This window comes from Chiloscyllium plagiosum, unplaced genomic scaffold (genome assembly GCF_037043375.1).
Source record: "Chiloscyllium plagiosum isolate Xiang-an unplaced genomic scaffold, Cpla_swu_hap1 HiC_scaffold_15, whole genome shotgun sequence".
Classification (NCBI taxonomy): Eukaryota; Metazoa; Chordata; class Chondrichthyes; order Orectolobiformes; family Hemiscylliidae; genus Chiloscyllium; species Chiloscyllium plagiosum.
In genome coordinates this window covers 25017411-26151275 of record NW_028270153.1, presented here as the reverse complement: position 1 = coordinate 26151275, position 1133865 = coordinate 25017411, and the positions used below count along the sequence as shown (strand labels likewise).

Below are 1133865 nucleotides of genomic sequence, written 5' to 3'. Positions count from 1 at the left end.
GTGCATATTTCTCAGCTGTTTGAGATGCAGAGTAAAGAATCCATTTCTTCTCCACACTGTCAACAAATGGGAGAGCCACAAACTTATTGGAGACTGTACTTGAAGTAACTATTAGTGATCTGCAGAGAAAAATGACTCCGAAAAGTAACTACATTTCAAGAAAGATCTGTCTGAATAATGGCACTATCACTTAGCAAACAGTCAAACAAAAAGAAACTGAAGCCTAGATATAGCCATTGTTCATTTTTATAGGTCATCTTTTATATCTCATTCCTCTCTTCCAATAGACCAGGTTCATTCCTTTATTAAAACATAAAGGCTAGAAAAATGTATTTTACTGCAACGCCTCGACCACGGCTCCCTTCTGTACCACAATGACTCTGTGGCAGGGAGGGTAGTGGGTTGAGAACTTTACTTTCTTGATCAAGTCTGTGCTGAGAAAGTCTGTGGATAGTTTCTGCCCCACTCGTGACTGTAAATGGGCATTTAATCCTCAGTAAGGGCACACATATATCACTGGCACTTCCATTAAATCAGTGGGGGAAGGGGGGGTGTTCATCTCGCAGAAAACACAAACAGGTAAACTCTGTTGAGATTGCTTGCGCGTTTCGAGAGAGGTTGTTCCTCAATCACTCAGCACCTAAAAGAGGGATCAGACAGCAGGAGAGGAGGTCAGTGTGGGGCTGAGAGGAGGGGGTTGGTGTTCTCCAGTGGCATTGCTGTGTACAAAATGGCTGACAGTCTCTAATTGGCTGAGAACCCTTGGTTAGTTCACCACCACCCCCCCCCCCCCCCCCCCACCAAACCCTACCCAAACCACCAAGAGACAGGCCTGCCATTGGCTCGTTCAGTGACATTGTTAACTGAAAGTAAAGCGATTACTCTGGGATTTTGCTTTATGGCTGGTGGCAAAAACACCTCACCTCCTCAAGATTCTGCACTATAACTCTGAATGGTTCACTTCCATTGCTAAGTAATCCTTTCGGCCATTTGTGTCCTTCCACTTCGATCATGGCTAGTCCATATCTTAACTTCCATTTACCCACCTTCACACTATATCCCTTAATGGCATTGATTAACAAAAATCAGGCTATAATAGTGTATTACATTTTTCCCTTGTCCGAATCATTTCTGCTTTCTTGGGGAGATTCCAGAATTTCCACTACCCTACAAACAAAGTGATTTAAAGCCAGCTGACATACTGAAATTGAAACATTAACTGTGTTTCTCTCTTCACAGATGCTGTCAGGCCTGCTGAGTTCCTCCAACAATTTATGTTTTTATCTTAAAGATGCATAACTCTCAGCACAAGCCACCTTGAAATAATCAAGGTGAGATACTTATGCACCAGTAACTCAATAAGAATGTGGTTCATGTTAGTCCATATTCATTGGCATGTGAATATTTTAAAATGCTGGCAAATGGGATTAGATTTATTCAGGATATCTGGTCAGCATGGACAAATTACATCAGATTATAACAGAATCTTGATCAGATGCGCAAATGAGCTGAGGAGTGGTAGATGAGTTTAATTTAGATAAATGCGAGGTGCTACATTTTGGCAAAGCAAATCCTAGCAGTCCTTATACACTTAATGGTAAGATCCTAGGGACTGTTGCTGAACAAAGAGACCACAAGAGATCCTAGCTCCTTGAAAGTGGAGTCGCAGGTAGCTAGGATAGAAGGCGTTTGGTATGATTTCCCATATTGGTCAGAGTATTGAGTACAGGAGTTGGGAGGTCATGTTGCAGCTGAACAGGATATTGGTTTGGCCACTTTTGGAATATTGCGTGCAATTTTGGCCTCCTTCCTATCGGAAGGATTTTGTGAAACTTGAAAGGGTTCAGAAAAGATTGACAAGGATGTTGCCAGAGTTGGAGGATTTGAGCTATATGGAGAGATTGAATAGGCTGGGGCTGTTTTCCCTAGAGTGTCAGAGCTGAGGGGTGACCTTATAGAAGTTTATAAAATCATAAGGGGCATGGATAGGATAAATAGACAAAGTCTTTTCCCTGGGGTGGGGGAGTCCAGAACTAGAGGGCATAGGTGAAGGGTGAGAGGGGAAAAACATAAAAGAGACCTAAGGGGCAACTTTTTCACGCAGAGGGTAGTATGTGTATGGAATGAGCTGCCAGACGAAGTAGTGGAGGCTGGTACAATTGCAACATTTAAAAGGCATTTGGATGGGTATATGAATAGGAAGGGTTTGGAGGGATATGGGCCGGGTGCTGCAGTCGGGACTAGATTGGGTTGGGATACCTGGTCGGCATGGACAGGTTGAACCAAAGAGTCTGTTTCCATGCTGTACTTCTCGATGACTCTAAGTTGGAACCCAACAGAGGGCAGCATACTTTTCAGCTTTAGTGTAGTATCTCTATCAACAGTGAGGGGAGCGTAACTTCACTTATCATCTCATCAAATCAACCTGTGGTTCAACAGAACCATAGAATGATATAGCACCGCAAGAGGCTGTTCAGCCCTATGCCTGCCCCAGATCCTTGATGTAGCTATCTGATTGGTGATACTCTCTCCATAGTCTGCGATTCTTCCAGGAGAAAGTGAAGACTGCAGCTGCTGGAGAGTCAGAGTGAAAAAGTGTGGTGCTGGAAAAGCACAGCAGGTCAGGCAGTATCCGAGAGCAGGAGCGTCAACGTTTCGGGCATAAATCATCAGGGTTCTCCTGCTCCTCAGATGCTGCCTGACCTGCTGTGCTTTTCCAGCATCACATTTTTTCACTCTGCAATTGTTCCAGTTGTATGTTCATTCCTAGAGTTTTTCAGTGAATTTGAAATTTCAATGGAGCTATCTACTAGAGAAATGCAATGAGTGAGTAGTACATATTCTTTTCAAGTGATAATGCTAATTATGAAAGATCAAGATGAATTCTGTTACTATTGTAATAGACACAGCCTTGTGATTATCATAGCAGCAAAATGTACGGTATTATTTTGTATATCTTGAGTACGGCAAGGTTAGACTTTTTTTCACGTTCACTGGTTTGTATTTTGAGGGGTATTAACTGTGATGCATTCCTTCTCCTTTCTGGACAACATTATTGACCTCCTTCTAATTACCCCATTTTGAAAAACTGGTGCATTAAAGCATTAAGTGCTGAGGAGTTAGGGATTTACCAAAATGCATAGTGAGCAAATTGCCATATTGTGAAGGGTCACCATGACTTTGTTAGTCATGTTTTATTTCATGTCATCAGCTTGCCTGGTCAAAAATAAAAGACAGCTGTTTGAAACGGCTTATCACTGAAGAACTCAGAAGTTCAAAAGACTCCAATTGTCACTCACATTATATAAGGTGAGCATTTTGACAACCACAAGCAGAAATCCAAGAAAATCAGTAACCTTATACCTCTGGCTGCTACAGTGTTGAAAAGCAGGATTATCAGCTCCAATGCTTTGAGAGACTGTATATGTCTGCAAAAGAGTTGAGGTTTAAGTAATTGTTCTCTGATTATCTCTTCCAAAAATTCAAAGTAGACACTTAATCAGTGCATAAGGAAAATTGAAGACAATGAATCTGAGGAGTATTAAAGATGGACACGTTCCTCTGTTAATCAAAAGCAGTTGTAAATAGTATTTTGAATCCGGCATTGTGTAGAAATAAAGAAGAAATAAGTTTTTTCTGAGATGTTGATCTGTGAAATGTAGATTTCTATCAGATACTATAGTTTCTTTAGCATGATACTACCTTCTGAAAAGCAAACAAAACATAATTAATGATATTTATTTTAGCAAAGTTCCAGTTACATTTTTTATAAATGAATGAGTACAATGGAAATTGAGTAGGGAAAATGAGGATGGGGTTGATGGATTACCCTTTGGCCGAGAGAGGGTGCCCTGGTGACATGAGGGAAACAAGAAGCACAGATTTTCCTGCACTTCACTGCGTGCAGGTAACATCACTGACAGGTTTCCCTGATGCAGTGACAGCTTCATTGACAGACCTGGCTTCCAGTCAGATCAACAAAGTTGGATCAGAAGCTGCAGGATTGTCTAGGTCAGAGCCCTGAGCTGGAGGGAAGGTGTCTTATCCCTGACCCCAATGAAATTGGACAAGGTACTGGGGATTGGGAGAAGCAGAGGCCTGGGAGGAGATGGGGCTGTTGGAGATGGGTTGTTAAGGGATCAGATGTTGCAGGAAAGAGACATTCAATTTACATAAAAACATGGGATGGAGGAGCAGGAGAAGCCCAGCCCTTTTGGCTCTGAGAAGCTGGTTTGTCTTTCAATAAGATTTTGACTGATTTGGTTGTGGTCATCCTTCCACCTTGCTGTCTGGTCTTGCCTGCCCTCCATAACCCTTGTCACGCATTCTATCAAAAATCTATCTCTGCCTTGAATAAATTCAATGACCCAGCTTCCAATGCTATCTGGGGAAGGGAATTCCACACACTTAGTATCCTCAGAGAGAAATAAAATTGTCTCCTTTTCTCTATCTTAAGAATGGGATCTTTTATTCCCAAACTCTGCTTCCTAATTCTAGTCTCAACTATTTTGTTCAGTTACCATGTCAATATACTTGAAGAGACATGCTCATGATATCACTGCTGTACAAAAGCTTCAGACATTATCTTACCTTGGGTCATTTGAAGCATAACGTGCTGATGGGAACATGCTACGTTTTATGACTGAATGATTTGACGTCTACCTAGACAGCAATATGCCCGTGAGTGCAATATTTGTGTATGTTAGCGAGCTACAATAAATTTTTGTTGAATCTTTCAATACCATGTTAGGCAAGTCTAGTTCCTATGTTACGTGGGCAAGAATTGCGGCAGCAAGTGCAAATACCCTGGTGTAGGAAAAAAACTTGGAAGAGTAAGCGTTTTCCCAGGATCTACCTTATCAATTTATTTCGGAATCTTCCTTTGTGTACATTCTTCGATCCAGTAGCCTGTGCTTTCTCTACAAAGGATAGAATGCGCGAGAATATACAACTAGCCATAGATCTGACAAAACACTTCAAAATCTTAAGCTATACAGTGCTAAATTGAATAATGAACAGGCATAAATCATATTCACAAATTAGAAGCTAAAATTGTAAACTATTAGAACAAATTAGAAACAAAGCTGAAGGTTGAGAATTTGGTGACACACTTATGTTGACACTTTGACCTCAATGCTGAAATGGGTATGCTGTGTCTGTGGAGCTTGTCATGTTTTGGGCTCAAAGCATTCTCCAACTGTTTTCTGACTAACAAAATTTGATCAGAAATCTTTGAAAGAAAAAAATTTTTGCATTCAATTAATCAACGAAGTAAACACTACATGGAAATGCATACAGTTCAATGGAGCAAATGGAAGTTTGTCAAAATTGATCATTATGTTTAAATTTCACTACACAGAAGACAAATGGTTTTAAGATATAATAACCTGGAAAGAAAAACAGATGGATTTTATCAAAATACTGTTAAAAATGAGATATCAAACATGAGTTGCCTGCAAATATAATTAATTGATGCAGGAGCATTGAATCAAATTCCTAGGGTTCTTGTAGTGCAATAGTATTGTCCTCTCTTTGAGCCAGGGGGTCTGAGTCAGCTCACACCCCACTGCAGAATTGTGTGTCATTACATCTTTGAACAAAATCTGAATCAGATTTCCCACCTTCCATCTGTGTTGATAATAGCATGGTAAAAGGATATTTCATTAAGGAGGCAGCACCAACATGGCAAATTTTACAGAGATTTGAAACATAATTATATAAGTAATTAATTTTCCTAGTTTCTGCCATATGGGGAGGCAATTGACAGGGCTTAATAGACAGGGCTTGAAGTCTCTTCCACACTTCCTTACATATTGTGTCAATCTTTCTTACAGACCACTGTTGTATATTTCTGTGGTCTCATCTGATTTATACACCAAAATGTATGTTCCCAGTGCCTGAGTTTGGAACCAAGATCCATCGTTGCATGCTCATTTGTACCTGTGACATAAACATTCTTCAGTGGAAAGAAAATGTTTTTGTAAAGAGCTACTTATTAGAAGGAGGTCTTCAAATGTTTAAGTTACTCAAATTATTAAGAAACTTTAAAGCCACAATTGTATTTCTCATTTGTTTCCTAAAATGCCAACAGAGAAGGAGGCGGTTAGATGATGTAAATATTGCCATTAAACTGTGGAAGTACTATGAAGAAATTGATGAAATAAAATAAAGAACAGTGGCCGCTGGAAATCTAAAACAGAAACATAAATTGCTAGAGGAACTCAGCAGATCAGGCAGCATTAGTGTACAGAAAGCATCGTTAACCTTTCAAGTTCTGAAGAAGAGTCACTGGACTCAACAGTGTAGCCATTATAATGTGGTCAGCCAAATGGGCCTCTGGGATAGGAGTTCCCTGTGTGCGGTTGTTAATCTGGACCAATCAGGGTGCTCTGACTGACAGGTTAAAAATAGGAGCGTTGGAGAAGGAGCACGCGATGTCGACCAACACCCTGGAGTTGTTCAGGGAGAGGTGGGCGCCGCAGGGAGTGGAGCGCATCATTTCTCCCTCCAATTCTATTTTGATTTAGTCCCTACCCTCCCCTTCACTGTTTTGATCACACAGCACTGCCCTTTGATGTGAAGGGCAGTGCTTGTCACTGGCCACCCAGGTGTTTTCCTATCTTCCTGGTGGTGGAATTTGAATAAAGATTCGTGCACTTTGTGTCTTCCACTGTGTCTCATACCTCTGCACACACATCATGGGTGCGGGGGAAAAAAATATGAGCACTACCGCACTTAGGTGGAAAAAAAAAAGAAAAAAAGAAAAAAAAGAAAAAAAATTAAAAATAGGAGCGTTGGAGAAGGAGCACGCGGTGTCGACCAACACCCTGGAGTTGTTCAGGGAGAGGTGGGTGCCGCAGGGAGTGGAGTGCATCATTTCTCCCTCCAATTCTATATTGATTTAGTCCCTACCCTCCCCTTCACTGTTTTGATCACACAGCACTGTCCTTTGATGTGAAGGGCAGTGTTTGTCACTGGCCACCCGGGTGTTTTCCTATCTTCCTGGTGGTGGAAATTGAATAAAGATTCGTGCACTTTGTGTCTTTCACTGTGTCTCACCCCTGCACACACACACACACCCAAAAAAATAAAAATAAATAAAAATAGGAGCGTTGGAGAAGGAGCACGCGGTGTCCACCAACACCCTGGAGTTGTTCAGGAAGAGGTGGGCTCCGCAGGGAGTGGAGTGCATCATTTCTCCCTCCAATTCTATATTGATTTAGTCCCTACCCTCCCCTTCACTGTTTTGATCACACAGCACTGTCCTTTGATGTGAAGGGCAGTGTTTGTCACTGGCCACCCGGGTGTTTTCCTATCTTCCTGGTGGTGGAAATTGAATAAAGATTCGTGCACTTTGTGTCTTTCACTGTGTCTCACCCCTGCACACACACACCATGGGTGCTGGGGATAAAATAAGCACTACCGCACTTAGGTGGTAGTGTGGGGGTTAAAATAAAAAAAAGAAAAAAAGAGAAAAAAAAATAAATCAGAAAAAAAAAGTAAAAATAGGAGCGTTGGAGAAGGAGCACGCGGTGTCCACCAACATCCTGGAGTTGTTCAGGGAGAGGTGGGCGCCGCAGGGAGTGGAGCGCATCATTTCTCCCTCCAATTCTATTTTGATTTAGTCCCTACCCTCCCCTTCACTGTTTTGATCACACAGCACTGCCCTTTGATGTGAAGGGCAGTGTTTGTCACTGGCCACCCAGGTGTTTTCCTATCTTCCTGGTGGTGGAAATTGAATAAAGATTCGTGCACTTTGTGTCTTTCACTGTGTCTCACACCTGCACACACACACCATGGGTGCTGGGGATAAAATAAGCACTACCGCACTTAGGTGGTAGTGTGGGGGTTAAAATAAAAAAAAGAAAAAATAAATAAATGGGATATTAGTGGTGGGCGCCGCAGGGAATAAAAAAAAATAAACATAGGAGCGTTGGAGAAGGAGCACGCGGTGTCCACCAACACCCTGGAGTTGTTCAGGGAGAGGTGGGCGCCGCTGGGAGTGGAGTGCATCATTTCTCCCTCCAACTCTATTTTGATTTCGTCCCTACCCTCCCCTTCACTGTTTTGATCACACAGCACTGCCCTTTGATGTGAAGGGCAGTGTTTGTCACTGGCCACCCGGGTGTTTTCCTATCTTCCTGGTGGTGGAATTTGAATAAAGATTCGTGCACTTTGTGTCTTCCACTGTGTCTCACACCTGCACACACACACCATGGGTGCTGGGGATAAAATAAGCACTACCACACTTAGGTGGTAGTGTGGGGGTTAAATTTAAAAAATAAAAAAAAGAGAAGAAAAAAAAATAAAAATAAATAAATAAAAATAGGAGCGTATGAAAAAAAAAGGAAAATAATTTTAAAAAGGAGCGTTCACATAGCATTGCCCTTTGATGTGAAGGGTACTGCTTGTCACAGGCCACTCAGGTGTTTCCTTTCTTCCTGCTGGTGGAAATTTGAATAAAGATTCATACACCTTGTGTCTCTCTCTCTGTGTCTCACGCCTGCACACACACAGCATGGGTGCTTGGGTGTTAGGCGGTAGTGTTGGGGAAAGAGGGAAAAAATATATATTGGGTGTGGGTGTTTGCACTCCCTTTTTGATTTTCTCAAAAACCTCCTCCTAAGAAGAAGAAAAATAAAAATAGGAGCGTTCACACAGCATTGCCTTTCGATGTGAAGGGCACTGCTTGTCACTGGCCACTCGGGTGTTTCCTATCTTCCTGGTGGTGGAAACTGAATAAAGATTCGTGCTCCTTGTGTCTTTCACTGTTTCTCACACCTGCACACATACATCATGGGTGCGGGGGAATAAATAAGCACTACCGCAGTTAGGTGACAGTGTGGGGGTATAAAAAAAATTTTTGAAAAATAAACAGGAACGTTAGAGGTTCTGTTCACTCTGACAGCTGGCTCTGAGGAAGCTGGATTAGTGTCAAGGACCCTCCATGTGTTAATAAAGGATGACAGGACACTGGCCTCTGTGGAGTTAAAACAAAAATAGGAGTGTTCACACAGCATTGCCCTTTGATGTGAAGGGCACTGCTTGTCACTGGCCACTTGGGTGTTTCTTTTCTTCCTGGTGGTGGAAACTGAATAAGGATTCATGCTCCTTGTGTCTTTCACTGTGTCTCACACCTGCACACACACAACATGGGTGCGGGGGAATAAATAAGCATTACTGCAGTTAGGCAGTAGTGTGGGGGTAATAAAAAAAATAAAAATAGGAGCATCAGGCATCTTGTTACCCCGAGAGCTGGATCAGTGTCAAGGACTCTCCAATTATATATAAAGGGTGACTTGACGACTGATACTGGACTGTGCGGAGTTACTTCAGTGGCAATAAAAGTAAAGCACGGTCTGGAAGAAATTCATTCACAACAGTCGTCCGTGAGTTGGGGTATGCATTTCTGGCAGCATGCCATTATTTAGGAAGATTGACTCATTTGATTCTGTCCTCAAAGACTGGGCCCAGAACGTGAAAAGAATGCATTTTGTCTGAGCAAACAGATTGGTGCAGATGAAAAGAAATGACTAATTCTCCTGATGGCTTGTGGAGCTACAGACTTTTCAGTTATTCTCTGAGGCGTCAGATACTAAAATCTTTCAAGAATTGACAGATTTAGTTAAGGAATATTACAAACATAAGACTCCTCAAATTGTGAGATGCAATCGTTTTTTACTCACTACTCAGAGAACCAGGGGAAACCTTATTAGGATATTTGACTAGGTTAGGATGACTGGTAGAGGCATTTTGGAAAGGCAAGTCTGGGCAGGGCTTATACACTCAATGGAAATGTCCTGGGGAGTGTTGCTGAACAAAGAGACCTTGGAGTGCAGGTTCATAGCTCCTTGAAAGTAGAGTCGCAGGTAGATAGGATAGTGAAGAAGACGTTTGGTATGCTTTTATTGGTCAGAGCATTGAGTTTAGGAGTTGAGAGGCCATGTTACAGCTGTAAAGGACATTGCTTACACCACTTTTGGTGCAATTCTGGTCTCCCTTCTATAAAAAGGATGTTGTGAAGGGTTCAGAACATTAACAGCACAGAAGTGGAACGAGTGGAGAACGTCAAGCCTCTGGGAGTGGTCATCCACAATAAGCTTTCTTGGACTCTTCATGTGGATACACTGGTTACAACGTCTCTTCTTCCTCAGGCAGCTGAGGAAATTTGGCATGATGGCAAATACCCTCGCCAACTTTTATAGGTGTGCCATTGAGAGCATTCTGTTTGGCAACTGTACCATTCAGGATCGGAGACAGTTACAGAGAGTGGTGAACTCGGTCCGGACAATCACAAAGGCCAACCTCCCATCTATAGAATCCATCTACCAGGCCCGCTGTCAAGGAAAGGCCGCCAGCATTCTCAAAGATCCATCCTACCCTGGAAATGTTTTTCTACAACCCCTACCATTGGGGAGAAGGTACAGAAGCCTGAACACACGCACCAGCTGGTTTTGCAACAGTTTCTACCCTACCTGTTAGAATGGACTCACAAACTCTTAGCATTTGCCTGTACCTGTGTTTTTGTTTTTGCCGCTGTTCATCTATTTTTTATTTACCTATGCTACTTAACTCTGTAATCTGCCTGTATTGCTCACAAGACAAAGCTTTTCACTGTGCCTTGGTACAAGTGACAATAAATTCAACTCAATTTAATTCCAGAGTGCCAACAAGGACAAATGTTGCCACAAACAGCACCCCCACATTGATGGGGTTTGCCAGGTTCACCCTGGACTCAGTTACATGTCGACTAAGCAGGTCCAGCTCCTCAGAACAGTCAGAATGGCTGAAGGAACCTATGGGTTCTCTCTCTCCGAGTGTTGAAGAGACTTCAGAATATGAGATGGACACAGCAAACCTCACCGCCGCAATGCCTTGGCTGCCTTAAGAGGAGAATAAATTTCTTCCGAGACAGTCTAGGTGTCAGAGGTGGGCTTCTGTCCATCATATGCCACCCATATCTGAGGCAGAGTCAGAGGAACCTGACCTGGTACTAGAATTCCTCAGGAGGAGCTAAAATAAATAAAAGAACTAGCCGGTGCACTTGAACTCAGACGGGGAGGGATGTAGTGATTCCACCAAGGTCTGCCAGGTGGAGCTCATAGAATTTGAGTTCCTTGATTGGACCAGATTAATAGCCCCAAATGTGGATCCCCGGCTGACAGATAAGAACAGGAATGTTTTCCTACTGAGGAGGAGAATTTGCTCTCCACACAACCCCACCCCCTTGTTTCAGATGGACATTTTTTTTGGATTTTTTTTTTTGTTTCTCTTTATCGTTTGTTGTGAGTGTTTTTTTCTGGGTTTTCAAAAAAAAACACTGGAATGTGTGACATCCTGTTCACTCTGAGGGAGATGGATCAGTGGTGGTGGGATACTAGCCTCTCTGGAATTATTTCAAAAAGGTTGACTCTGCTTTCTCTCCACAGATGCTTTCTCTTCTTCCAACAATTTTTGTTTTCACTGAAGAGCCAACTGATGTTTAGAGGTAATTTTGTAGTGTCACTCTAATTTTGCACATGCAGTTGCAGTGCTCCACCTCGTGGTGGTATTGGCCAAAAACACAGTCTTTCTACCCTATGTAGTTTCATTTTAAAATCAACCTGCTCAGATATTTTGACACAGCTTTGTGACAGGTTTTGTATTCGGACCTCCTGGCCCAGTTGTAGGAACATTACCATTACACCATAAGATAGATTATTTTATGTTTGCCTTAATATTGAAACTAAGAGTGTAGTGTTAGAAAAGCACAGGCTGTCAAGCAGCATCCATGGAGCAGGAGAGTTGACGTTTTGAGCATAAGCTCTTCATCAGGAATGTGGGGATGGCCCAAGGGGGCTGAGAGTTAAATGGAAGAGGGGCTGGGGCTGGGGGGAAGGTAGCTTGGAATGCGATAGGTAGATGAAGGTAGGGGTGAAGCTGATAGGTTGGAGAGGAGTGTGGAGCGGATAGGTGGGAAAGAAGATGAACAGGTAGGAAACGCAAGTCATGGAGGAGGTGGAGGGCGTGGGTGGTGTTCCGAACATATGTGGGGAGTTCGTGGACCAAAGGGGATGGGATGGTGTCAGGGTACGCAGAGATAAGTTTGGTGGGGCAGGAGTAGGCGGAGACGATGGGTGAACTGGGGCTGTCGGGTTTGTGATTTTTCGGTAGGAGGTAGAACTGGGCAGTGCGGGGTTCCCGGTCTATGAGGTTGGAGGCTGTGGATGGGAGATCACCTGAAGTGACAAAGTTGTGGATGGTCTGGGAGATAATGGTTTTGTAATGGGAGGTGAGGTCGTGGTCAAGGGGGCAGTAGAAGGATGTATCCATGAGTTGGCGCCTGGCTTCAGTGGTGTAGAGGTCGGTGCACCAAATTACCATAGTGCCCGCCACCCTCTCCTGTCGCTGGTTTGATGGTGTGGTTGGGTTTGTATTGGAAGGCTGCGTGTTGTGAGGATGAGAGGTTGAAGTGGGTGAGGAGGGTGAACCAGTTGAGGCGGTAAATGTCACGGCAGCAGTTGGAAATGAAGAGATCGAGGATGGGTAATAGACCAGCACGGGTGTCCAGGTGGATGGGGTGTGCTGGAGATAGGTGGAGGGGTCCTCACCTTCCACCCCACCAACCTCCAGATCCTCACATCATCCTCCGCCACTTACATACAGACCCCCACCAGGGATATATTCTCCTCCCCACCCCTATCTGCATCCTGGAGAGACCATTCCCTTCATGACTCCCTTGCATTCCCTCCTCCATCAACTTACCCTCCATTCCTGGCACCCTCCCCTCCACTGCAAGAAGTGCAAAACCTGTGCCCACACCTCCCCCCTCACCTTCGTCCAAGGCCCCAAAGGACCCTTCCATATCCGACAGAGATTTACCAGTAATTCCACACACGCCATCTACTGTATCCGTGGCTGTTGATGTGGAATCCTCTACATTGGGGGAGAGGACACCAACTTGTGGAACGTTTCAGAGAACATCTCTGGGACACACAAATGAAGCAAACCCACCGCCTCATGGCTGAACACTTTAACTCCCCCTCCCACTCCGCCAAGGACATGCAGGTCCTGGGCCTTCTCCATCGCCAAACTCGAGCCATCCGACGCCTGGAGGAAGAATACCTCATCTTCCGCCTTGTGACATTCCAACCACACAGGATCAATGCGGATTTCACGAGTTTCCTCATTTCCCCTCCCCCCCACCTTATTCCAGATCCAACCTTCCAACTTGGCACCGCCCTCTTGAACTGACCTACCTGTCCATCTACCTTACCATATAACCGCTCCACCCTCCTCTCTGACCTATCACATTCACCCCTACTTTCATCTACCTATCGCATTCCCAGCTACCTTTACCCCAGCCCCACACCCTCCCATTTATCTCTTAGCCCTCTTGGGCCATCCCCGCATTCCTGATGAAGAGCTTGTGTTCGAAACGTTGACTTTCCTGCTCCTCGGATGCTGCCTGACTGGCTGTGCTTTTCCAGCACCACACTCTTTTGATTCTGATCTCCTGCATCTACAGTCCTCACTTTCTCCTCCTTTATATTCAAACTACTCAAGCAAATGGCCAGGAGTGCCGGCAACATGACTAATCATGCTTCCAGCTTTGCACTGTTCCTTCATCCCAATACATAAAGGAGTTATTCGGGATTATTACAGATTTATGACAGCATTTTGTGAGGTTATTTTATTTGAGCTTGTTTCATCCTTTCTTTACACAAATAATATTTATGTTAGGACACATATCAAATTGTGGGCCTAATGGTTTATTGAAGTTAAGATTTTCCATTAAAGTCTGGTAATACTGTATGCTTTATTTGAACCAAACATTAATTGTGACATAATTGTTAATTGTTCTGAATAAGGCTTTATTACCTCAGCTATTCTGTGTTAATACCAACTGTTCAATAAATAAGTTAAAAACTGGTCATAAAGCAAAAATAAACTGCACAAGATCATTTAGAAAACTTGAAAACGAAAACAAGATCAAAAGTGTGAATATCTTTCAGAATGTTTATTTGTTCTTCTGAAATCTTGAAATTAATAATATACAAAGTGCTGACAATGCATACTGATGAGAAAGTTGAAATGCAAGTTCACATTACAAACCTGTTAAGACCTGCAAGATGACAAAGTGAAATCTCAACTAAGATGATAAGACAGAAATTGCTGTATTACTGTTGATTAGATTCAATGTTGGCGCAGCATGCTGACTATCAGTGTGCTCAGAATTTCTGCCTACATTTTCCATACACTGATGTAGGGACAGACGTTATCAGCCACTCTTGACTGGACAAGGCCTATGAAGATCAAAAGCAAGGCACAGCACCACTAGCATAGAGGTAGGTTCTGTGAAAGCCCTAATAGAGAATCCAATCTATTTTGTTTTTTCTTGCAGCCAATAGGCCACAAGTTTTTACTTTGACATATTCAGGTAATTTCTGTAGAATTCTCATATAATTATTGCCTGCCACAATCTGGCATTCACAATAATTTAACAAGCCTGTACGCTACACAGTAATTGACTTCATATCGCTATTTCAAGTTTGAATGAAGGCAATACCCCAAGCATTTGATTTGATTTATTGTTGTCACATGTCCCTGAGTATGGTGAAAAGATATGTTTTGTGAGCAGTACAGGCAAATCATAACATATAAGAACATACAGATCATAGGATGTTTAGACAGAGTGAGGCATACAGATTAGATTTGAAATTAGATTTGAAATTAGAGAAGTCCATTCAGCAGTCCAATAATAGTGGGGAAGAAGCTGTTCTTGAACCTGTTGGTGTCCTGTTTAGACTTCTGTATTTTCTGCCTGCCAGAAGAGCATTGCTGTGAGGAACTAACAATATAGGGACAATCAATAGGGAACACAAGCAAGGCTATGAAGAATGATGGTATCAGGATTAGGAGGAAGAGCTGGCTTGAACATAGATTAGTTAGCTAGAGGTGCTGATATGTGGAATTGTGATGTTGTGGCAGTAACAGAGACCTGGCTGAAGGAAGGACAGGAGTGTGTGTTAAACATCCGAGATACAGGCTGTTGAGGTGTTACCCAAAAGGAGTACTTCAACCTTCCATGGGCAGCGACATTATTCTTACAGAGAAGTGTATTCATTATTTCTTGAACAGTACCCTATTATGTTCAAATAAAAGACTGACTGAAACAATACTTCGCCTTCTAATGAATACTTTCCATGGGGAAGAATAATAAAACAAAATAAACCTTTATATCTATTCACTATTTTGTTTTACAACCTGTGGCATTGTTTACAAAGGGGTAACAGCGCTGGAGGGAACATTGATTTGATTATTTGTGCGAGTTGATTGACTTGGAAGGTGGGGATGAGCAAAGAGTGAGGGCAGCACCAGAGGCGGAACCATAGGCTCAGGAACGGTTTGTGTTGGTGCGGCCTTGGGGAGACGGTTCTGTTGACGGACCGGAAGTGGCCGGAGTGTATTAGCTGTTGCTGCAGCTATTTTCCGGTTCGTATCGCGGGGAATGGGAATGAATTGGTTTAAAAAAAGGGGTAAATGGGCGGCGGAGGACGGGGGAGTGAGTGAGGTGGGGGTGGGGTGAGGGAGTGAGGTGGGGTGTGGGGGTGGGGGAGTGAGGTGGGGTGTGGGGGTGGGGGAGTGAGTGAGGTGGGGGTGGGGTGGGGGGAGTGAGTGAGGTGGGGGTGGGGTGGGGGGAGTGAGTGAGGTGGGGGTGGGGTGGGGGGAGTGAGTGAGGTGGGGGTGGGGTGGGGGGAGTGAGTGAGGTGGGGGTGGGGGTGGGGTGGGGGGAGTGAGTGAGGTGGGGGTGGGGTGGGGGGAGTGAGTGAGGTGGGGGTGGGGGTGGGGTGGGGGGAGTGAGTGAGGTGGGGGTGGGGGGGGAGTGAGTGAGGTGGGGGGGAGTGAGTGAGGTGGGGGTGGGGGGGGAGTGAGTGAGGTGGGGGTGGGGGGGGGAGTGAGTGAGGTGGGGGTGGGGGGGGGAGTGAGTGAGGTGGGGGTGGGGGGGGGAGTGAGTGAGGTGGGGGTGGGGGGGGGGAGTGAGTGAGGTGGGGGTGGGGTGAGTGAGTGAGGTGGGGGTGGGGTGAGTGAGTGAGGTGGGGGTGGGGTGAGTGAGTGAGGTGGGGGTGGGGTGGGGTGAGTGAGTGAGGTGGGGGTGGGGTGGGGTGAGTGAGTGAGGTGGGGGTGGGGTGGGGTGAGTGAGTGAGGTGGGGGTGGGGTGGGGTGAGTGAGTGAGGTGGGGGTGGGGTGGGGTGAGTGAGTGAGGTGGGGGTGGGGTGAGTGAGTGAGGTGGGGGTGGGGTGAGTGAGTGAGGTGGGGGTGGGGTGGGTGAGTGAGTGAGGTGGGGGTGGGGTGGGGGGAGTGAGTGAGGTGGGGGTGGGGTGGGGGGAGTGAGTGAGGTGGGGGTGGGGTGGGGGGAGTGAGTGAGGTGGGGGTGGGGTGGGGGGAGTGAGTGAGGTGGGGGTGGGGTGGGGGGAGTGAGTGAGGTGGGGGTGGGGTGGGGGGAGTGAGTGAGGTGGGGGTGGGGTGGGGGGAGTGAGTGAGGTGGGGGTGGGGTGGGGGGAGTGAGTGAGGTGGGGGTGGGGTGGGGGGAGTGAGGTGGGGTGTGGGGGTGGGGGAGTGGGTGTGGGGGAGTGGGTGTGGGGGTGGGGGAGTGAGGTGGGGGTGGGAGAGGGTGTCGATCGGGTGGAGGGCTCCGGGTGGGTGAGAATGTTCAGAGCTGGAGCTGTTTTCTTTCACAGAATCCCCTGCATTGTGTAAACAGGCCATTCAGGTCCACACTGACCCTCTTAAGAGCGTCCCACCCAGATCCATCCTCCACGGCCTGTCCCTATATAATCCTGTATTTCCCCATGCACATCCCTGAATGCTATGGGGTAATTTACCACAGCTAACCCATCCACACATCTCTGAATACTCCAATCCTCCCTAAACTGCACATCCCTAGATACTCTGGTCAGTTTACCAACGCCAACCCACCCACACATCCCTGAACATCCAAACCACCCGAGCCTGCACATCCCTAGACACTATGTGGTAATTTAGCATGGTCAATCCACTCTAATCTGCACATCCTTGGACTGTGGGAGGAAACCCACACAGACAGAAGGAGAATGTACAAATTCCACACAGACAAGTCACCCAAGAATGGAATGAACTCTAGTTCCTGGTGCTGTGGGGCAGCGGTGCTAACCACTGAGCAACCGTGTCCCCTCCCCCACCATTTTTAAAGGTAAAATTTAAAGTGGAGTGAGGGAAGAGTGGTACCTGATACAACTGTATTACACACAGCTTTAACTTCACTCATCCAATTTAATTGTGTTTGTGCTCATGGCTGTGCATCTACTATGGAATTCAATACCATTAATGAAACTAAGCCACAATAGACTCTAATAAAGGTCATATATAATGACTTCAAGAAAAACACTCAATAAATTCATAAAACTGTACAGCTCCAGATGATCCTCCTGTTAGTGGACTGGTGCAAGATTTAACCTTCCATGGGCAGTGACATTGTTCTTCCAGAGGAGTGTATTCATTATTTCTTAAACAGTACCCTATTATGTTTAATTTTAATAGAACCTTTGACCAAAGTATAATGTTTGTTTCACAGTCTAAGTGATTCATGTATCTTAACAAAAATGTCAGTCTTAATTTTTTGATGATCTTTGTTCTTGTGTAAAAGAACAGATTGAATCATGCCAGATTGCTTAATGCCTCAGTGCCTGTACAGTTACTCAGAATGTTGTCCCTCAGGATTGATTGAATCATATCTTATGTGCACATGTTGCATTTACGCAGTTATGCGCAGGCACCTCCATGCTGGCAGAGCAATTGAAATGAAGAAACTTATAAAGAAATTTGAAATGAGACCGGAATGATCTAACCAAAGGAATTGTTTTTATCGCTAAGTATTCAGAGGCGAAAAGATGAAAGGAAGGAATAATTGAGATTGGTTTAGAAAGAGAATCTCAGTGGCAAAGAGGAAATGTTTCAGAGTAAACAAAAACAATCCCTGATTGTACCATGAAGAGCTTGGGGAGTGAACAATAATCCAGGTAGGGGAACAAATGATGTGGGCAAGGATATTGAATTCGTGGATATTCCCAAATAGGCTAGAGAAAAGCTGTGGAAGAATTTGGTAATGAAGGACAAAAATACATTTGCTAAGGTAGATAGAGGTGTAGATCTGGTGAGAGTAAAATAGATTTGTGATTATTTGTAAGGCACAGGAGCTAGTTTAAAGTAGATTAATTGTGTGAATTGAGGGCAGCTAACAAATTCATTTTTGACGTAACTCTATCTGAACGAAGGTTTTTTTGGACTAAAATGGGTAAGGTTGCTTTAAAACATGGCGTTGAGAGTTATCAAGATAGAAAATTTGCATAAAGCAAAAGTCATGCCAACTCAGAATAGTAGGAACTTAAAGTACTACTATAACAATCAGTATGAAATGCTGTTAGTGACCATAGTATTGAACAGCGCCTATGTAAGATCCTACTGGGGCATAGTTTACATAAATTCGATGTTGATGCAGTGTTAAACTAAGCTGTTCTCTCTGTCTGTCGAAATACAGGTCAAAAATATGTCTGCTATGGAAATGGATCAAGAACTGGCCAAAAAACTGTTCTTTGAAGGAGGCACTCTTATAATACTTGGAGTTCCTGAGGGCACTGAATTTGGCATTGATTACAACTGTTGGCAAGTTGGCCCCAAATTTAAAGGAGTGAAGATGATCCCACCAGGAATCCATTTTACGCATTGTAGTGCTGTGGACAGCAGCAATACTCTGATAACAGGGCCACGCACAGGTTGTTTCTTTCACATAAAGCAGAGGGAAGTTCTAGTGAAGCGATGGGACAAGAAGGAAGAAGAAATAGTTCTAGTTGAGGTCTCGGAAGAAGAGAGAGAACAGATAAGAGAGAATCTGACGGAACTGGACAAATGCTTGGGACCATATCCATATGCAACAATGAAAAGATGGGTTTCTTTAACCAATTTAATTACCGATCCCTTAATCCAGAAATTGCAACCTGAAAGTGGACGGATTTGTGCATTTTCTGAAGTGCAGCCAGAGATTGCACTACCACATACAAAGGATCGCGCCGAACAGAATCTATTGCCTTATGATACCCTATGCAAGAGCTACGAAGAGGGGTTAGCCAGACTGCCCAAGATGAAAGTTAAAGCTGGTACTGAGATCAGATTCACGACCATTCCAAAACAGAAGTATCCTGAGGGAGCATCCCCAGCTGAAATTACAAAGTTTAGCATGGACTTTAGCTATGCCCTGGATACGGTAATAAAACAGCGATACCCTTTGAACTCAAAAGATATATTAGGTTGGTATGTCATAGAAAGTGTGAGCTGCTTGATAAGATGTTATTTGCAATTCAAAATAATGTCCAAGGAGATTTAAAAATTGCATTTCAGCTTGACTTGCACTGTCTCAGAAAAGATGGTCTTTTTTGGTGATTCTATGTAGAGGATATTCCAACATAAAACAAACTCAGCCCAATTGAATGGGGGAGAGGTAAGTCATGTTCTTGTCTGTGGAACTTGGGCTGAAAACAAGACTAAGCCCAAACTGAGTGTCTTTGTCTGTTGTAGGGATCTAAAGCAAAATTAATTTGTTTTCTCTAAATCTAATTCTTTAGAATTAAACTACACAAAATTGACAATTCTGTGCTACATTATCTTTCCTGGAAAAAAGACAATGTTCTAGTTTGAGTTGGAATATACTGTTGGGACAATATTATATAATTTTGCTCGCATTAAACTGCTGCCTTAACATTTACCAAGAGTATGTGCTGTTGACGCCAGTTGGAAGCAGCAAAAGGATTTTTTTTTTAAGGGCGGCACAGTGGCGCAGTGGTTAGCACTGCTGCCTCACAGCGCCAGAGACCTGGGTTCAATCGGGTAACTGTCTGTGTGGAGTTTGCAGATTCTCCTCGTGTCTGCGTGGGTTTCCTCCCACAGTCCAAAGATGTGCAGGTCAGGTGAATTAGCCATATTAAATTGCCTGTAGTGTTAGCTGATGGGGTAAATGTAAGGGAAGGGTCTGGGTGGGTTGCTCTTCGGAGGGTCGGTGTGGGTATATGAATAGGAAGGGTTTGGAGAGATATGGACCGGGTGCTGGCAGGTGGGACTAGATTGGATTGGGATATCTGGTTGGCGTGGACAAGTTGGACAGAAGGGTCTGTTTCCATGCTATACATCTCTATGATTGATCATGATGGACAAAATGTGATAAAATTGTTTTAGATAAACCTGCCAATTTATTTTTGTTGTGATTTGATCTTGCTTCATTCAAGCAGTAATTATGTTCCTACAGGCCAGTAACCCAGGAGATTATCTTAAGTTCTCTGAAATTTTAATTCCAGTTTTATTAGTAAATGGGATCCAAAGGGAGCTATCCGATTGGATACAAAATTTCCTTGAAGGTAGGAGACAGAGGGTGGTGGTAGAGGGTTATTTTTTTCGATTGGAGTTCAGTGACCAATAGTGTGCCACAAGGTTTGGTGCTGAGTCCACTGCTTTTCCTCATTTGAATAAATTACTTGGATATGAATATAGGAGGAGAAAGTGAGGACTGCAGATGCTGGAGATCAGAGCTGAAAATGTGTTGCTGGCAAAGCGCAGCAGGTCAGGCAGCATCCAAGGAGCAGGCGAATCGACGTTTCGGGCATGAGTCCTTCTTCAGGAATATAGGGGACATGGTTAGTTAGTTTGCAGATTACACCAAAATATGTTGTGTAGTGGACAGTGAAAAAGATTATCTCTGAGTATTATGGGACCTTGATCAACTGAGTTGAGGAGTGGCAGATGAAGTTTAATTTAGATTTTGTTACGGCGAACTAGGGCAGGACTTATACAGTTAATGATAGGGCCTTAGGGAGTGTTGTTCAAAAAAGAGACTCCGGGGTTGCAGTGCATAGTTCCTTGAAAGTGGAATCGCAGGACAACAGGGTGGTGAAGGAGGTGTTTGGCACACTTGTCTTCATTGCCAGACCATTGAGGATAGGAGTTGGGATGTCATGTTGTGAATGTACAGGACACTGGTGGGGCCATTTTTAAAATACTGCATACAATTCTGGTTGCTCTTTGATAGGAACAGTGTTGTTAAACTTGAGAGGCTGCAAAAAAAAATTTACAAGAATGTTGCTGGGACTGGAGGGTTTGCACTATAGGGAAAGGCTGAATGGGCCGTGCTGTTTTCCCTGGAGCTTTGGTTGCTGAGGGCTGAACTTACAGAGGTTTATAAAATCATGAGGGGCATGGGTTGGAGGAGTTCAGAACTAGAGGACGTCGGTTTATGGTGAGGGGAAAAGATTTAGAAGAGACCCAAGGGGCAACTTTTTCATGCAGATTGGTACACGTATGGAATGAGCTGTCAGAGGAAATGGTGGAGGCTGATATAATTACAACATTTAAAAGGCATCTGGATCGGTATATAAATAGGAATGGGTTCAGAGGGATATGGGCCTGGTGCTGGCAGGTGGGAGTAAATTAGGCTAGGATATCTGGTTGGCATGGATAGGTTGGACCAAAGGGTCTGTTTCTGTGCTGTACATTTCAATGATTCTGTGACCTGTACGTTGGAAGCAGTTTGGAGTTGTGGGTTATGGTTGGGTCAGCTGACCCAGAATAATAGTCATAGGAAATCACAGGCAATGTCAAATACGAAGGCAGGCTCGTTAACTGATTTGCCTTTGTATTGTGGGATTTTTTTCTCAAGTTAGAATAAAAGTAGAAAGGCCCTTCAGCTTGTGCCCTCATACACCATCACACCTGGCATGCTCGCCATGCCACCTCATGACCTCCATGCTAAGGTATACCTCAGTGAACACACTGTGACCCCTGAGGTTCTCATTCTAGGCATTGGAACTTCCATACCTATTCCTCCACTATTCACTAAATAGAAGCAATGAATGCTGCAGTAGGACATGTTTTTAAAAAATAATCCATTTGAACGGTTCCCATTACATTCAAACTAAAATTAATTTCTGCTAAAAAACAACATATGTCAATCATCCAGAGCTTGAACTTTTAATTAGCTGAGACTGCATCAGTTGAAACCTCTTAATCATGCATAAATGAACATTGGAAATTGATTGTTGAGAACAGACTGCAAGAACTGTCAATCAAGCACGGGTTGAAGTGTTACAAGAGAGTAACGCAAGAAAACATAATGAGGCGGCTGAGATCCTAGACATCCATACTGTCCTGAAACACATGCCCTCTGCTTGATTGATATCTCTGGCTGTCTGTTCTATACCAACAGTTTCACAACATTTATGACATCACTTTCTTTTATTGTCCTGATGCATTCTAGCATCATTAAGATGGTTCATTGTTTCTGTGAAGTCTAGTGAGTGGACATGAAAGTGCTGTAGCCTATCATAAGGACAATATCTGATGACATGCACCTCACAGTAAGCCATGGAAGCTATGAGGGTAGATGCAGAGGCCTACTGGGCATGAGGACATGTGACAGATTTTTTGAAATATGTGAACTATGATTTATGATGCTGCAAAAGTCATTGACTCCATGAACATTGAGGAGGAAAGGACATAGCCTATCTCATAATGGAGTCAACCAGGTCAAGCATTTTGGGTATGGCGTAGTAACCTGAACCAATCTGCACCTTTAAAAGGCACTCCCAAAAATTGGAAAGCTCAGGAATTCGGGAATCCTGAAATTGGGGTCTCCTGCCATTTTCTATAGTGCTTCTGAGTCGTCCCAACTTGGCAAAAACCCAAGCCTTAATTTTGGATCTGTCTTTCACAAAGTGTTTTCTTTTAGTCCAAACTGGTTGAATCTCTCAGCTTTATTTTAATTCGTCGTGAAGAGTGAGCGTCCAGCTACATCTTTGTATAGTGAACCTCAGGATCATGCTGTCTCTGAACTGTTCCCTCATGCTAGATCCTGCCACGCAACCTTGTCTGGGATATTTTATACCTTTCTCCTTTCAAAGCCTCATCCCACTGTATCCAGGTAGCAACGCTGATTGGCTATTCTTGAGACACCAACCTTTTTTATTGTATTGGAAGCAGTTTGACAGTTTAAAACACAACTCAGCATTCTCGGTTAATTCTATTACTTTGGAGACTCCAGTCTATCCACTGTTAGCTCATAGGCTGCTGCTGAATGCACACATCTTGTATAATCTTCCAGGAAATAATTAACCACTCAGATTTGTATCCAGTATTGTTCTGGGCACCACACTTCGCAAAGAATGTGAAGGTGGGAGAAGCATGTTCCCTTCAGACATCTGAGAGGGCATCGACAAAGGGAAAACATTACGGAGGGCTGTGGGGAGAAAGCGAGGTGAGTTGCAGTAAATGAACCTTTCAGACAGCCAGCACAGATGCATTAGGCCAAATGGCCTCCTTCAGTGCTGTCACCATTCTATGACTACCTTTTTTGTCAAATACAGTTTATTTGTTTTAATGTATTCTATTCATCTGCAGGTGAATTGCAGTTTTCTTTTGTCTGTTTCCTGATCGGACATGTCTATGATGCGTTTGAGCACTGGAAGGATTTACTTCGTCTACTCTGTCATTCTGAGGAGGCTGTGACAAAACGAAAGGATCTCTACTCTGCTCTCATCTCGATCCTCTATCATCAACTTAATGAAATTCCTGCTGACTTCTTTGTGGATATTGTCTCCAAAGATAACTTCCTCACCACAACCTTGCAGGTAGTTTTTCTGGATCATACCAATATGCAAAATTTATTGCACTTCACTACTTAGGGGTTATTTCTGTGATTTGACTGAAATTCATAACTTATGAAGTAAATTTATTCTACATTTAAGTTTTAGGCACATCTGTATTTTCAAGTTTATCCAATACTCTATTGGAGAAGTCATGAAATGTTTGCTTGTTGTTAATGTTGCTACACTGTAAATCCAAATCCTGTGATAAAACATCAGTGGGTCTTTAGTCTGTGGCAGCAGAATCAAATACTTTATACTGTTGAGAGTCAATGGTGCATTTCCATGGCTAAATTCTGGGTATTGGTCACAATGCTGCTTGTGCCATCTGATGTAGTCACAACAGACCTCTTTGCAGCAGATATAACTGTGAATTGGTTGGCAGTTTCTCACACCCTCACTGAAACTTATCCCCAAATATTAACTGACTTTATGTTAGGGCTGATTAAAGTTGCTACTCCAATATAGCAGTAGTCGGAATAGCTCATGAATCCAAGGTAAACTAAGATATAAAGAACTGGCCTATAATTGCATAACCAAGTGAAATAATCAATCTTCCTCTGCCATTTCCATTATTACTTATATGACTGAAGGTGGATGTTGAAAATGTTTTCACTCAGTTTTTAGTCTGCTTGTCAGTAAACAATACATCTCAAAAATTAAGAATGGGTTTCAACAGAAATTACACACACAAGATGTGGTGAAGGGAAGAAGTAATCATCTTTTTCTGGTGAAGTGGATCCAGATCCTGGGAATTTTTTTTAAGGATCAGTTAACATAGAGCAAATAAAAAGCCTTGGATTGATTATTTAGAGTGTTGTTGATTGTCTCAGTTGCTGTGGTGGAATTTGCCATAACTGTCAAACTGTGAGCGGAATTTTTACAGCAGGTTTTAGGTGTGGATTAGCCTGAAGGCTCGTGAGTAAGATGAAAACTCTTAATTTATTTTCAACTTTGTAATTACAGAGCATCAACTAGACAAAGACCTCAAGGAAGAGCTGTGTAATTGTGGTAACATTAAGTTAACAGAATGTGATTGAGGAATGTGTTCTATTAAGTCATGTCTTCCCTTCTTCACTCTATATTTAGTCGGTTGATTATATTCTGACATGAGAGCCAAAAAGAGATGTTACTGGCTACTGCAGGAGTTTTGCTTGGATGTTCAAGTTCTATTTTTCATTCATTCGTTGTTTATGTCACTAGCTGGGCAAGCATCTATTGTCCATGCACATGAGTTACCTTTTGGGACTGCTGCATTTCATTTGGTGTAAACAGGCCCACAATTTTGTTCGGGAGGGAGTTGCAGGATTTTCACTCAGCAACCGTGAAGGAACAGTGATATATTTCCAAGTGAGGATGATGGTGACTTGTAGGGGGTGTTTGCATATACCTGCTAGTATTGTCCTTCTGGGAAGTACTAATCATGACTTGGGAAGGTACTGTCAAAAGAGCAGCAATGAAATTATGCAGTGCATCTTGTAGATGGTACACACTGATACTGAATGTGAGTGGTGAAGGGACTAGATGTCTGTGGATATGGTGTCAAAAAAGTGGCTGTTTTGTCCTGCACTGTGTCAGGCTTCTTGGGTTTTATTGGAACTGGACTCCAGGCAAGTTAGAAGTGTTGTATCACAGTCTTGTGCCTTTCGATGGTGGATAGGCCTTGGGAAATTGCAGGTGAGTTAATTGCTGCAGGATGCTAAGACTCAAACCTGTTCTTGTAGACAGCGTATTTAAATGGCTGTTCTACTTCAGTTTTTGGTTAATGATATCCTAAAGATGGTGATAGTGGGAGTTCAGTGATGGTGATGACATTACCTGCGAAAGCATGATGTTTGGATTCTCTGTTGTTGTCGATAGCGCTTGTGTAGCATAAATGTCACTTGCTGCTAGTCTTTAAAACCTGAATATTATCCAGGTCTTGCTGCATTTGGGCATGGAATACTTAGGTATCTGGGAAGTTGCGAATTGTGCAAGCATCAGCAAGTATCCCTTTTTCGGGCCTTATTGTGGAGGTCATTCAAGAAGTAGCTGATGATGGTTGCGCCTAGGGTACTACCATGAGGAGCACCTGTAGAGATGTCCTGGAGCTGAAATGACTGATCTCGAACAACCACAACCATCTTCCTTTGTGCCATGTCAGACTCCAACCAGTGGAAAGGTTTCCCTCTGATTCCAATTGACTCTCTTGTTAGGGCTCATTGATGCCATATTCAGTCAAATGCAGCAATTGTTTCAAGGGCAGTCATTTGGACCAGAGGAATTCAACTCTTCAGTCTATATTCTGGGTCTGTAGATTGTGAAGCAGCAAAAATGGCCTTTAGTAGAGTGATATGGTTTTCTTGTCGGATGTGGGAGTTTAAAAAGAGTTTAAATGCTGTTGGATGCAAATCTTATCAGATTGAATGGATCGGTTGGAGAGACAATTAGAAGCGATGAGGAATTTGCAACAGCAACAGTATGTGATGGATGGCAGTTATAGGAAGGGGGGAATGTCTCAGATCCAGTCACATAGATGGGTTAACTCCAGAAGGGTAAGAGAGGTAGGCACCTAGGGCAGGAGTCTTTTGTGGATATACCCATTTCAAACAGGTATGCTGTTTTGGAAAATATAGTGGGTGATGGATTCTCAGGGGAACGTAGCACGAACAGCCAAGTTTCTGGTATTTAGACTGGCTCGAATGCAACGAGGGGTACATCAGCTTCCAAGAGATCAATTGTGTTAGGGGATTCTGTAGTCTGAGGAATAGACAGACGTTTCTGTGGCCAGCAGAGAAAAAGCAGAATGGTGTGTTGTTTTCCTGGTGACATGATCAAGGATGTCTCAGAGAGGGTGCAGAATGTTCTCACCAGGGAGAGGGACCAGCAAGAGGTCATTGTCCACATTGGAACCAACTATATAGGAAGGGAAAAGGTTGAGACTCTGAAGGGAGATTACAGAGAGTTAGGTAGAAATTTAAAAAGGAGGTCCTCAAGGGTAGTAATATCTGGATTACTCCCAGTGCTACGAGCTAGTGAGGGCAGGAATAGAAGGATAGAGCAGATGAATGCTTGGCTGGTCTATGGGAGAAGGATTCACATTTTTGGATCATTGGAATCCCCTTTGGGGTAGAAGTGACCTGTACAAGAAGGACAGATTCCACCTAAATTGGAAGGGGACTAATATACTGGCAGGAAAATTTGCTCGAACTGCTCGGGAGGATTTAAACTAGTAAGGTGGAGGGGTGGGACCAAGGGAGATAGTGAGGAAAGAGATCAATCTGAGACTGGTGCAGTTGAGAACAGAAATGAGTCAAACAGGGCAGGCAGGGGCAAGGTAGGACGAATAAATTAAACTGCATTTATTTCAATGCAAGTGGCCTAACAGGGAAGGCAGATGAATTCAGGGCATGGTTAGGAACATGGGACTGGCATATCATAGCAATTACAGAAACATAGCTCAGGGATGGGCAGGACTGGCAGCTTAATGTTCCAGGATACAAATGCTACAGGAAGGATAGAAAGGCAAGAGAGGAGGGGGAGTGGCATTTTTATTAAGGGATAGCATTGCAGCTGTGCTGAGGGAGGATATTCCCAGAAATACATCCAGGGAAGTTATTTGGATGGAACTCAGAAATAAGAAAGGGATGGTAAGCTTATTGGGATTGTATTATAGACCCCCTAATAGAGGGAAATTGAGAAACAAACTTGTAAGGAGATCTCAGCTATCTGTAAGAATAATCGGGTCGTTATGGTAGGGGATTTTAACTTTCCAAATATAGACTGGGATTGCCATAGTGTTAAAGGTTTACATGGAGAGGAATTTCTTAAGTGTGTACAAGACAATTTTCTGATTCAGTATGTGGATGTACCTATTAGAGAAGGTGCAAAACTCTTGGGAAATAAGGCAGGGCAGGTGACTGAGGTGTCAGTGGGGGAGCACTTTGGGGCCAGCGACCATAATTCTATTCGTTTTAAAACAGTGATGGGAAAAGATAGACCAGATCTAAAAGTTGAAATTCTAAATTGGAGAAAGGCCAATTTTGATGGTATTAGGCAAGAAGTTTTGAAAGCTGATTGGAGGCAGATGTTCGCAGGTAAAGGGACGGCTGAAAAATGAGAAGACTTCAGAAATGAGATTACAAAAATCCAGAGAAGGTTTATTCCTGTCAGGGTGAAAGGAAAGGCTGGTAGGTATAGGGAATGATGGATGACCAAAGAAATTGAGGGTTTGGTTAAGAAAAAGGAAGCATATGTCAGGTATAGACAGGATAGATTGAGTGAATCCTTAGAAGAGTATAAAGGCAGTAGGAGTATACTTAAGAGGGAAATCAGGAGGGCAAAAAGGGGACATGAGATAGCTTTGGCAAATAGAATTAAGGAGAATCCAAAGGGTTTTTACAAATCAATTAATGACAAAAGGGTAACGAGGGAGAGAATAGGGCCCCTCAAAGATCAGCAAGGCGGCCTTTGTGTGGAGCCACAGAAAATGGGGGAGATAATAAATGAATATTTTGCATCAGTATTTACTATGGAAAAGGATATGGAAGATATAGGCTGTAGGGAAGTAGATGGTGACATCATACAAAATGTCCAGATTACAGAGGAAGAAGTGCTGGGTGTCTTGAAACGGGTAAAAATGGATAAATCCCCAGGACCTGATCAGGTGTACCCGAGAACTCTGTGGGAAGCCAGAGAAGTGATTGCTGGGCCTCTTGCGGAGATATTTGTATCATTGATAGTCACAGGTGAAGTGCCGGAAGACTGGAGGGAGGTTGGCAAACATGGTGCCACTGTTTAAGAAGGGTGGTAAGGACAAGCCAGGGAACTATAGACCGGTGAGCCTGACCTCAGTGGTGGGCAAGTTGTTGGAGGGAATCCTGAGGGACAGAATGTACATGTATTTGGAAAGGCAAGGACTGATTAGGGATAGTCAACATGGCTTTGTGTGTGGGAAATCATGTCTCTCAAACTTAATTGAGTTTTTTGAAGAAGTAACAAAAGATTAAGGGCAGAGCAGTAGATGTGATCTATATGTGATGTGACTGTGTGGAGTTTGCACATTCTCCCCGTATCTGCGTGGGTTTCCTCCGGGTGCTCCGGTTTCCTCCCAAAGTCCAAAGATGTGCAAGTGAATTGGCCATGCTAAATTGTCCGTAGTGTTAGGTAAAGGGGTAAATGTAGGGGAATGGGTGGGTTGCGCTTCGGCGGGTCGGTGTGGACTTGTTGGGCCGAAGGGCCTGTTTCCACACTGTAATGTAATTTAATCAAATATATAACAATGGCCTCTTGGTCCTGTCAACTCTGCAAAGTCCACATTACTAATGTCTAGGCGGCATGGTGGCACAGTGGTTAGCACTGCTGCCTCACAGTGCCAGAGACCTGGGTTCAATTCCCGACTCAGGCGACTGACTGTGTGGAGTTTGCACATTCTCCCCGTGTCTGCGTGGGTTTCCTCCGGGTGCTCCGGTTTCCCAGCACAGTCCAAAGTTGTGCAGGTTAGGTGAATTGGCCATGCTAAATTGCCCATAGTGTTAGGTAAAGGGGTAAATGTAAGGTAATGGGTGGGTTGCGCTTCGGTGGGTCGGTGTGGACTTGTTGGGCTGAAGGGCCTGTTTCCACACCGTAAGTAATCTAATCTAATATGGACTTCAGTAAGGCATTCGACAAGTTCCCCATGGGATACTGATTAGCAAGGTTAGATCTCTCAGAATACAGGGAGAACTAGCCATTTGGATACAGAACTGGCTTAAAGGTAGAACACAGGATGGTGATGGAGGGTTGTTTTTCAGACTGGAGGCCTGTGACCAGTGGAGTGCCACAAGGATTGGTGCTGGGCCCTCTACTTTTTGTCATTTACATAAATGATTTGGAAGCGAGCATAAGAGGTACAGTTAGTAAGTTTGCAGATGACACCAAAATTGGAGGTGTAATGGACAGCGAAGAGGGTTACCTCAGATTACAACAGGATCTTGACCAGATGGGCCAATGGGCTGAGAAGTGGCAGATGGAGTTAATTCAGATAAATGCGAGCTGCTGCATTTTGAGAAAGCAAATCGTAGCAGGACTTATACACTTAATGGTAAGGTCCTCGGGAGTGTTGCTGAACAAAGAGACCTTGGAGTGCAGGTTCATAGCTCCTTGAAAGTGGAGTCACAGGTAGATAGGATAGTGAAGAAGGCGTTAGGTATGCTTTCCTTTATTGGTCAGAGTATTGAGTACAGGGGTTGGGAGGTCATGTTGCAGCTGTACAGGACATTGGTTAGGCCACTGTTGGAATATTGTGTGCAATTCTGGTCTCCTTCCTATCGGAAAGATGTTGTGAAATTTGAAAGGGTTCAGAAAAGATTTACAAGGATGTTGCCAGAGCTGGAGGATTTGAGCGATAGGGAGAGGCTGAACAGGCTGGGGCTGTTTTCCCTGGAGTGTCGGAGGCTGAGTGGTGACCTTCTAGAGGTTTACAAAATTATGAGGGGAATCGATATGATAAATAGACAAAGTCTTTTCCCTGGTGTGGGGGAGTCCAGAACTAGAGGGCATAGGTTTAGGGTGAGAGGGGAAAGATATAAAAGAGACCTAAGGGACAACTCTTTCACGCAGAAGGTGTTATGTGTATGGAATGAGCTGCCAGAGGAAGTGTTGGAGGCTGGTACAGTTGCAACATTTAAGAGGCATTTGGATGGGTAAATGAATAGGAAGGGTTTGGAGGGATATGGGCCGGGTGCTGGTAGGTGGGACTAGATTGAGTTGGGATATCTGGTTGGCATGGACGGGTTGGACCAAAGGGTCTGTTTCCATGCTGTACATCTCTATGACTCTATTTGAACCAAGGTTGTAATGAGGTCAGGGACTGAGTGGTTCTGATGGAACTGAAGTTGAGTATAGTGAGCAGGTTATAGCTGAGTCAATGCTGTTTGATAGTACAGTCGGTAATACCTTACACCACTTTATGATAAGATGAGTGAGACTAATGGGTTAGTAAGCAAGATTGGATTTGCCCTGCTTTTTGTCTGCAGGACATATCTGGGCAATGTCCCATATTGTCAGGTAGCATTCTGGAACAGCTTATGGCATCAGCAGATTGTCACCTTAGTTTTCAGTTTGCATGGTGCTGGTCCGAGCATGCACTCCTGCACTCTTCTTTGAAGTAGGTTTGATCACTGGCTTAATGGTAATGATAAAGTTGGGTATGTGCTCGGCCATGAAGTTGCAGATTGTGATGGAGTATAATTCTGCTGCTGATGGCATACAGTATCTCATGGATGCCCAGCCACATAACATGGTGTAGAGTATCCTCAGTATAGATAAGTCTGTAGCATTTTGAGTTGTTGGCATTTCAAATTGATAACACTGTTATGCTGGTCCTTCTTAATTCATGTCTCTTGCATTAGAGGATACCTCTTGTGTTGATGGGAAGGGTCAGTTTTGATGGCTTTGCATGCATGACTTTATTTGTCCTTCCCATATATTTGACTGGATGAACATCTCCATATGGGGTCAATAGACTGTAGTTTCTCAGGGTTCTGAATTTACTGCTTTGAAGTCTTCAATATACTTAATTATGTAGACTGTCTTCATTGCGTATTCCGCATTGCAAATTAAACATTGATATCAAAGAGTCTTTCTACTGTACAGTTACCCTGATTCTATTTGTTCTAATCTGTCTTGCTGTGCAGTGATCCATTTTGACATTCTGGAATTTCCTATATCAATAATACGGTGATCAGCACAATTGTGCTTTTCAAAGTATGGCCTCCAGTTTGGTGCAGTAGGGCACCTTAATTGGTAATTATGGTCTGCTATTTGACACACATGATTAATCTCTGGGGTTAGAGTCATAACTTATCAAATTGCTGAATGCCACGTAATAACATACCCAGGCATCTTATCTACAGAGAATATTGTGATATCAGCTTTCTTATACACTTCAAGTTTGAGTTTGATTTATGCTAATTCATGCCTTTTAAGGTCACATTGAATCTTTGAATGCATAATTTGATAGTGTTCACGGAAATGAAGGACTTTCACTATAATGCCATCCTTACATAGGCCCTCTCTTGAAGCCCAACCCATTTGCAAGCGTTAGGTCTTTTAGATTTTGTATGATTAATCTGATTTAATGCAAATTCTTGCAGTGTGAGTCGGAAATACTATTGAATGTTTTTTAAAAAATTTAAGTACCAAATATTTATTTTTTCAGATGATTAGTTTTGTAATCGAAGTTTTATTTTTATTGGCTATTTGGTATTCCATTTGTGACAATTATTGTCTCTGTTTATGCTTAAAATTTGATGTGAATAAATTACCATAAGTCTTTGTAACTCCACTTCAAATGGTGCTAATGTACCTTTCAGAAGGGTTTCTTATTCGGGTGCAGTGGTATGTGCTAAGTAGCAGTTGGAGATGAATTTCTATGTATTGATTTATTGTTGGAACATCTTGGCATTAGCTGCTGAAGAAATAATTTATCGATTAGCTCGAGTAAGTTTGGCTTGTCAGAGGAGTTGGCCATAATCAATTTCTAACTTAATTCCAGGGACAAGTGCTTTGACTGGATGATAGTGGAACTAAAACACTGATAAAGATTTGTGCTTAACTGACTCTGTTTTTTGTACTGTTGTTTATAGATTTGTTGTGAGACTTAAGAATTGGATGAAGAATTATCAGAGAGATTTAATTTAATAAAAATAATGCTAAAGAAAAGAAAAAGTCTATATCACAATAGAGGGAATGTTAGGTGATCCAGCAATTTCAGATTAATTCTTAATTGTGTGTACATATATTTCATGAAATGTGTTTATGGCATGTATTCCATATTCTGTTTTTATACTGGATAGACAGTCAATATCTCATGCATACTCTGTCTCTTTTCTGAAACACGTTAAGTATCACACACAAATGTTGGTCTTATGAAAAAAAAAATAAGCTGTCCAGGGAAGTTCTGCAGTTTGAAATTGTGTTTGTCGCATTTGTCTGTCTGTTGACTGTATCTGATTGCAGTATTTGCTGGTTTGCATTTGCACAAAACCAATCTAAAATGCAGCAAACCTATTTATTAACCAGCATCTATGGGACCAGGAGTGCGTTGGTTCATCAAGTATTCCGATTGATCACGAGATCCACATAAACAATGTAAAAACACACACTCAGGAATAGGAATGCAATGCAGGGGGTACATACATCACTGTTGTACATTATTTAAGTGATTTATGCTGTTAATAATGCTACTTGCTTTAACTAAAACTTACTGGCTGAGAGCCTTCTCACTCTCAGGTGACTACTTGGAGATTGTGTAAACTTCTGATATTTGAAGTATATAATTTTTGCCTGTTTTTGATGGTTCTGATTCGACTTTGTTAGAAAAATACAGAGGAACCTCTATTATCTGGCATTCGATTTACCGAATTTCGGATTACCCAACAAGTTCGCACGGTCCCTATGTGTGGCTAACTATGTTCTCAGGCATCAATTATCTGGCACTCGATTAACCGAACAAAATACTCGCCGCCCGTAACCTTCGGACAATCAAGATTCCTCTGTAAATAGTTTTGAATCAATACAGATTTGTAACTGTACTTCAGTAACATGCTGGATAACTTCTCTCTATCCTATACATTTTGATTTTGAGGAATGTAACACATTGTGGTCCTGTGCTAACATCTTGACAGGGATTAAGTTCTTCCAACTATATCTGCCAACCTGGTGTAGGTTACGGTTTGTGAGAGGCAGGTAAAACGCTGTCTTTCATGCTCAATTTTTCCTTATTGGTCCAATTTTACTTATTGTTGCCCAGACTCAATGATTTAGTATGTTCTGCGCGACTTTATACCTTTTTTAAAGGAAATAATGCTCCAATATTTAAAAATCTACAGTCAACTTGGAACCAGTCTTCATTATTTATTCTTCTCTCTCTCTCTGCTTTATGTTGAGGTCCTACGCAGAGATTACAAAAATATTGCTGACAGACTTACAAAGTTAATGTGGAAATGTTATGGTTAGCACTTGAATTTTTTTAGCTACTCATTTTATAAATAGAGTCTAGCTTTCCTCTTAAACAATTGCATTTTTGAAACTGCACACATTTTGCAGCAGAAGTTTGTGGTGCAGAAAATAGGTTTTGATACTGTCCACGAGAAAAGGTCCATTAACTGTTTATGGTGTTGGTTCTCATTTATATAAAACTTCATTTGTTTTTCTTACCTAATGTTTTATAGTAGCAGTTTCTCTCTCTGCATTTTTGCTTTGGCACTAATAAAATTGTGACATTTCCCATGATCAGTGGATTGAAGTTTTTTTAATGTGCAAGTTGGTGACTTGAGTTTTCAGCAACATGGGAACCTGCAACTGAAGGCAGTTGTTTACATCGATTTAGTGCTTTTCCAAATGTTTAAATAGGCAATTAGATACCATTGTTCACATTCACAATACATCAATACATTGTGCACATAAACATGATATTTAAAAATGTACAGTTTTTTTTCTCTGTATTGTTGGAATCAGGAACACAATGTCTGATGAGCAGGAGAAGGGCAATTTCCATAAAAATTTTAAAAAGTACTTGAGGATGAAATGTTTTGTGGAACTTGAGGGAATGAAGTACTTTTGTGCTCTTTCAAACAACCAGATCTAAGCATGGTGGGCTGATTGACCATTTCCTTCTAAATCTGACCAGATCTATTTCTTTTTTCAGAATCAGCAAAACTCATCTGAAGTGCAAGTAGCAGTGAAAAGATTTAAATGAGTTGAATTGTATTAATTTCACACTTGGTGAATTTGTTATTTGGGTTTATGAAAAGAGCTTCACCTATCAATATTACTGGTTGAAAGGGATAGAATTTTGTGGTTGTGGAAATTATTTTGTTTGTAGCTTTTCAAGGATAGGTTTGTTGATCATATAGTATAACAAAGGTTTTAGTGGTGGAGCGGTAGTGTCCCCTATCTCTGAGCCAGAAAGCCCAGGTTGAAGTCCCACCTGCTGCAAAAGTGTGTCATAACATCTCAACAGGTTGTATAGGAAATGTGTCAAAGTATAAAAATTCTGAAAGTAAAAAGCATGTTTGGAATGTTGCTGCTAATTAAGTTTTGAGTTTATTTTAAATAAAGGTATCTTTAGATTTTTAATTATTTTTCCATATTGTGCCTCTAACTTTTTTTTCTTTAACATTAGGAGTTTTTCTCTTACACGTGCAACCCAGATGTAGACAAAGCTCTGCAGAAGCGGGTGGAAAAATTTAAAGCTCATTTAACCAAGAAGTTCAAATGGGATTTTGATGAAGAACCTGATGATTGTGCTCCTGTGATGGTTGAGTTACCTGAAGGACAACTGGGCTGATTTAGATCAGTTAATAAAACCTTTTGATCCATGAGCCATTTGGTAAATGTCTGTCTTTTATGTTTATCAACTTAAGTATGTAAAGTAGAAACAAGCTTGTTTATGTTTTATAAATTATTGTAAAATATTTACTCTCTATTGACAATATAAATTTGCGTGTGAAAGCACTTTTTATCTGGACATTTTTAATGGAACATGTTGGGATCAATAGATATGTTTATTCTTCACTGTTTTTGTTAAAATTAATTGGTCTATTTACTGATCAAATGAAATACAGTGCTCAAAAACTGATGCTCATTTTTGTTAAACATCCTGTCTCATTAGTTCCTTTTAGCAATCTTTTGGTCCTATTTTAACTCCAAGAATAAGTTACATTGCATTCTGTGCAGTTATCAAACTAGAAGTTGAATGTATTTTATTGTTGCCTCTCAGTTATTCATGAACTGTAAAATAACAATTTTGCTTAATCAGTGGACCATGCAGTTGTTCTTTTTTTCCTCAGCATTGTTCAAAACATTTTGACAAGGCCAAGCAATAATTATGGCATTGCAGTTACTATGTCTTCTCTGTTTTTTATGACCAATTGAGGAAGGGTGATTCAGCTCCCCTCTTTTTAACCCCCACTTGGTTGGTTGCAGCAGATTTTGTTTTTTTAACTTTCTCTCTTGTATCGCACTGCAATTAATACATACTACCATTCAAAATCAATGATTTAATTATGAGATTTTCTTGAATGAAACAAAGATGTGTGTTATTATCTACAAGCCCTGAGGTAAAATAATAAAACACAGCATCAGACATAGATATAAGATTCAAAAAAGGGAGAGATTGTCTGGACTCTCAGGAAGAATGAAGGCTGAATGGTTTAAAGTAATTGGAATCCTTGAGATGTTGCATCTTTAACTTGGGGACAATGTAAAGGTTGCCTTGGATTCTCAGCAGGAACAGAGTCTGTAGGTATCCTTGTGAATGTTCTTGGTGAATGATTGATTGTTTTCTTAAATTCCTTTTTCGCTGGGAGCCATGTTTTGACATGATGCCGAGGAACCAGAAGAGAGAGGGCCTTCCAGATTCCATCATTCCTTTTCTATTCCATTTTACCAAGGTAGACAGGCAGGAGGCTAGAAGAACACAACAAGCCAGGCAGTATCAGGAGGTGCAGAAGTCGATGTTTCGGGTGTAACCCTTCTTCAGTACTTTACCAAGGAGCAGCTTGCTGTACAGTTCAGTGTGTTCAAGTGCAGGAGCAGAGATATCTTGCTACAATTATACAGGGCCTTGGTGAGATCATACCTGGAGTATTATGTGCAGTTTTGGTCACCTCTGAGCAAGGATGTTCTGGTGATGGAGTGCAATTTTATTTGGGACTAAAGGGATCAAAGCATATGCAAAAATTGGGAACGATGTTTGAGTTGGATGATCAGCCAGGTTTGAATGGATTTCTCCTTTTTTCAATGTTTCTATATTCACTAGAATTATGAAGAATGAGAGCAGATCTCACAGAAGCTATAAAATTCTAATAGGACTTGATGGTACACGCAGGAAGAATATTCCTGATAACTGGGGAATCCATAACTAGGGGTCACAGTCTAAGGAAATGGGGCAAACCATTTAGGACTGAGATGAGGAGAAATTTCTTCACCCAGACAGTGGTAAGCCTATGGAATTCTCTGCCACAGAAAATGGTTGAGGCCAAAACATTGTATGTTTTCAAGAAAGAGTTGAATGTAATTCTTAGGGCTAAAGGGAATGGGGGAGAGTGGGAGCAAGATTCTGAGTTTAATGACCAGCCATGATTACATGAAACGGCAGAGCTGCTTCTATTCTGTTTTTCTCAGTGTATGTTCCTGAGTCTTGGTTCATTGTCTTTCAAAGCTGAGTAATTTGCAGGTGAACAATATGTGAAATGATCATACAAGTGTGAATTCAAATAGGACGTACAGATCTGAGTTTATTGATACCTGGCTTAATTGCCTGGTTTCAATGTATTTAAATAAAAATGGTAATTTTAGTTCAGCTGACTTCCTGGAATTGTTTTAAGTGATCCAGCAGCCATTTTAAGTCAGTTTTTATTCAATTTTAAGAACACTTTAGTTTGTGTAAGATCTTAGGTACAGCAATCACATGATAAAAGGTGAATATTAATAGTCCATTTTTTTCTGCCACTATCATAACACAGCTTTCACATTGGTCATAGCCGGCGTATTTGTTCATTTCTCTTCGGATTCAGTTTTGTATATCTTGATACAGTTGGCAGTTTGTATTAGCCCAGGTGCATGTGTGCTGCATTAACCAAGCTTGAAGCTGTTTTCTCACGTAATCTTCAAATTGCAGTGGTATGGACACTTAGTAAACAGAATTGAAATTGTTAAAAATTCCAACTTCTCATATTGGCCGTCAGTTGAATTAAGAATGAAGCAATTTGCTTTTCAATATTAAATGTCTGGAACAGGTTTGTATCTTTTTCACTCAACAGCACTGATGCTTTATAAAGCATCAGAGGTGTCTGTGAATTTGGCTAGCATGAACATCTTTTTTGTAGTTTCTAAATAGTCTTATTAATGATAGAAGCCTGACAGTGTGGAAGCAAACCAATCAGCCCATTAAGTCCATACCAACAACCCTCCCCAACTGGAGAATATCCCAACCAGACCAACTCCCATACCCTAGCTCTGTAACCCTGCATTTCCCATGGCTAATCCATCTTGCCAGCACATCCCTGAGCACTATGGGTAATTTAACATGGCCAATCCATCTATTTTGCACCTCTTTGCACTGTGAGAGGAAACCTGTGCAGGCATGGCAAAAATGTGTAAACTCCACACACACTGTCACTGGAGGGTGGAATCAAACCCAGGTCCCTAAAACTGTGGTGAAGCAGCACTTAAGGTTCATTCAGAATGCAGCAAAATGTTGACTGAGCCTCTAATGAATATTTACCATTTACTCGGCAAGTTCAGGAGTTCCATCAGAAGCTGTCAGTTTTGAGAAGGATATGTCTTGATGTGTAGGATAGTGAATTTGATTGTAGATTTATCTTTGTGACAGATGTGATGTCTTTAGAATGCAACAGGTAACTTCAGGAACTATGTCTTTCAACCTGCTCGAAAGCTTTTCATTGAGTCCTTCTACAGATAATCCAAGCCTGTGCAACCAGATACCATCTGGACATCATTGCTTCACATATGAACATTTAGAAATTGTACAAAATATAATTCTAAAGTCTGCTTTTTGTTTTAATTGTAATACTTGTATCAATTGCAATTACAGACTAAATTGGCTGTGCCGTTCTAAAAGGGAATTTCAGCTTCGGTAAGGTCGAAAAGCGCACAGAGTCGAAGAGTGTTTTCACACCCTTCACACTTTATTAACCTTGCCTCTGTGATCATAGGATCATGATACTTTGTAAAGCCCAATGATCAGTAATCACATTCATAACAAAACACTGGTCCTCAACTTCTAGTTAACTACAACACCTTGTCTGAGCCCCATCTTCTGTTTTCTTAATATTGGCTCGTGCTTAGTATCTTATCAATCCTTATTATATGTATTTTTATACAGCCTGTTCAGATTTGTTATGACACACTTTGTAATAGGTGCAATTTGAACTGCGATCTCCTGGCCCAGAGGTAGGGATATATCACTCCCAGCTTGTCTCTGTACCCTGTTAGCTAAAATCCTGTTTTTGTCTATCTGATTGGTCAACAATTGCTTAACTGTTTTTCGATGATGGTACGGGGAATGTGGTTTAGTCAATGGTCATTCAGGGTGTTGGAAGGGCTCCAGATTTGTGCTTCCTTGATTTTTATTTAACAACAGTGATCCATTAACAGGATTGATATGTCCTTGTCCTGTTTTCCAACCGTTTGGCTCTCCATGTTTACAGTGTTTAATGATTAAAAGGCTAACAGCCTCCTGAGGTCATCCAGACTCCAGCACCTTGTAGACGAAGAATCTTTACATGGTCTGAAATGATCCTTATCATTGCTTCTGTACGTGTTATGACTTGTACATAAATATAGCTAATATTCAGTTGAGCTTACCAACCATGCTTCACAGCTTTATTGCATTCGAAATGCAATTTACTAAAAACATAAGGAAGTTGTAATAGTAAAAGAAAAAAAAATCTGAACCCTACAATTTCAGTTTTGGTCTTTCACGGGTTTCATTTGGCACGGCTTGCTGCGCTGCAGAAGTATGCAAACAGGACAACATGAGGTTTGTTACTGAGAAGAATGTATTGCCAGTGCTTAATATTCTTTGAACTTTGCCTGCATTAGGGGATGGTCACAGATTACTACAGACAGAATTTCTGGTTAATGAGTAATCCTGGTGAATTTAGTTAATGATTTCTTAATTTTCTCCTGTGGGGAAAAGCTTTCAGATTATATAGCCGTTTACAATTTAAGCTCAGAAATCTCTTAGTAGTTACTTTGCTCGGCTGAGATCTGTTGCAGCTTGAGGAAATAGGCCGTTGAAGCTATTCATTTCGGCCGGGGGTGTTTTAAGTGAATCATGGTACGTCTGTTTATGTATATTTCAGTCATTACTCTGAGAGTGGTGATGGAAATGACCAGCAATATAAAGCCATGAGCATAAGTTGTATGACAAGAAACTGATGTGCATTTGCAATTTGTTTTATTCAATTCAAATATCCTCTTGTTTATGTTTGTTACAACATCTAGACTTGGTAGATAAACTATTCCATTGATTTTTTTTCCCCAAGTTGTTCTTTTCCATGCAGCCATAAAGCCTGCAGTAAGTAGTGGTAAAGATTTATTTCCCTCATGCTTTTCATTAAATTTCTGGATGCCCCATAAGCCAACCTCACCTCATAATTAAGGGCTGTGGGGAGAATGCGGGTAAGTGGAGTTGAAATGCCCATCAGCCATGATTGAATGGCGGAGTGGACTCGATGGGCCGAATGGCCTTACTTCCGCTCCTATGTCTTATGGTCTTATAACTTTGTTTGGTCACTGTATTTATGAAAATGTATGGGAAAAGCATCCTTTAGTAGAATTTTTCACCATTTACTAACTTGCCTTGTACTAGACCACCACATCCCAAAAAGAAGAAAATAGAGATTTGCAGCTAATTCAAGAGTCTGTTTTAAAAAAAGCCAAGTCCCACGGGAGAATTGGAAAGCTTTGAGTCCTAAATCCATTAACTCTATTTCAGAATAATTTACCAGTACCTTCCATATTAAGAAATCTCTTTTATTTCCAGAAATCCATCTAATGCTTAATGAACATATTGTAAAAATCAGTTTTCATTACCTCCTATTGTTGACACATTGCCTGTGTAAAGTAAAAGTGACAGATATACAATTTAATTCCCAGCTCCCTTGATTTCAAGATTTGCTTCCTAGTTTAAATAGCCTCCGCTACCTCTCAGCTGCTGTCTTCTTGTCCAAATCTTTCACTTTAGAGACCTTAATCAGATGCCCTTGTATTCTGTTTTTCTAGCAAGTCCAGGTCCAAGGTGTCACCAGGGTCTGTCTACGATAAATGTACATAAAATCTTTGTGGCCACAATTCTCGTGGTTATTAATAATAATAATAAATACTCTAAACCTGAAAACAAATGTATTAAGAGTCTGTAATTATATCATGGTAACCAACTGGGTAGTTGTCTGATTTCATGTTCTTCCATATTTTACTGGGGCTACTAAACACAGTGTGATTGTGCTGGATGCCAAGATTCTCTGAGAATGTTACATTCAGGATACTTTAGGTTCCAAGAATGTTCTTCAGAATGTTCAATAGGTTAGTGATAGAGGGGCTGAGTGCAAGGTTACTTAGGGCATTTCTGGGGCCACAAAAGAATATAAATGTTACAGTTGGTTGGAGGCCAAGAGAGATGCGATCTCCATGTTATGAGTGCTGCAGTCAGCTGTACAGTTGGGAAGGCATGATTCTGCGTAGGGATCTCAGTGAGGAGTGACGAGCAGCTGGCTGGTCCTGCGCTATTAAAACCAAGAAGAACCTCTTAAGATACAACAATAATTGTGGGAGAAGCTCAGCAGGTCTGGCAGCATTTGCGAAGAGAAAACAATATTTTGAGTTTCCTGTTTTTGTGTGTTTGCATTGATAGTTCTATTTATTTTAGAAGTTCTAAGAGTTAGTTGACAAGTAGTTATTGGAATCAGGGCTCAGATCCTTATGTGTTGAGGAAATGGGAACGTTGCTGGCATGTCGAGAGTATGGTGCTGGATCAGGAGAATTGACGTTTTGGGCAAAAGCCCTTCATCAGGAATGAGGCAGGGAGTCTCTGGGTTGGAGAAGTAAATGGGAGGTGGGTGGGGCTGGGGAAGGTAGCGGAGAGTGCGATAGGTGGATGGAGGTGGGGGTAATGTTGATAGGTCGGAGAGGAGGGTGGAGTGGATGGGTGGGAAGGAAGATGTACAGGTAGGGCAGATCATGAGGACGGTGCCGAGTTGGAAGGTTGGAACTGGGGTAAGGTGGGGGAGGGGAATGGGAAAACTGGTGAAATCCACATTGATCCCATGTGGTTGGAGGGTCTCAAGGCAGAATATGAGGCGTTGTTCCTCCAGGCGTCGGGTGGTAATGGTTTGGTGATGGAGGAGGCCCAGGACCTGCATATCCTTGGCGGAGTGGGAGGGGGAATTGAAGTGTTCAGCCACGGGGCAGTGGGATTGGTTGGTGCGGGTGTCCCAGAGATGTTGTCTAAAATGATCCGCAAGAAGGCATCCTTTCTCCGCAATGTAGAGGAGACCACACTGGTTGCAACGAATACAGTGAATGACATGTGCTAGTGCAGGCAAAACTTTGATGGATGTGGAAGGCTCCTTTGGGGCCTTGGATGGAGGTGAGGGAGGAGGTGTGGGCACAGGTTTTGTAATTCCTGCAGTGGCAGGGGAGGGTGGGTTAGTAGGGGGCATGGACCTGACAAGGGAGTTGTGGAGGGAATGTCTCTGCAGAAGGCAGATAAGGATGTGGAGGGAAATATGTGGTGGGGTCCGTTTGTAGGTGGTGGAAATGGAGGATGATGTGATGTACATGGAGGTTGGCGGGGTGGAAGGTGAGGACCAGGGGCGTTCTGTCCTTGTGGTTGGAGGGTGGGGTTCGAGGGCAGAGGTGTGGGAAGTGGATGAGATGCGCTGGAGGGAATTCTGTCAACCATGTAGGAGGGGAAATTGCCATCTATAAAGAAGGAGGCCATCTGGTGTGTTCTATGGTGGAAGTGGTGACTGGCATGTGTTTTAGCAAACTATAAGGGTCTCAAGAAACCTATAAGCAGTAGTACTTTAATACAGCTGAGAGGTAGGGTTGAAAATCTCTCGAGCAATATTTGCAAAATACTACTGAGCAAGATTGGATCTGTTAATAATTAGGAATTTGAATTTCATTTTAAAGTTACTGTTCTCCACCGTGATCATAACAACTTATAAATTGTGTTGTGTTTTGGTGGAAACACTTGCTAATTTGTAGAATTGTTCAACTCCAAAATAAAAAAGCTCCTAAAATATATTGAGGCAATTTGTTCAAACGACATTTCTCTCGCCATTTAAACAAAATCAGTAGAGAAATAAAATTATTTTATGAATCACAAGACCTAATTTAACACATTGTATAAACTGAATAGCACTTGCGTCAAGGTTAATTCATTTGGGCATTTATTTTGAAAAAAGTGAAGTAATGTTTTTCAGCAATAAAAAGCACCATGTGGTCGAAGAAGAATCATATCGGACTCTCAATGTTAGCCCCGTTTCTCCATCCAACAGATGCTGCCAGATCTGCGACTAAAATTCTCTTTTTGTTTCCTGTGTGCTGTTCGTTCTTCCATGACTGGAGATTTACTTCCAGTTCTGATGAAAAAGTGAATGGAATGGGATGATTTAGCTGAAGTTTCTTTTATTGTTGACTCTGATCTTGGTTGGATAAGCATTCAGGCTTTTGATTGACAACTTTTGCAATGGTACCGCTAGGGAAGGCAATTTGGTTGGCAGTTGCGAGCCAGAAACTATGTTCAGTCACTGCATAGCAGCTTATCACTGTGCTGCTTTGCCTTATATTCCCATTTTCATAAAAGTCCATAGTGTTTATATAAAACAAACAAAATTCTAGAAATTTAAAGAATTGTTTTACAGGCCCTGGCCTCTTAAAACATAAAAGTAATTTGAAAACAAATTTTCTAATACATGTGAAGCAACATTTCTGTAGGAATCGGGTATAACTTGAATTTCTATTTGACAACTTTTTCCACACTTTTCTTTAACTTGCATTTTATTGATGCTGCAACCAGTGAGTCTTCGTCTCTGGCAGTGTCTGATTGCAGGGTAGCACTTGACCAGCATTTGCTGCAGCTGAAGTTAGTATTTGTACCTCAGCACATTGGAGCGAAAAGACTTTCTGTTGCCTGGGCAAAGTGTTAACGAAGTTGGAGCTGTCACTTCCACATCAATAGTAGCTTGAACATGTTCATATTTTAATAACTCCATCAGAAATGAAAATAGTGATTGATCTGAAATGGGGAATTCTATAATTTAAAAACTTGCTTTGTTAAAGGTTAGGTACATGCTGTCTTATGAACATGCCAAACCGGAATAGGGTAGACTTGGTCAGCACACCTGAAGTGCAATGGGATAGCCTCGTTCTGGGAGAACCACCTTATTGATCGTGGTATCTCCCCTGCCAGGTAAGTCATTTAATGAAATCATTGTTGATCTTATTGCAGCCTCAAATCTATATTGCTTCCTACTCAATAACCATTCAATCCCTTTCCTAACAAGAATCTATCCCTCTCTGACATAAAAATATTCAAGAATTATACTTCCACCATCTTTTCAGGGTGAGTGCACCAAAGGTTAATGGCCCTCTGAGGGAGAACTTGTTCCCTTAACTCTGTTTTAAATAGGTGACCATAGATTTTTTAACAGGGACCCCAGATTTAAATTCTCCTACTAAAGGAAACATGTTCTCAGCATCTACCCTTATAAATGCAATCAGAATTTTATATGTTTCAGTCAAATCCGCTGTTACTCTTATAAACTCCAGCAGATGTGAGCCTTACCTGTCCAAATTCATCACATAAGAGAGCAATCCTTCTCTCCACCAATTCAATGAATTAGTCTGGTAGAACCTGTTTGAACCACGTCCAGCAGAATTGCATTCTTCCTAAAAGAAGATGGTTAATACTGTACACAGAACTCAAGATGCAGTCACATGAGTGCCCTGTATAACTGAAGCATGAAGTCCCTACTTCAGTATTTAATTTTCCTCATGTTAGCATTCTAATTACTTGCTGTACCTGCATACTAACCCTTTGTAATTCCTGCAGGAGGATCCCCAATTCCTATTGTATCTCAGGACTCTACAATCTCTTACCAAATTAGGTAATATGTTTTTTTTATTCTTCTTGTCAAAATAGATAATTTTCCATTTTCGCACATTATGTTCTATTTCCCACATCTTTACCTACTCACTTAACTTTTCTGTGTCTTTGCATAATTTCTGACTATCCCATTGACAACTTACCTACCTATCTTTGTATTATCTATATTTGGAACCTCAACTAAGATGAAGGGACAGAAGTTACCTAAACAAATTGAAACTGTTGCGGTCCCAGCACAAATCCCTGCAACACATCACTCATTTCATCTTGCCAATGTGAAAATAGCAATTTATGCCTACTTTCTGCTTCCTATTAGCCAGCCAACCTTATATTCATGCCAGTATATTACCCCATATACAATTTTCTTCAAAAACCTTTAATGTGTCTCCTGGAAATCCATCCATATAGCCCATCCATCGATTCCCACAGCACCCACAACCACCTCAGAGAAGTCAACTTAAATTGGTCAAATTTAAGTTCCCATTCATAAAACCAAGTTATCACTGCTTGGTTACCTCAAACTTTTCAAAGTGCCCTGTTACTTTATAATAGCTTTTAACATTTTCCTTTTGACAAACATTAAGCAAGTGGCCTGTAGTTTCTTGCTTTCTGTCTCCCTCCCCCTTTGACTAAAGAAGGGATATTCACTACTTTCCATGTGGGACATCTCTGAATTTTGAAAATTAAAACGAATGCATTAACTGTCTCACCAGTCACTTCTTCAGGCACTATTTTAAGATTGACACCTAAGCATTTGCCAAGACTACATTCTGACAAGTTAGCATTTGTGTGAGAATTTCTTGCAGTGATATGTTGGCAGTTTCTCTCAATTTTAGAGAATAACTTAATTTTTTTTCAGTGCCTTTTCATGCAGTTTATTATGTTGCTAATTCATTGACCTGAATGTACACCCAATTACTTCATGACACAGCTTGCAGCAAAGTGGCTTTATGCATTTATTCTCATGAAATGTTGTAATCATGATGCTTAAAGTACTGATAAATATATGCTAATTAATTCTAATTTGTGTGCTCACTTTATAATTAATAAATGTGCAGAAGCACACCCGCGCGCGCGCGCACAAAGTTCCTGGATACAGCCTCATTATATGAAAGGGAAATAAGAACAACAACAGATGCAGGCATACTGATTCCCTACAGTGAAGAAGGCAAAACTGTCATATCAAGCTAATTCCCATATCAGTGTGGCACAAATGAGAACAAGGGAGAAATCTAACGCATGTTTTTCTTTTGCTTTTGCTGTGTATGTTGAACCCGACAGTTTTTTTAAACTAGTGGGACTTGGGTGTTGCTAGCTAGCCGATATTTTATTGCCTCTCCCTACTTATCCTTGCGAAGGCGGCGGTGAGCTGCCTTCTTGAACCGCTGCAGTCCACTTGCTGTAGGTTGATCCACAATGCCTTTATGGAGTGAATTCCAGTTGTTTTGACTCAGTGACAATGAAGGAATGAATACATACTTTCAAGTAGGAGTAGTGAGTGGCTCGGAGGAGTTGCTGTTCCCATGTATTTGCTGCCCTTGACCTTCTATATGGAAGTGGTCATGGGTTTGGAAGGAGCTGTCTAAAGATTTTGGTGAATTTCTGCAATGCATCTAGTAAATAGAATACTCCTGCGACTGAGCATTGGTGGTGGAGGAATTGGATGCTTGTGGATGTGGTGCCACACTAGTGTGCTGCTTTGTCCTGGATGATGTTGAGCTTCTTGAGTGTTGTTGGGGCTGCACCCATCCAGTCAAGTGGGGAGTATTGCATCATATTCCTGACTTGTGCCTTGTAGATGGTGAATACGTTTCGGGGAGTCAGGACGCGTGCTATTTCCCACTGTTTGCCTAGCCTCTGATTTGTTCTTGTAGCCACTGTGTTTATGTAATGGATCCAGTTGAGTTTGGGGTCAATGGTAACCCCAAGGATGTTGACAGTGGACGATTCTATCATGGTAACACTATTGAATGTCAAAGGGTGATGATTAGATTGTTTTTTTTGGAGATGGTCATTGCCTGGCATTTGTATGGTGCGAATGTTATTTGCTAGTTTTCATCCCAAGCCTGAATATTGTCCAAATAGTGTTGCATTTGAACATTGACTGCTTCAGTATCTGAGGAGTCATGATTGTCATATTTGTGAAGCTGCTTCCTCCTGTTAGCTGCCAACTTCCCTTCATGTTTGGATATGGCAGGTCTGCAGAGCTATGATGCAATGTGTTCTGTGGGACTGAGTAGCTCTGCTTTTCACCTGCTGCTTCAGCTATTTAGCATATAAGTCATCCTGCTTTTTACCTTCAGATTGATACTTCACTTTTAACTACTGCTTGTGCTATTCCTGGCTTGCAGCAAATGCATCTATCCAAGACCACTCCAATTACCTCAATAGGAGTGTTCACTGCACTACATTATAGAGGGTATATTGAAGATGCCCTCCATCATCACGTGTGGATCAATCCTTATGCTAAATAGGATTGATTTTGAACAGATCTAACAAGTGAGGCATTGTAGGCAATCAATGGGCACAGAATGCAGTTATTCATTCATGGGATGTGGGTATTGCTGGCTGGGATAGTATTTAATGCTCATTCCCAATTACTCTTCATCTAAGCAGTTTGCTAGGCCATCTCCTAGATGAGATTGGAACCCATGCCTTCACAACATGAGCCTGGAGTTCTAATTTATTAGCCCAGTAACATTGCCACTATACCAGTACATTCTGGTAATGCTTAGCTTGGGTTCTGCCAGGCTGGCTATGATCCTAATGTCTTTACAGCCTTAACATGGAGAAGAGGGCTAAGTTCCAGAGGTAATTTGAGACTGACTGTCTTGACCATAAATGACATCAAAGAGGCCTAGCAAAGTTGGAGTCAATGGGAGTTGGGGAAAACTCTCAGTTAGAGTCTGAGCTAGCAGAAAAGGAAGCTGGTTGGGCTTGTTGAGGTTAGTCATCTCAGCTCCAGGGCTGCAGGTGATCTTCAGGGTATTTTACAGGCTCAACCATCTTCAGCCGTTTCAGTAATGACCTTCCCTCCATCATGAAGTCAGAAATGGGGATATTTGCCTATGGTCACATATTTCCAGCATCATTTTGACACCTCAAAACTGAAGATTCGGCGCATTTTTAGCAAGACCTGGCTTGGGCTATATATTTCAATTAACATTCATATCATACAAGTACCAGGCAATGACCATTGCCAACAAGAGTGAATCTAACCAGTACTTGTTGACATTCAATAGCATCACCATTATTGAATCCTTGAATTTCAACATCCTCGAGGTTATCTTTGACAAGAGACTGAACTGGACCAGCATATAAATATGAATAATAATAAATTAATAAAAGTAAAGAAGCTGTGGTCTTACCAGACCATAGGGCTGCTGTCTGCTTAGAAAGAGAAGACTGGTACTGGTTTACCATGAGGATCACCATGCCTCTCGTGAGGGGAGATGTTGAGAAGGAGTGTCTTTCATGATAACTTCAGTTGGCGTGGAATTAAACCTACACTATTGGCATCATTTTGAATTGCAAAGCAGCCATTGAAGCTAACCAACTCCCTGTACACTAATGTAATAATGTCAGGATGCTGAAGATTCTTGTGGTATAGTGGTGGTTTCCCAATCTCTAAGCCAGAAGTCCAGGTTCAAGTCGCACTTGCTCTTGAAGCTTGCCTGAACAGGGTGATTAAAATTTTATATACACTGTGGTTATAAGGGCAGGTTAGAAGCTAGAGATTCAGTAAGTAACCCTGTTTTTGTCTCTTCATTATCTGTCTACTATTTACAAAGCACAGGTCAGGAGTGTGGTGGAATATTTTCCACTTACCTGGATGGGTGTAGCTCTTACAACATTCAAGAAGCTTGTCACTGTCCAGAATAAAATCAGTTCACTTGATTGGCAACCCATCTATCACCTTTAACATTCAATCCTTTCACTCGTGACAGCAATGTGTATCCCATTCAAAAAATGCACTGGAGGAACCCATGAAGGTTCCGCCTCCAGCACCTTTCACAGCAATGACCTTTACCACCGAGAAAGACAAAGGAAGTAGATATGTGGGAACACCAATATGTGCACCATTCCCCTCCACGGAGTATGAAATCCTGACCGAATTATTGCATGATTGCAATTTTTGAATTATTGGTGAAAGAGTTGAATCCTTCATGATCACTAGGTCAGATTCCTGGTATGCCTTTCCTATCACCACTCCGGCTGGCACTACATCCAAAGACTACAACTATTTAAGAATTCACCTCATGATCACCTATTTCAGGATAATTAAGAATGGGCAATAAGTGCAGACCCTGCCAGTGATACCCATGTCCCAATGAATAATCTTAATTCTGTGTAATATTTCTCATCTACAAAATCTTACATTGAGTTGTCAGTTTTTTTTTTGCAATGCTTTTATGATCATTTTTTCTATGTTCCTGAAATTCTAATTGGAAACACTGCAGCTTTGCTTATGCCCCAGTGGTGGTGCTGTAGCTCTTCAGGTTTCTGTCTATTATCCCTCAACATGCACTGCAGAAAAATTCTATGCTCCAATCAACTCTTATTGTCTCCCTGGCTGGCGTAAGTTATGCTACTAAATATCAGAGCGCAGCATTATATCAAAATTAGGCCATTGTTAGGAAGGTTGAATGCTGTCTGCACACAATAATCCAAAACACTTCTGCTGGCTTGGCCTGTATCCCTATTCAATACAGCTGGTCTCAACAACTTCACATATTAAAAGTTTTGCCCAGAGTCTGTACTCTCTATGAATGCTACATTTATTTCTTGGACTTTTTCAGCCATCACGTATCATAAGAACTCCCCTGACTCATGAATACTTCAAGTTACTACTGCACAGAAGGACTCTATTTGGCCCATCAAATCTGTGCAGGTACTGTAAACAGCAATCCAGTCAATCCCATTCACAAGCTCTATCCATATAACCCTGCCAGTTTATTATCCTTGGCTTGTTCAATTTCCTTTTGAAATCATTAAACATCTTGAGCCCAAACAATTGCCGAATTGATAAGCAGATGGTAAATGAGATGTCTCATCCAGTCAAGACATTTAAAGACAGCCAGGGTGCAAGTGCTAAAGTTGCAGAGATTAAGGGAGTGCATTTAAATGTGGCCTGCAGAGTCCTTCTCACCATAATTAACGGACTCGGAAAGATCTCCAAACAGGCAGACAAATTGCCTCAGGAAGAGAAGGATGCTGCATTCTTTCTGTCTGAGACAGAGATCAGGCGAACCAAATCTCCCACAGAGGCAAGATGAGAATGAGGAAGACAACTCACTTGGTTGAAAAGATGCAGTGATGTATGGCAGAGGTGAGACCTGAGGGCAATAGAATTGCAAGAGATATGGGATTACAATCCATTCCTTCCCAAAGCCAAGCGACAAGAAAAGTTATCTTCCCTGGTCTGAACACCTTAGCAACTGTCACCAGTATAATTTATGTGTAAAACCCCCCAAATTAACACACAATATCTTAAGATATCAGATCAAAGGTTGTGCATTAATTCATCACATTTGCTCCACCATTCAATGAGATCGTGGCTGATCAGATAATCCTTAACTCTGCTTTCCTGCCTTTTCCCCATGACCCTTGATGCCTCTCCAGTCACACTAATGAATAGTGTCACAAGGACATTAGTCTCAGTTCTGTTGAGGTGCAACCCGTCCCATTTGAGTAGGCACCTCTGTTACAGAACCAATACCAATGTCATCCCTCCTGTACTATCCCTCAAGCCAAGCTACTTGCTAATATTATTCTTTCTCATGCTTGACACTAGGAGTAATCTTGAGATTACCTCTTTCGATGTATTTTCTTTAAATTTCTCTCTATCTTCTGAAAGCCTGACCATATGACCACAATAACTGACTATTCTGTGTCGTCAGTACTAATGTAAGTCTTAACTCCATACCTTTTCTTCTGGTGTAATAATTTCTCTAAGTCAATTCCTACAGTTTTCACAAATTCTCTGCCTAAGTAAAAAGGATAGGAGAATGTTGAAGAATAATTCATAGTAACAATTTGAAATTTAAATGGAGCTAAGACATAGTTTAAACATACAGGCAGAACCTGCTTTATTTTGATGCCTCAATTCCATTTATTTCTTCTGTTGCAGTGTTACTAGGTATATTTTTCCTGTGTTACCAGATTTATTTTTTTCTAAGTGCTTGTTGCCTCATTCAATAGACTCACTCTCTGGCAAATAAAACATTTGTAATATTGCAATTATTATGGAGCTGCTTTCAAGATCTGGTGAGATTTAGCATGTGCTGTAGGTATGCACTTGGGAGTTCCCACATGAGTAAATCGTATAATCCTGTCAGACGAATAAATGATTGCATAGGGTGCATACGTTTGTGCTATGCGAGCAAATAAGGTTTTCAAGTTCTATGATTAAAATATATAATAATAATTTGTATGTGTCCCTTCATCTTGTGATCATATATCGTGTCACATATATAATCATTCACAATTAATTCTGGCATTGGAGGGATATTAAAGCTGAGGCATGTTAGATTGCTGAGATTAGAAAAATTGATAGCATCATGATTTCTGAAACCTTAAGGTACACTAAATATGTATAGGCATGTATGTGCTGACTTCAACTAGCCTTTGAAAATAATTGGCTTCTTGTTGCAGGATCAAATATTAGCCATTATTAATTTCTTACTGAAACCCATGTTAGATTGTTTCCATACAAGGTTTATTATTATAACTTATTGTTTTATAAATTGGGGGAAAATGACAGATTTGCTGGTACTACTTAGTTGTGGAAGTTCATGTAAGTAGTGTAAAGCTCTTTGATTCATTATCTGAATGCAGAAGATTGTTAAATCCTTGCTGGTTGCATTTTTGTTGTTGTAAAGTATGTTATTGGTTCAAGGCAGTGGTCAACTCTGTAAGCATTTTACACTTCTGTTCTTTTCTCCAAGCATGAACCAGATTAAGCGTTTTTTCTTTCCAAACCATTGTGAATAGATCAGACTTTTTTTTTGCTATGTCCTCTAACAAAACTATTAGAATTTTATTATTGTCCATTTCAGTGAACACTTTTTGTTGAACACATGCTGCAAATGTATTGTCATGATGTTAAGATTGGAGATGAGAAAGCAGTTCTTCTCATGTCTCACAGCAGAGGGAAAGTGTGGAAGTAACTCCCGGAGAAGCTTGTTGAATCAACTTTAGATGGCATTTTTGAAAGGTAGCTGGTCATTAGATGATGAAAGCAGGATTGAAACTAATAGATTTACTTCTGTATTAAGGTTAGGAGTTAAATCATTTTCCCTAAAAGCAAGGGTTTTTCAAGTAATGTGTGAGAAAGTCACAACATAATAATGACACATGGAATTGCCATCATGGCCTGAATAGCCTTTTTCAGTGTTTGTTTTTGGTTTTTAATGAACATTAGACAAAGCTAGGGATATATAACAAATTATGCCTGCCAATGTGTTGTGAAAGAATCTCTCCCGGGGAGTGAATTTTTAAACACTTATGATTTTGTCAATAACAGCAGAACAGAGAGTGGTAATTTTGGAACTTGCGTCGATGGTCTACATGCTTAACAAGTTCTGCTCATACCAAATTGGGGCAATCAGAGTGTAAAATATTTGACTTAGCTAAACTGTTCTTGAAAACACAAATAGCTTATCTATAAATGTAGAATAACGTTTGATTGAAAAGTTCAGATTGAAGTATGTTTTGTTTATGCTGTATGACTAGCCATTGCTGAAATCCAAACTATTTCAAGAGTAGGTGCAAATTGCTGCCAATGCTAGAATCTGAACTGAAAACAAAAAAAAAAGTGCTGGAGGTTCCAATCACTCGGGATGGAGAGATAAATGTGAGGGCATTTCACCCCCGAGGCTCGCAGCCTTATTCCTGATGAACGGCTTTTGCCCGAAATTTCGATTTTCCTGCTCCTCGGATGCTGCTTGACCTGCTGTGCTTCTCCAGCACCACTCTAATTTTGATTCTGATCTCCAGCATCTGCAGTACTTACTTTCGCCTATATAGATAAGCTTAGTGAGCTGACTCTATTCACTTCACTGAGTAGAGTTAATCAAGTTTTTTTTAGAAATGAAGGGATAGAACTGTATTTACATGACCAACCTCATTTCAGTGAATTAGATTCAAGACAACCAGAGCAAGCCATATAAGGACTGAATTAGAATGGTTAACAGATTGTTCTTCTCATCCCAGGGAATAACCAATTGTAGGACAGATTGCTAAATTGCTCAGTGAATACAGTGTGTACAGTGTGTACCTTCAAGAGAGAATTGTCTGTTTCTGGCTGGGGAGTACCTTACTTTGTACAAGAGGTTGGAAACCTGCAATGTAAGTCAGCATTAATATTATTGCTTGGACTAATTCTGATCACCTCAAGGGTTTGGAGTAGAGTTTTCCACATAATTGATTAGATTTCTTATTTTTTTTTATGGTTCTCTCAGATTAAATTCATCTAAATGGGCAGAGCGTATTTCTATTATGATATGTAAGGCATCACAATTTTATGGAACCTGCAAATGTTGGAAAGAAAAACATTTGTAACTACTCATTGAAACTCATTGGAATAGAATGAATCCCTTCTGTTATGCCACCAATCACATAAACATAAGCCCAAGCAAGTCACATTGCATTCAATGCTGCCTAGTATCGTCAATGTAAATCTGGAAAATAGATGAGACCAGATGGACAACATTTGTTGAGCCTTAATTATTGATTGATGAGTGTAGAAACATTTAATGTCAGACTGCTCTCTTTCATAGACTAATAGTCTGAAATCAACAGACATTAAATTAAGAGTACAATTAAAAGAGAAATAAATAATCATGAAATATATTCTATTTTCTTAGGAGATCATCAAGTATAATTTTTTTAATCTTATTTGGGACATAAAGTGGATGCAGTGTCAAATATGTGGCCAAATCTGAGGCCTGAGCCCAGCCTCAAATTATTTTTTCTAATCTATATGTTGGCCAGGATTTTACTGTACTAATAATGGTGAGACTGTCACTCAATGTTTTGCCAAGTGTAACTGACAGAACATTCTGATATCCTCAAGTATTCCGTCGAAAGTGGAAATTGTCATCAGTGATAACTTGCTCATCCATAAGTTACATTGTTTCAGTCTTTACTGATGGAATCTGCAGAGGGTTCGCAATAATGCTATGACTTCAGACTAAGTACCCATTACTTTTGCATTAAAGAAAAACACAAATCTTAAGAGTATGTTCAGATAACGATAATTGAATTTTTAGCAATCATAAATATTTGAACTGCCTCTCTGACACTGTAATAAAACATAAAACCGTGGATGCTGGAAATCTGAGAAAGGACGAGAAATTCCTGGAGAAACTCAACAGATCTGGCGGCATCTGTGGAGAGAAAACGGAAATTAATGTTTTGAATCTTCTTCTGAAGAAAGATCACTGGACTTGGAACGTTAACTTATTTCGCACTACAATTGCTGCCAGACCTGCTGGGTTTCACCAACAATTCCTGTTTTTGTAATCAACAGTGAATTTTTACAAACAATTGTAAAATGAGAAGTGTCGTTCCCTCAGAAGAAAATTAATGCTGCTTTTTTTCAGAAAATATATATTTTTTATTCTTGTTTTCCTCTCCCTTAATCCCATAGGTATGTCACAATCTCTATTTCACTTGCCCCACAACTATTGAAATTCAATCCTTCTTGTTCTTTTACTTGCTGTTTTGCAGTCTGCATGTCTCAGTGCAGGCTCTGATTGGATGAAGAGCTTCCTGATCTTTGACTTGCTTACAGATGCCCCTGTAGAGGGCATCAGATGCCAGAAAGCTAGAAATCTCTGCTGACAAGCACAGAAAGCGTCTTTGGGAAACAAAAGGTGAGGTGAATGGCTCACGGCAATGCCCAGGTCAACACTTCATTAATGTGTGCGGAGATACATTAAGCATTGAACACTACAGGATATTTGCAGTTCTGATCATCTTACATCCTCAGTTTCTGTTCTCAGTTAAGACTACTGCATTCTGCAACACTTAGCTTACAGATTTATCTCTCTCTAATGAATCCCTTTTCTTTTTGTAAATCTATGCAGTTATATCTATGCAGTCCCTTTTCATCAGTGGAATACGATAGTCCCAACTGAAAGGAACAGCCTGCACAGATCTCTTAAGATGCTGCAAAGCATTCACATGAAATAAAGTATTTTTAACACATTTATTCTTGTTATGTAGGCCAGTGTGGCAAACATGTTGAGTGATCAGTAAATTTATATTAAATGGTGTTAGAAAAGGGTAACATAGTTGCTACTGAGAGATCACCCAGCTCTTCAGATATTACCTTGAGATCTTTAAAGTTAACCTGAGCACATTTTTGATTTTAATGACTGAGATTTTTATTTTAATGTAGAGGTATGACACTAAGCATGTGTGAAGGTGTTGAACACTAATGCTTGGGGTGAGTAGTTTCATGTGATCATGTGCTTAGCTTATTATCCATGCAACAAACAGGCTGTTGAGTTACCCAGCCAATCATGTGGTGAGCAAGATGTAAGTTCCTGCCGCTCTCGTGACCTTCTGGCAGTGAAGGGTCTTTGACTATGTTTATAGCAACACCTCAGATAATACAACCTCCCCTCAGCCTCTGATAGCTGCCCCTAGGACACTCGAGATACCTAGTCAAATGGCTCCAAACTACAATAGTGCTGTCGTCGGGATGCAGTTGGATAGGATCACTGACTGAAGGAACATCCCCTTCCCTGGGGGGCCATGCCAGGAAGCCATCTCATCTCACTTGCCCACCCTAGGTTGAGATCGCAGTACAAGTTATTGCCACTGATCCGCACCAAAGAGCAGAAAAGCAGTACAGGAAAAAGTCAGTGATATCCTGCATTAAGTCTGTGTGACTTCACATTTGCAGGGGCATCACTCATTGTAATTCTGCCACTGCTTAGGCATTTCACAAAACCTTGTCATCCACAAACCTTAGCATCTGCAAATCTTAGCATAATATGCATGATGTGCTCTCCAGGGCTCAGATCCACTTCAATCTCTCAAGCTACTGAATCTTCCTGCCCACTGAACTTCCAACATAAATACAGGGGACTTCCATGCTTGTGCATGCTCAGTGCTGATCCACCCATTTCCATCACACTCAATCCTTCACTTTGTCTTATTTGAAGGAAAGTTTGACCGAGGGGGACAAAACAGGCAGCTCTGGGTGTGGGGTGGCGGGGATGTGCTGGTGCTGGATAGCATGACCTTTTCACACTTTGAGAAAAAGGCATTGAGATGGCTGGTGAAGACCAGAACACTTCTCCAATGGAGAGCCCAGTGGCTCAGCTTCCTAGTAAGCAACAATGCATTCCCCTCTTCTTAAATGTACAGAAAGACAAACACATCGCTGTCCATAAGCTAATCAGTATCTCCACCAACTAATCCATTCTCTACACATTTGTAAGTGCTGATGTCAACCAGGATTCCACATGGCAAAACATTTTACAGTAGCACCACCCCTGAGGAAGAAGCCTGTGCCTGGTTTGTCACCCTCCTCCATAACACAGACTGTTACCTTGAAGGGAACATTAACTAGACTGGAAATGGGGAGATAATCCAGTGGACACCTCATTCACATGGGTCTACAGCCAGTGGGGGGAAAAAACACTCAAAATGTCTGACACTCAACAGACTGCTTGAGACCAGGTACCTCCTAAGGCCAAAATAGAAAACATGCCCATCTGGTTGATCCTAATGGACATGCTGACCTGAAGAGATGGGCAGTGGACCCTCAGATGGGTGTACCTGTGACCTAAGCTAGGCGGGAATGAAAGTCGAGGTGACTCTAGTGCGTGAGCACATGACAGCCTCCAAATTGGAAACCTAGGGGTCCTGAAGAATGCACAGTGACTGCTAGATGTGCGCTTACATCCATAGCCTATCGTACTTACTATAGTTATGCAGCAACAGGGGACAAGACAGCTTGAACCCATGTCCTGGGTTTTTTCTTATCAAGGATACAGGCTGGTGCCAACAGGCCCTCTCAGATAGGAAGAAGGACAGACATCCTTATCAGCTTCATCTCGGTACATTCCAGAGGATCTGTGCCTGTTCTCCTCTCTGCCAGTGATTCCCCTTCCCTCCAGTCACTCAGCATGAGCAGGAGGAGCCTCCACCCTTACAGAAGACTCTCAGCATGCACAGGTCCTCCAGGCCCAAAGCCTTCAGTATATTCCCGCCAAAGTCTTAAAGTCACCAGAGCGTCTCAGTCAGCAAGTTCTCTTCACACCAGCTACAGAAGTCTGGACTTGGAGGTAGTAAGAGAGAGCTGAGGAAAACTATTCTGAGGGCTCATCAGTGGCATTATTATTGTCTTATTGTCCCAGTAAGACAGAATAGGTTCTGTGAAATGAAAGATGTGGTTCATCTTCAACCAGCAAAATAATACATTGTGCTTCCTTGGTTCCTGTCTCAGTTTGTAAAGTTAGAGAGTCAAAACCACCTCATCTATGGCTTGGCCAACCTCATTCCCAAGCCAGGTCTAATGGTGCCTCCTTTCTTATTGGATTGAACACATACAGCTCAGGAAAATATTCCTGAACACAGAACTGTTGCCCCTCTATGCCCTGAACAGCATCACTTTGCTGGACAATTTCAGGTAATTGAAGTCTCCCTCTTATAACTCCATCATACTTACACCTCTGTAGTTTGCTCGCAGATTTGTTCTTTTACTTCTTTATAATTGACCCCACTGAGCAGCATGATTGTATTCTGCTTGTTCCTTCAGTCGCCAAGTTAATTCTGTCCTTGAACCCTCAGAAAAATTATTTTTCTCCAGTACTTTAATGCTTTTCTTATCCAATATCGACACAGTTCCTTTTTACTCTTTTTCTGTCTTTCTTAAACTATGTCTTACCAAGATTACTTAAGTCCAGTTCTTCACTTCCTTCAACCAGGTCTCAGTATCACCACAAGATCATCAGTTTATGTGGAAATCCATACTTAGAACTTGCCAATCTTATTTAGTATACTTTGTGCATTCATATACAGTGTCATTCTGATTTAACATGTCTGAATTTCTCCTTTGTTGTGACTTGACATAGTAACTTATTATTCTCGACTGTAGTGCTATTTGGCTCCCCCAATATTTTTGCACCCTGACCTTACTTTTCTAATATTTTCTCCTGTTTCCTGAGTTAGTTTAAAACCATCACAATAGCATGAGCAAAGTGCCCCTCAAGGAACTCAATTCCAGCTCTGTTCAGATACAGCCAATCTCCCTTATGCAAATACAACCAATCTCACTTGTGCATATCCTCCAGAGTCAATCCCAACACCTCTGGAATTTCAAGACTTCCCTCAATCATGCATTCACCTGCCTTTTCCTTCTATTTCTGGACTCACTTCACATAGTTGTAGGAGTAATTTGGAAATTACTAATTTTTAAGGCCCTCCTTACCGTTTATTTTAACCTTGCTGCATAAATTCTGGTAGCAGGATCACATCCCCTTTTCCTATTTATATTGTTGATACCAAAATGGACGATAAGCTCTGGCTGATCACCCTCCCCCAGAAGAGAGTCTTTCAGCCGCTCTATGATTTCAGTGACCCTGGCACTGGGGAGACAACCTACCAGCCTGGAGTCACATCTCTGACAAATGCCTCTCTGCTCCTCGAGTTGATAAATCTCCTATCACTACTATTCTGTCCCATCCTGCTCCTGCAACTCGCCTTCAGCTAACACATCCTTCTTTAAGGATTTGGAATGTAGGGGGCACAAAACACACATGTAATGTGGATCTCCCCGTCTTGGGTACATTGCATTGCACTGTTGGACCTGAATGTCATCAAGTGGCCCTGTTCTATAATGGCCCTCAATGAATCATGAGCAGCAGTGTATCTGCCATCATGTCAGAATTTTTTAAAGTTGTCCTCAGCTTGGTGTGGAGTGGGTATCCTTTGTCTCGTAGTAACCATCCTTGTATGGATTGAGGACCTTTGGCAGAGGTTGGCACGTGAATGGTGCTGGATGAAGGAATCAAGGAAGTTCCCTACATATCTAGAGCAGTTGTGCATTGTCAGCTTTTCTGTCTACAAATGAATTGAACATTAAGGGCATGGAATCCTTTTGATGAATACTACAATGTGTTGCATCCTGCACTTGTGGGCAATGTTGATTGAGAATCCTAATGGTCTTGCTGCCCGCTCCTTTGTTTCATGGGAAAAAAAAGCTTATTTGATGGGCTCTTGTGAAAAGCACGAGTGACCTCCCAAATGCATTTGAGCTGAAGAAAGTGAAATGCTACAGAGTTCCCAGTAGCTTCCTGAAACAATCAAAGATATTGAAAACAACTGTTACCTTTGAGGCTACCAAATGTGACCGTGGAGTGGCTGGAAGAGTGGGGTCTGATAAAGAAGTGAGGGGAATAAAATGTAAACAGAAATCTAGATTGCATGCAAGGACCTAAGATTGGAATGGATTTCCCAAATAGGAATGGGTCTCAGGAAGGTTAATGGAAAGTCATGTCTCATGTTTCACTGCAGACACATGAGGCCAAGTGTATTTTTCCTACCAGCTGCACAGTCAAGATTACATTAGACGGATGGATTTTGTTGATCCAAGACTAGCCTCATCTGCACAGCTGTTATTTAGTGGTTACAATACAAACCTTTGAACTTCCATTTGGCACAAAATTAAGAGAAGCACCATTACATACAGGTTCTGCATGTGCACTTCATTAAGATCAAAAAGAAAATAGACTATCTATGTTCATTTTTTAATAATTGACGCTAATACCTGAAACTCTCATGGACCAGAAGGAGTTTTTCAAAGGGCAATTATTTACTTGCATTGCTGCTGTGATCATTCAACTATGTTGAACCAAGGGAGAAAGTGAGGACGGAAGGCTTATGTCCAAATTGTCGACTCCCCTGCTCCTCGAATGCTGCTTGACCTGCTGTGCTTTTCCAGTATCACGCTTTTTACTATGCTGAACCAAGCTCATGAAACTATCAGGAAACAATAATAAGTTTGAGCCAAAATTAACATCATTATAAGAGCAAAGAGCAATACAACACAGGAACAGGCCCTTAGGCCCTCTAAGCATCCGTCAACGCATTTTGCCCTTCTGTTATGAAGGTGTAGAAGTGTACTGTACATTTAAGAAAGTTTAAAACTAGCAGAACTACCTGACACAGCACTAAATGTTCTGAACAAGATACAATGTAACCTTTTTAGTCCAGCAGCTAATGTAGCTGGTTGCCTGGAGAAAAAAACAAATTTGAATTAGGCCAATCCGTTTAACTTATACCCTAAAAAATACCAAACTCCAATCAAGTTTGAATTTAGTATATTGACAATATTAAAAACCAATAACACAATCTGATGCTTTCGGGGTGTAAGACCGGGAAAACGTGAACAGTTGAGAGAGAACTGCCAAGCCTCCAACATCTGCAGACCGCCCAGAAAATTAGCTCCTTTAAAGGTACCTTTATCGATCAGTGATCTGTGAAACAGAAATCTCTAAGAAGAAGAAAAACTACAGAGAAATATAACAAGAGAAGATTTGACAGCTGGCTGGCTTTGAAATTTGAATTTTGATAAATCTTAATTGGGGGTTTTATTGGACTAGTATTATAGAAGGGAAAATAAACAATAGGTTAGAGGAAGGTGTTGTAAAGGAGTTGTAAATAGATGTTAGTTAATTATTCTCTGTTATGCTTTAAGAAATAAAAGTTGTTACTTTTTACTTGAATTAGTTCTTGGCCTCTTACATTTTCACAGATTTCTGCACAGGATAAATCTCTTCTGTGTTGCTGGTTTACATTAAGCAGGGGGGTTTACCCCATGTTTTAACACTTCCATACTAACGTTGTCTTCATGTACAGGATCCATATCTCTCTATTCCCTTGTTATTCATATATTCTTCCAACTATTTCTTGAATACTGCTCTTGATATAAAATGGCACTGAAATTGAGATCTGTATCTCCTGGTTGTTTCAGACCTTTCTGAAAATTACAGGTTGAGACCAAAGGCTGTCTGTAGAGTTTTCGACTTGGGAAAACAAAGAGCAGAGTTAAGGTCGACAAATGTACCATTATCAACACTTGCTTCCGAGCAACAAAGGAGAGACAAGAAAAGACAGATTTGTGAATAAGAACTGGAAGTCTCTCTCTCTCTCTCTCTCTCTCGCTCTCTGCCTTTCTCTGTCTCTTTCTTAACCTCAAGCTTAGAAATTACCTGATGTAAAACAACTTGGGACCCTGTCTAAAACTAAGAGGTCACCCATTTAATCAGAAATAAGATAAACTTTTTTTCACACAAAGCTGTGAGTCTTAAAAACTGAAAAGACAGTGGAAGTAGAGCTTTGAATAATTTTAAGGCAGAATTGGAGACATTTTTGGCAAACAAAGGAGTGAAGGATTTTCAGGAAGAGGTAGAAATGTGGATTTGAGGTTGTGATCATATTAACCATTATCTTACTAAAATGGCATAGCAGGCTTAAAGGGATGAATGGCCTATCCCTGCTCCTTATTCAAGTATAACTCACTGAGAACGTTAAGATGTTGGGAGTGTCACATCATGGAGGAAATCAGGTGCAACTGCCTTTAAGTTACTGCCTGTACCAAATAGCCCCCCACACTCCACAATTTCTCCATGCACTCATACCTGTGTCTGTGAGAGTGTTCGGTGCCAATTTTTAAAACAATAATAAAATCCAATTCTCTTTCACTCAAGAAAACCTTAGAACTGGCTGTCTTTCATTTTCATCTAGTTAATTACATTTCGTTGAAGTTTGATATCTGAATGCTAAAGGAAAAAAGAGAAATATTTGTTCAGACTTGCTGAAAAGGGGTGTAAACAATGCAAGGAGCTGTGACTCCTCATCACCTGATCATAAAAGTAATCAGCTGTTTGCTGGTCAGCTGTGTCTGAATCCTGCCTTAGAAAAGGCAGTTGACATTGTGGCTTAATGGTTGGTATTGCTGCCTGACTGCACCATGGACCTGGGAATGATCCCACCCTTGGATGACTGTCTAGAGTTTACATGTTCTCCCTGTGTCTGCATTGGCTTCTACTGGGTGCTCTGCTTTCCTCCCCACAGTCCACAGGTGTGCAAGTTAGGTGGATTGGCCATGGGAAATTACCTATGGTGTTCAGGGATGTGTAGGTAAGGGTGTTAACCATGGGAAATGTAGTGTTATGATGATAGGTCTAGACGGGATGCTCTTAAGTGGAGTGGTGTGGATTTATTGGGTCAATTGGCCTGTTTCCACTGTAGGAATTCTATATAAAAGAAAGAGTACTGCTGTCCTATCTTTTCTAATCCAGGGGCATCGATCAATTGTAGAAAATCTACTGGTTGTTTGAAGGTTTTTAATGGGAACATTGTTGGGGGGAGTGGTGGGGAGAAATTCTCTATACCAGTAATGCAGAGACTAGGATCACACTACCATGAAACTGTCATTGATGGCCAACTGTAATCTGGTTCATTTATACCTGTTAGGGAAGGAAATCTGTCACCCCAACTTTAAATGTATGGCAATGTGGTTGACTCTTACCTAGCCTCTGAAGCGGTCGAAAAGCCATTCAGTTCAGTTAGGAATTGGCAACAAATGTTGCCCATGTGCCAGGAAAGAATTTTTAAAAATAATCTAAGCCCCCAATATACTCTTACTGCATGCAAACTATTAAATATTTATACTGCAATTTCAAAGCTATTAAAATTCTGTGAAATTCAAAAGAAAATTCCTATTTAAAAAAAGCGAAACATCGAACATAGTGAAACACTGCTCAGTTTTGGGATTCAGACCTCATAGGGCTAGATTTCAAACAGAGGATGATGCATGATCAGGAATGAATATGGAAGGGAGAATATCAAAGGAATTGGACCAAGAGGATTTTAGAGATGTGGCTTCAGCTGTTGAATAGCCAAACAGACAAGTAAAACCCCAGATCTGATCCCAGTCTGTGCTGAATTATATAATCTCAGCAAACAAATGAACAGGGGAAGTAGTCTTCAACAATGGGTTATCATTACTGAGTTTTGTGATAACCTTTCTTTAGTAAACTTTGCAACAATTTCTCCAGTTTATTATATGCCTCCTGAAAACAACATAAAGTTGAATCAATCCCTTCTTTAATCTATTGAGAAAGTGATATGTCTTGCCATATTCCTGATATTCTGCCTTTAAAGATTTAATGATCTGTCTCTCGCACTCAGATTGAACTTTTCAACATTTACTTTCAACATCTGCATTTCTTCCCATTGTCCATTTCTCTCCAACTCAACTGCTCCTCAGTACATAACATAAATTTGATTGTTTTAGTCACTTCCCAATATGGCCAATTTAATGCTTTCTCGATATTTCTCTTGGAATAACAAGATCCATCAACCACGTTTCTTTAAAAATGCAGCTTTAATACTTTATTATAAAACAAAACTTATTTAATAAAGATGTAAATCTGGTTTGTAATGTGATAATATGAATATTTACTCCTCTAAATAACTCAAAACATTCACGCCTACAACTGTCATGTCTTTTGTGTAAGATGATAACTCAAGACCTCTCTGAGCTGGATCTAAAAGATTACCTGGGTATTTGGGAATCAGTACAACTTTAACTCAGTGGATGACTCCAATGTGCATTGTGCAATTGTGTCTGTGATGGAATGATGGAAGATATCACTGAACTAATAAAATGGGCATATCTTTATTAAGTGATTGATCTGAAACATTAATTCTGTTCATTTCCCCTCAGATACTGCCTTAACATTTTCTGTTTTTAGAATTCTAATATCTACAGTATTTTGGTTTTATGCCAATTCAAGTCTTGCTTTTTATTTTTGGGATAGTTATTGCATATGTCAGCTAGGCTAAAACAGATAGAACAAAAATAAATGCGAAAATATCCTCTGAATGGGGCAAATTCGTTATAACAGAGGAGAAGTAAAAAGGGAAATAGACAACAAAAATCCACTTCTTAAATAAATATTCAATTATTGAGTCATTTAATTTTTTTGATAATTCAAATTTCAGTATAACAAATTAACTGTTCAATGTTATGCACATTGCTTGTTCTAATTATTTAACAATTCATTTTGTTAGTGTTAAAAGAAGTCAGAATTAACAGGAGGAGAAATTATGAAATTCCAGTTTCTATACTAGCTGCCTTTATGCCACCTAGTGGGCATATTCGTAACACCAACATTGTCTCAGCTGGAATCTCCAATTTGCATCCGAGAATCTAAACCTTTTTCTGCAAACAATTCTGAATTTAAATATTTGAAACATACGTGTCAATTTCTGGATTTAAATCTGTGCCTATGTTTACTAGAAGTGAACTTTGCTATTATCTAGTTTTCGCATGAAACCACCACACGCCAATGATCAATCTTTGCTCTTAAAACTTTACTAAAATAATGATATTATATAATTAACCCAGTCACTAAAGGCAAGATTATTATTAACAAAGAAAGAACAACTATGACTAAATGGCATAGGATTGAATTAGGAATGGATGAATAAAAATTCTTTTTTGTGATTGCTGTTAAATTATAAAACTATCTTTATGTAGTTTCAACTCCTTAATTCCTGTGACATATTTAATTAATATTACTTTCCAGGTAGATTTCTTAATGAAAAACTGAAAGAATTCAGCAGACCCTGGAAAAAATATTTCATCAAAAAACTCTATTGTGTCTCAAGCCATGTAAAGTGGAAGGGTTGGGATCAAGAATAATGAATTTAACATGAAGTGTTTGAATGGCTTGAGAAAAAGAGAGGCTGTGATTTTACATATGAAATGTTATATAGTTGATTATCCAAACATCAGTTATCCAAACAAGATCTCAAGGTCCCATAAAATTGTTATCCGTTATCCGAACAATCAGTTATCCGAACAATCAGTTATCCAAACAACATACTCCCTGCCAGTCTTGTTCGGATAATCAAGATTTTTCTATGTATGAAATCCAAAGGTTGTTGTTACTGATTCCCTGCTCCTCCACAAATCCATGTCTTTAATGAACTTTCCTTTTCACAATGTAAGTTTGTCATCGTGTCATAGAGTCATACAGCATGGAAACTGACCCTTTAGTCCAAACTGTCCATGCTGACCACACATCCCAATCTGATCTAGTCCCATTTGCCAGCATTTAAACCATATCCCTCTAAACCCTTCCTACTCTTGTATCCATCCAGATGCCTTTTAAATGTTGTAATTGTACTAGCCTTCCCCAGTTTCTCTGGCAGCCTATCCCATACACGCACCACCCTCTTCATGATAAAAATCACCCTCAGGTCTTTTTGATTGCAATATGTGAGGATTCTTCAGGTTGCTGAAGTTGCTTGATAATAACATTGTTGCTGGATATGTATAGATCTTATAGTTGTGACACTAGAATCAATCTATCGTGAGGTAAGGCGAAAGCCATTCTATAGAGGTTACTAGATCTTTGTGGTCTTACTTTAAGTATAGCAGCAAACACCAACACAGTGCAATTGGCTACAAAATCCAGACCAATGATATTTACTTTTGAAATTTAACGATATTCTGTCTGTTGTATATGGCAATGATTTTGAGAGGGTTAATGTTGGAGACCACATTAGGCCCTACCCAATCCGATAGTAGTCTTATATAATCTTGGTGAGAATGAAGAGTTCAGTTCAAGATCTCCATAGGATCAGCTATGTTGTCACTGGCTTACTGATAGATAGTTTAATTGTTGTGACCAGACATCTTGTGGCACACCTCCAGAGTACATGAGATTTGAAACCAGGCCTACTGGTCCAGAGCTAGGTACGCTACAATACTGCAAGAGATTTTCATCAAAATTACAGAGACCCACATTACTAACGGGTTGAAGGGTTAGGAGTGCGGATGAAAAGTGCAATTGACGCTGAGATGAGATCAGAGTTGAAAGTGTGGTGCTCCTAGTTGAGGTGAGTTCAGTCATGATTGTATCAATTATGGAACAGGATCTAGGGCCTGCATTGCCTAATCCTACTCCTAGTTCTTAGGTTATTATGTAGCTCACACTAATCACTATCATGCATTGATCTACATTTGTTGGTAAGACAGGTGTTTCTTGTTCAGACTTATTAGTCATTCATCCTTTAGCATTGTTACCAAATCGACTCTTAAACTTAGTAATAGAAATTAGAATTAGTGTTACAGTACGTTTCAGTATCTTATAATCATTGGTTCCTCAACACATATGACAGCATCATTGAAGCTTTTTTAAAATACCAATAGTTTTGGAATAAAGTACTTCAGAAGCTAAGGATCATGTTGCAGTGAAAAAGAAAATAGTCCAACTTGAAAAAGTGATTATGAACAAAAATGAAATATCTAAAGCTATTAAAATAGAAATTAAATATAAATTTACCTGGATTGTTGGAACAAGCAGAATGGAATAAACCTGACGGCATTATTGTTGCTATTATTCACAATGTTTCAGGAAGTAGAGACATTGTGTTTCTTGCACTTAAACTGAAAAATGTCACTGGGCCACTTATTTTTTTCAATTTGTGCATCACCTCCATAATCAGACAAATGGTTGAAATTTTGAGAAAGAACACTGAAAGTATATTTTTCCTGACTATGTCAATCTAAGAACATAGAACAATACAGCACAGAACAGGCCCTTCGGCCCACGATGTTGTGCCGAACATTTGTCCTCGCTTAAGCACCTATCCATGTACCTATCCAATTGCCGCTTAAAGTGTACAGGTCCTGAAAGAACTCAGAAAGGCTAAAGTCCCCTTGTAAAATCAAGTTATTTGGGATTACTGTCCATTTTTTTAGTTCCTAGAATAGAGAAAGAATTTCTTACTATTGTAGCCACAGCTTCAGACTGTTAGGCTGTAAGATATCTAAATTATGTACAGGGAAGTAGTAATTGTGTTCAAACAGGAAAATACTTGTGAATTACTCTTGAACTAATATAATTATGAGAGGTTCAACCATTTTTGTACTGTGCAAATTTTAGGAGGATTTGATACTGTTTCTGTGAAAAGGTTATTTAACTCAGAATTTGAATTCAGGAGGAGTCATATCGGATTTGAAATGCTAACTCTGTTTCTCTTTTTATTTCTGATTTCCAGCATCCACAGCACTTTGCTTTTATTTGAGTGTATAAATCTTGGTTTTAAGACTATACTGAACACGAGTCCAGCAGGGTAGTTTTCAGTTTATAGCCTGCTTTGCAGTGTTTGATGTCTGTCTCTGTTTTGCATTTAATGTTTAGAAAGAAAGTAGAAGATATTTTATATTATCGTATGCATTAAGGAAGGCTGACATTTTCTTGTTTTCCTGTTTCAGATACATTCAATTCTTTTCTTCATTCATTCATGGGATGTGAGCATCGCTGGCTAGGACAACATTTGTTAACCAACTCTATTTGCCCAGAGGCCTGTAACAACATTACTATTGGTCTGGAGTCCTATATAGGGAAATCAGTTCATGATGACAGATTTCATTCCCGAAGGAAGATGAATGAACCAGATGAAGTTTCACAATAATCATACCATAAGATTTTTTATTCGTTGTTTTTTATTGAATTCACGATTGATGGTCCATCATGATGGGATCAGAATTCAGGTCACCCAAACAATATGCTTTGATTCTGAATTACTAGATCATTATTACTACATTATCACTATACAGCTGCCTCATTGTTTATTTAAATTACTACTTCTTGACTTGAAATCTACGTCTCAAATTGATTACCGACTTTTCTTCATTCCACTTTTTGAAATAAGGTATCTGTTGAGACCTTACGTGATATATTTCAGTAGACAGAATGCAGAGTAAGGCTGGTTAGTTGGGATTCATATGTCTTTGGGTTAAGTGGATATTGCATAAAAGAAAGAAGACTCTGAATTGCAAAGGATGTGAGTTGTGCTTTCAGGATTGGACTGTCATTTTGAACTAAAAATGAGCTAAAATTAAAGACCCAAAAATGTGACAAAGAATGCCCATTCTGTGTACAAAATATTTTTAATGAATAGGCAACATAAAGTATAATAACACTATCTTTAAAGATCTTTAAATGATTGATAAAACAGTAAAAGGTAAACAAAGATCATGCTAGCTTAAAAAGAGATCTTTTGGTGCTGAGGCTAAAATTATTTGAACTTCAAAAATACTTTGATATCACTGCCCCAGATATAACATCTTAGGTCTCCATGGAGGCTGTTTAATGTTCTCCGTCAATGCAGTTTTATGTTAATTTTGTGCTGACGCTGAACAAAAAAAAACTGTTAATTAGTTATTGTAAATTCATTCTATTATAAAACATGCTTCCACAGCCATGATTTTATGCAGTTTTAATAATCATGACTTTTTTTGCAGCTTTATCATTGAAATACATTTTCATAAATATCTCTCATTCTGGGTCATCTCATTTGGATTATGAAAGGCTCATTTCATCTGTCATTATTACAGAGAAGTTTGCTTATTGAACTCACATCAGCAACAATGTTATCACTAAACGTTTGCAAACTGGAATCATATTCTTGAATTCTATAATAAAACAGATTGCTCAGAATTGCTGAAATTTATAGTGTACTTGAATCCACAGCACAAAAGTTCATCCTCAATTCCGATTGGTTTGAACACAAACTTAACAAAACTGCCTCTTTGTCTCAATACTTAATGTCTACAGAATTTGATATTGCGATGAAATGGGCGTTGCTTTAAAGGATGCTGTACTTGTTATGGGTTTATGGGAAAGTGTCTGTGGATGACACACAACAAGGTGGCAGATGCCTAGAGTGCAAATCATATGTAATTAGCCAGGTTCCATCTGGAATCCTTCAGTGACTAGATTCTGAAGCACTGTTTTTGAAAACGAATTTCTAGTTAATTGGTTTGAACTTTGTGTATAGTAACAGGGCAAGATTCTTTTATAAAAGGTTGACAAGAAAAATATCAATAGAGTGAAGAATTGTGGTGATGAGACAACCAGTAGACCTGATGTTATTAGCCTGTGTCAATCAGCAACAATCAGTGATTTTCTTTTTCCAATCGGAATTTCAAAACCAAAATTACCTCTTCATCTTTGCACAAATGATGGACCATATAATGGCATGGTACATTTTATGGGATAGCTTCATTCGTTATAGCATAGTCCAATAAACTGTCGTATTCTGAAAAAGCTGTAAAGGGAACATGTTAATCTCTAATGCATAGATTGATACCTTTGAATTCAATTATATTTGCCTCCTCTCTCAGAGGAATAGACATTCAGTGCTGTGACTCAAAAAGGATATTGAGACAAGGCTGGAATTAATGCAGCTAATAAATAATACATCTTACAGAAATATTGCAGTTGCTACGTTATTCACTGCTTTTCAATGACGTTAGTGAAATTCTGTTCATTTGCTTTCATTTTGTGCCCTTTCTCAACTCAACAATTTGATTGAAGAGCTTGAATGTGTGTCTCAGTTATAACCTCCTAACACTTTTACATTTACCAATACAATATGTTGCTACAAAAACAAAAATGTGAGTTGACAAGTTGTACTGCTTAGAAGATTGAATATATGGCAACATTTCAGAATATGTTTACTGGTATTAACACTGCCACATGCCAGATGAACCAACTGTATTTTTGAGAACATTTTGTTCTTTCTGATTATTTGTAATAATGGCAGTACTTCCTCACTGCTGCTACTGAACCTGTGTACTTTCACTCAATAGAAACAATTACATTAGCCTGGAATTTTCTTTGGCACAGCAATGAATTACATATCATTAGTAGGACATTTAATAATGGTAATATTTTCTGTCACAAATTACTGGAAGCGTGAGATGCAAGTGATATGCCACCTGCTATAGTTTGTACTCATTCACTGGATGTGGACTTCATTGGCATTTAGTGGCCATCCCAACTTGTCCTTGACAAAGTAGTCAGCCATTGCGGTGTCTATAATGTAGTCTCTTCCAATGTGTTCTTGGGGAGAGAGTTCAGAATTTTTAATCCCATGCCAATTATAAAGTTGTGATATATTCCTGAGTAAAGACGATGCAATACATGGAAAGACGTTTGGAGCTGGTGGTGTTCCCATGCACTTGCTATCTTTGTTCTTTGAGACAGTAGGAACACTGCTGTGGAAGAAACTATGATGGAGTTGCTGTAGTGCATCTTATAAATATTTGCACTGCAGACATGGAGTGCTGGTGGTAACAGGATTGAATTATCAATGGACTGCTTTGCTCGAGATGACATCAAGTTTCTTGAGTGTTAGAGCTGTGTCCTTGCAGCCAAAAGAAGTATAATCCATTCATACTTCAACATGTAGATGGGGGAAAAGCTTTGAGGCACTCCCTACAGAATATTTACCTTCTGACCTGTCAGCCATGATATTTATGTGGCTGGTCCAGTTACATTTCTGGTCAATAGTAACATCCAGAATACTAATGGTTGGGTGATTCAATGATGGCACTGCCATTAAATATCATGAATGATTCGATTCTTTTTGACATTAAATTAATGTGCCTCTTCCCAGTGCAAGTTGTTGCCCAGGTCTTGCTGCTGCCTGTGAGAGTTGGGTTGTACAGCCAAGTCTGTTCTCCTGAGAGTACTGAGCCTTTTGAAAAGTTTTTTTTCAATATACAAGAATTGTGGTCAGATTATTATTATTTCCAAAGTACAAAATTATTAAATATCTTAATTTTTGCTTGAAGTTTTGAAAATCACTGCAAGTTAAAAGTTTATTTTTACAGGATATATATCTGAATTTTTATTTGATGCTGTTGCAGTAAAGGTTCACTACCTGTCTTTCAATCTTTTCAATGTTCTCCTTGGGAGAAGGAAGAGAGGCATTTTGCCACTTTCATTCTCTTCAAGAACATTAACTTCCACAAACATCTGATTTGTCTAGTTAAGCACCAACCCTTTCTCTTGGGTAAAGCTTTGCAAATTTGCAGCATCCTTGCCCTTATCTCTATCTGGCATGTGTTGGCGATATGGTTGTATCATTTGTACATGTCTGGATGTGGATTTGCTCGCTGAACTGGAAGGTTCGTTTTCATTTTAGACATTTCATCACCATACTAGGTAACATCTTCAATGAGCCTCCGAATGAAGCACTGGTGGTGTAGCCTGCTTTCGACTTATATGTTTGAGTTTCCCAGGATTAGTGATGGCATTTCCTCTAGTGACATCATTTCCTATGGTGATGTCATTTCCTGTTCTTTTTCTCAGTAGGTGGAAAATGGGATCCAAGTCAATGTGTTTGCTGATAGAGTCCTGGTTGGAATGCCATGCTTCGAAGAATTCTCGTACACGTCTCTGTTTGGCTTGTCCTAGGATGGATGTGTTGTCCCAGTTGAAGTGGTGTCCTTCCTCCTCCATGTGTAAGAATACTAGTAAGAATGGGTCATGTTGTTTTGTGGCTAGTTGATATTCATGTATCCTGGAGGCTAGTTTTCTGCCTGTTTGTCCAATGTAATGTTTGTTACAGTTCTTGCAAGGTATTTTGTAAATGACATTAGTTTTGCTTGTTGTCTGTCTGGGGTCTTTCAAGTTAATTAGCTGCTGTTTTAGTGTGTTGGTGGGTTTGTGAGCTACCATGATGCCAAAGGGTCTGAGTAATCTAGCAGTCATTTCTGAGATGTCTTTGATGTATGGGACAGTGGGTAGGGTTTCTGCACATGTTATGTCTGCTTGTTTGGGTTTGTTGCTGAGAAATCGGTGGACTGTATTCATTGAGTACCCATTCTTTTTGAATAGACTGTGTAGGTGATTTTCCTCTGCTCTGTGCAGCTCTTCTGTGCTGCAGTGTGTTTGTACGTGTACAACTTGTCCTGTAGTACATTGTTATCAGCTATGGCTTTACTGTATAGGTCCTTGCATCCAGTGTAAGTGTCAAGTGATTTTGCTTAAAGCTACCATCATCATTTCCCCATCAATCTCTGATATTGAAAGCTGAATATCATAAAGGTACATCACATTCAATGAATGATTTTGCTTTTGATTTTATTGTCACATATATTTTACAGTAAAAATGCAATAAAATAGTAAAAAGCTTTCATTTGTTGCCAGAAAATGGTACCATTTTTAGTAATTTAAGAATAAGGAAAAAAGAAGGAATGGTGTCCCTTTCTATTGGTATATGTGTCAGGGGCATAGTTTGGTGTCTTTAGTGCATACAAGCATATGAAAAGGAGTAAAGAAGATAATTTTCCTCCTTAAGCCTAGTTCACCAGATAATAATATCATGACTGACCTGTTCAGAATCCCACATTCCCATATCACCTTAATAACTTTGATGTCTTTTGCACAACAAGAATCTACCTACTAATGCACTAAAATATCTAATTTTAATATATTTAATATTTATAATACTATATAAACATTTATTGGCACATAGCCAGTGTGAAATTTGGGAAAGCCTGTGATCCTGTGGAATGCAATAGACCTCTCCCTTTGTTGTGCAGGGGAAATGTCATAGGCGGTGAAGTCAAAAGCCTTACCAAAAGACATCCAGGACCCTTTGAATGCTGTGACACACAGCAATCTGGGTGACATTGCACATGTCACTACTGTCTGATTCAACTTAACAGCACGCTTAGAAATTGAGATCTATTGTTACGTTTGTGAACACTGTCATTTGAACATTGACCGTCTTGCTTTAACCTTTCACACAAGTCATTTACCGCCCTATTAAAGACTAGATTCCTCAGAAATCCATGCACTGATATCACCTTGAAAGGCAGCCTCTCTCTCTGCACTCTTCATGCAATGAGAAATAGTTTTTTTCCCTGTCACGGTCTTTGTTGTATTTCCTCTGTCAGCCTTCCATGATGTACTGTAAGTACATGAGCAGCAGGATGCTCAGTGAAAAAGAAATTTCTTTCTTTCCTTTTGGTCTCACAAGACTCCTTAAGCACATTCAGGGCTTTTGATGTCATATAAATGTGAAAAATATATGAGAGTCTGGGTCTCTCAGATGCTTCTCACAGAGAGATAAAAAGCTTCCTCTGTCTGAACCCATGCCTAATTAAACATGTGCGGACTATAGTTGACACTTATGTTAACTTTAGAGTAAAAGACAGGCTCCTTATGTTATTTTGGATCAGCTCTAACTTTCTGTTCCATGTTTATTTCATTTCCACCATACAAACACTGTAACTTCATGCTGTTCAATGCATTTTATTGAGATACCATTTTATATGACAAATGGTAAAGAAACAATTGATGGAGCAGCACCTTTAAACAACAAGTCTATGTTTAACTATCCAGCTGCATCTCCTTTGGAATGCTGTATCATTTATCAAGTAGTGTGGGAAGAAGGTCATTGACCTGTTTCACTCTACAGGTGTAAGTGCCACAATCTTATTTCTGGGAACTCACACTTTATCTCTGTTTTGGTACCCACCTCTTTGTAAGGCTCATGCCGTACCACGCTCACTATTGCCTGCAATATTTTTCCTGACTTACTGTCACCCACCACAACCCCGAAATCACTAACCTTGCATACACTCTGCGCTGCCTACTCGCTTGCACAGGTGACAGCTAGGCCCCTCCATTTTCATGTCTTTTACTACCTGCCTGTGTCTCACTCTTGGAACACAGCAGCCCACAATAGATCAGAATGAGTCAAGACAGGTGGTTGGCTTCCTGACATCTGGGTCCCTGAGCTTGAAGCGACAAAGTCCTGACTTTGACTTCTCCAAGTGGCTGACTATGTCCAGTCCCCGGGATTGGTATCAGAGGGTGTCTTTGACTTACTGTGCTTGGAATCCCTGACTGAAGGCTAGCTCCTTTGATTGTTTGATGCTTGCTGACAGCCATTGCAAGCATTTTGGCATTGTATCTGTGCTAAACAGCAAGGTTAGACGGATATAATGTGAACCGGTACTTCTGGCTAAGGGGGCAAACTGCAATAAGGCAAGGCAAAGCAAAATAAGGCAGAGATACCATGCTCATCTAGGTAGGCTCAAAATGTGCAAGCCTAAGAAAGCAAATGAATAGGCCACTATTGCAGCCTGGTCCACTGTAGGATCTGGGTGTATATCCCTGAGCACACAGTGCCCTTTCAACAGCATTACTGTGATCGTTTCTGATGCCGCGCGGGGTGCAGTATGAAAATGTAGAAGCGTCCTGTAAGTGTGTCAGCAATGTGCCTTGAGAGTTCGTATTGGCTCGGATGCCAGGTCCATGGATAAAATTTGGAAACCCACAGCTTCTTCTGACAAAAATGTGGCTTTAAAATCAATACATTATTATTCAGTACTGCTATTACCTACCTCTGTTTAATAGAACATCTCAATTGATCATGCAAAATGTGTTTGTTGACATTCCAAATTTGATGCAATTTTTATCCATGACAAGATTCAGTTTACAGTGGGATTGCTTTGTTCAATCAAGTGTCAAATCCAAAAATGTTATGATCACTATTGCTCAGTTGTTGCCACTTAGAGATTAAAATTGCTTTGGTGTTACTATTAAAAACGAATTCAGTATGCCTTAGCTTCTTCCCTAACATTATGCATATTATTTATAATAACTCCACACTTTTCAGTTCCCTTGCCTTTGATACTTGCAATCTCATTCCTTAAACGAGGCATTCATGAATTAGCTTTGCACCAGTGAACAATTAAGTTAAAATCATCCATCACCTAACCTCTTTTCATTTGTGTAACCATGGTATTGATGTGCTTGGTACAGTCGGAGGTAGCTTCCACAATGATGTTAGTATCAGATATTCTGATAATGGTACCACTAATGATTGAGGAAAGTGGATGACATTCTGTTGTTGGAGATGACCTTTTATTGGCACTTGAATAAAGTGAATGCTACTTATCATTTGTCAGCTTTAAGTATGTGATGCAGATCTTGCTGAAGGCTCCTGTGAGTCTTTTCATTGTCAGAAGAATTGTTAATGGAGCTGAGTACAATAGAATTGTTAATAGATGGCCCCACTCCTGAGCTTATGACAGGCTCGTCTAGGATGCTGTATTAAGAAAATTTGCTCAAAGTCTTTGGACTGTGATTGATCTTCTTTGTGATGAGATGGGTATGACTCTAGTCACTGATTGGTTTTCTGTATAATACCCTGTCTTCCTGAATTCTATTTAGCATAGTGCCTAAATGTTTGATTTTTCATTTGATTGGATTTGTTTGAAAAAGGCCTGCAATGAAATCTGTGCCAAATGTTTCTGGTCGAAGTCAAAATGACTGTTGGCAAGTGGGTTCCTTTTGAATGGTATGGCTTCATGATACTATTGAAGATCTCTCAACATTTCCTGCAGTACTTCCCATCGAATTAATTGCTTTTTAATTTTAAAATAATGGAGCAATTCTAAAGTGGATTTGCAGTCCAGATTGGGCTAACATCAACCTTTAGTTGTAATAGAACATAGAACATAGAAGAATACAGCGCAGTACAGGCCCTTCGGCCCTCGATGTTGCGCCGATCCAAGCCCACCTAACCTACACTAGCCCACTATCCTCCATATGCCTATCCAATGCCCGCTTAAATGCCCATAATGAGGGAGAGTCCACCACTGCTACTGGCAGGGCATTCCATGAACTCACGACTCGCTGAGTAAAGAACCTACCCCTAACATCTGTCCTATACCTACCCCCCCTTAATTTAAAGCTATGCCCCCTTGTAATAGCTGACTCCATACGAGGAAAAAGATTCTCACTGTCGACCCTATCTAAACCCCCATTTTAAGTGCAGTGAATGTTATATGTGAATGGATGTAAGTGTTTATGTAGTTTTGCACATGATATGGCATAACTGTCTGAAGATTCAATAGTATGTTTACTGTCACTATGAATATAATTAATTACTTTCAGTGCTGGCCGTCAAAATTGAGAACATGTTATTGATTCTGGCTTGCTCCAGCCCTTCAGCAATCAAGAAAATGCACAATGTACAATGACGTCATGGTCCCTCAGAAATTTGACATTTATCTTGAATAAATCACTTCATCTAACTCTTCTAACGTAATAGTTGGAAACACAAACCTGACTGAACAGAGGCATTTATAACACCTTCCAGCTACTTTTAAATGTGTTTTTAATCTGTTACTTTCAAATATTTTCGTTATTTATTAAGCAAACAAATGAGGAGAAATAAATGGTTTCATATGGGTGTAATTAATGAGCATTCAATGCTAGGAACATTTGAGCTTTACCCTCCAGTTCAGTCCAGAAATGGCAATCAGGGTTCTGTAAAATTGTCTGCTGTCAACTTTGGGGCTATTCAGTCGTTCAGTAGCAGACCCAGGAAGTAGTCATGGCAGAATCAACTTGTCAGTCGCTTATTTAAACAATCCCTGTTTATGTGAAACATCTTAAAGTCTTCCCAGGGGAGATTATTAATGAGACATTAATTGTGTGTTGCTCATGTGCTTATATTTCGGATATATTTTTGAATCAAACTGTTTGCATACACCTTCACGGGGTAGTTGGGCCTTGAACCTAGACTTTCTCGCTCAGCGGTAGGGACATTATCATTGCATTACAAGACCCTTCTTGCACTCAGTCAAAACTGGGGTGAAAAGGCCAAAAAAAACTTCTTTTATTAGGATCCTTTAGTTGTTTGAACTGTAATTCTATCCGCCTCAACTTGGATCAAAGAGGCTATAAGACAGTATTCCATGCTGTGATACCACTGATACCACAACTTGTAACATTTTCAGGTTTTGGCTGTATGGGTTACTATGGTTCAGTTTGCGATGTCTTTAAATGAAACATAAATGAATGAAGTTTTATTAAAGCTTTCCTTGCTAGAGATGATATTTCAGCAATTTGAACTTTTTGAATAGACTAATTTTAGTCTCATGAAGTTGTTATAATTTTGATGATCAGTATTTATCCCCAAAGGAATGAGGCTTTTCTTCACAAATTGATAAAATTCAAAGTTTATCTTTAACAAACTGGCAATCTTCACTACTTTTACAAAAGTTCCTCCCATAATTTTCTGTTCGTACAATTCTTGGTGCTTAAAATTCAGGGATCTTCCAGGCTGAATGATGGTTCTAGGTTATACATCAAAATTACATTTTTCATAATTTTAAAGTGACACAGCTTATTAAAAACCTGTCAATCCTAATAACATGCATTGGCTCATTGAAATTTACAAATGTGCAGTTCACATGTAAGTGCAGTTTCTGTTATTCTTATTGTCACTTTGATGGATTTCAGATATTGCTCAGTCTATTCTTCTAGTAGCAAATGTGATTGTTGGCTGTGTTTTAAATTATTATTATGAAATTTAGAAACATAAATTTTATTAAGTCAAATAAAACCTCCAGAGTGTTTTCCTGGGATGCCACAGAGATCTTCAGCCTGTGAAGAAATTGTTGTCTCTACATTATGAGACACTATTGCCTCATTTCACTTCAACATGTTCTTTCAAAAGTAATTTACTCATATTCTGTCTTTTTAAAAATCTTTCTAATTTCATCAATTTGCATATTCCTGTAAAGTTATATAGACATTATACAGTTCTTTGGAAACAATAAAGTGAAAGGCATTTATTGTACATTTCTGTAGTTTCTTTAGTCTTGTTATTATAATGATAGATGAATGTAAGCCCCTAGCATTTTTGAGGAAGGAAGTTTGTGATGTAATAGCACTTATTACTGTTGGTTTACTATGAGACTATTAGAGAGAAGGTCCACTATCTCCCGTTAAAAAAGGGAGAAGAGCATTTAAAGAATACAGACAGTTGGAGAAATTATACTAGAGTGGTCCAGCTTCAAGTGAGAACTGCTACAATTGCACTCCTGTCTATGACCTGATCACTAGTACAAGATTTCCTATTTTAAAATGTTTCCGATATAATTGTAATCTTGCATCTCAGGCTGGATCTGAGGTTTGATGGAGAATGTAGTAGTTTTCTGAGGTACCAGCTCCATGCATGAAAGTGTTGTGGTTCAGACATGGTGCCTCTGCCTTTGCACTGTAGATTTTGAGTTCAAATCCGATTCCAGTAACCTAGTTAGGAGCCCTCGTGATACAGTTCAAACAGTTTGATAATCGCCATGCTAAATTTTCTAATACTTTTCGGCTGTTACCTACAGGGAGTAGTGAATTAAAACATGAAATAAATGGTTTCCACAAGCAATGGAAAGGAAATGGCCCTTGTGTTGAGGATGTTCCAGATGAGAGAGTGGTAGGAGAAGTCATGAGTATGTGATATGCGAGATCTGAGTGCGGAGATGAAGACTAACATGGAATCTGCCTCTGTCTTTTTCTCCAACTAATAATGATGTTTCAATTTGAACTGTTCTGAATGAGCTATTGAAAACCTTGCACAAATTTCACCCCGTATTGCTAGGTATAATTCAGTGTAACTAATGTTTTGTGACAGTCAAATGTGACAAATCCTAAAATCTTTCTAAATTAAAACCACGAAATGCGAATGCTGAAGATCTGCAACAAAAACAGAAATTGCTGAAGAAACTCATCAGGTCTGGACATCTGTGGAGAGAAAACAAAGTTAAGGTTTGATCTTTAGCTTGGAAACGGTGACATATATGCTGATGACAGGATTGGGAGAGCGGCGGTAAAGGAGTGAGTGGATTGTTGAAGATGGAGACCAGAGCGACAGAAAGAAAGTCAGACAGACAAAGGGATGGTTGTTAGTCAACCAGGGAGGAAGAAAAGATGATAATGGGGACCATGAGTCTGTGAAAATGGGTTGACCATGCTAAAAGCAGCTCATTTCATGACAGAGCCTGGGGTGTGGGAATGGGTACAGACATGAAAGAAAGTCTGGAGGCTGTAAAATAATTGATCCTGAAGGTTGCGGAGTCCCCAAGTGAAAAATAAGATGCTGTTCTTCCAGCTCAGCTTCAATGGAGCAGTGCAGCAAGCCTGAGACAGAGATGTTGACCAGCGAACAAGATGCTGTGATAGATCTCAACTTATCCACTCAATCTTTCCCCCTCGGTCCCTGTCAGGGGCATATATACCATTTTTTCCTAAGCTACTATCAGTTCTGAAGAAGGGTCAGTGGATTTGAAATGATAACTCTGCTTTATCTCAATGTACGTTGCCAGACCTGCTGTGATTCTCCAGCAATTCTTGTGTTTGCCTAAGATCTCTCTGTTCCTTAAATGTTAACATCTTCAGAGAAAGCTGGCTTATGGCATAAGTTGTACAAAACTAAAGAACGATCCATCACATATAATTGTCCTTCTTCTCCAGATATTCCAGAAAAGCCTTTCCCTAAAGTGTAACCTATCTTATCTAACACATATTTCATTCTGATATTGTAATTGTCCCTGTTTATGCATTCACAATAGAGTCATATTTGTTGTTGTTAACTGTCCCTTGGCTTGAGGAAGATCTATGTTCACTCCACTTCAATGGGTTCTCAGGTAGCTGCTAAGTCCAAAGTACAATCTGTGGACTCTACCACATAAACAGCAGATGGCACTTGAAGGGTCAGGTAGATGAACTGGTTGGAGATTGGTGCACTCTCTCTAGCAGAACAACTTCACCTCTGTGTGTTCTCAGTCAAGCTTCTGCCTTTTCAAGTAAATATTTTCCATTTCAGTGGCTCACAAACTAGGGATTCTTATGAGTTGGCAAATTTGATCGCTCCATCGATGCCTTGAGGACATCCCTAAATCATTTCTGCTGTTCTTCTGGGACTGAGTTTGGAGTAGAAGAGTTGTTTTCAGAGAGTGATCTCAGGTATATGAACGATATGTTCCATCCCATGGAGGTTTTGATTGAAGAGTGCCTCAATGCTGTGATGTTGACTTGGACAAGGGTACTGCTGTTGGACTGCCCACATTGTCAATGGATTTGGAGGAGCTAGTGAAGGTATCACTGAAAGTGACTCTGCATTGTTGTGAGCTGCTTGCTGTAGGTTGTTCAAATCTCCAAATAATTATTTGCAGATGCTAAACAATAATTGGTGATTTAATTGTGTCCCTAATAATAGACACACACCAAAAGTATGGTTGTTGAGGTAAGAGCTTTAAGTTTGCAATGTGTAACTCCATGAATAAATACTTACAAAAGTGTGTAAAATTTGGCTTAGATTCAATCCTTCACTAATTAAGTTTTAGTAGTTACAACCTTAGCTGGCACTGGGAAATAAGGCTTGGTTGCTGTGGTGAAATGAGGATGGAGAATGATTCCAGCGAGACCAAAGACAGGTAAACATTAATTCCAGGCATCACATGATTTGAGACATATCGAACCTGTGAACCACTGTTGGGACAACTTTTCACTTTATTATACATTAACAGTCTAGATGAAGGAACTGAGGGCATGATGGCTAAGCTTTTAGACAATATAAAGATAAGTAGAGGGACAGGTGGCATTGAGGAGGCAGGGAGGCTGCAGAAGGATTTGGACAGGTTAGGAGATTGGGCAAAGAACTGTCAGGTGGAGTACAATGTGGGAAAATGTGAGGTCATGCACTTTGATAGGAAGAATAGAGGAATAAAGAATTTTCTAAATTGGGAGAAAATTCAGAAGTCTGCATTGCAAAAAGACTTGAGAGTTCTAGTTCAGGTTTCTCTCCAGGTAAACTTGCAGGTTGAGTCATTAGTTAGGAAGGCAAATGCAGTGATGGTATTTATTTTGAAAGGACTTGAATATACAAGCAGGGATGTACTTCTGAGACTTTATAAGGATTTCATCAGACCACATTTGAAGTATTGTGTGCAGTTTTGGACCCATATCTTAGGAAGAATGTATTGGCTCTGGAGTGCGTTCAGAGGAAGTTCATGAGAATGGTCTCAGGAATGAAAAGCTTAACTTATGAAGAACGTTTGACAACTTTGGGTTTATACTGGATGGAGTTTAGAAGGATAAGAGGGGATCTAATTGAAACATGCAGAGTACTGAATGGCCTGGACAGACTAGATGTTGGGAAAATGTTTCCATTGGTAGGAGACATAGAGACATGAGGGCATAGCCTTAGAGTAAAGGGAAGATCTTTTAGACCGGAGATAAGGAGAAACTTCTTCAACCAGAGAGTGGTAAATATATGGAATTCATTGCCACAGAAGGATGTGGAGGCCAAGTCATTGAGTGTATTTAAGACTGAGATGGTTAGGTTCTTGTGTATCAAGGTGATCGAGGGTTACGGGAGAAAGTGGGAGAATGGGGATGAGAAATTTATCAGTATTATGATACAATGGTGAGCCCTTCAGTTAATTAAACCAAACATCCAGAAAAACTCACCTCAGGGGTAATCCAAGATGGAAGACGGGAAAAATTTCTGTCTGCAACAGCTGCTCCTTTTTTTTGAGGTATTTTAGGTGCTGGAGGTGATTTTCCTCGAATTCCAGGAACAGCAAATGCTGTTTTAAATGCTGTTGCATTTTTTTGGAACTTTAGAAAAGAAAAGTCAAAACAACAGCAGTTTTAAAAGGGAGAAGAACAGAAAAAAGGAAGCACATGGTAAGGTCAATGCAGGAAAGAGAGAGAGACAGAAAAAAACTGACACCAGAGTGAACCTGCGCTGTACTGCCTTTGCTGTTTGAATTCCTGTATCGCTGGACATTGGAGTGCATCTGGGAAAATTAACAAACAGTAAAATTCACAACTGATCTTGGAGGAACTGTTTGGGCGAAGTTCACAGCACAGAACCAGACAAGTTAATTGTTTTTAGTGGTCTACAGAATATCTGCAGTAGTGAGTAGAGTGGGGTTCTTTCTTGATTATATGTTTTTTGAGATGTTTCTTGATTAAACGTAAAATATAAGCTGTAACTATTAATATAACCTGGGGCAGTGTTTTGTAGAGGAATAAGACAGTGTTATTTTCTGGGTCTGTAGATAGTGATGGAGACCAAAGGGTCTGTTTCCATGCTGTGCATCTCTATGACTCTATGACTGTATGACGTCATAATCTGTTAAAATATGAGTGACAAAGAAAACTCAAATTCCACTACTTAAATAAAATAATATCAATTTATTCTTTAACACTAAAAGTGAACATTAAACAACTATTCACAACTCTAAGACGCACTTTCTCTTAATTGCTTATTATTTGCCACCAACTCTATAACAATATACTGTTCCAATAAAGCACTTATTAAAATTACATCAACTTAATTTCAAAACCATACAGCGGCTGTCATCATTGGTGTCTTTCTTCTTCCGGCTGAAGGTCTCTCTTCTTTCGTTTTACTGCAAATATGTTTCATATGAAAATGGTACCTTTGATAGAGAGTGTTTCAATCTTTTGGGTCTCTCTCTGTCTCAATGGCAGTTACCTGTCTGACTTTCAAAATGCCTGCCTGTTTTATACCCCCAACATTGTCTCTATCGGCTCAAGATTGGCAAGGCAATAAATTCAAACTCAATTGGGTTTTAGTATTGTTTGAAGATGTGGGTGTACCTTTAAGAGAGTTAAAAGCAGCAGAACTACTGCACACAGCACCAAGTGTTCTCAATAAGGTAGTAATGTATGTAATACTGGGTTGAGCAACTCGAGTAGTTTGAATTGAATGTATTGACAACCTTAAAAGCCAATGACACAATCCAATGCTCTGGGGTATACGACCGGGGGAAGGTTTAACAGTTGAGAGGAAAACTGCCAATCCTAGCATGTACCCGACTGCTTGAAAGTCCCTTTTCAATCAGTAACCTGTGACGCAGGAATTCCTAACAAGGAGAAAAGAAGACACAGGAAGATCCAAAGACAAGAACTTATAGCTGCCTGGTCTTGAGATAAGAAATCATAATTGGGAGTTTTATCGGATTAGCATTATAGAAGGGAAGGTAAAAGATAGGTTAGAGAAGGAAATTGTAAATTGTGTTTAGTTAATTATTCTCTGTTATACTTTAAGAAATAAAGTTGTGAATATTTACTTTATATAGTTCTTGGCCGCTCGAATTTTAATAGATTACTGCATAGGATTAATCTTTTCTATGTTGCTGGTTTTAAATTAAGCAGGAGAGTTTACCACGTGTTGTAAAAGTATCCTGAGGCATAATTTAAACTGATTGGCTAAATTCGAATTGTTGTCAAAACAGCAACCAACTCAGGTATCCATTTCACAGCCAACTGTTCCATATTTTCAACTTTCCAGTACACTCTGAGACTGCTAGCTAGTCATATGACATGTGCTTGTAAGCTCTGAGTGTATAACAGCATTCATTCCTTCTTTAAGGTACAATACACGCCTTCAACTTCATAACATCAGCCATGATTGAATGGTGGAGCAGACTCAATAAGCTGAATAGCCTAATTTGTGCACCTATGTCTTATAGTCTTATGAGCCATTTAGCAAAAGTCACATTTTGGGAGCTCTGTAAAACATTCTGCATTGTAAAACATTGCCATGTGTCTTGGAAACAGTGGTGGAAAGATATGCTGTAAGTTAAACTGCGTTGATGAGGCATAATGATGATTGTATGTCAGTCATTTATGACAGAAGGTAAGACCACAACTTAAGACTTATATTAGCCTTCACCACTGACCCTGAAGGAAATTAATCTTCGTGATGTGGATTTCATTTGTCCCAGTGTAATTTAATTCAGATATTAACTCTGGTTTATTGCAGCAGTGATATCATCGAGTAGACTAAGCAGGTAAACACATTGAAAAATTCTCACTGACATGAAACTTGGAAATAAAATGCACTGATTATTCTTCACTTACTCATTTTGTAGAGAGCAGAACAAAGCTTGATGTTTGCATTCAGCATTAGAGTTTAGAAATTATAAACACACTTGAAGACATTAGATTAAAGGCACCGATATTTTTAAATATTGGACATGTTTGACGTTATACAAAGGTTGAATTTAATTTCTCGGGGTCAGAGTGGCTGTTCATAAATTAATTATGAAATTAGCACATTGTTAAAATCTCTCTTCCCAGAATGAAAACAGCAAAGCTGACACATGGGACATACTGCTCCAAATACTGTACACATCAAAATGGAGCTTCATTCCAATCTGTACTTTCATTTCCAAATATTAAATTAGTGTTAAGTTTTTTTACTGTACTTTTTTCTCCCTGCAAAATACATTATTCAATAAGTCACGATTTCACAAGCGTCTTTACTATGTGGTATTCACATCAATTTAAGTGATTTTCTAAGGAGTTTATCTGTGGGAACTTCAATTGTTCGCTCACTGGAGAGCAGGAAATCACTAAGAGCAACTTCATTATGCTTTTAATTTATGTTTTTAATTGTGTACATGCAGCTGCCAGAGGTTGTCGATTTCATAACTTTAAAGATATCATTTATATTCATGGACTTCATAGAGCATTGCCACTAATGACAGCATCTTGCAAAACCAGAACAACTGCCGTGTAGAATGACAAGGGAAGTAGACACATGGGAACACCACCATCTGCAAGTTTCCCTCCAAGCCACTCAGTATCCTAACTTGTATATATATCACCACTCCTCAGTGTCATTGGGCCAAAATCCTAGAAATCCTTCCATAACAACATTGTTGGTGTACCTGCAGTGCATGAACTGCAACAGTTGAAGAAGGCAGTTTATTACCATTTTCTCAAGGGCAACCGGGAATGGATGGTCAATAAATGCTGACACAGCCAGTAATACCTACATTCTGCGAATGAATAAGTTAAAATTGTGCATTGGAAAGGGTGCTGTTATATTAACTCTTCTGCAGAAAGTGAACAAAGCAGCACATCATGGAATCAAATCAGAGACTGAAGGAGGAAAGCAAATATTAAAACAATTGAGGGAAGGCATGAGAGCATAGGTAGTTGAGACAATCAATTAAAGTGCCAGCATTAATTTAAGGATGAAATGTCTTAATTTCTGTGTGGTTCACTAATTCAAAATTGTGATGAAATGTAACGATGAACTTGTAATATGTTTTGAGAATAAACAAGCAATTGTGACTCCTCAATGGATGCGCACTGTGCAGAGTTAGAATGAACCAGACAAGGAGTGTTGATTTCAGACCTCATATTAACCAAGTCAGAAATGAAATTATATTTTGTTTTATTTTCTATATATTTACAGAGGAGACAGATTAGTTAATGTAGGGTATTTTGATATTTCTCATGATATAACACTATTTCAACATCTGTATATTTTTTCCTGATTTTGCCAAAGGCCTTTCTGTGGCATTTACTAAGTCTTATGTGTATTACTTGTGTTAAAATGTAGCCAGTTGTAAGGTAGACCCATGTCCTCAGTGCATGACACCAAGGTTGAGGCTAAATGCCAGATATGGAAATGTGTTGCTGGAAAAGCGCAGCAGGTCAGGCAGCATCTAGGGAACAGGAGAATCGACGTTTTGGGCATTAGCCCTTCTTCAGGAATGCCAGATATTCTGGCTGCAGCACTTGACCTAATCAATGAATGCCTGGGTATGTGACTTCTTCCTAACTTGCTGACAGAAATCACACATATCGTCGCCATTCATCGAAAGACAATTCCCTGCTGAGAGCAGGATCTGACCACATTTGGTGGTCTTACTTAGCCAAGGTGGGATTGATTAGGCAGTTAAGACATTTAATGATATTTAATGCCTTATGTGCCAGGAGACTAAGATCAGTAAGTTGCAAAAAGCCATAGTCTGCAAGGACATGCTTGGCATTCAGATGTATGACTCAGTCACAGGAAGCTGTCCAGAGGATTTGTTCGTGGAGTGACCACTATGTAACAAGCTGTCACAAAGCAACTGCTGTTGTGAGTATCTACTAGTGCTTGGTAAGATAAAAGGGATATCACATAAAGTGGAAATTGTGTCCATAGTTATATTTCATGTCATTGATACCAAAATATGGAGGATGGATCTTAGAAGGTGTGAAACCCCTGTTTCAGGGTTTTCTACATTAAAGGTCCTCTCTGTGGTTCTTATTCAGTGGACTTCTGCTGAAAAGTAGACTTTTGTGCAGAGGAACGATTGGGCATAGCTGTTGTGAGTGTTAATGGAGAATGATGCCACTTAAATCTGTTTAATCAGACCGTCTTAAAAGATGAAATAACCTTTGTCCTTCCCGACCCTGGACCTGTTTGGAAAGCCCAAAAATATCCGCTGTTTTGTCTTGCAATTTTCATCATTTTGATGTGGAAAATTCTGATTTTCATTCATCAGCTTTCCAAAACAACTTGACTGAGGTTAGAGAAACAAATCTTGGAATTTACAATGAACTGGTGCATGTGAGAATGATTTTATTCTATGATCTCTCCTTATTGATGACTTGTTGATAAATTCTTTACATCTCTTGCATTTCACAATTTTGTCTCTAATATACCAGCTTTATTGTTATTTAAATTGTTATTTCAATGATGCTGTCATAGCCTAAGTGAATGTTTTAGTTCATTTTATTGTCAAAATCCTTGTAACTTATCCTTCAGAAATGGCTGCAGCACTGCAACTGGGTTTGCATATCAATCTGACATGAATTCCCAACAGGAATACAAAGAAGCTTCTGATATTCACTGGCAATATATTCCTGCAAGCAATAAGATTGACTTTACTTTCTGCATCTGTTAGCAAACCAGTCACAGATGCAATATCTCTGCCTGGCTCAGAGGGGTTTGTATTTTGCACTTTTCTTTTAAGAATTACTGATGATATTTCATCAAATAATGAGTTTGTTGCAGCTCTGCTCCCAAGACATGCATAACAAAGGCCTTTAACTATTAATAATGCACGTCTTTGAACATTTGAAGTAATTTGATATAAATAATATCAATAGACTGTACAACTATATATGTATAAAATCCTATATAAATATAAAATCCAAAATAATTTGTACTATAACATTCTGGTTGTTTTCTTTGGAGCAGAGAAGGTTGAGGGGCACCTGATGGAAGTGTACTGTATAAGATTATGAAGACATAAGCAGAGTGGATAGAAAGCAAGTTCTGAGGGTCACTTGGCCCAAAGCATAAACCCTCATTTCTCTTCACAGATGCTGCCAGATCTGCTGAGCTTTTCCAGCAATTTCTATTTTTGTCTTGGACAGAAAACAACTGTTCCTCTTAGATGAAGGGTTAAAAACAAAGAGGCACACAGTTAAGGTTAAAGGCAGGAGGCTTAGAGGGGATTTGAGGAAAATTATCTCTCAGAGTGTGTTGGGGTCTGACATGCACTAAGTGTGAGGGTAGTTGAAGGTGGTAACTGCATAGCCTTTAAAAAGTACTTGGATAAATTCTTGAAGTTTCATAATATTCAAGACTATGGGCCTAGTGCAGGAAAATGCGACTAATGTAGGTAGTGTGAATGTTTGGTGGTTCAGACTAAATGAACCAAAGGACCTCTCCTGTGCTGTGTAATTCTAACTGTTCAATCCTTTGAAGTAATTCTGAAGAAACCTATGAACATTGCTTCTAAAATGTATAAATTAATGAAGGATACAAATTAAAATTCAAATACATTCATATTGAATCTGATCCAATTGATTCCACTTTTAGTATATTATGAACATAGATGTTAGTGTTATAGTGACACCTTATCACAATTTTTCAATGCTGGTGTGAAACACTTAGGACAACTGAACAGTTAATCTCAATCAGCTGCCTGTAGTGAATTGTTCATTTTCATCTGTCGGCCTCACTAGGAAATATCTAAAAATTAGCTTAAACTATTTTGCCTGATGGTAACAGGTTTTACTGTTGTTCTAAGTAGCATTTATTGTATTTTGTACTTATCATGGCCCAGCGAAAATATTTTCTGATTAGTTTCATAAAGTAGTATTGTAATGCTGCGGACATCTCAAGTAATTTTTTTTCAATGATTTTGGTACTATTTGCTGTAACACAAATGCTTGAATAACCATTTGTGTTACAGGAAGGGAGAAGGCAAATGGTTATTTGCCTGAAATTATAGCAGATCAAATGCTCTGGTGAACATCAGACTGTTGTACGATTGAAATGCACAGTAAGCAAGTAAACATTGGATGACTGAAATCACTTGTGACGTGATTGCACATGAGGAGATCTCCAGCGTATGAAAAGGAGCACCTGAATGGCTGAGCAGCATGAACAATTCATTGCTCAATTCTGAATCAGATCATATGAAGTCTGTCTCTGCAGCATTTTCAGTCACTTTACAGGTAACCAAAAGCAGCTGTGAAGATATTGATGACTTTACTGTTGTAAATTCTACCAGTCTGTACTAAAGCAGGTACCAGAAATAAATTGCTGATTCGTTATTGGAGATTCAAAGTTAAAGAATGGTATACTCTATCATGGGATAATTTTTGAATTTCTCTCTGGAACTGAATGCTCAATAACATTTTTAAATCCTCAGAGACCCATGAATTATCAATATTATTCAAACATGTTGCATTGTGATATATCTAGTAGGAGGCAACTAGAGTCATAGAGCTGTACAGCATGGAAACACCCTTCTCTCCAATTTGTCCATGCCACTCAGATATCCTAAATTTATTTGGTCCCATTTGCCAACATTTGGCTCATATCCCTCCAAATCCTTTCAATTCATATACCCATAGAGATGCCTTTTAAATGTAATTGTACCAGCCTCCACCACTTCCTCTGGCAGCTCATTCCATAAACTCACCACCTTCTGTGTGAAAAAGTTGTCTCTCAATTCCCTTTTAAATGTTACCTCTCCCACCGTAAGCCGATGCCCTCTAGTTTTGGACTCTCCTACCCTGGGGAAAAGATCTTGACTATTCACCATAGCCATGTCCCTCATGATTTTATAAACTTCGAGAAGGTTGCTCCTCAGTTTCTGACACTCTACAGAAAATAGCCCCAGTCTAGTCAGCCTCTCCTGATAGCTCAAACCTTGATTGACAGAGTGCTATAAAAATTTGATTACGTCCATTATAAAGCAAAGGGATAATAATTCATGATTATTCTATGCTTAGTTGATGTGGTGCAAGCAGTAAGCAAATACTTGATGCAGTGTCAACGATTGAGCCATGTAATCCAGCATAAAGCGTGTTGCTGACTGGCTGCATATACAGCAGGGGCTGTAGTTGTGTGCTTGGTGAGTATGATATACAAGTACCCTGCATTTCTTAAAGGCAATCTGTTTGCCTTAAATGGGAGGTGCGCTAAGGCTGCAGCAGCTGGAGCAGCTATGAGCAAAAGGCTTTGCTTTCAGAATCGCATAAATCAACTGTTTTGAGTTTGCAAAAGGAGATGCTGAATATGTAGCAATAGTTCACAAGGTTGGTAGCTTTTTCTAAGAAAAGAGTGATGACAATTAGATTTAAACTAGAGAGAGACAGCACCTAAACAAGGTGCATCATTAAGAACATCAGCTGGAGTAGGGATCAAGACTAGAAGTTGTGGGAATAGGAGTGAGTGTCATGGATACACTGAGCTATGGAGAGGGAAAAATGGATATAACTGGAGAAAGATGAAAGTTCATTACAGCCTTGCTTTGGAGGAAGTGTAACCTGGTGAGCTGCTGGAAGGGCAGGATGTGTCTGAGGAAGATAGTTCCATTCTTAGTGGTGAAGACGTCCATGAGCTTTGCAAACTATATATTTGAGGAAATAGAGGAGAGGTATTTATGAAGACCATTGGTGGTAGACAAAAGAAGCAGGGATTATTTTGCAGGATGTCCTATTATTGAACAATTTACCCAATCTCTGAAATTTCTGTTGTTCTTCTTTTTCCCTATTGTTCTATCGTCCATCTCTGCAGCTTGTTTGTTATGTTTGCCTGTTACTTTCCACAGATAGCTGCACTCACTCTTTCTTGTGTTCTCTGTTACATTTACATTTTATCTTTTTCTTCGGTAACCCCTAAATGTTTCTGGCTTTTCACTTTCCTACACCTGTCTGTGAATCCCAAGACTTCTGTCCAGCCATTAATATCCACAGTCTGAACAGTTGATTAGTTCCTTACTTGAATCAGCTGCTATTCCTTTCTACTGGGCAATGAACCATTATGCAGTAAACACAACAAAATTCCTGCCTGTCGTGGGATTGATCAGATTGGAAGGAAAAGGAGTTACACTGCAGCAATGGGTTTTCCAGCAAAGCATGTATCTGTCCCAAGTAACTCAGGAAATTGAATCCATTATCCATATGCTGCTCACACCAAATCAGCAGCAGTAAAAATAATTCTGACAATATCAAAATGTTATTACGGTGCTACATCAAACTTTGATTACAAGTTGAGACTATCCAGCAATCATAGCATGTTATACTCAAACAGCTTCAATATAGGCAGCTCAGATCATACATTGCAGATTATTCAGATTTTAAAATCAGAAATGGAGCCATGCGTGTGTTTTAATGCTTAAAGGAAAGCTTTCAATGTAATACTTGTTTTGAGTATGCTCTCTCACTCTCTGTCAACAGTGAGTAGAGTTCATTAATTTAAAATAAATGTTGCTAAAGAAAAAGCTTTTCTGTGACATATGGGTCACAATCTGAAACAATCTGCAATTCACATTTTCTAGGGTGACCTTGAATTGAAAACTTTTGAAATGGAATTTTAACAATGTTAGGCTGTATGCCAGAAATAATGTCACTGTATATAGGCGGCATGGTGGCTCAATGGTTAGCACTGCTGCCTCACAATGCCAGGGACTTGTATTCTGATTCCAGCCTTGGATGACGGTCTGTGTTGAGTGTGCATGTTCTTCATGTGTCTTTTTGGGCTTCTGCCGAGTGCACTGATTTTCTCCTACAATTCAATGATATGTAGGTTAGGTGGATTGGCCATGCTAAATTGTCCCATAATGTGCAGGCTAGGTGAATTAACTGTTGAGGCTTACAAGGACAGGGTGGGACGCCTTTCAGAATGTCAGTGCAGACTTCGAATTTCAGATGGTGACGAAACAGAGTACAGAGGGAGGTGGAAATCCTGGAAAAATGGTGCTAACAACCTAGCTCTCAACGCCGGCAAAACCAAGGAACTCATTATTGACTTTTGGCTGGATATTACCCATGCCCCCCTACATATTAACAGCACAGAGGTGGAATGAGTGGGGATTGTCAAGCTCCTGGGAGTGGTCTTCCACAACAAGCTTTCTTGGACTCTTCATGTGGATGCACTGGTTACAAAGGTCCAACAACGTCTCTTCTTCCTCAGGTTGCTGAGGAAATTTAGCATGATGGCGAATACCCTTGCCAACTTTTATAGGTCTGCCATCGAGAGCATTCTGTCTGGATGTATCACTACCTGGTATGGCAACTGTACCATTCAAGATCGGAGACAGTTCCAGAGAGTGGTGAACTCGGCCTGGACAAGCACAAAGGCCAACCTCCCATCTATAAAATCCATCTACCTGGCCCGCTGTCAAGGAAAGGCTGCCATCATTCTCAAAGATCCATCCCACCCTGGCAAAGTTTTTTTACAACCTCTATCATTGGGGAGAAGTTACACACACACACACACACACCGGATAGTTTCTACCCTACTGTTGTTAGAATATTGAATGGACTCACAAACTCTTAGCATTTGCCTGTACCTGTGTTTTTGTTTTTGCCACTGTTTACATTTTATTTACTTATCTATGCTACTTAACTCTGTGATCTGCCTGTATTGCTTGAAAGGCAAAGCTTTTCACTGTGCCTTGGTACACGTGACAATAAATTCAATTCAATTCAATTCATGAGCCGAAAGGCCTCTATCTACACTAATGGGCTTCAAGATATTGTTACAGCTTTTCAGTCCTTAATTGCTCTACATTGTAGAGGTGTGGACAAAAAAAAATCATAGTTCATCTCTTTTCAAATCTGAACAAATATGGTTCACTAATCTAATATTAGATTTCATCTGCATTTGCAATTTGGTTCTCCTGACATTGCCGACAAAAACTTGAGACTTCTGTTTCTGCGATTTGCTGTTTTTTATGTAACAAACTTCTTGCTATAAACTAAATCAGAGAAGATGCAGTTAACTGTAAACTGGCCCATGAAAGAAATTCAGATGCTGAAAAAGATTCCAACTCTGACTTAAAAAAAATGTTGAGATTAAAAGGTACCTTGTCTTTGGTTGGCTTGATGAACAAAGATCACTCTTGTGCCAGACAGGGTCAATGTCTGGTTATTGATAACAGATGGTTATTCTTCTGTGGATTTTGGAGACAACTTAATTAAGAGCCCAATATTTCATCATTCCAATTAGCAGATGTCCAAGAATCAGAGTCAAGTCTTGAGGACAATTAACATACCATGAGAAAATGTTTTAATCATTTAGTCTAAATTAATCAAGTGGTGACCATTCCCAAACTAATGAATTGGAATGTTCCAAGAAAGAAAGAGACCTTCTTATTCTGACATCAATCATGGATTCTGCTTATTTTTTGATGGGCATGCTTTGTTGTTGGTTATATTTATGCATAATATGACTTGGAGGGTAATTTGCTTTTTTCTCAATCAAATGTTCTACATGGTGAAAAGCTATAAACTGTTGAACATAAAGACTTAGGTCCTCGTATAACAATAAGTTTAAAAAAGTAATTTTAAAAAGCTTTACTGAGGTGTTCGGCAAGGCCTTGCTAGTGCCGTCCAGGAGTTGAGACTCCTCTTAAAGAGGTCTGCTGTCTATTCCAATATGCCCTTTGTGAAAGCGTAAGCAAAGTTATATCCTTGTTTTCTGACAGTCTGTGGGTTTCATAAAGACATCATGAGGCACGTTCAGTAGGAAAATCTTTTCTCTCCCAGCAGCCATCCCTGTATGGTCAGAAGGCCCATCCAAAGCAATTTTAAAAATGTTGATAAATAACCTTCATACAGTCATACAGTCCTACAGCACAGAGCCAGGCCATTTGGCCCAAGCTGGTCCATGCTGACCCTTCATTCCAGAAGGGATGGAAGAAAAAAAGGATTGGAAGTGACGTGCAATAGTATAGAGGTCTTATTGTGCTCACATCTATATGGTTCTTTGAGTCAGAGCTTGGGAGCGTGCAGCCAATTCTAATTGCCATCGAGAAGAGAAAACTGGTCAATGAGACATACTGGTCTGACTCATATACTTCAAAATGGAAGTCCAGGATAATGAGTATGTTCATTTCTGAGTTTTTTGAAAAATTGATTTCCATGTGCATAAGTCATCTGTCTTTGGGGACTCATTCTCAATGACTAAATACCCTGTCAATCTGAATAGTTCATGTTCAAAGTTACCAATTTTAGTATACAGATCACTGGACCCAAAACATTAACTCTGCTTTCTTTCCACAGATGATGTCAGACAGACTGAGTTTCTCCAGCAACCTCTGTTATTGTTTCAGATTTCCAGCATTCACAGTTCTTTATTTTATTTTGTTGATATACAGACTAACTTGATTAACGGGCTAAATGGGCAATGATTGCTATTCATCACAAAGCTGGTCCTTTTTTCCTAAAAGTTGTTCCTTTTATCAAGGATTTCAGAGGGGTCGCAAAACAGTCCGGGCTCCAAAACTACCGGTTTGATACAGAGATGAAAGGGTTTACTGAGAGGCCTTTTCATTTATTCATAAACAGGTGAGACTTTAGATCAAAGCATTTATGTTTTAGAATTGACTTGTTTAATGAAAGGGCAGTGGTCAGTCCTAAAAACAGAAGTCTTGTTTGAGTCAGTTTAGCAGTGGGCTGTATGGAAACAGGCTGCTAAACTCTCTCTCCTTCTGCCCTCCTAACTTCAGCCCGTAAGCTTCTGTTTCATTTACTATATTTAAGGGGATTTGTTTATTAGGACTGTTCTGTATTTTTGGAACACCATAATTAAGTCTAGTTTGGATAGACTGAGTTCTGTAGATATTTTATATTTTGTTCTTTGTGCTTCATGCTGTAATTTTGTGAATACATTTTTGTCTTAAAGCCTGGTAGTCAACCTAGCTAATTTACTCCGGGTAATTTTTGCTGTACGCTTACTGAAACAAATAGCAAAGTTACGGTCTGGACTGCTTATTTCAGAATGTTTTGAGTGGTCTGGCCTAGTCCATAATAGATTGGGGGCTCATCCGGAGCAAGTGGTTGGGTAGACAAAGCTTGGGATAGAAATGTCTCTTCCAGTTGCCAAGAGCTTTCTGGAGGTGAACGAGGTGAACTTAGTAGTTTTACAAAAGGTGGTTAAGGCCAGGCTGCTGGAATTAGCAGACAAGCTGGGGTTGGAGCTGCCTCCTTCTGTGAGGAAAGGAGATATAATTACAGCAGTAGCTCAGCATTTAAACTTGCTGGAAACAGCATCAGGATCTATAGAGATGGCAGGAATTCAATTGCAAATGAAGCAGCTTGAATTAGAGATGAGAGAGGAAGAAAGGACAGCAGAAATTAAACAGTTTGATTTATGGTTAAAAGCAGAAGAGAAAGGAAAAGAGAGTTGGAACTTCAAAAACTGACACTTAAAAAGGAAAGTCAGCTTAAAAGGATGGAGATGAAGGCTGAAGACAAGTATAGTGAGGAGAGGGTGGGGATGAGCAAATCCATGGTGGGCGAACGCCTGTTGAGAAACTGTTTAAATATGTTCAAGCATTGCCTAAATTTGATGAAAAGGATGCTGAGGCTTTTTTCATTTCATTTGGCTAACTAAATGTAGTGGCCAGTGACCATATGGGTTTTGTTGATCCAAACAAAAATTGTAGGTAGGGTTCGTGTGGTATTCACATCACTATCAGAGGAGGTACATGGGGTGTATGAGGACTTGAAAAAAGCCATATTAAGTGCCTATGAGCTTGAACCTGAAGCCTATGGACCACATTCCAGGAATGTAAGGATGGACTCTGGTCAAACCTATATTGAGTTTGAAAGGATCAAACAATGTAATTTTGATAGATGGATAAGAGCTTTAAAAATAGAACAAACCTCTGACACCCTTCGAGAGGTAATTATTTTGGAGGAATTCAAAAATTCCTGCCTGAAGTAGTGTGAACTCATGTGGAAGAGCTGAGAGTTAAAACAGCAAGGTTAGCAGCTGAAGTGGCTGATGATTATGAGCTGGTCCATAAAACACGGTTTGGCTTCCAGAATCAGTTTCAGTCCATGAGGGATAGAAATTGGGGCAAAGAGAAATCCTCACGTGGAAAGAGAAAGGTAGATCTCAGTGAAGATCATACGGAGAACTTGCGACAGGATAAAAAGGATACCCTTGAAGGAGATAAAGAAGGTAAAAAGCTCTGGTGTTTTCATTATAATAAAATGGGCCACATGAAATCACAGTGTTGGTGGGCTAGGAGAAAGCCAGATGTAGGAAAACAGGACAAGCCTGGGAGCTTTGTTGGCGTGGTAACAGAAAGCACAGTGGAAGCTAGAAAGTTTCATCAGTGAACAAGCTGATCAGAGGTTGGTTAAGGAGGAAGTGCCTGATCTGCTTAAAAAATATACATAGGCCAGGAGTAGCAGGCAAAGAGGTTACAATATTAAGGGACACAGGATCCTCTCAGTCTGTGATGCTGAAGGATGATGAGATATGTCCTCCTAAAGGACTATTGTCAGAAAAGATACTGGTAATAAGAATTCACGGTGAGACAAAAAGTGCTCAATTATGTAAAGTGAGGCTAGAGAGTCCAGAGAAGAGGGGAGAATTTGTGATAGGAGTACTGGACAAACTCCCAGCTCCAGGAATACAATTTGTCCTTGCAAATGATATAGCTGATTTACCGGTAGGCGTGCTGCCTACTCTAGTTGAAAAGCCAGTGCAGATGCAGGCAACTGAAGCAATGCGGGATGTTTATCCAGGAATCTTTCCAGATTGTGTCTTAAAGAGATCGCAGAGTCACAAGCTGAAGCAGGAGAGATCAAAAGGCACAGATAAGGAAGCTGAAATAGTATTATCAGAAATGGTTTTTGATCAGGTAAGTGGGACAGAACAGAAGCAAATAGGTAAACATGCAAGTATCTTTAGCTTGGCTAAGCTTATTGAGTTACAGCAGAAACATGAGAACTTAAAGCAGTTGTATCAAAAGGAATATACAGAAAAGAAGAGTGAATGCATCCCTGTGTGTTATTAGTTAACAAAGGATGTCTTAATGAGGAAATGGAGACCATCACACATTCAAGCAGATGAGAAATGGACAGAAGCTCATCAGATTGTTTTGCCAGTAGAGTATCGAGAGGAGGTACTGTGAGTGGCACATGAGCTAACACTTGGAGGTCATTTAGGAGTGAGGAAAACACAGGCTAAAATGCAAGGACATTTTTACCGGCCTGGACTATACAAAGATGGAATTGAATTTTGCCAGATGTATCATACATGTCAGCTAATGGGAAAACCACAGGCAATAATAAATACTGCACCTTTAATACCTATTCCAGCATTTGAGGAACATTTCAAAAGAGTCTTGATTGATCGCGTAGGTCCCCTACCTCAAAAAAAAGTGGGAGTAAGTATTTATTAACAATAATGAATGTGTCGACTAGATTTCCAGAGGCAATCCCATATCGCAATATCACAGCTAAAAGGCTGGTAGAAGAATTCCTCAAACTTTTTTTATTAGATAGAACATAGAACATAGAAGAATACAGCGCAGTACAGGCCCTTTGGTCCTCGATGTTGCGCCGATCCAAGCCCACCTAACCTACACTAGCCCACTATCCTCCATATGCCTATCTAATGCCCGCTTAAATGCCCATAATGAGGGAGAGTCCACCACTGCTACTGGCAGGGCATTCCATGAACTCACGACTCGCTGAGTAAAGAACCTACCCCTAACATCTGTCCTATACCTACCTCCCCTTAATTTAAAGCTATGCCCCCTTGTAATAGAGACTACTAATAGATATAGTCAGAGCAAGGATCAAAATTCACATCCAAACTATTCAAGGACGTTATGGATAGCTTGGGAATAAAACAATTCAAATCTACTGCATACCATCCAGAATCACAGGGAGCACTCAAAAGGTGACATCAAACACTGAAGACCATGTTGAGGGCTTATGGTCAAGACTGTCCAGATGATTGGGATAAGGAAGTTCCGTTTGTGCTTTTTGAGATCTGGGCGGCACGGTGGCACAGTGGTTAGCACTGCTGCCTCGCAGCGCCAGAGACCCGGGTTCAATTCCCGCCTCAGGCGACTGACTGTGTGGAGTTTGCACGTTCTCCCCGTGTCTGTGTGGGTTTCCTCCGGGTGCTCCGGTTTCCTCCCACAGTCCAAAGATGTGCAGGTCAGGTGAATTGGCCATGCTAAATTGCCCATAGTGTTAGGTAAGGGGTAAATGTAGGGGCATGGGTGGGTTGCGCTTCGGCGGGGCGGTGTGGACTTGTTGGGCCAAAGGGCCTGTTTCCACACTGTAAGTAATCTAAAAAAAAAATCTAGATGCCCAAATGAATCGACCAAATTCAGTCCATTTGAATTAATTTTTGGGCTTGAAGTAAGAGGACCGTTTAAATTAATTCAGGAGAAATTAATAAATCAGAATCCAAAGACCACCCATGTGGACTATGTGTCAAATTTTAGAGAATGACTAAATAGAGCTGGGGAGTTGGTTGGACAGCTTTTAAAAGTATTACAACATACAATGAAACAGGAAGTGGTTAAGAAATCAAAAATTCGCGATTTTGCCATTCAGGATAAGTTATTGCTGTTACTTCCAGTAATAGGTGAACCTTTAAAAACAAGGTTTAATACAGAAGAAATTGTGTGAAGTAAACTACTTGATAGGGACCCCAGACAGGAAGAAATCTCACAGAGTGTGTCATGTGAATATGCTCAAAGTATATTGACAGAAAAAGAAAACAAGAGAAGGTATTAATTTACAGCACAGAAGGAAGAATCAAGTTCAGAGGATTCTGAATTGGACATTCCTCAAATCAAATTGGACAATGAGGAAGTTGTCAAAAATTGAGATAAATTAATGAATTACCTTCCACAAGAAAATCAAAATGACCTGAAAGAGTTACCACTATTACATGCGGCAATATGTGGAAATAAACTGGGAAGTACTAACCTAATTGTGCATGATGTAGATATAGGAGATGCTGTTCCAATTAAGCAACATCCTTTTAGGCAAACCCTCTAACGTTGGCACAGGTTCAGATGGCATAATCAAAGTGAGTTACAGTAACTGGAGCTCTCTTATAATCATGGTGCCAAAGCCAGATGATACCCAATGGTTATGTTTGGACTATCGAAACGTAAATGCTGTTACAAAGACTGATGCAAATCCAATTCCACAGTTGGAGAATTGTGCTGAAAAGGTGGGATAAGCAACTTACGTTTCTAAGTTGGACTTGCTCAGAGGCTACTGGCTGGTGCCTCTGTCAGAAAGAGCAAAGACAATTTTGGCTTTTGTAATGCCAAATGGACTATATCAGTTTAAAGTCATGCCATTTGGTATGAAAAATGCTCCAGCCACATTTCAGAGACTAACTAAAAAGGTCATTGCCGGATTACCCAACTGTGTTGTTTATATTGATGACCTGGTGATTTTTAGTCAGTCATGGAAGGAACATTTACAGCATTTATCGGACTTGTTCAGTCGACTTTGGAAGGCAGGCTTGGTGGTAAACCTAACAAAAAGTGAATTTACTAAAGCCCAAGTCACCTTCCTGGGCCACATTATTGGACAAAGACAATTGACCCCACGGGATGCGAAAATGAAAGTAATCGGGGAATTTCCCACACTGTCGACAAAAAGAGCAGTCCTACGGTTGAGTGGATTTTACTGAAACTTTGTGCAGAACTTTGGCAGTGTGTGTCCTCCACTCACCGAATTGTTAAAAAAGGGCAAGAAGTTTCAGTGGACAGCGGACTGTCAAAGGGATTTGACAGCCTAAAAACTATGTTAACCTCTGCCCCAGTATTAGCCACACCTGACTACATGAAGCTTTTCAAGGTGGCTATTGATAACAGTGATGTGGGTGTCGGTGCAGTGCTCCCAGAGGAGGATGACTAAGGAATAGAAAGACCTACAGGGTATTTTTGAAGTACCAACCTGTTTCTTTTTGAAGGGTTTGAAAAATGAAGTCACCTTTAGATATTGTTGATTCTTTTTTTTTAAGGAGGAGGTGTGACAAAGTTGGTCTTTTTTTTTAAAGCTGTTCCTTTTCTCAAGGATACTGTGTCCTTGGTTTTTTTCAGAAGGGTCGCAAAACAGTCTGGGCTCCAAAACTACTGGTTTGGTACAGAGATGAAAGGGCTTACTGAGATGCCTTTTTGTTTATACATAAACAGATGAGACTTTAGGCCAAAACATTTATGTTTTAGAAGTGACCTTTATAATGAAAGGGGAGTGATCAGTCCTAAAAGCTGAAGTCTTGTTTGACTCCGTTCAGCAGTGGGTTGTATGGAAACAGGCTGCTAAACTCTCTCTCCTTCTGGCCTTCTAACTTCGATGTGTAAGTCTTTGTTTCATTTTTGCTGTGTTTAAGGGGTTTGTTTATTGGGACTGTTATGTATTTTCAGAACAGCATAATTAAGTCTAGTTTGGATAGACTGAGTTCTTGGTATTCTATATTCTGATCTTTGTGTTTCATTCTGTAATTTCGTGAATACAGTTTTGTCTGTTTTAAAGCCTGCCAGTCAACGCAATTAACTTACTCTGGGCAATTTTCACTGTACACTTAAATAGCAAAGTTACGGCCTGAGCTGCCTGTTTGAGAATGTTTTGAGTGGTCTGGCCTAGTTCATAATATATTATTCTGAATGATAACAGTCATTGGTTCAATAAAAGGCACTGTATATCTCAATCCCTTTTAATTTATAGCATGGCAGGATCTGGGACTCATGTGAGGACCGTTCTATTTATGCTTTCACTTTATACCTGGCTGGAGCACAGATTAAGTTGAAGCAAAGTGCCTAACCTGTTCAGAAATCCTCACCTGAACCCCTCCCTCTTGATGGTGTTTAACTCAGAGGTCAGAATAATGTTGCTGTATTGACAGAATTCTACTCCCCGATTTTGGCACGCTGGTTGTCCAACATAAACTTGGAAAAGGTCGCATACCTGAGTGCTCCTTGTGGATAGGAATAATGTGATCAAGGATAGTCAGCATGGTTTTGTGAAGGGCAGGTCCTGCCTCACAAACCTTATTGAATTCTTTGAGAAGGTGACTAAGGAGGTGGACGAGGGGAAAGCGGTAGATGTGGTGTATATGGATTTTAGTAAGGCGTTTGATAAGGTTCCCCATGGTAGACTACTGCAATAAATACGGAGGTATGGCATTGAGGGTGAGTTGGAGGTTTGGATTAGGAGTTGGCTGGCTGGAAGAAGACAGAGGGTAGTAGTTGATGGCAAAGGTTCATCTTGGAGTGCCGTCACTAGCGGTGTTCCGCAAGGATCTGTTTTGGGACCATTGCTGTTTGTCATTTTTATAAATGACCTGGAGGAGGGGTTAGAAGGTTGGGTGAGCAAAGTTTGCGGATGATACGAAAGTCGGAGGAGTTGTAGACAGTGAGGAAGGATATGGCAGGTTACAGCGGGATATAGATAAGCTGCAGAACTGGGCAGAAAGGTGGCAAATGGAGTTCAATGTAGCTAAGTGTGAGGTGATTCACTTTGGTAAGAGTAATAAAAATATGGGGTACTGGGCTAATGGTCGGATACTTGGTAGTGTGGATGAGCAGAGGGATCTTGGTGTCCATGTACACAGATCTTTGAAAGTTTCCACCCAGGTAAATAGTGCGGTGAAGAAGGCATATGGCGTACTGGCTTTTATTGGTAGAGGAATTGAGTTCCGGAGTACTGAGGTCATGTTGCAGTTGTATAAGACTCTGGCGCGGCCGCATCTGGAGTATTGTGTGCAGTTTTGGTCGCCATATTATAGGAAGGATGTGGAGGCACTGGAACGGGTGCAGAGGAGGTTTATCAGGATGTTGCCTGGTATGGTAGAAAGATCGTATGAGGAAAGGCTGAGGCACTTGGGGTTGTTTTCATTGGAGAAAAGAAGGTTTAGGAGTGACTTGATAGAGGTGTACAAGATGATTAGGAGTTTAGATAGGGTCGACAGTGAGAATCTTTTTCCACGTATGGAGTCAGCTATTACAAGGCAGCATAGCTTTAAATTAAGGGGGGTTGGTATAGGACAGATGTTAGGGGTAGGTTCTTTACTCAGCGAGTCGTGAGTTCATGGAATGCCCTGCCAGTAGCAGTGGTGGACTCTCCCTCATTATGGGCATTTAAGCGGGCATTGGATAGGCATATGGAGGATAGTGGGCTAGTGTAGGTTAGGTGGGCTTGGATCGGCACAACATCGAGGGCCGAAGGGCCTGTACTGCGCTGTATTCTTCTATGTTCTATGTTCTATATGACAATGACCACCTTGTGAAGCTTTCTTACCACGCCTTGTAAGGACATGACATGACTCCTCTTTGAAATGGATGTGAGGGCTTAGGAGTTTCTTCAGTAAAATTGTGTTAACTTTTTGATCTTCCCCATAGATTATCAACTCAAACAATCTGACATGGACGTGGCCATGTTTAGAGCCTTATTAGCCTTGATTCAATTCCAAATACAATAATTACAAGTTGGTCAACAAGGTCAACAAGAACAACATCCTCCAATGGCTGCTCAAGAAGGAGATGCAGCATGTAAGCATTCACCAACCAGTTGGAAGAAAATCATGAGACCCTGCTTCTACTGGCCTTACTGCAATTTCCTTTAACTGTCTGAAAGACAATAGAAGCACTGATTAAAGATGCCATGGAACAGTGCTTTCTGCAAGAGCAAGACGACTGGCTTAGTTATTGATTTGAGAGTCGAGAGTGTGTTGCTGGAAAGACACAGCAGGTCATGCAACATACGAGGGGCAGGTGAATCAATGTTTCGTGCACAAACCCTTCATCAGGAAGGGCCTGTGCCCAAAACATTGATTCTCATGCTCCTCGGATGCTGCCTGATCTCTGTGCCTTTCCAGCACCACACTCTCGACTCTGATCTCCAACATCTGCAGTCCTCACTTTCTCCTATAGCTTTGAGAGTATCCAATCACTAATCTGCAGAACCATCAGCAGAAAAGACTTCCACTCCATCAATGCTCAGAGTGGCTGTGGATTCAAATTTCTGGAGGTCTGTATCAGATATCCTTGGACCTGGCAGGACTCATAGTGGAAAGCTGACAGGTTTCTGTGTCATTTGAAGGCCCTCACACCATATAGGAATGGCTGCTGGGAGAGAGAGGCTATTCCTAACAAACTTGGCTCATGACATCTTTATGAAACCCTCATTGATAGAAAACAAATATATAACTTTGCTCATGCTTTCACCAAGGACATAGCGGAACAGACCACAGGCCTGTTTAAGATGTGTTTCAGTTCCTGGAGTGCACTGGCAGGGCCTTGCAGAACGCTTCAGAAAAGCTGTGTCACATCAGTATGGCATGCTTCAGAACTAGAACTGAAAAATGGGACAATGATGCATTGTCATTGTCATTGTCATGACATTGGCGATCCCTCACAGACGAGAATAACTCTTTCACAGTCAGGGTGAGTCCGTAGGTGGCTGTACTGACTCATGTGGCTATAACAGGCTCTGTTACACTTGGGGCATAAGGTGGTTGTGGGAGGGAGTGGGCCGTTGGTGTGGCAGTGTGCTCCTTTCGCTGTTGTTGCCTAGCTCTCCCTTTTTCCCAGTGGCAAGTCTCGATGAAGCCAACACAGCCAACCTCATATGGGGGCCTTCAAATGACACAGAAACCTGTCAGCTTTCTCCTGGATGCTCCTTCACCATTTTGAGAAGAGACGGGGATTCGACAGCAACTTTGTGAGGATCAAAACATTGACAAGAAGGGCATTCCACGAAGGCAGAGCAAAGCACAGAAATAACCTCATATAACCTCATTGAAACCCACTTTCAGAATGAATGGGTTTGGATATTGTTCAATTATTTAACATCCTATTGTTAATCTGGCAAGCAGCACTATCAAGTGCAAAGAACAAAGTGCAACCATGTTTCTCATGGTTGAATAAACGTTTTGTTATCCATCTGAATGTGTGCTTGGTATCTTCAGATGCCCTTACTTTAAAGTATCCACATGTCCTACTGACCATAAGGGATAAAGTAAAGGGTGAACTAACGCATGGTGCGTGGTGAGGTTGCTCTTAGGACGACGATCAGGATATCAGGTGAAATCCCTCATGATAGCCAGTAGGTTGAGTAGAAACTTAAGGATTATTCTTTTGATTCTTTCATCATGGATAACCCTTCAATATTTTGGTGTCTGTTTGGGTTAAAAAGTAACTAATGTGTTAGCATGCTCTAGGGCAGGGTTGAACGTGTGAGAGGCATTAATTCGTGCAGCCTTTCTTGGTATATCACTGGGTCTTAAGGAAAAGTGGACATACAACCTGCCCATTGTACACCTCTCTTGAATGGCAGTATGCTTCCTTGAAAAGCTGATCATTAAATAAATATTACCCTCCAGAGATGTGTGAAATCATCACTGATTCTGTGCTCGCACTCACAAGTGGGTGGAGCTGTGGAATAGAATACACATAGAACATAGAACAATACAGCGCAGAACAGGCCTTTTGGCCCTCGATGTTGCACCGACCTGTGAACTATTCTCAGCTCGTCCCCCTACACTATCCCATCGTCATCCATGTGCTTATCCAAGGATTGTTTAAATCTCCCTAATATGGCTGAGTTGACTACATTGGCAGGTAGGGCATTCCATGCCCTTACTACTCTCTGAGTAAAGGATCTGCCTCTAACATCTGTCTTAAATCTAACACCCCTCAATTTGTAGTTATGCCCCCTCATACAAGCTGACGTCATCATCCTCGGAAAAAGACTTTCACTGTGTCTACCCTATCTAATCTTCTGATCATTTTCTATGTCTCTATCAATTCCCTCTTAGCCTTCTTCTTTCCAATGAGAACAGACCCAAGTCTCTCAGCCTTTCCTCATAAGTCCTTCCCTCCAGACCAGGCAACATCCTGATAAATCTCCTCTGAACCTTTTCCAATGCTTCCACATCCTTCCTGTAATGGGACGACCAGAACAGTACACAATATACCAAGTGTGGCCGCACCAGCGTTTTGTACAGTTGCAGCATGGTATTGCAGCTCTGGAACTCAATCCCTCTACGAATGAAACATAACACATCGTGATTTGGAGATCCCGGTGTTGGACTGGGGTGTACAAAGTTAAAAATCACACAACACCAGATTATAGTCCAACAGGTTTAATTGGAAGCACACTAGCTTTCGGAGCGCCGCTCATTCAACCACCTGATGAAGGAGCGGCGCTCCGAAAGCTAGTGTGCTTCCAATTAAACCTGTTGGACTATAACCTGGTGTTATGTGATTTTTAACTTCTAACACACTGTGTGCCTTCTTAACAGCACTATCGACCTGAGTGGCACCTTTCAGGGATCTATGTACATGGACTCCAAGATCCCTCTGCACATCCACCCTCCTAAGAATATTTCCATTGACCCAGTACTCTGCCCTCCTGTCATTCTTCCAAAAGTGCATCATCTCACACTTAGCTGCATTGAACTCCATTTGCCACCTCTCAGCCCAATTCTGCAGTGTATCCAAGTCCCCCTGCAACCTGTAACATTCTTCCAAACTGTCCACTACTCCACCGACTGCAAATTTACTAATCCATCCACCTATACATGCGTCTAAGTCATTTATAAAAATGGCAAACAGCAGTGGTCCCAAAATAGGTCCTAGTAACCGGACTCCAGGCTGAATATTTTCCATCAACCACCACTTGCTGTCTTCTCTCAGAAAGCCAGTTTTGAATCCAAACTGCTAAATCACCCTCAATTCCATGCCTCTGCATTTCCTCCAACAGCCTACCATGTAGAACTGTATCAAAGGCCTTACTGAAGTCCATGTATACCACATCAACTGCCCTACCCTCATCTACATGCTTGGTCACCTTCTCAAAAAACTCAATGAGGTTTGTGAGACACGACCTGCCCTTGAAGAAACCATGTTGACTATCTGAATCAAATTGTTGCTTGCTAGATGATTATAAATCTTATCTCTTATAATCCTTTCCAAAACCTTTCCTACAACAGAAGTAAGGCTCACTGGTCTATAATTACCTGGGTCTTCTCTACTGCCCTTCTTGAACAATGGCACAACGTTTGCAATCCTCCAGTCCTCTGGTACTAAACCTGTAGATAATGACGATTCAAATATCAAAGCCAAAGGCTCTGTTATCTCCTCCCTAGCTTCCCAGAGAATCCTCAGATAAATCCCATCCAGCCCAGGGGACTTGTCTACTTTCACTCCTTCTAGAATTGATAACACCTGTTCATAACTAACCTCGATCCTTTCTAGTCTAATATCTCGTCCCTCATTCTTCTCCTCTACAATATTCTCCTTTTCCTGAGTGAAAACCGATGAGAAATGTTCATTTAGCACCTCTCCGTTCTCTACAGGGTCCTCACTCAACTTCCCACTTCTGTGTTTGACTGGCCCTATTTCTACCCTAATCATCCTTTTATTCCTCAAATACCTATAGAAAGCTTGAGTGTTCTCCTTTATTCTATTTGATAAAGACTGCTCGTGTCCTCTCTTTGCTCTTCTTAACTCTCTCATTAAATCCTTCCCAGCTGATCTGTAACTCTCCATCGCCTCATCTGTACCATCTTGCCTCATCAACACATAAGCCTCCTTCTTCTGCTTAACTAGAGATGCAATTTCTGTAGTAAACTATGGTTCCTTTACCTTATCACTCCCTCTCTGCCTGACAGGGACATACCTATCAAGGACATGCAATATCTGTTCTTCAAACCAGCTCCACATTTCCATTGTCTGCATCCCCTGCATTTTGCTAACCCATTCTATGCATCCTAATTCTTGCCTAATTGCATTATAATTGCCCTTGTCGTATTGATAACTCTTGACCTGTGGCATGTACCTATCCCTTTCCATCACTAAACTAAATGTACCTGAATTATGGGCACTCTCTCCAAAGTGCTCACCTACAACTAAATCAAACACTTGGCCTGGTTCATTGCCAAGCACCAGATCAATGTGGCCTCCCCTCTTCTTGGCCCTTTGATATACTGTGTCAGGAAACCCTCAAGTACAAATTGGACAAAAACTGATTCATCTGACATGCTAGAGGTATAGCATTTCCAGTCAATGTTGGGGAAGATAAAGTCCACCATAATGACCACCCTGTTCCTTTCAGTCCTACCCAGAATAATTTTGTCAATCCTCTCTTCCACCTCCCTGGAACTCTGCGGAGGCCTATAAAAAACTCCAAGCAGTGTGACCTCTCCTCTCCTGTTTCTAATCTCAGCCCACACTACCTCAGTTGATGAGTCCTCGTCAAAAGTTCTTTCAGTCACCATTTTACTATCCTTGACTAACAAGGCCATACCTCCCCCTCTTTTACCGCTTTGCCTGTTCTTAATGAACAATCTAAACCCTGGAACCTGCAATATCCATTCCTCACCCTGCTCCATCCATGTCTCTGAAATGGCCACAACATCAAAGTCCCAGGTACCTATCCATGCTGCAAGCTCACCTACCTTATTTCAGATACTTCTGGCATTGAAGTAGACACACTTCAAACCAGTTTGCTGTCTGCTAGCACGTTCCTGTGACCCTGAAATCCTGTCCCTGTCCTCCTTATTCTAATCCTCCTGTGCACTACAACTACACCTCAGGTTCCATCCCCCTGCTGAGCTAGTTTAAACGCACCTGAATAGCACCAGCAAATTACCCACCCAGGATATTAGTACCCCTCTAGTTCAAGTGAAGACCGTCCTGTTTGTAAGGTCCCACCTTCCCCCAGAATGAGCCCCAATTATCCAAGTACCTGAAACCCTCCCTCCTGCACCATCCTTGCAGCCACGTGTTCAGCTAATATCTCTCCCTCTTCCTTGCCTCGCTATCACTTGGCACAGGTAACAAACCAGAGATAACAACCCTGAAATCCTGCCTTACATCCCTATCCCTCTTTCTACCTATGTTGTTGGTACCTACATAGACCACGACTTGAGGTTGGTCACCCTCTCCCTTCAGGACCCCAAAGATACGATCTGCGACATCATGGACCCTGGCAACTGGGAGGCAACACACCAACCGTGAGTCTCGTTCATTCCTAACAAAACTTCTATCTGACCCTCTAATTATTCAGTCCCCAATGACTAACACTCTCCTCCTTTCCATCCTTCCCTTCTGTGCAACAGGCACAGACTCTGTGCCAGAGACCTGGGCCCCACTGCACAACCTGTTAAGTCCCCCCTGCCAACAGTATCCAAAACGGAATACATGTTTTTCAGAGGAATGACCACAGGGGATCCCTCCACTGACTGTTTTCTCTCCCTTCAAACAGTCACTCAGCTTTCTTCCTACATAGGAGTAACTACTTCCCTGTAACTCTTATCTATCACAGCCTCTGCCTCCCGAATGATCCGAAGTTCATCCAGTTCCCACTCCAGTTCCCTAACACAGTCTTGGAGGAGTGAGAGTTGGGTGCACTTCCTGCAGATGTACTTGGATGGGACACTAAAGGCGTCCCTCACCTCAAACATCATGTAGGAGGAACATTGCTCTGCCTGCACTGCCATCCCTGCTAGTCCCCTTATCCAAACTAAAAAAGAAGAGACACTTACCTGATGTGTCCCTGGTCTTTAAGATTAGAGGAGGTGGTTGGGTGGGAGGCCCTACAAAGGTAGTGTCTCAGGTTGAGAAAGCACTGACTTATATAGCTGGACAGAAATAATAATAAGAAGTCCCTCCTTTCCCAGAAACCTCTGCTCTCTGATTTAAACTATAAAAGCTCAAATCAGTAACTCACCGCTCCCGGCAGGCCCCTGGTCCAAGCTCCCGCCCTTTGAGTTGCTGCTGCCACTGAAAAACAGAAATGGAGGCCAGGCCCTCACACAATCTCTGCATGTTGTGGCTAAATATGATGTCATCTACATTAAACTTCAATGTTCTGGCTGCAGTTCTGAATGCCACAATTTTGGATCCATGGGTCTCTGGTGCAGTCAAGATGTCGATTACTTGTGAGAGATAAGTCCTCTCCCTCTCAGTGCATACCCAATGTCTGTAGCTGAGGTGAACGTAGCTTGCTCATTGACCTGAAAGACCTGGGTGATTGTAGCCACTGAGTGCCTTGAAGGTCCCGGCCAGCTGAGAGTGAGATCCCCATTCTGTGCTCCTGATTCTAAACTAGAAAGAGTTGCCAGCCCAGTGAAAGTCTCTGAGCCAATGGTGGGTGTTGGTGGAAACCTTGGCAAACCATCCTCTGATAGTTCAATGACTTCATCCTCAGAGTGGAAGTGGTACTGAAAGTCTCCTGCATTGTCCTCCTTGGGTTGGAGATTCAGTGACTGCACTTAAAACCTCAATAAGAAAAGAGAAGGAATTAGTTGTATAAAAGCAGTAAAGTTTCTGCAGATTAAGAATGAGTTAGCATCGGTGCTAACGGGTGAGCAATGCAGCTCAGCATGTTGTAGCCTCCGGGCTTGGTGACCTTCTAAAGTCTTTCCAGCCCTCCATGAGAGGCTGTGCTGTTCACTGGCCAACTTGAGTATTTTTTCTCAGAGGAAGTGAGGAGCCCTCTGTTGTTCTATATTTTATTGGCCCACTTTTCCTGCAATGAGACAAAGGGAGGGTTTGGGAAGAATAAAAATAGATGGAAGAAACTTTAGTGGTGGCGCCTGAGCAGGAGAACTGGTAAAGGCCACCACAGTGAGTGAGTAGGAAGTGCAGAGCAAAAGAAGGATTGATAGTTTGGGCAGATGATTTAGGTTCAGAGACGGGGAATGGTTGCAGACAGCACAATGAGTAATTATCTAATAGAGCTGTTCATATAAGGTATATCATTCTGAAACCTTGGCTTTCAATGAACATTATAAATAGAGGCATGCAGTAAAAAAGCGAAGAGGATTTTCTTAATCTATAAAAACAGTTGGACTCAACTGTAGTTCCCAATTCTGGACACCTAAAAGTTGCCAATGGGCAACTCACCAGCACCATCCAAATAGAGATGTCCAATGATGCTTGCCCAGCCAGTGATGGCCACAACCCATGAGTGAATAGAAACAAGATCTATTCACTCAAAGGTCTCAGGAACAGAAGGCACAGCAGGGGCAATGATTTCTCTCTGTGTCCTTGTTTTTGAGTCCTTCATACTGCACCATAGGGTAGATACACTGACCTCGGCAGGCACACAATATAGAAGGTCTCTGAGATATGAAGAACTCAATTAGGAACTTCTGCACACAAGAGGCATGTATTCCTTTGATTTTAGTAGATGAAGAGCTATTTCATCGACTGGATAAACCATCTCGATAATTTAATTGAGGTGCTTTCAGATGATTAAAAGAATTGTTAGGATAGGGAGAGAGAAATGTATTCTCTTTGGTGAACGAGTTCAGAACAAAGAGTCATAATTTTAAAATTAGCGGTGATGTCAGGAAGCATTTTTCACACAAGTGCTGGTGGAGATTTGGAACTCTTTCCATGCCAAAAGCTGCTGAAATTAGATTAACTGAACCTTTAAAACTTGAAGTAGATAAGAAGCTTGTTAGGTTAGGTATTAAAGGAAATGGAAATAAATTGGTAAATGGAAATAGGCTGATCTGTATCTTAAGCTAAACCTGAATGGCACATCAGGAACATGAAGCTGAACAGTCCATGACTGATGACATGTTCCAAACAGACAATTATAATCTTTGTATCCAGTTATTGCCCTGCTCTTGGAATCGATTGGTACATCTTATTCTAACAATTAGATTGAGATGATATTCAACTTGTAATGGTCAAGTTCTTATTTAAACATGTAAGGTTTCATAATAACGCTCTAATTTCGTGGCATTCCAGATTGAAAATAAACAATTGTTATACATAGCAATTTTGTATTCCTAATAGCTTGAGAATACCTGGATAATTAGTATGCTGTCAGGTTGATTAGGGGGCATCTTGACTACATGCTTGAATTGAACAGCTTGATGATTAAACAAGACAATGTTAATATTCCTTCTGGTAGATAGAGAAAAAAAAATATATAGTAAATATTTCATTGTGTCTGATCAGCTCTCGATAACTGTGGAGTAATGTTGTGAAACTTGAAAGGGTTCAGAAAAGATTTACAAGCATGTTGCCAGGGTTGGAGGATTTGAGCTATAGGGAGAGGCTGAACAGGTTGGGGCTGTTTTCACCTGGAGCATCGGAGGCTGAGGGGTGACCTTATAGAGGTTTACAAAATTATGAGGGGCATAGATAGGGTAAATAGGCAAAGTCTTTACCCTGGTGTAGGGGAGTCCAGAACTGGAGGGCATGGGTTTAGGGTGAGAGGGGAAAGATATAAAAGATACCTAAGGGGCAACTTTTTCACACAGAGGGTGGTACATGTATGGAATGAGCTGTGAGAGGAAGTGGTGGAGGCTGGTACAATTGCAACATTTAAGAGGCACTTGGATGTGTATATGAATAGGAAGGGTTTGGAGAGATATGGGCCAGGTGCTGGCAGATGGGACTAGATTGGGTTGGGATAGCTGGTCGGCATGGACGGGTTGGACCAAAGGGTCTGTTTCCATGCTGTACATCTTTATGACTCTATGTTAACAGATATCTCCTGTCATGGTAATCTACACCATTGTCTTCAAAATGGAATCTTCAAATTTTAATTAAATTTTAGTAATGTACCGATTTGGAGTCAGCTAAATTTATTTCTTAATATCACTTCTTCAAACAATCAAGATTCTGTAATTGCTTTATATCCTTTTGTTTTAATTCATGTTAAAATGATTCCAAATACATTTGTGGGAAGTGCACAAATGTTCTCCCATTTTAAATACCAGTCATTAGCAAACTAACTGAATAAAAAGGAAAAGCATCAGGCAGCAGAACTTTCCAGGGAGAAGCTGTATGACAATAAGTGAACTCTTGGGAATGATGAATAGATATAGTAGCTTGATGACAGATGGCAGCATTAGCATCCTGCAAATGAACTAAGACAAGGTACTGAATAAGTGTCAACATCATAAATCAAAGGAACTGATAACTAATATGCCAATAAATAAACTATCTGCTCTTATTATGTTGTCAGGTGTTGAAGTCGACATTTCAGGCGGGTAACCCTTCTTCAGGGCTGGGGGTGGGTGTGGAGGGAGCTGCAGATAAAAAGGGAGGTGGGGGGAGGGTGGTGAAGTGGGGATAGGTGAAGACAGGTAGAGGGTACGACCTGATTGGTCAATGCGAGGAATGAATCCAATTGGTGGCAGGGAGCAGTGGCGTGAGAGGAAGGGAGTCGGGGGATGAGGAGGGAGGTTGTCGTCATACCTTTTTGGTCATTGCATGATTTGTATAGAAACAGGGAACAGTATAGGAGTAGATCAATCCTAGTTTATTGGATAATTTGGGAAAGTTTAAACAAAATCATAAATGGGTCCAAAACATTTCAAACTAGCTCTGTCTCAGTGGACATGGTTTTTGAGTTACTCTGATTAGGCCTTGTAGTCAACAGAAATTTACAGTTTCTGCTAATACAACTATTGGTTAAAGTGACAATTTCCTGCTTATTACAATTGTCTTATTACATTATTACAATGTGAGTATTTAGACAATTACTGTCTGTTTCTTAGGCTGAAACTAATGTTGCTTGTGAAGGAGCAATGATTGAATAGAAATTGCCTCAGAAACAAGGTCAGTTAACATGAAATCAACAAATCTCTTTGAACTAAATTTATAATTCCCTTTTTGTTATGCATCTGAACCAGGCTACCAAATTTTGCTCACAAGTTGGCTAGTGAGCATTCATTTTCATTTTTAAAGCAGACAAAGTGTGAGATCCAGGGTATTTACTATATCAACAAAGCCACAGATTCCTCACTTTGAACAAACAATAGTAAACTTTGGTGTACAGGTTAGAGCAGTAGTAAAATCAACAGTATACGTATAACTAATGTCCAGCAGCCAGAATTAGATTTAGTAACTATTAGTAATCAATTCTGTCTAATGTTAGATTGGTATTAGAAAGGTCATAAAATTAATCATTAAAGAGGTCATAGCTGGACATTTAGAAAAACTCAAAGCAATCAGGAAGATTGGTTTTGTCATGATTTCATGAAAGGGAAATCATGTTTAGCTAATTTATGAGACAACTTTGAAGGAGCAAAGTTGTTTTTTTATGGGCAGTAGACAGTAGTTAAAACACAAAATAAAGTCACAGTGATTTTGGTGATGGGAGGGTCACTTGGTTTTGCTTGATAGCACTTTAGAGTCTAGAGAGATAAAAGAAAACAAAACTGAAGGAGAAAAGGGTTGTCGCTAAAAGGAAGCCTTTAACTGTATTGCATTTCTAAATGGCATTTGAAAAGGAACCACTTTAAAGGTTTTTTGCAGAAGTTAGGGGCTCCATATTAGCATGGATAGAGGATTGGCTGGTTGTCAGAAACAAACAGTCGTCATAAATTGCTCCTTATCTGTTTGGTAGGATGTGAATGAGTAGAGTACCACAGGTGACTCTGCTGGGATCTTAACATTTTGTAATTTACAACAATGACTAGAATGAGGACAAGAAAGGAATGATAACAAAATCTGCAGATGACACAAAGATAGATAGAAAAGCATGTTTTGAAGAAGACATAAGGAATTTGCAGATGGATATAGAAAGGTTGAATGAGTGAGCAAAAATCTGCCAGATGTATAAAAATGTGAAGTTTTTAATTTTGACAGCAGAGCAATAAAACTGAAGAATAAAAAAGCAGAGTAAATGGAAAATAACTGCAGAATTCCAAGGTGCAGAAGGATTTAGATGTTCTCATGCATGAGTCACAAAAATACAACATGCTTGTGCAACATATAATCAGGAAAGCAAGTAGGATACTAGCTTTTATTATAACAAGAATTGAACATAAAGGTAAGGATGTTATGCTTCAGTTAAACTGGGTAGTGGTGAAAATTACACCTCAAATACTGTGTGCAGGTTTGGTCTCTTTATTTATGAAGACTATAAATACATTGGAGATGGCTTGGATGAGGTTCACTAGATTGATACCTGGAATGAATATGGATTAGTGGTGCTGGAAGAGCATAGCAGTTCAGGCAGCATCAGGAATCCTGATGAAGGGCTTTTGCCCGAAACGTCGATTTCGAAGTTCCTTGGATGCTGCCTGAACTACTATGCTCTTCCAGCACCACTAATCCAGAATCTGGTTTCCAGCATCTGCAGTCATTGTTTTTACCTGGAATGAATAGCTTGTCTTATGAGGACAGGTTGGACAAATTGGCCTTGTTTCCAGTTAAGTTTAGGCAAGTGAGAGATGATTTAAATAGTGTGTGCAAGGTTCTGAAAGGTCTTGAAAAGGTGAATGTGTAAAGGGTATTACTTCTGAGTAGTTACAGAACTAAGAGCCACTGTTTTAAAATTAGGGTCACCTTTCAGAGCAAAGATGAGGAGAATTTTTTTTCTTTTGGATAGTTGCCTGATTTTGCAACACTTTCAAAGAAAGCATTTAAGTGAATACTTTTAAGGCAGAAGCAGTTGGATTCTCATTAGGGCAAAAGAATAAATGGCCATTGGGGGTGATGGAAATTGTAGAATCTGAAACATAAAAAAATCAGTCATGATCTTATTTAAGGGGGTGAATTAGCATTCTTCTGCTCCTATCTTGCCTATTCATGTATTCATTCATTTGCCAATATTGAACATCCCACAGCACAGATCAAACAGCAAATGTAATCAAGATAGATCCCATTGATTTGTCAGCAGTTCCCCCAAATGGTACTGACCCAATGGTTTATCAAACCTCATTAAACTTCACAAGGGATTAAAATTCTTCACTACTATTATCCGGCTTGGAAACTCACTTTCGCATTGTTCAGCCTCAATGACTGCTCCTGTTCCAGTCAATCACCCTCTTTTCCCAGGTTGATGCTCCCTTGGACTCTGAAACAGCATTCCAGTGCTCACTCATAGTGATATTCCAGCTTTTCACTGACTTCTAGATTCATCGAGCCAGTCCTGCCCCTGGTTTTTCCCTGAGTTCTAACTTCGCTGGGTTGCATCAAGCAAATGGTGCGTGTCAGCTTTTCAACCCCACTCACTCAACTGTACTGAAATATTAATACTTACAGGCTTCTCCTGAGCACCTTATGGCTTCCCCTAACACCAAACCAATCACCTTCCCACTTTCTCAACTCCCCAGGACCTAGTCTGTCTCCAGAATCCAACACTTAGAACTGGGAATTAGTTGCTAACTAACAGCACAGAGGCATCCAACTGCTCCTGATAATGTGGAAGTTATCTTCCCAGCGGTACAACTAACTGTAGATTCCTAATGTGGAGACTGTCTCTGTCCTTTCCTGTCTCTTTTTTTCCAACTAACTAATTTATTAACAACTCTTCTGTGATTCCCAGCTTTTTGGAATGACCTATTGAAAATCTGACAATAAGCCTGGATTCTATTGCAGTGCAGAATTGAAAATTACTACCAAGAAGTGATTGCTACCTAGAAGTGTTCACTCAATGTTACAATTCATAGATTGCTGGCCACCCCAGTCGAATTGGATGCAATTGGTTTACACCACATTTTAAACAAATAATATAATCAAAAATTCTACCAAAATCCAGCAACCAATTATAAATATAAAATGTAAGAGTTAAATTAAGCATAAACATGAAATGACAGATGATATCTTGTCAAAACAAAAATAGATGCAGTAATTCACATTGGCCTGGGCACCACTGAGTTGTCAGTAGCAGCTTGATTTTCATTAACAATTCACTGGCAGCTCTGTAATGAACATTGCTTTCATTGAAACAAGACGCAAGGCTTAGAAATGTTACTTTTATCAATGGTACTTATAGCCTAGTATCAAAATGGACATGCCCTAATTTAAAGGCCAAGAAGCTTTCGTGACAATATGCTTTTGTGACAATGTCAAAAGATGACTAAATGCTATAAATGGGCTGATGCATTATGGTGTCTGCCACCTATTCTGGATTCTCTTAAAATCGACACCAGCATAGTCTTTTTATCACAGGTGACAGCACATTGATTTTAATACAAAGGTTTAATGATAGTTGAAATCTTTATTGTCCACTTGGTGAATGTTTACAATGAAACAACAGATAGGATTAATTAGTTTATAATAGTACCTATAACGTAAGTTCGTAAGTTGATTGTGATAAGTTGTCCTTTCTTACAGTAGCCAGTTTGAGCAACCAATTGATGTCACTTCAACCTTAATTAAATTCTGGAGTGTAGTGGAGCCTATAATTGAGAGAAGGCAAAATTGATGTTTGTGAAAACCTATTTCCTTTCAGAACTCCAAGTAACAACACAGCTATTTATTGCCTGCTGAGCCTTGTCACAATTTTGTGATCATGGTGGCACTAAATTCTGCTTCAGTAAAAACGTATCCAGCCTTTCAATTGTTGGAAATTATCATGACCATTGTTCAGTCTTGCCTCCTCTACTGCTGATTAAACCAGAGAAGTTGATGTTAGGTATTCTGTTCCAGTTCAGTCAGACCATTAAAAATCTTCTGTTCTTAATTTCACAACTGGGTCAATATTCCCAAGATAAAAACTTATTAGAATCCCTACAGTGTGGAAACAGGCCCTTTGGCCCAACAAGTCCACACCGACCTTCTGAAGAATACCCCACCCAGACCTATTCCCCTACCCTGACTAATGCACCTAACCTACACATCCCTGAATACTTTGGGCAATTTAGCACAGCTAATTCACCTAACCTGCTCATCTTTGGATTGTGGGAGGAAACCCACATAGACTTCAGCAAGGCATTTGATAAGGTTCCCTGTGGTAAGCTCATTCAGAAGGTCAGGAGAAATGGGATACAGGGGAACATAGCTGTCTGGATACAGAATTGGCTGGCCAACAGAAGACAGCGAGTGGTAGTAGAAGGAAAATATTCTGCCTGGAAGTCAGTGGTGAGTGGTGTTCCACAGGGCTCTGTCCTTGGGCCTCTACTGTTTGTAATTTTTATTAATGACTTGGATGAGGGGATTGAAGGATGGGTCAGCATGTTTGCAGATGACACAAAGGTTGGAGGTATCGTTGACAGTATAGAGGACTGTTGTAGGCTGCAGCGGGACATTGGCAAGATGCAGAGATGGGCTGAGAGGTGGCAGATGGAGTTCAACCTGGATAAATGCGAGGTGATGCATTTTGGAAGGTCGAATTTGAAAGCTGAGTACAGGATTAAGGATAGGATTCTTGGCAGTGTGGAGGAACAGAGGGATCTTGGTGTGCAGGTACATAGATCCCTAAAAAAGGCCACCCAAGTGGACAGGGTTGTTAAGAAAGCATATGGTGTTTTGGCATTCATTAACAGGGGGATTGAGTTTAAGAGTCGTGAGATCTTGTTGCAGCTCTATAAAACTTTGGTTAGACCGCACTTGGAATTCTGCGTCCAGTTCTGATCGCCCTATTATAGGAAAGATGTGGATGCTTTGGAGAGGGTTCAGAGGAGGTTTACCAGGATGCTGCCTGGACTGGAGGGCTTATCTTATGAAGAGAGGTTGACTGAGCTCAGACTTTTTTCATTGGAGAAAAGGAGGAGGAGAGGAGACCTAATTGAGGTATACAAGATAATGAGAGGCATAGATAGAGTCGATAGCCAGAGACTATTTTCCAGGGCAGAAATGACTAACACGAGGGGTCATAGTTTTAAGCTGGTTGGAGGAAAGTATAGAGGGGATGTCAGAGGCGGGTTCTTTACACAGAGAGTTGTGAGAGCATGGAATGCGTTGCCAGCAGCAGTTGTGGAAGCAAGGTCATTGAGGACATTTAAGAGACTACTGGACATGCATATGGTCACAGAAATTTGAGGGTGCATACATGAGGATCAGTGGTTGGCACAAGGGCCTGAAGGGCCTGTTCTGTGCTGTACTGTTCTATATTCTATGTTCTAGACACAAGGAGAATGTGTAGACTCCTACAGTCACCCAAGGCTGGAATCGAACCCAGATCCCTGGCGCTGTGAGACAGCAGTGATAATTACTGAGGCACCTTACCACCCTGTATTTGAGAGAAAATGCAATTCGAGGACATCAAATAGAGATTGGGTTTGAATTTAATTGCCAGAATATTAAACCCCACTCTGAGCGATGCAATATACATGTTTTGATTTAATTTCACAAATTTGCCAACCTTTTAAAAACTGTGGAATGAAAAGTACTGCTGTCTCTCACTTAATCAAAACATGAAACTCTCCCTTGATAATATAGTAATCCAGATTCAGTCCAATGGATCAATAAGAGGAAATTGAGAAAAGCATCTAAATCCAATGATCGATGATATAAATGCATTCAGTCCCAGGCCATGAGCATTCCCATTTATTTTAATAAAGATAAACCATTGCAATGGCAAGATTTTTGTTCATCATCAAAAACTTAAACAAGCAAAACACACAGATTTATATTTCATTAACCTTTTGAGCAGCAAGCATTGTAAATTATATTTTCAATTATTCTTTCATTTGTATTAGCATAATAGGCATGCAGGAGAAGTTAATACTTGGATTTTTTATAACTTTTGTGAAATAACTCCACAGAGGCTGGTATTCCATCACCAAGTCACCCTTTATTTACACATGGAGAGTCTTTGACACTGATCCAGCTCCCTCAGAGCCAGCTCTCAGAGTGAACAGAATTTCTGTTTATATCCTTCAGCCAGAGCTCCCTGATTGGGACAGTTAATCTGGTACAATCAGGGAACTCATATTCTATGAGCTCCACCTGGCTGACCTCATTGCAACCACTATAATGTATAATCAGTCAATGAACATGAATATGTAAAATGCACAATGAAATATTTAATTTTAAAAATATATAAAACACATCAGTATTAAGGATTTAAAGGATTTGATCTCAGCTGTTATAAATACATAATTACCATCATTCACGGCAGAACTGATTACAAAAAAAAGTCTCCAGCAGAATTTTGGATATTTTATTTGGTAGCAGATGTTTGAACAGAATGTTAAAGATATGACATTCCTTCTTGGTCTAAAAACTGACTTTGTCCAAATGATCACTGGCACAGCAAAATCATCTTTATTCCTTGTTAAGATTAGTGATTTTCGAGTTCGTTGTCTCTGATTTGCAGAACTCAAACCAGATCAACCTTAGAAGAATTAGGTTTTATTATTTACAGGGACTGAAGTACAAAAATACAGGAGTAACATGAAAAGTATACCATGTTGTCACACACGACACCATCTTAGGTACAAAGTACATACTCACAAATCTAAGGTACTAAAATAGATTAGATACAAAAATAGAGAAATAAAGACAAAAGCTAAAAATCCTACATTACAATTATTCATGGTATAAATTAGGAAAATAAAGTTAAAAGATAGATATTGCAGTCCTGCTATAGTCTGCAGTCACTTAACACTGGGGGCTTTCCACACATGGTCTCACTTTCCCCCGCACTGGGCCGCCTCCAACCAGGCTCACAAGATGCTGACTGCCATCCTGAAAGGCTGACCACACCGTGCACCCAGTTTGCCAATTCTCTCGCTCCAGGCTCTCAACCTGCCAGCCTCTCTGCTTCACCCCGGCCGGCTGACTGCTGGCTGTCCCACCCTACTCCGGCCCGCTAACTGCTGGCTGTCCCACCCTACTCCAGCCTGCCTACCACTGGCTGTCCCACTCAGCTCCAGCCCACTGACTGCTGACTGTTCCACTTGCTTCGGCCTACTGACCACTGGCTGTCCCACTCTGCTTCGGCCTACTGACCACTGGCTGTCCCACTCTGCTTCGGCCTACTTACCGCTGACTGTTCCACTCAGCTCCAGCCCACTGACCGCTGACTGTTCCACTCTGCTTCGGCCTACTGACCACTGGCTGTCCCACTCTGCTTCGGCCTACTGACCGCTGACTGTTCCACTCAGCTCCAGCCCACTGACCGCTGACTGTTCCACTCTGCTTCGGCCTACTGACCACTGGCTGTCCCACTCTGCTTCGGCCTACTGACCGCTGACTGTTCCACTCAGCTCCAGCCCACTGACCACTGGCTGTCCCACTCTGCTCCAGCCCACTGACCGCAGGCTGTCCCACTCTACTTCAGCCTACTGACCGCTGGCTGTCCCACTCTGCTTCAGCCCACTGACCGCAGGCTGTCCCACTCTGCTTCAGCCTACTGACTGCTGGCTATCCCACTCTGCTCTGGCCTGCCAAACTCTGGCTGTCTCACTGCACTCCAGCCGACTGACTGCTGGCTGTCCCACTCTGCTTCGGCCTACTAACTGCTGGCTGTCCCACTCTGCTCCAGCTTACTGACCGCTGGCTGTCCCACTCTGTCCTGGCCCACTGACCTCTGGCTGTCCCACTCTGCTCCAGCCCACTGACCTCTGGCTGTTCCACTCTGCTCCGGTCTACTGGCTGCTGACTGTCCCATTCAGCTCCAGCCCACTGACCGCTGGCTGTCCCACTCCGCTCTGGCCTACTGACCACTGGCTGTCCCACTCTGCTCTGGCCTACTGACCGCTGGCTGTACCACTCTGCTCTGGTTCACTGACGACTGGCTGTTCCACTCTGCTCCTTGCTACTGACCACTAGCTATCCCACTCTGCTCCGGCCTATCGACCACTGACTGTCCCACTCTGTTCTGGCCCGATGACCACTGGCTGTCCCACTCTGCTCCGGCCTACCAACCACTGACTGCCGCACTCTGTTCTGGCCCGATGACCACTGGCTGTCCCATTCTACTTCAGCCCACTGACTGTGGCTGTCTCACTCTGCTCTGGCCTACTGACCGCTTGCTGTCCCACTCTACTCCGGCCTACTGACCAATGGCTGTCCCACTCTGCTCTGGCCTGCTGACCATCGGCTGTCCTACTCTGCTCCAGCTTGCTGACCGCTCGCTGTCCCATTCTGCTCTGGCCTACTGACCAATGGCTGTCCCACCCTGGCTTGGCCTGCCGACTCCTTGTCATCGGCTACCCTCCAGGCCCTCAGCTGGTGTGATGCTCCGAAGCGGTCACCGCCACTTCCTCCACACAGTAATTTTAATAAAAACTAAAAAATTAACAAAGGGAACAAGAAAAGGGAAGTGAATGAAAAGGGGATGCTCTGGACTCAGCCCGGATGCTGCCTACTTCACCGTCACTATCTTGAAATATCAACCCAGTAGCAATTAACAACCAAATCTATAATTTTGGATTTTCATTGTCAACATTTTTGTCTCTACAGCCTGGTCATTAGTGGAAGATAGCGCAGAAACAATATGAAGCAGTTTTTACGTGGAAGAAATACAGGCATATCTTTGAATGTGCTTATATTCTCCTTTTAGATTCTGATTGACTTTTAATATTTTCTGCTAATGCTTCACCTTTATCATGTCCAGGCTTTTCCAACTTCTTCTTCTTCTGTACAGAACCATGTCTCATGGAAATATCAGTTTAATTATTAACATTGGTGAAAATCAATGAGATAAATCACAACTCAATAATCCAATTCTCCTAATCAGAAAAAAATATACTGTGAAACAGACTGGGGTGCGCGAGGGCAAAAGAGAAAATATAAAAAGCAAAAAATCACAGAGAGCCCGCACCTGACGTTTTTTTTTGTCTACTTGAACTAGAATTTGGATTTATTCAACATTTGGAAGTCCCAAAAATTCTTTATAGCCAATGACTTGCTTTCGAATTCTGAAATAGGCAAATAAGGTTGGCCATTTGTCAAGTGGTGGCAAAACCAGCAAATGGATGGAGGGCCATTTAATCTATTTTTTGTTGATGATTGAGAATGCTGGACTTTCAAAGTTCTTCAGTAACAGTGCAGATGGACTTTATACTCCAGGTAACAATTAAATAACACATTGACTTGTCTTAGTGATGGCATCTCTGGTTTATCAATATTCCTTCACTGTTTCACCCAGGATTCCACAATTGATCAATAAAACTAATTGGCAGGAAAACACCAACTGGCCCATCCAGCTGACTTTTATTATTGAAATTTAATTCCTGGGACGTGACTTTGTTGGCACTATTTATTGCCGTTTATAGTTTCTCCTGTTCTACCACTGCTAACCCACACAGGTCATCAGCTGTCCTGCTGGGAACAGGAATTCTAAGTTGACCAGAATAAGGATGACAAACTTCCTACTAGGATATTATTGAAGCATTTTTAACAGATATATGATTTTTAGTATGTTGTGGCACCTTTTACTGATACTGGTTGTGTTTTTTATTGCCAGATTCTTCTCCAACTGAATTTGAATTCTCTAACTTTTGTTGATAAGATCCTCTGTTCTCTGATCACAGTCCAGTCACATCACCACGAGACTTCTGTATCCAGCTGTGGCCTTCTGCTTAAGAGTAAGTGTATTTGAACTAAGATGGCACAAAGTAATGAAGAGTACTGTAATTTCTCACACTTTTCATGTAATGTTATCTATAAATCAAATTGGTTTAGCCCGAATAAACTAATGATGTTAAAGGCCTGGAGTGAGTTCAAAGAAAATTTACTAGAATGATACCAGCAATGAGGGATTTTAGAAACAAGGAAAGATGAGATAAATTGGGCTTATTTTCCTTGGAGCAGAGAATATCAAGAGATGACTTTATTGGGGTGTTAAAAATTATGAATAATTTTGACAGGGTAAAGAAGAATATTCTGTTTCCACGAGTTGATATGTCAGTAACTAGGAGTCACAGTTTCAGGATTGTCAGCAAGACATCAAGGATATGGAGAAACTTCTTGGCTTTGAGAATTGTTCAGATTTGGAAAGCACTTCTCTGGGAGAATTGTGGAGGCAGATTCCAGAGGAAGTTTGTAAAAGAGAACTGGATATATGTTTGAAAATTATGAATTATGAGGGCTACAGAGATCGGGACAGAGAAAGCAACTAGCTGGGTAGCACTTTCAGGAGCCAGGACAGACATGATGGATCCAAGTAGCCTCTTTCTGTACTGTGAAATTGTATGATTCCATGATTCTATAAGATGATTTGGTTTCTGCTTATCTTATCTTCACTGTTCACTCATAGATTTAATTTATTTTTGCTGTAAAACATTGTATCACCAAAAAAAATGAAAAGGCATAATTCTGTTTTTGATCTTATGTAGCTGTTACAGTCTGAATTTTCCCATTCTTTAAATATTTTCTTCATGCATTTGGAGTTGAATCAGAATTACTTAGAATTGAAAATAAACCTCTCACTTCTAACATGGTGAGACAATAGATTGGGTTCTCTGGGCAGCAGGAATTGCTGCTTCACTCAAATTTCCCATACCCCTGCTCAGTAATTTTTCCCAGGAATTCTGAGCCTGACTTCTCTAGAAATGTAGATTGCAGCATCCATCAAGGAGCCCCATTGTACATAGAACATAGAACATTACAGTGCAATACAGGCCCTTCAGGCCTCGGTGTTGCATTGACTGTGAAACCAATCTGAAGCCCATCTAACCTACACCATTTCATTCTCATTCATAAGTCCCCTTAAAATTGGTGAGTCTACTGTTGCAGACAGGGCAATCCACTCTTTGAGTAAAGAACCTACCTCTGACATCTGTCCTATATCTATCACCCCTCAATTTAAAGCTATGTCCCCTTGAGCTAGCCATCACCATCCGAGGAAAAAGGCTCTTATTGTCCACTCTATGTAATCCTCTGATCATCTTGTATGTCTCTATTAAGTCACCTCTTAACCTTCTTCTCTCTAACAAAAACAGTCTCAAGTCCCTCAGCGTTTCCTTCTAAGACCTTCCCACCCGACCAAGCAACATCCTGCTAAATTTCCTCTGCACCTTTTCTAATGTTTTCACATTCTTCCTATAATATGGCGACAAGAACTGTATGCAGTAGTCCAAGTGCAGCCGCACCAGGGTTTTGTACAGCTGCAACATGATCTCATGGCTCTGAAGCTAAATCCCTCTACCAACAAAAGGTAACACACCGTACACCTTCTTAACAACCTTTTCAACCTGGCTGGCAACTTTCAGGGATCTATGCACATAGACACCGAGATCTCTCTGCTCATCTACACTATCAAGAATCTTACTATTAATCGAGTACTCTGTAGGATTGGAACATCAAGGAGACGATACAACATATCTCTTTTTTACAGCACTGGTGGTACAAGATAGGTTTTTAGATTACTTTACATTGTGGAAACAGGCCCTTCGGCCCAACAAGTCCACACCGACCCGCCGAAGCGCAAACCACCCATACCCCTACATTTACCCCTTACCTAACACTACGGACAATTTAGCATGGCCAATTCACCTGCACATCTTTTGGACTGTGGGAGGAAACCGGAGCACCCGGAGGAAACCCACGCAGACACGGGGAGAATGTGCAAACTCCACACAGTCAGTCGCCTGAGGCGGGAATTGAACCCGGGTCTCTGGCGCTGTGAGGCAGCATGCTAACCACTGTGCCACCGTGCCGCCCAAAGGTTTAAAGGTTCAATGTGAATGGATGAGTGGGTGAATACAAGAATGAATAGTGGGGCAGGATGGAGGAGGTGTGAGGTTGAGTACACCACCACCCTGCCTAATTAAATATTCTTCCTACCTTCCCAATGCCTGGAAAAGAAGATTTTGTCCTTGGTCTTTCAAATTCAGACTCTGGGCCATTATCTCTCATAGTTTCGGTGAACAAGGTAATCTGAAATCTGACACAAATGAATATTACATAATCACTTTGGAGTTTAAAATTTCTGCAACAGATTAATTGGTATTTCACTTATGTATACACCATGTGGCAGCTTGACTCAGCTGATAGATTATGGGTTTAAATCTCACTCCATTCATCGGTACCTATTGGAACTGACACAAATGCTGTTTCACAGATGAGATGTTAAAGTGATGTTCACATGTACTGGTGAACATAAGAGATAATCAGTTTGTGGGACCTTGCTGTGTGCAAATCTCCAGTGACAGCTGATTTCTTGAAGAACCTTCTGCCTTTCAGAAGTTTTCACTAATTATGAAGTACTTTTTGAATATGATAAAAAAGTACATGTTATTTCCTAACCACTAAGTGAAACAAAATAAATCCTTAAATCACAATTAAAAACTTAGGTAACTTAGCCACAAAGTAAATGTTCAAGTGCATCTTCTCCACATAGGAGTTTTAGCTGCCTCTTTGTTCTCAATTTCTATGTATCATAGAGTCAATGAGTTGTATGGCACAGATGAGACCTTTTGGCACATCGGGTCTGTGTTAACTTATCCTCACTCATCCCTGTTTCCAGTGCTTGGCCCATTGACGTGAACATTACGGCATTTCAAGTGCTCATCCACGTATCCCATAAAGGCTGTGGGGTTTCCTGCCTGTACTGTCCTCCCAGTAGGGCATCCCAGATTCCCACCATACTCTGGTTGAAAAATATTTCTTAAAATCCCTTCTATAGCCATCTGCCCTTCACCTTTAAATTATGCCCCTCGTTATTGACCCTTCAGTTAAGGGGAACAGCTGCTTCCTATCAACCCTGTCCACGCTCATCATAATCTTTCAGACCTTAGTCAGGGTCCCATTCCTCAGCTTTTTCTGCCCTAAATAAAACAACCTTAACGTATCCAGCCTCTTTTCATTGCTTAACTGCTCCAACCCAGGCAACATTCTGGTGAATCTCCTCTCTAGCCCCTCATCTTTCCTCTAGTGTAGTGACCAGAACTTCATGCAATACTCCAGCTGTGGCCAAATCAATGTTTTGTATAACTCTAATATAACTCCCTACTCTTATACTCTATGCTATGAATGATCAAGGCATTTGTCCCATATGCCTGCTTAACCGCCTTATTAACCTGTTCTGCCGCCTTCAAGAATCTGTGGACAAACACTCCAAGATTCCTCTGTAATCTGCCCGTTGGACCAATTCATCTATATTACCCTATAATCTCACTATTAACCGTCCCCGGCCGATCTTCATATCATCTGCAAACTTATTTGTCATCCCCTACATTCTCACTTAAAACTTTTAGAGATATCCTTGTGACTAATGTAATAGGTACAATTATAACAATGCAATTAATGAGAGTCTGACAATGCAGATAAGCAAATTCCACAATAAAGTATCATTTCAATTAGTATACACGTTTCATGTTTAGTAGATCTTAGATGTCCTGGGTGTTGGATGTGCCAAGCACAATTTAATGGGATGTTGGGTGACGTTAGAAATTCTGAAAATCAACATGGTGTAGGTCAACAGGGGACTTTATCTTTTGAGATTAAACTTAAATTAATAAATAAGCAAAGTTATCACTTAAATCTATGTTCCTTGTATGTTTGTTCACGCATCAGGAAATGCATGATATTACAAAGATCATACCTTTTTATTTTTTCTGTATTTTTCATTTTGGACTGAAAAGTGAAAAGGACATTTCACATGTTAAACAACAAGGATTGTGGGAAGAATTGCTGCACTTTCTAAAAACAAGTTGCCTGATGCTCATTGTAAGTGCTGTTGTTCAAGTGTTGGGAGTCAGATAGCTCAGTTGACTGGACAGCTGATTTATAATGCAGAATGATACCAGCAGTATGGATTCAATTTCTGTGCCAACTGAGGTCACCCTGAAAGTCCTAACTTTTTGATGTTGTCTCTCAGTTGAAATGTAGTGAGCCTCAGGTTAAACCACCATCAGTCACCTCCCTCTCCTGAGAGAGTGGGACTATGACGACTTTACCTTTTTATTCAAGTAGTGGGAGAAGTTACAGTTGAGCTGGAACTGGAGCTGGGTTGGTGAGTAGAGAAGAAGGCAGTATTCAACTGGCAACTGGCAACTTGATTGGTCTGTAGTTTGGAGTCCACTTGTCAATGACAAGGGCCTTTTGCATGCCACCAAAAATGTGGTTGGCTCCCAGGTAGCTAAACAGTTGTGGATATAAACGTTTGGTCAGAAGCTATCAGAATTCCGAAGAGGAAGGAGCTGCCCTTTTTTCTGCGGAAAAAAAACATCAAACCTCAGGAAAGCCAGTTTATTTCTAAGTTTATTTATTTATTTGCAGTAATCTGTACTTTTTGACCAATAAGTCAGAGACTTTATAAGTGTGAACCAGTCACTCTGTGCCTGATGTAAGTAAGTGAAAGTACCTGGAGAGGGAAGATTATGGAGTAGCAATCTCTGACAAGCCAAAAGAATCATCTCAGAAAACACTGAGAAAACACTGAAGGCAGGGACCATTGAACTGACTTTACACTTTTTTTCCTTCACCCTTAACACTTATTTCTTTGAATCCATCTGTACGTGTTAATACTGCTTGACAAAAATGCAATTGATGAGTAATTCTGGGTGTACGTTTCTTATGTGTACATCATATTTGTAAGAAAAAATGAAGGAAGGCTGTAGTCTCTACCTTGTTCATTTTGAAATCAAAACATTTACTTCCACTGTAGCATTCTCTTTAACAATACACACGTTTGGGCTAAATCTCATGATGTCTTGGCTAAATGCCAGTTTTGTCAAATTTCACAGAGGGTTTCTCTCCGCAGGCCTAACAAGGTCTCTTGTCATGTCTTAGCTGACTGGCCTTGTTAACTACCCTATCCCACACAACTGAGCTCTGATATGGACAAGGAGAGCTCCCCCTCTCTAATGTCCTTGTCCTCCTCCTTGCAAGGTTGCTCCAATTCCCTTCATTCCTTGTGATGTAGCACATTGTCTCGTTCATTGCTCCAGTTGCATAGAGCACAGAATGGCAGGATGAGGCAGCAGATTCTGTCTGGACTATATTGGGGTATCCCAGTGCCCCAGTCCCCACCTCAACCCCACATACCAACCGTTCCAAGCAGTGGAACCGCATCTCATAAACCTTGTTGCCTGCTCCAGGCAGTTCTGGTTGAAGCATGGGCGGCATTAAACGTTTGCTCGCATCAGTTGGGGCTAGCATAGTGATGTCATCAGTCATGGTAGCGGTGGTCACCTTTCCCCAGTAACCAGCCCTGTGAGGCACCTGGACCATTAGGTCCAATAGATGGCTTTACGATGTACAGTTGTGGCAGTTGCCAGGAGAACAAGGACGAACTACCAGAAAGTAGTAACAGTGATCACAGAGCACCTGAAGATTAAATGAATGGAATTTCTTCTGACTGAACTCTGTAGTGTTGTGATTACCACCACCCTCTCCCACTCCCCACCCCACCCCTTTGGTGAGACGTGTGTGTCTAGTTACTGGCACCTGGCCTGGGGGAAAGCCAGCTATGTTTCCAAATCCTGTTCCTGGGCTGCAGCACTGACCTTGTCATTGGAAAACGAAATTAACCCAGTGTCATCTTGCACAGATGTCATCGATCTGTATCCTGATACTGAGAGATTCTACACAGGTCAACCATCGATCCCATAGTACAATGGGTGCATAAGGCACCAGGCCAGCTTGTCCATCTTTAGGCCTACTGAGGCTGTTCATTGACCAATTAATGGCTACTTAAGGGCTGGTTTCTGTTCCCCTCTCCCCCCCACAATGATGTGGGTAGTTGAGAAAGATGGAGTGAAGGAGGCCAGCCTGCTACTACATGTCTCAACTGACAAGGTGGGAAGGAAAGGGAGTTTTTTTCCTTTGCAGAGTTCCTTGTGCTCTGTGAGGTCTGGAAATCCTAAACTTTCCTCATTAAGGCCACCCTCAGTGTATTATTCCTTTAGGACAGCCTTTTTAAAAATTTTCTTCCACTTGTGCTTGATATTTCCAGTATTGAGATGGGTGAGCAATAAATACTTTTCCTTTCCCACTCTATTCAATACATCCCATGGTTTCAGGTCAATGGTTTAAGAATTTAATTCAAGAGCATAACTTGGAATCAACTTTGCCAAATGAGGTGAAATGACAGTAAAATGCTTGGGAAAATCAGTTGCAAAGCTTACCACTGACTGCTCCCCACTTTTTCCAGACAGTTGTTCCTTCACTACTGGCCATTCTGTAAAGTGGTACAGAGGAGGGAATAACATTTTGGGCAAATTGCAGTTCAGCTGTTGAAAAGATTTTTCACATCACCACTTCCAGCATACATAAGAAGTATACATTGGGAGACTGCACTCCCCAAGCCTACTATTTTCTGTTTTTAATGACTGAAAAATCTCAAATTTCTCACTATCTGTTCTGAGTGCCGGTAGCTTCAAAGTAGAAAATCTCTACCCTCATTGGTAAAGTGCCACATCTCACTTGCAGATGTTTGATAAGATTTCTTCTATAGTCTGGCTGTGATTACATTTGTTAAAATATGGTGTGATTTAAACATGGATTATTCTGCTGTTTCCCTCCATGATCAAACCTGTGTTCAAACAGTCTTTTTTCTTAAATCAAAACGTATTTTTCTTTTTTAATATCTTTGTGAAAGCTATAGCTGAGGCTAATGAAGCAAAGGAACATTAGTTGCAACATTTTCTGCAGCCTCTTGCAGATCAGGAAACAGGTCATTTATTGGCTTTCTCAATTGCACAATGCTGTCAAGCTCAGGGAGAACAAAAAAATTGTAAATAGAATAAATAACGGGAATTCAATGTTTCAATGCAGCCCTTAGTGAAGTTGTGGTGAAATTTATTTCTTTGTACAGGGTTTAATCGGCCATGCAGAACATATCTGGCCTATTAACGCTGCAGACAGTCCTTAACAATTGATAGTTTTGGGGATGATCATACCTGGAGTAAATTATTTCCATAAACTTTATAATTTCCTCATGATTTATCTTGACATTCGGTTCAGTGTATACTGCAGTTTGTTAAAATGAATGGGTTCATTGTGCTACCTCGGGGAATTAAGCAGCTACTACAATGTGAAATTAGTCTTGTCCAATTAACTTAATATAAATGCATGCCTGTCCTTACCTTTCATGTCTCAATCTACAAAAGTCTGTTTCAGTTACCAAATCATCAAAGGTAGTTTTCATGCAATAATCTTCCATGGGGCAAAACAGTTTGGTTAAGTTATAGCCAGTGCTGAGATTCATAATTACAACATTTTGTAATCCATTAATGTTGCTTTTAAATGATACCGTAATTGGATGTAATGAGATATATGCAACTCAACTCTTATAATCAATTTGTAATTGTGACCACTGTATTTTATGTCTTGCGCTGGTACTTTAAAATTGACAGCAGCATGGCTCATTGTAGTGTGACATGATTCACGTTTGAGGGGTAACCTTTGGTGAATTTTAATATATAAAATGACTAGTGTTAAATAGGTGTAAAATATTAATGAAACAGTCCATTTTAGAGAATTCCAGTTGCAAAAATCAATTTAAATTAGATCATGTAAAATAGTGTTATATATTTCCACCTAAAATCATAAAAGACAAAGTATAATTCAAAGCTGCTGCTTTATAAAGCCAAGATCACCTAATGTAAATGCTCTATATTTCAATATTACTAGAATATAGATTAATTAATTGAATACAGTGGAAGTTAATTGAATGCAAATGGTAAGCATTATATGGGGATCCACTTGAGTCCCTGTAAGTAGACAGAAGTATATGAAAAATAGGAGCAGGATGAAGTTATTTATCCTTCAATCCTGTTTCACCTTCCATGGTTGATCTGACTGTGACCTTAATTTGACATTCATGCCTCAATATCATAAACTGTTAACTCATCTCTAGATCCAATACCTGTTTAACTCAACCTTGAAAATTTACAATCTTTTGCCCTTCACTGGGGTAGAGAATTACAATGATTAATAATTCACTGATTGAAGAGAGACCACTTATTCTGAAACTGTGCCCCCGGGTTCTAGATTTCTCTTGAGTGGAAACATGCTTGCAGCATCCACCTTGTCAAATTTCAGTTCAGAATCATGCTTCAGAACTGAAATGTTAACTCTGCATTCTCTTCACAGATGCTGCCAGATCTGCTGAGGTTTTTCCAGAAATTTCTGTTTTTGTTTCTTTATTTCCAGCATCCACAGTTCTTGGGGTTTTCTCCCTTCAGAATCATACATGTTTCAATGAGATCACCTTTCATTCTTCTAAACTCTCAGAAGTATAGGCTGAACCTGCTTAATCTTTCCTTCTAAGAAAATCCCTTCTTCCCAAGAGTCACCTTGCAAATCTTCAATAGTCTGCCTCCAATGCACATATATCCGTTTTTAAGTAAAGAGACTAAGGTATACACAACACTATAGGCATTGTACAACTATATCTTCACTTCTCTATGTCTCAATCCATTCCCTTTGCAATAAAAACAAATAATATATTTGCCTCTCTAATTACTCATTGTATCTGCATGCTAACCTTTTGTAGTATGTCCATCAGGACTCTCACATTTTGCTGTACTGCAACATTCTATTGCCTTTCACCATATTCCTCTGTATTTTTTTGATAATCAAAGGTGACTATCTCCACCGGCATCTCCAAATCATTAGCAAATTTGGATACATTACACTCTGCCCCTCTTCTCAGGCATTAATATAGATAATAAATAATTGAGGCTCTAGAACTGATCATTGTGTCATTCCACTCGTTACATTTTTCCAACCTGAAAAAGATCCATTTGTCCTGATTGTTTGTCTTCTGTGCATGAACCAATATTCATTCCCTTTGAATACGTTACCCAAAATATCATTAACTCCTCTCCTGTTCAATAATCTTTTATGTGACACCTTTCAACTGCCTCTGGAAGTATAAATACACTGGTTCCCCTTTATCAACTTTACTCTGGCAATTTTTAAAAAAAATTTTTAGATTCCCTACATTGTGGAAACAGACCCTTTGGCCCAACTAGTCCACACCGACCCTCCGAAGAGTAACCCACCCAGACCCATTCCCCCTAACTAATGCACCTAACACTACGGGCAATTTAACATGGCTAATTCACCTAACCTGCACATCTTTGGACTGTGGGAGGAAACCGGAGCACACGGAGGAAACCCATGCAGACACAGAGAGAACGTGCAAACTCCACACAGACAGTCGCCTGAGGCTGGAATCAGACCCGGGTTCCTGGCACTGTGAGGCAGCAGTGCTAACCACTGAGCCACCGTGACAGACTTAGTTTCCTTTTCACAAGACAATGTTTAGTTGGCCTCTAAATATCCTGTGATTTCTCCCCTCATAATGGCTTTGGCATCTCACCATGGAATTTAAATTGAGTTAATAAAATCTGGAATATAAATCTAGTCTCAATAACGGTAATCATGAAACTACCTTTGATTGTTGTAAAAATCTATCTGGTTTACTAATGCCCTTTAGGGAATGACATTTGCTATCCATTGCATTTGATCTAAACATGACTCCAGGTGCATAGCAATGTGGATGACACTTAACTGCTCTCTGGAATGGGTTGGCAAACTTCACAGTAGAAGGGCAACTAAGGATGAGCAACAAATGCTGACCTTACCAGTGACCCTGTATCCCATTAAAGAATAAAGCAAAAGATCCTATCTCCTATATTCTACTGGACTTTTAAGTGTTCCAGGCAGACCACCTGCTCTTGGCTTATTGAAGTCCTTTGGGTCCATTTGAGAAACCTAATGTGTCAGAATGTGGAAAGGACTGGCAATGTCTATTCTTTCATAATATTAAGAACATGTCAAATAAAATGCTAAAAGTTGTTAAAAAGACCTAGATAATCTTCATGTGTAAAACATCAGTCGAGAGTTAAATTGCTTCTGGGACCGACACAAATGCATTGATAAATGGAATTTTGGAATTCCTAATCACCAGGCTCAAGTGCACATCAGTGTCATATCAGGGTCAAGTTTTTGCAGTATTCTTTAATGTCATCCCTCATGCCTTGATTTGAGGCTAAAGTGCAGTAAGTAATCACATTAACATCTTGAGATTCAAATAAAGATAATGAAGCTGGATTCCACCCAAAGTTTGCCTGAACATTTTGATGCAAGTCCCTAATTAAAATGTACTGAAAGTGGCAAAATCTAATTTAAGTCACAAACTTGCTGAGACGATGGTGTTAGAAACAAAATGATTAGAGTCAAGTTTTCAGAGTTTTAATTAGAATGCAAAAAGCTTCTGCAACAGCCTGTTCATTTGGCCCTTTTTTACACTTTCAGCGTAAAGGAATAAATCTTGTAATCTAATACTGCTGGAAGGCATCATAGAATGGTGCATGCACACATTATAATACTTAATATGATTCTGAACCTTTAAGATACTTGGCCTTTTAGACTTTCATCATGAGAAACAGGCTTAGAATACAGAAACATAGAAAGAGCATGAGTCGGCTATTCAGTCCCTCAAGCCTGCTTTGCCATTTGATAAGAACTTTGCTGAGATCATTCAAAGAAGCAGTGTTCCCTTTTAAAGGACCAAGTAAGAATTCAAAAAATGATTTAATTTACCAATCTGTATTTATGGTCTTATATTCTACTTTAAATACAAAATGCAAATAAATGTCTGCATTTACTTTGGCAAATGTGTCTGTGAAGTCTAAGAGTTATGTGATAGAAAATAATCACGCTAATATCACATTTTCAGAATTTATATTGCTAAGCAAAAGTCATTTTCGCCATTCAGATGTGTTGATAGAGTGAAAAATGAAGTATATTACTGTTTCGCAAATGCAAAAGATTTGTGAAGAAACAGTGCAGGCAGAATTATAGGGAAGGCTCGTTCTTGATGATTTCCGTAACATAACAATAATAATTCCCTTGCTCTTACCTTATCGCCCTGCCTCATTTCTTCTTTCTTCAGTACTTACATTTGTGATAGGAATGTTATATTTATACAGTTTAGCCCTGATCTTAATCAATTGGGTCAATGGGCTGAGGAATGGCAATGGAATTTATTTTGGATAAATGTGAGGCATTGCATTTTGGTAAAACAAACATGGGCAGGACTTATACAATTAATGGTAGAGCCCTGGGTAGTGTTGTAGAATAGAGAGATCTAGGGGTTTTAGTTACATAATTCTTTGAAGTTTGTGTCACAGGTAGACAAGGTGGTTAAGAAGGCATTTAGCACACTTGCCTTCATTGCTCAGACCTTTGCCTTTGGCAGTTGGGATGTCATGTTGAGGTTGTACACGACATTGGTAAGGCCTCCTCTGGAGTACTGTGTGCAGTTCAGGTCGCCCTGCTAGAGAAAAGATATTAGTAAACTGGAGCGGGTTCAGAAAAGATTTACCAGGATGTTGCCAAGAATGGAGTGTTTGAGGTATAAAGTAGACTGGGACTCTTTTCACTGGAGTGTAGAAGGTTGACAGGTGACATTAATGGGGTTTATAAAATCAAGAGGAGCATAAATAAGGTGAATGACAACGGTTTTTTCTGAGGGTGGGAGAGTTTAAAACAAAGGGGCATATTTTTAAGGTGAAAGGAGAAAAATTTAAAAAGGACACGAGGGGCAACTTTTTTACACAGAGAATGCTTCGTGTGTGGAATGAACTGTCTGAGAAAGCCGTGGATGCATGTACAGTTACAACATTTAAAAGACATTTCGATAAGTTCATCAATAGAAAAGGTTTGGAAGGATAAGGTCCAAGCGCAGACATGTGGGATTAGTTTAGTTTGGGAACATGGTCAGCATGCGCTGGGTGGACTGAAGGGTCTGTTTCTGTGCTGTATGACCCTACGACTCTTGGTTGTTGGCTTATTTAGAAAAAGTTAGCCCTGTTGTGTAAGTAATAGCATGGACTACTTTTGAAATTGAATTACATTTGAAGTATTTTGACTGCACTGTTGCATTAGACTAAAACTTTACTGAAATGAATTCATAGAGTCCCTACAGTGTGAAAATAGGCCCTTCAGCCCAACAAGACCTCCGAAGAGTAACCCACCCAAACCCATGCCCCTACACTGTATTTACCACTGACTAATGCACCTAAGCTACAGATCCCTGAATACTATGGGCAAATTAGCATGGCCAATTCACCTAACCTGTGCATCTTTGGACCATGGGAAGAAACCAGAGCACTCGGAGGAAACCCATGCAGACACAGGGAGAATGCACAAACTCCACACAGACTTTCGCCCGAAGTTGGAATCGAACTCAGGTCCCTGGTGCTGTAAGGCAGCAGTGATAACCACTGAGTCACTGTGCCCTTTTTTCTGCAATGAACTCAATATTTCGATTAAAATATTCCATTGTGTACATGATCATTTTCAGATTTTGTTTGACTGTGAAGAGTATTTTTTTTAGACCGGAACTAAAATTAAATAGCATGACGACAATTTGTATTGGCATAGTGGTGCACAATGGATCAGATTCGAAATAGACTCGTCATGTTTATAGTGCAGTTATCAAGTACCCATTTGTTTGCCTTCTGTGGCATCTTCATTTTAATCTATGCTGGACATGGCCATGTTATACTGCATTATGTGCACTATTAGTTGCATGGGCACATAGCAGCTAAACTTTGCTCAGGAGACTTAAAATTTAAATGTTAATTTGGCCCAGCTATTCAAATTTGAGCTACATTTCATTATTGCAGAGAATAAATTGGTATGGATAAATTACGTTGACTAAGGGTTATTAAGTGATGCATAATCTGATTTGAGGATTATTTACCTTTATGTAAACCATTTTATTGGACATTAATTATTTAAAACCTTTAAAAATGGTTTCTTTGAGGGTTTTCCAGATTTAAAGTAAAATCAATTGTTACTTTTTGATAACACTGAAACATAATATTAAATCTCCCACTTAAATAATTTTCACTCAATGTTTGAAATCTTAACTTTCTTTTGGGCTCATCCCATTACTTCGATGTGTTTCACTGCCAGTCTATTCCAAAAAATACCTATTTTTGTGACTGTTTTTCACATGTAAGATTTCACAGGCAACAATCACTGTTTATGATCTTGCTCAAGGAGCTAGTCTTCCTGCGTGAGCACCAACAGATCACAGTGAGAAGTTATTCAATTGTGTAGGCGTAAAAAACTACCTCCAATTCATTCCTGCCTCTTGGGCAAAAATGTACACTTCAGTCAGCAGTTCTTGAAAAGCTTGGACAAAGCTCCCTCTTCATTCTGGGACCAATCAAACCTTTACTTTATGCTGAGTTTAACTAGGTTGAAGGGAATCGAGAGTGTGGTGCTGGAAAAGCACAGCAGGTCAGGCAGCATCCGAAGAGCAGGAGAAATGACGTTTTAGGCAGGAGCCCTTCATCAGGAACTGGTGAAGGGCTTATGTTCGAACCGTCGATTCTCCTGCTCCTCAGATGCTGTCTGACCTGTTGCACTTTTCCAGCATCACACTCTCGACTCTGATCTCCAGCATCTGCAGTCCTCACTTTCTCCTAAGTTAAAGGGATACAGGTTTGGGACATTTTTGGACAATTTGTCATACATTAATTTAACATTTTTAACTACTTTTAACTTGCATGAATTTCAGAATCTGTACTGTGGTAAAGCAGATAATCTAACTAGATGACAGAACTTTATATGTACATTGTTTCTACACCAAAAAGTGCCTCTTCATAGAATCCCGAAAGTGTGGAAGTGGGCCTTTCAGCCCATTGAGTCTGCACCATCTCTCTGAAGTTCATCCCATCCAGACCCAACCCTGTAATCCTGCATTTCCCAAGTCTAAGTCACTGAATTTGCACATCACTGAACCCTTTGGGTAGTTTAGCATGGCTAATCCACCTAACCTGCACATCTTTGGACTGTATGAGGAAATCAGAGCATCCAGAGGAAACCTATGCAGATGTCGGGAGAATGTACAAACTCCATATTGTCAGTGACACAAAGCTGAATTCGAATCCAGTCCCTGGGTACTGTGAAGCAGCAGTACTAAACACTGAGCCACCGTGTCGCCCTTTATTCAATAACAAAACACCAAACTACATATTCGTTTTTCAGCCATGTGTTTTCCAGTGGAATTGAAAATAACTGGAATATGATAAGCAAATCCAGAACATGAATTTCACTGACATGCCTTGACAGAACTCTCATCTTATTCTTTAAATTACAATTACAATGGGGCCAATATCCATCTTGCTAATACTGCACCTACACATTTAAATTGGATGGTCAACAACTTAAAGGTTAATTATTTTGAGTTGGTTTTCTGTTTTGGCATTTCTTGTTTTAGGCAGCTTATTATGACTCCTAGTTTCCAGTTTTCCTGCTACAAAATGTTCAAGGAGTGTCCAACTAACTCACCTCCCTGTTGCTATATGAGCTCATATGATTTCACTGTTCCCAGAGTTCACTGCCCCATTTAACAATACTTTTAGAACTCCACTTTATGTTTCTGCTGTAGGCCGTTATGAGCCTTTGATCTGAGAGAATTTTTTGATATCTGTTCATGGGATTGGGCATCACTGACAAAGGCAACATTTGTTGCCCATCCCATCTTGCACTGAGTGGCTTGCTAAGCCATTTCAGAGGACAGTTGAGATTCAACCACATGTCTGCCAGATGTAGGCCAGACTAAGTAAAGACAGCAGATTTTCTTCCTTTTAGGATATTAGCCAATGAGATGAGTTTTTATGACAGTCCACAAGTTTAGATTTGTTTAATTTAATTATGAATATACTAACTTCTTTCCACAATACAACATTAAGAAGGTATTATACTTCTTTCTTGGTAATTTGTATCTATTCTCCTCACTTCAGTAAAAGAGATTTCACAATAATTTATCATGATTATTACCGTGGCGTTTCATTTTCCTCAAAACTTATTCCATCCATTGAATTGGTTATTTGACTAAAAGTCCCACTGAGTATATTACAGCCATCTAACTTGGCAAGAGTTCTTGTGGAGTTCAAATTAATATGCTTGGTGCAATATTAGTGAGGGATAAAGTTGACTGTAACATCAACCATCTGACAGAATCTGGTATACTGGTGCAGACATCACATTTACTTTGCACTTTCTGGCCCTGCTATCCTATAAATTTAAACTGTACAAAGCTTCATTTAGACCAACATATATGCCATTATCCCAGTCTGACAACATTAGCAGAAAATGCAATAATGAATTATGTCTCAATTAAACTTGCAGAAACATGGAAAATTTTTTGGCAAGTAACAATTCAAGAAAAATATATAAATTACCTTAGTAAATACATTTGATAATTTTCTTGGTAAGCTGACCCAATTTGAGGGTAAAGTAATCTCCATATTGTTGTTGCTAAGTATTCTCTGGTAGTTATCCAAACACTATGACTCTAAGAATAAAAGTCTATGAATAGACTGCAAATCCTGACAAGCTCACCTGGTCTGCTAACCAATCAAAAGAGGAATGAGGAAAAATGACTTGATGACAATATTCTGTTGCTATGACAACACTCCATTTCCATGTTGTCATAGTGGTGTACTTGCTTTAAGTAAAACACCTTAAAATAAAGATAACTTTCAAATCACAGCAGATTTTTGGAAATATGAAGAAAAATACTGAAACATATAGATCTGTTCTTTCTGCAGACAGGGACTGACAAATTGACATTTTGGGTCTGACCTTTCTTCAGAACAGTTTTGAAGATGTGTACATCAGTTGAGAAACAATTGGTTCTTGACACATATTCAATGCCTTTACATTGCAATAAAGTTGTGATAATTGTGCAACACTTGACACTTACAGGAAAGTTCCTAATCAGCTGGAAGAAAACCAAAGTGCAAAGCAATCTAATTCATCTTTCCTCATGTCACCATTCATTGTTAGTTGTTGCTGAAAGAGAAATAAAGTATATTAAATAACATGTGCAGAAATGGCTCTCAAATATATGTTTTAAGTTTTCTGATGACCGAAATGATCAAGGTTCATTAACTGCTGGGTTCCAAACAAAGTGTTTTGTTAATGCAGAATAATTGTCCCGTATTATAGAATGAGAATCGGTTATTAGGGTCATGGAGTCATAGAGATATACAGCACAGAAACAAACCCTTCAGTCCAACTCGTTCGTGCTGACCAGATATTCTAATTGAATCTAGTCTCATTCCCCAGCACTTGGCCCATATCCCTCTAAACCCAACCTATTCATATATCCTTCCAGATGCTTTTTAAATGTTGCAATTGTACTAGACTCCACCACTTCCTCTGGCAGCTTATTCCATGCATGCACCACACTCTGCGTGAAAACATTGCCCTTTAGGTCTCTTTTATATCTTTCCCCTCTCACCCTAAACCTATGCCCTCTAGTTCTGTACTCCCCCACCTCTGGGAAATGACCTTATCTATTTACCCTATCCATGCTCCTCATGATTTTATAAACCTCGATAAAGTCAGCCTCCAACACTCCGAGGATAACAGCCCCAACCTATGCAGTCTCTCCCTATAGCTCAAACCTTACAATCTTGGCAACATCCTTGTAAATCTTTTCTGAACCCTTTTGTGTTTCACAACATCCTTCCTACAGCAGGGAGACCAGAACTGCAAACAGTATTCCAAAAGTAGCCTAACCAATGTCCTGTACAGCTACAACATGACCTCTCAACTCCTATACTAAATGCTCTGACCAATGAAGGGAAGCATACCAAACACCTTCTTCACTATCTCATCTACCTGCAACTCAATTGCCTAATCAACTGAGTGCCTGTTATTCGCAATTATCTTTTAAATTTATGAGTTTCCATGGCAGACATTGTACACATGTTAATTGTTAATAAATCTTTTACAGGTGGTTCGGTAGTATATTTTTTTTAAATCTTAAAAAAATGGTGGAGGAGGCAGGCATACAGTATAAAAATCACTATGTTATGATTGAATAGTATTAATGGCTTGCAAGTACTGATTGCTTCTCCTGCACACAGCAGGATGTTATGAATATGTTGAACAGATTTAAATTTGCACATTACCAGATTTGTAGACATTCTGTTTGTAAGTGAAGTGAAAAATAGCTCCAGGAAGTTTGAGTAATGATAAGTGGTAGTTTCTCCAAATTTTAAATCTACAGTAGTTCTAAAAGGTTTGAGCATCTGTCACACTTCAGATATCGCATGCTAAAACCATGCCTTAATGAAAACAAATGGTGGCACAGTGACATTGAACTAATAATTCAGATGTCTGGAATGTAATTTCCACCATTGCAGCTGGGGGAATTTAAATTGAATTAATTAATAAATCTGGAATAAAATCAACTGTGATAAATATGAAATAAGAGGATTGTTGGGAAAACCTTTCTGGGTCACTGATGTCCTTTGGGGTGGGAAATTTGCCACCCTTTCCTGGTCTGGTCTATACATAACTCTGGAACTACATCAATAAGGCTTATTATTAATTGTTCACTGAAATGACCTAGCAAATCATTCCATTCTATCACACAATTGCAGAAAGTCAAACAAGAATAAAACTGGATGGAGAACTTGAGATCAAATTGGGGAATGACGAAAAAATGCATGTTCTGCTCAGTTGACCCTTCTAGGTGCTCTTTATCAACATCTGGAACCAGTGCTAAAATTGGGAGAGCTATCCCACAGAGTAATGAATCAACAACCTGATATAGTCATACCTACAAAATCATACCTTCCAGCTCATGTTCCAAACTCCTCCCTCAAAATTCATGTGATGTTCTGTCCCACTACAGTGCAGCTCCACCAGAGATGATGGCACAGAAATAATTAGTCAGAGGGCATGTGCTTGAGAGTTCCCAACACTGACTCTCACTGGCGTAAAACCTTATAGCATCCAGTGAAACATTGGCAAAGAAATCTCCTATTGGTTAAACAGACCTCCTTTCCTCAGCTAGAGAATCATTAATCTTCTGTGTTATACACAACTTTGAAGAAGTACTGAGGATAACAAAGACACAATGTAATGTGGGAGAATAACTTCAGTGGCTATCACCATATGGCTCAGTAGCTTGACTACTGACTTAGTTGGCTGTGTTATAATTGGCTTGAAGGAAGGAGACAGAGGGTGATGGTAGAAGATTGTTTTTTGGACTGGAGGCCTGTGACCTGAAGTTTACCACAAGGATCAGTGCTGGGTCCACTGTTTTTCATCATTTATATAAATTATTTGGATGTGAATATAGAAGGTATGGTTAGTAAGTTTGCAAATGACATTAAGTTGGTGGTGTGGTGGATAGGGAAGAAGATTACCTCAACGGGACCTTGATCAGATAGGCCAATGGGCTGAGGAGTGGCAGAGTTTAACTTAGATAAATGTAAGGTGTTGCATTTCGGTAAGGCAAATCAGAACAGGACTAATACAGTTAATGGTAGGGTCCTGGGGAGTGCTGCTGAACAAAGAGACCTTGGGCTGCAGGTGCATATTTCCTTGGAATTGGAGTCATAGGTAGGCAGGGTGGTGAAAAAGGCATTTGGTACACTTGCCTTCATTGGCCAGTGCATCACGTATAGAAGTTGAGAGGTCATGTTACAGAAGTACAAGACATTAGTGAGGCCACTTTTAGAATACTGGATATAATTCTTGTTTCCCTGCTATAGAAAAGATGTTGTTAAACTTTTGAAGAGGTTCAGAAAGGATTTGCAAGGATATTGCTGGGATGGAAGGTTTGAGCTATAGGGAGAGGCTGAATAGGCTTACTTCTTTTTTCCTTGGAAACTGAAGGCTGAGTTTATCGAGGTTAACAAAATTATCAGGGACACGGATAGTGTAAACAGCTGTCTTTTTCCCAGAGTAGGGGAGTCCAAAACTATAGGGCAGAGGTTTAATGTGAAAGGAGGAAGATTTAAAAAGGACATGCGGGGCAATGTTTTCATGTAAAAGGTGGTGAGTGTATAGAATGAGCTGGCACAGGAGGTGGTAGAGGCTGTTATAATTGCAACATTTAAAAGGCATCCAGATGGGTACATGAATTGGAAGCATTTAGAGGGATATGGACCAATTGCTGGCAAATGAGACTAGATCAGTTTAGGTTATCTGGTCAGTATGGACAAGTTTTTTTCAGATTAGTTTAGATTACTTACAGTGTGGAAGTCTGCACCGACCCTCCAAGGAGCAACCCACCCAGACCCATCCCCTACATATACCCCTTCACCTAACACTGTGGGCAATTTAGCATGGCCAATTCACCTAACCTGCACATCTTTGGACTGTGGGAGGAAACCGGAGCACCCGGAGGAAACCCACACAGACACGGGGAGAATGTGCAAACTCCACACAGTCAGTCGCCTGAGGTGGGAATTGAACCCGGGTCTCTGGCGCTGTGAGGCAGCAGTGCTAACCACTGTGTCACCGTGCAGCCCATTACTGGACCGGAGGGTCTGTTTCTGTGCTGTATGACTTAATGAATCTACAAAGGACATATCTGTTACCCCAGGCCTACAACAAATGGTGAGGGAACCAATTAGAGGAAAGAAATTACGTGCCCTTGTCTTCAACGACCTAACTGTCTAAAGAACTAGGATTGATAGGATTGGTAGATATGACGATTTCATTGTCGACTTGAAGATGCAGTCCCACCTTCCACAGGTTGAGCCTCACTCTGCCATGGGTGAGCTTGGAGAAGGATTGGTGGAGGGGGGAGAGCAGAGTAGAATGACAACTGGGCTTTGGTGAATGTTCCCAGGAACCTTTTTCTTTTCCCCAACCACCGCTCACATTGAAAAGCTTTTCATTACTCTGATTGATTCACTATGCACTGCCCTGATTGGCCATTAGATCATAGCACTTCAAATGACTAACTGAAAATTCCAGCGATGCTCTCCCTTCACAGATAATGTGAATAATGTTTCTCAGTGATATGATGAAGATTCCATATGTGTATTTACTAGGGAAAATTGAAGTTTGGACACTGCGTAGCAGGGAATGAACCCTTTCAACAACTCAGACTTGAAGGTTAAACGAGAAAGGGGGCGGTGTCCTTTTTTAAAAAATTTATTTGTGAGAAGCATGTGTCACTGTCTTGGCCAGCACTTATTACCTATCCCTAATTGCCCTTGAGAAGGTGGTGGTGATCTGCCTTCTTGAACTGCTGCAGTCCATGTGCTATAGGTAGACCCATTAGAGTGGATTTCCAGAATTTTGATGTTGTAAAATAATGAATCAATCAGGGCGGTGAAAAGCTTTTCAGTGTGAATGACACTGAAGGAACAGCATTATATTTCCAAGGCAGTAAGTTGAGTGCCTTAGAGGAGAACTTGCAAGTGATGGTGTTCCAATGTATCTTCTGACCTTGTCCTTCTAGATGGTCGCATTAATTTTGAAAGGTGTTGTTTCAGGAGCATTGGAAAATTTCTGCAGTGCATCTTGTAGATAGTACATACTGCTATTACTGAGGTAAATGATGGAGGGAGTGAATGTTTGTGGATGTGGTGCCTATCAAATGGATTGCTTTGTCCTGGATTGTGTCAAGCTTGTTGAGTGTTATTAGAGCAGCAGTCACCCAGGCAAGTGGGGAATATTTCATCTGACTTGTGCCTTGTAGATGGTAGACAGGTTTTGGGGAGTCGGGTGATGATTTACTTGCTGCTGTATTCCTAGCCTCTGACTTGATCTTCTAGCCACTGTATTTATACGACAAACTCAGTGAACCACCAGGATGTTGACAGTGAGAGATTCAGTAATGAGAATGCCATTGAATGTCAAGATGCAATGGTTTGATTTTCTCCTACTCAATATGGTTATTTCCTGGCACTCTTGTGGAACGGTCATTACTTCCCACTTTTCATCCCAAGCCTGAATATTGTCCAGGTTTTCCTCATTTGGATATGGACTACTTCACTTTCTGAGGAGTCACAAATTATGTTGAATATTATGCAATCATCAATGAACATCCTCACTTCAAACCTTATAAAAATGGGATGAAGCAGCTGAAGATTCTTGGGCGTAGGACACTACCTTGAGGAACTTCTGTAGAGATGTCCTACGCCAAGATGACTGACCTCCAACAACCACACCCAGCTTCCCATGTGCTAAGTATGACTCCTCCCAGCATATGGCACGTTTCGTGATAATATTAATCAGTAAAGCACTTGGGACAGAGGGATTTATTGAAGGGATGAGTGAGTGATTGGAAGGATGGGAAATTGAGTTAGATTGCTCTGGGCACTCTCTCTTTCCCCAAGCCCACAAGCTGAGAATGTGCCACAACATGGAGCATCCATGGTCATTGTTGGCTAAACTCAAGTATTTTCTCCAGTTTGCTCTGCTTCATAACTGAAAAGGGAGAAGAACAATTTATTCATCAGCACTGTGGCTTAGTATTTTTGTATGGTTATTTTTAATAATTACCCATTTTATTCTTGTTTTGGAATTATTTTTCCTTCTTTGGAAATGTTGTTTACAATTGTAACAAATGTAATCTTTCTGAAGTTTGCTCACTGACCATCCATGTAAGAGAAAATGGGAAAGAGTTTACAAGGCTATGATTCTTCAATTTAGAGTATATGTGGGGAGGCAGGTAAGTTCAGTGGTGACAGACTTGCCATCCCCACCACTGGGAAAGCATAAACAACTGCAGAGAATGCTGGAGAAGCTCAGCAGGTCTGGCAAAATCTGTGGAGAAAGAAACAGAGTTAACATTTCAAGGTTCATATGCCTCTTCTTCAGTACTGAGCAAGCTTGTCACATTCAGCATCAATCAGCTTATTAATTGCTGACAGGTGAGCTTCTCTGCCAATCATTGGCCTTGACAATGGAGTCCTGGCTTACAAGAAGCCACTGGAAAATTAGATGTCAACACCTTGAGGTCCCTAAAGAGTGCAGGTCATGTACTGGTCTATAGGGGATCTAACAGCAAAAAGGTGAGTCCATTTTGTTTGCTTCTCACAGGCTGGGCGTTCTGGAGCAGCCATCCCCTTATCACAATCCCCTGCCCTGATTAGCCCCAAATTGGGAAAAGTGAAGGCCTTTCCATACCCTCTGACCTGGCAATTAGATCGCCTTGTCTTCTCAGTCAGAAAATCTCACTTTTCTCACATGCTGGGAAGGCAGGTAATCAGAGCAGTAACAAATTGAGGCCTTTAAATGGCTATTAATTGATCACTTAAGAGCCTTAATTGCTGCTGAGCCTCAAATGAACCTTCTTGCCCAGCACCTCACTGCTGATGTGGCAAGAAATGGGTGAATATCTCTCCAGGACCAACTCACCTGAATATTTACTCTCCTTATCACTTTCAGGGAAATTCCATCTGGAAGCACTATTCTATACTATGTATAAGTGAGTGAATATATAGCAATACCATAAACTGCTTTGGGAGTCATGAAGGACTACGTTGAGGGTGGATGGGGTATGACATGAAGGGAATGAGAGGCCATGATTGAGTGGGGGTGCTAGGTAGCATAGCCTGGCATGGAGGAATATAAAGGACCTTTTGAACTTGCCTTTTGAAATATTCATTCATGCAGCCTATGGTTTATGATACTCTGAGATGTGGTGAATCATGAACTTTTAAAAACTTTGCCCAACTCCACTAAACTTGCAAGGATTAGGATATGTTTATTCCCATAATGCATCCAGTCAGGTCGGAAGAGGTTTACAAACTTATGAGAGGCATGGATTGGGTAAATAGGCAAAGTTTTTTCCCTGGGGTCGGGGAGTCCAGAACTAGAGGGCATAGGTTTAGGGTGAGAGGGGAAAGATATAAAAGAGACCTATGGGGCAACTTTTTCACGCAGAGGGTGGTACGGGTATGGAATGAGCTGCCAGAGGAAGTGGTGGAGGCTGGTACAATTGCAACATTTAAGAGGCATTTGGATGGGTATACGAATAGGAAGGGTTTGGAGGGATATGGACTGGGTGTTGGCAGGTGGGACTAGATTGGGTTGAGATATCTGGTCGGCATGGATAGGTTGGACCGAAGGGTCTGTTTCCATGCTGTATATCTCTATGATTCTATGACTCTAAGTAGTAAATGTGGACTCACAACTCAATCCAGCCCACACTCTTAAAAAGGCATTCCCAAAAATCAGAAATCTAGGAATGAGCTTGGGAATCCTGGAATCAGTATTCTCCTGCTTTCTTTTTCTCAAGGCTTCCAGGTCATCCTGACTCAGCGAGAATCCATACCTTGTTCACACTTTGCCAGAAAGAGCATCTTTCTCAGTTGATCAATCATGGCAACTGTCAGGCAAAATTATCAACTGTTAACCTGCTTTATGTGGGGTGTACCTTGTGTCTGTCATGGTAAATGTCAAAGCTCAAGAACGTAACATTTGATGGTGAAGGAAGATTCCAGGTGTAAAGGTGAATTTTCTTGACCAACATGTTTGCTATTTGAAATAAGGTTAATAAAGACCAAGATGTTATGAAAGTGGCTGGATAACTTTTTTTCCATTGCTGCTCATTTCTGCCAATCACTCTTCCTTTTGAGCAGCAGAATTATTAAGCATAATGATGTGCAAAATGCTAATCATGCCCATAGCACATCCAATTCTCTCTTTAATGTTTGAGCAGAAACTGCTAGAAATTCTAATTTAGACCATCAGAACGGGAAATGCTTTTTTAATTTTTATGGGATGTTTGGAAAATGAATTTTAGCTTTTTTACAATGTTTCTGATGTTTAAAAATAAATATTTAATATTAACTGGATATGTAAATATTGTATGTTGCAGATCAAACATTTAAGTCATAGCTGAAGAAGCTGACTCTTTGGAGAATATTAATGAGCTCCAAAAAAAATATTAATGAGCTTGCAGATGGCGGGCCATCACTGTTCCCTGAAGCTGGGGGCAGAACATTGAGGTCAAATAAGGGTTTTATTTCAATGTTGTTGGTACCAATCAACCATTCTATTGCAACTCACTGTTTCACAGTCCCCAACTTGTGATGACCTGGATTTGCATAGTTAATCATGAAATTTTCAACTCTATCCTTTTCCAAGCTACGTCAAGAGTTGGCTTACCTCAGGCACTGCCTGCCTAATTACATTTATTTACCTCTTGAACCTATATGTTCTGTTTTTATTTCAGCATCTGTAGTGTTTTGCATTTGTCTTTGTTAACTGGCTTCCCTTGCCACTTTTGCAAGACCCTGCTCACTTGAGCTTGTGCCTCATCTCAAACTAAGATCATACCTATTTCTGAGTCGGTGTTTGCCTGGATCATAGTTTGTGCTGATAGAATACTCTTAGGGTCTTCACTGGCAATGAAACACTGAATTTCTCCTACCAATGTGCAAATATTTTTGGGTTAGGAAAGGGATGGATTGATTAAATATCAACCTGTATAAAAAGACTGAGTGATGTGAAGAAGAGTCTTATCCATTAACTCCTGGTGAGATCATTACATTATTTTCCAAAATGGACTTTTGAAAGTCACAAAGTCAGGACCTATAGCCATGCTTAATCATTCATTAGACATTTGAGAGGAAGCGGTCTATTTATATTTGCTGAATATTCTCTACCTGTATTTCCATGGCAGTAAATGAAGTTCCCTAGCTACTATAGGACTTTTTAAAGGCCCCACAGAATTTACTGTAGTTCCAATATTAGTTCGCTCTTTTAGGTCACAAAGATTGCACCTCTTTTAGTTGTTGCTGGCTGCTGTGAACCTGCTTCAATGCCCTATTTTCCATTCCTTCCTGATGAGCAGTCTGAGTTTGCTATCGGGTTTCTGCCAACAGCTTGCTTTATGAATGCAAACTCTGGGACTAAATATTGGGACAGGTCAGACACAAATGACTTAAAGTGGCCGTTGCTCTTGCTGTACTCATCTCTTCCTGCCAGTGTTCTGCGAAATAAAAGATGCCTTTTAATCATGGATAATTTATTTACTTCTTTAATACATTTGAATTTATCATAGAATCCCTACAGTGTGGAAGCAGGCCAGTCACCCCACCAAGTCCACACCAGCCCTCTAAAGAGCATCCCACCCAGACTCACCCAATCCCTGTAACCCTGCATTTTCACATGGCTAATCCACCCAGCCTATGCATCCCTGAACACTAGAATGACCAGACTATCTAACCTGCATGTCTATGGACTGTGGGAGGAAACCAGGACACCTAGAGGAAACTTACACAGACACTGGATGAATATTCAAAAGTCCACACAGGCAATTACCTGAGGGTGGAATTAAACACAGGTCTCTGGCAGCACTGCTAACTACTGAGCCATCCTGTTGCCCCATTATCCAATAATTTAAAATGCACCCAAAGTAAGTGTTGTTTTATAGTCTCCAAACAAAGCTTTTTGTAGAGCTGCAGTAAATGTACTCAAACTGTCTCCCAATGAAAACCAATATGCCATTTGCTTTACTTACTGCTTGCTGCATATGCATGCTTTATTTCAATGACTGGTACACGAGGTCAATGAAGTCCCTTTGAACAACAATATTTGCCAATGAATCACTATTCAAATAATACTCCACCATTCTGATTTTCCTAAAATGGACTTCACATAATTCAAGTTTTACAACATATGCCATGTATTTGCCCACTCACTCAACTTGTCTAAGTTGCTCTGAAACCTTTTTATGTCCTCTTTTCCACTCATGCTCACACCTATTTTTGAGTCAGCAGTAATCTTGGAAATTGGAATATCAATTTCTTCATTGAAATTATTTACATGAATATTATGAATATCTGGAGCACATGCATTGATCCCTCAACACTCCACTTGTCCCTGTCTTCCATTTTGAAATAATCCATCTATTCCTCTCTCTGTTTCCCATCTGCTAATCAATTCTCAATCCATGGCAGTATATTACCATTCATACCACGTGCTTTGAATTTACAAAATAACATCTTATGTCTCGAACAAAAGAAATTCAAATAGACCAGATCATGGTTCTCCCTCATGTTTCAATTTCAAAAACTCCAGTAGGTTTTTAAAACATGTTTTCCCTTTTATAAATCCATAGTTTACTTTGATTAGATTAGATTATTTACAGTGTGGAAACAGGCCTTTCAGCCCAACAAGTCCACACTGACCTGCCGAAGCGCAACCCACCCAAACCCATTCCCCTACACCTAACGCTACAGGCAATTTAGCATGGCCAATTCACCTGACCTGCACATTTTTGGACTGTGGGAGGAAACCGGCGCACCCGGAGGAAACCCACGTAGACACGGGGAGAATGTGCAAACTCCACACAGACAGTCACCTGCGGCGGGAATTGAACCCGGGTCTCTGGCGCTGTGAGGCAGCAGTGCTAACCACTGTTGTGTACTGTTCTTAATTTTTTAAGTATCCCGTGATCATATCCTTTGTAATAGTCTACAGGAATTTCCTTACACTTGATGTTAGGCTCACAGGTCTGTAATTCTTGATTTTTTCCCGCCTTCCTGTTTTAGACAGTTGGGTTACATTTGCAATCCTCCAATCTGCTGGATTGTTCCATAATCTACTGAATTTTTAACTAATGCATCCTTATTTAATTGACCACTTCCTTTAGTAGACAAAGATGTAGATTATCAGGCCCTAAGGACTTAACAGTTTTAAGTTCCATTGATTTCTCCAGCACTTGCTTTTAACTAAAACTAATTTCCTTCAATTCCTCCTTCCCAAAAGCTCTTGCTTCCCTCGTACATATGAAAAGATTTTTTTCTGTCTTCTTCTGTTAAGACACACTTAAAATGGTTGTTAAATTGCTCTGCCATTTTCTTGTTCTCCATTATCCATTATCCCATTTCAGACTATTGGGGACCTCCATTTTTGTTGTTACCTTTTTCTTTTTACAGTCCACTCTTCTTATTTTAGAGTCCACTCTTACAGTCCATTTTTATATTCTTGGGAAGTTTACTTTCACACTGTATCTTTCCCTTCTAAATCAACCTCTTGGTCTTCCTTTGCTGAATTCTGAACTGCTTCCAGTACTCAGGCTCGCTACTCTTTCTTATACCTTTCTATTTCTCCTCTCTAATACTACCCTTAAATTCTTTTGTTAAACTCAGGGGGATGTGATTGCCCAACGATATTATTATTGGATTGTTAATTCAGAGAACCAGGTAATGACCTGGGTTCATATCGTGCTACGGCAGATAGTGGAATTTGAATTCAATAAAAAGAAAAATCCAGAATTAGAGTCTAGTGACCATGAATTGATTGCCAGGAAAAAGCCCATCTGGTTCATAAATGCCCTTTAGGGAAGGAGAATAAGTAAATTTTTAAAAAATCATTGGGTCAACTTTTGAAAGGTATGTATAAGTGCTGCAATTTGTTCCTTGAATATTAACCATTGCCTCTCCACTGTCATGCCTTTTAGTGAAGTTACTCCATCTATCGTAGCTAATTTACCCTTCATACCTTCATGGTATCCTTTGTTTAGATTTCCAGTTGTTCCCAAAATTTCGTATCATACTCCTCATTCTGTTTATGTTGCAAATTTGTACCTGAAGGAAGATCAGGCCTGGCAGCTCTACAGTTTCAGGCAAGATAAAGAAGTAGGGAGGTAAGATTGATGGAGGCATTTCATTATTGATAAAGGAAACAATCACTACTGTAATATGGAAGGATGCCCTAGAAGGATCTTCAAATGAAGCCATTTGGGTAGAGCTTCGAAATAAAAAAGGGACAGTTATTTTGCTGGAATTAGATTACAGGCCTCCCAATGATCAGAGGGAGATAAAGGAGCAGATATGTAGGCAAGTCAGAGAAAGGTGAGAGAGAAAGGGATCTCAATTTTGCTAATATTAATTGGGATTGACTTAGTGTGAAAGGATTGGATGGGGTTGAATGTTTAAAGTGTATCCTTCCTATTGGAAAGATGTGAAACTTGAAAGGGTTCAGAAAAGATTTACAAGGATGTTGCCAGGGTTGGAGGATTTGAGCTATATGGAAAGGCCGAATAGGCTAGGGCTGTTTTCCCTGGAGCATTGGAGGCTGAGGGGTGACCTTATAGAGGTTTTGAAAATCATGGGGGGCATGGATAGGATAAATAGACAAAGTATCTTGTCCCTGGCACGGGGGAGTCCAGAACTAGAGGACATAGATTTAGAGTGAGAGGGGAAAGACATAAAAGAGACCTAAGAGGCAACTTTTTCACTCAGAGGGTGGTACATGTGTGGAATGAGCTGCCAGAGGAAGTGGTGGAGGCTAATAAAATTGCAACATTTAAAAGGCATCAGGATGGTTATATGAATAGGAAGGGTTTGGAGGGATATGGGCTGGATACTGGCAGGTGGGACTCGATTGGGTTGGGATATTTGGTCGGCATGGACGGGTTGGACTGAAGGGTCTGTTTCCATGCTGTACATCTCTATGACTCTATGAGAGCTTTTATATGCCAGTATGTAGATCATCCTACTAGAGGCAGGGTGGTGCGAGACCTAATCCCAGGGAATGAAGTTGGTCAAGTGACTGAAGTTTCAGTGGGCAAACATTTTGGAATGAGTGACCATAACTCTGTAAGTTTCTGTTATCTGTAACAGAAATGAATAAGAAGAGTGCAGACGTTAAGTGTTGAAATTGGGGGAAGGCCAATTTTAATATCATTAGTCAGGATCTGGCAAACATAAACTTGGTGCCGCAACTGCAGGTAAGTCTATGTTTGGAAAGTGGGAGTCTTTTAAAAGTAATATTGTGCGCAATCAGGGCCAGCATATTCCTTTAAGAGTGAGTGCCAGGGCAGTGAGTACTGTGAACCTTGGATGTCAAGGGATATCGAGAGTAATTAAAGAAGCAGAATGAAGCATTAAAAACAGGGGAGGCCCTTCAAAAATATGGAGAGTATAGGTGGTTACTTTAAAAGGAAATTAGGAAGATGAAGAAGGCCATGAAATACCTTTGACAAATGAGGTCAAAGAAAACCCAAGGCTTTTTATAAGTATATTAAAATCAAGAGGATTACCAAGGGGAAAGAGTGGGACCTATTAGAGACCAAAGGGGCAACCTGTCTGTAGGGCCTGAGGACGTGGGTGAGGCCTTAAATGAATACTTCACATATGTATTCAAAGTGGAGTCAGAATTGTAGCTAGGGATTCAGTTGAGATGGTGAAATGCCAGAACACATTAAGATGAATCGAACAATATATTAGATGTTTTAGCAGGCATATAGTTGCACAAATCCCCAGGGTCGAGCTGAGATGTAAGGGAGTCAAGGAAGGAGGTTATAGGGACCCTGGCAAAGATATTTAATATTTCACTAACCACAGATGAAATGCCAGATCACTGGAGGATAGCTAATATGCTTCCTTTGTTCAACAAAGGCAGTAAGCATAGGTCAAGTCATTATAGACCAGTTAGTCTGATACCAATGGGAGGGAAAGTATTGGAAAAAATATCTGAATTAAAGGATTAAACCATACTTGGAATGGCAGGATTGCTCAGAGATAGTCAGCATGGATTTATTAGAGGGAGGTTTTGAAAAGGTGACTAAACATATTGCTGAGAGTAGAGCAGTTGATATGATTTATATGGACTTCAGAAAGGCCATTAACAAGGTCTCACATAGAAAGCTGATCCAAAAGTATGAGCCCATAGGATCCAAGTCAGTTTGGCAAACTGGATCCAAAATTATCTTACTAATAAGAGGCAAAGGGTGATGGTGGAAGGATGTTTTTGCAATTGGAAACTTGTAACCAATGGTGTACCTCAGAGATTGGTGCTGGGACCTTTCTTATTTTTTATATACATTAACAACTTGAATTAGAATGTAAAAGGTACAGTTAGTATGTTTGCATATGGCACATAAATCAGTGGTGCTGTTGATAGTGAGAAGTAGTCTCAGGCTACAGTCTGATATTGATTAGCTGGCAAATTGGACAGAGCAATGACAGATGAAATTTAATCCCAGTAAGTGCAAAGTGATGCATTTTGTGAGATATAATAAGAGAAGAATATGCGCAATGAAGGTCCCTATGGAGTAGTGAACAACAAAGGGACTTTGATGTACAAGTTCATAGATCCCTGAAGGTGTCAGCATATGTAGACAAGATGATGAAGAAGGCATATAGGATCCTTGCCTTCATTAGCTGGGGCATAGAATAAAGGAGCAAGGAAACGTTTTTGCAACTTTATAAAACATTGATTAGGCCACAGATGGGAGACTGTGTGCAGTTCTGGTCACCACACTATCAGAAGGACATAATTGCACGAGAGAGAGCACAGAGCAGATTCACCAGGATGTTGCCTGGGATGAAAAGTGTTAGTTATATGGAGAGACTGGGTTTGTTTTATATGGATAGGCTGGGTTTGTTTCCTCTGGAATAGAGGAATAGAGGAGGCTGAGGAGGGGTCTGATTGAGGTATACAAAATTATGAGAGGCATGGGCAGAGTAGACTGTAGGATTCTCTTTCCCAGTGCAAATCTGTCTAAGACAAAACTGCATTCATTAAATGAGCAAATGGTTTACAGGAGATCAGTGGAATTTTCTTTTTCACCCAGAAGCTGGTGGATATATGAAATATGCTGACTGAGAGGCTGGTGATGGCAAGTACACTCCAAACAACAATTAAGAAGCATCTGGATGAGTACTTAAAATACCAGGGCAGAGTAGGCTTTGGATTGAATGCAGGTTAATGAGATTAGAATAGTTTATTGTTTATTGTCCAGCATACATCTGGTTGGCCGAAGGGCCTGTTTCTGTGCTATATCATTCTTTGACTCAATGACTATTTCACAATTGTAAAACACTAACTAACATTAAAGAATGTAAACTAATCCAGCCCATTCTATCATAATGGGAGAAAGTGAGGACTGCAGATGCTGGAGTCAAGAGTGTGGTGCTGGAAAAGCGCAGCAGGTCAGGCAGCATCCGAAGAGCAGGAGAATCGACATTTCATGGAGAAGCAAGATTTGTTGGTTGACATTCCTGATGAAGGGCTTATGCCCAAAATGTCGATTCTCCTGCTCCTCAGATGCTGGATGACCTGCTGTGCTTTTCCAGCATGACATTCTATCGTAATGGTTATTGATATATTATGTAAAATTTGCATAAAAATCATGTAGTAGCTATTGCAGGAACGTAACACTGCATTGTGTGAGTTATATTGAATATGAGTGTATTTCTTCCAATACGTATCCTGTGAAAAGTATAGAACATCAAAAATGTACATTCAGTATCAAAATATTTTTCTTATCTAAAATGAATCTGTGGTTCTAAATGCACATATTTCATTTGTTCTATTGCAAGGTTTTCATTGTTGGAAATTAGTTTTTATGGGCAAGGGAGGGGGTAGAGCAAAACTGAAGATTCATCTAGGAGGCTAAATACTCTTGTATCAGTCCTCCAGTTAAATTACTAGTATTCCAAGCCTATCTCAGCAGAGACTTACCAATGAGGCTGACTGCCTGTGTGGGCTGTATGGATTCTTGTGTAGTAATGTAGAGGAGCAGGAGAGTCAACGTTTCAGGCTGGGACCCTTCATCAGTTCCACACTTTATCGACTCAGACTGTCCAGCATCTGCAGTCCTCACTATCGCCTAGTAATATAGAGGGTAAAGAATGAGCATCAGCGGGTGCTAGTTGCTAGTGTCCAGGTGCAGTACTTGGATCCATATTTATTGTGCTAATCAATTATCTTTGGAAAGAATTGCAACCTTACAAAGGCAAAGGAGTACTTGTTCCTGTTTTATTTTCATATTCACTCACAATGTAGGCATTACTGTCGAGGCCAGCATTAATATCCTTTGCCATACTTATCCCAGAGAAAGTGTTGGTAAGCTGCCTTCTTAAACTCTCCAGACTTGGTTAAAAATCACACAACACCAGGTTATAGTCCAACAGGTTTAATTGGAAGCACACTAGCTTTCGGAGCGACGCTCCTTCATCAGGTGATTGTGGAGGGCTCGATCGTAACACAGAATTTATAGCAAAAATTTGCAGTGTGATGTAACTGAAATTATACATTGAAGAATTGATTGTCTGTTAAGCCTTTCATCTGTTAGAATACAGTGATAGTTTCACTTCTTTCATGTGTAAATCACAAAACCCTTTTTTTTAAAGTTGCATTCTCGGGTTAGCTGTTAACAATGGTGATAGCTCGACAATATGTTGAAGGTGTTAGCCCCCTGTGTTCTCTGTCTATGACCTGATGTTTAGATTGATTCCAAGCTAAAAAGTGAAATAACAGAGCTTTACATAAATTCATGCAGTTTTTGAGCTCAGAGTTCGACATGAATCTATGTGGTTTTTGAGCAAAGTGCAATGTAACTCTGAAAGTACCAAAAGAATTCACCACACACAATATATATGTGTGCATGTGGGTCTTTGTCTGTGTGTGTGTCTGTCTGGGGTGGGGGTTGTGAGTGTGAGAAAGTGTGTGTGTAGTGAGTGCAGAGTGTCTTAAGTCTGTGAGGGGGTGCATGTGTGGGAGTCTGTGTGTCTATAAGGGTGTGTGTGGGTGTCTGTGTGCACGTCTGTGTGTATCTGTGTCCGTGTGAATCTGAGAGTGTGTGTGAGTGTAGGAATATCTGTGTGTGTGTGTGTGTAGTGCAATGGTGATCACCTGTAATGTGACATGAACCCAAGGTCCCGGTTAAGGCCCTCCCTATGGGCACCGAACTTAGCTAACAGCCTCTGCTCAGCCACTTTCCTCTGCTCCCTGTCCTGAAGTCCACCTTGGAGGATGGTCACCCGAAGGTCCGAGGCTGAATGTCCTGGACCACTGAAGTGTTCCCCAACTGGGAGGGAACCCTTCTGTCTGTTGATTGTTGTGCGGTGCCCATTCATCCGTTGTTGTAGTCTTTGCTCAGTTTCCCCAATGTACCATGCCTCTGGGCATCCCTACCTGCAACGTATAAGATAGACAATGTTGTCATGAGTCACATGAGTACCTGCCATGTACACGGTGGGAGGTATTCCCACGCGTAATAGTGGTATCTATGTCCACAATCTGACACGTTTTGCAGCGTCCACCGTGACAGGGTTGTATGGAATTGTCCTGAGAGCCGGGCAGTTTGCTACGAACAATGATCTGTTTGAGGTTTGGCGGTTGTTTAAAGGCAAGTAGTGGATGTGTGGGGAAGGTCTTGGTGAGGTGCTCATCTCCATTGATAATGTGTTGCAGGTCACGAAGAACATGGCGTAATTTTTCAGCCCCTGGGAAGTACTGAACCCACTTTGGTCAACCTACAACACAGACTACGCAGAGAGACTTTGCCACCGCACCTTTCATAAACTTCTCAATCATCTCGTGCACCAACTCTACAGCAGGCGCCACAACCTTGAAATTCAGATGGAATCCACACTCACAGCCTGCACACAGGATACATCAGTACAATTACGTGACATCGCCAAATACTACTATCTCCAGACTTTGGCATTTAGGCACATCTGCGATGTTGCCAGGAAGGGAATCCCTGGATATAGGTTAACTGAGGCATTCAAGCAGGAATTGAATGATTATTTGGATACGCGTAAAGTGCAAGGGTATGGGGAGAAAGCAGGACATTGGTCATGGTGTTCATACATAAGGCCAGTGCAGGCATGATGGGCCAAATAGCCGCCTTCTGTGCTGTAAGACTTCTGTGATCTTGACCCAGTGATAGTGAAGAAACTTTGATACAGATCCAGATCAAGATAGTGTGTGTATCTCTTTCAAAGAGTTATATCAGGTTACATAGCATCCTTCTGTGTTATAAATTTTATGGTGCATTATCCAACATTTGGAAAAAATGTGCTGAACATGAACAGTTTCTGTGGATTTAACTCATAACAGATTCGAAGACCAGCTGCATTGAGAGACTTCATGCTTCATGATCTTGCTCCACAAAAATCTAACCTCTCCCATTTTATTTCATCTCTGCCTTGCTGAGGGGTGACCTTTTGAGGTTTATAAAATCATGAGGAATTTGACAAGGGTGAATAGACAAGGTCTTTTCCCCAGGATATGGGAGTCAAAACTAGAAGCATAGGTTTAAGGTGAGAGGGGAAAGATTTAAAAGGGACCTAAGGGACAATGTTTTCATGCAAAGGATGGTGCATGTATGGAATGAGCTGCCAGAGGAAGTAGTGGAGGCTGATATAATTACAACATTTAAAAGGCACCTGGATGGGTATATGAATAAGCAGGGTTTGGAGGGATATGGGCCAAATGCTGGCAAATGGGACTAGATTAATTTATGATGACTGGTTGGCATGGACAAGTTGGACCAAAGGGTCTGTTTCCATGCTGTGCATCTCTATGACTCTATAACTGAGTCACTTTCATGTATGCTTGTTAAATGAAATGATGACAGGATAACCAGAAGAAATATCACCAGTGTTAGTGCTAAAAACAAGTCGAGCTTCATCACTGGAATATTATTCCATCTGGCAGGAATCCTAGACAGTAATGACTTCCATTCTTTCACTACGAACATTAACACTTGCCAAAGATAATTGTCAAAACATGTCTGGATAATTTCATTGCTAAAGTAGTTGGTGATAATCTATTAAAAAGGTATGGCTCTCTGTACTTGGTAAAATTTAATCCTAGCACGGTTATGATAATAATGTCAAATTACCACCTATTTACAGTTCATCTCCAACATGATTGTGATTATTACATTTTCTGGGTCAGATTAATTGTATTTAACATGTAAAAATGATAATTATTGGTATTTATTTGAGCAAACTCAATGCATTTGCAGGGTAATGGTGAAAGAGGAAAAGAGTGGGAATAATTGGCTTCCTGCCATGAAGAGCATCCCAAGTATGATGGGCTAACTATGATGCTTGAGTCTACCTTTTCTTTAAAATTTTATGCAATCATTAAACAGACAAGCTTTTAAGAATTCAATGAATAATTGAGAGAATTGTTATTTATGCAATGTAAATAAATCATGTTTTTCTGATTCATCCTGGACTGTCAATTGCAAATGCGCTTTCCAGTTTTGAATGTAAATAACCTCATAATCCACCCGCATTTTAAAACATATTTAATTCTTAAAATTTTCGTTGTACCAGATTTAATTTGCATAGTACCAGAAAGCAGACTTTCTGAGTCTGATGAATCATGCAAAAGATGGAGATTTGTATGCACTGAAATGGATCTCAAAGATTAGTTGAATTTATAATACATTTGTGCCTTTCATTTCATTGAAATAGTAATATTTACTTGTGATTTAGATAAGCACCAGGTCCATTTCAGTTATTTAACAAAGAAGTGCCATCATAATCCAGCAAGATTCATTATTTCATTTTCACTGCTTCAAGTGGTGCTGTCTACCTAATGCAGTTCTCATTTTAAGCATTACTATCCTGGAAAGGATCCTAGAATTATGTTAGAAATATGCAAAGTAGGTCACTTTATGCAGAGTTCTTCCTCAAGGCACTGTGCAAATCTCTTCAAATATATTTTTGAGTTGAACTGGGGCTTAACTGATGGAATTGATTGAACGTTCAGAGATAGCTAAATTCATACTTTATTTTTGGTATCACATAAAAACTGTATACAATTTACCTGTGCACTAAATCAGCAAGTGCGCATGAAAAGAATGTAACTGACTACAAGTCTGAGGTGCTCACTTTCAGTGCAGATGAATATCTAAAACTCAGTGCACGTAATAAAAGTACAGCTTTCTTTTAATCTGAACAATGTAATGTACTAAAATGAAAACAAAATAAAATGGAGGCTGGAGAACTGAAACAAAACAGAAATTGCATACATATTGATGCTCTTTCTCCGCAGATGCTACCCGATTTCCAAATTTCTTTATTATTTTGATACAGTTTATGAGTTTCCATGTTATTCTGTCCATAAGTGAAGTTCAAAACTTGCTAACTTCATGTGCATACAGTAAATGACCACAAGTTGATAGTTTTTGTCATCCTTATCATGGAAAAATCTAGGTCATTATACTTCTGAGTGTTTATTTGACAACTCAACAATCTGCTATGGAGGTATGTTTGCTCATATTAATAGATTAACAAATTTTTGGATTTCTTCAATTTACTGTTACTTATTTAACTAATTTATTTCAGTAGCTAACCTTTCACTTGGCACAGCTGAACACTCATTTTCTCACAGATGTTTACAGCATAAAAAGAGCCATTAGTCCCAACATCCACTGGACATCAAAGACCTAACTTCACTAATCCCATTTTCTAGCTATTAGCCCTGGAGGTTATGGTAACGCAAGTGGTTATATAAATACTGCTTAAATATTATGAACGTCACTGACACAACCAGCCTTTCAGGCACTGAGTTTCAAGCTTCCACCAACTTCTGGGTGAAAAACATTTTTTCTCAACTATCCCTTTTGTCTCCCACCTCAAACCTATACACCTACTAATGGAAAAAGTGCCTTCCTATCCACAATTATGCCCCTCATAATTGTACAGACATCTATCAGGAATGCCTCTCAACTTTCGCTGCTCTAAGGAAAACAATCTCAGTCTATTCAATCTTCCATCATGGTTCAGACCCTCCAGCTCAGGCAGCAACTTACAAATCTCCTCTGCACCCTGTCTCGGACAATCACGGTCCTCCTATAATGTGGTGGCTCGAACTACATGCTGTCCTCCAGCTGTGGCCTAACTAATATTTTAATCAATTCCAGCATAACCTCTTTACTTTATGCTACTCAAGGAAAGTAATCCATATACCTTCTTAACCATCTTACCTATTTAAGTTGCTCTTTCATCAACCACCTGATGTAGGAGCTGTGCTCTCAAAGCTAGTGCTTCCAATTAAACCTGTTGGACTATAACCTGGTGTTGTGTGATTTTTAACTTAGTACACCCCAGCCCAACACCGGCATCTCCCAAATCAACTTACCTATTAGTATCTTTAAGGATCTGTCAATATGTGCACAAAGGTCTCTCTGATCTTCAGAACGCTCCAGTGTCCTACCATTCACAGTGTGATCCCTTGCCCTGCTGGCCCTCCCAAGGTGTATTACCTCACACTTTTCAATGTTAAATTGCATTTGCCAAGGCTTTTCCCAGACAAGCAATCTGTCAGTATGCCCCTGCGTTTATGGCTAGCTTCATCACTATTTACCACCCTACCAATATTTGTGTCATCCACAAACCTCCTGATCATGCTCCCTACATTTAAGTCCAAGTCATAAATAATAAATATTGGGATTACATGTAGTAATGTGAGGGAAAAGAAGCATTATGTTCCTCAAGCAGGTTCTTTTTATTTGAAGTGCAATAAATCAGTGTTTTTGGATAGGATTTTGATGGTTGCCAAAATTTGTAATGATCAAACTAGCAATTTGCTCATGATTAAAAAAAAATGCAATATTAATTAAGCAAATTACAGTGTTTTGAAAATAGGCTAGAGATTTTAAACTGTCAGCAATCAGAACTGGAACACACTGTCAGGATCAAGAGAATTAATGCAAAAAGTAATAAAAGTACAGCTTTCTTTTAATCTGAACAATGTAATGTACTAAAATGAAAACAAAATAAAATGGAGGCTGGAGAACTGAAACAAAACAGAAATTGCATACATATTGATGCTCTTTCTCCGCAGATGCTACCCGATTTCCAAATTTCTTTATTATTTTGATACAGTGTATGAGTTTCCGTGTTATTCTGTCAATAGGTGAAGTTCAAAACTTGCTAGCTTCATGTGCATACAGTAAATGACCACAAGTTGATAGTTTTTGTCATCCTTATCATGGAAAAATCTAGGTCATTACACTTCTGAGTGTTTATTTGACAACTCAACAAGCTGCTATGGAGATATGTTTGCTCATGTTAATCGATTAACAAATTTTTGGATTTCTTCAATTTACTGTTACTTATTTAACTAACTTATTTCAGTAGCTAACCTTTCACTTGGCACAGCTGAACTCTCATTTTCTCACAGATGTTTACAGCATAAAAAGAGCCATTAGTCCCAACATCCACTGGACATCAAAGATCTAACTTCACTAATCCCATTTTCTAGCTATTAGCCCTGGAGGTTATGGTAACGCAAGTGGTTATATAAATACTGCTTAAATATTATGAATGTCACTGACACAACCAGCCTTTCAGGCACTGAGTTTCAAGCTTCCACCAACTTCTGAGTGAAAAACATTTTTTCTCAACTATCCCTTTTGTCTCCCACCTCAAACCTATAAACCTACTAATGAAAAAAGTGCCTTCCTATCCACAATTATGCCCCTCATAATTGTACAGACATCTATCAGGAATGCCTCTCAACTTTCGCTGCTCTAAGGAAAACAATCTCAGTCTATTCAATCTTCCATCATGGTTCAGATCCTCCAGCTCAGGCAGCAACTTACAAATCTCCTCTGCACCCTGTCTTGTACAATCACGGTCCTCCTATAATGTGGTGGCTCGAACTACATGCTGTCCTCCAGCTGTGGCCTAACTAATATTTTAATCAATTCCAGCATAACCTCTTTACTTTATGCTACTCAAGGAAAGTAATCCATATACCTTCTTAACCATCTTACCTATTTAAGTTGCTCCTTCATCAACCACCTGATGTAGGAGCTGTGCTCTCAAAGCTAGTGCTTCCAATTAAACCTGTTGGACTATAACCTGGTGTTGTGTGATTTTTAACTTAGTACACCCCAGCCCAACACCGGCATCTCCAAATCAACTTACCTATTAGTATCTTTAAGGATCTGTCAGAGTGCAGTGGAGGCTGGGACGCTAAATGTCTTCAAGGCAGAAATTGATAAATTCTTGATGTCACAAGGAATTAAGGGCTACGGGGATAATGCGGGTAAGTGGAGCCATGATTGAATGGCGGAGTGGATTCGATGGGCCAAATGGCCTTACTTCCGCTCCTATGTCTTATGGTCTTATGGTCTTAAAAGGATTTTACAATCCAGCTGTTCTGCAAAGCTGGCCTGCTATATTACACTTTCAAAAGGTGGTGACAATCTGTTACTTGACATATTCTGTTTCTAATAGAGTCCTCCAATTCATTCCAACATGGCTTCCTATTGTATCTTGCTAGAAAAGAACATGTCTGCGGCTGATTTTCTGTATGTGGTGAGTGTAGTTAACAACACTGCAACTAAATATATGACACAAAGAGGCAGCTGGGATCAAGTGAATTCTTTGAGGAGTAGAGAGGATGTCAGAGTACACCTAAGAGGGAAATCAGGTAGGCTAAGAAGAGACACGAGGTGGCTTTGGTAGATAAGATAAAGGAGAATCCGTAAGAGATTCTTTAAGTACATAAAGGACAAAAGAGTAACAAGGGAGAGAATAGGAACTCTTAAAGCTCAATAAGGTCATCTACATGAGATGGTTGAGATTCTAAATTAATATTTCTCATCAGTATTTTGCATTGAGATAGGTATGCATGCTAAGGAATTTGGGGAAATGAATAGTGATGTTTTGAAGAGTATCCACATTATAGAAGAGGAGGTGCTGGAACCCTTAAAACAGCATTATGGTAGATAAATCCTCTGGACCTGATGAAGTGTATCCCAGGACATTGTGAGAGGTAAGGAAGGAAATTGTGGGGTCACTAGTGGAGATATTTGTATCATTGACAACCACGGATGAAGTGCCTAAAGATTGGAGGATTGCTAAAGCTGTGCCATTATATAAGAAAGGCCATTGGGAAATTCCTGGGACAGTGAGCCTAATGTCCATGGTGGGTAAGTTTTTAGACTGGATTCTGAGAGACATGATCTACAGACATTTAGAGAGGCAAGGACTCATTTGGACTAGACAGCATAGCTTTGTGGGAAATTGTGTCTCACAAATCTGATTGGGTTTTTTGAAGTGGTGACTATAACGTAGGTGAGGACAGTGGACTTTAGCAAGGCCTTTGACAAGGTAGGTTGTTGAGTAAGGTTAAATCTTACGGGATCCAGGGAGAGCTAGCCAATTGGATACAAAATTGGCTTGATGGTAGAAGACTAGAGGATGGTGGTAGAGGGTTGTTTTTCAAACTGGAGGCCTATGACTGGTGGTGCGCCAAAGGGATCGGTGCTGGTAGTAAATTTGTGGATGACTCCAAGATTGGTGGTAAAGTGGTCAGTACAGAAGGCTATCTGGGAATGCAGAAAGATCTTGATCAATTGGGCCTGCGGGCAGGGGAATGGCAGATGGAGTTTAATTTAGATAAATGCAAGGTATTGCATTTTGGTAAGGCAAACCAGGCAGGACTTACACAGTAAATGGTAGGACCCTGGGAGGTGTTATAGAACAAAGAGATCTAGGGGCATAGATTCATAGCTCATTGAAAATGGAGTCACAGGGAGACAGGATGATGAAGAAGACTTTTGGCATAGGGTCACAGAGCTGTACGGCATGGAAACAGACCCTTCAGTCCAACTCATTCATGCCAACCAGATATCCTAAATAAATGTAGTCCCATTTGTCAGCATTTGGCCCATATCCTTCTAAACACTGATGTTATTTGTATACCCATCCAGGTGCCTTTTAAATGTAATTGTACATTTCCTCCACAACTATCTCTGACATGCACGCACCACCTGCTGCGTGAAAAAAGTTACCCCTTAGGTTCCTTTTAAATCTTTCCCCTGTCACTCTAAACCTCTGCCCTCTCGTTTTGGACTCTCCCAATCCCAGGGAAAAGACCTTCGTTATTCACCTTATCCATTCCCCTCATGATTTTGTAAACATCTATAAGGTCACCCCTCAGCCTCCAACACTCCAGGAAAATAGCCCAGCCTCTTCAGCCTCTCCCTATAGCGCAAATCCTCCAACCCTGGCAACATTCTTGTAAATCTTTTCTGAACCTTTTCAGGTTTCACAACATTCTTTTTAAAGCAGGGAAACCAGAATTGCTCACAATATTCCAGAAGCGACCTAACCAATGTTCTATACAGCTGCAACATGGTCTCTCAACTCCTATACTTGATGCTCTGACCAATGTTGGCACGCATACCAAATGCATTTCTCACTATCCTAGCAACCTGGGACTCCACTTTCCAGAAATTATTAACCTGCACTCCAAGATCTCCTTTCTCAGCGACACTACCATAGACTTTAACATTAAGTGTCCGAATTCTGCCAGCTAGAAAGAAGGAAAGCATGCTAGCTTTCATGAGTCAGAGCATTGAGTATAGGAGCTGGGACATCTTATTGCAGCCATACAAGATCATAGTGAGGTCACATTTGAAGTACTGCTTGCAGTTCTGATCACCCTACGATTGAAAGAATATCATTGAAGTAGAAAGAATGCAGAAAAGATTGAATGGTTTGAGTTTTAAAGAAAAGTTGGATTAGCTGGGACTTTTTTTCACTAGAGTGTAAGAGACTGAGGGATGACCTTGTAGAGGTATATAAAGTCATGGGAGGCACTGATAAGGTAGATAGCTGAAAGCTTTTCCCCAAAATAGGGAAGTCTGAAACTAAAGGGCATAGGGTTAAGATAAGATGGGAGTCTAGAGGGCAATTTTTTTCACACAGAGAGTGGCAAGTGTCTGGAATGGGCTGACAGAGGTAGTGGTGGAATTGAGTGAAATTTTGTAATTTAAGAAACACTTGGACAGGTACATGGATGGGATTTGTATGCAGGAATATGGACCAAATGCAGGCAAATTAATTAGTTCAAATTTGAAAATTGGGTGGTATGGGCAAATTGAGCTGAAGAGCCTGTTACCATGCTATAGACCTTGATGACTCTAAGTAGTTAAAGCAACTGATTTCTCTCCATTTGCTTTGCATGTTTATTCTGTAACAAGATAAGGCCTATCAGGATAGCCACAATGCAACCCTTGGTTGTATGGAGTCTGCTGAGATCAAGTGGACAACAGTCAGTCTCTGCACTGTGGGTTAAAAACACAAACATTTTGGCTCGGGTCTGGATTACGATCATTATCCAGTGACCACTGCTGAAAATAATAAGTGTAGACAGGATTGTGTAGATTCATGATGATCCCTGTAGTCTGTTCCTGCTAATATTATCAAGCTTGAATAATGGTTCTTTGAACAAAATGCTATAGATTGACTGGCATTCAAGGGAAGATGACGGCGTAGTGGTATTATTGCTGGACTATTAATCCAGGGACCCAGGCAAAGTTCCGGGGACCTGGGTTTGGAAGCTGCCATGGCAGATGGTGGAGTTTCGATTCAATAAAAGTCTGGAATTAAGGATCTAATGATGACCATGAATCCATTACTGATTGTTGGAACAACCGATCTCATTCACTAATTTCCTTTAGGGAAGAAAACTGCCATCCTTATCTGGTCTGGCCTACATGTGACACCAGACACAGCAATATGGTGGACTCTCAACCTCCATTAGCGATGGGCAATAAATGCTGGCCCAGCCAGAGACACTATCGTCCTGGGAATGAAGAAAAAAAAACGTGGAGCAGTAGCTTTAAAGTTCTAATCCCATATTGGCAAGAAAAGTAACTGACTTGTTGAGAACATTATTTGAGGTGAAAATATTGTTTCTGGCCATGTTCGATAAGCCTTGTAGCTTTGGATATCAGTGCTGAAGTATTTGTTTTCTCACATAATAGGAAGTACCAGCCACAAAAAGATTGAAGGAACTGACATTTACTGAAAGAAACATGTGATGGAAATATCAATCTCACACCAACTTCAAAGCCAAATATATTACAAATGTGACTTGAGTAAGTCACCTGCACTGTATCTAAATATGTTTAACATCAATAAATGTGTTTATGAGTCTGGGAGTTAATGGCAAAATAACATTTAGGATTGATCAGATTGAACAGTTAAGTCCATGCTTAAAAACATTTCTTTTCTCTCACTGAAATTGCCTGCTCCAGGCATGAACCATAAAGATGTTAAAATTTGTATTGAAAGTAAACTAGTCTTCCAAAGTGAGAAGTAAAAATCATTTCACAACTAGAAAGTAAGGCACTTTAAGCCTTGAGGGAATAAGACACGACAAATAAAATTCAGAGTCAGCGCTTGGAAATATTTGAATCTTGAACTTAGAAAACCTACACTTTTGGAGTCCATATACAAGTGCTATGAATGAGTCATTCAGGATATATGAGTAAACCACCAACCATCATGAATTGCAGTCATTCCCTTTTGACTGAGTGATCACAGAGAAATACAATTTCTTCTCCCTGATTGGTGAACAACTGAGGAATATAAATTTTGTTTCTTCATTGAACCTTAAATGTTGTTTCTGATGGAAGAGCGTTCACAAAACTTTTTCAGGGACTCATAAAATAATAAATTAACTAGTTAACCTGAATTTTTCTTGTAAGGTCTCAAAAGAATTGATCCCACTCCAAAATGTTAATGGAAGCTCACTATGTATAGCTTTCCAAATGGAATCTGATATGCAGTACATAACTAACGCTCTTGAATATGGTTACAAGCTTCATCAAAGGATGACTTCCTTCAGTGCCATCTTCTTGCACTTTGGAAAGTAAGATCTAATTTAATTCATTGTGTACCACAATGTATAAGTTCCATTTGGGATCACAATGTGAGACCTGCATCATTCAAGCAAGGTAAGTGATTTGCTTCTCATTTTCCTCTCTGTGGGAAGAGGCAGTGAAAGAAAGATTGGAAGCAGGAAGGAACAAAAAAGAAGTTCTGTTTGAAATGGAAGCAGAACTGATTTTGTAGTAAAAGGCTGATGATTCATTATAGCATAGAATAATAATGGTTTTCAGTAAAGAAACAAAAGATCTGTCTAGATGAGTTGTAATTGGTATCAGGAGGTCCGTAACCAGCATACAAGTTGTCCAAAGATATTGGAGCAAAGATTATGACTTCAGGCTATTGAGATCATAATTGAGTAAAATGTTTAATCTAAAGGTCAGATGCTGTTTGTTGAGTCTTCATTCAGCATTATAGGAGGCTAAGACTGGAAGCTTAGGATAACACTTGCAAACTAAAGGACCATTCTCCACAAAGCAATCATCTAATCTGCATTTAGTCTCCCTAATGCAGAGAGGACTGCATCATGAGTAGTGAAGTTAGTAACATTCATTGAAAGAAGCAAAGGAAAATTGCTCCTTCAACTGGAAGAAGAGTTTTTTGTGCTGAATGATGGAAAAAATTGAAGTGAAAGGGCAACCGTTGCTCTTGCAAGGGAAGATGCCTTGGAGAACTGTTTTTTGCATGATGGAATACTGGACCAGCATGCAGCAGAAGTAACAGACCAATGAAAATGCTTAAAGTAGAAGAAAGATGTGTTGGTGATGGCAATCAGCTAAAAGTTGTGGAAATAGATATTGATTGTGGAGTTTGGTGGGATGGAAGGTGAAGGTAAATGAGATCCTGTCATGGTTCCAGGTCAGACCCCCTCAAAACATTTCAAGAAAGTAGCCCAGACCCTAACTTTGCTGGTTGTTTTAAGTAGGTGTGAGTGGATATTCTAGGAGACATGCAGCTGGTCAAACCACTCAGTTTTAAGCAAAACAGAATTTATTTACAAGATGGCCGAATGAAACACAAACAAAATAGAACAGAATACAGAATACCTTCATCTATCCGAAAACCCAACAGACTATACCAACATAATGATGCTATTCCAAATACTTGCAACAATCTCCAGAAATACCGTTTGGCACAAAAGGTAAAATCAGGGTCTTACTGGAATGAAATCAGAGAGAGATCAGCATGGACCTGTTTCTTTGGAGTTCAATAGCTTTTTTTTCACACTACTGCTAAAAACCAAACCAATCCAAACTAGAGAAAAGCTGAGCTGGGAGAACTAGTCACTTTCATTTCACTGTACAAGTGTTTTGTTTTAACTTGAAAGCCTTCTGCCTGCGGTAGTATCTGTTGGCTAAAACTAAATTTGCCCTGAAACCTTTCAACTCCAGACTTTTCGGAGTCTGTGTCTTTAACAACCTCTCAGAAAACAAAAGCTAAGGACAGCATAATCTTGTTAAAGGAGCAGCAACATCAAAAGGTTGAGAGCAGAAATGCAGAATAGTTGAGAGTCTTGTCTACCATTCTAAAGGGGAATGCTCAGTTGCTGGAAGATAAAGTTTTACCAGAAGCAGTGATGTGGAGTGTGTCAAAAGCAGAAGAGATGAGACAGAGAAGGTGCAGATTGTGATTAAGGATGTACAGGAACTGAAATCAAGGTAGTTATACAGGTAGTTCTCTTTTAACAGAGACATGATTAGTACTTGAGTTTGTTAAACGTGATTTGGTTGTAACGTGATTTGTGAATTGCAGACTTTTTTCTTCTAAAGCAAATCCCTTGCACTAGCTGAACAGCCATACCCAGCCTCAGGATCCTCTGTCTGCAAAATGCAAATTCAGTGTGTCCAGCTAAAACAGGATTGCAATCAGCTCTGCAAGCCTTGAAACTTAGCTTAAAACTGGGTATTGTTGTCTACATTCAGAACGTACTTTACTTCAAACTGAAGGCGAATCTTGAGGAGGGTTGGAATTCCGTGTTGACATCATGTGGTCAGTCAGCTTGTGCGCTTTCTGCTGAAGAGCTTCATGAAAGGTACGGTGTATTAGTCAGTGATTTTCATGTTAAAGTCTTAAATTTGCAGTATTATTTCATTGAAACATGTGATTTAAAGATTTACTTTGACTGTGCTATTGTTTGTATTGAGCTAACTACTGTTTTTGTTCCAATTTTTCCTGATATTTTTGGTGGTTTGCCCCAACCTTGTTTTTCCCATATGCCCAAGTATTTATATTGTGCTATTTTCTATAAGACAGTGTCGCATGGGAATGCAACTACCACATTATAGGAGAACTACATGTAACTTATAGTTGTTATTGATAATCAACTGTCCTCAGAAATGAAGATATAGAAGTTGAAAAAAGTAAGATATGACTCACTAATTCAGAAGCTAGTTAGTAGCAGATATCAACATACCAGAAAAACATAATGATAACAGAGACATGATTAGTACTTGAACAAAGATTGTTCCATGTATCCCATGACAAGGCAGGCATAGCTAAGATACACGGAGTTCAATAGCATCACCCTTTATTTGAAGAGAGTGAATAGAAACAAAGGATAAATTATTCAATGTAAAAATACTCAGATAGGCAGAGTAGGGTAGGGGTTGTTTGGAAAAATGTGATTGTACTTAGTGGCTTGCCTGCCATAGTCGTGTGATCTCTACCTCTGCTGTAAGTCTCTTTGTGGGCATTCTGCAAAACCCATCAAATACACCACTTGAAACATGATATCAGAAATGGTCCCACCAAGATTCAGTGAGTTTTCAGAACTGTAAGAGAGCCAGCTCCTGAAAGAAACAGCAAGGAATTAAGAAACCACAGTCCATAAATCTAAATTATTGAGTCAGTCAAAATGGATGTGAATTTTCCACTCCTTGCTGCTGTGGAAGTGAAAGGGACAATGAAACAGAACTGGATTTATGTTTCCATTCTCAATGCACATTAGAATGCAAACCCAGATATCAGTAGTGGTGAAAGAGTGCAACATGCTATATAACAGTCTAGATCTTGCCAAGGAGCAGAAAAGTCAGACAAGAAGAATTTTCAGGCTTTGAAGACACATTTTGAAATTCATTTTCATGTTAGTTATGAACAGTATGTGTACAACAACACAGTTCAAGTATAATGGAAGACCATTGATAAATATGTGACCACACTGATACATCTAGCAGAATCCTATGCACTTGGACTTCAGGAAGGTGATCTCACCAGAGCTGGAATTGCCTTAAGCACATCTACTGAGAAAGATGAAATTTATACATACAGAAATTGTCGATCACATAGAGTACGTTAATGGTACAACTGACAATGATTTGAATTATACTGAAACATATACTTGGCTGAAATGAGAACAACATATGAGAAAAAAAAGGAAGAAACATTTCTGAAATAGCCAGCAGAAAGATCAAGGCCAAAAGACATCATGTCATAGAAAAGGTAGTCGAGTGTGGGAAAAACAATGCTTTAATTTCCAGACATTGAATCTCATACCATTAAGAGGCCTGCACGATCGAAAGACTATGCATGTAATGCATGGGCAGAGATTGATGAAAATGGAAATAACTAGAGATGGCACAAATTTTTAAAATGAAATATGAAACATGATTTTTTTTCATAATTAACTATGTTGGTAACTTGCAACTGCAAATGATGGTGTATACAATATTCTTATGAAAAGGGGATGTTGGATTTTGTGTACTGGTTGACTTAATTGTTTGATCTTGACCTCTCCCATAAGTATCTTTATGGATAGGCTTTGGAGCTATTTAACACATCACTTGAAGGTTGGGCCTCCAGTTAAGGTGTATGCAGAGAGCCTACAGTTGCTTGATTGAGGCATAGCTTGACTGAATATTCCTGATGAAAAGGAACCTGTTGGGACCATGAACTGGAAATTTTGAAAAAAGTGAATGAATCGAAAGAGAGTGGAAGAGGAGAAGAGATATGGTCAATATAGAAAGAAGTAACTTTTCTTGGCCAAGATCAGACTCAAATCAATCTACCAAGACATTCCTGTTTCTGGATCTTGGGACTCAGGTTGAATCTGACTGTGTGGGAATGTGCTGCATCAGATCTCTTGTTAAATCAAGCCTCTTGCTGCTCCACTCTGGAGTACAATCTGCCTCATGTGTTGACTACAATAGGCCATGAAACTTTTCCTAAATCCATGCGGACTGTTCTTTATTCTGGATGGTAGATAAACATTTCTATCAATTTATAAAAACTTCCTCATATCAAATGTTTGGCTAACTGGTCAATAAATGACTTGTTAAAAAACATTGATATAACTTAAAAGAATGCTTGAGTCAAATGCCAATCTGTGGTAGTACTCATTTTTCAAAACGTGAATGCAAGTGCTGTGGTGTAGTTGTGTTAGAAATGTAAATGTCACCTTTAGTTTCAGTAAAGTAAGCCCAGTTTTGAAAAGGAAGAAGGTTACCATAAATTTCTAAACATGTGAAATATGAAACAATTTTTCCGGAATTGCCAATTAGGAAATGATAATGAGGATCAAGTAGAATGGAAATCGAATTTGGTTACTTCCTTCAAACCTCTAATAATTCAGCTAAACTGGAAGTGAAAAGCTTCTCTAAAGTAATACATTCATTTGTGCTTCAATCATTTATCTTCCTGAACATTTAAGTGCGATAAGAGACAACTTCATGAAATGAAGTCATCATTGGAATGCTTATTCTTCAATACAGAATAGCAATTGTCTGAATTCACCCTATCTTTGGAAAAATAATTTTGCAACTTTATTGAGGAATTTCACATATACTGTGGTTTATGATTAAGTCTGCAAGCATCTTTAAGTGTATCCAATTATTTCATATTTGGTTTAGTTGGATAAATTCTACTTCATGACGAAAGACATCTCAAAAACATCAAGCATAACCAACCCAGTATAAATTTTTAATCTCAATTTTTATTTTCCTATTTATAAAGTAATAAACTTCCTTTATACAATCAGGAGACTGTCTCTGACTCCTGTGAACAGTTAAATCAAGGCTGTTTAATCTATGAAAGATTATAAGTAAGAAAAAAAATGTTAATGGTTTGTACAAAGGTCCTCAGTTGGTTGCAATTCCAGTCTTTAGACTGAACTGCAGATAGCTTCATCCTGAAACTATTACACCTGCATAAGTGTCCTCAGTTAAAAACACCACTTCAGTCTAAACTATGAGAGCTTCCATTAAACTTTAAGAATATTTCTAGAAATCTCTACCAACCTTTGAGGCCCTATCATTTATCTTGTGGGATTGAAAAACAATAGAAAATTAACAAAAATCCATTAACACTGCACAAAATTCATTCACTCTGAAGCCAAGTCTCAAAATCTGTTTTAAGAGAAATTACCAGGGCTACTGAAATGCTTGCAGGTTAATTATTATCCTCAGAAAATCCATCGGTTACCAACACAAAAACCAGAACCCCAAATTTATAATAAATGGTATATCCCCAAGTTTATATCACAAACTTTATCCTTTTATATCAGATTTTTCACAACTGTTTTATTTCTTGTTGCATCTTCATGATTTTTAGATTTCTTCAATATGTCAAATCATTGGAAAAATGCATAGGAAGAAAGCTTAGGAATGACCCTCGAGCAAGCTTCTCCACTTAAAACGATTGTGTCTTATCTTCTGCTTCAACTTCATTTTCCTGCCTATTCCTGATATCTCTTGATTCCCTAAGAAGTCAAAACTCAATCATCAATGTATTTACTGACAAAGCATTTACAATTTACTGAAGTAGAGAACTTTGAAGATTTACTACCATCTAAGTGGAAAAAATTCTACTCTCAAACCAAAATACTTGACTTAAATGTTTCTATCCCAAAACTGTGCCCAAAGTTCTGGATTCTGCAGCAAACAAAACAATCTCTGTGTTTACCCTGTCAAGTCCCTTCAGAATCTTCAATGTGATCATCTCTTATTCTGCCAAACTTCAGAGAATACAGACCCAATTTACTCACCCTCACATCTCCTCTTATCATTGAAGCCAATCTCATGATGAGTTGCTGTACTGTCTTTAAGGCAGGCTTACCATTCCTTGGATATGGAATCAAAATTGCACACTGGACTCCTGGTGCGATCCCACCAACTCTCTGAACCATAACAATTGTCTGGAGGTGAGCATTTTAGCCCCTCACTTAGTTAAAAGTTCTTACTTAGAGAACTGTCAAACAATCTGATTGCCACTGGGTTTGCAGTGCTTGAGTTCATATAACAGGGTAACTTGAGGGTCTTGCAGTGATGACAGAGTGGTGGCACAAGGGGGTGGAAGTGAGATCAAGGTAAGGGGTTAGCTCCTGAATGGCCAACCAATTAGAGAAAGACCATCTGTAGGTTGAGGGGACAAATGTTGGAATGCTGGTGGGGATGTTCCTGATTCTGGAAGGAGTTTGAACAATGGAATGAGCTGCTACCACCTTTCCCACTCATGACACAGGCAGAATGATGTTTTGGAAACCCCTCAATCCCTGAAGCTCTCCCTTAGGCCTCAAATTTGAGATTGGGGCAGGAAGTGGCCCTTGAATACTCAAGATATTCCAAACAGAAGTGGGAATTATCTGTTACTCTATGATCCAACTGAATACTTTACATTTCTAAAGAGGGTTTCAGTATTCTCCCAGATAGACTGGTACCATTGAGAAATATAGTATTTAGAAGTTGTTTTAAACTTCTTTGATCTAGGAAACCTGCTGGGTTTATACCTCAACATCAAAGCACTTTCTGAGATGTCTAAAAAAATGTTTCTCTACATTGATCCAATATAATTCTACATGGGATTACTTTTCCCTACTGCTCCGGTCCTGGACCAGACTGTCAACTTTACATTATGATCTGGATATTGACCAGTAACTTTAATTTCGAGAGTAGGAACCATGGGAGATCTCAAGGTCCAACTGAGAAAATGAAGCCACAAAATTCCACAGTTCTGAACAAACAACAATGAACTTTATTGTAGAACATTAAAACAGTAATACAATCTACAATACATGTACTATCTATTTCTAACATCCAGAGTTAACTTGTAATAAATATAGATAATTGGGCAGGAGACAGTATTAGTGTTGGACTGTTGACACAGAGATCCCGGTAATGTTCAAGTCTGGCCATGGCAGATGGTGCAATTTGAATTCAATTAAAATTTGGAATTAAGAGTCTAATGATGACCAAGAATCCATTGTTGATTGTTGGAAAATCTCATCTGGTTCATTAATGGCAGAGACTCCTACAGCATGGAAACAGACTCTTAGGTCTAACCAGTCCATGCCAAACTTAATCTCAAACCAAACTAGTCCACCCTGCCTGCGTTTGGCTCAAGCCTTATCTATTCATGAACGTAACCAAATGTCTTTTAAATGTTGAATCTGTACCTGGAACTACCTTTTTTTTTCTGGCAACTCATTCCACACATGAACCACTCCCTGTATAAAGAAGTTGCTCCTCCTGTCCTTTTTAAATTTTTATGCTCTCACCTTAAAAATATTTCCCTTAGTTTTGAACTCTCTCACCCATACAAAAAGATCCTTGTCATTCATTTTATGCCCAACATGATTTTATAAACCTGAATAAGGCTTATCAACCTCCTATGCTTCTGTGAAAAAAGTCCTAACCTATCTAGCCTGTCCATATAACTCAAACCCTCTAGTCCTGGCAACACCCTCTCCAGTTTAATACAATACCTTCAAAAGGTGAGGTGACCAGAAATCCACACAGTCCTCCAGAAGGGGCCTCACTAACATACTGTACAATTTCAATTTGATGAGCTAATCCTATACTGAAAGGTCTGAGCAGTGAAGGCAAGTGTGCTAAATGCCTTATTAACCATTATCTTAGATGTAGTGGTTAGGTGGATGAACAACGAGCATTTGAAATCACTTGAGGTAGTGATTAATAGCCTCCCGAACAGAGGTTATACTGTTGGACAGAGCATTAAGGAATATATAGTTGTAACTTGTAACAATAGAATTGTAATATTCATGAGATACATTGAACTTAGACTATACAAATTAAATTATCCTCCCTATCTGTGATGCAAATTTAAAAGAATTATATACCTGAACTCCTATGTCTCTCTGTTCTACAACACAACTCAGGACCCTACCTTTAATTGTATAAGTGCTTGCCTTGTTTGTATTACCAAAGCACAATACCTTACATTTATTCAAATAAAGTGGATAAATCTCCAGGACCTGATCTGGTGTACCCTTGAACTCTGTGGGAAGCTAGGGAAGTGATTGCTGGGCCTCTTGCTGAGATATTTGTATGATCAATAGTCACAGGTTAGGTGCCAGAAGACTGGAGATTGGCTAATGTGGTGCCACTATTTAAGCGAGGTGGTAAGGACAAGCCAGGGTACTATAGACCAGTGAGCCTGACGTTGGTGGTAGGCAAGTCGTTGGAGGGAATCCTGAGGGGCAGGTCATACATGTATTTGGAAAGGCAACGATTGATTAGGGATAGTCAATATGGCTTTTTGCATGGGAAATCATGTTTTTTGAAGAAGTAACAAAGAGGATTGATCAGGGCAGAGCGGTAGATGTTATCTGTATGGACTTCAGTAAGACGTTCGACAAGGTTCACCACGGGAGAATGGTTAACAAGGTTAGATCTCATGGAATGCAGAGAGAACTAGCCATTTGGATAAAGAACTAGCTCAAAGTAGAAGACAGAGAGTGGTGGTGGACAGTTGTTTTTCAGATTGGAGGTCTGTGACCAGTGGAGTGCCACAAGGATCGGTGCTGGGTTCACTACTTTTCATCATTTATATAAATGATTTGGATATGAACATAGGAAGTACAGTTAGTAAGTTTGCAGATGACACCAAAATTGGAGGTGTAGTGGATAGCAAAGAAGATTACCTCAGATTACAATAGGATCTTGATCAGATGAGCCAGTGGGCTGAGGAGTAGCAGATGGAATTTAATTTAGATAAATGTGAGGTGCTGCATTTTGGGAAAGCAAATCTTAGCAGGACTTATACACTTAATGATAAGGTCCTGGGGAGTGTTGCTGAACAAAGAGACCTTGGAGTTCAGGTTCATAGTTCCTTGAAAGTGGAGTCGCAGGTAGATAGGATAGTGAAGAAGACGTTTGGTATGCTTTCCTTTATTGGTCATAGCATTGAGTACAGGAGTTGAGAGGTCATGTTGTGGCTGTACTTGACATTGGTTAGGCCATTTTTGGAATATTGTGTGAAATATGTTGTGAAACATGAAAGTGTTCAGAAAAGATTTACAAGGATGTTGCCAGGGTTGGAGGATTTGAGCTATAGGGAGATGTTGAATAGGCTAAGGCTGTTTTCCCTGGAACATCAGAGGCTGAGGGGTGACCTTATAGAGGTTTATGAAATCATGAGGGGCATGGATAAGGTAAATTGACAAGGTCTTTTCCCTCGGGTGGGGAATCCAGAACTAGAGAACATAGGTTTAGGGTGAGAGGGGAAAGTTATAAAAGAGACGTAAGGGAAAACCTTTTCACATTGAGGGTGGTAAGCGTATGGAATGGGCTGCCAGAGGAAGTGGTGGAAGCTGGTTCAATTGCAACATTTAAGAGGCATTTGGATGGGTATATGAATGGGAAGGGTTTGGAGGGATATTGGCACGTGCTGGCAGGTGGGACTAGGTTGGGTTGGGATATCTGGTCGGCGAGTTGGACCGAAGGGTCTGTATCCATGCTGTACATCTCTATTTCTCCATGCTCCACCTGCTCTCCATCTGCCATCCTTAAGTGATCTGGTCTTCACCCACAACAATGTGACTGACTCTTAACTGCCCTCTGACTGACCTGATCTAGCCAGAGGCACCAACATTCTCTGAATAAATGAAAAAAATGTTGTGATTGAACAGAGCACATACAATAACAAATTTGATCAAAACAGATTTCACAGATTTCTCAGCAAATCCTCCCAAGTCATTTAGTGAATGTGGGTCATCAAATTTCATTAAACCTCATAAAGTGTCAAAAATCTTTCCCCTTGCTAAACTGGTCCTGAATCCAGTTTCTTCCCCATTTATTTAAATATAAGATTCTCTTTTTAGATTTGAGTTTGTTGCTTTCAAATATAAAATTGAAGTGTATTGTGTACATTCCTTTTTCAGAGGACCGTTTGCTGTGAGAACTCTAATTAATCCTGCCTCATTACACAATGCTAGATCTAAAATAGCTTTGTCCTTGTTTGTTACAAAAATGTGTTGTTCTAAGAAGTTGTTATGAAAGCATTCTTCAAATTTATTTTTCTAAATATCTTTTCTAATTTAATTTGTATAGTCTAAGGTCAGAGTCTCTCATGAATATTACATTTCTTCTCTTACAAGCTACAATTATATATCCCTTAATGCTCTGTCCAGCAGTATAACTACAGTTAGGGAGCCTATTAATCACTATCTCAAGTGATCTCTGATGGTTGTTGTTTGTAAACTACACCTAAACTTATTCTGCTTCTTGATAAACTTAACACATATCCTTTCATGCCACTGTCTGTCCCTCATATTTACCGTCAGTGCTTTTCCTCTTTTGTTTCTATCCAGCCTGTCTTTACAAAACATGCTGGATAGAAACTGTATGTACATAGGACAAACAGGAAGACAGCTAACGATCCGTATCCATGAACACCAACTAGCCACGAAACGACACGACCAGCTATCCTTAGTAGCCACACACGCAGGTGACAAGCAACATGAATTCGACTGGGACAACACTACCATTATAGGGCAAGCCAAACAGAGAACAGCCAGGGAATTCTTAGAGGCATGGCACTCATCCACAGACTCTATCAACAAACACATCGACCTGGACCCAATATACCGGCCACTACAGCGGACAGCTGAAACTGACAACCGGAAGCGGCAGAGACAGGCCACTATAAATGCCGGAGGAAACATCACAGAAGCGCTTCACAGGAGGCTCCCAAGCACTGAGGATGTCACCTAGATAGGGTACGAAACGTTTGCAAGACAAATTCCCAGCTCGGCGAACAGAACCACAACAACGAGCACCCGAGCTACAAATCTTCTCCCAAACTTTGAACATAGGAACAATGTTTCAGCAATGGTGATTAGTTTTAAAATTTTTTTTTGCTATTTCTAATGGTAATCTATTGCATTGCAAGAGCCATGTGCATTTAAACAAAGAGACTTTCACTTTATTTCTTATATTATTTTTTGTTTGGACTTATTCACTGTTGTACTCCTATATATAACTTTCTGTTCCATATTATCCAACTCTACTTGGCTTAATCCACTTTTTCTCTATCTATTCATGGGATGTGGGTGTCATTAGCTGGGCTAGCATTTATTGCCCATCCCTAGCTGCTCCTGAGAAGGAGGTGGTGAGCTATTAGGTAGTAGGTTCCAAGATTTTGACTCTGTGATACTGAAGCAATGGTGTCATGTTTCTAAGTCAGGAGTGAGTGGTTTGGAGGAGATCTTGAAGGTGGTGATACTTCTATGATATCTGCTGTCCTTGATCTTCTTGATGGTCATAGATTTGGAAGATGATGTGTACGGAACATTGGTGAATTTCTGCAATGCATCTTGTAGATAGTACACACTGCTGCTATAAGAGCCAGTGGTGGAGGGAGTGAATGTTGTGGATGTGGTGCTAAACAAATGGATTGCTTTGTTCTGAATTGTGTCAAGCTTCTTGAGTGTTGTTGGAGCTGCAGTCATCCAGGCAAATGGAGAGTATTCCATCATACTCCTGTGTTGTGCCTTGTAGATAGCAGGCAGGCTTTATGGAGTCAGGTGGAGAGTTAGTTGCTGAAGGATTCCTAGCCTCTCCCCTGCTCTTCAGGCCACTGTATTGAAATACCAGTCCAATTTGTTACTGGTCAATGGTAAATTCCAGAAGAGTGGGAGATTTAGTGATAGTAATGCCAATGAATGTCAAGGGACAATGGCTAGATCCTTTCCTTTTTGAGATGGTCATTGCCCCCTGTGATGTAAATGTTACTTGTCACTTGTCAGTTCAAGCTAGATCGTATCCAGGTCTTGCTGCATTTAGATGTGGATTGTTTCAGTATCTGAAGAGTTGTGAATGATACTGAACATTGTGCAATCATCAGTGAACATTCCTTCTTCTGACCTTCTGCTGGAGGGAAAGTCATTGACAAAACAACTGAAGATGTTTGGGCCTTGGACACTATCCTGAGGAAGTCCTGTAGATATGTTCTGGAGCTGAGATGACTGACCGCCAACATCCGTCAAGCTCTCTGATGCTTGGTGTTTGTAAACTACACCTAAACTTATTCTGCTTCTTGATAAACTTAATACAGATCCTTTCATGCCACTGTCTGTCCTTCATTATAAGACCATAAGACAATGGAGCAGAAGTTAGGCCATTCAGCCCATTGAGACCATTCAATCATGGCTGATAAGTTTCTCATCCCCATTCTCCCACTTTCTCCCCTTAACCCTTGATCCCCTTGACAATCAAGAAAAAATCCATCTTAAATACACTCAATGACCTGGCCTATACAGCCTTCTGTGGCAGTGAGTTCCATAGATTCACCACTCTCTGGCTGAAGAAGTTTCTCCTTATCTCCATTCTAAAATGTCTTCCCTTTACTCTAAGGCAGTGCCCTGGGGTCCTAGTCTCTCCTACCAATGGAAACATCTTCCCGACATCCACTCTATCCGAGCCATTCGATATTTTGTAAGTTTCAATCCTTCGAAACTCCATTGAGTATAGACCCAGAGTCCTCAAATGTTCTTCATATGTTAAACTGCACATTCATGGGTTCATTCTTGTGAACTTCCTCTGAACAGGCTCCAGGGCCAATTCATCCTTTCTGAGATATGGGCCCAAAACTACACACAATCCTCCAAATATGGTCTGACCAGAGGTTTATTGAGCTTCCGAAGTATATTCAAGTCCTCTCTAAATAAATGCCATCATTGCATTTGCCTTCCTAACTACTGACTCAACCTGCAAGTTTACCTTGAGAGAATATTGGACTAGAACTCCCAAGTCTCTTTGCACATCAGACTTCTGAATTTTCTCCCCATGTAGAAAATAGTCCATGCCTCTAATCTTCCTACAAAAGTGCATGACCTCACACCTTCCCACATTGTACTCCATCTGCCACTTCTTTGCCCACTTTCCCAACCTGTCCAAATCCTTCTGCAGCTTCCCACCACATCAATACTACCTGTCCCTCTACATATCTTTGTATCATCTGAAATCCTAGCCAGAATGCCGTCAGTTCCTTCATCTAGATCATTAATGTATAAAGTGAAAAGTTGTAGTCCAAACACTGAGCCTTGCTGAACACCACTTGTCACCGGCTGCCATCCTGAGAAGGACCTTTTCATCCCCAATCTCTGTTTTCTGCCAGCGTGCTAGCATCTTGCCTCTTACTTAGTAGCGTCCTGTGCGGCACATTGTCAAAGGCCTTTCTGAAGTCCTGGTGGATAATATCCATTGGCTCCCCTTGATCTAACTTGCTCATTACTTCCTCAAAGAATTCTAGCAGATTTGTCAGGCATGACCTCTTCTTGATGAAATCATGCTGACTCTGTCCTATTTTACCATACACTTCCAAGTATTCAGAAATCTCATCCATCACAATGGATTCCAGGATATTATCCACGACTAAGGTTAAGCTAATTGGTCTGTAATTTTCCATCTTTTGCCTTACTCCCTTTTTAAATAGGATGTCATGCTACTGATTTTCCAGTCCTCTGGGACCTTCTGTGATTCCAGTGATTCCTGAAAGATCACTACTAACACCTCCGCTAACTCTTCAGATACTTCTCTTAGAATTCTGGGATGTAGTCCATTTGGTCCAGGTGATCTACCCAGCTTCAGATCATTCAATTTTTCTAGCACCTTCTCCTTGGTGATGGCCACCATACCCAGTTCTGTGTCAAAATGTGTGGTGCTGGAAAAGCATAGCCATTCAGGCAGCATCTGAGGAGCAGGAGAATCGACATTTCGGGCATATGGCCTTCATCTGAAATGTCGACTCTCCTGCTCCTCAGATGCTGTCTGACCTGCTGTACTTTTCCAATGCTACACTTTTTAACTCTGATATCTAGCATCTGCAGTCCTCACTTTCGCCATACACAGCTCTGCTCCTCACTCTCTTTAGTTTTTGGGATATTACTCATGTCTTCCACCATGAAGACTAATGCATAGTAATTATTCAGCTCTTCAGCCATTTCCTTGTTCCCCACTACTAACTCTCCAACATCATTTTCCCGTGTTCCAATGTTAACTTTTGCCTCTCATTTGCCCTTTATATTTCTAAAGAAATTCTTATAGTCTTCCTTTATATTACTGGCTAGCTTACCCTCATCTAGATTGTTAATGTATAAAGTGAAAAGTTGTGGTCCCAACACTGACCCTTCTGGAACACCACTTGTCACTCGCTGAAATCCTGAGAAGGACCCTTTTATCCCCATTCTCTGCTTCCTGTCATTCAGCCAAGCTTCTTTCCATACACTTCCATATTATTTTCGTTTGTGCTATGTATGATCCCAGCCGGGGAAGATCTTTCCCCAGATTCCCATTGAATCCAGTTTTACGAGGGCTCCTTGATGCCACACTTAGTCAAATGTGAATGTGATGTCAAGGGCACATACTTTTGTAACCCATTTGCAATTTAGTTTTTTTGTCCGTATTTGAATCAAGGCTGCAATGAGGTCAGGAGCTGATGGGCCCTTGTAGAATACAAAACTGTGCGGCAGGGTATTGTCAAGCCCTTCATAACACTGATAATTACCCCTTTGCCACTTTAGTGAAGATTAACTGTAGACTGATGAGACGGTAATTAGTTGGGTTCAATTCCTCCCTGTGTACACAGTATACCTGGGCAATTTTCCACATTGTCAGGTAGATGCCAGTTTGTAACTGTACTGGAACTCTTGTCCAGGGATGTGGCAGGTTCTGTAGCACATGTCTTCAGTACAATTGCCAGAATGTTGTCATGGCCCATAGGCTTTACAATATCCAAAGCCTACAGCTGTTTTTTTTTTGATATCACATGGAGTGAATCAAATTGGTTGAAGGTGATATCTGTTTCTGGGAACATCAGAAGGAGGCTGATGTAGAATCATCCTCTTTGCATTTTTTGCTGCAACTTGTTGTAAATTATTTGGTGTTACCTTTTGCACTGATGTGCTGGGTTGCTCTGTTATTGATAATGGGGAATTTTGTGCAGCTTCCTCCTCGAGTGAGTGGTTTAATTCTCTGTCACCATTCATGACTGGATGGAGCAGGACTGCAGAATGTAGACCTGATCCATTAATTGTGGAACTGCTTCACCCTGTCTATCACATGCTGCTTATGCTGTTTGCCATGTAAGTAATCTTATTTTATAGCTTCACCAAGTTGACACGTCATGTGAAAATAGATAAGTCCCCTGGGTCAGATGGGATTTATCCTAGGATCCTCTGGGAAGCCAGGGAGGAGATTGCTGAGCCTTTGACATTGATCTTTAAATCGTCATTGTCTACAGGAATAGTGCCAGAAGACTGGAGGATAGCAAATGTGGTTCTCCTGTTCAAGAAGGGGAGTACAGACAACCCAGGTAATTATAGACCAGTGAGCCTTATTTCATTTGTTGGTAAAGTGTTGGAAAAGGTTAGAAGAGATAGGATTTATAATCATCTAGAAAATAATAATTTGATCAGCACGGTTTTGTGAAGGGTAGGTCGTGCCTCACAAACCTTTATTGAGTTCTTTTGAGAAGGTGACCAAACAGGTAGATGAGAGTAAATCAGTTGTATATGGATTTCAGCAAGGCGTTCGATAAGGTTCCCCACAGTAGGCTATTGTACAAAATGCAGAGGAATGGGATTGTGGGAGATATAGCAGTTTGGATCAATGATTGGCTTGCTGACAAAAGACAGAGGGTGGTGGTTGATGGGAAATGTTCATCCTGGAGTCCAGTTACTAGTGGTGTACCACAATGGTCGGTGTTTGGTCCACTGCTGTTCGTCATTTTTATAAATGACCTGGATGAGGGCGTAGAAGGGTGGGTTAGTAAATTCGCAGACGACACTAAGGTCGGTGGAGTTGTGGATAGTGACAAAGGATGTTGTGGGTTACAGAGAAACATAGATAAGCTGCAGAGCTGGGCTGAGAGGTGGCAAATGGAGTTTAATGCGGACAAGTGTGAGGTGATTCACTATGGCTGGAGTAACTGGAATGCAAAGTACTGGGCTAATGGTAAGATTCTTGGTAGTGTAGATGAGCAGAGAGATCTTGGTGTCCAGGTACACAGATCCTTGAAATTTGCTACCCAGGTTGACAGGGTTGTTAAGAAGGCATACAGTGTTTTTGCTTTTATTGATAGAGGGATCGAGTTTCGGAACCATGAGGTTATGCTACAGCTGTACAAAACTCTGGTGTGGCCGCACTTGGAGTATTGTGTACAGTTCTGGTCACCGCATTATAAGAAGGATGTGGAAGCTCTGGAAAGGGTGCAGAGGAGATTTACTAGGATATTGCCTGGTATGGAGGGGAGGTTTTACGAGGAAAGGCTGAGGGACTTGAGGCTGTTTTCGTTGGAGAGAAGAAGGTTGAGAGGTGACTTAATAGAGACATAAAGGATAATCAGAGAGTTAGATAGGGTGGACAGGGAAAGCCTTTTTCCAAGAATGGTGATGACGAGCACAAGGGGGCATAGCTTTAAATTGAGGGGTGATAGATCTAGGACAGATGTCAGAGATAGTTTCTTTACTCAGAGAGTAGTAAGGGTATGGAATGCTTTGCCTGCAACGGTAGTAGATTCGCCAACTTTAAGTACATTTAAGTCGTCATTGGACAAACATATGGACGTTCATGGAATAGTGTAGGTTAGATGGGGTTCAGATTGGTATGATAGGTCGGCGCAACATCGAGGGCCGAAGGGCCTGTACTGCGCTGTAATGTTCTATGTTCTATGTTCTATATGAGTGGTGCAGTTCCTGTCATGCTTTTTCTCTTTGGATTTCCATATTTCCCTTTTCCTGATCACATCCCCCATTATTTTAGTTTTTGGACCACACATTTCATTCTTTAATATGCTTGACCCTATATTGACTGATGTGTTAATTAGATAAATCTTGAGGTTTCTACATTCTAATTTGGATCCTAACTCCTCAAACTGTCTCAGCAGAATATCATTACTGCTGACGAGCTTATGCTCAAAACGTCAATTGTCCTGCTCCTCAGATGCTGCCTGACCGGCTGTGCCTTTCCAGTACCACACTCTCGACTTAGCAGACTATCATACCTAGTTCTACCAATGTTGTTGATTCCTACATGAAAATACCCAACCTCAATTGCAGGGAATAATATTCAAACCCTCTGATAATGTTTTACCCTCTCTTAATCACTTTCACAAAAGCCCCAGAAGCTGCCTCTCAAACCAGGCCCAGTCCATCTGAAACTAAAGCCTACTGAATTCCACATCGAGGAGAGTGAGTCTATGCTGGCCCCTTATAAGGTCTGGGTACTCTGGACCAAATGACCTTGGGGACAACCAGCCAGGTCTTCAAGGTAAGCAGGAACACTTACAAAATATGCCCTTTCCACCCCAGAAGTCAGTACTGCGTTTACATGTAGCAGAAGGGAAAGGAAGAAAGATACATACTGTGAGCACATGGGCGATGCATTGTCGTAAATATCTTTGCGTTATATAGACATATGTCTGCTGTAGTGTCTTTATTGCCATCGGTCTTGATGAATTTGCAGCCATTTGAAAGAAGAGCAGCCTTTTCACACATCCCAATGACAAAAGAGTCTGTAGTGGCTGAGCATTGCTCAGCTCAGCCTCTGATTAGACGAAGTGACAGACTGATCGTGACCAACTTTCAGCACTGGGATCAGATGTGCCCTTAACTGGGTGTGGCTGTACATCCTGACTGATGATACACCCCTTGAGGCCACAAAGAATTTGCCCCCTTTGACTTTCAGACACAGTTCTTTGGTTGAAGCAAATGCGAAGTGTTTTCAATGTAAACTGCTGACACTTGCTGTATGTGTGACATTGATGTAGTATGATGCTGCATAACAACATGCCCACCCCCTTGATTGTTCAGTGCTCTCAACTATGAAAAGCTGTCTGCCTCTTTCTCTGTGCCACAAAGCCAGCAAAGCAAAAAGGTTGGTAGCCTGTAAGTAAATACTAAAGTGCTTGAGCAATAAGAAAGCAATCTGAGCCACACAAAGATTGACATCCAATAAGACCTGAAGAGTCCATGCACTGTAAAGCAATATAAGCCACAAAGATTGACAACTTCCAAGAAAATGCAAAGTGAGTGAGCAGTAACAAAGTAAGAGCCAATATATCTTCTGCAGGTGCATGAGATATGTGGGTAAGTCCCTGTGGAAAATGACATGGCAGAGGCATTTGAGTTTCCCTAATCTCCAAAGTGAAGTCCTGAAGTGCTAAAGTTGTGTGTAAATTGATCCAAAAATGCCATAATGGTATAATGCTGGCTCCTTGCTGAGTTGATAAAGCCTGGTGCTGGAAAAAGCACAGCAAGTCAGGCAGCATTCGAGGAGCAAGAAAGTCAACATTTTGGGCATGACTCTTCTTCAGGACTGGGGAGGGGGAAGGGGGATGGGGAATGGTAGGTGGAATGGTGATAGGTGGGCGAAGGTGGGAGGTGATGGCGATTGGTCCATGCGAAGTGTAGAGTGGATAGGTAGGAAAAAAGATGGACTTTTAGGTCAGTTCAAGAGGGCGGATCAGAGTCGGAGGGTTGGATCTGGGATGGGATGGGAGGAGGGGAGATTTGGAAACTGGTGGATTCAATGTTCATGCCGTGTGGTTGGAGGCTCCTGAGCCAGAAAATAAGGTATTCCTCCTCCAGTTTGCAAATGGCCTTGTTTAAGCGGTGGAAGAGGTCCAGAATAGATATGTCCTCAGGGGAGCGGGAGGGGGAGTTGAAGTGGATGGCCACAGGAAAGTGGGGTTGGTTGATGCATATGAACCACAGATGTTCCCTTAACTGTTCCATGAGTTTGTGATTGGTCTCTCCAAGAGGAGACCACAACAAGGGCACCGGATATAATAAATGAAGTTGGAGGATGTACAAGGAGGATGCCAAATTTGGAATGATTCTTTGGGGTCTTGGACTGATATCAGGGGGGAGGTGTAGGCACAGGTTTTGTACCTCTTACATTGGCAGGGGAAGGTGCCAGTTGTGGAGATGGGATTGGTGGGAAGACCTAACAAAGGAGTTGGTTGATTGCTGATTTATGTGAACAAAGAGTGGAAGAAGACCGTTTTCAAGAAACACACAGAGGAATTATGATCCAAGTGCAGTTGTCCAAAGGCCCAGATAATAAGTAACAAACTGCTGGCACCAGGTAGACCCTATGAATTATAAGTTGGGAACTCCCATCATCTAGTTTCTTGGGAAAGAATAGGAGAACTGTGAGTTGCATAGAAATGAAGCGGGTTTAGCTCTATAATGGGAAGTAAATATATGAATATAACGCAGTCACCATTTGATAGTGGGATTCAGAACTTGTTATTTGAACACTGTGGGGGAAATTGGAATTATTTTCCCTCAATATTGAGAATCTGGTGTTTCCATTTTCTCCAAACTTTCCCAACTTTGTTGTCATTTCACCTGCTATTCAAGGGATTGGAAAGTTCAGCCCTGTGTGCAAATAGTGTTGTCCAAAATTTCAATGCTCTCCAGACTGTCCCACTCAAATAAACACAATGCAACAGAACCAATGCATAAACCCATTTGTGGAAATAGAATATCCAGCGATTCTGCATTAACTGAGATTCTATACACTGTGTCAGAGATTCATAACCCATTAGTGACAAGGTTGTTACTGGCACACTTCACTTATTGAATTAGTAACAGATAGGTATTCAAAGCTTATCTAATTAGAATCTAATACCAAGTCTATTAAATAACAAAATTAGACAGATGAAAGAAGATCAGAAAAGTGTTGTCAGTTGCACTGAAACTGGAATGCTTGACTGAACTGCAAATGAAGCACAAAGGTTACCAGTCTTGTACCACCTTCTATCTCTGAATTCATTAGTAGCTTGAGCCGGCTGGAAGCAATGCACTATTATGCAGCAATGAATAATCTGATCGAGGCCACTTTTTGATGTTAGAGCTTATTGATTGCAGAATGATTTCAAAGATACTGGAATACAAATGGCAATGCTATTAATGTATTCATTTCCATGCCATTTATCAGTATTGAATTGAAAAAAACACATTCCTGACTTCCCGGATTTGTGCCAAATGAAGCAGATAACATTTACTTTATTATGACTTTTGTAATTGGTCTATTCTTGAGGTCACAATGAGTTTTAAAATTTGTGCTTCTTTGGTTCAGCACAGATGCTTTATCCAAAGATTGTGTCCACATCACGTTCTTATTACATTATCAGCAGTTCCTCAATCCTTGCATTACTACAAACTACAATTTTCACATGGTTCAGAAATGAATAAAACTGTGTTTTTGGGTAGTTGAGCATGTTAATTATATATTGCAACAGAAATTTGGAGGTCTGATTTTTCTGCCCTTTGTTCTGTTGATCCCTGTCTTCTGTGGGCAAAAACAGGTGGAGATCCAACTCACCAGGCCTGTACCTCTTCAAAACCACCTGATACTTCCCAAGGCTTTCCTGTCAGGGCACAGCCTAGCCCATCTCTGCCAAAAGTGTATAATGGTGCTGAGAGAAAGGAGATGTTTCTCATCTTCCTTTTCCAACTCTGTTCACTATAATTGCTGGATGTCCAAATTTAGTGACATCCAGAAATGTTGGTTCTCTTCTCTGCCAGCAATTGTTGCAGATAAGTTATCTTTAATCATTGTAGGCCCCATGTACGATTTCAACTTTTATTGACAGTTTTGGTTGCTCATCTTCATTGACATTCAGAAAGGGCTCAATGAACTAAGATTTGATTAGATTAGATTAGATTAAATTACTTACAGTGTGGAAACAGGCCCTTCGGCCCAACAAGTCCACACCAACCCGCTGAAGCGCAACCCCCCCATTCACCCCTTTTACCTAACACTACGGGCAATTTAGCATGGCCAATTCACCTGATAGAAACAGATTGCTCATCTTAATTTCCTCTCTTTATTTTTCTACTCACTCATGTGCCATGAGTGTTGCTGACTGGCCAGCATTTACTGCCTACCTCTAGTTACCCTTGAGAAAGTGATGGTGATCTGCCATCGGATCTGCTGCAGTCCATGGGCTGTAGGTACATCTACAATTTCCTTCGGGAGGGAATTCCAGGAATTTGAGCCAGCAACGGTGAATGAATGGTGATATATTTCCAGGTCAGGGTGGTAAGTGGCTTGGAGGGGAACAAGCAGATGGTGGTGTTCCTACAAATCTGCTACCCTTGAACTTCCAGATGGAAGTGGTTGTGGGCTAGGAAGGTGCTGTCAGAGGATCTTTGGGGAATTTCTGCCATGCATCTTGTAGATAGTACACACTACTGTGGATGAGTGTCAGTGGTAGGGGAAGTGGATGTGGTGCCATTCAAGTGGGCTGCTTTGCTTTGGATGGTGTCAAGCTTCTTGAGTATTGTTAGGGCTGTACTCATGCAGGCAAGCGGGAAGTGCACTCTTAAATTATACCTGGTAGTTGGGAGACATGCTTTGGACAGTCAACAGGTGAGTTACTTGTCGCAGTATTCTTGGCCTCTGACCTGCTCTTGTAGCCACTATATTTATATGGTGAGTCCAATTGAGTTTTTGGACAATGGTAACACCCAGGATATTGATAGTGTACTCAGTGATGGTAACTCCATTGAATGATGGAACAATGGTTAAGTACTTTCTTGCATGGTATAAATTATAAATAAAGTCTATAATTATTATAGACTTGTCACTTGTCAATCCAAGCTTGGATATTATCCAGATTTTGGTGGCATTTGAACATGGAGAAAGTGAGGACTGCAGATGCTGGAGATGAGAGTTGAAGAGTGTGGGGCTGGAAAAGCATAGCCAGTCAAGAAGCATCTGAGGAGCAGGACAGTTGACGTTTTGGGCATAAGCCCTTCATCAGGAATGAACATGGACTATTTCAGTATCTGAGCAGTTGCAAATGGTGCTAAACATTGTGCAATCATCATCAAACAACTTATGATGGAGGGAAGGCCACCGATGAAGCAGCTGAAGATGGTTGAGCCTGAGACATTATACTAAGAAATTACTGCATAGATGTTCTGGAGCTGAGATGACTGACCTCCAACAATCACAAACATTTTTGTGAATCCAACCAGCAGAGAGTTTGCCACTTGATTCCCATTGATTACAGTTTTGCTGGGCTCCTTGATGTCACACTTGGTCAAATCCAGCCTTGATGTCAAGGGCTGTCACTCTCACCTCTCCATGAATTCAGCTCTTTGGTCCATGTTTGAATTATAAGGCTATAATGACGTCAGGAGCAGAGTGGAACCAAAACTAGACATCATTGAACAGGTTCTTGCAATTGTTGATGACACCACATCATGATTGAGAGAAGACACAGATGTTGATAATTTGCCAGGTTGTACTGTTGTGCCTTCTTTTTATGTAGCACAGACCTGGCAATGCACCCCATTGTTGGGTAGATGCTGGTGTTGTAGGTCTACTGGAACTAAGCTTGGCTAGTGCTGCTGCAAGTTTTGGAGCATCTATCTCCAGTACTATTGCCAGAATATTGTCAGGCCCATTACTTTTGCAGTTTCCGGTACCTCCAACAGTTTCTTGATATCATGTGGAGTGAATTGAATTGGCTGAACAGTAGCAACTGTCTTGCAGAAGAAGGCTGAGATGGATCATAACTTTCTGGCTACAATTTGCCCATTTGAGAGAGATGATAATCTTTTGATATGTTTCTCTATTATGAAGCTCAAGGCCTGGATTATTATTTGTCTCAACTTAAATATTGAAAAGAGGACATGAGCCTGAATAGCTGTTGGTTGACAAGGCATTTCTATCTGACCTGAGCAGGGCTTTTCCAAGGATGGGCATTGTTGATTTTAGGGGATTCATAATCAAATTACTTACTGTAGGCAGTCAATAATTTATAACAATTTCTAATAGTTTATTGAGAAGCAGCACTTTTGATGAGGTATATTAGTTGATTAGGCAAAGAAAGGAAATCTATGACCCCTGACAAATGAGACCATTTTACAGATCTGGGATCCGTTCTGTAGAATGGAGGAATAGAAGCAGCATAGTCCCACATCCCAGTGATCCTATGCTGATGATATGGTTTGTCTCCCTGGATCTACTTGCCCCTTCCTCCCTTCCTGTCCCTGTTAGTATACCTTATTTGGAAGCTGGCCATCAATGCTGTGTCAATCACCAGTCTAACTCTTCTTGACCAATGGCCATGGAATAGCTACTCATGAATCAGGTAATCTTTATCCCCTTGCCCCCCTCCATTTGAAGGTTAGTTTTCATTCCTTCTGAGACTAAAGCCTTCCCTTTATTTCAAGACATTGCATTGATAATGAAATATCATGTGCCTGATCAATCTTTGACATGAGTTAAAATTTTGATGATTTTTATGACCACTCCTTTGTTTTCACAGAGATTTATTTAGATTTGCAGAAGACTAGTTACTAATGTGAAACAGTTAGATGAGGTCTCATGCTGCACAGGAAATACTAAATAATTCTCAACAGCACGGAGTAAATTAGAATTAGAAGGAGGAAGAAGGGGTATGAGGATTACAAGGATGTGGTCAGAAGTTATACCGAAGTTACTGAAAGGGAGTTGAAAGACCACTTGAGATATGAACATATCTGTTAGGAAATTGGCCATTCAGCCCTTTACAGCTGCTCCACCATTCAATACTATCATTGTTGATCAATTTTGTTTCAAATTCCACATTTACATCTACTCCATTGTTTAACAAAAATCTATAATCCTCTGGCTTCAAAATACTCAATTAACCAGTCTCCTCACCTCTGTCCTAAAAGAGTAACCCCAAATTTGGGGTTATTGCTCTTTACTTTAAGAGTCACCATGAAAGATAACATTGTTCCCACATCCCCTTTCTCAAGACCAATCTGGATCATATATACTTCAAGCAATGGCTGCCTCAGGGAGCAACAGAGAACATGGATAATAAAAGTATCTGAAAGGAGACGTTAAGGATCTACAAGAGGTCATTAAAATTAGATTTGGATTAGATTCCTTACAGTGTGGAAACAGGCCCTTCAGCCCAACAATCCACACTGACCCTCCGAGCAGTAACCCACCCAGATTCATTCCCCTAACTAATGTACCTAACACTACGGGCAATTTAGTATGGCCAATTCACCTGACCTGCACATTTTTGGATTGTGGGAGGAAACCGGAGCACCCGGAGGAAACCCACGCAGATACTGGGAGAATGTGCAAACTCCACACAGAGACAGTTGCCTGAGGTGGGAATTGATCTCGGGCCTCTGGTGCTGTGAGGCAACAATGCTATCCAATAAGCCACCGTACCGCCCTAAATAGAATGTGAAAGAGCAAGATGAGTTGTGTTGTAGTTTGTCCACAGTAGGAGTGAGGATTCAGAGTTTGAAAGAAGAAAGGAATTGGGATATCTTGATGAAAAACTGAGTATGGACTTGAGTGAGCAGTTGAGAGCAAATATCTGAAAATAGGGATGAGAGTGGTATATCATCTTGAGGTACTCAAAGTAGGAGAAGTAGTAGTTGAAACAGATGCCATTTGATCATGTCACTACTATGGTGGTTTGGGAGAGACAGGTAGTGGAAATGTTATCCAGCTGGCTATGGAGTCATGTAAATATGAATTTTAAGATATCAATTTTTACAGTGCAGTGGGAAACAGCAGATCCAGAACCCATTCCTGCAGGACAAAGGTCTGGGATATTTACAATGTCCCACCTAAATTGGCACAGAAACAGGTTCCCTAACCATTAAGAGCAGCGGGCTGTTTCTCAAGAGGTAAATTAGAGACCTTTCAGATAATTGATTGTAGAGAGCATCACTGAGATAGTGCTTTAATATGGAGGAATCATTTCACCATCATATTTAGGAATGTAAATAAAAGCAGTATCAGCACTTATATCTCCACTGTCATGGCAGAGGTGATGGCTGTGGCTGTGTTGGTGTGAGACTTTGAGATCCCTCCACAGAGCAGTGTTTTAATGTACTCTCACCCTGGATGGATGCAAGTTCTGTAGACTTGGCTGAACTATATACCCTATATCTGTTACCGGATACCCACTTCCAGACTGTGAAACTGCCTTCTGTCACATCCTGGAAAATGGAAAATCTCAGTCACCACTTCTCAAGTATTTTCAGCAAGGCTTTTAATGAGCTTCATTGATTTCTTGTCTCACAGGGACAGGTCGCCCTGTTGCGTTCCAAACCCATCCTGGCAAAAATGGCCGCTGCCATGAATCTTTTTGTGAAACCAGTCTACCGTGTCTGTCTGAATTCCCAACCTTGCTGTTACCTGAGAATTTTCTCCTTTTAAATTAAAATATGTCCCATATCTTATATAAATTTAAGAAGTGAACATGGCTTCAAACCCATTAATCAGAATTTTCTTACGTTGAAGATTTCTTTCAACTGGAAAATGTCAGGTTTGTAATTCCAGATCAAGAAGTGTTCATTTTCATGGACAATGATGTTAAATATGCCTTTCTAATTAAAGACAGAGCAAAGGCTGTTTTTCAGGTTTAAATCATGCCATTGTAACTACATTGTTGTGTGAATGGCCTGAATTTTATGGTCAAAATGCCAGATTTTGCTCTATGTCAGCTTTTGCTCTATAATTATCATCAAAATCTGGAGTCTATACATGTGCATTTAAAGGTGGAAATCCATAAAGTGTTTTCATATGGTTCTCTACTTTTCTATTGGGTGTGTTTTTAAGTCCCACCAGATGGCAATAAAAGTAGAAATTGCTAACTGAAAACCCGACTTTTTACTCAATTAGTCTCACTGTAAAATCGTTTGCAAAAGTTAGACCTTGCTAAATGAGGTCTGATGAGCTTTCAAAAACTTTGAAGTTCATAGTTACTTATAAAAAATGTTTCTGGTCCTGAGAATTTAATTGTATATTTGTGAAATTTGTGGAACTTCCCGATTTATGATTTAAAAAGAAATTTCAGATAATTTTAAGAACAATTTTACTTTGAATATATTAATTTATGTTACATTATGTTTTTGGAATGTTTCAATTTCTGCATTATTCTGATATACATTCCACAATTATTTAGTTTACTCTCTGTAAAACATAATTAACTTTGAAAGGTGATAGATATATCTTACTCCCAGCTTTGCTGATTGGCAGCTTTCCTTTCATGACAATATCGTCGGTGCTGACTGATGAGAGGTCCGTTTGTCTTGACACAGAATTAAACTGATATTTAAAAGGGAAATCCATGCCACTGAAATGGGTAACCTTATGCAAGGACAATGGCAAATTCCATTGATTTGCCATTAGACTGGCTTTTTCTGAAATTCAAGCACTATTTGTGTACTCAGAGTGAAATTGTTTGAACTGAATCAATTGTTTTCAATGTCAATTTCAATATTGCAAATTTCCAGTATCTTGAGTTGTCGATGCACTGGGATTCCTTTGATTTTGATTGTATTTCCAAATAAATAACTCTTTAACTTAATAACTAGGTGCTCCTGTTTGATGAATTTTCAATTGTGCCTTAACTCCATTTTGGATCAGGTCGAAAATATTAATTAAGATAATTCTTAACACAAGTCCATGTCATAATCAAGAGGATATAAAATATATGTGTAGGCATACTATATTTTTATATACATATAATATATATACACACACACAGATGCACAATATCTAAATTGGTTAATTGGATATACAAAATCAACTATCTGTTTTAAGCCTGAAGGTGGCAGTCCCTTCTCTCCATCTTATGCAAGGTTTGTCCACATCCTGTTTGAGCTGCATCTCTGCAGAGACTTCCAGCTGCGACTTTGAACCTTCACATTACAAATTAACTATCTTGTTTTCTTCAGGCAGACGTTTCATGAATATGAACTAGAACAGTAAGCCAGGCAGTATTGAGAATAATAAGATCACTTCCTGTGCACTATTGACCAATCACTAACAACAGTACCTGATCAGTATTCAACCTTGTACTCCTGTCTGCTCTGCTGCATCACACTGCAGCAGGTGACAATGCCAAAACTGCTGGCATGCTAATATTCAGCATTTTTATAACTTGTCCTTTTTTGTCATAATCTCTCATTGCTTTTTGAAATAGATCAAAGCAAACTGAAAGTTTTCAATATCATTTTCTTCAGATTGTGATGACAGGCATAAACTATACCTTATCAAAACAAATTTGTAGTTCAAAGTTTTACACCGTTTAGTAACAGCCAAGGCAGAAATAGCTATAATTTTGATATCATCAATTCAAGAAAGAGCTTCTGAGGGAATAATGAAAGGATGTTCATAAACACCTCACTGAAGTAACAGCAGATGGCCACAAATCTCTCTGTGGAAAAGCAGACATGCTGTCCAGAATTGCCACATGTGTTAATGATTAATTTACTGTATACTAATCTCACAGTTAGAGGTGAGAAAGAATCAAATCTCTGGGTCCACAATCTCAAAAGTTAAAATACAGTAATTACTTTTTTGATTTCCTGCACTGTGGGAAGTTCTTACTTCATCTTAATTTTATTGCAGGCTAAAGAAAGTATGTGGAATATGACTTCATTTGTGAGGCCTGAATTTAGCCCTAGCTCTGACAGATGGGGCTAAGTCTCTGCTCCAATTTGTGTCATCCATCCCATTTCAGATATGTTTTGGCAGTCTTAGTCCAGTCCCCTGTGAATGAGTCCATGGCAGAATAAGTCATTTGGAATCTATAATTGCTAAATACTTCATCCAGTACATTGAAATTATCAGCAAAAAAGGAACAGCTATAGCATAATTAAAAGTAACCAGGCTTAATTTTGTCAGTTTTTAATATAATCTGCAGACTTTATAACATCTCAAACTTAAATATGAATTAGAATTTATAAAAATCTAGATTTAAGCAGGTTATTGAGCATGAATTGTGATTGCAGCAGTCTGGTTATGTAGCATATAATCATCTTACAAAATGAGAAAGAGTTGACTTTGAACAATGTTTTCTACCTAGAGTTATAAGTGGGTAGAATATATTTTAAGCAAAGACAATTAATGCTATGTTGACTTCTTTAAAGTGAATACCATAGCTAAGAGATAAATTGGTAATTTATTTAAAAGATAGGTTTCTAAAGATCTTGTGGCCTGATCTTGTATTGCCAGAAGAAATTATATTCATGGTAACATTGTGATTATAGAAGATAGAAAACATCTTAAAAAGAGTTTAATTGGTAATGTTCATTCTGGTGGTAGATTCAAAGTAGTCAAACAAGCAAAACAAATGCTTTACCATTTAAGTGCCAGGCGCTATAGGGAGATGAGTCTAGATTAGAGAGGTGCTGGAAAAGCACAGCAGGTCAGGCAGCATCCAAGGAGCAGGGAAATCGATGTTTCGGGCAAAAGCCCTTCATCACGAATGAGGCTTTTGCCCGAAACGTCGATTCTCCTGCTCCTCGGATGCTGCCTGACCTGCTGTGCTTTCCCAGCATCACTCTAATCTAGACTCTGATTTCCAGCATTTGCAGTCCTCACTTTTGCCTGCCTGCTATAGGGAGATGAATCAAGTTGGCTTGTCAGGTTAATTTTTTTTAATTTCAAAAATATACTTTATTCATAAAATAATTTGATGGTCTATACGGTTGGTCATGCCATACATATGTAAACATGTACATACAGAGATCAAAACTTATCATTTTTATACAGGTCTGTACATTTTTTGATCATATGCCCATATAATTAGCTGAGGCGTCAGCAGAGCCCAAATGACTGCATGGGCCCCCTGTTCTTCGTTAGGCAGGCAGACTTTACACAGTGGTCTTTCCCCACCGCGCCTTGGCGGCAGCTGCCCCAAGCTTCAGCGCGTCCCTCAACACGTAGTCCTGGACCATGGAATGTGCCAGTCTGCAACACTCAGTCGGGGTCAACTCCTTCAGCTGGAAGATCAACAGGTTTCGGACCACCCAGAGAGCGTCCTTCACCGAGTTGATGATCCTCCAGGCACAGTTGATGTGCGTCTCGGTGTGCGTCCCGGGGAACAGACCGTAGAGCACGGAGTCCCGCGTCACGGCGCTGCTCGGGACGAACCTCGACAAACACCACTGCATTCCTCTACAGACTTCCTCTGCATAGGCACATTCCAGAAGGAGGTGTGTGACAGTCTCGTCCCCCCCGCAGCCGCTTCGAGGGAAGCGTGCGGTGCGGCTGAGACTCCGGGCGTGCATAAAGGATCTCACAGGCAGATCCCTTCTCACCACCAGCCAAGCCATGTCTTGGTGCTTGTTGGAAAGTTCTGGCGATGAGGCATTCTGCCAAATGGCTTTGACAATCTGCTCAGGGAACCGCTCGATAGGATCCGCCCTCTCCTTTTCCTGAAGGGTCTCCAGGACACTACGTGCTGACCACTTCCTAATGGACTTGTGGTCAAAGGTGTTTTTCTTCATAAATTTCTCCACGAAGGACAGGTGATACGGAACGGTCCAACTACTCGGAGCGTTCCGCGGCAGCGAGGCCAGGCCCATCCTTCGCAACACCGGGGACAGGTAGAATCTCAGTACGTAGTGACACTTGGTGTTTGCGTACCGGGGATCCACGCACAGCTTGATGCAGCCACACACAAAGGTGGCCATCAGGGTGAGGGTGGCATTGGGTGTATTTTTTCCCCCATTGCCCAGATCTTTATACATCGAGTCCCTTCGGACCCGGCCCATCTTTGACCTCCATATAAACTGGAAGATGGTGCGGGTGACTGCAGCGGCACAGGTTCTGGGAATAGGCCAGACCTGTGCCACGTATAATAGCAATGACAGTGCCTCACACCTGATGACCAGGTTTTTTCCCGCGATGGAGATCGACCGTAGCTTCCATCTGCCCAGTTTCTGCCTCACTTTGCTGATATGCTCCTCCCAAGACTTGGCGCACGCCCCAGCCCCTCCAAGCCAAATACCCAGCACCTTCAGGTGGTCAGTCCTGACGGTGAAGGGGATCGAAGATTGGTCGGCCCAGTTCCCGAAGAACATGGCCTCGCTCTTGCCTCGGTTTACCTTGGCCCCCGAGGCCCGTTTGAACTGGTCACAAATGTTAGGTGGGCACTATTTAGGGTTTCACTTATCTCCTTTATGGGGATAAGATTTTTGAAACTGCATGTCTGGAATGTGTATTTCGGTAAATGTGACCTTAAGAATGAGCCTAAATATTTGCTCCAGTTCTAACCTTCTTCAGTTGGCTTTCTCAAGTTTAACAGTCTTTACCTTTCCCTGAGGTTGTGTTCTCTTCTGCTGCAAGGAGAGAATGCAGATGGTAATAAATGTTTAAAATGGCTTGGATGAACAGATGAATGAGATTTATAAAAGGTAATCATGAGGTCTGAATGCAAGACAGCAATAGGATGAGGGTGCGTGTGAGTGATAATTATTTAAATAGAGTTGTGAGGGAGTGCCTGGAGAGAGAGGGATGAAAGGGACTAGAAAGTATATTGTCTTAGGGAATGCTTTTCAAGAAAATGCTGAGAAACCCAGAGTGTGAGATTTGGCACTTGAACCTGTTATCATAATTCTGGATTAGTGGTGCTGGAAGAGCACAGCAGTTCAGGCAGCATCCGAAGAGCAGTAAAATCAACGTTTCGGGCAAAAGCCCTTCATCAGGAATAAAGGCAGAGAGCCTGAAGGGTGGAGCTCTCTACCTTTATTCCTGATGAAGGGCTTTTGCCTGAAACGTCGATCTTACTGCTCCTCGGCTGTTGCCTGAACTGCTGTGCTCTTCCAGCACCACTAATCCAGAATCTGGTTTCCAGCATCTGCAGTCATTATTTTTACCCTGTTATCATAATTGCCCACTGCATTCCATTTCTTGGGTCCTTGCTCCTCTTTGTGCTTTGGCTCCAGGGACTACATTTATGCTTCAGATTTCCTCAGCCTCTTGTATTCTTGCCTTCTTGGTTGGAGAAATTGTCCTGTTCCCAACCCTGGGGAAGGCTCACCACATTGCAGTCAGTCAAATCTCGTGGTAGGACCTCCAATTAAGAGTGAGAATGACAGAGTACTGTCTTCTCACCTGCTGTATCAGAAATCCAAGTCCAATTGAACTGTGTCAGAGTCCCTTTAATTAGAAACCCTTCCCTGGACAGATCCTGAGTGTTATTTCAGCTCACCCTCCACCCCAACCCCCAGTGGCCAGGGAACCCAGAGCTAATGCCCTGGCTCAGTTAAAGAGCTGAGATTAAGTCTGATCCAGCTGTCAGAGTTTCCAACCCATTAATCATCTTGCTATTTGAGCAGGAATTAATTTCAGAAAATTTCACCTGTTCTTTCCCCTTTTCTTGACTAAATTTGGACTATCAGCTTTTAAATATCCCTGTAATGCAATCTCATTTCACACCTGACGAAGAACACATTGTGCAATTTCAAGAGAGAGCTACTTGCTGGTTTCCTTCAGATTATATTCTATTATGAAATATAAAGTGACGTTAAAGCCCTCTTGTGATTGAACAATTGTGGTAGCACTTTTTTCAACTTATTCATCACCCTCTGGTTGTAGGGTCCTGAGCGCTCCCTGCAACATCTAGAGACAGCTGGCTACTGGTGTTTTCCTCCTTTCTTTAAGAGGATATGGTTGCCAATGTTTTTCTTTCTGAAACTGTTTGAATGGTCTAATAAAACTTCCGGTATCAGATGACACATATGCCAATAAAATGGACAGGAAATGAGAGTGCTGCTGCAAGTATCTGAGCCTTCTGCTAGTCACTGGGTCACTGAGATCTGGTTTGGTTGTTGCTCTCGTTAAGCACTAAGAAGGCAAGGTATGTCTCTGTTCATCTGAATCAAGCCCCTTTAGTGGTTCCAGGCCAATATCTGACCATTTATTTCTAAAGGTGCAGAGCTTTCTTGCTTCTTTGCTGCTTTTCTTGTTGCTTTCCTTGCTACTGTGCAAATCTATTCCAGCTAAATCATCACCAATGTCTTAACAGCAATTAGAATGGTGTCTTTATTACATGTTGAACTTGTCACCATTGTTTTTTCCCAATTATTTTGCTCACTTAAATCTCAGGGAGTGGACTTTAAAGGATCTGGTTGACAATTGGTTTTGCAACCCTCCATCAGATCGGATTAGAACACTTAAAATATGATCAGGTCTTGAATGAACTTGAAGTCATCCAAAGCTCTGCTGCCCTTATCCTAACTCCCATTATAACTTGCTCCCTATCATTCTTTGCTCACTAACTGACATTGGCTCCTGGGTAAGCAATGTCTTAATTTCTTGAAATTCTCATTCTTGTTTTCAAATCCCTTCACAACCTCACTCCTCCATAACTTTGAGATCTCCACCTGCTCCTTAACCCTCCAAGATGTCTGTGCTCTTCTTACTCTGCTCCTGTTGTGCATTCCTAAGTTTAATCGCCCCGTCATTGTAAGCCATTCCTTCAGGTGCTCTAAGATCTGAATACCCTCTCTACCCTGTTTTCTTCCCTTATAAGACACTCCAGAGTCTATTTTGTCTCACCTAGTATCATCTTACATGGTTCAATACATGTCTTTTCTTCAGTATATACTGCTCTTGTGAAGCATCTGTAATATTTCATTACATTAATGGTGTTATACAAACTTAAATTGTTGTTGTTCATATTCCATCTGTTAATTAAAGTGGCAGATAAGAACAAGTAATCCCTGAATGATAGGGCCTGAAAAAGTGTAGTGGAACAGAGGGACCTTGGAGTTCGGATTGACAGTTCTCTGAAGGTAGCGTTTCAGGTAGACAGGGCAGTGAAGAAGGCTTTTCGCACACTGGCCTTCATCAGTCAGGGCAGTGAGTATAGAAATTGGGAAGTTATGTTGGTGAGGCCGCACTTGGAATATTGTGTTCAGTTTTGGTCACCTAGTTATAGGAAGGATGTCATTAAACTGGAAAGAATGCAGAAGAAATTTAAAAGGATGTTGCCTGGACTCACTGGTCTGAGTTATAGGGAGACGTTAGACAAGCTAGGACATTTTTCTTTCGAGCATAGGAGACTGAGGATTGACCTTATTGGGGTGTTTAAGATCATGAGAGACATCGATAGGGTGAATGCACTCAAACTTTTTCCCAGGGTTGGGGTATCAAGGACTACAGCACTTCCGTTTAAGGTTAGAGGGGAAAGAATAAAAGGGAGCCTGAGGGGCAACATTTTTACACAAGGGGTGGTACGCATATGGAACAAGCTGCCAGTGGAAGTGGTTGAGGTGGGTACATTAACAACATTTAAAATGCACTTGGACAAATACATGGATAGGAAAGGATTAGAAGGATATGGGTCAAGTGCAGGAAAATGGGATTAGTGTGGACGGACATTTTGGTTGGCATGGATAAGTTTGGGTCAAAGGGCTTGTTGCCATACTGTAGGATTCTATGACTCAATTACTTTATTTTGTGGAGTCAAGAATTCTTGAAGAAGACTGTGAAAGTGCAGTTTGCTCTTTTGCACATAAAGGTTCTTGAAATATTCCAGCATTGATTTCAGAGGGGCCCTGTTGTGTATTCTTTGCAAGTCTTTTTTTTAAAGCGGCTCATGCTATAGTCAAAAAATGTGATCAAGGAGCATTCCTGTCTGAAGCTTTATCCAGCAAGATGTCATACCTTTGCCTGTACAACTGATCTACATTATGAAATGTTGGCATCCTCTACCATACAGAGTTCTTAAAAAGCATTGTAATCACAGTTGTTGAGCTTACTATATGAACAATTTTAATATGTGTTCATTTCAAGCTCACTTATTTAAATGGAAGCATCCATATATTTATTTCAAAATATTGCAGTGGAAGAAAGAAATGAGATGACTTTATTATGATTCCTGATAACTTTCACTCTTGCAAAGAGAGAATTGCCCAATTGAGTAGTGTAGCAACTGCACCTTAGAGGAGAGAAGAGGTTTGTGAAGGATGGGAGATAGACAAATAGATTTGATGTTAACTGAAGATTGGAAAATTGCTTTGATTTTCAGCTCATCAAAGCTGGTGAATAAATTGCCTCAGGCCAGCTGACAAGTGGCATGCTGCAGCTGTGATCCTGTCCCAATTATGATTTCCTGTGGCTGTTTCTGTTCCTTTGTAGATTCAGTTGACTACCCTGAATTGCAACAGGAAATTTCTGTCCACATTTGTATCACCACATCTGAAGGAATACACCAGTGCATGTTATAATTGGATATTGACAAAAAATTCTGCATCTGACTTTTATCAGCATCGATGGATTTAAACAAAGCAAAAATTCCAAAGCGGCAGACAAAATTAATTTGTCTCAAATTATATATCCATAGACAAGACCTCATGTTGAGCTTTTGTCATGTAATTGTGCTAGCAATGAGCAATTTGGGTTTTAGAAGGTATATGTTTCTGGAAATTCTTTGGTTCTTTTTACACTAAACTTATTTCTATACTTTAAGCTGAAAGAAAGTGTTGTGCATCCATTCTTTCAGTTTGTTAGGAAAGGTGCTGCCTGCCAGAAATTCATTTTACCGTCTCAAAGAGGTTGAGAATAAAATGCAACATTATTACCTAAATTTCTGACACATTTAATTTCCATAGACTGAGGTTTAAGAAAAAATCGCAGGTGGAAAAACAGATGGATGACCTATAAATTTGGGTGCCATGTCATTATGCCCACCACTGGTCTGCCTGCCACTGCCAACTCCACAATGTATTTGGACAGTTGTGGAGGCATGGGTCAACTGCCCAACTGAGGCCTTCAAGATAGTAGGCCCTGGCCTACATGCCACCCACCACTCCTCACTGGGACTTGCCAGCCTGGTTCCAACAAGATTTGGATATACCTGACCGTTCAGGTCCATCACTGCTGTTTTACCCACTGATAGGTTGGCAACTCTAAGGTAGAGCATCCTCCTGAGATGTTCTCCAAAGGACCTTCATTTAAAATTGAAGCAGGGTGAGATGGCTAAATGGAAATGGACTCTCCCCCAGACTTTAGTCTGGGATGCGGAAAGTGTATTCAGCCTCATATCTTTTGCCATACATATTAATATAACCTGTTTGTGGGGCACAATTCAAAACCATATTTAAGTGAACCGAGTTGAGAGCGTGGTGCTGGAAAAGCACAGCAGGTCAGGAAGCATCCAAGGAGCAGGAGAATTGACATTTCGAGCATAAGCCCTTCATCAGCCATTCCTAATGAAGGGCTCTTGCCCGAAACCATCACACTCTTGACTCTGATCTCTAGTATCTGCAGTCCTACAATAGCTCACCTCAGAACAGGGAGTTGAAACCACATAAACCTTGCTGAGATTTTGCATTCAGTCATATTTCAGTGGATCTGAAAATGTGTTGCTGGAAAAGCGCAGCAGCTCAGGCATCATCCAGGGAACAGGAGAATCGACGTTTCGGACATAAGCCCTTCTTCAGGAATGAGGAAAGTTTGTCCAGCAGGCTAAGATAAAAGGTAGGGAGGAGGGACTTGGGGATGGACGTCGGAAATGTGATAGGTGGAAAGAGGTCAAGGTGAGGGTGATAGGTCAGACTGGGGTGGGGGCGGAGAGGTCAGGAAGAAGATTGCAGGTTAGGAAGGCGGTGCTGAGTTCGATGGATTTGACTGAGACAAGGTGGGGGGAGGGGAAATGAGGAAACTGGTGAAATCCGAGTTCATCCCTTGTGGTTGGAGGGTTCCTGGGCGGAAGATGAGGCGCTCTTCCTCCAACCGTCGTGTTGTTGTGGTCTGGCGATGGAGGAGTCCAAAGACCTGCATATCCTTGGTGGAGTGGGAGGGGGAGTTGAAGTGTTGAGCCACAGGGTGGTTGGGTTGGTTGGTCCGGGTGTCCCAGAGGTGTTCTCTGAAACGCTCCGCAAGTAGGCGGCCTGTCTCCCCAATATAGAGGAGGCCACATCGGGTGCAGAGGATGTAATAGATGATGTGTGTGGAGGTGCAGGTGAATCTGTGGCGGATATGGAAGTTTCCTTTGGGGCCTTGGAGGGAGGTGAGGGGGGAGGTGTGGGCACAAGTCTTGCACCTCCTGCGGTTGCAGGGGAAGGTGCCGGGAGTGGAGGTTGGGTTGGTGGGGGGTGTGGATCTGACAAGGGAGTCACGGAGGGAGTGGTCATTACGGAATGCTGATAGGGGTGGGGAGGGAAATATATCCTTGGTGGTGGGGTCCGTTTGGAGGTGGCGGAAATGACGGCGGATGATGCGCTGTACATGGAGATTGGTGGGGTGGTAGGTGAGGACCAGTGGGGTTCTGTCCTGGTGGCGGTTGGAGGGGCGGGGCTCAAGGGCGGAGGAGCGGGAAGTGGAAGAGATGCGATGGAGGGCATTGTCGACCACGTCGGGGAGGACGTAGTCGACGATGCCCTCCACCGCATCTCTTCCACTTCCACAGATTCACCTGCACCTCCACACACATCATCTATTACATCCTCTGCACCCGATGTGGCCTCCTCTATATTGGGGAGACAGGCCGCCTACTTGCGGAGCGTTTCAGAGAACACCTCTGGGACACCCGAACCAACCAACCCAACCACCCTGTGGCTCAACACTTCAACTCCCCCTCCCACTCCACCAAGGATATGCAGGTCTTTGGACTCCTCCATCGCCAGACCACAACAACACGACGGTTGGAGGAAGAGCGCCTCATCTTCCGCCCAGGAACCCTCCAACCACAAGGGATGAACTCGGATTTCACCAGTTTCCTCATTTCCCCTCCCCCCACCTTGTCTCAGTCAAATCCATCGAACTCAGCACCGCCTTCCTAACCTGCAATCTTCTTCCTGACCTCTCCGCCCCCACCCCAGTCTGACCTATCACCCTCACCTTGACCTCTTTCCACCTATCACATTTCCGACGTCCATCCCCAAGTCCCTCCTCCCTACCTTTTATCTTAGCCTGCTGGACAAACTTTCCTCATTCCTGAAGAAGGGCTTATGTCCGAAACGTCGATTCTCCTGTTCCCTGGATGATGCCTGAGCTGCTGCGCTTTTCCAGCAACACATTTTCAGCTCTGATCTCCAGCCTCTGCAGACCTCACTCTCTCCTCAAATATTTCAGTGGATACCCAGCAAAAGGTTCATTTCTTACAAAGAGAGTAACTGTGATCAATAGAGCAGTCAAAGGGTAAATCCCAGGAAATTCTCAGTAAGCAATATCAGACAAAGTCTCAGAAGCCAGCTGCAGTAAATCCACTGCTATCAAAGCATTTATAAATCCCTTATTGAAGAATTGTTGTGATGCACTGTTATCTATATATTAAAATGAGGCGATATACATAAATATACTTTAGGTTATCCATAACAATTGTGTGAATGCTTTTACAGTACTTACACTGTTATCATCTTTTTGAGCAAAATTTAACTGTTAAAGTGTTGATTATATTTTCTTACAAATTAATTCACCAATGATAACATTAGTAGCATTTGTACAGGACATACAACAGAAGCAATCCTGAGACACTATATTGTGGGCATAAGTAAAGAAGTAAAATAGAACTAAATACTGTGACCACTTCTAACACAACTTACTTCTAAGACTGATTAGGTTCCTTTTTTAAAGTAGACCACTTTAAAGAAGAAATGCAGCCATCTTGTTATCCTTTAATTCTGAAGGAATCACATGGCCCTGAAGATTTGGCTTTATTATAAGAACAGTCAGTGATGAACTCCTTGGATCAGAATCTTGTGCAATGAATTTCCCAGCATTTAAAAAATACACAAAAGTATAGGTTAGTGAGATACCCGTTTCAATAATTAACATCTAATTTAAGTGTTAAGATTTGAAATGGATATAATTAAAATGTTACAAGACTGAAAACAGTCATTAAATTATGCTGTACAAATCTAATTGCCCCTTATAACGTTTTCCTTTCCGTTGCTGAATCGTCAAATACTCATGTAAGTTAGAAATTCACATGAGTAATGCTGCCTTGATTATGGAAAATATTAAATTCTCAATTAAATTTCAAAATTATTAGCCTAAGTGGTCAGAATATGACCACGAACAGTGCTCTCCTGAAATTTCCTGAATGCATAATAAAGAGCTTACCATGTGAGATTGCAGCATTGACTATCTCAAAGATGTGGGTTAATCCACATGTTGGAAATAAATTTAGAAAAGTGAATAAAAGCAATGCACTGAGGATGCTGGAGATTACAACTTGTTATTAGTTGTAATAAAATCAAATTTAGATTCACCTACAGTTTGTTGTGACTTATCTATTAAAGGTGTGTTTATATAAACACTGGAGCAACTCATCTGCTTCCCTGACAGGCATAGTTATCATTTAAAGTACAAGAGATCAAAGAACAAGAATTAAATAGGCATGTATTCTGTTTGAAAACAAATTCAACAAAGGCTATGTAACAGTGGATTAGTGTATATCGTTCTGATATAGCATTGACATAGGCACTAGGGAGAACTAGCCTTTGTTTGTGTTAAAAGTTTAATGTCTCACTGTTTGGCTTTCTCTTTTCACAGTAAATAGTGTATTGCTTAACCAGACTGGGAAATAAAATAAATGCCCAGAAAAATCCACTTATTTAAATTATGTTATTGAAATGTGCCAGGGATTTACAATGTCTGTAACCTATTTAGCTAGCCTATGTCCCTGATCATCATGAATGCCATCAATTTAATGGATTTTACCTCCACAATGCCGTTCAAGGGATGCTCACTCCAGGGAACCTGAGTAATCAAGAAGCATCTGAATGCATTAGGTAAACTGATTATAAAAAATTGCAAAGAAGGATATTGTGTAAGCACACTCATGAAATGCAGCCTCAACAAATTCTGATTTCTTATTTTGATAAAGAACTTCCAACCTTTGTCCCACACAAGATATGTTAACAAAATTATTTGAATTGAGCCAAAATATCTATTATTAGAAATATCATTAGCATTATCTTTGGAGGGAAAGGGCAGTGACACCTTTACAAAATTGGTGTATTTATCGGATCAAATGTCTTAATATCTACAATTAATGTTTTCTTACATCATCTTTATGAAGATCCTAGCTTAATGACATTGTGCATAGTCTATGAATATGCATGGAAGGCCCTAAGGTAATGTAAAGTGAAGGCTGTGAATCATGTCCTTTTTGACATGCACATATTAGTTCATCACAATAAAGAAATGAACAGCTCCCCAGCATATTTTCATACCAGCAGATTAAATTCTGAGGGAAATCATTTCTTTTCTCTCTGACATGAATAATAAATGCAGCAAAATGAAGAATTGCAGCAAGGGTAATAGTTCTGGTGATTCTTACTTCAATGGACAATTGATAGAATTGATGTGAAGCAATAACTTAGCAGCAATTCTTTGTGGAGCATGGTAATGTTAGTTATAGCGGTTAATAATTTAGTAATTCAAACTAACAAAAGGTACTTCAGAAGTGCCTCTTTTTATTTCCCAGATAAGCAACTGTTAAAATTAACACACCTGATACTTGAAAAAAAGACTGCTCTCAAGTAGTATACAGATGTTACCTTCCAAGAAATTCTATTTTATATTCAACCTGTTCCTTTAAAAAACATATTTTGTTGCATGGATGCAACTAGCAATATTTGTCCAATTTCCAAAACAGACTAATTAATGTTGCTGTCGCTGTTTTCACAAGAAGACCATGATCCATGAGTTCTATCAATTATTAAAATTCAACTAGAAATATTGGAACATGTCTTAAATGGCCCCCAAAAGTTCACAGGAGTATTTAAAATGAAGACAATTCTTGATTTTAACTAATTAATAGTTTAGAAAGTGCAATTGATAGGTGAAGTTTGAATGGTTTACAAATAATATAACACCAAGGTTGATTGCTTAACTCGTGAGAAATTCACATTTTCAATAGCAATACCTTGCTCCTGTACCAGGAGCAAGAATTCTGTCTTATCAATTTGATAGGTTGTGTGGAGGTGGAACCACAAAATGGTGGCTAACCTTGTGACGCAAGCCTGATGTATTTTTACTCTGATGATACTTTGACTTTAGAAGTATTTTTGTCCTTTTTTTATGAAGAAAGGTTAAGGCAGAGACATTGAATGGTCTGCTCAAAGCCAATAAAGTAAACAGCTTGAGAGGCCTTGGGGTGTTTTTAAAGTTGAGACAATAGAAGCACCCTGAATGGGTGAGATCAAGCTCCCACAGAGCCAGAATCTTTAGTTTTGGCTTTCTGCAGTTACTGTTACAGCTAAAAGCTGGGGTTCTCTTCCTGCTACAAGAATTGCACACGAGACAATCTATTTTACTGAATTTGCTTTTGTCAAGGATGTGTTTATGGGACGTTATTATATTGGAACAGCTAGCTAGTAATAATTAATAAATACATTATTTTGTTAAGCATTTTGATAGCGTTTCAGTTAAGTCATTTCTTTCTCTTTTTATTTTTATTGTGTCTTAATATAGTGCATGAATAAAGTGTGTTTTGTGTCAAGATTGGTAGTTGACCAATTAAATTGTAATGGGTGTGAGATACTTTGAGAGATGAATGCAATAATTTACAATGGAGCTCATTCACTCCCCATTTTCATACTTCCAGTTAATGAGATTTCCAGAGAGGGAGACTGCTGCAGCCTCAAGAAGCAGGGTTGCAACATCCAGGGAGTCATGAGGGTCAAGAGATTGAAAAAGAACATAAATTAGGAGGGCACAGAGTGGTTTACAACTACATTCTTGTTTACAAAGGGTGAACCCACCACCAATTATTTACCACCATATCGTCTGCTTCCTTCAGCAGGCTGTCACCAAAGACCATTCCTCTTTCACGAAGGTTGTCAAGTGCTATACATCATGATTGAATGAGGATTCAACACAATGAGAAGTAATGCACCCCTATAGACTGTGATAGTGAAAGTTGTCGTGGCTCTGAATTTTATGCTGCAGGATCATTTCAGGATTCTGCAGGAGACATTTATGGGATTTTTTAAATCTGTAGCTCGCCCCTGAATTATGGTGCCCAAAAATGTCAATTGGACAAGGGCTGGCTACTTCCTGCACTTTCACACCATTCATGTTAAGAGGTCATTCAGGCCATCAACTCACTCTCCCAGCTACAGAGTGTAGATGCATATAGCTCACAGAACAATTTGCAAATTTTATCAAAAGGAAGGGCTTCTATTTACGGAATGTGCAATTAGTTTGTGAGCATTCCCAGAAATTTAATTTCAAAAATATACTTCATTCATAAAAAAATGTACATAATCACTAAAGCAATTCAGTTTTTGAAGATGCCACAGCTTTTCAAGCCCATGCACCTTCAGAGATGGATACTGGATACAAATGGCTACCCACTGATGCTATAGCCCTTTACGCTTGTGTGCAACACCAATAGAGAAACAGAGGAGACATAGGGTGACTGTCAGACTATAAGTAAGGTGACCATTGAGTAGGTTATTTCTAAACTTCCGGTCACAATGTTCTAATTGATCTAATGGAGCTTTTCAATATGCACCTGAGGTAAGTGGGAAAATGTGATGTGAGGTATGCCATTGAAATGTCATGAAAAATATTAAGATGAGTTTGGGAAAATAGCATAAGAAAGTCCACCAGATCTCACAGAGGGAGAAACTCTCAATAAACTTGCTGAAATTAATATATAGCTGATTTTTGGTAGAATTTAGCCCTGTAGCACATTTCACAATGTGGATTTTTCCAAATGCTTGCTCCAAATTTCCGTACAATAACTGCATCACTGACACCTGCTGAAAAATCAAAAGTATTACAGAATGAAATATTTCTTTTCATCATCATTTTAACAAGAGAGCATGTATTTGTTGCTCCAAACAGTGTTTGTAAGTCTTTAAAATAGCCATTGCTGTGAATGATATTGGAGTACGGGCTGTTCTTCAGAAAGACGAATCTGGAATAGAAAGACAAGTCAAGTACCTTTCCTAAAAGCTAATCAAACATTAGAGATAGTATTCCTCATTAGAAAAGGAAACCCTCATTTTGAGATATTTGTCCAAAATGGGCAGAGAGAGAGAGAGAGACCACATTCTACACTGACCACAATCTGTTCACTTATGTGGAAAGATTTGATACCCAGAATGCCATGTTATTCTTTTGGAGCTTGCTCCTTCAAGTACTGCTTACAATTCACCCATATTTCTCTGAAAATGAATATGTTTGCAGACTCTCTGTCCAGACCTTAAAGAAACCTGTTTTAACCAAAACATTAAATGGCCAAAGCTGGAAGAATGTGAGGACAGATCTCATGTCATTCATCCTGCGATAGAATTGTTAGGATGACAATCTCAAAGTATTGATAGACATAGAGTCATAGAGTCATAGAGATGTACAGCATGGAAACAGACCCTTCGGTCCAACCCGTCCACGCCGATCAGATATCCCAACCCAATCTAGTCCCACCTGCCAGCACCTGGCCCATATCCCTCCAAACCCTTTGTAATCATATACCCATCCAAATGCCTCTTAAATGTTGCAATTGTATCAGCCTCCACCACTTCCTCTCACAGCTCATTCCATACATGTACCACCCTCTGTGTGAAAAAGTTGCCCCTTAGATCTCTTTTATATCTTTCCCCTCTCACCCTAAACCCATGCCCTCCAGTTCTGGACTCCCCTACACCAGGGTAAAGACTTTGCCTATTTACCCTATCCATGCCCCTCATAATTTTGTAAACCTCTATAAGGTCACCCCTCAGCCTCCGACGCTCAAGGGAAAACAGCCCCAGCCTTTTCAGCCTCTCCCTATAGCTCAAATCCTCCAACCCTGGCAATATCCTTGTAAATATTTTCTGAATCCTTTTGATTTACTTTTAATTCCAAAATGTGTTTTTTAAAAGAGGACTGCTACAGAAAAAAAAGAACTGTGGATTTAAATTCAGACTAAAATAAATTTGGATTGTCTTAATAAATCCTGTGTGAAGAACCAAGGAATGCCACGTATGCAAATTGAAAGGGAAACCTCAGACAGGGAGAAACTTAATAAGGAGAGATACTGAGGGGGCTGATTAATTCTCCCTCATGACAGAAAGCCACATCTTGTAGGTATGTGTGTTTTACACTCTAGGAATGCACACGGACAGAGTTAATACAAAAAACAGTTTCAACTCAAGCAAAGTGGATAAGTAAAACTGAATGATGTCTTAGTCTGGATTCAAGTATTAATGGGCTATGAAGATTGTAGTCAAAGAGCAATCTCCTAATTACCCTTTTGTTGTACTCTAACACCAAGTGCTGCAAATCATGTGAAAAGGAAACAAAACAACAAAGGACTCTCTGTCACCTTGAATGCTGGAATGCAAGCTTGGCTGAAAGGCACCAGAAGTATAGAATCTGAACCAACCTGTAAATCTAAGGATGGTGAATCTACTTCCCATCTACCAGTGCCAATATTCCTGGTGACCTGTATTACAACAGCCATAACAGTCAACTTTGAATAGTTCAAAGATTGATCTGTAAATTTTACTTTTATGCTTTTTGAATCACCTCTTATTTTGAATCTATATATGTGTTGTGATACTAATTCTTCTCATATATTAACTCTTTCTTTGTTAATTCAAAACCTGATTAAATTGGCTCTTTTTAAAACATATGTTCATTTGGGTATGGGAGAAAGATGTCCATGGGGGAAGATATCCTTCTGAAATAGCCTTGTTGCAGCCAACCTCGGGTGTGGGTGAATTAAGAAGACAATCCAGTTAATTCCTCCCCATGTGGGAGCTGAACTGTTTGAAGTATCCCATCTGGAACCCTAATGACTGGGAACCTCATCTGTTGTCTCGTTGTTACAAGAATTAGTAAAGATAAGATAGGCTGCCTTCTGTGATAAGATTTCTATTGATCTTCAAGGACAATTAAAATAAAAGAATAAAATTCCAAAGGTTAATTTCCTGAACAACATATATCTTTCATAATGTGAAAGGATAATTTGAGCATGAAGCAAATTTATGTTTGTGAGACAAGTAACTGAAAATGGTATAGATGATCCAAAGAGGAGATACTAAGCTAGATTATAAGACCATCACAGCAGTTTCATAGAATAGCAGTTTATGATAGATGACCTGGAATATTTTTTGTTCCTCGTATCTTTTAGCATCTGCTATTTCCTAGATAAATTCATGATGTTCCATTTTTTCGAACTTGAACACCCTGCAAAGTGAAGGAATAAAGTTTTGTGTAAAATCTTGGAGTCTCAATTAATTTTAGCTGCAACTTGGTGTTTTTTTCTGCTACCTGCACCTTCTAAATCTCAGGATCCAATAGAGATTTGTACAATTTCTTGAATTGTGTAACATTTTAAAATAATACTTCATTCCATTGTTGGTACTGATCTTGGCTAACACTAAGCAGTATTTTGCCATCAGTCATAAGATATAAAATCTGGTTTGGGATATATATATATATATATATATATATATATCCTATTTCCAATTGTAGGTTAATCACTCACAGCTTCTGAAGTTCTCAATTGGAATAGCTAATGGACATTTGTGTATAATATTTGCTACTCTGTGTTTCACATCGCTCACCTTCTGCCTCCGCCCCCCCGCCACCCCCACTCCCCACTCCCCCAAGCCCATTTTAAATTCTCTCTAGCAGTCTTCTCTTAATGTGTAAATCTGACCTTCCTTTGTTTACCTGCATGTTGTTCTTTTTCTACTTTGTCTCTCCTTTTCTCTGGCTCATGTGTTTGTATGTTCGTGTGTGTTTGTGTCTATACATTAATAGCCCACCCTCTCAATGCTTAAGATAATTGCTTATTTTCTATGATTTCCATTTTAATGCTGTGAAATGGAAAATAAATGTGACATGATACCTATAATAAGCTGCAGTTTAGGACAGATTGTTTGTCCAGTGGAAAGATTTAATCATGATTTCTCTGTTGATAAATGTCATCTTCGTTATATCCTTTCTTACTTCGTGTGGAAATAAAATCTTACAAATGGAAATGGGACAATAGAGTAACTATTTAAATTAAAAACATACTTCTCAGTAGTCAGAATATGTCAAGAATTATGTGAAAAATTGAACAACAGGTCAGATGTAAAGTTTTTAACTGCAGCTTTTTCCTTTAAGAAACAAAAGCGATGAGTTGTTCAAATTGTACATAGTTGCTTAATTCAATTTTATAAATACTTCCAAAAATAAGCACTTCAGGATGGGAATTTTCTAAACATAGGATCCTGCAAGTCACTGCTTCCAATGGGAGCAGGGTATCTTGAGATATAGCAGGTTTGCAGGGCTGTATTAAAATGAATGGACTGGAAATCGCACTACATACCCACAATTTCCTGAAATGTACTCCCTGTAGTAATTTCCTTTGGAATAGTTAGGTTGTGAAATCATCCCAAAAATTACAACTAGCACTGAAACAACCATCGTAGTAAACATTATATGCAATTATCGTTCACTATGCCTTTGCTGACAAATGTATTTAATCCCCTAAAGATAACATTAGTTACCTTCATTTTATCAGTTTGAAGGCATTTATTATATCAACCTTTTTACCATAGAGTTGAGCACACAGTACTGTTTCTACACATTTTGTTTGTGTTTAATGCATTGGGTTTACAGATAGATGGAACTGAAAATGAGGCGCACAAAGACAAGACTCAAATGTCATTGATTGAACCTGAGTGAGAAACAATGAATTCCCTTCAGTACCTTATGACTTCAATCATTTATTAGACTAAAATCTGGAACAGAAGCACAAAAGCTTCTCCAGTAAAACAATGGATGTTTGTAATGTTGCCCTTCTTGATATGAGTCTATGGAGCTCCCAACTAAAGCTGGGAAATGAGGCAGAAACCATTGTTAATATAGGTGAGTGAAATGAAGGGAAATGCAGAGGAACACAGTAAATAAATATGGGAACAGAATGGACATTTGGGATTATAGGATTCATGTGGAGAGGAATATCACCAGAATGAACTAGTGTGTCTTACAATGTCTAGGAAATATGAAAAGCATATTATAATGCAAGCTGTTGTTGTTGTATTTTTGCGATAACAAATTGCAATAAAAGAGCATGAACACTCAAAATGCACATAAAACCTATTAGTTTTTATGTACAGTGCAATTCTGATTTAGAAGTGAGTTCAGCCAGCATCTAATAAGATAATTGAATTTACTGACCAATATATTAGAATGTAGTTGTTAATATATACAACAGATCCCCAAGGAAAACTGCATTACTGAGCAACTCATTAATAGCTGCCCAGCTTCTTCTTGCTTAAGTGCTGCTTAGGATGCTTGTTTATATTGTATTTTTTTTTACGCACTCTTTGCTTCCAGTCATATTTGTATCCTTTGCTGCTATTCTGATTGGAGCACAGCTCAGCTATTTAATATGTTGGGGGGCATACATTAGCAATGCTCAGCAGTACAGTCATTGAATGATCCTCCAGATCCTTCACAGTTGACTTGTTGAAGCCAGTAAAATAAAATTAGAAACTCATTAGTAAACCCTATTACCCATTCACATGCTAGAAAAAGCAAATTAATTGCTAGAACCGCACCAATAGATTTTATACATTGGAGAGCTTCTGTTGAAGTAACCACAAAACTGCATTATAATAGCATTTAGGTAGGGGTATGGGGTGGGTGAGGTGAATCTTGACAAGAATTCTCCCACCCATCCATAGTTGCTTCAGCGAAATTGCTAGGCAAGTTCTGGAAAAATGACATAAATCAGCATTCAAACAGTTTTCCTGAAGTTTCTTAAATGGTAAAAGTTGCAAAAATAGGAACTAGGCTAGAATGAATTTTCTTTAAACTCAAATCTAGATAAGGTCTGAAATATACCTTTGCACTTACATGCATATGATATAAAAAATCTACAATAGATTTCAGACATTCAGAAGATTAAGGAGTGTTATGATTGAAGACTTCAAGACATTAACCAAAGAAGACAGGGTAGATAAAGATAAATTCTATCCACTGGCTGGGGATTCTAGAACTAGGGGCATAGTCTAAGAATTAGAGCCAGAAGAGCGGTTCAGAAGCACTTCTACACACAGAGGGTGGTGGATGTTTGGAACTCTTTTCCACAAATGACAGTGGATACTCAATCAGCTCTTCAACTTAAATCTAAGATTTAAGGTATATTTCACCAACAGTAATCTAGAAACTTGTGGCGATGATGGTTTATCTCTGCATAATCATAAATAGCTGTGTTATTTGCATGCATCTAAGAACATGTGGATTCAATTTTGTTCTTTTAATTGCAAGTTATAGGACATAGGGTTCTGGGTAATCCAAGATGGAGGATGGGAAAAATTTCTGGCTGTAACAGCTGCTCCTTTTTTGAGGTATTTTAGGTACTGGAGGTGATTTCCTCGAATTCCAGGAGAGGCAATAACTGTTTTATATGCTGTTGCATTGTTTTGGAACTTTGGAAGAAAAAAGTCAAAACAACAGCAGTTTTAAAAGGGAGAAGAACAGACAAAGGAAGCACATGGTGAGGTCAGTGCAGGAGAGAGAGAGAGAGAACCTGCACAGTTATTGCCTTTGCTGTTTGAATTCATGTATCGCTGGACATCAGAGTGCGTCTGGGAAAATTAACCAACAGTGAAATTCATAACTGATCTTGGAGGAACTATTTGGGCGAAGTTCAGAGCACAGAATCAGGTAAGTAAATTGTTTTAAATGTGGCCTACAGAAAGTCTGCAGTAGTTAGTAGAGTGGGTTCTTTCTTGATTATGTTTCTGGTATTGAGATTGGCTCTAATGCAATGAGCGGTACATCAGTTTCTAAGAGATCAATTGTGTTAGGGTATTCTGTAGTCCGAGGTACAGACAGATGTTTCTGTGGCCAGCAGCGAAAAGGCAGAATGGTGTGTTGCTTCCCTGGTGCCAGGATCAAGGATGTCTCAGAGAGTGTGCAGAATGTTCTCAAGGGGGAGAGGGGCCACAAGAGGTCATTGTCCACATTGGAAACAATGACATAGAAAGGGGAAAGGTTGAGATTCTAAAGGGAGATTATAGAGAGTTAGGCCGGAATTTAAAAAGGAGGTCCTCGAGAGTAGTAATATCTGGATTACTCCCGGTGCTATGAGCTAGTGAGGGCAGGAATAGAAAGATAGAGCAGATGAATGCATGGCTGAGGAGCTGGTGTATGGGAGAAGGATTCCAATTATCCAAAATGTGAAGCTGTTTTGGGATAGAAGTGACCTGTACAAGAAGGACTGATGGCACCAAAATTGGAAGGGAACTAATATACTGGCAGGGAGATTTGCTAGAGCTGCTCGGGAGGATTTAAACAAGTAAGGTTAGGGGGGTGGGACTCAGGGAGTTAGTGAGGAAAGAGATCAATCTGAGACTGGTATAGTTGAGAACAGAAGCAAGTCAAACAGTCAGGGCAGGCAGGGACAAGGTAGGACTGATAAATTAAACTGCATTTATTTCAATGCAAGGGCCTAACAGGGAAGACAGATGAACTCAGGGCATGGTTAGGAACATGGGACTGGGATATCATAGCAATTACAGAAACATGGCTCAGGGATGGGCAGGACTGGCAGCTTAATGTTCCAGGATACAAATGCTACAGGAAGAATAGAAAGAGAGGCAAGAGAGAAGGGGGAGTGGCATTTTTGATAAGGGATGGCTGTGCTGAGGGAGGATATTCCTGGAAATACATCGAGGGAATTTATTTGGGTGGAACTGAGAAATAAGAAAGGGATGATCACCTTATTGGGATTGTATTATAAACCCTTTAATAGTCAGAGGGAAATTGAGAAACAAATTTGTAAGGAGATCTCAGCTATCTGTAACAATAATAGGGTAGTTATGGTAGGGGATTTTAACTTTCCAAACATAGACTGGGACTGCCATAGTGTTAAAGGTTTAGAGGGAGAAGAATATGTTAAGTATGTGTAAGAAAATTTTCTGATTCAGTATGTGGATGTACATACTAGAGAAGCCGAGGACATGGAGGTCCTGGGCCTCCTTCACCGTCGCTCCCTCACCACCAGACGCCTGGAGGAAGAACACCTCATCTTCCGCCTCGGAACACTTCAACCCCAGGGGATCAATATGGACTTCAACAGCTTCCTCATTTCCCCTTCCCACACCTCATCCTAGTTTCAAACTTCCAGCTCCGCATTGTCCCCTTGACTTGTCCGGACTTGTCCGACCTACCTAGCTCCTTTTCCACCTATCCACTCCGCCCTCTCCTCCCTGACCTATCACCTTCATCTCCTCCCCCACTCACCTATTGTACTCTATGCTACTTTCTCCCCACCCCCACCCTCCTCTAGCTTATCTCTCCATGCTTCAGGCTCTCTGCCTTTATTCCTGATGAAGGGCTTTTGCCCGAAACATCGATTTTGCTGCTTGTCGGACGCTGCCTGAATTGCTGTGCTCTTCCAGCACCACTGATCCAGAAGGTGCAAAACTTGACCTACTCTTGGGAAATAAGGCAGGGCAGGTGACTGAGGTGTCAGTGGGGGAGCACTTTGGGGCCAGCGACCATAATTCTATTCGTTTTAAAATAGTGATGGAAAAGGATAGACCAGATCTAAAAGTTGAAGTTCTAAATTGGAGAACAGCCAATTTTGATGGTATTAGGCAAGAATTTTCGAAAGCTGATTGGGGGCAGATGTTCGCAGGTAAAGGTATGGCTGGAAAATGGGGAGCATTCAGAAATGAAATAACAAGAATCCAGAGAAAATATATTCATGTTAGGATGAAATGAAAGGCTGGTAGGTATATGGAATGCTGGATGATGAAAGAAATTGAGAGCTTGGTTAAGAAAAAGAAGGAAGCATATGTAAAGTATAGATAGCATAGATCGAATGAATCCTTAGAAGAGTATAAAGGAAGTAAGAGTATACTTAAGAGGAAAATCAGGAAGGCAAAAAGGAGACATGAGATCGCTTTGGCAAATAGAATTAAGGAGAATCCAAAGGGTTTTTACAAATACATTAAGGACAAAGGGGTATCTAGGGAGAGAATAGGGCCCCTCAAAGATCAACAAGGCAGCCTTTGTGTGGAGCCGCAGAAAATGGAGGAGATACTAAACGAGTATTTTGCATCAGTATTTACTGTGGAAAAGGATATAGAACATATAGGCTGTAGGGAAATAGATGGTGACATCTTGCAAAATGTCCAAATTACAGAGGAGGAAGTGCTGGATGTATTGAAATGCATAAAGGCAGATAAATCCCCAGGACTTGATCAGGTGTACCCTAAAACTCTGTGGTAAGCTAGAGAAGTGGGAAGATATCTCTTGCTGAGATATTTGTATCATCGACAGTCAAATGTGAGGTTCTGGAAGACTGGAGGTTGGCTAACGTGGTGCCACTATTTAAGCAAGGTGGTAAGGACAAGCCAGGGAACTATAGACTTTTCAGCCTGACATCAGTGGTGGGCAAGTTGTTGGAGAAAATCCTGAGGGACAGGATGTACATGTATTTGGAAAGGCAAGGACTGATTTGGGATAGTCAAATGGCTTTGTGTGTGGGAAATCATGTCTAATAAACTTGATTGAGTTTTTTGAAGAAGTAACAAAGAGGATTGATGAGGGCAGAGTGGTAGATGTGATCTATTTGGATTTCAATAAGGTGTTCAATAAGGTTCCCCATGGGAGACTGGTTAGAAAGGTTAGATCTCACGGAATACAGGGAGAACTAGCCATTTGGATACAGAACTGGCTCAAAGGTAGAAGACAGAGGGTGGTGGTGGAGGGTTGTTTTTCAGACTGGAGGCCTGTGACCAGTGGAGTGCCACAAGGGTCGGTGCTGGGTCCTCTACTTTTTGTCATTTACATAAATGATTTGGATGCGAGCTCAAGAGGTACAGTTAGTAAGTTTGCAGATGACACAAAAATTGGAGGTATGGTAGTCAGCGAAGAAGGTTACCTCAGATTACAACAGGATCTGGACCAGATAGGCCAATGGGCTGAGAAGTGGCAGATGGAGTCTAATTCAGATAAATGCGAGGTGCTGCATTTTGGGAAAGGAAATCTTAGCAGGACTTATACACTTAATGGTAAGGTCCTAGAGAGTGTTGCTGAACAAAGAGACCTTGGAGTGCAGATTCATAGCTCCTTAAAATTGGAGTCGCAGAAAGATAGGATAGTAAAGAAGGCATTTGATATGCTTACTTTTATTGGTCAGAGTATTGAGTACAGGAGTTGTGAGGTCATGTTGCGGCTGTACAGGACATTGGTTTTGCCACTGTTGGAATATTGCATGCAATTCTGGTCTCCTTCCTATCGGAAAGATGTTGTGAAACTTGAAAGGGTTCAAAAAAGATTTACAAGGATGTTGCCAGGGTTGGAGGATTTGAGCTTTTGGTAGAGGCTGAACAGGCTGGGGCTGTTTTCCCTGGAGCGTCGGAGGCTGAAGGGTGACCTTATAGAGGTTTACAAAATTATGAGGGGCATGGATAGGATAAATAGACAAAGTCCAGACTAGTCAGGGAGTTCAGAGCTAGAGGGCATAGGTTTAGGGTGAGAGGGGAAAGATCTAAAAGAATCCTAAGGGGCAACGTTTTCACACAGAGGGTGGTACGCGTATGGAACGAGCTGCCAGAGGAAATGGTGGAGGCTGGTACAATTGCAACATTTAAGAGGCATTTGGATGGGTATATGAACAGGAAGATAGGATGAGATTGGGTTGGGATATCTGGTCGACATGGACAGGTTGGAACAAAGGGTCTGTTTCCATGCTGTACGTCTCTATGACTCTATTCCTCAAAATCTAGTCACAGCACAAAAGCAGTTCAGTAACTAACTAAGCATTAGATTCCTGTACTTAGCTTAGGTTGGTAAAATGTTGCAAATTTTGTTAATTATGCTTGAGGAAAAAAATACAATTTAAGTGAACTATGCAACTGGTTTGATTTATAAAGGACTAATAACTCTCCTTAGGAGATAATGAGAACTGCAGATGCTGGACAGTCAGAGTGGATAAAGAGTTGAGCTGGAAAAAACACAACAGGTCAAGCAGCATCAGAGGAGAAGGGGAGTCAATGTTTCAGGTTAGAACCTTTCATCAGGACTCATGCTTTTTCCAGCTCAACTCTTTATCCACCAGTAACTCTCCTTGAAATCTGAATGGTGGGGCATTCAAAAATGTAAAGAAAAGGTGTACATTTAGCTAAACTGAGTCTGAAAATCTCAGTTGAAACCCTTTAAGTTAAAAACATCAATAAGCTGAATTTCCTGAAAAACAGAATAATTGGTTATTAGAAAATGACAGATCAACCTCTGTCACAATGGGAAAATAATTTTAAAATGAATGCAATGTCGTTAAATAAGTTAAAACTTATTAACAACATATGTGGAGTTAAAAATGTGGAATAACTAGATGAAAGATTGTCCATTGAAAATATGTATTCTGCGACTTACGTATTTGATTATTTTTGCTTAACGTGCTAAAATTTATATCCTGATGTGATTTTTCCTCCAAATAAAGTAATATTTATGTTAACCCTTTTCAGATAAGAAACTAATCATAAAAATTGTGCTATTGAAGAATGCCACATTTATTACAGCTAACTGTGATATGCAGATATTATTCCTCAGGCACACAACATCTGGGCTGTTATTAAATTATTTAGTTACATCAGAACAGAATGCTTTCAATAACATGCCATTCTTCAGTTCACCTGACTTAAGATGGAGTCGACAATCTTTATGCCGTTGGGTCACATGCTATGCAGTGATGATGTCATAAGCATGTAACTTAAAGGTTTTTGGTATTCCAATGGTGAGATTTAGCACAACACTCTTATACAGTGTAGTATCACTCTCAAAACTGAGAAGGAATTTTGGCAAGGTGTAAAAAAAATTCCCAGACTGGGTTCTTCCTTTGGTAAAAGCAATAACTGCAGATGCTGGAAACCAGATTCTGGATTAGTGGTGCTGGAAGAGCACAGCAGTCCAGGCAGCATCCAAGGAGCTTTGAAATCCATGTTTTGGGCAAAAGCCCTTCATCAGGAATCTTTTATTATTGCAGATACACGACTACAAGCTCGAACTAAGGCAAAGATAGACAATACTAAAGTTTGGGGAATTGCAATCCACTCAGGAAAGTCATCAAAAGTGTGCTTAGTATCTATTGTTGCCTTTGCATCAACTAATGCACAGCACATGCTTGTCAGTTGGATGCAGGTGGGACTTACATCAATTTATTTTATTTACTGAGTACACAGAGTCTAATCAAACAGTGTATTATTTCGTAGACAGAGTCTATTAAAAAGAGCCTCTGGGATTTACAGCAAACAAGAATCAGGACCTAAACTACTACAACCTCTCCTAGTAAAAACAGGATTTCTTCTTCAGCAATATTCAGCAAGTAGAGAATAGTTATGTTATTCAAATCAATTATTCTCCTACTGTAACATTTTGTCAAAGAAATAGTGAGACTATAAATTGCATAATTAAAATTGATTTGAGACACTTGAAGCAGTTTGGTGTCTGGGCATAACTAAGGGGTAATTATTCAATCATTTTCATTCTGGGTATGAATAGTAGTATTTGGTAAATGCAGTTAAAACATGTGAGTACAAATAACTTCGGGTAAGAAGTTTATATTTGAAAAAAGGAATAGAACAGAGGTAAAGTTTGTTCTAATTTAGATGAATAGTTAAATTTGAGTAGAATCATCTTTATTATCACGTGCACTCGATATGTGCAGTGAAAAGTTTGTAATATCACCTCTCTGCGCCATCTTAGACACAGAGTATCTTGGTACAGATACGTTAAGTGTTGTTACAGAGTAAAAAAAAATTAAGCATGGGAATAGAGTTTAAAAAGACCAGATGACAATAAAAGTGACTATTAAGTACTTATGTTTTAGAAGTTCTATTCCTTTTCCAACATGAGTCCGTGCCCTCCGGCTTCAGAACATGAGGCAACGCTATCCATGCGTTGGCCTCCATCCGGACTCCCTCTGCTGCTGCTCTGGTGGATGGTGAAGGTGGTGGAATTTCACTTGCTGGTGGGATCGGTGGGGAATATTGGATCCCTCCATCTCAGGCACATGACACAATTTTCAAAAGGTATATGTGGAGGTTGATGAAGTTTGCATACTCTACCTAGCTCCAATCAACAGCTAATTAAGCTCCTTGAGGTGCTTGTCAATGGGCTAAGAAGGATAAGAAGGCAATTTTCAAAATTGCCAAACCCGAATAGTTAGTTCAACTTTTTGGTGGAAATCCGGCAGAGGTTATAGTCTTACCATGTTGTAATTGTTTTGAAAGATGGTATTGGCTCATGCACATTGCCTCTGATTTGGTCATTTGCTCATGAGTTATTTGACCTCAAAGGCTTTGCCTCCTTTGTTCTGCAAGGTAGTTGGAGACTCCATCTGTCTTTGCTGCTCACAGTATGCAGGCATGTCATACCTTCTTGTTACGGTTAGCACTACTAATTGAACCCTATGCTTGCGACCTATGTATTTACATTTAAAGTTAGTGTCAAGACCTAAAAATTGCTGAGGCATGAGGTTCCTAATCCTAATTTGAATATCCAGTCATTTGTCTCTCCGATTTAGTGTTAACATGTTTAACTGGAAATAACATTTCTCTTGGTCGTATCGAATGGAGAGTGCAGTGGTGTCCCAAATCCCAGCCAATTCTCTTTGTATAATTAATTCTTATCACATTAAATGATCTAGTCATTCATTCATTTTCTGATTGTAGGATCTTGCTATGCTGTCATTCTTAAACCATCTATTTGTCAACATTACAGGAAATAATTGAAATTCACTTAAAATATATTAAAATTATAAACAATAAATTCCAGTTTTCTCTAAACAATTTCTCTTACCTAATGTTGCTAATATTTGAGCTCTTTGAAAGATCAGTTTTTATTGTTTGCATTGTTAAAAATGTTCAAAACATTTCAAAATAATTGGAAAGAAAACATTGAATATAAGAGGTTAGTTCAAAATTACTTTTCTTACATTAGTTTTTGTCAGGTCTTGTTTCTGAAAAGTGTTGGATTAGCAACTTTCTAATTTTACAACTTTGCAGTTTTTGGTGCCATTAACATCAATTTGCAATATCTAAGTCTAAAGCTCTGTATAATTTTTCTAATAGTAACAAGTTGACATTACACTTAATGTTGTTCAATTTTAGATGAACAATAACATCTTGCACTGATGTCGTACCTTCAAATTAGAAACCTGGTGCTTAACAGAAATGTAATCAAATAAACATAGATGATGAATCAAAAAAATGTCACAGACAAGCAGAGATGTTCATGAGCCTAGTCATGGAGGTATGTCTTACGGAAGTAATTAAAGGAGGAGAAGTTTAAAAAATACATTCCAGAAAACGGGTCTGACGCTGCTTATGCCACTCCTATCAATGGTGCAATAATGTGATCAGGGGATGTGTAAAAGGTTAGGCTGAGGAATGAAGTATGAAAAACATTTGAAAACTGTTTGGATGATGTTGCCAAAAGCAGCATGCACATGGTGAAAAGGAAAGTCAAAGATACCTTCTTAATATTAATAAGGTGGGTGCGAGGAGAATCCATTGCTGGAGAGCCATTGTTAATAATTTAACAGTTATGAATGGAACCAAATAAAGGAGCTAAATAATAGAGGAGTGTAGTTAAATTGACTAAAGAATGTTTGGCTCACTGTATCCAAATGAGAAGGGATAATGTACCACGGTCGAGAGTGTGGTGCTGAAAAGCACAGCAGGTCAGAATGGCCTGATGAAGGGCTTTTGCCTGAAACATTGATTCTCCTGCTCCTCGGTTGCTGCCTCACTGCTGTGCTTTTCCAGCATCACACTCTCAACTCCAATCTCCAGCATCTGCAGTCCTCACTTTCACCATAATGTACCATGGTGACAACCTTGCTGCTTACCAGTTGTGATTTGGAAAAGTTATTTTATGGTGTAGCTGACAGCATCATATGAAGGTCAAGGAGATGATGGGCAGAGTCGGGAGGTGACAATGTCCTCAAGGATCTGGTATCGATAGTAGAGGGGAGGTTTGCAAAGGATGGTTGTAGGAGGTGAGATTATTGAAGAAAAGATTGTTGACAGCAGTTTTGACAGAGATGAACACGATATCTGAGGAGGGAAACCAATTATGCTCTCATTTAGAATGGAGGAATAGTTCGTTGTGCAACAAATTCATGCAAATGAAAGGGGTGACTGAGAAAAGAAACATGGCAATACATTCATTTATTATCCTTTTCTCAGTTTTGTAACTGAATGTTCAATTATTTTTCAGTGGTAAGGCCAAAAATATTAATTTCTCAGTGTATATCTCTAGCTGTTCTTACTGCAAAAAATGGTAACTTTTCTTTGATACAAAGCTTTTTGTGTTTAATTACAGAGTTTATTAAATGATGCATTAGAGACACATTGCAGTCTGTGTAACAAGAAACCGAATTAGTATAACGTCAAAGGATTTTAGGTATTCTTTTCCCCCAGGTGTTGGTTTTAATGTTATGCTTGATTTGATTTTAATTTTTGTAACGTATTATATCGCCTTCTTCAGCTCTGTACTTGGGATTAATTTCAACAGCAGTTTTGTGTGAGCTTTAGATGTTACTATTGTTCATTCATAGCCAATCCGAGTAAATTCTAACCCAAAGGCACATATTTCCATTCTGAAGGATTTGTTGAAAGTGCATATATCTTAAAAATTGCAGAGAACTTGCAGGACTCCCTTTGCAGAAATAGTTTATTCAGGCCATTTATCGAGACTTATGCACCATAGCAGCTTTGTCCCAGCTCCTGAAGCTAACCATATACAACTTGGCAGCATGGTGGTGCAGTGGTTAGCACTGTTGCCTCACGGTGCCAGGAACCTGGGTTTGACTTCAGCCTTAGCGGATGTTTGTGTGGATTTTGCATGTTCTCCCCGTGTCTGTGTGGGTTTCCACCAAGTGCTCTGGTTTCCTCCCACAATCCAAAGATGTGCAGGTTAGGTAGATTGGCCATGTAAATTGCTCCATAGTGTCCTGAGATGTGCAGGCTAAGTAGGTTAGCCATGGTAAATGTGGGGTTACAGGGATGGGGTGGAGGGCTGAGTCTGGGTGGGATGCTCTTTGGAGGATCGGTGCAAACCTCATGGGCTGAATGGTCTCTTTATGCACTAAAGAGATCCTATGAACATAATCAACATAATTTTCAAGTAATTTCTCCAGCATGTGTTTATCTAGCTTCCTTTTAAAGATTCTATACCTAAACTACGTCCTGTATGAGTGAGGTTCGCTTCACATTTAACCACTTCCTTAAGTAATGATATTTCTGTTGTATTCCCTACTGGATTTTTGCATTTGTTGGTGCTTATTGTAATTGTATTGGATGAACTGGTTTGCCCTGAGCACAGAACGACCATAAGTCCCAGATGTCCAGTGTTCTCCCTCAACAGAAATGGTTCAATAACCACAGTTGCCATGGCTACAGTGCTTACCATGAGAATGGCACCCCCTGGAAAAGAAGCATCAGCCCAGGAATAGACAACAAAAACACAAGTGTATAACACTTGTTGACTTGCATGATTTAAAGACTGTATGAGACTGACAAACATGGTAATGATACTTTCTTTTGTGACCATGTACATTTGTTATCTTGTGTAACTTGTGAGTGCAAGTTATATGGTACATGCAATGTCTTTTTGAAATAAGGGTGTTTGAATAAACACAATTATATGCTGAGTATAGTAACTGGTTTGCCATAGTTATGTGACTTCTTCTGCTTTAATTGTCTTTGGATGCAGTCTGAAGAAACCATTAAATACATATTTTTTGAAACACTTACCGTGATACCTCTGAATGTCTTTGGTATTTTATTCATTTCTTTTCTATATAATAAAGGAATTGTGTTTTATCATTGTATAGAAACTATAGTGATTGAAATGAGATTAGCCAGGCGGACTTTGTAGGATATGAGTTCCCCAATTACGGCTGTTAATCTGGTCCAATCGGGGGCACTGGCTGACAGATATAAACAGCAGTCTCAGAGGTTTTGTTCATTCTGAGAGCTGGCTCTGACGAAGTGGACTAGTGTCAAATACTATGCACATGTAAATAAAGGGTGACTTGGTGATGGGATACTGGTCTCTGGAATTATTTCAGAAACTGTGTGCAATGAAAAATGACCCTGGTTGTTTTATTGTAAAGATTTTACATTGTGTTGTATTAATAGCGATGCAGGGATTTTTTTTGATAATTGCTGAACTTACTGTAAAGGAAATGCTGACCAGATTTGTTTTTGAAGTCTTTCACTGTAGTTCCACTAAAAATTGTGTTCACCTTGCTTTAACTTTGAAAAAACTGCTAGCATGAATCTTTTATCATGCTAACTCAGCACTATTCTTAAACCTTTAAGTTTCCAACTTTAATTCACTGTGTGCAGCATTTGTATGGATTCAAATGCATGTTCACTTGTCTTAGAAATGAAGAGTTGAGGCTGATGATTGCATAATTGTATGATACTGAACTTGTGTTTGCCATAAATAATCTCACTGCACTACGAACTAGTTGATTTATCACTGTAGCTTTTTTCAAATAGAAAATAAGCAATTGTTGCCATGACAGTACACAAAGTAGTTCGCTTGAAATGTGTTGAATTATCTGCTGTAGATTGCCAGCATGAAATAGAGTATTTCATGTTTTTGAATTCTATTGAGATGGGATTCATATCTTTCTGTCAGATTTTCAGATAATCTTAGAAAGTTAAAGGATTCCAGAAAGAATAGTGCTTCCACTGGGCAATGTTTTTACATTGCTCATTGATACAGTCCGTGACATGGATAGAGTCCCTGGTTAGTAACCTTAAAGCCATGAACATGGTAAGTAGTTCTATTGTTACATCCACTGGCCACATTGAAAATCACCTCGTAAACTGATTTCACATTTAAAAAAAACTTAGGGCCAATACTTGGGAAATGTTCCCAGTCAGGTAACTGGGCAAATGTGGAAAGTTTGCAGTATATTGTACAAGTCCAAGACTCAGGACGTTAGTTTTTAATAGATCAGATTACTTACATGGTACATTTGATTCACAGTGCAGTCCTACCTCTTTGGCAGGGCATTTTTTGTTAATGGAAAGGATGAAGGTGGAAGTATAAATCCAGTCATGAACCTCACACCACAAAAACTTGGTCATTTAAATTCAATTAATAAAATAAATTCTGGAATTTTAAAAATAAACTAGTACCAGTGCAGGAAACCGTGCCATAATTGGATGTTGATAAGAGACCATAATGGTGCTTCAGGATAGGACACCTTCAATCCTTTCCCTTTTTGGTCTACATGTGACTCCAGATCCAGAAACATAGTCGAATCAGAACTTCCCTCTGAGAAAGTCCAGAAAACCAATTAGTTTATTTTCAAGAACACATATCAAGCACAGTAGGAGTGGGTAATAAATGCTGGGCTGAATGATGCCATTGTCCTGTGAAAGAATACAAGAATTGTTGCAATGTCTTTCCCTGTCATAGCCAAAGAAATTCCCTCCAACTTTTTAATTTGTATGAATTATCTGTTACAAGGCAGGGGCAGCCATTCACTTTTAATATCCCATGTGTGACTTGATGAAACATACTTTAATGTCTGCTATATGGTTAAATGTCCCTCAAATGAGAAAGGAAATTTGCCCCAAATAATTTTCTGTTTTCTCGCAATCAAGTTAATAAATCAGATACAAATCACACCCACACTGATTCATTCGAAATTCTTTTTAACAAGCTGTTATAGGATTCTGTTCATTGCAGTTGAAGAGTGAGTTCATTTGTCCCAGAATGTTGTCATTAATCAATGTTTTAGGTTAGTCAAATTAAAAAGAAGCTGCATAATGTTGGTAATATCATTGTAAGAATCTATGTATTTAAGTTCTACAAAATCCCTACCACATAGCACATGGACCTCGATCTAATCAGCTATTGTAATTCTTAAGGCTGGAATTAGTCTGACTTGCCAACCAATCATTTTGTTTCACTAGTTCCTATAAACTAGACCTCTGACTTATTTGAATAGGAGTCTCAGTTGGATTTTTATGTTTAAGCCTCTGGAATGTGACTTGAATCTATACCCTCTGACTTTAAAGGCATACCACTGAGACATAGTGGATAAAAGATAACAAAAGAAATAAGAGCAACTGTAGGTCATACAGGCCCTCAAACCTTCTCTATCATTCCATTAGATTATGGCTGATACAACTCAGCTTCAGCTTCTAGCCCCTTGGTACCCAAAGATCTATTGATTTCAGTTTTAAATATCCTCAGTGATGGAGCAAAAATTGCCCTAATAGATGGGCAATTCCAAAGATTCATAACGCTCCCCATTTCAGTCCCTAATATCCAACCCAACATCTGTCTTGCTAAGCCCTCTGAGAATTTAATGTATTTAAAATGAAATAATCAAAATTCCACAGAATATAGGTCCATTCTACACAATCACCTCTTGTAGAATGATCTCTTCATCTAAGGAATCACGAGAAAGTGAGTTGAGAGTGTGGTGCTGGAAAAGCACAGCAGGTCAGGCAGCATTCAAGGAACAGGGGAATTGACGTTTCAGGGATAAGCCCTTCATCAGGAATCTCAGGAATCAACCTAATGAATCTCTTTGAAGATCTTAAAAGGCAAGTATATCCTTGACTTGATCTCACCACATAAAATCCGAATAAGACTTCCTTACTGTATGTTCCAAATAAGATTACTTAAAGTAGTCGGGTGAGGAGATGAAGGGGTGGGGAATCACTTGCAGGGTTGCAACCTTTAACTAGCAGACTGCCACAGGGATCAGAGCTGGCACCACAACTATTTATGGTATATATTAACGATTGAGATGAGGAATGTGAATGCACTATAGCCAAGTTTGCAGATGACACCAAAATAGATGGGAAGACAACTGGTGAGGATGCCACAAAGAGTGTACTGAGAGATAGAGATAAGTTAAACAAGTGTTCAAAAACTTGGCAGATGCAATATAACATTGGAAAACTTGTGGTTATGCATTTTGGCAAGAAGGTTAGAGGAGTTAGATATTACTGAAATAGTGAAAGACAGCAGAAAGCTATAGCCCTGCAGGATTTGAGAGTCCTCATGCGTAAATCTCAAAATGTAAGCATTCCAAGTCAACGGTGATAGGAAAGCAAATTGTATGTTGGCCTTTATTTCAAGGGGATTGGAGAATAAAAAAATGGAAGTCTCGCTAAAACTATGCAAAACACTAATCAGATTGAAGCTGGAATACTATGGAATAGTTTTGGGCCACTTGTAGAAAGAAAGATAAACTGGCATTAGTGGCAATCCAGAGAAGGTTCACTCGGCTGTTCCTGAGTTTGGAGGAGACATTGAGACATTGAGCCTATATTCACTGGAATTTAGACGAATGAAAGTCATACTTATTTAAATATATACCATTCTAAGGGGATTTGATACCTTAGATACAGAAAAGCTGTTTCCACTCCTGCAAGAGTCTAGGACCAAAGAGCCCCAATCTTGGAATAAGAAGTTGTCTTTTCTCTCAGATGCTGGTGAATTTGTTGAATTCTTAACCACAGAGGGCTGGAGAGGCTGGGTCATTAAGTCTATTGAAGGCTAAGATTGACAGATTTTTAATCAGTAAGGGAGTAAAGGTATATAGGAAAAGTGAAGGAAAGAAAAGGGCAATATTAGCAGATCAGCCAGGATCTCAATGAATAATGGAGCAGACTTGCTGGGCTGAATGGGCTGTTTCAGTTCCTACATCTTATGAACTTACGGTCTTAATTGTTAAAATCATTTGTGTTCAATAAAGAAATGATTTGGATAAGTGCATCTTTGACCTTTTAATTGTACAGGATATGTATTGAGCCCATTATTGCACTACATTGGAATTCTCATTCTCTTGTCAGCAGTTTTAATCTACTTTGTTCCTTCATTTAGTAAAGGATTAACAATTATGGTTTCATTTCCAAAAATCATATACTCGCTCATGAGTATGCGTGCTCGAGTTTGATGTATGTTATATTTTTCTATTGCAGAGATCCTTAATGGTTTCTTTCTGACTTTTTGACATGTTTCCTAGAGTGATGTGAACAATGCCATCAATAGTGGAAGTTGATCTTTTGTGGAGTCAAGAATATTACAAAACAGAAGGAGAGCATTTGAACCATTGAATCAGTATCAGCACTTTCAAGGTGTAATCCAGCTAGGCTACACCTTATCTATTTTTCCAAAATTCTCAAAATTTTCCCAAAACATTTTGGGAAATGTTTATCTCAATAATATCCTTCAAAAAGGAATTACAATTTTTTCTATTATTCTTTGACAGTATATTTAGCAGGTGATGCAAAATATATTGATGTTATCATTAGCAACTTTGTGCATAGCTTTGTCTAAGTAGGTGCCACTGTGTGACAGTAGTTATTGGAATGACATGGCTTGGTATACATGTCTCAAAAGAGACATGACAATGCTGACAATTTTGTACTCAGCCTTCACTACAGTGACATTTAGAATTGCTATTCTCCAGAAGCTATCAACATAATGGTACAAACAATTTAGCAACTGACTGTGGTAGTGAGAAGAACAGTAAGCAGATCTGCCAAACACTGCAAAATGTCTGAATTTTGATGAAAAAGTCAGTAGTGACCACTTCCTGCAGCAAATTACAAGTAAAATGAACTCCCCACAAATGTTCCAGGTGACATGCACTTTGGAAAACCTTTAGCTGTGATTGGATTTTGATCCTCTGTCCCCAATAAAAAGTTTAAAAGCACAGACTTTCAGATGCTTGAAGCTTTTTGGAACTGATTTTATATTTCATACAGACACATCTCTCTGTATGGCATTGTAGAAACAGGTTTAAAAGACAATCACTTGGATAACCAGATATAAAAGCAAGGCAGTACAACTACAGTCACTATGTTTTGACTAATCAAAGACAAAAAGAAGAAACTAATATCAAGAAGACTTGAAACCATGATATTTCAAATCCATACCTATAAATTGTCACAACTGTCCAGTTCCAATAAATGTTTTTTAAGAAAATCATTTGAAAGAGCATTTCTAATTTAAAATTGGTACCTTAGAACGAACTCCATTAAGTTTCCAAAGTCTTTCCAAGATGGAAGTTGCAGCAGATGGAAGTCTGTTTCATTTAGGGAACAAAGCCTACTGTACTGTTTTATCTTAGCGTCAGTCATAAAGAGGTATTTAGAATTTGATCAGCCTTTGGATAATACAGTGGTTCCTACTAAAGGTGTGAAAATGAAAAGTTTCTGAGAGAACAGAAGATTGGAGGGACACCACAGGGGATTCCGATGCAATTAAATTCTTTAAATTCTGAGGAAGAGTCACTAAATCCGAAATGTTAACTCTGATTTCTCTCTACAGATGCTGCCAGACCTGCTTCCAGCAATTTCTATTTTTATCTCTGACTTACAAGATCTGCAGTTCTGTCTGTTTACTTCTTTACCTGCTGGAACAATAGTTTACTTGAAATTAGTATTGCAGCCATTTTTGCTTTGGTTGTGATAAGGCAGACTATGAGCTACCATTTGTCACAGAACTCATTGGAAATCTTTGAGTTTCAAAAAAAGAGGAGGACAGGTTTCTTAGAAGGGGATAGAGGAAGGCAAAAGGACTGCAGTACTGAACCAACCTACAAAGAGCCACAAACTGTAGAGTAAATAAAGGATCCTTCATTCTCTCCCAGAATCTCTTCTGCTCAGTTCATCTGTGGGAACAACCATCAAACATTAGACAATAGAAGCCATCTCAGACACCAAATTCTGACTTCAAGATTTTAACCCCTTCACTTTAGAAAGAGAAATCTTAAAGCAAGCTAGTGACAATAACAGAGACTGATCTTACTTTCATCTTCTTAAGTAGCTTTTATCTGTACCTAATTTTAACCTTTGTATCTGTATATATGCTAACAACTGTATCTCTTTTTACTTGGGAAATTTCACCAATGATTCCATAATAAGCTAACCATTATTCTGTTTAAAGCATAAAGCTTATCTTATTAAGTTAAAAATCACACAACACCAGGCTATAGTCCAACAGGTTTATTTGGAAGCACTAACTTTCGGAGCACTGCTCCTTCATCAGGTGGTTATGGAGTATAAGATCATAAGACACAGAATTTATCGCAAAAAGTTTACATTGTGATATAACTGAAATTATACATTGAAAAAGACCTGGGTTGTTTGTTAAGTGTCTCATCTTGTAGAATTCTAAAAGATGAGTGACTTAACAAACAATCCAGGTCTTTTTCAATACTAAGTCTAGTCCGAAAGTTAGTGCTTCCAAATAAACCTGTTGGACTATAGCCTGGTGTTGTGTGATTTTTAACTTTGTACACCCCAGTCCAAAACCAGCATCTCCAAATCTTACTAAGAAGTGTAATGCATGGTATCTTATCAAACACCTTCCATCACCTTTAACTATCCTGCTTGTTACCTCCTCAAAACACTCTAGTAATTTTATTTGGCATGCTTTCCCCTTCGTGAAGCGATGCTGATTCTGCTTGGTCATTTATATACCTCAAAATGCTCTGCTATTTCATCCTTTATAACTGACCCTAACGTTTTCCCAATGACAAACGTTAAGCTAACTGGCCTATTGTTTGTCTCCTTCCCCTTTTAAATAAAGGTGTTACTTTGGCAGATTTTCAATCCTCTAGGACTTTTCCTGCCTAATGAATATTATTTACTTTGATTTTCAGAAGTCGTTTCATAAATTCTATATGTGAGGCTTCAAAGCAGTTCTGGCTCCTGGGATGACCAGTTAATTATCTCGGCTAATTGGAAGTGGACTATGCAAAAGCAATGCTAACGAAATGAAGCTCTGGCACAGTAATTGGGTAAACCAGAATAGAATGCTTCCTCTTTTAAGGAAAAGAAACTTTGGAAGGGAAATTATTTGGAACAAATAAAACAAAAATAATGTAGATGCAAGAAGATAATTTAATTTAGACTGTGATCACAAAAAGAATGAATAGGCCTCAGTAATAGTTGGATTCAAGTAATAATCTATTCCACAGAATACTGAATATATTGAACCAACATCTGCCAAAGCAATTTCTACTAAATTAATTTAACTATTTTAACAACAATCTAATGTAAAAAAGGATTAAGAGATACAAAGGTAGACCTGAAGGGTTTCATTTCTTTGGTCATTTATTCTCAGGTTGTAGAGTTCATTGGCGTGATGTTTATCCCCTTCCCAAATCACTTTGACAAGTTGTTGGTGGGCTTTCATGAAACACATAGTAACCCGAATGAAACTGAATGGCTTGTTCATACAATTTTGGAGGGCAAATCATAGTCACAGTGAATCACATGCGGGATTGGGGTTGATATTTGACTAGACTTAGTAAACACACATTGTTTCCTTCATTGAACGACATCGATGAATAAATCAAGTGTTTGGTTAATTTGGCAGTTTTGCCATCACTTACTGATATCAGATTTTCAGATATCCTTTACTAATAAAAACTGAGTTCAAATTGTCTTGGTGGGATTGAAGCTCGCATTATTGGAGTATTAATCAAGACCTTTGCTGCCTGCTGAAGCTTTGATCCCTGAATTAAACTTGACTTATTCTGCAATTTGGGAGTAATAACTTTGACAGTTTACTTGAAATCCATGATAGAGTCACTCTTTTACACAGAGATGAGGAGAATTGTTTTTCTCTCAAAAGGTTTATGGAATGTTGGAACTATCTGTCTCAGACGGCAGTGGAAGTGGATACATTAAATATTTTTAGGCTAGAAGTAGATGGTTCCTTATCATACAAGGAAATCATAGGTTGGCAGAGGTAGATGGGGATGTGAAATTCCAACACAAACAGATCAACCATGATTTTATTGAATGGCAGAGCAGGCTCAAGGGATGCAGTAATATATTTCTGCTCCTATTTCATATGTTTGTATTGTCATACATAACATGAAATAAAAAAAGTATCTACATTGTGATTACGATTAGATTGGATTCCCTACAGTGTGGAAACAGGCCCTTCAGCCCAACAAGTCCACACCGACCCTCCGATAAGCAACACACCCAGACCCATTCCCCTACATTTACTCCTGACTAATGCGCCTAACACTACAGCAATTTAGCATGGCCAATTCACCTAACCTGCACACCTTTGGAGTGTGGGAGGAAACCAGAGCACCCAGACGCGGGGAGAATGTGCAAGCTCCACACAGACAGTTGCCCAAGACGGGATTTGAACCCGGGTCCCTTTTACTGTGAGGCAGCAGGTCTAACCACTGAGCCACTATGCAGCCAAACTAATAATGTGAGTAACATATTGTTTGTGATATAATCCCTGAGCATATCATTCCATTAACTGGATTCTCATAAAGGGGAAAAAGAAGCAATTCTATTTTAAATTTCAGTCTCCAAGGCAGAGGTCAGGAATGTAATGGAATACTCTCCTTGTTACATCCGGAGATGAAAATGCTGGGAACCCAGCTAGGGATCTGGCTTGATATATCATAATGACTTAAAAGATATAATAGTGTGGAAGAAGAAAGGGTATGGAAAACCAATGGCAGGATTCTAGCATTAAATTGATATGCTACAAGAATAATTACTAAAAAAACCCACAAAACATAATGACTAAATACACCAAACATATAAAGAATATAGGCTTCTACCTTAAATTCAATGCACTGTCTTAGTGTAATCTTTCTTACTGTGATTTTCACTGTCATACGTTTTTAAGCATATTCAAACTCTGAAAGTAGTTCACTTTTATTCTGTTATTAGCTGCACAGCTAACCGTTTCTTTCTCACTTATTTCCATTTCTTTTCTCCAAAACCTATCACTTTTTGTTGAGAGCATAGCTTCCGCCTCAGATATAATCTCCACAGTGTTAGAGACCAGACCAGCCTCCCCCAAAATACTTTATGGCGATATGCTAACTTTCATTTTATTTTAGAGGCACGTGTAAGATGCTGTGATCTATACATGATTCAAATGGTCCACCACTAAGCTTTAATCAAAAAGACACTTTATTTTTACAATGCAATTAAAATGCAACAAAATGAAGAATCTGTATAACATTATAACTCTTTTGACAAGACAATATATTATTTAACCATTATCATCAACTGTTCCAATCTCGGCAGCATCTTATAACACACCCTTTGGCAAAACGCAATGCAACAAAACAGTTATTATTCTCATATGCTGTCTTTCACCAGTCCAGTAGAAAGAAGCATTGAAAGAAACAATACTCCTCTGACTTCTGAGAGGAAAATTCTCTAAGTCTTCAATCTAGCAGCAGAGAGAACTCTAGCTGTCTGCTCTAGCTGAAGGCTCCAGCAGCTAACTAACAAAATAAATCAAAAGGAAAATCAACACCTCTGCGTCTGTTTGAACTTGATCCCACCCACTCATGATTCTTTTATCTTTTACTAAAAAAATCCAGAAAAATCCAAAGCTGGTTACAAACTGCCTGCTGAGAAGAGATACCTCTGCACAATTGTGACAAAGCCCCTCAGCAAGGTAAACAGGACAGAACACATCTCTTAAAGACACAGAATCGTCACAACAGCAACCTCAGGGCTTTCTTACTTTAAAAACCTCTACAATGAATGGAATGTTCAAGCATTGCTGGTAAGTGCGCACTGCCAAAATAAAACAAACTGAAATAAACAACCTTTTAATTCAGCTTAAACTGAAACCATAAATATCTTCATTTTGACCGTTAAAGTAACCCGTAATAAATACCACACACCACCAGGTTAAAGTCCAATAGGTTTAATTGGAAGCACACTAGCTTTCGGAGCGACGCTCCTTCATCAGGTGGTAGTGGAGGGCTCAATCCTAACACACAGAATTTATAGCAAAAATTTACAGTGACACTGTAAATTTTAGCTATAAATTCTGTGTGTTAGGATTGAGCCTTCCACTACCACCTGATGAAGGAGCATCGCTCCGAAAGCTAGCGTGCTTCCAATTAAACCTGTTGGACTATAATCTGGTGGTATGTGATTTTTAACTTTGTACACCTCAATCCAACACCGGTATCTCCAAATCATAATAAATACAGTCATAAGAACTTGCATTAGTATGCAGCTGCAACAGCACTGAACATGGCTCCTGGCAAACTGTTCAGTTCACTGGCACCCCATTTATCAGATTAAGCGTCCAATCCCTTCTTTGCCAACCTATCTTGGCTATTGTCTGAATTGTCTACTGTTACAAGGTAGCATGGCTTATTTGGCAGTACCTTGAAAGCCATTCAGAAAGACAGATGCCAGTGGACTGCATCAATTGCTTCCAAGTCAAAAAAAAGTCAAAATTGAACATATATTATACTTCTTTCACTTTCACAGAGTTACAATGAAATTCCCGACATAATTACAGAAATTCAAAAAGATGCTTTATCTTCAGCTTCTCATGAACAGCTTGTGACAGTTCATATTAACCTTGCCATCAATGTCCATATCCTAAGAACCAGTAAATAAAATTTTAAAATCTTGCAAATTCTATAAACTATTTTGTTGCTTTGACAATTAACTGTGACTTGTCTCAATCAAAGTACTCCTTTTACTTTCTTGCACTATAGATCCCTACAAAACTAGCCAGCAACAGTAATTAGATTTCATCATTTCAAAAGAAGTTCATCATTCACAACTTTTCACAGTTGTAAAGTCTGAGTTGTTATGAGAATTATTCCCTCTACTGCTTGTTTCTCTTGAGCAGCAAGCAGTAGATGCTGGAAATTCTTTATGTTATGTTGAAGTAATAGGACTATACTCTACAATCTCCCAATAGAAAAAATTGAATGTTCTTATCAGCTGGATTACCTGAAGGAAGTGTTGAGCCATAGTGAAGACAAGAAAAGTGAAGCATGAATCATGAGATGCTGTTGATCATTCCCAAGTAGCCTTTCATAGAATTATATTTCTGGAGGGAGAGGCATGTCTGCAATTCTTTGTTAATAAACTGAAAACTGTAGAAATCTATGGTGGACTTAATTTAATTAATGAGCAATATTTTAGTCTGGTACACTGTTCATCTATCGTCTTCTCTTGCCAGCTATGTCTATCTCTTATTTTGCAAATGTATCCAATGTACCTATGCATACTGTCTCCAATACATATAGTCAGGCAAATCGGGTTTCATTGATGCAGTTATGAATCATATTGTCTTGGTCTGTCTCTTGCTGTTGGAATGACCTTTTTGGATCAGATTGTGCGTGCATGTAGAAGGATTTTCATGCTGCTTCACTGTTGCTTGTCATCTAATGGTTTCCTAGTAACCTTTATAACTTCAGTTGTTTCTATGTTTGGTGTTCTGAATCTTAAGTAGGTATAATGGATAAAATTTTCAATGAATGCTTTTAGGATGATGTTAACTGCTCTGTTTCTGGAAAGTAAACTAGATTGGGATCTCTAGCCACTGGGATTATTCATAAATCCCAGGAGGTGATAATGCATCTGTATGAGGCTTAAATATGACAATAACTGTGATAAATTTTGAACTTCCTAAAATATCAAGGTTAAAAATCACTCAACACCAGGTTAAAGTCCAACAGGTTTATTTGGAAGCGCTAGCTTTCGGAGCGCTGCTCCTTCATCAGGTGATTGTGGAGGTTAAAGTCATGCTCACAGAATTTATAGCCAAAGGAGTCCAGTGTCATGGAGATGTGATACAGTAAACAATCTTAGATTAAAACTTTCAGCTTTTATTAAGTCATGGTAACCTAAGGACATCCATCCATTAGGAGTAATGCAGAAAAGGGCAACCAAAAAAATGAAGGGAGGTTAGAGAGCTTGGGATTGGGCAGAAGAGTTGAAGGAGTTATTATGCTGGTATTTATGATCCTTACATGAACAGATAAATTCAAACCTGATCATGTGTCTATTATTACGAGTTAGTTTTCCTTTGTTGGGAACAGAGAATGATTAGATTAGATTACCTATAGTGTGGAAACAGACTCTTCGGCCCAACAAGTCCACACCGATCCTCCGAAGAGCAACCCACCCAGAGCCATTCCCCTATATTTACCCCTGACCAATGCACCTAACACTACAGGCAATTTAGCATGGCCAATTCACCTAACCTGCACATCTTTGGACTGTGGGAGGAAATCGGAGCACCTGGAAGAAATTCACACAGACACAGGGAGAATGTGCAAACTCCACACAGACAGTCACCCGAGGCTGGAATCGAACCTGGGACCCTGGTGCTGTGAGGCATCAGTGCTAACCACTGAGTTATTTTATAGTCAGATAGATTTGAAGTATTTCCACTTTAAACGTATTGTCAAACTGCTATTTACTGCTCTGTTTGAATATGACATTAGTTCAAGCCTACCTGAGTCCAACACAGCACGATGTGAAAGATTTGATGAATCTACCACAAAAGGTCCCTGTGAAACTACAATGTGCCAATTATGCTTTCTGTTCAATTTTAAAACTACAAACTGTTCTATTCTTTCCATCACCATAGCCCTTGGTGTCACTTTATTTCTGCACTTACCATCTTTTCTGTAATATCTATCACAGATTATGTAAAAACAACATACTTTCTTTCACATATTTTAGCTGGACATATTATTTAATTTAATATAATGGGCTGAATGTTAACAGCCAAAAACAAATCAAATGTTAAAATAGTTTGAAACATGGAGCCAAATACCAAGTTGTTGACTTGCAGGCCTCACAGAGACAGAAGAGGGACTGGTTAACCAATATGATCCCAAGAGATAAGTTAGTAACTAAAATATTTCAATGAGGCTGGCGATTTTAATTTAGAAACAAAATGAACTGCAGATGCTGTAAATCATAAACAAAAAAAAATTGCTGAAAAAGCTCAGAAGATCTGGCAGCATCTGTGAAGAAAAATCAGAGCTAACTGATTTGCAAGTGCTGGTGTTGGACTGGAGTGGACAAAGTTAAAAATCACACAACACCAGGTTATAGTCCAACAGGTTTATTTGGAGACACTAGCTTTCGAAGCTTTGCTTCAAAAAACATTTCTGTTTTTGTATTTTAATTTACTCTGCATTTCAGGCTTTATAGCATCAGGAGGAGGATGGAGAGGACAGAGGTTGGCATACTTGCCAATACAAAGGAAGTGAGGACAACTTCAGGGAGAAGATATACCTTTACAGAACTGCTTCTGGGTCAGGGGGAACAGGGATGCTTCCCTTGGGATGTTGGTGTGTCTTTGTTCTGTCTGTGAATCCTGGTGGCTACATGAAATGATCATTATTACAGACCTTAAGTATGCAAATCAGATGCATGTTATCTTGGGAAACTTGATCCATGCCAGGACTTTATAAGCTGTGTCATAAAGCTGGTCCTTTTTTCTAAAAGCTGTTCCTTTTCTCAGGGATACTGTGCCCTTGGCTTTTTTCAGAGGGGTTGTAAAAAAGTCTGGGCTCTGAACAACTGGTTTGGTATAGAGATTAAAGGGTTTACTGAGAAGACTTGTTTAAATGTAAACAAATGAGGCAGGCCTCATGTCTTTGAAAATTGGTATAGTCAAGAGGGCATGGCCAGCTCTGTAGCTGAACAGTTCAGTTCAGAACTTTACTTAAGAGTCCAGCAGTCGGCTGTGTGGAAACAGGCTGCCAAAATATCTCTCCCTTGTAACTTCTACCTGTAAGCCTCTGTTTCATTTTTACTGTATTTAAGGGGTTTGTTTATTGGAATTGTTGTGCATTTTTGGAACAGCAAAATTCTGGTTTAGACAGACAGAGTTCTGTGTGTATTCTCTATTCTGTTCTTTGTGTTTCATACCGTAATTTTGTGAATAAATTTTTGTCTGTTTTAAAACCTGGTAGTCAACCTAGCTAACTTATTCTGGGTAATTTTCACTGTACACTTACTGAAACAAATAGTGAAGTTATGGTCTGGGCTGCCTGCTGAAAAATGTTTTGAGTGGTCTGGCCTAGTCCATAATAAATTGGGGGCTTGTCTGGGGTTTAGACGGTGAGTGGTAGGTGCTAGTTTTTGTTTTGGGTGTTGGTTTGGTTGGTTAGACAAAGATTGGGGTAGCAATGATTCTTTCAGTCACCAAGAGTTTTCTGGAGGTGGACGAGGTAACTTTGGATGTTTTACAGAAGGTGAATAAGACCAAGCTGGTGTTGAAGGTGAGGAAAGATGTGATGATTTCAGCAATAGCTCAGCATTTAAATTTGCTGGAAACACCATCAGGATTTATAGAGATGGCAAGAATTCAATTGCAAATGAAGCAAATTGAGTTGGAGGTGAGAGATAAGGAAAGGGCAGCAGAAGTGAAACAGTTTGAGTTACGGTTAAAAGCAGAAGAGAAAGAAAAAGAGAGAGAGTTTGAACTTCAGAAACTGACACTTAAACAGGGAAGTCAGCTTAAAAGGCTGGCGATAGTAAGCTTAGTGTGGAAGAGCAGAGAGGGAAAACAGCAAGGTTAGCAGCTGAAGTGGCTGATGATTATGAGCTGGTCCAAAAAACCACAGTTTGGTCCATGAGGGATAGAAATTGGGGCAACGAGAAATCCTCACATGGAAAGGGAAAGGGAAAGGTAGATCTCAGTGAAGATCATAAGGAGAACTTATCACATGATAAAAAGGAAACCCTCGAAGGGGACAAAGAATGTAAAAAGCTCCGGTGTTTTCATTGTAATAAAGTGGGCCACGTGAAATCACAGTGTTGGTGGGCTCCACAGAGGGTGGAGTGGATAGATGGGATGGAAGATGGACAGGCTCTACCCTCCTCTCCTACCTATCACCATAACCCCCACCTCCATCTACCTATCACACTCTCAGCTACCTTACCCCCAGCCCCACTCCCTTCCCATTTATCTCTCCATGCTCTTGGCTCACAAGCCTCATTCTTGATGAAGGACTTTTGTCCAAAACATTGACTCCCCTGCTCCTCGGATGCTGCCTGACCTGCTGTGTTTTTCCAGCACCACACTCTTGACACTGAAAAAGTACACATGTCTGAAGGTCATGCATTTGTGTTGTCTCAAAAAACACATCAGAAAAACAAATAGGAAAGAAGAATGGATTAGAGAAAAAGTGCAAAATTGAAGACTTGGACTCCTGGACAAGATACTCAAACATGGTTTTCCAATAGCTTAGAGAATGAGTAAGTTAATTTTTTTGCTTGGATTAAGCATTTAGTTTATTCTAGTTTTCAAATGTATGGTTATAATTGAGAAAATAATGTCCCATTGAAAATAAAATCTAGTTGATTGAGTGATTTAATTTGGTTATTTTGTGAGAGCTGCTGGTTCCAGTTTGATCCCTTTAATTGAAATGAGTGATTTTGGTAGAAATTGTGAGGGAAGCTGGTTGATAGCTGGTTTGACCATATCAACGTGGTGAATTTAACACAAATATGTGAGTTAATTAACTTGTGATATTTCACAGAAAGATGATGAAAAAGTGCATGCTCAGTATGAGGAGATGTTAGCAATTGCCAAATGATTGGCCAAAGGGTGGGATTTTAGGGAAGTATATGGGCGGAGACGAGTTGGACCAAAGGGTCTGCTTCTGTGTTGAATGACTCTGTGCTTCTATGAATCGACAAGAATCCAAAGAGAGAGGAGCAGTTGTTGAGCTTGGAGAGGGGGGGTCTGAAGACATGGCCACCAATGCTGAAGAAAAGAGACTGAAGGGAATGCAGAAGAGACATACCGAGGAAAATATTATTGAAAAGGCAGCAAAATGGCAATTTTTACCAAGGATGTCAAATATAGCCTTACAACTCTAATAAAGTCTCCATTCCTTGACTTCATAATGACTGGAAATGTTATCATTAATTTTGTTAATATGAGGTATTATTGTCTAAAGGAATACATGGCAACATTTTGCACAATGAAATCTTCACAGATTATATGCTAATTGAAATAAATTCACACAGTGAGGATAATGTTCCTCCTGAACTTGTTGGTGATTCCTCTTCAAGAGCTGCAGGAAATCTAAATCACGTGCTCAGTTGAATTATATTTGTTCTTGTCAGCATGATAGGAACATTGCGCTAAAAAAGCTGCAGCTGCCTCTAACTTTGTACAATTGACACTATGATCTTCCTAATGTGGGAACAGAAAATGATCTCTGTGACTGCAATGTTTCCACCGTTTATTTGATGTCACCTGCAGAAGACTTAATTGATTTTGGTGATTTGACTACAGTTAAATAAAACTGTCGTGTGACCACCTTGAATCATGTGGGTAGCGCAATACGCTATGGAGATGAGCCAAGAGGAGAAACTGAGGGAGAGTCAGCAATGGAGTTGAAAAGTAGAATATTAATTCTGAGAGCACAGCTCTTGTGCAAAAACTAACATCATTCTTCTCCAAGATAATTTTGCCTTATTAACAATTATCTTGTCTTATTTTGTCTTATTTATATTGTTTGGCAGGAATGGTCAATGGAATGAATATCACACTTGAAGGTTCTGACAAATTCAAAGTCCACATGAACATGAAAAAAAACATAATATTTCATCAAAGTGTGAGACATGATGTTATGGTGTATTGTATGCTTCTGTAATTGTCACATTCTTCAGAAAGACATATTCCCTTACAGGAACTTGCTTTTGCCATAATAAGTTACAATGTCATTCATTTCAACATGGTGGACAACATCTAATGAATGGGAGACATTTTAGATTGGGATTAGGAATTGGCTGTGTTGCTTAATTATAAGAATGTTGATAATACTCGGTAACTGATGTCACACATTGGTATCAAAAAGGAATTCCTAACCTCAGTTGAACCAGCGAACAACATTGACACATTTGTGATAATTGATTCCCTTTGTTATTCAAATTTATTTAACATTATTTTCTTTCTTTTTCAGGCAAGCACTTAATATGATTTTTCATGCATTTGGCATATTTAAATGAATTTGGCACATTCTATTAAACCCCAGGTTATAGTCCAACAGGTTTATTTGGAAATGCTAGCTTACAGAGCACTGCTTCTTTATCAGGTAGCTGCAATTTATTTGATGTAAAGTACACCCACAATGCTGTTAGGGAGGGAATTCCAGGATTTTGATTTCGCAACACTGAAGGGATAGCAATATATTTCCAAGTCAGAATGTTGAATAACTTGGGTGAATACTTGCAGGTGTTCACATGTATCTGCTGTCCTTGCCTTTTAGATAGTTGTAGTTGTGGGTTTGAAAGGTTGCTGTCTAAAGAGTGTTGGTACATTTCTGCAGTGTATCTTGTAAATGGTGCACACTGCTGCTCCTGTGCAGCAGAGTGAGATGGAAATAATATCAATGAAATGCCAGTCAGGTGGGTTGCTTTTTCATGGATTGTGTCAAGTTCCTTGATTTTTATTGGAGCCACACTCAATAAGACAACACTCCATCAAACTCATGACTTGTGCTTTGTACAGGCAATTCAGGAGATTCAAAAGTCGAATTACTTGCTGCAGAATTCCTAGTCTCTGACCTCCTCTTACAACCAAAGTACTTACATGGCCAATTGTTGCTGGTCAACGGTAACCTTAAAATATTTTCTGCATTTTAGAAGTTAAATCGAGAATGGACCAGGAATATTATATACTTTGAACAAAGTTGGTGCAAGAACAAATCTTACCATTGCTTTTTGCCAAATGCATTCAGCTAAGACACTTTATAGGTAAATATTTAACACTTGACTAGTTCAAAATAATTAAAAACAAACACTTCATTGATTATAATGCATAAATATTCAATCTGCTTACGAGCCATTACTAGGAAAACAAATGAATAATGTAATTTAAATAACAACACGGAAGACTAAAGCATGATTGGTGTTTTTGTATTAATTTCAGACCATGTCTTTGATACATGAAAAGACTTTTAAATGTCAACAGGTTTGATAGGCACAATATGTGGGTCGAAATCCTCGCAGAGGTGTGTATCTCCCTAATCAGCTTTCCAGGACATTTTCTGGCTATTCGTTTTGAACGTTGCCTCCTTCAGAACCTTGTATTGACAGATATCTGAGAGCTTTTTTGGCACCATTGCCTGACAGTGAACAATGCTACCTGGTTCCCTTTGTTGTTTTGATGCCCTTTTGAACTATGTGGGTCAGGCTTGTAGCAAGAATTATTTCTGTATCAATCCATTAATTTGTTTAGATGTTTTTTTTTGTACACATCGTTCTAACTAAAATCATGAAAGTGATTATTCTAGTTGAATCATTATCTCTCCAGCAAACAAGGTACTGACTCATCAATCCCTAATTACAGATTGCCGTTCAAATTTATGCGCCACAGATATCAATTGTCTTTTCAAAAATGCAGCACATGCTAATAACATCGACAGTTCACTGCTTCATACAGATTAGTGGGGAGTGCGGAAATGGGTCTGTGACGGACAGCATATTGAAACACGAATCTTTTGAAATACTGCTTACACATCTCCGGGACATTTTGTTTTTTAAAAGAAGTATCAATTCCAAAAGTGAGCACATCAGTAACTTTTCTCTCCTTACTCGGCTGTTACGTCAGAAGACGGTTCGTGAAGAAAGAATGGGATACTGTGTGCGAAATGTAAATCCCTGTAAGGGTGTGATCCATGCCTGGTGTTAACAACAGCCCGCTTTTCCTTCCTCCCCGCCCCCCTGTGTGTTTGCTCGTACTCTCAAGAGGTTCCAATTGTCGCAGCATCACTGGCAGGCTAAAGCAGGCTGTGGTGCTTGGAAGAAGGTGCTTCATAATTTCCAGCATCATGGAGCTAACAGTTACTATAATAAAATGATTCAAAAGATTTAGAATAGGAAACAGCGCCTGTTGATCAACGAGCTCTCAAGGATTAAATGAGCAGAAATCTGGGCCTCATCAGTGAACCATCTTTTCAGAGGAGGTGAGTGCTTATCTTTAATGTAACTAAATGGTTTAAAGATCCAATCTTCGCCTTTTCGTTAAAATACCGAAGCATTTTCCAACTTTATTGAGTCAAGTAATAATTTGCCATGCAGTTATTTTTCTTGTTTTTTTTTAAATAAAATGATTTCTCACAGACCCAGGATAAGCAGCACCGGAACAAAGCCTGAGCCTTAAAGTATTTTGCCTGGCTATTTGTTGACAGTTATTTATCATCAAATCTCAATTCTGTTTTTAAGGAGAGCCTTTGCTGATGAATAGGAATTGTGGAATTAGACATTTCATAAAATGCGTTTTTCTTCGAGATGAAAGCAGACTGACGCAAGAAGTAAATATTGCCAGTCTTGACATTTATATTCAGTAGCCTAATAAATTATACCATAACTCTGTCGGAATTGCGTCGATTTAAATTGCAGCAGTTCAACACATACGCTTGTCATTTATAATAGTTATTTATCGTTTCATTCTCCCAAAATCGTAACTATTCTCCTCTGTGCGATGGGAGACATCCTCAAAAAAGGTCTTCTGATAAACATGTTGTAGCTGGGTCGTTTGGTTCCTGTTCCGCGTTTTCCACTCCGCCCGACAAACCAATCACAGATTCGTATTAGTTTCTTCAGTGAAAAGGTTTTAACATCCATTTGTGTGTCTGCGTTTGACAGGTTTGTGATTTGTTATATTTTACGCATTCGGCTAAAGATTGGAATGAAACAAAATGTCATTTTACAAAATCTAAGTTTTTTTTTCACAATAAATACATTTTGAAGTATTGGCAGTTAAGGTTCTGAGGCAAAGTCTATCACAGTAATTTGTTCAGTTGATAAATAGCAGAGGTAATATTCGCTCCTGATTGTTTTTCGATTCAGATATTGAAGTCCCGATGAAACAGGTAAACATTAGGTATACACAATTTAGTAGTGCGATCATTTTTCTGATAATTAAGCAATTTTTCAGCAGTTGTCATAACATTTCAAAGTTGATGCCTATTCTAATCTGTTGGGAAAAATCATAAGTGTCACAATAAGGGATACCTGATGTGATTCTGGTGCAAACTACAACAAGCAGAATAATCCTCATTAAATAATTTAGCCAAACATTTAACCACCAACTATAAATATAAGCGGGGCTTTTTTTTTTGGAATCAAAAGGACATAATCACAACTTGTTCGTCATCTGGACCATTAGAATATTGTTATTATCAATATCGCCGACTCTCAAAGCCAAATCTATTCCGCTGCCTTCGCACTCAGATGAGAGCGGTTCGTATTTCAAATTCACCTCGTATTTTCTACGCACCGCTTTGTAATGTGTCTATATGTGCATATTAAAGGATGAAATAATTCACATTTGATCGTTCGGCGGCACCGCATCGAACCTGCAGTGACATGAAGGTTGTGTCTTGTGCCGTTCCCGACGCATTTATTCCACCTCGTGCAAAGTAGGCGGCAAAACATCTTCTGAGAAGTAGTTTTAATGATCAGATCTCCAGAGATAGTTTTGTGTGCTCACCCTGCATAAGCAGGGTTACCATTTGAATTTATGGTGTGCCCTGTACAATTTTCATCTCTATAATTAGCCACACATAACAGGCTCCATACTTGGAAACGGGAGTGTTGTTAACCCGCCTGTAACACGATCCTTGCCGTGTGTCTCACATTTACTAGGCTCAAATGCAATTTCCCCCTCAGTTTATCTACTTCCTTAAACCATGGTTCGGGCATTGACTTATTCCACGTGTTCGATTAGCACACAGATTACTAAAGACAAATCTTATGTCCAAAAACAAAATCTAACCATTGATTTAAAACGTGTGTGTGTTCGTTCAAAGCTGTCCTTTTCAAAGCCTGATGTTGTCCCGGGGCAATGGGAAGTGCCGCGTGTTGCCGACAGAAAATGCAGCCTTGCACTGTGCTGTCATTCTGCTGCCACTGTGCTGCAGCTTTCAGCCTGCACTCCACTTGAATGAACCATCATCACCTGAATTTTAATGTGCTCGAGTTTGCAGCAGGGGGGAAAAAAAAACACAGTTGCTGCCATCCGTAAATACTCTCCCGAATCTTTCGCTCTCGGCTGTGGCGGTTTTCACAGCTCTCTGTCTTTCTGGGGAGGTTGGTGAATGAGCAAATCCGCTGCACACCGCCAACCAACTGAGGAAAGGATGTGAGAAAATACTTCAGCTCCGCGGGGCGTCTGGACGAACATCAACCCCGATTATAACCCGGAAATTGCTACTAAATTTAGCAAAAATAAATCAAGTTAGACATGAACATCAATAAAAAGTTGGTGTCAAAAACACTCAAACAGTATGCAGTTCTGTCATATTTGAACAGATTGTACCGTTCTACAGATGCTTGCAATCATAACATTAGATTTGTTTGTTGGACAAAACCTTTTCCGACTTTGATTGTTGATGTAGTTGGTGTATTAAGACCCAGCTACGTGAGTTGTTTACTTGTTTCGATGGACATTCATTTTAATGGGTTCCGGTTGGCAAGCTCTGCTGTGAATCAACACACAATGCTCCATGCCCTTATCTTTAAACACAATCACGCAACCTAATACAACACTCACTGGATTTTCATGCTGATTGCATGCCCACAGTCTTGCTCTCGAAAGCTCAGCTCTGACTTTCCCTCCTCGACAGATTCATATGCCTCTATTCCAGCAATTATAAAGTGCAGAAATAAACAGGACAAATGTAGAGTTACGAATAGTCAATACGCTTGTAATATTTATTTATTTTGAGATGTTTGTTTATTTCATTATTTTGTATCATTATAGAAGCATCCTGGACAGGAACTTTGAAATTAAATGCGGAAACAGCGTTTGCTAAGTTGATATCTAAAAAGGTAGTAAACACGAACTATGAATTGGCCCTCGATCATACCTGATCCATTTACCACATTTCTGCCCTCACCCCTTCTCTTCCCTTCCACAACAACAATAGGACCCCTTGTCATCACTTTCCAACCCACCAGCTGCTCCGTCCAAAGGATCACAAGCTGCCATTTCTGCCACCTCCAGCAGGATGGCACCACCAGACATATTCCCCTCCCTTCCCTTGTCAGCATTCAGCAGGGACTGTTCCCCCTGGGATACCCTGGTCCATTGTTCCTTGACTCCAAGCATCTCCCTACATCCTCATGATATGTTCCTATGCAATCACAAAAAGTGACATTTACCCATTCACCTCTTATCTCCTCATTACTTCCAGGTAAAGCAGTAATCTAACTAAAGTTCACTCAATCTGGCTAGGTGATTGTCTTTGTTGAACCCATAACACTCTCCCTAAAAATGACTCTAAGCTTCCAGTTGCCTGCCATTTCAATACACCATCGTGTCCCCTGACCAACATTTCTGTCTCAGACCTGCTGCAGTGCAGCAAAGCTCAGTGCAAGCTTAAGGAATAACAACTCACCTTCCACCCAGGTACTGAACAACCTTCAAGACTCAACATTGCAATTAACAATTTCAGAGCTTTAACACCCCTCTCCATGTACGTTACCCCATACTGTTTTATGGGTTCCTCCCAGCACAGCTAACCTATTTTCAATGTTCACAATTAGCTTTATCACCTATTCAGCATTTAATATCATCAACAGTTCTCTTTTTCCCCTCTTTTCTGGATGCCAAGTTCATGTATTCATCACATTCCCTTCCCTAGCTCCCCTACTACCAACCTCACACTCTCATCATTAACCTTAATACCACAATGTCTCAGCTGCTTTCAGTTCTGATGAAGTGTCACTGGACTCGAAACGGTAACTATTTATCTCTCCACAGATACTGTGAAACCTGTTGGCTATCTCTGGTGCTTACTGTCTTTGTTCTAAATTGTCCATATTTTCCCTGCACACAGAGGAAGGTTTGACTTGGACCCACTTAAGTTACCATGAAGCTGGCTGACAGTCTCCCAGAATACTGGAATTGTGGCTGTTTACTGCCAGAGAATGATTCCAAGTTGTCAGTCACTCAGAGACAAAGGGACAGCACATCCTACAAGTGCAGTAAATAATCTGAGATAAATTGACAATTACTATTTACAAGACTAATAATTATTTAGTTTACAGGTAAACAAACCAAACCCACACCGGAAATCTTCAAGTCCATTTGGAAAACAATATGTTGGTATAGGTTAATAGAATAAAATATATTAATAGATCATCTTTCCTCTTTTACTGAATGAATAGAAACCATCAAACATAAAGCAATTTTAATTAGGTTATGTACCAAGAGCAGAACTGGGTACATCTTTTACTGATGGGTGCACTGCTTCAATCCTTTCTTCAGTGTGAACTATTTAACCTACCATTATTTCCTATTGATCAGCCAGCCTTCTCTGTATGGTGCAACACTTCCTCGTATATGAGAAATTTTCTAATAAGCATCTGTGCTGTACATTAGCCACAGGCCTTCTGAAATTCAAAATACACATCATCCGCATTCTCTTTATTTACAGTTTGATCAGAAATATTAACTTAATGATGTCTTAACTTGAAACAATTGACAGTATTTAAATATTTACTAATTTTGCCTTAAGTATGGATGCCAAGAGTTTGTCCAAAATTGTCATTTGAGTAACACCCTTGGTTACTCAGGTTCATTTTTTTAAATACAAGTGTTCTTGGACTACTCACCATTCCTACAGTACAAATTCCATAATTTGGTGGCACGGTCAGTGGTTAGCACTGCTGCCTCACAGCACCAGGGACCTGGGTTCAATTCCCACCTTAGGCAACTGTCTGTGTGGAGTTTGCACATTCTCCCTGTGTCTGCGTGGGTCTCCTCCGGGTGCTCCGGTTTCCTCCCACATTCGAAAGATGTGCAGATCAGGTGAATTGGCCATGTTAAATTACCTGTAGTATTAGGTGCATTAGTCAGGGGTAAATGTAGGGGAATGGGTCTGGGTGTGTTGCTCTTCGGAGGGCTGGTGTGGCCTTGTTGGGCCAAACGGTCTTTTTCCACACTGTAGGGAATCTAATCTAAAGAAACCAGAGTAATTATCTCTGACTTTTCTGAACAGATGTAACTGCATCCTGTGACAGCCCAGCGGTCTGCGTGTTCTTGAGTTTTATTTTTTTCCTTCTGTTTATACTGTTAGCTCGCATGAAGTTTCCCATCCACTTTGAGGTAATCATGATTTGGAGATGCCGATGTTGGACTGGGGTGTCCAAAGTTAAAAAATCATACAACACCAGGTTATAGTCCAACAGGTTTATTTGGAAGCACTAGCTTTTGCGACAACCACCTGATGAAGGAGTAGCGCTCCGAAAGCTAATGCTTCCAAATAAACCTGTTGTACTATAACCTGGTGTTGTGTGATTTTCAACTTTGGGGTAACTTCATTCTCACTTCCATCCTAATTTACAAAAATGGAAGCAGGATATCTAGTTAATCTCACCAATGATCATGCAGCCTTCACAACTGGACATCGTCCTTCCTTCCTGAACAGCCTTGCCTCCTTTAAAGTATTTTTCTATTTTCATCATGCTTATGGGCTGTTAGGAGAAAGTGAGGACTACAGATTGTGGCAGTCAGAGTTGAGAGTGTGGGCTGGAAAAGCACAGCAGGTCAGGCAGCATCTTGAGGAGCAGGAGAATCGACGATGTGGGCATAAACCTTTTATTGGGAAGAGCTGTTAGGTCAATTAGTTGACGAGCTGTTTTACAATGCAGACTGATGCCAATAGTGTGGGTTCAATTTCTGCACCAGCTGGGGTTACCATGAAGGATTGTCCTTCTCAGCGTCTTCCCCTTGCCTCAGGCATGGTGATGCACAGCTTAAATCACCACTGATCGTCTCTTTCCAATGAGAGCAGCAGCACTTTGGTGACTCCTTGTTTTACATGCTCGTAAAACCTTCTACTTTTTCAGGTTTTATTATCTGTGACTCTTTTTTTTAATCTTTCTTTCAGCTCTTCTAATCTTCCCTTTCACCTTTTCATTTCCCATATTCCTCATGATTATCTTTAGAATTGTTCGGTTTTCACAAATTTGAATTTGAACTTTAATCTATTTGTCCACAGGACATTTTAGTTTAGTCTACCCATATTTTTGCTCATAGATTTATTTTTAATTTCTGTTCTTATTCATATTTGAAGATTTTCTAATGCTGATCTGAAGATTAGTGTTTGGAACTTTTTTGCCCAATCAATACGATCCAGAATCCCTTTCATCTGGCTGCACTTTGAAGCTAATTATATTGTGGTCACCATTTAGCAACTACGTTCCAACTCTCATATTAGTTATTTGTCCCACAAAAGTTCTCTGAACTAAGTCGAATGTTTCTTTTGACAAGAAATATACTGATCAAGCAAGTTGGATCCTTTCCAGATTGTGTTTCTACTTCAACCACATGTATTAATTTTATTCCAGTCTACCATGGCATAACTAAAACCAGTCAGGATTACTTTCTTGGAATGTTTTGAAATACCCCCTTGAGCTGTGTGCAAATCTTCTTCAATGTCTTATTATCAGTGTTTCTTAGCTTTGCATACAAACAAGAATTGTGCCATATCTGTTCCTAATTCTCAAATGTAAACTTAAAAATTTGGTCTTAAAAGTACCCTTTGGATATCCTTATGGTCTAGCACTGTGATAGAACTCATACTTGATATTGTCACTCAGTCTCTTTTGCGACACATGGTATAACAAAGAACATTGTTCCCAGTTCTGTTCAACTGTTAGCCATATCTCCATCATGTTCACCACAGTTAGTAATGTTGTTTAAGATACTTTGCACATTCAGAAACATGCCACTCAACTGGATTCCATTTTTCTGGTTTATTAAATATTTCATTTGGTGAATTACTTTATATGGATGCAATAGTGCTTTACTTTCTTCCTATCTCATTGTCTTTTCTCTGTCTTTCTTTGCTGAGTATTTTTCACATGAGCCTTCTGCTTCTGTTATGAGAGCATTATTAACTGTTCTCATTCCTGAAACTCAAATGTAAACTTTCTCACTTTTCCTATCTTTAAACAATTATTATTATTAATATTGATTTGATGTGAATCTTATTAGAGCCACATTTACACTTTCCTGATTTTCCATGACAGAAAGTATTTTCATAATTGACGATGTAATGTTAAACCAGAATATAGAGCTAACATATTAATACCTTTCTTTAAACTCCCACAGAAATGAATGTTTGAATATATTATAATGTAGTTATCAAATGTAAATGCTCAGCACAGATCTGAACCAATTTCATGGAAGAAAAGAAGATCGAATCCTCCTTAGTTGGTACCACAAGGATGAAATGACAAGCTGTGTCATCCTCTAATCTGAACCAGGAAGGTTGACAGGAGCTTACTTTCCCTCTGTCCATAAGAAAACTGTGGGCAACACTGTGCAAGGTCTAGGCCATTGAAGATTAATGCCAATCACTTCCAGGATTGTGCTTTTGTTAAATATGTTTGATGCACATCAAAGAGGAAATGTTTTTTTCAGCGATAGGAATGTACAAGCATGGATTTTCAGTTCAGGAAGTTCCTTTCAAATGAGAGAGTGGATACAGCTTGGGTCAATTCCAGTTAAAATTTAGAGGAGAGTTGTACAAATGTTTTGCTTAGAGTGATGGTGATGGGTGGATTGGGATTGGTAGAGAGGTGATGGCTACCTGTTGACATAGGTATAGGATGGTAAAAACAATGACTGCAGATGCTGGAAACCAGATTCTGGATTAGTGGTGCTGGAAGAGCACAGCAATTCAAGCAGCATCCGAGGACAGGCAAAATCGACGTTTCGGGCAAAAGCCCTTCATCAGGAAGGGCTTTTGCCCGAAACGTCGATTTTGCCTGTCCTCGGATGCTGCCTGAATAGGTATAGGATGGAACAGGAGATTTACAGTTTGTTTTCTTTTACTTGGCATTTGGGGAAAAGAGAATTATTTTATCCCTGCTCACTTCACAATAAAGGTACTTGGGATTTGTCAGTTTATGAGAAATTGAGGACTGCAGATGCTGGAGAGTCAGATTCAAAAAGTGTGGTGCTGAAAAAGCACAGCAGGTCAGGAAGCATCCGAGGAGCAGGAGAGTCGACGTTTCGGGCATAAGCCCTACATCAATCTATGGCTAGTTGTAGGATGGACGGAGGCAGGCTGGTGCTGGGCTGATCAATGTGCATGAGGGAATATTTCCAGATTACTGATGTGAATGATTCCATGATGCAGTACCAATGCAGCATTCATCCTTTTCCTTTGAGAATTCTATCAATTGCTGAGGAGACAGTTACCCTTGGCTGAAAAATAGAGCAATATTATACTCTGTGTGCCAACACATTTACAGCATAATCTACAGGAACAGTACCTTTGCAAACTTGAGAATGTGTTCCATGCCATTGATATTAATATCCTGAAAGCAGTTAAGTCATAATTGTTCTACTGTGGTGCTCAGATGCTATTCAAGTGCTGGTTATTTTATTTGACATAATTGTGATAATAGGCATGTCATGTATTGTTTGCCTTCCTAAAATGGTTGGCCATGTTCATCATGGTGTAGGCTTATGGCTGCCTTTTATAAAGGGAAATAGTTCCCCCCTCCATTTCCCACAATTAATCCACCCAACCTGCACACCTTTGGATTGTGAGAGGAAACTGGAACACCTGGCAGAAAGCCCTACAGACACAGGGAGAACGGGTAAACTTCACGTAGGTAGTCGCACAAGGCTGGATTTGAACCTGGATCCATACAACTGTGAGGCAACGTGTTAACCACTGAGCCACCATGCCCCAGCTTGCATTTAATTCCATCTAGCACTGTTCTACCTATTCACCTAATCTATCACTATCTCTTTTAATCCCTGAAGGTCAGTTCCTTTAGTGAAGTATATTCTTGACCAATAATGTCAGGCAATTTAGAGCAGACATTAAAGGCCAAATTTAATTTTATAAAACACTTCAGTTTTTTTTTACATGCAAGTACAAAGCTGAGGCAAAATCTAGAACACATCTTTATCACAAGCAAATATGTTTATTTGGGAATTGTGTGCATCAATAGTTAACTTATAATTTTACCCCTCCTGATGCTAAGATATCGTTCGACAAATGTATCATATAATTCAATTGGTCAATAGTCCTGTATAGTCAGAAGAGTTAACCTTGAATGTCAGAGGATTCTTCACAGCTGAGTTAATCTTGGCTTTACTTGATACCAACACAACTGAGGTCCTTGATCGGAAATAACATTCCTCATTGCTTTCAATGGCCTCATGCCCAGGCCAAGAGCATTGAAACCAATTCTATAAGGCCAAGGCTATTCCACCACTATCACTTCCCCTCTATATCCCCTAATACAGTCTAGAAATCAAATTGGAAAACTTCTGAACTACATGGCTTCCAGCTGCAATAGCATTGCTGTATTGTCTGGCCAATCAGCTGTGTAGACAGAATCTGGATTAGTGGTGCTGGAAGAGCACAGCAGTTCAGGCAGCATCCAAGGAGCTTCGAAATAGACGTTTCGGGCAAACGCCCTTCATCAGGCTTTTGCCCGAAATGTCGATTTCGAAGCTCCTTGGATGCTGCCTGAACTGCTGTGCTCTTCCAGCACCACTTATCCAGAATCTGGTTTCCAGCATCTGCAGTCATTGTTTTTACCTGTGTAGACAGAATATTAAGTGTGTGCTTATTCAATTCTATTTATGACTCCCGTTTGAATGACTTTTTCATATTTCTATTTATTGCTTATGTTTAAATTATTTCATTAATTAATTGAGTTATTGAAATGTATCATCAATTTAAACAGGAAAATTATGTTGTTCTTTCAGTTAAATATGCACATACTAATATGAAATACCTCACAATAATGTATTGCAACCTTGAAACCCTGTCAGAAAGAATGGATCATTGGTAAGCCATGAGCCACCCTTCAGTAAAAGCACCTTGCAATCTCCGTTGAAGTAATTTCAGTGGAAAAACCCATTAAATAGTCTCCTTGACCAGTAAATCCAATTGGTGATTTGAGGCAGATGTCTGTGGCATGCATGTGGTGAATAAATTTGATTGCAATGGGAGCGCTCTTAGCCTTTTACTGAGGTCCCAAACATTCTAAAAGCCAGTCTTCAACTAAAATGATTCATGCTATATAAATCAAGAAGACACCGAATACTTCAAAGACTATGGACCCTGATAACATTCTGGCAATAATATTGAAGGCTTGTCCTGCAGAATTAACCTTATCTAAGCTGTTCCAATATAGCTACAACAACAGCATCCACCCAACAATGTGGACAGGTGCCCCTGTGTGTTCTGTGCACAAAAATTAGGATGACTTCAGAATGCTTACTGCAATATTAACAGGCTATTCTCTATCAAAGTGATGAAAATGTCATTGACAGTGCTGTCATGCAGCATTTGCCGAGAAATAACCTGTCACTGATACTTGGGATATTCACCTGCTGACCTCATTACAACACAATTTAAAGCATAAATAAAACAGCCGAACTCCAGAAATAAAGTGAGAGTGATTGGCGGCATTCAACCAAGCATGGTGACAGTCAAAGTGGGAGTCAACGAAAATCAAGAAGAAAGCTCTGCGTTGTCCTTCCTTTTGTTCTAGGTATATGTCTGTGAGTGTTGGAAGTCAATCATCTCATATCTAGAGCCATCACTGCAGAGTTCCTCAATCGTGTCCTCAACCCAACCACCGTCAACTGCTCCATATTATTATGGACTGCCCTCATCATAAGAGCATAAAATGAAGTCAGAAGTGGGGATGTTCATTGATAACTGACTGTCTGATGTTCAGCACCATTGTAACACTTTGGATACTGAAGCAGTCAGTGACCATACGTATCAAGATCTGCACAACATCCAGTGTCGGACTGATGATTGGTAATAACATTCATGCCAGGCAATGATCATCACCATCAAAAGTGAATCTCTTGACATTCAATGGCATTTCCATTAAGTAAGACTAACAATCAAGAAGCTTGACACCATCTAGGAGAAAGTAGCCTGCTTGTCACCCCACCCACCACCTTCAACGTTCAATACCTTCAAAACTAATATACAATGACAGAAGTGTGTGCCATCTACAAGCTGCACTGCAATAATTCACCAATGCTTTTGCAACAACACCTTCCAAACTCACAATGTCTACCAACTTGGGTAAAAAGAGCAGCACATAAATGGGAATGCTACCATTTACAAGTACTTCTCCAGCTAAGCACATCCTGATTCAGAACTTTATTATCATTCCCTCACCGCTGCTGGGTAAAAATTCAGGACTGTCTTCCTAACGCCACTGAGGTCTCCCTATACCCTAACCACTGCAGTAGTTCAAGAAAACAGCTCACCAGCATCATCTTCTCCAGGTGGAATTGGAGATGGGCAACAAATTCTGGTCTATCCAGCAATGTCGACATTCCATGAACAAATGTAAAACTACGTCTCTGTCAGCAAGGAAGTGGGAAGATCAACCAGGAAAAATTTTCTTAAAGTCAAAACACTCCTAATCTGTTCAGAAATCTTAGAACACAATAATATGGGCTTACAGTTCAACATAGAAACTGATGTAAACCTTTGATTATTTCTCTGAATTCTAAGGAAAATAGCCAAGATGTTGCCCACAGTACAACAGTTCAGATTGTGGCTAAGTAATTCTGAGTGGAGAGTGTGGTGCTGGAAAAACACAGGTCTGGCAGCATCCGAGGAGCAGGAGAATCGATGCTGCCTGATCTGCTGTGCTTATTCCAGCACCACACTATTGTCTCTGTTCAACCCAGCATCTGCAGTCCTCACTTTCTCCTAGCTAATTAGTTATGATTCAACTACTGATTATGGACAGGCGAAGTGCTAAGCAACAGCAGTCACACAGTTGAGGATAGAAATAAGCACCACGAAAAAAGGCAGATTTAGGTTTCATTGAAGAGGTTGAAGTCTATACATCCGAATATCACAAAATGTGTGGAGTTTAATTTTTCCAAGGTTTGAGTTATCAGCAAGATTTGAAATTTTCCCCTGCACAACAAGGTCCAGATAATTAATATATATGAGAAAAAAACAAATTTCCTCATACCAACTACAGAGAATTGCTCTGTAAACCTTCTTCCAGCCCAAAAATATCCATTGACCATTATCCTCTGATGGGTGCATGATCAAGAAGGTTGACCAAAGCAGCAAGAATTGAAATCTTTGTTAAATCTAGAAGAAGCTTGAGGGGAAGATGTTCATAAGGAGTTTAAAGACTTGATGGGGAGATGACAGTAATGCGATTTCGGGAGGATGTGTAATGATGTCAGTCTCACACGCATATGGAGAGAGGATAGGAAGGGAGCACCTCAACCTTCAATGAAACTGTGGAGCTTTGGACCAAATGCATGGAGTTTCACCAGGCATAACTGGAGGAAACATTTGGAGCTGAGGCCCATCAGATGAGTTCATTGCAGGGACACATAAGGATGAGGAAGATTTTTTTAAATTTCAGGTTTTAATGTATCCCCTTGTCACAGGGCTGTTCAGCTAAACCTCTGTTGCTTTACAAACCTGGATTTTATTGCTCACCAGTACTTTTCTGGACTTTGCATTAAATTGCTAGAAAAAGATGATAGTCTCCACAAACATTGGTATTGATAACTGACTTTCCAAGTGATTTGGGAACTTCAAATGTACTCTGCAAGGTCCTTTGTTTGTATCTTACTTCCATGCTACTTTGACCAACCTCCTCAGGATGCAGGGGACAATTCCAAAGCGTCAAATGACACAAAACTTGGAAAAATTGAAAACCATGAGGAGGACAGTGATTTTCCATGTTCTGTGATTTTTGTCTGGATACGCTTCAACCTCTTCAATGAAATCTAAATCTGTCTTTCTTTGTGGCAATTACTTTCATCCTCAATTATTTGTCTGCTGTTGTTTGGCACTTCCCTCGTACATAATCAGTTGTTGAGTCATACCTCGTTAGCCACAATCTGAATTGTTGCAAGATCTTAGCTATTTCTTTAGTATTTGGAAGAATTTTCAAAGGTTTATTATCAGTTTCTATATTGAATTGTAAGCCCATTACATCATATTCTAAGATTTCTGAAGAGATCAGCAGTAGTTTGGTTTTTTGCACACTGTTTTTCATTCCATTTCCTGTGGACAAAAGATTGCCTCTCAATACCAGGTGCTGTAGCCTGAATGGAAAGATATGATGTGTGATAAAACTGATTTGGCTTTTGCATTAAAAAAGACAGAACTTTGTTTATAAAATAGAATGTTAGCAGATGCACAAATTGGAAAACCTGGATTAGCAAGATTTCTGGATGAGTTCAAACTGAACAACTCTTATGTTGTGTGAGAATTAGCACAGCAATTATTCTTCTCAACATATATAAACATTACATCTACAAATGTGAGTATAGACAGAAAAAATAACAATTTTAGGATATTTAAAGTTGTAGTAATTTATGTGAAAGTTGTTAGCCAGAAAGCAGCTGTAAATATCAACAAATCTAATTGCATGTCCAATATTAATTTCCTGTGCATTCTGTATGTTCATTATTCTTCATGTCAGATTATAAAAATGTATTTATTCATTTTTAGTTGTTGCTAAATAATCAAAATTAGGGAATCTTTTACTAATAAATAACTTTGGGCAAGAATGATATATCAGTAAATAGAGTCAAAATAATGTTCCAATCATTTATCATGATAAATAAGCATAAAGCATTATAGAGAAAATTAGCTTACAAAAGTACAGTTATAATAATGTTGACCAACTAAACATTTGTTGACATGACCAGTTAAATTATTCACTTGTCACTATTTCTAACGTAGCTTTCAAAACATTGAAGACACTGCATTCAGAGAAGACTAGGACTTCTTAAAGCAAATATTGAGTAGGATATGAGCCAAATCTTCCTGAAAATAAATGCATGTTAACAGCACATGCGTTACTAATGTTCAAAATGGCCAAAACGTTAAAGGAATGAAGAGATATGCGTGCATCTCAAATTTGCAGACATTGATATTTGATTTGCTACACAGAAACATCATCTTGTGCTTATCAGAGGAGCAAATACTGGATTCTGTACTAAAAACAAGAAATGCTAGAGGTCAGGGGGTCAGACAGCATCAGAGCTCTGATGAAGAGTCATCTGGACTTGAAACATTAGCTTGCTCTCTCTCCATGGATACTGTCTGACCCACTGTGATCTCAAGCATTTGTTGCTTTTGCTTGCTCTTATTAGACCTGATTTTTCAGAATTTGTGTATTTATCATATTAATTGCCTCAGAACATATATACACACAAACATATGAGTTAGGAAGAGTTTCTCAAACCTGATTGTCATTCAATAAGATAATATATTTCTCTGTAACCCATGATAACTGTTCTCACCTAGCTTATCAAAATCTATCTCCCTCTGCCTTAAAAATATTCAAAGATCCTGTTTCTACTGCTTTCAAGGAAAAGAGTTCCAAAGACTTAAGGTGTTCTCTGAGAAAGAAGAACTGTCATCTGACATAATTGGGTGACTCCCTATTTTAAACAATGACCACATTTCAAAATATTTTCTAATCAACCTGCTCAGAGCTACTATTGTACACCTCTGGAACAGCTAGGATGAAACCTAAACCTTCTGGCTCAAAGGCAGGGACACTACCACTGCAACACAAGAGTCCAGTAAAGGCCCGTCATTTTAGATTTACCCTAAGATGAAAAATTCTCTCTACACCTACCCTCTCAAAGACCCCTCAGGATTTTCATTGAGTCGATCAAATCTTATGATATTGTTCATAATTTAAGAGTCTTTTTAAGGATATATTAATTGATAGGGCAATGCCAAACAGATTGATTGGCCCAGAAGAATTTAAGCTTTCGAGTTGCCTTCTTGGATATGCTTAATTGGTAAAACATTAAAAAAAAATGTGGAATTTTGGATTTTTATAAAATGAACTTTTTTAGTTGCTGTTAATCAACTACAAAGTAAAATCATGTTTCTGAAACTGAGCTGATACAAATTCATCATCCTTCTCCATGTGAAATTCAATTTGTGCTTTCTTTTTTCATTAATCCCTTGTTTGAGACCATTAAGTAAGATATTCATTTAACTTTTATACCCCATTAAATGTACTGAAATCAATTTTAATAAATTGTTCTTACTCTGGAGTGTAAATATAAATAGCATAATAAACAAGGAATCATTTTTAATAATTGTGTCTTTAATTTATCTGATTCAGGAGAGATTTTCTAGAGGAGAAGATGGTATAAATCTGAACAGTGTCCACTGAGAAAAATTACCCTTCTTATTGGACAATAGCAAAAGATGATCTCTCAGCTATATTAAATCAGTGTTCTCATCATCCGAATCATTAAATGGACCCTTCTGTCCTACCAGATTCTTAGTAGTTTAAATTAGTTGCTTGTTTAAAACTATTCAGATTTCAAATGCTATCTCTAAATGCTCATTGTTGAATTAGCCTACTTCTTTCCACTAAATTGGGAATATTTCCATTGGGAGGATCAAGTACAGAAGAATTGAATTTATGTAGCGCAGGTAACCTGTGCACCTAGGAGATAAAGAGAGTTTAGCGCAAACTTGCCAATTGAGCCTTTTATTATGAAAATATTCTTTCAGCACATTTTTATTTCTTATGTATTTAACTAATTTTTTATTCATTTTTATTAATTACTTGTTTGGATTTATTAACTTCAAAGTATTTTGTTAATGTATTATGCCAGTTTTAGGAGAACTCCAATCCCTCATAATCAGTATATTGTGGTCAAAAAGAATTTGCGAAAACTGGCAGTTCAATAAAATTGAAAATCTCTGCTGGAAGACGGTAAATAAGATTTTTCACATTTTCTGCTTCTGCTGAAAACAGGAGATTGAATGTTCACCATCAAGAGCCTTGTGATAATATATCAGCATCACTTATTTCAAAAACCCAGAACAGCTTTGATGTTCAGGATATTCTGAGCCGATTCTGAGTATAAGTACATTGAGTTCTGGCTTAATGCTGTCTCACTTGACACTGCTTCACTTTAACTTCATTAATAAATTAGTGTCAGTAAATCCAGCTAATGTTGCCAGTTCCACTTTAACGTCATTTGCCACAGGCTTCTTCCACTGTGACCTGCCTGCTCACATAGTTTTACCTGCAGCACTTACTCTGATACCCCTGTCCCTTTCCATCATGCTGTTGCCATTGTCATTTGGCCGTTCCACTCTGTAATGCCTCCTGCCCTTTCTTCCCTGCTACTTCCTGGGTTTTGTCTCTTTTCCACCTTACCACTCAGCATTGCTCCCCAGCCTAGTCTTCCTCCTGTCATTGCTGACCCCAACACCTGGCTTCATTTCCTACCCTTTGTTTTCACCTTTGACCCTGGAGTCTATCTTCAGTCATCCCTCTGTGTTCCCATTCTGAAATTGTCCTTGTGTCCATCTAGTGGCAGGTATTCGTGTCCGTTGTTGTCCTGGGACTTCAGTTGCTATCCAATATCTGCCACTAGATGGAGCCTAGTCAATTTAAAAGTACTGTGCAGGTGATCGTAATTTTAAAATATTGTAATGTATATTTTATTTCTCTTTACATTCAGTGAGCTATTTAAGGTTCAGTTATTTCAGCAATAGGTGTACAGTGCTGTGCATGTATGATACAGAATTTCAACTTGTACATTGCTTTTTTGGAACAGAAATGTCCGAAGGAACCTAACTTTGGCTTTAACATTAGTTTCTATGGGATCTTATGATTCGCTTAAAGTCATTTTACTTAAAGTCACAATTTTCAGGAATGCAACTTATCTCTAAGTGAGGAACATTTTGATCTACAGTGGTCTAGATGATTTGAATTCATTTGATTGGGTTATGAAGCCTGAAATAGGGAAAGCTAAGTCATTTTTATTCAGTTTCCAACTGTTCATTGATGGGTAATTGAGATTTCATCTCAGTCTTATCCATGCTTGTTCTATGTAGGCATAAAAAATTAGATTCAATTTAAAAATTCCCTCAAACACATTACTTGCATTCATTTTAAGCACATTCTTTAATCTACCAATTATAACGTCCAGAGCTTCTCAGTCGGATATAATGTCCTTATACGGAAGTATTGATTTTTTACTCATTATTAATTATGAAATTTATATTGAGTTTTAAACTGAACTGTAGCAGAACATTTTAGACAACATCTCCGGGACACCTGCACTAACCATCCCCTCTGCCCAATGGCTGAACACTTTAACTCCCCCTCCCACTCCACTAAGGATATGCAGGTCCTGGGCCTCCTTCATCGCCAAACCCCTAACCACCAGACACCTGGAGGAAGAACGCCTCATCTTCTGCCTTGAGGCCCTCCATCCACACGGGATCAATGTGTATTTCACCAGTTTCCTCATCTCCCATCCCCCCACCTTATCCCAGATTCAATCTTCCAATTTCACACCACCCTCATGATCTGTCCCACCTGTCCATCTTCCTTCCTACCTATCTGCTCTGACCTCCCCTCCAACCTATCACCATTACCCCCACCTTCGCACATATCGCACTCTCAGCTACATTCCTCCCAGCCCCACCCCACTCCCATTTATCTTTCCATCCCCTTGGCTCACAAGCCTCATTCCTGATGAGGGCCTTATGCCCGAAATGTCAATTTTCATGCTCCTCGGATGCTGCCTGACCTGCTGTGCTTTTCCAGGACTACACTTTTGATTCTGATCTCCAGCATCTGCAGTCCTCATTTTCTCCTGTAGCTGCTTTTCGTCTACATTTGATGAGCCAGACAGCAAGATGAATCTTTTTTTCCCCCTTCCACCTCACAAAATGTATAGAAATCTTCAGGTTAGAATTGAAGCTAAAGTTAATTGTTGCAAGAAAGATTCAGAGCAACATCAGCTAATCACCTTCTCACATCATGAAGACTGGTAGCACAAAGACCTGTACTAATAATTGCAAAAATACAAGCTTAGGTTTCACCTCGGCGGTTTGAGACTTTGGACTCAATTTTCAACAAAGAAACATAATGAAAATCCACAAAAGTTAGTAAAAATTGACCATAAAGCTGTCTGATTTTGTAAAACAAATCAAGTTCGTTTATAAAAGAAGACAATATTTCCATCCTGATGCTCTTGAGCCTATTTGTAATTCCAATATCAAACCAGTGTGGTTGACTTTTAAATTATCTCTGAAATAGCCTACCCTGAGAATGAAGTTAAGGAAGATTGGCTTAAGAATGAAGGAGGGAGGCAAGTTTTATGCTCCTTTTGATATAACATCACCAAACAAAGAGGGTACACAATACAGTCTATACATCCATCACACTGTGTTAATGCAACATTATTACAATTATGCTGTTCTTCTTTTGAACCTTTTCCCGTTTTAGGGCTGATCAGTAAATGTGAAGCTGAAAGAAGAAATCTTTTTGTTAAGCATTTCCATCTTGCATCTATCAGGCCAACTAACATCTAACAACCTGTTCTGGAAACTTCAAATAGATAGTTGTGACAAATTCCAGCAAAGTGTCAGACTCAATCCTAAACATCATTTACAACCAACAATACTATCAACACAGAAGTAATGCTACCCTCTTCTCAATGTTAGAAAATCCTTTTAAAAAAATAAATCAAAGATCTGCATCTTCAAAACCAATCAGTTCTTCCTTGATTCATACCGAATGTGTACACTAAGGTTTGTCAAATTTCATCCGTTAGTTGAGATATATTGTTTATACACAAATGGATTCACAAACAGGAGAAATCATTGACTTTGCCCACCTCTGGTGATAGTATTTAAAATGGTTTGATCATCTATTTCACTAGCATGTATGTAATTATCCTTTTTTCCAAGCAGCTATTTGAAAAAAAAAACGAGTGTTGCCAAACACATTTTCCATAAAGTCAGTGCCCTTTTAAAAACAATATTCTTTAAACTTTTTCTGTGTCATTCACCACCCAGCAGGGGCTTCCTGTCCTAATTTCTGAAAGATATTTTTTTCTCATCTCTCCAAATGAAACACTGCTATCACTGCAGCAAAACCTTTTTAAACTAGCGAAAAACCACAAGTACGTGCTCAACAAAAATACACGGCAATTTAGAAATTTGAATGAAACAGAACCTTTGGATCTTGAGTGCATTAGCAATTTGCTTGTGGATGCAAATTTAAATTCCTCAAAAGCATAATAAACAAAAATGTGGAGGTGCCAGCGTTGGACTGAGGTGGACCAAGTCAAAGGTCACACGACATTGTGTTATAGTCCAACAGGTTTCAAATAAACCTGTTGGACTATAATGCGGTGTTGTGTGGTTTTTGACATAATCAACAAAAGCAAGGCTACGTGACTTTGCAAAGGTAACCTAATCCTTTTGATTTGTCCGCAGCTTTTAATGCAGCTGTAACATCCTTCTTCAACACCTCTCCACTGCCGCCCAATTAGATGTCATCGTACCGACTTGGTTCCATTTTTACTGTTTGGTCTTTTTGGTTGGCATGGACAAGTTGGGCCGAAGGGACTGTATGACTGACCAAATCAAAGCCAAAGAATCACTTGGGATGACCTCTCTTGCTGCTTATTCACAGCTACCACTCAGGTCCTCCAATGCTTGGCCCCTCCTATTTCCTATTGTACATGCAACCTTTAAACAAACAGTGTCACTTTCCACACTTACACTGATCAGGGTGACCAATGTCCCTGGCTTTATGGGACCATCCTTCGTTTGGAGCTGTTGCCCTGTGTCCCATATTGACGAGTACCAGCTTCGCTTGTTTTCACTATTCTCTTTTCCCTACGTGTATTTTAAACACTTGAGCATGCAAATTGCAATCTTCCTCTCTACAGCTCTCTAGGACAAGCTTGCTAGCCACCAACCCCATTCCCCTCTACACTGACAGGTTCAGCAGAATCCCCCCCCCCCCCGCAACACTCTCCCTATATAGGCTGCTCAACAACTCTCCTGCCTTACAACAGGTTCACCAGCAAATAATACTCTCCCATCCCTCCCATCCTCAGAACAAGACTATCATTTCTCTTCACCCTGCTTCCAACAGATTAAAATCTGTCATCTGTTAGTGACAGAGTTGGTTGCTTTAACATTAATGTCATTCAACTTTACCTCACAATCACCTTTCACAGTCTCACCACTGTGTCTATGTTGTTTGACTTATATTTACTATTGGATGAGCAGAAGTTACCAATTTAATATTGGGAAGACCAAATCTATTATCGTCAATGTCTACTAGGAACTCCATTCCTGAGTCATCCCTCTTCTTATTACTTCAGTCTGAAGGCAGGCATCAATTTTTGCTGAAATTTGAGTTTTCAGTAAAATATATTTATGTAATATATATGTTGGACTTTTCCCGAAGGAAGAGTTGGTATTGCAGAAGTCTCTTTTGGTACCATTTGAGTAAACAATATGCTAAACATCACACAATCAACCCCTTAAAAGAGCACTATAACAAAAAACAAATTTAAAAATAGAATTACCAAATTAAAATTGAACAACTGCGGTAGACATTGCAGTGCATCCTCTGTGGTGTCCACCTGTGGAGGAAGACCACAAACACATTGACAGATACTATGTGCTCCCTCTCCAAGACACTCAGGCACAGAAACAGTCTGGTGAAGAACCCTCCTCCCTTCCAACAGGTCATCCTGTTTAGAAATGTTAATACACATCTCTGGAGCAGGTAGGACTTGTCTGGACCCAGCAGCCTCCAATCCCAGAGGCAGGGGCACTACCACAGTACCACGAGAGCCCTCAAAGAAGCTTCTCTTTATACTCTAAGCAAATAATTAATAAATTAAGTAACTAACTGATAGCCCCTCAAAGAGGTATGGGAACAAAATATAAATCACCAAAGCAAACATAGCAAATTTAAATTTGATTGGTGGGAGATGTTGCAATCTAGTCCCAGCTGTGCCCTCTGGGCATGGAGGTGTTCCTCTTTATACTCTGTTCAAAATCCGTAAAGAGCTAATACACAGATTACCTAAATTAATGGGTGACAGTCCCTTAATATGCAAAGCAAATATTCAACCAAAACCTGTGAAATTAAATTAAAATTTGTCAGTGGTGAGGAGATGATGCATCCTACTCCCTGTGGTGCCTCTTTTAGATTGATTTAAAGTCCAAATTGAAATAAACCGATGAAACCAAATTAATAATATTAATGAAATGACATCTGCTGCAACCAAAATCAAAACTTTGAAAGAATCATGTTAAATTAAACCCAAACGTTGTCTAAACATCAGTAATGCATTCCAGCCCCAGTAGTGCCCATTGATCAAAGAAGGCCTTAAGTGTGTCAGTGGAACGCATGTGCTGTCTCCACTCAGGTATTCACATAACTATGGAAGGGAGATAGGTAGTTGGATCTAACAATCTCTTCAATGGCCTGATGCCTTCGACCTGTTAATGTCCACTTTAGACAGGCATAAGAGCAGACCCTTGAGGAATTCTCCAGTCAGCCCACCCACCTCTGTACCTGGTGTCCAACAATGTGATGCAACTAGTTTATATCTAGATCATAGTGAAGGGCTCTCATGGCACAGACCTCTCATGGGCCAGGAGGCTTGAGTTAAGACTCAACTGCTCCAGTGTGCAATAACATCTCTGAGCAGGTTGCTTAGAAAGTATCCACCTGGAATTTGGACACATCCGGGCATAGTAAACATAACATCTGGGAGTTTGTGAACCACTGTAATTTCCTGTTGCAACAGACTGCTACATACAATGTGCTCCACATCAAATCCCTGGCAATAAAAGGGAGAATTTCAACATAGACAACTACCTCCTGGGACGTACATCACCTCTGGATGGCAAATGGAACACCACATTGTGTCTGAAAGGTTGATAAGGGTGAGGAAATTGGAGGGTGTAGAGTGGCAGCCCATTGAGGAAACCCCTCTATGCAAAGTTGAAAGGCACAGAGGGAATTTTTGAGAGACAACTCAAAATGGTGAGATTTCTAGTTACAAGGCTAATATGACATTCTGTTTGAATGTTGGTCAGTTCAGATGGTAGTACACTGCACATTTAAGCTGCCTTGTCACCATGATGAGACCATCATTATTTGTCTTTTATTTTTTTCCCATATTTGGTTTGGAAATGTGAGTTACAATTGAACTTTGAAGAGCAGCTTATCTTCCTTTTTTGAAGAGATGGAAGAGAACAAAAAACTGATTTTTGCCATTCAGAACTATCTTGGAAAGGTAGTGCAGTTAAGTACTGCTCTAAGAGTACCATAGTCGAACCAAGACTGAGCTGTTATGTTCATAGACTGGCAGTTAGTTGGCTGTTGAATTTGCCAAACAAGCTGGACCGTTGCTGGCCAGCCAACTACAGAGAATGTTGAAAAAGGAAAAGAAACCAAAAGGTGAACTGGTTTTTAACTGGGATTTTGAGCAGGAGGTAGTGTTGCTTTGGAAGTTAGGGACTAGTTTTTTTTTGGTCTTGCTCTCTTTTGTTACTCTGCAATTAATTGATTCGTTGAAAGACCTGAGAAAAGAACTCCAGTAAATCAGAAATAAGGACAAGTCTCCAGAGGTCCGCAGAAGCTGTTTGCATTGACCGGTGACTTCAGAATTCAAGCAAGATACAATTCTGTATGCTGATAATACAGCCTATTGGATTTCATGAAGACTTGATATTCATCATTGAAGCTATTCTCAAACTGGCAACTTATGATTTTTAAAATTTTATCCCTTAACTATATCTGTCCGTCAGTGTATGAGTGGTTGGGTGATCAAAGAAGATTGGGCTTAGATTGTAGATATTAATTAGATTGGTTTGTAGTTCATCTGTGCTCTGTTAAGGTTACACTATTAATAATAAATTGTTCATTTTTGTTTAGGTCATAAATTTGATGTCTAAGATCAGTTTTTTGTAATGTCTGGTTAGGAACAAATGCACAATTATTAGAGTCTTCCAATGTTTAATTTCACTGTGTTACGAATTCACTCTGGTCTGGTTTGGTTTGCCAGTCCTGTGTTGTAGCAACCATAGTACCTTTGGGGGCTGAGTTTAAACTTCGTGGATGGCATTGTCAATGAGCTGGATGCTAAGACAGTCACATAAGCAAGTACTTGTGCCATTACCAAGCCCATTTCTCTGCCATCTTGTGCAAGGGTCTCTCTTTATATCTGCTCAGAGTACTCTTTCAATCAATGCTTTTCACCTGTCTACGATTAATCTCAATAATACAATTAAAATACCAGTAACTTCTTTGGCAACAATCTGAAGCTGAAGTAGACTGTTAAAGTTCACTCACTAAACTGCTTCACCTCTGTACCTCTTTCCCCCTTTATGTGACTCCTTATAACCTACCTCTTTGACCAACAATTTAGTTACTTGCCTTGTTATTTCTTCACATGGGTCAGTGTTGACATTTGGTTTATAATATTTCCGTGAACTGCCTTCAGTTATTTTACTGTGTTAAAATGCTCTATAAGGACAAATTGTTGTTGTCATTTTCAAATTGAAAACATTCTATCTTGTTTCCTAACTGATCTTGTAATTGTATAGCACTAATATCATTAGATTGGTAGATGTCTTTTCTAAAATACCAAAGTTATCATGACATTAGCAGTAACACTCATGTGTGCGTGTATGTGTCAGTTAGTTATGTTATGTCATTGGTTACGTTAGTCATCTCAGATCTGTAGATGATAACTGAACTCCAATAATATTGTAACTTAGTCTTCTTTCTATAACACTGATACGTTTTTATAAAGTTAACAGTTGACATTTTCAAAATATTCTGCATATAAAAAAGACAAAATTAGACAGTTTAAATTATTTGACAATGAATATGAATATTATTCTAAAATAAAAGACCGGTTAAATCTCTGGTTATTGACAGCTTAATAAACTGTCTTTGACTCCATTTATTATGTAACAATTATTAAGTCATTCCCAGTGTTGGTGTACTTTATTATAGACTACATTACATGACTGTTTTATTTGAGAGTGTTACTAGACTAAGTTACAAGGTAAAATAGACTGAACAAATGCCAGAATATTGTAACAAAACAATCTATCTCAAGCCAAAAATCTACAAGGGATTTTGTTGTCACATGTTTTAACTTTCAGTACAATAAAAGATTCATGGTTAAAACGTCTCACTCAAAGTTTCCATTCATTACACACAATGAACTGTTACTCAGACCAAAACTTGGTCCCATTCAAGTTTCTATCCCCGCTTTTAGTGTGGGAAGTGGGTGTCACTGGTAAGGCCAACATTTATTGCCCACTTAATTGTCCTGGAATTGAGTGACTTGCAGGGCTATTTCAGGATTAATTGTACTGATATAGGCCTGGAGTTACATTAGACCAGCAGTTTCCTTCCCTAAAGGGGAACCAAATGCATTTTTATGAAGAATCATTATCATCAGGCTTTGAATTCTAGATTTTCTTGAATTCAAGTTTCATGACTTATCACAGGTGATGTTTGAGCCCATATCCCCAAAGTATGAGCTTGGGGTTCAATATTACTAGTCAGTAGTGCGTCAGTAACTAACATTACCTCTACACCACAGCATCCTCATAATGCCATGGTACTAATTTAAACTTACAGAGGGAATGTTGGCTTCAATGTTCCTCTGCAATTTGACTATCGACATCTAATCTACATAATGCTCAGCCCACAATTGTACTATGGATATGATAAGTCCTTATTTCTACTTAAAGGTGCAGTCTGAATTGCATCTTGCCACATTTTAGCAACATTGTGCATAACATGACTTAATTCTCTTGTCCATTTAATTAAAAATTCCCTGGAATTTTTAAAATGAATGCAATGCATTGAATTTAAAGCCCATATACAGGTTGACCTAACAGGTTTATGCCACTATTTATGTTCCATGCAAATTTGCTTCCAATTTGCTTTACCTTACCAATCTCTATAATCCTTAAATTTCCTTCTCTCTCATGCACTTAGATTGCTTCCTCTTAAATTCATCTATGTTATTCAGTTTAACCATCTTCTGTACTAGTTCATTCTGCATTCTCACTACTCTTTGGATCAGAAAAAAACACATTGAACATCTCATTGAATTTGTTTGTGACCATTGTTATGAAGGTTTGTGATTGAAATATTGTTTGGAAACTTAGATTCTAAAGCAGACAGAATAATGTATAACACAAAGTTTGATTTTTATTTCTATATTGTGTGAGTTATGAAGGAAAGGTCTTCACCAGAGTTCTATGAATGGTGTCAAAGTTCTGTTATTGCATTTAAATTCATTTAAATCAGCTTTTAAACAAACTGTTGAGGGGAATAGATCAGCGGTCAATAAAAATGACAGAAGTGAGAAAAAAGGTAGGTAGTTGTTTGATAACAGGGAGACGGAATTATTTCTCCATAAAAAGAGAGAACCACTTCGAAGATTAGGGAGTGTGTCAGTTAGCATGTTATTTGGGGAAAAGAAATCCTGTAAGGGCAGCAGTGTAGATGAGGTTAGGTCCAAAGAAATAGTCAGTTAGAGAAAGCTCCAGAAGTGGAAGGCTACAAAAGAGCAGTTTAAGGAATCCATGGTAAGAAGTAACTGAGTTGTGTTAGCAGTTTCTTTAAGGGTCCCCCAAAGAAACTAACTAAAGAATGAATGAGCATTAAAGAAATGAAAAAGTTGGCCAGAAAGAAACCAAATCCAGCTGGAGAAGCTGCAAAAGGAATTTTAAAATGGAAACAGTGATTCTTCACTGAAGCTTGAACGTTTGTTAAGTTGTTGTTGGAAGTAGAAGAGTTGAGTATTTATGATATTTTTAGTAAGTCTATTTTTGCGAGTTCCTCTGAAGTGTAAAGTAGCTTGTGTTTTTTCACCTTTTGTAAGTAATAAACTTTGATGCTCTTTTGTTATAAGTATGCTGTCAGCCTCAGTGACTATCCATGGTAACCAAAAATAAAACTTGTGGTCTATCATGCTAGGTTTAACACTGAGATCTGACTTGTTCAATAACACCTCTAATTGGAATTATTGTCCCAACATTATGGGACCCATACCTCCAGAAATATTTGAAACATATTTATGTCTTTTCTGTTCAGCTGTTTTTTTCATAATCTTCAAGACTTCCATCAAGGCACCAATCTGTCTTCACTTTTATAGAGAAAAGAACCCAAGTCCATTTAGCCTTTTTGATAGGTTTAGCTTTTGAGGTATACTATTCTGACACAAAACAGCAAGTTCTTTCTGAATGATACTTGATTATGATGGATTTATTTTTTAAAAATCCATACAAAAAGAAGAATTGTACATTCTTTTGATCTCCTGTGTTAAAGCCAAAAGAAAGGTTGCAAATGGTTTCTCGTACCATTTCTCTGGGGTGTTTACTGTCTATCAATCATTTACCCAGATTACGATAGATCTGACAATCTCTACATGAATTCTACCTTATGTCCTCTAACATATTGTGTGTAACACAATGGGACTTCTGATGGCCAAAATCAAAACAAACCCTTTAAAAAAAACACCTCAGCAGGGATGTACCATGTATTGAACAAGCTTATTTTTCTGTGTTTCACTGGGCATGTGTTCTCAGTTACTGATTGTTTCTCTTGATTTTCCACAGGTCAAATGAATCACTAATGAAAATTGTATTAAAGTTGGCATTTTAAATGTGGCCTTTTTCAGACAGCTCTGCAAATCATCCTAATCGTCCATTACTAGATTATCAGATGCAAGAACCAGAAACAAATACAGTGGAGATTAATCTGCATGTATTTTGCCCAGTGCTGTGATTCTGAGATGAGTGTTGATTAAAGTTTTCATAAACACACTGATGATAGCTGGTGTGATTAAGAATAACCTCCTGCTTTTGTGCTAGAATGAACCCAATCCTGAGAAACCCATTTTCAGCCTTGGCCTTTCTAGCCAGCACTCCAATATGTACTAAAATATCACTTTCAAGATGGTATTGCTATTTGGATTCAGCAGATGTGCTACTATTGGATTTCTTTTAGATAAGGAAGGTTCTTGCAGAAGGACAACACAATATATCTCTTCCTCGTCAAAATGGTTAGAATACACATGGAGCATTGTGAACAAATTTGATCATTATAATATGATAAAGGACATAGAAACACTGGAGCAGGTGCAAAATAGACTTATTAAAAATAAAAGTGGAACTGAGAGCATATACTTGCCAGTCAATATTAAACAAGCTGGATCTCACTTTTAGAAATAAGAGGCCTGAGGGTTGACATCTTAGATGTCTCAAAGATTATGAAAGTGGTTAAAATGGGAGACTTAAAGAAGATGTTTTCATTAGTGGCCAAAATAGAATGAGGAGGTTAAACTGTATGATTAATGACTCGGGATTTAGGATAAACCTCTTTACCTAAACCATGGTGAGTATGTAGAGGTCTTTGCCCAAAGTGTTTGAGTATAGTGTAGCTTTTGAAAAGATATTTCAATTAGTATGCATTTGTAATATGGGCTTTACATGAAAAGGTCTGCAGGATTATTGACTAATTTGACAGAGAAACATAGCCTCTCAGTTGTGCTTTAATTTTAGTAAACCTCATTTGCACCTATTCCAGTGTTTCTATGTCAGTTTCATGTTATGGAGACCAAAACTGTTTTCAAAGCTCCAAGTGTGGTCTAACCGTTTTGAAGAGGGGGATTAGATGTATTACCCTTCTGCATGAACCTTTCTCATAAAACAAATTCCAATGATAACATATCTGATGTTATTAGGTAAATGCTGGTGCTGTTCCTTGAATAGTTTCATGGGACCTTGCACTCCACATGAAAAGATAGAAAGGGCGTTGATTTAACATTTCATTCAAAACTTGGCACCTTCAATGTTTCAGTTCTGTATTGAAGAATAGCAGTGTCACCTTGGAACTAACACCTTAAGTCTACGTTTGGCTGCAGTGTTATCTTTTTGTCATCACGGCTGCCAGATGAGGAAACACTAGGCTTTTGATCTGTTACTTTGAGGCTTCCTCCATTCTTTGGATTAGCTGGACTTCTGCCTCAGTGAGCTTCCTCATTTGCAATCTGGAAAATTATAAACAACATGCAAGGAGTGCCTTCAATAGTTAACTTAAGTGGTCTAATTAGTGACTTGCCTCTGGCAAGCAAGTAGTCATCACACCTTCACTGCAACAAAATGAAGTAGAGGCAGGAGCATATGATGGCTCAGTGAGCTGTAATATAAAATTAGTGGCCTTATCACTTCCAAACACACTTGCCCAGTTCTATAAAAAAACAGCCCATATACCAGTTTGGCATTACATGTAATTACATGTGTTATGGAGGTAAGGGAGATGGCAAATAAGAAAGAAAGTGTTATCAAAAAGTAACTTACGTGTCTTATATTTAGTATCAGACTAGATTTGTTCTAAAACCTAAACCCAACTTTACTGCTAGGACTTTTTTAAAATCACATAACTTTGATTCGTAAATAAAGTGCCTTCTCTAATGCTGACATGTAAGAACGTTAAGTCTCCAGTTGCACTCAGTAATGACTTGCAAGCAGTATTAACATAAACCATCAAGTAATCACTTTTCATACAGGAGGGGCTGCCTCTCCAGCTGAATCCCCAGAGCTCTTGGTGCTCCAATTGCCTGTTCCAACATGGAAACCACTTGTCATCTTTAATTGCAAAGGACTCGTAGATGCATCTTCTAAATTCAGAGCTAAATACTAGTTAGGATATTAGGTAAATGCAAGGGCTGTTACTTGAGTAGTTTCATGGGACCTTCCACTCCACCTGAAAAGATAGAAAGGGCTTTGATTTAACATTTCATTCAAAACTTGGCACCTTCAATGTTTCAGTGGTGCTAGAAAAGCACAGCAGGTCAGGCAGCATCCAAGGAGCAGGAGAATTGACGTTTTGGGCATAAGCCTTTCAGGAATTCCAGATGAAGAGCTTATGCCTGAAATATTGATTCTCCTGCTCCTCAGATGCTGCCTGACCTGCTGTGCTTTCCTAGCACCACACTCTCGACTCTAATCTCCAGCATCTGCAGTCCTCACTTCCTCCTACCTTCAGTGTTTCAGTTCTGCATTGAAGAATCATTTAAGATTTTGTTCTCAGTTCTTTACTTGCTGAATTCATAACCTTCTCACTCCGAGCCTTAAGTGCTACCATTGATCCAAAGTGCGGACTATTCAGATTATAGTTATTTATGAGCTGGAAGTGCAAATAGTTATACAGCTGAAGCCAGGAAAACTTCAAATGGATCTTAATTAACTAGAATTACATGCCCTCGCACCACCAAAATCATTAATTTCTCAAACATACCAAGTTCCATTTATGAGTTTCATTAAAGATATTATGAACTACACCTGTTGTCACCACCTCCTCACTCCACAGAGCAATCTTTAGGTTGTAGGACCTGAAATAAGTTCCTTTGCTTTATTGAATGCAGATATTTAACATAAATGAAGAGCCATTCACCAGCCAACGTCATTATAAAATCTCAATCATGGAAGACAATGAAATTGCTCTTCAGCTTTACACAGAAAAGGTAACGTGTTAGTACGCATCGTTTAGAGCACCTTGTAAAGAAAAAATCCATGTAAGTAAATGCTAGGATAATATCAGTGTCAAATACATTTGTGAAGCCTTCTTGAACTGTGTGTATGGAGATGTATTTGTAGAAATCTTGGACAGCTTGCTGGAACAGAAATGGTTCTCAGAGAAAAAAAGAACCAGCATCAATATTAGTGTGACAAAAACTACTGAAATGTGACTGATAACCTTGACTAAAGGTCTCTCATTGCTGGCCTTTGCTTATATCCTATTTATTAGAGTACACCGTCCATATGCAAGAGAAACTAACATAGATTTGGAATACCTCAGGAAGCCCGACTGGAAAGGATCATTCTTTTTTATTGTTTAACACCAAAACCGAGCCATTGCTCATGGAATACATAGGCTAGTCCCAACCTGGGACAGACAGTGCTGCAAGCCTATCCCTGGGTCTGCTTTATTAGATACCTGCTCAGAGAAGTTATTAGACACCTCAAGAGAAAGTGGAACCAAAACCTGGGACTCCTAGTTCAAAGGTAGGGACACTACCACTACACCATTAGAACCCCTGGGTCTGCTTTATGAAGGACGCAGGTGACGAATTCCAGCTAGGCAGGCCAATGCCTGTTACCCAGGGAGCTAATACTCAAGAGTTGGACAAGGAGATTATATAGTGAATCCTTCTAAGGTTTATCACAGGAGGAACCTTCTGTATGAAGGGACATAGTTCTTCAAGAACATCTGTTGTCAACAGGAAGTATAGAAAGGGAGCCAGAGAAAGGAATGTCAGTACTCTGAAGATCAAAAATCACTTTCACCTCCTGGATGCACCCATTTAAGGTGTGGTCAGATAAGTGACCCTGGGATCAGGTTCATCGGCCATGCAAGAATCCATAGAATCTATTACCAGGTGAGATGGAATTTTCTCAGTGAATAATCGTACTCATTAGCGAGTGATTCCTGATGATGGTCAAATGTAAATTGGAGGGAGTTTTTCTTTTGGGTCACCTCAATGAAAGAAGTGGGCTGAAAACTCTCCAGTCATAGCTGCCACCTTCATGCCAATGGGATGGCTGATGGTGTAATTCCAAGAGTATAGGACCTAGCAGCCAGGGTGCCAGTCTAACCCAAAGAAGTGTCCTTTATAATATGCAACCTTGTCCTGCACTAGTCTTGTGATCATAGCAGCTAATATATGTAGAGCTCCATCTGATCCCTTAAAGCTCAACTAGGCATGAGATGGTGCAGTGGTAATGTCACTAGATTTTTGTAACCCACAACTTCTGGTTAATATTCTGGGGGTATAAATTCAAATGTTCTGGGGGCATGAGTAACCCTAATCCAGCATGGGAGATGGTGAAACTTTAATTCAATATAACGTGGGTTTAAAAGCAAGTCTAATGGCGACTGCATAATCATTGTTTTAAAAACCCATCTGATTAGATTAGATTACTTACAGTGTGGAAACAGGCCCTTCGGCCCAACAAGTCCACACCGACCCGCCGAAGCGTAACCCACCCAGACCCATTCTCCTACATTTACCCCTTCACCTAACACTACGGGCAATTTAGCATGGCCAATTCACCTAACCCCTGCACATTTTTGGATTGTGGGAGGAAACCGGAGCACCCGGAGGAAACCCACGCAGACACGGGGAGAATGTGCAAACTCCACACAGAGAGTCGCCTGAGGCGGGAATTGAACCCGGATCTCTGGCACTGTGAAGCAGCAGTGCTAACCACTGTGCTACCGTGCCGCCCACCGTGCTCGATGTCCTTTAAGAAAGGATTTGTCATTGGAAGTAGTCAATCAAGTGATCCATTTCAGGGAAGTTAGAGATGGGGAGTAAATGTTGGCCTCGTCAGTGACACCCACAGCCAGTGAATGAAAAAACAAAAAGCATGGGCTGGATCATGCATGCTTGGCTGTGTTAATTTTGGGACACTTTGAGGGTTTCACTCTGTGGCCTGCTGCGACTTTTCTCAGTCAATGTCCCATTGGACCCCTCATTGAGTATGGAGCCAGGCTCCACGGTGCATTGTCGAATTGTGCAGAGTCAGAAATGCTGACTGCTGCTGGGATCTTACATTGTAAACTTTTTCAGGAATCCTGGAAGCTGCCATGATGCCTAGAAAATCATGAGTTCCTACCTTATCTGATAGCATGAATGCTATAGAAGGATGGCTGCTAAAAGACAAGGGCTTTCCTTTCCAATTATGGCTAACGACTCCTTTAAGGAGGGACAATGCAGATACACTCTCCCACCAGAGCTTTCATGGAGTATGTTTCCTTAAGATAAATCCTGATACTTGAATTGATGTGGGGAGGACCTGCAGCACACTCCAGAGAGAGCATGCTGAACAATCCTAACATACTGTGCTCTGCACAACTAGAGAAAGTAAGGAGAGGATGCTGAAGAGCTGGTGGTGTGGCAGCAGGCTTCCAAGATGGAACATTGGGACATTGAGAGGAGGTGTATCATATTCACCAGAATAAAGCAGTCCAGAGTCTGATGTCTAGGTGTAGTCCTGGGATAGAGTAAGCCTGCTCTGTAGTGGAGCTTGAAGATTTGGACAGGTGTCCCTGGGGTGCTTGTGGCTAAAGGCCTAGACATGTTAAGAGTGTCCTGCTTCACTGCAGGCTCACTCCTCTTTGTGGCAACTGGATAGGGGATCTCAGGCAGTGTGGAGCTGGACAGGGAAGGTACTTCTGGAGTGTCCTGAGAGGAGTCTTTTGGGAACCTGTGTATGGTCCCTTGTCTGTGCGGAGGCAAATGTTGGCCAGATGCCCTAGGTCTTCATCCTTTCTCACCTATGATGAGACAGTCTCCTGCACTGAGACCAAAGGAAGGAACTGGATGAGATGGAAGTGGCTGGAGGAATTGTCAGTAGTGGTGCAGGAGTAGCAGATAATAGAATAGATTGGAATAGAATCCCTACGGTGTGGAAGCAGGCCATGCATTCCATGAAGTCCACACCAACTCTCTGAACAGCATCCCATCCAGGCTCACCTCGTCCCTATAACCCTGCATTTCCCATGGCTAATCCACCCACCCTTCACATCCCTGGAACTATGGGCAATTTAACATGGCCAAACCACTTAACCTGCATATCCTTGCACTGCGGGAGGAAACCGGAGCACCCAGAGGAAACCCACGCAGACACAGGGAGAATGTGCAAACTCCACACAGACAGTTTTCTGAGGCTGGAATTGAACCAGGATCCCTGGTGCTGTGAGGCAGCAGTGCTAACAATTGACACTGCCGCTTGGAGGCAGGGTGTCCCCAGTGAGGACCACGAATAACTAGTAGTTTATGAGATTGCGGCAGATCAGAGACATTGAATTAACAAGCTGCATGCAACAGAGCATGTGGTGTGCAGTGGCAAGTTAGAGTGAGTGTGAGGTTCAGAGGGAAGATGGTAGCTCTTATCCATGTGGGGAGCAGAAGATCAGTAATCTTCTTGTAGCATGTCTGCGCATTCCTTCTGATTATGGGAACAGCACTGGCCTGTTGACTATCTCCAACCATGTGTGCAGAATATGATACTGTGCTCTCTGCTGGAAAGCTCTCCTATCTACCAACTTGTTCAACAGAATCTCCATGTCTGTCAGCAAAGCAAGATGCCACTTGCTGTCATGGTACTTGCAGCAACATACTTAGAATGATCTTTCTGGTCATTTGAGATGTGGCACATATACCCCCAGAGAGTTTTGGGTTAAGGATTGGGAGATTCCACACAGGTTCCTAGTGGTTCCTAGTGGATACTTGGAACAAGCCACTTCCATAAAAATTAAGTGCTTCTGTCATGGGTGTCCATTCCTTGAGAATTATCAGCAAGTCCTAATCCAGCAGACATTATGGTGTTCCAGAAATCCTCAGTCTGCCCCTGCGCTCAGCTTTGACCATCGAGCAGAAATTATCGTGTGATTGGTTCACTCTGGGTCTCTGTATCCTGGAGGGCCTTCTGCTGTGGTTTCTTCATGTGGAATGTGTTCAGCATCTGTTGAAGGTTGCTGTTGTTCCTGGGCTTCCTGACATCTTTCAACCTTCTCGTTTGTGCTGTTTTTGTAACAATGTAACAGCAATGATAGCACATGCCATTGTTAGATTCATTTGAGAAGGATGCAGTGAACCTATGTTGTGATTATCAGGAATATTACACCTTGTCAGTGCTGTGGTTCTTGAGCAGTTGTACCAACCACAAATGAGGATTTAAGATAAGCTACAGTACAGTTGTTCCCAGAAGAAAGACCATGAAATACCTCGATGATTGATATACTATACCTTGTGCAGATGTATGCATCACAAAGCCTGTTGTGCAATTAAATTGGGACATTGAACAGCGGTAATAGTACTAGTCCTTGAGCCACCAAACTCATTTGGCCTCAAAATGCAGCATTGAATAGAAAGGCTCACCTGCTTACATTTGTCACTGAGAGGAAAGCAGTTCCATGTCCTTCTGCAGTTACAAGACTTTCGAAATGCGTTTGAAAATTCAGTAATGCTGGTGACTCCTTTAACTTCACCTGTGATCAATTTTACTTCACAAAGTTTAGTTGGATTAATTGATCAATGACATTCTAATGTTTGCATAATACAAATCTTACTCTTAAGTGTCTCCAATTTGTCAATCGCCTTACAGCGAATTCACATTTAATGAAATGCACGCTATACGAGAATGACCTGTAGTTATCAGAAGAATTTCCATGCTGCACTGGGGAAAGTGGGAATCTCAAATGTGAGAATTAGAGCCATTGTGCTGGAATAATCACAATGAAAGGGGCAGCTCCAAATATAAGGATGAGGTCTGATATACCATTGGATGGCACAAGGTACTAGAGGATGGATTATTTTTGAAAGTCACCATTACCCTGACTTCAATGCATGTTGGATGGAGTTAGGGAGGGTACATTATGATAGTGGACATAGTTATGCAATATTCCAGGAGCTGAGGAGGGAAAATTGGGGATATTCACAAAAGTTAATGCATGAGCTGCACGTGCAGAATAACCTGATGGATGCGTGTCATCACTGAATTTTATTGATTTCTGATTAATGCAATTGCCCCTTGGAGTGTCTCACATTGCCCACTGCATCTGTGAAGAAAGCAAAACAAGCTTATATTACCCACTTTGATTATTCAGGGAGCCAGTTTACATCCTATTGTGCAATTCAGATTTGGATGTGCTTCTGACACTGTGTTTTAAGCTAGCCATGATTTCCCACCATCCTTCATGTAACTTTTGTGAATATCCCCAATTTTCTCCCCTCAGCTCCTGGAATATTGCATAACTATGTCCACTATCACAATGTACCCTCCCTAACTCCACCCAACAAGCATTGAAGTCAGGGTAATGGTGACTTGCAAAAAAAACCATCCTATAGTACCCTGTGCCATCCAATGGTATATCAGAGCTCATCCTTATATTTGGAGCTTCCCCTTTCATTGTGATTATTCCAGCACAATGGCTCTAATTCTCACATTTGAGATTCCTACTTTCCCCAGTGCAGCATGGAAATTCTTCTGATAACTACAGGTCATTCTACTATAGCGTGCATTTCATTAAATGTGAATTCGCTGTAAGGCGATTGACAAATTGGAGACGCTGTTTCTAAAGCAAGAACTTTTAAAATGCGTGCTGGCTGTAACATGATTACACCAACACTTTAAGCACTGTTTCTAAAGTGCGATTTTTCTATAATGTGGAGTTGCACAAGAATGCAGCTGTCGCATTATAGAAGAACTACCTGCATTCTTGACATCTGCCTTCTAAAACCTCTGGACTTACTGTGTCTTGGTCCCCAGACTGACTTGTGAGGGCAGCCTGACTGAGGATGGACGAGACCCTTGACTGATGTTTCTGCAGCTGCATGACTTAATTATCTTGTACTCCTTAGAATGGTCAGTCTTGGTCTAGAGAACTGATTGTAGCCCATACCTCAGACCAGAAGGACATCAATCCCCAGACCCTGATTGCACTAAGTGCCCAAATGATCATGGCCACCCATCTTGACAGAAATCTGATGATGCCTTTGAATGAGTGTGGTGCAACGTGCTAACTGATCAGTTGCTCCTTCACTTGACAATGGACCATTCCCTTTAGACTTGGCCATTTAATGAAGCACATGTAAGTGTGTTTGCCATGCAAGCTGTTGGTGTAATATTGCTGGACAGAAACATGCCCAACTATTTATCTGGTCAGTGCTGGCAAACATGAAGTACTGCTTGGCTTACCATTCAAGCTATAATGCAAGACAAGCTAGAGATACTATGAGCACCCATCTATGCTCAAAGTAAGTTGGTGGTAAGAAAATAAGATCAGAGACTCAAGATGCAAAAATGACCTGGCAGAAGCACTTCTACGTAAAGTGTTGGCAAGGTCGAATGTGCAGCAGTGAAGTGTCTTCTGAGGTAGTCCAAAATCAACTATGAAGACGTGGTGAGACTGATATTTTCTGTGAATGCAGAGCATGCCATGAGTTGTTGTGGAATGATGGGCAATGTGAGACCTGAAGAATACACCAACAATCCACACCTACTCGGTAACTGCACCAGGATTCAAGTGGGGAGTTGGTGCAGTCTATTTCCTCACTGGTACCTTGGAGAAACATGAAATGCATAGAAATGAGATGTGATTAACTGATAATAAGATGCTCGTATTTGCAAATATGGTTATAATTGTACTAGCTTTTGAAAGCTAAAGGGGGAAATCAGGCTTGTTTTTTTCGATGTCGAGAATCTCATTCTTTCATTGTCCCAAATTTCTCATCATTGTCCATGTCATTCAAGGCCTAGGAAAATTCAACTGCATGTGTAGTGCAAGTGATGCCCTGTTTCAGCTGGCAATCCAAATAAAAAGGAATTCAAAAGGTCAGTTCCTGATTATTTTTGTGGGGAAATGATAATAAGCAAACAACGTTGGTTATAGGCTTGAAAGGAATGTTTCCTTTTTTAAAAATTGTTGAGGAAATGTATCATGTTTATCTATCCTGCTGGGCAATGGTTAACATTAGACTCATAGTGCTGGCTTACTGAGGGGCTCCTTTCATGATGAATGTTGGTAAAGACTATCGAAAACTGACCAGGGTCTTACAGTATGCCCTGATATTATTGTAATCTGTCTGTTTTAAAGGAAAACACCTGAAACAGCTCATATCATTACCAGTAGGAAGTATTTATGTCAGTGCCAAGGGCAGCTGTACTGCTTTCACAAATGGATACTGTTTCCAAGGTGAATGTTATTGTCTGTCAGAGCTTGGGATAATGTCACTGAAAAAGATTATGTCATTTGGGAATTTAACGTGATACTTTAATCCAGTCTGTCTTCAAAATCAGAAGAGTTTTCATTCATATTCCAGAGTAAAGGTGTATTTATGTTTATACTCTGGTATAGAGAAAAATATGTGAATTAAGAACAGTCAAAGTGAACTGTTAATTATAAGATAATGGATAATATGATTGTATAATGCTCTCTTATACATGTTTTTGATGAGAATTGTGCACAATAATTGATGGCTGTGTTCTATTCTATTCATTTGTTAAAGGAGATTGAATTGTGCAAGATAGTTCAAGGCTGTTTTCTAAGGGAACTCTATCGTGTGCATTTCCAAGTGAAGTAAGTGAACATTTCAAATTTGTTCTTGCTCAGTTGCTTCAAGATATTGTATGTTACTTTGACTTGCTATCTAAACGACTTTTGTCAGACAGCACGCACAGTAAGATTAATTTTGCGCAGAGAAAGACTTCTATTCACATCAGAAATGTTTTTAAATATGAACAATTAACTTGAAGTGCAGTGACTACTATGCATGGTATGCATAAATGCAACCATAAAACATGTAGAGTGCAATAAAGCTAATTGAGAGAGAAGTATTAGTTAGGATGATAAGAGAAATCCTTGTTTCTTCTTTGTATGGTACAATTATATCTTCAAACATCAACATAAAAAAGCAGGCTAGACCTTGACTTTAAATCTCATCCAAAGCACACCATCTCCAGCAATGCTGCTGTCCCTCAGAATTGCACTTGATCATTAATGAGAATTGTGTACGGATGACCAGCAGGCAAGGTTGAAGCCATAATCTTCCCAGAATTGAGAGTGCATCCATATATGACTTTTAGGATTTGAACACAGAAGATCTCAGCTCATGAGTATGTTGCATTGCCTTGTTTCTCTTTTCCATGACTCAGAAGACCATAGACTTGATTTACTGAATACATCCTAAATGTCACTAAATATGTGCTTTGAACATTGAACCCACATCATGTAACAGATGGAATATACCTGAGCAAACTCTGACGTCGTGTTTATATTCTATGTAGTTACACATTAATATTTTTAATGCTTGTAATCCTCCAATTGATGCATACTTGCAAAAGACAGAGAGTCTGGCCAATAAATCAAAGTGAGCAATGCTATCAAATCTATTGTAGAGTTCGTAGCATTGTTGTGGGGAAAATCACCAGCCTCGGAGTCGGGGTTCAACGACAGAGTTTATTGTACATGGAAATACCGGAGCTCCGGGGAGAGAAAGACACCAACAGCACAGTGGTCAGCTGCAAGTCTTCTCTCACCCTGGAGCACATGTCAAGATACTTTTATACATTTTGTAATATAATAGGTCAATGATGAGGTTAATGTCTCCGTAATATAGTTTGTTTGTTGTAAACATTGCAGAATCATTGATAGTTTCGATACAGTCATTGTCAGTTCCAATGCAGCCTTTGCTAATTTCAGCGCGGTCATTGTCAGTTTCAGCGCAGACATTGTCAGTTTTAATGTACGGAAGTCCTATGCTCTAGTAATGGATGCTAATCGCTCTTCCTGAGAAGGATGATTACTGCAGCCCTGGCTATTAGCACTTTGTATTGAATCTGTATCAAACAACATTTCCATCAAAGGTGTTGGCTGGACCCAGACACTTCGGAGGGCAGTATACAGCACTCATGTGTATTCTCTCCCCCACCCATCTTAAACTAATCAACTAGTGAGTGCATTGTGCTGGCATTCTGGTGACCCCAGGCAGTATCTGTGTTTGCTCTGCTGTCTCTCTCCATATTGTGGTCCGGCGGACATCTTGTGTGTCAAGTGGCCAACTTATGGCTTAGTGGCTATCTTGTGTGTCTGTGTGCCTAGTATCACCCTGCCCGTGTCATCTCCCACTTCAGCATATAAAAGCACAATGGATAATTGTTCAATCAAAACATGTTCTGCCACCTGTAATTTGAAACCCCTGTACAAAACCATAACCTGATTATGGTAATGAAATTATACACCCAACTCTGCTACTAAATATATGCAAGTAGTTTTCCTTTCAATTAGACCTCAAGCAATTTGGAATCTTCTGCCTTTGTTTGTCATTTTACTTTACGATTGAATCCCTATGCTTAATGTCTCGATAGTAATGAATCTCTGATACGATTCATGTAACTGCATTGTGTATCAAGTCCAAACTGTGCAATGTTTAATTTGAAGAAGTATTTTCTTCCAATCAATATATGAAATTCTGACCTACCAAATGAATATTAACAATCAACATCAAGGTGATTTTCAGTTGGGTACATTGTTTTAATTATATTTGATTATATTTGATTAGATTCCCTACAGTGTGGAAACAGGCCCTTCGGCCCAACCAGTCCAACCGACCCTCCAAAGAGTAACCCACCTAGACCCATTTCCCTCTGACAAATGCACCTAACACTATGGACAATTCAGCATTTTGCCAACCATATTTATGCTCATGTTTCATTTTTTTAGATGAAAATGTGATCATTGTTTCTTAGAATCATAGATTTCCTACAGTGTGCAAGTAGGCCATGTGGCCCATCAAATCCAAACCAGCCTTCCAAAGAGCATCCCACCCTATCCCTGTAATCCCACATTTCCCAGGCTAACCCATGCATCCCTAGACGATATAGGCAATTTCCCACGGCCAATCCACCTCACCTGCACATCTTCAGACTGTGGGAGGAAATTGAAGCACTCAGGGGAAACCCACACAGACACAGGGAGGACGTGCAAACTCCACACAGGCAGTCCCCAAGGCAAGATTGAAACTCAGGTTCCCTGGGGCTGTGAGGCAACAATGCTAACCATGAGCTACCGTGCCATCTTCAAATGGTTTGGCATCAAAATGTGAATCATTTTTAACTGTCCATAAATATAAATTGCATTTATCCGATTTAATAGTTCATTTCTTACTGTTGTGCAGATAAGACATGTACATGTAAATTACCCTTCAAATATCAGAATGTTATGTACAATCCTTTTAGTTTGACATTTTTCATGAATTCAAGTTTATATTCTATATCAGAATTAGGAAAATCAGTTTCCCCATCAAATACATTTGTGTAGAGGATAGCACATATCAACTAATAGGGTGGCATGGTGGCTCACAGCGCCAGGGACCCAGGTTTGATTCCAGCCTCGGGTGACTGTGTGGAGTTTGCACATTGTCCCCGTGTCTATGTGGGTTTCCTCTGGGTGCTCTGGTTTCATTCCACAGTCCAAAGATGTGCAGGTTAGGTGAATTGGCCATGCTAAATTGCCCATAGTGTTAGGTGCATTAATCACAGGGGAATGGGTCTGGGGGGTTACTCTTCGTTGGGTTGGCATGGACTTGATGGGCTGAAGGGCCTGTTTCCACACTGTAGGAGAATCTAATCTTATTCCTCACAGACAAGGTCTTGATATATTAATATACTGAAATCTGTTTTCTCAGTAAGCTTTAAAACATTATAAGATCGTATACTTACATATTGATTTATATATGAACACTGTATTTGTGTTCCTGTCAACTTTAATCAAACATATTTTTCCAGGGTAGGGGAGTCCAAAACTAAAGGGTATAGGTTTAATGTGAGAAGGGAAAGATATGAAAATGGATCTAAGAGGCAACTTTTTCACACAGACGGTGGTGTATGTATAGAACAAGCTGCTAGAGGAAGTGGTGAGACAGGTACAATTACAACGTTTAAAAAGCATCTGGAAAGGTAAATGAATAGGAAGGGTTTAGAGGGATATAGGTCAAATGATGGCAAATTGGACTAGATTAATTCAGGATATCCAGTTGGCATGGACTGGTTGGATTGAGGGGTCTGTTTCCATGCTGTACAGCTCTATAACTCTAAGATGCCATATTGGATTAAATGTATGGATACATTCCAGATATGTCATTCTTTTTAGCTGGTGGGCCTTGGCACCAAATTTACTCATTTATTCATAATAAAAAATGAATAATACAATAACATTTGAAAGTAATGCACTGGGGAAACGGTCAACAAATGTATTCAGGGATTATTGGCTCAAATTTTACTGATGCAAGCCATCTCATAGTTCGTCCCTTTTAAACTTTTTGTCTTGTTCTCCAAGTCAAAGATAGTTTGACCTGTAAGTTGGTGGAAGTATGAGTGAGAGTCCGATCCACTACTGAGGTAGAGAGAGAGAAAGAAAGATTGGGTGAGAGGAAAAAGAAAGAATGAAAATAAGGAAAGATAATGGCACCGTGGGCGGCACGGTGGCACAGTGGGCGGCACGGTGGCACAGTGGTTAGCACTGCTGCCTCACAGCGCCTGAGACCCGGGTTCAATTCCCGCCTCAGGCGACTGACTGTGTGGAGTTTGCACGTTCTCCCCGTGTCTGCGTGGGTTTCCTCCGGGTGCTCCGGTTTCCTCCCACAGTCCAAAGATGTGCAGGGTCAGGTAAATTGGCCATGCTAAATTACCCGTAGTGTTAGGTAAGGGGTAAATGTAGGGGTATGGGTGGGTTTCGCTTCGGCGGGTCGGTGTGGACTTGTTGGGCCGAAGGGCCTGTTTCCACACTGTAATGTAATCTAATCTAATCTAAAAAAAAGTAAAAAATTGAAATTTGAATAACCTTGAATTGACTGCTTATAGAAATTCAACTCCACTATTTAAATTGCTGCCAGAATCATTGTGTTGTTACAGTGCAGAGAAGGCCATTCAGCCCATCATACCTGCACTGAGTCCATTAACTAGAGCCAGTGTCCTGCCTTTTAGGACCTTAAGACCATAAAATATAGGAGCAGAATTAGGTCATTCAGCTCATCGAGTCATTTGATTGGGGCTGAAATGTTTCTTTTTCTCTCATTCTTCTGCCTTCTCCCTATAACCTTTGAACCTTTTACCAATCAGGAACATATCTATCTCTGTCACAAATACACTCAATGACTTGCCCTCCTCACTCCTCTGTGGCAATGAGTTTCACAGATTCACCACCCTCTGGCTAAAGAAATTCCACCTCAACACTCCCTGTCCCTCCACCTACCTCTGTTTATTTGCAAACTTACCAACAATGCCCTCAGTTCCTACATCCAGATTATTAATGTGTAACACGAATAGTTGTGATCCCAACATGGACCCATAGCCATGTATACCATTTCTATTCAAATAAACATCCATGCCCTCTTGAATGCCACATTTCACAAAAGCTTCGTTTCTGGGCGAAAGGGATTGCTTGACTTTGCAGATACATGTGCTATTATATATGAGCCCAACTTTCTGAGGCAAGTTTAATTGCAGTTTAAGGTGAAAATTTAGAAAGTGCTTCAAGACAAATGAGTCAGAGTGATAATTCTCAATAATTACAATAATTCACATAATTCACAGGGTGTCTTTTTTTCATCCCAAGTTGTGGGAAACATGCATATTATTGACAATGTCATTACCCATCATTGTTTTATTAGCAAATTTTAGATCATTGTTTCTAAGGCCAAGGAAGAGTTAGCAATAAACATTTGAAAAAAGTTTGTTTAGGTTATTCCATAGCATAACTTTCAAAAGTTCTGGATCGTAAGTAATATTGTATAAAAAACTGACAGATAATACTGTAACAAGATTTTCACTGAGTTCAAAAGTGACAAAAGGCTGTTTGATTATTTTAGGCAAAAGTGAGGACTGCAGACACTGGAGATCAGAGTCTAGATTAGAGTGGTGCTGAAAAAGCACAGCAGGTCAGGCAGCATCCGAGGAGCAGGAAAATCAATGTTTCGGGCAAAAGCCCTTCATCAGGAATCATTGTGATGCAACTTTGAGTTATACATTAGAATGTAATTGCATTTTAAAGTGCAGCACTGGCAACACTGCTGCTTTTCCCTCTGAACGGTTCTTAACATTTCATGACTTCAAGCAAGTCTGTCTGAGACAGCTAACATTTCTGGGGAGGCTTTCTGTGCATTCTCTCTTGTATTTTCTATATTTTGTACTCATTCATATCCCTCTTGTTCTTGTATCTCACTTCTCTCTCTCATATTGTTGTTTTACATTCTTCCATGCACTCTCTCACAGGCTCTCTTCCATTCATTCTCTCTGACTCATTCTTTTGCTAACTCTGACTCATACTCTATTTTCCTTGTATATTCTCTCCAACGCACATGTCTTGTAGGTGTTATTTTGTGTGCTGGCCTAGTGCACTCTCTTGCTCTCCTGAACACCTTTCCTCTCATGTATCTCATTGCAGCCTCTCACTCACACATTGATACGTTTGTGTTTGCTCTCTATCTGTTCCTTACTCTCTTTCTCTTTGTATCAGACTTGCGCTTTTGCATGTTTGCTGAGTCTGTAAAAAAATGAAGAAAATCACCTGATGTGTACATGATTGACACAGGCATCAATTTGTATCTCCTCACCTATTGTCTCTCTTAAGTTTGCTGTAGTCTATGTTCTCATCCCACAAAGGTGAATCTAGTGTGTTCACCAGTTTTCTAAATTGTAAAAGTTAAAACTACACCATTATGTTAAAGACATAATATTGAATTTAACAAAGCCTGCTATTAACAGTCATTTGGTGGTGTTTTGATGGCTGCATTCCTGTATTGGGTTCTGTTGTGTAAAATTTAAGACGTATTTAAATAAGCTGTAACTGCTATAGGTCCAAAATAAATATTGACCTAATCCACAGTGCATACTTAACCTTGGTTAAAAATGTATATAAGTATGAATGCAGTCGCAACTATTTTGTTAGAAAGATGCTTGAAAAAACATATAATTAAATGATGTCTATAATTACAAATGTATTATTCTCATGGATCCAATTATAATTTTAAGAAAAGTTATGGTACAATTCATAATCATTCTAGTTTTAACCATATTTCAGTGTTTCTTTGTATTGCCATTGAGCTGAGCATACAGCACAGTTAGACTTGTATTTAGATCTTGCAGAAATTGTGAGTGTTGATATGGGAACTGCTACTGCTAATGATTTTTTTATTGTAGCATTAACTAAAATTGAATTATAGAGGTGTAAAGCCACAATGTGAAAGGCTGTGTTGTTGCAAATGCAGCATCTGTTCCAGCTCAGATGTTCTCCTGATTGCCAACAAGGTGATGTTTGAGACAAATAATTAGAGGCGGCTGTTCCAGAAACTGAATGCGTGCAAAGACTCCACAATCCAATCTGCTTTAAAAATAAAGTAGGAAATGGATAAATGGAAATTTATTCAAAATATTACTCTCTTGATACTCATTGTCCTTTTGTATATTTATTTTTATTCTTGATTGCATCCGGTGTCATAATAATTTGACTGTATTAGAAGTCGACCAATTGTGATAAATGTCACTGCTGAAACTGTGTAGCCTTGTCTAACCTGGAAAAATAAAGCAGGAAAACATTGATGAAGCTGGGGCTGGAGATTTGCTGTTAACAATAGAGCCAATCATTCACGTATGTTTCATTTCAAATCTCATGGTAAATTGCTGTTCCTTTGCAATACCTGCATTTGTGAATCTGATGCATGTTTAGCGATTAGCGGAGCTAATTAATCACTATGGATGTGTTAATGTTTACTCGAAAAGGATATAATATTTCAGGCATGCTTGTCAACCTTAAATCTGGTAGATGGATTTAAGACCATATTGATTTATCCTTTTCCATCACATTTGTTTTAAGCCTTCCTTGGCATTATTCTGGGAACACAGTTCTAATGTTTAACTGCTAATGGACCTGTGTTTGCTCTTCACTGCTCCTTAAACCATTGCTTACGTACTCCCAGAAGTCAACTGCAAACACAAAACATTGGTCATGAACTATTGAGATTAATTAGCAAACAACTGGAACTTATTTAATAATTGTAACTTGTTTTAGCTCCAATCCAGAATGATTTTGCTATTAACTTTTTAACATCCATCACAAAATGTGGGAACCCGAGAAGATCTCCAGGATCTCACCAAAGAAACTATCTCTATGTGATTGTCAGCAGGTTTTTTTTTCATGCCCTCTGCTTCGTTATTCGCAGAGATATTATTTTAACACGCGCATTGATAATCTCTTGGAATGGGGAATTTGACTAATTCCTTTTTTAGCTCATATCCACAAAGCCTAATTACATTGTTACCACTGTGACTATAATTAAGATCCATAGAACTGAACAATTAAAGCCTTCATAGCAGTCAATATTCAGTATAATACAACATGATACTTTTTTTTCCTGATTAATCAAAAGATCTGCTTCTATTATGAGGTGGAAACTTAGTGGGACAATTGGATTCTATGAAGTGAATTTGATTGATGGTTTTAGAATATAACTTAGATAGGTCAACATATAAAGAAATTTAAAAATCACCCAACACCAGACACACATACAAACACACACTCTCTCATACTCACTCACACTCACCCTCACATACTCACATGCACATAGTCTCTCTCTCTCTCTCTGTCTCGTACACACAGACACACTCACACACATACATGGGGTGAATTTACATTTGCAGAATTGTATTCGCAGATACATTCCATTTTGCTCACAAAGCGCACAATCTGCAGGCAGTCAATCCATATAACATTTTATAAATTCCTACTTTGGAAATAGAACCAGTCTGACTCAAGATTGGGATACAGACAGACTCGAACCTCACACCCTTAATGCATTGTCTGAACTGAGATGTCACTTTTTTACAAAACCTTAAGTTATCTTGAGAATGTGACTGGCAAGAAGTTCTGGGATTTACATGTTAACGAACCAAAGCCTGGAACCCATTCTAAAAGATGAAAGACTTAACAGTAATCTAGGTTTGTTCAGTACATTGTTTCAGTTGCATGACACTGTGATCTTTTGCTACAAATCGTGTGTCTTACGATCCTGCTCCACAGCTACCTGATGAAGGAGCAGCATTCTGAAAGTTCGTACTTCCAAATAAACCTGTTGGACTTTAACCTGGTGTTGTGTGATTTTTATGTTTGTCCACCCCAGTCCAACACCAGCACCTCCACATTATAAAGAAATTGACTTATTTTGAATGGTTAATCGAAGCAAGTGTAAACTACACGTATGCAACATTTTATAAACTCAACGTAATGCATCAAGTCCTTTATAATGAAAGAAAGTTCCTGAGCAAGAGTGGAAAACAGAAATGTGCAAGGGGGATGTTCTGGTTGAATACATTTTGTAGAGGTTTTTGCAAACAGAGAAAAAAAAGCTAAAAAGAGAGTTCCAAAGATTAGTATCATCATGACTGAATAGAAATATGTTAATTGATGGTAGGAGTAAGCACCTCTGAATAACTCAATGGTAAGAGTGAGCATAGCAAGGTGTCAAAATGAGCAGGAATGAAGAGTGGTTCAGTCCCGCAGGAAGCAAGGAATGATGAATAAGTTCCTGTCAGAGGAATGAAAATTGTATATGGGAATGGATAACTGGAACTATTCATTCTATAAAATTTCCTTTCAAATTCAGTTGAAAGCTGCACTTGTTTACTTCCTACAAACAATGGAATATTTTGAATCATTTTACATTCCGTACAATCATTCAATAATTTGTTGAGAGAGTAAGATTAAGCAAATGGAGTGGGAGGAGGATCATGTGGTGCATAAGCACAGGCGTGGGTCAGTAAGGTCAATGACTGCTTTCTGCGCTATAAATCCTATGCAACACATTATTCTGTTCTAATAAGATGTGTCAACATGAAATGTACCTGTGGCTCATACATAGTGTATTGCGATCACTGCAATATTGGTATTGAACATATTTGTCGTCAGCGTATAAACTCAATCCCATTCTCAGTCTGTTATCCCATGTTTTGCACAAATTTCATGTGCTGGTTTCAATGCATTATCACCAAATAATTGAAATGCATTTCAAATCAGAGAGAGAACAAAGTATGAAACGAAAATCGGAAGAAACATGCAGTGAAAAGGGTAGGTGACAATTCTTTTCTGTATATAACTTTTACAAATAAGCTATCAAGGTTTCTGCTTTAAACTGCTTAGGCATTTACACTGTAGGAATAAACAATACTTAATGTCATTAATCATTTAGGCAACATCCCTAAACAGTTTGACCTCTGCTAATGTCACATATCTACTTCAAGACTGACTACATCTACTATCAAGTTGGTTCAATAAAAATCTATCCTATTATGGATGCGATCTCTTCTCCAGTGACACTTTGCCTGTGTCATTTGGCAGCAAAGTTCAATCACTAAGGTACAGTTAACCTTTAAGGCCATCATTGAGATGCCACCCATGTGAATATGGTTCAAATAGCATCAATCTGGGTCAGCTAAAGGCTAATTTTTGCGCGATGTCTCTGTTGATTGACAGCTGCTTAGCAATACCAAGTTCCTGCCCTTAAGAAAATGCCTGGGAATGAATGGAATAAAAACCAAAAGGAAATAATTATGTTTGATGTTTTAAAACCATTATAAAAAAATGGGTTTGTTTTTATTAACAAAGTGAGGAAATCTATAATCTGAAATCTTGGTATGTGATGGAGTGATCAGTCCTAATGTAAAACAAAAAATCAATGGTCTTTGGAGTTATACATGGTTAGTCAAAATCAAATGCCACCTTCAAGTCAGAGAATAATTAAACAAAGCAGAATAAAGAAGTAAAAGGAACACAGGCTGTAGACAAAAGAGGGAAGAAAAGGGAAGGATGGACTGGCAAGGTACAAAGGAAAGAACTGGGATAGAAAGAGGGGGAGAAGGGCACGGGAAGGGTTTGCAAGGGATATACATGGGAGATGTTAGAAAGAGCTTCATTGGGATGGTTGGAGCTGTGCGATAGTTTGGAGAAGGAGTTTGGAATAGTGGTTCCTTGCAAGCAAATTTTGAAGAGACTTCCTATTTCATTAATTTTTCAATTTATTCTTTCATAAGATGTCTGTGTCAATGCCATGGTCAGCATTTGTTGTCCACCTCTTCTTGCCCTTGAACTAATCATCTTGTTTTGCCATTGTAGAGGACAGTTAAGAGTCAATCATGTTGCTGTCTGGAGTCAACATGGGCCAGACTGAGTATGTACAGTGGATTTCCTTCCCTGAAGGACATTGTTGAACCAGATGGGGCTTTTTTGACAGTAAATATTGGCTTCCTGCTCAACATTACTGATACCAGCTTTCAATTACAGATTTTACTAATTGAATTTAAATTTCATTAGCTGTCATGATTGGACCGCGTCCCCATTTGCCCATGTTGCTCGCCCTCAGATATTACCACTCTGTCAACATTTCCAAATTAATAAATAAACTGTTCTGCTAACTCATGATAGAAGCCAACATTTTATGCAGTGCGGAGAAATTGCTTTTTCGTATGATACAGAGGCTGAGAGCCCTTGACACATTTGAGAGTCCCTGAGTATTTGCACATTTGAGACATGCTGGCATGGAAGGTTCAGAAGCATTAACAGTCTGATAATGAGAGTGAAAGTGGGCGGTGGGAGCTATGGCTGCATTTCCTAATAGTATGTAGCTGCTGTTAAGGCAGCCATTCCAATACCTAATAAGGAATGAAGCCTACCTCTAAGAGGTGTTGGATAATTAGAAAATCTTTGCAGTTTGAGTGTAAGAAGCTGCAGAAGTGTTGTGCTGAATGGAGGTTCAAAGGCTAGTCTGTTGGGATTTTGGAAGTTCAATTGTAAGTGAATTAGTGTCAGTATTTTTGCAGGGGCAGACACAAAACAAGGTAGGCCTTGGTTAGGGTTAGGAAAGGCCACGTGGTTGGAAATTTGACAATCAGAAACTAAACAGAAATGATCTTGTCTGTAATTGATGCTGTACAGCGATGGCATGCAAGATGGCAAAGTCAAGGGAGTGGTCATGGATGTGAGTAAACACGTTGACATGAGGGAAAGATTAGAATGTTAAGAGGTCAGTGAATTCAGAGAAGAGAGACCCTGATGCGTAAGAAGGAGGCTGAGACTGCTGGAAATGTGAACTTGTTCAGTGCAGAGCATGTGGGACCAGTGAGGATACCACAGTGATAATATTTTTGTCATAGTTGGGTTAGGAGTAGAAAATAAGAATTTTAACTATGAGGTGCAAGAGGGAGAATCATAGTGAGATGCTCAAAGGAGAAGAAAGGATCACAAGAGTAAGTTATCAGACCAAACTATGATTTGGTGATAAGAGCCACAGCTCCCATTATCACATGTACGGACAGGGCATGTGGTGGAAGGTATAATCAAACCTCCTTAGGGGGAAAGTTTCCATCAGAGTTTGAACACAGTGCAGTGAGGGAAGTTGGAGCTTTGGAGGTTTGCGCCTCATCCTATTTGGGTTTTCTGGCTGAGAACTGACTGAAACTGGAAGAACAGTGGCCAGCAGCAACAACAGAAGATAGAAGTCCCTCCGTTACAGCATTGACTGGCAGATGAGGTGAAGATTGATCAAAGCCACTTCACCGTATTTAAAGACAGCAACATCTCAGAGGCATACGATGAATTGTAGTGTGTAGCCAATGTAATCCAACAACAGCAGCATGATATTGATATCCAGAAAACCTGCCTGCCTGCTTGGCATGAACACTGTCTTGCTACCAGCACTTACTGGCAAGGACACTACAGGGATGCCATCCTGTCCGCATCAAAACAACATGACACAGACTAATCATACATCACAATGGCGATGCCTGTTTTGGGTATTATTGAGTTCTGTGGCCAAGTTATCACATATGCACAATATATTATTCCACTAGGAAGTTCCAAACAATACTCGTTAAGGCCACAAAGTCTACGTAATGAGACATTGTAAGTTAATTCAGAAGTTTAAATACTGTCAAAGGTAACCACAGACCTTAGCTGTGTTTTGTTTTAGTTTGAAGTGTGATTGGTAACATCTGTTAAGACAGTTAATGTCAGATAAGCCAACTCGTTGACTCAGGTACTTCCTATTCCTTTGAGAATTTGACTTCTTTACCAAATGACGTGTTTTTTGCTATCTGTGTTCTGTTTCATTGATTCACTGATACCACACTTTCATGATTCGGAGATGCCAGTGTTGGACTGGGGTGTACAAAGTTAAAAATCACACAACACCAGGTTATAGTCCAACAGGTTTAATTGGAAGCACACTAGCTTTTGGAGCGACGCTCCTTCATCAGGTGATTGTGGAGGGCTCGATCGTAACACAGAATTTATAGCAAAAATTTGCAGTGTGATGTAACTGAAATTATACATTGAAGAATTGATTGTCTGTTAAGCCTTTCATCTGTTAGAATACAGTGATAGTTTCACTTCTTTCATGTGTAAATCACAAAATCCTTTTTTTTAAAGTTGCATTCTCGGGTTAGCTGTTAACAATGGTGATAGCTAGACAATATGTTGAAGGTGTTAGCTACCTGTCTTCTTTGTCTATGACCTGATGTTTAGATTGATTCCAATCTAAAAAGTGAGACAACAGAGTTTTACATAAATTCATGCAGTTTTTGAGCTCAGAGTTTTACATGAATGTATGTGGTTTTTGAGCAAAGTGCAATGTAATTCTGAAAGTACCAAAAAAGTTCACCACACAAAATATATGTGTGCATGTGGGTCTTTGTCTGTCTGTGTGTATGTCTGTCTGGGGTGGGGGTTGTGAGTGTGAGAAAGTGTGTGTGTGTGTAGTGAGTGCAGAGTATCTTAAGTCTGTGAGGGGGTGCATGTGTGGGAGTCTGTGTGTCTATAAGGGTGTGTGTGGGTGTCTGTGTGCGCGTCTGTGTGTATCTGTGTCCGTGTGTATGTGAGAGTGTGTGTGTGTAGGAATATCTGTGTGTGTGTAGTGCAATGGTGATCACCTGTAATGTGACATGAACCCAAGGTCCCAGTTGAGGCCCTCCCTATGGGTACCGAACTTAGCTATCAGCCACTTTCCTCTGCTGCCTGTCCCGAAGTCCACCTTGGAGGATGGTCACCCGAAGGTCCGAGGCTGAATGTCCTGGACCACTGAAGTGTTCCCCAACAGTTACATCACACTGCAAATTTTTGCTATAAATTCTGTGTTACGATCGAGCCCTCCACAATCACCTGATGAAGGAGCGTTGCTCCGAAGGCTAGTGTGCTTCCAATTAAACATGTTGGACTATAACCTGGTGTTGTGTGATTTTTAACACCACACTTTCAGTGTAAGTTGCAGCTTGTTGACTGGTGCCAGCTTTTCATCACATCAATTGGATGGAGCATAAATAAGAATACAGATTACTCACACTCAAGTATAAGAACCTATGTACTCACCCCTTCCCCCATAACATTACATTTGCATTTTCAGTGCTTTTCAGACACAAAAACATCTGAACGCTATCGCAAGAAAGGTATTATGTGTTACAGTTGAAATTCTGGATATGGCTGCTTTGGAACGTGCATGACGTGACAGAGCTTGTTACACTGTTATAAGTGCCAAAAACAGTATTACAGATCTTGGTGTCCATCAGATTGCTGTTTACCCACAACAGTGCATATATTATGGATGCTTTGAGTTGCTTGAAATGAAGTGTGCCAGCAATCTTTTATTTGCAGGCAAAAATGTTACTTCAAGAAATACCATGGGCAAAAATCTGATTATACCACTTGGTATGTTATTTTAATCAAAGCAACTTAAACATTATCTGAGCTAGGAAATGAAGGAATAGATTTTCATTTTGTTATCTGAGCATTAAATTAGTGTGATGGCTCTGCTGTATGTTAATGAAACAATTTGGTTTTAATTTCTATTGGTTTCATCAAAACTGGAAGTCAGGTACTTTTGGTCACTAATTTGCACTTGTGCTACCCCGAGTCAGCAGACTTACCAACCATTGCTCGACGGTATGTCACAATAAGGTCTTTTTTTTAAAAAAAAACTGCCTTAATAAAAGAACAAACAAGCTACACAGCAACATGTCACACAAAGAAAAAAAAAATACTGCTTTTAATCTCCAGCACAGAATCGAAAAATGCTTTGTCCTAGTATCAGTATGAAATGTACTTATACAATTGGGCTGAATCATTTTAAATAGGAAATTTGGAATCAGATATAAAATGCTAAGATAGGGAAAGCCAACTGAAATACACTCTTTGGTTTCTTCCAGTGCAAAGATCTGATGATGATCGAATGTTGCAGAATTGTGCATTCCACATTACAAGAGTACTTGATAAGGGCTGCAACAAAGCTTGCAGCAACAAAGCTCAGTGGAGAAAGGTCACTGAGGCGCTTCCGCCATTCTCTATGAGGGTGTGGAAGCAATGTGAAAAGAAGCCTTTGGTCTGTACACACCAGTGAGTGTTTGACATACAATGCAATTACACACAGTGTTATAAATATAACAGTGTTGTAAATGTGTAATGTCAAGTGTACTGAGTCACCTCATGTACTGAATTGGAAGAAACCGATCTGTACTACACTTGTTTCTGCTGGGAAGATTTTGTACTTGCACAAATTTTAGGAAGAACTTTTTTTGGAAGAAGAAAGCATACCAAACTGCTCTGCAATGTAGAGCATTTGTTTTGATGTTCATATGACATTGTGTGGGTATAAATACAGAATGAAATTTCAAAAGAGTATTAAGAATTCTCACATATAAGGAACATTATCAAATTGGGGAGGTGTTGATGTCACTGGATTTGTCTTCTAGAGGCTCAAGCTAATGTTCTGGAAAAAAGGTTCATATCCCACCCCAGCAGCTGATGAAATTTAAATTCAGTTGATAAATCTGGAATATAAAGCTAGTCTCAGTGATGGTTACCATGACAACTACCAACAGTTATTGTTTTAGATCACTAATGTCCTTTTGGGAAGGAAATCTGCCCTCCTTAAGTGACGTAGTGTAATATGACTGCAGATCCATAGCTATGTGGTTATCTTTCAACTGCTCTCGGAAACAGATGACCAAGTTAAGGGCAATTAAGGATGGGCAATAAAGTCTGGCCATGACATTCCATTCCCTATGATAAAGTAAAGAAGCACCTGCATTTCTTTTAAACTTATTTCAGGTTTATACGGGTTCTTTTGAGAGAAAGAGTAATGAAGAGTCTTGTCTATTTGCACTATTCCATTTTGAAATATGTAATGGTTAGAAAAGCATTTTAATTAAACAACAATGACTGGTGTTTTAATCATTACCATCTACTATCCATACATTTCCTTTCATTTTGTTGCTGAACTGTTGCATGGTGCAAAAGCTGGACTCTTCACAGAAACGCATGTGAGCATCTTAAAACCTTGAGAAATCAGTTATCTTTGAGAGACCAGCTCATAGTGAAAACAGTCCATCTATAATTTGCAGTTCCTTATGGAGCAATAGGTTGGCCTAATTTAAATAACAATTGACCTATTTAACAATAACAATTGTAATTAATCTGTTGTTAGATTATTGAATATCTAATTCCATTGCTGATGAAAACTAATTCCCTTTCCCCTAAAATTTTGCACAAATGCCTCAGAGGTACACGAGATGTGTCAGACCACATTTGGAATATTGGGAGCATTTTTGGGCCCCAAAACTGAGGAACGATGTACTGGCCCTGGAGAGTGTTCGGAGGAAGTTCACGAGAATGGTTCCAGGAATGAAACACTTAACGTATAAGGAACATTTCGGGACTCTGGGTTTACATTCAATGGAACTTAGAAGGATGAGGGGGAATCTAATTGAAACGTATAGAATACTGAATGGCCTGGACAGAGTAGACGTTGGGAAGATGTATTCATTGGTTGGAGAGACAAGGACCCGGGGACATAGCCTTAGAGTAAATGGAAGACCTTTTAGAATGGAGATAAGGAGAAATTTCTTCAGCCAGAGAGTGGTGAATCTATGGAATTCATTGCCACAGAAGGCTGTGGAGGTCAGGTCATTGTGTATATTTAAGACTGAGATACATAGGTTCTTGAGGATCAATGGTTACAGGCAGAAAGCAGACAATAGGATTGAAAAACTTATCAGCCATGATTGAATGGCAGAGGAGAATTGTGGGGCTGAATGGCCTAATTTCTGCTCCTATGCCTTATGGTTTTACGGCTTTATCTTAGACTTAATGCCATTCTTTCTATGAGATGCTACCGTGATGTCCTTGTCATTTTGGGGATGATGGAATGTACAATCTGTTGAAGGGAAAAACATTTTCCAAGTGTCTTGCTGCTTTTGCTCCTTCAAACACAAAGCTAAAACAGATTGATTGGAACTAAATCTTATTTTCTGTTCATAGATTACTATTAAAGACTGCTATGTCAATTTTTTAAAAATCAACTTTTTATGATACATGTCTGAGGCAGATGGGATTTCAACACTGGTCTTCTGGCAATAAATGCTAGACCAGCTAGTGATGTATACTTTCAGTGAATGAATAAAAAAAACTGTCAAATGCCTTCTTTAGAGGTTCCCATTTATCAACAGTACATGTTACCATTTCGAAGAATTCCAAAAAATTGATTAAACATGATTTCTCTTTCACAAAACCAGATTGATTTTTCCCAATTATATTGAGTTTTTGTAAATATCTAGCTATTGCATCCTTAATGAAGCATTCTAACACTTTCAATCCCTGCCTTCCTCTGATCTTGAATAAGGGACTGATATTCATTACTTTACAGATGAAGGAACTTTCCAGAAGTTAGTGAATATTGAAAAATTAATATCAGTGCACCAATTGCCACATTAGCCATTATTTTTAAGATTCTTCATCAAGACCTCAGGATTTGTCAGCCTACAGCTCTATCAGTTTGCTCAGTCATATCTCCCTAGTGATTATAATTTCACCGTTTCACCCTCTACCTCCTAACTCACAGCTATCACTGGAATTTTTGTCCCCTCTATCACTGAAGACTAAAGCAAAATATTGATGCACTTAATTTGCCATTTTCTTATTATCTGCCAATATCTTCCAATTCTCACTATCTAGACAATCAACACTCATTTTACTTACTCATTTCCTTCCTGGGTATCTGAAGGAACTCTTGCTATTCATTTTTACATTTCTAGCTAACATCCACTCATATTCTAATTTATTTTGTATGCTTAATCTTTTAGTGTTATTCTCTGTCGTCCTTTATATACTGTCCAATCATCTGAACCACCATTCAGCTTTGCGCAATTATCTGCCTCTTCCTTTAAGTTTAATGCTTTCCCTAACTTCTTTAGTTAAACATGGATGATGGGTCCTCTTTTAGAATTTTGCTTGTTACTGGGATTATATACATTCTGTTTATTCTGAAATGTTTCCTAAAAATTCTGCCTCTGTTTCTCTTTTGATCTATCTCTACTGATCTGTCTGTTAGCTTGTCTGTTAGTTCATTTTAACTACCTCAGTTTTCATTATTTAATACTGTCACATTACACAATACAAAACATCATGTAATCCACTCTCTGGTTTGTTCCAGAACTTGCTGCTCCAAGAACCTATCAAAAGCATTCTATTATTTTTTTTTTCCAGGCTCCTATTGCCAATCTGATTTTTCTAGTTCAGATGCAAGTTAAAATCCCCCATGTTTATGTTTCTACCTTCTGTTCTCTCAATGTTTATGTTTCTACCTTCTGTCCTACATTGTGGTTAATTAGGGAGCCCTTAGGCCACTAGTAACTTCTTTTCCTTAACATTCCTCACTTCCTCCCAAACTAATTCTACATCCTGATCTTCTGAACTAAGGGTGTCTCTAATGATTCCACTAATGTTATCTTTGATCAAGTGTGCTACCGCTCCATCTTTAAGTAGCTTCTTATTCCTCGTGAATGTTACCACAATATTCAGGACCCAATTTTCTCACCTGCCTTGACTCGACCTCATGATTTGCTACATCTACCTAAGCATGATCCTTCACCTCATTTTTAAACCTAAAGCACTCTCTACCTCCACTTTGCTTGAACTGTTGCCCAGCATGGGTCAGATGCAGAATGTCCTGATGATACAATTCCCACTTTGCCCAGCACTGATGCCAATGTCCCCTGAACCAGAACCTACATCTCTCACATCAAACTTTGAACCACATATTCATTTCATTACTCTTTGTGCCCTCCACCAATTGGCATGTGGCTCAGATGATAATCCAGAGATTGAAGTTCTGCTCATCACTTTACCTCCTCTCACTGTCTAAGTAGAATCTCTTTCTTTGTCCTGCTTATACATCAATGGTATCTACAAGGACCACAACAAGCAGATCCCACTCTAAGTTCCTGCCTGTCCCCAAACAGATCCCTTGATCCCTGGCACCAGGTCAGCAATATAGCCTTCTGGACTCATGTTCTTGGCTGCACACGACAGTGTTTATCCTCCTCACTATACTGTTCCACAGAACCTTGAGATTTCTTTATTTATTTCCCTAATTTGGATGACTACTTGTACTTTTAATAAAAATCATTTGTTGTATGGATGAAGTTGAAATAATTTTCTCATGTCAAATATCAAATAACTTGACACAAGAATTTAACAGCTTGATATAAAGAAAACATGTTCACTTCTTCAGAACATTTATTTCGTAAACATGCATTTATGATTACGTAAAATGTCAGAATATTGTTGAAACAAAGTAGGAATGGTTATCCAGAACAAATATTTAGATTAGAGTGGTGCTGGAAAAGCACAGCAGGTCAGGCAGCATCCGAGGAGAAGGAAAACCAATGTTTCAGGCAAAAGCCCTTCATCAGGAATCCAGAACAAATGACTAGTTCCCACAATAGCATTGTACAATGCTAGAATATAAAATCTTCCAATCAGAATTGTAACTCCTGTGTCTGATGCTGATTGGAGAGAAAAGTACCTGATCACCTGGTTATGATTTTTCAGGCCAAGTTTCTGATGGAGGCTGAACTCCCTCAGTGCAGGAAATTTTGGAGGGAGTAGTGAGGTAAATTTGTGTAGATTTTTCACAGATGCTGTCACATTCTGCCGTGTGTTCATTAAATGATTTCTAAAGTCATCATAAAATTGTAATGAAGAAATGTTTCCATCAGTAATCAGTAGATGTTCCTACCCAGCTGCAGCTAAGCTATAAGCTCTCTGTTATAGATTGACCTGAAGTTGCTGAACGTCATTCAGTGCATTTAGCAGCGATCTGAGGAGGCACGAAGATACTGAGTCTCTTCCTAACCATATCTGTCCTGTTTGGACATCAAGTTGCTAGTCAAGAGATGCACAGCTTCTGTAAAAATGTTGACTTTCTCAAGTCCATAAAAGTCATTCAGGACAAGTTAATCATTGTTCAGAGTTTGCTTTATTCTGTCATGTTTTTATAAGTGAAAACTCTTAAGTGCATTTAAACAGCTTTTCAGTGTATTAGTGAATGAGTGAGCAAATGTGTAGATGTGTCAGTGGGTGAGATGGAAAATTAGCTAAATAAGTGGACCAGTTTGCAGCTGGGTAGGCACATCATGTGTTGAAGAAATACTATAGCTAATTACCGATGGAAACATTTCTTCATTACAATTTTGTGATGACTTTAGAGCTCATTTAATGAACACAGACCAGAATGTGTCAACTTCTGCTATAAAAGGGGACATGGCTTCCGCACAGATTTATCTCACTGCTCCCCCCACTTCCGCACTCAAGGAGCTTGGCCTCCATCAGAAATTTGGCCTGAAATGTCATATCCAGGTAATCAGGTACTTTTCTCTCTGATCAGCATCAGACTGGTTGGTAAGGGTGAGGAAAGTAGGAGGTGTACAGTGGCAGCTGGGTAGGAAAGAATGTTGTGGGGTCAGGATGGTGGTATTGGAGTCAGGGAAGTTCATTACATGGTTAACCAAGAGTTAGAGTAAGACTCTTCTTTGTGACATTTCTGGATAATTAGCCAGGTAACTAAATCAGAGATTATTTTCTGGAGGGCACTAGGGATCATTGGAATTGCCCATCAGAATTTCAGATTTCGCCTGCAATTTTCATGGCAGGAACGATGGGAATTCCAACTGATATTTTGGGACAAAAATCCGATCTCGGATGCTTCAGAGACGAGAAGATCTGGTCCAATGTTCCACCTATCTGCTTGGTTTATTTCGCAGAGCTAACATCCTTTTAATCCTAAATCCTAAAGCAGCATCTGATAACCTCATAACCTGTGACACTCAAGACCGGAAGTGTTAATGTGAATACTGCAAATTTCAGGAGGTGGATATCACTGGAAACTACAGCATAGTGGAGTCCATAAAAGAAAATAATGCTGCTGTGCTTTAACATTTAAAATTACTTCTCTTCAAAGTGTTTTTTTATATATATATTCATACAACCTCTGTTGCTAGGAGATTTGCTTCCACACTTGTTAATCCACAGCACATGCACTTTAACACTGGAAGTATTTATTTAATTTGCTCATCCTGTCTTTCTACTGACCTTCAACATACCATATCCTCCTACAAATACTCTGCAGAGTCTGTATTCAAAGCCAGAATAACAACCATTAGTATGATGAATGCTGCAGTGAAACGTTGCCAGCAGTTCTACAGGTAGAAAAGAATTTGTGTTTGAATAAATGGTAATATTCTGTCACTTTGCAAATCACACTGCATGTTTGAAAAGGAATTGACGTGCGTAGAATTGTTGCTTGAATTATACATTTTCTTGATTGTTAATGCAGTATTTGGATGTTAATTACAGACTGGAGTATTGCCCATCTTTATTGAGGCCTGTCTGTAGGGTTTCTATATTCTGTCTCGATCTCTATGGTTCTGCTGTGCTGTCTCCGTGGTGCTGTTTTTCTCTGTGGTATTCCATGCGACTGCAGTTTCTCAATCTCACTTCCCTGTGGCTGTGGCTTCAATTGAGCCTTTTGTCATTCTTCTGCTCTGTGCCAAATATGAGTCCTCCATCTTTCACATTTAAATGCGATCAGTCTACCAACAAAGATATACACAAGTTAATGTAACCACTCCAACCCCCGTGCTCTGACATCAAATCAATGCATGGTGTTGCTTCCATCCTCACTCCTTTAATTCTATTTCAAATACAATTAAAATGGTAGACCTTACATTGGGGAAGTGAGAAATTCCCTAATATGTGCTTTGTGTTTGTTATAAATTCCAATCTTGATGCAAATGTACCAAGTGATTCTGTTTCTTCAATAAAAGAACAAGATTAAATGGATCTGTACAAGGTTTCCTGAAAATCTTAGGTCACAGTACAATATGGAAACCTCAGTGTGTTATTGATTGCTTGATATTTGCAGGCACTCCCGTTGAAAATTAAGCACAGTTTGATGGACATCGGTCCTGTGATTACTGATGAGATTGGTAGCATTGTTGATGGGTGAAGGGGAAGGATGTGGGAGAGCCATGGTGTCTCACTGCCAGCTTTGCTTTAGAGAGAGAATAATCAGTTAAGGATGTTACTAGGTGCTGATCATACCTGATTTTAGTCTGTTGAACCAAATATGGAGCACCAGTAATATTGTTCGAGAAAGGTTATCTGATCTGTGTCAGCAGAAAGGAATCCTGCACGTTTTTGATTTTTTCATTATATATAAATATCATATAAAACTGTTATAAACGTAATACTATACAAATAAAAGGATAGTGCAGCTCAGTAATAACTATTTCCAATATATAAATCTTTGTTGCCTCTTCTAGATCTGTTGTTCCTCTGTCAAGATACCTATGAGACCCACATATCCTTTACATCAAATTGTCCAATATGTTTGCCTTTACAAGGTTGCAGCTAATTGTCTCTTGATTACATGTGTCTTTCCCATTTTAATTGCAGCTCATTCTGTGAGTGCATAATAAAACGTGCCTTCTTTGTAATATTGCTCAATTTATACATTTCTTTGAAGATCATTTTGCGTCATCTTGGGTAATTTTCATTATGTACACCAATTGTTTCAAATATAAATGTTATTGGAAATACTTGAGACAGTTTTGCAGCAATAATTATGACCTTTTTTCAAAAATAGAAAGTCAATCTGTTTTAAAATTATAGAAGTCTCAAAAGTACTACCAGTTTGAGAGAGCTGTGTCAACTGCTACAAATGGAAATGTCCAGTTGATTGTGGAACACAGTTGTCTCAGCTGCAATACCAGTCAGTGATGACTGAATTTAGAAGGAGTGTCAAGATTATTGATTGATATCTCAGCAAATGGTGAGATAACAATTAAAAGCTGGACAGTTCTGTCATGGCATGATGTTGATTGATACCGCTGCTTGTGAAGATTTGCAAAATGGCCAAGCTATTAAGCAAAGGCAAAAAGCTCCAAGATAATTGATATAAAGTTCCTAATGGCAAACAATTGAGAGCATAAATTATGCGTTACTTTCACCTCCTTCGATTAAATTTGAAGAAAGCAAGCATAGAGAATTAAAAACAAAGTTCAATTGAATATTTTGACAAAAATAACACATTGAATTTAGGCAAGAACATTAGGGTGTTCCAGGGAATGCTTCTGTTACCTTCATAATTCTCTTTAAATGTTCAACTTTAACCTGAAAGCAGACCTCAAATAATATGTTAGCTAAATACAAGCATTATTAAGAAACTTAAAAATTCAAAAATAGAATGAATATATGAACTGTTTGTTTTTCTGAGGCTTCATAATATGTACCACTGAGAAATTTAACTTTCCTCTGAACTCTTTATTATTGTTTTTCCATTCCATCCGTTCCAGAATTAATGGATTTGATTTTAGTTTATATGAAACTGATCTGCATGACTTGGAGGTGCCAGTGTTGGACTGGGGTGTACAAAGTTAAAAATCAACCACCTGATGAAGGAACAGTGCTCGGAAAGCTAGTGCTTCCAAATAAACCTGTTGAACTATAGTTTGGTGTCATGTGATGTTTAATGATCAACATGACTTAGTTCTGTCAAGGAAGGTTGTTGCAGTAATGGACAAAGTTTCAACAAGTTTGAGTCATGTTCTGAGGAAAGAATGTAGAAGAACACATGCTTTGAAAAGAAATGTCAATATGTGACAATCAAGTACTGTGGGAGCCGCTAAAACAAAGATTGAACACTGGAACCTTAGCCAAAGTTTCCTGTGTTTATGTATCAGTTGATCATTTTGTAACAAGCACAATTGAATTTAGGCAGCCCGCTTTGTGAATTAACATTGCTTAGGGACTTATTTCACTGCTTGGGAATTTAACCGATACACTTTGAATATAATAGAAACAGGAATGGATACATAAAGCTAACCTTCCTAGAATAAGATGACTTTTCCTGCCCTTTGATATTTTTGTTGTAGGTCAATTGTATTCCATGCTTTTCACAAAAGGTCACATTTTACACTTACGATGCAAGGCCTGCTTTCTTAAACGTTTCCTTATAGCATGGTCCAATCATAACATCCTTATCTGGGAAAGTGCAGAATAACATTTAGACTTTTAAAAATCTGTAGAAAGATAAACAGGTTGCAAGTAACATGTGCAGCTACACAATACCACCCAAACTAAGAAGCTTTAAAATTCTGGAGTTTCTGAATTTCCAGAAATTCCACATCAGCAATGTCAATATATATGATGGCCTGTTATGTATTTAATTAACTTTGTCTGTCTTATCAACATATAATGTCAGAGACTTTCTAGGAATGTTTATTATTTACTTTCTTGACTGATACAAAATCTAGAGAACTCTTAAAGCATTTAACATAAACATGCCCACTTTTTTCTTATCTCAGAAACCTTATCAATGCTTAGTGACTTGAAATACATTCCCACTCAAACTGTTCTGTAATTGAGGGAAAAAAAGTACTTGATCTATCCTGGTAGTCTGAACGGTCATTCTAGGTACTGCAGTTGACAACACATAATGGCATGTACATTGTTAAGTGAACATGTCCTGGTTTTGTCCAGATGGAGAAATAGTTTATCTGCGAAGCAAAGGATATTGCACTTCACACATTGAAATGTGGCTGGTACAACAGAGGATCACTCACAGCTCCATCAATATGTTCTGCATCACAGCACTGAAAACCAGGGCAGTGTCAAATGATAAACAACAAATGTTTCAATGAAAATACGAAGCAAGTCGGTCGATTTAAGGCAGACAACCAGTTGATTCAAAATTTAAAGTATGTTAATTTAGAAAAACAATTTGATTTGGAGCTCTGTAGTTGTATAATCATAATCATAAAAAAACAGACATGCAGAAAGTTTAAGCTGATGGTAGAATTTCTCTAACAATGACATTTTTATTTCTTGAATTTACTTGTCAGTATTCACCAACATAATTAGAGCAATGAAAGGCTAAAGCAACATAACCTTACAGTATAGTCACTTCTATGTTCTAACCTGATTCCAGATTGCAACAGCATTTGATTACTGCTCCTTTGGGAAGTTACCTCACACTACTGGGACATAAACATCTGAATCAGGAGCAGGAGTGAACGACTCAGGGCCTGTGTGGCCATTCAGTAAGATCATGGCTGATTTGATAACACTTCACCCCTTGCTTGTCAAAAATCTATTTATGTCTGCCTTAATAATAGTCAAAGATTAATCTTGATCAATTGGGTCAATGGGCTAAGGAATGGCAGATGGAGTTTAATTTGGATAAATGTGAGGTATTGGCAGTAAAACAAACAAGGACAGGACTTATACAATTAATGGTAGGGCCCAGGGTGGTGTTGTAGAACAGAGAAACAGTTCAGGTACACAGTTCTTTGAAATTTGCATCACAAATAGACATGGTGGTCAAGAAGACATTTAGCACACTTGCCTTCATTGCTCAGACCTTTGAGTATAGGCATTGGGATTCATGTTGCAGTTGTACAGGACATTGGTGAGGCCTCTTCTGGAGTATTGTGTGCAGTTCTCGTCGCTCCTTTATAGGAAGGGTATTGTTAAACTGGAGAGGGCTCTGAAAATATTTACCAAGACATTGCCAGAAATGGAGGTTTCAGTTACAAATGTAGGCTGTTTTAGCTGAGAATGTTTTCACTACAGTGTTGAAGATTGAGGGGTAACCTATTTGAGGTTTATAAAATCATGATTGGTAGAGATAAGGTGAATAACAAGAGTCTTTTCTCGAAGGTGGGGGAGTTCAAAACTAGGCAGCATATTTTTTAGATGAGAGGAGAAAACTTTATAAAGGACATGTGGGGCAACTCTTTGACACAGAATGGTTCACGCATGGTATGAACTGCCTGGCAGGAACAGTTACAACATTTAAAAGACATTTGGATAAGTGCCATGAACGGGAAACATTTGGTGGGATATGGGGCAAATCCAGATAAGTGGGACTAGTTTAGTTTGGGAACATGGTTGGCATGGAATAGTTGGACCCGAGAGTCTGTTTCCATGCTGTATGACTCTATGACTCTGTTCCACTATCTTTAGAGGAAGAGAGTTCCAAAGATTCATGACTCTCAGTGAAAAAAAACTCTGCTCATTTCTGTCTTAAATGAGAAACCTTTTTTTTATCAGTAAAATTTGTTTCAATTCTCCCATAAGAGGGAACATTCTTTCTCTCCATCTTGTCAAAATACCTCAGGATCTTTAATGTTTCAATCAACTTGCTTTTTACTCAAATGGATACAAACCTAGCCCATTCAACCATTTCTTATAAGACAACTTGCCCATTCTGATGAAAGGCTTATGCCTGAAATGTCGACTGTCCTGCTCCTCAGATGATGCTTGACCTGCTGTGCTTTTCCAGCTCTGATCTCCAGCATCTGCAGTCCTCACTTCTCCCATTCCAGATATTTGTCTAGCAAACCTTTTCCGAACTGCTTCCAATGCATTTGCTTCCCTCCTGGTTGTGCTCCAGGTATGGTCTCACTGATGCCTTTTATAACTGAAGTATAAACACTCCTACTTTTTGTATTCAATTCCACTCACTATAAATGGTAACAACCTAGTAGTTTTCCAATTGCTTGCTGTACTTGCAAGGACATGACACCATGTGGAATATAATCACAGTAAAAGAAATACTGTATTGCACATTGTAGAACCAAGGGTGGGGTTTGGAGGCCACTGGAGAGATGGTGTCATCTTGGGCAAGTGTCCTTGATGCACAAAGGACACTGCCATCCCTTGAAGGATAGTCCCTCCCTTCCTTTCAGCTTTCTCACCATGGTTTGTGAATGAACAATTTGCACACTCATGTCTCCCCGCCCCACCAACAGTGTTATGGCAGTGGAGACAGAATTCGGCTCTTAACTGTTGCTTATGTGGGCAGTTAAGGGCCTCATTAGGCAGAATGGATGGTGTAGTGGGCATCTTACTTATCCACCTTATCATGGGAAACTAGGCAGTGGGCTAGCTACCTCCCATATTTTATGTGCCACTCCATCAAAAACCTGTCTAGCCAACAGCTGCCAAATTCACCCTTTCTAACAGATATTAAAGGTATTTAATATAAAAATAGCTATTTAAAGTAACTTTACGATGGCCTGAAATTTAATATGTTGCCAATTGCATCTACACTTTGCTCTCATCTTTTTTCTCTCTCTCCTTAAAGCCTAGATTCCTTATCATATACTATCCCAATGATGTGATCATACTTTGGCAGCATTCACATGCTGATTATCATTGTGTAAATCTTGATGTTGCTTATCAATGCATTATTCAAACCAAAAGGGATTAAGGATTTACAGGAAATGTGAGTGCAATCCTACCGTTACTTAACATCCAGGGTGCACTTCAAGAAATGGCACGAAGGGCAAATGGAAATCAAATTCTGGTCAGTTTTGGTTTCCTCATGCCAATTGCATGGAGAGTCAGTCATGGTGTCCCGACATGCATTCTCGCTCAGATCAATTGGGAATCAAACCCCAGCTGTCTGGGTTTGCAATAACACACTGGTAAAAGTAATTGAATTAACAAGTATGGAAGAGCCTTAAATGTAAATGCTTGAATTACATAGCATTATTTTGGTTAAAGAATTAAATCCCAAGGTTAGCACTGCTAGGTGACACTACAGGAGGTGATCTTGTCTCAAATTTAACATGCAATGAACTGACACAAGCTAAAAATAAATAGCAAGACTAGAAAATGGGCCTGGTTCATTAATAATTCAAGATGATGAAATAAATATCTGGGTTAAGATGTGATGGAGCCTTTAGCAGAGAATATATTGTGGTGTTTTGCAAGAACTGTGTATCTTATGCCATTGGCCTCTATGCTGCCCTCTCTGTTGGGAAGTATAAATAAAGTTAAGTACGACAATTGTCTGCAACTTGAGCTTGTGTTTTATTCCTCAGTGCAATATACAATAGAAAGATATGCTGAGGCAGGAATGGAATTATCTTTCACATTACATTTCAGTAATTCAGGACTAAAGGACATTGTGACATTTTTTTAAACCGTTAAAATTAATTTTGAGGAAGTTTGAACAATTTGAATACATACCCTGCACAACTCATTCAGGTATACACAAGTGATTCAACGTTGTATGTAATGGAAAAATGAATCGCTATATGAGGACAATGAGAGAACTTATCCTAATAAAGAGGTCTGGTATTAAGGTTTAAGGTTACAATTTGGATGCAAGTGAATAAAAAGAGATCAGCATAAAGGAAAATTCTCCATGCAGAGATGAGGCCGAACTCTTCCGAGTTAGTGTTTAACCAATGTTGCCTGCAAGATCTCAGATTAATAAAATTGTGAATACATAACATTACCAGGAATTTAATTTTACTTAGAGTCACACTTTGTGAAATGGAGTAAGTGCCAGATGGGACTGTTGCAGATTAAATTATTGAGTTAAGTTAAAGTAACTCTTTCATCACTCTGGGTATGATGGGAATGTAGAACTGCACCTTAAATACCTGTTTTCAGGGAAGCCAAACAAGCAACAAAATCCAGGCCAAGCTTTTCAGCTAAGGCAGCAAATTGGCATGGAAAGAGCACTGTAACCGTGGAAAAGGCAGAGGGATACTACAAGTTTCCTACTATTATTAAATGAGGACTTAGCTTCTAAAGCGGAGGAAATTGTGAATTTTCAATTCTGTGACGATATTACCTTTCTTAAAGGTCAGAAAATCATTTTGAACATTGAATTCAAATCAGCATTTAAAACAATGTTATGTGGTTTCAGATAAATGACCAGCAAGCCATCTGGGGAGATCATTGCTAAAAGTGTTTGCTGAACTGAGTTTTACAGTCATCAGACCAAGAAAGAAGGAGCTAGGTTCATGTAGGGGGTCGAGGTCCATGCCAGAAGAGGTACTCTTCCGAGCAGTCTTCAAGAAGTCGTGAGAAGAAAGCTGCAAAACCAAACGGTCTCAGAAGGAATGCCATCCTATAGGGTTGAAAACATTAGTTTATTAGACTCATGTTAAGTAATAGCGAGCTGAATTAACAGTATGTTTTTAAGAAGGAAGACACATCATGTTGTGAATGTGCAGCAATTTGCCAAAAGAAAATTGTGTTTGATATGCCAGCTAATGGCTGAAGCCGTTAAAAACTCATTACCTCAATGACAAGACAGTGGATGAGTTTGTTACTTAATATGGAAGTATGATGTGACATTTTTGGGATAAGTGTCATTTTAAGTCCTGATCCATGTAAAAAAGGTTGTGAGTCACCAATTTTACAGAACTGCTGGAAGAACTCTGAGCAACACTATCAGATAAGGAAAGTTTCAGCAGGGAGAAGAAAAAAGGCAAACAAAATCGAGGACTGCTGAACTGAACCAGGTTACCAAGGGCTAAAACCTGCTATACTGTAAAAGCAAAACAAAGGATACTTCACTCCTTTTCAGATTCTGTTCTGCTCATACACCTGTGGTAGCAATTTCCAAAATGAAACTATAGAAGTCATCAGAGCTTCTGAATTCTGGCCTCAAACTTTCAACCCCTTTATCATGGAAAGAGAAAGCTTCAAGCAAGCCAGGCCAGCACTGATAACAGATTGATATTAATTTCACTTTTATTTTCTCCATACCTACATTAATCAGCCAACTGTATTTCAGTTATTAACTATATCACATTTTACTGAGTAACTTGCAACATAGTTATGTAATAAACTAGTCTTTATCATGTTTAAGACAAAAGCTTTGCTAAAGCTTTAATTTGGAACACTCAAAAAACTAATAAGAAAGCTCAATGAGCTATAAAAATCTACAGTTCACAGAGCTTTTTGCAGACATTTCTGGTGTGGTCTTGTTGAATGAAGAATGTGTCTCAGAAAGAGAAATGATCAAACTGGATTTCCTTTTATTTCAAGGTTAAACACATGGAAACCATGAGAATAAGTACACGGTAATTACTTTGAAGTGGAAGAGAAAAATTTTTTAGTTTGATTGCCATCGCAAGTGTTTAAATGTCAAATTTATGTGCAATATGACAAGTGCCAAACTTACTTAGGTTTTGACAAGTTTGTTTGCAATTTATGGGTTGTTAGAGATGTTGATAGCAGATAATAGAATGGCCATTCACATCAGAAGAGTTTGTAATATTTCTGAGTAAGAATTAAGTAAACCACACTCTAATTCCATCATATAACTCAGTATTGAACATGCTATAAGAATTATATGGATTGCAAAGATATTTGTGCAGAGTATTTTCTTGGTGACAAACTAGGCAGAAATTTGCATGCTACTCTTCAACATAGCCAACACAATTTTCTGATTTCTTACAGAATAACACCAAAGTTACAACAGGTTCTTCATCTTTCGCATCAATATTCAAACACTAGGATAATGTTTAGGCTACCTCAGGCTGATATCAATAGTCAAATAAGAGAAAAGCTATCATCTTTTGCTAGGAAACAGCTAGAACATTAGGAAGGAAGAAATAGGACGACATTTAGGAAAGCATAATGCATTCCAACAGAGTCAACATGGTTTTGTGAAAAGAAAATAATGTTTGACAAATCTCTGGAGTTCTTTGAGGATACAACAAGCAGAATGGATTCGGGAAAACCGGTAAATGTAGTGTACTTGCAATTCTAAAAGGCATTAATTAAGGTTGGCATTGTGGGTTTACCTACAACTGCAGCAGCAGTAGAAGAACACAGCTCATGATCACCTTCTCAAAGCAACTAGTGATGGGCAATAATGTTGGTTCAGCCAGGAGCATCCACATCCCATGAGTGAATGAAACAAAAAAAGGTGTCAAATAAAAGGTTATTGCATAGGATAGGAACTCACTGCCTTGGGGGCTATGTATCAGCATGGATTGAGGATTGGTTAACACACAGAAGACAGAGAGCCAGGATTAATGTCTTTTTTTCCATTTAGAAGGACATAATGAGTGCAGTGCCACAGTCCTGCGCCTTCAATTATTTACTATCTATTTGCTGACTTCAGTGAGAGCCAGATTATAATGTATCCAAGTCCCAGCCTATTCATCTGTACAAAAATAGATGGGAGGGCATGTTGTTATGAGACATAGGCAATCTGCAAGGGGTTATAGATAGGTTGAATAGTTGGATCAAAACTTGCCACATAGAGTTTAATGTCAGAAAATGTGAGGTCATGCACTTTGGCAGGAAGAATCAAAGGGCAGACTATTATTTAAATGGAGAGAAAGTCCAAAGAATGCAGGACAGAAGTGTCCGGGGTTTCTTGTGCATGAAACACGAAAGGTTAGCATGCAGGTGCAAGCAAGTATTTAAGGCACACACTGAATTTTGGCCTTCATTGTTAGGGAGTTATAGATTTAGAGTTACAGAGTCATACAGCACAGAAACAGACCCTGCGTTCCAACCCATCCGCGCTGATCAGACATCCCAATATGACCTGGTCTCACTTGCCAACATTTGGCCCATATCCCTCTAAACTATTCCTATTCATGTACACATTCAGATGCTTCTAAATGTTGTGATTGTACCTGGCTCCACCCTTCCTCTGGCAGCTCGTTCCATATATGTATCACGCTCTTCAGGAAAATGTTACCTTCAGGGCCTTTTTAAATCTTTCCCTTCTCACCTTCAACCTATGCCCTCTAGTTTTGGACTCCCTCACCCTAGGAAAAAAACTTTGGCTATTCACCCTACCCATGCCCTTCATGATTTTATAAATTTCTTTAAGATCACCTCTTAGCCTCAGACGCTCCAGGAAAAAAATCCCCAGTTTTATTTCCTCTCTATATATCTCAAACCCTTCATTCCTGGCAACATCTTTGCAAATCTTTCTGCATCCTTTCAATTTTAACAATATTGTTCCTATAAATGGGTGACCAGAATTGTACATGGTATTCTAAAAGTGGCCTCAACAATGTCCTGCACAGCCATAACGTGATATCCCAACTCCTGTACTCAATATTCTAACCAATGAACGCAAGCATGCCAAACACCTTCTTCACTACCTTGTTTACCTGTAACTCCACTTTCAAGGAACTATACACTTGCACCCCTAGGTCTCTTTGCTCAGCAATACTCCCAGGGCCCTAACATAAATTGTAGAAATCCTTACCTGGATTTCCTTACCAAAATGCAACACCTCTCATGTATTTAAATTAAACTTCATCTACCACTCCTCTGTCCATTGGCTCATCTAATCAAGGTTCCATTGCACTCTAAGGTAATTTTCTTAACTGTTCACGACACCATCTACTTTGGTATCATCTGCAAACTTAGTAACCATACCTCCTATATTCACATCCAAATCATTGATATAAAGTCCTCTTACATCTGTACAGGGTGGTGGTGAGACTGGAGGACTGTATACAGTTTTATTCTCCCTGCTTAAAAAGGAAAGGTTGTCGTTGTCGACAGATCAAAAGAGATTCGTTAGGCTGATTCTTGGGATGAAGGTATTAACTTATTGAGAATAGTTAGGCTTTTACTCGTTAGCATTTAGAAAAATGAGAGGTGATCTTCTTGAAAATACAAGATCCTAAGGGGGCTTGAAAGGGTACATTTTGAGAAGATCTTTCCAATAGTGGGGGAGTCTTGATTTTGTAGACATGGTTGCAGAATAAGGGGCCATCCATTCAAAACTGAGAGGCAAAGGAATTATTTCCTTCTGATGTGGATTGTCTGGAATTTGCTACCACAGTGCATTGTGGATGTGAGATCATTGATGATATTTAAAGAGGAGGTGGGAAATATCAAGTTGTTGAGGACTATGAAGGGCTAGTACAAAAGAGGAATTGAGGCATGGGGCAGATCAGCCATGATCTTACAGAATGGTGAGGCAGGCTTGAGGGGCTGAATGGCCTACTCCTTCTCCTATTTCTTATTTCCTTATGAGACATGATATATGAGTCATCAAATCTCAAAAGTTCGGTGCTGAGCAGTTTGTCATAGCGAAAAATCACTCATGTATTGAGAAAGAAGTGATTGGAGTTATGGTAAACAGAGTAGGTGGATTCATATTTCTAGTGAAGATTGGAGAAAGACCATTAGTGTTATGTAGATCATTGGCTTGAAAGAGCAAATCTGACAAAATTGCAAGTTAAAATCATAAAGAATCTGGAAGTCACAAAAAAGCTGCAAGTTTGCTGATGTCAGAGAATTCACTGGTAGAGCAGAGTGAGCCAGTGTCCTTGTTTATGACAAATCAATCAATGTCACAGTCCCAGCCATTAAGTTGATGTACTCAAAATCAAATCTCAGATTTGACAGATGGATTAAAGGTCAGAATTCAGATAGTAGAATGGAAGGAGATACTGAAGTAAAATGAGAATCGATATTTTTGTTAAAGGCATACTGGTATTAAAGAAAAGCATTTTATAAAATGTAAACTCTGCTGTCAGTGTCAATCATATGGGTTTTACTTATGATTACAGTAAAAATATGTACAAAACCCAAATTTTCAATTTTCAAATATTGTTGATGCTGGTTAGATCATATCATATTCTAGGAATTTAAGTACATATACTATTTTACATTGTTATGAGCAGGTCATAGATCCCTTCTTTTAATCCCCATCTCAGTTAGTAGCAAGAGCATTTTTTTATGTTTAGCATGTACCTATCACAGTTCACAAACTTAATTAATCAAATGTAAAATGAAGGGGAGTCAATTCCAAGGTTGTAAAAACCTAAGTGCAACTATTTAACTGCTGTCGTGTTTTCTCAATAATGGCAAAGCTATGGATAATGGTGTATTCTCAGAGTTATTATTCTTATTCCAGGTTGTTTTTGATTAGCTAGTGTCTAAGCTTGAAGGAGACTTCTGCTTTGTTACTCAAAACAAGCTCTTTGTATATTTCAAGTCTAACTCCATGGTCTTTTTCACATTGAACACTCAGCAAATAACCTTTTTGTATCTCCAGTATGTCAAGTTATTATGCATGTGTGAATAAAACAAAAGATGCAAATTTTATCTCACCTCACTGAATTTCATTGCCATTCAATTAAAATCATAATTCCAAGGCAGCTGTTTTCATATATTCCAAATGAGATCCTGGGCTTTTGAGATGATCATATCAGCCATTTTAATCCATGAAAGTCTCAAATATTTAAATGATGAAAGTATGATATAACAACATTTTAATGGATAATTTTGTTTCAGTGGGGAGGGACTGTATATTGCAAGAGCTCAGCATTGATTATATTGCCTTCTTTGCTCCTCTCTCTGTTGGGAGCTTTAAATAAAGCTGACTATGTATACAATACATATGTTCTAAAACGTTAGTGTTGAATTTTGGCTGACTGCACACTGTAATCACAAAGTGTTTAAGGTTCCTGTTGTGCATAAATTTACTTTACGACAACCTACTGAATGAGCCACAAAAATATTAACCTGATAGTTTTGAAGGCAAAGTGAGATCCTTTTTAACAGACAGGTGAGGATGTTTAATTCCACAAGAGGAAGCATCCTTCCATGATCTACCTGCCAAGCTCCCACACAACTTTATATGTTTCAATAAGATCACCTCTCATTCTTTTAAACTCCAATGGAAAAAGGCCCACCCTATCCAACCCTTCCTCAAAATCTCCCGCAGATATTGATCAGGTGAACTACTTTGAATTCTATCTAACACAATCATATCCTTTCTTTAAATAAGGAGACAAAAACTGTGCACAGTACTCCAAATGTAACCTTACCAATGCTCTATACAACTGTAGCAAAACATCCCTATTTTTATATACCATGGCCCTTGCTAGAAATAACAACGTTCCATTTGACTGTAGATGCTGGACCTTGACCTGACCATCACCTTTCCCATCTATCGTCTCCACACATCACCCTCCCAAATCCACACCCTGACCTATCACCTTCTCCCTCATCTTCATCTACCTACCGCATTCCCAGCTACTCCCCCCTCAACCCCACCCCCCTCCCATTTCTCTCTCAGTCCCTCCCGGCCCACAAGCCTAATTCCTGATGAAGGGCTTTTGCCTGAATCATTGATTCTCCTGCTTCTCGGATGCTGTCTGACCTGCTGTGCTTTTCCAGCAACACACTCTAGACATTGTTAAATCTGAGACAGATACATTTTTGTTAAGTAAAGGTATTAAGAGATTTTGGGCCAAAGACATAAGGTGTGAGGCCCAAAGATCAACCATGGTCTCATTGAATGAAGGAACAGACTCGAGCGGCTGAATGGCCTGCTCCTGTTCCTATGTACCTATGTTCTTATTATACTCTGCCATTACTTTTGTACAATCACTTGACCTATCTATAACCCTTCACAGTCTTGTTATGTCCTCTTCACAATTTACTTTCCTCTCTATTTTTGTACCATTAGTAAATTTAGCAACCATACGTTTTGTCCCTGCATCCAGATTATTTATATGGATTGTAAGCAATTCATACCCTGTAGCACAATCTAAAAAAAGGCCTTTTATGCCCATCCTCTATTTTCTAATCTGATGAAACTTAACTTGAATTTAATCTTTGTAAAATTAAAACTGCCCACTAACCCAGTTTAATTTACATGGTAGGATGAAGTCCATCAGGGTGTCATGTTTGGTGAGTCCTGTAAAGATCACATCTTTTCATTTTTCATATTTTGAATTGTGTACCAAAATGTTTTAAACCAGAAAGTGTTGTTACACATTTAAAAGAAGTTACCAGAACTCATTGTGAGTTGTGTTTACACTGTTGCTTTGTTAAATCATTGGGAGAAGATGGTCGAGACCCAATGTGGGTGTGTGTGCAGTGCAAGCTTTGCTTGCAGACAGACTCCTGATTGGCTTTTCAATTAGGACCAATTGTGATTGCCAGAGATCATTAGCATGTCAGCTGCTCTCTGGCTCCTGGACAGATTATGTGTAAATAATACAGGGCCAGAGGTTTCCAGACTGCAAGAGACAGTACCTCTCTCTTTCTCTCTGCAGTGAGGTAACCAAAAATTGAAATATATTCTCTCCCATCATAAGCTATTGCCTGTAACTGGTGACTAAGAAATTGAACAGTTAATGTGCCAAACATCCGGTGTCTTCAGCAAAGAACTGAAAGGACATGGATGTTAAAAGCAGAGATCTGAAGAACTTGGAAGGAGCATAAGGGACATTTCTTCCCATCCTGTGGACAGTGCTGTTGAACTGTATTCTCCTAATTTTTGCTTTCTCCACCCATAACATCTATGTTTGTATGTCAATGTCTGTCTGCATACATGTGTAGCAGTTTAAAAAGGGATTAGAGTTTCAGCTAATAGTGTTGAATGTGAATAATTCATAATTTTGTTGTACTGTGATTAGAATTGATTCATTTATAATGAATAGTAGTTCATGTTAAGTACAGAAATTTGATCAGTGTTTTCAGTTAACTTAAGTCCATTGGAAAGGTAATTTTGGGGACTTTGAATAAAGTAAAAAATTAACTCTTTAACTTTTTCTGTGACACCAAGAGTAGAGGGGCTGGAATATCAGTGTATTTTCCCACGTTGGATGTGACAGTATCTAAGAGGATAAATATTGCACCTTCATGCTCATTGTTCAGTTTCAATGCTGAATCTATCTGTGAAGTAATGTTATAGTTGAGTTTATGGATAAATGAACTAACTTGGGTAGCAGTATCTGAAATTTCTTGTTTAACTGCATATGTACAGGCACCAGAAGTTCCTGTTAAATTTATTCCACACTGATAGCTGTCAGCCATTTCTTTTCTGTAAATGGAATTCCTTTTCTATCAAAAAGAAGGAAAGTATTTTCTTTATAAGTAAAAACCTTACTAACGATATGGTATTCTGACATGTCACATTTCAGAGCTGGCCATTAGTATGTCATTAATCACAGAGAAGTCAAATTAATCTCTTGTTTCGCCTCTAGATGAATTTTGGACCTTACTTTTTTAAGTTGTTATTGAAAAATAGTAGACATTTTACCTATGCCATTGTTCCCACATGATCTAAATTAATGAATTCAGTTTATTTGATGCTGAATGCGTTACAAACTTTTTTTTAATCATTGCTATTATGCATTCCTGTCACTATTAATTCTATTTGCAAAGTATAGTCCTTTTGATAAACATAGCTTTTTTTGGAGTTAATAGTCAATTGGGAAAGTGTGTTTTGGTGAAATTGGATTTACCCCAACAACTGTAATGCATTAGGCTTTGCAACGTTACACTAAATTAATTTAAGAGAAAGGTTCCTGAACTTCAACAGTGACAGTCTTGTAATTTGTGCAGGGTGCTAGTGTTGGTGTAATGTGTGTGTACTAGGAGCTTGAAAAGAAGCTTGAATGTTACTTCCATCAATTTTGGACAATTTGATGTAAATTCCAAAGGTTTGCTCTTAACAGGCCCATTGAAATCCTGCACCCATCACTCACAGATAAACAGCTTAACAGACCCCCTTCCCATTGTAGTATTTCAAGGACTTTTGATATACTTTTGAACTACAGTACACATCCTGTCAAGATATGAAAGTACTTTGGCTTAGTTTTGCTGGTCTGCTGTTAGGCTGTCACATTTACTCAGAGAGGCCAGAGGATTGCTTGCTCAAGTCTGTAAGCACTATAGTGAGCTCTGCATCTGCATTAAAACAAGAGTTGAAGCAGAAACTGTTGGAAGCTTTGTGAAAGTGGAACAGAGTAAGAGATCTGCATCAAAGGCTGTAACTACAAGAAGGTCATTCCAGAACTTTAGTGTGAAAATCTGCCTATGGCTGTAAAGGTCACAGTGCTATTGAACTTTTATTCATCCAAATCTTTCCAGGCTGGCATGAGCCAACCCTTGTCAGTACAAATTTGATTCATCCATCTGGAGGTTGGCAGAGGCTGTCTCAGTCTGGAAAGACAAGGAGCTGCAGGATGAGTAGATACATAACTTTGCCAAGACAGCAAGGTTTCTGATTGCGCAGAATATCATCTAATGTGGGCATGTGACTCTTTGAGCCTTCAGCATCAATGGGGAGAGAATGTAACAACAGCAAGGCCTACCACTTAGTAAATATGCAGTGGATATTCAGCAATGCATCACACCTCATGACTGGCATTCTAGCAACAGTTATGATCCCTTCACTCTGATCTAATTTGCTGTTCCCATCATCTTTTCATCTCCAAAAAGAAAAAGAGAGTGGCTGTTCGGAAGCACTGCTATCCGCTCGACCTTTTGCATGTGACTTCATTTCCTTATGAGGGAATCTCATACTCACAGTCATCAGCTCAGATAATAGTTCTACACTAGATGCTCATCTAGAGTCAGGTTCTGCCTGTGGTGAGTCACTGGTGAATGAGTATAAAAGGGTCACTGTGTGGGGATAGTCACTCTCTGGGTTTGGGATCCCTCTCTGGGTGTGGCTAGATACAGTAACTAGCCAAGACCAATAATGAAGGGAGCTCTGAAATCCAAGTGGGTAAGTGGGTGAGGTTTGCCAGAGCAACTCAAGCAGGTCCTGACATGGTGCAGGACTTGGCAAGCAGCAGCAACATTGTTATGAAGGACTGGGAGAGAGGGAGGATTATTTCCATGGGGTGGGGCAATGCCCTTGCTTGTGGGGCCACCTACCATAGGTCACAAGATGCCTGATTAAGAATGATCACCTCTTGAGCAATGCAAATGACAGCAGGAAAGGCCCTTAAGTGACCATCAGTTAGCCACTTAAGGATCTCATCTGTCCTTCAGGTAGGAACATCACCTTCAGAACATCCTAACTTTTGATGAAATTAGAGTAAATCTGGACACAATACAATCTCCAATCCCCTTCTATTTTCACTCCTAATTTTACACCCACTCCCATTGCTTCTTAGCCTGTTCCTGTGGGCCAGATTAAATTTGGTCCTTGAATTATAAACATTTATCTTGAAAAACTGATTGTTTTATGGATGGAGTATAGGGTAAAATAACACATTCCTCTGATTCAGCAATGAGCATGAAATCAGGCACTGAGGCAAAAGAATTTGGCAATGTCACTCAGATGTGGGACATGCCAGCTTTGTTCAACAAAGTGTGAAATTATATCAGACAGAATTCAAGTGTTTCGGCACTCTCCTCTTAATTTCACAATAGCTACTTTCTTGGCATACTGATAGAGAACTCAACTGGTGAATTTATTGACTACAGATTATCATAAGCCCTGTTTATATGGAGATTTAGGAAAATAGTCAAGTTAAAACTTTTCCTTTTTTTTCTGATTTCTTTGCTTCATGGTCAGTACCACATAATTCTTCGGAATAATGCTCAGTGGTGCATTTCTCAGCAGTGACAGTTATAAATTTCAAAGCATCAGAATGGTTGATAGAAGTATTTTCAAGTTACAACTTTGCAGTCTGAAAGCAACAGCCCCCACTGCCCATCCGATTCTTCAATGTTTTCATATAAGGTGATGGTAAGGAAACTGTTGCTGTCTGTCAGTGTTGCAAGTGGAGAGAAATACATAGAGCACCAGGGCAGAGAGAGACAACTGCACTTCACAGATGCAGTTCTAGAGGCCTTTGTCTGGGAGGTGAACAGAAGAAGAGACTGAGAGCAGACATCAAGACAAAACTTCTTAAGGGAATATCGAAGTAGCACGAGAGGGCAGGAATCTGGCCCTAAGGACCTGGCAGCAGCACTGGAAGAAGTTCATTAATCTCATATCTGTGGTAAAGGTCAGTGAATACTTTGTCATTAGATGAGCTAGAAAAGAATGGATGAGTCAAGGAAATGACAACTCCTGTTGAATAGCTTAGCAGCACGGTAACAGTGAAACAACCTGGAATGTGAGCGACAAATATGAGAGTAATACAACAGTTCATTGAATTTGCCCACCGTGTCGCAAAATTCTTGCCTAATTTGTTATCAAAGTTTGAACTATACTGCGCCGAGTCATGGCCAGAGAGATGTAATGGTATTTGGGCATGAAGCAAGAAATGATATTCACTAAAATAAAACAACTAGTGCAATCAGTAATCAGCAATGCCAAGGTGAAATAATATGGTATAAATGTGAAGTCACCCTGTGGTGTAGCACTAGTGAATCAAGAGCAACCCATATGCAGTAAGGACAACTGGACACATTTGTATCCAGGGCATAAATATAAATGTAATGATGCAATGGTAGAATCAAGAAAATGTATCAGGAGATTAACTTGGACTTTGCTTGTGAATATTCTCATCCATACCTCAACTTGGAACAGACAGAATTGAAGTTGAGTCTGACCACAAACCACTTCAAAGCTACTTTCCTGAAGCTGGTACAATCCCAATGTCAAGTGTCAACTTTGGACCTGTACAGAGCAGTTAACAGTCTGGTTATATGTGGTGAATGTGAATGACTCGCTATACCATGAGCATGTACACCCAACTGGAGAATCTGTTCCTCAACTACAGATGTCAAATCAAGAAGGTGTGAACTCACCACCTGAAAGTCCACAGATCAACCCTCAGACCCAGAGATCTGCAGCACCCAACAACAGTAAGAGGTACCATTGCAAAAGCAAGTGATATGAGAATGACATTCCTTGAAGAAGGAACATTACTCTAATGAACAGCCATGACAGCACATGCAGATACCATTAAGATACCAGCACTGTTTACTTACTATGTCTGCAATGCATCTGCAATGAATATACAGAAATTGATGAGAATAATGAACTGCTCATGCATGAGAAGAGTTATGTGTACAGTGGGTAACTTGAGTAAGTTAAAATGTACATGATAATGTTTGCAATTATTTTTGTATGAAAAGAGGGTGTTTAGAACAGAATTATACTCTGTTTCTCCTGGCTTCCCATAATCATGTGACCTCTACCGTGAGGCACTGACTGGGAGTCGTTCTCCACCCAGTTTCAATAAAGTCATGTGCAGATAAGCCTTTAGAGCTCCAAACAGAATAGTTTGTCTAAGTTTTGATTTTTCTCAGTAAAACACCCTATGGTCAAATACTCTTGACTATTAAGAACTCCCCTTTGTCAACAACTCAGGATGGAGATTTTCTGTTCCAAATCTGTATTTGTAATGTTTCAACAAGCAGTTTGCTTTTTTTCCTCTAAATTGGGAAAGTACTTTAAACTAAGAAATGTAGTTTGTTTTTAATTTTTCAAAGTTTGGTAAGTTTTAAGGAGGCTTAAATCTAAGTAAATCTGAAGTTTTATGACTGATAATCTTAAATAGTAGGCCTGTAAGTAGAGGCAAGGCAGGACAGTTTAGTCCTGTCAGATGTGTTGTGCTATGCCTCTCAACTCATGCACAAGATGCATTTAAGCTACTTGCTTGTGATATCATCACTGCATCATAGCACTAGACCTGATCATACAAAGGTCTGCGACTCCACCTTGCTGAGTCCACTTGCAGCATGACAACATGAAGGAAGCATTCTACAGTTTACATTCAAATTGCTCAGCTTTAACCCAGTTATGCAAGTGTCTGTGATTGTAATATATGTAGATACCCAGAGCTGTAACAAAAGCCTTTTGAATCCTTCAGTACCACATTGCCCATCTCTTGTTCTTACGTTATGGGAGCTAACATAAGTACAGCTTATTCAGGTACAAGTGCCCTGCTGAAGGTAAAAGCCCATCTATCACTGTATGTATGACAGATTGTGATAATAGAACAGATCTGGGTTAGCAACTGTGGCTGTTTAGAATGAAACGACTCCTGGATTCGAGATATCACATCAAGATGCACATGCTTTGCTGTGCTACAATTCCAGGATACTTCACATATGCAGGAAATATCGCCAGCCAAAGGAGCTTGAGCTCCAGGTTTCAAATTTAAACAGCAGCTGCTGTCACTGTGGTGTTCCATGAGGCTAAATGCTATGCCCATGGCAGGTTGTAGATTTGGACAGGTCACCATAGTGATCACTAGTCAGGGAGGTTCAGGCAAATTGTGCAGGAATCTTCTGAGTATATCTGATTGTCTGAATACTGCTGAGGGTGATGGTTGCTAAGTCGAATACAACCACAGGCAAGACCATAGTAGCATGGTGACTCATGGAGTAAAAGAGGAGGTGGATGACTGGAGAAGAATACTGATCGAAGGTTCAATAATGAGGAAAGCAAACAGACATTTCTGCTACTACAGCTGTGACTCCAAGTTAGTTGTTGCTTTATTGATTTCAGGATCACTGAGTAGCTGTGGAACATCATGGAAAGATGGAAAGAGTCATGCTCCATATTGGTACCAATGACAAATTAAAGAAAGGTCCTGCAGGGAGTCTAGAATATTGTTAAAAATAAGGCCTAAAACATAGTTATCTTCGATTATCTGTTTGGTGCTACATACTAGTGAGTAAGGAAATAGGAAGTGATAAACGTATGGCTGGAGAGATTTTGCAGGAGGGAAGGATTTTGGTACCTGGGCCAATGGGATCAGTTTTCACAGAAGAGGGGAATCAAAGCAGATATTGTAGTTGAAATCGTTGTGATTGATGGCCCCTTTAAGAGTAAACCAGGTCCTATGTAAAAGATAAAAGGAACAGATGATATTCAGAGCACATTCTAAAGGCAGGTTTTCCCCATTGAGGGGAATTAGTTAGGAAGAGAAGAGAATTGACTGATGTGTGTGTTAAATGATGAAATGCAAATAAACTGTTGTGGAAAACAGACTGACTCCTATTTCAGTAAATGGATAAGTAACAGTTCAACAGTAACGAAACAGAGTGTGGCCTATTGGATGGGTTAAATATTGAGAGTACAAATATTAGTGTTCTTGGAATTGAGTAAATCACCAGCATGGACAAAATGCCTGTTTTTGCAGTCTAGGATACAAGTTAAGAAATAATGGAGGCTCTGACCTTTATTTTGTAATCCTCTCTGACTAAAGTATGATGCAGAGAATTGGAGGGCTGCTAACAAGATACTGATGTTTAACAAGGGAGGAAATGATAGCCTGAGTATTTAAAGGCTAATAAGTCTAACTGCAGTGGTGGGAATTATTTTGGAAAAAAAATCAGTATCCCATATAATACATAAATACAGTATAAATATGTAAGATTTGTTAAAGGTAGGTTATCTAAGTAATTTGACTTATTTTTGAGGGAAGAAAGAAGATTGATGGAGGCTGTGGGTTTCAATGTTGTCAAACATGAATTTTAGCAACACTTAACAAGACCAATTGATCAGAAAGTTAAAGTAAATTTGACAGATAAATTTGCTAATTATGGGTGTTTTGAGGAGAGGGAGACTTTCTAAGTGGGTTCTATAAAATTCAGTGTTGGGTCTTTTGCTAATTGGGATATAAATGAATGATTTATTCTTAAATGTGAGGGGTGCGGTTAAGAAGTTTGCAGATATGAAAATTGTTGAAGAATGTGGTGCTGGAAAAGTCCAGCCGGTCAGGCAGCATCCAAGGAGCAGGAGATTCGACGTTTCGAGCATAAGCTCTTCATGAAATTCCTGATGAAGAGCTCACTCACTTTCTCCATGTACACAATGTTTACTGGGAACTAAGTACAATACATTGGTCAGGTCCACTGTTTCAGGCTCCTGCAAGTCATGGGACTAATACGTCACAACCTGTTGATTGGTACAATAGCTGAAGTAGTTTAAGATATGGCTCCATAACGATGCAAGCACACAATTTCACAAAAACTGCTATTTAAATCCTGAATTATCTGTTGGCCCACTAAACATCTTTGATGCCTTTCACAGGGTCTTACCTTCTTTTGTGACAAGCTTACCTTGATATAGTCACTTATCAAAGCTGTTTGTTAACAATAGTTTCTTACCAAATCACCTGTAACTAATGGTTTATTTTCTAATGCATCTAGCATTAGTGTGGAACCTTGTTAGATTTCTCTTCTTTCTCTTGCTCTTTCCTTTGATTCAGTGACCTCTGTTCATCAAACCATAATTGCCTTTCACTTGTTTCATTTTATGTTCATGAATATCTTTTAAATTTGAATCTATCTGTTGATAAAACTACCGGACCCCTCACAGGGCAAGTTTTGCTTTATGGTGCATTACTTTTCTTTAAGTCCTTCAGTAAAGCAATGAAACGAGTATTCCTTTCCATTTTTTCAAAGATGTAAGGACTAAAATTGTGTTTTGGGATCCCTACTTCAAAATCCAGCTTATTCTATTGCCCGCCTCTCTTGACCAGCGTTTTAAGAAAATGTTTAATCAATTTTATTCCCTCTCCTTCCACTCTGAAGAAACATATTTTCATTTGAGCAGCCATTATTTGCCTTGATATTGTCCTGGAGATTCACTCTGAGCAACTTTAAATGGCTGGGAAGCAATGTTATTGAACAACTGCTTAGAGCTGATCATCAGTTTAAACAGTTTATTAGTAAAGTCTAAAACTATCAGCTTCAGCCTTGGACAATAAATACAGTGAAACTAATCGTTTTTTTACATGTTACTGATTAGCTATAAAAGCTGATGCACAGCAGTGAACAATTGTTCAATAATGTTGCTCTGTGGAACTTTCAGCAGCTGAGCAACTCATTGCACAGAATTCAGTTGTCGAACTAAATCAAGGGAAAAGGGACTGATTAAGAAAACATGGTAAGGATGAGGAGCTGGGAAGGGGGCTCTTGAGGTGCTGTGGTAGTGTCCCTACTTCTGGACCAGAAGGCCCAGGTTCAAGTCTCAGCTGTTCCAGAGCTGAGTAATAGCAACTTTGAAAGGGCTGATTAGAAAAGGAAAGGAAACAGCCATACCCCCAAACTAAAGAAAAACAATCAGCCCTCGTGATGCAGAGGTTTGGTCCCGACTGCTAGGCCAGGCGGCCTGAGTTCAAGTCTTATCTGCTGCAGAGGTTTGTAATAACATGCTGAACAGATTAATTAGAAAACATCAAGGACTGAGAGGAAAAATGAGTTGACAGCCGATTGAAGTGCGACCCAGTCATAACAATATCACTGAGAAGGTGGATAATTTATCTTTATCTCAGGATGAGCCCATCTCTAGTACCCTGAGGTATGGTGGGTGATCTCTCCGAACCCTTGTAGCCCCTATCATATTTTATCATTACACAGATTTTGAAAAAGACGCTAACCTTTAACGCTGCTAGATGACACACGACACTCTAGTGTAACAGGTCTCACTTTACATTTAGCAAACAGAGAGCGAGCAAGAAGCCAATGTGTTAACCAAGTATACATATATATGTGCAAGTCTGAGATGTCATATTAGTATACATAGTTAATTGCTCATAAACTTCAAGACATCTGTCTCTGAAAGAACCTGACTGTGGTATGTGTTATGTGAGCTAATGTTGAAAACTACATCATATCAGTATAGTCACGTTGTCCTACAGAAGGTCATCATCACTGTAGATCAGGTGACAAGATGAAAACTGCAATATCTGTGTGAATTCAAGATTGTGATTTCAGGGATGATTGGACATCAGCAATGTTCCTAAGATTTGTCTACTCTTGTCTATCTTGCTGCTAGAAATCACATGGAAAGGACATGTTATCAAAACATATTTGGTGTATTAAAGGAGATGAGGAGAATACCTAAAGAGTGGAAACAGTGACCAATATTAGTTAATATCAAAGGTAGAGGTGAGTTCAAATTGGACCTATAAAATTATTTTCATCGTAATGCTACTTTGAACTATTATGTGACAGTGCAATCAGCTCAATGTATACTTATAATGCAAATATCAATGTCATACCAAAACCTGATTTGGAGATGCCGGTGTTGTACTGGGGTGTACAAAGTTAAAAATCACACACAATATCAGGTTATAGTCCAACAGGTTTAACTAGAAGCACTCATTTTCGGAGTGCTGCTCCTTCATCATACTCCACAACCGCCTGATGAAGGAGCAGCGCTCCGAAAGCTAGTGCTTTCAAATAAAACTGTTGGACTATAACCTGGTGTTGTGTGATTTTTAACTTTGTATACCAAAACCTTACAGCACTGGTTCTTTGAAAAGAGGTGATATTGGCAGATTTAAAGATGAGAGGGACAACATCTCTCAAGACATTGATTTTTGTGCTGCAGTATTGTATTTGTACTAAGGGTACTTAATTGATTAGACTTTGTTTTTCCTCCTTACTAACAAAGGGAACTAAAACTGGTGCACTTCTATAACTTAAAGAAGCATGTAAATTTGTCTTTTAGCACTAACCGTAGGAGAGGTATGTACTTCAGTGATCAGGACTTTGAGAGGAATCCTCTGAAAGTAAATATTGCCAAACAGACATTGAGATTGTCAATGGAGAATATGCATAGGTTTAGTCAGAAAAATAATGAGATTCCAAAATTACTCCTCTAAATTATCTGTACATTTGCAGGGTACAGTCCATGTTGATAATTGTGTAAATGGTGGTGGAGCTGAACACTAGTTGATATTGTTTTGTATCCCAAAAAGTATACAATTTAAATGCAATCTCTCACAGCAGTAATATGTCAGCCCTTCTTTGCTCTGCAATCATGCTATTCATAGCATTTTGGGAATTTTACAGTTTTAAGACCATTTAGTCATGGCATATAATTGTGAAACTTTATGCGACGTTGTAATGACAATACTGATATCACCAAAAAAATTCTCTTAGCATAACATTTGTACAATAGGCGCTCTTCATTTCCTAATTTGGATCAAGTTTACATAACTTATTATTATGCCTTTATAACGTTTGAAAGCAAATCACTATATCTTATGTATTGTTTTAATAAATGAATTGGCAACTAACAATATAAAATTCTTCAAATAATATTCATAATAAGTCACAATATTTTGGAGCCAACCAAAAGTATTGCAATTTAATTTTGAGTCTTTCTGCTTCATGCAATAACACAGTGGTGTCTCCTTGCATTTACATGGAGCTCAGAATGTTTTCCTATTCCCAATCCATTTGTCTTGTCTGTTTTCTGTTCCTCTGTAAATTCATTAAAAGATGCAATGTTTGGAGAGTTTTGGCAATTTTCACTCAATGTGTGATCTGTTGTTCTGTTGCTAAGGTGTGTCTGTATCCACTTAAACCATGAAGTTTAACAGCTATTTATTAAGTAAGTAACTTCAGCATTTGAATCATAGAGTCGTAGAGTTGTATAACATGGAAGCAGATCCTTTGGTTGAACTTGTCCATGCTGACCAGATAATTTAAATTAATCTAATCCCATTTGCCAGCATTTGGCCCATATTCCTCCAAAGTCATCCTATTCATATACCTATCCAGATGCCTTTTAAATGTTTTTTAGCCTCCAACTGTATTAGCCTCCAGTACTTCCTCTGGCATCTTATTCCATACACGCACCAGTCTCTGTGTTAAAAAGTTGCCCCTTAGATCCCTTTTATATCTTTTCCTTCACACCTTGAACCTCTGCCCTGTAGTTCTAGACTACCCTACCTTGGGAAAAAGCCCACGGTTATTCACCCTATCCGTTCTCTCATGATTTTATAAACCTCTATAAGGTCACCCTCAATGACTAATGCTCCAGGGAAAATAGTTCCATTCTATTCAGCCTCTTCCTAAAGCTCAAACTTTCCATTGCTAGCAACATGCTTGTAAATCTGTTCTGAACCCTTTTAAGTTTCACAACATCTTTCATATAGCAGGGAGACCAGAATTGAACATAGTATTCCAAAAGTGACTGAACCAAAGTCCTATACGGCTGCAACATGACCTCCCAACTCCTATACTCAATGCACCGACTGAAAAGGCAAGTGTATTAAACGCCTTATTCACTATCCTGTTTACCTGCGACTCCAGCTTCAAGGAACCTGCACCCAAAGCAAAACTCCCCTAGACCCTACCATTAACTATGTAAGTCCTGCCATGCTTTCCAAAATGCAGCATTTCACATTTATCTAAATTAAACTCCATCTGCCAGTCCTCGGCCCATCGGCCCATCTGATCAAATTCCCATTGTACTCTGAGATAACCTTCTTCACTGTCTATGACAGTGCAGCAACAACTTTGGCGTCATCTACAAACTTATTAACCATTTCTCCTATATTCACATACAAGTCATTTTATATTCATGACAAAAAGCATTGGACACAGCACTGATCCTTGTGGCACACTGATGGTCATCGTCCTAAAAACCACACTTCATCACCACCCTCTGTCTCCTATCTTTAAATGCACAGCAGGTCAGGCTCCTGCCCAAAATATCGATTTTTCTGCTCCTCGAATGCTGCCTGACCTGCTTTGCATTTCCAGCACCACTCTAATCTTGACTGTATAACACATGGATCAGGCACAATGTTACTGGGTATTAAAATGGACCTCCAAATTTTTTTGCTGAGGTTGTTTGCTGAAAGCCAGTAGAATTAAACTGTGATAAGATGTTTTCAGCTTCTAATAAGCTGCTCCATATGATCAAATAAGTTGACTAATGAGAATCCAGTTCCAAAATTATCATCTGAATTTACCAAAAATAGCTTTAATTAAGTTGAACATCAAATGCGGATGACATGTTTTATTCTGTAGCAGTGTGTACTAATGTTAGGTGAAAATGGAGTGAAATTTAGATCAGAACTCTGAAATGTGCAGCATATTAAAGGTATTTGGTAAGAAATATTGTTTCAGTCAGTGCAATATTAGCATTGAGTATATTTCCGTTGTGCTGCAGTGCACTGTCATTGAAGAATGTGGTCAGATTAAAATATCTTCCTCCCAATGATTTCGGGAATATCAAATAACATTTTTTTCTACAACTGACCTCTGGTCTTCTCCTGAAGATTTGTGCTGACACACAGATAGAATCTTGCAATGAATACAATGGTCATTGACACAAAACCTGAAGCATCAAATTTGCAGTATCTTCCTTTGTGGAGTACAAGTTTGGTAGTGGGCATTGAAGTGAGCATCACTTCTGTTCAGGGCAGGATGGCTTTTCTTGCAGTTATTATATATCTCATTATCTATCAATGTGTAAGGAGAACACCTAATCTTATGACAAGAAAGGCAAGAAGCTGGTCCCCCTTATGGGGTGAAAGTACTGGCACCATATCTAAAGGGTACCCAGACAGACATTTGTCCCCTGAAAGGCTGGTGCATCAGTTTGACTCTCACAATGGATGTCTGTAGTTAAACATTCTGGACCCTCCTCTCTTCCCCAGTCAGTTAGCCACTTGGCTCCATTTCCAAGACAGACTTCTACTCTTGGCCAGCCTCCTTGACTGTATTTATTACACTCCATTCTCCCTTCTTCAGTCATCCTCAGTGGACCTGCACAACTTAGACTGCCACCATCAGGTCTCAGTCATGGCTTGGCATAGATGAACAGAAGACAATGCAGTAGCTACTTATTCCAGAGTTCAGGAGCATGACTACCTTGTTACATGCCACGTATTGGCAACCATGAGAAGTTATCTATTGATCACTAGTGTAGAAGTTATTTGAGCAGGGAACGTAATGCTCACTTTTTAATGAGCATGCAAAACATGCAAAGAAGAAAGATCTTTCCAATGCTTGCCAGCAGGATGTTTAAACCATCTTTAAACTTCGGAGAACTTAATCTTTCATTCTGCTGTAGGGAATCTGAATTTTGACTTCGCCTAACTAAATTTCCTCCACCAACCTCAGTCCCCAAATGGGATTTTGTCCATTTTGCATGAATTTCTCATACTGCTTGATGGGAATGTAACAGCTAGTTGGACTTTTCACTTTTCAAATTCTTTCTTTGTTCATATTCTGATGTTCAGAGTTAGCCACGTGAAATGTTAAGGCTGTACACACACTGGAAATAGATGAAAGGGTATGGGAAAAAATGGGAATATAGTATTGAGATAAAGGATCACCCATGATCATGGATCAGGGCTGAATGGCTGGCTCCTCCTAGTTTTTGTGTTTCTACATTTAAAAAAATGGACAATAGTTGATTTCCACGGCCTTTGAAATTGACGTTAAATTGGATTTAAATGTATGTAATGGGCAACACCTTCCAAGCAGCTGAAGTTAAGTTTAGGTCCGGGATGTAGAAAAGGTCCAGTATAAAACAGTTAAATATGATGTTATAAAACAGAGATTATTTCTCAAAAATGTTAAAAATTTAAAATGCTTTTGACTCCAGTAGAAAGTGGCTGTACTTTAAAGTGCAGTTGTGATCTTCAGTGCTACTGGTATAGTTTTTATCCAAAGCTGAAGGCAGAAAGTGGTGTATGTTCTTCTCTAATTATGAGAACAGGCTTCTGGCACTGCACTTACTCATGTGCAAGTAGCTGTAATACCTTTTCTAGAGAGACACGTTAATGTCATTGAAGAGCATGGTTCCCTTTATAATAGAGCTCTTTGTCTTCAAGATAGATCAAGACAGATCTCATAGCAATCTCTCCATTTTATCCTCCTGCCCCCTCTCCTCTCCCATTCAGATGTAAACAACACCAGGTCACCAAGTCTCAATAAAATTTCACAAGGAACTATGATGTTTCATGTTTCCTGACTCTGGCCTTGAAATTCCATCAAGAGTCATGGACTGCCACAATGACTGCTCATGTTCTAGTGGTTCACTTTCCTCTGAAGAACCACATTCTTTGGATTGTTGGAAGCTACACTCTGGCACTTATTCACAGACACAACTCCAGCTTTTCTGAAACAGCGACCTTCACCAAACCATTTCTGCCATTGGATTTGTTTCATGCAATCTAAATCCAGCTCAGCAGTTTAAATCTTCACCTATTTCACAACCATCCTGAACTCTTGAGGGCACATGGCTGTTTCTGAGCCTCCGCTTTTTCCAGGATATTTCAAGAGCTCGGACTCCAACACTTATCTGCCAACCACCTCCTAAAATGTCTTTGAGTTCTAACAGCACAGAGCCATCCGACTGCTCTTGACTTACCATTAAGTGTCTAACTACACCAGCTCCATTCAGTCACCTTTTCAGCAGTATATTTTGTTTTGCATCAGCTTGTGTCATCCTTCTTCAACTAACTGTGACCCAGGAACTATTTTGAGTGACGTATTGACAATCTTGCAATAAGCCCTGCAATGCAAAGGAACATTCAAATGTAGCAATCACCAGTGGGACTCGAATATAACAACTCTTTCAGGCTGTTCCCTGATTGCTTCAACAGCATAAAAATGCATACAAAAGTATTATCACAAATATGTTAACTGGTTGTTGGATGCAAGAAATTTTGAATTTTGTAGAAATGATATAGAAGTTAAACTTTTCAAACTGCAGGAAGACCCAAAATTTACATCCAGAATCACTGAAAGTTATCCCTTCAAATTTAAATAATAACTCAAATCAAGGACAAACAATTGTAGTTATGTTGTTTGACTTTTAAGCATTGATAATAAAAACTGATTATTTACATCAATGGGCAGATTAGTTTCCTTATAATTTTGCAAGAAAAACTATATTGCTTGTTAATCTGTGGTTTTATGCACTAAGTCTGTTGAGTCATATGTCAGATGTGATTTTCTTGAAGTATAGTGGAATAATGGATCCACTTGATTGACACAATTCTAAGTTTTGGACAAAATGGAAGTCTTAGCAATAGGATATCCTGACATGGAGCCTTGCTAGGAGTAAGTGAGTCAGAATGTTGGAACTTGGTGCTGTCACCCTATGCGCATTCTGTTGTTAATGAATCATTCAGTCGAGAGTGTAATTGCGATGACTACAATTATCATTCAGATTTAAAGGTAAGTATTTTGCGAGGTGAATAGCTGAGATCTTGAATGCAAAACAACTGTTCTGGCCCAATTTCTTACTGTGAATGGCAATCTCGTGAGTTGATAATGTTGTAGCAGTATGTGGTATTGTTTTAGACATGTTTGTTCAAATGATAACTTTTAAAACAGGTTTGCCATTCAGTTTATATAACATGATATTTTTAAGTCATTTGAATTTTCAATCTGAGCAACTTTCCAGTTACTTTGAAGCCCCAGCAGCATTATATAACCATTGCATTTTACTGAATACTGTTCAGAGTTTTTTTTTTAATTAACATTTCCAAGAATTTTTTTTTAGACTGTTAAGATATTGTTTGGAACTCTGGCAGAATTTTGCAATATTTAGTTAGCTTGGTTATCAGCTGTGCTTCTTTGATCAAAATGGTCCTGCAACGTCATGTATTCCCCTTGCTGGTGGTTTTTGTGTTTAATGAAAGAATTTGAGTCCATTGACTTACACATTCAATCTCAGATACAAAACTGAATCATGTAAGAGTGTGGGGCATGCTTGGATGGGTTTCAAGTTGAAAGGAAGATATAATGTAATTCCAGATAATACAAAAGCTCTGCTTATGATGTTTTTATATCTCTGGGCATTTGAAAGCTGAGAATTACATTTGAATTTAGAAAATTTGTTTCATTCTGGCTAAACTGAAAATATACATGAACTAACACCTATTCCATTCTTAAATAATTGAGACAATCAGTGAACACAACTTCTTACAACATGGTAATGCTCCTCTTTAACTAATTTTGATTGCTGCAGAGCAACAGATTGGATACAAAATTGGCTTGAAGGTAAGAGACAGATAATGATGGTGGAGGGTTGTTTTACAGACTGGAGACCTATGACCAGCAGTGTGCCACAAGGATGAGCGCTGGATCCAATGATTTTCATCATTTATATAAATGATTTGGATTTGAATATAAGAGGTATGGCAAGTAACTTTGTAGATGACACTAAAATATCTGGTGTAGTGGACAGAGACGTGGATTACTTCTGAGTACAATGGGACTTTGATCAGATGGGCCACTGAGCTGCTAAGTGGCAGATGAAGTTTAATTTAGTTAAATGTGATGTGTTGCATTTTGGTAAGGCAAACCAGGAAAGGATTTATATAGTTAATGGTAGGGCCCTGGGGTGTGTTGCTGAACAAAGAGACTTAGGAGTGCAGGTGCATAGTTCCTTGAAAGTAGAGTCACAGATAGACAAGGTGTTGAAGAAGACATTTGACACGCTTGTCCACATTGGTCAATGCACTGAGGTTAGGAGTTGGGATGTCTTGTTGTTGCTGTACAGGACATTTGTTAGGCCACCTTTGGAATACTGTGTACAATTCTGGTTGCCCTTCTATAGGAAGGATGTTATTAACCTTGAGGGAATGCAGAACAAATTTACAAGGATGTTACCAGGACTGAGGAGTTTGAGTTATAAGGAAAGGCTGAAAAAGCGAGGGCTTTTTTTTCCTGGAACATTGAAGACTGACGTCTAACCTTATAGAGGTGAAGAAAATCATGAGGGGCCTAGATAGTGTGTATAGCCAAGGTCTTTTGCCCTAAGGTTGGGGAGTCCAAAATTAGAAGACAGAAGTTTAAGGTGAGAGAGGAATGACTGAAAAAGGACACAAGGGGCAACTTTTCATGCAGAGGGTGTGTGTGTGTGTGTAGAATGAGGTGTCAAAGGATGCGGTGGAGGCTGACACAATTACAACATTTAAAAGGCACCTGGATGGGTATATGAATAGGATGGGTTGAGAGGGATATGGGCCAGGTGCTGGCAAATGGCACTTGGTCAGATTGGGATGTCTGGTTGGCATGATAAGTAGGACCGAGTAGTCTGCTTCCATGTTATATCACTTGACAACAGATCAAAAGTCACCATCAACTCACTTGAGGTCAATTTGAGTGATCAATCTTTAAACTTAAACCTCAAAATTCTGACACATGTGCATACAAACACACAGAAAAACGATAGGGCATTCAAAAAGATCAACAATTATGAACAAAGCAAGTAAACTTCTGAATAAATTTAATTTCATCTGTCAATACCTCAAGCCAGATGACCATAAGCAGTTCAGTTTTCTCCAAAGAGCATCTCCATTTTATTTTAACCTGTGAGGTTTGTTGCCTTTTCTTCCAATCTTATTTCCTTAACATGCATCAGCAACCATGAGCTTTCCTTTTCATTGTTTTAATCACTCTACAAATTTGGTTATTTAAACTTTCTACAGGGGAAAGTGATGTTCTATTGACTGTAAGACGAAAAGACATTCCTTTCTGGCAGTTTTACTGCCCATGTTGTTTTCGAGTACTCCCCTTTCTACTTCCTAAGTCATCAGATCTGTTATCCAGTCTTGGATAAGCTGCAGTTTTCTCCAGTTAAACCAGGGGAAGACTAAAACCAAAATCTTCAGTCCCAGCCATGCTTGTACCTTCATAACTAATTCCACCCACCTTTTCCAGCCACCATCTTGGGTTGGGCCAGACTATCCACAATCTCCACATCTTATTTGATCCTGTGATGAGTTTCTGAACTCTGAATCATTGAATGCCTACACGGCAGAAAAAGGCCATTTGGCCCATCAAATCTGCAATGACTGCCCGAAAAGCATCCCACTCAGGCCCAGCCCCCACTCTGTACCCGTAACCCTACATTTACCATGGTTAACCCACCCCCCTGCCTAACCCTAGACACTATGGGGCAATTTAGCATGGCAATCTATCTAATCTGCACATCTTTGGACAGTGGGAGGAAACTGGTGCACATTGAAGAAACCCATGCAGACACGGGGGGGAATGTACAAACTCCACATAAACAGTCATCCTGGATTGAAATCAAACCTGGGTTCCTGGCACTCTAAGGCAGTATTACTAACACTAACCCCTAAGCCACTGCACCGCCCTGAAACATCAAACATGGATGTCCAACTTCAGGCCATTTACTGCCAAAGCTTGTGTCAATGGCTTTCTCACATACCTTCAGTAATTCCAAAGTCTGAAGTGTTAACCATGGTTCAGTTGACAACAGGCTCCTTCTGAGTCAAAATGTTATGGATTTAAGTTACATCCCAGGACTTAAGTACAAAAATCAAGGCTTACACTCAAGTACAATACTGAGGGAGAGCTGCACTGGTATTGGTGCCATGTTTCAGTTGAGGTATTAACTTGAGGCCCATGTGTCCCCTCAAGCAGAAATAATGGATCTCATCATTGTTTTGAAGAAAAGCAAAAGAATTATACCTCATGTTCTGACCGCTCAACCTCACCAAAATAATTTATGTAGTCACGATCGCATTGCCATCAGTGGGAGCTTGTCTGAGTCTGCAGTTCAATCCCTTGAGGTTGGAAATGAAATTGCAGATACAGGATAGGACAGAATTCCTTGGAGGTTTTCAAAACCAATTTCATAATCACTATTCTCAAGCAGTCACAGCTGTGTTTTGTTTTAAATTATGGCTCTTGCCCTGAAAATTTAGAATAAACGTGGATGTCTGCCTCTTCCATGGTTGGCCACTCTCAAAACTCCCAAAACAATTCTTATGCAAAGTTTGATATTTGTAAAAGAACTAACAAATCCATTTCCTCCTTCAAGCATCATGGCTTTTTAAAATGTTTTGTTCTATTTGTTTGTAATTACTGCTAAATTTTATTCACGATTTCATCCTATGTATTCAAGCCCAATATCCAAAATCATTTAACTCAGAATTTTAGTAAGAACTCTTACTTCACTTGTTCTTTTCCTCTTCAAATATTTGAAAAAAACACTTTCAATTTATTATTGAATTTTAGTTAACTTCTCTTATATTCTATTTTCCCTTTCCTTGTTGATCTTTTAAAAAGCCAACAATGTGAATTACAATTGGCTTTGTTATCAAGATTCAGTGGAAGGAAAATAATCAAGATTAATTCTTCATATCAGCCTCCAACTCTGCTTTCTGCAGACACTTTGAGCAGAAAATTTTGCCTGATTAGATATCACTATTTCCTTACTTTATCCATTCACTATCAATTGGTTATCTTTGCTAAAAGATTCAATTCTCTCATAGATTGTAAACAGCAAAAATCTTTCCTGAACCATAAACTACAGACTTGAGAAAAATAGAGTTCATCCTTCTAAGTGCAGCAACAATTTAAGAGCACTGGACTGAGTTGGATTCTCTCTCACCAACAAGCTCTGTAGTCCTTTTACACACCAATAATGAAAATGGAACAAATGTTTAATAATACCTTGTTTCTGACAAGTTGATGTATTTTTAGTGAATTGGACCTTGCCAATCTGTAGTGGTGTTACCTTGGCTAAGATGTGTTATTGTCATTCAGCTACTAGTACAACTGAGGTTAGTGGAGTCAAGTGGGAAGCAGCCAGTGCATTGACAAAGCGGGTTGGAAATATTGACAGAAAGCCATAAGAGGTACAGTTAGTAAGTTTGCAGATGACACCAAACTTGGAGGTGTAGTGGACAGCGAAGATGATTACCTCAAATTACAACAGGATCTGGACCAGATGGGCCAATGGGCTGAGAAGTGGCAGATGGAGTTTAATTCAGATAAGTGCGCGGTGTTGCATTTTGGGAAAGCAAATCTTAGTAGGACTTATACACTTAATGGTAAGGTCCTAGGGAGTGTTGCTGAACAAAGAGACCTTGGAGTGTAGGTTCATAGCTCCTTGAAAGTGGAGTCGCAGGTAGATAGGATAGTGAAGGCGGCGTTTTGGTCAGAGTATTGAGTACAGGAGTTGGGAGGTCATGTTGTGGCTGTACAGGACATTGGTTAGGCCAATGTTGCAATATTGCGTGCAATTCTGGTCTCCTTCCTGTCGGAAAGATGTTGTGAAACTTTAAAGGGTTCAGAAAAGATTTACAAGAATGTTGGTAGGGTTGGAGGATCTGAGCTATAGGGAGAGGCTGAACAGGCTGGGGCTGTTTTCCCTGGAGCGTCGGAGGCTGAGGGGTGACCTTATAGAGGTTTACAAAATTGTGAGGGATAAGGATAGGATAAATAGACAAAGTCTTTTCCCTGGGCTCAGGGAGCCCAGAACTAGAGGGCATAGGTTTAGGGTGAGAAGGGAAAGATAAAAAAGAGACAATAGACAATAGACAATAGACAATAGGTGCAGGAGTAGTCCATTCAGCCCTTCGAGCCTGCACCGCCATTCAATATAATCATGGCTGATCATTCCTAATCAGTATCCTGTTCCTGCCTTATCTCCATAACCCTTGATTCCACTATCTTTGAGAGCTCTATCCAACTCTTTCTTAAATGAATCCAGAGAGTGGGCCTCCACTGCCTTCTGGGGCAGAGCATTCCACACAGCCACCACTCTCTGGGTGAAGAAGTTTCTTCTGAGCTCTGTCCTAAATGGTCTACCCCGTATTTTTAAGCTGTGTCCTCTGGTTCGGCACTCACCCATCAGTGGAAATATGTTTCCTACTGCCAGAGTGTCCAATCCTTTCATAATCTTATACGTCTCAATCAGCTCCCCTCTCAATCTTCGAAACTCAAGGGTATACAAGCCCAGTCGCTTCAGTCTTTCAGTGTAAGGTAATCCTGGCATTCCAGGAATTGACCTCGTGAACCTACGCTGCACTCCCTCAATAGCCAGAATGTCTTTTCTCAAATTTGGAGACCAGAACTGCACACAGTACTCCAGGTGTGGTCTCACCAGGGCCCTGTACAGCTGCAGAAGCACCTTTTTGCTTCTATACTCATTTCCTCTTGTTATGAAGGCCAGCATGCTATTAGCCTTCTTCACTACCTGCTGTACCTGCATGCTTGCCTTCATTGACTGGTGTACAAGAACACCCAGATCTCTCTGTACTGCCCCTTTGCATAAATTAATTCCATTGAGGTAGTAGTCTGCCTTTCTGATCTTGCGACCAAAGTGGATAACCATACATTTATCCACATTAAACTGCATCTGCCATGCATCTGCCCACTCACCTAACTTGTCCAGGTCACCCTGTAATCTCCTAACATCCTCATCACATTTCACCCTGCCACCCAGCTTTGTATCATCAGCAAATTTGCTAATGTTATTGCTGATACCATCTTCTATATCATTAACATATATTGTAAAAAGCTGCGGTCCCAGCACGGATCCCTGCGGTACCCCACTGGTCACTACCTGCCATTCCGAAATGGAGCCGTTTATCACTACTCTTTGTTTCCTATTAGCCAACCAATTTTCAATCCAAGTTAGTACTTTGCCCCCAATACCATGCGCCCTAATTTTACTCACTAACCTCCTGTGTGGGACTTTCTGAAAGTCCAGGTACACTACATCTACTGGATTTCCCTCGTCCAACTTCATAGTTACATCCTCAAAAAATTCAAGAAGATTAGTCAAGCATGATTTCCCCTTCATAAATCCATGCTGACTCTATCCTATCCTGTTACTACTATCCAGATGTGCAGTAATTTCATCCTTTATAATAGACCTACGGGGCAACCTTTTCACGCAGAGGGTGGTACGTGTATGAAATGAGCTGCCAAAGGATGTGGTGGAGGCTGGTACAATTACAACATTTAAGAGGCATTTGGATGGGTATATGAATAGGAAGGGTTTGGAGGGATATGGGCCGGGTGCTGGCAGGTGGCACTAGATTGGGTTGGGATATCTGGTCGGCATGGACGGGTTGGACCGAAGGGTCTGTTTCCATGCTGTACATCACTATGACTCCAAATGCTAATCCTATACAAGATTGCATCATGTTTTGATGGATAGTTCTTATGTCAGTTTATAGAGTCATGGGGTAATAGAATCATACAGCATAGAAAAAGACTCTTCGGTCCAACCTGTCCATGGTGACCATAATCCCTCCAAACATTTCTTATTCATGTACCTATCCACATGTCTTTGAAATGTTGTAACTGTACCCGCATCCACCACTTTCTCTGGAAGTTCATTCCATACATGAACCACTCTCTGCATAAAAAAAAGTTGGCCATCATGAACTTTTTAAATCATTCTCCTTTCAACTAAAATTATGCCCCTATTCATGAAATCCCCCACCATAGGGAAACTATACCTGCCATTCTCCTTACCTGTATCCCTCATGATTTTAAAAACCTCTATGAGATCACCTCTGAGCCGCCTGTGCTCCAGTGAAAAACATCCCAGCCTGTCCAGCCACTCCCAATAACTCTAACGTCCATTCCCAGCAACATCCTGCTAAATGTTTTCTGAACCCTTTTAGCCTGGTAATATCCTCCCTATAATAGAGCGACCGGAAATCCAAATGGCTATTAGTTGCCACAAGATACACTGCATGCCTCATTTTAGGTTGGAGTGTCAATTTTTAACTTGTGCTTAATAATATGTTAGAAATGACAGTATTACTATCAATGAAACTGCTTATTGCCAGACATGCAAGGATTTATCTTCTTACCTATTACACAACATGAGATCAATGTATATTTTCAAATCCAGATGAATGTGTAAAATTGAAGGTGATTTTGCTCCCACTGCAACATTGGTATTCTATATGCAGACTACCTTCAGTGTTACTGTTGTTTTGATAGCTCATTAGTCAATCAGCGATGGGAAGAGATCCGTTTTTTTTGATAGTTTGTTATAACTGAGCGACTTATTGCCTCAAAGCCACAGCTGTCTAAGTAGATTTTGTGCTAATGATTTTTCCGTTAGATGTCTTCTCCCTGTCATATTTATTTTCTAATAATTCAACAGGAGATTCACTTCTGTGAAGGAGAACTGATTCTGCCAGCTTTATTTCATTTACTCTGCTTCATTTTGATTTTTCCCTCAATCAATGAAAGTTGTTTGGAGAAGGTGGTTGATTGAAATATTAGGGATTATATCCAAACTCATCTGGGCGTTATTGTGTGAGACCAGTTGACAGAGTGGAGAGTGTGGTGCTGGGAAAGCACAGCCAGTCAGGCAGCATCCAGGGAGCAGGAGAAACGGCGTTGCGGGCATAAGGTCTACAAAGACAGCTGAACATCATTAAATGCTCATTGGGTATCTGCCCTGGTGAATCAGATGTGAAGAGGATGTTAGCAGGTAAAACTTGGTAGAATGAAAGCTGCTGTTGAGTAATTTGTGATGGAAAGGAGGACAGGGCCCACTATTAAGAAACATTTTGTTTCTAATCAAGCCACTCACTGATGTTATTGCTCATTTGGGTGCAGTTAGGCCTTGAACCCAGGCCTCTTGGTTCATAGGTCAGGGCACTACCACTGCAACACAACAGCCTCTCTGCAAGGTTTAATTTTTTTCTTCTTTCTTTTTAAAACTCTGCCTCAGCTTTGAATATATTCAAAAACCAGCCATCACTGCTTTCTGGGATAGAGAATTCCAAAAATCAATAAACATCTGAGCGATGAAATCCACCCTCAACTCTATCCTGACTTTGGAAATTATGCATCTTTATTTCAGATTTCTTCACAAGGAAAACATCTTTTCACCAACTAAATTGTAGGGCCCTGTCAGAATCTAATATTTTCCTAATCAACTGTTTAGGCAGCTTGTGTGACAAACCTCTGGAGCAACTGGGACTTTAATCTTGCCCCACCTGATCCAGAAGTAGTGGCACTACCACTGTGCCAGAAGAGCCTTACCTATTGTCAAGTGTAATATGCATTTATTTTTAATTCTTTTTAAAAGTAAACCAAGTTTTCTAATCAACCTGTTATAGAGTCATAGAGTAATAGAGATATACAACACAGAAACAGACCCTTCGGTCCAATCTGTCCATGCCGACCAGATATCCTACCTGTGGAGCAGGTGGGACTTGAACCTGGGGCTCCCAGTCCAGGAGTCACTGCACCACAATGCACTTACTGTCAAGTTTAATAATTTGCTGTTTAATTGTGTCCAAGTGGTTGGCATTAATTGTTATTTACTTGTGCTTCTGTGTATCACAGATTGAATATGTAGGAGGTACCTATTTGAAGGTGTATTTCTGTCAGCAAGAGCTCATAAAAGTGTGTAGGTTTTAGACTTCAGTTCTCTCATTTAGCTCTTTGAGTTCTGGAATAGAAAAAAAACCAGGGCTTCAAAGGCCCACATACCCCTGTAAAGTCCAGAGGACCAGATAATGTTCTTTTTAACTGTGATCTGAGCAATGTTTTATCCAAATTTATCATTATTTATTTACTTGTGTGCACTATATCCCATAAATAACATTAAAAATACTATTACCATTCTAAATAACTTAATCTGCATTCAAATTTTCAAGTATTTCTTTGTATTTTAGTCACCCTGTTGATAAATATTATTACACACCTCTGATGCAGATGGGTCTTGAACCGGGACCACATGGCTCAGAGGTTGGGGCTCTACCACTGCACCGCCTCAAAATTAGGTGACAACATGGTGCACCAAGCATAGTCTTCCTTTAAGTTCATCCTGTTTGGATTTTATAAACTCAGATATTTTAATTAGTCATTAGTGTTGGCTTGGATACTGTTTACAGGAGTTTACTCACAAATGTGTTGCGTTTGGTGAGGTGAAAATGTTGGTGTCAATCTGTCAACATAACTCTGTCGAACAGTTTGCAGCATGAAATATAACGTTTGAAAATGTTTTTGATAGGACAGTATTTCTTATATCTTACTGATGCCAGTTTTCTTTTTGATGGGTGTTGGGGCTGTTCTTATCATGAGTGGTTAATTCAGAGCAGAATACTTGCCCTAAAATTTGAAGTTTGATGTCTGTGTTTTTCTGCCTTAAAGAAACACCTTACACCATTAGACTCCCATTATCCTAGATTAGAAACTTTACACTGCACTTTATTTCTCTTTCTAAGCTGCTCTGGAAAATGTAATATTACCACACCTACTTAAACTGCTCTGTTTCTGGATTAGTTTCCAAGCAGAAAGAGTACAGATTAGCACGTGCCAAGCAATGACCTTCTCCAATAAATGATAACCTAAATATCTCCCCAGACATTAAATGGTATTATCATCACTAAATGCCCAACTATCATCATCGTGGTGGTTTGCAGAAACAGAACTGGATCAGTCAAATAAATAATGTAGCTGTAAGAGCAGGTCTGAGGCTAGGAATCCTGAGGTGAATATTGCAACTGACTCCCTAAAGCACATTCACCATCTATAAGGCACAAGTCGTGAGTGTGATAGAATACTCCATGCTTGCACATAGTGAGATCTCTGTCCCAGTCAGGAACTCCTTCTTGAGGGAATGCAGAGAGAACATAACAACGTGTTCTAGAGACTCTCAAGCCTATAGTGGAAAAACATCTAACATCTGGTCTATCCATACTCTTGCACTGTTTTAGCAATCTCCAATTTGGTGTGCAGTGCAAAAAAACATTTAAACCTCAAAAAACTGAAAGAACTACAGATGCTGGAAATCAAAAACAAAAGCAGAAATTGCTGGAAAATCGCAGCAGGTCTGGAGAGAAATCAATGTTAACATTTTGAGCTCAGTGACTCTTCCTCAGAACTCACTCACTTCTAACTCAACACTATCCAAGCCAAAGCAATGCACTTGATTGGCACCCATCCATAACCTTTGACCTTGACTCCCTTTGCTATCAACAAACAATATCAGTAGGGTGTTTCCTCTACAAGATGCACTGCAACCTCTCACTAAGGTTCCTTTAACAGCACCTTACAAACCCATAACCACAACCACCTAGGACAAGGACAGCAGAAATACCAGCATCTGCAAGTTCCCCTCCAAGCCACACACCATCCTAAGTTGGAAATATATCACTATTCCTTCATCGGTGGGTCAAATTTCTGGAAATTACTGTATCCGTTGCTCCCAATGTGTTCTCCTCGACATTGGGAAGCCTGGTCGCCTACTCGCAGAGCGCTTCAGAGAATGTCTCTGGGACACCCACACCAATCAACCCCACCGCCCCATGGCTGAACATTTTAACTCCCTCTCCCACACTGCCGAGGACATCCAGGTCCTGGGCCTCCTTCATCGCCATTCCCTCATTACCCGAAGCCTGGAGGAAGAACACCTCATCTTCCGCCTCGGGACCCTTCAACCCCATGGCATCAGTATGGACTTCACCAGTTTCCTCATTTCCCCTCCCCCCACCTTACCCCAGTTCCAACCTTCCAGTTCAACACCATCCTCATGACCTGTTGATCTGTCAATCTTCCTTCCCACCTATCTGCTCCACTCTCCTCTCCAACTTATCACCTTCACCCCCACCTCCATACCTATTGCACTCTCAGTTACCTTCCCCCCCCAGCCCCATCACACACCCCCCATCCCATTTATTTCTCCACCCCGAGGCTCCCAGCCTCATTCCAGACAAAGGACGTTTGCCCGAAACGTTGATTTTCCTGCTCCTCTGATGCTGCCTGACCTGCTGTGCTTTTCCAGCACCACTCTAATCTTGATGCAAATTTCTGGAACACCTATCCCAGCAGCACTATGAATGTGCCTACATCCAATACAAGAATACATCTCACCATCACCTTCTTGAGGGCAGTTTGGGATGGATATGCAATGCTGTTCTCGCTAATATGTTCATATCCATGAGTACATTTTAAAATAATCCACAGCCAGGAAAAGGTTATGGTGTCATTGTAATTATATCTGCTTGCTGATAGTCCTTACTTAAGGATGTGAAGTAAACACTTAATAATGTAAAATCTAATTTGTGCCTTTTGACTTGATTATCTTAAAATATCAAAGAATTTCCCAAACTATCTTGTCAACTGATTTGATTTCGTGAAATGACTGTAGTCACACTTTTGTTTTTGACTGGTCAGCAAATAATGCATCTACTTTTCAAATATGCTTTGAGAACTGTCCAATATGCATGTAAAGTAGTTCTTTTGATTTGCATGACTGCACTGTGAAGATAATAAGAACTTCATGGCAGAAGTGACAAAGAAAATGCATGTCTGTATGGTTAATGTAAATTGCCCAGTAGATGACACGATTATTTCATAAATGATTTCTTCATTATCGCAAGTTTGGAAAGAAAATGTTTCACTCATTTGACCAGTGGCACCTTAGGCTATTTTTCAAGTTTAAATATATTCTCTGCTTGATTTATCTGTCGAGTGGAAAATTGGAATTTGGTACCAATCAATTTTACAAGTGAATTTTTGCCAGTCTAACATTTGTGCCTTGTGTTTATCTGCTTGAAACATATTGTCAGCATTTTGTGATTCAAAAAAAAAAATATTTTATCAAATCAGATGTATCAGATCAAATGGAGACAAAAGATGATTTTGAAGTGACCAAGTTAATTTGTCCATCACAGGTGCAGTTTTACGACATTTCATTAAGAACTGAAACCATTACAACAACTTGTGACTTGATGGTTCAAAATTTGGATTGATGCCACTATAAATTCTGCTTCTATTCCAGTGCTGGTGAATATCACAATGCCCCACATTTTGTTTTTGCCAGGAGACTTTTCAAGTTCTGGAGGAAAATTTATCGTGACACTGTGTAAATTAAAATGTCAGATTAGGTATAGTAGTACAGGCCATGATGCATTATTAATGCTTATTAATTTTCAAAAAAATACTTTTCAAGGCAGCATAGCTCTATACTACATGATTTTAATTGGTATTGGATGTGACTGACTTCTCACATATTGAGAAATGTTCCTCTTTAAAAATGCAGTTTTGCACATTGGTCGTGAGAAACTCCATTTCATCACCAATAGAGTCGGGACTGTGAGCTGAAATCTTGGGATCACAAGCTCAGATGCAGCAGGGGCTGACTTCCTTCATCCTGTTCTTATAGGCCTTTCCCTCTCATCAGCACCATTATACTGTTCACTGAGGGGCTTGTGGAGCCTCTGGTTCCAATCTGCTCCAGCCTGCCTCAAGGTTTCCACCCGCATTGAGTTGAAGCGGGGAGAAGGTGACTTTTATTTTTCAGGTCAGAAAGCTGAGGGTCCCCGACTAGTTGGCTGCCTCAGGCACTCTGGGAATTTTTCCCTGTAATAGAAATTTGTTGGGAAGCTATCCTGATGCAGCTCCCTCTGTTATCCTGGCTGTAGTGTTAAACCTGACATTATAGATTCAGGAAAATTCAGCACTCAATCTCCATCTTTTTTGCGTGGTGCTTAAGTGCTACATTATATTCAGATATCTATAGGTCACATTTGATTTTGCTAATTTTGGTCAATTACTCTGAATGTTTTGTGCAAGACAAAATGTCTGCCAGGCCTGAGACTCGTTGTTCCTGGAAAATAAACAGTGTTTTGACTGATGGTCTTATTGATACCCGATGCAACTTAAAACCATTTTGTCGATATCTTCTTTGCTTACGAATGTTTTTATATAAATCTCCCTGTGGGGGATCTTTTTCTGCCAACACATAGTATTCCACTGGCATATATGAATTGCACAAAAATTACAAAGTGCACCAGCATCACTTTAAATTCTCAATGCTATGACAAGTGCACTTACCGAATGCACAACTCATTGACAAATACATTTTGTCAGTGTTAGTGTAAAGGAGGAAGCAAGGGGAACCACGTGTAACATATCACCACACACCTCATAACTGAGTATTAGCAAGCAGGAACATTTTGTTTTGTTCCTATATGGAATGTGATCATTGTTGGCAAGTTCTGATTTTGTTGCCCTTCAACTAATTGGCTGTCTCGGCCATTTCGCAATGATAAGTCAACCGCATTGCTGTGGATCTGGGACTCTCATGTAGGCCAGACCATGTGAGCATAAAGGAGGTTTTTTTATAGGTATTTTCTCATCAATCTGTTCACACATGTTAATATTCATATGTTTATATGTTTATCATAGTGTTGGTGCTACTTGCTGGCTGGTGCTGCAGGATACTAATGACAGAGGATCATGTCGTTTTGTGGCTAGTTGATGTTCAAGTATCCTGGTGGCTAGTTTTCTGCCTCTGTCCAATGTAGTGTTTGTTACAGTCCTTGCATGATATTTTGTAAATAACATTAGTTTTGCTTCTTGTCTGTATAGGGTCTTTCAAATTCATCAGCTGCTGTTTAAGTGTGTTGGTGGGTTTGTGGGCTACCATGATGCCAAGGGGTCTGAGTAGTCTGGCAGTCATTTCCGAAATGTCTTTGATGTAGGGGAGAGTGGCTAGGGTTTCTGGACATGTTTTGTCTGCTTGTTTGGGTTTGTTGCTGAGAAATCTGCAGACTGTGTTCATTGGGTACCCGTTCTTTTTGAATACACTGTATAGGTGATTTTCCTCTGTTCTGCGTAGTTCCTCTGTGCTGCAGTGTATGGCGGCTCATTGGAATAATGTTCTGATCCAGCTTCGTTTGTGGATGTTGGGATGATTGCTTCTGTAGTTTAATATTTGGTCCATAATTGTTGTTTTCCTGTAGATGCTGGTTTGAAGTTCCCCATTGGCTGTTCACTCTACTGTGACATCTAGGAATGGCAGTTTGTTGTTGTTTTCCTTCTCTTTAGTGAATTTTATGCCAGTGAGGGTATTATTTATGGTCTTGATGGTTTCCTCTAATTTGTTTTGTTTAGTGATGGCAAAGATGTCATCCATGTAACGGATCCAAAGTTTGGGTTGGATGGTTGGCAGAGCTGTTTGTTTGAGTCTCTGCATTACTGTCTCTGCTAAGAATCCTGATATCGGAGGTCCCATTGTTCCATTGGTTTGTCTATAGGTTTTCTTGTTGAAGGTGAAGTGGGTGGTAAGGCATATGTCCACTAGCTTGACGATAGTGTCCTTGCTGATGAAGTTAGTGGTGTTTGGTGTATGTGTCTTTGGGTCTTCTAATAGTGCAGTCAGTGTTTCTTTGGACAGGTTAATGTTGATAGATGTAAACAGGGCTGTTACATCAAAGGAGACCATTATTTCATCCTCTTCTATCTTAGTGTCTTTGATGGTCTTTGAGAACTCTTGGGTGGAATGAATGGAGTGGCGTGAGTTTTCTACTAAGTGTTTTAGTATTTAGTGTAGCTCCTTAGCTAATCTGTAAGTTGGTGTTTCCAGGTAGCGAGACTATGGGTCTGAGGGGGGCTCCTGGTTTGTGAATTTTGGGTAAGCTGTAGAAGCGTGGTGTGTTGGATCCGTCTGGTTTCACTTTTTGGAAGTTGGTCTTATTTATTTCTCCAGATTTCTGAAGTTTTTTTGAGTAGGGCTGTGATTCGGTTCTCTAGTTGTGGGGTCGGGTCTATCACCACTTGTTGGTAAAAGTTTGTACTTGTAAGTAGTGCATTCACTTTTTCAATGTAGTCTGTTTGATTCAGAATGACTGTCAAGCGTCCTTCGTCTGCGGGTAGGATAACAATGTTTTTATCCTTTTTTAGTCTTTCCAGTGCTTTCTTGTGTATTGAGTGTGTTTCCTTCCTTTTTTCTGCCTAATGTTGGTGCGACTGTCTGTCTGATAGTTTGCTTTTTTTTTCTGTGAGTTGGTTGTCTTTTAGTGTTGTTTCTAATGCTGTTAAGAAATCTTTCTTGTCTGCATCCTGGCAGTTGTAATTTAATCCTCTTATTAAGACGGCTTTTTCAGTGTCTGTTAAGGGTCGGTCAGATAAGTTTTTTTATCCATGCTTCTGTGTTGTCAGTGTTGTTACTTTGTGTAAGTCTGTCTAGTATTTTCTGCAGGAAATGACATCACCAACCCAAAGAAACCCAAACACATAAATAGAAAGCAGGAATTATCAACAGCGCTTTGCCCGGAGCCCACTGAAGATGTTATCTAGTAGGGTGACAAAATGTCTGGAAATGAACCTTCCAGCTCAGTGAGCAAACTTACATCCAGAACCTCAACCTGAGCTACAAATCTTCTCAAAACTCGCTCAGACATTTATAATTTCTACAACACTGCACTTTGCAATTGAGAGAAAACTTCATTTTTCTGTGTTCCAGATGAACTTGTACAATTTAAAGCTGTGGTCAAGAGTGTGTTGCTGGAAAAGCGCAGCAGGTCAGGCAGCATCCTAGGAGCAAGAAAATCACTGTTTCAGGCATAAGCCCTTCATCAGGAATGTCCAAAACGCCAATTCTCTTGCTCCTTGGATGCTGCCTGATCTGCTGTGCTTTTCCAGCACTATACTCTCGACTCCAGCATTTGCAGTCCTCATTTTCTCCCAATTTAAAGCTGAAGTCTGGTTAGCCATTCCACAAATTGTAGCTAAAAAGTATGGAATTTATTTAAATGTAAGCAGACAAAAAGATTTCCATCCATTCTACGATGAAGAAAATATCTTAAATCATTCCAGTAATATAAAAATAAAACAACTCTGGGTGCTGGAAACCTGAAACAAATATAAAACAGAAGTTGTGGACGAAGCTCAGCAGGTCTGATCGAACTTGTGGAGATCCAGTGATAACAAAGGAACAATGGTATAGTTCTATCAGGATTATGGAGGGGAATTTGGAGGTGCTAAACTTTCAATGTGCTGATCTTGTCTTTTGATACATTTAATCTTGCTGCTTTGAGCGGTACTGACAAAACAGTAAACGTTGGCGTTTTGCTGCAATGGATCTTGTTGCTGGTATATGCTGCAGTTATGGTGTGCTAGTGCTGGAGGGACGTTAAGTATTACATGCTGGATGGAATGCCAAATAAGTGGCTAGTTTGTCTTGGTTGGTGTTGAAGCTTCCTCAGTGTTTGTACTCAGCCAAATATGTGGACAGTATTTCATCATAATTCTGACTTGTAGGTAGATTTTTGAGGAGTTAAGCGATGAGTTACTTATCATAAAATTCCAAACTGTTCTGTAGTTTTAGGTCCAAATCCATGTGTTTGGGTTCGAGGCAGGCCAAAGAGAACACACGTCAAGAGCTGTCTTCAAGTTTGCCATTCTTTACAACTCTGTTTGCTATATATTAAGACTAAATACTCTAATACAGGTCATTTAGAGATATAATAATTATTAGAGTCATAGAGTTTTAGATATGTACAGCACAGAAACGGACCCTTCAGTCCAATTCATCCATGCCAACCAGATATTGTAAACTCATCTACTCCCATTTGAGAGCATTTGGCCCACATCCTTCTCAACCCTTCCTGTTCATATACCCATCCAGATGCTTTTTCAAAGGCCATAATTGTACCAGCCTCCTACACCACCTCTGGTAGCTCATTCCATCCTTGCCACCACTCTCTGCATGAAAAGTTGCCTCTTAGGTCCCATTTAAATCTTTCCCCTCTCACCTTAAACGTATGCTGTCTTTTGAAAGATTATTTCATATACTTTGCTGCCTAATGCCAGTCAGTCTGTTCCAATGATTCTCCCTATTTCATCTAACATTGCCTACACTGTACTATTTATGCCCGGTGAGGAAGAGTTTTGTCACTTCGCAATGTTCTTCCAGAGAATCTACAGAGCAGTCACCAAATAATTTGTGGCTGGCCTAGTTTTTTTTTGATCAGTGGTAACTCCCAGGATGTTGATGACGGGCGATTTCTTGGTGATAGTGCCATGGAATGTTGAGGGAGAAATGGGTATACTCTTCTTGGAGATAGGCATTGTCTCACTGGCACTTGTTTGGTCCAAATGTTTCTTGCATTAATGAAACCTAAAGCTAAACATAGTACTTTTTTCAAAAGTAAGACAATGAAGAGGCTGACAGTGGAAAATGCCAAACTGTTGAAAAGTATACAAATACAGATAAGGTAATTTAATCAAAGGGTCATGATTTAATGACAACAAGCTCAGTTTTTAATGACCAATGGATTATAGAATGGAGGCCAAATACTAAAGTGAGCAATTAAAGAAATTTGTTGACTTAGGGAATGAATATAGGAAGTAATATGATGTAATTAGGGCAGCACGGTGGCACAGTGGTTAGCACTGCTGCCTCACAGCGCCAGAGACCCAGGTTCAATTCTCGCCTCAGGCGGCTCTCTGTGTGGAGTTTGCACATTTTCCCCGTGTCTGCGTGGGTCCCCTCCAGGTGCTCCAGTTTCCTCCCACAATCCAAAGATGTGCAGGTTAGGTGAATTAGCCATGCTAAATTGCCCGTAGTGTTAGGTGAAAGGGTAAGTGTAGGGGAATGGGTCTGGGTGGGTTGCGCTTCGGCAGGTCGTTGTGGACTTGTTGGGCTGAAGGGCCTGTTTCCACACTGTAAGTAATCTAATCTAATTTGATTTCAACTTATCAGTTATAGACCATAAGTGCAGTGAGAGATTGAATTTATTTGGAAAAAGAAAAATCTGATGATTATGGCAGCATTGATGAAATGCCAAGCAGAAAGATTGAGGGGGAGGGAGAGAAAGAAAGTTTGGAACCTAGATGAGCTTTCCCAGAAATGGAAATGGGTTTTAAATAGTCAAGGTGGACTTGGCTCTCTGGAGCTTAACAAGAGTAAAGAGTAAATATATATTTTGTACAGTAGACAAAGAAGGGTATGATCCTTAATAGTAAGAGAATAAAAGATCCATAAGCTTATTTGGAAGTGAATAATCATTCCAACAATTGTCAAACTCCAACTGTTAATATGTTTTCTATTTTTATGTTATATAATCGTACATATATTAGTATTTGCAACCACATTCCTAGCTGGATAAAAAAAAAACCTTTGTATGCATCATGCACATTGAGGTTCTGGGAGATAGAGGAGAAGTGGGATTTGAGTTTGTTATCCTCCCACACTCCATCATTTTAAGTCTCCTGTCATGATACATTCTCCTAGAATGAAATAATCATGACCAAATTCTGTTTTGACTTGAAGGTGAAAGCAACATAATATTCTCATCAAACATGTATGATGTCACTCCTTCAGTGGTTCACTGAGTAAGTTCGCTGTCACATATGGAATTGGGTCAAATGTGTTAAATGTTCTGTATCCAGCAGCTGATCCCAACCAAGGCAATGATGAGGGTGTTACAATTGGCTTCCATGCTAATCCATCAGAGACAGAGAAGGAATCATCAAGGGATTTCTTTCCTGGCTGTTTACCAGTGATCACCAAAAGATGTGTGTAGACATCATTTGATAAGAGGGTAAGGTTTATTTCGGATTCGGCATGATAAATATCATTCACTAGCGAAGCATCAGAGTGGCTAGCTCCTATGCAACTATTCCTCAGTGTAGGTTGCCATGGGAGGGGAGAAAATTAGTGGGAGAGTAAAAGTGATAGAAGCTGCAAGATGTGTTAGATTTACAGCAGAATTTAGAAACTTGTGAAGTTATTGACCAATCAGTTCCCTATCAAATAAAATATGGTGATGGAATTTTCAGAGTAAACTTTGGGGGTTAGTTGTAAATTAACAGTTAAAAAGAGTTTCAATCCTAGGTTCATTTAAGTAACTAGAATCTTGATTGACAAGTGGAGAATTCTATTATGTAATTTGGCCAATTTCTAAACCATCATTGACAGTATTCTTTTATTCACTCACGGGATGAGGGCTTTGCTGTGTAGGCCAGCATTTATTGCCAACCCCTAATTGTCCAGAGAGCAGTTAAGAGTCAATCACATTGCTGTAGGTCTGGAGTCACATGTAGGCTAGGCCAGGTAAGGAAGGTGGCTTCCTTCCCTAAATGACATTTGTGAACCAGATTTTTTTTCCAACAATTAACAATTGATTCATGGTCATCATTAGATTCTTAATGCCAGATGTTTATTGAATTCAAATTCCATCATTTGCCATGGTGGGATTTGAGCCTGGGTCCCCAGAACATTACCTGGGTCTTTAGATTGACATTCCAGTGATAATGCCTGGTCTTTCTGGTGCTAGACATCATGGGTTTGGGAGATACTGTCAAAGGAGCCTTGGTATGTGGCTGCATAGCATCTTTAAAATGATACCAACCTCTGCCACTATGTGACAATGGAGAAGGGAGTGAATGTTTAATGTGATGGATGGTGTGTTGATCAAGTGGATTGCTTTATCTTAAATTCCTTGAGATTCTTGAATGTTGTTGAAGCTAACTTATCCAGACAAGTGGAAAATATTCCATCACATTCCTGACTTGTGTCTTAAAGATGATGGACAGTCTTTAGAGAGTCAAGAGGTGAGCATTTCATTGTACAATTTCCAGCCTTTGACCTGATTTTAAAGCTACACTATCTATATGACTAGTCCAGTTCAGTTTCTGGTCAATGGTAACCCCAGGACGTTGATAATGGCGGGTTCATCAAGGGTAGTGTCATTGAATGTGAAACAGTGATGGTCAGATTCTCTCTTGGTGAAGATAATTGCCCGAGACATGTATAGCATGAATGTTATTTGCCACTTGTTAGCCCAACCCTGGTTGTCATCCAGATCTTGCTGTATGGGACTAGACTTCTTTAGTATCTGAGAGTCATGAATGATATTGAACATGGTGAAATCATCAAACAAAACACCCTAGCTTCTGACTTTCTTCATCTTATAATAGAGTGACCAACATTTAGGACAGACATCCAGCTGGAAAGGAGAGTGTCTAAAATCTTGGAAAAGTAAACTATCCCTTAGGAGCAAGATTTGCCTTGCAAATCTGTAAATTCAGATTAAAAGAAGTACAAAGGAGTGGCTTATTAGCAAGTATTAAAAAGGTGTCACAACAAACATGTGGTCAAATAAAATTACAATTATAATTATGAAGCCCACTTGTGTGCTTTTTATGTGGCACTCACTATAAAATGTGATAATTGCAAAGAACACATACTGTGATTTGTCCATGGTGCTGAAGAACATTTTAAATTTGAATCTTCACCTGCAGTGGCATAACTATGGTGCTGCATACTGTCCTGCCAAATAATCCTGTAATTAAATTTTGCCTACACAGTTACATCTATTATTATACAATGCCAAAAAAAGTAATTTTTTTTAGTTCAAGTGAATGTAAGAAGAGATGAATCCTGAAGTATTAATTGAGTTACATTAACTGAACAAATGTCCAGAAATATGTTTTCAAAAGATCAGAAAATTAATACTAAAATGTATTGGAGTAGAATTTGGTCGTCCTATCCATTTGTTGGTGCAAAATAATTGTGAAGAGAGGCAGTCCTGAGGACAAATGTCTTCCAGACAGGATGCCTGATATATTTTATTATTAAAATAAACCTCTTTTAGATGTGGAAATGAGGGCCTGAGTGTTTGTTTTAGGGACACCTACTGCACTGTGCAAATGTCACTAAAAGGTCAGAGGATTTTAAGAAAATTACAAACACCTCATTTGAGGACGCAGTCCAGAGTCCCCAATCCCTTCAGGCCCCATATCAGTGCCCTTGGGCTTCGCTTCATGCCATTCCATGAGATTCAGGCAGAATAAAATTTAGTTTCATCAGGCAGACAAACTCCATATAAAGGTATGACTGACAGTGGCAGCTCATTTGATTACTGTTAATATGATCTGAGGCCCCATTTCATGGCATTACCAGGCTCCAAATTTGGGCATGAGTTGTGATCACATCACTGTCTTGAATCCTGCATCGAGTGCCAGCAATTTTACACCTCACTGTTTCTAAATGTTGTGTTACACAACATTGTTACCAATGCAACATAATGATCTCTAAACAAAAACTGGTTTCTGTGCACAAATACATACTGAGTACCGTTTGAGAACAGGGAAATGATAAACCACTAATCCCTCTGCTGAACACCATATCGATTTGGTAAGTATGAGTCATACAATTCTACCAGCCTTTCATTCATACTTTTCATTTATCTAATAAGTAACCTGCTCACATCTGCTGATATTGTAGAACATGATGCCACAGCTGTTTCTCCTGCGTCACTAATGCAGGAAAAATATTGCTTGATGTGGAAGCCTAGAAGAGGGAGCTGGAAATTATTATTTGTTGCTTCTGACTGAATGCTGTCCTTGAAATGTTAGTGACTGTTTTACTTGGAGAAAAGAAATCATCAAAATACAGGATACAGAATGAGTGGAAACATATGGACAAATATGGACTCAGTGGCATTTGAAAATGATTAATCAGAAAAGCAAGCTACTATTTAATTTGAGCATGCTCGGTGACAAATGGTAAAACAACGGTTCCGACGGAAGAGAAAGAGGGCAAAGAGAGACAGACAAGCAAATAAAGATCAAGGGATTGTCGATTGGCAGTGATATTCATATCTACCATTGAGGTAAATCTAATATTCATAAAATAATGACATAAACATGGAACTCTTCCCATTCAGTTGTCTACGTGCCTGTTATTTTCAGTGGTAATGCTTGAACTGCTTTTGTATTGGAACTGACAAATTTTGTAAGTGCTTCATTATTAAAGAGGTCAATTTTATAAGTCTGTGCTGCCAGCGGAGAGCTGCATTCATTATCAGTCCACCACAGTGGATAGAGAATAAGATAGTGCACTTCTGACTATCTCGTGTGCTGCTATGGATGAGACTCCCTCAATAATTTGCCCCAAAGTGTTAATCGTATTAAGTATATTTAAACTTTTTTTAAATGGGTAGCATTCAAAGAGAATGTATTTGGCATGCATATCTGCAGAGAAATTCTATCAATTTATTTTCCTTCCCTTATTACATTCTTAGTACTAAGTTAGCACATTCTCAGAGACAGCAGAATAAGTTGAATAGCCTCCTTATGTGTCTTAAATAATTTGACGAGCTTGGTCATATGCTGGACCTTTGTTCAACTTGATCAGCTTTCAGCTGAGAGCCAGGAAAGTAAGTGCAGGTATGTTATTCAACTGGGTGAGGGGGGGGGGGGGGATTGATATTCTTAGACATAAAACAAAAACAGAAATTTCTGGAGAAACTCAGCAGGCCTGGTAGAGTGATCCCTCTTCAGAACTGAACCCGGGACGTGAACTCTGTTTTCTCTCCATAGATGCTGCCAGACCCGTCGGTGATCTTAGTGATCAGGAAGGGAAATCCTGGCTGTTTTTACCTTTCTACTCCATTCCTTAATTCATGAACAAGAAAAGTGAATATTCGATGACCCTCGCTATATCAGCTGAAATCTTGACATAAACTAGGGTTTATACTTGGAAATATTCATCAGTTTTAACTTTTGCAATCATATTATTATCTTAACTCTGAAAGTAAAACTGAGGGACAGAAACACTTTTGTCATTTTAGTATGTCAGTGTATATCTGGAACCATCATGTTATTATTCTGTAGGAATACAGTCCAGTGTATTATTGATAATCTAATAAATAAGGAAAAGAACGAGAAGCATTTTATTCATTCTTAACTGTAATGGTGACGTACACATTCAGAAGTATCGCAGTGCCAGAGATACTGCAGTTGTGATTACATGTATAAATCACATGAGATTGTATCTGTAATATTCCCTTTCTCATATGTTGGAGTTCTGCATCATGTGGAGGGACTAGATTTGATTGAAGGATACGAGGTAAAATTCTGGAGTTTTTTGTCTTCAAGGTAATCCTTCATTATGTGCAGCACAGGAACATAGAAACTGGAATAGGTCATTCAGCAAGTCAAGCTTGCTGCACTATTTAATACAATCTGACTGATTGAACACTTCAATGTGTTCTACCCACACTACCCTGCATAACTTTTACATTATTAATAATCAGAAGCAAGCAGTAGTTGACTTCAAAATGGCCAGTAAAGTTGAAATATTTTCTGCATATGATTTAGAGGGCTTTGGGATACGTAGTACAACATCAGAGAAATGATTCCAACAGTTGCACTCTAGGTATATTAACTACTGGATGAAAACCTCATAACTGTTATATAGCTGCAGATTGAAGAGTCTGGTGAAGATCAGTACAGCATAACAGCACGTACACAAGAGAGTCTGACAGGATAATTTACAGGAAATCAATGAGCAAGGATCTTTATTGCACTTCACTGGTGGTAAGGTATATTTTGTTTATATACCTTGAATCTAATTCTTTTATTTGTTTTTATAACATTGCAAGTGAGATCTCTGCATGTGTTCTTCCTATGTTTGAGTTGTGAACACAGGATTCATGATGCGTCTCAATTACTATTCATTCTTAATGATTGGAATACTTAGATTATCCCTCTTTAATTTTAAATTTGAATTAATTCTGGAATTACGCTCTTGAGCTTTGCTACACAATATCACAAAAAAAAATCAATTAAACCGTGTCCACATAATGAAGAAGGCTGGAAAATAGACATCTGACCATAAGAAGAAATAGCCAGCATTTCAAATTTGAATTTTGAATTAGCAAAATCTTTCTGAAACCTCAATGTTGTCATCATATCAATGAATGTTTCTTCTAAAAAATGCAGAATATAATTTTTAAAAGCCAGTCTTACTCTTAATGCTGTTTTTATCATCATTAACTAAAATCAATAATGTTATACTACCCAATTTAAATATTTGCATTTACAGTAATACTTAAGGAGGGCTTTCAGCCAGAAGACAATATTTTTTAGTGAAAAGAAAGTGTGTATTTCACTCTGTTAAAGCTGTACATTTATCATCAAAAGTAATATTTTGTGAACAATCACTGAGAGTTTAATCATTGAACGAACCAGGAAATAGACTGGCCATTAAACCCTGTATTGCTGTCAGTAGAGTTGCTACTGTTTGATATTTGCTATCTGACTGTTTGAAGAGGAATATAATTGATGACTAAATATATGCTATCAAAATTAACAGCATAAACAAAGTAACTTGTAGCCTGAGTCAAATTGATGAGCAGAATTCGGCTCAACAGCTTCTAATTAAGGTTATGCTTCAGGACCCTTGGTTTTATATTTTCCATCACAACCAAATGGGGGCAGCAGGTGGCTCACTTCAGCAAGAAGTGTTTTGCGTATCTTATGAATTTCAGGATGCATTTTTCTCATTGGTTGTTACTTTTTCATGACTTAAGTCTTCCAAAACAGAACCAATTCTGTAAACTCCATTAAAATACTCCACTGTAAGAAAATTGGTTTCCATGAGATTGTGTAACCAATGCATTGTATCTTGTTGTATATCATGATGTCATGACAACACGATTATCATTGGTTTTATTGTTTCAGTCTATCTACCAATACAGAGCCAGTTCTTCTGCCCACTAGAAAACAGAGAAGCAGGTTGCCATTAATGCCTGTGTGTTCAAATTAAACTGGTCACATGCATGAGATCTTTATTCATCGGAAACTGAGTTTTTGCACAAGTTCAAGCAAATACATGTTGGCACGACAATGTCTTGTAGTTCTCTAAAAGTTCCAGGTTGGACATAGCTAGAATAATTTGGCCAGCAAAACTGAAGCAATACAATTTAGTATGCATGGTTTACATCAGGAAGTTATTTTACAGAGGTGTGGGGAGGTTTATGAGGCATGTCTATTTTGACTGTATCAGTCAGTGACTCAGGATTATCTCACTAAACCAGTCAAAAGGCAGCTGAAGAAGTGTCTTCTCTGTCAGGGAGGCATCACAAGTATCATTGTGACCTAGTTTTTTTAGTTAATCAAACTTTGTGTGGAATTATGTGTGATTGCCGAGGGAATTCAAACAGGCAGAAGGATGGCAGGTGGGAATCCTTCCAATTTTGTGCAACCCCACCCCCTTATTAAGATTTTAAAAGGAAGGTCAGTGAATGGTCTTGCTTCCCTTAGTGGGGCAGAGCTGACCTGGGAGCTTACCATGTGTGAGGCATAACTGGAAAACCCTGCCGAATTGTTGGTGGGCCCAGGAGGCTGGGAAGCTGGGAGCTTCCTTCATTCCAAGGCAGTACACAGTGACTGATCTAGGGAAGATGGCAACCCTGTTAACATTCACCCATGGCTTTTGCTGGTGACTGCTCTCTCCAGCTGCTACTCCAGTAATTACTACTGTGATGTCTTCCTCCTGCTATCACCTCCCTATCACACAGATGTCCAAAATACTGCTGGTCTCAGAAGTCAAGACTTCTGTCCCTGGTGGCCTTGATTCTAACAAGTACTCATGCTGGTCAGTTGAGTGACTGAGTGGTGTCTAGTTTAAATTCCTAAGTCAATTTGTCAATTAGACCCATCTGCCTTGCTTATCCACCAATCAGAAAATATATCACTTATACAATTAGTGATTCACCATTAGATTAAAAGGGTGCCTGCACATGTACAGACGTGGACCATGACATGAGGCCAAAGGGACAGAAGTATATATTATCATTCTTTGCCATGCTTGCTCACTGCTGCCACCTTGCCATCATGCCCCCTCCAGTGTCCACCTGCAGCCCAGGAAGGACCTTTCACAGAAATGGACATCATGCCCAGGGCTGCTGCGTATGTTTCCCATCTGGTACTCTCTCTCACTACTGCTTAGCCCAGGTACAAGCTATCCATAGATGATTGTTGGGACAGTGCCCCCTGCTTGGGCCTCACCACTGGAATCATTCTTTGAAGGCCTCACAGTCTCAACCCATCACTCTCTCTCACTCCATGCAGGATCTGATCCAAGTCACCAGGTCCTGGGTCTCACCCAACTTCTGGCAGTGCCATCTTTGTGGTTGGCTGCTTCTCTCTGTTGCTACAGAACGATGGGTTCTCTTTGTGTGTATGTGCATTTGTGCAATCTAGAGATTATGTTTGCAAGATCTGCAATCATATACAATATACGTTTCCTTCTCTCTGTGTGCAGGGCACTTGTCTCTTGCAAACACTTATTCCAGACAAGTGCAGGAGTTTGTTCTATGGCATGCCGTGAAGGACTCCTGAATGAGAGGCAGATGTAGGCCATTTGGCTCTTCCAGCCTTCTCCACCATTCCATTAAATTATAGCTGATCTGGTTATGTTTCCAAATTCTACATTCCTGTTATCCCCAATAACCTTTTGAATCCCTTGCCACAAGAATTTATCTTACGTTGCCTTTAATTACTCAATGGCCCTGCCTTTATTGCCAAACGATGCAGACAGTTCCGAGTTTCTTTCTCTTCTTGATCCAAACTGATTCTGAATCCTGATCTCCTGAACCAAGGTCATCTCTGACTGTTGCACCAACACCATCTTCGATCAGGAGTGCTACGCTTCTCCTTTCACCTAGCTGCTGCTTTAATATTATGTGCCCCTCAATATTCAGAACAGAATCTCTGTCACCCTGCTACCAAAGCTCCACAATGACGGTCAGATCAATTTTTTTCACATTAATGTGTACTGTCAATTCACTGACTTCGTTACAAATGCTACATGCATTCAGACTAAGATTTTTCTTTTGTTCTTTTCCCTTTGTAGCATCCAGTCATGACTGGTCTATTCAATTTTATGCCTCTGTACTTTCCTGCCATTCTGTGGCCTTCATTTTCCACAGGAATATTTTGCTCTCCTCTTTCAACTTTATCCATTGATTTTTTTACACTTTACCCAAGCTTGATCCCTCATTTGCCTGGTTTAGTTTAAAGCCCTGTCTACTTCCCTCGTTATACAGCTCACAAGAGCACCAGTCCTGGCACAGATCAGGTGCAGATTATTCTCACAATACAGAACCTTTTTTTTCTTTCTTTCTGTTCTTGTGCCACTACCCCACAGAGCTGAATCCACTTCTCCCACACCTGTCTTTAACAGCCTCTAATTTTACTCAATCTGTGCCAGTCTACAAGTGGCTTAGGCAGTACTCCGAAATATTTATCTTTGAGATTCTGATTTTTAAATTCACGACTTCACAAGCTCCTTTAGTATTACCTCTTTCCTAGTTCTACCTATGTTGTCGGTACGATTGTGGACCACGACCATCAGATTCTTTCATCTAACTGGAAGTTCCTCTCCACCCCAGAGCAGATATCCTGAATTCTGGCACAAGGAAGATTGCACAGCTGCCTGGACACGCTCACTCTTTTCTCAAGAAAACCATCTCAATCCCCCTGACTATAACTGTCAGGAGACAGGATTCACACATTGTGAAGCAGATGGTGTCAGTTTTTTTTCCTAATTTCCTTCCCAAAATTCTATTCCAATAATTTGACTATCTGTTAGAGGTTACTTTCAGATTGAAGATAAATAGGATAAATTCACAGATTTCAAACAAAAGTACTGGTAGGATTTTTTTTCAAAAACAGATTAAGGACTAAGTAAATAAGTTGTGTGGCTAAGCAATGTTTTGTACCTTCATGGTGTGGGAACTGGTGGATCCCATTGTTGTTCATAGTGAGCACATCTGTAGCAAGAGTTGGTTGCTTGAGGAACTCCGGCTCAGAGTTGATGAGCTGGAGTCTGAGCTTTGAGCACTGTGACACATCAGGGAAGGGAAGAGTTACTTGGATGCTGTCTTTCCCAAGATAGTTACCCCTTAGACTGGTGGTCAAGGACAAGAGGGTGTGACTACAAGTGAGACACGTAGAGGGATCCAAGAGGTAGTGCTGAAGGACCCTCAGCCCTTGAGCTTGTCTAATAGATACTTGGTCCCTGTGTGGTTGAGAGTGTGGCTGTAGGGAGGATGAGCAAACTGACCACAGCACCATGGTACAGGGAGCCATTGAAGAGGGTGGAGAAAAGAGAAATGTAGTTTTATACAGGGATAGCACAGTCAATGGAATAGACACTGGTCTCTGTGGCCAGGATCAAGAGTCCCAAAGGCTTTGTTGCCTGCCAGGTGCTCAGATTTAGACAAAGAGTTGGGGGGGGGGGGGGGGGGAAGATCCAATTGTTGTGGTCCACATGGAGACAAGTGATCTAGGCAGATTGGGGAATATGAGCACTGAGGGGATACATTTAAAAAAGAAAAGTAAGGACTGCAGACACTGGAGAGGGGTTTATACCTAAACTGTTGACACTGTTGCTCCTCAGATGCTGCCTGACCTGCTGTGCTTTTCCAGTACCTTGTTGCCTTGTTTCGTATCCTGCTCATTTAAGTACAACATCCTCAGTCTTGTGCTTGCCTTTTGATAGTTGTTCCCTTATCTGCTGTTTGTGAACTTAGGTTCCTGACTTTTTCCATACCCTCTGTTCTATTACTTATTCTGGAAAATTTAATAACCTCTCTGAGCCCTACCCAGCTTTAACTAGTTTAAAATCCTTGTAACCTCAATATACCTTGATTTGTGCCATGTGTTCAACTACCTTATTCCAAATACTTCATGCATGAATATGCAAAGCCTTCAAGACTGTTCCATTATTAAATTTCCCTACATTTTTATGGTTCCTTGGCACAATGTGATTTCAGACATCCTGTTATTTCCTTTTATTTACTGGTAACAATCAACGCCCCATCACCAACCAGCAATCCTACCTTCTCTTTTACCTTTGATTTTGTATACATATGAACCGGTTTAGTTTAAAGCCCCAGCCCACAGGCCTAGTTATGTGATTCACCAGGTCTCCGGTGCCAGTATGATTCAAGGCCATTCCCCCCTTTGGATAGCTCCCTTCTTCTCCAACATCCCGTTAAAACATAACCATTACTCCAAAACCAACCTTTAAACTACACACTTATCTTGTTGACCCTATGTCAATTAACTCACTATTCAGGTAGTAATCTGAAGAGTTTATTTTACTCACTAATGGGATGTGTGTATCGCTGGCTAGACCAGCATTTATTGCTCATCCCTAACTACCCAGAAGGCAGTTAAGTCACCCATATTGCGGTGGTCTGGCATCACGTTATAGACCAGAACAGGTAAGGATGGCAGTTTCCTTCACTAAAGGACATTAATGAACCAGATAGGTTTTACTGACAATTGCAGTGGATTCATGATCATCATTAGAATCTTAATTCCTGATTTTTTTAAAACTCAATTCAAATTCCACTCATCTGCCATGGCGAGATTGAAACCCAGATCCCCAGAACACTACATGGGTCTCTGGATTAACTGCCCAACGATAATACCATGAGGTCATCACCTCCCCTTCTTTACTACTTCTTTTATTCTGATTTTTAAATTTAGCATCGAAAAGTGTGGTGCTGGAAAAGCACAGCAGGTCAGGCAGCATCTGAGGAGCAAGAGAGTCAACACAAGACTGAGGATGTTGTACTTAAATGAGCAGGATATGAAACAAGGCAAGTGAGCTTATTGCACAGATTGAAATTAACAGGTACGATGTTGTGGCCATCACAGAAATGAGGCTGTGATGATATACATCCTACTGGGATGACAGGCAGATGTACAGAGCGGGTGGTGTTGTGTTGTTAATGCGGAATGGAATTAAATCTACAGCAAGAAGTGATATTGGGTCAGAATGAGGAGAATCTGTATGGGTAGAATTGAGGAACCACGAAGGGAAAAAAAATTGACGTGAGAGTTGTGTACAGGTATGCTAGCAGTAGTCAGGATGTGGGGAAGAAATTAAATCAGGAGATAGAAAGGCACTTTTACAATAATTGTAGAGGACTTCAATTTGCAGTTGAATTGGGAAAATCAGGTTGCTAGTGGATCCCAAGAGATGTCTACTTGTGGAAATATGGAATGTCTGCTTGGTAGTTTTTTTCAGAACGGTTTATAGTCTAGACCACGAGGCAGTAGGCAGTTCTGGATTTGGTGATGTGTAATGAGGCAGGCTTGATTAAGGAATTAAGGTGAATGAACCCCTAGGTGGCAGTGGCCATATTATGAGAGAATTAACCTTGCAGTTTGAGAGGGAGAAGATTGAATTGAATGTAACAGTATTACCATTGAATAAAAGTAAATACAAAGACAAGAGAGAGAAGCTGGCCAGAGTTGAGTGGAAGGGGAGCGGAGCAGAGAAGATGGCAGGCATTTTATCAGGTAATTCCAAAGGTTCAGCAGAAATTCATCCCAAGAAAGAAGAAACATACCACGGGGAAGTCAAGGCAGCTGTCGTTAACAAGGGAAGTCAGACACAGCGTAAAAGCAAAAGAAAAGGAAGCTTTTAAGAATCAGCAGAGAACAACTAAAAAAAACCAATAGGGGAGGAGAAGATGGAATATGAGGGCAAACTAGCTAATAGTATAAAAGAAGATTGCAGGAATTCTTGAAGATATATAAAAGGTAAGAAAAAAGTAAGAGTGGATGGCATAGTGCTGAGCTCTGCTGCCTCACAGTGCCAGGGAACTGGGTTTGATTCCATCCTTGGGCAACTGTCTGTCTGGAGTTTGCATATTCTTCCCATGAATCTGCCACGTGCTCTGGTTTATTCCTAGGTTTCCATTACCAGTCCAGCTGGTGTATGGGCTCAGAAGCATGAACGTTCAACCCTGCTCATGATGTCAGCCGAGAAGGAAGTTAGCCAATCATATTTAAGTATTCTCTCAGCCAGCAAAGCAAGAATTTCAAACCCTGATTAGCCTTTGGTTTTAAATTGTCAAGTCACGAAATAAATGAATGATAGATCAAAGTATTAGCTCAAATATCAAAAAATGTCACAAACAAAACTAAGCATTCATTCCTAATGCTGGTTTTGTCACTATTAAGAAAAGGAACAGTCCACTAAAATACAATTAGATTTTAAAGGCCAGGAAAAGAGTATCAAGAGTAATTACAAACTTAGGGTGCTGTCTAAAAACTCAATGAGATAAAATTTAGGTTTATCAAGTATTTTACTAGAAGACTGACAACAAGTGTGGAGATGTTGAGGTATTGGCCAATTCAGTGATTATTTAGGCATTGAGCCCTGGGCAGGACCTCAATTGTACTGATAAAGTGTGAAGAAACGCAGGCAAGAACTTGAGGACTTCCATATTATTCTGCATGGGTGTAGGCTCACAATATTGTTTCAGTGGAGTAATATCTGTGAACCCTAGCAGTTTTTCCATCATGACCATCACGTATTCCTCGCCATGTCAATTGAAATTTAATTGATTTGTGACCTCTGTCATATTGTAGGAATGTGAGTGAAAAACCAATATTTGCAGGTAACAATAACATCAGAAAATGAAGTTGTAAATAGCAAATGAGAACCATTTGAAAATTGCAAAATGAAAATCCACTTGAATTTCTTTCTCGCGGTGATGGATTTTCCTGGGGAATTTTCTTGTTTGTCCGCTGCAATGTTGACAGTGAGGTGTAAACAGAATTTCTTTCGGGTTTTGACACTTTGTGTCAAAACAGCAGGCTAATGAGAGAACCTTCATGTTCATGACAATCCCCTTATCTTTTTTCATGGGATTTAGTTCTTTTAAATGCATTGTCTCCAAAAGTACAAAGTGTCACAGATAACGCAGGTAGTCATAGAAACAGGTTTCTTTCAATTTACACTAACTAGTTATACTTTGGAGCATTAGTTTAATGTCTGGAGCTGCATTCCCCATTGGCATTATGACAAACAGCTCGCACTCTTAATAAAGATCTAATCAGACAAATTACACTCACTAATATAGGCTATGACCTGAAGTGTGCAATTAACTTAATTACTTTGTTGTCCATCTCTCACTCACTCACTCACAGATGACCACAAGTTGATGATGTTTCACTTTTTGAGCTGATTTACTTTCTGAGTTTTTGGTAAAAAGGGATGCTAGCTGTAGTTGGTAATTGATAACGGTCTACAAATCTCAAACATTTCAGTGAGTACTACCATTAAAAGTTATTAACCATTGTTCATAATTTGGAATGTTTTACCCTTATGAAATGTCAAGAGTAGGCTACCCAACAAGAGTGGGAGTGTTCACATTGTGATATAGTGCATAACACAACATCACAATTAAAAATCTAAGGATAAGTTAACTCTTTAACTTGGACATCCTGATTTAGTGAGCTTTTGTAATTGCTGACCAGAGTTGTACTACAACAGAGCTGAAAGTAATTCAATATAGTATGCAGTAATGGAAAGATATTCTTGAAAGTTGATCCTATTATTAGACTTTAGGCTGTGTCATTGTCTGTTGAAAGCTGATGCATTGTTCTGTATCATTGTTCTTTTGTTGTGTGGTTTAATGCCATGATGAAGTTGGATTTAAAACAGACTGGTTGAGAAGACAAAGTCTACACAATTCAAAGTAACACATTTTTTGTACATTAATGCTGAAAAGTGCTATTTGTGCAAATTAGACACGCCAGGCTCTGACTTATAGTTGAAAACTTGTCTATCTTCTTCTTGAGTTCATGTCCATGTACTCTCAAGGCACTCGTTCCAGAATGTCTTATCTCCACCCATATTGTGCTGGTAAACTCAGGGCTGTACAGTTCTATGACATCATATCAAAAATGTTCCAGAGTTCCAAAACCTTTGCACAACAATTACGAGCAACTCTTTTTGTATCTTCTGGACTAGTCGGGGAGTGTGTGAGAGCTGTTTTCTGACAGGTTGACAGATGGCTTGTCAAATATTCCTTGGGGTACACAGTTTTTAAAGCTTGCATTTCTTTTTGAGTCAGACCATAACTGAAAGAAAAATTGAAATTCCAAGTTTCTCAGGAAACTGAAACTATCTGAAACCAGGAAAAGACTGCCATCCTATTTCAAATCACCCAGGAGTGCAGACAGAAATAAAATCAAAGCTGAATCAGAAGTTGGCAATAGCAAAAGGTTGCTGCAGCAGATTGTACCACTTAGATTGTATTGTCAAATCAGGTCTTTCAGTACAGAGTTATCATTGAGGGTTCAGATAAAAGAAAATACAGGTGGATACACACCATTAATACTATCATGAGCCAAACTGAGGTGGTTACAGAGAAGTGTGCCATTTTGGTGACAATGTTTCCTGTGGAATTCTGGAAGCTGATGTCTAATAAGAATATATGACTAAATCCTTGAAGGAGAAAACTGGAATTCAATTTGAGGAAGATTAGACTTTTGAAGCATTTTATAGCTGAAATGGGGGCCCAAGCAAAATCTGAGAGATTGATCTTCATTGTGTCTGCAATTTAACATATAATTTATATTGACCATAATTTGCATGTTAATGCATTCTTAATTTACATTGATTTTAGTTTGATTATTAAAGTAAAGGTTATAAAAGTGAAATCTTGTCCATTGCTTCCATGTTGATGTCATTCAGTAAATTCAGCTCTTCTGTTTTAGTGATTTCTGCAGGCATCATTACAGCAGTATCAATCAATCAATAGACTCTGGAGATTTGATGTATCTCCTTCCCCTGAAATTTCTGACTGACGTGCGGATTTGTAATGGCACAAATCATGAACATTATTCTTCCACAAAGATTTAGTCAAGTTTTTTGATCTTTACTCAGTGTACCATCTGCCAGTATATGAAACTTGAGTGGCCTCTAACTTTTGCATCAAGTATAAAACTAAAACACTGGTCTACCTTATGTGTAATTTTGCTCGAATTGGAATATATTTATATGCAGGGATCTGTCTTCTAAAGACAAAAGGAACAATATTCATCCTTGTGTCTATTCAAAATTAAACAAAATGCAAGCAGTAATAGCTCACAATGACAGTGCTTCAACCAATCTATAGGCTTGTTGCCTGCAGTATAAATTGCTACTCCTTTTTAAATTTGGCATTCTTGCATTGTCTTGATGAGTGTGAGAGAGAAAGCTTTGTCATCATCAATCTTTTTTTCAGCCATAGTTAAGTCCTGTAACTAGCAAGGTAATGTTTCTTAAATGGAACTAATAAGCATCAAATGCTAATAAAAGCAAATTACTGCAGATGCTGAAAGTCTGAAATAAATATCAAAGTGCGAGAAAAACTCAGCAGGTCAAGCAGTATCTGTGGAGAGAGAAAACAGAGTTAATGTTTAAATCCAGTATACCTTTTTTTTGGAATGGAGTTTGAATTCCAAAAAAGACTTGAACCGGGCTTGAAACATTCTCTTCCCACAGATGCTGCCCGATCTGCTGAGTTTCTCCAGCACTTTGCTTTTATTTAAGCATCAGGTTCTTTTTTTTGTCAGACTTGTATTTTGGCTGAAATGTAACTTAATTTTTAATGAATATTCTCTTTAATGTCTCCCTGTTTTTATAGAGAACAAATTTGAATCCAATTGTCTTAACACCTATGAATTATAATTATGTTCCAATGTAATACCTTCCATATGCTGTTTTAAAACAGAAGCTTGACAGATGCACATTGGAAAGAGGATGCATTTATAAAGGAGACATTTTAAGGTTCCTTATTCGTAAGAATGCTCAATTAAAGCAAAAAAGGGTTTATTTTCGTAGTATAATAATAAGGGGTTACTGATTGCTATTGATTGCAAGTGATGATCATTGCAAGGACTTAAATGACCACTCATTGTAACTGTTAAAGGCCAGAAAATGTTCTGCTTAGTAAAACATGGATCCTAGGTAGTGCAATGTAAAAGCTTCTATATTGGTAACAATCTTGGTTTGATTGCAGAAAATAATTATCATTGCAGTCACTAAAGGAATTTTACTTGACAATTTTATTATACTGGCTCATCCTTAGTCATCTGCAGTGGAACTGTTTCATTTTCCAGTCTTGGTAACTGGAACTGATTAAACTGGTTTACACTTCTGTCAACAGCAGAAGCATTTTCTATCTCTATTATTACCTTAGTCACTCCAGCTGTGGCTAACAAATTCGTCACCTACTTGACTCACTGCTTCAGCTGACATCCTACTTTATTTATTGCAAATTGTACGTGTTTCTCATTATGCATTCAACAGTTCAGTTTCTGTGCCTTCACTGTGTGTATGTTTGTGTTGTTAACCTTTTTACTGCAGCTGATGAGCATAATTTAAATAATTATTAAGAAGATTATTTTCTTTTGTGGGGAGAACACCAAATCATGTAGTGAAGGATGCAGAAAACTTAAAAACAGCTGGACCCTACATAAACACTTCACAATGGTTTAAACTGTCTGATCTGTTTTGCTGCATTTTTTAATATGCTACATTTTTATGAGCACGTCAATGTCCAATCTCCCAAAATGAAACCAGTATATGCTGGAAATACTCAGCAGATCATGTAGCATTTGTAGTGTGAGAAGCGAAGTTAACGTTTAAGGTTTAGATAATCTCCCATCAAAACTGATGAAAGATCATCCCAGTGGTTACAGCAGACCCATTGAGTCCCTGCCAGCTTTCTGCAAAAGCATTCAACGAGTCCCATTCCACCACCCGTTTCCTATAGTCCTGCATTATTTTTGTCTACAGATTCTTCAATCTTCAAAACTTCCATTCCCTTTTGAAAGCTACAGTTGAATCATCCTCCATTAGTGGGTGGCACGGTGGCACAGTGGTTAGTACTGCTGCCTCACAGCACCTGAGACCCGGGTTCAATTCCCGCCTCAGGCGACTAACTGTGTGGAGTTTGCAGGTTCTCCCCGTGTCTGTGTGGGTTTCCTCCGGGTGCTCCGGTTTCCTCCCACAGTCCAAAGATGTGCAGGTCAGGTGAATTGGACATGCTAAATTGCCCGTAGTGTTAGGTTAGGGGTATAGGTGGGTTGCGCTTCGGTGGGTTGGTGTGGACTTGTTGGGCTGAAGGGCCTGTTTCCACACTGTAATGTAATCTAATCTAATTACTTTCTTGGCAGTATATTCCAGATCCTAACCACTCATTATTTTTGTTCGTGTTGCCTTTATTTAATTAAAAACCCTTTAAGTGGAATTTCAGCATATGCTTTCTGTGGTTCCAAATTAACTGTTACCATAGATTGGCTTAATATGTAACAAGCTAAAATTAATTATTGAGTTTTGCTGGCAGAGGAGCAACAAGCCTCAAAAACCCATGTTTTCGGTATACAAAGTTTTTCTTTTGGAATTTATTTTAAAATGCATTAAATTAATTAAAATATCTTTGATAGATGTGTAACCTAAAACACTTTCTGGATTAGTGGTGCTGGAAGAGCACAGCAGTTCAGGCAGCATCCAAGGAGCTTCGAAATCGACGTTTCGGGCAAAAACTGTTTTTAAAGGCCATAGGCTCAGATCTGTTTACATTCTAAGCTCCATGCATCTGCTGTGTCACTCCGAAATTCCGTACACGCTGATCAGATCATCAGCTCCATCCTGATACATTAACATCTGGTTTTGGAAGCTCCTTCCTGACGCATTGACATTTGGTTTCAGAAGTCACTGATGCGCATGAATCTCAGAGGTCTGAAAAACAATTAGATGTAGTATTTGTCCCAACATCAATTTCACGATTTAAAATGTGGCAGTTCTACAGGAGTATACAGACTGGATTGAGATATTAGTATTGTACGTTTATCAAAAATTCAGTCCTAATAAACCTCTGTATGAAAAGTTAATACTTAACTGAGTGCACGAAGACTAATGACTGAGTAGTCAGTGGGAAAGAAAGCAAGGATCTTGTGGGACACAGACCTAAGGCTAGATCCTCTTGATACATGTTGTCATAAATGTAAAGCTTATTCTCACTGTGTGTCAATAGTTACCAAGATTCAACTGCATCTTGTTTATACCACAAGACTCTTCTCATTACATCAGAGAGGAGCAACCTTTCCATACACTAGGCCACACAAACCCCTAATGAGCACAGGCATTTAGAAGCTTTCATTGCCAGCATACATAATAGATGGCTGCCCTTTACTTCTGATGGTGGTGAGCAATGCTGCTGACATGTTGTTCCTCCGTTGAAATGGAAATCTTGGGATTTGGCCTATAAAGTTAGATCAATGTCAAGATCTTCTGCAGAATCTTTTCTTTACATGTACCAGTAAACATTGGTGCATTTTGCCTTCTATTTTAGTTGCCATGTTATGTCTCATGGTTATTATGCCAGTATAACTTTTAAGAGTTAGAGCATTTCTGTGTATCTTTTCAGAGACACACTGATGGCATCATCACAATTTCATGATACGTGACCTAAGTGGATAAATATCATGGACTCCAACTTAATGGGGATCATTTAAAGCATGACATGCCATTGAAAACATGTTCTTCCTTGTTAACCTAATAGCTTGAGAGCATACAAACATATGATCATCCAAACAAGGAGTAGGACTTGAGCTTGTTGTGCTGTTTAATAAGATCATGGCTGATCTGATTGTAGCCCGGACACTGATGTGTCAGTGAATGTGAAATTTGTATATACTATTATGTAGTAATAAATATCTGTTGAATTCATCAATACTATGTTATTCATGCCTAGTTTCTTATGTTACGAGGGAAAACATAAAACATGACCGTAACAGGTAAAATACCTAGCTCATGCCAAAACCCACATTACTTGTTATGCTGCAATCATTGACATTTTTTTTTGTTTTACAGTTTTTTTATGAATAGCTTTTCATATTTTTATGCATTAATGTGTAAGAGTCATTGCTGAAAATAACATGCATGAACATTATTGTTGGTGTCTGAAAATACAGAATGCAAACATTATACCTCTGAAGAGACGTAAAACAGAGGTGCAATGATACTTGAGGCATTCTGTTCATACCCATTATGACCCCAGGATGTCATTTATAACTCCTCTATCTGTATTGAGGGAGTGGTTGAGGGAGACCAGTCTTTGTATCCTGCATTTCACAAGACAAACTGCCACACGGCTGCACTGTCTGCAAGCAACACCTGGATTGTGGATGGCGGCTCTTATTAAAAAGAAGGCTACAAGTCATGAAGTTATTGTTTTATTGAATCTTTCCAAGTCACCTCAAGGATGGACATCCATGCAAGGCAGGATTCTATGCACATACATATCAAAAAATTAACAAGTAAGCTTCCATAATTTTGTTACAGGCTTTTGCATTTCTAGCTATGCAATTGTAAAGGATAGAAAGAAGCCCTTTGTGACTGCTCCAAAAGACCTCAAATTAACCACTACTTTCCCACAGCACTTGAATCTGCTTACCCTTGAAAACAATTCATTCAGATCATCATACCTCACTGAATTGGCCCAGCAAACGTGGAGTTGTGGGTTTTATAGCAACCCATCCAGGATACAGTTGAATACTTTATTCTGGTGTGAAAAACAACCAGTGACTTCTACACTCAGCTCCTTGTCCACCAAATCTGTATCCCTGTCACTACCCCTTTAATGCCATGGGATTCAAGTTGCGTTATAATACTGGCAACAAACTTGCAGAAGTTGTTCCGTGGCTTGTTTTTGTCACTGCCCTGGTGGTTTGTCACTACCCCCAGCCTTGATTGCAGCAAGCCAGTCTCACTGAGCAGGCCTTTCCTATGCTTGCGCCTATCCCATTTACTGGAAAGACTCTCATCGGGTAATTGGGTCAAGCCAGCATTTTGACATCACCAGAAATGGTGAATGAAGCCCACAGAACTCTATTTTGCTGGGTTCATAAACTGTCACCTTTCTGTTGAACTGCAGAATATATAGAACAAATTATTAAGTTGAATCAAGTTGCCAAATAAACATAATATTCGTTTGAGTAATATTCTCATTGACACATCAGGAAGATATTGAATTTATGGGTCTGGGAACTTTTACTTTGTGCAGCACAAAGTATTTATTTCTGATGATGAATGCGAACCTGTAAAATAAGTACTTTCATTCAAAATGTTTTACTGTGCATAAAAGGGCTGAAAATTGAATGATTTACAGTTCTGAAAAAGCACTTTACTTACTAAACAATGGTGGTAGAGTAGCACTGGAACCTACTAAATAACCTGGGCCACAGCCAGTTCATTGTTCCTACCTGAAGCTATTGTACATTGAGCATTTAGCACCCCTTTCCTGTTATTGACCAAGGTCACCTGTGAGGAAAAATAAGAATATCTTGAAATGATTTTAATTTCTGTTGATAGGCTGCTAATAACACAGGCGAAAGTGAGAACTGCAGATGCTGGAGAATAGAGTCGAGAGGATGGTGCTGGAAAAGCACAGCAGGTCAGGCAGCATCCGAGGAGCAGGAAAATCGACGCTTCGAGCAAAAGCTCTTCATCAGAAATGACATTCCTGATTAAAGGCTTTTGCCAAAAACATCAATTTTCCTGCTTCTTGGATGCTGCATGATCTGCTGTGCTTTTCCAGCACCACACTCTTGACTGCTAATAAAACAGAGCTGCCTGAGTTTCTCCAGTGCTATTTAGAATATTGTGTAGTTAAAATCAATTCAGGCAATTTGGTTGTGTACCCTAGATTTTGGGAAATAAGTGCTATTTTCTTTAAATCAAATAACCTTGTTTGGGTTTGCCTCGTGTGTTGTTACATGTACCATATATCACTGAACAGTGAAACTAAAGCTTTGAACAGCAGCAGCTTCCAAAAGGATTCATTTTTCGGGATTAAAGGGATTTTATTGTGATAGTTTGCATTGATAAATATTGCAAATACCTAAATGCATGAAATACAGTATGAAATGTTCAAATCTCTAATTATTAAAATAACTCAGCCTAAAATAATTACCTTCTTTGCACATGTTCTGGTCAGGTGGAAAGCAATGCAGTTGGTTATGTCTTGTTTTCATGCAGAAAGCGTTTAATGCAATGATCCCTCACCAAGATTGACCTATATTTCAGGGATATTTTGGGATGCATGTAAGTAACACCAATCGTCAAATTGGGTCAGAGTTCTTGGATCAAAGACTTGCAAATTCTAATCACAGGGTAAAATATAGCATGGCTAGATTTCTCAGATGTGAATCCACTTACAAAATTGCTCTTAGCAGCAGGTCCATACTCTAATAGATCTGGCGACTAGGTGAAGGAACATGAAGGAACAATAAAGGGAAATGTCATATTAGGGAAACTAAAACACAGAAGGCCTCTGGAGAGGCTCAGAACACATCACAATGTTTGTCAGAGGTGAAGAAAAGGCAAGTAAATGGCAGGAACAAAGAAGGGAAATGTAAACTTTCAGGAAAGGTATAATTCTGTATATTACAAAACAAGGTTTTGCGCATACTCTGATATGGAGGTTCCTTTCATTTGGGCTAGGCACTCTAACACATTAATTATGTGGTTCCTGTTACTATTGTTCATTTGTATAACAATCCTGAGGATATTTGTACTTTGGCAGGACCAATGTAATGTAAGAAGTTGTACTTGACAGCAAATTAACTTGGGATTTTTAAAAAAATCATACACGGGATGAGGACGTCGCTGGCTTGGTCAGCATTCATTGTCCATCCCTAATTGCCTAGAGGACAGTTAAGAGTCACCATATTGCTGTGGATGTGGAGGTTACATGTAGGCCAGACCAGGTTAGAACAGCAGTTTCCTTCCTTAAAGGGCATTAGTGAACCAGATAGATTTTCTCTAACAAGTGACAGTGGTTTCTTGGTCATCATTAGATTCTTAATTCCAGGTTTTTATGGAATTTAAATTCTGCTATCTGCCATGGCAGGATTTTACCCCAGGTCCCAGAGCATTACCTAGGTCTCTGGATTAACAGTCCAGTGATAATATCTCTAGGTCATCCCCCCACCCAGTCGCAATGTTTAACAGAGTGTAAATTATATATAGCAGTTTTAAATGGAAGAATCATTATCATGAATAATTTGTGATTAGTTAAAAGAAGGATAAATTCCTGATAAGAACATTTTGGTTCAATAAGCTATTTGTGTGGAAAATGTGTTGGCTGAGTAAGTTTAGACACCCAATTGCTATAATGTGACATCAATATAAAAATCCAACATTTCTGAAATCCTATCAGTAAATGAATGTTAAAGCTTAGGCTCTTACCAATTTATTTGATTTGCTTCAAAAATCAATTATCAATATCAACGAGGAGTTCACGATTACATCACCATTTATTTATTTTGGTTTCTATAATTTTTGTGTGCTTTAAATCCATTACTGGCCTGGATAGAGTGAACATGTAGAAGATGCCTCCATTAGTAGGAGGGACGAGGATGTGAAGGCACAGCCTCAGAGTGAAGGGATGACTCTTTAGAACTGAGGTGAGGAGGAGTTTCTTTGGCCTGATTGTGATTAATCTGTGGAACTCATTGCTGCAGAAGGCTGTGGAGGCCAAGTCATTGAGTGTATTTAAATCAGAGGTAGATTGTTTCTTGATTAGGAAGGACTCAAAGGTTACAGGGAGAAGACTGGAGAATGGACTTGAGAAACATATTAGCTGTGACTGAATGGTAGAGCAGAGTATTCTGCATATGATTGAGAACGCCATAGATGATTCCTATCAAGTTCAGATAGGGTAAATAGGCAAAGTCTTTTCCCTCGGGTCGGGGAGTCCAGAACTAGAGGGCATAGGTTTAGGGTGAGAGGGGAAAGATATAAAAGAGACCTAAGGGGCAACGTTTCCATGCAGAGGGTGGCACGTGTATGGAATGAGCTGCCAGAGGAAGTGGTGGAGGCTGGTACAGTTGCAACATTTAAGAGGCATTTGGATGGGTATATGAATAGGAAGGGTTTGGTGGGATATGGGCTGGATGCTGGCAGGTGGGACTAGATTGGGTTGGTATATCTGGTCGGCATGGAGGTGTTGGACCGAAGGGTCTGTTTCCATGCTGTACATCTCTCCGACTCTATGACTCTATGTGTCGCACAATCAGAAATAGGCTAATTAATATTAAGCTGCTTCTTTCCTCTGCAAACCAGTAGATGTTCTAAACTATATCAGTCAAGTGTTATTCATCCCTGGTGGGTCAAGCAAACTGAGAGGTCATCAGGCCTTCAAATAACACAATTTATTGTATGTTTGTATAAATCTATTAATTTTGAAGATGGTTTTGATTTAACATTATGAAGGGGAAATTTATCCTTTGAATCAATATTGAAACTATGAACTTGGCAGAAACCCAATGCTAAAACATTGACAAATTCATTCTAGCAATGAATTTTATTTTCAAACGTTCGCAGATCTTGAAGACAGCAACATTTACTAACGAATTTCAACCAAACCAGTTTGTGGATGTGACGTCTGACAGATAACATCCTACACAAGGTAGGCTGTTTGATTTCATTTAATCTTTGATTTTTTTTTACAATTACAGCACTACTGATGTTAGATAATTCTAGAATGGTGTGTGTATGAGGTGATGTGGCATGGCCAAATAATTGGCATTATACTCTTTGCCAAAAAAAAGCCTTTGTGCTACTTAATTTCATGTCATTGATGTTTAAGAGAAATAGAATGTGATGCACAACAGCATCACAATGTTGTTAACAAGACGACTCATTTTTGTTTTGTGTCTATTTGAAAGGGGACAATAGCAGAGCTAAAATTGCAATGGGGCACTTATTTTTCCTTAATTACACATTGCCTTGCAAACTGCATTGTGATTTTATACACCCAAGATGCTCACAGAAGCAGGTCTCACAAATACATGCAAATTCTAACCCAACAGTGAACATTCTCAAGAAAAGCTGGTGAAGTGAGTCGATAAGGACCATTGGAGGTAGAATTAATGAAGTCTGTTCCAATAAGATCCATTGCCTCCTGGTCAGTGATAATAAAATTAGCCATAATCTTAGTTCCTTTACCTCAGGATTGCTCTAAGGTAAGAAGGGGACATGTCCTGCATCTCTTCTTGTTCTCCTCGTGAATGTACTAAATGATTCACAAGTCAAGCCAAAGACATTACAGTTGCCATTGTCACAAAGTTGCAAGAACTAAAAAGACAGTCCTGTTTCATAATTTTAGCCAATATTCAGCATGTGGGTGGGTTGCCCTTTTTGTGACAAATTAGGATGGGTAGCTCATCAATCTAATTTTCTTTGGTTTGATAGTTAATGTCATATTAGCCTCGCAGTAAATATGCCAGGTGGCCTTGTTGCTTAGTTTTTCCCTACAGCTGTACCCTCACCTTTACCCAGTTGAAATGCTCTTGCCAGATAATATTTCTCCCTTTTTGTATTAATTTGAAGCAATTTCATCTTAAGCTGCACAAGAGAAGATTTAGCACTAAGTCAATTGACATGCTACAAACTGACAAGTGAGACACAAATCATTAGCTTTTAGGGATTTGCTCCAACATAGGTTGGACCTTGGCTCAATTCAACCTGTGTTTTCACCATACCTATCATGTTGGTACTTTTTGCATTGATGTTAAGTTGTACAGTAAATACGTTCTAATTTAAGACTAGACATCAGATAAGAAAACATTGAAGAGTTTATTTACTTGCATTTTGGTTTCATTCTCTTAGGAAAGTTTGAATTCTTAAAATGAAGTGTGGATTCTGACACTGGTACAAATGTACAATACAAATATGAAATATGTACTAACACTTAACCCATTTGGTTGCAATTCCTTTCTCTATTGCTTTCATGCCTCTGTTAACTTGACATACATGTCTTCTGAGAGGTTGATAAATCACCTTCAGAATCAAAATTACCCATAATTTGTTTTCTCAGTGACATTTCAATATACACAACTTTAATAGTAAATGCAATAAACACAAGTAAAATCTACATCTTGTGATCATACATGGCCAACATATTGGTAATTCTGACTTGTCTGTTCATGTAAGTGGGATTTATTGAAGGCTGGGCCTGGCTAAAACAGTAACTTTTTGAATGAGCGGTCAGGAAGAGAGACCATACCAACATAAAAGTGTGGTGGGGGAGTTCCTGATTTGAAATGTTCAGATATTGTTTGAATAACATGCACCATTACTACGAATCATGCTGTCATCGCTAAAGCCAAAGTATCCTTCTCAATTTTATTCCCTTTCTCCATCTTTACACTTAGAGCAGTTTATATTTTCATGTGTTTTTTTTTTGTCTTGCAATTCCAACATTATTTTGCATACACCATCATTTGTTAGTACAGAACCTGAGTATTGCTGAAACAAAGACCCATTTTGTCAAACCTTTTCATCCTTATTCACTCACCTACCAATCAGCATTCTCTTCTCATACAGCACAAAGTATTGTTCCTCTTTATTGCTATGTTTGGAGATATTCTGATGAATGCAATATAAAAAGCTTTGAATTTTTTTCACAATGCTTAACTACAGTAAACTACTGAAGAAATACAAACATGAGGCACAATATCACAGATGCATACAGAAGGCTTTTTTTATGCTTGTTTGGAGCTTTAATTAATCTGATCTCGAGTGGTGTACTAAGTTTTATCTGTAGTTTGCAAAGGAGGTGTAAGTATCAAGATAATTAAGTTATATGGATTTTTCTAAGATTCAACATTACAAGACATGAAATTGCTTTTATTGCTGGGCATGATCATTATTGTCAACCCTCAACTTGTGCATTCTCATTTTATGTTTAGATTCATTGAACATCTAACATAGATGGAAAATAGGCATTATCTGCCATCATCAACTTAATTGCTTTACAAAATGAATTTTTAAACACCATAAATGAAGTACAAGTTCTCATTTTAATTAAAAAAAACACAATCAATGAAGGCACTATTTCTTTCATCAACCCAAGGCTATAGAGAGAAAAATTTAATTATGATGATTAAATGTCCGACTGTATGATCAAGAAAAGATTGGGTATTAGCATATACATTTGACAGAGCTTAAAACGCAAGGTGAACAATCAGAGACCTAAGATGGCTCGGTATCTACTGAATTTGTTACAAATTCTTCAATATGTACATCTAGTTATAATGTGATTAGAGTTAACTTGTACACTATAACTCTCTCTCTCAGGACGATTAACCCTGGACTTTCCTTCAGCAATTATTTGTAGCTTTTGAAGTTAATGAATTCCCTCCATTAATCTCCCAAAAATGTAATTTATTAAATCTACTTGTTTGAGGTATAACTCTCCTTTTCTTTCACAATAAATATTCTTATATTCATGAATATATCCAACTTCATAAATGTTTTGTAAAAATGCATTTAAATCCGACACTGATACAGTTACACTTTTTTTAAAATATGGGATTAATAAGCAGGATGATTGTCAACAAAATTGCTTTATCAAATGGATCAATTTGTTTTGGGTCAGCATGTTAAAGACTCAAAGAATTGTGCATTCAGGAAAAGTTCATTCAGCACATACCAGTGTCATCAATAGATTGTAAGAAAAGGAAGGCAAATGAAGTCAAGGTACAGATCAACCAATATTTAACAAAGGAATAGTGGAGCAGACTTAAGAATCTAAATAGCTTACTCCTATTTCATTAACTTCTTGAATTCTTAATAAAGGACTATGAAGTCTTAAATCTATGAGTGATGAAGAATGCAGGTAAGAGTAAACACCTCATTTTAGAGGCAATCGAACCTGTATAATAAATTCTTTTTGAGAGACAGACCATTACACAACCCTGAAATCTAGTGTATGACTACAATTATTTGGTGCTGAGAATTAATGTATAAGAAGTAATATCAATGTAGTTTCAAAATAAGGCATCGCAGACTTGAATTCCTGTGGGTGTTCTCTCAATTCTCCACTGCCAATTCAGCAGAAACGCCAGTGAAGCATTGAAAATATTCTCCAAACTCCCACAGAAATTCGGGCATAATCAATTTTATAATTTAATGGCCTAATTTTTCAGTAAGAATAATGATGAAGCTACCAGCATTTATCATTATTCTGTTGTAAATTCTGTCGAAACTGTTGTCTCCATGTGTAAGAATTTGCTCTTATTTATCCAACTTCTCCACAAGCCAATATAACTGTAAGTTTAGGAATCATTGGTAAATGGGACTTCATGTGAGCTAAGACTTAGGCAGCAAATTTTTGGATGATCTCATGTTTACAGAAGATGGAATGTGGAAGATCAGGCAGGAAGTCATTGGAGTATTCAACTCTGGAGATAAAAAACAAGATAATTTGAAGCAAGCTGAAGTCAAGCGCTGTTCTGAAAGTGAATAAAGGCAGTCTTAATGCTGGCATATATGAATTCATTTCTGGGTGAAAGATGGGAAAGGTGGTGGTGAGGTACTGCCAGCATATATATGAAAACTAACATGTTTTTGGATGATTTTTACTTGGGACAGCATGTAGCTAAGAAATCAGAGGGAATGAAGCATTAATTCTTAGGAGAAGCCAGAGAAAATGGTGGAAGATAAAGCCTTTCCAATTGATAGTCTGATGATGATGATTTTTATTTATTCATTTGTGAGATGTGGGTGTTGCTGGCTGGCCAGCATTTATTGCTCATTCCTAGTTGCCTTGAGAAGGTGGTGGTGAGATACCTTCTCAAAGCTCTACAATCCAAATGCTCTGGATTGACCCACAATGGGAGGGAATTCCAAAAATTAGTGATACTAAATAGCACGTAAGATTTGTTTGTAACTGACAGTAAATCTGAGCCAATAAATGCTGACAATGGTAACTCTAGTCTGTTACTGAAAAAAACATGTTTCTGCAATAAATATAAGATGCCTTGAGATCTAACTCTGGCCACTGGCACCGTCCAGTGCTGTAATCACTAGCAGGGTGCTGTCACTTTGTGGCTAATCAATGATTACTAGTTTGGCAAAATGATAGTTTGACAAAATAGATTTTCAACCTGAGAGGTGACACACATCATAATAACTTGCTGTAGCCATGCTGCTGAACGCTCCCTCATGTTTTCGACTGATCTGTAACCAGTTGCATTGTATGTTAAAAAGACAAGACATCTTATTCATAGCAGCTCATAACCCAATTGCAACTGTGTGTAGGATTACAAAATAATCACCAATTGGTCCCAAAACATGTGTACTGGAGGTGCTTTTGCAGGTACTACATGTCTGTTAAGCTGTCCTGTCTGGTTGCAAAGGTATTAATAATGAATATCACCAGTTACCACCAGCAGGATGCATGAAACACGCTTTAAATTCAAATGAATGGTGCTGAGGTGACAGGTTTCCTTGAATGGAAGCCCACATAAGGTTGATTTTACAAAGCTTTGTAGCTGAAGAATGGTAAAAGCTCATCATTTCTGCAGCAGGGACTGGCTGTCTTGCTGTTGCCATCATCAGTTGTTATTCACTTGTGACCTGTGCCAGTTAGTGTACCCACCTACCTGAATCATCCTGGATGTACAAGCCTTGGAAAGTCCTTGCTATGGAAGGAGTATGTGATGCAGAGTGCTGGGAAATGTTGTCTTGTTCGATATCATGGGGGCCTTTGCTGGCTGTTGTGATTCATCTATAGAAACAAAAGGAGGATTCTAACCACAAGATACCCCTTCAACATAATGCTAAATTGATTAGTAATGCAGGTTTTGGTGGTTTACTGCCATATGAATCGTTTGAGCGATTGAATGGAGAAAGATAGCAAAATGTTTACTCTGAATTCAGGAGCTACAGTTCCAATGAGGCCCATACCCTTTAGGTTAGTCACTTACAGTTCATTAAATGTGGCCTGTTCAAAATGACTTGGTTAAAATTACAAGGCTGTTCTTCTGATACAGTTCACTCTCTTGAACTGGACCAGAAGGGCTTATGCCCAAAACGTCGATTCTTCTGCTCCTTGGATGCTGCCTGACCTACAGTGCTTTCCCTCTCGACTCTAATCTCCAGCATCTGCAGTCCTCACTTTCTCCCAGACTAAACCCCCTCAAACGGATCAAGGAGATAGCCTAGACCCAAATTTTTATCTTATTTAAAAGCACGTGTGAGGTGCTGTGTTTCAGATGTGATACAATTGGTCAAGCTTTTAGGCTTTAAGCAAAACACACTTTATTCTTACATCGCAGTTAAAAAAAAAACGAAAAAAGATTTGGCATAACTTGAACTCTATCAAAATACTTAATAAAATATAATATATTATTTAACTACTACTCATCAACTGTTCCAATTTAGCAGCATCCTATAAACACACTCTTGGCAAAGGCAAATTCAACAAAACAGATTTCCCTCATTTGCTATCTCCTCCAGTCCAGCAGAACCAACACCGACAGAAGGAATCTAGCAAAAGAGAGAAAACTAAAGCCCTATGCAGCAGGAAAGTGACAGCAACTTCAACAGCTGAAAGCTAAACAAAAACTTTAGGTCTGTGTGAGCCTGATTCCATTCACTCATGCTTCTTTTGTCTATTTTTTTAAAAAAAACTCCATGCTATTAACACTGCTTTTCCAGGAGCAGACACCTTCGCATCAGGTTGACAACATGACCCTTCAAGCAAAACAGGACAGAACAAATATGGTCACACTTTCTTATCAAGTCCTGCCTGTAAACAGTCAACACAATTGGGCAAAACTATTGAGATATTGGAAATTAGAGAGTGGATGAAGGATGTGACCGAGGAGTTCACTTTTCAGCCCACATTTTGACAGTGAAAGATCTTACTGCCTAAATGGTCTTAGAAAATTAGCTTGTGGACTCAGCTTTCAAAACAGACATGTCACAACAGTTTCAGTTATAATAGGTAATGAGATGTGCCTACTGTATTGCTTAGAAAGTGCTGAATGTGAGAATTAGGTAAAACTAGGTATCTCTCCACTCTGCAGGCACCTAGCCTCTATTCTTAATGAAGGGCTTATGCCCGAAACGTCAATTTTCCTGCTCCTCGGATGCTGCCTGACCTGCTGTGCTTTTCCAGCACCACTCTAATCTAGACACTGAATGTGAGAACTGCCTGTCCAGCTTTATTCATGCTCTGGTACTTTTTGTGACCATTGCAAATGCCATTTGCTTTATAGAATGGGAAAAGAGAAGCAGCCTTAATTTGAGTGATTTCCTCAGCCTATTCCTTGCTTTCAGCATCTATTCTGACGTTCATTCATTGTTGCATTGGGGCTCATAACTCAATGAGTTAGATAGCTAGTTTGTGATAGAGTGACACCGACAGGATGGGTTTAGTTCCTGTTTGGTCTAAGGTTACCATGAAGGTCTCCCTTTGATACTTTTGCCCCTCATCTGAGGCAGGGTGACTCTCAGGTTAAACCATCACCAGTCATCTCTCTCTAATGAGAGAGCAGCCCGATGGTGACTACGGCAACTTTACCTTTTTTATTCCTTGTTACCCCATACCACGCAGACAGAATGGAGCCCCTGAGTTGACAGAATCCTGAGACCTCAAATGCATCAACCCTTTGTTGTTGCATTTTTCCCACGAACAGCCTCAAAGCAGCAGCATAAAACCTAGATACTGTGAATCCGTAACCAGCTCTTTCCAAATTTATGCCCATCAAGAATCAACATGTCTCTTTAAATTAGTTGTTACAGCTTGATGTAGGCCAGGAGCTCCCCAAGCATCATTAATTAAAACTTTGTGAAATTTAGCAAGGTTCAATTCGGCAAGAACAAAACTCACTAATCTCTCGTCTACCAATTTAATTGTTGGAGCTCGGGAAGTTATGAGATCATGAGCAAATGCTCCCAGATAAGTTCTTTAGGAGAGGAAAAATGTTTATCCATTTTCATGGAAATTCAAAACATGTTCCCAATTTTTAAGTACACTGAAATATCCAGGGGATGGAAATGCTAACTGCTATATAATAAAGGGCATGACAATTGTATATGTAGATGAACAGATGTTTTCTGTATCTTGGCTCTCTCATTGACGCAAGTCCTGAAGGTAGGAACCCATAGTGTGTTGCTAAACATAGCTTACTCCCTGATCACATTGAACAGTTCTCTCAACTCTTTCTTGCTCCTTATGAGTGTGAGCTCTCTTCAGAGCCCAGTATGTTTCTTCTGCCCTGCCTTTCATATAACCTCTGGCCTGTTAAATGGTCCAAATTTTATTCAAATCTGTGCAATTCAATGTTTAGCCTCTTGCACCATATGGTACAGTGTGTAAAACTATAATAGATAGGTAGACTATCTGAATTGATAATTCCAGGAGTATTTCTCAAACTTTGAGATATATATACCATTAGTAACTATGAGCCAGCTTTAAATATTTTAAACTTCTATGTTGAACAATTGTTTGTGCTTTGTAATTTATTATGGGGAGATAGTTTGATTTCATCTAATCAAATATCATGCTAGTGAATGTCAATCACTAATACTGACACTAATCACTGTTTTATCTGCTCACAAGTATCAGCGTCTTATTGTTAAGGTCTTCTCATAAGTTTATCTTCTATTTATCTGTTGACCAGTCTTTGATCAGCTTTACCAATCAACGTGCTCTCAGTTTTAAAAAATTATAAAGGAAATCTATGCTATGTTTTGGAAACTAAGATCAGATTATCCCCTTAAGGAATTAAAGGAATCAGTAAAGAATTTAGACAAGGAATTAAGAGAGCTAGAAGAAGAATTAAGGAGAATTCCAAGGAATTTTATATGCATATTAGGAGCAAGAGGATAGGTCCATTCAAGGTTAAAGGAGGGAATTTAAGCGTGGAGTTAGAGGAAGTGGATGAGGTCATCAATGAGTACCTCAGTATTCACCAAGAAGAAAGATATGGGTGATGGTAAGATTAAGGAGAGGTATGTTAATATTCAAGGGCATGTCAGTATTAAGAATGAAGAGGTGTTGGCTGTCTTGGAAAACCATTAATGTAGATAAGTCCCCAGTGACTAATGGGTTATTTTCCAGGATACTGAGGGAGGCAAAGGAGAGGATTTCTGGGGCCTTGACAGAGACCTATGTATCCTCTTTGGCCACAGGCAAGGTCTCAGAAGATTGGAAAATAGCTAATCTTGTTCCTTTATTTAAGATGGGCAACAAGGATAATCTAGGAAATTACAGGCTGATGAGTCTTACTTCAGTGGTAAGGAAATTATTGTAGAATATTCTTAGGAACAGGAATTACTTGTGTTTAGCAAAAAATGTGTTTGCTAGGGTTAGTGAACCTGGCTTTGTGTTAGGGAAGTCTCATAATTTTGATTGAATTTTTTGAGTAAGTGACAAAGGCGATTGATGAGGGTAGGGCAGTGGATGTTGCCTGCATGGACTTTACTAAATTTGAACTGGTCCAGAAGCTTAACTCTCATGGGATCTACAGTCAGTTGATAAGTTGGATACAAAATTTCCTGAGTCATACAAGGTAGAGGATAGTTGTAGAAGGATGTTTTTCTGACTGGAGGTCTTTGACCAGTGACAAAGATCAATGCTGAAACCTCTGTTGTTTGTGAAATATAGAAATGATTTGGACAAAAATGCAGGTGGTCTGATCAATAAGTTGAGCTGAAAATGTGTTGCTGGAAAAGCGCAGCAGGCCAGGCAGCATCCAAGGAACAGGAGAATCGACGTTTCGGGCATAAGCCCTTCTTCAGGAATTATGCCCGAAACGTCGATTCTCCTGTTCCTTGGATGCTGCTTTACCTGCTGCACTTTTCCAGCAACACATTTTCAGCTCTGATCTCCAGCAGCTGCAGTTCTCACTTTCTCCCTGATCAATAACTTTGCAAGCAACATGAAAATTGATGGAGTTGTGAACAATGAGAAAGATTGTCAAAGAATGCAACATGATAAAGAGCATTGGAAAATTAGGTGGAGAAATGGCAGATGGAATTTATTCCAGACAAGTGTGAAGTGATGCATTTTTGGAGTTCAAATTCAAGGGAAAGTATACAGTAAGTGGCAGGATATTGGAGCACTGATATACAGAAAGATCTTGGAGTGCAGGTCCAGGCTCCCTGAAAGTGGCAATGAAAGTGGAGAAGGTGTTCAAGAAAGCATATGGTATGCTTGCCTTCATTGGTCAGGACATAGAGTATAAAGGTTGGCAAGTCATGTTGCAGGTGTATTCAACTTTAGCTTGGCCACATTTGGAGTACTGTATTCAGTTCAGGTTGCCACACGATAGGAAGGATGTGGAGGCTTTCAAGAAGGTGCGAAAGAGGTTTACCAGGATGTTGCCTGGATTGAAGTGTATTAACTATAAGGAGAGGTTGGACAAACTTGCATTGTTTTCTCTGGAGCGTGAGAGACTAAGGGGTGACCATTTAGAAGGACAAGGGCAGCATATAGTTGGGAACTTCACCACTTGCAAGTTCGCCTCCAAATCTTTTATTTTTATTTTTCCATGGTTTGCCTACATATCCCTTCTTCCATCTCCCACTAACAGTTGGGGTGCCTCGAAGGTATACCCCCATCATAGTGATTACACCTTTCTTATTCCTAGGTTCTACTCATATTGCCTCGCTGAATGAGCCCTCAAGGATGTCCTCTCTCAGTACAACTGTGACATTCTCCTTATTCAATAATATAACTCCTCTGCCCCATTTACACCCATCTCTATAATGCCTAAAGCATCTAAACCCTGAAACATTGAGTTGTCAGTCCTGCTGTTCTCTCAACCAAGTTTCTATAATGGCTACCATATTGTATTTCCATGTACTAATCCAGGCTGTAAGGCCATCTGGCTACCTGTTATACTCCTTATATCAAAATAAATGCAGTTCAGACTGTCAATCTCTCTGTGTTCATTAACCTGGCCCTGACTGTTCTTCCTATTAGACTAACTTGACTTAATCTCTACCTTCTCCTCAATGAATCCACATGCTGACTTACTGCTTTGGATCCCACCCCCCACCACACTAGGTTAAACGCTCACACGTCACACTAGCAAACCTCCCTGCAGGGATATTGGTGCGCCTCCAGAACCCATCCTTCTTGAAAAAGATTATGGCTGATGCACAGGTGTTGGTATGAGAATGTGAAAAGCAGGGGGGAATAGTGGGATCAACAGTGAGAGGAGAGGAGAAGTGGGAAAGTTGAGTATTGTACTTGGCGAGACTGGAAGTATGAGTGGAAGCAAAGAGAGAATTACTGACAAAACTGTTGAACATTGACCTCCTCTGCAATTGCTTCCCACTGCCAGTGAAGGTGTCATCAGGAGGGTTGTCTGTGCTTCTGAGGAGGAGAAGGAGAAGAGGTGTGGCACCAAATCTCTCTCGATTCCAGTCAACCATATGCTTTCAAGGGCTTTCATTGCAAGGGCTTTCATTGCAGCATGATAGAGTTTCGATGTTCTGCTTGGAGTCCACACAGATGTTATCGACCTTTGAAATTTTAAATCAGAAAACAACATTCTTTGACCTTTGTACAGATTTATATTTCATAATATATATTTTTGACAAATCAGAGAGTTACAGAATTGCCCCATTGCAGAAGAATGTCATTTGACCCATTGTATCTGCACGAACTCTAGCAATGAACATTATGACTTAGTATCATTCTACTGCTATGTCCATTCAAATAATTATCCAATGCTTTCTTGAATGCTGCATGTGTGTCATGGAGTTTCACGATCAAGTCCAGACTTGGAAGAGACACTGTTGTTTCTTTTTTTATCTGCACTTGTAATCAATACAGTTGTTAGAACAATAAAACCATAAAGAAGAATTATAAGTGTATTTTTAATCAGCCAGTTTCTGATGACTGTGCAAGTTATTCAGGTTTTACTCTGTTTCTGGGGCCATCAGAATTCTATCAATCAAATTACAGCCAAGTATTCCTGCAAGGCATTTCCTATTAAATTTAATGTATTCTGTTGGGAATGTAAATCTGTCAATTTCTGAACAAGAATGACTTGAGACAATTTATGCAGTCAGTGAATTAAAAAATAATGTCTGCAAACAATTTATGGAGCCTGAAAAATTTCATAAAAAGGCCTGGAGACCTTTATGTTCAGAAGTTATTAAGAAAAGCCATTTAAATTTTTTATACTAAAGGTTCAAACCAAAAATATGATGAAATGTTACTTATTTATCCACAGTGCTGGGAAGGTTTCAATCATGAGTAAAAAGCCAAAGCTGGTAATGATGTTTGACCTGAAGAAAATCAGAATCTTATAACGAGTACTTTACAATAGCTTTCTTTATCAGTTTAAGACAGTGGAGAGACACAATGGGAGCATGTTGGGCCAATAACCGCAGGAACAGAGGTCAATGCCGCAGGAACCATCCTTTTATATTTACATTCTCAGTAGCACCACAAATAGGTATGTGTTGGAGGACTGCTATCATTAAAGGGCTGTTGCCGTGCAGTGGTAATGTCCCCACCTCTGGGCCAGAAGGCTAATGTTTAAGTCCCACTTGCTTTAGAAAAGTGACATAACATCTGAGCAGGTTGATTTGTTATGCATCAGACCAGAGCCCCTCAAAATATTCTCAGAAGCTAGTCGAGACCCTAACTTTTTCTTATTTTAAAGGCAAAAGTAAAGTGTCTATCCCAGATGCAATGTGACTAATCAAACTACATGCGTTAAGGAAAGCACAATCTATCTAATTTAAGGTAAACCAAAGAAAGGAATTTAGAAAAACTGAACTCTATTGGAAAACCTAACCAAATACCATAACTATTACTAATTAACTGTTCCAGTGTAGTAACAGTCCATAGACAAACCCCTTGGCAAAAAAGGAAAATGCAGACACATGCAGTTCTCCAACCCAGGAGGAAATCATCAGCAGAAACTTCAGAGAGAGTAGCAGCCAGGAGACATTCATTCAAGCTTCCAACTATTTTGCGACCCTAATAGCTTCTAACGCTACTCAGAACTCCTGATGTATGAGAGCTGTCCACATCCATTCAGGCTGCATCTCTTCAAAAAAAAGACAGGACAAAATAGCCTCTTAAAGGGACAGCATCATCACAGATTAAAATATCTACAGTTTGTATGCCAATATATAAAATGGGATGTAGTGATGATAACTTAGAATTGAAAGACTGAAGCCAGCAAAATTCAGTTTTTGGTGAGCCCAAATATATCTAACTATTCAGGAATCCCTCTGCAAGTGTGTAAATCTTGATTTCAAACTAATAACTGTTATTTTCCAGTTTCAACTTGTTGTTGCCAAGAAACCATGGTCCTAATGTTCCTGTAACCATGATTTGACTAGCCATGAAACTGCACCAGACAATCTGCCAAAAATATTCATTTGAAATTGAAATTGGAATTTTGAGTACATTTGAAATTGAGTAATATTGTTCTGTTTAGTTTCATGCTTTCCTTTATTGGTCAAAGTATTGAGTATAGGAGTTGAGAGGTCATGTTGTGGCTGTACAGAACATTAGTTAGGCCACTTTTGGAATATTGCATGCAATTCTGATCTCCTTCCTATCGAAAGGATGCTGTGAAACTTGAAACAGTTCATAAAAGATTTACAAGGATGTTGCCAGTGTTGGAGGATTTGAGCAATCGGGAGAGTTTGAATAGGGTAGGGCTGTTTTTCCTGGAGCGCCGGAGGCTGAGGAGCGACCTTATAGAGATTTATAAAATGATGAGGGGCATGGATAGAGTAAATAAACAATGTGGTTTCCTGGGGTGGGGGAGTCCAGAACTCGAGGTCATAGGTTTAGGATGAGAGGGGAAAGATATAAAAGAGACCGAAGGGGCAACGTGTTCATGCAGAGGGTGATATGCGTGTGACATGGGCTACTAGAGGAAGTGATGGAAGCTAGTACAATTGCAACATTTAAAAGGCATTTGGATGGGTATTAGAATAGGAAAGGTTTGGAGGGATATGGGCCGGGTGCTGGCAGGTGGGACTAGTTTGGGTTGGGATATCTGGTCAGCATGGACGGGTTGGACCAAAGGGTCTGTTTCCGTGCTGCACATCTCTATGACTCTATGACAATGTCAATTCTGTGCCTGAGGGTAAATGTGATGTGAATTTGTGTTCACAACTCAACTAAACAATGGAAATGAAAATAAGATATCACCAATTGAACTATATTGACAGTTTTATGACCAGATGATAAGCTGAAAATCTAACTGCCTCATCTTTGAGGAGGCTATGAGCACTGACCCTGCTTCTAGACTTGAACGTGATACAGCCAAACATTTGATATGGAGTCTTCAGTGAGCATTACATTGTTGAAAATGCTGTATTCAGGTGCATGATAAATCCAGTGGTTCTGATGGATCAGATGAACATCTCAGACTCTTAATGTCTTCTGAACAACCAAAAGTAGATAAAATAGTCAAGCAAAGAGTTCAATTTGAGGTAGCATTCAAGCTTTAAATGAAGATGTCATTGCCGGACATGATTCCAGTTTTATGGATTGCAGTTATTTTAAGGCAACCTGCTTGAACGCATTGGGACACACAATCAGGACAGGTGAGATTTTAACTGGACCTTTTGACCCAGGTGTAGGAACACTATTTCTGCACCACAACATCCTTCAACCGCAGATTGTGATGCCTTTAATTAGCCATACAGATGAACGTGGCCAGACCTTTCGGCGCCAAGGCATGTGGATAGCTGGGAAAAGTAAAATGATAACATTGACAGCTACCTGAAAACACAGGTAATTCTCAAAATTATATTAGAATCTGAAACGCATCTTCAGTTTGTGTATATTTTCTAATCGACTTGTTCAGAGTTGCTATCTTTTGGGCAAAGTGTAATTTATACGTGGGTCTGCTGGTTCATAGGTAGAGACACTAACACTGTTAAAAAGCCACATTCTGCAAGTTTTTTATTTTTAAATATTCTCATCAACATTTGAACATTACAAACCACACTACACAATCAATCATTACAACACAATCAGCACACTATAACTTGAAGGTATTTTCTAATCAACCTGTTCTAGGATATTATGACATCCTGGAAAAGGTGAAATGTGAACCCAGGCCTCTGGCTCCACACTACAACCATACCATGAGCTTCCCCGTTCTCCTTTTTTTATCGTTTGAGGGTATTTATTTTGTCTTTAAATATCTTAATGGTCTCCAGCTGTTTTTTAGTAGGAGTGCTTGGCATTTATGTTAGCTTAAAAATTTGGTTGATTAGGCTTCCAGCAACTTAAGGATTTTTTTTTCTCTCATGCTACCATCTCATTTAAGTTTAAAACAGAATGATAGTGATACAGAAATCAGCCCCAGAGTATTTTTATTATATGAACTTGCCTTACCTTTTGTTCATGACTCATGATGTTTTACAAAACAGATGCATTGTTTTATAAGAACAGGACCCTGTATCCACGAGGGAGGGCTCGTAATCTCTCTCTTCATGCTCTTCACAGCTTTCAGCTGTGCCTACTGGCTTCTGTGGCTGCCTTCTTCCTCATTCCACGGGATACCTTTATAGCCCACAAAATTACTCCCAGGAATGCTTCCAAGAACTGTTGCGACTCTATCAATCTGTGTCCTTGGTAATTGCAGAATGGATCCATTTTGACCCCTTCCAAGGGTCTCTTTAAATCCTGAGGTTTGAATAGTAACGTGTGAATCAGAATCACACACGTCAACTCCAATTATTCAGGAAGCTCTAAGCAGGATGCCACTTGCCAAAGCTGAGATAAAGAACCACTGCAAAACCTTTGGGAATCAAGGGATTAAAATATTGAACTATTTGAGCAGAATTTTAATATACTGGATGAATAATATTACTAGAATTCTGTATATATTATTATAATTCTACATAAATGTTATATTATTAAGCAATAAACATACAATTAAAATGGAAATAATCTTAATTTATTGTTGATGTTCAGGAGTTTGCTAAATGGACCATTCCTTTGCTTTCCACTTTCCTGTTAAAATGACATAGCACTCTGCATGCAGCTCATGTCTGCTGAAGAGTGCCAGCATTTGGTCTGCATCAGCTGAAATAAAAGACTCAAAATGGTCATCAAGTGATGTGACAGCAGCTGATTATCGGTCCCCTGCCAGTTGAAGCTACCAGCATATCATTTGAGAGTCCTTTGAGCATGTTGTTTGAGATGAGGCAGGCTGAACAGCTAGATATACTTCATAGATTGACGACTCATCTATCACTAGAAAACAATATGGGGAATTCATTGTTTTTGTTGGTAAGTCCAGTTTGTCTAACAAAGATGCACAATTTCAGTATTTGTGTTTAATAGTGACCTTTTGTCTCCTTGTCATTCAAAAATAAATTGTATTTCCCATGAGATGCAAATTAGAAAGTTGATATTTTCCTCCAAAGAAAATTAGGTTACTAATCTGTTCAAATTTGAAAGACGCTTTGGGAATTGCAAATTTAAGAGATTAGTTTTTGCATGTGAAATGGACTTGAATACAGCTGTATTACTCAAAATCAGGAAGCAAAGTTCCTTCTGTCAATAGTTTTCGTGATGAAGTCAGTAAGCGTCAAACAAAAGGTTATTTCCTTTCTGCTTGCTAACTTTTTTGGAATTAGTAATGAAAACAGTTTTACATTGTGATTAGATCCCTTATTAATTGTTGATTGTATGTCTTACAGACTGCAAGCCAAAACAGCAAATAATATTGTAAAATCTCCTTGAAGTCATAGTAAGCTCATGTGTAAACATTTATAATAACAAATAGAAAAGCAATAATGTGCTGTCAATCAGGTAGATTTACTGAATGTCAGGTTTCTAATCTGAGGGCAGTTAGAATATGGGGCCTTTGGATTTTCATAAAACTCTCTCTTTTTAAAAAATTACTTGTCCTCACTCCCTGTAAGCAACAGGGAATCAGAAAACCTGAGACGCAATAACTTGGTGAGCCTTGGTCGGAACTCTTTCAGGAGTAGCGAAGGAGTGTTCCTCCGTTCTGTGTGCAGATAGCTGAAGGACTCATCATGTCCCCATGGAAATCAACCAAAACAGGTTTGAATAAGGCAAATATGTTTTTGAATACATATTACATCACTTTCCCCTGCATTATTGTGGTTTGGAGAAGATTTTGTTATTTTACTAATTGAATCAAATGGGTAATAGGCAAATTAGGAGTCATAGCTAGATAGGATAGAGAAGGAGGTGTTATTATGCATTCCCTTACTAGTCAGAGCATTCAGTATAGGAGTTGGGAGGTCATATTGCGGCTGTACAGGACATTGATTGGGCCACCTTTGGAATATTGCGTGCAATTCTGTTCTTCTTCCTATCGGAAGGATGCTGTGAAACTTGGAAGAGTTCAGAAAAGATTTACAAAGATGTTGCCAGGGTTGGAGGATTTGAGCTATAGGGAGAAGCTGAATAGGCTGGGGCTGTTTTCCCTGAAGTATTGGAGGCTGAGGGGTGATCTCATAGGGTTTATAAAATCATGAGGGGCATGGGTAGGATAAATAGACAAAGTCTTTTCCTGGGGTGGGGGAGTCCCGAACTAGAGGGCAGAGGTTCAAGGTGAGAGGGGGAAGATCTAAAAGGGACCTAAGGGGCAACCTTTTCACGCAGAGGGTGGTGTGTGTATGGAATGAGCTGCCAGAGGAAGTGGTGGAGACTGGTACAATTACAACATTCAAAAGGCATCCGGGTGAGTATACAAAAAGGAAGGATTTGGTGGGATATGGGCCAAGTACTGTCAATGGGACTAGATTAGATTGGGATATCTGGTCAGCATGGATGAGTTGGACCGAAGGGTCTGTTTCTGTGCTGTACATCTCTATGACTCTATGACTCTTAAGTTGATTCGGTGGACAAAATAGCCTTTGTACATATTATAGTTTATTTTCCTTTATCCTATATTTGAGAAACTAAATTAGGAACTAACTTATTCCAAGTTGAAACAATGAAACTCAAAAAATTGTAGTTCAGATGTGTAAATAAATTTAGGGTTAAATTGAATAGTGGAGAAAATTTTTGCGCCACTTCATTGTACCAACATTGCAGTATTGTGTCAAATTAGAAGTGTGTGTATATCCACATCATCAATGCATATTCTGGTAAATGCTGTGCAGCAGTCGTGAATTTTTAAACTCAGTATTGAGTGAGGAAAGGGGTCAGGGGTACTCCTGCAACTCAATAGTGTGTTAATACTCACTGACAAAACTTACACAGGAATAATAACCAATTATAGTCAATTTTCTCCTTGCCTCTCCTGGTATTGCTACTATGTGACTGCAGTTCCACAGGTGCTAATTCCACTTCAGTATTGCATCTTGGTGACTATTATTCCTTTGTCAGTGTGAGCTTTGTCAGTGAGTATTAACAAACAATCAAGTTGCAGGATGTACCACTGACAGTTCTGTCCTTATTCACTATTGTGGTGAAAAATCACAGTTGCTGCATAGCATTTACCAGAATATGCATTGATGTCGTGGATACACACACTTCTAAGTTAACACAATTTACTTATGAGATGCATATTGTGCACATGGAACCTTTCACATTTCTCAGTCTTTTTTTTGTACAGCTGAGCATCAACAATATTGCGTGCTATTGGGAGTAACCCAGCCTCTTTTTCCAATGGTATGCTTGTGGAATTGCAAGAAGGGCAAGTAGGGATTTCATTGTCTTCAGTATTTCTGCGAGACTACAATCATAAACGTTGGAAATTATTAAAGAATAAGTCCAAACCATACTTGGTCTTTGAGCTAGAATTGAAATAATACACAGTTTATTGATAAACTGATGAATTTATATAAATGTAAATCAATCCAACTGTCATCTTTCATCAGCTTTACTGCTTCTGTCGTATGAGCTATCTGCGAGCATCTTTCTCTTCTCAATTTTCTCCTTTGTGCTCATGATAAAACTGTTTCATTTTGTTGGACTGCAGTTCCACAGATGGTAATTCCCCCTCAGTTCACACCTCAGTGGCTATTATTCCTGTGTGAGCTTTGTCAGTGAGTATTAACAAACTATTGAGCTGCAGGATGTACCACTGACAATCCTGTCCTCACTCAATGTTGTGATGGAAAGTCACGATTGCTGAAACACACAAAGAACTATTGGAAGTGAGGTGACTTAACTGGTAGGATACCAGAACTCTTTGTTCTCAACAACAAATGGAAGCAAATGTTTACTGTATCGGACTTTTACTCAACTCCATGCTAGTACAGAAAAATAAATCTGCAAATCGGTTCCTTTTAACATAGTAAGTTTTAGACTAGATCATACAAAGAAGTCAATATGAATTGGCTTATTTAAGTCAATATCATATTTGGGCCAAAATCAAGTTTCAATTTGTTTTTAGAGTATATATCAAGAAGATTAAATATAGCACTTGCCAGTGAGTCAGAAAGTTCCCAGTCAAGGACTTGAGCGCAAAAATCTGACACACCAGATGAATTGTTAAACCTTGTCTATCCTGGCAGGTAGATGTGAAAGATCACATTGCACAATTTTGGAGAAAAGTCAAGAATGTTATCCCTCGTGCCCTGACCAATAATAAATCTTTAAGCAAATCATCTCAGCACTGTCACATGGCTCTTTGTAGAAGCTTGTTCTATGCAATTTGGCTGCTGTGTCAACTAAACGATAAGAGTATCCACACTTTCATTGGCTTTAAAGCCCATTGAGATATTCTATAGTCATCACTCTATATTGCAAGTTTTCCTTTCATTTTACTAAGAAAATGTCATGACCATTCTATGGCAATATCAACAATAACCATAGATTAGCAGCTGTTTATGGCTGTAGTGTTACTTCTAATACTGCTGTGTCACCAATGTTGATTCTTCAATCTTTTGTTGATATTCTCATGAACTGGCATTTACCAAATGAACAGAAAGTTTTCCATCTATTGTTGCAGTGACTCATCGTTGTTATCATACCACCATTGCTACTATTGCTGTCCATATGCATATGTGTTTTAGAACAGGTTGTGCAGAATGTTTTGCCCCAGATTCTTGTAAGGGTACCAGAAAGCAATTTCACCTTGTATGTGATCAGGTAAAACCAAAAACATTAGACAACAGATCAGCTGGAAATTAGGATTTAAACTAACTAATCGGAAACATTAGTTTGAAGAAAAGGCATATAGCTGAAATTTGAAGATTCTTTTCTAAGTCATTAGACTTAAACACGATGGCCAAGTTGAAGTTCCTATATTCTGTTGAGCAACTTTGAGATTTTCACTTCTGTCGACTCACAATGGATGTCTTTATCATTGTACACGTAGTTTACAATGTCACTTGGACATGCCTGGGAAAGAGAAAGCAAGGAATAATATTGATTGATTTTTATTGAGGTAACAATGTATTTGGAGAGCTGCCAAGAATCTTATATCCTGTAGTTCTGAGGCACGGTGGTAATGTCACTTCTCATTCATAGATGACTACTCCTGCTGGTAGCATTTGTGTGTCTGTCCCTTGCTTACTTCTAGTATATATTCAGGTTAAAATATGCATCACTTGAGAAAATCCAACAACTTCTTCACTGCAGCATTTCAAACTGTTCAAAAATATGACATCCATGTAAATGTTCTTCTTTGGATGATTTCTTTCATCTTTCTTCAAGTACTTTCCCTGCCATGAAAAAAAAGTAACTCATTATTGGACTAGGGCCCTGTGTGGACAGTCCTGATAAGTTGCTCTCGTGGTCATGTGTGAGTTTTGAAACTAAGTTAGAGTTGGCTTTTATGAGTCTGGCAGTCATCACGTCCAAGTTAATCTTTCTCCCTGTTGTGTCTTGCTATATTGTTTATAACTTTACACTTAAGTCAGAGAGCAAAATACTACTTTAAAAATTCAACAAAGAAATATATTTCTGGCAGGTGGACCAATCTCCAACTGAAAGCTGAATAATCAACATATTTATCAAATTTATGACTGATTTGAGCACTGTCCTCTGCAATCCATTCACTGAAAGTATGTTCATCCAGCTAGGAAATTTGTGTCATCGATCATAGGTACTGTGCGTCCTTGTGTGGCTGGTGAGCCTGATCCTGCATCTCCAAACAAATATTTGGCAGGTGTTTCCAGAAGGTCGAAGTGATTTTGAGATTGTTGGCATTCCTTTCCGAGTTCCTTTTCCATGCTTCATCTTCCTGACAGGCATTCTCGAAGAGTTGTGTCATGCAGGAGTTTCTCCTGAAGTCAGTTTCTTCTGAAGGAGGGTCTCTCATGCAATGACATCCAATTTGCACTTCTTGAGAGAAGTCTTTGAAACACTTCCTTTGTCCTCCATTCATTTAATAATAATCTTTGCCAGACATTAAGTCAATTTCCATGATGCAACAAAAGCATCTTTGTGACTATGTACACTTTTGGGATAGAATTTACTTCAACATTTGTTTTACATCTATGTTTACATTGACATACATTTTAGTTTGACGTTTTGAAACAATTGGTTATTTGGAACAACCTCTATACAATATTTATTCTTGTATCCATTCTTGGTTAAACCAGGCACTTAGTGAATCCCTCAAGTCACATTCAATTGGGAATTATACGCACCCTGTGGTAATTCACTTAAAATATGTCAGTGATGAGAAGCCTGATAAAATTTACATAAAAGCTAATATGTTTGAGTGCATTTCCATATAACAGTATTATAAATAAAAGCAACTTTTAGCTGTATTGTGTTTGAGCAAGGCACTACAGACAAGCTAAATCTTGACTAAGAGTCAGTCTGCCTGGGTAGTAATCTGACTGTCATATCCATGTCTTGATTTTTGTGGATTCCCCAAAAGCAAGTGATCAGCAATTTTATTTGGCAGGAATAGAGACTGAAAGAGAGAAATGAAGAGTTACATTCTAATGGAAGTATTTTTCGCTTTCGAAAAAAATCTCTGGAAAATATAAGACATTACAAAAGGTGAAAGAATAAAATTGACATAAAAGTTTGGGTTGCAATTTTATAGTGCAGTAAGTTAAGCCTTTAGAATGACATAAGAGCAGATGATAGAGATTGTTGGAAAATATAACACACAAAAATAAAATTGAAATACTCAGGTGAGACAGCAGTTGTCATAGAGTCACAGAGATGTACAGCATGGAAACAGACCCTTCAGTCCAACTCGTCCATGCCGATCAGATATCCTAGCTTAATCTAATCCCATTTGCCAGCACTTGGCACATATGCCTCTAAACTCTTCCTATTCATAAACCAATTTAAATGTTGCAATTGTATCAGCCTCCACCACTTCCTCTGGCAGCTCATTTCATACACACACCACCTTCTGCATGAAAACGTTGCCCCTTATGTCTCTTTTACATCTTTCCCCTCTCACATTAAACCTATGCCCTCTAGTTCTGGAATCCCCCACCCTAGGGAAAAAACCTTGTCTATTTATCCCACCAATGCCCCTCATGATTTTATAAACCTCTATAAGGTCACATCTCAGCCTCTGACACTCCAGGAAAAACAGCCCCAGCCTATTCAGCCTCTCCATGTAGCTCAAATCATCCAACCCTGGCAACATCTTTGTAAATCTTTTCTGAACCTTTTCAAATTTCACAACATCCTTCCAATAGGAAGGAGACCAGAACTGCATGCAATATTCCCAAGTGGCCTAACCAATGTCCTGTACAGCCACAACATGACCTCCCAACTCCTACACTCAATGCTCTGACCAATAAAGGAAAGCATACCAAACGCCTTCTTCACTATCCTATCTACCTGCAGCTCTACTTTCAAGGAGCTATGAACCTGAACTCCAAGTTCTCTTTGTTCAGCAACACTCCCTAGGACCTTACCATTAAGTATATAAGTCCTGCTAAGATTTGCTTTCCCAAATTGCAGCATCTCACATTTATCTAAATTAAACTCCATGTATACCTCCTCAGTCTATTGGTGCATCTGAACAAGATCCAGTTGTAATCTGAGGTAACCTTCTTTGCTGTCCACTACACCTCCAATTTTGGTGTGGTCTGCAAACTTACTAACTGTACTTCCTATGTTCACATCCAAATCATTTATATAAATGATTAAAAGCAGTGGACCCAGCACTGATCCTTGTGGCACACTGTTACCATTGCAAGTCACATGACCTGGAAAGGTACCTTGTTTACCAGTCAAAAGGAGAAATCAAATACTGAACTGTTCAGAAAAAGTATGTAGTAATATGTACCATACCCTGAGGATGTATAAGAAACGAATGGAATAATTTAGAAAATCAAAGCTGACATAGTGGGGATACACATGAAAAGATCTGAATTAATGAGAAATAGCTTGCAAATGGCTATTGGAGTTTGGAGAAGGAGGGTGTGATGTCTAGGTTTTGTGGCATCTATGAAAAGTATATCTACAATTGATATCCAAGCTCATACTGCCAGCAAGATCACTGTTTTTTGTCATTTACTCTGAATATGAGGAGGAAAGTCAATATGTATTAAACTTTTGCAGGATTTATTAGCATGCTTAAAGGGAAAGCACGGACATAATAATGACCCAACAGACAGTCTTAATTGGACAATGGAATAGCAGAAAGAGTGAGTATAAATTCTTTGAAGAATGCACCACCCTTTCATCAAGTGACCCAACATTCTGATTTTGTGTCCTGTTTATGAACACATTCCGTTTGATTTTGCCTGTCTTCCTTAAGGGAAATACATGATCTCTGCTCAGAATCTTCCAAGGGTGGAATGTGTAAGATCAAAAATCCATGCTCCCAATTCTCCCTGAAATCCTGTGCCCTACCACGCCATCATTACTGAGTCTTCAATCACCAACATTAATAAATCCAATATTTTTCAGAGCTGTTCAGTGCACTGGCTAAACGCAGTAAAGAGATTGGACAAGAAAACAAGTGTGGTTTATGGTCAATTAGAAAGTAAACATTACTCACGTTAATAACAAGGAAAATATGCAAAGGTGTTACGTATTTTCTTCTTTTGAAAAACCCCAAAGGTGTAAAATTACATGAGTGCTAATGAAGCCTTGTCTCTGATTTCTGAAGTATAACCTACTTGACACAATTGTGTGATATTATGGGTCATATATTAGCATAATAATTACCAACTAGGGAGAATCACTGTCTTTAGTTTTGACTGCTGTTCTGCCAATAAAGCAGATGGATCTGTTAAAAAGGTATTTTTATGTTACTTATAGCATGGTTAGTGCAATGGTTTCGTTTTCTTAATTAGATGCATTTTGAAAGGGCGGGAATCCATAGGTCAATTTTCTTGTATTGCTTGAAGAAAAATTACTGTTAGGGTCCCATAACGTGGTAAGAAATGCAAAGTGATCTGCAGGATTCATGACCTTAAAGTGAACTCTGCAACAGGGCTATTATTGCAGCATTTGAAGAGGGACAGAAGAGCCTGGAGAATCCAGAAACGTTTAAGCTTTGTCAACTTTAGCAATGTTAAATATAGCTCCAAGGTAAATAGCTTAGAGAGAAATTGACTCCTATTAAGAACTTTTCATAAACTTGAAGCCCAACATTTCCATAGCGTATTGCTACCCTTCGTCAAGGCTTGTAGGGAGAAGGGCAAACAGGAGGAAAGTAACTTGGGTCCCAAATATTTACAATTGATATCAATGATTTGGATGTGATGACTAAATGTGATATTTCCAAATTTACTGATGTCACAAAACCAGGTGGCAATGTGAAAAGTGAGGATGATGCAAAAAGACTGCAAATGGATTTAAACAGGCTAAATGAATAGACAAGAACACAGCAGATAGCATATCATATGGAAAGAAGTGAAGTGATTTGTTTTGGGAAGCAGATTTTTCCTTCAATTGTAAATATTTGGGAATTATTGATGCCCAAAACGATTGAGTGTCCTTGTTCATAAAAGTCACTGAAAACTAACTTACAAACGCAGCAAGTGGTATGGCCTTTATTTTTTAGGTATGTGAAAGGGAAAAAAATGGTTAAGACTAAAATTGGGCCCTTGAAGACAGAAACAGGGGACTATATTATGGGGAACAAAGAAATGGCAGAAGAATTAAATTGGTACTTCAGATCTGTGTTCACTGGGGAAGACACAAACAATCACCCAGAGGTAACAGTGGCTGAAGGACCTGAACTGAAGGGAATTATTATTTGCCAGGAATTGGTGTTGGAGAGACTGTTAGGTCTGAAGGTTGATAAGTCCCCGGGGCCTGATGGTCTACATCCCAGGTGACTGAAGGAGGTGGCTCTAGAAATCGTGGATGCATTGGTGATTATTTTCCAGAGTTCAATAGATTCAGGATCAGTTCCTGCGGATTGGAGGGTGGCTAATGTTGTACCACTTTTTAAGAAAGGAGTGAGAGAGAAAGCAGGAAATTATAGATCAGTTAGTCTGACCTCAGTGGTGGGAAAGAATGGCGGGACTATCTTATGTTGAAAGATTGGAGCAACTGGGCTTGTATACCCTTGAGTTTAGAAGACTGAGAGGGAATCTGATTAAGACGTATAAGATTATTAAAGGATTGGACACTCTGGAGGCAGGAAACATGTTTCCACTGATGGGTGAGTGCCGAACCAGAGGACATAGCTTAAAAATAAGGGGTAGGCCATTTAGGACAGAGATGAGGAGAAACTTTTTCACCCAGAAAGTGGTGGGTGCGTGGAATGCTCTGCCCCAGAAGGCAGTGGAGGCCCAGTCTCTGGATTTGTTTAAGAAAGAGTTGAATAGAGCTCTCAAGGATAGTGGAATCAAGGGTTATGGAGATAAGGCAGGAACAGGAGACTGATTGAGGATGATCAGCCATGATCATAATGAATGGTGGTGCAGGATCGAAGGGCCGAATGGCCTACTCCTGCACCTATTGTCTATTGTCTATTGTCTAGTTTGCAAAAGTATTTGAGTAGAGGAGTTAAATAAATCTTTGTACTTAAAATAAATAATTGTACAGAATTTTTTTGTGAGACTGCACTGAGAGTCTCACTCTGTACTGCGTATAGTCTTGTTCTGCTTGCTTAAGAAAGAATATAGATATTATAGAGGGAGTGTAAGAAAGGTTCACCACTCTGATCATTGGGATGGTAGAATCCTCCTATGAAGAGACCTTGAGTCATTATTCCTGAAAGTTCAGAAAAATGAGAGGTGATGACTTGGAAGTAAAAAAAAAATTATTCGAGCTTTTGCAGCGTAGACATAGACTTTGTGCGTGGGAAATCATATCTCACAAACTTGATTGAGTTTTTTTGAAGAAGTAACAAAGAGGATTGATGAGGGCAGAGTGATAGATGTGATCTATATGGACTTCAGTAAGGCATTCGACAAGGCTTCCCATGGGTGATTGCTTAGCAAGGTTAGATTTCATGGAATACAGGGAGAACTAGCCACTTGGATACAGAACTGGCTCAAATGTAGAAGACAGAGGGTGATGGTGGAGGGTTGTTTTTCAGACTGGAGGCCTGTGACCAGTGGAGTGCCACAAGGATTGGTGCTGGGTCCACTACTTTTCATCATTTATATAAAAGATTTGGATGTAAGCATAAGAGGAATATTTAGTAAATTTGCAGATGACACCAAAATTGGAGGTGTAGTGAACAGCAAAGAAGTTACCTCAGATTACAACGGGATCTTGATTAGATGGGCCAATAGGCTGAGAAGTGGCAGATGGAGTTTAATTCAGATAAATGTGTTGTGCTGCATTTTGGGAAAGCAAATCTTAGCAGGACTTATACACTTAATGGTCAGGTGCTGGGGAGTGATGCTGAACAAAGAGATCTTGGAATGTAGGTTCACAGCTCCTTAAAAATGGAGTCGCAGGTCGATAGGATAGTGAAGAAGGTGTTTGGTATGCTTTCCTTTATTGGTCAGAGTATTGAGTACAGGAGTTGGGAGGTCATGTTGTGGCTGTACAGGACATTGATTAGGCTACTGTTGGAATATTGCGTGCAATTCTGGTCTCCTTCTTAGCAGAAAGATGTTGTGAAATTTGAAAGGGTTGAGAAAAGATTTACAAGGATGTTGCCAGGGTTGGAGGATTTGAGCTGTAGGGAGAGGCTGAACAGGCTGGGGCGGGTTTTCCTGGAGCGTCGGCGGCCGAGGGGTAACCCTATTAGAGGTTTATAAAATCATGAGGAGAATGGATGTGATAAATAGACAAAATCTTTTCCCTGGAGTGGGGGAGTCCAGAACTAGAGGGCATAGGTTTAGGGTGAGAGAGAAAAGATATAAGGGGCAACTTTTTCATGCAGTGGATGGTACATGTATGGAATGAGCTGCCAGAGGAAGTGGTGGAGGTTGATACAATTGCAACATTTAAAAGGTATCTGGATCGGTATAATTTAAATGGTAGTGAATCTTTAGAATTGTGTATAGTCTTGCAGCCACATTATAGTAAAGATGTGGAAGCATTGGAAAGGGTGCAGAGGAGATTCACCAGGATGTTGCCTGGTATAGAGGGAAGGTCTTCCGAGGAGAGGCTGAAGGATGTGAGGCTGTTTTATTCAAGAGAAGAAGATTAAGAGGTGACCTAATAGAGGCATACAAGATGACCAGAGGATTAAGTAGAGTGGACAGTGAGAACCTTTTTCCTCGGATGGTGATGGCTAGCACGACGGGACATTGCTTTAAGTTGAGGGGTGATAGATACAGGACACATGTCAGAGGTAAGGGTATGGAATGCCCTGCCTGCAACCGTAGTAGACTCATTAAGTTTAAGGGTATTTAAATGGTCATTGGATAAACATAAGGATGATATTGGAACAGTGTAGGTTAGATGGACTTCAGATTGGTTTCACAGGTCGGCACAACATCAAGGCAGAAGGGTCTGCACTGTGCTGTAATGTTTTATGATCTATGCTCTAGAATTATCCACACCAGAGAGCTGTGCAGGTTCATGTCCTCAAATATATTCAAGTGAGAGTTGGATGAATTTCTAAATAGCAAAGATTCCAATGGATATGGACATAATGTGGGGAAAATGGCATTGAGGCATCGTCTCGTTCTGCTCACCATAGGTTTCTTGAAAGTGTGCTCTCCACTACTTGACAAATGGTTCCCAACTTTTTGGAAGTTTGGTGTTTTCATTCTTTTATGGGATGTGATTGTCGCTGGCTTTTGGTCATCTCTCTCTAATTGCCTTTAAAAGGTGCTGGCCTTCTTGAACCGTTGTGGTCGATCTCATATAACTATGTGCCAAGTGCTGTTAAGCGCTGAGTTCCAATATTTGGAACTGCATTAGAACTCTCAGGTATGTTTGAAAAGGAACTTACAGACATACTGGAATATTGCCCTGTCTCAGGTTTAGAAGGTGCTCTTAAGGGATACCTTTTTATGAGTTGTTCAATGCATCTCCTCAACAGAACACTGCTGCCACCATGCATCACTAGTGAAGGGAGTGAGTATCGAAGGTGGTGTTTGGGTGCTGTTTAAGCATGCTGTTTCCTCCTGAATGGTGGAAAGACTTTTGTGCTATTGGCACTGCACTCATCCAGGCAAGTAGAGAGAATTCCAACATTGCGAGTGTGAGCCAGCAGCAGCAGACTCTTCAAGTTGGCAGCACCAGCAAGGTGACATCTGCAGATGAAGAAGGACTCTTGGCATGACGGCGGTATGGCCTGGCAGCATAGACGGGACTGCTGGTGGCAATTGGTGCAGAGGATGGACTCCTGGTCTGGCAGCGGAGACGGGGACTGCTGGTAGCAATAGGCGCAGAGCAGGGACTCCTGTCCTGGCAGCATAACCAGGGACTCTTGGATGTGGTTGTGGTAGGCCCAGAGCAGGAACTTCTGGTTATTAGTGAGGCAGCAGCAAAGCTGGGGACTACTGGATACGGGGCAAGTCTGGCTCAAGATTGGGATACAGACAGACTCCAAACTCACACCTTTAATGCATTGTCTGAGCTGAGATGTCAACTTTTTATTTATAAAACCTTAAGTTATCTCAAGATGTGACTGGAAAGAAGTTCTGGGATTTACATACTAATGAACCAAAACCTGCAACCCATTCTAAAGATGAAAGACTTAACAGTAATCTAGGTTTGTTCAATATATTGTTTCATTTGCATGACACTGAGATCTTTTGCTATAAATTCTGTCTTGTGATCTTGCTCCATAGCTACCTGATGAAGGAGCAGTACTCTGAAAGCTAATACTTCCAAATAAACCTGTTGGACTATACCCTGGTGTTGTGTGATTTTTAACTTCATTAGTCAAGGTATTGAATATAAAGGTTGACAAATAATGTTGCAGCTGTATAAAACTTTAGTTCAGCCAAATTTGGATAATTGTGTGCATTCTAGTCGTCACACTATAGAAATGACGTGAAGGTTTTGGAGAAGGTGTAAAAGAAGTTTACTAGTGTGTTAGCAATGTGGAGACACTGAACAAATTTGGATTGTTTTTGCTAGAGTGGCGGAGGCTGAGGAATGATCTGATAGATAAATATAAAATTATGAGAGACATGGATAGGGTGGAAAGTCAGAGTCTTTTTCCCAGAGTAAAAATGTCAAATGCCAGAGGGCATAGGTTAAAGTGAGAGAGGGAACATAAAAGGAGATGTGTGAGGCATGTTTTGTACACAGAGGGTGTAGGTACCCGAAACACATCACCAGAAAAGGTTGCCGGAACAGATCTGATAGCAACATTTATGAGGCATTTAAACAGAGGATACAGGGAAATGGACCGAGTGTGGCAGATGGAATGAGTTTAGAATGGCATCATGGTTGGCACAGATATAGTGGGCCAAAGGGTCTGTTCCTGTACTGTACTATTCTATGTTCTAGGTTCTGTGACCAAAAATGATTAACTTGACTTAGTGTTAAATCCTGCCTTTTCCCCATAGTCCTGCATGTCTTTTTCTATTTAAATAATCATCCAGTGCACTCTTGAATATCTGAATGGAACCTGCCTCCATCACACTCCCAAACCCAGACCATTCATTGTGCGAAAAATATGTTTTCCAGCATTGCATTAGCGTTTTTTGCAAAACACTTCCAAACTGACCCTTCTTTTACAAGTGGGAACAAATTCTCCTGATCTACTCTGTTCAGACCCCTCAGGCTTTAAAAACTTCATCAATGTTCCCTTCAGCCTTTCCTCTCCAAGAAAGCAGTTTCAACTTCTGCAATTATCCTCATTAAACTGAAATTAGTCACCCTAGGAACCATGCTTGTAAGCTTCTTCTCTCTCTCCAAAGCATTCATATCCTTCCAGAGGTGTGGCACCTAGAACTGCTCCCGCACTCTTGTGGTATGGTACTTTTTATTTTCTGTTGTCTTTCCACTTTCTTTGTACCAAAGTGTATCTCCTCACACTTCTCCAAATTGAACTTCATCTGCCACATATTTGTCCACTCCACCAAGTTCTCAATGTATTTTTGAAATTCTGAACTATCCTCTCTCAGCCTAAAATTCTTCCAAGTTTGTTTTTCATTTGCATACATTGAAATTGTTCCCTGAATGCCAAGATTTAATTCAAATATCTGTCTCTATTGTCTATCTGGAGCCTTACTGCAGTATACAACATCTAGTGGCGAATTTTGTGTGCATTTCAAATTAATTCCTTATGTTTCAAAGTACCTTTAGATGGTGTTAAAAGATGTGATCAAAGCATTATAGGAAATACAGTACACAAGAGGGCTGCTTTGCAAGTGATAAGGTATTGCATAAAATTGTTTTGTTCAGCTGAACAGACAGTTCTTCCTCACCCAATTGGATTCAGCTTGGATATTTGTTCTCAATGTGAGATTTCTTCCCAAAGCCCGACAAGCAGCATTACTATTAAGAAAGTTCACCTGTGATTGCTGACTCTACTTTGAGTCAAGCTATGTCTTAAACAATGTCTTCATTTTAAAATTCACATTCTTGCCTTCAAATCTGTCTTTGGCTTTGTCCCTCCCTGTCTCTGTAAACTCCACAGCCCCGCTAAAGTATCTGTGCTATTCTAAATCTGGCATCCATCAATCCCTGATTGGAAATATAAGTTTTGAATGTAAAAGTTCTTGGAATTTCCATAGAAAAATTGCACAACTCTTTGCATTAGTTATTTGCCCCCACTATGTTGTTTAAAAAATAATTGTTAGGCTAATTCGTAGAGTAAAAGTAGAAATTCTGGAAATACACAACTGGTCAGGGAGGATCTGTGGATGGACAGAGAACTAGGGTAAACATATTAGGTTAACCCTTCATCTGAACTGAGGAAAGAGAGAAACTTAGTATTTATTGAACAAATGATAAAGGACAAGTGGGAGCAAGAATAAAAGGGAATTTCTGTGATAGTGTGGAGGCCTGGAGAGATTAAATGATAAAAAGTTTCATGATCGGCAAAGTAATGATATAAATTATGTCCACAAATGAGGCTGAACAGCAGCTATCTGAAGGCAGAGCGTAGGACTGACAAAAATTAGGAAAGACTGAAGCAGTTTCTTTCTCCACCTTGTTTCTTTATTTGTATTGTTAGTTCACTTTTGACCAATTTTTCACTTGTTCAGTAACGTATTACATTTCTTTCTTTCCCAATTTAGCCTGAAATGTTGATTCCGTTTTTCTCCAAAGATGTTGCTTGACCTGCTGAGTATTTCCAGCATTGTCTGCCCTCCTTTCACATTGCCATTCTCTGCAATACATTGCTTTTGCACTAAAAGCTAATATGTCCATTTATTTAATGGATATTTGGTAAAAATGAAATTGAGTAAAAAGAATTTTCTTTTTAAAAGAAGTCTGATTTAATGTTGGAGCAGCTGCTGAAAAAGCATTCTCATCAGCAGTTGTTGGTATTACTGTTTAATTAGAGAGACCAAATTGTAGAGAGTAACATAGAAATTGTAGAGAGTAAGGGGTCACACCAGTCTGGAAGATAGATTCATCAAAGAAATGGGCTAAAAAGCTTCACCTAGGTAACGAAGAGGAAGCTGCTCATGATAAGTGCAATCTGCTAGTGAATGGTTGCACAGTGGAGGAGTATTTCATTTCCCCATCACACTTGACAGATACAATTTTTCTAAAAAAAAAACCTACAGGCTTCAGCGCGGTGTACACATAGAATGGAACTTCTATTTCGAGGAGAGAGCAGGGTGAGTATGCAACCTAGAGATATAGATTTCCTGGAGATATAACTGAATTTAATGCTAGGAGTTAATTTAAATTTCTGGGCCATATTCTGGGGATTAAGAGGTTGGCTCGCTGGATGAGAGTTAGAAAGACCTGTGGAATCGAGCTGAATTTGCAAGCACCGAAGTGGAGGAGTTTGAGTCCGAGGGGGCTCAGCTGATCATGGCGGTCCAATCAAGAGAAGCTAATAGATTTGCTAGGTGGTTCAAGAGAGCGTTGTCAAGAGAAAGCAATGACACTTGGGGCCATGTTAAATCCAGACGAAAGACCCTACCTCTAGTGCTGGGAAAGTGAGTGTCTCAACTGGGTTGCAGGTTGGCAGTGTTGCCAGCTTTTCTGGCACTGGCACAATGACATGGAAGTGGGATAATATTGGGCATGCCACTTGTGCTTTTCTGCTTCAATATTAAAGCCTTCCTTCCTACCAGCCTATCCCCAAAGGGCTGGTAAAAGTTAATACTGTATATCAAATGAAGCATATGTAAGGTTTAGGAAGCTAAAGTTGATCAGGGTCCATAATATAAAGAAAGCAGGAAAGATCTCAAGCAGGGAAATAGGAGAGCAAAAAGGGGCCATGAAATGACCTTGCCAAGTCAAGTTAAGGAGAATCCTAAGGCATTCTGTACATATATTAAAAGCAAGAGGATAACTAGGGAGAAGTAGGATTACTCAAGGATAAAGGAGGGAACGTGTGCTTGGTGGCAGAGGATGTGAGTGAGATCCTAAATATGTACCTTGCATTGGTGTTCACCCAGGAGAAGGATATGGAGGATAGTGAGATTAGTGTGGAGCATGCTAATCTGCTAGAGCATTTTGAGATCAAGAAAGAAGTGGTGTTGTGTCTCTTGAAGAGCACTGAGGTGGATAAGTCCTGATGGTATCTACCCCAGATTATTGAGAGAGGCAAGAGAGAAGATAGCTGAGGCCTTGGCCCAAGATCTTTCTTTTCCTCATTAGCCACTGGAGAGGTCCAGGAGGACTGGCAAGTAACTAATGTTGTTCCTCTGTTCAAGAAGAGAAAGAGGGATAATCCAGGAAACTATAGACGAATGAATCGCAAATTGTTGGTTGGGAAGCTATTGGAGAGAATTCTTAGTGATAGGATTTACATGCATTTGGAAAAGCATGGCCTAATTAGAGACAGTTAGTGTGGCTTTGTGTGGGGCATGTCATGTCTTACCAGCTTGATTTAAATTTTTGAGCAGATGACAAAAGTGATCAATGAGGATTAAGCAGTGGATGTGGTCAACATGGATATTAGTGAGGCTTTTGACAAGGTTCCTCATGGTAAAATCATCCAAAAGATTAAGATGCTAGGGATCCACAGTGCCTTGGCTGTGTAGATTTAGAATTGGCTTGCCCATAGAAAGCAGAGGGTAGTGGTGGAAGGGTGTGTTTCAGGGTGGAGATCCGTGACTTGTGGTGTTCCACAGGGATCTGTACTGGGACTTCTGCTGTTTATGATATACATAAATGACTTGGATGAAAATGAAGATGGGTGAGTTAGTAAAATTGCAGACAATATATAGATCAGTGGCGCTATAAGTTGTTGAATGGTATAGCTGATAAAGATCAGCTACAGATATGGGTGGAGAACTGGCAGATGAAGTTTAATCTGGATACCTTGGGAGATCGAATGTTAAGGAAAAGTATACAGTTAATGGCACTACCCTGAACAATAGTGATGTACAGAGGGATCATGGGGTTCAAGTCTATAGCTCACTGAAAGTGGCCATACAAGCAGTTAGGGTGGTAAGGAAGGCAATGGCGTGCTTACCTTTATTGGTCTGAGAATTTAGTACAAGAGTCAGGATATTGTGTTGCGGCTTTCTAAGACTTTGGTTAGGCCACACTTAGAACATGGCTTTCAATTCTAGGTGCCACATTACAGGAAAGATGTGGAGGCTTTGGAGAGGGTGCAGAAGAGGTTTATCAGGATGCTTCCTGGATTACAGAGTATAAGTGAGAAAGGAGAGACTAGAAAATCTTCAGTTGTTTTCGACAGAGCGGCAGAGGCTGAGGGAAGATAATAAAAGTCTATAAAATTATGAGATGCATAGATAGAGTTGACGGTCCAAAGCATTTTCCCAGCGTTGGAATGTCTTATTCTAGAGACCATGCATTTAAGGTGAGAGGGGGAAAAGTTCAAAGGAGATAATATGAAGTGCAAATGTTTTACACAGAGAGTGATATAAATGGGAATGCTGCCGAGGTGGTTTGTGGGGGCAAATGCAATAGGGGCATTTAAGGTGCTTTTAGATAAGCACATGAGTATGTAAGGAATGAAGAGATATAATTTAATTTAGTATCATGCTTGGCACAACACTGTGGGCTTACAGGGCCATTTCTGTGCTGTACTATTTTATAGGAGAAAGTGAGGTCTGCAGATGCTGGAGATCAGAGATGGAAATGTGTTGCTGGAAAAGCGCAGCAGGTCAGGCAGCATCTAGGGAACAGGAGAATCGACGTTTCGGGCATTAGCCCTTCTTCAGGAATGAGGAAAGTTGGTCCAGCAGGCTAAGATAAAAGATAGGGAGGAGGGACTTGGGGGAGGGGCGTCGGAAATGTGATAGGTGGAAAGAGGTCAAGGTGAGGGTGATAGGTCAGACTGGGGTGGGGGCGGAGAGGTCGGGAAGAAGATTGCAGGTTAGGAAGGCGGTGCTGAATTTGATGGATTTGACTGAGACAGGCTGGGGGGAGGGGAAATGAGGAAACTGGTGAAATCCGAGTTCATCCCTTGTGGTTGGAGGGTTCCTAGCCGAAAGATGAGGCGTTCTTCCTCCAACCGTCGTTTCGCTGTGGTCTGACGATGGAGGAGTCCAAAGACCTGCATATCCTTGGTGGAGTGGGAGGGAGAATTGAAATGTTGAGCTACAGGGTGGTTGGGTTGGTTGGTCCGGGTGTCCCAGAGGTGTTCTCTGAAACGCTCCGCAAGTAGGCGGCCTGTCTCCCCAGTATAGAGGAGGCCACATCGGGTGCAAAGGATGCAATAGATGATATGTGTGGAGGTACAGGTGAATCTGTGGCGGATATGGAAGTTTCCTTTGGGGCCTTGGAGGGAGGTGAGGGGGGAGGTGTGGGCGCAAGTCTTGCACCTCCTGCGGTTGCAGGGGAAGGTGCCGGGAGTGGAGGTTGGGTTGGTGGGGGGTGTGGATCTGACGAGGGAGTCACGGAGGGAGTGGTCTTTACGGAATGCTGATAGGGGAGGGGAGGGAAATATATCCTTGGTGGTGGGGTCCGTTTGGAGCTGGCGGAAATGACGGCGGATGATGCGCTGTACATGGAGGTTAGTGGGGTGGTAGGTGAGGACCAGTGGGGTTCTGTCCTGGTGGCGGTTGGAGGGGCGGGGTTCAAGGGCGGAGGATTGGGAAGTGGAAGAGATGCGGTGGAGGGCATCGTCGACCACGTCGGGGGGGAAATTGCGGTCCTTGAAGAAGGAGGCCATCTGGGATGTGCGTTTTTGGAACTGGTCCTCCTGGGAACAGATGCGGCGGAGTCGAAGGAATTGGGAGAATGGGATGGCGTTTTTACAGGGGGCAGGATGGGAGGAGGTGTAGTCCAGGTAGCTGTGGGAGTCGGTCGGTTTGTAGTAGATGTCCGTGTTGATTTGGTCGCCTGAGATAGAAATAGAAAGGTCGAGGAAGGGGAGGGAGGAATCTGAGACTGTCCAGGTGAATTTGAGGTCGGGGTGGAAGGTGTTGGTGAAGTGGATGAACTGTTCAACCTCCTCGTGGGAGCACGAGGCGGCGCCGATACAGTCATCGATGTAGCGGAGGAAAAGGTGGGGGGTGGGGCCAGTGTAGTTGCGGAAGATGGATTGTTCCACATATCCTACGAAGAGGCAGGCATAACTGGGGCCCATGCGGGTGCCCATGGCTACTCCTTTCGTTTGGAGGAAGTGGGAGGATTGGAAAGAGAAGTTGTTCAGGGTGAGGACCAGTTCAGTCAGTCGAAGGAGGGTGTCAGTGGAAGGGTACTGGTCGAAGGGTACTGTACTATTTTATATTCCATGTTCTAATTGGGCCTACAGCAGAACTGCTTGACCTTCTTTTCATTTGGAAGCAACCAAAACCATCCTCAGTGACATGTATCCTCAATAACATGGATGCCTGCAGTAATTTAAACCATTCACTGTCAATGAACAGAAGTATTTATTTGAATAAAGAGTTCCATATTTGCTGTGAAGAAAGTGGATGAAAGGTTCCAGTAGCTCCAATTGGGAAATCGAGTTGCCAAGTATTCTGATTCTACACTGTTGAGGCACTCCCAAGAAGACATCAATGAGAAGTCAATTGAAATGATCTTAGCTTCCTCTTTCTATTATTTCTATCCTTATACTAAACCTTGAAAAGATTATGTCTTATTAAATGAGGTGTAGTTGTGATTGTAACATAGCATTAACTTCATAATTACTCCTTAATGGCCTTACAAGCACCAAAAATGTAGTTTTATATTCGTAGAATATCAAATATCTCCAGAACAATAAATACCACGTTATATCTTTATTTTAGTTCTATCATAATCTAATAACTGCTTGTTTAACTATATTAAATGTTTTTAACTTTTGTTTTATGAATTGCTTGTGATATTCTGGGTTAAGAATTGCTGTTAGCGAGATTAACGGACAAACGTTTCTCTCCAGTGAAGGTATGTCAATTTATTTATCACCATTTTATTGAAGGTGCCCTGCTTTTTCTCAGGCATGATGCATCATCATAGCATTGTTATTCTTGCGGTATGTCTCAGATTAATATCCATAGCAACTAAATATAATTCTATAGGCAGACTAATTTATTCAGAGCTCAGATCTGAGCATAAAATTTGTGCTATCCATGAAACGGTTTTTAGTGTTGCTGAGAAGGAACTCTGACGAAATGGCTTCTGTTACTTTATCACAGCCACTTCTGTAATGTTTGAAATCTAATATCCCATTTACGTCAAAGCCATTTAGTTGAATTAATGGTTTATATGATACAAAAAATGAGTTAGAGAAGAAAACCATATTGGGAGTCAGTGTAATTAAACCTTAAATCATTGATCTGTTGACATCTCTGCATTATTTGAATACATCTCATTTGAATACATCTTATTTGAATACATTGTAACAATAGCAACAGCTCTGTATTTCTATGTTCTGGGTCAGGTTTGAAAATTTCTCCACAAATTTTGTCAGCAGGAATAAGCCTTCCACATAATGTGACATCTTAATGATCCTTCCATCCTGCTTTACCAGGTGTCTATCCTCTGAGATATGCTGTACTTTCTGTGATGGGTTTGATCTGCTCTCCACATGTTGTGTTGGGTCAGTCCGATTAGCTCTGCACATACTGTGCCTAGCTTGATGAACCCTCCACATGCTCTGTGTGGCTGAATAAATCTCTGTGCATTGCACTTGGTCTGACGAACTCTTTTATATTAATCTAATTACCTCTTCTTACCTCTTCATAAACTACGTGTCTCTGCAACTCTGTCTCAGTGATTCCATTTAATTTGCTGATGCCAACTCAGATAAAAATGAAATGTAATCAATATTTTAGATACCTCAGAATAAGTAATATCTATGAAGATAATCCCCTGGAAGGCAAAAGGTTCCATTTAGCAAACTGTCCTTGTTAACAAACCTAGCTGTGTGAAAAATGTGCATGTATTTCTTCTGAGTTATCAGAGCTGTTAACAGCATGCTGAGTTAAAGTAAAGCAATTAATTGATGGCCACAGTAGGTTTTTCTTATTTATGTAAGGTACGTTATCTAGTCATCCAGCTTCTTCCAAGACACCAATAATGTCGTTATAAAGTAATCTGCTGTCAACAAATATACCACCCACGTAATCCTTTCTTACACACTGACTGCGTCAAATGAAATTCTGACCAATCGTGTTTCCTTATTTGATTAATACATGTCCTGAAATTATGATCTTGAGAGAGACTCGTAATGTTTTTATTTATTTTCTCTTTCAGAAGTCTGAAAATCCCTCTATTTACTAAAGAATGTAGCACAGTTTAAACCAAAGGAATATAAAGACTAAAATCAAAGAGCATCAATATTAATAAAACACTATAACCAGTCAGTTACATTAAGATTAGATTAGATTCCCTACAGTACAGAAACAGGCCCTTTGGCCCAACAAGTCCACACTGACCCTCTGAAGAGTAACCCACCCAGACCCATGCACCTACTCCCTACTAATGCACCCACGACTATGGGCAATTTAGCATGGCCAATTCACCTGACCCACACATCTTTGGGAGGAAATTGGAGCACCCGGAGGAAACCCACACCGACACAGGGAGAGTGTGCAAACTCCATGCAGACAGTCGCCCAAGGCTGGAATTGAACCCAGGTCTCTGGTGCTGTGAGGTAGTGATGCTAACCACTGAGCCACTTTGCCACGCCTAGGATAAAGTTTAATATGTATGGTTGTACTCTGAATGAACATCTCAGCTATCTCTACATTCATTTAACTTAGACCTCATGAAATCTCAAGTCAGGTACTTATCAGAAATTGGAAAATTAACTGAGTTGTGTTTCAAACATTTGTACAGTTTTATATAGTGAAGATTTCTTGTGCCTTCTGCTCAGCTCCAGCAAAGTTGTTCCTTCAAACTATCTCTGGACTGACAGCTCCTGGTCTAACATAGGAATTTCTAGCATTTGAAGTAAGGAATGTGGTTCTGGAAAAGCAAAGCAGGTCAGGCAGCATCTGAGGAGCAGGAGAATCGACATTTCGGGCAAAAGCCCTTCATCAGGAATGAGGTTCATTCCTGATGAAGGGCTTTTGCCCAAAATGTCAATTATAGAGTCATAGAGTCATGGAGATGTACAGCATGGAAACAGACCCTTCGGTCCAATCTGTCCATGCCGACCAGATATCCCAACCCAATCTAGTCCCACCTGCCAGCACCTGGCCCATATCCTTCCAAACCCTTCCTATTCATATAGCCATCCAGGTGCCTCTTAAATATTATAATTGTACCAGCCTCCACCTCTTCCTCTGGCAACTCATTCCATATACGTATCACCCCCTGCGTGAAAAAGTTGCCCCTTACATCTCTTTTATACCTTTCCCCTCTCACCCTATACCTATGCCCTCTAGTTCTGGACTCCCCGACCCCAGGGAAAAGACTTTGCCTATTTACCCATTCCATGCCCCTCATAATTTTGTAAACCTCTATCAAGTCACCCCTCAGCCTCTGAAGCTCCAGGAAAAACAGCCCCAGCCTGTTCAGCCTCTCCCTATAGCTCAAATCCTCCAACCCTGGCAACATCCTTGTAAATCATTTCTGAACCCTTTCAAGTTTCACAACATCTTTCCGATAGGAAGGAGACCAGAATTGAACACAATATTCCAACAGTGGCCTAACCAATATCCTGTACAGCCGCAACACGATCTCCCAACTCCTGTACTCAATACTCTGACCAATAAAGGAAAGCATACCAAACACCTTTTTCACTATCCTATCTACCTGCGACTCCACTTTCAAGGAGCTATGAACCTGCACTCCAAGTTCTCTTTGTTCAGCATCACTCCCTAGGGCCTTACCATTAAGTGTATAAATCCTGCTAAGATTTGCTTTCCCTAAATGCAGCACCTCGCATTTATCGGAATTAAACTCTATCTGCCACTTCTCGGCCCATTGGCCCATCTGGTCAAGATCCTGTTGTAATCTGAGGTAACCCTCTTCGCTGTCCACTACACCTCCAATTTTGCTGTCACCTGCAAACTTACTAACTGTACCTTTTATGCTCACATCCAAATCATTTATGTAAATGACAAAAAGTAGAGGACCCAGCACCGATCCTTGTGGCACTCCACTGGTCACAGGCCTCCAGTCTGAAAAACAACCCTCCATCACCACCCTCTGTCTTCTACCTTTCTCATGCTCCTCGGATGCTGCCTGACCTGCTGTACTTTTCCAGCACCAGACTCTCAACTCTGATCTCCATCATCTATAGTCCTCACTTTCTCCTAGCATCTGAAGTAAAGCCACCTCAGTTTAGAAATCTCTTCATTCTATTGTTCTTGAATTCTGAAGTACTGTATCTAAGAGCACACTTGATTTTCAGCTTTTATATCCCGGAAGTTAAACACACAAAATCCTTTGGTTAACAAGATATTTAAGTCTGTTATTGAGTATTTTAAACCAACATTCAATAAAGGTTTTTCATTCAAACATCCAGCAACCCTTATTTGACACTGATAAGAAGACAATTTCTACTGGTAAACAGGAGACTTCTCCAACAACAGAGTTTCAAACAGTTTTATACTATTCTAATTGTGTTAGAATCACAGGGCTGCCAACAATAAGACTGATAATATTAAGAGGAGCAATCATAAGACTGACACTGGATAACCACTGCCATGTAATCTAATTAAGAAGTGGAGGAGGTCATTGCCACAACCAAATGGTCCATGACAATATTCATTCACCCCTGCAACAGAGAGAAATTCTTTTACACAATGATCAGCTTGGGAGCCAGGGATACTTCACCTTGATGAAATGTATTATTTCATTGATGGAATTGACATCAACACTGAGTGTCTGGCTAGAACAGCTTTGTAGGATTAATGTAGCTGCTACTCACCATCGTCCAGCAGGATGTCCACAGGAGAGGTGTTTGTGATGTTCACTGGAACAAACCGTGTGACTCTCACTTCAGTAATAAAATTGTTTTTGATGTCCAAGAATTGTTTTAACCCTACAAGTGCTGTTTGGTTCAAAAGCTCTGTTTCAAATTCACTTAACCAACATACAAAATTTCAATTGAATTCTGCCTGAAAGAGGTGAGGTTTGTAGACAGCTTGTTCTAAAACTAAAGTAAGTACTGCTTGAGAAACAAAACCACGTACATAATCTGATCCACCCCCTGTAATTAGAGCTTGCTGACCCTTTCACATGACCGTTATTTAGTTGCCAGACAACTTAGTCACATGATCAGTTTCTGAAAACAAGAAATCATCCAATCTTACAGTCATAGAGATGTACAGCACAGAAACAGACCCTTCGGTCCAACTCATCCATGCTGACCAGATATCCTAACCTAATCTTATCATGTTTGCAAACACTTGGCCCATATCCCTCTAAACCCTTCCTATTCATATATCCATCCAGATGCTTATTAAATGTTATAATTGTACCGGCCTCCACCACTTCCTCTGGCAGCTCATTCCATATACGCACCATGAAAAAGTTGCCCATTAGGTCCTTTTAAATTTTTCCCCTCTCACCATGAACCTATGCCCTCTAGTTCTGGACTACCCCACCCCAGGGAAAAGACCTTGTCTATTTACCCTAACCATGCCCCTCATGATTTTATACACCTTAATAAGGTCACCCATCACCCGTGCTCCAGGGAAAACAGCTGCAGCCTATTCAGCCTCTTCCTGTCGCTCAAATCCTCCAATCCTGGCAACGTCCTTGTAAATCATCTTTCAGAGGAACCTAGTTCTTGATAGGGCCACCAGCCCAATGTGTGCACAAGGAGAGGCCAACATCTATTAACCAACCTTTAATTACCTCAGGATGGGAGCAATAATTTACCTCTCTGAGTTGCAGCTATGCATGTAGTATAAATATACCCAGAGTGCTGTTAGAAAGGAAGTTATAGAATTTAGCATCAGTGATAGTGAAGGGACAACAATGTTTCTCCGGGGTCAGGATGGGGTTTGACATGGTAGTGGTGGCATTCCCATGACACTATTGACGTTATTGTTCAAGATGGTAGAGATCTCCAGTTGGTGAGCTGTTGTTCAAGAAACCTTAATGAACATCTCTTTCAGGTATTCTTTTTCTTGAAGATCACTCACATTGCTGTCCTGTGCACCAGTTGTACAGGAAATGAGCAATTATATCACATTCCTGGGTGTTGTTGAAGATACATTCTACCAGTCAAATGAAAATATTGGATTGCCATTTGGAATATTGGACTTGTATCTTGTCAATAGTGGGAAAATGTTGGGAAGTAAGCCTCTGATCTGTTCTTGTAGTCATAAATTATTGCTTTGTGACTGCTCCACTAAAGTTTCTGGTCAACGGTGTTATGTCCAATAAAACAGATGAAGGAAGGAGACACTAGGTCTGTTCTGAATCTATTATATTTAGCATGGTGTTGGTGCCACATAACACAATAATGGGTGCCCTCAGTGTAAAGACAGGACTTCATCTCAACAAGAACTGAAAGATGGTCACTTCTATACCATCATGAGGACACGCGGGTTTGGTAGCTAGACTGGTTAGGACGAAGTCCTTTTCTCACCACTCACCATAGCCCCTGACTTCTAATATTCAGTCACTTTGGTAAAGTAATGCTACTGAACCATTCTTGGTAATGGATGTCAAAATATCTAATCCAGGGTAGATTCTTAAAGTATTGGCGAAGTGAGGAATACAGGCCAGATTATGAGGAATGGTCTCTTCTGCGGTTTGAGTAGTGCTATGAGATCTTACAAATCAAACTTCATCCACAAGCTTTTATTGTTTCATTAAAATAACTCACTTAAAACACAGTAAATCAAACACTGAAGCACATTTCAATGCTGAATTCAATGGGCTAATATCCTCGAGGAGAACAAGCTCTTACTCTTTAGCTCAGGGAGGACATCACCAACTATGCTGAACTGATACTTTTTAAAGAAAAAATGCCTGTTCACAGAATTGCAGACATATAATTGTTCTAATCCCAGCTGATGGTAATACTGGACCAGTCAAAGACCAGACTGAAATCTGGATGGACAAACCATATATTAAATTTTGCAGATCATTTTTGTGGTAGTTAGACATTGAAACAAGTCTGCAGATGTTCATTAATAATAGAACCAGAGTTTATTTTACAAAAGTGATATGTATGAGATACACGTCTGTGTATATACATAGGATCTTTCATAGCGTCTGCACTTAAAAAAAAATCAAAACAGAGTTTCAAACTGTTTCCCATCACTATCCATTGCAGAAACACACTCCCAGAGAAATATCACTCCTATTTCGACTTTTTAAATAATATTTACTTAAGTGCTTTCCCCAATTTATTTTTTTAAAACTCCTGAGCAAACTTTATCATTCTTTTCAAAGTCATTTGACATAAACCACTCATAATTCTGATGGCCTAAACTGTATCAGTTCACACACTTTGAAGAATCCTATACAAGCCCTTCTGGCTTGGAAGGTCCACAGACTAACAACCTCTTCTGCTGAGGGGACTGTTTTGCCTTAGCTGAATACTTAGTTCTCCTAGTAAGTGAAAAGCTATTCTTTTTTGAATTGAATTCCATGTTCTTCTGAACTCAAGCACTGAACTTTCTATTCAGAAATTCAAACTGAACTAATTATCTTAATGTGTTTACTCTGCCAGTTATAAACACAACAGCATAAACACTTTATGCATTAACACTTATAGACATTTTTCCAGGCACTTGACTTAAATGATTAAAAGGATCTATTTACATCATTGATTCATAATAGTTATCTTACCCTACTTTTGAAAAAAAAATTCACAAGACAAACCAAAATCTATCAGCCTCTTTTTTTTAGAAAAGTTCAAATTCCAAAAAATGAATGTAATATATAACATACCTGGCAATAAATATTCATTTAACTTCATTTTAATATTTTTTTAAATATATATGCTTGAATTGTTTGTCTAAATCTGTGTTTTAGCTTTTGAGCAAAAGGTGGAACTGGAACTTAAGCAAATCCTAAAGATAATGTTTGAATGCCATTCATATCATCTATCAGCATGAAACACCTTTAGGTGTCAGTGACACTGATTAATAGAAAATGCATGTTTATTTTTCCCATAGATGTGAAATAATTTTTTTTTCTGGGATTCTTTCAGTTTTAAGCATTAATAGAATGTTCATATTTTACATTTTGTTGGTAGTAATAATTTGTATTTTTAATGTACTGTCACATTAAAATGAAATTAGCCCCACTAGCACCAACAAACTGAATGAAATGGCTGCAACATCATTCAAAATGACCATCTATCCTGCTGATCTAATCAGTCCTGTCCTAATTTTAGTCAGCTATTTGGACCCATGCATCAATTAGAGTCAGAGAGTCATAGAGATGTGTAGCATGGAAATAGACCCTTCGGATGAACTCGTCCAGGCTGACCAGATACCCTATCCTAATCTAGACCCATTTGCCAGCACTTGGCCCATATCCCTCTAAACCCTTCCTATTCATATACCCATCCAGATATCTTTTAAATGCTGTAATTGTATCAGCCTCCATTACTTCCTCTGTCAGCTTATTCCATTCATGCACCACCCTCTGTATGAAATAGTTGCCCCTTAGGTCCCCTTTATATCTTTCCTCTCTCACCCTAAACCTATACCCTCTAGTTCTGGACTCCCCCATCCCAGGGAAAAGACCTTGTTTATTTATTCTATCCATGCCCCTCAAGATTTTATAAACCTCTATAAGGTCACCCCTTAGCCTCCGATGCTCCAGGGAAAACAGCCCCAGCCTATTCAGCCTCTCCCTCTAGCTCAAATCATCCAACCCTGGTGATAGCCTTGTAAATCTTTTCTGAACCCTTTCAAGTTTCCCAACATCCTTCTGATAGGAAGGAGATGAGAATTGCATGCAATATTCCAAAAGTGGCCTAACCAACATCCTGTACAGCCACAACATGACCTCCCAACTCCGATACTCTACACTCTGACCAGTTAAGGAAAGCATACCAAATGCCTTCTTCACTATCCTATCTATCTGCGACTCTACTTTCAAAGAGCTATGAACCTGCACTCCAAGGTCTTTTTGTTCAGCAGCACTTTTCAGATCCATACCATTAAATGTATAAGTCCTACTCTGATTTGCTTTCCCAAAATGCAGCACCTCGCATTTATCTAAATTAAACTCCATCTGCAACTCCTCAGCCCATTGGCCCATCTGATTAGGATCCCGTTGTACTCCGAGGTAACTTTCTTCACTGTCAAATGCACCTTCAATTTTGGTGTCATCTGCAAACTTATTAACTATACCTCTTATGTTCACATCCAAACCATTTGTATAAATGATGAAAAGTATTGGACTCGGCACCGGTCCTTATGGCACACCACTGGTCGCAGGCCGCCAGTCTGAGAAGCAACCCTCTACCACCACCCTCTGTCATCTACCTTTGATCCAGTTCTGTATAAAAAGGCTAGTTCTCCCTGTATTCCATGAGATCTAACCTTGCTAAACAGGCTCCCATGAGGAACCTTGTTATGGTCACTGAGATTTCAAGTAAGTGCATCTACATGTCAGCATTTAATTAGCAGAAATAAAATCTGCCAGTTGCCTCTAAAAGGTATACGAACTTAGAGCCCTAATGTATATCTACAATTTTTCATGTTACTGAAAGGATGGATACATCTTTGAGATTGAAGGAAAACAATAATCAGATTTTGCTTTTATTTGAGTGGTCCTGAAGCTGTTGCAACACAAGCAGCAGTAATTTACTAGGCTATGAATGAGTTTAAATTGCACTCAATCATACCAATCATACCAATTTTGTCCGTTATTCTTCCATGTGTTTATTATCATTAAACAGGACATTACTTGACACTTTGTGATTGCCAATTTCCTGTATATTCTTTGTTAGATACCTCAAGCTACATCCTCGGGGTCCAATTTAAAATCTTTGTTCCAAACCTCTGTTCATAGCACAATATATATCAGTTGGCAACTCTTATTGAACATATTCCTGAAGGTTTTAGCAAATGACCTCATGCCTATAAGTACATTGTTCCACATCCCCACTATTAGCCACCTGGCATATGACACCACCTTCCCAAATAAGTTGTAAAGCAATCAGCCTCTTGTTACCCAGTTGAATGATGCTTGATTCTTCAGTCTAAAGCATTTTTTTTCTGTCAGCAATATTTTTTGAACAGAAGAGCACAATAATCTAAGCAAATGAGAAAGTATAATTTTTGATAATTGTTTTGCATATTTGTTCTTGGCAGTACCATGGAGATTTAATTTCAATTCTTGGCACCTTCAGACAAGTTCCAGCTTCATGGTTCAATTTAAATGTCCAAGCATTGTTATCCAACTTGCACTGTTCTCCATTCATTGTGTGGAAACAAAATCTCACTGTCTACCTCTGTAATAAAACATGTTGAACATGGTGAAGAGGCTACATTTGTATTATAGATACAGACTAAATTTTACCATGAGAAAAAAGTACTTTCTGTAGCAGTGTGAGTATACTCTTAAAGTAATGATAAGTGTTGAATAATATTAAAGAGTTCTTTGGAGCTGAAAATCAACTCTTACAAGTATGGAGTTTTAGTTCTTCAGGCTTTAATTGTTGGAGATTTTGAATTATAAGTTTTAAAAGTAAAGTTTTGTATTTTTAAACATTTTTTCTCCCTTTGGAGAGTTGTGTTTGTCTGTTATGACCTAGGGAGAGACAAGTAACATTTTTTTTAAGAATCCAAAATCCCAGGTATTTAAGAAATGAAACCATGAGGTTCACAATTTAGATTAGATTAGGTTAGATTCCCAACAGTGTGGAAACAGGCCCTTTGGCCCAACCAGTCCACACTGATCCTCCAAAGAGTAACCTACCCAGGCCCATTTCCCTTTGACTAATGCACCTAACACTATGGGCAATTTAGCATGGCCAACTCACCTGACCTGCACATCTTTGACTATTTAAATAAAAGTAGTTTTCTTACACAAAAATCAAGCAATATGGTACTCTATCTCAAGTAGAAAGTACAGTGAACATAATTCTTATTTAAGCTAAACTTCATAATTCAACATTATTTCAACCCTTGGTTGATTTGCACCCTGAGAATATAATCAGGTGGTTATTCAAAATTAGAAGACAGTCCACTTGGTCTGAGTACTGTTTTAAATATTTGTAGAAGGGTAGGAATTTCTTGAGCCTCCCACTTGCTTCTGGCAATGTTGCCATTACAAATCCTCCAAATTCTGTAGATACGTGTTCAGCAGAGACTTGGCTTGTGTCTTCAGTTTAAAAACTCTCCTGCTTTTATTCTTTGGTTTTGAAGTCTTTCATCCAAAATTCTCAGTCTTTTGTCTTGACTTGTTTATCCCTCGATATTAGAAGACCTTTAATTAACAAAAGGTCGAAACTGTTTAACGTAGCACAGAGAACTTCAAATGAACTCTGCTTAAAAGAGATGTTCTGCAGAACTTAAAGCCTGCTTGAGACCACAGCCACACCATACTCTATTCATCTCTACAATTAATATCTCGTTAACTTTTTGCCACTTCATTGCTTACCTCCCAAGCAATTTGATCTCATGATCAGTAATCAGAAGCCAGGTACTTTACATAGAATCATCTCTCAGAGAAAGGTAATTCCTATACGTTTTCCCTAAAAAGATATAGGCCAAAAGTCATAGAGTCATAGAGATGTACAGCATGGAAACAGACCCTTCGGTCCAACTCGTCCATGCCGACCAGATATCCCACCCTAATCTAGTCCCACCTACCAGCACCCGGCCCATATCCCTCCAAACCCTTCCTATTCATATACCGAACCAGATGCCTCTTAAATGTTGCAATTGTACCAGCCTCCACCACATCCTCTGGCAGCTCATTCCATACATGTACTACCACCCTCTGCGTGAAAAAGTCGCCCCTTAGGTCTCTTTTATATCTTTCCCCTCTCACCCTAAACCTATGCCCTCTAGTTCTGGACTCCCCGACCACAGGGAAAAGACTTTGTCTATTTATCCTACCCATGCCCCTCATAATTTTGTAAACCTCTGCCCTCATTAATCTTCTTTGTTACTTCTTCAAAAAACTCAATCAAGTTTGTGAGACATGATTTCCCACGCACAAAGCCATGTTGACTATCCCTAATCAGTCCTTGTCTTTCCAAATACATGTACTTCTTTCTTTATTAATCTTCCTAAACCTATTTGCCAGTTAAGTGAATCATTTTAATAAAATCTCCATTCCTTATGATGTTAATCTTCCAATCAATGACATGAACAATTGCTCACCCTACTCAGGTTACAGATGTCCCTTTCCCTTGCTGCTGTATTGTCGCATCTCACTGAACTTTATGTAAACCTCAAGTCTGACTAATACCAGAAATTGTAAAATGCTTTGTTAGAACAAATTATGGTTCAGTACACCTGATCAAAAGTTGCATGGGCCACTTCCAACCTTAATTGCAAGATAGTTATTAGAATCAGTGGAACTCGCCAGTCCTTTCCTGACCAAGTTTGGAATAGTGAAGCCAATTGTAGAAATTGGCTTGATTTTAAGACTAAGGTTCATGGCCTACCTGGCAAAAATATTGGCCCCCATCTGATTAACTCCCCTACACTAGTTCAATGCTAGAAGCAGCATTAATTGCCTTAAGGTGTTACTTTCACTTGTATCATGAGGGAATGAATGCCTTGGAGAGCTGTCGGCCAAATGGGTGGCCAACAGGCTGTGTAATGACAGCTTTGGTTAGGTCTCTGGGTCTGCCAGCAGAGGAGCATAAAATCCAGTCCATTGTTCCCAGCTTTTCCCTTCTCTTTAAAAAAATCAGCATCATTTGGCAAACAGCTGTGGGCCATTTTGTTGCTTATGTTCTTCAATATCATGTTGCATGATGCCTTTACTGTCAACCATAAGGAAAGAGGTGCCTCAAATATTTAATAATGTCATATTTATTATAAATGAGTTTAATATATGTACCACTTATAACACTGATTCAAAGTCAAGGTTAAGATATCTCTAAATGAGCATTTTTAAAAACTCAATTGGAAGCGTGAATAGCTGTAACCTCTATTGGGAATAGGAGACAATTGTAGTATTTGAGTTCATTTAAACAGCAAAGCACATTAAAGAGCTTATCTTATTTAGGTGGTACAGGGAAAAAAAAACTAACATGAAAAATATTTTGTGCGTCAGTGAAAGGGGAGAAAAAAAACATTATGCTAATTCTTTTGCTGGAAAATTAGTTTTGGTATTTAGATTAGATTACTTACAGTGTGGAAACAGGCCCTTCGGCCCAACAAGTCCACACTGACCCACCGAAGCGCAACCCACCCAGACCCATTCCCCTACATCTAACACTACAGGCAATTTAGCGTGGCCAATTCACCTAACCTGCACATTTTTGGATTGTGGGAGGAAACCCACGCAGACACGGGGAGAATGTGCAAACTCCACACAGAGAGTCGCCTGAGGCGGGAATTAAACCCCAGGTCTCTGCTGCGGGGAGGCAGCAGTGCTAACCACTGTGCCACCATGTCGTATGATTCAAATTAGCTGTCCTTTCTATTACTTAAACTATGACAATAACTGGACTTTTTCAATCAAAAGCAATAGGAAAAAAATAGGTAGTTCAATAGTAGATTTTGTTTTTTGCTTTAACATGAAATGGTGCAAAATCTTCAAGTAACTTCTACCAATAATATGCTCGATATATATGACAAAAACATATAATAAAGTATCACATTTGATCAACTGGGCTGTTTTCCCTGCAGCATCAAAAGCTGAGGGGTGACCTTATCGTGATTTATAAAATCTTGAGGGGCATGGATAGGATAAACAAACAAGGTATTTTCCCTGTGGTGGGGGGGGGGGTCCAAAACTAGAGAGCATAGGTTTTGGGTGAGAGGAGAAAGTTTTAAAAGGGACCTAAAGGGCAACTTTTTCACACAGAGGGTGGTACGTCTATGGAATGAGCTGCCAGAGGAGGTGGTGGAGGCTGGTACAATTGCAACATTTAAAAGGCATCTGGATGGGTATATAAATCGGAGGGGTACAGAAGGATAGATTTATATTGGATATCTGTTCAGCAAAGATGAGTCGGACCAAAAGGTCTGTTTCCGTGCTGTACATCTCTATGTCTCTAACTTCCACTAAGTATGTTCACTCTGCATTCATGATGGGTAACTTTTTCAAGTTGATCTTGGTGTTGTTAATTTTTGGCATTTTCTGCCCCAGACAGTTGTGGACATTCCATTGTGAAGAAATTCAAGGCTAACCTTTGCTCTCTGGGACAGTCAAATGATCTGAAGAGTAGGCAGGAAAATTAATTTGAGGCAGATTATCAACCATGATTGAACTGAATAATGGAGTAAGCTTGAGGAGGTGTGTGCTTCACGTAAGCCCCTACTGCTTATGTTATTGGGTTCCTGTGCCTTTTGTTTTTTAGAACAAATGAGGTTAAAAAGGGCAACACAGAAAAATCGCTATCAATCTAATCGTTATTGATTCATTTACAAAACATTATATGCTCAAAACATTCTCTTTGTCTGTGAAGGAGCCTGAGTTCTTTGCATGTTGAATTAAAATCTGTTGCAGATTCCTGACTGCTTCCCTACATGTTAACCCTGTAAAATATACCAAAAGGATTCTTGTTGAGGTAGATGTCTTGAAGTCTGTTAACAATATTAATGATTTAAATTATAAGATCTCAGACTTGCACAGTCTTGAGTTTAATGTTTACAGCTACATAGCGCAAATATACAATAATTACAATAAGAACAGCAATTGATTACTGAAGGTGGGTACCATTTGTCCTGGAATGTCACATATTTTTATGTCAACCAACTCTCTTAAAGGTACCCTGCCTGGAATAATGCAACGTAATGCATTCCTAACTTCATAAGAATGCAAGAAATAGGAGCAGGATTAGCATATCTGGCTTCTTGATCCTGCCCTACCATTCAGTAAGATTTTGACTCATCCACTTTATTATTTGCTGCTTACATCTTTGACTCACTTGTAGATCAATAATCTGCCTAATTCTGCTTTGAATAACCAGCCTCACTGCTGTCTAGGGTAGAAAATTCCAAAGACACACCATCTCCTCATCACTCGTTTAAATTAGAAGGTAATTACATTGAAACTCTGTCCCCCGGTTCTTGATTTCCCCTATAAGGGGAAATATCCTTTCAGCATCCACCCTGTCAAGTTCTTTCAAAGTCATCTATGGTGTAACAAGATGACTTCTTATTCTTTTAAACTCAAATGAGGATTGGCCTGACTTGCTGTACTTTTCTTCATAAACCAACACTTTCATCTTGGGAAACAAACCAGTGAAACTTTCTGACACAGTTTCAATGCCAATATCCATTATTAAGGAAAGACCAAAACTATATGCAGTACTCAAGGTATGGTATTAGCAAAGACCTGTACAGTTGTAACAAAATTTGATTACTTATACATCTCGTCTCCCTTACAATAAAAGCCAAAATCCATTTGCCCTGTTCTAGCAGCATGCTAACAGTTTGTAATTCATATCTGAAAAACTCCAGCTCCATCTGCACCTCAACATTTTACAGTACCTTTCTGTTTCAGTAACATTCTGCTCTTCCTTCCTACTAAAAATGTACAACTTCATATTTTCCTCCTAATTTACCACCTGTTTTCTCCCCCTCACTTACCCTATCTCATTCATTCTTTATGTCCTCCTCACAACTTACTTGTATGATCAGCAAATTTGGCTCAATATACTGTCTTGTCATCTATATATGCAGACAATTTAGATTCTAAATATGAGGCCCACAAGTGATCACAGTTTGCCAGCAAAAATGATGCATGAATTCACGTTTCTTGCTCACTAGCAAATTGTTTTCCGTGCTGTATATTATATTCAACATTATTGGCATTTCTCAAATGCATTAATCTATTACATGGTGCCTTATTGAATGCTGTTTAGAAACAGTACACAAACTACATTAGTTTACTTCTATCCGCTGTCATTTGCCATTTGCTCTAAATCCCCCAACATGTCCTATTGGGCATATGTTTCTACCTCATTATTATCATTTTTCATCAACCTTTTCTGACTGCTAAAATATTCACAATCGGGTCTGCCGCTAATCATTCACAGAACGTATGCCTTTTCTTTCGGTTTGATATCACCCTCAATTTGCTTTGCGAGTTTCATTTACATCATCAGACGAGTCTTGTGCCACCACTAGCCACTTACACCTTTGGAAAAGTTAATTATTAGTATGAGGCCTGAGGTCAATTTTCAGGAGGTGGAAGAGGTGGTGACTGAATAAGGCAACAAACAGAATGATTGCAAACAGCATCCCACCTCCTTTTGGCTTGATAGAGGTCTTTATTTTAAAATGTAGAAACATTTTCTTCTGTTAGTGACCACAGGGACCCATATCCTTCCCCATACATCAGCAAAGCAATTTGTAGTAAAATCCATCATCAGGAGTTTGGTCCACAATTAATGTATTTGAGGGATAATGCCTGTTGTGTGAGCTCTCTGAATTGTTGTTCATTAGAAAGGGGATTTGTTGCCACCATCCTCTTTCACGGTATGTATCTTTAGGGCCTACTTGGCCTAGTGTGGTGGACGAAAATCACTTGGTAGATATTTTTAACCAACTTGTTGAAATGTGTGGCAACACATCTTTAGAGCAGTTGGGACTTGAACCCAGGCCTTCTGGCCCAGAGATTAGTACACTATCACTGCATCATAATTGCACGACTAAAACCACTTGGTAGTCTAAGGAGAATAGGCTGTTGTCTTAAAGGAGCTGTGGTTTATTTAGTGATAGCATTTAGGTACAAGTTACACTGATGTGCTCAATATTGTGGCTGAAATTATGAAGAAGACTCAGATGATGGCTCATTTCCTTTGAGATCCTAAACTCTGTATTCCTCAAGTCGATATGACATCATTGTAGCTTGTGGCACCCCTTGGCCCTAACCCTTTCAGACCCTTTTACCTTCATACAACAATGTAATTTCACAGATGCTTAAACAATAGCCCCAATAATTAGCAATCTGACTAAAGCTTGTGCAGACTGGCTCCAGCCTGCCCCATTGCTGATTGCAGAGCTTTTTCCCAGCAAAACTCGCTTACCAAATTCGACCGCCATGAGTTTAAAATAGTGGGAAAAATTGTGTAGTTGAACTCAAACTCTACTCTCACTGAGTCGTTTGATGGAATGACTCATCAGATTGCTCGAAACCCGTTTTTTCAGGCAGCAAATCCACCATTTCTTTCTTTGTGCTGTATGGTGTTACTGTAATCTTGGCTTGATGAAGTATTATTTTTGATGCTGTGTGATTTATCATAGAGAGACTTCCTTCAAATCATTGGGTTGCATTTTGCCATTTTTAGCCAAAGTATTTGTTCAATGAGATTCATGGCACTGGGTCCACTGCACCCATAGTAACTTTTCACATGCAATATTCTGCTCTTTATTTTATTCATTACACAGCTGGTCTCTGTGGTGCCGTGCTTTGGAATGGTGCAGCAGGAGTGGTCGCCACTGCTAGACTTTTGTAACATGCAGGCTGTTGGCATCATACTTAAACCATAGCTGCATACCATGTTGGCTCCAGAATTCATGAACTGCCCTCACACTGTGGTCCTGCACAGTTATACACAAAAAAAAGCTGGAAAAGGCAAGTTAGTTCTTCAGTTTGCCAGCAGAGACTTGGAGATACTAGTGGATGAGATGGTGGAGAGGAAGATACTGTTGTATTCTGCTGAGTAGTAAAAGACCAACAGTCCCAGCTACCCTGGACCAAGAGAACAGTATGGCTCAGTGCTGTGCCCTGCGTAAAACAGAATGCCCAGCAGTACAGGAAGACAGTACCTTCTGCACTCCCTAAGGATGAGTGCCACCATCTTCTCTCATCCACCTCCCCACAGAGGCAACATTCATTCTAACTCTGCCACTCCTTGTGCCTCTCACCAAGGTCCATGTGCCATTGCACTCACTATTGCATTCATCATGTCCACTGCATGGCTGCTAACTTTTTCTGCCCTCTACACTTCCTCCTGACTCATTTGGAACATCTAACCATGGCTCCTGCTCCAACATCATCATTAACTGTTCTTCCATCCACTTCCATCATACTCAATCCTTCCCGTTGTCTCATTACAGGAAAATAATAGTTCACAGCCAGGCCAGGAACAGTAGCAGACACAAGTCTCCTCATGCCATATATGAGAAAAATATTGGATTTGACCAGGGAAGAGCACGGTTGTTCATGTGGGCACGGCATACCTCCATGGCCAACTAGCCCAGTAAGTCTCATTGTGCTGGGCTGTGCTGCTCTCCCCTTACTAAGAATGGTAATTCTTTCTTAACCTGAACAAGCTTTTATCCCTCTTAAACAACGAATTCCCTCTCTTCTTTCAGGTAGGCACTAGCAGTATCCAGTGAATCCCCATCCAAAAGGTGTTGGTTCCAGAGTCCGAAAACTACCCCTCCACCTCAGAAGAGGAAGTCCATCAATCCACAGAGGGTTCACCAAAGTTTTCTCCTGCACATCTACCAGCTCAGATTTCCAGTTGTTGAGTACTGCACTTTGGTTAGACTCAGGAGCACAACCTGGTGAGCACATCACAAACATATCTCCATAGGAACCAAAGCACAGATAGGCACAGGAATAGCGGGCAGGTTTGTCAGAGATATGGTAAACTGGATTGAAGAATGAGCAAGTCCAACAGTGTTATCAGTACAGTGCTGGCTCCATATGCATGTTATGTCTGTTACCTTGGAGACTCCAGTCCTGCATACTGTATCTCCCGGATATATGCGTGGACCAGCAGTCCATCTCTGTAGCACGAGTACTCAGTTTCAATAGCATGGTGAATAGGAGGGCAAGGACCCTAAATCTCACTTCAGAGAGATAGTATGCTGTCAGAAGACACCAAGGGGGAGGAGAAGCAACCACAGGATCCCCAGTGACTGCCTCGCTGGATGCTTCACACGATCCTAGCCTCTCTGTCTCTGACCTTTGTGATTCCAAAGCCTGCAGAAGCCCAAACCAACCAAATGGGCTGGACACTGTCAGTAGACCTTGGCCTACTCAGTCCAAAATGCTGCTGTGATGATTGCCAAGTCCTCCAGTCAACAGGGCTAACTATAAAGCAGCTGCAGAGGCCAGGTCTGCTCTCAGGTGTAGTGCAAGTGAGAGGAAGGAAGAAACCTGAAGGACACAAAGGTGGCATGGGTAACACATCAATGTCAATAGTTTTGCACATTGCAAATATATTTTCTTTGCACTCTTAAATGTCACTTCTGCTGTCTTTGTTGCTTTCTGACCTGGTTAAGTTGCACCCATATGAGAGATATGCTGGTACCCATCTTTAAGCAATGGTACAAATCAGTGATGATTGCATGTATCTCGAGAGGCAAAGATTCACTCTGGCTATGAGCCCTTCAGGGGAATAAATGCACTATCCTTCAAGGCTGTGAGTGCACAATAGGCAGTTCACATCTCCACTCTCACCTTACTGTGCAGTGGTCTGCCAAGAGAAGCTGCACAAATCTGCTGGCAGAAAAATTCAGAGCAGCTGTAACCTTGACAGACACTGAGATGGGGTTGCAACCCGATCTTTCTGAGTATGGGCTCTGCTCCAGCATATGACATAGTTCAGTGATGCTGGCTCAGGACCTCCTTAATCTGCACTGCATTTGAGAATTGTTGAAAATTACAATATGGCCTGCAGATGTAGGGTCTCATCATTCTCGTCTGCCTCCCCGGTGGATTTTCATCTGATACTTCTCTCTCTGGAGCTGTGCACCTGGAGGTTTCTGTTGTTGTCGGCTTGCTGACAACATTGTAATTGCTAACTCTCTCACATTCTTACAGGTTCATCTTTGATGGAAGACCACAAAAACTTCAGCCATGGCCATACCTGTCTCATATATATGTGAGAAGATAACCTCTGAGAAATGACTAAAACAGTATAGCATTTCACTAATGGTAGCTCTAATCCCTCAGATCAGTCACAATGAAACATGATGTTGCGTCTTGATATGATGTGGCATGGAGGCATTGTAAGGAGGTCAGTTCCATGGCTCAGTAAAGAGTTCCAAGGTCCATAACCTTATGCGACGTATGTAGTATGACCAGAGTACTCAGGTTATATTGAAGGAGTGCAAATCTGGCAGTAAATCATTGTGATAACTCTCCACGTCCTCTGAAAAAGGCACCCCTGAATGTTACACACCGTGCCCTTGTATGTTTATATTTCAATGTGCAAATGTGCAGCTTCTAAGCATTGTCCTCCAGTGTTAGTGACAAAATGTATTTCAGAAATTCCAAACCCTGGCAACAGCTTTACATTAACATCTGATTACATTTGCTTAGCTAACACAACATGGAGGCAATTAGTACTCACAATGTAATGGTCATGATTGCTTGAGGTTATAATTTGTAATGTTCATTCTTGACTGACCTGCAGATGAAGTGCAATTTGATGCCAGATGGGTGGCATTATTGAAACAGTAAATGCATGATTAATTCAATTGCCCCTAGAAGGACCTTAACTTCAAATGATTTTATCCATCCCTGAAGGAAAAAATAACAATTTACTCCATTCTCTCTGCATGCAGTAGCAATCATGAAGTATCGTTATTGCCCAATTAACCAGATATTGAAGATGGTAAAGCTTCGACACTTCACCTAAGACTCAGGATAATCCTCCGTATCCTTTATGTTCCCTTTTGTGTTGCAGTCCTTGTGTCCCTAATGAATCTTCATCCTTCCCATGTTTCTATTCAGCCCCTTTATATATCAGCCAATGTCACCAATTTATCTCCCGATCCAATGGCTTTATAAATTGCGACTCCCTTGTTGGTAATTCATTGTCCTCATGTAAAGGCCAGAGTACTGTGCCTTGTGAAAACCTGTCTCCTGAAACTGTCCATCCCTTGCATGCTCTGCAATCTCACCCTTCTATCTAGAATTGTCCCCGTTCACCATAGTCATTCCCTGAGTGACCCAGTACAATGAAGCCCCTCTCAGATTTGAGTTTCCCACTATCACAGGGTACCATGAACTGTCCCCAATATTTCCCAACCATTCAAGCCTAAGCCCTAAGGGCTGACCTTGGTGCACTGTGCTTAGGATAGGCTCAACTGAGTATCGCCCAGCTCTCAGGCTGATTGGCTCCATGGCAACTGACTGACCAACCTGTAAGTTGATTTAAGGTTGGTTGAACTTGACCTGTTGGACTGATCATGCTGATCCCTGAGCTCTGGTACAACCAACTGGTCAAACTTCCTGTGACCCTTGATGGAAAATGGTGGTATCACTTGACTGTTATGGTTCCCCTTGACCCCACTATGATTGGGTTGATTTTCAAAAATGGCCATTTGGCAGAAGCACATGTTTGCTGTGTAAACTGCTTTAGATGTGATAGTGACATAGCAAGCTACCATACAGCGGCATATCAACTCTTTTGTCTGTTGAGTGTTCCCAATGTAAAATGCTTATTCTCCTATGCACTAAAAAGGAATGCAAGCTACAGAGGCTACTGGACTCCAAAAGTGTGCAAAGTGAGTGAATGCTAGGAAATTATGCAGGAGCTATGCTATATATCGTGCATGGATACATGAATTGTGTGTGTGTGTGAGTGTCACTGCCCAAAGCCACCTGGCAGAAGCGTGCAAGTCCTGTGTGTCCCTGAGCTCCAAACTGGAGGACTGAAGGGATGTGAGAAGTTGGTCCAAGTGCAGGCATGATGGTGTGCTGAGGCAGGTGGTTTCCTGATGTCGACTTGCCTGAACGCAGGGTGAAGGAGGAGAGTATCCAATGGAGCACACAGTGATATTAGATGACAGAATTGGATGAAGGCCTGGGGAAGCAAGTGGCCTCCAAGTAACTGCTTTGATTTTAATGTCAGGTCCTGGCACCGTCTGGTTTCTCAGGGGAGAGGGTCTATTATCCCATATTTCTTGCCATTTGCCATACTGTTCAAGGGAGTAGAAAATTCCGCCTGTTGTTTATTTAAAAAAATATCCTTTGGTTTTTCTTTTCCTGAGCCATGGTTCTCAAATAATAACATGAAAAGGAAACAAACAACGCCACTAGACTCTTAGTGACACATGTTCAACCTATATTAACATTGATCAAATGTTTAAAATGTCTCTCCTTATTGTCTGCAGTTTATGAAACTGAAGATGAATTTATAATTATTTGGCAAGCAGCCAACATACAGTAAAAGTGGCTGAAATCCCTTAGTGTTACAAATTAATGGATTGGTTGTTTTGCTTCTTTGGTTCAAACCTTTTATGGGTTTGGCATCAGATACTCTGACCCACAAGAAGTGTCAGATTTCAGAAGGCTCTTGATCTCACATTGCTCTGAGAAAGATCAGATAAAATGCAGATATATCACATCACCAACTTACCTGAGGAAGGAATGAATCAAATTGAACAGGAAATAATTCTCAACTGTGATTTGGATGTGGTCCTTATACTGTTTATTAAAATACAAGTTAAACTTTGACATCAAGCAATTTTAAAATGAAAATGAAAATTAAGACTGTGCTGTAGAAAACCACTGGCATGCAGAAACCAGAATTGATTTGTTGCAAATAACCATACCATACATTCACAAACTTTTTAAAAAATTCATTACATCATTACATGACTCTCATAATATAAAGCTCTGACTTGTCTGTTGATAAACAGTTATTTCCTTACCAGGCTTCCTACCTTGTACATTCTGATAACCTGAGATAATGCCAGCAGTGCAGAGTCACATTCTGCTACTGCAGATGGCTAAAGCTTGTTTCCATGGGAACAATCTTACAATGTGCAGATAGCAACCATAGCTAACGCCTTTAATGCATGTCATTCCCCCTCTCACCTTGTTGGGCAATGTGACAAGAAACTGAATCTATTGTTAAATATGTCTGATCCAAGATTGAAATCTACAAAGGTAAAGTAAGCACTAAAAAGAATATCAGGCGTTATTTAGTTTTATATAGTGTCTAAGTCACAGATTACCTCCCCTACACTGAAATACTTAAGTGATTTGGAGAAAAAACTTCAGTGCAGCAAAACTTAGAAGAAAGAAATACTCAGTAGAACTATTTTCATGACTGTAAATTTCATTCTTTAGAAAAAATGCCCTTTATTAATTAGTCATTGTCAGCACCGGAAGGGTTGAAACTTGACTGCTTTATACCTGAATCAGAAGAAGAGGAGTTTTCATGGCTCAGTTTGAAAATTACATCCATCTATTTTCAGTTGAAACATCCATTGACACATTGCAGGTACAAACTGATTGCAAACATTTGTTCAATTAATGAAATTCTTATGGGACTCCCTCCCACCTTTGCCCTCCCTCTTCCACCCTTTCTTTTCTGTAAATGTTGACGCCTTGCCGAATTAAAAGACCCTGGGTGCCAGATACTCTTCCTTTGCCTCTCTTAAGTCAATACTATTCATGATAACTGGCTTCTGGTGTAAAGTTATCAACTTGAAATGTTAACCCTGTTTTCCTCTAACATACGCTGTTATAATCTCAGGTGATGGTAATACTGGACAAGTCAGATCTCAGTGAAACCTGACTTGATAGATCATGAGTTTTATTTTTGCAGTTTGATTATCATGGTGGTCAATCACTGAACATATGTATAAGAGACTACCATTGTTCTTTTAACAAAGAACACAGGTTTATTACACTAAAAATATCTATGTATGATAATTTAGAAAGAGCTCAGCAGCAAAATGAAGGATTCACCCCTTTTCCAAGCAAAATCCTTTACATTCAGTCAATTCAAATGAAGTAACAGCCCTATCTTAATTACTTAGTTTCTTACATTAATGATTCTTTTCAACCTATGTCCTTGTACTGCTGAGCTACTTAATTTTTCTTTCCAGCTCTGTTGCCTGAATGGTTTTCCAATTCTGTCAGAGGAGATTTCCGCAACTTAAACTCTCATAGTCAGGAGACCTTGACAAACTAAAATCACTGCCGTTCTGTTAGGTTGTCTTCCCCTCACCTGAACTCAACCCACAAGTGGCTTCGGGCTATTTGTCTTTCTATGTATTCATAGAAGTTCGGCATTGTGAAGACTTCATCATTAATTCCCAACATAGTTTGATGTTTGAGGTATTTAACTGGAGTCGCATGTTTTCTTGAATTCATTGCTCAATATAACTTTTTCACTATTATAAAAAAAAATCACCTTCAGATAATTGAGAACTAAAATATAATATGCTCCATTTTCAGTCCAGGTTGCCAAATAATAACAATATGCCACAAACCTACATCATAATGCTACCTGTTTTAGTGAGAAATGCCAGTATTTTTTGTTTTTGTTACAGATTTCCAGCATCGCCAATAGTTACTTTTTTGTGATTTATACCTTTGAGAGTGAATAAGAGCCAAGTATTTGATTCTGTTCTGAAGAAGGGTCACTTGACCTGAAACGTTAACTCTGATTACACTCCACAGATGCTGCCATGTCTGCTGAGATTTTCCAGCAATTTCTATTTTTGTTTTGATCCTGTCATTGCCCATTGTTCAAAAACGTCTGTTTTGTTACAATTTGTTACAAAGTCACTGGACCTGAAAGGTTAAGTCAGATTTCAGAGTTAACATTTCGGGTCCAGTGACTCTTCTTCAGAATTTTCTCTCCACAGATACTGCCAAACCTGCTGAGCTTTTCCAGCAATTTCTGTTTTGTTTCCATTTGAACATAGTGCTGATTGAATTCAGATAAGTCCTCATTCTTGCTGCTCCAAGGGCCTTTGACCACAGTCTAAGAGTCACAAAGCAGTGGAGTAGACATGTTTACTTTTGATGGGTGGATAAAGTCTAAACATTGCAATTTGATTCTTTTAAAAATCCCCTGCACTTTAAACTTGAAAGATAGGCTTATGCAATTAGTTATAGTAAATACCAACTGCTGGACTCTTTGACTGACAGGTCATCAAATGTGATCAGGACAAAAAAAAATCTTTTAATCCAGTTTTAATAAAGTTGTTTGCCATTTCCCAAGACAATTATGCCAAAACCAAAATTATCACAGCAGGGTTTCGCAGTTTGAGGCAATTAATGGATTTTGCCTTCAATATGGGTCTGAATAGAGGTCTGTCCGTTTTTATAAGAAATTGAACAATTGAGGAAGATTGAAAACTTTGAATTGTTTTCATGATTGGGAATATTGTTATTATCAATTGTCTATGAATGAGATCTGTGTTAGATTGTGAACGTTTCCCTTCTTTTCATCTCAACATGGTATCTGAGGTCTGCCCTTGATAGATGCAAAATGAAAGGCTGTGGATGGAGCTTGAAATATGAAGGATGGTGGGAGAGGGAAGTATTTGGCGGACAATAGTTGGTATGAAGGGTTAACATGGGGTGGATGTGGGAGTGAAGGTTGAGAGTTAGCGGGCTTAATAGCTCCTAAAATGATTAAATAAATCCCAGGGACTGTGGTGGGCCTTCTAGCCAGGCTGCCTTATCATCCTTATACTTCCACTCTCACCTATGATTTGTTCTCAAGATGACGGGAATGACTTGATCACTCTTCCAGCTCCCATTGAAATATGGTACTTAAAACCAGGGTGAGTCTGCCATGTTGGAAAATTACCAACTCAAACAACCCATGTCAGTAGTGAAAATCCGACCCAAAGTGTCAGTCTAAAGTTTGTGCTGATTTCCATATTGAAGCTGACGTTCTTTAGCCTTTATGATTTCAAGGCAAGGTTACAAAAAGTAACAATCCATACTTAAGTATTTGTGAATTAATCCAAAATTCTAAGCACCTTCATTACGTCCATAGGACAGAAGTTTTTTTCTCATCAAGGAGTAGTGGGAAATAGTTTAATTTGCCAAATTGTATCTCGGCACTTTTCCATGAAAGAGAAAAATTGGAGATCAGGCTGCCTTGGTGTACTGAGTGCACAACTTTGGACATGAATGTGTGGTTCAATAGGTTGAGGAAGGGTAGCATGATGAAAACAAGCATTCAGTGGAGGAGAACAGGAGAGAAAGAAAGAAGTAAATAATTCTACTTGAATCAGGAATTGACTTATCGTTTTAAAGTGATAGCATTTGTTTCATTATAATTCATAGCATTCCAGTGCACTGTAGAATCCCCAAATCCAATAAGTAGTATTAGATTTCAAACAAAATTATTTTGATTGAATGTTAAGGACCATTTGTTTATGCACCAGCAGAACTGTACCATTGCCTATTGTTACTTGAAAGATACAAGGCTTCGTACAATGGGAAATGAGGTATATCGTGGAAAGTGTTACAAGAAATAACAATGACATTTACTGGATATGCATGTTATATTTAATATAGAAAAGACTCTCATTATTGTTATTTAATACTCAAAATACCATTGTTACAATTCTCTGACAAAACTGTGACTCCAGCTAAGCTCAACTATGAATAGAAAATGATCTCCAATCTCAACAAAAGGTGTCATCATCATAATGACAAATACTTATCCTACAAGATTGTAATAATGAGGGTTGATTACATTTGGTTTAGTAAATTTAATGAACTTGTAAACCGAAACCCTAATGGTCCCATTTTAGTCATTAAGTGTAATTAAGCCATTTTGTTTTGACATCCGAAGAGCAAATTGAACACCAAAGGTTTTCCAGTAAATAGCAACTGCTCCTCATCAGACAGGAATGTGGTCTCTTCAGGTCAAAATGAGCCTTATTATTTAAAATGTATACCTGAGAGGCAGCATTTTATGAGTGTCTAACCTATATCGTGTCATTGTCACAGGAATATTTAGTTCAGTAATTTGGTATTTCTTAATGTAAAACACAATGTCACACAAAGTTCTCTTCGCTGCCTATACTTGTTTAGTGTTACTTTGTAGTTTATAAACAACATGTTAGAAATATTATGTTTGCATTTTGCAAATAATTATTAATATTGACCAATTGTATTTGCAATAGCCATCTTCTTTATGTGTAATTATTGTATAATGTGAACTGGATCCTCTGATAAAAGCAGGTATTTTGACAGGAGAAAGTGAGGACTGCAGATGCTGGAGATCAGACTTAAGAGTGTGGTGCTGGAAAAGCTCAGCAGGTCAGGCAGCATCCAAGGCGCAGGAGAATAGACGTTTTGGGCATAAATCCTTCAATAGGCTTATGACCCAGGTATTTTGACATTATATCATTGCCCAGGATGTGAGTTCAGGTTTTGATTGACCATTATTTATCCAGTGAGAAAGCCTAATGGAATGCAAATATACAGATAGATTATATAAACCAACAGTGCATGTTCTGACCTGCATAGTAATGAGCTAGTGCTGTAAAAAAATTAAAAGATAACTCCAGGGATCAGCTAAAAATACAAATAATTATTTTGTTCATGGTTGCACTATTTTTGTTAAGCTTGCTTTATTTTTAGAAGAGGTAGACCATGCACTTTTTTTCATTCCAGATTCCCATCTCACTATGTCAAGGTCGTATCTTGTGTCAGAGATACTGGGTGACCGTCTGTAGTCTTTAACCTCAGCAACACTACATCCAGTGGGAGCAATTCAGGGAGCAACCTAGTTATTGTTCCCCATCTGATTTTCCTCTACCTCTGCGGGAGATGTTAAACAGAGCCTGAGACTTTCTTTCTTCTACAATTGCATGACTGCAAGCTTATATAAAGATCTACAATAATACAGATTGGACCTATGGAATGGTGGGCTAGAGAGGAAGTGGATTGTTTTCTATAGATCAGAGAATACTGAGCCAGGGACATGATTGCGGTATATAAGATTATGAGGGGTATGGACAGGCTGAATAGAGAGCAGCTGTTCCCCATGGTTGAAGAGCCAAACACGAGATGACGTAATTTTCGGGTAAAGGGCAGGAGATTCAGAGGGGATGTGGGAAAAGTGTTTTCACTCATCAGATGATGGGAATCTGGAATGCACTGCCTAGGAAGATAGTGGAGCCCAGAAACCTGATACCCTTTCAAAACATTTGGATGAAAATTTTCAAAGATCATAGCATTCAAGGATATCGGACAAGTGCAGGAAATTGGGGTGTGCACACCTTTACTAGTAATTATGTCAGTGTAGACTGGATGGGCTGAAAGGCCTTTTCTGTGCTGTATGATTCTATGACTCTATGAACATTGGTTTCTTTCCAAGGAGTACACACAGTGTGTTATTCCTTATTAATATTATAAATAATAGATTCAGCCCCTTTAAGGAGTTTGTTGTCATTAGAATTGATATACCATTATCACCCTGCTGTTGCAATTGTTTGATCAAGTCATTTGAGGCTCCTTTTCATAGTATACATTATGTGTGAAACAAAAATGAGAGATGCCTAATAATTGATCAAGATCCACCTACCTGTTTAATTAACTTAGTTACAATAGTTCTATAATATGACTTTGAAGTGAACAAGAAACTTTTGAATCAATTATGGATACAAGAAAGTTTGTTTTCCCAGACAACGTGACTCTTGAATACTACATGACTAGTAAACATAGCTTTATTATGTGTTTAGAAACACTTATGAGATATCTGATTGGAATACAGTTATTACACTAATTTATTTTTTAAAATATGGCACTATGTCTTTAATAATCGCACAGCACAATACAGAAACACTCTGGCTCTTTTCTGTCTCAAATGTATATGATGTTTTTAAAAATTCTGGACTAAAATGAGAAAGAGCTGTTTTAAAACAGAGTTTGAAGCAATTTTGGAAAACAAATAACCTGACAACTCTGAAAAGCATCATAAACAATATTTGAACAAACAGCAAAGGAAGTTTGAGTTGCAGATGATTTGGAGCTAAAGAGGTGTACTGATACAGTTTTTATTGGCATAAGATGTTGTATGGTCTACGGATTAGTGACCAGCTATCAATAACAGAGACCTTCTTCCTTTCCAACAACTGTGTGATTTATTCTTAGGTAACTGAACAGCTTGCAGCTGGGAACAAGTTACAAAGAGTGATAAGTGTTCAATTCCTGCCTAAATGGTATATCCAGATCTCTGCCATTAAAACTCACTGTAAACCTGTAGAATATCAGTGTATCTTTCCTGCAACAGTTGTTGTAAGCGATAACTTTGAACTGATAAGGCAGATCCTTTTTATCACTGAACCAGCCACATTGTATCATTTACCAGCCATTGGAAACATCTGGAGAATGATGATTGAAGCAATGTACGGAATAATTTATAAATAGGATCTCCACAATGTAGAAACAGACCATTTGGCCCAACAAGTCCACACCGACCCTCCAATGAGAATCCCATCGAGACACATTTCCCCTAACCTATTACTTTACGTTTCCCCTATCTAATGCACCTAACCTACACATCCCTGAACACTATGTGGAATTTAGCATGGCCAGTTCACCTGACCTGCACATCTTTGGATTATGGGAGGAAACCTGAGCACGCAGAGGAGACCCACGCACACACAGGGAGAATGTGCAAACTCCACACAGTCAATCACCCAAGGCTGGATTTGAACTCAGGTCCCTGGCACTGTGAGGCAGCAGTGCTATCCACTGAGCCACCGTGCCACCCTAAAGTGATCATCTCAACAACAAAATGTTGGTGGAAAGACTGCTGAGCTGCCTTTTTCATATTTTGCCCGTCACCATAAGCAGTCTTACCCTGTCTGTTTGTCTGCATACATAAGTGGGGAGTTCATAAGTTCGCAGGTCATTTATAGCTTTAATTGAACTTAAGTTTAATGATCTGTACCACATATTGATTCTTGTTCAAACAGAAACCGAGTCCATCCTTTGTATTAACCTTGGTCTGAAAGTCACCTATTTTGGGGGACTTTGGATACTTTATAAAATCTTTAACTTTTCTGATGCTTCCTGGAATAACGGTACTCGATTTCCAGTTCACTGGCCCAATGAGAGTGTTACACTGGCCCAATGAGATGTTACACTGGCCCAATGAGATGTTACACTGGCCTGAGGAATTACCTTTCTTAGTCACATTGCACTGTATTAGGAAGATAGATGCTCATCCACTTGCAGAGCATTCAGAAACTTTCCAGAATTAACAGAAACACAATGCAATTGGTGCTTCAGCAAAACCCCAGTAGACATTAACAAGATTATCTAAGGTCTTTAAACTCTTTGCTTCCTTTAAAGATGTATATTTGTAATTGAAAGAGGCTCCATTTATAACTTAATGAATGCACATTTATCAGAAATGTCCAAGTGTCTGAAAAATTGATCTCCTTTGGGCCAACTTCTCTCTGTTCAATGATTGTGTTCCCTGGGTTCTGGGCGTGAGGAACAGGAAATTAGAAGAGAAGTGCATGATGTTAAGTGGCCATCCTTTTAGCATTTGATAAGCATCCCTCCCTGGCTAAGAACATAGAACATTACAGCGCAGTACAGCCCTTTGGCCCTCGATGTTGCACCGACCTGTCATACCAAACTGAAGCCCATCTAACCTATACTATTCCATGTACGTCCATATACTTGTCCAATGACGACTTAAATGTACTTAAAGTTGGCGAATCTACTACCGTTGCAGGCAAAGCATTCCATACCCTTACTGCTCTCTGAATAAAGAAACTACCTCTGACATCTGTCCTATATCTATCACCCCTCAATTTAAAGCTATGTCCCCTTGTGCTCGCCATCACCATTCTTGGAAAAAGGCTCTCCCTGTCCACCCTATCTAACCCTCTGATTATCTTATATATCTCTATTAAGTCACCTCTCAACCTTCTTCTCTCTAACGAAAATAGCCTCAAGTCCCTCAGCCTTTCCTCGTAAGACCTTCCCTCCATACCAGGCAACATCCTAGTAAATCTCCTCTGCACCCTTTCCAAAGCTTCCACATCCTTCTTATAATGCGGTGACCAGAACTGTACACAATACTCCAAGTGCAGCCACACTAGAGTTTTGTACAGCTGTAGCATAACCTCATGGTTCCGGAACTCAATCCCTCTATTAATAAAAGCTAAAACACTGTATGCTTTCTTAACAACCCTGTCAAACTGGGTGGCAACTTTCAAGGATCTGTGTACCTGGATACCGAGATCTCTCTGCTCATCTACACTACCAAGAATCTTACCATTAGCCCAGTACTTTGCATTTCGGTTACTCCGACCAAAGTGAATCACCTCACACTTGTCCGCACTAAACTCCATTTGCCACCTCTTAGCCCAGCTCTGCAGCTTATCCATGTCTCTCTGTAACCTACAACATCCTTCATCACTATCCACAACTCCACCGAACTCAGTGTCGTCTGAAAATTTACTAACCCACCCTTCTACACCCTCATCCAGGTCATTAATAAAAATGACGAACAGCAGTGGACCCAACACCGACCCTTGCGGTACCACTGGTAACTGGACTTCAGGATGAACATTTCCCATCAACCACCACCGTCTGTCTTCTTTCAGCAAGCCAATTACTGATCCAAGCTGCTATATCTCCCACAATCCCATTCCTCCGCATTTTGTACAACAGCCTACTGTGGGGAACCTTATCGAATGCCTTGCTGAAATCCATATACACCACATCAACTGGTTTACTCTCATTTACCTGTTTGGCCACCTTCTCAAAGAACTCAATATAGTTTGTGAGGCATGATCTACCCTTCACAAAACCGTGCTGACTATCTCTAATCAAATTATTCTTTTCTAGATGATTATAAATCCTATCTCTTATAACCTTTTCCAACACTTTACCAACAACTGAAGGATGGCTCACTGGTCTATAATTACCAGGATTGTCTCTACTCCCCTTCTTGAACAAGTGAACCACATTTGCTATCCTCCAGTCTTCTGGCACTATTCCTGTAGGTAATGACAATTTAAAGATCAATGCCAAAGGCTCAGCAATCTCCTCCCTGGCTTCCCAGAGGATCCTAGGATAAATCCCATCCGGCCCAGGGGACCTATCTATTTTCACATTCTGCAGGATTTCTAATACCTCTTCCTTGTGAACCTCAATCACACCTAGTCTAGTAGCCTGTATCTCAGTAATCTCCTCAACAACATTGTTGTTTTCTAGAGTGAATACTGTTGAAAAATATTCATTTAGTGCTTCCCCTATCTCCTCTGACTCCACACACAACTTCCCACTACTATCCTTGATTGGCCCTAACCTTACTCTCATTATTCTTTTATTCCTTAAATACCTATAGAAAGCCTGAGGGTTTACCCTGATCCTATCTGCCAACAACTTCTCATGTCTCCTTCTGGCTCTTCTGAGCTCTCTCTTTAGGTCTTTCCTGGCTACCTTGTAACCCTCAAATGCCCTAACTGAGCCTTCACATCTCCTCCTAACATAAGCCTTCTTCTTCCTCTTGACCAGAGATTCCACTTCCTTCATAAATCACGGCTCCCGCGCTCTACAGCTTCCTCCCTGCCTGACAGGTACATACTTATCTAGGACACACAGGAGCTTTTCCTTGAATAAGCTCCACATTTCTAATGTGCCTATCCCCTGCGGTTTCCATCCCCATCCTATGCTTCCTAAATCTTGCCTAATCACTTCGTAATTGCCTTTCCCCCAGCTGTAACTCTTGCCCAGTGGTAAACACCTATCCCTTTCTATCACTAAAGTAAACATAACAGAATTGTAATCGCAATCACCAAAGTGCTCACCTACTTCCAAGTCTAACACCTGGCCAGGCTCATTACCCAGTACCAAATCTAATGTGGCTTCGCCCCTTGTTGGCCTGTCTACATACTGTGTCAGGAAGCCCTCCTGCACACACTGGACAAAAACTGACCCATCTATAGTACTCGTACTATAGTGTTCCCAGTCAATATTTGGAAAGTTGAAGTCCCCCATGACAACTACCCTGTCTCTCTCACTCCTATCAAGAATCATCTTTTCTATCCTTTCCTCTACATCTCTGGAACTATTTGGAGGCCTATAGAAAACTCCCAACAGGGTGACCTCTCCTTTCCTGTTTCTAACTTCAGCCCATACTACCTCAGTTGACGAGTCCCCAAACATCCTTTCCGCAATTGTAATATTGTCCTTGACCAACAATGCCACACCTCCCCCTCTTTTATCGTCTTCTCTGTTCTTACTGAAACATCTAAATCCTGGAACCTGCAACAACCATTCCTGTCCCTGCTCTAACTATGTCTCCAAAATGGCCACAACATCGAAGTCCCAGGTACCAACCCATTCTGCAGGTTCATCTACCTTATTCCGGATGCTCCTGGCATTGAAGTAGACATACTTCAAACCAATTTCTTGCTTGCCAGTGCCATCTTTCGTCCCTGAAACTTGATTTTGGACCTCCCTATTCTCAACCTTTTCTATACTCGAACTACAATTTTGGTTCCAATCCCCCTGCTGGATTAGTTTAAACCCACCCCAATAGCCTTAGTGAATTTCCCCCCCAGGATATTGGTACCCCTCTGGTTCAGATAAAGACCATCCTGCTTGTAGAGGTCCCACCTACCCCAGAAAGAGCCCCAATTTCCAATACTCCAAAACCCTCCCTCCTGCACCATTCCTATAGCCACGTGTTCAACTCCTCTCTCTCTCCCTATTCCTTGCCTCACTAGCATGTGGCACAGGCAACAAACCAGAGACAGCAACTCTGTTCGTCCTAGCTCTAAGCTTCCATCCTAGCTCCCTGAATTTCTGCCTTAAATCCCCATCTCTCTTCCTACCTATGTCATTGGTGCCTATGTGGACCACAACTTGGGGGTGCTCCCCCTCCCCGTGAAGGATCCCAAAAACACAATCAGAGACATCACAAACCCTGGCACCTGGGGGGCAATACACCAACATGAGTCTCTCTCATCCCCACAGAACCTCCTATCTGTCCCCCTAACTATGATAACTGCTCTGCTCCGCTTCCCCTTTCCCTTCTGAGCAGCAGGGACAGACTCTGTGCCAGAGCCCTGTACCCTAATGCTTTCCCCTGGTAAGTCATCCCCCCAACAGTATCCAAAATGGTATACTTATTGTTGAGGGGAATGGCCACAGGGGATCCCTGCCATGCCTGCCGGTCAGAAACATGATGAGGGAGTGATATTGGGATGCCTCCTGCATCATTCTATCAAGAGTCTATGGAACATCCCCATCCAAATATTTCATGGAAAATGTTTCAGCAAGACATTTCTTTCTCAGGAGAAGTTTATGCTCTGGCATGGCCTCATTATGAAGCTGGAGATCGTTTTCTGACTGTTACTTCCGACTGGTATCTGAGAGCTAGCAACCAAATATTGTTTCATGAGATACAAAATCAATTATTTTTCATAATGACCATCGTCATAGCAACTAATTAAGTTTTTGAAATTGCTTTCCTTGTCAGCTGTAGAGGCCATTTTCAATTTATTTTGAAAAGAACAATATCTTGTTATTGTTTTTTGTTTTTAAAAGCTTTTTTTTTTGTTTTTAAAAGCAAACTGGTAGGTTTAGTTATTTCTGGGTCATAGCCAGAAGATGGTGAGTTTAATTCTCAGAGGTTTTCTTAATACTTCAAGTTGTTCCCTTCCTCCATTGTCAGCTATCCTCAGGAGAATTGGAAAGTCACCAGAAGCAAAATCATCCACTTGTATAAGAGAAGTCAGATAGTTCTCGATATCTTGCTTTCATTTTTCCTGTCTAACTGTGCATTACATTTATCTGCAACAATGGAGAGGCTAGAGTTCTAAATTATCCCCTTAGGTTGTGGCTCAGATTGTAACACTGACATCTTAGCATCAGAAAGTAGTGGGCTCAAAGAAAAGATTAAGAAAAATACTTGATCTTGGCTGGTATACTCTGTACTGAACCATCATCTCTATATCTTGCCCTGGCAGGAGTGCTGAAGTGTCACCCATACTAATCCACTGATAATAATGCAGTCAGGGCCCAATAAAGGCATTAAACCCTGATATTTTGATTAGATTAGACTCCCTACAGTATGGAAACAAGCCATTTAGTCTAACAAGTCCACACCGACCCTCCGAAGAGGAATCCACCCAGACCCATTCTCCTATATTTACCCCTGACTAATGCACCTGACACTATGAGCAATTTAGCATGGCCAATTCACCTGACCTGCACATCTGTGGATTATGGGAGGAAACCTGAGCACCCGGAGGAAACCCACGCAGACACAGGGAGAATGTGTAAACTCCACACAGACAGTTGCCCAAGGCTGGAATTGAACCCACGTTCCTGGCACTTTAAAGAAGGAACTTCTAGCTTTGTGCAGATACATTTGATGCTTGCTTGGAAGAAGAGCGAAGTATGAAAGATGGCAAAATCCACGTAGATTGATGTTTTCTGTTGGCGCTTATGTTGGAGGTCTTTTCCAAGTGACAGTGAGTTCCATTATTCATACGAGGTGAATATTGAGATAGGCAGAATAGGTGCTAATAATCAAGAGCGTAGGTATGTACAAAAATATGTACATGCCTATGTATGCAGCACACTGAACTCCAAGCTGAACATTTATCATCTTATATTCTTCAGCACAAAGATCATCTACTTTTCCTTGGACACAGCTTCAGCCTGCCTCAGCCTAACTGCTGCTAAAGCTTGCACCATATCATTTGCTACCGCTTAATTCAATTATTCATATTTTCTCCTGGTCTCAACCCCACTACCCTCTAAACTTATGCTCAGTGAGTCTGCTACTTCTGTGATATCCAGCACCCAGTTCATTCAGTAACTCTCGATGTGTCTTAATTATATTGACTCCCATTCTCCTAATGTCTCTAAATTAAAATTCTAACACTTCTATATGATTCTGTCTGTGATGTTGTATCTCATTATTATAACCATCTTGATCAGGTTTTTTTTTAACCCTCCCAGTGTCATTATATTAGTTTGTCATCCATTGGTGAAGTATCCTGTGAACGTTTTTCTACATTAAAGGAACTAGAAAATGCAAAATGCTGTTGACTTGACAGCCTTTTAAAGTTAAAGTTTGCTGTGGACCTGACTGATATTTTTCCAGCATTTCGTGCCATTTGGTTGGTTCATTCATGTCTCTTCTTGAGGTTTGCTAAAACCCAATTTCTCGCTTGTAATTCAAAAAGCCGAATGTGAAATGAAATGTTTAACTGTTATCAAAGAAGAGCAACGTGCAATGACATTCCACTGATATGACTGCTTCAGATCATTCATATTCCTTTTGTGTTCCAACAAACGCTTTTCAGAGTTTTTAATCTGTTCATCATTTATTAAATTTACTTAGCTGCAAGAGAGAAATGGAAATGAGTGTTTGGAAAATACTGATTTGAAGTTAGGTCTTCAGTGGAGTCACCAGAATTGATAGATGAAAGGCAAATCAAAGCATTTTTGGTTCTTTAGGTAAGGTGGTAAGAAATGCAGCAACGTCTTACATTATAAATCATCGTCTGATTCAGATTCATCTTCTGATCTCAAGTGCAGCCGAACTATTGGTGTGGGATGTAATCAGTTGAATGCTGATGGCCATTCTGAATGTGTAGTTTTAAACCCAAAATTCAAAGGAACAACAGCTGTCAATGGTACAGCTACAAAGCAAACTTGAGGAAGAAGTTGGTTTGCTGCTGCAGCTGACATACAAAGCATAGTCACTGACTCCCTGCCAAAGGCAGGCATCGAATGCCAGCATTTACCTCCAATCTAGATACCAAAGAGGCCGAATGATGGTTGGAGGTCTACTCGCTGAAAGATGTCTCTGATGAACCAAGGTGACATTTTCATTGCCCATTCAAGATTCTTCAATGACTGCAGTGAAAAATAGCAGAAAGATTTTTCTTGAAAATAAAATCATTCCAACTGAGTTATGAGGAACAAGAGTGCATCTTTGAGTCTACATTAATTGTGATTGCTCCCTCACTTCCATTGGTCTACTTCATTACCATAAATCTAGAACTTACCTGATAATCATTGGCAATGCATCCTACTTTGATTTATTTGTTCAGTTTAACTGACTTTGAAGGTGTAATTCATGCGGGTAATGCCTGTCCATAAGTGCTGGCCAGGTCAGTGACCAATTTTGGTCAATCTCCAGGCCTCTTAATTCGGCCATGTTTCAGTCATATGTCGTTGAGTGAGGGTCAGGATCATACCCAGAACAAAATCAACTCCTGTTCACAAAATGAAGGCAATGTGCTGTGCTGCTTCTCCAGTGGTACTTTCTACACCGTGGGGAGGAGTTATCGAGCCCAGCATTGAGATTACTAAAGCAATATACACAATTCAAGCTGCAGCTGAAGTAATGTGCGTTCATTATGCATCTCCTGTTGTTTTTGGACCTTCAGGCTGTTGGCTCAGTCACTCCTGTAAATAAGTTCATGATGTCATGTGCACGCAATGTTTAAAAATAGGCAAGCAGAAATAATTATAAATTTGTTGAAGAAGGCATATATTTTTATCAGCAGAGGGATATCAATCACATCGCAAAGTGACATTTTCATCATGGTGGCATTATTCAAAAGTGACCTGGTGAGGTTTTCATGAGGTGCATTGATATACCCTTAACATCACTCAGTGATGTTGGGAAAAATAAACTAAATTTGTTGTCAAATACATTTTTCTTTAAATTCAATGTCACTTCATGGTAAATGACAAGTTAGTGTGTTTTTTTAACTAATGTCAGTAATGGTCACAATCTTTACTACAAGTCTTAGCCCCAAACATTGTTTGAATATATGTATATTCAGAAAATATGTTCATGTATCTTGATTATCTGAATGAGTATGGAAGATACAAGATTGTTCAAATCATCCTTTAATCTGACCATTTATTCATCCCAGTTTATTTAATCACCATAATGATATAAATAACAACAGGTCAAAGCTTAGTCAATAGGGGTTATCCAAATCTCGTCAAACTACAGGCAAAACCTGCTGTTCAATCTTGTTATTATGTAGTTGCATGAGGAATATTATTTACTATAAACAGGATGCTGCCATCAAGACAAAAAGATGTTCTGTCCACCACAGAATGAATGAATAATGTGATATGTGAATTTCACTGCCAGTGTGATGCTATGAATGAATGCCATTTGTCCCAAAGACTGGTAAACCAAATCAAACAGCACATCCCTTCAGCTGTTTGCAATAGCAGAGTGCTACCTGTACTCATCTAGTGCTTGCTTGCAAAACACTCAACATATTAGAACATAGAACATAGAAGAATACAGCGCAGTACAGGCCCTTCGGCCCTCGATGTTGCGCCGATCCAAGCCCACCTAACCTACACTCGCCCACTATTCTCCATATGCCTATCCAATGCCCGCTTAAATGCCCATAATGAGGGAGAGTCCACCACTGCTACTGGCAGGGCATTCCATGAACTTACGACTCGCTGAGTAAAGAACCCAACCCCTAACATCTGTCCTATACCTACCCCCCCTTAATTTAAAGCTATGCCCCCTTGTAATAGCTGACTCCACACGTGGAAAAAGATTCTCACTGTCAACCCTATCTAAACCCCTAATCATCTTGTACACCTCTATCAAGTCACCCCTAAACCTTCTTTTCTCCAATGAAAACAACCCCAAGTGCCTCAGCCTTTCCTCATACGATCTTCCTACCATACCAGGCAACATCCTGGTAAATCTCCTCTGCAGCGGTTCCAGTGCCTCCACATCCTTCCTATAGTATGGCGACCAAAACTGCACACAATACTCCAGATGTGGCCGCACCAGAGTCTTATACAACTGCAACATGACCTCAGGACTCTGGAACTCAATTCCTCTACCAATAAAAGCCAGTACGCCATATGCCTTCTTCACCGCACTATTTACCTGGGTGGCAACTTTCAAAGATCTGTGTACATGGACACCAAGATCCCTCTGCTCATCCACACTACCAAGTAGCCGACCATTAGCCCAGTACCCCATCTTTTTGTTACTCTTACCAAAGTGAATCACCTCACACTTAGCTACATTGAACTCCATTTGCCACCTTTCTGCCCAGCTCTGCAGCTTATCTATATCCCGCTGTAACCTGCCACACCCTTCCTCACTGTCTACAACTCTTCCAACTTTCGTATCATCCGCAAACTTGCTCACCCAACCTTCTAACCCCTCCTCCAGGTCATTTATAAAAATGACAAACAGCAATGGTCCCAAAACAGATCCTTGCGGAACACCGCTAGTGACGGCACTCCAAGATGAACCTTTGCCATCAACTACTACCCTCTGTCTTCTTCCAGCCAGCCAACTCCTAATCCAAACCTCCAACTCACCCTCAATGCCATACCTCCGTATTTTGTGCAGTCGTCTACCATGGGGAACCTTATCAAACGCCTTACTAAAATCCATATACACCACATCTACCGCTTTTCCCTCGTCCACCTCCTTAGTCACCTTCTCAAAGAATTCAATAAGGTTTGTGAGGCATGACCTGCCCTTCACAAAACCATGCTGACTATCCTTGATCACATTATTCCTATCCAGATGTTCATAAATCCTATCCCTTACAATTCTCTCTAAGACTTTGCCCACAACAGAAGTGAGACTCACCGGCATATAGTTACTAGGATTATCCCTACTCCCCTTCTTGAACAAGGGAACCACATTTGCTAGCCTCCAATCTTCTGGCACTACTCCTGTAGACAACAAGGACATAAAAATCAAGGCCAATGGCTCTGCAATCTCCTCCCTTGCTTCCCAGAGAATCCTAGGATAAATGCCATCAGGCCCAGGGGACTTATCTATTTTCACCCTTTCCAGAATTTCCAACACCTCTTCTCTACATACCTCAAAGCCATCCATTCTACTTAATTGTGACTCAGTATTCACATCGACAACAATGTCCTGTTCCTGAGTGAATACTGACGAAAAGTATTCATTCAGTGTCTCCCCAATCTCTTCAGCCTCCACACGCAACTTCCCACTACTATCCTTGACTGGACCTATTCCTACCCTAGTCATTCTTTTATTCCTGACATACCTATAGAAAGCCTTAGGGTTTTCCCTAATCCTATCAACTAAGGACCTTTCATGTCCCCTCCTTGCTGCTCTTAGCTCTCTCTTCAGGTCCTTCCTGGCTACCTTATAACTCTCAATCGCCCCAATTGAACCTTCACGCCTCATCTTTACATAGGCCGCCCTCTTCCATTTAACAAGGGATTCCAATTCCTTATTAAACCACGGCTCCCTCACACGACCCTTTCCTCCCTGCCTGACAGGTACATACTTATCAAGGACACTCAATAGTTGCTCCTTGAACAAGCTCCACATATCAATTACGCCCTTGCCTTGAAGCTTACTTTTCCAAGCCACACATCCTACGTCATGCCTCACCGCATCATAATTTCCCTGCCCCCAGCTATAACGCTTGCCCTGTAGTGCACACTTATCCCTCTCCATCACTAGAGTAAAAGTCACCGAATTGTGGTCACTGTCCCCAAAGTGCTCACCTACCTCTAATTCTAAAACCTGGCCTGGTTCGTTACCCAGAACCAAATCCAGTATGGCCTCAACTCTTGTTGGCCTGTCTACATATTGTGTCAGGAAACCCTCCTGCACACATTGGACAAACACTGACCCATCTAACGAACTTGAGCTATAGCTTTCCCAATCAATATCAGGAAAGTTAAAGTCCCCCATAACAACCACCCTATTACTTTCGCTCTTCTCTTGAATCATCCTCGCAGGATCATCTAATATTATTCAATATTAGACATGATCCTGCAATTATAAAGCACTTACTGAATAATCCTGGGTCTGCCAAAAACTACACTAACAACCAATTTAAGTCACAATGTGACAAGCTGTTTTCCAGAAATTACATGTATTCATACACAGGGCCCAATCCTCTGCAGGTAAAATAATTTGTCCGGGGATTGTTCCTTTGCAATTAAATAAAATCTTGAGATCATCTGTTCCCTGGTGCACTCTCCATGGCATGACTGGCCAATCAGAATTAATTTGCCTTTTCTGAATTTAAAGGAAAGGGATTTTCTTGGATTGCTGGTCCTTGGTGCAATCTCCATGGCAATGCCTCAATTAATCCGATTCCACTTGCCAGTCAATCAGCATTCTGTTTCTCATGATGGATAAATTGTTTTTCCTTTATACGTATGGTCGTCCTGTGTCTGTCCTACTAAGTCCAAGATGAAAAGCTTTGACAAATAATTAAGAAGGAAAGCATGAAGCTGAAATGTTCCAGAAGAGGTTGCAGAGGATGTGACTAAGATATCTATATCTGACACCAAGTGAGGAAAAGTATGATGAAGGAAAAAACCATCCTGCAGCAGTTAACTTGGGACAAAGGGTGGAGAAAAGCCAGGAGATAATTTCAGTGATAAGATGTGGTAGGATTCTGAAAGTATTTAATGCTTTGGGAGACTGGTTGAGGTAGACTAAGTTAAAAAGAAAAGAACAAAGAAAATTTACAGCCCATGAACAGGCCCTTCGGCCCTCCAAGCCTGAGCTGATCCAAATCCACTGTCTAAACCTGTCGCCCATTTCCTAAGCATCTGTATGCCTCTGTTCCCCACTTTCTCATGCATCTATCCAGATGCATCTTAAATGAATCTACCGTGCCTGCCTCTACTACCTCTGCTGACAACTCATTCCAGGCACCTACCACCCTCTGTGTAAAGTACTTGCTGCGTGTATCCCCCTGAAACTTTTCACCTCTCACCTTGAAAGCGTGACCTCTCATTATTGAATCTTTCACGCTGGGAAAAAGCTTATCTCTATGTACCTATCTATATCCTTCATGATTTTGTAGATCTCAATCTGGTCCCCCCTCAATCTCCTTTTTTCTAATAAAAACAAACGTAACCTACTCAACCTCTCTTCATAACTAGCACCTTCCATACCAGGCAACATCCATGTAAACCTTCTCTGCACCCTCTCCAAAGCGTCCACATCCTTTTGGTAATGTGGTGACCAGAACTGTACACAGTATTCTAAATGCGCCCAAAGCAATGTCGTGTACAATTTTAACATGACCTGCCAGCTCTTATACTCAATACCCTGTCCGATGAAGGCAAGCATACCATATGCCTTCTTGACCACTCTATCCAACTGTGCAGCAACCTTCAGGGTACAATGGACCTGAACTCCTGGATCTCTCTGCTCATCAGCTTTTCCCAAGGCTCTTCTGTTTACTGTATAATTGGCTCTAGAATTAGACTTGCCTAAATGCATCACCTCACATTTGCCTGGATTGAATTCCATCTGCCACCTCTCAGTCCAACTCTCCAGTTTATTTATATTCTCCTGTATTCTTTGACAGTCCCCTATGCTTTCTGCTACTCCACGAATCTTCATGTCATTTACAAGCTTTCTCATCATACCAACAGTGCCCTCTTCCAGATCATTTATGTATATCACAAACAATAGTGGCCCCAGCACTGATCCCTGTGGAACATCTCTGGTCACCTTTCTCCATTTTGAGAAACTCCCTTCAACTACTACTCTGTCTCTTGTTGCTCAACCAGTTCTTTATCTACGTAGCTAGAACACCCTGCACACCATGTGACTTCACTTTTTCTATTAGTTTACCATGGGGAACCTTATCAAATGCCTTACTAAAGTCCATGTATATGACATCTACAGCCCTTCCTTCATCTATCAACTTGGTCACTTCCTCAAAGAACTCTATTAAGTTGGTAAGGCACGATTTCCCCCCCACACAAAACCATGTTGCCTATCACTGATAAGCCCATTCTTTTACAAAAATAAATAGATTTTATCCCTCAGTACCTTCTCCAGCAAGTTATCAATGTTTATCTTATGATTCCATTCCAAATACTTTTCTTTTAAAATGCTTACAATTACTCTTAATGGCCCTACTTATACTTAATTTTGCACAATGCCTTTCAATTAGATTCTGATCAAGTTCAGTGAGCTGTTGTTTTTATATTTATGTAAATGCACAGTCATTGTTCTGCATTTCAAGATTGAAGTTTCCTTTTTTTTCATTTTGAAAAGAAGGTTTATTTCAGTGTATTAAATTATCATGTATTTGCTGTAAATGGTTCAAGAATGAAACTGTTAGGGAATCATTTATTTAGTCAGCTTAATGAATCCCTGTAGCAGTTTTCTTTGTACCAAGCAAATTTCAAGTGTCTCATTTGGCATCATGAACAAATGTCTGGACTAAGAGCAATCGTCCTTCAGTTAAATTTCAGTTGTGAAAGAAAGGTTATGAAGTTGTTTCAGGTTATGAAGTCAAGTTTCAGCACTTTTTGACTATTTTTATGCAATGGATACAATGGAAGCAAATTATGTTCACACAAGCTAAAATATTATTGTATGTAGCTATGATTGTAACATAAAAATGGATATGATGAGATGGTGATATACAGCATGATGTAATACTGACATCAGCAGTCACATGCTAGAAATGGTGACAAAGGGATAGAATAACATGTATTGGAAATAACATGTATTTCAGAGATTAGTATTATGTAGTTCTGAAATACAGATACTGCCAGACCTGCTGAGTTCCTCCAGCAATATATTTTTGTTTGTTTCAGTACTATATGTAGCAGTATAAGTAAAGGAGCTACTGAAACATTAGAGGTAATCAGTGATCACTCACAAGGGAGGGAGGTATCATTAAGGTCAAGCAGAAGAGAAGATAATAGCCTGAGATAGATACCTTTCTAAATACAGACTAGAGTACTGAACTTTATGGCAGCTTAAACCATGAAGACACATCAAACTAGTGATCTTAACTTACATCATTTTCTTTATAATTTGCTTATGAAATGCAATCTTTTTCAGCATTAGTCTCATTCTGTTCTAAATACTGTAATTCCATTTCATGGTTGTGTTGAAGCAATGGATCAAACGTTGAGTTGGAGATAAGCTTTAAAAGAGTGAGAATCAAAAAGCAACTTTAAAGTACAGAAGTAAATAGAGTCATACAGCACAGAAACAGACCCTTCAGTCCAATTTATTCATGCCGGCCAGACCAGTCTGACCTCTTTCCAGTTGCTAGCATTTGGCCTATATCCCTCTAAGCCCTTCCTATTCATGTACCAATTCAAACCCTGAGATATTATCCAGTTCCAGTCCAGTAAGTTCACCCCTGACATGCAGAAGCATGAGTAGTTATTTATTTTGTATTAGTACACAGAAATAAGTTACTTATACTGAAATAATTCTGATCATCACTGTATATTCACTACAATATAAAACAATCTGGTTATCAATTTAAAACCGAAAGAACTGCAGATACTGTAAATCAGAAACAAAAACAGAAGCTTCTGGAAAAGCTCAGCAGATCTGGCAGCACCTATGAAGGGAAATCAAAGTTAATGTACCGTGTCTGGTGACTTTTCTTCAATTCTCACCAGACCCGAAATGTTAACTTTGATTTCTTTTCACAGATGCTCCCAGACCTGCTGAGCTTTTCCAGAAACTTCTGTTTTTGTGTCAATTTACATCTGACCTCACAGAGCATAGCACACAGGAACAGGAGTAGTCCATTCAAACTGTTAAGTTTTTCCCAAAGAGGGGAAGCATCTTACCCACATTGCCCTCCCTTTAAGTACTTTATAGGTTTCAATGTGATCATGAGGCACAAGCTTAATGGGTCAAATAATTTATTCTCTGCTGTGGACCTCAATGATTCTGGCACCTCTCATTCTTCGAAGCTCTTGACAATACAGATCAAGTTTGCATAGCCTCTCTTTGTAGGAGAGACCTACCATCCCAGGAACGGATCTGGTAAATATTCATTATACTCCTTCTATGGCACTCCTTCTATAATATATTTCCTGAGATAAGGAAACAAAACTGCATACAGTGCTTAAAGTTGGCCCAGCCAAGTTCTTATCTCACTAAGGTTTGAACAATTTAACGACAGAAAGATGGATGAAACATGAGCATTACACATGAAAATGCAGATCACAAGTGTTACAGCTTGGGTTATTGTGTTCTTCAGATAAGTATGGGGTAAACAATACTCTCCAAAGCAAGCTGCTCAGACCACTTTCATGTGAGACTAACTTACTGATCCTATATCAGAAGACTAACTTACAGCAAGCACACAGATTAGCAAGCATCATTAGTAGTATTAGTGCACATGCTATGTCAAAGGATAATCTGAGATTGATTGGAATCACTTGTAGCATGAAAGGCACCATCTAGTAATTGAAAGGGAAGGAAAATGAACAGTAAGTAACCTTCATACCACACAAGTGCCAGGCATTGACTATCTCCAACAGGAGACAGTCAGAAGCCACACGATTCCAGGTTATAGTCCAACAGGCTTATTTGAAATCACAAATGTTTGAAGTGATATTCCTTTGTGAGGTGAAGACTTCACCTCACGAATGACCTGCGCTCAGAAAGCTTGTGATTTCAAGTAAACCTGTTGAACTATAACCTGGAGTCATATGGCTCCTGATTTTGTCCACCCAGTCCAACATTGGCACCTCCATGTCATCCAACAGGAGAGATTTTAGCTATCTCCCCTCAACATTCAATGGCACTACCATCACGGTCAATATTCTGGATGTTTCCATTATCACAACCTTGATGAAAATAGTGTGCTTGTAATCAGATTCCACTATCCCATAAGACATCACAAATGTATAAATTATCACGTGAATCACTAGAATGGTTAATTTGCATATTTTGACCATTGTCTAAAACAAAAGAAACTAACATCAGATTTCATGATTCAACAAGAAGCAAAATTTGGTTATTATAGAAAACCTATCCTTTAACAAGTGGCAAAATGGATTATTGACAACATATTGACTGTGAAATCCTAAACCATATCCCCTTTAAACCAAACATGCACATAGTTTCTGTCTTTTCTGTCACAGGACAGAAAAGACAGAAAATTCTGCAGAAATATTATGGTGGAAACCAGGCAAAAAAAAAGTTCTGTTAATCAAGAGTGCAAATCAAAGTATGGAATAAGGGTGATTTCTCTCAGTTCCTTTAGTTTTAGCAATGATATCACATTGTCAACCACACAAATCCTCATTCAATATGCAGTCAGTTGGACTAAGGTCTTTGGCTTGAGCTAAAAGTTCTTATTTTCAGAGAGCAATATGATTTTTCTCTCTCAGGAGGACAAAAGAGAGAGAGCTTTCAGTATAGACTTTCTGGTGGTCTGATTGCAACTGACTCAGTTCTGTGGCAAACTGCAATGTAGCTAATGAAAAGCTGTTCCTAGGCAGTTTTTCAACCCACAGGATCATGATGCGGTTTGTCTCTCAAAAGTGTCAAATCCTGTAAGTTACAAGATGTAACATAATCAATAATTGAGTGCCACACATTTCCAGGTTTGACTTTTTGAATTGTTTTTTTAAAAAATATTGGTTCATTGTCTGCAAGATAGTTAAGTCCAAACCTAAATTTTTCTCAATTTAAATTTACAAAAATAAAAATATGTAGTCCTTACATCATGCATCAAAAACTGAAATGGACCAGCCATTTAAATACTCGCGGGTACAACAGTAAGTCAGAGTAACTCATCTGCTAACTCCACAAAGCATTGATGAGGGACAAGTCGAGAGTGAAATGGAATACTCCCAACTTGCCTGATGAATGCAGCTCCAACAATATTCAAGAAGCTTGACATTATTCAAAGATGGAGATAAATATTCAAACCACATTAAGAATGCATTAAAAAGTTAATTATTAAGGAGCTGTACCCACAGGCTATGGATTACAGAATTCAGATGGCTAACAGATTTACCATAATTTTCTGAAAATCTTTGTAAGTAGGTCCAGGTGACTAGCTGGTGGCAAATATCATATCCTTTTTGAAAGAAGGGGATAAAATCAGGCTAGGTAGCCCTATTTAATTGTATTTAACTTCTGAGAGTCAATTTTGACATCACACTACTAGTCTTGAGGTTTACCGACTCAGATCAGGAATGAAGGCACTGATACCTGTGGTTTCCCAAGATATGATCCTCATTGGAAACATGCAGTCAGACTATCAAATACGAAAGTCAATATAAGGACTGAAATGTTTGTATGCTGAGTTATGAGAAATTAGGGACAGACTGGTAAAGTGCAGGATTTCCTTGATTAGATAATTTAATAGAGGGAAATACAAGATGCATGCACAAAAGGAAAGCATTACATGTTGTAATTTGCTTTATGGACTTGTAATCTGTTATCTGTGCTACATCACAGGAATCAGCGATCTGATTTATTTTGTTTCCTATGATACAAGTGATTTGGAGATAGATTCAGATACAGTTCTAAGAGGAATGAATGGACACTGTTGGACCGACAAGCAATCCTTGACGAGAAGATTAATGGAGCCCTGATTTCAAAGTCAGTCTGGAATTTTGGATCAGCCTAACAGGCAGACTTCTGCCAGGGAAGGGGACTGGCATTGTGGACAGAGTTTGAGAGAGCAGTGGGCAAGGATAAATAGAATGTTCGATCTTGAGAATGGGGTCTTATTTGATGATACCACGGACTCCTATAAAGGAAGTGTCAGTGCACTTTATCACCCCTACACTCCCTTCCCCTGCCTCAAGTGAAACAAAGATAGAGGTGACATCAGGACCTGAAGGATAGATGGAAGAACTTGGCATTGCTCTCTTTGGAGAGAAGAAGACTGAGAGGAGATTTGATACAAAATCATTTGTAGACTGGACAGAATAGATGGAGGGAAGGTGTCCTGCTCGTAAAAGAACAAGAACATGAGGGCATACATTTAAAATGATGTGCAAAAGGAGAAAGTGTGGGGGAAAATGTGTTACTCAGCCAGTTGTTAGGTTATGGAATGCTCTGCCTGGAATGCGCTGCCCGGAAAGTTGATGGAGGCAGGTTTCACATTGAGCAGTCAAAAAGGTGTTGAATGATTTTTTTGGATATAAATAGTGTAAGGGCTATGGGGAAAGCAGGAAATTATCAATAGGTAAGAAAGCCAGTGCAGGCATGATGGGCTGAATGGCTTCCTTCTGTGCCAGACAATTCTGAGGTTCTGAAATTATCATTATTTGGTGATTTAAGGGCTTCAATAGGTCTAAAGACAGCCTAGCTGTCTAAACCCTTTCCACCATTATATGGGAGACAAAGTGGGGGTTGGCCTGGAGGTGGGGGGAGAGCTCCCCCAAACCCCATCCTTTAGTATATGAGCCCACCTGCTACAAATACTCTGGTCGGGAGCCATAAAATCCTTCCTCACAAAATCATCAGATGTGATGAAGGAAAATTGTTCCAACTGAGAAAAGTAATTTATTTGAAGGAAAATAGGGATCAAAGGTGCAGATGAACTGCATTTGTTGTTGTCAGAATTGCTGTTAAGTGAACAGACCCAATCTATCCTCAAGGCTATGGCAAATGGGAGATTAGGACAGTTATTCATATTCCAGCATAGTTTTATAAGTTGAAATCTTAGTAAAGGTCAACACTCGTCCAAATTAGAAAGTGTTTTCTGAGTGTTTGTGTGCATTCAGAAAGAGCCTAAGGTAGATGTCCTGATACCTGCCTCAGTGTAATGGTTTGAGAAATGTTACATTTTCGCAAAATGCTGAAGCAAATGTTTTCCCAATTTAAAGGTGATAAACATCAAACTATTCAGAAGCAAAACACTGGGAGATGTTGAAAATCTGAAATACAAACCAACAGCATGGAAAATACATGGTAGGTCCCACAGCAAAGTGGAAAAAAGCAGAGTTAACTGGGTGAACTTTCCCCAGGGTTTGAGACTCCAATGGGTGACCAAATGGCGGTCTAGATGCTGCACCAGAACCCACGTAGCGATATTGGTAAGATGAACACATAATTGGTCATTTTTGAACTGTCTGTCCAATTGAAAACAAGCAGCCTCCTTTTTCGGCCAGAAGTTTGGAATGTTTGGTAGCCCCACTGGGAAAGCTGGGTGCTGGAATGTTATGGACCAGGCCAGCACCCCTCAAAACATTTCAAGAAGATAGCCCAGACTCTAATTTGCTAGTTGTTTTAAGCAGGTGCATAGTGGATATTCTAGGAGAGATGCAGTTGGTCAAACCACTTAGTTTTAAACTAAACAGAATTTATTTACAAGTTTACCAAATGAAGCACAAACAAAAGAGAACAGAATACAGAATAACTTAACATACCCGAAAACCCAAAAGATCATCCCAACTAAATGACGCTGTTCCAAATACTTGCAGCAATCTCTACAAACACCCATTTGCAAAAAAAGGAAATATCCAACACAGGGTCTTACAGGAGAAAGAGAGATGACAAAGAGATTCAGTATGGAGCACCTTCTTCCATGTAGCTGTTTCTTTAATGTGTGGCCTCAAAACTGACTGACTGAATAGCCAGACTGCCAAAACCAAACTAAACCAAACCAGAGAAAAGCTGAGCTGGGAGAATTGGTCACTCCCTTTTCATTGTGCAAGTTTTTTTTAAAACTTGAAAGTGTTTTGCCTGATCTGTTAGCTATTATTAAATTGACCCAAAAACCCTTCAAACCTAGACTTTTCAGAATCACTGCTTTTACGCCCTCCCTGGAAAAAAAAAGCCAAGGTCAACATAACCTTGTCACAGGAGCAGCATCGTCACAGGGAATTGCAGGTGGTGAGTGAGGTGGAGGTACATTTAAGAGTAGCCAAGCAGTCAGGTGCTCTGATTGGAGGGCAATCCTTCTAATAGATCATTGTGGCTCCAATGTCCTCCAGTATTATTATAGGAAAGTTATCTGCGTGGAGTTCGTGACATCCCCATTCAGCTAGGTACCACTGCACTGTTGGCAAAATGCCAGTGGGACATCTAAATTGCCCCTTAAATGCCCACCTCCTTTTCAGCAACCCAATCTTATTTCCAGGCCATCACTGGAAAGTATCTCTGATGGTGGTAATGTGTTGGGGGCTGGGCCAAAGTGACTACCTGCAACTTTTCCATTCCTCCACTCCCTCCTTCTTCACCAACTCTGCTCCCTCTGCCTTGTGATGGGTAAATCCCAACCAATGTTTCAGGACCTTTGATCAGAACTGGAAGAAATTACAGCAAAAGAAAAAGGGAAGATGAATAAAAGAGAAAGTCTATGATAGGGTGAAGGGGCCAAAGGGATTCAATGACACGCGGATCTCTTAATGCAACACCAATGGATTGTCATCACAAAGGAGAGCACAGGTGGGCAAGGAACCGCAGAGTGACTCGTACCTTGATCTCAAGCACGGATAAGCCAGAAAGGATGGGCAATATGGTGGCTCAGTTGTTTGCAAAGTTTCCTTACAGTACTAAGTACCCAAATTCAATTCAAGCCATCGGTGACTGTGTGGAGTTTGCATGTTGTCCTTGTGGGGTTCCACTGAGTGCTCTCATTTCCTCCCACAGTCCAAAGATGTGCTGGCTAGGTTGATTTTTGCATGGTCAATTGCCCCATTGTGTCCAAGGATGTGTAGGCTAGGTAGAGTAGCCATGGCTAATCTCGGGTTATGGGGATAGGGTGAGGAAGTGGATCTGGGTAGTACGTTCTTTGTAGGGTCAGTGCAGACTTGATGGGCCAAGTGGCCTCTCTCTCTGCACTGTAGCGATTCTGCAAGTTTAGAAGAGTATCAGCATATCGATTGATGTGTGCTCTGGGATGAAAAGGAAGATTGATCACAACCTGAAAGAGCTAATCAAAACAGAGGATTGGGAGTGAAGGGTCATTGGGGAAGCAGACTTGTGAAATAATGGGAGAGGTATAGATTTGGACAGAGTGTGGTTGTTGATTTTATGGATTATGGAGGAAGCCTGAAACTCATCTCAGCAAGCAAATTCATGTAAAAAAAAATTTGTGGAAATTCAACTATGAGAGACCTTGCATCTTGCTGAGAACCAATTACGCTTTAAAACATCGTGACTATTTAGGCCAGGCCAGATGGAGACAGGAGACCATCAATCAGAGATTGAGTTCATTACAATCTGTAGTGGTATAAGGCATTAGTCTGGAGCAAAGGTTTGCATAGCAGGGAGCGCGTGTCAGAATTTGCAGCAGATGAGGAATTACATTTAATTTTGGAGTACATGTGTAAGAATAAATATTTTTTTTCAATTTTAAACTCTCAAAAACTTGCTGCTATAGTTATTAGTTGGGTCCCACACTTCAAGGGTATAAAAAACATACACCTCTCTCATTATTAAAATATAAACAATGTTCTTTCCAGTCGGGCCTCCAAGTTATTAAACATATACATTTTTTAATATGTATTGTAATGGCATTATTCTAAGATTTATAATCTCATAACATGCAGGTGAGATTTTAACTTTTATGATGCCAAGCTATTATCTATTTTGTAATGATAAGTTAAAGTTTAAATAATGCACTCTTATTTTCATATCTCTGGAACTGACCTACTTAGGTGTGGGGCTATCAGCTGATGTGGTTTTAATTCACTTGCTGGGACATAAGTGCATAAATAGTCAAGTTTTTATTACTTCATTTAGAATTTAGACTGAATAACGTAAACTGTCTCTAATTCTAGTTACCTGTCATCAGTTACACCCGGGGTCCATCAACCTTCTTCCCCACCCCCCAAAACTAAAGCCCCATGACACTTTGCCCTGCAAAACAAATGGTAGAACAGTGGCTCAGTGGTTAGCACTGCTGCCTCACAGCACCAGGGACTGGATTTGATTCCAGCTTCGGGTGACTGAGTGGAGTTTGCGCACATACTCCCTGTGTCAGCGTGGGTTTCCTCCGGTGCTCTGGTTTCCTCCCACAATCCAAAGATGTGCAGGTCAGGTGAATTGGCCCTACTAAATTGCCCATAGCGTTAGGTGCATTAGTCAGGGTAACTATAGGGTAGGGGAGTGAGTCTGGGTGGGTGACTCTTCGGAGGGTTGGTGTGGACTTGTTGGGTTGTAGGGCCTGTTTCTTCGTTGTAGGGATTCTAATTCTTTTAAAAAAACATCAATTACTTTAGATAGTTATTATGACAATTAATTATTATTAACATTCCTGATAGATTTTGTGAGGGAAAATTTGAAATGATTATCATTGTTATCATAAGATGTGCTTAGAATTTTCAGAAGCCCTTCATCAGGATTCCTGCTGGAAAGGCATAACTGGTCAGGATTCCTGATGAAGGGCTCATGCCCGAAACGTCGATTCTCCTGCTCCTTGGATGCTGCCTGACCTGTTGTGCCTTTCTAGCACTACACTCCCAACTCTGATCTCCAGCATCTGCAGTCCTCACTTTCTCCTAACTTTCTGTAAGTGCACCTTTTTCCTATCTGAAGAAATATCCCATGATATCTGCAAATCTAGGCTCTTGCAAATTATCCTAGATTGCAAATTTTTGTAACACTGGACTTGAGGGTCCCTGTGTTCACAAAAGAATCATAGAATTTCCTACAGTGCAGAAACAGGCCCTTCGATCCAACAAGTCCATACTGACCCTCCAAAGAATAACCTACCCAATATTTACCCCTGACCAATGGACATAACCTACGCATCCCTGAATACTATGGGCAATTTAGCACGGCCAGTTCATCTAACCTGCACATCTTTTGGACTGTGGGAGGAAACCAGAGCATCTAGAGGAAACCCACACGGACATGAGGAGAATGTGCAAACTCCACACAGACAATTGCCCGAGACTGGATTGAACCCAGGTCCCTGGTGCTGTGAGGTAGTAGTGCTAACCACTGAGCCACCATGCTGTCCTTGCAAAAGGCTTGCACTTATGACTAACATAGTGAAAAAGATAACCACATATCAGAGAAGGTGAAATTCTGATGACAAACCATAGAAAAGTTAGTTGTGTGAGTAAGATTAAATAGTTTCTTCTGAAGATGACAAAGTTTGGTGTATAATCTCCAGTACTATGTACTGTGAGAAAACAAGATGGTCAGAAAAGGATTTTCAAAAGCTTCCACCACGCTTATGCATTGGAGAAGCAGATCCTCAAGGATTTTGGGGCCTTTGTCATTTATAATAACCTTAAGCAATGAAATAGAAATGACCTTGCTCTTTCCTAGAATTCTACTGTTACTTTCAAAGAGTTATTATAACTATGTTTGATAATTCTTTAGCATTCATTTACAAATCCACATACTACCCATTGTCAATTACTAATAATTCCCATCAGCAGCTATTCATTCCCCCAGGCTGACCTTTAACCACTGCTTTGTCTGATCAACAGTTTTTCTCTTTCTTTGTGTTCGCCAACATTTCCAACATTTGTTTACTCTCCCCTACCACCATCCCATCTCTATGTAACAACCATTCTTTCCCCAGCTACCATCTGTTCTGAAGAAAAGTCAGCGGACCAGAAATGTTAACTCTTGATTTTTCTTCACAGATGCTGCCAGACCTGCTGAGATTTTCCAGTAACTTGTGTTTTTATTTACAATCCTTGCTCTTTCACATTTGCAACTCAAAAGGGAATTCAGGAGAAAATTAATTACTAATAGAGTTGGTAATATTATAATTCCTGACAAAAAGGAAATTGTCCTTTGCTTTATTTCCAGGGTTCAGTGAGCTAGTTAAATCTTGTCAGAAATATCTTGTTAAGTTTTTCATCATACAAAGTCTACAACAAGAATGTTAAATTATAAAAGGTACCACATACTAGATTTTTGAGTTCTGACTATAGCCTGAGCATATGGAGTCAGAGGATAAATAATAGAATGACGAAGTGAGTTCAAAACAGATTATGGAAAGTAATTACTCAGACTATCAGTATATAGTAATTAATGTTTGTCAAGTTTCATTGCTGGAACCACTAGTTTCTACTATTTTTTAAAAAATGGTTGAGAACTTGGAAATTAAAAGTATATCAAAATTCAGGCTACAATTATGCCAAGTAAGATTAAAAAAATACAAGCAAATATTAACAAGCTTGTAGATGGCAAGTCAGGTCAGGCAGCATCCGAGGAGCAGGGGAATCAATGTTTTGGGCATAAGCCCTTCGTCATTTCCTGATGAAGGGTTTATGTCCGAAACGTCGATTCTCCTGCTCCTTGGATGCTGCCTGACCTGCTGTGCCTTTCCATACTACACTCTCCAACCTGATCTCCAGCATCTGCAGTCCTCACATTCTCCTAGATGGCAAGTCAGTTTTAATATAGATAGACAGTAATTGATGCATTTTAGGTGGGAAGAATGAAGAGTTCACTTGACCCTTGCAAAATAAGATTCCAAATGGGGTAAGGGCATAACGGAATTTAGGGTAGCAATTAAAAGTAGCAATACAGTTTAAAAAGCCATGAAAAGTACAAATGAATTATTGCCATTCATTTTATTAAGAATAAAGTTTAAAGAGAGAGAAAATATATTAAACCTAAATAGAACCTTGATTGGATTACATGGAGTGCTGTGAATAGTTCTGGTTACTATATTGCAAAGAAAAGAATATAGAAACACAACAAAAAGTGGAAAAATGTTTACAAGGTTGATGCCAGAGCTGAGAGAATGTAATATCAGGAAAATCTGAACAGACTGAGTCTATTTTCGACAGGAAAATAGATGTCTGAGAGATGGACTAATCATGCTCTTTTAAATGGTGAAGGAGTTTGATTAGCTGATGCAGGGATGGTATTTCCACTTGTACAGTTCATAGCCTTGGGCAATAAATCTGAAATTGGCAGTAATCACTTCAAAAGGGAATTCAGGAGAAAATTAATTGCTAACAGAGTAGTTAATATTATAATCCCCATGGGTAAACCATAGATCAAAATAACCAAATCTTTGTGCTGACCACCTTCGGCCAGCTCACCTCTGCATCTTCCAGCCACACAACTTTTAGTTTTAACTTCCTATTGGTACTGTTATCAGGTCACATGGTCTAGTACTACTTATTGGGGGTCGGTCAACTCAATGTGTTGGCAGGTTTGCAATTCAGAATGATGCCAACAGTATTGGTTCAATTCCCGTAATGGTTGAGGATACCATGAAGGACCCATTTTCTCAACCTCCCCTAAGGTGTCGTGACCCTCAGGTTAAACTCACTGCTAGCCATCTCTTTCTGAATGTCCTCTGCGACAATGGTGACTTTACCTGCACCTACTTATTATCGAAGATTGTTACAATTGATCCCTTTGTAGTTGATGCAAACTCTTAGAATACGTCTGTAAACATTCTTTAAAATCAACTTCATAGATATTTTAAAGCAATTCTTAATTTTCCTTTCAAGTCAAAAGTTTCAGTTAATATGTGACATTTCCATCACATGGAGTAGCACAGTTAGCATCATGATTTGGAGATGCCAGTGTTGGACTGGGGTGTACAAAGTTAAAAATCACACAACACCAGGTTATAGTCCAACAGGTTTAATTGGAAGCACTAGCTTTCGGAGCGCCACTCCCACAACAACCTGATGAAGGAGCGGCGCTCCGAAAGCTAGTGCTTCCAATTAAACCTGTTGGACTGTAACCTGGCGTTGTGTGATTTTTAACAATTAGTGTGGCATCATTATTGGAAACATGAAAGTACATGAGGGACAAATAACTAAAGGAATATGTAATAAAATCAAATTAAGTAGTTTGGAGAAATTTGTGTAGAGGATATACACATCTTGACCTTTTGAAATGAATGTCTTGAATCCATGCTCTGAATTCTAAAAAATGTAACTCTGTGTATGTCTTTGGAATAATTTAATGTGTAATTACTTTTGTGTTGCTTCAAAATTAGTTTTGTTAAGGTTCAGACCATTCTTATTCTGTGACCTATCCTTGGAGTTAAAGAAAAGCTGAACAAACAGTTAAACCTTCCTCTTCTTCACATCCATGTAGTGACCTAGAAGCTTATGCTATTGAGAATCATTGGTGTGGAACATTCTGTGACTCACTGTGTATCAAAGAGCCTGCTTTGGCCTGTTTGAGCCTGCCGTACATCTCTTGGAAAGCTCTTTCAATTCAGTTAAACCATTACTTTCAAGATGTGCTGATTGGTTTTCAGCAGTGCTTCTCTCAGCATTTTACCGCACATGTTCTCTTCAAAGAATAGTCTGTCCTCAAACAGGTCAATGGCAGGATTAGACCTGGGCTGATGTCCGTAATCATCATATCCAATCATTATCAATTGTATCAAAGCGGTCCAGCTCCAGAGTCTTTCAGCTGTTTTAACACTGCAGTGCAGTCTACATCCTGCAATTCCTTGATCTCTGCCATCTGTGCTTTCCATTTCTTTTGGTGTCTCTTGAATTGAAAGCACCATCTGTTTTTGCATACAAGCAAATCCGCTATATATAGAGGAGCTATTTCTGTCAATCTGCACCACCTCTAAACCAGTGATCTAGTCCTCACTGCAAATATTGCAAGTAACAGGAAATATTGCCTGAACTGTAATTTATATCATTGTACATTCATACACTAACAACATGGTATTTATTTTTCTAACAGTATTCACAAAACACATGTTGTTATCATGTTGCCAACTGTACCATTCTTCAATGAAAACAGAAAATGGCAGAAATACTCAGCAGTTTATGCAGCATTTATAGCATTTTCTGTATTTATATCAAATTTCTAGAGCATTCTGCTTTTCAATGCATATAATTCTTCACTTTTGCAATTGACTTGAAAAAAGATGACTTTTATCAATACTGATAAAATTGCTTAAATAATCTACTGGTCAACTTGCAGAATTATTGACATAGCTTTGGATTAATGATGTCTGGGACAAAGTGAGGACTGCAGATGCTGGAAAGTCAGAGTTGAAAAGCATGGCACTGGAAAAGCACAGATGGTCAGGCAGCATCCAAGGAGCAGGAGAGTCAACGTTTTGGGCATAAGCCGTTCATCAGGAATGTCAGTCTGACCAAGTGGTGTTCTAAAAGCCAGGTTATAAGGTTTTATTCTCAAATGGTGCATGTGATTGCAGAACCATTTGTATTGTAGGTTATCTTTTTGTTCCTCCCTTATCACTATAAATTGTGACCAATGCATAATGTTAGTGATGTAAGGCCATGTCTTCTCATTTCACTTTTCAATCCAAACTGTGATATCTGTGACTTGATGCATATTTTAATTAATATAATGCAAACGATCATACTGCAGCCATTCTCAAACATTTTACACTATTAACAATTAAATTATCTTGAAGTAAATTATTTTGGTACTATTCTTTTGCATTTCTTTTCAACAGTGACAAATAAATCAAATGTTTTGCATCTGTCAAGCATTCCTATCTGTCACAATTAGTCCACTATTACACATTTCCATTTCCCCTGATGCACCATGGGAGCTACCACAACCATGGCTCAGTTGCTAGCAATCTCTTCTCTAAGTTGCAGGGTTCTGAGTTTAGGTCTTACAATGAGGAAATGATCCAATGCATCAATCTAGACTGACACTCCAGTGCAGGACGAAGGAAGAGTTGCATTGACCGCGGTATTGTCTTTTGGATGAAGAGTTAAATCAAGACCCTGTCTGGCCTCTCAACTGACATTGTTTCAAGAGGAGCAAAGGAGTTAGCCCCATAATTTCCTGGTCAGTATTCGCTCCTCAATCAAAATCTGAAAAACAGATTATCTGCTCATTTATGATATTTTTGTTTGTGTGAATTTCCTGTGTTCAAATTGGCTGTCCCATTTGAGTGAAGGTATGACATCACTTCAAAAAACGAAGTGCTTAAGTTGCTGTAAAGCACTTTGAGATTTCTAATGGTCATGAAAGGTCTTATATAAATTCAAGCATTTCTTTTGTTTAAATATAGATTTAAAGATGTGGCCCAGGGTGATCTCATAAATATATTTAAATTGTGAAAATAATAGAAGAGGTAAAACTAAATTATGAGTTAATTTGAAATTTCAAGTGTAAGACCAAACCACAATGAACAAACACACATTTGAGTTTAATATCAGAAATTATTTTTCAAATACAAAATAATTAGTGCATGTGATGGACTCCAAAATAAAGTAGTAGAGGTGCAAATTAATGAATTGTGTAAAAAAGAATTAAATGCTGGAGACAGTTGGATTGAAAGAAGAATTAATTAAGATACAAATGACAACAACTTGAATTTACTTAGCTCCTTTAAAATAGATGCAGGTGGGGGGTGATTGTGATAGGTCGGAGCAGAGGGTGGAGCAGAGAGGTGGGAAGGAAGATGGATGGGTGGGACAGGTCAAGAGAGCGATGTGAGCCGGAGGGTTGAATCTGGAATGAGGTGGAGAGAAGGCGAGATTTGGAAATGAGTGAATTTGAGGTTGATGCCATGTGGTTGAAGGGTCCCAAGGTGGAAGATGAGGCGTTCTTCCTTTCGTCATTGGGTGGCTTGGATTTGTCAGTGGAGGAGGCCCAGGACTTGTATGTTCTTGGTGGAGTGGGAGGGGGAGTTGGACATAGGTTAGAAGTAAGGATATTTGCCAATGATTGCACAACGTTCAGTAACTTTTCAAGTACTGAAGGAGTCCAACAAGATCTGGAAAATGTTCAAACACTGAAAAGTGGAAAGAAAACTCATTCCACACAAATGCCAAGCACTGACCATCCCCAATAATAGGAAATGTAATAATCTGCATTTGACCTTCAGTGTCATTGTCATCACTGAATCCCACTCTATCATAATCCTGGGGTGGGGGGGGGTTACCATTGACCAGAAACCAAAGTTCACCAGCCATGTAAAAACTGTGATGTCAACAGGTCAGATCCTGTGCAATTCCAACACAACTCAAAAAATTCACTTCCATTCAATTCAATTCCATACTCCAGGTCGACATATTGTTCAACTTAAACATTCATTCCAACAATTAATAGACAGTGGCAAAAGTTTGTATTGTGTGCAAGATGCTCTACAGTAACTCGCTAAGGCTTCTTTGACAGCATGTTCCTCTAACACCTGGAAGGGCAAGAACAGCAGATGTATGGGAAGACTGCAACCTGCATGTTCCCTTCTGAGCCACACATTGTCTTGACTGAAGACTGTATCAATGTTCCTTCATTGATGTGGAGTCAACATCCTGGAAATTACTTCCCAGCAGCTCTGTAGGTGTACCACCCCCCCACCGCCGCCCCCTCCCAAAAGAAAAATCAATTGATTATAGTATTTCAACAAGCTAAGTCATCATCACCACCATTCTAAGGGTGATTAGGGTTGGGCAACAAATACTGACCTTGGAGCGTTGCCCACAACCCATAAGTCTTTTCAATATATGTTATTTTGGCCTGAAGCTCCTGATATGTATTATGAGACATTTTTTCACAACTATTACCATAGTTGTGAAAAAATGCACATTATAAAATGCAATTTATAAAACTGTCAAATCCCTGCTGGGGTGTTATTTATTTTCGATTGATTAAATAAATATATGTAGCACACACCTTCTTCAGTGTTCACGTCTCTTTCCTCAAGATTTTCAAAGGGAATGGAACAGTTGAGAATTAACTTGGGAATGATCATTTAATCTTTCTGATTTTTGGGTGCTTAGGTTTATGGTTTAAAGTATATTGGAATCAGATTTTATCTTTAAGCACAAAATGAAAGGACTTTGAAATTCAAATTCTGAAGACCTAAATGCTGATCTCTTTTGTTCTGCAGTTATGATGATATTTATCACAAAATATTCTCTTTTTTTTTGAAGATTATGTTACATACAGTGGAATAAGTACAATGCCATTATTTTTGGGAAAAGCAGAATAGAATGAGATCTCCTTTATCTTTCAATTCTATGATAAAGACTTTAAAAGGTAATTGTTGGGAGCATTTCTAAAATCACACATTTAGGCATTCATACATTCACTTCCCATACAAATTTATTTCAAGAAAACTGTTCCAACCAGAATATTTGAAGTATATACCAGTTAAAAATCAGATTTACTGACAATGTAAAAGTTTCACCAAATCATTATAAAACTGTTCTTCTGAGTATTTCTTGTGGTTTTGAAATAATTCTAAATCTCAAATAATCCAGAAAAAAAATAAAATTCACTACATTGGTGATTCACATTTTTTTCTTTGAAAAAGCACCCTATTGTGCTCAAATGTTTTGAATGAAGAAGTAGTCAAAGAATAGCTCGGTATTAGTATTGTTGGGACACTGATGAATATGTGATTTGTTCAGAAATTCAGACTCCTCTGTCCACTATTTTAACAGAGACACTTATACTAAAATGAAGGAAAGAGTTTCAATTCAACATGTTGAACATTTGTATCCCACAGTGTGATTATAGGACCAGAAAATAAAATAGAATGGGATTTTTTTCTATTCGTTGTGAATTGTGGTTTGAAAAGTTAATTTCAAATCTTGTGACTTTTTATTTTCTTCATTAGTAATATTTTCCCATACAACAGTAATTAGCTTTAATACAATAGTTTCATGATGATAATAAACAAAATGACCTACAAACCTCCTTATCGGCATGTCTGTTGACATCTCCTAGCTCTGATCAAGGACATTAATTTTGTACAGCAGAGTCAGCAGTTGAGGGTCCAACCCGTCACAGTAGCCTCTTTCTTTCACTGTAAGTGGAACAGTAGTTTGTCACAATAATGACTTCCACAGGTAACAGGATTACCTGAAATATTTACTTCTCTGCATCCAAGTTTCCAGAAAGGCAATAGCAGATAATGCATTGTTAAGAGATATTTATTTCAACTATTTTCCTGGTGCACATTTGTACTGTGGATAAAACTAATCTTCAAACAGAACAACATTCCTTTTGAAAATGTAAAGTGTATTTTCGCCCTCCTCCCAGAGAAATTGCATAAGATTAAAGTATGTATCAGAAGAGGGAAGGCAGTCAGGTGTAATGGCAGTGGTGTAAGGAAACATCAGACATGTTAAATAAGTACTTGGCATGGAATTTTGCTCTCTCTGGTTTGGCAAGAGTAACAGTGAGGGCGGTGACAAAACAGTGAGAATGGAAAATCAGATTCTCAACATTGAGAAAAACGTTCCACATTTTCTATTTAAGCCTTGGATGGTATAGTGATTGGAACATGGTTGACCTCTTTGAATATGAGACTGTTGAATGGGTTTGTTAACCTGGGCCAATCAGGGAAGCTGACTAATATAACCAAGAGATTAGAATCTCCTCAGTTCAGGCAACTGACTCCAAGCTGGCTGCCCACGGCCATTGTACAGTGCACAAGCAAGTAAAGGGTGACTTGGTGATGGGATACTGGCTTCAGTGTAGTTATTTCAGGTGGCAACTTCAGAATTTTACTATTGAACAGTGACTATCTTATTTTGCATTGTACTTGTCTTACTTCTTGCACTTGTATCTCACTAACATCGAAACTCACCCTGTTTACATCCCACTTCTAATATTCCAACCCTCATTGTTAAACTACATTGTCCAAATTGCAGATAACTAAACAAAGCAGGCACTTATGTTATACCCAAGGTAAAGTTCCCCAATTAATCATGATTCTAGACAGGATACCCTAAATCATTTATTTCCTGGGTGAGGAGGGATGAACTAGCTTCCCTATTTGATTCCCCCATCTCTTTGGTTGGTCACAACAAAATTCATTTAAAAATTGATCCCTTCTCCTGCACCTAAAATAATTCATGTTTTAAAAGGAACTAATTTAACCAAGTTATTTCAAATTAATCAAAAAGCATGAGTTTTTTGATTATTAAATGTGAGAAGAATTAATTTTGCAACATGCATGGACATAGACGAGAAATAAGAGGTGGGCCCAAGAAGGTAGACATTAAAAAATGGTTGTTGTAGATCAGTTTCCAAGTAGTTTGTAACGAGCATATAAAGTGGTGCTGTAGATTTTATCTATTGCGTCATGGCATTGACATTGGCTGTTGGACAGTTACATTTCTTGAGATTCTTTGTTTTACAGATTGGTTTTGACTGACTGAAGTCCAAGGTGAGCGAGAGTCCTTGTGCTGCCTATTTCCTTTTATCATGTTTGCAGGACTTGAAGTGAGAGAGAGTCTTCACCGTTACCACATAGGTAACCAAACACCAGTTTGCCTTTTGCTTCCTCAGTCAGAGATAACATGAATTTCCTTGCTGTTTAGTGCAAATACAAGGCTTTTCATCGTTGTCAGCAGTTTCCAGTCACTTCAAGGGGAGATAGTCTCAGGGATTCCTAACACAGCAAGTCAAGGATAGGCTCCAATACCAATCCAGGAGTCAGACCGGCATTTGATACAATCAGGGTCAGGGTCTTCTCCTCTTAAGGGGTGAAGAACAGAATGTCAGATTGCTCACCACCCATCTTTGCTCCTTTTTCCAAACTGCAGTCTGTTTTCCACTAGAAAGGGAGAAAGAGCAAGATGAAAATGGGTGGTAGAATGCAGGCGGGGAAAAATAGAAACTTGTCCTGAATGAGTGACTAGGCAGCACAGAGGATGTGCAGGATTTGTGAAATGGCTGTTGGGGTGAGTGAAATCAAGTGAAGAAATGTATTACATAGAGTCACAGGCCCTTCAGCTCAACTTGCCCATGTCGCCTAGTTTTCATAATTTAAACTAGTCCTATTTGCCTATGGTCAGTCCATATCCCTCAATACCTAACCCATCCAAGTACCTGTCTAAATTTTTCTTATATGTCGAAGTTGCACTCACTTCCACCACTACATCTGGCAGCCCGTTCCAGATCCTCACCACTTTCTATGGGGAAACAAAATGCCCCTCTGGACCATTTTGTATCTCTCATGCCCTCTGGTTTTAGACTCCCTGACCATAGGGAAAAGCTGTCATCCATGCCTCCCATGATTTTATAGACCTCTATAAGGTCACCCCTCAGTTTCTTGCGCTCCAGGGAATAAAGTCCCAGCCTATCCAACCTCACCTTATAACTCAAACCTTCCAGTCCATGTAGCATCCGACTAGATCTTTTCTGCATTCTTTCTGGTTTAATAATATCCTTTCTATAGTCAGGAAACCAGAACTGCATGCAATACTCCAACTGTGACCTCACCAACATCTTGTAGAGTTCATATACTCAGTGCTCTGACTGTTGATATCAAGCGTGCTGAAAGCCTTCTACACCACTCTGTCTACCTATGACTCCATTTTCAATGAGCTATGAACCTGTACCCTTAGATCTCTTTGTTCTGTAATACTCCGCAGGACCCTACCATTGACTGTGTAAGTCTTGCCCTAGTTTGCCTTACCAAAATGCAACACCTTGCATTATCGAAGTTAAACTCCATTAGCCATTCCTCAGCTCACTGGCCCAGTTGATGAAGATCTCATTGCATTCCCAGATAACCTTCTTTACTGACCATTGGACCACCAATCTTTGTGTCATCTGCAAACTTACTAACCATACCTCCTAAATTCTCATCCTAATCATTTATATAAATGACAATTAACAGAGGACCCAGCACCGATCCCTGTGGCACACTGCTGGTCAGAGGCCTCCAGTCTGAAATATGATCTTCTACCACATCCACTCCCCCACCTGCCCAACTTCTACCATCAAGCCAATTTGCTAGCTCTTCCTGTTTTCTGTGAGAGTTAACTGCCCTCAGTTACTGTCTTAGTCACCACTTCAAAAAACGCAAGCGAGTTAATGTGACACAATTCCCAATCCACGAAGTCATGTTGCCTATCCAAAATGAGTCCTTGCCTCTTCAAATGCCTGCAGATCCTGTCTCTCAGAATCCTCTGTAACAACTTACCCAACATGGACGTTAGGCTCACTGGTTTATAGTTTCCAGGAACTTTCCCACAGTCTTTCTTCAATAATGGCACAACATTAGGCACCCTCCAATCTTCGGGCACTTCACCTGTGGCTATTAATGATACAAATATCTCTGTTAGGGGCCCTGCAATTTCCTCTCTAGCTTCCCACATAGTCCTGGGATACATTTCATCAGGTCTCGGCGATTTATCTACCTTAATATGGTTTAAGACTTCCAACATCTCTTTTTTGGTAATGTGGGCACTGTTCAAGACATTGCTAGCATCCATGCCTTTCTCGATGGAAAATACTGATGAGAAATATTCATTTTGGATCTCACCTACCTCTTGTGGCTCTGCATACAGATGACCTTGGTGATCTTTAAGTTGCCCTTTTCTCTCCCTAGTTACTCTTTTGCCCTTTGTGTACTTGTAGAATCTCTTTGAATTCTTGTTTAACCTTAGCAGCCAAAGCCATCTTGTGTCCCCTTTTAACATGAAAAGGTTAGGGTGATAAGGCATGAGACTTGGTGGGAGATATGCTCAGGAGCAGGGCGAAAGTGGTGGCTCCTATTCTGGCAGAGTGCAAAGGATTTTCAGGTCACTGATCGACTTCTACACTGCTGGCACACCTCCAGGTGGCTGAGATTGGACTGACCTGTGTGGTAATCTTGAACTGATCTGGTAGAGTTAGTTAAATGAGATGAATTTGGGATGATATGGTGAAAAATTACACTGGGTCCTGAGGAGAGAAACCCTCTGTGAAACTCAACAAAATTGACACTTAACCAAAACATGAGAACCTTCAGCTCACTATTTTAGATTGAAAGAATCAAGGTAAAGATAAAGCCGCTATTGTATTACCAAGTCACTGGGCTTACCTGTTATCAGAGAGTGAAGACTAGCTTAACCTGAGAGTCGCCACACCTCAGGTGAGGGGAGAGAATGAAGAGGAGAGTTCTTCATGGTAACCTTAGCCAGTGCGGAAATTGAACCCATGGTGTTAGTGTCACTTATAACCACTGATACTAAGTTACATTTTTTGTACAGAGACTTTGTTTATTATCTATCAAGAAAAACTGATTTTCTGGCCTCCAATTCTCAACTACCTTGTGATCGCAACTGAAGCTGGAAAGTAGGGTACTGTCTGTGTTTTGGAACAGCAAACATAGCTGTTCTAAATTCTCGCCCTCGATTCTACAATCTGTGAGTGAGCAATGAAACAATGGCTTTGTGCTTGCATTGCTATTAAAATTCTGGCTGTGATGCATTAGAGCATGCTATGTTATGACAATATAAACATTTAATAGTTCCCAGAAAATTGAACTTTAAATGCAGTGGTTTTATCATTATGCAGTGAAGAGTAAGCAGTATATTTTCTGAGAAAATGGTTAACTTAATTGGTGCGATGACTATGCTAACAACAGGAAGGTTTTAACAGAGAAAATGGTCCAATTACCATCCGAATGCTGTGCTTGGGATTTGTATTAAATTGCAACACAGAAATTACCATCACTTTATCTCTGCGAAAGTGGTACAGAGGCTCCTTAATTCAATTGACAATATTGAGTGACTGCTTCTTAATGTTCAACATTATTGCAATACTGTTCATTAACCATATCAGGAGCCAATGGAGGATTAAAGACATAAACGTGTTAAGCAGTAGGAAATGGCATCTCAGGAGAAGAACAAGCAGAAAAATTAACCAGTCGTCATTTTATGACTTTTTGTGAACAAAAGCTTGAGTGTTGAGAAAGACTCAGAGAGGAAAGTGGAAACCCTTAATCTCAAAATGGATGCTGAATCTTTTAATGCAGAGGTAAGTATATTTTTGATTACCACGGGGATAAAAGATTATCAGAATGTAGAGTTCAGGTTAAAATCAGACCAGCAATGATCTTATTGAATTGCAGAACAGGCTTGAAGGGTTGAGTGACCTAATTCTGTTCCTTGTTCATACGTTCACATAGAAAGGTGTACTTGAAAGGTTTAGGACAAGAAATGTTAGATCAACTCTGTAGAGTCTGATCATTTCCATCCAATATTGCCAGTGAATTTTCATAAGAGAAATTCCCTGACAGCTTCTTTCAGAATTCATTAGAATCAGATGATGAGCCAAATTTCCATGTGTTTGGAAAAGCTGTGTCAAATTTTAAAAATTGCAGATGGGACCCAGATGTGGAAATCCCACCTCCGTTTCCAACAGCTCCAAGTTTTGTTGGCAAGGGGAAGACAGGCAGTGCATGAATCACAGAGGTAGGAATGCTGAACTCAGCATAACCACTGAACTCTGTGTTGAGTTCAAACAGATGCAATTTTAGCTGTTGCAAGGCCTTAACCTGCGGTGTAGGAGTCATAAATTGATGGTGTACACATCCATGCTTGAGAAGATTACACAATTGATTTTAAAATACGGTAAATTGTTTTTCTTTAGAAAACACATAGCGAAAGAGATGATTAATGTACTATTTTTTGCTAAGAATGTAAACAACAATCAGTTTATTTGCTTATGACAGTTATTAATGAACAACTCATCGTTATTGTGTTGGGAAATATCAGGTGTCAAGTACTCAGCGGGGGATATAATACAAGGCTTCTCTTATGCTATGAACATGGAGCTATTGTAAACAGTGACACAAATAGGTAGTCATATTTTTAAAACAGAACTGTATGAAGATAACCTTTGACCAGTCTCACAAGGAGAATGGAGAAGTTTGGTTATGAGTTTCTTCATTTGAATCAAACACCTTCTGCAGCACTCCTGTAGTGTATAATTGTTACCAAGAGGTGTGATTTTATTTAAATTAAAATGGCTTTCCTACTTGATTGCCATCCAGGGTCGTGCTCCATTGAAGGAGGGCTGTCGTGAGCCTGGAATTCACTAAATTAGCAACCTGCATACAGTAAGATGGCTGCTGTACAACTGAATAACTGGGAGATGCCAGAAAAATTGGGGAAGTCAATGGTCTCAATTTAATATTTTATTGGTGCCTTGTCCAGTTATTGGAGAACCAGTGGGAATCCTGTCTTACTTCCAGAGGCAGCAATCTCATCAGTTGAGAATGGTTTGTGATTTTGAGGTGCAACTTTTTTTTTTCAACCATGTAACAACCATGTAACAACTTATAAGAGTACTTTAATTATAAGTACTCTTATAATTAAAAATTTGGTCATCTGTGTGCACCCAAATTTTCCACTCCTATGACTCTCACCATTTATGCATTCACAATCATAATCTTGACCATTGCTGCTCATGTCTTCAGCCTTTTTTTATTGGAATTTCCCCACATTGGTAAAGCCAATACAAACCCACCAGCTATCCCCAGCTTTTGTTGACATCTGTTCTATTTTGGTTACGTCTTGGTGAAGTTTCTCTAAAAGATTTTTTATGTTAAAATTATTAATATGACCTGTGGTGATTTCACTATACTTCCATGCTTGATATGGTACAAATGGGTTACTGCTTTCTAATTTTATGCAGTATTTTGTTTTTTGGCCATGTACTTCATAACAATAATCATAACAATTACTTTGACAATTATGTTGGTGCCAACAAGGAAGTGGTGAAATAAAATAGCAATTCATCAATGCAATTTGTCTGGCAGCATCTGTAGAGTGACAAACATTAATGTTAACTCCGTTTGTCTCTCCAACAATGCTGCCAGACCCACCAGGCTTCTCCAGCATTTGCTATGTTTGTTTCAGATTGACAGAAACTGCAGTGTTTTGCTTTTATTGTAACAATACAATTTCTTGTGCCCTGTCTATCTTTGGTAACTCTGAGCAGAGTTGTATTTTTATTGATGGTGAAATGGTTATCTTAATTATGTCATATTCTTGATTTGCATAGGACAACTCTGAGCCATAATAAATATCATATGTAAGATTCTAGGCTAGGTAATATATCCTAATGTTCTTTTTGGAAAATGAGAATATGGTGGATCTATTTCTGAGAAAAATAGAAATTGTTGGAGAAACTGAGCAGGTCTGGCAGTGTCTGTGGAGAGAGAAAGAGAGTTAATGTTTTGGGTCCAGTGACCCTTCTTCAGAATTATATTTAGAATTAGAGTTCCGAAGAAAGGACATTAGGCTTGAAACGTTAATTAAACTTCTCTCTTCACAGACCTGCTGATTGTCTCCAACAATTTCTGTTTTTGTTTCCGATTTCCAGCATCTACACTTCTTTATTTAACCTATTTGTGACAATAGCCAGATGGCAGGTTAATTCATGAGACTTAAGCAAACCTGACAAGTTACAAAAATAAGGAAGGAAAATCAGAAAAATAGAAACAGAAAGATCAGGGCACTTTGTTTTACAAAGATAGAAGGAGAGGGGATTAGAAATATCAGGAAACAAGTAAGATTTAATCATAAGATCATTTCCATAATTATCAATCAGTATATAAGGACTTCCAAGTAAATTCATATTTCATCAAATTTGGCTGAGGATAGGTTAAATTTTAGCTCGTAAAATTGGTTCTGATAATTGCATGGAGTAAGGAGTATTTTACGTAGCTAAACTGAAAATCTCTGCAATGCAAATGTACAAAAGAACACGACGTTGAATCATTCTCATTGAAATAAGTATTTTGTGAGTATGGCCCTCTAAACTTTGAAATTATAATGCTAGAGTTCATTTGTGCTGTTATAATTTTCTTGTTTTCATCCAATGCCTGAGAAAAATTAAATATCCTACTTCGTTAAATTCATGCTTTTTCCAGTTTTTATCAGTGATCCAGATTTCATATATTTTACATTTATGAGTATTTGAATTAATATTTAGCTTGTTGTAAGTGCCTCTCAGTAAGGTTTAAGAAGGTTCTGAAAATTCAAAAGCGTTTGGGTTAGGGTGAAGTAACTTGTAAAAATAAGTACATTATGAAAACTAAAGCATCAAACCTAATTTATATTGACAACCATTAATTTTGTTGGTAGAGTTTTCCCAAAAACGTTGAGTTACTGAAATATTAATATATGACAGTGATAATTCTTTGAGAACGTAATCTTGACCAGATGGGCCAATGGGCTGAGGAGTGGCAGATGGAGTTTAATTTAGATAAATATGAGGTGCTGCATTTTGCAAAAGCAAATCAAAGCATGTCTTATACACTGACTGATAAACTCCGAGGGAGTGTTGCTGAACAAAGAGACCTTGGAGTGCAGGTTCATTATTCCTTGAAAGTAGAGTCACAGGTAGATAGGACAATGAAGAAGTTATTTGGTTTGCTTTCTTTTATTGGTCAGAGTATTGCATACAGGTGTTGGGAGGTCATATCACGGCTGTGCTGGACATTGGTTAGGCCACTTTTGGAATATTGCATGCAATTCTGGTCTCCTTCCTCTCAGAAAGATTTTGTGAAACTTGAAAGGGATCAGAAAAGATCTACAAGGATTTTACCAGGTTTTGGAGGATTTGAGCTATGGGGAGAGGCTGAACAGGCTGGGGCTGTTTTCCTTGGAGCATTGGAGGCTGAGGGCTGACCTTATAGAGACTTATAAAATCATGAGGGGCATAGATAGGATAAATACACAAAGTCTTTTCCCATGTGTGCGGAGTCCAGAACTAGAGCGCATAGGTTTATGGTGAGAGAGGAAAGATATAAAAGGGACCTAAGGGCTGACTTTTTCACACAGAAGGTGGCACGTGTATGGAAGGAGCTGCCTGTGGAAGTGGTGGAGGCTGGTACAATTGCAGCATTTAAAAAGCATCTGGATAGGTATATGAATAGGAAGGCTGTGGTTCTGTTCGCCGAGCTGGAAGTTTTTGTTGCAAACGTTTCGTCCCCTGTCTAGGTGACATCCTCAGTGCTTGGGAGCCTCCTGTGAAGCGCTTCTGTGGTGTTACCGGCCACTACAGCGGACAGCTGAAACTGACAACTGGAAGCGGCAGGGACAGGCCACTATAAATGCCGGAGGAAACACCACAGAAGCGCTTCACAGGAGGCTCCCAAGCACTGAGGATGTCACCTAGACAGGGGACGAAACGTTTGCAACAAAAACTTCCAGCTCAGCAAACAGAACCACAGCAATGAGCACCCGAGCTACAAATCTTCTCACAAACTTTGAATGAATAGGAAGGGTTTAGAGGGATATGGGCCAAGTGCTGGCAAATGGAACTAGATTAGGCATGGATGAGTTGGACTGAAGGGTCTGTTTCCATGCTGTACTTCTCTATGCCTCTATACCTAAAAATGCTGTTTCACCAATGTTTTGTCAATGAATCCTGAAAGCATACATTATTCATTTGCTACCCTTGTTTCTGTGATTGTGTGTAGCAGCATCAAAGATTCATCATTTTGAACTAAATGGGTTATTTCTACTGAGGCTGCTACAGAAACATCTCATTTAGAAAGAAAATATGGTCAGTTTTCACTTCTATCACACGAAGGTAACAGCCTTAAAATGAAGTCAGTAGCTTCATCATCTCATTTCTACCGACAAAGAGGCTGATGGTATTTTGAAAGGACTGTTGTTGGGTGCCCAATTTGCCCATCTTTATTGGGTTTTAGGAACATTGAAACATATAAATGTGCTCAGTTTTAGAAATGATTTATCTGAAGAGATTTAGCCAAGATAGGTTTTGATTATTTCTTTGGGGTCCAGAGGAACAAGAGTGCATATGAGAAAACCATTAAGATGACATTTGATAACTGAAAACATATCTACCTAATCTTATTGCATTTGTGTTCATTGAATAGTAATATTCCAAATCGTTCCACAGTAGCAACTTTATTTACGTTATTAAAATGTTCAATATAGTATAAATCATAGTAAAATATACTTACTTCAAAGAAACACTAGCAAACAAAATTTGGCAGGAAGCCTTGAAAAGAGATATTATAGCAAAAGACTTAATTCTTCAAGGAAACAATAAGTCCACACTGACCCTCAGAAGAGTATCCCACACAAACCCATTACTCTACATTTACCCCTGACTAATACACCAAATCTACACATCCCTGAACACTATGGGCAATTTAGCATGGCCAACTCACCTAATCTTTGAACTGTGGGAGGAAACCAGAGCACCTGGAGGAAGCTCGTGCAGACACAGGGAGACTATGCAAACTCTACACAGACAGCCACCTGAGGCTGGAATTGAACCAGAGGCAGCAGCACTAACCACTGAGCCACTATGCCATCATTTTTATGAATGTCTGAAATGAGGAAGGAAAGCTGGAGAAGCACAGAGGTACAGACAGGGTTTTTCAGAGCCTTAGCATTGAAGGCAAAACTACCAATAGTGGAGTGATTAAAATTGGGTTGTTGAGAAGTTTAGAATTGGAGTAATGCAGAGCTCTCAACATTGTAGGACTAAGGAGTCTGGAGAGACAAGGAGAGATAGATTCGCAAACAAGGATGTGAATTTTAAAACTGAGAACTGGGGAAGTGAGGCATTGCTTAACTAAACCAATGTTTGTCAACTAACACAAGATTCAGGCCTGCATGGGACTTAGTGCTCATAAGGACTTGGGGCAATATTTTTGGAGGGTAGAATGTGGGAAATTGCCCTAACATGTCTCGGAATAGTTAGTCTAGAGCCATAAGACCCATAAATGAGATGTGTTCTTTGTTGTTAATGTGAAACCTGCATTGATAAAAGCCTGATTGAATTACATATGAACTCCTGTATTATTTTTTACCTGACAGAAAATGGTGCAAAAATGTGCAAATTTACAGAGGATTTAGTCATCTATAAGCTTGTGCCAACAACGTTACTTTGAAGGCCACATATTAAAAATTTCCAACAGCATCATCAATATTCTACAAGAATACCCGAAGGGCTGATCGGACTTTGGTGACTTTACCTTTACTTTTACACACAATTCCAATCGCACAATATGATACATTGGAGAATTTCTCATGTCAAAGGTAATAGACAGGTTGGGGTTGGCTTGGAGGTTAAAGTATTAAAAGTTGGAATGCTCATACTCAATCTGCCCACTTGCAGCTTTAATGGAGGTGAAATGGATGCTGCAACAATCACAGATTGTGCTTTCAAATTGAATGAGATTGTGTGCCTCATATTATCCAGAATTTACACTTTGGCTTTGACCAGTCATAATTCTTGAATGTCAGAAAAACAACCTTCTCCTGTTTCTGCTAACTGCTGAATATATATTATTCCAATTGAATGTCATTGTCCGCATTGAAAAGCACATACTGTTCTCTGGTGGGAAACTTCAGGGCTGAGGAACACCAGCACTCATCAAGCTGGCTGAATCTGAAGACCATAGCTTTCCGACTGAGCCAAAGTGAGCTGACGAAGGAACCTTGATGAGGAACTCATCGACTTGGAGTTTTCTTTTACCGGTCTACAAATCATGAACAAATCTATTTATGATAACATCAGTCACTGCATTCCTGTAAAAGTCATATCGCACTGAGATTACTTTCCATTATGTACTGTACCACCACTGTCGTGCTAAGTGGAATAAACTTAGATATCCAGTCGTTGGCTCTTGGATATATTCCAAGAGCCAACAGCATCATTTTAATAGACAAGGTTTGTGTTACCTTATGGTTCAATGTCATATCGAATCCTATATCAGCATCAGGCTGAGAGCTCGGTAATGGTTCAATGGAGAGCGTCAGGGTGCAGAAACAGCACCTGTCATGCTCCAAGGAAGACTATTGAAGCTACAGCACACAGCAACGTCTTCAGCCCAATAATCTTTGACTGCTTCACCACTGATTTCACCTCTGTCATAATGAAGCACAGGGGCTGTGTATTGATAAACCCATTAGTGCTCACCTCCATTCATAACTCCATCATAATGAAGCAACCCTGTCAGGCTACACCAACACAGACACAATATCCATGCTCTGTCATCGGTTGCAGTTGTCACACACAAATGTCAAGAAATAACTCATTTAAAAAGGAAAATGTCCAATCCTGATTTTTAATAGCATAATCATTGACATATTCCCACCGTCAAAATCCTGAGGGTAACCACTGAAGAGAAGTTTAGCTGAACCAGGAATGTGGTTGCAAGAACAGGGTATATTACACTGAATGGACCACATTGATAGTCAAAGCCTTCCTCCCATTTACACAGCTCCAATCAGGATTTTTATGAAATATGCATTGCTCTTGGATCCACCTGCAACAAAGCAGAAGAAACTTAAACCAACATAGGGAAATGCAAATAACTGGATCTTCCATTGCCACTTCCACCAATATGAACAGTCACACTATGTATTCAAAAATAAAACAAAGAACTGGGGATGCTGAAGATCAGAAACGAAAACAGAAATTGCTGGAGAAAGGTCTGGCAGCATCTATGGAGCGAAAGCACTGGACTTTAAATGCTAACTCTGCTTTCTGTCCACACATGCTACCAGACCTGCAGAGGTTCTCCAACAATTTATCTTTTTGTATGGTTACTCTGAAGAAAAGGTTTGTTGTGTCTGAATATGTCTAAAATCCATAAAATACTCTTATCTCTTTATCACTCAATGCTGTGTTATTACTAATGGAAAAACAAAATCAAAAACATTCGTCAGTTGTAATAACAACAAAGAGATGATCGTGAGGGATCTTTACTTTAGCAATTGTTGAAATATGTTCAGTATCAGATGTGGAAGTGGGTCTTTGAAATTATGGTATGTGCTTGAACCAGAACTGTCAAGCTTCATTTTTATTCTAATGACAACCTCTTTCTGTTACAGTGTTGTATAATACCAGCTCCATTTAAATCTGTACGCTTAACAACTGCATTGCTGTGTTACCATCAAAAGAGATTTTGAAGTTGTCAGAAGTCAGTCTTTCCAATATTGCTTGAATATTTTGAACATTCAGCTATGAAAGTAACCAATACATGATTGAAAAATTTGCACTTTAGAAACAGTGTCCCCATTTCGCCAGTTGCATTATAGCGAATTCTCATTAATAAAATGTGCGTTATAGCAGAATAATCTGTAGTAACATGTTTGTAAGACTGTGAGATTTTATAAGATTATTATGTTTTAGGGCATTATTCTAGGTAAAATGCTACATTGGATAGGGTTTTGTGATTGGTGATGAGTTCTACCTGAGACCAAACCTGGTTACCATGGGGACAGAAAGACCTAATTTAAAACTTGCTAAGTAAAGTTCAGAGTTCTCATTCCAGGAAACAAAGGCAGGAGTGCCTGCTCAGACTTTTTGTCTCCAGCATTTTGGTCAGAAGCGCTGCAGCCAGTGTGGTCCTGCAGAGAGTGGGGGGGCGGTGGGAGGTGGGGTTGTTATCTTTCTGTGGGCAACTAGGGAGGATGTCAGAGGGATCAAGGCCGCTGGTGAAATAGGTGTATCTCACGGCAATCAAAAGATTCCAGCACATTCATCCCTGAGTCACAGCAGGAAAGAACCTCCAGAGTGAGCTGTTACTTTTAGTAGACGTTTTGGGACTTCACAAGAAACTGAGAAACATCTTTTTATAGTAACTCAAAATTACAATTTGTCAAAATGGGCAGAACTGAACCCTTTGGAAACTGAGTGTGATGTTGGACTAGTTCCTATAAAAACTGCAATTGCTGTAGAAAACATGCAGTAAAACATAACTGGCGTGGTTTTTATCGGCTGTGTTGAAACCAAAAGGGTTAGATCTCTTCTGGAATTTTTTCAGTTCTAATTACCTATATATCGTGCTAGTCAAAGTTTTTAGTTTGTTTGTTACAGTGAAAGCCTTAAACCTGAAGTGATTTTGTGCTGTTCCTTTAAATCTATCTTTGGGATTTCCAATATCTTTTCAAAAGTTATTAATCTTTACAGGAATCATAACAATACTTTTTTTGGCAGTTGTATATCTGACAAATACAGAAACCTATTACTGTATTTTTAAATATCTAATTCAAGTCAATGAGAAATTTGGTTGTTGACTTTCTGGTTTCCTAATATGCAGTGCCAATATGTTTCACATAGTAACTTATCTCACTTACCTAAGGCCAGACAGACTTGGTGCCAGACCTATAGCAAGACCTGTATTGTAATGTCAGCCTGTATGCATGAGTAATACATAAGCAAGCAGAACAAAGCACTGGTTTTCCATTATTTCCCTCGGGAAGACCAGCCTAAAACAATAAATGTTTGCTCATTATCTCAGTGAGAAGATTGATCCCTTTAATATATTATCTATTTCCTTTTCACGAATGGGAGAGTCCAGTTAATTAATTTCAGCAGTGCTTTAGAATATGGTCTATTTGAAGTATGGAATTCCCAGGCTTTGTTTAGGGGGTTAACTTCTATTGCTTAATATGACATCTTGGCAGACTTCCTTGGGAACAGGAGGAGGCCACTTATCTCAACCTGTTCCAACAGTCAATGAGAATATTGCAGATCTGCAACCTAATCCTATGTCTTTATCTTTATCTTAAATTCCCTTTTACCTTTCAGTAACAAAAATATCTCGATCTCCATTTTAAAGTTACCATCTCAGAGCTACCTCAACTCCAAACAAAGTCTGCTGGCCTTTCCTATCCTGAGTAATATATCAACTGGTTGGTTGCTGGACTATTGTCAAGAGTAGTTTTTAGCTTCTATTTAGTGGAAGTTCCATGTATCCTGGTGAACAGCGATACACAATTTTTGATCGTATGAAGTTCAGCAATTGATGTTCTCTCCACAACCCAATTATGGCAGGTAATTTAGAAAGCATTACGTTGAAATTATCATTTATTGGATGCCAGGCTGGAACAGTAACACGTACTGTTATTAATCAAGAGTAAAATACTGCAGTTGCTTAAAATCCGAAACGAAAACAGAAATTGCTGGAACCAACCTAATCAGGTAGTACCTGTAAAGAACGACGGTATGCATTTTGGGTCAATAACCTTTTCATCAAAACAAATGAAGCTAGTTTGTTGGCTGTCATCAACAGTACAAACAATTCCAAATAACACTTACAACCTCAGAGCACAGTATAGTATTAAGAACAATGAAACCATTGTCCTAGGGAGACCTGAAGTGACTATCTTGATGTGCCTTTGTCCCTTTTTTTTGTTGCTATTTGATAATTCACAGCCTTAGTGGGTTCCCTAAGCTACTACAGTGTCCTTTTATTCTCTTCTCAAGTTTGCTGTGACTTTCTTTTGCATTTTCCACTGGGTTGTCATGTATCTTGCCATGAAAGGACCTTCTCTGCTCTTGTTGAGAATTTACTCAAGAAATTAATATGAAATTTTAATTTACTCAAGTTTAAAAATTAGAAGTGTTTAGATTAAAGAATTCTGTTTCTTCTCTAAAACTGAATTTTAATAATTCTATAGGTAAATAGCAATTTTAGTTAGCCTTCTGATGGTACTAACCGCAAATTAAACTAAATCTCTGTGCATTACTCTGAACTATCTGAAAAAAAGTCTTTGCTATTTTTACTCTATATGAGGGAAATGTTCCACATATCTCCAGACTGTTCATTTAATACATTTTCCTTAACAGGAGTACTGATTTCCATTTCAGGAATATTTTTCAAGTTTCTATCTATACTATATTCTGAACTCGAACCCATCATTTACCACAGAGAAAATGATCCGTAAAAACATGCCTTGATTTACAAAGTAGTTCACATTTTCAGCTTCTTGTAAAAAAATTTGCTTCTTGTCAGCTGTCAAAGTGAAACAACTTTCCAGTAGATCTTTCCTTTCACTCTGGACATGAATTCACACTCTGGTGCCTTTACGATGGCAAATCTGAAGGTTAGTTGAGTTGAAGGTTAAATTATGATAAAGGAATGCTGCTTTGCACTGCAGTAAAAGTCAGAACTTGTCAGTGTACTGTATTCACATTTTCTGTGTAATAGAACAAACGTAGCCTTTTAAAGAAGAAAATCATTTCAAAGGGAGAGCAGATTTTAAAAGTGAGAGAATTGTACTTGCCTAGAATTAATAGTTGCCCCCGTTTTTAGATTAGATTAGATTAGATTAGATTTAGATTTAGATTAGATTAGATTAGATTAGATTACTTACAGTGTGGAAACAGGCCCTTCGGCCCAACAAGTCCATACCGCCCCGCCGAAGCGCAACCCACCCATACCCTTACATTTACCCCTTACCTAACACTACGGGCAATTTAGCATGGCCAATTCACCTAACCTGCACATCTTTTGGACTGTGGGAGGAAACCGGAGCACCCGGAGGAAACCCACGCAGACATGGGGAGAACGTGCAAACTCCACACAGTCAGTCGTCTGAGGCGGAAATTGAACCCGGGTCTCTGACGCTGTGAGGCAGCAGTGCTAACCACTGTGCCACCGTGCCGCCCATAATTTATTTTCCTGAGCCTGCTTCACTTTATTTGCTCTCCTGTTGTGTAAAACCTAATTTTTAAAAAAAATTGTACACTGCATTGCATCACCTGTACAACTGATGTTGATTAGATGCTGCAGAATATTGCCACATTAAATTCAAGCATTGAGTAGCAAAAACTGCAACTTCTGTCAACTACTCCAACATATTACTGAATGAAATGGTTTTCAGTCATTAACTCTGTTATTTTTCTTTTCTTGTCTTTTCTTTTTGCCATTTCAAATGTAATGATCATAATTAAAATTATTTGTCAAATAAGTAGAATACTGCGAAATTGATGATGCAATATCTTGAGTATAATGAAGACCAGTTGCACACCATCAGATTTGCATCTGAATGGATATAAATTTTTCTAGTTCATAAAGTGTGTTATGGACAACTTCAACTAATGCCATTTAAAGAACAAATTATTTAGTCATGATCAATCTCCTCTGTGTGATATCTTGCTGCACATAAATTGACTGTTTTGTGGTTCTGTTCGCCGAGCTGGGAATTTGTGTTGCAGACGTTTCGTCCCCTGTCTAGGTGACATCCTCAGTGCTTGGGAGCCTCCTATGAAGCGCTTCTGTGATCCTTCCTCTGGCATTTGTAGTGGTTTGAATCTGCCACTTCCGGTTGTCAGTTCCAGCTGTCAGTTGCAGTGGTCGGTATATTGGGTCCAGATCGATGTGCTTATTGATTGAATCTGTGGATGAGTGCCATGCCTCTAGGAATTCCCTGGCTGTTCTCTGTTTGGCTTGTCCTATAATAGTAGTGTTGTCCCAGTCGAATTCATGTTGCTTGTCATCTGTGTGTGTGGCTACTAAGGATAGCTGGTCGTGTAGTTTCGTGGCTAGTTGGTGTTCATGGATGCGGATCGTTAGCTGTCTTCCTGTTTGTCCTATGTGGTGTTTTGTGCAGTCCTGGCATGGGATTTTGTACACTACACTGGTTTTGCTCATGCTGGGTATCGGGTTCTTCGTTCTGGTGAGTTGTTGTCTGAGAGTGGCTGTTGGTTTTTGTGTGCTGTTATGAGTCCTAGTGGTCGCAGTAGTCTGGCTGTCAGTTCGGAAATGCTCTTGATGTATGGTAGTGTGGCTAGTCCTTTGGATTGTGGCATGTCCTCGTTCCGTTGTCTTTCCCTTAGGCATGTATTGATGAAATTGCGCGGACATCCGTTTTTGGCAAATACATTGTATAGGTGTTCTTCTTCCTCTTTTTGCAGTTCTGGTGTACTGCAGTGTGTTGTGGCTCTTTTGAATAGTGTCTTGATGCAACTTCTTTTGTGTGTGTTGGGGTGGTTGCTTTCATAGTTTAGGACTTGGTCTGTGTGTGTGGCTTTCCTGTATACCTTTGTGGTGAATTATCCGTTAGGTGTTCTCTGTACCCTCACGTCTAGGAATGGGAGTTGGTTATCCTTTTCTTCCTCTCTAGTGAATCGGATTCCTGTGAGTGTGGCGTTGATGATCCGGTGTGTGTTCTCTATTTCTGTGTTTTTAATGATTACAAAGGTGTCATCCACATATCTGACCCAGAGTTGGGGTTGAATTTGCGGTAAGACTGTTTGTTCTAACCTTGGCATTACCACTTCTGCTATGAGTCCAGAGATGGGTGAGCCCATGGGTGTGCCGTTGATTTGTTCATATATTTGGTTGTTGAATGTGAAGTGTGTTGTGAGGCACAGGTCCAGTAGTTTGAGTATGCCGTCTTTGTTGATAGGTTCACCGTCCTGTTGTCTGTTCTGTATGTCCAGCAGGTTGGCTATTGTTTCTCTGGCTAGGGTTTTGTTGATAGTGGTGAACAGTGCTGTTACATCGAATGAGACCATGGTTTCTTCCTTGTCTATGTGTATATTTCTGATGATGTGCAAGAATTCCTGTGTTGATTGTATAGAGTGTCTGGATCCGCTGATCAGGTGTTTCAGTTTCTGCTGTAGTTCTTTAGCCAGTTTGTGTGATGGTGTCCCTAGTAGTGATACTATGGGTCTGAGTGGGATGTCTGGTTTGTGCACTTTAGGTAGTCCATAGAATCTGGGAGTGTTGTTGCTTTCAGGTTTCATTCTTTGCATTCGGTAATGCAAAGATTAGAACAAATAGTCTTACCGCAAATTCAACCCAAACTCTGGGTCAGATATGTGGATGACACCTTTGTAATCATTAAAAACACAGAAATAGAGAACACACACTGGATCATCAACGCCACACTCACAGGAATCCGATTCACTAGAGAGGAAGAAAAGGATAACCAACTCCCATTCCTAGACGTGAGGGTACAGAGAACACCTAACGGATAATTCACCACAAAGGTATACAGGAAAGCCACACACACAGACCAAGTCCTAAACAATGAAAGCAACCACCCCAACACACACAAAAGAAGTTGCATCAAGACACTATTCAAAAGAGCCACAACACACTGCAGTACACCAGAACTGCAAAAAGAGGAAGAAGAACACCTATACAATGTATTTGCCAAAAACGGATATCCGCGCAATTTCATCAATACATGCCTAAGGGAAAGACAACGGAACGAGGACATGCCACAATCCAAAGGACTAGCCACACTACCATACATCAAGAGCATTTCCGAACTGACAGCCAGACTACTGCGACCACTAGGACTCATAACAGCACACAAAAACCAACAGCCACTCTCAGACAACAACTCACCAGAACGAAGAACCCGATACCCAGCATGAGCAAAACCAGTGTAGTGTACAAAATCCCATGCCAGGACTGCACAAAACACCACATAGGACAAACAGGAAGACAGCTAACGATCCGCATCCATGAACACCAACTAGCCACGAAACTACACGACCAGCTATCCTTAGTAGCCACACACACAGATGACAAGCAACATGAATTCGACTGGGACAACACTACTATTATAGGACAAGCCAAACAGAGAACAGCCAGGGAATTCCTAGAGGCATGGCACTCATCCACAGATTCAATCAATAAGCACATCGATCTGGACCCAATATACCGACCACTGCAACTGACAGCTGGAACTGACAACCGGAAGCGGCAGATTCAAACCACTACAAATGCCAGAGGAAGGATCACAGAAGCGCTTCACAGGAGGCTCCCAAGCACTGAGGATGTCACCTAGACAGGGGACGAAATGTCTGCACCACAAATTCCCAGCTCGGCGAACAGAACCAAAACAACGAGCACCCGAGCTACAAATCTTCTCACAAACTTTGAACATAAATTGACTGCCATATTTCTTACAACACAAAAATGACTGCACTTCAAAGGTACTGCTGTCTGTAAAGCACTCAAGAAGTCCCAAGAAACAATGTTCTTGTGTGTATTTTTGCATAATTCAATCATTTGACTTTGAACTTTAACAGTCTTAAATTGCAAAATATTTTTTTTTATATGTAGCTGAGTTTTGTTTTCTAATTTCACCTAACTCTTTTGGAAAGGAACAAAACAGAATAATAGTATTATCAACAAACTGAGTAAAGCTGCCTTTGGCAGTGCAATGAAAGTGACTTAATCAGCACTCACTGATGCTCAGTTGGATTTTATGTCCACTTAATTCCAGACATCATTGCAGCCTGGGTCTAAACATGGACACGTGGACTTAATTCCAGAGATAAGGTGATCATGACTACCTTTGACATCAAGACAACAATATGTATTAGGCTGGGGAAACTTGGAAAAATTTAAGTTTATAAAATTCAGGGGAAAAACTCTTCACTGAGGCCAAAGAAACATTATTGTGGTTGTTGCCAATAATCTCATGCCCAGGACATTTCTGCAGGTGTTCCTCAAGATGGTGTCCTCAGTCCAACTATATTGAGCTGCCAATCAATGACCTTTCCTTCATCATAAAGACAAACCTGGGAACATTTACTGATAATTGCACTGTCTTCAGCACCATTCACAATTTGGATATTAAAACAGTCCATTTCCACATGCAGCAAATGTTCAGACTTGTTCTGATAAGTGGAAAATGATGTTGATGCAACACAATTCCAACAAAGGAGAACCAAGAAACTGATGAGGAGAGAATAGAGTGTGATTGTAACCTAGCAGAAACATAAAAATGGACTGTAATTGTGAAAGAGGAAATGTTTGACCCATTACTGGCACAGGCAGGAGAATTAATAATGGGGAAAAGAGAAATGCAGGGAAGCTAAATTATTACTTTGCATCTGTTTTCACAGAGGAAAGTACAAGTTTCCCAAAATTGCAGATTCAAGCAGCTAAGGAGAATGAGGAGTTGAGGGATATTGGTTTGATGAAAAAGATTGTACTGGAGAAATTAATGGGGTTGAAAGTTGATAAATCCCGAGGATGTGATGGTACACATTGTAGAGTGTTGAAGGAGGTGTCTGTCAGGATAGCTGATGCATTGATGATTAACTTGCAAAGTTTGAAACATTCCAAAATAATTTGTGTAGATTGGATGGCATGGAAGCAAATTCATTTCACTATTTAAGAAGGGACCACTTCCTATAGATTGTCCTTTGTGTCACATGCCATCTTGTTTTAGAATTGAATTGCAATTTCTTCAATGTCATTGGGTTGGAAACTTGGAATTCCCTCCCTAACACCATGACTAGTATACCTAACCATGAGAACCATTACTGATCAATAAAGCCTCTTAATAACCCCTCCTGGAGGCAATTAGGAAGAATTTATTGTTTATCCCAAGAATTAATTGTCCAAAAATGAATGCTAGGTGAATATTAGTGAATAGATGCTGAATGTTTGCTTAGTTTGAATGAGACCAAATAACTGCATTAAAACAGTGGATCAAAGAATTTTATACTTTGAATAATTTTGCTTTAAAATTGCAAGATGTCATTTCAAGGTTGTTACATTCAACAAGGCTTTGGTTGTTATGGCAATGTGATAGCTGCTCTTGTTTCTGACTCTCTGGAACCTTCCCTATGCTTGCAGCATTCGGTATTGGAGACTCTGGACTGTCAATAGAACAATATACTTGCGTTCATCAGATGGCACTCTTGTGTTCAATTAGTAATGTTCGAGTATTGCCAGCCGATGTTTAAAGTTAAATAAATAAAACTGTTCCTTTAACTCCACAAGACACTGCAGGAATCTGTATATGCAGCTTTACGTTTTTGAACCCGTTTAAATAAAGCAAACGAATGCTGAAAATCATCTATTATTGAGATGCGGAAATGAAATTATAGCATAGAATGTAGGCCAACTGAAAGCATGCAACTAAGTTTTTGAGAGGTTTGTTAAGTGGGGCAAGGTGAATGATGCAAATTTGATTCCTACGAAAGAAATGTTTTGATAAAAGGAATCATTTTAATTTTATTTTGAACAGCAGAAGTGCTATAGAAATAGTGAGAATGATCGAAAGAAGGATCTAGAGTAAACATTCACTTTAGCTTGTTCTTGAACTTGGAAATAAGTGGTACAATGGCAGTCCATACCAAAAACCTGAGGTTCATCCAAAACTGGATCTCACAGGTGTACTTCTAGCAAGTTGAGGATAACAATTCGGCATCGAGACAAAGCTTGCTGATAACAAGGGACAAAGCCAGACCAACTGTCTCCCTGCCATAAACATTTTGTGGGATGTTGACAGAAGACAGAATTCAAATTTAAAATATGGCTATAAAAATGACAGGGTAGACTTTAAATGACTTAATCCCTATATTTGTCTGCACTTGAAGTGACCTCTTTATGGAAATGTACCAATGCTTAACAGGATACATCTGAAATGTTTTTATTTGCTATCTTTTACAGAAATATTAACCAGGTTGAAGAACCAACACAGAGACAAATTTCAGGTAAACACTGAATTCTTTCTAAGCAAATGTCCCAGTTGTAATTTGAAGGATAGTCTTTCAATACTTGTGCTTCCAGATATTTGAATTATAAAGTGGGAAAAAACGAATTCACAGTCATATTTTCACATCCACCAACACTAGTCCAACATAATTTTAGCAAAGAAACTTTAATCCCTCCTCAATATTCAGTCCTTTAACAGAAACAAAGACTCCTCCCATTCTGATTATAATCTCTTCCAAACTCTTCCATCAGGCAGAATATACAATAGCTAAAACACAAGTAACAACAGATTCAAGAATAGCTTCTTCCCCACTGTTATTAGACTGCTAAATGGACCTCTCAAATTTTAAATTTAGTGTTGATCTCGCTCTTTCTGCACCTTCTCTGCAGCCGTAACGTTGTAATCCTCGCTCTGTTCTGTTACATTAATTTGCTTTGTATGGTGTGATCTGCAAGTACTGCATGCAAACAAACAGAACTTTTCATGTGCCTGGACATGTGGCAATAACAAATCAAATGAACCATATGTTAAGAGTCAAGTAAGTTGAATTTAAAAATTAAAATATTAATCTAATCATCCAGGATAAATTTATATTGTTATTTTGATATTTGGTTTTACAGACTTTTGGCCTCATCTGGCACCACGTGCCTGCTTTGCTCAGTTAGACGTGCTTTTGGAGGCATTGCAGTTTTACATTGAAGATTCCTGCCAGAGTAACCCAGCGTGGCCAGCAGGAAAGCTTGTTACCGGTGTTGCAACTCATCAGGTAAGTGCAAATGTGCTCCTTTGCCTGTGTAGCCAACCATACTGCCATTCTGAACAGACTTATTCTCCCTGAAGCAACAATTTGGCAGACACAGTGCTCCGATGTGTACAGGTGATGATCACAAAATGAAACAAGTGGTTCAGTTCTGGTTGACTGATCTTGATTTGCTGCTGAGCCATGAGGAGTGATGTAGATATAGTGATATAATCGATCTAAATTCTACCTTGTCTGTTTAATCTGATGTACCATTCCACATCACATCTATAAGAAGTTGTGTAAGATTGTGCATGATGTGTTTGTAATGGTGTCCTGCAGGGAGTATCAGTAAATTCTGTTCACAATAAATGCTTTTAAGCACAGGTGAGTGTATTTTGTTCTGGTGCACAGTCCAATATTGCCTGTCACTAAGACTAAATTGAAAGGCTTCTTATACATGTCAGACAGTACATATAAATCTGTTGTATTTCCTTATAAATCCAACTGGAATATACTTTCGTCACTAGTGTTTCAACAGCAGCCCTTTTGCACTTACCTGATGAGTTGAAACACTGTTAGCAAACTTTTCTGCTGGCTATGCAGGCTTACTGCATCAGGAATCTTCAATGTACAACTGCTGTTCCATTTAAAGCCCATTGATCTCCCCTGTGCCGGCAGCTGTGCCTGAACTATCCTGTACTAATCAGGGATACAGGAGGCTTTGTTGAAATTCAATGTTCTATAATTCTGACCCACTTGTACTTTTCTCTGGTGCATCTGCATCGTAGTAATCATTTAATATTCTTCGTGATTCTCACACTGATTGATCATGTTAAAAAGAACCATCCACTCGTTTCTAGGTGCTACACTGATGCTACCTGCAGAAACCACAGAATTTTGTTCCCCATTTTCTCTTCAACTTAAATCCTCATGTGGCTTCGTAGCTGAGAAACATAATAAGTAATTGCACCTTATTGAAATGCAAACAATCCATTGTGCAAACTGTTTCGGTCTGAAATAGCTGGTGCAGTTAACACTGCAAGGGGCAACTTTGTGATCAACAGTAATGCACTATTTGCTGATCTAATTTTGCGCAGTTTAAAGTGGTGGGATTTTATTTTAAGTGATAGTTAAATTGCTTTGCGCTTTTTTTGTTAAATAAATAAACTGTCAAAAAACATCTAAACTTGCAGAGTTTACTCTCTCATGCTGTCAAAGCATAACAGTGATTGATCAAAAAACATACGTGAAAATGTTATCAGACACCTCACCAGGTGGGCAGTGACAAATGGGGGGATAACACAAAAGGCTTCAAGCTTGAGTCAACTATGAGAATGATGCGACAAACCATATCTGAATTGAGAGCAGAGAAAATCAATATGGGCTTGCATGCCCAGAGCAACTGGACCAAGACAGATGCCAAGCTAAGAAATGGCAAGACATTGGAAAAAGATGTAACTGACAAATATATTGAAGTCTATTTTTGATGTCAAAGTAAGATATGGATAGAGGGCACATTCTATTGAGTACCTTAATAGGGGGTTAACCTACATTGATCTCAACGCTTGCTATAGTAAAACAATGTGAAAGTAAAGAAGATAGCTAAATATTCGCCAACTGGGACACGTAAAAGGCAATTACCTGATATTGTGAGCAACTAAAACAAAGCAGATACTGAAATAATCCACATTTTTTGCTTTTGCTTTAGTTGTTTTGGTGTTAAAGACTTGTATTCTTGTTTTGACACATTTTTGTGGCAAATGTTAACTAAATGTTCTGTTATCCCTGAGAATGAAAATAAAATAAAGGGAAATCTAAAGATGAGGCTTGAAAAATTCAAATGATGAAGCTGTGACTATTTCCTTTGACAGCTGGTTCCATTGTGGGAGTGTCCTTCTAAAATGAGCTTGTTGATTCACTGATCATTTCTTGGAAATAAATGACTTTTATAGATTTTGTGGATGACAACCTTTGTGTTGTATCATTGTCAGAGAAGATCAGATACCTGGTTCTACCTCTCCATTCCGTATTTGTTAGACTATGGTCAGTCTGCTATTTTTCCTCGTTTTGCTGTAATGGTTCCGAACTCCAAATCTTTTGATCAGGGTGCGATGTTGCTCTATTTCTCACATTGATTTGTTAAATTGAGGAGCTTGTCCTTGGATTGTTTCAATCTTGCTTATCTTATTTTTCAGTCTGTGTAAGATTCACACACAGGTGGATACTCTAGAATGTGAAAATGTCTGATAAGCCATAACTCGCACATTTTTATTGTAATACCAGTGTTTCCACTTCAGAAATCCAGAAACCCTTTTTGTTTTGGATATAATCATCTGAAAGTGGAATCACCGTTGCAAATTGCTGTCACTGTGAGTCCCCGTGTGAGTTTTCTATTTACCAATTGGAGAATTTTGCTACAGAACTTAAAGCATTCTCATAGAATTACTACAGAGTGGAAACAGACCATTTGGCCCAACAAGTCCACACCAACCCTCTGCAGAGTAACCCACACAGACCCGTTCCTCTACCCTATTACTCTACACTTATCCCTGACCAATGCGCCTAACCTACACATCACTGAACACTATAGGTAATTTAGCATGGCTAATTCATCTAACCTACACATCTTTGGATTGTGGGAGGAAACCCGTGCAGACGCAGGGAGAATGTGCAAACTCCACATAGATGATCGCCCGAAGCTGGAATCAAATCCGGGTCTTGGTGCTGTGAGGTAGCAGGGCTAACCACTGAGCCATCTAGCTGCCACATTCTGCTACTGGACCCTTTTTTGTTGTTAAATATTTTCTTTATTGGGCAGATTATTGTTAGAATTTTGATCTGTTTGTGCTACACTTATTTTGCTGTCTTGTTGTATTCTTAGTTGATTAAAGTTAATGTTGAATCTTTGTTGTTGTAAAGACTGTTATGTGCTTAAACTGAGAGTTTCTGCTATTCTAAATGCAGTTTCTATTGTGAAGTGCAGCTTTCCTTTACCAATATGGTGCCTTCATAGGGATGAGTGAAACCTTAAACCAACAGCCAAAAGCCAATTAACTTCACATCTGTCATTGGAAATATGTTAGAGTCTATTATAAAGGATGCAATAGTGGAACAAGCAGAAATACACAATATGATTAAGCAGACTTATTGTTGCTTTATGAAAGGGATATTATGCCTGACAAATTTATTGGAGTTTATTGAGGTAGTAACAATCAGGATAGATAAAAGGAAAACAGTGGATTTAATATATTTGAACTTCCAAAAGACATTTGTTAATGTACCAGACATGGAGCTACTTAATAATGTAAGGGTCCATGGTGTTGGGGTTAGTAAATTAGCGTGGATAGTGGATTAGCCACCAACAGAAGACAGTGTTCAGATAAAGTAGTTATTTTCAGAATGGTGACCTCTGACTACGGGTGTGCCTATATGTATGAATGTCTTGAATGAGGGAAGTGAACATACTGTCACCTAGTTTGCAGAAGACACAAAAATAAGTGAGAAGGCAAATTGTAAGGAAGATACAACAAGTCTGCAGAGGAATATAGACTGATTAAGTGAATGGGCAAAATAGCTTGGTAGATGGATTACAGTATGGGAAAATTTGGGGTTATGCACTTTGTCAGGAAGAGTAGTAAATGGATAAAGACTGCAGTTGGGTTGCAGCCCAGAGGAATTTAAGGATCCCCATGCATGAATCACGAAGATCTAGAGCCATGTTCAGCAGCAAATAGGAAAGGCAAATAAGAATGAGAGGAGACATATTGAAGCATAAAGGATTCTTAGAGGTCTTGGTGGGGTAGATGTGGAGAGGTTGTCTCCCCTTGTGAAAGAGGGGCATAATCTAAGAAAAAAGGGATCGCACATTTAAGACAGATGAGGAAGAATTGTTTTACCTGAGAGTAATGAATCTGTTCAATGCTTTACTATAGAAGGCTATCAAGGCTGTCATTAAGTAAATTCAAGACTGAAATAGACAAATTTTTAATTAGTAAGGGAATTTAGGATTGTTGGATCAGCCACAATCTCATTAAATGGTAGGGCAGACTTGATGGGTTGAATGGACTGCTTCTGTTCCTATAAATTATGGATTAATGGTATTTATTGCCTATATCAAAGATGACTGCCGTGTTGTCATTCTTGCCATTTTTTCTGTGTCTAAAGTATTTTCAACACCATGTGATCAAGATCGTTCTCTTTTACTTTATCACTGCTTTTTCACAAGTAAAATTGATAAAATTGATAGATCTTCTGACTTGCCTAAGAAAGCTTATATTTCTCACTCAAACTGTCAAAATGACAAAGATTTAACTAACTTCCCTGTTACAGTTGTGAAAAATCAATTTCCAATAAATAACTTCTACTTCTTTTTATTTTCAAACAATTTAGAATCATAGACTCCCTCTAGTGCAGATAGAGGCCATTCAGCCTATCAAGTCTGCACTGACACTGTAAGGAGCATCCCATCCAGATCCAGCCCCCTATCCTATCAATGTAATCCCACATTTACCATGGCTAACCCACCTATGCTGCACATCCCTGGACACTACAGGACAATTTAGTGTGGCCAATTCATCTAACCTGCACATCTTTAGACTATGGGAGGAAACCAGAGCACCCGGCACAAACTCACGCAGACACATGGAGAATGTGCAAATTCCACGCAGACAGTGACCAAAGGCTGGAATTGAACCCAGATCTCTGGCACCATGAGGCAGCAGTGCTAACCACTGTACCTTATTTAGATTAGATTAGATTATTTACAATGTGGAAACAGGCCCTTCAGCCCACAAGTTCACACCGACCCTCCACAGAGCAATGCACCCAGACTCATTCCGCTACATTTACCCCTTCACCTAACACTACGGGCAATTTAGCATGGCCAATTCACCTAACCTGCACATTTCTGGACTGTGGAGGAAACCGGAGCACCCATAGGAAACCCACGCAGACACGGGGAGAATGTGCAAACTCCACACAGTTGCCTTTAGTTTCAGCATTGTTCTGAAGAAATTTCTGAAATTGCCTGTTGCTAACTTGTTCGTTGTGTATGTACAAGTTAGCAAGTTAGCAAGTTGTGTATGTACTTTGTGTATGGTTAAATCACTATTAGGACTCTTAACTCTGTTCCCTGATTTGGTTTTCCTTCTTTTTCTTTCTTCCTTGGAAATCAGATCTGCTGGTAGTTGGTCTGTTTGCTTGGGAGATTGATCCAGATTTATCCCCTTAACTGTTTCTGTTGCTCTTGTTCTTTATTTTGAACAAAGCTTGTCTCACCTATTATTATCTGTAAAAGGCTTTTATACAGATTTAGTGTTGTTTTTGATTGTTCCTCCTCAGGAATTTTCTGTTTGGAGACATTTCCTTCACAGCAGCTTTTTTATTCATTCATTGTGGTGAGCTAAGTCAGCATTTATTGCTCATCCATAGTTACCCAGAAGGCAGTTAAAGGGCAACCGCATTGCTGTGGGCCTGGAGTCACATGTAGATCAGATGAAGTAAGGATGGCAGTGTCTTTCCTTGAAGGACATGAATGAACTTGATCGGTTTTGCCCGACAATCAGCAACAGTTTCATGGTTGTCAGGCAACACTTAATTCCAGACTTTCTTTTGTTGATTTTGAATTTCACCATCTGCCATGGCAGGATTAGAACCCAGGTTACAAGAATGTTACCTGGATTTCTGGATGAACAGTCCAGTCATAATACCACTAATATCACTTCCACGTCTCATTCAGTTCTGTGGCTTTTCAGACTCTGGCTGGTCTTAAGGCTGTATTTATGTTTTAGTTTTAAGGACATTCTTATTGAGTTCATCTCTTCAAGCACTTATAGATCTGTTTCTTCATCTTCGGATGCTGCTATGATTTTCTATACAGTGGATCCCATTACTGCAACCATCTTTTGTTGTGTGGTCTTATGCCCACAACCATGAGTTTAGGTTCAAGACAGACCATTTAAGGAGAACACAGGGTCAAGAACTGTCTTCAGGCTTTGGCTTCATAAATTTACATTGCTAATTACCTATTATGACTAAATTCCACTATACGTCAGGAATGTACTAAGCTGAATGTACTATTCACTAGGCTTTGATATTACTGTTGCAATGCTGAGAGACAGTTCTATAATCTCTATCACCCAATGCTAGTCAGTCTACTCAGTGTGCTTCTCTGCATATGTTCCTATTCACATGGCCAGACTTCAGGCTTATGCCTGCTGTCTGAGATTTTCTCTCTTCCTTTTTAACTCCATCTACACTGTGCTATATATGCCAATAAGGAGCCCTTGAGTTTTTAGACAAAACTCTGCAGATGAGAACCTTGTGACAATATTCTCCAAGGCAGAATCTACAATCAATGACAAAAGAAGTTAAAACCTTCAAGGAGTCATGCAGCAGCGAAAGTGAGCTAGACATTTCATGAATCTGGAACACTTGCCTCACAGCCAAGGAGGGAAGGAACGTGGAGTTTTGAGAGTAAAAATAAAATCCTTTATGGGCAGTGGAACACTTTAAAGACCAAAGATACAGTTTACAATCTTGCAAAGTAAGAAGTCAGAAAAAAATTAATTAATGGTTCATCTTAAAGACTCACAAAGCCTGTGAACTATTAATTGCAGCAATATTCATTTGGCAAAGCTATTAAGAGAACAGATTCATTTATTAAGGCTATGACTAGGGGCATTTTTCTTAAGAAGCCATAACAATCATCCATTTTACTTGCAAAATGTATCATGTTGACCATACAAACAAAATTCGTGCTGGACAGCAATACAATCAGTAGCAACAATGTTATACTATGGAACAGAAAGATAATAAAGCAGGGAATTAGGAGGTCATGACAATAGAAATAATATTGCCAGGAAGATTTAATTTCAATGATGGGCTAAATAAAACACAGATTTGGACCTCCTGGAGAAAATAGTTTTTAAGATGTTGAATTGCTTCCAAACTCAGAAGCTGAACAAGTAAATACATTTTTTTGTATTTGATTGGATCTTTACCAAATTGAGTTATGGCTTACTTAGGGGTAAAAGAAGCAATATAGTTCTGATGAAGTTTCATAAGCTTTTAACAATTATATTCTATCTCAGAATGGATAACATTCTTGAAAGAGCACAATTAAGTAGAATGATTCAGCATCATGGGAAATCTACAGATAATTGCATTAATGATCTAGCCAGATTAGTAGATGGAAATTAGTATGGAGGTTTGTCAGATTTATTCCAGTTAAAAGAAGAATTTACTTTTGAGAAAGCCATTCAGAATGAAGAGTGAGGCAGAAGTTTAGAAGCCGTGCATATCAATCTTAAACAGAGAGAAACAACCTTATTGCAGGAAATCTGTAGAATATATTTAATTGCTTGGGTACAAACTCATGAGATGCTATTACAAAGACGAGGGCAGACACTACATATTAAAAGTCAATGTCAGTGCTGTGAAGCAAGGAAATCTCAAAGGCACAAACAGTGACCAACAATTTGAGAAAAATACTATCTGTAACAAATTTGTTGAAGTAGGACATAGTCACTAAGCAGCCAGAAGACAAATAGCTACCTACATGTAGAAGTTAATGAGTTAGTAAAAAATGCCAAAGGCATTCCTAAAGAAAATAGGTGAGTCAAACTTAATGGAGGGGCATTTAACCCTCTATGCTTCATTAACCCTTGACTCTCCAAATGGATGTTAATCCCCTCAATCTTCTTTCAAACATTTCCCTACTACTGACGTTAGACTAACTACCCAATAGTTACCTCATTCATCCCTATCAGCTTTGTTGAATAATGATGCCACATTAACTGCCTGCAGTTCTCTGGCACCGCTTCACCTCTCCGAAAATTAATGTTAGGGAACCTGCAGTCTCCTCTCTTGCCTCCCATAATACCTTGTTTAAGACAACTCTCTCCTATTTTTAGACTATCAGACTTGTTCTTCTCCCACCTCACTAAAGCAAACCCTGTCGATCACTATGAGTCAAGAGGATGGCAGCAATAGATCTACCCAGATGCATCTTACACTGTATTAAGGTGTGGTAAGGATTCACTAGCTCATTTCCAGAATATTGTGAGCTTCAGAGTGCTTCATGACTTGACAGTACGCAATGTTTCCAAACAATTTGCAAATGACACTGTCAGAAGGCCGACAGAGTCCTTTCTTCGACATTAATTTTATTTATGCATGCTAAAAATACTTTTAAGAGGTAGTGTGGTATGAATGAGGAGCTTGTCAGTGTATCTTTATTCAGCTATAGAGCTCTCCCACTCTGACTAGTTGGTTATCACTCAGTTCCACGCACAAGTAAACTTGAGTAATGTTTAAGTTAAAAATCACACAACACCAGGTTATAGGCAGCAGGTTTGTGTGAAAGTACAAGCTTTTGGAGCATTTTGAAAGCTAATGCTTCGAAATAAACCTGTTGCACTATAACCTCATATTGTGTAATTTTTAACTTTGTCCATCCCAGTCCAACACCAGCACCTCCACATCATGAGTAATAATTGACAGTGCTGTTTCACCAGTCAGAAGTGAAACATGCTGTAGATGGCACAAAAGCTCCTGATCACCACTTGTAAGTATAGCTGAATGCTAGTTGAAACTTTATTGCTGGAACAGCACAGCAGGTCAGGCAGCATCCAGGGAACAGGAGATTCGACGTTTCGGGCACAGGCCCTTCTTCAGGAAAGATTGAACTAGCTGAATGCTAGTTCAATCTCATATGATTTGTACTTTAACAGTATATATAACTGAGCCAGGTTTGCTTGCTTATTCCATTGCTCTGGGTTTATCATGACAACATCCAAACCTGTTCTGTACAAAAAATATAAAAGTTTTGCAACAGATCTAAAATAAAATTGAAAATAAAGTTGGAATAAGAAAAGAACCCCAATGTTAAGATAAAAGTTATATTTTGCTAAATGCATGGGCAGGGTTCTGGACATCAGCAAGACTGATGGTTAGATAAGTAAATCTTGGCAGAGTACAAGATTAGAGATATCTGATCTAGAGTTCTTACGTTATGCATTTTCAATTTGTGATAGAGGGTCAATGTGTAAGCAGTTGCTACTATAGAAAATATTTTTGGTCCCTGTTTCTTTTGAATGTGCGTGTTTTGAGAGAATGCAATATAGAAAGCAATTTTCATAGACAAGTATAACTGAATTTTGCAGCCCTAATGGTAGATGTAGAACTGAATCTCTTTGACAACTGGACTTCAATGTATATCTAGTTTCATATGCCAGCTGCAGTCCTGACAATACCTATTTTGCCTTCATTAAAGGATGTCAGTTCCAATTTAATGTGTAAAAACACAAAGGTCATGGTTTTCTCATATAAAGTGGCTAATAGCTTTCAAACTGCTTTTTTGCACCAAGTCACAAAGTAAAACAAATTCAACCTGACCTGCTTACAAAATAGACTGACACTCCCAAGCTTTCTTTGAAAGCCAACCATTTTGTCTGTATCTTTAAAATGTGCTCGTTTTGAAAACTTCATTACTTTTGTTGATGGTCATTCACATAGACAAAGAACAAAGCCTTCATTGTCTTTGTGAATTTATGTTAAATTTATGCAGTAAAAAACATTCAAACAACAGACATGTGTTATTCAGTATAAAGCATTACAGACTGAAAGGAGCTGAGCAAATCAGAAATAATGTGTTTTCAGTATATCAGGAGTACAATAACAGAAAAGATCCGAAGTGTTGAATGTATTCAGTGAAATATCCTATTTTGGGCTCACTAGTTATTTGTGGTAGATGCTATTCCGAGTGTGAAATCTGTTTAAGGGCAGTAATTGTGCATTTTGAAGCAAAATCGGCAAGACCTTAATTATATGAAGGGAGATATTCTTCTTCAGTCCCTAGATAGTAACCTGGCAAGGGAGATTGATTATGCATTCTAAAACCAACCTCATTTTTATTCCATTGATTCCAGGGCAATCCTTTTGAATAGATTATTGCTGAGGTGGCAGAAATAAAAAATATCCAATGATGTACTGTGAATAATAACACTTTTGAAATCCAGATGTTTAACATCAATGTGCAACCAAAATATAACATCAGTGTTAATTTGTAAAATGTGTGCAAAACCCCAATTTCACTTTGAAGCAGACGGCGACACATCAACTCAGATCCAGATTCTGGCTGCATCATGATAATTGCCTGGTGTAAATGTACTCATTTCAGTCTGATATCAGGAGACAGTTCTGCATGAATACTTGTATGCATACACCAAACATTGCACCTAGTGACTGCTCTTTAATTTTGAGGAACTATGAAGTTTATAAACTAGCAGACCTAGTTAGATCTAGCAGACTGCTGAAATGTTAATAACCCCAAACCCACATGAGAATGAGGTTGTATTTCACAGTGCTGAGCACAAATAGCATGTGAGAGTCTCCTACAGTTTGCCCCACATCATGTAGTTTCAGTACTTTCAGCAGTCCTGTTTGTGATGTTGTGCTGTTACTTTCATGTGTGTGATACACATTAACAGGAAAGTAATCACCATAAATCGGAGAGTTCGTGCAATTAAATCACTTTGTTAGTTGTGTTGCCATCCATTAAACCAGCTGAAAGCTGCTAATTTTATGTAATTATGCCTTTTTCACTAACTTGCCAGCTGGTCATCTTTGAATGAATTCTCAATGATAATTTGTATCAGCTTTTATATGGCATCGTCTTCTTGCTGTTTAAATCTCCAACTATTTGAAAAATGTATTATTTTCCCTTTCCACTGAATCAAACTGAAAATATATTCAGTCTCCTACAGTCAATGCTGAAATAATTGTAGAATGTACAGTAAGTATATTGAAGTAAGTTGAATAAATGGCATATTTTCCTGTACAACACAGTATTGTTTTGGTTGACAGTAATTCAGATATGGTTGAAACTTTATTGCTGGAACAGCACAGCAGGTCAGGCAGTTCCTGGGAACAGGAGATTCGACGTTTCGGGCACAGGCCCTTCTTCCTGAAGAAGGGCCTGTGCCCGAAACGTCGAATCTCCTGTTCCCTGGATGCTCCCTGACCTGCTGTGCTGTTCCAGCAATAAAGTTTCAACTTTGAACTCCAGCATCTGCAGACCTCACTTTCTCCTCGAGTAATTCAGATAGTCAATGTCCATCAACTGAAGCTATTCTATTTTTGCCAATGGGTCTAGAATCAGTATAATATTTCATAGAGGTGTTACAACACGGAAACAGACCCTTTGGTTGAAGTCGTCCTTGCCAAACCGATATCCTAACCTAATCTAGTCCCATTTGCCAGCATTTGGCCCATATCCCTCTAAATCCTTCCTATTCATATACCCATCCAGATGCATTTTAAATGTTGCATTTGTACCAGCCTCTACTATTTCTTCTGGCAGCTCATTCCATACACACACCACCCGCTGTGTGAAAAAGTTGCCCCTTAGGTCTCTTTTAAATCTATCTTGTGTAGACACCTTGCAGTTAAAGAGTCAAAACATAAGTGCAATTTATGTTAATATTAAACAAAAACAGGGAAATCAGGGAACACCTTTCTTTACGATTGGTGGATAATGAATCTGCAGCTAATGAAATTTCAACTGGAGATTTTTACAGTCCCAGCTGACCACACAAATGATATCAGATTGGTGTGTGCTGGACTAATATTACACATTGACATTGATAAATACATCAAATAAAGTTCTTACAAATGCCAACCTATAACCACATTTTGCCCAACTGGGAACTTTTTGTCACTCTTTCTCAACAACATGGCGAAGGCATACTGTATATGTGTATTATCTTCAACATTCGTCTATCTTTAATACTGACATTTTTTTCTGCATTTTTCTTTGGCTAAATTATTACAGGAGTCTACAGGTTGTTAAAAATCTGGTAGAGAAATTAAAACCTTCCCTATTGATGTGAGATTGAAATGAAGAAGAGTAACCTACTGCACTTATATTCAATCCATTTCCTGATTACAATACAGTTAAGGATGTACAAAAGCTGTTGATTACTATAAACCATTGTTTCACCACAAATTAGTGATATGCTTTACTTGGGATTTTGAGATGATCTATAAACAAAGAATCAGTATCTGAGGAAATATTTCAATGAACATAGTAAAATTCTTAACTGCTTTTGGACCCAAATGCCCTCTGGAAATAGGTAAAAAAGAAAAAGCAATTTATTCTATAATAAATGTTTCATTCTTGCATTTTGATCCACAAACTAGCAAGGTATTAATATTGTTTTTATATCATAAGAGTTTCTACATTCCAATATATGGTCATGTGTGCCTTTGGAGGTGAAAATTAAATACTACATTGACATAGTGGTACTTATAATGTTCTTGTAAGTTTTCTAAAGGATCCCATTACAGAATCCCTAAGTGTGAAAAACATTCAGTCACTTCACAAAATAGACAGAAATAATCCTTTGCTACTTAATTATTCTAGGATCAACATCTAAAGTCTCCATACAAGCAAACTACAATTAATATTATGCTTAGAAAAGGAAAGTAATGTCCAGAGAATTATAATTATTGATCCTAAAGCTCTGAAATAATAATACTGTAAGAATTACCTGCCTTATCATAATGTGCATGAACTCCACTACAAATGTTATACTGAGGTTCCTGCCTGTGCCCAGGCATTGATACGAATGATAGTATGTGGGCAGGCAAACAGGGTTCAGTTTCTGTCCTCTGATTTTTTTTTAACACTACTGCTCCATTCCCATCTAAAAATGAGATGGATCTTATCCCAATGTGGTACAGATACATTTGAAACCTGAATCAGCTGGATGGCATTGATATTGACGTGGTACATCATCTCCCTTACAAAATACATTTTCAACTCGGGAAACCGTAACATCATAAATATCTTCTGACTTTTAAAAATAAAGCACAGCAATGGGACAAATTGGAAAGTGTGCTACTCTGTGTTGCACAAGAATGATGAAATAATCTGTACCAGGAGTCAAAAGAAGTCTTGGGGCTAGAAATTTGTCTCAGGCAGTAACTCAAGTGAGCAGTATTGAATTAGTGCCTGACATTCAATTCCATCAGAATCCATGATCTTTTCATAGTTAGAATGAAAAGATCTGTTGGAACTATTTTATCGATAGGAGCAAGTGAACAAAGCTGTTAACATTTTTGACATTCACTAAGTTTTACTGCAGTCATTTGTGAACACACAGAAGTTTATAGCATGAAAAACCTGAGACAATTGAATCTCACTAGTTTGAGTCAATGTACATTTGGTCATGGAAAATAAAGTTTTTAAATTATTTTTGACATAAACAAAGTGTTCCAATTGCTGAGGTGCAAAATGGTATTTGTAACTAGACCATGGATTTGATAGGGGCAACTAAGGACTGCAGATACTGGAGATCAGAGACAAAAGTGTGGTGCTGGAAAAGTTAAGCCGGTCAGGCAGCATCTGAGGTGCAAGAGAGTCGACATCTCGAGCAGAAGCTGAGTTGAGTTGAGCTGAATTTATTGTCACGTGTACCAAGGCACAGTGAAAAGTTTTATCTTGCGAGCAATACAGGCAGATCACAGAGTTAACTAGCATAGATAGTAAAGAATAGGTAAACAGCAGCAACAACAAAAACACAGGTACGGCGAATGTGAAGAGTTTGTGAGTCCATTCAGTATTCTAACAACAGTAGAGTAGAAACTGTTACAAAATTGGCTGGTGCATGTGTTCAGGCTTCTGTACCTTCTCCCTGATCATTGAGGTTGTAGAAAAACATTACCAGGGTGGGTTGGAGTTTTAAGAATGCTGGCGGCCTTTCCTTGACAGCGGGCCTGGTAGATAGATTCTACAGATGGGAGGTTGGCCTTTGTGATTGTCCGGGCCAAGTTCACCACTCTCTGTAACCGTCTCCGATCTTGAATGGTACAGTTTGCATACCAGGTAGTGATACATCCAGACAGAATGCTCTCGATGGCGTACCTATAAAAGTTGACAAGGGTATTCACCATCATGCCAAATTTCCTCAGCTGCCTGAGGAAGGAGAGATGTTGTTGGGCCTTTGTAACCAATGCAGCTACATGAAGAGTCCAAGAAAGCTTGTTGTGGATGACCATTCCCAAGAGCTTGACACTCTCCACTCATTCCACCTCTGTGCTGTTAATATGTAGGGGGGGTATGAGTAACATCCCGCCGAAAGTCAATAATGAGTTCCTTGATTTTGCTGGCATTGAGAGCTAGGTTGTTCTCAGTGCACCAATTTTGCAGGTCTTCCACCTCCCATCTGTGGTCTGTTTCATCGCCATCTGAGATTCGACCGACTATGGTGGTGTCATCAGTAAACTTGTAAATGGCATTAGTCTGGTATTTGAAAACGCAGTCATGGGTATACAGTGAGTACAGTAGGGGACTGACTATGCACTCCTGGGGGGTCCCAGTGTTGAGTGTTAGTGAGGATGAAATATTGTCCCCAGTCTTCACTGATTGTGGCCTGTGGGTCAGCAAATTGAGGATCCAGTTGCAGAAAGGGGTCTTAGTCCGAGATCACTAAGTTTAGTAATCAGTCTTGAGGGGATAACAGTGTTGAAGGCCAAACTGTAATCAATGAGTAGGATTCTTACTTGGTGTTCTTGGTGTCAAGATGTTCTAGGGAGGAGTGAAGGGCAAGTGATATGTCATCTGACGTGGCTCTGTTGGTCCAATAGGCAAATTGGAGTGGCTCAGGGGTAGTGGGGAGGTTGGAGTTGATTCCCCCTCACCTCCCTCCACTTGCGCCCACACCTCCCCCCTCACCTCCCTCCACTTGCGCCCACACCTCCCCCCTCGCCTCCCTCCACTTGCGCCCACACCTCCCCCCTCACCTCCCTCCACTTGCGCCCACACCTCCCCCTCACCTCCCTCCACTTGCGCCCACACCTCCCCCCTCACCTCCCTCCACTTGCGCCCACACCTCCCCCTCACCTCCCTCCACTTGCGCCCACACCTCCCCCCTCACCTCCCTCCACTTGCGCCCACACCTCCCCCCTCACCTCCCTCTACTTGCGCCCACACCTCCCCCCTCACCTCCCTCCACTTGCGCCCACACCTCCCCCCTCACCTCCCTCCACTTGCGCCCACACCTCCCCCTCACCTCCCTCCACTTGCGCCCACACCTCCCCCTCACCTCCCTCCACTTGCGCCCACACCTCCCCCCTCACCTCCCTCCACTTGCGCCCACACCTCCCCCCTCACCTCCCTCCACTTGCGCCCACACCTCCCCCCTCACCTCCCTCCAAGGCCCCAAAGGAAACTTCCATATCCGCCACAGATTCACCTGTACCTCCACACATATCATCTATTGCATCCTTTGCACCCGATGTGGCCTCCTCTATATTGGGGAGACGGGCCGCCTGCTTACGGAGCGTTTCAGGGAACACCTCTGGGACACCCGGACCAACCAACCCAACCACCCTGTATCTCAACATTTCAATTCCCCCTCCCACTCCACCAAGGATATGCAGGTCTTTGGACTCCTCCATCGTCAGACCACAGCGAAACGACGGTTGGAGGAAGAACGCCTCATCTTCCGGCTAGGAACCCTCCAACCACAAGGGATGAACTCAGATTTCACCAGTTTCCTCATTTCCCCTCCCCTCAGCCTGTCTCAGTCAAATCCATCAAATTCAGCACCGCCTTCCTAACCTGCAATCTTCTTCCCGACCTCTCCGCCCCCACCCCAGTCTGACCTATCACCCTCACCTTGACCTCTTTCCACCTATCACATTTCCGACGCCCCTCCCCCAAGTCCCTCCTCCCTATCTTTTATCTTAGCCTGCTGGACCAACTTTCCTCATTCCTGAAGAAGGGCTAATGCCCGAAACGTCGATTCTCCTGTTCCCTAGATGCTGCCTGACCTGCTGCGCTTTTCCAGCAACACATTTCCATCTCTGATATCCAGCATCTGCAGACCTCACTTTCTCCTCTAACATCATGACCAACCTTTCAAAGCATTTCATGACCACCGAAGTTAAGGCCACTAGGTGGTAATCATTGAGACATGCTGCATGAACCTTCTTAGGCACAGGGATGATGTTGGCCCTCATGAAACAGGCAGGGACAGTGGCCTGCTGCAGGGAGAGGTTGAAGATGTCCAAGAAGACCTCTGCCTGTTGATCTGCATATTCTGAATGCACAATCTGGTACTCTGCCTGGTCCCATTGCTTTCCTTGGATTCACACGAAGGAAAACTGATCTGACCTCTTATGTAGTGACTGTTGGGATAGGTTCGTCAGGACTAGTCGGAATAGGTGTTACCTCTCCACCGAAGTACTGCTCAAAGCGAGCATAGAAGGTGTTGAGACGATCTGGGAGGGGTATGTCATCGTTTGCTACCTTGCGCTGTCTTGTTTTTAGAACCTGTAATGTCACTCAGTCCTTGCCATAGTTGCCAAGTGTCTGTCTGGGTCTCTAGTTTGGATCAGTATTGGTCCTTGGCTGTCTTAATGGCTCTGCGAAGGTCATACTTGGCTTCCTTATATTTGAGTAGGTCTCCTGATCTGAAGGCCTCACGCTTGGTTTTTAGCAAGTTCTGTATGTCCTGATTCATCCAATGTTTCATATTGGGGATCACATAGTTTGACTTCTGTGGTATGCAGTCTTCCACACACTTGCTGATAAAGTCTGTGAGAGTGGTGGCGTACTTGTCCAAGGTTCCTGCGGACTGTTTGAAAATGGCCCAATCAGCCGATCGATTTCAAACAGCACCGGAATTGATCCTCTTCATCAGCTGTTCATCAGGAATGGGTTTGATGGCATGGTTTTCATTAATGACATAGTTAAAATTCCAAAATTTTGTCAATTTTTAGGTTCAAATATGGCTTACAATTATTCGGGTAATGTGCATGTATTTTAAATGTTTTTGAATATATGACATGTGTTTTAACATGGCACATTTCACACATTTGGTGTCTTATCAGTACATGAGGTAGAATATGGTATATTTACCGCCTCATTAGCTTACTCCAAAACCACATGAATTGGATTGGCTAGTTAAACATATTTTTAATTCTACCATTTGGGATGTATAGAAAGAAAAAAAATCAACTATAAAAATGTAAAGATCTCTTCTGATGTTTGAACATTTTTTTCTGCTTTTAATTCTTGCATAGTTTAAGTTCCCAATCAGGCATGCACAATGTCAAAAGCATCTTAATGTAGTGCACACTTTCCCTGGAATACCTTCACGCATATATTTAGGAACCTCTTATTTGTTTGCTTGTAGCACTTGGAGCCAAGTGACACTAGTCTCAACTGGTCTTGTATATCTGAAAATGAAATTTTATCAAGACCAGAACTAGTCACTTCTAGGTTTTACTGTTTTGTTTCCCTTCTGCACATAATTCCAAATTTGTGAATCTCCATTCCAGCATGTGACATTGTTCATTGACAATCTGGATCATGGTGTCAACCTTAGACTGTTCACACTCTCCTGCTAAGCAACAATCTCATCTAACATGGTGGAGGAGACTGAACAAATAGTAACTGTCAGGTTAGGTTTGTCCTTTTTTTGTGGGAGGAGGACATACCTGTGCCTTCTTTTCCTGGAATGTTAACCTTCCTGTCTTCACCATGTGACAGAATTTAATGGAGACTGCCAGAGAAGGCATAAAGTAGACAAGCAGGAGGCTGGGAGAACACAGGAAGCCAGGCAGCATCAGGAGGTGGATAGGTCGACGTTTTGGGTGTAACCCAAAGATTAATGACAGAGCTGTCTGGAGAATCAGGTGGTTCAAAGTACCAGCATCAGAGAACTGGCAGCATGAAAGCTGTCTTGAATTTAGTAGGGGATGGAAAATTGCACAGGTAACCCTTGCTTTTGGAAAACCACCATGCAGATTCTGTTACCTTAGCCAGTGGTCATAAGGGAGCTCCATCTCTGACAAACACTTCGTGCACAATAGAGATAACTGGCATTGAGAAAAGGAGCCTATGGAATGCACCTCTCTGCCTTTGCTTCTGATCTCCTACACTCCTCACCACTGACATCACCTTGCTATCCTCATCCCATTCCATTTACTCGTAACTAGAGTCCAGTGATAATCTCGAATGAAAGCCTCAGAGCAGCAGCCACTGTTTCTTAGCCTCAACTGGCAATGGACAGTCACTAGTGTTTGATTGATTGGCAACTCTTGAAGTTGGAATTTCCAATTTACTGAAGCCTTGATCATGTGAGAGGCCCAAACATGACTGGGTAAATGCTGGAAATGTGTTGCTGGAAAAGCGCAGCAGGTCAGGCAGCATCCAGGGAACAGGAGAATCGACGTTTCGGGCATAAGCCCTTCTTCAGGAATCCTGAAGAAGGGCTTATGCCCGAAACGTCGATTCTCCTGTTCCCTGGATGCTGCCTGACCTGCTGCGCTTTTCCAGCAACACATTTCCAGCTCTGATCTCCAGCATCTGCAGACCTCACTTTCTCCTCAAAGATGACTGGGTAAATGCCTAATTGTATTTGTATTGTTGGGAGACAACTGTAGAGAATTAACAAAAGGCTCTCGCCAGCTCTTCAAGTGGTTGGCGAAGTGGGTGTTATAGCCTGTCTCACAAATTTAATCTTATTGATGGTTTCCACTTGCTTCTGTCATCATTCTCACCTTCATTGTTCTATGATTGGCTGAGGTATTTTACAGAATTTAATGTTTTTTTCTTGGTAAAAACTTTTTCTAATATTCCAATATTTCTTTATTAACATGCATTATAAAACTGTAATGAACATGACCAATGTCTACAGTAACATTGTTCATGTTCCGCTCTCCTCAGGTACTTTCCCTCTTTTCCCCAGAATTACGGCTCTTGATCCCACTTCTTCCAAACTATTGTTCCATTATTAATCACCACTTGCTCAGAAAAACACTTCAAACATAGTGTTGCCGCTGAAATTTCTGCCTTATTATTTTCCAGAACCCCATGTGTGAATCACTCCAAACAAGTTTCTGCCCCTAGTATAGTACCTCACAAATGTTCTCCCCAAAATTACATGATATCCTGTGTGACTGTGACAGAGGTAAATTATCACTCCTCTTCCTTCTTGATCCACCACAGACCCCATCCTTCTCCTCAGCATCTGCCTGAGGTCAAACCCACAGTCTTGGTGTCATATTTGGTCATATATCTATGCCCATTATTAATGCTACTTATTTTGTAACATCACCTGACTCAGCCCTAACTCAACTAATCTGCTGAAGAATCCTTCAAACAGGACTTGGTTACTTCTCGATTTGACAAGTTTAATGCTTTTTAGCTGGTTTCCCAAGTTCTATCCTGCATTAACTTAAGCTTGTCCAGAACTCAAATATATAGGGAGAAAGCCATGGAACAGTTTGAAATAAGGATGAGGATTTAAAAATGTAAGTTATTGTGTAACTGGGAAGAAGTGCAAATTAGTGAGCCCAACAGTGACGGCGTGAACAAGGACACAAGTAGTGACGTAATAGTAATGTCTCTGTACTTGTAATCCAGACGTAAAGGATAATCATCTGGGGATGTAGCTTCAAATCCCATAATGGCAGCTAGTGGAATTGAATTCACGTAATAAAAATGTGGACGTTTTGTGGGAGAAAAGAATTAGTTCCAATAAGGTTGGACATGATACTACTGTTGCTTTTCATAAAAACTTAATGGTCTTTAAGATTATGTAACAATGTAGGGAAAGCAAGCCAAACCAAATCAGTCGCACTATCACTTGATTCACAAGACAGTGAACATAAAACATGCAATGATCCTCAAAATTGCTCAATTTTTCCTTACCATACTTTTAGATATCAAGTTTATAATGTAAACAAAAACTAAATATGTTTTATTAAATTAATGATTAAGTTATTTGTTATTAAATTATGTAATTTTAGCAGAACGCACATGAACAACAAAGCATTCTAACTAATTTATATGGTCAATCTTCTCTGATTACAAACCGCCACTCTCACATTGACAGACAAACAGACACAGTTAAACAATGAACTTTTTCAAAAATAAAAGAATCATAATTTCCCAGTTTGCTAATCGTCTCAATAATGAATACCAGGTCTTCATGAAATCTTTGGATGATGGATTGTATTACAGGCATGCAAAACTATATACCTTGCTTGAAGTGATGCAAATAACTTTTGCAGACTTTTAGAGAATTTGTACTCATTTCTTACAGATTAGCGTCCTTTTCTCAAAATTGTAAACAAACTAAGAACTGGGCAGTAACTAGTCAGAGAAAAATCAAAAAACCCAACCAGATCCAGCAGCTTCAAATGGAAAAAATGCCTCCTGCCCAAAACCTAATCAAAGCCAGTTCATTCTTCATTTTTTTTCCTCGTTGACATTTTTTAAGGTTGGTTAGCCAGCACTGATCCTGCTTTGATTGATCAATTCAACATCCATTCATCTGGCAATTCCCAACATAACAACATCTTGGTGCTGCTTCATGTATACAGAACAACCTCGATTATTCGAACAAGACGGGCAGGGAGTATTTTGTTCAGATAACTGATTGTTCGGATAACTATTTGGATAACTGATTGTTTGGATAATGGATAATGTTTTTACAGGACCTTGAGATCTTGTTCGGATAATCCAAAATTCGGGTAATTGATGTTCAGATAACCATGGTTGTTCTGTAGTGATATTAGAGCTGTAATTAACTTCCATTAGCTTTCTAAGCCAGTTCCCAACTGCAAATACCAGTGTTTTATTCTCTTTTTAAAACAAGTTAAATTCTCAACTGCAACTCTCAGTTCCAAACCAAAAATTTTTAAAAATGTATAAAACAGTGATGGTCTCAACAATGAAACAGAATCTGCCATCATTATGTGGTCTGGCCCAGATGATGCTTGAAACCCATAGCTGTATGATTGAACTGAACTCAAACCATTTTGTACCATAGGGTGAAAGGAAAGTCAAAACGGAATTGAACCAGATAGATCACCCAGCATCGACCAAGTGGATTAGAAACAACAACTATACACCCAACTGGAAAGTTGCCCTTAATAAAGTTGGGAGATCTGTCCCACAGATTAGTCAAGTTACAGCCTGACATTGTCATACTCCATGAATCAAGTCATGCAGCCAGTGTCCCAGACACCATTATCATCCCTGACTCTGTCCTGTTGGAATGACAAGACAGGGCCACCAGAGGTGGTGGTATATTAGTACATGGAAAATATGAACCATATAGGCCATTAAGCCCCTCCAACCTGACCCACCATTCTATAAAATCTAGGTATTAACTGCCCTGAGCCTTAATTCCTCTTCCAATATAACTGTCAATATGAGTGTACCTACACCACTCTCCTTTAATGTTCTATTACAGGCATTTGACATGTTTGCCCTCATTGGTCAGAGCATTGAGTGTAGGAGTTGGGACGTCATGTTGTGACTGTAAGAACATTGGTGAGGCCACTTTTGGAGTACTGCAATAGTTCTGGTCACCCTGCTACACGAAGGATGATTTTAAATTGAAAGGGGTGCAGAAAAAATTACAAGAATGTTACCGGGACTGGAGGGTTTGAGTAATAAGGAGAGGCTGGATAGGCTGGGACTTATTCCCTGGAGCATAGGAGGTTGAGGGGTGACATTATAGAGGTATATAAAATCATGAGCGGCATAGCTAAGGTAAATAGTAAAGGTCTTTTTCACTAGAGTAGGTGAGTTCAAAACTAGATGGCATAGGTTTATGGTGAGAGGGAAATATTTAAAAAAGAGCTGAGGGGCAACTTTTTCACAAAGACAGTGATGCATATATGGAATGAACTTCCAGAGGAAGTGATAGATGCAGATACAGTTATAACATTTAAAAGACATTTGGGCACATACATGAATGGTAAAGGTTTAGAGGGATATGGGCCAAATGTGGGAAAAAGGGACTAGTTTACTCTGGGAAACCTGGTCAGCATGGACTGAAAGGTCAGTTTATGTGTTGTATGACTCCATGACTCTATAACTCATTGATATTTCAAAAATCTATCACTTCTTTCAATAATTCCAGTGATCTAACCACCACAAGTCTCCAGGATAGAGAATTCCAGACATTCACTTCATCCTAGAAGACAGACCTTCATGTTACAGTTTACAAGAGTGTCACGTTAATTTGTAACTATTTCCACTAGCCTGAGACTTTCACACTAGTGTAAACATCTTCTCAACATCTACTCTGTCCAAGACCCCTCAAAATTTTGTATGTTTCAAGAAGACCACCTGTCATTTTTTGAAACTGAAATCAATAAAGCTTTTGGCCTGTTTGGATGTTAAGTCAACTGCTTCATCCTGGGAATCACCTGGTGAATTGCTTTAGGACATCTCCAATGCCAGTATATCCTTTTTTTAAATTCAGGCACCAAAACTGTACATAGTACTCTAGGTCCAGCCTCACCAACATCATGTATCAAGACCTCCCAATTTTTAAAACTCCAACCCCATAGCAATAAAGGTCAAAGTTCAATTTACCTCCTTAGTTACTTGTTGCACGTGCATTCTGATCTTTTGTATTGTCAAGATCCCTCTGCACTACACCTTTTGCAGTTTCCACTGAAATAATAGTCTGTTTTTCCATTCTTTCAACCAAAATGCATGAGCTCATACTTTCCTACATTCAAGTTATCAAGTACAGTGGGAATGGCCTGGAGTCCCAATATTGACTCTGGGCTCCACAGAATCTATAATGAATTCCATTTTTTTGTTGTATCCATTTGATTAATGTAGTATCCAACAATCTTTCAATTGTAACACGTTGGGAACTCTGAGGGGTTGCCAAATCTGACTGTTGGGTTACTGACTTCACACTTATCTAGCATTAGGGGAAGGGCTTGTTGCAGGAATTTTGAATAAGTCACACAAACAGTTGAAAGGCCACTGAAGAGCAGTTCAAGGGACAGAGGCCATTGAAGATTACAGTTTGTGGGAGAGAGGCTTGAAGATGCAGGCTTCGCATTCACCAAAGCTTCTCATTTGTAAAACTGCCAGGAAGACAATTGAACTACACTGAGCTGTTGTGTTCGACGTCAGGATAAGTCTATGCCATTAGAACTCAGGAGTTCTAGGAGTTGCATGATGCAACTGGGCAAGGTTAGAGGTAACGTGAAATCCCAGTGGCATGCTTGAAGATGTCAACTGGATGTAAATTGCTGGAGTTGCTGCCTGTATGTTCGACAGTGCTGGTTCCAATCCATGATGGAGTTTCGAGGCCAGTCATCAAAAGTGAGGAACCATAATCCCTTGTGAAGTTTTTAAAAAGTTTGATGACTCATTTTTTCTTTATTCTTTCACGAAATCTGCACTTTGCTGTCAAGGTCCATATTTCTGCCCATCCCCAACTGCTCTTAAATTGAGAGTTTCTAAGCCAATCAGAGAGTAATTGAGAGTCAAACATATTGGTCTGAATCGATGGTCACACGTAGTCCAGGCCAGGTAAGAGTAGCAAATTTCCTTTCCCAGATGACATTAGTGAACCAGATGGATTTTACAAATATAAAAAAATGATAATTTCATCTTTACCATTACTGAAATTGGCTTTTAATTCCAGATTCCATTAATTGAATTTAAATTTGAATACTTGCCATGGCTGAATTTGAACCAGTGTCCTCAAACCATTATCCTGGGTCTCTGGATTATGTGTCTAGTGACTTTAGCATTATGTTACCTTCACTCCCTTGAAAAGGGAGAATGAGGAATATGAGAGACACTGAGAGAGGGAATCATAGGACCACCAGCTCTCAGAGGCAGGAGTCAAATCTCCTCTGATCTGAATAGTGCAGGGTCTTATCTGTATGCCCGTTGTCATTTCTTGGTTGTAACTTGGGAAGAGAGAACTGCCAGTATGTTGGAATAGAATGGCTGAAGGAAGAAGCCACCAAAACTTAGATTAGATGGTGGTGTCAAACTATTACATTGAACCAACAAGGTCAAATCATACAACATACTCAGAACCTGTGTAGAAATTCATATACCTGTATCTTTAAATAAATTGTCCAATTGATATGCGACCAAACATTCGAACATAGGAAAATTATATGTTATGGAATGGAGTTAGATTGGTGTCAGCAACTTCTACTTCATTTGAAAATAAGAATTTCTTTTCATTTGTATTTTATACAAGATTTAAACTTTTAAGCATATATGGCATCTTCTGCATTTTTAAAACCTGTTAGTTGAAATGTTGTTTGTTTCACCCTGTTTATTATCAGAATTATATCCTCATTATATATAAAACCCAGTAATTTGAAGATACAATACTGTACAGATTTGTGAAGGACAAGGATTTGACTATTTAATAATTACATCAGTGCTGATTTGGTCTTGCCTTAATGGAGGACATAAATTGGGCTTCCGATTAAAAATTAAATGCTGATAGATTCATATACCACTTAAAGCTTGTTTTTGTTTGATAACATACTCTGAGAACACAATACGCTGTAAAACAGCTGTCAGTCTTCAGTTCTGGAGCAAAGCAGATTATTAACAGCCTGCTTTTTGACCCTTCACCAATTACTGTCAGGCCATGATTGCAGTTGTTTCCTGAGTACCATCATTGACTACATCAAACTGCAGCCTCTCTGGCTTGGTTGATCAAATGTTCAAAGCATGTTGATTTCTGGTGAATACTTTTGAAAAATACCTGCAACAGTTAAAGATTTAAAAGTGACCAATATAATTTTCGTAAGTGGAAATTGCAAATCGTTGCAACCATCTGGTCACAATATGGATTAGTGTTTTGTTTTCAGCTTTACAGTAGTCTCCATCTGGTCTTTGGCAAGCAAGCTTGCGATACTATTCCCTGAGACTTATATGAACCAAGTCACAAAGGACAACTTAAAAATGGAATTTAAATGAAGGTAGAAAATATTGTCATGTCACTCACATAATATTTGGCATATTTAATTCAAAACCCATATCCCAGTGGTTTTCTGATTTCAGCTGTATAAATGAGATCTTATTAAAATTGCAGCTCTTTGATAACTTGCTGAGAGATTTTAATAATTGAAACTGTGCTTGAAAATACCTTTTTCCATAGATCTTAACATTTCTGGAATTGTAGAAAGAATCCAATGTATTAAAACCAAAACAAAACCTAGTTTGCCAGCATCTGTTTACTGTGTCTTTCGGCTTCTCATGCAATTTCAATGCTGTGGGTAAAGGTAGCTTTTATCATTCTTAGTACTTTTATTACCTAATATGTTGGCTAGATACTTCGATGTGAACATTGTTGAGGTAAATAATTCAATATTAATTGTTTGCAATATTGTTTTTCTATGCCACCAGAAGCAGGTATTATATCTCCTTAATGCAATACCTTTGCTTTTATTAAGTGGAAGAGTAAGGTTTGTTTCAGTTGGCCATTATGAATATCCTTGAGAAATCGTTTAACTGATGTAGTGAGCTGAAATTTGCAGGACGAAAATCTCAATGCAGTGTGTGACTTCTTTACAGAGACAAAGATTTATGATCCCTGAATGGTTCCATCTGAAGAGAGAGAAATTACTGACCTGCAACTTTAATCAGAGTCAGGTCAGATCCTATCATTAAGAATCAACAACCACTATCCCACGCAGCCTTTTGCTTTTTGACTCCAAATCACTGCCACCTGGGCCACTTCATTTATTTTCAAAAAGCCACTTAAGAAATATTTCTCCAGAATTGCCTCTACAGCAGGTTAGGCATTCGTTCTCACAAACTGAACAGATACTTACTTTTATATGAAAGTATGAATCATGTGTGGCTGGCTTTGTGATTAGATGTTCACTTGCTTCAAATTCTTCATCATCATGACATTGACACCCAGTGGTCCTGAATATTCACTCTGCCAACCATATGGTTTCCTTTGTCAGTTTTTTGGCTGCCCAGTTGAGAGAATCTCCTGTGTCTGGGAAATAAAATAATCACACAGTTCATCTGCTACTGAAGTCAACATCATCCTCGCAGCTGAGCCCTATGGTAGTATCAATTGTGAAGGTCACAAAGGTGCTGAGCATGGTTGCATTTTCTCCTCATTGAAGTTGTATACGTTGGATTACAACCAGGGAAGAATAAGGGAGAAGTAGAAAACATTGACTAGATTTATGATCTCATGACGTAAACTACATTATAGTGCAATCTATATTCACACCTCGTAGCAACTTCCTTTTTAAATATCAATCTTCACTCGGTTGGCAGCACCCTTGTTTATGATTCATCAAAGTTAGTGGTTCAAGTTCAATTATAATATTTCAGCACACAAATTAAGACTGACACTCCACAGCAGTACAGAAAGTGTGCTGCATGGTCAAAAGTGTCATCTTTTCAATGACAGATAAACTGAAACTCTGTCTGGTAGCTTGGTTAGGTGTGAAGCATCACATGGTATATTTCAAAGAAAGAAGGGGTAGTTATCCCCTGGCTAATATTCATTCATAGAAGAGCATCACAAAAAGAGATTATCTGATCTATATCCTATTGCTGTCTGTGGGAGTTTGCTGTGCACAAATTGATTACCATGATTCCAAAATTACATCAATGTCTACACCAAAAAATAAAAGTAGGTTATTGGTTGTAAAGTAAGATTCTGGTGGTGATAATTAAGTACATAATTGCAATTCAGACCTGTTGTTTTAAAAGTCTTTAACATTTGACCCATGTAGCCTGTTCTTCCTGTATGAGCCTGGACTGTGAGTACCATCAGATTATCCAGGTTGGGAGCAAATCACCATGGACCAATTCTAATGACAAAAATATTTTAGAGCTTTGCTGAACAGAAAACAGCATTTTCTGCTTCGAGCACTTGGGAGTTAAGCAGGAGTCTTGTACAGATAATTGAATCACGTATTGGGGATTGAGACTTTTAGGCTTGCTTTGGTCAGCAGTGTATCCTTAGTGTCATCAAAAGAGTCTACTGAACAATCTTTACATCAAGGAGATGCTGGAAGAAATCTGAAAGAAAAATCAAAATTGCTGGAAAGAATCAGCAGGTCTGACAGCATCTATGGAGAGCAAGTACAGTTAATTTTCCAAGTCCAGAGGCCATTTTCTGAGCATTTCCAGATCATTAATAAGCCAGTTCAAATCCATTATATCTGAGCCTTCTGCAATTCTGTGGTAGGTCAGGGATTAAATGGGACTGAGTGCCTGATTGAGGGATCTGATGTCAGGAATATAAGCTAGTGAAAGCCACCTACATCCTTGCATCTGACACGCCACCAGTCTCTGACCCCTCTCCCCCACCCCACACCTTGTGATCCCCATCCTATCCTCACTCATCTTTAATCTAGGATCTCTTGGCAGTCTTGGGCCTCTGGTGAATGCATGCCATTAGCTTCAGTTGCTCCTGTTGGTGCTGTTGGCAATGAAGAACTGTTTGCCTCCAATTAGCTGGCCTCTCTTAGCAAATGGGATATGGGTGGGCCCAACGGTGGCCTCTGGGACACAATGCCGGCCAGCCCTTCCACTGAAAAGGTTTCTTCTCTTGTTCTTCCAACAATGAGCAAGACTTTCACCAGCCAGATTAAATCCTGCGTATTAGAAATCAGAGTCTTGTTTAGAAATCAGTTCCATGTAAGATCCTTTCCCAGAAGGAAATACTAAGTGATAAAAAAAAACTTGGAATTGAATGTACTGGTCATGTGGAGCACTGATCTGAGATATAGAAAACAAGGCAGACCAGAATGTATCATCTGCAAATTTTACTAGCGTTTCCTTGTGAGGTATCTTTGGTCCACTATTTAATATTTGTTCCACTAATAATGAAACAGCAAGTGTGCAAAGTAAATTGAATTGGCTGCAAACAATTTTAATATATCCTGAGGTTGTGAAAGGCTGTTTATAAGTGTAAATCTTTCTTTGTTTCAGACAACTATTCCCCTTTAAAAAATGAAAGGGATGCACATTAACTCATTTTTCTTTGCATGAAAAATAAGTTGTCATTAAATGGAAATCAAAGATGCAAAGAATATGTATTTAAGGTAAAATATAAATAACTTGAAGCAGTTCAAAAAGACTGATATACTGTCAGGATGTAAAGAGAAAGGGGAGAAAGGTGACTGATAAATGTTACAAATAAGTGTGAAAGGATTAAAGGATTAACTGAATGATCACAGCAGAGTGACCACATGCTCATCTATTGCCAGAGATGATAAACTAATTCACAGTTAGGCTAAATACAATTTAAAGAGATTTTTATGTGTTTCATTAACATTGCATTTGTACCAATAGCCAGAGGCTGCTTTGGATGTGCAGCATGTATTTGACTCTATGAACATTTATACTCTGTGATTCAAACTACTATGGAACTCATCTATGGCAAGTTTTATAACGATGTATTTTGAAAAGCATCTGTAAATAATCATGCTGCATGGTATGTTTGTGAATTTATCACCAAATCATAAAATCCTCTCTCTCTCCAATGTCTTGTTATCTTTCTCTTGTCAGTTAGAGATGAAAAGGAAAAGGTTTTCTCCATGAAATGAGAATTTCTGTCAACAGTGCTGCAATAGTTTGGAACCAGAAATTCTTATGGAAATCTTATGAAAAGATACTTGAACTCATAGTTTGAAATTAAATCCATTTTCATTTTAGCACATTTCAGTCTTGGAAAGTATGCCTGGCCCCTCTTTCTGTCCATGAGTTCGAAAATTATGAAACGTTATTTCTGTACTGGTGCTCTTCTTTGTTCCAGGCACCCACTACCCTCTCTGCAAAGAACTTACCATGCACATCTCCCTTAAACCTTTCCCCTCTCACCTTGAACTCATGACCCCTAATAACTGAGTCCCCTACTCTGGGAAAAAGTTTCTTGCTATCCACCCTGCCTCTCGCTCTCATGATTTTGTAGACCTCAATCAAGCCCCTCCTTAACCTCTGTCTTCCTAATGAAAATAATCCTCATCTACTCAACCTCCCCACATAGCTAGAACCCTCCATAACAGGCAACATTTTGGTGAACCTCCTCTGCACCCTCTCCAAAACAGCCACATCCTTTTGGTAATGTGGTGACCAGAACTATACGCAGTATTCCAAATGTGTCCGAACCAAAGTCTTATACAACAGTAACGTGACCTGCAAACTCTTGTACTCAATATCCCGTCCGATGAAGGAAAGCATGCCGCATGCCTTCTTGACCACTCTGTCAACCTGCGTTGCCACCTTCAGAGTACAATGGGCATGAACATCCAGATCTCTCTGGACATCAATTTTCCACAGAGATTTTCCATTTACCATATAGTTCATTCTTGAATCGGATATTCCAAAAGGCATCACCTTACATTTGCCCGGATTGAACTCCAACTGCTATTCCTCTGCCCAACTCTCCAATCTATCTATATTCTGCTATATTCTCTGACAGTCCCCTTCACTATCTGCTGCTCCAGCAATCTTACTGTCATCTGCAAGCTTGCTCATCAGACCACCTATACCTTCCTCCAGATCTCATATATATATATATATATAAATATATATATATATATAAATATATATATATATATATATATATATATATAAATAAATCACAAATAACAGTGATCTCAGCACGGATCCCTGTCAAGCAACACTGGTCATAGTTTTCCATTTTGAGAAACTCCCTTCCACTACTACTCTCTGTCTCCTGTTACCCAGCCAGTTCTTTATCCATCTAGTTAGTATACCCTGGACCCCATACGACCTCACTTTCTCCATCAGCCTCTCATGGGGAACCTTATCAAATGCCTTACTGAAGTCCATGTATGTGACATCTACAGCCCTTCCCTCATCAATCAACGTTGTCACTTCCACAAAGAATTTTATTAAGTTGGTAAGACATGACCTCCCCTGCACAAAACCATGTTGCCTATCACTCTATCACTGAAAAGTCCATTTTCTTCTAAATGGGAATAGATCCTATCCCTCAGTATTTTCTCCAGCAGTTTCCCTACCACTGAGTCAGACTCACAGGTCTATAATTACCTGGATTATCCCTGCTACACTTCTTAAACAAGGGGACAACATAAGCAATTCTCCAGTCCTCTGGGACCTCACCCATGTTCCAGGATGCTGCAAAGATATCTGTTAAGGCCCCAGCTATTTCCTCTCTCACTTCCCTCAGTAACCTGAGTTAGATTCCATCCGGACCTGGGAACTTGTCCACTTTAGTACCTTTTAGAATACTCAACACTTTCTCCCTCATTATGCCGACTTGACCCAGAGTAATCAAACGTTTACCCCAACCTCAACATCCGTCATGTCCCTCTCTTCAGTGAATACCGATGCAAAGTACTCATTAAGAATATCACCCATTTTCTCTGACTCCATGCTTAACTTTCCTCCTTTGTCTTCATGTCTTCATCAACCATTCCATGATATTCTTTTCTCCAACTTCCTCTTCCAGTCCAACTTCATATTTTTCTCCTCCTATAGGCTTTCTCCACTCCACAAGTGGAAACTAGCAGTTTTTCTCTATCCTGTCTCTTCTCCCACTTCACACGTCATTCTTTTGTCCATTTCAAATTAATTCTTTCTTTCTCCCACAAACTCTCTGCCCATTTCCGCTATTTCTCCACCACTGGACCCCTACAACCTGCTATAGCAAAATATTTTCCTTCCCCTTCATTCCCAACACTTGGTCATTCATTATTATCCATTCTGTCCAATAGGTAAACCTTGTCAATAATCTAGAGTATATCACTATAAAGATAGAAGGATCTATTTACTAGTAGCCAGATAAAGAAGAACAGGAATGAAGGAGATTGGCTAGACATGAGGATTTATTGGCCAGACCCCTGAAAGAGTAACCACAAATATGAATTGCACCACATGTATTTTCAGGAGGCCAGTGTGCACTAACAAGACCTTACCGTATCTTATTGACAATGTTTGGAGTCCAGCAGCACCGTACAACTGGAACTCTACATTATACATATGGTCAATGCAAAAACGGTCCAGCGCAATCTTTTTATTATTCATTCATGAGATATAGTCGCACTACCTGAGCTAGCATTTCGTGCCATTCCAGGTTGCCCTGAAGAAAGTGCTGGTAGTTATTCTGAATTATCGAAATTTGAAATAGGAAAAGAAAGTTGAATCCGCCGACTAGACCAACTTGGCAGTACACCCATAAATATTCACTCTGTTCACCATCAGCAGCAGTGGTGTGTACCATTCTGCAAAACTGCAGAAATTCACCACTTTCCAACACAACACTTGCCGAACACATGACTGCATCCTCTAGAAGGAACAGGGCAGTAGATATGTGGGAACACTTACCACCTGCAAATTCCCCTCCAGGTCACTCACCATCCTAACTTGAAAATATATAATTTTTCCTTCAATGTAACTAGGCCAAAACCCTGAAACTCCCCTACTCCCCAACCCCAATGGCATTGTAGACATATGTAGTCCAGTAGTTCAAGAAGGCAGCTCACAGCCACTTTCTCAAGGGATGAGGAATAAATGTTGGCGCAGCCAATGATGTCCACATCCCATGAATAAATGTTTTAAAAGTGGCTTTATTTTGTTTCAGCAATTTGGTTTTTCATTTATTATTCTCAGCATATTATAAATGTGCAATGAACACAAGAAATGTAGTTCTGCAAGAAGGAAATGTGAGAAAAATAGATTTCCAGACAAACGTTCAAAAGACGTTCCACGTTATTTGCTGAGCACATAAACAATTCAACCTGTGTGCATACTTACACCATTGCTCAGCAGAAAATTAGAATTTTGACAGTCACTGCAGATATTATCATGTTCATTATAAAATCAAAATACCCACTTCTGAATTTGTTACCTGGACACGTGTTTCATCAAATGAAACCTCTACTCCTTCAGGCCAACTCAGGGAAATATTTTTCAAACTCAGGAGAGAAATCGGTTCTTCAACCAGTTCTTCTCGATGCAACTTAACTCCTCATCTTAATCACCCATACAATTCTTCTTTTAACTTTCATTAGGTAATGGGCCAAACAACGCCTGAAACCAAATTGTTTTTGCCAGCTTGAGATCTGAGCCATTGTGAGGACTAAAGCTCAGTTACATATCAGAACCATGCCAGCACTAAACAAATGTCCACCTTAAATAGGATCTGCAGCATAAATGGCTTGTCGGGGTTGGTGACCTTGTGTCATGTTGAGGTGCTGAGTGTAATCGCTCAGACAGGCCTGCACTACTCAATCCATTGTGGAGCTCGAAGGATTCCTGCTCCATTAATAAAAATGACAGTTCCCTGAGATCTCTTGCTAATGGTTCATAGTTATTCCCTATTGAGGATAATCAGTTATACTGCCCAACAACTGGGAAAAACAGGTTAATGTCTCAGGTGCACACTCTACCCCTTTGTACCTTAGAACTGCAATCAAGTTTTGATGGTGTGTATCTCACAAGGAATCTCCCAACTGGAAAGGTGGACACAATGTTCACCCATCTTGAGGTCCTACCCAAGATGCTAGCCACTAAAGAAATGGGGCATTTAGGATGGAGAGTGACCTGATAATCATTTCAGTCTGAGAGGAGGGTGTTAAATCATATCTACAACTATCCTTAAATGTGTTGCTAACCTAATTAAGAGTTTGGTGCTTCAACAAGGTTTCGCGTTTAAAAAAGCATTCCAACCCATAGGGAAAAGCCATTAAAAATCAGTAATACTAGAAAATGAATATATTGGCCGTACTGGAGTACTGTACAGAGGTACATAAAATAAATCGGACTAGTACATATCATTCACACGTTTCACTGGTTTTTGCTTCTGGGAAATTACTAGAAGGAAATATTCAACAGAGTACAAATTGTCTTTTATATTTGATCGTGTTCTCATGTGAATTCTTTGGGTATTGATATAATCTCAGGCCAGACGTCTTTGTACCTATTGACGTGATGTTTATTATTTTGTACATGATGGCAGAAGGCCTCATGAATACTGAGCAGGAGGTTCCATACTCTACAGGGTCCAAATTCTTACTAAACACATGACCTCTGGATTTACAGTGACATTAGTGCTTACCTCAGAGGCCCATTCACATAGTCATCAAATCCTATCACTGCATCTCCTCTGAAGTACGTTTCCAGTTTACGACTAAAAATACTTTAACATTATCTTTTGAAACATCTAATTAAAGATATTCTCAACAAGAATGAATGTGTTTTCAACCCCATTTTCTTCACAGATTCAAATATTGAGAAGATTTCACAATTCTCCCTGAACTTGTCATTTGAAATGGCTTAAGCCAACAATAGAGTGTCCTGAAAATCTGCTTTCAGGAGGTCAAACAACAGCAATAACTCAAAAATCATACATATAAAGAACTAGTGGCCAGTTAGATGCTGCTTCAGGCTAAAGATAGGCAAATACTCATTCAAAGGGTACCAGTTACATTTATATCTTTCACAGTAACTTGTATTGAAGAGACGATCTCAAAATGAAAGACGATTGAATGGTGAGGGAATATACCAAGACACCATTCGATTGCAATAGCAGGACAGCAGTTATCTTGAGATTCCATGCATATATTTTGTGCATATTTTCAGCACGAGGGTGAAGAGATAACTGAACCTTTGGGAAAACTACATGCTTTCAAGGATTCAAGGACTGCAAAAACAAATCCATGGAAATCTCTTCTGAGATTGCTGCTTTCACTGGACGAGTCTCAGTCAATACTGATGGAACTGTACCTGGAATAGCCACAAAATATTCTGTACAAAAAGTAAAAATAAAAGAAACATGTGGCTTCTTATTGTAACAACTGACAGTGTCTCTATGTGAACAGATGAAGACAAAGAATTGTCTGGGCTCTCATACAGAACTGGAACATCTTTCTCATGCTGCTGAATTGCTTCAGGAGTTTTGTGCACACGCGGAGTTTTGGTTTTCCTTGTGGTATTGTACAACGTCATCAGGCATATTCTATGTGCTGCCAAGGTAAACCACTGTGTGAAACCACCACAGCTCCAATCCAAACTCCCTTAAAGCTGAAACTCCTGCAACATCCATCACATCAGCAAATATTGCTGGCAAAATTCAGCAGGTCTAACAAATCGATGGAGAGAAGGCAGAGTTAATGTTTCAGATCCAGTAAAACAATTAGTAGAACTGATTGTAGCTAGGAAAAGTTGCTAGGTATGCAATAGATGGGGTGGGGGAGGGTGTTAGAAGTAAACAACTGGTGGGGATAAGCCCTCAGAAGAAAAAACAGTAGGACAGACAAAGCAATGGATAAAGTTCAGAATGAATAGCTGCTAATGGGGACATCAATGGCTGAACAATGGGTTGTTTATGGTAGTGGCCCAGGTGATGACAAGATCTGGTGTGACTATACTGGGGTAAGGACATGGAAGAAGGTGCTGAACTGAGCTTTCCATTAACTTGGGGAACTCATCTGAGGATTATCTTGCCTTACAGTTCAACGTGCTTTGTGGTTCTTCAAATTATTGTGACAAACACAGTCACATCGCTGTTTATAAAATCATGAGGGGCAAGGATAAGGCAAACAGCCAATGTATTTTTCCCAGGGTAGGGGAGTCCAAAACGAGAGGGCATAGTTGAAGATGAGGGAAAATATTTAAAATAACAAACTGCCAGAGGAGGTGGTGGAGCCTGGTACGATTACAACATTTAAAAGACACGTGGATGGCTATACGAATAGGAAAGGTTTAGATGGATATGGGCCAAATGCCGGCAAATGGGACTAGATCAGTTTAGGATATCTGGTCGGTATAGTCGAGTTGAACCAAAGGGTCTGTTTCTATGCTGTACATCTCTATGACACACTGCTTACCTGAAAGGCCAACGTAAATAATCATCAAATTATATCACTGCATTCTATAATTAGAATTAGATTTATTGTCATATGTATTCAAATAAATACAGTGAAAAGTGTGCAAGTCGCTGCTAATGGCACCATCTTAGATTCAAAGGTCCCTAGGTACAGTTATAGGGCTTGGTAAAAGAGAAGTAAATTATAAAGTAGAGAAAAAAAGTACAGAGAAACCGTCTTCTGTCCCAGTCCGCATTGACATTTAGCCTCCAGTCCTTGATCCAGACCACACCTGGCTTCACCTCAGAGGTCACAAGGCCAAGAGATCACTCTGGTATACCTTGAGTCCATGCAGAGAGACCACCCGAAGACCATCATGCTGGGCGACTGGGAGATCACCACAACAGGCCGAGAGAACACCACAGCAGGCCGAGAGAACACCACAGCGGACTGAGTTGGGCTAAAAGAATACCACGCTGAACTGGCAAATTGCCACGCTAGGCCAAGAAACTGCCATGCTAGGCCGAGAGGTCACCTTGTCAGGTTTGTGTGGGTCTGTGCTGAGGTCAGAAAGTCCAAGGGTGAGAGTTCTGTGGCTGGGAGTTACGAGGTTAAGGAAGTCTGAGGCCAGGAAGAGAGAATAGGAGGGTAAAAAGGTCAAAAGAAGAAGAAAAAGAGAAAAGAAATGAATACCAGCAGATGGAGTGGATGAGCTCCAGCTGAAGCATCCTACTCCATTGTCATCTTGTCTGTGCACTTTCAAGAATTTAAACTGCAAGGGGAGGTTCTCCCTGTTTCTCCAACCTAAAAGAAATTCTCAAGCACATTCATAGAACATCGTGGAAAGATAAAACTCACAGATAATGGTAATTATTTTCAACGGTTACATTTGTGGAATAATTTATAAATATCAGGAGACAAAACTTGAAAAAGAGTGTTTGAAAGTAAAATGCATATGCCAGTTATTACAGTAAATATTTTTTGTACCTTACAGAATGAAACAATTGATTGCATTAATCCAAGTGCATTTGTGCAGTTCATCCAGTTAATTTAAGAGTTCATGTAAGGTAACAGGTGAAGTATAAGAAACAACAAACAACTGATGAACAGCCAAAGTTTACCATTAATAAATTCCTCTGTTGATATATAGAAGAGATTAGCAGAACTAATTGAAAAGGTAAATCAGATGTTGAAATTAGTTGATTACTAGAAAGAGAGAAAAATTTCCAAAAATATCCGTATAGTGAATAATATGAGCTGAGAGCAAGTAAATAAATTTTGATGGTTAGGTAGTTTAATGGCATCAGATTAATGAAATAACGCAAAAAGTAAAAGGATAACAATTCCTAAAGAGGTATTAAACAACCTGAAAATGCTCTTGAACAATAGTAATCAGCCTGATGATTTAAAAAAAATGTTCAATTATCCCTTTTTTTTTATAAAAGGCAAAGATTTAAAATGTTGCTGACATCCATTGCCTCTGAACATTTTTCATCAATCCAATTATTTTTCTCAAGCAAAGTGAGACTTATGTCTTTAGTCATAGATAAAGGTGCCTTAGTTCCAGAGGACATTGAGGCTGCTCTCTCATTAGAGAGAAGTGGCTGAAGGTGGTTTAAGCTGAGGGTCACCACGTCTCAGGCAAGAGCTTGGGAAGGAAGCACCTTCATTTTTTTTCTTTATTTTTAATTGTTTTTTTCTTTTATTTAACCCCCACACTACCACCTAAGTGCGGTAGTGCTTATTTTTTCCCCAGCACCCATGGTGTGTGTGCAGGTGGGAGACACAGTGAAAGACACAAAGTACACGAATCTTTATTCAATTTCCACCACCAGGAAGATAAGAAAACACCCGGGTGGCCAGTGACAAACACTGCCCTTCACATCAAAGGGCAGTGCTGTGTGATCAAAACAGTGAAGGGGAGGGTAGGGACTAAATCAAAATAGAATTGGAGGGAGAAATGATGCACTCCACTCCCCGTGGCACCCACCTCTCCCTGAACAACTCCAGAGGAAGCACCTTCATGGTAACCTTAATCACTGCATGAATTGAACCTACACTGCTGACATCACTCAACATCACACTGGGAGGTCAGTTAGCTGGATGCCTAGTCTGCAAAGTGATGCTAATATCATGGGTTCAACTCGTACACCAGCTAAGGTCACCGTGGAGGTCTCACCTGCTCAAATGTGTCCCTTGCCTGAGGCGTGGTGACCTCAATCACCAGTCATCTCTCTCTAATGAGAGACAGCAGCCCTATTGTTCTCAGGATTATGGTGATTTGACCCAAAAATTATATCCTTCAAGTGAATGGACATCTTATTAGCTGGTTAAGTGGCACCAATAGATGTTATCTCACCTGTGCAGTATAAGTAAATGTAGACAACTGAGAAAAGCATCACATGCTTTTGCAAAGATTTTGGATTGATTTATCTTATTTGCACCTCCACGGAACCAGAAACTAAATTGCAAATTAGCGTGTGGAATCAGTGACCCAGCAGATTACCACTACCATGTGACCCTCTCAGAAGCAGGAAGAATGCAGTAGAAGCTACCCACTCACTTGTGGCAGTTAACCAATCTGGCCCATTAATGATGATCCTCCTCACAGTTCACAGTAATCCCCAGTGAGCCTGGAACCATCAGGCAACTGGAGGTGGCCTCCAATGGGAGGCCAGGATTGTGATTGGGAGCCATTGATGGCCCAATGGATTATCTAATCACAGATATGGCCAGGTGCTGTGAAAAAGATCCCCTTTCATAATGACAGCCTGATAGCTGTGGCCCTGAGTAGTTTACATTTTTCAGATTATCCAAACACGGTAGAGTGGCTCCATTTTGATGTTCCTTGTGGCTTCTTCTTTGCCTCAACTGTGATTACTACTGCAGGTAGGCATTTTTAGTTTTTAAAAATTATTCGTGGGATTTGGGTGTCACTAGCTGACCTGCATTTGTTGTTCATCCCCAGTTGCTCTTCAGAAACTGTCTTCTTGGACTGCTACAGTTTATGTGCTACAGGTTGACCCCATAGGCCCATAGGGAGGGACTTCCAGGATTTTGACCCAGTGATACTGAAGGAACAGCAATATTTCCAGGTCAGGATGGTGAGTGGCTTGGAGGGGAACTTTCAGGTGGTGGCATTCCCATGTGTCTATTGCCCTTGTCCTTCTAGATGGAAGTGGTCATGGGTTTGGAAGTGCTGCCTCAGGACTTTTGGTGAATTTCTGCAGTGCATCTTGTAGATCATATCACTGCTGCTACTGAGCATCAGTGGGAGAGAGAATGTAAATGTTTGTAGATATAGTGCCATTCAAGTGGGCTACTTTGTCCTGAATGATGTCAAGCTTCTTAAGTGTTGTTGGAGCTGTACCCATCCAGATCAGTGTATTGCATCACACTCCTTGTAGAGAGTGGACAGGCTTTAGTGAGTCAGGGAGTGATGTCCTGCAGTATTCCTAGTCTCTGACCTGCTTTTGTGGCACTGTGTTCATGTGCTAGTCCAGTTGAGTTTCCGGTCAATGGTACTCCCAAGGAGAGTGGGGGATTCAGTGATGGTAACACCATTCAAAGTCCTGGGGAAGTGTGTTGCGTCTTATTGATGGTCATTGCCTGACATTGTATGGCATGAATGTTACCTGCCACTTGTCAACCCAAGCCTCACTGTCCAGATCTTGTTACATTTGAACATGGCTTACTTCAGTGTCTGAGGAATCGCGAATGGTGCTGAACATTGGCGAACATCCCAAATTCTAACTTTGTGATGGAGGGAAAGTCATTGAAGAAGCAGCTGAAGATGGGTGGGCCCGGTCACTACGCTGAGGAACTCCTGCAGAGATGTACTGGAGCTGAGATGACTGACCTCCAATAACTATAAACAACTTCTTCTGTGCTGTGTATGACTCCAACCAGCAGAGAGTTTGCTGCCTGATATTCATTGATTCTAGTTTTGTTAGGGCTCCTTGATGCCAGACTTGTTCAAATGCAACCTTGATGTAGAGGACTGCCTCTCTGACTTCACCTCTGGGATTCAGTTCTTTTGTCCATGTTTGAACCAAGGCTGTAATGAGGTCAGGAGCTGAGTCACCCTGGCAGAACACATACTGGGCGTCGCTGAGCAAATGCTGCCTGATAGCACTGTCGATGACATCTTCCATCACTTTACTGATGTTCAAGAGTATACTGATGGGGCAGCGACTGGCCGGATTTGAATTGTTCTACTTATCGTGTCAAGGACACATCTGGGTAATTTTCCAGAGCTTGGCTGGGGAATGGCAAGTTCTGGAGAACAAGTTTGCAATACTATTGCTGGAATGTTGTCAGGAGCTGTAGCCTTTGCACTATCCAGTGCCTCCAACGTTTTCTTGATATCACGTGGAGAGAAATGAATAGGCTGAAGACTGGTATCTGCAATGCTGGGACCACTGGAGGAGACCGAGGTGAATCATCCACTTGGCACTTCTGCCCGAAGATTGCTGTGAATACCTTTCACACTGATTTGTTGGGCTTTTCTATGATTGAAGTTGGTGCTCTTTGTGGAGATTTCTTCTCCAATGAGTTGTTTAGTTGTGCACCACCATTCACAACTGGATGTGGCAGGACTGCAGTGCTTGGATCTTATCTGTTGGTTGTGGAATCGCTTTGCTCTATCACTTATTGTCTTATGCTGTTTGGCATGCAGGTAGTCTTTTTTTTTGGTAGCTTTATCAGGTTGACATCTCATTATTAGGTATGCCCAGTGCTGCTCCTGAGATGCCCTCCTACACTCTCCATTGAACCACAGTTGATTCCCTGGCTTGATGTAATGGTTGAGTGGGGGAAATGCTGGGCCATGAGATTACAGATTGCGCTGGAGTACAATTCTGCTGCTGTTGATTGGCACAGCTCCTCATCGATGCCCAGAATTGAGGTACTCTAATCGGTTTGAATTATGTACCATTTAACACCTTCACAATAGAGGGTGCTCTCAATGTGAAGGTGAGACTGTCTCCACAAGGACTCTGCGATGTTCACTCTTGGACAGATGCACCCACAAATTGGTAAGGATGAGATCAAGCGTGTTTTCTCTCTTGTTGGCTCTTTTAATGGAATGTTGTTGCAGCTTCCTACTGGCTTTCTGCTTCCAATGGTCTGTCTGCAAACTTTAAATGGACAGGAGGCCCAGAGGCACCTTCAGATCAGCATACTATCACAACCACTTCCAGGTTACTGAAACAGAATGAAGGCCAAATAACAATTCCCAACCCAACCAGGCGTATTCATCCCTTCATCTCTATCCTTGACAATCTGCAGCTAATAAGAAACATTATGACACTAAATCCGCACTTTAATATCTGAAAGACATTGAACGTTGAACAGTACAGCACAGGAACAGGCTCTCCAGCCCACCAAGTCTGTGCCAACCATGATGCCATTCTCAACTAATCTCATCTACCTGTACATGGTCCATAACTTGCTATTCCCTACCTGTTCATGTATCCATCTAATTATTTCTTAAACACTGTCATCGTATCTGCTTCTGCTACCTCCCTGGCAGTGTGTACCAAGCACCTACCACGCTCTCCATTTTAAAAAAAAGCTTGCCTTGCACATCTCCTTTAAATTTTCATCCTCTCACTTTAAACCTATACCCCCTAGTATTTGACATTTCCACCTTCGAAAACAGAGTCCAACTATCCACCCGATGCACGGCTCTCAATTTTTTTATTACTTAAATCAGGTCACCCCTCAGTCTCTAATGCTCTCATGAAAACAATCCAAGTTTTTCATAATTTCATTGCTAATGATGCAGTAACTTCAGCACTGTAAAACTATAGTGCTAATATTTATGTATTTGTTTCATATGTGCAATGACAGATACGCTTAAAGTGAGGAAGGAGAGTTGCCATTTAAGTATCACAGCACTTGAGGAATAGAGCCAATTCTTTCAGCTGTAGCTGCCAAGTACTGCTGTGCTCTATCAATGTAGTAAGTAATGTCTAATCATAAAATTTGAGTTATAAGCATGAATCTAGGATCTGTAAGGTCACCTCAAGAGATACAAATATTAAGATCAATGTCTCACTATGCCAACCAACTAGCCCAACTTAGATTTCCACTGTTTGGCTATGTAACTTTCAGAACTAGACATAGCTCTTATATACACTGTTATAATCATTCTCCCAACCCGTTTTACATGTGCTTATGAAAAATAAATAATTGCAAATTCTTGAAGCCTATAATAAAAAAAAGTGCTGTGCAATATACACAGCAAGGTGGACAAGATTTGTGATAGGTAGAGATAGTTTGATGTATTTAAATTTTGTGAAACATACACAGTTAAACAATTAACTTTTCATTTTAATGCGTTAACTGATCATGTGTGTTTCCAGCATTTTCTGTTTTTATTCAATTCCAGTGAGTGTGGCATGCTTGGAGGAACAGCTATCTGGATGGCTGGTTCCCAAAGCTCTCCAGCACCAGGTTTTTCCTTGCCTCGTGTCTGCAACTACTGCAGACTAATTGATAGAAATTGATTTGCAGCCATTTCATTATTGTTGTATCATGAAACTACCGGGATGACAGAAGATACATTAAGGAATATTAGTTTTTTTTTTGTCTAGCAATTCGTAAGAACCATCTTGGCACCCAGTGGGTGACATAACTCCAACTAAAAAGGTGACTGATATGAACTCACTATAACAACATCAACAAGCGCTTGTGTAAACCATAATAAACCTTCCAATATGAATCACCTGATGTGTAATGGAATAAAACGTGACTTTGTACAAAAGAAGGAGATGTTAGGGTTAATGACTAAAAGCTTAATCAAAGGTTAACGTATAAAGAAACACACATTTAAAGGAAGGATAAGAGCTGGTGGGATTAAGGGAGTTGATTCCAGTGGCTTGGGCCTAGGCAACTAAAGACATATCTGCCAACAATTCAGCTATTACAAATCAGGAATGAACAAGAGGCCAGAATTAGTGGAAGTCAGATATCTTGGAAGGTTTGAGGAGTGAAGGAGATCACTGTGATAAGGAGAGAATCTTGAAATTGAGGCATTACTTAACTAGAAACCAGTGCATGTCAATGAGATGAAGGGCGATAGGAAGCCGACAAGGCAGTGAAACAGTGTACTCTTCTATGCTGATGTGCCCAGTGTCAAGACAGTTATCTCGAAACCAGCTCCACTGGGCAAGAAATGTTGTTTATATGTCTGACACCAAACTCATGAAGCAACTGCTGCACATGGAACTTGATTACTGTAGGAGAAAATTTAAGAATGCAATCCAAGTGTCTCTGAAGAGGTTATAATAGCCACCAAATTATGGGAGAACCTTGCTTGTGATCAACCAAAATGAAGAATGCTTATTCAGAAAGGCAGTGAAAATATTGAGAATTTCAGGTATGTGCAAAGGTGAAGTCAAAGTGTTGCAGTAGGGCACAAGCCCCCAGTCAAACTGTTTACCCAAAGATTCATGAGGCGACATCAGGCAGAATCTGCAGCTCACACACTGGATTTACCAGCCTTTGTAGAACCATCAAACATGAGTGGAAGCAAGTCATTCTTGACCCTGAGGGACTACCTAAGAAGAGGAAAGGTAGATGAATGAGACCTTGTGCAAATTAGGACACAGTTCCAAGAGGTTTTGATGACCTCAGGGTGATGGAGGGTAATGTATGTTGTTAGATTAATCCAAACTAAAATTTGCACAAACATAGTTGAGGGTTTTCACAGCAGATGAGTTGAGGTAGTGGAGTTGAAAATAAATGTGGTTGGAAAATCTAAGCAGGCACAGCCATAAAATGTCTCATTCAGTCTCGGACTATTGCCAGGAAAAGTGATACAGTTGGTGGTTGGGAAACATACTTTTTGACAGAGTCAAGTCAATGAATTTGGTGTTGTCAATATTGAGAGAAATTTCTGATTTGTACATCAGATATGCAGTTCAATAGGGTTGAGATAATGGAAGACCCAAGAGACCTTTAGTGAGATAGAGCTGGATGTTGTTGATTATGCAGGCAAAATATTTTCAAAAGACTTTGTCAAGGGGTTAGCATGCAGAAGTGAAACAGGAAAAAGAAGAAAAGGAAATATAATTGAGAAATAAAAAGCTAGGTCCTTGGATGACACACCAATATGAAAGGTGCAGGAGTGAGAATGGAAGCTACTGCAGGTATTTCTCCAGCTATCCTTGGATAGTGTAAAAGCGTGATGATGGTGGAGAATATCAAAGTACTTGATGTGGTCAGCCATGTCAAAGACTGTGGACAATTCAAGAAGAATGAGAAGGAATAGTTTACAGTCATAGAGGATGCCTTTTGTTACTTTAATAAGAAATGATTTGGTACTGTGGCTAGAGCAGAGCCTGGTTGGGGGCATTCAGCATTGGATTCTCCGAATGACAGGCATGAATATGGGAGGTAACAGCAAGTTCCAGAATTTTGGAGAGGAAAGGGAGATTGGAGATGGATCAGTAATTTGGAAGCTTGTGTCGGTTATATTTTCAGGTAATGTATAATAATGACAGATTTGATTGAGAAAGGTACAGCAAATGAAGAGAACAAATTGTCAGCTAACAGACACTGGAAGGGAAATTGGGTTAGTTAGATGGAAACGTGTCGAATAAGGTCACATTCATAGCAGCTAGTGAAAAACAACTTTGCTTTCTACTGACAGGCAAGTAAACAAGTTCAGGTGGTCTTAACAATATTTAAGATTTCTGCAAGAAATGTTTAGAAATATTTATGTTGGTTCTTTTAAAAATTGTTGTTAAACTGGGGATAGTGAGCAATTAGACAAAACTTAAGATTGTATGCCTGCTTGTTGAAATGGCCATCATTTTCATGATTGAATAGCAATAACAGAAAGCAGCCCCACACCGATAAATACTAAACAATCATAGATATAATTGAAATCTAATTCAGAGACAAATGAAAAAAATAACAGTGGAATGATGAAAAATATTAAAGAGGAAGACACCGAGAGAGAGCACTTATCTGAATTTGATGCAAAGAGACTATCTCTTAGTGTTGCCTTGCACCATATTTGTCCCCTTGGATTTAGTTGATTTGATTTAGTGAATTTTATGATCATGGAAGTGAAGAATAGCATGCAATTTAATTGCTCTCTTGGAACTCTTTCCAGCAGCAGTCATTCCCAAGTTATAAATCACCTGAAGCTACTATTGGGCTTCTGTGGTTCAGTCAGGATTCTTAATGTGTGATTTGTATTACAGTAGGTTTGCAATGTGTTCCAAAATCACTCTTATCAAGGCTGCTGCACTGACATTTTTGCAGTTATTGTGCAGAGGAATAAGTATGTGGTAATAATGTTCATAGCGACAATTCAGCAGCACATCAAACCACAATTGCACTCTTTAGCGACAAAAAGTTTCAAATTGATCCATCAGAATTTTCCATCTTCATTTTAAAAAGTTGGCTTTCTTCAGAAACATATTTTGAGATCCCCAGAGAGAACGTGGAAGAACTTGGCAAAAGTTCTGCAAGATGTTTACGTATTTAGTTTATATGATCGTAGAAGTGAGTCTACTATTGCAGGAATAAGCAAAGTCGGTTGCAAAGCGCACAGGATCATCACAAGCCTCAAGATAAGGTCTATCATGACAGGAAGAATCTGCAAATTAGAACATAGAACATAGAAGAATACAGCGCAGTACAGGCCCTTGGGCCCTCGATGTTGCGCCGATCCAAGCCCACCTAAACTACACTAACCCACTATCCTCCATATACCTATCCAATGCCCTCTTAAATGCCCATAAAGAGGGAGAGTCCACCACTGTTACTGGCAGGGCATTCCATGAACTAACGACTCGCTGAGTGAAGAACCTACCCCTAACATCAGTCCTATATCTACCCCCCCTTAATTTAAAGCTATGCCCCCTTGTAATACCCGACTCAATACGCGGGAAAAGGTTCATACTGTCAAAGTTCTGAGAGTGGATTGAATTTAGAAGTGAGATCTTGGATGGTGTAATTTTCAACAAGATTGTTAGTGACCAGTAATCTAATAGTCACATATACTGCCTCATTGACCCAGTAAGTTGGATGATGAGGCACGCTCACCTGTTCAAAATGGAGAAATGCAACCACTGCTTTCATTTTACTGTCTGATGCAGACTTCAAGTACAGCAGACTAATAATAATGTCCCATCACAAACAGTTTTGAAATCATTAACATTTGTATGAGACAATTATTTACAAATGTTCCATGAAATGTTCTCCCAGAGAGATTCTTGGACAAATTTGCGACGATAACAGGGGTCCAACATTGCATCCAAAAGTGGGGGTTGGTAAAACCTGCTTTGGCCATCATCAGGACCCAGGATCCCATCTTGGCAATGGTAGCATTTAAAAAATGGCTGCCCACAGCCAAGAGTGGCCAGCAAATTGGATGTCAAATGTTACAGTCCAGCTTGCCTTACAATGAAGCAATTCATCGGGGCACATAGATAATTCCCACCTGTGAATTGTTTGACTTTTTAATCATTCTTGCCAACCAAACTGATTCCACAATATGATCTATTGCATAAATATCACTAATTCACCACCACACTATACCTTCTTTTATTAATAATGGTTTCCCATCTCTTTTTCCTTTCTGTCCATTTTTCAGTAATACCAAATATATTTGAATATCATCCTGATAATCCTGCACCCATATCTCCGTTATAGCTAGCATTTGTTTCTATTTGTGCCATCAACTCATCTATCTTGCTACAACTTCTGTGTATATTCAGATCAAAATCCTTAAGCTTTGACTTTCCACCATTATTCTTTATTTTGGTTATAATTCCTGCTGCACTCTTCTGATTATATATTTTCTGCCCTTTCTGTGACAGTTTGATTAACATTTACCTCTTGACCACCTTGAATTTCTGTTCTCTCATCTTTTTGATTTTTTTTAAACTTCCCTTCAATTGGACCATCCCCTATCAATTATTTTGAAGCTCTCCATGTTCAAGTACAGCAAGGTTTGCACAATATCTCTGCTTGTGCTGAAGAGTAGCAAGTAACCTTCGTGCCTCACAATGCCAGTATTGCAATGTCCATCTGCAATAATGGCCAATGTTAACCACTGCTCCTTTAAATATTCAATGACAGCACCATCACTGGAAACCTCACTATCAACATCTTTGGTGTTACCCTCGATCAGAAACCCAACTGAACTTACCATTTTAATACAGAGACTACAAGAGCAGGTAGGGGTTAAGAATACTGCAGCGAGTAACTCCCCACCTGAAATCTGTCCACCACTTACAAGGCACAAGTGAGGAATGTGTTTCTCTCTTGTCTTGATCAGTGTAGCTCTAACTACACTCAAGAAGCTTGACACTTTTGAGGACAAAGCAGCCTGTTTGATGGCACAAAAACTTAAAGATCCACTCACTCCACCATCAATGTTAAGTAGTAGCAGGGCGTACTATCTACAAGGTGCACTGCAAACATTTGCCAAGATCCTTAGACAGCACCTTCCAAACCCACTATCACTACCATCAAGAAGGGCAAGGGCAGCAGATATGGCAAGAGTAAAAATCTTGGCATTCCCTCCCAAATGACATTGTTGGTCTACTTAGAGCACATGGACAATAGCAGTTCAAGAAGGCAGCTCACCATCACCTTCTAAAGGACAACCAGGGATAAGCAATAGGAGATTCTAGAAGTAGAACAATTTATGGAAGAGAGTTCCAAAGCTCTCTGACCTGTTGTGTATAGAAATGCATCCTAACATCTCCTATGTAGTCAAGCAGGAGGCTGGAAGAACGCAACAAGCCAGGCAGCATTAGAAAGTGGAGAAGTCAACGTTTTGGGTGTAACCTTCCTCCACCTAATTTTCAGACCGTGCCCCCTAGTTCTAGATTCCCCAACCAGTAGAATTAGTTTATCTTTATATGCCCTGTCTTTTCCTGTTAATAACTTGATGACTTTGATCAAATCACCCAAACGTTCCAATTTCTAGAGAAATCAGGCCTAATTTGGATAATCTGTTCTCATAACTTAACCACTGAAATCTAGGTATTGTGTTTGTTAGCCTATGTTGCACTCTCTCTGGTGTGAATATGTCCTTCTGAATGTGTGGTGCCCAGATCTGCTCACAATTCTCCAAATGGGATCTGATATGGGTGTTCAAATATTTGCTGGCCTTCTGGTCCAGGACACTGCAGAGGTATCACATTCTTATGGACCATGCAACATTCATTCAGTCGTACACAAGTACGTTTTGACTATAAATTGTATAGATAAAATATATCTCCGAGCAAGGCAAAGGTAATTCCAGCACTGTATCCAAAGGGTTTATTTGCAGTACTCTCAAACATAGAGTCATAGAGTTACACAGCAAGGAAATAGACCTTTTGGTCCAACCAGTGCATGTCGAACATAATCCCAAGCTAAACTAGTCCCACCTGCTTGCTTCTGGTCCATATCCTCCAAACCTTTCCTATCCATGCATCTATCCAAATGTCTTATGTAAGTTCTAAGTTTAAGTGCACATATGGTGGTCTTAGGGAGCACTAAATCTTTTTGAAATCTTGTGTATGTATTTGTGGAGTCAGTCATTTGACTCTGTTACTCCACCCACTTATGCAATTAAGCACAATTACATAGATCAGTGAACAAATCAATGTAATCAAATACAAATGAGATACCATTAAACAAACAGTACATTTGGAGAGGAAGCAAGATCTCAGAGTTTGGGTAATGGTTTCCAAGGGCACAGAGAAATCAAAGGAAGGTTCAATGAGATGGGAATTATGTTTGAAAAAGAAGTCGATAGCACTTAGAAGGAACCACTTACAATTGTATTCACCAATTGTGCACATCTCCAAAAAAATCAATTAATTTGTCAAGCATTAATGAACTCCTCTATATGCAATCCATACAATTTAAAGGTCCTTGATTCAGAATATTAAAGTAAAATTTATCAACCATACATTCTTATGCAATCTTTTATAGAATCTTGCCATTGTAAGAGAAATAGACAAAGTACAATATTAGCCAGCCAAGAAACAGGAGCATTCTCAATATATAACTATTGGCCATGAGTCAGGTTTTTCTTGTATCCTGCCTGAATTAGAAAATAAATCTGTTTGAGAATCAGCCAACAGTTTGGACTTATTGCAAAACACCTTCAATTCAGATATTTTAGTTTATAGCACAGGCTCCAGTGAAGAATATCCCCACAATTATCAATGTCCAGAATATTTCCTCTCGTTCTAAGGGTAGATAAATTGTTCATAACTTATGCACTGTTAAAATTCTGTTGAAAAACAGACAACATGTATTTAAATTCACTCTACCAAACATTTTTATTTAGCTGAATTTGTAGCTTCAGAAATATAGGACAATGACTACAAACTATAAATGGAAGTGTTTGTTTATTTTTAAAGTCTTTAGAAATAAGGACTAAGCAAATACTTCTACAAAAAGAATAGGTCATTTTAGCCCATTGGGTCCTTCAAGCCTATCTGACCTTAAGGTGCCACATGGCCCCAATCTCTGAAAAGGCTTGGGCCAAACCACTGCAGGACATTCAGCTCAAATTCTGGGAAATTCCTCAGCCCAGTCAAATAAGATAAGTGCAGGAACTGATCACATTTGATAATACAAGCTTCTTGGAGGCATAACAATTCACTGAGGAGAAAGTGAGGTCTGCAGATGCTGGAGATCAGAGCTGGAAATGTGTTGCTGGAAAAGCGCAGCAGGTCAGGCAGCATCCAGGGAACAGGAGAATCGACGTTTCGGGCATAAGCCCTTCTTCAGATTCCTGAAGAAGGGCTTATGCCCGAAACGTCGATTCTCCTGTTCCCTGGATGCTGCCTGACCTGCGCTTTTCCAGCAACACATAACAATTCACTAACCAGCTCTCTAATGTCCAGATCTTGTTCTAAATTTCTCTGCTTCACTCTGTTCTTCTTCAAAAGACTCCTTAAAATTACATCTTTGACAAAGATTTGTATTTTCATAAATATTTTTAAAGAAATAGGAGTGGGTAAGCCATCCAGCCCATTAAGCTTGTTCTGCCCTTCAGTAAGATGATGGCTAATCTGATTATGGCATTAATTCCATTTTCTTGTCTGCCCTCCAACAATCTAAACTCCCATTTATCAAAAATCCAACATACACTTGAATATATCGTGTGATGCAATCTCCACAGCTTTTTGTGGAAAAGCATTCCAAAATCTAAGGACACTTAGAGGAAGAAAACTCCTCATCTCAGTCTTAAACTGGAGATCCCTTATTTTATAGAGTCATAACATTATAGAGATGTACAGCACGGAAACAACTCATTCCAAGTTCGGTTCAACTAGTCCATGCCGACCAGATATCCCAACCCAAACTAGTCCCATTTGCCAGCACTTGGCCCTTCTCCCTCCAAACCCTTCCTATTCACTTGCCCATTCAGATGCCTTTTAAATGTTGTAAATGTATCAGCCTCCATCACTTCCTCTGGCAGCTCATTCCATACATGCACCACCCTCGGGTGAAAAATTTGCCCTTTAGGTCCCTTTTAAATCTTTGCCCTCTCAGCTAAACTTATGCCCTCTAGTCTGGACTCCCTCACCCCAGGGAAAAGAGCTGGTTTATTTAACCTAACCATACTCCTCATGATTTTATAAACCTCCATAAGGTCACCCCTCAACCTCCGACCTAAGGAGGAAGACCAGAATTGCATGCAATATTCCAAATGTGGCCGAACCGTGTCCTGTACAGCCGCAACATGGCATCCCAATTCCTATACTCAGTAAAGAAAAGCATACCAAATGCCGCTTTCACTATGCTATCTACCTGAGACACCACTTTCAAGGAACTATGAACCTGCACTCCAAGATCTTTGTTCATCAACACTTCCCAGGACCTTACCATTAAGTGTACAAGTCCTGCCCTGATTTGCAAAATGCAGCACCTCATTTTTTTCTAAATTAAAGTCTATTAGCCACTCCTCGGCCCATTCGCCCAGTTGATCAAGATCCTGTTGTAATCTGAGGTAACCTTCTTCGCTGTCCACTGCACCTCCAATTTTGGTATCACCTGAAAACTTACTAACTACCCCTCCTATTTTCACATCCAAATCATTTATATATGTGATGAAAAGCAATGGGCCTGGCAACTCATCCTTGTGGCACTCCACTGGTCACAGGCCTCCAGTCTGAAAAACAACCGTCCACCACCACCCTCTGTCTTCTATCTTTGAGCCAGTTCTGTATCCAAATGGCTAGTTCTCCCTGTATTCCATGAGATCTAAACTTGCTAACCAGTCTACCACGAGGAATCTTGAGTGCCTTCCTGAAGTCCATATTGATCACGTTCATTGCTCTGGCCTCATCAATCCTCTTTGTTACTTCTTCAAAAAAACTCAATCAATTTCGTGAGACATGATTTCCCACATACAAAGCCATGTTGACAATCCCTAATCAGTCCTTGCCTTTCCAAATACATGTAAATTCTGTCCCTCAAGATTTTCTCCAACAACTTGCCCACCAACGATGTCAGGCTCACAAGTCATAGAGTCATAGAGATGTACAGCATGGAAACAGACCCTTCGGTTCAATCTGTCAATGCCGACCAGATATCCCAACCCAATCTAGTCCCACCTGCCAGCACCCGGCCCATATCCCTCCAAACCCTCCCTATTCATATACTCATCCAAATGCCTCTTAAATGTTGCAATTGTACCAGCCTCTGGCACATCCTCTGGCAGCTCATTCCATACACGTACCACCCTCTGTGTGGAAAAAGTTGCCCCTTAAGTCTCTTTTTTTATATCTTTCCCCTCTAACCCTAAACCTATGCCCTCCAGTTCTGGACTCCCCGACCACAGGGAAAAGACTTTGTCTATTAATCCTATCCATGCCCCTCATAATTTTGTAAACCTCTATAAGGTCACCCCTCAGCCTCCGACGCTCCAGGGAAAACAGCTCCAGCCTGTTCAGCCTCTCCCTATAGCTCAAATCCTCCAACCCTGGCAACATCCCTTGTAAATCTTTTCTGAACCCTTTCAAGTTTCACAACATCTTTCCGATAGGAAGGAGACCAGAATTGCACGCAATATTCCAACAGTGGCCTAACCAATGTCCTGTACAGCCACAACATGACCTCCCAACTCCTCTACTCAATACTCTGACCAATAACAGAAAGCATACCAAATGCATTCTTCACTATCCTATCTACCTGTGACTCCACTTTCAAGGAGCTATGAACCTGCACTCCAAGGTCTCTTTGTTCAGCAACACTCCCTAGGACCTTACCATTACGTCTAAAAATCCTGCTAAGATTTGCTTTCCCAAAATGCAGCAGCTCGCATTTATCTGAATTAAACTCCATCTGCCACTTCTCAGCCCATTGGCCTATCTGGTCCAGATCCTGTTGTAATCTGAGGTAACCCTTTTCGCTGTCCACTACACCTCCAATTTTGGTGTCATCTGCAAACTTACTAACTATACCTCTTATGCTCACATCCAAATCATTTATGTAAATGACAAAATGTAGAGGACCCAGCACCGATCCTTGTGGCACTCCACTAGTCACAGGCCTCCAGTCTGAAAAACAACCCTCCACCACCACCCTCTGTCTTCTACGTTTGAGCCAGTTCTGTATCCAAATGTCTAGTTCTCCCTGTATTCCATGAGATCTAACCTTGCTAATCAATCTCCTATGTGGAACCTTGTCGAGTCCATAGTTCCCTGGCTTTTCTTTACCACCTTTCTTAAACAGTGGCACCACATTACCCAATCTCCAATCTTCAGACACCTCATCTATGACTATCAATGATACAAATATCTCAGCAAGTGGCTCAGCAATCACTTCTCCAGTTTCCCAGAATTCGAGGGCACACCTGATCAGGTCCACCTTTGTGTTTTAAGACATCCAGCACCACCACCTCTGTAATATGGACATTTTTCAAAATGTCACCATCTATTTCCCCACATTCTATATCTTCCATGTCCGTCTCCACAGAAAACACTGATGCAAAATACTCGTTTAGTATCTCCCCCATCTCCTGCAGTTCCGCACAAAGGCTGCCTTGCTGATCATTGAGGGACCCTATTTTCTCCCTAGTTACCCTTTTGTCCTTAATCTATTTATAAAATCCCTTTGGATTCTCCAAAGTTATCTCATGTCCACTTTTTGCACTCCCTGATTTCCTTCTTATATATAATCCTACTGCCTTTCTACTCTTCCAACAATTCACTCGATCTCTGCTGTCTATACCTGACATATGCTTCCTTCTTTTTCTTGACCGTAACCTCAATTTCTCACATCATTCCCTGCACCTACCAGCCTTTCCTTTTACCTTAACAGGAATATAATATCTCTGGACTCTTGTTTCTGTTAATCTCATTTCTGAAGGCTCCCATTTTCCAGCCGTACCTTTTACCTGTGAACATCTGCACCCAATCAGTTTTTGCCTAATACCATCAGAATTGGCCGACTTCCAATTTAAATTTCAACTTTTAGATCTTGTCTATCCTTTTCCATCACTATTTTAAAACTAATCGAATTATGGTCGCTGCCCCTAAAGTGCTGGTATTTCAGTCACCTGTCCTTCCTTACTTCCCAAGAGTAGGTCAAGTTTTGCACCTTCGCTACATACTGAATCAGAAAATGTTCTTTTACACACTTAACGAATTCCTCTCCATCCAAAGCCTTAACTCGATGGCAGTCCCAGTCTCCAGTTTAGAAGGTTAAAATCCCCTAGCATTACCATCCTCTTATTCTTACAGATAACTTCAACTCCTTAAATTTGTTTCTCAATTTCCCACTGACTACTGGGGGGTCTATAGCACAATCCAAATAAGCTAATCATCCCTTTCTTATTTTGCAGTTCCACCCAAATAATTTCCCTTGACGTATTCCCTAAGTACAGCCGTGATGTTATCCCTTATCAAAAACACCACTCTCCCTCCTGTCTTGCCACACTTTCTATCCTTCCTGTAGCATTTGTATCCTGGAACATAAAACTGCCTGTCCTGTCCATCTCTGAGCCATGTTTCTGTAATTGCTATGGTACCTTAGGGCATGGTTAGGAAGATGGGACTGAGTTCATCTGCCTTCCCTGTTAGGCCTCTTGCATTGAAGTAATGTAGTTTAATTTACTTCATTCTATGCTTTGTTCCTGACTGCCCTGACTGTTTGTTTGATTTGCTCCTTTTCCCAACTGTACCAGTCTCAGACTGTTCTCTTTTCTCACTATCTCCGAGTGCTACCACCCCATCTTGCCAGTTTAAATCCTCCCACGCAGCTCTCGCAAATGTCCCTGCCAGTGTATTAGTCCCTTCCAACTCAGATGCAATCTGTCCTTCTTACATTGATCACTTCAACCTCAAAAGAGATTCCAATGATCCAAAAATGTGAATCCTTCTCCCCTGCACTAGCTCCTCAGCTATGCATTCACCTGCTTTATCCTCCTCTTCCTACCCTCACTAGCTTGTAGCACCGGGAGTACTCCAGATATTGCTACCTTTGAGGACATCCTTTTTAAATTCCTGCCTCACTTCCTATATTCTCCCTTCAGAATCTCATCCTTTTCCCTTTCTAAGTCATTAGTTCCAATGTATACAACGGCCTCCTGCTGGTCCCACTGCCCCTTGAGAACATTCTGCACTCTCTCCAAGATACCCTTGATCCTGGCACCAGGGTGGCAACACACCATACTGATTTCTCGCTGTTGGCTGCAGAAACATCTTTCTGTGCCTCTGAATAGAGAGTCCCCTATCACAATTGATCGCTTGGAACTTGATGTACCCCTCGTTACGTACCAGAAACATAGCTGTTCATTCTACATTCCCTGAGAGATGTGGATAACCACAGGAGACTCCTATACTACCTGCCTCCCTTTCCTGACAGTAACCCATCTACCTGACTATATCTGCAGTTTTTCTTCCTTCCTATAAATGCCATCCATCTCACCCCCAGTTACTATAAAAATTCCTCATTGCCTCTAACTGCTCCTCCAACCAATCCATGTGATCTGGTAGGATTCACAACCAAACACACTGCAGACACAATCATTAGTGACGTGCAAACTCTCCCTAATCTCCCACATCTGACAAGAAGAGCACATCACTCTATTAAAGGTCATCTTTACATCTTAACAATTTACAGAAGATTGAAAGTGTTCCCTTAATTCCGAGCAACATTTCACTTGCTTTTCTCATTAATTGCTGTACCTACATTCTAATTTTTTGTGCTTCACTTATGTAGTCACCCAAATTCCTGCCTCATTCTGCTGTCTCTCTCCATCTAGATAAAAAATATACTTTCCAATTCTTCCTGCTAAAAATGAACCTGAAAATTATCCATCATATATTTTGTCTTCCAATATTCTGCTTAGTAACCTAAACTAACTGTTTCCTGTTGTTTTTAAAAAAATGTATCCTCCTCAACTTTTTTAGCTTCGTATGATCAGCAAATTTGGCTCCCAAACTGACTGTTCCTCCATCGATTTAATTAATATCGATCATAAATGGTTAAGGCTCCATTACTGATTCCTGAAATACTCCACTATTTACAGTGTGCAAACTTAATTGTGTCCCATTTATTCCAAATTTTGAAACTTTTTGATTAGCCAATCTTTTATCCATACTAATACATTACTCATAATCCACAAACTCTCATCTTGTGCAATAACCTTTTATGTGATATCTTAATAAATGCTTTACCAAAACCCAAATAATCAATATCTACTTTTCAAAACAGTGGAGATGATGTCATTCAGTCTTTTCAAGGTTATGTTAGACAGATTTTTATCAATGCTTGTTACATCCTTGAATAATTCTTTAATAAATTGTTTATTTCCATGGCTTAGTGTTAGAATTCATATGAAAAACCTTGGAATATTTTATTACAATAAAGATGCTGTATATAAATGCAAGCTATTATTGAGTCTGTAGTCGAGAAGATGATGACTTCACAAAGGTAAGTTCTTCCTGGCATCTAACGTTACTCTTTAGCCATTGATTTTATACATACGTCCTTCAGTCCTACTGTACCTATCTGTCCAATATAGCCTATTCTACCCTCCCATATCAAAGCCTTTGAAACTCAATAATTTCTTGTGTTTTACTGAATAATCACAAAACATATTCTGTGCATTAATTTTCAGCTGCTTCTCTACAACCAATATCAGAGTCACAGGCTTCCACTTCACAAGGTCTTGTTTCTGTGCTGCAATTCTATGTAAAATAAGTCATTCCACCCAACAGGACTATGCCTGTGTGTTTTATGCATCAAACAAATTACCCCCCACCTTACTGTATCTCTAACACTATCTGTATTCTATTTTCCACCTGTACTTCCTTAGTTTTCTCTTAAATACATCAAAACTCTTGTGGCAGTGAGTTACCTGTCAATGCGAGCTCTAAATAAACTTACTGAATTTACCAGCAGCCACCTTTTCCTACAGTTCCTAGTTTGGACTCCCCATTAGTGGAAAGATCTTCTCCATACATTGGCCTCTTCCATTGTTTTAAAGACCTCTGTCAGCCTGCCACTCACTTTTCTATTTTCTCTTTTCTGGAGAAGTACTCCAACTTAGTGCACTGTTAGAAATACCATGTTTATAAGATTGTTTCAGGACCATCACTTTCAGGTAAAATTTAGGCAGGAAGGGGTCCTGTTCTGAATCTGTTCCTGCAACAAGCTTGGTAATTGAACGTTAAAGAGGTGCCCATAGTGTTGAATTGGGAAGGGGTAAGATATTCAGACCTGTCAACAATGGCAAGATCTATATTGACCCTAGGTCACCGGGTCACATAGGAAGGTTTAAGGAATGTGATATTTTCAAAACATTTATTCTTTACTTGTCCATTTAATTTAAATTTCGAATGGCGTTGGAGTCTAAAGCATAATTAATTAACATTGCTGTCAGGCAACAAGAGCCACATTTCTCCTGTGTTTTACTGAATAATCACAAAACATATTCTGTGCATTAAATTTCAGCTACTTCTCTACAACCAATTGCCAAGGAGATGGGTTTTGAGGGGCCAAGTATCCATGGGATGCCATTGTAGGATTGGGTTGCAAGTTTTCCCAAGATCATCTCGAACTGTATACTGTAGACAACTAGCCTGTAAGAAGCTGAGCATGGTATTTAATAGAGGTGATGAAGGTCTCACCAACTAACTGGCAAGTCAGCAAAAGCCCTTTGCCTCTTTTTGTTTTCAGAAAGGCCTGGTGCTTTAAGTGCCAATCAGATATTTAACTGGGCAAAGACTGGTCTTCACTGAGATCAAAGACTTGCGGGTGGATACCCAGTCTGTGGGAGCTGCAAGTTAGTTAGAAACCAGCAACTGTTCATTGATTGGCAGCACCACTTGAGATCCAGCATCACCATGGACCCAGGCACAGAATTGAAAATCCCCCTCTACAGGTACACTTTACTCAGATTCTTAAGTGGATACTTTGTTCTCCAGAAACCAGGTCAAAGCTATTCTCAATTCCAGATGGCTTGTCCCTTGAGTTTACTTTTCCAGCCAGATAACAGCTAATCCCTGAACTGATTTTAATGATGAAAGATTCCTCCCTCTGGCAAAGCTAGGTGCATCTTCCAGGCCAAGAAAATATTGTCAACTTATGAGAAAATATTAAGATTGAGAAGGAGAATGCAATAGATAATCCAAACAACAGTTGTGTGGAGATGAGCAAAATATAGATGTGGAATATCAAGAGAAAGAAAATAACACAAAATCAGGTGCACAATAACAGAGTAATCATATTCTCTGATTTAGCATGGAAGAAAATAATAACTGTATAATTGAACAACATAAATGCACTACAATTGGATTTTAAATTTTGCATATATATTTACATATGAGTAATCACATCAAAAGCATATGTATACTAATTGGTTCTATTTTATTTTCACTCCATGGATGTTCAAGTTAATTGCCAACCTTTTTAGAATCTTCCTAATGTTTATTCCATTGATGTTAAGGGTATCATAATCATGTGGATACTATGAAACAGATGATTTACTTCCCCCATCCAGTGAAAATGAAAACTTATCTTTCTTTAAGTTTTTTTTGATATTCCAAGAAATTGTAAGTGTTTGTATTCCACTCTTTGCTGCTTTATATTCCTCCAGGATATTTTGTTTCACTGACTGGTGACTCTTCATGTTCTCTCTGTATTTCATTTGTTGTCATCATCATTCATTTTCCCTCCACATCAGTTCAGTGGATGAAGAATTAAGGGATAATTTCTTAAGTTTTTCTGTGTCACTGTTGTAACTTTGGGGGAAACCATATTTAAATGCATGAAGGGGGTTTACGCCAAACTTGAACTGAAGTTATAGAGGCCAAGTAAAAGTAACCAGAGAAATGTACTTGAAAGAAAGGGATTGTGTGGGGAAAATATGAAGCAAGAGAATATAGTCTGCATTTATTTTGGGTCAGCTTTGCTTTTTAAGTTGGAACAGTACTTTTTCTCCCTCGTTGTGTTTTGTTCCAATTCCGATTTGGACTTAGCTGTCTCATTTTTCTTATGATTTATTCTAAATCTTGGACAGGTTCATCCTGACAATATTTATAAGTGAATCAAAGGCCTAAATAAATATTTATGACATAATTCTTTGGTCCACTGAGGAAAAAAATCAATAAGTCAACGACAGCGCTGAAATTGGGGAGACATTTCTCGTTCCTGGTCAAGATAAAATCCAATTGTTTAAAGAGAAAATAATAAGTATAATCGTGGTAAAAGTAATTATCAGAAGATGTGATACAAACAAATGCATTCTATGACCACTCAACAAAATTGATTGTATCCAATCATTAGTTGTAGCCTGAAGACGATTTAGAACCATTGTCAGTCAGAGTTTTTGGCTTGTTATAAAATGAAAGGACATTTCACGTACAGCAGACAATTATATAGTGTGTGCTGTCTTCCGTTATCATTCTTAAACCTTGGCATGAGCACAAATTTATGCTGCTTTTGCCTCTGAAGCGCTAATGAGTAAACAGCAAACGTAGAACATGCTCTAGGTAGTGTTTTCTCTTGACTTGGAGTAAGTGACTTTGAACATAAGCCTATCTTTCAGATGTTGTTAAATAGGAAAAAAGAAGTCCTGTAATGGAAACACCATCATTAAGATCGCGCTCTCGCTCTCTCGCGCTCTCTCTCTCTCTCTCTCTCTCACACACACACACACACACGCACACACACGGATCATTATCAAAATCAAACTATGAAATCATACCATGTGAAAAACAAAAATCCCACTCTATACCCCCCAGAGCGAAGCTGAACCATGTTGCTCATATAAAATGTAACCACTGCCAATGAAATAATCAGTCTCTAGAATTTTATGGGAAGCCTATTTGAGAATGATCTTACACCCTGTCTGGCATTTTATCCACAGATTAGTTAAATCTCTTAAATTAGGCTTCTACTCCTGAATTACCCCTTATCAAAGTCACATATGACATAATTTTTTTGCTGTCGCCATGATAAATTGCCTCTTTGAGTTCACTATGAATTAGCTGACAATATTTTCCATCACTACTCAGGGGAGCTTTTGTTGCATGATTCTGTCCTTAACTGCTGGATCATAATTTGAGCATCTTGAATAATGCATTCACCTGCCAGCTATGTACCATTACTCCCTGAATCCCTCAGGATCTTACTTTGGTCCTTTTCACTTCCCTCCATTGTTTAAGGCTGAATTAGATTGACTGCCTCCTGTTCAACCCACACTCTGTTTCTCCATGCTTTGGAATTACCTCGTTGAACTCCCTTGTCCCTCTGTCTCCTTTCTCTTCTTTAAAGACCCTCCATAAAATTTGTCTATCTGACCCTTGTCTATCTGACTCCACCGTGGGCGGCACGGTGGCACAGTGGTTAGCACTGCTGCCTCACACCGCCAGAGACCCGGGTTCAATTCCCGCCTCAGACTGTGTGGAGTTTGCACATTCTCCCTGTGTCTGCGTGGGTTTCCCCCAGGTGCTCCGGTTTCCTCCCACAGTCCAAAGATGTGCAGGTCAGGTGAATTCGCCATGCTAAATTGCCCGTAGTGTTGGGTAAGGGGTAGATGTGTAGGGGTATGGGTGGGTTGCGCTTCGGCGGGTCGGTGTGGACTTGTTGGGCCGAAGGGTCTGTTTCCACACTGTAAGTAATCTAATATCTTTTCCTTTGGTTGAGTGTCCCCGTTTTGCTCATGATTCTTTGAAGTATGTTGCAACTGTGGATGCAAAGTTTGAGACGGATTCTTACAAACACATTTTGACATGACACCAAACTGGCAAGCTTGCCTATGCATCAGACATCTTAACCTGCACGTACATCAGTGTTCTCTTCAGGTCAGTCCATCAAAATTCTGTGAAACAATTCAACTGTGACTTCACCCTCTGGGAAACTGTCAAACCAGCGATTCCTTCCCCCAGCCTGATGAAAACCCACTCATACCTTAATACTTGCTGATCTCAAAACTCTACACCCCTCTAAGATACCCACATTGGCGGCTGAAACCATTAGTGGCTAAACTTCTTTGAGGTGTTGCATGACTGTTGTCTCTCCTCACGAGACTTAAGTGGCTGACCACACAACAGTTCTTGGATATCTCCAGTAAAAAAACTGGAAGGGAGCAGCTGATGTGTTGGGATATAATGCAGTTGGTCCACATGTCAAATATCAGCAACTTGCATTTCATGCCAGATAGCAAAAAGAAGGTGAGGTGGGAATTCAGAAAGGCCATAAGGCCAGAAAGAACTATCATCTTCATAAGAACATTCTATACGTTTTCAATGATGCTCGATACAATAGGTTATGTCAGGCAGTCGGAAGATGCTGAAAACCATTTCCTCCAGCAACCTTAGAAGATGCAGACATGTCTGTTCCCCTCTAATTCTACTCTGCTCCCTGTGGTTATGGATTACCTTGCCTTGCAATAAAGAGGGAAGAACATCAGTGAGTTCATTGCAATGTGTTTGACTGATCTGCGTGCCATTCCTGAGGAGATAGATGAAGCTGTGAGAGATCAGGGAAAGCCTAGTATCGTTGGTCGATACGTGAAGATGATGTGGTGCAACAGAATATTTGGCCAGAGACTTGTAGGGATTACTGATGGATCAATGATGGGGATGTGGTACATTGAACAGTGTGAGAGCTCAATGGTACAGTGTTTAGGAAATGTTGCCTGAAGATACATTTACTGACATCGATAACCTGCATTAGGTCATTGAACTTCTGCAGCACAGAGAGCAGATTTTTCAGGCTAGATTTTTAGAATTAATTCCACTGGCTATTTGCTCCTGTTCCCTTCTCAGGACCATCTTCATGATGGTCTCCTGTCCCAACAGCAACATAGCCTCTTTCCTTATTCAGAAAGCTTGCCAGTACTACCGATTGAAAACTTGGGAACTTTCTTTCAAGCCACTTACTTCAATTGGTGACCTTACAGCCACTTGCACTGCAGGCTGTCAGCAGTACATTCTGTGCAAACAATGCAATTCCCTTTTAAAATGGGCAAGCTACCTTTTAGAGACACAGGTTATCTGAAGCATGTACTATTCATGCATGCTGCTGGGGTTCATAGTGAGCATTCAACTATCCAACAATATGTTTGCATTCTCCCTAACTCAACAGGACTTAGAGCTGAGAGAGGCTGAGAGCCTTAGGTCCTCATACTCAAAAATGGGAGTAATCCAACTATTACAGATGCAAGGAAGAGAACTTATAATAGGAAATAGAGAAATGGCAGAAAGGTTAAATAAGTCCTATGCCTCTGTCTTCACAGAGGGAGATTATGCCTCCCCAAAATAATTAAGATCCAACAGATGAGTGATAGTGTGTAAGAAAAATAAATTATTAGTAAAGCAGTAACATTGGAGAAATTAATTTGGATTTAAAGTTGACAAATCCCTGAGAAGCAATAACCTTCACTGTAGAATGTTGAAAGAGATTGCTACCGAGATAATGAATGCATTCATGATCGTCTTTCAAAATTCTATTAATTCTCCAATTATCCAGTCCTGCCGATTGGAAGGTTGCAAATGTAACTCCACTATTTAAGAAAGGGGGTGGAGAAAGAAAATGGAGAACTATAGACCTGTTAATGTGACATCAATAGCAGGGAAAACTCTTGAGTCTTTTACTGGATACTTAGCAAATAATTGTCTTATCGGGCAGAGTCAACATGGATTTATGAAGGGGTCTGTAGAATTGTTACCAGTAGACTCAATCAGGGGGAACCAGTGGATATGTTGTGTTTGGAGTTTTGGAAAATCTTTTGGTAAAGTACTACACAGGAGGATAGTTAACAAAATTAAAGTTCATGGAATTGGGGATAATATACTAGCATGGACTGTTAATAGGCAGAAAGAAGAAAATTTGAGTCATTCACAGATAGGCAGGCTGTGACTAGTGGTTTAGATTAGATTCCCTATAGTGTGGAAACTGGCCCTTCAGCCCAACAAGTTCACACCGACCCTCCGAAGAATAAACCACCCGCACTCATTTCCCTACATCAACTCCCGACTAATGCACCTTGTCTGTAAGAAGCTGCTGACAAGCATCCAAGTGCAGTAAGTGATTCCAAAGGCAAATGGTGTGGTAGCCTTATCACAAAAAGCAAGGGAGCAAAGAATCTTGCTTCAATTGTGTAGAACACTGGATGGATCACACTTTGAGAATTGCATGTGGTTCTGGTCCCCTTGCCTAAGGAAGGATGCACTTATGTAGCGAATGCAGTTGAAGCTCACCAGACTGATTGGGATAGTGGAAATGTCCAAGAGGAGATTTTGAGGAGACTGGGCCTGTATACTGTGGAGTTTGGAATAACGAGACGTGATCTCAGATGCATACAGAATTCTTAAATGGATGGACTCAGTTTATGTAGACAGGAAGTTTCTCCTGTTTGAGGGACCCTAGTACGAGGCAACACAGTCTCAGATTAACAGTCAGTTCATTTGGGACTGAGATGAGGAGGAGGAATTTCTTCACTGAGAATGTAGTGAATGTTTGGAATTCACACCCTCAGACAATTTAGTCACTGAGTAAGGTAAAGACAGAGATTCATAGATTGCTAATTACTAATGTCATCAAGGGATATGGAGATTGTACAGGAATATGGCATTGGGATAAATGATCAGTCATAATGAGGAATGGTGGAGCAGGTTTGAGGGAATGAGTGGCCTATTCATGTTCATATTCCTGATTTATTTTCCACAAGAGAGATGTGACATTAATTCAAGTTGTTGTTGAATTTCTTTTGAGCAATATGTAAAAGCGCTCTGTGATCACACTCCCATGTCTTCTAGTTTTAGTATGGACATAATATCAGAGTAATCTGCAATGGGCAGCTGATCCATAATCAGCTCTTTTATACTCTTAAAGAAAATCAAAATTATCCTCAGTGTCCTTAAACGATCTAATGACCTGCCTTTGCTTTGCACAACTGCATTGTTATCTTCAGTTGATCTCCTCCTCCAGGCAACTGTCATTGGTCACACTTTGGTCATAATTTTTAAGTGAAAGACACGTTGACTTTCCATGATTTAATGGCTTCATGATAAGTTAGAGATAAATGTGCTGTTGAGAAGTGGCTTTGAATTGACTAGGTATGCTGGTCTGCTAGTGTCCCTTTGATGATACCTTACACTCTCATATCTCAACAAAAGCAGTTGCAACCTTCAATTATTTAGAGCTTTTAAATATACCAAAATATCTCAACGTGGTTGAGTGGGATATAAGAAACGAAGACTTTAGCAAAGAAGTAAAGAAAAAAGTAGTTGAAATAGTTAAGGCTTACAGAAAGTTGTGAATTTCAATCATTGGTCCTGAAAGGGGAGGTAGATAGATTTCGGGAAGGTTGCAGTCATCAGAGGATGAATGCCAGGGCTGGGAAATCTGGATGCCAGAAAACCTGAAGGGAATGTATGAAGTTACTGAGATTGTGCCAGACAACAGAATTTAAAAATAAGTGCAAGGAAGCATAGACTGAAGCAAATGAGAGAATCCTCAAAAGAGTATAAAAGCAGTAGGTGTACACTTAGGAGGGAAATCAGGAGGGCAAAAAGAGGACATGAGATAGCTTTGGCAAATAGGGTTAAAGAGAATCCAAAGGGTTCATATAAATACATTAAGGATAAAAGGGTAACTAGGAAGAGAATAAGACCCCTCCAGGATCAGCAAGGTGGCCTTTGTGTGGAGCTGCAAGAGATGGAGGAGATACTAAACGAGTATTTTGCATCAGTGTTTACTATGGAGAAGGACATGGAAGATATAGAAATGTGGGGAAATTGATAGTGGTGGCTTGAAAAAGTCCATATTACAAAGGAGGAGGTGCTGGATGTCTTGAAACACATAAAGGTGGATAAATCCCCAGGGTCTGATCAGGTGTACCCTAGAACTCTGGGAAGCTGGAGAAGTGATTGCTAGGCCCCTTGCTGAGATATTTGTATCATTAATAGTCACAGGTGAGGTGCCAGAATACTGGAGGTTGGCAAACATGGTGCCATTATTTAAGAAAGGTGGTAAGGAAAAGCCAGAGAACTATAGAATGGTGAGCCTGACATCAGTGGTTGACAAATTGTTGGAGAGAATCCCGAAGGACAGAATTTACATGTGTTTGGAAAGGCAAGGACTGATTAGGGATAGTCAATAAGACTTTGTATGTGGGAAATCATGTCTCACTAACTTAACTGAGTTTCTTGAAGTAACAAAGAGGATTGATGAGGGCAGAACAATGGACGTGATCTATATGGACTTCAGTAAGGGACTCGACAAGATTCTTCATGGTAGACTGCTTAGCAAGGTTAGATCGTATGGAATACATGGAGAACTAGCCATTGGATGCAGAACTGGCTTAAAGGTAGAAGACAGCGTGGTGGTGAAGGGTCACTTTTCAGACTGGAGGCCTGTGACCACTGGAGTGCCACAACATTCGGTGCTGCGTCCACTACTTTTCATCATTTATATAAATGATTTGGATGTGAGCATTAGAGGTATATTTAGTAAGTTTGCAGATGGCTCCAAAATTGAAGGTGTAGTGGTCAGCAAAGAAGGTAACCTCAGATTACAACAGGATCTTGATCAGATGGGCCAATGGGCTGAGAAGTGACAGATGGTGTTTAATTCAGATAAATGTGAGGTGCTGTATTTTGGAAAAGCAAATCAGAGCAGGGCTTAGACACCTAATGGGGAGTTCCTCGGAAGTGTTGCTGAACAAAGAGACCATGGAGTGCAGGTTTATAGTTCCTTGAAAGTAGAGTTACAGGTAGATAGAATAGTGAAGAAGGTTTTTGGTATGCTTTCCTTTGTTGATCAGAGCGTTGAGTTTAGGAGTTGGGAGGTCATGTCGTGGCTGTACAAGATGTTGATTCAGCCATTTCTGGAGTATTGCATGCAATTCGGGTCTCCTTCCTATCGGAAGGATGTTATGAAACTTGAAATGGTTCAGAAAAGATTCACAAGGATGTTGTCAGGATTGGAACATTTGAGCCACACGGAGAGGCTGAATAGGCTGGGGCTGTTTTCCCTGGAGCATTGGAGGCTGAGGGGTGACCTTTATAGAGGTTTATAAAATCGAGGGGCATGGAAGGGTAAATAGACAAGGTCTTTTCCCTTAAATGGGGGAGTCCAGAACTAGAGGGCATAGGTTTAGGGTGAGAGAGGAAAAATATGAAAGGGACCTAAGGGGCAAACTTTTCACGCAGAGGGGGGTGCATGTATGGAATGAGCTGCCAGAGGAAATGGTGGCGGCTGGTACTGTTGAAGCATTTAAAAGACATCTGGAAGGGTATATGAATAGGTTGGGTTTGGAGGGATATGGGCCAAGTGCTGACAAATGGGACTAGATTAGGTTCGGATATCTGGTCGGCATGAACGAGTTGGACCAAAGAGTCTGTTTCCGTGCTGTACTTCTCTATGACTCTATGACTCTATTTCAAACTTGAGGTGCTGACACCCAATGTTGGTCAATGCAAGTGGGGTGATAAGTGAGTGGAATTTGGAGCAGGTTCGAATAATATCAGTAGAATTACAATGTGCACTTAACAATCTATGCATTCTGGAAGTGAAAATTATTTTAGAGCAGACTTTCTTGCGGCTTTTTCCTGTGACAAGCTTCAAGTAGATTCTTTGTAAAGTCTATCTGGAAACATCGGGTCAATTTTGCCTCGATTAGTTTTTGGTACTGTTAGGGTTTTGCTCTGCTCCTCCATTCTCCATAGTTTTCATGAGATGAATTGTTGAAATGAGTATTCAAAATAAGACCATGCATCAATGACATGTAGTCTGGCACATTAAGTGCATTCATTACTAGAACAATTTGTTTGATTAGTTTAATTTGGGTTGCATTATTTTGCAGTAAATTATATTGGAAAATCCAAATAGTCTTGGGAAAATGTTGTTTTTCAATTAGCTCAAAATAAATCCCAAAATTAGTTTCAAGTACATCAAAAAATAACTTGAGGATTATCATTAAAAGGATTGAATACTACTTAAAGTTGCAGGGAAAGTTCCAGGTAAACTGCTTTGAAGCATCTGGCTGAAGTGCTGTTACATTGAAGCAACTAAGGTAGTATCAAATTCAACAGGATAGCTTAAGAAAAACACAAAGAAACAAATGTGCATTATACATTGTATCAAATGTTGCATAATGAACATTAAAAGCAAAGTGTAAAGGAGCTTGGGACTTCTTCTTGGCAGGTTCCCAGCTAGCAACGAAGTCAGAAGAGTAGGAAATTTGAAATCACTTTGATTTTGAAGGTGACCTGTATTGCATTAGTGAAATTCTATCGGCTGCTATATGGAGCATTTTGGTATATAAAAAAACTCAAGCAAAATAGCAGTGACACTAAAAGCTCCCACCATTACATATGTGCAAATTGTATGGCAATTTGAGTCCAGGGAAAGGTGTCAGTAATGAATGTTTACTCTCTGAGGGATGCATTAACCATCCCCCTCACTGTTGGCAATAACTGAAAGTCATTAGTTTACTGTCTTTGGCTGAAGATCTGAACTGAACTTGTAGAGAAAGGTGAGTTTTGTCATTTGCTCCATGAGTGCATATTTAATAAGAAGAGGTCATATCCATGGCTTCCCCCCGCTCCACTGATATTTTCCACACCTTCAGGCTGGTGAAAGTTGACCCATCTGCCCCTGGGCCAGCTGGGGTCTGCAAGCAGTCAATTCACTCATTACTTAAGGACCTTTTCCTGCTACCTCTGATATTTTATCAGCAGCAGGATGATTCCATGGAATGAGGTGAGGTAAGATATGCCAACCTTTTTAGCAGGTTGAGGGGAGAATCTCTCCTATTTGGGTGCCTCCCACCACTTTATTCTCACTCCCACCCTCCTGACCCTGCCAGACTAGATGCAACCAAAGAGTATGACTTATCTGCTCATCTGACTTCATCAGTGTCAGTGAGCCGACCTGTTGTTTTCTGATCACGTTGCTGGAGCAAGAAAGCTGTCAGTTGTTTGATTGACCAACAACTCTCAGATTTGGACTTCTTTCAAGATGGGTGCAGAGATCTCTCGCCAAACCACCCAGGAGAGACAAAAAGCATTAAAACTGATGAATGTGACAGTCTGGTCTGACTTAATTAGAAGGAAAATACTGCAGATGCTGGTAATCTGGAATAAAGAGAAATGGTAGAGGAACTCAGCTGGTCTGATGCTATCTGTGGAGAGAGAATTTCCACAGTACATCTTGTAAATGGTGCACACTGATTCAGCAGGGAGTGAATGTTTGTAGGAGTGGTGCCAATCAAGTGGGATGCTTTGTCCTGGGTGGCATCATTCCATCACACTCCTGACTTGTGCTTTGTAGATGGTGTTCAGGCTAGAAGGATGTTGGTAGTGGGGAATGCAGTGAAGATTATGCTATTGAGAGTCAAAGGCAATAGTTGGATTCGGTCTTGTTGGAGATGGTCATTGCCTAGCACTTGGATGATGTGAATGTTACATGGCACTGGTCAGCCCAAGCTTGCATGTTGTCCAGATCATGCTGCCAGTGGGGTAAGACTGTTCAGTACCTGAGGAGTCACAAATAGTACTGAACATTCGACAATCATCAACATTTCTGACCTTAAGATGGACGGAAGCTGATTGCTGGAGCTGAAAATAGTTGGACGAGAACACTGCCCTGAGGAATTCTGATTTTCTAAAGCTGTAATAACTGCCTTTCAACAACCACTGCCGCCTTCCTTTGTGTTAGGCATAACTCCAACCAGCAGAGAGATGTTTTCTCTCTCCTGGTTTCCATTGAGTCTAGTTTTGCTAGGGCTGCTATTCCCACAGTCAAATACTGCCTTCATGGTCAAGGGCAATCACACTCACCTCCCCTCCATGTCATGCCATTATCATCCTCCCAGGCATCCTTTCACCTCCTTTCAGTGTGATCCCCACATTCCCTCCTGTGCAGTACTCCCTTCTGTATCCCTGTACACCTTCCTGTGGTCACTGTGTCCCCTAACCTCTGCCCTATCTCATCCCCACACTGTCCCCTCCTCACACTCCTGTGGTATCTTTTTGCCATCCATCCAGCCAGGGTAGTTTTGTTGTGGGCTCCTGTTAGGTTCTGCTGTTTTCTCCCCATCATGCATGCCACGTCATCTCCACCAGCAAAGATTGTCAGCAATACGGTGCCTCACATTCTCCATTTGTTTAAATCATACAACACCAGTTTTTTAACTTTGTACACCCCAGTCCAACACCGGGATCTCCGAATCATTCTCCATTTGATACTACTTCTGACCAGCCAGGCTTTAGAAGACCAACAACGCACTAATACTCACAGAAGAGGAAGAGTTATGTTTTTGACTGGGGATGAGAGTGGACAGCTCTGAGCTCTGCTCCTCTAAATTCATCAGAAGAAGTTGGGGTATCTCCCATCTGCAGGGCTGCATGTAGTGAGGATGGAGGGTGAGAAAAAGGGAAGAGAGAAGGAAAAACTTGGAGGGCCCATTTTGTTATTGTTCAATATGCCTGGTACTTTTTGTGTTGGACTGAAATGTTACAACATTTATTTAGCTAAATAGTATTGGATCAGCATCCAACCAATTAGGAGGACCCATAGAGAGCAAAACTGCATATTATAGTAATTGTAATTACTATAAATATTCAATCCTTGCAATTTGTTGGCTACATAGTTATTCGTACATCATGGAATATTTTCGTCATTGCACAGTCACCCAAAACCAATTCCATTTATGCTATGAAAGCTTTGTTAAACCAGTATTCTTTGCCTATAAATAAATCATCTACCTAAGTTATTAAAAGTTTAATGATGTGTAATATAGCCTTTCAGTGATGCGGATTAAAGATTATCTGGTGATGGTGCCCTGAGCAGCTTCTGCCAATCCATAACTGTCAGTGAGCTCTGGAAATATTTTTTGTTAGTTTCCTTACTTGTATGCCACTCTCAAAGCAACTGATACATCCTCAGAATATTAGACCTATGAAAATCTTGTAAATCAATGTACCGATGTAGATTCGCAATATTTCCTGTGCATATACAATTGGGATGAATCAAGGATGAATCATGCTGGATGCTGCAGTTATTTTATGGCTCACTTAGTTGTCATTGCTGTTTATGCTTCAGGCTAGTAGCTCTTCGCTCATCTTCTGTATGTAAGAGAGAAGGCAGGGCCATTATGCAGTTACTGAAGAAGAACTAGACTTGTGACACTGCACTGAAGGTTGAACTGCCTCCATTTAAGTATACCTCATGAAAAATTAACTAATACTTATACCTCGAAGTCAGATTTATTCAAAATCCTAAAGGCTTGACCTAAATGTAACCCTGCCTCTTTGTTCACAAACTGACAAACTAATAACTAGTAGAAGAATTTATTTGGACATATGATTGGTGTGTTTAATTCCCGACTGTTTGTGATGGAGTACTTTGCAGTGCAGGTAGATAATGGCAAGAAACAAGAATATGTGCCAGAACACCGATAAAAATTCTGCAGCCCTTCTTTGGAAAAACCTCCTTGGAAATTTTTCGACATTCATTCAAGAAGGAAGATGGCCCTTGAATAAAGGTGCATAAAATGTGCATAGATAATGCTGCACATCCTGACCCCTGCATTGAGAAGATTCTGTATTCTAGTCTCCAGAATGGGAATTCAGCCCACTGCCTTCTGAATTAGAAGCAAGAGGGCAAATAAATGAAGCAAACCAACAATTTCAGGAGGTGAGGTGAACTGAAACAACTCTACAGGGGCAGATATCCCGTCACCAAGCCACGGAGGTGAGGTAGGATGCTCTTTGGAGAGCCAATGTGGACTCAGTGGGCCAGATGGCCTGCTTCCATACTGTAGGGATTCTATGCAGATGCCCAAACTATGATCTGTGAGCACTAACTACGCATTTCACAAAGATCAAACATCTCCAATTTATCAACACTACTCCTTTTTTGATAGATGAGTATGTTGCTTTCAATTTTATAAAATGTATATTTAGCTTGCAAGACTTCATCATAGAGACTCCAATTCCCCATGGACATAAAATGAATACTTTGTTTTTTTTAACCCGTTTTCATTATTTTAGCCCTTCTGCAAATTCACATCACACCACACTCTCATCCTTAATTTTTTTGTTTCCATGTTTTATATGAGGTCATTGAGGCTGAATCTTAGGAAGAAGATAAAAAGTGTTCAGAACATGATCCCAGGAGATTAATCAAAATTCTGGAGTACAATAATAAAACATAAATTAACACATTCAGTGAAATCAGTCCTGTGAAGCTGGGCTAAAATCATGTTTTCTTTTCAAGTGTACATTGATTTTTCTTTGACCTGTCAGATTCTTTGTGAGTTGTCAACTTTTTGTCAGCTTTTTAAAATTGTATAGCTTGGCAGGTGTTCAGTTGGGCTCACTGCTTGGCTGTTCATAGGATTTGTCACATAGGCACCAGCTAGTTTCAACTTTCCCTTGCAATATTTTTACGCAGAGCCAGCTTGCGCTTACTAAAGTATATTCTTAATGGTTAATCATGAGTATCCATTACCTTTTCAATCAAAGGGGGTACCTGATGATTGGAGCAAGTAAAGTTTGTGCTAATCTTTCTATTTTATGAAGGCACAATCTGTCTAGGTGGTGAAAAATGTGCTTTTGAGCATAGGCTCTATTGTGCTTAGTGTGTAATGTACCATTCACATCAAATAAATTTTATTGTGAAATTATAGTTGTTGCATGGTTAAACATGGCAGAAATTTATCACACAGCAAGTGCTTGCACACAGCAAAGAGCTGAAGGATCAGTTGGTTTGTTTTTGGTAGTGATGATTCAGGGAGGAACAGTATCTAGATTATGTGCTCAGGTTCTGGAGTAGAGTTTGAAACTTCTGATGCAGCCTCGCTGCAGTGTGTGATGCTTTTGGAAAGGAGGAAGTATTTTCAGGATCATGTTGTAGTGAAGAGTAACAAAAAGATGGGGTACTGGGCTAATGGTCGGATACTCGGTAGTGTGGATGAGCAGAAGGATCTTGGTGTCCATGGCCACAGATCTTTGAAAGTTGCCACCCAGGTAAATAGTGCGGTGAAGAAGGCATATGGCGTACTGGTTTTATTGGTAGTTCCAGAGTCCTGAGATCATGTTGCAGTTGTATAAGGCTCTGGTGCGGCCGCATCTGGAGTATTGTGTGCAGTTTTGGTCGCCATCCTATAGGAAGGATGTGGAGGCACTGGGTGCAGAGGAGGCTTACCAGGATGTTGCCTGGTATGGTAGGAAGATTGTATGAGGAAAGGCTGAGGCACTTGGGATTGTTTTGATTGGAGAAAAGAAGGTTTAGGGGTGACTTGATAGAGGTGTACAAGATGATTAGGGGTTTAGATAGGGTTGACCTTGAGAACCTTTTTCCACGTATGGAGTCAGCTATTACAAGGGGACATAGCTTTAAATTAAGGGGTGGTAGGTATAGGACAGATGTTAGGGGTAGGTTCTTTACTCAGCGAGTCGTGAGTTCATGGAATGCCCTGCCAGTAGCAGTGGTGGACTCTCCCTCTTTGTGGGCATTTAAGCAGGCATTGGATAGGCATATGGAGGATAGTGGGCTAGTGTAGGTTAGGTGGGCTTGGATCGGCGCAACATCGAGGGCCAAAGAGCCTGTACTGCGCTGTATTCTTCTATGTTTTATGTTCTATTCCTTTCTGTTCCCCAACATGATGATTTGTGATCAAATGTGCCCCAGCAACCTGAGAGCTGAAGATTTATACACAACATAAGTAAAAACGGTCGAGTTACTGCTTCCTCAATTTTATAAATTACACTAAATAAACTGGAATTGAATTTTATTCTTACAAGACATTTGTTCAGTCTCGGGTTGTCTTCGTAAGCTGAGTATCATTTTGTAGCATCTGTTATGTTGCATCAATACAGAATAGTTATGTTTCTGTTTCACATCAACTCATGCACAACTATAGCACAACTACTTAACCAAGTGTGTAAAAGCAAATTACTGCAGATGCTGGAATCTGAAACCAACACACACTTGGTAAATCAAAAGAGAAAATGCTGGAAAATCTCAGCAGGTCTGGCAGCATCTTTGGCAAAGGGTCAGTTAGACTCAAAACGTCAGCTCTTTTCTCTCCTTACAGATGCTGCCAGACCTGCTGAGATTTTCCAGCATTTTCTCTTTTGATTTACCAAGTGTGTGTTGGTTCAAATACCTTGAGTAAGTAAACAAACAAAATATAATTTTTTGGAGAACCCTAGCAAGTCTGACAGCATCTGGGAAGAGAATGTATTTTGAGTTAATATTTTTAGTCCAGCGAACTTTCAGAAAAGGGTCTCAAACCATTTCAATTTTTTTTCCTCCGATCTCCAGTTTATACAGATCTTTGTTTTATTTTATTCTATTGCCTTGAGTAAGTAGTTTCACATTCACAATTTTATACCAAGTGTAATACAACCTGATGCAAAGATGCTTTTAAAACGCTATCCGAATAATCCACTGGACAGTTGGGATAATAAAGACAAATAAATAGACCTCTGCGTGTGAACATTCAAACCCATGCCTTCAAGCATTAATAATTTACCAGCCAGAAAACGTGTATCGAAGGTATAAAAATTGTGGCTTGCAGTATAACTGCAGGGTACACATCTTATAGCAGCAGCCTCAGAAAAATACTCATTCCATTTTATTTGAACAGCAGGCCATAGTTTTTGTAATATATTGTGTGACTGATAGGCATTGACTGACCATTAACATTCTGTTCAGCTGCATTAAATAAAGCAGGGATTGAATTCATTTCAGAATGAAACTGAATCCACAGATAAGGTTTAAAACATGTAAAACCACAACTCACAAGCATGATAATCCTCAGTTCTGGCATATTGAATGCCCCTGATGGAGTTATCAAACTGGAACACTGGTAGCAATCTGTACAAGTTTAATTGAATTGGACGGATCATTTAAAATGAGCCATTAAATTACAAGGAGCTCACGCATTAAAAGAACTGAGATTGGATAGGAAAAGATAACAGGGATGCTTTAAACAGTTAAAGTCCTCCATTAGTGCAAAGCAGTACTTAGGTCCATATTACAAATAGAGACAAAATGTGCAGAATATGATTCAGAATAGTGGTAAGACCTAAAAAATATTTGACCATGGAATCATCATTGTGGTTATTACATAAATATCATGAAGGTGATTATTTAGTATTAAATGTTTCAAGTGTTACCAGTCAAAAAACATGATAAATGATCAGAGAAAACCATTATTGTATAGGTCACATGCTTCCATTTTGATCTTGGGCCACTGTTACTCTTTCATAACATCAGAGTCATAGAGATGTACAGCTTGGAGACAGACCCTTCAGTCCAACTCATCCATGCTGATATCCTAAATTCATCTAGTCCCATTTTCCTGCACTTGGCCCATATCCTTCTAAACTCTTCCTATTCATGTACCCATCCCGATACCTTGTAAATGTTGTAATTGTACCAGCCTCCACCCCTTCCTCTGGAAGCTTATTCTATACATGCACCACCCTTTGCATGAAAAAGTTGCCCCTTAGGTCCCTTTTTAAATCTTTCTCCTCTCACCCTAAACCTATGCCCTCTCGTTCACTACACAATTGATCCAATTACCTTGAGATAAGCTCAATGAGCTGGACTGCTGATTTGTCATGGAGGGTGATGTCCAATCAGTCAATTCCTGCACTGGCTAAGGTTTCATGAAGAACTCTCCCCTCACCTGAGGTGTGGCAGCCCTCAGGTCAAACCATCGCCAATCATCTTTCTAGTAAGAGAGAAACTTTATGGTCTGATAAGACTATGGTGGTTTTGTCTTTACTTTCACGTTGAGTTTCATTTCATTAAATTATAACGTATTTTTGGTATGGTAAGCAATCTTTTCTTACTTATTTTTTTTAAGACATGCTAGGTATGTGAGTATAGGATTATCTCTTTCTCTTGTCACTTCAATTTAACAATTAATCTTAGCCTTGTCAGTGACGCCCACACTCTGAATGATTTTTAAAAAATCTTTTGGTTTAATTCAGAATATGATCATAAATTCCTCTTTTGTGCCATTCGTTCTTGTTTACAGATGGTTCTTTCTGATTGTGTATTGACTGTTGGATGAATTAAAGAAATTACATTTGCAGGGAGAAATGCAGCCCATTATTTAAGAAAGCAGGCTGGTTTATATTTTACCGACCAGTTTGTGGCATCTATGCCTTTCAAATGCCAGGATTCTATCCACTTCTAAATACACCAGTTATCTACCTAATATCTAATCAATCGGTGGTAAATCTTTGCAGTTCTTTGTCTAAATGGGCAGAGCAATCAAAATCTGCTCTGAACTGCAGTTGTAGACTCTGCAGAAACTGCTCACTTGTTAGTGTTGTCATTAGGCAGTCTTTTATTTTCAGTATCTTATTCAAGAAAGCCCTGGTTATGTGAATGGCTAAAATGTCTCCATTTGGTTTAAAAAAAAATCCCAATAAAACAGCTTATGGCACTTCCACATGTCTGTTGTGATTTGTCAGCATCTAAAAGAAAACAATACATTGAAAACCACATTAATTATCAATGAGGCATTATCATGATCCAAAAAAAATGTACAGTGGATTTCAGGGTCCGTTCGCTCAGTTGGCTGGATGGCTGGTTTGTGATGTGGAGTGATACCAACAGTTTGGGTTCAATTCCCACACTGGCTGAGGTCATCATGAAGGTCCCACCTTCCCTCTTGAATGAGAGGCCATAGTTTTATGATAAGGAGTAGCAGATTTGAAACAGAAATCAGGAGAAATTACTTCTATCGAGGGATCATGAATCTGTGGAGTTCGCTCTCCAGAATACAGTGGATGCCGAGACATCGAGTAATTTAAGGAGAAGATGGTTGGATTTTTAATTAGCAATGTGTTGAAAGATTATGGAGAGCCGGCAGGAAAGTGGAGTCAAGGCCGAGATGAGATCAGCCATGATCATATTGAATGGCTTTGCAGGCTGGAGGGGCTGAATTGTCAACTCCTGCTGCTCATTCTATGTTTAATCAACTTCTCTCTGATGGCATGATGACCCTCAGGTAAAACCACCATCAATTGTCTCTCTCTAATAAGAAAACAGCTATGTGGTCTTCTGGGAATATGATGGTTCTCAGTGCATTTCAAACATCTCTATATTTGAAGTCAGAAGTAACTGGTTTGACATGTGAAAGATTAAAAAGATAATTTCACCAAAAATGGCCTTATCGATTTCAGAGCATTTCAAGGAGGGTTTCTCGTAATTCTTCACTACTCACCTATCTTGTCCTCACCAGTGGTAGAAGTCTTGCCTTACTCTCCCTCATAAACCTATCAACTGTTTTATTTACCTGCTCATTTTTTCATTTTACCTCCCTGAGCTACAGGCTTGCAGCTTGGTCATGATAACCATCATGCTGCACTGTCTCGACAATGAAGCCAGAGTGGGGATGACCATCAATAACATTCTCTGCACTCCCATGCTGCATTGTCTCCTCATCCCCTTAGTAAGTTTGCAGATGACATAAAGATTTGGAGAGATGTAGATAGTGAGGAGGATTGTCAAACGATACAGCAGGATATTGATAAGCTGGAGACTTGGGCAGAGAAATAGTAGGTGGAGTTTAATCCAGACAAATGCGAAGTGATGCATTTTGGAAGGTCTTATCCATGAGGGTAGTATACAGTAAATGGCAGTTAGAAGCATCAACATACAAAAAGGATCTAGGTGTAAAGGTCCACAGTTCCCTGAGAGTGACAACTGGTGGCTAAGGTGGTCAAAAAGGCATCTGGCATGCTTGGCTTCATCGGTCATGGTATACAGTGTAAAAATTGGTGAGTTAGGTTGCAACCGTCTAGAACTTTAGTTGGGCCATATTTGGAATATTATGTTAGTGTGGTTACCAGCACCTATCAGAAGGATGTTGAGACTTTGGAGAGGATGCAGAAAACATTTATGAGGATGTTACCCAATTTGAAGGGTAATAGCTTTGATGAGAGATTGGATAAACTTAATTTGGTTTCACTTGAATGTCAAGGGCTGAGGGGTGATCTGGTAGAAGTTTACAAAATTGAGAGTCATGGATAGAGTGGATAGTCAGTCTTTTTTTCCCAGAATAGAAATGTCATTTACTAGAGGACATGGGTTTAAGATAAAAGGGGGCAAATTTAAAGAGATGTAAGAGGCAGGTCTTTTCACCAGAAGGTGGTAAAAGCTTGGAATGTGCTGCCAGAAGCGGTGTTAGAAGCAGATACATACAAGAGCCACCTTGACAGATACATGAATAGGCAAGGAATAGGGTGATATGGATGGCATAGAGGCAAAAGGTTTTTAGTTGCAAAAGGCATCATATGTCAGTGCAGCTTTTGTGGGCTGAAGGGCCTGTTCCTGTGCAGTGCTGTTCTTTGCTCTTATATGTTGAGTTGCCACCCGTTTTATAATTATTGTCCCCTCTGCACCCCAACATGCTGTCTTCATTGTGCACAATTTGGTGTTATGGGGATAGGATGGGAGCAGGATGGGTGTGGTGTAAAATTCCAAGCAGTGGAATGTGGTGAAACGGTTAAAAATTATGTCCCAATACATGTGTGAATCTAACCGGAATGGAGGTGTTGCTTAGTCCCGTGTGAATCTTCTTATCTGTATGTAACCAGAATGGAATGTGTTTTTTAGCCTTGCTCTGCTGTTCACATGAATGTTTATATCTGGAAAAGAGTATATCAGCTGGAAAAGTCTCAAGTTCGGTGAGTCTGCTCCGGGGTTACGTTTAACCGCCGAGCGTGGGTTGTTGGCAACCGCTCTACGAGAACTGACGGCTCCCAGTTCCGGTAACATGTAGAGTGAGTATAAGCCAGACCCGTTGGTTGTGGCGACGCTGCGGGGAATAAAATGCCCATATTCTAGCAGACTCGCCTCTTGGTCGTTTGTTCTGTGTCAGACTACTCTCCTACGAACCTGACCTTGAGAATTTTTTAAAACAATGGGTCAGGGTGTGATGCTCCTCAGAAGACTAGTGCAGACTCGATGAGCCAAATAGCCTCTGTCTGCTCTGTAGGAATTCATTCAATGAATTGATGACCCCAGCAGCTCCAACACAGAACTCTCCCCTCAAAATCCTATTTGATTTTGAGTTACCAGATCCTCGGACCTACAATGGCCCACCTAACAGACTGAAAAGATTGCCCCAACTAGTGAGTAACCAAAGCTTTCACTGATTATCATGTAGCTCCCAAACTGACATGCTGCTCATCGCTGGACTGGTTGCATTGGATTTGTGGGACTTGACCATAGCCTATCCCCAGGACTGCAGTGATCTGGACCTCCTGACTCTGGTCCAACACCTGAACTGGGCAGAGGTGGTACCCCCTGGCTGACAACTGTCCCCTCCAACTTGACTGGGGCTGCCGCCCCTTAGCTTTACGACAGTGCTATCTGGTTGAAACATATGCGGTGTGTTTATCACATGAGCTGGCTGCACATGATGTGGGAGAAAGATTGATGTAGCTAAGGATTCATGCCCGCACCTTTGGATCCTTTTTGGAAACCTGACGGGCTGCCTGGCTTAGTGTCTGCACTGAAAAGCAACATTGAATACTCTGAGGCTATAAGTTCTAAAAGATGTTCATTTTGCAAATACACAAAGCAAGGCAGAGATGCTGTGTGCATCTATGTAGGCACAAAATTATTTCAAACTTAAAAGAGCAAGTTAAGTACACCGAGCTGCACCTTGCTCCAATCCATGTGTTGTGTGCCTCTCCCTATATATGCAAGTGGCCTGGCAACAGCATTACCCTGCAAGGTGATGTTGCATTCCAAAGGGCAGCATTGAAGTGGAGAACTGCATTCTAAGTGAGCCAGATGCTGCGTGAGACTCGTGCATGTCTGATGCCAACCTCTGGATGAAGGATACAGGCAGTTGGTACCCACGGAATGTGCCCTGAGATAGTGGGTTCTGCCAAGCGAGGTGAAGGGCCAGCAGTGAGCTAAAACCATCAGGAATCCACTCAACTTTCATGTCCGAAATTGTCGCTGTCTTATTTCTCTCGCCACGTATGAGAATAGCAAATAACATATAAATGAGATAAGAACAAGTAACAGTGAAATCGCAATGCATACAAATAGGCTTCATGCTACTCACCAGCAGGATTCTCATCTCATTGTTAAAGCCATGGGTGAAAACTTTTGTTCCTTGACGTCGGCAATCTCATTTTTCCGATCTCACTATATTTTGCCTCCAGATTCAACAATGCTCATGTCATTTGGGCGGCTGGGGAATTCCACCCAATATAAGTAATACAAATTCTAATTAAATTTAAAGGATTTTAATTGTACTATAAATAGGATTTTCAAACAGATTTAGGGAAGTATTTTTATGCAGTTTATATATGAATTTCTCAAACTTTCCTTTGCTGTAAACTGCTCTGTTGTAATCTGGTATAACTCTTCTCAGTTGTGCGATGGTTTAGGAAGATGAGAGGCCTTTTTTTTTTTAGTGTCTTCTTTCTTTTTCATTTTCCTTTTTCTTGATTGGCATACACCATGTATGAATATAACTGACTGTTGAGCCAAAACTACCCTGAAACCAAACACTGGGATGTGGGAATTTTCATCTTGGATGATTATATCTTTAAAGAGGGATGATTAGCTCAATTGGCTAGCTGGCTAGTTTGCAATGAGACATGCCAACAGTGTGGGTTCAATTTCCGCACCAGCTGAGGTTACCATGAAAGACTTTCTCCCACAACCCCTCCCCTCATCTGAGGTGTGATGACCCTCAGGTTAAATGACCACCAGTTGTGTGTCTCTCTCATATATGAAAAAGCAGCTCTGGAACAATGGTAACTTTCTTTTACCTGATTTTCTCATGCTGTCATGAGATGCACTAGGGTTCTACTTGGCATTTTTCAATAGCGGCGCAGGAGTGAGGGGTATGGAGAGGGGACCTGGAATGGAGAACACAACAAAACTAGAAAGGTTGGATTCTGGGAAGAAGGTGGGTGAGGTGCGTGTGGTGTGGAGATAACAGATTGGCTGTTTGGAGTGAATTGCATCACCATTCACCAGTCATTTATTTTATAGCACCATCACTAATAGCAACAGTCATAATTTCAGAAGAGGCTTCAGAAATAATGAAGGCAACACCTCTAGCCTCCATAGGTAGCTGGAATGAAAGAGGCAGCTTTCATTTAGTACCTTTAAAGATATAGGGACTGCTGTCTCTTTAGGCCATCTTCCAGCTAAGGAGTTTGCTGCAAACTAATGGTGTTTCCCCTTATGCTGCAGAAGGTACAGCTTACAGCTGTGTTTAAAATAACTACATATCTGCCAATTTTTCTATTACCAGTCTGGGGTCCACCACTCAATAAAGAAGCAACGGTTCCTATAGCATTACAGTGCCCCATCTCATGGGTGGAGAAATATACAATGGAAATGTGTTCAAGCTAAATCTGTAAAACCTAAATTTGATTAATTTGAGTTCCTCTACAGAGCTAGCATCACATTAGAGAGCAATCCATTTGTGGAAAAATTACAAAGCATATACTTATAAAAGATGCATGAGCGTAAAAAAAATGCAAATATAGTCAGCGCCAAGTAAATACTGCAAATCCCATTAGTCTATCAAATTAGGATTTTTCCAGATTTCCGCTGCCTGAATCCAATTACCATGATTCGTCCATACAGTGCTCATCCAAGTGAAATATATGACGCCTCTTAAAGATCATACCCAAATGAAAAATGTTTATATTCTATGACAGAGATGTGTGAATGGAGTTTTACATGAATGACTCATTTACCACACTTACTTTCAAATGAAGGTGAGAAATTAATTTATCTGGGATAAAATCTGTATATTTCACAGATGGCTGTGGCACTATAGAGCTGTTATCTGAACATATTAATTACTGATTAAGTTCCCCCCCTCCCTCTGTTCAATGTACTAGCAACCACTGAAATCGCAATTTCTCTTCTAAATCTGACTTAACTGTCTCTGTTGCAGATGACTATTTCAAATTGAATGCCATTTTATTAGCATTTATATGGTAGCAATAGTCATAGAAAGCAATTATATCTGGGAGTCGCTCATAGTGATTGTTCTCTATTTGCTAAACCAACGATCAAAAACCTAAATAAAATTTGAAAAAGTGACATGCAGCAAACAGAGTAGGAGTTCTGAGAATGAGTCAACTGGATGAGTGAACAGTAAAATTTGAATTTTTTAAACAAAAGCTTTCCATCTGATTTGAATTCAGGCTGTCAAAAATACAAGCAAATTTTAAAAGACTGGAGATGGTCAGATGGTCTATGTCTTGAGACTGTTGTAAATGTGAATTTGTGGACAACAAGAATATCCAGGATTCCAATATATGCAGCATATGTTGTCTTGATTCTCTCCAGCTCAATCATTGAGCCACTCTGAAACGTAAATGGAATTTCTGTATAATTTGATCCAAAGACAGTCCCGGCCCAGAGGACAGCATTGGCTCTGGAAGGGGAGCCTTTCAGTGTTAGGTGTCCAGGTAGCTGCGACTTTGAAAACATTAGGAAGGAGGTTCATAAATACCGGCCCTGTCTAACAACCACACTGTTCTCAGTATCTCTGAGGACAAGGAAAAGATTAGAGAAGACAACCACAATTCAGAGTGAAAGCTGTTCCGGGTGCACAATTGAAATGTATTCTTGACAGCAGATTCCATAATTAGAGGTCTAGACAGTTTCCATTGCAATCACAAAGAAGAGTTTTAAAGGATGTAATCCCTACCCCATGCCAGGGTAGGTGATATCTCAAGGCAGTTGGTCAGTAATTTAGAAAGGGAGGGATGCTTTCAGATGTTGTGATCCATGTTGAAATAAACAATATATGATGGAACAGGTCCTGATGTGAGTGTGAGAGGAATTAAGGCCTAAATTAATCTTCATATACGCTCCAAATTATAGCAATGTAAAGAGTGAACAGGATCTTGTGCCTTTTCATGTGATATGTTTAGTGGTGGGGGACATTTTAATTGACAGGAAGGGGGAGTCTGTTGAGAACCACCCTTATGCCCTTGCTCCCTACGTCCCTTCACACCAATCCAATGATAAAATTAGGACTATGAAAGCATCTGTCTGGTGGCAATGCAGTTCAATAAAGCTGCTGGCCTCTGATCAGTTTTGACCCTCATTGGCAGATGTCTACTTCTGAATTCTATATTCTATACAATTCTACATCATTCAAAGCTTTTGGTATGAAGCTCATTAATTTAAACAGGATCCCTCCCTTGCAGAGTTGGCTTAGAATGTTGCACAGATGACAACATACTCTTACCCTTTCTTCTACCTTGTTTCATATATCACTTTTGGTATGCTTTGCTTTATTGGTCAGAGTATTGACTATCTGAGTTGGGAGGTCATGTTGAGGCTGTACAGGACATTGGCTAGGCCATTTTTGGAATATTGCATGCAATTCTAGTCTCCTTCCTATTGGAAAGATGTTGTGAAACTTGAAAGGGTTCAGAAAAGATTAACAAGAATGTTTCCAGGGTTGGAGGATTTGAGCTGTAAGGAGAGATTGAATAGACTGGGGCGTCAGAGGCTGAGAAGTGTTCTTGCAGAGGTTTATAAAATCATGAGGGGCATGGATAGGATAAATAGACAAAGTCTTTTCTCTGGGGTGGGTGAGTCCAGAACTAGAAGGCATAGGTTTAGAGTGAGAGGGGAAAGATATAAAAGGGACCTAAGGGTCAACCTTTTCATGCAGGGAGTGGTGCATGTATAGAATGAGCTGCCAGAGGAAGTGGTGAAGGCTGGTACAATTGCAGCATTTAAAAGGCATCTGATGGGTATGTGAATAGGAAGGGTTTGGAGGGATGTGGGCCGGGTGCTGGCAAATGGGATTACATTGGGTTGGGATAGCTGGTCGGCAAGGATGAGTTGGACCGAAGGGTCTGTTTCCATGCTGTACACCTCTATGGCTCTATGTCTTGATCTAAATCATACGGAGATATATCTTGTACAAATGAATATTCTTCATTTTTGTGCCTTTTCATCAAATGTCAGTAGATCATTCAAGTAGGGCTGTAGAATACTATGATCACAACGTGACAAGTATGCATAAGCAGTTTGAATTATCAATGTAGATTTAGGAATTTAGAACCACCGAATAAACCAAAGACAATGATAAAAAGTGGATTTAGTCTGCACTTCTTGCTCCTTGACTTTGTTTCACTGCTCTTGTTAAACATTCATGCAGACTGATCTGTACATTCTTCCCTATGTGAAGGGTTTTCACAGGACAGTGCTGTTGGAAAGCTGTAAGTGATTCAAATAGTTTGGTGAGTCTGTTTACACATACAAGCTTCAACCATACATCTCTGTGCCCTAACCCAAATTACATTTCCTACCAGTCCTTTACCAACTTTGAGTTATCGTTGACTTGACCAACAGATAAATCGATCAGTCCCTCTTTATAACTGTAACAGTTCCAGATCTGACTTTTGCAGGTTGGTTGCCTGCCAGCCCTAGCCCGAACCACAACCTTTCTCCTGCTGCCTGACTGATGTTGTGTTTTACTATTCATCTCCATACCTATCCCCAGCACCCACCATCCACTTTTCACTCTTGTACTTTCCTTTACCTTCATCAGCTGATTTGCCTGACACAGCTCCCTTTCCTGTTGCTAACCTTCTGTCTGCCTCATTAGCACCTCTGAAAAGACTAGAACCATAAATGTCACTATTAGCTGTGCTCAAATAAAGAAAAAAGCCACTTTTAAATAAATGTTGTGAATCAGTTTGTGTGATAATTCCCCCTCCCATTAGCTACCTTTCTCACTTTGTTCCCTCATGGCACATCTTTCTCCTTCTCTTCCCATCTTTCCTGCTTTACCCTTTGCCTGTCTCTCACTTAATCCCAGTTGCTGTGGTCGCTGCCATCCACCTTCACCGATCCTTGTTTCTCTCATCAATTTGTCATTTCTATCTCGCTCAGTCCCATATTTCATTGCCTTCTGTTCCACTCCTTGTCTTCAGTGCTTTCTCATTGACTGTTTCCCCCAATACCGTTATTCCTTTATCTCATCATTTCTCCTCTTCCTTGCATCTTATTGATCCAGTCCATCTCCCTCACCCATCATATTATTTCCCTTACGTTTGCCTCTCACCCAAACACCTAATTCTCCATTCCCCATTCCCCATATTACCAATGGATCTACAATCCCATTTCTGCTACATCCAGATTTATAAAGTTATTTCAGTGATGGAATTGGTGTCACCTTTCTGAACTCCATAGCCATCCTTCCCTATCCCTGTACCCCTGCTAATCCAATGGTGAATCCATCTAGCTTGTCCATCCCTGGACACTCTGGGCAATTCAGCACAGCCAATCCACCTAACCTGCACATCTTTGGACTGTGGGGGGGAAACTGGAGCACCCGGTGATAACCCATGCAGACACGGAGAAAATGTGCAAAATCCACACAGCCAGTGGCCCAAGGTTGAAATCAAACCGGGGTTCCTGGTGCTGTGAGGCAGCAGTGCTAACCACTGAGTCTCATGAAACTGTTCTTGCCATGCTTTTCCTATGTACAATGTTATTAGTAACTGACCAATAAGTGGTACTTCCTACTGCTCCATAGAAGAATACTCAGTGTTTATTTGCTTTTCTATTTCAATAGAGTGAGAACTAAATGCTCCATAAAAGTATAAATAAGAGACAATGTCAATTTAAATTAATTCAAACCTCCTTTGTTATAATTTTATATTGTCGTAAATCTGTAGTATTTACCAAAACCGAGTAAAGCACAAAAGGAAATGATCCCAATGGCTGCAAGTATCATTGGGGCCTGCCCTAGTTTCTCTGCAGGGCACTGTAACTTGGCTTTCCATATGAAAAGACCCATTTTCTGGTAGAGAACCATTATGGTTTTGAAAAAAAAAACTCTGCCTTTTTTTATATTCTGGTTGAAAAATGATGAAAGCAAAACAAAGAAAATGTAAGCTAGACCAATCAAAAATATATTTTCAAATGATACTGCAACTGGCAACTGCCAATGTAATAGAAATTCATTGTTACTGAAGGAGAAAAATAAAACATTTCAATCTGGAAGGGAAGATTTTAATCATTTGCTTTATGTTGATGTCCATTCCATTTGTTCTAACTTCTGTGCATCATCTGTGAGATCTGTGTGGAAATGTGGGTTTTATCCTTACACGAACGATCCTCCAGTATTGACAGGCACTACAATTTTCCAAACATATCATTTAATACCTCACTGGAAACCAATGCATAGCTAACAAAAAGCAGGATAAGTATTCAGGTTTAAGTTTAAACATGCCAGGTAGTATTGAATATGCAGATATGTAAATGTCAAACAGATCGAGATACTGAGAAAACATGATCTTCACTATCAGCACAAATCAAACAATTTAATAATTCTTTATTACATACACAGTCAATAATTATTTAATAGCTATATCAAAAATTTATGTCAATCTTATTTTGCTATTTTTTCATCAAATAAGTTTGAAAAATCTTCCAGATTAAACATTTGGAATCCCTACAATGTGGAAATAGGCCCTTCAGCCCAACAAGTCAACACCAACCCTCTGAAGAGTATCCCAACCAAACCCATTCCCCTATATTTACCCCTGACTAATGCAGAGTCTACATTAGAGTAGTGCTGGAAAAGCACAGCAGGTCAGGCGGCATCCGAGGAGCAGGAAAATCGATGTTTCGGGCAAAAGCCCTTCATCAGGAGGGCACCTAATACACCTTTGGGGCATAATGCACCTAACCTACACATCCCTGAACACTATGCACATTTTAGCGTGGCCAACTCACCTAACCTGCATATATTTGGATTGTAGGAGGAAATCGGAGCACCCAGAGGAAACCCAGGCAGACACAGGGAGAACGTGCAAACTCCACACAGACAGTCGTCCAAGGCTAGGATCGAACCTGGGTTCCTGGTGCTGTTAGCCACCATGCCACCTCTTTTGATAAAGTCTGTCAAACTTTGAAGAAATCACGTATTGAAACTTGATCAAAAATTGGGCCACAAGTATATACTTTGTTATTACATCTTGTATTTACATGAGAATATCTAACGATCCAAAACTGATATGCTAATCAGGAACAGTTCTTTGATAAACTGTGATCAATTCAATATTGATTTGTAGTGTCAACTGCTAAGTATCATTCGGAATTTTATCATTAACTGGCATACCAATTAGTAATAGTTCCACAATTAGCCTGTTAACCGTTCAATAGTTCAATAGTTCTGTAGTTCCATGGTCATCATGGTTCAGGATTTTTTATCCTTTTCCTGATTAGAGAGGTTTTATTAATGAGTTGTAACTCGTGCAATGTCTTTAAGATTACTATTTATATGTTCCAGGGGTATCAGGTATATCTGTTCAGGGAAGCCATTATTGCCTATCACTAACTGCCCCAGAGAAGGTGGTAGTGAGCTGACTTCTTAAACTACCGCAGTTCCTCAGCTGTATGGACGCTTACAAAGGGAGTTCACTGTTGACTAAACAACAGTGAAGGAACAGGAATAAAATATTTCAAAGTCAGAATGGTGTGTGGCTTTGAGAAAAAACTTGGAGGTGGTGGTTTTCCCATGCATCTGATGTCTTTGCGCATAGTGTTCAGGGATGTGTAGGTTAGGTGCATTAGGTGCCCTCCTGATGAAGGGCTTTTGCCCAGAACATCGATTTTCCTGCTCCTCGGATGCTGCCTGACCTGCTGTGCTTTTCCAGCACTACTCTAATCTAGAGGGTAGAGATCCTGACTTTGGAAAGTACTGCTGGAGGAATCTTGGTGACTTTACTACAGCGTGTCTTGTATATGATAAACTGTTGTTACTGTGCATCAGTGGTGAAGGGAAAAAATGTCAAAGCATTGAATGGGGTACCAGAAGAGCAGACCACTTTGTTCCTGGATGGTTTCAAGGTTGAAGAAAGAAGTAGTAAACTAGACCAGTCAAAAACATATTTTCAAAAGATACTGCAACTTGAAACTGTCAATGTAATAGAAATTCATTGTTACTGAAGGAGAAAAATAAAACACTTTAATGTGGAAGGGAAGATTTTGATTTATGTTGATTTCCATAACAACATTTGTTCTAACTTCTGTGCATCATCTGTGAGATCTGTGTGGAAATGTGGGTTTTATCCTTACACGAACGATCCTCCAATATTGACAGGCACTACAATTTTCCAGACATATCATTTAATATCTCACTGGCAACAAATGCATAGCTAACAAAAACCAGGATAAATATTCAGTTGGATGCAGACCTCCAATATTCCATGACACTTCTGATTTATGCTTTGATGGTGGTGGACAGGCCATTCTGTTACTTGCCATTCCCAACCTCTAACCTATTCTTGTAGTCGCAGCATTTATATGAATGGTCCAGTTCAGTTTCTAGTCATTGGTAGCCCCAGAATTTGCATTGAGGGATTCAGCAATGGTAATGCAATTGATCAGCAAGAGGTGATGGTTAGATTATCTCTTGTTGGAGATGGTCACTGCCTGCTACTAGTGTGGCTTTAATGTAACTTGCTACTTGTCAGCCCAAGCCTGGATGTTGGCCAAGTCTTGCTGCACAATGACTACTTCAGTATTTGAGACATTGTGCAGGGTGCCTCACATTATGAAATCTGCAGTTATCCCCACTTCTGACCTTATGTTGGAGGGATGGTCATTAATGAAGCAGCAGAAGATGGTTGTGCCTAGGACACTACCCTGAGGAATTCCTACAGTGATGCCATGGGATTGAGATAATTGACCTCTAACAAGCAAAACCATATTGATTTTTTTGCTTGATATGACTTTGACCAGCAGACCGTTTTCTCCCTAATTCCCATTGACTCAATTTTTGTTGGGGCACCTTGGTGTCATTTTTGGCTAAAAGCTACATCAATGTCAAGTAAGTCACTGTCAACAACCTTAGCAGTTAAGCTTTTTTGTCTGTGTTGGGCCCCAGGCTTAATGAAGTCAGGACCTGAGGGCGGCACTGTTGTCTCACAGCACCAGGGTCCCAGGTTTGATTCCAGCCTCAGGCGACTGTCTGTGTGGAGTTTGCACATTCTCCCCCTATCTGCATGGGTTTCCTCCCACAGTCTAAAGGTGTGCAGTCAGGTGAATTGGCCATGCTAAGTTGCCCATAGTGTTAGGTGCATGAGTCAGAGGGAAATGGGTCTGGGTGGGTTACTCTTCGGGGGGGGTCGTGTGGACTTGTTGGGCCGAAGGGCCTGTTTCCACACTGTAGGGAATCTAATCGAATCAGACAGATTATCAGTGAGCTGGTTCCTCTTTTGTGCAAATGCTGTTTGATAACAGCTATTTTTTATCATTTTAAAAAGCCATAAACTTTATTCATTGAAACAAGGGTGAGAAGAGGGAGAGAGAGAAGAGTTTGTTGTCTTAATGAACCATCTGTCTATTGATGATCATTAGAGGCTGCAGAAGAATTTCCCAGAACTTTATTTTTCCTGAAATAAACAATGGAAGTGTTAGAAATGCTCAACAAATCTGTCAACATCTGTGGAGAAGAAAAAGTTCAGATTTTGTAATGAGTATGATTTTTCTTCGTGGCTTAAACTAGCTAAGTGTATTCCAAGCTGTGATGTTCCTCTCCAGGAAAATGCAGTGCCGAGAGCAGGGTTACCCAGGATTATTTTTGCATGACAGACCAAATTTCAACTTTCTCATTCAAAGAGCCATTGAGCAAAGGTTAGAAAGAAAATACTTGGCACAACATTTAACAGGCATTTCAAAATTAAAGTGGAGGATTGAAGAAAACATAACTAGGTTCAATTTAAAAAATCAAAATGGAAGTACATGTTGGTTATGTTTAAAAAATGAATAATTGATTCAGAGTTGATTTATAAAGTACTGAGTGGCAAAGCTAGCTACTAAAACCATTGTTGCTTTTTCCCTTGAGGAGCAGAGCTCAAGATCCCAAGGAAGCTCTGGTTACAAGGGAGGGGCAAAAGGCTGAACTAAGGAGTTGGTTCTAACCACCAGCAACTTTGGGTTCTCTTCTGCTGGTATACAAAGTAATCTATGGCAGCATTCATATGAGAGTCGGCGGTGGGTGGTACGAAACAGAGATTCAGACTTGCCTTTCCATTTATCCCAGCCCAGTTGGTGAATTGGGAGGGAGCAGGAGAAGGGGTCATATATGTGTGTTTATCTCTTTCCATCTCTCTCCCTAGCTCTCTGAATCACTCCCACATTGTCTCTCTCTTTCACTCCTCCTACCCCACACATTCCATTCTGCCATCTTGACTGCAGTCCTTCAGAGGTGAGAGCTTTGTCTCCCTCCCTCCACCCACATTTCTCCATGTTCCGGCATTTCTGTCTCCATCCTGGACAGCCCAACCCCCCCCCATTGAACCGTATCACACTGTTGCAGACTCACTGTCATGCTCCAGTGCTCTGGAAACTGAAAACTGGTATCTGATATTTATCCTTTCTGCTTTGTACTGCTGGTCAAATCACAGGCCGTTTACTGCCTATAGGCTCACGAGTGAAATATCAGCAGCAAATGTTAGTGAAAAAACAACCTGTGTTTGGACGAGCAGCCCCACAGCAATTGAAAAATCTTCTTGCCAGCTCTTCCACCTATCTGACAAACTCCAGTGAGTTGTATGACAGCCTCCCTTCTGGCTCACAAGACACCTGTTGGACAATCTTGTGGACAAGTCTTAGAAATTGCTTATAAAAGGAGACTTTAATTGGTAAAAGTTGAAAACATGAAGTTCAGCTCTCTTAATTTGCACGCTGGAACATTAGGTTTATCGTTGATTCCCTTCACCTTGATGAATTTATGAGGGAGCCTAAGTGGTCAACATTATATTTTTTATTCAAGGATGACCTCAGAAAAAAAAGTTTCTGCCAGTATGCAATGGAATTTGTGGAATTCACTGCCACAGAAAGTGCTTGAGGCCAAAACACTGTTTTCAAGAAAGAGGTCGAGATAGCTCATGTGGCTAAAGGGACAGTTGGGTTATGTAGAGAAGGTGAGATTGAGCTCGATAATCAGCCATGATCATATTGAAAGATGGAGCAGGTTTGAAGGGTCAAATGACCAATTCCTGCTCCAATCTTCTGTTTCTGTGCAATGCAAGCATCAGATTCATATTGTTGATTGATAAAATATAGCCTAACAAATTTTGGAGTCAAATTTGGTATTTGGGAGACTCTGACTGTCCACACTTCATCATACCTCTGCCTTTGCCCGCCACCACAGAAACCTCAAGAACTGTGAATGCTATAAATCAGAAACAAAAACAAAGGTTGCTGGAAAAGCTCAGCGGTCTGGCAGCATATGTGGAGAGAAATAAGACTTGACGTTTCAGGTTCAGTGATCCTTGTTCAGAACTGTTAGAACTCTCCACACATGCTGCCAGATCTTATGAGCTTTTCCAGCAACTTATGTATTTGTACCATAGAAACGTCCCTCCACTTGCTGAATTCCTGACCCTGCTAGGTTCTCTCTTCCTTTGATAATCCTGTCTCCGTCAGCTTTCCCCACCTCCTCCTTCTCATCCCATATCCCTTTATAGACTTCAACCTCTCATCCTCCTTTCACCAGGTATCCCTCCTCTACACTCCTCACTCCGAGTTTTCGCTAACTTACCCATTGTGTCCTAATAAAAAAAGAGGAATTGGTATTTCTTACTGTCCTCTTGTATGTAGGTTTCCCCGCAACACTTTGTGGTAATGGTTTCTCACTCAAGATAGTTATATTACATCTACTGACAGAAAAACTGTTCAAGAATGAAAAGGAAGTTAAAATACAGTCTCAGCATAATGCTGCATTCACTACCAGTTGATTAGACTAACTGAGCTTAATGAGCTTTGCCGTATTCCATAGTATTTCTGCTCTGATGGTCTTCCAATCAATTTTAACAATAATGGTTCTCTGGAATATTGTTTGTTGTTGTTATTGTCATCACTCTCACTAAATAGGCTTCTCTGCAACAGACCAACACCTTATCATTTTTTTGTGTTTCAATTTTGGGCAAGAGATTCCAATTACGCAAAAACAAAATGAAGATGGAATGATTCTTGGTGAAATAACTTCTATGATTCTGAGCTGACAGTAAGATTAGAGAAATATGCTATCATTTTCTTTAACTGAAATTTTCACTTACACAATAAAAGCACCACACTGCAACAGTACTAATTAGTATATAGGGGATACTACCTTTTGTACATCACTTATATGTCGCACATTATTTATCAATTTCAGCTCATCGAATGATAAAAAGCTAATACCTTTTGTCAGGCTTACCTTTCAATAACACACACAGCTTCACACAGATCTATCATTGTCACTTCACTAGAGAACTGCAGGCTGTCAAAAATTGTCTGAATATAACTTTGTCTTTTACAGCGCTCTGAATGTCAACCTTGACAACATTGTTGCTCATCAACCCCATGCGATGGAGGAGTTTGCATCTGGAGCCAGCTAACATTTTTTTCTTTATTTTCCACATATAACTATTGATTGTCTAACTTCATGGGAGTGCATCTGACACATTGGGCTGGATTTAATGGAAGCGACAAGGGCCTTGCCAGCCAGCAGATCAACACATCACCTCATTAAGATAAGTCATCCTGAATTAAATGACAATCAAGTTCCTAGCTGGGGTTGGACAGTGGTGGCCCTTCCCCACAATAGAGGACCATCCCTTGCCATACATTCCGCCTACTAAGAGTTGCTGAACAATCAGAGGCTGGAAACAATCCTGAAGACTGATGGCTGCTGCTCGTAATATGCACACGTAAGACTTAGGATTCATGGAATCTCAGGCCCAGCTGACAGACGGCAGGAGCAGGATGGTAGGATAAATGAGAGGGGGTTGGCAGCCAGTGCAGGAGGTTGGCTGTTTGCAGGGACCACCCCACTTCAAGATGCAGGTTCCCTCAATCAGGTGCTGCATGTCCTTTTAACCCTGCCCCCTAGGAGCCCATGAGTGAATCCACCCATCACTGGGAGGAGAGTGGGAGGAGATAATTTAGTGGGTCTCATCAATTGGCTGCTGAGGAGTCTCAATTGGTATTGGGGTGGGACGGCTGTCCATGGGTCTTCCTGCTTTAAATTTAATCAAGGTGGAGGTGGGAAAGTGGCCAGATTCCCATCTGCCATCCTCCCTCCTGATTTAGCACCCCGCATTACAACCAAATACATCTAGTATTGATGCCATGCAGCCTTCCATCCAACCTTTGCACCTTTGTACCTGGTCATTCATCACTAACCTAACCTCCAGAGCACATTTACTACCAAACTCATGAGCTGGTGCTTGTTAGTTTGCCAGTGTGGTTTCCTCAATGAGCAGAACTGTCTTCGCATTATCAACACTGGTCATGAAAGAGAGGAACAGGGTTAGATCTTTGAGTGCAGAGAGAGAGAGTAGAGAAAGTCCAGTGACTCATGAAACCAGCTCAGTTTGTTGCACAGTTTCTGAATCATGAAGAACAGATGTTGTGGATGGCCTTGCCAGTGTTGCCATGATCCCATGAATGAATGCATTTTGAAAGGATTGATATGTGAATAAATACTGTGTGATTCCACCTTTGATAGCGGCCTCCTGTCTTGAGTCATTGATGACCTGCTCCTGTAACATCTAGAAGGAAATTCACTAGTGACAGTTTTGAACTGTTTGTATAGTGTGGCTATTATGTATGCAGTATATAAGGTGTGTAGGGTAGTGAAGATTACAGTGGTGATGAGCAGGGGGAGAAGTGTGTAAAATGAGATGTGCTTTAATGAGTGTCAAAGAGGGAAGGGAAGTGTGAAAGGCGAGGATTACAAATTTTGAGGGTGAAGGTGAGAGCAGAGAATAAGAGCGTAGTGTTCATACCTTAACAATGCTGGGGAGATTGCTGGATTTATCTTGGCATGCAAGAATATCCTTGAAGCTGAGTTACTGGCATTGATCTCCTCTGCAACTTTATCCCCCAGCAGTGGAAGTGTTACCAAGGGGGAATGAAGTTCACAGATGCAGGCAATGCGCAACCTATTTCTTGCATGCTGATTTTTGAGGCTTGATCCAATTTCTAGGAAATTAACTTTGATATTAGATAGGATGATATATCATTGAATCTTAGAATACCATCCCTAGACACTCCACACCATCATTTGATGGTTATTCCTTCTAGCCATTTTCCCGTATAGTAATATTAATGAATCAAGGTACATAAAGTTTTGTTGTTATAAATGGCCAATCCTAGTTTCAGGAAATAGTTGATGCAACCTTTATATTTGCAATGTCTGTTGTCAACACGGGTGGCACGGTGGCACAGTGGATAGCACTGCTGCCTCACAGCGCCAGAGACCCGGGTTCAATTCCCACCTCAGGCGACTGACTGTGTGGAGTTTGCACATTCTCCCCGTGTCTGCGTGGGTTTCCTCTGGGTGCTCCGGTTTCCTCCCACAGTCCAAAGATGTGCAGGTCAGGTGAATTGGCCATGCTAAATTGTCCGTAGTGTTAGGTGAGGGGTAAAGATATGGGTGGTTTGTGCTTCAGCGGGTTGGTGTGGACTTGTTGGGCCGAAGGGCCTGTTTCCACACTGTAAAGTAATCTAATCTAAACATTACCCATATAGCTGTTCTCAGCTGCATTAAAATAATTTTTTTAAACAAGAAACATTTTTGAATAGCTTAAACCATTCAATACTTTGTCAAATGGCATATGATTATCCATAAAAATAGATTCTGACTTGTATAAATATGTGATCAGTAAGGTTATTGAGCTAAGTATCCCATGATGGATCTCAGTTTGATTCCAAACTGTTCTGTGAGACAAACATCCAAGAAAACAGTTACTTAGATTGCTAGATAATGATCTTGTAATTTGCTGTATTGTTTTAAAGGATAATGCAATCGTTATAGATAAGAATATCAATTTATATATTTCTCCTGTAATATAATTTACCATTTTCACTGAACATATTACAGTCACCTCCACACTAGAAAGACAAAGTACAAATCACCGCATTGTTGAACATCTTTATCCAATTCGTAACTCTCAAACTGCTGGCAGAGGCTTGAGCATCTTCTGAATCATTTGACAATCTTGTAAAGTGTGACTTTCAACTCCCCATCATGACATTTTAGTTTTGCATCATAGACACTCTTTGATCTGTTTGTGTTTGGCTTTCTACCCTGTCCCAAAGGGATTCCATGCCATTTCCAAAAGAAGCAATACATCTTTACATTCTGAAGTTTTCTAGTCTTAATATGGACTCAGATAAGTATAAGATGTTGTTAATCTTGAGAGTGTGTAGAAAAGATTTACAAGTATGTTGCCAGGGTTGCAGGGCTACAGGGAGAGGCTGATTAGGCTGGGCTATTTTCCCTGGAGTGTCAGAGGCTGAGGGGTGACCTTATAGAGGTTCATAAAATCAGGAGTGTGACATGGATATAGTTGATAGCCAAGGTCTTTTTCCTAGGGTAGAGGAGTCCAAAACTAGAGAGCATAGGTTTAGGGTGAGCGGGAAAAGATATAAGAGAGACCTAAGGAGTAACTATTTCATGCAGAGGGTGGTGCATATGTGGAATGAGCTGCCAGAGGAAGTGGTGGAGGCTGATACAATTGCAGCATTTAAAATGCATCTGGATGGGTATATGAATAGGAAAGGTTTAGAGGGATTTGGGCCAAGTGCTGGCTTTTGGGTCGAGATTAATTTCAGATATTTAGGCATAGAAGAGTTGGACCAAAGGGTCTGTACAATTCTACGGCTCTATAAAACTTGCACTTTTCTTATGATTGAGAATGATGGTAATGATCAGTGGATACTGGGGTAAAGTGGATTTGTGCTTGAGGGTATTTTCCTTTGAGAAGAACTTCCATGCTGAAAGGGAGGGCATCCATTTGTAGCAGGTCTGTTTGCATTTTCCTCCTTCGGCTTTTGCATCCCGCTGTGTTGGGCTGGGTTCCTTTTCAACATCAGGCTATTTACCTCACGCTGCCTCACATATTCACACATATTGCTTGCTTCCCTTGTTTCTTTCACACTGCTTCCAATTATGTGGTGCCATCTCAGCATCTAACCATCTCCTGTTTATTTTTTTTAAACTGATCACAGGTCATTCTGCTGATACTGCTTGTCTTACGTATATATTCTCTTTTATGTTCCTTTTATTGTTCCTTTTCGTTTTTCCAGTTCTGCTGCAGGATTTCAAACATCATTGGTCTCTCTGCAGTTGCTGGCTGACTAACCTGTGCTGTTTTTGCAGCACTTTCTGTCTTTGTTTCAGATTTTTAGCATTTGTCACATTTTATTCCACCACAATGCACAGTGGCATTTGGAAAATCAGTGGAACACTTTATATCCCATATTTTATCTCAGTGACAGCACATTTTACTGCATTCTAATTTCAAGTGCCAGTTTATTTAACAGTGTAGGATGATGTTTCCCTAGTTATTTGAAGAGCAGTGATTCATAAATTAGAACAGTATTAAAGCACACTTTGGAATGGTGATGGAGAAAGCCTTGGATCACTGATGATGCAATGTCTCTGCCAACAATATCAAACACACCTGCATTCTAGGTTTCTACTTGGATTTGGCAACCTCGTCAGAGCTGGACATGACTCTGTATCAGGTTCCAGTGCATTCTCTCTAACATGTTCTCTTCAGTCTCTGGGGCAGGAGCCTTTACCATTGTCTGAGGGCCTCAGGAAATGAAAGACTACTCTCTTGGACACTGCTGTGACCAACCTTTGAGAAAAATTGTAAGGACATTGAAAACACAAGGGTTTTCTTTAGTGTTTTTGTAGAACATTTTTGTTCACTAGCAATGCAAATATTGGATAAGAAGTTGTTTCAGCTTGGTTCGAAGTCACATTATGAAAGCTCCAGGAATACGTTCAATCAGACCATTAAAAAAAATTACATCTGCATGTTTCTTTTCATTATCATTTGACTTTCTGTCATCACACTTTGTTAATTTTATTTACTAAATTGTAACATGGCCGTACGTGTCATGGGATTTGCTCACGTGAACCTGATGGTTCTTTGCTGCATGAATTCTATTTCACTCCCAGAGGTGGAACTGCAATCCTTGTTTTTTTGATCCTTAGCTGTTGCATCCTTATTACCATGTGACTGCCACATCTCAATTCAATGTTTCCTCTCTAAAGACCTTAAAGCAGTTATTTCTGAGATTGTTGGCCTTTTTTCTCACATCTTCACATTTGAATCACTAAAATTTGGCTTTCATTCGGCCATAGCACTGAAGACAAATGATATATCCTTGTCGCTTCTTCCTGCGTTACATGCTTTCCACTGGGGTCATCATCTGGAGACATGAGGTCAGGTTCTACATTGAAATGACCAGACCCAGCTCCAACTCTCTCATCACTCTTTCTACCCATTGACAGTCTCTGTACATTCAGACTGCTTTTCCAATGTAACCTTCCAATGAGGTACAATTTCCATACATTGAATAATGTGAAGACCTGAGTCACCTCCCATCTGCCACGTTCAGTAAAATTCAGCTTTTTACAAATCATGTTCTTTGCATCCTCACCCACTGATCTGTGCTGATCTCAGTAAGTTCAAAGTTCCACCAACAGCCCATGTTAAAAATTTTCAGGATTTCAAAAGGTCCCTATCACTTCTCAAGCCCTGCAGAAACCCTAAGAATACACTATACGTCTGTTTGTAACCTTGGATATCTCTCCTTTACCATCCCATCAATGGCAGCCATGCTTCAGCTGCCAAGGTCACACATTCTGGAATTTTCTCCCGGCACCCTTCACCTTTCCATCATTCTCTCCTCCTTTTAAGTGTACATCAGTGACCAAACAGTTGAGTACTGTACCATAATGTCCTGCCTTGCTTCAGTGTTCCAGTTTGTCTGTTTCATTTTGTCACGTTAAAGGCTTTACATAAATGTAAGATGTTTTACATATTGTAGAAACTTTCACTGCAGATATGTTAGGGGATATTTACTGAATCCACACTGTTGGTATGAAGCCTCACCCAACAAGATTACAATTTGATTAGTCGGGGTACACTTGACAATTTGCCCACAGTTTATTTGAAGCTTGTGCACATTGCATTCCCGAGTTACTGATTTGCAAGGCTTGATGAGCAACACTGCCATCAACAGCACAGATCTGGAAAATTAGCCCTTTTTAAAACTTAAGCTTCATCAATAAATCCAGTCATTTTGTTTTCGACAGGCAAGAATTGAACTGCAAGCGTTTTGGAAAAATTCTACAATTCATCAAAACTTTCTAGCCTATAAAACACGACTCCATTTACTATTACCAGCTGCTACTTTGAGGTTAGAATCTTATGGCCTCTTTCATAGTATGAAAGTAGAAGGGGCAATGAATCAGGCAGGATGGTGATGTGTCTGAACCCCATCTCTGCCACAGAGGAAAGGTCCAGTCTCAGACTTCTTACCCCTCCATTTTTTGATGCCCTTAACTGGGCAAGCAATGACCACTGGCTGTGATATGACTGCTGTGGCGGACAAGTTTATTGACATGTGGCAAGTGCAACAAGTGAAACTGTGCAGCCTACTTGTGGACAGTCAGGGAGATGGATCTCTTTTACAAATGCACTGTTTGAGGGACATAACATGGAAAGGGGAGGAAGACCAGTGAGAGCCACTCCTATCCTTGCTGTCGACACATTCTTGTATTCCAACTCCTTGTGGCACCCATTGTGAAACCTCTGTACTTAGCTGCAGCCGGTGTCACTCCTTGCCATGTTAATAATCATTTCAAAAGGCTTGGAATACAAGAGCAGAGATGTACTGCTGAGTCTGTGTAAGGCACTGGTCAGACCATATTTGGAATGTTTTCAGCAGTTTCGGGCCCCATATCTAAGCAAGGACAACCGGTGTCGGAGGAATCCGAAGGATGTTTACAAAAATGATTCTGGGAATGAAGAGGTTGTCACATGAGAATGGTTGTGGACTTTGAGTCTGTACTCCGTGGAGTTTAGACCGATGAGGGAGGATCTTATCAAAATTTATAGAATACTTTGAGCGGACGTGGAGATAATGTTTCCGCTTGTAGGAGAAATTAGGACCCGGGGGCACAGCCTCAGGGTGAAAGGATGACCCTTTAGGACTAAAATGATGAGGATTTCTTTTCAACCAGAGGAAGTGAATATGTGCCACATCATTGCCACAGAAGGCTGTAGAGTAGATGGGCAGGAGGCTGGAAAGTTGATGTTTCGGGTGTAACCCTTCTTCAGGATTAGATTACTTACAGTGTGGAAACAGGCCCTTCGGCCCAATAAGTCCACACCGACCCGCCGAAGCGCAACCCACCCAGACCCATTCCCCTACATTTACCCCTTCACCTAACACTACTAGCAATTTAACTTGGCCAATTCACCTTCCCTGCACATTTTTTTTGGACTTTGGGAGGAAACCGGAGCACCCGGAGGAAACCCACGCAGACACAAGGGGAACGTGCAAACTCCACACAGAGAGTCGCCTGAGGCGGGAACTGAACCCAGGTCTCTGGCGCTGTGAGGCAGCAGTGCTAACCACTGTGCCACCGTGCTGCCCACCTCTTGATCCTTCTCCACCTCTTGATACTGCCTGGCTTGCTGAGTTCTTCCAGCCTCCTGCCTGTCTACTTTGGATTCCAGCATCTGCAATTTTTTTTTGTCTCTAACAGAAGACTGTGGAGGCTATCACTGAATGCATCTGAGAGAGATAAATAGATAGATTCTTGATTAATAAGAGGATCAAGGGCTACAGGGAGAAGGCAAGAGAATGGGTTGAGAAACCTGTCAGCATGATCGAATGGTGAAGCAGATTTGATGGGCCAAATGGCCCAATACTGCTCCAATATCTTGTGGTCTTAAGGTCTGAGGCCTCTCTAGCTATCATTTCAGTGGCAGTCACAGATTCCCCAGTGGCACTGCTGTTGAAAAGGGTTGTTACCCTGTCCTTCACTGGCTGCCCCTATAAGCCTGACAGCTTTGGGAGGGTCTGTGGACCCCATGTCCATGATCCCAGGGGAGGCCCGCTGCTGGCCATGTGTGTACTAGATACCAATGGTCTTCTTGGAGGCAACATCAGTGTCTTACTGGTTGTCTAGCAGATTGCATGATCTCTAATGCCTGCAAAACAAATTAGTCCACATTTAATACCAGACCTGGTTTCTTTTAATATCTAAAAATATTTAAGGAGCGATTTTATTGTAAACTAACTAATCACCTTCAAATGCATTTAGTAAACTAAAAGATGTGTGGAAAGGAAAGCCAAATTCTCAGAGATTTACTATACAGAAAGAGTTGAAAGAATTTTAGGATTGGGAATAAGAGAATGAAAAATAGGAACAATTTTATAAAGAAAATGTGAACATCATTCTCTCTCCCTGCAGTATGCAACTAATATAAAAAGAGATAAAGCTGTCAATAACATGACACTGGCACAGAGCATAGATACTTTACCACAAACATCATCTTTTTGAATGAGAGAGTGCATGATATTGCTAAGGATTCATGAGTGAAGGTCAAAACAAACTGTAAAGAATGAAGGTGCTATCCCATCAGTCATTGGTAAAGATCTATAAGGCAGCTGACCCAGAAGTATTTTATTTTTATATACAAGGTGAATGGCTTCAGTTTTCTAATGATGTCACTGGAGTCTCGTTATAAAGTCTAATCTTTTTTCACCATGACTGATGAACTCTTTCAGCTGACATATTGAACTGAAATCGTGTCTGCTCTCCCAGTTAGCTTTAAATGATCCCATGGCACTAATGGAAAAAGAGCAGCTGTGCTATGACCAACATTTATCTCACAACCACCATTGCTGCAACAGATTGTCTGACTACTTTGCTCATGGCTGATTGTGGGACCTTGTCATACAGAAACCCACTGCCATGCTCCTCCACATTTCACCAATGCATGAAAAACACTTCATTGATTGAGACATATTTTGGAAATGCAGAGGACTTCAAAAATGCCTGTTCGTTCTTGCTTTAAATTGGCCACTACATACCCTATGCACTGAATAGTTTAAAACTAGCTTCATAACAATATTGTTACAATAATAGTCTGCCAGAAAATGGGTCATTAGGAAAAAAAAGATTTAATGAAGCAGATTGGGAAAATGAATGTATTTTGGAAGTTTTCTTTCTCCTTGAAGTAAATGCTATGACATTAGCAATAATTCTTGTTCAATGCAGGGTAAAGCCAGTGAACCCTTTCCAGTAAATGAGACATGCATTAAAAAGAATGATGATGTGCTGTGTGAAATCTGCACAACTCACCTGAGTCATCCTGCTGATATAATCCGAGTAAGACTCCCAATTTAATGCCAGTGATATTTATGGAGAGGTTTTTCTATGATGCAGGTCAGTACAATAAAGACAGGCCAAATTAAAGATGGTCACTTTGCCCTCCTATTTTCAAAGCAGTCACTTTAACACTAACGACTATGGCCTATATAATAGAAAATCATATTGCTACCATTGTCAGGGACATTACGAATGGACCAGCTATTATGCCTAATGAGTGCATAATATTAATTTCACTGAAATTGTACACTTGCAGCATAAAGATGAGGAAAATATGTCACGATTGATGTTAGAGTAGTAACTTCTGAATGCTGGATATATTTCAAATATTATTGTTTTGTTCTGTGTCACTTATGTCAATGAAAGGAAATGTACACCATATTGTTTTGGGTTGGATTTCAGATTGTGGTGAGGGGAGGGGGAAAGTTTTACATGGAGAAGTGACTGAGATTGAATGCAGGTGGATTCTGATACAGGCACAACAGTGGAAGCATTTTTGGAAGCCAGCATCAACCAAAAGTCTAGCCTTTATTCAGTCATGCTTTTTTTTAGATTAGATTACATTACAGTGTGGAAACAGGCCCTTCGGCCCAACAAGTCCACACCGACCCGCCGAAGCGCAACCCACCCATACCACTACATTTATCCCTTACCTAACACTACGGGCAATTTAGCATGGCCAATTCACCTGACCTGCACATCTTTGGACTGTGGGAGGAAACCGGAGCACCCGGAGGAAACCCACGCAGACACGGGGAGAACATGCAAACTCCACACAGTCAGTCGCCTGAGGCGGGAAATGAACCCGGGTCTCTGGCGCTGTGAGGCAGCAGTGCTAACCACTGTGCCACCCATCTGCTAACAGATGAGTTGGCAATTTAAGTACACTAATGAGGTTGAAGGATCTAACTGCAACTGGCTGGGCTCCTCACACCTTGGGAAGTCCATCAGCTGCAGCAAGACAAGGACAAACTCATAGTCCAGTCTTTGTGGGTCAGGAGAAGGAATGCTAACTCTCAACCATCCAAGCTGCACGCTCATGACAGCCCAATCCTGGGTCAGGATTCTAAATTCCCTGCAGGCTCAAAGCCAGCCCCTCCCCAGGGTCAAAATTCAGACTTCCTCTGCAGTGGCTAAAGATGATTGATCTGAATTTAATTATGTTTGTGTGGTCACTGATCTGTATAATTGTGCTTGATTGCTTAAACCAAGTGACCACACACACACACACACACACACACACACACACACACACACACACACACACACACACACACACACACACACACACACACAGTTCTGAGGTGTTTAAAGTTCCATAAATAAATTAGTTGAATTGAGAAATGAAGCTATTCCTGCATTACTTTGAGAGAAATCTGATAAAACATATGCAGCTATGCAGTGACTACAAAACAAATGGTGATGAGGATATTGGACAACAGTTTAAATTTACATGATCATATATTTCTGCACCAGCGGAACCTCCTACACCCTTGGAGCAATGATTTCATGGCTTGTTACTTAATGGCTTATTAGAGAAACAGTCTTGAGTATAACAGTAAGAAAATTATATTTGTACATTGTCTTGATCTAGAAGGCCTTCAAATATTCAAGCAGCTCACAGAAGATGTGTCTCCATTTAATAGCAGTAAGACCTAACTTTGGAAAAAGACCTTAGTAATCCAGATGGAACCTACCATGTTAGATCGCAAGCGGTTACACAGGAAACTCATAGTTACAGATGCAACCTACCCCAATTACTTCATGTACAAGGATTATGGACAAGGAGAGCTCAACCATTTGTTCGGCATATGCCATCTCTTGGTCAATTCAAAAAAATGCCCACATTATTTAAATGCTCATTAAGTCACAGATTCCCTACAGTGTGGAAGCAGGCCATTCAGCCCATTGAAGAGCATTCCACCCAGATCACCCCCCCCCCCCCCCCCCCCCCCCCCCCCCCCCCCCCACCACCACCACCAACCCTGTATTTCCCACAACTCATCCACCTATTGTGCATATCCCTGGACACTGCAGGGCAATTTAGCATGGCTAATCCACCTAACCTGCACATCTTTGGACTATGGGAGGAAACTGAGGCACCAGAGGAAAACCATACAGACACAAGCAGAATGTGAAACCTCCACACAGGCAGTCACCCAAGGGTGGAATCAAACCAAGATCCCTGGTGCTGTGAGACAGCAGTGCTAATCACTGAGGCACCGTGTCGCAATTTGTGTCCACCTCACATAGAAAAGTGCAGCTAATGATTAAAGTAGAACCATTTTTCAAAGGTGTGTAGAATAACAAAGAAGAAGACTTCATCAGTTTGACATGTGAAAGAAGGGCGTGAAGGGCAACATATCTATAGCATCATAAAATGTGTGGCAGAAGGTTGTCTTAAAGGTTGCAACCTAACAGAAAAGAATTTGCTCACATAACTGCATAAAAGAGCCACAAAAAGGCACAATTAGAGGAGAGACTTTTGCAGAATGAGGTTTCCAGCCTCACTTTCCAATACAGAGACATCTGATATGCAACAGAACTTTCAAAAGTGATCAAATGACATGCTGGATGTGGAAACGCTGTTTCCTCTTGTGGGAGAAACTAGAGTTAGGGCTCACTGTTCAAAAAGGAGGGATTGCCCATTTAATATAAACATGAGAAGATTTTTTATTCCCACAGGGATGGAGAGTCTTTGGAATTCTGGTTCCATCACCTTTCAGAGGAGTGAGTCCTTGAATGTTTTTAAGGCAGAAGTAAATAATTTCTTAATAAGTAAGAGGTTGAATTGTTATCAGAGGTAGACAGGAATACACAGTAACCCAATCAGCTTTGAATTTGTTGATTGGAGGAGCAGGGCGCAGGGTTGGCCTGCCCCTGCTCTAATTTATATGTTTCTATGTATCTGTGTGATGAAGACTTTGAGACTCATGCTGTGCTTAAGAGACATAAAAAGCTACATACTGGAGAGGAGAAGATGTCTTTGTGCTGTGGCCAGAAGTCCCCCAGCAATGGGACATTACAAGTGCATGTGTAATAAATGCCCTACCACCAGCAAAATTGACAACTTAAAGGAACATATTAAGATGGTAAAGGTAAAGTCATCACAGTCCTACCAGACCACAAGGCTGTGTTCTCTCATTAGATAGAGAGAGAGAGAGAGAGAGAGACCACAGATATTTTGAGGCCAGGGGGATACAGAATGAATGTGTGGCGGGCATGCGGAGTACACCAACTGTGGAAGAGGGGGCAGAAAAGTACGTTTACATTTCCTTCTGAATGACACCCATCTAATGATGTCACAGAATCATAACATGAGATTTGTTGATCTAATCATAAACATCAGAGACTTTTGAATATCAAGGACCATTTCATTATGTAGAGGTAACAGACAAGTTGAATAAGAAATGATTAATGGGGAAACTATTGGCATGTGGCAATGTCACTGGAGTGGTCAACCAGTATTCAGGCTAATGATCTGGCGATATGGGTTCAAATACCACTGTAACATCAAGTGGCATTTAAATTCAATTAATAATTCTGAAATTAAAAGCTTGTCTTTGTTGTGATCACCGTGAAGCTATTGTTAGTTGTTTAATAACAAAGGAAGTCCAATGTCCTTACCTGGCTGGGTTTACAAGTGGTTCCACGTAAAGGACTTAATGGACCTCTGAGATGACCTAGCAAGCTGCTTCGTTCAAGTGCAATCAGGGATGGACAACAAGTGCAGTCCTTGCTGGCTTCACCTATATTTGATGAAAGAATAAAATAGGTTGTTAATTAGAATTAATTCATTGAAATGATGAAAAAAGGGAGAAAAGGTGTAGTGTTTGATAGTAATTAATCTGGACCAGGTTTTGGGTGGTAGAAGAGTTTGGATCCAAATGGCCTGCACACCCACGCATTTTCTCTCCCATCTTCCCCAGTTTGAGTTCTCCGCACACCCCTCACACACCCATTCTGTCTCCCTCTCCTTCTCGGTCCAATCTGTACCCTCTCCCCTTCCGGGTCCATTCTCCTACCCCTTTTCCCTTCCCCTCACATGCACCATCCCTTCTATTCTCTCCAGTCTTTCACACATAACACATGATGGAACTGTGCAAACATGGTATTTGCTGTGTGAGTGCATATACACAGTCATCCCAAAGTTTCCAGTGTCACCCAATACTGTCACTGACTCCACACAGAAAGATTTGGGCGTCCTGCAAAAACCATATGTGTGTTGAAATTTATTCAAATGTTAAGGTATTCAGAGTTCTGCAAATAAACTGTGTGAGTTTAGAATTAGAATCATCCATGCATTGCTCTGAGATGAATCAGGTAAATAAGACATTTGGTGACCCAGCGAATATATAACGAATGTCAAGGAGAATACACAACACTTCTAGTTAATAATGTGAGATACCCAGCATGCAGAGGAACCCATACACTCAGGTTTACATTGGATGTATGGCCTCTTTCTTCTGGTCAGTCGAAAAGTAACAACTCCAGCTCCTGCTACACTTTCTCAATGGGAAAGAGTAATGAGTCAAATAGAGTTGCCAATCATCTCAGATAGCTTTGGAATATCCAGCAATTAGAATTTATTTATTTTTTTCTTGGTGCATCACGAGTAAGACCAGTAATTGTTTTCCATCCCTAATTGCCTTTGAACTGAATGACTTGCCAGGCCATTTCAGAGGGCACTGAAATTGGACTGTTAATTGAAAATGTTGGCAAAATACCACTCCAGACTCCCACTATCAACCAGTGTGGAATTAGTTCCCATTTTCAGCCACAAAGCTTGGACTTGATCATAACTAAAAAGGTTCAGCCAGTAAAAATCACAAGCAGATCAGCCATGAATTTATTAAATGGTGGAGCTGGCTTGAGCAACTGAACGGTCTCCCACCTCTGTTTTGTATGTTGATCTAATCTTCACTGGAATAAATGTACTGCAGCAAAGCTTCTATGTACTATCCTGAGGTGTCAGTGTTTTATTCAGCTCTTTTGAAACACAAGAATGTGTTTAACATTTTGTCGCAAAGTAGCCATCCCAGATGTCACTTCAGTGCATACTTCTGGGTATTCTGACCCATAGTTAATGGCTGATTCGTCATTGAAAAACTCTTTTATCACAGAACTCCACAGTTTCACAGAGTTTATCACAATTGATTTTTTCTGATATGGGGGGTCACTAATGTGGGTGGAATTTGTCACTTGTTCCTAATTATCTTTGAACTGAGTCGCATGCTAGATCACTTCAGAGGAAAGTTAATAGTCAACCATATTTCTGTCAGTCTGGAGTCTCATGAAGGTCAGAGCAGATAAGGATTTTCTTCCCTAAAAGACATTGGTGTAATACATGGGTTTTTACAATAATTAATGATCATCTCAACATTAGGATTATTTTTAATTCAGATTTTGTTAATTGAATTTAAATTCTACATCACTGAGGATTAACTGGGCCTCAGGATTACGAATCTAGTGACTTTACCACCTTACCACAATCTTCCCTTGACAGTAGTTGTTCATATAAGAAAGCTACAATTTTAGTAAAGCTAAACAATTATTCTACGTCTTCCTTTGTAAAGAAGGCAGTCTGTATTTGTACATACTCTTATCAATGTAGCAAAGTCTTACTTTAAACTAGTTCATACAAAGTCAACAACTAAGTCTTTGAGAATGTATTTTGCATTCATTGGAAGGCTTCTGCCAGAACTTCTGGGAACCGTCTTTTCATTTAATACACAGATCACTCACCCTCAACAACAGTGTGGCTGCTGTATTACTATTATCTGTTAGCAGAAGAGATTGGAAATGAATGGAATTTACTGGGTAAATTAGGGCATTTACTTAGCAAATTTGAATGTATTAGATTTGCAATTTGCATATCTGGAATAAATTATTTGAAATAGATTGTTTGGGATCATTGCCAATTGCATACTTATATTTGGTGTTCAGAGGTGGAATTTCTGAAGTTTGCTTTGTATCATATCAACAACATGAGCTGTGCTGAATACGAATCCCCATAGAGATCCATCTGGACAATAAAAACATAATTTGCTTCGTCTTTTGAGTTTAGATGAAACAGCAACTGTTGAGAGCAGCTGTTTCTGTTACAGTTTGTGACCACTGGTGGGAAATCAAGTACATCAGCGGACGGTCATGCATCTTAATCATCTCCCAACCAGCTTTGCACATTTGGTTCAGGCCATCATCTTCGACATGTTGACATTGGCCATTCTGCAATGCTGTTGTCATCCTCAACTAAAAGCAGGATTTCTGAATGAAATGCAGCAAAGGCTGTATGCCTCATGCACTGGTAAGTTTACAGAGCGACCCCCGTATCCACGGGATCGTTTTCTGTGTTTTCACTTACCCATGGTTTACCATAGCCCGAACACATTATGGGGAATGTGCCAGCATTGGGGACCAGGGGGCTGCTGGGTAGGTAGATATCCCATTTAAATGAATGGGTTTGCTCCTATCTGTGGTTTCGGACTTCTGCAGTAGGTCCTGGAACGTAACCCCATTGGGTACAGGGATGGGACTACTGTATATATTTTGTCATATATTGGACAAAGGGACTATAGTCCTCATTGATTGGTCTGCAGGCTGAAGTGACATTACACTTTTATAGGCCAGCAATGTATTTTTGGAATAAAATCCGAAAGTGGAAAGAGAAACAGATTTAACATCTTGTGTCGCAGAAACAGCATTTTTGAATTATTGAGCTGCACAGGTCCTCTCCCAGGCCTTGGGAATAGCCACTGGCCAAGATGACAAGTTTACACCTGAACAGAAGAATAAAAGTTAGTCAAGAAGATATGATGTCTGATTTTTGACAATGAGTGATTTTTAGTAAATTTACTGGACAACATGAGCTATTAGTTTTTATACAGCTGAAGCAGGTTTCTTTTTTTGCTGGAAAAAAAATCATGAATAGATTATTCAGCCTGCTCAGAGATGTTATTACTTGGACCAGGGACTTGAACCTTGGCTGAGGGGTAGGGACACTATCACTACATCACAAGATCTCCGAAACATCATTGATATAAATTAGGTTTAAACTGAAATCCTTCCCCACTTGTTTCTGAGAAAGGAGTAATAGGATGTGGAATTACTTTTGTCCATGTAATTAGTTCCTTAGCTGTGTGAACAAAGTGGTGCTGAGCACAAGCCAAACAACAGAAAATATGAAAGAATTTAGGGCAGATGGCAACAGACCAATTGCTGCACTATCTCCCAGTGGATAGGTGCAGTTCACATCTCTGGGAGAGAACTTGCACATGTTTGTAGCTGTTCGGCAGCATTGCAGACTTTCTTCCAGGGTAAATACTGCAAACACACAGCCACGTGAAAAATATTTAATAGCTCTGCACTTTGAAAAGACCTGCTGTACACATCAGATTTTACAGTGAGTATTGCCTGATAGAGGGACACTTTGCAGACTTTGGCTTGGATCATCCATGATGATTGCAGTGTCATTGCACTCTGCCATTTGGTATCTTTAAAAGTCCATTGTGAATGTTCATGAATAAGTTGATGATTGGATGAATGGATGAGTGACTGAAACAGTAAGTGGGTGTGTGAGTGAGTAAGATTGAAAGGAGTTAAGTGGGGGAAAAGTAGGGGTTTGAGAGGTTAGATAGGCAAGATGACTAGATGGGTGAGGTGAATAACTGAGAATGGGGTTCATGAGTGAGGAGAGTAGGCTGTAAGGGATTAGAATGTAGGGGTGTAGGTGGGTGAATGGGTACTCAGATCAGGAATGAGGTGGGTTGGGTTGGGATGTTAGTATGTGTTCAGTAGGGAAAGTCCGGTTGGGAGTAGACAGATCAGGTAATCAGACAGCAGGAACAGGTTAGGAATATAGTCTGGTGTTGGTGTGGCCAGGCAATAGTTTGGTCAGGTGTTGGTCATGCATTCGTCAGATGGTCAAAGGGTGGTCAAGTCAAAGATAGTCAGATGGCACAAGGTTTTTCTTCTTGTCAAGGTCCCCTATCCTGGCCTTTGGTGCCTTCTCCACGATCACCGGGACCCAGTCCCAGTATTTCTTGCGGATCCTCTCGCCTCAGAGCGCCGCTTCTCGAACAGATGCTCTTCCTTGTATTGGAACTTCATCCCGGCCCCTGCCGCCACCGCCTCTCGTCGTCTCTCGCCTTCACTCGACGCTCGCTGCTCCGCCCCGGGCCTTCTCTCGCAGGAGCTCCCCGCGGGCTTTCACCTTCCTTTTTTTTCGTGTACTGCCGTTTTATTATTAGTGGGCGGCATGGCGGCACAGTGGTTAGCATTGCTGCCTCACAGCGCCAGAGACCTGGGTTCAATTCCCGACTCAGGCGACTGACTGTGTGGAGTTTGCACATTCTCCCCGTCTCTGTGTGGGTTTCCTCCGGGTGCTCCGGTTTTCTCCCACAGTCCAAAGATGTGCAGGTCAGTTGAATTGTCCATGCTAAATTGCCCGTAGTGTTAGGTGAAGGGGTGGATGTAGGGGAATGGGTGGGTTGCGCTTTGGCAGGTCGGTGTGGGCTTGTTGGGCCGAAGGGCCTGTTTCCACACTGTAAGTAATCTAATCGAATAGTCAGGTCAGACAGGACGATAGTCAGATCATTGAGGAGAGAGCTGGGTGAGGAATGCATTTGGATAGGATAGCGAGATCAAGGGAATAGAGAATGGATAGTCAATATGGGTTGAGGGTTAGTAGAATGTTAGTCAGATGGGGTGGCATTTGAAATGGTCTTTGCTTTCTACTAGGACTATCCAAGGGGAGAAGGAGGTTTGAGCCTCATTGCAAATGGCCTCTTTCAGCACTGAAATCATGCTTTGGGAGGTTGGATTAATAGCAGCTGATTAAAATGCTGTGCCACCTCTGTGAGCTAAGGAGTGGCCATAAACCAAGATGCCCCAGCCTACAACTGGCTAGAAAACTGCCAATAATAGGAGGTGGAAGTTGGTTTTTAAATGAGCCCCTAATTGGCACAACTTGCTGCCAGTCGGAGTCCATGCTGTAAAAGGCTGTGCCAGCAGAAAAATCTCAGGCTCCCATACTTTGCATTGCCCTTTAACCAACCTTCCCATCTCCCAACCTATCTCCTGAGGGCTGGTAACATTCAGCCCTTCATGTCTCTGATGTGGCATCATTACTGTATAAGCCAGAATACTGCAAAAGCAAATAGGGACATTGCTAACCAGCCTCACCTTTTGCAGCTATTGAGCAGACCTGGGGGTTGAAGAAGAATTTAGAAAGATCCTCACCAAACTCTGTTTATAGACCACATTGGAATCACACAACAGGTCAAAGAAATGTGGATTCCCAGTTTACCCAGAAGTTAATTAGACCTTTGGCATCTCCTGCAGTGGAATCCTCAGAGCTTTCTCGACAGCTGAAATAGCTCCTCCCATGACAATTATTTCAAGGAAAATTGCTACTCATTCCATTCTAAACACTACGGCTGATATTAAGTGACCGATAGCTGAGGAGCAACAGTTCCCTAACTTCTCTGAAAGCTGAGCAGGAATTCTCTGAAGTGCAAGGTCTCATCAACATCACCCATTGACCATACTGGCTCAGTCACATATCAAAATATGTGACAGTGTGACCAAGGAGAAATTATATTGTTGCATATTTCAAGAATTATGAAATAATGTTTCAAGAATTATGAATTCAGCATAAGCACTTAGATCCATTCAAATCAGCTGAAGAAAGAGTGAGACTTTTGGGGCTTTGTTGAGGTATTATAGAAAGCAATCATATCAAATATTTATTACGATGGCTTCATGTGATTGGGGAAGGGGAGATAGTTAGTACAAGGTTGATGGTCTACTAAACTGGTGATATTGGGGATTGATGGGTATTAGCCAGGAGCCCGCAACTTGGAAGACAATAATGGATTTTATAAAACTCCAATATGTGCAGTTCTGGGAAAAATCTGTGGTGGAATCTTAAGCTTCTGATCAAATTGAAAATCTGGCTAAATCTGGAGTTGAAGTTAAAAGGTGAAATCTTGAAGACTAATTTTAGATTTATTTGTTACTGATGAAAATATTAGCTTATTGGTGCAGTGTGATCAGTTACTTTCCATGTAATGAAGTTGATTGAAGTTCACCAGTTATTACCTGCTTGTTCAGACATTACGTGAAATAAATCAATTTGTTAGCTTGCAATTCATTTTGTTTCATTTCATAAATTTAACAAAGTGCCAGGAACCTTGGTCTGATCCCTCAATGCCTAGAAAACAAGAGGATGGGTAGTATTGTGTTAGACATTGGAGAGTTGTGGAGAAAACATCCAGCAAAAAGAAGAGCAAATGACTTTCAAAAAAATATGACCTGCATGTAAAAGCAGTTGAACACATTTAAAATTCCAGGTCTCTGACCCTCTCACACAAAGGCTTTCATTAAAGCAATTTGAATGCCGAGTTTTGCTTTTCTTTAATTCATTGCCCTGTACCTAGGAAAGAAATGAGACAGTGTGATACAACTTTGGTTTCACAGTGCAGATAATCATAGTAGCAAGTCACCTGTGTAATAGTTTCTTATTTAATCATTGTATTAACCTGCACTTGACATTTAAATAACATTGTTCTTCACCTCAGTGAAATTTAGAATTGCTCGAGCATCAATGTTAAGATACAATTCTTTTCCTGAATTAATATATGTTGCTGAATGTTAACACCTACTTTCCTTTCCTTTCCTGTGGAGTATTTTTCTATTTCCATAATTATGCAACAGTTACCTTAATTTAAGAAACTCTTTTATAACTTAACATTAACTAAAGACAATGAAAATGAATGAACTGTGAAATACGAAGGGAATAAAATGTCTGAAATTTTAATGGTGTTACGAGAAGGTTAAGGTTGGCCATTCAACTTATTTTCTTTGTTGTTGCCCTTACCTGCAGGCTCACCTGGAAAACTGCTACCTATTCCTGAAACTAGAGTTATGATATTCGAACAGAGACAGCCATGAAAGGGTTAGGAGGCAATCGAAGCCGTCACCTTTCTGACAACTGTGAACCTACAAGTGACCAAATGTATCCAACCACTACCCCAGAAAGGAATCCCTATCTGCTGAGTCCAGCAGATACATATCAAATGGAACATCATCGCTTCCCAACTACCAGCACTCTGCAGGGAGACTGCCTCCTTCCGTTGAACAATCAGATTGCCAGCAGCACCTTCCCCAGGATCCACTATAACTCACACTTTGACCTGCAAGACGATTGTAGTTTCACCCCCAATACTTCTACAAGCAAAATCAATCGCATTCCTGCTAACCTGCTGGACCAGTTTGAGAAGCAGCTGCCTATTCACAGGGACGGATTCCACACTTTGCAATTCCAGAGGGGCGATAACAAGCACCGGGCTGAAAGTCCTGGTCGGATACGCCATCTCATGCACTCTGTGCAAAAGCTCTTTGCAAAGTCTCAGTCTCTTGAGGCCACCGGCAAAGGAAGTGTGAATGGGAGCAAATATGGTTCAGACGACTCCAAGCAGAGCAAGAGAAGCAAGAGCAAGGACCGAAAATTGGAGTCAAAACGCAGAACAAGAACAAATATATCAGGCTGGTGGAGTTCAGATGATAACCTGGATAATGACAACATAAACTACCGGAATCCGATGAGTTTAATGACACTTGGGAGACGCACTGACCACGGTCCTGCCAAATACTTCATGAATGCATATAACACAATCAGTGAACATACTCTTAAAGCTTCAAAGAGCAATAATGACTTGAAGTGTTCACCTTGTGTGAATATACCAATAAATGCTGACTCAAAGTACATAAAGAGGGGTTCCTGGTCCACACTGACCTTAAGCCAGTCTCGAGAAGTTTGCCAAAAATCATCTGCTACAATGGACAAAGCACTATTGAAATCCAAGTCATATCATCATGATCTTGCTTCCCAGTACTTGAAGGTAGGTGACATGTTTTGAAGGTTGAGGTCTATTTCAAATCTTCCACAAGCAAATCCCACAATATCTTTTATTCATTTTGCAAATATCAAATTACAGCTTTACGACTCTTAGCAGTACTTTATACTATATTGTATATTTCACTTAGGATCTAAGAAATGCCATGAATATTAATCTAAAGACTGTCGAACAACATCCAATCTTTAGTGTGCACCTCTCATCTGACAAATATATGGAATAATCAGCTAAGACTGTACTCGGAACAATACACAGTAGGGTGGTTTCAGGGGATCGATGTTGCCATTTAGTGAAATTTCTTCCACATTCCACAGTTTCTCAAACATAACTGTGCACTGATCCCATTTAATCCAATTAATAGAATTCAGTGGCAAATTAAAGGTTTCATTAAAAATGTGCAAAAATAATATTAACATGCCATGTTATAAGAGTGACAATTTGTCCTCGGAAATAACTTCTTACCTGCATACCGCTGAAGGATGACATAGGTCAGCCTCCCTCATGATGATTTCCTCAATTTTATTACCGAAATATATAAGGGACAATCTTCCCACGAAAACCAAAAACTTTGTTTCAAAAGGAAGACTCTGCCAAACTTTACGGGTCATCAGACATTTAATTCTCTTGGATGTTAGGGAGTGAGGATGTCCTGCTTCCAATCAAAAAGCCAGCAGTTCTCAACTCTATTAGGAACTGTGGCTGGAACTGCAGCCAGTATCCAAGCAAGCGTGTCAATGGTAGTTATTAGGCCAAGGAAGTAAAGTATCCACACAGAGGCCAGACAAGCAGACCTTGGCAAGAGAGCAGAAATTGCAAAGCCAGAAGCAAGGTCTTCAAGAGGAGGTGGCTCTTTCTGCCGGGCAAAGAATTCCCAAACAGGAATACCACGACTCTCCACCAATCGTAAAGTCAGCAGGATTTAACTGAAAGTCTAGCTAAGTGGCATGGGCAGTGCTTGTTATTCATGTACCACCTCAATTGGCTAAGGGTAAGTGGGCTGCCACCCTGCCTCTGATAAAATCTCAATAGCGGCAGGTAGACACTGGGCATGTTGGGCTCCCTGGCAGCCTACCCAATTTTATGCTACCCTTCCACCACCCAACTAGGAGGGGGATAAAATTCCAGCTTTTGCATCCAAGAGTTTCCTTCTGTATTTAGAAAATGGTGGAAGCTGGTGATAATAGACAAACTGGCTATTATACAACCCATTCACTCTCCCATTTTGCCAATTTCAGACAATCTGCAATGGCCAGTTTTGTGCACATACCTTGAAGTGAAAATTACCTCCCAAGGTAGTTAGCATTCACATTCTATAAGATTGCTAGCTCTGGTTGGACATCTCCCTTTTTGTGCAATATTTGAAATTGTAGTACATGCCTTCAATTGCGAATGACATTGCGTTTATCTTATAGAGATTGTGTCCCCTGTAGTTCAATGATTTTGTACTGATTTTACATGAGCTGCTATAGAAGTCCTGAAAACCAGGAGGCCACCCATGATGTAAAGAAGGTACACAGGCGTAAAATTCATACAGTGGTGTATGCATTGTCACGAAAGCAATTGATTTCACATTGATATAATTTGAACAAAGCAGATGTATAATCTCAGCATTAATTTCTCCAGTCCAGTGGGAAACTTTTATGTAAAAATAGTATTTATGCATCAATTGCTGCAACTCAATCAAGGTGCTCTAAAATATAAACCTTCATAATCTTAACTCAGCCATTATCTTTGCACCTTAAGTAATAACATGGCTGGCCAATGAAATTCAGACTACTATGTGTTTGCTGCAGGCTGTTAATTATTAATTGCTTGATGAATGAATATTTATGATATTTTTCTGTTGCTTGAGAAAATATTTAATATTTCAGTAAATGCAGAGGGTAGGATAAGGTCTAAATTACTCGTTCGTTTTAACTTATTTTCTTTTTCCACTGATAGTTTTTGGAAAGTAGGATTTTTCTGGGCAAGAGGAGAAAAAGATCTCCAAGGTCACAGATTCACAAAGTTGTATTTACCTATCATAATATTATCAATATTTACGGTGCATAAGCAGACTATTCTGCTCATCATCTCTGTGATTTTTCTCTGAAGCAACAACTTCTTAATGCCGAATCCCCGTCATTTCGCTGCAGCAATGCAGATATTTTCCTCTCAGATAATGATTCAAATCCCTTTTGAAAGCCTCAATTTACACTTTCTCCACCACACTCTCAAGTAGTGCATTCCATATCCTGACTACTCTTTCTGTAATAACATTTTTCCTTATATCACTATTCCTGCTTTTGACAAGGAATTTAAGTCTGTGCTTTTTAGTTCTGAATCCTCCCACCAATAAGAACAGTTTGTCCCCATCCACTCTGTCCAGTTCCCTCACAATTTTGAATACTTTTGTCAAATCTCCTCTCAATGTACTTTTTTCCATGCAGAACATTCCCAAATTCTTCTATCTTTCCATGCAATTGAAATTCCTCATCCCTGGAAATGTTCAGCACCCTGTCTAAAATCCCCAGGACCTGATCAGGTGTACCCTAGAACTCTGTGGGAAGCTAGAGAAGTGATTGCTGGGCCTCTTGCTGAGATATTTGTATCATCGATAGTCACAGGTGAGGTGCCGGAAGACTGGAGGTTGGCTAACTTGGTGCCACTGTTAAAGAAGGGTGCTAAGGACAAGCCAGGGAATTATAGACTAGTGAGCCTGAAGTCGGTGATGGGTAAGATGTTGGAGGGAATCCTGAGGGACAGGATGTACGTGCATTTCCTGAAGAAGGGCTTATGCCCGAAACGTTGATTCTCCTGCTCCTTGGATGCTGCCTGACCTGATGCGCTTTTCCAGCAACACATTTTCAGCTCTGATCTCCAGCATCTGCAGTCCTCACTTTCCCCTCGATGCATTTGGAAAGGCAAGGACTGATTAGGGATAATCAATATGGCTTTGTGCGTGGGAAATCATGTCTCACAAACTTTATTGAGTTTTTTGAAGAAGTACCAAAGAGGATTGATGAGGGCAGAGCGGTAGATGTGATCTATATGGACTTCAGTAAGGTGTTCGACAAGGTTTCCCATGGGAGACTGGTTAGCAAGGTTAGATCTCACTGAATACAGGGAGAACTAACCATTTGGATACAGAACTGGCTCAAAGTAGAAGACAGAGGGTGGTGGTGGAGGGTTGTTTTTCAGACTGGAGGCCTGTGACCAGTGGAGTGCCACAAGGATCGGTGCTGGGTCCTTTATTTTTTGTCATTTACATAAATAATTTGGATGTGAGCACAAGAGGTATAGTTAGCAAGTTTGCAGATGACAGCAAAATTGGAGGTGTAGTGGACAGCGAAGAGGGTTACCTCAGATTACAACAGGATCTTGACCAGATGGGCCAATGGGCTGAGAAGTGGCAGATGCAGTTTAATTCAGATAAATGCGAGGTGCTGCATTTTGGGAAAGCAAATCAGAGCAGGACTTATACACTTAATGGTAAGGTCCTAGGGAGTGTTGCTGAACAAAGAGACCTTGGAGTGCAGGTTCATAGCTCCTTGAAAGTGGAGTCGCAGGTAGATAGGATAGTGAAAAAGGCGTTTGGTATGCTTTCTTTTATTGGTCAGAGTATTGAGTACAGGAGTTGGGAGGTCATGTTGCAGCTGTACAGGACATTGGTTAGGCCACTGTTGGAATATTATGTGCAATTCTGGTCACCTTCCAATCAGAAAGATGTTGTGAATCTTGAAAGGGTTCAGAAAAGATTTACAAGGATGTTGCCAGGGTTGGAGGATTTGAGCTATAGGGAGAGGCTGAACGGGCTGGGGCAGTTTTCCCTGGAGCGTCGGATGTTGAGGGGTGACCTTATAGAGGTTTAAAAAATTATGAGGGGATGGATAGGGTAAATAGGCAAAGTCTTTTCCCTGTGGTCGGGGAGTCCAGAACTCGAGGGCATAGGTTTAGGGTGAGAAGGGAAAGATATAAAAGAGACCTAAGGGGCAACCTTTTCACACAGAGGGTGATACGGGTATGGAATGAGCTGCCAGAGGAAGTGGTGGAGGCTGGTACAATTGCAACATTTAAAAGGCATTTGGATGGGTATATGAATAGGAAGGGTTTGGAGGGATATGGGCCGGGTGCTGGCACCTGGGTCTAGATTGAGTTGGAATATCTGGTCGGAATTGACGGGTTGGACTGAAGGGTCTGTTTTCATGCTGTACATCTCTATGGCTATGACTCTAATGCCTTCACGTTTTCCCTCAAATGTGTTGTCCATACTGGACTCAGTTTTCCAGCTGAGCTGAACACATATTATGTTCAGGTTTAATGTGACTTCCTTGCTTTTCTACTCTTTGCCTCGATGGATAAAGCTTCCAAATGCCAAATATTTTCAACTGTCACCGGTGTTCTGCCACCTTCAATGCTGTGCCTAAAATCACACCCAGATCCCTCTGCTTCTGCACTCATTTTAGAATTGCATCCTTTATTTTGTATTGTCTCTCCATGTGCTTCCTAAGCATCAAATTCCCCTCTGCATTAAATTTCAGTTTACAGTTGTCATAGAGTCATAAAGTCATAGAGATGTACAGCATGGAAACAGACCTTTTGGTCAAACTTGTCCAAGCCGACCAGATATCCTAAATTAGTCTAGTCCCATTTGCCAGCACTTGGTCCATAACCCTCTGAACCCTTCCTATTCATATACCCATTCAGATGCCTTTTAAATGTTGCAATCATGCCAGCCCCTACCACTTCCTCTGGCAGCTCATTCCATACATGCACCATCCTCTGCGTGAAAAAGTTGCCCCTCAGATCTTTTAAATCTTTCTCCTCTAACCCTAAATCTATGCCCTCTAGTTCTGGACTCCCCCACCCCTCTGTCCATTCCACCAACATGTCTGTGTTATTTTTGAAGTTGTATACTAACGTCCTCGTGGTTCACGACACTTTGAAGTTTTGTATCATCTATAATTTTTGATAATGAGACCTGCACACTGTAGTCATTAGTATAGATCAGGAAAAGGAAGGGTTCTCACACTTGGAGAACTCTACTGTAAAACTTTCTCCTGTCTGCAAAAACACTGGCTGTAACTTATCCGTTTCCTATTCCTGAACAAATTTTGTGTTCATGTTGCTACTGTCCCTTTTATTGCATAGGTTTGAAATTGTCTGACTGTTCTTCTAAGTGAGCTTTTTTCAAGTATCTTCTGCAAGTCCATCTGAATCACCACAATAGCCTGACCCTCGTTGATCCACCCTTTTACCACAAATTATTAAATCATTGTTCTTTGATTAAGAAAAGGTAGCTTAATAAGACAATGCACAATAGAACTAGGCACAATTGTTAGTCTGGAAAGTAATTTTAAACTCATACAAAATATTGATAAGACCAACAGAGTATTGTGTACACTTTTAGCTCCACATTATAAAATGGAAACAGAGGCATTGGACAAGTACAAAAGTGATTCATAATATGATAGATAAATCCTCTAGGTACTTCTATCAAGAAAGGTCGAACAGACAAGACCTGTTCTCACAGGAAGAAAAGGTTAAGGAATGTCATGCTGGAGGTGTAAAATTATGGGGAGGTTTGATAATGTAGACATAGAGAAAGTATGCACTTCGCATAGACTGTAAATGCAGGTGTAATAAATTTAATTGTTAATAAGTTGAGCAAGAAATTCAAGAAAATCTTGTTTACCTGAAGAGTACTGGAAAATGGATTTGCTACCACGTGGAAAATGTGCAGTGAATAACATACTTGTGTTTCAGAGAAAACTGGGTGCATCCATGAGAAAAAGAAATGTAAATAGATTACGGGAGTGGGCAACAATTTGGCAGATGGAGTATGATGTGGGAAGCCACCTTGACAATAAGAATAGAAAAGCAGAACACTTATTAAAAGGTGTGAAACTTGTAAATGTTCAGAGGAACTTGGGTGTCGTTGCATAAGAAACATAAAAAGTTAACAAGTAGGTATATCAAACAGTTAGGAATTCATGGGGCATATAGATCTCCATTGTAAGTGGACTGCAATAAGGAAGTCTTGCAATATTTATATTCAATGTTCGCATACTTGTGCACTGTTTGATCTCCTTTTCTAAGGAAAGGTGTGCTTGCCTTGGAGACATGACCGGGATAATTCACCAGTTTGGTTCCTGGGATTAGAGGGATGTCCTGTAATGGGTGACTAAGTAAATTAGGCCTGTACTCATTGGAGTTCAGGAGAATGAGGAGTAATCTCTTTGAAACTTACAAGATACTGAATTGTCATTGAGAGATTAATTTCCCTGCTCCAGATAGTTAGAACATGGGGGTACAGTCTTAGGGAAAAAGGTCAATGATTTAGAAGTGAAACGAGAATTCTTTTTTCACACAAATATTGTGAATGTTCTTGAGATTGTGAGATTTGGAATAGGAGAATGGACTGGATGAATGTGTAGGTGGAGAAATGGTGTAGGAGGGGATGTTTTAGAGTCCTAAGGCATTAAGGTTAATTCTAGGGAAGATGGAATCTATATAAGATGGATGGATTGCACCCCTGCCACAACACGACCAATATTTTCACAAGAGAATTCACTTGTATGGTGACAATAGGTTTAAACTAGAATGGGAGGGGTGGAAACCTGAGCGGGAAGACACAAGAGGGGGAAACAAATATGTAAATGAAAGGTAGAGGAGGCAGCATTCACACTATATTTGGTGGGGTATGAGGGTGGTGGAGTATAGAATGCTGGGGAGAAAGGACGTTGATAGTTCAGATTAAATGATTGGAATGTGAGAATGGCAGAACAATGGTGTGTCCAACTTCCTGAATGGAAAGAGCAGACAGTCCCACTGGGGTGGGGAAAAGGGAGATGGAACACGGTTACAGAGAATAGAACAAGTAAAGCTAATAGAAAGAGAAGGAATGGGAGTTGATTCACAATTTGAAGGTGTTGAACTCAGTATTAAGTCCAGAAGGCTGTAATGTGCCTGGTCTGAAGATGAGATGTTATTCCTCCAGTTTGATTCACTGGAGCACTGCAGCATGCTGAGGGCAGACAAATGGGCATGCGAGCAGGATACTGTGTTAAAATGACCAGCTATGGGAAGATCAGGCCCATGCTTGTGCACAGCCCAGACTGTTCTGCAAAAGTGGACACCCATTCTGCGCTTAGTTTCTCCAATGTAGAGTAGGCCATGTTGGGTATAGCAAATACAGTACACAGGATTAGAGGAGGTGCAGGTGAAATGCTGCTTCAACTGGAAAAACTGTTTAGGCCCTTGGAGGTAAAGGGGCAGGGGTTGCACCTTCTGTGAAGGTGCCATGGGAAGGGGGGAGGTGGTGTTGGTGGTCATGGAATGGACTAGGGTTTCCTGGAGGGAACGATCCCTGTGAAATGCAGCCAGGGGACGTGAAGGGAAGATATGTTTGGTGGTTGTGTTCGGCTGGAGAATGGTACTTTGAATACAAAAGCTGGTGGGATGAAAAGTGAGGACAAGGGGAACCCGATCACCCTGCGAGTGATGGAAAGAACAAGGGCAGAAGCATGGATGATGGTACGGATGCTGTTGAGTGTCCTGTCAATCATAGTTGGGGGGGAGCCATGGTTATGGGAGAAAATAACCTGGATGTCCTTGTACGTCAGCCATTGAGATCAAGCATGCAGATTCAGCAAGCAGTGAGGAAGGCAAATTATATGCCTGGAGTTGAGCACGTGGAGTTGAGGCAGCAGATCTTTCACAATCGTATTGAAGGGCTCAGGGGCCTGAAGAATCCACTCCGGTGGCTATTTCTTATGCTTTTGTCTTCTTTTGATTATATTGATCTCCATATTTCACTTTCGTAGGTGAAGAAGAGTGAGGAGATGGTTGGGTCAAGTACTCTGTTTCTATGCTGTAACGTTTATGTGAAACAATATCCAGCTAATATGCACACACTTCAGCAACAGACTATTTTGGTGCTACTCTGAATCCAGTTGCCAGGAGATGTTGAACAGCAGTACCAGCTCATTGTCAAAATAATATCTCCTCCTGTATTAGAAGTTCAATACTGTGAAATTCTATTCAGGGAGTTCCAGTGCACATTGGGAGCTTGCAACCATTCATTAAACACCTTGAATTATTTATTTTAGTCTAGGGAAATTTGGGCCATATGTGTAATGTACCACTTCACCCAGTGAATAGGGAGGTGCAACCCTGCAATTTTATTTAGCCCTTTGATCAGGCTCAAAGAGAGACTCTTCTGTCGACAAACCTTTTACATCAACAAAATATATTATCATAACAAAATGCTGCAGAGGTTTTATCGAATGGATATTTTTCTACTCAGCATTTCTGTTGCAGACAAATCCACGCTGCTGCCAGTGAAATATCATATGTGTTCATGACGGTTCAATACATTTGGCAGTGGAGTGTAAAACTAAAACAGGCATTGCAGGCAAGCTCTTTTGAACAGTGCTTTAAATTCTATTTAATTCAGCTAAAGCAGAGCCTTGATAAGAATTCTTGCAGATACTCCTGTACCTCCAAACCCCACAGCCCTTCTCGCTCAAAGCCTATAAACTAATATAGTAAACTAAGAAAAACCAGACACCTGATTTTCAAGACCGATAGATGAGAATTAGGAGATAGAAGTAATCCCACCATAATGATCCTCCCTCAGTCTTGAGACTGCTGGCAGACGGGACTTTCCTTGTTCCATGCACAGATTAGAAAATTTGCCTTCCACTGGAAGAAACAGGTGCGAGGCAGAATTGAAGAGGTGGGTTAGGTCCAGAGTGGGCAGATTAATAGATACCCAGAAAAAAATTCTCAATTTTATGCTTCTATAGAATTGGATCATAGAATCATACAGTACACAAGGAGGCCATTCGACCCATTGTGTCTGTACCAGCTGCTGAAAGAGCTACCGGGCTGATCCGATTCTCCAGCCTTATCTCCATAGCCCTTGAAATTCCCCTTTGAAATCTCCTATCAAATCTGCCTCCACCACTCTCCCAGGCAACACATTCCAAATCCTCTGAGTAGAACATTTCTCCTCATCTCACTCCAAGCATCCTATCTGGATGCATCACAACATGGTATGGCAACTGATCTACCCAGGGCTATAAGAAACTGCAGAGAGTTGTGAACACAGCCCAGTCCACCATACAAGCCAATCTTCCATCCATTGACTCTATCTATACTTCTCGCTGTCTCAGGAAGGCAGCCAACATCACCAAAGACCCCTCCCACCTTGGTGATAACCTCTTCCAAACACTTCTTTCAGGGAGAAGATGCAGAATCTTAAGTAAGTACCAACAGATTCAAGAACAGCTTCTTCCCTGCTATTATTAGACTTGTGAATAGACCTCTCAAATTTTAAATTTAATGTTGATCTCGCTCTCTGTGCACCTTCTGTGCAGCCATAACATTGCATTTTTTGCAGTGCTCTATTACCCCAATGCACTTTATATGGTATGATCTGCCTGTACAGCACACAAAACAAAACTTTACCTTCACTGTACCACTGTACATAAATAAATCAAAATAAACTCTCTTGCTGACAATCTTATGATCCCTAGTTATTGACATGCTAACTAGTGGAAACAGAATATCCTTCTTTACCCTGTCAAAATTGTTCATAATTTTTAACACCTCAATAAGGTAACCTCTTCATTTTCTCTATTCCAAGGAGAATAAGCCCAGTGTCTCTAATCTTTGCTTCGATCTAAAATCCCTCGTTCCTTTTACTAGACAGTTTTCCACTTACCATAAGTAACAAATTGACAAGCATATTGATTAAGGGTAATTTGCACCTTTCAATCACAGCACTGTCATAGTTCACCTTAATGAACATTGATGCTATACATAGTACAGCATTTCAGGATGAATTGTAAAGGAGATAAAACCATTTATCTCACCTTTTGAACTCTTCCTGTTTCCAATCTATGTTTTACACCTCTGTGCAGTTGGTGAAAAACCCCACAATCAGTCCAGTGATATTTTAAGAAACAAACCTGGAGCATGCCCCCAAAGAGCCCACAGCATGACACTACTCTCATTCATTGGAGTAAGTGGAGTCTTGGGCATATTTCTTTCCCAAACTGATCTCTATTTGGAGAGTCTGGACTGAGACCATGAGAATCCCAGAGATGAGAAACACTGACATACTTTCCTTGTACACAGAATTGCTAGAATAAAAATAAGCTTCTAGCTCCATGTCAACTAATTGCTAAACCAGAAACAGCCAAATGTCATATTGTATAAAGATGAATTTGTGTCTGGTTATGAAATTACATTAAAATTATTAGATTTGTGTTTCCTCTGAATCAAAATTTTAATAGAAAACAAAATAAGCAGTTACAATCTTTTCCAAAATAAATAAATCATGACAATATTACACTCAACACTTTATGCAACCTGTTCTCTTGAACAGTTCTGTACTTACTGGCAAATTTACAGTAATAAAAATAGCAAGAAGCCCAACCTTGGTCTTTTCCAAATATTTAAAATTCCAATTTGCATCACAGCATTGTAGATGAATAAATTAACAAGCTGTTCAGGCTGAAACATTCATTCCAAAACGAAAGTGCCCAAATGGAAAATGCATCTGGTGGTTTTTGACTTTTGAGATTTTTCAAAGTAAAAGAACATTTCCTATTTGCACACCCAAAATTTTTTCAACATCATTAAATATAAATTTACTTCAAATGCTGAAAAAGCAATATTCTATGAGCTACTGTTTACTGAAATTTAAATAGATTGCATTACATACTAAAAAGAACAAGGTTTTTACTTTCTGTCTCTGAAAAATACAAGTTCATTGACAAATTCATTTCAACTCAAAACTTAATTTATCCTTTGTCCTTTCCTTTCCTCAAACATTTAATTCCATTCCCTTGCCAACTACGTTGCCTTAGACAAAGCTGAATTTAAAAAGAAATGAAAATTATGGGAAGTTTATTCCTCAATCAATGCCTTGATTTCAGACACTGTACGACATATGCCAGCAATGTAGACAATAGTGCGAAGCACAAAGCATGTCTTGAAAGAAAGAGACTTGCATTTATATAACATTCTTCTTGACTACCCAATATGTCAAAGCACTTAACAGCTAATGAAGTATTTCCTGAAGAGTAGTCATTGTGTAATGTAGGAAACACAGCAGACGATATGCACATAACAAATTCGGATAAACAGCAATGTGACAATGCCCAGATATTGCTTTCATTATGATATTGATCAAGAAATATATTTTGGCTAGGACTCCAGGAATAACTCCTCTGATGCTCTTCAGGTAAAGCATCTCATCTGAAAGATGGCATCTCCAACAATAATTTCACAGCTCTGCACTCGAATGTCAGTCTTGACTATTATTGACTATTATGCTGTCAAGGTGTGAAGTGGGACTTGAACCCAAAATTTGTCATTCAGAGGCAAACATGCAACTGAATCAGCATTGAAGCTGCAAGCAATGCAATTGTTATTGGCTGCAGATAGTGCTGTCACTATTCCCAGATAGAATAGAAAATATTTGGCTAATTTTCCTGTCAATCAAACTGGTGTTTTTAGTCACTGTGATTAAATTTATTTATAGACATAACTTGTATGTAACTGTCCTCTGCTCATCATATTTTGATGGAAATACTATCTTGTTTTCCTTGAAAGATGTTGTTGTAATTTCAGTCATCAGCTCTGATTTCTGTATTTGTTAGAGCTGTTGGGCATTGCTAAACGGCCTCTGTTGTTCTATTTGTCTGCCTGCTGATGGGAATCAATAGAGTTGTTTGATTCCTGCCAGATTTCTGCCTCACCTTCAAGTCATTATCCCACGCAGGGTAACTCTATGACTAGCACGATGGTTTTAAGACTTAAATGTTCAAGACACTCAACTTCAACTCCACCCGTTCACACCACCACCATCACCATTATCCCAGGTTGTGACATCCATGCCCTTGCTCTCTGACCAGAGATGGCAAAGTAGAGGTCATAGTAAACTCCAAAAATATACACAGCAACAGCAGTAGTCATGAGAGCAGCTTTACTGACCTCCTACAACTTCTCATAGAAGTACCGAAAGATTGATCCTCTATTTTTGGAAATTCCCAGACAACGCAGAAGGGAGGTAATACTAGTATAAGTTTGCTGTGTGACTATATGACAGTTGATTTGGATCCTGTCCTCACTCAAAGATATTTATTTTTGTAGAGATCACTGGCTAATTCGCCAGAAAAATAAACCCTAGTTTATATTCCTCCTTTAAAGTAACAATATCGTCCAATGAAAGTGAACATTCCAACTGGAATTAAATCCAATCTGAGCTCAGTAAAAATTGGACATTGTTACCATCTGCTTAAGAACCGTTAACATTCGAAGAGAAATCTGAACAGCTCATTATACCCAAAAGAACCATGCCACAGGATTTCACCTTTCCTTTAAATAAACCAAACTTTAATCAAGATAAAGACTTGAACGAAATAAGCACTATCAATGTAACAATGTGATTTGTGACTGTGTGTGTTACTCACTCAAGTTGGCTCCTTATTTCCCCAAAGTATTCTCTTTCTAAAACAAATAACTCTTAAAGTTATTTATTACTGTAGGAATCACCTATAATTATGCCACAAACCTCTAGAATCTATCTTTAATTCATCTCATCTTCAGCTATTCTCAGAAGTTAACCCAGAACTTGCCATTTTATGGCTGTGGATGCCCTTGTCCCTTGTCCCTTGTTCTAGTCACTTTTTGTTGAAACTTTATTGCTGGAACAGCACAGCAGGTCAGGCAGCATCCAGGGAACAGGAGATTCGACGTTTTGGGCACAGGCCCTTCTTCAGGAATGTCCAAGCTGATTTCAGCATTGATTTCTTTGGCACAAGACACTTGGGAACCACTTAGACTCTTCCACTGATTTCAAACCAGGCAATCTTCCCACAGTTTCTATTCACTCACAATATTTAAATCAAGATTAAGCCTCACTTGCATTCCACATGACAAATGAAGAAGTTAATCTATTGCTGTGCTTATAGCACTGGCTTAGCTGACATCATTTATTTTGATTATCTTCTTCCAGTTAGCTACAAAGTGCACTCGGTCATAAATGCAAAAGATGCTGTCAGGAAAAGCATCCAAATAAATTGAAATGAGCAAAACTTCCTAAGTTACAACTTTAGATTAATTATGCCTCCTTTATATTTTTGTTCTTTGATCTGATTAAGTAACTGGGTCTTCCATTCTTTTAAGATTCATTAAATGTTTTCAAACTAATTTATCTCCAAGTCCTAAACTAAAACATCTCTCTGGACAAGCATTGCCTCTAATTTTCTCATTGGCTGCATAGGCCTCCAAGGTCTGTACATGGCAGCAACTTCCAGAACCAGAAACCAATGCTGTAACTGAGGTGTCAACACCAATCACCATGTGTGGAACATCAGAGCACGCAGCTACACAGCTTGGAGGAAATGATGCTCTGAGCTGTCATTACCACAGGGATTGCAGGCATCATATCTCCAATGTCTTTAGCTAACCAAGGCCACCTGTTATTTTATAACTCTGTCCTTTTTTTTTAATTTGTCCGTGAGATGTGGGCATCACTAGCTGGACTATCATTTATTGCCCATCCCTAATTGTCCCAGAGAAGGTGGCTTGAAACACAGTATTCCTTGGATATAGTGACACCCACAGGGCTGTTAGGGCAGCAGTTCTAGGATTGTGGCCCAGTGACATTGCAAGAACAGTGATGTAGTTTCAAGGTAGGATGGTGTGTGGCTTTCAGAAGAACTTGCAAATGGTGGTGTTCCCATGCACCTGCTGCCCTTGCTGTCAATGAAGGTAAAGGTTCGAGGCTAGTAAGAGAATGTCAAAGGATGCTTAGAGAGTTGTTGCAGTGCATCTTGTAGGTGGTATTTACTGCTGTTAATGTGTATTAATGTGCATTGATGGTGAAGGGAGTGATTGTTGAAATTGATGGATGGAGTGTCAACCAAGTGGGCTACTTTGTCCTGGATAGCATCAAGTTTCTTGAATGTTGTTGGAATTAGACCCATCCAGATAAGTTGAAAGAATACCATCATAATTCTGACTCATATCTTGTGGATGGTGACAGATACTAAAGAGACAGAAGGTGAGTTAATTGCCACAGAATTCCCTCAGTTACAGTATTTACATGGATGGTCCATTGCAGTTTCTGGTCAATGATACCCCTGAAGATGTTGACAGTGGGGGATTCCGTGAGGATGCCACTGAATATAAATTCTTGTTGGAGATAGTTATTGACTGGCACTTGTGTAACATGAATGGTACTAGCTAGTTATCAGCAACTCAATATTGCCCAAGTCTTGCTGTACATAGACACTGACTGCTTCATTATTTGGAGATGTCATAAATGGTGCTAAATATGGTACAATCATCAGCACAATCCCCACTTATGACCTCATGAAGGTTAATGATGAAGCAGCTGAAGTTGATTAAGTCTAGGGCATAACCTGAGGAAACCTGCAGCACTTTTGGATTATTGTGTGCAATTCTGGTCTCCTTCCTATCGGAAGGATGTTGTGAAACTTTAAAGGGTTCAGAAAAGATTTACAAGGATATTGCCAGGGTTGGAGGATTTGAACTATTGGGAGAAGCTGAATAAGCTGGGAATGTTTTCTCTGGAGCATCAGAGGCTGAGGGGTGACTTTATAGATGTTTATAAAATCATGAGGGGCATGGATGGAATAAATAGATAAAGTCTTTTCCTTGGGATGGGGGAGTCAAAAACTAAAGGGCATAGGTTTAGAGTGAGCGGGGAAAGATATAAGAGGGACCTAAGGGTCAACATTTTCACACAGACGGTGATGCGTGTATGGAATGAGCTGCCAGAGGAAGTAGTGGAGGCTGGTACAATTGCAGCATTTAAAAGGCATCCTATTGGGTGTATGTATAGGAAGGGTTTAGAGGGATATGGGCCAAGTGCTGGCAAATGGGACTACATTAGGTTAGGATATTTGTTTGGCATGGACGAGTTGGATCGAAGGGTCTTTTTCCGGGGTGTACATCTCTATGACTCTCCTGTTCTCGGACTGAGATGATTGACCTCCAGGAAATGCAACCATCATCATTTGTGCAGGTTTTGTCTCCAACTGTCAGAGATTTTTCACCATGATTTGCATTGACTGCAGTTTTGCTGAGATTCCGAAATGCCATACTTTGGCTGTCAAGGGCTGTGACTCTCACCTCACCTCTGGAATTTTGTTCTTTCTTCCAAATTTGGACCAAAGCTTCGATGAAGTCAGGAGCCGAGTGCCCCTGATAGAATCCAAACTGAGAATCAATGAGCAGGTTACTCTTTTATCAAGTGCTGCTTCGTAACCCTTCCATCGTTTTGCTGATGATCAGGAGTTGACTTATAAGATGGTAATTGGCCTGGTTAGATTTTCCCTGCCTTTTGTGTGCAGAGAAACCTAGGCAATTTTTTGCATTGTTGGCGAGCTGACAGAGATGTGGATGTGCTGGAACTACTTGGCCAAGAGCACAGCTAGTCTGAAACATGTTTTCAGAATTATTGCCAGAATGTTGTCATGGCTCAAGCTTTTGCAATAACCAGTGCCTTCAGCCATTTCATGATGTCATGTTGAGTGAATCAAATCATCTGAAAGCTGGCAACTGGGACTTCAGACGGAAGCCAAATCTTCCACTTGGTATTTCTGGCAGAAAGTCTCTAAAACTCAACATTCTATTTAGCTTTCCAACCTCTTATCATCCCAGAGCTAAAGAATTACCTCTAAACCATTAATGTGAACCATAAACTGGATATTCACAATATTGATATTACCTGTTGCCAATATGTATGTCAGATGCTTCACAATTATAACAGGGACATAATGAAAGAGCACATTAACTTAGAGCAGGGGTAGACCATATGGCCCAAGTCACATCAGCCATCTTTAGCCTAAGCTTCACCTCCTGCTCACTGCCCCACATCTTGCTTCCTTAAGAATGAAAAAAACCTTTTCTATCCCCAGCATGAATCATTGTGCCATACGTTTTGTGATTTTTTTGAATGTGCTTAATAATAGAGCATTCACAATTTTTGAGATGGAGTATTCCAAACATTCAATTTCTCCTCATCTCAGTCCTAAGTATGAAACCTGGGACCCTAAGGCTGTAGCTCTGCATTCTAGGTTCCACAGCCAGAGGGAACAACTATCAAGCTCTTTCAGAATCTTGTGTGTTTCAATGAGATCACCTCTCATTCTTCCAAACTTGAACAAGGATGGAACTGATTTACTTATCCTCTAATGTACCACACTGAGGATGAAGTAACTGCTAATTGTAAACTTTAATAAGTGTCTTAACAATACTGAGTGATACTCTTAAAGCAAGTAGAAGACACATTAGCAGACACTTCTATGTACTTTTACTAAGAACTATCAGCTTTGTTGCAAACCAACCGATTCCAAAAAGGAAACAGAAACCACAACTACAGGAATAAGGAATGCCATATTTTGTCAATTCAGAGCTTAAGAGTCAGAATCTTCTGGGAGAATGACCATACAGCTCCTGCACACACCATTATTAATGTGGAAGTAACCCACCGACCTATGGCAAGGAAGAGGTCCTCCCCTTAAGAGTTACAATTGTCACAAATTGCTGAATGAATTGTGCTGCTCCAACACTGCAGCTTTGCTAAACAGGAACTTGTCTTCAATCTCCCTATGAGTTTCAAAAAATTGATGCCCCTCGACTGATTGAACCAACTAAATTCACTGGAGAAAGTTCAAAGATTTGTTAGTAACATAAAGAGCCTATGGATGATGAGAACTAAATTCCTTTATTGCCACTCAACCACTAAAAGCTACTAAAGTTATACAGGCTACAGGCAATCGAGTCTAAATCTGATAATCTTTGTTTTGGTAATGCTGCCTGCAGCTGTACAGAAAAACGTAGAACTGCAAGCAAGCCCAGGAGCCATCGAACCACCATCAAATCCTGCATGACCCAACCTCCAGGGAAAATCTCCATCATCAGGAGGCTGATCTCCTCAGCAGTACCTCAACGCCAAATCATTGACTGCCCAATTCCCTTCCAGGAAAGAAAGTAAAGGCTCACAGCACAAGTGTCAATTGCAGCAATACCAAAAGCTACTGCCATATTACTGCCCTTTAAACGTTTGCAAAGCCATGACCCTACTCCCACTCCTTCTCCATCCCATCCGTGTTCCTTTTCTGCTTCCTTAAAAAATGCAAAGGGACAAGTAAAATCAGGTTCAGTTGCTTCCTCTATACCCTTAAGTGCCTCTCAGTTATTCATTTAGGGATCGTGTCTGGCACCCCCATGTTGCTATTTGCTGCTTGCAACATTCTAGCCTGGTGTGATAACATCAGGAGCCCAACCCTGACACTGTCCCAAACAATTGTATGACTCGCCCAGTCTCCATTGCTCTCTGTTACTGCACCTTAAAATCCTGGCCTCTGTTTGTCATCCTGTCCTCAAATCTCATTTATTCAGGTCCATCGATCAGCAATCTCCCAGATGCTCCATTACCCTTGCCAGACTGACAACAATTTACATATTCCAGCAAATTGTATTGCAAAAATGCTGCGAGCTGAATGTGATGAGAATTAATCTCAGTCACATGCATGACTTGAGGTGGCCCCAGTCCATCAATCCAATTCCGAATTGTATATTCCAATTCTGAATTCTGATGTTCTAGTCTGCTCAAATTACAAACATTCTGCTTGACAATAAAAATTATCAGCCTTAAACCTCCATCAAATGCAAATCAATGCAATCCTAAGCTTTTCTCTTGTTCATGTACAATATTTATTGAGGCACAGTGCTAGAATTGACAACAAAATGCTTACAGCACATTTTCACAACAGAACTTGCAAGTACGACCTCAAGATTTTGATAGCATAAAACTCAAGAAGTCAACAAATCCTTCCTTAATTGTCAGATATATTTTATGGGCAGTATTTTATAGGCGATTAACAAGTTAAAATGATTGGTGACCAATAACTGTTTAGAAACTGGCAATGTCAATTCATAGATTGTTATATATTCTGAATGAATCTGTATAAATTGCAGACTTCTTGTTTGCATATTCGCTCAAAGAGAATTGGCAGCTTCAGTCGCCATTCTGTTACTTAACCATTGACATAACCTCTCACTATTTATGGATACAGAATAGTTGTCAAGCATGTTTTTAAAAGGAAAATTCTAAGAATCCCTTGATTTGGTGAGTGGAGGGAGTACACTTTGAGAATCGATTTTAGCTGTTAGTCACCGATTGACTTAGGTGCAGGCATAGGTGGATGGATTAGTAAATTTGCAGACGACACTAAAGTCGGTGGAGTAGTGGACAGTTTGGAAGAATGTTACAGGTTGCAGGGGGACTTGGATAAACTGCAGAATTGGGCTGAGAGGTGGCAGATGGAGTTCAATGCAGCTAAATGTGAGGTGATGCACTTTGGGAAGAATAACAGGAAGGCAGAGTACTGGGTCAATGGAAATATTCTTGGTCGTGTGGATGTGCAGAGGGATCTTGGAGTCCATGTACATAGATCCCAGAAAGTTGCCACCCAGGTTAATAGTGCTGTTAAGAAGGCATACAATAAGTTAGGTTTCATTCGTAGATGGATTGAGTTCCAGAGCTGCAGTTATCATGCTGCTACTGTACAAAACGCTGGTGTGACCACACTTGGAATATTGTGTACATTTGCACATTCTCCCAGTGTCTGCGTGGGTTTCCTCTGGGTGCTCCGGTTTCCTCCCACAGTCCAAATATGTGCAGGTTAGGTGAATTGGCCAAGATAAATTGCCTGTAGTGTTAGTTGATAGGGTTAGTTGTAGGGGAATGGGTCTGGATGGGTTGCTCTTCGGAGGGTCGGTGTGGACTTGCTGGACCGAAGGGCCTGTTTCCACACTGTAAGTAATCTAAAATCTAAAAATCAGTAAGTAATCTAAAATCTAAATCAGATGTGGAAGCATTGGAAAAGGTGCAGAGGAGATTTACCAGGATGTTGCCTGGTCTGGAGGGAAGGTCTTATGGGGAAAGACTTGGGTCTGTTCTCATTGGAAAGAAGAAGGCGAAGAGGGGATTTGATAGAGACATATGAGATGATCAGAGGATTACATAGGGTAGACAGTGAAAGTCTTTTTCCTAGGATGATGACGTCAGCTTGTACGAGGGGGCATAACTACAAATTGAGGAGTGATAGATTTAAGACAGATGTCAGAGGCAGGTTCTTTACGCAGAGTGGTAAGGGCGTGGAGTGCCCTACCTGCCAATGTAGTTAACTCAGCCACATTAGGAAGGTTTAAACAATCCTTGGATAAGCACATGGATGATGATTCATAGTGTAGGGGGACGAACTGAGAATAGTTCACAGGTCAGTGCAACATCAAGGGCCGAAGGGCCTGTTCTGCACTGTATTGTTCTGTGTTCTATGAATTTAAAATTTGCAGTGGTAATTCACCATTGTTTGGATTTCATTTTCATTCCGTCAGCAAACATTAGAAAATGATTAGGTGTATAAAAATCTAATGAAAATAGTTATTCACTTCTTCTTGTTAAGCTATGTTCATCCATTGTCGGATATATTTCTCCTCATACCTTTGTCCACGAGGGATTTCTCTGATACACTGATGCATTCACAAGGTGTGCTATCAACAACAGCTGGCCGAGAATCTCTCCCATTCTTACCCCCTCTCATGGGATTATTGGAAGGATTAGAAGACTGATTATCAACCTGTTTGGTTGTGTTGTGAATACTCCCCCTGTGACCAACTAGTCCTGGACAGGAACTTAAACCTGGAGCTCCTGGTTCAAAGGTAGAGGCATAATCTACTAGCTCACAAGATCTCCTCAATTATCAATTTACCATTTCACAATTAAATAATGTATTCCACAATGACTTTGACAATACACGTAATCAGAGAAAGAGCTCAGTCAGCCTTGCCTATCTGTACTGGCTCTTTGCAAAAACTATCCAAATCATTCACATGCAGGAAAAATATAGTGGATGCCATTGTAATGAATACTATGTCAATTGCATAATTTAATATTAGAAAGTATTACTTCATTCAAGTTTTCATGAATGTGTTGTCACATTCATGGGGTTGGTTTAAATCAGCTGGCTGGAAGACTGGCATACATTGTAGAATGACACGAACAGCTTGGGGTCAATTCCCACACTAGCTGAGGTTTTTCAGGACTCTCCTTCTCAACCGCTCTCCTCACCTAGACATGGTGAGTCTCAGTTGTTTCTAATGAGAGAGCAGCTCTCTGATCTGGTAGGACTACCTTTACCTTAAGTGTCAACCATTTAGCTGTTACCTCACATCTGCAGAAAGCATATGTAGGGTGATGGTTTTTGTGTGTGCAAGTATGTCAGGTTTTTTAAAAAAACACATTTGTTATGTTGCCGTTGTCTTATGCCAATTTCAATAGTATAGTGTCTGGAAACTTAATCCTTTCCTGTGTTGGGACTTAATGTTAATAATTTAATAAAGCAGCAATTGATGAATTCTTCTAGGTATATTGATGAATTCTTCAAATTTTGCTTTCTGCAGTCTTGATTCCTGAAATGACAGGATTAACATATGAAGAGAGACTAGATTAGTTAGGATTTTATTCATTAGAATTCTGAATAATGGGGGTAATCTCATAGAAACCTATAAAATTCCAGCAGGACGAGACAGGGTAAACGCAGGAAGGATGTTCCTGACACAGGGGATACCAAAACAAGGGGTCACAGTCAAAGTAAGGATACAGTGAGCCATTTAGGACTGAGATGAGGAAAAATGTCTTTACTCAGAGCATGGTGAGCTTGTGAAATTCTCTTCCACAGAAAGCAATTGAGGCCTTAGCATTGAGTGTTTTTAGGAAGGAGTTGGATGCAGTTCTTAGCTCTAAAGAGATCAATGCATATGTCAAGAAAGCAGGAACAGGATTCTGAATTGGATGATCAGCTACAATCATACTGAATGGTATGACAGGCTCAAAGGGCTGAATGGCCTATTCTTGCCACTATTTCTGGTGTTCCTATGCTTCTGTGTAAGTCCAAGTTCTCAAATATCAACAAAGGCTTTGTTACTAAGTGATTGCATCACCTAATGATAGAGCTAGTGAGATTGAAAAAGGAGCCCCTAAAAATGAAAGGTAGCTCAAATATTGAACTGGGTGGAATGCATATACTCTCCAAGCAATAATCATGATACTTATGTACTGAGATACTCCCAGGTGCCAGGGATGTTCTGTAGTCTAGCTTCCTTCAATGTCAAAGGATACTCCTGAGGAGATGACGAATGATCCCATTCTGAAATATGCATACTGACCCACTGAGGATGTCCAACAAGAGTCTGCTTCCGCTGGGCCAGGCCATCAGCCTGCTGAAAATAGGATTTTGATGTTTGGACCAGTTAGGTGGCAGTCTTCAATTTTCTCCTGCTCAAGTCTCGGTTATAGTCCTGATATACTGTGCATTGTTCTTTACTACCTAGCAAGGATCTTGAATAGTTCAGTACGAGCATAATAGGGAGTGAGATTTGAAGCAAGCTTAATCTGCTGCTACTACAAGAAATCAAGAGATTTCAAAGTTAAAGTTTTGTGCTTCTAATCTCCAGTCTCTAGAACACAAATTCTGCTGCAGAGGCCATTAAGCTGGGTCTCTTTAAATGAGTGTGCATGTCCCTTCTATTCCTGTATGTCCCACCTTTCACCCAGTTGGGTTTGTTGCCCATCATTGCATTCTGCTGGTCACCTATTTTCATGTTGTAAAGGATTGGGGCAGGAGTCAGCAATCTGTGTGCCTCTCTTTCAGAATCTCACAAGAGACACATAAAATTCACTCCCGTGCCTCTATTTGAAAAGCTAAGGATCGATTAATCAGGCAATAAAATAAAATAAAAGCTTCAGCTCAATGATGGTCAGGAGGTGAGGAGAGTCTTTTACCGGCTGTGCTGTAATATCTGCACTTCATCCCCTCCTTCAAGTCCTTCCTGGTGTTTTGAATTATGCTTCACGCTTGAAATGACATAAATGGTGCTTGAGCATTATGAATCCTTCACAAGTGCATATGTATATAGGTCAACTGCAAGTTGATTTGCATCCAAGAACGATTACCAACACATTACTCCCTTCTAAAAGAAACAAGTCTAGAGGACTATCTTTTGGTACTTAAATATTAAATTTGAGATATGCCACACGCTTTTAAGACTTCAGTTTCTACTCTGCAATCTGCACAGAAATCGACAGAGACTGAAACATTCCATTACAATCTCAATTTTAAGCTCTCCATTCTAACAATTGCTATGATTAGGGGAGGACATGGGAAAATCTTGCAGAAAACAGCAGATCAAATTAACTGCTACAAGATGATGATTATTGGAAAGAAGATCACAACTGACTGAAGTCACAGTTCATTGAACTTTTTGTCACATTAGTCAGCCATTTGTTTTGACTCTCTGAAAGCATGAAAGGAGGTCACTGTGATGCAAGGTCTGCTGGTACATTTGGATTGATGTATACTGATCTATTTTTCTACCCCACAGAGGTAGCACAAGCAGTGCGCTGGAGCCTCGTGATCAATTAAGAGGAATAAACTCCATGTTAAATTGAAGGTGGAGCTTTATAAATAAAACAGAAATCCTACAGTTCTTTTTTTTATATAGATATTTTTATTAGAAATTTAACATTTTTACAAATTTACAAAAATAAACAAAACTCTCAAGTACAAACATTGATATACAATTAAATCTTAAATATATAATAGCCAAACTTTAACAAAAGAAAAATACCGAGAAAGAAAAAAAAACAAACTCAACTAACTACTAATCTAACCTACAACTAACCAGAGTATATATTTAAGTCTCTTACATTATTCAAATAAGAGAAAGAGAAAAACAAAACAAAAAAACAACGGATAACATAGAAATTGGGTAGTGAGATACATGCTCGGAATGTGTAAACATCAAATGTAACAAAACCCGTATTCGTGCGGGATTCCTCTCCCAAGGGGCCCCGGACCAGCCAGGTTCGTAATCTCAATTAAATAAAAGCTCTTGTTAGGATAGCCGAAATGTCTGTATTCATATAATTCAAGAAGGGCTGCCATATTTTATAAAATAATTCGGTCTTTCAGTGCACCATATTTGTAAGAAAGTCAAGGTGAATACATTCCATAATTAATCTGTGCCAATTTGAAAGTCCAGGGGGGCCCTCAGCCACCCAGTTTACCAAGATATTTTTCCTTGCACAGAAAGAGAGAATAGAAAATAATCTCTTCCCGTGCATGTCCAGGGAGGGAAAGTTCGAAAAGCCCAAAAGGAGAGATACAGGGTCCACTTTAATTTCCGTTCCTAAAATTTCTGTCAGGGTACTTGCTACTTTAGTCCAGTATCTACGGATCTTATGACAGGTCCATAGGCAATGTACAAGAGTGCCCATCTCTATTTTACATTTGGGACACATTGGAGATGCTCCTGCCTAAAAATTTGCCAATCGATCCGGTGCTATATGGGCCCTATGAAGTATCTTCAACTGGATAGCCTGAGTTCTGTTACAGATGGTGATTCTTCTGGCGTTTTCCCAAATGTCATTCCACGTTTCTATAGAGATTTCTAGTCCCAATTCCTGATCCCAAGTTTTAAGCAAATTGTCCATATCTCCCGATACTTCATCATGTAGTAAATGATAAATAGTACTGACGGAGGATACCCCCATTGGTTGTAGTACTCTACATTCTCTATCTGATTTATAAAAACTATCTAATAACGTAGTCTTTTTCTGTATATAGTCTCAAATTTGGAAGTATCGATAGAGGTCTCCATTAGGTAATCCGAATTTCTGATGCAGCTGTTCAAAAGACATCAGGACCCCATCTTTAAATAGGTCCCCTAGACATAAGATACCCCTGGATCTCCAGAGTTTAAAAGTGGCATCTGTAAACCCCGGTTGAAATCCCCATGCTCACACTATCGGAGCATAGGGGGATGTTTTATGTGAGTTGCCCTCATTTTGTCGCATTATATTCCAAGCTTTAATTGTGTTTAGTATTATGGGGTTTTTAACTGTGATCCGTAATGATTTTCCTCTTGTCTGAAAATAAAAGGTTAATAAGTGGGTATTTTACTTGAGAAGCCTCGATGTCCAGCCAGATTGATTATGGATCAGACAAGACCCAATCAGCTATGTAACTGTACAGGGAACTTCCCAGATTTTAGGAAATATCAGTTAAGTCCAATCCTCCCCTTGCCTGTGGAAGCTGTAGCTTCTTCAGCTTAATGAGGGGCCGTCTATGATTCCAGATAAAGGAACCCAACCAGCCATATAATTTACGTAGTGCCAGCCTCGGCAGCATCACCGGAAGCATTCTCATAGGGTATAGGAGACGGGGCAGGACATTCATTTTAATTAATGCTATTCTACCCAGCCAGGAAATTGGAAGGTCTCCCCATCGCTGGAGATCCTGCCTTATCCTTTCCAGTAAATGCACAAAGTTAGCCTTGTATAACTGACCAAATACTGGGGTAATAAAAATGCCTAAATATAAGAAACCCTCCAGGGACCAACGAAAGGGAAAATGGGATCCATCCACTAAGTGGGGTATCATAGTAAGGCCACCCATTAGCATAGCCTCCGATTTTGAGAAATTAATTTTATAGCCTGAGAATGCGCTAAATGTATTAATAACTTGGATTAAGCTAGGTACGGACATCAGAGGATTACTGAGGAATAGAAGAACATCATCTGCATAAAGGGTAATTTTATGTTTACCTGTACCAATCCTCGGGGCCGTTATATTAGGATCAGCTCGTATAGCTTCTGCTAGTGGTTCAATTATTAGCATAAATAACAATGGCGAGAGGGGACATCCCTGACAGCAGCCCCTACCCACACTGAAGCTATCCGAACCTAATCCATTGGTAACCACAACTGCTTTGGGATCACTATACAATGTTGAGACCCATTTGGTAAACACCTTTCCAATGTGTAAAACAAATATGACCATTCAACCCTATTGAATGCCTTTTCCGCATCTAATGAAACTATTACTCCTGGTATCTTTCCCTGATGGCAGGCTTGAATCATATTCAAAACCCTTCTAATATTATTGGATGATCTACGGCCCTTAATAAACCCCGTCTGATCCTCCTTTATGATATGTGGCAATACCCTTTCTAGTCTCAATGCTAATGTTTTAGAAAGAATTTTAAAATCTACATTTAGCAAGGATATTGGTCTGTATGACGTACAATCTTCTGGATCCTTTCCTTTTTTAACAATAAGAGAGATATTTGCCTCTTTCAGCGAAGGCGGGAGACAGCCCTGACTATATGCGTAGTTATACATGTCCATAAGTGGACCAGCCAATATTTCTGTAAATTCTTTATAAAATTCAGCTTGAAAACCATCTGGGCCAGGTTCCTTGCCGCTCTGAAGTTGCCTGATTGCGTCAAGTATTTCTTGGACTGTTAGGGGAGCATTTAAGACCGATACCTGTTCCGGAGTTAGGCCCAGAAAGGTCAAATTTTTAAAAAATGATTGCATCCTCCTAGTCCTGTCTTCACAATCCTGCGATTTATATAAATCAGAATAAAATTTTCTAAAGATTGCGTTAATCTTTTTATGATCATGAGTCAAAATACCCGTACTTTCCTTGATAGACGTGATAGTTTGAGGGGCCTTTTTTTTCTTTGCAAGAAATGCTAAGTAACTACCAGGTTTGTCGCCAAGTTCATATAACCTTTGTTTTGCAAATAATATTTCCCTCTTAGCCGTTTGGGTAAGCGTAGTGTTTAGAGCTGTCCTAAGGGCCGTAATCCTTTGCAATTTAATAATAGAAGGTCTATCAGCGTATGCTGTTTCAGCTGCTTTTAAGCAAGCTTCGAGCAGGCGCAGTTGTTCTCCCTTTAATTTTTTCTGGGTCGCTGAGTAGGAGATGATCAAACCTCGCGCGTAAGCTTTGATGGTCTCCCACATCATTGATGGGTTGCTAGCCGTACCTAAATTAATTTCTAAAAAAGTTTTAAATTCTTGAGAGAAGTACTTTAAAATTTACTATCTTTCATTAGGAAGGGGTCCATTCGAAAATGCCGAGGGGATGTCCCATTGTTCCTCGCCTTGGTTTCCATATATACAGCAGCGTGGTCGGAAATTGCTATACTACCTATTTTACAGGATTATATGGAATTTTTAAAAATCGAGGGGGCAAAAAACATATCAATTCTGGTATTACATTTATGTGGATTGGAGTAAAAAGAAAAATCTCTGCCCTGTGGATGAAGACATCTCCATACATCTACTAATCCAAATTCTTTGTTCAGATCCACCAATTGTCCAGATCTGGCAGATACTCCTGCAGTACTCTTGGGAATCCTATCTATTTCCGGATCCATAATACAATTAAAGTCTCCCCCTATAATTGTATGACGGGCACCAAGAGCCATCAATTTTGAGAAGGCTTCCGTTATAAATTTAAAGGGGTGTGCCGGGGGGCAGTACAAATTTAAAATCCCATATTCCTCTCTATTTATAAGGCTTTAATCAAAATATATCGTCCAGATTCATCTTTTATCTGATTTAGGATTTTGAAAGGGAAATTCTTCCGAATAAGAATAACAACTCCTCTACTTTTTGAGCTAAAAGAAGAAAAAAAGGCCTGCTCAAATCCACCCTGTCATAATTTCAAGTGTTCTTTATCCAACAGGTGTTTCTCCTGTAGGAGAGCTATATCAACTCTTTCTTTCTTAAGATTTGATAATATTTTCTTCCTTTTGACTGGCGAATTACTCCCCTTGACATTCCAGGTGCACCACTTAACCGACTGATTAACCATAATCGTTCGGGCAAAACGGAGACCCCTCGGGAGGGGAAAGCCTATCCAGAACATCCCGAGCATAGAGCATATAAAATTCACAAAAATAAAGGCTCTCTAATACACTCACAACAGTATAATAAAAAACTATTTCTAAATAATAAAAATAAATAAAACATATTTAAATGGAGATTTTCCCCCTTGTTCCCAGGGGGTGTCACTTCCTTTCCAAACGTCCATCGTATCCTCTCCTAACCAATGCCCCACCCTTGACCCAGGCGCTCCTCAATAGGATGAGGAGAATTCAGATATAATACAAAGCTAGAGTTAACAGTGAGCACCCTACCCCCCCCACCCACACCAACACCTGGATATATTTGGTAATGTTAATACCATGTTCAAACATATATAACTATAAAATTACAACCTCAACAAATAATAATTAAATATAATAATACAACATAACAAGGGAAAACAACCCCGCTCCTAGAGACAGAGGTAAAATAGAATAAGGTAACCACCTCTCCCCACCAACATTAACTAAGCCCCCCGGCCTTTATATACATACATAGAAAAATTAAAAAAAACAACCCCAAGGGGGTGAGAAAATCGTTAAATAGAGAACAAATAAATTAATCCCTCTCCCCACCCCTCAAGATAATATTAAACAGAAAAAAGAAAAAGGGGGGGGATATAAACCGGAGTGGGGGAAAGGCAAACCAACATCCATTATCTCTTACAATTTATCTAAGAGAATCCAAAAATTCCTTAGTCTTTTCTGGCGATCTGAAGTTATATACGGATCCTTCATGGTTAAAGCGTAGCGTCGCTGGGTAGCATAAGGAGTACTGAATATTTAAGTCCCTTAAACACTTCCTCGCCTCATCGAATGCCTTCCTCTTTCAGACCAGAGCTGGGGAAAAGTCCTGGAATAACATGATCTTGGATCCTTTATAGATCATGGCTTGGGAATCTTTTCCAAGATTTCTAGAGGCTTCTAGGAGTATCTGCCTCTCCCTATAGCTCTGCAGCCGGAACAGGACCGGGCGTGGGTGCTGGTTCAAGCCGGCCCACGTATTGCGACCCGGTAGGCCCATTCTACCCTTACCTGACCTGATCCAGCCTCCAGATTTAAAAGCTGCGGCAGCCACTGTTCAAGAAACGCTGTAAGCTGGCCTTCCTCTTCCCATTCGGGAAGGCCCAGCAAACGAATATTTTTTCGACGACCTCGATTCTCGAGGTCATCAATATGATTCTCTAAGGTCCGGATTCGCTGTTCGAGAGTCCGGACCCGATCCACGGTCAATTGCGCTGTAGTTTCAGAGGTCGCGGCCTTTAGCTCCGCCCCTCCAACTCGGCGCTCGATTTCTTTAATGTCTCGGTCGTGCTTTTGCAGCGTGGCCGAGACTGAGTCCCATCGACTTCAGGATTCTTCAATGAAAGTGCGATCTTCGCATCCAGTTTGGAGATGATTTCCACGAGGCTCGCCACCGTAGGTAAGTCCCCCAGGGCGGCTGTGGATGCCTCTGCTGCAGCTGGAGAGGGTGGGGGAGGGATTGCTGCTTGCTGAGACCTGCGGGCTCCCTTCCCTTTAGTCATTTTTACTAAAGATTAGATTGTTTAAATTTAATACTAGGCAACTAATTAAACAAAACAGCTATTTTAATTGATTTGGTGAGTGTGGTGGGGGTGGGTGACCCACTTTGCCCAAGTCTTGGGAGAAGCACTATAGACTCAGACTTGCTGGGTCGCTGCCATCTTGGATCCCCCATCCTACAGTTCTTAACCAGAGTACAACAGGATCTTGATCACTTGGACCAATGGACTGAAGAATGGCAGGTGGAATTTAATTTAGATAAATATGAGGTGCTGCTTTTTGGAAAAGCAGGACTTATGCACTTATTGGTAAGATCCTGGGGAGCGTTGCTAAACAAAGAGATCTTGGAGTGCATGTTCATTGTTCCTTGAAAGTGGCGTTTCAGGTAGATAGGATAGTGAAGGAGATATTTGGTATGTTTTCCTTTATTGTTCAGAGCATCGAATACAGGAGTTGGAAGGTCATGTTGCAACTATACAGGACATTGGTTAGACCACTTTTGGAATAATGTGTGCAATTCTAATTTCCCACCTAATGGAAGGAAGTTAGGAAACTTGGAAGGGGTTCAGAAAAGATTTACAAGGATGTTGCCAGGGTTGGAGATTTTGAGCTACAGGGAGAGGCTGAATAGGCTGAGGCTGTTTTCCCTGGAGCGTCGAAGGCTGAGGGTTGACCTTATATTCTGAGGGGCATGGATAGGATAAATAGATAAGATCGTTTTCCTGTGATGGGGAAGTCCAGAACTAGAGGGCATAGGTTTAGGGTGAGAGGGGAAAGATTTAAAAGGGACCTGAGGGGCAACATTTACACTCAGAGGATGTATGGAATAAGCTGCCAGAGGAAGTGGTGGAGACTGGTACAATTACAACATTTAAAGGGCATGTGGATATCGATAGGAAGGGTTCAGAGGGATATGGACCAAGTGCTGGGATACAGGACTAGATTCGTTTTGGGTATCTGGTTAGCATGGACGAGTTGGACCAAAGTGTCTGTGTCCGTGCTGTATATCTCTATGACTCTATGACTCTCTGTGTTTTAGTAACAAGTATTCAATTTGGAGTTTTTGGTAATACAATTACCTGATTATGCACTTTCATTTTTAACAGTTAATTGGTAAGTTCCCTTCCAGCATAAATAATTTCATTATCATAGGATGATAGAGGTTTACAGCATGGAAACAGGCCCTTCAGCCAACTTGTCCATTCTGCACAGTTGTTTACAATTAAACTAAACACGTTTGGTCCATATCCTTCCATACCTATCCCATCTGTTTACCTCTCCAAATGTTTCTTCAATGACAAAATTGTACTCACCTCCTCCACTACTCTGGCAGCCTGATCCAGACATTATGTTTGAAACAAATGACCCTCTGGACCCTTTTGTATCTTTCCCCTTTTACCTTAAACCTTTGCCCTCTAGTTTTAGACTCCCCTACCAGGGGGAAAAGCTGTTGGCTTTATCAAACCAACCTTATCAAACCAAGCTTTGACTATAAGATACTTTACATAAATATCAATAATAATGAAGAATGTTAATAATATTCATAATCAAGTATCTTGATGTTCTGTTTGCCTGATTTCTTTTCTACAATCCTATGGCTTAATTTAGGAAGAAAGAAGTGACATTCAGATGGCACCTTTCATAAGCTCAAGAATGTCCAAAGCCCTTTACAGACAATGAAGTGTAGTCTCTGTTGTGACATAGAAAAGTTCTGCATATAATTTACACAAGCTAGTTACAAACATTAGTGAGAGAAATTACTAATTAAACTTGCTCACATGTTGTTTAAGAGGCAACTGTTAGATGAAACTCTTCTTTGAATCGTCTGATGTGACCTTTTACATCAATATGCACAGAGGTGTGGGCACATGTTGTGCTTAGGTAGGACTTCAACCAACATCCTTTTGACTTAGCAACACGAGCCAAGCTTAGAACGAAGGACAGTATCATTTGTATTTCAAAATTCAGCATGACTCCACAGCATTTCAAATCTAGGAACGAAGATTATTGTTACTTCTCCTCATTGAATATCCCCTTCTGCCTGAGCACTGATCACTTTATCAACTAATTTAAATTCAAACCAAACAAGTCAATGTGATTGGTGAAAACCTTGCTATGGGCAAAAAGGAGAAAGTGAGGACTGAAGACACTGGAATTCGGAGTCGAAGAGTGTGGTGCTGGAAAAGCACAGCAGGTCCGAGGAGCAGGAGAGTCGACGTTCCAAACATGAACTCTTCATCTTGATCAGAAGAAAAAATGTACTGAGAAAACTTAAGAGACTAAAATCCAACTAAAATTGCCTAATGGTTTCAAGAATGCTTTTAAAAAAAAGATGCTGAGAAGATACAGGAACCGCAGGTTAGCAAGCCTAACATTAGTTATTGCAAAAATTAATAAAAAAGGAAGTTTTAACAATTCCTTTTGGAAATCATAGTAGCATTACAACGAGTCACCAGTTTTATTATAGGAAAATTCTGTTTGAAGAAGTTAGAGTCACATAGTCGTAGAGGTGCACAGCACGGAAACAGACCCTTCAGTCCAACTCGTCCATGCCAACCAGATATCCAAACCCAATCTAGTCCCACCTGCCAGCACCCGGTGCATATTCTTCCAAACCCTTCCTATTCATATATCCATCCAGATGCCTTTTAAATGTTGTAATTGTACTAGCCCCCACCACTTCCCCTGGCAGCCCATTCCACATAAGCACCACGCTCTGTGTGAAAAAGTTGACCCTCTCTTTTATATCTTTCCCCTCTCACCCTAAATCTATGGTGTCTAGTTCTGGACTTCCCCACCCCAGGGAAAAGACTTTGCCTATTTATCCTATCCATGCCCCTCATGATTTTATAAATGTCTATCAGGTCACCCCTCAGTCTCTGACATTCTAGAGAAAAGAGCCCTAGCCTTCAACCTCTCCCTATAGCTCAAATCCTCCAGCCTTGGCAACATCCTTGTAAATCTTTTCTGAACCCTTTCAACTTTCACAACATCTTTCTGATAAGAACGAGACTAGAATGGCACACAATATTCCAACAGTGGCCTAACCAATTTCCTGTACAGCCGCAACATGACCTCCCGACTCCTGTACTCAATACTCTGACCAAACGCCGTCTTCACTATCCTAACTACCTGCGATTCCACTTTCAAGGAGCTATGAACCTGCACTCAAAGGTCTCTTTGTTCAGCAACACTCCCTAGGACCTTACCATTAAGTGTATAAGTCCTGCTAAGATTTGCTTTCCCAAAATGCAGCACCTTGCATTCATCTATATTACAGTCCATCTGCTACTCCTCAGCGCATTGGCCTATCTGACCAAGTTCCCTTTGTAATCGGAGGTAATCTTCTTTGCTGTCCACTACATCTCCAACTTTGGTGTCACCTGCAAACATACTAACTATGCCTCTTATGCTCACATCCAATCATTTATATAATTGGCGAAAAGTAGTGGACTCAGCACCAATCCTTGTAGCACTCCACTGGTCACAAGTCTCAAATCTGAAAAACAACCCTCCACAACCACCCTCTGTTTTCTACCTTTGAGCCAGTTCTGTATCCCAATGGCTAGTTCTCTCTATATTCCATGACAACTAACCTTGCTAATCAGTCTCCCATGGGGAACCTTGTCGAACGCCTTACTGAAGTCCATATAGATCACATCTACCACTCTGCCCTCATCAAACCTCTTTGTTACTTCTTCAAAAAACTCAATCAAGTTTGTGAGACATGATTTCCCACGCACAAAGCCATGTTGACTATCCCTAATTAGTCCTTGCCTTTCCAAATACATGTACATTCTGTCCCTCGGGATTCCCTCCAACAACTTGCCCACCACCAACTTCAGGCTCTCTGGTCTATAGTTCCCTGGCTTGTCCTTACCACCTTGCTTAAATAGTGGCACCACCAGTCTTTCAGCACCTCACCTGTGACTATCGATGATACAAATATCTCAGCAAGGGGCCCAGCAGTAACAATCCTAGCTTCCCACAGAGTTCTAGGGTAGACCTAATCAGGTCTTGGGGACTTATCCACTTTTATGCGTTTCAAGACATCCAGCATCTCTTCCTCTGTAATATGGACATTTTGCAAGATGGCACCACCTATTTCCCTATTCTGTATTTTCCATGTTCTTTTCCACAGTAAATACTGATGCAAAATACTCATTTACTATCTCCCCCATTTTCTGGGCTCCACACAAAGGCAACCTTGCTGATCTTTGAGGGGCCCTACTCTCTCCCTAGTTACCATTTTGTCCTTAATATATTTGTAAAACCCCCTTGGATTCTCCTTAACTCTATTTGCCAAAGCTATCTCATGTCCCTTTTTTGCCCTCCTGATTTCCCTTTTAAGTATACTCCTACTGCCTTTATACTCTTCTAAGGATTCGCTTGGGAGAAAGTCAGGACTGCAGATGCTGGAGATCAGAGTTGAGAGTGTGTTGCTGGGAAAGCACAGCAGGTCACATCAGGAATCAAGTCTTGATGAAGGGCTTAGGCCCGAAACATCGATTCTCCTGCTCCTCAGATGCTGCCTGATCTGCTGTGCTTTCCCAGCAACACACTCTCGACTAAGGATTCGCTTGGTCTATCCTGTCTATGCCTGACATATGCTTCCTTCTTTTTCTTAACCAAACCCTCAATTTCTTTAGTCATCCAGCATTCCCTGTATCTACCAGCCTTTCCTTTCACCCTAACAGGAATATACGGTCTCTGCACTCTCGTTATCTCTTTATCTGTGAACACCTGCCCCCAGTCAGTTTTTGAAAGTTATTGCCTAATAACATCAAAATTAGCCTTTCTCCAATTTAGAACTTCAACTTTTAGATCTGGTCTATCTTTTTGCATCACTGTTTTAAAACTAATAGAATTATGGTCGCTGGTTCCAAAGTGCTCCCCCACTGGCATCTCAGTCACCTGACCTGCCTTATTTCCCACGAGTCGGTCAAGTTTTTCATCTTCTCTAGTAGGTATATCCACATACTGAATCAGTTGTTGGAGTTCTTTTGATTACATAATTAGTAGTGTAGATAAAGACTATCTAATAGATGTAGTGTATCTGGATTTTCAAAAGTAATTCAATAAAATGCCATGCAGCAGAGTAACAGGGAAGATAAGGACTGATGGAGCTACGGGTGATATACTTGCATGAATAGAGTATTGGTTAATAAAGCAAACAGTGGGCATACATGAAGCATTTTCAAGTTGAGAAGCAGTGAACAGTGGACTGTCACAAGGATCACTGCTAGCTCCTTGGCTACATACATAAATGATGTAAATAATGCAGATGAAAGTACAGAATAATGTATCCACATTGCTGATGATACAAAGCTAGTTGGAAAGGAAAGCTGTGAGGAGGTCACAGAAGCATCAAAAGATATAGAGAGGTTATGTGGGTGGGTAGCATGATGGTAGATGGGCTACTATAAAAGACCATGAAGTTACTTTTCTTGGAACTATAACCTGAAATGGAAGCTGTACTGCAATAACTGGAACACCAGGAAATGCTTGCAACTTGAAAATCAACTATTGCACATTGTTAAGCTGTGCTTTGTTTATCGCAGTAAGAGGGAGAATTTGAGATTGAGCACCCATCGTAATCTTTTGAGTTAAGGATATTCTGCCTGACAACAGACCACTGATTGGTTCAGCTTCAAAGTGTTAAATAGTAGTAAGTGCTGAGAGCAGAAGAAACAGAGTCTTTCTCTTTTTACATTTGGGGAAAAGACAGAAAAAACAAGAACACTTAGAATTCATACAGGAAATAATATGTAAGTTTACCTGACCTACAATGAAATTAAAGGACAACCATCATTCTACAGACAATACCAGCTCATCATTGCAAAAAATCAAAGGACTGTGAGGAAAGTAAGTTTCTACCTTCTGGCCTGGACTGTTGATATTCAGAATTCCGCCTCTCCTGTCTATTTTCTTCTTCAAAGTGTGTATTTCTCCTTTGTCTGTCTTCATGGTGATTGAATGTCAGTGTGCATTTGGAACTTCTGAAGGGTGTAAGTTGCATAAATTCAAAATCCTTTCTTTTCACTGCACCTGTTAAAGTTAAGTGTGTTACAATAAATAGAGTTATTGTTTTCTGTTACTGAAGCGGCATAGTGTGAATTGCTTTTGTCGCGGGTAGCAGTCAATCAGGAAAACTGTTCATTTTGGTGGTCTCAGTAGGATTTTACACATTTTGTGCCAGCTTATGCGACAGTAGAGCATGACTATCAGCGCATTCTTCCCAGTTAAGTTATGACGGGAACATTCTTCCCAGTTAAGTCGTGACAGTATAATATAGGGAAGTGTGAAGTTATTCAGTTTGGTCGTAAGAATAGAAAAGTAGAGTATTTCTGAAAAGGTGACAACCTTATAAATATTGATATTCAAAGAGATTTGGTTGGCTCACACAATTAAGACAAAGGTAGCAGCAAGCACAGCAAGCATTGAAGAAGGCAGGTTGCACATTGGTCTTTATTGCAAGGGGAATGAAGTACAGTGATTAAGGAGTTGTTGCTACAATTGTACAGACCTGGACTGTGTATGCAGTTTTGGTCTCCACATTTGTGAAAGGATACATTTGTATCGGAGGTGGTACAGTGAAGATTCACTAAATTGATTCCTGGAATTAAAGGTTTGTCTCATAATGAGAAGATGAATAAATTGAGTATGTATCGCATTGAAACCTATACGGTTCTGAAGTAGTTTGAATGGGTAGAAACTTTCTGCAGATGATTAAGTTTCCATTATGGGGGAGTAATAAGGGGTAGAAACATTCAGATTGAAATGAGGAGAGATAAGGATTGTGCATCTTTTGAATTTTCTATCCAAGAGGTTTGTGGCTGCTTCATCATTTGGGATAGAGAAATGTTTTTGTCTTTTGGAAAACTGAGCAATAGTTTGAGTGGACATGAATGTGGAGTTGAAGCACAGGATCAGCGATGATTGTGTTGAGGGTCGAGCAGGCTCAACAGACCATATAGGCTCTGCCTATTTCTTATATTGTGTTCTTGTTTCTTGATCAGGTTTCATGCAGTTTACCATGCAGAAATGACAGGACGTTTCAGATGCTTTTAGTCAGCCTGTTCAGATGTGTTATGACTTCCTGCAGAATAGGTGGAACTGGAATCCTGACCTCCTGACTCAGAGATAGGAACACTACAACCTGTGCTGTAAGAGCCCTTAATGGGATGTTTTATTTTCGAATCCAGAAGTATTATCGACACAACCAAACAGCGTTTTGTCCCACCACCAAACCACCCATGGTACTTCTTATTTCTTATTCACCATCATTTAAAAGTTCCCAATTAATCAAATGACATCCACTGCTCAGCATAAGCAACACAGACCATCAAAGGTGAGGGAGAATTAGGGAGGAAGGGAAGGGCTAAATCTAAAGGGATAGATCGGGAGGAGGGAAGGGCTAAATCTAAATAGAATTGGAAGAAATTCAGAACATCTCTTTATATGCACTATATTTCTAATTATAGTCATAGAGTCATAAAGATGTACAGCACAGAAAAAAGCCTTCAGTCCAACCCAACCATGCCAAACAGATAGCCTAAATTAATCTAGTCCCATTTGCCAGCACTTGGTTCATATCCCTCTAAACCCATCCAAATGCCTTTTAAATGTTGTAAATGTACCTGCCTCTACCACTTCCTCTGGCAACTCATTCCATAAATGCACCACACTCTGCATGAAAAAGTTACCCCTTAGGTCCCTTTTAAATCTTTCCCCTCTCACCCTAACCTACGCCGTCAATTCTGGACTCTCACACTGCATGGAAAAGACCTTGTCGATGTACCCCATCCATGCCTCTCATGATTTTATAAACCTCTATAAGTTCACCTCTCTGTCTCTGACGCTCCAGGGAAAACAGCCCCAACCTATTCAACCTGTCCTGATAGCTCAAATCCTCCAACCCTGGCAATATCCTTATAAATCCTTTCTCAACACTTTCAAGTTTCACTATAAAAGGGAGACCAGAATTGCACACAATATTCCAAAATGACCTAACCAATGTCCTGTAAAGCTACAACATGACTTCCCAACTTCTATATTCAATGCTGTACCAATAAAGGAAAGCATACCAAATGCCTTCTTCACTATCCTATCCACCTGCGACTTCACTTTCAAGGAACTATGAACCTGCACTCCAAGGTCTGTTTATTCAGCAACACCCCCCAGGACATTACCATTAAGTGTTTAAGTTCTGCCCTGATTTGCCTTTCTAAAATGTAGCACATCATATTTGTCTAAATTAAACTCCATCTGCCACTCCTTGCCCTATTGGCCTTTTTGTTCAAGATCCCATTGTACTCTGAGATAACCTTCTTCGTTGTCCAGTTCAGAGATGTTATGACATGCCTGTGGACCAGGTAGGACTTGAACCTGCACCTCTTGTCCCAGAAGTAAAGACACTCTCACTGCATTACAAGAACCTACAGATATTGTCTTAATTACCCTGTTTGAATTTGTTATGACTCACCTCTGGAGCAGGTAGTCAACCCAGGGCACCTGTTTCAGAGGTAGGCACCTTACCTTTGCAAGACAAGAGCTCTCCAGAATGTTTTTTTTCTTAAGTGATAAATTTCATGTAGAGAGAATTCCTGACATCAGATGGTCCCTCCCAGCTTTCCTGCTCTTCTCCAGCTCTCCTGCAATCCACTCACTGAGTAGCGACTTGTCTTACCTGCATACATCAAAGTGAGAATCACTGGGGAAGCAGCTCTATGTTTCTGAGGGTTAGGATGCAGTTACATTTGAGGGTAAGTTACACTGAGTTCAATGAAATGCACCAAAGTGCAAATGGAGAGGTCCTGACACACAAGAATCTGGTGATGTTCAGTACAGATCTGTACAGTAAGTCTTGTTTGGTTATTCTGCCAACGAATGTAAGAATAAGAAAAGTTCTCCATAATGGTCATTTGACCTGAACACATTGCAGATATTAAATGCCATAAATATGTCAAGCTTGTTTAACAGAAATAATTAAAGTATGAATATGCTGGAAGTGTGCACATCTGGTAGTTAGAATTTCCTTTTTGTTTTGTTTCGAAGGAGAGTTTTTTGTTTCAAATGGTTTGAATAATTCCAGCAGTCCTTAAACAGCCAGACTGTCATCTTTAGCTATTCTGTCAGCTATATCCAAGCCCAACCATCTTCAGCTGCTTCAACAATGGCCTTCCCTCCATCATAAAGTCAGAAGTGGGGCTGTTCACTCAAAGATCAGCAAGGCGACCTTTGTGTGGAGCCGCAGAAAATGGGGGAGATACTAAATGAGTATTTTGCGTCAGTATTTACTGTGGAAAAGGATATGGAAGGTATAAACTGTAGGGAAATAGATGATGACATCTTGCAAAATGTCCAGATTACAGGGGAGGAAGTGCTGGATGTCTTTAAATGCGTTAAGGTGGATAAATACCCAGGACCTGATGAGGTGTACCCGAGAACTCTGTGGGAAGCTAGAGAAGTGATTGCTGGGCCTGTTGCATCATCGATAGTCACAGGTGAGGTACCGGAAGACTGGAGGTTGGCAAACATGGTGCCACTGTTTAAGAAGGGTGGTAAAGACAAGCCAGGGAACTATAGACCAGAGAGCCTGACGTCAGTGGTGGGCAAGTCATTGGAGGAAATCCTGAGGGACAGGATGTACATGTATTTGCAAAGGCAAGGACTAATTAGGGATAGTCAATATGCCTTTGTGTGTGGGAAATCATGTCTCACAAACTCGATTGAGTTTTTTGAAGAAGTAACAAAGAGGATTGATGAAGGCAAAGCAGTAGATGTGATCTATATGGACTTCAGTAAGGTGTTCAACAAGGTTCCCGATGGGAGACTGATTAGCAAGGTTAGATCTCACAGAATACAGGGAGAACTAGCCACTGGGATACAGAACTGGCTCAAAGGTAGAAGACAGAGGGTGGTGGAGGGTTGTTTTTCAAACTGGAGGCCTGTGACCAATGGAGTGCCACAAGGATCGGTGCTAGGTCCTCTACTTTTGGAGTGTCGGAGGCTGAGGGGTGACCTTATAGAGGTTTACAAAATTATGAAGGGCATGGATAGGGTAAATAGGCAAAGTCTTTTCCCTGGGGTCGGGGAGTACAGAACTAGAGGGCATAGGTTTAGGGTGAGAGGGGAAAGATATAAGAGACCTCGGGGCAACGTTTTCACACAGAGGGTGGTACATGTGTGGAACGAACGGCCAGAGGAAGTGGTGAAGGCTGGTACAATTGCAACATTTAAGAGGCATTTGGATGGGTATATGAATAGGAAGGGTTTGGAGGGATATGGGCCTAGTGCTGGCAGGTGGGACTAGATTAGGTTGGGATATCTAGTCAGCATGGACGGGCTGGACCGAAGGGTCTGTTTCCATGCTGTACATCTCTATGACTCTATGATTGCACAATGTTCAGCACCATTCATGACTCCTCAGACACTGAAGCAGTCTGTGACCAAATGCAACAAGATCTGGACAATGTCCAGGTTTAGGTTGACAAGTGGCAAGTAACTTTTGCACTACATAAATGCCAGATAAGAGACAATCTAACCACCACCCCTTGACATTATACCCCATTATCAACATTCTGGGAGTTTTTGTTAATCCAAAACTCAACTGGACTCACCACATAAATGCAGTGGCGAAAAGAACAGGGCAGAGGCTTGGAATACAGCAGCGAGAAACTCACCTCCTGACTCCTGAAAGCCGGTTCACCATCTACAAGGCACAAGTCAGGCATGTGATGGACTAATCTCCACTTGCCTGAATGAGTGCAGCCCCAACAACACTCAAGAAGCTTGACACCATCCAGGACAAAGCAACCCGCTTGATTGGCATCGCATCCACAAGTATTCACTCCCTCCACCACTGACACTCAGTAGCAGCAGTGTGTACTATCTACACGATGCACTGCAGAAATTCCCTGAAGATCCTCAGGCAGCACCTTTCAAACCCATTACAAGGGCAGCAGATATATCGGTGCACCACTGCCTTCAAGTTCCCCTCCAAGACACTCACCATCCTGAGTTGGAAATATATTGCCAGTCTTTCACTGTCGCTGGGTCAAAATCATGGAATTCCCTCCTTACCGGCATTCTTTTCTCTCCCTCAGTGATATTGGCAGCTGACCCCAGAAAGTGGTGAGAATTGCTTAGAGGTGCCTTTATCGTGGCAATGCACCTTATAGCCATTTCCTAACTCCCATTTTGTGTCAAATATCCAAACCTTAAAAGACCCTGATCTTTACAGAAATCTTTAGCTGTTTAATTTCTATCCTTCACAGTGTTTCAGCCCCGTTGAAGGCCATAACTTAATGAGCTGGTGCTGCAGCAACACTTTCATTGCAACACCACCAAAATTGTCCACCTAAGTGCTGTTGGATATTCACTCAAGGCTATGGATCCTGTCAGGACCTAAATCAGAATGAATGGATTCAGAGGGCTAGGCAGAAGAGTAAATATTAGATTTCTTGGCATTTAAATTATCTGTTCTTCCCTCCTCACATCTTCAAAGAGATGTATAATGAAATAATTTATCAATTTTAAATTAATATGAAATGAAATTAGCAAATATCACAATGCACTACACAAAATGGCTTAAAGTGCCCTTGTACAGTTATTGATTATCTGTCTTTTCTGATTTGCTGCTCAATTTGAAGCCTCTTAAAAATGAATTTTTGAGCAAATAAAAGGATAAGTCATTTGGTTCAATACTTAATTATCCATTTCTAAATGAATTATCAATGATAAGAGTCACAAACTAATTACATCTTCCCAATTATTTCTTCCAGCCTGATCTTTGTATATCGGATCTGTGATTCTACAATTTAGTTAAATTGCTTTGATCCGTATTATTCTTGTCTAAATTTATCATGTGCCAGTTACAGTTTAGAACAGGATGTATCTTTCACTGCAGGCTATCTTTCCAGAGAAGTTAAATTGTGCAGCAGTCAGCATGGTTCCTGTAATGTGTTGTTTGTCATGACTGGATGCGAATGACAGCAGAAAATACGGTTGAAGTGATCACAATTTTGAATTGACAGTCATGAACATTTTGGTGAATATGTCTTTGCCAAAAATAAACAACAATGATTGATGAACTATAAAGTTGTACTGGAAAAACAAGGCAAAGCGCAGAGTATGGGGTGTTACAAAGCTGTAACATACATTGTGGTTAAGGTATCTTGACCAAGGAGTGTGAAACCCGGGGGTATACCAACATGAAATCAGTTGGAACCCTGTTCCGGTACCATCCAGGAACCAGAGGACATAAGAGCAGGAGTAAGTGATAAAGCTCATTGAGTTTACTATGCAATTTATGGCTGATCTGATCATCCTCTGCTTTTTCTGCTTTTTGCCCATGACACTTGATTTCCTTACTGATTGAAAATCTGTCCATCTCAACGTTGAATGTATAACTCAGTCTCAACTGTGCTTAGTAGTAAAAAGATTCCACAGGCTCGCTCCCCTTTGAAAGCAGAAATTCCTCAACTCTACATTAAATTTGTGACCTCTTATTCTGAGATTATGTCCTCTGCTTCTAGACTCTTCCACAAAGGGAATCAACCTTTCCAGAACTACCCTGCCAAGTCCACCAATAAGCTTATGTTTCGATTAGATTAGATTAGATTACAGTGTGGAAACAGGCCCTTCGGCCCAACAAGTCCACACCGACCCGCCGAAGCGAAACCCACCCATACCCCTATATTTACCCCTTACCTAACACTACGGGCAATTTAGTATGGCCAATTCACCTGACCCTGCACATCTTTGGATGGTGGGAGGAAACCGGAGCACCCGGAGGAAACCCACGCAGACACGGGGAGAATGTGCAAACTCCACACAGTCAATGAGTTTGTTCCTGATTTTTCTAAATTCCAATGAGTCCAACCAGCTCAACCTCTCTTTATAAGATAATCTCTCCATGCCTGACATCAACACATTAAACCTTCTCTGGACTGCATCCAATGCCAGTATATCTTTCCTTATATAAGGCGGTCAAATCTGTTCCCAGTATCCCAACTATGGTCTGATTCGTGCTAGTTTTAGCAAAACCTCACTACTTTTACACTCCATTTCCTTGGAAAGAAAAGCCAACATTCCATTTGTCTTTCCCATTCCTGCTGAACTTAGATGCTAGCTTTTTGTGAATCATAGTGGAGGATTCCCAAATTCTTTTGCTGTCTTTTTCCATTTAAATAATATTTCTCGCTTTTTTTCTTCCAGCCAAATTTCATAATCTCATATTTCCCCACATTATGTTCCATCTGCCAAGTTTTTGCCCCCTCATTCAGCCTGACTATATTCCACTATAGACTTTGTGTCATCCTTATCACCTACCTTCCCACCTATTTTTGTTTCATCCACAAACATAACCATAGTACATTCACTTTCTTCATTCAAGTCATTACTATATATTGTAAGTAATTCTGTACCCGGAGCTGATCTCTGTGGCCCACCACAAGTTACAGTTACCATCCTGAAAATGCTGCCCTTATCTGAGCTTGCTGTCTTCTTTAAACTAGCTTATTCTCTATCCATGCTAATGTATTTTCTCCAACTACAAGTTCTTATTAATGCGTGATACTTTATCAAACACCTTCTGAAAATCCAAATATATCATATCCACTGCCTCCTCTGTATCTAACCTGTTTGTTAACCCCGAAGAATTGTAGTAAATTTGTCATGTATCATTTCCCCTTCATGAAGCTGTTTTAACTCTGCTTAATCATATAATGTATTTCTAAATGTTTTCCTGTTACATCTTTTGTGACATACTCTGTTTTCCCAATAACAGACGTTAAGCTAACTGGCCTATAGTTATCTGTTTTTTGTCTTTTTTTTTACATAAATGTGTTACATTGGCAGTTTTCCAATCTTTTGGACTATTACAAACAGTAAAGATTTCTGGAAGATAATTACCAGGGTATCCACTATCTCTATAGTTACTTCCTTTACTATCCGATCTGCATCTCAGTGGACTCATTGGTCTATCACCTCATTAATTCCCCAGCATTTTTTCATCAATGATAGTTATAGTATTCATTTCCTTTTCTCCTTTTGCTTCTTGAATATTTAGTAATTTTGAAATGCTATTAGTGTCTTCGACTATGAAGACTGATGCAATGCATTGATTCAACTCTTCTGCCATATCTTGGTTCCAATTACTATTTCCCCAGTCTCATTCTCTGAGGAGCCTTTCATTTTAGCTTGTCACTTTGAATACATTTAAAGAAGCTCGTCAAACTACTTGTCAAATAAAAGTACTCAAGTTTATTTAACTCAGGCTACTATTTCCCAAGGCAATAGTAATCATAACATGGTAGAATTTAGCATTAAGTTTGGTTAGGTTAGAGGTAAGAGGTTAGGTTGGAAACAATTGTGCTAAGCCTAACTAAGGATAATCAAATAAAGGCAGAGCTGGCTAGAGTGGACTGGAAAAGGAGCTTAGCAGTAAAGATGGTTGAAGAACAAGGGCAGACCTTTAAGAAAGTAGCTAATATCTGACAGCAAATACTTATCTCAGTGAGGAAGAAACAAGGGGATAAGGCAACCATGGTTGATCTGAGAAATTAAGGCTAGCATCAATTTGAAAGAATTTCAAGAATAATGTGGCACAAACACAATGACTTGAATACAATTTGGATTTCCATTGTCTTGTTACCACTTTTATGCATTGTCCAAAAAGATTCCCCAGCAGTGAATTGTTTTCCAAACCTTGTAAAAAATTGCAAATGAGAGAAAGAGTATGACTGCTCGTTCAACAATAACCAGAAAGAAAATGAATCCTGGGAGAAGTGTTGATTTATTTATTGTTATTATTCAACTGGAATGTTAATTTGTGCTCGCATCCATTCACACCAATTACATTTAAGGCAGGTTATCCTTTGCTTTAATAACCACAATTAATATGGCAACATTATAACTTGTATAATTCTGAACTGAAAAACTATTGCCTTTATGTGAGAAAATAAAATAAAGAGCTATAGACACAAATTATTCCCTGGGTCCAGGTTTTAACTTTCTGTAATGCTGTTCATTAGAGCCAATATCCTGCTCCAGTCAGCAATTTCTGCAATATTTATGCCTTCAACCAGAAATTTATCTTTCACCTTCCAACTTCTTTGTGACTCAGTTAGTGTTACTTTCAGATGGTGTTATATCCTGAAATGATTTTAATTCAGAGAGAAATTACAATTTTATGTCCACTTAGACATGTGTGGTATTTACAACAGAATCAAAATGTGTGGCATTTCTTAACAATTTGTCACTTCCTCTTCAGTTACAAAATTGTCTCCATGTGCAATACTATCCCACCTTTAGCAATGGTGGGGCAAGTGATGGGAAGGGTAAATAATCGTTAGCAGTTAGCTGGTTGGCAATGACAAAATTCCTAACCACACCACCATCTGCCCCCCACTGCCATCTCAGCAAATTAAGTTCTGACCGTTAAGTTCATGGACAACCTTTCAAATCTTCAACTAATTAGAACAGTTAAAGCACTCAATTAATAGCAGCCCAAACCTTAACTTCCAATTACCTGTCTTCCCAGCATGTGAGAAAGATAGTTGCCTTCCTGACTGGGAAACCAGGATTGCCTAACTGCTGGACTGGGTGGGGTTGTTGCTCCAAACTGGAGGCAAAGTGGGGAGCAAAGAGATGGCTGCTGAAAGCCACCCTCCTGCAATTGCCACCAACCGCCCCCCCACCCCCCCCCACCCCCCCCCCAACCCCCCCCCCCCCCCCGCCCACTTTCCAAAACCTCTCTCCACATCCTGCGATCCCCTTAAATAAAAAAAATAATTCCTCTTTCTTACTTTTCGTCCATGGCAATACAGCTTGGGCCTCCAGCATCCATCTAACTTCCAGAGCTTTCAGTCTCTGATTGGCTAGCAGCTTCTAGGCAGGATGGGATATTAGTACTATGGCTCATGATAGGCTAAGACACCCAGCAGTCAGCCCTGAATTCCTGACTGTGTTGGATTCAACAGGCCTTCTCGCTGAGGGGCAAGGTTTAATTGCCCCTGAAGACATCTGCTGTCAGGCAACACTAAACCCCATCCTATATTTTATATATATTAGGTCTGATGACAGAACCTTAAAGGTTTTCAATATTTCTAGGGTGGCACTGTGGATCAGTAGTTAGCACTGCTGCCTCATAACACCAGGGAACCAGGTTTGATTCGAGCCTTGGGTGACTATCTGTGTGGAGTTTGCACCTTCTCCCTGTGTCTGCGTGGGTTTCCTCTGGGTGCTCCAGTTTCCTCCAGGAATGTGCAGGCTAGATGGGTTAGCCATTGGAAATGCAGGGTTACAGGGATGGGGTGTTCTGGGTGGAATGCATTTGGAGGGTTGCTGTGGACCTGATGGGCTGAATGGCCTGCTTTCACACTGTAGGGATTGCATGATTTTAAGAGTGTAAATGAATCGTTGATTCTGCTGAATCCCATATCATACGTTTTTCTTTTCTTGAACAAAGAGAAAGGCTCACTAACCCACCCTGCAAAAGCAGTGCAAGCGTGCCAGCCAAATTGAATTTGACAAGTGACATGTAGCTGAACTGCAATGAGCACGTTGTCGGACAGCTGAAGATTTCCGATATTAGCTGTCACTGACCTGCATTTCTTGCTGATGTGTGAGCTGTGCTGCTTCTATCATTGAAATGTACATGAGTGTGCATTCATAACAGGGCAACTGTCAGTGAAGCTTTTCGGCATAGAGTAAATCAAATAAATATCCATCTGGATCCACTGTCAACTTTCAAACACTCTGAGGCTTTTCTGAAAACCTGTCAGATAAATGAGTTCAGATTCTGGAGTACAAAATCTTGAATGAGAAATTAGGTACCTGACAAAAATATTGTTGGGAAATTTAATAGATCTTGTCACAGAATCTTCATAACCACAAAATGAAATTTATTTTATGCTTTCTCACAGATTTTAACCTTGAAACTTACAGATTTTCTTTTTCGCTAAGAAAGTTTAATAGCTTTGATCTAAGGTTATTCAGTAAAGCTGCATCTTTGCACTTACCAACTGTCACATCAGTACTTGTGTGACAATATTATGAGTCTTCAGTGCTATATTTTAAAGTAACATTTTCTTAAAAATGATTAATTCAAGATGCTTCCAAGGACTTTCAGAACTTTTTTTTAGATTGAATGATCTTATCTTTCTCAAGGAAAAGGACAAATTTATCTTATTTGAATGATGACTCATTCCGGTTTTGACTAGACGATAAACAAAGACGATAAACAAAGTCTGGACATTTCAGCTGTAAAAGTCCAGATCTGCCTTGTCATAAACAAGGATGGGGGTTGAGGGCTGGTTTGGCCACTTGAAACTACAGTTGGGACATGGATAAAAGGCAGCTGATTGAATTACACAACACCTTGTTGTGCCCTTGATTCCACACTGGTTGCAAGTCGCATGGGTAAGCAGACCATCTTTGATCCCTGCTAAAGATATAGCAGAAAGGTTCAAACTGCTTTTGCAGAAAGAATTCAATCAAAAACAGAGAGAGAGTCCAGCAAAGCCGTCTGACCACTGCACTCAACTAAGCAACCAATGTGCCCACACAGTACCTTTAAAAAAAATAAAGATTCTTCCTCCTGTAAGTTGTTCCATTTTCAACTTTACCTGAGAAAACAATCCTAGGGCAAAACAATTATTGAAACCATTGCAGTTACTGAGAAATCTTTGCATTTTCAAGGTCTTCACCTCACTTCAACCAATGTAACAACTGAAATAGGAACATCAGGTCTGCTCTGAGCAATAGATTGAGTTAAATTTCATTTTAAGAATTTGTTTTTATTTGATCTTCACCAGTATCTATTCCTTACGCGTGTGTGATAGTGTGGGTGAGCTGTGTAAGTGAGACTTTATGGTTCCCTTAACCTTCAAGCCAAGTGTGTGGGCAACAAAATAATCTTAATTTTAAATGCACAAAAACTTGTTGGTGGATTAATAAATGAACAATTCAAGATACAAATATACGCATGATCACAGGCTAATAAAATGAAACGCCTTAAAATTGTCCATGACAAACATGATTTGGAATCTGTTGAAAGATGATCACTAGAATGTTATTATCTCTAAAATTGTAGGCTGCAGTTTGTCATGGTGGGGGAATATGGCCTTACTGTGGCATTTCAAATATATCCCTCGGAAATGTTGCAGTAGAAGTTAGCCCACTATTTTAACATGAGCATGTTCAACTGATGGTAGTATAATGTTTATTTCTGCATAAAGAATACAGTTGATGATAAGGTATAACTAAGTATCCCTCTCAGTAAAACAAACAACTGAATTACTAAATTACAATATTGCACAACTGCCTGCTCAGATGAAGTAAAGCCATTGCCATCCTTTAGAAGGAAGTAAATATGGTACAAAGCACCAGGGTCCCAATATTGATTCCAGCCTCAAGCAACTGTCTGAGTGGAGTTTGCACATTCTCCCCGTGTCTGCGTGGGTTTCCTCCAGATGCTCCGGTTTCCTCCCACAATCCAAAGATGTGCAGGTCAGGTGAATTAGCCATGCTAAATTGCTCATAGTGTTAGGTGCATTAGTCAGAGGGAAATGGGACTGGGTTGGTTACTCTTCGGAGTGTCTGTGTGAACTTGTTGGGCCAAAGGGCCTGTTTTCACACTTAGGGAGTCTAATATTTTAAAACACTGGTCTCCGTTATACATTCCTATGACAACAGGAATGCCTTATGATCCTGGGCATATCATCAGTAAACATAAAATATGCAGGTTGACATACAGTCATAGAGTCATAGACATGTACAGCATGGAAACAGACTCTTTGGTCCAACCCACCCATGCCGACCAGATATCCCAACCCAACCTAGTTCCACCTGCCAGCACCTGGCCCATATCTCTCCAAACCTTTCCTGTTCATATACCCATCCAGATGCCTTTTAAATGTTGTAATTGTACTAGCATCCACCACTTCCTCTGGCAGCACATTCCATACGTACCACCCTCTGAGTGAAAAAGCTGCCCCTTAGGTCTCTTTTATATCTTTCCACTCGCACCATAAACCTATGCCCTCTCATTCTGGACTCCCCCACCCCAAGGAAAAGACTTTGTTTATTTATCCCATCCATGCCCCTTATGATTTTATAAACCTCTATAAGGTCACCCCTCAGCCTCCGATGCTCCAGGGAAAATAGCCCTACCCTATTCAATCTCTCCCTATAGCTCAAATCCTCCAATGCTGGCAATATCCTTGTAAATCTTTTCTGAACCCTTTCAGGTTTCAAAACATCTTTCCGATAGGAAGGAGACCAGAATTGCACGCAATATTCCACGCCTAACCAATGTCCTGTACAGCCACAACATGACCTCCCAACTCCTGTACTCAATACTCTGACCAATAACATGATGGTTGAAACATTGTAAAATAAGAATTTAGTGGTGTCCGCTCACCTTACACCAAATGCTGCATGCATTTTCCAGTCCTGTAACTCTGGGTTTCTCATCATCCCTTATTTCTTATAATCCACCATTGAGCAAACATTTGTTTTGTATAGTGCTCCTGCTTTCTGGAACTTTGCCACGACCCTATTTCCATGAATCCTCTCAGCCATGCTTTTCACCAATGTCTTCGTTTCCCTATGTTTGCCTCTCTATCCCAATCACTTTTCTCAATGTTGCTACTACAATGTTTACTATTGTTAGATGTCTGCAAACATAGTAAGGAGTCTTAAGTAATGAAAGTTGCTGTTAATCCCTCAACAACGTTAGTCGGTCACCGGAGTATCTAATAGTTATGTAAAGCTGACAATATTTCATGACAGTATTTCATGACAATAATTAACTTACTTTCATGTCCTGAACAGTGAAGTTTGCACCCTTCAGATGTTCACAGTGCTGTATTTATATCACATGAAGACAAGGGTGGGAAGATGCCAAGAAGTGAACTACTTCCACTTATTGGGTCTGAAATCGCTGTCTCATTATTTGGGCTGAATCTTCCTCTGGACTCAGGAAAATCTGACCTGCACACTTTCAGAAACCTCTCCAGGACGACAATATCATCAGCTGTGCCAATATATCCAGATACATTCTCAATAGTCCTCTCCATGAGCTGCTGAAGTATGTCTTAGCTATCTGAAAACCCAAGTGGCAACTGACAAACATTGTACCATCCAAATATTATCCTACATTTTGTAAGCTTTTGGAATTCTCTTGCTAACTGGACAGGCCAGTAACTTTGGAACCTGTCTGGTTTTGGGGAAATTTAGGATTTAATTCCTCCAACATTGGTACTTTGTTGTGTACATCTGAAGTGAAAGCCTATGGTGCCATCATTGTTTAAAATATATTTAGTGGGAGCTACACCAATTTTGTAGGGGTGGTGGGTTGAATTTACAAATTCTACCATGGTGTTCCATCTCATTTAGTTTTGCTCAAAGCTTCTCCTGAATAAGTGTACTGCACAGTCTTGAAAGATAAATGAATGGAGTAACAGAATCCTAAGATGTGCAAAGAACAATACAACACAAGAAGAGACCCTTTGGCTCTCCAAGATTCTAGATTAGAGTGGTGCTGGAAAAGCACAGCAGTTCAGGCAGCATCTGAGGAGCAGGAAAATCGACGTTTCGGGCAAAAGCCCTTCATCAGGAATAGAGGCAGAGTGCCTGCAGGGTGGAGAGATAAATGAGAGGAGGGTGGGGGTGGGGAGAAAGTAGCATCGAGTACAATAGGTGAATGGGGATGGGGATGGAGGTGATAGTTCAGGGAGGAGGGTGGGGAAGGAAGCAAAGAGTACAATGGGTGAATGGGGGTGGGGATGAAGGTAATAGGTCAGAGAAGAGGGTGGAGTGGAGAGGTGGAAAGGAAGATAGGCAGGTAGGACAGGTCATGGGGACAGTGCTGAGCTGGAAGTTTGGATCTGAGGTGAGGTGGGGGAAGGGGAAATGAGGAAATTGGTGAAGTCCACATTGATGCCCTGGGGTTGAAGTGTTCCGAGGCGGAAAATGAGGCGTTCTTCCTCCAGTCGTCGGGTGATGAGGGAGCGACGGTGAAGGAGACCCAGGACCTCCATGTCCTCTGCAGAGTGGGAGGGGGAGTTGAAATGTTGGGCCACAGGGCAGTATGGTTGATTGGTGCAGATGTCCCAGAGATGTTTCCTAAAGCGCTCTGCTAGGAGGCGTCCAGTCTCCCAATGTAGAGGAGACCGCATTGGGAGCAACGGATACAATAAATGATATTGGTGGATGTGCACGTAAAACTTTGATGGATGTGGAAGGCTCCTTTGGGGCCTTGGATGGAGGTGAGGGAGGAGGTGTGGGCGCAGGTTTTGCAATTCCTGCAGTGGCAGGGGAAGGTGCCAGGACGGGAGGGTGGGTTGTAGGGGGGGGGGGGGGCATGGACCTGACCAGGTAGTCACGGAGGGAATGGTCTTTGCAGAAGGCGGAAAGGGGTGGAGAGGGAAATATATCCCTGGTGGTGGGGTCCGTTTGGAGGTGGCGGAAATGTCGTCAGATGATTTGGTTTATGTGAAGATTGGTAGGGTGGAAGGTAAGCACCAGTGGGTTCTATCCTTGTTACGGTTGGCAGGATGGAGTCTGAGGGCAGAGGTGCGGGATGTGGACAAGATGCATTGGAGGGCATCTTCAACCACGTAGGAAGGGAAATTGTGGTCTCTAAAGAAGGAGGCCATCAGATGTGTTCTATGGTGGAACTGGTCCTCCTGGGAGCAGATACAGTGGAGGAATTGGGAATACGGGATGGCATCTTTGCAGGAGGTAGGGTGGGAAAAGGTGTAATCCAGGTAGCTGTGGGAGTCGGGTTTGTAAAAAATGTCGTTGTCAAGTCGGTCATCATTAATGGAGATGGAGAGGTCCAGAAAGGGGAGGGAGGTGTCAGAGATGGTCCAGGTAAATTTAAGGTCAGGGTGGAATGTGTTGATAAAGTTGATGAATTGCTCAACCTTCTCGCGGGAGCACGAGGTGGCGCCGATGCAGTCATCAATGTAGCGGAGGAAGAGGTGGGGAGTGGTGCCGGTGTAACTACGGAAGATGGACTGTTTATGTAGCCAACAAAGAGACAGGCATAGCTGGGGCCCATACGGGTGCCCATGGCTACCCCTTTGGTCTGGAGGAAGTGGGAGGATTCGAAGGAGAAATTATTGAGGGTGAGGACCAGTTCAGCCAAACGAATGAGAGTGTCAGTGGAGGGGTACTGTTTGGACGTCAGGAGAGGAAGAAACAGAGGGCTTCGAGGCCTGGTTATGGCAGATGGAAGTGTAGAGGGATTGGATATCCATAGTGAAGATGAGGTGTTGGGGGCCGGGGAAATGAAAGTCTTGGAGGAGGTGGAGGGCATAGGTTGTGTCTCGAACGTATGTGGGGAGTTCCTGGACTGGGGGGGTAGGACCGTATTGAGGTAGGTAGAGATGAGTTTGGTGGGGCAGGAGCATGCTGAGACAATGGGTTTGCCAGGGTGGTCAGGCTTGTGGATCTTGGGAAGGAGGTAGAATCGGGCAGTGCAGGGTTCCCGGACTATGAGGTTAGAAGCTGTGGGTGGGAGATCTCCTGAGGTGGTGAGGTTCTGTATGGTCTGGGAGATGATGGTTTGGTGATGGGGGGGTGGGGTCATGGTCGAGGGGGCGGTAGGAAGAGGTGTCCTCGAGTTGGCGTCTGGCTTCAGCGGTGTAGAGGTCAGTGCGCCAAACTACCACTGCGCCCCCTTTATCCGCTGGCTTGATGGTGAGGTTGGGATTGGAGCAGAGGGATTGGAGGACTGCGTGTTGTGAGGGTGAGAGGTTGGAGTGGGGGAGGGGGGTAGACAGGTTGAGGCGGTTAATGTCCTGGCGGCAGTTGGAAATGACGAGGTCGAGGGCGGGTAATAGGCCAGTACGGGGTGTCCAGGGTGATGGAGTGTGTTGGAGGTGGACAAAGGGTCCTCGGAAGGTGGACGGGAGTTCTAATTGTAAAAGTAAGCTCGGAGGTGGAGACGGCGGAAGAATTGTTCGATGCCACGGCGTGTATTAAATTCATTGATGCGTGGGCGGAGGGGGATGAAGGTGAGACTTTTGCTGAGGACTGATTGTTCGTCCTCAGTGAGGGGGAGGTCTGGAGGGATGGTGAAAACTCAGCAGGGCTGGGAGCTGGGATCTGGTGTAGATGTGGAGCTTGGAGTGGGGGTGGAGCCTGTAACGGGTGGATGCGATGGTGGGGGGAATGGGGTGGAGTCATGAGCAGGGGTGGTGTTCCCCTCAGGGTTCTGGGGCGGAGGTGGTGACAGTGGGATCTGTGGGGGGCGTGTCAGCAGAATGCAGGTGTTTGAGGAGTGCCGGTTATCGAGGTGGATAGATAAAAGTTTGTTGTACTTACAGTTTTTGATATTTGAGATGGTGTTAAAATACTGTTTGTTTAGAGTAAGAATTCTCCTGAGAATATAGTAAAGGAGGGGTCCTTTGCAGTTCTTAGAGAGTGTGGCCCTCAGTTGAGGCAGGGCTGACTGTAGAGAGGTTAGATGCCGGCACATTGCTGTGAGCGTGGAGCGAAGGATCTTGAAGGAGAACTGTTGCTGGTGTTTTTGAATCTGTAGTCTGTACTGTTTGTCCTGTTCGGTTCCGAACTCTGCTGCTTTAAAGGTGGTCCGGAGTCCGTGTGGAATGAATTGGTTACGGAGAGAGGCACTGAGTAAGCAAATGTGGCTGTGGTAGCGAGTCTGTTTCAGGACATGGGCTTTTCCAGAACCACTCTAATCTAGAATCTGGTTTCCAGCATCTGCAGTCCTTGTTTTTACCTTTGGCTCTCCAAGCATGTGCCACCACATTTTGCCCTTCCATGCTAAAACTGTCTTTACTTACAGGATCTGTATCCCTCTATTCCCTTCCTATTCGTGTATTCGTCCAGGTATTCCTTGAATGCTCCTATTGTGTCTGCTTCCACTATTTCCTCTGGCAATGCATTCCAGGCACTCACCACCCTTTGCATGAAAAGCTTGCCTCACACATCTCTTTTAAACTTCCCCCTCATACCTTGAACCTGTGTCCCATGGTAATTGACCCCTCCACCCGAGTGAAAAGCCTCATACTTTCCACTCAATCCGTGCCATTCACAATCTTATGAACTTCTTCCAGGTTGCCCCTCAACTGCCTGCTTCCAATTAAAACAAACCCAGTCTATCCAACTGTTCTTCATAGCTAAAATCCCCCATCCCAGTCAACATCCTGGTAAAGCTTTTCTGGGACCTCTCCAAAGTATCCACATTTTTCTGGGAGTATGGTGGCCAGAACTGTAGGCAATATTCCAAGTGTGGCCTAACTAAAGTTCTATAAAGTGCAACACAACTTGCCTATCCTTATACTCAGTGCATCTTCCAATGAAGGTAAGCATGCCATAAGCCTTTTTTACTATCTTATTCACCTGCACTGCCACCTTCAGTGATCTGTGGACCTTCACACCCAGATCCCTCTGCATATCAATAATCCTAAGGGCTCTGCCATTCACTGTATAATTCCCACCTGTACTTGACCTTCCAAAATAAATCATCTCACATTTGTCTGCACTAAACTCCATCTTCTGTCCATGCCTCCAATTGATCTATATCCTTATTTATCCTCTGACAATCCTCCACATGCATCATTCTTAACATTGCAGATCGTGTCCAATCTGTCCAGGTACAGGTGTTTGAGATCATTAACTGATACAATTACAACAAGTGTGGTCTGTTTCTCCACAATGGCTGTGCTTTAAATCCCATGAATTTTGACTGTACTGAGACTTATGCGTCCTTGTAGTTTTGCTGCAGCTGGATAACTGATACTGACGAGGCAGAATATTCCAGGAAACCAAGATGAACTTTTAGTACTACAGCATGATACTGCCACTGCACAAAATTGATCCATTACATAGTGTAAAATGGTCTCTTGTTGGATGTGTCATGAAGCAATTCTTGCTGAGATATATGTCTTCCATAACCATAGTGGTGATATCTTGTCACTAGCTCCCATGTTGATTTTAGCTTATATTATGTGTTGTCCAGCCATCTCAGCTCACATATTAATGGTTGTGAAAGTTTTTGATCATTTTACATAATTGGCATAATGTGTGAGATTAATAGTATGAAAACCTTGGTAATAGACTGAAATTTGTTGTTGATGCTGAATCTCATTAATGTGTTTCTGTTTGTGTTTCATCTTAACACTTTCCTTGCTGCTAGTGTTGTGATGTTGTTTAATTTGTTGGTGATCTGTGTTATGTTATGGGGTCTGGTTCGGTCTCTGGAGCCAAATTTCCTGAATATGTGTCCAATATTCTCTTATATCACATGCTTTACAGATATCAAATAAAGCTGAACAGCTTTTGGGTAAGTGCAGCAAGCTGCATCTGTTGCAATATTTGTTGGTTTGGTATACTTTGTTAAGTGCAGCAATAGTTGGCTGCATCTACCATATTATCCATACATGATATGGTATCCCCAAGTCATGCTTAAATGATGTGTCCCTTTTTCTGGCCCAAAACATAGTTCCAAAAGGCTCGCTAGGTCAAGAAGCAAAGACTAATTCAAAAAATCTTATCTGACAATTCCTCTTCAGAAAAGTCACAATTGTGCCCTTTTCCATGGCATCTTCCATTGCATCCATGATTATTAGACTCTTGGCATTGCTGTCTGTGTGACAAGAGTTGAGGTCTGTTAATCCTGAAGTTAATCTTTATGTTGAGCTGAACTTCAAGAAACTTTCAGATACTTTCTGAATGTTTCTGATGGTCCAAAATACTGGGTGTGTGAATTCTGCAAAGCCCCACCTTGCCAATGGAAAGCTAGATTTTTAGAGCTCTTTTCTAATGATTATTTATTGATTTATCTGTAAGATTAGAACTGTGTTGTTTAAACGATTGTAATTCAGTAAGTGAGATATTAGATGCCAAAAACATAATGGGGTTTCTGCAATCCATGATTCTTCCTTAAAATGTTGGTCTATATCATCATACACTTTATCCCTAACTTAGCGTTTTGTAAAATTAAGACTTTTTTTTAAGAGCACATATTCTGCAGCTACTGTTCTGAGAAACCACTATTCCTATATTGACTAACCGGAATAGAGCATACATCCAACTTTCATGTTGTGACAATATGTGCCTTTAAGAGGGAGTTGTTTCATCCTATGTCTCTTGAGGAGAAGCATCGTTAATCCAGTGACGGGGATCTGTTCCATGGAAAGCAGAGTAAAAAGCTTTGGGAATTTTTTAAAGTAGTCAAAAGGTGCATGAGTGGGTGGACTCAGACTCACATAGACCCAGGGTTTTAGTTTTGCTTTCAGGTGTTGAAGTGGAGGGTTTTGGAGTCGAAACTGCTAGGTACAACTCTTTTTCTGCTGCACCAAAAAGCTTGAGTTCTATCTGTACTGCAAGAGTCATTCAGTCTGTCGGTGATCCTCCTCTGGGACTGGAGGAGATAACATATGTGGGAAATCTGATTTGCTGAATTTGCCTTTGCCAAGGGTGTGTTTATGGGATTCTGCTATATTGCAACAGTTGATGAGCAGTACTTAAAAGTATATATTACTTTGTTAAGTATTTTGATTGAGTTAAAGCTGTGCCAAATCTTTTCTTTTGTTTGCATTTTAAAGGTGGCATAAGAATAAAGTGTGTTTTGCTTAAAGCCAAGTAATTTGACCAACTGAATCACACCTGAATCACAGCACCCTACACTTTCTTTTACATAAGATAAAAGGCTGTCTCGTTGATATTTTTTGAGAGGTTTGTAATAGTATTGTATTGCATGGCCTTTGTGCTGCCACTCAAAAATGCACCAAATCCATTTTTCTCCTTTCTTTTAACTAAGGACAATTTGTCAATTTTTTTTTTACTCTTGAAAGAATTTCTAATCTATTCAAAAACAAAAGCTGTTTTTTTAGTGGTTAATGCACTATCTGAAGATCAGTTGTCTAGAAATTGTTGCTGCTGAGGGGTGAGGAACTCTTGCTTTGCATGAATTCAAAGCTGTTATCAAGTTGATCTTCAATTAGTTTTCCAAACATCTGATTCAAAGATATAGATTGTTTTTTCAATGGACAGCAATCACTCCTCACATGACATGAGTTTGTCTCCAACAGGGTGTTTTACCTGATGTAGCAATGCTTATATTATCTTCAATAACATACAAAACGGAGCATTGTTATTATGGCATTAAAAAAACCAACAGATATTTATTATAATTGACAATTATGTACCTCAGGCACACAGATAACTGCACTAATATTAAGATATCAGTTTTCAGCAGAGGAGTATGCTTCTAGTAGATTGTCATGTCTTAAGTGATCTGTGGTAAGATGGGGTATAAAATCCTTATACCCTCAGGTCACTTGCCATGATGCCGAATTGATGTTTTCAGGATGTGGTGTATTGACATACTGACCAGGAGACCTAGAACAGATGCCACTAAAGAGATCATCACCATCCAATAGGAGTTGTTAAGGAGCAAAATGGATAGGGATACTGGTCTGTTGCATGCAAAGTAATGTGATATGATGGGTGTGTACAGAAGGAAGGATGAAATTTCACAGAGATTTCTCACTCTTGGCCCAATTTATATTTGGCAAAAAAAGAAAGGGTGAAAACTGGGATGTTGGGCTTTTGTTTTGGAAATTCTTGCAACGCTGATGCATTTAATGCAAGTAATACTGGGTGTGTCCCAGCAAAACCAGATATCTGGACATCCTAGATAGATATTAAGTATTTTTACCACCTCAAAAAATGATGAAAACTTATGACAGGTCCACTATTTCCAGTTTGCTGACTGGTAGAGAAAATGGCAATGAAAATATACCTCTGACTCTCAGGCCCTCTTCCCAAGTTTAGCCTGCTGAAACAAACTAGGCTACTGCACTAATTAGGCCAGATAATGCAAGGCCACCTCAGTCTAAACACGTTTCCCTGTGAATTATTCATGAATCACATGCCATATTTGAAATTTAGATATGCATGCAGAAAATAAGCACAATTAATACTAGGATATATGAAATGGAACTGTGAATGGATAGTCTTCCCTTGTACAAATCCAAACCCTTGGATTTCACTTCACTTAGCAATAGTTCAGTGTTGTTTGTTCATGCATATAATTGCTATCTTACATTTAGCTTTGGGGTTCATTTAGTAATACATTGATCACCAAGACTATCGCTCTTGTAGTGCACCAGCAGCATCCTGGCTTCTGGGCCAAAAGACCAAAATTCAAGTCCTTCCTTCTCCAGTGGTGTGACAAAACAGAACTAAACAGATTGCCTAAAAATATCTACAGTCTATCTATATTTAATAGATTTTCCTAATTGCAGTTTATTGCAAGTAATACATATATCTCTCCTCCACCCAAACCCTAGTTCAACAATGCAAGTAATATGGATTTTTTTTTAAACAACTATAACTCACTGTGACAGACTTTATTTTCAAAGGCACATTATGGAACACTGGATAGCTAATGAAATTTCATATTAGGGCTTCCTGACAACATGGGATTAGGCAGATACAGTATTGTGAAAATACATTGTCACTGATTAATCATTAATCTCCTTTGTAATAGTGAATAATGACGGTGAGCAATGTGAAGGAAGTGCTGTATTTAAATGTAAACAAGAGACATTAACACCTCCATAGCTTTTGGTTGATAAAAGACAACTCCCACACCTCAATTAATTAGCAAACCCTCGAGAGCTGGTGTAACTAAACATGCTACCATTGCAATTGTCATTAGCCAACAGCATCGAATTAGTTATGAAAAATATTTACATTACGATAAAAGGATAAGCACTTTATTTGTGGTCACTAATTTCTTTGGTTTAATGAGCCTTGGATCCCAATTTTCAATCATTCACACAGGAAGTCCATGCTATGGTGAAAATGCTGAACTTTGTACAGAATTGTATTTCCCACCCATGAAGCCAGCATATCTCATTTTTTCAGGGGTGGAATTTGCTGTCCTTGATTCACACATGCATGGGCCGTTAAAGTGACCAGCTGCCTCCACTGAAACAGGAATTTAACATTCAGGGGGTGTGGGATGCAGAGCATAGCGGGATCATCCAAGTGAGAGCAAGTCTGTTCTTAATGTATTTCTTTTGGATAGCCAGGGTAATGCTTTGAGAACTGAGATACACTCTCAGTTATGGTCCCAGGACTAATTGGGAGTGAGGTTCAAGAATCCTTTATGAGGGAGGATGGGAGTGATTGGATCAGGGATAATTTCAGGGGAGGTCAGGTGCCCTTTGAAGATAGTTAGCTGAACAGAATTGTGAGTGGACGGTGTATAAACCTCTTGGAATTATCAAAACCTGTCAATTTGTCAATAAGGGTCAAGAAGTCTGAAAATGTCAGTTTACCATTGACCAGAAACTGAACTGGATCAGCCATACAGTTGTTCTGCTGCACAACTAGGTCAGTGGCCAGGAGTTCTGTGCTGATAATTCACTTCCTTTCTCCTCAAGATGGATCTACCAACTACAAAGTGCAAATTAGGAGTGTCAAGGAATAAAATCCCCACTGGTCTGGATGAGTTCAACTACTGCGATTTGCCACTTTTCCACACACTCAACCAAACCATCGATATCATTCTGAAGTTGACAGCTGTCATTTTTCACTATCAACTGATGACCAATTTTTGTGTCATCTGAAAATTCCCCACTCAAACCTCCCACGTTTAAGTCTAAATCATCAATAAATATGACAAATAGCAAAGAACCCAATGCTGAGCGCATGGGACGTTGCTGCATATCACTTGGATTTGCAAGAACATCCATCAATCATTATTTTTTGTTTCCTGTCAATCAGCTAATTTTAATCCAACTCACCATATTCCACTGCATCCCATGTGGTTTAATTTTGCTAACTTGTACGTCACGTGGGATTGTTCCAGTTACCTCACAAGAATTCAAGTAGATAACATCTCCTTGTTGCTGCGATGAAAATTTCAATGAAATTAGTAAGAGATAAACATCCCTATTTATGATGACATAACCAATAAACTACAGAAGAACCTCGATTATACGAAGGACACATGCGGGGAGTATTTTGTTTGGTTAATCGAATTCCGGATAATTGAATGCTGGATAAGATAGTTTAGTCAAGCATCAGAACATTGCGATCTTGCTGATAATCTGATATTTGGATAATCAAATACCGGATAATCAAGATTCCTCTGTATTAACTTTATTTTCTGCATGATGGCTCAGGATTAATGCCCATGTTGTATAATAGCTGAGTTGGTATGAGGAGGGAAGGTAAAGGGTGGTGAGTGGGAGATGACTTGTTACTGAATTGGAATACGGGCTCTAAAGGGCTATGGGATAATTGGGGCATGTGGGGGAAAATAGCAATGTGGTACCATGTGAATTGTGCTTAGGGTGATACAAGAGGACCATGGAGAACCATAGCTATGGGTACAAGGACATAAATTCAACAGATGTTCATAGGTTGGCATTTGGGATATGAGAGACCATAGCAATTGTACATGGGTATAAGCTGGTAGAGGTACTTGGGTCATGGGAGGTGAGTGGGCATATGTGATGCAATAGGGATAGTTGCAAGAGCAAAGTTTGGCATTGATGAGACATAGAGATTGAGAGGTGAGAGCAGAATCAATGTTTTCTGTTTCAATCTTTATTTTTGAAATGTATGTACAGTATTGAAGTTCCCAGGCAGCTTTTCCATCAGTTCAGGAAGCGGGCAGCCTGTTCAAGGCCTGATTTACAGTCCAGCTACAGCTCTGGATCAAAACTCCAAAGTGCAGGTGGCTATTTAAGAGTTGAGATCACGAAGGTGAGATTTCTTCTAACTCATGCCTGACCCCAGAACAAAATCAAGGCCAAAGTTTACCTGTGCATTTCCGAACAGTCACTATTTACAGAGAGTTTTGTTGATTAAATTAGCAGTTAAAACCATAACTGTGCATTAGAAATCAACTAAATAACAAAAAATGATCTTTCAGATTCTTGATCCCAAAGAAGCATTGAACTGCTATACACGCATAAGTTTTCACTGTGACTGGAATCTGAAAGGAATGCCAGGGGTTTTTGTAATTCATCCAATAAATGTTCAGTGTTTTGTGCAATATGTACATTCAAGTCACCCTTACCCTCCTAGCCTGGAAAATATCCAACGTTCATAGAATTACATGGAAATTACTTTTTGACCCAACTACTTCATGCTTACATTTATTTTCAACATGAGTAACCCTAATCCTGAGTGCTGTATGAAGAGTCTTTGATCCAGACAAGTGGGGATTTTATTCCATGACACTCCTAATTTGCACTTTGTAGTTGGTAGATCCATCTTGAGGAGAAAGGAAGTGAATTATCAGCACAGAACTCCTAGTCTTTGGCTTAATTTTATCTGAAACTTTGAGCATTTCCAGCTTTTTCTGTTGCCCTTAAGTGAGGGCAGATGGTCACATGTTGGTAATGTCACTGGAGATGGTAACACTAATGGAGACCATGGAACATTATTGTAAAACTTCATCTAGTTCACTAATATCCTTTACATGTGATTCTTGACTGTCTTCTAAGATGACTCCAGGGAACAAATCAGTTCATGGACAACCAAGAATAGGCAACAAATGCCAGCCTTAGCAGTGATCCACACATCCTATTGAAAGAATAAAGAAAAAGATGTGCCCTCCTCCTCCTGCCCTCTTCATTCAAATGAACTTATTCTTAAGGTGGTTAAGGTATTGTTCCTGGGCTAATTGATATTCCCTTGTGGCATATTCCGTGGACTTACAATCTGCTGTATTAAAAATGTTTCTTCCACTTGCTGCCTTAGATACATTTTAACTGTATACCCATGATTTTTTTTTACAATGTTCAGAAGCAGTGTTTTATATCCTATCTTAGCTCCTCAGAATATTAAGCATTTTTGTGAATTCATCCTGTAAAGTGCTTCACCCTAACAGCCATCAGGCCTATTGCTTCAAGTCACTGTTGAATCAGAACGAATCAATGCTCTACCGTGTCCATTCCCTCAATCTCTTTCTGATACAGTAGAGTGCATGCTGTAAACTGTACTCCAAGTGTGACCCAATAAGACTTTGAAAATGTATAATTACATCTCCAGTTTTTTTCCTCTTTCTCATGCAGAGAGACTTTGTGTTCTAATGCCATTTTACGGCCTTATTTCCTTAAGGTTGTTTGTTAAACCTTGGTGAATATAAACCTCTAATCCTCTTTCCTTCTATCATTTAAAGTATAATTATTAATTAATTTTGTTCTACCTAAATGTACCATTTTACATTTACGAACATTGAATTGCATCTAATATTTTTATTGCCCATTCTACCACAGTAGAATCATAGAGTCATAGAGATGTACAGCATGGAAACAGACCCTTCGGTCCAACCCATCCATGCTGACCAGATATCCCAACCCATTACTTTTGCAGATTCTTTTTGTCTTCAGACCTGTGTTATTATCTGAAATTGTGGACATCACACCCTCGAGACTTCCATCTAAATTGTTGACGTACATAGTAAACAGATGCAGTCCTAAAATGAAAAACCATGATCAACTCTAACGATATTGAGAAAATGCCTTTAACTCCTGTGTTTTCCCTTTTAAACCTCACGCTCTGGCACTTCTACAAACAAGTATATTCATGTGCCCTCAATGGGAGAGTCAACGCACAGTAATGAGTAATAAGTAATGAGTAACAACATAGGCCAGGTAGATAAATTCTGCGTGCACAAGTCATAGTACTTGAAATATAAGAAGGCTCAAGGTTCAAACAAGTGTGGAAAAATAACATGATTGAAATACAATAAGAAGAGAAGTGAGCTAACAGAGGTGAGGCAGAAAGAGTAATTTTTTTGTTCATCAGCAATGGGGTATGTTCCAGAAGGCGATTAGAGCTCTGTGTCACTTCTCTTAATTGCATACGTCTTAATCTTCTCAAACAGTATCCACTCCTAACAAGGCTTGGAAATACTCAGGGAACACAAATGTAGCACACAGATAAAATAAACAATTAAGTTGACAAATAATTGTTGGCCTTTTACTGAGTAGATTTTAGTACAAGAAATTTCCCTGCAATTGCAACTGCAATTAAGAATGCAACTGGAACACTGTGTACAGTATCTGGTCCCTGTATTTTAGGATATATGTACTTGCTTTAGAATGTAGATTACAGTGTCTTCATTTCAAAGCTGGTATCGCTCAGATTACCATATACAGTTGTATATGATGTAACAGGTAATGAGTTCCATAGGAACCAAATAACATTGGTAGCATAACAGCAAGAATTCTCCAAACTGGTTTCTGGAATGAGAAGGTATCCTTTGATAAGAGGCTAAGTAAATTGAGTCCATATGGATTTTGTTTTAATGGGAAGTGATCTCAATGAAACATACAAGATTCTGAAGGAACTGTTCAAGAAGTTGTTTCCCTGGCAAGGAACATTTAGAAGATCGGGGAGCAGTTTCTCATTTAGGGGTAAGAGTAAGGACCTGAATGAGAAATTTCTTCATTCAAAGGGTTGTGAATCTTTGTTACTTCTTTACCCCAGAGAATTGTGGATGCTCCATTGGTGAATATATTCAAGATTGGAACAGACATTTTTAAGGTGTCTCAGGGAATTGAGAGCTGTGGGGACTGTGTGGAACACTTAAATTGAAACCAATGATCAGCCATAGTAATCGTCGTAAATGGCAAAGCCAGCTCAAGAGCCACATTGTCTACTCGTGCTCCTATTATGGTGTATTAATATTTGCTATTGTAACATGTTGCACATAGATCTATAAACATCTGTGTTTCGACAAAATCATGCCTTAAATAGCAGATGCTAGCTGATTTATGGCTTGGCTTCAGAGCCATATCTCAGAGTTTCGGTTCAAGACAGACCGGTTGAGGAGATGGCAGGGTCAAAAACAGTTATTTGGTTACTATGAAACTAAGTTTATTGTCTGCTCACTCCATATACAATTATATACGGTAATCAGAAATATACCAGTTTCAGAATGTATTATAATATTGTTAAAAGACTGTTATTTACATTCTAATGTTCTTCCATCTTTAATCTATTTACTTCCTATCAGACCAACCTATGCTACCCAATTCACACCATGTGCGAAGCAGCTCAGCAATATCATTGTATGGTTTATCCAGAGTCTTGCAGCCTCTATGCAACACTGGCTTGTCCACACAACGCAGTTGAACAGAATGCAAACAGTCTTCCTATTTGTACGTTACAGTTCAGGTGTTATGGGGGCCATAGGATCTCATTTTGCTTATTATTATTAAAGAGACAAGTGGTCTGAATGCCCATCTGTTGGCTATGGTGATTTTCTCTGAATCTTCTTTTTGTCCTTTTGTCAAAGCTGCATGAGCATGATAGATGTCGATAAAATAGATCAAATAAGCCTGCTTCTTCAGTTTTAGTTTTGTTTCTGGGTTTTCTGTTTGCCTAGAGCAGTCTGAAACTTGAAATTGTTTTATTTTAAGTTGCATGTATTTATTTGGCAACTTTGCCATCTCCTCTTTAAAAATGTTCCACTGCTGATCAACAGATTCTTTTTTTGCCAATTTGCCTTTCCGCCTTACCGGTTAGCTCACTCCTCATCTGTCATATTCTAATCTTGTTATTGTACCAGCTGTTACTCTTGCAGCTTTGACCCTGAACCTGATCATCTTGCAATTACTGCTCCCTAGCTGCTAGTACACATTTACTCATTTCCTTTGTCTGTTTAGTTACATGTAATTTGTTTGTGTAACAGCTCTCCCTTTTTTTGGGAAGTACCTGAATCAACCATTTAAAGAAGAGCTATGGAAAAATTAATCAAGAGTGTGACTGCAAAGCTATTTCCTTCCCTGCACTTTAACTAAGCATTTATAAAGCTACAGAGCAGCTAACCACTGCCCAGTGTGATGCACAAATCTGGCATGCCAGAGCAACTCAAGCAGAGGTAAATAACTGCAGGATCATATTCATGGCCTTACAAAAATATTTCATCTGAACATGGTGTTTGCACAAGTTCAAAGTTTGCACAAGTAAGACTTTACTAACACAATAATCTCATAATGACAATCAAAATCCAAACTTCAGAGTAACGAAGCAACAGCCTTGATAATGAATGAGTGTACAGCCAGCACAGAGATCTGAGAATTGGTGATGAAGTTGTGGTGCTTCCAAATTCTTTCCTATTAAAATCAGAAAAATGTGAGACCATTCCAGGGATGGAGTCTCTGCCTAATTCTGCACTTGGCAGTTCTCAAAAATAAAAGGTACAAAATTGAACTCTTCAGTACCACTGATTTCAATGATATTGGAAGTGAAAGCTGCTGTTAGTAATAGCTGATCAACTTACAAGTGCCTCTATGGCGCATCATGCTCAGTAGGGCTTAATTGCAGACATACACTGGGTGGGTGCCCCAAAGCACAAAGAGTGGGCAGATTGTGATAGGACCAAATTAGTGCTGATGCTGGCATCTGCTCGGAAATCAAAAAATGCCAGAAATTACAGCAGGTCAGGCAGGATCCATGGAGAGAGAGCAAGCTAATGTTTCGAATCCAGATGACTCTTCATCAGACATGAAGGGTGGAGGGGGCAGCATTTATGTAATGCTGAGGGGGGAGGTGGAGGTGGAGTGCTGGGGGAGAAAGGGTGTTAATAGTGCAAACTAAATGATCAGATTGTGAGAATGGCAGAACAATGGTGCGTCTAACTGCCAGACTGAAAAGAAAGACTGGGTTAGAGTGGTGCTGGAAAAGCACAGCAGATCAGGCAGGATTCAAGGAGCAGGAATGATGTGCTGGAAAAGCACAGCAGGTCAGATAGCATCCGAGGAGCAGACGAATCGACATTTCAGGCATAAGCCCTTTAGCAGGAATGAGGCTTGTGGGGGGGGGGGGGGGGCTGAGAAATAAATGGGGGTTGGGGGGAGCGTGGAGTGAGGGGGAGGAAGGGGGTTGCTGGGGGAAGGTAGCTGGGGATGCAATAGGCAGATGTAGGTTGAGAAGAAGGTCATAGGTCAGAGAGGAGGGTGGTGCAGATAGATGGAAAAGACGATGGACAGGCCAAGAGGGCGGTGCCGAATTGGAGGCTTAGGATTGGGATAAGGTGGGGGGAGGGGAAATGATGAAATCCACATTAATCCCTTGGAGTTGCAGGGTCCCAAAGCGGGTCGTTTCAGAGAACATCTCTGGGACACTTGCACCAACCAACCCCACTGCCCCATGGCTGAAGAGTTAAACTCCCCCTCCCACTCCACCAAGGACATGAAGGACCTGGGCCTCCTCCATCGCCAAACCCTAACCACCTGGCACCTGGAGGAAGAATGCCTCATCTTCTGCCTTGAAACCTTGCAACCACATGGGATCAAAGTGGATTTCAACAGTTTCCTCATCTCCCCTCCCACCACCTTATCCCGGTCCCAAACCTCCAACTCGGCACCGCCCTCTTGACCTGTCCATCGTCTTTCCCATCTATCCGCACCAGCCTCCTCTCCAACCTATTATCTTCTCCCCCACCTTCATCTACCTATTGCAGTCTCAGCTACTTTCCCCACAGCTCCACCCCCTGCTCATTTATCTGTCAGCACCCCCAGCCCATAGGCCTCATTCCTTGTGCCCTAAGTATCGATTCTTCTGTTCCTTGGATGCTGCCTGACCTGCTGTACTTTTCCAGCACCACACTCTCAACCCCAACCTGAAAAACACTCATTAATATCAACTCTCTGCCTTGTGTATTAACTGAATCTCAATCCATGTTCGTGCATTAAACCCCAATACCATTAACTCCTTTCTTGTGCAATAACCTTCATGTGACACCTTATCAAATATCTTTTGGACATAAGCACTCAGAGCTTTTCTTGAACCTGGAATCTCTTGCATATTTATTAACTACATAACCCGAAACGAGAATCATGCACCTGGGCTGAAGAACCAGTTGCTGAAGATGTTGATTGCAGTGATCTTGCACACAGCTGGTGAAATGATTCACCGCATTGTTCACTCCAAGGAGCTTAAGGAGATACATCTGTGCCTACCCTTGCCAGTGCGCTCATTCACCCTCCTGTTATGTATAACCTTGTGCTGCAAGAGGAAGTGAAGAATGCCAATGAGTTTGTTGCAAAGTTATTGAGAGTATGCCTGTGATGTCTGAATAGCTGAAAGATATGGAAGCTGTGACATTGGAATATGTGACGTGCATCCCTCATTAAGTGATTGAAGGTGAGATGGAACTTCATGAGTCCTAATTGCTAGAGCTTGTTGATGGAGCATGGTGGATTAGGGAGGAAAAAAGCATGACTTGTAAATGTGACAAATTACTTTAACTATTAACATTCAAAGTCAATAGCATGAAATAAAGTACGGATGATCCCAAATGAGTGGAACGAAATTTGTAATCGAGTGGTCTGAATATTAGGATAAATTAGGTTAAATGTGATTGATACAGGTTTTCACACTGCAATGGCAACACTGTTGTTTCTGTTCATGTGATTGTGTGTGCTAGCTGACTGTACTTAGAGCATATGATCATATATTAATATGACATGCAATGGTACAGGAGAGCTGAAATGGTCTGAGTAGCATTCTGATCGTACCAAGATTAATTCACAATGAAATGGTACCAACATCAACTGATATGGATGGAAGTGATTTGCTTAGCAATCTTTCATTTGAAGAAGTTTTGATGAGTGCAGTTATGAGTACTTTTGAAGCAGACCTTTTGATTTAAACCTGTACGAAGATAAAAGGGAAAAATGTATATGGTTCTAGAGTAATAGCAGCAGTATGGGGTAAATTAAATAGCTCTTTCAAAGAACTGCCATATCATAATCGGCCAAATTTCATTCCTTCTGTGAGTCAAGTTCATAGAAATTGCAATTTTCTAGCCAACAGAATCGGCAGGTTCAATAGTTGGTCATGATTTCCTTTACAAACTCTTTTTATGAGATTTCTTAGTAGAGCAATTCAAAAATTTGGCCTGAAAATTTATCTTAATAATGTTCTTAAACTGCAAGCTGAGCAGAGTTATCGAGAGTTCTGTAAATAGGCTAAAGCCTTTTTTGTGCAAAGCAAAGTCTATTGGGAATAGCATTCATGAATATTGTTGGTTCCTTAAAGCCCTGAATACCAAGGAAATATAAGAAAAATGGTTTGATGGCTTACTTATAGATCTGAATGTTAAATCCTGTCTTTTATCCTGGAAAGAAGCAACTAATAAAGCTTCAAGCATTTTCAATACAGATATTTACAGCGCAGCATATAGGCAAAAAACAAGCTAACAAAATAAAATGTTAGGAAGTATGCAGTGGTGACTGGGCTCATATTCATTATTACAAAGTTCTAACTGGTGATAAATCTAATCGGAACCTTGAAATTATATTAAAACAGTATTATTTTTCCTTTATGTTGGTTGAATAGATGCAGCTCACTATGAAGACTATTGATAGTCTGCTGAAGTGATGATATTGTGAATTCATGTCACAGCAGAGTACAAATACTAGCTGTCATGATGAATGTTCTCAGGTATATTAAGATAAGTCCACTATTAAAAAAAAATTTGATTGCTGTCATAAAAGCAAGTTAAAACCATCTGTATGTTATTGCAAAGTGGAAATAATTTCCTTAGAATAACACTGTGCTGTTACTTTTTCATTATTATTGAAATAAATGAAGTGGAAAAGCTTCTGATCTAATAAAGAGTCCTCTATATTTAACAGGTTCCTCTTCATGATGATTGGAGCAGTACTCTTTCACGTGGAAAGGTGGGAGAAATTCCCTGCCGGCGAATGCGTAGTGGCAGCTATATAAAAGCAATGGGAGATGATGACAGTGAGGACTCTGAAATGAGCCCCAAGCCATCCCCGAAGACTGCAGCAAGACGTCAAAGTTATCTCAAAGCCACACAACAATCACTCAGTGAGCAGATTAGTCAGCGGAAGTAAGTTTCTCTGTTACTTCTTCTATGGATCCTGTTGTTTTGATACAGAAAAGGCATTGTTTTTATTTTATGCTAGGTAGTATTATGCTATAGTATCATGGCTTTCATATTCCTTTTGGAAATCACTAAATTATTAAGGATTTGTAATTCAGGATTTGTGAGCTGCTAATGCTTGGCTCACGAAATTGTCTGTTAATAACAACGAGAAAGTCATCTTGCTTTAGCAAAACACATTCAATGGAAGCAAGATTTTATTCATTCTATGATTTTTTATTTGTAATGGAAATTCACAAATAAATTTATTGCTTGACAGTTCAAATAGATCAAGATCTGTACTTTCCATCAACTGGTTTCATTGGAAACCAGCTCAGAAATGGATGATTAAAGCAGCACCTTATAGGACACGTCTCACCTTGCTGGCCATTTAAAATGTTTCAGTGGACAATAAGTGCTGTGTGCTACTGCCATTGTGACAACTGTAACATTTTTTTCAAAAAACATTGAGCAGCCCAGATCTGTAGCCCAGAATAATACTTGCATGTGTGGCATCTCATGATAGTGTCAGTTGCTGCCATGGAGATTCTAATATTTTTGATAATAACTGGGAATAAAAATATAAGTTAATTACACAAATACACATGCATGAGCATGAACATTCTAATTATTAACACAGTCCATTGTAATATCTATTATATTAAAATGTAATGGATTCAATTATTTACTTAACAATTCCCTTTCACGCCAACTCAAAGCACAAAGGAACAGGACATTGAAATGGGTTTTCTGAAGCCGCTAATACTTTATTTGTAATATCAGGATGTGAAAGCATGCTCACAGTGCCATCATTATTTTTTCATCTGTTTTCAGCAGTCATCCATCATGTATGCTCTGCCAAAAGGCAGTCCCTTGCCTCATTATCTGTTTCATCTTGAGCTACTTTCAGTGGTGGTTTCCCATTGGATTCCATTTCCAAATGCAGGATGAGGAGGCAGGTTTGTTGACTATCTCAGCTGGGACAGGAATCAAACGCATGCTGCTGATGTTATTCTGGACTATGTATTAGCTATCTAGCTAACTCAGCTGACCAATTTCCTATTGCCAGTAGTGCCCATGTTGAAGCAGCATGGGTAGTCCCACTTTTGCTCGTTGTATTTTTCTGAACCTGCCAAATGAATCAACATAGTTAAACCTCACAACAATGCCATTTATAATTGAACCATGAAACAATTGTACAATTTAAAAACACAATAAAGTTCTGTCTAAAATATCACAAAGTTATAAGAAATTAATACTTCACTGTGTTTATGATAGAGCAGAGAATTATAAATATATATGAAGGTTGTACCACCAAGGCTCTCCAACAATATTTCAAAACAAATCAACTCATTTTTATTGACAGTTTAAATGTTGCAACCTAAAAATTGTATAAACAAAGTGAAGCTTTAAAGATGCATCACCTTTGTGAGAATTTTTTTTTGTAATTTGTTTCACACCCACATTACATTGAGCTGCCAATGATATTTTCACATAATTAGAAATTGGCTTTGATAACTAAGCTCCTTTGTTTCCAAGAAAAATCAACGCTACAAATTGAGGCTTCCCATGAAGCCAGAGCCTAGAGAATGAGACACATAGTGCCTGTTTTCCAGGTACCAACCATCCTCCTGAGCCTCCAACCTGGTGGACAGGTATGAATCCCTGGCCAGAATGCCAGCCACCATGCACAATAGGGTAGATGCATTGGCACCATGAATGCATGTCAGGAACATGTAAAGGTGAGACAATTCATTTCAAATTAGAGTTCTTTGTAATTTGCAGGTTTTCCAAATAACCCAGCATTTCATTCACCATGTCACAGAATCATAGTCATAGAGACATACAGCACAGAAACAGACTAAATCATTCATGCTGACCAGATATCCGAAATCAATCTAATCCCATTTGCCAGCATTTAGCCCATATCCTTTTAAACCTTTCCTATTCATATTCCCAACCAGATGCCTTTTAAATGTTATAATTGTACCAGCCTCACCACTTCATCTGGCAGTTCATTCAATGCATGCACCACCCTTTGCATGAAAAATTTCCCCTTAGGTCCCTTTTAAATCCTCCCCCTCTCAACTTAAACCTGTGCCCTGTAGTCTTGGTCTCTGGGGAAAAGTCCTTGACTATTCACCTTATCCATGCCCCTCATGGTTTTATAAACACCTCTCAGATCACCCCTCAGCCTCTGATGCTCGAGAGAAAATGGCTATTCAGCCTCTTCCAATAGCTCAAACCCTCCAACCCTGGCAACATCCTTGTGCATTTCTTTTCTGAATCCTTTCAAATTTAACAACCTAACAGCACATGGTAAGGCATAATAACCTGACCACTTGGTGAGGTAGTCATTTTCACTAAGTTTCCAAATTCATACAAATTTACATTTCTGAATTAAATCTAAATGGACCCGATTTTGTTTTTATATTTAGTTCAGAGTTCTTCCCTAGTTATACTGCATTTTCTAAGCTGTCGGTTTAATTCCCAACGTATTGAATCCATGTTGAGTTAGGTCCCCCTCAATTGCAAATACCAGATTGTACTACCGATGCGTTGTCTGCTCAAGTACTTCACTTGAATCCTGCCCCCTACCATTTCATGTGAACCTAATGCTGAATCTATGTTGCTAGTAGCCTACCAAAGAGATGACGATCTGAAAAACTGCTCATTCAATAACAACGTATCCCCCTTTGGAATTGTAAATCTTGCTGTCGAAGACATGACTTATTTAGTGGGGACTACATCATTTATGTGTCTGGACATAGTTACTTTAATAACTCAAGTTATCTTTTTTTACAAACTAAATGTACCAACTTTGAATTCAGAACTCTGAATATTAAAGGCAACTAGGGGATCAAATCCATAAGGACTAAAGCCAAACTGGCACATCATCTGTTAATCTGAAATGCTAGTTTTGTTCCAACAGAGAGCAATAAATAGCTATATTTATTCAAGTCATGGAATTACGACACACACTGGAGTATTAGTCCTTGTGTCAATTCCTCCTGTTGCAGAAGGCACAACTGTGGTTACTTTGAATTTGAAAACTTAAAATTTGTTGCAATGTCATTTAAATCTTTGGTCTTTTGGATGAGACATTACATCGAGGTCCACTCAGGACCGTTTGTCCCTCAGTCAATATCACAAAAAAACACATCATCTGTTATTATCATATTGCTGCCTGTGTGAGATTGCTGTGCAATATTGGCTGCAGTGTTTGCTCCAAACAACAGTGCCAAACTTCAAAAGTACTTAATTAGATGAAAAGCATTTTTGGGCATCCTGGAATAGTTACAGGTGCTATGCAATTGCATGCCTTCCTTTTCAAATGTATTTGAAGAATCCTGAATTTAAAAGGAATTTTAGATTTGCATTATTTGTGCTTCTTCTGCACATAAGTGTCTTTCAGACTACAGAGCAGATCCAACAACAGACAAAGCCAGGACTGTGTTGCTTGGCAATCCACTAGAAAATTGGCCCTAAAAGGACAATGTCAGCTCAACTCAATCACAATTAGTCACATTTCATAGCCGAGACAATCATGCCTTACGGCTCCTTTGCAAGTCTGTGACTGACCACTGAGAAACTGCAGAGCACATTCTGTAGTCTGGATGGGAACGCCTCCATCATTTATTTTAAGAGACTGTAAAGTCCTGATATTGATGAAACCATTTGCGTAGACTAGCCTTAATTATCAACTGTGCGCTAATACAGCATGCACATCAATACAATGAAAATTTCGCTCTCACTGCTGTTTACTTGATTTTCTGATTCATTCACAATTAACTATTCTCAATTTAATGCTTAGAGTCATTATTTGGCTATGGTAATAGCTTTGTATGACATGTACAAGGAATGGACAATGTTGAATATCCATTGGTTAGATTGATAAATATTCCACAACCTTGTATTCAATATTTCCCTATGGTCTATTGATGGTTCATGATGGTTACATCATAGTTCACCCTTCATTTAAGATAATTCTTCAGTCCCTTCTAAAAAGACTCAGCACAGCAAGAGCACATTTTGTAGGTCAAGAACATGTCTTTAGCCAAGTACCAAAATTTGAAAAACCCTAATGCCAATGAAGATTACTGTGGAAATTCAGCATATTTCTGGCATTCTTTTTCACATGTGAACTGGAATCCAGCTAGATAATGAATCAATTTCAGGATTTTGCTTCATTATAAAACCTGAAAGTTGATTCTGCACAGTGATAACCTTTTTGTGAAGGTATATCTGGCCCAAAGTGGACATCTCACCCTTTTTGCCCTCTTCAACTATCGAATCAGCTCACTTCAGATTTACTTTAAAATATCTATAAAATGTCCGGTAACACTATAACTTCATAGTTACCTGTTTTTAAAGTAGACACAATTGTTTGTTAATTCATCATACTCTGCAATCAATGTTTAAGTCTTTATATAATTAGTAATTGATTTCATGATGCACTGGCACAACTCTTCAAATCCATGCATCTCAATTATCCAACATGTGAGGAAATGTAGTGGAGCTGTAGGCAATTGGAAATTAATTAGATTCCCTATAGTGTGGAAACAGGCCATTTGGCCCAACAAGTCCACACTGACCCTTCAAAGAGTAACCCACCCAAACCCATTTCCCCATATTTACCCCTGACTAATGCACCTAACACTATGGGCAATTTAGCATTGCCAATTCACCTGACCTGCACATCCTTGGAATTGTGCAGCAATGTGAACACAAGTTGTCAATATTTGAAACAAATAGCTCAGGAAGCTAATAAACACAGTCTAACAATGATCTACCCTTGCCTTCCTTCTGTTTTTAACTACATGCTGTCCCCAGGTGATCTCATCCAGTTACATATAGCATCAGTTAACAAAGATACTTCAGAGAATAACTTGCAGTCATTTCTCTCTTGTTCCTGCATCATTAACTTTGGATTCTCCTATGGATCCATCCTTGGCCTTTTCCTCACATTTCTCATCTACTTCCTCCCCTTGGTAGCATCATCTAAGTACAATCACACTTATCTCTAGTTCATTGCCAACACTTTAGATCCCAAAACTGGATGAGCAGAAACTTTTTCCAACTAAATTTTAGGGACATTGAAGTCATTGTCTTTGGTCCCCACCGTGAACTTTGTTCCCTGACAATCACTTCCATTCCTCACCTTGATAACTCTCTGAAGTTGAGCCAGGCCTTTCCTGACATCAGTGTTGTGTTTGACTTTGAGCTAAATTTTGATCAGTGTATCTACACCATCACAAAGCTGCCTATTTCCATCTCTGTAATGTCTCTCTGCCTCAGACAATCTACTGTGGACCCCAGTAAAATTGAGCTTCTGAAATCTCTACTTCACATATAATCTGGCTTGTACAAATCTTGTTTAATTATTACACTTGTGTTTGCTGACTTTCATTAACTCCCAGTAAGATAATGGCACCTTTTTCCAGTCCTCATCCCTATTTCCAAATCCTTTCATGGCCTCAATCTACCATATCTTAATAATCTCCTCCAGCCCCACAAGCTTTTGTGATCCCTGCAATTTTCCAATTCTATCTCCCTGCACATATCTGATTGCAGTCATCTAAAATTCCCTCTCTCAACTTCTCTGAATCTACACTTGACTCTTCCCCTTTAGGGATTGGCCTCGAAAGAAGGAGGCAATAGCATAGTGGTAATGTCACTGGATGGCCCTCCAGAACAACAAGCCAATGTTCTCGGGAAATGGGTTCGAATGCTACCATGGCAGATGATGAAATTTGAATTCAATAAACTGAGGGATGGGGAGCAGGCCTAATGGCAACTATATAACCATTATCAATTCTGGTAAAAACTGATCTGGTTTACTAATGTCCTTTAGGGAAGGACATCCTTACTTTGTCTGACATGTGACTCCAGACCACAGCAACGTGGTTGCCTCTGAACTGTCTAGCCAGCGATACCCACATCCTGTGAACAAATAATGAAAAAGAATTCCTTTTTGAACAAGGATTTGGTCATCTGCCCTGATGCCTCCTTATGTGGCTTGGCATCAAAATCTTTATTGATAACAGCCTTGTCAATCACCTTACTATATTTTGTCAAATTGAATATGCTATGTAAATACACATTATAGTTGCTTTCAATTTCCTTAAAATATCATTTAATCAGGTTAGTTTCTCATTATGGTCACATCAGCCAATTGGAAATAATGGGTCAAATCTTCCAGTTTTCAAAGCATCACTTATTGGGCACACATTCAAAACTGCACATTATCATCTTTTGGAAGTCCTGATACAAAGGCCCACATGGGAATTGCCAGGGAAGTTTCAATTTCCAATGGCTAATTCTGCTGTTTCTTGGGACCCTCTGTGAATGTACCCAGTCTTGAGCTCGAACTGGGGACCACAGACAGTTCTGTGATACTTGGCTGGGTAATACAGAATAAAATCTGGTCTAACATCTGGATTGGCACATAACTGACCACCACACTGACAGTCCACACTCTGACAATATCTCTTCTGACCATCTGACTACCTACCACTCACCTATCCATTTACCAACTTGCCTACGTACTCACTTTCCTATCTATACACTTACCCACCTGTTCACTTCATCCATCTCCCTCCCTACACATTAACTACTTGAATTCACTTTCTGGATTAGTGGTGCTGGAAGTGCACAGCAGTTCAGGCAGCATCCAAGGAGCAGCGAAATCGATGTTTCAGGCAAAAGCCCTTCATCAGCCTTTTTTTATTCCTGATGAAGGGCTTTTACCCGAAACGTCGATTTCGCTGCTCTCTGAATGCTGCCTTAACTGCTGTGCTCTTCCAGCACCACTAATCCAGAATCTGGTTTCCAGCATCTGCAGTCATTGTTTTTACCTACTTGAATTCACTTACCCATTTACTCACCCAGTTACTAATATTGAAACTGAGCCAATAAATTTGCTTTACAGCAACTTGTGTCCAGTCTTCCCTGATTTAATCCACTATAGAAGAGTTCCCCAAAGGATGCTGCACTGCAACACCCTGTGCAAGCCTACCTTAGAAAATCTCAGTAGAAATACCCAGCAGCACCAAGTCAGGCAAATTATGAGTACTGTAACAATCCAACAAGAAACCATCATCAGTGGCTTCATCAATGATTTTCCCTCCATCAGATGGTCATAATGTTCACTGGTGATTACATAATGATCAGCACCAATCACAAATCCTCAAACACTGAAGCAGTCCATGTTCAAATGCAGCACGACCTGGACAACATCCAGCTTTGGGCTGACAAGAGGCAAGTAACATTCAGGCCACACAAGTGCCAGACAATTACCATCAACCTTAATATTCAGAGGCATAACTATCACTGAATGCCCCAATATCAACATCCTAGGGGGCACCATTGACCAGAAACTGAACAGGACCACCATATAAATACAGTGGCTGCAAGACCAGGTCAGAGGCTAGGAATACACTAGGGTGGCACAGTGGCTCAGTAGTTAGCACTGCTGCCTCACAGTGCTAGAGACCTGTGTTCAATTCCAACCTCGGGTGACTGTGTGGAGTTTGCACATTCTCCCCGTGTTTGTGTGGATTTCCTCCCATCGTCCAAAGATGTGCAGGTTAGGTGAATTGTCCATGCTAAATTGCCCATCGTGTTCAGGGATGTGTAGGCTAGGTGCATTAATCAGGGGTAAATATAGAGTAATAGGGTAGGGGAATAGGTCTGGGTGGATTACTTTTCGGAGGGTCTTGTTGGGCCAAATGGCCTGCTTCCACACTGTAGGAATTCTGTGATTCTATATGCTTCTATGATACTGCAGTGAGTGACTCACTACCTGATTCTCCAAAGCCTGTCCACCATCTACAAGGCATAAGTCAGGAGTGTGGTGCAATACTCCCACTTGCCTGGATGGGTGCTGCTCCAACAATACTCAAGAAGCTCAACAGCATCCAGGACAAAGTAGCCTGCTTGATTGGGACCACATCTGCAAACATTCACTCCCTCCACCACAAACCCTGAGCAACAGCATCTACAAGATGCACTGCAAAAACTCACCGAGACTCCTTAGACAGCACTTTCCAAACCCACAACCACTACCATTTGAATGACAAGGGCAGCAAATACATTGGATGTATATATACCTGTAAGTTCCCCTCTAAGCCACTTATCATCCTGACTAGTAAATCACCATTCCCCTGGTGTCATTGGGTTGAATTCCTGGAACTCACTCCTGTCCAGCATTGTGGATGCGCCTATAGCAAATGAACTGCAGCAATCAGAGAAGGCAGCTCACTACCACCTTCTCAAGGGCAACTAGAGATGGGAAATAAATGTTGGCCTAGCTGGCAATGTCTATATCCTAAATCATTCCCACTGCTCAGAACATCCAGGTATTATTTGAATGTTTATATATTTTACAGTATATTATACAAAAAAGCCTGAAGCCAGCACCAAAAGATTACCATTAAACTTTGAAATTTATTTGTAGTATAGAAAAATGCACAAAGCAGGCTGAAAAAACTAGTGCTCTAACTTGATATTAAGAACAATGGAGTTGTGCAGCCACTGTCCTGACGATAAGAGATATTTCCACCTGCTGGTTGATATATTTATAGCAAGTATGCAGCCTTCAAAGACCAAAGTACATTCAAGATGTAGTCTCTTCAATGATTTCCCCCACATCTCAGTATGCTGCAGTTGTTCTCCATTTAAATAATCCTCTCCTTTTTTAACCTTTTTGCCAAGGTGAACTATTTTATGTTTTCTAAAGAAGGACTTTAAACATAACTCTGTTTTCTCTGTTTTGTTGCCAGACCTGCTTAGTTTCTCAAGCAATTTCTATTTTTATTTGTTACTTTACATTTTTCCACATTACACTCAATATACCTGATTATTGTTCATCCTTTTAAGTCATCTGCAATTTTATGTCCCCTTCTCAACATACTTTCCTACTTTGCATCCTCAGTAAATTTAGGTATCAGGCCTGCATTCCCTTTCACACAAATTGTAAAATGTTAAGACAACAACATAGTCTCCACTAGGACCACAATCACCAAATCCTGCCAATCGAACAAAGACCCATTTATTCTCTTTTCTGCCAGCAGCCAATTGTCCGTCCATTCTAACCTACAGCATGACCTCTTACATTGTGCAATAATCTTTTATATGATACCTAGTCAAATGCTTTCTGGAAACCAAGTGCAAATTTCCATAAGTTTCCTTTCATCCACAGTCTCTGCTAATTAGAACAAAGAACAAAGAAAATTTACAGTCCAGGAACAGGCCCTTCGGCCCTCCAAACTGAGCCGATCCAAATGTACAGTCTAAACCTGTCGGTCAATTCCTAAGCATTTGTATCCCTCTGCTCCCCACCTACTCATGCATCTGTCCAGATGCATCTTAAATGAATCTACCGTGCCTGCCTCTACCACCTCTGCTGGTTCCAGCACCCACCACCCTCTGTATGAAGTACTTGCCGCGTGTATCCCCCTTAAACTTTCCACCTCTCACCTTGAAAGCGTGACCTCTCGTTATTGAATCCTTCACCCTGGGAAAAAGCTTGTCTCTATCTACCCTGTCTATACCCTTCATGATTTTGTAAACCTCAATCAGGTCTCCCCTCAAACTCCTTTTTTCTAGTGAAAATAAACCTAACCTACTCAACCTCTCTTCATAGCTAGCACCTTCCATACCAGGCAACATCCTCGTAAACCTTCTCTGCACCCTCTCCAAAGCGTCCACATCCTTTTGGTAATTATTTAAAGAACTCCAATAAATAGATTAAACATGATTTCCTTTTCACAAAACCATGCTGACTCTTCCCAATTGCTTAGAGGTTTTCTAATTGTGCAGCTGTAACCTCTTTAATGATTGATTTCACACTTTACCACAACAGATACAAAAACAGAAATTGCTAGAAAAGCTCATCAGGTCTGACAGTATCTGTGGAGAGAAGTCAGAGTGAACGTTTTGGGTCCAGTGACCCTTCCTCAGAACTGATGTCAAGTTAACTAACCTACTATTCCCTTTTTCTGCATCCTTCCTTTCTTGAGCAGAGGGATAATATTTACTACTTTACAATGCAATGACTCAGAAATTTTGAAAAAAAATTCATTCAACACATGGAGTCATTGATTCATAGAGCTGTACAGCATGGAAACAAACCCTTCAGTCCAACTCGTCCATGCCAACCTGATATTCTCAATTAATCTTGTTCCATTTGCCAGTATATGGTCCATATCTTTCTAAACCCTTCCTATTCATATACTTCTCCAGATGCCTTTTAAATATTGTAATTGTACCGGCCTCCACCACTTCCTCTGGCAGCTCATTCCAGATTTGGAGATAAAGAGTAAGGAAAAGAATTGGATCAAGAAACAAAAAGTCAGAAGAAAAAGACTTTTTTTTTTAGGTTTGATATTTCACGTCTTTAAAATGTCCAACCAGTTGACAGTGACTGATAGCACTTGCAATTGTACTGACAAAAGTTAGCTTTCTATGATGAGTTTGGTTGGTATCTACCAGGCAAGTCTACCCAGATTCATGCCATTCAATAGATTTCAGTGGTGAGGCAGTGAATGAGCTGCAGTTTTCATTAAAAGCTAACAACACAATAATGCAACTCAGACAGTAAGAACAGGATTTCCCTCCAGGCTTCCAAATCCCACTGTCAGCCACAAATGTAGGTTGAAAAGCCCACATGGTGAAGCAGTAACACATTGTGAATTTCATGGGGACAGCCAATTACTGGCCAGAGAGCAGGCATGCCAAAAACAAAGGGCAGGGGCAAGGCTTTTGAACCTGGAGAGCTACTGAACAGCCTTCCTCCTTGGAAGGAGCAACAGACTGTAATAAAGGGAAAGGATGTTTCAAAATGTTGGTGTTCTCTCTCTCTCACTCTCTTTCTGTCTTGCTCTCTCTCAAGATTTGGACATTTAAATTTTAAAGTGGCTTTTGTACCCAGTCCTCCACTCTTGGGCTGATAGGGTAAGAATGTCTCTACATGGTGGCCTGTAGCTGCTACATTGCTCAGACAGGCAGTCCATCCAGAATTGCCCTGGAGTACCATTCCTTCAGTCTGCAGCCAGGAGGCTTTCTCCAAGCAGTTAAACAGAGAGCCATTGTCTTCAGAGATTCTGAAGGTCAACTATAAAATCCTAGCCAGCCTCCTCCTCTTGCACTTCTGCAAAAAATGGCTCCTGAGGCGAGATGGTGCCAGAAAACTGGCATGCTGCCCAGTCAAGCTATTTTTAGTGCCACCATCTCTAATCCCAGCCCTGGTGGCACCTTAAAATCAAGCCCAACTTTTGAACCTTGTCATTTAACAATGCATTTAATCCTAGCCAGCTGTTACTGTAACATTTTTGCATAAATAAGTTAGTGCATTAACCTCCCTGTCATTTTGATAGGAAAATCTAGCACCTTGTTTCAGAAATGAGATACTGTACCAAAGCACATGCTACGTTTATCCCTAGACATAGTAAGACCAATTGAAACTTTGGGAAGAGATTGGCAGGTGTAATCACTTTATCTGCAATATCCTTGCCAACCATTTCAGTAGTTGAACCTTGTATTGTCGACTGCAACAAAGGCTGAACTAATGACAGAGGCAACTCACCATTCAGTTGAGAAGCATGCAGGAAGTCCAACAGCTTTGATGTAGAGCTGAAGTGGGAGCAAAGAATTAAAGACAATTACAAGAAGTGGTTAGCTGACTTGTTTTTGTGTGGGGCCGGGGGAATATTTGTACTCCATCTTGTCCCACAAAAATCTTTTATTTTAAACCATTTCTCTCAGTAACCTTAAAGGACAACTGGTTAGGCTTCTATAAGCTTATTGAAGCTTAGTCTGTGCCCAGGGGTAAATCAAAACTCTGCTGGGGGTCCTAAGTAATTTTACAATTTGTGTGTTACAAGATTAGATTCCCTACAGTGTGAAAACAGGCCCTTCGGCCCAACCAGTCCACACCAACCTTCCGAAAAATAACCCAACCAGACCCATTTCCCTCTGACTAATACACCTAACACTATGGGCAATTTAACATGGCCAATTCACCTAACCTGCTCATCTTTGGACTGTGGGAGGAAACCAGAGCATCCGGAGGAAACACACAGAGACATGGGGCGAATGTGCAAATTCCACACAGTTGCCCAAGACTGGAATCGAACCTGGGTCCCTGGTGCTGTGAGGCAGCAGTGCTAACCACTGAGCCACTGTGACAGTTGCTAATGTTACTCGCCCTTCTCGCCCAATAAAAAGTATGAAAATCAGCCTCAGCATTTTGAAAAAGATTATTCTCAAGAGTCAAGCGAAAATGTATAAAACGTTACCAGAATGATGGAAATTTAAGCGATTTTTGTTTGTGACAAGACTGAATCTCTGGAATATTCCTCCAGAGCAGCTTAACGTTGCTAAAACTTGCTGCTTCTAGTTAATGTATGGTGATGCTTCCAAAGATAATATTTCCTTTGTGCAAAAACTGCACTTAAAATTTCAATTAACCTTGCGAAATATCTCAGGATTTTTCACAAAATGTATCAGACTTAGGCAAAAGTTCCCACAATTTTCAGTGATGTTATCACAGATATACTTACAGAATGCTTTGGATAGTTATTTCAGATTCAGCACTCCCTTACCTCCAAAACCACAAAATACTCACAGTAGAAAATAACATGTTTCTTGTGATTACATTTTTCTTTTCCTTCTTTTCTTTACTAACTATCAGCCTTAGCTTTGTGGCAGAATTTTTGTTTGGGAATCAGAAGATCAAGCTCCAACTTCAACATGAATGCACAATCTAGTCTAAGATTTCACTGTTACATTTGAAGGATGCTCTTGTGTCAGAGGTGCTGTTTTTTGAATGGGACATTAAACTGGGGATTCCGTGCAGTTTTTCAGGAATACTTAGATCTTTTCATAGCAGAGAGATCAGCAAAGTTTGGTCTGGAGCTGTTTGCAGCTCCTTTCACCAATTTGATCCCATTAAAATGAAAAAAGCCAAAAAATGTATGTAAAAACAAAGACATATGGAGAAACTCAGCAAACCTGACAGCATTTGTAGAGAGAGAAACATAGTTAACATTTTCAGACGCATATGACTCCTCTTCTGAAGAAGAAACATATCAAGCTCAAAGCTTTAACTCTGTTTGGATATTTGGATAGATACATGAATAGGCAAGGTTTGTAGAGATATGAGATACGTGGGACTAGTTTCATATCGGATTATGCACAGCATAGACTGGTTGGACCAAAGGGTCTGATTCAGTGCTGTATGACTATAACTCTATGACTGTCTCCATAGATACTGCAAGACCTGCTGAACTTCGCCAGCATTCTCTGTGTTCGTTTCAAATTTCCAGCATCTGCTTTTAAGTATTATGTTAGCATTGTGTGGCTGTATCATTATTTCCACTTCATCGTTTCATTTTATTATTTTAATGCCAAATATCACTGTGGTTGAATTTAATTTGTGGATAGTATAGCTGCACCATGGTTTAGATAGTTTTGGTTTGAGAAACATAGTTGCAAACATTATTTTCTATAATGTAGTTGACATGGTAAATGATCTTGAATGTGCTTCTATCAAAGCTTTTTTTATTACGAGACTCCATGGTTGAGAAATTGGACTAATTCTATGGATCTGTTTTAAAGCTGACTTTACTGACATAATTATAGTTAAAAAGAATCATAAGAATTTAGTGTTAGGTCAGTTATAATTTTGATCTTTTTTCTGTTGATATTAAAGATGTATTTTATTTATTTTATATATGAATTATGCTTTCTAGCAGAGATACTTGGCAATTTCATTTCAAAATGTTGAATTTCATTTTGTGGCTCCAGTAGGTTTTATTTTAGAGTTTTTTTTCTTAAAACCTCTAAACCTCTTCAAGAAAATAAATTGCTGACCCCTGCCATGGCACATTGCAAATAATAACACAGTTCTCTCAATATCCTGCCTTATGTCTCCCTAAGCCAAACAACAAAGACCTCATTGTTGGATCATTCATTCATACTTTGTGGGACCTCACTTTGAGTAAATTGTATCTGCCTAGCTAATAACAGTAGCTTTATTTCAAACAAAATCAATTCCGTTGAATTGATTTGGGGCATTTGAAGATATGACAAGGTATTCTAAAACATAGGATTCTCTATAATATGTTAGGACAATTGCCAAGCTCAGGGGTAAGGGTTTACGATCATGGAGAAAGAAAGGAATGCTACAAAAAAAGAGAGCTGATGATAATAGGAATTGGGCAAATAAGCTATTGAAGGCCATTTTCCTTTACCTGCATACAACAAGTTGTGGTGTACATAGCAGTTTCATGATTGTTAGGGTAAAGCGCAGCTGATTCATATTTGAATTACAACTTCAATGTCTATACAAACCAAGGTATAAAAGGTTCATTCACAAAGCAATTCTTGAAATCACTGAGCCTGCCAATATAGTTACAAAGGGCTTTTCTTTCTGCACATCACCTGCAGCAGTTTAGTCATCACTAGAATTAGCAAAGAGTAAGGCTACCTAAAGACAAAAGACAAGAATCAATGTTAACCCTTTAGTTAGTCCCACCATTAGAATACCCTCCTGGTATAGATGATTAGTTCTTATATCTAAACCTATGAACAGAACAAAATATGTGCCTCAGTTTGTTGTTGTGACTGTATCTTCCTTGAAGAGGCATTAGATTTACTAAAATGAGCTTAAAACCTCTTTCTCTTTACCTACAGACAAACTGAGAATTAAATTGGTGAAAACTTGCTGCACACTTGCATTTTTATAATGAACATGATGCTTCAATGTTGTTCTCTCCAGAGCCAACATAACACAACTGCTTTTTTGAAGAAAAGTGTAGTCTATCTCCTAGTATATTACAGTTTCCTGAAACATACAATTTATTTTGTTCCACTATTGAAGTAAAATTTCCACTGCGTATTTTATTTTTCTCTCTGTGAGAAGTATTATCTTAAAATAAGAATCAGACAGAAATGTAGAAAAACAAAGTAGAACAAATTCAGAGCTTTTAGTTTTAAGGTCACCTTGAAGGTACATCTCATGTACTTCACCAACAGTACTGAACTTGGTTGCCCTCTGGTGGATTTGATGTTGAATATTTAAGTGGTGGATTCCCGCACTGCTGTTTCTTGCAGTACTCTCCGTGTAACAAATAGGATCACAGGATTGTTGCAAGGCACAATCAAGACTTACTGTAATCTAATAAGGACAGCACCTGTTATCTCAACAAGCTTACTTTAGGAAGATATTGCCTAGCATGGTTAATGTCTTTGATAAAATAATACAAATAATCCTGCAGTATTGATGTACTATGTATTCTGATCATTAGAAGTCCGACCTTCTATTTCATCTAAAACTTGGTATGTTGCTGACTTAACCATATTCATGTTGAAAACTTTTTTATTATTATCAGTAAGCCTGGAAGCTAGGCGTTTCAAAAGATAGGAGACAGTGAAGTCCGCAGATGCTGGAGATCAGATTTGAGAGTGTGTTGCTGGAAAAGCACAGCAGATCAGGCAGCATCTGAGGAGCAGGAATTCCTGATGAAGGGCTCCAGCTCGAAACATCGATTTTCCTGCTCCTCGGATGCTGCCTGACCTGCCCTGTTTCAAATGATAGGCAATATTGTTGCCTTTAATGAAATATGACCGTTCAGTTCCTTATTTCCTGCTTGAAACGGGACCCATAAATGTTAAACTTGACCACTACTACCATCTCCAGCACTCCAGTATATCTGATTTACTGTATCAATGACTTAACTTTACTATTAAATGTGAATAGCAATATTTAAGCATAGACTGACAGATGGAAGAACATTTTTCTCTGTTCTAACAAGAACAAGATCTTCACAAGTTAGTAGTTTGGAAATAGATAAATTTTCAATCCAGCAGAAGAAACTGATAGATTTGGCAGAAGCCAATGAGCATCATGATATGCCTCAATGCCATTACCTGTCCACTGACAAGAATCTGAATACTTAGGCCAAGTCTGAAAGACACTGGCAACTGTATAAAAGTATCCTGTCTTATATCATCTGGCTTCTTTTGAATCTCTCAGTGCCATCAATTTCATCAGACATAAATACATATCAGTTGAAACGTTCATCAAATGTTCTATGTACATGTACATATGTATCATCTTGGATATGCCCATGGCTACATTCTGTGGCTTCTTCAAAATCATCCAAAGACACTATTGAGGCACCTGTTCTTGCCTACAAAAGAGAAGCAACCAAACAGCCCAACTTGATAACAGGATTCACATTTGATATATACTACCACAGTCCCAGTCAGACTTGTACAGAAATTAACAATCACAGACCCCTCCACAACCAAAGTCTTTGCCATTGCTTGATTATTGTCAATGGTTACTTTGACATCCTGGCTTTGACTAGGTTGCTTCAAGGGGGAGCACTTTGTGATGTGAGATTATATTGATAGTATACTGAGAGACAAAGTCAGTAGGATATTCATACTGGTGTACAGGAACTTTTTGTGAGATGTATACATATTATACAAGCAAACGGCATTGCTTCAATCCCTGTTCATGGATGTCTACCTCCTCACCTTCCCACACTCTTGTGGACTTGTTACCTTCAAGCTATACAGGACTAATTTTCTCTTTCTCTCTAAAGAACGGAGATGTTTACGGTCCTACATGGATTATGGTTCCCTACCATACTATACAGAGATTGATAGGAGAGGACATTTGTAGAAATTTGCTGGTTTGTGTTATAGGCGTAATTTGCCTTCAAGATAATTTACCTTTAAAGACTCTGTGTGCTGTGTGTTAACAATGTTCCAACTTGACCTGGCAATTAGTCTGTTTGATGCTGTAATAAAACAGAATGTGATGAAGAAAACAGATCAGACTGAATACATTAGCTCTCTTTGTTTCTACACAGACTGCTAGGCCACCTAAGTATCTCCAGCACTTCCAGTTTTGATTTCAGATTTCCCGCATCTGCAGTATTTTGCTTTCATTTGGTTACTGTCATATCTGTTTTATAACTTGTAATGTGTTTTACAGTTTTAATTAAACTAATCCATGAAGTTAATCAATCATCATTGAATGATTGATTATTAGAACATAACCATTAATATAACAGCTTGATTCTAGTTCTGGATATATGTCTGGATGCATTATGGGACTTCACCATTAACTTGTATCTCATCCTTTACTTAACATATTCATGGAGAAAGTGAGGATTGCAGATGTTGGAGATCAGAGTCAAATGGTGTGGTGCTGGAGTAGTACAGCTGGTCAGGCAGCATCAGAAGAGCAGGAGAGTCAATGTTTTGAGTATAAGCTCTTCATCAGGAACGTGAGGGTGGCCCAAGGGGGCTGAGAGTTAAATGGAAGGGGAGTGGGTGTGGGGGCAAGGTTGCTAGCAATGTGATTGGTAGATGAAGATGGGGGTGATGGTAATAGGTTGGAGTGGATGGTGGAGCAGATAAATGGGAAGGATGATGGACAGGTAGGACAGTTCAGGAGGGCGATCCCAAATTGGAAGGTTGGATCTGGAATAAGGTGCAGGGAAGGGAAATGAGAAAACTGGTGAAATTGATACTGAGTTCATGAGGTTGGAGGATCCCAAGGCGAAAGATGAGGCGCTCTTCCTCTGGGTGGCTAGGGTTTGGCGGTGGAGGAGGCCCAGGACTTGCATGTCCTTAGCGGAGTGGGAGGGGGAGTTGAAGTGTTCGGCCATGGGGCGATGGAGTTGTTCAGTACATGTGTCCCAGAGATGTTCTCTGAAATGTTCTGCAAGTTGGTATCCTGTCTCACCAATGTAAAGGCGACCACATAGAGACCACAAGGACAGAACCCCCTGGTCCTCACCTTCCAACCCACCAACTTTCGGATACAATTCATCATCCTCTGCCATTCTGCAACCTACAGTCAGACCTCATTGCCAGAGGCATATTTCCCTCCCCACCCATTTCAGCATTCTGCAGAGAACATTCCCTCCGTGTCTTCCTCATTAGATCCATGCCCCCTCCACCAACCCATCCTCCACTCCTGGCACCTTCCCTTGCCACTGCAAGAGGTGTAAAATTTACGCTCACACCTCTCCCCTCACCTCCATCCTCATCCGGCAGAGATTTCCCTGCACCTCCAAACATGTCATCTGCTGTGTCCATTGCTCTCAATATTGTCCCCTCTGCACTGGGGAGACAAGACACCAACTTGCAGACCGTTTTGGAGAACATCTCTGGGACACGCACTAAGCAACCCGATCACTTTAACACCCCTTCCCACTCCACCAAGGACATGCAAGACCTGGGCCGCCTCCACTCCCAAATCTTAGCCACCTGATGACTGGAGGAAGAACATCTCATGTTCTGCCTTGGGACCCTCGAACCACACGGAGTCAATGTTGATCTCACCAGTTTCCTCATCTCACCTCCCACCAGCTTAACCCAGATCTAAACCTCCAAATTGGCACTGCCCTCTTCAACTGTCCTACCTCTTCACCTTCCTTCTCACCAATCCGCTCCACCCTCCACTCTGACCTATCACCATCACCCCCACCTTCATCCACCTATTGCACTCCTAGCTATCTTCTCACCGGCCCCACCCCCTCTCATTTATCTCTCAGCCCCCTTGGGCTACCCTCACATTCCTGATGAAGAGCGTATGCTCCTCGGATGCTGCCTGAGATGCTGTGCTTTTCCAGCGCCACACTTTTTAACACTTAACACCTCCAAGACAGGATGTATTTTCCATCACCAGCTCAACCTAATCTAGCATAAAGATTGTGTGGCCTTTATCAGTTACCAAATCTTTAACAACTGCTATGCCATTCTTTCAAGCACATCTTACCCCTTAAAATGCTTATTCCTTTTCACCTCACCAGAAATGTCTAGTGAAATGCTTTCCCTTCTTTGCTCTTTAAATGTTTTCTCTAAATGATCCATCATTTCATTAACATTAATCTTCAACTCAACACGCATTAGCTTGTTTCTTATGATTCATTGGCTTCCTGTCTTACCCACATCTTTCCTTATGTATAAACCTTCCCATATTTAGAGCTACTATATTGATTTTGCCAACTTACACAGCCAGTTTAAAATAAGTTTAAAAACTGTGGAGCTGGAGATCTAAAACATAAACAGAAATTGCTGGAGAGAACTCAGCAGATCAGGAAGCAGCTGTGGGAAGAAAGCAGAGTTAACATTTTGAGTCCAGTGACTCAGGAAGTCTTGGACTCAAATGATCGGTCCTGGTTTCATTTTTCCATAATCAACTCCCTCCTCAAATCCTTAATTGCTGCGTCTAACACACTCATGTGAAACAACAAGGAGCTCAAGGATTTTTGTTTTGTCACTACGATTGGGTAAATCCATTCAGTTTCCATTGCCACTTCCTGAACTTTCCTTTTCCAAATGATACCTCTTTCCAGATTCCCCCCTTTCTGAGCCAGGAAACAATAACCCAAAACGCCCGAAGCAAGATCACAAAATAAGAGTTGAAGGTGTCTTAAATCTGCTCACCTTCTTCTGCACTGCTCCCTCTTCAGCCTCATCACGAAACCCACACCTTTGCCATTAATTCCATTCCTCTCCATGGCGACTGCTTCAAATTGAACCTCGTTGCTTGCAATTTCAGTGTACAGTTTGATTGAGAACTGATCTTCCACTTCTATATCCTTTCCTTCACAACGTCTGTCTACTTCTAGCTCTACAATAATGCCTGCACCACTACCCTCTTAGTTCATTTGTTTCTGAAACTCGATTGATGTCATTGCCTGTTCCATACTCAACTATTCCACTGCTCTTCTGGATGGTCACCCATCCTTTACTTATTGCAATTGTAAGTTTCTCCAAAGCATGACTGCCAAGGTCCCATCCTCTAATCAGTCCTATTCCCTCAGGACCTTAATCCTCACCAATCAACTTGATTCCTGGGTCCCCAGGCATCTCAAATTTGAATTTCTCATTCTTTGATTTGAATTATTTCATCACCTTAACCAATTGATTTCTGTGACCTTTTTCACCCAATGGACTCTCCTCCAAGCATGACGCCAGTCAACTCTGGCTTTTCCCCTCACCTCCACCTGGTGAACACTTTATTTGTCATCCCGTCAATAACTCCAGAGGATTAAAAACAGTTAATGTGACACTCCTGTTCAAAAAAAGAGGGGAAAATAAAAAAGCTGATAAGGGCTTAGGATCGTAGAGTGATAGAGCTTTTTTTTTTAGATTAGATTAGATTACTTACAGTGCGGAAACAGGCCCTTCGGCCCAACACGTCCACACCGACCCGCTGAAGCGCTAATGTCTATTGTTGGAAATGGAATGGAATCAATTATTAATGAAGTAATAGAAGCACATTTGGAAAATCATAATCTAATGAAGCAGAGTCAGCATGGTTTTGTGAAAGGGAAATTGTGTCTGACTATTTTATTAGAGTTTTTCATGGAAGCCTCAACCAGAATAGAAAGAGGAACCAGTGCTGTATTTGGATTTCCAGAAAGCATTCAACAAGGAACCTCGCAACAGATGAAGTCATAAGAGCTCACAGTGTTGGAGGTAGTATATTTAAATGGAGAATTGGCTTATGGGCAGGAAACAGCAAGTGGAGATAAGGGGTTATTTTTTCAGGTTGGTGACCACTGGGGTTCTGCAAAGATTAGTGGTGGAACTGCAACTGTTTACAATATATGCTAATGACTTGGAGGAAGCTAGTGCATGTACTGTAAAAATAATTTGCAGATCACACAAAGGCATGGGGTAAGAGAGATACAGTTTACAGAGAGATATTGTTAGGTTAAGTAAGAGGCAAAAGGCTGACCATTTGGGAGTATAATGTGGGGAAATTTGAAGTTGTTCATTTTGGAAAGGAAAAAAAAAACAAAGGAATTTGTGGAGTGTCTACGAGATGGCTTTTTGGAGCAGCTTGTAGTGGAGCCCACGAGGGAATGGGAAAGCTGGATTTAGTGTTGTGCAATGAGACAGATTTGATAAGGGATCTTAAGATGAAGGAGCCCTTAGGAGGCAGTGATCATAATTACTCTGAAATTTGAGAGGGAGAAGATAGAATCAGAGGTAACGGTATTACAGCTGAATAAAGACAACTACAGACGAATGAGGAAGGAGCTGGGGAGAATTGACTAGGAGAGGAGCCTAGCAGGAAAGATAGTGGAACAATAATGGCAGGAGTTTCTGGGAGTAATTCAAGAGACACACCAGAGATTCATCCCGAGAAAAAAGAAGCATGGTCCAGAGAGGATGAGGGAAGTCCTAGAGAGCATAAAAGCAAAAGAGAAAGCATATCATGTCGTGAAGGGCAGTGGGAAACCAGACGATTGGGAATCTTACAAAGACCAACACAGGGCAATGAAGAAAGAAATATGGAGGGAGAATATTAGATATGAGGGTAAGCTAGCCAGCAATATAAAGGAAGACTGTAAGAGTTCCTTTAGATATATAAAGGGCAAAAGAGAGGCAAAAGTGGACATTGGGCCATTGGAAAATTACGCTGGAAAGATATTAGTGGGGAAGAAGAAAATGGCAGAAGAACTGAATAATTACTTTGTGATGGCCTTCACGTTGGAAGACATGAGTAACATCCCAAACATTAAAGAGAGTGAGGGGGCAGGTCTGAGTATGGTGGCCATCACCAAGGAGAAGGTGCTAGAACGTGGGAAACTGTGAGATCATACAACTTGGTAGGAAGAATGGAAGCATGGAATATTTTCTAAATGGGGAGAAAATTCAGAAGTCTGAAGTCAAAGAGACTTGAGAGTTCTAGTCCAGGATTCTCTCAAGGTAAACTTGCAGGTTGGGTCAGTAGTTAGGAAGGCAAATGCAATGATGGTATTTGTGAGGATATTTTGAGACAACTTGAATATAAAAGCAGGGATGTACTTCTGAGGCTCTATAAGGCTCTGGTCAGGCCACATTTGGAGTGTCGTGTGCAGTTTTAGGTCCCATATCTCAGGAAGGATGTACTGGAGCATGTTCAGAGGAGGTACATGAAGAAGGGCTCATGCCCGAAACGTCGATTCTCCTGCTCCTTGGATGCTGCCTGAGCTGCTGCGCTTTTCCAGCAACACATTTTCAGTACATGAGAATGGTCCCAGGACTGAAAAGCTTAACATATGAGAAACATTTGAGGACTGTAGGTCTACACTCGATGGAGTTTAGAAGGATGAGGAGGGTTCTAATTGAAACATACAGAATACTGAATGGCCTGGACAGACTGGATGTTGGGAAGATGTTTCCCTTGGGAGGAGAGACTAGGATCCAAGGGCATAGCCTTGAGTAAAGGGAAGACTTTTTAGAACAGAAATAAGGAGAAACTTCTTCAACCCGAGAGTGGTAAATATATGGAATTCCTTGCCACAGAAGGCTGTCGAGGCCAGGTCATTGAGTATTTTTAAGACTGAGATAGATATGTTCTTGAGTATCCAGGGGGATCAAGGATTACAGCGAGAAAGCAGGAGAAATGTCTCAGCCATGATTGAATGGCAGAGCAGACTCGATGGACTGAATGGCCTAATTTCTGCTCCTATGTCTTAACTTACACAGAGTCTTAGTTAAATGGAGAAAAACTGCAGAAAGCTGCAACACGAAGGGATTTGGAGGCATTTGTGCGTGAAACACAGAAGCTAGCACACAGGTGCAACATGTAATCAGGAAGGCTAATGGAATGTTGTTCCTTATTTCAAGGGGGCTGGAGTATAAGAGAAGGGAGGTCTTCGAGCACTATACAAGGTGGTGATGAGACCACATATGTGAGCAGTTTTGGTTCACTTATTTAAGAAAAAATATAATTTCATTAGAGGCAGTTCAGAGAATGTTCACTCGGATGATCCGTGGTATTGAGCAAAAGCTAAACAGTTTGGAACTCACTGGAGTTTAGAAGGATGAAAGATGACTCATTGCAACATTTGGGTTCTGAAGAGGCTTGATAGGTTAAATGCTGAGAGGATGTTTCTTCTTATAGGAGAGTCAAGGACAAGAGGGCATCATCTCAGAATAAAAGGATACCAATTCAAGACTGAGGTGAGGAGGAATTTCCTCTCTCAGAGGGTTATGAATCTTTGGACGCCTTTCCACAGAGAGCTGCAGTGTCTGAGTCCTTATGTATATTTAAAGTTGCAATAGATTTGGGGTGGCACGGTGGCTCAGTGGTTAGCACTGCTGCCTCACAGCACCAGGGAACCAGGTTCAATCCCAACCTTGGGTGACTATATGTGTGGAGTTTGCTCATTCTCCCTGTGTCCGTGTGGGTTTCCTCCCACAATCCAAAGATGTGCAGGCCAGGTGAATTGGCCATGCTAAATTGCCTGTAGTATTCAGGGGTGTGTAGTTTAGCTATATTAGTCAGAGGTAAATGTAGAGGAATGGGTTTGGGTGGAACACTCTTCGGAGGCCTATTTCCACACTGTAGGGATTCTAAGAGATAGATAGATTCTCAATCCATAGGAAAATCAGGATTATGGGGAGCATGTAGGAAAGTGGATGCTTAGAAATATTGGATCAGCCATGATCCTATTAAGTGGCAGAGCAGGCTCAAGGGATCTACTCCTGTTCCTACTTTGTCAGTTCTTATGACCTCTTCTTTGGCTTGGCATCCACTTTTTTCACAGAGATTGAAGCACCATAATATTATTAGTCTGTATTCAAATTACTGTATAAGTACAAGTTGTTGTTTGTACTGATTGGTAGTAGCAATATTTCAAGTTTTAAAAGAAGGAAATGTGCATGGCAAGTCAAAAACCACTGTATCGTTAGAACCAATTGGAGGTGAATTCAGATGGGAAATAAGCTTACAGCAGTTTTTCCTTCTTTACCAGCATGTTGTGTCTCCTGTAGGAGTATTATTTCTGCCTTCTTTAAGCACTTGTTACACGGATTAATGGATCTGTCATGAAGAAAGTATTCCACCTTTATCACTCTGTAACCTCAATTTGTGATCACAGCCACTTTGGCATCACTTTGATGCGATTGACATGAAGTAACTGCATCTTAGAAAAATACAATTTGGATTAACTTTTTTTTTATATTTCTCTCTATTCTTTTCTGCAATACAGCTGGTTGGTGTACTTTCCTTTAACATTGGAAATATCCTGCATGTGCACTCCCTTTAGTAATTAGATCTGCTGACTGAAGCAAATCCCTCAATGAGACTTAAGATGGAAAAGCAACTCCTGACTCTTTTATTAGGTTACAAAGTTATTAATTTTACATAAAATGAGAGCAAAAACTACTACCCATGATATCACCTATAATAACACAGCAATGCTCAGTATATTACAATTTGCATTTGCTCAACTCCCATCTATAAACCTAACAAGTTCTGTGATCCTGAAAACATCAAGAGAGACAGACAGTCTGAGATGGAGGTCACACATTTAGAACTTACTTTGAACGATAGTAAGGACACAGCAGAAGGCAATAAGATGAGGTCCCAGTGAAGTCTCTAATTATCTCTAATTGCCAATCTTATTTACCTGTTTCCTGCACTGGTCAACTCAGTAGTATTGAAATTCAAAGACCTCAGGCTTCAGATCAGTGCCTTTCGGAACTGTGCAGACAGCTTTTTAAGTTGAGTATATCAATGTGTAGGAACTTTCAAATGAATGCCGTAAGTGCATAAAGTGTTGCTGCTTAACTTTCATTAGTTTAACAAGAAATCCTATATTCAACTTGACTTTATCTAAACATCAGATAAACTAAGAGCTGGATTTTACAGGGAACCATATCCTTTGTTTCCTAGCCCAGTTAAAATCCAGGAGAAATTCTGACAGCATATCTGTTGCATTTTAAGACTTGGAGCAGTGTTAGTTGTTTTCAGGGAAAACTCTCATCCCATCCAAGCAGGAAATTCTACCTTTGAGAGCTGCTGGCCAAGTGGTTCCATAGTCCAAGGAAGTCATGGTCACTCCTGGGACTACAGGGAATCCCACTAAGCCGAGAAGCCGAGATTAGCCCCGGATGGGGACTTTAGCAAGGAGTGGAGATGGTTGAGAGAGTCATGCTTAAGAGGGAGGAGGAGGATGAAAGAGGCAGTGAGTTTGGTGAGGTATATCCGGTGGACACAATGGAGGTCTTCCGCCCTTGATCTGACACCCACCCAAGTAGCAAAAGCTGGTGAGATCCTTACATGGAATGACCTTCCCCCTGCTGTGTGTGAAATACCAGTGGGAATAGAATGGGGCCCACAAATAAGCTTCTGAGGGGCTTCCGTAGGCCATGGATGGATGTGTTGCTCAATCTTTAGGCAACTTTTTCTTTAAGTCATGAAACAGAATATTCCTTGTTTCTTTTTGCATAACCAGAAACACAATTAATTCTCCTAGAGGTAGCACGGTGGCTCACAGGACCAAGGACCCAGGTTCAATGCCAGTCTCGGGCAACTGTTTGTGTGGAGTTTGCACATTCTCCCTGTGTCTCTGTGGATTTCCTCCGGGTGCTCCGGTTTCCTCCCATAGTCCAAAGATGTGCAGGTTAGGTGTGTTGGATTAGCTGTGGTAATTACGGGGTTAGGGTGGAGGTGGGTTTGGGAAGGGTGTTTGATGAGATGGGCGAAGTAGCCTCTTTCTGCACTGCTGGGGTTCTAGAATCAGATTGGGTAATCCATTTAACCTTAAGAATGTAATATCAAAACATCATAATTTAATGAATCCCATAACAAAACTAAAGCCAATTGTAGATCCTAGTTGAAGTCTGCATAATCATTATAGACTAGGAATTCAATTGGCTTTAGGTACAAGGTTTTGGGGGGAAATACATTCCCTGTTTGCCTTTGACTTCACTGCCCCATTCATTTTTTGGTAGGCCTCCCTGCACTATTTCCAATATCAGTAAATGCTTAGTCAGAATGAACAAGTTGCACCGAAGGGTCTGTTTTGGTGCTTTATGTCTCTTTGACTCTAAGTCTATGACAGCACAGTGAATGCAAATCCTGATTCAGGATAAAGGAATCTAGATAACCCACAATGATCATATCATTAAGTTTCCTAAATTCTGAATGCGAATGTCATTAATCATTGAAAGGATTAATATGGTCAGGGTCCCTCAACTGATATTAAGTTACTATTATATTACTAAAAGAGGTTATCTTACCAGTGAAATGTGCTCAGTTAAGCTTTCTTAATTTGAAAGACAAAAAATCTGTATAGCATTTTTACTGTGATGAGGTCACCTGTGAATTTCGAAAATAATCCTTCATGTTGTCAATTTGTAAGTAGACCAAAAGCATGTAAAAACACTCATGCACTGAGTAGAGACTACCACCAGGGGTCATGGGGCCGTGAAAAGCAAGGGACTGCCAATTTGTGAATGTGGATTATTTTAAGGACTTGAGATATGTATAGCTAATAATTGTGCAGTCTTTGTATGCAACAGAATTCCCATGATTCTGCTCCTGGGGAATTTCTGTTGCAGAGACAGTGAACTGACATTCATTTCCAGTCTCTAGAAACCCTCAGCTCTATTTTGCAGGTTTACTAGCTTCACTTGAACATAAGAACAAAGAAAATGGGAACAGTAGTAGATTGTAAAGCCACCTCAAGAATTTAAAACAATTATGGCAGAACTTCCACCATTCCTTTTCTCTTTCCATACTCCCTAATTCTCTAAGAGTCTAAAAATCTGTACATCCAAGCCTTAATTTTGAAAATTTGTAACCCTCTGAAGGAAAAAAATCTGTTCTCATCCCAGTTCTGAATGATCAACTTATTATCCTGAGACAGTACCCCTATATTGTTGATATGCCAACCAGGAAAATGACCTCTCAGCATCTACCCTACCATTCCTCTTCAGAATCAGGTATATTTCAATTAGGTTAGTTCTTATTACTCGCTAATTTGGAATATAAACTTCACTTACTCAGTTTGTCATCATGGGACAACTCTGTTATCCCACAGAGCAATCTAGAGCACCTTTACTGTGCCACCTTCATTGCAAGTATGCCTTTCCTTAAGTATGACCATCAAAGCTGCACATAGTGTTCATTGTGTGATTGCACCAAAAACCTATGCAATTGTAGCAAGACTTCTTTGTTCTTCTACTCCAGGCCCCTTAAAAAAAGCCTGCCATTTGCTTTCTTTTCGCAAGCTATTTTTGCATTCTAATTTTTTGAGTTCCCAAGTCTCTCTGGATATCAACAATGAAAACTTACATGTCTTTATAAAAATATTCTGCTTTTCTATTCTTACTACCTAAGCAAGAAGTCTCACATTTTCCATGAACTACCACTTTGTTTCTCGTTTACTCAAAGGTGTATTTCTTTGCAATCTCTTTGTACCCTCCTCACAGCTTACCTAGTGTTATATCATCAACAAAACTGAATATGTTACATTATTCTTGGGCTTTTTATTTCAGTAATCAATATTAATTGTAAATCGCACTGAGACCCCAGGACTGATCTTTGCAACATTATTTCCAGGCCAGGCAGCATCCGAGGATGCTGCCTGGCCTGCTGTGTTTTTCCAGCACCACAGTTTTCAACGCTGGTACTCCAGCATCTGCAGTCCTCAGTTTCTCCTAGCTTTACTTCCAGCCTGCTGACTTGAAAATACCCCATTCATCCCTCCATTCTGCTTCCTGTCCATTACAATATTTTCTTTCCATGCTGTAATGACCAAAAATCAAGAACAGAAATCTTGTTTCTTTGTAAACAACAAATCTATTTATGATTCTCCTGTGTAATCTTTGGTCAACACTGCTGGTCTCTAAGACATGACTAAATTCAACTGAAACCCTCCAGAATATTCTGCAAGTTGAAGCCAGTGAAACAGGGCTAAACTAATCTCTCGCTCCTGCAAACTTGGTCAACTACCTATTGTGACTATAAACTGCCTAAAGATCTCCCGCAGTGGTTCGCACTACTGCCTCACAGTGTTCAGAATCTGGATTTGATTTCTCCCTGAGGCGAATGTTTGTGCAGTGTTTACACATTCTCCCTGTGTTTGTGTAGGCTTTCTCCAGGTGCTCCTGTTTCCACCACAGTCCAAAGATGTGCAGGTTAGGGGGATCACAAAAGAATTCCAAATTATTACTGTCCATTCCTAAAATGGTGACAATATTTCAATTTAACACTGACTTGAACCAACAGCATCTTTTCATCTTACAATGGGCATTTTTGATAAGGTCAATCAAAGTACCTCATTTCTCTGAATGGCTTAGCAGAAAGCATCTTGTCAGATATCTGAAATCTGTGCTTGTTGAATTGTGTAAGCATACAGTTTTGACTTCTGACTTCAATCACTGTCTTAGCATCATGAGAAGAGAGCTCCAGGCCTTAGCAGATAAAAGGCCTGTTCTCATCTGTCTCTCACACACACACACACACACCTCCCACAAAAAGAATTGCAACAAGATCAGCCAACAAAAAACTCACAATTAGACATTACATTATTGCAAACGAAACCAACATCTTTCATTTTTTAGAAATTCAGCTTTTGTAACTTTGTTCCCTTTCTCTTCTCTAACTTGTATGCTCGTGCATGAATAAAGTAGTAAAGTAATATCCCTGTGTTTTGAATGTCTTGTTAAGAAGCCTCATCTTTGATTTCACCTTAAAGGTTTTTGATGTGGGTTTATTTCAAAATTGGAATCCAAACATCAGAGTTTGGAGAACACTCTTCGGCCTATCAATAATAGACAGAAGTGAAAAAAGAAGGGAGTATATCAAACTATACCTCGCTGTCATGGACTTAAGAGGGGAAGCAATCAAATTTTAAATTCAACCCCAATCCCCCTTTGTCTGTGACAATGCTAATGTATTTCTCCTAACCCCATAGCCTTGTCTAAGTAAAAACCTTTTGAGTAATACTTTATCTTTTGGAAATCAAAGAATTCTACATCTACTGGATCTCCTTTATCCACTTTACTGGTCACATCTTCAAGGAACACTAAAAATGTTTAAAAGGTGATTTCTCTTTCATGAAACCATGTTAACTCTCTGTCGGTTGGACTATGATTTTCGAAGTGCATTTTCAATAAAATATTTCAACATTTTCCTTATGACGTTTGTCTTCACAGCTGTATAAGCTTCCTTTTTAAACTAGCAATATCCTTAACTTTCTGAATAAGCCACAGATGGATCTTTGCCACAGAATTTTCATTTCTAAATGCAATGTGTATTTTTAATTCTGAATCAATTCTTTAAACATTTACTTACCACTATACTTTTTAGTTTCTTTAAGTGGTTTTAACCTTCTACCTGTGTAGTGACATTTTTAAAGTTTTGGATTGAATGTAATTTTCAAATCTAATATGCAATTCAATTGTACTGTGATCACTTTCTTTCCATAGCGATTCTTTTATTCTGAGATTACTAAATAATCCTGCCTGAATACATAATACTAGATTTAAAATATTTATTTCAGATAAATAAAAGTTTGTTAGCTTCCACAATATACCCTGTATTCTTCCAGGGAGTTGTCACAATTGCATTCTGGAATCTCATCTTCCAAACAATGTTTTACCTTTAGATTTGTCGAGGTTATATGGAGGTTGGAGTGCTGCGTGGTTATTATTAAGCTCCAGTTCCTTCTTGTTTAATGCAATGGTGCAACATTGCTAGAGAGCTAATAAACTACTCCCACCTGCATACTGAGGGTGAATAGGCAAAGGCTTTTGTGAAGAAGGTGGTTTATGCTGGGAAACAGTTCGACAGACAGAGGTAGCAGTCCAGCGACTCTTTACATTTGTTATTGCAGGCAATGAAGTTAGCAATTGACTCAAACACGTGGACAAATAAAACCAAGGCTATTGATGTCTTCAGCTGTTATGCCAGCTAGCATCACTGCACAGCAAGCAGAACTGGGAACACTCGCCAATGGTGACCTTACAAAGCCCTGGGAAATTAATGCCATTTGTAGCATCATTCCACAAGAAAATAGTGATTTAACACAGACCAAGAATGAAATACTGTGAAGTAATTCTATTCAAGAGAATTAGAATCTAATCACTGCCAGAGAGACCTAAGCAACCACTTTCATGACCTAATGTTAATTGCTCTAAAACCAAATTAAAATAAGAAAATGTAAATTTGTTTACAGTTCATACTGTCACAAGCTGTCACCGTCAGCAGTAAAAGATTTCCTTTCACAAGGCCAATTATGATTAAATTGTGAGTTGATCTCGTCCTTTCTAAAGGTTTCATCTGTTCTCACAGGTGCTCATGACTAGACTGTATGAAACTGATAAAACAGAAAATTGTGGAACAGCAAATCAGGGCAGGACTTATCCACTTGATGGTAAGGTCCTGTGGAGTGTTGCTGAACAAAGAGACCTTGAAGTGCAGGTCCATAGTTCCTTGAAAGTAGGGCCACAGGATTGATAGGATAGTGAAGAAGGCCTTTGGTATGTTTTCCTTTACTGGTCAGTGCATTGAGCATAGGAGTTGGGAGGTAATGTTATGGCTGGATAGAATATTAGTTGGGCCACTTTTGGAATACTGTGTGCAATTCTGGTCTTACTGTTATAGGAAGGATGTTGTGAAACTTGAAAGGGTTCAGAAAAGAGTTGCAAGGATGTTACCAGGGTTGGAGCATTTGAGCTATAAGGAGGGGCTGATTAGGCTGGGGCTATTTTCCCTGGAGCATCGGAAGCTGAGGGGTGACCTTATAGAGGTTTACAAAATTATGAGGGGCATGGACAGGATAAATAGGCAAAGTCTTTTCCCTGGGGTGGGGGGAGTCCAAAACTAGAGAGCATAGGTTTAAGCTGAGAGGGGAAAGATATAAAAGAGACTAAGGGGCAACCTTTTCATGCAAAGGATGGTGCGTGTATGGAATGAGCTTCCAGAGGAACTGGTAGAGGCTGGTACAATTACAACATTCAAAAGGCATCTGGATGGGTATATGAATAGGAAGGGTTTAGAGGGATATTGCCAAATGCTGGCAAATGGACGAGATTAGATTAGGATATCTGTTCAGCATGGACGAGTTGGATCCAAGGGTCTGTTTCCGTGCTGTACAGCTCTATGAATCTAAGAGGCATGTGAGGAGAATGCAGTTATAACAGTTATCTGTATTACATACAGATATTCGCAAACATGTGTATTCTTGGTTTTCTTTTAAGATTTCATGAATCGCCTTAAACAGGAAGAACCAACCTGTCGCTGAATATCATTCCGTCTCACTGAGACAACTCCACATAACAAGAAACACTAACACCACTTAAAAATAGAAAACAAATGCTTTATCATTTAAAAAGATAACATCTATGATACGAAATAATAGTTGACTGAACACTGCAATGTTGACATTCAAATGACATTTAAAAACAACTCTTGACTTTTCTCTCCTAATGTAATGCAATCTGAGCCTTCATTATGTTCAAGCTCAAAACTTATCCAAACCATCTCGGTGAATAGCTAACATTTATCTTTCAATATTTATCACTCAAGATTTTCCATGAGTCACCGTGGGCGGCACGGTGGCACAGTGGTTAGCACTGCTGCCTTACAGCGCCAGAGACCCGGGTTCAATTCCCGACTCAGGCGACTGACTGTGTGGAGTTTGCACATTCTCCCCGTGTCTGTGTGGGTTTCCTCCGGGTGCTCTGGTTTCCCCCCACAGTCACAAAGATGTGCAGGTCAGGTGAATTGGCCATGCTAAATTGCCTGTAGTGTTAGGTAAAGGGGTAAATGTAGGGGAATGGGTGGGTTGCGCTTCGGCGGGTCGGTGTGGACTTGTTGGGCCGAAGGGCCTGTTTCCACACTGTAAGTAATCTAATCTTCTTTCAGGCCCTAGCCAATAGGAGACAATGTTGACAATACCTCTTCTACAGAAGAAAAAGTTTACAATTTCATTGAATATCTAAAGCTAATAACTGCCTTAATTTGTGTTTGAATGTCCCTTTCCATTTCATAAGCAGATCGAATTGTTGCAGATTGTGCACAGAAAATCCCTGTAGATTTTTTTAGGTTCTAAGAAAGGTCCGTCAGCAATTCCTGCATTAATAATTTAAGAAGAACATTTGGCAGATATGCTCCTGATAATTAATTTCCTGTATTTATTTCATTCTTTTCTGAACGCTCTGTTTCAGTCATTAACAAATCTTATGAGCATGGAAATAAAACCCAATTAAATTAATAAAACATTCAGTGCTGCTATTACTACATTTGATGACTTTCGGTATCACATTCTCCAAATTCTTCTACCTGAAGCAAATATTTTATTAGAAACACCACATCATCTGTCATGTTGCACCATGGAACTTTGTATTTTAGGTAGAGGAAATGGCACTTACCAAGGATGCATTTTCTCAACAGATTAAATTCTGAATTTTAGCTATTTTAATTTTTGTGAGTATTTTGATACCTCTGTTGTAGGCTCTTTCATTATAATCAAAGACAATCAATTTTCCTCTAACAGCTGACGTTCAGTGGTTCTGAAAGTACAACAATGAGCTTTCATAAATTACTGGGCATCCAACAGCAGCTGAAAGAAAATCTGCTGAAGCCAGGCAATGTATGCTTAAGACAAAGGTCACTCTTTGTTGACATGTGCCACACCTTGCTCATGTTTTTGTGTCTCACATAATAAACCATTAAACAAGTTTTAAAGTGAATGCTTTCCGCTTACTAACAACAATCGCTAACTGTTTGCCAAATGTTAGCTTCCTTCCAGTATACACTTTTGTAAAGTCTTTTCAGAGCAGTTCATTGCTGCTGTTATAATATTAAAAATAAATCACAAGAGAGATAAAGTCCATTTTACCCTGTTTTTCCTCTGTCTATGCTTTAATTCTATATCAACATTTTGTTCCAATAGTTCTGTATTATTTTCCCATCATCCTCCTATGTAGCCAATTCACTATTAGCCCTGATTTCCTGCAAAGCCTCACTGTTCAAGGGAGCAGTACACCATTAAACCTGTTTTAATCTTTTGTCAAAATGCAAAAATCACCTGTCTGTTGTGTATGTTCAAGGGGTTGAAAGGTCATTCTTGAAGTGGAGGGAAATTGAAACTCTATGCAACTTGCATGATGCCAGTACTTCAAGGCATTATACCACTGTGCTGTCCATGAGCTACACTTTAATGTGAAACAGAATGATGCAAGATATGACAATAGACTTGTAAAATATAATCGCGACAAAGTCAGATATATTCTCATTTTTTCACAAACATATGTAGGAAATGACAAAAACAGAAATTGTTGGAAAAGCTCAGTGGGTTTGCAGCATCTGTGGAGGGAAATCGGAACTGAGGAAGGGTCACTGGACCCAAAATGTTAACTCTGATTTCTCTCCACAGGTGCTGCCAGACCTGCTGACCTTTTCCAGTAGAGAAAGAGAAAGAGAACAAGAGCTAAAAGTACTTATTCCTGGAAATTTTATAAATGCTAAAACAGCCTTTTCAGTGTTTGCCACAGTGATGCTATATGACTAAATATCCCGGTAAAATAATGAAGCAATTTTGGAATCAACATTGTTTTGCAGCCAGATATGTTGCCACTCTAATTACTCCATATAAGCTGTTCCCTGGAATTGTGGTGCTGGAAAAGCTCAGCAAGTCTGTCAGCATCTGAGGAAGAGGAGAATCAACCTTTTGGGCAAAAGCCCCTCGTCAGAAATTGTTGGAAAAGCTCAGCAGGTCTGGCAGCATCTGTGAGAGAAATCAGAGTTAACACTTTGGGTCCAGTCACCCTTCCTCAGTTCTGATTTCTCTCACAGATGCTGCCAGATCTGCTGAGCTTTTCCAACAATTCCTGATGAAGGGCTTTTGCCCGAAACATCCAATCTTCTTCTCCTCAGATGCTGCCTGGCCTGCTGTGCTTTTCCACCACCACAGCCTCGACTCTGATCTCCAGCATCTGCAGCCTTCGTTTTCTCCCTTTTCCCTGGATCGGCCAGGTTACTTCATCAAATGCTGCAAGAAAGCAAATATTTTGAGGTTTGCATCCGATGTTCATTCTCTATTTCTAATACTTGCCAGCAACTTGTTCTATTCAAGCTGCTATAGGAGCAGTGTGGACCTGAAAATCTTTACATTCCTATATTGTTCTGATGTCCTCTCCTCTTTTGATTAGCTCACCTTGTTCTAGCAACATTCCCTATCCTAAAGTATTCTTATTGAGTCCCTCCCTCAGCTTTTACATTGGGCAGCAGTTTATCCCCAGTGATTACAACTTCTATCTCATCGCATTTTATCTTCTTGTCGTGGTTCTGTTCGCCGAGCTGGGAATTTGTGTTGCAGACGTTTCGTCCCCTGTCTAGGTGACATCCTCAGTGCTTGGGAGCCTCCTGTGAAGCGCTTCTGTGATCTTTCCTCTGGCATTTGTAGTGGTTTGAATCTGCCACTTCCGGTTGTCAGTTCCAGCTGTCCGTTGCAGTGGCCGGTATATTGGGTCCAGGTCGATGTGCTTGTTGATTGAATAAGTGGATGAGTGCCATGCCTCTAGGAATTCCCTGGCTGTTCTCTGTTTGGCTTGTCCTATAATAGTAGTGTTGTTCCAGTCAAACTCATGTTGCTTGTCATCTGCGTGTGTGGCTACTAAGGATAGCTGGTCGTGTAGTTTCGTGGCTAGTTGGTGTTCATGGATGCGGATCGTTAGCTGTCTTCCTGTTTGTCCTATGTAGTGTTTTGTGCAGTCCTTGCATGGGATTTTGTATACTACGTTGGTTTTGCTCATGCTGGGTATCGGGTCTTTTGTCCTGGTGAGTTGTTGTCTGAGAGTGGCTGTTGATTTGTGTGCTGTTATGAATCCTAGTGGTCCCAGCTTGGCGAACAGAACCACAACAACGGGCACCTGAGCTACAAATCTTTGCACAAACCTTGATTTTATCTTCTCTTTCTTGATGATGATGTTTTTCAAGTCCTCCTTAAACTCATGTCCCAATATTCACAACAAGCTGTCTATCTTGCCTGGCATTAATTCCCATGGTCTTGATCATAAATAAAGCCATCTCCAAGCATTGTCCTGTTAGTCCAGTTTCTAGTCCAACAGGTTGAGCTCTCAGACCGCTGCTTCTTTGTCAGGTAGCTAATGGGCCAGGATCATAGGACACAGAATTTACAGTAAAAGATCAAAGTGTCATTTCAAAGACACAAGAATCAATCCAACAACAGGAGAAAAGATTACGGATTGGTTGGTAAAACAAGTCTCATTAGTTGAGGCGTGGCCATAAAGAGAACAACAAAGAACAATAGACTCCCAAGCACCAGCTAATTAAAAAAAAAAGGCACAAGGCTTAGTGGGCGGCACGGTGGCACAGTGGTTAGCACTGCTGCCTCACAGCGCCAGAGACCTGGGTTCAATTCCCGCCTCAGGCGACTGACTGTGTGGAGTTTGCATGTTCTCCCCGTGTCTGCGTGGGTTTCCTTCGGGTGCTCCGGTTTCCTCCTACCATCACAAAGATGTGCAGGGTCAGGTGAATTGGCCATGCTAAATTGTCCATAGTGTTAGGTAAGGGGTAAATGTAGGGGTATGGGTGGGTTTCGCTTCGGCGGGTCGGTGTGGACTTGTTGGGCCGAAGGGCCTGTTTCCACACTGTAATCTAATCTAATCTAATCTAATCTATATTATTTTGTGTTAGAGAACAGGTTCATGAATGTTAAACACTGGCGCAGGCTAGTTTCTTAAAATGCATTCACGTGATGTGAGTGTCACTGACTGGGCCGGCATTTATTGACCATTCCTAATTGCCCATAGGGCAGATAAAAGTTAACCACATTTCTGTGGGCTTGGAATCGCATATAGACCAAACCAGACCAGGTGAGGACACCAGTTTCCTTCGATCAAAGACATCAGTGAACCAGATGGGTTTTTTTCAGCAATCAACAATGGGTTTCATTGCTCACCATTAGATGCTCAATTCCAGATTTTTATTAAATTCAAATTCCACCACTTGCCATGCTGGGATGCTAATCCATCTCCCCAGAACATACTTGGGTCTCTGGATTAATAGTCTAGTGACAATACCATGATAAAATGAAGAACTGTATGGTGGCTATCTGAAACAAAAAGTGCGAGAGAAACTCAGCAGGTCTAGCAGCATTCTTTGGAGAGACAAAACAGAGTTAATGTTTCAAGTCCAGTGACCCTTTGTCAGAAAACATGCCCACAAGTACACCAAACTCTGTTTCTCCAACACAGGCTTCTTGCATCCCTTCCTCCCTTCATACTGCCATTGGTAATGTCTGGACCATGTTTTTTGAAATTTTCTCTCTAATCCTCCCCGTCTCCCTCTTTTCCTTTAAGAGTTTCACAAAAACCTGTTCTCCGATTCATCATTTGGCCACTTTCTTCCTATTTTCTCCTTCATTGGTTCAATATCTGTTCTCATCATTAAAAATACAATATGAATGCAAGGAGTTGTTGTTGCAAACAGTTTTCAGATTATCTACTTCCAAAGTTTATATCAAGTGCAAATTTTTCTGTCTAAGTTTTCTGGGTAATCTGCTAACTCTATTTCATGTTATACTTGTCTGGTACAAACAATTTGTTTGAGGTGGAATGAAGCCCATTTATGTTAAAGCTCACGTTATCACTAGTTCAGCTTTTCTACAAATAATTAAATCCTGGTTCATTAATGGTCCATTAATGGATCATTTGTTGGTTCCCATTTCATGAAGATATCTGGCCTTGACTCACTTGCAATTCTAAACTGTAGTTTTAAGAAATCATGATTGACGCATGTAAAGCTATGAGTTCCTGTGGTTTAAATCCTCTCCCCGTAGAATGAATTGCTGATTGCTCTTGTTCCAGCATGTAGGTCCTTATTATTACTAACTGTGTTTTGTGTGGCTCATGCTGATGACTCTGCCTGATTTCTTACACAAGGTAACCTCTAATTTTCATTTAGGATTTGCGATGTTACTTCTCCACCTCACAAAATCAGTTATCAGCTCCATTACTTAGATACTTACAGGCCTTTACAGCTTATTTTAAATGTGCAGAACATTTACATAAATCATGAAATTTAATATCCCATGCAGCTAAAATATTAAAGTTACGATAGTTAAATACATGATAGGATGCATTCATCATTGTTACTGATCTGTGGAACCAATCCCAGAGATCGTGTTTGATACTGTCATATTCTAGGTTTTGCTTAATCACATGCCAATTAGCATAATTTGCAAAGCTGTCCTTAATAGTAATTCTCACACATTCTTGAAACAGTAATTGGATCTGTTGATTTCACTATAAACATAAAAGATCCATCCTGTATATCTTGACTCACTTGCAATTCTAAACTGTAGTTTTACAGAAATAATGACTGACTCATGTAAATCTATGATTTCCTGTGGTTTAAATACTCTCCCTGTAGAATGAATTGCTGATTGCTCTTGTTTCAGCATGTAGGTGATGAAACTTTGTTAAATGGACTCCTCTGCCCATTCCCCTGCTTATTCCTGTCTGCTCTTACGCTGAATGGGCAATGCAGAACAAAGAAGAAAGTGACCTTATGGACGTGGCTTCCCCATTTTTCAAATGAAACCATTCTCTCTCTACCACTCTGCCTGCTCTCCATCTCCATCGGTTCTCATAGGAATTTCTGTTAGAATCCAGATGTTTGATGCAGCTAAATACTGCAGTAAAAATCACAACAATGTGAAACTAAGGTACTTTGACTTCTGGCTTTATCACTAATTATACCATGACACGATGGTGTGATGCTGCTGCTTGGTATAATCAATGTGTTCACATTGTATCATAAAGCTCGAGATTAAACTATTAGTATGTTATGTTTTCTGACCTCAAACTTATAAAAGTTTGCAAGTTTTAATCAGACAAATATAAAATTTGCCTTTGCACCACAATCCGACTATTTGTACAATAACACAACAGTTACAGAATTACTGTTATTCAAGGAAACATTTAAAGGGCATTTTTTTTTCATTCAGAATGAAAATACCACAGCAATTCATGTTCTTTTCTGTAAATATACTGTATTTTCTAAAGGGTCCATTTCGTTTTTGAAGTATTTTTTGCTACATGACTTGGTGAAGCTGATGTGTCACATGCTGCTCTAAATAGAATTTAAACATATGTTGCTACTGTCTAGAAGTTAAGTTAATTGCATGGCCCTAAGAATATACAAGATGACATAAACTCAGCTTAAGTGCATCTGTAAGAATCAACTGTTAGAGAACTAGGTTGCCTGAAATAAACAGTTTAAATGTGCATTTTCCTTTTACGTTTCAATGACCTAAGCATATCTGAATTCTTATGCTTGAAACTGGTCGAAATGGATGAAGAGGTGTAAGAAAGTAGCGTGCTGACCATAAACACGATCACGGAACAGTTGAGCTGAATGGTCTTTTTCTGGGTTGTATATTCGACATAATTCTGTGTAATTCTCAAATTATATCATTCTGAGAAAAATGTTAAAAATGTGAATGAGTACATTGAATGCCAATGTGTTTTAATGAACAATCTTCAATACAATCTTCATTGTACAGCCACAGCTACCTTGCATCAGTGAGTGAATCCATCCACAGGAGTCTTGATTGTCTGGATACAGCAGAACTGAACTCACCCAGCTTTCATGGATGGCATGAGGACTACATGGGAAGCTCAGACACTCTCAAATCCAACCCGATTAACCAGGTGTGTATAATTTTGGTCTCTTGAAATAAACAATGCCATTTAGGCCGTCTTTGGATGTCACAAAATAAACTAAAACAACAAGAAAAATCGACTGATTTTGCAGCTAGTTAGTTAAATATCCTCGAAGATTCCAATGACCAAATCATTGGTTTCAAAGTTGTGGAGGTCAGGGAAGGGGGAAGATTTTCATGCAATAACATTAAAAAGTAACCTATATGAGCCACATAGTGGGGATTATGTGCTTTTTCAACTGGTTCCTGGAAATAAAATACCAAATGTTTTTCTTATTTTATGCGGGTACATATTATCAGACCAGGGTCCATGCAGTTTAGGTGCATGATAATGCTATTATGAGTAAATACTACTGCTACAAAACAATCAATGCTTAACATTCATTGGTCAAAATCCTGGAACTCCCTTCTTAATGTCATTGTGAGTATATGCAAAAGGATTGCAGTGGTTCTGAAAGGCAGCTCACCACCACCTTCTCAAGGGCAATACAGGAAGGGCAGTAAATGCTGGTCTATCCAGCAATGCCCACATCTCATCAGTGAATAAAGTAAACTTAATGTTTCAGCATAAGGTTGTATTATGTATTCAGAACAAATGAAAAAAAAAAATTCCAGTTATTTTCACTGCTCTGAATTTGGGCAATTGCCATCATTAGAATGCCATTCTTAAATTAAATTTTATTCACACAGTCTGCAAGTTCTGGTATATTGTCTGAATGACCACCTGTGCAATAGCCATCAAAGCATTTGACTGAATACAGATGTTTGTTCTGCATCTATTCTATGCTGATCCTGGTTAGGTAATGCTGAATAGAATATTGTGGAGAGAGTTTGCAAATTGTTTGGTAGGGATGATTTGATGAGACAATGTGGAATATTCCTGTATACATTTAAACTGCGATTTACACGAATTGTGAATGCTTGGTTGAACACAAGATTCAAGTTGGTGCTTGAGAAAATCTAAGTTAAGGATAAATGAGCTACCTATTAGTAAATACGCTGGATGAAAGCCATTAGCAACTGTTGAAAAACAACTATTAATGTAAATGCACTAAATAGAAAGTATTGGGGGGAATATTAATTTGTCATGGTAAGCAATTGTCAGTGCATGTGGTAGTTTAAAGAAATCAAAATTACTTCTGAAGGAAGCCAGCAACAATTGGCCAACGTAGGCATTCAAAATGCTTGGCACCATCCAGGACAAAAAAAATCTGTTTGATTGGCACTACATCCACAAATATCCACTCCCTCCAGCAACAACACTCAGTAGCAGCAGAGTCTATCGTCTACAAGATGGGAGACGGAAATTCAGCAAGATTTCTCAGCAGCACCTTCCAAAACCATTTCCTTCAAGAAGGACAGTGTTAGCAGATACATGGGAACACCACCATCTGCAAGTTCCCCTCCAAGCTACTCAACATGCTGACTGAGGAAGTATATCACCGTTCCTTTAGTGTTGCTGGATCAAAGTCCTGGAACTCCCTCCCTAACAGCTAATGGCTCCAGCAGTTCAACAAAGTTGCTAACCACCACTTTTTCAAGGGCAAGAAATGCTGACCCAGCCAGCAAAGCCCACATCCCATGAATTAATTTTTTAAAATCTGTACATGTAAAAGCAAACTGTCTATCTGACTCCATGTTTAGTTTGTTAAAAACTCCTCTGAGATCTTTGGGCCAATTTAAACCGAACTTGGTAGGATGATACCTGGACTAAGTGGCCTGTTGTCGGGGAGTTGACATCGTAACCACACCACAGGGGTGCAAATATGGGTAGTCTAGCAGGGATTTCAACAGCCCTGCCTATACTGTTGGTACCTTTAACAGTGAAAAATGCTTGGGACAGTGCCCAGGGCAGATGGAGTCAAGGTCAATTTGATAGACAACAGCACAGGATGCATGACTGCTGGGCACTAAGACATTGAAAGGTCAAATACATGAAGCTACATTTAATTTGCAATCATTTCATTGTCTATCTGCAATCCTGTTAGGCTTTGTGGGGTGATATGCCCTCCGAAAACCTCACACAACTCGTACTTCATCAAAAGTAGCAAAGTTCAACATTCTCTGCCCAAACTACTCAGGTGAGCCTAGTTGGTGGTTCCCACAAAACGTGCTCGCTACTTCTTCACTAATAAAAACATGCATGTGGACGGTGAGATGAAAGGACACATGTCAAAACACTCTAACTCCTCTTCCTTTTCCCCTCATAACCATCCTGCAAACGCCCGGTATTATCTCATACCTCCTTACAGAAGTTAGACAACTCCAACCAGAATGTTTTGAATGAATTTGCCCAGATGTTCCACAATACCAAAGTGGTCAAATTACTATGAACACAAGGTGCTACTAATGCAAAACAGTCCTATTTTGTTAGGCAACAAGTTAGAATAGTTTTTCCTACAAAACAATACTATTTCTAATCCTATTTGGCCTCTTAAGCTCAACACTTCATAAATCTCCTGTAGATTATCTCAGCTGCTTTCTCTCTCTATGGGACTGTGAAGCTGCTTTCTTTACTCTTCTCTCTCTCCAGGTGGTCAGCTGGTCTCTTACCTTTTGTCATGTCAGTCTCCTCAGAAGGTCCAAAAGGGTCCAAGAGATTAATCTGCAGATGAACCCTGTTTTTATACCTTTTTGGTCGGTTTTCTGGAACTTTCTATAGTTCTGGCCAATCAGGGAGACTCGCTTAATAGTTTGACACATTGTCAATCATTTGGATGGCTTGCTACTGTTTGTTTCATTGTGTAGCAGGACCTGGTGCCTTTCTGACTGGGGGCTTCTTTGTCTGGTCGATAATTTGTTGGGGTATGTCGGTCTAGGACAGCTGTTGCTGTTTACATTATGCTAACATCTTTAGCACTGACTGCTTTATTTGCATTGTGTCTGGTGTCTAGATTTTGTGACTTCAGAGTTTTACTTAACCAATGTATCCAGTGCCGCTTGCTGTTTAGCCAAGTTAGTAACCTATCTGTGTCCAGATATAAGTTTGCTTACTGAGCTGGAAGGTTTGTTTTCAGATGTTTCGTCACCATACTAGGTAACATTATCAATGAGCCTCTGGTGAAGCGCTGACGTTATGAAGCACTTTCTGTTTATGTGTTTAGGTTTCCTTGGGTTGGTGATGTCATTTCCTGTGGTGATGTCATTTCCTGTGCTTTTTCTCAGGCGATGATAAATGGGGTCCAAGTCAATGTGTTTGTTGATAGAGTTCCAGTTGGACTGCCATGCTCTAGGAGACACACATGTGAATTCCTAGAAGGATGGCATTCCGACTGGAACTCTATCAACAAACACATAGACTTGGAGCCTATTGACCACACTCTGAGAAAAAGAACCGAAAATGACATCATCACAGGAAATGATATCACTAACCCAAGGAAACCTTAACACATATATAGAAAGCAGGTCATAACACCAGTGCTTCACCAGAGGCTCACTGATTAGATTAGATTCCCTACAATATGGAAACAGGCCCTTCGGCCCAACCAGTCCACACCGACCCTCTGAAGAGTAAGCCACCCAGACCCATTTCCCTCTAACTAATGCACCTAACACTATGGGTAATTTAGCATGGCCAATTCACCTGACCTGCACATCTTTGGACTGTGGGAGGAAACCGGAGCACCTGGAGGAAACCCACACAGACACAGGGAGAATGTGCAAACTCCACACAGACAGTCACCCGAGGCTGGAATTGAACCTGGGACCCTGGTGCTCTGAGGCAGCTGTGCTAAACACTGAGCCACCATGCTGATGATGTCACCAGGTATGGTGATGAAATGTCTGAAAATGAACCTTCCAGCTCAGCAAGCAAACTTACATCCAAAACCTTAACCTGAGCTACAAATCTTTGTAGGTGTAGTGGACAACGAAGACGGTTACCTCAGATTACAACAGGATCTGGACCAAATGGGCCAATGGGCTGAGAAGTGGCAGATGGAGTTTAATTCAGATAAATGCAAGCTGCTGTATTTTGGGAAAGCAAATCTTAGCAGGACTTATACACTTAATGGTAAGGTCCTAGGGAGTGTTGCTGAACAAAGAGACCTTGGAGTACAGGTTCATAGCTCCTTGAAAGTGGAGTCACAGGTAGATAGGATAGTGAAGAAGGCGTTTGGTATGCTTTCCTTTATTGGTCAGAGTATTGAGTACAGGAGTTCGGAGGTCATGTTGTGGCTGTACAGGACATTGGCTAGGCCATTGTTGGAGTATTGCATGCAATTCTGGTCTCCTTCCTATCGGAAAGATGTTGTGAAACTTGAAAGGGTTCAGAAAAGATTTACAAGGATGTTGCCAGGGTTGGAGGATCTGAGCTACAGGGAGAAGCTGAACAGGCTGGGGTGTTTTCCCTGGAGTGTCGGAGGCTGAGGGATGACCTTATAGAGGTTTACAAAATTATGAGGGGCATGGATAGGGGAAATAGGCAAAGTCTTTTCTGTGGGTCAGGGAGTCCAGAACTGGAGGGCATAGGTTTAGAGTGAGAGGTGAAAGATAGAAGAGACCTAAGGGCAAATTTTTTAACACAGAGGGTGGTACATGTATGGAATGAGCTGCCAGAGCAAGTGGTGGAGGCTGGTACAATTGCAACATTTAAGAGGCATTTGGATGGGTATATGAATAGGAAGGGTTTGGAGGGATATGGGCCGGGTGCTGGCAGATGGGACTAGATTGGGTTGGGATATCTGGTTGGCATGGAAGGGTTGGACCGAAGGGTCTGTTTCCATGCTGTATATCTGTATGACTCTATAAAACTCGCTATCTATCTGTGTTTTAGCAGCCAGCAGGCCGCTACACTAGAATCTGAGTTCGAGGCTGATTCTGCCTCCTGCATAAATACAGTTGGGACAAGTCTTTCACAGAATTCTCAGAGTCATCAAAACTCAGAGGGTGTTGTCCACAAGGTATCTCAGGATCAAGAGAATGAACCTCTAACTCTCCTGAGGCAATAGGAGTACTACCACATTGGAATAATAGGAAAAGGAAGGCAAAGAACTTGTAGATTCTCAAGATAATTCATTGAGGTGTTTCAAAATTGTTTACTTCAATATTTTTCAAGTTGGGTCATCTGTCCTTTCTCTGGGAAATAACAGGATGAAAATTAGAAATATGATTGGAAAAAAACAAGAGAACCAAAATGTTATTACAAGTAATGAACTGAGATATTCACTCTATGGGCATTCGAAGTGAATGTGACAGGTATTAAAGCTGAAGCCTTAAGATGTGTTTTCACCAACTTTAACAATGCATTCCAAGAAAGAATGTGTCAACTTCATGTCATTAGTCCCTGTTTTCTTTAATATTTCGTAAATTTTAGATTAGATTAGATTAGATTAGATTAGATTACTTACAGTGTGGAAACAGGCCCTTTGGCCCAACAAGTTCTATGTACATTTTATATATATATATATATATATATATATATTTGTAAGGAAAAACCACTGGTGGCATAAATAGCAAGTGAAGACAAAATGTCTGGAACAAAAGTGGTTAGCACTGCTGCCTCACAGCGCCTGAGACCCGGGTTCAATTCCCGTCTCAGGCGACTGACTGTGTGGAGTTTGTACGTTCTCCCTGTGTCTGCGTGGGTTTCCTCCGGGGGCTCCGGTTTCCTCCCACAGTCCAAAGATGTGCAGGTCAGGTGAATTGGCCATGCTAAATTGCCCATAGTGTTAGGTAAGGGGTAAATGTAGGGGCATGGGTGGGTAGCGCTTCGGCGGGTCGATGTGGACTTGTTGGGCCGAAGGGCCTGTTTCCACGCTGTAATGTAATCTAAAAAGGTAAAAAAAGACCAACTGTGACAGACAGCAATTTAGAGAAAGGGAAAATGAAGAGGCTCAAGCAAGATGCATCAAAGTGCAAGGATGAACCAGTGCTGCATATAAGGGACCAAGACTCCTTTAATCTCTGATCCTCTTCATTAATATGAGTCACATGCAGAGGATGATGTTGGTATTACAGCAGAGATTTGTTAGTCATATGCTAGCACACAGTGGCAAAACTGCCACCTACATTGTATTGTACAATTACAACCTGAGCCACCTGACCCAATCAGTGTTCCTCTTATGGGAACAACAGAATCAAATCACCTGTTAAAAAACATCAGAGCATCATAACATCTAAGTAGGAACATCAAAGAAAATACTTGTTTTGGCTTAAAAAGGAAGGTTGTTAATGTGGTCTATCAGGAAATGTTTAATGTTTCAACAAACACTGAAGATAGTAGCATTGAAAATGTTACTCCAGAGGCTGTCTTTGACACTGACGATAAAACATTAAGAATGTTGCTACCAAACATTGAGGAAATGAGTATAGAAGTCAATTTGGATCCTGAGCATTTAAAAGTAACACAGAGGACATAAAGAATGGTTAGTAGAAATTATATTGTAAAAATTGTAAATCTAATTAAACTAGAGTCAAGCCAAGTGAAGTAAAATAAATGCAAGTAAGTTCAATGTGAAACAAATATTTTCTGTCAAATAATGTTTTGAATATAATACTTGTGTGAATTTAAATGTTTGTGTTTCATATTTGTGGAATTAAAATAATCATGTGAACGAAGTTAATTAAGGAAACAGTTGAATGAAATCTGTTGGATAAGAGATGAACTCAAATAACTTAAAACATGGAAATATTTTCATGGTCCAACCCGTCACATTCATTCCAGTTGCCACAGGTGAGATATATCAGCTTTTTAACCTCGTAACAACATCTTGGATCTCTTATCCTTTTAAATCCTATTTCTAATTTTCATCACTTTATTTTCACAAAGGACAGATAAAGCAATTTGTAAGCTATTAAACAATTTCAAAATACCTCGGTGAACTCCCTTGAGAATCTACAAATTCTTTCCCTTCCTTTTCCTATTAGTCTAATATGGCGTTACTCCTATTGCTTCAGCACAGCTGGGGGCTCATTCCCTTGATCCTGAGAGACCTCATGGCCAACATCCTCTAGGTTTTGAGGACTCTGACGATTCTATGAAAGACTGTTCTAACTGTACTTCAAGAGGGGGGTGGTAGGGGAGACAGCTGAGGCAGAATCAACCAATGCGACAGGAGTCAGACTCTGGGCTTTTGCAGGATGGTTACGGGGGACCAAGGAAGAGGAGTTGAATTGTTTTGAGGAAATCTTCACTGCAACGTGTCCTTTCTCCATCTTTTACCTCATCATCCACCTACATTTTTTATTTGTCAGGAACTCGCGAGCAATTCAATGACGTGCTGAATGACCAAAGTGAGGCTTTCCTCCACCTGACGTAAGCTTATGGATTGAATGTACAGGGCAGTGGTCAGAGTCAGTTTCCACTTGGACAGCATCCATGTCTTCGGATCCAAGGAAGCTCCGAGGAGGTGATCACTATGTCAGTGGAGGTGGATATCACTGAAAATGTCTGAGACATCCTGCCACTCACGGTAGACTCATAGAGTCATAGAGATATACAGCATGGAAACAGACCCTTCGGTCCAACCCGTCCATGCTGACCAGATATCCCAACCCAATCTAGTCCCACCTGCCAGCACCCGGCCCATATCCCTCCAAACCCTTCCTATTCATATACCCGTCCAAATGCCTCTTAAATGTTGCAATTGTACCAGGCTCCACCACTTGCTCTGGCAGCTCATTCCATACATGTACCACCCTCTGCGTGAAAAGGTTGCATCTTATTGTTTGCCCTACCTCTGGAAATGAACCACACAATATTTCTACTGCTGTTCCAGACTTCTCCCATGATTCTGCCACAAATCCCACCAGAGCGCACATCGCATAGCCCCCTTTTAGATTCTGTCCAGAATCTTCCCAGTTGTCTTGGACTCTGACACCTGATCATGCAACTGGCTCACCGTATGTGACTTTGAGGCCTCACTGAGCTTTGTATTTCTGTGTTGGTGAATGGTATGCATGCGTCATGTGACTGTTTTCTAAGGACTTTTCATCCTTCTCTGCTGCTGCTATGAGTGATGTTTAAAAGACCTATCAGAGATGAAGTACATGAATTAGAACTGACAAGGTGAAAAAGTTCAAAGTCAATAAAATCAAAGTGGAGATCATCATATTCAGTAGCGGTTGAATCTGTATCATCATAAATGTTGTACCGTGGCATGTAGCCGTGTGATTTCTTTTGTGTCTGTCAGCTGGTAACTAGCAAAACACCATATCTGCCATCTCCATACATGCAGAAATCCTGATTCTCTGAAGTATATCATACTTGACAACAGTCAGCATGGTTATAACTGGAGGACCACCAGTTGAAACTATTTTGACTATTTCCAATTAGCTCATATTGTAAAGGGTGGAAATTCAGCACCCCCTTTACAAAGCAATTAACAGACGGTCAATATTGGAAACATCATTCAAGCATAGATGCCATGAACAGGTCCTAAGAAGTTTCAATTTTTGTATGTGGCACGGTGGCACAGTGGTTAGCACTGCTGCCTCGCAGCGCCAGAGACTCGGGTTCAATTCCCGACTCAGGCGACTGACTGTGTGGAGTTTGCACGTTCTCCCCGTGTCTGCGTGGGTTTCCTCCGGGTGCTCCGGTTTCCTCCCACAGTCCAAAGATGTGCAGGGTCAGGTGAATTGGCCATACTAAATTGCCCGTAGTGTTAGGTAATGGGTAAATGTAGGGGTATGGGTGGGTTTCGCTTCGGCGGGTCGGTGTGGACTTGTTGGGCCGAAGGGCCTGTTTCCACACTGTAATCTAATCTAATCTAATCTATGTGTCATGACTTTGTTGGAAAAGGCTAAAGTAGGTATTGCAACAATATAATTTTAAAATAATGTAATCAACATTACATTATTGGGCGGCATGGTGGCACAGTGGTTAGCACTGTTGCCTCACAGCGCCAGAGACCCGGGTTTAATTCCCGCCTCAGGCGACTCTCTTTGTGGAGTTTGCACATTCTCCCTGTGTCTGTGTGGGTTTCCTCCGGGTGCTACAGTTTCCCCCCACAATCCAAACAACAATGTGCAGGTCAGGTGAATTGGCCATGCTAAATTGCCCATAGTGTTAGGTGAAGGGGTAAATGTAGGGGAATGGGTCTGGGTGGGTTGTGCTTTGGCGGGTTGGTGTGGACTTGTTGGGCTGAAGGGCCTGTTTCCATGCTGTAAGTAATCTTAAAAAAAATTGAGCATTTAGTACCGTATAGTCTGAGTGAAATATTAGCTGAAAATGTGTTGCTGGAAAAGCGCAGCAGGTCGGGCAGTATCCAAGGAACAGGAGAATCAACGTTTCGGGCATGAGCCCTACTTCAGGAATGAGGAAGGTGTGCCAGGCAGGCTCAGATAAAAGGTAGGGGGGAGGGACGTTGGAAATGCAATAGGTGGAAGGAGGTTAAGGTGAGGGTGATAGGCCGGATTGGGGGTGGGGGCGGAGAGGTCAGGAAGAAGATTACATGTTAGGAAGGTGGTGCTGAGTTCGAGGATTGGGACTGAGACAAGGTGGGGGGAGGGGAAATTAGGAAACTGGAGAAATCTGAATTCATCCCTTGTGGTTGGAGGGTTCCTATGCAGAAGATGAGGCGCTCTTCCTCCAGCCATCGTGTTGCTATGGTCTGGCGATGGAGGAGTCCAAGAACCTGCATGTCCTTGGTGGAGTGGGAGGGGGAGTTGAAGGGTTGAGCCACGAGGTGGTTGGGTTGGTTGGTCCGGGTGTCCCAGAGGTGGTCTCTGAAACGTTCCGCAAGTAGGCGGCCTGTCTCCCCAATATAGAGGAGGCCAAATCGGGTGCAGTGGATGCAGTAAATGATGTGTGTGGAGGTGCAGGTGAATTTGTGGCGGATATGGAAGGATCCCTTGGGGCCTTGGAGGGAAGTAAGGGGGGAGGTGTGGGCGCAAGTTTTGCATTTCTTGCGGTTGCAGGGGAAGGTGCCGGGAGTGGAGGTTGGGTTGGTGGGGGGTGTGAACCTGATGAGGGAGTCACAGAGGGAGTGGCCTTTTCGGAATGCTGATAGGGGAAGGGAGGGAAATATATCCCTGGTGGTGGGGTCCGTTTGGAGGTGGCGGAAATGACGGCGGATGATACGATGTATATGGAGGTTGGTGGGGTGGTAGGTGAGGACCAGTGGGGTTCTGTCCTGGTGGCGATTGGAGGGGCGGGGCTCAAGGGCGGAGGAGCGGGAAGTGGAGGAGATGCGGTGGAGGGCATCGTCGATCACGTCTGGGGGGATATTGCGATCTTTGAAGAAGGCCATCTGGGTTGTTCGGTATTGGAACTGGTCCTCCTGGGAGCAGATGCGGCAGAGACGAAGGAAGTGGGAATATGGGATGGCATTTTTACAGGGGGCAGGGTGGGAGGAGGTGTAGTCTAGGTAGCTGTGGGAGTCGGTTGGTTCATAGTAAATGTCCGTTTTGATTCGGTCGCCCGAGGTAGAAATGGAGAGGTCTAGGAAGGGGAGGGAGGAGTCTGAAACAGTCCAGGTAATTTTGAGGTTGGGGTGGAAGGTGTTGGTAAAGTGGATGAACTGTTCAACCTCCTCGTGGTTGCACGAGGCAGCGCCGATACAGTCATTGATCTAGTGGAGGAAAAGGTGGGGGATGGTGCCAGTGTAGCTGCGGAAGATGGACTGTTCCACATATCCTACGAAGAGGCAGGCATAGCTGGGGCCCATGCAGGTGCCCATGGCTATTCCTTTGGTTTGGAGGAAGTGTGAAGATTGGAAAGAGAAGTTGTTCAGAGTGAGGACCAGTTCAGTCAATCGAAGGAGGGTGTCAGTGGAAGAGTACTGGTTGGTACGGCGGGAAAGGAAGAAGCGGAGGGCTTTGAGTCCTTCGTGATGTGGGATGGAGGTGTACAGGGACTGGATGTCCATGGTGAAGATAAGGCGTTGGAGACCGGGGAAGCGAAAATCATGAAGGAGGTGGAGGTGTGGGTGTTGTCCAGAACGTAGGTGGGGAGTTCTTGGACTAAGGGGGACAGGACCGTGTCGAGGTATGCAGAGATGAGTTCAGTGGGGCAGGAGCAGGCTGAGACAATGGGTCGGCCGGGGCAGTCAGGTTTGTGGATTTTGGGCAGGAGGTTGAAACGGGCGGTGCGGGGTTGTGGGACTATGAGGTTTGAGGCGGTTGATGGGAGATCCCCTGAGGTGAGGAGGTTATGGATGGTCTGGGAGATGATGGTTTGGTGGTGGGAGGTGGGGTCATGGTCAAGGGGACAGTAGGAGGAGGTGTCCGCGAGCTGGCGTTTAGCCTCAGCGGTGTAAAGGTCGGTGCGCCAAACTACTACCGCGCCTCCCTTGTCTGCCGGTTTGATAGTGAGGTTGGGGTTGGAACGGAAGGAGTGGAGGGCTGCACGTTCCGAGGGTGAGAGGTTGGAGTGGGTGAGAGGGGTGGAGAGGTTGAGGCGGTTAATGTCACGGCGGCAGTTGGCTATGAAGAGATCGAGGGTGGGTAAGAGGCCAGCACGGGGTGTCCAGGTGGATGGGGTTGTTGGAGGCGGGAGAAGGGGTCATCAGAGGGTGAGCGAGAATCCTGGTTGAAGAAGTAGGCGCGGAGGCAAAGGCGGCGGAAGAATTGTTCGCTGTCTTGCCGCGTGTTGAACTCGTTAATCCAAGAGCATAGGGGAATGAAGGTGAGGCCTCTGCCGAGGACTGATCTTTCATCCTCAGAGAGGGGTAGTTCTGGAGGGATAGTGAAAACACGGCAGGGCTGGGAGCTAGGACCTGGTGTTGGGCTGGCGCTGGGAGTGGGGGCAGGGTTAGTGTGGGGGCGGGAATCGGGGCAGGGACGGAGATCGGGGCGGGGGTGGGGTTCGGCGTGGGGACGGAGATCGGCGTGGGGCTATCCTCAGAGAGGGGTAGTTCTGGAGGGATGGTGAAAACATGACAGGGATGGGAGCTAGGACCTGGTGTGGGGCTGGAGCTGGGAGTGGGGGCGGGGTTAGACGTGGGGATGGGAATCGGGGCGGGGACGGAGATTGGGGTGGGGGTGGGGTTCGGCGTGGGGATGGAGATCGTCGTGGGGGCTATCCTGAGAGAGGGGTAGTTCTGGAGGATGGTGAAAACACAGCAGGGCTGGGAGCTAGGACCTGGTGTGTGGCTGGAGCTGGGAGTGGGGGTGGGGTTATATCCTCAGAGAGGGGTAGTTCTGGAGGGATGGTTCTGGAGGTCCTTGGACTCCTCCATCGCCAGACCATAGCAACACGACGGCTGGAGGAAGAGCGCCTCATTTTCCGCATAGGAACCCTCCAACCACAAGGGATGAATTCAGATTTCTTCAGTTTCCTCATTTTCCCTCCCCCCACCTTGTCTCAGTTCCAATCCTCGAACTCAGCACCACCTTCCCAACCTGCAATCTTCTTCCTGACCTCTCCGCCCCCACCCTCACTCCGGCCTATCACCCTCACCTTAACCTCCTTCCACCGATCGCATTTCCAACGCCCTTCCCCATGTCCCTCCTCCCTACCTTTTATCTTATCTTGGCACACTTTCCTCATTCCTGAAGTAGGGCTCATGCCTGAAACGTCGATTCTCCTGCTCTTGGATGCTGCCTGACCTGCTGCTCTTTTCCAGGAACACATTTTCAGCTCTGATCTCCAGCATCTGCAGTCCTCACTTTTTCCTTAGTGAAATATTACTCAGTCGTGAATTAGTCTATTTTCTTTCTCAAAGTGGTATTAGTTTTACATATATCTATAGCTGTTAAGCAGCAATATTCCTTTACATGGTTTAAGAATCTTACATTAATGAAAGCTGACTCACACCGACCAACATCCCATCAGAGGAAGCATATTCTAAGGATTTAATATCATCAAGGCAATTTGACTTGAACCAGATACTTAAGTCTTTCACAGATGTGTTTTTTCCATTTATAGTTTAGCAACTTAGTTACTACTTCGTGAGGGAAGTCATGATGCAAAAGGTTAGACGGCTTTATTCCATGTTTAGTTAAAGGTGTAGAACAGGTCAAATGTTTTCACTTATTTGTGACAGTCAAATTTACTTTTTTGCCAAAATATAATTCTTTAGTTTACATAGTAGTATTGAATGGATGATAGAAGTGGATTCAGTAGTAGTTTTCTCATGGAAGTTAGAGATACATTTGAAGAAGAAATATTGCAGGGTTATGGGGGAATTCAGATATTTGTATAAAAGACCAGGCATAGGCACGATGAGCTAGATGACAGCTTTCTGGCCAAATGGCTTTTAGTGTATGACTAAAAATAAAAATTCTCCACTCATCCAATTCAACTTGCTTGATGTAAAAATGATTTCCAAATCCCTTTTGTCCTGAGTTTTAACCCTTCATGATTATTTGATGTACAGCCAATCTACTTCATGCAACACTTCCCGTTTCTGAATTAACAACTCGACTTTATGTTGACGGGGAAGGAGATGCAGCCTTAGTCACCTTGTAGGTCATACATATTACTGTCAAAGTATGCCAGCAATGAATGGTCCAATGTTACATAGAATTACATAGAATCCAAAGCAAAGTAACAGGCAATTAGTCCTGCTGCTGTGTGCCAACATGTAAGCTTCACACATATATCCTCTTATCCTTTTTCATGTAACACTATTGTAAATCATCAGCAGTTAGCAAGGAGAATTATATTGAACTGGTCATTTAAATAGCAATCAAGCAAAGTGCAGGGTAATAGGTGTTACTGAGTTTCATGTGAGTTGCTACTTATAACTTGAGTCTTATAGACAGCCTTTACACAGATCAAGAAGTAAGCCCCCTTATTCCAATGGACTCGGCTTCTATCATGTTTTTGTAGCCACAGTTTTGAAACCCCTGTTAAGATTCTGTCTAAAAGTAACATTCAAAATGTTGATTACAGGAAACCCAAACATGGTGTTGGTGGTTCTTTCATTTCAAGCCCCAACTGCTCTAATGTCCTCCTGGTCAAATTCTCATTCTCCGCTATCTGCAAATATCAATCCATCTAAATCCCTGCAGCCCATGTCATGCCCTGCTAATGATCTATCACTTTCTGTACTAACCTTGTTGGCTTCTGGATCTCCCATGACTGAAATAAAAAACTTTATTGTTTTTGTGTAAATCTTTGTATAGCCTTGGGGCTCCCTCACTCAGGAGTCTGTTCTTGGATTTTACCTCCCTATCCTCCAACCTTATTGATCTCTTCTTCTGTCAGTATCTTCAGTCCAGCATTAGAACCCATGCTTTCAGTCACTGAGGTTTCCATCAGTAAATTTCTCAACATCTTTATATTTCTATCTGTATTAAAAGTCTCTCAATTTTTTTTTTTGAACAAGCTTTTAGTCGTCGCTCATTATATCATCTTCTGAAGTCAATATCCCCTCAGGTCCTGTGCAGTGCAAACAATGTTATATCATTCGGACAGGTGTGTGGCCGTGATGTGACTAAATTTTCATTGACTGCTTAACTATGACTAAAGGTATCAAACATTGTATTTAGTTATCTTTTCATTGCTTAATCCACACTCTGTTTCACTTTATTACATTTGAAGGAGAGAGAAATGGATTTCAGCAATCAATATGAAAATATCTGTGAGTCTGTCTTCAGCGAGATGGACTCCCAAGCAGTGGATGCTCTGGACCTGCCCATACCTGGCTGTTTCCGCTCAAGAAGTCACAGCTATCTAAGAGCAATCCAGGCTGGCTGTTCTCAGGATGATGACAATGCATCTGTCCGCTCAGTGTCTCCTCCACCTATAGCAACCACAGTTCGAACCATGCAAACCAACACCAGTAAGTATCACATAAACAATCTAATTCCCATTCAGTACGTTGTGATACTTTGAAGGATCAGAAATGAGTTGATTGTGCACATTTTGCAGGTCTGTTTTGAAGAAATCCTATGTTGCATCAGATAGTGTTTATTACATTATGAAGGTCCCTGGCATATCACTTACATCCTAATCGTGAGCTGACCTGATCCTTCAACAATTAGCTAGTTCTAAGTAAGCAATGGCCAGCATCATACAAGATATAAATCATATCCAAGGGTTATCCATGAGCTATTTAATTTATATATATACCAATTAAAACATAGTAGAGTAAAGGTCTTTTAAAAATTATTATTGTTGTCTATGGTTTAGTTCCCTGAAACCAGAAGTCATACAAATGTTAATATGTTATTTGTTGTATTCGTGGGTTTAGCATTGTTGTTGTGGGCATCCAGTTAGTCTGAGATGAACAAAGAATACGAATATAGTACTTACAAAACTCCAACCTGTAATGCATAAATCAAAATGTATTTTCACTTTTAAACATTTGCAATGGTGAACCAAAAGTTGAAAATTGTTGTTCTGATATTGTGATTTTAAAAAAAAACTTTTAATGCATCATTTTAATATGGATATAAGGCATAGGAGAAGAATGTGGCAGTTGTGCATGATTATCCACCCACTGTGCTGCCTTTAGATGTACCATTCCAATTGGGTTGAATAGATTGTGTTGCAAGTCATTGTTCTTTAACTTTGGCATGGATTTTAAAGTGTTTGGATAATTCTGGAGATGGTAGTCACTGTTGGATTACAAAGTACAACATTGTAAAAGTTAATGGTTTGTGTTTTCATGTAAAATTTGGAGAATGATTTTGTGGCATAACAAAGAATTTAGATTTCTCATGAAGAAAAACTTTATTTTTAATTGCTGAAAATATATTTTAAATATATTTTTCCCTTGCTCTCCTGAATACAGTTCTTAAAATAAGATACATAATGGAAATTATTTCATTCATTCTTCTTTACTGGATTTCCATTTAGTTGTACAACTTTTTAATGCTAACCTTGTGGAATTGCTGTTTGTATAGGAGAGTAAGTTCTTTTTCTATTGGACAATATGTTTGTGTATTATTTGTTATAGCAAAGACCAAAAAGTTGTCATGACATATCACAACAAAAGCTTCGTGTTTGAAAGGTGATGGGGTGGTGGCGACGATGGATGATGAATCACGCAAGTTTTCGATCTCACCCATGCCATCGGACAGAAGCATCAAGTGGATACCAGCTACTTTCCTACAAAGAGATATGGAATATCAATGGATGTAACATCCTGGGCCATTGTGATGTCAGCGCTAGTCTGTCTTTTTCCAGCCTAAGCACAATTTAAAGGTCCAAAAATAACATGAACAAATGTTGATCTTGGCATAAATCCAGCTAAGTTTTCTTACTATTGTGTTATGAACTGCACTCAACATTGGAGCAGTGAGTTAACAGACTTGTTCAGGAAACTGGTGCAGCATCTCACCCACCCTTTGTAGCCAGATTTAACCAGACCAGAGAGATTCGATAAAGTGGAGGTAATCCATGGTCACAAAATCAAGCCCAATACCTTTGTGGAGCCTCAACTGCATTGAGCCAGACATTTAGAAGAAAGTCTCTTTCTGGGAGTTGTAAAGAAAGCCTTACATGGAATTAGTTTGGAAGTACTCAACCCAACTCCTGGTGGACATTGCTCCTACTCCAGAAAGTTATTAAATTTGGCAATTGTTTGCATTAAATATCAAATTAGGATGGTGTGGGAAATGGAACTGTCACTCTAGAGGACTTAAGTGCTATATGCTGAAGTAGGTGAGGAAATTTATGCACCATCTAATCCAAAGCTGGATGTTGATGGTGGATGCAGAAGTAGTGTTCTGCAACAGGAGTGACCCTCACCTTATGATCATAAAAAATTATCATTTGAAACCAGTGGCTTGAATAATTTCATAATAAAGGTTCCAGAAAATCAGGTAAGGTTGGCATAACCTTCTGGAGTGTTGAAGGACTCTGGGGAAAAAAAAGGAGGTTGTGGCTTATGATTATTTTGAAGAAAGAATAGATTTCACAATATTAACCTGGAACTCCAAACCTGCTTCTGTTCCTTAGCTGAATATACATTTTAAGAGATGAGATCTCTGGCACTTCCTATGCAAATAAGCTTTTAATTGAAAGATGGAGGAGCTAATCCTCGAGTACCCAGCTCAATTTCAGCCAATTTGGTACACTTACTTTGAATACTTCCAGGGTCAACGTTTGTTGCTACTGAGCAGTTAAATACAGCATTTATTTTACATGGCCCAACCTACTCATACTAAAGTTGTCCAAACTTTTAAGTGATCCATTGTACTTATGGGTCAAGAATCACAGAGCACAGCTCAACATGGACAGTACTTCATAAAACAGTCTATGTACAGGGAGTTGTATTCAGAAATCTCACCTGAAATTAGCAGAAAGGTGCAGTGCTAGCTCTATATAAGTAGCTATACGTGCATTGCTTCTGCTAACAAATAAAGTTTATTCACAATGGCTTCTATAATTGCTCTCATAATGTCATCTGTACTTTCTCACCTATGTAAAATCTTGTTTTGATTACAAGTACTTGAAGCACAATAAAATTTAGGGATCACTTATTCCTGGGAAGCTGGGAAAAGAGAAACCATTGTGAACAATGTCACATTGACCAAATAAAAGTCAAAAGAAGGAAATGTTTAATATCCCACTGTAACAAAGAATTTAGTCATATTTGGTTCATTTCAAATTACTATTAGAAGCACAAATGTCTGCTAGGATAGTGTTAAAATAAATAACTTTGAGATTTATGCATGTTTAATATACAGTGAGCTGAGAATAGGATATTTTGACTAAAGACACTTTCATCTGTACTCATAAAAGCATAACATTGCTATTAATATGATTTAAAACTCTTGTTGTGAGCAAAACAGTGTAACTACTCCTTAATATGAGCATCAACATGGAAGAATATTGATGCATTTAAAGAATCAGAAACATTTCATCTCAATGCAGAATTTGGCTGCAGGCCCAATTTGAATGTAAGTGTGATTGAGGAATGGGGGAATTGAGCAAGTGATAAATTTGCATAGTTATGATGACGTGTGGCTGGACTATTTTAACTTAAGTTTGCCAACTCTGGTTGGGCTGGACACTGGCAGCTTTTCTAACATAATTTCTGCCTTCAGACCTATTCTGAGATAAAATAACAGTTCAGTTCATACCAATCAGTCAATAGCAGTGCTTACATGACTCATAATCCCCTCTGCTGCAAAAACTAGTTATGATAGAGTATGCTCCGCCCAACTGTGCTGCATCCTGTTCACATTATGGCCCAATGTTTTGAGAGTCTGACTGAAGTGAAACAAGATAGTAAAGTGCTCCAATAATTTTTCTCCCAAGTAGTTTTCAGAAATGTGCAAGAGTTGACTTTTTTATTATTTTAGGAGACTCTAGCTTAGTCAGAGAGGCTTAACATATCTATTATAAATTTAGGTCTAGTACCGTAGATCCAGATCTCTAACCTGATTCTGCAGAAATCATTCCCCAACTAATAGGTGGAAGCAAGAATTTGAACTGGAAGAGGATGAAACCACAGACCATCCTATTAATCCAAGCAGCAGGTTTGAGACAAGCTGACAGTCAGGGAATGAAGAACACTTGAGATAGCTCAGAAGGAAAACAAATAGTAAACCCCAGGAGTGATACTGACTGGTCCAAATCACTTTTCATACTTCAAAATGGAGCTCCAGCATGATTAATACATCCCATTCCAAGTATTACTGCTTTTTTTCCCCCGAGATGTACTAATTGCTTCTCTTTTGAGCCCAGAGCACTTTGATCCTACTAAGCAACATAGAAAACAGTAAAATGTTTAACAAATTACCTTGTTGGGCCACTTCTGGCCTTAAAGTGACCTGCTGTCAGCTTTCCCTGACACCAACAACACTACACAACTCAGAGGAACCAAATACATCAGGGCCTGAATGATGGCCCAGCAAGAGAGTGACACAAATGGGGAAGTACCTATTCTGCTCCAATTCCAATCTGTTGTGCACCTCAATCCCCTTGGACATGGAGGCAGGGGTTAATATCGAGTCATGTGTGTTTTTCTGATTTAGACATTCAACAGTCATTGAATGTTTATGTGAAAGGAAAGCAGTTTCCATTGGTGTTCCGCAAGGCTTATTTTAGGTGCTTTGCTCTTTATCATATATGTTAGTGACTTATACTTAAATGTTGGAGGCATGATTGGGAAATCTGCAGACAATGGAAAATTGACTAGATAGTTCATAGTGAAGAGGATGGCTGTAGATTGCAGAAAGATACCAATGGTTTGTTCAAATGGACAGAAAAGCGACAAATGAAATTCAATCTGGAGAACTGCGAAGTTATGCATTTGAGGGGAGCAAACAAAGCAAGGGAATGCACAAGAATTGGGAGGGTCCTGAGAGGGTTAGAGGAAGTGAGAAACCTTGGACTAAAGGTAGCACAACAGGCAGATGAGATGGTAAAGATGACATAAGGCAGCTTTCCTTCACTGGGTGAGATATCAAATTCAAGAGCAGGAATATATTTCTGAAATTACATAAGGCACTGTTAACCTAAAGCTAGAGTTTTGTGTACAATTCTGGTCTCCATATTACTAGAAAGATAAATTATCCTAAATAGAAAGTACAAAGATTTACAAGAATATTGCCAGGGCTTGAAAATTGCAGGTATAAAAAAGATTAGATAAGCTAGGGTTGTTCTTCTTTGAATTGAAGAAGTCAAAAGGCTGTTTAGTTGGAGATATATAAAATAATGTATAGCTTTGATTGAGTGGACAAGGAAGACCTAATTCTCCTAGCAAAGAGGTCAATTACCAGGGCCCACACATTTAAGATGAACTTGGAAGGAGTAGTAGAGATATGAGGAAAAGCCTTTTTCATCCACAGAGTGAACAGTGTCTAAAATTCACTGCCAAGTTTGGTACTTGATGTCAAAACACTGAACTCATTTAAAAGGAACGTGAATCTGTACCTGACGTGCTGTAACCTGGAATGCTATAATCATAAACCTGGTAAATGAGATTAGCATAGGTGGTTAGTTTGTTCAGCCAGTGCAAACACTGTGGGCCAATTGACCTCTTCCTTTACTGCAATGTCCCAAAAGTTCTGTGATTCTTTACTAAAAACTTAAACATTGTTGGTTTAATTTTGATTTGCATGAAGTGTAGTACAAACTAACTGCCTCACGAGTGTTTCTGCAATTATGTAGTGACGTTCTTAATTAAGTGCAATAGAATGTTGCGTGTGGGTGGATTACTTGCTTAACTGGATACTCAGGAGCACGTTTAGTTATCAGTGAGCTGTCTGAGTTGTATAATCTTAAGAGTATCCACACCTTACATGTCCTTGCCAAGTATCACTTGATAATAGTGAAAATTCACTCAAGAATCTTTTGTAAGCTTGTAGTTGTGCAGTGAATATAGTAGATTTTGCCAATAAGGACAGATAAATAATGTTGATAATTCATAAATAATAACAATTAGTAGTGTTTTAATCAGTACTTCAGAAAAATATGTCTCCTGATTTGGTGGCTAAAACTGTCAATCAGTAACTGACTAGTTTCAAGAACACAGTTAATCAAAGAAAGAAATGGCTCACATGCAAATGTTCATGAAAATTTTACTTTGAATGATTTCTTTTATTTTGTCGATGAAGATTGCGTATTAACATTTACTACGCTTGTGTTGCATCCATTTATTGTACCACTCCATTTACAATAGACAATTAATGTCTGAATAAAATAGTGGACAGGAAAAATGGTATGAGTCTCATACATGTTCAAACTTCAACTTCAGCAATCAAAATACATATTTTAAGATGGCAGGAATATGATTGATTGTAGCATGTGTTATCATGAGGAAACATGATGCAGAGTTTTGCCTTGTTGGCAAACAAAGTAATTAGTGCAATTCTGAGTTGAGTCTCATTTGAACCAGTACCAACACGGCATTGATGAAGCACAGTCTCAGCAGTTACAACTAGATTGTGGTCTGAGGAATTTTAGCATCCAACTATTTTCCAACTTTTAAGTTTAGAAAAATGTATCAATCTTTCTTAATGCATATACATTTTTTTTGTTGGTTTTGGCCCAGCAGTTGACAGACCTTCTTGTGGGAGAGGTCAAAATTCAGAAAAGTTGCCCTGAGATGTAATGCTTCACGGTTCTTAATAACCCACACATCTCACAAAATCTCTAATTCAGAGCCTAGTTCAATAATTTCAAATCAGCTCTTGTCATTAAACACATGTACAACCAAGGAACAAGAGTAGGCCACTCGGCCTTTTCAGCCTAATCTGCCATTTAATATGATCATGACTATCTGTCCAAAGATGTGCAGGTTAGGTGTATTGGCCATGCTAAATTGCCCACGGTCTCTGGGGATGTGTAGGCCAGATGGGTTAGCCATGGGAAATGCAGGATTATAGGGGTGGGATGCTCTTTGGAGGATCAGTGTGGACTTGATGGGCCAAATGGCCTGCCATCACACTGTAGGGACTCTATGATTGTATGACCTGACTTTAACACCAATTCTATATTCAGGTACATCCCGATAATCTTTCATCAAAGACCACTTTGTTATAAGACCACAAGACATAGGAGCAGAAGTTAGGCCATCCAGCCAATCGAGCCTGCTTCGCCATTCAGTCATGCTTGATAAGTTTGTCAACCCCATTCTCCCTCCTTATCCCCATAACCTTTGATCCTCTTTGCAATCATCTTGTCAAAATAAATATTCAACAGGTGAGTGTCCTCAGTAATGTTATTATTTGACACTACAAGACAATTTTGCTTTAGATCCCCATCCATCTCTTTGTTTCTTTCATGTTAAGCACCTCAAAGAATCAGATGATTAAAAGGCAGTCTTATTTGCGTTGACTTTAATATTTCTTTAGATTAATTAGTTTTATTTTTAAACCTATTTTTCTAAATGACCTATTCAGTGATGTTATTACACATCTCTAGAGCAGGTGAGACTTCCGCAATATTTTTACATCATACTAATTTTCTAATCCCTTTAAATGTACCCACATGTACACGTTTATTCTGTTAAATGGTAAATGGTTTACAATGTCAATTTTATGCACATAACAAGAGATTGAGGCAATCTGCATTGAGATGAACATAGTATCTCTCTTCACTTTTCCGAAATAGAAGCAAGAACAGGAGCAAGCAGTCCCTTATCAATTTCTGGGGAAACATTTTAAAGCACTTGTCACACAGTTATCCAAATATTGCAGGCATTATTGTCGTATTGGTAACTGAGACAGCCATTTTGCATATAAGTTGCCTCAAAATGCTGTCTGATCATTTGTTTCTCGGGTGCTAATTGAGGAAGGATTGTGACAAGAAGACTCTGACTTCCCAAACATAATGCTGTGGAGTTTTTTATATCCTCCCAAAGTGACCAACTGTGACAACGCAGTAATCTGTCAATACTGCATTGGAGTATCAGTGAAGTTTTAGAAGTATATTGACCAAGGGAACTCAGACATGGTTTGTATAATTAATGCAAATAAGTTATGTAACCACATTATTATGAAGTGAACCGACTTTGTGCAGGGTGGAAATAAACAAGATTAACTCAAAACTGAATTATACCAGTGAGATATTGGAAAGCCTGAAGAATTATTAATACCAAATCATCAACATTTCCATGCTACATTAAGAATCTCATTTAATACTGCAAGTGGATGAGTTCATTGTAAAAGGATGGTATCCATTCCTTCTGGGAAGCTTGTCAATAAGTGTTGGTTGGTGTAGGAGTTAAAACCTGCATTGATTGTAAATCAAAGTAAAACTAAAAGTGTTGCTCTGTAAAAATGACATTTCAGTTGAACAATGTCATAGATTACAAGAAGCATGAGATTTGACGGGGCTTATTTTTCTTGTACAATTTACCATGAAATTCATGTTCATTATTACTGGGCCCCAGGTGTTCGAATGGCTCTCAGTGATGTTAAATTCTTGAACTAATTTTACAGTTTCTAAATTGGTGGCAGAATGCAATTAATTCATACTTAACAATTCTCATCAAATCAGTCGATGCATTTTGCAATGAGTTTGATATTGATTTTCTGAACCATGAGTTGCATCAAATTTTTATTTTCAAGCTGAATAATTAATGAGATCCATGGTGGCATTACCAATAGCATTACTAATGTACTTCTTAATGTGTTCTGACAACCCTACCATACAAGATTCATTATGCCCTTCTCTTTGTGTCATTCACAAGCAGTAACCTACTTTTAGTCCCTGTAAACACTGACGGATTTGAGATAAAGATACAAAGTAAAGCACGTGATATACTTGCTTAAGTAAATATGATAGAGTCAAGAAATTTAATTTTTAGTCACATATGTTGCAATTTATGTACTTAAGATAAAATTTCGACTACTTTGTCAATTAATTTATTTGTATTTTGTGTTAATATAATTTTATTGTCAGATATTACTTTCTTTTAAGTTTTCATATTTTTATTACACATTAATCTTGCAGGTACTGTATTTAATATTAGTCATGGCTAGTCTTGGAGATAATTTTAAGGAAAGTGTTAACTAACATGTTTTGAAATGTTGTTATCATAGTTACAGTTGTCTCATCATAGTCTAACCAAACCAAAGGGGCTACTCCCTCATGAGAGAGAAATAACAGATGGTGATTTAACCTGTGCGCCACCACACCTCTGGTGAGGGTGTGAAGGAGAGTCCTTCATAGTAACCTCTAACCAGTGATAGGAATTGAACCCACCCTGTTGGTATCACACTGCTCTGCAAACCACCAATCTAGCCAACTGTGCTAAATCAGTTTCCTTTAGTCACAGTAGCAGGCCGAAGATTGTCATGTATAATGATCCCAGCTGATGGTATACTACACAAGTCAGATGTCTGGGTAAAACCTGACTTGCTAGATCATAAGTTTTATTTTTGTTTGTGATTGTCACTACTGTAGTGATCAGTTACTAAACAAAATCACATGAGGCTGCCAATGTTCTGTAACAAAAGAACACAAATTTATCATACAGAAAGAAAAAATGGTTGTGCTTACATATAGATATATCTGGATGACAATTTACAAAGGTCTTAACATAAGCAACAAAAAGATTCAACCTTTTCCCAGCAATATCCCTCACAGTCGCTCAATCCCAGTGAACTATCAATTTTAGTTAAACTCTTTAATTTGTTACTCAAATGATTCTTTCCAGTCCTTCTCCTCAAATTGCTGAGGACTTAATTTTATTTCTGTGGTCCTGAAAATATCTTATCTATTCTGTAAGCCTGGAAATTTCTACAAATTCTCATGGCCTGAAGACTTCAATAAACTAAACTCTCACAATCTGGAGACTTCTAAACATTTGTTTTTAAATGTGCTTCTGCTAAAATTATTTCTTTTCTTTTGGACAAACTATACTCGTGGTGCCATGCTATCAGTCTTTTCCTACATCATAAAAGTTAAACTTTGTATTTCATCAGTTCACAACCCAGGGTAGTTGATCGAGTCATTTAGCTAAGTCAATATTGTGTTAGAAACAGTACTGTCTTACTGTCTTTAGTTCACTGCTCAAAATGACTTGTGTCCATTGTTTTTTTATAAAAAACAGGTCACTTTCACAGAACATAAAATAAAAATCTTTTTTTATTCCTATTTGTAAGTCCAAGTTCACAAATAATGAGAATATATCACACATGCAAGTATGGTATAATTTACAGATTTGTAAAACAGCATTTCTTAGGTTATCGTCTTACTTCCATGTTAAAATACCTTACCAATCTTTTGGGAAAATTTAAGTGTTAAAATTGCAATGACATTGTAAAGTTTCATGGTAGAATGATGATACCCTAATGGCTAGCAATGTTCAATGTCTCAAATGTCAACTACAAATTTCACCATTTTATGTATATGTATAAAATACATTGCATAACAATCAATACCTTCTGTGTTTCATTATACAATACAGCTTTCCTTCCCAATCCCCATTGTACTCAATATTAGTAACAATTGTTTCTCTTCAGATGTTTCCCTTCTTTACCTAAATTTGCTGTCTATATCCTGGCCTCAAAAAAATCTAAATTTGCCTCCATTATTCATGCAAACTATCATCCAATGTCCAACTTTCCACTCTTCTCTGAAGTACTTGGCCATGTTTTCATCTCCCAAGTCCATGCTCACCTTCCCCAGAACTGAATCATATTCCCACCTCTAACACAGTATCAGGGCATCCAAACCCAACTGTAACTAACTTTTCAAAATTCCAGATTCTAAGATTACAAAGAGTTCTTGATCAAATGGGTGAATTGGTTGAAAAGTGGCAAATGGGGTTCAATATAGGTGACCTGAGAGATATTTATATTATCATGATGGGTATAGATTGGGTTAATGATAGAAGTCTTTTCTTGAGGATGGGGTATTTCAAGACTAGGGGACACATTTTTTAAGGTGAGAAGAGAGAGATTTAAAAAAGATACGAGGGGCAAATGTTTTACACATAGGGTGGTTTGTATGTGGAATTAACTTCCTGAGGAAGTGGTGGATGTGGGCACAATACAATGTTTAAAAGACATTTGGGTAACTACATGAATAGGAAAGGTTGGAGGGATTTGGGCCAGGAGCAGGCAGGTGGGACCAGTTTAGTTTGGATTATGGTCAGCATGGGCTAGTTGGATCGCAGGGTCTGTTTCCATACTATGTGACTCTATGACTCTATGACATACTATGCAACTCCACTGAGGGTAAGGTTTCCCACTCGACTTGTATGCAGCCTTTCACTGGATGACCACACCATCCTATTCTGCTGTCTTTCCCCTGTCATGGAGCTAAATAGGACTGCTCTCACTTGAATCCATTCTTAGCTCTATATTTGTAGTCATAGTGTCACTTACGTTGGCTTTTCTCCTGTTCCCACTCATTACCTCCATTGTCCCCAAGAATCTATCTTGGAGAAAGTGCAGAGAAGTGGAACTAATTAGATAGTTCTCTCAAAGCACTAGCATAAGCACAATGGGTTGAATAGCCTTGTTCTCAAATTTGTAATTCTATGAATGTGCATAAATATTTTAGTGGGGAGACTTATATCATTATAAAGAAATGTATTTTAAGTCTACATTATGTACATGTCAGAGCTGCTCTGTTTACACTACATTTCATTGTGAAATCCCTTTATTACTGGTTTTGCTTGCTGTGAACATTTGAAAAATTATATCAGTAACTACTGAAGCTCTATTAGCTCTTCGGTTGCCAGGCAACTGCTTAACTATCAGGATATGCATGTTTGTATTGTTCTCATTATGGTTTCATACTGACAGGAATCATTGGTGAATCTGGTAAGGTTTTTGCTTTTAACCACGCACACTGCTAATGTTTTTGAATTTACTGTGGTTCTAACTCAATGGTAACAGATTGTACTAAATTATTTTAAAAATCAAATGACTTCACTGCAGCTCTGTGAGCTTTTTATAGTAGCAACAAACTTAATGGACTGTTGCAACATGAAAAAGCCTTGAGCTAATTGCTGGGCTAACACTACACAAACTAGCAAACACAGCAATGATGTTATATTTCAAGAAACTGAGCAGAAACAAAATTAAAGTTTTGTTCAGAGTCTGCTTCAAGCGAGTAATCAGAGGGCAGGATTTTTCCGATGACCTTCAAGGCTCACCCACGCAGTCAAATAGGGATCAGAAATCCACACTGTTGGGGCAGAGAAATTCACCTCTGATTCTCTCCGAATTGGTCAGAAGGGGTTTTCAGCTCTAAAATAGCAGACCGCCCTTGCAGGTACACGAGGGAAAAGGCAACTCACCTTCTCTCCAACTTTAAAAACAAGTTTTTCTTAATTTATGATTTATTATCAGCTGGACCACTATTACATCACTACAAAAAGAAACTTCTTTTACCAGGTCACCTGTAACTACAGGTATTAATCAGAGAGGGTCTCTCAGCCTGCCTGAAGGACTGCCCTGACCTGCGGTCTGTTTACAGCATGCCATCACCAGTCACTTGCCCTGTTTCTTGCCACCTGGGGGGAGGGGGTCAGGATGAGGACAGCAGGAGAATCCCAGTTCGATTCCAGTAATTGGCTTTGAATGGACATTAAATGAATTTGCAGCAAACCACTTGCAAGTGGGTAGTTCTGCTGCTTCCCCCACCATTTTATAGATCCCCTCCTGGGAGAGACAAAATTGCCAAATGCCAACCTGAAAGCATCCTTGGCATCTTCGCACAAGTGCATTTTTCTGTGCATGTGTAGTTTTCCCCCTCAGTTGGCTGTAACACATCCACGTCAAGGAAGTGTCAGCACTATATTATCACAATCTAACATGAATATCCTGAGATATCTTTTAGGAGTTTAATAGGCCCAATTCATTCCATTACCACTAAGCTATCTGTTTAAATCCAGTACCCTGCCCTTTCTCCTCCAGGCACATATGTCAATGTTGTAAATCAACCCAAAGTGAAAAGTAAATATTGAAACGAACAGGCAGTAATCAGATGATTTTTTTTTATTATTCACTCATGGGATGTAGGTATCACTGGCTAGGCTACTAATTATTGCCTATCCTTAATTGCTCAGAGGCTGTAAGTGTGTAGCCACATGTAGGCCAGACCAGGTAAGGATTGGCAGATTTCCTTCTCGAAAGCACATTAGTGAATCAAATGGATTTTTTTATAAATCAGCAAAGGTTACATGGTCACTATTAGACATTTTCTCAAAAAATGTAAGATGTATATGAAATCAAGCATTAGTGACGAATCAATTGCAATACACAAATTATATAGCATATGCCATTAAATAATGGATGCAGGTTCCGTAATATCTTGCACACCTTCCATAGTTGTGATATCAGCAAATGCAGCCTGGGAACACGATGGAGCTGGGGAATCAGCAAACTGCCCAGCAATTCCACTTGTCTTCATGCCTGCTTCCACTGGGGCTTAGGATTTAGATCGTATTTACAGACATGTGAGGTTATGGTGGAATTTCAACCTGTCACCCAGTTGCAACCACCGAGGTATAAAATTAGCATTGCAAATCAGAAATCAGTAATGCATTATATTTGCTACATTTTAGCAATGTCACTTCATTGACTGTGAAGCACTTTGGACCTGAAGCCATGAAAGTGATTTATAAATATGCATACTTCTTTCTTTACACTAAACAACCTGATATTTCCTAGGAGAAAGTGAGGACTGCAGATGCTGGAGATAAGAGTCGAGAGTGTGGTGCTGGAAAAGCACAGCAGGTCAGGCAGCATCTGAGGAGCAGGAGAATCGACATTTTGGGCAAAAGCCCTTCATCAATTCCTGATGAAGGGCTTTTGCCCAAAACATCAATTCTCCTGCTCCGCAGTTGCTGCCTGACCTGTTGTACTTTTCCAGCACCACACTCTCAAACCTGAGATTTACCTCTGTTCATTTCACATGGAGTTGGATAGTAAGGCCCTGCTGAAGATCTAAAGGCTATCAGAATATTAGCATTCTTGCTCGGTGTAAGCTGGCGGACATAATCTATTGGAAACCCCCACATATAACCCCACTAACCTATGCAGGATCAGTGGGAAATTTCCTTTGTTGTACATAACTGGCAGCACTTGAGCCGATTCTCCACCCCTTCATTTCCCTCTGAGGTGGATGGAGTGATAGAGGGAGCCGTGCTGACCTATACCATTTGATCACTCTTTCCACAACATTGGAGTTGAAAGTTAGTGTAACTTTATGTATCAGTTTTAACACACAGTTTGATTTGTGTAGACAAATATATTTGGATTGTTTGGAATTTGACTGAGAAAAGTGCACAAACCTATAAAAATGTGACCGTGAAATGAGTTTGCCCACCAGAAAGTTCTGTTGTGGTAGGGCAAATAATATGGCCTCCTACTCAGTTTGTTTTGCCTAATCTGTGCAACATATAATATGTTAAGATGCATCCTTCAAAAAAGATGGGTCTGCTATTTTTACTTTTGCTTTTTTATGGTTGTAGTCTCTCCCAATAGAAATGATTTAAACTGATTAATGAACATCATCTTGGTGAAAAGACTAACAAAAAGCCACATTTTTGACCTCATTGGATTTCTGATGTCTCGCAACACTTCAAAATGAAGTTCTTGTTTTGGGATGCTGAGACTGTAGTAATGTAGCCAATGGACAAGTTGTTCTTTGCCAGTTAGATCTCACAGAGATGCCATTGATATACTGTTTGTTGTTTTGTTTCAAAAAAGAGTTGAATGGCACCCAGGGACAAGATGTATTTACAGACATTTAACAAGATATTGGGCAAATTTTGCAAATTAATAGGGCAGACAAATGAAGAAATAGAGTCATACAGATGTACAGCATGGAAACAGACCCTTCAGTACAACTCATCCATGCCAACCAGATATCCTAACTAAACCTAAACTTGCATTTAAGACTTCTTCTTGTCTTTAGGACAGTCCAAATATTTTATTTTTTGATGTACAATCACAGGTGTTAAATTGACACTGTCCAGTAAGGTCATTAAGCCCATTTTAACACATCCATTCACAATTTTAAAGATTGTACTTTGGATTCTCCTTGGGTTCTCTGCCCAAAGGCAGGTCCAACCCACAGTGGTTAGGACAAAGAGGCAGGTTTCAAATCCATCACAGCCGAGCAGGAACAAGGAACTAACACTAGACTGTTTTTTCACATCCCAAAGTGCTATCGTGCAGTTGTTTGGATAAACAAAAGGTATTTTTAACTCTTGCTTGAAACCTAAACACATCTTGTGGCAATGGGGAGTCTGAGAGCTGAATGGACCCCTGTTTTACTTTGGCAGAAAGTCCTTAGATAGTGGTCTTTTCCCCACTGTGCTTTGGCAGCAGCTGCCCCAAGCTTGGTGCATCCCTCAATACGTCATCCTGAACTTTGGTATGTGCCAGTCTGCAACATTCAGTCAAGGTCATATCTTTAGGAGAAAGTGAAGACTTGCAGATGCTGGAGATCAGAGTCAAGAGTGTGGTGCTCAAAAAGCACAACAGGAGAGGCAACATCTGAGAAGCAGGAGATTCGACATTTCGGGCAAAAGCCTTTCATCAGAAATGAGTCAAATCTTTACTCTGGAAGACCAGATATCCTAACTAAAGTTTAAATCTTTACTCTGGAAGACTACCCGGGGGAAGTACCTGTCAGGAACAAGTTGAATCTTTTGGAAACAGTAGAGACAGATGTCACTGCCAGTCCGCGAGGCGGCCAGGTCTGTCAATCAAAAGTTGGCACAGAGGCAGAGTGGAAGAGTCAGACATCGCACAGAGCCATGGTAATAGGGGACTCCATAGTGAGAGGAACTGACTGGGGTTTTTGTGGCAGCAGACGGAACTTAAGGATGGTGTGTTGCTTTCCTGGTGCCAGGGCTAAAGACATCACAGACAGAGTGCAGGAAATCCTCAAGGACGAAGGTGAGGAGCCAGAGGTGGTGGTACATGTCGGCACAAATGCTGTCGGGAAGAAAAGGAGGAACATACTACAGCAGGACTTCGGAGAATTAGGAAGAAGGCTGAAAAGCAGGACGTCCAAGGTGATTATCTTCGGTTTGCTTCCAGTTCCTCGGGCTGGAGAGGCCAGAAACAGGGAGATAATGGACTTGAATGTGTGGCTGGGAACTGGTGCAGGAGGCAAGGATTTAAATTCTTGGATCACTGGGGTATGTTTTGTGGTAAGTATAAATTCTACAAGAGAGACGGCTTGCACCTTAATAGGTTAGGGACCAGCATTCTGGCAGGCAGGTTTGCTACTGCAACACAGCTACATTTAAACTAAGTAGCGGGGGGGAGGGGACAAATTGGATGTTTAAGAAGGAAATTAAAGGGAAAGTTAGAACAAGGGAAGTCAAGAAAGACAACTGTATTAATGAGGCAGAAAACTCAGAAAGGGATCATGCTGTAAGGTTGAGTGAAATAGGAGTTGATGGGAAGGGTGAGGGCAGTAACAAATTAAAAATACTATACATGAAAGCACGAAGCATTAGAAATAAGATGGATGAACTTGAGGCTCTTTTGGAAATTGGCAGATACGATATTGTGGAGATAACTGAGACGTGGCTTCAAGTGGACAGGGCCTGGGAAATGAATATTCAAGGCTACACATGCCATCATAAGGACAGACTGACGGGCAGAGGGGGTGGGGTAGCCATGTTGATAAGGGATGATATTCAGTCCCTTGTGCGGGGGGACCTAGAATCAGGAAATGTAGAGTCAGTGTGGATAGAGCTGAGAAATACTAAGGGTAAAAAGACCCTCTTGGAAGTTATCTACAGGCCCCCAAACTGTAGTCTGGCTGTCGGATGTAAGTTGAACCAGGAGCTGAAATTGGCCTGTCGCAAAGATGTTACTACAGCTGTTATGGGGGATTTCAACATGCAGGTAGACTGGGAGAATCAGGATGGTATTGGACCTCAAGAAAGAGACTTTGTGGAGTGCCTCAGAGATGGATTCTTAGAACAGCTGGTGCTGGCGCCGACCAGGGAGAAGGCAATTCTGGATCTGGTATTGTGCAACAAACCAGAATTGGTCAGGTACCTCGAAGTGAAGGAGCCATTGGGAAGTAGTGACCATACTACAATAAGCTTCAATCTGCAATTTGAGAGGGAGAGGGTACAATCGGAAGTGACAATATTTCTGTTGAATAAAGGGAACTATGGAGCTATGAGGGAGGAGCTGGCCAAAGTTCAATGGTGCAATACCTTAGCAGGGATGACAGTGGAGGAACAATGGCAGATATTTCTATGTATAATGCAGAAGTTGCAAGATCAGTTCATTCCAAAAAGGAAGAAAGATCCTAGGATGAGGCATGGGTGGTCGTGGCTGACGAGGGAAGTTAAGAAACATATAAAGTTAAAAGAGAAAAAATATAACATAGCAAAGATAAGTGGGAAAATGGAGGACTGGAAAGCTTTTAAAGAACAACAGAGGATTACTAAGAAGGAAATACGCAGAGAAAAAAATGAGGTACGAAGGTAAACTGGCCAAAAATATAAAGGAGGATAGTAAAAGTTTTTTTAGGTATGTGAAAGGCAAAAAAATAGTTAAGACTAAAATTGGGCCCTTGAAGACAGAAAGAGGGGAATATATTACGGGGAACAAAGAAATGGCAGAAGAATTGAATTGGTACTTCAGATCTGTGTTCACTGGGGAAGACACAAGCAATCTTTCTGAGGTAACAGTGGCTGAAGGACCTGAAACTGAAGGGAGTTTATATTTGCCAGGAATTGGTGTTGGAGAGACTGTTAGGTCTGAAGGTTGATAAGTCCCAGGGGCCTGATGGTCTACATCCCAGGATACTGAAGGAGGTGGCTCGAGAAATCGTAGATGCGTTGGTGATTATTTTCCAGAGTTCGATAGATTCAGGATCAGTTCCTGCGGAATGGAGGGTGGCTAATGTTATACCACTTTTTAAGAAAGGTGGGAGAGAGAAAGCAGGAAATTATAGACCAGTTAGTCTGACCTCAGTGGTGGGAAAGATGCTGGAGTCTATTATAAAGGATGAAATTACGACACATCTGGATAGTAGTAACAGGATAGGTCAGAGTCAGCATGGATTTATGAAGGGGAAATCATGCTTGACTAATCTTCTGGAATTTTTTGAGGATGTAACTCTGAAGATGGACGAGGGAGATCCAGTAGATGTAGTGTACCTGGACTTTCAGAAAGCTTATGATAAAGTCCCACATAGGAGGTTAGTAAGCAAAATTAGGGCGCATGGTATTGAGGGCAAAGTACTAACTTGGATTGAAAGTTAGTTGGCTGATAGGAATCAGAGTAGAGATAAACGGCTCCATTTCGGAATGGCAGGCAGTGACCAGTGGGGTACTGCAGGGATCAGTACTGGGACCACAGCTTTTTACAATATATGTTAATGATATAGAAGATGGTATTAGCAATAACATTAGCAAATTTGCTGATGATACTAAGCTGGGTGACAGGGTGAAATGTGACGAGGATGTTAGGAGATTACAGGGTGACCTGGACAAGTTAGGTGAGTGGTCAGATGTATGGCAGATGCAGTTTAATGTGGATAAATGTATGGTTATCCACTTTGGTGGCAAGAACAGGAAGGCAGATTACTATCTAAATGGAGTCAAGTTAGGTAAAGGGGCAGTACAAAGAGATCTGGGTGTTCTTGTACACCAGTCAATGAAGGCAAGCATGCAGGTACAGCAGGTAGTGAAGAAAGCTAATAGCATGCTGGCCTTCATAACAAGAGGGATTGAGTATAGAAGCAAAGAGGTTCTTTTGCAGCTGTACCTCGCCCTGGTGAGACCACACCTGGAGTACTGTGTGCAGTTCTGGTCTCCAAATTTGAGGAAAGACATTCTGGCTATTGAGGGAGTGCAGCGTAGGTTCACGAGGTCAATTCCTGGAATGGTGGGATTACCTTACACTGAAATACTGAAGCAACTAGGCTTGTATACCCTTGAGTTTAGAAGACTGAGAGGGGATCTGATTGAGACAAATAAGATTATTAAAGGATTGGTCACTCTGGAGGCAGGAAACATGTTTCCGCTGATGGGTGAGTGCCGAACCAGAGGACACAGCTTAAAAATACGGGGTAGATCATTTAGGACAGAGATGAGGAGAAACTTCTTCACCCAGAGAGTGGTGGCTGTGTGGAATGCTCTGCCCCAGAGGGCAGTGGAGGCCCAGTCTCTGGATTCATTTAAGAAAGAGTTGGATAGAAATCTCAAAGATTGTGGAATCAAGGGTTATGGAGATAAGGCAGGAACAAGATACTGATTAAGGATGATCGGCCATGATCATATTGAATGGTGGTGCAGGCTCGAAGGGCAGAATGGCCTACTCCTGCACCTATTATCTATTGTCTCTATTGTCTATTGTCAACAAGTTTCTGGCAGACCAAAGAGTGTCTTTCACTGAGTTGATGGTCCTCCAGGTGAAGTCAATGTTTGTCTGTGTGTGTGGCCTATGGAACAGCCCGTAGAGCACAGACTCCTGCATCACAGAGCTGCTTGGGACGAACCTCAATAAAAAAACATTGCATCTCTCTCCAGACTTTCTTTGCAAAGGCACGTCTAAAAGGAGTCTCTTCCCTCCTGCAGCCAATTTGAGGGCAGCATCCAGTGGCAGAGAGTCTGGGCATACATGAACCATCTGACAGTGCCCTTCTCACTACTCGCCAAGTTTTGTCTTGATGCTTGCTGGAAAGTTCTGGTGATGAGGCCTGCAGAATGGTCTATCATTGACCTACTGATGAATTGGAAGATGGCTCTGGTGACTGCAATGGAGCAGGCTCAGAGAATTAGGCCAGACCTGCACCACATACAACAACACCACGAGGACTTCACACCTGATGACCAGATTTTACCTGCAATGGTGTGGGAGCAGTGCTGCCATTTCCCCAGTTTCCACCTCACTTTGGCAATTCTCCCCTTCCGTGTTTTTGCGCACGCCCTGGCACCTCCAAACAATATTCCTAGCACCTTCAGGTGATCTGACCTGTCGGTGAAGGGGATAAAGGATCAGTTGGCCCAGTTCCCAAAGAACATGGCCTTGCTTTTGCCTCAATTTACCAATTTGAACTGGTCACAGTTGCTCATGAGTCTGAACACTGACAGGAGCGGATCCAAGCAGAAAGCGGCAATGTCATCCATTTATGGGGAGGCCTGTTCCTGTAGGCCTCCATTGCCTGGCATAGTTACCCCTCTCAGGCCCGCATCCTTCCTGATGGACTCAGCAAAAGGTTCTGTACAACAGGTTTGGTCAGGATGAATCACCAATCTCAGAGCAGATCAGACTCAATTAGCAATGATGTTGGACAGGATTTTGTAATCCACATTCAACAATGAAATTGGTTGCCAATTTCTAATTTCCTCCCTCTCTCCCTTCCCCTTGTAGATGAGGGTGATGATATCAATCCTCATAGACTCAACTGCAGAAGAATATTGTCATACACCTCCATCAGATCCTGCCCCATTGAGTCTGACAGAGTCGAATACAACACGGCCAGTAGGCCATCCCTTCTAGTGTTTTTATTCTTTTCAGAGGTCTCAAGGGCCTTGGTCAGCTCATCTAGAGATAATGGCTGGTCCAGCCTCTCCCACATGCTCTCATCTAAGAACTCTGTGATAGAGGACAAGAATGACTGGGAGGCCATGCTGTTTGTGGGTTTTGTGTCATACAGTCTGATGTAAGAGGAATTTGTGATCCTCAGAATGTCAGACTGAGATGACATTACTGACCCTTCTTCTTCCTTCAGGATGCTAAGCACAGAGTTCTCCCTGAGCGCTTTCTGGAAGAATAAATGCAAGCACATTTCATCCTGCTCCATGGTGTGGACCCTGAACCAGAAGATTATCTTGGAGGCCTCCAAGGTGAAAAGCAAAACTTGCTGGCTCTTCACCTCCTGTAGATCCTCCTTGACATCAATCCCCATCATTTGCAGCAGGAGTAGGTTCTGCATGTTTTTCTAGAGTTTGAGCAGTTTTCACCATCTCTTTCTCACCAATAAGCACCTTTAAGGAAGAAGAGCTTCTTGTTGTTCTCCTTGACCTGTTTCCCACCAGTCCACTAGAGAGTCAAAGAGGGACATTGTGGTCCTCCGACCTGTGTAATTCTGGGGTTAACAATTTCATGTTCCCTTGATGGCCCATTGGTCACCCTGTAGGTAACAGTCAGCCAGCAGGAGGCAATGGTCAGAGAAGAACATTGGCTTGACATTGGTAAATCTAACCAAGAATATTCAGCACACAAACAGGAAATCCATCCTGGAGCAGGTAGACCCATCAGGCTGTGACCAGGTGTCTCTACCCTCTGTTCAGCCTGCAGATGTTGTGCAGCTTGACATCTTTAACTGTTTCCATTAGGACAAATCCCATGCTGTTGGCACCAATCTGATCCACAGCAACCATCCAGCAAACTGAGCCAAGTAGATTCCCCCAAGCGTCAGAGTTGCGATGACAACATACTTATTATCTGGAACTATGGATAGTGATGGTCGAATCTCCAAATCCTTTTTATAACTATCTGACCAAAAATCTCTCCCACTCTTATCACCTGGCATTGACATATATTGGAAAGATTAACAGGTTACACTCAACCTATTTGGCCACCTTATGACTGCACCTACTTTGACCTTCAAACCCTTGGGTGGATCTTGAACCTGCAGTTTCTAGCTCAGAGGTAGAGACTGTACTTTAAGATTTCGAATGCCATCTAACTATCTAAAATATATCCAAGCTTTTTTTTAATCACTACTTTCCGATCTGGAAGCATTGACCGCTCTTGCCATGAAGAAGGAAGGGCTGGAGGTCGTGCTCCCTGCGGGTGTGACCAATCCTCTAACCCCATCACTGAGTGCAGCTCCAATTAGCCAATTAAGAGCTGACCAGTGAGCTTCTTAATGTACCATGACCCTCAATGCTGAAATCCCACCCCACAAAAAGATGCCTGCCAATCAGGAACTGTGTAATTCTGGGAGCAACAGATCCTAGCTGTGAAGCTGTAATGGGCTACAATAGTCAGTGAGTGAGTCAGTTATTTTTCAGAGGATTGCAGGGTCTGATTTCGAAAGCTAGGGGATTTGTGGAGTCGGAGGCAAGGACTGCATGTCCTCAATTACCCGTAGATTATCCACCTCCTCTTTCTCCCCCCCCCCACCCTGGGGCTGTCAGGTCACTCTGGTTCCAGGAAGGCAACTATTCTTCTCACCCTACCAGACAAGCAGGTAATCAGGCTATGGAGGCAGAGTAGCTGTTAACTGAGTACATAAGGGCCTTAACTGGGTAATGTGTCAGGAAAATCTCCCTTGGACCGTCACGCAAAAATGTATTGCTGAGGTGGTTGGTTGGGGGCTTATCTTTGTTATTGCCAAACTGCCCAATTATTTGCCCTTCCCACCAAATACCCCACCACCTGTAATGAGGGGAAATCCCATCCTTTTCTTCTGAAAGCCCCAATATTTTCTTTCACCAATTTTGTTTTAGCTTTTTAAGACCATAAGACATAGGAGCAAAAATTAGGCCATTCAGCCCATCGGGTCTGCTCCATCATTCAATCATGTGTTCGAAATGAATGCTCTGGACTCATCTCATCCATGTTGTTTAATACCTTGTATATTTCTACAAGTTACTGGGAGAAAGAAAAAGTAGCAAGCCACACTTTCATCCTATACTCCAAAGGAGTAAAATATGTCAGTGATAATGTGGAGAAGGTTCAAAGAGCCAAATGGACTTTTCTATGTTCTATTGGTGTCTCTTATTGTGGTATGATCATTATATTCTTTTACTAACTTAAATGTAGATTTTACTAGTGACAAACTTTGAAAATTACTTGAATTCCACAATGTTTGTGAAAAGTAAATCTGAAACATTGAGAATAGGCAAAGTCCTTGGCCTACTTTATCTGCCGGACTTCAAATTCTTACAATTAGTGTGTAGACCTTGAATTTTAGCCAAAGTAGTTTTGATGGCAAGTGCTAAATGGAGATTGCAGTGTTTTTAATATTTTATTAACAGTATGATGTACATTATGCAGCCTATTGTGTATTCATAGTGATAAGTCAATTAAAGAATGATTACAAGAAATTCTTTTAATTTAACCTTCTTTGAAAGTAGTTAAATTGTTTCAGGTCCATTAATTTTTGTTGAAGAGATTCTTGAGAAGGCCAGACTGGATATTCTGGGCCATTGGCTAATTTAATGACACAATTGCTGAACATTTGTTGGAATTCGTCAGAGCTAGAATTGTGAGTAATAAAATAGCTGTATTTAGAAAGAGTGACAAACCTGATCCAAACAACACATTCAAAATATGTACCTTCTGTCTCAATGAAAGCCAATCCTCCACAATGTCTCTTTTGGCATTGTAGATGATTAGTATCTGGACTGGGTCCTCTTTAACAACAATTAACGGGTCTTAAACAATCTCATGATCAAATAATCAAACAGGTTCTTTAGAACAAGATAGTGGAGTATCCATTGTTTCAATTAAATTAGGAACTGATATTTTTTTAAGAAGAGACATGGATTTTCCACTGATTTATGCAAAGCATCACACAAAAGGATTTCATATTTAAGACCTTTATTGTAACAAACAAATTAAAATCAATGTCAACTAAACATTCTTTAGTAAACAATTAACATACTAAACATCAAAAAGGTATTCCCTATTATTTAATACAATCAGAAATCCCATGACACATTTATGCTTTACATCAGACACTGAGCAGATATGCAGCCTTTTGTGCAATGTCCCAAGATCCTTCTGACTTCAAGATTTCTTTTCTCTTCCCCAGGTTGGATTTTCCAGTATCTTTTTAAAAGGTAATTTCAATCTTCTGAGCATGATTGAATGGACTTATTGTAGCAAACCTCCCCCTGGTGATTCCTTAATCTTTCAATCCCCACAAGTTTCATTGCTTAAACAGTGAATCCATCTTCACCGGCACTGTGCTTGGTGGTTAACACAAAAAAACTCAGTTATTTTCCTCTGGTTGGCATAGCAGCAATGTTTTAGGCATTTTCCCCAAATCTCTGTCTGGTGGTGAGTCTGTATAGAGTGAGATTTGCTGCCTCCTCCTTTATGTTCAGATGTTAGAAGTTGCACCTCACATTCAAGATGTTTTGGCCTGACCCTCTGTTCTAATAACAACAAATCAAATAGGTTTGTCACTGGGAAGATTTTGTAGAAGTTCATATCCCCCATTCCATGACATCGGCCCCATTTAAATTAAAAGAAGACAATTATTTAAAACAGAAAAGTTCAGCAGTTGTACTACAATGCAGCAATAATAGCTTAATTAGCAATAGTTAACGTGGATTTTGAAAGAGAAATTGGGTTAAACAAATTGAATTGATTTCTTGAATGTAGTAATATATTAAATAGTGATATTTCTTATCATGCCATCCACAAATAGCTGAGCCAATATACTTCAGAGAAGTGCAGACCAAGCAATTCAATTCAGAATTACTTTATAACAAAGGGACTAGGCCAAACACAAAAGCAAAATACTGTGGATGCTGGACTTCTGAAGTGAAAAGAACCTTTGTTTATGCAGGAAGATAATTTCAGTTTGATTGAACAATAATAATAATATTTACAACTTGCATTTATAGTGTGCATTTACAAAAGTAAACATTCCAAATTGCTTCAAAGATAATTTGGTGGAGAATCATATATGATTTATAAATACCAGTGGTTAAATGTTTAGCCAAAATAGCAAGTTTTAAGCAGCACCTAAAAGGAGAGAGATTTTTAAGAAGAGAATTCAAGAGTTTTCAGCCCAAATAATTAAATACATAGCTGACAACGGGATAACAAAAATTCAGGTGGTGCAAGAGGCAAAATTGAAGGAATGGAAGTTACATAAGAGTAAAAAAAAGTGGAGATTAGCTGATTCACTTTATCTCAGATAATGATAGGTCTATTATAGATGTTCGGAACAGATTGCTTGCTTTTATGATGAACAGATTTGTTACACATTTTCATGAAGCAGCTGGATCTGTTTCAGGCTTGAGCTGAAATCTCTTCTTAAGAGGTAGGTGTCTTGTAAAATAAAAGTTCTACTGCAGTTTTCTGACTATTTTTGAATCACATTTTGAAAAATGGAAAAGGATCTTCCAACCTAGTTTTTGCACATTTGGACAGGGTTTTTGTCCATTTGGTCTGGGTTTTCTGACAGCGAGATAGTCCATTATCCCAACGCAGATGGGAGTTGTGCTTGGGGATCCTGCAGAATCCACGTCATAGTAGTCTGTGCCTGGGTTGCCTGGGAAATCAAAGATTTCACTAGTCAATTCCAACTCCCCCATTCCCCCCAACTCCCCCATTCCCCCCCCCCCCCCCCCCCCCCCCCCCCCCCCCCCCCCCCGCACAATACTTAGAATCCTCGAAAAAGTCTCCTTTGGAGACTTTAGAGAGTCATTATAGAATTAAAGAAATTAGTTTCAGAGAAAATGTTCTGCAGTCCTTACTTTCACCTATTAAATATAAATCTGACTCCTGAGTAATTATTAAGCTGAACTCACACATCCCCAACTACACCACCCCCAGATCATTTATACGCCAGACTGACTCAACATCGCCGAGTACTCAACTTCCATTCCCTGATACTGGACTGGACCCGACTCTACCTGATCCAACCTGAGGGTCTCTGAACAGAATCTCCTCTTAGCAATATGAAGCTCCCTTACTTCATTGGGGAAAAAACTGGATTGGCAGCCTGCATGAGATTCCTCAGAAAGTCCAGCCATTTATTCCACCACTTCCAGGCCTCCAGGTGGATATGGAGTGTCCTTAAGAATATGAAAACAGGAACATAGGGCTTAGGAGCAGGAGTAGACTATTTGTTCCTTCAGGCCTCCTTTGGCACTCAATATGATCATGCCTGATCTGGTCATAATCGCAATTCCACTTTCCTGTCTGCCCCCACTCCCAAAAGCCCTGGACTCCCTTGTTGTCAAAAATCTTCAAACTCTGCCTTTAATTGAGAATTACATGTACTAACAATCAGGTGAGAGGAACAACATTTTAATCACTGTGTGAAAACAGAAACCTTTGAATTCCAAACTATGGCCCCTAGTTCTAGGTGTTTCATATCCCAGTCTCCATATGATGAATTAGGCAGCAAAAGACTTTCACTGATTTACAAGAGTTTTATTGTAAATCAGTAAATTAACGGAGACACAATTTCCACCTTTTCCTTATCATCTCTTCCCCTGTCCAGAAGCCAACACCACACTGCAGAAGAACTCAACTCCTTCTTCATAAACCAGATCTATGTTTCTATTTGGATTTGATTAGGTTTTGCAGATATGGCCTTCAAATGAGTTCCATCTGTAAAATGTAATGAAATGGTTACGTGACATGTGTCAGGTGAATATTGCAAGAGATAAAAGGCCAAAAACAGTACATTGAGAGGAGAGTGATTAGAAAAATAACATTAGCAAAGTGAGAATGCAGGTATAGGTTGGCAGTTGACATATAAAGGAACCCAAAAACCTCCTGCAGGAATGTAACACACAAAAAAAGTAAGTGGGTGACAAAAGGCTAGGTGAGCCTTCGATAGAGATCAAGAGGTTGATGTGTACTCAGATGCGTATGGCAAATCTAAAAAGCTAAAGCTTTATATTGGTGTTTATTAAAGAAGAAAATGCTCAGAACATATTAGTGCAACTAAATGTGTTAAAGATCATGAATGGAGTGAACATTGAAGAATAGATTGGATTTAAAAGGCTGATTACTTAAAACAGGTAATTTGCTTGGATGCAAAAGACTTGCATCTCAGGATACAATAAAAAAAGTTGGGATGGAGATAGTGGAAGGATTTCCATTAATCATCTCATCTTCTACAGATACAAAGAAAGCAACAAAGGAATGGAGACTGGCAAATGTAGCACCTTTATTCAAAGATTACTGGCACTTGGAGAGGTTTGACAAAGTGATCTCGGGGTTCATGTGCATAGATCTTGTGGCAGGACATATTAAGGAGTCATTTGTAAAACACATAGGATTTTGAGCTACTCTATTGGAAATATTGAGTACAAGAGTAGCAAGGTTATGCTGAACTTGTATAAAACACTGGTTAGGTCTCATCAAGATACCTCTGCAAACAGTTCTGGTCACCACAATTTAGGAGGGATGTTAGGATCGATGAGTAGCTAAAGGTTAAACTGGGCCATAATTACTTGACTTCCTTCCATCTCCTCTATTAAGTAGCAGAGTGACTTGAGCAATTTTCCAACATAAAGGAACAGTTCATGAATGGATAGAATATCAGAAGATTAGCCTGGACCTTTTTAAAAGTGGCATTGCTATTGCACACATAAATCATCTCGATTTGATACTCCTAAACATTTCTACCAAACCTGACTTTCACAGAAATACACAGCACAGCATCTATCAGGGAACACATCAAGAAGTAGCAGAGAGTTGGGGGAAGGCAGGTTTTATCTCTTTTTGTGGCATTAGGTGTCACACGGTAAGTGTAAAAGTTCAGGTTTAATGTTAGTAAATTCATAAGTGGATGAATGGGCAGGTGTATGAGGGTAATCAAATAAGTGGGGAGGTGGGTGAGGTCAATGAGCTTATTATGTGAGTGACATAGGTAAGGATAAGCTGAGTACGTGGGTAGGGTGATTGCGGAGGCAAACTAGCAAGGGAGTGCGGTGAGTAAGTGGTCAGCAGGGTAGTTGGGTGAATGGTTAGTTTGATCAAATTAGTCAGAGTTGGGTGGTTGGGAGGGGTAGTCCTGTCAGGAGAGAGGTAGAGTTGTGTAGGAAAGGTATTCGGATTGGGTTAGAAGGGTAATCTTGTGATCAGGGCTGGCCGGGTCTGGTCAGGAGAGGGGTAGTTGGAATTGGGGATATAAAGGCAATTGGGGGTGGGGAGTGATTGGTGGGCCAATTTTGCAATTTCTCAGACGTTAGACCAGGTTTTAATCTGCCTGATCTTTCCTGACTAACTCAAATTGAAGACATGCATATGGTCCCAGGGAAAAGGGGAAATACCTAATCAAAGTTGAAGCTTCCTGGCAGATTTCCACATGGGTCCTATATATTAGGGTTTCCACAGAGTTCCATGTGCATCTTTGATCATTCGCGTCATTTTTAACAATCTGGAGACCATACGATTTGGCCCATTGGGACAGCTGCAATCCGTCTCACGTATTTCCTTTGAACCTTCAAATGGAAGCCATCTGGTCCTTAAATTTTGTCACACTTTAGTGACATTATGTTCTTCATTACTGTTGATTTTCTTAATTAATTTTGGTGGATACCTGACTCAGTTGGATTCCACACAATGTCTGACATGTCGACATCTTGCTCTGCTGTAAATACTAATATACTAATACTATATTTATTTAGCATAAAACAGAAAAAAACCCAAAGAACTGAAGATGCTGTAAATCAGAAACAAAAACAGAAATGCTTGTAAACCTCAACAGGTCTGGCAGCATCTGTGGAGTGAAAATAGAGTTAACATTTCGAGTCCAGTGACCCTTCTTCAGAAGTTCTTAGCAACATTCATAGATGGTGCAGTGTTTCAGAGGAGCAGAACAATTTGGATGGCATGTTTCTGATGTGCATGTTAAACTCTGTTGTTCCTGAATTCTACTGTTCAATTTGCTGTTTCAATAGCAGAGGGAGCTGAGAGTTCCCTTCAGCCTAATATTTCACTGCAAAATACTGACAGTGTTATCAGTTATGGTCACCACATCACTAAAGAAAATTCAATGTAGAACTCTACTTACAATCAGTTGTCTGTTGGTACTCATATTTAGCGCATAATTTCAAGACTAACCTGTAGATTGAGGTTATTTGAAGTACAATTAAAATCTATATTGGGAGACTAAATATACAAAAGGAGTATGTTTCTATGAGCTAAATGGCCTTTACTCAATTCTGGAAATGTTTAACATCCTGATGTACCACTTAGCATGTAAGTCAAAGAATCATAAAAACTTGGAACACAAAAATCTTCAAAGGATACCCTCAATATTCTATGATATGAACCCTGGATTAAAGAAGATGCACAACTAGAAGTTGTTCACCAGAATTAACTGCAGCAATAGTTTTTGTTAAAGCCAATGCATTTAAAACTGATCATGTTGCTGAATCTAACCCAGAGGGTAATCCAGAAAGTGCAGTCACAAAAAATGTTATTCTCAATTGCTTTGGGAAAAGACCCTTGATGTTCATTATTTTTTATCAATAATTTGGCTTTGAGCAGTAATTGAATCACTCTCAAGTTTGTTAATGAAACAAATAGGTCCACAGGGGTTAGTAATTTAAAATGGATCAATAAAACAACAGGCTATTTTAGACAATTTAAGAGAATAGACTGACTTTCTGTGATATCCTTTAATGTGAAAAAATATGTAAACATCCTTTTGGAGTTAGGAAAATCCAATTATATTTATACGATCTGGACACCTATGGAGACATCAAGACAAAGACTGGGGGTGATAGCTGATCACTGAATTTGTACAAGGAGAGCAGGGTATCTCTAGGAGAAAGTGAGGACTGCAGATGCTGGAGATCAGAGCTGAAAAATGTGTTGCTGGAAAAGCGCAGCAGGTCAGGCAGCATCCAAGGAGGGCTTCGTGAAGAAGGGCTTATCCCCGAAACATCGATTTTCCTGCTCCATGGATGCTGCCTGAGCAGCTGCGCTTTTCCAGCAACACGTTTTTCAGAGCAGGGTATCTCCTAAAGTGAGTTTTGAAGTGGGCAAGCTGTTTGATCAAGCGGAAGGGTGACTGATGGGGCACCCACTGTCTTTCCCACTGTTTTGGCTGTGGGAGGGCAGGACAGAGAATGGCCTTCCTGACCAAAGGCCAATGGAGAATTCATGCCAGTGCTGCCACAAATATTGAACCAACAGTAGCCAGAAGACTCAACATAAAAGGGAGGGCACCCAACAAATCCTGTTGGGATTGCAGCAGCTTATCTGAGGTACTTAGCATCGAGAATGGGTGGACTTGGTGAAAACCAATTCCTCTTTTATTTCTGATGTATCTCATCCCTCCCCTCACTGGCAACCCAATGGCCAATCTCTCCTGCCATCTCTCCTGAGGGCTGTACTAGCAGTGGCCAACCCTCGTGGCAATATTTCCTGTACTGGAGAGCTGCCCTTGTCTTACTGACCAGTAGGTTTTGGGGTCATGGTTTTTACCAGCTCAGGCTGTGATTGAATTGGAAGTCTGATGCTGTCTGGGTAAGTGCCAGATTGTTTGCTAATTGTGTAAAGCCTCTTGAAGAGAAAAGATATGGTTTCTGTGAGTTCTCCAAATCCATGTGCAAGAGTCTCATTTACTCTGTAAATTCTGCCTATCACATCCAATTCTGGACACCACACTTGAAGGCACTAAAGACTTTGAAGAGGGTGCAGAAGAGATTTATAAGGTTGATTCCAGCGATGACAGTAGAAGTATTAAAGAAGCTGAAATTGTTCTCATTACAGGAGAAAGGTTGAGAGGAGTTTTGAAGGTGTTCAAAGTCAAAGGGTTGCGACAGAATAAAGAGAAAATGTGCTCATTGATGATTGAGAAATAGGAGACACTGATTTAATTGGCAAAAGAACCAAAGTTGGTATGAGGAATACCTTTACTTCTGACACAAGTGCTGAGGAACTCGTATGCACAGTCTGAGGGAACGTTTGAGGTGAAGGCAGATACAATTGTGGCATTCAAAAGGGAGTTGGATAAACACCTGAAGAGAGAAAATGCAGGGCAAAGATAGGTCAAGAGAAAGGAATGTGATCAGCTGAGTTGTTCTTCCAGTATGGTCTCAGTAGGCTGAATGTCTCCTTCTGTGCTGTAACCATTGTGATCCAATCAATCTCTTGCCAATCACCTTAAGTCTGTGTCCTCTGGTCACCAACCTTTCCATAACTAGAAACCGGTCCTCCTTATTTATTCTGCCAAAACCATTTCTAATAAAGTTCATGACACTTTCAATGATATGCACATGTACTGAATTATACCAGCAAAGAGAATCGGCTATTTCTTTTAGAGTCATAGAAATGTACAGCATGGAAACAGACCCTTCGGTCCAACCCGTCCATGCCGACCAGATATCCCAACCCAATCTAGTCCCACCTGCCAGCACCCAGCTCATATCTCTCCAAACCCTTCCTATTCATATACCCATCCAAATGCCTCTTAAATGTTGCAATTGTATCAGCCTCCACCACATACTCTGGCAGCTCATTCCATACACGTACCTCCCTCTGCATGAAAACGTTGCCCCTTAGGTCTCTTTTATATCTTTCCCCTCTTACCCTAAACCTATGCCCTCTAGTTCTGGACTCCTCGACCCCAGGGAAAAGACTTTGTCTATTTATCCTATCCATGGCCCTCATAATTTTGTAAACCTCTGTAAGGTTACCCCTCAGCCTCCGACCCTCCAGGGAAAACAACCCCAGCCTGTTCAGCCTCTCCCTGTAGCTCAGATCCTCCAACCCTGGCAACATCTTTGTAAATCTTTTCTGAACCCTTTCAAGTTTCACAACATCTTTCCAATAAGAAGGAGACCAGAATTGCATGCAATATTTCAACAGTGGCGTAACCAGTGTCCTGTAGAGCCGCAACATGACCTCCCAACTCCTGTACTCAATACTCTGACCAAAACGCTGCCTTCACTATCCTATCTACCTGCGACTCCACTTTCAAGGAGCTATGAACCTGCACTCCAAGGTCTCTGTTCAGCAACACTCCCTAGGACATTACCATTAAGTGTATAAGTCCTGCTAAGATTTGCTTGCCCAAAATGCAGCACCTCGCATTTATCTGAATTAAACTCCATCTGCCACTTCTCAGCCCATTGACCCATCTGGTCAAGATCCTGTTGTAATCTGAGGTAACCCTCTTCGCTGTCCACCACACCTCCAATTTTGGTGTCATCTGCAAACTTACTAACCGTACCTCTTATGCTCGCATCCAAATCATTTATGTAAATGACAAAAAGTAGAGGACCCAGCACCGATCCTTGTGGCACTCCACTGGTCTCAGGCGTCCAGTCTGAAAAACACACTCCACCACCACCCTCTGTCTTCTACCTTTGAGCCAGTTCTGTATCCAAATGGCTAGTTCTCCCTGTATTCCATGAGATCTAACCTTGCTAATCAGTCTCCCATGGGGAACTTGTCGAACACCTTACTGAAGTCCATATAGATCACATCTACTGTTCTGCCCTCATCTATCTTCTTTGTTACTTTGTTACTTCTTTTGAAGTTTTCAAAATCATTTTACAATATTTAAAATACATTTTAACCTTACAGTGTTAAGTTATTTACATTTGCTGGTGAATGCTAGGCGTTGTTGTATCTTAAATAGTCCAAGAGAAAGATTTTGTCCTCTCACTGATAAAAAACCTGTAGAGTATTCTGGAGGCAGCAGTCACAGTCCATGTTCAGGCATCGAAAACAGCCTGCCTTTGATTGTAGCCAGAAAGTTATTTTCAATTCAAACAATGGTATTAGAGTCTTCGGGTAAGATACTTCAAGAATTTCTGGGATAAGATTTGCAGGACATTTTGCTTTTTGTTGAACTCGGAAAGGGAAAATTCAACCCCAATTCAACGCATTTTGGCAGCGACCTGTTGGGAAATATGGGTGGCATGGTTTCTCAGTGGTTAACACTGCTGCCTCACAGCAGCAGGGACCAGGAATCAATTCCAACCTCGTGTGACTTTCAGTGTGGAGTTTGCATATTCTCCCAGTCTTTGCGTGGGTTTCCTCTGGGTGCTCTGGTTTCCTCCCACAATCCAAAGATGTGCAGGTTAGGTGAATTGGCTATGCTAAATTGCTCATAGTGTTCAGGAATGTATGGGTTAGGTGCATTAGTCAGGAGTAAATGTAGGGTAATAGGTTAGAGATCTGGGTGGGTTACTCTTCAGAGTGTCGGTGTGGACTTGATGGGCCGAATGGCCTGTTTACACACTTTAGGGATTCTGTGTTCTATGTGTGTGTAAATATCTGTAATCAATACAGATCAGACAGTAAGCCCGGTCTACTTGACTAAGTGCTTTCCTACACAGTTTGGCTAAATGCCATACCATGCTATGCAATTTACTCACTGAGCTATCAAGTTTAAATGTTTCAAAATAACTAGTCCTCCGCCCTGTTTTATTAGTGTGTATTTCCCCTTTTGTACTTGAGGAAGTTGGATGACAGATAAAGGATATCTTATGATGGCCTGAGGGAAAGGAGTGACAGCCAGGTAGCTTCCACAAAGAAATCTGGCAGCATCTAGAAGAGAAACAATTTTCATGGCAGCTTTAGAGGGTTAAAATTGTGGCTGATTGTTGCCACTAGGAAAGAAAGTGAAAGGTGGTGGTTTGGTGGGGGTGGGGGTGGGGGGGGGGGGGGGGGGTGGAGAAGGAGGTGGTTGGTGGAGTGGGGAGTGGCAGTGGTGGATCATTGAGTGTAGGGGTGTGGTGAAGGGTGGGGTGGGATGGCAGTAGTGTGGTGGTCAGCCTTAACCAGATGAGATTGGGACTTCTACCCATCAGGAAAAGGAAGTCCTTCCTCTCGGCTGCTGCCAATATGATGGCCTGGCAGCTGAGTAGTCCCAGCAGCACCAAAACACAGTCATGGTTGGTGCTGGGACTGTAAAGAGTCCAGAAAAGGAAGAACAAAGATGCCAGACTTACAGCTAAGTCTATGGTTTTGATCATGGGGGAGGGGTCATTGTGGTGAGGTATTGGGGCATGCAGGGCATCCCATTCCCTTCAGAGGAGGAACACTCCACTTTCCTTTCTGCCATTTGGCCCAGAGTTGTCTTCATTCCATCTTTCCCCCACCCATCATATGATGATGGCTGAGGAGTGGAATGAGGCTCCTAAATAGCCATTCATTGGGCAGGTCAGCTGATATTTTACCCACCCACCCTGCGCGCCAGTTTGGGGTTGGACAGATAGACAGTGAGCAAGAACTCCATTTTCTATTGCATACACCTCTTCCACCTCCCAGTGTGTTGGGAGGTAATTATATTCTCACCCAAAGATCATATAACCTGATTACATTTTCTTGATTACATTTCAGAACTGTAAATAAAGCTTTAAAACTGATTTGTTACCATTTCAAATATAAGAATGAATTTACAGTTCCAAGAACAAGTTTGTAGTCATCAGAGATAAGATATCACACAATCTTTATTTTGAGCTGCATTCTGCTATGGGTGTCAGGAAAAAAACCACTCTTGATGGTTGAACATGTTCAGACTGAATTTTACAACAGGAGGCCAGTTAGTTGAGAGCCTTGGTCTTTGCCATCCAATCAGAATCAGCAGTTAGATTCTAAAGCCAAGAGCTCTGGACAATATGAGTATAGAAGCAAAGAGGTTCTTCTGCAGCTGTACAGGGCTCTGGTGAGACCACTTCTGGAGTACTGTGTGCAGTTCTGGTCTCCAAACTTGAGGAAAGACATTCTGGCTATTGAGGGAGTGCAGCATAGGTTCACGAGGTCAATTCCTGGAATGGCAGGATTACCTTACACTGAAAGACTGGAGCGACTGGGCTTGTGTACCCTTGAGTTTAGAAGATTGAGAGGGGATCTGATTGAGACATATAAGATTATTAAAGGATTGGACACTCTGGAGGCAGGAAACATGTTTCCACTGATGGGAGAGTGCTGAACCAGAGGACACAGCTTAAAAATACTGGGTAGAGCATTTAGGACAGAGATGAGGAGAAACTTCTTCACCCAGAGAGTGGTTGCTATGTGGAATGCTCTGCCCCAGAGGGCAGTGGAGGCCCAGTCTCTGGATTCATTTAAGAAAGAGTTGGATAGAGCTCTCAAGGATAGTGGAATCAAGGGTTATTGACCTGCTGCGCTTTTCCAGCAACACATTTTTAAGCTCTGATCTCCAGCATCTGCAGTCCTCACTTTCTCCTTATGGAGATAAGGCAGGAACAGGATACTAATTAAGGATGATCAGCCATGATCATATTGAATGGTGGTGCATGCTCGAAGGGCAGAATGGCCTACTCCTGCACCTATTGTCTGTTGTCTATTGCAAGGGATTTGGGGTCGTTGACCTCACCGTGTGGGCAGGAAGAAGGTGAGGACTGCAGATGCTGGAGATCAGAGTCAAAAGGTGTGGCGCTGGAAAAGCTGTTCAGGCAGCATCCAATTAGCAGGAGAATTGGCGTTTTGGGCTTAACCTGTGGGCATTAGGAGCACTGCTGTGTGCCAAACAGACTGGCAGGGAAATGCTGCAGCTGCCCTTGCTGGAGGGCACTTAAGCCGTCATAAGACCCCATGACGATTAGAAACACCCATTTGCACGAAATCTTCACTTAATAGTAAGACTGTGGCATTGGAAGACAGAAGCCTTGCCTTTTTCTGCCAATAACCATTAAATCTACTTAAGTTCTTGCACAGCTCAGAGTCGTGCTGCGAAATACCCTTAGTTGTCAGAGTGCTTTTCTCATTCAATCATGAGGCTGGTTGGTGAGCATTTATTGCCTGTTCTTTGTTGTCCTTGAGAAGGTAGTGGTGAGCTGCCTTCTTGAACTACTGCAGTCCATACACTATATCGGTCGTGCCACAATGCCATTCGGGAGGAAATTCCAGGATTTCAACCTGTAACACTAAAGGAATGGCAGTATATTTCCAAGTCTGCGTGGTGATTGACTTGGAGGTGAACTTGCAAATGGTGGTATTCCCATGTTATGCTGCTGTTGTACTTCTAGATAGTAGTGAGTCATGGGTTTGGAAAGTGTAGATGAAGGATCTATAGGAAATTTGTGTAGTGTATCTATTAGATGGTACAACTGCTGCTACCAAGCACCAGCAGTACAGAGATTGAATTTATGTAGGTGTGATGGCAATCAAGCAGGCTGTCCTGTCCTGGTTGGCATCAAGCATTCGAGAGTTGTTGGGGCTGCACCTATCTAAGCAAGTGGGGACTATTCCATTGCACTCCTGACTTGTGCTTTGTACGTTTTGGGGAGTCTGGAGGTAAGTTATTCACTACTATGTTCCCAGCCTCTCATCTGGTCTTGTAGCCAGTGTTTCTGTAACAAGTGCAGTTGAGCTTCTGGTCAGTGGTAACCCCTAGGATGTTGATAATGGGAGATTCAGTGATGATAACGCTGTTAAATATCAAGGGCTGATGATGGGATTGTCTCTTCCTGGTGGTGGACATTGCCTGGCGTTTCTGTGATACAAATATTATTTGCCACTAATCAGACCAAGGCTGGATATTGTCTAGGTCCTGCTGCATTTATACATTGACTGCCTCTGTATCTGAGGAGTCACAGACACCATGGGAAGCCCATGAGACATCGACAAGGCTGCTGTGTGAAGTGAAAGTTGAATGTGATTCGTCTTTGTCCCATTGTGCCCATGCTAATTCCAGAGGAGGGAACTCATTGGCAAATCAACCCAACACCTGCTTTCATAACAAAAAGTGTTGTAAAGTGTTTGTTTCCAAAGAATTAATATTAGACTTGAAACATTACCTTAATTTCTCTCTCCAGATGTTGCTGGACCTACTGAGTTTTTCCAGCACTTTCTGTTTTTATTCCATATTTTCAGCATCTGCAGTATTAACCTTTTTTCCAGAACTTGTTCTCTTCCACATCTTCCTCCAGAAACTTCGAAAGATGCAAGTTCATATTTGTCATTCAGTGCTGTAGTAACATTGCACAATCAATATAGGAAGGCTACTTTGTTTCCTTTTTCAGAAATAGTTTAATCACGCACTCATTAAGAATGTAATTCAGTCTGCAAACATGTTCACCACCCAATAGTATCAATTCATATCTGATGCAATGCTCTTTATAAAGTACAAACTGTTCTCCACTTTGCTACACTTCGAAAAGCACTCCATTGTGACTTTGTAAATCTACAAATCTATAATTTCTGAAGAGTATGAGAGAAAACCTGCATAGAGTTTTATAATTGTGAAGGGTACTTTAAGAAGACTATTGATGAATAATGAGGCCTACTTCTGCACCTATGTCTTATGGTCTGAAGATAAGACATGATCAAGATTACATAATTTTGCCTCTCAAAGATCAAAGTTTGTTCTATTGTTCTAATACATCCACCACTCCCACTATCCAATCGTCTGATCTTATAATATAAGTACTCAGCACAAAAAGAATCATGGAGCAGATATCAAGCATTTGCAGAACAGTGGGAAAGTTTAATTTTTCCTACACAGATTTTTCTTCAAAGCCTGGATACTTTCAAGTATTAGAAAAACAACAATAATGACAGTTGATTAATTGAGCAGAACTGTGAATTATAATAATAAATTATTCCAATATCAAAACACTAGAGGAAACTGCCAGAATTAGTCCTGGCTACATATACAAATTGCATCATTATATTTAAATTAAAATGCAGAATACATTCATTACAAATCAGTTAATATTATGTGAACTTATACTGGAAATAAATCAAGTGAAAGAATAATTTGTTCATTCTAATGACATTTTGGTAAAGGATTACACAGAGAATAACATATGGCTGGCAGTGGGAGGCTTGAGCAATTTATAAATATCGTTTTGACACTTGCAGTATGAATCAATGTTTTAATATGGTTCTTGTTCAACCATTCTCATTCAATTTTGCTAAATCCATCCTAATCCAGATTTTCCAGGGGAGTTTCCCTCTTTCTTGTCTCATTTGTCTTATTTCTGTAAAGATAAGAGGTGTGGCAATGAGTACTGACACAGGCCCTAGGTATACCTGTCTTTTTGTGGGGTTTGTGGAACATTCCTTCTTCTAGTCTGAATCAGGTTCCTTCTCACAATTCCTTTTCCTTGTGTGTGGTGCATTGATGACTGTATTGGTGCTACTTCCTGCTGTCATCTGGGACTGGAAAAGATTAATGAATTTTACTTAGAACTTCCATCCTTCTTGCATCTTCATCTGATTCATTTCAGAGCCTTTCCTTTTCCGTTCCTTCACTCCTCTGTCTCTATTTCTTGTGATAGGTTATCTAATAATATTCATTACAAACCCAAATCACAGATCACACCATACAGTACTCTGTTTTGTAGAATTCATACAATGTTGGTGGCAGGATCTTAAACTCTCTTGATATTGTTATGACCTCTATGGGGAAACCTTAAATCAAAATTTCAATGAAATATTGCATGCAATTCTAGTTGCCATACTACCAGAAGGACTTGGATGATTTGGAGAGGGGGCACAGATGTTTACTAGGATGTTGCCTGGTCTGGAGGGTTTTTATTATGAGGAGAGGTTGAATAAACATGGATTGTTTTCACTGGAAAAATGGAGGCTGAGGGAGTGACCTGATAGACGTCTACAAAATTATGAGAGTCATAGATAGGGTGGATAGTCAGAGGCTTTTTTCCAAGGTAGTAAGATCAACTACAAGAGTTGACATGTTCAAGATGAGAAGAGGAAAGTTTAGAGGAAAGTTTTTCACACAGAGGCTGGTAGATGCCATAGAACACACTGACAGTGAAGGTGGTGGAAAAAGGCATGTTAGCAACGTTTAAGGCTTATTTTGATAGACATGTGAACATGAGGCAAACAGAGGGATTAGATACCACACATGGACAGGATGTAGCGGGTCTAAATTCAGGATTAGGAATCAGTATGGGCTGAAGGACCTGTTTTTGTGCTGTATTGTATTGTATAAAATCCAGGTCAATGGCACTGTTAATATGCTAACCAGGGACATAGAGTTATAGAGCACGGAACAAACACTTCAGTCCAAACAGTCCATGCGGAACATAATCCCAAATTAAACAAGTCACACATGCCTGCTCCTGGCCCATCTCCCTCCACACCTTTCCAATTCATGTATCTATCCAAATGTCTTTTAAACATTGTAGTTGTAATTGCATTCCCCACTTCCCTAGGACGTTCATTCCACATGTGAACCACCCTCTGTGTAAAAAAAAAAGGCCTCATATGTCTTTTTTAAATCTCTCACCTTAAAAATGTGCCCCCAAATCTTGAAATCTCCCATCCTAGGGAAAAGACAACTACCATTAACTATAATTCTCATTATTTTATAAACTTCTATCAGATCACCTCTCAACCACCTACACTCCAGTCAAAACAGTCCCAGTTTATCCAGCCTTTCTTTATAACTTAAACCTTCCATATCTGCACATCCTGGTAAATCTTTTCTGAACATTCTCCAGCTTGATAATATCCTTTCTATAACTGAGTGCCTAGAACTGGACACAGTAATCCAGAAGAGGCCTCACCAATGTCCTGTACAACCTCAACATGAATTCCCAACTCCAATAATTAAAGGACTGAGCAAGGAAGGTGCCAAACACCTTTTTAACCACCTTGTGTATGTGTGATGAAAACTTCAAAGAATTATGTCCTGCACCTATAGGTCCCTCTGTTCTACAACACTACCCAAGGTCCTACCATTAGTTGGATAAGGCCTACCCTTGTTTATTGCACCCACCTTGCATTTAACCAAATTGAACTCCATCTGCCATTTTTCAGCCCATTGACCCAATTGACCAAAATCCTTTCGTAATCTTAGAAAACCTTCTTCACTGTCTGCAATGCAACCAATTTTGGTGTCATCTGCAAACTTACTAACCATGCTTTCTATATTCTCATGTAAATCATTTATATAAATAACAAACAAAAGAGGACCCAGAACTGATCCCTGTGGAACACTGCTGCTAACAAGCCTCAGTCCAAAAAACAACTCTCCACCATTACTTTTGTCACGTTTAGAATCTTGAAGTGTACTGATGGAAATTCAATTAATGCAGAGAGGTGATAGGTAATTGGATTACTATCTTTAATTAGTTTGAAAACTTGGCTTACATCAACAAGACTAAAATAAACTAAAAGCAAAAGCAAGTTATCAAGGCAATTAGTTTGCCAATACAGTATCTTAGTCAGGACAGTTATTTCATGCATATGGCTTTTATGTGAATGTAAGCAGAAAATAACAATCAGATTGATTTCATCAATATTGCAGTGATTACTGTTAATCATCTTATATAGCCAGGCCATCTGTGCACTTGGTTAATGCATTGAAAGCTGTTTTCAGTTTTAGTCTGGGTAAAGTTGTTTTGCTAATGTGCATTTCAGAAGTAATCACAATAAGAATATGAACTGGATTAAGTATGTAGCAAAGACTTTAAATAATTTCAGAAAGTGCATTACCTCTCTTTGTCTGTCACCAGCCAGATGCTTTTCTGCTTCAGGATGGTAATGTTAGTGATGAATTTCTGTGGAGTATCCATGTTTTTCCACTTTAGTACTCATATCAGTACTAAAGCCCCCAAAATTGAAGCCTTCTTCTGTGAGGTTTAACTGGGTTTGTTTTTAAACAGTGACCTAAGTAATAACAAAATCACAGAATTGTTACAATGCAGAAGCTGTTTTTTCCATAATATCAGTACTAGCTTTCCAAATGAGTAATTCACTTAGCGACGTTGTCTTGTCTTCTCTATGCAATTGGTGGAAGTGCAGGAGAATTCATGGAAATTTGCCTCCCACCGCCCCCCTCCAAACCTCCAATAGAAATTCACTTCCAGAGTAAGACTGTGTATAGACTGTGAAATCTTATGAATCTTGTTTGCAATCCATTTCAGTTTCTGGAAAATGAAATTCATGGTCTTTTTACTGAATATGGAGAGGAAGACTTTTTTTTTAAGTGCAGTTATTTACCAGTCACACATTCCTTAAACTTAGACAAATTTTGAAAAATATAAAATTACCTGCTAGAGCAAATTGTGGCCACAGTTTGATTTTAAATTTATGTAGCTTGCTGCTATGATACAGAAAAGTAAGATGAAAAAGGTTTTAATACAAGTTTCCTGAAATGGTAATAAACTTTAAGAACATTATATTAGCTGTTTCGGTCCATTGCAGTATAAGTATACAATTAATTACTTTGTATGAAAGGCGTAAATGGATTGATATTGATTTAAAACCCAACATGCAAAGTGCTGTTCAAGGGCAATAATTTGTTTCTCTCCAAGCTTGGTTTCTGACTGAATTGTGCAATTCTGTCTGTGTTATATTTAAAAGCTTCCCAGTATGGCGAAAAATCAAACTGAGCTATTTGTATATACTTTCACATGTCCAGATCAAGACCAGCTTGTCATTTAGCCCACAGCTCTCCAGTTGAAGTGGTAGACAGATGATTTTCTTTCTGAATATCACTCTTGATCTTATTTAAAGGTAAAAATAAGCCATTGTGATTAACCTTGTGATGCTTATTTATTCTTTATTGCAAAGTAAAAAAATCTCTGTTCTGTGGATTCCCTTGACATTACAACTGAGGCTAAAGGTTTAGCACATTGGTGCATTGGTAGTGTTCATGCCTGTGAGACAAAGGGCCCAGGTTCTGTTTCCACTTGTTCCAAAGGAACATCATAATATGTCTGAACAGATTGATTAAAAGTATTTATTTTTAGGTTGTAGCAATAAATTGATGAGGAAATATTTCAAATAGTGGCTTGCATTTATGCTGGTCTGAGGAGTATAAATACAAACAGTCAACATGGATTTGCAAGTGGAACATTGTATTTGATGAACTTGTTGGAGGTTTTGAAGATGTTCTCAACAATATCTATAAAGGAGAGCTGGTAGATGCTTTGTAGTCATTGTCTGGCATTTGTCTGGCATATCCCAACCCAATCTAGTCCCACCTGCCAGCACCCAGCCCATATCCCTCCAAACCCTTCTTATTCATATACCCATCCAAATGCCTCTTAAATGTTGCAATTATACTAGCCCCCACCACTCCCTCTGGCAGCTCATTCCATATAACGTACCACCCTCTGTGTGAAAATGTTGTCCCTTAGGTCTTTTTTATATCTTTCCCCTCTCACCCTAAACCTATGCCCTCTAGTTCTGTACTCCCCGACCCCAGGGAAAAGACTTTGCCTATTTACCCTATCCATGGCCCTCATAATTTTGTAAACCTCTATAAGGTCACCCCTCAGCCTCCGACGCTCCAGGGAAAACAGCCCCAGCCTGTTCAGCCTCCCCCTTTAGCTCAAATCCTCCAATCCTGGCAACATCTTTGTAAATCTTTTCTGAACCCTTTCAAGTTTCACAACATCTTTCCAATAAGCAGGAGACCAGAATTGCTCGCAATATTCCAACAGTGGCCTAACCAATGTCCTGTACAGCCAGCAATATGACCTCCCAAATCCTGTACTCAATACTCTGGCCAATAAAAGAAGGCATATACCTCCAATTTTGGTGTCATCTGAGATGACTGACCCTCCATAACCACAACCATCTTCCTTTGTGCCAGGCATGACATTAACTAGCAGAGTGTTTTCTTCCTGATACCCCCATTGATTCCAGTTTAGCCAGGGCTCCTTGACGCCATACTTGGTCAAATGCAGCCTTGATGTCAAGGTCTGTCACACTTAACCCACCTCTGAAATTCAGCTCTTTTGTCCATGTTTGAACCAAGGCTATAATGAGATCAGGAGCTGAGTGACCCTGGCGAAACCCAAACTGGGTGTCACTGAGCAGGTTGTTGCTGAACAGGTGCTACTTGAGAGCAATATTGATGACCACTTCCATCACTTGACTGATGGTGGAGAGTACACTGATTGGGCGGTAATTGGCTGGGTAGGTTTTTGATAAAGTCCCCGCTTAGCATAGGAAGTAATGTCTTGGCATGGATTACTGATTGGCTAACAGTCAGAAAACAGAATTTAGGAATAAGTGGATCATGCTTGCATTGATAGATTGTGACTGGTAGGGTACGCAAGGATCAGTACTTGGGCCCTGGCTGCTGACAAATATGTGTGAATGATTTGGAAGTGGGGACCAAATGTAATATTCCAATTTTTTGATTGATACAAAGCGGAGTGGGAATGTGTGTGGTGAGGATAGTGTACAGTGGCTTCAGGAGGATTTGGACAGATTTAGTGAATGAGCAAGTAGAAAAATGTGAGATTATCCACTTTGGCAGGAGGGACAGATATGCAGAGTTTTTGTTTAGAATGGTAGGAGATTGGAATGTGTAGGTGTGCAAAAGACACAAAGTGTCCTTTGTCAATAATCTCTGAAAACAAACATGCAGATGCAGTGAACTATTAGGAAGGCAAATAGAATGTTATCCTTTATAGTGCGAGGATATGAGTAGAGGAGTAGTGAAGTTGTGTTCAATTGCATAGGACCTTGTTTAGAATGCACCTGGAGTGCTGTTCTGCAGTTTTGGTCTTCTTATCTTAGGAAATATATTATTGTCATTTAAAAATAAGAAAATAGGTATAAGGTGAACTTAAAAGGTAAAGATTACGAGCACAATACATTTAAAAAAAAGTGACGGTCATGAAACGTTCCAAGTATTTTCACAAAGGATACTAAATAAGCAGCCTGTAACAACACTGGAATGCTCAAGGTGTAGCTGTCATCTCCTAATCAGTCAGTAGCAATACCAGAAACACCCGAAACCAACAAAAATGTTGCCCAGAGCCATTGATTTTCAGTCATAATCACTGGAATATGTGCTTGCTTGCATATATGAAGCACTTCAAGGCAAATAATGCATGAACAAAGAAAGATCTGGTGACATATCTCTCCATTTTACAAATTTTGCATGCTATTTTCCTCCTTTTTTTTAAGCATCCAGATTTTACAATCTTGTCGCTTTTTTTGACTATGAATGTACTTATTCGGTTATCTCTTTGTGTGCATATGTAATTTATTCTATCAGTGAGGCTTCTCCACAGGAATCAACATGCCACAGGGTTTGACTGGAATAGACCATATGTATAATCTCGGTGCTATGGAAACAGTATTGTCTGCAATCAGATTTTGCATGTTTTCAGTCACTGGAGGAAAGGCACTAATGAGATTCACAGACTTGTTCTGTGATGGTTGCAGCTAATTAAATTTATAAAATGATGAAATAAAAATAATTCTAAATTGAAAAGAATGCTCCAGGTGCACAGATGATGTTGCTCCATTTACACTTCAGAGGTAAATTTATGAATTTTGTTTGAAATGAAGCTCAAATTTTACTCTGAACCTGCAAAAACAATCTTCCTTTCAATTCCACAAGTTATGGGCACTTAAACAATGGAACAGAATGAATAAGTCTTTACTCAAAGTATTGCTGCTGAGGCTAACAAAACAGAATAGTCACACAGTGAGAACAGAAGCAATACAAGACCACAAAAGCAGTTATTGGCAATAAATGCACATATTTAACATTTACAATAGGAAGTTAAATTCATCTTTGATCTATTCTTTGTCTCTGAGTTCCAGTGTGATGTACACTACTCTCTATTTGTTCATATTTGGATCGCTGCCAGATAACATTCTATAGAGCAGAATAAGGAGATTGGGGTTGTTGCCAGATTCTGGGTTCTAATAGCACAAAATTGGCAATGATTAAGACTGGATTCTGGGAAAGCAGTGGGGGTATCTGGTATCAGTCAAGTGACAGACCAGACAACCGAACAACAGAATGAACTAAGACATTTATTTGATGAAGTATTTTATTTATGTACAGATTTCCTACAACTCAAAATAGGATCAGAGGTATGTGGTTAAAAAGATTGGATCTATTCACTGTTAAATCCAAATAATGGTCAGGAAATTGAAGAGTGCATATCTTAAAGGGCATTTGACAGCATTGTATTGTGTTTGTGTAGATCTCATTTAATTTAATATTCGAGACTTGTGAGCTGAAATGTGCAGTTGTGGTGTTGTGATGCAGATTTGGTCATTTTTGTGATGTGCCATAATATGCACAATAAATTTTCATAGAGCATTTACTTACATGAAGCTTCTCTTCACTTGAATTTAACTAATATCGTTGAGGAAAAAATGTCTGTATTTTAAGAATTTTGTTCACTATCTATCTGAGGTTGAAATGTAAATTGGTCATTCCTCCTCAGTGTGGGAAAACAGTTGTCACATCACACCAGTGTAACACTGTTAAATTCTGTCGACAGTTTCTTGCACACAAAAGAATTGCAGTTGAATTTATTAGCTCACGGATGTGAGAAATAGTTGTGCCCTTTCAGTTAGGTACTATGTGGACCAGATAAGTATGCAGGAAGTATAGATATGGATAAACTTTCCAAATGACTCGAGATTGAATTGTAAATTCTGGACACCTTAAATAATGAGGTTTTATAGAATCTGTTGAGGACTAGGAACAAAGGAACAGAAGTAGGCCATTTTGTCCATTGATCCTGTTTCACTATTCAATTAGATCACGGCTGATCATCTATATCAATGCTACTTTCCTGTGCTAATTCCTTCTCCTTTTCAGTTGTTAATGTCCAAAAATCTGCCAGTTTCTCTCTTTAACTTATTCAATGATTGACCTTCCATGTGAGATAACGAGTTTCAACTTCAGCAACCTCTTAGTGAAGAAATCCCTTTGCATTTCAGTCTTAACTTGAGGCAGAATATGGATCTTCAAGACATCCATCCATACATTTGTCCTTGGAAATTGCACAACAAGATAGGGTGTGTCTCCTTAAATTTCACAACATCTCCTTCTTTTCCATTCGACACTGATTTTGGAAGCCTGTTCAGGGGTATTTCCATTCTACTTCAAGAATATATTCCAGACTCCCCCTTTATGCTTAGCTGCATGCAGATATTTTGCCAGGGTTTAAAGAGTCAGTGTCAGAAAAGTTTCCCACCATAGGTTTTGGAATGAGTGCAATGGCTTAAATCCCTGAAATGAGGTATCACTGTTAAGCTTAGTGAAAATGAGGAGCTCCAGCCATGGTCAGATGAGATTTTTTTTTTAGATTAGATTACAGTGTGGAAACAGGCCCTTCGGCCCAACAAGTCCACACCGACCCGCCGAAGCGAAACCCACCCATAACCCTACATTTACCCCTTACCTAACACTACGGGCAATTTAGTATGGCCAATTCACCTGACCCTGCACATCTTTGTGACTGTGGGAGGAAACCGGAGCACCCGGAGGAAACCCACGCAGACACGGGGAGAACGTGCAAACTCCTCACAGTCAGTCGCCTGAGGCGGGAATTGAACCCGGATCTCTGGCGCTGTGAGGCAGCAGTGCTAACCACTGTGCCACCGTGCCACCCACAACTGCTGCCCAAATCACTTCTTCTCTTATGGCTTCCCTGCTGCCAACTTCATCAGCCACTTTCATGCTGGAGAGAATATCCTTAACCTCCCAGCGAAGACCTGTGCTGGCCCTCAGAGATCTCAGCAGTTTCAACAGAAGGGGGAGATAATGATGTAAAGTTAATATTACTGGACTAGTAAACATCCACAGAAAATTCCCTCCTTCACCATTCATATTCCCAACACACAAATGGTCATGCTGTTTGCCGAAGTTTGCATAATTCCACCAGTGGTTTCAGTTCTGAGAGTTCTGAAAGCCTAAGAAGCTAAACTAAGAATAATGACCTTCGCAGTATGGTAGTTCTTTGTTTCCTGTGAATAGTTACAAACGTTGTACTCTTTAATCTTAGGATATAATGGTCTTTGGCTCTTTCTAACAATGGCAAGGTGGGATATATGCCTATCACCACCTTGATTGATCCATATGCCAACTATTAAAAAAGTGCTAGTTGAGACTGTGGTGCTGAAAAAGCACAGCTGGTCAGGCAGCATCTGAGGAGCAGGAGAATTGACGTTTTGGGCATAGGCCCTTCATCAGGATTGTTGAAGGGCTTATGGCCGAAACATTGATTCTCCTGCTCCTCCGATGCTGCCTGACCGGCTGTACTCTTCAAGCACCACACTCCCGATTCTAATCTCTAGCATCTGCAGGCCTCACTTTCTCCTAATTAAAAAGGTGCTAATATTTTGGAGTGGGTTAGTGGAGTGACAAAGCATGGATGTGATTTTCCACTGTGTAGAATGTTATTGAACCATACAGGTTAGATGGGCTGTTCTCAAATCATTACCATATGCTGAGTTGGCCGATCTTGGTTACTGTCGCAATAGGGCATTATATTTCATCTCAGCATGCCTGAACTAATGAGAAATACTAGTCACTCTTCCTAATCCTATCTAATGACTTCTTTTACAAATGTATGTTTTTTCTTGTTAACTGAGGACACGATCAGACTCTGGTGCTCTCCTGTGCTCCAGCAGCCCACTATAACTCACTATTCGTGCTTACACATGAAGTGCAACTGACAAATCTATGAACAGCAGACACAAAGATCAGAAATAATTAAGCCAAATAGCCTACGAATGGTCACTAGCTCTCAGTGCAAATAAGTGTGTTGCATATTACAACAGGAAACAGCAAATGATAGCTGTTTGGGTGAGGGATGAAAGGGAACATCTGGCAACAGAACCGGTCCCATATTATTCACTGCCAAAGAAGAGAAAGGCTTAGATTAGGAAAATGGGAAGGGTTCTGGATCAGAGAGTAAAATGTGGAATAATGGGTCTTGACGATTACTACTTGATAGGGGGTTGATCAACAGTAAACCTCAGTGTCTGTTCTACTGTTTCCATTGAGAAGCTATTTATTATCAGTGTCATCTGCTTTCTTTTTTATGGTGGAACAGGGGAAATAGAGCAAACAATGCCAAGAAATACACTGGGGATGGTAGAGAAATATGCAATTTGGGCCTACCCAGCATGCCACCTAAGGCTGGCAGTACCTACACCTGCTGAGAACAAGTAAAATCTGCACCTTTCTCCTCTGAGAAATCTATGGTTTTTCTTTTGATCAGTCAGAAAGTTACCAGGCAAAACAAGTACACCAAAAGGAAAACAAAATGAAAATGTTAGCAATTTGAAATGACAGATGATGATGGAAGTAAACAGTAAACCAGTGAACATCTGTAACAAGAAGAAAGGTTCATATTTAAGCAATCATAAAAATATTATGTCTGCACAGACTTTTCTGTTTGTTGTTTTTAAATTGGCAGAAAGTCAAAAGGTGAAGAAAAGGAAACTTTAATTCCTGTCTCAGCATTCTTGTCCTCGGTGTGATAAAGTTTCAGGTGGTTACATACATTTTGTCTGCTTTTCGATGTTAACATACAGATTGCCAACATTCAGTATGTATTTGGCTTCTATTCTTGTGATGTACCCTATCAAAAATTAACATGTCATTCTCAAACTCATGAAAATGGAGAAATTATCTAAAATATTCAATAGATTTAACTTGGTAACCAAAGGGTTCTGCATTCTATATTGTTTGCTTTCACTTTTGTCTTTCATTTCCTTTTCATATTTCTCAAACCATTAAGATAGTGAATAAACTGGGGTAATGTTTCACTGACAATGATGCCTGCTAGTTCCATTCACAAGCAAAAGTCCTTTCTGTACAATTGAACGTTTACATTGAGAGAGTCCTGTTGTTAATGACAGTCTTTAACGTGAAAAATTTGGCAGTGACCTAAACTTTTGTTGGGTCCCAGCAGCTCCTGTTTGATTCTCTGTCGTCTTCTTAATATCATTGGAGACAAAAAAAACCTACAGATGCTGGAATCCAAAGTCGACAGGCAGGAGGCTGGAGGAACACAGCAAGCCAAGCAGTATAAGGAGATGGAGAAATCTGACGTTTCGGGTGTAACCCTTTTTCAGGGTGGGGATGGGGGTGGTTGCAGAGAAAGGAGGTAGGGAACTGTTATGGGTGGGGAGAGAAGCGGAATGGTGAGGTAGTGATAGATGAACACCCTGTCTTTATTATGTTTGGATGGGGCAGGGTTTAGAGCAGTGGAGGACGGATTGGAGAAGGTGCAGTGGAGGGCTGTTTGGATGACAGAGGAGGGAAAAGCATGTTGTTTAAATGGAGAGGTCAAGGAAGGGGAGGGAAGTATCCAAGATAGACCAAGTGAATTTAAGGGCAGAGTGGAAATTGTTGGCAAAGTCGATGAACTGCTCCAGTTCAGCCTGGGTTTAGGGTGCAGCACCGATGCAGTCATCAATGTAATGGTGGAAGAGTTGGGGAACAGTGTCTGTGTATGTACTGAAGACATGGCCGACAAAGAGGCAGACTTGGCTGGGGCGACAGTTTATAGATTGACATTTCCTACAAACTCACAGACTCCCATAACTACCTGGACTACACCTCCTCTACCCCATATCTTGCATAATCTCCATCCCATTTTCTCAATTCCTCCGTCTCCATTGCAATGTTCCGACGAGGAGACGTTCCATTTCCAAGCTTCCCAGATATCCACCTATTTTAAACAAAGTGTTTCTCCCCCCTCTGTCATCCAGTCAGCCCTCCACCAAACCTCCTTCATTCCCCATTCCACTACTCTAAACCCTGCACTGTCCAAACATAATAAAGACAGGGTCCCCCTTGTCCTCATTTTCCACCCCACCAATTTATGAATCCAACATATCATCTTCAAACACGTCCACCAACTCCAGCTAGACCCCACCAACAAGAACATCTTCAGCTCCTCAAACCTGTCTGCCTTCCACAATGACAATTCCCTTTGCCACTCTTTGGTTCATGCCACCTCCTCACCCCCCTTTTAGGTTTAGGTACCTTCCCCAACAACTGTAAAAGATGCAAAACTTGCTGGCATACCATCTCCCTCACCTCCAACCAGGGCCCCAAACAGTCCTTACAGATGAGACAGAGGTTCACCTGCTTCTCCTCCAACATGGTTTACTGTATCTAATGCTCCCAGTGTGGTCATCTCTACATGGTTGAAACCAAATGTAAACTAAGGACACATTATGCAGAGCATCTCAGCTGGGCCCATAAGGGCAAGCCTGATCTCCCGGTCACCACCCATTTCAATTCCCCCTTCCCACTCCCTCTCCGACATGTCCATCCTCAGTCTCCTCCACCTCCACAGTGAATTGGACTGCAAATTGGAGGAACAACATCTCACCTTTCACTTGGGCAGCCTACAGCCCGGAGGACTCAACATTGAGTTCTCCAATTTCAAATAACCATCCCAACTATTCCACAACTCCCTTTCTGGCCCTGTTTCCTCCCCACTTTCTCTCCAAGCAATCCCTCCTTCCAGCTACCAACCAGATTCGTACCTCCTATCGACCTGCCAGGTCATACCTATCACCTGTATTCACCAATCACCACCACATCACTCCGCCCCTCTCCCCACCTATAACCCTTGCCTCACTCTTTTTATCTGCAACTCTCCCTATCCCCACCTCATTTTCCTGAAGAAGGGTTATACCCAAAACATCGGACTTCTCCACCTCCTCATGCTGTCCGGCTTGCTGTGTTCTCCCAGCCTCCTGCTTGTCTACATCTTACGAAAATCTGCATTTACAGTGATTGTCAGTCGTCAATATCTGAATACCAATCACTTGTGACTTGAATATAAACATCAAAGAACATTAAGACAGAACAATGAATAACAATGGTCATTCAATCAAAAGAGAACTATCAACCTGATATTTTCCTCATCACACAAACACATAAATCAGCATGGATTTATGAAGGGGAAATCATGCTTGACTAATCTTCTGGAATTTTTTGAGGATGTAACTGAGGATGGACGAGGGAGATCCAGTAGATGGAGTGTACCTGGACTTTCAGAAAGCTTTTGATAAAGTCCCACATAGGAGGTTAGTGAGCAAAATTAGGGCGCATGGTATTGGGGGCAAAGTACTAACTTGGATTGAAAGTTGGTTGGCTGACAGGAAACAAAGAGTAGTGATAAACGGCTCCATTTCGGAATGGCAGGCATGACCAGTGGGGTACCGCAAGGATCAGTGCTGGGACCGCAGCTTTTTACAATATATATTAATGATATAGAAGATGGTATTAGTAATAACATTAGCAAATTTGCTGATGATACTAAGCTGGGTGGCAGGGTGAAATGTGAGGAGGATGTTAGGAGATTACAGGGTGACCTGGACAGGTTAGGTGAGTGGTCAGATGCAGTTTAATGTGGATAAATGTATGGTTATCCACTTTGGTGGCATGAACAGGAAGGCAGATTACTACCTAAATGGAATCAATTTAGGTAAAGGGGCAGTACAAAGAGATCTGGGTGTTCTTATACACCAGTCAATGAAGGTAAGCATGCAGGTACAGGGTAGTGAAGAAGGCTAATAGCATGCTGGCCTTCATAACAAGAGGGATTGAGTATAGAAGCAAAGAGGTTCTTCTGCAGCTGTACAGGGCCCTGGTGAGACCACTTCTGGAGTATTGTGTGCAGTTCTGGTCTCCAAACTTGAGGAAAGACATTCTGGCTATTGAGGGAGTGCAGCGTAGGTTCACGAGGTCAATTCCTGGAATGGTGGGACTACCTTATGCTGAAAGACTGGAGCGACTGGGCTTGTATACCCTTGAGTTTAGAAGACTGAGAAGGGATCTGATTGAGACATATAAGATTATCAAAGGATTGGACACTCTGGAGGCAGGAAACATGTTTCCGCTGATGGGTGAGTGCCGAATTAGAGGACACAGCTTAAAAATACACGGTAGAGCATTTTGGACAGAGATGAGAAACTTCTTCACCCAGAGACTGGTGGCTGTGTGGAATGCTCTGCCCCAGAGGGCAGTGGAGGCCTAGTCTCTGGATTCATTTAAGAAAGAGTTGGATAGAGCTCTCAAGGATAGTGGAATCAAGGGTTATGGAGATAATCAGCCATGATCATATTGAATGGTGGTGCAGGCTCAAAGGGCAGAATGGCCTACTCCTGCACCTATTGTCGATTGTCTAAGTGTACAGCTGCTCATGCCAAACCAATGTTGATAGATACTAGTCAGGAATATAAAGGCAGGTTAATTCTCCCCTCCCTTTAAGTCAAAAGTGTCAAGTAATCAGCATGGTCTTTTCATTCAGTACGAGTTGGTTTTCCCCTTGAATTGGTATTCTTGTGAAATGTCCTGATCAATGTCATATGCAAACCTTCAGCAATGTTTGCCTTTTTTTCAACAATACTCAGATTTTTTTTAGTTCAAAACGACTATTTAGATGAAATATTAATCAAAGTCCTTTTCCAGGAGGGCATAAAAGACTATGCTACCATTTGTTAATGAGTAGGAAAGTTCCCATGGTGGTCTGACCAACACTTATTTGTAAAGCAAAACTGATTTAACTGGTTTGCTATTCATAGAATCCATTGTCTACAAATTTTCTGCCTTGTTTGCTTACAGTATCGGCACTTCAGAAGTATTTTTTAGTTATAAAACACTTTGCCATGTTCTGAGGATGGGAAAGATGCCAAGAATTGCAAAACGTTTCTCTTATTGATGTTGATTGATGGCTCAGAATTGTTCCCTTCTTTAAATATTCAGTTGGTTGCTTGTCTGAATCCACTCCTATAAAATATCTCTAATAGTAGGAGGTTGAGGGGTGACCTTACAGCGATTTATAAAATCGTGACGGGTATAGATGAGGCGAATAGCAAAGGCCTTTTCCCTAGAGTAGGGGAGTCCAAAACTAGGTGGCAGAGGTTTAAGGTGAGAGGAGAAAGATTTAAAAGAGAACTGAGAGGTAGCTGTTGCACACAGAGGGTAGTTCGTATGTAGAATGAACTACCAAAGGAAGTTATAGATACAGATGCAATTGCGACATTTAAAAGAAATTTGAACAGGTACACGAATAGGAAAAGTTTAGAGGGGCATAAGCCAACTGCAGGCAAATGGGACTAATTTAGTTTGAGAAATTTGGTCAGCATAGATGAGTGGGACTGTAAGGGACTGTTTCTGTGCTGTATGACTCTTTGACTCCATTTAGTAACTGTTGTGTGACACCAGAGAATGCCCCACAAATTTTGTTCATAAACTCCATCAGCATCCCAAGCATGTGTTGCCTTGGTTTTCCTGATGGCTCTGAGGCACAACATGTGCTTTATTCATTTACTATGTATCAGCTGTAGTTTTTCAGTTAGTATTTACATATCAGAATGAGTCATGGTACCATTGAGATTACATCACTCCAAGGTAAATAAAGAAAGGCACAAGTGGAAATTGGGAAATGATGATTGTTGGCATGTGATAGCTTGTTTACTGGATGGCAGTACTAAGGAGACAGCTTAAAAGGTTAATTAATATTTTTGAGGGAAATGAATGGTAGTTGACTACTTTTCTTGTGGTTTGATTCATTAAGCTGAAATGTTGAGGTTAAAAGTAGAGTGTGGTGTTAACTGGAAAAATGGGAGTCAAAAACAGCAGCTCTCATATTTTGTTAATTTTCCACTCAGGTGCAATCTTTGCGATACCTATGCTAATTATCATATACCCTCCAGTGTTTTGTCTCTGTGTTTATTGTATAGTAAGGGAAAGTGAGGACTGCAGATGCTGGAGATCAGAGTAATGGCAAGAGCTTGGCTGTGCTCCAGCTCGGTTATGCATTTTCTTATTGCACACGAGGAGAACTATGGTGGACAATGTAATCCACTTGCCTTCAAGGTTTTTGCATTACCACAATATAAATATTTGCTAAAACATTAAGGTCTACAACCATTATTGACAGTATAAATGCAACGCAAGCAAAATAAACTTACTATCACATCCAATCTGTCTACTTTGCAAAGTTTGGAAATGCAGGAAGGATCAGATAGCTAATAAACCATGATGGTGAACTGAGAGCTTAAGGTTAATCCAGATGTTAATAGAGAGGGGAGTGGCCGGAGCCTACTACAATTTAATTTCTTAATCATGAATTTGAGCTATCATTCCACAATGATAATTGATCATTCACCCAAACTTTCTGTATAGATCACTAATATACTATCTGGGTTTATTAATTTGCTTATGATATTAAGGGTATACTGTAATATTAACTTATGATGTCACAGTTTGTTTTACTGGACTAGGAATGGTTGAAAACAATAAAGCAGGCTAGTGAGCAAATCTGTACATAATCATATCTATTATTTTTATAGGGTTAACCACCTGCTTTCATATTGTTCCTCAAAACCACATTATTTGGGGATTAAGGAAATGGGAGTTCAATTAATACAATTTGTTTAGCTGTTTAGCCACTTTCCTCCAGGAGGTAAGGTATAGTAAACAATCTGCAACTGAATCTGAATGTGCTGTTTTGCCAAAATTCCCTAGACTTTGTTTGGGAAAAGTTTCAAAGCAAAATGATTTTTGCAAGGTACTAAGACATTGTCACCCACTCCACAGGACCGTGGGGCAGAAAACAAACATAACAATGAGAATGTCAGACCAGTTGGTCATGCAAATGAAAATCTTCTTAAATTAATAGGGCTGTGCAATCTATAAATTCAGGAACTAGCTCAAACCAAATGAAGTACAGTATTATTACCAACTGCATTGATTCTTTCCAAGAGCACAGCACTTTTTCCATTTTCGGAATTCAATTTTCAAAAGATTTTTGGGGAATCATTCCTTTTCAACTAAAATTCAACTTCTCCCTTTCTTGGTTTTCTACTCTACTATCCCTCTTCCATTGCCTTCTACTTCCGACTTTCCTCAGTTTCACTCCTACCTAATTTAGTATTGGAGTCACAGAAATGTACCACTCGTCCATGCCGACCAGATATCCCAACCTAATCTAGTTCCATTTGCCAGCACTTGGCCCATATCCCCTCTAAACCTTTCTTATTCATATACCCATCCAGATGCCTTTTAAATGTTGCAATTGTACCAGCCTCCACCACTTCCTCTGGCAGCCCATTCCACACAAGCACCACCCTCTGCGTGAAAAAGTTGCCCCTTAGGTCTCTTTTATATCTTTCCCCTCTCACCCTAAACATGCACCATCTAGTTCTGGACTCCCCCACCCCAGGGAAAAGACTGTATCTATTTATCCTATCCATTCCCCTCATGATTTTATAAACCTCTCTAAGGTCACCCCTTAGCCTCCAACACTCCAGACAATATTAATGTCCTTAGGAGGACATCTGAAGGAAATCTGCTATCTGCACTTGGTGTGGTCGACATGTGACTGCAGACCCACAGCAATGTAGTTGACTCTTAACTGCCCTCTGGGAAATTAGAGATGGGCAATAAATGCTGGCATAACCAGCAATGTCCTTATCTTATGAATGAAGAAAAAATGTTAGTAAATACACAATATGGGAAGGGAAAAAGTGCGAACACCAATCTTGTGGGAAGCATGACACCCAGAATCACTTGAGCATGATCATCAGGCTTAAATTCTAAACATAATATTCAAAAGTAATTAAAGGAGTGAAACAAAATCTCACTAGATGACCTGGTTAATCAGAGCAGCGCAATTCAACACTTCAACTGCATCCTGCATTTATATAGCACCTTTAACGGAATAAGACATCCCACAGCCAAATCTTGCAAAGTTCTTTGAGGTACATCTCCTGTGGGTTTTGACACTGCTGGCATATGGTTCCGTAGGTGTTGATTATGGCCTAGTACTTCATCCAAACTGCCATTCTTCTTCTCTAAGAAGAAACAGTGATATCTGGTAGGCCATTCAACGTCCATGGGGTTAATGCAGTGGAGGTTAAAAGTGTTCTTGACTGGTACTTATAAAGTGTAATGTTATTCTCCCTGGAGGTGGAAGGAACAGGAAATAATGGGGTAAGTTAGCCCTGGGGAGAAACTCACTCACTGCCTTCTCACCACCTTACTAACTAAATTCTGAATGAAGAGGTCTAAGTGCAACCTCCTCAACCCACCACTAAGATGACCCTTAAAAGACCATAAGACCATAAGTTATAGGAACAGAATTAGGCCATTCTATCATGGCTGATATGTTTCTCAACCCCAGTCTTCAGCCTTGTCACCATAACCCTTGACCCCCTTACTAATCAAGAGGTAAAAACAATGACTGCAGATGCTGGAAACCAGATTCTGGATCAGTGGTGCTGGAAGAGCACAGCAATTCAGGCAGCATCCGAAGACAGGCAAAATCGACGTTTCGGGCAAAAGCCCTTCGTCAGGAATAAAGGCAGAGAGCCTGAAGCGTGGAGAGATAAGCTAGAGGAGGGTGGGGGTGGGGAGAGAGTGGCATAGAGTACAATAGGTCAGTGGGGAAAGAGATGAAGGTGATAGGTCAGGGAGGAGAGGGTGGAGTGGATAGGTGGAAAAGGAGCTGGGCAGGTCGGACAAGTCCGGACAGGTCAGGGGATCGAGTTGCTGGTGGTTAGAAGCTAGGATGAGGTGGGGGAAGGGGAAATGAGGAAACTGTTGAAATCCACATTGATGCCCTGGGGTTGAAGTGTTCCGAGGCGGAAGATGAGGTGTTCTTCCTCCAGGCGTCTGGTGGTGAGGGAGCGGCGGTGGAGGAGGCCCAGCACCTCCATATCCTCGGCAGAGTGGGAGGGGGAGTTGAAATGTTGAGCCACTGGGCGATTTGGTTGATTGGTGCGGGTGTCTCGGAGATGTTCCCTAAAGCGCTCTGCTAGGAGGCGCCCAGTGTCCCCAATGTAGAGGAGACCACATCGGGAGCAACGGATACAATAAATGATATTAGTGGATGTGCAGGTAAAACTTTGATGGATGTGGAAAGCTCCTTCGGGGCCTTGGATAGAGGTGAGGGAGGAGGTGTGGGCGCAGGTTTTACAGTTCCTGCGGTGGCAGGGGAAAGTGCCAGGATGGGAGGGTGGGTCGTAGGGGGGCGTGGACCTGACCAGGTAGTCACGGAGGGAACGGTCTTTGCGGAAGGCGGAGAGGGGTGGGGAGGGAAATATATCCCTGGTGGTGGGGTCTGTTTGGAGGTGGCGGAAATGTCGGCGGATGATTTGGTTTATGCGAAGGTTGGTAGGGTGGAAGGTGAGCACCAGGGGCGTTCTGTCCTTGTTGCGGTTGGAGGGGTTGGGTCTGAGGGCGGAGGTGCGGGATGTGGATGAGATGCGTTGGAGGGCATCTTTAACCACGTGGGAAGGGAAATTGCGGTCTCTAAAGAAGGAGGCCATCTGGTGTGTTCTATGGTGGAACCGCTCCTCCTGGGAGCAGATACGGCGGAGGCGGAGGAATTGGGAATACGGGATGGCATTTTTGCAAGAGGTAGGGTGGGAAGAGGTGTAATCCAGGTAGCTGTGGGAGTCGGTGGGTTTGTAGAAGATGTCAGTGTCAAGTCGGTCGTCACTGATGGAGATGGAGAGGTCCAGGAAGGGGAGGGAGGTGTCAGAGATGGTCCAGGTAAATTTAAGGTCAGGGTGGAATGTGTTGGTGAAGTTGATGAATTGCTCAACCTCCTCGCGGGAGCACGAGGTGGCGCCAATGCAGTCATCAATGTAGCGGAGGAAGAGGTGGGGAGTGGTGCCGGTGTAATTACGGAAGATCAACTGCTCTACGTAGCCAACAAAGAGACAGGCATAGCTGGGGCCCATACGTGTGCCCATGGCTACCCCTTTGGTCTGGAGGAAGTGGGAGGATTCAAAGGAGAAATTGTTAAGGGTGAGGACCAGTTCGGCCAAACGAATGAGTGTGTCGGTGGAGGGGTACTGTTGGGAACGTCTGGAGAGGAAAAAACGGAGGGCTTGGAGGCCCTGGTCATGGCAGATGGAGGTGTAGAGAGGATTGGATATCCATGGTGAAGGTGAGGCGTTGGGGGCCGGGGAAACGGAAGTCTTGGAGGAGGTGGAGGGCGTGGGTGGTGTCTCGAACGTATGTGGGGAGTTCCTGGACTAGGGGGGATAGGACAGTGTCGAGGTAGGTAGAGATGAGTTCAGTGGGGCAGGAGCATGCTGAGACAATGGGTCGGCCAGGGTGGTCAGGCTTGTGGATCTTGGGAAGGAGGTAGAACCGGGCAGTGCAGGGTTCCCGGACTATGAGGTTGGAAGCTGTGGGTGGGAGATCTCCTGAGGTGATGAGGTTCTGTATGGTCTGGGAGATGATGGTTTGGTGATGGGGGGTGGGGTCATGGTCAAGGGGGCGGTAGGAAGAGGTGTCCTCGAGTTGGCGTTTGGCTTCAGCGATGTAGAGGTCAGTGCGCCAGACTACCACTGCGCCCCCTTTGTCCGCTGGCTTGATGGTGAGGTCAGGATTGGAGCAGAGGGATTGGAGGGCTGCGCGTTGTGAGGGTGAGAGGTTGGAGTGGGGTCGACAGGTTGAGGCGGTTAATGTCCCGGCGGCAGTTGGAAATGAAGAGGTCGAGGGCAGGTAATAGGCCAGCGCGGGGTGTCCAGGTGGATGCAGTGTGTTGGAGGTGGGCGAAGGGGTCCTCGGAAGGTGGGCGGGAGTCCTGATTATGAAAGTAAGCTCGGAGGCGGTCCTGATTATGAAAGTAAGCTCGGAGGCGGTCCTGATTATGAAAGTAAGCTCCAACTCACCAGCCCCAATTATGTCTCTTTGGCAGTGTGTATATTCCTGATGGGAGAACAGGGTGGTTTGGAGACAAGGCGATGGTTAGTGGCCTCGTCTCCACAACACCCCCAATCCCATTTCCTACAATCCCTATCCTATGAGAAGAGTACCAAAAATACTTACCTCCATGCTGCTGGATCTCCTGAGGAATAGCTCTCGACTGATGGACAACTGATTGGCTGACAGCTTCTAGCAACCCTGAGCACCAGGTTCAAAACCTGAGATTTGTCAAGTAGCTCACCTATGTTCTAATCAGCTCCTAATCAGCTGATTAGCAGGTGATTGGATACAGTTCTCAGTGGTGGGAGTGAAATGACACCTAACATACTCTTCCCCACTCAAACAAAAAAGTGGAAAATTTTCATACGTGGGTTAGCTTAAATGTAAGGGATATGAGGTTACTTGATTGACATTTTCCCGGGTTGAATACTGTAGAAGTGAATTGCTGAACACGTTTCATTGTCCCAGCTGCAATCAAAAACACAGCTTAGATTGAAAGATGTCTTCGACTGTTTGACTCCATCCTATGTTGACAGTATTGGCAGAGCTACTGGAGGAAATGAAACATAAATTTTGCATCTAATTATTAAAATTAACTTTTAAAATATGACTTGTACATGAATTGAATACATTGTTTGGCTATGAACAAGAAGTTTGCTGGATTTTGCAATAATGCATTCACATTAGGGGTGGGGGAGTGTCTCAGTGGTTAGCACTGCTGCCTCACAGTAACAGGGACCTGGGTTCAATTCCAGCCTTGGGCCTGTGTGAAATTTACACATTCTTCCCGTGTCTGCGCAGATTTCCTCTGGGTGCTCTGGTTTCTTCCCATAATACAAAGGTGTGCAGGTTAGGTGAATTGGCAGTGCTAAATTGTCTGATGAGGTTTTCGCCTGTAACGCGATTCTCCTGCTCCTCGGACACTGCCTGACTTGCTGTGCTTTTCCAGCATCACACTCTCAACTCTAATCTCCAACTTCTCAGTCCTCATTTTCGCCTGTGCAAAATTGCCCATCGTGTTCAGGGATGTGTAGGTTAGGTGCATTAGTCAGAGGTAAATGTAGAGTAATAGAGTAGGGGAATGGGTCTGGGTGGGATACTCTTTGGAGGGTGGTTGTGGACTTGTTGGGCCGAAGGGCCTGTTTCCACACTGTAGGGATTCTGTGAAAAACATGGTGAAGCATCACATGCAAATAGTATCTATTAGCAATTCAGGTGTGGAAGTCACCAGAGGATTTTCCAACCATTTACTTTTGCCGTGTTTAAGATTCTGTAAATCTCTTGATCCTTTACTTGGTTTCTTGACACATTGGCAGAGAGTAGTTTGAATGGAACAAATTAAGAGGATTTATTAAGTTAAACATTAGAGCAATACTTATCAACCAGGCAATAGTTTATGAGACACACACAGCTTTTACTTTACAAAGCAATTCAGACACACGTTGATGCTGGTTCTGGTTGAAATTCCTGCCTTTCCTTTCTTTTTCTTCTCTCTTATTTTACCTTTACACCCCCCACCAACCCAATTTATATTTAATGGTAGTGATTTTAGTTGCGTCAATTCTATCCTGTTGATCTCCTTTCGCAAACTGCTCGACTTCTCTCCTCACTTTTAAAGACTTTGTCAAAGCTATGTTCTCCACCAAGCTATGCTGCTTTTGCTAAACTCCTAAGGCTTGACACAAATTCCTTCTCTCACCTGTGAATTACCTTGCAATATCTATTTCACGTTAAAAGCATTATGGAAATGTAAGCGGTGTCTGTTGTATTCTTATGTGGTGCGTAAAGTTGGAGACTTTACATGTAAATTTCTGTTCTGCTGCACTTTTAACAGTAGCAATAATGCTTTATTGCATTATCTGTTATTTAGATTGGAGTACCTGAACTTTGCACATGCATGCTGTATCTATGTGTTAGCCTGGTTAACTTTATTTTCTCTACTGGGTCAGCTATGTGGCGTTGCATTTGGAAGGCTGTGCAATCTTTTTGCTAGGCTTTGTTGCTCGATTCTAACCCTCAGCAGTTCCTGCCAAAGTATCACCCCTATTCTCACTGATCTGTATTGGCTTCTGGTCCTGGAATACCTGATAGAATCATGGAATAGTTCCAGCATAATCAAACCCTTATGCATGCTCTGGCTGCTTGCAACATTTTAGCCGGTCTGGCTCTCTTCTCTTTTCTCTCTACCCTTGCACTCTTTTTCTTTTTAAATAATGAGCCAATACCCCTTTTAAACCTTCATTTTCATTCTGCCAAGGCCTTGCTTATCTCTATCTCTGTAACCATTTCTAGCCAAAAACTGTCAGATCTGTAAGCATGCGGGCAGGAGGCTGGAAGAACACAGCAAGCCAGGCAGCATCAGGAGGTGGGGAAGTCAACGTTTCTTCAGGACTTTTAGCATCCCAATCTTTAAGCATTCCAATTTTCACTGCTTCGTCGTCAACAGCTATACTTTCAGCTGCCCACAGATCCTTAGCTCTGGAGGTTTCTCTCTCAACTTCACTACTTTTTAAAGACACCCCTTAATCTACTTTCTTATGTATATGTTAATATCTCCTTCTGAGGCTCCATGTCAAGTTTTGTTTGAAAACACTCAGGTGAAAGGCCTTGTGGCCCTTCACCATTAAAGGAGATAATTAAATGTGACTTTTTAATATTATATACTGTGCTTTGAATGTTGATGTTGAGAGTTTTGTCCATATGTACTAGTTTTATTGTGATGACCATCTCAGTGCTTTACAAGTTGATAACACGTCTGTGCATACATATGTTTTAACTGTGGTCATGATGTCTCTGTGCTTTAAATCACAGTGCCTGGGGCTTTGCACACAGATGCAATGTCTGTTGCATGCTGACTATAGTAACTGACGTTCTGAATACAAGTGTTATGTCTGTGCTTTTGGCCTAGCTGTGCAGAATCACAATTATGCTATTGCAGAAAGAAACCATTCAGTCTGTTATCCTTATACTGGATCCCTGGGCCTTTTATCTATGTGCTAATCTCTGACTTTTTCCCTATACCTCTGCATATTGCAACATAGTGCGTGAGGAGCTTTTGAGAAGGATCAAGTGGTGTACTGTCTAATAGTTATAATAATGGCTAATAATGATGAGTAATGACATGTAGATACTGGAAGTATGAAAAAGAACAGAAAATACTGGAAATACTCAGCAGGTTAAACAACATTTGTCAGGGAAAAAGTTAACAAATCCTACCAATGTGCTTTTGCCAGACCTCAAGTCATAATGTTTAAGAATTTTTAGACTTCCTTTTGGATGGTGGTGAAATTTCAATGAATTCAGCAGAAGGGTGATTCATTGATTATGGAGATGCTGGAGGTTCAAAATTCCAATGAATTGAACAGAGAGAAGTGATGCTGAGTGAATAAATGAATTAAGCTGAAGGGAGGTCATTGAGATTGAGGAGACTCTGAATGTTTTATTGCATTGAGCTGACAGGAGGGACGCTGACTCTGGGGAGACACTAGGTATTTCAGCACATCGAGTAGAAAGAAAGGGATGCCGAGTTTGGAGAGACACTGGGTGTTTCAATGCATTGAGCAGAGAAAAGGAAGCTGAGTTTGTGGAGACACTGGGTGTGTGGGTACATTGAGCAGAGAGAAAGGAACGCTGAGTTTGGGGAGACACGGTGTGGGTGCATTGAGCAGAAAGGGTTGCTGAGTTTGAGGAGATACTGGGTGTTGGTGCATTGAGCAGGGGGAAAGGGTTGCTGAGTTTGAGGAGTAATTGGGTTTGTCAGTGCGTTGGGGAGCCTCTGGTTTTGCCAGTGCATTGTGCAGACAGGAGGAACGCTGAGTTTGAGGAGTCCCTGGGTGTGTCAGTGCACTGAGCAGAGACAAAGGGACGCTGAGTTTGAGAAGACACTGGGTGTATCAATGCATTGAGAAGAGAGGAGGGGCAGAGTCTAATGATCTGGGTGTATCAGTGCACCCAACACAGCCAGGAGGAGCCTCCCACCTGAGGACACGCGCTGCCTTTGCTCTCCCGGCAGGGGAGTGGGATGGGCGTGCCCCCCTGCGCGCCGGGCCCCGCGTCACTTCCGGTGCCTGTGCCACAGTGTGTGCACGCGCGGGAGCTATGGCGGGCTCGCGGCTAGGCGGCCTGGGAATCTTCAGTGTAACGGACGCGCACGAGGCGGCGGAACCCCCCCTGGGCGACGGACGGCGCCGGCAGGTGAGGGTCCGGGCCTGGGCGGGGCGGTCAGTCAGGGCAAAGCGTACAACAACAACCTACCTCCCCGCTCACCCCCCTCCCCCGGGCCGTCTCAGTGAGTGAGTGAGTGAGTGAACGGGGCGTTCCGGGCTCCTCACCGTCAACCCGCTCTTACTCCCGGGGAGCGGCCTCTTATTTTATATTCTTTTATGCTAGGTTGGGAGGGAGGAAAATCCCTTCCAACCCACCCCACCCCCTTTTAGGCGGAACTTTGACATGTTCGTATCGGCGGCTCCGAATCAACGGCGCCGGCCATCAATCCTTTTCTGCCAACCCCTTAAAAATCGATGCTCCCTCTGTCCTGAGGAGTGAGTGGGGAGGGGGAGTTGGGGGGAACCCGGACCCTGTTCCTCGACTCCACTGAAGCCGGCTTCCCTGTCCATCATTCTCTCTTCTCTCCCCCCCCCCCCCCAACAACATCCTGGTTTACCCCAATCCCCTCCCCCAAATAAATAAAGCCGTGCTCTGGAGTTGTCCCTCATCTATACACCATCTCTTCCCCCGCCGACACCACCCGCTTTAAATGGCACCAGGTTCAGAGACGGCGGCGTGGATCCGTGAAAAGTATGGAGGGGAGGGGGAAGAAATGCTGTCTTGTCAAGCTCCCACATTGCACGCCTCTTTCCCTCTTTGTAGTCGTCAGTTAGTTTCATGTTCCAGTTCCGTGGCCAAAGTCCGCCGCCCCCCACCCCACCCCACCCCACCTTATCTCTGCATCGCCCCAGTTGCTCAAGTGAAGTTGCGAATGTAATTGCAAGAGCATCCTATAAGGTTCGGGGTGTTAATATTTCGGATTTCACACCGCCGACAGCTTTGATTTCACCGCTGTTCCAACCTAAAAATCTGGTGGTATTTCGTTGCTGTGTAAATCTTGACTTCTAAAAAAGCCAAGTTTTAAGTTGGATGGAAATAAGTTTTGCATCTACAGAAGGCACGGTTGCCACTTAACTATAAGGCACTGAGTTGAACACGTAACCGGATCCATTGCCAACTTTTTAAGCTTCATAGTTTTCCACTCTTTGTAGTTTAGGGTGTACACCATGAAAGGGTGGTACTAATGTGGAAGTTTGTAGGAAATTCAGTACTATAGAAAAGTCCTTGAGCATTTGTTATACTTTCCTGTGAACAATGCAGTACAGTGTGCAGTGGTCTGAAGTCATGGTCCAAACATTCTTGCTCTGATGATAATGAATCAGTAGGAGTTTTTTGGAATTTTTAGTGGTTGCGTGTTTCAGTAATACATTGGTTTTGGTTAGGATTTTAGATGCGTCCAAACTTGATCATTACAGCAGATTAACCTCATCATCCCAGACTTCTGTATGCAGTTTCACTTAAAGCCCTCTGACTCTACGAAACAATTTTAATATTGAAGCAACTGTGTGATAAGTGTACCACTAACTGGTTGTATATTCAGCAGCATTTTCTCTGTTCACCAGTCAGCAAAACATATTTTAAAGAACTTCCTGTGGCCAAGATGACAGGAAGAGCATCAGAGGTTCAGGGTGGATGTGGTGAATCAGTAGATTTGAGCAGCAAATAAATGCCATAGTTACAAACACAGATTAATTTATTTTTTGTTTCAAGGTGGGGATGAATCCTGCACCCCGTTCAAAGTGGATCATGTAAATGATGGATGAAGTTCTTTACTGAAACAACAGATTGTTTAGTCATTTAATACAACTAAATGCCATAGTTAACATTGTAACTGAGTAATTTAAAGAAACTCAGCTATGCCAGTGTATAAAAGCGAGGAGAAAGTGAGGGCTGCAGATGCTGGAGATCAGAGCTGAAAATGTGTTGCTGGAAAAATGCAGCAGGTCAGGCAGCATCCAAGGAACAGGAGAATCGACGTTTCGGGCATAAGCCCTTCTTCAGGAATGAGGAAAATGTGTCCAACAGGCTAAGATAAAAGGTAGGGAGGAGGGACTTGGGGGAGGGGCTTTGGAAATGCGATAGATGGAGGGAGGTCAAGGTGAGGGTGATAGGCCGGAGTGGGGTGGGGGCGGAGAGGTCAGGAAGATGATTGCAGGTTAGGAAGGCAGTGCTGAGTTCGAGGGATTTGACTGAGACAAGGTGGGGGGAGGGGAAATGAGGAAACTGGAGAAATCTGAGTTCATCCCTTGTGATTGGAGGGTTCCCCAGCAGAAGATGAGGCGCTCTTCCTCCAACCGTTGTGTTGCCATGGTCTGGTGATGGAGGAGTCCAAGGACCTGCATGTCCTTGGTGGAGTGGGAGGGGGAGTTAAAGTGTTGGGCTACGGGGTGGTTGGGTTGGTTGGTCCGGGTGTCCCAGAGGTGTTCTCTGAAACGTTCTGCAAGTAGGCGGCCTGTCTCCCCAATATAGAGGAGGCCACATCGGGTGCAGCGGATGCAATAGATGATGTGAGTGGAGGTGCAGGTGAATTTGTGGCAGATATGGAAGTGTCCCTTGGGGCCTTGGAGGCAAGTAAGGGGGGAGGTGTGGGCGCAAGTTTTGCATTTCTTGCGGTTGCAGGGGAAGGTGCCGGGAGTGGAGGTTGTGTTGGTGGGGGGTGTGGACCTGACGAGGGAGTCACGGAGGGATTGGTCTTTTCGGAATGCTGATAGGGGAGGGGAGGGAAATATATCACTGGTGGTGGGGTCCGTTTGGAGGTGGCAGAAATGAAGGCGGATGATACGTTGTACATGGAGGTTGGTGGGGTGGTAGGTGAGGACCAGTGGGGTTCTGTCCTGGTGGCGGTTGGAGGGGCGGGGCTCAAGGGCGGAGGAGCGAGAAGTGGAAGAGATGCGGTGGAGGGCATCGTTGACTACGTCTGGCGGGAAATTGCGGGCCTTGAAGAAGGAGGCCATCTGGGTTGTACGGTTTTGGAACTGACTACATCTGGCAGGAAATTGCGGTCCTTGAAGAGACTACGTCTGGCGGGAAATTGCGGTCCTTGAAGAGACCGTACAACCCAGATGGCCTCCTTCTTCAAAGACCGCAATTTCCCGCCAGACGTAGTCAACGATGCCCTCCACCGCATCTCTTCCACTTCCCGCTCCTCTGCCCTTGAGCCCCGCCCCTCCAACCGCCACCAGGACAGAACCCCACTGGTCCTCACCTACCACCCCACCAACCTCCATGTACAACGTATCATCCGCCGTCATTTCCGCCACCTCCAAACGGACCCCACCACCAGTGATATATTTCCCTCCCCTCCCCTATCAGCGTTCCAAAAAGACCACTCCCTCCGTGACTCCCTCGTCAGGTCCACATCCCCCACCAACCCAACCTTCACTCCCGGCACCTTCCCCTGCAACCGCAAGAAATGCAAAACTTGCGCCCACACCTCCCCCTTACTTCCCTCCAAGACCCCAAGGGACACTTCCATATCTGCCACAAATTCACCTGCACCTCCACACACATCATCTATTGCATCCGCTGCACCCGATGTGGCCTCCTCTATATTAGGGAGACAGGCCGCCTACTTGCGGAACGTTTCAGAGAACACCTCTGGGACACCCGGACCAACCAACCCAACCACCCCGTAGCCCAACACTTTAACTCTCCCTCCCACTCCACCAAGGACATGCAGGTCTTTGGACTCCTCCATCACCAGACCATGGCAACACGACGGTTGGAGGAAGAGCGCCTCAAATTCTGCCGGGGAACCCTCCAACCACAAGGGATGAACTCAGATTTCTCCAGTTTCCTCATTTCCCCCCCACCTTGTCTCAGTCAAATCCCTCGAACTCAGCACCGCCTTCCTAACCTGCAATCATCTTCCTGACCTCTCCGCCCCCACCCCACTCCGGCCAATCACCCTCACCTTGACCTCCCTCCACCTATCGCATTTCCAAAGCCCCTCCCCCAAGTCCCTCCTCCCTACCTTTTATCTTAGCCTGTTGGACACACTTTCCTCATTCCTGAAGAAGGGTTTATGCCCGAAACGTCGGTTCTCCTGTTCCTTGGATGCTGCCTGACCTGCTGCGCTTTTCCAGCAACACATTTTCAGCAGTGTATATAAGCTTCAGCTTTGACAGTCATATCAATGGAACTAATTCTCAAGAGTTTTCAGTAACAAAGAATGTGTTTGTGGTATCTATGATTGTCTGCTTTGCAAAAATGGTTATGATGGTCTGAATCATTTGCTACATGATTGTAATCAGGAGGTGCTTGGATGATGAGACATTCTGTATAAATGCAAGACTGTCTTAGGCAAATTTCTGGCTGTCATAGTTGTTCTGTGAAAAGCAAAGCTTTTAACATACAAGTCTGCATTCTCTGTTTATTCAATACCTCATTAAAACAGCCTGCAAACCTACCACTTTGAGCAGCAGCCCAACCAGTTGTCATCAACCAGCACCACCTCCACTTAGCTGAACCTGTTCTCACCTTGAATCTTTTCATTACCAACTCTTCCTCCAGATTAAAACTTTTTTTTCTAGGGATCCACATGGTTACAGCTAAACCTGTCTTTATTTTATAGAGTATGTTAAAATATTGTAATTGCATCTATTTTTCAAGCGCTTACGTTGCATTGACTGAATGCTTGATTCAAGTTCCATCCATCTCTCCTCCCTTTCTTATCTATCCAGTTGAGTGAGAGAATAACCTGCTATAGCTTCTGTTTTCATTTCTGCACCATTGTCTTTCGAGTGGCCAAGGATTTAGTCTTGCCACCTTCTATTCCTTATCTACATGCTGTCATAGAGATTTACAGCATGGAAATTGACTGTTCGGTCCATCACGTCCATGCTGACCAGATATGTCATCTAATGTAATCCCATTTGCCAGGACTTGGGCCTATATTCCCTCTAAACCATTCCTTGTCCTCAGTGACTCCATCCAAAAATGTTATCAGGTTCCATATTTACACTGTTGCCATTTGGCATTATCTAATGATCACCTCTCCCAAACCCTCTGATTCATCCCAATGCTTGCAATACTGGGTGAGCAGAAATTTCCTCTAATGTATAATTGGGAAAATAAAAGGTATTGCCTTCACTCCCTACCAAAATGTGGTTGCTTCGTCAGTCATCCTGGTAACTGAGGCAGAAGCGCACTGTTCACAAGTTTGTTCTTTTTTGCGGCATGTAGGTAAGGCCAGCATTTGTTTCCAATCCATGAGGTGTGGTAAGCCGTTTCAGAGGATAGTTAAGAGTTAACTGTATTACTGTGAATATGGAGACAGGTGGAAGCTATACCTAGTAAGGATGACCGATTTCCTCCTCAAAAGACTTTATTGAAATAAACAATTTTTTGTGATAATCCATGATAGTTACTTGATTGGTTTTTGAATTCCACCAGCTGCTGAGGTGAGATTTGAATGTATTAGCATGGGTTTTTGGGTTACTAGTCCAGCAACATTACCATTGCTGCTCTGCCATCCCAATTTCCAGATGCCATTTCTCTGCTTCTTCCTGTACCTATGCTAATAATGCAATACATTTGATATGGTGATCTATGCAAAGGTTACTGTAGAAAATGAAAACTCATGGTGTCATTAGCATGGATAGCAGCTTGGCTGGTTAACAGGAAATACGCATAAGTGGGCCATTTTCTGCATGGCAAGATGTAATGAATGGTGTGCCACAGGGATCAGTGCTGGTGTCTCATGTTCCTTCAATATATATAAATTGGACAGAGGAGCTGAAGCTTTCATAGTTAAATTTGCTCATGGTGCACAAACAGGTAGAAATGTAACTTATGAAGAGAAATTGAGGCTGCGGAGAGATAGGAATAATTTAAGTGAGTGGGCAAAGATCTGGCAAATGTGGAAAAACGTGGTTGTCAGTTTTGGCAGGAAAATGAGTTAATGATCTAAATGGTGAGAGATTGCAAAAGGATCTGGGCATCTTAAAGTATGAATTACAAAAGGTTGGTACACAAGTAATTAGGAATGCTGATATGAAGTATTGTTTATTGCCTGGGAATTAAGTACAAAAGTAGGATGGTTATGTTTCATTCATATAGGACATTGAAGAAACCCCATCTCCTTATTTAAGGAAGGATATAAAGAAACGTTAATAGACTGCCTGGAATGGATATGTTGTTTAATAAGGAAAGATTGGACATGCTCGGTTTAATTCTGTTGGTGATTCCAAGAGTAAGAGGTAATTTGCTTGAAACATGGAAGACTTTGAGGGGTTTTGATGGAGTGGATGTGAAAGGATGTTTGGTTTTGTGGAAATACCGTATCTCGAACTAGTGATTGGTGGGGTCATTGTAAAAGGAAATGTTTTGCCCATTTCAGACTGATGAGAAATTATTTGAGAGTTGATAAAGATAGTGGAAGCAGAGTCTTTCAATATTTTAAGGCAAAGAGAAAAAGACTCAAAGCTGTTTGTGGTAGGCAGGAATGTAGAGTAATCAGATCAATTGTGATCATATTGAATGACAGGGCCAAGTGGTCTCATTCATTTGTTTGTATGTACATCATTAAACTGTGGATACCAGTAGTCTAAAATAAAAGCAAATTACTGGAAATTCTCAGCAGATATGGAGTGAGAAACAGTTATTTCATGTTCACAATTGAACACTTTGTGCCCAGTCAGTTCCAGTGGCTTACTGAACCTGTAACATTAACTCTGCTTTCTCTCCACAAAAGCTGCCAGGCCTGCTTAGTTTTTCTAGCAATTTCTGTTTTTGCCTTTTTGAAACTGTTCAGGCAGGGTCCACATCCAAAACTTCATTTTCTCTGCATACAGTAGTGGCCCTGTATTTCTAGTATTTTATGCCTTTTCGTTTTAGTAAAATTTCCATTAAATGTGGTCTCCAGCTGTTTTTTTTAATCTGAAGAATTTCTCCCAAATCGTCGCAGGTAGATAGGATAGTGAAGAAGGCGTTTGGTATGCCTTCCCTTATTGGTCAGAGTATTGAGCATAGGAGTCGGGAGGTCATGTTGCGGCTGCATGGGATATTGGTTAGGCCAGCATTTTAGAATATTGCATGCAATTCTGTTCTCCTTTTCTATCGGAAGGATGTTGTGAAATTTGAAAGGGTTCAAGAAAGATTTACAAGGATGTTGCCGGGGTTGGAGGATTTGAGCTGTAGGGAGAGGCTGAGTAGGCTGGCGCTGTTTTTCCTGGAGCGTCGGAGGCTGAGGGACAACCTTATGGAGGTTTATAAAATCACAAGGGGCGTGGATAGGATAAATAGACAAAGTCTGTTCCCTGGGGTCGGGGAGTCCAGAACTAGAGGGCATAAGTTGAGGGTGAGAGGGGAAAGATATAAGAGACCTAAGGGGCAACGTTTTCACGCAGAGGGTGGTGCGTATATGGAATGAGCTACCAGAGGAAGTTGTGAGGCTCCTACAATTGCAACATTTAAAAGCCATCTGGATGGGTAGATGAATAGGAAGGATTTAGAGGGATATGGGCCAAGTGCTAGCAAATGGAACTAGATTTGGTTGGGATATCTGGTCTGCATGGATGAGTTGGACCAAAGGGTCTGTTTCCGTGCTGTACATCTCTATGACTATAATTAGGCTAGTCAGCCCAAGAAGTTCAATCATCCCTACAGCACACACAACGCTCCTGTGTATCTTTTGGTTTGAACGTTGATCAATTATCACATTCACGCCATTACTGTATACAGGGAGTCTTGACTTGTGAATGTCTGACTTATGAACGCTTGTACTTATGAACAGATACTTTATATTGTCTAACTGTTGCGTTTTGACTTGCGTTTATGGGCTTGCAAATGGACTCAAACTGCATACTGAGGACTGCCTGTATTTAATATTTGAATGTTGTGTCAATTTGACAGTTAATATTTTTAATCAAGCTGTTGCCAATTTATCTATGAGTCAAATATCATAAATGTTTTGAACACTGTAACTGGGGATTTGGAAACCCAATGTTTGGCACTGGGAAAATGGTTGTCAAAATTACCATTTTTTGGTTTTGCTGGACAAAAACCCCTGTGCCCGATATGAGGTATTTGCTAGACAAAATCTGTGCCCTAGCTTACCTTTAGATCTCATCACATTTAGCTTTCTTCTTCATTCATAATTGTTTTGAAATAAAATTTTGCGCAATAGCATATTTTAAATCTGAATTATAGAATCATTAAGCACAGAAACAGACTCTTTGGTCCAACCAATCCATGCCGACCATAATCCCAAACTAAACTAGCTCCTCCTGTCTGCATTTGGCCCCAGTCCATCCAAACATTTCTTATTCATATACTTATCTAAATGTCTTTTAAATGTTGTAACTGTACCCGCATCCACCACTTCCTCTGTAAATTTATTCCATGCAAGAAATGCTGTCTCTATAAACAAAAAAAATTGTCCGTTGTCTTTTTAAAATCTTTCTCCTCTTACCTTAAAATGAGTTCTACAGCATTTATTAATGGTTTAAGTTGTGGTTCATGCTGACACCTGAAAGGCATGAATGATTTCTTGCTCTGTGCCTTGCTGCCCAATATGTCATTCTTACATTGAATGGATGCAGTTACTCAAGAGTCGTAAGCATTGCTTGAATTAGCAAATAGGTATTTATAAAATTCTGATCATTAATCTGTTCTTTTGGCTTGGTGGGTTAATTTATTACTTGATTTTGTATGATACTTGATATAATACTTACCGACTAGAAGATTGCATGCTTGTCTAATTTGACATAGAGCAGGATGGAATAGTAAGCGAGCAGATAGGCCTTCTATAATTGGCCTCAAAAGCTGATGTGTGTCGAAATAGCTGTGGTTTCCATTCATGGCTACTGCTTTTTAAACTTGAGAGAGTAAATGTAGAGTTAGATATTGGATTGCAGAAAAGTTGAGATTGTTTCTTAGCCAATTTTTGGCCATTTAAATGAAAATATTGAAAAGAGCTTGTCTGGTCATTTGGTAACATTTGAATGGATTTATCATGTTTATCTGGGCAACTTAGTACATTGAGTCATTACTAGTATTGAAGCTGTACTGAAGTTGTTTTGTTGTAGTCACAGCACCTTGCTGAGTATTGAATGACAGTCAGGAAGATGACAGGATCAAGCATTTTCTGTCTTGTTCGCTTTGGGAGCTTGCTTTGAGGCAGCATGCTTATGATAAGAATGAGTCCTTCATCTTTTTCATATTATTGCTTTCAGTATTTTTCAGTGACTTTTTGTTCCCTATTTTTGTATCCTTTATGTTGAATTCCAGATTGTATATTTATGAAAGAGAGATCTCAATACTGATCTCTGGGCAGTACCGCTATTTATAATCTCCAATCCGAAAGAAATATCTATTAACAATTTCTGTATCTTTTCTGTTCTTTAACTAATACCTGAATAATATTACAATGTTTTTGTTCTACCCAGAATTCTAATTTTAGCAGCATGTTACCGTGACAACATTTCATTGAGTTCTTTTTCAAAATCTTCAAACGTAGTAGCATTCATCAATCAGCTTGTATCCTCTACTTGTCTTCACCTATCCCCACTTCACCACCCTGCCCCTGCTTCTCATTTATCTGCAGCTCCCACCATAGCCATTCCCAGCCCTGAGGAAGGGTTACACATGAAATGTTGACTTCTCCACCTCCTGATACTGCCTGGCTTGCTGTGGTCTTCCAGCCTCCTGCCTGTCTTTCTTGTATCAAGACTTTCTCATTGTTTTGGTGTCGTACTGTTTCCGTATCCCCATATCAGTTGAAGCAAACACTCATCGACATAGTATGGCTCAAACTTCTTCATCTTTATTCTGAGCCCTGGAGAGGGAGACAGAGCGATTGCCATGTACACAAAGATAGGAGTTTTCAGTCTTCTCTTGAACACCAGATTCCTAAGGAATTATATAGTCGCATACAGGAAGCTGCATCCAAGTAAGGCAACATCTATATTGATTGGGTGACCGTTACAATCAGCGAGCATCAACAGTAAAAGTTAGGCCATCTGGCATTACAAATGGATGATCCTCACCAGCTCCTTGGATGCTGCCTGAACTGCTGTGCTCTTCCCGCACCACTAATCCAGAATCTGGTTTCCAGCATCTGCAGTTATTGTTTTTACCTTTTGATCCTCACCTCGTTAACTGGCATGACACAATGGATGTTCTTCACCTCGTTAAACCACTACCCTTGCCTCCAACACCTCATTGTTTTCTGCAAGTTCTTATCTGGTCAAAGTTATGCTAGCTGAGTCTTTGTCCTGCAGCCCGAAACTTAACTCTTTCCCTACCTGCTGATACCTTGTACACATCCTCATTGGTAAATTCTGTTAGAATTGCTAGATGTGATTTGCTTTTAGAGGTATCCACATGAGGTGAACATTATTTATCCTTTTTATAAGTTCAGCATTTTGTACTAAATAAAAAGTATCAAAGATCAATGGTAACAGGCTATCATCTGAGTTGGTTTTTAAAAATCTAAAGTTCCTTCAGATCTAGATAACCATACATGGGAGAAGTTAAAAGTTCTTAACAAAAACAAATTGATTTCTGCTTTTGTTTCTGATTCCTAGCATCCTCAGTTCTTTCAGTCTTATATTTAGTGGAAAGTTTGACACATTGCTTTGATTTGTTTCAGGAAAATGTTTGGTGGGAGTTTAAGGAGGCTCAAGTGATGCATAAGCACCCACATAAAGGATCGGTTTCTCTAATTTTTGGTACAATGTTTGGAAAAAAAAGGTTTTAATTCCAGAGATCTGATTGAAGTGACAAGATAGTTAAATTTGCAAATGTTGTACTTTTATAAATAAAAATTCAAAATATTTTCAGGTTTAAAACCTCATTTTATTTCCTATATATCTTCATTGAATGTTTACCTTTTTTAATCATTAGTATAGGGAAGCAAAAGCTATTTGTAGGAGACCATTGTTCTTTTTTAAAGTGATTAGCTTTTGTATGAATGTCGTACTTGCAGATGTTAATGAACTGTAGCGAATATAAAAAGATCACAGCAGGGAAGAGACTTGAACAAATCCTTACGACAGCTAAACTGTAATTAAACATAATAGTTTTAGTAGCCTAGAACCTTTTTCCTATCAGTTTTTATGATGAAATGAAATGGAAGTAACCTTTCTCAGTGAGCATTTGTGGCTTCAATGAAAATATAATAGTGGAGCATAACTTGTCTAAAAGTCCAGTACAAAAGTATTTTACTCATACTGCATCTGAAATGAGTAGCTATACTGAATGGTTTGCAGTTGTCAGGACATATTTGTGCTACAGTTTACCAATCTATGCTTCCACTGATTTCTAAATACATTTAAAGAAAGCTTTACCCTAGCTGGTTCATGATACCATTCATTCAAGTGGCTTGCCATTCCCCTTGCATTCTATACTATATGGTGTCAAACTCAAAAGGTGTGTGACAGCCCCATTCAGATCCATTTAGCAACTAGCTATTTTTCCCTTGCCTATTCTTCCACTTTACCATGTTTCTCAGCTTTGACCCTCAACACAGTAATGCACTCTGACTGAAATTAGAACTAGCTCTTAATCCCTGTTCTTGTGTATTCTTGAAAATACAAAATGTCTCACTTCCAGACTTCTGTCTTTCTGCTTGTGACTCATACAATCATGAGATTCCTACAGTGCAGAAGCAGGCCATTCAGCCCATTGAGTCCTCACTGACCCTCTGGAGAGTATTCCATCGAGACCTACCTCCCTAGTGTATCCCTGTAACCCTGCATTTCACCTAATCTACACATCACTCAATGATATCGCTGGGCACTATGGACAATTTAGCATGGCCAAACCACCTGACCCAGAGGGAAACCAGAGCACTCACAGACACTGGGATAATGTGCAAACTCCACACAAACAGTCGCCCAAAGATGGAATCTGGTGGTGTGAGGCAGCAGTGCTAACCACCATTTTAAATGAGCAAGTTTCCTCTAGTTAAACGTTTAAGATCAAAACCATACTTTCCAGTTCCAACCTGGAATCCACGCCTTCACATGTGGTGAAACTGACTACAAAAAAGTTACAAAACTGGAAATCTTAAATTAAAACATGCTGAAACTGGGTGCATTTTAATGAAACAATTTGAAATACTCACTCACTTATTCTTTGCAGGCATCCACTATGCATTTTCTGTTTTTATTTCAGTCTATTTGCAAAGTTGGCATTCTACTCATGCCCAAGCTATGATCCTGATTCTTCATCACAAACAATAGATTCTTTAGCCTATGGCAAAACATCGTTTCGTGCATCTACTCCTGATGCTGTTGTGTTCTTTTGCCATATTCAAAGGCCAGTGGCATATCTGTAATGTCCCTGGAATAATAATCTAGAACACCAAGCTAATGCTGTGTGGACATGTTTGAATCTCACCATGGCAGATGGTGAAATTTGAATTCAGTAAAAATCTGGAAATGAAAGTTAGCCTAATGTCATCCACTGTCGATGGCTGTAAAAATCCATCTGATTCACTGATGTCCTTCGGAGAAGGAAATCTGTTGTTGTTACCTGGTCTAGCCTAAGTGCGATTCCAGTCCCATTGCAATGTGATTGACTCTTAACTGCCCTCTGAAGTGGCCATATCCACTCCATCAAGAACGGTTAGAGTTGGTGTTAAATTCTGGCCCAGCCAATGAAACCACCCGCATTCCATGAACAAATTAGTCATCAGTACTAAGTGTTACTCAATGCTTACCCTTATACTTGCTTATCTGTTTTGGACATCCAGGTCCCCTCATTTTAAAATTTTCAGCTAATTTTTCAATTCCTTCAAAACTAACCACTATCTGTGAAACTTCCATCCAGTACAACTGGATTCTGTTAAGAGTCCAGATTGTTTGTAATTGCTCAGACCGTTCCTGTTAGGGTTTGCAGCCTTCTGAAATCTAAACTGAATTATAACCTTGCTGTGACTGTAAATGATTTTAATTCTTTTGTTTCTGTTGCAATGTTCGAGTTCTATGTGACTTCTGAATTATTGTGGCATAATGCCTTCTCGTGTGAACTGAACAACTTAATTTCTGGCAGCATGGTGACATGAATACAAGTGCTGAAAGAGAATAGGTTACTTTGCTATAAATGTTGTTCTTGGAAACTTGTGTGTTTTTAATATGTCTGAGAAAAATCGCTTCTCGTATAGTGTTCAAGTGTTATTGAGGGTTCCAACCTTGTGCTAATACGTAGTTACAAATAATGACTGGCTGGTACATTATGTATTTGGTTCATTTTGTCTATATGTATATTTTAAACAATGATGGGGAGGAGCCAGTGTTGGACTGGAGTGGACAAAGTTAAAAATCACACAACATGAACTATCTGATGAAGAAGCAGCACTCTGAAAGTTAGTGCTTCTAAGTAAACCTGTTAGACTACAACCTGGTGTTGTGATTTTTAACTTTATACAATAATGGTATTGTGCATTTCGTGCAAGCCTGCACGCAACTACCTCGCAATTGTTTAGTATCACTCGGGCAGTAGTGTTCTGCTTCTGCACAGAGATTGTGAGCAGCTATCGCAAGGAATCCTCTTCCTTCTTTTTGCCTTAGCCACAAAATAGGGGCTATTCTTAGCTCTATAAGTTTCTGCCTACTGGGCAATATATTTGTGAAAATAAAAAACGCAAAATATTGGAAAAATACACTGGCTTTAAGGGGGACAGAGTTGAGAGCGTGCACCATTTGTCAAAATTGAAAGAAATTACAACTAAACAGCATTTCAAAAGTCTGAAGAATTCTTATTCCATATAGCTATTTGTTCTACAAATTCTGCCTGGTCCATTGACTGTTTCCAGTGCTTTCAAATATTTTTATTTTCCAGTATTGTGCTTTCTCAGCATTTAAAGCAAAGCAAAATAAAGGAGGGAGAATACGCATGAGAAAATAATTAACCTTCTCAAGTATTTGAGTAGAAACAGGAAAAGATTAAATGGAGGGTATAATATTTGGGCAGCACGGTAGCACAGTGGTTAGCACTGCTGCCTCACAGCGCCAGAGACCCGGGTTCAATTCCCGCCTAAGGTGACTGTGTGGAGTTTGCACATTCTCCCTGTGTCTGCGTGGGTTTCCTCCGGGTGCTCCGGTTTCCTCCCACAGTCCAAAGATGTGCAGGTCAGGTGAATTGGCCATGCTAAATTGCCCATAGTGTTAGGTAAGGGGTAAATGTAGGGGTATGGTTGCGCTTCGGCGGGGCGGTGTGGACTTGTTGGGCCGAAGGGCCTGTTTCCACACTGTAAGTAATCTAATCTAATATAGTGAGTGAAATCTACAACAGAATATGCAACAGAATAGAGTTTGATGTAGGTGAAGAGAGTGGCAAAAGTAAACAGCTTGCAAAGGAGATTTACTCAAAGAATGCACCTATTTTAAATGGAGTCTAAAACGAAGGCTCCCATCCAATGTGCCATTCTTTTCCTTGTACTACCGTCCATCCTAATCCAACCCACCGATAACCAGCATTTTACCTTTATGGTCACTTGGGAGCTATCTTAAATGATAAACATATCTTGAATTTGAGTATTCAAAGAATATACAAAGCAGTTATCAAACTGTACAGCAGTTCGTAAGTGGCTTCTACTGCAGTAATCATTTAACCACACTTTAGAAAGGGAAGCAACATCTACTATGGTTACTAGGTCTCTGTAGACACTTAAGGTGTTACATCACTTCATTTTTTTCTCCTATAAATACAGTATTGAGAACTGACTGGAAATTCTGGGCACTTTGTAGCTTAACAGTAAAGTCTGTAAGGTATATTTTTATCAGCCATGCTCATTTGTACAATATGCATTTTTGCTAGCAAGGATGTTAGTTCATGGCCTCAGTAAATGTTTTTAATTATTTTTTGCACAAATATCTGAAGTTTGATGTGACTGTGTTATCTAGTTTTTTTTGCGTTTAAAGAAAAACAAATGGTTAACAATATTGATGTGACCGTAATTTTCCATCAGAGATTATTCCTTAATAGTTGGTGCTTGAACTTGATGTGTCATTAAAACAAAATCTTTTATTCAGAAATAAAATATTTAGAAAATGTGCATCTTTGTATACTTTTGAATTTGACATAAACGAAATTCACTTTTTCAAGAATATCTTTTGTGTGGCAGGTGGTTTGGGGTGCTTTTGTGTATTTCTGATAAGATTATATGTGCCACCTTTTCACTCCTGATATGGAGGTGTCGGTGTTGGACTGGGGTGAGCAAAGTTAAAAATCACACTTTACCAGGTTATAGTCCAACAGGTTGATTTGAAAGTACTAGCATTTGGAGCGCTGCTCCTTCATCAGGAAGCTGTGGAGTAGGATCATAAGACACAGAATTTACTGCAGGTGGGGTAGTCCGTCCAATGTCCTGGTCATAAACTAGTCTTTTTTAAACATGGCTGTTTTTGGAATATTGACATGGCCGGCAAGGTGGTGGTTAGCACTGCTACTTCACAGCAGCAGTACCCCGGGTTTGATTCCAGCCTCAAGTGACTATGGAATTTGCATGTTCTCTGCCAGGTGTTCTGCTTTCCTCCCATAATCCAAAGATGTGCAGGCCAGGTGGATTGCCATGTTAAATTGTCCGTAGTGTCCAGGGATGTGTAGGCTAGGTAGATTAGCCATAGTAATTGTGGGATTATGGGGTTAGGGTGAGGGAGCTGGGTCTGGGTGAGTTGATACAGACTCTATGTGCAGAATGGCCTGTTTCCATGCTGTAGGGATTCTATGATTTTGAGTCTGTGTTTCCAAAGTTACACACTAATTGCATTGCAGTAATAGCTATGAAGTGCTTAGGGATAAAAGTACTCCATAAAATGTTTCTATAACATATGGCAGTTGGGAAGACAATCACAAAACTGTTCGTCATACAGACTATGGAGCCTGTAAATTATCTGATCATCATGTTGCTATTTGCCACAAAACTGACTATACTTGCAAGCTGATTGTATTTGAAAATGATGTTTCAAAATCTATTAAAAATTATAGATCACTGTTTCCTGTTGTTCTAAAAAAAATTGCCTTGATCCTAGAACATTTGAGAGTGGATTTTGGGTGGGAGGCAGGCGGAGACTTGGGGTGGCAAGGGATAAGAGCAGAGACATTTCTAGTTGGAGAGAACTGTTTGAACATGAAAACATTTATCTTTTCTCCAAGGTTTCTGGCTAGCAATCGGGCCCCAAGACCAACTGGTTAGGTATAAGGATTTAAAGAGGGCATGGTACTATCAGACAGAGCTTCAAGGTAACCATTGCTGTATTGGAACTTGTGAAATTTTCAGCTCCAGACTACAGTTTGGGAAGACCAAGTATAGATTGGTTCAAACAGAAATAAATTTGCCGCAAAGGTAACAATGGAACATTGTTTATTAAAACAATGCTGATTAAAATTCATTCATGGGATATGGACATCACTGGCTAGGCCAGCCTTTATTGCTCATCATAAAGTGCAGTTAAGAATCAACAACATTGCTGTGGGTCACATGTAGGCGAGACCAGGTAAGGGTATCCTTTCTCACAACTGCTTTTCTCAGATCCCAATCCTTCTAATCCAATCTCTTGTACATTCATATACCCTCTGACATTCTGGTCATGGGGCTTGGAATGATCTCTGCTCAGTGAAGGGCTCAGTTTTACCCTGTTACATCTCCACCTCAATGAATTTTGGGCAGGGCATATCATTGAACTCTCCTGTCAAAACCTGTCTCCCATCTCCAGTACTCTCTGGCCTCTTACCTCCTCTTTATCCTTTCACAATGAACTGTCAGTGTGATATCAGCCACCCCAAATTTCTCTTTGAAGTTACTTCATTCCATCCTTTCACGTCTAAACCTCACTTTGCTATTAGATCAGTGTTGTGATGCTTTTGTTTTCTGACATATAGACTTCTACCATGCAGATCCTGAGTTCCAACTCTCAGATACTCCTTCCAATCTGCCCCCTCCGGGCTATGTACTTCAAGTAATTGAAGTCGCTGACATTGTTTCCTCTGTAAATCATTGATACACAGCTTCACACCTTACAGTTCCCCAAACCTGAACTAATAGTCTGCTTTTATCTTAGTATGCTTGTTCTTCTATCCCACTTACTTCTATTCTTCCTTGCATCAGCAGTTCCAAAGAATTATTGTTAACTTTTGTTCAGAATTATTGGGAATCAGTGATGTATTTCTCCACAGAAGTTGTCAGACCAGTTGGGTTTCTCCAGCACTTTGTTCTACTTCATATGTTCAGCATCTACAATATTTTGCTTTTATTTAATATTGGTGAAGTAAGTTGTTGTCTGTTTATAATATTTTTAAATTCACGAGGGCTGACGTATTGAAGGTTGCTTATATTGTTTATATTGATTGATTGTTTGTTTGTTTATATTATTTTTACTTGACTTCTCCCTTCATCTCAGCTGCTGGCATCTGGTTCTCAGTGCTTGATCCTTTCAAAAGTTTCAACTAAGTAATTACTGTCTCTATATGATCTCTGTGAATGAATTTTGGTGTGGTTTAATTGTTTGGAATGGCAATGGAATGTTAGGGGGATTTAGTGATTGTACAGATTAATGTTTTCCTCACTTGAACATGCTGAATAGCCATCAATAGAAGGAACACTTTTTAACCCTCTCCTTAGCAGTAACGAGCTAAGCCCAAGTGTAGCATAATTGCCATACCTAAATTGTGATCACTTAATGGATCATAAATGGGTAATTAAGCCAGTGACTTCATCAATTTGCTAAGCAATTGGTCACATTCATGAGTCATATACATAGTCATGCGTGTTTTTTTTTAATTGTTAAGTGCTTTAACAGTGCTTGGATCAGTGTTCTGTTTTGGGGGGCTTTTCTCCAAGCAATAAATAAGGATGAGACAAATGTGCAGATGCCTACAGAAACTGAAAATTATAAGACAAGCAGGAAATCAGGAACTAGTAGTTCAGTTTTTTTGGATTTTAAAACCTGAAGATTTGTGAGATGACGGAAAGAAAGAAGCATGGAGAATTTGTGCAGATTCCAACCACAACCGCTAATTCCTGTACAATTCCTCATGTAAGTGTATACTTTTCTGAAATTGAAATCCAGACGATGGAACTAATCTGGGATAATAGCACTGGTATATTAAGTTGATTTAAGTGAAGTGCACACTTGAATAAGTTGGCCTTTTGAGTACATACCTTTAATACTGAAGTGCAAGGTACGAGTTGGATGTTGCACAATACGCATTTTTCTTGTTGGAAAGAGCAGTTTTGCATCTGAGATTAAACTTACGTCATCCATTCTAGAGCCTTCAGCACATCAAAGCTGGGGTTTGCATCTAATGTGTAGTGTACTGTGGAGTTGATTTTCTGTAGATAAAATTGGAAACTTTGAATATTCATAAAAAAGTGAATACAAATCAGATGAGTGTAGATTTGTTGTCTGTCTGTCTCTCTCCATTGTGTTAAGCACAGATGTTTTAGTGTTTGGAATCTGTAATGCCACAAAAATCAAGAGAGTGCTGCGGTCGAAACTGTGAAGGGAGGCTCATCTGCCTGTGGGTTGGCTCCATAATTTGCTGCAGAGAACTTGAACCAGTGGTGATTTTTCGTACCAATCCCAGGAATAATGGTGCACATTTCCAATTATTCACACCCCTGGAAACAGCTGCCTAAAAAATTTTCATTTTGCACACAGATAAAAACCCGGCCACAAACTTTGTGTTGAAGAGGAACTATTCTGAGTCTGCTGGTAAGATATACTGTGTTTGTGATGAACGGTGTAATACGTACGAGAGCTTCAGAATCAACTTATTCTTGGCTGCAGGAATGCAGCAGGTGCATTGTCTGATGTTTGGGCTTTTGAATGTGAAAAATGCGTTGCTTTTAATTAAAAAAAACTAAATTCCCTTGTCCTTTTTTGTATCCACTACACTCTTCCATGATACTTAACTGTCTCTTTTGATTTCTTTCAATTTATGCTATGTTTTTTTATTTCATTCTCTGTCTTTGCTGACCTTATACAGGATGCCCTGTTTACACTGGAGCCTTTATGCCAGTGCAAACTGTGCCAAAAAATGTTTCCAGTGTGAAATGGCTGTTCTAGCACAGCTGTGGTGTAGCACTTAATTTTCAACCGGAACGTTGGCAATGTTGACATTTTCTCACTATAATACTGGAATAGCTGTTCAATTGGCCCATGATGTATCTTGGAAACGTGCATTTACATCATGATACAGGCACATGATGCAAATTTTCTTTTCTGGGCAACTCTGTGCTTTGCATGTAACCTGTATTGTGCGTTGCACTGCTATGATGCGATGTTAAGGAAATAGTTCTGCTTTATGCCTGGAGGAAATTGATACAACTCAGTAAGTGCAGTTTGAGCAGCAAGCAACATGTGTAATGAGTCAAACCTAAACGTTTTCATAGCATTTCATTTCATGTACTTTTGGACACAATTTAGTGTAAAATGTCATCTAATTTTCAGTAGTTTCATTATGCTTTCCAGTAAAATGAATAACTCTTTTGGGAAAAAGGGCACAGTTAAATACTGTTGAAGCCAAAGCGTAAAGATTATTAGTACTTTAATATTTTCAGCCCAAAATGTCCAAAAAGATGACATTTCCATTAGAATAAGAAATAATTTTCTTAATTGTTTGGTTGGGACAAGTGTTAAAACTAGTCTATCTGTGCAAGTATACTATTTTTACTGATTTTATTTATGAAATGTACAAATATATCACTGTTGTTTGTATGTAATTTGGCCTCAGTTCAACTGTTTCAATGGTAGAGGACAACCATGTGTGTGTACTTACTGTATTCACAATAAGTAATATGCTGAAACCTGCTAAATGTTTACTAAAACTACTGGTTTCTGTTGAGATTGCTATGTGTTCAGTAAAATGCAATGCACTGTTGCACGTGCACTTATGTCATCGTGTGTTGGATTTTTATTTTATATTGACTGAATTTTGTAGTGAAATTGTATTTTTAGTTTTAATATTTAATCCTCTATCAACAGCTTGCTTCGTGTTTTACTAAAAAAAAATTGTCAAATTATTTGTTTACAAACTGCAGATTGCACCCCCTTAATCGGCCATTTTTTGAGACTGGGGCAATACTGGACTTTGGGAGGTTGAGTTAGAGTCAAAGAGATGGTAAATGCATGTCAATCGGTTTAGTACCATGATTAGTGCCTGAAGTCCTGATGAGAGTTTTTAAGGCATCAAAACTATCCAAGTGCATTCAAAGCAAAAAATATTTTGTTACAATTGGATAAGCACTTCACTTGGATTTGCGTCAATCATATGGCTAATAGATTAATAATTTTCCAATTGGACACCAGAAACGGGATTCAGGGTATCAAAACTGGACAAAGTGCAACAAAAAGTAATGAGTAAAGATCAATGCTGAGGAAAGGTACTGAGATTGCAGAGTGTTGAATTATGGAGGTTCAACCTATACTTTGCTCAGTGTTGCTAGAAATAGTGTTGGTCATAAATTCAAAAATATAATTGCTGTTGTTATTCTTGTCACCATCCAATTCAAGTCAGAAGAAAATTGTTCTTAAACTTGCTATTTCAGACTGAAGTTGAAAGTTCAGTAATTGTTGATATGTATTTACTTGACAGCACAGTTAAATGCATTCTTAGACATAACTAAGTAATGGCCACTTAGCCAGCCAGCAATTAATACAAATAGAAGTTGGCCTTTTTCATAGAATCATAGAGATGTACAGCATGGAACCAGACCCTTTGGTCCATACCGACCAGATATCCCAACTCGATCTAGTCCCACCTGCCAGCATCCAGCCCGTATCCCTCCAGATGCCTTTTAAATGTTGTAATTGTACTAGCCTCCACCACTTCCTCTGGCAGATCATTCCATACACATATCACCCTCTGTCTGAAAACGTTGCCTCTTAGGTCTCTTTTATATCTTTCCCCCCTCACCCTAAACCTATGCCCTCTAGTTCTGGACTCCACGACCCCAGGGAAAAGACTTTGTCTATTTATCCTATCCATGACCCTCATGATTTTATAAACCTCTATAAGGTCACCCCTCAGCCTCTGACGCTCCAGGGAAAACCGCCCCAACCTATTCAATCTCTTCCTATAGGTCAAATCTTCCAAGCCTGGCAACATCCTTGTAAATCTTTTCTGAACCCTTTCAAGTTTCACAACATCTTTCCAATAGGAAGGAGACCAGAATTGCTGTATTATTTTCATGTTTGTTTTGAGTAGTGTTACTTAAATACAAACAAAAAAATTGCTGGAAAAGCTCAGCAGGTCTGGCAGCATTTATGAAGAGAAGTCGGAGTTAACTTTTCCTCAGACCTTTCCTCAGAACCCTGTCGTCTTGTGAATTTTAATTAACAGAGCACCGACAGCCTTTTGATGAATGATAATTCAATATTCCTATGCGTTGTGTAGAAAAGTACCTTCTGATTTCACTTCTCAATGACTGTTTCTGTTTTAACATTATTTCCATGTTCTGTCTGAGATAACAAGATTACTGACCAGATCTGCCTGCCTTCATTTCAGTCAAGATTCCCAACTAACTTGATCTTGTTTATAGGTTTGGAGGAGTCTTGGGTATTTGAGTGAGTTTGTGGAATTTTGGCTGGTTTGTTTTTATTCATTCATGGGATGAGGGCGTCACTGGCTAGGTTAGCATTTATTGCTCATCTGTAATTGCCCAGAGGGCAGTTGAGAGTCAACCACATAGCTGTGGGTCTAGAGTTACATGTAGGCAAAAATGAGGACTGCAGATGCTGGAAATCAGAGTCTAGATTAGAGTGGTGCTGGAAAAGCACAGCAGGTCAGGCAGCATTCGAGGAGCAGGAAAATGGATGTTTCGGGCGAAACACTTCATCAGGAATGAAGGCTGGGAGCCTTCATGGTGAAGAGATAAATGGAAGGGGGTGGGGCTGGGGTGAAGGTAGCAAAGAGTACAATGGGTGTATGGGGGTGGGGATGAAGGTGATGGGCCAGAGAGGAGTGTGGCACGGATAGGTGGGAAGGAAGATTGGCATGTAGGACAGTCATGAGGATGGTGCTGAGCTGGAAGGTTGGAACTGGGTTAAGATGCGAGGGGAAATGAGGAAACTGGTTAAGTCCACATTGATGCCCTGGGATTGAAGTGTTCCGAGGCGGAAGATGAGGCATTCTTCTCCAGGTGTTGGGTGGTGAGGGAGTGGCGGTGGAGGAGGCCCAGGACCTGCATGTCCTCAGCAGAGTGGGAGGGGGAGTTGAAATGTTGGGCCAAGTGGCGATGGGGTTGATTGGTGCGGGTGATCCGGAGATGTTCCCTAAAGCACTCTGCAAGAAGGCATCCAGTCTCCCCAATGTAGAGGGGACCGCATCGGGAGCAATGGATACAATAAATGACATTGTTGGTTGTGCTGGTAAAGCTTTAATAGATGTGGAAGGCCCTTTTGGGACCTTGGATGGAAGTGAGGGGGGGGCTGTGGGCACAGGTTTTGCAATTCCTGTGGTGGCAGGGGAAGGTGCCAGGAGGGGAGGGTAGGTTGTTGAGGGGCGTGGACCTGACCAGGTAGTCACGGAGGGAGCTGTCTTTGCGGAAAGCAGAAAAGTATGGGGAGGTGAATATATCCCTAGTGGTGGGGTCTGTTTGGAGGTGGTGGAACTGTTGGCGGATGATGCAGTTTATGCAAAGGTAGGTGAGGACCAGGGGGTCTGTCTTTGTTACGGTTGGAGGGGTGGGATTTGAGGGCGGGGTGCGAGATGTGGATGAGATGTGTTGGAGGGCATCTTCAACCATGTGGGAAGGGAAATTGCGGTCTTTAAAGGAGGAGACCATTTGATGTGTTCTGTGGTGGAACTGGTCCTGCTGGGAGCAGATACGGTGGAGGCGGAGCAATTGAGAATACGGGATAGCATTTTTGCAGGAGGTAGGGTCTCTGACCTATCACCTTCATCCCCACCCCCATCCACCTGTTGTACTCTTTGCTACCTTCTCCCCAGCCCCCCCCCCCCCCCCCCCCCCCCCCCCCCCCCCCCCTTATCTCTCCACCCCGGAGGCTCCCTGCCTTCATTCCTGATGATTTTCCTGCTCCTCGGATGCTGCCTGACCTGCTGTGCTTTTCCAGCACCACTCTAATCTAGAGTTACATGTCGGCCAGACGAGATACAATTGGCACTTTCCTTCCCTAAAGGACATTTTAAGCTCAATTGACTTGTCAGACCATTTTGTCCTTAGACCTTTAGCTGTAGGAAGCAGAATTATTGATAGTAACCTGAAAAGGAGGCAACAGTTCAATGCTCATTACCCTGATTAACTCTTGACTCTGTATGGTATTCCTGGAGGAAACAGTTTTCTGAGGAATTGCTGAAAACCTCACCCAAGTCTGAAATGAGGAAACCAGATAGATTAACATATATCTCTGGAAATTGCAGTCAGATGCTCTTTCTGTTCATTTGGATTTAATGCTACGATAGAATTGTTCCTGAATGAAAATGTGTGAATTGAGCACTTCTGTGAGGCAAGCTGATGGCATAGAGGTATTATCATGAGACCTATTAAACCTGAGACCCAGGTGATGTTTGTATTCATGTTCAAGTCCTGTCATAAATTTGAATTCAATGTCCACATCTCTTTCCACCCCCCCCTCAAAAAAAAGTCTGTGGTTGAGTCTGGTGATGGAACTGTTGCTGATTGTTGTAAAAACCCATCTGGTTCACTGATGCCTACATGTGACTCCAGACCATCGAAAATGTGGTTGATTCTTTTTGCCCACTTGGCAATTAGGGATGGGCAATAAATACCCATGTTTAAGGTAGCAGGATGGCCCAGCGGTTAGCACTACAGCCTCTCAGTGCCAGGCATCCAGGTTCCATTCCAGCCTCAGGCAACCATCTGTGTGGAGTTGGCACATTCTCCCCATGCTCCTGTTTCCTCCCAAAGTCCAACTTTGTGCAGATTAGGTGGATCAGCCATGCTAACTTGCCCACAGTGTCCAGGGATGTGTGGGCTAGGTGGAAAAGGATATGGTAGAGGGGTGGGTCTGGGTAGGATGCTGTTCAGAGGGTTGGTGTGAACTTTATGGGCAAAATAGCCTGCTTCCGCACTGTAGGGGTTCTGTGAGTCTACAAGGTCACTTATAATTATAGCTTTGTTTGTTATACATAAGTACAAATCAGGTATGCATCTAAATGCACCACTTAGAAAAAAGCTGTTGAAAATAGCTATAAATACACTATTATAAACTTGCCCACTTCGCTGAGATCTTTGAAGTGACCACCTACTTCATTTTGGTCATTTACAATGGTTATAAGCCAGTTTCACTGATATTGTCATGTTGGTAATTACCGAAGTAGTTATTTACACCTTTTATAATGCCTAGTCAAACATATGTGAAGCTAATTAAATTTGTCCACTTGGTCTTGTTCCCTTTTCTGTAATAAGTATTAACTATGGTAGTGACCTTATTTCAGTGACAAGTTTTTATTGGTAATTAATTAAATTTAATTGACCGATTTTGCGTGATTTGCAGCTACTGGTTTAGCACCCATATTTGGTTTGTAGTACTTGAGATTTCTCAGCTGACACTTTCAACAGGAATATTTCCATCCAGCAAATATTATGTTGATTTACATATAGATTGCCTTTTTTTTAAGGGCTGTTCAAATATAAAACACTCCTCACTCAGTGATGTGCAGCTAATAATTGATGAATTTGCATCATGGTCATATCCCTAGAATTGATGCATTCTGTAAAACAAGAGGCCTGTATGTGAATTCATATGGCTGATGCATTTTTAATGAACCAAGTGACTTTAAGTGAACCAAAAGACTTTAAATATGAAAGCTGCCAGACAGGTGGAGATTTTTATTGCTCTATGTTTCATTCTTGATGTATGTTGAGGGAGCTAATGTTTCATGCAAGTTGTGTCTGATATGTGTTTACTTTGATTTTTAAAAACACAACAACTTTATTTATTCTGGAAACTCAATTTTTAGGTTTGCATTTGCAGGAATAGGAGGTCGTCATTTGGCCATTTGCGTCTATTTTGTCAATCAGCTGTATTGTCCCAGATATGTGCCTGTGCTCTATTTCCAAATTCTCCCCATGTGTTTTTTTTAAAAAACTGTTTCTATCTTGAAAATTTAAATTGATCTACTGCCCACAGGTGGAGAGGATTCCAGATATTTCACATTGTGTGGTAGGGGGCTCCTTGATTTCATTCATAAATGGCCTTCTGATTTATTCTGATACAGTTTCTGTATCTGTTCTATCAAGATTTTTTTTAAACCTTCTAAACTCCGAGGAGTATAAGTCAAATTATGCAACCTCTCGCATAATTTAAGTCCTCATGGGTCTGAATTTATTTTGATGAATTAATGTTGTTACATGTACCTGTATTGTTATATATTCCCTGTTTTTGGTACCCAAAATTAAGCGCAGTAATCTTGATGGGGACCTGACTAAATCTGTTTTAAAGCAATCAACATTTTCTCACTTTAGAATTCATCTCGCATTATCTTTATTGAATCAAAGGTATCTTGCTTTAGTTTTTTTCAACCTGTCTGTTATTGATTCCTGATTTATGCATGTGGATGCCCAAATCCTTTTGCTCCTTCACTAATCTTAGTCTGACCATGTTAAGTAAATATTTGTCTTTGATCCAAAGCGGGCGACCTCATTCACCTCCACCTGCCACTCTTTTGCTTATTCATTTAACTTGCTTACATTACTTTGTAACTTCTTGTACTCATCTATACAATTTGGTGTATCTTCTATTATGTAATTTGCAAATTTGGATTTATAATTCTCATCTAATTCAGCGTATCATGAAAAACTGAGTCTCCATCTGTAAGGAAAGCCATTTGTCATATCCAAGGATAAGTGTTCTTCCCTTTCTGTCTCTGGCCTCCCATCCATTATCAAACCATTTGGTAAGGTTAATTCCAATTTGATACACTTTTAAGTGTGATTCAAACAATGATGCCATATAAAAATGTAGAAATGAAACATGAAAACAAGTTCAGTTTTTCAGAAAAGGGAGTTACATAGTATAAAGTTAGAAAAAAATTGTTAAATTTTCTTTTTTCCCCCCCTCTTTTCCACCCTCTAGTGTCATCGTGTATAACCACTTACAAGAAGACTCCTCCACCAGTTCCACCAAGAACCACATCTAAACCATTTATTTCAGTTACAGTCCAGAGCAGCACAGAATCAGCTCAAGACACATACCTCGACAATCAGGACCACAAGAGTGATTTAAACAGTCAGTCTGGTCTCAGTAATTCTTCAGATAGCTTGGATAGTGCCAGGGCTCTGAATACAACTAAAACGGGAAGTGTCATTGCTCCGGTTCGTGAACAGTTAGACAACCAAACCCAACACCGAAATGCCACTGTAGCAGCTGAGAAGGGACCACTAGTCATTGAGGAACCGAAGGTGGAAGTTATTCCAAAAAGAAAGCTCTCTTCCATCGGGATACAGGTAATTTCTGCCTCATTGTTTTCAGGTTTAAATTGCATTACTTCATAGTTCTGTTGGCTGGATTGAATGCAATGTTAAAAATTTGTTACATTATTAAAACCATGGGTAAACTCTTTCAATTTTGGGTTCTAATATTTGATGGGTAACAGCTAAATGTGGGAGAAATTATGTTTTTGGTGGTGACTCAAGACTTGTCAAGGACTGTCTTTTTGGAATGTGGCAAACAAATTTGGATTTAGTTAACTAGGTGTCATACTCTCCTTATAAAAAGTGTCATGGTGCTGCTACTTCAATAATGCAAAGCAGTTTTACAGATCCATCAATACAACTCGGCAGATGGCCGCGAATCCTAAAATCCTATGGTGTGTCACTGTTGGAGTTTATCCAAGGACACTTGAAGTTATATTTTTGTCTTGTCCTGCAGTGGGAATTCAGTTCTGTATTGCTCCTTTGGGTCTCAAATTGGAGCTATTACAATATCAACACTGACTTAGAGGTGCCGGTGTTGGTCTGGGGTGGACAAAGTTTAGAAATTGTACAACATCAGGTTATAGTCCAACAGGTGATGAAGAAGCAGCGCTTAGAAAGCTAGTACTTCCAAATAAACCTTTTGGACTATAACCCGATGTTGTGTGAATACCAACACTGCTAGTTTTTCAGTGATTTTAGCCAAAAGAAGAGTCCTAAGTCTATTCTAAGAACAGATTTGATTGTCTGATAGAATTGTCACATATTATTTCTGTAATTCAATGATTTATTAGCAAATTATTTCTGCATATCAATGTTTTCTGAAAATAGATAATCACTTTCCTTTGGATAGCTGATAGTGCCATTCAGAAGTTAGCATTGGGTCTTGGACTGCATTTCCAAGGTTTCCTGCACACATTTAGTAATATGCTGGTTTTAGACTTTATATATGCTGTTGTTTTGTTGTTTGTAAAATATGACCTTTTTTATTGTTGGATCACCTAACGTACTAAAATGTATTTCTGCTGTATTTCAAAAAAGAAAACGTATGTCAAATTCTGCAATCTTTAGCACTCCTGCTTTATCGTGCATTATTCCTCCTTTATTTGTGTTCTGCAAAATCACCCAAAGGAGAAACATGGGTAGGCCATTTTCCAGCATTTTCCTTTGAGTGTGAGTAGAAGGGTGGTATGGATAAGCCTGTACACCAGTGAGCCTGACGGTAGTGGTGGGCAAGTTGTTGGAGGGAATCCTGAGGGACAGGATGTACATGTACTTGGAAAGGCAAGGACTGATTAGGGATAGTCAGCATGGCTTTGTGCGTGGGAAATCATGTCTCACAAACTTGATTGAGTTTTTTGAAGAAATAACAGAGGATTGATGAAGGCAGAGCAGTAGACGTGATCTATATGGACTTCAGTAAGGCGTTCACAAAGGTTCCCCATGGGAGACTGATTAGCAAGGTTAGATCTCAGGGAATACAGGGAGAGCTAGCCATTTGGATACAGAACTGGCTCAAAGGTAGAAGACAGAGGGTGGTAGTGATGGGTTGTTTTTCAGACTGGAGGCCTGTGATCAGTAGAGTGCCACAAGGATTAGTGTTGGGTCCTCTACTTTTTGTCATTTACATAAATGATTTGGATGCGAGCATAAGAGGTACAGTTAGTAAGTTTGCAGATGACACCAAAATTGAAGGTGTAGTGGATAGCGAAGAGGGTTACCTCCGATTACAACAGGATCTGGACCAGATGGGCCAATGGGCTGAGAAGTGGCAGATGGAGTTTAATTCAGATAAATGCGAGGTGCTGCATTTTGGGAAAGCAAATCTTAGCAGGACTTATACACTTAATTAGATTAGATTCTCTACAGTGTGGAAACAGGCCCTTCAGCCCAACAAGTCCACACCGCCCCTCCGAAGAGAAACCCATCCAGACCCATTCCCCTACCCTATATTTACCCCTGACTAACACACCTAACACTGTGGGCAATTTAGCATGGCCAACTCACCTGACCTGCACACCTTTGGTTTGTGGGAGGAAACCGAGCACCCGGAGGATTCCCACACAGACACAGGGAGAATGTGCAAACTCCACACAGACAGGCGGGAATCGAACCCAGGACCCTGGTGCTACCCCCTAATGGTAAGGTCTTGAAGAGTGTTGCTGAACAAAGAGACCTTGGAGTGCAGGTTCATAGCTCCTTGAAAGTGGAGTCGCAGGTAGATAGGATAGTGAAGAAGGTGTTTGGTATGCTTTCCTTTATTGGTCAGAGTATTGACTACAGGAGTTGGGAGGTCATGTTGCGGTTGTACAGGACATTGGTTAAGCCACTGTTGGAATATTGCGTGCAATTCTGGTCTCCTTCTCATCGGAAAGATGTTGTGAAACTTGAAAGGGTTCAGAAAAGATGTACAAGGATTTTGCCATGGTTGGAGGATTTGAGCTATAGGGAGAGGCTGAACAGGCTGGGGCTGTTTTCCGTGGAGCATCGGAGGCTGAGGGGTGACTTTGTAGAGGTTTACAAAATCCTGAGGAGCATGAGTCGGGTAAATAGACAAAGTCTTTTCCCTGGTGTCGAGGAGTCCAGAAATAGAGGGCGTAGGTTTAGGGTGAGGTGTGAAAGATCTAAAAGGGGCAACGTTTTCACGCAGAGGGTAGTACGTGTATGGAATGAGCTGCTAGAGGAAGTGGTGGAGGCTGGTACAATTGCAACATTTAAGAGGCATTTGGATGGGTATATGAATAGGAAGGATTTGGAGGGATATGGTCCGGGTGCTGGTAAGTGGGACTAGATTGGGTTGGGATACCTGGTCGGCATGGACAAGTTGGACCGAAGGATCTGTTTCCATGCTGTACACCTCTATGACTCTAGTCTAAAACTTCTCAATACTCTGTCCCCCCGCCCCAAATCTTTATCTCACATATATGTGCTTTTTATTTAATGATTATGTACCACACATTTTATTCTCTCAGCAGCAATTGTCATGTTTATTGTTGTGAAAAGTCTATAACTTAGATTTCCCTCTCCCTCTCATAACTGTTCATTTTTGACTGCCCAAACACATTTTCCCCCTCATTCCAGCTGTCCAATTCTGTGCTTCCAGTATACATGTATGAGATTATGTTTTCTGTTGTTCACAATCTTTTTAAGGTGCAAGTTGACTTATGTTCAATTATTGTCTTGTTCCTCCTGATAACATTTGTCTTCAGTCAGTAATGCGTTTGAAATTTTACATCCTCCCAATCAAACAGGGTGTAATCTACTAAAACAATTACAGCAGGACATTTTTGTCTGAAGTTCAAATAATGCATAATGGCCTTCTCAGCTATTGGTGTATTAGTTCGTGTTTGAAATTCAGAAGTGTTTATTGTCAATTAGATTGATGCTGACAACTAGTTAACTGCATCAAATCGAGAATGTGGTGCTGGACAAGCACAGCAGGTCAGGTAGCATCTGAGAAGAATCGACATTTTGGGCAAAAGCCTTTCGTCTGTAAAGGTTAACTGCATGGAGATGAGTCTCCGAGAGCTTTTTTCTGAAGAGGACCATTATATTCATTTTCCAATATAAGATTTTTCAGTGACTTATAAGACCAACTTAGTGTGGTCTCTTTAAAACCAAGTTGAGTATTTTGATGTTTCAAACACAATTACAGGGAAAGAAAAGGAATAGACATTTGTCAAATTCTATCATTGATTTGTGGCGGTTTCTTTCTTTTCAGGTTGACTGTTCCCAGAATTTGATTAAGGAACAAGATTCTCAAATCATCAACAAATTCCAGTCTATTGGAATACAAGTGGAAGACGAGTGGCAGTGAGTGAAATTAGTTCAACTAAATGAATTGATTGTATCTCTTTTCAAAAATGCCACCATTTCAGCACACCCAACCTCTCCGCTATTAGCCTACTCATAGGCCTCTCTACTTGCATTGTACCTCCCTGGAAATAATCAATGTTGTCATTCTTTTGAGTGAGCTTTTTTCCTGATCTTTGCCTTTGATTTCTGGTATAGTGAAAGCAATGTTTTTTTTTTGTGTAGTACCCTTAATGTAATAAAGCTTGCCAAGGAATTTCCCAGAAGCATTGTAAGCAAAAGTGGATCATTGAGCAATGTAAAAAGATATAGGGTCAAATGAACCAAAGGTTGGTCAAAGAGACAGGCTTTAAGATAGGTTTCCTTCTTGAAGACAAAGTGGAAAGGTGAAGAGAGGATAGTTAGGCAACTGAAAGTGCAGCTTTCAGTGGTGGAGCAATTAAAATCAGAAATGCAAAATAAGTTGGAATTCGAGGAATGTGAGTATCTGAGGGGCGTGAACCTGAATAGGATTGTAGAGATAGAGGGGAGTGGGAGTACCGAGGGATTTGAAAGTGAGCATGCAGTTTTAAAATCAGGCCACTGCTTGACAGCGAATCAGTGTGGACATTGAGCTCAGGGATGGAGTAAAGGAACTTCTTGTGAGTTGAGTCAAGGACAGCAGAGTTATAGTGACCATATTATAGTGGGTAAGATTTGGGAGTCCAGCCAGGAGTTTGCTGGAATAATTCGCGTCTAGAGGTAACAAAGATGTAGATAAGGGTTTTAGCAGCAAATTACTTGAGTCAAATGTTTTTTGTGATGAGACAAATGAGATCAGACCCTTATCTCAGGGCTACATATGATGCCAAGCAGTTAGACTTGATCTTGGACTGTTGCCAGGTAAACTTGCTTTGAAGGAGTTTCCATTATAATATAGTTTTATTAAGATTAATAGAAAAAGGTTGTAGTAAGCATTTACCACCGTGTTCCTTAAAAGTATTCCTGAAAATATCACAGATATTTTCAAAAGGTTCAATCATATTTTTGCTATGTAAGCAGTGGATTGCTGCAACTGTGCCATGCTGTGAAGTCTAAATAAGCTTCCTAGACATTACTCAAATCTGAAAGTTGCTTGATGATTGCCTGAGCCCCTTCCCTCAGCACAAATAATTTTGAGCAGAGTACAAATGTCACTGCATTTTGTTTTACAAACTTATGTTGATTAGAAGCATTCAACTAAATTTGTACACTATAACCCCTAAAAATATCAACATACCCAGAATTCTGAAGTTCATGTGATCAACAGATCAGAAAGCACTTAAGTCAGGCAACTCCACATACATTAAGTCAACCTATTTGGATGTGTTATGACACACCTCTGGAGCAGATGGGACTTGAACCTGGGTCTTCTGGCTCAAAGGTAGGGTCACTAACACTGTGGAGAGCCCTTTGCAGTCACTTCTGCATTGAGTTATTTCATCTTCACTGGGATATTGTTGAAATTAAAATTAATCAAGCAGAGGAGAGGGAAGTTTATTAATTGGTTCGTGCTGTCACTGATTTTGGTTAAGTGTGTCTTGATGGAAATGTGCACATCTTGGTATTATAGAATGTTTAACTCTAACATATAGGTTATCACCTCATTTTGCAAAAGTGTGTAGAAAGAATATGTCACAAATACTTTTTCTTAAGTAATCTTTGGATTAAAACTTAGAGAATTTCCCTGTAAAGCATAAGTGTCTGTATCTTCAAAAATGACTCAAAAATCACTAACTAAACAAAACTATTGAATGGGCACAATTTTGGAGTTTAACAAAACAAACCCATTAATGGAAATTTAATTGGGAGACCACTTTTTGGGGCAATGTACAAAGAATTTCTCTTGAAGTTTAGTGTTGCGTATGTTTCTGAATCTTCCATCTCTCCTGTCGATGCTGTCTCCTGCTCAAGTGACTAAGTCATGAGTTCAAAATGGGTGTACTGTGTAATCCATTGCATGACCAAGTCAGTGCTGAGAGAGGATAGAGTTTAAACGTGGCAATACCTGTTTATTTCTGAAAACTGACCTTCTTCCTAAGATTGTGGGAAGTTTTACCAAGCATAGATGCATTTTCCAATGTTATCTTCATTTTAAAGAAAAACAAATATAAACTTTTGATCTCTGACAAGATGTGTACATAATTTATACTGGAGTGATAAACAACTTAAGCTGTTTCACTGTGTTTCTGGGTTAGAGTTCAATGGACGTTCAATCCCTTTTTAATGTATTTGCTTGAGATCAGATTGTTTTTCATTTTGCAGTTGGCTCACCTAAGAGGAGGACCTAATTAATTTGAAAAATTGTGTCATTATTTAAAACAGCATAAGCCGCTCCAGCAGCATGACTTCAAAACAAGAAACTGACTCTGAAGCACAGGAATGCAATTCAGCTGCTGGATCCCAAGACAAAAGCAACCTGCTTTCGGATTCAGCTCAGCATCACAATGCCTCAAATCCTGAACCTGCGGTACGGCAGCATGCAAAAAGCTCCCAGACAAAAAATAAAGCATTAGCTTATGGAGATAACTTAGATCCAGCTCTAGATCCATCCTCATTACCACCACCGGAGCCATGGTTAGAATCGACTAACAATCTCCCTGTTGAACCAGTGCACACTACTTCATGTCGTCGGGATGGCTACTGGTTCTTGAAACTGTTGCAAGCAGAGAAAGAAAGAATGGAAGGATGGTGTCATCAAATGGAGAAAGAAACCAAAGAAAATAACTTATCTGAAGAAGGTACATTGTCTGGAAAATAGTACTTGCGCTCACAAGTCCCAGTATTGTTGTTGTTCACTAAATTAAGTTATATTGTCTTGATGTCAAACTCCACTTTATAGCCAAAGTTTTTTTTTCAACCTAATTTTGTAGTTCATTTCTGATTTTCTTTTATTAACGATCACTAAATTTAAATATCAAATATTAAATAGCAGTAAGGTGAAAAGGGATGGTTTTGAAATGAGACTGGATATGTCTGAGTGGTACAGTTCCTACCAAGGTAAGTACCATATTTCATAAATGCAAAATAAGATCCTTATTCTTGAGTACATAAGACCAAAGTGCTTCCATTATCTTAAACTATCCTGCAGTATTTCAGCTCTAACGAGATTTTGTAGGGTTGGAACATAACACTGGAAAAGGCTAGGTCATGTCCTGCATTAAACTTTGATAACTCCAATAAGTTGCGACCCTTTTGTCCCCTCAAACCATTTCTCAGTTGACCTATCATGTCCACTGTGGAGTTGTGTAAGGAAGGAAATGTCATCTTTCATGTACAAGACTTGGTTATTAGTTTTTGCTTTTATTGCAATTGGTTTTAAGTGAAGAAAACATAAACCAGAATTTACACTGCTGATCAATAACCCTTGCTATCCCCTTTGCCCCAGCAAAATGTAAGTCGTGATCATTGTGCTGGGTGAATTCAGCTGAGACTTTCTCTGACTGACAATAGACTCATTGCACTATTAATAGAAATGGAAATGACCTAAAAGTATAAGCACCCATTGGCTATTCAGCCTCTCAAGTCTGCACTTCCATTTAATTCCATCATGGCTAAGTTAATTTCATTGTTCGCACCCATTCCATATATCTCATGATTCCATAAGAGATCAAAAAATTCTCAATCTCTGTGGGAACATGTCATTAATGACAGACCATCCAAATGAAATATATATTTGCTTTGATATGAAGACCAAAATTGCACGAGGTGTAGAATCACCACAGCATAGGCAATAAAAGCAAAATTTACATTTTTGCACCCTAATTCCTTTGCAGCAAAAACCAACCTATCATTTACCTTCCAAATTGCTTTCATGCTAACTTTGCATTCCCCAAAGATACCCAAGTCCCTATGAATATCAACGTTTACAAGTGCACGCCTTTTAGAAGTAGTTCTGCTTCTCTGTTATTAATACCAAGTGTATAGCCTCACACATACTCCATCTACCACTTCATTACCTACTCTCATAGCCCATTTATAGTTTTTGTGCTCTCTCCACAATATATATTCCCATACAACTTTCATCCATAAACTTACATATATTACTCCTAGTTGATTTGTTTAAGTCCATGACATAGATTTTAATAATTAAATCCCAGCATTAATCCTTGCAACACTCCACTAGTTTCACGCTTACAGCTTGAAAATGCCCTATACATCCCTACTGTCAGTTTCCTGGCCATTTAATCAAAACTTCATCTGCGCTAATGTATAATGTCCAGTTCTGGGAACTATGATCTTTCCTCTGAGCATTTTGTATGGCATCTTTTCAAATATCTTTTGGAAATTCATGTTTATACATCTAACGGTTTCCCTTTCTCCACACTATAAACTACATCCTCAAAAAATCACACACAAATTTGTCATCTAAGTGAAACTTCTGAGATTAGATTTCAGCATTTTCCTAATGGTTGATGGAAGTCTAACTGTCCTGTAGCTCTCTCTTTTCTGTCTGCTTTCTAAATTGATTTGCAGAGTGAAGTTTGCTTATTTTAATCCACTGGGACTATTCTAAAATCTTTGGGAGTTTTTAAAAATAATGAACAATGTCCACTTTATCTGCTGTTTTAAAAAAAGACCATGTATGTAGCCCATCAGATCCTGGGAAATTGTTGACTTTTTGTCATTGTCAGTTTAATGAAAATTTTTTTCGCTACTAATATTAATTGCCTTCAGTTTCTCGCTGTCATAAGTTTACATGGTTGCACTTTGGTGAGCTGCTACAAGAGTTAACCTATATTAATGTCACAGGAGAAGTGTATTGTTTTGGGAAAGGAGAGAAGTTTGGAGGGTTAAAGATCAGCCTTGTGTTGTCATCTTGACTCTTGGGCATTTAATGAACTGGATGTTTAATTGTCTGAGTAACTACTTCCAGTAGATAAATGGGTTGCTGTGCCATTGCAATAAGGCCAGCTGGGGAAAAAGAAAACTGCAACAATGTTTGCTTGTTCAGCAGTCTATGCTATTAACAAATATTAAGATTTCATGCACCTCATTGACTTGAACTTGACTCCTTTTGATCTTTACCTGTAGTATATAGCTAGTTACAGGAATGACAAAGGTATTGAAATTTTTCAGTCAGAGTTGTTTTCTTCAGTTATTAAATTATTACAAGCAATCTTTTAAATGTTGGAACTATATATTTCTTTGTTTTTTTTCCAGATGCTATTAAAATAAAAACTTGCATAGGTTCGTCTTGCATAGTGACAATAAAATATGGTGGTTAGGCTTTCTAGTTCATATTTAGTATTATATAATGATACTAACATTATATATTGAATATACCAATTAGCTTACTTTCCCTGTTGCGTTCAGCACAAAGGTATAAGTTTCCCTTTGCTGTAAATTTTAATTTATGGTTGGCCACAGAACCAGAATTTGGGATTGAAAACAGATCAGCAATACAGGTATATTTGTGCAACTGTATTTTGCTAGATTTTAGCTTAATTCCCTTGAAAAATCCTGGACATTCTTTGTAGCTGATTCGAATGTTTTTAGTTTCAACTATTTAAAAATATATATATATAAAATCATAACTGTACAAATGGCAAGAAAATCATTTACAGCTGGTAAAAGTTTGATTCTAGTACTGTCTTACAGTGTTGATATATTATTGTTTGTTTACACCACTTATAACACTATACTACTAAGCACTCTCAGGTTCAGATGACTTACAACTGTGTTCACTTTCTCTAGAAGGAACCTGGATCAGTATCACCTCTACTACCCTTGAGTAGGTGATGTCTTCAGGTCTAAGCATAGGGCTGAAGGAATGAAGAGTATTTCTGGAACTACTTCATAGCTGTTCTCATCCTCTAACACATTGCAGGAAGTGACAGGAAGATGTTTAGTATTTTAATGTACATTTGAAAAGAACATAACAGGAAGCTATGTAGAATGGAAGGTAGGTAGAACAGCAGAATTTGGTGTCTAGCCTTCAGATATTGAAGGGAAAAAGTAGAAAACTTCAAGTGAGGGAGTTAGATTCTGCTACAGCAATGTAATGCAAAATGATTTTAAATCTTTTTGTTTTGCCCTGTGTTTTCTTGCCTGATCTTCAGATTTTTAATTTTAACACTTTATTCATTTTTTCAATATAGTACAGAATGTAGCTTGTTCTACACATGGAAAATGTTCATTTGTTTTTTCTTTAGTCCTAGGAAAAATCCGAAGTGCAGTAGGAAGTGCACAACTTCTGATGTCCCAGAAATTACAGCAGTTCCATGGTCTCTGCGAGCAAAATCTGGTATATATATATATATTTTACACATCTTCTGCATCTGAGTAATTTGATTGTAATTATGAGCATGTATTCTAATTGGATGCAATAAGATAAAATACTTAATTGACTTAACATTGTGAATTCTGAATTGTGCCACATCATTTACAATAAGCAAGGGCAATTCTTCAGTGATTTTGCAATAATGTTTGTCGGTTCTCCCAATGACTCAGTATGTAAATTGAAATGCACATGCACATTACAAACACAGGCACACACTACCCATACCCTCGCATGGGACTAAGCTATGCTGAGCAGGAAAATCTTTGTTTTGTTGCACAAACAAATCCTAGCACATGGTTGGGAAGGGAATTTTGTCCCTAACTATGTGTTGGGCAGGAAAGAGCGAAGAGTAATCAAACATTCCCTTTGTGACTTTTCATTCAGTGAAACCTGCTGCACAACAAGCATGTGCCCTCAGCTTTATCTGTAGGGGCATGGAAGGAAGTTGTGTTAAACCTGTATAAAACACAGGCTTGGCCTCTAAATGGAGTATTATGCCTAGTTCTTAGCATCACGCATTCGGAAAAATGAGAAGGCATTAGAGTGTAGGAAATATTCACGGAGTGGTTCCAGGGATGGACATCAGCTATGTCAATACATTGAAGAAGTTGGGATGTTCTGGGAGGATAAAAGCTGCAGAGATTTGACTTCAATCCTGAGGCCCTAGACATGTGAACAAGGAGAAACTGTTCTCATTGATGCAAAGATTGAAGACGAGACAGTCTTAAAGTAATTGGCAAAACAAAATCGGCAATTTGGTGACCTGATATGAAGGTTTTTCATGCAGCCATTGATTAAGGTCTGGAATGTACTGTGATTGGAGGCAACGTCAATCAAGGCATTCAAGAGGTGAATTGGATGATTGTCTGAAGTGCAGTTACAGTGACCATATCAGAGCACCAGCTTCATCCATTTAAACAAATACGTTGTATTCACAAGGACTATCTATTTTTAGATCTGTGCATTTCTTCAGCCAGTTACAATTTTGATTTTTTTTTTTATCTAGTTCTCATATAATTTATCAACTATTCCCTCTGTAATTTATGCACTGCCAATTCAGTAGATGAAGATATGTAATCAAGAAATTTCAGTAAATTTGATTCTCAAATTCTGATGTGGATAACTGATTGTAGTATTTAGTTTATTGAATTTTGCCAAACTTCTCTCTCTTCATTGATGTTTGGGGAGGGAGGTCGATAGAATATTAGGCAGGGTATACAATAAGTGGCTGTCAGTGAATCCCGTAGACTTTGATTTTTGAAAAAAAAGGCAAGTTCAATATCGACTCTGAATCTGACCTTGGGAATGTTGATTTTGCGACAGTAATTTTAATTGATATAAAATTACAAATGTAGAAAATTTAGACAATTTCAACTTTGTACTTACTGTTAACTATCTGTTTGTTGTGTCACGAAGGGCAGCTCTTATATAGTATCAAGAATCCATTTTTTTCCTTTTTCTGTTCTGCACATAGGTTTATTGGGTTTAACATTACTTAATACTCAGTAATAGAACGAGTGCCAAAAAGAGATGATCCATTTAGCAAATTTAAGAAGCAATAAAGGACCTTAAGGTGGGCGGCACGGTGGATCAGTGGTTAGCACTGCTGCCTCACAGTGCCAGAGACCTGGGTTCAATTCCCGCCTCAGGCAACTGTCTGTGTGGAGTTTGCACATTCTCCCCATGTCTGCGTGAGTTTCCTCCGGTTTCTTCCCACAGTCCAAAAATGTGCAGGTTAGGTGAATTGGCCATGCGAAATTGCCTGTAGTGTTAGGTGAAGGGGTAAATGTAGGAGAAATGGGTCTGGGTGGGTTGCTCTTCGGAGGGTTGGTGTGGACTTGTTGGGCTGAAGGGCCTGTTTCCACACTGTAAGTAATCTTACGGCACTACTTGGTGTATTTACAGGCTAACAAATAGTGGGGAAACTGGTATAGAAGCAGTTACTGAGGGTTTATGAACTCGAGTGACAATATTAACAACTGCGGATTCAATGGGCTGAATGGTGACCTGCACTGCAGTATTCTGCGATCTGTTGCATGCTGTGTGAATGAGAAGCATGCTCACTTCATAATTCAAAAACTCATTGGAATATAACTTTCCCATAAGACCTCAGCAAAATTATTGCTCAGGCTGTTGCATTATACTTTGCTGCAATAATTTTTCTCTGTGCATTCACATTCTTTCCCTGTGTAAATGCCTCTTCAGCAGTAGCAGCCTTTTCTGAGTTTGAAGTAGATAAGGTGTCCCCCTACAGGACATTTTTTTGTGGTACATCAGAGTTTCACTGAACAGCTGGTCCAGCTGAGCTGGCTCCTGCCTTAATACCGAATGGATAAATCCCACATCTTCCAAAATAACCATATTTTAGCATGTTATTCATCCTACGTAGAAAATTCAGACATCATAGATGCATTGATTCCACATTGTTGCATTTTGAAGTTCTTTATTAAGTTTTGAAAACCTCTTTGAGGCTTTGTTAAATCTGAGTTTTGTTCTGTGAAGTTCTGTTGAGCATTGCACATTCAAACTACAGTTGTTTTTGGTCACAGTTACATCTGATTTATTTTGAAATGTTTTCGTATATCTGCTACTGCCTTTACTATTCTTTTATGAAGTAAGTTCCAGTTACCTCCAAACACTATAAGAACAAATTCCTTAAATCCTTTCTAAACCTCTTGGTCTTCAAGTTAAATCTATGCCTTCTACAAAGAGGAAAAGTTCATTCTTATCTATTCTTTCTATGCACCTCATACTTTTGTAGACCTTAATCCCCCTTCAGCCTTCTGTGCTCCACTAAAAATAGCCCCTCCATGTTTAATCGATCTTCAAAATTGAAACACTCCAGTTTGGGTCTAGTAAATCTCCTCTGCACCCCTTCCAGTGCAACCACATCCTTCCTATACCATGGTGACTAGAACTGCGCACTCTAGCTGTGGCCTAATCAACAGCTTAATCTCAGTCATAATCTCTCTGCTTTTATATTCAATGCCTTGACTAATAAAAGCAAGTATCCCATATGTTGTTTTAAACATCCTATCCACCTGGCCCAATGTCTTCAACAATCTTTGGACATGCATACCAAGATCCTGTTGTTCCTAAGCATTCCAGAAGATATTATCATTCATCATTCATCATGTAGCTTGGTTGTTCTACCTAAATGCATCACGTTTCACTTAGCAAAATTAAACTCCATCTGCCCATTTGACCAGCCTGTGTCTGTTGTCCCAGACAAATAGTAAGGCATTTCTCCTTGCTATTTACTTCACAACCATTTTTTGTTATCTTAAACACTATTAATCAAACCTCCTCCGCTTGTGTCTAGATCATTGTGCACTACAAATGGTCTGAGATCCAGCACCAAGCCCCAAGGAACGCCACTGAGTATCCAGTCACAAAAACAACCATTGACCAGTGCCTCCTGTCTCAAAGCCCATTTTGAATCCAGTTTGCCAAGTTGCCCTGGATCCCCTGGTCTCTTAACTCCTTGACCAGTCTCCCATGCAACATCTTGATAAAACTTTTACTGATGTTCATGTAGGCTACATCCACTACACTACCCTTACCTACACACCTTGTCACTTCCTCCATGATGTTAGACTCATTTCTCTATAGGGGCCCAGTTTATCCCAACTTCCCTCCTTGAATAGTAGTTCCACATGACTTAGTCCTGTGCACATCTCCTGGGGCCATAATGGATGTAAAAATGAACTTCAGGGCCAGTTTCCTCCCTTGCCTTCTACATCAACCTGGGATGTTCCTCATTAGGGCCTGAAGAACTATCCTGTCTTGAGCCCATTAAAACGGCTCATTCCTCCACCTTCTCAATGCTAATTTGTTCAAGTTTATTCTCCCCTGATTTTTATACTCAGACCATCTCTTTCTATAGTAAATACAGATGCCATGTACTCATTCAAAGCATTGCCTTAATCTCCTGGCTCCGGATAAAGTGCTACTTTGGTTCCTCCTGGGCTGTACTCTTCTGATTATCCTCTTACCCCTAAAACAATTCTAAAATGCCTTTAGATTTTCCTTTTATTTTACCTGCCAGTGTCTTTTCCTGCTCCCTCTTCAATCTTCTAATTTACTTTTTTAAGTAACCTTTGCTCTTCCTATACTCCTGTAGGACTATTGCTATTCTTAGTCATGGGTAGCTGCCATAAACTTGCCTTTTTTTTCTTATCAACTCTTGTGCATTCTTCTAGCATTCCACGGACTTATCAGTCCCCCTTAACCTCAATGGGAATAAGTTGGCTCTGTACTTCTACTCGTTCCTTTTTTGAATGACTTCTGCTTATAGATTTCCTTACAAGTAGCCACTCTCAGTTCACTTTGACCAGATCCTGTCTTATCATAAAATTGACCTCCTCCCAGTTCATGACCTTTTTATTCCTGTTCAACTTTGTCCCTTTTCATACCTACCTTTCAATCCTAGAGTCAATGCTCCCCCAATTGACACTTCTACCATTTGCCCAACTTTGTTCTGTACAATTAGGTCAAACTGCCCTACCTACATGCTGGCTTAAAAAGATCTAATTTTTAAAAATTCATTCACGGGATGAGGGTGCCACTGGCTAGGCAGCATTTATTGCCGATACCTAATTGCCCAGAGGGCAGTTAACAGTCTGCCACATTGCTGTGGGTCTGGAGTTACATGTAGGCCAGACCAGGCAAGGATGGCAGCTTCCTTCCCTGAAGGACATCAGTGATCCAGATGGGTTTACCGGACAGTCGACAATGGATTTTATGGTCATCATTAGACTCTTAATTGCAGACTTTTGTTGAATTCAAATTCCAATGTCTGCTGGAACAGTCCCGAATGATTTTAAATTTTCTAATCACATGTCTGGTAATGTCAGACCTTGGGTGCAGAAAGATCTAGTGCTGGCAAAACTGAAACACCTGGCAGCAAGGGGGGAAACCAAAGGGCTGTCACAACCAGAACTGAAACCTTTTTAGACCCGGAGAGACCAGATCACAGAAGTGGATGGCATATTATTATGGGGAGCAGAAGTGACTATCCTCAGCAAAGTTCATTGCTAGATACAGGCTGAACTCCATTAGGGTCATCCAGGGTTGTCCAAAATAAAAATGGTGGCCAGAAGTTGTATCTGGTAGCCAGGTTTGGATGCGAACATAGCTGTGTTGATAGGGCAGTGCCCAGAGTGCCAACAAAGAGAACAGTTACCGCCAGCAGCTCCCTCACATTTGTGGAAATGGCTGAGCAAATGCTGGACTCAATAATATGTAAACTACACAAGTCCTTTCATGAGCTTGATGTTCTTAGCCATTGAGGACGCCTATTCGAAGAGGCTACACATGCATAGAGTTGATTCATCAAACACTTAGACGACAATAGAAGGCCTGCATACATCTTTTGCTATATACTTTCAGACTCCAGAAAGTGTTAGTCACAGGTAATGGGGTCATTGTTTACCAGCAGGGAATTTGAGCATTTCCTCAAGTCAAATGGCATTTGATATACAAGGACAGTACCATACCATCCACCATCCAATGGTCTGGCAGAAAGAGCAGTCCAAACTTTGAACACAGGCTAAAAGAAATAGCCTACAGCTTCACTCCATAAAAAAGTGTCTTGGTTCCCATTCGATTACAGGATCACTCCTATGCAACTTCAGGGATAGCTCCAGCAGAGTTGTAATTAGGGAAAAGACACCATACTAGGTTAAATCTGATCTTCCCGGGCCTGGGTTAGGGGGAGGGTGAAACAGAATCGTGAACACCAGTGCAGGTCACAAGACCCCACTAAATTTATTTCAGGTGACAAAGTTTGGTGTACGAACTATGAGAATGACCCTGCATAGGAATGGAGGGTCTTCATAATGGAGCGGGTCTGTGGTTCAGTTCTGCTGTTTGAAATTCTTCATTTCTTTTCAAAATTGATTTGATAGTTCAGACTCCATGTTCAGCTACTCCATTAAACTGAAGATATGATGACAAACTTGTGATACTTTGGAATCCAATGACTTCTGGAAAATACTTGAAGTATCAGTTTGCAAAACGTGGTCTGTTGAACAACTATATGTTGAATTCCTTGAGTATCAAAAATCTCTTTCAATGTTATCATGACTGTTTCTGTAATCAAATTATACACTTTCTAACTATAATCTATCTTGAAATATAGTTGATAATCAAATATCACTTGCCATTGAATACAAATAAATCCATTCACATGACTTGCTTACAAATTTATTTGATATGTATGGTTGTCTATGTTCTGACCAGTATGATGTCTACATTTGGCTATTGGAAATAATTTCTTCAATATAATTGAAATTATTTGATATTCTGGACCACCACATTGATGATTAACAGTCCAGTGATAATGCCACTAGGCCATCGCCTCCCTTATGTATGTCTAAATTTAAATTTATATGTACATTGTATATGTAGAGTGGTAAAACCAACAGAGGAAGCTACATGATTGCTCAATGTGCAAATTCAGTAAATAACCTGATCCTGAATCATGAAGATTAGGGTGTAACCATTGATTCCTGACAATCCTGATTCATAAGGTTGTAACAGCTGACCACAAATATTAAAATTGATGATGCAATGGTTGCTGCTTCATCCACATCCTGTGATGAAGTATTTCCTTTCCCAACAATCCTCCTTGCTCTACAGTACTTTTAATTTTATGACAATATGGCAAAATCAGCTTTCAACAGCTGTTGTAGTGCAGTGATAGTGGCCTTACCTCTGAGCAAGGAGGCCTAAATTCAAGTCCTATGTGCTCCAAGAGTATGTAGTAGCATAGCTGAACAGGTTTGATTAGAAAATACCTTGAACATTGAATGCTGTACAAATTTGGTTGCTTCTGAAGCACAAGTGTGAATTTAGGGTGAAGCAAATTTGGCCTGAATGCAAAGTCATTCATAATCAAATTCTTTGCCAACAAAAGCATGAATTGGAGAAGGAAGAGACAAGTCAATGAAAAGGAAAGAGGAGCAACACTTCATAATCTTGATTGTCACTTTTGTGCTTATGCTTTTGTAGAATCAAAATGCAAACCCACGACCGACTGCACAAGATTTGGCTGGTTTTTGGGACATGTTGCAGCTTTCCATTGAAGATATTAGCTTGAAATTTGATGAACTTTATCATCTTAAAACTAATGACTGGCAAATTATTGAAATGCCAGAAAAGAAGGTAGGTTACAATTTTATCTCAAAATTTGATGTGTGGTAAATGATATGCTTTGAATATAACTATGATATTTCTATGTGGAGAAATGCACCACAGCAGTATAAATAAATGAGTTTATAATAGATGTTTAAAGAAGGATGGAAATGCATTGGAAACAGTTCAGGAAGGTTTAGCAGACTAATAATAGGAATGGGTGGATTGCCTTATGAGAAAAGGTTGTATCTGCTGGAGTTAAGAGTAAGAGGTGACCTGATTGCAACACTGAAGCTCTTCAGTTTTAATAGGCTCGATGTTGAGAGGATATTTAATTTTGTGGGAGAATCTACAACTAGTGATCATCCATTTAAAACCATGAGGTGATATTTGTTTAATTTGCAAGTCATAAGTCTTTGGAATGCTCTTCCTGAAAAGTGGTGGAAGTAAAGCTATGAATATTTTTAAAACTGAGGTGGATGAATCCTCAATGAGAAAAGAGGTGAAAAGTTATAGGATTTAGGCAGGAATGTGGATTTGAGGTTACAATCAGATCAACGATGATATTAATTGATGAAGCAGGCTTGAAGGATCAAATCGGATTTTGGATTAGTGGTGCTGGAAGAGCACAGCAGTTCAGGCAGCATCCGAGGAGCAGCAAAATCGACGTTTCGGGCAAAAGCCCTTCATCTGCCTTTATTCCTGATGAAGGGCTTTTGCCCAAAACGTCGATTTTGCTGCTCCTCAAATGCTGCCTGAACTGCTGTGCTCTTCCAGCACCACTAATCCAAAATCTGGTTTCCAGCATTTGCAGTCATTGTTTTTACCTTGAAGGATCAAATGGTCTATTCCTGCTCCTTGTTTGTACATGTATATGAAGTATAAAGAAATACAAATTAATATGTCCACTTAAGTTTAGTGTGATCTGATTTTGGGGCAAAGGGATTTGGAGTGTGGTGCTGTTGACTGAAACTTGTGGTTTGTCTTGAAATTCACCTAGCTTATACAATAAGGACTGCACATTATTATTGGATGCTGTATTTTTCAAGTTGTGAAAAGATAGAACTTTCATACAGTACTGTTGGCAAAACAGTTGGCAAAAGGAAATACTCAATAACGCTACAGGCAAGAATATTCATCGTTGGATGCTGGGCTGAGCTATTAGTTAATCTTTGATGAAGAGCAGGCAAGTTATTCCCAGTAACCTAATATTTATCTCTCAATCAACATCACTAGCATACAATATCAGGTGATTATCACATTCCTGTTTATGGAGTCTGCTACATGAAAATTAACTGTCATGTGACAGAATTTCAGAAAGTATTTCATCAGCTGTAAGGTGCTTTGAGATATTCTGAAATTGTGTAAGGTGTGACATATTTTAGTAACTAATGGCTGGATAAATATGTGCTCACTAAATAGTTTGCACCCAGAATTTGAATTTAATTTCCTTTTCTGCATTTTTAACATGTTTGTGAAATTGAAAACGGATGGTTAGGATGAAAATTTATGCTTTGAATCCACTAATCTGCACAGAAGGTTTGCAGAAAAGTGGTATACTATCCACTGAATAATTATTTTAACGGTACAGCTGATCGACTAAACCTATGTCATTGGTTTGTACATTTTCAAAACACAATGCAGTATCTATGGAAGATATTTTATTTCAGGCCAGTAGTTTGTCAGAGACCCAAGCTCATCACCCTGAAATGTTTCCAACATTTTTCTGTTTTTATTTCATTTGAAAGACCTCAAGGTGCAAACATTGCAGTTATTCACTACTTGATGAGCAATTAATATTAGAATATCTGAAGCCAATGTTTTCTATGTCTTTTCCAAGATCTATTTCTTAGCTACCATTCTATTCCTCTCCCCGGCACAGTCAAAGATTTAGTTAGTCTGTTCATATTTAATGTCATACTTAATCTCACGGTGAGCTTCAGGCCTCATTTGTGCCATCACGAAGATTGTCAATTTCCACACCTGAAGATTTGCTTGACCTTGCACTGTCTCAGCTAGTCTGCCATCATCCAATACTATTATTTCCTCTGGACTCAACTGTTCCAATACTCCTGACTGGTCTCCCACATCCTGTAAGCTAAGGTAACTCAAAGCTCTATGACCTGTGTGCTAACTCAAGTCCCACTCTCCTGCCCTTGCTATATTTGTTGAATTGCATTGACTCCCTGGCATGCGATATCTTGATTTTAAAATTCTTGTTCTTGTTTTCAAATCCCTCCGTGGTTTTTCCCCTCACTAGCCCTGTAATCTTTTCTAACCCCACCGCCCCTCCCGAGAAATCTATGTTTTTTTTCTAGCTTCTAATGCATCTCCCTGGTTTGAATTGCTTCAACATTGATGGCTGTGCCTATTATTTCACCCACAAAATTCTGGAATTTCCTATCTACACTTTGTACCTTGTTTTTCACCTTTAAGACATTTCTTAAAACATGCCATTATCTGACCTAAAACTACCTTGTGTCGCTCAGTTGAGTTTTATAATGATCCTGTGATGCACTTGGGATACTTCTTTATGTTAAAGGATCCACAAGTTGTTCCAGTATCGATGAGTTTAAATCCAGTCTGGTTTGACCTTGAGAAGAATAAAGTGAGTCACCTGGAGGAGGAATTGTTTGAAATACTGAGATCAGGGCCAACACTGAATTTGTACTACATTTGTAACTCATGTATGAATATCAGGAACCATTTTCTAACAACTTTAAAGTTGCATTGCAATAAATCATGATGCAGAATCAGTTTATTTGTGCATAAATTCTGAAAATTCTGTTCCTTTGGATATCTCCACTTGTCAAGGGACGTCTGTCAGTGACAGGTAGCACAACAGTTTCACTACTAAGTCTAACCTGGTGGTGGCATTGCTATTTTCTGCCCTTGCATCTAGTATTTTTAGATTAGATTAGATTACTTACAGTGTGGAAACAGGCCCTTCGGTCCAACAAGTCCACACGACCCTCTGAAGAGCAGCCCACCCATACCCATTTCCCTACATTTACCCCTTCACCTAACACTATGGGCAATTTAGCACGGCCAATTCATCTAACCTGCACATTTTTGGACTGTGGGAGGAAACCGGAGCACCCGGAAGAAACCCACACAGACACTGGGAGAATATGCAAACTCCACACAGACAGTTGCCTGAGGAGGGAATTGAACCACAGTGCTAACCACTGTGCCATTGTGCTGCCCACGTCGTATTGATGGCGCTCCTATCTATTCTTGAGGTAATGGGGACACTACAGTGTCAAGTGTGTTTGGAAATACTGTACTTTGGTTGTGCTTACTACTTCAGCTTTCCTTGATTTGGAGATGCCGGTGTTGGACTGGGGTGTACAAAGTTAAAAATCACACAACACCAGGTTATAGTCCAATTAAACCTGTTGGACTATAACCTGGTGTTGTGTGATTTTTAACTCAGCTTTCCTTGGTATTGATTTATTTTTTACATTACAGAATTGCTGTAGATTTCATTTCTTCAGAAATTAGCTAATTATTTTGAGGAGAAAATGGTATGCCAACAAATCCTAGTAAACATTTTGATACATAATGAGACAGCAAATTTTAACCTTGATTAGAATAACAGCATTCATTTTAATATTAGTATTTTTTTCTCAAAGGAAGAGAAAAAGCTGCCCCCGCCCGTGCCAAAGAAACCAGCAAAGGCTAAGACTCCTATAAATCGTGAAAAGCTAACCGATTCAGCAGACAAGCAACGTCAGGAAGCTCGCAAGCGATTAATGGCAGCTAAACGAGCTGCATCTGTACGACAGAACTCTGCAACAGAGAGCGCAGATAGTATTGAGATATATGTCCCTGAAGCACAGACCCGGCTGTGATGTGGAGTAGATCTTTTGTACACCGTTTTTGGCTAACTTTAAAATTTCAGCAGTTTGTGCGATTCTACAAGCAACATTTAGCACCAAGTAATAGAATGCAATGTTTATTAGTATATATGGCATTGCTATTCAACAGACTATTAAAATCCTTTCTTTCTAAATGTTAAATCTGATCTCATCGGTGTGTATATTGGTTGCCATGCTTCTCTTATCATTTGCATGGCTTTCTCTTATCCATCACAGTCAATTTTTCCGTACAGTAAACAAATTGCTTTGCCTCAATAGCAAATGGTGTTTTCTCTAGCATATACAGGAAAAGGACTGGAAAAAGTACATCAACAATTCTTCATTAATTTAACTGTCAAAAATTTAAAGGAAGATGAAGTTTCTTTGAATAACCAAACCTGAGCTCAATTTTATTGGGTTGTTGTTACTTTTGATCTAAAAAAAATGTGCTCCTGTTTGCTGACACAATAGCTTTTCGGAAGATGCTTCCATTGGCTCTGTAAATTTGGATTGCTGCTGCAAAATGATGTAAACCTCTACCATTCAGTAGAGCAAAGCAATAGAGCATTTCAATGTTCTCACATTTTTCAAAATGTACAGAAGTGACGTAGAAGATATGACTTGGAACCATAGAATCATTTTATGAAAGAAGCACATGCAACCAAAAAGGTTTTATCGAAACTAATCTAGTTTTAAAACCTTTTCAGATGTGATCTTGGATTTTGCAGCCAAAATTTTAAAGTATTTGTCTCATTTGTTACGGTTACTTCCTGAATCTAGTAGTAGCTTAAAGTGGTTGTTTATATGTAGATAACTAGTTAAAATTTTAAGCATTCAGATGAAGATAAATTATGGAGAGAAACATTGTGTTTTGATTGACTTAAGAATCTGTTAGGTGCAAGTGTCATGTTCAAAAAAGTTGATGAACATTCATAAAAACGTGAAAGAAGCACTACCTAATAGCTTTTGTCCAAATATACTTTCTATCGTGTAATAGTCTCCATTATTCCATCTCTGTGTGACATAGTGTCGTGTTTCGAAGATTGCCAAATGTTTGTCAACCATCTTTTTATTCTGTTTCTTTTAATGGCTTTTAGCAGAAGAAATAATTAGTTTTTGACATTCAAGATGCCATTACTTAAACATTAAATTCATGAGCAAAATATTTTAATTTCAAAAGATTTAAATATTTAAAATCTTGATTAGTTATAATGCAACTATGATAAATCTGTATCTGTTGTTTAAAATTGTTACTCATGCTTTTTTTCTCATCTGAGGAATTGATTTTCGGCACTTGTGCCCAAGACTGAATGCATTAGGACAAGATCACATTTTACTAGAGATAGATGAGATTTGTTACTCATCACTGAACTGTCATTGTTGGTGGACTGTTTTTTTTTAAAAACAATATTTTCCATAAAGATGTCTGGAGGCAAAATAGCCTTCTAGCTTGAGTTTCTTTGTGATGGTCTTTCTTTTATAGGTATAATGGAACTTTCAGATAAAATAATAATCCATAAAATACCATAATTCCACAAAGCTTAATCCTCACTATAATTTTCTATGTATTTTTAAAAATCCCCAGAATGCTGCGTTCAGCTCTGTGACTCCTGACTTCAGTGTCTCTAACGTTTAGACGGCTGTTGCACCAATTCTGAATTACATTCCTCATCTCTGCTCCCATAAGACTTTGCTAATTTTCAAAACCGCGCACACACCACACACACACACATATATTCAAATAAAGAGTACAGAAGAAACTAAACAGCTGGCATTTTGCTATAACTGAAGCACACCAAAGGAGTGGTTCATAATTATTTTTAGAACAGTATTTTACTGTTACTAAGTGCTTCACATTCCATGGTACAAAAATTGTACCTGAAAGTGGTTTAGTATAACTCATTCCTATTTTACATAACTATACCATTAATATATGATTCATCTACTTTCATTGTCTTTAACAGAAGTATACGATAATCAAATTTTGTGTATAATTTTAAACAAGGTATCATAATGGTATTGTATATAACATCTTAATTTGAACGGGAAAATGTTTACTTCGTAGCTACAACCTAGAATGAACTTTTTGTAGAGGCTTGATAAATGAGATTGTGGTACTGGGTGGTGGTAATATTTCTCTTTATAGTTTGGGATTATTTCTACCCAGAATGATGAGATGAAACTCTAGTCTATCTAATCATTGTTGACTGTTCTAAGAGAAATGATATGTTGGTTTTATTGGTATGAAAATTAATCTTAAATTTACACTTATTAGTGTCTTTGTGCCCATCATGTGACAGGATCAATGAAGAGAAAATTCTGTAAACTAATTTATAATCCTAAGTACTTCCTGTTGGTCTGTAGTAAGAAACAAAGAAAAGGTTACACAGTAACTAAGTTGAAGTATTTGGGTGATCATATTATTAAGACAAAGTAAAGGGAATTACACTATTTCAATGACCTTGAAATACCTGATGCTGCCACTAAATTGTTACAGTCTAAAGGTCTTCCACTCCCTAGCACCAGTATGCCTGAACATGAGTACAGAAAGTTGTGATGTTTGTAGTTACCTCCCAGTTGGTGCATTTGAGTAGACCAATGCCTTTTATTGCCAATGCGCACGCTCGCGCGCGCGCTCTCTCTCCCCCTCTCTCTCCCTCTCTCTCTCTCTCTCATGGAATAGGTTGCTGCACCATTTCAGGCACATTGTGGCAAGACTGGAATCACATGTAGGCTAGATAGAATGTATTTTATGATTTTATTCCCTAAAGGGCATTTGTGAGCAGCTTGGATATTTACAACAATCGATAGTTTTGTGGTCACTATCACTGAAACCTTTCAATTTCTTTTATTCATTCATGGAATGTGGATATCACTGGCCAGGCAAGCATTTATTACCCAGACCTAGTTGTCCAGAGGGCAGTCAAGTGTCAACCACATTGGTGTAGGTCTGGAGTCACAAGTAGGCCAGACCAGGTGAAGACTGCAGTTTCCTTCCCTATAGGACATTAGTGAACCAGTTGGGTTTTTCTGATAATCGACCATGGTTTCATGGTCATTGCTAGATTCCTAATTCCGAATATTTATTTAATATAAATTCCATCATCTGCCATGGCAGGATTTGAACCTGGGTCCCTAGAAATTTCTAGGGTCTCTGGGTAAACGGTCTAGCGCTATTACCACTCGGCCATCACCCCTCCCCCCAAGAATTCCAAAATGATCAATTGAATTTAAATCTCACCAGCTGCTCTTGTGGGATTTGAAGCCATGTCCTCACAGCCAAGGCCTCTAGATTGCTTGTCATATGACATAACTTTAGGCTACCATTTACTCTCAAGTCATATATAGTGCTCAGATTGACAATTGTTGTATCAGGCATATAGATATTAATTAGCAAGTAATTACATATCATTACAATTTCATTTTGCTGTAAACTTGTTTTTAATTTGCTTTTTTTCACATTCCTGAAGTGTTAATTTTTAATATAACAAAATACTGGAGATGGTGGAGTTCTGAAATGAGAACCATAAAAGTCTGCAGGTCAGACAGCTTTCTGTTAAATTTTAGCTTTTGATATGTCTGGACTTTTGTTGATACTCTAATTTTGCAATGTCATTTTGCACATTTAATACAGTTTAATTGCATGGTGGTTCAGGAGGCAGCTAGAGAGCATTGGGGATGATCAATAAATGTTATTCTCACCAGTGGTGCACCTCTCTAATTAATACTTTTTAAAAAAATATATAAACTATTTGACAGACAAAATCCTAATAAATAAGTTTAGCTGAATGCCAAGAATTTGCCTTCAATTCCACTAAGATAAAAGCAGCAGTTAAAGGAGTATCAGTCCAAACATTACGCTGATTTGATTAATATTTTTCAATATTTTAATGCAAGCAAAATAAGCTTGTAAAGTATCTTCAGCTTTTTATGATATAATACAATGGTTATTTCAGATTTTAGTATATTCGGCATAAGCACTTTATTTTAAAATGACAATCATTGCTGCAGGCAAGACATCATTGTAATGCAATCAAGTCAGCATTGACAAGCCTAGGCAGTTCACAACTTTTTTGAAGTGTTCTGCTGTGTATTTCCAACAAGATGCACAGTAAGGACTTTTCATGATGAGCATAAGGGCTAACCCAAATGATGAATTGCTCAATATGTTTTTATGAGAAGTGTTTGTAAGTAATGTTGATTAAACACTGTGCATTAGTTGTCAGAGGACTGGAGTTTGCAGTAAATTTTAATGTTTTAATACTGAATGTCACATAATTTAAATCCATTATACATCATCTATAAGAGCATGAAATACGTATTCCCAAAGAAAGCATTTTGAATATTCTAAGCACTTGAAGCAAAAGTCCTCTATCATAGCATTTCTATAAAAGATAGTGGATTGTATAAGTTTGATTTTAGCATAAGGTGCAATTTTTGCCTTGCTGCATTGTCTTTTAATGATCTATTATCAGATCTATTAATCACCACATAACAATTCATTCTCCATCAGTTATGAACTCTTGCTTTGAGTTCGTATGTTTATAATATGGCCAATTAGAAATCTCAGTTGCTTCTATATATTGCATGCAGAATCAACTGCTAAATACAGTTTGCAGAGAGTTATTCGAGGGAACTGAACAGTTTATGGATTTTATCTGCCTTTGGAAATGCAGCAAATTCTAGTGTACGTTAGAGTTAATGTACCTTGATTAGGATTTGTTAGAACTGATACTGCTCCTGTATTGTGCAAATTCTTGGGGTGAAAAAGCAATGGTGTAGTTGGATTTTTAGAAGGCAATTCTGGTGGTTAGTGTGTACATCAAATAAAAACTTTCACTGATTAGTTCAGTGTTGATATTTGCTCATTACTGGAAAAAAATTTCATAAATTGGTGAATTTGATTAGAACAAACTCAGTGCAATAAATAATCTTTAAAAATAACTTTACTTCTTCCCTTCCCCATTTTTCATTTAATCCCCACAAGTAGTCACATTAAATAAGATAATGATGAAATTAGTTTAATTACTAACTGAACTTAGGCAGTATTTGACAGTGACCTATCATAAATATGGTAAACATAATATAGTTGTGAATTCTTGTATAGTGTTCGGGTTTCGATAATGTGCAGAAAAGGGACAATTTAGTCAGAGATACCAATGTCGTGAATAGATTAAACACTTGTTGAATTCCAGCCTCTGGTGCACAACCAATTGGAAACAATCTAATTCTTGATTTTAATCAAATTATTATGATTACAATTTAATTGCCATATTTTAAGGAAAGTTTTATATACCCACAATACTTGAAACGTTAACTATTGGAAACATTTTTATAAGAATTACTTGTTCTTCGGTGGAATTGCTCATGAACAAAAATGAAATAAAAAATTCTGTATCATCTGTCTTCACAGAAGTTCCTGGGTTTGCCCTAAGTCTTTGTCTGTTCCTGTATTGTGTTTCTAAACTTAGTCTCCATTTGTATCCCAGAAGGCATCGACATGACGACTTGTAATCTCTGATTATTTCTTACAGATCAGTCATTTCTCTTCTGTCCATATCCTACATTTTGTGTATCGTGATCATGACTGTCGGTTCCACATGTTCATCGATGATCGCTTGCACCACCCCTTCATCCCTTTGATCACTCCACTGTGCAGTTCGAATGTAGACTAATGAGTTTACGGCTTCCTCCAGCTGAAGCATTGGGGAAGACTGAAGCTGCCCCTGTCAACCAATGTGCCTTTCTTTTAAAAAAATCTATTAACTTTGTTCATTACCGTATGTAAAAAAATAACCTCCAATTCAATCTTGCAATGAATTTCTAAATCTATTTTTATTTTAGCTCATCACTTCACAAATAACCTTTTCCGTTCTTCGCGTGTTCTTTGAGCTGTGTTCATACCTCTTTTACTCAGATCCGCATTATCATCTGACATTTTCCTACAACCAAGGAGCTAGCCACCACTTTGGATTGGCGTATTTGTTTATGCTATGATCTTGTAAGTGAAGTTCATGCAAACGTGCAGTACTGAAAGGTCTACAGTACGTTTAATTAATTGAACTGTGGCGGTATTTGAGTTACCAGTCAGATTATTTTGCAAACTCGTGTCTAAATTCTGGTTTGATGGCATTTACAGTATATTGGATGATGTTCCGCTTCATACTTTCGTTATTGGGTTATACAATCTGCCAATCATCCTAGTCATTTTCATCTCAGCCAATTGAATAGCAAACCGGCCCTTTATTTCCCAAGGGGGCGGTTCTTGACTGGAAATCAGGCATTTTGCTGAAAAGTTATAATAGAAAATTGCAAAGGGGGAAAGAAAAGTCGGGGTGAACGCGCGTAATAATGCTTCTCCTCTTGAGTGTCATAGCAATGATTTGGAGATTAAATTTGAATTCTGGGAGATTCCGTGGCCAACGTGGATCCTTGCCTAAAGAATCGAATGGATATACATAGGGTAACTATGTTGTTGCCTTTGCTGCAGTTTTACCTAATTAAACGCGTGTGATTCTTAAATATGCGTGTTTTGTTTCTTGAATTTAGAAAAACATGGTTTTGTGGACGCAGTGGAGAGAGCATGTACTGCATATCCGTATCGATGTCATAGTTCGATTTCTGCAGTTTGGAGAAGGGGCGACTCAATCATTGTTCATCATGGTCAACAGGCTGTTACAACTTAACAAACAAATTGGACGATAGATTTTTAAGTAATTATATAAAATAAGGAAAACCTTCCACTTTGGGTTCAAGTTTGAAGGTGGTAATACTGTACTAAGCAGATTCATACAAAATCGCCTCCGTTATGCTGTTAGTTTGTTTATAAAGTCCATTCAACTCAGTTGTGCCTTGGATCTTAAATCTAAGAAATACATACTTCGCCATTAATAAGTAATATTTGTTGCATCCGGAGTCGGGAAAAAAACCCAAGGTAAGGAACGAGACTTTGCACCCTCAAAGTTGACTTGTATACAGTATTGGCACAGTACAAGTGTTTCAAAGTCCGAGTGAATCAGTCTGCTGGAGCCGGTAGGAGAGGTACAGTTCAGAGGGACTAACCAGTTCAAGCACTGCGTGGACAAAGTGATTGCGTTTCGCATTCAGTTTCAACTTCAGGTAGAACCACAGTGCAACAAGATTGCTTCGGATATGTGAAGTAAAGGGAAGGATGCTCGTGTAATGCTCGGTTCGAATGTTTTTAACTGATATTTGCCCTCAGTTGTCCGCGTTTCTGATTGCAGGACACCTTTAGCTACTCTCAACATGGATTCTGGAGCTTGAATTGTAATTTTTGTTTTGAAACGGAGGCAGATTTTCTAAAGGTAGTTTACCTGCTGTAGGAAGAGTGCAACAGAGTTCGAGAAACAGTTGTCAAGTCAACTTATAATGTTAAAAATATATTAAATGGATTTGGATCTATATCGATTTGTGATGAGACGTTACCGAAAGGCAATCTGACAGTTCCAACTGATTACATCTGTACCATCTTTCCACTTAACGTTGTTTAATTAAGAAAAGAAAGTCAGAACGAGCAGAACTTATTCTGCCATTTCAGTTTTCTTGTCCTTGTGAAAGCAGATAAGTTTCTAAAATCAAATTCTCAAAGTGCCGTGGAAGCCAAAGTAATACTCATGTACAGTATATAATGCATGAAGACACACTAAAAAGTTAATCTTCTGTCTAAAATAAAAGCTATCTTGTGTCCTGAACCTGGGTTCGATTGGGCAACAGTCTATTTGGAGTTTGCACATTCTCCCCGGGTCTGCGTGGGTTTCCTATGGATGTTCCGGTCTCCTCCCACGGTTCAATGTGCAGGTTCGGTGGATTGGCTTTGCTAAATGACCCCATAGTGTCCAGGGATGTGCAGATTAGGTGGATTATCAGCGGGAATTCAGAATTATAGTGTGGGTCTGGGTGGGATGCTCTTCAGAGGATCAGTGTGGACCCAATAGGCAGAATGGCCTGTTTCAGGAATTTTATGATTTTAATATCATGCAGAACCATAATGTATTAATCTTTCTAACAGCAGAGAGTTGTTAGTATTGTTTGTGTTAATATCCTCATTTTTGAATAAGATAAGGTAGGTGTTTTCAGTAAATGCACATATTCATACCTGTCATTGCAGTTCATATGTCGTAAATATTACAAATAGGACTCAAGTAATGATGGGATGTAACAAGAACAAAAGTGGCTTTACTTTTCCTCTGAGAGACAATGCATTATCTATCCTTTATCAATACTTTATCTTTTGACCTAGTGTCTCACTCAAATCTAACCCAGATCAGTGGGGAAAACAGTCTTGTCTCTCTGGGTAAATGGGTCCGATCAGAAATGAACTTTGGTATCAGCACAGACTGCATTTTCCATGAATGAACAGCATAAACTGTTCCTTGTTTGGTACTAATTACAAAAAGTAAAACCAAGATGTTTGTTTTGAAGCTGAGGCAGAGTAAGGGAGTTTTAAATTGAAAGTGGTGTTCTTGATGGAGAAACAAAACTGCAACTTGACCATGACTAAAGTGAGAAAGAATAGTTATGAAGATCATAAAATATTGATCATAAAGTGTAAAGTACATACATTATCAAAGTCATAGAGTTGATAATTTTTCTTTAATTCACTCTTCCTTGAATATAAAGTAGGAGTTCATCTTAAATGTTGATTTAAAACCTTGAGAATTGTGGCAAGTTAAACAGATGGCATCATGTATCTAGAGTTCAGACAGAATAAATGAAGAAAGATATCACAGTCTGTGAAATGAAATGCAGAGAAGTGTGAAGTGATATAATTTGGTAGGAAAATGGGTAGAGGTAAAATAAACTAAATAGTACAATTTTAAAGGTGATCCATGAACAGAAAGATTGAAAAATGTATATACTATACAAAAATGCTGTTAGCGTGAAGTAATCAGAAATTAGAAAAAAAATGCACGAAATGCTAAACTATCATAAATTATTGGATAGGCCTCCGCTGCAGCATTGTATTCAGTTATTGGCACATAGGAAGGAAATCAAAGCCAGAGATATCGTGAGTAGCATGGTGGTTCAGTGGTTAGTCAGGAACCCGGGTTCGATTCCTGCTTCAGATGACTTTGTGTGGAGTTTGCACATTCTCCCTGTCTCTCTTCCTGTTTCCTCCCAAGTCCAAATATGTGCAGATTAGGTGAATTGGCCATGCTAAATTGCCCATATTGTTCAGGGATATGTAGGCTAGGTGCATTAGTCAGGGAAATGTAGAGCAATAGGGTAGGGGAATGTGTCTGGGTGGATACTCTTCGGGGGGATTGGTGTGGACTTCCTGGGCTAAATAGCCTGTTCCATACTGTAAGGATTTTACGATGATGCTGAATGGTTATCTGTGTGTCTGCAGAATAAATGTTTCCCCTTGAGGTAGGAATAGGGAGTTCTAAAACCAAAGGATACCGTCTCCAAACAAGGAGCTAGCTATTTAAGATTGAGATGAGAAAGAAGTTTTTCACTCAGGAAGTGAATCTTTGAAATTCTCTACCCTTTGGATCCGTGGAAGCTCACTGACGCGCTTCAGACAAATATCCAGAGATTTCCAGTTACAGTATAAATGATATCCAGTGGATCATGGAAATAGTGTGGTAAAACAAAATTGAGGCAGATGACCATTCATCTCGAATGGTCTAGCAAGCTTAAGGAACTGAATAGCCTATTCCTGTGTCTGTGTTTCTATGGTAGTAGAAGTAATGGACTTAAGTCTTGTGGAGATAATAGAGAAGGTTTGTCTGCTTTTCTTCAAATGATGAAGAGTAGGAGGAAGATAGGATGACAGTTGTAGTTGTTGGAGATCAGCAATCTCAGATCCAGGACATCTCTGCAGGACTTCCTTAGGATAGTGTCTTGTGTCCAACCATTTTCAGCTACTTCTTCAATGACCTTCCTGCCATGACAAGGTCAGAAGTGGGGATATTTGCTGATAATTGCACAATATTCTACAGTATTTGCAATTCCTCAGATACTTGAAGCAGTCTATGTCTAAATGCAAATATCCAGGTTTGGGCTGAAAATTGACAATTAACATTTATGTCACGCAAATGCCAAGCAATGACCATCTTCAATCTAACCACTGGACCTTGGCTGCAATGGCATTACCATCACTGAATCCCCCACTATTAGCATCCTGAGGGTTACTATTGATGAGAATCTGAACTGGACTCACCATATAAATACAGTAGCTACAATAGCAGGTCAGAGGCTAGGAATATTGCAATGCATAACTTACCTCCTGACATCTCAAAGCCTGTCTACGATCTATAAGGTACAAGTTAAGAGTGTGATGGAATTCTTGCTGCTTGCATGGATGAAATCAGCTCCAACAACACTCAAGAAGCTTGACATTATTCGGGATATAGCAGGCTGCTTTATTGGCACCACATCCACAAATGTTCAGCCATTTCTCCACCAACTTAGTTGAAGGAGTGTGCACTATCTACAAGATGCACTACAGAAATTCGCCAAAGATCCTTAGCACTTTTCAAAACCACGATCAATTCCATCCAGAACACTACCCCCTACAAGTTCCCCTCCAAACCACTCATCACCCTGACTTGGAAATATTTCACCATTCCTTCACTGGAAATCTCTCTCCAGTGGCATTGTGGGTCTGCCTACACCACATTGACTGTAGTAGTTCAAGAAGTCAACTCAATACCACCACCTCAAGAGCAACTAAGAACAGACAATAAATGCTTGCACAGTCAGCAATGCCCACATCCTGCAAGTGAATAAAAAAGGTGATTTATTAAAGATGTTTATTGAAGGTTTTGAGAGAGTAATAAGGAGAAATTACTTCCAATGCTAGAAGGATCAAAACAAGAAAAAATTAGATTTAAGGTGATTAGGAAAACAGACGGAGGTAAAATCAGCCAATTCTTTTTAACAAAGATGTGATCTATAATTCACAGCCTGAGAGTGTGATGAAAGCAGATTTAGTAGCAACTTTAAATATTAAATTAGATAAAACCTGAGTGAACAATATTTGCAGGGCTGTGGGGAGCAGAAAGGACAGTAGAATTATCTAAGTAATTCTATCGAAGAACTGCCGGAATGACCTTCTTTTGAGCTGCATCATTCTTAGATCTGAAGAACAGTGGTAATGTTAAAACCTAAAGAATCAAGAGAAGCTTTCAGTGGAGTGAGTTTGGTACTGGAGTTAAGGAATGGAATGTGATCAGAAATACATATTTCATTGTATTCAAGAGTGATAGAGGCAGATGTTACGGTATTGCTCCAAATAGGAAAGTGACATCCAAACCTTGGATATACTTGATTTTTGTATTTGAGTCAATTTATTGGGAATAATAATGTTTATCACAAAAGAAAAACAAGGACTGCACTAATTGCAAAAGTGAAAAGGGTCTCAAATTCTGATTTGAAATCAAAGATACAGAGCGATTAAAGGTACTTTTCATTTGCCCTTTTTTTGCTAGAAATCGTTTCCTTGGTACACGCCTTTTTTTCCACAATTGGACAATGATGTTTTAAGATTATTGTAATGATCTTCCTCATACTTTATGATATTTTATATGTGAGAATCATATTGCTGAGTTAGGAAACTAATCCTGTATGTCTCTACTATGTCCACTTTGGCCTGTATAGTTATACTGGTCTATATGCTGTATTAATGTGCCTCCTCGCTTGCTATAATCATATGACCTAACTCATGAGCTGCTGACTAGAGGCATCTATCTCACAGCCAGTTCAATAAAGACACAGTAGAAACCAGACTTGCAATTTTGGAGAAGATTTGTAGTTCAGGTTGTAAGTTTGCTCGCTGAGCTGGTAGATTTGTTCTCAGACGTTTCATCACCATGCTAGGTAACGTCATCAGTGAGCCTCCGATGAAGTGCTGGTGTTCTGTCCCGCTTGCTATTTGTCTGTCTTGGTCTGTTGTGGTGGGTGATATCACTTCTGGTTCTTATTCTGAGTGGTTGAAAAATGGGTTGAAATGGATATGTTTATTATTGGATTTCCAGTTTGAATGCCAGGCCTCTAGGAATTCCCATGCATGTCTTTGATTAGCCTGTGCTGAAAATGTGTTGCTGGAAAAGCGCAGCAGGTCAGGCAGCATCCAAGGAGCAGGAGAATTGAAGTTTCGGGCATGAGCCCAAGAAGGGCTCATCTGCAGTCCTCACTTTCTCCTTTGATTAGCCTGTCCCAGGATAGATGTATTTGTTGTGTTTCATAATGACAAGGGTGTCATCAACACAGCAGACCCAAAGCTTGGGTTAGACCTTGGAAAGGGCTGTTAATTTTAACTTCTGCATAACAGCTTCTGCTCAGAGTCCTGATATTGGTGATCCCACAGGGATCCCACTGATCTGTTTGTAGGTCTTGTCGTTGAAGGTGAAGTGGGTTATGAGGCGCGGGTCTACTAGTTTGAAGATGCTGTCCTTGCTGATAGAGTTAATGCTTTCGGGGTTTTTGTCCTTGGTTCGTCTAGCAGTGAGGCCAGTGTTTCTTTGGCCAGGGTGATGTTTACTGATGGGAATAGGGCAGTCACGTCGAAGGAAACCATGATATTGTTGTCCTCTATCTTGGTATCTTTGAGAATGGATTCCTGGGTGAAGTGGATGGAGTGGTTTGAGTCTTTTACTGGGTGTTTCAGTTGGTGTTGCAGTTCCTTTGCTTGTCTGTATGTCAGTGTACTGGGAAGTGAGACTATGGGTTTGAGATGGGTGGGGGGTTGAATCCTTATGTACCTTTGGTAATCCATAGAAACAGGGTGTGTTGGACCCTTCAGGATTCATTCTTTGGAGGTATGTTTTGTTAATTTCACCTGTCTTGTGAAGTTTCCTCAGGGGCTGCTGTAATACGCTTTTCTAGCTGTGGGGTTGTGTCCATTGCCACCTGTTGGTAGGTATCGGTATCTGCGAGTAGTGTGGTTGCTTTTTCAATTTATGGTGTCCTGTTCAGGATGATGGTCATGTGCCCTTTGCCTGCCAGTCGGATTACAATACTTCTGTCTTTTCTGAGTACTTCCAGGACTTTCCAGTGTGTTGAGGGTGTTCCCTTCTTTCTTGCTGCTTAGTGTTGTCTGATGGCCTGCTGGATTTCTTCTGTAAGTCCGTTGTCTTTCAGGGTCAATACCAGTGCTGCTAGGAAGTCCTTTTTGTCCACATCGCTGTGGTTGAAGTTCATCCCTCGTTCTAGGACGGCCTTTTCCGTATTTGAGAGTCTCTATCCAAGTCTCTGAATTGTCTGTGTTATTGCTGTGCGTAAGCTTGGCCAGATTTTCTTGTAGGGCTAGTCATTTCTTTGTCTTGGTCAGCTGTTGTTTAGTTTTGATGGCTCGTTCTAGCATACTTGGCTATTCATGGTCAGTCGTGTTAGAGCACGGAGTATTTTGGCGTGAAATTCCTTGTTCATATTTGTGGACTCTGTTGTGAATATCATTTATCATTATCATACAGAATCCTGCGACTGTTCTGTTCTGCTGTTCTTCTGGCTTGTGGGATGTTGAGCGGTGGTTTGTATTTGACACATTGCGGTAATACCTATTTCCTGAAGCATTTGTGTAGGAAGTACAGTTGTTGGCCGCTGGCGCACGGTCAAATGGCGTAGGTTTTCCGTCTTCAGGCTAATTTGCGCACATTGCGCCCAAGATGTTTGCAATTTTGGAGAAGATTTGTGGATCAGGTTGTAAGTTTGCTCACTGAGCTGGTAGATTTGATCTCAGACATTTCATCACCATGCTAGTTAACATCATTAGTGACCCTCCAATGAAGCGCTGGTGTTCTGTCCCTCTTGCTATTTATCTGTCTTGGTCTGTTGTGGTGGGTGATATCACTTCCAGTTCTTTTCTGAGAGTTTGGTTAAGTGAGTTCCAAATCGATATATTTGTTAATGTTAACAAGTTCTAGTTTGAATGTCAGGTCTCTAGGAATTCCCGTGCATGTCATTGTTTAGCCTGTCCCAGGATGGATGTACTCTCCCAGTCGAACCGGTGTCCCTCTTTGTCTGTGTGTATGAATACTAGTGATAGTTGGTCATGTCTTTGGCGGCTAGTTGGTGCTCATTTATCCTGGTGGCTAGTTTCCTTCCCGTCTGTTCAATGTAATGTTTGTTGCAGTTCTCGCAGAGTGTTTTGTATATGACATTCGTTCTGCCGGTTGTTGGTACAGGGTCCTTTAAATTCATCAGGAGCTGTTTCAGTGTGCAGTTAGGTTTGTGGGCCACATGATGACTAGGGGCCAAAGTAGTCTGATCTTCATCTCCGAGATGTCTTTAATGTATGGCAGGGTGGCTAGAGTCTGTGGGCATGTTGTGTCTTCTTGTTTAGGTCTGTTGTATAGGAATCAGAGACAGTTCAGAGACTTGGATAAAGAACCTGTCAGACTGACCACTCGCAGACATGGAAAAGGCTGTCCTTGAATGAGGGATGAACTTCAACCACAGTGACACGGACAAAAAGGACTTGCTCGTAGCACTGGAATTCACCCTGAAAGACAACAAACCTACAGAAGAAATCCAGCAGGCCATCAGACAGACAGTAGCACCAACACTAAGCAGTAAGAAAGAAGAGAACACCTTCAACACACTGGAAAGGAAAGCCCTGGTAGGTCTCAGAAAAGACAGAAATATCGTAATCCTACCGGTAGACAAAGTGCACATGATTGTCATCCTGAACAGAACACAATGCATTGAAAAAGCAAACACACTACTCGCAGATACTGACACCTACCAACAGGTGGCAGTGGACCCAACTCCACAGCTAGAAAAGCGCATTATAGCATCTCCTGAGGAAACTTCACAAGGCAGGTGAAATTAAGAAGATAGACCTCCAAAGAATGAAACCTGAAGGATCCAACACACCCTGTTTCTACGGATTACCAAAGGTACATCAACAAAGAGCCCCCTCAGACCCATCGTCTCACCTCCCAATACACTGACGTACAGACTTGCAAAGGAACTGCAACACAAACTGGTAGAAGACTCAAACCATTCCATCCACTCCACCCAGGAATTCCTTAATATCATCAAAGACACCAGGATGACAAGGTCATGGTTTCCTTCGACGTGACTGCCCCATTTACATCAACAAATATCACCCTGGCCAAAGAAATACTGGCCTCACTGCTAGACGAACCAAGGGCACAAACACCCCACAGCACCAACCCCATCAGCAAGGACAGCATCCTCAAACTAGTTGACCTGTGCCTTATAACCAACTTTATCTTCAACACAAGATCAACAAACAAATCAGGGGGATGCCTATGGGATCACCAATAGACAATCCCCAATATCAGGACTCTTAGCAGAAGCAGAGGTTAGAATGAACAGCCATTCCCATAATCCAGCCAAAGCTTTAGGTCTGCTGTGTGGATGACACCTTTGTCACCATGAAACTCAACAACTTAGAAGAAACCCACAAATACATAAACAACATCCTACCAATATAAAGTTTACCAAACAGGAAGAGAACAACAACAGACTCCTCGTCATAGACTTCACAGTAGAACGAAAAGCCAATGGAGAGCTACAGACCAGCATTTACAGGAAAGCCACACACTCTGACCAGATACTCAACGACAGGAGCAATCATCCCAACACCCACAAATGGAGCTGCATCATTATTTAAACAAGCCACAACACACTGCATCACCCAGGACCTAAGAGAAGCCAAGGAAAAACACCTGTATAACGTATTCAGGAATGGTGGGTATCCAGTAAGTGCTGTCTTTCGATTCCTACACAACAAACCTAAACAAGAAGACACAGCATGCCCAGGTACTCCAGCCACCCTGCCAAACATTAAAGAAACTCAGAGGTGACGACCAGACCACTCTGACCCCTTGACATCATGGTAGCATACAAACCTACCAGCACACTGAAACAGCTCCTGATGAATTTAAAGGACCTCGTACCAACAACAATCCGAACAAATGTCATATACAAAATACCCTGCAAGGACTGCAACAAACATTACATTGGACAGACTGGCAGGAAACTAGCCACCAGGATACATGAGCACCAATTAGGCACCAAAAGACATGACCAACTAACACTGGTATCCATACACATGGCGAGAAACCAGTTCGACTGGGACAGTACCTCCATCCTGGGAGAGGCTAAACAAAGACACACACGGGAATTCCTAGAGGGCTGACATTTAAACTGGAACTCCATTAACAAACACATCGATTTGGATCCCATTTACGAACTTCTCAGAAAGTGAACTGGAAGTGATATCACCCACCACAACCGACCAAGACAGATAAATAGCAAGAGGGACAGAACACCAGCGCTTCATCGATGCTCACTAATGATGTTACCTAACATGGTGACGAAAAGTCTGAGAACAAATCTACCAGCTCAGTGAGCTAGCTTATGACCAGAAACCAGACTGTTTGAAATTGTAGCATGGTGTCAGTGTGGAGTTGTTTGAGCATTGAAGAACTGTGTACAAGGACAGCTCCTAAAACACAGACACTGGAATGTCTGTGAAAGCTACTAAAAATAACAGAGATACACAAACAACCCAGAGTTGAAACACTGGGTACACTGACACAATGGCTGCAATTTTGCTTCTCCTGGTGACTTCAAAATGAAAGGTGATCTGAAATCAAACTGAATTAACAAGTCAGTGCAACCACGAAAAGCCACACTTTCATCACAGTTGGGGAGGAAGTGTTTAAAAGTGTATTCCATTCTAAGACTCTCTGAAGAACAGTAAAATGAGACTTGCAAACTTTTTGAAAACTTTGCAGGCATGTTTTGAACCCAAGTGAATGTATCTTATGAATGGTACATGTTAACTGTTAGACCCAAAGTAAGAGAGATCATTGGTCAATATATGACTGTAATAAGACAATTCCTAGAATCCCAGGACTTTGCACAATTAAAGGCCGATCTAATTTTTTAAAGACAGAATCATTTGGCGGAGGAGTTCCTGTTGTGAGAGTACAGTACATGAAGCCATTAACTGTAACAGATCCTGAAGGAGTCCAACCGTGTGTTTACAGGTTTAGGATATCTACCTGGAGAGTAAGACAAGGTCAGCATTTGTCAAGAAAAGTTCCAGTGCCCTCAAGGCCCAACTGAAAGACAAGCTAGAAGAGCTGGAAAAGAAAGGAGTAAATCCAGAAACGCCTGCAGAATGGTTTAGTAGAATGGTAGCAGTTAGAAAACCTGGAAAGCTGAAGGAGCAGCGGTCCGAAAGCTAGTGTGCTTCCACTTAAACCTGTTGGACTATAACCTGGTGTTGTGTGATTTTTAACTTTTGTACACCCCGATCCAACACCGGCATCTCCAAATTATGGAAAGCTGAAAGTATGCATCGACTGAAAGGATCTAAATAAAACTTAAGAGATTTTGCAATTCCATGCTGAACATCTAAGGATATTGCCAGAGCTTGCAAATGAAAAAAAAATCTTCACACCCTTGAATGTGGGCTGGTTACTGGCAAGTGAAGCTGGATGTAAGCAGCAGCTTTATAACTGTTTTGGATGCCATTTGGGAGGTACAGATGGTTGTACCTATTGTTGGCTTTTCCACATATTCAGAGAAACATTAACTTGCAGTTTTACCAGGATAGATGTTATAGTGGATGATCTGCTAGTTTGTGGAAGCTATTGGAAGAAGCCATTGCTGACCACAATCAAAATCCAGTGCAACCGTTCGACTTAAAGTTGAACAAGAAGAAAAATAACGAAAGATATTTGAGGTCAAGAACATTGGTCATGCACAAACAGCAAAAGATCATTGTCAGTTGAGAGCTATAGCAGTGATGTGGCAATCCACAGATAAGAAAGCCTTACAATGATTTGCTTGACTCGTCAACTGTTGAGTAAAATTCTCACCCAATATGCCGTCAGAGTGTGAATTATTACACCAACTCTCTGCCAAGGATATGTAGTAGCTATTGGGGCACATAATAAGAAGCAGTGTCCACTACTTTCGCAGCAATCTTCAGCCAGAAGTGCCCAGAGGATGATCCATCTCAGCCTCCTCCAGTGATCCCCAATATCACAGATACCAGTCTTCAGCCAATTCGATTCACTCCATATCATATCGGGAAACAGTTGGAGGCACTGACTACTGCAAAGGCTATGGGCTCTAACAACATTTCAGCAATAGTACTGAAGACTTGTGCTCCAAAACTTGCTGCTCCTCTAGCCAAGCTGTTCCAGTACATTACAACACTGACATCCATCTGACAATGTGAAAATTTGTCCTGCCATAAAAAGCAACCTGGCCAGTTACAGCCTCATCAGTCTACTGTCGATCATCAGTCAAGTGGTAGAAGGTGTCATCAATAGTGTGATAAAGCAGCACCTGTTCAGCAATAACTTGCTCAATGACACCCAGTTTGTGTTCTACCAGGGCCACTCGGCTCCTGACCTTATTACAGCCTTGGTTCAAACATGGACAAAAGGGCTGAATTCCAGAGGTGAGGTGAGAGAGACGGCCCTTGACGTTAAGGCTGCATTCGACCGAATATGGCATCATGGAGCCCAAGCAAAACTGGAATCAGTAGGTATCGATGGAAAACTCTCTCTGGTTAGAGTCATACCTGACACATAGGAAGATGGTTATGATTGTTGGAGGTCAGTCATCTCTGCTCCAGGTCATCTCTGCAGGAGTTCCTCAGGGTAGTGTCCCAGGTCTTCAGCTGCTTCATCAATGACCTTCTCTCCATCATAAAGTCAGAATTGAGGATGTTCACCAATGATTGTACAATGTTCAGCACCATTCATGACTCCTCAGACACTGAAACAGTCCGTGTCCAAATGTAACAAGATCTGGACAATATCCAGGCTTGGGATGACAAGTAGTGAGTAACATTCACACCACACAACTGCCAATCTATGACCATCATCAATAAGAGACAATCTAATCGGATCCCTTGACATTCAATGGTGTTATCATCACTGAATCCCCCACTATCAATATCCTGGGAGTTATCATTGATCAGAAACTCAACTTGACTCACCTCATAAATGCAGAGCGGGTCAGAGACTAGGAATACTGCAGCGAGTAACACACCTCCTGACTCCTCAAAGGCTGTCCACCATCTACAAGGCACAAGTCAAGTAAATGATGCAATAGTCCCCACTTGCCTGAATGGTGCACACCCAACAACACTAAAGAAACTTGCCACCATCCAGGACAAAGCAGCCCGCTTGATTGGCACCACATCCACAAGCATCCATTCCCTCGACCGACGCTCAGTAGCAGCAGTGTGTACCAGCTACACGATGCACTGCAGAAATTCACCAAAAATCCTCAGTACCTTCCAACCCCACAATCACTCCCATCTGGAAGGACAAGGGCAGCAGATATATGGGAACACCACCACCTTCGAGTTCCCCTCCAACTCACCATGCTGACTTGGAAATATATTGCTGTTCCTTCACTGTTGCTGGGTCAAAATCCTGGAATTCCCTCCCGAATGGCATTGTAGGTCCACCCACTACAGGTGGACTGCAACAGTTCAAAAAGGCAGCTCATCCCTACCTTCTCAAGGGCAACTAGAGCAGGCAAAAAATGATGGCCGGCCAGCCAGCAAAGCCCACATCCCACAAAATGAATAAATTAAAAGACATATCAAATGACATTCTAAAAAGGGAGAATTAGGGAGTTAGGCAGGAATTCAAAAAGGAGGTCCTCGAGAGTAGTAATATCTGGATTACTCCCAGTGCTACGAGCTAGTGAGGGTAGGAATAGGAGGAGAGAGCAGATGAATGTATGGCTGAGGAGCTGGTGTACGGGAGAAGGATTTCACATTTTTGGATCATTGGAATCTCTTCTGGGGTAGAAGAGACCTGTACAAGAAGGATGGATTGCACCTGAATTGGAAGGGGACAAATATACTAGCAGGGAGATTTGCTAGAGCTGCTCGGGAGGATTTAATCTAGTAAGGTAGGAGTGGGACCCCGAGAGATCGTAAAGAAAGAGATCAATCTGATCTGGTACAGTTGAGAAAAGAAGTGAGTCAAATAGTCAGGGCAGGCAGGGACAAAGCAGAGAACAAGGTAGGACTGAAATTAAACTGCATTTATTTCAATGCAAGAGGCCTAACCGGGAAGGCAGATGAACTCGGCATGTTTAGGAACATGGGACTGGAATGTCATAGCAATTACAGAAACATGGTTCAGGGATGGACAGGATTGGCAGTTTAATGTTCCAGGATACAAATGCAACAGGAAGGACAGAAAGGGAGGCAAGAGAGGGGGAGTGGCGTTTTTGATAAGGGAGGATATTCCTGAAAATCCATCCAGTGAAGTTATTTGAGTTGAACTGAGAAATAAAAAAGGGACGATCACCTTATTGGGATTGTATTATAGACCCCCTAATAGTCAAGACGGAAATTGAGAAACAAATTTGTAAGGAGATCTCAGTTATCTGTGAGAATAATAGGGTGGTTATGGTAGGGGATTTTAACTTTCTAAACATAGACTGGAACTGTCATAGTGTTAAGGGTTTCGATGGAGAGGAATTTGTCAAGCATAGACAGGAAAATTTTCTGATTCAATATGTGGATGTACCGACTAGAGAAGTTGCAAATCTTGGCCGACTCTTGGGAAATAAGGCAGGACAGGTGACTGAGGTGTCAGTGGGGAGCACTTTGGGGTCAGCGACTATAATTCCATTAGTTTTAAACTGGTGATGGAAAAGGATAGACCAGATCTAAAAGTTGAAGTTCTAAATTAGAGGAAATGTTGATGGTATTAGGCAAGAACTTTCAAAAGCTGGTTGGGGGCAGATGGTCGCAGGTAAAGGGACGGCTGGAAAATGAGAAGACTTCAGAAATTAGACGACAAGAATCCAGAGAAAGTATATTCCTGTCAGGGTGAAAGGGAAGACTGATAGGTATAGGGAATACTGGATGCGAAAAGAAATTGAGGGTTTGGTTAAGAAAAAAAAGAAAGCATATGTCAGGTATAGACAGGACAGACTGAGTGAATCCTTAGAAGAGTATAAAGAAAGTAGGAGTACACTTAAGAGCGAAATCAGGAGGGCAAAAAGGGAACATTAGATAGCTTTGGTAAATAGAGTGAAAAAGAATTGAAAGGTTTTTACAAATACATTAAGGAGAGAAGGGTAACTAGGGAGAGAATCGGCCCCCACAAAGATCAGCAAGGCGGCCTTTGTGTGGAGCCGCAAGAGATAGGGGAGATACTAAATGAGTATTTTGCATCAGTGTTTAGTGTCAAAAAGGACATGGAAGATACAGAATGTAGGGAAATAAATGGTGACATCTTAAAAAATGTCCATATTACAGAGGAGTTGGTGCTGGATATCCTGAAATGCATAAAAGTGGATAAATCTCCAGGGCCTGATTGGGTGTACCCAAGAACTCTGTGGGAGGCGAGGGAAATAATTGCTGGGCCTCTTGCTGAGATATTTGTTTCATCGATGTCTCACAAACTTGATTGAGCTTTTTGAAGACGTAGCAAAGAGGATTGATGAGGGCAGAGTGGTAGACATGATCTATCTGGACTTCAGTAAGGCATTGAACAAGGTTCCCCATGGGAGACTTATGAGCAAGGTTAGATCTCATGGAATATAGGGAGAACTAGCCATTTGGATACAGAACTGACTGAAAGGTAGAAGACAGAGGGTGGTGTTGGAGGTTGTTTTTCAGACTGGAGGCCTGTGACCAGTGGAGTGCCACAAGGATCAGTGCTGGGTCCACTATTTTTGTCATTTATATAAATGATTTGGATGTGAGCATTAGAGGTGTAGTTAGTACGTTTGCGGATGAGACCAAAATTGGAGGTGTAGTGGACAGCAAAAAAGGCTACCTCAGATTACATCGGGATCTTGATTAGATGGGCCAATGGGCTGAGACATGATTTCCCACACAAAAAGCCATGTTGACCATTCCTAATCAGTCCTTGCCTTTCCAAACACATGTGCATCCTATCCCTCAGTATTCCCTCCAACAACTTGCCCACCTCCATCATCAGGCTCACTAGCCTGTGGTTCCCTGGCTTGAACTCACTACCGTTCTTAAATAGTGGAACCATGTTAGCCAACCTGCAGTCTTCTGGCACCTCACCTATGACTATGAATGATACAAATATCTCCGTAAGCAGACCAACAATCACTTCCCTCGCTTCCCACAGAGTTCTGATCAGGTCCGGAGATTTATCCACTTTTATGCATTTCATGAGGAGCATGGATATAGTCAATAGACAAAGTATTTTCCCTGAGGTGGGGGAATCCAGAACTTGAGGTCTTAGGTTTAGGGTAAGAGGGGAAAGATATTAAAGAGACCCAAGGGGCAACCTTTTCATGTAGAGCGTTGTGCGTGTATGGAATGAACTGTCAGAGGAAGTGGAGGAGGTTGGTACAATTGCAACATTTAAAAGGCATCTGGATGGGTATATGCATAGGAAGAGTTTGGAGGGATATGGGCTGGGTGCTGGCAGGTGGGACTAGGTTGGATTGGGATGTCTGGTCAGCATGGATGAGTTGGACCGAATGGTCTGTTTCCATGCTATACATCTCCATGACTGTATGACTAGTCAAGGCAATAGATGGTGCTGAAATACTCTACAATATAAATGATAAAGTCACCCTCCTGAATGACCTCAGATGGTTTGTATGACTGCTTTATGAAGGAACATGAAAGTTGCAAGGACAACCAGTTGCATTCTCATCCAGGATGCTCACAAACACGAGAGAAAAACATATTCAGGTCAAGAAAGAGGGTCAAGAAAGAGCATTGTCTTTGCTTGTGAACATTTTCCTCCATATCCATTTGCAAAAGATAAACTGATAATCATTGTAACCACTTCAAAGCATTTTACTCATGCAGCTACCATTTGCAAAGCATCTCCAAAGAATGTTACTCTGGTGAGAGATACATTTGGAAGTAACAGACAAGCAAGGAAAACAGATGTCCATCACTGACATGCTGTCGGGAGCAGTACTTCTCATAAAGGAAATAGACAATATTATGACAGTATGAATTCCTCCAGATCCAACATGAAACAGCAGCTTGGTGTACTATGGGAGTCATCAGCCCAGCAGAGGCTTTGAATCTAACGGACAAGTGCAAATCAAAGCAAAACATCCAACAAAATGCAACATATAGATTCAAGCAGTAGTGATAAGAAGCTGGCCTGTTAACATTAAGAACACTCCTCTGGACCAACAGAGATGAATTGATAAACCTATCACTGCATTCTATATGAATGAAATAGAGAACGAGCCAAAACGATTGTGAGGAGAGATGCCAAAACACACCTGTGCAAGTCACCAAAGAAATCTTAAGGCTGAGGAAGGTAAGGGAAGTATTCTACTGGCCAAATATAAGCAACGAAATCAAGGACCACATCAGCCAGTACAGTATTTGTAATGATTACCAAAACTACACAGAGTAGAGAGCCCCCTCTGGCAGATCATGGATGAAGCTAGAATTGACCACTTCTCTCTCAGGAACTGATTCCGTTGTCACTGCATTCTATAATTTTGACGACTGAGATCGACCAGCTGACTTCAATGATTACTGATGGGATTGTTGAACACCTGAAAGCACACTTCAGCCAAAAAAGCATTCCAGACATTGAGATGAGTGACCATGGCCAATTATTCATGAATGTTGCTTTATAAAGGATCAGGAAATTCAACACGACACATCTTTTCCACACTATTGCCAGCCAAATGGGAAGGTTGAAGCAGTAATGAAAATCACCAAAAGAATCTGCAAGAAATCCAGTATAGATAGAGACCAGGCAATCCTTGAGTGGAGAAACACACCAAATGAAAGCTTGGAAAGTAATCTAGTACAAAGATTAATGTTGTGCCACACCCACATTACTTTTCCAAAAAGCAAAAAAAAAATTGGCAGAGTTACACACTGGAGAATCAGTGTAAGTACAAACCTTCAGCAATCTCTCAATAAAACCCAGCCTAAGTGGCAACTTGAGACCTGTCTAGAGCAATCATTGTCTCAATCGAATAGATGGAAGTGAACATCACACATATTGTCACAATGTTACATCTAGAGAAGCTGTCCGTTCACTGGAGGCAGCCACTCATGAAGATGTGAAGTCAGCATCTGCACAGTCTATGTATTAACCCTCAGACTCAGAAGCACAGATCAAGAATGGAAATAACAACAGGTACCACAGCAACAACAAATCACACAGAAATTATGTTCCCTAGGGAAGGAATGTCTCTCAGATGAACAGCTAATAATGACACACAGCATGCTATTAAGCGACTGGCACAATTTATAAATTGTGTGCAATGCCTGTCCAGGAATTGACAAGAATAACAAACTTCTTATTCCTGACAACAGCGGGTGACTTGGGTAACTCGCAATGTAAATGGAAACTCAAATTTTTTTTAGATTAAAGGGGGATCTTTGGGGCAGAAATGCAAAATGTGCTAATATCTTGGCTAGCTGAAGTCATGTGATCTCCACAATGAAGCCCCAACCAGAGGCATCAATCTCACAGGCAGACCTCAAGCACAGTAGAAACTGGACTGATTTATACAGAGAGCTTGGAATACTGATAATTTCCTAAGTCCTATTTTCTGTGATTGTATTGCTGATGGAAAACCACTCAATAAAAGTTCGTTTGCAAAATTCTTGGAATATTACACTTGTGATTGGACACAAAAAAAAAGCACAATATGAGATATTTTATTGGGAGGGTAGCGATATTAGACTCTCTTGTCCGAGACACAGACAGATGTTTCTGCGGCCAGCAGCAAAAAATCAGAATGGTGTGTTCCCTCCCTGGTGCTAGGATCAAGGATATCTCAGAGACGGTGCAGAATGTTCTCAAGGGGGAGAGGGGCAGTAGGAGGTGATTATACACTTTGGAACCAATGACATAGGAAGGGAAAAGGATGAGATTCTGAAGTGAGAATGTAGGGAGTTAGGCAGGAATTTAAAAAGGAGGTCCTCAAGAGTAATAATATCTGGATTACTCCCGGTACTACAAGCTAGTGAGGATAAGAATAGGAGGATAGAGCAGATGAATGCATGGTTGAGGAGCTGGTGTGTGGGAGAAGGATTCACATTTTTGGATCTTTAATATCTCTTATGGGAGAGAAGTGACCTGTACAAGAAGGATGGATTGCACCTGGATTGGAAGGGATCTAATATTCTGGCATGGAGATTTGCTAGAGCTCCTCTGAAGGATTTAAACTAGAAAGATGGGGGTGTGGGACCCAGGGAGATAGTAAGGAAATAGATCAATCTGAGACTGGTACAGTTGAGAAAAGAAGTGAGTCAAATAGTCAGGGCAGGCAGGGACAAAGCAGAGAACAAGGTAGGACTGATAAATTAAACTGCATTTATTTCAATGCAAGAGGCTTAACAGGTAGATGAACTCAGGGCATGGTTAGGAATATGGGACTGGGATATCATAGCAATTACAGAAACATAGCTCAGGGATGGACAGGACTGGCAGCTTAATGTTCCAGGATACAAATGCTACAGGAAGGACTGAAAGGGAAGCAAGAGAGGAGGGGGAATAGCATTTTTGATAAGGGATAGCATAACAGTTATACTGAGAGAGGATATTCCTGGAAATATATCCCGTGAAGTTATTTGGGTTGAACTGAAAAATAAAAAAGGGATGATCACCTTATTGGGATTGTATTATAGACCCCCTAATAGTCAGCGGGAAATTACGAAACAAATTTGCAAGGAGATCTCAGCTATCTGTAAGAATAATAGGGTGGTTATGGTAGGGGATTTTAACTTTCCAAACATAGACTGGAACTGTCATAGTGTTAAGGGTTTAGATGGAGAGGAATTTGTTAATTAAGCAGAAGAAAGTTTTCTGATTCAGTATGTAGATGTACCTACCACAGATGGTACAAAACTTGACCTACTTTTGGGAAATAAGGCAGGGCAAGTGACTGAGGTGACAATGGGGGACCCCTTTGGGGCCAGCGACCATAATTCTAGTAATTTTAAATTGGTGATGGAAAAGGATAGACCAGATCTAAAAGTTGAATTTCTAAATTGCAGAAAGGCTAATTTTGACGGTATTAGGCAAGAACTTTCAAAAGCTGATTGGGGGCAGATGTTCGCAGGTAAAGGGACGGTTGGAAAATGGGAAGCCTTAGAAATGAGATAACAAGAACCCAGAGACAGTACATTCCAGTTAGGATGAAAGGAAAAGCTGGTAGGTATAGGGAATGCTGGATGACTAAAGAAATTGAGGGTTTGGTTAAGAAAAAGAAGGAAGCATATGTTAGGTATGGATAGGATAGATCAAGTGAATTCTTAGAAGAGTATAAAGACAGTCGGAGTATACTGAAGAGGGAAATCAGGAGGGCAAAATGGGGCAATGAATAGCTTTAGCAAATAGGGTTAAGGAGAATCCAAAGGGTTTTCACAAACACATTAAGGACAAAAGGGTAACTAGGGAGAGAATAGAATCCGTCAACGGCATCCTTTGTGTGGAGCCGCAGGAGATGGGGGAAATACTAAACGAAATATTTTGCATGTGTTTACTGTGGAAAAGGACATGGAAGATATAGAATGTAGGGAAATAGATGCTGACTTCTTGAAAAATGTCCACATCATTGAGAAGGAGATGTTGGCTGCCTTGGAACGCATAAGAGTGGATAAATCCCCAGAACCTGATCAGGTGTACCCTGGAACTCTGAGGGAAGCTCAGGAAGTGATTACTGGGCCTCTTGCTGAGATATTTGTATCTTTGTGACTATCTTTGATAGTCACAGTTGAGATGCCGGAAGATTGGAGGTTGGCTAACGTGGTGCCGCTATTTAAGAAAGGTGGTAAGGACAAGTCAGGGAACAATAGACCAGTGAGCCTCACGTTGGTGGTGGGCAAGTTGTTGGAGGGAATCCTGAGGGACAAGATGTATATATATTTGGAAAGGCAAAGACTGATTAGGGATAGTCAGCATAGCTTTGTGTGTGAGAAATCATGTCTCTCAAATTTGATTGAGCTTTTTGAAGAAGTAACAAAGAGGATTGATGAAGGCAGAGTGTTAGACGTGATCTATATGGACTTCAGTAAGGTGTTCAGCAAGGTTCCCCAAGGGAGACTTGTTAGTAAAGTTAGATCTCATGAAATACAGGGAGAACTAGCCATTTGGATACAGAACTGGCTCAAAGGTAGAAGACACAAGGGTGGTGGTGGAGGATTGTTTTTCGGACTGGAGGCCTGTGACCAGTGGAATGCCACAAGGATTGGTGCTGGGTCCACTACTTTTCATCATTTACATAAATGATTTGGATATGAACATAGGAGGTATGGTTAGTAAGTTTGCAGATGACACCAAAATTGGAGGTGTAGTGGACAGCGAAGAAGGTTACCTCAGAGTACAACGGAATCTTGATCAGATGGCCAATGGACTGAGAAGTGGCAGATGGAGTTTAATTTAGATAAATGTGAGGTGCTGCATTTTGGGAAAGCAAATTTTAGCACAACTTAATACACTTAATGTGAAGGTCCTGGGGAGTGTTGCTGAACAAAGAGACCATGGAGTGCAGGTTCATAGATCCTTGAAAGTTGAGTCACAGGTAGATAGGATAGTGAAGAAGGAGTTTGGTATAGAACATAGAACAATACAGCACAGAACAGGCCCTTCGGCCCACGATGTTGTGCCAAACATTTGTCCTAGCTTAAGCACCCGTCCATGTACCTATCCAATTGCCACTTATAGTTCGCCAATGATTCTGACTCTGCCACTCCCACAGGCAGCGCATTCCATGCCCCCACCACTCTCTGGGTAAAGAACCTACCCCTGACATCTCCCCTATACCTTCCACCCTTCACCTTAAATTTATGTCCCCTTGTAACACTCTGTTGTACCCGGGGAAAAAGTTTCTGACTGTCTACTCTGTCTATTCCTCTGATCATCTTATAAACCTCTATCAAGTCACCCCTCATCCTTCGCCGTTCCAATGAGAAAAGGCCTAGCACACTCAACCTATCCTCGTACGACCTATTCTCCATTCCAGGCAACATCCTGGTAAATCTTCTCTGCACCCTCTCCAAAGCTTCCACATCTTTCCTAAAGTGAGGCAACCAGAACTGCACACAGTACTCCAAATGTGGCCTAACCAAAGTCCTGTACAGCTGTAACATCACTTCACGACTCTTGAATTCAATCCTGCTGCTAATGAAGGCTAATACACCATAGGCCTTCTTACAAGCTCTATCCACCTGAGTGGCAACTTTCAAAGATCTATGAACATAGACCCCAAGATCCCTCTGCTCCTCCACCTTACTAAGAACCCTACCGTTAACCCTGTATTCCGCATTCTTATTTGTCCTTCCAAAATGGACAACCTCACACTTGGCAGGGTTGAACTCCATCTGCCACTCCTCAGCCCAGCTCTGCATCATATCTAAGTCCCTTTGCAGCCGACAACAGCCCTCCTCACTATCCACAACTCCACCAATCTTCGTATCATCTGCAAATTTACTGACCCACCCTTCGACTCCCTCTTCCAAGTCATTAATAAAAATTACAAACAGTAGAGTACCCAGAACTGATCCCTGCGGAACTCCACTTGTAACTGGGCTCCAGGCTGAATATTTACCATCTACCACCACTCTCTGACTTCGACCGGTTAGCCAGTTTTCTATCAAACTGGCCAAATTTCCCTCTATCCCATGCCCCCTGACTTTCCGCATAAGCCTACCATGGGGAACCTTGGTCACCTCCTCATGCTTGGTCACCTCCTCAAAGAATTCAATCAGACTTGTAAAGCAAGACCTACCCTTCACAAATCCGTGCTGGCTGTCCCTAATCAAGCAGTGCTGAAAATGTGTTGCTGGAAAAGCGCAGCAGGTCAGACAGCATCCAGGGAACAGGAGAATTGACGTTTTGGGCATAAGCCCTTCTTCAGGAGGCTTATGCCCGAAACGTCGATTCTCCTGTTCCCTGGATGCTGCCTGACCTGCTGCGCTTTTCCAGCAACACATTTTCAGCTCTGATCTCCAGCATCTGCAGACCTCACTTTCTCCTAATCAAGCAGTGTCTTTCCAGATACTCATAAATCCTATCCCTCAGTACCCTTTCCATTAATTTGCCTACCACCGAAGTAAGACTAACTGGCCTGTAATTCCCGGGGTTATCCCTATTCCCTTTTTTGAACGGGGCACAACATTCGCCACTCTCCAGTCCCCTGGTACCACCCCTGTTGACAGTGAAGACGAAAAGATCATTGCCAACGGCACTGCAATTTCCTCTCTTGCTTCCCACATAATCCTAGGATATATCCCGTCAGGCCTGGGGGACTTGTCTATCCTCAAGTTATTCAAAATGTCCAACACATCTTCCTTCCTTACAAGTATCTCCTCTAGCTTACCAGTCCATTTCACACTCTCCTCTTCAACAATACGGTCTCTCTCGTTTGTAAATACTGAAGAAAAGTACTCATTCAAGACCTCACTTATCTCTTCCAACTCAATACACAGTCTCCCACTACTGTCCTTGATCGGACCTACCCTCGTTCTCGTCATTCTCATGTTTCTCACATACGCATAAAATGCCTTGGGGTTATCCTTGATCCTATCCGCCAAAGATTTTTCATGCCCTCTCTTAGCTCTCCTAATCCCTTTCTTCAGCTCCCTTCTGGCAATCCTGTATCCTTCCAAAGCTCTGTCTGAACCTTGTGTTCCCTCAACCTTATGTAAGCCCCCTTCCTCTTTACAAGACATTCAACCTCCCTCGTCAACCAAGGTTCCCTCACACGACCATCTCTTTCCTGCCTGACAGGTACATACATATCAAGGACACGTCGTATCTGTTCCTTGAAAAAGTTCCACATTTCCACCACATCCTTCCCTGACAGCTTATGCTGCTCAGATCCTGTCTTACAGCATCGTATTTACCCTTCCCCCAATTGTAAAACCTACCCTGTTGCACGCATCTATCTCTCGCCATAACCAAGGGGAAAGTCACAGAATTGTGGTCACCATCGCCAAAATGTTCACCCACTAACAAGCCCATCACTTGTCCCGGTTCGTTACCAAGTACCAAATCCAATATGGCCTCCCCTCTGGTCAGGCAATCTACATATTGAGTTAGAAAAGCTTCCTGTACACACTGCACAAACACCGCCCCATCCAATCTACTTGATCTAAAGAGCTTCCAATCAATGTTTGGGAAGTTGAAATCACCCATGACTACTACCCTGTGGCTTCTGCACCTTTCCAAAATCTGTTTCCCAATCTGTTTCCCCAATCTCTGCTGCTATTGGGGGGCCTATAGTAAACACCCAACAAGGTGACTGCACCTTTCCTATTTCTGACTTCAGCCCATACTACCTCCAAAGGCAGATCCCCCTCGAACTGCCTTTCTGCAGCCGTTGTACCATTTCTAATTAGCAACGCCACCCCCCCTCCTTTTTTACCACCCTCCCTAATCTTACTGAAATATCTGTAACCAGAAACCTCCAACTACCATTCCTGTCCCTCTTCTATCCACGTTTCCGTGATGGCTACAACATTGTAGTCCCAGGTACTGATCCACGCCTTAAGTTCACCCACCTTATTTCTGATACTCCTTGCATTGAAGTATACACACTTGAGCCCATCTCTGTGTCTGCAAGTACTCCCTGTCAGTGCTACCTTCTCCACAGCCTCCCTACATTCTTGGACATCCTGACAAACAGCTAGCCTACTTGCTGGACTACAAGTCCGGATCCCATCCCCCTGCCAAATTAGTTTTAACCCCCCCCCGAAGAGTGCTAGCATACCTACCTCCCAGGATATTGGTGCCCTTCTGGTTCAGGTGCAACCTGTCCTGCTTGTACAGGTCCCACCTTCCCCAGAATGCAGTCCAATTGTCCAAATACCTGAAGCCCTCCCTCCTACACCATCCTTGCAGCCACGTGTTCAACTGCACTCTCTCCCTATTCCTTGCCTCACTGTCACGTGGCACCGGCAACAACCCAGAGATGGCGACTCTGTCTGTCCTAGCTTTTAGCTTCCAGCCTAACTCCCTGAGCTCCTGAATGACCTCCCCACCCCTCTTCCTATCTATGTCGTTGGTGCCAACGTGCACCACGACTTCTGGCTGCACACCCTCCCCCTTAAGGATTCTGAAGGCACGGTCCGAGACGTCTCGGACCCTGGCACCCGGGAGGCAACAAACCATCCGAGAGTCTCGCCCATGTCCACAGAACCGCCTGTCTGTCCCTCTAACTATAGAGTCTCCTATAACTAGCACTCTCCTCCTCTCCCCCTTTCCCTTCTGAGCCTCAGAGCCGGACCTCGTGCCAGAGACCCAGTCACTGCAGCTTACCCCTGCTAGGCCGTCCCCCCCCAACAGTATCCAAAGCGATATACTTATTGTTGAGGGGAACGACCACAGGGGATCCCTACACTGCCTGCTTCCTCCCCTTCCCACCTCTAACTGTTACCCAGCTACCTCTGTTCTCTGGCGTAACTATGTCCCTGTAGCTTCTATCTATAACCCTCTCAGCGTCTCGAATAATCCTCAGTTTATCCAACTCCAGGTCCAGTTCCCTAACTCGTTCTGTGAGGAGCAGGATCTGACTGCATTTCCTGCTGATGAAGTCGGCAGGAGTATCGGTGGTCACCCCTACCTCAAACATCCTGCAGGAGGAACATTCCACTGCCTGCGCTACCATAACTCTACACTTCGTCTCCAAAACAAGAACACTGAGTAGCTTACCTGTGAACTTTAAAGTTAGATTAGAGGAGGAGGATGGGAGGAAGGCCCTACTATGTAGAGCCTGGGGTCTAGAACACACCCACTCAAATATCAATCACTTACCTTCCCGACTAGCTCTGCGCTCCAACTTCACTTCCGCCCAGCTCAGGCCACTCTCTGCTGTGAAAAGACCGTTGGCATCGAGGTAAGTTCTTAAATATCAATCACTTACCTTCCCGACTAGCTCCGCGCTCCAACTTCACTTCCGCCCAGCTCGCGCCGCTCTCTGCTGTGAAAAAAAAGCTTTCCTTTGTTGGTCAGAGTATTGACTACAGGAGTTGGGAGGTCATGTTGTGGCTGTACAGGACATTGATTAGGCTACTTTTGGAATATTGCATAAAATTCTGGTCTCCTTCCTATCGGAAAGATGTTGTGAAACTTGAAAGGATGTTGTCAGGGTTCGAGATTTCAGCTACAGGGAGAGGCTGAACAGGCTGGGGCTGTTTTCCTGGAGCGCCAGAAGCTGAGGGGTGACCTTATAGAGGTCATAAGGGGCATGGATAGGATAAATAGACAAGATCTTTTCCCTGGGGTGGGGGTGTCCAGAGCTAGAGGGCATAGGTTTAGGGTGAGAGGGGTAAAATATAAAAGAGTCTTAAGGGGCAACCTTTTCACGCAGTGTATGGAATGGGCTGCCAGAGGGAGTGGTGGAGGCTGTTACAATTGCAACATTTAAAAGGCATTTGGATGAGTATATGAATAGGAAGGGTTTGGAGAGATAGCGGCCAAGTGCTGGCAGGTGGGACTAGATTGGGATGGGATATCTGGTCGGCATGGACGGGTTGGACTGAAGGGTCTGTTTCCAGGCTGTATATCTCTTTGACTCTAAATGCTCTTCTGGTGGTGTGCTTTGTTTTCTTGTTATGCATTTTTATCTAAAAGGGCCAAGCACTAGGAGGAATATTGCAAAATCAACCCACTCATTTAAAATTGAGTGTCTAAAGTGGCAAATTGTTTCATTTCTAAGTGAATTATTTCTAACGTTTTGATAAGTATGTTTAACATATTTTAAACTTTTTATGTATAAATTTTGAATTAACAGCTGGTGTCCACTACTTGATATTGTTGGTTTATATGTAGAAGATTTGGTGGGGAGGGTGGGTAAGGAATAAACAATAAGTGGGGATAGAGGCCAAAGAGAGAGAAGAGCAGTTGAACAGACAAAGGAGTGGATAACAATCTGGCTGGGTGGATGAATACCTGTTAATGTGGACAGTTAGTGGTTAACAATAGGTAGTGTATAATGGCAATAATATAGTCCACAGTCCAGAGGACTGCAGGGTCCCAAGTGGAAAATGAGGTGTTGTTCTTCCGGCTTGTGCTGAGCTTCTCTGGAGAACTGTAGCAAACCTGAGACAGAGATGTTGGCCAAGGAACAGGGTGGTGCGTTATTGTGGCAGGCAACTGGAAGCTCAGTGTCTTTTTTGCATGCAGAAACGCAGATGTTCTGCAAAGCAGTCACCCAGTCTACGCTTTGTTTCCCTAATGTTGAGATTACGTTGTGAGGAGCGAATGCAGTAGACTACATTTTGTGAAGTGCAGATAAAGTGCTGCTTCACCAGGATGGACCCCTTGGATACTGAGGAGGGAGGAGGTAAATGGATAGGTGTTACGCCTTCAGTGATTGCAGGGGAAGGTGCCATGGGGCTGTGGGAGGGTGTTGGGTGTGTAAGAAGAGTGGACCAAGGTGTCCTGGAGAAAATGGTCCCTGCAGAAGATGGGCAAGGGAAGGGAGGAGAATATGTGTCTGGTGGTGGCATCTTGCTGAAGGTAGCAGCTGATGATCTTCTGGATGTAGACATTGGTGGGATAGTAGGTAAGGACAAGGAGAACCCTATTGTTGTTGCAGGAGGGAAGAGATGGTGTGACGGTAGACATGTGGGAGATGGGTCGGGCCAAGTTGAGAGTCCTGTAGACATGGTGATGGGGAACCTTTGGTTAAGGAAGAAAGTGGTCATTTCAGAGGCTCCCTTGTCAAAGTTGGCCTTATCAGAACATATGTGACAGAGACAGAGGAACTGGGAGAATGGTATGGAGTGTTTACGCCTTAGCCAGGTGTGAGGATGCATAATCCAGGTCACTGGGAGTCATTGGGTTTATAGTGAATATCATTGGCCAGTTTATCCTCAGAAATGGAAACAGAGATGTCGAGGAAGGGAAGGGAGGAGTCAGAGCTGCTGCAATAGCGATACGGTTCCCCTTATCCTTACCTACCATCCCAGCAGTATTCACATCTAGAAGATGATCAGCCACCATTACTGCCACCTCCAATAAGATGTCACCCACAGACATATATTCCCCTCTCTTCCTTTGTTCTCCTTCTGCAGGGACCATTCCCTCCTGGACACCCTGGTCACACTTCTTTCACTCCCTACAGCTCTACTGCACCTTCCTCTGCAATTGCCCGAAGGTGTTACACCTTGCCCGAAGGTGTTACCCTTCCCCGAAGGTGTTACACCTTCCCCAAAGGTGTAACACCTGCCCATTTACCTTCTCCTTCCATGTGCCCAAAATGCCTTCCAGATTAAGCAGCATTTTACCTGCCCTTGACACAATCTAGTCTTCTGTATTCGCTGCCCACAATGTGGTCTTCTCTATATTGGGGAAACAAAGCGTAGACTGGATGACAAGTTTGCAGAACATCTATATTCTACCTGCAAAAATAACACTTCCAATTGCCTGCCACTTTAACACCCCACCCTATTCCCTGGCCAACATCTCTGTGTCAGACTTGCTGCAGTACTCCAGTGAAGCTCAGCACAAGCTGGAAGAACACTTCATTTTCTGCTTAGGGATCCTCCAGTCCTCCAGACTCAATACTGAGTTCAGTAATTTTAGGGCCTGAACTCTCCCATGTCGTAGGCCCCAACACCACATACCGTGCCTTGTTAACACATAATCTGCCATTACACGCTATCTATTGTTAGCCACAAACAGACTCCATTAGCAGCTATTCACGCTGTTAGCCAGATCGATATCCATTCCTTTGTCTGTCCTGTTCTCTCTCTTTGGGCTGTATCTCCACCTATAGTTTACTACTTAGCCCTTCCTCCCCCCATCTTATCTTCTGCATATAAACCAACATTTTCCTAGCTACCATCAGTTCTAAGGGAGGGTCACTGGACCCGAAATGTTAACTCTGATTTCTCTGCACAGCTGCTGCCAGACCTGCTGAACTTTCCCAGAAATGTCTATTTTTTTTTCTAATTTAAACCATCCACAGTTCTTTCAGTTTTCATTGATATTGTCCACTATTACAATTGTCTCGAGTGTAATGATACATATTCAGCACGTTTATTTGTTACATTTTACAGTAGTATTTATAAATAATTTTAGACTAAAATTGTGAATAAAAGTGGCCTTTTATGATGTGCAAAATCAACGTAGAGATGTTCAGCAACAGTATGCCTAACTGTCCTGCTGACTCTCACAATTATACCTCCTGGTGGTTACTTGGCTTCTTGATCAATATTTCAAGCTGTTGTAATGAGTTTTTTTAGTAAAGTTCTGCATTTCATCGGACCCCAATGTGCATCCAGTACTAAAACATAACTACATTTTCTTAAGCAGTTGTCAGCATCAGGAAAAATATTGGCACTGACATTTACAATCAAAAATAATTTTGTGAACAAATATATTAAACAACATTTGAGCTGTGTTCATTTTTCATTATTGGGCATTAAATAACTTTAACCTTTTAAAACAAAACAAGTATTTTCATGGTATTCAATAGTCCCAAACCAATAATCTGCCTATGGGCATTTGTTTTGGCAAGTAGTCCATCCCCTTAGAGGAGTATGAAAAAAGGAAGACCCCAAAAGCTCTTTGAAATGATCCTGATTTTATCAGACAATGTTTGCTGTGATCACACTGTGCATGGTAAAGAAATCTCCACACATTTGTCCAATTAGCAGGGCCATGATTCTCACAACATATATTTTCCAATATAAAACAAAGAATTGTGGATTATATTAGATTCCCTCCAGTGTGGAAACAGGTCATTTGGCCTAATAAGTCCACACCAACCCTCCGAAGAATCATCCACTCAAATTTCCCCCCGACTAATGTACCTAACACTAATGGCAATTTAGCATGACCAATTCACTTAGAGTCATAGAGATGTACAGCATGGAAACAGACCCTTCGGTCCAACCCTTCCATGCCAACCAGATATTCCAACCCAATCTAGTCCCACCTGCCAGCACACGGCCCATATCCCTCCAAACCCTTCCTATTCATATAACCCATCCAAATGCCTCTTAAATGTTGCAATTGTACCAGCATCCACCACTTCCTCTGGCAGCTTATTCCATACACATACCACCCTCTGAGTAAAAATGTTGCCCCTTAGGTCTCTTTTATATCTTTCCCCTCTCACCCTAAACCTATGCCCACTAGTTCTGGACTCCCCAACCCCAGGGAAAAGACTTTGTCTATTTACCCTACTCATGCCCCTCAGGATTTTGTAAACCTCTATAAGGTCACCCCTCAGCCTCCGATGCTCCATGGAAAAGAGCCCCAGCCTGTTCAGCCTCTTCCTATAGCTCAAATCCTCCAACCCTGGCAAAATCCTTGTACATCTTTTCTGAACCCTTTCAGATTTCACAACATCTTTCCGATAAGAAGGAGACGAGAATTGCACGCAATATTCCAACAGTGGCTTAACCAATGTTCTGTACAGCCGCAACATGACCTCCCAACTCCTCTACTCAATACTCTAACCAATAAAAGAAAGCATACCAAACGTCTTCTTCACTATCCTATCTACCTGTGACTCCACTTTCAAGGAGCTAAGAACCTGCATTCCAAGGTTGCTTTGTTCAGCAACACTCCCTAGGACCTTACCATTAAGTGTATAAGTCCTGCTAAGATTTGCTTTTCCAAAATGCAGCACCTTTCATATATCTAAAATAAACTCCATCTGCCAATTCTCAGCCCATTGGCCCACCTGGTCAAGATCCTGTTGTAATCTGAGGTAACCCTCTTCGCTGTCCACTACACCTCCAATTTTGGTGTCATCTACAAACTTATTAACTGTACCTCTTATACTTTCATCCAAATCATTTATGTAAATTACAAAAAGTAGGGGACCCAGCACCGATCCTTGTGGCACTCCACTGGTCACAGGCCTCCAGTCTGAAAAACAACCTTGCACCACCATCCTTGGTTGATCCACTTGACCTGCACATCTTTGGACTGTGGAAGAAAACCGTGCAGACATGGGGAGAATGTGCAAATTCCACACAGACAGTGCCCAGGGCTAGAATCGAATCCAGGTCCCTGGTGCTGTGAGTCAGCGGTGCTAACCACTGAGCCACCATGCTGCATGCTGGAGATCTGAAACCAACAAACACAAAAAAGGCTGGAAAAACTCAGGTCTGGCAGCATCTGTGATGGGAAAGCAGTGTTCACGTTTCAAGTCCAGTGACCCTTTTTCAGAACTAGAACTACAGTTTTTAAGAAGGTTCACTGGACTCAAAATGTTAATTCTGCTTTCTCTCCACAAATACTACCAGACCTGCTGAGTTTCTCCAGCAATTTCTGCTCTTTTATATATATTCTAATATGGACATAATATTTACTGTAGATCTGATAGATACTGAAATAGTTGTTGATAAATTGTTAAAACTAAGATTGACAGCTAACATCATGTCTTCGTTGATGTGGAATTAAAAAGACCAGATATTAAACGCTTCTAAGTCTAAAACTAAATTTGCTAAACTGTGGCTTTCAGTATTCAGTGTTATTCCTTGCTAACTGAAGTTTTAGAAATAATAAATCTCCACCTTTACAGTTTAGTAGCTTATCATTCTTTAGTGTGTTTGGCTGAGCTTCAGCAATACTGTTGAATTTTATAATGTACGCTGGCTTGGTTTCTCATTGTCATTCTCATTCATTGTCACTGCTTGTCATTCTCATAATACAACTCACATCATGTGTGCACTGAAATGTACTATTATTGACCCACTATCTAGTTGAATGTACCAAGACTCTGAGTAGAACACAGAAACATTTGTAAGTAAACTTTACCACTCTACCACTGACGTAAACTCTCCCATTTGCAACTCATTAGCCATGTTTATTGAACATTAAAATAGGAGAAGGAGCAATACTGAACAAGTACACAATTCAAAGTAACTATAAATTTAATTTTGTTTTCTTAGAAATCCAAACAATAAAATAACTGGTCATGTTCAATTCCCAGTAAAAAATTAACCTATCGAGGCTTCAGTTTTTCTTGCATGGCTTTCTACATTTATGGACCCTTGACTGACTGTCAAATGACATCTATCCGTCTGAATGCCCCTTTTATTTCCTCCAGCCTCAACTATTTCATTGCTCACCAATCTTCCATCTTCCATAAAATAGATTCATGCAGAATAATGCTACTTTTATCCTAATTCACACCAAGTCCTGTTCACCTAGCACTCATGTATATGCTGGCCAATTTTGGTTCCCAGACCAACAATGTTTTTGTTTCATCATTCTTCTTCTCATGTTGATGCTCTTCCATGGCTTGCACCTCCCTATTCCTGGAGCAGCTTTCAGCCCTACAACATTCTAAGAAATTTCTGTTCTTTCAAGTGTGGCCCTGTTGCATCTCTCATTTCCTTGATCTCACCATTTACACACAGACTCAGGCCTTTGTCCGACTAAGGTCTAAGTTTGGAAATTTCCTCTGCAAACCTCTCCACTTCTCTGATCCGATCTTCATGTTTGATCACTTGTCCAAATATCTCCTTTCACTCCATTTCAGTTCTCATCTTATGATCCTCCTGTGACCCTCATTGGAACATAGTGTTGAAAGTGCGATATAAATGCAACAAACTCAAGAGAAGGTTGGAGAAATTCAGGCCTGGCAACATCTGTGGAGAGAGTAAAACAGAGTTAACGTTTGGAGTTCTGAAGAAGAGTCATACCGGACTCAAAATGTTAACTGTTTTTCTCTCACCAGAGATGCTGCCAGACCTGAATTCCTCGCGCCTCTCTGTTTCTGATTTCCAGCATCTGCAGTATTTTGCTTTTATGTAAACGCAAATTGATTTTCTGTCAACTGCATAATTTATGGATCCAAAGTTACATTTTCTCTCACAGATACAACCAACCCATATTCACTTCCTACTCCTTGCCATACACATAAAATGATTTGAGCAGTGAATCATTTCCAAATGCTGTGAATGATGTTTGCTTTGAATCCCCATCCATAGGCAGTGACCAATCCATGCATATCAATCAGTCTACACTATGTATTCTTTGTAGATTGCAAAAACAGTGCTGATGAATTATAACCCTGTGAGCATTGACCATAACAAATAATCCAGCATGAACAAAATATTTCATCATTTTTTTCCTCAGTCCCTAAAATGAGACGACTGGGCAAAATGCTGGGACACAGTAAGGTTGAAGCAGGGAACAGTGTCGTTTGCCTTGAGTTGCTGAGTGCAATCTTTGCAGCTTCATATTGCCTTACCATTTATGCATAATGCATCAATGTGTGATGTGCCACATGAAAAGATTCTTGAAACCATTTCAAAATAGTTTAGTGGAAGCCGTATTGCCATAGACACGGGTGTTAAAAAGTGAACATTTATGGGTTGATTTTCCCAACTGTACTGTCCATGTGATTTTCTGTTCATTTAATTACTGGATGGGAAGTTATAGGAAAATTGTTTGGAGTTTCCAAACATGTTTTGAGAGGGTAACAGCAATCTATAGTTTGAAAGTAAGATCTTTCATACCTGATTTGCATCTTTAGAAATGTATGCTTAAAAGTTAAACTGCCTTGCCTGAAAACCAGATGGTTTGACAAACCTGTTGAGAATATAATGGCAAATGGTAGAAATCAAATAACAGAAAGATAAAGCAAGGGGATGTGTTTATTATTTAGAAAATAGCCTTCACAAATTAGACACTGTATAAATTATCCGTCTATACCATTATAAAAAAGAACATTAGCACTCTGATGAAGAGATTACAATTGCTGCAAACATCCTAGAAACTTGTCCAGCACATTTTCCGGCTTCGGGAAAGAGGAGTTTTTTTTGTGGAAATGTCTTTGATTTGTAAATCCCCCTGCAAATTTACTGTGAAATTGAGATTATTTATAAATACATTAATGACAAAAGGGTAACTAGGGAGACAATAGGGCCCCTCAAAGATCAGCAAGGCAGCCTGTGTGTGGAGCCACAGGAGATGGGGGAGATACTAAACGAGTATTTTGCATCAGTGTTTACTGTGGAGAAGGACATGGAAGGTATAGAATGTAGGGAAATAGATGGTGACATCTATCAGTAGGATTGTGAAGAAGGTGTTTGGTATGCTTTCCTTTATTGGTCAGAGAATTAAGTATAGGAATTGGGAGGTCATGTTGCGGCTGTACAGGACATTGGTTAGGCTGCTTTTGGAATATTGCATGAAATTCTGGTCTCCTTCCTGTAGGAAGGATGTTGTGAACTTGAAATGGTTCAAAACAGATTTACAAAGATGTTGCCAGGGTTGGAGGATTTGAGCTACAGGGAGAGGCTGAACAGGTGGGTCTGTTTTCCCTGGAGCGTCAGAGGCTGAGGGGTGACCAAAGAGAGATTTAAAAAATCATGAGGAGAATGGATAGGATAAATAGACAAGGTTTTTTTCCCTGGAGTGGGGAAAGTCCAGAACTCAAGGGAATAGGTTTAGAATGGAAGGGGGAAGATATAAGAGGGACCTAAGGGGCAACTCTTTCATACAGAGGATGATGCGTGTATGGAATGAGCTACCAGAGGAGGTGGTTGAGGATGGCATAATTACAGCATTTAAAAGGCATCTGGATGGGTATATCTATAGGAAGGCTTTAGAGGGATATGGGCCAAGTGCTTGCAAATGGGATTAGATTAGTTTAGAATATCTGGGCGACATGGACAGGTTGGACCAAAGGGTCTGTTTCTGTGCTGTACAACTCTATGACTGTATATGATTGTTGCTTATTCATTAGCTTAGCAGTCTTGGAATAAAATCAGCATTCTTCCTTTAACTGTAATCATTACAGACTAATAGTTGACTACTGGGAATCCTGTCCTTCAACACACCCAGACTTTAAAACTCTCAAAAGCAATTTGTTGCCTCAGCCATTACTTCCTGCTATGGGATTTAAAACACAAGCGTCTGTCAGATAATTTAAATGCCACTAACTGCTGCCATTACATCATTTTTAGCTTAGCCTGAATCCACCGAAGAATATGGCCCTTGCTCCAGTGAACATGCATATCAGTCAAGTGACAGCTGCATCAGGAATCTATGTAATCATATTTCAGCTGCTGGAAGGGTAGACAGGAGAAAGAAAAAAAGATTAAAAATAATCAAATTATAATAAAAGTCTGATGTGCATAACATTTCAGAGTGTCCACTTGTTCCACTTTAATCTCTTCCCTCAGTATCACTAATCAGTTGTACCATTCCTTTGAAAGCTTTTCATTGAGAGTATTTTTAAAAATGTGTTACTGCCTTAATAAGCCAGTAACAGAACCTGATTGGGTATGTACAATTACAAAAGCTGAGCTGTTTTTCATTTTTGGTTTTCAAAAAGGAGAATTACTTTTATGAGCATTAGATTAAAACTTTGTCCTCTGAAAAATATGTGCAACAGAATAGTAGCTACGTTATAGACCTGATCATATTGCAGGAGGTCTCTGCCTATGTCAGAAAAAAAAGTTTCAACATTGTGTAAAATTTATTTGTCAAATCTTACTTGAGCCACATCCTTTCATGAATAAATTCAACTTATTAACAAGGAAAGTTAAATGTACAAAATGTTTCCACCACTAACTTCTGTTTGAATATTATGATTACATGATTTAATATTACAGACTGATTACTTTATTGAAGCTTTCTCACATATATGAGTAAATGCTGCCAACCAATAAAAGCCATTGCGTTACAGCGCTGCAACTCTCTTAATTCACTGCCCCTTACAGCATCATCATACACGAGCTTAAAATGCAAGCTTCTTGTGAAAGCAGAATAATAGGTTAAAAAGGGTAGGTCAGAAGATTTGACAGAACACAAAAAGAATGACCAAAAAATTAATAATGTTGGGAAAGTTGGAGTACAAGAGAAAGCTAGCCAAAACTATAAATAAAGGTAACATCTTCTATAAATATTTAAAGAAGAGTTAGAAAAGTGAGTGTTGGTCCAATAGAAAGGAGAAAGTGAGGTCTGCAGATGCTGGAGATCAGAGCTGAAAATGTGTTGCTGGAGAAGCGCAGCAGGTCAGGCAGCATTCAGGGAACAGGAGAATCGACGATTCGGGCATAAGCCTGAAGAAGGGCTTATGCCCGAAACGTCGATTCTCCTGTTCCCTGGATGCTGCCTGACCTGCTGCGCTTCTCCAGCAACACATTTTCAGCTCTTGGTCCAATAGAAAGCCAGACTAGAAAATCGATCCTGAAAAATAAGGAAATGACAAAAGAATTGAACAGGTACATTGCACCAGTCTTCAATATAGAGGATATAAGTAACAGGCCATAATAGCTGTAAATCAGGAAATGCAAGGGAGAGTGGAACTCAGAAAAGTCACAACCATCAGACACATGGTACTGACTACACTGGCCCCACCCCCCATCTTTTTCTTCGCTACATTGATGACTGTATCGGCGCTACCTCGTGCTCCCACGAGGAGGTTGAACAGTTCATCCACTACACCAACACCTTCCACCCCGACCTCAAATTCACCTGGACAGTCTCGGACTCCTCCCTCCCCTTCCTAGACCTTTCTGTTTCTATCTCAGGCGACCGAATCAACACGGACATCTACTACAAACCTACCGACTCCCACAGCTACCTGGACTACACCTCCTCCCATCCTGCCCCCTGTAAAAACGCCATCCCATTCTCCCAATTCCTTCGTCTCCGCCGCATCTGCTCCCAGGAGGACCAGTTCAAAATACGTACAACACAGATGGCCTCCTTCTTCAAGGACCGCAATTTCCCCCCCGACGTGGTCGACGGTGCCCTCCACCGCATCTCCTCCACTTCCCGCTCCTCCGCCCTTGAGCCCCGCCCCTCCAACCGCCACCAGGACAGAACCCCACTGGTCCTCACCTACCACCCCACCAATCTCCATGTACAGCGCATCATCCGCCGTCACTTCCGCCACCTCCAAACAGACCCCAGCACCAAGGATATATTTCCCTCCCCTCCCCTATCAGCTTTCCGTAGAGACCACTCCCTCCGCGACTCCCTTGTCAGATCCACACCCCCCACCGACCCAACCACCACTCCCGGCACCTTCCCTTGCAACCGCAGGAGGTGCAACACTTGCGCCCACACCTCCCCCCTCACTTCTCTCCAAGGCCCCAAGGGAAACTTCCATATCCGCCACAGATTCACCTGCACCTCCACCCACATCATCTACTGCATCCGCTGCAGCCGGTGTGGCCTCCTCTATATTGGGGAGACAGGCCGCCTACTTGCGGAGCGATTCAGGGAGCACCTCTGGGCCACCCGGACGAACCAACCCAACCAACCTGTGGCACAGCATTTCAACTCCCCCTCCCACTCCACCGAGGATATGCAGGTCATTGGACTCATCCACCGCCAAACCACAACAACCCGACGGTCGGAGGAGGAGCGTCTTATCTTCCGACTGGGAACCCTCCAACCGCAGGGGATGAACTTGGACTTCACCAGTTTCTTCATCCCCCCTCCCCCCACCTTGTCTCAGCCGGATCCTTCCAGCCCGGCACCGCCTTCCTGACCTGCAGTCTTCTTCTTGACCTCTCCGCCTCCACCCTACTCCGACCTATCACCCTCACCTTGACCTCTTTCCACCTATCACATTTCCAACTCCCCTCCTCCAAGTCCCTCCTCCCTACCTTTTATCTTCTCCTGCTGAACACTCTCTGCTCATTCCTGAAGAAGGGCCTGTGCCCGAAACGTCGAATCTCCTGTTCCCTGGATGCTGCCTGACCTGCTGTGCTGTTCCAGCAATAAAGTTTCAACTTTGATCTCCAGCATCTGCAGACCTCACTTTCTCCACTGAGTAAATTCCCAGAGCTGTGACTGACAGTAACCGGGTTTTAACAGACTTCATCCTTGGTTATTAAGAGTGGCTAATGGGATGGCTGATGCTTTTAATTTTCCAAAACTCCTTTGATTCAGGGACCATCCCTTTAGCCTGGAAGTTCGTGAATTTAACTCCTGTATTCAAAACAGAAATGAGTGAGTCAGAAAGCAAGTAACTACACACCATTTAGCTTAACATAGAGTCATAGAGATATACAGCACGGAAACAGACCATTCGGTCCAACTCATCCATGCCACCCAGATATTCTAACCTAATCTAGTCCTAACACTTCACCCATCTTCCTCTAAACCCTTCCTATTCATATACCCATCCAGATGCCTTTTAAATGTTGCAATTGTACCAGCCTCCATCACCTCCTTTGGCAGCTCATTCCATACACGTACCACCTTCTGTGTGAAAAAGGTGCCCCTTCGGTCTCTCTTATATCTTTCCCCTCTCACCTTAAACCTATGCCCTCTAGTTCTGGACTCTACCCACCCCAGGGAAAAGACCTTGTCTATTTATCCTATCCATGCACCTCATGACTTTATATACCTCTATAAGGGCACGCCTCAACCTCCGACGCTCCAGGGAAAACAGCCTGAGCCTATTTGGCCTCTCCCTGTAGCTCCAATCCTCCAAACCTGGCAACATCCTTGTAAATCTTTTCTGAACTCTTTCAAGTTTCACAACATCCTTCCAACAGGAGGGAGAACAGAATTGCACGTTCCAAAAGCGGCCTGACCAATGACCTGTACAGCCGCAACATGACATCCCAACTCCTATATTCAACACTCTGACCAATAAAGGAAAGCATACCAAATGCCTTCTTCACTGTCCTATCTACCTTAGTCTCTACTTTCAAGGAGCTATGAAGCTGCACTCTAAGGTTTCTTTGTTCAGCATCACTCTCCAGGACCTTACCATTAAGTGTATAAGTCCTGCTCTGATTTGCTTTTCCAAAATGCAGTATCTCACATTGATCTAAATTAAACATCTGTCATAGCGGAATGTAGAAGCTACTAAATAAGTTATAGCAGGCATTTGGATAAGTTTAAGGTAAGATGGGTGAGTTAACATGGTTTTCTAAAGGGAAGTCATTAGTGAACATTCTTTTGGAGTTCTTTTAAGAAGGTAACATCTAGATAAAGGAGAATCAATGGAGACACTGTACATAGATCTGGATGTATGTTTGCTCGCTGAGCTGGAAGGTTCATTTTCAGACGTTTCATCACCATATTAGGTAACATCTTCAGTGAGCCTCCGGACTGTACATAGATTTCCGGAAAGCATTTGACAGGATGCCACATACTCAGAAGAGTGGCTGGTTAACAAGAGGCAGAGGACAGGCATAAATGGGTCTGTTTTAGGGTGGCAACATGTAACAAGTGTGTGTCCTAGGCATAGATGCAGAAGTGTTAGAGCCAACTTGATTAGAATACAAGATAAATAAGGGGTCTTCACAACATATATGTACAGAACATGCTTCCTCTTTTTTAAATTGTAACCTTCTAGATTTTCTGAAATCAGGTTATTCTAAAAATCTTAAGTGGGCTTTTAAATTGCAAGTATGTGGGCGACATGGTGGCACAGTGGTTAGCACTGCTGCCTCACAGCGCCAGAGACCCGGGTTCAATTCCCGCCTCAGGCAACTCACTGTGTGGAGTGTGCATGTTCTCCCCGTGTCTGCGTGGGTTTCCTCTGGGTGTTCCGGTTTCCTCCCACAATCCAAAAATGTGCGGGTTAGATGAATTGGCCATGCTAAATTGCCCGTAGTGTTAGGTGAAGGGGTAAATGTCTGGGTGGGTTGTGCGTCGGTGTGGACTTGGGCCAGAGGGCCTGTTTCCACGCTGTAAGTAATCTAATCTATTAAGGTATGTAGCGTTAAATACAGTACAAGATGTGTTTCCATGTTGGCATACCTGGCCAATTATCTGTTTCTGCACCTCAGCAGCTACAGGAAATGGTTGAGTTTGTGGACCCTCAGGCCTTCAGTTTGGTCAACGGTTACCGTTCCTCTGGCTTGCAAGGAGGCAGCTTTACCATCTCTAAGGTTAAGGAGGTGATGGGCAGTTGCCTCCAATAGCAGACATTATGTACAGAAACCCTCCCAAGACTAACTACTGTGTATGACCTGGTGGTAAACTATGAGTGGCTGGCCATCCTGCAGTAGCTTCCACTGCTGCTGGCAATGTCCAGGCCAGTCATTCTGGCCGTAGACTTCAACTGCATCATCAATGCTGCTGGATGATCAGGAGGGGCTGACAGCAAACCAGATGCTATGTCCAGATTTCCAATGGAAACAGTTAAAGCTGCCAAGCTGCACAACATCTTCAGCACCAGAGCAGACAGAGTGCAATGTAGATACTCCTGCTCATGGCCAGATGGGTTTATCCGCTGAAGGATAGATTTCCAGTTGGTGTCCCACATATTCTCAGTCAGATCCACCAACATTAAGCTGGCGCTGTTGTCACACCATTGCCTCCTGCTGGCTGTTACCTACAGGATAACCAGCAAGGGAACATGGAAGCTGAACATGAAACTGTTGTCGTCTGACACATCAAGTGGCTCAAAAGGGCTAACACTGGTTGGAGACCTGTGAAACCTCTCCTTTGGCTCTCCAGTAGACTGGTGGGAAATAAGCAGAGCATCAAGAGGTTCATTATCCTCAAAGGTTCAGAAGGTGTAAGAGAGAGAGGAGAAAACTATCCAAACTCCAGAAAAGCATGCAGAACCTGCTCCTGCTGCAGACGATCAGGAGTAAGAGCTAGGAAATCTTGCTCTTTACCTTGGAGGCTTCCAAGATAATCTTCCAGTCCAGGGTCCACACCACGTAGCAGGATGAGACATGTTCACATTTCTTTGAGAAGGTGCTGCGGGAGAGCTCTCTGATCAGTAGCCTGAAGGAAGATGGCTCGGTAACATCATTTCAGTCTGACATCCTGAGGATCAGCAAATCTTTTTATGCCAGTCTGTATGACAAAAAGCCCACAGACAGCACAGCCTCTATCTCAGAGATCTTAGACAAAGCATGCAGGAGAGACTGGGCCAGCCGTTATCTCAGGAGAAGCAGACCAAGGCCCTCAGGTTCTTAGAAAAGAATAAAACTCCTGGAAGTGATGGCTAACTGGCAGAGTTGTATTCGGCTCTGTGGGACTCAATTAGCCAGGACCTGCTGGAGGTCTACGATAGTATGCTTCTGGCGGGTAGCACACTTTCACCCTAATCTACAAGCAGAAGGGGGAGAGGGAGGAAATTAAAATTGGTGACCAATTTGCTGTTGAATATGGATTATAAAATCCTGTCAAAGATCATCACCAACCGGGTTAGGTCTGCTGTGGGATCAGTGATTCACCCTGACCAAATCTGTGCTGTCCCAGGCAGGACGAACTCCGAAAGCCTCGCCCTCCTCAGGGATACGATCGCCAATGTGCAGAACTGGAGGATCAACATCTGTCTCATGAGCCTGGACCAGGACAAGGCCTTTGGCAGGATATCACACACCTCCACTTGGTACATGCTGTCCAAAATGAGCTTAGCTGAGGGAATCCATAATTAGATCTGACTGCTCTATAACAACATTGTTAATACAGACTCAATCGATGGGTGGGAATTAGAAAGCTTCCTGATCAGGCCCGGAGTCAGTCAGGGCTACCCTCGATTGTGTTGTAGAGACTTTTGCTGAGTCCATCAGGAAGGATGTGAGCCTGAGAGGGGTGACTACGCCAGGCAGCAGAGCCTGCAGCTCAATCCCTCCCTGTACATGGATGATTTCACCATTTTCTGCTTGGATCCGCTGTCAGTGCGGACTCCTGATCACCTGCAACCAATTCAAACTGGGCTCAGAAGCCAAGGTAAATCGAGGCAAGAACGAGGCCACGTTCTTTGGGAACTGAGCAGATAGATCCTTTAGCTCAGTTCACCATTAATACAGATTACCTGAAGGTTCTGGGAATATGATTTGGAGGGGCCAGGTTGTGCGCAAAAACTTGGGAGGAGCATATCACCAAGGTGAGGCAGAAACTGGGCAGATGGGAGCGCTGCTTCCTCTTCATTGAGGGTAAAACCCTAATCATCAGGTATAAGTTAATGTTAGTGTTGTTGTATGTGGTGCAGGTCTGGCCTATTCCTGAGTCTGCGCCTTTGGGAGTCACCTGAGCCATCTCCCATTCATCTGGAGGTCAAAAATGGACTGTGTCTACTGGAACACCACATACCAAGCTCTAAATAAAGGGAGAAAGAACATACCTAACACTGCCCTCATCCTGATGACCACCTTAGTGTGTGGCTGCATCAAACTGTGCGTAGACCTTCTGTACACAAATTGCCACTATGCAGAGGTTCTACCTGTCTCTGATGTTGTCTCTAGTCTGCTCTAGCTCCAAGTAGTTGGACCGTTCCATATCACCTGTCCCTCATGGAAAATTCTGTGAAAGAAAACACCTTTGACCAGACATCCATCCGGAAGTGGATAGCAGTGTCCTCAAGACTCTGCAGGAAAAGGAGAGGGTAGATCAAAGTCATTTGGCAGTATACCTCATTGCCAGAACTCTCCAAAAAGCATGTCACTTGGCTGGTGGTGAAAAGGGCACTACTTCTAAGATCCTTCATGTGTGCCCGGATTCTCTGCCACTGCACACTGCCTTTGAAGCAGCTGCAGGGGAGATGAAACTATCACACATCTCCTGCTGAAACATGTCTATGCAAAGGAAGTCTGGAGGAGTATATCCAGAGCAGCTCTGTGACACAAGACTCTGTGATCTGTTCCCCGAGACAAACATCAGTTGGGCCTGGAGGACCATCAACTCAGTGCAAGACCCTCTTTGATCTGCCCAATACTTGTTGGTCTTCAAGTGCAAAGAGCTGACCCTGACAGAGTGTAGCAGACTGGCACATTCCAAGGTCCAGGACTATGTGCTGAGGGATGCACTAAAGCTTGGGGCAGCTGCTGCCAAGGTGCAGTGAGGAAAGACCACCATCTTAGGGCTTTCTGGCAAAGTAAAACAGGGGTCCATTGAGTTTTCAGACCCTGCTCCTGATGTCTCAAATCCATATAATTAATACCTTCCATAATTAATAAATACCTTTGGGTTTATTGCAACAAGAGAAAGTCAAACCCCAATGTTTATTTGTTCTCCAAAGACTGTACAGAACCGAATGCTTTAGTAAATTTGTAAGTTCGTAAAAAAGACTATATATATAAAAGTATATTTTTGATTTTAATATTTTAATTGCAGAGTCCATCCTTTTAAAACAGAAATGAAACTTCTTTTTTCCTCTGATGGGTTTTAGAATTCTCTTCCTAAAAGTTGGTGGTAATAGAGGTTATTGTTAAGCAAAGGGCTGTTAGGTTATCAGAAGTAGGCAGGAATGTGGATATGAGGTTTCAAGATCACCGCTGGTCAGATTAGATGTGGAGTAGCCTCATGGGGCTAAATGGCCCAGTCCTTCTAATTTGTATTCTCTTCACTTATGGTTGGAATTATAGTAAAGTGTAACTGCCATTTATATCTCTCAAACCAAGTCCCCTTGACTATTTACTGATACAAGTGACAAATAGGGTCAAGTTGGCCTATGCCAGCAAATACAAAATGGCCTAGTAATGAATCAGCAGTTGGCTTTTCTCCACCCCAAACCCTCTTTCTACTGAGTTTTGTGGAGTGTGGTCTCTTCCTGTCTCAGTGGCTTTCACTTAGTTTTAATTTAAAACTCTCACTAATATCTTTTAAATCAATTGAAATTAAAAACCAACTGATATCCTGCAAACCTGATTAACAATGCTGGCATGAATCAGTTCCTCCCGGTTTTTTAGACTGGGTTTGCTTTAGGACCGAACATTGCCAGCCATACAACTCAAATAGTGCAATTTTTTCTTATTCTACTCATGGGTAAATGCAAACTGTGGTAATAATTTAAAGTGGTTTTCTAAGGCTCTGAACAGCCAGTTAACCAATTCATGCAGCTTTCATTGCAGGCTATACCCAATTTTAAGATTCACACAAGGCAAGCTGCTGAGATTTCTGGACTCAACACGGAGTTCAACAATGTTAGACTAGTGAACTTTGTCCTTAGTTTATTTTCTCTTTGCCAAGTGCAGTCTGAATCTAGATTTAATGTTTCTCCTTCTGTAATTAACACTTAGTCTAGACCAATGTTTTCTCTACCACAACCATTAGCAACCTCTGCCTTTTATTGCCTGTCAATTCATCTCTCCCGTCCTCAAAATAACCTTCACTTTTATTCTACATAACCCTGCCTTTTCAACAGAAAAAAAAACATAATCTTTTCACTCTTCTGCAGTTCAAAGAGGAGTTACATTGGACTTGAAATGTTAGCATTGTTTCTCGCTTGACAGATCTGCTGAGTATTTCCGACACGTTTTTATGTCAAGCTACCTGAGAAGCAACTTTTTCCACAGAGGCTGGTTTCTATGTAGAATGAACAGCTAGAGGAAATGGCCGACGTGGGTACAGTTAGACCATTTGAAACACATTTGGACAGGTACATGAATAGGAAACGTTTAGAGGAATATGGACCAAGTGCAAGCAAGTGGGACTAGTTTAGTTAGAAACCTTGGTCGATATGGACGAGTTGCACTGAAAGGTCTGTTTCTGTAATGTATGACTCTATGGGACCCAATTTTAAAGAAATAGGTCTTTCTGGTTAGATTTTTTTGCAAATGCATTCTAAAGTCAGCCTAAAAATATCACAACATATGGATGGAGCAATAAAGCATCTTGGCTCAAGTTTGACTTTTACTCTCAGTAACCTGGTATTAATTCACAAAATAAGTTTGGTGACGAGAAGCATGCATAAAGTGCACAGTTCAATGCTTTGTTGCAGGAAAATTACCATCTGCTTGCTGATGAGATAAATGGCATGACTCGGCCAAAATGAAGACACAGCCAGAAGCTCAATTCTGTTTTGCACATCTTGTGGACATTAGGTCAAGAAATTAAACCACACATCAAAAAACTGCATCCTCTGTGATCAATTTAATGTTAAATAATAACAGAACTCAAATTTATCAAACGTCAAGACTTTTATTAGAGTGGTATTTAAAAAAATTCACAGATGTGATCAATGTTCCTGTAAGACAAAGAATGGAGTTGTAAGAACTCCTTTAAATATTGCACAGATTGAAATTGAAGACTTGAAGAGTTGGGTGGTCCCTTCATAACAAAAAAAACCACCATAATAAGGCACATTTGCATTTATCTCACTTATATACATGATCTGCAAAGCCCCTTTTTGCATTAACACTGAACCAAATTTTTAAAGCTTCCAACACGAGTAGCATTTATGTAAAACCCCTTTTGTAGAACCCCAAGTAGAGAGTTTGGCCATGTATATATTGATTTACAATAAAGGGCTGATATACGAAGCAGCTGCAGAATCAAAGTAAATGGTCTGAAAACAACTCAATGCATTTGCCTAAATGCAGCTTGCAGGATTGGTTCATTTGAAAGGCAGTTCAAGTTGCCAGTTTCTGCCCCAATCTTACGTTGTATCACTGCCACATACTGGAGACAGGCAGTATTTTGATATGCAAGGGTCATAGGAAAGTCAGCTTGTATTACTGGCATTTTAAAATCTTCTGTTCTCCATTTTCTAAATGATTTTCTCCTCAACTGTTTTTTAACGTAACTGGGTTGAACATCATCTAACAAAGTTTTAGAATCTGAAAACTTGTGAATCCCGGACTACCATCAGATAAATCTTAGCACTACTGTTTAAAAAGGAAGTTTCACATCACCTTTAACAATGTACTACATTTTACAAAAAAATGTAAAAAATCAGATAGCTACATTCACAGATAGAACTAACAAATAGAAATTAGTTTACCTTTTTAATAGTTCTATACTCAAGTTACAAATGAATACCTCCGAGCTAATGTCACATTGCTATAATCATAATCTATTGAGTAGTGATTAGAGGAAATTCCACTTTTATCTTACAGTTTGCCTCTAACAGAACCACAATTTAAAGTTACAATTCTTTAGCTCAGTAGTAAAGATCCATTATATACAAATGAAAAAATATTCTAATATCTTATGATTCAGACACTTTGCACAGATTGAGGATTAAAGAACGTGCAAGACAATTTCCCATCCTGGTCATCCACACTACTTTGGGTTACCTTGACACTGCACCTTTGCTTTGTACTCAATATATCTGTTTCAACGAAAGCAGCGTCACTTCAGAAAAAAACAACTATAAAAACAAATCTTTAAACATGACATATTGGTCAGTGACATAAAACCTGAACGAATTAAGGTAACCTTCAGTTTCTTGAAGTACGAGTATAGCTCATTTATATTTGCAGTCAAAAGTACAGAATGCTAATGCTTACTAGGTTGTAGTCCTATAATCTACAGTTTGCAGAGTGCAAAGCTACAGTGGAGCCTCTGAGAATACTACTAAAAATAATTATTGCAACCCTTCAATTCAAGGGATCTACAATCAACTGGACAGCCATGAGAGAGTAACCTTGAGTTTAAGCAAATAGACTTTTCAAGCTATTTCTCCAGCCGTGAGAAATGAATTTTGATAGCCATTTCTCCAGAATAGATTTTAAGTAACATGCTACTGCCCATTCACAGACTAGAACCAACTGAAGGGTTCCTCAGATATCTACACTTCTACTGGCATTTACCACATTCCTTGATGCACATGTTTAAGATGAAATCTTAATATTCTGTTTCTGAGATTCCAGTTCAGCAGCCTGCTGGAGTGCAACATCCACCAACAGCTGAAACCCACTGAAGTCCTGGTGGAGCTCTGGTGGAGTGGGAGGAGGTGTGTTGAACAATCCATTATTAGGACTGCTTGAATCTGTGCATGTCATCAAAGTAGTGGGGTTATCAGTGTTAAACAGGGGTCGAACTAACTCTTGGTCAGTCAGTTTTGAGGTTTTCTTACTGTCATTGCCGGAGTCGGGGCAGAGGAGTAAAGGCATGTCTTTAACCATCGACGTTGTTGCGTGGCAAATGACGGAAGGTCGAAATGATGCAGACAAAAGCGTGGAGGTGGCAGCGGAGGCAGAATTCTCCAATAGGTTTGGTCCGCCTCCACTTCGAGATGGATTTAATTCAGAGAACTTGCTCTTGCGAGAAATAGTGAATTGATGAGGGTCTTTGCCATCCTTCCGTAGCATGTCGGGTAAAAGTCTTCTCCTTGCATTGATGAACCAGTTGGAGACCTTAAATTTGGAAGCAAGGGCAAGCAGTTATTTAATACATTAGCTTGTGTTTTCTCACAACAAAAACATTAATAGACGAGAGAAGTGCCACCACCGCTATTAAGATATTGTGAAGTCTGTAGCAAGTTGGAAACGCTCAGATAATGCCACTAGATTCTGTAACCTAACACCAACAATAAATTAATATAAAAATTTGGGATTTTGCTTCACATAGTTTCTAAACTTCATTGTAGAGATCCCCATGAAGGAAGGTCTGTTTTATCAGCTACTGAGCACCTAACTTATTTGTATTTGGAAGCGAAGCCAATTCATTTTGCTTCACCTGAAGCAGTCACTCTCCCAGCGAAGCCTCACACACAGGTACAGAGGATGTTTACTGCGCACCGCACCTTTCTGATTTGACCACCTTGTCCAGACACCTGAAGACCAACCATGTCTTCCTACACTCCAAACAGTATGCAGGCCATGATACATTGAATTTTAATGTTAGGTCTTTATTTTTAATCTATTTCAAGGCCTGCAATGGATAGACATTCTTCACCAGCCTGATTTCCCATTCCCTCATTTGTTCTTCTAATTTGTATTCCCTGCTGGTTTAATACTGCTAACGCTTGAAGCTTCCTAGCAGCAACAGCAATTTTACTTGATGATCGAATTCAGATGCTGTCTGAACTGCTGTGCTCTTCCAGCACCACTAATCCAGGGTCGAATTGATCAGACCAGCTCTGTATCAGCATGTTTTATGTGGGGTCAGAGAGATTTGGAAGCTCCATTTACAAAGCAGATGTTAAGTTTTTATTTAAAATGGGCAGGAATTTTGAGCACACTACTGGAACTGCAACCCAAGACTGCTCAAATCCTATTTGTTGTCGCCCAGACAAAGCCTTTGTAAACAAGCAGTGATGTGAAAGCAGTTTGCCTATCCCAGAACACATGACAGCATGGGTGCATACTACACACTGATCAAGTTGTGTAACTTGAAACCAGTGCTGAAGGAATTGCCGTTATGGTCCTTCAAATGTGCACTGAGGAACTTAATGTGTTGCACAAAGCACACTCAGTTAGTAGTGGGGGAGGGTGGTAATGACTAGAGGAGGCAGATGTAAGGAATCTAAAGGCACAAATAGAAAAGGCAAACAGAGCGAAAGCTAAATGCAAGACTTTGCCTACAAGATACAAGCAATCCAAGACTCCTTCACAGAATTTAACATTTTAAAGTCATTTAACTTTGCGTTTAAATGCAGACCAGTCTCGTTTTGCTCTAACTTCATTTGTTTGACTATTCAGCCTTCTTTCACAATTGTGTAGTTTATAATTTCATTGTAGAGATCCCCATGAAGGAAGGTCTGTTTAATCAGACATCTGAGCACCTAACTTATTTGTATTTGGAAGCCAAACCAAAAGAAAGTTGTACCTTTTGAAATGCTATGTTTGAAACTTGGAACTCAGGGCAGCTAATTTTTTTAAAAAACATGCGAAATGGGGACACAAAGATAAACAACAGTGGCTATGGGGGAGGGGAGCTTTGCCTGCAGGGGCATGCAGTTAAATTGCTTTTAGATTGTTCCTTTAACTTTGATTCTGAGAGCCGGTTTCCAACGTTTATGCTGTGAAATCTGTTTCCATAGCAGGCTCACAGACCCAAACTGGGCTGGTAAGTCTGCTGCTGGGCTGCAGAAAGCCAATTTGACAGGAGAAACCAGGTCTTGGCATCTAAACTGAAATACAGAAGTAACTTCAGTTTACTGGCCAAAACTGGATGCTTGCTGCAGCTGCCAATCAGAAACTTTAAAAGGAAAAATGCAGCCTTTGATCATTACTTTGATTTAACACACAGAAAACCCTTTCCCTCGCTAACCTCCAGTTCCCGGCACTCAAAACAGATATTTATCACCATGTGTTTACTGTTAAGAGAGCAATGTCTCCAAACATTAACCAAATCTACCAAATTATACTTAAAAAGGCAGGAGAACCTCTAATCATCCACTTACTGATTACCAATATTGATTTCAGATGAGCAGAAAAGCTATGTTACTGCACATATGAATTCTGTCCATCACACCCCATTGTTATTTGAAACATGAAATTTTGAAATGTTTACTTTGATCCGTTGCCTGCAAATTTGTGGGAGCTGTCTCTCGTTTTTCAGTCCAGTAGCAGAGGCACAATTAGCAGTATTGATTACGTTTGGCCCTGGAATTGGAGCGAAACTTAACACCGAATTTATACACTCAGTGGGCCTTGGCTTTTGAAAAAAACTGCACTTCCTGCTGTTGAAATAGTCCTTTTTACTGCGGGACAGATTCACCAACAAAGAAAAACAAAAAACATGGCTTCAATAGAGATTCTCACAACTCTCCACCCCCAATCTCCTGGACTTAAAAGCTTTTTTTTTTAAAAAAGAAAGGCTTGTAATGGGACATTAACATAACTGGAGTGGAGTCCCATTAAAACATAATAAATGTTGGAGTAAGCCATGTGCCTTGTAAAGCCTGTTCAACTAGTCAGAACAATTATGGCTGATCTTGGGTTTCAGATAAGTTTTTCTGTCCACTCCCTAGATCACTTGATTCCCCAACAAACCAAAACCATTCTATCCCAATCTTAAACAAGGGACGCACAACCCTCTGGGGGAAGAATTCCAAAGATTCGCAACATTTTAAGTGAACTTCCCATTTCAGTCTTAAATGTTCAGCCCCTTATTCTGACAGAGACCCCCCATTTTAGATTCCCCAAGTGGTGAAACAATCTCTCAGCATCCACCCTGTCACGACTCTTCAGAATTGAGAGTTTCTACCCTTCAAGACCTTGACATTGTTCCAATGAGATCGCCCCTCATTCTTCAAAACTCAAGAGAATACAGATCCAGTTGCCCAACTTCTCTTCACCGGACAGTTCTGCTGTCCTGAGATCAAATCTGGAGAACCTTCATTGCACTCCCTCTATGACAATAAAATCTTTCAGGAGATAAAGAAACCAAAACTGCACACAGTACTGCAGGTGCAATCTAACCAAGCTCTTATACAATTGAAGTAAGACTTCACTACTCCTGTACTCAAATGTGGATGCACCATAGAAAGCATCCTATCTGAGTGCACCACAGCATGTTATAGCAACTGTTCTTCCTAAGGACTACGCAGAATTGTGAACACAGCCCAGTCCATTACGGTGGCCCAGTGGTTAGCACTGCTGCCTCACAGTGCCAGAGATCCAGGTTCAAGGTTCAATTCCTGCCTCGGGCAACTGTCTGTGTGGAGTATGCATTTTCTCCCAGTGTCTACGTGGGTTTCCTCCGGGTGCTCCGGTTTCCTCCCACAGTCCAAAGATGTGCAGGTTAGGTGAATTGGCCATGCTAAATTACCCATAGTGTTAGGTGAAGGTGTAAATGTAGGGGATTGGGTCTGGGTGGGTTGCTCGTCGATGTGGACTTGTTGGGCCGAAGGGCCTGTTTCCACACTAAGTAATCTAGTCTTTAAAAAAAATACACAAACCATCCATAGACTCCTGCTATACTTACCGCTGCTTCACGAAATCAACCAAGATAATCAAAAACCCCTTCCACCCTCAGTTTTACTCTTGCCCCGTGCAGAGGGTATAAAAATTTGAACACACACACACGAACAGATTCAAGAACAGCTCCTTCCCTGCTGTTATCAGACCTCTCAAATGTTAATACTGTTCTCTTTCTTTGTACCTTCTCTGTGGCTATAACACTATTCTACACTCTGTTCTGCTACCTAATGTAGCCTTTTGTATGGTACGATCTACTTGTATAGCACAGAAAACAACACTTCTTACTGTATCTTAGTACATATGACAATAATAAATTATATCTTCTTGCGGTAAACACTAATATTCCTTATTCTTCCTAACAGCTTGCTGTCCTGGTGCGCTCTGCTTCCTGTCCGTTAACCCATTTTCTATCTACATGCTAATATCTTATCCCCAACTCAAGCCCTTATAGTATCATAGAATCCCTACAGTGTGGAGACAAGTCATTCAGCCAAACAAGTCCAGACTAACCCTCTAAAGAATATCCCACCCAGAGCCATTTCCCTACCCTATTTCTCTACATTTCCCATGGCTAATATACCTAACCCACACACCCTGAATACTATGGGCAAATTAGCATGGCCAATTCACCTGACCTGCACATCTTTGGACTGTGGGAGGAAACTGGAGCACCCAAAGGGAACCCACACAGACACGGCAATGACTTGCAAACTCCACACAGACAGTTGTCCGAGGTTGGAATTGAACCCAGGTTCCTGGCGCTGTGAGGCAGCAGTGCTAACCACTGAGCCACTGTGCGACCCTTAACCTGTCTATTAACATTGTGTATGGCTCCTTGTACCTTTACAAAGCCTTTTTATAAAGGCAGTTGGGAGTTTTTCAAGCAAGAACCATCTGGCAACTCCTGCAACTGATCAGATGTAGTAACCTAGTAACCTAGACATGGTTATTGGAAGTTAAAGCAAAATACTGCAGATACTAATATAAGATGGAATGTGCTGGAAATACTCAGCAGGTCTGGCAGTTGTCTTTCCTTTGGAGAATGGCCTACAATCTGGGCATTCTGATGCTAGGCAAGCTTATGAACTCAGTTTAAAGAGAGTCTGAACTCAACAACTAATGCTGTTTCTCTTTCCACAGATACTGCCAGACCTGCTGAGTATTTCCAGCACATTCCATCTTATATTAGTATCTGCAGTATTTTGCTTTAACTTCCAATAACCATGTCTAGGTTACTCCCATTTTGATAACTTTATGACTGATATCGGGTACAGCTAGGTCAGGTACTACATATCTGAAGCACAGAGTAAATGTCTTCCTCTTCCCTCCCAACAACATACCCTCCTGCATCAACAAATTGCATTCAATGTAGTCAAACACCCCACGGTATTTCAGAAAACCATACACAAAATACTTGACACTGGGCCAAAGTTTAGGCAGCTATCCAAATGTTTGATCAACAAGGCAGGTTTTAAAAGGGGAGGAAAGGGAAGGTGGCTATGGGAGGGGTTTCCACAGTTCCAGACCTAGATAGCTGACGACACAATTGCCAGTTGTGGACATGGGAAGGATGGATCAATGTGACATTTTGCATTTCCTTAGCTTGTGATTCTGTCAACTCAGTGAGATTTTCTACTTGGATACCAAATTGGGGACTGGTTAATTCTTGCAGGCTATGCCTTTTGTGAAAGGCATTAAGATTTCCAAAATGCATGATCATTGCCATCAACAGGTCAAGGAGATTTTCATCCCCTTATTCAGTGTTAGACCTGAAACCAGAGGTATACCATTTAACCAACGCACCAACCACCTTTTCTTTAAAAATTTTTAATTAATATTACAGGGTGGAAACATCAGATTTTGTTTCTACCGTAGTCTGCACACTCCAGGTTTCAGGTATGTTATGATGGACAGGTATTAGTACATACATTCTTTCTACATCCTATCGCCCAACCCTTTAATTTCACAATGAGGGGAAATGTGATATAAGGTAAAGCTTGCTGACTGGACAAAAAGTGAGAGGGAGATTGGCAGGTGTGCATTTTCTTTGTAACCTTCATGAGTTTGGTGGCTGATACCAGCAGTCTTTATATTTACAAACAAGAACAGAATATGTTGGAAAGATACAGAAGTCAAGCAGCACTTGCAAAACAAAAGAAAAATATTCAAGAGAATTAGATAAACACTTGGAAGGGACAAAATAAAACTGGAATATGGGGGAGAAAAGCAGAGATGTAGGAGCAGCTGGATAGCTCACAGAACTGCCATAGGCACAATAATTCAAACGGTATCCTTCTGAGCAGTCTCATTCTACGATTTAATAATATTTCAGGTGGTATTCACCAGAAATGTCCTTGTGCTGATTATATGGCTGTGCATCTAAAATATTACTTCACCTCGGTGTAATATTGCGACAACTTATCAAGCATTTCTAGAATTTGCTGATTCTATTGACATAAAATGATTATAGCACAGAGCAGAGGCCATTTGGCCCATCAAGCCTGCAAGAGCTCTCTGCAAAACCAATCTAGTTAGTCTCATTCCCCTGTCCTTTCAGCATCGCCTTGCAGCTAATTTCTGTTCAGGTGCTTGACCAATTTCCCTCTGAAAGCCACAATTCAATCTGCCTTCCCCACTCTTTCAAACAAACAGTCACCTTCGATTCTTTGGGCAAACACTGTTTCAGTGCCCTCTGGTTCTCTTCTGCCAATGGAAACAGTTCTCCCCACCTCGTTCTGATTTTGAACTTCTGTTAAATCTCCTCTCAACCTTCTCGGAGGAGAACCATTGAGCTTTTCCAATCTAGGAGAAAAGGAGGACTGCAGATGCTGGAGATCAGTCAAGAGTGTGGCGATGGAAAAAGCACACCAGGTCAGACAGCATCAGAGGAGCAGGAGAATTGACACTTCCGGGTTTGTGCCCGAAACAAATTCTCCTGCTCTTCGGATGCTACCTGGCCTGCTGTGCTTTTCCAATTTAGCCATGCAATTGAAATTCCTCATTCTTGGAACCAATCCAGAACAGATACCGCTCTGGAGTCTGTTTGCAAGTCAATTTGTTCCCAAGTCAGAACACAATGCAGGATAATGTAAAGTAGTTGTTTGTAACTCCAGAAAGCATTCATATGTTGGATCTTGAAAATTACACACTGTATGAGATTGCATTAGTAACCATGAGCATTCGTAAGTCAGGGACTCCTGTAAATTTTTTTTCTGCACCTTCTCTCGTGTCTTTGTCTGATTGGCACCCTATCCTCTACCTAGAATCATAGAATCCTACAGCGTGGAAACAGGCCCTTCGGCCCAACAGGTCCACACCAACTCTCCAAAGAGTAACCCAGCCAGACCAACTCCCCTACCCTATTATCCTGTATTTACCCTGACCAATGCACCTACCCTATACACCCCTGAACATTATGGGTAATTTAGCATGGCCAATTCACCTGACCTGCACATTCTTGGATGTGTGAGGAAACTGGAGCACCTGGAGGAAACCCACACAGACACGGGGAGAATGTGCAAACTGCACACAGACAGGTACCAGAGGCTGGAATCGAACCTGAGTCTCTGGCGCTGTGAGGCAACACTGCTAGCCACTGGGCCACCATGCTGCCCCTTACCTGCAACATTCATTTCCTTCACCACCAATGCATAGTAACAGCTGTACCATCTGCAGTAACTTACCGAAGCTCCACTGCCAGCACCTTGCAAATCCGCAACCTCTACCAGCTACAAGTACAAGGCAAATAATGTATAGGAACACCACCACTTACAAGCTCCTTGCCAAGCCACACACCATCCTGACCTGGAACAATATCACTGTTCTTCTGATGTCACTGGGTTAAAATGCTGGAACTGCCTTTGTAGAATTTCAACACTGTGGATACTCCCACATTCCAAAAACTTCAGTAGATCAAGAAGGTAGCTCAATCTCAGCATTTCCAGGGCAAATAAGAATGGGTAATAAATGCTGGCCAAGTCAGTGATGTCTACATCCCATGAATGCTAGTTACATTACATTGCTTTGGGTTTTTATAAGGTTGCAAAATCAAACTTAAAAAAAATTATTTTTGAAGATACGATTCCAGATTTCCAATATTTAATTCTTTTATTCTTAGACAACTGGCTCCAATTTTAAACAAATTCATAGTCTTTCATTTTTAAAATGATGTTATTTTTATGTTTAAAATACTATGACTACTGGCTAGGGCAAGATCCAGTGATATTGATAATGGCACTTTGCTCAATATAAAAGCGGGTTTAAAAAACGTTGGAAATTGTCTGACATGTCTTGACTATTTGCAAATGTATGCAAGTCACCTTCACCAACGCAGTTGGCTACTATTTTTAATTTTAAAAATTATTTACTTTCAAGCAGGATTTTATCGTGTTAGCTAAGACAAAACAGTTCTAAAAATCAGATATTGTGAAACTTTCAACAGAGTCTCTACTGCAGTCAAAATGCTTAAGTTGGTACTGCATATTGAAAGTCAACCTTGGTCACACAAATCAAAAAATTCCCTAAAACAAACGTAGACTTGTGCTCTCATAGCAAATATTAACTGACCTGTTAAGCGTTCCCAGCAGTTGCTGGGTTTTTTTCTCCAACATTCAACTGCTGCTGCTTTGAAGAAAATGAAAAAGGTGAAATAAAAATCAAAAATAGTGGAAATGTACAGCAGTTTCTAAGGAGAGAATACCTAGAACCCTCCAAGATGTCCATGCTCCTTTAATTCTGCACTCTTGTGCACTCCCAATTTTAATTGCTGTACTGTTGGTGAACTAGATCTAAGCCCCAAGTAATTCCCTTACTACTGCTCTTCAGCTCTCTTACCCTGCTTTCCTCCTTTAAGACCCCCTATTAAAACCTACCACCTTGTTCAATCTTTCAGTTATCTGACCTACTATTGCCATATGTGGATCAGTGTCATACTTTGTTTTATGATCCTCATTTCAAGTGCCGTGAACATTATGTTAGAGATGTTTAATAAATTTGTTGTTCTTTCCAAAGTAGATCCTTATTGTCATATTTTTTGCTTCTGTCCTTTAAAAGCGCTTTAGGTATCTGCTTGACAAATTCCACTGAAATGTATATATAACAAATAGAATGGGATTCTGTAGCTGGTGGATAAAAACACTGGTGCAGATGTTCTAACTTAAATGTCGAAGCACAGAATGAACCATTGTATGATTCTATGATGTATGTTATTTTAAGTGATCTCAGCCGGAGATTTTGGAAGTGGAAAAATGAAAAGGCCAGGATTCCTCTTCCCGATGATTATCGGGTGATAGGACTGGATTCGGTTGTGATTTACCCCACAACCTGCCAGTCACTGTCGAGGGTCACACACAAACTTCAGCAGCAAATTGGAAAAATTGGATTCAAGTAGAATTGTGCATTTTTCAATTTATTTTACACATCTAAATTGTTTGGTGTGTGTGTGGGATTGCGCAGATCACAAAATTAGTAATTTTATGCTTTTGCGGGGATCTCTTGCAATTACTCAAAGCCTCTCAGTAGACCTTCTCACATTCTGAAAAACAGAAGTGGGGGTCCCAAAGGAAACCGAGCTATCATGCCAGAAAATATCTTTACTGCCAACAGTAAAGTGCAATTAAATCAATAATTAAGAAAATCTAATGGTCTTGTGATCATTTCCCCCTCCCCCCACAAATCATGCTGAGGGACAAAGATTTAAGCAATTTCTTGGGTAAGGATGGAATGAAACCTCAAGACTTCTGTTGCAGTAAGATCATTCACCAGTGCCTTCGAAAAAGAATGTGCTGCAGGCTATCCTGGATTAAGACAAGATTTCTTTTGATGCAATTCTTTTTTCCTTTCAAAAAGAAACATTCCTTTTAGTTCTATTTCAGTGATGCTTTATATTAGTGCCACCTTTATGATTAAGTATGAACAACATGAATCAATTTCAGATTCCAACTACATAAATGTCGGATAAGAGACAGCCTCACTTTAAGATTTTCAGGTGAATCTCTCCAGACACAGCCCGAATCCAACAAGATCTCTGAAATCCACAACTGAAATGCTGCTTTTGAAGCGTCCCAGTGTTATGTGCACTTTACTGTATCTTTTCAGATGCTGAAATGGCTGAGTGGACATCTGATACAACCCATCTTTTGTTAAGCAGGGTAGTGACTGAATTCTCCATTTCAAATGCGTTCAAAAACAGGAATGGATAGTCCACCAAGGGCAGGATTTGTGAGAGAATGCATTTTGGAAACTGTAGGGTAAACAGGATGTGGATTCACCTCTGACGTCTACTTCCCAGCAGTCTACATTTTGTCTGAAGTAATCTATCACAGGGACACAGATGCATGGCAGGCTGCAGTGTGTATGTATATATGTGAGAGTGAACACAGCAATATACGTCAAAAGAACAGGCCCATCTGGACAACAGAACAGCCACCCCACAGAGATCTTGAAATCACACTTTAAATTTATAACTAAGGTTCTTTGAAAAGTGGCTCTCAGGATTTGCAGTTTCTGCTTCCCTTTGGTAAAGCAGGCATCTTATGCTTCAGGCTGTTTTAACAACAGAGGACAGAATAAAACAGAGAACAGAATAAAAGGAGGCTACTGGAAGTCCACAAGCATCAAGCCCTTTGTTTTATTTCTGCATTTCTTGATATAGTGACTGGTGCATTGTCTTATCTATTTACTGGTCTAAAAATTGTTGTTTCCATATCTGTAAAAAATGCCAATTAATTTTATGGGATGATTGGTTTACAGTTCTCTATTCACTGCTTAAACTGGTTTGCCTTCACACAGAAGCCAAAGATAATACTGACATGCAACCTCAATTATGGGATGGGGAGACAGCATTGGCAAGGACATAAACGATCTACCCCACTTGTGCACTTTCCAGATGTGATTGCCAGATAGAAATCACTCATGGAAACCCTGTCTGTCTTTCTTGGCCATCCCTAGTTTGCATTTATTGAGGCCAAACATACTTTTGCACCATGGCACCCCAAAGATTAATACTAAATCTACACTGAGCTGAAACCCAGGTCTTTATGAACAAGGAACTAGAGTAGGCCACTCGCCCTTCGAGTCTGCTCTGCCATACAAGATCATTCCTGATCTGACCTCAACATCAACTCTATATTCCTACATAGCTTCAATAATCTTTCTGGCATGTATACTTCATCACTCCAAGCCAAGAAGTGTTCTGAAATATTAATGCATGAATTGCAGTGAGCATACAAACTCAGTTTATTTCTACACTGCTTTACAGAGAAAGCTTCATGGCAGCAGAGAGTAATCAATACAAGCCACTTTTTCACTCCTTTATACACTGACTTTCAAAGTCCATGAAAAGGATGAATTCTATTCAAGCTACTTATAACATGATAGGAAAGTCAAAACATATAAGCAAATATATCTAGCACTGTTGAGGCATACAAGGCAAACACAACACTAAAATCTTTTTTCTATCCTGATTTATATACAAGATTTTCCAACAGAAAGCCTTCTAAATAGAGTACTCAGAGCAGAGGCTTGATCATAAGGTGTGGTATTTGCACTTGTCTGAATTGAATGGGCCTTAGCATTTGCATGTCTCTTTTTTGACCACTGGTCAGAATCTGTACTGTAACTTTGTTGTAAATTTAACACCTCTAAGTGAATATCTTGCAACAGTATTATCATTTGGAGAACTGACAAACAATAGGGAAGGAACAAAATTTGTATTGATTTGCCTCTTAAGCTGTACGTTACTACCAATGTTGGTACAAAGAGATCATGTGACTCAGTAACATGGCAACAATGAAAAAGGCACTTTAATCTTAAGAAGAAAAGGGTGCAATTTATGCTTAGTAATGACCCAAGATGGCAGATGTGCTTTTGGTTTTAACAATGACCTCCTAGTAGTTATATTAACTAGTCCTCTTCATCCTTATTGACCTTGTGTAGCCTTTGTTTTTAGATTAGATTAGACTAGATTACAGCGTGGAAACAGGCCCTTCGGCCCAACAAGTCCACACCGACCCGCCGAAGCGTAACCCACCCATACCCCTACATTTACCCCTTACCTAACACTACGGGCAATTTAGCATGGCCAATTCACCTGACCCTGCACATCTTTGTGATGGTGGGAGGAAACCGGAGCACCCGGAGGAAACCCACGCAGATACGGGGAGAACGTGCAAACTCCACACAGTCAGTCGCCTGAGGCAGGAATTGAACCCAGGTCTCTGGTGTTGTGAGGCAGCAGTGCTAACCACTGTGCCACCGTGTCGCCCTTTACATTTACCCCTAACCTAACACTGCGGGCAATTTAGCATGGCCAATTCACCTGACCTGCACATCTTTGGACTGTGGGAGGAAACCGGAGCACCCGGAGGAAACCCATGCAGACACGGGGAGAATGTGCAAACTCCACACAGTCAGTCGCCTGAGGCGGGAATTGAACCCGGCCGCCTATGGCTGATCATGTTAACCTGTTCCAATACTACTCCTTCACTGCTCAGTTAAGTAGGTCTGCCTTTGGCTGTTGCACTCTCCTTTAACCAGTAACGGCCAAATAAGCGTTGCTGCTGTTCCCGCTAAAGGCTCCCAAAGAAAGGGACTCTGATTCCATTCCTACATCTCATCTGCATTCTACACTTGGTGACAATGTTAGATTCCACATACATGTTGACTGCACCCGCACTATCACCTCTTGATCGCTATACTCTGCTTTGTCATGCTACCTGTCTGACGACCATGAGCCAAACAGAAATTCCCACCAACTAAATTTATATTGGATGATAAATTCAACTTCTCCCTCTATTCCTCATTCTGCCCACTGTTTATGGCCAAAAAAGCTTATTCTCAACCTTAATGTTACATCTGGTTTGAGATGCGCTTTCCCTCCCTTCAGTCAGTCACTCAGGCAAATGCAACACAAACACCCCAGCTCATCTGCCACTGGAACCCTCACTATGCCTTTACTAACTCGACACGATTACTTCAATAATCTGCTGGGCACCTTCTCACCTCCATTAACGTGAACAATCAAACTTCGGTTGCCTGTTTTTAACCTGCAGCATGTCCTGTTTTACTTGCCATACTTGAACACATTGTTGTTTGCATAAGTCAATGCTTCGATTTTTGAAATTCTCATTGTTAATATCAAATCCTTCCATCACCTTAACCCTACTTTTGTAACTTCCTCAAATCCACAATTCTCAAACTTCTGCACCAATCCAGTTCTAGCCTTTTGCACATTCCCAATTCCAACACTGGTAGTTGGGCCTTCAGATGCCTTATCCTAAACTCTGGAATTCCTCCCTTAAACTCTCTACTTTCCTACTTACTTTTATAGTCCTCCTTAAAATCTCCCTCTGTTCTAATATTTCATTACATGTCAAATTCTGATTGACAGCATGAATCATGCTTTGCACTATACAGTTGTGACCTCTTATTGCTTAATCTGAAAGATGTCGCTTCTAAAAGCTCTCCCACAGGACCAGCCCAGATTATGCGCTGATCTCTAGAATGGGCTTGAACCCACACTTGTTGATTTGCAGGTGTCACTGCCACCATTCAGATTAGGTGCTACCACAAGTGCAAATCAGGCTGCCCACTAAACAATATTGCAACATTAATTTAGGTAACATAATTGCCACTTTCAAAACAGCTAACTAGCTAAAGCTAAGATGTGACTCAAGGTTAGCCTGGAACACAAATGTAAAAACTGCTCAGATGCAATCACATTTCACTTTGCCTGTCCACTTTAGGCCTCTGCTCAGGCACTGCTTGTGTTGAAGTAGGCTAAAGGGACACCATCCTGGGGCTAATTGGTAAGGCAAGTTTCTGTGGTTTTAACAAGTATTTGTGGGTTTCCAGCTCCTGCTGGTCAGGAAAGGATAGGGTAGGGTATTAAAGTCAGAGGAACAGCTGGCACACTTCTTCCTTCCCCCCCAGTACAAGTGATGGTTGCATTGTGACTGGCACAAAACAGACCCACAATTTTGATAAACAATAAACTTTTATCTGCACAAGTCACTTCAAAAAGTTTAGTTTGCATGCTTGGAGGCCATCACAATTTCATGCAACATTATTCTGAACATAGATATAATTTATTCAATGACAGACTCCTCTCACAACACCATTAGTTGTGTAACTGGCATCATCATGAATGGCAAATTGATACACTTGTTTAAAGGTCAATCTTTTGTTGCTTTGCAACTCTATAAAAGGCAGCAATCTACTATTTTTAAATCAAACATCTCTCAGGCATTTAGTACCTATGCATTCATTTTTGTTTACATATCTTTGATGTGTATCCAATGGAAAATTGGGCTTGGTGGAAATGAATCCTTGTGTGATTAGAACATGTGGTGAATGTAACCTGAATTTGAAAGCTTAGTTCTTCATACTTACAAGGGAATATGAGATATCCTAACTCAACATCTGCCGTTCACAACTTATTTACGTGAAGTCAACTTTTGATCACAGCATAGAAAAAGTACTTCATTCACATTTAGTGTGGCTCTTGAAATCTGCACACCTTGAGCACACACAGAAATTTGATACAGCTGTTTTTTTTGGTGTTTATCCTTCAAAATAAAGAAGAGGATTCAATTTCTCTGATGAATCCACCCTCTGATCCCTTTTAAAATGTATTTAAATACTGTGGTAATGCTTGTCAAGGGCTGACTCATTCAGACAGACGAGTGAAATGACATCAAACAGGTAAACAACTAAATACTCAAACTTAAAAATATTGTTTTGGATGCACGTTTACATTTAAAATCTCAATTAGTTTTCCAGGCAGTTAAATCTTGCAATAAGCAACACCAAAAGGAGTGTCTCTTCCTAACTCCTTTGAGACAGACGAGACCACAGGCAACAAACACCGACAGGAAATGGCTTTCGTAACAAGGTTCCAGACCAACATGGGCATTTAATGTTTGAATTGCTGCACATTGACTGTCAAAGACATCATGAGTGTACAAAACATTTGTTTTTATCCTATGCTTTTCAGTAAATTGGTTATAAACATGCCTCCATACTACTTTAAAGATCTATTTTACTGCTTTGGTCTATAATAAAATGTCCATTAAGTCTCAGTCACAGCTCTCTGTAAAGTTAATAGGGCCACATGAAAGAAAAAAAGCTTAGATTGATCACAAGAAATCACAAAGACTAAGACCATGCAACAGAGCTCCATGTAGGAACTGGTTGGTTTCACTTTTACTAACAGCTTCAATAATCAGCTGTATGTCCCCAAAATACCCTAACACTGTCACACTCTATGGCTGGAACTAAGCCAGAACTATATTACAATACCTCTCTTTAAAAGAAAACCAGTATTAGGAAACACTCAACACGAATAAACAACAATCCAAGCCAAGCCACGTTTAAAAGCTACTATAGCAATAATAAAAATAACCTACATTTATATTAGTTTCAACAAAAGCAAACACCTTAATGTTCAGACAGATGAGGCAAAACAAAGATCACAAGCAAAACAAGAAATTACTAAAATGGAGGAGAAAGAGCAGGGTCAAAAGAGAGGCTGTCAGCAATATCTACGAGTCAGGTTCAGAGTAAATAATGGAGGAGAAGGGGCAGTGCGGTGGTTGGGGTGGGGGATTCCAGACATGAACATTAGTGGCTAAAAGTGTGTCAAGAGAGGTTACACAAAAATCCTTCAAAAAGATGAAAATTTTAAGTGCAATACTCCCTCATTACATTTGAGCCCAAAACAAATTTTAGAATATTGCACTACTTATAGCAATATCCATTCTGTGAGACGAACACATGTAGAACATGGAAATAAAATGTCCAATTCCCCTTAAGGAGCTTTCTTCAGCAAACTCCAGATTGTGGTTATTCACAATGCATGACTTCAAGTATTTCAATAACCCTTTCTGCAGACACGTCCTTCAAAGTGCAGGACCATACAGCATGGATATCTAACCTGCTGCCCTTGAGCTTCACAGCCCCGTTCTTGAAGGCCAAGTAATCTAATCCTCCTTGCATTTCGATTTCCTATTTTCTCTGCTTGAATTTCACGGCCATGAGAGATTGTAAAAGCATGATTTGACCACAGTCCAACTTGATGTATGACTCCCCAGAACAACACATCATCAAAGCTATATGAGCTATATGCAAATTAGGTGAACCCACTCTCATCTTGATTTTGATCTCCAGCATCTGCAGTCCTCACTTTTGCCAGATTTAAACCTGTTTTGTCATCACTGGGGTTTGCCATATATTAAACATGCCTGCAAAATCCTAACAGTCAGAGTAGTTTACCTGAAATCCATTATTTTTAATGATTCCCCCTGATGATAAGCATCTCGTTTATGACACACCAGCTTTGACACACTGTTTTTCCGCCCTTTATCTTTAAGGATATCGTGTAATCAACGTGTTCAGAGATTACAAACCTCCTGGAGCAGGTGGCAGTTGAACCCTGGCCCCTTGGTCCAGAGGTAAGGGCACTACCGTTGTACCACAAGCGTCCTTAGTACAGTGGCTTTAAAGCTGGGTGCTGGGAAGATGAAAGATCACACTCCTCCATGTCACAGGAGTTCAGCCAAACATTCAAAACACGAGCTGGCCACTGCTCAACCAGGGAAAAAAAACCAGAGGGGGTGGGGGCGAGTGGGGAAGGTACAAGGCTGCAAATGGCACGGAATACCCTTGAAACAATCCTCATGCATAAACAGCAGCGGGAGCAGATTCCCTTACCTGCAATACTGTTAGATTCGCCTGTCCAGACAAACTCAGCTTCTCCTGCTCGGATGGATAGGCGTTCAGTCGGTGCTCGTACAGCCAGTCCCGCAGGATTTTCACCGACTCTTTGGAAAATATCACATGCCTCTTCCTCTTCTTGGAATGAGCCATGTCGGAAATCAAGCTGCTGCTGCTGCCCTCGTCTTCTCCCGTCTCGCTGTCTGACATGGCTAAGTCCCCTGGTCTCCTCTGGCTACTGGTGAAGGCTGCAGACAGACACAGAGGGAGACACACACAGGCACAGAGAGAGAGAGAGAGAGAGAGAAGCAACGCCAACAGTGCAGCGTTAGTAACTAAGCATTACTCACACATCACAAACTGTAACACAAAGCCATTCAGGCAGATCATCACCTTAAACCCACATCGTCCCCCATCCCACTTTAAAACAGCAGGGGGGAAAGAAAGGGGGGAGAGGGGGGAACAAACAAGTTTCAAAGTTTCTGGCAAAGCAGTGAAAAGGAACGAATTTCCTTACTTTCCCACCACTACACAAGTTTCTCTTTCTTTGCAAATAAAAGAAAAATATACTCCTTTATTTTGCCAGAAGGGAAATCTTCAATTAATTCCGAGTGAGAGCAAACATCTATCTCGCCACCATCCTGTTGAAAGACTGTTTCCAAAACAACATTCCCCCACAAAAAACAAAATGCACGTAATAATAAAGTGAAAAAGCAGAGGACAAACTTTGCCGCCATCGACAAGTGGCTGAACACTGTCCCTTTTGTTGCTGTGGAAGAGGAACTTGCAAAGAAGGGTATTCCCAGCTCAAACTAAGCCCATCTGTCAGATGAACATTCGCGAGAGGTAGTTGGCTAACTTAAAATAAACTTTGTTTTTGTACGTGTGTTGGGGGGGGGGGGGGGGGAAAGAGAGGGAGAGTGGACGGGGAGAAAGAAAACCACAGACAAAAAAAAACTTTCTCCATTACACCTCGTGTCAAGAAATCCCAGTTTCTGCTGAACTCCATTCCTCCAACACTACCCCCTCCCCCTCCCGGAACAACTGTTTCGTTGGTTAAAAATAAATAATAAAAACACATACATCTGCACAGAGAGGTTTTAGGGGCTGGATGCGACAGGAATTAAAAAAAAAGAAAGGAACCGACTGTGAGCTCTGTTGAGAAAGATGCCATGCTTCCCTCTTTTTTTTGTTTTAACAAGCGAGGCATCTGTAGAACCATTCCGCATTCACTCACTCATTCACACAGATGGGTCTTTTCCCCTTACACATACACACAATAGAGATTCAAACGGAATCCCCTCCTCCCCATTCCAACAGATTCAGTCGGTCTGAAAGGAGAGAGAGAAAGAGCGAGAAAAAAAATTCCAAATAAACTAGCAAAAACAAAATAAAGCACACACACAGCTAGCAGCAACCTCCAGCCTGTCCTATTGTTCAGGACGCCAAGCGCTTTGACAATGTGCCAAACACACTGCACCAAGGTCACACCTCACTTACCTTTCCTCGCAGCTTTCATCCTGCTCCACTCTATATTTTTTTTAGAGTTTCTGTCGAACGGGAGACTTTGGATTTTGTAGCTTCATATAAAAGTGTGAAGGGGTTGTTTAGGGGTGGGGAGGAGGAAAGTGCTGAGCACGTTGCGCGTGTGTAGTGCTGCTGCTCCGCTCGTCTTTCCCCAGCGAGGACAGCGTGGCGCAGTTAAACAAAGCTCTCGCTCGCTTTGCCTCTCTCTCACTCACTACCTGCTGCTGATCCTGATTGCAAATGCTGCTGCTGACTCCACTCCTGACAAACCCTGACAGCTCACCCCGGAAACGACCTGACACTGACGTCACCTGAAATCACAACTTGCCTCTGGAGCTGCAGCCCAGCAGCAATGTGACACATACTTACACAAGGCTTCACTCCTGTCAAACTTCCACGCATCCCCCCCCCCCCCCCCCCCCATCAGAACAGCAGCAGCCAGCGGATATTTGCAACCATTATGTTTGACGACTGTTGCACGCCAAAGCTTCTTGCACTGACGATCAAAAGCCTTTGTTTTGTTTTTGCTCTCCTTTTCTCCCCTCTTTGGGGAGGTCCAGGTTAGCAATTGTTATGTCGACCAAAAATAGCCAAGACATCAAAAGCATGGTTGTGTTAGCTAAGCGTAAACACTAAATGAAATGTATCCGTTTGAAAGGAGGAAAAATCTTTTTCCTGTTTGCCAAATACACATATGGCGTAAAATGCATCTCCAAACTACAGCGTGGAAAAGACTTGGTGCTGAATGCTTAATATTGTTTTTGTGACATTTCCAAAATCGGCACCGTGTTGATGCATCGAAATAAATGACATTTAAAGACATTGAGTATTGTCAAATGATAGGGGAGCAGTCATTTCTGGGTTTGTAATGCAAAAAGTGTTTTGTCACTTGTGTATCATGCCATTTTCGCGAAAGTAATCAGTGACCTTTCTCCCTAGCAGTAAACGATTTTTGTTTAATGTTTATTTTAACTAATTAAAAAATATATTTTTTAAAGAAACAGTCCTTATGATTTGTTAACACATCCTACAAAGGATGAACTTCAAACCTCCTGACACTCACGTGACATTGACCTCAGGATGATTAGTTTGCTGCATCCTTTATTCTTTGAGGTTCCCCTCTCTCTGCCTTCTCCTCACTGCAGCACAGCTGTGACCTCCATCATGTGGACAATTCAACTTGCATCTCCATTTCTGTAGCACTGGTCCGTTTGTGTCATACAGCATTATGCATTGTATAATGCCAAAATGCATTAAGGCCGGAATTTGGACTCTATCATGATTTTTGCAGCATTTCAGTGGGTGCGAGGAGTAAATAAGTCAGGAATGTACTTTGTTGAAACCTCACTTATTTTAAGCCTCATCCATGTTTCTGCTCTAAGTGTTGCATAGCCTTCACTATGTCAATGTGTACAAATGCAAGTATCTTGAACTGCAGAAAATGTATTATTAAATGCAATTTTCATCAATTTCACAAGAGCAATGCTGAGCACTAGGAGAGGCTTTTCTCTCTGGCATTGCTATGATTGATGGAAGGACCATTTGAAGTTAAGATGATCCAAAATATTATGCACATTTCATAATGACAGTTAAAGATTTTCTCAACCATCACCGTGGTCGTTGGTTGTTCTATGCTGCAGAAGATCTTGTTTCCTTTGCCATCGGCCACTCAGGTCCTTAATTCTGGAATTCCCTTCCAGCCCTCTGCTGCTTGAGAATAATTCTTTAAACCTGCCAAGTTCAATTAGAAAGTATGTCCTTTCATGCAAATATTTCTCTTCTTATTCTTCTGTGAAGCACTTTGGGATGATTTCCTCTGTTACAAATGCCACAGAAATTTTTTTTAAAAAAATCTATAGAAGACTGCTAAAGAAATTCTATAAGACCCTTTCGATCAAATCTCCACAGAATGTAGGAAATCTGCCACAATTATAAAAGTGCCACAAATTTCCAAACAGAGTACCTGAGTCTTCATGAAAACAGCATTTTCAGGAACTTGTCACATTCCTTTTTTTTAACATCAACTGTTACATTCTGTCTGTTTAGATTAGGGGGCAAGCTCTTGAATTAAAAATAAAACTATCATTCTACATGGTAGGATCATGAATGCCTAGTGTATTCTATGCTTTTATGTAGTATAACAGGACAAAAGGAAAGGTTAGAAGGAGGATGAATTTACAATGCTCACTTACACATCTCCACTAGTAACACATAATCCATATTTTTTACCTTTATGAACCTGAAGGGTGTAATCATGAAACTAATGTATTAATGAGCTAGGATAATGAGACCTGATTTGCCTATGCAAATTGGGTTAATTGCAAAATCATCTTGCTGCCTGTTACTCAAAACCTGCAATTCCTATATTTAGAATGCACTGAGGGCATGGATAATATTCAGGGAATGGCATACTGCAATATATTAGTTTTCAGTCTTACATAAGCTGGTGATAATTAAATATATCATTTATGCATAGTGTCAAAATATAGTTTAATCCCTGTTGATCACTGCCATCGTTTTTTTGTCCCTTTCCTGCATCAGAACAAAAGCAACGTAAATTGCTGACATCATTTCATGAGGTGATTGTTCTGTTTACTTAAGAGCAGTAACAATTTTCTATTTTGGCAGTACACAAGGGCCTTCAAATTTCTTTTCATATTTTGAACCCTTCATATTTATTGTATTGCCATATTGATTTTGACGTTTAATCAATGTACGTGCGAATGTACAAGTATTTATATTTTTTGTGTTCTATTGTCGAGCTGCAATAGCCACATGAATTGTGATATAGGAATGTGGTGTCACAGGTGAGATAAATTTGGCAATGTATTACAATTGGTAAAACAATGGGACAATCTGCCTATTGTACTGTTTTTTCTAAACAACACTAGGAAAGTAACCAGAGGGAATTTTGAATAGAATTGAACCAATTTATTATGTGCGAGCTTGAGGTTCAGCTTATTCTGGGTTATTTCAATCACTAGAAGATGCAGGAAGAAGAAAGTTGTCATCTTCAACTCTTCCTTTTATGTCTATTTTCCTTAGCCTTTTCATGCAATGAACTGATATCTGGTGACAAAAGCTTGTAAGTGGCCAAGATCTTATCATAGTTTTTATGTGAAATTTATTGGAGGTTGTTTATGCATAGTTATCCAAGGGATTGAATTGGTGTTCATCTTATTGAGTTGTAAAATACATGATCTTATCTCCAGATTTTTGCATACAATTGTATCAGTCGGTAGCTCTCATTTAGACTGTTGCTTGTCAATTGTTTGGTCCCATTTCCTTTTCCATTGCAGTATCTCCAACAAGGCCCTCAACCACAATGATTTAAAAACAATATGATTAGCTATATTAAAATATTTCTGAAGCTTGACTGACAGAGAGTGTCACTTTGAAATTGTGGCTTTCAAGGTTTCTGTTGGTGGCATACACTTTGCACTACTGACATGTTACTGAATATACAAATCCTAACTTCTCGAAGACTGCATAATTAGTTCACTTGTAAAAAACTACAAATGCTGGAAATCTAAAATACAACATCTGTGAAGATAAAAACAGCTCCTCCCCTGATCGGGTCAGCATTCCATGGATCTTTCCACCAGGACCAAATATGGAGACCCATCCCACAAGAATGAGTGGAGGGACCATTGAAGAGATTTTTATAGTGATGACCAATTATGAGGCCGCTGCCAGGCCTGGATGGCATCTGCCTCTCTAAGGAGCTGTGCCCATTCCACAATTAAAGGACTGGCTGTTCAGCAGTTTCACCAATGATGGACATCATAAGACGATAAGACATAGGAGTAGAAATTATATAATCTGGCCCATGAGTCTGCTCTGCCATTCAATCATGGCTGACAAGTTTTTCAACCCTGTTCTTCTGTCTTCTCCCCATAACCTTTGATTCTCTTAATAGTTAAGAACCTACTTATCTCTGTCTTAAGTATACTCAATGACCTAATCTCCACAGCCTTCTGTGGCAATGAATTCCATAGATTCACCACTTTCTGGCTAAAGAAGTTTCTCCTCATCTCCATTCTAAAGGGTCTTCCCTTTACTCTAAGACTATATCATTGAGTCCTAGTCTCTCCTACTAATGGAAACATCTTCCCAATGTCCACTCTATTCAGGCTTTTCAATATTCTGTAAGTTTCAATTGGATTCCCCCTCATCCTTCTAAACTCCATCGAGTACAGATTGAGGATCCTCAAATGTTCCTCATACGTTAAGCCTTTCATTCTTGAGATTATTCTTGTGAACTTCCTCTGGACTCGCTCCAGGGTCAGTGCATCCTTCTTGAAATATCAGGCCCAAAATTGCTCACAATATTCTAAATGTGGTCTGACCAGAGCCTTACAAAGCCCCAGAATTACATCCCTGTTTTTATATTATAGTCTCCTTGAAATAAATGCCAAAGTTGTATTTGCCTTCCTAAATATTGACTCAACATGCAAGTTAACCCAAACAGAATCCTGGACTAGGACTCCCAAGTCTCTTTGCACTTCAGATTTCTGAATTTTGTCCCCGTTTAAAAAAAATAGTCTATGCCTTTATTCTTCCTACCAAAGTGCATGACCTCACACTTTCCCACAGATAGAGAAGGAGAGGATGTCTATATGTTGAAGAACTCTTGAAAGGCCAGTCAGAGTGTTTCTTTAACAGTCTGGGAAAGGCAGTTCCCAGCAGGCAGAGGGTTGATAGTGAAGCAGCAGAGGCAAATTTTCAAAGGCAACGATCATATCCAGGGTAACCCCTTCATGGGCTATTGAGCATCCAGAAAGGAGGACATTCCCCTGACAAACTATTTGCAGGTCACTTCATTGAAGCTGACAGACTCTTCATGCAACCCACCTCAAATGGGCTTGTAAAAGCCCTATCCTTATTTCAGAGCAAAACACCTTTTATGCAAAATGTTCATCTGTCATCTCTCATTCCAGATACTGACAGATCTGTGCATTTACAGCAATGTTATTCCAAAAGATAATGTCAATGTCTTCATTGCAGAAAACATTTTTTTACTGCTATACTAACATATCATAATATATGACTCATCATATCACAAGAGGACATAAATAATCAATATCGACAGAATGTGAAACTCTGGAGAAATATTAATTGAAATTTCCATTCTATTAAAGAAAGCCAGGAGACAGACTTATTAGTTACCAGCTTCAGTTGTCCATAAAAAGATTGCATGTTTTTCATTAACACTGGTCTCAATGTTTTGTTCTGCCATTATTGAAGGTAGAAATTCAATGATTAAACAAAGCATGCTGAAACACTTGGAAATTGTGAAGTGCTAATTTCTGCAGTGATGTGAAAATGAATCCCTTCTCTTCCATCATCATCATTAAAGTTTAAAATATAATGTTAATGAGTTATCAAGTGAAGTGAATAATTTCCTGTTTTCTCACAATTTCCTGTGGGTGCTGACTCAGGCTATGAAAGGTTTCCCACTTTTAGCTGTTCTCCTACACCTTGTCCAAATACCAGTCATAATACTTGAGAGCCTCAACAGTGCAGGTTGGGTCATTTTTTGGTTCAAGTGTGGGGAGGCATTTTTCAGCACAATTGTTGCACAGTATTGGAACATTTGTGCATTGTTCCTTTTCGGAGGTGGCAGATCAGTAAGCACTCAAACAATTGATTTCTTTCCTTAAGGAAATGTTGGCAGAAGGTTGGTACTGAAAAAAAGGTGATGCCACTCAGGCATTTGCAACTCAGTAGAAGTGTAGCGAGTATTTCCAGGTAACTGGCATGGTTAACTGTAATAATTGGTTATTGTTTGCTTAAATTAGTGCCCCGTCAACTCAAAACAAAAATGCAAAGTATTTCAGGATTTTTTTCCTCATCTGCTATAACTGTGTGGTATTCAAGGTGTACTGTGATCCAATTTATAGAACATGGTGAGATCCATTGAGGTCATTTTTCAGCTGAAGTTACATTCACAAACTGCACTTCACTGCAAAAAAGGGAAAAAAAATTGTGAAATGGTGAAAACGACAATAAGAGTGAAAAGTGTTGTAGATACCATTAATAGCATAAAACATTCTGTAAAACTATATTTAATAAAAGATTCACAGGTAGACAGAATGGTGAAGAAGGCATTTAGTATGTTTGCCTTTATTGGTCTGTACATTGAGTACAGGAGTTGGGAGGTCATGTTGCAGCTGTACAGGACATTGGTGAGACCACTTTTGGAATACTATGTTCAATTCTGGTCTGCTTACTATAGGACGTATGTTGTGAAACTTGAAATGGTTCAGAAAAGATTTACAAGGATGTTACCAGGGTTAGAGAGTTTGAGCTGTAGGGAGAGGCTGAATAGGCTGGGGCTGTTTTTCCTAGAGTATCGGAGACTGAGGGGTGACCTTATAGAAGTTTATAAAATCATGAGGGGCATGGATATGGTGAACAGCCAAAGTCTTTTCTCTGGGTTTGTTGAGTCCAAAATGGGAGGACATAGGTTTAAGGTAGGAGGAGAAAGATTTAAAAGGGATCTAAGGAGCAGGTTGTTCACACAGAGGATGGTGTGTGTATGGAATGAGCTGCCAAAGGAACCTGGATGGGTATGTCAATAGGAAGGGTTTAGAGGGATATGGGCCAAATGCTGGCAAATGGGACTAGATTTATTTTGGATATCTGATTGGCATGGATGAGTTGGACCGAAGCGTCTGTTTCCATAATGTAAATCTCTATTGCGCTATGACTCCATGACTCAATGACTTGATTACTCTAATTGGTAGGTTTCATTCCTAATATAGATTGTGGCCTCTTCCATCTCTCCACATTTTCTAAAGTCGATGGCTGTCACTGAGCTGTGTGGCTCACCATGCTGAACTATCAAGAGAGTCATAAACTCATAAAGTTGGAGTCATAGAACCTCATACACATAGGTAGCTTTTACAGACCCTATAAGAATGGAAAACGTGCTGTGCAGCATGATGCAATTCGGTGCAATGTGAACTTGCGATTTCATGAAGGTGAGTTGGGATGCAAAGACAAAGTCAGTGGTGTGTTCGCAGCATGTCACACCTCATGACATCCAGTGGTCAGTTCGTAACTGTAATGCATTTGCATGCCATGAATATAATCGACAATTAACAGTCTTCAATAAAAAAATAAAGACAGTGGCCCACAAAAGTCTCATGGCAACTGGTTCGCGATTGTTTCAAGGCGACAGGCATCTGTCTGGTTTGTCCAGTTATAAGGCCCATGGCTTACCTTGTTTACTGTATGGCAACAAATGGCATGAGGAAGAGAATGGTCACTTTCAGGGAGGCTTTGAGCCATCCAAAGTGAGTCAGTGCTGAGGAGGATTGCAGAATGAGCCTGGGGAATGGAAGATTGAAGTGGGAAAGGCTTGGTGTCCAAAGAGTGCTGTTTTCTACATGTGGTCATGATTTCGTTGGCCAAATTAAGATAATGAGGCATCTAATGGGCAATGGCAATTCTGTATAAATGTATATCCATCTCACAGCTTTGACTGGCAGATCTTTACAGAGCTTTGATTTGACCTCCAGCATTTCAATTACCCCTGCTGAAATTCCTCTCAAACATGGTCCTTTACAATGCATAAAAGGAAGGGCCAGCTGAACCTATATGTTCAGCTATGTCTCACAGAGTGGTAAGTACAACAGAGGGCATCAATATGTCCATTCAAACAACATTGTTTCTTAAAAACAAAGGAAATGTCTCCAAATTCCCTGTAACCATTAATATGTGCCAAATATGAGGTGGAGAACAGATGTTTGAGGGTTGAAGTAATGGAGGAGATCAAAGAGATGGTGAGGGATGAGGCAGTGGAGAAGTTATGAATTGTAAAATAGAGATATTTTCTGACCAGTAACAATGGTATGTTAGTGAGCAAAGTTATAATAAATGAACACGTCATGGTATAAATCAAAATACGAACACCATAACTTAGGATGAGCTAAACTTATTAAGGATATGAAATGTGAACTGACCGGGAGAATGTGGATCACAAGACAATAAAGATAAGGTTTCAGCGGCAACTGGGCTGAGACAGGGGTGAAGACAAATGACTTTAGAAAGGTGAAAGGAGATGTGTGGTTTTTGAGAGGGTATGAGGCTCAGTTCAGGGTCAAATTGAACACAAAGGTTGCGAATAGTTGGATTGAAGTGGTCAGAGAAAGGTACAGAGTTGATGACAAGAAGTAGAGTTTGTGCCAAGTTCTGAAGACATTATCACTCAAGTAGCAGTACTAAAGTAAAAAAGAACTGCAGATGCTGGAGATCTGAAACAAAAGCAGAAATTACTGGAGAAACTCAGAAGGTCTGGCAGCATCAGTAGAGAGAAAACAATTTTAATATTTAAATTCCAGTGACCGTTCTTTGGAATAGGTTTCTGGATTCAAAATATTGACTCTGTTTTCCATCCATTTGCCCCTTGAAATGAAATTAGAGTTCTGAAGGACACAGCATCTGTGCAGCTTCCCAGGTACCTGGCACAGACATCTATGATACACTACTGATGATCACAGATGACTTATACATTGACACAATATTTAGAACATAGAACATAGAACATAGAAAAGTACAGCATAGAACAGGCCCTTTGGCTCACGATGTTGTGCCGAGGTTTAATCCTAATGTAAAATATAGTAACTTAACCTACGCACCCCTCAACTCACTGCTGTCCACGTGCATGTCTAGCAGTCGCTTGAATGCCCCTAATGACTCTGCTTCCACCATCACAGCTGGCAACGCATTCCATGCATTCACAACTCTCTGCGAAAAGAACCTACCTCTGACATTTCCTTTTATACCTTCCTCCTAATATCTTCAAATTATGATTCCTCATACCAGTCAATCCTGCCCTGGGGAAAAGTCTCTGGCTATTGACTCTATCTATTCCACTCATTATTTTGTACACCTCGATCAGGTCTCCTCTCTTCCTCCTTCTCTCCAGAGACAGAAGTCCGAGCTTATTCAACCTTTCTTCATAAGGCAAGCCCTCCAGTCCAGGCAGCATCCTGGTAAACCTTCTTTTCACCCTCTCCAAAGCCTCCGTATCTTTCCTATAGTAGGGTGACTAGAACTGGACACAATATTCCAAGTGTGGTCACAACAGAGACTTATAGAGCTGCAGCAAAACCTCGGGGCTCTTAAACTCGATCCCCCTGTTAATGAAAGCCAAACACCGTATGCTTTCTTAAAAACCCTATCCATTTGGGTGGCAACTCTTAGGGATCTTTGTATTTGCGCACCCAGATCCCTCTGTTCCTCCATACTGCCAAGAATCCTGTCTTTAATCCTATATTCAGCATTCGAGTTCGACCTTCCAAAATGCATCACTGCGCATTTATCCAGGTTGAACTCCATCTGCCATTTCTCAGCCCAGCTCTGCATACTGTCTATGTCAGGCTGCAGCCTGCAGTAGCCCTCCATATTATTGACGACACCTCCAACCTTTGTGTCATCTGCAAATTTCCTAACTCACCCCTCAACCTCCTCATCCAAGTCATTTATAAAAACTACAAAGAGCAGAGGCCCAAGCAGAGAGCCCTGTGGGACCCCACTCAACACTGACCTCCAGGCTGAATACTTTCCATCCACAACCACTCTCTGCCTTCTGTCAGCCAGCCAATTCTGAATCCAGATGGCCAAATCTCCCTGTATCCCACATTTCCTGACTTTATGAATGAGCCTACCATGGGGAACCTTATTAAATGCCTTTCTGAAGTCCATATACACAACATCCACTGCTCGACCGTCGTTGACCTGTCTTGACACCTCCTCAAAGAACTCAATAAGATTTGTGAGGCATGACCTGCCCCCCACAAAGCCATGCTGATTGCCTTTAACCACACTATGCTTTGCCAGATAGTTATAAATCCTATCCCTCAGAAATCTTTCCAAGACTTTGCTGACCACAGACGTAAGACTGACTGGTCTGTAATTGCCAGGGATTTCCCTGTTACCCTTCTTGAAAACAGGAACAACATTCACCTCCTTCCAATCCTCTGGTACGACTCCTGTGGAGAGGGAGGAGGCAAATATCCTCGCCATTTATTGCTGATGAACTCAGCTGCAGTATGACATGGCATTCTCAACATAATATGTGCATAGTCTATAGCACCCTGCATGTGGGGGAAGCCAGTCATTTTGGGAAAACCTACTGTCTGGTATGTTGGACTGATTATATCACAGGGAAATGAGATGAAGCAGTGTTACTATCATAAATTGCAAGGATAACAGTCTTGATACATTTGAAAGCTTTCAACATACAATATTCCCATATTGAACAATAATATATCATGCACTGCTGGGCATTAAGCAAAGATTAGCATTCCCTTTAAGAAATCTAACATGCTATAGTGCTTAAGGCAGGTAGCCTCTGTAGTTTTAGGTCTGTAGCAATTTCAACAATAGTCAATCAGACATGTGATGGTATAAAATAGCAATATGTTTGAGAATGTGAGCTTGTATTTCTAAGGAAGTGTTGCCCCTGCCACATGTATGCCCTCAGAAGCTGTGTATTTTTTTCATTTTTTTCCATTATATGTACTATAAAGGTATACACATAGTTGACAGTGATTGACCTGGTACACAACTGGGTTTTGTGGTATGTACCTCACAAGGTCCTGGCAGTGGGGAGTACTTCTGATCTTGGTGAGCACTGGATAGCACGAACACATGCCATAGAGGTGTAGGTGCCTAAGTAGTAAGGTGAGTGGCAGAAAATTGAATGCAGTAACTCACTAGGGCTCACAAAGAGAAACCCTCCATGAAACCCGCTGAAATGGACAATTAGCTGAGTACTGCTATAATTCTGTTCTCTTTCACTCTCTATAGAAATGTCGCCTGAGCTACTGAGTAAGTCCAGCGGCTTTATGTATGTTGCATTCTTTATTCTGCTAGTTTCATAGAAACATACAGCCATTGAGAATAAGTATTAAAATGATTTTAAAAATCTGCTATTAGTGTTGGAAAATATACATGACCACTGGATGACTTTCTGCACATTGCAGATATGAACACTTACTATGAACTCCAATGGTAAAAAGAATAGCAGCTGATGAAACAAATCCTGTCAAGGTAGGAGACTACAGATAAAGTCATCCTTGTCCTGCTCTCTCACTAAAGAAGGACAAGTGGTGGTAGCTTAACCTGAGGGTCATCTTAAGGGTTCTTCATGGTAACCTCAGCCAGTGCAGGAGTTGAACTACTCTGCTCATTTTATTCCACATTTAGCAAACTTGCTGTTGAGCCAACTGATCTATGAGTTGGCCAATAGTGTTAAAGATGCATGGAATCAATGGCTGGAGCAGTTAGTGAAAAATTAAAGTTTTAAAATAAAAGGATTGATGAAATGATCCTTAATAAGGGACATTGCAGCAGAATGAGTATGTAATAAGCTGGAGCTCAGGCAGCGAAAACAGATTTCAGACTGGGTGAACCAAAGGACCAAATAGATTGTCTTTATTCACATTTTAATTGTGTTCCTTCAAATTGCTAAGACAACAGTCTGTTTCCAACTAACCCTCCCCCATCAAGAGCACTTCCAGCTGAAGGGGCCATCCCGCAAACTCTGTTTGGTAACCAGCACATAAATTATGATTTTAAAAAAACATTTCAAACATAACTGATGGTGCAAAAAGATTCTACAATGAGTGACTGATAGATGGTATAAACCAGGAATGTGTTGGGTTTAATCCTTAAACTTTATTGTGTTAACTGGCTGCAGACTGGGTGATCCTGTTCACTTCAGTGTCCCAGGCTTCAAATAGAGTTAAGTTTTTAGAGTATCCTAAATGCACCTTTGAAAAGAGAGTAAGCAATGGATTTTGTTTAGTTAAGGCATATCATTTGGCAACAGTCATTGCTGAGTTTTTTGCATGACCAAAAAATAACAGTTTAGGCATGATGCCAGAGAGCAACCTGTTGTCTATATCCTGACAATGAATTAACAGCTTCAGCAGAGAAAATTGATGACCAAAAGAAATCATTTTAGTTTGCAACTCCACAGGTAAGAGTTGCTCTGCTCTGTGCTTTGCAATGGAAACATTACATTGGTTACACCCATGATGCTCTCTTTCCCTCAGAAATATTGTCCTTTTTGTAATCTAATGTAACATTCATTCAATTGTGATGAGCATCAAACTAAGAATTTCTCTAACTAAAGGGAAGTAGTTATGACTTTTGCGCAATCACATAAAATGAATGATAGTGAAGCAGTGATCTGTTTTACATCTCTCTCAATTGCCCATTGAAATAAATGGAAATGAGCTTGAAGTAATGTAAAATGCTTCCCTATCCCTTCATTTTTCTTTACCCGAACCCAAAAGTTACTTCAGCTGTTAAAGATGAAAGGAGTATTTTCACATCCTCTCTTGATTTTTATGTTTAGCATTAAGAGGATTCCTTTAAAGTAGCGGAGTTGGGAAAGAGAAAGGCATAGGAGAAATGACAACAAAATTGAGACACAAAACATGTAACTGGGCCCACACATTGATATAACTAAATCAGTTCCCTTAATTTGACGGCAGGTTAATAAAACCATATTTTCATGTTCTTTAGCTAACTGCAGTGCTAGACCCTTAAATCACTTATGAAAAGAAAGGAAGACTTGCAGTTTTATGTATTCAACATGTTGTGACTATGCAGTGCAATCACTTATGTATCAAAAAATTCTAAGAACAAAAAAATAAATGGCCACTTAAATTATTTTGTTGATGTTGCTCTAGGGCTAAAGGATGGACATAGCCCAGAACTCTACACAGAGGGGATAAGGATATGAGAAATAAAGAAAGGAGTAGTCCATTCAGCCCTTTGAACCTATTTCAACTTTCAATCATCTTCCAGCTCATCTACTCCTTCACATATTGTCAACATATTCCTTGATTCTGACAGAATCCAAAAATCTGTTGATCTCTGACTTGAATATATTCAACAGCAAAGTATATAACAGAATTCCAAAGATCCAGAACATTTTGACTGAAGACGTTACTCCTTATTGCCAACTATTTACAGTATTCTGAGACTATGAACCCAATGTTTACACTCTTCAGCCAGGGGATACATCCCTTCTCCTCCGTCACGCCCCTTAATTTCACTGAGACACCTCTCATCCTTCCAAACTCGAGGGAAAATAGGTCTCTCCCCTCACCGGACAAACCCTCATCTGAGGAATCAGTCTGGACCATTTGATTGCACTTCCATTAAGGTGAACATATTGTTCCTTTCATAAGAAAATCAAAACTTACACAGTCTCCGTTCTCCACACCAAGGCCCTTTATAGTTGCAAGAAATCTTTAAATTTAATATTCCAATCTCTTTATAATGAAAGCTTACTTTAAAAACTACTTACTCTCCTAATTGCTTGCAGTACTTTCATGTTTCTGATTGGTGTACAAGGACAACAGATCCTTCTGAATACTGAATACCAACATTTCTCTGTCACCACAGTAAAAATATTATTTTCTATTTTTTCCTTGCACATGGATAACTTCATATTTATCCACATTACATTCGATGTGCCATATTCTTGCAAACCAAATAATGCCAGTGGATTTTAAATCATTCACTATAAATGTAGACATGAAACAGCTGCCAGGTCTGGCAATTCAGCACTTACTCAGCATTACAATGAAGCATTATTGTAGATTAAGGTTCTGCAGTGCATTGGTGGAACACATTTTCCTGGCTGCAGCTAGATACAATCCTTTGCTGTGCGAGAAGGCAGAGGAGTAAAGGCCAGCTTTGTCACTGAAGTGGGAAAATTAAGGGTTAAAGTACTTTAACAAGGCAGTGCAGCCAAATGCAGGTGGGCGGGTCTCTTTCTGTCAGTTGAACTCCATTGTGTAAACAATCTTGCATTCCAGGAAGTGTCATAAATCCATTTAAATATGGGTCTTTGATTCTGTCATTAGGTTTAGGCTGCCTCTTGAAATAGGGCGAGTGCAAGGAGCCAGTCCCACATAGTTGCTGTCTGATCTGCTGTATGAACATTGAAGCCTAAGGCACTGAAAAAAGCCTGTTCCCAATGGAAATTTTAAAGGAGGGCGGGGGGAGTGGTATACTTTTAAGGTTTAGGTTCAGGAGAATCACTGACCAAATCACAAAATGCGAAGAATTGCTGTTGAATTGCAAAAGTACTTATTTAAAAATGTTTCTTTACTTCTTTAACACTGAAAAGGACACTGGCATTAGCATTTTTGTAAAGAGACAAGGGCAAAAGCCAAAGAGTTGTCTGCCTTTGTTGTCGAGTCACAACATCTGCAAGTGACATGATGATATAGTTCAACACAGTTTCTGTTTTTGCACCTTATATTTATAAGCAAATCAAAAAGGTTTGCCAAACACTTCCCCATGAAGCTGGTGCACAAAGGATAAAAGGGAAGTGCATATCTGATTTTGTTGTGATGCATGGATTCAAGGTCATTTTGTGTCAGATGAACCAGTGGAATAAAAAGTATGTTTATTGTACTTGATCCTAGCCATCAATTTTTGAATGTGAAGTTCATTAGAAATTCACTGGGCCAAAGTTGTGAAATTGGCAATTGGCTAACGGTGAATTATAATTCAACATTTGTAGCTTACAATTTTAACAAAGTAGAGAATTTTCAAAACAGTGCATTTTAAACTGCACTGTGCCATGATCTGTAATTGAATAAATGTTGATTATAATGTTTGGGCTAGAGTTATAGTCAACTCATCCTCATGTCTATGCAAAGGGGAAAAAAAACATAATGAGACCAATAACATCTTCCACTGGTGTCACACAGCTATGAAAGGTTTGTAATGCGTGTTTCACTCCAAAATAGAATCTGTACTAAATTACTTCAGAATATCATTGAACAGAATTTCTCATGTTAATCTATTCTACGGGGAGGCACAATTCAATCATGGAGAATCTCCAGAGTCAGATTAGCATTATAAATTATTCTCCCACTCTCGCATTTAATCGAATTCCAAACCAGTGGGATTCGGAACTGGTTGAGAAAAGTACTTGGCCTTACAGGGGATGGTTCGAGAACATGTAGTCCCTGTCGAGAGTGCAATCACTTTGCACCATATCTGGTTGACCTGAATTTAATGTCATCTCCTGACGAGGCTAAGCTTTACACTAAAATTAGTTGTACTTCATCTACTGAGGGAAATTAAATAACCACTGCTTGTGGTGCCTTTCCATCCAAATTAAAAGTTGATGAAAGTGGCCTTTCTTTTATTCATTCCCAGGATGTGAATGTCACTGGCCAGGCCAGAATTTATTGCCCAGCTTTAATTGTCCAGTGGGCAGTTGAGAATCAACCACATTGGAGTCACATGTAGACCAGACCAGGTAAAGATGGCAGATTTCCTTCCCTAAAGGAGAGTGGCTTTTTCCAACAATCTGCACTTCTTTCATGAACCTTGCAGCTCAGCAAGCAGACCTACATCCAAAACCTCAACCTGAGCTACAAATCTTCTCAGAACTCACTAAGTTCTTTCATGGTCATCATTAGACTCTTAATTCCAGCTTCATTTTTATTGTGTTCAAATTTCACCACAGCAGGATTTGAACTCGGTCTCCAGAGCAATACCTAGGTTATTGGATTAATGATCTAATCATAATCCCACCAGACCATCACCTCCCCTATTGGGCATTTGTTAGGTGTCAGATGTGGATTGTTTACGATCATCAATGTGAAAAAGAAGGCAACATTAACTGAAGTATTTTCAGTATACTGTAAACAACTTGATCACTCTTTTTACCTGTTCTGTCAGCTATTATGCTGTTAATGATTACACAGCAGGATCAGTCAGACAGATGGGTGACTGTCAGGAAAGGTAAGAAGGTAGTTCAGAAGTCTCTTATGTCCATTCCTCTGTCAAACAGATGTTCAGTTTTGGGTACTGTTGAAAAGGATAATCTCTCAAAGAGAAATAGGAGAGGCAGTCAGATCTTGGGCACTAAGAATAAATCTTATGTTAGGTGGGACTTGACAAAATTTAAAAGAATAGATGTTATAGGGGACTCTTAGAGGCACAGACAAGAGATTCTGAGGCAGTGAGCATGAATCTAGGATAGTATATTGCTTTCCTGGTGCCAGGAATAAGGATGTCTCAGAACATTTGAAGCATATTGTTAATGGGGAGAGTGAAAAGCTGAAAGTTATTGGACACATTGATAGGAGTGACATAGTTAGGGAAAGATTAAGGTTTCACGGAGTGAATATAAGAAGTTAGATAGAAGGTTAAAATCAGAACCTCAAAGGTAGTAATTTCTGATTTACTCCTGGTGCCAAGCTCTCGTGAGGGAAGGAATAAAAAGATAAAGGAAATAAATCAATGGCTGAAGAGGTGGTGTAATGTTTAGAGATTCAGGTTCTTGGATCATTGGGATCTCTTTTGTGGCAAAAAAGGCCTGTTCAAAAAGATGGGCTTCAACTGAACTGGAAAGGGACTAATATCCAAGCAGGGAGATTTGTTAGTTCAATTAAGAGAGACAGTAAATTACTGGGGTGATGGTGGTGGTGGAGGAATCCTAAGTAGCAGAGTAAGTAGAAAGATAGGTGAGGATGGTTGTGAATCTGAAAAGAACAAGTTAATGAGACAAGAGCAAGTCAGAGAATGAAGTCACTCTAAAGAATTAAACTGCATTTATTTTGTTAGAAGGAGTCTTACAGGCAAGGCTGATGAACTCAGGGCATGTATGGGAACAAGGGATTGGAGCATCATATCTATTGCAGAAACTTGGCTGAAGGCTGGACAAAACTGATGTTACAGAAAGAATAGAAAAGGTGGCAGAAGAGGGGGAAGTAGCGTTTTTAATTCAGGATAACATTTACTGCTGTAACGACAGAAGATATTTGTAAAAAATTGTCTGGTGAAAATATATGGGTTGAAATTAGAAATAAGGAGGGAATGTTCACTTTGGTGGAATTGTACTATAGGCCCCCTCCCCCAACAGTGAGTGGGAAATTGAGGAACAAGTATATAGAGAGATCTCACATTTTTGTAAGAATAATAAGCTTGTAATTGTCAGTAATTTTAATTTCCCAGACATTGACTGGGACTACCACAGTGTTAAAGGTTTGGATGGTGAAGAATTTGTTAAATGTATTCAAGAAATCTTTCTCAATCAACATGTGATTGTTCCTACTAGAGAAGGAGCAAAACCTGACCCTCTCTTGGATAATAAGACTGGGCAAGCGACTGAAGTGAAAGCAAGAGAACACTTTGGATCTATTAGTTTTAAGATATTTATGGAAAAGGATAAACCTCCCATAAAAGTCAAAGTTTTTAACTGGAGTAGGGCAAATGTTAATAGTATGAGACAAGAATTTTCAAAAGTTGATTGGAGTAGATTGTTCACAGGTAAAGAGACATCTGATAAGTAGGAGGCTTTCAACAGAGTGATAACGAGAGTTCAGAGTCATTGTGTTTCTGGTATAGTGAAAGGTAAGGCTGGTAGGCTTAGGAAACAATGGATGAATAAAAATATTGAGGCTCTAATCAAGAATGAAAAAGAATAATATATTAGACATAGACAACTGGGTTGAAATGAATTGCTTGAAAAGCAGAGTGTAGGGGCATTCTAAAGTGAGAGATCAGGAATGCAAAGAGGGGAGATGAGATGGCCTTGGCAGATAAGATTAAGGATAGATCAAAGAGATTCTACACATACATTAAGAGGAGCAAAGTAACTAGACAGAGAGTTGGGCCCCTTAAAGATTAAAGAGGTTGGGCTTCGTGTTGAACATCAGGAGATGGGAGAGATATTAAATTAATATTTCATGTCCGTTTTTACTGTTGAGAAAGAAATGGAGGCTAGAGAACTCAGGGAAATAAATATTGATGTTTTAAAAACAGTTCATATTACAGAAGAGGAAGTGCTGGAGGTCTTAGAAAATATAAAGATGGATAAACCTCTGGCACCTAATCCACTTTATTTCACAATGTTGTGGGAACTTAAGGAGAAAATTGCAGGGCTCCCTGCAGAAATATTTGTATCATCTATAACTACAGGTGAGGTGCCAGATGACTGAAGAGTGGCTAATGCTGTGCCTTTGTTTAAGAAGGGATGTAAAGAGAAGCCAGGGAACTATCGACCTGTAAGTTTGACGTCAGTGGTAGGTCATTCTGAAAGAATGGATTTATATACATTTGGAGAGGCAAAGAATGATTAGGAACTGTCAGCATGGTTTTGTGTGAGGGAAAACATGTCTCACAAACTTGATTGAGTTTTTTGAGAAAGTAGCCAAGAATGATGAGGGCAGAGCAGTTGATGTTGTTTACTTGGATTTTAGTAAAGACTCTAACAAGTTTCATATGGTAGACTAATTAGTAAAAATAAAACGCGTGGGATACAGGATGAACTTGCGAATTGTATACAAAATTGTGTAATGGCAGAAGAGGCAGTGTGATGGTTAGATTAGATTAGATTACATTACATTACATTGTGGAAACAGGCCCTTCGGCCCAACAAGTCCACACCGACCCACCGAAGCGCAACCCACCCATACCCCTATATTTACCCCTTACCTAACACTACGGGCAATTTAGCATGGCCAATTCACCTGACCCTGCACATCTTTGGACTGTGGGAGGAAACCGGAGCACCCGGAGGAAACCCACGCAGCCACGGTGAGAATGTGCAAACTCCACACAGTCAGTCGCCTGAGGCGGGAATTGAACCCGGGTCTCTGGCGCTGTGAGACAGCAGCGCTAACCACTGTGCCACCGTGCCGCCCACACGTGGAGGGCGGCACGGTGGAGGGTTGTTTATCAGAGGCGGCACGGTGGAGGGTTGTTTATCAGAGGCCTTTTACTAGTGGTGTTCCACAGGGATCGGTGCTTCATCCACTTTTGTTGGTCATTTATGTAAATGATTTAGATGAGGAAACGAAAGCAAGGTTAGTAAGTTCATGGAAATCACCAAAATTGGTGGCATTGTGGTCAATGAAGAACATTATCTAAAGTTATAAAGAGATCTTGATCAATTGGGTCAATGGGCTGAGAAGTGGCAGATACAGTTTAATTTGGATAAATGAGAGGTATTGTATTTTAGTAAAACAAACAAGAGCAAGACCTGTATACTTAAAAGTAGGGCCTCAAACAGTGTTGTAGAACAGAAAGGCCTAGAGATTCAGGTTTACAATTCTTTGAAAATTGCATCAGATATAAACAGGGTGGTTAAGAAGGCATTTAATATGTTTTCCTTCATTGCTCAGACCTTTGATTACAGGATTTGGGACGTCGTGTTGAGTTTGTACAGGTCATTGGTGAGGCCTCTTCTGGAGTACTGTGTTTAGTCTGGTCACCATGTTATAGAAAGGATATTGTTAAACTCGAGAGGGCTCAGAAACGATTTAACAGCATGTTGTCGAGAATGAAGGGTTGAGTTATAAGGAGAGGCTGGATAGGCTGGGATTTTTCACTGTACCTTGGAAGGTTGAGGGGTGACTCATATAGAGGTTTATAAAAACATGAAGGGGTATCGTTAAGGTGAATGGCAGGTGTCATTTCCCTTGGGGGTGGGGAGTTTCAAGGCTAGATGAACATATTTTTAAGGCAAGAGGAGAAAGATTTAAAAAGGACATGAAGGGCAACATTTTCGTGGAGCGAGTAGGTCATGTGTGGAATGAAGAAAGTGAATTCCGGTACAGTTATAATATCAAAAAGACATTTGGATAAGTGCATCAATTACAAATGTTTGGGCGGATATTGGCCAAGTGCAGGCTGATGGGATAGTTTAATTGGGATTATGAATGGCATAGACTGGTTGAACTGAAGTGTGTGTTTCCCTGCTGTATGACTCTACGATCTATGACTTTATTCAATTGGAGGGACATCACAGATAAGTCTTCTCCAGTTCTTAATGCACCTCAAGCAGGAATGGATATTAAATCAGAAATGGGGACTTTTTCTAATTTTCCCCTTTGTATTGCAGGATTAGAGTTTCCACATTCTGTTGTAGCATCCTCATGATTAAAATCAACTCACTCAGCACAGAACCTGGCTCACTGTAAGCACTTCAGCATTGAAAAATGTAACCTAGACAGATGCTGTTGAAGATTACAATGAAGCATGTAGGTATGAGTTAAGGATATGTGAAAAAACAGATCTTGTGATCAATGTGAGCTCATGGGTACAAATCTCCAATTTTGTTGCAAAGTAGACTCCATACAAACCGAGGCTTGTGCTTACTGAGAATAAATTGGGACATCACAACTTAATAAGACATAGGTTTAGTGATCTGGGATTTCTTTCACCTTGTAAAAGCATTATTTGTAAAAATATAATTCTTTAAAAATAATTCTTTAAGCGCTTCTGCTGACCAGTTTGTAAACTTTGTCATTTGGCTTTAAAGCTCATCAATAGGATGAATGATAGTTTGCTTAGTGGATAAATGCATCATGCGAGGGTCTTGTGGTGCAGAGGTAATGTCCCTACATTTGTTTCAAATCCAACCTACCCCTAAATGTGTGCCTTAGCATGTCTGACAGTGTGATTACTATAAAGTAAGTGTACCATGTGAAACTGACCTCAGGAAGTGAAGCATGTCCCACAGGAGTGTGCAGGTTTCTGGATGTGGTTCTATCTCTAAGACGTTTGTGTTAAGTTTAGAGGGAACAATTCCATCATGCAGGATTCAACAGAAATTCAGTGTTTGGTAAAAGAGCTTCACAAACCTAGTTAATAGAATGTTTCCATTAACAACAAGTAGCACTTTTGGGGTAATTAAACTGAAAAATACATTGGTAAAAATATAAGACTCTCAAGTTGAAGAACGTTAGACCCAGCTTAGTTCTGAGCCAATATTTAAGATGTAGTAATGCTTGCATTGAACTAAGTCTGCAACTAGGGAAAGTATGGAGACTTTTGAAAGAACAACATTGCTACAAACAAATGAGCAATTAATCTTTTAAAACAGAACTGTGATCAAGTGATTAAAGTTTCAATTTGATAAATATCTGACTCAAGTTTGGGATATAAAGCAAATTAATGCAGAAAGAGATTTGTATTGGGAAATTTAACTTAGTGTATCAATCACAGTTTGTTGTATTTTTAATAATTTAATGTAACTGACTAAGAATGTTAGTAGTATTCATGTCCTGAATTTAGTGGCAAATTGGTTTTAAACAGGGAATCTTGTGGCCTAATTCTATTAACAAATGACAGGATTTTTGAATTGACAAAGAGTAACAAAAACATTACTGATCTCTACTCCAAAGTCTGAGTGTGAATATTCAGTCAGGCTAGAATTTTGTTTTATTATACAGTTCTCATTCTCTAGGACTTCAGTGTTCTGACATAGGAGTGTAATTTATTTTCGACAGAAGTGTTTACTGTTTGGTCAACGGTTGGAATGGGAAAGAGAAATGAAGAGCAACATAGAATAGCCTGTCAGTTTTCTGTTTATGACCATGTCAGGAGTGGTCATTGTGGCTCCCCATTTTAAAATCTTGTTCAGTTGCAATACTTTGTTATTTTTTAACATGTTACATGTCACTTCAATTCAATTTAGTTAATTGGATTAATCATGAAGGAAAACCAATTCTACGGTTTTCTTGAGTGAAAGTGAAGTTTTATTAACTACTGTCCTGAATAAAACAATGGAATGAAATAGTAAGCACAAACAAATACAGGTAATGAGTTTATAAAGAAGAGGGGAGGTGTCTTGTACAGAAAGGAAGGTAAACATAAATGTGGTTACAGCTTTTCAAGTCCATAAAACAATAAGACATAGGAATGGAGGTAAGGCCATTCGACCCATTGAGACCCATTTAATCATGGCTGATGTGCATTTCAACTCCAATTATCCGCACTCTCCCCATAGCCCTTACTTCCTTGCGAGATCAAGAATTTATCAATCTCTGCCTTGGGTTGCAAGAATGATAACTCCCAAGTCCAAATATTTAGTAGATGTTATCCTGTTTATTTAACAATGGTAAAATTTGCAGATCTGTGCTCTGTGAACAGTGATTTATCCAAGTTGCTTGTTCATAGTTCAGGTTTCTGTGATTGAGGGAAGAACAAGCTTCCAGTATCCTTGCTGTTATTAGTCAATGCTGCTTTCTGTCCCTTTTTGCTCATCAAAGATTGTTGTTGATGTACAGTTCTTTCATGGATTTTGGTGTGTGTCTTTATTGCATTTCAATCTGGATAGTTACAGGCAACTTTTCATCTTTCAATAGATGCAGTTATCATGCAAGTGAATAAAACAATTTGTTATCACCTTGATCAATTTCAGTGCTTCTTAATGAACATTGTAAATCCAAGGCAACTGCTTCTGTATATTCCATATGTGATGCCTGAGCTTTTCAGGTGACAATAGCAGCCATTTTGGTTGTGAAGAACCCTTTTCTAACCAATTTTTACTTTGTGAAAGTTTCAGATAATTTTTGTCAAGAGATCAAAGTTTAATTATTAATCATCCTTTTTCACTGCAATCATTAATTGTAGCATGATGGGAGACTATGATCATTTTGTACTGTCATCAATGATATGATGTCAGAGCAAGAAGAAACCTATACCTAAGGGTCTAAGACATAGCCTCTCCTAATCCCTCTACAGCGTAATGTTTAATAAAACATTTTAATACTCACTTATCTAAGTGTGGACTTGATCTTAACACATCTGTTGTTTCATGCCACCTCATGAGACATTTTTAAAAAATTCTTCATTGCCTTTGTTGATGCATGAAGATTAGACACAATTGTGCAAGTGTTGGTGACATCCATGAAACTCCACCTCAGACTCTGTCATCACTTTTGCAGGAGAAAGTGAGAAAGTTAGCAGACATTTTATTTTCTACACTACATCCTTAAAATCTTGGACATCTTGCTGGGCAAGGTAATATAGTCCATGTGTGATTAGTGTGAGTGTTGAAACACAATTGGTGCCTGCCAGTGCTGGGCCACACTACCACGTCATATCTGAATGACATGAGTCGAGTGGGTGTGCAGTTGAGTCACCTGTTCATATGCCAAACAACCTTGTTATGTAGAATAAAACTTTGGATTTCAGAATTATGGATAAAGGATTGTGTACCTGTACTACCATTAGCTTTCCCTTTATCTTTTGCTTTGGGAACCCTCGCCATTTGTTTCATTAAATTCTCCTCCCTCTCTGTCAACAACATAAACCCCGTAGTTTTCCATTGATCTTTAGTTCCAAAGAAATCATTGGACTCAAAGTATAAATTTTGTTTCTCTTCCATAGGTGCTGCCAGACACACTGTCTTTCTCTACCACTTTCTGTTTTTATTTCATATCTCCAGCAACTACAGTATTTTGCTTTTACCAGCATAAGAATAGAATAATACATAATGGTTTGCATACTGCTGATTGGATAAGCTAATTTTTAAAATTGGAGGATAGAACAAAACAAAAGAATTTGGGTCATATGCAGTCATATTCTATGCAGAGTTTCTATGATTCTAATTGAAAGACTGTAGATGCTGTAAATTAGAAACAAAAACAGAAGTTACTGGAAAACCTCATCAGGTCTGGCAGCATCTGTGGTGAGAAATCAGAGTTAACGTTTTGGGGTCCTCAATTCTGAGGAAGCATCTCTGGACCCGAAATGTTAACTGTGATTTCTCACCACTGATGCTACCAGACCTACTGAGCTTTTCCAGCCACTTCTGGTTTTGAATCTGTGATTCTACATGAGGATCAAATGTCATCTTGAGAGTCAGCAACCCAGGAGTGTTTTCCAAGAGCATCTCAGACTTGAAACTAAACCTCCTGGACATGTAAGCGACATAGGAAATAATAAGCAGTTGAGTTGATGGTAGCTCATAATGAACAGCATAACCGTAGCCAGATAACTCTGGAAGCCAATAGAACCAAATGATGGCCTGTGTGTTAGTTATTATTAACTGATTAGCTGCACAATTATCTATGTGAGCAGTAATATCTGTTTTCAATTTTACTTATCCTCCTCATATCTGAGGAAAGATATTCTGACGTCAAAGGTAGTCCAGAGAATGTTAACTAGGTTAATTCTGGATATAGAAGGCTTATCTTTTGTTGCCAAGTTGAGTAGTTTTGGCTTGCACTAATTGTCATTTAGAAGGATGAGAGACCTTTATTGAAACATATGTGATTCTTAGTGGGCTTGACAGAGTTGACATGGAGAGGTATAATCCCAGAGTGAGGGCTCATCCATTTAAGTCAGATGAGAAGGAATCTTTCTGTCAGATAGTGGTGAAGCCAATGAATTCTTTACTGCAGAGGACTTTTGAAACAGGGGTTGTTAAATCTATCTCAGTCTTGAATATTCTTCTAATCAGCAAGGGAATTGAAGGTGATGGGGATAAGGTAGGAAAGTGGAGTTGAGGTTTATCACTGAATATGATCCCTCTGAAAGGTGGAACCGACTTGATGGGCCAAATGGTCTCCTTTTCTTCCTGTGTCCTAAGGTTTTATGGACTGCAACATCAATTGTATCAGCTAAGTACTTGTTTTAGTGTTGTCTTTCCAGTCAGTCCCTTTTGCAATCATCTGTCTATTGTTCAGCAATCCACCCCAGCCTTCAAGTCCATGAATTTTCGCTACATTGTTTTCTCAGTAAGTAAGGGAATAAATAGTCTTAACATTTTGGGGGCTGAAGTAGGTAGAAGTTGTGTTTGACTTACTTTCCTCCTCTGAATATATATTTAACCTTGATTTTTTCATTAAGATGTTGGATGAATGGAATTTAGGTTCTAACCTATTCATCTTCTGATGCTTGTTTGTGTCTGTGAGGACACATTAGATTGATTCCAGAGATGAGGGGTTTGTCTTATGAAGAGAGATTTAGCAGCTTAGGCCCACACCATCTGGAGTTTATAAGAATGAGAGGAGATCTTACTGAGGTATGTAAGAAACAACATCTTTGAAAAACAATGATCATGAGGATGTTAAGTGTCTTGTTCAAGGCATCACCAGAAGTGCAATAAATGTCCAGTAGAGGGAGCTAAGTACTATGAATGTGAAAGAGTAGGTCACTGCAAAAAATATTGCAGATCAGCACCTTCTAAATCACCAGAGGTCCCACAAAAATGTCCTGACAGAGGGAAATCATTTGAATGAGAAAAAGATTTTAAAAAACCCAAAATTACTAAGTGAAGTCAAAGCGGGCCGGCAGAGTTTCATCAGTCTGATGATCTGGCATTTCAAAAGAAATAGTGGGTCTCAACAAAGTCATTAAGGTCTTCAAAATTTCCAGAAATGCCTTGAGAAAGGCTAACAATAGGTGTATTCAACCTGAATAGGGAATGAGGAAAGACACATTTAGTCCTGGTAGACAAATACTCTAGGTGGATTGAAGTTTGAAGACTTCATGCAGTTACAGCAAAGTCAGTGCTGAGAGCACACTGAAATAAGTTTTGCATGGTTTTCCAGAGGAAGTAGTTTCAGGTAAGTGGTTCAATTTGTGAATTAAGGAATTCAAGAAGCTCATGGCGGAGGCAGGTTTATTAATAGACGATAAGTCTTCCATTTCATCCTCAGTCCAATCGAGATGCAGAAAGGATAATCAAGACCATAATATTGCTAGTGTTTAAGATTGTGGATTGGAAATTAGCATGGCATAACTAAAGAACAACATCATTCAACAATGAATAAATATTGGTAAATCAACTCTTGGGAAGAAGCTTTAACTAGAAATACCATTGTTGAAGTGACATTTCAAGACAAATATAATATCTTAGGACCATAAGAAGGGTCAAGGAGAAAGTGACAGAAATGGTATCACTTGATGGAAGGGCCAAAAACCCTTCCTTTGATAGCAGTTCATTAGGTTCTGGACAAGTTTAGACAAACAGAGGCAACAATCCTTAAAGAAACAGAATGTGTGACATCATACATAGCCCATTTACCTGAAGGAAATATTTCTGAAACAAAGGTAGTGGCCTTACTTGAGCCAGGAAACAAGACCACAGGTTGTAGGGGAGACATATCTGTAACACATCAAAGACGGCACAGAATGGTACAGTAGTGCTACGAATGGTGCAGAGGCATCACTCTCATTTGGAAATCAAGGGTAGCGGGTCAGGACGACCAATCAGACTTACAATTTGTTTCTACCTCTGAGATTTAGATTTTCAAAAATGGTGAGGGATAGATAAGGATAATGATGCTAAGTTTAATATTGACAATGTCATTTTTAAAAAAAATACTGGAATTATATAAACTAAACCAAAGGGACACATGAGGATATGTAGTATAATGGAATACGGCTAATATTATTGAAGTTCAACCAGCAGAACAGGCCAAGAAGAGCAAATAATGGAGTGGGATTAAAAACTACACTAGAGAACTATAATGCAAACACTTGTGAATATATATAAAAGTGTAAATAACGAACATTATAGTACTGAAGCAAGAGAGAAAGAGAAAGAGATTGATTAACCCTCGAATAAGGATAAATTCAGAATACTAGAGTCCAAGAAGAATGGCAGCTTTGTAGAAAAAGGAGTAACATTAAGAAGACACCCAATGCCTAGAGAAACCAGAGACAGAGCAATGTGTTCATAAAGCTTACTAAAAACAATAATCCTCTTAAAACATGCTGGCAGCAGTGTTTAAAGCAATCTGCACCTCATAAAGGCAAAACAAACTATGGCTGCAGAAAGCAGAGTCGGGAAGTGAATAGATTTTGAAGAACTTTTTCAAGGGGTCTCAACTTACTAGAGGAGTAAGTTGAGACTCCACAACATACTGTGGAGAAAGGAGAGACATCCATGACTTAAGATATATCCTCAGAAGGCATTGTGAAGAGGCAGTAAAGGAAGTAAATGCCAGGAGTGTATCTTCAAGACCATGGATACAGCACAGGAAGAAGCTAACTGATCTGACACAAGTTGTGAAGTTCAATTCTCAAATGGCATATTACCCCAACTGCATTATGAGACTCATTGCTTCATTTCGCCCCCATCATCTACATATCAACAATTTTTATCAATCAATTGATATGGTCTGTCTCACCCTTACATAATTGGCACAGCTGCAAAGCTAACATCTACAACTCATGACAACTATTCAACCATGACAGCAGCCACATCACCCCAAGAATGTTACAGAGAACCTATAGTCACACTTCACTCTTTTTGGCTGGATGTTGGAGTGTGTACAGGAAGAATCAGCAAAGGACTGGAAGGCAAGTGTTCTTGTATGCTTTAACACCATGGAGGAGTTGGTGCTTTAACATCACGGAGGAGTTGGTGCTTTAACACCACGGAGGAGTTGGTGCCAGTCATTTTCATTGGCTGTATCGAAGGGATAAACGATAACGGTCTGTAATCTTGAAAACATCCAAACTCTGCTGTGTCCTAGCTCACACCAAGCACATCCATCCATCATTTTTGAGAGCCAATGTAGATCGCCAAGCAGTGACATCATTGGGCTAGTAATCCAGAACCCCAGGCTAATGTACCGCTGACATGGGTTCAATCCTATCATTGTGAAATTGGAATTCAATAAAAATCTGGAATTAAAACCTTGCTGAATTGTGACCATGTCACCATTGTTGGATGTTGTAAAAATTTGTGTCCCTCAGTGAAGAGTATGTGCCATCCTTACATGGTCTAGCTTACATGTGAAACAGATGCACAGCATTGTGGTTGATTCTTAAGTGCCCTCTGAGCTATTAGGGATGGACAATATTTGCTGGCCTAGCCAACAACATCCACCTTCATTGAATGAATTTTTTAAAAAGTACAATTTTGAAATGCCTCATTTTTAAAACTTGTCTTTAGTTTCCAAATTGCCCCACAGCCTCACTCACTGTAATCTCCTCAAACCCCATGATTTTCCAGGCTATCCACTTTCCTCTCATTCTTGGCCATTGAATATTCCCAACTTTATTTGCTGTATTATTTAAGCTGATAAAGCCTGAAAGTCTAGAATGACCTCTCACTTCATCTCTAACTAAGGCACTCACTGAAACTACTCCTTTGATTAACCTCTTCGTCTGCCCGATTATCTCCTTATAGGGTGACATGACGTTTAAAAGTTTGTTTAATAAAACTTCTGTGAAATGTTTCAGATGCTTTAATACATTAATGGCACTATGAGCTGTTAACTGCTACATACCTAATCCTCTTCCTTGCTTCCCACTTTTTCCACACCTTCTCTTCTGACTCATAAGCTACCAATAAACACATAAGCATGTGCTTTCTTCTCTCCCTTCACCATAACCCAATCCTGTCTCTTCTTCATTATAAAATCACAGAAACTGGAAATTCCAGTCAGGGGAAGTTAGGAAGACAGGTAGTGATAATGAGACATTATTACTTGATCTTGTACTTGGAGCCACCTCAGAGACAGAGGTGCTATACACTTTAGGATGGTATGACAACACAGTCATTAAGTGATTGAAATTTTTTCCAGTGATGAATGTGATCAAGTTTAGATGAAGACCATGTGGGAAAGTGTGTACACAAAGGCTCTCTGCACCATTTTCTCAGTCATGTTCAATTCCCATAGGAATGCCAACCTGTGTCTGGCTGCTCCTTGGATGCTGCCTGAACTGCTGTGCTCTTCCAGCACCACTAATCCAGAATCTGGAAGCATATGTTAAAAGACAGCCAAAATACTGCAAGACCAACTTGAGTAGACTGCTTTCTGTAGAGTACTAACATGAGTCTGTGACAAAGAACTGATGGAGGTCGTGGGGTGCTTCACATCTTTTAACATTGAGCTCAGCTGTATAGGTTTATGAGAGGGTGTAGGCTGAAGCATTAATTACGAAATGACAGCAGTGACTTTACAACAGTGTTATATACTGACACTGCGCTGCAAGGGTTTTGACATGCATGCCCCGCAAAGATAGTACACAGTTCACTTTCTATTAGAAATATGTGCACACACATTGGACCCCATTTTTGTAATGTTACGTGCTTCAGTTTATCCCCTCATTGAGTCTGTTGATGATAAGTGCCAGGTTTAGCAACTTAATGTTGGGAGCTGGCAATAAGAATCAAAATTAAAATGAAAATGATACCAGAATGAAAACAGCTTTTAAAAAATGATGGGCATATGTGTCTGTTTCAACGGTTTGACTAACTGAACTAAACAATTGTAAAAATTCTAACTTAGATTTCTTTATTACATTTTCAAGTAGTTTACAGCAAAGGAAGCATTTAAGACTGATGCTGTCTGAGAAAATAACATGAAACAGCTCCTTTTTATTATAATATTATTTAATTATCACAGGGACACTATTTAACTGGTGTGCACACATGGCCTTTATTCATGTAATGCCAAGCATTAGCTAAGCTCTAGGTCAAAGAATGGAAAGGGCCATTTTATCGCCAACATTTTACTAGCATTATTATTTCAATTCAGTCAGCCCAATGTCTAATTACTGTAAGAATGCCCTTTAATGCTTTTTTTGTCTGCTATTTTACCTGGGTGCTTATTTCCCTTTTGAATAAAGATATTCAATTTTTTAAAAATTCTGAATAAAGAACTGACCTGACTTACCTTACAATATTATTGTGAGTTTAGCACATCTCTCCAGTTTAGTACTTTATTACAACCACCATGAGTCTATGACAAAGGTGCAATTGCAGCAGCAGTGAAAAATATTCTCGCATTTAACTTGCATATGCATTATAGTCTCCTTAAATAGCACTGATGGAGATTGTGAGGTGCTTCACATCTTTTAACATTGAGCTCAGCTGTATAAGTTTATGATAGGGTGTAAGTTGAAGCATTATTACAGGATAAGAAGCTGGTTTCCTATCACCAAGTCACCCTTTATGTACGCATGTCAGTCCTTGACTAAAGTACTGCTTTATATACAGTCAGGCACCAGAGTAGCAGTATTCCTGACACTCTACCTTTTTTATGTCAGCCAGGGCTCCCTGATTGGACCAGGTTAACAGCCACAAATAGGGAACCCATATTCCATAAGGTCAAGCTGGCTGATCTCATTACAATCACGACATCTCAATAACTATTCCTTCAACATTCCCTCGAAATTATAGCTACCTTGGATTCTCTAATCATTATAACTCTATCTTTATATCTTGATCCTCTTTCAATCTCTCAAATACAAACACATTCTTTTGGGGTTACGTTGCCGAGGATTGGAACATGATATTGTAAGTGAGGTCTAAGGAAAGCAAGATAAAGCCCCAATATAAACTCAACAAACTGGAGTGATTTTAACCCTGCTGGGTTGGCAGACATTGGGTGGGTGGGCAGTTATAATGAGCTGAAAGACTGATTTACCTGCTGTTTACTCTCTTCCTGCAGCCTTTGATTTTTCTGGTGGAAACCAACAATTGTTTTATAAATACAAACTGGGCCCTAAAATGCTACTTTTAAATTTGTCACTTAAATAGGGAAATCATTGTGAAATTCTTGGAAAGATAGGACGGCATTAGAATATTCCTTTTCATTTTTTAAAACCTTTCATTTTGGGCTCCTTCTGTTTGTGCAAGGAAAACTAAAGTCCTTTTATCTCAGCCTTCCCTTTCTTCCTGATGATAATATCCTCCTAAAATTTCCTCCCTTCAACTTGCCCTTCATTTGGTGGAAAAGCAGAAAGTGCTAGGGTAACTAAGCAGGTCTGGCAGCACGTGTGGAGAAAGTAACAGAGTTAATGTTTCAAGTGTGATATGAATCTTCCTAACATTGTGGACGATGAGTGTCATACTATTTCGGGATATACGTAAATTCAGGACTTTGTATTTGCACTCAGTTAGTGTGAAAGAGAATGACAAGGGTTGGTTGTATCAAAACCATGACATGCATTATAGAGCATTCTGTGTTTAGTTGTAAATTGTTCTTAGAAATCCGAGTTAATCTAAGGTATCAAATAAAACATTTTGCAAACAATTTTATTTCATTTATCTCAAGAAGATTGAATACTTAGTCAAACATGCTATATTCTATAATGGCCCTGATATCATAATATACACTTTCAGAGGATGTAGCAGAGTTTATGGTTAGTAATTAAAATTGGTAATTAAAATAAAAATGTCGAATCACTCTTGTTTTCAAAAATAATTCCTTCATATTGGAATGCTGATTGTGAGTGAACAGTTCAAATGGAGTAGAGAGGAAGACACCAATAACCCAAGGCCTCGGTAAATATTATGTATGGGTAACACCTTAACAAAAAGCTAAGGGGTCCATTCTGAATCAATCCATTGTAAAGTGCATAAGTACGGAATATGGGGCCACTACAAGTGTATTAGAGCCTTTATTATGACACATAATACTTACAGAAAGTACAATGTTCCATATAAAATATAAGTACCAAAAGTTGTCATAGGTATTGTTAGTATCATGTAACTGCTTTTTGTTGTAAAAGATTTGTTCAGAACTCTTTTCACTTCATTGCTTTTCAGGAATTTCCATTACTGTTCTTCATGATGAGTAATCAATTATCAACACAATTTATATGGAAGGTCAACAGTATGCTTACATATTTTAAATTGTTCTCATCCTATTAGAATAGCTACATTTTCCAACATACATACAACGTGATATCAGCCTTTGCTAACTTAAAAGTTCATACAAAACATTTGGAAAACAAAATTGCTACTTAAAGTAAATGGATTGCTGTGTGGTGAACGGTGTGTGCGATAAATGAAATGTGGTGAGATTAAAAGCAGCTACAAGATGTAATTTTAATCGTCCTTGTCCTTGGCACCATGCTTCAGAATGCGGGTGAATTCCACATAGTTGAAATTGCTTTTCTTGTCAATTGGTGCTTCTCGGAAAAGTTCATCGACTTCCTCATCTGTGAACCTGTCTCCCATTGTGGTCAGCAGCTCACGCAAGTGGTCTTCATGGATGAAACCTAAGGAGATTGAAATTGTTTACAGACTGTAGTCTTATTATTTGTTCAACCTTTGAGTATCATATTCTATTTAAATTTAGAAAAATATCTTGTTTACTTCAGTTTGCAAAACCTGAACTCAATTCACTAAATGTGGGACTATTGGTAAGATAACTGGAGTAAAATGCCAAAGACCCAGGTTAGTGAGTTGAGGACATAGGTTCAAATTTCACCACAGTGTAGTGGGATTTAAATTCAGTTAATTAAATCTGGAATCAAAAGCTGGTCTCTAGAATTTAGGCCATGAAAGTAACAGCAATTGTCATAATACCCTATCTAGCTCACAAATGTCCAATAACAAAGGAAATCTACCATTCCTACTTGATCTAGCCAACATGTAACTCCAGACAGTACAGTATTGTTAACTCTTAACTGTCCTCTGAAATGGCCTAGTAAGCCTTGATTTTCAACAGTATTTAGGCGCGGGCAAAGAATGTTGATCCTGCCAGCTCCACTCACATTCAATCAAATAATTTTTAAAAACCCTCCACGTTAAAAGAGTGTTGAGTAACAAAACATTACATTTGAGATAACACAGGTGCATATTAATCTTGAGTTTGACAAATGTGAGACTTGGGAAAAATCTGTGCTAAATTTAGAAAAGGGTAACTGTATTGGAATTAAGGCAAAGTTGTCAGGACAAGACTGGGAAAGGAGTTTAGTGCAAAAGACAGTTGAGGAACAATGGCAGACATGTAAGAAAATAATTAATGATGCACAACAAATATATATTGCAGTGAAGAAGGACAGATGAGAAAGATGAACAGATAAACTGATTATGGTTAACGACAGAATTTAAGGAGAGTATCAAACTGAAAGAAAAAATATATAATGTGGCAAAGACTACTGGTAAAACAGAGGACTGGGAAAGTTTTAAAAGCTATCAAAACAAGACCAAAAGCTAACAGATGGAGAAAATAAACAGAGAGCAAACTGGCAGGTAGTATAAAAACTGAAAATAAAAGCTTCTTTAAATATATAAAAAGCAAGAGACGCGTCAAATAATGAGGAACAAGGGAAATGGCAGAGGAGTTGAATTAATACTTTACATCAGTCTTCAATATAGTAGACACTAATAGTCATCTAAAAATTCTAAATAATCAAGAAACTAAATTAGGCGAAGGAGGAAATAAACACAATAACTATCATTAGAGAAAATGTTCTAGGGAAACAAATGAGACTAAAAGACAATTAGTAATTCTAGAGATACATCTTCAAGAATGCTTAGACTGTGGAAAGTCTGAGAGGATTGGAAACCTGCCAGTTTAACACAAACAGGGAGAGGAGCAAAAACAATCAGATCAGTTTGACAGTTAGGCTTAACATCTGTCATTGGGAAGATGTTAAGAGTCTGTTCAAAAGTATGTAATGGCAGACCATTTAGAAATACGTAATATAATCAAGCAGAGTTAGACTAGTTTTCTGAAGGGGAAATCATGCATGAGTTATAAACAACCAAAATACATAAAGTTTAACCAGTAGATGTAATATATTTGGTTTTTCAAAAAAGTGTAGAGTAAGGTACTAAACAAAAGGCTACTTAATATTAGGTTATTCACTTTGGCATGAAGAATAGAAGAACTGAATATTTTTAAATGGAGAAAACTGCAGCACAGAGGAATTTGGGGGTCGATGTGCATGAACTACAAAAAGCTGGCATCCAACTTCAGCAGGCGATAGAGTCATACAGCACGGAAACAGACATCCGCTCCAATTCATCTGCGCCAACCAGACATCTCAATCTGACCTAGTCCCATTTGCCAGTACTTGGCCAATATCCCTGTAAACCCTTTCTATTCATGTACTCATCCAGATGCCTTTTAAACATCATAATTGTTTTAACCTCCACCACTTCCTCTGTTAGCTTGTTCCATGCATGCACTACCCTCTGCATGAACAAATTACCCTTCAGGTTCTTTTTACATTTTTATCCTCTCACCTTAAACCTATGCCCTCTAGTTTTGGAATCCCCCACCATTGGAAAAACTTTTGGATATTTATTTTATCCATGCTCATCATGATTTTATAAACCTCTATAAGGTCACTGCTCAGCGGTGAATGAAATGTTGGCCTTTATTTTAAATGGAACAGGGTATAAAATTAGGGAGTTTGCTAAAATGGTACAAGGCACAAGTTAGATCACAGTTGGGATACTGTGAACAGTATCAGTCCCCTTATCCAAGAAAGGACATACTAGTATTGGAGACTATCCAGAGAAGGGTCATTAGGTTGATTCTCGTTAATGAAAAGAAGTTGAGTAGGTTGGGCTTGAATTCATTGGAGTTTAGAAGGATGAGAGGTGACCTTATTGAAACATAAGATTCTTAGGCAGCTTGACAAGGTAGAAGTGGAGAGGTTATTCCTCCTTGTGAAAAAGTCTAGATGTAATATATTTGGATTTTCAAAAGGGCATAATTTCAGAGTAAGGGGTTGCCCATTTAAGCCAGAGGAATGGAAGAGTTTATTTTCTCTGACCGCAGTCAAACTGTAGAATTATTTACTGCAAACAGCTGTAGAGGCTGGATTGTTAAGTATATTCAAATCTAAGACAGACAGATCTTTAATGAATAAGGGAATCAAGCATTATGAAGATAAAACAGGAGAGTGGAAGTAGAGGATTATCAGATTAGCCATGATCTCATTGATTGGTAGAGCAGACGTTTTGGGCTGAATGACATTTTATAAATTTATGGTTCAGGCCACATAATCAAGTAAAATTAGATTTTGCCAAGGTCTTACTTCTGGATCATAGATGACAGACTTTACTTGCTCTTCACTACTAGAGAGAGAGGAGGAGATCTATAAAACTCTCCAAAATGTAATCATGACAAGATTTGATTCCCCCCTTCTGGTGGCCAATTCTCTTAGTTTTAGATATCTCCTCAAGGAGTTCGTGCTTCTCTACAGTTTTGCAGGTACATTGTTTAGATGTATTATTCTTGTGTGATCCTTTATAGTCGGTAAAAACAATGACTGCAGATGCTGGAAACCAGATTCTGGATCAGTGGTGCTGGAAGAAGGGCTTTTGCCCGAAACGTCAATTTTGCTGCTCGTCGGATGCTGCCTGAATTGCTGATCCTTTATAGTGTCAACACTACAGGCTTACCAACTGTGAAGGGTATTATGTTAGGTGGCCCTGTCCTCTTATCATTACCTACTCTTATCAGTCCAATTTAACCAAATGATACCACACAATAACACCATCAGGCAATTTCTTTATTTTCTTAATTTGGGATCTAGAGCCTGAATGGAGTTTACTCACTGACCTGACCTTCACGAGAATGGCAGTCAACTCAAAGCTGAACTTGGAACCACAGACCTACATGACTATTGACTATAGTCTATATAGTTCTATATTACTCAATTGTTGACTTCATAAAATTACTGAACTGCAGGGATAGCAAGCAAATCAACAATTTATGTGGGCAAATATATTCTTTTTAATAATAAATGGAAATATGCCCTATTGTGGATACTACTTTTGGCTATCTACGATGTAAAATTTAGTCACAACATAGTGCAAGCAAAGTTCTTTTTGTATTGCAACAGTAGAAGTATCTATTTAACCGTGCTTAGGGATGATCTATGTTGTGATAGGCATTGTATAAATGCAAGGTTATTAATTTTCTATTGTATGAAAACAACTTTTATGTTAAAAATCCTTTCTTGTATGAGATGAGCAGCTTGTATTTCTCAGGTGCATTAATGCAGTCCTTCTTGCAACTTTGATGATGTGACCATATTTTTGAACTATATGAATACACTGATCTTCTGCTTATTATTCCCTCTGTCTGTCATTCATAGCAGTGTTTTCTTTCAACTGAATGTTACCTCAACAGGTAATACAAAGCAACAGCAGAACGGGGTGATGCATACTTAATGTCTCGACGAAGAAAAGGCTGCATGGGGGTGGTTAGCTCAGTTGGCTAGACAGTCAGTTTACAGAGTGTAGAGTGACACCAGTGGCTCAGTGGTTAGCACTGCTACCTCACAGCGCCAGGGACCCGGGTTCGATTCCCACCTCGGGAGACTGTCTGTGTGGAGTTTGCACATTCTCCCCGTGTCTGCGTGGGTTTCCTCCCACAATCCAAAGATATGTAGGTTAGGTGTATTGGCTTTGCTAAATTGCCCATAGTCAGGGGCAAATATAGTGTAGGGGTCTGGGTGGGATACTCTTCAGAGGGTCAGTGTGGACTTGTTGGGCTGAAGGGCCTGTTTCCATACTGTAGGGAATCTAATCTAATCTAATTTAAACAGCATGGGTTCAATTTCTGCACTGGCTGAGGTTACCATGAAAGACTTTACTTCTCAACCCCTCTCATAAGCTGTGATACAGTGACCCTCAGGTTGAACCACCATCAGTGTGTGTGTCTCTCTCATGAGAGAGAAATGATATGTCTGATAACATAGAACATAGAACAATACAGCGCAGAACAGGCCCTTCAGCCCACGATGTTGTGCCGAACATTTGTCCTAGCTTAAGCACCCATCCATGTACCTATCCAATTGCCGCTTAAATGTCACCAAAGATTCTGACTCTGCCACTCCCACAGGCAGCGCATTCCATGCCCCCACCACTCTCTGGGTAAAGAACCTACCCCTGACATCTCCCCTATACCTTCCACCCTTCACCTTAAATTTATGTCCCCTTGTAACACTCTGTTGTACCCGGGGAAAAAGTTTCTGACTGTCTATTCTATCTATTCCTCTGATCATCTTATACACCTCTACCAAGTCACCCCTCATCCTTCGCCTTTCCAATGAGAAAAGGCCTAGCACTCTCAACCTATCCTCGTACGACCTATTCTCCATTCCAGGCAACATCCTGGTAAATCTTCTCTGCACCCTCTCCAAAGCTTCCACATCTTTCCTGAAGTGAGGCGACCAGAACTGCACACAGTACTCCAAATGTGGCCTAACCAAAGTCCTGTACAGTTGCAACATCACTTCACGACTCTTGAATTCAATCCCTCTGCTAATGAACGCTAATATACCATAGGCCTTCTTACAAGCTCTATCCACCTGAGTGGCAACTTTCAAAGACCTATGAACATAGACCCCAAGATCCCTCTGTTCCTCCACCTCAATAAGAACCTTACCGTTAACCCTGTATTCCGCATTCTAATTTGTCTTTCCAAAATGGACAACCTCACACTTGGCAGGGTTGAACTCCATCTGCCACTCCTCAGCCCAGCTCTGCATCATATCCAAGTCCCTTTGCAGCCGACAAGAGCCCTCCTCACTATCCACAACTCCACCAATCTTCGTATCATCTCCAAATTTACTGACCCACCCTTCGACTCCCTCATCCAAGTCATTAATAAAAATTACGAACAGCAGAGGACCCAGAACTGATCCCTGCGGAACTCCACTTGTAACTGGGCTCCAGGCTGAATATTTACCATCTACCACCACTCTCTGACTTCGACCGGTTAGCCAGTTTTCTATCCACTTGGCCAAATTTCCCTCTATCCCATGCCTCCTGACTTTCCGCATAAGCCTACCATGGGGAACCTTATCAAATGCCTTACTAAAATCCATGTATACTACATCCACTGCTCTACCCTCATCCACATGCTTGGTCACCTCCTCAAAGAATTCAATCAGACTTGTAAGGCAAGACCGACCCTTCACAAATCCGTGCTGGCTGTCCCTAATCAAGCAGTGCCTTTCCAGATACTCATAAATCCTATCCCTCAGTACCCTTTCCATTACTTTACCTACCACCGAAGTAAGACTAACTGGCCTGTAATTCCCGGGGTTATCCCTATTCCCTTTTTTGAACAGGGGCACAACATTCGCCACTCTCCAGTCCCCTGGTACCACCCCCGTTGACAGTGAAGATGAAAAGATCATTGCCAACGGTACTGCAATTTCCTCTCTTGTTTCCCACATAATCCTAGGATATATCCCATCAGGCCCGGGGGACTTGTCTATCCTCAAGTTGTTCAAAATGTCCAACACATCTTCCTTCCTAACATGTTTCTCCTCAAGCTTACCAGTCCGTTTCACACTCTCCTCTTCAACAATACGGTTCCTCTCATTCGTAAATACTGAAGAAAAGTACTCATTCAAGACCTCTCCTATCTCTTCCGACTCAATACACAGTCTCCCACTACTGTCCTTGATTGGACCTACCCTTGTTCTCGTCATTCTCATGTTTAAGACTTTCATAACTTTAGAAGTAGATTACACTTACGTTACTGTGCTTTAGTATTTGGAGTCATAGTTAGGAAGCTTAATCTATTGACACACCACTGACATTTTATAATACTTAAACCATTACATTTTTTGAATTGAAAAGTTCAGAATGATTTGAACAGTAGCAATGCTTTCACAAAATAGAATTGTTTTAAACATGTGTACTCAATGAATTATTCTCAATTATTTTTGTGCAGAGGATATCCAAAGAAACCTATTGAAGTATTACATTAAACTTTCACAAGATGATATATACTACTCAACATATCGCTATGATTGGGGAAAATTTGATGTTGATAAATAATTAATCTTGCAATAGGTTAAATGCAGAGAAAAATGGAAACTTGATTTCGATAGAAATTGGTAATTTGAGGGATTTGTTCAATTCTCCTTACATCTCTCATATAGTCCAGGGAGCCCAGTTCCTAGATTTTTCATTCTGATGAAAGGTTTTAGAAGCAAGGTAAGAAGTAGTGTATTAATAATTTCAACTTTTGTGAATTGTTCTGTGAAGTGCATGTAATTTGTGAATTCAGGTTCATGGTTCACAAGCTTTACACATATAACTAGATCACAAAATGATATCAAGTTAAATTATTGTTCAGTGAAATTGAATTAAAATTGCAACGGGTTCTCAGGGATTCAAGTTTCCATTGTGCATCTTTACAAATAAGTAACTTGATTGCCAGTTCAAGGGCAAAGTAAGTCTAGTCTGGTATTCTTTCAAAACACCTCAGACAGGAATTATAGACATATTTAATCAACCTTTTCAGAGATGTTATTACACATGTCTGGATCAGGCTGGACTTGAAACCAGGCCTCTTGGCTCAGGTATAGAGACACTACAACTGCACCACAAGAGCCCTCAATAAGGAATTGTATTGGTAACAGAATAAATGGGGAGGTTGAAATTGTCTAAGAGATCTAAACACTGAATTTAATGGCTGGGTTTCATTATAATTTCTCCTTCTGTTTCACCTGTCAGGCAGTTAAATTGACACCTGGCCAGTAAATGGACTCATTGTTGGGAACAGTCACCGGGAATTGAAAAAGGGGCATACATTTCAATTGGATTGGCATATAGGTCAAAATGAATAATGGAGGAAGGAGGTTGACAAATGGGATCATGGTAGGAAGAGGTTGGAACATGGAGCTGTTACTTCTCTAAGCCCCTCAAGGAGTGCTGGACTATGCACTATATCACTGTTGGGTTTCTCAATTTGTAAGAAACCCATGCAGCTGAAGTGAATTATAAATTGAACCCTCAAATGCATGCCAATTCAAGCGCACTGCCTTTTTAGGCAGAACACCAGGACCGCCCAAATACTATTAGAAAAAATGACATGTTGGGCAGGGGCATCCTGTATTTACTTCTTTAACTGTACCATTTATCCTCTTTTGTTCTATATAGTGTTTAACATTAAGCATTAGGTGGAGCTTTGCAGCATTTAGTCATCTTTGTATCATACATAGCCTTTCAATTAGATCCACCTGTTTTTTTCCACACGAGGTAGCAGAACTCAGGGATATAACTAATAAGAATATTCTCAAAGTAGGAAGAATAACAAGCAGCTTTTAAATAATGACCATTGTTCCTAGGCCTCCTGGTTATTATGATCCTTGTGGTTCTGTAGGAGCCAAGCAATTTCTTCTTCTGTCAGCTAAGTATGAGAAGTGGGAAATTTAGCACACGTCATAATATAGGATGAGTAAGATATTTTACAGCTGAACTGACTTAAAATACAACCTGAACATGTAATCAAATTATATGCAATCTGCTGTCAGCCCAGTGATGCTTACTAATCCAAATCTGTTTGAACTGTAGGCAGCTCTCAGCTTTTCTCTCTCTAGGATAGATTCCAGAGATTACTGTCTCTTATTAAAAAGCTGTTTACCTGTTCCTTCTTCATCAAAGCAAGCGAAAGCATTTCGAATGACATCTTCAGGATCAGTGCCATTTAGTTTCTCACCAAACATGGTCAGGAACATGGTGAAGTTAATGGGACCAGGAGCTTCATTCATCATTCCTTCTAGGTACTCATCAGTAGGGTTCTTTCCTGGGCAGAGAGGTTCAAAGTTGAAAGTGAGTTAGCTGTGTTGTTTCATAGACGTTAGTGTACAGTTGAGAGTAGCTGACTATGGAGTGACTGCGTTATTCTGAAGAAGTTGTGCAGAACATGTGGAAAATATGCAGCTTAATGTAACAAAATAAGCTGTATTTAAAATAAGCATCTTCTTCAGCAACATTTTTATTATGTAAATGTATTTTACTAGGTTTCCCTGAATGGTTGTGAATGACACCATAATTAACACGAGCTTTTGACAATTATTAGTTTTATTTCACTGAACTGTTAATTTATGCCAGACAAACAACACAAACATAGAGTCATTGAGACATACAGCATGGAAACAGACCCTTCATTCCAACTTGTCCATGCCTACCAGATATCCTAACCTAATTTAGTCTCATTTTCCAGCACTTGGCCCTCTAAACCCTTCCTATTCATTTACCCATCCGTATGTCTTTTTAATGTTGTAATTTTACCGGCCCCACCACATCCTCTGGCAGCGCATTCCATAATGCACCACCCTCTGCGTGAAAAGTTGCCCTTAGGTCCCTTTTATACCTTTCCCCTCTCGCTCTAAACCTATGCCCTCTAGTTCTGGACTTCCCCACCCCAGGGAAAAGACCTTGTCTATTTACCCTATCCATGCCCCTCAAGATTTTATAAACCTCTGTAAGGCCACCCCTCAGTCTCCAACATTCCAGGGAAAACAGCCTCAGTTTGTTCAGCCTTTCTCTGCAGCTCAAATCCTCTAACCCTGGCAAAATCCTTCTAAATCTTTTCTGAACCTTTTCAAGTTTCCAATAGGAGGGAAACCAGAATATCTTTGTATTCACTTTTATGATGTGGAGGTAGCTGTCTGGGCCAGCATTTATTGACTATCCCATGTTGCCTTTGTATAATAATTGGAACCAGGTGGATCTTACTGACTACAAGATCCTTAATTGGTATTTATAACCTGGGTCAATCATGGAGCCCAGGCTGACTGATATAAACAGGGGATTCAGATTCTCCTCACTCCAGGGACTGACTTGAAGCTGGCTGACCACAGCCAATATATTGTGCACATGTAAATAAAGGGTGACTTGGTGACGTGATATCAGCCTCTGTGAGTTATTTTGCTTTGGAAAGGGGATGGTGAGTTGCTTTCTTGAACTACTGCAGCCCATTTCATGTAGTTAGACCCATAATGCTATTAGTGAAGGATTTCCTGAATTTTGATGCGGTAACACTGAAGGAATGGCAATATATTTCCAAGTCAGGATGATGAGTTGCTTAAAGGGAAACTTTTAGGGGCGATGTTTCCAACTGTCTGCTGCCCTTCACCTTCTAGGTGATAGCGTTCATAGGTGTGGAAGGTACTGTCTAAGAAGCATTTCTGAAGGTGAATTTCTATAGTGCAGCTTATAGATAGTACACAATGCTGTGACCGAGTGTTGGTGCTGCGGAAAGTGGATGTTTATGAATGTGGTGTCAATCAATTGGGCTGCTTTGTGCTGGATGATGTTAAGCTTCGTGAGTATTGTTAGAGCTGCACCCATCCAGGCAAGTGGGAAATATTCCATCATGCTCCTGACCTGTGCCTTATAGATGGTTTTTGGCTTTGGGAGTCTGGAGGTGAATTACTCTCTGCAAGACTCCTAGCCTCTAATCTGTTCTTATTGCCTCAGTATTGAAACAACTAATTTGGTTCTGTTTCTGATCAATGGTAACCCACAGGATGTTGATAGTGGGCAATTCAAAAATCATGATGCCATTGAATGTCAAGAGGTGCTGGTAATTGCCACTTGTCAGCCAAAATCTGGATATTGTCCTAATTTGAGCATGGACTGCTTCAGTATCTGAGGAATTGTGAATCGTACTGAACGTAATACTATCAGTAGTGAACATTCCCCACTTCTGACCTTATGATGGTGGGAAAAAGTCATTAATGAAGCAGGTTAAGATGGCTGGGCCTGGGACACTACCTTGAGGAGATCCTACAGAGATATCCTCGAGCTGAGATGACTGACCATGATCCCAATCTTCCTCTGTGCTAGGTATGACTTTAATCAGTGGAGAGTTTTCCCCTGATTCCCACTGATCCCAGTTTGGCTAGAACTCCTAGGTCACACACTCATGTTCAAATGTGGCCTCGATGTCAAGGACTGTCACTCCCACCTCACCTCTGGAATTCAGCTCCTTTGTCCATGTTTGAACCAAGCCTGTAATGAGGTCAGGAGCTGAGTGACCCTGGTGGAACTCAAACTGATCATCACTGAGCAGTTTATTGCTGAACAGGTGCTGCTTGATAGTACTGTTGAAGACACCTTCCATCACTTTACTGATGGAATCAAGAGTAAACTGATAGGACAGTAATTGATCAAGTTGGATTTGTCCTGCTTTTTGTGTCCAGGACATACCTGGACAGTTTTCCACATTATCAGATAGATGCCAGTAATTATACTGGAACAGCTTAGATAAGGGAGTGGCTTGTTTTGGAGCACAAATCTTCAGTACTACTGCCAGAATGCTTTCAGGGGCCTTGTCTTTGCAGTATCCAGTGCCTCCAAACATTTTTGATATCACACGAAGTGGATCAAATTGCCTGAAGACTGGTATCTGTAATGCTGGGGACCACTTGAGGAGGCTGAGATGGATCAACCACTCGGCACTTCTGCCTGAAGTTTGTTGCAAAAGTTTCAGCTTTATCTTTTGTGCTGGTGTGCTGGGCTCTTCCATATTTGTGGAGCTTCCTCCTTCAGTGAGTTGTTTAATCACCCACTACCATTCACAACTGGATGTGGCAGGACTGTTGAGTTTAGATCTGATCCATTGGTAGAGGGATCACTTAGCTCTGTTTATCTCTTGCTGCTTATGCTTATATCACATGGAGTAAATCAAATGATGTGAATTTTTAGTTATATTTTACATTCCAGATTCCCCAACTCTGAATATAGGACATGTTTAAAGTTTTGGTATATAAAGATGATTTCAGGGTTTTAGCTGGGCACTTAGAAAAACGCAACATGATTGGTAAGGATCAGTATAATTTTCTGAAAAGGAAATAATGTTTAACGAATTTAATAGATTTCTTTAGTGTAATATGTGATGTGGATAAGGTGGGTAGGGGGTGGGTGGGATTGGGGCTTGTAAATATACTGTTTTCACTTTTAAGAAGGTATTTGACAAGGTGCCAGATCAAAGATGATTGTACAAAGTAGGAGCATATGTTCTACGAGGTAACCTACTAGCATGGATAGAAGACTAGCAGCTGGCAAAAATCTGAGAGAGCGCATTAATAGGTCACAAAAGTCTCTTGTGGTGTACTGCCAGTGTCTCGACATTTGAGCCAGGACGTTCAGGTTCAAATCCCACCTACTCTTGAAGTGTGTGCTAAAATCTCTGAACAGGTTAATTCTAAAATATCTACATAAATAGCCATTGTCTGATTGGCAGAATGTGCTGAGTGGAGTCCTGCAGATGTCAACCTTTTACAATTTACATCAATGATTTGGACGAGGGGAGTGAAGGCCTGGTAACTAAAATCACAGATGATAAAGAATGATAAGAATACATATTATGCAGATGACATAATGAGTTCATTAGTATATATAGATAGGCTGAACGAGAGGGCAACGTCAGTAATGTGATAGAATATTCCCCACTTGCCTGATGAATGCAGCTCCAACAACAAAAAAAATTTCAAAACCATCCTGAATAAAGCAGCCTGGTTGATGGGCACAAATCCACAAACTTTCACACTTTTCCAGCTGATGAACAGTAGTAGCAATGTGTGCAATCTACAAGATGCACAGCTGAAATACATGGCGGCTGGTTATACAGCTCCTTCCAAACTCATGACAGCTAACATTTAGATGGATAAGCAGATCCCTGGAAATGCCACCACCTGCAAGTTCTTCTCCAAGCCACTTACTATTCTGACTAAGAAATATATCATCATCCTTTCAATTGTCATTAAGTCAAAATCCTGGAACTTATGGATGGACCTGAACCAAATAGACTGTAGTGGTTCATGAAGGCTGCTCACTACTACCTTCTCAAAGGCAATTAGAGATGGTCAATAAATGGCTCAGCAACAGAGCACACAACCTTTAAATGAATCAAACAAAGGTAAAATCAGTGCATGAGTCACAGTTAGTATGCAGGTACAGCACTTAATCAAGAAAACATATAGGATGCTATCATTCATTACAAAAGAATGAACACAAAAGTAAGGATGTTATGCTTCAATTATGCGGAGTTAAAAATCACATAACACCAAGTTATAGTCCAACAGAGGTTTATCTGGAAGCTTCGAAATAAACTCTTGGACCATAACCTGGTGTTGTGTGATTTTTAACTTTATCCACTCCAGTCCGACACTGGATCCTCTACATCAGTTATGCCGGGTTTTGCTGATATTTCAAATACTGTGTGCAGTTCTGTCCTTATTTAAGGAAGGATTTACATTTCTTTGAGGAAATTCAAAGGAGATTTATTCGAATGATACCTGGAATGAGTGGGTTGTCTTATGAGGAAAGGTTGGACATGCTGGGCTTGTTTTCACTGGAGTTTAGATAAGTGAGAGGTCACTTGATTGAAGAGCACAAGATTCTGAATTATCTTGACATAGTTGACTTGGAAAGGATGTTTACTCTTGCATGTGAGTCCAGAGCTAGGGGGCATTCCTTTAAAATTAAGGAAAGGTCTGCTACCTTCTAGGATAGGGATGAGAATTGTTTCTCTCATAGGGTTGTGTGACACTGGAACTCTCTGCAACAGAAGGCAGTGGAAGCGGGATCATTAAATGGTTTTATGGTAGAGGTGGATTGCCTATTGTTAGACAATGGAGTTGGAGATTATCAGAGTGGACAGGAACGTGGAATTTGAAACACAAACAGATTTGCCATGATCTCATAGAATGTCAGAGCAGACTCAAAGGGCTGAAAGGTCTGCTACTGCTTCCCATTTCATAAGTTGATTAACAAAATGTAGACCATAATTCCCATTGAAGTGCTGTACATTTTAGGAGACAATTCATGTCTTTACCGAGAGAAGCCAACATGTCGTGCAGATCTTCCTTGTCAATGAAACCATCCCGGTTTTGGTCTATCATGTTGAAAGCCTCTTTGAACTCTTGGATCTGCGACTGATCAAACATTGCAAACACATTGGAAGTCGCGCGCTGAGGGCGCTTCTTTGCGGTCTTTGCCTTTGCTCTTTTGCTGGACATACTGATGTCTTAGTGGTCTAAATAAAGAGGGCAGAAGTTAAAGGCTTCATTTTAAAGAAAACATCTGAAGTAATAGCCAGGCTATGTCATATCAATGTCATCTTTTAATAAATTTAGATCAGTTTAATGGGTAAAAGAGAATTAATGTATGAATGCTGTTAAATTGAATCCATAAAGGAGTTAAACACACCACACACTCATTCAGCAGCATTCCCTGGATGGTAATTACTTGGATTAATCTCTTAATTATGAAGCACTTCAAACCAACAACCTGGATTAGGTGATCCTCACCATATTATAACATTACACAATACAATTAAAATTCATGCTGTTTTTCCTAGAAGCTAAAGATTTTGCTGAAAACAATTAACTGGTTTCATTTTCAATTCATTATTAAACTCCGAGTTATCAGAAGAACGGTCACTTTTAAAATCAAATCTTTTTGAAACTAGGTGGGATGCTAATGGAGCTTAGAAAGCTGATTTTACAACAAAATACTTGACGCTGGAGGATACTTATATTTAAATAATTATGTCATCTTTACCCAGCTTTACAGAATCCAGATTAGTGATTCTCATTAAAAGGTTAATTTACTTTCTGGTATTTTAATACATGGTTTAGAAAGATTGCAATATGGAGAAGTACATATATACTCCTAGGATAATTAATTGTTACATTTGTAAATACTGTAACTTTTTCGTTTCCTGGATTTTAGCTGTGGATTGAAATGGGAAAAAGGCTGATTTAAAACCAAGGATTATTGAAGAATTACTGCAATTTTGAAAAGCAAGTTACCTGACACTCTTTGTAAGTGTTGCTTACACAGCTGTTTGTTCAAGCAATGGGGAAAGTCAGTCCAGCCGAACTGGAACCAAAGGGCTGTGAATGAATTAATTTGGTCAGCAACAAGTTGTTGATCAATGAATTGGTGACCAGGTAACGATGACAACAGCCTTCTGCCTGCTAACAATTGTACCCCAGATAACTGAGCAGCTTGCAGGTGTGAATGTCTGGGGAGATACCATCAGATTTCTGTCCCCCTCTCTGTACCAAAAACCACCTCAAGCCTGAAGAAAATCAGAATATTTCCTCCCAGCTGTTGCTGTCAGCTGTGTTTTTCAATCACAAACGTGAAGCAGTCACCCAGTGCTTCCTGTAAGCAAATGAAAGTACCTGGAGAAGGAGCAGCAGGTCCTAACAAGCTAAAAGAATAATTTCAGTGAAAATTAGTGTGATTCAGTGAAATTCAGTGATTATTTCAACTGGAGAGAGGGACCTTTGAATTGCCTTTTCATTTTTGCCCTCTACCCTAAATAAACATTTTTTTCTGTCTATGTCTGGGTGTATGTGTGTCGGGGAGAGTTTATAAAGGGGGGGGGGGGGGGGGGTTGGTTAGAGTTTCTCAAGATAATGTGTGATGGTTCATAATTGTATCCCTGTAGTTAGAATGCATTTATTTTTAATAAATAGTAATTCTTGTTACCAATAGAAATCTGTCCATGCTTTCTGTCAACGTGGGTCTAAATGACAGGTTTGTGGAATTTGTGGAATTGAGGAATGTGTGTGTTATTTAGCATCTTTATATTTTAAAACACTTCCAGGCATAGCAGGGCTTGATTCCCAGTACACTATCCTTGAGAAACATAACACACTATTGGAACGTTCTATGGTAGATTTTTATAACCTGTGGAGAATAAGATTCAAACTTGTCCAATTATAGCCACTATCTATAGAATTTATATAATATTAAAATAACGAACTGATTCTAAAGTTCCACATCGTAGGTGAGCTATTCTGTTACAATCAGATTCTTGTTCATTTTGATATTCATGGAGAAACACTCAGTTATGCATTTATACTTTCTGCATGGCCCTGAGCTAAAATCTGTGACTGGGTGAATATGGGATGGCGTTTTTACAGGGGGTGGGGTGAGAAGAGGTGTAATCTAGGTAGCTGTGGGAATTAGTCGGTTTATAGTAAATGTCCGTGTTGAGTTGGTCGTCCGAGATAGAGATGGAGAGGTCTAGGAAGGGGAGGGAGGAGTCTGAGACGGTCCAGATAAACTTGAGGTCAGGGTGGAAGGTGTTACTAAAGTGGATGAACTGTTCAACCTGAATGACCTTCATCCTGGCCTCCACATACGCAGTTTGAATGGTAGACAATCATGATAGGACACTTTGGCCCTTTATATTTCACAACATAAGGGTGGCATGGTGGCACAGTGGTTAGCACTGCTGCCTCACAGTGCTAGAGACCCGGGTTCAATTCCTGCCTCAGGCGACTGTCTGTGTGGAGTTTGTACATTCTCCCCGTGTCTGCGTGGGTTTCCTCCAGGTGCTCCGGTTTCCTCCCACAGTCCAAAAATGTGCAGGTTAGGTGAAATGGCCATTCTAAATTGCCCGTGGTGTTAGGTGAAGGGATAAATGTAGGGGAATGGGTCTGGGTGGATTGCTCTGTGGAGGGTCGGTGTGGACTTGTTGGGCCGGAGGGCCTGCTTCCATGCTGTAAGTAATCTAATCTAATAATGGGACGGTGTGGTTACCCCACTATCACTATGACACAGATTTAGGATTGAATATGGACGGTCTGATCTGCTGCATTGGCTAAAGCAATGGGAGAACTAAAAAGTCCAGTTTTCTGTACTAAGGTTGGTTATAGGTGCTGTCAGACTTCCATATTTAACTAATTGAAAAAAATATATATTTGTTTTTCTTTTCCCCTTTAAGCTGTTCAAAATGTAAAAACAGAACATTTATTTTAAATGTCAAGTTAGGTAACCGTTCTGGAGCCTGACTGGGTTTGAGGTCCATTTTTAATCATACTCAATTGCACTTTTCATTAGCAGTAATTTGTTTCAAATGAAATTGCCAGGATTATTTATTACAGCATTAGTTTCACTTCAATTCTACAGCTGTCTCCCATTAGAAGAGACTTTGAAAGAGTGACTTACTTCATGTCAAAAAGAATCAAGCATTAATCAGCTATCTCTAGGCCAAAACTGAAAGCCAGAAAGAAAGTCGGAAAGAAACTGTTGTTCATTTGATTTATCTTCATTATTCATGATTGAAACTGTCCTTTACAAGTTAAGTATCTGAAATCTTTTTAAAAATCTACTCAAAGTGTATTTTAAAGACCCCAAACAAGTTGGTTTCAAAAATTCTGTTATTGATGAAATATTTACTAAACTATATTAAGCTTCAGCTTTGCAATAGTAACTATCATACGACCTGTATGATTAGGTTACTTACAGTGCAGAAAAAGGCCCTTTGGCCCAACAAGTCCACACCGAACCTCCGAAGAGTAACCTACCCACATTTACCCCTGACTAATGCACCTAACACTACGGCAATTTAGCATGGCCAATTCACCTGACCTGCACATCTTTGTGACTGTGGGAGGAAACCGGAGCACCCGGAGGAAACCCACGCAGACACTGGGAGAATGTGTAAACTCCACACAGACAGTCACCCAAGGCTAGTATTGAACCTGGGACTCTAGTCAGCAATGCTAACCCCTGAGCCACTGTGCCACCCCAGTACATATTCCAGTATGTTCCAGTACATTTTTCTAAACTGGATATAAACAGCCTTTGACACTTGATAGGTAAATGCACCATATATGGTACTCAGACGTACCACCCAGATTTAATTCCTGGTCTGCACGGAGTTAGCTGATCTGTATGTGGATAACAGAAGAATGCTTCAGTTAACTTCAATGCCATTTGGTTAGGCAGGAGGGAAAAAAATAAATCAAATTAAAACTGAGTGCAGTTCCTGCTCCAGTTCAGTTTTCACTAATCTCTGCTGAAAGCATACCTGTGTGGAAATCACGGAAGTACAAAATCAGATCTTGAGCTATCCTTCACATTGTAGTTGAATAACCGACTGACTTTCATTGTTTAAACTCATAAGAACAATCAATTGAGTAAGCTATTAAAGTGCATTTTGTGCACGTGAAGCCACATCTAAAACAAAGCACCAATGCCTTCAGAGGAGAAAACAGGCTCAAAAAAACAATCTTGGCTTTTTTGGGCACATATGGTGCAAATCATGATAAGGGTACAGTGGAAGCACAATTCACTAGGAATTATTAGAAATTTACAAATAACTACAAAATGAGGTACAGCATTCCGAATGATGATTTGCTGTGATCACAATATTCAATGCAACGAGTATCCACACTGCATGCTATATTACCCTTGTCCTTCTGCTAAACTGGACTATTAAGACTATAAAACATAGGAGCATAGGTTAGGCTCTTCAGCTCATGGAGTTTGATCTGCCATTAAATGAGACCTTGGCTGAACTAATAATCCTTAACTCCACTTCCTGGCATTTTACCCATAACCCCTGGATTTCCCTAATCTTCACTGAGGATTAGATATGATGTCCTGTAGAATGGTTACAGGACAGGAAGAGGCCATTAATCCTACCAAACCTATTTCATTCTGTCAGTCACAAGAGATCACATGGTGATGGGGAGTATCAAACCAAATTTTTAAAATATATTGCACGCTTCTGGATGTGATTATTGTCACAGGACTGGTCCTTTTTATAAGGTTAATATATCCTTGAGTTTTTATTCAGAGAAGTTCTAATGACCCAAGGTTCCAACTGGGCTGGGTTTGAAGGTTTTATTAGGGCCCTTTTTGTTTACCCTAACGGATAATATCTCCAGCCTAAGACTTTCATGTCTTAAAAGAAACTGATATAATCAAAGGGGAGCGGCCAGCCAGCTGTGTAGCTAGCCTTTGTTTAAGTAAGAGTTTTTTTTGACTCAGTTCAGAACTTTAGTGAGTTCAGTTGCAGCAGGGGATGCGTGAAAAAGGCTGCTGAGCTCTCTCTGTCTCTCTCTGACTTTGCAAACTGTAAGCTGTCTGTGTCGTTTTTACTCTTTGTGCTAAGGGATGTGTGTATTGGGATTGTTGCAAATATTTTTGAAATAACATCAAGTCAGGTTTGGATGGGATCAGTTATCCAATATTTGGTTTTCTGTTCTTTGTGTTTCATTCTGTAATTTTGTAAATAAATTTTGTTTGTTTAAAACTTGGCAGTAGAACCAGCAAATTTACTCTGGGAATATCCACTGTACACTTAGTTAAAACAAAAAGCAAACTTAGGGTCTGGGCTACCTGCTTAAAAATGTTTTGAGGGGTCTGGCCTAGTCCGTAACATTATAGGACAGATCTTAATGTTCCTGTGGGACAAGTGGACAGGCTGTGTAATGAAGACACTACCACCTTCCTGATTGCCCTTAGTAACATGGTAGGCGAGAAGAACTGAAGATGGCCTTCCTCGGAGTTCATTTGCGGGTCTTAAAAAGTGTTTTTGGCAGTAATCTTCATCCTGGGGTCTCTTGCAGTACCTTGGGGTCAGTACTCCTTGGGGGCATTGCCAATATTGGAGAGCTGCTAAGGTAGGACATCCATCCCACTTCAGAAGATGCAGTGTGAAATTTCCTTCAGTAGAGTTGGGAATCCTAATGGCAACTAGTAGGATATCTAATTGGGAATTAATCCTGATGCAGCTCCTGTAAATAGCCATGACAGGTTCGTCATTGGCTCTCTAATGATGATCAGTAAATTATACACATACTGTTTCTTTTCCCCCCTGCAAGTGCAAGTTTTAGGCAGCCTTTGGTGCCTTTCTATTTTGATACATATATTACAATTCTGTGAAGCACTCAATCGTACGATTAAAAGAAAAAATATTCTACAGACCCAAGCTTTTTTTTTCTTAAAGTTATATTCAGACCTAGAAATTGCATTTGACAATGGGTTTTAGATATAATGAACTAGAAATTTGATCTTGCCTGAAGATGGGCACACAAGGGGATGACAGATGTCTGTTTTGAGTGACACAGGCACAGTTTTGCTAGCAGCTCGTGACCTCATTATCCCAGCGCTACCAGTCCTGTTCTTGGCTGTGCACCTGTTTGGTAGTATGAGGAACTGATCTTCTATGACCTCCTTAAATGCAGTTGAACACTCTCTCAATTCATAACTGCTACGTGGCAGAGATTACGTAGGGAAGAGATTACTGAGAATAAACTAAATGCAGGATCTCCTGAGTGGATACTCAGATTCATAGATGCAATATTGGACAATGTTAAAAGGCGGTGAAGAGGAGAAGCCATGGCAAGCGGTGGCTTTTTCAAGAGGTCAATGTGAGGAGGCTAATTCCAAGGACATGGCTTCAATGCCAGAAAAAGGTCAATAACCTCACAGAGTGGCCAGATAAGAAGCAATGACTGGAGAAGGCTGACCATCCTTTCTCCACTGGAGGTGTATGCATTGGGGGGGTTCTAGGTGGAATGCTCTTTATTGCCTTGACAAGTGGCAAGGAGATTTTTAATATCAACATCAATTTTGCATGTCAGCTGTGCAATTGTGCCCAGGTTTCTTCCAGGAGTTATGAGCAATTAATGTGGGGGATATCCCTTGTCATAAAGTAAAGTAGATACCCTCTACCTGAAGATTTAATTGGAATAAAAGAAAGACCAAAGACTGATGCAGGATGGATAAATTGCAGATACTCCGAAGAAACTAGGCATAGTTTCGCATGGTGCAATATTGGTAGTTGCAAACAAACTATAGCTTGAAAAAGTGGTATTCCTTTTCTGCTGAATGAGCTTGCAGACTTGTGGGGATCATTCAAGGCAATGGAGCACACATTCAATTGTGACTTAAACCCTGGGGAAGACAGCAATCTAGCTGTAACATTTTCGATGAAGCCTGTGACGTTTACATCCCACTTGGATTGAACAGGTTAGATCTTTAACACCGATAGTGCTGTCAGTGCCTTAGAAAGATGGCTGTTGCAGATGATACAGGTTCTCAATTGCCTTCTTGGTAAAATGAAGATGCCGTTTATAACACTCCTTTGTGGAGTTTTTTGCTGTGTTCCCCCAAAGATCAATTGTGGAAATAACCTCTATACAGTACACTGCACCACCTCGTTTTCCCTCTTCTCCCAGCCTATCATGTCCCTGTTATATTTGCTGCTCCTCTTTATCCCTTCAAGTTCCTAAGACAATATGGGACTCCTGTGGAATAAACACTGCACCCACAAAAGGTTGTTCCCAGATGTCAGAATGAACTCTACAGATATCTCCCCGTTTCCCATTCAAAACAAAAGATCTAAAATAGAATCAGTAATCCCAGATGATAAAGCAGCAACTAACCTGGATGAAGTACCTTAAATTGGTATTTCTCCAGAATCCTTGCCTACTGTTAATGCTCTTTATTACCAACTAATCAGATACTAGGATAGATTAATTTCAATATGAAACTGACCAGTCCAATCCAAAATGATGCACAGCACAATTCAGAGATGATGGGACAAAGACTGTGTCTTAACAGCCTTTCAACAGCCCTAAAGTGAGAGCAGTACAATCAAAGTTCCAGGCCAAGTTATTTCAGATTAATGGGTATATATTACCATAAAGGTACAGAATTCATATTGAACAATACCACAAATTAAGCATAACATTAGCTGCCATGTTTACTCCCTATTCAGCATGCACTATTGTTTTCAACAGAATTAAATATCAGACAGTTAAATCAAGAACACAACTGTGAAATGATTTTACTGCCTTTGGAGTGGGGCAGAACAATATGACGGACATATTGTCTGTTCCACAGTGCAACATAATATTGAGAAGGGATAACGGAGGCTTATGGTACCTAACCCCATTTTCAGAATCCAAAGTATTTTCCCATGAAAAGGAGATTTTTCCTCTGCTTGTAAAAAGTGGCTAACATTAAAACATTTCTCACACTAATTGAGATTACATATTTATGATATTTATAGATTAGATTAGATTAGATTAGATTACTTACAGTGTGGAAACAGGCCCTTCGGCCCAACAAGTCCACACCGCCCCGCCGAAGCGCAACCCACCCATACCCCTACATTTACCCCATACCTAACACTACAGGCAATTTAGCATGGCCAATTCACCTCACCTGCACATCTTTGGACTGTGGGAGGAAACCCACGCAGACACGGGGAGAACGTGCAAACTCCACACAGTCAGTCGCCTGAGGCGGGAATTGAACCCGGGTCTCTGGCGCTGTGAGGCAGCAGTGCTAACCACTGTGCCACCGTGCCGCCCACAATATTTATTATAATCAGCACAAATGAGGAGGTGATGGTGTTGTGACAATGTCACTGGACTGTAATCCAGAACACTAGACTAATGTTCTGAGGACATGGGTTTGACTACCACTGTAGCAGATGGTGACATTTAAATTTTAAAAATCTGGATTTAAAAGTTAGCTTAATGACAATTGTGTAACCATTGTTGATTGTCATCAAAATGTATCTGATTCAGTAATGTCCTTTAAGGAAGGACATCTGTCATTCTCATTGGTTTTGTCTATGTGTGACTTCAGACCTGGAAAGAACAAAGAAAATTTACAGCCCAGGAACAGCCCCTTTGGCCGTCCAAGCCTGAGCCTATCCAAATGTACTGTCTAAACCTGTCGTCAATTCCTAAGCATCTGTATCCCCTCTGCTCCCCACCTACTTATGCATCTGTCCAGAACATCTTAAATGAATCTACCGTGCCTGCCTCTACTACCTCTGCTGGCAATGCGTTCCAAACGCCCACCACCCTCTGTATGAAGTACTTGCCGCGTGTATCCCCCTCAAACTTTCCACCTCTCACCTTGAAAGCATGACCTCTCGTTATTGAATCCTTCACCCTGGGGAAAAGATGGTTTCTATCCACCCTGTCTATACTCTTCATGATTTTGTAAACCTCAATCAGGTCCCCCCTTAATCTCCTTTTTTCTAATGAAAATAAACCTAACCTACTCAATCTCTCTTCATATCTAGCACCTTCCATACCAGGCAACATCCTCGTAAACGCTTTGGAGAGGGTGCAGAGAAGGTTTACCTCCTTTTGGTAATGTGGCAACCAGAACTGTACACAGTACTCTAAATGTGGCCAAACCAATATCTTGTACAATTTTAACATGACATGCCAATTCTTATACTCAATACCCCGTTCAATGAAGGCAAGCATACTATATGCATTCTTGACCACCCTATCCACCTGTGCAGCAAACTTCAGGGTACAATGGAGCTGCACTCCCAGATCTCTCTGCCCATCAACTATTCCCAAGGCTCTTCCTTTCATTGTATAATTCGCTCTAGAATCAGTGCCTAAATACATCACCTCACATTTGTCAGGATTGAAATCCATCTGCCACTTTTCTGCCCAAATCTCCAGTCTATCTATATCCTCCTGTATTTTCTGACAGTCCCTTATGCTTTCTGCTACTCGACCAATCTTAGTGTCATCTGCAAACTTGCTGATCATACAAACAATACCCTCTTCCAGATCATTTATGTATATTACAAACAACAGTGGACCCAACACTGACCCCTGTGGAACACTACTGGTCACCTTTCTCCATTTCAAGAAACTCCCTTCAACTATTATTCTCTGTCTCCTGTTGTTCAACCAGTTCTTTATCCACCTAGCTAGAATACCCTACACACCATGTGACTTCACTTTCTCCATTAGTCTACCATGGGGAACCTTATTTAACGCCTTACTAAAGTCCATTTATATGACATCAACAGCCTTTCCTTCATCTATCAACTTGGTCACTTCCTCGAAGAACTCTATTAAGTTGGTAAGGCACGATCTCCCCCACACAAAACCATGTTGCCTATCACAGATAAGGTCATTCTTTTCGAAATAGAAATAGATCCTATCCCTCAGTACCTTCCCACCACTGACGTCAGGCTCACTGTTCTGTAGTTGCTCGGAATATCCCTACTACCCTTCTTGTACAGGGTAACAACATGAGCAACTCTCCAATCCTCCGGCACTTCACCTGTATTTAAGGATGCCACATAGATATCTGTCAGGGCCCCAGCTATTTCCTCTCTTGCCTCCCTCAGCAACCTGGGATAGATACCATCCTGGGGATTTGTTCACCTAAATAACCTCTATCCTACCCAACACATCTTCCCTACTTATGTCAACGTGATCCAGCCTAATCAAACTTCTGTCTCTAATCTCAACATTCATCATGTTCCTCTCCTCAGTGAACACTGATGCAAAGTAATCATTCAGAATCTCACCCACTCGCTCAGGTTTGAAACATAGCCTTCCTTTGTTATTCTTTAGTGGACCAATCCTTTCTCTAGTTACTCGCTTGTTTCTTATATAAGAATAAAATGCTTTGGGATTCCCTTAATTTCGCTTGCCAAAGCTATTTCATGACCCCTTTTAGCCTGCTGGATTGCTTGTTTAAGACTTGTCCTACTCTTCCGATATTCCTTCAGGGCCCATTCTGTTCTTAGCTGCCTAGACTTTATGTATGCTTCCCTTTTCCTCTTGGCTAGTTGTACAGTTTCTCCTGTCATCCACGATTCACGAATCTTGCCCTTCCTATACTTTGCCTTCAACGGAACATGTCTATCCTGCACTATCTTTAACCTATCTTTGAAAGCCTCCCACATCTCAAATGTGGAATCCCCTTCAAATAGTTGTGTTCAATCCACATTTCCTGCCTAATTTTGATATAATTAACCTTGGCCCAGTTTAGTACTCTTCCCTTAGGACCACTCTCTTCTTTATCTATGAGTATTCTAAAACTTACTGAATTGTGGTCACTGTTCCCAAAGAAATCCCCCACCACAACCTCTATCACTTGTCCTGGCTTGTTCCCCAGTACCAGGTCCAATACAGCCCCTTCTCTCATCGGACTATTGACATACTTCTCTAGAAAACTCTCCTGGACGCTTCTTACAAATTCTACCCCATCCAAACCTCTGACGCTAAGTATATCCCAGTCAATGTTGGGAAAATTAAAATCTCCCATCATCACAACATTATTTCCTCTACGTCTTTCCATAATCGGTTTACCTATTTGTTCTTCTACCTCATGCTCAATGTTTGGAGGCCTGTAATACAGCCCCAACAATGTAACTGCATCCTTCTTATTTGTCGGCTCCACCCATAATGCCTCACTACCGAAGATCTCCATAGTGTGCACCTTTAGCACAACTGTGATATCATTCCTGACCAACAATGCAACTCCACCCTCCCTTTTACTTCCCTCCCTGTCCTGGCTGAAGTGTCAATATCCTGGAACATTTAGTTGCCAATCATCATGCCCTTGCTTCAACCAAGTCTCTTGATTGCAATAATGTCATACTCCCAGGCACCAATCCAAGCCCTAAGTTCATTTGCCTTGCATTAAAATAGATGCATTTCAGGCCACCAGTTTTTTTGCGCTCATCTGCTCTCTGCCTACTCTTCCCTTTATTAATGCTATCTTCATAATTCTTACAGTCTCCACCTTGCTGCCTACTTATTTTCTCTTCTGGTTTCCAGCTCCCTGCCACATTAGTTTATAACCTCCCCAACAGCAGTAGCAAAAACTCCCCCAAGGACATTGGTTCCAGTCTGGTTCAGATGTAGACCATCCATTTTGTAAGAGACCCACCTTCCCCAGAACCGGTCCCAATGTCCAACAAATCTGAATCCCTCCCTCTTACACCATCTCTCAAACCACGTGTTCATCCTGTCTATTTTTTTCATTTCTACGGTGGCTAGCACGTGGCACTGGTAGTAATCTCGAGATCACGACCTTTGAGGTCCTCCTCTTCAACTTCTCTCCTAGCTCCCTGAATTCTTCTTTCAAGATCTCATGTGGATGATTTGAAATTGCCCTCTAGGCAATTAGGGATAGGCAATAATTGCTGACCCAGCTGGTGAAGTAAGCATGTTATTTACAGTTTCACCCATTCTATTTATCTGCTGTCACAAGGTATTTTTTTTAACCTCCATCTCAGTGCAATCCTGGGTTCTGCAACTGGAGTGGAAGGGGTCCGCTCTCGAGTAAGGCCTATTTGCCTTGGAGTTTTGATTGGTTGTCATTGAAGCAGTTTGTGGATGGAGGAGACAGTTATGCAAAATATATCTTGCCCAGAGAGAGGTGCACCCTCCTTGGCTTTAACTCCCAGAGGGCTGAGGGTAGCAGGAAGGGTAGAGGTGGAAGGCCAGGGCACCTCTGGAGTGCCCCGAAACCTCTAGGGAGGCATGTTTGTGAATCCTGCTCCAGCTGAGTATCTCCTGGCACCAGTCTGTCACCTTGTGAGTATACAGAACCAGGAGTGAGGCCAAATTACTTTGTTCCCCCTGTCGCCTTACCCTTGGTGCTGAGCACGAATAGTTAGATCAATGGAGCACAGGACTGTATGCACATTCAGCAGACATTGAGTGTACTGGACTTCGCTCTCCATGCAGCTGCCAACCTATCTATGGAGGCAGCCTTGAATATCTGCGGAAGCAAGGCTCCAATGGTATTGCTACAGCCCTGTAGGCTGTGTGTTTGGTTGTCCAGTACCTCTGACAAAATACCTACTGCTATGTCAGCTTGTGCTTATTAATGAATTCATGAATTGCCAACACCATGGGGGTTATCTCCTGCCTGGGGTTGGAGGAGATGCCTGGTCTCCAGCAGTCCTTCAAGTCTTAGCGACCTGTGGTGAAACTCCCTCGAAGTTATAGCGACGTAGTAGTGACATGCTCACCAACAGATGCTATGGACTCTAACTTAGCTAAGACACCCACCAATGTGTCAGGTTCTGGGCTGTTTGTTATGCAGGTGACAACCTTGCTGATGCATCCATGCTCTCTGCCTCAGAACTTCTTTTTCATCTATATTTTTCCATCCATAGTGTGTGTCAAACTGTTTCTGTCTGTCACATTCATGAGTGTGTGTGTTTGGGGTTTTTAAAAGGTGGAATAACTTAAGTCACATAGTAGTAAAACAGGAAAGCATTTTTGCCACTTGTTAAAAAGAATAAGTTGTTTCCAATAAAGTCAGGAGTTATATTCCTGCTTAAAGCCAAAACCTAGTGTGAATTACTTTTATCCATCTGGCAAATTGATCATCTTGGTGATTTACTGATGTAGTTACACATTTATGCTGGCTTGTGGAATCGTGGGACGCAATTATCAGTGCATTCTTCCCAGTTGATTTGTAGTAGTAAATGTTACTGAGATCCATTTGTTAGCGCCATTCATCTTTCAAGAGTGTTAGTACCAAAAATTGTTTAGGGAATTGCTCTGTCATGATGGTGGGACAAATTTGAGTGGAATGTTTCTCAATTCTGCCCAAGCAATGTTTATATAGAAGCATCTGACAGTGTCACTGTAATGAAATACCTTGCTTTACAAATTGACCCTAGTGATGTCTGAAGCTGAGAGTTGCAGTGCTTAGTGCATTAGCAATGACACAATGTAAGTTTTTTTTCCCCTCAGATTCTAACTGTATTCTTTAATTCTTTTGAATGTGTGATGACCTTGTGATGTTATCCCAATATCACTACATACAGTCTCTGTGTCTGCCTTTATGTGGCTCTACATAAGTATTTGTTAGATATGCTTTGGCATCACTATAATATTCTTCAGTTATGCCAATTTACAGAAAAGAGCTCAAGTTAGGTAATTATGCATGTTTATGTACACACATGCAACTTATACAGTGTTTGGCATGTTCCACACCAGTGGTCGGGCTATGCAAGTCGTGATTTGTTTAACTTTTCAGATGCACATAATAATCTGCACAACTCTGCAACATAGAACAGGTGCAATGTAGATTCATCAGGATGAAACCAGGGATGAAAGATTATAATTATAATGAAAACTTTGGAAAAACTCCAATTCACTAAGTGAAGCAGAAAACAAAATTCAAGAGGAAGTGAATTCTGCAGCTGGGGGGGGGGGGGGGGGGAGAGACGATTAACCATGTTTCCACAGATTCTAACGTGCTGCGTACTTACAATAGTTTTAAATAGTGATGAAAGCATAGAGCGATTTTTTACAGAGGAAATTATGCAAATATTTGCATGGTCAGAAATGAAAGATTCTATGCACTATTAGTGAGAGTTAATATTACCAGCATTAGTACGCGAAATATAAAGGAAGTATATTGAAAGGTGACATCAACTGTTTCTCAGGCTTTTGCATGCTTGCAAGAAGGTTTTGACTTTGAAACTTGAGAGGTCTGAGTACACAACCTATCCTACTAATGCAGTGCAGTACTAAGGGAAGTAGTATCTTTTTGATTAATCCTTTAGGCATGAATCAATTGAAAAATACATCAAAAGATTCAAAAGGAAGAAGGACAATTGAATGAAGTTTAGCTAGTTCTAACTTTGTTTTGGTGCTAATAGCAACACAGTCACACTGATAAATTGTCTTCTTCGCCAAATTCTTAGTCACACAAAAGTATCAACTATATTTATGTGCTCATTCTTGATTTGTAAACACGAGTAAAAATTCATTTCCATAAAATGTTTCCCTTATATTTAATAATGATCATACATTGATTCTGGTCTAACATACAGATGGTCTAAGGAAATTTCTACATTTATCCTATAGAATAATTATCCTCAAAGCATACATATATTTTTGTTTTTCAGATTATAGATATTTGTTGGATTTGCTATTAATCTTTGAATAATTGTCTCCAAGTCTGATCATTTGGAGTACAATGAGAAATATTGCATTTTGGAATTCCCATTGTATTATGCTTAATCTATCAATAGCTGAGCTATAAGCAGTATCAATTGGGAATGAAATACCTCAATGGAAGTTATAGGTGGTATTCCGAGAGTATTAATAACATGCAAAGTTGTCTGTGGTATTTTATAGTGTTTTATTTGTTTTCTAAATTCTTAAAAGATTGATGTTTACTAGGCCAGTGCCCAAACAGAGTTAGATCTACATGGTATAATTCTTACAATGTGAGCAAGAGTTCATTAAAGATTCATTGAGAAACACTCCTTAAAACAGGTTCTCAACTGTAACTTACTTTTTTTTAAAAAAGACTGTTACTGGCTGCCTTAAAAACTGCAATTGAGAGTTTTTCCAGTTGAGACAAATGGTACTAAATAATAGAACACCTTCATGAATATATTCAAATGTTCAAATCTAAAAAAAAAAGTTAATAGAGAAAAAAAGATAGTTTCCGCTTTTAAACTGGTACCTTATATCTAATCCAGCCTCCAAGGTGCCACATTATTGGACAAAACACTCATTGCCATTACTATCCACTACTACTGCCTTAGGAGGAATATCAATCTCATAGCTATCAACATTAAAAAATATAGTTGAAGTTTTGATAGTAAGGAGTTTTACATTCAATGACTGTAGCTTTATTTATGAAATTACTCAAATTCGTGATATGGATTAGGTTACATAAATCATATTCTTCCTCACTTATGCCAGCACTAGCATATATACAAATTGATTGAAATTTCCCCACTTTCAGCTTTAACTATGTATAAACCTTACAGCATTGGATAATGAAATTGCAAATGCAAACTTTCAGATCTAAAAAAAAATGCTAAGTTTATGAACTACTTTGGTCCAAGTATTATTCATTTTTATCTCTTGGCAATAGTTCCCCTTGACTATATGTTCCATGGTCATTGATTCCTTTCTGGATACAATTCCATAAGCATTTCATGCACTCTCACCCAAATGGTCATTTTTCATTTTGGAAAATGGATAATATTGGCAAACAGTTTGACGACTGAAAGCAGTACTGCCAAAACAAATTTTGTGCTGACTTAACTGTACACAATGCTACATTTGGCATTAGTCAAAGGCCATTGATCAGGAGTGTGAATGCTAAACTTTGCTACTATTAAATTCAAGAGGACATTTAACCCGATATCAAGGATGAGAACAAACATGGGACTTTCACGGTCTGCAGAACTGAATTGTTCATTAGATAACTTATTGAGCCATAAGGAGACCAGGTATTAATCATTAAAACATCTTCAGCCAGAAAGCACAATTCTGTTGTTGCATTATTGAATCTTAAGTGAAAAGGAACACAAATGAAAAAAAAATTTAAAGCAACTATATAATTAATAGGCCTCCATTTTTACCTTTTGATACTATGAAAAAAACCTCTAATTATTTTCTGTGGATTTTTTAACACTTCAGCTATCTAGTATATACCACAGCCAATTCATGCATACATAGTCTCAGTCATGCAGATCAAACTAATTAACAAGATAAAAGCCTGAATTTATGAAGTCCAAAATAATTGTACTTGGCCACAGGTGAGCTTGTCACAACCATTATAGCTGCTACAGGTATGACCGAAAGTGGTTCATTTGCTGTTTGTGATAAATGCGTGCCTTTGTGTTGCCTTTGGAGCAAGTAGCTTTCCACTATACTTAAACGGTTTTCATCCAGTTGCAACATAGTTCATGTTAATATATTAAACCATCAATTACCAAATGGCTAGTTATAGGATATATACTTTATAGCCTGTAAAAACAAAATAATAAAGTACCTTACTAATGACATGTGTGTGCTCTTACCGAATGCTGAAACCTATATCCATTCATTTACATAAGTCTAGACTGGACTGTTCCAATGCATGTCTGGATGCCAGCCCACAATCTGCTTTGTAAACTCTATGGTCATCCAAAACTCTATTTCGCTCTAATACACACTGATTCCTATTTGTTCACCAATCCGACACTCTCCTACCTACTTTGGTTCCTGGTATAACAGCCTCAATTTTAATATGGTCTTCAGAGTTTTTAAACCCATGGCATTGCTGCTTTCAAGACCCAAACCTGTAGCAACTCTGGAATGTCACAAGATATTTGTGTTTATCCAATTCTAGCCAAAGAGTCAGAGATGTACAGCACAGAAACAGACCCTTCAGTCCAACTCGCCCGTGTCAACCAGCTATCCTAACCTAATTTAGTCCCATTTGCCAGCACTTGGCCCATAGCCCTCTAAACTCTTCTTATTACATATACCCATCCAAATGCCCTTTAAATATTGCAATTGTACCAGCCTCTATCACTTCCTCTGGCAGCTCATACCATACATGCACTACCCTCTGTATGAAAAAGCTGCCAGTTGGGTCCCTTTTACATATTCCCCCTCTCACCCTAAATCTATACCCTCTAGTTCTGGACTCCCCCACCCCAGGGAAAAGACCATGTCTATTTATCCTATCCATGATCCTCATGATTTTATAAACCTCTATAAGGTCACCCCTCAGTCTCCAATGCTCCAGGGAAAACAGCCCTAGCCTATTCAGCCTCTCCCCATAGCTCAAATCTTCCAACCCAGGCAACATCCTTGTAAAACTTGAGGTCTTTCAAGTGTCACAACATCTTTCCGATAGGAGGGAGACCAGAATTGCACACAATATTCCAAAAGTGGCCTAACCAATGTCCTGTACAGCTGCAATATAACCTAACTCCTATACTCGATGTGCTGACCAATAAAGGAAAGCATACCAAATGCCTTCTTCACTTTTCTACTACCTGCGACTCCACTTTCAAGGAACTATGAACTTGTACTCCAAAGTCTCTTTGTTCAGCAACACTCCCCAGGACCTTCCCATTAAGTGTATGAGTGCTGCTCTGATTTGCTTTCCAAAATTGGAGGTGTAGTGGACAGTAAAGAAGGTTACCTCAGATTACAACAGGATCTTGACCAGATGGGCCAATGGGCTGAGAAGTGACAGATGGAGTTTAATTCAGATAAATGCAAGGTGTTGCATTTTTGCAAAGCAAATCTTGGCAGGACGTATACACTTAATGGTAAGGTCCTAGGGAGTGTTGCTGAACAAAGACCTTGGAGTGCAGGTTCATAGCTCCTTGAAAGTGGAGTCACAGGTAGATAGAATAGTGAAGGCGGCGTTTGGTATGCTTTCTGTTATTGGTCAGAGTATTGAGTACAGGATTTGGGAGGTCATGTTGCGGCTGTACAGGACATTGGTTGGGCCACTGTTAGAATATTGTGCGCAATTCTGGTCTCCTTCCTATTGCAAAGTTGTTGTGAAACTTGAAAGGGTTCAGAAAAGATTTACAAGGATGTTGCCAGGGTTAGAGCATTTGAGCTATAGGGAGAGGCTGAACAGGCTGTGGCTATTTTCCCTCGAGCAGAGGTTGAGGGGTGACCTTACAGAGTTTTACAAAATTATGAGGGGCACGGATATGATAAATAGACAAAATCTTTTCCCTGGGGTTGGGGAGTCCAGACCTAGAAGGCATGGTTTAGGGGGAGAGGGGAAAAATATAAAAGAGACCCAAGGGGCAACTTTTTCACACAGAGGGTGGTACGTGTATGGAATGAGCTGCCAGAGGAAGTGGTGGAGACTGGTACAATTGCAACATTTAAGATGTGTTTGGATGGGTATATGAATAGGAAGGGTTTGGAGGGATATGGGCTGGGTGCTGGCAGGTGGGGCTAGATTGGGTTAGCATATCTGGTCGGCATGGACGGGTTGGACCGAAGAGTCTGTTTCCATGCTGTAGATCTTTATGACTCACTGATGTTAGGCTCACCAGTGTATAGTTCCCTGGCTTTTCCTTACCACCCTTCAAGAGTGGTACCACGTTAGTCAACCTCCAGTCTTCCGGCACCTCACCTGTGAATATCGATGATACGAATATCTCGGCAAGGGGCCTAGCAATCACTTCCCTCGCTTCCCATAGAGTTCTAGGGTATGCTGAACCTTGAGATGTATCCACTTTCACACGTTTCAAGACATCCAGCACCTCTTCTGTAATATGGACATTTTTTTCAAAATGTCATCATCTATTTCCCTACATTCTGCATCTTCCATGTCCTTCGCCAGAGTAAATACTGATGCAAAATACTCATTTAGTATCTCCCCTATTTCCTGTGGCTCCACACGTAGGCTGCTTTGCTGATCTTTGAGGGGCCCTATTCTCTCCCTGGTTACCCTTTTGTCATGATGTATTTATAAAATCCTTTTCAATTCTCCTTAATTCTGTTTGCCAAAGCTATCTCATGTCCCATTATTTTTCCTCCTGATTTCCCTCTTAAACATACTCCTACTGCCTTTATACTCTAAGGATTCACTCCATTTCTGCTGTTTATACTTGACATATGCTTCCCTGTTTTTTTTAACCAAAACGATAATTTCTCTTGTTATCCAGCATTCCCTACACCTTCCAACCTTTCTTTTCACCCTGACAGGAATATACTTTCTCTGGACTCTCGTTATCTCATTTCTGAAGGCTTCCCATTTTCCAGCCGTCCCTTTACCTGCAAATATCTGCCCCCAAACAGCTTGAAAGTTCTTGTCTAATACCATCAAAATTGGCCTTCCTCCAATTTAGAACTTCAAGTTTTAGATCCGGTCTCACCTTTTCTATCACTATTTTAAAACTAATAGAATTATGGTCACTCCCCCCACTGACACCTCACTCACCTGCCTTGCCTTAAATCCCAAGAGTAGGTTAAGTTTTTAAGCCCCTGAGACTTCCCTGGAATTTAACTGATTCAATATTGATGCTGTTGCTTACAGCTGCTGAGGCATTAAGTTCTGCAATTCTCTTTTGAAATCTCTCCTCCTCACTTCTTCTCTTCCTTCCTTTGAACTTCATCTGCTCCTTAAAACCTAGCTGTTAACCAAGCATTTTACACGGATCAGTATGTAATTTTGTTTGCTAATTCCTTATGAAGCATTTGTGATATTTTACAATGTTAAGTTATCGTTGAATAGTCATATGAACATAGGAGCCTTCTCTCCAATTTAAATAGATCATTGTTCTGCACTGTTCCTATATCCCTTGATATCATTCGTAACCTGTTGACCTCTTAATATACCATTGAATAAAGCCAGTGACTGAACTTCCACAGATCTTTGGTTCAAAAATTTCACAGATTCATTACCCTCGAAGAGAAGAAATTCCTCCATATCTCAGTCCTAAATAGTCTCAGGATAAGAGGTTGACCATTTTCTGGTTTTAGATTCCCCAAGCCAGAGAAAACATCTTTCCTGCATCCACTCCCATGAGCCTTGTAGGACTATTTTACACTTCAACTATCTATTTTTTCTGAATTCTAGAGAATTTAGGTTTGGTCTCAATCTGTTCTCACAGGATTATCCCAGGAATCAACCTGGGTGGACATTCATTACATGCCGTCCATAGAAATATCACCCTCCTTAAGATGACCAAGATGTTGCACAGTACTCCAGGTGGGTTTTCACTGCAGCTCCATACAATTACAGTAATACGGTTTTATCTAATATGCAAATCTTCTACCATCAAAGGATAACATATTGTCTTCCTAGACTGGAAGAAACTTTTCCCTTTGATGGAAAGACCAATGACTGGAGGCAGAGATTTAAGCTAAGAGGCAGCAGGTTTAGAGGAGATACAAATAAAAACTTTTTCACAAAGTGGGTAGTGAGAATCTGGAACTTACACCCCGTAAGCATCATAGGCAGGGGTGTAGGAACCCTCATAACATTGAAGATGTATTCACATGCACATTTATGATGCCAAGTCTTACAAGGCTATCGGCCAAGTGCTATAAAATGGATTAGAATAGTTGGGTGTGTTGTTTTTGACTGGCACAGATGAGATGGATTAAAGGGCCTTTATTCTATGTTGGAGATCTTTATGACTAAATATTCTGCATTTCTATTCTCCTACCAAAGTGGAATGGAAACTGGCTTTCTGTAAGGAGGCAGCGAGTGGTGGTCGATGGAAAATATTCAGCATGGAGTCTGGTTACCAGTGGTGTGCCACAAGGATCTGTTTTGGGACCACTGCTGTTTATCATTTTTATACATAACTTAGATGCAGGCATAGGTGGATGGGTTAGTAATTTTGCAGATGATACCAAAGTCGGTGGAGTAGTGGACAGTGTGGAAGAATGTTGCAGGTTGCAGGGGGACTTGGATAAACTGCAGAATTGGGCTGAGAGGTGGCAAACTGAGTTCAATGCAGAGCTGAAAAATGTGTTGCTGGAAAAGCGCAGCAGGTCAGGCAGCATCCAAAGAGCAGGAGAATCGACGTTTCGGGCATAAGTCCTTCTTCCTGAAAAAGGGCTTATGCCTGAAACGTCGATTCTCCTGCTCCTTGGATGCTGGCTGACCTGCTGTGCTTTTCCAGCAACACATTTTTCAGCTCTGATCTCCAGCATCTGCAGTCCTCACTTTCTCCTGAGTTCAATGCAGGTAAATGTGAGGTGATTCACTTTGGGAAGAATAACAGGAAGGCAGAATACTGGGTCAATGGAAAGATTCTTGGTAGTGTGGATATGCAGAGGGATCTTGGAGTCCATGTACATAGATCCCTGAAAGGAGAAACACGTTGATAATGCTATTAAGAAGGCATACGGTGAGTTCGGTTTTATTGGTAGAGGAATAGAGTTCCATAGCTGTAATGTCATGCTTCAACTATACAAAATGCTAGTGCGGCCGCATTTGGAATATTGTGTACAGTTCTGGTCGCCCCACTACAGAAAGGATGGTGAAGTATTGGAAAAGGTGCAGAGGAGATTTACCAGGATGTTGCCTGGTCTGGAGGGAAGGTCTTATGAGGAAAGGTCTCATGACCTTAAGAAGTGGTCTGTTCTCATTGGAAAGGTGGCGGCTAAGACAGGATTTGATAGAGACATACAAGATGATCAGAGGATTAGATAGGGTAGACAGTGAAAGTATTTTTCCTAGGATGACGACATCAGCTTGTATGAGGGGACATAACTACAAATTGAGGGGTGATAGATTTAAGACAGATGTCAGAGGCAGGTTCTTTACTCCGCGTGGTAAAGGCGTGGAATGCCCTGCCTGCTAATGTAGTTAATTCAGCCACATTAGGGAGTTTTAAACAATCCTTGGATAAGCACATGGATGATGATGGGATAGCGTAGGGGGATGAGCTTAGATTAGTTCACAGGTCGGCGCAACATCAAGGGCCGAAGGGCCTGTTCTGCGCTGTATTATTCTACGTTCTATGGATAACCTTACATGCTTTCCTATTATATTACATCCACATCATTTTGCACATCCACTTATGTGGTCTAAATCCCCTTGAAACCTCTTTGCCACCTCTCCACAACTCTCATTCTCACCTATTTGGTCTGGTACAATACCATACAATGTAAATCTACCTTCGCTTGGAAAAATTTACATGAATTTTAGGAGAAGTTGAATAGATTTTAACTAATCAAGTGGGAAATTATAAGATAGTGTTTATTTTTTACCATTTAATTTTACCATTCTTTACAGTGCAGAATTACCAACACTCCCACTGACTCCATTAGTCACAACTATCACCCTCTAGATTATTAAATGCAAAATGTGAAACTATGAATGCATGTCCATATTACTTGAATTTAAACGAGGCATACATTTTAGGTTAATTACAAAAAGAACATCCATATCTTAATTGGTTTTAAGGTCTGAATGTCATTTCAAACAAACAAACCTCTGTATTGCATACCGGCATAATCTTACTATTTATTAATGTATAATAATATATAATATTTATTAATAAATAATACTTGCTTCACATTAATTTATTTCATTTATGAATAATGAAAATTATTACCTGCTTATGGAAGAACCTAATCTGACTTCAGCTGCTTTTATATTGTTTCTTATGCAGTCTGCTGTCAACATACAGGTTTTGTACAGCAAACAGGTAATTGCCAAAGTTTTCACAGGTTTTGCATGATTGCTGCCAGTCTGTGAGCACACTGATCTACTAGCAACAGCACAATACTCTTTATATTCACATCACATTGAATGCAACTCATGACGCAAATATTTCATACATTTAAAAATGGCCTGAATATTAATGTCTGTCTGTGCATGCATAAAATACCATTGCAGGAAATTTGCAGAACAGGTTGGACTGTTTGGGCACACACGTAGGTGAAGAATATTCCTGCTCCCTGCAATATAAAAATAAATATAATCTGCCAAACAAACATCGATCAGTGGAAATCACAATCTCAAAGTACTTGGATCTCTATTTACCCTCTGTATTTCAATTGCATTGAAGCACCAAAATCCTTTATTTCTCTCCAGTTCCCCCTTCCATATCACCTCAGGCCACATATTATCAAGTCAAGCAAAGAAACCAAGCAATCAATCAATTTGAAGATAGTCTGGGAGGTGAGCAAGAATACATTGGGCTTGACTCTCCCTTTGAATTTCTCCATAGCTGTCAAATATCATAAGGCCTCAGTGATGCCTCACACATGAGCAGAGTTGAACTCTGGAACGCAGCACAAAGGAAAGAAAATTGAACCAATGTCATTTATACCATTGTGCGTATCTTTTGGTTCTCCAATGGATTATAGAACATAGAAAAGTACAGCACAGAACAGAGACTTTGGCTCACGATGTTGTGCCGAGGTTTAATCCTAATATAAAATATAGTAACTTAACCTACGCACCCCTCAACTCACTGCTATTCATGTGCACGTCTAGCAGTCACTTAAATGTCCCTAATGACGCTGCTTCCATCACCACAGCTGGCAATGCATTCCATGCATTCACAACTCTCTGCGTAAAGAACCTACCTCTGACATCTCCTTTATACCTTCAAATTATGACTCCTCGTACCAGTCAACCCTGCCCTAGGGAAAGGTCTCTGGCTATTGACTATCTATTCCACTCATTTTGTACACCTCGATCAAGTCTCCTCTCTTCCTCCTTCTCTCCAGAGAGAAAAGTCCAAGCTTATTCAACCTTTCATAAGGCAAGTCTCCAGTCCAGGCAGCATCCTGGTAAACCTTCTTTGCACCCTCTCCAAAGCCTCTATCTTTCCTATAGGAGGGAGACCAGAACTGGACACAATATTCCAAGTGTGGTCTCACCAGGGACTTGTAGAGCTGCAGCAAAATCTCAGGGCTCTTAAACTCGATCCCCCTGTTAATGAAAGCCAAAACACCATATGCTTTCTTAACAACCCTATCCACTTGGGTGGCAACTTTGAGGGATCTATGTACTTGCACACCCAGATCCCTCTGTTCCTCCACACTGCCAAGAATCCTGTCTTTAATCCTATATTCAGCATTCGAGTTCGACCTTCCAAAATGCATCACTTTGCATTTATCCAGGTTGAACTCCATCCGCCATTTCCCAGCTCAGCTCTGCATCCTGTCTATGTCGCGCTGCAGCCTGCAGGAGCCCTCTATACTACTGACAACACCTCCAACCTTTGTCATCTGCAAATTTACTAACCCACCCCTCAATCTCCTCATTCAAGTAATTTATAAAAATTACAAAGAGCAGAGGTCCAAGAACAGAGCTCTGCAGGGCCCCACTCAACGCTGACCTCCAGGCAGAATACTTTCCATCCACAAACCACTCTCTGCCTTCTGCCAGCCAGCCAATTCTGAATCCAGATGGCCAAATCTCTCTGACTTTATGAATGAGCCTACCATGGGGAACCTTATTGCTGAAGTCTTTATACACCAGATCCGCTGCTCGACCTGTCTTGACACCTCCTCAAAGAACTCAATTAGATTTGTGAGGCATGACTTGCCCCTCACAAAGCCATGCTGACTGCCTTTAATCACACAATGCTTTGCCAAATAGTCATAAATCCTATCCCTCAATTCTTTCCAAAACCTTGCTGACCACAGATGCAAGACTGACTGGTCTGTAATTGCCAGGGATTTACCTATTACCCTTCTTGAAAACAGGAACAACATTCACCTCCTTCCAATCCTCCGGTACAATTCCTGTGGAGAGAGAGGCGGCAAACATCATCGCCAGCGACTTAGCAATCTCCTTTCTCCCTTCCCAGAACAGACTAGGATAAATCTGGTCTGGCCCTGGGGACTTACTGTATTTCAAAATTTCTGGCACATCAACTTCATCAGTCTTGATCTGGTCAAGCCTGTATTCCAGCTCCTCAAAGTTCTCATTCACAACAAGTTCTCTTTCCTTGGTGAAAACCAAAGCAAAAAAAAAACTCATTTCGGGCTTCAAATGTGTTGCTGGAAAAGCACAGGTCAGGCAACATCCAAGGAGCAGGAGAATCGACGTTTCGGGCATAAGCCCTTCTTCAGGAATTTTAGGACTCATTTAGGGCTTCCCCTATCTGCTCAGATATGTCATTATATATTGCATTATCCATGATTTAATAGAATGTTTGATCCAATTCATCTTGTAGAAATAGCTTTCAAACATGTATAGAAAATAGTAACCATATTAAATTGTAACATAGGCAGTATACTTATGGGATTATAAATTATATGTGTTCAGTAATGTACTAAATTTGTACTAAACTTGCTCATTTGAGGGCTAATTTCAGTTTATCAGTGTCAAGGTTAGATTGCCAGATTGCATAAGACAATTGACTCAATACACTGGCAAAATGTCTCAAGACACGTGTACTAAGTGGGGAGTGATCCAAATCACATCATCGTCATACTAATTAAAACAATAATCTAGCTGAACATATAATTTTGAAGCAGGGTCAACAGACTCCAAACATTAACTGTTAACTCTACTTTCTTTCCACAGCTACTGCCCAATCTGCTGAGTTTCTCCAGCAATTGCTGTTTGCTTTATGACCATGTATATCTGTTTGGGACTACTTTTTAAACTTTGGAGAAAGGGCAATGTTGTGTTACGCATCACTCAGTATGTTTGTATACCTTTAAGAGATATGCTTATGATATCATCACTGTATTAAAACATGTCACCTGATTTAACAAAAGGTCTACTACTTCATCTTATCCATCTTGAAGCATGACACCTGATGAGAAAAATGCTGCTCCACTGATATAATCAATGTTTGTGCATAACGGCTAGCTTTAATAAACATCTGTCAGATTATTTAATACCATGGTATCTGCACCCAGTTTCTTATGTTATGGGGATAACATAAGAATTGCTACATCAGGTAAACCATTATATGGCAAAGTCACATCAATATATAATCCCCTTAAAGTATTTTGGTAAAACAAGCAAAGGAAGGACTTATACAATTAATGGTAGGGCCTTGGATAGTGTTATAGAACGGAGAGACCTAGGGGTTAAGGTACATAGGTAGACAGGGCAGTTAAGGCAGCATTTGGCATCCTTTCCTTCATTGCTCAGATCTTTGAATATAGGAGTGGGACAACATGTTGAAGTTGTAGAGAACACACTGGTGAGGCATCTTCTAGAGTTACTGTGCACAGTTTTGGTCGCCCTGTGACGGAAGGGCGACCGTGGAGAGGGTTCAGAGAAGATTTACCAGTATGTTGCCAGGAATGGAGGGTTTGAGTTATAAAAATTGCTGGGACTTCTTTTCAGTGGAGCATGGGAGGTTGAGGGGTGACCTTCTAGAGATTTATAAAATCTCTAGAATGGCAAGGGTCTTTTCCCTAGGATGGGGAATTCAAAACTCGGGACATATTTTTAAGGTGAGAGGAAAATGTTTTAAAAAGGACACGAGGGGCAACTTTTGTTTTCACGGAGAGTGGTTCGTGTGTGGAATGAACTGCCAGAGGTAGTGATGGATGCAGGTACAGTTACAATGTTTAACAGACATTTGGATAAGTACATTACTGGAAAGGTTTGGAGAGACAAGGGCCAAAAGCAGGAAGTGGGACTAGTTTACTTTAGCAACATGGTCAGCATGGACTAGTTGGACTTAAGGGTCTGTTTTCATGCAGTATTGCTTTATCATTTGACATTACTGCAGAAGGGGATATTAGAACTGGTGACCAAAAACCTTGGTCAAAGATGTAGGGTTTAAAGGAGCATCTTAAGGTATCCCCTCTAGGCCCAGATCTTGCTTACATCTTTGTTGGTTACCATAACAAACCTGTCTCTGACCACCAACAGGTCACTGCCATTCTTATAGAACATAGAAGAATACAGCGCAGTACAGGCCCTTTGGCCCTCGATGTTGTGCCGATCCAAGCCCACCTAACCTATACTAACCCACTATCCTCCATATACCTATCCAATGCCCGCTTAAATGCCCATAAAGAGGGAGAGTCCACCACTGCTACTGGCAGGGCATTCCATGAACTTACGACTCGCTGAGTGAAGAACCTACCCCTAACTTCAGTCCTATATCTACCCCCCCTTAATTTAAAGCTATGCCCCCTTGTAATACCCGACTCCATACGCGGGAAAAGGTTCACACTGTCAACCCTATCTAACCCCCTAATCATCTTGTACACCTCAATCAAGTCACCCCTAAACCTTCTTTTCTCTAATGAAAACAGCCCCAAGTGTCTCAGTCTTTCCTCATACGATCTTCCTTCCATACCAGGCAACATCCTGGTAAACCTCCTCTGCACCCGTTCCAGTGCCTCCACATCCTTCCTATAGTATGGCGACCAAAACTGCACACAATATTCCAGATGCGGCCGCACCAGAGTCTTATACAACTGCATCATGACCTCAGGACTCCGGAACTCAATTCCTCTACCAATAAAAGCCAGTACGCCATATGCCTTCCTCACCGCACTATTTACCTGGGTGGCAACTTTCAGAGATCTGTGTACATGGACACCAAGATCCCTCTGCTCATCCACACTACCAAGTATCCGACCATTAGCCCAGTACCCCATCTTTTTGTTATTCTTCCCAAAGTGAATCACCTCACACTTAGCTACATTGAATTCCATTTGCCACCTTTCTGCCCAGCTCTGCAGCTTCTCTATATCCTGCTGTAACCTGCCACATCCTTCCTCACTGTCAACAACTCCTCCGACTTTCGTATCATCCGCAAACTTGCTCACCCAACCTTCTAACCCCTCTTCCAGGTCATTTATAAAAATGACAAACAGCAATGGTCCCAAAACAGATCCTTGCGGAACACCGCTAGTGACGGCACTCCATGAAGAAACTTTGCCATCAACTACTACCCTCTGTCTTCTTCCATCCAGCCAATTCCTAATCCAAACCTCCAACTCACCCTCAATGCCATATCTCCGTATTTTCTGCAATAGCCTACCATGGGGAACCTTATCAAACGCCTTACTAAAATCCATATACACCACATCTACCGCTTTCCCCTCATCAACCTCCTTCGTCACCTTTTCAAAGAATTCAATAAGGTTTGTGAGGCACGACCTGCCCTTCACAAAACCATGCTGACTATCCTTGATCACATTATTCCTATCCAGATGTGCATAAATCCTATCCCTTACAATTCTCTCTAAGACTTTGCCCACAACAGAAGTGAGACTCACCGGCCTATAGTTACTAGGGTTATCCCTACTCCCCTTTTTGAACAAGGGAACCACATTTGCTATCCTCCAGTCTTCTGGCACTACTCCAGTAGACAAAGAGGACATAAAAATCAAGGCCAATGGCTCTGCAATCTCCTCCCTTGCTTCCCAGAGAATCCTAGGATAAATGCCATCAGGCCCAGGGGACTTATCTATTTTCACCTTTTCCAGGATTTCCAACACCTCTTCTCTACATACCTCAAAGCCATCCATTCTACTTATTTGTGACTCAGTATTCACATCGACGACAATGCCCTGTTCCTGAGTAAATACTGAAGAAAAGTATTCATTCAGTGTCTCCCCAATCTCTTCCGCCTCCACACGCAACTTCCCACTACTATCCTTGACTGGACCTATTCCTACCCTAGTCATTCTTTTATTCCTAACATACCTATAGAAAGCCTTAGGGTTTTCCCTAATCCTACCGACTAAGGACCTTTCATGTCCCCTCCTTGCTGCTCTTACCTCTCTCTTCAGGTCCTTCCTGGCTACCCTATAACTCTCAATCGCCCCAATTGAACCTTCACGTCTCATCTTGAGATAGGCCGCCCTCTTCCATTTAACAAGGGATTCCAATTCCTTATTAAACCACGGCTCCCTTGCACGTCCCTTTCCTCCCTGCCTGACAGGTACATAATTATCAAGGACACTCAATAGTTGCTCCTTGAACAAGCTCCACATATCATTTACACTCTTGCCTTGGAGTCTACTTTTCCAAGCCACACATCCTAAGTCATGCCTCACCGCATCATAATTTCCCTGACCCCAGCTATAACTCTTGCCCTGTAGTACACACTTATCCCTCTCCATCACGAGAGTAAAAATCACCGAATTATGGTCACTATCCCCAAAGTGCTCACCTACCTCTAATTCTAACACCTGGCCTGGTTCGTTACCCAGAACCAAATCCAGTATGGCCTCACCTCTTGTTGGCCTGTCTACATATTGTGTCAGGAAACTCTCCTGCACACATTGAACAAACACTGACCCATCTAACGAACTTGAGCTATAGCTTTCCCAATCAATATCAGGAAAGTTAAAGTCCCCCATAACAACCACCCTATTACTGTCACTCATCTCCTGAATCACCTTCCCTATCCTTTCTTCAATGATTCTAGGACTATTAGGAGGCCTGTAAAAGACTCCTAACAGGGTGACCTCACCTTTCCTATTCCTAACCTCAGCCCAAACTACCTCAGATGGCAAGTCCTCATCCATCGTCCTTTCCACCACTGTAATACTATCTTTGACAAGCAATGCCACACCTCCCCCTCTTTTACCCCCACCTCTGACCCTACTAAAACATTTAAATCCTGGAACCTGCAACAGCCAATCCTGTTGATACATAACAGCCAATTCTTCTGATACATAAATGACATATGATATTTGAATTTATAGCTGCAAATAATTTCTTTACACTGTTTAATGAACTCCGTACAGTGCTCAAATTTGCCACTGAAATTGAGCAATTTAGTGATTCCCCCTTTTCTCCTATTAGCTGAGAAATCTGCCAATGTATTCTCTATTACCATCTATTAAAATCGTACTTTAATTGGTCAACATATGCATTGTTAATCTTACTGTTCCACACACTAGAAGATCAATCTTATTTGGCATCCTTGTGAATATGGTCCTAACCATCTACCCACCGTGTAAGCTTGGTGCCGAGATAGGGTCTATCAAAACTGAACCTTAATGTCGTCAATGTCTTCAAAGAGAACAACAATGGTGTTCTGATTAAAAAAAAGTCATCAGTTTACAAGATTAACACTTGCTTTCTCCACAGATGCTGTCTGACTTGGTGAGTATCTATAACATTTTTTAGTTTTGCTTTTAAAAAATAAAAATCGCTTTAGGACTTGCAATGAATGTAAACTGTAGTGCAATGGCTTTTATCTAATTGTATATAGAATCTTTTAAATCTTAAAACGCTGCAGCTTTTATTGCTATAAAGCAATGCTATTCCCAAGTACAAGTTGTTTTTGTTATTTTGACTTTGATTAATATTTGAAACCAACTCCCATTTATTCCATTTTGTTCAGCTAATATTTTCATGTTAACCCTTGCTCAGAATAAAGTTAATATGCTTTTCACTAGATCCAATAAAGTTTTTTTTCACTCTTAGCCATTTTGAAATCTTGTTTACCCAGCTTAGAAACTGCTCCAGTCAAATTTACCCAAAAGTTCACAGTTCATTTAACAAGCTAACCACTCTTTGCAATGAAATGTTTATGCTACTCGGAAGCTTAGGAATGCAAGCAATAGTCTCTGGCTTTAAACTGATTACCAGACCAATGCCTCGAGATAACATTGCTGTAACATTGTCAAATGTGCAGTTTTTTTTAATCCTAAAGAATGTAGTGATCACTAACTACACAGCAGTCTCATGGGATTACACACTAAGGGTTTTCAGCATTTAAAACAGTAGAGGCTGACAACATACTAAAAACCAATTAATAACTTTATCTTTTTACATAAATCTGCAACCTTCAAGTTGGAAGGTTAACTAATTATTCTACACAATGAAGGAAAAGTCCCGTGAAAACAGTATCAAGCATCGTCAGAAGTATATTAACAACCTTGCTGCAAAAGAAATCTTCCTGTTGTCTTTTGATGTCACCATATAAGGAACAGAGGAAATCTTCTCCAATGAGAAGTTTATACAAAGTGAAACCAATAATTAATAAATGAATGAATTTACAGCTTATCCAGACTAACAAACTTCTCAACTACCCATGGGTTTTAAACTTTATTGTTTCTGCCCAAACATTTCTCAAGTTTAAGTCAAAGATCTGATTTTGTAGTAAAAATGTTTTGCTAATCTCACTTAAAAAAAACATTTCTATTTATGTACTTATTGTTGTCCTCTTTTACAAGTCTATGAGTTGTCCTGAAAAGTTAACTTTGGTATTACTTCCTCTAAAGAGGCATTTTTGGCAAACTGACATAAGACTGCAGTTTCTCAACTTAAAAATTCGCCTGATTCGCTATAACAGCTAGAAAGTGCTAAATATTGATAATTCACAGCGATATCCATGGATACTATATCTATAAATATTTCTTACCTGTATTCAAAAAAAAGTGAGAAATACAAGATTTTCTTCAAGTCTAAAGTACCAGAGCAATGCCAGTTTTTGCTCTGCTTAAGCTGATGTACAAGTCATGTGTTCACACCATCCAATGTCTAGTGACAGCTGTTTAAGCTCCCTCCCCTCCCATTCCAGGCATTTGTCCATACAAGGAAATAAAATGCTGACTGGATTCCTGCCAAATAGCTTGTAGTACACTGAATTTTGGCATATTAGCACAAGGAAATCTACACAAACAGATAAGATGCCTTATATAGTTGAAACTGTTCAGTGAAGCTAAGCCAGTCTTTCTGATGTAGAAATGTACCACAGAGACAGTTATGCTTCACATACTAATAGAACACCAAAATGTCCTGTTTGCTTTAAAAGGATAAGGTATGATTATTAAAGTGAATTACCATACATGTTAAAAATCTAAAATAAATCAAAAAAGCTGGAAATCAGATGTATCCAAGACACATTCTCTCGTCACTTCAACTCTGATGTTGTTATCTTTCGTACCACTTGCTCCAATATATGTCTTATTTTATCCTCAATTCTCTTCCACCATGATTGATAAGACTGTTGACTGTGCTAGTTTCATTTCCCAAACTTCTGCTCGCAACTCTTCCCAAGTTCTTGGATGCAATCCCCTTATCTTTTCCTTCCGCTGCACCAGCCTTCACCATTCAATGAGGTAGGCACAGAACACTTCAACCCCAGGGCATCAATGTGGACTTCACCAGTTTCCTCATTTCCCCTCTCTTCCCCCCCACCCACCCACCCACCTTACCTCAGTTCCACCCTTCCAGCTCAACACTGTCCTCATGACCTGTCCTACCTGCCAATCTCCCTTCCCACCCATCTGCTCCATCCTCCCCTCTGACCTATCACCTCCATCCCCACCCCCATTCACCCATTGTACTCTTTGCTACTTTCTCCCCAGCTCTCTTCTTCCTCCCCTCCTTCCCCCCCCCCCCCCCCAAATTTATCTCTCTACCCTGGAGGCTTCCTGCCTCTATTCCTGATGAAGGGCTTTTGCCCGAAATGTCGATTTTCCTGCTCCTCGGATACTGCCTGACCTGCTGTGCTTTTCCAGCACCACTCTGATCTAAACTTCACCTTTCAATGGGTAAGCCCCACTATTTCTGCATCTCCAGCATGATCTCACTTCTAAACATGCCTTCCCTTCCCCCTTCAGGATTCTGAACTCTGAGTTGAGAAATTTCTCCTCCTATTAGTCCCTGGTCTAATTGCTGACAATCTTGAAATTGCAAACTCCAGTTACTGACATACTAACTGGTGGAAACAGAATATCCTTCTTTATTCTGTCAACATGTGTTCAAAATTAAGAACACATCAATAAGGTTGCCTCTTAATCTGTTTCAAGGAGAATAAGCCTAACCTGTTTGTGTATCTGAAATTCCTCATTTCTACTATCTTTTTGGTAAATCTCCTTTGAATTATCTCCATGCCTAAACATCCTTCCTTCAATAAACGCACCCAGAACTGAACACAATGCTCCAAATGTGGTCTGACCAATGATTTGTAGAGGTGCAGCATCACTTCCTTGATCTTATACTCCATGCCTTTCATGATAAATGGTCACCTTAAAAAAAAACTCATGCATGTGATACCGGAGGGCCCTCTGCTCCTGTACTCCTCTCAATATTATACAACTAAGCTTGTATTGTCTCTCTTTCTTTCTTCAACCAAAGTGCATCATCTCATATTTCTCTGCATTGAAATTCATCAGTGTGCACCCTTTTGGCCAACTTGTCAATGTCCCACTGAAGTTGCTCAGCATCATCCTCACAATTCACTGTTCTACCTAGCTGAGTCTATAAATACTACGGTTACAAATGCAGATCAGAGGCTTAAATCTTCCAGCAAGTAACTCACCTCCTGAATCCCCTGGCTACCATCTGAAGCCCAAGTCAGGGGTGTGTTGGAATAGCCTGGATGAGTGCAGCTCTCACAACACTTAAGAATTTGACACTAACCATGAATGACATCTAATTCACAAAAATCCACTCCGTCCTTCACTGGTGCTCTGTAGCAATGTACCGCCTATAAAATGCACTGCAGAAATTCAAAGCTCCTTTGACAGTACTTTCCAAAGCCCTGACACAACCGTCGAGAAGACTAATGGCAGCAGATACATCAGAACAATGGCTGCAATTTGTCCTCCAAGCCACCATCATCCCAATGTGGGTACATATTGCCATTCTTCACAGTCACTGGGTCAAAATCTTGGAACTGCCTTCCGAACAACTTGGCATTTGTGCCTACACCAGAGAGGCTGCAGCGATTCAAGAAGGCAGCTCGCTACCATCTTAAAGACAACTAGGAATGGGCAATACTTGCTGGCCCCATCAATGATCACATGCCACAAATAAATTTTAAAAATCCTGCTTTTGCACCATACATCTTTTTTATATAACCAAAGATCAACTTCAATGGTATGGATTGCATCTTAATGGCTGCTTTGATATTGGAGTTAGAAGGATATTTAGAAATTTGCTTCCATGTTTTGCTCTTATATTATTGATGTAAAGAGGAAATTAAATAATTTCTCCTTGCTTTTAATATTATAACATTAAATCTGATACCAGAGAAGATTTTTAAAAAATGTTAGTTTGTTTCAAACTCACTCTTATAAACAAGTTAAAAAAAATAATTTCCCTGTAGCTATGCTAAGTCAGTGGTTTGAATTGATGTATACATAAATAAAGTGACACTGCTGGAATCTGATTCCATTTAAGGTGTGGAAGTAATCTGAGAACATGACAGGAAACTATTTAGATTTGGACCATTCTTGACATCCAGTGATTACAATTTCGAGGTTCCTTCTTTAACTAAAGGAGTTTTCTATTACAATTCCTTTCTCAATCTCAAATTGCCTTATGAAATTCAAATCTGATGTTCCAACATCTGCTCTTTGACACTATATTCCCAAAATATACAGTAATGTTGTCTGATTTGGTTAAGGCTATCTATCCTAATATGAGCAGATCCCCGATTTAATGAGAGCCTGGAAACTGATCTGTGCACAGAATGATAAAGTACACCTCAGAGCATCCAACTCCTACACCGACTAAATGAATAGATCAATTCAGGACACAGTCTGCCGCTGTGTGCTGGAAGACTGAAAGAAAAACCCGTACAAAACTCCGAGAACAATCAGTTATAATTTCGCCTTCACCGATTAGCGTGCAGAACTTAATTCACTTCGAGTTTTAAATTACAGCCCACAATCTTTCAACCAGCCGTATATTACACTGTGATTGACTCAACAACTGAACGAGTCAATGAAAGGGAACGTTGTTTCCACCCTTCCGGCAGGAATGGAGCAGAAACAATTAGCCGCCATCTCCACCAACTTTGTTGTGTGTCAGGAAACTTTTGAACTTAACGAGACAGTCTACATTATAATATTTGCAATTAGCACTGATTTAGCATGTTTTTGATAAAAGCGCTTTTAGAGTAAATAATTAGTTATACAAACTGCGGTCCAGTTTATAAATGTTGAACAAAGCGAATTCTGTGTATTATGCACAATAAGGACTTAATTGACAGGACATCGTAGCAAATAAGCATGCTATTTCCAAACTTACCAACTTCACCATCTTTACCATTTTATCAACATGTTCAGATTGAGTTTAAAAACTAAGTGGAACGATCGTACGATTTTTAAAAATAGAATCATAGGCTTTGATTGTCCACAGTAGTTTATCCATTGAGTAAACTAGAGAAAGTGAGTACTGCAGATACTGGAGATCAGAATCGAGAATGGTGCTGGTAAAACACAGCAAGTCAGGCGGCATCCGAGGAGCAGGAGAATCGACCTTTCGGGGTAAACGATTGACTCAACAAATGAACGAGTCAATCACATTGTAATCAACGGCTGGTTGAAAGATTGTGGGTTGTAATTTAAAACTCTAAGTAAATTCGGGCCTGATGAAGGGCTTATGGGCGAAACGCCGATTCTCCTGCTCCTCGGATGCCGCCTGACCTGCTGTAGTTTTCCAGCACCACACTCTCGACTCATCCATAGAGTAACTCCACCTTGTAGATTAATTTGAATTCTGAATTAAACACAGATTTCAATCAGAGTTTGTAAGATACATTGATAATTAACTACAGCATTCCATAGTTAGTGTGGTAAAATCAGATCTGACCTTTATCTTTTCACTTTGCTGAAGTGCAGAAGCATATAGAGCTACAAAGGAATTAGAAGCAGGGAGATGCCATTCAGCAGGTTAGGTCTACACCTCCAGTCAATAAGATACATTAATGACTAGTCTGACTGTAGCCTGGAATCCACGTTCCTGCCTGCCTGCCAAAATACCCACACTCTTTGACTCTCTTGTGAGTAAAAAATGTAACTATCTCGGCCTAAAAATATTAAATCCCACTGAATCCATTACTTCCAAAGACTCATGACCCTCAGAAACAAGTTCTCATTGTTATCGTAAAACTACATCATTTTGTTCTTATGTTTCTCTCAAGAGAAAAAGTCTCATCATCAGCGAATCTCTAAGTGTGTAAACAGGCATTGGGCCCACAGTTCCACTCTGACCCTCCAAAGAGCATCCCACTCAAACCTATCCCCTCTACCCTAAACTTTCCATGGCAAACACACCCAACTTACATCTTCCTGGGTCCAATGGCCAATCCATCCAACTTAGACATTTTTAGCCTATGGGAGGAAACCGGAGCACCCTACAGAAATTTACGCAGACACAGGGAGAATGTGCAAACTCCACATAGACAGCTGCCTGAAGGTAGAATCGAACCCATGTCCCTGGTGCTGAGAGGCATCAGTGGTAACCACTGAGCCACCACGTACCACATCCTTTCAACGTGTACTCTGTCAAATTTTCTCAGGACCTTTTATTTCAATAAGATTGCTTCTCAATCTTCTAAACTCCAATGGATATAGGCTCAAGCTGTTCAACCTTTCCTCATAGGATAAAATCCCCCATCCCAGGAATCTGTCAGGAGAATCTTCTTTGACCTGCTTCTCTTTTCTTGAATAACTGATCAAAACAGTTAGCACTGTGCCCCAGATGTGCTCGATACCCCAAACTGTCGCAATATATGTCTCTATATTCCACGACCAATTAATAAATGACATTACAGCTATTCACTTCCTAAGTCTGCATATGAACATTTAGTAACTAATATACCAAGGCATGTGTCAGGATGGAACGGGTAATTTTAAAAAGCTGCGCTAACACCAGCAGTTCGATAAAAGCAAGACGGCGCAGACGCTGTAAATCTGAAATCAAAAACCGAAAGTGCCAGAAAAACTCGGCAGGTCTGTCAGCATCTGTGGGAGAGAGAGAAACAGAGTGAAGAAGTCATGCAGGACTAGAAACATTTACTGTTTTGCTTTGCCAAACCTGCTAAGTTTGTCCAGTACTTTCTGTTTGTACGGTCTTCAGCTGGAAGGGGTCAGGGATTTAATGTGAAGAGTTTGGGGAAGTGGAGCAGAGTCTGATGTTGCACTGTATCAGCTGATCCTGAAGAGTGTCCCACGTGCAGGGAGAGGGAAGGTGACGAAAGGTTGATACATCACGACGCGTGAGGCGGCGCTGACGCGGTGACGTCAACGGGCTTACCGGCGCCGCTCGCGCATGCGTGCCCGTGGGGTCTGGCGGTCGTTCGAATCCCCTCCCCCTCTCGTGGCCCGAGCTGGACTTCGGGCTGTCAACGCTCATCGGCCGCGGTACCGCCTCACACAAACTCAACGAACGGGGCCATCTCTCTCTATCTCTCCAGCTGTGGCGACGTTGAAGGAACCTTTGCCGAGGTGTCACTTGCTGTGAGTCGGTAAGTGTGGTTCCAACAGTAACTTTGTTCCCCCACACCCAGAATATCACATCACATCACAACAGGCTTGCTCGTCCCAATAAACAAAGTGCAACAACATGGAGACGGCCAGAAGTCAGGCCTTCGACTGGGCGGAGTCGAGAGATGGGGTAAATGAGGGTGGGGAGATGGCGTCAGTAGAGGAGGGTGCCGAGGGACACAGGGTCAATGGAGGGGATGGCAGTGGATGGGGTTGGACTGAGCGTAGTATCTTTGATGGGGGTCGAGGGAGCAGAGTGTCTTTGGATGGGGGTTGATGGAGCGGGGTGTCTTTGGATGGGGGTTGACGGAGCGGGGTGTCTTTGGATGGGGGGCGACGGAGCGGGGTGTCTTTGGATGGGGGGCGACGGAGCGGGGTGTCTTTGGATGGGGGGCGACAGAGCGGGGTGTCTTTGGATGGTGGTCGACAGAGCGGGGTGTCTTTGGATGGGGGTCGACGAAGCAGAGTATCTTTGATGGGGGTCGACGGAGCAGGGTGTCTTTGGGGGACAACGGAGCGGGGTGTGTTTGGACGGAGTCGACGGAGCGGGGTGTGTTTGGATGGGGGTCAACGGAGTGGAGTAACTTTGATGGGGGTCAACAGAGCGGGGTGTCTTTGGATGGGGGTCGATTGTGCGGGGAGTCTTTGGGGGTCGATGGAGCGGGGTAACTTTGGATGGGAGTCAACGGAGCGGGGCGTTTTTGGATGGGTGTTGACGGAGCGGTGGGCCTTTGGATGGGGGTCGATGGAGCGGGGTGTCTTTGGATGGGGGTCGACGGAGCGGGGTGTGTTTGGATGGGGGTCGATGGAGCGGGGTGTCTTTGATGGGGGTCAAGGGAGCGGGGTGTCTTTGATGGGGGTCAACGGAGCGGGGTGTCTTTGGACGGGGGTCGACGGAGCAGGGTGTCTTTGGACGGGGGTCGATGGAGTGGGGTGTTTTTGGATGGGGGTCGATGGAGTGGGGTGTGTTTGGATGGTGGTCGACGGAGCGGGGTATGTTTGGACTGGGGTCGACGGAGCAGGATGTGTTTGGGCGGGGGGTCAACGGAGCGGGATGTGTTTGGACGGGGGTCGACGGAGGGAGGTGTTTGGATGGGGGTTGACAGGGGGGCTGTTTGGAAGGGGGTTGACAGTGCGGGGTGTTTGGATGGGGGTTGATGGGGGTGTTTGGACGGGGGTTGACGGAGCGAGGTGTGTTTGGACGGGGGTTGATGGAGCGGGGTGTCTTTGGACGGGTTTCGATGAAGTGGGGTGTCTTTGGACAGGGGTTGACGGAGCGAGGTGTGTTTCGATGGGGATCCATGTAGCGGGGTGTGTTTGGACGGGGGTCGACAGAGCGGGGTGTGTTTGGAAGGAGGTTGAAAGAGCAGGTTGTCTTTGGACAAGGGTCGACGGAGCAGTGTGTGTTTGCACGGGGGTTGACAGAGCGGGGTGTCTTTCGACGGGGGTCGACGGAGCGTGGTGTCTTTGGATGGGGATCGACGGAGTGGGGTGTCTTTGGATGGGGGTCGACAGAGCGGGGTGTCTTTGGATGGGGATCGACGGAGTGGGGTGTCTTTGGATGGGGATCGACGGAGCGGGGTGTCTTTGGATGGGGATCGACGGAGCGGGGTGTCTTTGGATGGGGGTCGACAGAGCGGGGTGTCTTTGGATGGGGGTTAACGGAGCGGGGTGTCTTTGGATGAGGGTCGACAGAGCTAGGTGTCTTTGGATGGGGATCGACGGAGCGGGGTGTCTTTGGATGGGGGTCGACAGAGCGGGGTGTCTTTGGATGGGGATCGACAGAGCGGGGTGTCTTTGGATGGGGATCGACGGAGCGGGGTGTCTTTGGATGGGGGTTGACGGAGCGGGGTGTCTTTGGATGGGGGTCGACAGAGCGGGGTGTCTTTGGATGGGGTTTAACGGAGCGGGGTGTCTTTGGATGAGGGTCGACAGAGCTAGGTGTCTTTGGATGGGGATCGACGGAGCGGGGTGTCTTTGGATGGGGGTCGACAGAGCGGGGTGTCTTTGGATGGGGATCGACAGAGCGGGGTGTCTTTGGATGGGGATCGACGGAGCGGGGTGTCTTTGGATGGGGGTTGACGGAGCGGGGTGTCTTTGGATGGGGGTCGACAGAGCGGGGTGTCTTTGGATGGGGTTTAACGGAGCGGGGTGTCTTTGGATGGGGGTCGACAGAGCGGGGCGTCTTTGGATGGGGATCGACGGAGCGGGGTGTCTTGGATGGGGGTCGACAGAGCGGGGTGTCTTTGGATGGGGATCGACGGAGCGGGGTGTCTTTGGATGGGGATCGACAGAGCGGGGTGTCTTTGGATGGGGGTCGACAGAGCGGGGTGTCTTTGGGTGGGGATCGACGGAGCGGGGTGTCTTTGGATGAGGGTCGACAGAGCGGGGTGTCTTTGGATGGGGATCGACGGAGCGGGGTGTCTTTGGATGGGGGTCGACGGAGCGGGGTGTCTTTGGATGGGGATCGACGGAGCGGGGTGTCTTTGGATGGGGGTCGACGGAGCGGGGTGTCTTTGGATGGGGGTCGACGGTGCGGGGTGTCTTTGGATGGGGATCGACGGAGCGGGGTGTCTTTGGATGGGGGTCGACGGAGCGGGGTGTCTTTGGATGGGGGTTGACGGAGCGGGGTGTCTTTGGATGGGAATCGACGGAGCGGGGTGTCTTTGGATGGTGGTCGACAGAGCGGGGTGTCTTTGGATGGGGGTCGACAGAGCGGGGTGTCTTTGGATGGGGATCGACGGAGCGGGGTGTCTTTGGATGGGGGTCGACGGAGCGGGGTGTCTTTGGATGGGGATCGACGGAGCGGGGTGTCTTTGGATGAGGGTCGACAGAGCGGGGTGTCTTTGGATGGGGATCGACGGAGCGGGGTGTCTTTGGATGGGGGTCGACGGAGCGGGGTGTCTTTGGATGGGGATCGACGGAGCGAGGTGTCTTTGGATGGGGGTCGACGGAGCGGGGTGTCTTTGGATGGGGATCGACGGAGCGGGGTGTCTTTGGATGGGGGTCGACGGAGCGGGGTGTCTTTGGATGGGGGTTGACGGAGCGGGGTGTCTTTGGATGGGAATCGACGGAGCGGGGTGTCTTTGGATGGTGGTCGACAGAGCGGGGTGTCTTTGGATGGGGGTCGACAGAGCGGGGTGTCTTAGGATGGGGATCGACGGAGCGGGGTGTCTTTGGATGGGGGTCGACAGAGCGGGGTGTCTTTGGGTGGGGATCGACGGAGCGGGGTGTCTTTGGATGAGGGTCGACAGAGCGGGGTGTCTTTGGATGGGGATCGACGGAGCGGGGTGTCTTTGGATGGGGGTCGACGGAGCGGGGTGTCTTTGGATGGGGATCGACGGAGCGGGGTGTCTTTGGATGGGGGTCGACGGAGCGGGGTGTCTTTGGATGGGGGTCGACGGAGCGGGGTGTCTTTGGATGGGGATCGACGGAGCGGGGTGTCTTTGGATGGGGGTCGACGGAGCGGGGTGTCTTTGGATGGGGGTTGACGGAGCGGGGTGTCTTTGGATGGGAATCGACGGAGCGGGGTGTCTTTGGATGGTGGTCGACAGAGCGGGGTGTCTTTGGATGGGGATCGACGGAGCGGGGTGTCTTTGGATGGGGGTCGACGGAGCGGGGTGTCTTTGGATGGGGATCGACGGAGCGGGGTGTCTTTGGATGAGGGTCGACAGAGCGGGGTGTCTTTGGATGGGGATCGACGGAGCGGGGTGTCTTTGGATGGGGGTCGACGGAGCGGGGTGTCTTTGGATGGGGATCGACGGAGCGAGGTGTCTTTGGATGGGGGTCGACGGAGCGGGGTGTCTTTGGATGGGGATCGACGGAGCGGGGTGTCTTTGGATGGGGGTCGACGGAGCGGGGTGTCTTTGGATGGGGGTCGACGGAGCGGGGTGTCTTTGGATGGGAATCGACGGAGCGGGGTGTCTTTGGATGGTGGTCGACAGAGCGGGGTGTCTTTGGATGGGGGTCGACAGAGCGGGGTGTCTTTGGATGGGGATCGACGGAGCGGGGTGTCTTTGGATGGGGGTCGACGGAGCGGGGTGTCTTTGGATGGGGGTCGACGGAGCGGGGTGTCTTTGGATGGGGGTCGACGGAGCGGGGTGTCTTTGGATGGGGGTCGACGGAGCGGGGTGTCTTTGGATGGGGGTCGACGGAGCGGGGTGTCTTTGGATGGGGGTCGACGGAGCGGGTGTCTTTGGATGGGGGTCGACGGAGCGGGGTGTCTTTGGATGGGGATCGACGGAGCGGGGTGTCTTTGGATGGGGATCGACGGAGCGGGGTGTCTTTGGATGGGGGTCGACGGAGCGGGGTGTCTTTGGATGGGGGTCGACGGAGCGGGGTGTCTTTGGATGGGGATCGACGGAGCGGGGTGTCTTTGGATGGGGGTCGACGGAGCGGGGTGTCTTTGGATGGGGATCGACGGAGCGGGGTGTCTTTGGATGGGGGTCGACGGAGCGGGGTGTCTTTGGATGGGGATCGATGGAGCGGGGTGTCTTTGGATGGGGGTTGACGGAGCGAGGTGTCTTTGGATGGGGGTCGACGGAGCGGCGTGTCTTTGGATGGGGGTTAACGGAGCTGGGTGTCTTTGGATGGGGGTCGACAGAGCGGGGTGTCTTTGGATGGGGATCGACGGAGCGGGGTGTCTTTGGATGGGGGTCGACAGAGCGGGGTGTCTTTGGATGGGGGTCGACAGAGCGGGGTGTCTTTGGATGGGGGTCGACGAAGCAGAGTATCTTTGATGGGGGTCGACGGAGCAGGGTGTCTTTGGGGGGCAACGGAGCGGGGTGTGTTTGGACTGAGTCGACGGAGCGGGGTGTGTTTGGATGGGGGTCAACGGAGCGGAGTAACTTTGATGGGGGTCAACAGAGCGGGGTGTCTTTGGATGGGGGTCGATTGTGCGGGGAGTCTTTGGGGGTCGACGGAGCGGGGTAACTTTGGATGGGAGTCAACGGAGCGGGGCGTTTTTGGACGGGTATTGACGGAGCGGTGGGCCTTTGGATGGGGGTCGATGGAGCGAGGTGTCTTTGGGTGGAGGTCGACGGAGCGGGGTGTGTTTGGATGGGGGTCGACGGAGCGGGGTATCTTTGGATGGGGGTCGATGGAGCGGGGTGTCTTTGATGGGGGTCCAGGGAGCGGGGTGTCTTTGATGGGGGTCAACGGAGCGGGGTGTCTTTGGACGGGGGTCGACGGAGCAGGGTGTCTTTGGACGGGGGTCATCGGAGTGGGGTGTTTTTGGATGGGGGTCGATGGAGTGGGGTGTGTTTGGATGGTGGTCGACGGAGCGGGGTATGTTTGGACTGGGGTCGACGGAGCAGGATGTGTTTGGGCGGGGGGTCAACAGAGCAGGGTGTGTTTGGACGGGGGTTGACAGGGGGGCTGTTTGGAAGGGGGTTGACAGTGCGGGGTGTTTGGATGGGGGTTGATGGGGGGGTGTTTGGACGGGGGTCGACGGAGCGAGGTGTGTTTGGACGGGGATTGATGGAGCGGGGTGTCTTTGGACGGGTTTCGATGGAGTGGGGTGTTTTTGGACAGGGGTTGACGGAGCGAGGTGTGTTTCGATGGGGATCGATGTAGCGGGGTGTGTTTGGACGGGGGTCGACAGAGCGGGGTGTGTTTGGAAGGAGGTTGAAAGAGCAGGTTGTCTTTGGACAAGGGTCGACGGAGGGGGTTATCTTTGGTCGAGGGTCAACGGAGCAGTGTGTGTTTGCACGGGGTTTGACAGAGCGGGGTGTCTTTCGACGGGGGTCGACGGAGCGGGGTGTCTTTGGTCGGAGGTCAACGCAGCGGGGTGTGTTTGGATGGGGGTCAACGGAGCAGGGTTTGTTTGGATGGGGGTCGACAGAGCAGGGTATCTTTGGATGGGGGGGGTTTGCCGGAGCGATGTGTGTTTGGACAGGGGTCGACAGAGCGGAGTGTGTTTGGAAGGGAGGGTCGACAGAGCAGAGTGTGTTTGGATGGGGGATCGATGGAGCGGAGTGTGTTTGGACGGGGGGAGTCGACGGAGCGGAGTGTGTTTGGACGGGGGAGGTTGACGGAGCGGAGTGTGTTTGGATGGGGGGGGCCGACGGAGCGGGGCGTGTTTGGATGGCGGGGGCCGACGGAGCGGGGTGTGTTTGGACAGGGGTCAATGGAGCGGGGTGTGTTTGGATGGGTTGGTCGACGGAGCGGAGTGTGTTTGGATGGGGGTCGACAGAGCGGAGTGTGTTTGGACGGACGTTGACAGCGGGTTGTGTTTGGATGGGGGCCGACGGAGCGGGGTATGTTTGGACGGGGGTCGACGGAGCGGGGTGTGTTTGGACGGGGGTCGATGGAGCGGGGTGTGTTTGGATGGGTTGGTCGACGGAGCGTAGTGTGTTTGGATGGGTTGGTCGACGGAGCGGAGTGTGTTTGGTACGGGGGTCGACGGAGCAGAGTGTGTTTGGCCGGGGGTCGGTGGAGCGGTGTGTGTTTGGACGGGGGTCAACAAAGCGGGGTGTCTTTGGTCGGGGGTCACCGGAGCAGGGTGTGTTTGGACGGGGGTAGACGGAGTGGGGTGTCTTTGGACAGGTGTCGACGGAGTGGGGTGTGTTTGGATGGGGGTCGACGGAGTGGGGTGTGTTTGGATGTGGGGCCGACGGAGCAGGGTGTGTTTGGACAGTGGTCGACGGAGCGGGGTGTGTTTGGATGGGGGTCAACGGAGCGGGGTGTGTTTGGACAGGTGTCGATGGAGCGGGGTGTGTTTGGACAGGTGTCGACGGAGCGGGGTGTGTTTGGACGGGGATCAATGGAGCGGAGTGTGTTTGGACGGGGGTCGGCGGAGCGGTGTGTGTTTGGACAGGGGTTGACAGAGCGGGGTGTCTTTGGACAGGGTTCGGCGGAGCAGAGTGTCTTTGGTCGAGGTTCAATGGAGCGGGGTGTGTTTGGACGGGGGTCGGTGGAGCGGTGTGTGTTTGGACGGGGGTCAACAAAGCGGGGTGTCTTTGGTCGGGGATCACCGGAGCAGGGTGTGTTTGTACGGGGGTAGACGGAGTGGGGTGTCTTTGGACGGGTGTCGATGGAGCGGGGTGTGTTTGGATGGGGGTTCGACGGAGCGGGGTTTGTTTGGATGGGGGTTCGACGGAGCGGTGTGTGTTTGGACGGGGATCGACAGAGCGGGGTGTGTTTGGATGGGGGGGTCGACTGAGTGGGGTTTGTTTGGACAGGGATCGACAGAGCGGGGTGTGTTTGGACGGGGGTCGACAGAGCGGGATGTGTTTGGACGGGCGTTGACAGCGGGTTGTGTTTGGATGGGGTTCGACAGAGCGGGGTATGTTTGGACGTGCGTTGACAGAGCGGGGTGTCTTTGGACAGGGTTCGACGGAGCAGAGTGTCTTTGGTCGAGGTTCAATGGAGAGGGGTGTGTTTGGACGGGAGTCGGTGGAGCGGTGTGTGTTTGGACGGGGGTCAACAAAGCGGGGTGTCTTTGGTCGGGGGTCACCGGAGCAGGGTGTGTTTGGACGGGGGTAGACGGAGTGGGGTGTCTTTGGACGGGTGTCGACGGAGCGGGGTGTGTTTGGATGGGGGGGGGTCGACTGAGCGGGGTTTGTTTGGACGGGTTCGACAGAGCGGGGTGTGTTTGGACGGGGGTCGACGGAGCGGGGTGTGTTTGAATGGGGGGGTCGACGGAGCGGTGTGTGTTTGGACGTGCGTTGACAGCGGGTTGTGTTTGGATGGGGTTCGACAGAGCGGGGTGTGTTTGGACGGGCGTTGACAGAGCGGGTTGTGTTTGGACAGGGGTTGATGGAGCGGGGTGGGTTTGACGGAGCGGGGTGTGTTTGGACTGGTGTCGACGGAGCGGGATAAGTTTGGATGGGGGTCGACGGAGTGGGCTGTCGAGGGGCAGGATCAAGGGAAAGGGCCATTGGAGGGTGGGTCAAGGGATGGGCTCTATGGAGGGGGGGGTCACAGCATGAGGTTAAAAGGATGGGTATGGTTGGGAGGGGTGAAGGGATAGAGTTAATGAGGTGGATCAATGGATGAGGATGACTGAGACAGTTTAGGGATAGGGTATATTAGATTGGTTTTGGGGAAAGGATTTCTGTTTATTAGTCAAAATTATTGTAAATGTTTATAGATAGTGTTAAATTCTTTGACACTTACCATGTTCTGAGTTTTTGTGCTAGATTGCTGGAGGTATGGTACATGGCTGATAATTGGGTGATTTGAGTGTTGCTAGTATTCAGATGATTATTTTGGCACTGGTGACCTGGCTTTTAAATGTGATGGTTCTGGTTCTTGGGGTCTGGATATTGACAACTGTATTCATGGTAAGAGCAACTGGTGACCCGTGGAGAAAGTGAATTTATTGAGTCCTTGGAATCATGGTGTCCAGGAGCATTCCATGGTCCTGGTTATCTAGTTTAACACTTGTGACGTTTTATTTTGATTTTGGGATCTGGGTGTATTTGCCAATGTTTTATTTATTTCCACAATGTTGTTGCCCTGAGTTTGGCCTTCTCTTTGAATTGCAGAAGTCCACCTGATGATGATGTCCCAATGGTGACATATAGGGAATTTCAAATAAGTGACTCAGTGATAATGAATTGTATCTGATTGGAGAGGAATTTGCTGATGACTATGCTAACTGGGTTTTCCTTAGTTGAGAAGTGGAAAGTGCTGATTAAGTTAATCAGGTTGCCTAACTTTCTTATTGTGCACCTGCTCCCAGATTTAACAGCCACTTAAATGTCTACCCTACCCTGACCAGAATACAGATCTTTAACCCCTTTAATGCTTAAGTATTGTACAGAAATGTACAAATGTTTGCAGTCTAAACAGTGGCTTATTGATATTATTAATATGAATTTTGAGGTTGTTGAAGCGGAGGCACATTATTTGGAGTAATGATAGGTGATAGTTTGAGTCATAGGTTGGTTGGTAAATTGAATGCAGAAATGTAAGGGCAAACTTTTGGGTGCTGCACAATTGGGTGAACAAAACTTTTGGTTAGCCTTTGGCACTCCCACCTTTCTCCAGAGTACGCATTTTTTAATTTATTTTGTTCACAGTTTTGGAATTATTATCCAGAGGTCATGCTGTGGGAATAAAGCTGAAAGTAACTAAGCCAAATTTATTTCCATGTTCTATTAATCTGAAGTGGTTCTACTTTACAAGCATGTCTGTTATATGGTACTTTATTAAATGCTTTTGAAAGTTTGTACATATACAACGTTTGTTGCACTACCTTTAAATTATTTGACACATTAACACAACAGAATAATAATCAGATTAACCAAGCATGAATTAGCTTCAACAAGTCTGTTGGCTGACCCTTGTAATCTATTTTCAAACATTGATTTCAGTCCCTTTCCCAGCCTATTGTCTAAATACTTGTCATTGTTTGCCATTGGACTGAGTTTTGAATTCCAAATCCTAACTAACTATTTCCACATTGACAGTGTTGCTGTTCCTTGCTATTACGACTGTTATCCAATTTGTTACTCCATGATTCCATTGTTTGAATGCCCAAACCACACTACCCTGTATAATTTTGCACAAAATCCCATTTTCTGTTCATGAACTTGCATTGGCTTCTGCCCCATAACATATTAAATTTTAAGCTAATCGTTCTTATCCATTTTCTCAATAACCTTTATGATCCCATCTGGACAAGACAGATTCCAGAATGAAAACTGACTTGTTAGGCTATAAATTTTGTTCCTACAATTTGGTCATCTTAGTGGTCAGTCACCAACATATTCACCAGACACTGTTGTCATGCTTTTAAAAAGAGGATGTATTTATTTCAAAAAGAAATGGAGAAAATGTATATAAGGCAAGTTGAAAAGATTTTGTAAACAGAAAGACTCAGCCCTTTACCCTGCAATATCCTTTACAGACATTCAAATGACAGTGAAATATTGGTGTCTTCAGTGTCTAATTTCTTATTCAATTGATAAGGTTGCAAGTGTTTCCTTTTGGTCACTTTCTGTACATTTACGAAATGTGATTCTGTCTTTTCTGAGATGCACAGATGGTTGTTAACTCTCTGACTTTGATTACTTTCAGACTGCTAAAAATGCTTAAGATTTCTTTCCAACTCTAATGCCCTGTGACTGCCAGAATAGATTTTTTTTTTCTGAACTAGACCTGGATGTGGCCCTGCTTCATCTGCCTCTCTCTGGTCCACAAGTTTTAAATTAGCAAACATTTTAGCAATTATCTCACCAGGTGATTTGCTTACACATTTAGCATAAATCACATGATTTCTTGGAAAGGCTGAGTAAACAAATTATTATTGCTGAAACTTCTTCTGAAATTCTATGTCCAGTTATAGGAAAGGTCTTATTAAACTGGAGAGAGTTCTGAAGAGGTTTATCAGGATGTTGCCAGATATGGAAGGTATGAGTTATAAAGAAAGGCTAGATAGGCTGGGACTTTTTTCACTGGAGTGTAGAAGGTTGAGAGGTGACCTGACAAGTGTTTTTAAAATGATGAAAGGTATAGAGTTGATGGTGGTTGTCTTTTCCCTAACGTGAGGAATTTCAAGACTAGGAAGCACATTTTTTAAGATGAGAGGAGACTGATTTAAAAAAGACATAAGAAGAGGGAAATCTCTTATGCAGAGGGTGGTCCACATGTGGAATGAACTTGAATAATTCCAACATTTCCAAGTCATTTGGATACATGAATAGGAAGGGTTTGGAGGGGTATGGGCCAGGAGAGGAAGGTGGGACTAGTTTAGTTTGAGATTATGTTCAGCATAGACTGATTGGACTGAAGGATCTGTTTCCGTGCTGTATGATTCTATGACTCTATCTCACCAGGTGATTTGCTTAGATAGTTTGCATAAGTCGCATGATTTCTTGCAAAGGCTGATAGTAAATGTTTTAACAATTATTTCAGGTGAATTGCTTAGACATTTAGCTTAAATCACATGGCTGTTTGAACCCAATATTTTAAAAAAAGAACTCTGATCCTTGTAAAGTGACCATGGCTAGGACTTGAATGTTCAAGGCATTTTAAACTGCAGAAGAAAGGAAAGGCCAGTGGGATGGCTGTGTTACCAAAGGATTAACTCCGTACACTGGAAAGAAATTATCATGCTTCAGAGGATCAAAATATGGAATTCTTTCATGTAAAGATAAGAGATGCAAAAGGAAAGAAGTTTCTTGGGGGATTGGTTTATCAGCTCCTTGATAACTATGTTGGAGGACAAAGTATAAATGGAGAAATAATGGCTTGCAAGATTCAAAGGTATGGGGAGAAAGCAGGAACAGGACACATGATCAACCATGATCATGTTGAATGATGGGACAGGCTCGAAGGGCTGAAAGGCCAACTGCTAATCATGGAAAATCTTAATCTTTATGTAGATCAAATCAATCAAATTTGCAAAGGTGACCAGGTCGATGGGTTCATTGAATTTCTTTGGAACAGTTTCTTGAAACAACATGCTGTGGAACCATCTAGGAGCAGTCTGCTTTAATATTTCAGACCATGTGGAATGAAACTGGATTGCCTGTAGTGTTAGATGTAGGGGTAAATGTAGGGGAATGGGTATGGGTGGGTGCGCTTCGGCGGGTCGGTGTGGACTTGTTGGGCCGAAGGGCCTGTTTCCACACTGTAAGTAATCTAATCTAATTAACCTTTATAGTAAAGCATCCACTAAGTGAGCACAACATGATAGAATTTACACAGGAAAACTAAGAATTGTGGATGCTGGAAGTCTGGACATCAGTTCTGAAGAAGGGTCACTGGACTTGAAACGTTAATTCTGGTTTCTCTCCACAGATGCCACCAGACCTCTTAAGTTTTTCCAGCAATTTCTGCTGATAGAATTTACATTCAGTTTGAAGAAATTTTGGTTTGAAACAAGTGTTTTAAACCTAACGACAATTACAAGGACAGGAAGACAGAGTTAAACAAAGAATGGGAGAATAGGTTAAAAGGTAAAATGGTAGGGAAATCGTGGTAGACACTGAAGTAGACATTTCATCACTCTCAACAAAAATGTACTCAATTGAGAAATAAGTTGCCAAGACAAAGGTGTATCATCCGTGGTTAGCTAAAGAAGTCGAGATGGTATTGAATTAAAAGAAAGTAGTAAAATTCTGCAAAGATTCATGGCCGGCCAGCAGACTAGAAAATTCGTAGAAACTATCAAAGGATTAAAAATTAAAGAGGCAATTGAAGTATGAGAGAAAATGAGAAATAAAAATGAAAATAGACTAAAATATTCAACAAGTAGATAAAATGGAAAAGCAATGTAAAAGTGAGCACTGGTTCATTAGACGGTCAGACTGGGGGCATTATAATGGGAAACAGTGAGATGGCAGACATTTTGAACAAATATTTTGTATATCTTTGTATTGGAAATCAGGAAAAAAAACCCAAGAATCGTAGAAAAGCAGGAGGAAAGTGAGAGAAGAAAAAGAACAATCATAATAACTAAAGAAAAAAAATGTAGAAATATTAATAGGACTGAAAACCACTTGTGAAATGGACCTGATAGCCTGCATCTGAGTGTTTTAAAGGAAGTGGCTATGGAGATAGTTGATATGTTTGTTGTGATCTTCCAATATTCCCTAGATTCTGCAAAGGTTTCAACAGATTGAGAAATGATAAATGTCGCACCACTCTTCAAGAAAACAGTGAATTATAAGCCATTTAGATGAACACCTGTCATTGGCAACACTAGCTTTCAAAACGCTGCTGCTTCCTCAGGTGGTTAGTGTTTCCAAATAAACCTGTTGGACTATAACCTGGCGTTGTGTGGTTTTTAACTTTGTCCACCCAGTCCAACACTGGCACCTCCAAGTCATTACCTGTCATTGGGAAATTCTAAAATTAGTTATTAAAGAGGTTGTACATGGATGTTTAGAAAATCAAAATACATTCAACCTGAGCTACTATAGTTTTGTGAAAGAGAAATCATGTTTGACAAATTTATTAGTGTTCTGTTAAGGATGTAACAAGTGGGGCAGATAAATGAGAACCTACAACAATTCAAAACAGTATTTGAATTTCCAAAAAGTATCCAATAACTTGTCATGTAAAAGGTTACTGTACAAGATAAGAGTTCCTTGTGTTAGGAATGATACACGAGTATTAGTAGCGGATTGCAATAATTTACAATCTATGTTAGTGATTTGAATGAAGGGACTGATTTCAGCCAAATTTACTGATGATACAAAGATAGGAAAGTGAGTTGTAAGAAGCATTAAATAAAAGTCTGCAAAGCAGTATAAAAATGTTATGAGTGGGCAGGAATTTGGATGCACTTTGGCTGAAAAAAATAGAATCATTTAAATATTATTTGAAATAAAGAGACACTGCAGAGAAGTACAGAGAACTGAGTGTCCTTGAACATGAATCATAAAGATACTATGCAATTACTGTACATAATTATGAAGACAAATAGAATGTTGGCCTTGATTGCAAAGGCAAAGCAGTTATAGATGTAGGGAAGGTTTGCTACATCTGTACAGGGTATTAGTGAGACCGCAACTGGAATACTGTAGACTGTTCTGCCTTCCTTGAGGAAGAATATGATTGCATTTGAAGCAGTTCATAGAACGTTTACTAGCTCATTCCTAGTATAAACAGGTTGTCTTATGAGTCAAACCTGAGCAGATTGGGCCTATACTTGTTGGAGTTTACAAGAATGAAAGGTGATGTCATTGAAACATACAGGATTCTGGGGGGGCATGACATGGTAGATGTTGGAGGGATGTTTTCCCTCACGGAGAAACCTAGAACTAGGAAGACCATTTTACAAGAAAGGGCCTCCTGTTTAAAGCAGAGTTCAGGATAAATTTCTTATTTAAATGGGTCTTTGGATTCTCTTCTGCAGAGAGTAATGGTCATTGAATATATTCAAGACTGAGTTGAACAGATGTCTTCAAGAGAAACTTTCATACTTTTATCTTCCACTAGGACCTCTGTCAACTGAAATAAAACTAAAATCGTGATGCTTAGACAGAAAGCAGGCTAATGCTTTTCAGTGTTTACTCTGTCCCTCATAGAGCTCTACCATTGCAAACAATTACCAATTATTACCCAAGGGACTACACTTGTACTGTTTTAAAAAGTCATGGCTCCCTAAATATTGACATGTTAATCATTAAACAGTCTCATACATACAGATGAAAACCCACATACCACTCCTTAAAAATCCAAACTCTAAAATAAATCATATTAGAGATATAATTCAGACACTTTGCGTCACAGTTTGGAGACCAAAACTGCAAACAGTGTTTTCACAAAAGCCCTGTATGTTCTTCAGAAACTTCTGCCAAAATTTTGTTCTCCAACTCACTTAAAGTAAAGGCCTTTATTTCAGAATGAGAGGTTTGAGGATTTTTTTACTCCACTAATAATCAATGTGTAATAATTAATGATTTACCTTGTTTGATAACTGTGCCAGTGATTCTTTAGATCTTATGGAGTCCTCTTTGACAAAACCAAATAGTTCTTGAGATACATTCATCTTGGAACAAATTATGGCAAATTATATGCCCAGTTTAACCCCCCTACCATTTTGCTTAACATTGTCAAAGTCATTAGATAAAAGTAATGTTGTGATAAGTAACACTGCATTATGCCTTTATATTATGAAATGGACGTGCTGGTGTTGGACTGGGGTGGACAAAGTCAAAAATCACATGACTCCAGGTTATAGTCCAACAGGTTTATTTGAAACTGCAAGCTTTCGGAGCCCTCGCTCCTTCTGAACTATAACCTGGTGTCATGTGATCTTTGCCTTTTTATTAGGCACACTTAGATATACTTTATATATCCTCTCCTTTAAAGGCTTTCTCAAGACCATTGTGAACTGCCAAATTTAAAATTCCTTTTGTAGCTCTTAGTATGTGCATCTTGTCTTCTCACTTTTTTTGCCCCTTTTGAACTCCATTTTCGTTGTAAACTTGCCTCGCATGTTCCTCCATGCCATTCATCACTGTTGTCAGCCTATATTCTTTCCTTGTGACAATCTTTCCCATAGAGTTAAATTTACTAACCATGTCACAATGCCACTTTATTTCAATTCTGTCTTCTCTGCCCTACCACAGGATCACTGCCACTTCACGTTGTCCAGCAGCACCTTTACATCCTTGCACATAGTGATGTTGATATTCATTATCTTTGTAGGTGCATGAGTTTCTGCATGAGTTATCCTGCCTTAATTACTGCAGTGTCATAATCACTTTCGCTGGATTATCTATGGCACCTCCCCTTTCTTCAAGTGTTTTGCCCAATTCTCTCTTTTACACCTTTCTAGAATTCACATCAGGTTCTGACTTCACTGTTAAGGTCCTGCCCTTCTCCCTTTGCTCTGATTGTGTGGTCTACTTCAAGCTCCATTAGCTTTGTCTCCTACTCTGCCCCTTTATCATCATTAAAGCTTACCATCATGTGTCCTCAATTCTACTTCCTCCCCATTCCCCTATTGGAGAATTTTAAAAAATCTCCTCTATCTGATGAACAACTTTGTTGCCTCCATTTTCAAACTCCGTATTTCCTGTGAATCAATCATTATTTATTACCCTCGACAGTTGCCCTTTTAAAGCCCTCATCTTTGCTGCCTTAAGTCAGGAACAAAAACTACTGACAGAGCCCAATATCAGTTGTCATGGTCATAATGATCACTACTGAGCTTACTCCTGGGTGGGAATCGTAGGCTCTTTTTCCAAGACTAACCATCTGCCCAAATACCTTTCTCCACCTGCTCCACCCTCACTTCCAATACAAGTATAAACAGACCTTGGATTTCTTTCTGAATTAAAGAAGCCAGTGAAACCTAGATTGTGCCACCATTCTGTTTTCCCAGAAGATATTGCCATGTGTTAATTGGCACTGGCACATAATTTTTTTAAGCTGGGGCTTTTATTTTAAGTTTATACTTATCCTGACCATTTTGAATATTTTAAACTTTGGCTACAGTATTTCCTCTAAAACACATTGCGGCTGCAACAATATATGCAGTGCCCTGTCGCATAGGATGCAGTAATTTAAAAACCTTCAGAACCTGTGCTGCGTAATATGCAGCATAACTGATTTGCATTTTTTAAAAAAAACAGTATTTTCCTGTAATCATTTGGCACTGATCTGGTATGGAATACCTATTCTTGTGAATCATTCCATAATCTTTGACAAGCTTACTGTGGTATAGCACTCCTGCTGTTTCACCAGAACTGCTTTTTTAAAAATGATCGACAGTAGTTATACGTTACCACCCATCTGCAACCTAACCTAATTTCCCAGGAAGAAGTGTGCTACAGTGACAGACATGACAGATTCATCAGCAGGTCTGTCACTCCATCTGATGTAGAGAATGTGGACCAGCTGGATAATTCTCAAAATGAGTTGCAAAGGAATATCTGCCAATAATTGAGAATATATTATTGTTTTATAAAAGGCTAAATTAGGCATTTTTAGAGAGAATCTGAGAATCACTTCTGTCCTCAGTGCATGGATGATAATATACAAGGGGAATGTATTACTAATGTCAATTTGGACAAGACAATGCATATTAAACAATTGCTTTGGAGGTGAAACTTCTGTTATCATAGAACTTTAGAAACTTATTTTGGCCACTAGCCACTATTGTGTAGTTTCTGCATAAAATTAAGCAACAGGGAAAATAATCTATTATTTGCTATGTTTTCCTGACTTTTTGTATTATTATTCCTGAGATGGGTAATTGGCCTGATCCAGCAGTAGCTGCTTGTTTTGTTAGTGATGCTGTGAAGTAGTGTCATGACTTCTCTGTACTCTATTGCTGCTCATAGCATCATTACTTTGTGCATACTTAGGGTCAAAAGTATCACAACATTTGTGTAATGCTGAGTCTTCATGAGACAGCTTGCTTATACACCTAAGTTGCTTTTGGCAGCTGAACATTTCATCACTTTCTCTCTGGTAAGACTGTGTTCTGCAGATGCATGTTTTCATGTTTATGCAAAACTGCAGTCCTTGGCAGATGACTTCTAAGAGAGAATAGCCTGAAAGTCCACTGCTTCGTAACATTTTATTTTGCGAGTAGGTTAAAACGGCATGCTGCAGTAGTACTCGATCAAGTGATATTTTACATAACTTTGGGGAAAAAATTATGAATTGTAACTGCATAGATCATTCGACCCATTATGGTTTTGTTTCCTGAGGAGCATTTCATTTACTGCCACACTGCAACCCTCTTCTCAATCTTTGCATGTTTCTACTTTTCACATTGTTAGTTTATATAGAAAATACAGAAAAGAGTTTGGTGCAAAAAGAGGCTACTCCACCAAAAATATGAACCACCCAGCCTAATTCCATTTTCCAGTACTTGGTCCATAACTCTGGAAGTTGTGGAACTTCAGGGGAATATGCAGGTTGAATGAGTTGGGGGTTTCTGCCTCAAAACTTTCAGGGAGTGAGTTCCATGCCCCCTGCCACTGTCTGGATGAAAAATGTTTCCTCATCTCTGCTCCTCTACAATTCATTTTAAAACTGCATCTCCTAGTCAGTGACATAATCTCTCAGGGAAATGAGTCATTCCCATTCAATATATCAAATCTTCTCACAGCCTCGTACACCTCAATCAAATCTTCTTTAGTCTCCAGTCTTCCAAGAAAACCAATCTGACAAATCTTGTACTTTCAAATAAACCTGTTGGATTATAACCTGGTGTTGTGGGATTTTCAACTTAACATTTGCAATTGGTTCTTTATATTAAGAATCTAAAAATCTCAAAATGAGAAAGTACTGGCAACTCCATGTCCTGGTACCAGATTTACATTATTACTTTAGTATCATGCAATCTTACAGTACAGTAGGGGATTATTCAACTCATACCTGTGCTGAATCTTTTGAAATAACTAACCAATTAGTTCTTACCTTCACAGCACTAGTCTGAAGCAAAACCTTAGTTGTATTGTAAAATTCCGTCTTGTTTGCAATTTGAAGTCTTCAAGTGGCACCTGAGGGAAGAATGATCAGTTGCAGGTTTTGAGAAAGAATCAGCAAAGTGTCACACATGGGTCAGAAGAACTTGAAGTAGGCAATTCAGCACCTTGAGCCTACTCAAAAATTTAATACAATTCTGACTTCACCTTCTCTTTCTCACTCACTCCCCATAACCCTTTAACACTTGCTAATTAAAAAGGATTTATACATGTCCTTCCGAAAAGTAGATATTGTTAGTTTTTTATCTGGTGAAATGGAAAGTGTGCATTTTTATGGCTCTCCTACATTAGTAATTGATTAGAAAGTGTCCTGCTCCCCTCCCTCCAAAAATCAAATATGACAGGCCGTGCAGATGGCACTCTCCAATGCTTTTCAGTTATCAAGTTTTCCTTACAATGGTGTCAAGCTTATTAGTGTTACAGTGCAGAACAGCACCATCTAATGGGAAAAGAATAAAACCACTTAAGATCTCAATCTAAACTGAAAAATGTGTACAAATTATATGGGTTTTGACATGACTCTTTTTGTCTGTAAAGAGACATTTTATACACTATAGAGTTTTTCATAACCGTGATTCTTCTCAAAGCATTTGATGACAAACAAAATACTTTGAAATGTAGTTACTGTTGCAGTATTGCCTGTCTAACTGTATATCATCTGTGTATGAATATATTTATATTTTCTCAACTACAGGCTTGACTTTTACCTGTGACTTACAACAACTTCTCAAGAATAATGATACTAGGTGCTGTTCACTTTTCACCTTGGAAGCCCACTGGCTCTTAAAACCCCAAAACACTGATTTCTTAACAGAATACAATTTTTGCTCAACTCACATTTTATGACCTCCTTAAATACACTAGCAGCTCTTTATTCTTCAGAATCTGAGCCTTGTATGAATTGCAGGGTACTGAAATAGTAAGGTAGTTATGGATGAATAAAGATGCATAGCAAGTTTGGTCTTGGTATTCCAACATATTCGTTTGACTACAAATTATTCTGCAATATCTTCTAACTCAAACCCAAAGTATTTAAAAAAAGGGAAATACGTTTAGGAGTAATTTTTATTGCAAAGAGGAATAAACCAACCAAACTTTGAAACCCCAGAGATTAGAAAAAGAAATACTAGAAGTAAAAGTATAAATTAATTAGTGGTTGATCTTATCATCAGGCTGGAGCAACATATTTTGAAGTGCTGTCAAGTAAGAACAGAGAAGATGGTAAAGGTTGGGTGTGTGTGGCATTATTCGTCAAAGCCGGTATTATGGTTGCAGAAAGGATGTTTGAGGACTCATCCACTGAGGTAGTATGGACTGAGGTTAGTAACAGGAAAGGAGAGGTCACTCTGTTGGGAGTTTTCTGTCAGCCTCTGAATAGTTCCAGAGATGTAGAGGAAAGGATAGCAAAGATGATTCTCAATAAGAGCAAGAGAGACAGGGTAGTTGCTATGGGTTCCTTTAACTTTTCAAATATTGACTGGGAATACTATAGCTCGAGTACTTCAGATGTTTCAGTTTTTGTCCAATGTATGCAGGAGGGTTCCCAGACACAGTATGGAGACAGGCCAACAAGGAGTGAGGCCACGTTAGATTTGGTACTGGGTGTTAGATTTGGAAGTGGGTGAGCAGTTTAGTGATAGTAACTATAATTCGGTTACGTTTAGCGATGCAAAGAGAGATATATACTGCAGGGCAAGTGTTATATCTGGGGAAAAGGCAAGTACGATGCGATTCGGCAAAATTTAGGATGTATAGGATGAGGACGGAAACTGCAGGGGATGGACACAATTGAAATATGGAGCTTATTCGAGGAACAGCTACTGTGGGTCCTTGATAAGTATGTACCTGTCAGGCAGGGAGGAAGTTGTTGAGTGTGGGAGCCATAATTTACTAAGGAAGTTGAATCTCTTGTGAAGAGGAAGAAGAGGCTTATGTTAGGATGAGATGTCGAGGCTCAGTTCGGGCATTTGAGAGTTACAGGTTAGCCAGGAAAGACCTAAAGAAAGAGTTAAGAAGAGCCAAGAGGGAACATGAGAAGTCGTTGCCAGATATGATCATGGGAAACCTTAAGGCTTTCTATAGGCATATCAGGAATAAAAGAATGACTAGAGTAAGATTAGGGTCAATCAAGGATAGTAGTGGGTTGTTGTGCATGGAGTCAGAGGAGATAGGAGAAGCGCCAAATGAATATTTTTCGTCCGTATTCTCACTAGAAAAAGACAATGTTGTTGAGGAGAATACTGAGATACAGGCTACTACCAAGATGGGATTGAGGTTCACAAGGAGGAGATGTTAGCAATTCTGGAAAGTGTAAAAATAGATAAGTCCCCTGGGCCTAATGGGATTTATCCTAGGTTTCTCTGGGAAGCCAGGAACGAGATTGCTGAGCCTTTGACATTTAAAAATTTTTTAGATTAGATTAGATTCCCTACAGTGTGGAAACTGGCCCTTCAGCCCAACAAGTCCACGCCCGACCCTCCGAAGAGTAACCCACCCAGACCCCACTTCCCTCTGACTAATGCACCTAACACTATGGGCAATTTAGCATGGCCAATTCACATAACCTGCACATCTTTGAACTGTGGGAGGAAACCGGAGCACCCGGAGGAAACCCACGCTGACACGAGGAGAATGTGCAAACTCCACACAGACAGTCGCCCGAGGCTGGAATCGAACCTGGGACCCTAGTGCTGTGAGGCTGCAGTGCTAACCACTGAGCCACTGTGCTGCCCCAATTTTTATGTGGTCATTGTCTACAGGAATAATGCCAGAAAACTGGAGGGTAGCAAATGTTGTTCCCATGTTCAAGGAGGGGAGTAGAGACAACCCTGGTAATTATAGTCCAGTGAGCTTCACTTCGGTTGTGGATAAAGTGTTGGAAGAGGTTATAAGAGATAGGATTTATAATAATCTGGAAAGGAATAAGTTGATCAGGGATAGTCAACATGGTATTATGAAGGGTAGGTTGTGCCTCACAAACTTTAGAGTTCTTTGAGAAGGTGACTAAATAGGTGGATGGTGGTAAAGCAAGTTGATGTGGTGTATATGAATTTCAGTAAGGCATTTGATGAGATTCCCCACAGTAGGGTATTGCACAAAATACAGAGGCATGGGATTGAGGGTGACTTAGTGGTTTGGATTAGAAATTGGCTACCTGAAAGAAGACAGAGGCTAGTGGTTGATGGGAAATATTCATCCTGGAGTTCAATTACTGTTTTGGGTCCACTGCTGTTTGTCATTTTTATAAACTACTTGGATGAGGGCAAAGGAGGATGGGTTAGTAAATTTGCAGGTAACATTAAAGTTGGTGGAGTTGTGGATAGTGCAGAAAGATATTGTAGGTTACAGAGGGGCATAGATAAGCTGCAGAGCTGGGCTGAGAGGTGGCACATAGTGTTTAATGTGGAAAAGTGTGAGGTGATTCACCTGGGAAGGAGCAACACAGAAATGCAAATTACTGGGCTAATGGTAAGCTTCTTGTAGATGAGCAGAGTGATCTTGGTGTCCATGTACATAGATCCTTGAAAGTTGCCACCCAGATTTATAGGATTGTTAAGAAGGCACACGGTGTGTTAGCTTTTATTAGTAGAGGGATTGAGTTTTGGAATTATGAGGGCATGCTGCAGCTGTACAAAAGTCCGGACATGGGGTATTGCGTACAGTTCTGTTCACCACATTATAGGATGGATGTGGAAGCCTTGGAAAGGGTTCAGAGGAGATTTAGTAGGATGTTGCCTGATATGCAGGGAAGGCCTTACAAGGATAGGCTATAGGATTTGAGGCTGTTTTCATTGCAGAGAAGAAGGTTGAGGTGTGACTTAATTGAGACATATAAGATAATCAGAGGGTTAGATAGGGTGGACAGTGAAAGCCTTTTTCCTCGGATGGTGATGGCGAGCATGAGGGGGCATAGCTTTAAATTGAGGGGTGACAGACATAGGACAGATGTCAGAGGTAATTTCTTTACTCAGAGAGTAGTATGGGCGTGGAACGCTAAACTTAAGGGTATTTAAATGGTCATTGGATAGGTACATGGACAAAAATGGAATAGTGTTGGTCAGATGGGCTTCAGATTGGTTTCACAGGTCGGCGCAACATCAAGAGCTGAAGGGCCTGTACTTTGCTGTAATGTTTTATGTTCTATGTTGTCACATAGGCAATAGGACAACTTGTAAGTAGATTTAAAATATATCAATTTTTAAAGTTAAAATAATAACTGTAATGAAAGAAAAAGCCACCTAGTGTACACTTTATTGGAAGTCCTCAGTATCTCATTCCTGATTCTGAGAATTGCATTGAATCAGTGGCGCAGAAACAGGCCACGATTCAGTTGTCACATCTGGCACCTTGGTTCCAATTATGTCTTCTAGTTCTCTTGTTTAAGATGCTATGCATGTTGGTGTATATGCAATTCAATTTATTAATTATTCTTATTAACTTTATCCTCACCTTTTAAAAATAAATTCATACTTCTAGTTTATAGTTGTATTAGAGTCATAGAGATGTACAGCACCGAAACAGACCTTTCGGTCCAACCCGTCCATGCCGACCAGATATCATTGTTCCTATTCTTATCCCTCTCCTTGATTCTACCTTTATTCCCAATTTTTTCTGGTTTTGCCCTCATACTCTTACAACTGTGTTTTCATCAAATCCCCTTTATTGGGGTCGAGATCTAGGCTATTAAGGTAAAGAGCAGCAATTGATTAAAACTGTAATTTTTCTATTACAAAATCTTTAAATTACTGGAATAACAATAAACACAATACACTATAGTTTGCTATTAAACTTACATTTGTAAAACCCTTGAGAATGAACTGTGTGGGGAAGACAAACTTTGTTAATAATGGCACCAGTTCTAATATGCCAGTACTTGTACAAATAACTGTAAAATAACTCATGTTAAAGCCTTTATTATCACCAATGTCTGAAAAGTGCATGCTAGTACATTTGCATTCAAAGCTATTTTTGGAACAAATGGAAAAGAATTGAGTGGACAATTGATGAACTCTTTTACAGGTTTGTATGTGAATGATGCCAGTCATACATTTTAATTGTTATTTTATGCTGCACTGTAAACAGTGGGATGGACTGTATCACTAACTGTGCTTGGAAAATAAAGCAATATTGTACTGAGATTTAATTGTTACATTTGGGTGTAAAATGATTTTCTGTGAGGAAATCAGACAACAATATAGTTATTGTCCAACCATGAAATGTTGCAAATCTGTTCATTTTGAAAATTAAAGTACATTCATCCTGATTTGCATGTATGCTGTCTGCATGGACGTGGTGGGTGGTGCAGGGTGTGTTTCCTATGTGCTGTCAGTCATGAAAAATTGGTTTTCAATGTATGGAGGACCTCAAATCCTATGTGCTGCATTGAAGAAGTGGATGGAAGTTGTTCTGGAGTTCATTATGTTGGTGTGGAAAGAGTGCATGGTGCTGAAGTAGTGCGACCTCTCCTTTTGTCAGAGGATGCTGAGTTTCCAGTTGTGGTCAAGAACTGAAAGTAATGTTTGTTGAAAGAAATCTTAAATCTGTTAATCAGTTTGCTCGACATCAATTTTCTTCAGTGGTAAAAAATGTCCCTCTTGTGACATTGTCACCTTCAATTTGGGTAAGTCATGATTTTGGATATCTTGCCAGGAACTGAATTCATTTACTTTGACCAACATTTGTGTTTTCTATGTTGTAATGTAGTCTATAAGTCATCTAATTCTATCAGATTAAAATGCTAGAATTTAGCAGGGTCATTTGATATTCTCTTAATTTTTTTTAAGTGCGCCTTTAAGTTTTATTTCTGGAGAAGTGTATTTTTGTACATGGCTAAAGTGTAAAAAGGCAGAGGTGGTAGTGAAAGATCCAACCTGTTTATTTTTTCTTAAGTTTAACTTGAATAGAAACTTTCCTTTCCTGATTCCTTTGCTGAAAGCACCACTGTCATCCTTTGTGATCTCATCCCAATCTGTATTAGTTATGTGGTGGTAAGCGCAAAAACATTTGACCACGGCTGGCATCATCCATGGAAAGCACTTCAGAGGATCAATGCAGACTCAATGAGCCAAAAGGCTTCTTTCTGCACTGTGGGGATTCATGATGCTATGAATTTGAGTTTGACACCATCCTCACTTTGCATACATGTATTTCCAGCAGGAATACGTAACAGGGAGGGGCCAGGAACCTATTCTAGTTTTTTTTTCTGTAATGTCGGACACACAAGTCAAGTGTTTCCTCATTTCCATAGCAGCTAAGATCATCTAGCAAAGTAGGATGTAGGAATTGAATGTAGAATCACGCTGCAATGCAAAGATACCATACAACAACTTTTTTCTTTTGCAAACTGTCATCTTAAGCCTCCCTGTTAGCTACTCTACCCTTAACTCCAGCAACATATGTGAATAGTTTCCAGACATTCCTGTCCTTCCATCTGATCATTGGGCAAACCTGCTGTAAAGTTTCACCATGTCCTACCCTTGAACATGCATTGTTCTCCAGGTTCTGACCAATATTTTTTCCTCAAGCCCTGTCTGAGTTCATCTTATTAATGAGTCTATCTTCCAGATACTTTGACTCTATTCACACTGAACTGTTGACCATCTAACTTCCTTTCCTGGTTGCAATGTTAGTTGATATTGTTATTCTTTCTCTCTATTCTTGTTGTTTTTCTTCACCCTTCAAATCTCTTTTTATCAACCTTGATGCGGAGGTGCCGGTGTTGGACTGGGGTGGTCAAGATCAAAAATCATGTAATACCAGGTTATAGTCCAACAGGCTTATTTGAAATCACAAGCTTTTGGAGCACTGCCCCAAAGTTCACTTGACAAAGACGCATTGCTCTGAAAACTTGATACCACGTGACCTTTATCAACCTTCTCCATGACCTGACCTTTTTGAAAAACATTTTGTCTTGTCCAAGCTTTCCTTTCTATCCAAATCCTTCCTTGGATTGTAGACTTCCAAATCCATGCCCGCCTTTTCCGTAAAAAGAAAATACGATTCTGTCTACGGTTTTTACTGAATGAAATTGGCATTTCATTTGCTGTCTTGGATTGTTGGACTGAGTGGCTTCCTTTTGAATGAAATGCATAATACTGCCCTGTAATCAAGCAGGCTAGTTATTCCCTCTCAAATAAACCGAACCTTGATTTGGCAATCTGATCTAATGGTACTAAATGGTACTGAATTTTATCTTCTTGTCCTTTTTTGTTTCTTTCCTTTTTTTTATTCAATTCATTATCCAGTTCAAAATACATGGAATAAATTCAGGCTTACAGCCACTGGCATGTTAAAGGGAACTACCTTGGTTTGTGTGACTTCCACTTTTTGAATTGTATACTTTTGCCCTATGGAAAAGCAACTTGCCTGTAAGAATGTGCGGTAAATAGCATTGAGTTTCATCTGGGAAGTCATGCATATTAATTTGATGGAATTGGTTACTTTGTGAGGGGTCACTTTGATAAAAGGAAAGGTAGAAAACTGATCAAGTATTCTTTTTAAAAATAAGTGGAAAATGTTAATCTATGTATTTAAGAGTCTAAGTCTGTTTGAAGCACTGCAGTTAGGCTGTCTCGCAGGAATAAAAATAGAATATGCTGGTATTAGTGAGACAGTTTGGCAGCATGTGTAAATTAAACAGTTAATGTTTCACGTCGATGATTGTTTAGCAGAATTTCGAGGACTTTTTGGACTTCTGGGAGTTGTTGATTTGACCTTTGTACACTGAGAGGAATGCATCATTGTTTGCTGACTGAGAAAATTAAATGCAGTCAGGGAAGTTGAGTGTGAACCTGATGTTTAGTGAGTGGAGAGTTCAGTGAAGAGACAAGGATGGGAGAGGGAGGAGTTTTTTTTACTTTTGTTTTCCTACCTTTCTCACCCTGTGTGAATAGATTTTTGCTCTACTTCAGAAAAATGAACTAGCTATTTAGTGTCTAGTAAGTGGGTAAAGATTATTCCATTAAGTTTACTGTGGTATAAAAATTGGTGATGAAGTGAACACACATTCTTCAAATTAGTGAATAAGGTAATGAAATTATCAACTAAAACTTATTAAGGATGATAGGACAGATCATGTGTCAAGGCTGCAGCTTTTGGGAGTTCCTGGGTATTGTTGTGATTCAGAGCAAACCTATCTGCAGCATGAACTTGAAGTTTGAGCATCTTTGTCTCAAAGTTTTAACTGGAGGCAGAATTGGAGACTGTGATGCATCAGAGAGGCAGAAATAAATTTGAGTATAATGTGGAAAAATGTGAAGTAGTACATTTAGGCAGGAGGAATGAAAAAGCAGGGTAATACTTAAATGGAGAACAACTATGGAAATATGAGGTATGCGGGATCGAGGTGTTCTCGTGCATGTATCACAGAAAGTTATTATTGCAAGTACAGCACCTAGTAAGAAAACAAGTAGGATGCTGTCTTTACTTCTGAGAAGAAATGAACATAAAAATATGGAAGTTGTGCTTCAGTTATAGAGGATATTGGTTAGAACAAATCTTGAATACTGTACAAGTAGAATATAAATGCTGGCGGTGGTTTAGAGGAGATTTACTAGCTTGGTGTCCAGAATGAGTGTCTTGACTTTTGGAGAAAGGGAGGACAGGTTGGCCTTGAGAGGTGAATTAATTGAAACATATAAGACCCTGAATGGTTTTGACAAGGTAGAGGTGGAAAGGGTATTTTTGTGAATGAATCCAGAATTGGGAAGCACTGTTTTAAAATTGCTGGTTGCCCTTTCAGGAAAAGGATGAGGAGTTTTATTTTCTCTTTAAGGATTGTGTGACTTTGGAACTTAGTCTCAGAAGGCGGTAGAGGCAGGGTCATTAAATATTTTCAAAACAGAGAGATATTAATCTTTGCTCGACAATGGAATCAGAGGTTATCAGGGTATATGTAATTATGAAATTCAAAGCACAAACCGATCTTATTGAATGATGGAGCAGGCTAGCCGGCTGAATGGTTCATCTGCTCCTATTTCATTTACCTATATGACTAATATCTGACAGCAGTAAATCAGTTGCTGTTTCACATTCAAATAGGAATTATTCACTTTAATAGAACAGTGCAAAGCAAATAGTGGTTTAAAAGATTAAGGATTTTTGGATCTGAGTAAATGAGTGCATGTAAGTATCAATTTCTTCATTTGAGCACAGTACAGCCAGGTTTCTAACATGACTGTGAAGCTTTGAAGAACCTTTACCCACCGGTACTCATGGTACCTTCTTTCCCTGAATCACTCAAAACTGAATTATATTGTGAACAGTTATATATAATCTCCTACTATAATACTGGTGCTTCTTCACTTCCCAAACTGGATCCGTCATTACTTTCTTCCTGGTTGGATTGGACATATTTTGATCAAAAACCTTTGAACCTCAAAATACCTTACATTCTGTACTTTTCCCAGGTTATATTCATGTCATGGAGGGGGAGGCAATGGCCAAGTGATATTATATCTAGACAATTAATCCAAAGTTCCAGGTAATGTTCTGGGACTCATATTTGATTCCTGCCATGACAGATGGTAGAATTTGTATTCCATAAAATCTGCAGCCAATCTGATGAATAGGAAAGGTTTGGAGGGATATGGGCCAGGTGCTGGCAGGTGGGACTAGACTGGGTTGGGATATCTGGTCGGCATGGACAGGTTGGACCGAAGGGTCTGTTTCCATGCTGTACATCTCTATGACTCTGACTCTATGGTCATTGGACAACCCATCTAGTTCACTAATGTCCTTTAGGAAATGCTATTTGCCATCCTTGCCTGGCCTGGCCTGGCTTATGTGACTCCAAACCCAATGTTTGACTTTCAGCTGTCCTCTGGGCAACTGGGGATGGGGCAGTAAATTCTGGCTTTGCCAGCAGTGGCTCTATTCCTAATTAGCATAATGAATGTTTCAAAAAAATGAGATTTTTTTTGGATAACAGGTTTACTCATCCATCTCCTTTTCACCAATTGAAATTATTGAAAACAAATGACATGCAGCAATGTAGTAGCTTCCTATCTTTATAAATTTGAGCCAAATTGATTTAGTTATGAACCAAGTAGTATATAGTAGGCTATGGACCAAGTGCAAAGTCGAGAGTGTGGTGCTGGAAAAGCACATCAGGTCAGGCAGCATCCGAGGAGCAGGAAAATCTGCGTCCAAGTGCAGGTAAATGGGATTCGTCTAGTTTGGTGTTTGGTCAGCATAGAAATTGTGGGCTGAAGGGAATGTTTTGTGTTTGTATGACTCTATGACTATTAAACAAACTAAAGACTTTAAACAAACTAAAAGCAATATGTAAACACTTTAGCTTACTTTAAAGCAATTTATCTACTAAATTACTGAAAATAACCCCCATTTAGCTTTTAAAACAACCAAAAGTTCATGTTATCATAATGCTTTGCTCTGTTCCTTAAATGAACACTTCATTCTCAGGAACTCGTCCAAAGTGATTCTTAGCATCCCTGGGTTTGCTTCCTATCTTTTTCAACTCCTTGTCTCAGACCTGATTTGCATGATGTGGGATGAATTGAAGATTATTCACACCAGCCAAGATAGACAAATCTTCCAGTCATGTTTAAATTCTTATAAACTTAATCTCTTCAATCTGAAAATAAATTTGTTAGGCAGGAGTTAGAACAAGACATATGAACTCATCGTTCTTCCTTTTTACCTGGAATTAAAGAGAGAGTGTATTTCTTTTTATCAGGATAATACAGGAAGTTCTGAAATTCCATGACTAGTCACTCTGAAATTTAAGAGCATATGTTCAAACAATTGGCAGCACTTGATACACAAATGAAACTCTGAGATTAGCTTCAAAGAAGTTGACCTTTAAAGAAGTTGGATGCTAAAATAATAAATTTCACTGAAAACATTGGACTTGATATCTGTTATTCAAGTGAGTTTTTAATACCTGTGAAAGCAAATGTTAATTTAATTGACAGGCAAAGATGTTAGCACTTAACTATTATGCGCTAATCCATTCTCCATGACAGTGATGTCATTTTTGAATTTCTTTCTCAGTGTTCTATGTTCAATTTGTACTCCGACTTGGATTTTGAGGAGCTCTCCTGCAGGTTTCTTCTGCTCTTATTGTTAGTATTAGAGATGTAGAGTCATAGAGGTACACAGCGCAGGAAACGGTCATTCAGCCCATCGTATCTGTGCCAGTCAAAACAATCACATGACTATTCTCATCCCATTTTCCAGCACTTGGCCCATAACTTTGAACACCTTAGCATCACAACTGCACATCTAAATATTTCTTGAATGTTTTGAGCGTTTCTGCCTCTTCCATCCTTACAGGCAGTGAGTTCTAGATTCCCCACCATCTTCTAGTGAAAATGTCTTTTTTTATTTGTTGGTTTCATGCACTTTCTCTCAGATACACTTTATCCTGTCACACTGATTCTCTCATCCTCTAGCTTAGTATCATACAAATCCATAAATTCTTTTACATTGTATGTAAATTGCACTGGACAGTTCTACAGGTTTTGTGCCAATTTTAAAGAGTCATATAGTCATACAGCATGGAAATAGACCCTTTGATCCAACTCCGACCAGACATCCCAATCTGAACTAGTCCCATTTTCCAGCATTTGGCCTAGATCCCTCTAAACCTTTTCTATTCCTGTACCCATCTAGATGTTTGGACTTTTCCAAGTGAGTAAAATTGGCGTGAAATTTAAATATAACTTGATATGGACAGAATCATCAAAGGTAGATTGAACACATTTTTGGGTCAAACCTTTGGCTTGTGCCCTGGCAAGCAGTCATTGCCTCCATGTTTTATTTTCTGTTTGAGTACAAAGTCACATGTCATTTGGGTAGTGAGCTGGAAATCAAGCCCTACTATTTTTGGAGTCATCACAATACTTGGGTTTATCAAATGAATCAAAAATCTCCAGTTTACTTCTCTGATAGTCACATATTAACCAGATTTTTGTAATTCTCAAGAATTACCATTTATTGCAAATAAATAGATGCTGCAAGTAAACAACTATAAGCTGTTGGCATACAACTCTATCAGTTAAAATTCTAATGTCATGTGCATACACACATACAGATTTGGTCACTCAAGTTTTCAGTCTTCTGTCTACTTATCATAGATCATTCTGATATCAAAGCAAAGGGGCATCCAGCTGGAATGTTCATAGGTTAGAAAAGAAGCTTAAATACAAGTTGTTACTATTGCACTTTATTCTGAAATAATGCTATATTAGATTTTCTGAGCGTTACCTTTGTAATCAATACATTATGTTTACGGCTTTGGTTTCCAAGGCAGTGATTTTCACCAGTTAGTCAGCTCTTTGACTGGATAATTGCTCTTGTTATCAGGTCATATCACAGAGCATGATCTGATGAATCATAACGACTAAAGGGTGTATCTAACTTGTATTTGAATTACCCATTGCTATCAGAAAATGTGAATTAACAGTCATCTGAATACTTGAAAGTGAAACAAGTCGCTCTTTATTGAATATAAAGGCTTTAATTTTAAGACTTTAATATTAAGGCTTAAAAGAGTGAAGTGACAATAGATGGCTAAGTGTAGTTGGAAGTTGAAAAGTTTCTATAATCTTGCATTGTTTAAGAGAAAATGTGGGCAGCGGCTGTTTTAACTGAGTTAAAAAATGTTAAAAGAATTTATAGTGTTCCTCTAGCTTCCTTGATGTTTCTTGGTGAGTTCTAGGAAGAATCTGAGATAGCTATTGCTTAATAGGCTGAAATTTCTTTTCCACTTTGGGTATCACTAGGAGTTTATGTTGCTTGATATTTGTGCACTGCGTGTGAAAGATATCTTTTAATAGGATGGGGTAGTCTTGATGACTTATTGTTATTGCTTGTAACAAATTATCAAAGGAGCATTTACAAGGTTAGATCTTTTTTACATCAACTAGACAGCAAACTGACATGCATAACTTAAGGTAAACCAGTAATAATGGAACCGCTGCGAGAGATAGAAAAAAAACGAGTCTTACACCTGTTCTTTGGGTGCTGATGCATTAGAAACTGAGAGCTGGAAACATTTTTAGACATTAAGATATGTATTGAAACCTTCCATGGATCATATTACTATGGAAAGCATTTATTTTCGATCGTAGAAGCCCAAGTTTGTACATAGAAAAATGACAGGGAGTTTTGTCTTTGAAAGAAATCTCAGGAACTCTGTGGTCAAAGTGTACATTACTGTGGTAATGCAAGAATGATAATGGAGCAGTTGTTTACCCTTTTCCCAGTGAAAATATCTATCATGCAGTCACCGACAAGAATAGTAATTATACAGGTAGCTATGAAGAGTTTTCATCTGTAGTGAATTAATTATATTATTAATAAACAAAAGCTGTAGATTCTAAAATACTGGCAAATTTTTGAATATATAAGATGTTAGTTGGAATACTTTTTAGCACATTTCTATAGAAGATATGCAAAAGTGCAACAGTTGTTTTGACGGTAATACCCGGCTGAGAGCCAAAATTGAGAGGCTTTGAAAGTCTTTATTTACTCTAACACAGAAATCTGAAGGGATATCTAATTAAAATTCTCAATTCTGAGAAGGTGGAAAGTAACTTTTTTTCATAGACCCACAGAATCAGCAATATACTTTATACTTTTAATCCAATTTTTTCATGCAAAGGATTATGCAAATATCCAGTCTAAATGACTGTATAAGCCGAGCCAATCACAATAAATAAGAATAAAAGAATTCAAAAGAAATAGAATCAAAACTGAGACCTGCAAAACAGAATAAATAATGCAACAAGCATAATGAGCTTAAGACACCACCTTCTGTGCTGATATATTTATGAATTTATTATTTCAAATTTGTCTGTCTTTTAGCTAATTCAGTACTGGTTGGAGGCTGGAAAAATCCTGTCCTGCTGAAGAAGAGTATTCTCTTCCATAAAACCTTAAGGCTGTAATTGTTAGCAAATCCGTTAAAAAGTCCAGGAAAATGAAGCATTACACCAAATATCTCCAAAATTTAAAGGCGTTTTAGTATTCTCTTTTCATGCAGAAAGGATTTATTTTCCCTCTAGTTACATTATAATTTAATCATTCAGCATTCCTGGTTTGGAACCTGTTTTTAATATGCCATTTAATTCATTGACCACGAAGTGCTATTATTCAGAGACTTCTGATATATAGTAACTTATTTTCTTTTAACTTTATTTCAGTCCCAAACCATGAATTATGTTGGGCAGTTGGCTGAGCAGGTGTTTGTCACGGTGAAGGAGCTTTACAAAGGATTGAATCCGGCTACCTTGACAGGATGTATCGATGTCATCGTAGTGAGGCAGCCAGATGGCTCATACCATTGTTCACCCTTTCACGTTCGTTTTGGGAAGCTTGGGGTATTGCGATCAAAAGAGAAGGTGGTAAGTTCGCTTTGTCAACGTTTATTGAACCTATATAAACAATCTATGTAATGGGCCTCAATTCTTGAACTAATTGCTCCAAACCTTTTCTCTTGTTTTGCATTTCCACAATTTAAAAAAAAAACATCAGTTTACAACACCAGTTGTAGTCAGATATGTAAGTAATTCCTGATAGAAACATTATTTTGTCATTTTAGTATTTCAACTATTTTTAGTAAGGAATATACTCTCTGAAACCTTGCACAGATGGTGGAAGAATTCTAAACTAAAATTCTACACTTAGAATTTCTGGAAACTAGCCATAAGTTGATATAGTTCTGTCATTTTAGTTCCTTTCTTCACTAAATCTCCATATCACTGTGCATTATCCATCTGTAGAGGATTGAAACTTGTTTATGGTAGTGTGACGGAAAATATTAAGAAACTTCATAGAGCTTTAAACTCTTTTTAAAAAATGTGCATTTAGTGAACCAATTTTCATCAAATATTTGTGCTTCATAATGATAGAAAATGGATTTTGTGATTTTAGAGGATGTGAGAATTGAAATTTGATATAATGAGAGCTTTCATTAAAGTTATTTTTCTGAATCAGTTATGTTGTTGGAAATAATACAAGTTTGCAGCATTATTCTGTTGCAAGTAATGTTCATGTGAATACCCAACTTCTTAATTTACATTTAGAAACAATCCTCCATTCTAGAAAATGTAAATCAAAATCATATTTTGAAATATTCTTGAGCAACTCCTTAAGTAAATTGAAGTCTTGTGAGATTTTAAATTGAATAACCATGAGCTGGTGAAGCTTATTGCTATTTGGGCTGAAGCTATGTGCTTGTTTATTAATGTAATAGTTACAAGTATGATGAGAGACTGTAAACCATTAAATATTAATAGCACTGTTCTGAACAAATTTATTTTTATTGGCTCTGTCCTATATTGAAACACATAAATGGGCGGCACGGTGGCACAGTGGTTAGCACTGCTGCCTCACAGCGCCAGAGACCCGGGTTCAACTCCCGCCTCAGGCAACTCTGTGTGGAGTTTGCACATTCTCCCCGTGTCTGCGTGGGTTTCCTCCGGGTGCTCTGGTTTCCTCCCACAATCCAAAAATGTGCAGGTTAGGTGAATTGGCCATGCTAAATTGCCCGTAGTGTTAGGTGAAGGGGTAAATTTAGGAGTATGGGTCTGGGTGGTATACGCTTCGGCGGGTCGGTATGGGCTTGTTGGGCCGAAGGGCCTGTTTCCACACTGTAAGTAATCTAATCTAAAAAAAAAATGCTTCTTTACACTCTAAAATATTCTTTAATCGGAACCATGCAAAACAGTTAAATGATTTTGAAGCATGTGACTTTGAATACAGATTAGCCTTTTGCTGGATCTGACGTTCAATTGGAGCAGCGAAACAATGAAGTACTGGTCATGTACAATCTTTTTGTTTATTTCAGGTTGACATTGAAATCAATGGTGAACCCGTAGAGCTACAAATGAAACTTGGAGACAATGGGGAGGCTTTTTTTGTGGAAGAAACTGAGAAAGATGAGGTATGCTGTGTTTTAGAAATAAATTAGGTGTCTCACACAGCAGTTAAACTTTGGACTTTCATATTTCCAATATGTGTTCACTGTAAACCAATGCTGTAAATGTTTTACTGATGGGTATAAAGTGGGTGTTAGCCGTGGCTTCTGGTCAAGTTCATCGTATGCAGCTGGTTTTCATTCTTTGATTCTGATTCAGAAATAATAAAATCAAAAAAAAGGTTAAAATTAATTCCAATAAAATCCTTAAGAATAAATTCATAGTTGTAGTAATTTTTCTCATTAGGATTTTTGAGAACTGTACAGATTTTTTTCCTAATACTACTTTGCAGCTTTTAGAAGCAGGAGTTTAAGATTCACTCTTCTATTAGATTGTGCCTAATCTTCCTGCTGCTGTTCTGCATTCATTAATGCATTGACCTAACAATGATATATCTATCACTTCATGAAATGTCTAATTCCGCTCTCATGAAGAGTAGCAAGTTGATCTGACATGATTAGTAGCTATTTAGGAGATGGAGTTCCAATTTTTCTCCTACTTTTTGTGGAGGAACAAGTGCTACCTGAATTTTTTTTCCAGAACACTGTATGATATCTCCTTTTTTTGATAGGTTAGCTGAGTTGCCTGGATGGCTGATTTATGATGGAGAGTAATGTCAACAGTGCTGGTTTAATTCCTGTGCCTGCTGAGGTTGCCATGAAGGTCCCACCTTCTCAATCTCACCCCTCACCTGAAGTGTGGCGACTCTCAGGTTAAACTCACTGCCAGTCATCTCTCTCTAATAAGAGCAATCTGCTAGGACTGTGGTGATTTTACTTCCAATTTCTGAGGGGCATAGAGTGAATGGAAAGGCATCTTTTCCATTAGTAGAGAGGTTAGCAACTAGGGGACATGTAATTACAAAGATGTAGAAGGCTAAGAGGAGATTTGAGAACTTTTCTTTCACCATTTGAGAATCATGGAAGATGGAAGTCACTTGTGAAGGACTGGATTAGTCAGAAACACTTGTAACATTAGCGCATAGAGTCATAGAGATGTACAGCATGGAAACAGACCCTTTGGTCCAACTTGTCCATGCTGACCAGGTATCCTAAATTAATCTAGTATCATTTGCCAGCATTTGGCCCACATCCTTCTAAACCCTTGCTATTTATATACCCATCCAGATGCCTTTTAAATGTAATTGTACCAGCCTCCACCACTTCCTCTGGCAACTCATTCCATACACACACTATCCTCTGCTTGAAAACTTTGCCCCTTAGGACACTTTTCATATCTTTCCCCTCTCACCTTAACCTATGCCCTCTAGTTTTGGTCTCCCTCACCTCAGGGAAAAGACCTTGTCTATTTACCCTATCATGATTTTATAAATCTCTATCAGGTCACCCCTCAGTCTCCAATAGTCTAGGGAAAATAGTCACAGCCTATTCAGCCTCTCCCTCTGTAGATAAGGCTGTATTTAGCTATTCGCTTGTATTTGGAGAGACTGTGGGCCAAGAGCTAGAAATTAGGATTCGTATAGTCAGACCTTTGCAAACCCAATGCGCTGTAAGCATCTGAGTCTTTCAAATGGTTCCATAAATCAGAACTTCAGTTTAGTGGCGACAACATTGAAATTGTTCTCCCTTTTTCACAAAAGGTTATGAGTAGATCTAACAGCATCAAAGAAATTGTTTTTGATAAACCAGGAGAATTCATAATGTTAGGAATGTGAAGTTTGTAAAATTTTTTTAAACCATCTGTGTAATTTCAGGTAAAATAGAATATCCTGGAAAGAAATGTTTGGTAGGAGTAATATAACACTGCCAACTGCAGGCTAGGTGAATTCATTACCAAGATGCTTCTTGCACTTGAAGCAAAAGCAAGCACCCTGGCAAGTTTTCTGCCTCTTGAGTTTCTGGATAGAAAATCAGAGTGAAAAGGAGATTTGACATTGTTATGAAGAGTTGCAGAACGTCTCAGCAGGGGTGAAAGCTCCCCATCCTGTGGTTGACAAGACAAGACACATTCTACTGCAATTTTAAAGAATCTAGAAGATTTATCCTAGCATGAACAGGGAAGAAAAGAATTACTAGAAATACATTTGCAGACAGTCAATTTGGGACTTCTTCAGAAATTGAGGGGTGTTTTTTAATGGACTCTTGAAATTACAACTCGGCGAAACTCGAACAAATTAACCTGTTGGAAGCTGAGTGCAATGCTGGCCTCTGTCAAAAGTAGGATGTAAATGATAACTGTAGTGAGGATTTTTTTGGTTCTTATGAAAAGGTGAAGGGGAGGTTATTTTTCTGTAGTTTCGTGTATGAGTTGCCTACCAAATGGTTTAGGTGCTGTTGCTATTTTAATAATTCATGGGATGAGGGTGTCACTGGCTAGGCCAGCATTTATTGCCCACCCCAGAGGGCAGTTAAGCGTTAATCACATCGATGTAGATCTGGAGTTACATGTAGGCCAGAGCAGGTCACAATAGCAGTTTCCTTCCCTTACGGATCGGTTTTTCTAACAATCAGCAATGGATTCATGATCATCATTACAATCTAATTCCAGATTTTTATTGAATTCAAATTCCACCGTCTGCTGTGGTGGGATTTTAATTGGTGTAATCCAATAACTGTCTTGAAATGTTAAATTTTAAGTTGATCATTGGGAATTCAAATCTCTTATTCAAAGTTATTTTGTCCTTTTTGAGATTGTAACTATATCAGGTGCCAGGTCAGTTTTCAGAAGAAAAATGATTAGATTTCCTACAATATGGAAACGCCCTTCAGCCCAACAAGTCCACACTGACCCATTCCCCTGACTAATGTATCTAACACTATGGGCAATTTAGCATAGCCAATTCACCTGGCCTGCACATCTTTGGATTGTGGGAGGAAACCCAAGCAGACTTGGGAAGAATGTGCAAACTCCACACGCCTTCCGACGCTGGAATTGAACCCGGGTCCCTGGTGCTGTGAGGCAGCAGTGCTAACCACTGAGCCACCGTGTTGCCCCAGCACATATTGAGTAGGGTTAAGGTAAGGCAAAAGAACAAATCTGTTTTTATACAGTGAGTTATGATTGGAGTTCACTGCTTGAAAGATTTGGGAAAGTTTTTTTTAATAGTACCTTTTATGAGGGATTTGGTAATATAGTTGAAAGGGAAAAGACTCATAAAGTTACGGGGCGAATGCAAAATTGTGGGACTAATTATGAATTTTCCAAAGAGTTAGCATATGCATGATAAAGCGAATATTCTCTTGTTAATAATGTTCTCAAAAAAAATTACCTGAATTAATCAGGTGTGACTTGCATATAACAAAGCTATATTATCCCACACTGATCACATTATAGTGGTTTAAGGATTAAATGTCTATGACCTTTTGTGACTTAATTTCTCTATATTATTATTATATTATAGAGTCATAGAGATGTACAGCATGGAAACAGACCCTTCGGTCCAACCTGTCCATGCCGACCAGATATTCCAACCCAATCTAGTCCCACCTGTCAGCACCCAGTCCATATCCCTCCAAACCCTTCCTATTCATATACCCATCCAAATGCCTCTTAAATGTTGCAATTGTACCAGCCTCCACTACTTCCTCTGGCAGCTCATTCCATACATGTACCACTCTGTGCTTTAGAAAATTTCCAAACTAATGGTAATTCTGTGAATGTGCTTTGGAAATTTTTCAAACCTATGGTAATTCTATAATTCAAGAAATCTTTATATCTCCAGTCCCAGTTTCTTCATTCCTTTCAGAAGCTCATTCCTAAATGAAAAAGAAACAGTACTGGTGTGATAGTACGGTTAAACTTGACCAAAATACCACTTTTGCTCATTTTTTTTTCCCACAGGGCATTGTTCCAACACACTTAACAACATCACCGATACCAGTTGAAGGAGCTTATTTTGCAAGAGAGCAAGATTTGGCTCGTCCTGAGTTAATTCAGAATCCGGAACTGCCCAGTCCGTTTAGTGGTACAGAAATTGACAACACTATAAATAATACTTCAGCCAAAAAGAAAAGACGTCGAAGAAGGAAGCACAAACCAGAGAATTCAAAGAAGGATGACCAGGAGTCCTCATCGGATGAGCAAGAAATAGCTGACATGGACATTAGTTCAGAGGAACAGCCGCGATGTGTACCGACAAAGTAGGTTATTGTCAGCCTTTAGGAACTCTTCCATTGCCATGGTTTTACATATTTGACCGTTATTTATTTATTATTGTCTTCCAAACTATTTCAATAAGATATTTCACAAGCTTAGAGTCATAGAGATGTACAGCTCGGAAACAGACCCTTCGGTCCAACTTGTCCATGCCGACCAGATATCTTAACCTAATCTAGTCTCATTTGTCAGCACTTGGCCCATATTCCTCTGAACCCTTCTATTCACATACACATCCAGATACCTTCTAAATGTTGTAATTGTACCAGCCTCTTCCCTTCCTCTGGTAGTTCATTCCACACAACCCTCTGTGTGTAAAACGTTGCCCCTTAGGTCCCTTTTAAAGCTTCCCCTCTCACCCTAAACCTATGCCCTCTAGTTCTGGACTCCCCTAACTCAGAGAAAAGATCTTATCTCTTTACTCTACCCATGCCTCTCATGATTTTGTAAATCTCTATGAGATCACCCCTCAGTCTCCAATGCTACAGGGAAAACAGCCCCAACCTACTCAGCCTCTCCCTGTATTTCAAATCCTTCAACCCTGGCAACATCCTTGTAAATCCTTTCTGAACTCTTTCAAGTTTTACAACATCCTTCTGATAGGAGCAATATCAGGATTACACACAATATTCCAAAAGTGGCCTAACCAAAGTTCTGTACAGCTACAACATGACTTCTCAACTCCTATACTCAATGCTCTGTTCCAATAAAGGAAAGCATACCAAATGCCGCCTTCACTATCCTATCTACTTGCGACTCCACTTTCAAGGAACTGTGAACCTGTACTCCAAGGTCTCTTTGTTCAGTTATGCTCCCCGGACCTTCCCATTAAGTGTATAAGTCCTGCCCTGATTTGCCTTTCCAAAATACAGCACCTCACATTTATCTAAATTTAAGCTCCATCTGCCACTCCTCAACCCATTGGCCCATCTGATCAAGATTCCATTGTACTGAGATAACCTTCTTTGCTGTCCACTACACCTCCAATTCTGGTGTCATCTGTAAACTTACAACAATACCACCTATGTTCACATCCAAATCAATTATATAAATGATGCAAAGCAGTGGACCCACTGCTGATCCTTGTGGCACACCACTGATCACAGGCCTCCAGTCTGAAGAACAAACCATCCACCACCACCCCCTGTCTTCTGCCTTCAAGCCAGTTCTGTATCCAAATGGATAGTTCTCCTTGTATTCTGTGAGATCTAAACTTGTTAATCAGTCTACCATGAGGATCCTTGTCGAATGCCTTACTGAAGTCCATTTGATTCACATCTACTGCTCAGACCTTATCAATTCCCTATGTTATTTCTTCTAAAAATTTAACCAAGTTCGTCAGACATGATTTCCCACAAACAAAGCCATGTTGACTATCCCTAATCAGTTCTTGCTTTTCCAAATGCATGGAAATCCTATCCCTTAGGATTCCCTCCAACAATTTGCCCACCACTGATATCAGGCTCACCAGTTTATAGTTCCCTGGCTTTTCCTTACCACCTTTCTTAAATAGTGGCACCACGTTAGCCAACCTCCAGTCTTCCGGCACGTCATTTGTGACTATCGATGATACAAATATCTCAGCAAGCAGCCCAGCCTTCCCTCAGAGTTTTAGGGTACACCTGATCAGGTCCTGGAGATTTACCCACTTTTACACGTTTTAAGACATCCAGCACAACCACTTCTGTAATATGGACTTTTTAATAATAAGCCTCTCCCTAAGCTTCCCAACTCTAATGGAAAAAAGAAGTCAGAATTGCAATTCTTGATTTGATACTATCCCAGCAGACATTAACATATTTTTCAATTATTGTATTTTTATCCTATCAAAATAAGCCTAAGATAATATAGTTGTTCTTTTTTTAATGTCTTATACAAGATTTAAAAAAAAAACTGTTTACCTTTGCTTGTACGACCTCTATGCAAAACCTGTAAGGACAGTTGAAGCATAGGTGAATGGTAGTGATAGGGAGCTCAATAGTCCAGGTCACAGATAGGGGTTTTTGTGGCTGCAAGCAAACCTCCTGGACGGTTTGCTGTCTCACTGGTGCCAGGGTCAAGAATGTCTGAGTGGGCACAGCACATTCTGAACAGGGAGGGTGATTAGGAAGAGGTGGTGGTCCGTATTGGTACCAACACTATAGGCAGAAAGAGAGATAAGGTACTGCAAAGGGAATTTAGTGAGTTATGTAGGAAGTTGAAAAGTAGGACGTCTTAGGTTATAATCTTGCAATTACTCCCTGTGCCATGTGCTAGTGAGGCCAGAAATAGGAAGACGTTTGAATGTCTGGCTAAAGAGCTGGTGTAAGAGGGAGAGATTCAGATGTCTGGGTCATTGAGATCTTTTCCAGGGAAAGTGGGACCTGTACAAGAAGGATGGGTCGCACCTAAACTGAAAGGGCACCAGTATCCTTGTAGAGAGCTTTGCTAGTGCCAATGGGAGAGCAGCTCAGGAATGCAGGACTGGCAGTTCACCTTTCCAGAGTTTAGATGTTTCATGTGTGATAGAGAGAGATATAAAAAAGATGGTTGTGCTGCAATACCAATGAAGGAGAATGTCACACCTGTACTAAGAGAGGACATCTTGGAGGGCTCATCCAGTGAAGCAATTTGGGTAGAAGTTAGGAATAAGAAAGGTACAACCACTATGGTGGAGGTATACTATAGGCCTCTCAATAGCCAGGGCAAATAGAAGAACAGGTATGGAAGCAGAGCATAGAAAGATGTAAAAGCAACAGGGTTGTTGTAGGAGGTGATTTAAATTCTACAATATTCACTGGAACTCCCTTAGTGCCAGGGCATGGATGGAGTAGAATTTGTTAGGTGCATTCAAGTGGGATTCTTGAAACATAGATAGTCCAGCAAGGGAATGTATTAGACCTCGAGTCTGGCCAGATAATTGATGTTTCATTGGGGGAGCAGTTTGAGAACAGTAATTACAATTCTGTAAGTTTTAAGATAGTCATGGAAAAGGATAAGACTTGTCCTCGGGTGAAAGTGCTAAATTGGGGGAAGGCTAATTATACAGTATTAGGCAGAAACTGGAAAAATTGGACTGAGGGTAGCATTTGACGGTAAATCCAAATCAGACATGTGGGAGTCTCTTGAAAGCCAGTTGACCAGAGTTCAGGACCAGCATGTTCTTGTGAGGCTAAAAGATGAAGTTGGCAAGAGATGTTGTAAATTTAATTGAAAAGCAAGCATGTGTAAGGTTTACAAAAGCGAAATCAAACAAAGCCCTTGAGGAAAATGAAGGAAGCAGAAAAGAACTTAAATAAGAAATCAGGAGGACTAGAAGGGGCCATGAAATGCCCTTGGCAAATGTGATTAAGGAGAATCCCAAGGAATTTTATGTGTATATTAGGAGTAGGAGCCTAATTAGGGAAAGGGTGGGACCACTTAAGGACAAAGGAGGGAACTTGTGTGTGGAGCCAAAGGAAGTAAATGACATCCTTAATAAGTACTTTGCATCAGTATTTACCAAGGAGAAAGACATGGATGATGCTTAGTTTAGAGAGATGTATTTCAATACTCTGGGGCATGTTGCTGTTAAGAAGGTGTAGGTATTTGGAAAAACATTAAGGGCCGAATGGGATCTAACCCAGGTTACTGAAGGAAGCAAGGGAGGAGATTGATGGGATCTTGACAGAGATTTTTGTATCCTCTTTAGCCACAGGCAAGGTCACAGGAGACTGGAGAATAGCCAATGCTGTCCTTTTCTTTAAAGTTGAATTGAATTAGCTTTATTGTCAGGTGCACTCGAATAAGTGCAGTGAAAAGTTTGCATGTTGTCACTTACGGCGCCATCTTAGGTACAAGGTACCCAGGTTAAGATACTTAATTATTTGGCATAAATAGATTAAAAATAAAATGTTCAACATAAGAATAGAAAGGAAAAATAAAATAATACCTTAAGTTATGATTCTTCCACCTCAGTCTGTGCAAGCACCTAACCCCAAGACTGTACTGGCTAAGTCTCCAGATCATGCCTGGCTTCAAAATTCGAGGCCTCGCCTTCCTGTGATGGCCTCCAGTCTGGTGAGTCCCAGACAGAAAGGCAATAGGGATAATCAGGAAATTATAAGCTGGTAAGCCTTATATCAGTGGTTGGGAAATAATTGGAGGAGATTCTTAGGGACAGGATTTACTTGCATTTGAAAAATGGACTTATTTGGGACAGAAAATGTGTTGTTGGAACAGCGCAGCAGGTCAGGCAGCATCCAGGGAACAGGAGAATCGACGTTTCTCCTGTTCCCTGGATGCTGCCTGACCTGCTGCGCTGTTCCAGCAACACATTTTCAGCTCTGATCTCCAGCATCTGCAGACCTCACTTTCTCCACTTATTTGGGATAGTCAGCATGACTTAATACAGTGACGGTCTTGTCTCTCAAACTTTATTGAGAGTTTTGAGGAAGTGATGAAGATAATTGCAGATAAGGCAGTGGATGTTGTTGATGCGAACTTTAGTAAAGTTCACATTTGACAAGGTTCCTCATACTAGTTTGGTCCAGAGGATCAAATCACAAGTGGTGAGTTGGAAAGTTAAATACAAAATTGACTTGGCCATAGATGATGGGGGTTAGTTGTGGAGGGATCTTTTTCTGACTGGAGGTCTGTGACTAGTGGTATCCCGCAAGGATTAGTCCTGGGACTCTGTTTGTAATTTATGATTAGATTAGATTAGATTACTTACAGCGTGGAAACAGGCCCTTCGGCCCAACAAGTCCACACCGACCCGCCGAAGCGCAACCCACCCAGACCCATTCCCCTACATTTACCCCTGCACCTAACACTACGGGCAATTTAGCATGGCCAATTCACCTGACCTGCACATTTTTGGGCTGTGGGAGGAAACCGGAGCACCCGGAGGAAACCCACGCAGACATGGGGAGAATGTGCAAACTCCACACAGTCAGTCGCCTGAGCCGGGAATTGAACCCGGGTCTCTGGCACTGTGAGGCAACAGTGCTAACTGCTGTGCCACTGCATTTGGACCAAAATGCGGATGGTCTTATTAGTAAGTTTGCAGATAACATGAAAATTGTTGGTGTTATGGATTGTGAGGATGCTTGTCAAAGGATACAGTGGGATATGAATCAGCTGGTATGTTGGATGGAGAATTGGTAATGGAGTTTAATCCAAAAAAAGTGTGAGATGATTCATTTTCGGAGGTCAAATGCAAGAGGAAAATATACTGTAAATGGCCAGACCTTTAGGAGCATTAATGTTTGGAGAGAAAGTAACAACACAAGTGGTTAAGATGGTAAAGAAATCGTATGGCATGCTTCTCTTCGGTTGAGGTATTGAGTACAAAAGTTGCAAATCATGTTTCAATAGTATAAGTCTTTAGTCAGGCTACATTTTGAGTACTGTTTGCTGAACCATAGGAGGGATGTGGAGGCTTTGGAGAGGTTTACCAGAATGTTGCCTGACTTGGAGTGTATTAGCTACAAGGAGAAGTTGGACAAATTTGGATCATTTTTGCTTGAGCGCCGGAGGTTGAGAGGAGATTAGATTACCTACAGTATGGAAACGGGTCCTTCAGCCCAACAAGTCCATACCGACCCTCTGAAGAATAACCCACCCAGACCCATTCCCCATATGTACCCCTGACTAATGTACCCCTAACACTATGGGCAATTTAGCATGGCTAATTCACCTAACCTGCACATCTTTGGATTGTGGGAGGAAACCAGAGCACCTGGAGGAAACCCACACAAATTCCACACAGACAGTCACCCAAGGCTGGAATCAAACCCGGGTTCCTGGCGCTGTGAGGCAGCAGTGCTAACCACTGAGCCACTGTGCCGCCCCAAAGAAATTATTGTAGCAGCTCAGTAGGTCTGGCAGATTCTGATTAGATTAGATTTCCTACAGTGTGGAAACAGGCCCTTCGGCCCAACAAGTCCACACCGACCCTCCGAAGAGTAACCCACCCAGACCCACTTCCCTCTGACTAGTGCACCTAACACAGACTTGATAGAGGTATATAAAATGATGACAGGCATGGATAAGATGGATAGTTGGAGTCTCTTACCCAAGGTGGAAATGTCACCTACGAGGGACATAAGTTTAAAGTGAAAGGGGTAAAGTTTAAAGGAGATGTGTGAGAAAAGCTAGGTGCCTGGATTGCACTGCCAGGGGAAGTGTCAGAAGCCGAAACTTAGCAGAAGTTAGCAAGGGTTAAGAAGCATTTAGACAGACAAAAACAGCCAGATAATAGAGGGATACAGACCATCTGGAGGCAGATAGGATTAGTTTAGAATAGCATCATGGTTGGCATTGATTTGGTGGGCTGAAGGGCCTGTTCCCTGTGCTGTACTGTTCTATGTTATATGATCATTGCTCATACAGCAAGATCTGTTTTTATTTTTGAATAATTGATAGAGATGTAAAGTTTATTCTTAATCTAAAATATTCTCTATACTGTTGGAAAGTAAATGCACCAATCATGATTCTGTCTTTCCTACAGCAGTGAAATGTGTAATTTCTTTTCTGAAGTACCCAATAAAGATTCAAGCACCTACTACTCTCGAGAAATCTATCCATATTCAGATGGTGAATGGTCTTCTGTTGAGAGGTATGGTTACTGAAGTTCCTTTTTATAGTTTATCTTTATTGTAATAATGTTAAGAAACTTACGGAACAAAATGTATTGTTTTAGCTATTCTTACGACCGAATTTCATCACCAAAAAGTGACTCAGAATTGGTTGTAAAATCACATGAAGGATCCTTTATGGGAACAGAATCTCGGATGCAGTGGACTTGGGGAGGTTTTCCACAGGTACAGTATCAACTGATAACTTTATCAAATATTTGTATTACTTCAGTTTGTGCAGTTAGTAATTTTTTTCTGAAGCTGTACAAACAAAAATTCAGCCAGTGTTCCCTGTTAAATCTTGCTATTTTTCATCATTCGTGATGAAGGGCTCTGCCCCAAAAACGTCAATTCCCCTGCTCCTCGGTTGCTGCCTGACTGCTGTGCTTTTCTAGCAACATACTGTCAACTCTGATCTCCAGCATCTGCAGACCTCACTTTCTCCTCATGAAAATGATGCAGATTGAAGACTATAAATGAGCAATACAGATGAATTGTGTTTTTTAACTGTTCATTATTTTGGGTAGCAATGCAAGTATGTTATTTAGCAGTAAACCAGGTTGCACAGTACCTTCCAGGCGAACCACCAATGTGATGAGGTGGGAATATTGAACCCTGAACAAGGAACCTGAATTCTGATTAATCTTTTCATTCTATGAAGACTACTTAGAACAATTTTTGAAACTAAGCCTCAGAAATTTTAGAGAACATCTCCGGGATACCCGCATCAATTAACCCCACTGCCCCATGGCTGAACATTTCCCTCCCCCTCCCACTCTGCCAAGGACATGCAGGTCCTGGGCCTCATCCATCGCCACTCCCTCACCACATGACGGCTGGAGGAAGGATGCCTTTTCTTCCACCTCTGGACCCTTCAACTCCAGGGCATCAATGTGGACTTCACCAGTTTCCTCATTTCCCCCCCCCCCCACCCCTTGACCACAGTTCCAACCTCCATCTCAGCCCCGTCCTCATTGCCAGTCCCATCTGTCAATATTCCTTCCCATCTATCCGCTCCACCCCCCTCTCTGATTTATCACCTTTATCACCACCTCCATTGCACTCATAGCCAACTTCTCCCAAGCCCCACCTCCCCTCCCATTTATCTCTCCACCCCCAAGGTTCCCAGCCTCATTCTTGATGAAGGGCTCTGCCCAAAACATCAATTCCCCTGCTCCTTGGATGCTGCCTGACTGCTGTGCTTTTCTAGCAACACACTCTCAACTCTGATCTGCAGCCCTCACTTTCTCCTCATAAAAATGATGCAGATTGAAGATTATAAATGAGCAATACAGATGAATTGTGTTTTTTTTAACTGTTCATTTTTGTTAAGTATTTGTGTTTGTTAGCAAAAATATTTTCAAATCTTGTTTGATGAAGTAACTGCATCCTTAGTTTTAGGTTCCAAAGTATCTTAATGTGATTATTTATAGCACAATTGCAATAAAACGTAGTCAAAGAAAACTCTTATTTTTATTGATTATATACTACATTGTAAAGATTTAGTAGAGAAGATTTTCAATATTTGTAAAGCATTTTTCTCGCATAAGTGTTAAAAGCTGTTAATTTGTATTTCAATGCATTTATGATGAAATATATTCTAATCATAACCTAATGACTGCATAAAGAAATGGCATTCCTCTTGTAGGTCAGTAAAATGGAGAAGTCTGAGCAGCCAAGAGTAGCCACCATTACACCTTCTGAACATACACATTTCCGAGTCATCACGGACAGTAGTGCAGCAGATGGAACTGCTTGTGATTCCTCTGAAATCAACAATATCATAACTGTTTTCAAGCCTCAGCCTCGAACCCAAAGAAGTCCTGCATTGCATGAAACATCCATGGTGCAGACAGTACTACCCAAAACGGAGACAGCATTCCTAGAAGGCACTTCTTGGACAATGGAACAAACAGACATTGTGACAGAGACTTTAGTGTCAAATGTTGCAGGCCAAACATTGCTGTCAGAAACTACTGAAACATGTACATCAGAATCTCAAAGTGTTGAGGTCTTTCAGCCAATTCCTCGCCAAGAACCTGAAAGCCCACACGCTTTAGAAAGTAGTAATAATCCAGCCCAACAGACATTATGCCTCGATACCAATGTCAAAGCAGAAGAAGTAGATAAAAAGAAAGGTAAAAATAATAGTAACATATTTTTTCTGTGGCTTTTTCAAAAAGTTAGCTTTTCTAGAAATGCATTTTTTTTACCAGTTCACTGAACAGTTATAATACAAAAAAATTAATATAATCCATATTTATTTTCAGAAATATATTGCACTTAGAGCTATTTTATCTTTAGTTATGATATCGATGTTGGGATTTGATATTTTGTAAAGTACCACCGAAGATGAAAATCAAAAGATTTGTTTGGCTGAAATCTATGGAAGTTCAAGACTGGTGTGGGTGTATCATTTTTCAACATCTGCAGAGTCTTCAAGATAAAGGAAAGTCTCAAGAGAATTAAAAAATCACTGAAAGACCAAAGTAGGACGTAATTGGAGGGTTACTAAACGCTTGCTTAAAGACTTAGGCTTTGTGGGAGGAATACCAGTGAAGTTTAGGTAGTGAATTCTAGAATGTAAAGCCAGGTTTGAGAGGATTCTGACATGGCTGGAATCAAGGGAACATAAAGTTTTAAGATCTTGTGAAAATTGGGTTTTTAATCTTGTAGTCAAAAAAATCTGTTTGATTTCAGCTTTAAACTATTTTAAGTCTAATTGGAAAGCTGCCTTTCTTGTAAGCCTGATAATGAATACAGGAATTTAATTGTTGGTGAGATGTTGGGGAGGTTTTTGTGCTGTTGGCTGGGTGTAAAGCAAATTTGGCAGGGAGATGGGATGTAGAGCAGATGGAACGTGGGATACGAGAATCAGATATAGAAGGAATGTTCGGACAGTCCAGTCGATAGAGAAGACATTGTCAGGATAAGGCCCAGGGGAGGTCTAGAAAGCTAAATTGTATCAATTTTAATGCAAGCAGCTTTACTGGTGAGGCAGATGAACTTAGAGCATTGATCAGCTTGTAAGAATATGTTACTGTTACAATTACTAAGTCATGGTCAAAGGAAAGACAGAACTGTCAGCTGAACATTCCAGGGTATAGAAGTTTCTGCGATGGGGGAGGGAATGTGAGAAAGATAAAGGCATTGCATCATTAATCAAGGAAACTATCACTGCAGTAATGAGGGAAGATGTCCTAGAAGGGTCTCCAAATGTAGCCATTTGGGTAGAACTTTGAAATGTAAAAAAGAGGGGTGATTACCTTGCTGGGATTATAATATAGGCCTCCTAACAGCTAGAGGGAGATAGAGGAGCAGATTTAGAAGCAAACTGCAGAGAGGTGTGAGAAGACACTGGGTTAGAGTTAGATTAGATTAGATTAGATTAGATTAGATTTCATACAGTGTGGAAACAGGCCCTTCGGCCCAACAAGTCCACACCGACCCTCCGAAGAGTTTCAAAGTCCTTATGTTAAGTGTCTAAATTGGGGAAAACGTATTTCAATATTATTAGTCAGGATTTGGCAAACATAGACTGGGTGCAGGTGAGTCTACCTTTAGCAAGTGGGAGTCTTTTAGTTAGTGAGTGATTGCCACCACTTGTTGCTTATTTTTTATTACGCTTGAGAAGGTTGTAGTGATCAGCCCTTTAGAATTGCTTCAGTTTATTTGGTGCAGATTCGCGCAGTCCTGTTATGTAGAAAGTTCCAGGAGTTTGATGCAGTGACTGTTAGGAAAAGATTACATAATTGCGAGCTTGGATGGTGTGGGCTTGAAGGTGAACTTCTGTTATGGTCCTCTCCAGACAGATTGAAATGTGCATTTTAAGAATTTTTTTGTCCTATTAATTAGAAGTGTGTTTTGCTCATTCATTAATACATGTATCTTCCAAATAGTTTCTGCCAATATTGGATTAATTATTGGCATTGCAGTGTAGCTTAATAGGTTGTCTTCACTCATTTTACTTTTGGACTTGTAGTGACCAGACTTGATTATTTATTCAAAAAGATTTTCAAGTTAAGCTGTTGCAGAGTGAGAAATTGTGAAAGATGGCAAACTATTATTGTTGGTAAATAGTGAAATAAAGTGCGTAGTGCATTATGCCCTGATTTATTTTAATGAGAGGCATAGAAAATAAGAGAAGCATAAAAGTTTGACGTTGCTTTCACTCTGTATATCTTCACCCCTGTATGTGCCATCTCAAAGGCATATTCCTCTGTCCTTTTGTTTTACGCATTTCTTTTAAATTCTGTAGTCAACTAGTGACCCAAAACCAAGGTGGATATTGGAGACACTTGCGTAATTGTTTCCACCAATGTGCTTCTCAGCCTTTCTGTTGACTCCATTCTCTGCCTTTGTCTCTGGTTTACCTCCCCATGCCCCACCCTTGCATATCTCACTATACAAATGCTTCTAAGATCCCGGCAGACCCTCTTAATTTTCCTGGCCCCAGACAAAAAAAAATGTGGGAGGAATGTTGCAGCAGGCAGATTTGATTTTCACCAGAAGCTTCATTTGTTTTTGTTTGGAGTCTTGTTTGTTGACATATCATTTTCTTTCCTGAATTCTACCTTTAGTGGCAACTCAATTTCTGAAAATTGTTAGCAGATACAGATTGAAGTCTTGGGCATTATGTTTACAGTTGAGACAGTGGCTTCAACTGGCACCCTGTCAATTACAAACAAGTGAAGTAATGAAGTATCGTAAACCAGGATCCTAACAGAGTAAAATGTTGAAGCTATATCTGCACTCAAATTGTTCAGAGTTCTTGGTTGGAATGAAAGAAGTATATTGGCTCTCAAATGCAAAGAAGTATGATATTTGGTAGATCCTTTTCCATATGACTTTACTTTGCCCAAAATCCCAGTTTTAATGTGTTATCGAATTGATGTAATCTATTCATCCACTATTAAATTAAAACTTGAAGGTTTACTTATGTATATGTAAGCAGATAAACAGGCAGTCGTTATATTTCAGTACAAATGCCTTATTCTAAATAACGTGCATCACTTTTCCAAGCTAATATGTGGTAGTTACTGGATTGTAATCATTATATTTGACTTCTAACCTTGTATGTTTATATATTTTTTTAGATGGCAAATGTAAATATGTACATTTGTGCATTTTTTTTGTGTTCTGGGATAGGTGGACCTAAAAGAAGCCAACATCTGGGTCCCTGTGATATTTATTTAGATGACCTACAAAAGTTGGATCCTAATATTGCAGCTCTGTATTTCCCAAAGAGGTAGGTGATTAAATGTATTGGTAAGACGTTTTGTGAAAAGTTGGTTGATAGATTTGACTGACATTCCATCTTGTGTTTTCTATTCTGGGATAGAAAGTAAAATTGTAGATAGTCTGCAAAATTGTGTGAAAGAACTATGCTAAACAGTATCGATATAATACCACAAAAAAATCATTGGAGCAACTCAGCAGGTCTGGCAGATTCTGATTTGATTAGATTCCCTACAGTGTGGAAATAGGTCCTTCGGCCCAACCAGTCCACACCGACCCTCTGAAGAGTAACCCACCCAGACCCATTTCTCTCTGACTAGTGCACCTAAACACCATGGGCAATTTAGCATGGCCAATTCACCTGACCTGCACATCTTTGGACTGTAGAAAGAAACCAGAGCATCCAGAGGAAACTCACGCAGACATGGGGAGAATGTGCAAACTCCACACAGGCAGTCATCCGAGGCTGGAATCAAACCTGGGATCCTGGTGCTGTGAGGCAGCACTGCTTACCACTGAGCCACCGTGCTACCAACTCTGAGGAGAGAAAGCAGAGTTAACTTTTTGGGTGCAGTTACTGAACTTCAGAACTGATTGTAGCCACGTACAGATTGGTAAATATGTTGAAGATGGGATGGGGGAGTAGGGAGGATTAAATGATAGGTGGAGATAGAGCCCAGAGAGAGGTCGACAGTTGGGCTGACAAAGGAATGAGTAAAGGTCAGCCTGGGGGAATCAATAGCTGCAAATGGGGCCTATTGTAACTCACAATGGGTTGTTTGTGGTAGGAGCCCATGTGATGAGGTGCTTTTTTTTCCCTAAAATTATTGAACTCTATGTAGAGTCCTGAAGGCTGCAGGATCCCCAAATGGATAATAAAATGCTATTCTTTCAGCTTATGCTGAGCTTTGCTGGAGCACTGCAGCAATCCCAAGTCAGATGTTGGCAAGGAACAGGGTGGTGTGTTGAAGTGGCAGGCAACAGTAAGTTCAGGGTCACTTTCACAGACAGAGCGGAGGTGGTTTACAAAGTGGTCACCCAATTTGTGTTTTGTCTCTCTAGTTGAGCAGCCCCTGTGAATATGGTAGTCTAGATGGAGTGGTGTGTTGGTAAATTGCTGCTTCACTTGGAACGTGTTTCCAGAGCCTTGGATATTGAGGAAGGAGGCAATAAACAGACAGATGTTGCACCTGCTGCAATTGCAAAAAAAGGTGCCAGGGGATGTAGGGTGGTGTTGGGAATGGAGAAAGAGTAGACCAAGGTGCCCTGTAGGGAACAGTCCCTATGGAAGAGGCTGACAAGGGATATGTCTGTGTTGGCATCTTGCTGGTGGTGGTGGAAATGGTAGCTAATGATCATTTGTATGTGGATACTGGTGGGGTGGTAAGTGAGGAGCAGGGGGACTTTAATGCTTTTTTGGGAGGGGAGAGAATAGGTAAGAGCTGAAGTGTGGGACTTGGCTCGGACCCAGCTAGGGGCCTGTCAACCATGATGGTGAGGGATCCTCAGTTGAGGAAGAAGGTAGACATTTCCGAGGTCCCCTTGCAGAAGCTGCCATCATTGGAACAGATGTGACAGAGTAATTGAGAAGATGGAGTAGAGAATTACCGGAAGCAGGCTATGAGTATGTCTGGTCAAGGTATCTGTGGGATTCAGTGGTGTTGAAGTGGATATTGGTGGCCAGCCTATCCCCAGAAATGGAAACAGAAGGGAAAAGAGGAGTCAGAGATGAACCAGTTGAAGGTGGGAGCATAGTGGACATTGGAATTTAAATTGATTCCTGATGTCCTCGATGTACTGGAGAAAGAGTTATGAGTGGGGGCCTGAGTAGGACTGGAACAATGAATGTTCCATGTACCCCACAGCGAGACTGATATAACGCAGGCCTATGTGACTACCATGGCCGCACCTTTGACTTGAAGAAAGAGAGTTAATGTTTCTCGTGATAGGTGGGGTGTTATTCACATGCACTTTGTATTTTTGGAAATGCAATCAAGGATATGCTATTAGTACTTAGCAGTAAAAAATACTCATCATTTGTAATATGGTGGCTGTCTTCTGGATTTTTATGTTAAAACCATTAGTGCATGATGTATGAAATCAAATTGCCATATTCCGAGATATTGTCATGATACAGGTTCGATTCCAGCCTTGGGGGACTGTCTGTGTCGAGTTTGCACATTCTCCCCGTGTCTGCGTGAGTTTCCTCCAGGTGCTCCGGTTTCCTCCCACAGTCCAAAGATGTGCAGGTCAGGTGAATTGGCCATGCTAAATTTCCCATAGTGTTAGGTGCATCATTCAGAGGGAAATGAATCTGGGTGGGTTACGCTTCAGAGGGTCGGTGTGGACTTGCTGGGCCAATGGGCCTGTTTCTACACTGTAGGGAATCTAATCTAATCTAATATATCTTATAATTGAGCTTGCTGATGGATGTGTAATTTATCCTAACATCAAAGTTACGTTTTGTTTTTAATAATTTTGTCTACTAGATTTAACTGTTGCTTTTTCCTTTTCAGTGAACAGGATTCAAGTTCTAAGCAGTTGAGCGAATTTGGTACACATTCAGAATCACAATCTCCACAATCAGTAGGAAGTGCAGGTGCAGATAGTGGCACGGAATATCTGTCTGATTCGGCTAGTGAGCTGCCAGATGTACATCTCTCTCTGTGTGGTGGCCTCAGTGATAACAATGAGATTTCTCAAGGTAAAGTCTTAAGATGGCTAATTTTTGTCATCTTTATTGGAGAATTCTAATATTTTGAATTATGTTCAACATGTTAACTGTTCCACTTGGCTGCTGTTCATTCAAAAACTTGTTTTTTTTTCATTTCTATTTTAAATATCATGTGCTGTGTCTTCTGCATGTCAGTATTCTCTTTCTTGTGCTTAACAACCCATGTGAAAATTCTTCCAAGCCTACTTAAATCTTTTGATTTATTTATTAAAATGCCTACACCTGTTTTTAAATACAGATGCAAATGTATTTTGCACTGGCACAATCCACTTCATTTGCAACTCACACAAAAGTCTTCAAAACTGCCATGTATGAAATCTTTTAACTGACAAGTTTAGAACAGCAGTGAGAACTACATGAGTGCTTCATTAGTATCGATGATTTGGAGCATGTTTATTGTTAGGGAACAAACTGTAAAGATTTTGCTATGGACAATACAGAGGAACCTTGATTATCTGGCATTCGATTATCCAGCAAGATCGCATGGTCCCAAAGCTTGGCTAAACAATGTTTTCAGGGATTCGATTATCCGAAATTCAATTAACTGAATGAAATATTCCCTGCCCGTGTCCTTCGGATAATCGAGGTTCCTCTGCATTGACTTGAGTTCTTTCATATTATTCATCACTATAATTTAATTAAGAAAACTAAATGGAGTATGCACTCTTTGTGTTGTCAGTCTACAAATTAATTTAATAAATCTGTAATTAAACGCTGATTTCAATAATGCTTACCATGAAATTACCATATTGTCCTTAAAACCCATCTGGTTCACTCAAATCCTTTAGGTGATTGTTAGGAGCGAGTGAGGTGGGTATGAACAAGTCCCCGTGTTGCAACCATCCTGGTTGTCTGCAGCAAAGGTTTAATTTTTTTAATTAACTCATGCCTATTCTGTTTTCCAATTAAAATGTAGTCAACTAATTTTTACTGTTGCAGTATGAGACAATCACAAAATTTTCTTGAGTTTAGGAAGAGCAAATTTATAATCTGTCAATCCTGAGAAAAATAATAAAAATGTGACACTTGTTCATATACAAAGTTAAAAGGGAATAGTGTCCAGTACAAATGAGAGATAAATGAACATTGTAGTTTAAAGTCCCTTGGGTGTCTTTGAATCTGAGATCATGGTTAGTTGGATTTTTGTACTGTCAGCAGTAGCAAACCAGTCAGTGTTTTCATTGGTGTTTCTTTTTCTGAGAGATATAGAGAAACCTTTAGCTTTTTTCAGTTCTGCTGAATGACATATAAGACATAGCCATTCAGCCTATCTAGTCTACTCCTCCATTCAGTGAGATAATGGCTGATGTAATAATGCTCAACTCCACTTTTGGTCAAAAATCCATTCTTGTCTGCTTCTGCCACAGAGAAAGCCCATTGAAAAAGCAACTTGTATGTATATTCTGACTGCAGGTGATTTTGTCTTCAACATGTGAGGATTCTCATGGTTGTGAAAATTGGATAGGCGATGAGGACACTTTCACTGTTCCCAGGGATGATTTCTGATGAGATTTATTACCCTTGGGAAAAATGTAGACTTTAGTGCAGGATGTCTTTTATTTAATTCATGTTGGTTTTCATGGAAATTCTTTGAACTGTGTGGTCAGGTAGTGTCTACAGCCATTTTTAGTTTGTGGTTTTGGTTTCTTTTTCAAAACTTCCAACCCGTCAAAATCCAAGGTATTAAATTGGATGATGGGTTTCAAAGTCAGTAATTTATACCTAATGAATGTGACATTTTGACAGGCAGAAATCTCTTGTCCTTAAGCAGTCTGGTGTATGTCTAACTACAAATCCACAGTTATGTGCTAGCCTTTTAACTGCCCTCTGAAGTAAGCCACTAGGTTATATCAAACAGGGATGTAAAATAATACAACCACACTGACTACCCAACCTAGAAACTGGAAATGAAAATATTGCATTTTCTTCAGTTGACTTTACAATATAAGCCTTACCACTATTTTAAGACTTGTGCCAAGGTTGGGAGAGTTGTCCCACAGACCAGTGAAGCAATAGCCTAACATTATCATTCTCACCAAACCTGACCTTGCTGCCAATGCTGAAAATGTGTTGCTGGAAAAGTGCAGCAGGGCAGGCAGCATCCAAGGAGCAGGCGAATCGACGTTTCGGGCATGAGCCCTTCTTCAGGAACACATTTTCAGCTCGGATCTCCAGCATCTGCAGTCCTCACTTTCTCCTTGCTGCCAATGCTCTAGGATCCTCCATCAACAACAGCGGGTATGGCCCATCCCACCTGTACATTGAATATAGTCAGTAAGGAATTTTTCTTGGAATATTCAGTATTGGCTCTGGACCCTGTAAAATTTGCCAAGAGTGTTGCATTATTGCAGATACCTTTGAGCATGATAGTTTTAGCAGTGACCACCACACATTTCTTGTGGAGACAATGTTTTGTCTTTACCGTGATAGTACCATTTGTCATGTTGTGTGGTGCTTCCACTGTGCTAAATGGGATAGGTAAATTCAGAAGAGCTAGGTAAAAACAATGACTGCAGATGCTGGAAACCAGATTCAGCTGTATTCCTGATGAAGGGTTTTTGCCCGAAACGTTGATTTAACTGCTCCTCGGATGCTGCCTGAACTGCTGTGCTTTTCCAGCACCACCAATCCAAATTTAGAACAGCTCTAGTAGCCTAAAGCTGGACATCCATAATGCACTGTGGGCTATCAGCAACAGTAACAGAACTACATTCAATCACAGTATGTAATCTTACAGTCCAGCACAACCCTCACTTGGCCATCACCATCAAGTGTATATGTGAAGCAGCAGCAGCAAAATGAGGTGCCGACATGGTGAAACTGTATTATAACTACATGCATGCTGAACAACATAGTGCATGCTAATCAGAGATAATTTATCATACTACCAACAGATTAGGTCAAAACTCTGCAGTTCTTTGGTGGACAACTAAGCAACTAAATATTCTCATCTTCCAAGTTGGGGGAGCCTACTACATCAGTGCAGATGACAAAACAGAAGCATTTGCATTCATATTTAACTTCTTGAAATGTTCACTTGCCTCACTCTGGGCAAACAGTATCAGTGCACTGCAACAGCTTGCCCAATACTTCTTTGATAGCACTTCTCAAATTTGTAACTGAGCACTTTCCAAATCCGTGACCTCTTCTATCAAAGAGGAGAACAGTAGATGGATGGAAACATCAACACCTTCAAGTTCCCCCCTCCTGACTTGGAGCTCTTTTAATCATTTTGACATGAGAGAATTGAATGTTTTTGTTATCAATATTATTATAAAAATATGTTTGTATCAAAATTACTATTTGTGTGGATTGAAACACAAGATACTTTTAACATTTGTATAGCTTTTTAATTTATGAAGTGAAGATGTCAGAAATTAATTACATTGTCTGCAAGTAGCTTACCAGGGCAAGTGAAAGTATTCCATTATATGAATTTCAGGGAGACAATTAGATGTGACCTGTTTATTCAGGTGTGTGCGGATCAAGCCGTCACTGGAATAATTTGGAAATGGAACCTTGACTGCAATGAGTGATCCAGTTAATTTGATTACGGCACACAGTGGATCTGGAATGAGGATTTTTCAGCGTGCTTTGTTACCATTTTTATAAATGAATAGCGAGCTAACCTTTGTTTTAAAAAAAAATGTTGCTTTATTTGAGTCATACACACTATCAATGGCTAGGAGGAAACTTGTGGATCTCTCTCTACCTTCAACAGCCAGATACTCTCTCTCTATCTAACAAGCCAAACAGTGAAGGCAGTGTCTTCAACCTAAAACATAGAACTGGTGCCTTCAGAGGAAGGCCAAGAAAATGTGCCCAGATTTTAAATTATCTTTACGTGGGGTCAGCAAAAACAAGTCACTGAGGTTTGAAACCATCCAACGCATCAACTTAGAAGATTTGTATTGGATTGCTTTTTTTATGGAAACTCTTAAAACAATTTAAATTACCCTCCATGTAGCCTACTACTTTGTGGAACTGAGTCTTTTGGGAGCATTTGTGAGCCAATTGAAGCTCTTCCTTTTAAATCTAACAGCTGTTAAGGGCAATAAACACTAATTTTTTAGAACTTAAAATAAAACCTGCCTCTGTGTCATTTACAGTTACAAGACTTGAGTTAAAAATCCTAAGATGACAAGCAATTTATTTAAAATACATGACATTGTCAGCTGCGAGGTGGAAAAAGACATTTCACCATTTCCCACTTAGAGACATAGAGATGTACCGCACGGAAACAGGCCCTATGGTCCAACTTGTCCATGCTGACCAGATATTCAAAAACAATCCAGTCCCATTTGTCAACACTTGGCTCATATCCCTCTAAACCCTTTCTATTCATATATCCATCCACCCATATATCCTTTTACATGTTGTAATTGTACCTGCCCCCACCACTTCCTCTGGCAGCTCATCCCATACACACACCATCCTCTGTTTGAAAAAGTTGCCCCTTCGGTCCCGATTAAATCTTTTCCCTCTCACCTTAAACCTATGCCCTCTAGTTCTGGACTCCCCACCTCTGGGGAAAATAGCTTGTCTATTTACCCACTTGGCTGTAACAATAGGTTGACCATCAGGAAAACAATGGTAAATGAAACATCACCAAAATAATAAATCACAATGATTTATTTTTCTTTTGCTGAAACTACACTGAGTGATTTTGTTACATGTTTATGTATTTGCTGATCAGTTGAAGTTCTGTTTGTTCAATGCGAAATTCTTTGCATGGTGGTAAAGTCGTTCTCAGCTGAGACTCTTAAAATGTTTGTTTATTGTTTATGCTACAGGGAAATTTGAGCAACACATGGTCACGTACCAGGATCTAGTTGAAAATCCTGGAATTATTGATGATCCAAATTTGGTTATTGGAATCAATAAAAAGTAAGTTCATAAGCTTGTAGCAATGTATGTTGTTATACGGGTTACTGAGTGCTTAAGTACTTTTCATTCTATGTCTTTGTCTTCTCAAAATAGTTGTCTTCTCAAAGTTTGTAAATTGGTTAAAATAGTTAAATTTATTAATGCAAATGCATTCTGTCCTGATTTTAATATACGTTTAAAAAAATTCTTTGCAACTTCTGCAAATCAGAAAGAAACCAAACAATGCTGGCCATTCACAGCAAATCAGTAAGCAGTTGGGAACAGAGAAGGATTACATTCAAACCTGCTTTTGTTCTTTGCAGATGTTGAATGACCTGTATCCAGTATTTCTTGATTGTTGTCCTTTTTTGTAAAAGTTCTGCTATTCTGGTTATTTGCAGATCTACTTTTTGATTTTTTTTTGTTTCCCCTTATTTTGTTCTGATTTAAGTTTCTTGAATAGTTTTTTTAATATTGTGGCTTTTCAGTTTTAGTTAGTTCCGCTTATTTAATTGTATCACTTTATGTGCATGTTGGGCTAATTCTGGGCAATAGTAAATGGAAGGCAGCAACCTCATCCATCACTTATGAATCTGAACAGATGAGATCAAGTGCTTGTTACTTAATTTTATTTTCACAGTTGCCCTCACAAAAAGTCTTGAATTCATGGAACAACTATTTAATAATATAAAGAATTCAAAATAGTCAACTGAGTTTTCTGTTGGAGTTATTGTTATGCCCACAGCACATGTTCTGTATTCCAGCTCTTGATGAGAGAGAGAGAGAGAGAGAGAGAGAGAGCTGGTACTGACATTAAAAAAAACTGCATTAATTGTGAAATGTGTGAACTAGCAGCTAGAATCTTCATTCAGTATGGAACAGAGAAGCTGTGTTTGGCAGGAAGGAAAGACATTCTTTATAATGGTCCTTACAAAATTAAATTATATTTAAATAGTACACAATCCAAGGTAACTTTGAAGTAGAAAGAATGCAAAATTCATAGATAAAATGAACCATTATTTCAAATTGAATGATATCGTGCAAATTTTTTTAAAATGTTGATTTCTTTGCACTGGTGTGAAAACCCTGGATATTTTGTTTTTCATAGATATTATAACTGGGCAGTCGCTGCACCCATGATTCTCTGCATTCAAGTTTTTCAGAAGAATTTACCTAAGGTAGTTATTGTACAATTGCTGAGATGTATTGATTTATCAAAGGGTTAGAACATACAAAATGATTTAGACAAGATTTTAGGAAATAGCAGCAGGAGTTGGCCATTCTGTCCCTTAAACCTGCCCCATCATACTATAAGATCATGGCTGATGTGCTCCAAGCCTCAATTCCTCTTTTGTGCCTGTTCCTTGTAGCTGTTAACTCATTAATATTTTAAAAGTCTGTTGACCTCTTCTAATACTTTCAGTGACCTAGCCTACGCCACACTTTGTGTGGGGAATTCCAGCCATTCAGCATCCTCTGAGAGCAGAAATTCCTTTGATTCTTAGCGTTAAATGAGTGTCCTCTTATTCTGTAACTGTCTGTACTTTGAAATTATCCCACTAGTGGAAATATCTTCTCAATGTCTACCCTGTCAAGCCTCCTCAAAATCTTGTATTTTTCAACTTCTTATTCTTCTGAATTCTGATGAATGAAAATCTAACTTGCTTAGCTGTTCTCAATAAGACAGCTGCTTTATCCTAGAAATCAACCAAGTGAATCTCTGTTGAACTGCCTCCAATGTCAATATATCCTTTCTTAAAAATGGAGATTGAAACTATACAGTATATTTCAGGTGTGATTTCATCGACACCCTGTACAGTTGCATCAAGACTTCCTGGCTATAAACTTCAACCTTTAGCAATAAAGACAAAAGTAGCATTTGTTGGTGTGCATGCTAACTTTTAGTGTTTCATGCACAAGAGCATCCATATTCTGCTGTTTTGCAGTATCACTCCACTTAAATAATAGACTGCCTTTTGATTCTTTCTATGAAAATGCATGACCTCTCCTTTTTCTACATTAAACTCCAATTGCCAAGTTTTTGCCGTTTGTCCTGATCTATCAATATTCCCTTGCAGGTTTCATATGTCCTCACCTGACATGCCCTTCTAGCTATTTTTGTACCATCAGCAAATATGGATCCATTACATCTGCTCCATCTTCCAAGTAATTAATATAAATCATGAGCTAATTGAGGCCCTCGTGCTAATCCATGTGACCCTCCTCTAGTCACATCTTTTGAACCTGAAAATGCCCCCTGAATTCCGACTCTCTTTTCTGTGTGTTAACCAATCCTCCATTCGTGCTAATACATGATCCCTGATACCATGACCTCCTATTGTTATGTATTACAGTTAGTAAATATTTGGCAGGGACAATGTCAATTTAAGAATCAAGTCACTTGATCAGTGGTGAGTCATTCGTCATGTTCGTGGGCTTGCTCAGACTTGTCTTCTGCTTGTTCAGAGTGCACATTCATGGAATAAAACTTCCCTGTTACATTGCAATAATTGATGAGTTTGTGCATTCTTTAATCCTGTTCTGGAGCCAAGTAATGCTTAATATACAATATCTATCTCATGCAAAAGCCTTTATGTAGTGCCTTATTGAATGCTGTTTGGAAATCTCAATGCTGTCTACCAGCTCCCCTTCATTATTGTGCTTGTTATACCTTCGATGATCTCTAGCAAACTGGTCAAGGATTATTTCTCTTTCACAAAACTATGTTGATTTTGTTTGATTGCATTAAGAAATATCTTGCTATTTCTTCCTTAAAATAAACTCAGTTGTTTTCCCAAGGACAGATGTTGGGCTAATTGACGTATACTTTCCTGCTTTCTGCCTCCCACCCTTCTTGAGCTGGAACGTCACATTAACTGCTTTCGAATCTGCTGGAACTCTCCAGAATCCAGTGAGTTCTGGAAAGCTTCCATCAATGCTGCCACTATTTATGTAGCCTCTTCCTTTAAGACCCTTGAATGCAGTCCTGGCGACTTATCTGTCTTCGATCCCATTAGTTCTTCAAATACTTTGTCCTCTGTAATAGCGAGTGTTACATGTCCTTTTCTCCCATTAGACTTGCTTTCTAATCTTTGGGATGTTTATCGCATCCTCTACTGTGAAAACCGATACTACATATTCGTTTAAATTATCTGCCATTTCACTATTTCCCTGTTATCAATTCTCCAGTTTCATCCTGTAAGGGTCCCACACTCATTTTAGCTCCTATTTGTTTATGTTTGTAGAAGCTGTTGCTGTTTGTATTATATATCTTGCTAAGTTATTTTCCTAATCAATTTTATCCCTATTTATTAGCTCTTACAGTCATTCACTGCTGGTGCTTAAACAAATTCACAATCTTCTGGCCTACTACTACTTTTCACTTTTTTTGCTTTCGTTTGTGATTGGATATTTTCCTTGATCACTTTTGTTAACCATGGATGGTTCATCTTTCTCATTGAGTCCTCCTTTTGACTGGAAGTGTGCTAGGCATTATGAAATATGTGCTTAAGTATCTGCTACTGACCTCCTCCTTAGTCTATCTTCCCATGATGTGGAGGTGCCAGTGTTGGACTGGGGTGGACAGGATCAGAAGTCACACAACGCCAGGTTATGGTCCAACAGGTTTATTTGAAATCACAAACTTTCAGAGCGCTGCCCCTTCGTCACTTCACCTGACGAAGGGACAGCGCTCTGAAAAGTTGTGATTTCCAATAAATCTGTTTGACTATAACTTGTTGACATGTGACTTTTGACTCTCTTTTCCCAGTTCACTTTAGACAACACTTACTTCACACCATTGTAGTTATCCTTATTTAAGGTGACGATATTGGTTTGAGACCTAAATTGCTCGCCCTCTAACTAAATATAAAATTCTGCCATGTTGTGATTGCTGCCTTCCAGAAGATCCTTAACTATGAGATCTATTAATCCTGTCTCGTTACATATTACTAGATCTTTAGCTTATTCCCAGTAAGTTTGCAATGTACTGCTCTGTGAAATAATCCCTGATGCATATTCTATGTCACCCTTGTCCATCTGGTTTATCTAGTCATTATTCAGGTTAATATCATCCATTCGCTGCTGAAAATGTGTTGCTGGAAAAGCGCAGCATGTCAGGCAGCATCCAGGGAACAGGAGAATCGACGTTTCGGGCATAAGCCCTTCTTCAGGAATGCCCGAAACGTCGATTCTCCTGTTCCCTGGATGCTGCCTGACCTTCTGCGCTTTTCCAGCAACACATTTTCAGCTCTGATCTCCAGCATCTGCAGACCTCATTTTCTCCTTAATATCATCCATGCCAGTTGTAGTATCCTACTTGGACAATTCAATTATTTGCTGATTTATACTTTGTCCAACAGTAAGGCGACTCCCATGAGTGACTTCTTTCCCTTGCTATTCCTTATTTCCAACAAACTGATTCTACATCTCAATCTATTCTATCTATAGCATTACTCTGTACTGCACTGACACTATCCTTTATTAATGGTGTTACCTCACCTCCTTTTCCTTTTGCTGATTTTACTGGAATGTTAAATTACCTTGAATATTGATTCTTAGTCTTTGTTATCCTGCTACTACATCTCTATTATAGCTGTCAAGTCATATTCACTTATTTCTATTTTCATACTTATTTCAAAACTTCCACCCAGTAAAATAATTATTTCTTGCCCTTCTAGTCCTGAGACAGCACCAATTCTAAAATATATTTCGTCTGGCTCTAAAAGAGCTAACAGCTCTACCGTCTTTTCTTTCTATAACTATCTGCAATGACAACAGCAGCTACTGGTTATTGATCAAGTAGCTATGCTGATTTTTTTGTTCCTCTCTCGATTTTTCTTATATTGGCTGAGACGAGCTATTTCGGCATAATCTGAGACCAATCCTGGGTTTTATTCAACTCTCCATGACTCAGCAGTGGAACACTTCTTTCGTCTTTCTCAGAACGTGGGCGTCACTGGCAAGGCCAGCATTTATTGCCCATTCCTAATTCCCTTCAGTGGTTTGCTAGGTAGTTTGAGGGCACTTCAAAGTCAACCACCTTGCTCTGGGCTTGGAGTCACAAGTATTCTGGAGTCAAGTCCTTCTCTGAAAGCCAATGGCCTCCAAAGGTCAGTGATAGTTCAACAGTCACCAATACTGAGATCAGCTTTTTATTCTCGACTTATTCATTGAATTCCACCAGTTGTCATGATGGGCTTTTGCCCGAAATGTCGATTTTCCTGCTCCTCTGCTGCCTGACCTGCTATGCTTTTCCAGCACCACTCTAATCTAGACTCTGGTTTCCAGCATCTGCAGTCCTTGTTTTTACCTACTGGAATCACTCAGCCAATCAGGGAGTATCTATGGCAAAAACAAATTGGCATTTCGGGTTGAACTGGTCAATCAGTATTTTTAAAACAATTTTTAAACCAGCAGTGCTATTTGGTATTGTGTTTGCTCACTTCATAAACTATTGAGTATTTCTATAATGTGACTTCAGATACAGTTCTTAAGCCAACTTATATGGTGTGCTTCACTTTTCCCTGAGAAGTTTTAAGTAACTTGTATACAAGTGGATATAATAAATATTGTAGATTTCAGATTTAAATTTAAAATGCAAATAGTCATTACTGTAGTACAATAAAACCCTGATGTATCATAAGATTAGGACGACATGTTTCTGGGGAGAAGTATCAAAGCTTAATGTGGCTTGACTTTGAAGATGCATAACCACCTTCTTGCAAGTTGATCCTTGAATCATTGTTCCTATTCATCTTAGGCTACTGTAGATAAGTTGGTAAAGGAAAAGATGCCAAAAAAGACTGGTGGGTGGTGGTTCTCCTGGCGCAGAAAGAACTCTACAGTAAAGGAGGTACGCTTTCTTCTTTCTGTGTCTTTGTTTTATCACTTCTTTAAAAAATAATAATGAAGCAACAACAAACCAGACAGAAGTAACATTTAATGATTAGGGTAGTAGTATTCTGTGGGCATCTGTTTGTAGTCAAATTATATTTATGTCTGATTTACACTTACTCTGAAATCATGCAGCTCCTGTGGGCAACTAATAATGACAACTGGATGCTAGATTTCAGTTCATTAGAGAATGAATCTGTCCGCAACGATTGTAAATGCACTATAAGAAAGATATGCATAATAAAGAGATCTTTCCTATGAAATGTATGTGATGTGGGGTTGCATCTTATAAGATACATTCATGGTAAAGACTAAACTTTAGCGGACATGGCCTTTGTAGTGGTTTTGATGTTACCATCTTAGCTTGGGGCTTGTACAGAGTCTTGATACCGTGTCTTTGTTTTTAGCCAGAATCCAGTATCAAAAAAGGTGAAGGACAGAATGAAAGAAGTGAAAATAAACAAGTTAGCTTACTTGAAGGTTGCAGGTAATATTCAAACATTAACGTTTTTTTTTACAGCTATTCCAAAAGCTCTGCTAAAATAAGCTTCTTACCTAACACTCACTGAATCATTTGTTTCTAAGTGCCAATGATTACACGCTATATGTGGAGTAGAAATCAATATCTAAATGTTACTGGTTAGTTATGCTATCAGGGAAATGAAAACATCTTGTGTCGAAATGTAACACCAGCAATTAAAACAAACTTATTCTGTGATCTGTGGTCTATTCCTAATGAAAAGACAATGCTGAGTTTATCTGCTCCATTACTTATGGTGATCGCGCTTCCATCATGGGCTTCAGCTTTAACCTTATGTCAGTGAAAGGATGTCTGTTAATGTTCATTTTAAGACAACGGATGAATTTGAGGGAAGTAGAGTACCCATGATACTGCTGTACTTGTCCTTGGTGTTAGAGAACATTGAACTGAGGTGCTATTCAGATACGTTGTGATATTCTGTATATTGTACATGCTATAGCCACAACGAGCCTGTGGTGAAAGATGTGGATATTGTGCTCTGATTTGAATGGTAATCTTAAATGTTCTTGAATTTCTTGATAATTATTGCAGATACATCTATGTAGGTGATGTAGTGAGTATTGTAGGTAGTGAAAAAGCCTTGAGGAGTCAGGAGATGAATCACTAATAGCAGACCTATTGCACAAGAGGACTAACAGTTGGAAACCAGTTTATGTCAGTACATAAATTACATCCCAAAATGGCACCAGGTATCTGGGTAGGTTAAACGCTAATGATTATGAGCAGTCAATTCGAAGCATGAAGCTGAAGCGAGTCAAAATGGAAATGATTTGTAGCCATATTTTGATTGCGAAATCTTTATGTTCTTTTGGGACATCTGAAAGGGCCAGGGATCTGTCTTGGGTTCTTGGATTTTTGGCATGTTTTTTCTTGCTCTTGGCGAGGAATTGGATGTCCTATAATCAAGTTTGCAGGTTACCAAACCTTAGCTTGCAATCTTTGAGTTCAGGTGCTTGAACTAGTTGGTATTTAAAGACAGAAAAGGATTTCACAGACTAGATAGAAACTTGTTCCTCGAATGGGGAAGTCCAAAACAATAAATTCGAAACTTAAAATTAAAAAAAGGCTGTTTAAAATTCAAACCATAACAGCTGTTTTTTTTTGAATATTTTTATTGCTTGATCATTGATCTATGAACAGATCTAAGGAAGAGTTGACTTCTAGCGATGATGACTTCAATACCATCAAGGACCGTCCAAAACCAGGTTCTAAATGTCGAGATTCACCTTGTCAGAGCAATACAGCTACCTACAAAAAATCCCTGAGGCTGTCCTCCGAAAAACTGGTAAGTAAATAGTTCTTCAAAATCTGTTTCAACTGTGTTATAACTTGAAACTGAAATAGGTTATGGATCAGTTTCCATATTTAATACTTGTTCATAACCTCAGATGTCACAGATTTGGGTGTCAGAGAATGAAGTAGAATTTATATGATACCTTTCCTGATTTCAGGACATTACAAAATACTTCACAGCCAAATAAATAGTTTTCATGTGTTGTCAATGATGTAATTGATCATATAGTTTGGGAAAAGCAGCATCCAGTCTTATGCGACAATGCTCCACAAGCAACAGTGAAGTAAGTATCCAGGAAAAAATGTCTAATGGTATTGGTTGAGAGTTAAATGCTCACAAACCCTTGGGAGATATCTTCTATTCTCTTTAAAATTGGAACAAGGAATCTTGATTCAACTTTGATAATATACTCAAGTTCTGGAATAATTCCTTGTAGGTTGTTTCATTTGTGTAGTTCGGGAGAATTTTAAAAACCTTGGCAGGAATGTGGAAACCAAAAGACAATATCAAGGATACTGGGTGAGATAGATCATCCAAGGACAGGAGATTAAAAAGTTAATAAGTGGGGTCAGAGTAAAGGGGAATGTAATAAATTTTAATCAGTAATACTGTGCATTTAAGTGAATGCACAGAGTATGGGAAAAAGGATTGGTGAATTTCAGGCATAAATTGCCATTTGGGTATGCTCTTGTGGCTTCTACAGACACCTGGCTCAAAGAAGGGCTGGACCGAGTGTGAATATTCCTGAACATGGTTTGGGTACATTCTGTTGAAAGAGAAAGTTGGGACAAGCAAATCCAGAGCTCACTGGATGATGAAGGAGACAGAATTTAAGATAAGCAAGAAAAGGTGTGCTTGTGAGTATTGTCACGTAGAAAATACAACTGAGAACCAGTTTGAACACAGAAGATTCAGAAGAGAAGCGAGAAAGCAAATGAGAAGCCGAGAGTCATTTTGTAAAGAGACTGGCAGCTAACTTAAAGCGAATCCCAAAGTCATAGAGTCATAGAGATGTACAGCATGGAAGCAGACCCTTTGGTCCATGCCAACCAGATATCCCAACCAATCTAGTCCCACCTGCCAGCACCCGGCCCATATCCTTCCAAACCCTTCCTATTCATACACCCATCCAAATGCCTCTTAAATGTTGCAATTGTACCAGCCTCCACCACTTCCTCTGGCAGCTCATTCCATACACGTACCACCCTGTGGGTGAAAATATTGCCCCTTAGGTATCTTTTATATCTTCCCCTCTCACCCTAAACCTATGCCCTCTCGTTCTGGACTCCCTGACCCCAGGGAAAAAACTTTGCCTATTTACCCTATCCATCCCCTCATAATTTTGTAAACCTCTATAAGGTCACCCCTCAGCCTCCGATGCTCCAGGGAAAACAGCCCCAACCTGTTCAGCCTCTCCCGATAGCTCAAATCCTCCAACCCTGGCAACATCCTTGTAAATCTTTTCTGAACCCTTTCAAGTTTCACAACATCTTTCCGATAGGAAGGAGACCAGAATTGCACGCAATATTCCAACAGTGGCCTAACCAATGTCCTATACAGCTGCAACATGATTTCCCGACTCCTGTACTCAATACTCTGACCAATAAAGGAAAGCATAGCAAACGCCTTCTTCACTATCCTATCTGCCTGCGACTCCACTTTCAAGGAGCTATGAACCTGCACTCCAAGGTCTCTTTGTTCAGCAACACTCCCCAGGACCTTACCATTAAGTGTATAAGTCCTGCTAAGATTTGCTTTCCCAAAATGCAGCACCTCTCATTTACCTGAATTAAACTCCATTTGCCACTTCTCAGCCCATTGGCCCATCTGGTCAAGATCCTGTTGTAATCTGAGGTAACCCTCTTTGCTGTTCACTACACCTCCAATTTTGGTATCATCTGCAAACTTACTAACTGTACCTCTTATGCTCGCATCCAAATCATTTATGTAAATGACAAATAATAGAGGACTCAGCACGGATCCTTGTGGCACTCCACTGGTCACAGGCCACCAGTCTGAAAAACAACCCTCCATCACCACCCTTTGTCTTCTACCTTTGAGCCAGTTCTGTATCCAAATGGCTAGTTCTCCCTGTATTCCATGAGATCCAACCTTGCTAATCAGTCTCCTATGGGGAACCTTGTCGAGCGCCTTACTGAAGTCCATATAGATCACATCTACCGCTCTGCCCTCATCAATCCTCGTTGTTACTTCTTCAAAAAACTCAATCAAGTTTGTGAGACATGATTTCCCACACACATAGTCATGTTGACTATCCTGAATCAGTCCTTGCCGTTCCAATTACATGTACATCTTTTCCCTCAGGATTCCCTCCAACAGCTTGCCCACCACTGAGGTCAGGCTCACTGGTCTATAGTTCCCTGGCTTGTCCTTACCACCCTTCTTAAACAGTGGCACCACGTTTGCCAACCTCCAGTCTTCCGGCACCTCACCTGTGACTATCGATAAATATCTCAGCAAGAGGCCCAGCAATCACTTCTCTAGCTTCCCACAGAGTTCTTGGGTATACCTGATCAGGTCCTGGGGATTTATCCACCTTTACCCATTTCAAGACATCCAGCACTTCCTCCTCTGTAACCTGGACATTTTGCAAGATGTCACCATCTATTTCCCTACAGTCTATATCTTCCATATCTTTTGCAAAATACTCATTTAGTATCTCCTCCATTCCGTTTATTCTTAATGTATTTGTAAAAACCCTTTGGATTCTCCTTAATTCTGTTTGCCAAAGCTATCTCAGGTCCCCTTTTTGCCCTCCTGATTTCCCTCTTAAGTATACTCCTACTGCCTTTATACTCTTCTAAGGATTCACTCGATCTATCCTGTCTATATCTTACATATGCTTCCTTCTTTTTCTTAACCAAACCCTCAATTTCTTTAGTTATCCAGCATTTCCTGTACCTAGCAGCCTTTCCTTTCACCCTGACAGGAATATACTTTTTCTGGATTCTCGTTATCTAATTTCTGTGAACTTCCCATTTTCCAGCCGTCCCTTTGTCTGTGAACGTCTGCCTCCAATCAGCTTTCGAAAATTCTTGCCTAATACTATCAAAATTGGCCTTTTTCTAATTTAAAATTTCAACTTTTAGATCTGGTCTATCCTTTCCCATCACTATTTTAAAACTAATAGAATTATGGTCACTCTGGTAATAGGAAAATGGTCATAAAAAGAAAAGTCTGCACAATTTGGGATCAAAAAGGAGAATTCCCATAGAGAGAGAAGACCATAGCTGAGATGTTAAATTATTACTTTGCATCCATCTTTGCCATGGGTGATGCTGCTGCACAGGCTATGGAAAAAGCTGTTATGGACTAGGCCAGACCACTCATAACATTCTTAAACAGGCAGCCCAGACCATAACTTTGCTATTTGTTTTGGTAAGTGTACAGTGAAAATTACCTGGCGTAAGTTTGCTCGGTTGACTACCAGGTTCTAAAACAGACAAAAATTTATTGAATGAAACACAAAGGACAGAAAGTAGAATACCCACAGAACTCAGACTATCCCAAACTAGACTTAATAATGCTGTTCTGAATATAAACAAGAGTCCCAATAAGCAAACCCCTTAAACATAGAGCAAAAAATGAAACAAAGGCTTATGGGTTGAAGTTAGAAGGGCAGAAGGAGAGACAGTGTCTTGCAGCCCGTTTCCACACAGCTTCACTGCTGCACTGACTCAAACAAGATTTCAGTTTTCAGGATTGACCACTCCCATTTCATAATACAGGTCACTTCTGAACATAAAAGCTTTGGCCTAAAGTCTCATCTGTTTACGTGTAAGCAAAAGGCATTTAACCCCTTTCATCTCTGTACCAAACCAGTCAATTTGGAGCCTGAGTAGTTTACGACCCCTCTGGGGAAAAAAAAACAAGCACACAGTATCCTTGAGAAAAGGAACAGCTTTGTGAAAGCAAAATTAATATAGTCAGTACAATTGATAAGGAAGAGGAAACCTTTCCACTTAAATTTGGTCATGCACCAAGACCAAGTGAGATGTACCCAATGATGGATATGAGAGGAAATGCATCCAAGAAATATGAGGAATGTGAAAGTAGAAACTGCAGAGGCATTGCTGTAACACTTCAGGCTTTCTTAGACTCATGGGTGGAGGCAGAGGACTGGGGAATTGCAAAAGTTACATCCTTGTTCAAATAAAGAGTGTTCAAATAAGGTGCTGTATGGCAGTCAGCTTAACTTCACTTGGGGAAAAGGAAACTTCTAGAAAGAATATTTCAAGACAAAATTAATAGCTACATAAACAAGTGTGGGTTAACTAAGGAAAGCTAACAGATATTTGAGAGGAAAACTCATATTTAACTGGCGTGCTTGAGTTTTCTGAAGAGATAAGAGTATTGATGAAGACAATGCTGTTAATGTGCTGTCCATGGACTTCCAAAAGACATTTGATACAGTGCTGAACAACAGACTTGAGGACACAACTACAGTTTATGGAATGGGGCGGCACGGTGGCACAGTGGTTAGCACTGCTACTGCACAGCGCCAGAGACCCGGATTCAATTCCCGCCTCAGGCGACTGACTGTGTGGTTTGCACGTTCTCCCCGTGCCTGCGTGGGTTTCCCCGGGTGCTCCAGTTTCCTCCCACAGTCCAAAGATGTGCAGGTCAGGTGAATTGGCCATGCTAAATTGCCTGTAGTGTTAGGTAAGGGGTAAATGTAGGAGTAGGGGTATGGGTGGGTTGCGCTTCGGTGGGGCGGTGTGGACTTGTTGGGCCGAAGGGCCTGTTTCCACACTAAGTAATCTAATCTAATCTAATCTAATGAAAAGGAGAGCAGCAGTATAAAATTGACTGAGTGACAGGAAGCATAGAGTAGTGGCTCACGGATGTTCTTTGGGCTGGAAGAAGATTTGTATTGGAGATCTCAGGTATTGATGTTGGGATCTTTGTTTTTCCCTATATGTTAATGACCAAAACCACTGTTGTACAGGGCAAAATCTGTGTATGACATGAAGCTTAGAAACATTGCCAACTCATTGTTATGGTAGTATAGAACATGAAAATGATATTGACAAGTTGATAGAGTGAATGCTTGACAGAAGTTCAGTGCAGAGAGAAGTGAGATGATTTACATTTGGTGGGAGGAAGGAGAGGCAATGCAAATTAAAGGTACAACTCCAAAGAAGGTCTAGGAGCAGAGAGTTCTGAGTATATATGTACGTCATTAAGTGTTGAGATAAGTTGAGAAAGTAGTTTTAAAGCTGGTGTAGAGTTCATGAGCAGGGATGTTATGTTGCGCTTCTGTAAGATACTAGTTTGGCCTCAGCGGGGGTTTTGCTTCTGGATCCAGGCATTGCACCTTGGGAAGGATGTTAAGGCATTATAGATGATGCAGAAGAGAATGGTTTCAGGAGTGAGGGATTTCAGTTATGAACATAGATTCAGAATTTATAACTGTTTTCTTTGGAGAAGGGAAGAATGAGAGGCAATCTTATAGAGGTATTCAAAATCATGAGGAGTCTGGATAGGGTAGTTAGAAACTGTTCCCACTTGGGAAAGGACTAGGAACAAAGTAACAGATTTTAAAGTATTAAGCGTAAAGCAAAAGTGATGTGAGATGATGCTTTTTCTTGCAGAGAATGGTTAAGGTCTGGACTGCCTCAAACAGTTGGAGAGGCAGGTTCAGTCAAGACATTTAGAAGGGAATTATAATGACCTTTGAAAAGAAAATGTGCAGAGCTATGGAGAGAAAGTAGGAGAATGGCATTAAGTGAAATGCTCATTTAGAAAGCTGGTGCTGACATGATGGGCTGAATTGCCTCCTTGTGCTGCAATAATTTTGTGATGAGCATTTGCTTGGGTGTTGGATTTTATATCGAGAACATGGTGGGGTTACCAATTAAAACTTATGTTGTATAGTAAATCAAGGACTATGCCAATATGCTGTTAAACATCAAGTGACTGTCATTATGGAGTTTGCACATTCTCCCTGAGGAGAAAGTGAGGTCTGCAGATGCTAGAGATCAAAGTTGAAACTTTATTGCTGGAACAGCACAGCAGGTCAGGCAGCATCCAGGGAACAGGAGATTCGACGGCCCTTCTTCTCCCTGACTCTGTCTTAGAATAATATTTATTGTCCATCCCTAACTGTCTTCAAGAAAGTGTAGGTGAGCTGCTTTCTTGAACTCCTGTGATTCATGTGGTATAGGTAGTATTGTAAAGAAGGCTGTTCCCAGACAGTGAAGGAATAAATGTATAATTTCATGTGCCATTGGAAAAAGTGAGGTTTTCACAGAGTTGAACCTTTATGGGCAGCTTTCTCTCTCGGTAGCAGTGATGCTAGTGCTTCACTCCTGACTTCAAAGTCCTATTTGGAGTGAACCAACAGTATTTAATTTTACAGTGTCGAATTATTCTTCATATATTTGTTTGCCTCCTTTTTAGAAAAGTTTAAATCTGAAGGATGGCCCAAATAATGCAGTGTTCAGTGTGACAACTCAATATCAGGGAACCTGTCGATGTGAAGGAACCATTTACCTCTGGAACTGGGATGATAAAGTTATTATATCTGACATCGATGGCACAATTACAAAGTAAGTTTGTCTGTACCCCTAATTATTTTTTTTCTGAAATCTCTTTTATACTAAAAGAATGCAGAACTTAATTGGAAGCCAGGGCTAAAAAAGACTAATGTCTTTTTTTTCTTCGCTTTTCATGGTAATGTGAATTAAATTTGCCCCTTTCTGTGCCGAGAAAAATGTTCCTGAACAGTATTCAGAGATTTGCAAAATATAATGATCACTTGCCTGTACCAATGGAGAAGTATAGTGATGCCTATATAACTGTACAGTTTGGTTTATTGTACACTTATGAATCCTGATTCTTTTGCCTCCTACTGCAAGGTCAACGCTGGTTTAAAACGTGTAAAGTAAATGCATAGATTTTCATAGCTATAAACTGTGCACTCATCTAAACATATGGATTCTTGTTCTGTCAGCCCGGTGTCTCATGAAGAAAAAGAAAACGTATCTCCGATACTTCGTACTAAATTATGAGCATATGTGGAATGTTGATATTCTAATTATATGAAAATAAATGAGAGAGTTAAAAGAGACAAAGATGAAGTGATATTTTGAAAATCTCTAATACTGAGGTCTGAAGGATGAAAATTTTCGAGTACCTTTTCATTGCCAAGAATGTTGTTTAACAGAACTCAAGACAATATGGTAAAAGGTGTGTTAATAAGGTAATTAAAAATCTAATGGGTTACTTGAAGTTAGAAATAAGAGACATAGAATATCAAAACCATTAGATCATCTTAGAATTTTATAAACCATTGGTTAGGCCTGATCTGAAGCACTATGGGCAACTACCTATACTTAAGATCTAAAAGGCTTAGAAAAGGGGCACTGAAGGATGCTGTCAGAGCTAAGGGACTTCATTTAGGAAGAGAGATTGGAGAGATTGCGAATGGCCTCCTTGGAGCAGATAGCTTAGGTAACCCAGTAAAGCTTTACTGGATAATCAGAGGTTTTGATAGATTAAGTAGGGAACGTATAAAATCTAGTGAGTCAATAACTTGAGTTCACAGATTCAAAATCCTTAGAAAAAGATTTAGAGGAGAGCAGAGGGGAAATTCCTCAGACTGCTTGTATTCAGGATCTGCTAAAAAGGTGGTGGAAGCTAATTCTATACTTTCTTTAAAAAGGAGATAGGCAGGAAGTTATAATATGAACAGAAGGTGAGGATTTTGGAACAAGCAGGACTGTTGTCTCAATGAACCAGCAAATGAACTACTAATCAAATGGCTCCTTTGTGACTCTATGGAAGTCATTCGTTAGCTTTGGACATAACAGTAAAATACACAATTTTCCTTTAAACAGTAGTTCAGAGTGATACTGCTAGACATTCTATTATGGAATAGAAATTAATCTAGGATGATGTCAGGTCAGTTGCCAGTTTTATACAGTGCCTGAACTGATAGAACTGAATTTCAAACACTGTGTATTATGGGCAGCTGATCCAATATCAACAGTTGCTGAACATCCCAAGGCATTTTTTGTCCCATATTTTTTCAACCCAAGTATAAATTAATTCTAAATTCCCAATTGTCCACTTTGGGGAACATTCCGCCTTGGGCCTTATCAACATGTATACTTGTACTTTGAGCCACATGTTTTGAATTTGGATGCTATTGAGCCATTCTTTAGTGAACTATGGACTTTGTATGTTTAATACCAATTATTATTTGTGTATTTCCAGATCTGATGCTTTAGGGCACATTTTGCCACAGCTGGGGAAAGATTGGACCCACCAGGGCATTGCAAAACTCTACCATAAGATACATCAGTATGTACTTTCATCTGTTTTAAATTATAAAACGGTGCTTCTTGTTGACCCATATTGTTTTGTCTCATTGAACAGCAGTTCTTCTTGAAGTATAGCTTCATAGATATTGTTGGTTCATCTGTGTTTTGAGCTTTCAAATGCATGTTGTATTCACCAGGACTGCCTATTTGCACCTCTACAACATTTGCCATGGCCCATCTGCTGCTCAAACACTCATATATTCCTTTCTTTTTGTTTAAATTTCAACTATTTCAAGAATTTCCTGATTGGTCTGTAATTTTCCATCCTTTATGACTTTGAATTAATCCAAATATCTTGACTTCTATTCTGACTTTCACTAAATCCCATTCTCCCATTATTCTGGTGTTCACTGACCTGCATCAGCTCATGGTTAAGCAATGCCTCCAGGTTAAAAATCCTCATCTTTATTTTTGCATCCCACTATGTCCTTACTCTATTTCTCTCTCTCTCTCTCTCTCTCTCTCTCTCTCTCTCTCTCTCTCTAGCTCTACAACCTCTGAGATATCTGTTTTTCCTATTCTGGTTTAATGAGCATTTACTGTTTTCTTGGTTGCACGATGGTTGAATTATTTTCTTAGTTGCATCACTTGTGCTGTTAACCACCTTGCTCCTAAGCTCTGCAATTCCCTCTTCTACTTTAGGTCACTCCTAAAAATGTGCCTCTTTTCTCAAGCTTTTGGTCATATGAGTTGGGACAGCACGGTGGCTCAGTGGTTAACACTGTTTCCTCACAGCACCAGGGGCATTGGTTTGATTCCAGCCTCAGGCGACTGTGGGATGTTTTCATATTCTCTCTGTGTCTGCATGGGGTTCCTCCCAAAGTTCAAAGATGTGCAGGTTAGGTGGATTGGCCATGGAAAATGCAGAGTTGCAGGGATAGCTTAGGGCAGTGGGTTGCTGTTTGGAAGGGTGGTGTACACTGGATGGGCTAAATGGTCTGCCTCCACACTGCAGAGATTCTATGATTTCTATATGTCTAATTTTTCCTTATCCTTGACTTGTCTTTTTTTAAACAGAATGGTGACTTGCCCAACCCTTTCCAGACCCAATTTGGTTGTCTTCAGTTTTAAGTTGCAGGTATCAGGGATCTTTTTCAAAAGTTGGTTGGGCATTCTTTGAATATGCAGATTTGTTTTAGCAACTTCTATTATTTTTAAAATGTATTATTTTGGAGGCTGTTTATTATTTCAACTTGAGATTGGAGAGAGGGTGAAGTAGATTATTCCTCGCCAGGCAAATCTTCTGAGACAGCAGCCAGAACAATAAGTGAGCTGGTATCAGTGTAAAAACATTATTTTCAATTTATGTAATTTGAATCATAAAGGGTACAATTTAATTAGGAACTCATCAGTGCACAGGGACAAAATTTGTTGTAAACTCAGACTTTGGCGTAAAAATTGTTGGATTCTTGTTAATTGTGCAGATGTTAATTTAATTAATTGTCTGATAACGTGCTGACATTTAAATACAGAGGAACCTTGATTATCCGAACGAAATGGGTGGGCATCATTTTGTTCAGATAATCGATTATTCGAATCAATGCCTCTCTTCTGGGGCTCTGAGTTTTCAGAAGTTTCCTTTTTCCTCGCTGTGCCTGCCTTGCTTCCGCTGTCTGTCTGAGTTTGTTTCTGAGCAGACATACACTTGTTCAGCACTGCTGAAACTCCACACCCCCCCAATCAGTTCAATGAGATTGACAAAGCGAGCACTTATAGAGTTATAGAGATGTACAGCATGGAAGCAGACCCTTTGATCCAACCCATCCATGCTGACCAGATATCCCAACCCAACTCCCTGTTCAGGAGACTAGGCGGCAGCAGCACACGGCATGCGAGCCTCCATCCCCACACCGTCCCCTCAACCCCAACCCCGACTCCCCCCAACCTGACCTCCAGCTGGCACCCCCTAACCCATCGACCCCCCCCCCCAATCCTGCCTCCCATCTGCCCCCCCCCAACCCATACACGCCTCCTAACTCATCCGCTCCCCGCCCCCCCCACCTCATCTAACATCGTCCCCCCCAACCCTGCCCCCATCTGGCCCTGTCCGACCCCCAACCCTGCCCCGTCTGGCCCCTCCCAATCGCGCCCCCATTGTCTGGCCCGCTACCCGTCTGCACAGGACAATGTTGGAGAGATTATCTGGGGAAGGGAGGTACAGGGTACACCCCTGTGTAGAACTCCAGGGAAAGTGTGGGTTGAGAGAGAGTGAGGGGGCCAGAGGTCAGTCATTTCAAGATGGTGCCTGGACTCCCATCGATACCCAGGACTATTCTTGGCTGCATTTTAGTAAGTTGAGTTCGTTTTTAATCACTGTTAACAAAAGGCGCGATCAGTGTTGGAAACACCTCTTTGATGTAGTGTTTCTATCGGGACCTCGATCTTCTTTGGGTAATCCGATATTTGGATAATTGATTTCCTGATAATCGATGTTCCTCTGTATAGCTGAATTTTCTAAGTTAGTTGACTGTGAGCTTCGAGAAATTTTGTTTGCCGTGTATATTTTTATATTCACCACCAGGTGGTGTGAAATATTTTACATGATCATATTACAATTTTGTTTTTCTATAGTTTCAACTATTTTGTATAGAGATTTAAGAATAGTTTATATTTTGCATTTTTTATGGGATTCCTAACATGCTTAACTGACCATTTTGATCAATAATTTGAGTACAGGATGTCTTATTCTGAAAGTATTTTGATTTCTTGTCTAAAAATAAAGAAGCAACAAAATGGCTTGCTTTGTAAGCTAAAAGACTATTTTCAGCCAATCAGTAGGAAATTTACAGGTCGTTCTGTTGTAACGCGCATTTCGACAACATGAATTCGCTATAATGCGATTGTTGACTTGATGTTGTTTGGATAATGTGAACATTCTGCTGAACGAGTATAGTGATTTTCCCTTCGTGATCGTCTTCAGCGCGATTTTCTGTAGTGATTCTCTATAGTGTAAGCTCGCAGAGGAACTTAACTGTCATGTTGTAGCACAATGACCTATAGTTTGGAGGTTTTACAAATGTATTTAAGTAACATCAGTAAATGATCAAGCATCAGTAAATCAACAGTTGTGAAGAAGAGTCAGATTGGACGTGGATGTTAATTCTGTTTCTATATCTACTTATAAATATGTATCATCTGGCAACTAGATCTTTAAAAAAAAACTGAAAAGCTGGGAAATCCGAATTCAAACTGCCCAATTTAAATTAACCAGAAAGCTGTGTTCACTTCACTTTGAGATAGTTTCTCATTTAAACTTCTCTGTTGCATTACAATGTGACAATGTGTGTGATTATCTTTTTTCATGAGATATGGGCATCCCTGGGAAAGCTAACATCTATTCCTAGTTGCCCTTGAAGAGATGGTGCTTTCTTGAATCACTGTAGGTATGAGTTGTAGGATTACCTGCCAACAAAGCGGTTAGAGATGAAACTTCAGGATTTTGACCTTGTGGCATTGAAAGGACAGTAAGTATGTTGTTTCGCCTGGAGAGGTGCTTGGATATGGTAGTATTCCCATCTTCCACTCATGCTCCTCTTCTCGCTAGTAGAGATCACACATCTACAAGGTCCTGTTGACGGAGTCTTGGTGGGTTACTGCATTGCTTTTGTAGATAATAATCAGTGGTCATTGTGCACCAGTGATGGAGGGAGAAAATATTTAAGATGGTGAATGAGGTGTCAATCCAGCTTTATATTAAGTGATTTTTTTTTTCTGTTTATTTTAATATTACAATGTATTTTAATATTATGATGACTGTTACCATGAGTATGTGGTGAGGTTGAAATAGCTTAATGATAATTTTAATAGTTAATACTTGATTTTGAAATGATCAATCTTGAACAATAGTTGGGTTCTGAGTGACTTGTATCCCGTGGTTGTGGGTATGTTCGCCAAGCTGGGAAGTTGATTTACAGACGTTTCGTTCCCTGACTAGGTGACATTTTCAGTGCTTTGGAGCCTCCTGTGAAGCGCTGCTGTATTGTGTCTTCTGGAATTTATTTGGTTCCATTTCTTCTGCTTCCGGTTGCCGGTTCCAATTGTTCGTTGTATTGGCTAGTATATTGGGTCCAGGTCAATGTGCTTGTTGATAGTCTGTGGATGAGTGCCATGCTTCTAGGAATTCTCTGGCTGTCTTCTCTTTAGCTTGTCCTATGATCGTTGTGTTGTCCCAGTTGAATTTGTGGTCCCTATCATCTGTGTATATGGCTACTAGGGACAGTTGACTTGTATACCATCTGTACCTGTCAAGGCCACGCTGAAATTTAGGCAGTACAGCAACTATAATAGACATTTTTTTTGTAAATCTACTGTAGCCAACTTAGTGATTTAGGTATTAGTGGCACCGTGTTTCCATTTGTCTTTTTTTGCTCTGGTCCTTTCAGGAAAAGATCATGTTGAGCATCATCTCTATTTTTAGCCCATGGATGAACTTTTATCTCCAAATTTCTTGTGCTCATGGAAGACTAAGATTTCTGCCACTTGATGTGCAGAAATGATTTGCATTTATATAAAACCTTTCTTCATCTCAAGATATTCCAATGTGCTTTAAAGGCAAATAAATATTGAGTTGTGGTCACTGTTATAAGGAGCATGGCATTAATTTGCACAAAGGTAAACTGTCTCAGTGGTAATCTAATAATGACCTAATTATCTGTATTGTTAGATCTTGTTTTGAGAAATAATATTGGCCAGGATTAACTCTCCCGTTATTCTTTGAGGATTTGATCTTTTCCATCTAAAATAGAGTAGATGGGCCTTTGGTTTGATGTCTCATGAAAAGTCGGTATCTCTAATGGGACATCGCTGTCTCCTTACTATACTAGAGAGTAAGGTTAGATTTTTGTCTTTATGTTTCAGGAGTAGGATTTGAACCTATAATCTTTTAACTCAGTGAGCCACGGCTGACTTTGAGCAAGTTATAAGTGGACGACAGTGAACTGTGCCTTTCTGCAAGTTGAAAGCTTATGACTCGTGATATTCAGCTATTTTAATTAAAAAGAATTGAGAGAAGTAAATTAAATTAGTAAAAGCTGAAAACATTTGAAGCACTGAACAATGCCAAGTTATGTTGTGTGTTGATTCTAAATATCATCTTTTCCGTCTTTTTTATAATCTTGGGAAATTATTTTCAAAATTGTTATGAAGTTTTGTCTCAAATAGTTTTGCTCATTAGAGTAGTGACATTCTTGAATGTTGGGAACTGAGACAAACTTAAAAGCAATATCAACATTGCTGCTCAACTTTAGGTCAGACCAGCAAATCTGTAATACTGGATAAGTTATTATCATTTTTCTGTTGTGAGTTTCACCTAAGAAAATAATTCCCAAGCTAAGTTTCCTTCTGATAGAGAGAACTTTGATTCCATCACACAAGATGGAGCTGACCTTCATTCCTAAGTGCAAGGGGTATGTGCTTTTGGGAATTCCGTTCATTCTTGAAATTTAATGAAATATGTATTGAATAGGGTAAGGCAGAAACAGGCTGTTCCTGACTAAGGGCTTATGCCCGAAACGTCGATTCTCCTGTTCCTTGGATGCTGCCTGACCTGCTGCGCTTTTCCAGCAACACATTTCCAGCTCTGTTATATCAGTCAAGCATGCAAAGATGTGTTTCATTGTAAACCTAGTCAAATTCCTCTCTTGTTAACATTACTACCAAATAGAAACTGCAGTGGTCTGTTTTTTAAAAAAAACAGCAAGCATTTGTTAGCAGATAAATTACTTTCCTCCTTCAATTCTCTGTGTCTTTTTAAGGTAACTTGAGTTAGTTGTTTGACAGTAGTGTTGCATAGAACGCTCATTGTCAAAAATGTGAAGTTCTTTTTGAAACTGATGTTTTCTTTGTATTAATTAATATCCATAGCTTGCAGCTGAATATACTGATAAGCTCTAGGCAAGGGAAATAAATTGTAGTAATTTTTACTTGACACAAGTGAAGAATACTATTTTCATTAATTATTTTATTTGACTTTTTGTACAGGAATGGATACAAATTTCTTTACTGCTCAGCCCGTGCCATTGGAATGGCAGATATAACCAGGGGATACTTACACTGGGTTAATGATAGAGGTACTGTGCTTCCGAGAGGACCACTCCTGCTAGCTCCGAGTAGTTTGATTTCAGCAATACACAGGTAGTGATTATTTTCAGTATTTATATATTTTTATCAGTAATGAAGTTGCCATCATAAATTTATCATTTAAATTTAATTGTACTTCAATCATCATTTAAAGGTATAGTCACATTTAAGGTGGATAATTTCTCCATTTGATTAGGTTAGATTCCCTACAGTATGGAAGCAGGCCCTTCTGCCCAACAAGTCCCCACCGACCCAGGCTCATTCCCTTACCCTGTATTTACCCATGACTAATGCACCTAAAGTTATGGGCAATTTAGCCTGGCCAGGTCACCTAACCTGCGCATCTTTGGATTGTGGAAGGAAACTGGAGCACCCGGAGGAACCCACGCAGACACTGGGAGAATGTGCAAACTCCACACAGTCGCCCGAGGCTGGAATTGAACCCAGGTCCCTGACGCTGTAAGGCAGCAGTGCTAACCATTGAGCCACCATGCCCCTCTTGTTTGCACTCTGTGAAAAAAACATAAGTTTTTACTTATGGTCACAAGAGACTTTACAACAGCAAAATTGCCTGTTTGAGAATTCTCAATTACTTGATGGGCCAGGGTATGGAGTCACTGAAATTTTCAAAAGCATAGTTAATAACATATAACATTATTCATGTCAAATATCAAGTGTATGAAACTATTGCAATTTCAGTGACTTTGTTATTCATCTTTTTATAAATTGCAGATTGTATTTCTGAAAAGTCAAAAAAAGAAAAAAAAACTTTACTACCTTTTAAATAAAAATGACCAGCATCATACTATACTCAGGCGAGGTACCATTCAAGAACTTCGTTAGGCAGTGAAGTCTGTACGGGAAAATTAGCAAAGCCTTCATTGAGTCACTAGGAGTGTTTGCTGGTGGTGTATAATTGACATCAATTAATCCAAATAGAAAAATCAGTTTTAATAATATCACATTTTTGACAATGCGTGCTATACATGACTCTACCAAATAATGGGGAAAATCTTGATGAATTTGAGTGACTTTCTGTCTACAATGTTTTTAAATACAAAACAATAAGGTATTACATGACTCCAGATCATCTCATGTATATTGTAATTATATCATAATTTTTAAGAATTATGAGCTCTGAGGGTTCCAAAAACAGTAGGTAGGCTGCTCATTTGTAAATGCATCTGATGGGAAAAGAGAGGCTGGAGGAATGTACTATATCCCTTTATAGACCTACTCCTCCACTGACTAACATTAAATATTTTAGCCAGTTGTTAATGTAGTGAATTAGATATTATCTATATTAGGTTGAAACAAAAAGATCAATCAACTAGGTTTCTTTAATAAATGACAATATGATTGACCTATCAGTAAATCAGGAAGATGTGAAGTGAATTAAGACAGTTTTAAATATGAAAATCTAATTATCTACCTGATGTAAAATTTTCCTTACTCCTGATCCTACTCAAAACAGGTAGGATGCCCTGCTCATTTGACATGCATCAATCTTAGCATAGCAGATTAAAGAGTGTTTCTTGTTTAATGATTTTCCTTTTGAATAATGCCTTTGAAGGTGCAGTATTGATGGATCATTTTGATTATCAGGATGTATTTTATTGGCGTTTATTAAGAGTAAAAAACATTTTTGGTAGTAATATATTTTGATATAATGCCAAAGACTTGTTTCTTCTGTTTTCAGGGAAGTTATTGAGAAGAAACCAGAAGTGTTCAAAATTCATTGCTTGAATGACATCAGGAATCTATTTAATCCACATAGGTGTCCATTTTATGCTGCTTTTGGAAATAGGAGTAATGTAAGTGAAGTGTCTTTTAACGTAAGAGAGGAATGTGCAAGCAAACAATCTTGCAACTAAATACTACTTTAATCTTATTTCTACCATTTTCTAAGCTCAACTGCCTCTTATATGTACCGTTCATCACAGTAAAACTTCTGGAGGCAGGCAGGGCAGGTGTTATCCTTATGGATTTCTCAGAGGACATTGGTGTCCTTTGATCAGCCAACAGAAAATCTTTCAGCCATTGGAAGTGGACTGTGTTGGTTGTACCATTTCTTCAGGGCGGAATGTTCATACCGTGCTTGCGAAAAATTGATAAACCATCACAATTGAAGCCAGCAAATTCCATGTGTCAGGCAAGTCTGGGGCTTGGATTTGCATGATTTTAACAGTGAAATCAGCACTGTTTTTGCTAACTTGCCTGGCCAGTATGATCCAGTGGCTAATTTATGAAAACTTGTTTTCGTGAATGAAGCTTTATTCATAAGCTTAAGTCATTTCTTACTGTTTGCTAATTTCAATTCAATTGCAGGATGCTTATGCATACAAACAAGTCAGTGTCCAAGAAAGCCGAATTTTCATAGTAAATCCCAAAGGAGAATTAATTCAGGAACAAACCAAGAGCAACAAGTCATCGTGAGTATCCAGTAACACTAATCAGAATACAATCAATTTATTAGCAGTATATTTGGACATTTTTAAAATTATTTTTTTGATAATCATTGCAGACATTTAAAAGTAAATAATGACTGCAGTAGAATGCACATCTGGGATTACACCTGAATGAATGAGACTGTTGATTACCCTTGAGGAAAATTGTGTTTCTGATCCCTAATCCTCAGGCTTTTTGTGACTGATGGGCACAACAGTTCCTTTCCTTTCTCCCCCTCCGCCCATGCATCAATGAATGTAATACACACCGTGACGTCGAACACTTCTTCCTCCGCCTCCACCTCCGACCTACTTTTACAATCAGGACTCCCGCACACCTTTCAAGGATCCCTTCACCCGCCTCCAACACACTCCATCCACCTGGACACTCTGTGCTGGCCTATTACCCCCCCTTGATCTCTTCATTACCAACTGCCGCCGAGACATTAACCACCTCAACCTGTCTACCCACCCCTCCCCACTCCAACCTCTCACCCTCACAACGCACAGTCCTCCACTCCCTCTGCTGCAATCCCAACCTCACCATCAAGCCAGTGGATAAAGGGGTGCAGTGGTAGTTTGGTGCACTAACCTCTACACCGCTGAAGCCAGACGCCAACTCAAAGACACCTCCTCCTACCGCCCCCTCGACCATGACCCCACTCCCCCATCACCAAACCATTATCTCCCAGACCATACAGAACCTCGTCTCCTCAGGAGATCTCCCACCCACAGCTTCCAATCTCATAGTCCGGGAACCCCGCACTGTCTGGTTCTACCTCCTTCCCAAGATCCACAAGCCTGACCACCCTGGTCAACCCATTGTCTCAGCATGCTGCTGCCCCACTGAACTCATCTCTACCTACCTCGACACTGTCCTATCCTCCTTAATCCAGGAACTCCTCACATACGTTCAAGACACCACCCACGCCCTCCACCGCCTCCAAGACTTCCGTTACCCCAGCCCCCAAAGCCTCATTTTCACCATGGATATCTAATCCCTCTACACCTCCATCTGCCATGACCAGGGCCTCCAAGCCCTCCGTTTCTTCCTCTCCCAACGTCCCCAACAGTACCCTTCCACTGACACTCTCAATCGTTTGGCTAAACTGGTCCTCAGCCTTAACAATTTCTCCTTCAAATCCTGCCACTTCCTCCAGACCAAAGGGGCCATGGGCACCCGTATGGGCCCCAGCTATGCCTGTCTCTTTGTTGGCTACGTAGAACAGTCCATCTTCCATAGTTACACCGGCACCACTCCACACCTCTTACTCCACTACATTGATGACTGCATTGGCGCCACATCGTGCTCCCGCGAGAAGGTTGAGCAATTCATCAACTTCACCAACACATTCCATCTCCACCTTAAATTCACCTGGACCATCTCTGACACCTCTCTCCCCTTCCTGGACCTCTCCATCTCCACTAATGACGACCGACTTGACACTGACATTTTTTACAAACCCACCGACTCCCACAGCTGCCTGGATTACACCTCTTCCCACCCTACCTCCTGCAAAAATGCCATCCCGTATTCCCAATTCCTCCACCTCCGCCGTATCTGCTCCCAGGAGGACCAGTTCCACCATAGAACATACCAGATGCCCTCCTTCTTTAGAGACCGCAATTTCCCTTCCCATGTGGTTAAAGATGCCCTCCAACGCATCTCATCCACATCCCGCACCTCTGCCCTCCAACTGTAACAAGGACAGAACCCCCTGGTGCTCACATTCCACCCTACCAACCTTTGCATAAACCGCATCATCCGCTGACATTTCTGCCACCTCCTAACGGACCCCGCCACCAGAGATATATTTCCCTCCCCATCCCTTTCTGCTTTCTGCAAAGACTGTTCCCTCCGTGACTACCTGCTCAGGTCCACGCCCCCCAACAACCCACCCTCCCGTCCTGCACCTTCCCCTGCCACCGCAGGAATTGCAAAACCTGCGCCCACACCTCCTCCCTCACCTCCATCCAAGGCCCCAAAGGAGCCTTCCACATCCATCAATGTTTTACCTGCACATCCATCAATGTCATTTATCCGTTGCTCCCGATGTGGTCTCCTCTACATTGGGGAGACTGGACGCCTCCTTGCAGAGCGCTTTAGGGAACATCTCTGGGACCCCCGCACCAATCAACCCCACAGCCCTGTGGCCCAACATTTCAATGCCCCCTTCCACTCAGCTGAGGACATGCAGGTCCTGGGCCGCCACCTCCGCCGCTTCCTCACCACCTAACACCTGTAGGAAGAATGCCTCATCTTCCGCCTCGAAACACTTTAACTCCAGGGCATCAATGTGGACTTCACCAGTTTCCTCATTTCTCCTCCCCCCACCTTACTCCAGTTCCAGCATTCCAGCACAGCACCATTCCCATGACCCTGTCCTACCTGCCTATCTTCCTTTCCACCTAACCACTCCACCCTCCTCTCTGACCTGTCAACTTCATCCCCACCCCATTTACTCTATGCTACTTTCTCCCCACCCCCACCCTCCTCTCATTTATCTCTCCACCCTGCCTCTATTCCTGATGAAGGGCTCTTGCCCGAAATGTCGATTTTTTTTTTCCTGCTCCTTGGATGCTGCCTGACGTGCTGTGTTTTTCCAGCACCACTCTAATCCAGACTCTGGTTTCCAGCATCTGCTGTCCTCGTTTTTACCACAACAGTTCCTCTATCAGTTGAACCCCTAAAAGGAGAAATGTGTAGTTTTTTTTCTCTGTTATGGAACTGATACAAATCAATTAAGAGTGTAGAAGTGCTGATGAAGTCTACTGGTGCAAAATTTGTTTGTTTGGATTTCTACTCCCAATCTTCGGGGCAGCACGGTGGCTCAGTGGTTAGCACTGCTGCCTCACAGCGCCAGGGACCCAGCTTTGATTCCAGCCTCGGGCGACAGTCTGTGTGGAGTTTGCATGTTCTCCCTGTGTCTGCGTGGGTTTCCTCCGGGTGCTCTGTTTTCCTCCCACAATCCAAAGATGTGCAGGTCGGGTGAATTGGCCATGCTAAATTGCCCATAGTCTTAGGTGCATTAGTTAGAGGTAAATGTGGGGAATGGGTCTGGGTGGGTCCCTCTTCGGAGGGTCAGTGTGGACTTTTTGGGCCGAAGGGCCTGTTTCCATACTGTAGGGAATCTAATCTAATCTTGGGAAAATTATGATTTTTGTATTGTGTAGATTTTCTTGGATTTTGAAGAATTAACATAAAAACAAAATTATTGGATTAGCCCCCTCCAGTCTGTTCTATTCATTTCGATAATCAATCAATACCACAGCCTAATTAATCCACCTTTATTCTACACCTATTGAAATTTTTACCCAATAGAAAGATATTGATCTAAGTCTTGAAAATCTGAATTAATCCAGCAGCCTTTCTGCTCGCCTCGTGTGGAAGAAGTGAAATGTTTTCTTGCTTCAGACATGAATGACTGAGTTTAAGATTATACTGCTCTCTTGGTTCCCCAGTAGAAGACATTCTTTATCCAGTTCTGTCTTATTAAATTATTTTCTATTTGAAATATGTCGAGAAGGTCATGCCTACCTGCTAAACTCAGGTACCAGTGATGAATGCGTACGTGAATGATGTGCTTAGTAGTACTGATGATGCAGTTTAATGCTACAAAGTGCTTTTGTAAACCACATATTGCAGAGCTATTTGTAATCTAATGTGAAAATTACAGTGGTGTTTTCCTAATTCTGGGTGCCCTCCATGGTTGTAATGAATGTGTAATTATGGAAAGTAACTCGAATAAATTGTTCAAATGTCATTGCCAAAATGACATCCATTACTTCAACCTTTTTGACTTGATACAACTATTTATGATGAAAGTTCGTCAGCTCAGTTGGTTGGATGGCTGGTTTGCAATGCAGAGTAGAACTGATAGCATGGGTTCAATTCCTGCTTTGGCTGAGGTTACCAAGAGGTTCCTGCCTTCTCACCCTCTTCCCTTGCCTGAGGCATGATGACCCTCCGGTTAAACCACCACTAGTTGTCTCTGTCTAATGAGAGAGCAACCCTACTATTCTGTGGAGCGAGGGTGACTTGACTTAGTTGTAGGATTTGTCCCTTTTATTCACTTTTACGTGTGCTCTTTGAGGTGATCTGGTGGCATAGTGGTAAAGTCATTGGACTTGTAATCCAGAAAACCATTGTTAATGTTTTGAGGGCATGAGTTTGAATCCAGATGAAATGATAATATTTGAATTCTGTTTAAAAGAAAATCTGGAATTAAAAGCTAAATCTAATGGCAGTCATTCGACTGTTATTGATTGTCATAAAAAAAAGTCTGGTTCTTTGCCTTTTCGAGAATGAAATGTATTGCACTTACCCAGTCAGACCTAACTGTGACTTTAAATTGCCCTCTGAAATTAGCCCAGCAAGCCATTTGATTCAAGGAGCAGCTAGCATACTCACATCATGTAGATGAGCAGAAAAGAAATGTTTCATGTGCCTTAAAGGTGATATTGTCATATATTTTGTATGCCAGTAAAATATGGTTTAGAAGAATGTTTTGCAGCTATTTCTCAAAATTTTTGTTTTCCCTTCAGGTATCCAAGGTTGGGTGAGTTAGTGGAACACGTATTTCCACTAATAGCACAAGAAAGAAGCTCGGCTTTTATTTACCCTGAATACAGCCATTTTGCGTTTTGGCGGGAACCACTTTGTGAACTTGATTCAGATGAGCTCAATGAACTTAAAATCACTAAAGAGTAATAAGTCATTGCAAGAACTATAAACTATCAGCAATGTTGAGGCATGTCAGTGCCTTCAGTTCTAATGTGATCTGCAACTTCTAATTTTTCGCAACTTCTGATTTTTATTCCAATGAAGTGGAAAATCTGTAATTTATTTAATTAAGTAGCAATTATTATGAGTAAAATCAAGTGATGTTTCAATAGGTACCACTTGTGACAAGTCTTACATTACTCTTTCCCCATCAAGCTGCAATTAGGCAGTTTTGAATTGTGCACTGAAAATTTGAGATGCAAATGAAGGTGCATTTCAGACTACAAATCCCTTGAAAAGCCATTGTGCTTATGGCACAGCACTTTCATCTCTGTGGGTCAATTCCCATATTTTCTTGTATTCCTATGACGATGCAGATGACAATCGATTTTCTATTTTCTCCTCCTGATCAAAAATGGATATTTGTTGTAATCCCAACACACAATATTGTTTCTGGCATTACTGCAGTGGCGGCCCTAATAAAGTGGAGACTTATTGTGATGCTTGGATATCTGACAAAGCTGGTCTACATGTAGCATCAAGCAAGCTGCTTTATATAGATGAAAATTGGAAAGGCTGACATAGCAATCAAGCACTGAGAAGCTGGGGAGGTATTTTGATTGTTTGGGTTGGACTGAGTCGAAGTTTGGAAAAGGGGTGAGGTAGCCTGTTTAATTAGAGGTCTTATCAAAGCGTGGTAACCGGACTAAAGATGATAGAGACCAGGCCATGGAAAAGGAGAGAAACACGAAGTGAGGTAGTTAGACACTTAAACACCAGGCACTTAGATGTAAGACAGGTGAAAATGAGAATGTGTACAAGCATCGTGATGCCTGACTGCAGACTAGAACTAGTTCTATGGTGCAGAAGTTTAGAAGAAGTTAAAGAAGAAAATCTACAGCAGGGGGAGCCTGCTGATTAGTTGGTTCCTCTTTGCATGCGGTTCTAAAAGGAATAGAGTAGTTGTGGAGTTTTAAATGAAAAATATAATTGCACATGGTAAAATACTTTCTTCACTCCTTTTAACACTGTGGAGGTAGAGCAAAATATGAAATATTTCATGTAAATTGCATAGAGTAGAGGGACTTTGAAACTCTTGCCCTTGTGCTCTACAATTTTAGATGTGGCATAAACAAAGATCTCTGTTCAATTTGATGTTCTTCCTTGATTCAACATTTATAAGATTCAAATTCAATCAGCTTTTTTTTTTGTTCGTTGGTTTAATGTTTGCTGTTATAAATAAACTACTGCATTGACCTGTCGGGAGTTGTTTCAGCAGGGAACAACTTGCATAACAAATTTGACCCAAGTGCATTTATTATAACATTTATACTGGAAGTAACAGTGAAATTACTTGCAAGCAAATCAGTAGTACAATTTAGCAGAATAAGCTGTAAGAGCTGTTTAAGGAAGAAATTTTCAATATTTTAGCTGAACTTTTTTAATGATCTTACTAATCCATAGGTTGTATGGTATAAGTTTGATTATACTGCAATGCCAGTCCAAGAGCTTGTTTGACAGAAATGCTATTAAATTGTGTAAGGCATGTTAGTATTTTATGATAATGAGCACAGAATTGCAAAACAAAAACTTGTGAACTTAAATTCTTTAACTAACTAACCTCAGTTGCAGCTTTGTATGAACTATGAGATGAAGTGACAAGGAAGTCAATTTCATTTTTAAGACAAGAAAAAGTCCTGTTTCTCCTGCTCAAACAGTGTTGGTTTAGTTTGCAGTTAGTGAGTGTGCAGCCAGATAACTATACTTCATCTCCTTATGAGGGCTAAGTTTATAATATTGAGACGTCTCCCTGGAGGAGGGGTTAGAGAGAAGAGGGGAATGCAGAAAAATCTTAGAACTGTGCAATTGTAATATGGAACAGTTATTACATGGTAGATGTTTGAATTTTTCTGTTATTCCACTCTCTAGATTTGAAATACTATAGGTTGCATTTTAATCTAAATGTAGGATTTATGCTGTTATTATTCAGCAAGTACTGATTGGACGTTAATAGACCATTTGAAATGTATGTTCTTTCTGTGAAAGATCAGACATTTGTAAAACATTTTTAGCTCATTTATGTATTTTAACTGTGCTGCACGTATTCCCTGTATGAAATGAGCTAACGTTTACTTTTGTTTTGGTAACTTGCATACTAAGTTTTGTAACTTATATAAGTTATGTGGTAAGTTACTTAAATGATATATTACATAGCAGATATTCACCTGATGTAATACAACTGCTCTGGATCAGGGCAAAACACAGTACAGCACAGAAAGCAAATGCTTGCAAGCAATAGTTTGCTTAATTTGCCTAGAAAATATTTGACGACTTAAACAGTAATTTATTAAACTAACAATTCTATATGAGCTTTTTAATGCAGTTATGAATGTTGAACAAAATAGACACAACCTTAAATAATAAGCATCCTACATGCTCAATATTGGTATTTATGATCCAAATGAAGTTTGTTGTTGTATGGTATGTTAAAGTAAGCAGTATGCAGTTCTGGAAAATCACTCCATAATCAACCAGTCATCTGGTGAAGTAAATGTAACTGAACTTCCAACTTAGATATGCTACATTGAAGTTGTTATAATCTATATAATTATTAAAGTGAATATGTTTCCAAATTTGATTTGCTACATTGAAGTTACTATAATTCATATAATTATTAAAGTGAATATGTTTCAAATATTGCTGTTGAAAATTTCTTGATATACTTAGCATAATTAATGAACTTAATGGTACTGACGTGATTTGTTGTTTTTTACAGTAAGATGTCAGTGTTTGCATCTCATTCTAACAATATGAATTAACATTACGAATTTTAATCATGTTTGCTAAATATTCTGCACTCAGCATTTTACTATCAGAGTAAAGATCAAATTCACGTGAAGGTTCACATTAAAACTGGGCCAAATCCAGAGCAAAAATCTATTCAATGTCTCTTAAAATTTCTTAATGTCTTCCTTAGAAATAATGAATGCATCAAATTCCAATTATGCATATAACAAAACTGAGCTTATAAGGTAATTCAGGATAACCAAAAATTCAATTAATTTTGTTTTGTAGATATCTTTTCTTCATTTAAGACATTTTTAGATGCAATTTGTCTGTTGTGATCTGTTGCAAAGCAAATCCATCTGATATATCTGACCATATATTTGATTGGTTTGCATCCAATAGTTTCAATTCTATTTGCGGAAGAAACGTCAGACTCATCTGCGTGCTTTTAGTTTAACTTTTCTGATTAGTGATCTCCCAGTTATTCTCTGATTTCTTCGATTGTAGAAATCAACAAGTTTTTTTATTTTTATGGTGATTTCAATCACTTTGGGTTTAATTTATAGCTTTACCTCATAGCTGAGTGTTGCTTCCTTTGTAGATTGGCAACTCCCCAAGTATTTTTGACTCTGGATAGTTGAAACCAGTCAGTGAATATCTGGCATGTAAAGCAACTGGATATTTGAACTGTGTGGCTGACAGTTCAGTGTTTTTCAGATGTTGTGGTGTAAGTCAATGGAAAGGAAATCTGCTGGCAACAAGATATATACAACAGGCCAGAACTTAACCTGTTCTGTTTGGACATGTGCCAGGTATGTTAATACTAGATTACTGTTTTGGCACAGCATGTAACAGAAAAACAGTGTGTCCATGAATGCCCTAGGCAAGAACAATATACACTCTTACAGTGGACCTTTCAGTATTAGTCAGCAGATGCAATTGTACATTTGATAGCCATCTTTTAATACAAGAAGCTGGATGTATTTTGTTGCCACCTTTTGAGAAAAGGAAATGGAATTGGTTTTTTGGTATTGGTTTTACTTGCTAGACTCAGTACTGTCCTGCATTATTGTTCAAAGGAGCCTTTCTTTTCTAACTAGATAATGTTTCGTAATTCATTCCTGACCCCGCTGTAGTTTAGTTATAGGGTTAGTGTTGCATATTTTCTGTTACTGCTACAACAAAATTACTTTGCAGCAATGCAATATGTGGAACTGCCCCATTAGCATTGGAGTTACCATCTTTGGTTAAATGCAGAAACACAAAAGCTGCACCTGAAAGAATATCACTTATTTTCATAATCTAATAACAAAAGACTTTTAACTTTGTTTTTAATCCATTATTCTTCCATCATCTACATTTACATTTTCCCCTAATACCGTTATTCCAATTGTTAGAATTATGAGGTTTATAAAATTATGCTTTGCACTGCCATTAAACTTCAGTTAAAACGAAAGGATATAAATTCTACCTGGCAACAAGCCTGACTTTAGTCAAGGATTGAGAGTATAGTGCTGGAAAAGCACAGCAGCTCAGGCAGCATCCGAGGAGCAGGGGAGTCAACATTTCGGGCAAAAGCCCTTCATCAACTCTCCTGCTCCTCAGATGTTGCCTGACCTGCTGTGCATTTCCAGCACCACACCATCGACTCTAATCTTCAGCATCTGCAGTCCTCACTTTCACCTGACTTTGTCAAGGGACTGACTGAACAAGGTGCAAAGCTGCGAACAATAGGCAAGGGCAGCTGTGCTTGTTGACTCAAAGCATTAGTGCAGAATTGAATAAAGAACAGCATTTGGTATGGTCAGCAGAGTTATTGCATGTTCTTCAGAAGGTACCAAAGGCAGTTGGGAGCGGCAGATGATTCAAGTTGAAGAGATGTCTTTTGTAGTCATCCTAGGAATCTGGGAGATCAGTGCTGGTTTTATCATGGGGAAGAAGAAATATTAGATCAGGCTTTTCTGCAAACTGAGGGAAACACCTGAAGACAGTCACTCGAAGATACTACTCAGTGAAACAGGGAAACATGAACTCATTAGAATGTGGAAGTGACTGCACTCTTGCTGTAAGGACTGCAAATTTGGAGAGGGTGTGTATTGAGTGTAAAAAGGAACGTTCCTCTCTGAATTTTAAAGTTCAAGTTATCTAATAAAAGAAACTAGCATGTAGTCAATAATGCTTTTAGTAAATTGTTACAATAAAAGTAACAATTAAAATTGTGAATCTTACCAAGTCTTCTTTTTCAGCCATTAGTTGGACGTTTGAATTGCTTTGCAATGGTGAGCAATGTTAAAAGTTTACACCCTTGAGAAGCGCACAGACTTTTAAGGTTAAAATCAATCATATGAATCACGATAAAGCACAGAATGAAGCTGTGACCTTATGTATTGCACCGACATGTTATCATCTACTAAACTAGCAAGTGCACTCATGCATGCAGGAAACGTAAATGCTAAAATAATTTGATTCCATTAGAACACGTACATGTATAATTTCAAACCATATGTTTATTGCAAACATTAAATTAAACAGTAGAAAATGTGTATTTAATTTACAGAAAATAGCACCATTACTTGTTCGAAGTTTAGTTCCATATGTTCAAAGATGTACACTAATATACAAAACAAAAAGATTTCAAGTTCATACATTGAACAGTTCTTCAATATCAGCTACAAAATAAGAATTGCAATGTAATGCTAGTATTTATTACTAAAAATGATAAACAACTATACTTTTGTCATTTTAATGCATTTTGAAACAAAATGTTTTAAATTACTACAAATATGACAAGTTTTGATGCTTTATCTTGAACAAGTGATCAAAGATTCGTCTATTCAAAATTTGCATTTGAAAGTATTTCTTGGATAAAGCTAATTTCAATTAAATACACTCGTCCAAAACCATGCTTGACCTTTCACAACTATTCATTTAAATGACATCTTCTGTATTGATTTAAATTTTTAATCTCTGGCACAATGCTGTGATTGAATTTTATAGATCCACTAGAATGTTCAAATCTTGGACTTTGCAACTTGTAAAAGATAATGTAAAGACTATACATATTTATCAAATGTTCAGTATTATTTCATTGTTGAAGTCAACTAAACCAGAGGACAAAGGTTAGTAAACTAAGTTTGTAAGCCTTGTGCACACAAATGTACAAATGCACATACACCCATACACACAATGTCATGGTCTCATTTCTGAATTTGATGAATGTACTGAACCTAGATAATGCTTTTCATCTCTGTACATTTTCTGTCTGAATCGTTGTATATTTAGAATGAAAAATACAATGATAAAGACAAGATTTCATGCATTGTTTTGAGAAAATGAATGTTGTAGGTTATGTAATATTGGCCAACATTTATGAAGGTCAGTTAACAGATTTTCAAAAGATGAATTAATTTAAAGTTTACATTTACAAAATAACACTGGCATCTATATGGATGTTTTATGCTACCTGAGTCAATACTTTTGCTATTATGCATAAAAAGCACTCTGGTTTTATTAGCTAATGTAATGGCTATCTGGCTAATGGTAGCTTACATCCTGATAAACAGACTAATAAGCAGTGATGGTGCTAGTACAGTACAGATCATCTAATTAATGCTCAATATTTGAGCACAAAATGGTGAGTGTTTTCCCAACCCCTCCAATGCTCATCTTACATCAGATTGCACTTGATGTTATTCATTATGGTGCATTTTATTATTTAATGAGGCACTTGCTTTGAGAGAAGAAAAAAAATCACAAGGTTTAAATGGGTACTGTCTGGAGCATTTCTTTGAAGATGCTACATAAAACCCTTAACCTGTTAACCCTTTGAGCACAGACCTTTAAGCTTTCAAAATACAAGTGGATTTTTGCTTTAACTATATAAAATTGTATATTTCTGAAAATGTATTACAAAATAGAATTATATATACACAAGCAACAAACGTTTCTTAAATCTGTTCCTAAATTTTAAAAATGGTACTGTCAATATTTTTCAATATTTAATTCCCTGTTCTCAAAGGGTTAATACAAGCATAATCAAAGGCAATGATCTAAAGTCTTGTTTTCTGAAGATGTAACCATAGTTAATTGAAAAGGCAGCAAACCAAATTTATGTTTTGCTTAGTGGTGCTTGATTTAAAAATATGGACTATCCACAGACCATTTTGGCTCTAGTGTGGTTCAGCTGCTAAATATTTAGATTTGAAATGAATATTTCCAGTTAGTTCACTGTTTGCTCTACAAGAAGCATTTTAGAATCAGATGTTGGCCAGTTCCTTCAGTTCTAGCTGCTCTCATAATTTACCTGGGCTTTGTCAACTGTCTATTTGTGAATCATTTAGCAGAACACCACTGAATGTACAATGTAGCTCATCTGTTCGCGTGTAAGCTAATTTTCCTGACATAACGACAACACTCACTTCGTCACCAGCTTTCAGATTGAGAATTAGGCTGAACACAGCAAGACCACCTCCAGAATGATTCTCTATTTTATCCACGGCAATTTCTAATACTTCAGTCCTGTACCCTGCTGTGTCCACTTGTGCAACACTTACATTGGATACAGTCAGCACAGCCTCAATGCGTTCATTTCTCTGTGGAGTCAGTATAGCGCTAATGAAGTACTGCCCACTGTAGGGAACAGTAAATATACCTGCAACAAAAATAAGATATAAACTTCTCATGAGTGTAATTTTGGAAAAAAGAAATCGATAATATAATAACATATTACAGCAACATACAGAATGCCTTAAATGACCTAAAGTGTTTCACATTAATTGGATACCATGCCACATATTACAGCAGGTGACCAAACATTGAGCAAAGAGGTGTGTTTAAGGAGCACTTTAAAAGAGGAAGTTATTTAGAGATGCGGTGGTGGAGGCAGGGAAATTCCATAACTTGGTGCCAAGGCAGTTTAAGACACAGCTGGGTAATACTGGGAAATTAGGAACGCACAACACATTTTTATTTCTAGTTCTAAAGTGGAAGAACTTAGCCTGTGGACAGAAAAATAGAATTAATGTTTTGAGTAAAGTAAGACACTTCTTGGGAATGCAATTCTGCAGAAGAGTAATACTGGATTGGAGATATTAACTTCTTTTTTCTCATCATGTGCTTACGGATCAGAGTTTCTCCAGCACTTTCTATTTATTTTTGATCGCCAGCATCTCCAATACTTTGCTTTTACATTCGAATCAGAGTTATAGGGCAAAGCCATGGAATGTCTTGAATACAAGCATGATAATTTTAAAGTTGTGGCAATGCTGGATCAATTCTCAATAGATAGGACAGCTCATTACTCAAAAATAGCGCAGTAATCATTCTCTATTTCTTGTTTTTCCTTTTAAAAAAAAAGGCATTTGTTCGGAATCAGTTAAGGTCATTAGATGAGTTGTTGAAAGCAAGTTGTTTGGGTGGTAAAGAACTTCTTGGTACTAAGCATGAAATTACTGATTTAGAAACCCAACTCTTACACAAATATATATGCGAAACCTAAACATTTAGTCTTTATAGAGTTCATTTTTACAAGAACAGCATTTTTTGTTTGTAGAAGTTGAAATCCACCCTTTCCCCTTGCCTCACAATCACAATTACTATTTTAGAATCTGTTTCGACCAGCTGCTACCACAAAAACTGAGTTTGAAATTGTTTTTGTCTCAAACGTTTGTCAATAAATATTAACCACCATTGAGTCAGTTAGTTAATTTCTGTCATCTAAAGTTATTACATTTATCAATCCATGAAAAACAAAACCATTTACAAATTACACGGTTCAGAAAAAAACTGAGCAGTTTTTTGCATGTCTCCATCACGGATCATTAACATCATACACTTCAGTACTAATGATTTCCTCAGCAATATATTCCACAAATGGTCATTGTGTATTATATGGTCTATTGGATATTTCATTATTCTTATGATTTAACATCAATTTCCATTCTGATTCCATGTCAGGTCTCCACAACCCATTCAGATAGGTTTGAAAATGTCAGAGCACATTTGCAGTCTTGGCATAAATAAAACTTAGTGATTTTTATCAAAGACAAACAACATTTTATTGAATGCCTTCTCTGAACATTGTTATTCCACTTTTTTGATGCTATCCAAAAGCTTATTTAGAGAGACATTTGATGGTTGTATAAGGCTAGTTGGAACACTACAGAATCAGAATACAATATAACTTGCAGCAACAACATCATCAACAAGGCGTGATTTGATCATGTCTCACATGAGAATATGGTTTTTTGTAATTCTTTTGATTGGAAGTTCCAAATTTTCCTTAGTCATATTTTCAACTATTTACATTCATCCAATTTTATTTTGAATGCGGACAACTACTACTTTTGTGCTTTGCTGTTTTGAGATGGTTCACTCTTAAATATCATCATTAGTTTAAACACCACCAGTCAGACATACACTCAGAATGGTGAATTTACTTTCCATGGCCCGTTTTCATCACTATTTTTCTCAAACTCTGCCCATTGATTGGCACAGTTAATGAGAGTCATGTCCATGTTCCCAATACAAGCCATTCTGTGTTCATTTTTTTGTCCATGTTTGATTTATAAACTGCTGAAATGCTAGATTAGATTAGATTTCCTACAGTGTGGAAACAGGCCCTTCGGCCTAACAAGTCCACACCAACTCTCCGAAGAGCAACCTACCCAGACCCATTCCCCTACATTTATCCCTGATTAATGCACCTAACACTACGGGCAATTTAGCATGGCCAATTCACCTAACCTCCACATCTTTGGACTGTGGGAGGAAACTGGAGCACCCGGAGGACAGTCGCCCGAGGCTGGAGACAAACCTGGGACCCTGGTGCTGTGAGGCAGCAGTGCTAACCACTGAGCCACCGTGCCGCCCTTTTGTTAAGAACTTTTAATTCTCCCACGTAGAATTTCATCAAGTTCTGCTGGGAGGCACTGAAATCTTCTGTCACAGTACAAAATCATTTCTCATAATAAATCTGGTACACCATTCAAGACAACTTTTAAATCTGTAATGTCTAATTTGCTTGTTTCAGAGTGAAGATTTGAAGAAGTCCTTGAGCAATTGACAGCCCATTCTGGAAATTTATATATTTGGCCTTATGCAACTATATGCTAGGCTTTTCTATGTTTGCACTTTTAGTCTTCGGTATTTATCTATATAAATTGTGTAAAAAAAAAACTTCCTTAAATGCTTATTAGCTAGGGCAAATTACTAGTCTGCTGTATAATCTCATTGATTTTTTTTATGTGCCATTCCTCCTTGAAACCATGTTGCTACATTTTTAGATTAGATTAGAATAGATTCCCTAAAGTATGGAAACCGGCCCTTCGGCCCAACAAGCCCACACCGACCCTCCAAAGAGTAGGATCACACTGCACGCTGATGAGGTGGTAGTCTTGACATTTTGTGTTGACAAGTGCAGACCTGAGGAACTAACAGCCTTCAGTGTGTGCTAAGCTGTGATTCTATCAGTGAGTTTGCACCAGGGTGAGCTTGACTTCAGAAGCAAGCAGCTGGTAAGTACAATTTTGGGGTTTTTGGTAAAACCCTAGGAACTGTCCTATACATATGAGATGAAAAATGAATTTTGTTTTGACCAATATTCCAATTGGAGTCAGCTTTTACACAAGATCAACCATTATTTCTATAAAGGCAACAAGATATTTTGTCAATGCATACTTAACAAATCAATCACTTATTAGGCAATAGAAGTGACTGAAGCACAATTAAATTGCATTGTATGATTTTGGCAAAGGAAATTAAGAGAATATTTTCAACTAAACACTGTACTATAAACAGGAAGACTTGCAGGGAAATGAAGCAATATAGGAATGGTTTTCAGTTACAACAACAAGATGAAATTAAAATTATTTGAGCAGATAAGGGATGTAATAGTATGATGAACTGCAATTACCTGGAACTCTTGAAGATAGAGACCATCCAGGAAGAAGAGGTAAATTCACAGAGCTAATGCACAGCAGATGGTTCCCCATTCTCTGCTTCAGGCAATGATTTGAAATTAAATCAAACTCCCCTCTGCACACAGACTAAAGTGGTTCAGTATTATTCACCTGCATGGAGTGTCCCCAGTGATTTTAGAAGTTAATGGAGCCAATGTAATTTAAAAAAAACTTGTAAAACTGTATATGTATAATTTACTGTTTGTATTCCATATGGGCAGTTTCAGAATTACTCTTCAAAAGAACCATGAACTTGGCTTCCATGAGCTTCCCAAAAGGATAAAAAATTGGTACATGATATTGGCATTTCTCCATCTCCTGTACTGAGGAGAGCTTATTGAGCTTTTGCCATTTAGTTGGGCAACAACCATGGCTCTTGCTATTTTCTCTGCATGATCAGTTAATTTAAGTACTATCATACATAAATTGTGGTTTTATTGCTGCAAATCTGCAAGTTGAATTAATACATTTACGCACTTCAAAATAAGTGGAGGTATCACTGACCTATAGGAAGTAGCAGTTGTTATTAAGTATGAGGGTGGACCCAGGTTACCAGATCTCATTTAGTAGACAAAAGTGATGAAGGGCTTTTGCCCGAAACGTTGATTTTCCTGCTTCTCGGATACTACCTGACCTGCTGTGCTTTTCCAGCACCGCTCTAATCTAAACCCCAGATCTTCTTTAGTGTTCAGTTGTGAGTCAGAGAGGGAGGAGCATTTTTCTCATCTGACTGCTGTTCAACCATACTAGGCTACGGACTGATATGACACACAAAGGGCTACGTTTTCAAACTTTAAAAGTGCAAATGAAAGAATTGGAATAAAGAAAAATGAGTATTTCAGTTGTAATTTGCTAGACTGGAATAAGAGTATATTGCACTTCTACCAGCGGGTAGCAAGGAGGAAAAACAAGTTATCTGCAAATATAGCATATTATGCTCGATGGGTCATGTATGTAATATCTCCAAACAGTAAGTTTCTAAACCCATCTGTGCTCACATGGAGGGCTGGATGATGGGTGGTGTGCTCTCTTGGTCCCTATTTCTAATTGCCTGTTGAGAACCAACAAATGGCAAAAAGGTGGGAACATATGATAATGTTGTGGATTGATGTATAGCATGCACAACCTCAGAAAAGACCAGTTTTATGAGTTTTACCAATTTGCAGGACAGAATTGATTTTGATTCTGCAGCCTGCAAAGGATCTTAGGCCAAAGACCACATGTCAATAAAAAAAAAGCTGTAATTGTATCAAAAAATATCATACCTGTGCGAGGCTCATAGTGACCTCCATTATTGATGAGAATTTTGTTGAATCTTACAACACCGTTATCAGCAGGGAAAGGCTTTTCAGTAAGACCCACAGAAAATGTAATATGTTTTGCAAAGGATGGAAATCCTGCAAATAAAACTTATAATCAATGGACACAAAAATGCATTGCAAAGAGAAAAACTTCGAATTGGCTGATTTTACAATTTTAATTGAAAATCCACAAAACTCTATGACGTAATTTGTGACTAAACATTGACAGCAGTGTTCAATAATGGAAAACATTCATGCATATTGAATCTATTTAGCGAAAGCAGTCTTGGGATAAATAAAACTTGCTGATTTTTATCAAGGAAAAATAAAATCTGGCCAGCTGCTTACCGCCAGTACAGGAAATGTTTGTGATGGAAAGAATCTGTTCAAAGCACTTTCTTTGTTGGGAATGTTAAACCAAATGTTTAAATGATTTTAACTTTGGAATTGTGCTTCTCTTAATCGTAGGTAAATCAATTCTATTAAGATGAAGTGACCTTGAGGGTTTCTGTATTGAGAATCAATGTGCAATACTATCTACATTTTAACTTGATATGTTCCAAAGTTCTAAAATCAAAATGGGTGTGGGATTCAAGCAAAATTAACTCAGAAAGGTATGAGATGTGGCTGGCATAAAGAATTTAAACATTGTCCTTTGAAGTGGACTTGAACCTGGCATAGACAAATGGAATGTCTATCTTCTGACCATTCTCAATTTCAGATGGACACAAACATATAGCAGAAATCTGAAATGAAACTTGGCACAATTAGCAAGGAAAATATTTTCTGGCTCTCTCATTATTCACGCTTAACTTAAATATGTGCACCAAATTCAAAAATTAGAACAAAGTTCAAAAAGGAAATTCCTCTGCATTCAATTTGGTTCATATAGAAGTGTTGCTGTTGCTTTCCTATGCACAGACGCTCTTGTACAACTATGTTGATATGACTACAGCATGTGAGTACAGTGTAGCTGTACTGCTTCTGCTTCTGCACTTGCCAGCCCAAACATCTTCCTCCCATTCATTAATTGGGATAATATTTTGGTCTGGTGATTGCAGAAGCAGAAACCCATGGTCAGGTGCCATTTTTTAACTAATAAAACCGGACACCATGGTAAACTACTGAATCTAAAATCTCGCCAACTGGAAGGGATGCTTTCATTTTGAGGATTTTAGTTGTCTTGTCTTCAGCAAACACACAAACCTCCAGCTTGAACAGATATTTATTTTTGATCTGAAAGCTACCTTCTTTACGGTGCATTGAATGAGTGAACATCCCTTTTGTTTATTCTTGCCAGATGATATACTTTTAAAAACGGTGTAAAATATATACCGGACATTTAGGACTAAAGTAATCAATTATTTACACAATAGCTAGCTGAAGCACAATGACTGTCATACTAATTTTAGAATTAATTATCATTGATAAAAAAAAGGTTGTGCTGTTTCATGGTTTTTGCGAATAGATGAACAAGTTTCCTGCTCTATACTCTTCTATTTCACTCAATTCAAAGTAATCAGAATGAAAACCTTTGAGTGTGACGCTTTGGTCTCGGTCATTGCTGCTGCCTGAAAGGTTTTACTGACCTGGTGATACTGCCCATTTGTTTCAGATTCTTCTGATCCCAGCTAAAGGCAAACTGGGCAGTGCAGAGTTTTCAGTCTAAGTTCAGCCAGAATAGCATAGGATATGCCCTTTGTTTATGGCACTAGCAATCATATTCAGTTGGGGTGCGGGAGGTGGTTGGACGTGTGGTTGGAGTCGTTCATAGTGAAGTTACTCAGCAGTTAAATAAGTGTTAAATGCTTTAACATTTTCTGGGTCAATATCTAGATACCTCCCATGGTTTCATCCAATTGACCATTTGGAATTCTGAGTCAGAAATATTTATGACATGTCCCAGGCAGTAAGGAGTCTGCTCATCATAACATTAAATTTACCAGGCAATTCCCCATATTAGATCTGTGTGCCACACATGTAGAATCATACGGGCTGTTTCAGTATGCAGTATTCTTTAGCTATCATATTTATGCTGGGCATCTAGCACCTTGAAATCTGATTTGTCAGCACTTGGCCTGTAATGTTACATGTGCTGGCCTTTCAAGTATTCTGGAAACAGTCCCAACCACAACAGTCTGGAGACAAGATGATTTGAGCCCACAAAAAGCAGCAGGACTACGTTATTTGAATTATCAAGCATGAGCTGCCACTTAATAGCAGCACACTAATTGTTTGGAGCTTCACTTCCCTATGACACTCTGACACCCATCCTCCCAATAACCCTTCATTCGCTTGTCGATCAAAATTCCATTTAGTTCAGCTTTGAATTATATTCAAAAACCCATTATAGAAATTCCTCTATACATCTACCTTCAATTGCTCTCTATTTCTAGATTCCCTTATGAAGGACAGGAGAGTACACAAAGATGTTTCATTAAAAATAGGTGTGATTTTAAAACTGTAAAGAGAAAATATCAAACAATTCTCTCATGCATGATGCTTTGAAGTAGAAATCACATCAGAAAACTGTATGTAACTATATGCAAATAGATGGAAAGCCAGAGAATAGATATAAGGAAGGGCTTAACCAAAGCGAGGACCTGAAGAAAGTCAATCAAGATATTTCAGCGGTCAACTGTTGTGAATGAGCAATGCACAAGTCTGAATGGTGAACCTTATGGAACAAAGTGTTAATTTAAATCTAAGGAATCATTTTGTAATTAGATCAACAAACCAATTTGATCCTTAACTCAAATAAAAAAGGAATAGGTTTGTCCCTGGCTCTGCTCAAGTGTAGCAACATGAGAGTTCAAATATTGTGTAGAATTTTATAAAAACAAAATTATATTTAGCTATATATATGGCATACGCATGCAGATATGCTGTTGCTTTATGGAAGTGGCTTTCACCTCTCCCTTAGATTTTTTCCCTGTCATTAACAAATAATTCACAACAGAGATATACAGAAAGAAAGGGCAAGAGCCCCCTATTTAGTTAGTGATCTGTTGTGACATTAATTTAAATGTCCAGTTAACATACTTTCAAATTCAACATAAGCATGAATATAAATGCTTTAAGTTCTACTAGCTATTGATTATTCCTGACTGGCACATTGAAAATATTCAGAAATAACAATTCAATACTGGCAATTGACTGATATACACAGCTTTTTGAAAATCAGTCAAGAATCTAAAGAAGCACATCTTAAATGCAACCGTACCTTACATTTATATAGTGACTTTAACATAGCAAAATGTCCCAAGACGTTTTACAAAGCACTGTAAAGAAAAATGGGTCACTAGGTGATGCAAGGAGCTATCAGGTGGTAAACAAAAACATGGTTGCCATGGTAAATATTAAAGGAATGCCTTGATGGGAAAGACATATAGGGAAGAGCTACAGCTTCGGTCTCTGAGCAGTTGAGGTAGTAACTGAAAATGGTAAGAGTGATTGGAAATTGGGATCGTGCAAGAGGCCAATATTAGAAAAATACCAAAATTCTGGCCTGGGGAGAAAGGTGGGCAAGGTCATGCTATAGCAGAAGAAGGGAAGCCGCAAAGGCAGTTAAATGGGTAGTCTCAATCTTTGAAACAAAAAGTTCATGAACTCCTTCAAACTGTGTGTGGAAAGGAGTTTGGGAGAGGCAGCTAAGACAGCATTCTTAGTGAGGAGAAGCCAAGAGATATCTCTACATTCTAGGATGCTCTTGGAATACGTAGAATTTGGAAGAATAAAGCTGACCCTGATAGTGACTTACATGGTCCAACTAGATCTGTTTATGAATGGTGAATCGTATGTTTGCCATGACCATTCAAGTCTTTTTGACCTTAAAGATATTTAAAGTTTGGGGCGGGAAGAGTAAAAGGAAGATGGGGTGGTTACTGGGGAGGTCACCAGGATGAGAGAAAGTAAGGTTTTAACCAAGATTAAGGGGATTAAAGGAACAGGCAAGAGATTAACACAACAGACCAGCAGCTGCAGGAATATTGTGGTAAATGGCATTGATGGTAGCCCAAGAATGAATAGTTTTGAAAGTCACATGGAAATTTTAAACTCTTAAAAATGTCAACAGAAATGGTTTGGGAATGTGGAATTTTATCTGTAAATTTGGGATCTTCATCTTTGGTAATATTGCGCACTACCTATGTTTAAATATCAAAATACTGACAAGAAAATAATTAGTAGTGGTGCAGGTAGTTTAAAAAACATTGTTTTTGTAATTTTACCTGATAATCCAGGAGGGCCAATGGGTCCTTGTAGACCTGCAATTCAGAATTACACAATTAGGGTTTTGGAAATCTGCCGCTGTAGTACGCTATTCGATTCCATACATTTCTGTATTGGCACTTTCAATTTAACAAGGAGCTTTGCCTAAATATGAAAGTAATTTCTTTCGATAAAATATAAAACAAATATTAAGAACACTCTTGTTTTTTTTGTTCTACATCAAAACATTATACCACTAACACTATCACCTCTGCTACACTGAAATGAGAATTGGATGCTGCTGTCATCATCATTGTATGCCTGTGATTGCTGCCCCCTGGCAGCAGCTTTTGCTGTTCTTTCACTCTCCTCCTGCTGATGAGGGCTCAAAGGTTGCGAATGGGGTGGTGAGACAGTTAACTGAAGTAGCAATAAGTGGGAGGTGACTGAGGTGATAAGTGAGACAGGAAGGGGTTATGAGTAGAGCAAAAAATCAGTAGGCATCCTAAATGTTGATCATTGCTCGAGGCAACTACCTGTGGCGTTGCTGGCAGTGAAGTCGCAGGGCACTGGAACTACGATTGCAATGTGTCTGCACACCCTGCAGTTGTGTTGTCAAACCTCAATCAGCACATGCTTCTGTTTAATTATTAACCAGATCATGCAAAGTAGATCACTAATAGGTGACCTATCTAATCCAGGAATACCAGACAATTTTGGGGAAGCTGGTAACTAGAAGTGAGATAATTTTCTTCCTGTTAGTAAGAGTAAATACAAACTTGATACAACAATCCAGAAGGTGGAATTAACTTTGCTTACTATCTGGGATTTAAATAAAACCAGATCTTTAACCTAATATGCATAACTTTTTTTTAAAATCACTGAGCCAGTGGGCAGAATGTGTTTGTTCTGCAACAATGTACTGTTACTATTCCAGTGTTCTGTCTTTGCTAGTGCATAGTGTTGCTTCATATGTTTGAGATTGCATATGCTGTGGGAGTCTCTGGCATCTAATTAATCTATATGTGACCACAGATTTACTGATGATTTAATATAATTTGGATTTTTTTTCCTATCTGAATTACTTTAAAAATCACTGCCAATGTATAGAATTGGATTAAATAATTGAACTAATGTGGAATATAATAGGATCTGAAAACCACCAGCTGATTCCCTAGTTACCCATTTTGAACAGGCTAAATCTAAAAATGAGTTTTCTAATTCTTTCCATTATTTTAATAATTTGTTAGTCTTTCAAAAATATTATGTAATTAGCTCAAAGAACTCACACAGAAAAGGGGAAGAAAGATCTCTTTTGCTCCACCATACTGTGAAATTTCACAGCTTTATCAAATTTGACTTGACAAGCTTCTGTTTAGAAAACAAAACCATTTTAATGCATTGAAGTGTGTGAAATATCTCTTTCTAGCTTTAAGTCTACACAGTGATCTAATAGCAGTTTACTGCAGAATTGGGTTTTTAAAAGTAAATATTAATGGAAATTCTAGTTATATATTCCCCACTAACACTTAAAATCATCCAGATGAACAAATGTTTCCATTTGTTATCACCATCTCTGCATTATTTGTCTAATAATAAGCATGATCTAGTGTTATCAGCAAATTACAAGACAAATTAAATCCAGTATTTCTGATATGATCATAAATAGGTTTGATCTGTTAAAAATTAAAAGTGTCCCTAAAATTAGGTAATTACATTGGCAAGATCTGATCTTCATAATGGCTTTGTGAAAAAAAAACATTGTTAGTGTGTGTCATCTTTAGTAGAAGTTGCATGATGGACTGCAAAGTGTAATGAAGATACAGAACAAATTACTGTAGACTATAATTCAATTAAAGTATGCAGATGTTAAATTGTAAAATCTAATGATTTGTGAACTAGTTCTCAAAGTGTATATGTCCATAACATGGCAGACATGTTTAAAAGATCATTATATTACAAATATGCTGTTGTCACATGAAAGCACCATGATCTTACTTGTGGTTTTGATCCTTTCAATCTTGGAATAAGCAGCATATAATGAAAGGACCTGTAAATTATACAACAGTTGTAGCATGAAGAAGCTATTCAGCCCCTCATGTTACTGCCAGCTCTCCAACTCAGCAGTCCCACTATCTCAACTTTTGCCCCATAGCTTTGTAAATCTTTTCTCTCTAAATGGTGCTAGAATTTCCTTTTGAAAGTAATGCTTTAAGTTGCTTCCACCGTACCCTCAAACCATGTATTAGAGATTCTAACCACTGATGAGTCAATATGTTTTTTCCTAGGTTCATGACCTTCAAATTGGTATCCTCTGATTCTTAATCTTTCTGTTTCTTCCCATTTACTCTGTGGAGACTCCTCACTTATATAATCTCTTTTTGGTCTTCTTTGGGGAGTTCCAAATTGCCAATTGAGTTATGCCATTGAATTCCCTCACACCTGGAAAGTTCTCCAACTTCTCTCTTTTCCTCACCAACATGTTATCACATTCTTCCTAAAGTGTGTATTCAGAGTTTGACACACATGCTAGCTGAGGCAGATGGAGTGTTTTATTAAAGTTCACATAACTTCCCTGCTTTTGTATTTCATGTCTCTTTATAAAACCCGGGACCTCCTAGGCATATTAATAACTTTCTCAACCTGTCCTGCTACTGTCAATGATTTCTGCTTACTTTGCTCCTGCATCCCATCTATTTGCCTTTCCTCATTGTTCTTGCCAACATGCATGACTTCATATTTCTTTCCATTAAGATTCAACTGTCACATGCTCACTTATTCCACTAAAGTATGTCCTCTTGAAGTCAATCACTATCCACCACTCAAAACATTTCCAAATTTCTCATCTACCAATTTTGAAATTGTACCCTCCATGCCCAAGGTTAGGCCATTAATACAGGTCAACAAAAGCAGTACTGAGGGAACCCCAATGTTATAGACTGTTTTCCAGCCTGGAAAACAACCATTCGTCGTTGACTTTGTCAAGTATCAGAGTCTAAAAAGTATGCTGCTGGAAAAGTACAGCCGGTGAGGCAGCATCCAAGGAGCAGGAGAGTTGACGTTTCAACCATAAGCTCTTCATAAGGACTTGACACTTAACCAACTTGATATCCCCGCTGTGCTGACACTGCCCTTTGCATTCAATGAGTTCAAAATTTACTGACCAGTTTGTTATATGCAACTGTATTCAGCATCTTTTGGGAGGCCACATCAAGCCTTTGATACCTTATCAAATAATTCAATCAAATTAGTGAAACATGATTTGCCCTGTGCTGGATTTTCTCAAGTAATACACATTTTTTCAACTAATAGTGGATGTATGTCAAAATTACTGTTTGTGAGTTTTGAGAAGATTTGTAGCTCAGGTTAAAGTTCAGGATGTAGGTTTGCTTGCTAAGCTGGAAGACTTGTTTTCAGACATTTCGTCACCATACTAGGTACCATCAGTGAACCTCTGGATGAAGCACTGGTGGTATGGCCCACTTTCTATTTATGTGTTTAGGTTTTCTTGGGTTGGTGATGTAATTTCCTATGGTGATGTCATTCCTGTGGTGACATAATTTCCTGTTCTTTTTCTCAAGGGGTGGTAAATGGGATCCGAGTCAATGTGTTTGTTGATAGAGTTCTGGTGGAATGCCAGGCTTTGAGGAATTCTCGTGCGTGTCTCTGTTTGGCTTGTCCTAGGATCGAAGTGTTATCCCAGTCAAAATGGTGTCCTTCCTCATCTGTATGTAGGGATACTAGTGAGAGTGGGTCATGTCTTTTTGTGGCTAGTTAATGTTCACATATCCTGGTGGCTAGTTTTCTGGCTATTTGTCCAATGTAGTGTTTGTTCCAGTTCTTGCACGGTATTTTGTAAATGACATTAATTTTGCTTGTTGTCTGTATAGGGTCTTTCAAGTTCATTAGCTGTTGTTTTAGTGCGTTGCTGGGTTTGTGGGCTACCATGATGCCAAGAGGTCTGAGTAATCTCCTTTGACATAATTTCCAGTCGATTTTTCCCAATATCGACTGGAATCTCCTACGTGCAGATGGTTTGGATGGAGCAGTTTTTGTCAGGTGTGTTCAGGAGGATTTCCTTACTCAGTATGTACACAGACCGACGAGGGGAGAGGCTATTTTGGATTTGGTGCTCAGGTGTCAGATCTCACAGTGGGAGAACACTTTGGTGACAGTGATCACAGCTGCCTCACATTTGGAGAGGGAAAGGAGCAGTTACCAAGGGAAGATATTTAATTGGGGAAAAGGAAATTATGATTGCTATCAGACAGGAGCAGGGGAAGTACAGACTGGGAGCAATTGGTTCACAGAAAGGGAACAACAGACATGTGGAGACTATTTAAGGAGCAGTTGTTGTGAGTGATGCACAAATTTGTTCCTCTAAGACAAGAAGGAACCTTGGATAATGAGAAAAGAGGAGCTTCTCATGAAAAGGAAGAAGGCAGCTTACGTAAGGTGGAGGAAGCAAGGATCTAGCACAGCTTTGGAGAATTACAGGCTTGCTAGAAAGGAGCTCAGAAATGGACTGAGGAGAGCTAGGAAGGGGCACAAAAAAGGCTTGGCAAGAAGGATTAGGGAGAACCCAAAGGCATTTTAGTCATACATGAGGAATAAGAGAATGATCAGGGAAAAAGGTAGGGCCGATCAGGGATAGCATAGGGAACTTGTGCGTGGAGTCTGAACAGATAGGGGAAGCCCGAAATGAGTTTTTTGCTCAGTTTTCACTAAGGAAAGGGACCTTGTTGTGAATGAGAACTTTGAGGAGCTGGAATACAGGCTTGACCAGATCAAGACTGATGAAGTTGATGTGCTGGAAATTTTGGAAAACATTCAGATTGATAAGTCCCCAGGGCCAGACCAGATTTATCCTAGGTTGCTCCGGGAAGCGAGAAAGAAGGTTGCTAAGCCGCTGGTGAAGATCTTTGCCTCCACACTCTCCATGGGAGTCATACCGGAGGAGGAAAATGTTGTTCCTCTTTTCAAGAAGGGTAATAGGCAAATCCCTGGCAATTACAGACCAGTCAGTCTTCTGTCTGTGGTCAGCAAAGTTTTGGAAAGAATTCTGAGGGATGGGTTTTATGACTATTTGGTTTACCAGGATGCTGCCTGGACTGGAGGGCTTGCCTTATAAGAAAGGTTGAATAAGCTTGGACTTTTCTCTCTGGAGAGAAGGAGGAAGAGAGGAGACCTGATCGAGGTATACAAGATGATGAGAGGAATAGATAGAGTCAATGGCCAGAGACTTTTTCCCAGGGCAGGATTGACTAGTACGAGGGGTCATAGTTTTAAGATATTAGGAGAAAGGTATAGAGGAGACATCAGAGGTAGGTTCTTTACGCAGAGAGTTGTGAATGTGTTGGCAGCGATGGTGGTGGAAGCAGAGTCATTAGGGACATTTAAGTGACTGCTGGACATGCACATGGATAGCAGTGAGTTGAGGGGTGCGTAGGTTAAGTTATTATATTTTACATTAGGATTAAATCTCGGCACAACATCATGGGCCAAAGTGCCTGTTCTGTGCTGTACTTTTCTATGTTCTATAACAGCCCTGTTCACATCCTTCAATATCAAGGTGACCAAGAAAACACTGACTACATTATTAGAAGAACCAAAGGCACATACACTAAACTCCACCAACTTCTTCAGCAAGGACAATGTCATCAAGCCAGTGGACCAATGCCTTAACACCCACTTCACCTTCCACAACAAAACCTAGAGACAAACCACTGGTACACCCATGGGATCTCCGATATCAGAGACTCAAACAAACAGCTCCGCCAACCATCCAACTCAAACTTTAGGTTCGCCACGTGGATGACACCTTTGTCATCACTAAATGAAACAAATTGGAGGAAACCTTCAAGACCATCCATAATACCCTTACTGGCATAAAATTCACTAAAGAGGAGGAAAACAACAACAAACTCCATTCCTAGATGTCTCAGTAGAGTGAACCGCCAATGGGGAACTTCAAGCCAGCGTCTACAAGAAAACAACATATTCTTGCTAAATACTGCACTACAGAAGCAATCATTCCAACATCCACAAACGATGCTGCATGAGAACATTACTTCAACAAGCCAGCACACACTGCAGCACAGATGAACTACGCAGAGCAGAGGAAAACCACCTACACATTGTATTCATAAAGAACAGGTACCTAATGAACATACCCACTGATTTCTCAGCAACAAACCCCAACAAGCAGACAAAACACTTCCAGAACCCCTAGCCACTCTCCCCTCCATCAAAGACATCTCAGAAACGACTGCCAGACTACTCAGACCTCTTGGCATCATGGTAGCCCACAAACCCACCAACGGACTAAAACAGCAGCTAATGAACTTGAAAGACTCTATACAGACAAAATGCAAAACTAATGTCATTTACAAAATACCTTGCAAGAACAGTAACAAACACTACATTGGACTAACTTGAAGAAAACTAGCCACCAGGAGACATGAACATTAACTAGCCACAAAAAGACATGATCCAATCTCACTAGTATCCTCACATACAGATGAGGAAGGACACTACTTCGTCTGCTACCAGAAGGATGTTGTGAAACTTGAAAGGGTTCAGAAAAGATTTACAAGGATTTTGCCAAGGTTGGAGGATTTGAGCTGTAGTGAGAGGCTGAATAGGCTAGGGCTGTTTTCCCTGGAGTGTCGGAGGCTGAGGGGAGAACTTAGAGGTTCATAAAATCTTGAGGGGCAGGGATAGGATAAATAGATAAAATCTCTTCCCTGGGGTGGAGGAGTCCAGTACTAGAGGGCATAGGTTTAGGGTGAGAGGGGAAAGATATAAAAGAGATCTAAGGGGCAACTTTTTCACGCAGAGGGTGGTACGTGCATGGAATGAGCTGCCAGAGGAAGTGGTGGAGGCTAGTATGATTGCAACATTTAAAAGCCATCTGGATGGGTATATGAATAGGAAGGGTTTGGAGGGATATGAGCTGGGTGCTGGCAGGTGGGACTAAATTGGGTTGGGATATCTGGTCAGCATGGGAGAGTTGGACCGAAGAGTCTGTTTCTGTGCTGTACATCTCTATGACTATGTGCACAGCCCCTGTAAAGAGGGTTAGAAGGTAATGTCTAACGCCACCTCAATTTCCATCCCTATTTCTCTCAGTAACTTCAGATGTATCTCAATTGTTCTGCTAACTTAGCAACTTAAAATTCAGCCTTTTCTCCCCCCTAATTCCTCCTCTCTAGCCTTTTCTACATCTCAGTCATGTTCTTTTTCATTATAAATTAGCTGAAGGATACCTGAACATCAGTGGTAGGTAGGTGATTAGGCTTACTAAATTACCCATTGGGAACATTTGTTAGAGCTGTTGGAATTGCTGTGTCAGCAAGTAGGGTCCTTCTGATGGTGGGCTTCTTATCCCTCACTGGTGGAGGGCCTTCTATTAGATTTCTTTAACTGGACAGAGCTCGCAGAGGTGGCATATTGACTGGATGCCTCCTCAAACATTGCCGCCAGCGCTGGCACTTGTAGAATCCCAATCCAATCCACATTTTCTCCCAGTGGGGGGATGGAGCAGAGAATGAAAATTCAGCCCCACATAACTCATTTTCTTTTCCTTCCTTTAGCCCACCATTCAAAGTGAGATGTTTCATAAATTTTGAATAGCAAACTTAATGTAATTGTTTCTCAGATCAAATCATAGTGATTTTGTGAACGTCCTAAATTAGTGGATTGTTTTTGTGTGACTGACAACAGACTTCATAAGCAGATGCAGTTAATAGAATGCAAATATGTGGGTTTTGTTCACTTGAATTGATTTATAGTTTTTTATTTATCAAAAATATTTCAGCAATTTAGTCTGTAGGTTTGTTTTTGGTTATCATTGTTTCTATAATTAGAATTACACTTTAATATTCAGATTGACCTCAATAAGTCCCAACATTAGGATTTAGCTTTTGTTCCAGGTATAGAAATGTAAGTGCATGAATAAGTATTGAGTGCTCAGTATAATAGAAGCTCTGAGGTGATATACAAGATGTTAAAAATCTCAAGTGCTCCAACATTAGTGTAATAAAGCTTCTATTGTTAGGGAGGAGAGAAATTTGAGCACATGTTCATGAGCAGGGTTTGCTGAATCTAAATTCTAAACATTTGTTTTCAAAGTGATGAATCACCCTTTTGAATTCAAATCACATTGTATTGTCCTTGTCACGAAACCGGAGAGCTGCATTTTCTGTACCTAAAATTTGAAACTGTAGGAGTCAGAGGTTGTGGATTCAAAGAATTCTGCAGGACCAGCACACAATGGGGGCTGAAAACAGGAATGGCTTTGAGTACGTAATTGCATTTTTCCAGTCACTAACTTCTGGAGAAGATTTAAGCTAAGGTCCTACCTCACATTAATGATCCTCTATTACTATTAAACGGAGTGTCCATAAACTCCCCCTTCAACCAAGGAAATGAAAAATACCGAACATCTTTCTGATTGTTTATTCAGCTTATTGTTTGAATACCTTACTATGTGGAAACGGACTGTTTTGTTTAACCACAAAGCATTAGTGACTACAGTTCAAAAGTAATTAACTGGCTGTAAATCAATTTGGATATCCTGAGGACACAAGAAGGCGCTATAATAATCCAAGTTCTTTTCGTTGGATCATGATATATGTTTGAAATGGAGCAGGTTTCAAAACAAATAAACACAAAGTAGCTCTGTTCAGAAAAAAGCTTTGGAAACTGTCCCAGAGACTGTGCCATATATTTCTACTGATCAGTACAGTTGGACACACTCTAAATAGTGAAAAGTTCTTTTAATCTTTACAAGCTAAACAGTGATGTTATTCACTGCTTTTAATGGAGATCCAGCTCGTACAGTTCAAGAGCCAAATTTTTAAATCACACTAACAGACCTCAATCTTTTCATTACAACTACATGACTTTGGTGAGATTGTGACACAGCAGATGTACTGAAAATACAGACTAATTTGCTTCCAGGAAAGACCTATGAATGGAGACCAGTTGGCTTTCACAGACTTAATTGTAATTTTTTAATAATAAAGTACGTGTATCAGAAAACAGTAAACAGCCTGTTTCAGGAGTCAGTTCAGTAGTGTCCTGCATAATAATTTACTTTCAGATTACAAGTATATTTGTTATAATCAGATATATTGTAGAAGACGCTGAAAATTTTTTTAAGAAGCACATAGCAATTAAGCCAAGTCTGCTCATCTGCAAAATTAGCTGATTTTTTTCCAGACTTCCAAGAGCAAGAGGTCCTATTTGTTGGGCCACTATGATCACTTTTGTTGAAGCTTTGGGAAAATTTCAGCTTCCTGACTTGTACAGTTCACACTTGGCTGTACCTTGAAAAATCTGAGCCACATGAACTAATACTGAAGAAAACAGGGGGGAAAAAAAAAATCTACATCTCCTCCTTTCCCTGATCATCAACTTGTTAACTTCCCATATCAAGTGCTACCTCTTACTCAATAATGCATTTTCTGGCAATTTTTGCAAAAAAAATAGTTTTTACTTAACTACAAGGAGTGTTTTAAAAATCACACAAAGATTAATTACTTATATTGTATGCTGTCATCTGAGAGGGAAGCTGAGGTATATTAAAAGTGGGCAAGCAGCCACACATATTTAGATGGGATCTAAGATCCTGTATTCATTTTAAATGAAAAGGAAAGACTGACTCTTCAGTTTGGTAGTCAAAGGAAATTTCTAAATCTCAGCCTCACAGAAATATTGTGTTACACTATTGTTTCTTGGAGACTGAATGACAGTTCTGGAAATTAGTATAATTGGGTAAAATAAAAAGGAGAATCAAGTTTAGAAAGTAGTTTGATAAATGTGTGAAGTAGGAGGAGCCATAAACAGCAGCTTATTTTACACACTTAACAGTGAATAATCTAGAGTTTTCATCAATAAGTGGTGCTGATATACTGAATATTCCTTCCCATTTAAAGTACTACCATTTGAATGTGAATAAGCAGATTGAAAAATTTCAGAACATTACTGTAATGATGTCTTTGAACAGTGAATATTAGAGAAAAGCAATTTTTCTGCCAACAGTTGACAGATGGGGATAGAATGTCGCAAGGACTGCTCAATATTTAGAATCATAAAGATCATCAAAGGGTGGCACAGTGGCTCAGTGGTTAGCACTGCAGCCTCACAGCGCCAGGGTCCCAGGTTCGATTCTAGCCTTGGGCGAATGTCTGTGTGGAGTTTGCACATTCTCCCTGTGTCTGCGTGGGTTTCCCTCCGAGTGCTCCAGTTTCCTTCCACAGTCCAAAGATGTGCAGGTCAGGTGAACTGGCCATGCTAAATTGCCCATAGTGTTAGGTGCTTTAGTCAGAGGGAAGTGGGTCTGAGTGGGTTACTCTTCGGAGGGTTGGTGTGCACTGGTTGGGCCAAGAGCCTGTTTCCACACTTTAGGGAATCTAATCATAAGGGGTCCCTCAAGATATAGCCCCTGTTACTTAAGTGATCTAAAGTAAAGTGCACTTACCTAAAAAAAACTTAAATGTCAGATTTTTGAATGGATTTGCATTTGTTATAACTGTAAAATCTTTTCCTTTTGTTATCTGCTGGTTGCATGTCATATACTTAACATCTTTAGATAGCAAGGTTAGGTCTTATGTCTTATCTTCACAACAGCCTGTGTAGAAGTATGTAAACAAATATCTTGAAGTCTTACTGAGGCGACTATTTGTGAATGTTAATTACTATTTGGCCCGTTTGTTTCTTTTATTTCAACATGAAGGAAAATCTTTTTAGCTTGAGTATTTACTGCTCTAGAAGTGTCTGAGGCTTCTCTCAGCCTAATTTAAACCGGTTCCTACCATGTAGCCTCAGGTTATCGTGTACAGGGTATAAAGTTTAAACCCAAATCCTTTTAATTTTCCTACATTTTAAGTTGCTGATACAACTGATGTTAGCCTAATGGCATCCTTGAAACCACTGTTTGAAACAAGGTAGACGAGTTAACCACACAAATCATTGTGAGTAAGTATGATTTAGTAGCCACTACAGAGTCATGGTTGCAGGATGGTCTTGACTGGGAGCTCCAGGAGTATCAGACTATTTGGAAGGAGGTGGTAAGGGAGATGGTATAGCTCTGATATTTAAGAATGACATCAAGGCGGTAGTGAGAGATAATTATAGGTTCAATGGAGAATAAGGTTGAATCCATTTGGGTGGAAATTAGAAATTCTAAGAAGAAAAGGTCACTGACAGGCATAGTCTATAGACCACTAAATAATAACATCAATTGGGATGGGTAAGAAACAAAGAAATAACTAATACCTGTAAAAACGTTACAGCAATTATCATGGGGATTTTAATCTAGATGTCAATTGGTCGAACCAGGTTGGTCAAGGCAGCCTTGAGGAGGAGTTCATTGAATGTATCTGTAACAGTTTTCTTGAACAGTATGTAATGGAACTGACAAGGGACCAAGCTATCCCAGATCTAGTCCTGTGCAATAAGACAAATAATTAAATGATCTCATTGGAAGGAGCGATCACAGTATAGTTGAATTTAGAATACAGATGGAAAGTGAGAAGATAGAACCTGATACCAGGGTCCTCTGCTTAAACAAAAAGGACTGCAATAGGATGAGGGAGGAGTTGGCTTAAGTAGACTGGAAGCAAAGACTTTATGGTGGGACAGTTAAGGAACAGTGGAGGACATTCAAAGCAATTTTTCAAAGAGGTCAGCGAACGTGTATACCAGTGAAAAGGAAAGAAATAAGGGAGGCTGTCAAATTGAAAGATAGGGCATACCAAGTAGCAAAGACCAGTGGGAAACTAGAAGATTGGGAAAACTTTAAAGATCAACGAAAAGCCGCAAAAAAAAAGCTACAAAGGAAAGTAAGGTAGATTATGGGAGTAAACTAGCTCAGAATATAAAGACGAATAGCAAAGTTTTCTACAAATATATAAAACAAAAAAAGAGTGGCTAAGGTAAATATTGGTCCTTTAGAGGATGAGAAGGAAGATTTAGTAATGGGATATGAGGAAATAGCTGAAGCATTGAACAAGTATTTTGTGTCGATCTTCACAGTGAAGGACACGAATCACATGACAGTAATTGACAAGGAGACAAAGATCGGTGAGGACTTGGAAATGATCATTATCATGAAAGAGGCAGTATAGGGCAAACTAATGGAGCTAAACGTAGACGGTTTCCTGGCCCTGATGGAATGCATCCCAGAGTACTACAAGAGATGGCGGAAGAAATAGCAAATGCACTCATCGTAATTTTCCAAAATTCATTGGACTCTGCTGTTTTCCAATCTGCTGGAACTACCCCAAATATGATACCACTGTTTAAAAAAGGAGGTGGACAAAAGATGGGGAATTACAGGCCTGTTAGTTTAACTTCTGGAGTTGGGAAAATACTTAAATCCATTAAGGAAGAAATAGCAAGACATCTAGATAGAAATTGTCCCACTGGGCAGAGACAGCACGGGTTCATGAAAGGCAGGTCATGTTTAACTAATTTACTGAAATTCAATGAGGACATTACGGCCACGGTGGATAATGGGCACCCTGTAAATGTGGTATATTTAGATTTCCAAAAGGCATTTGACAGGGTGCCACACAAAAGGCTGCTACATATGATAAAGGTGCACGGCGTTACGAGCAATGTATTAGCATGGATAGAGGATGGATTAACTAACAGGAAGCAAAGGGTGGTGATAAATGAGTGCTTTTCTGCTTGGTGATCAGTGACTAGTAGTGTGCCTCAGGGATCAGTGTTGGGACTGCAATTGTTTACAATTTACAGAGATGATTTGGAGTTGGGGACCATGTGTAGTGTATCAAAGTTTGTGGATAACACTAAGATAAGTGGTAGAGCAAAGTGTGCAGAGGACTCAAAGTTTGCACAGGGATATAGATAGTTTAAGTGAGTGGGCAAAGGTCTGGCAGATGGAGTACAATGATAATAAATGTGAAGTCATCAATTTTGATAGGAATAAAGTTAAAAATTGCAGCATGCTGCTGTGCAGAGGGACATGGGTGTCCTTGTGCATGAATCGCAGAATGTTGATCTACGGGTACAACAAGTAATTAGGAAGCCAAATGGAATTTTGTCCTTCATTGCTAGAGGGATTGAGTTTAAAAGCACGGAGGTTATGTCACAGCTGTATAGGGTGCTGATGAGGCCACACCAGGAGTACTGCATCCAGTTTTGGTTAACCTACTTGAGAGAGAATGTACAAGCACTAGAGTGGGTGCAGAGAAGGTTCACTAGATTGATTCCAAAGTTGAGAGGGTTGGTTTATGAGAAGAGACTGAGTAGACTGGGATTATATTCATTTGAATTTATAAGAATGAGAAAGGATCTTATAGAAACATATAAAATTATGAAAGGCATAGATAAGATAGAGGCATGGAGGTTGTTTCCTCTGACAGGTGAAGCTAGAACAAGAGGGCATAGCCTCCAGATTAGGGGGAGCAGTTTTAGGACTGAATTGAGGAGGAACTTCTTGACCCAAAGGGTTGTGAATCTGTGGAATTCCCTGCCTCGCGAAGTAGTTGAGGCTTCCTCATAGAATATTTTTAAAGTGAAGAGAGATAATTTTTTGAACATTAAAGCGATTAAAGGTTATGGGGAGAAGGTGGATGAGTGTAGCTGGGGACCATGAAAAGATCAGCCATGATCTTATTAAATGGCTCAAAGGGCCAGATGGCCTACTCCTCCTCTTCCTGGTTCTTATGTTTTTATTGACATTTTTTAGGGGAATCGGGGGTCTGTTCATACAAATTGTATAACACTGAAAGTAGTGCCATAGGGTCAATAGAAAGCATTTCTGCTCCCCCAACTGTACATCTAAAGTCATCATTTGGCTTCAAGTATTGGAGCAATATTATCTTCTACAGTTCAATTCATAACAGATTTCAATAATCCTTTTCTTTTTCCCCTTTCTTCCAGCATGCTATACAGAAATACAGAGAGTAATATGTAGTTTATTTTAATTTATTACAACATAATAAAGTTATATGCCAATGCTCTTCAAGTATTATTTTCTATGAAAAAGCATTCAGGCAGTAAGAACTGAGCTGGTGTGGTGTAAATGAACCCAGCCTCTGAACAGCTAGGCATCATTAATAATCTACAGAGTGCTCCATGTGTGGGCAACAAATAGGCATTGTTTGGATGTTTCAACTCCCCTTTGTTTTGTGTGTTAGTGAGTTGACTATTTGAATTTTGTGATTTTTGCAATTGCTCGAATTTTAACATTTGACGTAAATGATATGTGAGGTGGAGGTAGCAATTCTTTGTTCATGATCCTTTAATTTTGCATCATTGTGTCTACAACAGAAATGAGAAATGTTCCTTTTTCTGTGAAGTAAGTCACAATCCGCAATTACTAAGTGATTGAGATCTCCCACTGGTGATGCTTAAACAGTTCAAATAAATAAAATTAAATTTTACCTCAATTTGCAGCACAAAATGTAATCAGTGTTTAATTTTACAGTAACCCAGGATTACTGTACAATGAAATAATTAATTATAATCTAGCATTCAGTAATGGGATGTTGATGGTTTGTGCACTATCTAGATAATTTCAATACTTTTCTTAAAGTAACAAAGATAATTTTGATAATTTCAAATGAGCTAGAATATTTGGATTTCTATTCTTGAGTACAGAAGCTTTTATAAATGGAAAAGATTTGTTTTCTTCATGAATATTGATGGTTTGACTGAACTCAAGTTACAGAGATCATTTCCATGAGAAAAGGCCAGAAGAAACTTTCAGAGATGTTTAAGATTATGAAAGGTTTTGATGAGGGAGTAAGATTACAGGAAAGACTATTTCCTTTGGTTAGTGAGTTAATGACCTGGGGTAATTAATTTACAATGCTGACAGGGAATGAGAAGTCGGAACAATTTGTTTACACAGTTTTGAGGATGCACCCCAGGAAGTAGTTGACCATATGTATCCTTTAAGAGGAAAGTGCATTAATAACTGAATCAGAAAAAAGATACAGGGAGAGCTGTAGAATTTGTTCAGATCTGATCGAGCAAAATGCTGACACAGACCACATTGGCTGAACATGCAATTCTGCTGGAAACTTTCACTTATCCAACTTGTGTATGTAGGCTGTGAATTTGGCAGTCTAAAGTTATCATGACCATTATGTTTGCTTGCATAACACCATGTACAATGATACACAGTGAATTCCTTTCCTTTCAGTGTTGCTTTGTTTTTAAAATCAAAATTTCAGTCTGTAGCTTTGAGCACGCAGTTACAAAAAAGGAACAAAAGTCAGTAAAATGGCCTAAAGTCTGCTCTGCCATCCAATAAAATCATTGGCTCAGTACCTGTCGCAACTCCACTTTGTGGCTGTATTCAGATATTCTTGGGAAACCTAAAGTTATACTCAAAAGACAAAATATCCCTGGTCCTCTGAGGTACACAATTCCAAAGGTTAAGGATCATCTGAAGAAAGAAATGTCCCAACTTAGTCCAAAATGGCTGACCTTTCTCCTGAAACTATTAATTATCTTAAGCTAGACTATTTTATAGAGAAAGTAAATCTCTTCCACTAGTCTCAAGTCCCAGGCTCAGCTAAGTTTAAAGGAAGTAATGATTTTGTTTCAGAAACAGATCATTGTAAGTTGATGTAAAGGTAGTCATCCATTACAGGACTCAGCTGATGATCAAACAAACTGAATTTCAGCTTTGCAGTTCATGAAGCTGTCTAAACTCCTTTCTTTGGATTAATGACCCATAATAGATATGTAGAGTATGTGTGTAATAGATAATTGTCTCTGCTTTTTGACTATTGTACAGACTTAATTCCTTAAGTTAGTATGAATATTGGGTTATGATTAGAAATTTGGAAGAAATCCTAAAAGTTTGACCTAGCTATTTTACATCCTATTTGTAAAATTGTAGTGGAGGTACACCATTGTTGATGCTTACCATCTAATGCCCGATTTCCAATGTCTGTTATTCTTGTATGGCACTCATTGACTGAGTCTCTCAGAGCAGTGATATCTTGATTGTGTACCACAAGGGTTCCATTCATACGGTCTAAATAATTCCACAGATCACCAGCATGATTATCCAAACCATCCTTAATATAATCCAGACTGTTTAATACTGCAGTTAGTTTGTTGCACACGCTCTCCATCTCAGCCACTCGTCTATCAACCTGTGACACTTCCTTCTGAATATCTTGAGCGCTGTGTTTGCAGTTATGGAGATCTGACATTATCCTGTGGTTAATTCGTTCCAGGTCACCTTTGAGATCATGGACACGCTTGTCATTAAAAAGGAGCTGAGAACCTTGGCTGTTAACTATCTGTTGGATCAGATGGACTTCATCTGTCATTTTGCGCTCGTGTTCATCCCATGTTGAATTGGCAAATGCAAAGTCATCAGCATACTTGCTGACAGAGTCTTTGATCCCTTTCAGGGTCTTGTTCACAGAGTTGATGTTGATCTTCAGTAAAGTAATTTCTCCCCGAACGGCATTGGATTCTTCTTCTTCTTTAATTTTTTGATTTATTTCGAACATAGAGTAGTTAAGTTTGTTGAGTAGACCAGAGTTCTTATCTAGTTTTGTCACAATATCTTGGCAGTTTCTGTGGCAATCATCAATTTCTGTTCTGAGAGTTTCAATGTCAGTAATAATTGAGGTACAGCCAACAGTACACAGATTCTCCAAAGCTACCAGTCTTCCTTCCAAATCATCCAGGCCTTCATTAGTTTTCTTCTTAATCGTTGAAATCTCTGTTTCCAGCCTTGGGATTACTTCTCCCTCTAAGTTGGCAGGAATGGATACATTGCTCAACTCCTCAACAATAACTGTAACACGGCCTTCAATATCCTTTAGCTTGTCATGCAGGAAAGTCTTCATCCCATCCAGCTCAGTTCCAAGATGTCCCTTCATATTGTTCTCTATGAACAGACAATTTTCTTCCAAGTTCCTCTCTGTAGCATTGATTTTGGCCTCAATGTTGTCCAGCCGACTATCATAAACATTTTGGACATGAATACTAGAGAATTGTGGCAACTCACTCTCAAACCGAGTTGTTAGTGATCTTTGATAGTCTGAGACTTTCAGTAGGTTCTGTTCCAGGGCATCAATTTTATCTGACAAGTACTTAACTGTGTCACAGCAATTTTCAGTTACAGCCAATCCACCAATCTGAGTTTGTAAGTTATTAATCTCCTTTTTTAGGTCAGATTCTTTTCCATCTATCATTCCTTCAAGTCGTTCACTTACGTTCTTCTGTTCCTCACATTGTTGTTGGATTAACTTGACTTTGTAATCACAGACAGTTTGCAAATCGTTGAATCGGTTTTCAAATCCATCAAGTAAGTCGGCTCGGAACTTGGTGAGCTTGTCATCTATAAGGCTGTCGAAAAAATCCACAGTTGCCAAAGGTGTAGGTGGTCTACTAGCCTCCAGAAGTTGCCTGATTTGGCCATCATGGCCAATCACCATTCCATGAACTTCATCCAGCAAGTCACTCTTTGTTTTCAAGACATTCTTAACCTCTGTCACCTTGGCTTCCAAGTCTCCCATCACTGGTGGGTATGCTTTACTCAGATTTTCCAGGCCAGGTATGTATTCAATGTCTACCATTGGACCAGGATATTTTAAATTATTCAGCAATGATACTATCATTTTATTGGTGTCTTCCTGAATGGATAGCCTGAGACTGTCACTGATCCCACTCACCATAGATTGGAGTCTCTCAAATGATTGTGAAAAACGTCGCATTTCATCTTCCAAACGATCGATTCGTTCTCCGTAGACATCCGGAGCCTTGGGTCCTAGAAGGCACAAATATTCTCAGATTAATGAATTTTACAAATTCAATCTAAATTAAATAACTAATTAAATCAAATAATTTTACCACTATTTGATATTCATTCTTAGTGAAGCCATTAACATAAGGACCTGTTTATATGCCATGTCCTATACAGTTTAGGGCTCTAAATGAAGCTGAGCAAAATAGTTAAGCATAATATTGCACATATCGTTCTGATTTCTCATTTCATTTCAGAAGTGATCTGGACAACAGTTCAGATGAATTGCTAACCTGGCACATTGCTTTAAGGCCTCTGTTAACTCAAGAAGCTACCCTGGATTCCCCTGAAGTGAATCAATCACTTAGTTATGTAAAGGTTTTTGGATTGCTGGGTGCTTAGCATTTATCTCAAAGTCAGAAATAAAACTCCTTTCCACTCTGCCGCTGTCCATAAATAATACTTGTTATTTTTAGAAGAGTGTTATCTGCTTTCAAAAGCATGGCATGTGTATTTGATGAATGGAGGGTTTAGGAGGATCCAAGTCAACTTCAATTCTGGGTTTTGATGAGCATGGAAGAAGTGTTCATAGTATGGCCAAAAAGTTGACAATTGTTCGACTATTGCTAATAATACACCTGATAGCACACGGAAGAAAGGAGAAAGCCTTCTGGTCAGGCATCCTTAGAAGGCAACTGCAAGTCACTTCCGTACTGGGCAAGCATAATCATAGACCAACCCAATGGAAGTCCATGGTCACCAGCTACCATGTAGGCATGCTGCCTGAACAGAGTTAGATTTTGTATGCCAGGATAGGGCAGAAAATGAGTTGGGACCCTTTCAGATAATGTGGAAATAAATCTGTTTTACATAACTGCTTTAGGAACAAACCAAGTGCTGGTACTAACATCTTAACCTCGTGACAGAGAACATCTTCCATGCTCTAAATTTCTAAGTAGGTATTGAGCTTTTAATTCTCATTATTCATTTGGACATGGAAATTAAACCATGGAGTTAGGTAACCTGACAATGCAATCAATATACAACAAGCAGTACACCATAGAAGCAGGCCCTTTGGCCTACCATATCTGTGCTGACCATAATGCCTTCTAAATTAATCCCATCCACTTGCATATCCGTATCTCTCTATTTCCTGCCTGTTTATGTGATTGTATAAATATCTCTTCAACATTCCTGCAGTATCTGCTTTCACCACTTCCTTTGGCAGTGCATTCCAGGCACCTACCACTCTGTGTAAATAGTGTGCCTCACACATCTCCTTTACACCTTGCCCTCTTTCACCTTAAACCTATGCCCCTTAGCATTTGACATTTCCCCGACCCTGAGAAAAAGATTCCAACTATCCACTCTATTAGTTTCTCGTAATTTTATATACTACCAATACACCTATAGCACATTATCAGGTCGCTCCACAGCCTCCCATACTCCAGTAAAAACATTTTAAATTTGTCCAACTTCTCCAATGCAGCTGACGCATGCCAATCCAGGCCTAATCCTGGAAAACCTATTCTGTACTCTCTCCAAAGCCTCCCCATTACTTCAGACAGTGTGGTAACCAGAACTGCACAATTGTAAAAAATCATGTTACTACAGGGCAGATCCTACTACAAATGAATTTATACAAATTACCTTTAATGGCAATTCATATATTAAGATTTGAATTTTTTAGATTTTGTGAGAATATCTCAATATAGTATAATCGTGAGTACCCACATCACCCTATCAAATTAAGAATATTTTCCTATTAAACAATGTGGCACTTAAAACTTTATCCTGGAAAAAACTCAAGCTGGTGAAATTACTCAGGAGATGGTGTGAAATTTGAGAGTGCATTGGCAGTTTGTTTTAGATGCTACCTGTTTATTTTTCCAAATCAATGGCAATTAGATGTGGGAAATGGCCCATTCTATGAGACTGCCCAAAGATCAGGTTTATCCTTCAAATCTTCATTATTACTTCCTAAATGCACTTAAGTTGCACTTCAATGACCAAATACAATGAGATTGTTTCTTCTTCTACTACTATTTGTTTATGGGACGATACCAAAATGGACAAAACATTGGATTGTACATCTATTCTTTACAATATTAATGTTTCATCCAATGAAAGCAGAACTGCCTATGTTTATATAAAGCAACATTTCCACATCATAGCTTAAAATTTACTTAAACGTTGCACAAAAACAACAGCTACGTCTTGCATAAACCGGAACAAATTAGCTAAACCCCATTGCTCATGAATGCTGTTCCCAATTATCAGGCTGTAAATGTACACTGAAAATTTTAAGAGCTGTAGGATTTAAAATCATCCTTATTTTACTTACACTTTTTAAAGTCAATTTGGATGTTTCTCATAACAGAAACCTAACAGTATGAGAAGTAGTTACATGAAAACTGAAACAGTCATTTATATACTCTTGAAATGTTAATTAATGATCATAATCTTTTTAAAGGGTGGTTTGATGAGTATGAGCTTTAATTTTCAATCATAAAGAAGGAGATAGAGAATGCAGTATTATACATTGGGTCTTCAACTCAAACCCCAATTAATGCTGATTTGTGTACTTTTAAGTCTTTTTAAAGACAAAATCCAATGTATTCTAAATGAGAATCATGGAGCATTTCACAAGTATGTTTTAACATAGCTACACCATTGTAAGAAATTCCAGACCAATATTTAAATGTTTCCCTTTCAGTTGAACTGTCCTCATGCCATGGACACTAGATTTACAGACCCTGAGGTTCTAATTCAGAATTTATCTCTCATAGTAACACAGAAGATAGGAGCAGGAGGTGGCCATTTAGCCCTTTAAGCCCGCTCCACCATTCATCACGATCATAGCTGACCGTCCAACTCATTGGCCTAATCCTGCTTTGTCCCCATAACCTTTGATTCCATTCACCCCCCAATGCTATATCTAGCTGCCCCTTAAAACATTCAATGTTTTGGTATCAACTACTTCCTGTAGCAATGAATTCCACAGGCTCACCACTCTTTGGGTGAAGAAGTGTCTCCTCATCTCCTTCCTTAATGTTCTACCCTGAATCCTCAGACTTTGAACTCTGATTCTGGACACACCCACCATCTGGAACATCCTCCCTGTATCTAACCTATCTCAGCCTTTTAGAATTTTACAAGTCCCTATAAGATCCCCTTTCATTCATTTGAACTCCTGCGAAAATGATCCTAACCCAGTCAGTCAACCTCTCCTCACACATCAGTCCCAACATCCATCCTCATTGAGTAAACAGCACCAAAGGGAGCATTTTTCAAATAACTCAAATAAACAGAAATAATGTAGCCAGAAATATCTTGGTTTGGCCATTCCTGAATTAAATCTCAGTCAGTTGCCTTGTTTTATGTTTATTCCAAATTAACAAAAATGTATCATTTGACAGTCAAAAAAGATAAGATTACTCAAAGTTTGGGAGAAGATTTGTAGTTCGGGTGTTTGTTGTTGTTCTGTTCGCAACACAAATTCCCAGCTCGGCAAACAGAACCACAACAGATAAGATTACTTTGCACCTTAAAATGTAACTAGCCTCAGGGCCCAAAGACCTGTAAAACAACATTACGTACCTCCAGAAAATACAGACAAAAGTTCCTGAATGAAATTCAAACTCACCATAATAACCTTTTCTGGGTCCAGGGTGTGATGGCACAAGTTCAGGCAGTCCTGTAGAACCTTCCTGGCAATTATCACCAGAATATCCTGGACAACATCTCCATTCTAATTCTGTAACAGTCTTGTATCCTATTTTGTATCTGGGTTTGTAGAATGTTCGATACCTGTGTGGAGAAAGGATTATTTTTGATCAATAAACAGTTATTTACAATTTGAAGATTTAAAACGTTAATCATTTAAATATAACAGTAATTTATAATTGTGTGTAACTAATCTGAAAATGATGTGAAAACATAAATTTGCCCTGGTTTTCCAATTTAGTCAGCCATTGTTTACTTTGAACTTTTACTCCAAAACAAATTGGCTCAGGAAAGACTGTGGATATAAAAGCTGTCACAGTATTTTAATTTTAATCTAGAACCTGATCAGTGGTAGTGTAGATTAAGACAACCATGACAAGCAGACCAAACAGCCAGAAACCCTAACCACCTTACCATACATCAAAGAAGTTTCAGAAATGACAGCCAGACTACTAAGACCCCTCGGAATCCTAGTAGCACACAAATCCACCAAAACTCTCAAACAAAAACTAACAAACTTAAAAGACCCAGTACAACCCATGGACAAAGCCAACGCCATCTACAAAATTCCATGCAAGGACTGCCACAAACACTGCGTAGGACAAACAGGAAGAAAGTTAGCCACCAGGTTACACAAACACTAGCTAGCCACAAAAAGACACGATCCTCTCTCCCTCGTAGCCCTACACACGGATGAAAAAAAACCCACCATTTCAACTGGGACAACACATCTATCCTGGGACAGGCTAAGCAAAGACATGCCAGAGAATTCCTAGAGGCCTGGCACTCCAACCACAACGCCATAAACAAACGCATAGATCTCGATGCCATCCATCAATCCCTCAGAAAACGAACAGGAAATGATATCACCGCAAACCCCAGGAATCCCATCCAGGAGAAAGATATAAATAGCAAGCAGGAGACAACAGCTTCGCTTCAATTGGAGGTCGCCACTGATGATGTTACCTAGCCAGGTAATGAAACATCTGGATATCAAACCTACAGCTCGGCGAGCAAACCTACACCCCTAAAGATTAAGACAGTGAAGAGTAAGACTTTTTGATGTATTTCTCATGAGAGTTTGGAATGAAAGTTTGATATCCGTGCTGAAAGATATTCCTGACTGCAAATTCACTGAATGAAAAATGCAATCTATCAGTCCACTATCCTGAATAACCCACAGAACTTATTATAAGAATGAACCACCCTTTCTGCTACTCTTCAAGCTGCTATCTTGATGCTTTTGCAATTTCTTTTTACAGTTTACAAACTTGCCACCTTGATCCATATTGTAACAAAACACTTTTGTTGCTGATATTTGGAGGGAGTGACTGGCTGAACCCTTACACGTGCAAAATTATCTCAGATCCAAGTGTCCTTAATCAACTTTGAATGTAGTTCCGTGTTTTCAAATATCCTTACTATAACTCAAATAAATGACAGTTGGCAAGTAGATCTCAGCATTTTATTGAGGTTCAAAGTTATTCAGCTGTCTCAAGCAACTAAAAATAGCCCAATGAATGAAACAATATGTTTTTCATTAACTATAGTAGCAAGAGAACACACAAAGAGAACAAATATGAGCCAGGTTATGTTGCATAAGAGGCTTACACCTGACTTTCTAATTCTAATTAAATATCTTCAATTCATGTTTATTCAAATTAATGAGTTTTAACCTTTACAATCTAGTGTGTAGATGAATATTTATATTTTGTTATATTTACACTTGCACGTCAAAGCATTGTTCATAATACTATTGAACTGTCATTTCTATTGGCAATCATTTCAAATCAATCATAATTAACAAAGGTATTGAGTTATTTTTTCCAACAGTGAAGAATTTACCAACTAACTGTTGCACTGAGACCATTACAAGATATGTTAATATAGTACCCTGTATAATGACAGTTTCTGATATTGAGACTTTGAATTGAATAATAGTGATTGAATTTACTGGTGCTTTAAAGCTATGGCAGTCTCACTTTCTGTTTAGAAAAATAATTTTCACGTTACTAAACATACCACCCATCCTCAAGCAGTTTTAGAATCCAAATTTCACATTTTAATTTCCAATCGCAGTAACGTGTAAGATTGACAAGCACTACACAAATGCTAATTCTTAGCCCCACCATGTTGCAATGTACAACTACTTAATTAATTAATTTTGAAGTGCAATCTCACTTAATTCAGCTGGCATAGTCACTAAACTTTATTTCACATGCTGCTCGTCATCAAATAGCATCCTGAGACCATTTGAATCTGAACATACAGACTGAACTATCCTTTATTTCAGCATCTGTTTCACACTGCAGTGAATAAATAGTTTAACATCAAATGTAGCTGATGATTTTTCTTCTCTAAATTAAGTCTGTAAAGTGAATTGACCCAATTGGATCAATAGGTACTTTGGGGTAAAATATTTGGGAAGATTTGTTCACCATAATATTGGGTGATATGGTGGTTCAGTAGTTAGCACTGCTGCCTCACAGAGCCAGGAATCTGGGTTTGATTCCAGCCTTTGGTGACTGTCTGTGTGGAGTCTGCACATTCTGTGTCTGCATGGGTTTCCACCAGATGCTCCAGTTTCCTCTCGCAGTCCAAAGATGTGCAGGCTAGGTGAATCAACCATGCTAAATTGCCCAGTAGCGTTCAGATTTGTGCAGGCTAGGTGAATTAGCCATGGTAAAAGTGGGATCCGGTAGGGATTAGGTCGGGGGGGAAGAAATACTCTTTAAAGGGTCAGTGTAGACTTAAAGGACTGAATGGCCTCTATCTACACAGTAGGGATTCTATTCTATAATTCTTACTTATGGAAAGAAGTCAATGATTACTTTGAATGCCCTGGGTTTGATGTTGAAGTTCAAAGCGAGATTACTTGGAAAGTTACCAACAACTCTAATGGTGTGATCATTATTCTGCTTAGATTGTTATTTCTTTGAAGACAAACTGGAATCCTAATGCAGTCTCATCGCTATGATAATCCAAAGTTCCAAGTCAACTAATAGTTTTAATAAGAGTCAGACTTAGCCAATTCAATTCCTTTCCAATAAGCAGTCTAAGCTTAACTGATATAGTGAAGAACTTTACAGTCATAATACTGCATGGCTGGTTTTCAGTCAGAGAAGCCTGCTATTTGTATCATTCTAACTTTATACTTTATTTCTCAGCTAGCTTCTGTTTACAGGTAGTTTGCTAACCAACTATCAGTACCATGCCAAGGAAAAAATGACCAAATGTGACTAGCTGATGATCTTTTCAGAGATCTTCCCTTGTCTTTATCTAGAGATCAAAGACTTCTCACTAGTCAAGGCATGAAAATATTCCGTCCCTTCTTTAAATCAGACTTAAAAATGTTTAACTTCATGGAAAATATAAATGTCGACAGCAAGCAGTAATGCAAAGACCACACTAAGCCCTTCTTTTAGCTATTAGTTGCAGTGTTTATTGGAACAGGAGGTGAAAAGTGGCCATTAGAATAATTGTAGTAAGTGTGTATGACTGATTTTCATTTCTGCTACATAAAAAAACTGCAAACAATAAATTTGTAACCAATATCATAAGGAATAGTTACACAATATGCAAGCTTCTCTGGTTGCTATCAATACAGGAAACCATAAGCCACTATAATTTTGATTTACGCGACTGCTAAGGTAGACACTATTGTTTACACACTCTGGGATATGAAATTACTCCTATTAAGATATATGTTACTACACTGCTGACAGCATCTGACATGACTAATTATTTGTTTTCTTTAAAGCTTAAATATTTTTTAAAAAGGCTTTGAACTAGAAAACACATTGTGTAAATTTCTGCTACAGCAGATGTAACATCTGCAGTCCAACTTGCACGAGTAGCCAACCTGCATTTCAACAGCAGCTGCCCTTCATTCTTTAGGGTGTGTGGTAGCATCTGCTCAGTTTTTGGAAGCTGTGCTAGTAATAGAACCTGGCCAAAATAATGACTTAATATGCAACACCTTCTCAAACACAGGCTTGTTTCTAATATTCTGCATCTCGTTCACTGGTTGCATTGATACCCAACAAATCATCAACTGCTGTGCTCCTGGTGCCAGTCAATGTTTGTCCGATCGTTGCTTTTCAGTTGAAAGTGGTCTCATTCAAAAATTGGAATGACATTCTTATGACTTATGCCACTATAGTGGTATCCTTACGACTTCATAGAGATGTCTGTTGAGATAACAACACCTTCTTGTACTAGACAAGCAAATCATAGAATACTGCAATATGGAACCAGCATATGGTTTCCAGCATCTGCAGTCATTGTTTTTACCGCATATGGAACCAGGTCAAGCAGTTGACATAATGAGGGTCAAGAGAACCTACTAAGGGAGGTTTAAATGAGTGCTATGTGCACATGGGTTGTGGCTTCAAATTTCACCCAAATATCAGCAGCTCAACTGCAATACCTTACCACCTCCCACCCCCACCCCCAACCTCAACTGTCCCTCCCCACCCAGCTAGATTTAGCATGAATTTTGTGCTTAATTGCCAATAATTATGTCAACACTTTGACTTAGCAATAAAGGTGCTCCCTATATCGACGTAAATAGGAAGGGCTTAGAAGGATATGGATCAAATGCTGGCAAATGGGACTCTATTTACTTAGGATATCTAGTCAGCATGGACGAGTTGGACCGAAGGGTCTGTTTTGCATCTCAACAACTCTATGTCTGGCCAGTTGTTTAAAGGTTATCAAAGTCATCCCACTCTTATCCCTGTTGCTCCCTACAACTTTGATTTTTTTTCTCTTCTCAAGTATAATATCCAATTCCCTTGTAAAATGTATACCATTTGCAGCACCCTTTCAGGCTCTGCATTCCAGATGTAACATAAAAGCTGTATTTTTTGTTCATAATTATCCCTCTAATTCTTGCCAATGAGCTTAAGTCTGTGTGCTCTAGTTACTGGTCTATCTACCAATTGAAACAATTTCTCTTGATTTCATGAAAATCCCTCTATTTTTGATTTTAAAAAATGTCCTTTTAACCTCCTATGCTGTCAGGCGAACAAGTCAGCTTTTCCAATCTCTCCTCGACGTATCCAACAAAGCTACACAATGAGAAACTCCATCTTCCTCCATCAAAAGATTGCTTTGACTGTAATGTAGTGGATTAAATGTGCCAAGCAGCACTATTTACTCTTTCAAGTTCAGTCTTAAGTAGGAGTCTTTGTTCAATGCGACCTCTATCACGAAATGAATGTAATGACATTTAAATGGGTAATTGTGGCGGTAAATCATATCGATGTCATTAAAGCCGTCAAAGGTATTTTCCGGTGAAAAATACCTGGCATTTTTTTGAGAGTGGATTTTGGACTGGAGGACACACCGTGGTCATTTACTGACCACCAGATGGCAGAACTGCGCCGCTGCTCAGAAAGTTTCCCTTACTCAAACAGCAGTGACCCTCAGCAGTGCAGTTTCTCAGAGCCTTATTTCATTTTGGGTTTTTTTCTTGTCAATTTGCAGCAACAGTCTCAAATTGTTATATCAAGGTACGTAAACAATTCAGTTTTTTTTAAAACAAAAACAGTCGAACGTATTAACTTTCACAGGATGAGAAAACACAGTAATATTAAGCCAGGAACATTCAACCATCAAGTTTTAATCAGCTCAAAGCATTCGGCGCAATCCTCCATTGAATGCTACACAAAAGCAGTCATTTAAAGCTGGTGTTCTTTTGTGCACGTGAAGCGACCCTAGGTTTATTTTGAAACCATGAAAAATCAGATGTGGTTTTGAATTTAAAGGCGACTCGCAACTGGAAAATTTAACCACCCCCCCCCCCAACTGAAAATGATTTGTCCCAGATTAAAACGTGTTTTTTCCCCCCCTGATGGATGGAGGGTGCCGTCCGAAAAAAAACCCCCATAAATCTGGACAGTGCATTCTACTGCGACAAGGTCTTTTTAAAAATGCCTACAGCGTTCGCAGGCACCGCTAGACTGGAAACAAATATACAGAGACTATGAGCTGTAATTGCAAATTATCAGCCCATTTCCTCTCGGACGCCTCCTGTGTTATTGATGTGGTGTTGGCGCAGGGTTTAGAGATTTGAAAACTTACATGACCATTCCTGGACACTTCAGCTGGCCCCAAGTACACTGGCGGTACTCCGCTTTCACATAGGTATCTGTCCCATCCTGCATTGTGCAAGTGACATTTTTCTTCACAATATAAGCGCAATAGTTCCTGCAGAGGGGAAAAAAAAACACTTATTTTTGTTCCCTCTGTCTCAGCAATTTACAGCAGCAACTTCTCGCCTCCTCCCCATCTCGCAGAAATGAAACTTTGAACAAAGACACGGATTGATACCCCAGCGAGGTTTTTCTTGTGAAAAATAAAGCACGTGCAGTTTTCAATCGAGCATAAAATGTGTTCTTCCTACATAGATCAGGAGATAGAACTTGGAAAGCTTTACGATGTGAGAAGGTGGGAATCAAATCAGAAGTGCGTACTGTTTCCCGTCGCGTTTAGCATGCAAATAAAAAAAGCAACAACATGCATAAAAAATACATCAAATATGTAGAAGTTTCGCATTGCAGACGCTTCGAGGAATTGTTGAATTCTTGAGCAAAAAAAAATTTAAAAAAGGGACTCACTTGTGCCGGCCGGTGACTCGTCCCGCTCCTTTCAGACTGGGGCTAGACCCAGAGGTGAAAAGGTTATATCGGTAAGGGGCGTAGAAGCTGCCTTTGGCGTCAGTCAGGACCAGGAGGATGGTGGTCAGCAGGAGGCAAGGGAGGATAACAGGACCGGAGCCCGGCGTGTTCTCCAGCATGCTGAGAGCTTCACTGAGGCGAGCTGGAACCTGCTACCGCTTCTCTCACAGCCACACACACGGGGCTGGGGAATGGTGCGTGTCTCTGAGTGTGTGTGTGTGTGTGTGAGGGGGAGCGTGGAGGTGATGAAGAAGACGTGAGATTGCGGAATTCACGACCAAAGTGGTCCGGCTGAGAGTTTACAAGTGTCAGCGGAGTCAGCGCTGAGGAGGGGAGTGCAGAGGGCTGGGCTGGGGATGGATGGAGGGAGGCTGTGTGTGTGTATGGGTGGGTGGGTGTGTGCAGGGAGTGAGTCCTGGCTTTCGGAGACGAGAGGTCAGCAGCTCAGAGCTGAGGCGAGCGATGAGCCACACGCTTCCAGCTCGATATTGTCAGCGCTGGCCGCCTCTACCTCCAAGAAGGAGCGGACCCGTGCAGAAGTGGGCGTTTCGTTAATATTTAGTGCAATCGCACCCCCCCCCCCCCCCTCCCCTCCCAGCGCTGCCAATGAGGGAACAGTCACTCTGCCCCCTCCTTCAAGGTACACCGAGCCCCTCAACCCTCACTCCCGCGACGGGGCAGGAGTGAACTTTCTGATCTCTTCGGAATGACAGATTCATTTCAGGCACAGATTTCCCCCCCGTTTTAAAGGCGAGCATGTTCTCCCCGCCCCTTGTACACTGCTGTTGCAAGCTCATAGCGCCCTCCTCTCTACCTTCCTGTTTGATTGCAGATTATTTAAAGGGAGAGAAATCGCAGGCGAACAAGTTGGCAGAAATATTATCCAATTCGAGGGGGGGTGGGGCGGAGGGTTGGGTAAAAAGATTTTGATAAAAAAGCAATGACGTCTGAGTAGGCATGTTTTTATTTGATGCTGGAAATTGGGTTACTTGGCGGCAGATATTTCTCGGCGACAGTGAGAAAGAAAATGGAAGATGATTTTGTTTTTTTTTAAACACCACCTGACACCATTGGATTGTCTAATAATGTGCCAGACATGAGGAGAGAGTGAAACGACATGAATGACTTCAGTCCCGTGAGCCAGGTTAGACTGAGGCTGTGCCACAGTGAACAACTCTCTGGTCCCAGTCTAGTTAAGTCAAGCGGAGAGGTTAGTTAGACTTTTCTTTTAAAAAAAAAGCGAATGAACTGCGGCTGCTGGAAATCAGAAACAAAAAGAGAAATTGTTGAAAAAGCTCAGCAGGTCTGGCAGCATCTGTGGAGAGAATCAGAGTTACTGTTTCAGATGTGGTGACAGTTCCCCAGTTAGACAGAGTCACTCACTGTAGGCGCGGTTTGACTCCCGGGGGGTTGAAAGACGAAATAATTACCTGGGCTAAAATTTGGATGGAATTTCTGTGAACCAGTTAGCGCAGAATGATTGGCGTAAGCCAGAAATTGGTCACATTATGAGATCTCTTCTTATTGTAACCAGAAAGCCCGGATAATCACTGCCCTAATGGTTGATTACAAATTCATTAGGAAGTACGTAGGAATGTTATACCGTCTCAGACAGGGAGAGGGTATCCAGGCATTAATAATACCACATCGCCACTCGAAGGTGCTGCGTTCTCTGATGCTGGGGGGAAACAGAAATCTGAGCATCTGACCCCGAGCAATAATTCGACCGGGAACTATTTGGAAGACAGCTTCGGGGTTGCGTGGTCATCACTGACATTTGAGTATCGCGCTCGGTGATGAATAAATCGGAGCCAAACTTTGTAAATTACAGAGGCGGACCTCTGAGCATTAGACCAGGAAATGTGCTATTGAATTAGAAATCAAACACACGCTGTACAGTGTTCAGAGGAAGGGCCACTGGACCCGGAACGTTAACTTTGCTTTCTCTCCACAGATGCTGCCGGACCTGCTGAGTTTCGCCAATCATTTCTTTTTTTTCTGTCACACACCCTGACCAGACTGATTGAAATCCTTTGTCAGGTCGGCTCATCTCTACCGATTTTAAAGAACCCTTAACGCCCTGCAATCTCACCGCATTTTTTATTTTCTTTAGTAACAATCATCGGCCCACATTCTAGAGTGTACCATCACAAAGAAGTTCTGCAGAGAGCTGCAGTTTCTTCCTGGTTGAGGTTGATCCCCAGGGGTTTGGGGAATGCAGGGTTCTGCTGTATGGGTCATTCCCAAATGATATAACACTGAGACAAGCAATGACTTAATTTGATTCTCATTTGATTCTCAAGCACGCAATTACAGTACAGTGAAGTGTATAATGTCACCACACAAGGCGCCGTTGTAGATATAAATGCCCAGGCACAGAATCTCAAGAACAAGGTAAAAAGAAGGAACAAACTTAGAAGTTAAACATTGTAGTAATTATAATGTAAAACATACAGCATAAGGCTAAAAGTTACACATTGGAGACCTTCTTAGTTTTAAGTATCAACAGGACATTGGTTAGGCCATTGTTGGAATATTGCGTGCAATTCTGGTCTCCTTCCTATCGGAAAGATGTTGTGAAACTTGAAAGGGTTCAGAAAAGATTTACAAGGATGTTGCCAGGGTTGGAGGATTTGAGCTATAGGGAAAGGCTGAACAGGCTGGGGCTATTTTCCCTGGAGCGCGGAGTCTGAGGGGTGACCTTATAGAGGTTTTCAAAATTATGAGGGGCATGGATAGGGTAAATAGGCAAAGTCTTTTCCATGGGGTCGGGGAGTCCAGAACTAGAGGGCATAGGTTTAGGGTGAGAGGGGAAAGATATAAAAGTGACCTAAGGGGCAACTTTTTCACGCAGAGGGTGGTACATGTATGGAATGAGCTGCCAGAGGAAGTGGTGGAGGCTGGTACAATTGCAACATTTAAGAGGCATTTGGATGGGTATATGAATAGGAAGGGTTTGGAGGGATATGGGCCGGGTGCTGGCAGGTGGGACTAGATTGGGTTGAGATATCTGGTCGGCATGGACGAGTTGGACCGAAGGGTCTGTTTGCGTGCTGTACATTTCTATGACTTTATGACTCTACTGCTGGAAGACATTCAGCTCTGTGAAAGGTGGTCCTGCACTATCCATGACCAAATGTTGCAGACTGGCACATTGCAAAGTCAGGATCATATGCTGAGAGATACAGCCACCATAGAAGTTCAACAGCAAGGTCCCAGGCTCTCATAATAGGACACTCATGGACAAAACTCATCCAACACCACTCAGGCTTTACTTGTGGTATGAAATGCATAGATTTAATATATCTTCAATTGTAAGTGTGATGAGGCCTCTCAGAACACCACATGGTACATTTAAAGAAATGGAACCAAATTTTAACCAATGCAATGTCAAATCTGAAATTTTGTCAATTCTTTTACAAATTTTATTAATACAGTTTTTTGGGCAAAAATGATTTCTGTATTAAAGATTCAATTTTCAAAGAGACGTTAATTTATCCTTCAGATGAAATTAAATCTTTATGGGGATGATGGCAAGGACAGCATTTTTAGTCGATCCTTGAATATTCTGCAAGAAGGTGGTGGTGATTTGTCTTCTCACCACTGAAGTCCTGTATGACGTTGATAGTTCCAGGAAATCAACCAGATTATGGAAGGAATGTTGATACATATCTCATGCAGGAAGGTGTGGGCATTTGAGGGAATCCTGAAGATGATGGTGTTCCCATGACCTTTGAGCTCATAGAGATTAGATTCCCTACAGTGTGGAAACAAGTCCTTCAGCCCCACAAGTCCACACCGAATCTCCAAAGAGTAACCCACCTGGACCCATTTCCCTCTGATTAATGGGCAGTTTAGCATGGCCAATTCACCTGACCTGCACATCTTTGGACTATGGGAGGAAACCTACGCAGACACAGAGAGAATGTGCAAACTCCACAGTCACTTTTTAGATTAGAATCAATCTAAACATCATGGCATAGACAGAGAACACAGGGGCCTAACACCTTCAACATATTGTCTAGCTATCACCCATTGTTAACAGCTAACCTGAGAATGCAACTTTTTAAAAAAAGGTTTTGTGATTTACACATGAAAGAAGTGAAACTATCATGGTATTCAAACAGATGAAAGACTTAACAATCAATTTTTCAATGTATAATTCCAGTTACATCACACTGTAAATTTTTGCTATAAATTCTGTGTGTTAAGATTGAGCCCGCCACTATCACCTGATGAAGGAGCGATACACCAAGAGCTAGTGTGCTTCCAATTAAACCCGTTGGACTATAACCTGGTGTTGTGTGATTTTTAACTTTGTCCACACAGAGAGTCTACCCAAGGCTGGAATTGAACCTGGGTCTATGTGCTAACCACTGTGCCATCATGCCACCCAGGTTTGGGCTGTGCTGTTAAAGAAATAAAACCATGATACCATTTAGATGAAGGAATGTTTGGGCAAAAGATACATTCAGTGAAATCTTTTATTAAACACTGGTGTAACTCCACGTTTGAAATTTACATTCTTTTGGTGATGCATGTGACTAAGCATTAAAGATATTGTTTTCTTGGAAATTTGTAATAAAATGAAAGTTAATGAAACAAACCTTGAGCTTCTAAGGAAGGAAGAAGTTTCAGGGTTATTTAGTAGATAGCATTCTATTCAGAAGGCCAATCATGTAAACAAAGCACGTTAGGTTTCACTACTCACACTTGTGAAACTGATTGTAATTATCAACTGCAACACTTCTTTTTGATTATCAACACTTCATGATCAAATCTCAATCTATGCATGTGCATGCCATATGCAAACTTTTAATGAGGGGGTTGTCAGCATGGTGTGACACCTGAAATTTCCCAAGGTGGAACGGACAGATGAATATCGACTGGACTATCCCAAAATTTAAAAAGGGCTTTAGGGCAGTGGACATGTTCTGAAATGAAAAATAATCAATAACTCATGGGAGTCATGTTTCATGGTTGGTGTTTAAGGCTGTGGTTATACTCTAGCTACTGAGCTTACAGCTGGCAGCTGTGAATTTATATTGTCTGGCTGTGAATCTAACTCCTCTGGCCAAGAGGGAGCTCAGTGTTTGTGGTTCTACATACACATGCAGAGCTCTGCTGCTAGTTGACACATTAAAAAAAAGTTGGAAATGTGAGAATATGAGATAATTTTCCTGACGGGGTGAAGCACTGCCCAATTTGTAGCCAGCTTAAGGTTAGCTCTTTAATTGTTTTCTGACTTCTGCATTACAATGTAGGTTTTAGTGAAACTGCACTCTGACAGTGTTAAACATTATTGCTGAGTTTGTCTTCTCTAAAAATCAATGTCCAGAATTGAGCTGTATTCAGAAGGTCAACGTGCATTCCTCTGAGAAAGTGCCAAATGCAGTTACTACAGATGTGCAATAAAGGTTCATCAAATTCTTTACAACTGCTAGACTTTACATAGCCAAAACCAGATGTCCAATTTGTGACTTAAATTAATGTACATCAAACTGACAGCAGCATAACTCCTGCAATCACTGAGAATGCGAGAGCCAAAGAATACACTTACACAGGAATTTACATTGAGACTGAACTGCTGCATGAAGGTTGATGTGTGATTAAAATTTTGCAGTCACATAATTTTGTTTGGACATCCACAGATACAAGGATGAGAAGCTCTGGAAATTAATTGTGATGAAGCAATACATGCAGTCCAAACAATTATTCCCACTAGTGATTATTAGCCCCTGGGTGGGCCAAGTTAAAATCAACCTTCATTTTCTCAAATTTCTTCCGATAAATAAAGCTTCTCATTCTTGTTATAATTTCTGTGATTGTATTCTATTCTCTTCTCCATAAACTCAGACCATATCCCTCCGCCCTAAAAGAATTGGCTCCAGTCCATAAATAAAACAAGATTGTGGTTTTTTTTCCTTCCTTGTTAGTTTTCTTGCTTCACTAAGTATTGACAAGTACTGATTCACAGGTGACTTCTGGTACCTGTCCATAGTGTGAGCACAGATATTGTGTGTTTTCAGGCCATTCATAAAGTTATTCAATTTGTTTTTTGCCATGCAATGTTCCAACGGGACACTACTGGATAGTAATCATGTTTGCAAATCCTGTTGATTTTTGCCTCTTTAAATTGGGCTGCTGTGATCAGTTATAACGCCCAGGTGAGATCAAAAAACTCCTTGGACATACTTTGTCAATATAGCTTACTTACTCATTGACTAAGCCATCAGGAAGCATTTGTTTAACTGCTTTGAAACTTTACACTTTTGACTTCTTCCCCTACTTTATAATTGCAGTTATTTTGGGAGTTTAAACAATATTGTTTACCAGAGAACTGAACAAGTTTGCTAGTTACAAAGTGTTGCTTGTTTCCTACATACTGTTTCATCAAGCCAGGTCTTCATGCAACCTCACAGTTCCGTCTTTGATCACCATGCATACCAGACTCCAGTCGGGTGCACAAGCTGCAAAAGGCTTCCACTTACACCTAACAGTCATATATGCAAAAAAAAATCAGCTTAGGTTCAAGCGCATTGATAGCATCAGAATTAAACACATTTGGCTAATACACTCATCTTTGTTAAGGCTTTAAACATGACCTTACTTTAATAAGGTCTGGAGGTTGCTGCTGATAGTTTAGAACAACATTAGCACATCAAAGATGGGTATCCAAGGTAGTTGAATTGTTGCAGAGGTAATCCTAGGAAAGCTGTATTAGATCACTACATTGTGCATATTGGAGTAGAATTGTCAGTACAATGGACATTGTTGGTATTTAAGTGATAGGTTTAAGCAATAGATGCATTTATTTCTTTTCAATTCTCTTTTGGTTCCTTTTAGTATTCAATGTCTAATGCAGTTGATCCTTCACTTTCTATATCCAGCGAGTGCTATCACTTGCTCTGACTTCTCAATGCATTTGTCGGGCACTTAAACCCTTCTTGTTTTGTAATAGTTGCTAGCTTCTCATGGAAGTTCACAAAGCTTTCCAATATTTTTTTCTGAAGCTTATACAGGAACAGGAATGTACCATTCAGTCCCTGGAGCCTGTTCCACCATTCAGCTTGATTATGACTGAACTGTCCCTCAATGTCACTTTTACATCATATCCCTTGACACTTTGGTGATAAAAGATTATCAATCTTGTGGATTATGCTGGAGGAAATGTCTTATCAACTTGCTTTATTATTGTTCTAACCAATTTGATTAAATCGCCCCTCAACTTAAACCTGCCCCATCAGCTGACCCCTTCAAGGCAAATACGTTCTTTTGAGGTTTGGTGTCAAAAGCTGAACATAGTTTCTGGATGGGCTCTGATCAAGAACCATGTCCACACTTCGAAATTCAATCCCTTTGACATCAAGGTCAATATCTCATTCACTTCTTTCTTATGATGTTTAGACAGCTGTGTGCTAATTTTACTTATCAGTGTACTTAGACACTTAAATACTTTTGCTTTGCTCGATCACTTGCCTCCATTCTTATTGGAAGCAGTCCAAAGAGATCTGAAAGAATCCATGGGGTGGCATGGTGGCTCAATAGTTAGCACTGTTGTCTCACAGTGTCAGGGACCCAGGTACAATTCCAGCTTTGGGTGACTGTGTGGTGTGTGCATGTTCTCCCCATGTTTGTATGGGTTTCTTCTGGGTGGTCTGGTTTCTTTCCACGGTTCAAAGCTGTGCAGGTTAGGTGGATTGGCCATTCTAAACTGCCTGTAGTATTCATAGATGTGCAGGCTAGGTGAGTTAGCCATGGGAAATGTGGGGTTAAAGAGGTAGGGTGGGGATCTGTGTGGGGTGCTCTTTGAAGCGTCAGTGCAGATTTGATGGGCTAAATGGCCATCATAGATATTCTATGATGGCTTTGCAGTAAGGTTTTGTAGAGGAGATCATATCAGTTGTCAACTTGTGGATCATTTTAGAGATTGTCTCTGGGACATCTGCACCAACCAACTCCACCGCCCAGTGGCTGAACACATGAAATTCCCCTCCCACTCCACCAAGGAAGTGTAGTTCCTGGGCCTCCTCTATTGCCAAACCCTAACCACCTGATGCCTAGAGGAACAACACCTCATCTTCCGTCTTGGGACCCTGCAATCACATGTGATCAATGTGGATTTCACCAGTTTCTTCATTTCCCCTCCCTCCACTTTATCCCAGTTCCAAGCCTCCAACTAGGCAGCACCCTCTTGACCCGTCCATTTTCCTTCCCACCAATCTGCTCCACCCTTCTCTCCAAACTATCACCTTTCTCCCCCACCTTCATCTACCTATCACATTCCCAACTACCTTCCCATCCAGCCCTAACTCCTCCCATTTATCTCTCAGCCCACGAGCCCACAAACCTCATTCCTGATGAAGGGCTTTTGCCTGAAATGTCGATTCTATTGCTTCTCAGATGCTGCTTGACTTTCTGTGCTTTTCCAGCATCACACTCTTGACAAGAATTCTATGATGCTTGATTCAATGAAATTAACTTGATTGTTTCTTGGATGAAGAGATTGGTTTGACAAGAATGATTAAAGAATGGCTTAACGTATCAGGGCTTTATTTTCAAAGGCAATTTGGGATGGGTAAAAAATGCTGGTCAGCCAGCGATGCCCATGTCTCACAAGAGAATTAAGAAACAGTAAGGGTGGTGAGAAGATATTTCCAATTATGGATGAATATTGAAATAGGAGACATTGTTACTGAATAAAGGGACAGTCTTTTAAAACGGAGATGAGAAGGAATTTCTTCTCTCAGATGTTTGTGAATGTCTGTAATTCTCTGTCCCAGAGAGATGTGCTAGATCATTGAAAGTATGTAAAGAGGAAGTAGACATATTTTTGCAATATCAAGGAGCTGAGGGCTATGAGGGGCTGGAACAAATTAGGAGTTGAGGTCTGGGGCAGATCAGCTATGATCTCAGAGAATGGCAGGGAAGCTTGAGGGGCTGAATGGTCTACTCCAGCTCCCATTTCTTATGTTTTGCTCACGTTCACTGTTCATCACTTTTTATTCATGCTTGAAGCTCAGTGGAGCTAATTATAACTTAACTGTCCTTTGAGAAGCCGATTGGATGAGGTGTAACTCTGAATTTATAATCTGTCAGTTTTACTCTCCAGTGAAGTCAAAGGAGAGGAGTATTAAGTGAGGGATAAAAGCAGTATTTCACTTGACTCTTTGTGTATCCGTCCTTGGTGATTTGGGTCAAAATCGCCAACAATGAAATTGATTTTCATCTTTGACATACATCGTGCAAGCATTTTCATTGGATGTCAATTTATTTGATTCTGGTAGGTTCCCTAGCCATCTAAATCAAGATTCATTTGATAATGACAGTGAGCAAGTCTCAGGTGAGAAGTTGGAATTGAACTTAATTTTGTCACTTTAGTCTTAGTTGGTCACCATTCTTATTTATAAAAGCAAGATCAAAATTAGTCCAGCTTCTCCAAAGGCATTACATTGATCACCCCTACTTTAGTTCTTCACAGCAAGGAAGTTTAAGCCCCAATTTCCTATCATTCCTGCCTTTGTCAGTCTTCTGTGTTCTTTCTCTCCACCAATTTATCAATTTCAAAACATTTGGCGTCCTCAGTGATAATTTCGATGATAATTTCCCTTCCCATGCTTTGGTTCTTTTGTCCTTAGTCTCCCTTGTATTCTCCCACACTCCCTCTCTTGCATCCTTCACAACAAGCACTGACTTAGCCCTTCACTTTGGAATGGTCTCCCTAACTCTCTTCTTTGCTTCTAAATCTAAATTTTTATTTACCACAGACAAACAACCCTGTTCTCACCAATGTTTACTTATTGTTGCTGATGGTAGGAGAGTGTAAATTATTGTTTGTGATGGGAACTCAGCATAAGATGTGTTTAATCCTCATTCATATTTTAACTTTAAAATAGAAGCTAAATATAGTAAATATATTCTCAGATGCCTGCAGCCAAATCCAGACAGGCTTTTGCCTTCAAGAAGAAAACTGTAAGTGTACTCAAGACACCCTCCTCTCGATTCCTTGTTGGATGTTTCTGGATAATAAATTTAAGATGCACACAAGTGACAACAGTAATGACAGAGGCACAGTAGGATTGGGCTATAATGCTTACTCGCCCCAGATCCTTGCAAGAATCTGAACTGCTGCAAAAACTATGCTCAGTACTGAATCTGCTGATGACTACCTTTGGTTAGTTGCTGTCCTTGAATATTGAAATGATCTATGGCTGCTATCTCATATTTTACCCTCTGTACATTTAAAGTTTTTCCAAACTCTGCTGCTTGTATCGTGACTTTGCAGCAAGTCCCATTTCCCTAACATCTACATACTTTCTAACCTACATTGGCTCCTAGTCTCACAATTTGTTGCTGTTTTGTCATAGAAAAGCGATGAGAGAGTTTGTGCTGGTGAAGCTTGTCAGAGATTTGCTTGAATCTTCTTTGCTGACTAATTGATGTGGCCCCTGTCTTAGTTCAGAATGAGCCTGAGGCCAACTGTTCAATGCTTTGGTGATCTTGATTCACGTTTGATTCCATCCAACATGGTGAAACTTGTCTGTAATGCACATTCCAGCAGATGGCACAATTCACTGATGAGGCCATTTTCCTCAGATCTTCTCCAATAGGTATCACTCCTTATGTAGACATAACTGTATTGGAAAGGATGGGTGCAATGCTTCTCCCCTGGTACAACTGAACCTGCAGTTTAACCCCTTCTCTCATTGTCGTCTTTCTCTATTTAAGAAAAAAGAAAGGAATTAAATAACCGCTTAGACAATATTAGTCATAGCAACCAAATATCTGGCTGTCAGAAATATTGTCAAACAAAATAAAAGCAAAACCTCAACCAGAAATGTATGAAAAATACAGGATTCAATGCGTTACAGTAGAAAGCCATTTGGTAAGTCTTCGCTTAAACTTGGTGAAGCAAAAGAACAAAAAGAGTGATATTTTTGCCTTTCATGTTTCTGCATATCTTTAAGTGGGAGGGAAGAACAGTATAAAATGAGTAATGCTAAATGTCAATAAAGTATGAATGCAAGAAAGATTATGGGAAGGGTCAGTTTGAAAAAAGAGTCAAAGAGATAAAATTGCTTTAAGAGAAAAGATTAGCTTTAAGTGGAATGGAGTATAAAAGTAGAGTATTGCTACAGTTGCACAAGACCTTAATGTGACTCCATCTGGAGTATTGTATAGAGTTTGGTCTCCTTACCTAAGGAAGGATATGATTGCACTGGAAGCGGTTCAGAGAAGGTTCACTTGGCTGATTCCTGGAATGAAGAGATTGCCTTAAGAGGAAAGGTTAAACATTATAGAAGCAGTGATCGTATTTGAGACATATAAGCTTCTGAGGGAGCTTCACAGAGTGGATACTGGAAAGCTGTTTTCATTTGTAGAGGAGTTCAGAATTATGGGGCACTCTTTAAACATAAAAATCTCCATTTAAGATCAAAATGAGGAGCAGTTTACACTCAGAGTTTCTCAATTTTGGAATTCTCTGCCGCTGAGAGCAGCAGAGGCCAGGTCATTCATTATAGTATTCAAGAAAAACTTTTAGTTGTCAAAGGAGACAAGGATTGTGGAGTTAAGGCCACAATCAGATTATTGAATGGTAGAGCAGGCTCCTGGGAATAAATGGTCTACTTTTACACCTACTTCTTATGATCTAATGATTAAATGGGATGCTTATCAAAGACACGTGCTTTCTTAAATCCTGACTGGGAATGTAAAAATGTGCTGAAATTACATTGACTACATGTGAGTCTTGCATTGACTTGAATTTTAAGGTGAGTAGCATACCTTTAGTCTTAGGCATATTGCCTCTGGGTGAATAATGTGAGCAATGCATTGCTGCTAATCCTGTATGCCAATACATTTGTATTAATGTGCAGAGAAAGGATTGTTTTCACATTTTGTCAGGAACATAACTTACCTCTATTATCACAACTTAACTGGAAAGAGTGTGCCTGATAATCATACCCCAGTGTTTCACAAGCCATGACAAAGTGTACAAATTCCCCATGAAACCAGCAAAAATGATCAATTTGCCTGACTGACAGCTACCCAGGGCAAAAGCAATTCACACCAGGTTTCACTAATAACAGCAATATAATTGTATTTATTATAACACACTTACTTTGCACAAAAAATAAAGGCTTTCTGATCTATACCATTATGTAACTTAAACTATACCCTGCAAACCCACTAAACACACACATATCCAATCACATTTAAGTCAGACAAAATACAAATGAGTTTAACACAGATACAGTGGATGAGAAAAGAATATAGACAGGGGAAACAAAATTCCAAAGAGCAAAGGTCCAGACCAAAAGATGGAAAATAATTTTCCTCATAGTCTTTCAGTATTGAAAAATAATGACTTTGTGTTCTCAGCAGGCTGTTGGTCATTCTTTGTTATAATAGTTGCTCAGGTAGACCTGGACTTTTCATATTTTAGAATTCTTTCTTGCAATCGTTCTTGTTTTATCTATCACTGTCCACATGGAGAGTGAGAGAATGAGAGATGCTTTTCTTCTGCAACCTTTTCTGTTGCTGATCTGCCCCTTAAAGTATTTCAGCACTTTGCAGTTCAACCAATCAGAAGATTGTCATCAGGGAGAATTTTCTTAGTTGAAAGCTTCTCAGTGCTGCTCAGTGTCAAAATTGTCCCTCTTACTGCTTTAAAAAGTAGTAACATATGGCACAGCTCAACAGTATGGAGCACTTGATTTTCAAGTTTGAAACCTTTCCTGGCACTCCAGTCATAATAATTCCACTTCCATTTTAGTCGTAAAAAAGTAGAAGTCTTTAAAAGGTCTTTTAAATTGTTAGTTTAAAGTATAATTATCATCCTATGTAGAGTTTTTGAGTTTTGGCTAGTTGGATTTTCTATTTTCTTGTTCTTTTTGTGTCATAAGTTACTTGTGTGAGGGATTGTCATAGTGCACAGATTAACAACATTTTTGTAACCACTTGTGTCTTTTGATAGTTGCAATGCAAATACCTCAAACATCAAAGCATTCAAGATATAAATTATATTTGGCGAGGTCTTTCTTCTTGTTGTTAAAGGTAATTTTAACCCATGCACAGGACCTCAATTTCCTCCACTGGTAGGAACAGAGGGCATGTCTGAATTCATTTCAACTGAAATGCGGATTGAACCCCACAGTGGGATATAATAATAATTACAGGTTACCTACAGTAATCAGTATTCTCAATAATAATGAAAATATAATTGTGAATATATGTTTACAGTCAAGAATCTCTATTTTGAGTATACTATGTGATACAATGGTGCAGGTATTCACATCCTTTATTTAGGATCTCCATGCAAGTATGCAATAATGGTAATGAACATGTGACTTCAGTATTCAACCTTAGAGTTTGGAAAATCTACATTTTGGACAATTGAAGTCAAAAACCATATTTATTTTCAGTGTTGGACTAATATCAGAGAGATACTACTGAACTAAAGAGTGAGTATCAGCTGGTGCCTAGTGAAGAATAAGAAGGATAAAATGCCAATTTTATGCTCACTCATATTTTCTCATAAATGTAAGATTAATATTTTGTTGCTGTAATATTTTGAAGTGTATTTATATTATTATTATACAAGGGTCTCGCCAAAGTGGTGCTTTGGTTGTGAGTAGAATTTCTGAATCACAATGTGATATACTATAAGATAGATACAAAATATTGATGGGGCCAATTAAGTATAGATGAAGTCAACACTTTTGTGACAGTTGGGAACAAAACACAAATGAAAATTAAAAAAAAAACCCTTTAGTTCAAATAGAAACTGCCAACAGTGGATGCAGACTTTAAGTTACTATCAATTCACCATTTTAAGCATCAGGAATTCATCTGTCACCACTAAGGTTAAGCGATTATGGCATGGCACTCATTTTAATTAGTTCACCTACCTTTCAAATGAAAAATAACAGAGAAGGATTATTAATAATAACATTTAAATAAACGGAAAGTCTGTCATTTTGTCATAATTCTGGAAGCAGTACAAGAATTCTTTGAAAGAATCTTGTGGACTTAAGTTTTAAATTAAACAGTAAATCTATCGTAGGTTCATTACATCAGTAATGATACAATAAACGAAACTCATGCGAAACGCAGATTAAATCGTATTCGTCATGATTCCAGAAAATTAACCTCCTGGGATTTCTTGATTAGTGATATATTATGAACATTACGGTGAGATATTATTTTTACGAAGCACGATACAGAACTTTAAAAAAAAGTCCAGAAGGCACAGTATTGAATTGTATTATTCTACGTGCTTAATACTGCAAAACTGTAAAGCATTTTTGTAATAGTAGGTGCTTATGAGTAATTTTTAATCAATGCGTTTGGAATTTGTTATGACACACCTCCCTGGCAGTTATGATTTGAACTCAAACATTCAGCCCAGAGACAGTGACATTACCACCACACTACAAGACCTTATTTAATAATTTTTGTTTTGGATATCTTATGACACACCTCCAGGATTTTTCTGATATGAATGCAGACCTTATGACCAAGTGATTGGGATGCAACCACTATGCCATAAGAACTGATCCTAATCAGAAATGTTGACATAGCTCCATGGCAGATGGAACTTGAACCCAGATCTTCTGACCCTGTGTTAGGGCCACTACGTCTGCACTACAACAGCCTTAGTTAAAGAGTTATTCCCTGATCGGGAATTAAACTCAAACTGAGGCAGTGAAAGTGCCAAATCCTGAGAACTTAACCAGCAAAGAGGCTGCTTAGCAGATAGTTACATATTAACAATAATAGCCGTGCATCATTTGTTTTAAAATATATACAATCATTGTATATATTTTATAACAGATGAGGCACTGTTAATTTTGTTATATACTAGTAAACTGAGTTAGAAAAATGTTAGAATAAAGATGGAAAGTTGTTTAAGAATCAAGCTGACACATTTGCTGGATTTTAAACTGGCTGTCTTACTGGAAATTCCTAGCTATCAGAAAGGTCAATAATGTATTCTTTCTCCATTTGCCTTTTAACAAACAAGGGAAGAAACCTGGTTTTACGCTTTACAGATTAGAACACCAAGGATAAAAAAGAGGAAAGTAAACACTTCAAGCATTTTTAGTTTCACAATTTCAGCTTTAATGTAACAACTTCTTTCGCACCTTCAATAGAACCTGTCTCACTTGAGACAGACCATTTCAACAGCCCTCTCGATTATCACCAATTAGTTATAATTGGTAACATAGGTTAATTTTGGAGGAGACGGTGTTTAGATTTCCACAGATTGATTTCTTAACAGTCAGGAACTGCTTGGGATGGGAGGTTATTGAAAAATACATTTTCTGTGGATTTTCAGAAACTGATTAACGATGTTCTGGAGGTAAGGCTTTCAACCTTTCCTTGTTGACAGGAAAATTGCCATATCACGATGCTGGTAGGATTTGTTTGTTTTCAGCTTGAGCACACAGTAATACACATTGACATTAATGTTGCACATGTACACAAGCATTGGGAATAGTTCTATTACTGTACTGACATTAAAACATTGACTAGTTTTTTAAAAGAACAAGCATTTTTGGATGTCCTGAGGTCGGGAAAGTCTCCACATAATCGAGGGCCAAAGGGCCTGTACTGCGCTGTAATGTTCTATGTTCTATCATAAATGAAAAATTATGGAGTGATTATTATGGTGATCTTCAGCACAAGAAAAGACCCTTCTGCTCATTAAGTTTGTGCAGTCAACAACAAACACCTAAGTATTCTAATCCCATTTTTGAGCACTTGGCCCATAGCCTTGTATATCGTGACATCAGAAGTGTACATCTAAATCTTTATTAAATGTTATGAGGGTTTCCACTACCATTATAGTCCAAGAATTCCACATTCTTACCAGCCCTGGATGAAAAAAGTTTTCTTCACATTGCACCTAAACCTCCTGCCTTTGTCTTAAATCTATGTCTCCTGGTCACCAAGGGGAAAAGAACCATATTTATGACACACATAATTTTATGCCGATCAATCTGACAGCCCCAGACTATCCAATCTCTTGTCATACCTCAAACTCTCCAGCCAAACACATCCTTGTAAATCTCCTCTGCAATCTTGTTAATGGCATCACATCCTTCCTGTAGTGGTGATTTCAGAACTTACTTTCTTCTGAACAAGGATTTCTGGGCCCGAAATCTTAATTCTGCTTTCTCTCCACGGATGCTATCAGACCTGTTGAGTTTTTCCAGCAACTCTTGTTTTTGTTTCTGACTTCTAGCATCCTCAGTTTTTTTTTAGGTCAGGATTCATTGGTGTTTTTCAAGTTGGAAAGACATAACTAGTGTAATTCCAGGGCCTTGATTATTTACTACCTTTGTTAATGACTTGGAGGATGGAGCAGAGTAATAGAACCAAATTTGTTGATGATACAAAAATAAGTAGGAGTGCATGTTGTGAAAGAGACATAAGCAATTTGCTAAGTGATATGAATATGTTCAGTACATGGGCAAAAACTTGACAGCTGTTGTTTAATGTATGAAAGTCTAAGATCATGCACTAAATCAAATGGTGGACTAATACGTAAATGGAAACAGACTACAAAAAAGTGCAACACAGAGAAAGTTGGTTGTTTTTGTACACACAGGGGTAGCAAGTAATTTTACTATTTATTGCTGGAGGGCTTGAGTTTAAAAATAGGACATTCTTGTTACAACTGTGCAGTAGAATTGTACCTTGTCCCCATATTTAAGTTTGGATATACTGTATTGGAGGAGAAAGTGAGGTCTGCAGATGCTGGAGATCAGAGCTGAAAATGTGTTGCTGGAAAAGCGCAGCAGGTCAGGCAGCATCCAGGGAACAGGAGAATCGACGTTTCGGGCATAAGCCCTTCTTCAGGAATGAGGAAAGTTTGTCCAGCAGGCTAAGATAAAAGGTAGGGAGGAGGGACTTGGGGGAGGGGCGTTGGAAATGTGATAGGTGGAAAGAGGTCAAGGTGAGGGTGATAGACTGGGGTGGGGGCGGAGAGGTCAGGAAGAAGATTGCAGGTTAGGAAGGCGGTGCTGAATTCGATGGATATACTGTATTGGAGGCAGTTCAAAAGAGATTCACTAGACTGATTCCTAGAATGAAGGGATTGACCTACTAAGAAAGACTAACCAGTCCAGGCCTTCATTAATTATAGATTAGAAAAATGAGGGGTGATGTTATTGAAACATATAAGATTCTGAATAATCCTGACAGGTTAGATGTTGAGAAGATGTTTCCCCATGTGGAGTAATCTTGAACAAGGAGATATATCACAGAATAATTTAAAACTGAGATGCGAAGCATTTTTTCTCTCTCGGAGAGTCATCCTTGTGTTGAAGTCTGAACCCCAGAGTACTGATGAGGTTAGATCACTGAAAGTATTTAAAAAAGAGGTAGGAGGGTATCCAAGATGGTGGCGATCTAGGGAGATCTGCACCACAGCGGGACAAACCTTCAACCCGCCCAATCTGGACCACTGCAATATCCTGGGACTCCACAAAGAAACTTTGAAAAGTTAACTTACCTACGTTCCCTGCCGTCCAGAGATGCCAAAAAAAGGAGGAGAAGCATCCGAGACCGGGCCCGCGGCCCAGTCTGCAGGATCCTCCAACTCGATTATTTTCCAGGCCCTGGTGAATGAGTTCATGGAATCTTGCTAGATGTTGGGAAATAAATAGAAGAGAAGCTGACTCCAATCTCTATCATGCTGCAGAAGCATGAGTAGCAGGTGGGAGACCTGGAAAAGAGGACGGATGAGGTTGAGCACAGGGTCACCATGGCGGAAGCTGATGCCAGTTCATCCAAGTATAGGACCCAAGCCCCAGCGACGCAGGTCCGTAATCTGCGTGACCTAAGTGGATGATCTTGAGAACTGGGGCAGGAGAAAAAATATTCGGATCATCGGTCTGCCTGAGGGTAAGGAAGGTGAGGGGCCTGTGGAATTTATTGAGGACTGGCTGCTGAAACTCCATAACTTGGAGGCTGGCATGAGAGGCTTGAAGGTCGAGAGGGCACACCGGTCGAGGCATGGAGATCAGGCTTGGATCAACGTCCTCCTCCTCTTCTGGTGCAGTTCCATCATTATAGGGATAAGGAGAGAATTATGGAAGCTTCCAGAATCCAGGGGAAGGATCCCAAGACCCTAATTTATGAGGGCTCTAAGATCATGTTCTTCCAGGACTTCTCAGTGGCGGTGATCCAGAAAATAAAATCTTTTGACGGTGTCAAGAGAAGACTGAGGGACCTTGGGATTCAGTACTCTCTGAGGTATCCTGCAGTGCTACAATTTGGCTTAGATGGATCCATACATCTCTTTGACACGTCGGAGAAGGCAAGAGACTTTGTGGACAAATTAACCTAATCCGAACAAATTAGTATGTATATATAGTAGTGCTGTTTGGCTGTGTCTTTGTCGTTTTGTAAAAGAAACAGGGGAAGTCCGTTTGGAGCTTTCTTTTCCCATTTTTTCCTCTTGATAATAATTTGGTTTAAACTATGTTTGGAAGCAGTTGAGATGTGTATTTTCACTTTCTAAGTTAAGATATACCAAAGGATGAATGGGGTATTCACCCTTTTTAAAAATATTTGTAAAAATTCATATTGCTATTATATGGTGTATTTACTTTCTTTTCTGCTTGTGTTCACGGTGCGGCTCTAGCTGGGAGAAGGGAAGATGGGTGGGGTGCTTAGATGCCTACTTATGGGCAATTTGGGATGGGCAGTTACCCCCTCCGGGTAGGGAGTGAGTTTCCCTAGTTCACCTAAAGTTGGCGCTTTATATGTTGGTTTGTTTTTTGGTTTTTGGTGTTTTTAATTTTTAATAGTTTTGTAGGTTTGTTAAATGTATTGGTTTTAGTAATTGTAGTTTTTATGTTCGATGGATCATGTGACATTAAGACTCAGTGATTTGTGGTTTGAGTTCCTGCTCTCTGGAATTTAAGTGTTACTGCAGAAGGTTATGGCTGATGACTTGATTAAGTGGTGTACCTGGAATATTAAGGGAAGTCACTCACCAATTAAGAGGAAGAAGGTACATTTGAGTCTTAGAACGGAAAAAGTGGATATTGCTTTGTTGCAGGAGACACACTTGGATGACAGGGAACATTTGAAGTTACAGTTTATTTTTCATCATTTAATACCAGAAGTAGGGGAGTGGCTATATAGATTAGGAAGAATCTCCCATTTAATTTACTAGATTGTGTTAAAGACATACACGGGAGGTTTGTAATTCTTAAAGCTTTGGTAAGTGGAGAAGAATATGGTGTTCTAAATGTTTATTGTCCTCCAGCTCATCCCCTCAAATTTTTGGTAGATACGTTTTCTAAACTGATCAGGCTTGAGTCCCAGCATATCATTATAGGGGGAGATTTTAACTGTGTCATGGATCTCACAGTAGACAGGTTACCCAAAGGTCCCTCGATACGCTCTGTAGAAACTAAACAATTAGTGGACCTTTATGTGGAGTTAGGATTGGTGGACGTCTGGAGGTGTCTCTACCCTAAAGGCAGGGATTTTACATTTTTCTCTAATCTGCACAGATTTCACACCAGGATTGATTTTTCTCTAACCCCTGTGGCAACCCTGGTCTTGGTGGCATCTTGTACGACTGGTAATATTATGCTCCAGTGTACCTGTTGGTTAAGATTAAGGATGTTACAGTGGGTTAGAGGCACTGGCGAATGGATGTCTTTATCCTCAAGGATAATAAGTTTGTGGAGTATTTCTCCAGGGAATTTTGGGCGTTCCTAGACAATTACTCAGGCTCGGTTAGTAGTCCATCCGTCCTTTGGGCCTCTGCCGAGGGTTAGTTATTTCCTACTCTGCCAGTATCAAGTGGCAGAAGGGTGAGCAGCAACATCTCCTCGAAGCATGGTTGAAGGCAGCCGAGAAGGCTTACTTTGACAGGCTCTCGTTGATCAAGCTACAGAGGATTACGGCACTATGGTCTGCATTGAATTCCATGCTCACGCAGACGGTAAAGAAGGAGCTTGCTTTTGCAAAGCAAAGGTTATATGAGCATGGTGACAGGCCAGGCAAATACTTACCATATCTTGCTAGGAAAAGGAGTGCCCCACAAGCTATTATGGCGATCAGGGAAGGGTCTGGGAACTTGGCATGTGACTCTAAAAGGATTAATGTGGCATTTCAGAGATTTTACTCTAAGCTATACCAATCTGAGAGTTGTCAGGAGGGGTGGGCGAAAATAGAAACCTTTTTTAAGGATCTGAAGCTCCCGGGCATGATCCCGAACAAGAGTCCTTTCTCAATGCCCCCTTATCAGAGCAAGAAGTGCAGGA

General features: G+C 40.2%; 6 protein-coding genes and 1 pseudogene across 11 annotated transcripts; 3 read left to right on the top strand and 4 right to left on the bottom strand.

The window, feature by feature from the left end:
* The first annotated feature begins 15392 nt into the window (after positions 1-15392).
* aar2 (AAR2 splicing factor) lies at positions 15393-35483 on the top strand. The gene is made up of 4 exons (XM_043710583.2): positions 15393-15474; positions 18557-19322; positions 23455-23684; positions 34846-35483. Exons 2-4 carry the CDS (start codon positions 18566-18568, stop codon positions 35008-35010), a joined length of 1152 nt encoding a protein of 383 aa, XP_043566518.2. The 5' UTR covers positions 15393-15474; positions 18557-18565; the 3' UTR covers positions 35011-35483.
* A 205008-nt stretch (positions 35484-240491) lies between these two features.
* Positions 240492-830975, top strand: LOC122560192 (disks large-associated protein 4-like). 3 transcript variants are annotated; one of them, XM_043710586.2, is made up of 16 exons: positions 240492-240660; positions 277626-277696; positions 371286-371370; positions 488805-488848; positions 489471-489616; positions 598822-599839; positions 666859-667079; positions 705473-705620; positions 720060-720300; positions 800672-800725; positions 808073-808443; positions 812132-812223; positions 814567-814982; positions 818397-818488; positions 825539-825691; positions 829297-830975. In XM_043710586.2, the coding sequence occupies exons 6-16, from the start codon at positions 598886-598888 to the stop codon at positions 829513-829515; spliced, it is 2961 nt and encodes a 986-aa protein (XP_043566521.1). In that variant the 5' UTR covers positions 240492-240660; positions 277626-277696; positions 371286-371370; positions 488805-488848; positions 489471-489616; positions 598822-598885; the 3' UTR covers positions 829516-830975. The 3 variants fall into 3 exon arrangements, with proteins under 3 accessions (XP_043566521.1, XP_043566522.1, XP_087850948.1); XM_043710587.2 differs by lacking the exon at positions 800672-800725; XM_087994822.1 differs by lacking the exons at positions 240492-240660; positions 277626-277696 and adding an exon at positions 350664-350919.
* Positions 343164-462287, bottom strand: LOC148147633 (uncharacterized; annotated as a pseudogene).
* Positions 830976-836595: 5620 nt separating the features above from the next.
* LOC122559963 (phosphatidate phosphatase LPIN2-like) lies at positions 836596-1071785 on the top strand. 2 transcript variants are annotated; one of them, XM_087994824.1, is made up of 20 exons: positions 836596-836640; positions 1014498-1014698; positions 1016144-1016239; positions 1020075-1020373; positions 1026862-1026969; positions 1027054-1027174; positions 1028637-1029126; positions 1032137-1032236; positions 1034743-1034930; positions 1039754-1039847; positions 1040935-1041004; positions 1045588-1045680; positions 1046129-1046208; positions 1047403-1047547; positions 1053980-1054128; positions 1055798-1055884; positions 1061884-1062036; positions 1063682-1063796; positions 1064311-1064414; positions 1068975-1071785. In XM_087994824.1, exons 2-20 carry the CDS (start codon positions 1014507-1014509, stop codon positions 1069138-1069140), a joined length of 2850 nt encoding a protein of 949 aa, XP_087850950.1. In that variant the 5' UTR covers positions 836596-836640; positions 1014498-1014506; the 3' UTR covers positions 1069141-1071785. The 2 variants fall into 2 exon arrangements, with proteins under 2 accessions (XP_087850950.1, XP_087850949.1); XM_087994823.1 differs by lacking the exon at positions 836596-836640 and adding an exon at positions 982247-982404.
* LOC122560194 (homeobox protein TGIF2-like) lies at positions 880234-900446 on the bottom strand. 2 transcript variants are annotated; one of them, XM_043710589.2, is made up of 3 exons: positions 900155-900446; positions 898652-898902; positions 880234-882430 (listed from the first exon to the last, which is right to left on the bottom strand). In XM_043710589.2, the coding sequence occupies exons 1-3, from the start codon at positions 900171-900173 to the stop codon at positions 881906-881908; spliced, it is 795 nt and encodes a 264-aa protein (XP_043566524.1). In that variant the 5' UTR covers positions 900174-900446; the 3' UTR covers positions 880234-881905. The 2 variants fall into 2 exon arrangements, with proteins under 2 accessions (XP_043566524.1, XP_043566528.1); XM_043710593.2 differs by lacking the exon at positions 900155-900446 and adding an exon at positions 899172-899534.
* LOC122560196 (myosin regulatory light polypeptide 9) lies at positions 931324-982128 on the bottom strand. 2 transcript variants are annotated; one of them, XM_043710596.2, is made up of 4 exons: positions 981975-982128; positions 945280-945480; positions 940078-940239; positions 931324-931942 (listed from the first exon to the last, which is right to left on the bottom strand). In XM_043710596.2, exons 2-4 carry the CDS (start codon positions 945461-945463, stop codon positions 931770-931772), a joined length of 519 nt encoding a protein of 172 aa, XP_043566531.1. In that variant the 5' UTR covers positions 945464-945480; positions 981975-982128; the 3' UTR covers positions 931324-931769. The 2 variants fall into 2 exon arrangements, with proteins under 2 accessions (XP_043566531.1, XP_043566530.1); XM_043710595.2 differs by lacking the exon at positions 981975-982128 and adding an exon at positions 976564-976702.
* A 3096-nt stretch (positions 1071786-1074881) lies between the features above and the next one.
* On the bottom strand, positions 1074882-1114124 carry emilin3b (elastin microfibril interfacer 3b). Its single transcript, XM_043710597.2, has 7 exons — positions 1113512-1114124; positions 1112976-1113101; positions 1106809-1106972; positions 1101324-1103186; positions 1085428-1085463; positions 1081163-1081294; positions 1074882-1076590 (listed from the first exon to the last, which is right to left on the bottom strand). The coding sequence occupies exons 1-7, from the start codon at positions 1113688-1113690 to the stop codon at positions 1076253-1076255; spliced, it is 2838 nt and encodes a 945-aa protein (XP_043566532.1). The 5' UTR covers positions 1113691-1114124; the 3' UTR covers positions 1074882-1076252.
* Between the last annotated feature and the right edge of the window lie 19741 nt (positions 1114125-1133865).

Bases quoted from the DNA above. Each gene is read 5' to 3' on its own strand.
- LOC122559963 (XM_087994824.1), top strand. From the start codon at position 1,014,507: ATGAATTATGTTGGGCAGTTGGCTGAGCAGGTGTTTGTCACGGTGAAG. The intron at 1,034,931-1,039,753 runs GTAAAGTCTTAA...TTTATGCTACAG, and splicing joins TAACAATGAGATTTCTCAAG to GGAAATTTGAGCAACACATG. The intron at 1,041,005-1,045,587 runs GTAGTTATTGTA...TATTCATCTTAG, and splicing joins TTCAGAAGAATTTACCTAAG to GCTACTGTAGATAAGTTGGT.
- aar2 (XM_043710583.2), top strand. From the start codon at position 18,566: ATGTCTGCTATGGAAATGGATCAAGAACTGGCCAAAAAACTGTTCTTT. The intron at 19,323-23,454 runs GTTGGTATGTCA...ATTCATCTGCAG, and splicing joins GAACTCAAAAGATATATTAG to GTGAATTGCAGTTTTCTTTT. The intron at 23,685-34,845 runs GTAGTTTTTCTG...CTTTAACATTAG, and splicing joins TCCTCACCACAACCTTGCAG to GAGTTTTTCTCTTACACGTG.
- LOC122560192 (XM_043710586.2), top strand. From the start codon at position 598,886: ATGAAAGGGTTAGGAGGCAATCGAAGCCGTCACCTTTCTGACAACTGT. The intron at 599,840-666,858 runs GTAGGTGACATG...TATATTTAACAG, and splicing joins TTGCTTCCCAGTACTTGAAG to GTTCCTCTTCATGATGATTG. The intron at 814,983-818,396 runs GTACATTGTCTG...TTTTTTCTTTAG, and splicing joins AAATAACTTATCTGAAGAAG to TCCTAGGAAAAATCCGAAGT.
- LOC122560194 (XM_043710589.2), bottom strand. The intron at 882,431-898,651 runs GTAAGGGAATCT...TCCAAATTTAAG, and splicing joins CGAATCTAACAGTATTGCAG to GTCTCCAACTGGTTCATCAA.
- LOC122560196 (XM_043710596.2), bottom strand. From the start codon at position 945,463: ATGTCCAGCAAAAGAGCAAAGGCAAAGACCGCAAAGAAGCGCCCTCAG. The intron at 940,240-945,279 runs GTAAAGACATGA...CTCTCTGCCCAG, and splicing joins CGACATGTTGGCTTCTCTCG to GAAAGAACCCTACTGATGAG. The intron at 931,943-940,077 runs GTAAACAGCTTT...CAATCTCCTTAG, and splicing joins CTTTGATGAAGAAGGAACAG to GTTTCATCCATGAAGACCAC.
- emilin3b (XM_043710597.2), bottom strand. From the start codon at position 1,113,690: ATGCTGGAGAACACGCCGGGCTCCGGTCCTGTTATCCTCCCTTGCCTC. The intron at 1,085,464-1,101,323 runs GTAAGCATCAAC...TCTGAATTGCAG, and splicing joins TGGAAATCGGGCATTAGATG to GTCTACAAGGACCCATTGGC. The intron at 1,081,295-1,085,427 runs GTAAAATTACAA...TTTTATTTGCAG, and splicing joins TGGCCCTCCTGGATTATCAG to GATTTCCATCCTTTGCAAAA.